We start from the raw sequence: 1,153,433 nt of genomic DNA on the forward strand, positions 1-1,153,433 counted from the left end.
AGCTTCCATTATATTATCAGAGATGCATTCCTACGGAAGATTTTTCAGCCCCAAGACGTAATAAAATCTAACTTAACAATGCAGCAAAGCCTTTTTCAAGCACATATTAATGTAAAAACCACAATATTCTGATAAAATATTAATACACTGAAGAATCAGTCACTAAATAATAAATACTGTACCTTACCAGACGCTGTGGAGATCACCACGTGGGGTGGTGTTGTGCCAAAATGCGGTGGAAACCAGCACAGTATAAGATGCGCCGTGGTGGCGAGATGTTAACTACCTCATTTGGTATACAGGAGTTTGTGGGTTCGATCCTGAACCTGACGCCTGCTGTATATTAGAAGTTTGTCTGTTCTCCCCGAGGTTGCATGAAATTTTCCCCATCTCCTCCGGTTTTACCCTCCACATTTAGAATCAACATGCGTTTAGAGTATTTGGTTGTGATACATTTCCATGTGATAAGCCACTTCATTCAATCGTGGCCAGGTCGTGTTCTAAAAAATAGCTATATAGCTCAGAGGGCCTTACATGGTAAAAAAAAAAAATGGAGTGGAAGGTGGCAGCCTTCACGTGGCCCACTTCTGTCGAGTGAGAAATCACGACCAATGCGGCGACCCAACATCGATCGTTGTCGATTTCCAGAGCAACAACAAAGACATGACCCATGCCACCAATTACACAGGCCACGCCACCTGAATGCTCTGCATCCACATCATCCACACACAAAGAAAGAAAGACCCGGTCGGATAAAAAAAACTAAGTGTTTAGTTTAAAAGCGCGCCGTGCGAACCACCAGGAGAAGAATGATAATGCATGCTGGACAAACGACATAGTTGCATTTTTTTCCCCCAATTTTTTTCCGCAATTGGAGATTTAAAATTCAACGCATACAAATTTAAGTAGCCTGCATTGATTGAATTCGTTCCCTAATGTATAGGTTACATTATAGCGGAATTCCCTACATTGAGTTGCCGTAATGACTGCATCTTTATTTAGCCATGTGATGGACCATCGAGATAGTATCTCCGAGGGCAAAAGTAAAACGTTTGAAAATCAAAACAATTGATAACATACTTCGTTAGACAAAACTACAAATGCTTTGCACCAACTCAAATAAATGGTAAAACAATAGCTTGCCCATTGATCTTTTAATCGAGATTGAAGTTTTTTCTGCACCGTGTTTTGTATGTATGTTGAACTTCTTTCGCACCGTACGTAGCCAAACGTTCTCATTGGAGGTATGGGGGAAGGACAACTAAACAGAAAAAGCAGTTTCAAATGATTGAGTTTTTAATTTCGAGTAATTCGTTTTCAATCTAGTGTACGGCTCGTTAAGATTCAGATTTAAAGTAATCGAGCGAGGTAGGTTATTAAAGAGCTCACCACCGAGCCAGTTTGTGCGAAGTCAATTGCTCCATTCCCACAGTGGCTCTCAAACGTGGACTTGAACAGGGGTAGGATGTCGGCTGTGCAAATGGGTGGTAGAGGGATTTCCATACCATGGTTGCAGCAGTAGCAGAGAAGTAGTAACCCTGCCATTCAGAGGAGGCCGACTCCTTGAATCCTGGAGCAGATAGCATGTGAGAAGGGAATAGGAGTGAGACGAGAGGTGATGCGAGGACATACAATTTAATCTCCTCCTATATATGAAAAATACTGTCAAATCTATGAACTAAACTACTATTATTTTACCAGGTAAGGCCCACTGAGCTATGTAGCTATTTTTCAGAAGCGACATGGCCACAAATGATAGCTCAATGAAGTGGCTTATCACGTGGAACTGTATAGTAGCAGCCAAATACTCTAAATGGGTGTTTCTAAATGTGGAGCAAAAAACCGGAGGACCCGGATAAAAATCCTCACGATCACGGGGAGAGAAACATGTAAACTCCAAATATACAGGCGTCATGGTCGGGATCGAACCCACAACCTCCTGTGTACCAGGCGAGGTAGTTACAATCTCGCGACCGTGGTCTGATTTTTGACCAAGTGCCACGATTGTGAGTTTCTCTCGGTGTGCACCGACCTCTGTTGGCTCGGTACAGACGGCCCCTATCACGAGTGGTGTGACACAGAGAGCGGTGTCACGAGCCCTGCCAAGTCATGTTGCAGTGACGCCACAGGGGTGTGTTACCACTGTGGCAGTTCAGCCAAAGGTAACATATCTGGGGTTTTTCCCAAAAATACATTTCCAAAATTATATGAGACGGCCCAGAACTTACTACCTGCATCTACAAAAAAATGGTGTTACTCTCATCAAAATATGGGCAGGTTTTTTTTTATTATTGAACTGCCTTGTTGAAGTAAAATACTACTTGAAAACACTTACATCGTTTAACAATTGTGTTTATTATAATCAATAATGTAGTAAATTTGGTATGTTTCACCATTGTATGGTTCAGGGTTATCGTGCAGGCACTTATGTTTCACAGACAGTTTACGTGAGTTTCAGAGTCAGGGCTGATGTTGCTGCACCATCCCCACTGCTCTCTGAAAAATAGTCTTGGCATTCAGTTCAACGCGAAGCAGTAGGCTTTCGTGAACAATATTATCCATAAGAGAGGTTTTTTTTGGGTTAGGGCGCATAAAATATAAATGTGTCGTTAAACCCGCCACCAACCCACCACAGCTAATGAGTAAGATTTGAATTATAAGGTTGGTTGTAATTACTGGCGCAACATCGTACTCGAATTGTAAATGTTGTGGGTTTACTCTCAAACACACTTTTGTGTTGTACTAGTAATCCAATGGCATGTTTTGTTGACATGACAAACCTTACTAATTGGCTGTGTCGGGTGATGGCGGGTTTAACGACACATTTACGTGAAAAAACCTTTGTTATGGAGTCTTGACCTGGCAATCTCACATTTTTTAAAGTAATTCATGTCAACAAAAACATGTTACGGATAATGTGGAAATGCAGAGCTTACCTGTTGAGAACTTTTTAAAAATAATACGTAAAAAAAAAACATCCCTTTGCACGCTCTCGCCTAGTGTGCCTTAGGCAAATGTTACTGTGTCGGCTGTACTTGAATGCAAGCTGGGAATCAGGGTTTGAGGGGGGAGAAGACAAGCAAAGCCACTCACAGCCTATGGCAGTCCGTGATACATGGCAAAGGTACACAACTCACCGAGCGTTAACAATACACGATACAAAGCCTTATTTATCCGCTCCACCCCATACACAAACAGATGCAGTATTGTTCGCGAGAAGCTGTTAAGAGTGAATAGAGACGTGTGGGAGTGAAACGTGCAGCTGCACCGGAAACACAACAGGAATGGAGGTGATTGTTAAGATCTGATACTTAGATATGTTAAGCAGTGGAACGGTGAGGAAATTGGACTTGCAATCCAGAGGTGAGAGTATTTTTAATAATTTCTGAATGCTTTTTGGTTAAACGCCAGTCATCTGTGACATATATGACGCACCCTGTATTTCAACATACATTGTGTTCTCCAGTCATCTGTAACGGCACGCACGCAGCATCTGGCCAACCACGTGGCACCGTCTTTGAACGCCACTGGGCGTATTGCCTATTTTTCAACAATAATAATGATTCCATTTAGATAGCGTTTTTCATCGAGGATCTCAAGCAACTTTTTCTACGGTGAGTGAAGGTATGTATGGGGGCTCTGGACAAGTGCGAGGGGCTGGTTACCCTTCCACCTTCAAATAAATGACCACAATACTAGGGAATACAAATCTAATTTAAGCTTGTGCCGGAGAACCCAGGGGGACAGGCGTTCATGACATCTCCTGGCCAAACCCCATTTGGCGGGTGGCCATGTAGAATGTTCGAATGCTCACTGTGGAGGAGGGGCTGCCACTCCTCTGTTGGGAGCTGGACCGGTATCGCCTGGATCTCTGTGGTATCCAGGAGGTCCGGTGGGCCGGCTGTCCCTCCTGCCACCATGAGGGGTGGACAGTCCTCTGCTCAGGACAGGAGACTGCCAAACAACAGGGAGTGTCTCTTCTTCTGAACAAAAGAATGAAGGGGGCGTGGGAGCGTGGCGGTGAGGTGTGGGAAGCTGTAAGTCCCAGGCTACTTTGGGCTCGCCTTCCCATCAACCAAAGGCAAGGAGTGGTGGTAGAGTTACTTATGCCCCCACCAAAGATGAACATCTGTGGAGGGATGCAGACAAGGCCAATGAGTCAGATGCCTTCTATGACCTCCTGCCACAGGTGCTAGCTAAAGTGGCCCCTCAGGATAGTAATCCTGTTGGGTGATTTTAATGCCCGAGTTAGTCATGATGCTGGCACCTGGTCTGGAGTGATTGGAAGGCATGGGCCAGATCAGCTCAATAACAATGGTAGGAGGCTGCTAGATTTTTATGCAGCCCGTGGACTTGTAATTACCGACACGCTGTTCCGGCATCAGCGTATCCACACAACATCATGGATGCATGCCGGGTCCAAGCAAGAACATCTGCTGGACTACATAGTGATGGAATAGCGGATGCGGGCCCAAATCCTTGACAGCAGGACCTACCGTGGTGCTAATCTGCCCACTGACCATCGACTTGTCATCTGTAAGATGCGCCTGCCATTCTTCCACTCCGGTGGTGGGTGTGTAGTGGGTTGAATGACTAGGAGAGAGTTTCTGAGGCAACACGGAATTTATTTAACAATTAACACTTAACACAGAGGGGTAACGGCCCCTCACACTCGATACACATGGAGGTTGCCCCTCCAGACTAATACGCCTCTCACTGGCTAACCTAACTCTGTCTTGGGTGAAGCTTGGGTCTTCACTGGTATAGCTAGAGCCAACCCTAGCCAGGAGTATGGCTTTGCCCTTGGGCTCTTCTCTTCTATCTTCACTGGTTAGCTCGAGCCGACCCTCGCCAGGGGTACGGCTCTGCCCATTGGGCTCTTCTCTTCTGAAGGCTCTTCAAATCTTCGGGTGAACAACGACTCCCGGGACCGTTCAGGGGTCCGGCTTTAATGCAGGGCCGTGGCTCGCCCTGCCCCGGCCACACTTTCCTTCCCGAACCTTCCAGAAAGATCTGTGGGTGACGTCATCCCCCAGCCCCCCTCCTGGGGTCTGTGGTATGTCCCTTTAAACATATCGTTCCATAGGGTAACCGTTGAGCCCTCATTGGCCATAGTCTCTTAGCACTGGGGCTCAGCACCTCTTATGCCCCCTGTTGGCATGTGGCCGTTACTACCGGCTAACTGCATGGGAATGGCGTGTCTTCGCCCAATTATACCTTTACAGGTGTACACCCAAGATCCCATTCAAACCCATAGTGGCCTGGTCTCAGCTAGCTGATGAAAGTTGCAAGCGAGAACTTCATCATCACTTGCGGCTGGGGTTGGCATCGTCCCCCAATCCTCCTGATGTCGAGGGGAAATGGGCGAGGTTTAGGACTGTGGCTCATGCACCTGCAACGGCTGCAGTGGGTACACGGTACAGACCTCCCCAGAAACCCTGGCTTACAGAGGAGGTGTTCAGGCTGGCTGAGAAAAAGCGACAGGCCCACTCTCATCGTCTACAGCATCCCATTTCAGTGAATAAGGCTTACCGCAGGCTTCGCTCGGAGGTTCGGTAAGCCGTGAGGTACTGCAAGGATGGGTTGTAGTCGCGAGTTGCTGAGGAGATGGAATCTGCCTCAGTGGCCCGCGATCACAAATCCCTCTTTAATTTCATCAAAAAAGTACCATCATGAGGGGAAAGAACAGTGATCCATTCTCTGACCCCCAGGAACAGGTTGGCAGATTTGCTGAGCATTTCTGTGAGGTCCTGGGGGAGGCGAAATCCCTCAGCCTGGAAAATATCAAGGGGAGAAGTGGGGATGACCCTGCTGAGGCTGCGGTGCCTCAAATATTGGAGGAAGAAGTCACTATGGCGATCCAGAGTCTGAGACCAGGAAAGGCACCGGGCAGAGATGATCTCCCAAGCAAAATGCTGAGGGAGGGTGGCGTTTGTACACAGACTGCCCTACATGTCATCATAACAACATTTTGGACCACTGGATGGGTTCTGCAGGATTAGAAGGAGGCCCTGGTGGCCGCCCTCTTTAAGAAGGGGGACCGCACAGACTGTAACAACTACAAGGGCATCTCACTCCTCAGTGTGCCGGGAAAGGTCCTGGCAAGGAATATTCAACATTGCCTTGCTAGGCACGCTGAGGAGAGGCTTACAGAGCCCCAATGTGGTTTCAGAAAAGGGCGGTCCTGCACAGATGCCATATTTTCTGTCCGTCTGCTACAGCAGAGGTGTCGGGAATTCCAACAAGACCTACATCTCTGATTTATTAACTTGGTCAAGGCCTATGATACCATCAATATGCCTGGGCTCTGGGATGTTCTTCATGCTTTAAGAGTACCTGACTCTATGCTAATAATCATTTAGGACCTTCATGATGGTGAGCGGGCCCGGGTAAAACTACGTGGCTTTGGAGTCCGAGCCATTCCCTGTTCACCTTGGGGTGAGACAGGGATGTCCTCTGACTCCCACATTTTTTAACATCTATTTCGACCACGTAGTTCGTGAAGCCTTCAATAGCTGTATTGGAGGAATGTCCATCTGGTACAGATAAAATGAGAGGCTGATCGATGCCAGGGTGCGGTCAAGGGATGGCTATCTATTGCTCAACCATGTTATGTATGCCGATGATCTGGTAATTTCTGTTCACTCAGAGGAGTAGTTGGAGGCGCTGCTGCTGAACCTGGAGCGTGCCACTAAGAGGTGGGGCCTTACCATCAGCCCTACCAAAACTAAGCACCTGCCTGGGTATTTTGTACCATCGGACATTCCACCCCCACAACTCCCAATGGGTGATGAGCAATTGTGGAGAGAGTGGAGAGTTTCCCATACGTGGCCAGTATGCTCATGACCGGCTCCGGTTTGACAGCAGAGGTCTCACTCCGAATCAGTCGAGTGGCATTATCTTTTCATCAGTTGTGCAATGCTGTGTGGAAGCTACCTGGTTTGTCGCTCCACACGAAGCTTCAGGTCTTCTCGAGCACAATCATGCCCTCCCTTCTCTACACTTGCAAAACGTGGACACCCCTAATGGAACATATTCGCCGGTTAGAAACATTTAGGCTGGCTTGCTTACGATCCATCCTGTGTTTAACCAGGCTGGATTGTGTGAGGAGCTCACAAATCCTTGAAAGATCTGGACAAAGTCCCATCGGTGAGCTCCTCCGGCAGGCAAGGCTGCGTTGGCTGGGTCATGTAGCCCGCATGCCCAGCCACCGCATGCCTAAACAGCTGTTGTTCGGCTGGATAGAGAGGGCTGAACGGGCGCGGCACGAGCTAGAGAAGAGATGGAGTGATGTGGTACAGGAGGACATGGAGCTGAGTGGACTTGCCGATGACTGGTACCAGCGGTGTCAAGATCTTGAAGGTAGAGCCTCAGGTCCAGTTCACGGGTGTGAATGTGTGTGTGTGTACATACAGCATTCAGACGGGTAATCATGCTAAATAAACGGGGTTTTTTTTCTTCAAATAATACGATTAAAATATATATTTCATAACATTTCAAATTCATCATCAGCAGTTATGGTCCCATCCGCTTCTGAATGAAGGCCATTCCTCAATCCACCACCGTCTCTCACGATCCCTGCGATGTAATTAATTATCCAACACGTGGCGTGTCCCTCATGGCACTGCAGCCAACAGTCCCATACTTTCAACCCATACGGATTACCCGTATTCTTGTACAGGGAAATTGAGTTTTCAGGTCCATACGGCGTACAGCCGTTTCAGCATGGGCAACAACAAAAACAATGTCTATTTGTTTGTGATTCTCCCTTGCGATGGGACTTTGTAGGATGAACGTTGAGATTTATAAGGGCACGGGTGACCAATAAGGTCTGAATTCGTCTGTAATAAGGTAGGGCACTGATAAGGGGTTTACGGTTATGCAGTTCCAAAGCAGTCAATGATCCCGAGTACTGTGGTAGCACCTTCACGGGAGAGGATTAATTCGCTCCATCTCCTCGGTGGTCATTTTCCCTGGGATGAGTTACCTTCCTTGGCTAAGTATGTTATGTACACTGTGTGTTGAACTTCTTTCGCACCGTACGTAGCCAACAGTGCTAATCGGAGGTGCTACTGTAGCATCATTATTGTTGGACATCTGTCGTTATTTATCTTTGCGATGGGTCCTGTACCGAGCCCACTTTTATTGGAATTACAACGTGAGGAGACCGATAAATACGCGGATTGGCGACACGTGCATTTTAATGTACAGACTGTGCATCTTCCAGTAGGCAGTCGAAAACACTTTACAATGATAATTATACTAATCTTAAGGTATCTGGTAAACAGGAAAAGGCAATAAGGATACAATTTAGCTGCTGTAATAAACTATTTTTGCCACGTTTAATGATTCATGTATAGTACTTAGAAAAAACATGTGCGCCGTTAATGATTAACCATGCAAGGTGAAGTCACCACGGCGCCTGTGTCAGGCTAGGTGCACTTTGAGGCCACGTGAAGTGGTCGCAGGCTCGCTGACAGGAGGTCTCGGGACAGACCCAGGTGCCATGGGTTGGCTGACTGAGATGACCGGTAGATGCACCACCAGCTGTACCCCCTACTGTGCCAACTTGCTGTATTTTAGTCGCCTGGCGATCCGCTCGTTGTTGTGAGCGTCGCTCCTCTGCCCTCCGTTGTTGCTGGAGGGCGACTGCCTCCAACTGCCCAGTAGCAGCGTCCTTCACATGCCTCCTCCAAAGAGGCCTATCTCATACCTATCAACCCCTGATCAGTGCCTACCTTATTACATACCAATTCAGGCCTTATTGGTTACCCGGTGTCTTTATAAATCTCAACGTTCATCCTACAGAGTCCCATGACAAAGGAGAAACAAACAAAATATGCCCGTATTGAAACGGCTGTACGCCGTATGGACCTGAAAACTCAATTTCCCATTACAAGAATACGGGGTAAACCGTATGGGTCGACAGGTGTGCGATCTTGACTAGGCATCTACATCGACAGAAACCAGTGTGTGTGTGTGTTCACGAGTAAAATATTTGAATTGTGGAGTGTATTTTTTTGCGAACGCATATACAACAATACAACACATTGCCTGTAACATTTGAGTCTTCTTTAAAAGGATTACATTTTCAGAATTGATGTTTAAACGTTTTTTTTCGTATTCAAAATTTGTTTGAGTTAATGATTAAAAATCTGTAATGATTAATAACTTCTTAAAGAGGTATTTCTCAGTTGTAATCCTAGGCGAGCACAACATATATAGTTGCACAGTATTTCGTACGCTGTGGTAACAATAAAGGGTTAAAGGTTACAGGCCGCTTCTGTTATACTTACTTTAAAACGAGACAAGACAACACGGACGAACCATCAGGGCAGACAAACACACAACCGCATCCCGTTGGGTTGAAGTAAAATAAATTGCCGGGAGAGAGAAAATAAACAATTGTAACCAAGAGAAACGAGAATAACGTGTTTGGTAACCTGCAACATCGCATTTGCGTAAAGGGGAGGCTCGCTCGTATATTAAGGCAGCGCCAGGGTGACGGGTCTGACTGACTGACTCTCAACTGGCCTGGTAAGTCGTGTTGTACATTGATTTAATATGCATGCGACGTCTCTTTATTTTCCTTAAGTAGATGCGCATTGTTTTAATTCACGCAAAAAAATGTAGACGGCTTCGTGAACCATTATTGGTCACTCTCAGTGTTAAAAGAAACATGAAATTACGAAGCTTTGCCGTCGAATCTGAAAAATTCGGAAAAACCGAAATATCTCACCCCATAGCTGTCAACCCATACGGTTTACCCCCTATTCTTGTACAGGGCAATTGCGTTTTCAGGTCCATACGGCATTTTGCAGTTTCAATACGAGCAAAAAATGTTTGTGTTTCTCCCTTGTGATGGAGCATTGTAGGATGAACGTTGAGATGTATAAGGGCACAGGGTGACCAATAATGTCTAAATTGGTCTGTAATAAGGTAGGCACTGAAAAGGAGTTGACAGGTTTGTCACCCCTGACGATGGCATGCTATTTTGAATGTTTACATTTCACTGCCCTAACAGGGGGGATAGTGATTAAGGTCACTTTAAATGTCGTAGTGTCGGTCGCTCTGTTCACAGTGGCTGTTCTACTTGACTCACAACGTTAAAGTTCATTCGTTCATACCCCAGTTGAGAAGTCAACTCGGCTCATCGTCCCTCCGGGATCGATCAACCATGTCGACTCACGCCGATGAGAGCTGCCCTGAGCGTGTTTTAAGCATCTTGATAACTTCACACTTTTGGGCGTGTTTACGCGACACAACTTAAAGCGATATGCCTGTAAGGGATGACCGGACTATTGGTTGCGGATGCACCGAGTGTATGTTTGTATGTATGTTTGCATGTTGAATTTTCATCGCCCCGTACGAAGCCAACCATGCTAATCGGAGGTGCGGGTGTGAGAGTTTGTGGGAACATTTATTGAGCATCGATGCAAACGCTCACGTTGTTTAGAGGCCATATACTAGAGCAAGCACCTTTCAATAATTCTTAAACTTTCGGTCTAAAACTGATTTTGTAAATACATACAATGCTTACTGTAAACCTTTTCCCAACAACAACAAAAAAACGTTCAGAACATGCTCTGTGAACAATTTAACCTGAATAAAAAATATATTAAATCTTCTCTGCAACACCTCATACGTTGATTTAACCTGAATAAAAAAAAATATTAAATCTTCTCTGCAACACCTCATACGTTGATAGAAAATTGAGGTCAGAAATAACTTCCGTGCAATTCCCCACTCTCCGTGGTATTGCATTCCCCTTTTTCTGTTATCTCTGCATAACATCGTATCAAACATCGTATTAACATATCATCATATCAACATAATAATATCAGACATCAACCCACTGCTGTTGAATATCGCACTGTTTAATATTTGGCAAACTCTCACTCAGCAGCATCATTCACATCCAGACGTTTATTTTTAAAGTTTTTCTGTCAACTTCCTCTTTCAGACAAGATAACTTATAAACGTGAAAGTGTTACTATTTAAACTACGTGCTTGTTTTAAAATATATATATAGTTTCAAATTTATGGACCATATATTGACGGGCATGTGATACACTAATGTTCCAAAGTGACACATTTTTCGTTCAAACTACTCACAACTATCCACGAAAGCTTAGTCAGCGATAGCGGCAAAGGTTTTATTTTATTCGTCTGTGGAACAATGCCAGTTTTGTCCTGCCTTTTCTGATGCAGAGCGCTGCCTTTTTCATGATATAATCAATATATGTATTAAATTCAGCAGTGCCTTCTGCAGCACATGGCTTTGCTGGTCTTTCCTGATAACTTCTTGGAATGCTGCTGCCCATGGAACTAATAGTACCAAACCGGGCATTTAGATCGCAAGTTACAATTTAATTACCCTCACTGGGTTTTCCCCTGAAGAAGTAGGCCATATAATTTAACATTTTCCAAAATGGAATTGTTTGCCTTTGAAGGTGTGAGTAATGGTGTTGTTTTTACAGTCGACCTCAACTCTGAGCGTAACTGGACGGGGATCCATCTCACGTGCAGCTCATTTTTGACGTAAAACCAATTCACCACATCCCAAGTGAATGTGTTCAGACAAAGATGCGGTACAAAGGGTGTTTAAATATCCTGTTCGCGAGTGGGCTGTGCGTTTTTTCAAAGGATGCATATATCTGTGTCCACCTTGAGAATAGGTTTTCCCATTTTTTCTGGCAACAAAACAGGTGTTAAGATGTTAAAACACCAAACTGAAACCTTTTGCAAGGAATCATGTCTGCATTCACCACAATACTTGTGGTCAGAATGCCACCTTGTCGGAATTCAAAATAGCGTTCTATATTAATACTGTCATGTCACTTATTTGCATACAACAGTCATCTGAAACATGTTCACTGGCAGCCTAGGTGATGTGGAATAACATAGGTCTCCTTAATTTCAAAAGCCTAACATAGCTTTGCACTTCTTATCTTTCAACACCAGTTGCTTCCCGCGTGCCCGATTCACACACAGAGACGCATAGATTCACACAGAGACCCATAGTTTAATCTTGATTTGAAGCTTTCGTGACTGCAGGAATCCATACTCGAAACATCGTGATCTATTATTTTTCTACCTACGTGACTTTACCGAAAGAACCCAAGAGTATGGACCCATAGTTTGTTATCCTTCCCCCGCACCTCCGATTAGCGCGGTGCAAAAGACGTTCGACATACATCCACGTACATACAGCACGGTTGGCTACGTACGGTGCGAAAGAAGTTCAATATACAAACGAGTCAAACTAAGTTTACCCTGAAGCTTAACAGAGATAAAACCTCATAAGTGTTTTAAAATCACATCTTAATGCGTATTCTGTTTAATCTTAAAATCCCTTAATTGGTGTAATTTTGGAGTTTTTAGCACGGTTTGTGCGAAATAAGCACAACATATGCGTCAGACGCTGATTAAACTCGCCCGAAAACTCCCAGCAGTTTTTTTCAAAAGTGTCCGCAATTGACACATTACAAGTGTGCAGGAAAATTAAATACACCTTTAAAAAAATCAAGTTACGTTGTGGAGTTCTTTTCAACCCTTTTCAATCCATGGCCCTCATTTTCTTGCTTAATCGATCATCTCGGCACACTGAACCGACAACTCACTGTGAGACTGGGGTGGGTGGGCAGCAATGTGCTGTAGCTGGGAGTGGATAATTCCAAAACCCATGCTCGCACTGATCTCACCGAAAATAAGGAAAACCCAAGCGGAGCAAAAGTCCATGACGAAAATTTGCCCAACTGCGTGAGTGTATTTGTATGTCTCCACGGTTGTGTGTGCGTCTCCGTGGGGAGTGGTGGCACAGTGGTTAGCGTGCTGCGTTCCGAAGCAGGCCAACCCCAGTTCAATTCCCGCTCACGGCCACCATCAGTGACGATTACCTGAACCGGTCCTGGGCTTTACCCAAGATCGACTCAGCCTCAAATGAATAAATGTTGCGGTGTGTAAACATCGCGACTGGGGAGATGAAGGCGGCTGGGCGTGGTGCTGGCCACCCACTTGTGTACCGTGTCGGCCATAGTTTAAACAAAACTTTTTTGTTATTTTACCAGGTAAGGCCCACTGAGCTATGCAGCTCTTTTTTCAGAAAAGACGTGGCCACAAATGATGGCTCAGAGAAGTGGCTCGTCGCGTGGAAATGTGAAAGCAGCCAAATACTCTTAATAGGTGCTCGCTAACAGCATGTGCACAAAACGTCTGGTGAGGCTCTGGGGGGGGGGGGGGGGGTGTCCTTGCCATGTCTCTGTGTGACTCTGAACGTGTCTCCGTGTCTATTTGCCCAACTGTGCATTTACGACCGAGGGAGTTGAGAGGGTGGGGAGGTTGGGTCTAAAACTCTCTTCGCACCTCCGATGAGCACGGTTGGCTACGTACGGTGAGAAAGAAGTTCAACAGACATACGTAGCCAAGGAAGGGAACGCATCCCAGGGAAATGTCCACCGTATATAATTTCGAAAATACAGTACCGGGTTGCGAAGCACTGATGTCGTGAGTGTAAGTGTAATGCCACAAAGGGTTAATCCTGTACGCCCTTTCTCTTGAGATATCAGAGTAGGTGATCATAATATCAATTCATAAATGTCCCACCAGCTGTACTTAATTGAAAGAACAAGGGACTATGCATAACAGATGGGTTCTGATTAAATTAAATGTAATACAGGTATAGTACATTGAATCTCGTGCATTGGTTAGTAAAAGAGGATATTTGTTTCTGAATGCATAAAGTTTGAAACTCACAGTATTAGCATGCTTACACGTGCTTAAGAGATCCATCACCAACTGCCTGATTTGCACATCAGAAGCAGCTGCTGTCTTTTTCTGGACAAAGACCTCCCCATTGCTAAAACCACTGCTCATCATTCTTATCATCTCCAGATATTTTCCATCCACTGCACCATCAGGGTCTCTCTATGCTGATGCACTGTTTTGGCGAGCAGAACTCAACATTGGCATTTAGCTCCTGGAAATAAAAGGCATACCTCGATTTACGAAAAGGGATGCATTCTTTAAACAAAAACACGCGTGAAACTACATTTCGTGAATCGAAATGGCTTTCCCCTGAATAGGGACTCCTCCACTTAGGAATGAGCTAGGTTCCAGAGGTCTGTTCATAAGTCGATTTGTTCGTAAGTTCAACTTTACGCCTGTCGATTTCAAACATTCGACATGTACACTAAACAAGGTGAATGGCTTTAAAAGTTCAATATCTCCTGTAGATGTAGATGCCACTGGTTCAATCACGTTCTGCAGACGTAGATGCCACCACCACCATATATTGCGCAGCAGTTGAACTTACGATTCTCGGTCCGAACAGGCAACTGGACATATGGACAGGTTTGTGAGTATCCCTGAAAGTCCCTAATTCGAATGTTTGTAAGTAGAGGAGTCCCTGTAATTTAATTATAAACATTACGGACGTGTATTTTTGGTTCTTTTGGTAAAGTCACGTAGAAGGGAAACAATAAATAATAAAATATAAAACAATTTAATTATTTTATTGTTTCCCTTCTACGTGACTTTACCGAAAGAACCAAGAATATGAATCCCTGCAGTCACGAAAGCTTTAAATCAAAATTACGGACGTGTGTTGGACAGTCATTTTAAATCTACTCATAACCTACAATTATACACCTCTATCACTTCGCAAAGCCAAAAATTCAATTAAAAAAATCATTAAAACGGTTGGATAATCATTAATTTAAAATTGAATTAATTAATATTTTCAGGGAACTCGCCAATAGATCTGAAATGTTGGAATGCGTGGAAAGGCGACGTGGAGTCGTCGTCATTGCTGCTGCACTGCAGGGACACGGTGACTCTTGAGCGGGTGGATGATTCCGCAGCCTCCCGGGGTGGCTGCTCGTTCGACGATCTCACGGCGCGCGTGGCTGCAGTGAAATTTCGTGACAACGCGGAAAATTCGATTTCGTTCATCGACAAATGTGTCCGTTGCGTTCATGCGAAATTTCGGAAACCGAACGCTCGCAAATCCAAGGATACCTGTGCTCTGTTGTCATACACGAGAATTTACTACTATAATGAGCCAAGAATGTCTGTGTCCCGCGCGTGACGTCACTCCACGTCGACCAGCCCCCTTCATTAATAATCATGAACAGGTGGCGTCCTCCAAATGGCCACCCCCCCCCCCCCCCATTAATAATAATTAGCGGGTGACGTCACTCCACATGGGGGGGGGGGCGAGGCGCCTCCTCCCCCCTCCTCAGCGTCAACTTACAACCCTCACTACAAAGGCAGAACCCTAACGTCATGTGATCTCCGTCACGCTATTGAGACATAGAAGTTAAAAGGACGTCATGATGAACAAGGGATTATAACCTTTAAATGAAGTAAGTTTGTGTCACCGCGGCCTTACAAATTGCACACGAATGGATGCAGTGAATATCATGTCGCGGTCTGCTTTTCACTTGCAAGTTTCAGATTTACTACAATACACCCATCCTTGGACGGGCAAAAGGCTAGAAAATGTTACTGATGCTAAGACCTACGTGCCAACGTTGCTGCAATTCTTCTGCAATTTCCATACATCCCATACTCAGTTCTCACCAGATCCTTATAGTGTGCCTGTAATATAACACCACTTGAATGATAATCATTTCCATCATTTGTTCACGGCTATTGTCACTGCCCTGCCTCGTGGAAACTGTTTTTCTGTTTTCCACGGAACCGGGTGCTTCAAACCAGATTTGAAACTCACTTTTGTGGACACCACATACTGGTTTGTGTGAAGAGGATACTTGTTTTAAACAACGGAGGACTGATCACGCAACACCTCACTGAAACATACACCCACAGTAGCCAAGGTCATATCATCGAATTTTTTGATCTTCAAATGAAAAAAAAAACTTTACTTATATAGCACAATTCGTGCAAAGAATTGAATACAAAGTGCTTTACAGGCCTAAATGAAGGGGCTGAGGTAATGTAAACAACAATAAGACTCATCTTATATTCTTAGTTTTTTCGGTAAAGTCACGTTGAAGAGAAACAACAAAATAACAAAATATATATAAAACAATAAAAAATTCTCACGACGTTTCGACCATAACTCAAACGGTCATCATCAGGTGTGTCGGTTTGCATAAATTTATTTTTAAAACGGCATATTTATTTATTTATAAAAAAATTATGCAAACCGACACACCTGATGATGACCGTTTGAGTTATGGTCGAAACGTCGTGAGAATTTTTTATTGTTTTATATATATTTTGTTATTTTGTTGTTTCTCTTCAACGTGACTTTACCGAAAAAACTAAGAATATGAATTACTGCAGTCACGAAAGCTTTAAATCAAAAAGACTCATCTTCTTTGGTTCTTTCGGTAAAGTCACGTAGAATGAGAATAAAATAATAAATTGATAAAATAAAATAACACAATAATAAGACTAATACATCAAAAACATTACAGACATTATAATGAACTTCTTGGACGAAGGCAGTTTAACATTACCTGTGGCGATACTAAGCAATGCTTATTATCCCAGTTCAATTATACTGGAAACATGACAGCTAAATATATGTGCTTAGTACCCTGAGAAAGGTTGTTGTTTTTTTAAGTGCGCTTTATCAATGTAAATTATTCTTATTATAGTTGTTTAACACAGTCGCGTAAAAAACACAAGTTGTACAATAACAGGCAGATTCTGTGTAGATACAGGTTTTACGCACCGCTTGGAAACCTTCCAAAAATGTGCATTCCAAAAGCAGACGTGACATTCTGGTGGCTCGCGCCAGGATCGGTTACTGAGCCAGCCACCTCTGCGATTCTACGTTGATAAACCCCAAATAGGGTTTCCCCACCTTGAAAACCTCTCCACAATGACCCCGCTATGACCAAAGGCCTTAGGCGGAGTTTGACTTCTACATTTTGTGGGGGTTCGCTTTGCCTCTCACATTAGGAATCGCGGGTGCATATCATTAATTTAAAAGTTTTTGTTTAATCTTAATCGTAAGCTAGTGAAAATACATTAATAAAGGTGTCCAGTTTTTGGAGGGGCGTTACCCCCCCCCCCGTGCCCCGCCCGCAAACTCTGCACATGCCATAGACTCTTGTTATCTCCATGGGAGCTGGAGTGTCTATGTAAACTCCTATTAAACCAAACCTCTTATTACCATTATCCAGGAATGTCCCATTTTTTTCCCTTCCTGCATTGTGGAATGGCTTCCTATTACAGTAATACCCCAATTTACGTCTCCCCACTTTTAACGTCGGTTCACAAACACGTCGTCACTTTATGATTAACACCGCCACCCGATTAGCATCGCCTCAACCCACACACTAACGTCGCTGACGGCACCGTCCGTCCTTTCTCGTTATCCGTCGCCTCCCAGGCTTGAACCTCCACCACCCACTACTACTACTCCGTTAATCCCTTGGATTTTACATCGTTTCGATATTCGTCGTCGCGCCTTTCTGGAGCGCATCCCCCCGACATAAACCGGGGTTTATTACTCTATCTAAATCGTTTTTTTTTTCGCAGATGAGTGGAGGCACGTGGCAAATTCTTCTGACTATGTATGATTATCCTCAATCTCTTTTTGCGGATAAGTGGAATAAATAACATCACCGATAATAGATTATGCGACGTTCATCTTCCACACCATCGTGGTATAGGGAGTTTGATTGTACTTGTATGTGTTGTAGGTTTTGCTCTCAATCCATTCTTCGTGTACAAAAGGTAGAAATGTTACACGCGTATCGCTGGACTCAGCACAATGGTACAAATCGTGTCGAATGCAGTGAAACATATCCTTGCCTCCCCGATAAAGAAGACCCTTCCTTCCATGGGATTGACTCTGCATGTAATCTGCATAAATTTAACAGCTCTGAGAATGAAAGTATCACTGTCAATTTTGAAATTGCAGACGCAGGTGGGAAACTGCAACCTGATACGATTTTCACCTGATGTCACTTAGATGGATCTAAGAGGTAGTGCTATATTATCTGCTTCTGTGGACTATTCTCCAATGCAAGGGGTCGCGCTGCCCTGCCAGAGGACTGATGGGTTCTTCACGTCATGACGTGACGCCGATGATAATACTATCGGAATAACAATGTGGGAATATTACAAAAAAAACAGTCGTCCCTCCTCCAAAAAATGCACAGTTGTACAATTGTACCGATATTCATGAAAATGTTATTTCATGCTGGTCCCTGTTATGGTAATGTAGAATTACAACTACTGTGGACTGCCCAACAGGTCTGAGCATCTCATTGCTTACTTTATTAGGGAGACAATCGAATTTTGCGTGATTTCTTTTCCATGAAAACCATTGTTGTTTAGCTCTAACGTTGTGTCAAATAAAACATATCCTCCCACTGTTTGCAATGGCATTTTATCTTATTTGTTTACAAATTCAGAGAAGGCTCACGACCTACAGACTGGATTTTGGAGAAGAAAACAAGTTTTAAGTTACGTTTTTATTATTATTAAAACGTTTCCTAATTTCTTAACACGTGCTCATCTTTTTCAGTAAAATACAGAATAAAAAAAGAATCAATTTGAGACACCGATCAAGATGGGGTTCCTTGGAAGCCTCCTCGTGGTGGCTCTTCTATGTCAAGGTAAGCTAACAGATGATAACCCCACCATGAATGGCAATCACCCCAACTCTTACAACCGAATACCTGGGATTCCCTCGGTTAGCTATATTACTGGTTCCACGAAAACCATCGTTTAACTGAAATTATCATTTAATCGAATCTAGGAAATGCACGTTAAAGGTGCTTAATTTGTTCCAAGACAATCTCAAGTTGACCTTTTTCACCATAAAAACACAGTTTAGAATGTTTAAACACACCATTTTAATAAATAAATGTTATATGAAAATATAAAAGCATTCATATGAACGTGGATAAAAAATGAATAAATGTAAGTTTCAACGGTGCATGGGAAAAAAAAATACCCACAAATTTATTCAATTGGGAATTATGGGTGGCAAACATCGCTCCCCCCTTGTGCAAAAACTCGGTAAGAACCTCCTGAAATAGGGTCACGAGACTCAGCCTTTCGTGGGAAAACAAGCGTGATAATGATAATAATACTATTATTATTGTCAGGCGGAGTTTGACTTCTGTATTTTGCGGTGGGGGGGTTCGCTTTGTCCCTCACATTTGGAATAGCAGGTGCATATAATAAATTAATTAATATGTAATCTTTATTATAAACTACTGAAAACAAATGAATAAAAATGTCCAGTTTGGGGGGGCATTGCCCCCCCCCCCGTGCCCTCTCCTCCCACGATAATTGTGGTTAGTTTTTGTACGCGCGGCAGTGATGTGCGTTTTGTGTTCATTGTTTTGTTTGTTTTCCCTAGTATACAAGACATCAGCTACAATCAGCACAACCATAACACCACCATCACGACCTGGATCATCTGGTAAACTGAAGCAATATTAACAATGTGAATTACATTTTAAAAACGGCAGAATGTACATGCATAATGTTGCATGTGTAGTGATTGACTCAGAGGCACTCTGTTTATTAACAGCCTTAATAGTTCACACTTAGTAACTACAGCTCCCAGTCAGGACAGCTGGCAGACTGCCTGACTGACAACGACGAGATGGTGAAGACGTAGATGGCGGCAAAGACTCCAGCAGCACGACGGGATCCCACTCCAAACGACAGCCCCGAACTCCCGCTTGTGCCCCCCCCCCCTTTTATCCTCCCAGCATGGCCTCGCTTCGCCCCAGCCACGCCCCCTTTATAGAACCTTCCAGCGGGTTCCCAGGCTTCCCCCACGTGCCCCTTCTGTAACCTTTCCCCTACATCCCTCTCTCTGGTCTATCACGTGACTTGCTGTCAGTCAGGGCTGCTATAACTGCAGATCCCTTCCCTGCCAGCAACAAGTGCTATGCTGCTAAGTGACCGATTCTATGTCACTACAAATGAATAATGTACATAAATTATGTATGTTGATTGAATTTGAATAACCCAACCAAGAATAGAGATATTCATTGTAATGATGACATCACATTCCCCCCCTCTATTTAAGACCGAAACAGGAGGATGACTTCCCCACAATTCTGGCTGTCGCCTGATGAGGCTAGTTGCTGTAATTACCGGCAAGACTTCATACTCGGATTATAAATGTTGTGGGTTTACTCTCCAACACACCAGTGTGCTAAACTACTAACTAATTGGCATATTTTGTTTACGTGACAAATGTTACTAATTGGCTGTGTTGGGTGGTGGCGGGTTTAACGACACATTTATTTTTACGTGATCTATCCCAAAAAGTCCTCAATCATGGCTACATTTCTTACAGAGTACAGTGAAACTCGTCTGATCCACGTCTTCTAAACCCCGACTGATAAACATTCGAGGTGCCCCCCACGGTCTGTTGAAACTAAATTCCACAGCGGCAAGACTCACGTTAGGGGAAAATTTTTTGCCGCGAGCGCGATGAGTTGCAATGGCGAGATGTTCCTCGTTTGCGGCACGAAGCTGCCATCGTGCGAGTAGCTGAGACAATGGCGCAGTTCGCTTACGACTGCATTACCTCTCCATCCAGATGTCACAACACGGTACGAGAAGGCGCACCTCAGCTTCTGATCTCGCCGCTGGGCGGCGCAGTGGGGAGATGTTAGCTACCTTACCTGGTATCCAGGAGGTTGCGGGTTCGATCCCGACCCTGACGCCTGCTGTATATTTAGAGTTTGCGTGTCTCTCTCGCCGTGGTCGTGCGGATTTTTCTCCGGGTCCTCCGGGTTTTCCCTCCATATTTAGAGACATGCGTTTAGAGTATTTGGCTGCTATATATGTGCACGTGATAAGCCACTTGGTTGACCTATCATTTGTGTTGGCCAGTTCGCTTCTGAAAAAGCGCTATACAGCTCAGTGGGCCTTACCTCGTCAAATACAACTTTTTTATTGTTTTATATATTTTATTATTTTATTATTTCCCTTCAACGTGACTTTACCGAAAGAGCTAAGTATATATATTTTTTAAAAAGTTTTGTTTCGTAGCAATGAAGCGAAACCGTAAGTACAGGTATCCCTCGATTTATGAAAGGGATGTGTTCAGAAAACACACGTAAAAATAAATGTCGTAAATTGAAATGGTTTTTCCCATTAATAAAAAAAATAGATGTGTTTCTTACGCATGTCAAAACATACACCTATTGCGCGGCGGTTGAACTTACGACTCGGTCTGAACAGGTTTGTTTGTATCTCTGAAAGTTCCTCAGTCGAATGTTCATAAGTAGAGGAGTCCCTGTAATTTTATTCTAAACATTAGGAGACGTGTTTTGGACAGTCAATGTAACTCTACTCCTAACCTACAAATATATCACTCCGCAATGCAAAGATTTAAAAAAAAAAATAAAGAACATAAATACGAAAACGATTGAATAATATTTTTTTTAAATAATTAACCTTTTGAGGGAACTCACCAAAAGCTCCTGCTGCGATGTGGGTGGATGATGCCGCAGCCTCCCGGGTGGCTTCTCGTTCGATGATCTCACGGTGCCCTTGGCCGGAGGGAAATTTCGTAAGAACACAGAAAATTCGATTTCGTTCATCGAAAAGCATCCATAATATTTAAATCGCCTGAAAGCGAAATTTAATAAAGCGAACGTTCGTAAATCGAGGGATACCTGTGTCATCTCGAATACACCTGCATCAGTTTCTTCAAGGCTTCACATCGGGGACACATGCTTCTATCTGGCTTAAAGTCTGTCAATACCATTTATTTTCTTACTGGTTATTTTACCAACATACTCTTTGTTTTTTTCGGTAAAGTCACGTAGGTAAAAAGGTCAATTAAATAAATGAAAATTAAATTAAATCACGACGTTTCGGGCGCAACACAAGCATCCTTCTTCAGGTGGGGACAACGTAGCGAAAGCACAAACACTTAAGTGTGTCTAAGAGATGGCTGTGACGAGGAATTATATAGTCGCGGGGCATAGAGAGATGGGGGGGCATGGTGAGTGTGGGGGCGGGGTGTGGGCTGGGAGGTGAAGTTGGGAAGCCGAGGGAGCGCTGGGAGGCAACGACTTGGGCCGAAACTTGCAATAACGGAATGTCTCGGTGAGGATAGTCCGTTAGCAACAATGAAGTGTGTATCAATGAACAGCAAGTGCAACCACAAGCGTCAAAGTCTTCCAGGAGGCCGCACCTCCATGGTGCTGTCTAACGCGCGAACGTACATTCTCTCACAATGCACACAGCGAGCGTTTAATTTCATAATCTGCGAGCTAGTTAACTCTCCACAAACCCCCTTGCCCCACCGCTGTCTTAAGTAGGTATGCCTGGCCACAACCTGACGTTCGCTACCACGACCTACCCCGGATTGAATTACACGACGAGCGGCATGTGGCCTCCGTTCAACACGACGGAGTCTCCGTTCAACATGACGGCGTCTCCGAGCGTCTGCGGCCAAGCCCTGAACGCGTCGATCGGACAGTTCATGTACTCCTACTACATGGCGGAAACGTGCAGCTGGGAAATCTCGGTGCCGCAAGGAATGGTGGTGACCATCAACTTCCAAATGTAAGTATTTTTTGTTGTTGTGGTTGATAACATCGTAAATATATCCTTTTTAGTATGGGTAGACAGTTCGGGCAAATACTGGTCGCAAGTGTAAGGCAACTTACATTTGTCAACGTGCTAAAGTAGGTGCAGGCGTTTTCTTGCCAGCATTTCTTTAGTCGGTGAAGGCAGAACTATGGTTTGAGTTGGAGTGAGCCGTGCGCTACTGTTGTTCACGTTTTTAATTGTTATGAAAGCATTTGTTATCGGACCATCCTGGGTGCGATCCTCACACACACCACACACATTTATAAGATGCCGAATTTGGAATTAGACTCGACAAGTAACGAATAGGAGCAGTGTGGCACAGAGGGAGAGATGGCACAGCTCTCCCATCTGCCTGGTCACATAAGTCGCAATTGTTCACATTCATTCCATTTCTGGTGATGTTTGTTTGCTCCTGGGTTGTTCAAAGTTTTTATCCGCTGAGTGTTTATTTTTTCCTGTTTGTGTAGGAGGTTACGCACAATAAAATTCCCACTGATGAGTTGTTTTGCTTACATTTAAACTTAAATATAGGCCACGTAAGTACTTTAGATCACTTTAGGTTTGTGGCAGAGATTTAAGATAATTGTAATAGGCAGAAAATTATTCCTGTCCTATGAGTGAAATAGAAGCAAGTCCAATATACATGTCTGCCATTTAACCCTGTTTACTTTTCCTCCTACTTTACTAACACCATACGTATGTATAAACTTAAATGTAAGAAGGCTCATAGGTTTGAAGCTACAAAATTTGATATTAGAAATTGAACTGGATTCAAAATCCATTACCATGTACCTTAAATATTTTGACCTCTCTGCCATTAACCTGAGAACATAACCTACTTGTCCCAGTGAAATACAAATTCGAGAAAAAGCCCTCACTGCTAGATATAATACTTACAACTTCTCAAAATAAATGATGGTTTGTGGGTATTTTCGGTAATAACATCATTGATAATTGTTCGTTGGCGTGTATTCGATGGACTGCATTTCTGAACTTGCCTCATAAAATAATTGTAACAAGGTAAATTCGGCTTAAATGTATTGCAGATGATGAAAATATAATTTGGCAAATGTCTTAAGAGGCTGAGGGTATGGAATCTTTCAGGTCGTCTTTAAATAGCTTATTTCTAAATTCCAATAATGCTCATTCACCATTCATAAAACGTCGAGTAAAAGACAGAACCCACGGTTTATACCTCACTTAGCTGACCTTCATCGGAGGAACAATGCTGGGGCATTATCCAGGAAAGTCAAGATGGTGGATTTGGCTAAGGGTTCGTCACGTAGAAATGTAAAACATACATTTGCCACAGCATTAAGTTGCGTTAAGGAGTAGGGCAGTCCCCGACCCATGAACGAGTGCCGTTCCTGAGACCCGTTCGTAAGTCAAACGGTTCGTAACTCGGAAGACAATGTACTACGCTTAAATGCCCCATAGGTCGGTGTTACGGTAAAAAAAAGAAAAGCATTGTGCATGTAATATTGTGATATATACTGTATAGAAAATAAAACATAAAATAAAGTAACATGAAAATGTTTTTCATTTACGTTGATGCTTGTCGAAAGGGGTACAATGAGTCACCACAAATGCACACACACACGGGAACACACGCGTGCGCAGACACACGCAGATCACCTGCGTAGCCTTAATAGACTTGGGGAAAGTTCTGTTAGCGAGCAGCGCTGATGAAGGCCGGTATGGCACACGAGGGGGTGGGTGGCCAATACCACGCCCGGCCGCATTTGTCTCCACAGCGGTGATGTTTAAACACCTCACTAGATACACCAGACACAGTTGATCATAAGCAGGAGTCGAACCTGTGTCACCGGGTTCATAGCGCAGCGCGCTAACCGCTACACTACCGCTCCCCCAAAGACAAAGATCCCCCGTATAGCCTTAACAGACTGTAGGGGTAAGTACTGTTAGCGAACACCTATGAAGGCCGGAACGGTACATGAGGGGGTGGGTGGCCAGCACCACGCCCGACCGCCTTTGTCTCCAGAGTGGCGATGTTTACACACCGCACCAGGTACTCATTTGAGGCTGAGTCGACCTAGGGGAGGCCCAGGACCGGTTTAGATAATCGTCACCGGTGTTGGCCGTGAGCAGGAATCGAACCCGGGTTGCCAGGTTCATAGCGCTGCGCGCTAACCGCTACACTACCACTCCCCCACACACACTTTCACACACACGTGCACACACGCACAGACACGCATCAATGCTGTCTGCCAGCAGGATGGTGGGACTCATTACATCTCGCGAAGGATCGCTCCGGTGAACAAAATAGTTCCGCGGTTCAGTTCGCAAGTAGGAGCTCGCGTCTGCACGTTGGATGGTTATAACAAAATTTATATCTTCAGGAAGCTCGTTCGTAAGTGCGGGTGTTCGTATGTCGGGTGTTCGTAAGTCAAGGACTGCTTGCGAAACCTCTATCACATGGTCCCACTGTAGTGAAAACTAATTTTTGTTGTGTTGCAGGTATAACAACTACTACAACAACAGCATTCAGATTTATGACGGCCCACTGAATCAGGTCACAGACCTACCAGGAAATGTGTATTTGTACAACTACGTGTCCTCCACTGAATCGGTGCGGGTTGTCGTCACAAAGAACAACAACGGTTGGCTGTACCTACACGGAGATTTCTATGCTACACCAGGTGCCTATGCCACTGTCACATTGGGTGCATAATTTCAGTGATAGGGAAACAACATGCGCATGAGCAAATGTAGCTGTCTGTCCTGGTGGTCCTACGTTGGCTTTCTTCTTTGCCTCATCTATTTGGCCAACACACTCCAAATCAGGAGTCTTTCAAACTGCAGAGGACTGAAAATGATGAGCAGGGTAGAGAAAAACTTCAAGTGTGTGTGTGTAAAAAACGAATACGTTGGTTTCCGAAGAAGCATATGCTCTACAATGTCATTTGAAGAAATGGAAATGACTTATGCCATCACACCCAACGATTAAAGGAACCTTAAACCTTAATTTAATCACATGCAATGATTGTGTTGTGTTTCAGCTGATATCTACTGTGGAGGCGTTTTCGATACAGACATCAACCTGTTAATACTGTCTCCAAACTACCCCAACGGCTACCCCAGCAACCTGGAGTGCGTCTGGATCTTCAAGGCACCAAGCCGTGGCATCTCACTGTCATTCATGGATTTCAGGTGGGTAATGCCGATGAGTCCGTGTGTCAAACGTACGCTGCGATAGAAGTTCAACTTACATATGTAGTGACGTTAATGGTGTCACTATGGTGTTAGCGCCAGCCACTGTCACAAGAGTGCTACTGTGCATCTAGGAACCTCTCTCGGGGGCCAGAGTAAGTACGGCATGCGAGCAGGCCCTAGGGGGCATAGTCCTGGTGACGACCTGAGAGAGGGCAAGTGAGGATGGGGTAGTCTGGGTGAACCCGAGAGGGCACGTGACCCAGACAGGGTAGCGAAAGGGCTTGAGGGGCACGTGATGCTCGGTCTGGATCCTTCGGGAAAGATCCCGAAGGGTGCGTGGCCGAGGGCGGAGCAAGGCCACGCTCAGGAGCATAAAGGGGCAGTCCCGAGAGCGTTCTTGGCTGTTCTCTGGAATCAATCCTCGGCGCCACTTCTCTCCGGTCTTCGGTCATCGCTCGGCATCGTGGGTCAGTCAGGACGTTGCTGACTGACCCGGTTATGTAGTTACCCTGTTGGGGTCTAGTTAACGTGTGTACGTTGTGTAGTTAGCCCTGTTGGACTGTGTATTAAACGTGTTGCCTCCAAGTCAAGTGTGTGCCTCCAGTCTCAGCTGAGGACCACTTGTTGAAAATGTAGCTTGTACATATTCCAGTTAGAGGTATATTACTCCATAAACTATTCAGAACTTAATATTCAACATACCTGTTGCTGATGTCAGTCTCTCCATACCACTCATGCTGTTGACTGCTCAAAAAGTTGAACTCGTAATTATCAACCCAAAAATGGAGATTATCTGGCCTATACCTTGACTTAATGGTGCTGGCCACCCACCCCCTCGTGTGCCGTGCCAACCTTCATAGGCCCAACTCGCTAACAGAACTTGCCCCAACAGTCTGTTAAGGCTACACGGGTGGTCTTTGTATTTGTCTTTTTGTGCAGGATGGATGCTGACAATTCATCACAAGGGCAGAGTCCCAGCAGGTGCGTGGGAGATTCCCTGACCATTTACAACGGAGAAAATGTACACTCTGTGATCCTGGACTCACTGTGCAGCAACAGCCCTCTCAGCCAGAGCCCGCAGTCTCATGGCAGCATGATGGTGGTCTTGAAATCCGGTGAAAGGAATTCTTCTGGAGCTTTTGCTTTCAGCGTTTCACAAAACTGGTTCCAAGGTAATTCACTTTTCTTTGCAGTCGGTTGTCGTCGGTGATATTGAGGCAACATTATTGCAAGTGAGGAATATGGCGAGGTGGCACTGTGGGGCAGAGCATTTTTTGACTCAACATTCAGAAGGTGGCAAGCTCAACAGGCGCCAAACTCAACCGACTATCCCTCGCTTGTCCAACACCAGATGTGCACACCTCCTTACTGCAGACAATTGTGGTTTGTCACACGACAATAATCTATTCTGCCTGGTCTAAATAGTTGACCTACAGTGCCGCACCCTGATGCACTGCAAGAATGGCACCCAATACTTTCTCCCTGCCTATCCCCTCCCTTGGGACTACCCCTCTAATCGCTAGCTAGCTACCCCACACCACCTGCTTTTGTTAATCCGGGTCTGCCAGTGGCGCGGATCAGCCTCTAACATTAAACAGCCCTCTGCTTGGGTGGATTTGGATCGATTCCAATTGATTCTGACGTTTTAATAGCATGATATAGTATGAGATAGCACGAAGGGCACCGCAGTGGAGAGATGTTATCTGCCTCACATGGTATGCAGGAGTTCATGGGTTCGATTCTGATCCCAATCCCTGTATGTTTGGAGTTTGCAGGTCTCTCTCCCCGTGGTCGTAGATTTTTCCCCAGGTTCCCTGGTTTTTCCCTCCACATTTATAAACATGCATTTAGCAGTGTTTGCCTGCTTTAAATGTCCATGTGATGATAAGCCCACTTCGTTGAGTTATTGTGGCCAGGTCGCTTCTAAAAAACAGCTGTATCACTCAGTGGGCCTTGCTTGGTAAAATAAATAAAAAATGAATAAATAGTATCATCAATATTTTTTTAAAATACTTTGTGAACATGGTTATAAAAGTACTGTGTTGTGAATTTAAATTGCACTTTTAAAATAACGCTTTTGTAAGTTCCAATAAGTGCATAATTGGTAAGGTTGACCACTTTGTTTTTGTTTTCCCTAGGGACTTGTGGAGGTGTATTTAATGGGACTGAAGGTTTCATTTCTGGGAATGATTCCTTCAGTAGCTACAATTGCTACTGGCTCATTGAAACAAGTCCGGACAAAGCTGTGTTCTTGAATGGAACCTTCTGCCGGTAAATGCGCTTCAGTAGCTGATTTGTTAATATACTCATAGACAGTAACCAGTACCACTGATGAGTGCATCAAGATAGCAACATACAGCAAGGACAGCAAATACATCAACATTCTGATTGTGGTAATCAACAAAACAAAATTGGCAGTCTTGGTGTTTAACCAAATGAAAGATGGCAGCTTTCACACAGGCCCATTCTATTACGTGAGTGATCGCGACTAATGCCATCAACCTGGCGATTGAACATTGGGATCAATGATCTCCCAGTCTCCAGAACAACAACTAAAGCCACCACAACGGTCCTCTCCAGGGGAAGCAACACGCCAGATAGGTCCTCTAACTCAGTGCTTCTGAACCTGGGATGCATACACCCCCTGCGGGTGCGAGATGCTCTTTCTGGGGTTGTGAGACATGGGCGGATTTTTTTTACAAGGTAAATAATCAAAATACAAATTAAGCACAGGCATCAAAGTACAACTACTTTGGTTCATCAAACATTATGTATTTATTAACATTATAAAAAAAATTACGATGGAGGCTGCAGTAAAGGTTAAGAACCACTGCTCTAACTCAGCGCTGGGGGACTTTGCCGGGAAAAGTGCGAGTATCTTTAACACGTGGGAGGCTTTCGCGACCAATATTATTCATAATAAAGGTTTTTGGGTTAGATCGCGTTTATTTATAAATGTGTCGTAACCCTCCACCACCCGACACGGCCAATCAGCAAAAAAAGTGTCACGTTGACAAAAGACAAATAATTCACTACTTCAGCCCACCGGTGTGTTGAAGAGTGAATCCACAACATTTACAATTTGAGTACGACGTTTCACTGGTAATTACATCCAGCATCATCGGGAAATTCGCCAGAATGGTAAAGCCCTCGCTTGCTCCCGGTTTTAAATAGAGCAGCAGGGTGACGTCATCACTTTACTCATATCAGGTGCAGTGATTAGAGGCGGAGGGGGGGGGGCATTGTAATTATATAATCGATTAGTAATCAGTCATTGGTTATGATTAGTAATGAGTTGTAGATTAGTAATTCTTTAAATCAAAATGTAATGTGTATTATTTAATAATACACTTCTTGCACTAAAGACGCATTACCTAAATTATCAACAGAAGGTGTATATCGGATTAATTGTTTATGTGGCAGCTGCTACATTGGACAGACGGGACGTAACATCAGCGTAAGACTAAAAGAACATCAGAGAAATATTAAATTATCTCAAACACAACTGTCGGCAGTGGCAGAACATGCTTGTCAACAAGGACATTCAATTGATTTTGACAATGTTGCAGTGGTGTGTAAAACTAATTACTGGCAAAGACTAATTAGAGAATCCATTGAAATTGAGAGGAACAAGAATAACTTTAATCGCTCTGACAGCTACAGGCTTAGTGCGGCCTGGAAGCGTATTATTAAATAATACACATTACATTTTGATTTAAAGAATTACTAATCTACAACTCATTACTAATCATAACCAATGACTGATTACTAATCGATTATATAATTACAATACCCCCCCTCCGCCTCTAATCACTGCACCTGATATGAGTTAAGTGATGACGTCACCCTGCTGCTCTATATAAAACCAGGAGCAAGCGAGGGCTTTACCATTCTGGCGAATTGCCCGATGATGCTGATTGGCCGTGTCGGGTGGTGGAGGGTTACGACACATTTATCAATAAACGCGATCTACCCAAAAACCTGTATTATGAATGCGAGTATCTTGCAAACATTTTGAAGATTAATAATATCGACGTCCTCATGCCCCAAGAAACCCACGTCTGAGGTGAATGAAGGCATTTATTTTGTGCAATGAGATACATGCGAAACACAATAGAGAGCACAGACGAAGCACCACAGGAATAACTTAACTGAATTCCATACAATCGATAATTATTGTATGTGCATACAACTATAATATCTAGTGCATCTAAGTATATCATCTACCAAACGCAGCCTAATTAATGCACAGACAGTGTCCAGCTAAGAAAGCATTTCGCCTTACCCCGAATTCTGACTTACTCGAGTATGGCTTTTTGAAGATGTACCGTATGGTGATGCGAACAAACTGATCTTTATTTTGTATTTCAGGAATGTTGAAATCCATGAAGGCCAGTCCATCAAAGGGCCAACTTTGGCCATTGTCAATAATAATGACTGTGAAAACATAAATGTCCTCTCCTCTGGAAATAAAGTCGTATTAATCACATATGGACCATTTGATGTGACTTACAAGGCTTCAGGTTTGCTTTTTGTTGTTTTATTTATGTACTGATGGATTTGCGTCGCGAACTATATGAGTAGTGCAATGGCAAATACACACTGACGCCGGAGCAGAAACCAAAACCTACGAGAGGTGGTGGGGTGGCTCAGGGTGAGAGCCCTCAGCAGGCATCACTGGATGACGAATGGCTACACATTCATTTTATATATATTTGTGCGATGCACAATGCTTCATTCAACTAATTTGTTTCACTTGTCCAGCCCCCTTTATTTTCTTATGTTAATGGGTGTTTTCCAAAGAGGTGAACTGGGTTTTTAATACTGTAAAAAAATGTGACTAAGAATTTTGAATTTGGGGCCCCGCGGTGGTGAGATGTTATCTCCCGCGCCTGGTATGAAGGAGGTCGTGGGTTCAATCCCGACTCTGAGGCCTGCTATATATTTGGAGTTTGCATGTCTCTCTCCCCATGGTCGAGTGGATTTTCTCCATGTCCTCCGGTTTTCCCTCGACATTTAGAATCAACATCATGCGTTTAGAGTATTTGTCTGCGAAACATTTTGATAAAGTGAGCCACTCGGATGAGCTATCATTTGTGGCCAGGTTGCTTTTGAATAAGAGCTATATTGCTCAGTGAGCCTTACCTGGAAAAATGAAAATCGAAAGAGAAGGGGAGGAGGGGTTCAACATGTTCCATGCAGCTCACACGACACCACGGCTAAACGAGTCGTACGTTATTGTTGATAGTGCGGGATCAGCCGCTTTGTTAAATGGCACAGCGCCTGGTCTAACTAGCACTGCCAGTGTGGCCTCATGGTAAATTGTTCGTACAGGTACCAGAAATGCCAATAATGAAAACGAAGATGGTCTTAATTTACAATTAAAGAACTACATTTGACGCAAAACTGACCAAATGATACGAATGTTCCTGTTGTATGTATGTTGAACTTCTTTTACGTCGTACGTAGCCCACCGTCTTAATACAATATTTATCTTGTTCTTCTTAGAACCATCAACATCGCTCGGCTGTGACTTTGAGCAAGGATTCTGCGGATGGCAAAACAAATACGAAAATGCCGTTCAGTGGACGACAATTCAATACAACAATGTTTACATATTGCCAATACTGAGCCTATTTCCACACAGTGGGTATCTCAATAAATGTACACCACACACGGTTCATATACATCGTGCTATAACGCTGTAGGAATGCTTCAATATAATTGCTGTAAATCCTATGCTGTGTGAGAGTACTTAAGTGTTTATCACCTGACCTTTCTTATCCTCCATTAAACACTGATTAACCAGAACAAATCCCAACATTCATATTTATAATGCTTAAGTACGTATAATACTATAATCTACAATATTTACATATACAAATGAATGCAACTGTATACGAAAAAATGTATATATTTTTTAATCTATACACTTGATACAACTCAAGCTTTTGCACAGTAATACATATTATGGGATTTAACTCCTGCACATTACTATTCTACTCTTGTGTATGGCACTGGGCTGCCACAGAGAAGGAAACATCGATGGTGGCATCTGCTGCACAATTTTTCAGGTGGAACGCACCTGTCGTGGTTTTGGAAGGATTTGGTCGGAGTGTCTCTCCAGCGATGGAACCATGCCTCTAATAACTATTAGATCAGCCGTTAAAGAGTATTGGCAATGTTCTTGAGGTTCGTGCCCTGGGCCAGCAAGGGTGATGTCATCATCATCATTTATTAACTTGTGAGATGACATACATGGTAGGTCACTTGTGTTAAATGAATATGCTAGTGCCAAGGCTCGAGGGAGGCCATTGTTGATCATTCTCTTGCAGCTGTGTTTTCCAGCGAGGTGTATACTCTGAGAGGATAGTTGGTGAGCATCTGATGATTTTGACCAACTCCAGCAGCAGGCCATGGCGCCAAACCATGGCGTAGGCAGCAGGGAGGTCAAATCGTTGCTGTATGCCAGTTTTCTGTCGATGGTGAAAAAATCAGCTTCTACGAGGGCATTGGCCTTTCTTCAAGGCACATGATACTTTAAGTGGCTTTTAAGAAGCACGTGGGAAACAATTCCTGGCATTGCCCAAAACGTTGCCTGTTATGTACGCATTTCTCCAACGAGGCCACGGTATTATAGTCGAATGTGTTGATATTTCTCACTTCGCTTCTGAGTCTTTTTTTGTTGTCATCCGGGCAACGATCGTTTTCGTAAAGTGGCGGAGGCCCGACTCTTGCTCAAAAAGAGCGGTGGATGAGGCCCTGCTGGCTGGCAACAAATTCTGCACACAGCCTCTGTCCGTCTCGCTTCCCAAAGTGTCACCGCTAGAACCGTGCATAAACCTGCCCTCTGTGATGTTAGATGACCTGTTCAAAAAGTACGGTCATAGTAGTTTTCAAATCTAATCCCTGTTATCAAGGTATTTCTCTGTGTGTTTATATAATTGTGTATATTTCAAACCATGCCTACTGTGCTGAATTATACAATGTAAATTTATTTTTATTTATTTCACTCTTTTTCCAGGTCGTGCTTTCCTGGGCATCAACCAATATATGTACAACTCCATGTCGACTCTGCTGGGCCCTCTCGTGACACATCAGAACGGCCCCAGGTGCCTGAGCTTCTGGTTCAGCATCGTTGCAAATAGCAACTCCTCGCTGGCCTTGTACGCGACGGACACGGACTCCGCGCAGCGCTCTCTCCTGTGGGAGGCCTCCCCCCTCCCGGGCATGAATTCACGCTGGGGCAGGGCACTTGTCAACATCAACTACACCAACTACCAGGTGAGGGTTAGAGAGCCGCGCGAGTCTGAGGGTACAAGGGGGTGCCCTTCCGTTACTAAGAACGCAGCAAACCCTCCCCTGTACGCGTGACTTCTGGAATTCAAGAGTTTCACACATTTCTCCGAGTGACTAAATGTGTACTAATTCCCTACTCGCGACACCCGTCGGACTCCAGTATCCGCGAGTGCACGACACCGGTGCACGCAGAATTTTACATTTGAAACTGCCCGCGATGATAAGGCATGCTACCTCGGCTGCCCCCTTAGTCCTCAGTCTCGTAGTAATCCCGCTCTGAACTCGCTATTGTGCATTTTTACTTTACACGTACTGACAGCCGATATTATACCAAAATGTATAAACGAGTCGACAATGAGGTCCATTAAAAAGAACGCGAATGCAATCGGGGAAAATGTTGTGGCTCGTGTTCCCCAGAGTGCTAAAATTATAACAGCTGTGCGGCATTGTTATCGAACACCTGCATCTCCGGTGGGTCATCCTCCTGAATTCCTCACCATCACCACCACGTTCTTAATAATGTATTGTTTGTTGCAGTCGTTGTTATTAAACATTTACCATTCCCCCCCCCCCCCCCATATCGTCACTCGTACCAGGAACGTAACCCAATTTTTCCCACTGGAACAAGCTTTCTGCGTTCGTGAATTCCACATACGCGAATGCGTTCGAGGAGGTAACCTTCGTGAATAGAGAGGGTTTGCTGTGTGCAATTGTCAAATTGCTGTGTACGCTCATGGCAAACGTGTGTTTGTGCATTCTCATTGCAGCTTGAGTTCGTGGCCGACACACACATGCAAACAATCTTCCTAGCAGGCATTGACAATGTAACCCTGTCTGATGGAGATTGCCCTCAAGGTTTGTTCAACAATTTGCATTTAGCTCAATGCAGGATTGTCACATTTTCTTGCATCTTTCTTTGTATTCATATTGGCTAACTTGCCGAGACCGGTAAACGATTCTGAAAATAATTACCGGTTTACCAATTATCCATCCAACGTACGATCCCCACAAACACGCTGACATAGACAGCCATCCATACACACACCTCCATAATTCATTTAAACACAACGTGCTCATTCAGAGAAACACGCTCAGATGCATGCATCATTCGTTCTTAACATGGGATGCACGCAACCCCTGAAGATGCGAGATGCCCTTTTTGAGGCTGCGAGACATACAGAAAGGATAGCAAATACATAAACATTATGATTGTGGTAATCAAGTAAACTAAATTGGCAATCGTACTGTTTAACCAAGTGGAAGATGGCAGCCTTCACACGGGCCCACTCGATTACGGACCAATCAGTTTCAAGGACAATGCATATATTATCAGAGTATATTTTTGTTTGTATTCTGACCACAAGTATTGTGGTTAATGCAGACATAATTCCTTGTAAAAGGTTTCAGTTTGGTGTTTTAACATCTTAACACTTGTTTTATTGCCAGAGAAAAGGGGAAAACCTATTATCACATTCATCGATATTACGGTGTTAAAAGGAAATGTACTTGATGATTTTTCAGGAAATTGGCCTTCAGAGCATATAAATAGTGAGGCCAGAGAGAGTGGATATAAGGGTTGGAGACTTCCCTTTACACCATGGGGCCTGATAAGAATAACACGTATGTTTAATGAATGATTTTTTAAATTCGCATTTCAATACTTACCTATTAGTACCTATTTATTAACAAATCCTTCAATAACCAGAAAAGTATTACAAGCAATACTCATTTGCATTAAAAGGGAAAAAAATATAAAATGTTGATGCTACATTCCATGATGGGTACCGATTTTTGCCATGAGGTTAAACGTACCACTGTCCGCGTAATCCATTTCGCAATGCATTTCAGGGGCACTTGTCATTTAAATATAATTAGAGAGGCTGTAAAGAAATGTTCGGATCAAAAAGACTTTCAAACGTCCCTCTGATCATATGCTGACCGTGTGCCTATACTGGACATCTGTGAAAAAGAGCTTCATAGCTTATCGGATTCATCCTCCAGTCTAAGTAAAGATTCTGATTTGCCAGCCCCTTTGATGCTAAAATGGTTCAGAGTGCAGTCTCCAACTTATATCCATTCCATCTCTCTGCCTCTCTATTTGTGTGCTTTGAAGAAAGGCCATTTCCCTAAAAACGTCACCTATTATATATTTTACTTTTAAGGCCATAGTGTTATTGACGAATGTGATTTATGTTTTGTAATTTGTGCTTGTGCACCACTGCCAATGCAGTATCGCTAAATAATTGAGCCTGCAAATACCAATACGGATGGATAATGTAGTTTCAGATACTATCAGTTTTACACTGTGTATGTAATGCATGCCATGAATGTTAATTCCTTTTTCAAATTTCGTCTAATTTCCGTAATAAAATCGTAGCGCATGATGCCAGCCTCTTGTGTTTTTTAGCTCCCCTTCCATGCTACGAATTCATCAGTGCCTCCGAAGGACACCTGGAGATCCCCCACGTTTCACAAAGTGACAACGACTTCTGCCTGTGGGCTATCAATGGCAGCTACAACGAGAGATTCGGGATTTTCCTGGAATTAAGCGGGTTTGTTTGATTCAACTCACGCCGGAACCACTATTATGGATGCAGATGTGAGGAACACATCCATGTAAAGTGCTTTAAGTTGAGGTCTCACCCTGTTTCTGTCGCTAATGCCGCTGTTGCGTTGCATCTTTTACAGCCCATCAGAGCAGAACGGCACGGAGGTTTGCTCCTCGAGCAATATGGTGGGTGCTGTAATGTCAAATAGATACGGCAGCCAGTTGAATATACAGAACTATTTCTGCCGCATCGGGTCCATAAACATGACCCTGCAAGGCAGTCCTGTCGTTGCCATTTACCTTCCAGGGCTTCAGCGAAAACATGCAACATTTAGTGGAAGGTTTGAAGGTATTGCTCAAACGCCAAGATTGCACTCACCGTCCTCAAATTCCTCAACAAACTCGCCTCTCCCTCATCTTGCTTTGCTCCCCTCCATGCGCTGTCTGCTACAGCAACCAAGGTGTCCTGCTTTTAAGTCTCCAGTCGCGGCTGCGAGATGTTAACTACCTCGGCTGGTATACAGGTGGTCGTGGGTTCGATTCCAACCATGACGCCTGCTGCTGTATATTTGGAGTTTGCATGTCTCCCTCTCTCCGTGGTGGTGTGGATTTTTTTCCAGGTTCTCCAGTTTTTTTTTCCGGGTCCTCCGTTTTGTTTTTTTCCTCCTCCACATTTAGAAACATGCATTTAGAATCTTTGGCTACCGCTATAAATGTTCACATGATGATAAAAAGGTGGGCTCATTCCTCTCCACTACCCTCATTGACGAGAATTCCCTCCTCTGCTGTCGATTCCCTGGCGACCATTCAAGTCCAGGCTCAAGACTTTCCTTTTTTCTCTGTCCATGACCGACTGCCTCTCCATAAAAATATTCCCATTGTTCTGCACCCGTCCTGACGTCCTTAGACAAGGCATGAATTCAAATTTGTATTGCAATTTATACATTTAAATGCGTGATGTTTTGCGTTTAATAGAGGTGGGGTTTGGTGGTCTTAAATAGAGCAAAGCACTTCACAGAGGGATCACAAATATCGTTCCTGTCATTCGATTTTTCTCAAACAAATATAGACGTAAGAACTATAATACATCTTCACTTATCTGTGATGATGTTACACTTGACTATCACACTCAAGTATTTTACAAATAAGATTTTTTTTTTATTTTATCTAGAAAATATTTAATTTGTATTTAAATACTGCCTGGTATATTTATACTGTACACACTCATATGTATTGTATGGTTAGACAACTGAATGTGCTCTATTAGGCTTGCAGTTAAAGGTATTTTTTTTTTCAGCATATGTTTGTAGAAAACAGTTGAATGAGACCAGTGGAGTAATTTCATCACCGAACTACCCAAATGTCTATGAAAACTATGAAGACTGTGCTTGGCTGATCCACTCTCCAGAAAACAAACAAATCAGGCTCTCATTTACAGACTTCAGGTAAGGTGTTGTTGGCACACAACATTTGTCATTTATTTTACACGGGTAATTAACTTACATTTAAACACATCCCCTGTATGTTATGTGTCGTCATAATCCAGTGCTAATTCCAACCATGTTTGAGTTGTGACCTTATTGTGGCTAAAGAGGCATATTTCAGCAACTGCAGAAGTAGTTCTGTGATGATATCTTCCGGGCCGTTCTTTGACGCAAGAGTCGTGTTATATTCACTGTGAGATGTCCATCGGCAATGTGTTCGCTTGATGATACGACACTGATTATACAACTGGAACATAATTGGTAGGAAATAATAACAATCATTATTTATAGTGGCTTTCATGCCGCAAGCTCCAAGGCACATGACACATTCTAATCTAATGTACGTATATTTATAGAGCACTTTCACTCAATGTGCTTGACATAGCTTACAAAACGATGACAGAAAGAAATGAAGTACAGGGACTCCTCTATTTACAAACATTCGACTTAGGAACTACAGAGAAACTAACAAATCTGTCCGTATGTCCAGTTACCTATTTGGACCGAGAGTCGTAAGTTCAACCACTGCGCAATAGATACCGGTGTTGGCATCTACATCTGCAGAACATCAAGAACCAGTGTCGTCTACCTCTACAGGAGAATATTCAACTTTAGAGGCCATTCCCTGTGCTTAGTGTACATGCCGTACAACATGTTTTGAATCGACAGAAGTAAAGTTGGACTTACGAACAAATAGATTTACGAATAGACCTCTGGAACCTAACTCTTTTGTAAGTAGAGGAGTCCCTCTAGTTGGCAGGGGCGTGCTACAAGGATTGAGGAATGAGTGATAGCGATAGAGGGGTACTTCGGGTTTACGGAAGGGTATGGAAGGGACGGGAAGGGAATGGACAACAGAGAAGCGGTGAGGCTTTAAGAGAGGAATGGAAGGATGTTACGGAGGGGGACTCCTTAATGTACAGAGGCAGTGTTGAGTCTATGGGCAGTGTCAAGTCCATGGGCAGTGTCAAGTCCATGGGCAGTGTCGAGTCTACGGGCAGTATCGAATCTTTGGTGCATTGTCGAATCTTTGGTGCAGTGTCGAGTCTATGGTACAGTGTCGAGTCTACGGGCAGTGTCGAATCTATGGGCAGTGTCGAGTCTACGGGCAGTGTTGAGTGTATGGGCGTGCTGAGTCTTTGGTGCAGTGTTGAGTGTATGGGCAGTACTGCTCAATGTACAGGGGTAGTTTATTCCAGTGGAGGGGTGCAAGGAGGTTAGAAGGACCGAAGACGGGAATGGGGCACAGGGAGAAGGAGGAACAGAAAGAGACAGAGAGCAGATTTGGAATGAAGAGGATGAGAGGGGACGCAGAAGGAGATCAGAAAGGCGAGATGAGGTTGAGCAAGGCAATGGAGACATGTAATGACTTAGCGTGAGTTATTTGAAAAGAGAGTGGTGTAGTGGACGTGAAGCCAGCGGAGTTGGAGTAGGAGAGGCCAAGTGCTGAGAATTAAAGGGCAGTGAAAATAACTTAATGCAGAAGCATTTTCAATTTGTTGGAGGGGAGTGAGGGCAGAGGCAGGGAGACCCAAGAAGCAGAGAACTGCAGGAGTCCCGATGGTTGAAGATCAGAGGAGGAACCAAGAGTTTGGCGGCAGGTTGAGAGGGCCGATTGTCCTGTTGTTGAACAGAAGAAAGCAGTAGATTGCTAAGTAGTAGAGGAGATGTGGGTAGAGAAAGTGAAGAAGGAGTCGATGGTGACACTAAGGTGGAGGACAGAGGAAGCAGGAGTGTGAGTGAGAGGAGGGAAGGAGATGGTTGGGATAAGAGGGGAAGCACGAGAGGCTGGAAAGAAAATTATTTATGCGTTGGATTGAGAGAGGTAAATGCAAAACATTCGTATGACATTAAGAATATGTAAAGGGAAATATAATTAAAAAGCAAAATAATCTTAAGATGCCAGAATAAAACAAATCTAAAAGAAAATTACAGTCAGAGAGCTTACTCTGGGCTGCATATTAGCTTTTTGTTTTCGGTCTCTTCAGCTGTTTTGATCTTTTAAACTAATTGCAAACTCTGATTAGCCCGGTTGGCTATGCACGGTGCAAAAGAAGTTCAACACATACACCACATGCCACTATATCTTTTTAAGTTAATATTTGTTCTTTGTCCTTCGATCCACCCATGAATAGCGATCCACATATGAGCAAACCTTAATAATTGACTACTGTATACAGCATCCAAAAGAGGTTTTTTTGGGTTAGTTTGCGTAAATATAATGGTGTCTTTAAACCTGGGACCGCCCGACACAGTCAATTATTAAGGTTTGTCACGTAAACAAAACATGCCAGTTCCTTACTTGCACAGCACAATTCGAGTACAACTTTTGCCAGTAATTACAACTAGTATCATCAGGCGACAGCCAGATTTGTGACACATTTATATTAATGACACATTTACTTTTACACGATCTAACCCACAAGACCTATAATGGATAATATTGGTCGTGAAAGCCTACATTTTAAGCAGTATACAGCATCATTATTACTAATAACACGAATGTTAACTTAACATGTTTCTTTCCCAGAACTGAACAAAATTATGACTATGTGACGGTGTACGATGGACCTTCAAGAGATTACCCCCAATTGGGTAGATTTACTGGCGTCACTATGCCCCAAGCCCTGACTTCATCTGGAAGCGACTTGTTTGTCACATTCACGTCTGACGGCAGCGTCGTATTCACAGGGTTCAGTGCATATTATGAGAGTAAGTGCAACTTCAGCGTTTCAGTGGGCGTACGTCCTCACGTTGTTTACCTGTTTAACATTTGTACACCTACACAACTGTTCACCGAGGACGTTGATTTGAGACGTTTTGGGGAATTGAGATAAAAGTGCGAGAATTGCAGTGAGATAAGGAAAGACAGATATCCACTAGAGATAAGGGAGTAGACGTCAAAAAAATAATGAGATGTAGTGAAATGAAGGAAAAAATTAAGATATTTAAGATGCTAGAAGAGAGACAAGCTTCAGCAAAGTATTAAGATTAGCGAAATAATTAGCTAAGAGAGAGAAATGTCATACCTACTACCCTTTCGTGACCCCGAAGCACCCTCTATAATGCTCACTCAATACTCAACCCTTGCACGCCCCCTGCCATCTGAATGATTCTACTTTGTTTACGTTTTCTTTTTACTATTTTAAGCACCTTGAGTGAGAGCTCCCGATCAATATGAAATAAAACAGGTCGAGTAAGATGAAAGAATATATCTACGTTTTAGAAGACGTGTAACAGAAAGAATTTGTATCCATTCAGAAGGACGCTATGAAAGAGATGGGAGAGAGATGTACAGTAGTCAGTTCTCCTATAACGCCGCGTGTTTTCATAACGCACATTGGATATAACGCGATTGAGTGAACAGAACTACGTCGTTTGAGTAGGAATAAGTGGTCGTATGGCTGCCTCGGCGTAGCATCACACAAGGCAGGATGCTGCTGGATGATTCTAGAACAGACCGAAAAATCATTATGAATGCATATCGCTCCAAAATTAAACTTGGTAAAATAACTGCCATTGTGTACCACCCGGGTCTATTTAAAAAAAAACGCCTGGTTATGAAAAGTGGCCACCACATGGCTCAGAAGTCAGAGCCCTGAGCTGACACTGATGAGATCCTCAGTGGGAATCCAGGCGGCTGGCCATGATGGAGCCGGGTTCCCAGGTGTAGTGAGTTGGTGGTCCCAGCCCAGTCGCCGATGATCAAACACCAAAACCATCACAATCAATTTGACATTGCATTCGGTTTTGGCTTTGATAATTTTTAATTATTAGGGCAGGTGGGGAAATGTTTCACCCTCTAGTTTCGAAAATTGATGTGTGTCGAAGACGTAGTTCTCTGACAGCTGCTTCTGCAGACTGCTATTGAATATTGAAGACTTTAAAATGGATTCATCTCCATAAGGTAACGCTGATCGCACAATCAGGATATAATTGGGGGGAAATAATATGAAGAAATATCTACTGTATTAATGTGCGTACCGTACATCATGCCATACGTTATATAGGCAGTCAAGTTCAGTATATACTGAGCATTTAACAAATATGTATTGCAGATCGATGTCTGCATTCAATGACTAATGTCTCAATGTCATCTCTATTTACTGTAATCCTTTTTACAGGCATTGATCGGTGTTCATTGAGTTTGCAGGGCGACTCTGGCAGAATTAACAGCTTTTATGACCTGGGCTACGCAACAAATATGTTCTGCACTGTGGACATTACAGTTCCCAATGGCTCTTTTGTCAAGCTGCAATTTAACTACTTCAAGTAAGTAACACACAATTTTACACTGATATATTTACACTAATAATATTTTAAAAGGCCTGATTCCTGTAGAGTTACATACCGCACGTTCGCCAAATTGTGGAACTCTACAAGTTGCACAAAATGTATTCTGCCCGATTCACCGTGACAGTTTTATTTTGGCTCGATTCCCACCATTCAGAATGGGTAAAGCCCTAACCTACGAACAACAGCAAAAAACACTGCACACTCCATTAACATCCAGGGGCGTTTGAAGCAGAAGGGAGGTGCGTGCGTTATCAGCAGCACGCTCATTCCCTCGGTGGACACACTGGCCAATTGAGCTCCATTACATGGGTCGCCTGGGCATCGTGTTACACATATTTGGATTATGCGTGTTCTCCCCATGCTCGCGTGGGAATTTTCTCTGGGTCCTCCGGTTTTTCCCTCCACATTTAGAAACATGGGTTTAGAGAATAAAACTATAAATATTTTTTTTTATTTTAACAGGTAACACCCACAGAGCCATATAGCTATTTTTCAGAAGCGACCGGGCCACAAATTATAACTCAACGAAGTGGCTTATCACGTGGAAATTGAGAGCAGCCAAATACTCTGAGCACGTTGATTGTTAAATGTGGAAGAGAAAAACTGGAGGACCCGGAGAAAAATCCACACGACCACGGCGAGAACATGCAAACTCGAGATATACAGGTGTGAGGGTCGGGATCGAACCCACGTCCTCCTGAATACCAGGCGAGGGAGTTAAAGGAAGTTAACATCTCACCACCGTGACGCCCCAGTATTTGGCTGCTATATATTTTCCCATGATAAGCCACTTCTTTGAGCTTTAATGTGTGGCCAGGTCGTTTCTTAAAAAGAGCTATATAGCTCAGTGGGCCTTACTTGGTCAAATAAAAAATTGTTCAGTTTAATGTGGGGAGTGATGGCACAGTGCTTCGTGCATAGCAATCTGAACCCTGCGACGTATTCATGATTCCTGGCAACAGCACAGGTGAGTGTGCTGAGATGGCCAGGATAAGATGGTAGAGAAATGGGTTCTTGAATCTGTGTGGACATTTGAGTGTAATTTGCTCAAAGTGTTGCCTGTGGGCACTGGGGCGCCAAAGTGGCGAGATGTGAACTACCTCACCTGGTATACAGAAGCACATGGGTTCCATCTCAACCCTGAAGCCTGCTGTATATTTGGAGTTTGCACGTTCTCCCTGTGGTCACGTGGATTTTTCTCCACATCCTCCAGTTTTTTTCCTGCACATTTAGAAACATGCGTTTAAGAGGATTTGCCTGCTATAAATTTCCACATAAGTCACTTTATTGGGCTATAATGTATGGCCAGGTTGCTCAGCAGGTCTTACGTGGTAAAACATTTTTTTTAAATAGTTTATTCCCGCATGTGAAACAAGCTTCAAAACGAGTCTTAGAAGTGTGGCTTTCTCAGGAACATTTCCCGTTCTGCATTTCATCATGTTCCTCATCGTCTTCATCAGCCGCGAAAGCAAAATTAGCATCAGGAACAGCAATATAGTAATTATTATCATCATCATATGCAGCAGTAGCACCCTTTAATCATCATCAGTACCCATTTATCATCAGAATCTAATGATTATGTCATAATTTTCCACCATCACCGTAAAAATTATGTTCACGTTCGATCATAATTTACATTGTCTGCCATAGATTGGCGCTAGCAGTAGACACAAGTGAATTTCAACCACGGCCTAAATTCCACCCACAGCGTTGAACATTCCCCTCCCACCGCTCGTTTGAGCAAGGAACCACCACATCACTTTACACACACCCCTCGAAATCACCCCAAAGAAAATTACAAACATCCCCCCGTATAGCCTTAACAGACTGTTGGGGCAAGTGCTGTTAGCGAGCACCTATGAAGGCCAGCACAGCACAAGGGGGTGGGTGGCCAACACCACACCTCGGCCGCCTTTGTCTCCCCAGTGGTGATGTTTACAAATCGCACCAGGTACTCATTTGAGGCTGAGTCGACGTAGGGGAGGCCCAGGACCGGTTCAGCACGCTAACCACTACACTACTGATCCCCACACACACGGATGGGGAGTACTCCCACGTTGTGTCGAAACTTTTGTACAGGCCCAAAGTTACAGCACTCGACATTTTTATTATTATTAATCGTTCCTGACCAAACAAAAACCACTGTTTACACGGTTTGTCTCTTACCTCTCACCCCAATAAAGGCTACCGGGGAGCGAGCTGTGTGGCAACAGCTCCTTGACCGTGTACGACGGCGGCGCCCAGCAGCGGGGACATTCGCTGGGCAGATTCTGCGGCCAAGCTCTGCCGCCGGGCGTGCGCTCCCTCTCCAACAACGTGACGCTCGTGTTTCAAGTCTCGGACAACTTCATGCAAGGTATCCATGTCATGATACCAAAGATTGGATGTCAAAAGGCCTGATAATTAGGTTTAAATGTTCAGTGCAAAGAGCAGTACAGCTGAGGCTGCCTAAGTGTGTCCGTGCATACGTATGCACGCTGATACAGCTATTTTAATACACACAATGGACAGGAAGGACAAGGTCAAAGGGCTCGCATAATGCACATGCATAATGTACGTTGACTCATACTTCTGCACAAGAGCGCAGAAGTATGGTCACCACATCTACGCTTCTATATAAGGAACGAAACAGGTGGACTTCTCCACAAATCTGGCTGTCGCCTGATGAAGCTAGTTGTAATTACTGGCGAAACGTCGTACTCAGATTGTAAATGTTGTGGCTTGGCTCTCCAACACACCGGTGTGCTGTACCTAGTGACGAATTGGCATCTTCTGTTTACGTGACAACTCTTACTAGTTAGCTGTGTCGGGTGGTGGCGGGTTTTAACGACACATTTATATATTTTGAGTCAAAATTTATTCATATACTTACACGATCTAACCCAAAAATCCTATTATGGATGATATTGGTCGCGAAAGCCTACGTGTTCATCTTATATATTTTGAGTCAAAATTTATTCATATACTTACACGATCTAACCCAAAAATCCTATTATGGATGATATTGGTCGCGAAAGCCTACGTGTTCATCTTATATATTTTGAGTCAAAATTTATTCATATACTTACACGATCTAACCCAAAAATCCTATTATGGATGATATTGGTCGCGAAAGCCTACGTGTTCATCTCGGTTAAAACTGTTTTAGGTTTTTGTACTGTACGCGATATTGTTGCTGCTTTCTAAGACATCTGATTCGGTTATAGCTGTTACGTTTTGTACTGTACACAATATTCACGTAAAATGTTTTCTTATTTCCTGTTTCAGAATATGGCTTCAGTTTGGAGTTCTACAAAGTTGACCCACTGCCAGCCAGCAGAGGTATGTATTTATCTCGGCCTCGCTCTGCGTTGTGTTGCAGAGCTAGCTGAGTAGATAACCTCGCGTTTCCAATAAACCCTCAGAACCAGGGTGAACATCTGACTCCGAACGTCATTTATTGAAATTGAACGGTAGAGAGAGATTAAACTGGTAAGAAAACAGCACAGATACAGCATCTGTTAATACCCAGAAAAACCAACACAATGAATAAACACCACAGCATCATAACGTTGTCTTATGAATGAGACATTTTGTTATTTCAAGTTTGAATCTACTTACTCGATTACGGGTAAATCACAAGGCAAGCTGCAGGCTTTATTGTCAACTATGCCCCACATACATCGTAACAATTTAACAGCATTATAAAGGTTCTAGCGTTATAACAGCATTATAAAGGTCCTTCTAATATTATAGCAACATTGCCAGTATCATAGGAACACAAACGAACTTACAGACAATGCTTCCCAAAGTCCCACAACGGTGGCTGCAGCTGTCTTCACGGAGCTGCGATGTGTGCCGCCATCTTGAATTATGTTTTTAATGGCCGACGCCCACGTGGTTCAGCGGAAATCTAAAATCGCAACTTTCTGGTCACGTGACCACCCCCTATTTCAAAAACAGGAAATTCCTGTGTACACACGCCCCACATCTGCCGTGAGGCAAGACACTTGCCGTGAGGCAGAACAGTATTCAATCTTAATTTATCGGTTTATAAACTGACCATCATTTGGTTCATGTGCTTCTTGTAGAAATTCCGTGAGTTATACAAAAATGGGTCACTTATACATTTACGATAGAAATTGTAAGTTCGAAATGTTATTTCATGATCTACTATTGTTTTGCAAAATATAGTGCCTAGCGTAAAACTGTAAGCAAAATCCTTGTGCATTAGTGACGTCTTCATCTAGCAATGGATAGACCATGGTTGATACATATTCAAATGATAGATGAATCAATGAAGATGGCAAACAATGATTATGACGTTCTCTGGTCTGACACTGGTGAGACTAGGCCCTAAAGAAGGCTGTCTCTGGTACGGCTATTTTAGTACAAGCAATGGACAGGAAGTACAAGATCAATGGGCTCGCATAATGCGCACGCATAATGTACGTTGATTCATTAATCCTCCCCCCCCCCCCCCCCCCACTTTGGACAAGAAGAGCGCACAAGTGTTGTCATCACATCTACGCCTCTATATAAGGAACGAAACCGGTGGACTTCTCCACAAATCTGGCTGCTGTCTGATGAAGCTAGTTGTAATTACTGGCAAAACTTTGTACTCAGATTGTAAATGTTATGGCTTGGCTCTCCAACACACCGGTGTGCTGTACCTAGTGACGAATTGGCATCTTCTGTTTACGTGACAACTCTTACTAATTGGCTGTGGTGGGTTTAACGAAATATATATTTACGCGATCTAACCCAAAAAACCCGTATTGTAGTAGTAATTGTGTATTGTCCTTTTTCAGAATGTGGCTGGATCCCCGTAGCAGAACGCAACGTGAACAACCGGATCGTGGGAGGCTACGAAGCAAGGCTTGGAGAATGGCCCTGGCAAGTGAGCCTGCACAACTTCAACAGACTGACCTGTGGGGGCTCCCTCCTCAATGACCGCTGGGTTGTGAGTGCTGCTCATTGCTTCCAGAGGTGAGCGTTTCTGTTGCTTCACATGTCTTGTGAACACTTTACTCCGAGCTATAAATGCTCTGATACGTGCATTGTCCTGGTACTGTTTGCCTTTTGACGTTCTCTAGTCTGTCACTGGTGAGACGAGGCCCTAAAGAAGGCTGTCTCTCGTGTAGGCCAATCGATTTCAAAGACAATGCATATATTATTATTATCAGAGCAAGTTTGTTTGCATGTACACCACAAATACGTGTGGTTAATACCAACTTGATTCCTTGCTAAAGGTGTTAGAACATCTTAACACCTGTTTTATTGCCAGAAAGGGTAAAACCTATTTTATTTGTCATACTTTAAAAGGATGCATTGTGTTAAATGTTACACACAGCAGACAAGTTTGATAATCACAACTTGCAGCCTTTTGTCAGACTGCTTTTGGGATGAAGGCCTTCGCACACTGTGTTGGTCATGGGGTGTTGTTCGACCATACCTCACCACACTGGTAACGAATAACTGTATCTGTGGTTGGGAATCAAACTTGGGGAATTAAAATGTGGGTCAACAGGTTCGTAAGTGCAGTGTGCTAACGAATGAACCACCGCTCCTCCCACTCACACAATGAATCACAACACCATTAGAAGATATTTTTGTAGAATTGTATTGCAGAAAGAGGCATGAATATAAGTGGAAGAGGGATTAAGCATCTTTTTTTTCACATTCAGGTATGATTTTTCGTAGTGCACTTGCAATCGTAATGCGTGCCGGCGCCATGTTCCAAATTTGCTTACTTGTAAAAATGACCAACACCAATTACTCAGTTGAGATTATACAGTGCAGCAGTCATCATCCCTACCGAAACAACTTGGCAGGACCCTCCTGAAAAAGTTCTGAGACTCAATGAGGCTTACCTTGGTAAAAAAAAACATAATGCCCTGTGGTATTTTATGCTGACTGTGGTGTCTGTATTTACCCCCTAGTAACAACCCAAACACCTGGACGGTATACCTGGGCCTGCACTCTCAGAACGATCTCAGCGCTTCAACTGTCGTGGCCAGAAGCGTCAACAGAATCCTAATCCACGAGCGCTACAACGGAAGCAGCCATGACTATGACATTGCTCTTATGCAGCTGTCAGAACGTGTTTCCTTCACCGATTACATACAGCCAGTTTGCCTCCCACCTCGCTTTCAGAAGTTTCCCTACCCAGGGAAATCATGCTTCATTTCTGGTTGGGGAACCCGTTCTGAAGGTGGTAAGTCCATCGGTCTTATATTCCAAACCTGGGAAAACACGTGGTTTCAGAAGATACTTTGACCACTAAATAAAGCATGGTTTGAGAGATTATTTAGTATCCATATCTCAGTGTCTATGGTGTAAGAACAAAGCAACCACAGTATTGTCATGTTTTGAGCCTCCACACTACCCGATTAATATTCTAATAAAATCGATCTCCTCATAGAAAGCAGTGCCCTTCTGTTTAAACTCAGGATTACAACCCTTGAGTTGTTTACGTTGGGTTAAATATAGCACCTCTCATGTACAACATATACAAATATTAAAAAAATCCATTGCTATGCCCACGATTCAAGGCATGTATCGTGATATTATTTTATGAATCGTTGCAATGTTATATTCCGACAGCACAAGTTAAACATAATCGACAGTTGAACATTTATTTTATTTAGGCGGAATGTTTGTATAATGAAAAACCAATATAATATACAAATCTCTGCTACTGAACAATTCCTTTGATTTAATGGAGGCCCAAATCTTTGTTAGGAAACTAGTTTTTTGTAGAATCCTTTGGAATAATGATGGCAGTCGAGTAGCAGAGCTCTCTGGTGCTCAAAGAATCTCTGTAATAGGCATTAAGCTGATATACAGATGCTATGTTGTTAAAATTTAAAGAAAGCACGATCTAAGTCTAGATTAAATATAGTGCTTTAACAAGCAGCAAGAGTGCACGGTTTCCAACACGAATTCTTGTACTTAACAGGCTACACACCAGACCAGCTTCAGGAGGCTTCAGTAGAAATCTTGAAGACGTGCGTCACCCCAGGGCCGCAGGCCTACAGCCCATCTCTAATCACCAACAGGATGCTGTGTGCAGGGTACCTCGAAGGAGGGGTGGACACCTGCCAGGTGAGCTGTGATAACGAACAAGACGCAACTCTCTTGACTAAAAACCAGCTGGAGCACATGACGACTATGGGCCCAATTATGTTCCATCAGGGGGAACTTGGAAAGCAAACTTCCCCAGTCAATTCACGAACACATTTTGGTGCCAATTTACTGGAAGGTGTGTGGGTGGGCCAACATCAACTGGACCTTCAACAACAATGTCCTCATTCAGGATCCCAGTCCTATTGAACATTTCAAGCTGGCCTAAGCTGTCCTGCTCTTTGCACTGAACATTTAAACCTAATTATCAGGCCTTTTGGCATCCAATCTTTGGTATCATGACATGCCATTGCTTATCCTGAATAATTGTAATCATCGCTCCATCAGGCCTCCTTGTTCGTCATTCAGCTTCTAACATTGGTGTCGTGTGTGTGTCTGTTGCAGGGAGACTCTGGGGGTCCCTTGGTTTGCCAGGACTCAAACGGCCGCTGGTACCTCTCTGGAATCACCAGCTGGGGCTATGGCTGTGCACGGGCTTACCTGCCAGGTGTTTACAGCAGGGTCACCAAATTCTTGGACTGGATTCACCAGAACATGCAGTAGTCTATTATACCGTCCTGCACTGACACAATACTATAGATCATATATTTTAATGATGGGCACCGTAAATCAAAATAATTAATGCAGGCAATCGGTATGTAAAAAAGATACTCATTGTAATTTGTTGTTAAAATGTTCATTTATATCGCTGAATACTATATTTTAACTGCACCAGAATGTAACAAGGTTTGCAAGTCAATAGATGAACAAAGGTTTTGGGTAAAATCAGACAACTCGGATAGTTTTTTACATGGTATTTTAGTTTTGCAACACCGGTAATGGGGCCTGGCAGGGCAAAAATGCATATGATATGAAAACCATTTGACCAAGGTAGAAGGGTGATTGTTGACATTGGCAGGAGATGAATACATAACTTTATATTTTTCAATGTTGCTTAATTCTTTCAACATTGACACAATGGACAATTGATGGAATGTCTAAAATATTTGGCCCAACCTGATTGTACATGAGAGCAAAATTAAGTGCTGTCTAAACTATGCACGATGCATTTATATTATTATATTTTGACCTGGGCCATCAACTCGCGTCTCTCGTACATCAATTGCAATGGCTGTTGAGCAGTAGGGGTTACTCAGAAGCGATCTATGGATCTTCTAGGGGACAACTGCAATGATCGGTGCATCCAGACGAGATGATGCGTTCCACAGGGAGAATGTACTTCACGGAGGTTGTCTTAGAGTGTGTCCGTGGCAAGGTTGTCGGTGATTTACCTTCACCTACCCTGGTCAACACAGCCCATGAGTTTGTGAGTTTTGGTTTACTAACTACATAAAAATAAGACTGGTTTTGCACAAGGAGGCTGCAAAAAAAACAAGTTTGTGATGCAATTTGCTTGTCACATGTAAAGTCACCTGAGACGCCTCTGTGTAAATGGCCTGATATAAAAACCATTATCATAATGTGCGAAAGAAAACTATGGAAAAATGTCATGAAGAAAATACTGTAAATATATACAAAAATTTACATTTTAAGTGTTTTTGTGGTATTCCAAAAATCATGGCATATTTGATTGGGTAAGATGGTTTACTAGTTGAGGTGGAAAATGGCAATGATCCTTCATAATGTGACAGACTGAAAGCTGCTCTCATGTAAGTTAAACTTTATTTTTAAAAACTGATTCACACGAAGCGGCATGCTATTTGCCACACCAATCCGTAATATATCTAAAGCATTTGGAAATCGATGCATGCTTAATAGTAATCTGGTGAATAAAGATTTAAAATGTGTAAAGTATAACATGTGTGTGCCTGTGTAACTTTTGGTCAGACCTTGAGATTAGGGATCTTATAAAAAGTTATACGACTTTCTATCAAAACCTCCGCCGCAGGGGCCGATCTTGACACTGCTGGCTCAAGTCATCAACAAGTCCAATCAGTTCCAAATCGTCTTGTGCCAAATCAATCCATCTCTTTTCGAGCCTGTGCCACACCTGTTTAGACCCAACTAGTCAAACAGAAGCTGATTCGGCATGCGGTAGATGGGCATGCAGGATATATGACCTAGACAACTCAGCCCTCGCTTTATAGAGGGGCTCACTGATGATGGGAATGCATCCAGATCTTTGAAGGATCTGAGCTCCTCACACAATCGTCTGGTTAAACCCAGGATAGATTGTAGGCAGGCTAGCCTGAATGTTTCAAACCGGCACAGATGTTCCATTCGAGGGCTCCACATTTCGCAAGCATCGAGAAGTGACGACATAAGTGTGGTGGAGAAAACCCAGAGCTTTGAAGTGATAGGCCAGGTTGCTTCCACACAGCGTTACGCAGATAATTAAAATATACTGCTGCTCGAGTGATTCGGATTGAGACATGGGCTCCCAAAACAGAAGCCAGTCATAATCACACTACCCAGGTATGGAGCATTTTATGAAATAAAATGTCCAGGCAGGTGCTTTGTGTTTGTGGGGCTGATGATAAGGCATCATCTATTCGTAGCGAGCACCTACTAAGGCCAGAAGAGTTCACAAGGGGGAGTTTAGTGGCCAAGCACCATGGCGAACCGCCTTTGTCTCCGCAGTCGCGATGCTTACCACACCAGGTAATCATTTGAGGCTGAGTCGACCTTGGGGAGGCCCAAGATCGGTTCAGATAATCGTCACTGGTGTTAGCGGGAATCAAACTCGTGTTGCTGGGTTTATAGCGCAGCGGACTAACCATTACACCCCATCGCTCCCCACTATTCATGTTTCTCTCAACAAACATAGATCCCCCGTATAGCCTTAACAGATTAATGGAAGTGCTGTTAGTGAGAACCCGTGAAGGCCGACACGCCATACGAGGGAGTGCGTGGCCAGCACTTCGCCCGGCCGCCTTTGTCTCCCTAGTGGCGATATTTACACACCACACCAGGTACTCGTTTTAGGATGAGTCACCCGAGGGGAAGTCCTGGACCGGTTCAGATTGTCGTCACTGGTGTTGGCCGTGAGCGGGAATCGGGACTTGGGTCGCCAGGTAGCGCAGCGCGTTAACCGCTACACTACCGCTCCCCATATTTGTTTCTCTCACAAACTCTCACACACGCTTTTTCTCTGTGTCTGTCACTCCCTCTCACGCAAACACACACTCTCTGTCCCTCTCTCATTCTCTCTCAATGATTCACTCCGTCTCACGCTCTGTCTCAACAACAGACACTCTCCATCACATTGCACACTCTGTCCCTCTCTTTTTCCAACACACGCATTGTCAATCGCACTCCATGCTACACCACTTACTGTCTCTCTCTCTAAAACTGACTCTCTCTGCATCTTTCCTTATCCATCTCTCGCACTTTCACACACTCTGTCTCTCTCTCTGTCACTCTCTCACTGTCTGTCTCTCCCCATCCCTCTCTCACACTCTCTGTATCTCTCCCTGTCCTTCTACACTACCGATCCCCACACACACACAAAGCCTTAACATACATTTGGGGCAAGTGCTGTTTGCGAGCACCTATTAAAAGCCTGCACGTACAAAGGGAGGATGGGTGGCCAGCACACGCCCGACCGCCTTTGCCTCCCCAATGGCGATGTTTAGACACCGCACTAAGCACCAATTTAAGGCTGAGTTCACCAGAAATATCGCTACATATTACCTGGTGGTTCCACACAAATAAGAAACAACTAATCAAATAAGGGCCTACTGCAAGACAACTTAGCCTCTTATATTTGTAATGTATTTTCCACTTAAGTCCACAGAGTGATTGACGAACGCGTTCGTGTTTAGAGACCACCAGCCCTGGATATCCCCGTCAGGCTGCTCGTGGTCATGTGACAGACGCGCGCCTCCCACGTGACCCGTGGCGACTATTACGTCACGCGATGACGTAGGATGTGACGTACACTCAGGAGTCCACCGTCACCACAGAAGCCGTTGGTTCCGAAGAGGAGCTCAATCTGCTTCTACATCGCGTCTTGTAGGGATTTTTACATCTTTCTTATATATAAAAGTCTCCGTGCTTGTGGGGGATTTGGCTCTCCAACGGTGGGCTTTACGACGAAAAAAAATTGCCAAGCAGCACAGCCTAAGCCCCGCGGTAGCAATAGGCTATTCCGTTTTCTCATCCGTAAACTTTAAAGTAGTTTAATTAACAAATTTGGGTAATTTTTATTATTATTTACTTATTACGCCACATCGACCGTACCAACTGACAATTGCGTGGGGGGGGTGGCGGACCCTGCCAAGTGATGCGCGTTCGGTCGAGCTCACGGAGGACATTTTATTTTACGCGTTTAACGTGCAATACATATACACATAACGCTGCGTATTTTTCTTCACAGTCTCATGTCCTCTTCGCCCCCACCCCCCCAACACGATGCGTGCAGTTACTGCTATAAAGTCCTTAGATATGAATATTAAAGCGCTTACATACTATTATTATTATGGCTCGGGTGGGGGGATGGTGGGGGGAGTAGTGGCCCAGGCCGCAGCCTGCCAATGTCTCACCACCTCCGGCTTGTCAATCTAAGCGAGGCCGCGGGCTCTGCACGGGACTAACAACTCAGGTTTATTGTTTACTATTATTAAACAAAATAAGTTTACAAATATTACATTGTTGTGTGCACAGAACAACTCTGCTTCATTGTTTACTATTATCAAACTAATGTTGCCTAATATTACAGTCATGTTTGTGTGCAGAAAACTACATTTTCATTCTTAGGTTGCTAAATATTTCCTTTTTTTGGGTGCGTTTTTATGACGCTGCGACGGTGTACTGCCAGTCTGTGCTGTGGACTGCTGTCTGCTGATTCATTAACGTCAGTGCACTGGCACTATCTACACTGTTAATTTTGCTTTTGCCCATTATGAGTGTATGCCAGTCTATAATCTGTTGCCTGCTTCTTTACGTTACTCAGTGTACTGCCAGCCTTTCATGTCGACTGTATCCTGCTTTTTCAGCTGCTGCCTGTATTGCAAGATTTTTATCTCCACTGTAGCAATGCTTATGTCATTGAGTCGGCGCACTGTCAGTCTATAATCTATACTGTAGCCTGCTTCTCAACTTACCTGTGCATACTGCTGCAATTTAATGTACACTTATTTCAGATTATTTCTACTATGCATTTCTATTGTTTCAATTGCTCACGTCCCGCAATTTACTGATACGTACTAATGCGATGCTGATAACTGTGCCATCATCGGGGATTGCTGTGCACGTCGATGTGTGTGTGAGTCGATTTGTGTGTTTGAGTCCATACGTGTGTGCGTATTAGTCGATGTGTGTGCATGGCTCCATGTCAGTGTGTAAGTCAATGTGCGTTTGTGTGTCTATGTTTGTCAGTCCATGTGTGTTGGTCCACGTGTATATAAGTCCATACATGTGTGCGTGTCACTCGATGTGTGTGTGTAAGTCAATGCGTGTGTGTGACTTGATATGTGTGTGTAACTCCATGCGTCTATCTAAAATATGTCTGTGTATGAGAGTCCATACAGTGAAGGAAAAAAGTATTTGATCCCCTGCTGATTTTGTACGTTTGCCCACTGACAAATAAATGATCAGTCTATAATTTTAATGGTAGATTCAATTGAACAGTGAGAGACAGAATAACAACAAAAAATCTAGAAAAACGCATGTCAAAAATGTTATAAATTGATTGGCATTTTAATGAGGGAAATAACTATTTGACCCCTCTGCAAAACATGACTTAGTGTTTGGTAGAAAAACTCTTGTTGGCAATCACAGAGGTCAGATGTTTCTTGTAGTTGGCCACCAGGTTTGCACACATCTCAGGAGGGATTTTGTCCACTCCTCTTTGCAGATCTTCTCCAAGTCATTAAGGTTTCGAGGCTGACGTTTGGCAACTCGAACCTTCAGCTCCCTCCACAGATTTTCTATGGGATTAAGGTATGGAGACTGGCTAGGCCACTCCAGAACCTTAATGTGCTTCTTCTTGAGCCACTCCTTTGTTGCCTTGGCAGTGTGTTTTGGGTAATTGTCATGCTGGAATACCAATCCACGACCCATTTTCAATGCCCTGGCTGAGGGAAGGAGGTTCTCACCCAAGATTTGACGGTACATGGCCCCGTCCATCGTCCCTTTGATGCGGTGAAGTTGTCCTGTCCCCTTAGCAGAAAAACACCCCCAAAGCATAATGTTTCCTCCTCCATGTTTTACGGTGGGGATGGTGTTCTTGGGGTCATAGGCAGCATTCCTCCTCCTCCAAACACGGCGAGTTGAGTTGATGCCAAAGAGCCCCATTTTGGTCTCATCTGACTACAACACTTTTACCCAGTTGTCCTCTGAATCATTCAGATGTTCATTGGCAAACTTCAGACGTGCATATATATGCGCTTTCTTGAGCAGGGGGACCCTGCGGGCGCTGCATGATTTCAGTCCTTCACGGCGTAGTGTTTTACCAATTGTTTTCTTGGTGACTATGGTCCCAGCTGCCTTGAGATCATTAACAAGATCTTCCCGTGTAGTTCTGGGATGATTTCTCACCGTTCTCATGATCATTGCGACTCCACGAGGTGAGATCTTGCATGGAGCCCCAGGCCGAGGGAGATTGATAGTTCTCGTGTTAAACTTTGATCTCAAGCTTTCGTGACTGCAGTAATTCATATTCTTAGCTCTTTCGGTAAAGTCACGTTGAAGGGAAACAATAAAATAATAAAATATATATAAAACCATCCAAATTCTCACGACGTTTCGACCATAATGCAAACGGTCATCATCAGGTGTGTGTATATAGTTCTTGTTTCTTCCATTTGCGAATAATTGCACCAACTGTTGTCACCTTCTCACCAAGCTTTCTTGGCAATGGTCTTGTAGCCCATTCCAGTCTTGTGTAGGTCTACAATCTTGTCCCTGACATCCTTGGAGAGCTCTTTGGTCTTGGCCATGGTGGAGAGTTTGCAATCTGATTGATTGATTGCTTCTGTGGACAGGTGTCTTTTATACAGGTAACAAGCTGAGATTAGGAGCACTCCCTTTAAGAGTGTGCTCCTAATCTCAGCTCGTTACCTGTATAAAAGACACCTGGGAGCCAGAAATCTTTCTGATTGAGAGGGGGTCAAATACTTATTTCCCTCACTAAAATGCAAATCAATTTCTAACATTTTTGACATGCGTTTTTCTGGATTTTTTTGTTGTTATTCTGTCTCTCACTGTTCAAATACACCTACCATTAAAATTATAGACTGATAATTTCTTTGTCAGTGGGCAAACGTACAAAATCAACAGGGGATCAAATACTTTTTTCCCTCACTGTATGTGTATGCGTGTGGACGGCAATGTGTGTCAGTCTATGTATGTGTGTGAGTCGGTTCCAGTTTAACAGCAGAGGTCTCACTCCGAATCAGTCGAGCGACAATATCTTTTCAACGGTTGCGTAACGCTGTGTGGAAGCTATTGGTCTGTCACTCCGCACTAAGCTTCAGGTCTTCTCAGCCACGGTCATTCCCTCCCTTCTCTACGCTTGCGCAACGTGAACCCCCCGAATGGAACATCTTCGCCGGTTAGAAACATTTAGGCTAGCCTGCCTACGATCCATCCTGGGTTTAACCAAGCTGGATTGTGTGAGGAGCTCACAAATCTTAGAAAAGTCTGGGCAAGGTCCCATCGGTGAGCTCCTCCGGCAGGCAAGGCTGCGTTGGCTAGGTCATGTAGCCCGCATGCCGAGCCACCACATGCCGAAACAGCTTTTGTTCGGCCGGATCGAGGGGGCTAAACGGGCGCGGCACGGAAGAGATGGAGTGATGTGGTACAGGAGGACGTGGAGCTGAGTGGACTTGCCGATGACTGGTACCAGCGGTGTCAAGATCGGCCTCTGTGGAGGAGGCTCATGAAGGATGCTACTGGGAGGTTGGAGGCAGTCGCCCTCCAACAACAATGGAGGGTGGAGGAGCGACGCTCACAACAACGAGCAGAGCGCCGGGTGGCTAAAGCACAGCAGGTTGGCACAGTAGGGGGCACAGGTGGTGCATCAGCCAGTCAACTCAGTCATCTTAGTCAGTCGACCCGTGGCACTTGGGTCTGCCCCGTGACCTGCCAGCGGGCGTTCGACACTTCACGTAGCCTCAAGGTGCGCATGGCCTGGCACAAGCGTCGTGGTGACGTCACCGCCACTTAGTGGCGAATGGCGGTTGTTGTTGTGTGTAAGTCGATGTGTTTGTGTGTGTGAGTCCATATGTGTGTGTCAGTCCATGTGCGTGTGTGTTAGTCACTGTATGTGCATGGCTCCATGTTAATTAGTGTAAGTCCATTTCTTTGCGTGTCTGTTGTGCATCACTTGGCAGGGTCCGCCCCCCCCCCCCGTAATTGTCGTCAGTTGGTACGGTCGATGTGGCGCAATAAGTAAATAATTTAAAATTTTGCCCCAAATTTGTTAATTAAACTACTTTTAAGTTTACAGATGAGAAAACAGAATATCCTATTTCTACCGCGGGGCTTAGGGCGTGCTGCCTGACAAAACATTTTTTTACGTAAAGCCCACCGTTGGAGAGTGAAATCCCCCTCAAGCGTGCACGCGAATACTTTTATATATAAGACTAGGTTGTTGGGGGGGCCGCCTGCAGCGGCCCTGAACAACAACAACCTGCGGCACCCCCCAACAACCACAGACTGCGGCGGCAACGGACAACCACAGCCTGCGGCACCCCTTGTTGTATATGCCGGGTATGAAAAATAAATCTAATTAGGAAAAATGCGTAATTATCTGAAATTATGTTAATTTACGTAATTATTCGCGTACATTATGCTAATTAGAGAGGTGTAATTGTATTAAGTTACGTAAATGTATGTGAATAGGCTAATGTACGCAGTTATGATAATTAGGCTCAACCTCGTTGTCGAGGGTAGTATTATCAATCGGGATCATACAATTAATTGTATGAAGTTATGCAGGTGTGATGTAAGTATGCTAGATTAAGCTTGGCTTCGTTGTTTAGGTTCGTATTATCAATCGGTATAGTACAATTATTCTCGCTTAACATTTACTGATTATGTCTTAGTGTTTTTATATCAGGTCCCCAAATTGAAATCTCACCACAGGATACAGTTCTTATGATTAAGATTATTATGCATGAACTTAGGAAGGCGAACTCTTATTCTTGGAATTGTCAACACAGTTCTCCTGGAGATGTTCCCCTCATTGATCCATACATTTAACCCTCAATAATCACGTTTGTTAACTGGGTAATAGAACAATTGATTATTCCTCAGAGTATGCGAGCATACACGGCGATAGGAACAAAAAGTCCTTAAAAATTAATGCAACGATATTCATACGAGGGGCAATAAAGAAACATGTCCCGAAGGAAAGAGTAGTTATCAATTGATTGATTGGCAAGATTATGCAATTAACAAAAACGAATGACTAAAATACTTCTACAATTGTATTCATGTAACTCGACGGGCAGCAATGTTCTTCACGATCAGTTGATATTTAACGCACCACCTTGGAATGGCAACCCTTCTTGAAACACAAAGATAACTTTTTGGAACAATCTTATTTGTCCCGATATGCGTGTTGTGTGTCTTCTTTGCCACTTGTTCAATTCTTTGCGTAAAGCAGACGCCGAGGTTGGGCATCCCTTATATCAAAAATGTGTTTGTTCCCTGCGGAGCGGTGGGGGTGTGAGGGTGTGTGTATCATACAGACAGCTTGGCACTCCCTCTTTCACACGGGCGGCCACAGTTTCTGTCCACAGCTGGCTGGAAGAGTCTTCACGACGCTCGGCGTCGGTGCGCGATGATCCGTCATCAGATAGCGCCCGCAGCTCGTCCGCTGGTCACCTTTCCTCACTCTTGTCTTGGTTCCCAGCTCGTGCTGGTCGGTATGAGTGTGGGTGGAACTCACAGCGCTCTCGCTGGCACTGACACTCTTGCTCACAGGCGGCTGGTCAGGTTCTTTCCCCTGCTCCGTACTCTCTCCTTTATCGTGCAGTTGCCAGCCTCACATTGACAGGGCTGCGCTGGCTCTCAGGCTCTTTCCACTGCTCCGTTCTCTCTGGCGATGCACAATGGCTCTCGTCGCTCATCCGCTGCCGCTGGTCCTCTGCGATGCTCGCTTGGTCGATGCTTGGCGCTTTCCGCCCTTTCTCCAGGTTGATTGCTTGTCGTCGCTCGGCACTCTTTCTCTCTCATTTCTCTTGCTCTCTCCCTGATCGTGCAGCTGCCAGCTTCACACGGACACCCGCCCTTACTTCAGGGCTGCGCTTTGTCCTTGCTCAACTTTCTTGCTCTTCACTCTTCTTCCAGGAGGGTTCTTGCTGTGAGCTGCTCGTCGCTGGCTGGATCACTCACTCTCAAAACTTGAAAATTGTATTTGCACACCTCTTACACAACTCTGATAGCTTAGTACAATACAGCTTATCGCAATCCTCGATGCTGCAAGCGACTCAAAATATCAGGATGAATGTCGAATAAACTTTCAGCGATACTCTGTCGGTCAATGCCGAACTCAGCACCTAACATCACCTCGACCCTCTTCTCTGCGAGACACAGCACCCATTGCTAATGTCGAGGCCATGCCCTAAAGCCTGCTCGTCGCAGTACTCTCTGTCGTTCGCAGCACTCTGATTTGCAGAGCTCTGTGTCTGTGCTTAAATGTGTAATTCTCTCTCCTCTCTCCCCGTCTCTTGCGAGAGAGGAAAAAAAATAGATGCCCTCTTTCACCGTCCTCCTCCCGTGGCAGCAGTGGCCTGACTGCCCCCCCCCCCCTTTTTGACCTTTGACTGACTGTTTCACCATCACATTTTATGTTTGTTTGCATTCCCAACCCATCCCTTTGTGGTGTCTGCTAAGAGGGAGGGGAGGCACTCTCCCTTCATACGTATTTTATGGCTACCATGTGTTTGCGTCAATTGTTGGAAGACAAAGGCGGCCGGGGAGGCTCTGATTCCATGGAATACATATTATCTGGTCTTGTGTGTTTGACCTATTTTCTTGTATCTCTTTTGAGTTACCCTAGGTCTAATCTCTTGTGATTATTATTTGGTTTATGTTTAACCAAGATTTGTAATGTCATTAGATGTTACCTCCGGTATTTCAAGGGTTTTATTAACTTTTGCTCCCTGTCTGCATCCAGGGATCCGTGCTTTTTATTCTCGAGGTCAGAGATATAGCTTAGTTTGGACTTAAGTTTTCGTGATTGCAGGAACTCATGTACTTTGGTCCTCTTGGTAAAGTCACGTAGATAGAAAGACACAATAAGAAAAAAAAATATGGAATAGTGCAGTCTATCATGTCGACTTATTCTTATAGCCAGGCTTCGAACTTTTACCGTAAAAAAATATCAGTTACAATGTCCGTTTGCCCTGTGCTCTGTGTCCGTGCCTGTGATTCTGGATATTTGTTTGTGAACTGTCCAAAGCGCCAAGCAGGTCATGGCATGCGGTCCTTTGGCAATCTGGAGATTTTGCAGATCGTGTCAACCTCTCTTTGCCCCGGAGTTTATTATTTAATGGCCTTTTACGACCTCCAGATGCTTGGTGCTTGTGGAAGGTAGCAGGTTTGAGGGTATTTTATCGATTATTATTAAACAAATGGAAGAATTATTCTTAATATAAATTTTTGGGAAAAGGCCTATATATACAACACCCCCAACAACCACAGCGTGCGGCGGCCCCCAACAGTAAATCCTTACGATTCACTCGCACAGCGGGCGGTGGGCTTTAATTCAGCAGTGGATTTAAGCACCAAAAAAACTCGAGTACTAATGTAATGGACAGAGCACGGCTCTCCCTCAAGGCAGCAGTGGACAGAGCACGGCTCTCCCTCAAGCCAGCAGTGGAGAGCACGGGGGTCCCTCAGGGCAGCAGTGGACGGAGCACGGCTCTGCCTCACTCTCACTCACCCGTCTCCTCTGAGATGCATGCGATTGTGTGAGTGAGTGTGAGTGAGCTGTGTTGTTGGTGAGGCTGCCCCCACCTCCCCGTTCTCCTGTGACCCACCGTTCTCTGACTTTCCCCCCCTTGCTGCTGCCCCTCGTGGCATTATTTAAATGGCTGTACTAACCACCTTGCGAATGCGCCGCTGTGCCCCACTCGTACACACTAACCACGAGCTGCGCAGCGGCGAGAGCACCCACGTGGGCAGAATACACAGGACACCACAATGCGCAGGCTCACAAGTTAACGTGCGCGGTGAGCGCGCACGCGCGGGCAAAATATACGCTCGTGCGAAAGCACCGAACACCACAACGCGCAGGCTCACCACACCATGCACCCCTCTCCGTATCCGCAGAGACAACACGACAAGGTTTAATGTCTACTGGCGATTTATTCTCCGCTTAATGAAGTTAATATACTCGTGTCAGTGTGGGTCAGCAGGGCAGGTCTAACCTATCTCCCGGCGGTCAAGGACCCAATTTTGCCTTGCCTCTCCCTACTCACTCTCCTTAACGGATATTCTCTCTTGGCCTTACCTCTCTCCTCTGTACTTACGATCCGCTCTCGAGGTGTAGGAAGTCGCGGAGAGGCAAGGCTGCACGTGGCTTTGGCTGGGAACTAGACCTGGCTGCTCTGCGACCCGTCTCACGGACGTTCGAGTAGCAGGGGACGATGACTCCTTGGTCCCTCACTCCAGAAGACCCCAAACACAAAGAGACCTTGCTTCTGATTTTCGTCCCTTTTTACCCCCCTACTTCAAAGCTAACGCGCCGCGAACCCACTGGCCCCTCGTCCAATCTGGAGCCTCGGATTTCCCGCCCTTGACCACTCGGATCATCCCCCCCTCTCTGATGCCCGCCCCTCATTGTTTACCCACGTAGTACACATGCAACGGCAGGAGGGGGGCCCCCCCGCCCTCCTGCCACTCGCTACTCCGCCCCACCCCCTACCTGCCTGCCAACCCGTGCATGATTTAGTTGTTTCCTATCCGCGGTGACTCGGCAGCCCCGTCGTGACCAGGTGCACGTTAGCCTCGGGGGAGGCCGCCCAATTTCATGGTCGCAGGAAACCGTGAAGCTTGGTCCCATGAGGGGGCTCCTGGGTGAAAACCTGTCGGCCAGGTGACCTCCCCTCGGGGCTCTATGTGGGGGTGTGTGTGTGCGTGTGTGTTCATGTGGGGGGTGGTGGGGGAAGCGCTGTAACAGAAGCTGGGTGGCTTCTCTGCTGCAGCACCCCCGCCTCAGGCACGGCTCCCACATAGCGGCTTCGCTGTCGTGGCACCACATAGCCCCCCGAGGTGCCAGTCCCCGTCCCGGGTTGACTGGGTTGCCCCCACGAGGTAGCGTCGCGGGGTCCGCGGGACTAGCCCAGCCCTCGTGGCCAGCTTCGGGGGTGGTGGCTCCGTCTCCCGGTGTTCCGGCGGCGGTCTCCTCCTCCACTCCAACTGTTCTCCTCGGCCCTCGGCACCTGCGGGCTGGGGGATGAACTCAGAGGTGGCAGGGTTTAAGGGTCATCGTCCCCGTCCCCCCCCAGCCCGGGTTGGGATCCCTCAGGGCCTGGGGCCCTGTGGGGCCCATATACCGTGCGAGGCCCCCGAGTATGGGGGGTGTGGGGACCCCGGGATTTCTGGGTACTTGAACGGCGGGGTTCCCCCCCGCTGGAGCTGCTCTCCATGGTTTTAGTCGGCGGACGTTGACCACCATCTCAGGGCCCTTCTCTCCTCCCTGAATCAGCACCGTCCAGGGGGAGATCTATCGTCCCACGGTCGCCAGTAGGTGGTCAGTTTCCCTACCTGTCCGGCCCCGACGCGAGGAGTGTGCAGCCACACTTTAGAGCCCGCCGAGTAGAAGGGGCGCTCCATACGGGGTCGGGCCCTCTGCTCTTGCCGCTGGTGCACGGCCAATCCTTGCGGGTAGGCCCGGCCCCGGGCCCCTCGCAGAGTCTCCATCAGGTGTTCCACGGGGCGGCTCCCCTCCTCCTGTTGCGGTGGGGGGACACCGAACAGCAGATCTGCAGGTAAACGAGACTCACGGATAAACATCATTAGAAACGGGGTCTGTCCTGTAGATGTGTTTACCGTGGTGGTGTAGGCGAACAGGGCATAGGGGAGGTATTCGTCCCAGTCCCGCTGATTTGCGGCCACCATGCATTTGAGCTTTCCGGCTAGAGTCTGGTTCATCCGCTCTACCATACCATTCGCCTGGGGGTTGTATGCCGTGGTTCGGTCCTTCTGGATTCCGAGCTCGCGGCACAGCGCCTGAAACAGCTCGGCCTCGAACTCACTACCTTGGTCGGTAATGACCTGTTCGGGGATCCCGTGCTTAAGTACCTAGTGCTCCACGAACGCTCGGGCTACCACGAGGGCCGTCTTATCGGGGATGGCCACCGCTACCGGATAGCGTGTGAAGTACTCTACCGCTACGAGAATATATCGGTTGCCCAGGTGGGATCGCGGGAATGGCCCTTGCAGGTCGATCCCAACCAGCTGGTTCATTTGACTGATGCGGAACGGTCTCAGGGGTACCTGATATCACGCCGGTTTCGGCCCACATTGCTGACACGCGCGGCAGCCCTGTACCCAGGCAGCCACGTCTTGTGCCAATTTGGGCCAGAGATACTTGCGACGCAGGGTCTCCCGAGTGCGCCGTTCCCCGTCATGGCCCCCGAGCGGGTGGTCGTGCACCAGCCTCAGCAGCTGGGGTCACACCTGGGTGGGAACACAGATGCACCCAGGCTGGCCGGCTTTGGTTAGCTCTCGTACCACCCCGTTCTGCACGCACAACCGGGTATACAAACCACTCCAGGGTCCCGGTAGGGCGCTCTTCTTCTCTCTTAGGGCCGCTGCCACTGCCGCCAAGTCCGGGTCCTGCTGCTGGGTCTGTCTTAGCTGTTCGTCGTCCAGGCCCGGGAAGGCGCAGCCGATGTCCCCTTGGATCCGCCCGGTCAAGGTGGGGTGGTCCGTCAGGTCCCCTGCTCCTTCTGCAGGGGTCTCTGCGGCGCATACCGTACTCTCTCTCGGGGGAGGGGGTTTAGTTTCAGCGCGCGTATCCGACATTTCCTGCCGTACAAATACGGCCGGAACTGTTTACATGCAAAGATCACGGCATACAGTTCTTGACGGGTCACCCAATAGTTCAGCTCAGCCCCGCTCAGGGTCCAACTGGCATATGCGAAGACCCGCTCCGTCCCACCCTGCACCTGTGACAGCACCGCGCCCAGCCCACTGCTGCAGGCGTCGGTGTCCAAAATAACATCAGTGGTGAAATCGGGGAAAGCCAGGGTGGGGGTGTGGGTGAGGTGGTCTTTGAGGGTGGTGAAGGCCGTCTGGCAGGCCTCCGTCCACTGATAGGGTGTCTTAGGGGATGTAAGTTGGGTGAGGGGGCGTGCAATCCCGCTGAATCCCTTTACAAAATGCGATAATAGGTGGCGAGCCCCAAGAATGACCAGATCTCCGTCAGATTCCTTGGCCGTGGCCAATCTACTTCGGCGCGTACCTTCTCCGGATCGGTGCGCACCCCTGCCTCGCTGACTCGGTGTCCGAGGTACCCCACCTCGCGCTGTGCAATGTAACACTTAAGCGGTTTGAGCTTGAGATGGGCTGCTCGCAGTCGCTGAAATACCTCCCGCAGCCTGGACCAGTGCTCAGACAGAGATCTACTGAACACTATCACGTCGTCCAGGTAAATTAGGCACTGTTCCCACTGCAAGCCCCGCATCACCAACTCCATCAACCGTTGTAACGTCGTGGGTGCGTTAGTGAGTCCGAATGGAAGCACTCGAAACTCAAACAGTCCCATCGGGGTGGTAAATGCGGTTTTTGGCCGATCCTCCTCCGCCATCTCCACCTGCCAGTACCCGGACGCCAGATCGAGGGTGGAAAAATACCGTGTTCCTGCGAGGCTGTCAAAGGTGTCATCGATGCCTGGGATGGGGAAGGCGTCGCCGAGTGTGACTGCGTTCAACTTTCGGTAATAAACACAGAATCGGGTCGACCTATCCTTTTTCGTCACTAGTACCACCGGGGCAGACCAGGGGCTCGCTGAGGGCTGGATTATGTTATCGCAGAGCATATCTACGACTGCCTCTTTAATCTGGCCCCATTCAGGTGCGCCCACTCGGTATGCGGGGATTTTAATGGGTCGGGCGGCACCAGTATCAATTTGGTGCTTCACAAGGTCTGTCCGACCCACGTCCGAGTCGTGTTCACTGAACACATCGGCGTACTCCCGCAGTAACCCCTGATCGGCCTCCCTCTTAGGCAACTGCCCAGGGTACGTGTAATGCGTCAAGCAGGGGGACGGCCTCGGCTCGGGGAATCGGGCCGACTCGCCAGGCTAGGTCCTGGTTGTCCTCGGGGCGACCGGGGTTCTCAGCCCAGAGTTCAAACACCGAGTCGTTAGAGTGGCGCGCGTGCAAGGGGTGTATGGTGGCTACCGAGGTGCGTCGTCGTAGCATTGCCGGGGTACTGTGTGGGTTAAATACCCGCATAAACAGTCGGCCCCCGTCTGTGTTGACCAGCGTGGCTGGTCCCACAACCCCGTACCGCGCCGCCAACTCCGGGTGAGGAGTTAGCATTACCTCGCCCGATGGTTGGTGTGTGGGGTCGGTGGAGGGTGTTGCCACTGGCACCAGCATCTCGGCGAGCGGTCCGATGGTGACGACCGACACCAGGGTAGCGGCCACGGGTGTGAAGCGAGGGCGATTCGGCTCTTTTCGCAGGAACGGTATCCGCTCCCCGCTGCCTTCCACCGTGGCGCATCGCTGGTGGGGCTGCACGTTGAGCCCCAGCTTCTCCAGGAGGTCCGTACCTGCAATACACTCATGGCACAACACACTCGAGACATAGAATTCCTGGGTGCACACCTGGTGTCCGAAACGGACCTCGAGGGAGACTCTTCCCAGCAACCCTATCCCGGCTCCACTCGCCGTATGCAGCGCGCGATCCGGGGCCTGCAGGCGGCCCACGTCAACCCCAAGCACGCTGCAGTGTGTGGTGCTCATGAGTGAGGCCACCGCCCCCGTGTCCAGTAGAATCCGGGTACGCTGTCCGTTTACCTGTCCCTCCACCAGCAACGTTGCTCCCGTGTTCCCGCCACCAACTCCCATAGCCAGTCGCCCGGAGTCACTGCGTTCTTAGGCACTGTTGCCAAAATCTGTGTGGAGACTACTCGCTCGCCATTATTTTCATCTTTCTGTATTGGGACCACGTTGATTGCACCCCTAGATGGTCCACTCGCTAGGGGGCGTTGGAGTTTAACCCCGACGCATGCCTAGCGCGGGCGACCTGACGACAGTCCCTCATGAGGTGCCCTCGGCGGTCGCACAGGTAACATGCCCGGGGGGCGGCCCCGTAGGAGCCCCCCTGTCCGTCCCTTCTCCCCCTTCCAATTTTGCAGCTGTCCAAGGTCTGCCTCTAACTGGGACACCCGTCCGGCCAGCCCCCCTACTGTGGAGCGTATCTCGCCCATCTCGGACTGGATGGTCTTCACATTTTTGTTCGCTTCCTCCCGTATATCCCTTATGCCCGTCTGTATCCCCGCTACCCAGCTCGGGGCTGTCTCACGGGGTCCTGGGGGCTCCCTTGCTCGACCCCTTATTGTACTGGCGAGCCCCTCCTCCTCCTCCTCTGGGAGCAGGCTCGCGATGGCGCGCTCCCGTCCCAGCCCCCGAAGCTGCGCGCGCTTACTGGCAAGCTCCTCGCACTCAAGCGCACGCTCGACGAGGGTATTAAAGGGGAGGCTTGCGCTACCCACTTTGGGCTGCCACCACGCGGTGCGGGCTAAATACCAGAGGATTTTGTCGGCGGCCAGCTCGTCAATTACCTCTGTCGGGAACTCTGGACGGGCGATCCGTGTTAGCGATCGCACATCTTCGGCGTAATCGCGAAAGTCCTCGCCGGGTTGGCGGCGGCGCGCCTCTAAGACCGTCTTTGCCTGTCTCACATTACGCGTGCCGAAGCGTAGGTTGAGTTGGTGCATCAACTCGTCTAACTGGGTTTGGGTGCTCGCGGGTAGCGCCTCCACAAAATCAGCTGCCCACTCGTATAGATTAATAGTAAGTTGTCGTAACGCCTGTGCGTCCGTCCAACCATTAAGCTCTTTAGCCCCTATGATGTTGCGGGCAAACGCTTTCCATGAAGGGGTCCCCGTGCCTGTAAACACATACCTTATTTTCGCGTGGAGTACCGCGTCTCTCTCCCGTGGGGATGTGGGGGTCCATCCCGCTTCTGACGCCAAATTGTTGGGGAGGCTGCCCCCCGCCTCCCCGTTCTCCTGTGACCCACCGTTCTCCGACTCTCCCCCCCTTGCTGCTGCCCCTCGTGGCATGATTAAATGGCTGTACTAACCACCTTGCGAAAACACCGCTGTGCCCCTCTCGTACACGCTAACCACGAGCTGCGCAGCGGCGAGAGCACCCACGCGGGCAGAATACACAGGACACCACAACGCGCAGTCTCACAAGTTAACGTGCATGGCGAGCGCGCAGGCAAAATATTCGCTCGTGCGAAAACACCGGACACCACAACGCGCAGGCTCACCACACCACGCACTCCTCTACGTATCCGCAGAGACAACACGACAAGGTTTAATGTCTACTGGCGATTAATTCTCCGCTTAATGAAGTTAATCTACTCGTGTCAGTGTGGGTCAGCAGAGCAGGTCTAACCTATCTCCCAGCGGTCTAGGACCCAATTTGCCTTGTCTCTCCCTACTCACTCACCTTAACGGATATTCCCTCTTGGCCTTACCTCTCTCCTCCGTACTTACGATCCTCTCTCGAGGTGTAGGTAGTTGCGGAGAGGCGAGGCTGCACGTGGCTTTGGCTGGGAACTGGACCTGGACGTTCGAGTAGCAGGGGACGATGACTCCTTGGTCCCTCACTCCAGAAGACCCCAAACACAAAGAGACCTTGCTTCTGATTTTCATCCCTTTTTATCCCCCTACTTCAAAGCTAACGCGCCGCGAAACCGCTGGCCCCTCGTCCAATCCGGAGCCTCGGATTTCCCACCCTTGGCCACTCAGATCATCCCCCCCTCTCCGACGCCCGCCCCTCATTGTTTACCCACGTAGTACACATGTAACGGCAGGAGGGGGGCCCCCCCGCTCTCCTGCCGCTCGCTATTCCGCCCCACCCCCTACCTGCCTGCCGACCCGTGCGTGTTTTTGTTGTTTCCTATCCATGGTGGCTCGGCAGCCCCGTCGTGACCAGGTGCACGTTAGCCTCGGGGGAGGCCGCCCAATTCCCTGGTCGCAGGAAACCGTGAAGCTTGGTCCCATGAGGGGGCTCCTGGGTGAAAACCTGTCGGCCAGGTGACCTTCCCTCGGGGCTCTATGTGGGGGTGTGTGTGTGCGTGTGTGTTCATGTGGGGGGTGGTGTGACAGTAGCCGGGTGGCTTCTCTGCTGCAGCACCCCCGCCGCAGGCACGGCTCCCACGTAGCGGCCTCGCTGTCGTGGCACCACATTGTGTATGAGTGAGCCGTGTGTGAGTGGATCGACCGTCAGCTTCCTCACTCTGACTCACCCGTCTCCTCTGAGCTGCATGTGAGTGAGTGTGAGTGAGCTGTGTGTATGAGTGAGCCGTGTGTGAGTGGCTGCGCCTCCAGTACTGTGGCCGTGATGTTGCTGCTTCTCGGGCCTCCGAGGTGCGGGGCACACCACAACACGAAGTGGGCAGCTCGCGGACCTACAGACACGCAAAGAAATGGACTTGCACTGACTCACATGGAGCCACGCACACAAAGCGACTAACACATGCCCATGGACTGACACACACAGACATATGGACTCACACACACAAACACATGGACTTACACACACAAGCACATATGGACTCACACACGCATAGACATCCACTTTAGATACAAACACATGGAGTTACCCACACATATATCGACGTACACACATACAGCGACTCACACACATACACATCGAATCACACACAGACATACGTAGACTCACACACACATTGACATAAACACACATATGTACTTACACACACACATATATCGACTAAGACACACACACATGGACTTGCACATACATAGACTGATACACACGCATTGACTTACACACACATCGACTGACACACATAGACACAAACGCACGTAGACTTACACACTCAGATGGAGCCATGCACACACATTGACTAAGACACACACACATGGACTAACACACACAGCGACCGATCCGCACACAAATGGACTGACATGCACACTTGGACTGACACACAAACACTTCGACGTACACACACACATCGGGTATTGTCCTTGCTTTGTGTTCCCAGCCCCCCTCCCTCCCCCACTCCGGAGGTGGGGCTGGTAACATGCTAATTCAACTCTGCCCACACAGTTTCAAAAGACGCGGTCCTTGCTTGACAGCGTTCCATTCAAGTTCTGTCTTCTTGATAGACCTGTTTCTTCACCTGAAGAAGGCCACTTGTGTTGTGGCCGAAACGTCGTGAGAATTTTATTATTTTATTTCGTTATTTTATTTTTTATTTCCATTCTACGTGACTTTACCGAAAGAACCAAGAAGATGAATCCCTGCAGTCACGAAAGCATTAAGTCGAAATTGCACTCACCGTGTTGGGGGGGGGGGGGGGCGAAGAAGGACATCAAACACGTAAAAGAAAATGTCCCCCGTGAGCTCGACCGAACACTTGGCAGGGTCCGCCCCCCCCCCCCACGCAATTGTCGTTATTTGGAACGGTCGATGTGGCGGAATAAATAAATAAATATCGGAAAATAGCACAAAATTGTTAATTAAACGACTTTAAAGTTTACAGATGGGAAAACGGAATAGCCTATTCCCACCGCGGGGCTTAGGGCGTGTTGACTGGTAAATTATTTTCTACGTATACCCCACCGTTCAAGAGCCAAATCCCTCGCAAGCACGCGTGGAGATTTTTACGTGTAAAAAAGAAAAAAAGAAAAGAGACTGTAGGGGGCAAGTGCTCTTAGCGAGCACCTATGAAGGCCAGCACGGCACACGAGGGGGTGGGTGACAGCAGCACGCCCAGCCGCTTTTTTCTCCCCAGTGGCGATGTTCACACACCACAGCAGTTACTCGTTTAAGGCTGAGTCGACCTAGGGGAGGCCCAGGAGCGGTTCAAATAATTGTCACCGGTGGTGGCCGTGAGCGGGAATCGAACTCAGTTCGCTGGGTTGGTAGTGCAGTGCAACAAAAAAAGAAAGTGTATGTTTATAATTTTTGCATGGTGTACAGTCTGGAAAGCACCCACGTGGCAAATTTACAGTTTGTTGCATGTCGGGAAGTACTCAGTAGTTGCCCCTGGCAACGCACACACGCCATCTCTGGAGGGTGGTGGGGATTTCTAATTTGCGTTCAAAATGCAAAAAAATGTACACGCAACGTTGAGGTAAATTCATCAAAATGTCATGTCCTCTTCTCTCCCCCGCCACCCCAATGTGTGCACTTACTATTATAGGGTCGGTAGATACTAAAATAATAGCGCTTAGGATTATTGTAGCGTGGGGGGGGGGGGTAGCGGCCCAGCCCCCAGCCTCGGCCGGCTGGGCAATCTCGGCGAGGCCGGGGGCTCTGCACGGGACTAGGCCTCACTATGGCACTCTGTCAGGTGAGTACTTTGTGCTATAGAGTTGATATATACTCGGCGTTGCCCGGGGGGAAAATATAGATTTTTTAAACTGCTGAAAACTTAAAAACATAGTATATACAAATGAAAACATAACTCATTAATTAAAAATAAAATAAAACCCAAGCGCACCAAGATTCGATTGTTTAAATCGTGCAAAGGAATCGAAGGTTCTATATTTCTTTAGAATCGGCCTATTCCCATTTAATATAAGTTGGTTGCATGTCGGGAAGTATGCTAAACATTTTGAACAGACACATTCACAGATTCCCCTTTTATATATGAGATAGAGTCAGCATGTACTACTGTAGTGATAGGTACCACCACAGTCGGTATGCACTGTTGTAATCATAGCATGTGTAGTGGGTTCCAGGACACGGAGACGGCAGAATAGAAGCAGCACTATTTATTTAAACCTTAACAAGGGTTACACTAGAAGGGGTAGCGGCCCCTCCACCCGTATAACTCAGGAACACACCCCAGGCTCTCTAGCCTAAGCTCTAGGCTCCCAGTTCCTCCTGGTAGGGCTCTAAGGGAGGCTATCAGATCCGGCCCTGGTTAGGCACAGATCTCGGCACCCCGCCGACCAGACCGGCCCTTAGAAGGACTCTGACTCTGGGGCTCTGGGGCCGCACCACTGGCTTGCTGTGCCGGCCCTGAAAAGGGCAGCGGTCACAGGAGTTCCAGGGTCTCACCTAGCTGGCCTTCTTTCTTCACTGGTTGCTTCAGCCTCGGGCCCCACACTCTGCCCCGAGCTCCCTGGCTCCCCGCACTTTATACCCACTGGAGCCTTAGCGGACGTTGTTGTAGCCACCAAGGTGTGGGTGAACCACACCTTCCCGTGCCATGTGTTTATTCCCCATAGCACCCCTACACATGTACCACCACAGTCAGTAGGCTCTACTGTTCTGAAAGCAGGTACCACCACAGTATGCACTGCTGTAATCATAGCAGGTACCACCATTACTGGAAAACTGCTGTAATCATAGCAGGTACCACCACAGTCGGTAAGCACTGCTGTAATCATAGCAGGTACCACCATAGTATGCGCTGCTGTAATTATAGCAGGTACCACCACAGTATGAACTGCTGTCATCATAGGTACCACCACAGTATGCACTGCTGTTATCATAGCAGGTACCACCACAGCAGTATGCACTGCTATAGTGATAGCAGGTACCACCACAGTCAGTATGCACTGCTGTAATCAGAGCATGTACCACCACAGTCAGTAGGCTCTACTGTTCTGAAAGCAGGTACCACCACAGTATGCACTGCTGTAATCATAGGTACCACCACAGTATGCACTGCTGTAGTGAAAGCAGAAACCACCACAGTATGCACTGCTGTAATCATAGCAGGTACCAACACAGTCGGTAGGCACTGCTGTAGTGAAATCAGGTACCACCACAGACGGTATGCACTACTGTCGTGATAGCAGGTACCACCACAGTCGGTATGCACTGTTGTAGTGATAGCAGGTACCACCAGTCGGTATACACTGCTGTAATCATAGCAGGTACCACCACAGACAGTATGCACTGCAGTTATCATAGGTACCAGCGTACCACCACAGTATGCACTGCTGTAAGCATAGGTACCACCACCACATTATGCACTCCTGTAATCATAGCAGGCACCACAACAGTAGGTATGCACTGCTGTAGTGAAAGCAGGTACCACCACCGTCGGTATGCACTGCTGCAGTGATAGGCACCACCACAGTATGCACTGTTGTAATCCTAGGTACCACCACAGTATGCACTGCTGTAGTGTTTCAGGTTCAGTTTTCAGTTTATATATTTTGGTATAGCCCTGTAAGCCATTCGGCTCTTAAATCGGGTGCAACCACAACAAACAAAAAATAACACGAACAAGAAAAACATCTTAAAGTGACTGTGTGACTGTGCAAACAGAAAATCCATGAAAAAACATCAAAATATTGCTGAAAAAAGCACCGTACACCAACGCTGTGTGCAAAAAATCCCAGTGGGATGCAAGTCAAACAACAACAACCACCACAAGAAAACTTAGATTAAGGCCATCAGTCTAACTCCGTACTACAACAAAACAAACATGTCCAAACCAAAAAACTTTTCGAAATCACCAAAAAATAAAGCCATAATTGCAACGTAACAGTGATCACAGGGACTGTGACCGAATTTTTACAATAAACTACATAAATAACGTAACACCAAATCCTAGAGCCATAGCTGGCTGCATGAGTTACTCCACAACAACAGAAGCATCAGTCAGAGTATCACATTTTTCAATGCACCTTTAAGATCAGCATGCTAAATAAAAATACAGATAATACTTTGCAGCGTCATTCGGAGCGAAACATTTTATTTTATTTTACGCCAATGAATAGAAGTGACAGCTAGGGGAGTACAACTCCTCTAGCGCAGTTTTGAGAGAAGATCTCATTGGTAGCGATTCAAGTTGCATTTTATTGGCAATAGCATTCCAGACCCTGGGGGCATCAATAGCAAAGGCCCTTCCTCCAGTTTTTGCACGGCAATAGGGAATGTGAAGCTGGTAAATGAGCGAAGACCTGAGGTCAAATTTGTTCTTTGAAACAGAGAGGAGATCCAGCAGGTAGTCTGTGGATTTTTTTGTAAGTACATCGTGAATAAATAAGATCTGGTGCACAAGCCGTCGAATATTAAGAGATGTTAAGTTTGACCCGATGTAGAGATTACAGTGGTGAGTCCTATATGGGCAGTTCAATGTAAATCTTAAGGCCGAGTGATAGATGGAATCAAGCTTCTTCAGGACAGTACTTGGGGCTGATTTATACACGATGTCACAGTAGTCAAGTAGAGGCAGTATGGTAGCTTTTATCAATTCCAAACGAAACATTGGGGGGAAGCAGTGCTTGTGTCGATACAGAAAACCAATTTTTATTTTCGTCTTTTTACCAATATAATCAATGTGATCTTCAATATTCAGTTTTGAATCCAGGATGACCTCAAGATACTTATAGATCTTTACTTGCTTTATTTGATCATTATTTAAGGAATGTAATTGGGGAAAAACAACTTCCTGCTTTAGTCCTGGTGAGAAGCATAGCACCTTGGATTTGGAGGTATTCAGGACTAGTTTAAGAGCAACTAGCTGATGTTGTAGTTTGTTGAAATCACCCTGTAGCTTAGCAATCACGTCATCCGGAGAGCGGCCAGCAGTAATCAGTATCGTGTCATCTGCAAAAAGATTTACCCTGGAATGATCCAGCTCAGTGCCCAAGTCATTGACATAAAGAGAGAACAAAAGGGGGCCGGGGGTGGAACCCTGTGGAACCCCTTTTGTTATCTTAACACTGTTTGACCTCCAACCATCTGTGAATACAGTTTGGGTGCGAGCAAAGAGGTAATTTTGTAACCATTTTACTGCGTTTTCGGAAAAACCGAGGCAACTTAGTTTACTAAGCAGGGTGTTGTGGTCTACTGTATCAAAAGCTTTGGACAGGTCTAGAAAAAGAAAAAAAAAGGCACAGTACTGCTTATTATCAAGGCTACTGTAAATGTGATTCAGAGAGTCTAATGTAGTATATGTGGTGCTGTATTTTTTTCGGAACCCAGATTATTTTAGGTATAGTAGATTGTTGGTGGACAGGAAACTGCTAATTTGGTAGGTCAATAATTTTTCAAAATTTTTCATCAACGGGGACAAAATTTAGATAGGTTGGTAGTTATTTGGATCATCTTCAGGGCCCCTTTTGTGAAGTGGAAGGACATAGGAATGTTTCCATTCTAGAGGAACTGATGCTTCTTTGATGGACAGGTTGAAAATATGGGCTATAGGTTTGCATTTTAGGTGACCAACAGTTAGTAGAGCAAAGACGGGAATACTATCAGCTCCGGTAGAGGAGGACCCTTTGAGGTAGGACAGTTGTTTCAGAAAATTACTTTCGTGGATTGGCTGGAAACTAAATTCGTTTAATGTTTGGACAGGGGTGTAGGAATTTGCATGAGCAGGGGTGACTCCCAATACATTATCAAAAGATTACCAGCTTCAGAAAAATCAAGGTTAAAATTGTCAACTATTTTTTTGGGATCTGAAAAATATTCCCCATTTCGGTTAAGCTCAACGGGCAGATTGTCTGTTTTGGATGCCTTTTCGATACATTTAATTGTTTTCCAGAAAATCCTGGCATTTCCATATGATTCCAGGAGAGTGGAGGAAAAGTAGGCGTTTTTTGCATGCCGTATTTTTTTGACGTATCTATTCCTTAAAATCCTGTATTCTAGCCAGTCATTGACAAAATTATATTTTCTGAGCACATGTCCAAGCCTTGTCCCTAGTTTTCATGAGCTTTGTAATCAAAGGCTGAAACCATGGTGGGCGGTTGCCTTTAGTTTTAAATCTAACCAACGGAGCATGTTTGTTAAGAATTTGGAGAAACGTGTACCTGAAGGTATCCCAAGCCGTAGTGTTGTATACGGCCCTTTTTACCACAATTAATATCAATAATATTTACCGATATATATTTTTTATAGTCGATAAATAAATCATAGCACCCTCGAACCGGCAAGCTACCTCATCCCAGTAAACAGCAGATGGAGATCGTAAAAAGGCCATTAAAAAATAATAATAAACTCCGGGGCAAAGAGGGGTTCGCGACTATCTGAAAAATCTCCAGCTTGCCAAAAGACAAATAACCTATTTGATGAAACACAGCCGCATAGGTCACCAAGAGGGGAGGGGAAATTCCAAGCCGAGAGTTCGCCCCCCCTTCCGTGAGCCTTAGACATAGGACGCCAGCACACAGATTCAAACAATTTTCCCCTTAATTGTTATTGGGGTAACGTTAAAAATTTAGAGCTTGGCAACAATGAGTCAATATCATTGGGAGTCTACACACTTACTGGGGCCAGGCTGCAATCCACATGGCGGGGTGTTCCTTCGCATGCATAGTATTAACACGGACGTTGTGCACCTTAATATTACATCACATCTCGCCGTTACGTAACCTTACAAGGCCAAGGAATGTGAATTCTGGCAATCAAGGAAGTGAGGACAAACGCATATCTCTGACCTCGAGAGTGGAAGGCACGTATCCCTGTGTACGGACTGTGTGACTAAAGGAATAAACCCTTTGGAATATCGGAGGAAACGTCTAATGATGAACTGTTGAATCACAAATCTTGGGAACATAAATCAAAGAAAATATTTGTGCAGTGTTGAATCGGGGGTTGTCCAGAGGACGTGAGGCAGACGGGTCAAGCTTGCGAGGCCAGATAGAGGAAGAGAGCCTCCTGGCCGCCTTTGTCTTCCCGCAGCGTGGAAGAACAGGAATTAAACAGAGCGGGAAATTACTTGTTGTTGCAAAGAGGGAGCCATCTGTACCCCACGGATAAAGGGATACCTTGAGGAGGGGACGATGATCAATGGAGGGACGCAGATGTCTTGATGGGATGACACACACACGGACGCACACACACAGGCCACGCCCCCCCACTGCGCAGAGCGGAGATGTAACAGCTCAACCAACATCTCGACAGACCAGTTCAACAAGGCACAGCGAGTTCAACAATTCAGTCAGCCCGGCGAGCTACAGAAGAGGGCGGCGAGCGGCTGGCTCCAACGAGCCCCGCGATCAACTAAGGATGGCGAGACTTGCAGGGTAGCGAGGTGCCACCGAGTGTGAGTTCAGAGCTGAAAGAAGTATGTTTCCCTTAAACGTGACTTTACCGAAAGAACTAAGAATATCGCTAAAAGACTTTTATTCTACATCGAGTGCCAGCTGCCAGTGGCCAAGCATGTGCGACTTGGCTCATCCAGCAGCGGAAAGAGCCTGACCAGCTGCCCGTGAGCAAAAGGGTCAGCGAGCCAGCGAAGAGCGCGTGCGACTTGGCTCATCCAGCAGCGGAAAGAGCCTGACCAGCCGCCCGTGAGCAAAAGAGTCAGCCACCAGAGAGCGTTCAGCGCTAGAGAGCGCGCAACCAGTGAGAATCACGCCGACGGCGTACCACGCTCGCTGCGAGCGGACGAGCTGTGAGCGCCATCTACCGACGGAACACCGCGACTACAGCACCGTGTCAACTCGTCAATCTGCATCAGCCGAACTTCAGCCGACCGCGTGAAAGAGAAAAACCCCGCTGTTCGTATGATATGAACTCTGCCACACACTGCCACCACGTCACCTGACGTCTGCTTTACGCAAGGAATTGAACAAGTGGCAAAGAAGACACAACATGCATATCGGGACAAATAAGAGTGTCCCAAAAAATATCTTTGTGTTTCAAGAAGGGTTGCCATTCCAAGGTGGTGCGTTAAATATCAACTGGTCGTGAAGAACATTACTGCCATTGAGTTACGTGGATAAGGTCATTTAGAAGCAACTCAGTCGTACGTTTTTTTCGTTTTCTATTTAATGGCATAATCTTGCCAATGAATTAATTGATAACTAATCTTGCCTTCGGGACATGTTTCTTTATTGCCCCTCGTATGAATATCGTTGCATGAATTTTTGAGGACTTTTTGTTCCTATCGCCGTGTATGCTCGCGTACTCTGAGGAATAATCGATTGTTCTGTCACCCAGTTAACAAACGTGATCATTGAAGAGATGGATCCATGAGTGGAACTTCTCCTGCAGTACTGTGTGGGCAATTTCAAGAACAAGAATTTGCATATTAGATTGTTAAGGTTTTTGTGTAGAATAGCATGCATGTTTTAACGACTCTCTCTCACCAACTGAGCTCACGTTACACGGTGGAATTAATCACATGTGCAGTTGCCAAAGTGAAACAACTCAATCTTTGATGGTTACTGTATCGATGCTGTGTTGAAAATTCCGAGATTGAGAGTTTGCATATTATTTTAGAGTTAAGGTTTCATTTAGAATAAATTGCTTAAACACAGAAGTTTGGTGTGTTTCCTTCCTGTTCATGCATAATAATCTTATTCATAAGAACTGTATTCTGCTTTGAGATATGAATTTGGAGACCTGACATAAACACACTCAGTAAATGTTAAAGCGAGAATAATTGTATTGCCGAGCATTAATACGAAATTAAATAACGAAGGCGAGTTACTCTGGCATGCTTGCATCACACTGGTATAACTTCATACGATTAAGTGTATGATCCCGATTGATAATACGACCCTCGTCAGCGAGGCGACGCCTAATTATCATAACGGCTCGCATTAGCATAATCACACCCACTCGCATAAATTAATACGAGTATCTCTTGAATTCGCGTAATTTATGCACATAATTACATCAATTAACATACTTTCGGATCATTACGCAATTTTCCAAATTTCATTTAATTTTTATTATTTCCATCAAAATTTTCATAACCGACATATACAACAGTAGTCAGGTTGGAGATATCACAGACCTTTTCAATATCCGAGTGAAGCACATCATTAGTAAATGCCTGAGAGCTGAAGTGTCTCATAGAGTGCTTCTCAACCAATTTAGTGAAAGCAGGTACCACCACAGTATGCACTGCTGTAATCACAGCAGGTACCACCACAGTCAGTATGCACTGCTGTAGTCATAGCAGGATACCACCATATGCACTGCTGTAGTGAAAGCAGGTACCACCAAAGTATGTGCTGCTGTAATCATAGCACTTACCACCACAGTATGCACTGCTGTAATCATAGCAGGTACCATCACAGAACGCACTGCTGTAATCACAACAGGTACCACCATAGTCAGTATGCACTGCTGTAGTCATAGCAGGATACCACCATAGTATGCACTGCTGTAGTGAAAGCAGGTACCACCACAGTGGGTATGCACTGCTGTAGTGAAAGCAGGTACCACCACAGTATGCACTGCTGTTATCATAGCAGATACCATCACAGTCGGTATGCACTGCTGAAGTGATAGCAGGATGCACCACAATCGGTACGCCATGCTGTAGTTAAAGCACGTACCACCACAGTCAGTATGCACTGCTGCAGTGATAGCAGGTAACCACCACAGTCGCTATGCACTGCTGTAGTGAAAGCAGGTACCACTACAGTATGCACTGCTGTAATCATAACAGGTACCACCACAGTCAGTATGCACTGCTGTAGTCATAGCAGGATACCACCATAGTATGCACTGCTGTTGTGAAAGCAGGTAACACCGCAGTGGGTATGCACTGCTGTAGTGAAAGCAGGTACCACCACAGTATGGACTGCTGTAATCATAGCAGATAACACCACAGTCGGTATGCACTGCTGAAGTGATAGCAGGATGCACCACAATCGGTATGCAATGCTGTAGTTGAAGCACGTACCACCACAGTCAGTATGCACTGCTGTAATCATAGCAGGTATCCACACAGTCGGTATGCACTGCTGTAGCAAAATCAGGTAGCACCACAGTCAGTATGCACTGCTGTAGTAATAGCAGGATACCACCACAGTCAGTATGCATTGCTGTAATCATAGCAAGTATCACAATAGTCGGTATGCACTGCTGTAGTGATAGCAGGAATCACCACAGTCGGTATGCAATGCTGTCGTTAAAGCAGGTACCGCCAAAGTCGGTATGCACTGCTGTCGTCATGGCAGATACCAACACAGTCGGTATGCACTGCTGTAGTTAAAGGAGATACCACCACAGTTGGTATGCACTGCTGTAGTTAAAGCAGGTACCACCACAGTCTGTATGCGCTGCTGTCGTCATAGCAGGTTACACCACAGTCAGTATGTACTGCTGTAGCAATATTAGGATACCACCACAGTCAGTATGCACTGCTGTAGTGATAGCAGATACTGCTTTCGAGTTGGTAGATACTGCTATATAGAGTTAGTAGATACTGAAACAGTCAGTATATGCCACTACGGTCAGTAAATACTACTATACAGTCAGTATCTACTACTTGCTCACTAGATACTACTGTACAGTCAGTAGATACAACTGCAAAGTAAATAATTACTACTTACTCTGTTGTATGTAGGGTGTGTAGGTATATATACCTACACGGGGGTAAAGATATATTTTTTAGGGGGTGGGTCGACAATTTTCGGAAATATTTTAGATCAACTATTTACCCCACACTTCCTATAACTTTTTGGACTTGTGCAAGTCTCTTATAATTTTGTTGGTGGAGAAATGGACAAACGGCCCACCGGGCTTTCACAATACCTTAGTATCTGTGTATGTATATGTAAGGTTTTTAACAGAAGTTTTGAAATAGATGTTTTTTGTCCGGGCAACGCCGGGTACTTCCCGCTAGTCGTATATATAAACGGTGGCGTTTACGTTAAAAAAAAAAATTGCCAGGCAGCACGCCTTAAGCAACGCAATGGGAATAGGCTATTCCGTTTTCTCATCCGTAAACTTTGAAGTGGTTTAATTAAGAAATTTATGGCATTCTTATTTTCATTATTTACTTATTGCGCGACATCGACCGTACCAACTGACGACAATTGCCTCGAGGGGGCAGACCCTGCCAAGTGATGCGCGTTCGGTCGAGCTCACGGGGGACATTTTATTTTACGTGTTTAACATGCAATAAATATATACATCATGCTGCAGATTTTTCTTCACAGTCTGATGTCCTCTTCGCCCCCCCCCCCCCCAACACAATGCGTCCAGTTTATACTACAGAGTCCGTAGATAATCATATTATAGTGCTTAGATACCATTATTGTTCCACGCACGGGGGGATGCTGGGGGGGAGGGGGGTGTTAGGGTAGTGCTACCTCCGCCGGGTCGCCAATGTAGGCCATGATGAGGGTTCTGCACGAGACTAGGCCTCACCACGCCTTGCTTCTTACGCTACAATCACGTACATACAAAACTATTGTTTTATGCATCACCATGCAAATATACCATTATTTTTGTTTATGTGCTCACAACATATATTTTTTTCCTTTAACTTGCCTATTACTTTCAGCTTTATTATTCTGTCAACTGATGTTCAAATACACCTCTTCATGCAAATACCACCTTACTATTATTACATTACTTTTCTTCACTTACAACTTTCGTGACTGCAGGAATTCAGATTCTTTGCCTGTTTCGGTTATGTCACGTACCTACAAACATTTCAATACATTTTGCTTTTGTCACTATGCCATACACACCATATAAATCGATCAACAAATCTTTTCGGTTTATTACTTGCCCATTACTTACATCTTCATTATCTTGTGTGAACTCACGTTCAAATATCATCTTTATTCTTGTGTTAACTCAGTTCTAATACACCCATTTTTACAAATATCACCTTCCTATTCTTACATTCCTTCTCTTCACTTACAGCTTTTGTGACTGCAGGATTTCAGATTATTTGCCTCTTTCTGTAACGTCACGTAGCTACAAACATTTTTTTACAATTTTGCATTTGTCACTATGCCATACACACCATACAAATCGTACACCTATTCTTTTGGCTTATAACTTGGCCATTGCTTTCATCTTTATTATTATGTCAACTCACGTTCAAATACACCTATATTTTTACATATCACATTCCTATTCTTACATTACTTATCTCCACTTACACCTTTCGTGACTGCATTATTTCATATTCTTAGCAACCCGGGTAAAACTACATGACCGCGAGTCGCAGCTATTCCCTCTACACCTTCGCGTGCGACAGCGATGTGCTCTGGCTCCCACATTATTTCACATCTATTATTACCACGTACTTCGTGAAGCCTTCAATCTACTACAGATACAATGCGAGGCTGATCGATGCTCGGGTGCGATCAAGGGGTGGATCCCTATTGCTCAACCATTTGATGTATGCCCATGATCTGGTAATTGCTGCTCACTCAGAGGACGAGTTGGAGGCACTGCTGCTGAACTCGGAGTTTGCCACTAAACGGTGGGGCCTTGCCATCAGCCCCACCAAAACTAAGCACATGCCTGGGTATTTTGTACCATCGGACACTCCACCCCCACAACTCCCAATTGGTGATGGGCCGCTTGTGGAGAGAGTGGAGAGTTTGTCATACCCGGCCAGTGTGCTCATCACCGGCTCCGATTTAACAGCAGAGGTCTCACTCCGAATTAGTCGAGCGGCATTGTCTTTTCATCAGTTGCGTAACGCTGTGTGGAAGCTACCTGGTCTATCGCTCTGCACGAAGCTTCAGGTCTTCTCGGCCACGGTCATTCCCTCCCTTCTCTATGCTTGCAAAACGTGGAACCCCCTAATGGAACATCTTCGCCAGTTAGAAACATTTAGGCTGGCTGCCTACGATCCATCCTGGGTTTAAGCACGCTGGATTGTGTGAGGAGCTCACAAATCCTTGAAATATCTACGGAAAGTCACTCCGGCAGGCAAGGCTGCGCTGGCTGGGTCATGTAGCCCACATGCCCAGTCACCGCATGCCTAAACAGCTTTTGTTCAACCGGATCGAGGGGGCTAAACGGGCGCGGCACGGGCTGGAGAAGAGATGGAGAGATGTGTTACAGGAGGACGTGGAGCTGAGTGAACTTGCCGATGACTGGTACCAGCAATCTCAACATCGGCCTCTGTGGAGAAGGATCGTGAAGGACGCTACTGGACAGTTGGAGGCAGCCGCCCTCCAACAACAACGGAGGGCGGAGGAGCGACGCTCACAACAACGAGCGGAGCATCGGGTGGCTAAAGCACAGCAAGTTGGCACAGTAGGGGGCACAGGTGGTGCATCAGCCAGTCATCTCAGTCAGTCGACCTGTGGCACCTGGGTCTGCCCCGTGACCTCCCGCCAGCAGCCATTCTACACTTCACGTGGCCTCAAGGTGCACATAGCCTGGCACAAGCGTCGTGGTGACGTCACCGCCACTTAGTGTCGAATGGCGGTTGTTGTTGTTGAGTCTATGTATGTATGTGTGAATCGATATGTGTAAGTTTAGGTGTGTGTGAGTCGATTTGTGTGTAAATACATGTGTGTGTATCTAAAGTCGATGTCTGTGTGTAAGTCCATATGTGTGTGTGTGTGCGTGTAAGTCGATGTGTTTCTATGTATGTGGGTCGATGTCTGTGTGTAGGTCCATGTGTGTGTCTGCCTTTTTCGCCCGGGCAACGCCGGGTAGTTACCGCTAGTGCAAAATTAACGGGTTTTCATAATAAAGGTTTTTGGGTTAGATCGCGTTTATTTATAAATGTGTCGTAACCCTCCACCACCCGACACGGCCAATCAGCAAAAAAAGTGTCACGTTGACAAAAGACAAATAATTCACTACTTTAGCCCACCGGTGTGTTGAAGAGTGAATCCACATTTACAGTTTGAGTACGACGTTTCGCTGGTAAATACATCCAGCATCATCGGGCAATTCGCCAGAATGGTAAAGCCCTCGCTTGCTCCCGGTTTTATGAATAATATTGGTCGCGAAAGCCTACGTGTTAAACTTAACGGGTTTTGTTTCAAAGAATAGGATTAAAATATATATTTAATACTCTTTGGTTCTATTGGGTAAAGTCACGTAGGTAAAAAATAAAATAACAAAAATCATGACGTTTCGACCACAACACAAGTGGCCTTCATCAGGTGAAGGGACCAACCTGTCCGGAGGACAGCGTTGGAGTGAAAAAAGTCAAGCGCAGGTCGCCTCCTTTAAGCTGTGAGTGGGTAAACAGAAAAGATGCCTTGACAAAGGAATTAGCATAACATGTAAAGCTGTGCAAGCTCGCAAATAGAATCAAAGATACATTAGCACCACCGTGAGAGTTGTAAAGCTGTGCAAGCTCGCAAATAGAATCAAAGATACATTAGCACCACCGTGAGAGTTTGGGATGCCACTAATTGAATGAACATACTGTACCATTAAACAAGTCCAGCGCAGGTCGCATCCTTTAAGCTGTGAGTGGGTAAACAGAAAAAAACGCCTTGACAAAGGAATTAGCATAAAAATGTAAAGCTGTGCAAGCTCGAAAATAGCATCAAAAATACATTAGCACCACTGTGAGAGTTTGGGATGCCACTAATTGAATGAATATACTGTACCATTAAAAATTCCTTTAACGTTTGGTTCGATTTAGAACATCTTTCCAATGGTTGCTTAATTTGAAGCCATCTTCTCGGTTGAAATTGTGTCTGTGTTTGTAGATCTGGATTGCCTCGTGAACAAATCTCTGATAAAAACCCGTGGGTTTGCAAATAACCTTGGTATCGGAGAAAATTATATCGTGATCACCCACAGCGTTGTAACAATGATCAGCTACGGCAGAAGAAACACGGCTTCGTGAACCATTATTGGTCACTCTTAGTGTTAAAAGAAACATGATATTACGAAGCTTTGCCGTCGAATCTGAAAAATTCGGAAACACCGAAATATCTCACCCCATAGCTGTCAACCCATACGGTTTACCCCCTATTCTTGTACAGGGCAATTGCGTTTTCAGGTCCATACGGCATTTTGCAGTTTCAATACCAGCAAAAAATGTTTGTGTTTCTCCCTTGTGATGGGACTTTGTAGGATGAACGTTGAGATGTATAAGGGCACAGGGTGACCAATAATGTCTAAATTGGTCTGTAGTAAGGTAGGCACTGAAAGGAGTTGACAGGTTTGTCACCCCTGACGATGGCATGCTATTTTGAATGTTTACATTTCACTTCCCTAACAGGGGGGATACTTTTTGATTTAAAGCTTTCGTGACTGCAGTAATTCATATCCTTAGTTATTTCGGTAAAGTCACGTTGAAGGGAAACAACAAAATAATAAAATATATATAAAACAATAAAAAATAGGGGGGATACTTATTTAAAGCTTTCGTGACTTCAGTAATTCATATTCTTAGCTCTTTCGGTAAAGTCACGTTGAAGGGAAACAATAAAATAATAAAATATATATTAAACAATAAAAATTCTCACGACGTTTCGACCATAACGCAAACGATGACGACCGTTTGCGTTATGGTCGAAACGTCGTGAGAATTTTTTATTGATTTTTATATATTTTATTATTTTATTATTTCCCTTCAACGTGACTTTACCGAAAGAGCTAAGAATAGGGGGGATACTGATTAAGGTCACTTTAAATGTCGTGGTGTCGGTCGCTCTGTTCACAGTGGCTGTTCTACTTGACTCACAACTTTAACGTTCATTCGTTCATACCCCAGTTGAGAAGTCAACTCGGCTCATCGTCCCTCCGGGATCGATCAACCATGTTGACTCAGGCCGATGAGAGCTGCCCTGAGCGTGTTTTAAGCATCTTGATAACTTCACACTTTTGGGCGTGTTTACGCGACACAACTTAAAGCGATATGCCTGTAAGGGATGACTGGACTATTGGTTGCGGATGCACCGAGTGTATGTTTGTATGTATGTTTTCAAGTGGGAATTTTCATCGCCCCGTATGTAGCCAACCATGCTAATCGGAGGTGCGGGTGTGAGAGTTTGTGGGAACATTTACCGTGTCGATGCAAACGCTCACGTTGTTTAGAGGCCATATACTAGAGCAAGCACCTTTCAATAATTCTTAAACTTTCTGTCTAAAACTGATTTTGTAAATACATACAATGCTTACTGTAAACCTTTTCCCAACAACAAAAAAACGTTCAGAACATGCTCTGTGAACAATTTAACCTGAATAAAAAATATATTAAATCTTCTCTGCAACACCTCATACGTTGATTTAACCTGAATAAAAAATATATTAAATCTTCTCTGCAACACCTCATACGTTGATAGAAAATTGAGGTCACAAATAACTTCCGTGCAATTCCCCACTCTCCGTGGTATTGCATTTCCCTTTATCTGTTATTTCTGCATAACATCGTATCAACATCATAACATCGTATTAACATATCATCATATCAACATAATAATATCAGACATCAACCCACTGCTGTTGAATGTCGCATTGTTTAATATTTAGCAAACTCTCACTCAGCAGCATCATTCACATCCAGACGTTTTTTTTTAAGTTTTGAAGTAAATTCTTACGAGACCTCCTTTGCCAGTAGCAAGATATAGTAATAGGTTTTTACCCTTTTATCTGTCACCAAAACTGACACCTTTATACAAGGGGTCATGTTTGCAATAACCACAACACAAGCAGTCAAAATGATGCCTTTTGGCGTCATCTGGTCCAACACCATTGGAGACTAGGCTCTAAGAAAAGCCGTCTCGGGTGTGGACCAATCAATTTCAAGGACAGTGCATATTATTATCAGAGTTGTCTCTTTTTGTTTGCATTTTGACTGCTTGTGTTGTGGTTATTGCAAACATGACCCCTTGTATAAAGGTGTCAGTTTTGGTGCCAGATAAAAGGGTAAAAACCTATTACTACTAGTAAACTTCTTGTTTCAGACAAGATCACTCATAAACGTTAAAGTGTTACTATTTAAACTACGTGCTTGTTTAAAAAAATATATTTATAGTTTTACATTCATGGACCATATATTGACGGGCATGTGATACACTAATCTTCCAAAGTGACACATTTTTCGTTCAGTTTTTACTCATAACTATCCACGAAAGCTTAGTTAGCGATAGCGGCAATGTTTTATTTTATTCGTCTGTGGCACAATGCCAGTTTCGTCCTGCCTTTTCTGATGCACAGCGCTGCCTTTTTATTACACGCTTTCACTCCACATGGAGAACCCCCCCCTAATTAATAACCATGAGCAGGTGATGTCACTCCACATCGAACAGCCCCCCTCATTAATAATCATGAACAGGTGACGTCCTCCAAATGAAAACCCCCTCAATTAATAATTATTAGCGGGTGACGTCACCACATGGGGGGCGAGGCGCCTCCTTCCCCATCCTCAGCATCAACTTATAACCCTCACTACAAAGGCAGAACCTTCACGTCACGCGATCTCAGTCACGCTATTGAGACATATAAGTTAAAAGGACGTAATGATGAACAAGGGATTATAACCTTTAAATTAAATGTCTGTGTCACCACGGCCTTACAAATTGCACACGAATGGATGCAGTGAATATCATGTCGCGGTCTGCTTTTCACTTGCAAGTTTCAGATTTACTGCAATGCACCCATCCTTGGACGGGCAAAAGGCTAGAAAATTTTACTGATGCTAAGACCTACGTGCCAACGTTGCTGCAATTCTTCTGCAATTTCCATACATCTCATGGTCAGTTCTCACCAGATCCCTATCGTGTGCCTGTAATATAACACCACTTGAATGATAATAATCTCCATTTGTTCACGGCTATTGTCACTGCCCTGCCTCGTGGAAACTGTTTTTTGTGTTTTTACGGAACGAGGTGCTTCAAACCAGATTTGAAACTCACTTTTGTCTACACTACATACTGGTTTGTGTGACGAGGACACTTTTTTTTAAACAAAGGAGGACTGAGCACGCAACACCTCACTGAACCATACACCCACATTAGCCAAGGTCATATCATCGAATTTTATGACCTTCAAATGAAAAAAAACCTTTACTTATATAGCACAATTCGTGCAAAGAATTCAATACAAAGTGCTTTACAGGCCTAAATGAAGGGACTGAGGTCATGTAAACAACAATAAGAATAATACATCAAAAAAATTACAGACATTATAATTAACTTCTTGGACTAAGGCAGTTTAGAGTATTTGTGGCAATGCTAAGCAATGCTTATTATCCCAGTTCCATTATACTGGAAACATATGGCAGCTAAATATAGTTGCTTAGTACCCTGACAAAGATTGTTTTCAAGGGCGCTTCATCAATGTAAATTATTATTATTATATTTGTTTAACGCAGTTGCGTAAAAACCACAAGTTGTACTGTACAATAACAGGCAGATTCTGTGTAGATAAGAGGGGGTCCTTCCTATCTCAAAACAGGTTTAAGCACCGCTTGGAAACCTTCCAAAAATGTGCATTCCAAAAGCAGACGTGACATTCTGGTGGCTCGCGCCAGGATCGGGTTACTGAGTCAGCCACTTCTGGTGGCTCACGCCACGATCGGGTGACTGAGTCAGCTACCTCTGGTGGCTCGTGCCAGGATCGGATTATTGAGCCAGCCACCTCTGGTGGCTCACGCCAGGATTGGGTGACTGAGTCAGCCACTTCTGGTGGCTCACGCCAGGATCGGGTTACTGAGCCAGCACCTCTGGTGGCTCGCGCCACGATCGGGTTACTGAGTCAGCCATCTCTGGTGGCTCGCACCACGATCGCGTTACTGAGCCAGCCACCTCTGCGATTCTACGTTGATAAACCCAAAAATGAGATTCCCCCACCTTGAAAACCTATCCGCGATGACCCCACGATGACCAAAGACCTTCGGCGTAGTTTGACTTCTACATTTTGGGGGAGGTGGGCAGGAATTCGCTTTGTCTCTCACATTAGGAATCGCGGGTGTATATAATTTATTTAAAAGTTTTTTTTAATCTTAATCGTAAGCTAGGAACATATATTAATAAAGGTGTCTAGTTTTGAAGGGGCATTACCCCGTGCCCCGCCCGCAAACTCTGCACATGCCATAGACTCTTGTTATGTCTATGTAAACTCCTGTTACACCAAACCCCTTATTACCATTATCCAGGAATGTCCAGTTTTTTCCCATCCTGCATTGTGGAATGGCTTCCTATTACAGTAATACCCCAATTTACGTCTCTCCCCACTTTTAACGTCGGTTCACAAACACGTCGTCACTTAATGATTAACACCGCCACCCGATTAGCATCGCCTCAACCCACACACTAACGTCTCTGACGGCACCGTCCATCCTTTCTCATTATCCATTGCCTCCCAGGCTTGAACCTCCACCACCCACTACTACTACTCCGAAAATCCTTTGGATTTTACGTCGTTTCGATATTCGTCATCGCGCCTTTCTGGAGCACATCCCCCCGGCATATACCGGGGTTTATTACTCTATCTAAATAGTTTTTTTTCGCAGATGAGTGGAGGCAAATTCTTCCGACTATGTATGATTATCCTCAATCTCTTTTTGCGGATAAGTGGAATACATTTGCGGATAACATCACCGATAATAGATTATGCGACATTCATCTTCCACACCATCGTGGTATAGGGAGTTTGATTGTACTTGTATGTGTTGTAGGTTTTGCTCTCAATCCATTCGACGTGTACTGAAGGTAGAAATGTTACACGCGTATCGCTGGACTCAGCACAATGGCACAAATCGCGTAGAATGCAGTGAAACATATCCTTGCCTCCCCGATAAAGAAGACCCTTCCTTCCATGGGATTGGCTCTGCGTGTAATCTGCATAAATTCCAGAGCTCTGAGAATAAAAGTATCACTGTCAATTTTGAAATGGCAGACGCGGGTGGGAAACTGCAACCTGATACGATTTTCACCTGAGGTCACTTAGAGGGATCTAAGAGGTAGTGCTATATTATCTGCTTCTGTGTGCTATTCTCCATTGCAAGGGGTCGCGCTGCTCTGCCAGAGGACTGATGGGTTCTTCATGTCATGACGTGACGCCGATGGTAATACTATCGGGATAACAATGGGAGAATATTACAAAAGAAACAGTTGCCCCTCCTACAAAAAATGCAGTTGTACAATTGTACCGATATTCATGAAAATTTCATGCTGGTCCCTGTTATGGTAATCTAGAATTACAGCTACTGTGGACTGCCCAACAGGTATGAGCACCTCATTGCTTACTTTATCAGGGAAACACTCGAATTTCGTGTGATTTCTTTTCCATGAAAACCATTGTTGTTTAGCTCTAACGTTGTGACGAATAAAACATATCCTCCCACTGTTTGCAATCGCATTTTATTGTATTTGTTTACAAATTCAGAGAAGGCTCACGACCTACAGACTGGATTTTGAAAAAGAAAATCAGTTTTAAGTTATTATTAAAACGTGTCCTCATTAACACATGCTCATCTTTTTCAGTAAAACACAAAGTAAAGAAAAAGGAATAAATTTGAGACACCGATCAAGATGGGGTTCCTTGGAAGCCTCCTCGGTGTGGCTCTTCTATGTCAAGGTAAGCTAACAGATGATAACCCTACCATGGATGGCAATCACCCCAACTCTTACAACCGAATACCTGGGGTTCCCTCGGTTAACGATATCAACTGATTCCACGAAAACCATCGTTTATCTGAAATTATCATTTAATAGAATCTAGGAAATGCACGTTAAAGGTGCTTAATTTGTTCCAAGACAATCTGAAGTTGAACTTTTTCACTCTAAAAACACAGTTTGGAATGTTTAAACACCATTTTAATAGATAAACGTAATATGAACATTCAAAAGCATTAATATGAACGTGGATAAATAATGAATAAATGTAACTTAAAACGGTGCATGGGAAAAAATAATCCACAAATGTATTCATTTGGAGTTATGGGTGGCAAACATCGCTCCCCCCTTGTGCAAAAAAACTCGGTAGGAACCTCCTGAAATAGGGTCACGAGACTCAGCCTTTCGTGAGCAAACAAGCGTGATAATAATACTATGTAGTGGGTTGTATGGAGACGGAGTCTTCTTAGGAGGCAACACGTATTTATTTAACAATAACGTGAACACACGGGGTCCCTCACATGAAGGGGTAATGGCCCCTCCTATCCAACGACCTGAGGAGGTATAGCCTCCGGACTAATGTGCCCTAGTCACTGGGACCACCTAATCTTAGCCCTCCGGCTAACGGGACCTAGGGGAGGCTGACTCGACCCAACCAAGGTCCTCGGGTCTCGACCACTGGCCCACTCAGACCCGGCCCTGATAAGGACGTCAGGTCCGGGGATCTTCAGGGTCCTAGTCTTCAGGCGAGCTCTTCGGTCTTCTGCTTGACGCTGACTTCCGGAGCCGCTCTGAGGTCCGGCTTTTATGGGGCTCCCAGGGTCCCTCTGCCCCTGGCCACGCCCACTCTCTGGAACCTTTTGGAGGGACCTAGATTGTTGCGCAATCCCCCAGCCCCCACTGGGGGCCTGGGTGTCCACCTCTGGTTCCTAACCGCCCCCTCAGATTGCCTGACCCACAAGTCCTACTTGGTACAGACCGGACCCGCTATTGCCCCCTGTTGGGCCCTGACTGGAGGTACATATTTTCCAGTAGTGGTGACGGCGCATTACGCCTGACAATTACCCACCACACTATTATTATTGTTAGGCGGAGTTTGACTTCTATATTTAACGGGGGGGGGGGGGGGGTTGCTTTGTCCCTCACATTCGGAATCGTGGGTCCATATAATAAATAAATAAATTTGTCATCTTTATTGTAAACTACTGACAATAATTCTTAGTTTTTTTGGTAAAGTCACGTTGAAGAGAAACAACAAAATATATATAAAACAATAAAAAATTCTCACGACGTTTCGACCATAACTCAAACGGTCATCATCAGGTGTGTCGGTTTGCATAAATTTATTTTGAAAACGGCATATTTATTTATTTATATATATAAAAATAACGTTTGCGTCACGCGCAACGATTGGCAGTTTGCCCAGGACTAGTCCATCTATTTTTTGAAAAGAGGAGGGGGGAGACGAAATTTGTTTTTATGTATGCTGTCTGAAAGCCACTGTAAGCGTGAACAATCAATCAAGAACTGAAATGATTTATCAAATCTTTCCAATGATTGCTAAGATAGAATCCATCTTCTCGGTTGAAATTGTCTCTGTGCTTGTATTTGTGGATAGCCTCATGAACGAATCTCTCATGGAAGCCAGATGGCTTACAAAGAACCTCCGTCTTGGAAAAGTCAATGGCATGTGAGCCTACTGAATTAGAACAATGATCTGCTACGGCCGAGGTGTTGGTCCTACCGTGTTTAAGGTCTGCTTTATGTTCACGAATGCGGTCCGAGATATGGCGTTTGGTTTCTCCAATGTAACTACTACCACAGAGGCAACTTAGTTTGTAGACACCAGGGTATTGTATGTCCGGAATCACATCTTTTACAGACGGAACCAGATCACGGATTTTATGTAATGTGTTGAAACGGACCTGGATCTTGTGTTTATTCAAGATTTTGGAGATCTTTTTTGTGATCCCAGCAATGTAGGGTAAAGTGATGGTTTTGAAAGGCTCCTCAAGAGGGTTCTTCTTCATGGTTTGAGTGATAGCTTTGCGGATTGTATAGTCGGAGTAACCATTAGCCCTAAGAGCTTGGTGTACGTGCTTGAGTTCACTGCTTATGTGTTCCTGGTCGGATATGCATTGGGCTCTATGATACAGAGTCTTGATGAGAGAATTCTTCTGTGATGGATGGTGGTGGGAATCCGGTTTCAGATAAGCATCCGTATGGGTAGCTTTCCTGTAGACAGAGTGGCTCATTGAACCATCAGGTCTCTTTTTAATTAGGACATCCAAAAAAGGTATCTTGCCATCTATTTCGACTTCCATGGTAAATCTGATGGCTGGGTGTATGGAATTGATGTGGTCGAAGAATTGGTCTAGAGCAGGCCGGCCATGTGGCCAGATGACAAAAGTGTCATCCACGTACCTCTTCCATAAGGTTGGGCGCAGAGTGGCAGTCTGGATGGCGTCAGTCTCAAATTTCTCCATGAAAATGTTAGCTATAACTGGAGAAAGGGGGGAGCCCATTGGGGTGCCCTCAGTTTGTTTGTAGAAAGTTCCATTCCAAGTGAAGTATGTATTGGTTAAACAGTGTCTCACCAGGGGGGGTACCTCAGTGTTTAGTCCTTGAACCAAGTCTTCAATGATTGCAATGGTGTCAGGTACAGGAACCTTGGTGAATAAGGAAACTACATCAAAACTGACAAGCAGGTCATCTGGGGACAGGGAAATACCCTTGATTGTTGATACCAGGTGAGTAGAATTTTGTACCGCAGAGGTGGTCTTTCCAGTGAAAGGACGCAGGATTTCAGACAAAAAACGAGCTAGTTTGTAGGTGGGGGAGCTGATAGTAGAGACTATGGGACGAAGAGGTGTATCAACTTTATGTATTTTTGGTAAGCCGTATAATCTTGGTGGCCTGGCAGCAGAAGGTTTCAACGAAAACTGTTTAGATTGATCAATTAATGCGGTTGAATCAGAAATTATTTTGTTGGTTTGTGTGACGAGGCTGTTGGTGGGATCTCTTTTTATTTTTGTATAACTACCATCGTCGAGTAATTCTTTAATTTTGTTGTTGTATTCTATTTTATCCATGATGACAGTAGCATTGCCTTTGTCAGCTGAGAGAACTACAATATCATTCCTCTTTTTTAATTTATATAATTCAAAACGCTCATCTTTGCTGAGGTTGCTAGCTGGCATCTTAGCGTTTTTGAGGGTTGCAGCGATTTCAGATCTTGCTACGTCTGCAGCGATGTGACCCAGGCCCCTGAGAGCAACGTCTACTTGGGCAATTATATCATTAACTGGTATGTGTTTAGGTGTGACTGCAAAGTTTAGACCTTTAGCTAAAACGGATTTCAGACCATCGGAAATAGAACTGTTACTGCGATTAATTACGACTTTATGAACGTCTAACTTTTTGGTGTGTGGGTCCGGTCTTTTGTTGAAGAGGAGGTTAAATTTGGAAATCAGGTTTTCCTTACATTTGGTCGACATAGTAGCAGCTGAAGAGGCAGTCATATTGTCTACATGTTCCCAATCCGATGTGGACATTATTGCCGTCAATGATAAGTGTGATTTGTAGAGTGTCTTGTCTAACTGATCTAGTTCTGTGCGTATAAGTCTGATTTTTTCTGAGATAAGAGCTAAGCTAGTTTTGAAAAGAATTCGTTTCGCATTAGAAGAAGTTACAGTAGCAGAGGTGAGTGTAAATGCGATTGGTATTACCCCAGAGTCGCGGCATCTCTTCAGGAAGGTGAGAGACTCGATCAGCTGAGCTTTCTTATCCCGGAGTTTGTTGAAGGATCTTAAAGTTATGTGAAAACCCTCCCCGTAGAGGCGATTAAATTTTGATTTAAAGCTTTCGTGACTGCAGTAATTCATATTCTTAGTTTTTTCGGTAAAGTCACTTTGAAGAGAAACAACAAAATAACAAAATATATATAAAACAATAAAAAATTCTCACGACGTTTCGACCATAACTCAAACGGTCATCATCAGGTGTGTCGGTTTGCATAAATTTATTTTGAAAACGGCATTTTTATTTATTTATTTATATAAAAAATAACGTTTGCGTCACGCGCAACGATTGGCAGTTTGCCCAGGACTAGTCCATCTATTTTTTGAAAAGAGGAGGGGGGAGACGAAATTTGTTTTTATGTATGCTGTCTGAAAGCCACTGTAAGCGTGAACAATCAATCAAGAACTGAAATGATTTATCAAATCTTTCCAATGATTGCTAAGATATAATCCATCTTCTCGGTTGAAATTGTCTCTGTGCTTGTATATGTGGATAGCCTCATGAACGAATCTCTCATGGAAGCCAGATGGCTTACAAAGAACCTCCGTCTTGGAAAAGTCAATGGCATGTGAGCCTACTGAATTAGAACAATGATCTGCTACGGCCGAGGTGTTGGTCCTACCGTGTTTAAGGTCTGCTTTATGTTCACGAATGCGGTCCGAGATATGGCGTTTGGTTTCTCCAATGTAACTACTACCACAGGGGCAACTTAGTTTGTAGACACCAGGGTATTGTATGTCCGGAATCACATCTTTTACAGACGGAACCAGATCACAGATTTTATGTAATGTGTTGAAACGGACCTGGATCTTGTGTTTATTCAAGATTTTGGAGATCTTTTTTGTGATCCCAGCAATGTAGGGTAAAGTGATGGTTTTGAAAGGCTCCTCAAGAGGGTTCTTCTTCATGGTTTGAGTGATAGCTTTGCGGATTGTATAGTCGGAGTAACCATTAGCCCTAAGAGCTTGGTGTACGTGCTTGAGTTCACTGCTTATGTGTTCCTGGTCGGATATGCATTGGGCTCTATGATACAGAGTCTTGATGAGAGAATTCTTCTGTGATGGATGGTGGTGGGAATCCGGTTTCAGATAAGCATCCGTATGGGTAGCTTTCCTGTAGACAGAGTGGCTCATTGAACCATCAGGTCTCTTTTTAATTAGGACATCCAAAAAAGGTATCTTGCCATCTATTTCGACTTCCATGGTAAATCTGATGGCTGGGTGTATGGAATTGATGTGGTCGAAGAATTGGTCTAGAGCAGGCCGGCCATGTGGCCAGATGACAAAAGTGTCATCCACGTACCTCTTCCATAAGGTTGGGCGCAGAGTGGCAGTCTGGATGGCGCAAAGCTATCACTCAAACCATGAAGAAGAACCCTCTTGAGGAGCCTTTCAAAACCATCACTTTACCCTACATTGCTGGGATCACAAAAAAAAAAGATCTCCAAAATCTTGAATAAACACAAGATCCAGGTCCGTTTCAACACATTACATAAAATCCGTGATCTGGTTCCGTCTGTAAAAGATGTGATTCCGGACATACAATACCCTGGTGTCTACAAACTAAGTTGCCTCTGTGGTAGTAGTTACATTGGAGAAACCAAACGCCATATCTCGGACCGCATTCGTGAACATAAAGCAGACCTTAAACACGGTAGGACCAACACCTCGGCCGTAGCAGATCATTGTTCTAATTCAGTAGGCCCACATGCCATTGACTTTTCCAAGACGGAGGTTCTTTGTAAGCCATCTGGCTTCCATGAGAGATTCGTTCATGAGGCTATCCACATATACAAGCACAGAGACAATTTCAACCGAGAAGATGGATTCTATCTTAGCAATCATTGGAAAGATTTGATAAATCATTTCAGTTCTTGATTGATTGTTCACGCTTACAGTGGATTTCAGACAGCATACATAAAAACAAATTTCGTCTCCCCCCTCCTCTTTTCAAAAAATAGATGGACTAGTCCTGGGCAAACTGCCAATCGTTGCGCGTGACGCAAACGTTATTTTTATATATATAAATAAATATGCCGTTTTCAAAATAAATTTATGCAAACCGACACACCTGATGATGACCGTTTGAGTTATGGTCGAAACGTCGTGAGAATTTTTTATTGTTTTATATATATTTTGTTATTTTGTTGTTTCTCTTCAACGTGACTTTACTGAAAAAACTAAGAATATGAATTACTGCAGTCACGAAAGCTTTAAATCAAAATTTACTGACAATAAATTAATAAAAGTGCCCAGTTGGGGGGGGGGGATTGCCCCCCCCCATGCCCTCTCCTCCCACGATAATTGTGGTTAGTATTTGTAAGCACGGCAGTGATGTGCGTTTTGTGTTCATTGTTTTTTTGTTTTTCCTAGTATACAAGACATCAGCTACAATCAGCACAACCATAACACCACCATCACGACCTGGATCATCTGGTAAACTGAAGCAAGATTAACAATGTGAATTACATTTCCATGTGTAGTGACTGACACAGAGGCACTCTGTTTATTAACAGCCTTAATAGTTCACACTTAGAAACTACAGCTCCCAGTCAGGACAGCTGGCAGACTGCCTGACTGACGATGCCGAGATGGTGAAGACGAAGACGGCGACGAAGACTCCAGCAGCACGACGAGATCCCACTCCAAACGACAGCCCAGAGCTCCTGCTCGGGGCCCCCTCCCCTTTTATTCTCCCAGCGTGGCCTCGCTTCGCCCCAGCCACGCCCCCTTTCTAGATCCTACCAGCAGGTTCCCAGGCTTCCCCCACGTGCCCCTTCTGTAACCTTTCCCCAACATCCCTCTCTCTGGTCTATCACGTGACTTGCTGTCAGTCAGGGCTGCTATAACTGCAGATCCCTTCCCTGCCAGCAACAAGCGCTATGCTGCTAAGTGACCGATTCTATGTCACTACACATGAATAATGTACGTAAATTATGTATGTTGATTAAATTTGGATAACCCAACCAAGAATAGAGATATCCATTGTAATGATGACATCACATTCACCCCCTCTATTTAAGACCGAAACAGGAGGATGACTTCCCCACAATTCTGGCTGTCGCCTGATGAGGCTAGTTGCTGTAATTACCGGCAAGACTTCGTACTCGAATTATAAATGTTGTGGATTTACTCTCCAACACACCGATGTGCTAAACTAGTTACTAATTGGCATGTTTTGTTTACGTGACAAATGTTACTAATTGGCTGTCGGGTGGTGGCGGGTTTAACAACACATTTATTTTTACGTGATCTATCCCAAAAAGATCTCAATTATGGCTACATTTCTTACAGAGTACAGTGAAACTCGTCTGATCCACGTCTTCTAAACCCCGACTGATAAACATTCGAGGTGCCCCCCACGGTCTGTTAAAACTAAATTCCACAGCGGCAAGACTCACGTTAGGGGAAAATGTTTTTGGCGTGAGCGCGATGAATTGTAATGGCGAGATGTTCCTCGTTTGCGGCACGAAGCTGCCATCGTGCGAGTAGCTAAGACAATGGCGCAGTTCGCTTACGACTGCATTACCTCTCCATCCAGATGTCACAACACGGTACGAGAAGGCGCACCTCAGCTTCTGATCTCGCCGCTGGGCGGCGCAGTGGGGAGATGTTAGCTACCTTACCTGGTATCCAGGAGGTCGCGGGTTCGATCCCGACCCTGACGCCTGCTGCATATTTAGAGTTTGCGTGTCTCTCTCGCCGTGGTCGTGCGGATTTTTCTCCGGGTCCTCCGGGTTTTCTCTCCACATTTAAAGACATGCGTTTAGAGTATTTGGCTGCTATATATGTGCACGTGATAAGCCACTTGGTTGACCTATCATTTGTGTTGGCCAGTTCGCTTCTGAAAAAGAGCTATACAGCTCAGTGGGCCTTACCTCGTAAAATACAACTTTTTAAAAAGTTTTTTTCGCGTAGCAATGAAGCGAAACCGTAAGTACAGGTATCCCTCGATTTATGAAACGGATGTGTTCTTCAGAAAACCCACGTAAAAATAAATGTCGTAAATTGAAATGGTTTCCCATTAATAAAAAAATAGATGTGTTTCTTACGCATGTCAAAACATACACCTATATCACTTTAGACAATAAAAAAGTTGTAATAGATGCCACCACCACCATCTATTGCGCGGCGGTTTAACTTACAACTCGGTCTGAACAGGTTTGTTTGTATCTCTGAAAGTTCCTCAGTCGAATGTTCGTAAGTAGAGGAGTCCCTGTAATTTATTTCTAAACATTAGGGGACGTGTTTTGGACAGTCAATGTAACTCTACGCCTAACCTACAAATATACACCTATATCACTTCGCAATGCAAAGATTTTTAAAATAAAGAACATAAATACGAAAACGATTGAATAATAATACATTAAAAAAATAATTAACCTCTTGAGGGAACTCACCAAAAGCTCCTGCTGCGATGTGGGTGGATGATGCCGCAGCCTCCCGGGTGGCTTCTCGTTCGATAATCTCACGGCGCCCTTGGACGAAGTGAAATTTCGTAATAACGTGGAAAATTCGATTTCGTTCATCGAAAAGCGTCCGTAATATTTCAATCGCCTGAAAGCGAAATTTATAAAGCGAACGTTCATAAATCGAGGGATACCTGTGTCATCTCGAATACACCTGCATCAGCTTGACAAGGCTTCACATAGGGGACACATGCCTCTATCTGGCTTAAAGTCTGTCAATACCATTTATTTTCTTACTGGTTACTTTCTCAACCTTGCAATAACGGAATGTTTCGGTCAGGATATTCCGTTAGAAATAATGAAGTCTTTATTAATGAACGGTAAGTGCAACCACAAGTGACAAAGCCTTCCAGAAGACTGCACCTCCATGGTGCTGTCTAACATGGCCCGCGAATTTACATTCTCTCACAATGCACACCGCGAGCATTTAATTTCATAATCTGTGGGCGAGTTAACTCTCTACAAACCCCCTTGCCCCACCGCTATCTTAATTAGGTATGCCTGGCCACAACCTAACGTTCGCTACTACGACCTACCCCGGATTGAATTACACCACGAGCGGCATGTGGCCTCCGTTCAACATGACGGCGTCCCCGTTCAACACGACGGCGTCTCCATTCAACATGACGGCGTCTCCGAGCAGCTGCGGTCAAGCCCTGAACGCGTCGATCGGCCAGTTCATGTACTCCTACTACATGGCGGAAACGTGCAACTGGGTAATCTCGGTGCCGCAAGGAATGGTGGTGACCATCAACTTCCAAATGTAAGTCTTTTTTGTTGTTGTGGTTGATAACATCGTAAATATCTCCTCTTTAGTATGGGTAGACAGTTCGGGCAAATACTGGTTGCAAATGTAAGACAACTAACATTTGTCAACGTGCTAAAGTAGGTGGAGGCGTTTTGTTGCCAGCATATCTTTAGTCGGTGAAGGCGGAGCTATGGTGTGAGTTGGGCGTGAGTTGTGCGCTGCTGTTGTTCGCGTTTTTCATTGTTATTAAAGCATTTGTTACCGGACCATCCTGGGTGCGATCATCACACACACCACACAAATTTATAGTTTGCCAAATTAGGAATTAGACTCGACAAGTAACGGATAGGAGCAGTGTGGCGCAGAGGGAGAGATGGCACAGCTCTGCCATCTGCTTGGTCACGTAAGTCGCCATTGTTCACATTAATTCCATTTCTGGTGATGTTTGTTTGCTCCTGGGATGTTCAAAGTTTTGATCTGCTGAGTCCTTAAATTTTCTTATTTGTTTAGGAGGTTATGCACAATAAAGTTCTCACTGATGAGTTGTTTTGCTTACATTGAAACTTCAATATAGGCCACATAAGTACTTTAGATCACTTTAGGTTTGATTTAAGATAATTGTAATAGGCATACGTACAATTGTGTGGTAAATTACGATGCCGAGTCAGGTCTTCAAGGAAGGGCTTGCGCCTGTTTATTAACAAAGGAAGTAGTTAACCACCAGGGATAGGTGTGCTACACTCGGTCCTTCCCTTGGACCCTTAGCTCTCTCTACTGCTAGCCTACTGGTTGTCTCTTCGCCTTCCGTAACTACAGCCAGCTTCTACAGACTTCTTGAGCTCTACCCCTGGCTGTCTCTTCAGCTCCCTTCAACCGCTCTCCATTTCGGACTCCCCCAACGACCCCACTTTTGTCATGGGGCCCCCCTTAAGTACCCCCAGGTTACATGACGTCATCGCACCTCACATCGTGTATGACGTCACGTCCCCATATTACTCCGCCACATTACCCCCCCCCGTGAATAAAATCAGCCGACCCAGCTGTGAATGATACGAAAGCGGAGCCCCGTTAACCCGAAGAGGAGACAACAACGGATAACAATGGATAACGATAACAAACATGTGAAGCGCGTGTGAAGGCGAAGCTGTCTGCGGGAAACTCAACAAGAGCATTAGGGCAGCACAACAATAAGGAAAGCCATCAACGCGCCGAATATCACGGCAACGGCTGGAGGCCGATGACAACGGTCCCAATAGCCATCATCGGAACCGAACGCCTCTTGAACGCGTGTGAGCTGCAGGTCCACTCCCACATGCGTCGTCGGTCATAGGGACAGCCAACGCACCAGCTGGCGACTGGCTCGACGTCGGGGCCTCCACAGGAAGAGGCGTCGCCTCAGGAGCTACTGGTGGGGGCTCTGTAGGCGCAAGGCAGACGTTGTGCTCAACATCAAGACCCGTGCGGCCCGGTGCGTCGGACACATCAATCACCGGCCCCTCAGGAAGTGGAGATGAATCAAGAAGGCTAGGTGGTACATATATTTTCAGGCGCAATGGGTGTACCATCCAGTGCCGGTGGCCGAAACAAATGCGGGCGTTGCACCTCCACGACCTCAACAGGGCCCTGCCAACGGTGGTGCAATTTAGGGGATGTGCCAACAGGTACTTGGGGGCAGTGGAGCCACGCTTTCTGCTCCTTTTCCCACGGAAGGCCGGAGGCCTGATGTTTCGGCAGGCACTCGTTAGTCACCTGCCGGCTGGCCGAACTGTCCACAGCCGCCTGCCGTGCCTCGCGCAGCCGGTCGAGCGCGGCCTTCATTGGAGTGGCCACTGCGGACCCATTCCTCGAGGATCCCAGGTCCATCTATACATGAATCGGGGGTTCCGGATCTCGGCCATACATTTTATAGAAGGGCAAGAACCCCGTTGAGGCATGAGGGGCCAGCCTGTACGTGGCCAGGACCCCCAGGACGAACAGGTCCTGGGGGTCCGACCGGGACGTGCTCACCTGGTGGCAAAGCATAGACGTGAGGGTGCGGTTTAACTATTCAACCATCCCATTGGACTGAGGGTGATAGGGCGATGTATTAATTTCTTGGTGTCAAGGAGGTCACAGACCTCCTTAAGCAGTCATGAAGAAAAATTTCGGCCATGGTCCGTTAATAGTTCTGGCGAACCCTTGTTCAACACGTAACCCTGCACAAAGGCCTCGGTGATGGACGAGGTCGACTGATCTGACAAGGGCCACGCCATAAGCCGGCACGTGAGGTACTCGACCCCAACTAGGAGATATTTGTGTCCCCGTTGGGACGTCAGAAAGGGACCCAAAATGTCAAGTGCCACGAGCTCATTTACACGAGCAACCCAGATAGACTTCAGCGGGGCCTGATCATGGCCAACCGGGGACTTCCGCCGTGCACAATTGTGGCAACCTTTCAAAAACAGTGCCACATCACTCTCCACACCTGGCCAATAGTAGTCTCGTTTAAGGGTCAACAAGTTCTTATCATAACCAAGGTGCATAAGTTTCTCGTGAATGACACGAGTCCATTTTCCTCGCAGGCCAGTGGGTACAACCATGCAATAGCGATCCCATTCGGTATCCCAACGCATGATGAGGCCGTCATGCACAGCAACAACCGGGCCCGCCGACGGAGCTGAGCCCCGGGCATTTAGCCCAACACGGTGTCATAACCGCAGCAGAGAGGAATCCTCCATCTGCAAGTTGGGCCAGACCTCTTGGTAGAGACCCAGGCCAAAGTCCATAGGCAATGCCATGCCCGGAGAGGAGGCTGCTTCAGCCGTTGCAACCAACTGGGCCGCGGTGTCAACCGGGGTCCTGCAGCGACTGGAACCCAGGGTACATGCGCACCCGCCCTCCGTAGGCAGTCTGGATAGGCCATCAGCGTTTCCATGCTGTGCCCCCTTCCTGTGGATGACATCGAAGGAATATAACCTGCAGCACCTCAGGCCAGCGGGACAGCTGACCTGAGTGGTGATCTATCCACAGGGAATATTGCAGGGCCGCATGGTCAGTTCGAACAGTAAACCGCCTGCCATACAAATAGGGCCTATACAGCGTACAAAAAACACAATGGCCAGCAGCTCACTCCGGGTCACACAATACCGCTGCTCAGCGGGGAACAACACGCGACTGCCGTATGTGACGACCCTTTCCACCCCATATTCTTAGCTCTTTCGGTAAAGTCACGTTGAAGGGAAACAATAAAATAATAAAATATATATAACAATAAAATTTTATGCAAACCGACACACCTGATGACGACCGTTTGTGTTATGGTCGAAACGTCGTGAGAATTTTTATTGTTTTATATATATTTTATTATTTTATTGTTTCCCTTCAACGTGACTTTACCGAAAGAGCTAAGAATATGAATTACTGCAGTCACGAAAGCTTTAAATCAAAACCTTTCCACCCCGTCGACCACCTGAGCCAGGACAGCCCCAATGCCCGAGTCAATGGCGTCAGTGTCGAGGATGAAGGGCTTAGAAAAGTCAGGGTACCTTAAGGGTGGCGCATTCACCAAGGATGCGCGAAGCGCAACAAAGGCCGTTTCCTCCTCTACGCCCCAACAAAAATTTTGTCCCTTTGCGGATAGTGCGTGTAGTGGCTTCGCTATAGTCGCAAAATCGCGCACAAAGCGACAATAGTACGTGGCGAAGTCGACGAAGCTGCGCACCTCAGCGACAGATGTGGGAGTCGGCCATGACCGGACACAAGCTGTCATCTCTAGATCTGTGGCGACTCCTGACGCACTAACAATGTGGCCCAAATATTTCACCAATGGCTGCAACAAATTACACTTCTGCAGTTTTAATTTCAAGCCCGCAGCACGTACTTTGACGATCACTGCCTCAAGACACTGCAAGTGCTCATCAAACGTACGGCTGAAAACAATAACGTCGTCCAAGTAAATCAAACAAGATTCCCACTGCAGCCCAGCCAAGACCATCTCTACGAGACGTTGGAAGGTGGCCAGGGCCGAATGGAGGCCCATAGGAAGCTGATTGAATTGGAACAGCCCCTGGGGTGTGCGGAAAGCTGTCTTTGGTCTAGAGGCCCCGTCCAGTGGCAATTGCCAGAAGCCCGAGAGCAAATCTAAGGTGGAAAAGAACCGCGCACCCGAGAGGGCGTCGAGTGAATCATCCATTTGGGGCAATGGATATGCATCAGCCACCCAAATCTTGTTCAACTTCCGAAAATCGATGCAGAACCGGAGACTCCCATCCCGTTTCTTGACTAGCACAATGGGGGCACCCCAAGGGCTAGTGGATGGGGAGATAATGTCCGCTGCCAACATCTCGTTGACGGCCAAGCGGACATGATCTTTTTCTGCTGGGCTTAACTGGTGCGAATTTAGCCGAATAGGGGGTGAATTGCCCTTGTCTATGTGATGTTCCAGAAGAGTCCTGCGATCAATATCAAGTTTACTCTGACTAAACACATCGGTGAAACTCTCAATGAGTTTGCGGAGCCGCTGGCGCTCCTCGGGGGGCAACAAGGCATTCTCGTGACACAGCGCATCAATCCATGATGCATCAGTCCTCCCACCATGCATCACGCCCGCCACAACCACTCCAGCCGTCCTGGCGTCAATGGGTGGAGGAGCTGGGGTTGCGTGCACCAAAACGGCACCGGCCAGAATCGCGATCGGCGAGGGCCCCAAATTCAGGACCTGCAAAAAGAGTCCCGGCTCTCTGATGCGACCGTCAGGGCACCTACCAACCCGGTCGTCCTCAATAAGTAATTAGAGGGGGACAACAGGAGGCCCACCATCTCCGGGGAGTGCAAATGCAGAGGTGTGCGCAGCCTGAGGGGTACCAGAATGGTCATGGACTCCTTAGCCAAGGCCCGCACACTGGCGGCAAGGGGAGACAAAACAGTGGGAGACTGCAAGAAGTGCAGGCGTCGGCCCGATGGCATCTCCACACAGCCTTGGTCAACAAGAATACGGATGGGCATCTTGGCTAAAAAATCAGTGCCCAAAAGGCATGGTACTGCCAACACCTTTGAGACCAAAACCGGCCTCACCAAATCAATTTCGCCGATCCGAATGGAGGCGACAATGTGGCCCAAAACGCCCAAACTGCCGCCATTTGTGGTGACACAAGTCCCTTGAACCGGCCGTAATGGACCAACGCCCCTGTGGCAACATCCCATAGATACGCTCGGATATAATGGTGGCCGACATGCCCGTATCCACCAAAACGCGCACTTCCACACCCTGGACATAACCCGCAACCGCAGAGGAACCCGCCGCGGCCGCTACAACGCAATACGCAAGCACATCCCTTTGATGGACCCGCTTAGGCCACCCGGCGAATAACAGCGAGCGAGCACCGATCAAACCCGAGCACTTAGTAATGACCTCGTGATTATGGACGCTAACCCCGCTAGATGAGTGAGGTGAGGGGAGCGGCCGGGTGATTGATGCGTCGCGACTCACCTTAGGCCCAGTAGCCGAAGAGTCCTTGTTCAAGGCCCCGGGAGCGTTGCGGCAGCCCAACACGATGTGGCCCTGCTGACCACAGCGGAAGCAGGCAGTGGGTGCCGAGCCTTGCGAGCGAGGAGCCCTCACCCGCCACCATTGCTCCAGTCGGCGACCCCCGGCACCACCTCTGCGTCGATCGCCCACAGCGAGAGCAGCGAGGACGTCCTCCCCTTGAGGCGCGTCAGCCCCCGCAGGCATCGGGACCCCCGCGCATGCCGCCACACCAGGCGACTGTCGCAGGGCGATGTGGGCCTAGGTGTTCTGTGCCACTCTCAACGATGTGATGTCAGCCTCCTCGGCGATTGTCAGAGCAATCCCCAGCTCCCACGCGAGGGAGAGCAAGCGCTCCAGGGCCAGCGAGTCCAGCGCTGCCCCCTCAAGGTTGGAGTAGGCTGCCCGTGCCAGCGCCAGCAGGGAGCTGCGGAAGGCGAGTGGTGGCTCCCCCTCCTCCCGCCTCCGCAGTGAAAACTTAAGGCGCGCACTAGAAGGCAGCTCGAAAATCGCAGCCATCTGCGCGTATGCAGCTGGAAGCGTCGCCCTATTTGCCGGTGGGATGAATTTATAAGTAGCTAAAGCCCTGTCATCAAGAGCTGTGGGGAGCACTTTAAGAGCTTCGTCCATCGGCCATCCAACAGAAACATACGCCGCATCAAACTGGTCCTGGAAGGCCATCCAATCGCCTTCTGCCGCGATAAATGGGCAGATGGGTGGCAAGCGACGGAGCTTCTGGCCGTCGGATGTCAACACCGGCGAAGACGTATCCACGGCACACGCGGAGGCGTCGCTCGGGAAGCCGTAGCGACGCTGGGATGTCGAGTCGCGTCGGTAATGGCGGCCGGTTGCGGTGTCGCAGACAAAATGGCGCCCGGTTGCGGTGTCACGGCCAAAATGGCGCCCGAATGCTGTGTCGCGTCCTGTATGGCAACAGAGTCCAACTCCCGCGTCGCATCCGATGAAGTGATGGCACCAATTTCAACCGAGGCGGGAAGCGCCATGGCAGGAATCCGTTCCGAAAATGTGTTGGGTGCGAGCGGCCGTGTTCCCACCTCGGCAACCGTGACTGGGAGCTGCGCGACCGCCTTGAGAAGCAGGTCCATCTGGCTCGAGAGGACTCGCCAGGTGTCCGGCGGCGGTGAGGAGCCACCCACGGCCGCCATCTCCTCCTGTTCCGGGCGGATTGGCTCCACGGGGCATATCTCTGGGGCCCCGGTCTCCAGGGATGTTGCGGGGACCTCCTCCATGCTGTCCTCGCCATCGGATTCCACAACAGGCGGGTTCTTCCATCCCGCCCCCGACTTCGAAGTGGCGGCGAAGGTAGAAATCACTTCTGGCACCAGTTGTGTGGTAAATGACGACGCTGAGGCAGGTCTTCAAGTAAGGGCTTGCGCCGGTTTATTAACAAAGTAGTTAACCACCAGGGGTAGGTGTCCTACACTTGGTCCTTCCCTTGAACCCTTAGGTCTCTCTACTGCTAGCCTACTGGCTGTCTCTTCGCCTTCCGTAACTACCAGCCGGCTTCTACAGACTTCTCGAGCTCTACCCCTGGCTGTCTCTTCAGCTCCCTTCAACCGCTCTCCATCCTGGACTCCACCAACGACCCCGCTTTCGTCACGGGGCCCCCCTTAAGTACCCCCAGGTTACATGACGTCATCACACCTCACAGCGCGTATGACATCACATCCCCATATTACTCCTCTACACAATTATTCCTGTCTTATGTGTGACATAGAAGCAAGTCCAATATCAATTTCTCCCATTTAACCCTGTTTACTTTTCCTCCTACTTTACTAACACCATACGTATGTATACACTTAAATGTAAGAAGTCTAATAGGTTTGAAGCTACAAAATTTGATATCACGTGCTTAAATTCATATTTTAGAAATTGAACTGGATCCAAAATACATTACCATGTACCTTAAACTTGTAACCTCTCTGCCATTAACCTGAGAACATAACCTACTTGTCCCAGTGAAATACAAATTCGAGAAAAAGCCCTCACTGCTAGATATAATACTTACAACTTCTCCAAATAAATGATGGTTTGTGGGTATTTTCGGTAATAACATCATTGATAATTGTTCGTTGGCGTGTATTCGATGGACTGCATTTCTGAACTTGCCCCATAAAATTATTGTAACAAGGTAAATTCTGCTGAAATGTATTGCAGATGCTGAAAATAGCTTATTTATAAATTCCAATAATGCTGATTCACCCTTAAAAAAACGTCGAGTAAAAGACAGAACCCACGGTTTATACCTCACTTAGCTGACCTGCATCGGCGGAACAATGCTGGGGCATTAGCCAGGAAAGTCAAGATGGTGGATTTGGCTGAGGGTTCGTTACGTAGAAATGTTAAACATACATTTGCCACAGCATTAAGCATTAGGGCAGTCCCCGACCCATGAACGAGTTTCGTTCCTGAGACCCGTTCGTAAGTGAAATGGTTCGTAACTCGGAAGACAATGTACAGCATTTAAATGCCCCATACGGTCGGTGACGGTAAAAAAAAAACATTGTACATGTAATATTGTGATATATATACTGTATAGAAAATTAAACTAAATAAAGTAACATGAGAATAATATTTTTTTCCACTTACCTTGAGTCTTGATGCTTGTCAGAACGGGTGCAAAGAGTCACCACAAATGCACACACACACGGAAACACGCGTGCGCACGCCGATGAAGGCCGACATGGCACACGAGGAGGTGGGTGGCCAATACCACGCTCGGCCGCCTTTGTCTCCACAGTGGTGATGTTTAAACACCTCACCAGACACAGTTGATCATAAGCAGGAATCGAACTTGTGTAACCGGGTTCGTAGCGCAACACACTAACCATTGCACACACACTCACAAAACACAAAGATCCTCCGTATAGCCAAACGGACGTTTAGGGCACGTGCTGCTGGCGAGTAGCACCTATTAAGGCCGGTACGGCACACGAGGTGGCCAGCACCATGCCCGACCGCCTTTGTCTCCCTAGTGGCGATGTTTACACACCGCACCAGGTACTCATTTGAGGCTGAGTCGACCTAGGGGAGGCCCAGGACCGGTTCAAATAATCGCCACCGATGTTGGCCGTGAGCGGGAATCACTACACTACCGCTCACCCCACACACACGTGCACAGGCACGAATCAATGATGTTTGCCAGCAGGATGCTGGGACTCATTACATCTCGCGAAGGATCGCTCCGCTGAACAAAATAGTTCCGCGGTTCAGTTCGCAAGTAGGAGCTCGCGTCTGCACGTTGGATGGTTATAACAAAATTAATATCTTCAGGAAGCTCGTTCGTAAGTGCGGGTGTTCGTATGTCGGGTGTTCGTAAGTCAAGGACTGCTTGCGAAACCTCTATCACATGGTCACACTGTAGTGAAAACTATTTTTTCTTGTGTTGCAGGTATAACAACTACTACAACAACAGCATTCAGATTTATGACGGCCCACTGAATCAGGTCACAGACCTACCAGGAAATGTGTATTTGTACAACTACGTGTCCTCCACTGAATCGGTGCGGGTTGTCGTCACAAAGAACAACAACGGTTGGCTGTACCTACAAGGAGATTTCTATGCTACACCAGGTGCCTATGCCACTGTCACATTGGGTGCATAATTTCAGTGATAGGGAAACAACACGCGCATGAGCAAATGTAGCTGTCTGTCCTGGTGGTCATACGTTGGCTTTCTTCTTTGCCTCATCTATTTGGCCAACACACTTCAAATCAGGAGTCTTTCAAACTGCAGAGGACTGAATATGATGAGCAGGGTAGAGAAAAACTTCAAGTGTGTGTGTGTACAAAACGAATACGTTGGTTTCCAAAGAAGCATATGCTCTACAATGGCATTTGAAGAAATGGAAATGACTTATGCCATCACACCCAACGATTAAAGGAACCTTAAACCTTAATTTAATCACATGCAATGATTGTGTTGTGTTTCAGCTGATATCCACTGTGGAGGCGTTTTAGATATAATAGACAGCAACCTGTTAATACTGTCTCCAAACTACCCCAACGGCTACCCCAGCAACCTGGACTGCGTCTGGATCTTCAAGGCACCAAGCCGTGGCATCTCACTGTCATTCATGGATTTCAGGTGGGTAATGCCGATGAGTCCGTGTGTCACACGTACGCTGCGATAGAAGTTCAACTTACATATGTAGTGACGTTAATGGTGTCACTATGGTGTTAGCGCTAGCCACTGTCACAAGAGTGCTACTGTGCATCTGGGACCTCTCTCGGGGGCCAGAGTAAGTACGGCATGCGAGCAGGCCCTAGGGGGCATAGTCCTGGTGACGACCTGAGAGAGGGCAAGTGAGGATGGGGTAGTCTGGGTGAACCCGAGAGGGCACGTGACCCAGACAGGGTAGCGAAAGGGCTTGAGGGGCACGTGATGCTCGGTCTGGATCCTTCGGGAAAGATCCCGAAGGGTGCGTGGCCGAGGGCGGAGCAAGGCCACGCTCAGGAGCATAACGGGGCAGTCCCGAGAGCGTTCTTGGCTGTTCTCTGGAATCAATCCTCGGCGCTACTTCTCTCCGGTCTTCGGTCTTTGCTCGGCATCGTGAGTCAGTCAGGACGTTGCTGACTGACCCGGTTATGCAGTTACCCTGTTGGGGTCTAGTTAACGTGTGTACGTTGTGTAGTTAGCCCTGTTCGACTGTGTAATAAACGTGTTGCCTCCAAGTCAAGTGTGTGCCTCCGTGAAGAACACTACACATACATAGAGGTGGTCTATAGAAGGATGTTCAAGTCATTGCAGTGTTCAACCTCGAGGATGAGCCAGTCTCAGCTGAGGTCCACTTGTTGAAAATGTAGCTTGTACATCTTCCAGTTAAAGGTAAGTTACTCCATAAACAATTCAGAACTTAATATTCAACATACCCGTTGCTGGTATCAGTCTCTCCATACCACTCATGCTGTTGACTGCTCAAAAAGTTGTACTCCTAATGACTAAATGGTGCTGGCCACCCACCCCCTCGTGTGCTGTGCCAACCTTCATAGGCACAACTCGTTAACAGAACTTGCCCCAACAGTCTGTTAAGGCTACACGGGGGGTCTTTGTATTTGTCTTTTTGTGCAGGATGGATGCTGGCAATTCATCACAAGGGCAGAGTCCCAGCAGGTGCGTGGGAGATTCCCTGACCATTTACAACGGAGAAAATGTACACTCTGTGATCCTGGACTCACTGTGCAGCAACAGCCGTCCCAGTCAGAGCCCGCAGTCCCGTGGCAGCATGATGGTGGTCTTGAAATCCGGTGAAAGGAATTCTTCTGGAGCATTTGCTTTCAGAGTTTCACAAAACTGGTTCCAAGGTAATTCACTTTTCTTTGCAGTCGGTTGTCGTCGGTGATAGAGGCAACATTATTGCAAGTGAGGAATATGGCGAGGTGGCACTGTGGGCAGAGCATTTTTTGACTCAACATTCAGAAGGTGGCAAGCTCAACAGGCGCCAAACTCAACCGACTATCCCTCGCTTGTCCAACACCAGATGGGCACACCTACTTACTGCAGACAATTGTGGTTTGTCACACGACAATAATCTATTCTGCCTGACCTACAGTGCCGCACCCCCTTGCACTGCAAGAATGGCACCCAATACTTTCTCCCTGCCTATCCCCTCCCTTGGGACTACCCCTCTAATCGCTAGCTAGCTACCCCACACCACCTGCTTTTGTTAATCCGGGTCTGCCAGTGGCGCGGATCAGGCCCTAACATAAAACAGCCCTCTGCTTGGGTGGATTTGGATCAATTCCAATTGATTCCGACGTTTTAATAGGGCACCGCGGTGGCGAGATGTTATCTGCCTTGCATGGTATGCAGGAGTTCATGGGTTCGATTCTGATCCTGATCCCTGTATATTTGGAGTTTGCAGGTCTCTCTCCCTGTGGTCGTGGATTTTTCTCCAGGTTTCCTGTTTTTGCCCTCCACATTTATAAACATGCATTTAGCAGTGTTTGCCTGCTATAAATGTCCACGTGAGCCCATTTCGTTGAGTTATTGTGGCAAGGTCGCTTCTGAAAAACAGCTGTATCACTCAGTGGGCCTTGCCTGGTAAAATAAAAAAATATAGTATCATCAAGATTTTTTAAATACTTTATGAACGTGGTTATAAAAGTACTGTGTTGTGAATTTAAAATGCGCTTTTAAATTAACGGTTTTTTAAGCTCCAATAAGTTTGTAATGGGTAAGGTTTACTGCTTTGTTTTTGTTTTCTCTAGGGACTTGTGGTGGTGTATTTAATGGGACTGAAGGTTTCATTTCTGGGAATGATTCCTTCAGTAGCTACGATTGCTACTGGCTCATTGAAACAAGTCCGGACAAAGCTGTGATCTTGAATGGAACCTTCTGCCGGTAAATGCACTTCAGTAGCTGATTTGTTAATATACTCGTAGACAGTAACCAGTACCACTGATGAGTGCATCAAGATAGCAACATACAGCAAGGATAGCAAATACATCAACATTCTGATTGTGGTTATCAATAAAACAAAATTGTCAGTCTTAGTGTTTAACCAAGTGGAAGATGGCAGCCTTCACACAGGCCCACTCTTTTACATGAGAAATCGCGACTCATGTCATCAACCTGGCGATTGAACATTCGCATCAATGATCTTCCAGTCTCCAGAACAACTAAAGCCACCACAACGGTCACCTCCAGGACCAAGCAACACGCCAGATAGATCCTCTAACTCAGTGGTTCTGAACCTGGGGTGCATGCGCCCCCTGCGGGTGCGAGATGCTCTTTCTGGGGATGTGATACATGGCCAGATTTTTTTAGAAGGTAAATAATGGAAATACAAATTAAGCACAGGCATGAAAGTACAACTACTTTGGTTCATCAAACCCTATGTATTTATTAACATTATAAAAAATTACGATGGAGGCTGCAGTAAAGGTTAAGAGCCACTGCTCTAACTCAGCGCTGGGGGACTTTGCCGGGCAAAGTGCGAGTATCTTGCAAACATTTTGAAGATTAATAATATCGACGTCCTCATGCCCCAAGAAACCCACGTCTGAGGTGAATGAAGGCATTTATTTTGTGCAATGAGATACATGCGAAACACAATAGAGAGCACAGACGAAGCACCACAGGAATAACTTAACTGAATTCCATACAATCGATAATTATTGTATGTGCATACAACTATAATATCTAGTGCATCTAAGTATATCATCTACCAAACGCAGCCTAATTAATGCACAGTGTCCAGGTAAGAAAGCATGTCGCCTTACCCCGAATTCTGACTTACTCGAGTATGGCTTTTTGAAGATGTACCGTATGGTGATGCGAACAAACTGATCTTTATTTTGTATTTCAGGAATGTTGAAATCCATGAAGGCCAGTCCATCAAAGGGCCGACTTTGGCCATTGTCAATAATAATTACTGTGGAAACATAAATGTCCTCTCCTTTGGAAATAAAGTCGTATTAATCACATATGGACCATTTAATGTGACTTACAAGGCTTCAGGTTTGCTTTTTGTTGTTTTGTTCATGTACTGATGGATTTGCGTCGCAAACTATATGAGTAGTGCAATGGCAAATACACACTGACGCCGGAGCAGAAACCAAAACCTACAAGAGGTGGTGGGGTGGCTCAGGTTGAGAGCCCTCAGCAGGCATCACTGGATGACGAATGGCTATGTGGGGGCTGCTGCTCCCCTCCTCCTCTCCCCCTTTCTCCTCCCCTTCTTCCCGCCGCGCTGCCGCCGATCGGGTCATTTGCCTCGCCGCCTCCGCGTCCTCTCTGTGGGGCATGACTGGTGGCTGGTTCCCTGCTGCCTCGGGTTATCCCACACACTCCCCACGTAAACCCCCCACTGATCTCGAGGTGGCTATGTGGGGGCTGCTGCCCCCCGGCTCCTCACTCGTGGGAGGGCTGCTGCTCCCCGACTCCTCTCCCCCTTCCTCCTCTTCCTCCCTCCGCGTTGCTGCTGCTCGTAGCTTCGGCCTCGCTGCCTCCGCGTCCCCCCTGTGAGGCATGACTCTTGGCTGGCTCTCGGCCACCTCGGGTTATCCACACCCACTCCCCACGTACATTCCCCCCAAATGTTCGGAGAAGACTCCTTGCACGCCGCTGCCCACACTCGGGCACGCGCAGCCACCCGCACCTATTGGCCACCTCGTGCACACGCTAAAAATAGCCGTATGAATATGCGTGTGCGTACCTCTCAGGGGAGCTCAACACACAAGCAACAGCCACCACAATCACCACCACAATAACCACCACCACAACAACCACAACCACGTGCTTGAATCTCGCACACGCCGACCCACTTAACGCGAGCGTCGCAACGTAAACACACTGTGCAAGGCGCGCTTGGCAATGGTCTTGTAGCCCATTCCAGCCTTGTGTAGGTCTACAATCTTGTCCCTGACATCCTTGGAGAGCTCTTTGGTCTTGGCCATGGTGGAGAGTTTGGAATCTGATTGATTGATTGATTGCTTCTGTGGACAGGTGTCTTTTATACAGGTAACAAGCTTAGATTAGGAGCACTCCCTTTAAGAGTGTGCTCCTAATCTCAGCTCGTAACCTGTATAAAAGACACCTGGGAGCCAGAAATCTTTCTGATTGAGAGGGGGTCAAGTACTTATTTCCCTCATTAAAATGCAAATCAATTTATAACATTTTTGACATTCGTTTTTCTGGATTTTGTTGTTCTGTCTCTCACTGTTCAAATAAACCTACCTTTAAAATTATAGACAGATCATTTCTTTGTCAGTGGGCAAACGTACAAAATCAGCAGGGGATCAAATACTTTTTTCCCTCACTGTATGCGGACACACTGCGTAAAGCGTGCCGTGTAAGCACGCGCGCGAGCGCAAGCACCACGGTGAATTAAGGATGATAAGATTCGCGCATTAATTCCCGGTGCAAACGCGCATAGGCGAGCGCTAACACGTGGGTACAGGTGATCGCGTTGATGAGGATATTCGCGCGCTAATTCCCCCATGGAAAATACAGACGATGGCCGTAAGCGCGCGCTAATCCCCAGTACCTTCAGCCCGCTCGCTGCCCCGCCCCCACCACGTGGCTCAGCACCCCCCCCCCCCACGATGCCCTAGTCCATTGTCTACACGCTTGCCCCCTTACTCGTGCTGCCTGCCCTGCTGCCCGCTGGAAGTTCGGCTCCCTCCAAGGCTCCCCCCCCTTCCCCTGTGTTGGGTGTGCTCTCACCGCGGCTGCTCAGTGGGTTGCCGTCGCCATACAATTTGAAGCCAATCCATGGCGCCGCAGTGCCATTCGACCTGGTGGGGGTCTGTCAATTCCCTGGCTCTGGGAAACTGTGGAACACCCCCACGAGGGGGGCTCCCGGGTGAAAACCCAGGGACCAGGTGACCCCCCCCCCACGAGGTCCTACGTGTATTCAGAGGGGGGGGGGGGGGTGCATGCGTTCGTGTGGGGTGTTTGCGAGCGGGTTGGCAGAGTGGCTCCGTGGCTATGGCACCACAGCTACACATTCATTTTATAAATTTGTGCGATGCTCAATGGTTAATTCAACTAATTTGTTTCACTTGTCCAGCCCCCGTTATTTTCTTATGTTAATGGGTGTTTTCCAAACAGTTGAACTGGGTTTTTAATATTGTTGTAAAAAAATGTTACTAAGAATTTTTTATTTGGGGCCCCGCGGTGGTGAGATGTTATCTCCTGCGCCTGGTATGCAGGGGGTCGTGGGTTCAATCCCGACTCTGACGCCTGCTGTATATTTGGAGTTTGCATGTCTCTCTCCCCATGATCGAGTGGATTTTTTCCGTGTCCTTCGGTTTTCCCTCCACATTTAGAATCAACATCATGCGTTTAGAGTATTTGTCTGCGAAACATTTTGATAAAGTGAGCCACTCGGATGAGCTATCATTTGTGGCCAGGTTGCTTTTGAATAAGAGCTATATTGCTCAGTGAGCCTTACCTGGAAAAATGAAAATCGAAAGAGAAGGGGAGGAGGGGTTCAACATGTTCCATCCAGCTCACACGACACCACGGCTAAACGAGTCGTACGTTATTGTTGATAGTGCGGGATCAGCCGCTTTGTTAAATGGCACAGCGCCTGGTTTAATCAGCACTGTCAGTGTGGCCTTATGGTAAATTGTTCGTACAGGTACCAGAAATGCCAACAATGAAAACGAAGATGGTCTGAATTTACAATTAAAGAACTACATTTGACGCAAAACTCACCAAATTATACAAATGTTCCTGTTGTATGTATGTATGTTGAACTTCTTTTGCGCCGTACGTAGCCCACCGTCTTAATACAATATTTATCTTGTTCTTCTTAGAACCATCAACATTGCTCGGCTGTGACTTTGAGCAAGGATTCTGCGGATGGCAAAACAAATATGAAAATGCCGTTCAGTGGACGGCAATTCAATACAACAGTGTCAACGGATTGCCAATACTGAGCCTATTTCCACACAGTGGGTATCTCAATAAATGTACACCACACACACGGTTCATATATGTAGTGTTGTAAGGACGAGCAGACTTCTTAGGAGGCACACTCTGTTCATTGTATTATTCCCTCATACAATCCTTAACACACAAAGAGGGATATACGGTCTCCTCACCCGATACCCTAGGGAGGTACAGCCTCCTGACTTGGCGGGACTCACACATCTACCGCTAACCTCCTTGATACCTAAGGAGGTACAGCCTCCGGACTTGGCGGGACTCACACGTCTACCGCTATCCTAGCCTAGCGTCCTCCGGCTAGGACCTAGGGGAGGCTATCTGACCCACTGCTGGCCCGGTGGATCCTGACCACTGGGTATGCCGAGCCTTAGCCCTTAGAAGGGCTGGATGGCTGGTCCAGGGTCCTAGCTAGGCTTCAGCCCAGTCTTCTGTCTTCGTGTAGGGAGAGAACTCCCCGAGGTCTGTTGGGTCACCCGTCTTATACTCCTTCGTGGCCAGGCAGAACCAATCATACATTCCCACGTAGAACCGTCTGATTGGTTCATACCAAACCCTGGCTATGATCCGTTTCACCTCGACCCCAACCGTTGCACCCAGAGGTAATACTGCACTGCCCTGGTGGCAATGCGGGTTACGCAACAGTGCGTAGTTAACACCTCTACATATACATCGTGCTATAACGTTGTATGAATGCTTCAATATCATTGCTGTAAATCCTATGCTGTGTGAGAGTACTGAAGTGTTTATCACCTGACCATTCTTATCCTCCATCAAACACTGATTAACCAGAACACATCCCAATATTCATATTTATAATGCTTAAGTGCATATAATACTGTAATCTACAATATTTACATATTAAAATGAATGCAACTGTATACAAAAAATATCTATTTTTTAATCTGTACACTTGATACAACTCAAGCCTTTGCACGGTAATACATATTATGGGATGTAACTCCTGCACATTACTATTCTACTCTTGTGTATGGCACTGGGCTGCCACAGAGAAGAAACATCGATGATGGCATCTGCTGCACAATTGTTCAGATGGAACGCACCTGTCGTGGTTTTGGAAGGATTTGGTCGGAGTGTCTCTCCAGCGATGGAACCATGCCTCCAAGAACTATTAGATCAGCCGTTAAATAGTTTTGGAAATGTTCTTGAGGTTCGTGCCCTGGGCCAGCAAGGGTGATGTCATCATATATTAACTTGTGAGATGACATACATGGTAGGTCACTTGTGTTAAATGAATATGCTAGTTCCAAGGCTCGTGGGAGGCCAATGTTGAGCATTCTCTTGCGGCTGTGTTTTCCAGCGAGGTGTATACTCTGAGAGGACTGTGGCTGAGCATCTGATGATTTTGACCAACTCCAGCAGCAGGCCATAGCGCCAAACCATGCCGTAGGCAGCAGGGAGGTCAAATTGTTCCTGTATGCCAGTTTTCTGTCGATGCTGGATAAATCATTTTCTACGAGGGCATTGGCCCTTCTTCAAGGCACATGATACTTTACGTGGCTTTTAAGAAGCACGTGGGAAACAATTCCTGGCATTGCCCAAAACGTTGCCTGTTATGTACGCATTTCTCCAACGAGGCCACGGTATTATGGTCGAATGTGTTGAGATTTCTCACTTTGCTTCCGAGTCTTATATTATTGTCATCCGGGCAACGATCGTTTTCGTAAAGTGGTGGAGGCCCGACTCGTGCTCAAAAGAGCGACGGATGAGGCCCTGCTGGCTGGCAACAAATTCTGCACACAGCCTCTGTCCGTCTCGCTTCCCACAGTGTCACCGCTAGAACCGTGCATAAACCTGCCTTCTGTGATGTTAAATAACCTGTTCAAAGAGTACGCTCATAGTAGTTTTCAAATATAATCCCTGTTATCAAGGTATTTCTCTGTGTGTATATATAAAATTGTGTATATTTCAAACCATGCCTACTGTGCTGAATTATACAATGTAATTTTTTTTTTTAATTTCACTCTTTTTCCAGGTCGTGCTTTCCTGGGCATCAACCAATATATGTACAACTCCATGTCGACTCTGCTGGGCCCTCTCATGACACATCAGAACGGCCCCAGGTGCCTGAGCTTCTGGTTCAGCATAGTTGCAAATAGCAACTCCTCGCTGGCCTTGTACGCGACGGACACGGACTCCGCGCAGCGCTCTCTCCTGTGGGAGGCCTCCCCCCTCCAGGGCATGAATGCACGCTGGGGCAGGGCACTTGTCAACATCAACTACACCAACTACCAGGTGAGGGTTATAGAGCCGCGCGAGTCTGAGGGTACGTGACTTCTTGAATTCAAGAGTTTCGCACATTTCTCCGAGTGACTAAATGTGTACTAATTCCCTACTCGCGACACCCGTCGGACTCCAGCGTCCGCGAGTGCACGACACCAGGGAGGTGTAAGAAGAATTTTACATTTGAAACTGCCCGCGATGATAAGGCATGCTACCTCGGCTCCCCGCTTAATCCTCAGTCTCTCACAGTAATCCTGCTCTGAACTCGCTATTGTGCATTTTTACTTTACACGTACTGACAGCCAACTCGTTTATACATTTTGGTATAAACGAGTTGACAATGAGGTCCATTAAAAAGAACGCGAATGCAATCGGGGAAAGTGTTGCGGCTCGTGTTCCCCAGAGTGCTAAAATTATAACAGCTGTGTGGCATTGTAATCAAACACCTGCATCTCCAATGGGTCATCCTCCTGAATTCCTCACCACCACCACCTTCATAGTCATCATCATCAAAGTTTATTTTTTTAAACACGTTCTTAATAATGTATTGTTTTGATTTTAAGCTTTCGTGACTGCAGGAATCCATACTCTTTGTTTTTTTCGGTAAAGTCACGTAGGTATACAATAAAATGAATCACGACGTTTCGGGCGCAACACAAGCGTCCGTCATCAGGTGGGAAAGCATGGTCTGAAGCTGAGGCACACTGTTTTAAAAGGTTTCAAATGGGTGTAGCTCAAGAGTCATAAAGAAGTGGCCGGGGCTAGTGATGTTAATGTGAGAAATTAGCATGTAACTGTAAGATAGTAGGAGAGCGGCCTCCTGGATGAGGGCACGGAAGTGGCTATGTTAATGTGAGAGATTAGCATGAAATAACAGCTGAAAAAGGCAGGTAGGATGGAAACATCACAGTCAGTTAAGACTATACCTGGTTAATAACGTCCTTCCAATGATTGCTCAGTTTGTACCCATCCTCTCGGTTGAAGTTGTGTCTGTGTTTGTATATCTGGATGGCTTCATGAACAAATCTCTGAAGGTAGCCGGTAGGTTTGCAGAGTACCTCCGTCTTGGAAAAATACATTTCGTGTGAGCCCACAGCGTTAAAACAATGATCGGCAACGGCAGAGGTATTGGTCCTACCGTGTTTCAGATCTGCCTTGTGTTTACGAATGCGGTCCGAGACATGTCGTTTCGTTTCCCCAATGCAACTGCTGCCACAACCACAACTCAGTTTGGAGACACCAGGGTATTGCATGTCAGGAATCACATCCTTTACAGATGGGATTAAATCACGGATTTTGTGTACTGTGTTCAAACGAACCTGGATCCTGTGTTTTTGGAAAAAAAGCTGCCTCCCCAGCCATGGAGAGAAAACCTTCAGAGGATCCAACCAAAACCATAACTTTGCCATACATAGCAGGCGTTACCAAAAAGATTTCCAAAATCTTAAACATTCATGAATTCTGCATTCGCGAATACGTTCGAGGAAGTAACCTTCGCGAATAGAGAGGGTTTGCTGTGTACGCTCACTGCAACGGTGTGTTTGTGCATTCTCATTGCAGTTTGAGTTCGTGGCCAACGCACACATGCAAGCAATCTACCTAGTAGGCATAGACGATGTAACCCTGTCTGATGGAGAATGCCCTCAAGGTTTGTTCAACAATTTTCATTCAGCTCAATACGGGATTATCTGTCCAACGTACGATCCCCACAGACAAACTGACATAGACAGCCATCCATAGTATTAATTTCAACACAACGTGCTCATTCAGATAAACACGCTCGAATGCATGCATCAATGGTTCTTAACATGGGATGCACGCAACCCCTGAAGGTGGGAGATGCCCTTTTTGGGGCTGCGAGACATACAGAAAGGATATCAAATACATAAACATTATGATTGTGGTAGTCAATAAAACTAAATTGGCAGTCTTAGTGTTTAACCAAGTGGAAGATGGCTGCCTCTATTACGTGAGCAAGCGCGACTAATACCATCAACCCAGTGATTGAACATTGGGATCAATGATCTCCCAGTCTCCAGGAAAACAACTTAAGCCACCATAACGGTCCATTCCAGGGCCAAGCAACACGCCAGATATGTAGATCCTCTAACTCAGTGGTTCTGGACCAGGGTGCATGCACCCCCTGGGGGTGCGAGACATGGCCAGGATTTTTTAAAAGGTAAATAATCGAAAACACAAACAGCACAGGCACGTAAGTCCAACTACGTAGTTTCTGCAAACCTACGTAGTTATTAACATCATAGATTTATTTACAATTGAGACCCAAAGGGTAGGTGGTGTTAATAGTAGGTGCTGTTGGTGAGCACCTATTAAGACCAGCAGGGAAAATGTGTTAGGGGCAGTAGTGGATTTCATCATCGTGCACACGCTGGATGGGACCAACTGGTTTTCCAAATGGAAGGAAGAAAAAAAGAATTCCAACCATTCAGTGCATCCATTATCGAATTAACAAAAAGTTAGCATACCAAATTATTTTTCTGCTGGTGGAACCACGAAACATGAACATTGTCAACACATTCATCGATATCACGATCTTAAAAGGAAATGTACTTGACGATGTTTCAGGAAATTGGCCTTCAGAGCATAATAGTGAGGCCAGAGAGAGTGGATATGGGTTGCAGACTTCCCTTTACGCCATGGGGCCTGATACGAATAACATATATGTTTATTGAATGTCTTTTTAAAATTCGCATTTCAATACTTACCTATTAGTACCTATTTATTAACAAATCCTTCAATAACCAGAAAAGTATTACAAGCAAAGCCCATTTGTATTCAAATGGAAAAATATTAAATGTTGAAGGTACGTTCCATGATGGGTAACGATTTTTGCAATGAGGTTAAACATACCACTGTCCACGAAATCCATTTCGCGATGCATTTCACGGGCCCGATTGCCATTTAAATATAATTAGAGAGGCTGTCAAGAAATGTTCGGATCAAAAAGACTTTCAAACGTCCCTCTGATCATTTGCTGACCCTGTGCCTATACTGGGACATCTGTGAAAAGAGCTTCATAGCTCATCGGATTCCTCCTCCAGTCTAAGTAAAGATTCTGATTTGCCAGCCCCTTTGATGCTCAAATGGTTCAGAGTGCAGTCTCCAACTTATATCCATTCCATCTCTCTGCCTCTCTATTTGTGTGCTTTGAAGAAAGGCCATTTCCCTAAAAACGTCACCTATTATATATTTTACTTTTAAGGCCATAGTGTTATTGACGAATGTGATTTATGTTTTGTAATTTGTGCTTGTGCACCACTGCCAATGCAGTATCCGTAAATAATTTGGAGCCTGCAGATACTAATACGGATGGATAATGTAGTTGCAGATACTATCAGTTTTACACTGTGTATGTAATGTATACCACAAGTGTTAATTCCTTTTTAAAATATCGTCTAATTTCCGTGATGAAATCGTATTCGCATGATGCCAGCCTCTTGTGTTTCTTAGCTCCCCGTCCGTGCTTCGAATTCATCAGTGCCTCCGAAGGACGCCTGGAGATCCCCCACGTTTCACAAAGTGACAACGACTTCTGCCTGTGGGCTATCAATGGCAGCTCCAACAAGAAATTCCGAATTTTCCTGGAATTAAGCGGGTTTGTTTGATTCAACTCACGCCGGAACCACTATTATGGATGCAGATGTGAGGAACACATCCATGTAAAGTGCTTTAAGTTGAGGTCTCACCTTGTTTCTGTCGCTAATGCCGCTGTTGCGTTGCATCTTTTACAGCCCATCAGAGCAGAACAGCACGGAGGGTTGCTCCTCGAGCAATATGGTGGGTGCTGTAATGTCAAATGGATACGGCAGCCAGTTGAATATGCAGGACTATTTCTGCCGCATCGGGTCCATAAACATGACCCTGCAAGGCAGTCCTGTAGTTGCCATTTACCTTCCAGGGCTTCAGCGAAAAAATGCAACATTTAGTGGAAGGTTTGAAGGTATTGCTCAAACGCCAAGATTGCACTCACCGTCCTCAAATTCCTCAACAGACTCGCCCCTCCCTCATCTTGCTTTGCTCCCCTCCATGCGCTGTCTGCTACAGCAACCAAGGTGTACGCCTTTTAAGTCTCCAGTCGCGGCTGCGAGATGTTAACTACCTCGCCTGGTATACAGGAGGTCGTGGGTTCGATTCCGACCATGACGCCTGCTGTATATTTGGAGTTTGCATGTCTCTCTCTCTCCGTGGTGGCGTGGATTTTTTTCCAGGTTCTACAGTTTTTTATCCCTCCTCCACATTTAGAAACATGCATTTAGAGTCTTTGGCTACCGCTATAAATGTTCACGTGATGATAAGGAGGTGGGCTCATTCCTCTCCACTGCCCTCATTGAGGAGAATTCCCTCCTCTGCCGTCGATTCCCTGCCCACCGTTCAAGTCCAGGCTCAAGACTTTCCTTTTTCCTCTGTCCATGGCCGACTGCCTCTCCGTAAAAAAATATTCCCATTGTTCTGCACCTGTCCTGACGTTCTTGGGCAAAGCATGAATTCAAATTTGTATTGCAATTTATACGTTTAAATGTGTAATGTTTTGTGTTTTATATAGGTAGGGTTTGGTGGTCTTAAATAGAGCAAAGCACTTCACAGAGGGATCACAAATATAGTTCCTGTCACTCGATTTTTCTCAAACAAATATAGACAGGAGAACTAAAATACAATAAATCTTCACTTATCTATGATGATATACTTGACTATCGCACTCAAGTATTTTACAAATAAGAGTTTTTTATTATTTTATCTAGAAAATATCTAATTTGTATTTAAATACTGCCTGCTTCTGGTATATTTATACTGTACACACTCATATGTATTGTATAATTAGACAACTGAATGTGCTCTAATAGGCTTGCAGTTAAAGGGTTTTATTTTTTTCAGCATATGTTTGTAGAAAACAGTTAAATGAGACCAGTGGAGTCATTTCATCACCGAACTACCCAAATGTATATGGAAACTTTGAAGACTGTACTTGGCTGATCCACTCTCCAGCAAACAAACAAATCAGACTCTCGTTTACAGACTTCAGGTAAGGTGTTGTTGGCACACAATATTTGTCATTTATTTTACACGGGTTATTAACTTACATTCAAACACAACCCCTGTATGTTATGTGTCGTCATAATCCAGTGCTAATTCCAACCATGTTTGAGTTGTGACCTTATTGTGGCTAAAGAGGCAAATTTCAGCAACTGCAGAAGTAGTTCTGTGATGATATCTTCCGGGCCGTTCTTTGACGCAAGACTCGTGTAATGCTCACTGTGAGATGTCCATCGGCAATGTGTTCGCTTGATGATACGACACTGATTATACAACTGGAATATAATTTGTAGGAAATAATAACAATCATTATTTAAAGTGGCTTTCATGCCGCAAGCTTCAAGGCACATGCCACATTATAATCTAATGTACGTATATTTATAGAGCGCTTTTACTCAATGCGCTTTACATAATTTACAAAACGATTACAGAAAGAAATGAAGTACTGGGACTCCTCTATTTACAAACATTTGACTTAGGAACTTACAGAGATACTAACAAACCTGTCCGTATGTCAAGTTACCTATTTGGACCGAGGGTCGTAAGTTCAACCACTGCGCAATAGATTGTGGTGTTGGCATCTACATTTACAGAACAGAAGAACCAGTGTCGTCTACATCTACAAGAGAATATACAACTTTTAAGACCATTCCCTGTGTTTAGTATACATGCCGTACAACGTGTTTTGAATCTACAGAAGTAAAGTTGGACTTACGAACAAATAGACTTACAGTTCAGTTTCAGTTCAGTTTATTTTGGTATAGCCCTGTGAGCCATTCGGCTCTTGAATCGGGTGGAGACCTCTGGAACCTAACTCTGTATAGTAAGTAGAGGAGGCCCTCTAGTTGGCAGGGGCGTGCCTCAAGAATTGAGGAATGAGTCACAGCGATAGAGGGGTATTTAGGGTTCATGGAAGGGTACGGGAGGGACAGGAAGGAGCGGAGGGGCGAGGGAAGGGAATGGACAACAGACAAAAGGTGAGGCTTTAAGAGAGGAATGGAAGGATGGTACGGAGGGGGGCTCCATAATGTACAGAGGCAGTGTTGAGTCTATGGGCAGTGTCGAGTCCATGGGCAGTGTCGAGTCCATGGGCAGTGTCGAGTCCATGGGCAGTGTTGAGTCTACGGGCAGTATCGAAGCTTTAGTGCAGTGTCGAATCTTTGGTGCAGTGTCGAATCTATGGTGCAGTGTCGAATCTATGGGCAGTTTTGATTTAAAACTTTCGTGAATGCAGGGATTCATATTCTTGGTTCTTTCGGTAAAGTCACGTAGAAGGGAAACAATAAAATAATAAAAAAATATATATATTTCTATGGGCAGTGTCGAGTCTATGGGCAGCGTTGAGTCTATGGGCGTGCTGAGTCTTTGGTGCAGTGTTGAGTCTGTGGGCAGTACTGCTCAATGTACAGGGGTAGTTTATTCCAGTGGATGGGTGCAAGGAGGTTAGAAGGACCGAATACGGGAATAGGGCACAGGGAGAAGGAGGAACAGAGAGACGGAGAGCAGATTTGGAATGAAGAGGACCAGAGAGGACGCATAAGGAGATGAGGAAGGCGAGATGAGGTGAAGCAAGGCCATGGAGACATGTAAAGACTGAGCGTGAGGTATTTGAAAAGAGAGTGGTGTAGTGGACGTGGAGCCAGCGGAGTTAGAGTAGGAGAGGCCAAGTGCTGAGAATTAAAGCACAGTGAAAATAACTTCATGCAGAACCATTTTGAATTTGTTCAAGGGAAGGGAGAGCAGAGGCAGGGAGACCAAGAAGCAGAGAACTGCAGGAGTCCCAATGGTTGAAGATCAGAGGAGGAACCAGGAGTTTGGCGGCAGGTTGAGAGGGCCGATTGTCCTGTTGTTGAACAGAAGAAAGTGGTAGATTGCTAAGTAGTAGCGGAGATGTGGGTAGAGAAAGTGAGGAAGGAGTCAAAGGTGACACTTAGGTGGAGGGCAGAGGAATCAAGAGTGTGAGTGAGAGGAGGGAAGGAGACGGTTGGGATGGGAGGGGAAGCATGAGAGGCCGGAAATAAAATTATTGATGCGTTGGTTTGAGAGAGGAAAATGCTAAACTATTCGTATGACAATAAGAACATGTATGTAAAGGGAAAATATAATGAAAAAGTTAAATAATCTTAAGAGGCCAGAATTTAAAAAAATGTAAAAGAAAATTAGAGTCAGAGAGCTTACTCTGGGCTGTATATTAGCTTTTTGTTTTAGGTCTCTTCAGCTGTTTTGATCTTTTAAGCTAATTGCAAACTCTGATTAGCACGTTTGGCTATGTACGGTGCAAAATAAGTTCAACACACATACATCACATGCCACTATATCTGCATAAGTTAACATTTGTTCTTTGTCCTTCGATCCATCCATGAATAGCGATCCACATTTTGGCCACCACTGCTGTTAATACTTTAAAAGCAGTGTATATGAGCAAACCTTAATAATTGACTACTGTATACAGCATCCATAAGAGGTTTTTTTGGGTTAGTTTGCGTAAATATAATGGTGTCTTTAAACCTGGCACCGCCTGACACAGTCAATTATTAAGGTTTGTCACGTAAACGAAACATGCCAGTTCCTTACTAGTGTAATGAGTGTCTCCGACACGGTAAGTAACTTCAAGCGCTTTATTATAAATCTTCGGTACAGCCACCTCTCTCTCTCTCTCCGCGGATGTCGACCCGCTCTCGTGGCTGTGCTGCCCCGCGCCACGTGGCCCTCACCCCGCTCGCTAACACGCCGGTGGCTGCTGGCGCGCTAGGGAGCAGCTGGAGGTCGAGCCACCATGTGGCAGGTGAAGATGGCGGGGCAGCAGCAACGGGGAGCTCCTCTTGATCTTCAAGCACCGACCCCTAACGTTGTTCGCTCCCCGTGGGCTGAGCCCCGCCTCTGGCCACGCCCCTCCTGGAACCTTTGGGAATGTTCCAGAGGCTTCCTTGGTAGATCCGCCCAATCACTTTTAACCCAGATATAATCCCAACTATGGATAAACCGTGGACTCTATGATAAATAATTTAACCCCCACAATAATTCAGTAGATGGGGCTCTCTTATTACATCACCCCCCCCCCAACTGAGCATAACAACAAAAACCAGAATGGAATAAGAAGAATAAGGAATGCCCCAACAATCGATGCCAGACAACAACAATGCGGAATAGGAACAGACACGCAAGTTAAACCCAAATGCTTCAAGAAAACCGCGACATCTTGTAACGTGTCCGTGCAGCCGGCCCATCTGCCTGAGGCGGGACCAACACCGGAACACTGGCAGGTGGAAGCAGTGGTCCAGTAGAGGGCGACACATCCGGATCCAGCGCAGGTGGGCATGGCGGGGTAGCGGCGTCTGCTGGTCCTGCCGTCCCACTTAAGGGCGCTGTGGGCGGCAGAGAAACAAACTTCGGAGGATCACCTTACACAGGGGCAGCAGGCCTGTTGGCCACGTCAGGCACCGGGAACCCTGGATTTGGAGAAGACGATGGCCCAATGGGAGCAACAAACGGCTTCAATCGCGACGGGTGAACAAACCAACGCCGACGGCCGTGATGAACACACTGAGGACGCAAAACCTCAATAATTTTCACCGGCCCCTGCCATGGTTTCTGGAGCTTGGGGGAGGTGCCTGCGGGCAATGAAGCCAAGCCTCATCGCCAACAGACCATGGCATGTCCTCTTTTGACCTCCGCGCACAACGTTCATTTCGAGCCTGGGTCCTGGAGGCATTCAACCTGGCAACCTCCCGTGCCTCTGAAACCCGTCTAAGGGACTCTTGGACATGGTCAGTAAGAGTCGACTTAGGAGGTATAACCGGGGAACCCAATTGAACATCAACAGGCGGCACGTTCTCCCTCCTGTACATGAGGAAGAATGGCGAGTATCCTGTAGAAGTGTGAAGCGCCATTCGGTAAGCAGAGAGGACACTAGGTACCTGCAAATCCAAGTCAACTTGCCTCTCATTGACCGTTTGGCATAGCATGGCGGACAAGGTTAGATTTTAGCGCTCGACCATACCGTCCGTCTGAGGATGGTAGGGAGACGTACAAATCTTCTTTGTACCCAGGACAGAGCAAACATCACGCAACAGCTTGGAAGTAAAGTTCCTACCTTGATCGGTGAGCAACTTTTCCGGCGCCCCTTTATCCATTACATAGCCATTCACAAAAGCATCAATGATGGATAAAGCCGATTGATCTGGCAGGGGCCAAGCCACAGGCCAACGAGAAAAATATTTCACACCAACGAGAATAAATGTATTCCCATGAGGTGTCACAGGTAACGGACCCAACACATCCAAGGCAGTCAATTCATTAATGTGCGTGACCGAAATGGATTGCAAGGGCGGAATATAACGCTGCCAGGGCGATTTCCTCCGGGCACACTCGGTGCATGATGGAAGTGCACTAGTGACGTCAGATGTCATACCCAGCCAATAGTAATCCCTCTGCAGGGTAAGCAACGTTTTCTGAATGCTGAGATGGAAAAGGTGTTCACAATGCAACGTGCGGATCAGCCCCGCACGGAGAGAATCCGGCACAACCAATCGAAGCCGGCGCGACATGTTATCCTACCACATCAATAACCCCTCATGAATCAAAAACCGACCCTCCTTGACAGAATCGGAATCACCCGCGAATGGTACAGCCTGTTCCCGCAAGGAGGTCAAAGAGTCATCAGAAAATTGTTCACGCAACCACACCGAACGTGTGAGGTGCAACCCCCCAATTGGCAGGAGGAACCCCCATCTCGTCCGGAAGCGTCTCAACTGCGGACACGGCCAAGGGTCGAGACTCGTCATGAGGAGTACAGCAGTTTATGCCAGAGCGGCAAGCACAGCGAGACGCGTGTGGCAACCGTGACAACGCGTCAGCATTAGCGTGATGAGTCCCCTTCCGGTAGGTGACATCAAATGTGAATTCCTGCAAGCACTTCAAGCAGCATGCCAACTGACCACCTGGCTGCTCGATTTTCAATGAATATTGGAGAGCCGCATGATCAGTGTGGATAACGAACCTCCTGCCATATAAGTAGGGCCAAAAAATTGCACAAAATGAACGATCGCCAGCAACTCCCGACAAATGACGCAATGGCAGGTTTTCCGCCGGCGAGAGCACCCGACTACCATACGCAACGACGATGCCCCCCTTCATCTGTGACAGGACAGCCCTGATGCCCGTGTCACTGGCGTCAGTGTCAAGGATTAAGGGAGACGAAAAATCGGGATAGTCGAGAGTAGGCGCGTCGGACAGCCGATCCTGCAAGGTATTGAACGCAGCCTCCTCCTCCGGTCCCCAGTGGAAATGCTGATTTTTAGCCATGAGCGCATGCAGCGGTTTCACAATGGAAGCGAACCGAGGGATGAACCGGCGGTAATAAGAGGCGAAGCCGACAAAGCTCCATACATCTCCCACACTCACGGGAACCGGCCAGTCGCAAACGCACGCCGTTTTTGTAGGATCGGTGGAAATGCCGTCCGCATTCACAATGTGGCCCAAATACCGAACGGAAGTCTGCAAAAGGTGACACGTTTTAGGCTTGAATTTGAGATTTGCCGAGCGCATCCGCTCAAAAACAGCATGCAGCCGGAGGAGGTGGTCATCAAATGACCGGCTGAACACAATGATGTCGTCCAGATAAATTAAGCAAGTGTCCCATTGGAGACCGGCCAGGACGAGTTCCATGAGTCTCTGGAACGTGGCAGGAGTGGCATTCAATCCCACTGGCAAACAATTAAATTGAAAGAGGCCTTGTGGAGTTCGGGACGCGGTCTTCTGCCTCGAAGACTCATTGAGGGGCAATTGCCAAAATCCAGAAGATAGATTGAGCGTCGATAAGAACCGTGCTCCAGACAAAGCATCCAAGGAGTTATCCATCCGTGGCAGGGGATATGCGTCCGCCACAGAAGCCTTATTCAACCGCCGAAAATCAACACAAGCGGTGATGACAAAAAACGCAATCTACGACCCGACGGCAGCTCAAGACAACCCTGGTCCACAAGAATCTTGACCGGCATTCTCGGGAAAAAATCAGTGCCCAACAAGCACGGCCAACGTGCACGAGATCAACACAGGCCCCGATGCCTGAATGTCCCCGATGGCGATACACACATCAACCTGGCCAATGATCCCCATACTACCCCCGTTAGCTGCAACGTGGACATCCACACCCTGAATCTTGGCAGCGGCCGTCAAGGATCCCGCCGCCGCGGCAACCACCCTACGAGCCAATTTCCTCCATTGTGTCTGCGAAGCCGGCCACCCCTTAGCAATGGTACCTGAGTACGAACCATCCCGCGAACCGTTCTGATGAGATGGACCCGCGTCGATGACATGAGATGAGTGAGATGGCAAATGTGCCCGGGTGCCCGACATGTGCCAACTCGCCTGTGTGGAGGAACGTGAAGGTGGACGGTCGGCTGTAGGAGACGCGTTCCATCACCAGCGGATCCAAAAGTTTCTGTTTTAGGTCGGGGTAGGCATCAACTGCCAAGGTCATCAAAGTGCTTCTGTAGGGGAGGGGCAACTCCGAGCTCCCATGCCTACGGTGCTGAAATTTTCTCGTTCTGTCGTCTGGCAGCTCGTAAACCTCCGCCATCTCCTCAAAAGCTTCCTTGACTATCGTCTTCCTCTTCAGGGAAATGGAACGCCTCCTCCAACCAGCGGACAGATTTGTAGGCGGCCTTGAAGCGCTGTCAAAAGGCACTCCAATTGCCGTCAGCTGCCACAAACTCACGCACTTGGGGCAGGCGTCGACCGCAATCGGCGCTCTCCTCCGCAGCGGGTGTCGTGATGCTCGGCGAATCCCCGCGCGGCAGCGACGAACTGGCGGCCGACGCACCACTCTTCTCGGCGGTGTTGAAAATTGCGGCCGTGACACACGTAGTTGGCGAGAACTGTGAAATGGCAGCCGTCTCCAGCCATATCTCCGAAGGGGGGACCCTCCGAGGCACCGTCGCCTGTCCTCTGCTCGTCCACCCCCAGCGGCGATCGGCGTGACGAGAGCGACGAGGTGAAGGAGCGCTGTTGTTAGAGCGCCCAACTGGGTTTCCACCCTCCGCCACGGATTGTCAGGGCGAAGCTGGTGGGATGACTCCGCCGTGCCGTCCGCCGCCGGTGCAACATTGGCACCTGTCATGGGCTCCATCACCGGGACCATGGAACCCGGGGTTGGCAGGATCTGAGTCGCCGTCTCGTTGGAGGAGGAGGACACTGCAGGTGACACCCCTGTAATGAGTGATTCTGACATGGTAAATAACTTCAAGCGCTTTATTATAAATCTTCGGTACAGCCACCTCTCTCTCTCTCCGCGTATGTCGACCCGCTCTCGTGGCTGCACTGCCCCGCGCTATGTGGCGCTCACCCCGCTTGCTAACGCGCCGCTGGCTGGCGGTGGGCTAGGGAGCGGCTGGAGGTCGAGCCGCACACGTGGCAGGTGGAGATGGCGGGGCAGCAGTGACGGGAGCTCCTCTTGATCTTCAAGCACCAACCCCTAATGTTGCTGTACCCCCGGCTTATATTCTCTCCACGGAGGCTGAGCCCCACCTCTGGCCACACCCCTCCTGGAACCTTCGGGAACGTTCCAGAGGCTTCCCTGGTAGATCCGCCCAATCACCTTTTACCTCAGATATAATCCCCACTATGGATAAACAGTGGACTGTATGATAAGTACAGTGAGGGAAAAAAGTATTTGATCCCCTGCTGATTTTGTACGTTTGCTCACTGACAAAGAAATGATCAGTCTATAATTTTAATAGTAGGTTTATTTGAACAGTGAGAGACAGAATAACAACAACAAAATTCCGAAAAACGCATGTCAAAAATGTTATAAATTGATTTGCATTTTAATGAGGGAAATAAGTATTTGACCCCCTCTCAATCAGAAAGATTTCTGGCTCCCAGGTGTCTTTTATACAGGTAATGAGCTGAGATTAGGAGCACACTCTTAAAGGGAGTGCTCCTAATCTCAGCTTGTTACCTTTTATAAAAGACACCTGTCCACAGAAGCAATCAATCAATCAGATTCCAAACTCTTCACCATGGCCAAGACCAAAGAGCTCTCCAAGGATGTCAGGGACAAGACTGTAGACCTACATAAAGCTGGAATGGGCTACAAGACCATTGCCAAGCAGCTTGGTGAGAAGGTGACAACAGTTGGTGCGATTATTCGCAAATGGAAGAAACACAAAATTACTGTCTATCTCCCTCGGCCTGGGGCTCCATGCAAGATCTCACCTCGTGGAGTTGCAATGATCATGAGAACGGTGAGGAATCATCCCAGAACTACACGGGAGGATCTTGTCAATGCTCTCAAGGCAGCTGGGACCATAGTCACCAAGAAAACAATTGGTAACACACTACGCCGTGAAGGACTGAAATCCTGCAGCGCCCGCAAGGTCCCCCTGCTCAAGAAAGCACATATACATGCCCGTCTGAAGTTTGCCAATGAACATCTGAATGATTCAAAGGACAACTGGGTAAAAGTGTTTTGGTCAGATGAGACCAAAATGGAGCTCCTTGGCATCAGCTCAACTCGCCATGTTTGGAGGAGTAGGAATGCTGCCTATGACCCCAAGAACACCATCCCCACCATCAAACATGGAAGTGGAAACATTATGCTTTGGGAGTGTGTTTCTGCTAAGGGGACAGGACAACTTCACCGCATCAAAGGGACGATGGACGGGGCCATGTACCGTCAAATCTTGGGTGAGAACCTCCTTCCCTCAGCCAGGGCATTGAAAATGGGTCGTGGATGGGTATTCCAGCATGACAATGACCCAAAACACACGGCCAAGGCAACAAAGGAGTGGCTCAAGAAGAAGCACATTAAGGTCCTGGAGTGGCCTAGCCAGTCTCCAGACCTTAATCCCATAGAAAATCTGTGGAGGGAGCTGAAGGTTCGAGTTGCCAAACGTCAGCCTCGAAACCTTAATGACTTGGAGAAGATCTGCAAATAGGAGTGGGACAAAATCCCTCCTGAGATGTGTGCAAACCTGGTGGCCAACTACAAGAAACATCTGACCTCTGTGATTGCCAACAAGGGTTTTGCCACCAAGTACTAAGTCATGTTTTGCAGAGGGGTCAAATACGTATTTCCCTCATTAAAATGCAAATCAATTGATAACATTTTTGACATGCATTTTTCTGGATTTTGTTGTTGTTATTCTGTCTCTCACTGTTCAAATAAACATACCATTAAAATTATAGACTGATCATTTATTTGTCAGTGGGCGAACGTACAAAATCAGCAGGGGATCAAATGCTTTTTTCCTCACTGTAATGTAACCCCCACAATATCTCAGTAGATGGCGCTCTCTTATTACACTAATACAGCAAAATTAGAGAACGGCAGTGATTACAACTAGCATCATCAGGCGACAGCCAGATTTGTGACACATTTATATTAATGACCCATTTATATTTACGCGATCTAACCCAAAAAACCTATTGTGGATAATATTGGTCGCGAAAGACTACATTTTAAACAGTATACAGCATAAGTATTACTTATAACACGAATGTTAACTTAACCTGTTTCTTTCCCAGAATTGAACAAAATTATGACTTTGTGACAGTGTACGATGGACCTTCAAGAGATTACCCCCAATTGGGTAGATTTACTGGCGTCACTGTGCCCCAAGCCTTGACTTCATCTGGAAGCAACTTGTTCGTCCAGTTCACGTCTGACATCATCATCGTATTAACAGGGTTCAGTGCATATTATGAGAGTAAGTGCAACTTCAGCGTTTCAGTGGCCATACGTCCTCGCGTTGTTTACCTGTTTAACATTTTTATACCTAACACAACTGTTCACCGAGGACGTTGATTTGAGACGTGTAAGTGATCGATACGTTTTTGGGAATTGAGAGAAAAGTGCGACAAATGCAGTGAGATAAGGGAAGACAGATAGCCAGTAGAGTAGAAGTCTTCAAAATAATGAGATGTAGTGAAATGACGGAAAAATAATTTAGATATTTAAATGATAGAAGAGAGAGCAGCTTTATCAAAGTATTAAGATTAGCAAAATAATTAGATAAGAGAGAGAAATGTCATACCTACTACCCTTTCGTGACCCCGAAGCACCCTCTACAATGTTCACTCAATACTCAACCCTTGCACGTCCCCTGCCATCTGAATGATTGTATTTTGTCACCGTTTGTTTTACTATTTTAAACAATTTCAATTTAAAGCTTTCGTGACTGCAAGGATTCATCTTCTTTGGTTCTTTCGGTAAAGTCACGTAGAATGAGAATAAAATAATAAAATAAAACAATTAAATTCTCACTACGTTTTGGCCACAACACAAGTAGCCTTCATCAGGTGAAGAAACAGGACTGTCCAGAAGACAGCGCTTGAGTGAACACTGCCAAGTATGGGCCGCGTCTTTTAAGCTGTGTGGGAGCAACAGAGCGCCTTGACAAAGGAGTTAACATATAAATTAGCATGTAACTGGGGGATTGGCATGATGTTAGTATGAGGGATCAACACCACGGAGAGCGACGAGCATGCAACTGGAAGACCAGCATGTTGGTGTGAGGGATTAGCAGCAGTCTACATATCAACAGCAAATAAGCATGTAACTGGGGGATTAGCATGATGTCAATATGAGGGATCAGCACCACGGAGAATGACGAGCCTGAAGAATGCCAAGTGCAGGTCGCCCCCCCCTCCTTAAGCTGTGAGGGGGTAAACAGAAAACGCCTTGGCAAAGGAAATTATCCTAAAACACACCACTAACAACGCTTGGAATTAGCACAAGATGATAATACACCACCCTGGAAGTTTGGAATGTCACCACCTGAATAAATATACTGCATCACTGAAAATTAGTTTAATGTTTGGTTCGATTTAGAACATCTTTCCAATGGTTGCTTAATTTGAAACCATCTTCTCCGTGCTCCATTCAGACGGACGAGTCCATCCATGGTCGGCACGGAGGAGGGAGGAGGGAGACGGCTGCGAGGCGCTGTTATACGCCATGTTACAAACCATATCATTGACCGTGGTGTGAGAGGTATTAAGAGTCAATGCCAGCGAAAGAGCTGCGGTCTGAAGGTCATCGTAAAATACAATTAATTAAGAACTTAAATGGTTTAAAACATCTTTCCAATGGTTACTAAGCCAGAATCCATCTTCTCAGTTGAAATTGTCTCTGTGCTTGTATATGTGGATGGCCTCATGAACGAATCTCTCATGGTAGCCGGTTGGCTTGCAAAGAACCTCCGTTTTGGAGAAGTCAATGTCATGTGAGCCCACTGAATTATAACAGTGATCTGCCACGGCAGAGGAGTTCGTTCTACCGTGTTTCAAGGCTGCTTTATGTTCGCGGATGCGGTCCGAGATATGTCGTTTGGTTTCTCCAATGTAGCTACTGCCACAGAGGCAATTTAGTTTGTAAACGCCCGGGTACTCTATGTCTGGAACAGCATCTTTAACAGATGGAACCAGATCACGGATTTTATGTACTGTTTTGAATCGGACCTGGATCCCGTGTTTATTCAGGATTTTGGAGATCTTTTTTAGTGACCCCTGCAATGTAGGGCAAGGTGATGGTTTTGAGTGGCTCCACAAGAGGATCCTTCTTCATGACTGGAGTGATGGCTTTGCGGATTGTGTAGTGGGAGTAACCATTAGCCCTGAGAGCCTGGTATACGTGCTTGAGTTCACTGCTTATGTGTTCCTGGTCGGAAATGCATTGGGCTATATGGTATAGACTATTGATAAGGGAGTTCTTCTGGGATGGATGGTGGTGGGAATCCGGTTTCAAGTAAGCATCTGTATGGGTAGCCTTCCTGTAGACAGAGTGGCTCATTGAACCATCAGGTCTCCTTTTAATTAAGACATCCAAAAAGGGCAGCTTGCCATCTTTTTCGACCTCTATGGTAAATCTGATGGCTGGGTGTATGGAATTGATGTGGTCGCGGAATTGGTCTAGAGCAGGCTGGTCATGTGGCCAGATGACAAAAGTGTCATCCACGTACCTCTTCCACAAGGTCGGGCGTAGAGTGGCAGTCTGGATGGCGTCAGTTTCAAATTTCTCCATGAATACGTTGGCTACAACCGGAGACAGGGGGGAGCCCATTGGGGTGCCCTCAGTTTGTTTGTAGAAAGTTCCGTTCCAGGTGAAGTATGTGTTGGTTAAGTAATGTCTCACCAGGGGGGGTACATCAGTATGCAGTCCTTGATGAACCAGGTCTTCAATGATAGCGATGGTGTCAGGTACCGGAACTTTGGTGAACAAAGACACCACATCAAAACTGACAAGCAGGTCGTTTGGGGACAGGGAAATGCCTTTGATTGTCGATACCAGGTGAGTAGAATTTAGTACCGCAGAGGTGTTTTTTTCAGTGAAAGGTCGCAGTATATCAGCAAGAAAACGTGCCAGTTTATAGGTGGGGGAGTTGATAGTAGAGACGATGGGACGAAGGGGTGTGTCTTCTTTGTGTATCTTTGGAAGGCCATATAATCTTTGTGGTCTGGCAGCAGAGGGTTTCAACGAGAACTGTTTGGTCTGACATTGACTTCTCCAAGACGGAGGTTCTTTGCAAGCCAACCGGCTACCATGAGAGATTCGTTCATGAGGCCATCCACATATACATGCACAGAGACATTTTCAACCGAGAAGATGGATTCTGGCTTGGTAACCAACGTGACTTTACCGAAAAAAACTAAGAATATGAATTACTGCAGTCACGAAAGCTTTAAATCAAAATTCATTGGAAAGATGTTTTGAACCATTTCAGTTCTTAATTAATTGTATTTTACGATGACCTTCAGACCGCAGCTCTTTCGCTGGCATTGACTCTTAATACCTCTCACACCACGGTCAATGATATGGTTTGTAACATGGCGTATAACAGCGCCTCGCAGCCGTCTCCCTCCTCCCTCCTCCGTGCCGACCATGGATGGACTCGTCCGTCTGAATGGAGCACGGAGAAGATGGTTTCAAATTAAGCAACCATTGGAAAGATGTTCTAAATCGAACCAAACATTAAACTAATTTTCAGTGATGCAGTATATTTATTCAGGTGGTGACATTCCAAACTTCCAGGGTGGTGTACTATCATCTTGTGCTAATTCCAAGCGTTGTTAGTGGTGTGATTTAGGCTTATTTCCTTTGCCAAGGCGTTTTCTGTTTACCCCCTCACAGCTTAAGGAGGGGGGGGGGGCGACCTGCGCTTGGCTTTCTTCAGGCTCGTCATTCTCCGTGGTGCTGATCCCTCATATTGACATCATGCTAATCCCCCAGTTACATGCTTATTTGCTGTTGATATGTAGACTGCTGCTAATCCCTCACACCAACATCATGCTGGTCTTCCAGTTGCATGCTCGTCGCTCTCCGTGGTGTTGATCCCTCATTCTAACATCATGCTAATCCCCCAGTTACATGCTAATTTATATGTTAACTCCTTTGTCAAGGCGCTCTGTTGCTCCCACACAGCTTAAAAGACGCGGCCCATGCTTGGCAGTGTTCACTCAAGCGCTGTCTTCTGGACAGTCCTGTTTCTTCACCTGATGAAGGCTACTTGTGTTGTGGCCGAAACGTCGTGAGAATTTAATTGTTTTATTTTATTATTTTATTCACATTCTACGTGACTTTACCGAAAGAACCAAAGAAGATATTTTAACCAAATCACGACGTTTCGATCGCAACACAAGCAATCATCATCAGGTGGGAAAACTACAGCAAGAAACAACTGCTGAAGAAGGCGAGAGAGCTGCCGTGGCACGAGGTTATATAGACTATAAAGGTAGGGTACATGGGCGGGACTAGAGATGGGGGGTGGGGCAGAGCAAGATCTGCGGAGGGGACGGGAGAGCTAGGGGGAGAGAGAGGTAGGGGGTTGGGGGTGAGGCAGAGCAAGATCTTCGGCGGCGACAGGAGAGCTCGGGGGAGGGAGAGGTGGGGGGTTGTCAATGCAGCAACAATTCCAATGAAGCAACAATGCTAATGCAGCAGCAATGCCAAACTCTGGGGATGCGGGGGGAAATTAACTCGGAAAAACAGACCAGCACCCGGCAGATATGATGGAACAACCATAAACAGTTAAGGTTTTACCTGGTTAATAACATCCTTCCAATGATTGCTCAATTTGTATCCATCTTCTCAGTTGAAGTTTATATATCTGGTTGGCTTCATGAACAAACCTTTGATAGTAGCCCAAAGATTTGCAGAGTACCTTGGTCTCAGAAAAAACAATATCATGCGAGCCCACAGCGTTATAACAATGGTGAGCTACGGCAGAGGTATTGGTTCTGCCGTGTTTCAGATCTGCCTTGTGTTCGCGAACACGGTCTGAGACATGGCGTTTCGTTTCCCTAATGTAACAGCTACCACAGGTACAACTCAGTTTGTAGACTCCAGGATATTGCATGTCAGGAATGACATTCTTCACAGATGGGATTACATCACGGATTTTGTGTACTGTGTTGAATCGGACCTGGATCTTTTGTTTATCTACAAGGTTCTAATCAAATGCGGGCATTTTATCTGTTAATTTTAAGTGTGATTGTAGGAGACATTTGTCTAAATTATCAAGTTCAAGACGGAGTAGTCTTATCCTCTCTGAAATTAGAGAAAGGCTAGCTCTGAGTAGATAACATGACTGCTTCTTCTGCCGCAAAAATGTCCTCCAAATTTAAGGTTAACCTCATTGCTAAATTCAATAACTTATCAAAAAAGAAACCAGATCCACACATTAAAAAGCTAGATGTTAACAAGACTGTTATCAATCAGAGTAGCAGCACAATCTCAGATAGCCTAAAATCGCTACTAGCTAGAGGGCTAAATTTTGCTGTCACCCCCAAACACATCCCAGTGGATGATATAATTGCCCAGGTAGATGTAGCCCTCAAAGGCTTGGGACACATCCCGACAGATTTGGCAAGATCTGAAATTTCCACCATCCTTAAAAATGCTAAGAAAACCATTAGTAACATCAGCAAAGACGAGTGCTCTGAACTCGTCAAATTGAAAAAGAGAGATGACATAGTCATCTCAGCCGACAAGGGCAATGCTACTGTCATCATGGATAAAACTACATACAACAACAAAATCCAGGAACTTCTTAATGATGGCAGTTACACCATATCAACAAAGATCCTACCAACCGCCTGGCTACAAAAACCAACAATATCATTACCAGTTCGACTTCTCTAATTGAACCATGCAAACGGCTCTCCCTAAAACCTTCTGCTACTAGATCACCCAGATTATATGGTCTTCCAAAAATCCATAAAGAAGGCACTCCACTTCGGCCCATCGTTTCCACTATCAACTCACCTACCCACAAACTGGCCCGTTTTCTGTCTGATACCTTGCTTCCATTCACGGGCAAGACTACCTCAGCAGTACGTAACTCAGCTCACTTGGTCTCTCTAATCAAGGACATTTCACTGTCCCCAGATGATTTTCTCGTCAGCTTTGATGTATATTCTTGGTTCTTTCGGTAAAGTCACGTAGAAGGGAAACAATAAAATAATACAAATATAAAACAATAAAATTCTCACGACGTTTCGACTGCAACACAAGCCACAGCAAGAAAATTTTCTTGCTGTGGTTTTCACACCTAATGATGATTGCTTGTGTTGCAGTCGAAACGTCGTGAGAATTTTATTGTTTTTATATTTTTATTATTTTATTGTTTCCCTTCTACGTCACTTTACCGAAACAACTAAGAATATGAATCCCTGCAGTCACGAAAGCTTTAAATAAAAATTTAGCTTGGATGTAGTTTATCTGTTCACCAAGGTTCCTGTGCCTGACACCTTAGCAATAATTGAAGATTTAGTCCAACATGGACTGAATCCTGATGTTCCTACTCTGGTTAGGCACTGCCTTACCAACACTTACTTCACCTGAAATGGTACTTTCTACAAATAAAATGAAGGTACACCCATGGATTCCCCCTCATCACCAGTGATAGCGAATGTTTTCATGGAGAAATTTGAAACAGATGCCATCCAGACATCCACCCTACGCCCTTCCTTGTGGAAGAGATATGTAGATGACACTTTCGTCATTTTGCCACGTGGCCTGCCAGCATTGAAACAATTTCTCAAAGACATATATTCCATACACAGATCCATCAAATTCACCATGGAAGTGCAGAAGTATGATAAGTTATCATTCCTGGATGTTTTGTTTGAGAAGAGACCTGACGGCTCGTTGGGACACTCTGTCTACAGGAAAACCGCCCACACAGATTCCTATCTGAAACCTGATTCCCACCACCATCCGGCACAGAAGAATTCCCTCATCAAAACACTACACCATAGGGCCCACTGCATTTCCGACCAACACCACCTAGCCAGTGAACTGGAACACATACTCGGACCACATTATTCGCAAAGCTGTTTCTCCAACCATGGAGAAACAACCCCCTGAGATGCTGATCAAAACCATCACGTTACCATACATAGCAGGTGTTAACAAAAATATTTCCAAAATCTTAAACAAACACAAGATCCAGGTCCGATTCAACACAGTACACAAAATCCGTGATCCAATCCCATCTGTGAAGGATGTCATTCCTGACATGCAATATCCTGGAGTCTTCAAACTGAGTTTCAGTATCATTTATTAGGTATAACCCTGTGAGCCATGCGGCTCATGACTCGGGTGCAACCGCAACAAAACAAAAACATGAACAAGAAACATCTTAAAGTGACGACACGCAACAGAAAAATTCTGAAAAAAACAGCAAAGTCTTCCAGAAAAAACACCGTATTTCAACGCTGTGATCTCACCCCAAAAATGAAGGAGTGATCACTAATGTTATTACCCAGAACACCAGTCAGTGTGAAATTGTGAGGGGCATTTGTCAATAGGACGTCAAGCAGAGATGACTGTCCCGGATTTTTTAGGTTGGGTCTTGTGGGGACATTTATTAATTGAAATAGGTTAAATTCATCTGCACAATTTGTGGCCACGGCCGGCGGGTTTAGCCAATTCCAATTTAGATCACCCACTAAAACTATTTCACCTTTAGGGAGGCCCCCAAGAAGCTCTCTCAGTGCAGACGCAGCTTCAACATCCTTACCACTAGGCGGTCTATAGCAGCACACTGCCAATATCTGTTGATTATTTGGGAGAGTTATTCTGAGAGCCAGACCTTTAAAGCAATACTTTTTTTAACAAGGAGTGAGCTGGTGAACATGCAATGGTATTACGAACATAGATGGCAATTCCACCTCCTTTAGACCCTCAGTTAAGCCAAAAAAGGTTCTAGTTGTCAATCGTAATCTGCAAGTCATGTACGGCAGGAGTCAGACATGTTTCTGTTCGGCAAAAAATGTCCGGGTCCATATTTGCCACGTCTAGTTTTAGTTGACTTGATTTAATCAAAAGCCCTCTGATGTACATTTATATTTACACTCACGAGAGAGACGAAGGAAAGAGATGATGATGGACAGATGGAGAAAGAACATACAATTAGACCCGACTAAACGATTAAACCCCCCTGCACCCGCCAATCTCAATTTAAACACCCACACAGCTCACTCACTCACACACACTCACACACAGCTCACACACAGCTCATTCTCACTCATTCTCACGCACAGCTCATACTCACACAGCACAACTCACACGCCGCCGCCATCTACCTGTGGTAGCTGTTACATTGGGGAAACGAAACGACATGTCTCGGACCGTGTTCACGAACACAAGGCAGATCTGAAACACGGCAGAACCAATACCTCTGCCATGGCTGACCATTGTTATAACGCTGTGGGCTCGCATGATATCGTTTTTTTCCCGAGACCAAGGTACTCTGCAACCTTCGGGCTACTATCAACGGTTTGTTCATGAAGCCATCCAGATATATAAACATAGACATAACTTAAACCGAGAAGATGGATACAAATTGAACACTCATTGGAAGGATGTTATTAACCAGGTAAAACCTTAACTGTGTATGGTTGTTCCATCATATCTGTTGGGTGCTGGTCTGTTTTCCGAGTTAATTTCCCCCCGCATCCCGGGCGTTTGGCATTGCTGCTGCATTGGCATTGTTGCTTTATTGGCAACCCCCCACCTCTCTTGCCCCCCAGCTCTCCCGTCTCCTCCGCAGCTCTTACTCTGCCCACGCCCCCATCTCTAGCCCCGCCCATGTACCCTACCTATATAGTCTATATAACCTCGTGCCACGGCAGCTCTCTCGCCTTCTTCAGCAGTTGTTTCTTGCTGTGATTTTCCCACCTGATGACGATTGCTTGTGTTGCGATCGAAACGTTGTGATTTGTTTTTATTTTATTTCTAACTACGTGACTTTACCAAAAGAACCAAAGAGTATGGATTCCTGCAGTCACGAAAGCTTCAAATCAAGATTAAGACAGGTCGAGTAAGATTAAAGAATATATTTACGTTTTAGAAGACGTGTAAGAGAAAAAAATCACATCTATTCAGAAGGGCGCTATGAAAGAGATGGGAGAGAGATGTACAGTAGTCAGTTCTCCTATAACGCCGCGTGTGTTTCATAACGCGAATTGGATATAACGCGATTGAGTGAACAGAACTACGTCACGCGAGTAGGAATAAGTGGTCATATGGCTGCCTCGGCGTAGCATCACACAAGGTGGGATGCTGCTGGATGATTCTAGATGCTACCCACGTTTTCTTTGGTACGCAACTGCTACAGCGTTCTAGAACAGTCCATATAATCATTATGAATGCATATTGCTCAGAAATTAAATTTGGTAAAATAACTGTCATTGCGTACCGCCCGGGTATATTTTAAAAAATACGCCTGGTTATGAAAAGTGGCCACCACATGGCTCAGAAGTCAGAGCCCTGAGCTGACACTGATGAGATCCTCATTGGGAATCCAGGCGGCTGACCATGATGGAGCCGGGTTTCCAGGTCTAGCGAGTTGGTGGTCTCAGCCCAGTCGCCGATGATCAAACACCAAAACCATCACATTCAATTTGACATTGCAGTCGGGTTTGGCTTTGAGAATGTTTAATTATTAAGGCAGGTGGGAAAATGCTTCGCCCTATAGTTTTGAAAATTGATGTGTGTCGCAGACGTAGTTCTCTGATAGCTGCTTCTGCAGACTGCTATTGAATATTGAAGACTTTAAAATGGATTCATCCCCATAAGTTAACGCTGATCGCACAATCAGGATATAATTGGGGGAAAAATAATATGAAGAAAATATCTTCTGTATTCATGTGCGTACCGTGCATCATACCGTATGTTATATAGGCAGTCAAGTTCAGTATATACTGAACATTTAACAAATATGTATTTAACATCGATGTTTGCATTCAATGACTGATGTCTTAATGTCATCTCTGTGTACTGTAATCCTTTTGACAGGCATTGATCGGTGTTCATTGAGTTTGCATGGCGACTCTGGCAGAATGAACAGCTTTTATGACCTTGGCTATGCAACAAATATGTTCTGCACTGTGGACATTACAGTTCCCAATGGCACTTTTGTCAAGCTGCAATTTAACTACTTCAAGTGAGTATGTGGGGGCTGATGCTCCCCGCCTCCTCTACCCCTTCAACCTCCTCTTCCTCTTGCCGGGCTGCCGCCGATCGAGTCATCGGCCTCGCCGCCTCCACGTCCTCCCTGTGGGGCATTACTCAGGGCTGGCCCTCCGCCGCCTGGGGTTATCCACGCACTCCCCGCGTACACTCCCCAAAATGCTCGGAGGTGACTCCTTGCACGCACGTACCCGTGCACGCTGCTGCCCACGGCTCGCGCTAAAAATAGCCGTATGAATATGCGTGGGCGCAGTCACCACCACCAACAACAACGGCGCAACCACCATGTGCAACGGCGAATTAATGATGGTAGGATTCGCGCGTTAATTCCCAGGGTAACGGCACGCTATTGATGACAATACACGCGCATTAATCCCCGAGCAAATGCGCCTGGGCGAGCACAAACACGTGGGTACAGGTGGTCGCGCTGATGAGGATATTCGCGCGCTAATTCCCAGCACCACGACGCGCCACTGATGACAATACACGCGTGTTAATCCCAGAGCAAACGCGCCTGGGCGAGCGCCAGCACGTGGGTACAGGTGGTCGCGCTGATGAGGAGGATATTCGCACGCTAATTCCTAGCACCACGTGTTTGAATTACGCACCCGCCGACCCCCTTAAGGCGAGCGTCGCAAGGACAACCCACTGCATAAAACGCGCGGAGTGAATACGCACTCGCGCGCAAAAAACCTGGGCACAATGATGAATGAACGCCGACGGGATTCGCGCGCAAAACCCGGGCACAAAGATGACTGGACGACGATTGTTACGCGTAGGTTGCTTCGCGCGTTAACCTGTTGCTCGCACCTGCACCACACCACTCCCACCACCCTTCTTCCCTCACAGAAACCACACAACGTCGATATTTTATGCTAGAGTTTTATTCCAGGCGCGACTGCAAGTAAATGCTACGTGACCCGGAGCCGAAAACCACCCAGCGAGCAGCGTCTCTCCCGGCTGTTCCCAACCCTCCTCGCCTATCTCGAATTAAGCCCTTGTGGAGTCCTCACGCTATTCCCCACTAAGCCATCGTATGTATTCACGATTTTTTACGGCCGTCTTGGGAGTTGGAGAGACGAGGGTGCAGGAGATCCCTCCCTGCCTGTGTGTCGTGTCTCAGCTGCGCTCGGTAGCGTCACTTGGACGCTCGAGTGGCTGGAAGGCTGAACGCGTGGCTCGCTGACTTGAGAAGAAGACGACCAACCCGGTCATCCTCTCCCCTCCACGTTTACCCCTTTCTACATAAAAGAGGTCCCCGACTAAGCTGGGCGGTCCTCTCAGCCAATCAGAGCGCCTCCCCTATGTACTCCATCAGTCCATCCGGACCCTAATCCGCGCAGCCAATCGGGCACTTATCCGTGGCCTAACCCCCTCACTTCAAAGAGATCCACTTGGGTTGCTGCGTTGTCTTTTGGGCTCAAGCGCGCTCGTCCTACCCCCCACTATCTGGCTCAGCCCCCCCACGGTGCCGTAGTCCATTGTTTACACGCTTGCCCTGCCCCTTACTTGCACTGCCTTCCCTGCTGCCCGCTGTAAGCTCGGCTCCCTCCAAGGCTCCCCCTCCCTTCCCCTGTGTTGGTATGTTCTCACTGCGGTTGCTTAGTGGGCTTGCCGTGGCCATACAATTTAAAGTTAATTCACGGCTCCGCAGTGCCATTCGATCTGCCAATTCCCTGGCCCCGGGAAACCGTGGAGCACCCCCACGAGGGGGCTCTCGGGTGAAAACCCAGAGGCCAGTGACTCCCCCACGTGGTCCTACGTGGGGGTATTTGTGTGTGCTCGTGTGAGGGGTTGCGAGGGGGCAGCAGCGCCGGCAGAGCTGCTCCGTTGCTGTGGCATCACAAGTAACACACAATTTTACTAATATATTTTGATATTGATAATGTTTATTTTAAAAGGCCTGGTTCCTATAGAGTTACATACCGCATGTTCGCGAAATTGTGGAACTCTACAAGTTGCACAAAATTAATTCTACTCGATTCACCCTGACAGTTTTAGTTTGGCTCGATTCCCACCATTCAGAATGGGTAAAGCCCTAGCCTACGAACAACGGCAATAAACACTGCGCACTCCATTAACATCCAGGGGAGTTTGAAGCAGAATGGAGGCACGTGCGTTATCAGCAGCACGCTCGTTCCCTCGGTGGACACACTGGCCAATTGAGCTCCATCACATGGGTCGGCTGGGCATCGTGTTACATGCATATTTGGAGTATGCGTGTTCTCCCCATGCTCATGTAATTTTCCCAGGTCCTCCGGGTTTTCCTTCCACATTTAGAAACATGGGTTTAGAGTATAAAACTATCAACATTTTTTTTTTATTTTAACCCACGGAGTTATATAGCTCTTTTTCAGAAGCGACCGGGCCACAAATTATAACTCAACGAAGTGGCTTATCATGTGGAAATTGAGAGCAGCCAAATACTCTGAACACGTTGATTCTAAAATGTGGAGGGAAAAACTGGAGGACCCGGAGAAAAATCCACACGACCATGGCGAGAACATGCAAACTCTAGAAATACAGGTGTGAGGGTCGGGATCGAACCCACGACCTCCTGAATACCAGGCGAGGGAGTCAAAGGAAGTTAACATCTTGCCAAAGTGATGCCCCACTATTTGGAGCTTTCATGTGTGGCCAGGTCGTTTCTGAAAAAGAGCGATATAGCTCAGTGGGCCTTACTTGGTAAAATAAATTTTATTTAAGTTTAATGTGGGGAGTGATGGCACAGTGCTTCGTGCATCGCACTCTGAACCCTGCGACGTATTCATGATTCCTGGCAACAGCACAGGTGAGTGTGCTGAGATGGCCAGGAGAAGACGGTAGAGAAATGGGTTCTTGAATCTGTGTGGACATTTGAGTGTAATTTGCTCAAAGTGTTGCCTGTGGGCACTGGGGCGCCACAGTGGCGAGATGTGAACTACCTCACCTGGTATACAGAAGCACATGGGTTCGATCTAAACCCTGACGCCTGCTGTATATTTGGAGTTTGCACATTCTCCCTGTGGTCGCGTGGATTTTTCTCCACATACTCCTAGTTTTCCCTGCACATTTCGATTTAAAGCTTTCGTGACTGCAATGATTCATCTTCTTTGGTTCTTTCGGTAAAGTCACGTAGAATGAGAATAAAATAATAAATTGATAAAATAAAATAACAATAATATTCTCACGACGTTTCGGCCACAACACAAGCGGCCTTCATCAGGTGAAGGGGGCGAGACTGTCTGGTAGGACAGCGCTGGAGTGAGAGAGCCACGTTCAGATCACGGCTTTTAAGCTGTGTGAGAGGAACAAAGAGCCTTGACAAAGGGATTAGCATAAAATTTAGCATTGAAATGGCTGAATGATTAGCTTGTGACTGGTCACAGAAATAGCTATGTTAAAAGTTAAAGCACACATCCGCAGAGGCACCCATTGTTAAAAGGAATTAGCATAGAATTTAGCATTGAAATAGCTAAGTTAAGGCATACACATCCGCAGAGGCACCCCTTGACAATGGGATTAGCATAGAATTTAGCATTGAAATGGCTGAGTGACTCGCTTGTAACTGCTACAGAAATAGTTACGTTGAAGTCAGAGCATACACATTCACCGAGGCACTTAGTACAAATCAAACAGGAGAATTTAGCATTGAAATAACTAGGCGAATTTAGCATTGAAATAACTGGGTGATTTGCTAGTGACTGGTCACAGAAATGACTACACATCTGAGCTATTCACAGTACTATATAGTGAACCAATAAAAACTAAAATATAAATTACCTTCATGTTATCAATAAACTCTATATTCTCCAATCAGCTAAGCTACCAACCATAAGTCGTTATATATCACAATGCTATATGGCGAAAAAATGGGTGGATTCTTACCCTCAAATTTCCGTACCACGGATAGCTACGGGCCCCGTTGAGACGGACGAGTTCGTCCATGGTCGGAACAGAGGAGGGGGAGAGAGACAGCTGCGAAGCCCTAGTATACTCCATGTTGTAAACCATACCATTAACCGTGGTGTGAGAGGTATTAAGAGGCAATGCTGGCGAAAGAGCTGCGGTCTGAAGGTCATCGTAAAATTACAATTAATTAAGAACAGAAATGATTTAACACATCTTTCCAGTGGTTACTAAGCCTGAATCCATCTTCTCGGTTGAAATTGTCTCTGTGCTTGTATATGTGAATGGCCTCATGAACGAATCTCTCATGGTAGCCAGTTGGTTTGCAAAGAACCTCCGTCTTGGAGAAGTCAATGTCATGTGAGCCCACTGAATTGTAACAGTGATCTGCCACGGCAGAGGAGTTCGTCTTACCGTGTTTCAAGTCTGCTTTATGTTCGCGGATGCGGTCCGAGATATGTCTTTTTGTTTCTCCAATGTAGCTACTACCACAGAGGCACTTTAGTTTGTAAACGCCCGGGTACTGTATGTCTGGAAGAGCATCTTTTACAGATGGAACTAAATCACGGATTTTGTGTACTGTGTTGAATCGGACCTGGATCTTGTGTTTATTCAGGATTTTGGAGATCTTTTTAGTGACCCCTGCAATGTAGGGTAAGGTGATGGTTTTGAGTGGCTCCACAAGAGGATCCTTCTTCATGACTGGAGTGATGGCTTTGCGGATTGTGTAGTCGGAGTAGCCATTAGCCCTGAGAGCCTGGTGTACGTGCTTGAGTTCACTGGTAATGTGTTCCTGGTCGGAAATGCATTGGGCTCTATGGTATAGAGTCTTGATGAGGCAGTTCTTCTGGGATGGATGGTGGTGGGAATCCGGTTTCAAGTAAGCATCTGTATGGGTAGCTTTCCTGTAGACAGAGTGGCTCATTGAACCATCATGTCTCCTTTTAATTAAGACATCCAGAAAGGGTAGTTTGCCATCTTTTTCGACCTCCATGGTAAATCTGATGGCTGGGTGTATGGAATTGATGTGGTCGCGGAATTGGTCTAGAGCAGGCTGGCCATGTGGCCAGATGACAAAGGTGTCATCAACGTACCTCTTCCATAAGGTCGGGCGTAGAGTGGCAGTCTGGATGGCGTCAGTTTCAAATTTGACGCCATCCAGACTGCCATTCTACGCCCAACCTTATGGAAGAGGTACGTTGATGACACCTTTGTCATCTGGCCACATGGCCAGCCTGCTCTAGACCAATTCCGCGACCACATCAATTCCATACACCCAGCCATCAGATTTACCATGGAGGTCGAAAAAGATGGCAAACTACCCTTTCTGGATGTCTTAATTAAAAGGAGACATGATGGTTCAATGAGCCACTCTGTCTACAGGAAAGCTACCCATACAGATGCTTACTTGAAACCGGATTCCCACCACCATCCATCCCAGAAGAACTGCCTCATCAAGACTCTATACCATAGAGCCCAATGCATTTCCGACCAGGAACACATTACCAGTGAACTCAAGCACGTACACCAGGCTCTCAGGGCTAATGGCTACTCCGACTACACAATCCGCAAAGCCATCACTCCAGTCATGAAGAAGGATCCTCTTGTGGAGCCACTCAAAACCATCACCTTACCCTACATTGCAGGGGTCACTAAAAAGATCTCCAAAATCCTGAATAAACACAAGATCCAGGTCCGATTCAACACAGTACACAAAATCCGTGATTTAGTTCCATCTGTAAAAGATGCTCTTCCAGACATACAGTACCCGGGCGTTTACAAACTAAAGTGCCTCTGTGGTAGTAGCTACATTGGAGAAACCAAAAGACATATCTCGGACCGCATCCGCGAACATAAAGCAGACTTGAAACACGGTAAGACGAACTCCTCTGCCGTGGCAGATCACTGTTACAATTCAGTGGGCTCACATGACATTGACTTCTCCAAGACGGAGGTTCTTTGCAAACCAACTGGCTACCATGAGAGATTCGTTCATGAGGCCATTCACATATACAAGCACAGAGACAATTTCAACTGAGAAGATGGATTCAGGCTTAGTAACCACTGGAAAGATGTGTTAAATCATTTCTGTTCTTAATTAATTGTAATTTTACGATGACCTTCAGACCGCAGCTCTTTCGCCAGCATTGCCTCTTAATACCTCTCACACCACGGTTAATGGTATGGTTTACAACATGGAGTATACTAGGGCTTCGCAGCTGTCTCTCTCCCCCTCCTCTGTTCCGACCATGGACGAACTCGTCCGTCTGAACAGGGCCCGTAGCTATCCGTGGTACGGAAATTTGAGGGTAAGAATCCACCCATTTTTTCGCCATATAGCATTGTGATATATAACGACTTATGGTTGGTAGCTTAGCTGATTGGAGAATATAGAGTTTATTGATAACATGAAGGTAATTTATATTTTAGTTTTTATTGGTTCACTATATAGTACTGTGAATAGCTCAGATGTGTAGTCATTTCTGTGACCAGTCACTAGCAAATCACCCAGTTATTTCAATGCTAAATTCGCCTAGTTATTTCAATGCTAAATTCTCCTGTTTGATTTGTACTAAGTGCCTCGGTGAATGTGTATGCTCTGACTTCAACGTAACTATTTCTGTAGCAGTTACAAGCGAGTCACTCAGCCATTTCAATGCTAAATTCTATGCTAATCCCATTGTCAAGGGGTGCCTCTGCGGATGTGTATGCCTTAACTTAGCTATTTCAATGCTAAATTCTATGCTAATTCCTTTTAACAATGGGTGCCTCTGCGGATGTGTGCTTTAACTTTTAACATAGCTATTTCTGTGACCAGTCACAAGCTAATCATTCAGCCATTTCAATGCTAAATTTTATGCTAATCCCTTTGTCAAGGCTCTTTGTTCCTCTCACACAGCTTAAAAGCCGTGATCTGAACGTGGCTCTCTCACTCCAGCGCTGTCCTACCAGACAGTCTCGCCCCCTTCACCTGATGAAGGCCGCTTGTGTTGTGGCCGAAACGTCGTGAGAATATTATTGTGTTATTTTATTTTATCAATTTATTATTTTATTCTCATTCTACGTGACTTTACCGAAAGAACCAAAGAAGATTTCCCTGCACATTTAGAAACATGCGTTTAAGAGGATTTGGCTGCTATAAATTTCCACACAAGTCACTTCATTGGGCTATAATTTATGGCCAGGTTGCTCAGTAGGTGGTAAAAAAAATGTTTTAAATATTTTCTTCCCGCATGTGAAACAAGCTTCAAAACGAGTCTTAGAAGTAAGTGTGGCTTTCTCAGGAACACTTCCCGTTCTGCATTTCATCATGTTCCTCATCGTCTTCATAAGCAGCGGAACCAAAATTAGCATCAGGAACAGCAATATGGTTATCATCATAATATGCAACAGTATCACCCTTTAATCATCATCAGTACCCATTTATCATCAGAATCTAATTATCATCATCGACATCATAGTAATTATTATGTCATCATTTCCACCATCACCGTAAAAATGATGTTCACGTTCGATTATAATTTACATTGCGCTCGCAGTAGACACAAGTTAATTTCAACCTAAATTCCACCCACAGCGTTGAACATTCCCCTCCTACCGCTCATTTGAGCAAGGAACCACCACATCACTTTACACACACCCCTCGAAATCACCCCAAAGAAAATTACAAACATCCCCCCGTATAGCCTTAACAGACTGTTGGGGCAAGTGCTGTTAGCGAGCACCTATGAAGGCCAGCACAGCACAAGGGGGTGGATGGCCAACACCACACCTCGGCCACCTTTGTCTCCCCAGTGGCCATGTTTACAAATCGCACCAGGTACTCATTTGAGGCTGAGTCGACCTAGGAGAGGCCCAGGACCGGTTCAGCACGCTAACCACTACACTACTGATCCCCACACACATGGATGGGGAGCACTCCCACGTTGCTTCGAAACTTTTCTACAGGCCCAAAGTTACAGCACTCGACATTTTTATTATTATTATTATTAACCTTTCCTGACCAAACAAAACCCACTGTTTACACGGTTTGTCTCTTACCTCTCACCCCAATAAAGGCTACCGGGGAGCGAGCTGTGTGGCAACAGCTCCCTGACCGTGTACGACGGCGGCGCCCAGCAGCGGGGACATTCGCTGGGCAGATTCTGCGGCCAAGCTCTGCCGCCGGGCGTGCGCTCCCTCTCCAACAACGTGACGCTCGTGTTTCAAGTCTCGGACAACTTCATGCAAGGTACCCTTGTTTTGTACGCGTTTGTGTACGTGCATACGTACGCACGCTGCACTTCTTTCGCAGCCGGCCATTGCTGATGGGAGGCGCCGGGTCAAAGGAGAGTTTGCAGGAACGTTTGCTGCGTGTTGACGGCAGACGCTCACTTTGTTTAGAGGGCAAACTCGGACTCCAGACCAGGGTTGTCACGTAAACAGAACATGCCAATTCGTCACTAGTACAGCACACCGGTGTGTTGGAGAGCCAAGCCACAACATTTACAATCCGAGTACGACGTTTCGCTAGTAATCACAACTAGCTTCATCAGGCGACAGCCAGATTTGTTTAGAAGTCCACCTGTTTCGTTCCTTATATAGAGGCGAAGATGTGGTGACGACACTTTTGCTTTTGCGCAAAGTTGGGGGGAGGGATTAATGAGCAAACGTACATCATGCATGCGCATCATGCGAGCCCTCTCATCTTGTCCTTCCTGTCCATTGCGTGTATTAAAATAGCTGTACCAACAGTAATCCCTATTGAATTATGGTGCCCTGTATAGGCATGCATTTAAATAATGTATTAATTGATTATTCTCTTCCACACAGCACTAAGGCGGTAGCTATCCGAAAAGTTAATGTTCCTTTTTATTTATTTCAATTTCTATAGATTCTTAAATTAGTCTTGGCCAGTAGTAGCCAGAACTTCAATATTATAAAAAAAAATCAATTGAGTGTCCTTGTTGGCACGCGTGTTCTGCTACTGCTGACAGTTGTATTTGGGATTATTTAATATTTCTCTGAAAGAACAGAGTATTTAATGTCTCTGAAAGAACAGATAAATGTTAAATACTCTCAAATACAACTGTCAGCAGTAGCAGAATGTGTGCCAACAAGACACTCAATTTACTTGACAATGTTGAAGTTCTGTGCAAAACCAGCTACTACTGGCCAAGACTAATTAGAGAATCTATCGAAATTGAAAGAAATGAAAATAATTTTAACTGTTCGGATAGCTACCGCCTTAGTGCTGCGTGGAATGGAATCATCAAATAAGACATTATTTAAATGCATGCCTATAAAGGGCACCATACTTTAATAGGGATTATCGTTGATACAGCTATTTTAATACTCACAATGAACAGGAAGGACAAGATGAAAGAGCTCGCATAATGCACATGCATAATTTAAGTTGACTCATCAATCCCCTCCCACTTTGCACAAGAGCGCAGAAGTGTGGTCACCACATCCACGCTTCTATATAAGGAACGAAACAGGTGGACTTCTCCACAAATCTGTCTGTCGCCTGATGTAGCTAGTTGTAATTGCTGGTGAAATGTCGTACTCAGATTGTAAATGTTGTGGCTTGGCTCTTCAACACACCGGTGTGCTGGACGAGTGACGATTTGACATGTTCTGTTTTCATGACAACCCTTACTAGTTGGCTGTGTTGGGTGGTGGCGGGTTTTAACGACACATTAATATATATATCTAATATCTATATATCTAACCCAAAAGACCTCTTATGGATGATATTGGTCGCGAAAGCCTACGTGTTCATCTCGGTTATAACTGTTTTAAGTTTTTGTACTGTACGTGATATTGTTGCTGCTTGCTAAGACATCTGACTCGCTTATAGCTATGTTACATTTTGTACTGTACACAATTCATAAAAAAACGGTTTTTGGGTTAGATCGCGTTATTTATAAATGTGTCGTAACCCTCCACCACCCGACACGGCCAATCAGCAAAAAAGTATCACGTTGACAAAAGACAAATAATTCACTACTTTAGCCGACCGGTGTGTTGAAGAGTGAATCCACAACATTTACAGTTTGAGTACGACGTTTCGCTGGTAATTACATCCAGCATCATCGGGCAATTCGCCAGAATGGTAAAGCCCTCGCTTGCTCCCGGTCTTAAATAGAGCAGCAGGGTGACGTCATCATTTAACTCATTTCAGGTGCAGTGATTTGAGGCAGAGGGGGGGTATTGTAATTATGTAATCGATTGGTAATCAGTCAATGGTTATGATTAGTAATGAGTTGTAGATTAGTAATTAGTTGTAATGTGTGTTATTGTCATTATATGCTACGTTAGTAATCCGTTAATTAGTATGTGTTTCCCCTATAAGGAATTGTAATATGTATTATTTAATAATACGCTTCCAAGCCGCACTAAGCCTGTAGCTGTCAGAGCGATTAAAGTTATTTCTATTCCTCTCAATTTAAATGGATTCTCTAATTAGTCTTTGCCAGTAATAATTAGTTTTACACAACACTTCAACGTTATCAAAATCAATTGAGTGTCCTTGTTGACAAGCATGTTCTGCCACTGCCGACAGTTGTGTTTGAGATAATTTAATATTTCTTTTATGTTCTTTTAGTCTTATGCTGATGTTACATCCCGTCTATCCAATATAGCATCTGCTGCATAAACAATTAATCCGATATACACCTTCTGTTGATAATTTAGGTAATGCGTCTTTAGTACAAGATACTAGTTTTTGAATTGTGTGTACTGGACCAAATCTTACTGTAATGTTTTGCTTTTGCAAAACACGGGCTAATTTGTCAGTTACTTCTGAGATATATGGAATTTTTATTGTTTTAACAATCTAATCGCTTTCAGCAGTATTGCTTTGCGATCGTGATTTGGCATTCATTGCTCTGTTAATTTGAGCATTATTGTAGCCATTCTGTCGTAGTGCTTCTTTAACGTGTTTGATCTCTCTCACTAGACTTTCACCATCATGTGACACTGTTTTAGCCCGATGTATGAGTGTCTTGATAAGAGAGGATTTCTGAGCTGGATGATGATGCAAATCTGCATTCAGATAGGCATCAGTGTGCGCTTGCTTTCTGTAAATTCTGTGTGTTATTTTACCGTTTAGGCCATGTCCAAGCAAAATATCTAGGAACGGGAGTGTGTTATTCACCTCCATTTCCATGGTGAACTGGATGGCCAGGTTTTGTGCATTGAGATGATTTAGAAAATCATTAAGTGTATCTTTACCATGTGGCCAGACAACCAAAGTGTCATCCACATATCTAAACCAAAAAGATGGTTTTAATGTGCTCGAGGCAAGTGCTCTTATTTCAAAGTTTTCCATGTACAAATTTGCTATAGCAGGGGATAAAGGAGAGCCCGTTGCTGCTCCTTCCTTTTGTTTAAATAAATCCCCTCTCCATAAGAAGTAAGTGTTATTTAAACAATGGTCAGCAAGTTTCGGAATATCTTTTGGTAAACCTATATTCTTTACTAGTGTATCAAGTAATTTAAGCGATTCGTTCACTGGAACCTTAGTGGCTAGAGAAATCACATCAAAACTTACCATAATATCATTAGGATTAAGTTTAATATCTTTAATCACTTCTAGATTTAAAGCTTTCGTGACGGCAAGGATCCATACTCTTTGGTTCTATTGGGTAGAGTCACGTAGGTAAAAAATGAAATAACAAAAATCACGACGTTTCGGCCACAACACAAGCGGCCTTCATCAGGTGAAGGGACGAGACTGTCTGGAGGACAGCGCTGGAGTGAAAAAAGCCACGCTCAGATCACGAACTTTAAGCTGTGTGAGAAGAAACAAAGCGCCTTGACAAAGGAAATAGCATATAATTTAGCATATATGCTAAATTATATGTTAAATTATATGTAATTGATAACCTCTACGGGGAGGGCTTTCACCTATCTGTTAGAGCTTTTAACAGCTCCAGCGCTGTCCTCGAGACAGCCTGATCCCTTCACCTGATGAAGACCGCTTGTGTTGTGGCCGAAACGTCGTGATTTTTGTTGTTTTATTTTTTACCTACGTGACTTTACCGAATAGAACCAAAGAGTATGGATCCTTGCAGTCACTAAAGCTTTAAATCTAGAATAGACATGAGGTTGCCAAAATAATTGAGAATAGCAAAGTTCCAAAAGTAAATATTAGCTCTAACGAGGCAAAAGCCTTAAGAGAGCTGCGTGTAAATAAGGATATCCAAATCCTGGCAGCTGATAAAGGCCGCACTACTGTAGTGATGTCACGAGCCGATTATGATAATAAAATTATAAATTTACTAGAGGAAAGTACCTACATTAAAATTAAACGAGATCCAACTAATACTTTAGAACGTAAGACTACTGCAATGATTGCAAATTCATTAATCCCTAAGAATGAGCAATACCAAATTAAGCCAAGGGCCTCAAAACCACCTAGACTGTATGGGCTACCAAAGATTCATAAAATCGGCATCCCATTACGACCCATAGTCAGTACAATTGGCTCTGCCACATATAAATTAGCAAAATATATAACTAAACAAATACAGCCCTACATCGGTAGGACATCTTCATTCATAAGAAATTCAGAACATCTTGTGAATGTGATTAAAGATATTAAACTTAATCCTAATGATATTCTGGTAAGTTTTGTTGTGATTTCTCTATTCACTAAGGTTCCAGTGAACGAATCGCTTACATTACTTGATACTGGATGTAATTACCAGCGAAACGGCGTACTCAAACTGTAAATGTTGTGGATTCAATCTTCAACACACCGGTGGGCTAAAGTAGTGAACTAATTGTCTTTTGTCAACGTGACACTTTTTTGCTGATTGGCCATGTCGGGTGGTGTAGGGTTACGACACATTTATAAATAACGCGATCTAACCCAAAAACCTTTATTATGAATAATATTGGTCGCGAAAGCCTACGTGTTAAACTGACTGTACACAATATTCACGTAAAATGTTTTCTCATTTCCTGTTTCAGAATATGGCTTCAGTTTGGAGTTCTACAAAGTTGACCCACTACCAGCCAGCAGAGGTATTGATTCATTCCTAATTTTATCGGTTTATAAACTGACCATCCTTTGGTTCATGCGCTTCTTGTACAAATTCCGTGAGTAATACAAAAATGGGTAAATTACAAATGTACGACAGTAATTGTAAGTACGAAATGTCATTTAATTAACTACTTTTTTTTGCAAAATATAGTGCCTAGTGTAAAACTGTAAGCAAAATCGTTGTGCATTAGAGACATCTTCATCTAGCAATGAATATACCATGGTTGATAAATTTTCAAATGATAGATGAACCTATGAAGATGGCAAACAATGATGATGACGTTCTCTTGTCTGACACTGGTGAGACTAGACCCTAAAGAAGGCTGTCTCTGGTACGGCTATTTTAGTACAAATGTAGCTGTGCATTGTTACGCGCAACATGTGTACTTATCTGCGTAGCAGTATTGTATGGGTCACGTACACTCACCTCTAGTGGCGCCCTCAGTCTGTAGGGGGCACAGAACAGCCAAGGGGGCTGTTGAGTGACAGGTGTACGACCCACGACTACAATAACCGTTAACCAGGGGTGAGGGGGCTAGAGCCCACTGAGGGAGGGAGCTGGGGGTGCCAACGGTCGGACCCAGACCCTCTCCAGAGAGGGCGGTTGGGAGAGAGGAGTATAAAAAGGGCAGCTCTCCCAGCGTTAGTCAGTCCGCACTCACCTCAAGACCCGAAGACATCTGGATAGTGCCCTGGGACTTCCGACACCCGGCCCTTGTCAGGGCCAGGTCCGAATGGCCCAGTGGCGGCACCCGTTACCCTGGCAAGGTCGGGTGAGCATAGCCTCCCCTAGGTCCCTTAGCGGAGGAATTCCCGATAGCAGAGTTTAGTGTGAGGGCACACTAAGTGTGAGGATGTATCTTCTAGGCTATCGGGTGGGAGAGGCCGTTACGTCTCTAAGTTAGGGACGCTCTTTGTCGTTAGGGTGAATAAATGGTGTTGCCTACAAAGAGAAGTCTCTGCCTACTTTGTCAACACTACACAAACAATGGACAAGAAATATAAGATCAATGGGCTCGCATAATGCGCACGCATAATGTACGTTGATTCATTAATCCTCCCCCCCCCCACTTTGGACAAGAAGAGCGCACAAGTGTTGTCATCACATCTACGCCTCTATATAAGGAACGAAACACAAATCTGTATGCTGCCTGATGAAGCTAGTTGTTATTACTGGCAAAACATCGTACTCAGATTATACATTTTCTAGCTTGGCTCTCCAACACACCGTTGTGCTGTACTAGTGACGAATTGGCATGTTCTGTTTACGTGACAACTCTTACTAGTTGGCTGTGTTGGGTTTAACGACATGTATATTTAAGCGATCTAACCCAAAAAAAAACCTGTATTGTAGTAGTAATTGTGTTTTGTTGTTTTTCAGAATGTGGCTGGATCCCCGTAGCAGAGCGCAGAGTGAACAACCGGATCGTGGGAGGCTACGAAGCAAGGCTCGGAGAATGGCCCTGGCAAGCAAGCCTGCACAAATTAAACAGACTGACCTGTGGGGGCTCCCTCCTCAGTGACCGCTGGGTTGTGAGTGCTGCTCATTGCTTCCAGAGGTGAGCGTTTCTGTTGCTTCACATGTCTTGTGAACACTTTACTATACATGCTCTGATAAGTGCATTGTCCTGGTATTGTTCGCCTTTTGACGTTCTCTGGTCTGTCACTGGTGAGGAAGGCTGTCTCTCGTGTAAGCCAATCGATTTCAAAGACAATGCATATATTATTATCAGAGCAAGTTTGTTTGCATGTACACCACAAGTACGTGTGGTTAATACAAACTTGATTCCTTGCAAAAGGTGTTTGAACATCTTAACACCTGTTTTATTGCCAGAAAGGGTCAAATCTATTTTTATTTGTCATACTTTAAAAGGATGCATTGTGTTAAATGTTACACAGCAGAAAAGTTTGATAATCACACCGTGTTGGTCATGGGGTGTTGTTCGACCATACCTCACCACACTGGTCACGAATAACGTTATCTGTGGTTGGGAATCAAACTTTAGGGAATTAAAACGTGGGTCAACAGTTTCGTAAGTGCAGTGTGCTAACCAATGAACCACCGCTGCTCCCACTCACACAATGAATCACAACACCATTAGAAGATATTTTTGTAGAATTTTATTGCAGAAAGAGGCATGAATATAAGTGGAATAGGAATTAAGCATCTCAGATTTTTTTCACATTCAGGAATTATTTTTCGTAGTGCACTTGCAATCGTGATGCGTGCCGGCGCCACAGTCCAAATTTGCTTACTTGTAAAACTGACCCACACCAATTACTCAGTTGAGATTATACAGAGCAGCAGTCATCACCCCTACCGAAACAACTTGGCAGGACCCTCCTGAAAAAGTCCGAGACTCAATGAGGCTTACCTTGGTAAAAAAAACATAATGCCCTGTATTATTTGATGCTGACTGTGGTGTCTGTGTATTTACCTCCCTAGTAACAACCCAAACACCTGGACGGTATACCTGGGCCTGCACTCTCAGAACGATCTCAGCGCTTCAACTGTCGTGGCCAGAAGCGTCAACAGAATCCTCATCCACGAGCGCTACAACGGAAGCAGCCATGACTATGACATTGCTCTTATGCAGCTGTCAGAACGTGTTTCCTTCACCGATTACATACAGCCAGTTTGCCTCCCACCTCGCTTTCAGAAGTTTCCCTACCCAGGGAAATCATGCTTCATTTCTGGTTGGGGAAAACTTTTTGAAGGTGGTAAGTCCATAGGTGAAATATTCTAACCTGGGAAAACACGTGATTTCAGAAGATACTTTTGTAGTGTTGTCAGGACGAGCAGACTTCTTTAGGAGGCACACTCTGTTTATTGTATTATTTCCTTATACAACGCTTATCACACACAGAGGGATATTCGGTCCCCTCACCCGATACCCTAGGGAGGTACAGCCTCCGGATCTGGTGGGACTCACACGTCTACCGCTAACCTCCTTGATACCTAAGGAGGTACAACCTCCGGACTTGGCGGGACTCACACGTCTACCGCTATCCTAGTCCTCCGGCTAGGACCTAGGGGAGGCTATCTGACCCACCGCTGGCCCGGTGGGTCCTGACCACTGGGTATGCCGAGCCTTAGCCCTTAGAAGGGCTGAAAGGCTGGTCTAGGGTCCTAGCTAGGCTTCAGCCCAGTCTTCTATCTTCGTGCAGGGAGAGAACTCCCCGAGGTCCGTTGGGTCACCCGTCTTATACCCCTTCGTAGTCAGGTAGAACCAATCATACATTCCCACGTGGAACCGTCTGATTGGTTCGCACCAAACCCTGGCCACGATCCGTTTCACCTCGACTGACCCCAACCGTTGTACCCAGGGGTAATGCTGCACTGCCCTGGTGGCAATTCAGGTTACGCAACAGCGCGTAGTTAACACCTCTACACTTTGACCACTAAATAGAGCATAGTTTGAGATGTTATTTAGTATCCATATCTCAGTGTCTATGGTGTCAGAACAAAGCAACCACAGTATTGTCATGTTTTGAGCCTCCACACGACCCGATTAACATTCTAATAAAATCGATCTTCTCATAGAAAGCAGTTCCCTTCTGTTTAAACTCAGGATTACAACCCTTGATTTGTTTATGTTGGGTTAAATGTAGCACCTCTAATGTACAACAGATACAAATATTTAAAAAAATCCATTGCTATGCCCACGATTCAAGGCATGTATCGTGATCTTAATGTATGAATCGGTGCAATGTTATTTTCTGACGGCACAAGTTAAACATAATCGACATTTCTTTAATTTAGGGGGAATGTTTGATTAATGAAAAACAATTATCATCTACACATCTCTTCTACTGAACAATTCCTTTGATTTAATGGAGGCCCAAATTTTTGTTAGGAAACTAGTTTTTTGTAAAAATCCATTGGAATATTGATGGCAGTCGGATCGCAGAGCTCTCTGGTGCTCGAGGAATATCTGTAATAGGCATTAAGCTGATATACAGGTGATATGTTGTTAAAATTTAAATGTACCACGATCTAAGTCTTGATGAAATATAGTACTTTAACAAGCAGAAATGGTACACGGTTTCCAACACGAATTCTTGTACTTAACAGGCTACACATCCGACCGGCTTCAGGAGGCTTCAGTAGAGATCTTCAAGACGTGCGTCACCCCAGGGCCGCAGGCCTACAGCCCATCTGTAATCACCAACAGGATGCTGTGTGCAGGGTACCTCGAAGGAGGGGTGGACACCTGCCAGGTGAGCTGCGATAACAACCAACAAGATGCAACTATTTTGCCTAAAAACCATCTGGAGCACATGACGACTATGGGCCCATTTATGTTCCACCAGGGGGAACTTGGAAAGCAAACTTGTCCAATCAATTCACAAACACATTTTGATGCCAATTTACTGGAAGGAGCGTGGGTGGGCCAGCATCAACTGGAGCTTCAACAACAATGTCATCATTCAGGATCCCAGTCCCATTGAACATTTCAAGCTGGCCTCAGCTGTACTGCTCTTTGCACTGAACATTTAAACCTAATTATCGGGCCATTTAACATCCCCTCTTTGGTATCATGACATGCCATTGCTTATACTGGATCATTGTAATCATCGCTCCATCAGGCCTCCTTGTTCGTCAGTAAACTTCTAACATTGGTGTTGTGTGTGTCTGTTACAGGGAGACTCTGGGGGTCCCTTGGTTTGCCAGAACTCAAACGGCCGCTGGTACCTCTCTGGAATCACCAGCTGGGGCTATGGCTGTGCACGGGCTTACCAGCCAGGTGTTTACAGCAGAGTCACCAAATTCTTGGACTGGATTCACCAGAACATGCAGTAGTCTATTATACCGCCCTTCACTGACACAATACTATAGATCATAGATTTTAATGATGGGCACCGTAAATCAAAATAATTAATGCAGGCAATCAATATGTAATAAAAATACTCATTGTAATTTGTTGTTAAAATGTTCATTTATATCGCTGAATACTATATTTTTATTACACCAGAATGTACCAAGGTTTGCAAGTCAATAGATGAACAAAGGTTTTGGGTAAAATCAGACAACTCTGATAGTTTCTTACATGGTATTTTGGTTTTGCAACACCTGTAATGGGGCCTAGCAGAGCAAAAATGCATATGATGTGAAAACCATTTGACCAAGGTGGAAGGGTGATTGTTGACATTGGCAGGAGATGAATACAGAACTTTCTATTTTTCAATGTTGCTTAATTCTTTCAACATTGACACAATGGACAATTCATGGACTGTTTAAAATATTTGGCCCAACCTGATTATACATGACAGCAAAATTAAGCGCTATCTAAACTATGTACGATGCATTTATATTATTATATTTTGACCTGGGCCATCAACTCGCGTCTCTCTTACATCAATTGCAATGGCTGTTGAGCAGTAGGGGTTACTCAGAGGCGATCTATAGATCTTCTAGGGGACGACTGCAATGATCGGCGCATCCAGACGAGATGATGCGTTCCACAGGGAGAATGTACTTCACGGAGGTTGTCTTAGAGTGTGTCCGTGGCAAGGTTGTTGGTGATTTACCTTCACCTACCCTGGTCAACACAGCCCATGAGTTTGTGAGTTTTGGTTTACTAACTACATAAAAATAAGACTGGTTTTGCACAAGGAGGCTGCAAAAAAAACAAGTTTGTGATGCAATTCGCTTATCACATGTACAGTCACCTGAGACGCCTCTGTGTAAATGGCCTGATATAAAAACCATTATCATAATGTGCGAAATAAAACTATGGAAAAATGTAATGAAGAAACTACTTCATGTAATTATATACAAAAATGAAAATTTTAAGTGTTTTTGTGGTATTCCGAAAATCATAGCATATTTGATTGGGTAAGATGGTTTACTAGTTGAGGTGGAAAATGGCAATGATCCTTCATAATGTGAAAGACTGAAAGCTGCTCTTATGAAATTTTAACTTTCTTTTTAAAAACTGATTCACACGAAGCGACATGCTATTTGCCACAAAAATCCGTAATATATCTGAAGCATTTGGAAATCGATGCATGCTTAATAGTAATCTGGTGAATAAAGATTTAAAATGTGTAAAGTATAACATGTGTGTGCCTGGGTGACTTTTGGTCAGACCTTGAGATTAGGGATCTTGTAAAAAGTTATACGACTTTATATCAAAGCCTCTGCCACAGGGGCCGATCTTGACACTGCTGGCACAAGTCATCAACAAGGCAAATCAGCTCCAAATCATATTATTGGTTCTTTCGGTAAAAGTCACGTTGAAGGGAAACAATAAAATATATATAAAACAATAAAATTCTCACGACGTTTCGACTGCAACACAAGCAGTCATCATCAGGTGTGAAAACCAACGGCAAGAACATTTGAAAGAAGTGGCGGTTTGTATTTATTTTTAAACGTTAGCACCACGGATAGCTCCAAATCGTTTTGTGCCACATCAGTCCATCTCTTTTCGAGCCTGTGCCACACCTGTTTAGACCCAACTAGTCAAACAGAAGCTGATTCGGCATGCGGTAGATGGGCATGCAGAATATATGACCCAGACAACTCAGCCCTCGCTTGACAGAGGGGCTCACTGATTATGGGAATGCATCCAGGATCTGTGAGCTCCTCACACAATCGTTTGGTTAAACCCAGGATAGATTGTAGGCAGGCTAGCCTGAATGTTTAAAACCGGCACAGATGTTCCATTCGAGGGCTCCACATTTTGCAAGCATCGAGAAGTGACGACATAACTGTGGTGGAGAAAACCCAGAGTTTTGAAGTGATAGACCAAGTTCCTTCCACACAGCGTTACGCAGATAATGAAAATATACTGCCGCTCGAGTGATTCGTATTGAGGCATGGGCTCCCAAAACAGGAGCTAGTCATAATCAAACTACCCAGGTATGGAGCATTTTATGAAATAAAATACCCAGGCAGGTGCTTTGTGTTTGTGGGGCTGATGGTAAGGCATCATCTATTCGTAGCGAGCACCTACTAAGGCCGTAAGAGTTCACAAAGGGGAGTTGAGTGACCAGCATCATGGCGAACCGCCTTTGTCTCCGCAGTTGCGATGCTTACCACACCAGGTACTCATTTGAGGCTGAGTCGACCTTTGGGAGGCCCAAGATCGGTTCAGATAATCGTCACTGATGTTAGCGGGAATCGAACTCGTGTTGCTGGGTTTATAGCGCAGCGGACTAACCATTGCACCCCATCGCTCCCCACTATTCATGTTTCTCTCAACAACAAACATAGATCCCCCGTATAGCCTTAACAGATTAATGGGAGAAGTGCTGTTAGTGAGCACATATGAAGGCCGATACGCCACACGAGGGAGTGGGTGGCCAGCACTACGCCCGGCCGCCTTTGTCTCCCTAGTGGCGATGTTTACACCGCACCAGGTACTCGTTTTAGGCTGAGTCGCCCTAGGGCAAGTCCTGGACCGGTTCAGATTATCAGTCACTGGTGTTGTCCGTGAGCGGGAATCGGGACTTGGGTCGCCAGGTAGCGCAGCGCGTTAACCGCTACACTACCGCTCCCCATATTTGTTTCTCTCACAAACTCTCACACACGCTTTTTCTCTGTGTCTGTGTCACTCCCTCTCACGCAAACACACACTCTCTGTCCCTCTCTCATTCTCTCTCAATGATTCACTCCGTCTCACGCTCTGTCTCAACAACAGACACTCTCCATCACATTGCACACTCTCTGTCCCTCTCTTTTTCCCACACACGCATTCTGTCAATCGCACTCTCTGCTACATCACTGTCTCTCTCTCTAAAACTATCTCTCTCTGCATCTCTCCCTGTCCATCTCTCGCACTTTCACACACTCTGTCTCTCTCTCTGTCACTCTGTCACTGTCTGTGTCACTCCCCGTCCCTCTCTCACACACTCTGTATCTCTCCCTGTCCTCCCCACACACACAAAGCCTTAACATACATTTGGGGCAGGTGCTGTTTGCGAGCACCTATTAAAAGCCTGCACGTACAAAGGGGGGATGGGTGGCCAGCACCACGCCCGACCGCCTTTGTCTCCCCAATGGCGATGTTTAGACACCGCACTAGGCACCCATTTGTGGCTGAGTTCACCAGAAATATCGCTACATATTCTTCTTTGGTTCTTTCGGTAAAGTCAGGTAGAATGAGAATAAAATGATAAATTGATAAAATAAAATAACACAATATTCTCACGACGTTTCGGCCACAACACAAGCGGCCTTCATCAGGTGAAGGGGCGAGACTGTCTGGTAGGACAGCGCTGGAGTGAAAGAGCCACGTTCAGATCACGGCCTTTAAGCTGTGTGAGAGGAACAAAGCGCCTTGACAAAGGAATTAGCATATAATTTAGCATTGAAATGGCTGAATGATTAGCTTGTGACTGGTCACAGAAATAGCTATGTTAAAAGTTAAAGCATACACATCCGCAGAGGCACCCATTGTTAAAGGAATTAGCATAGAATTTAGCATTGAAATAGCTAAGTTAAGGCATACACATCCGCAGAGGCACCCCTTGACAATGGAATTAGCATAGAATTTAGCATTGAAATAGCTGAGTGATTAGCTTGTAACTGCTACAGAAATAGCTACGTTAAAGTCAGAGCATACACATTCACCGAGGCACTTAGTACAAATCAAACAGGAGAATTTAGCATTGAAATAACTAGGCGAATTTAGCATTGAAATAACTGAGTGATTAGCTAGTGACTGGTCACAGAAATGACTACACATCTGAGCTATTCACAGTACTATATAGTGAACCAATAAAAACTAAAATATAAATTACCTTCATGTTATCAATAAACTCTATATTCTCCAATCAGCTAAGCTACCAACAATAAGTCGTTATATATCACAATGCTATATGGCGAAAAAATTGGTGGATTCTTACCCTCAAATTTCAGCACCACGGATAGCTACGGGCCCCGTTCAGACGGACGAGTTCGTCCATGGTCGGAACAGAGGAGGGGGAGAGAGACAGCTGCGAGGCCCTAGTATACTCCATATTGTAAAACTATACCATTAACCGTGGTGTGAGAGGTATTAAGAGGCAATGCTGGCGAAAGAGCTGCGGTCTGAAGGTCATCGTAAAAATACAATTAATTAAGAACAGAAATGATTTAAAACATCTTTCCAGTGGTTACTAAGCCTGAATCCATCTTCTCGGTTGAAATTGTCTCTGTGCTTGTATATGTGAATGGCCTCATGAACGAATCTCTCATGGTAGCCGGTTGGTTTGCAAAGAACCTCCGTCTTGGAGAAGTCAATGTCATGTGGGCCCACTGAATTATAACAGTGATCTGCCACGGCAGAGGAGTTCGTTCTACCGTGTTTCAAGGCTGCTTTATGTTCGCGGATGCAGTCCGAGATATGTCTTTTGGTTTCTCCAATGTAGCTACTACCACAGAGGCACTTTAGTTTGTAAACGCCCGGGTACTGTATGTCTGGAACAGCATCTTTTACAGATGGAACTAAATCACGGATTTTATGTACTGTGTTGAATCGGACCTGGATCTTGTGTTTATTCAGGATTTTGGAGATCTTTTTAGTGACCCCTGCAATGTAGGGTAAGGTGATGGTTTTGAGTGGCTCCACAAGAGGATCCTTCTTCATGACTGGAGTGATGGCTTTGCGGATTGTGTAGTCGGAGTAGCCATTAGCCCTGAGAGCCTGGTGTACGTGCTTGAGTTCACTGGTAATGTGTTCCTGGTCGGAAATGCATTGGGCTCTATGGTATAGAGTCTTGATGAGGGAGTTCTTCTGGGATGGATGGTGGTGGGAATCCGGTTTCAAGTAAGCATCTGTATGGGTAGCTTTCCTGTAGACAGAGTGGCTCATTGAACCATCCTGTCTCCTTTTAATTAAGACATCCAAAAAGGGTAGTTTGCCATCTTTTTCGACCTCCATGGTAAATCTGATGGCTGGGTGTATGGAATTGATGTGGTCGCGGAATTGGTCTAGAGCAGGCTGGTCATGTGGCCAGATGACAAAGGTGTCATCAACGTACCTCTTCCATAAGGTCGGGCGTAGAGTGGCAGTCTGGATGGCGTCAGTTTCAAATTTTTCCATGAATACGTTGGCTACAACCGGAGATAGGGGGGAGCCCATTGGGGTGCCCTCAGTTTGTTGAAAGTTCCATTCCAGGTGAAGAATGTGTTGGTTAAGCAATGTCTCACCAGGGGGGGTACATCAGTATGCAGTCCTTGATGAACCAGGTCTTCAATGATAGCGATGGTGTCAGGTACCGGGACTTTGGTGAACAAGGACACCACATCAAAACTGACAAGCAGGTCGTTTGGGGACAGGGAAATGCCTTTGATTGTCGATACCAGGTGAGTAGAATTTAGTACCGCAGAGGTGGTTTTTCCAGTGAAAGGTCGCAGTATATCAGCAAGAAAACGTGCCAGTTTGTAGGTGGGGGAGCTGATAGTAGGGACGATGGGATGAAGGGGTGTATGTATCTGAATATTTTCAAGTGAATTTTATGCTAAATTTAAGCTTTCCAAAGCCTCAGTTTTGTATACGTGTTTTCTCCTATAACATCTGAGTGCAGCGCCACATTAAATAGGCACTACAATGACAATAATTTAAAGCGATTAAAGCATGTTTTATTTTCAAAATGGAAATATAATTTGGAGGGGGGGGGGGCAGAGTTTTGTTACATCATATTTGAGGGGAGGTCTGACTTTTTGTGACGAGGGGGGGGGTCTAAAATCGTCCAAAATCGCGTGGCGTCATTTATGGACGGCCCCATAGCACAAGCGAGAGAACGGGGAGGTAGCTGTGTGGGGGGCACAGTGATGGGTAGAGGAAGACTTGGTGGTACCTCTCAGTGATTGGTAGAGGGAGACGCGGTGGTGGCTCCTCTTAGTGATGGGGAGAGGAAGACGTGGTGGTACCTCTCACTTATGGGTAGAGAAACACGCAATGGTGCTACCTCTAAGTGATAGGTAGAGTGAGACGCAGTGGTGGTACATCTCTGGGTGCTGCTGCGCAGGGGGTCGGCGCCACAAGCGAGGAGGTCGTGACCCGGAGGAGGAGGAGAGCACTGCCAAGCGACAGCGGTCCATGGAGATGGACCACAAGCACAGTCTGTGCATGCGGACGGTGGTTTTTGGAGGTGAGTGGAGTAGAGAGGTGAAACAGGAAAGTTCAGAGAGTGTGTGGAGGAGATAGATGAGATGGGAGAGTTTGGAGAGTGTGTGGAGTAGAGACGGGAGAATTAGGAGAGTGGAATAGAATAGAGATGATATGGTAAGGTAGGAGAGTGTGGAGTAGAGTGAGATGAGACGGGAAAGTTCCGAGAGTATGTGGAGTAGAGATATGAGGCGAGGCGGTCTGTACCCGTACCTGAAGTCGCATCTGCACCACCCCCTTGATATATTATCTTTCTCAAACCTTCCAAACGGTTCCTCCTTTCCTGCCAAATCTCTCCCCTCCAGTCCTCAGCCAATTCCCTGCCTCCTCCTGCCCAGCTGCAATCCTGCCGCCTTCCATCTTCACGAGCCCTTCTCTCACTCTCCCCCCCCTCCCCCCCCACACACAGTTAATTGCATCTCTGCGCCACCATGAATTCCTTCGTGTACATTCTAAACTGAAGCCCACTGAGCAATAAAGCTATTTTTCGACCTGGCCACAAATGATAGCTCAAAGAATTGGCTTATCGGCGTGTGGTAATGTATAGCAGCCAAATAATCGAAACGCAAATTGATTCTACATGTGGAGGGAAAAATCGGAGGACCCGGAGAACAATTCACGTGGCCACGGGGAGAACGTGCAAACTTCAAATATGCAGGCATCAGGGTTGAGATCAAACCTACGATATCCTCTATCACAGGCGAGGTAGTTAACATCGAGCCACTGGGGTGCATACTCTTTGGTTCTATTGGGTAAAGTCACGTAGGTGAAAATAAAATAACAAAAAATCACGACGTTTCGGCCACAACACAAGCGGCCTTCATCAGGTGAAGGGACGAGACTGTCTGGAGGACAGCGCTGGAGTGAGAGAAGCCACGCTTAGATCACGACCTTTAAGCTGTGTGAGAAGAAAAACACAAAGCGCCTTGACAAAGGAATTAGCATATAATTTAGCATTGAAATGGCTCATTGAAATAGCTATGTTAAAGTATACACATCCGCAGAGGTACCCCTTGACAAAGGAATTAGCATAGAATTTAGCATTGAAATAGCTGAGTGATTAGCTTGTAACTGGTCACAGAAATAGCTATGTTAAAGTCAGAGCAGATACATTCACCGAGGCACCTAGTACTCATGTATATGCTCTGACTTTAACATAGCTATTTCTGTGACCAGTTACAAGCTAATCACTCAGCTATTTCAATGCTAAATTCTATGCTAATTCCTTTGTCAAGGGGTACCTCTGCGGATGTGTATACTTTAACTTATCTATTTCAATGAGCCATTTCAATGCTAAATTATATGCTAATTCCTTTGTCAAGGCGCTTTGTGTTTTTCTTCTCACACAGCTTAAAGGTCGTGATCTAAGCGTGGCTTCTCTCACTCCAGCGCTGTCCTCCAGACAGTCTCGTCCCTTCACCTGATGAAGGCCGCTTGTGTTGTGGCCGAAACGTCGTGATTTTTTTGTTATTTTATTTTCACCTACGTGACTTTCCCCAATAGAACCAAAGAGTATGGATCCTAGCAGTCACGAAAGCTTTAAATCTAGAACCACTGGGGTGCCCCTGATCCACGCATTCTTACCTCCAAACTGAGACTCTTGTGCCCCGCACCCCCACACCCCCCTCTTGTGTGTGCAGACCCTGACAAGCGGACAGCGACCAAGCCTGCGGCCCCACAACACAGGTCCCGGAGCCCCCTGAGAGTGCGATGCTCCGTGGATGAGGAGTCGATTGGGTCCCGCATGTGCACTGTCAGCATTGGTGGTGGGGAGCAAGGAAGAGGTGGACCACGCCGACAACGTTCCCCACGTTCCCCACTCTGCCGCTCCCATCCGGTGGATGAGAACCACGATGGGCCGAGTTCCAAGCGGCCATCGTGAGTAGAGCTGCGAGTGCACACGAGCGTGTGTGTGCATGTGTACATGCCGAGCAGGGTGCAGGGTGGTGGAGCAGTGGGACCCATTGCTCTACAACAACACCAGGTTGACCCGAGTTTATTACCAGCCATGGCTAACATCAGTGACCAGCAATAATTGAACCGGTCCCGAGTCTCCCCTAGGTCGACTCAGCTTAAAAAAGATATCACCTGGTAATGTAAGCATTAGCAGCCAAAGATAGCCAGATGTAGTGCTTGTCATTGTGCGATGTTTATATTTTAATATCTCGCTGACAATACTTTGCCCCAACAGCCTTCTTCGTAGGGCCATTGCCCAAAACGTCGCCTATTATACATTTCTTATTTTAAGGCCACAGTGTTATTGACTGACGAGTTTCTTCTCTATCCCACACGTCGGTGGGATGTAGTCTACCAGCGACTTGTAAGAAAGAAGTTAAAGCCCTGGGTGTAGCCTTGACACAGCCTAACTTAAAGCGTAGGTTGGCATAGCCAGGACAATGAATAGGCGTTTGTTTTTGGTGTTCGGCCACGTGGTGCCAATGCTTGACGTTAACCCTCTACCACCCAACGAGGTCGTCAAATTTACAAGATATTGTTTACACTCGCCGATGTATGGATTACATTCTGTTCAATGAATCTCCTCGCCGGTGGCTTAGGACTCTTCACTACCAACATTAACATGAATCAAACTTGACACGGTCTCCGTTTAAGTGAACCGCATGCTTAGCTCGCGTGGCTGCCTTCGGCTCCTCGTTCACCGCCGCGCCCTCTCGTTGTGTTCCAATCAGAGTGTGGAGCAGGCTGGGTCCAATTGGTGTGCCGTCGCACACCACCTCCGGTCCCGAGGGCAATCGGTGGCAGCGGCTGAGCGTTGTCCCACCTGTGACGACACGGGCCGAGTCGGCGGAGTACCGTGCTCCGGCGCGCAACGTCAGCCAGGAACCATCCACTTGGTACCAGATCACAGTAAATGCAGTGGCCGCACACACGTGGACACAGTCGGTGGTTATCTCCGTGGTATTATTGGTAAACATACTATGTGCTATCTGCTTTACAGTGGACCTTAATTATCCAGTGATGTAATATGTTGGCGTGATGGTCGGAATAAAAAAAATGAATTCAAATTACACAATTGGGATGACACAGCAATGTTGCCCTCTCCCCCACTGCAAAAAACATGGAAGGACCCTCCACAAAAAGAGTATTGAGACTCAGTGAAGCTCTCCTGAATAAAAACGCATTGTAATAATACAGGGGCAGATCCAAAAGGGGGTAACAAGGACAATCCTTCGGAAAGCCTTTCGCAAACTGTTGGAGCAGGTGCTATTCGTGGGCAACTTTTAAGGCCAGCATAGCACCTCAGGGTATAGTGTGGTTGTTACCTCAGTGCTCATGTTTACACACGACACCAGGTACTCATTTAAAGCTGAGTCGACCTAAGTGAGGCCAACAACCACTTTTTTTGGCCATGAGCGGGAACTGAACTTGGGTGGCCAGGGTTTGTAGGGCAGTGTGCAAACCACTGAGCCAGCACTCCCCGCAGACACACGTACACGTGCAGGCTAACAAATTGCTTGGGGTCTTGCTGGCTTGGTTGGAAATTTGGGATTGTGGGTCTGGGATATGACCTCATGGACTAATTCCTTTGTTGGGATGTTTTTCTTGTTTGTGCCTTTTGTTTTGGTGCCATTTCTTAACTTGTTTGTTTGTTGATTCTTGATTTTGCTTGCTCGTAGGGTTTTCATTTGCTTTGGCAGTGGCTGTATGTGGGATTTGGTCCGAAAAATTATTAATGTCCGTTGTGGGATGCTTTTAGCATGAATCATGCTATATAAAAGGAAAGATATCTTATTGTTCACTCCTGGCCACTGCTTCTTGTGTCCCCAAATTCCTTTTGGGAGGAAGTACGGCAAGGAGGGGCTTCTGCAGTTCCTGCAGCAGGGCTGCTGCACGCTCTTCACTCCGTTGCAGGTATGAGCATGAGAGATTAAGCGATGTGTTCAAGCTGGACTGCCTACAATCCATCCTGGGTTTAACTATCCTGTGTTTAAACTATTGGTCAAATGTCCAAACTGTGATTTTCTATTCATCACTGTATGCCCAGATTAATGAAAAGGCTTTGATCTTGTATTTGAATAACAAAGTGATGGTGTCGATTTGTCAGATGTGGAGTGGGAGGGTATTCCAAACGGTAGGGGCTGTGCATGAGAAATCTCGTCCATTAATGGGACCATGCCCACCACGCTACACCATTGATGACAACACTGTGCCTCTCTCCAATATTGTGTCTGTATGTGTGTTCTTCTCAGTTCCACTTTGAGGGAGACATGGCAACATTCTATGTGGTGAACTACATGGTGGCCTTGAACCTCAAGGCGCTGTCACGGAAAATTGTCTTTCCCGACAACTATAGGGTGAGTGCGTCGGGGAGGCAGGAGGTGATAGGCCGACCGCTATGAGATGTAAATGTTACATCAGCTGTTTATAGCTGGAGATCACAGCATATCAATAGATTGTTTAATACATCTGTCCAGAGCTTTGAGCGTACTTGACTTGAATGCGTACGTGTTTTTCCCCCGGACAGTGCAGCTTCTGCCTCCAACCTCAATGCTCATTCAGGGAATGTGCCAAACAATCCTAATACAGGATCCTCGTGAACAAGTCTTGAGTCTGAGCAAGACTCTCCTGGATAATGAGAGGGCATCATTATTATCCTCATGTAGCCTTTCATAGTGGCCCCAAGAGGTTACTTGGTTGTTCCATTGAAATCCCCTGGGATGGCTGGAAAAGACAGCCGAAGTGGACTGGAGGGCTAGGCCAATAGGTGTGCAATTATGCATGGGTTAAATGCATTTCAGCACACATAATGCATGCGTTTAGTCACACGTGTAAGAGTCATTTGATTTTGGGTTGAATAGCTCATATACTATGTGTGACCACCCACAGCTATGAAGATTACAGCAATCGAAATCATAAAAAAATAGTCATAAATCATCAAACTCATTGAATTGTTGATGGAAGCCGGGATTCATTTAAAGAATCAATTTACTTTTTCATGTCATTTTAATCATTTCGTTTTTACTGCTTCCCATTATTCCCATCTCATTTTTACCATTTTCTTTGATCCATTTGCCAAATTGCTGCCATCTTGCTGCCATATTTCCCCTTAAGTACAAAAATGAACAGCAAAGAACTGAATGCAAATCGAATACTTTACACGTGATTGGTGACCAGGGCTCACTATGGAAAATTAAGCATATCCTGGTTTCTTGAGTTCTCTCACACCTGGTTGCACAACATGCATTAGAATTGTGACACATACACACAGACATGCCCACGCATAAATTGATGCAACTTTCGTGAGCGAATGGGAGCATCGTCGCATCCCTGTCGGGCTAACGAGGTAAGGGAGGGGTGCCAACATGCCCGCGGCCAGCTGATTGGTGTCGCTGCTTTGTCCGTGTTGCAGGCCATCGTCTTGATGCGCCCAGTCCTAGGCCCACCGTCTCCGCTCGCTGGGGACCTAACGAAGGACGACCAGCGGCTGATCGAGGTGAGGTGGCCATGCGTACAGCCGGCACGCGGCTGCTCTGCTCTCACCGTCGTTCTGTGTGTACGTGTTGGTACATCAGATTGTATGTTGGTATATCAGATTGTTTACGTGTTGGTACATTAGAATGTGTCTGTGTTGATACATCAGAATGTGTTGGTACACCAGATTGTACGTTAGCACATCAGAAGTTATCATCACATCTATCATTACTCTCAACACCATCATACTCACCATTGACATCAACTTCATCACCACCACTCACATCATCGTAATTACCTTCATTACCATCATTGTTTGTTACCAACAGGAAGAAGCTGAGCTGCCACAGCCACCCGCATCCATGTCCATGATGGTGCCCAAAGTCATGGCACCCTCTGCTCAGCCTCCGACTGTGCTTCCCGCAGCTGAGCGACCCACAGCTCTCCCAGCCACGGCTCGACATCGCAAGGCTCAGCCTCGCGAAGATCGGGCTCCCATGGCTCTGCCACGCACAGCTCTGCCACCCACACCTCTGCCAACCACACCTCAGCCACCCACACCTCTGCCACCCACACCTCTGCCACCCACACCTCTGCCACCCACACCTCTGCCAACCACACCTCAACCTCCCACCGCTCTGCCACCCACACCTCTGCCACCCACACCTCTGCCACGCACACCTCTGCCACCCACACCTCTGCCACCCACACCTCTGCCACCCACACCTCTGCCACCCACACCTCTGCCAACCACACCTCTGCCAACCACACCTCAGCCTCCCACCGCTCTGCCACCCACACCTCTGCCACCCACACCTCTGCCACCCACATCTCTGCCACCCACACCTCTGCCACCCACAGCTCAGCCTCCCATAGCTCTGCCGCCCACCTCAGCCGACATTCAAGGCCTCATCGCGAACTTCCTCAAGGAGTAAGGAGCCTTCCAATTCCCTGCACTCACTCAGACACGAGGGTATCCCAGCCTATGCTTTTATGTAATATTTCATCATCATCAGGAATGATCAATGCACTGCTAGGTAAATGCTTCCCCAAGCCATCACTATACAACTGCCCTGCAATGGAATAACCTACCTACAATCGATAGACAAGCTCATTTATACGCTCCAACTCCTGGATCACCCAGTACTTAGTCTAGACTAATGGCCATTATTCCTTCTGCCAGTGTGTTCTGCTCAAACACACTTACTTTTCTTATCAGTTAGAATGGTTTCTTTACGCTGCATATGTTGTTTAAGCCACATGTCTCTCGTTATTACCGTTTTCCGGATGTCCTGCCTTCCTTCTACAGATAAGTCCCATTATCTTAATTCTATCATGAATTTATCATTGTATATCAAAGTGCAGCCCTGTAATTCCTTGCGCATTCTACTCCACTAAAGGGAGAGCTGTAGAGAACACTCTATCGTGTATTTGGCCTAGTCTTCCACAATGGCCGGACATCTTGGAAGGGTGGGGAGTACCCACACTTGACCCCAACACTGGCAATTGAACTAACTGTGGTGGACAGCTAGCTGGACAGAGGTGGGGGGATTCAATCACTTTGCACCTTTGCTTCAACGTTCGCTTACAGAACATTACACTGGCAACCTCTGATTTGCAAGTCCAGCGTAATAACTGTTACACCACTGCATCATCCAATTATTTATGCAACAATTCATTGCGACTCTTTTATCATCACAAGCACGACTGTATACTTGCATCGTGAACAAAATAATTGAGTTGACATTATGAATCGATGGTTGGCTACGCACTCGGTGATTAAAGTGCGTTGCATGTGCATTGGCAGGTACTACGGTCTTTATGATACCGCAGACCACGAGGGTCTGCTCAAGAAGTATCAAAAGGATGCCCTCATCACCATCTACACCCCCTCAGAGTGAGCTGACAAACACACACACACTCACAAACTGGCCAGCAAGGCTGTCACATGAAAGGATGAATTGGTATTTGCCACAGACCACTCTCGAGAGACCATGTTACAGTGAATTTTGATTTAAAGCTTTCGTGACTGCAGGGATTCATATTCTTGGTTCTTTCGGTAAAATCACGTAGAAGGGAAACAATAAAATAATAAAAATATAAAACAATAAAATTATCACGACGTTTCGACTGCAACACAAACAATCATCATGAGGTGTGAAACATTTTCTTGCTCTGGTTTTCACACCTGATGATGATTGCTTGTGTTGCAGTCGAAACGTCGCGAGAATTTTATTGGTTAATATTTTATTATTTTATTATTTCCCTTCTACATTACTTTACCGAAAGAACCAAGAATATGTGTTACATTGCTTATCATTGGTACAGGCAGTTATAAGCATTAATGACAACTTCTATAGCGTCATCAAAGAGCAGACCATTTAAAGTGCGCCGAAACATGTGGAGTTTTTCACATAGCCGCAAGCAGCCAATCAGAAGCTTGCTTTAAATGCTTCGAAATGAAATATGGCTTCTAAAATGGAATTAAATCATCAGTATCCGCAACGATACGAGAAGAAAGAAATGCTTTGCGAAAACACGGAAATTAAAGCACACTTGTGGATGTGAGTGTAGCCACTCCGTTTCCTAACAATCCGGATCTCGTTTCTACCTCCAGGAGCAGCCTGGGAGAGGAGGGTTCAGACAAGCCGACCCCAGAAGATTCACGTGAGTGTTGGTCACGAGTGATGTTTGCAGATCCGCGCGTCACTGTGTCACCGCTCATGTCATTCTGTCACCGTGCGCCATGCAGTTTTTTTCTCCTTGCTCCGCACCTCCAATGCAACAGTTGACTACGTACAGTGCAAAATAAGTTTAACATGCGCATATCTGTCGCCACTCGTATCACCACAGTTTTGTTGCCCTCCTGCCCCCTCATCCCACAGCACAGCTCAAGTGCGAGCGGCTGACGGCGGAGGACTTCATCAAAGAGCTGACGCACAAGCATCACGATATGTCCTCCTTCACCACCACCGTCAGCCGTGGCACGGTGAGCCGTGGCCTTGCACCAAAACGCCCTCATTGACATAGCCGCTGGCTCTGCTTAAACACAAATTGCTGAGCTTATGCGGCCTGAGTTACAAACCTTTCCTGTGCACAAGGCCCTCAATTTATGCTTCGAATTTTTACTATAATTATTTTGACTTATTCTTTGATACCCTTATGTCTACGTAAATATGTCCACCTTTCCAAGATTAAACATGAATTATTACGTGAAACGTAACTCTTAAGAGAGATTAAAGCCATCTTCTTGGCCTTAAATATACATTATCCCTAGACTTGACACTCGATCCCATTATAATCACTAGCAACATCTCTCTCTCTCAAACCTTGACACTAACACAAGTCAAGACTCACACTTACTCTAGCCACAGTACTAACCCTGGCCGAGACTCCAACCCTGCAGTCTCCACCTCTTGGGTTGCTTAAAAATGATGGTCGGTCGTGTTTACTTGTGACTCTCACTTTACAGGATACCCAGGTCAACTTCACCGTCCATGGCTTCTTCAAAGAGAGTGAGTATTTGCATAGTCACATTCACCATCAGCTTCGTCATCAGCAGTAGCATCATCAACAGCATCACTGACATTGCATTTAACTACACCAGGTGCATTCTGCACTGCATGCCATAAGCACCACCTCACCATTCTAATTGATCCTGCAATGCGGTTTATGTTAATGGCGTGGCTCTCTCTTGACGCCCGTGCACCTTTGTCGTGTGTGTCGATCCTCAGCCAAGAATTGCCAAGAGTCTGTGAAGATGTTTTGGCGGGTGGTGCAATTGGTGCCAACCATGGACGGCAGGTGAGTCACTTGCACCATGACCCAACACATCATAACAACCGCCGTTCGCCACTAAGTGGCAGTGATGTCACCACGGCGCTTGTGCCAGCCTATGTGCACGTTGAGGCCACTTGAAGTATGGAACGCCCGCTGGCAGGTCACGGGGCAGACCCAGGTGCTACGGGTCGACTGAGATGGCTGGTCAATGCACCACCTGTGCCCCCTACTATGACAACTTGCTGTGCTTTGGCCACCCAGCGCTCCGCTCGTTGTTTTCAGCGTCACTCCTCTGCCCCATTGTTGTTGGAGGGCGACTGCCTCCAACTACCCAGTAGCATTCTTAACGAGCCTCCTCCACAGAGGCCGATTTTAACACGGCGGGTACCAGTCATCAGGCAAGTCCACTCAGGACCACATCCTCTTGTACCACATCACTCCATCTCTTCTCTAGCCCATTCCGCGCCCATTTAGCCCCCTTTATCCAGCCGAACAAAAGCTGTTTAGGCATGCGGTGGCTGGGCATACGGGCTACATGACACATCATATACACACAGCCACAAACACACACCATGTTTTCGCACACAGACAATACACGCTTTCCTTTCCTCTGCTCCCTCTCCCATTCCTTTGCTTCTTCCTTAATGAAGTTGCATACTCTTGATTTTCCAGAAGGCAGTACAGCAAGTGTGGACTAATCTCCATCTTGTCTTCTGTATGGGATAGAGTGTTGACCCCTTGCCCATGTGTGTCTCCTTCAGGTGCTCCATTAGCTTGCTGTTTAACTAAGTAATGTCTTATTATTTTTATTGACCTGCTTGTGTTGACACCCGGCAGGCCATCTGTCGCGAGTGAGCGGATGTTCATCCGCGAAGCTCTTGCAAGTGAGATGCCCCCTGCATTCGCCTCAACATCAGCGACATCCAGCAGCTGCCCGCTTACTGCGCTCACCTCGTCCCAGCAGGAGACAGTCAATTCATTCGCTGAAAAATCCCACATGACACCGGAGTGGTCGCAAAGGTGGGCGAGAGCACGTGGGAACTGTCTTACAGCCACACACACGTGCACACACGCATGATGTCATGCTTCATTGCAAGAGTAATGAGACACAGCCCAGCAGGAGCCATTTATTCTGCCAAACCCTTATAGGGGCACCAGGGTCTTTGGACTCGGACTGTTATGTCCTTCTTGCCCCTTCACTCCCCCCTACCCCTTTTGTCCACAGACAGAGGAAAGCGTCATTTTGTAAAGATTATTAAGGAGACAATGTATGCTTGAGGTGGCTTACTCCGGTCCCGAGTTTAAACGATAATGTTTGGTATGTTTCGACAAATTTTGTACAAACACATGGCCATAAAGTCGACTCGAGTGAGGGGCGACTTGACGGTGCGTCTCTGCTGCGTTGACCCCGTGACGGCGCTATTCCAAGCATGCGGCTCCCATTGAGAAGCGAGCCAAACGGCACTTTGTAATGGGGCTGCACAATCGATTCTCACCGGGAGCTGGCATGCACCCGTTTCAGGTGGCCATAGGAATCTGGTCCACAGCCCAGGCACTAGACTTGCAAGCTGGACTGTGGAAAAAAGGCACTGACGTTCTCTTTGCCTCCTGTCCGCGCTCGCCTCCACAGATGCCTGGAGCGGAACAATTGGGATTTCTCCAAAGCGGCCGACGACTTCATCCACCTCTACGTGAGTACCGTGCCGCCCACAATCCTGACCGACACACGTAATCGCAACTGCACCGGCGTGTTCACGTTTTGACGACCGTCGCTAATGATGCCGCTTGTCTCCCTCTCCACTCTGTTCCCGCCTCTCCTCATTCCCTCATCGCAATCGCTGCTCCGGTTTTGGCTGCGGCGCCTGCACGGTCGCCAATCGTCGTTCCCGTCGTCAGGAAGCAGGGAAGATTCCGGGGGAGGCGTTTCGGTGATCAGGCGTCATCCAGAACCAGCGCCCCACCAAATGGACCCTGACCACAACATTTATTTTTGTATCAAAACCGTGATTTTCTGTATTGTAAATACATATTCATTATATTATATATTTTGGCTGTAGTTGTGACTTTTTTTAAAGCATTCTTGTTTGGTGACTGAATTAAATTGTGGATCTCATCAGATAGCGGTATACTCAGTACAGACCGCTCGCTTAGCGCTCACTTAAAGAATCAGTTTCCAACACCCTTATTTCTTAAGTATGAGGGCTTCATTGGGGTATTGGTAAAAGTGATAATACAGATTGTAACCATTTTATAAGAATTTATGACATCAGTACAATGTCCTGTACCTCATTTTAAGGCTGAGTCTGCCTCGTGAAGGCCTAAGACCCGTTAAAATATGCACCACTGTTATTTGTATTAAGTGGGCATTGAACTCCGTTTACCAGGTTCACAGGAGGGTGCGCTAACCACTGTGCCACCGGCAGGGCTGGAGCCAGGATTTTGACTTTGGAGGGGCTGACTTCAATATTCTGAGATATCCAGTGTATGTTTTCCAATGGGCGCCACAAATGTATAAAACAAATATTATTGGATTTGAACGCGGAGTTTATTAATAGGTCGGAGCCGCTGATGTAGCTAATAAGTTCGAAAGGCTGCCGCTCAAGCAGCCTGCAGGGCAGCACAAGGTGGCAGCCAGCATTTTGCAGCAGCTGGATCTCCGGTTATCCCGATTACCGACTTTCTCAAAATTTCAGGGGGGGATCAGCCCCCCCCCAGCCCCCCTGTGGCTCCGCCCTCCCCCAGCCCCCCCTGTGGCTCCACCCCTGCCCACCGGTCCCCATTAAGTTATTCCTCAACAACAGCAGCCGCTGCTCACCACTAAGTGGTGGTGATGTCACCACAGCGCCTGCACTATGAAAGGCGTACTTTGAGGCCACGTATAGTGATAATTGGTTGTTTACCCTTTTATCTGGCAACAAAACTGACACCTTTTTTTTACAAGGAGTCATGTTTACATTGACCACAATACCTGCGGTCGGGACGCAATCAAAAAACAACTCTGATAATGTATGCACTGTCCTTGAAATTGATTGGTCCACACCCGAGACAGCTTTCTTTAGAGCCTCGTCTCACATGGTGTTGGACCAGAAGACGCCAAAAGGCGCACAACTCAAAGACAATGCACCATCAGAGTATAAGAGCTCGGGGTAAGCATTTACACCATTGGAAACCTCATTTGCCAGTAACAAAATATGATAATTGTTTTTTTACCCTTTTATCTGGCAACAAAACTGACACCTTTTTTTCTACAAGGAGTCATGTTTACATTGACCACAATACCTGCGGTCGGAACGCAAACAAAAAACAACTCTGATAATGTATGCACTGTCCTTGAAATTGATTGGTCCACACCCGAGACAGCTTTCTTTAGAGCCTCGTCTCACATGGTGTTGGACCAGAAGACGCAATCACGACTTGTAGCAACTACTACGACTTCTACGAGGCCTACAACTAAAACAACTGACATGACTACTATCGCAACAACATCAAGCACAACCACGACTACTACCACAGCTACAAACATGACAAGGACCATTTATTAAAACAACAGCAACAACCACAACCTCTATTGCAACTAACATGACATCAACCCTCACGGCATTAACCACAACTACCTCAACAACCATCGCGCGAACTTCCGACATCCACGCAGCGGTGGCTTTTGGCAAACCATCGAACAAAGACGGTCACTGCATCGCGCGCTTTCAGATGAGCATCTACGGCCGTCTGGAACGCTCTTCCTTTCCGATATTAGGAAACCACTGGAGCTGTGCACTTTGACATCATCTACAATGAAAACGCATTTGCGTAGAACTGCTTTTTGTGCATAGCTTGTTGTCTTCCCCCGCACCTCCGATAAGTACGGTTGGCTACGTACGGTGCGAAAGAAGTTCAACATACTGTACATACATAAATCAATTACAACAAATTCCACAACCACAACAACGACAGTAATAACTCGACATACGAAGTAAATGCGTTCCTGGAGATTCGTTCGTATATTGAGACTTCATATATTGAATAACGTATCACAGTAGGATGAGGATGCGCTCCCAGCCTTCGTACCTTACTATTTAAAACTATGCGAATAAACATTTTAGAACTAACCTAATTCCTTTGTCAAGGCGCTTTGTTCCTCTCACACAGCTTAAAGGCCATGATCTGAACGTGGCTCTTTCACTCCAGCGCTGTCCTACCAGACAGTCTCGCCCCTTCACCTGATGAAGGCCGCTTGTGTTGTGGCCGTAACGTCGTGAGAATATTATTGTGTTATTTTATTTTATCAATTTATTATTTTATTCTCATTCTACGTGACTTTACCGAAAGAACCAAAGAAGATGAACAAAGGACAATGTATATTGAAAAAAACATATATTTAATATTGTACGGTATGAAAATTAAAAACCGACATTGATAAAAAAAATAAACTTAGTTAAGAAACGTAATTTTATTCATATTTATATTGCACCAGAGACCGATGAATTCAATATTTATTGATGAAAGTTTTTATTTATTATTTACCTTTTTCCATTAAAATAACGGTAATGAATGCAAAGTTCGTTACACTAAAACTTCGCATTTCGAATGTTCGCATATCGAGGCATTCCTGCACAACCATTACAGCCACAACCACAACAAACAACAACCACCACCACCAAGACTACAACTACCGAAAGCAACACAAAGCACAGCTTAACAACACAACTCAACACAAACTGAACGTTTTCCACCGCCTTACTTCACCCGGCGTGGTTGTAGTTTTAACTGCGCAAGTGTTACCCCGTTGCAGGTGTTTTTACAAAGTCGTTGTTTGATCGCGAATATTTATTCTTTTCTCTCCTCACCTTGGTGTGTGAGAGAGGAGAAAGACGCCGTCCCACCACTAGATCTGCTCCGACAGAAATCCCGGCACGTGTCATCATAGCTCCCGCGTCCTGGGCAATGCCCCTGCGTAAGCGCACAAAACAACATCCACGATGAACCGAAGCGCAGCTGTCACGAACATGGCCTGGCCGTCACGCACACAACCTTGGGGCTCGTGTAGTGAGCGACTTACGCAAAGCTGGTAGCCAGCGACCTGTGCAACAAAACACAAATGGTGACAACACCCCCCACCATCATCGTGCTGCTGTCAAACCCCCATTGGCTTCAAATGTGTGGCGGCACTCACACTGATGATGTCTTATCGGCGAAAGTGCCCCCCTCTGACAAACATTTGTGAAGAGCCACTGATGGGTCACGTCTGGCGGGCACACGCAGTCATAGCGCAGCGTTAGGTGATGGGTGAGCTGACAGTTTTGGTAACTTTTTAAGAACAAAAATAACGCTAATCGGAGGTGCGGGGGAAGGACAACAAACTAAACACAAAAAGCAGTTCTGAAGAAATTAGTTCTCACGTCAAAACCAAAACACATAAATGTTTGGTTATTAGGGTCTGGCGGCTGAGCAGGCAGCCCGCTACAGAGGTTTTATTTGCTTTTCCTGTACTCAGGCCCATGGACATTAAGTTTAAAACAAGATACGACCATTATGAATCTGTGATAGTACAAATGTGTTATGATGCATGTTTAAGTATGTATGTTGAACTTCTTTCACACCGTACGTAGCCAACCGTGCTAATCGGAGGTGCAAATAAATACAAACTCACAGTCATCGTGAACACTGAACACGTCGGTTTTTACAGCCAATATGATTCACAGTGGAAGCATGAGAAGCAAGATGATAAACCAGAACAATAAAGACGGTACAACAAGGGACACAACTGATGATATTACACGCGAGACCCTCAAAACATGGTAAGAAAGTCTAACTGAGACAGAAACATCGAAACAAGACACGTGAGAAGACAATGAAAAGGAGACAAAACAAGAGAGAGAGAGAGACGAGCACAGTGCAGAGTCGCTGACCTGCGCCACTTGCTGCAGACTCTGCTGCTGCTGATTCACAGAGAGAAGCCGTCTCCCTTCGCCCAGCTGATTCACGACATTCACGTTCAGAGGCCTTGGCGCCTGCACCCTGGGCCCAGCGGAGTCACATCAGGCATGAGAGGGGTTTGTTTTGTCAACGCTTTTACTTCACTACACTCCGATGTTTGTCGTGATCAAATCTTCTAACCAACATTTAGTCCACTTCCCGTTGTACAATTAATTCCAAATTTTGCACACCTACTCGGATCCGGTGACAATGCGTGCCTGTATCAACATCGGCATCAATGAATCAACTAATTGGTTCTTTTAAAGCAATTAACATTTTGTATGGACGGCTGATTAATTAAATATGTATCTGGGTGAGGTCAAAAACACCGCGGTCCCTAAACTCTGGAATCGCCTCGCCCAAGAAGCAGGCGTCACGTGACTCGCTAACAACATGTGCACAAAACGTCTGGTGAGGCTGTGGGGGGTGTCCTTGTCATGTCTCTGTGTGTGACTCTGAACGTGTCTCCATGTCTATTTGCCCAACTGTGCATTTACCACCGAGGGAGTTGAGAGGGTGGGGAGGTTGGGTCTAAAACTCTCTTCGCACCTCCGATGAGCACGGTTGGCTACGTACGGTGAGAAAGAAGTTCAACAGACATACGTAGCCAAGGAAGGGAACGCATCCCAGGGAAATGTCCACCGTACATAATTTAGAAAATACAGTACCTGGTTACGAAGCACTGATGTTGTGAGTGTAAGTGTTATGCCACAAAGGGTTAATCCTGTACACTCTTTCTCTTGAAATAGAGTAGGTGATCATAATATCAATTCATAAATGTCCCACCAGCTGTACTTCATTGAAAGAACAAGGGACTATGCATAACAGATGGATTCTGGTTAAATTAAATGTAATACAGGTATAGTACATTGAATCTCGTGCATTGGTTAGCAAAAGGGGATATTTGTTTCTGAATGCATAAAGTGTGAAACTCATAGTATTAGCATGCTTACACGTGCTCAAGAGATCCATCACCAACTGCCTGACTTGCACATCAGAAGCAGCTGCTGTCTTTTTCTGGACAAAGACCTCCCCATTGCTAATACCACTGCTCATCATTCTTATCATCTCCAGATATTTTCCATCCACTGCTCCGTCAGGGTCTCTCTATGCTGATGGACTGTTTTGGCGAGGAGACCTCAACATTGGCATTTAGCTCCTGGACATTAAAGGTATCCCTAGATTTACGAAAAGGGATGCATTCTTTAAACAAAAACACGCGTGAAACTACATTTCGTGAATCGGAATGGCTTTTCCCTGAATAGGGACTCCTCCACTTAGGAATGAGTTGGGTTCCAGAGGTCTGTTCGTAAGTCGATTTGTTCGGAAGTCCATCTTTACTCCTGTCGATCCACACATGCTGTACGACATTTACACTAAACACGGGGATTGGCTTTAAAAGTTGTATTATCTCCTGTAGATGTAGATTACACTGATTCTTCACGTTCTGCAGACGTAGATGCCACCATCACCACCATCTATTGGGCGGCGGTTGAACTTCCGACTCTCGGTCCGAATAGGCAATGTGATATACGGACAGGTTTGTTAGTATCTCTGAAAGTTCCTTAGTCGAATGTTCGTAAGTAGAGGAGTCCCTGTAATTTAATTCTAAATAATAGGGACGTGTTTTGGACAGTCATTTTAAATCTATTCATAACCTATATTTACATACCACTATCACTTCGCAAAGCCAAAAATAAAAAAAATAAACATTAAAACGGTTGGATAATAATGAATTTAAAACTAAAAAAATGAATTAATATTTTCAGGGAACTCGCCAATAGATCTGAAATGTTGGAATGCGTGGAAAGGCGACGTGGAGTCGTCATTGCTGCTGCACTGCAGGGACACGGTGACTCTTGAGCGGGTGGATGATTCCGTAGCCTCCCGGGTGGCTGCTCGTTCGACGATCTCACGGCGCGCGTGGCCGGAGTGAAATTTTGTGACAACGTGGAAAATTCGATGTCGTTCATCTAAAGATGTGTCGGTTGAGTTCACGTGAAATTTCGGAAACCGAACACTCGAAAATCCAAGGATACTTGTGCTCTGTTGTCATACACGAGAATACAATACACGAATGCTAAGACGTACGTGCCAAAATTGCTGCAATTCTTCTGCAATTCCCATACATCCCATGCTCAGTTCTCACCAGATCCTTATCGTGTGCCTGTAATATAACACCACTTGAATGATAATAATTTCCATCATTTGTTCACGGCTATTGTCACTGCCCTGCCTCGTGGAAACTGGTTTTTGCTTTCCACGGAACCGGGTGCTTCAAACCAGATTTGAAACTCACTTCTGTGGACACTACATACAGTTTTGTGTGAAGAGGACGCTTGTTTTAGAAAACGGACTAATGATTACGCAACAACTCACTGAACCATACACTTACGTTAACCGAGGTTATATCATATTACTTTTTTAACTTCAATTCAAAGAAAACTTGAGTTATATAGCACAATTCATGCAAATAATGCAATACTAAGTTCTTTACAGGAATAAATAAAAAGACTGACGCAATGTAAACAACAATAATAATTATACGTAAAAAATGACTTGCATTATAATGAACTTCTTGGACTAAAGCAGTTTAAGATTGCTTGTGGGAATGCTAAGCAATGCTTATTATTCCAGTTCAATTATACTGGAAACACATGCAAGCTAAATATAGTTGTTTACTGCCGTGAAAATAACGGTTTTGTAAGCTCCAATAAGTCTATAATTGGTACGGTTGACCACTTTGTTTTTGTTTTCCCTAGGGACTTGCGGAGGTGTATTTAATGTAACTGAAGGTTTCATTTCTGGGAATTATTCGTTCAGTAGCTACAATTGCTACTGGCTCATTGAAACAAGTCCGGACAAAGCTGTGATCTTGAATGGAACCTTCTGCCGGTAAATGCACTTCAGTAGCTGATTTGTTAATATACTCGTAGACAGTAACCAGTACCACTGATGAGTGCATCAAGTTAGCAACATACAGCAAGGATAGCAAATACATCAACATTCTGATTGTGGTAATCAATAAAACAAAATTGGCAGTCTTGGTGTTTAACCAAATGGAAGATGGCAGCCTTCACACAGGCCCACTCTATTACATGAGTAATCGCGACTAATGCCATCAACCCGGCGATTGAACATTGGCATCAATAATCTCCCAGTCTCCAGAACAACAACTTAAGCCACCTTAAAAAAAGTCAACATTCATCATATCATGGTCTTTAAAGGAAATGTACTTGACTATGTGTCAGGAAATTGGCCTTCTTCAGAGCACATTAATAGTGAGGCCAGAGAGATAGAGTGGATAAGGGTTGGAGACTTCCCTATACACCATGGGGCCTGATAAGAATTACTATTGAATGTTTTTTTTAATTTGCATTTGAATACTTACCTATTAGTACCTATTTATAAACAAATCCTTCAAAAAACAGAAATGTATTAAAAACAAAACTCATTTGTATCAAAGGAAAACAATATAAAATGTTGATGGTACATTGCAGTGAGGTTAAACATACCACTGTCCTCGTAATCTATTTTCGCAATTCATTTCAGGGGCACTTGCCATTTAAATATAATTAGAGAGGCTATCAAGAAAGGTTTGGATCAAAAGGACTTTCAAACGTCCCTCTGATCATTTGCTGACCGTGTGCCAATACTGGACATCTGTGAAAAATAGCTTCATAGCTCATCGGATTCCTCCAGTCTAAGTAAAGATTCTGATTTGACAGTTCCTTTGACGGCTTAAATGGTTCAGAGTGCAGTCTGCAACTTGTATCCATTCCTTCTCTCTGCCTCTCTATTTGTGTGTTATGAAGAAGGGCCATTTCCTTAAAACGTCACCTATTATATTTTTGACTTTTTAGGCTATGGTGTTATTGACGAATGTGATTTATGTTTTGTAATTTGTGGTTGTGCACCACTGACAATGCAGTATTGTAAAATAATTTGGAGCCTTGCAGATACCAATACTTATGGATAATGTAGTTGCAGATACTATCAGTGTAATTCTGTTCATTTAATGCATGCCATGAATGTTAATTCCTTCTCAAAATATTGTATAATTTCCGTGACAAAATCGTCATTTCACAAAGTGACGACTTCTGCCTGTGGGTTATCAATGGTAGCTACAATTAAAAATTCAGCATTTTCCTGGAATTAAGCGGGTTTGTTTTATTCGACTCACCCCGGAACCACTATTATGTATGCAGATATGCGGAACACATCCGTGTGAAGTGCTTTAAGTTGAAGGTTTCGCCGTGTTTCTGTACCTAATGCCGCTGTTACGTTGCATCCGTTACAGCCTATTAAAGCAGAACCGCACGGAGGGATGCTCAGCTTGATTTGCTCCCCTTCTGTGCACTCTGCTCCATCAAGCAAGGCTTCCTGCTTTGAAGCCTCCAGTCAGGTCGCTGAGATGTTAACTACCTCGCCTCGTATACAGGAGGTCGTGGGTTCGATCCCGACCCCGACGCCTGCTGTATATTTTGAGTTTGCATGTCTCCCTCCGTGGTGGTGTGGATTTTTTTCTGGGTCCTCCGTGTTTGCCCTTCACATTTAAAAACGAGCATTTAAGTAATTTGGCTGCTTTAGATTTCCACGTGATAAGCCACTTTGTTGAGCTATTATTTGTGGCCAGATCGCTTCTGAAAAATAGCTATATAGCTCAGTGGGCTCTTACTTGGTAAAGTGAAAACGCGGTTTAGTTTTAGTCAACACGCTCAGTGGGAGGTGGCTCATTCCTCTCCACTGCCCTCATTCACGAGAATTCCCTCCTGTGCCATCGAATCCCTGCCCACCATTCAAGCCCACGCTCAAGACTTTGCTTTTTCCTCTGTCCATGACCGCCTGCCTCTCCCGAAAAATATTCCCATTGTTCTGCACTTGTCCTGACGTCTTTAGACAAAGCATACATTCAAATTTGTATTGCAATTTATACATTTAAATTTGTAATGTTTCTGTGTTTTAAAGAGGTGGGGTTTGGTTGTCTTAAACAGAGCAAAGCACTTCACAGAGGGATCACTCAATTTTTCTCAAACAAATATAGACGTAAGAACTATAATACAGTACATCTTCACTTACCTGTGATGATATACTTGACTATCACAATCAAGTATTTTACAAATAAGAGTTTTTCATTATTTTATCTAGAATAGATCTCCTTTGTATTTAAATACTGCCTGCTTCTGGTCTATTTATACTGTACACACACAACTGAATGTGCTCTAATAGGCTTGCAGTTAAAGGTCTTTTTTTTGTTTTCAGCATATGTTTGTAGAAAACAGTTAAATGAGACCAGTGGAGTCATTTCATCACCAGACTGTCCAGGTAAGGTGTTATTGGCACAAAGCATTTTAAATTCATTTTACACGGGTCATTAATTTAATTTTAAACACAACCCCTGTATGTTATGTGTTTTCATAATCCAGTGCTAATTCCAACCATGTTTGAGTTGTGACCTTATTGTAGCTGAAGAGGCATATTTCAGTAACTGCAGAAGTAGTTCTGTGATGATATTTTCTAGGACCTTTCTTTGACACGAGAATGGTGTAATGCTCACTGCGAGATGTCCAACAGCAATGTGTTCGTTTGATGATATGACACTGATTTTATAACGGAAACATAATTGGTGGGAAATAATAACAATCATTATTTATAGTGAATTTCATACCGCAAGCGTCAAGGCACTTGACACATTCCAATCTAATATATATTTAAAGAGCGCTTTCGCTCAATGCGCTTTACATAACTTACAAAACGATGCCAATGAAATGAAGTATAGGGACTCCTCTATTTACAAACATTCGACTTAGGAACTTTCAGAGATACGAACAAACCTGTCCGTATGTCCAGTTGCCTATTCGGACTGAGAGTCGTAAGTTCAACCACCGCGTGCAGTAGATTGCAGTGTTGGCATCTACATCTGCAGAACATGAAGAACCAGTGGCATCTACAGGAGATGATACAACTCTTATAGCCATTCCCTGTGTTTATTGTACACGCCGTACAACATGTTTGGAATCGATAGAAGTAAAGTTGGACTTACGAACAAATCGACTTCGAGCAGACCTGGAACCTAACTCGTTTGTAAGTAGAGGAGTCCCTCTAGTTGGCAGGGGCGTGCTACAAGGATTGAGGAATGAGTGACAGCCATGGAGGGGTACTTATGGTTCACGGAAGGGTACGGGAGGGATGGAAAGGAGTGGAGAGGCGAGGGAAGAGAATGGACAACAGAGAAGAGGTGAGGCTTTAAGAGAGGAATGGAAGGATGTTACGGAGGGGGACTCCTTAATGTACAGGGGCAGTGTCGTGTCCATGGGCAGCGTCGAGTCTACGGGCAGTGTTGAGTCTATGGTGCAGTGTTGAATCTATGGTGCAGTGTTGAGTCCATAGACAGTTTGAAGTCTATGGGCAGTACTGCTCAACGTACAGGGGCACTTTATTCCAGCGGAGGGATGCAGGGAGGGAGAAGGACCGAAGATGGGAATTGGGCACAGGGAGAAGGAGGAACAGAAAGAGACGGAGAGAAGATTTGGAATTAAGAGGATGAGAGGGGACGCAGAATCAGATGAGAAAGGCGACATGAGGCTGAGCAAGGCAATGGAGACATGTAACGACATGGCGTGAGTTATTTGAAAAGACAGCGGTGTAGTGGACGTGAAGTCAGCGGAGTTGGAGGAGGAGAAGCAAAGTGCTGAGAATTAAAAGGGCAGTGAAAATAACTTAATGCAGAAGCATTTTGAATTGGTTGGAGGGGAGTGAGGGCAGAGGCAGGGAGACCAAGAAGCAGAGAACTGCAGGAGTCCCGATGGTTGAAGATCAGAGGAGGAACCAGAAGTTTGGCCGCAGGGTGAGAGGGCAGATTATCCTGTTGTTGAACAGACTAAAGCGGTAGATTGCTAAGTAGTAGCGGAGATGTGGGTAGAGAAAGTGAGGAAGGAGTCGATGGTGACACTTAGGTGGAGGACAGAGGAAGCAGGAGTGTGAGTGAGAGGAGGGAAGGAGATGGTTGGGATGGGAGGGGAAGCGCAAGAGGTCGGAAATAAAATTATTGATGCGTTGGATTGAGAGAGGAAAATGGGAAAACATTCATATGACAATAAAAACATGTATGCAAAGGGAAAATATAATGAAAAAGCAAAATAATCTTAAGATGCCAGAATAAAAAAAAACTGAAAGAAAATTACAGTCAGAGAGCTTACTCTCTGTATATTAGCTTTTTGTTTTAGGTCTCTTCAGCTGTTTTGCTCTTTTAAGATAATTGAAACTCTGATTAGAAAGGTTGGCTACGTACAGTGCAGAAGTTAAACATGAATACATTACACCTCCGATTAGCACGGATGGCTACATACAGTGCAAAAGAGGTCCAACACACATACATCACATGCAACTATTATATGCTTAAGTTAAGGCTTGTTCTTTGCCCTTCGATCCACCCATGAATAGTAATTCACATATTGGCCACAACTGCTGTTAACACTTTCAAAGCAGTGAATATGGGCAAAAATGCTCGTACACACGACTGTATACAGCATCCATAACAGGTTTTTGGGGTTAGATCGCATAAATATAAATGTTTCGTTAAACCCGGCACCACTGACACAGTCAATTATTAAGGTTTGTCACGTAAACAAACATGCCAGTTCCTTACTAGTACAGCACCAGTTTGTTGGAGAGTAAATCCACCACATTTACAATTCGAGTACGACGTTTTGCCAGTAATTACAACTAGCAGCATCAGGCGACAGCCAGATTTGTGACACATTTATATTAATAATAACACGTATGTTAACTTAACCTGTTTCTTTCCCAGAACTGAACGAAATTATGACTACGTGACGGTGTACAATGGACCTTAATGAGATTACCCCCAATTGGGTTGATTTACTGGCTTCACTATGCCCCAAGCTCTGACTTCAACTGGAAGCGACTTGTACGTCACATTTACGTCTGACGGCAGCGTCGTATTCACAGGGTTCAGTGCATATTATGAGAGTAAGTGCAACTTCAGTGTTTCAGTGGCCGTACGTCCTCGTGTCGTTCACCTGTTTAACATTTTTACACGTACACAACTGGTCACCGAGGACGTTGATTTGAGATGTGTGAGTGAATCAATGGGTTTTTGAGAATTGAGAGAAAAGTGCTATGAATGCAGTGAGATAAGTGAAGACAGATAGCCAGTAGAGATAACGGAGTAGACGTGGACAAAGGAACGAGATGTAGTGAAATGAAAGAAAAACAATTAGATATATTTAAGATGATAGAAGAGAGACAAGCTTTAGCAAAGTATTAAGATTTGCAAAATACACAGATAAGAGATATCGATGTCACCTACTACCCTTTTGTGACCCCTAAGTACCCTCTATCACGGTCACTCAATACTCAACCCTAACATGCCCCTGCCATCTAAATAATTATATTTTGTCACCATTTTTAAACTATGTTAAGCACCTTGAGTGAGAGCTCCCAATCAATGTAAAATAAGACAGGTCGAGTAAGATGAGAGCTTATATTTACGTTTTAGAAGACGTGTAAAAGAAATAGATATCATCCTTTCAGATTGATGCTATGAAAGACATGGGAGAGACAGAGTAGTCAGTTCTTCTAAAACGCACGTGTTTTCTTAACGGGAATTGGGTATAACGTGATTGAGTGAACATAAATGCGTCGTGCGAGTAGGAATAAGCGGTCGTACGGCTGCCTCGATGTAGCATCACACAAGGTGGGATGCTGCTGGATGCTTTTAGATGCAACCCACGCGCCTTAGTCTTTGTTCAGCCTGCATACACATCTCACGTGGTATCGCGGACTGTGCTTAACTCCATAACGCGGTGTTCTTCAGGAACGCAACTACTACATCATTTTAGAACAGTCCGTATAATCATTATGAATGCATATCGCTCAAAAATTTAAGTTGGTAAAATAACTGCCATTGCGTACCACCCGGGGATATTTAAAAAAACAACTTCCGGTCATTAAAAGAGGCCACCACATGGCTCAGAAGTCAGAGCGCTGAGCTGACACTGATGAGATCCTCGGTGGGAATCCAGGCGGCCGGCCATGATGGAGCCGCGTTCCCAGGTGTAGTGAGATGATGGTCTCAGCCCAGTCGCCAATGACCAAACAAAAACCATCACATTCAATGTGACTTCCCTCTCGGGTTTGGCTTAGAGAATTTTAAATTATCAGAGCAGGTGGGAAAATACTTCTCCCCCACCCCTATAGTTTGGAAAATTAATGTGTGTCGCAGATGTAGTTCTGTGATAGCTGCTTCTGCAGACTGTTTTTGAATATTGAGGGCTTTAAGAATGGATTCTTCATCTCTAGAAGGTAACGCTGATCGCACAATCAGGATATAATTGGGGGAAAATTTATATAATTAAAATATCTATTGTATTCATGTACGTTACCGTATATCATACTGTCATTATATAGGCAGTCAAGTTCAGTATATACTGAACATTTAATAAAGATATATTGTACCTCGATGTTTGCATTCAAGGACGATGTCTCAAAGTCATCTCTGTGTACTGTAATCCTTTTGACAGGCATTGAGTTTTCAGGGTGACTGGCAGAATGAACAGCTTTTAAGACCTGGGCTACGCAACAAATATGTTCTGCACTGTGGACATTACAGTTCCCTTTGGCTCTTTTGTCAAGCTGCAATTCAACTACTTAAAGTGAGTAACACACCATTTTACTATGAAAATTTGATTTAAATTTTTTTTAAGGCCTGATTCCTGTAGAGTTACATTCCGCACGTTCGAGAAATTGTTGCGCGCTACAAGTTGCACAAAATAAATTCTGCCCGATTCACCGTGACAGTTTTATTTTGGATCGATTCCCACCATTCAGAATGGGTGAAGCCCTATCCTACGAACAACAGCAAAAAACACTGCACACTCCATTAACATCCAGGCGCGTTTGAAGCAGAATGGAGGTGCGTGCGTTATCAGCAGCACGCTCGTTCCCTCGGTGGACACACTGACCAATCGAGCTCCATTACATGGGTCGGCTGGGTCTAGTGTTACATATTTGGAGTATGCGTGTTCTCCCCGTGCTCGCGTGGGAATTTTCTCTGGGTCCCCCGGTTTTTCCCTCCACATTTAGAAACATGGGTTTAGAGTATAAAACTACGAACATTTTTTTTTAGTTTACTAGATAACACCCACAGAGCTATATTGGTCTCTTTCAGAAGCGACCGGGCCACAAATTATAGCTCAACGAAATGGCTTATCACGTGGAAATTGAGAGCAGCTAAATTATCTGAACACATTGATTGTAAAATGTGGAGGGAAAAACTGGAGGACCTGGATAAAAATCCACACGACCACGGCGAGAACATGCAAACTCGAGATAAACAGGTGTGAGGGTCGGGATCGAACCCACGTCCTCCTGAATACCAGGCGAGGGAGTTAAAGGAAGTTAACATCTCGCCACCGTGATTCCCCAGTTTTTGGCTAGTATAAATTTCCACATCACAAGCCACTTCTTTGAGCTTTAATGTGTGGCCAGGTCGTTTCTTAAAAAGAGTGATATAGCTTAGTGGGCCTTACTTGGTAAAATAAATTTTATTTACGTTTAATGTGGGGAGTGATGGCACAGTGCTTCGTGCATCGCACTCTGAACCCTGCGACGTATTCATGATTCCTGGCGACAGCACAGGTGAGTGTGCTGAGATGGCCAGGAGAACACGGTAGAGAAATGGGTTCTTGAATCTGTGTGGACATTTGAGTGTAATTTGCTCAAAGTGTTGCCTGTGGCTACTGGGGCACCACAGCGACGAGATGTGAACTACCTCACCTGGTATACAGAAGCACATGGGTTCCATCTCAACCCTGACGCCTGCTGTATATTTGGAGTTTGCACATTCTCCCTGTGGTCGCGTGGATTTTTCTCCACATCCAGTTTTTCCCTGCACATTGAGAAACATGCGTTTAAGAGGATTTGGCTGCTATAAATTTCCACATAAGCCACTTCATTGGGCTATCATTTATGGCCAGGTTGCTTCTGAGAAAGCGCTACATATCTCAGTGGGCCTTATGTGGTAAAACAAAAATATTTAACAAAAAAGTGTCTTCCCATATATGAAACATGCTTCAAAATAAGTATTAGGAGTAAGTGTGGCTTTCTCAGGAACACTTCCCGTTCTGCATTTCTTCCTCATCGTCTTCATAAGCAGCGGAACCAAAATTAGCATCAGTAACATCAATATGGTCATCATCATAATATGCAACAGTAGCACTCTTTAATCATCATCAGTACCCATTTATCATAATCTAATTAATTCGGCATCGTTATTATTATGACAATTTTCAATCACCACCACCGTCAAAATTATGTTCACGTTCGATCATGATTTACATTGTCTGCCATAGATTGGCGCTCGCAGTAGACACAAGTTAATTTCAACCATGGCCTAAATTCCACCCACAGCGTTGAACATTCCCCTCCCACCGCTCGTTTGAGCAAGGAAACACCACGTCACTTTACACACACCCCCCGAAATCACCCCAAAGAAAATTACAAACATCCCCCCTAATAGCCTTAACAGACTGTTGGGACAAGTGCTGTTAGTGAGCACCTATGAAGGCCAGCACAGCACACGAGGTGGTGGGTGGTCAACACCACACCTCCGGCCCCCTTTGTCTCCCCAGTGGTCATGTTTACAAATGGCACGAGGTGCTCATTTGAGGCTGAGTCGACCTAGGGGAGGCCCAGGACGGGTTTAGCACACTAACCACTACGCTTCCGTTCCCCATACACACGGATGGGGAGCACTCCCACGTTGCGTCAAAACTTTTGTACAGGCCCAAAGTGACGGCACTCGCCATTGTATGTATTTTATGATGAACCGTTGGTGACGACAAAAGACGTTGTGTACACGGTTTGTCTCTTACCTCTCACCCCAATGAAGGCTACCGGGGAGCGAGCTGTGTGGCAACAGCTCCCTGGCCGTGTTCGACGGCGGCGCCCAGCAGCGGGGACATTCGCTGGGCAGATTCTGCGGCCAAGCTCTGCCGCCGGGCGTGCGCTCCCTCTCCAACAACGTGACGCTCGTGTTTCAAGTCTCGGACAACTTCATGCAAGGTACCCTTGTTTTGTACGCGTTTGTGTACGTGCATACGTACGCACGCTGCACTTCTTTCGCAGCCGGCCATTGCTGATGGGAGGCGCCGGGTCAAAGGAGAGTTTGCAGAAACGTTTGCTGCGTGTTGATGGCAGACGCTCACATTGGTAAGGGGGCATCTCTTTTAACCCATACTGGAGCAATCATATTGAATAATTATTGCGTATTACCTTCATAAACTGGAAAATGTCATTGCGTTCTCATTATGTTTTTGAGCTTCTTCTCACACGAGCTTATCCTAACCCTAACCTGCCTGATCTCATTTTGCACTGTGTTGTATATGTCGGGTATGAACATTTTGATGAAAATAATAAAAATTAAATGAAATTTGAATTATCTGATTTCATGTTAATTGTAATTATGCGCATAAATTATGCTAATTCGCGATATAAATGTATTGCTTTTCTGCGAGTGGGTGTGATTATGCTAATGTGAGCCGTTATGATAATCAGGCCCCGCCTCGCTGACGAGGGTCGGATTATCAATCGGGATCATACAATTAGTCGTATGAGGTTATGCCAGTGTGATGCAAGCATGCCAGAGTAACTCGCTCGTTGTCTATAGTGAGGGAAAAAAGTATTTGATCCCCTGCTGATTTTGTATGTTTGCCCACTGACAAAGAAATGATCTGTCTATAATTTTAATGGTAGGTTTATTTGAACAGTGAGAGACAGAATAACAACAAGAAAATCCAGAAAAATGCATGTCAAAAATGTTATAAATTGATTTGCATTTTAATGACAAATAAGTATTTGACCCCCTCTCAATCAGAAAGATTTCTGGCTCCCAGGTGTCTTTTATACAGGTAACGAGCTGAGAATAGGAGCACACTTTTAAAGGGAGTGCTCCTAATCTCATCTTGTTACCTGTATACAGGTAACGAGCTGAGAATAGGAGCACACTCTTAAAGGGAGTGCTCCTAATCTCATCTTGTTACCTGTATAAAAGACTCCTGTCCACAGAAGCAATCAATCAATCAGATTCCAAACTCTCCACCATGGCCAAGACCAAAGAGCTCTCCAAGGATGTCAGGGACAAGATTGTACACAAGGCTGGAATGGGCTACAAGACCATTGCCAAGCAGTTTGGTTTGATGAGAAGGTGACAACAGTTGGTGCGATTATTTGCAAATGGAAGAAACACGAAAGATCTGTCAATCTCCCTCGGCCTGGGGCTCCATGCAAGATCTTACCTCGTGAAGTTGTAATGATCATGAGAACGATGAGGAATCAGCCCAGAACTACACGGGAGGATCTTGTCAATGATCTCAAGGCAGCTGGGACCATAGTCACCAAGAAAACAATTGGTAACACACTACACCGTGAAGGACTGAAATCCTGCAGCACCTGCAAGGTCCCCCTGCTCAAGAAAGCACATACATGCCCGTCTGAAGTTTGCCATTGAACATCTAAATGATTCAGAGGACAACTGGGTGAAAGTGTTGTGGTCAGATGAGACCAAAATGGAGCTCTTTGGCATCAACTTAACTCGTCGTGCTTGGAGGAGGAGGAATGCTGCCTATGATCCCAAGAACTCCATCCCCACCGTCAAACATGGAGGTGGAAACATTATGCTCTGGGGGCGTTTTTCTGCTAAGGGGACAGGACAGTTTGCCATTGAACATCTAAATGATTCAGAGGACAACTGGGTGAAAGTGTTGTGGTCAGATGAGACCAAAATGGAGCTCTTTGGCATCAACTTAACTCGTCGTGTTTGGAGGAGGAGGAATGCTGCCTATGACCTCAAGAACACCATCCCCACCGTCAAACATGGAGGTGGAAACATGCTTTGGGGGCATTTTTCTGCTAAGGGGACAGGACAACTTCACCGCATCAAAGGGATGATGGACGGGGCCATGCACCGTCAAATCTTGGGTAAGAACCTCCTTCCCTCAGCCAGGGCATTGAAAATGGGTCGTGGATGGGTATTCCAGCATGACAATGATCCAAAACACACAGCCAAGGCAACAAAGGAGTGGCTCAAGAAGAAGCACATTAAGGTCCTGGAGTGGCCTAGCCAGTCTCCAGACCTTAATCCCATAGAAAATCTGTGGAGGGAGCTGAAGGTTCGAGTTGCCAAACGTCAGCCTCGAAACCTTAATGACTTGGAGATCTGCAAGGAGGAGTGGGACAAAATCCCTCCTGGTGGCCACCTACAAGAAACGTCTGACCTCTGTGATTGCCAACAAGGGTTTTGCTACTAAGTACTAAGTCATGTTTTGCAGAGGGGTCAAATACTTATTTCCCTCCTTTAAATGCAAATCAATTTATAACATTTTTGACATGCGTTTTTCTGGATTTTGTTGTTGTTTTCTGTCTCTCGCTGTTCAAATAAACCTACCATTAAAATGATAGACTGATCATTTCTTTGTCAGTTGGCAAACGTACAAATCAGCAGGGGATCAAATGCTTTTTTCCCTCACTGTAGGTTCGTAATACAATTATTCTCGCTTTAACATTTACGGAGTATGTATTAGTGTGTTTAACTCAGGTCTCCAAATTCAGATCGCAACGCAGAATACAGTTCTTATTAATAAGATTGTTACGCATGAAATCAGGAAAGAAACACGCAACCACTTCTGTGTTAATCAATTTTATTCTAAACGAAACCTTAACTTTACATGCGAACTCTCGAGCTTGGAATTTTCAACACAGCATCAACACAGTAATCATCAACGATTGCGTTGTTTCACTTTGGCAACTGCACATATGATTAATTCCACCGCGTAACGCGAGCTTAATTAGTGATAGAGAGTGTCGTTAAAACATGCATGTGCTCTATTCTAAACAAAAACCTTAACACTCTAATATGCAAATTCTTGTACTTGAAATTGTCAGCACAGTACTACAGGCGATGTTCATTCATTGATCCATCTTTTCAACCCTCAATAATCACGTTAATTGGGTAACAGAACAATTGATTACCACGAGTACCACGAGCATACGGAAAATACGAATAAAAAGTCCTTAAAAGTTCATCCGACCATATTCATGCGAAAATGCAGTCAAAACAATTATTCTCTAAGGCACAAATATACGTAAATAGATTCATCGGCAAGATTATATAATTATAGAAATGGCTTGGAGTAAGGGCGTGCGAGGTGTGCGTGCTCTCCCACGAGATCATTACCTTGGGCCGAACTTTAATTAATTTGTGGACAAGATTGTCTGATAAGGAAACCGGTTTACACGCTCATTTCCCCGTGAGCGTAGAGTTTCGTGGCGAAGGTTTCAAACGCTTAATTTATATTGATGAATCTATTGGTAATTTATGCGATTGGAAGTACAAATTACAAAAAAATTAATGTACTTAAAACGACGTATTCTCATCACTCGGTGAGCCGCGACGCCTTCGCGGCCACTGATGGTTCACGTACTTGACGATTAGGCTTCTTAATGGTTCGTGTGTGTGTTGAGTGATATGAATTGGGTTGAGTGGACCAGTGTTCGGAATCAATTCTTTGCGTCAAGAAGACGCCAGGTGGTGTCGTGGCAGTGTGGGGCAGAGTGCATATCATACGAACAGCGGGGTTTTCTTCTTTCACGCGGTCGGCCAGAGTTCGGCCCCGCAGCAGGTGGACGAGTTGACACGGTGCGCTGTAGGCGCGATGATCCGTCGGCAGATGGCGCCCGCAGCTCGTCTGTTGCTGTTGGCGAAGGTGCTCGCCGTTGGCGTCGCTTGGTGGCGCTATCTCTGGCGATGATCACCCTCTGGTGGCTGATGCTGGGATTCTCGTCAGCTTAGCTATCACTGCAGTGACCCTTGAGGGTCGAGGTTCAGAGTGGAATGCTTTTCGAGCGATACTTCTTCTGATGGTGCTGCATTCGCACGGCGTAGCATGTCGCTAACAGCGAGTCTCGCCATTCTGGGCGAGTTGTAGAGTCTTCTTCTGCGTCGTTGGTTGGCTGGTCTTCAGGTTGGTCGCCGTCTTCTTCCGCTGGCCGATGCTGAGCTGATCCGCTGGTCGCTGACTCTTTTGCTCACGGGCGGCTGGTCGGGCTCTTTCCGCCGCTGGATGATGAGCTGCGCCGCACGCGCTCTCTCCGTGGAGATGCGCACGATTGCGCTCGCCGCTGGTTCGCTGGCACTCTTGCTCACGGGCGGCTGGTTGCACTGCAGCTGGGAGCTGGCATTCGATGTAGAAATAAAAGTCTTCGAGCGATACTTCGTCTTTCAGCTCTGAACACAGGCTCGTTGATACATCGCTACTCGGCGAGCCTCGCCATCCTCAGTTGATCGCGGGGCCCCTTGGAGCCGGCCGCTCGCCGGCCTCTTCTGGCGCTCGCCGAGCTGTGCCTTGTTGAACTGTCGAGAGCTATTGTCGCTCACTCTCAAAACTTGAAAATGGTATTTGCATACCTCTTACACACCTCTGATAGCTTAGTACGATACAGCTTATCGCAATCCTTGATTCTGCAAGCGACTCACAACATCAGGATGAATGTAGAATAACTTTCAGCGATACTCTATCGGTCCATGCCGAACTCAGCACCTAACATCACCTCGCCCCTCTTCTCTGCGGGACACAGCACCCACTGCTAATGTCTCGAGGCCATGCCTCGGAGCTGGCTTGATGTCCTCTTCCGATCTGCCGTCTCGCTGTCCCTTGCCGAGCTTAAATGTGAAATTCTCTCTCCTCTCTCCGCGTCTCTTGCAAGAGAGAAAAAAAAACAGATGCCCACTCTGCGTTGTGTATCATTAAGTCCAGCGCAGTGTGTACAGATGGCCCCCGCGATAATAAATTTCCCTCGCTCTGGTGTTAAATTCCTGCTCTCTCGCGCTCTGGGAAGACAAAGGCGGCCGGGAGGCTCCTTCCTAATGGAACACAGTCTATCTTGGCTGTGTAAGCCCGTCCCATTCCGCCTCATTCCATCTCGATAACCCTTGATGTAACATTGCATCGTTATTATCTGTTTCTGTCCCCAAGATTTGTGATTTAACATTGTATTAACTTTTGCTCCTTGCCTGTATCCGAGGGTCTGGGCTATTATGTATGAGTTATCTATTTTATTTTATTCCTGATGTCCTGAGGTTAGAGAATTCGTTTTGACTTAGAAATAACTCTGACTGCCAGAACTATTCTTGAGGCTTCGGTCATTTAGTATCGAATTAATAAATGGGTAATGATTCACTGATGTAGATTGTGGCCTGGTTTTTAATTGGAGTGAGTGTGAGGATTGATAATGTTAGCTTATCCTTGTAGTTGAGTTCAGAACTTTAACCGTTGTTTTAATAGCAATGAAGAGGACAATTGTTTAAACTTGCTTGTGTGCGTGGCATCACAACTTAGCGGGCTGACGGAGGGGGGGGGGGGGTCCCTGAAGCCTGGAATTCCCCCTTCCCTTTTGGTGACCCCGGGCGGTTGTGTTACATCAAATAGGTTTGTTTGTGAATTGTCCTTTGGCAATCTGGAGATTTTTCAGATAGTTGCTAACCTCCCTTTGGCATGTTCTGTTTACGTGACAACCCTTACTAGTTGGCTGTGTTGGGTGGTGGCGGGTTTTAACGACACATTTATTTAGTTACGCGATCTAACCCAAAAAACCTCTTATGGATATTGGTCGCAAAAGCCTCCGTGTTAAACTCGGTTATAACTGTTTTTGTACTTTTGATTTAAAGCTTTCGTGACTGCAGTAATTCATATTCTTAGTTTTTTCGGTAAAGTCACGTTGAAGAGAAACAACAAAATAATAAAATATATATAAAACAATAAAAAATTCTCACGACGTTTCGACCATAACTCAAACGGTCGTCTTCAGGTGTGTTGGTTCGCATAAATGTATTTTTAAACGGCGCATTTATTTATTTATAAAAAAAAACGTTAGCGCCACGCGCAACGATTTGGCAGTTTGCCCAGGACTGTCCATCTATATTCTGAAAAGAGGAGGGGGGAGACGAAATTTTTTATAATGTATGCTGTCTGAAAGCCAGTTTATGAACTGACCATCCTTTGGTTCATGCGCTTCTTGTACAAATTCCGTGAGTAATACAAAAATGGGTAAATTATTATTTTATGACAGTAATTGTAAGTTCAAAACGTGATTTCATGAACTACAATTGTTTTGCCAAATATAGTGCCTAGCGTAAATCCTTGTGTATTAGAGACATCTTCATCTAGCAATTAATAGACCATGGTTGATAAATATTACAATGATAGATGAATCTATGAAGATGGAAAACAATTATGATGACGTTCTCTGGTCTGACACTGGTGAGACTAGGCCCTAAAGAAGGCTGTCTCTGGTACGGCTATTTTAGTACAAGCAATGGACAGGAAGTACAAGATCAATGGGCTCGCATAATGCACACGCATAATGTACGTTGATTCATTAATCCTCCCCCCCCCCCCACCTTGGACAAGAAGAGTGCACAAGTGTTGTCATCACATCTACGCCTCTATATAAGGAACGAAACAGGTGGACTTCTCCACAAATCTGGCTGTCGCCTGATGAAGCTAGATGTGATTACTAGCAAAACTTATTCTTTGGTCTATCGGTAAAGTCACGTAGATGGTTCAAAGAAAATAACCATCTACGTGACTTTACCTAAAGACCCAAAGAATATGAATTCCTGCAGTCACGAAAGCTTTAAGTCAAGATTTACTTGCAAAACGTCGTACTCAGATTGTAAATGTTGTGGCTTGTCTCTCCAACACACCGGTGTGCTGTACTAGTGATGAATCGGCATGTTCTGTTTACGTGACAACTCTTACTAATGATGGCGGGTTTGACTAGACATTTCTATATTTACGCGATCTAACCCAAAAAAAACTGTATTATAGAAGTAATTGTGTTTTGTCGTTTTTCAGAATGTGGCTGGATCCCCGTAGCAGAACGCAGAGTGAACAGCCGGATCGTGGGAGGCTACGAAGCAAGGCTCTGAGAATGGCCCTGGCAAGAGAGCCTGCACAACTTGAACAGACTGACCTGTGGGGGCTCCCTCCTCAGTGACCGCTGGGTTGTGAGTGCTGCTCATTGCTTCCAGAGGTGGTGAGCGTTTCTGTTGCTTCACATGTCTTGTGAACACTTTACTCCGAGCTATACATGCTCTGATACGTGCATTGTCCTGGTACTTGTTCGCCTTTTGACGTTCTCTGGTCTGTCACTGGTGAAACTAAGTGCTAAAGAAGGCTGTCTCTGGTGTAGGCCAAAGACAATGCATATATTATCAGAGCAAGTTTATTTGCATGTTCACCACAAGTACGTGTGGTTAATACAAACTTGATTCCTTGCTAAACGTGTTTGAACATCTTAACACCTTAAATTTTAATTTAAAGCTTTCGTGACTGCAAGGATTCATATTCTTGGTTCTTTCGGTAAAGTCACGTAGAAAGCACCAAGAATATCTTAACACCTGTTTTATTGCCAGAAAGGGTAAACCCTATTTGTATTTGTCATACTTTAAAAGGATGCATTGTGTTAAATGTTACACACACAGCAGACAAGTTTGATAATCACAACTTGCAGCCCTTTGTCAGACCGCTTTTGGGATGAAGGCCTTCGCACACCGTGTTGGTCATGGGGTGTTGTTCGACCATACCTCACCACACTGGTCAGGAATAACTGTATCTGTGGTTGGGAATCAAGCTTGGGGAATTAAAACGTGGGCCAACAGTTTCGTAAGTGCAGTGTGCTAACCAATGAACCACCGTGATGCGTGCCGGCGCCACAGTCCAAATTTGCTTACTTGTAAAACTGACCCACACGAATTACTCAGTTGAGATTATACAGAGCAGCAGTCATCACCCCTACCGAAATAACTTGGCAGGACCCTCCTGAAAAAGTCCTGAGACTCAATGAGGCTTACCTTGGTAAAAAAAAAAAACATAATGCCCTGTATTATTTTATGCTGACTGTGGTGGCTGTGTATTTACCCCCCTAGTAACAACCCAAACACCTGGACGGTATACCTGGGCCTGCACTCTCAGAACAATCTCAGCGCTTCAACTGTCGTGGCCAGAAGCGTCAACAGAATCCTCATCCACGAGCGCTACAACGGAAGCAGCCATGACTATGACATTGCTCTTATGGAGCTGTCAGAACTTGTTTCCTTCATCGATTACATACAGCCAGTTTGCCTCCCACCTCGCTTTCAGAAGTTTCCCTACCCAGGGAAATCATGCTTCATTTCTGGTTGGGGAAAACTTTTTGAAGGTGGTAATTCCATAGGTGAAATATTCCAAACTTGGGAAAACACGTGATTTCAGAAGATACTTTGACCACTAAATAGAGCATAGTTTGAGAGATTATTTAGTATCCATATCTCAGTGTCTATGGTGTAAGAAAAAAGCAACCACAGTATTGTCATGTTTTGAGCCTCCACACGACCCGATTAATATTCTAATAAAATCGATCTTCTCATAGAAATCAGTTCCCTTCTGTTTAAACTCAGGATTACAGCCCTTGAGTTGTTTACGTTGGGTTAAATGTAGCACCTCTAATGTACAACATATACAAATATTCAAAAAATCCATTGATATACCCACGATTCAAGGCATGTATCGTGATTTTAATGTATAAATCGGTGCAATGTTATTTTCCGACAGCACAAGTTAAACATAATTGATAGTTGAACATTCATGTTATTTCGGGTGAATGTTTGTATAATGAAAATAAATATAATATACACATATCTTCTACTGAACAAATCCTTTGATTTAATGGAGGCCCAAATCTTTGTTAAGAAACTTTTTTTGTAAAAATCCATTGGAATAATGATGGCAGTCGGGTAGCAGAGCTCTCTGGTGCTCGAGGAATATATGTAACAGGCATTAAGCTGATATGCAGGTGATATGTTATTAACATTTAAATGTACCACGATCTAAGTCTTGATGAAATATAGTACTTCACTTTAAGATGTTTTCTTGTTCGTGTTTTTTTTGTTGTGGTTGCACCCGATTCAAGAGTCGAATGGCTCACAGGGCTATACCAAAATAAATAAATAACTGAAACTGAAACACGGTTTCCAACACGAATTCTTGTACTGAACAGGCTACACACCCGACCAGCTTCAGGAGGCTTCAGTAGAGATCTTGAAGACGTGCGTCACCCCAGGGCCGTAGGCCTATAGCCCATCTCTAATCACCAACAGGATGCTGTGTGCAGGGTACCTCGAAGGAGGGGTGGACACCTGACAGGTGAGCTGCGATAACAACCAACAAGATGCAACTCTCTTGCCTTAAAACCATCTGGAGCACATAACGACTCTGGGCCCAATTATGTTCCACCAGGGGGATCTTGGAAAGCAAACTTCTCCAGTCAATTCATGAACACATTTTGGTGCCAATTGACTGGAAGGAGCATGGGTGGGCCAACATCAACTGGACCTTCAACAAAAATGTCCTCATTCAAGATCCCAGTCCCATTGAACATTTCAAGCTGGCCTCAGTTGTACTGCTCTTTGCACTGAACATTTAAACCTAATTATCGGGCCTTCTGACATCCCCTCTTTGGTATCATGACATGTCATTGCTTATACTGGATCACTGTAATCATCGCTCCATCAGGCCTCCTTGTTCGTCAGTCATCTTCTAACATTGGTGTCGTGTGTGTCTGTTGCAGGGAGACTCTGGGGGTCCCTTGGTTTGCCAGGACTCAAACGGCCGCTGGTACCTCTCTGGAATCACCAGCTGGGGCTATGGCTGTGCACGGGCTTACCAGCCAGGTGTTTACAGCAGAGTCACCAAATTCTTGGACTGGATTCACCAGAACATGCAGTAGTCTATTATACCATCCTGCACCGACATAACACTATAGATCATGGATATTAATGATGGGAACTGTAAATGAAAATAATTAATGCAGGCAATCAATATGTAAAAATAAACGCATTGTAAATTTTTGTTAAAATGTTCATTTATATCGCTGAATACTATATTTTAACAGCACCAGAATGTAATAAGGTTTGCAAGTCAATTGATGAACAAAGGTTTTGGGTCAAATCAGACAACTCTGATTGTTTTTTACACGGTATTTTGGTTTTGCAACACCTGTAATGGGGCCTGGCAGAGCAAAAATGCCTATGATGTAAAAACCACTGGACCAAGGTGGAAGGGTGATTGATGACATTGGCAGGAGATGAATACAGAACTTTCTATTTTTCAATGTTGCTTAATTCTTTCAACATTGACACAATGGACAATTGATAGACTGTCTAATATATTTGACCCAACCTGATTATACATGACAGCAAAATTAATTGCTGTCTAAACTATATACGATACATTTATTTGTTATATTTTGACCTGTGCCATCAACTCGCGTCTCTCATACATTAATTGCAATGGCTGTGGAGCAGTAGGGGTACTCAGAGGCGATCTATAGATCTTCTAGGGGACCACTGCAATGATCGGCGCATCCAGACGAGATGATGCGTTCCACAGGGAAAACGTCCTTCATGGAGGTTGTCTAAGAGTGTGTCCGTGGCAAGGTTATCGGTGATTTACCTTCACCTTCCCTGGTCAACACAGCCCATGAGTTTGTGTGTTTTGGTTTAATAACTACATAAAAAAGAGACTGGTTTTGCACAAGGAGGCTGCAAAAAAAACAAGTTTGTGATGCAATTCGCTTGTCACATTAAAGTTACTTAAGACGCCTCTGTGTAAATGGCCTGATATAAAAACCATTGTCATAGTGTGCGTAAGAAAACTATGGGAAAATGTAATGAAGAAAATACTTTATGGAAATATATTTAAAAAATATAACATTTTAACTGTTTTTGTGGTATTCCAAAAATCATGGCATATTTGATTGGGTAAGATGGTTTACTAGTTGGGGTAGCAAATGGCAATGATCCTTCATAATGTGAAAGACTGAAAGCTGCTCTTATGAAATTTAAACTTCTTTTTAAAAACTGATTCACACGAAGCGACATGCTATTTGCCACAACAATCCGTAATATATCTAAAGCATTTGGAAATCGATGTATGCTTAATAGTAATCTGGTGAATAAAGATTTTAAATGTGTAAAGTATAACATGTGTGTGCCTGGGTGACTTTTGGTCAAATCTTTAGATTAGGGATCTTATAAAAAGTTCCGCGACTTTCTATCAAAACCTCCGCCGCAGGGGCCGATCTTGACACTGCTGGCACAAGTCATCAACAAGTCAAATCAGTTCCAAATCGTCTTGTGCCACATCAGTCCATCTCTTTTCGAGCCTGTGCCACACCTGTGTAGACCCAACTAGTCAAACAGAAGCTGATTCGGCATGCCGTAGATGTACATGCAGGATATATGACCCAGACAACTCAGCCCTCGTTTGACAGAGGGGCTCTGATGATGGGAATGCATCCAGATCTTTGAAGGATCTGTGAGCTCACACAATCGTCTGGTTAAACCCAGGATAGATTGTAGGCAGGCTAGCCTGAATGTTTAAAACCGGCACAGATGTTCCATTCGAGGGCTCCACATTTCGCAAGCTTAGAGAAGTGACAACTGTGGTGGAGAAAACCCAGAGCTTTGAAGTGATAGACCAAGTTCCTTCCACACAGCGTTACGCAGATAATGAAAATATACTGCTGCTCGAGTGATTCGTATTGAGGCATGGGCTCCCAAAACAGGAGCTAGTCATGACACTACCCAGGTATGGATCATTTTATTAAATAAAATACCCAGGCAGGTGCTTTGTGTTGTGGGGCTGATGGTAAGGCATCATCTATTCGTAGCAAGCACCTATGAAGGCCGGAAGAGTTCACAAGGTGTTGGATGGCCAGCACCATGGCAAACCGCCTTTGTCTCCGCAGTTGCGATCCTTACCACACCAGGTACTCATTTGAGGCTGAGTCGACCTTGGGGAGGCCCAAGATCGGTTCAGATAATCGTCACTGGTGTTAGCGGGAATCGAACTCGTGTTGCTGGGTTTATAGCGCTGCGGACTAACCATTGCACCCCATCGCTCCCCACTATTCATGTTTCTCTCAACAACAAACATAGATCCCCCGCATACCCTTAACAGATTAATGGGAGAAGTGCTGTTAGTGAGCACCCATGAAGGCCGACACGCCACACGAAGGAGTGGGTGGCCAGCACTACGCCCGGCCGCCTTTGTCTCCCTAGTGGCGATGTTTACACCGCACCAGGTACTCGTTTTAGGCTGAGTCGCCCTAGGGCAAGTCCTGGACCGGTTCAGATTATCGTCACTGGTGTTGTCCGTGAGCGGGAATCGGAACTTGGGTCGCCAGGTAGCGCAGCGCGTTAACCGCTACACTACCGCTCCCCATATTTGTTTCTCTCACAAACTCTCACACACGCTTTTTCTCTGTGTCTGTGTCACTCCCTCTCACGCAAACACACACTCTCTGTCCCTCTCTCATTCTCTCTCAATGATTCACTCCGTCTCACGCTCTGTCTCAACAACAGACACTCTCCATCACATTGCACACTCTCTGTCCCTCTCTTTTTCCCACACACGCATTCTGTCAACCACACTCTCTGCTACATCACTTACTGTCTCTCTAAAACTAACTCTCTCTGCATCTCTCCCTGTCCATCTCTCGCACTTTCACACACTCTGTCTCTCTCTGTCACTCTGTCACTGTCTGTCTCTGTCCCCGTCCCTCTCTCACACACTCTGTATCTCTCCCTGTCCTTCTACACTACCGATCCCCACACACACAAAGCCTTTACATTTGGGGCAAGTGCTGTTTGCGAGCACCTATTAAAAGGCTGCACGTACAAAGGGGCCAGCACCACGCCCGACCGCCTTTGTCTCCCCAATGGCGATGTTTAGACACCGCACTAGGCACCCATTTGAGGCTGAGTTCACCAGAAATATCGCTACATATTACCTGGTGATGCCACATAAATAATAAATAACTCATCAAATAAGGGCCTACTGCAAGATAACTTCGCCTCTTATATGTGTAATGTATTTTCCATTTAAGTCCGCAGAGTGATTGACGAACGCGTTCGTGTTTAGAGACCACCAGCCTGGATATCCCGGCCAGGCAGCTCGTGGTCATGTGACAGACGCGCGCCTCCCACGTGACCGGTAGTGACGTCACGCGAAGACGTTGGACGTGACGTCAATCTCAGCAGTCCACCATCCCCACAGAAGCCGCTGGTTCCGAAGAGGCGGAGCTCAATCTGCTTCTACATCGCGTCTTGTAGGGATTTATTTCTTTATAAAGATGTACATCTTCATGAAGGACATCAACAGCGCTACGATGAAGACCAACTCACAAGGTTTGTGTGTGTGTGGTCAACCTGCCGTAGCGCTCACCAATAAATCAGAATCAGTTTTTTTAGCCTGGAAAAATCCGATGAGCTATGAAGCTCTTAAATTTCGATTTAAAGCTTTCGTGACTGCAAGAATTCATCTTCTTTGGTTCTTTCGGTAAAGTCACGTAGAATGAGAACAAAATAATAAATTGATAAAATAAAATAACACAATAATATTCTCACGACGTTTCGGCCACAACACAAGCGGCCTTCATCAGGTGAAGGGACGAGACTGTCTGGACCCTCCCCGGACAGCACTCCAGACAGTCTCGTCCCTTCACCTGATGAAGGCCGCTTGTGTTGTGGCCGAAACGTCGTGAGAATATTATTGTGTTATTTTATTTTATCAATTTATTATTTTGTTCTCATTCTACGTGACTTTACCGAAAGAACCAAAGAAGATGAATCCTTGCAGTCACGAAAGCTTTAAATCGAAATTTAAGAGCTTCATAGCTCATCGGATTTTTCCAGGCTAAAAAAACGAGACTGTCTGGAGTGCTGTCCTCCAGACAGTCTCGTCCCTTCACCTGATGAAGGCCGCTTGTGTTGTGGCCGAAACGTCGTGAGAATATTATTGTGTTATTTTATTTTATCAATTTATTATTTTATGAAGCTCTTGTTTAACATGTTCAGTAAAATATGTACACGATAAACTTTATTACACACCACACACACGGCTAACTCATCACTCGTGTAAAATAAACACGGGCCGTCCATAAATGACGTCTAGCACCTAGTGGGGGGGGGGGGGGGGGTCAGACATTTGTGACGATCCATGTCTTGCTCCCAGCGCGTGTAGACAGCCTCAGGCCTTAGCTTGGCCCGACGCTGGGCCCACCAATTGCTGAACTATCTGGAGAATTGTGGAGGGAGGTACACATGTGCAGACACAGAGACACCCTTACACACGTGCATATTAATTCGTGCATCAACTCTAGGTTGGCTATTTCATAGCTTTACACTGCGTTTTCAGGTTTTACCATGTGAACATCCCAAGCACGTGGAGCGAAACGTCAAGACATGCCAAACAATATGCAGTATAACACAAAACATGTCAGAGAGCTGTACAGAACTGCTAAAACCTAAGTAGTAGCTGTTTTTCATTTAGCTCGTTGTCAATCCACTACACTCTTGTCAGTCATGGGAGTTGCTTGTCTAATATTATGAAACTATGTAGCAAGTGTCTGATCGGAATAACGCATGATACTCACGAGGTGAACTTTGTCCAGTTGACTGGTGTTCACTGCTTAGCCGGTGCACACTGCTAACAAGCTGTCGACCTGAGTTTTATTCCCAGCCGTGGCTAACCTCAGTGGGGAGTGGTATCTGAATCAGTTCTGCGCACTAGCTTCACCAACCCGAAATGAAGACAGTGGTGATGTATGGTCAGATAAGCCCCAGGACCCAACTGGCATGAGGCACCCCTCATTGAGCAGTGGATTGACAGCACTGTACATGTGCATGTGGGTCTGGAATGCTATTGCCAATAAACTTCAACTTGAATCACTACCTATGAGATCTTCACTCAAAACTGCTCTAGAGGAGTTGTACACCCCTAGCTGCCACTGCTATTCAGTGGCCTAAAATATGGCTCTAGATTTTGGTGTTATAATTTATTTATGTAGTTTATTGTTAAAAATTCGGTCACAGTCCCTATGATCACTGTTACATTGCATTTATGGCTTTTATTTTGGTGATTTCGAAAACGTTTTTTTTGTTTTTGGCCATGTTTTTGTTTATTGTAGTACGGAGTTAGACTGATGGCCTTAATCTTAGTTGTCTTGTGGTTGTTGTTGTTATTTGACTTGCATCCCACTGGGATTTTTGCACACAGCGTTGGTGTACGGTGCTATTTCAGGAATATTTTTATAGTTTTTTTCCTGGATTTTCTGTTTGCACAGTCACATAATCACTTTAAGATGTTTTCTTGTTCATGTTTTTTGTTTGTTGAGGTTGCACCCGATTCAAGATCCGAATGGCTCACAGGGCTATACCAAATAAATAAACTATGAAACTATGATGATGTGTGACGGGGGGGTGGGGTGGGTTTGAGAAATGTGACGTCACATCAAAATGCGCCACTTTAAATAAATATAGAATTTTGATTTAAAGCTTTCGTGACTGCAGTAATTCATATTCTTAGTTTTTTCGGTAAAGTCACGTTGAAGAGAAACAACAAAATAATAAAAATATATAAAACAATAAAAAAATTCTCACGACGTTTCGACCATAACTCAAACGGTCATCTTCAGGTGTGTTGGTTTGCATAAATTTACTTTAAAACGGCGCATTTATTTAATTATAAAAAAAAACTTTGGCGTCACGCGCAGCGATTTGGCAGTTTGCCCAGGACTAGTCCATCTATTTTTTTTGAAAAGAGGAGGGGGGAGACGAAATTTTTATAATGTATGCTGTCTGAAAGCCACTGTAAGCGTGAACAATCAATTAAGAACTGAAATGGTTTATCAAATCTTTCCAATGATTGCTAAGATAGAATCCATCTTCTCGGTTGAAATTGTCTCTGTGCTTGTATATGTGGATAGCCTCATGAACGAATCTCTCATGGAAGCCAGATGGCTTACAAAGAACCTCCGTCTTGGAAAAGTCAATGGCATGTGAGCCTACTGAATTAGAACAATGATCTGCTACGGCCGAGGTGTTGGTCCTACCGTGTTTAAGGTCTGCTTTATGTTCACGAATGCGGTCCGAGACATGGCGTTTGGTTTCTCAAATGTAACTACTACCACAGAGGCAACTTAGTTTGTAGACACCAGGGTATTGTATGTCCGGAATCACATCTTTTACAGACGGAACCAGATCACGGATTTTATGTAATGTGTTGAAACGGACCTGGATCTTGTGTTTATTCAAGATTTTGGAGATCTTTTTTGTGATCCCAGCAATGTAGGGTAAAGTGATGGTTTTGAAAGGCTCCTCAAGAGGGTTCTTCTTCATGGTTTGAGTGATAGCTTTGCGGATTGTATAGTCGGAGTAACCATTAGCCCTAAGAGCTTGGTGTACGTGCTTGATTTCACTGCTTATGTGTTCCTGGTCGGATATGCATTGGGCTCTATGATACAGAGTCTTGATGAGAGAATTCTTCTGTGATGGATGGTGGTGGGAATCCGGTTTCAGATAAGCATCCGTATGGGTAGCTTTCCTGTAGACAGAGTGGCTCATTGAACCAGTTATAGCTAACATTTTCATGGAGAAATTTGAGACTGACGCCATCCAGACTGCCACTCTGCGCCCAACCTTATGGAAGAGGTACGTGGATGACACTTTTGTCATCTGGCCACATGGCCGGCCTGCTCTAGACCAATTCTTCGACCACATCAATTCCATACACCCAGCCATCAGATTTACCATGGAAGTCGAAATAGATGGCAAGATACCTTTTTTGGATGTCCTAATTAAAAAGAGACCTGATGGTTCAATGAGCCACTCTGTCTACAGGAAAGCTACCCATACGGATGCTTATCTGAAACCGAATTCCCACCACCATCCATTGTTGTTATTGTTGTTATTTGACTTGCATCCCACTGGGATTTTTGCACACAGCGTTGGTGTACGGTGCTATTTCAGGAATATTTTTATAGTTTTTTTCCTGGATTTTCTGTTTGCACAGTCACATAATCACTTTAAGATGTTTTCTTGTTCATGTTTTTTGTTTGTTGAGGTTGCACCCGATTCAAGAGCCGAATGGCTCACAGGGCTATACCAAATAAATAAACTATGAAACTATGATGATGTGTGACGGGGGGGTGGGGTGGGTTTGAGAAATGTGACGTCACATAAAAATGCGCCACTTTAAATAAATATAGAATTGTTATAACACGAATTTTTATTATTAACTATTTGATTATTTAAATTTACTAAGGTCTCCTTTTATTTATTCCATGAAGGAGCATTTTGCTTTTCCATGGGAGAATGGAGAAGCTTACATTTTAAATTTGTTTTAATGATTGTTATGAAACATTTTGATTCTAATGATTATACCAGGGTTTTTCATTCTGTGGAATGAATATGTGATTGTTATAATTGTACTCTACATTTTGCTTTGTTATATCACAAAGTTTAAAGTAATTTTTTTAATAGTTATAATTACTTTTTATATTTTATGATTATAAGATAATTTCAATATATTCTGAACATCTGCAGTTTTAGTTAGACGTTGAATATTTTCAAGTGAATTTTATGCTAAATTTAAGCTTTTCAAAGCCTCAGTTTTATATACGTGTTTTCTCCTATAACATCTGAGTGCAGCGCCACATTAAATATGCACTACAATGACAATAGTTTAAAGCGATTAAAGCATGTTTTATTTTCAAAATGGAAATATAATTTGTGGGGGACGGGGCAGAGTTTTGTTACATCATATTTGAGGGGAGGTCTGACTTTTTGTGACGAGGGGGGGGGGGTCTAAAATCGTCCAAAATCGCTTGACGTCATTTATGGACGGCCCCATAGCACAAGCGAGAGAACGGGGGGGGGGGTAGCTGTGTGGGGGGCACAGTGATGGGTAGAGGAAGACTTGGTGGTACCTCTCAGTGATTGGTAGAGGGAGACGCGGTGGTGGCTCCTCTCAGTGATGGGGAGAGGAAGACGTGGTGGTACCTCTCACTGATGGGTAGAGGAAGAGGCGGTGGTGGAACCTCTAAGTGATGGATAGAGAGGGAGATGCGATGGTACCTCTAAGTGATAGGTAGAGTGAGACGCAGTGGTGGTACATCTCTGGGTGCTGCTGCGCAGGGGGTCGGCACCGCAAACGAGGAGGTCGTGACCCGGAGGAGGAGGAGGAGGAGAGCGCTGCCAAGCGACAGCGGTCCATGGAGATGGACCACAAGCACAGTCTGTGCATGCGGACGGTGGTTTTTGGAGGTGAGTGGAGTAGAGAGGTGAAACAGGAAAGTTCAGAGAGTGTGTGGAGGAGATAGATGAGATGGGAGAGTTTGGAGAGTGTGTGGAGTAGAGACGGGAGAGTTAGGAGAGTGGAATGGAATAGAAATTTGGTGAGGTAGGAGATTGTGGAGTAGAGTGAGATGAGACGGGAAAGTTCGGAGAGTATGTGGAGTAGAGATATGAGGCGAGGCGGTCTGTACCCGTACCTGAGGTCGCATCTGCACCACCCCCTTGATATATTATCTTTCTCAAACCTTCCAAACGGTTCCTCCTTTCCTGCAAAATCTCTCCCCTCCAGTCCTCAGCCAATTCCCCGCCTCCTCCTGCCCAGCTGCAATCCTGCCGCCTTCCATCTTCACGAGCCCTTCTCTCGCCCCCCCCCCCCCACACACAGTTAATTGCATCTCTGCGCCACCATGAATTCCTTCGTGTAAATTCTAAACTGAAGCCCACTGAGCAATAAAGCTCTTTGTTGACCTGGCCACAAATTATAGCTCAAAGAATTGGCTTATCGGCGTGTGGTAATGTATAGCAGCCAAATAATCGAAACGCAAATTGATTCTACATGTGGAGGGAAAAATCGGAGGACCCGGAGAACAATTCACGTGGCCACGGGGAGAACGTGCAAACTTCAAATATGCAGGCATCAGGGTTGGGATCAAACCCACGATATCCTCTATCACTGGCGAGGTAGTTAACATCGAGCCACCGGGGTGCCTCTGATTCACGCATTCTTACCTCCAAACTGAGACTCTTGTGCCCCGCACCCCACATCCCCCCCTTGTGTGTGCAGACCGTGACAAGCGGACAGCGACCAAGCCTGCGGCCCCACGACACAGATCCCGGAGCCCCCTGAGAGTGCGATGCTCCGTGGATGGGGAGTCGATTGGGTCCCGCATGTGCACTGTCAGCATTGGTGGTGGGGAGCAAGGAAGAGGTGGACCACGCCGACAACGTTCCCCACGTTCCCCACTCTGCCGCTCCCATCCGGTGGATGAGAACCACGATGGGCCGAGTTCCAAGCGGCCATCGTGAGTAGAGCTGCGAGTGCACACGAGCGTGTGTGTGCATGTGTACATGCCGAGCAGGGTGCAGGGTGGTGGAGCAGTGGGACCCATTGCTCTACAACAACACCAGGTTGACCCGAGTTTATTACCAGCCATGGCTAACATCAGTGACCAGCAATAATTGAACCGGTCCCGAGTCTCTCCTAGGTCGACTCAGCTTAAAAAAGATATCACCTGGTAATGTATGTAAGCATTAGCAGCCAAAGACAGCCAGATGTAGTGCTTGTCATTGTGCAATGTTTATATTTTAATATCTCGCTGACAATACTTTGCCCCAACAGCCTTCTTCGTAGGGCCATTGCCCAAAACGTCGCCTATTATACATTTCTTATTTTAAGGCCACAGTGTTATTGACTGACGAGTTTCTTCTCTATCCCACACGTCGGTGGGATGTAGTCTACCAGCGACTTGTAAGAAAGAAGTTAAAGCCCTGGGTGTAGCCTTGACACAGCCTAACTTAAAGCGTAGCTTGGCATAGCCAGGACAATGAATCCGCGTTTGTTTTTGGTGTTCGGCCACGTGGTGCCAATGCTTGACGTTAACCCTCTACCACCCAACGAGGTCGTCAAATTTACAAGATATTGTTTACACTCGCCGATGTATGGGTTACATTCTGTTCAATGAATCTCCTCGCCGGTGGCTTAGGACTCTTCACTACCAACATTAACATGAATCAAACTTGACACGGTCTCCGTTTAAGTGAACCGCATGCTTAGCTCGCGTGGCTGCCTTCGGCTCCTCGTTCACCGCCGCGCCCTCTCGTTGTGTTCCAATCAGAGTGTGGAGCAGGCTGGGTCCAATTGGTGTGCCGTCGCACACCACCTCCGGTCCCGAGGGCCATCGGTGGCAGCGGCTGAGCGTTGTCCCACCTGTGACGACGCGGGCCGAGCCGGCGGAGTACCGTGCTCCGGCGCGCAACGTCAGCCAGGAACCATCCACTTTGTACCAGATCACGGTAAATGCAGTGGCCGCACACACGTGGACACAGTCGGTGGTTATCTCCGTGGTATTATTGGTAAACATACTATGTGCTATCTGCTTTACAGTGGACCTTAATTATCCAGTGATGTCATATGCTGGCGTGATGGTCGGAATAAAAAAAAAATGAATTCAAATTACACAATTGGGATGACACAGCAATGTTGCCCTCTCCCCCACTGCAAAAAACATGGAAGGACCCTCCACAAAAAGAGTATTTAGACTCAGTGAAGCTCTCCTGAATAAAAACGCATTGTAATAATACAGGGGCAGATCCAAAGGGGGGTAACAAGGACAATCCTTCGGAAAGCCTTTCGCAAACTGTTGGAGCAGGTGCTGTTCGTGGGCACCTTTTAAGGCCAGCATAGCACCTCAGGGTATAGTGTGGTTGTTACCTCAGTGCTCATGTTTACACACGACACCAGGTACTCATTTAAAGCTGAGTCGACCTAAGTGAGGCCAACAACCACTTTATTTGGCCATGAGCGGGAATTGAACTTGGGTGGCCAGGGTTTGTAGGGCAGTGTGCAAACCACTGAGCCAGCACTCCCCGCAGACACACGTACACGTGCAGGCTTACAAATTGCTTGGGGTCTTGCTGGCTTGGTTGGAAATTTGGGATTGTGGGTCTGGGATATGACCTCATGGACTAATTCCTTTGTTGGGATAACGTTTTTCTTGTTTGTGCCTTTTGTTTTGGTGCCATTTCTTAACTTGTTTGTTGATTCTTGATTTTGCTTGCTCGTAGGGTTTTCATTTGCTTTGGCAGTGGCTGTATGTGGGATTTGGTCCGAAAAATTATTAATGTCCATTGTGGGATGCTTTTAGCATGAATGATGCTATATAAAAGGAAATATACCTTATTGTTCACTCCTGGCCACTGCTTCTTGTGTCCCCAGATTCCTTTTGGGAGGAAGTACGGCAAGGAGGGGCTTCTGCAGTTCCTGCAGCAGGGCTGCTGCACGCCCTTCACTCCGTTGCAGGTATGAGCGCGAGAGATTAAGCGATGTGTTCAAGCTGGACTGCCTACAATCCATCCTGGGTTTAACTATTCTGTGTTTAAACTATTGGTCAAATGTCCAAACGGTGATTTTCTATTCATCACTGTATGCCCAGATTAATGAAAAGGCTTTGATCTTGTATTTGAATAACAAAGTGATGGTGTCGATTTGTCAGATGTGGAGTGGGAGGGTATTCCAAACGGTAGGGGCTGTGCATGAGAAATCTCATCCATCAATGGGACCATGCCCACCACGCTACACCATTGATGACAACACTGTGCCTCTCTCCAATATTGTGTCTGTATGTGTGTTCTTCTCAGTTCCACTTTGAGGGAGACATGGCAACATTCTATGTGGTGAACTACATGGTGGCCTTGAACCTCAAGGCGCTGTCACGGAAAATTGTCTTTCCCGACAACTATAGGGTGAGTGCGTCGGGGAGGCAGGAGGTGATAGGCCGACCGCTATGAGATGTAAATGTTACATCAGCTGTTTATAGCTGGAGATCACAGCATATCAATAGATTGTTTAATACATCTGTCCAGAGCTTTGAGCGTACTTGACTTGAATGCGTACGTGTTTTTCCCCCGGACAGTGCAGCTTCTGCCTCCAACCTCAATGCTCATTCAGGGAATTTGCCGAACAATCCTAATACAGGATCCTCGTGAACAAGTCTTGAGTCTGAGCAAGACTCTCCTGGATAATGAGAGGGCATCATTATTATCCTCATGTAGCCTTTCATAGTGGCCCCAAGAGGTTACTTGGTTGTTCCATTGAAATCCCCTGGGATGGCTGGAAAAGACAGCCGAAGTGGACTGGAGGGCTAGGCCAATAGGTGTGCAATTATGCATGGGTTAAATGCATTTCAGCACACATAATGCATGCGTTTAGTCACACGTGTAAGAATCATTTGATTTTGGGTTGAATAGCTCATATACTATGTGTGACCACCCACAGCTATAAAGATTACAGCAATCGAAATCATAAAAAAATAGTCAAATCATCAAACTCATTGAATTGTTGGTGGAAGCCGGGATTCATTTCAAGAATCAATTTACTTTTTCATGTCATTTTAATCATTTCGTTTTTACTGCTTCCCATTATTCCCATCTCATTTTTACCATTTTCTTTGATCCATTTGCCAAATTGCTGCCATCTTGCTGCCATCTTTCCCCCTATGTACAAAAATGAAACAGCAAAGAACTGAATGCAAATCGAATACTTTACACGTGATTGGTGACCAGGGCTCACTGTGGAAAATTAAGCATATCCTGGTTTCTTGAGTTCTCTCACACCTGGTTGCACAACATGCATTAGAATTGTGACACATACACACAGACATGCCCACGCATAAATTGATGCAACTTTCGCGAGCGAATGGGAGCATCGTCGCATCCCTGTCGGGCTAACGAGGTAAGGGAGGGGTGCCAACGTGCCCGCGGCCAGCTGATCGGTGTCGCCGCTTTGTCCGTGTTGCAGGCCATCGTCTTGATGCGCCCAGTCCTAGGCCCACCGTCTCCGCTCGCTGGGGACCTAACGAAGGACGACCAGCGGCTGATCGAGGTGAGGAGGCCATGCGTACAGCCGGCACGCGGCTGCTCTGCTCTCACCTTCGTTCTGTGTGTACGTGTTGGTACATCAGATTGTATGTTGGTATATCAGATTCTTTACGTGTTGGTACATTAGAATGTGTCTGTGTTGATACATCAGAATGTGTTGGTACACCAGATTGTACGTGTTAGCACATCAGAAGTTATCACATCTATCATTACTCTCAACACCATCATACTCACCATTGACATCAACTTCATCACCACCACTCACATCATCGTAATTACCTTCATTACCATCATTGTTTGTTACCAACAGGAAGAAGCTGATCTGCCACAACCACCCGCATCCATGTCCATGATGGTGCCCAAAGTCATGGCACCCTCTGCTCAGCCTCCGACTGTGCTTCCCGCAGCTGAGCGACCCACAGCTCTCCCAGCCACGGCTCGACCTCGCAAGGCTCAGCCTCGCGAAGATCGGGCTTCCATGGCTCTGCCACGCACAGCTCTGCCACCCACACCTCTGCCAACCACACCTCAGCCACCCACACCTCTGCCACCCACACCTCTGCCACCCACACCTCTGCCACCCACACCTCTGCCAACCACACCTCAACCTCCCACCGCTCTGCCACCCACACCTCTGCCACCCACACCTCTGCCACCCACACCTCTGCCACCCACACCTCTGCCACCCACACCTCTGCCACCCACACCTCTGCCACCCACACCTCTGCCAACCACACCTCTGCCAACCACACCTCAACCTCCCACCGCTCTGCCACCCACACCTCTGCCACCCACACCTCTGCCACCCACACCTCTGCCACCCACACCTCTGCCACCCACACCTCTGCCACCCACAACTCTGCCACCCACACCTCTGCCAACCACACCTCTGCCAACCACACCTCAGCCTCCCACCGCTCTGCCACCCACACCTCTGCCACCCACACCTCTGCCACCCACATCTCTGCCACCCACACCTCTGCCACCCACAGCTCAGCCTCCCATCGCTCTGCCGCCCACCTCAGCCGACATTCAAGGCCTCATCGCGAACTTCCTCAAGGAGTAAGGAGCCTTCCAATTCCCTGCACTCACTCAGACACGAGGGTATCCCAGCCTTTGCTTTTATGTAATATTTCATCATCAGGAATGCTCAATGCACTGCTAGGTAAATGCTTCCCCAAGCCATCACTATACAACTGCCCTGCAATGGAATAACCTACCTACAATCGATAGACAAGCTCATTTATACGCTCCAACTCCTGGATCACCCAGTACTTAGTCTAGACTAATGGCCATTATTCCTTCTGCCAGTGTGTTCTGCTCAAACCCACTTACTTTTCTTATCAGTTAGAATGGTTTCTTTACGCTGCATATTTTGTTTAAGCCACGTGTCTCTCGTTATTACCGTTTTCCGGATGTATTGCCTTCCTTCTACAGATAAGTCCCATTATCTTAATTCTATCATGAATTTATCATTGTATATCAAAGTGCAGCCCTGTAATTCCTTGCGCATTCTACTCCACTAAAGGGAGAGCTGTAGAGAACACTCTATCGTGTATTTGGCCTAGTCTTCTACAATGGCCGGACATCTTGGAAGGGTGGGGAGTACCCACACTTGACCCCAACACTGCCAATTGAACTAACTGTGGTGGACAGCTGGCTGGACAGAGGTGGGGGGATTCAATCACTTTGCACCTTTGCTTCAACGTTCGCTTACAGAACATTACACTGGCAACCTCTGATTTGCAAGTCCAGCGTAATAACTGTTACACCACTGCATCATCCAATTATTTATGCAACAATTAATTGCGACTCTTTTATCATCACAAGCACGACTGTATACTTGCATCGTGAACAAAATAATTGAGTTGACATTATGAATCGATGGTTGGCTACGCACTCGGTGATTAAAGTGCGTTGCGTGTGCATTGGCAGGTACTACGGTCTTTATGATACCGCAGACCGCGAGGGTCTGCTCAAGAAGTATCAAAAGGATGCCCTCATCACCATCTACACCCCCTCAGAGTGAGCTGACAAACACACACACTCACAAACTGGCCAGCAAGGCTGTCACATGAAAGGATGAATTGGTATTTGCCACAGACCACTCTCGAGAGACCATGTTACAGTGAATTTTTATTTAAAGCTTTCGTGACTGCAGGGATTCATATTCTTGGTTCTTTCGGTAAAATCACGTAGAAGGGAAACAATAAAATAATAAAAATATAAAACAATGGAATTAAATCATCAGTATCCGCAACGATACGAGAAGAAAGAAATGCTTTGCGAAAACACGGAAATTAAAGCACACTTGTGGATGTGAGTGTAGCCACTCCGTTTCCTAACAATCCGGATCTCGTTTCTACCTCCAGGAGCAGCCTGGGAGAGGAGGGTTCAGACAAGCCGACCCCAGAAGATTCACGTGAGTGTTGGTCACGAGCGATGTTTGCAGATCCGCGCGTCACTGTGTCACCGCTCATGTCATTCTGTCACCGTGCGCCATGCAGTTTTTTTCTCCTTGCTCCGCACCTCCAATGCAACAGTTGACTACGTACAGTGCAAAATAAGTTTAACATGCGCATATCTGTCGCCACTCGTATCACCACAGTTTTGTTGCCCTCCTGCCCCCTCATCCCACAGCACAGCTCAAGTGCGAGCGGCTGACGGCGGAGGACTTCATCAAAGAGCTGACGCACAAGCATCACGATATGTCCTCCTTCACCACCACTGTCAGCCGTGGCACGGTGAGCCGTGGCCTTGCACCAAAACGCCCTCATTGACATAGCCGCTGGCTCTGCTTAAACACAAATTGCTGAGCTTATGCGGCCTGAGTTACAAACCTTTCCTGTGCACAAGCCCTCAATTTATGCTTAGAATTTTTACTATAATTATTTTGACTTATTCTTTGATACCCTTATATCTATGTAAATATGTCCACCTTTCCAAGATTAAACATGAATTATTACGTGAAACGTAACTCTTAAGAGAGATTAAAGCCATCTTCTTGCCCTTAAATATACATTATCCTTAGACTTGACACTCGATCCCATTATAATCCCTAGCAACATCTCTCTCTCTCAAACCTTGACACTAACACAAGCCAAGACTCACACTTACTCTAGCCACAGCACTAACCCTGGCCGAGACTCCAACCCTGCAGTCTCCACCTCTTGGGTTGCTTAAAAATGATGGGCGGTCGTGTTTACTTGTGACTCTCACTTTACAGGATACCCAGGTCAACTTCACCGTCCATGGCTTCTTCAAAGAGAGTGAGTATTTGCATAGTCACATTCACCATCAGCTTCGTCATCAGCAGTAGCATCATCAACAGCATCACTGACATTGCATTTAACTACACCAGGTGCATTCTGCACTGCATGCCATAAGCACCACCTCACCATTCTAATTGATCCTGCCATGCGGTTTATGTTAATGGCGTGGCTCTCTCTTGACGCCCGTGCACCTTTGTCGTGTGTGTCGATCCTCAGTCAAGAATTGCCAAGAGTCTGTGAAGATGTTTTGGCGGGTGGTGCAATTGGTGCCAACCATGGACGGCAGGTGAGTCACTTGCACCATGACCCAACACATCATAACAACTGCCGTTCGCCACTAAGTGGCAGTGATGTCACCACGGCGCTTGTGCCAGCCTATGTGCACATTGAGGCCACTTGAAGTGTGGAACGCCCGCTGGCAGGTCACGGGGCAGACCCAGGTGCTACGGGTCGACTGAGATGGCTGGTCAATGCACCACCTGTGCCCCCTACTATGACAACTTGCTGTGCTTTGGCCACCCAGCGCTCCGCTCGTTGTTTTGAGCGTCACTCCTCTGCCCCATTGTTGTTGGAGGGCGACTGCCTCCAACTACCCAGTAGCATTCTTAACGAGCCTCCTCCACAGAGGCCGATTTTAACACGGCGGGTACCAGTCATCGGCAAGTCCACTCAGGACCACATCCTCTTGTACCACATCACTCCATCTCTTCTCTAGCCCATTCCGCGCCCGTTTAGCCCCCTTTATCCAGCCGAACAAAAGCTGTTTAGGCATGCGGTGGCTGGGCATACGGGCTACATGACACATCATATACACACAGCCACAAACACACACCATGTTTTCGCACACAGACAATACGTGCTTTCCTTTCCTCTGCTCCCTCTCCCATTCCTTTGCTTCTTCCTTAACGAAGTTGCATACTCTTGATTTTCCAGAAGGCAGTACAGCAAGTGTGGACTAATCTCCATCTTGTCTTCTGTATGGGATAGAGTGTTGACCCCTTGCCCATGTGTGTTTCCTTCAGGTGCTCCATTAGCTTGCTGTTTAACTAAGTAATGTGTTATTATTTTTATTGACCTGCTTGTGTTGACACCCGGCAGGCCATCTGTCGCGAGTGAGCGGATGTTCATCCGCGAAGCTCTTGCAAGTGAGGTGCCCCCTGCATTCGCCTCAACAACATCAGCGACGTCCAGCAGCTGCCCGCTTACTGCGCTCACCTCGTCCCAGCAGGAGACAGTCAATTCATTCGCTGAAAAATCCCACATGACACCGGAGTGGTCGCAAAGGTGGGCGAGAGCACGTGGGAACTGTCTTACAGCCACACACACGTGCACACACGCATGATGTCATGCTTCATTGCAAGAGTAATCAGACACAGCCCAGCAGGAGCCATTTATTCTGCCAAACCCTTATAGGGGCACCAGGGTCTTTGGACTCGGACTGTTATGTCCTTCTTGCCCCTTCACTCCCCCCTACCCCTTTTGTCCACAGACAGAGGAAAGCGTCAGTCATTTTGTAAAGATTATTAAGGAGACAATGTATGCTTGAGGTGGCTTACTCCAGTCCCGAGTTTAAACAATAATTTTTTGTACGTTTCGACAAATTTTGTACAAACACATTGGGCGACTTGACGGTGCGTCTCTGCTGCGTTGACCCCGTGATCTCGCGACGGCGCAATTCCAAGCGTGCGGCTCCCATCGGGAAGCGAGCCAAACGGCACTGTGTAATGGGGCTGCACAATCGATTCTCACCGGGAGCTGGCATGAACCCGTTTCAGTTGGCCATAGGAATCTGGTCCACAGCCCAGGCACTAGATTTGCAAGCTGGACTGTGGAAAAAAGGCACTGACGTTCTCTTTGCCTCCTGTCCGCGCTCGCCTCCACAGATGCCTGGAGCGGAACAATTGGAATTTCTCCAAAGCGGCCGACGACTTCATCCACCTCTACGTGAGTACCGTGCCGCCCACAATCCTGACCGACACACGTAATCGCAACTGCACCGGCGTGTTCACGTTTTGGCGACCGTCGCTAATGATGCCGCTTGTCTCCCTCTCCACTCTGTTCCCTCCTCTCCTCATTCCCTCATCGCAATCGCTGCTCCGGTTTTGGCTGCGGCTCCTGCACGGTCGCCAATCGTCGTTCCCGTCGTCAGGAAGCAGGGAAGATTCCGGGGGAGGCGTTTCGGTGATCAGGCGTCATCCAGAACCAGCGACCCACCAAATGGACCCTGACCACAACATTTATTTTTGTATCAAAACCGTGATTTTCTGTATTGTAAATACATATTATATTATACATTTTGGCTGTAGTTGTGACATTTTTTTTAAGCATTCTTGTTTGGTGACTGAATTAAATTGTGGATCTCTCCAGATAGCGGTGTACTCAGTACAGACCGCTCGCTTAGCGCTCACTTAAAGAATCAGTTTCCAACACCCTTATTTCTTAAGTATGAGGGCTTCATTGGGGTATTGGTAAAAGTGATAATACAGATTGTAACCATTTTATAAGAATTTATGACATCAGTACAATGTCCTGTACCTCATTTTAAGGCTGAGTCTGCCTCGTGAAGGCCCAAGACCCGTTAAAATATGCACCACTGTTATTTGTATTAAGTGGGCATTGAACTCCGTTTACCAGGTTCACAGGAGAGTGCGCTAACCACTGTGCCACCGGCAGGGGTGGAGCCAGGATTTTGACTTTGGAGGGGCTGACTTCAATATTCTGAGATATCTAGTGCATGTTTTCCAATGGGCGCCACAAATGTATAAAACAAATATTATTGGATTTGAACGCGGAGTTTATTAATAGGTCGGAGTCGCTGATGTGGCTAATAAGTTTGATAAGTTCGAAAGGGTGCCGCTCAAGCAGCCTGCAGGGCAGCACAAGGTGGCAGCCAGCATTTTGCAGCAGCCGGATATCCGGTTATCCCGATTACCGACTTTCTCAAAATTTCAGGGGGGGCTCAGCCCCCCCCAGCTCCCCTGTGGCTCCGCCCCCCCCCCCCCAGCCCCCCCTGTGGCTCCACCCCAGCCCACCGGTCCCCATGAAGTTATTCCTCAACAACAGCAGCCGCTGCTCACCACTAAGTGGTGGTGATGTCACCACAGTGCCTGCACTATGAAAGGCGTACTTTGAGGCCACGTATAGTGATAATTGTTTTTTTATCTGGCAACAAAACTGACACCTTTTTTTACAAGGAGTCATGTTTACATTGACCACAATACTTGCGGTCGGAACGCAAACAAAAAACAACAACTCTGATAATGTATGCACTGTCCTTGAAATTGATTGGTCCACACCCGAGACAGCTTTCTTTAGAGCCTCGTCTCACATGGTGTTGGACCAGAAGACGCAATCACGACTTGTAGCAACTACTATGACTTCTACGAGGCCTACAACTAAAACAACTGACATGACTACTATCGCAACAACATCAAGCACAGCCATGACTACTACCACAGCTACAAACATGACAAGGACCATTTATTAAAACGACAGCAACAACCACAACCTATATTGCAACTAACATGACATCAACCCTCACGGCATTAACCACAACTACCTCAACAACCATCGCGCGAACTTCCGACATCCACGCAGCGGTGGCTTTTGGCAAACCATCGAACAAAGACGGTCACTGCATCGCGCGCTTTCAGATGAGCATCTACGGCCGTCTGGAACGCTCTTCCTTTCCGATATTAGGAAACCACTGGAGCTGTGCACTTTGACATCATCTACAATGAAAACGCATTTGCGTAGAACTGCTTTTTGTGCATAGCTTGTCTTCCCCCGCACCTCCGATAAGTATGGTCGGCTACGTACGGTGCGAAAGAAGTTCAACATACTGTACATACATAAATCAATTACAACAAAATCCACAAACACAACGACAGTAATAACTCGATATACGAAGTAAATGCGTTCCTGGAGATTCGTTCGTATATTGAAACTTCATATATTGAATAACGTATCACAGTAGGATGAGGATGCGCTCCCAGCCTTCGTACCTTACTATTTAAAACTACGCGAATAAACATTTTAGAACTAACCATTCGTATTGAAAACAAAGGACAATGTATATTGAAAATAACATTAAATATTGTACGGTATAAAAATTAAAACCGACATTGATAAAAAATAAACTTAGCTAAGAAACGTAATTTTATTCATTTATATTGCACCAGAGACCGATGAATTCAATATTTATTGATGAAAGTTTTTATTTATTATTTACCTTTTTCCATTAAAATAACGGTAATTAATGCAAAGTTCGTTACACTGAAACTTCGCATTTCGAATGTTCGCATATCGAGGCATTCCTGCACAACCATTACAGCCACAACCACAACAAACAACAACAACCACCACCACCAAGGACTGCGCGACTACAACTACCGAAAGCAACACAAAGCACAGCTCAACAACACAACTCAACACAAACTGAACGTTTTCCACCGCCTTACTTCACCCGGCGTGGTTGTAGTTTTAACTGCGCAAGTGTTACTCGTTGCAGGTGTTTTTACAAAGTCGTTGTTTGATCGCGAATATTTATTTTCTTTTCTCTCCTCACCTTGGTGTGTGGGAGAGGAGAAAGACGCCGTCCCACCACTAGATCTGCTCCGACAGAAATCCCGGCACGTGTCATCATCATAGCTCCCGGGTCCTGGGCAATGCCGCTGCGTAAGCGCACAAAACAACATCCACGATGAACCGAAGCGCAGCTGTCACGAACATGGCCTGGCCGTCACGCACACAACCTTGGGGCCCGTGTAGTGAGCGACTTACGCAAAGCTGGTAGCCAGCGACCTGTGCAACAAAGCACAAATGGTGACAACACCCCCCACCATCATCGTGCTGCTGTCAAACCCCCAATGGCTTCAAATGTGTGGCGGCACTCACACTGATGATGTCTTATCGGCGAAAGTGCCCCCCTCTGAAAAACATTTGTGAAGAGCCACTGATGGGTCACGTCTGGCGGGCACACGCAGTAATAGCGCAGCGTTAGGTGATGGGTGAGCTGACAGTTTTGGTAACTTTTTAAGAACAAAACTAACGCTAATCGCAGGTGTGGAGGACGGCAGATTGATAACATTGAGGTAATTTATATTTTAGTTTTTTATTGGTTCACTATATAGTATTCATTATATATTGTAGTGTATACCCAGTTACTGTGAATAGCTCAGATGTGTAGGCCTTGACTTCAACATAGCCATTTCTGTGACCAGTCACAAGCTAATCACTCAGTTTTTTCAATGCTAAATTCGCCTAGTTATTTCAATGCTAAATTCTCCTGTTTGATTTGTACTAGGTGCCTCGGTGAATGTGTATGCTCTGACTTTAACATAGCTATTTCTGTGACCAGTTACAAGCTGATCACTCGGCTATTTCAATGCTAAATTCTATGCTAATTCCTTTGTCAAGGGATGCCTCTGCGGATGTGTAGGCTTTAACATAGCCATTTCTGTGACCAGTCACAAGCTAATCACTCAACCATTTCAATGCTAAATTCTATGCTAATTCCTTTGTCTAGGCGCTTTGTTTTCTTCTCACACAGCTTAAAGGTCGCGATCTGAGCGTGGCTTTTTCACTCCAGCGCTGTCCTCCAGACAGTCTCGTCCCTTCACCTGATGAAGGCCGCTTGTGTTGTGGCCGAAACGTCGTGAGAATATTGTGTTATTTTATTTTATAAATGTATTATGTTATTCTCATTCTATGTGACTTTACCGAAGGACCAAAGAAGCTGCCTGATCTCATTTTGCACTGTGTTGTATATGTCGGGTATGAAAATTTTGATGAAAATAATAAAAATTAAATGAAATTTGAAGTTTGCGTAATTATCTGAATTCATGTTGATTGATGTAATTATGTGCATAAATTATGCTAATTCGAGATATAATTGTATTAATTTATGCGAGTGGTGCGATTATGCTAATGCAAGCCGTTATGATAATCAGGCCCCGCCTCGCTGACGATGGTCGGATTATCAATCGGGATCATACAATTAGTCGTATGAGGTTATGCCAGTGTGATGCAAGCATGCCAGAGTAACTCGCTCGTTGTCTATAGTGAGGGAAAAAAGTATTTGATCCCCTGCTATTATTGTATGTTTGCCCACTGACAAAGAAATTATCTGTCTATAATTTTAATGGTAGGTTTTATTTGAACAGTGAGAGACAGAATAACAACAAGAAAATCCAGAAAAACGCATGTCAAAAATGTTATAAATTGATTTGCATTTTAATGAGGGAAATAACTATTTGTACCCCTCTCAATCAGAAAGATTTCTGGCTCCCAGGTGTCTTTTATACAGGTAATGAGCTGAGATTAGGAGCACACTCTTAAAGGGAGTGCTCCTAATCTCAGCTTGTTACCTGTATAAAAGACACCTCTCCACAGAAACAATCAATCAGATTCCAAACTCTCCACCATGGCCAAGACCAAAGAGCTCTCCTAGGATGTCAGGGACAAGAGTGTAGACCTACACAAGGCTGGAATGGGCTACAAGACCATTGCCAAGCAGCTTGGTGAGAAGGTGACAACAGTTGGTGCGATTATTCGCAAATGGAAGAAACACAAAAGATCTGTCAATCTCCCTCGGCCTGGGGCTCCATGCAAGCTCTTACCTCGTGGAGTTGCAATGATCATGAGAACGGTGAGGAATCAGCCCAGAACTACACGTGAGGATCTTGTCAATGATCTCAAGGCAGCTGGGACCATAGTCACCAAGAAAACAATTGGTAACACACTACGCCGTGAAGGACTGAAATCCTGCAGCGCCCGCAAGGTCCCCCTGCACAAGGGACAATTGGGTGAAAGTGTTGTGGTCAGATGAGACCAAAATGGAGCTCTTTGGCATCAACTTAACTCGTCGTGTTTGGGGGAGGAGGAATGCTTCCTATGACCCCAAGTACACCATCCCCACGTTCAAACATGGAGGTGGAAACATCATGCTTTGGGGGTGTTTTTCTGCTAAAGGGACAGGACAACTTCACCGCATCAAAGGGACGATAGACGGGGCCATGTACCGTCAAATCTTGGGTGAGAACCTCCTTCCCTCAGCCAGGGCATTGAAAATGGGTCGTGGATAGGTATTCCAGCATGACAATGACCCAAAACACACGGCCAAGGCAACAAAGGAGTGACTCAAGAAGAAGCACATTAAGGTCCTGGAGTGGCCTAGCCAGTCTCCAGACCTTAATCCCATAGAAAATCTGTGGAGGGAGCTGAAGGTTCGAGTTGCCAAACGTCAGCCTCGAAACCGTAATGACTTGGAGAAGATCTGCAAGGAGGAGTGGGACAAAATCCCTCCTGGTGGCCAACTACAAGAAACGTCTGACCTCTGTGATTGCCAACAAGGGGTTTGCCACCAAGTACTATGTCATGTTTTACAGAGGGGTCAAATACTAATTTCCCTCATTAAAATGCAAATCAATTTATAACATTTTTGACGTGTTTTTCTGGATTTTGTTGTTGTTATTCTGTCTCTCACTGTTCAAATAAACCTACCATTAATATTATAGACTGATCATTTCTTTGTCAGTGGGCAAACGTACAAAATCAGCAGGGGATCAAATACTTTTTTCCCTCACTGTAGGTTCGTATTAACGCTCGGTAATACAATTATTCTCGCAGTAACATTTACGGAGCATGTATTAGCGTGTTTATGTCACGTCTCCAAATTCAGATCGCAACACAGAATAGAGTTCTTATAAATAAGATTATTACGCATGAAATCAGGAAAGAAACACGCAACCACTTCTGCGTTAATCAATTTTATTCTAAACGAAACCTTAACTTTACATGGAACTCTCAAGCTTGGAATTTTCAACACAGCATCAACACAGTAAACATCAACGATTGCGTTGTTTCACTTTGGCAACTGCCAGTGAGTGAGTGGAGTGAGTGATTGGGGTGAGTGGAGTGGAGTGAGTGGGGTGGAGTGAGTGGAGTGAGTGAGTGGAGTGAGTGAGTGAGTGGAGTGAGTGGAGTGAGTGAGTGGAGTGAGTGAGTGAGTGGAGTGGAATGAGTGGAGTGAGTGAGTGGAGTGAGTGAGTGAGTGGAGTGAGTGAGTAGAGTGAGTGAGTGGAGTGAGTGAGTGAGTGGAATGAGTGAGTGGAGTGAGTGGTTGGGGTGAGTGGAGTGGAGTGAGTGGGGTGGAGTGAGTGGAGTGAGTGAGTGGAGTGAGTGAGTGGAGTGAGTGAGTGAGTGGAGTTAGTGAGTGAGTGCAGTGAGTGAGTGGAGTGAGTGAGTGGAGTGAGTGAGTGAGTGGAGTGAGTGAGTGGCGTGAGTGCAGTGAGTGAGTGGAGTGAGTGAGTGGAGAGAAATAAGCAGTTGTGATTGTTTGGGATACCACTACTTGAAAAAATATCTTGTACCATTGAAAATTAGTTTAATGTTTGGTTTGATTTAGAACATGTTTCAATGATTGTCTGTGTTTATAAATCTGATTTACAAAAACAGACACAATTTCAACCGAGAGGATGGTTTCAAATCTGATTTACAAACACAGACACAATTTCAACCGAGAGGATGGTTTCAAATCTGATTTACAAACACAGACACAATTTCAACCGAGAGGATGGTTTCAAATGAAGCAATCATTGAAACATGTTCTAAATCAAACCAAACATTAAACTAATTTTCAACGTTACAGGACATTTTTTCAAGTAGTGGTATCCCAAACTTTCACAACTGCTTATTTCTCTCCACTCACTCACTCACTCCACTCACTCACTGCACTCACTCACTCCACTCACTCCACTCACTCCACTCACTCCACTCACTCACTCCACTCACTCACTCCACTCACTCACTCCACTCACTCACTCACTCTACTCCCCACCACCCCCCGCTCCTGGTCCGTCATGGTCCATGTACCTCCTACGCACATCATGCTCATTTTTATGCTAATTCCTTTGTCAAAGCGTTTTTGCTTCCTCCCACACAGCTTAAAGGACGCGACCTGGGCTTGGCTGTTTTCACTCCAATGCTGCCCTCATGACAGCACGGTCCCTTCACCTGATGAAGGCCACTTGTGTTGTGGCCGAAACGTCGTGATTTTTGTTATTTTATTTTTTACCTACGTGACTTTACCGAATAGAACAAAAAAAACCAGGCCACAATCTACATCAGTGAATCATTACCCATTTATTAATTCGATACTAAATGACCGAAGCCTCAAGAATAGTTCTGGCAATCAGAGTTATTTCTAAGTCAAAACGAATTCTCTAACCTCAGGACATCAGGAATAAAATAAAATAAATAACTCATACATAATAGCCCGGACCCTCGAATACAGGCGAGGAGCAAAAGTTAATACAATGTTAAATCACATATCTTGGGGACAGAAACAGATAATAACGATGCAATTGTTGTATATGCCCCCCTTTCCATTTTAATATTAACAAGTAATTTTTGAATACATATAGATACATATTTCTATTGTTTCTTTTAATTTTAATAATGAATAAAAACACCAAACCAGGCCTCAGCATGGCATGTGGAGGTCATATTTACCTTGACCCACTAACACGATTTTGACGTTCAGAGCCCTCCCAGGGTCAGAGGGAGCAGATAGAGAGCAGAGCGCAGCGGATTGCAAAGGGGCTGACGTAAACACAAAGCCAGGGTCACTGGGAGGTTGCGTTAGCCTAGATCTAGTTAAGTCAAAAAAGCTAATTGGTTCTGCATTACTATTAAAGTAACTTAAAGTCGGAATTTAACGACAGGGTAGGCTAAAGTTATTGATCTTCACACCCACTTCAATTGAACCCTGCCACAAGCTACGTCAATGTAACCATCACCCGTCTATTAATTTAATATGAAATTATTTACATATTTTAATAATTTCTATACGACTTGACCCGAAGCCTATAACAATCAGGTTTTCCTAAGTCAACATAAATGCTCTAGCCTCCACCCATACGCAAATAATAAGCAGGGTTAAAGTAAGAGTAGAGAGGAAAAGAAATGCAAGAGCACAGCAAAACTGCAACGTAAGCAAAGGGCGATGTTAAACCCAGGGTCGGAGAGAAAGGGAAATCCCGGCCGTCTTTGTATTCCTGCAGCGCGGGGTAGGAGTGTGTATACGCTCGGGGAAACACGAGTCAAACACCACAACGGGAAGCTGACCCAGACCTTGGATTAATACAGAATCATAACTGTGGAACTCTGATGAAATGAAATGTTAACTTAAAACTGTTTAACCATTTCTTTGTGCGTCGGTGAAAGTCGGAGGGAATATCGCCCCTCCCTCCAGGTTGTGCACCCAGACAGAGAGGCGCCTTCGAGACAATTTATAACATTTGATTGTTTTACTTGTGGGTTTTATGGTAGGAGTATGACAACGGAATATACCGTGGGTGATGCACAAGGACACACACTGACACACGTACGGACACACACACGGACACAGATACATACGGGCAAATCCTGACACAGCAAAAATTGAAAGAAACCCCGCCTTGTGGGCAGGATCCGAGTGAAGGGATTTTTGGGCATAAAAAGAGTATCCTGAGCATTGAAACCTCAGTTCGACAGGAGTGGGTCGGCTCACCAGAGTTCGACCGGGGCGGGGGGGGGGTCAGCTCACCAGAGTTCGACCGGGGGGTCGACTCTCGGGAGACAGTTCGACTCGGAGGAGCAACTCGGAAGAGTTCGACCGGGGGGGTCGGAACTCGGGGAATTCGACTCGGAGGAGGTCGGAACGCGGGGAGTTCGACCAGTGGGTCGGCTCAGGAGCAGTTCCAATCGGGAACGAGAGCAACAGGTCGCCAGCCGGCGAGCTGCAGAGCAGGGGGCGGCGAGCAGAAGCCAAAGTGGCCCCGTCGCTACCCACTGACGTTGGCAAGACTCGCAGGGTAGTGAGGCGTCACCTAGTGTGATTTCCAAGAGCTGAAAGACAGAGTATTGCTGATTCTACATTGAGTCCAGCTGCAGAGCGACCGACGCACCAAGCAAGAGCTTCTGCAAACCAGAGCAAGAGCACGTGCGACTTGAGTCATCCAGCAGTGGAGAAAAACCTGCTTTCAGCAAACCAGCAACGAGCACGTTCGAGTTCTCCACCCAGAGAGAGGGAGCGTGCCGATGCAGCTCATCCAACAGCGGAGAGAAACTGCTGTCAGCGAACCAGCACGAGCGTGATCGCGCAGCTCATCCAGCAGTGGAGAGAGGTGTCCACTGAGCAGAACTGAGAGCGATCAAGCAACTCCCCCCCGTGGACAGAGGCTGGCTGCTGCGTGGAGGAGGAGGGCGGCGATTCGTATGATGCACTCCCACACACCTCACCGCTCTAAAGGGAGCGAGGCTACTTCTCCTACAAGCGATGCCAACTTCAGCGTATGGCAACGCAAAGAATTAATTCCAAACACTGACTATTCAAAACAATTCATATCACTCAAACATACACAGGTCCTTAACCAGAAGCGAACACTCAAGTCCGTGAACCATCTGGCTGTGGAAGCATCGTTCGTGTGATAACAGTCCGTCATTTATAAGTATATTCATAATTTCCCTCTTTAATATTTTGTTTTGGACTGTACTTCTAATCGCATAAGTTACCAACCGATCCATCAATACGAATTAACCCTTGGCACCTTCGCCACGGAGCTACGCTCCCGGGGAGGAATCGTGCTAAACCGATTTTCTGTTCATACAATCTTATTCACTAATTAATTAATTAATCTCCCGTGAGATAACACGTTCCGCCGCATACCCTCACACTAAGCCATTTCGGTAATCTTATAGTCTGTCCGGTGGATCTGTTGTTACATTTATGCCTTTGGAAATAATAACTGTTTGATTATCTTTTTATATGAATACCGTTGCATGTTAATCAATCGCCTGTGATAATGTGCTGACCATTTCAAGCATAATGATCGTTCATATTATAATGTATAAGCTTTTGTGTAGCATAGCATTTGCATGTCCTGACTCTCTCTCTCACTAACAGCAATCGCTTTATGCGGGGTCCATGTGTTATCAAAGTGAAATCGTACAGTCGTTGATGATACTGTCTTGATACCGTGTGGATGCCGTGTTGAAGTTCCGAGATTGAGAGTTCACATACATATTATAGTTAAGGTTTAATTAGAAAATAAATTGATTAATACAGAAGTGGTCGTGTGATTCTTTCCTGAAATTTTTGCATAAGATCTGTATCCTGCGACGAGATATGAACTCGGGAACCTAAACTATAAACACACCAATCCACACTCATTAAACTTTAAAGCGAATGATATGAACTTGGGACCTAAAATATGAACACTCGGGGAGTGTTAAAGCGAGAATCATTGTATTATGCTGATCAATAATACGAAGTTAGACAACGAGGCCGAATTGACACTAGCGTAACTGCACACGATTGATTGCGTTATCCTGATTGATAACCCCACCTCGTCAACGAGGCGGGGCTTGATTATCATAAAGGTTATCATTAACACAACCACACCCACTCGTATAGATTAATACGATTACCTCTCTAATTAGCATAGTTACAGGCATAATTACACGAATTAGCATAATTTCGGATTAATTATGCAAATTTCGAATTTCATTTAATTTTCATTATTTTTCATCAATTTTCACAAACCCACATATACAACACAATGTTACATCAAGGGTTATCGAGATGGAATCAGGCGGAATGGGACGGGCTTACACAGCCAAGATAGACTGTGTTCCATTAGGAAGGAGCCTCCCGGCCGCCTTTGTCTTCCCGCAGCGTGGGAGAGCAGGAATTTAACACCAGAGCAAGGGAAATTTATTATCGCGGGGGCCATCTGTACACACTGCGCTGGACTTAATGATACACACACGGACTACACCCCCCACCCCCACAACGCAGAGTGGGCATCTGTTTTTTTTTCTCTCTCGCAAGAGACGCGGAGAGAGGAGAGAGAATTTCACATTTAAGCTCGGCAAGGGACAGCGAGACGGCAGATCGGAAGAGGACATCAAGCCAGCTCCGAGGCATGGCCTCGAGACATTAGCAGTGGGTGCTGTGTCCCGCAGAGAAGAGGGGCGAGGTGATGTTAGGTGCTGAGTTCGGCATGGACCGATAGAGTATCGCTGAAAGTTATTCCACATTCATCCTGATGTTTTGAGTCGCCTGCAGAATCGAGGATTGCGATAAGCTGTATCGTACTAAGCTATCAGAGTTGTGTAAGAGGTGTGCAAATACAATTTTCAAGTTTTGAGAGTGAGCGACAATAGCTCTCGACAGTTCAACAAGGCACAGCTCGGCGAGCGCCAGAAGAGGGCGGCGAGCGGCCGGCTCCAAGGGGCCCCGCGATCAACTGAGGATGGCGAGGCTCGCCGAGTAGCGATGTATCAACGAGCGTGAGTTCAGAGCTGAAAGACGAAGTATCACTCAAAGACTTTTATTTCTACATCGAATGCCAGCTCCCAGCTGCAGCGCAACCAGCCGCCTGTGAGCAAGAGTGCCAGCGAACCAGCGGCGAGCGTGATCGTGCGCATCTCCACGGAGAGAGCGCGTGCGGCGCAGCTCATCATCCAGCAGCAGAAAGAGCCCGACCAGCTGCCCGTGAGCAAAAGAGTCAGCGACCAGCGGATCAGCTCAGCATCGGCCAGCGGAAGAAGACGGCAACCAACCTGAAGACCAGCCAACCAACGACGCAGAAGAAGACTCTACAACTCGCCCAGAATGGCGAGACTCGTTGTTTAGCGACATGCTACGCCGTGCGAATGCAGCACCATCAGAAGAAGTATCGCTCGAAAAGCATTCCGCTCTGAACCTTGACACTCAAAGGTCACTGCAGTGATAGCTAAGCTGACGAGAATCCCAGCATCAGCCACCAGAGGGCGCTCATCGCCAGAGAGAGCGCCACCAAGCGACGCCAACGGCGAGCACCTTCGCCAACAGCAACAGACGAGCTGCGGGCGCCGTCTGCCGACGGATCATCGCGCCTACAGCGCACCGTGTCAACTCGTCCACCTGCTGCGGGGCCGAACTCTGGCCGACCGCGTGAAAGAAGAAAACCCCGCTGTTCGTATGATATGCACTCTGCCCCACACTGCCACCACACCACCTGGCGTCTTCTTGACTCAAAGAATTGATTCCGAACACTGGTCCACTCAACCCAATTCATATCACTCAACACACACACGAACCATTAAGAAGCCTAATCGTCAAGTACGTGAACCACCAGTGGCCGCGAAAGCGTCGCGGCTCACCGAGTGATGAGAATACGTCGTTTTAAGTACATTAATTTTTTTTGTAATTTGTACTTCCAATCGCATAAATTACCAATAGATTCATCAATATAAATTAAGCCTTTGAAACCTTCCGCTCTGAACCTCTCCGCTCACGGGGAAACGAGCGTGTAAACCGGTTTCCTTATCAGACAATCTTGTCCACAAATTAATTAAAGTTCGGCCCAAGTTAAGGATCTCGTGGGAGAACACGCACACCATCGCACGTCCTTACTCTAAGCCATTTCTTTAATTATATAATCTTGCCGATGAATCTATTTACGTATATTTGTGCCTTAGAGAATAATAATTGTTTTGACTGCCTTTTCGCATGAATATCGTCGGATGAACTTTTAAGGACTTTTTATTCGTATTTTCCGTATGCTCGTGGTACTCAGAGGAAATAATCAATTGTTCTGTTACCCAATTAACAACGTGATTATTGAGGGTTGAAAAGATGGATCAATGAATGAACATCGCCTGTAGTACTGTGCTGACAATTTCAAGTACAAAAATTTGCATATTAGAGTGTTAAGGTTTTTGTTGAGAATAGAGCACATGCATGTTTTAACGACTCTCTCTATCACCAATTAAGCTCACGTTACGCTGTGGAATTAATCATATGTGCAGTTGCCAAAGTGAAACAACGCAATCGTTGATGTTTACTGTGTTGATGCTGTGTTGAAAATTCCAAGCTTGAGAGTTCGCATGTAAAGTTAAGGTTTCGTTTGGAATAAAATTGATCAACGCAGAAGTGGTTGCGTGTTTCTTTCCTGATTTCATGCGTAACAATGTTATTTATAAGAACTGTATTCTGTGTTGCGATCTGAATTTGGAGACCTGACGTAAACACACTAATACATACTCCGTAAATGTTACTGCGAGAATAATTGTATTACCGAGCGTTAAAACGAACCTACAGTGAGGGAAACAAGTATTTGATCCCCTGCTGATTTTGTATGTTTGCCCACTGACAAAGAAATGATAGTCTATCATTTTAATGGTAGGTTTATTTGAACAGTGAGAGACTGAATAACAAAAAGAAAATCCAGAAAAACGCATGTCAAAAATGTTATAAATTGATTCGCATTTTAATGACGGAAATAAGTATTTGACCCCTCTGCAAAACATGACATAGTACTTGGTGGCAAAACCCTTGTTGGCAATCACAGAGGTCAGACGTTTCTTGTAGTTGCCCACCAGGAGAGATTTTGTCCCACTCCTCCTTGCAGATCTTCTCCAAGTCATTACGGTTTCGAGGCTGACGTTTGGCAACTCGAACCTTCAGCTCCCTCCAACTCAGTGTGTACAGATGGCCCCCGCGATAATAAATTTCCCTCGCTCTGGTGTTAAATTCCTGCTCTCCCGCGCTGCGGGAAGACGAAGGCGGCCGGGAGGCTCCTTCCTATGGAACACAGTCTATCTTGGCTGTGTAAGCCCGTCCCATTCCGCCTCATTCCTTCTCGATAACCCTTGATGTAACATTGCATCAATATTATCTGTCTGTCCCCAAGATTTGTGATTTAACATTGTATTTACTTTTGCTCCTCGCCTGTATCCGAGGGTCCGGGCTATTATGTATGAATTATTTATTTTATTTTATTCCTGATGTCCTGAGGTTAGAGAATTCGTTTTGACTTAGAAATAACTCTGACTGCCAGAACTATTCTTGAGGCTTCGGTCATTTAGTATCGAATTAATAAATGGGTAATGATTCACTGATGTAGATTGTGGCCTGGTTTTTAATTGGAGTGAGTGTGAGGATTGATAATGTTAGATTATCCTTGTAGTTGAGTTTAGAACTTTAACCGTTGTTTTAATACCAAAGAAGAGGACAATTGTTTAAACTTGCTTGTGCGCGTGGCGTCACAACTTAGCGGGCTGACGGAGGGGGGGGGGGGTCCCTGAAGCCTGGAATTCCCCCTTCCCTTTTGGTGACCCTGGGCGGCTGTGTTACATCAAATAGGTGAATTGTCCTTTGGCAATCTGGAGATTTTTCAAATAGTCACTAACCTCCCTTTGCAACGGAGGGCAATATTTATCTATTTATTTATTTTAATGGACTTTTTACTATCTCCAGCTGCTGTTTGCTGGTCCTTGTGGTAGCGGGTGTTATTTATTTACTCATAAAAAATTACCGGCAAGTATTATTAATACCAATTTTGGAAAAGGCCTATAGATACAGCAACTGTCAGCTGCCCTAATGTGTCAAATACCTGGCAAATGTTATGTTGGGCAAACACACATGTGGCAAATGTTATGTTGGGCAAACAGGACGAATGATCAGCACGAGACGAAAAGAACATCAGAGAAATATTAAATACTCCCAAATACAACTGTCAGCAGTAGCAGAATACGTGTGCCAACAAGGACACTCAATTGATTTTGAAAATGTTGAAGTTCTGTGCAAAACCAGCTACTACTGGCCAAGACTAATTAGATAATCTTTCGATATTGAAAGAATTGTAAATAATTGTAACCGTTCAGATAGCTACCTCCTTAGTGCTGCGTGGAAGAGAATAATCAAATAATACATTATTTAAATGCATGCCTGTAAAGGGCACCATATTTCAATAGGGATTACCGTTGGTACAGCTATTTTAATACACAGAATGGACAGGAAGGACAAGATGAAAGGGCTCTCATAATGCACATGCATGATGTACGTTGACTCATAATTCTCCCCCCCCCCCCCCACTTTGCGCAAGAGCGCAGAAGTGTGATCACCACATCTACGCCTCTATATAAGGAACGAAACATTTAGACTTCTCCACAAATCTGGCTGTCGCCTGATGAAGCTAGCGAAACGTCATACTCAGATTGTAAATATTGTGGCTTGGCTCTCCAACACACCGCTGTGCTGTTCTCGTGACGAATTGGCATGTTCTGTTTACGTGACAACCCTTACTAGTTGGCTGTGTTGGGTGGTGGTGGGTTTTAACGACACATTTTTATATTTACGCGATCTAACCCAAAAAACCTCTTATGGATATTGGTCGCAAAAGCCTCCGTGTTAAACTCGGTTATAACTGTTTTTGTACTTTACGTGATGTTGTTGCTGCTTGCTAAGACATCTGACTCGGTTATAACTGTGTTAGGTTTTGTACTGTACACGATATTCACGCAAAATTCTTCTCATTTCCTGTTTCAGAATATGGCTTCAGTTTGGAGTTCTACAAAGTTGACCCAATACCAGCCAGCAGAGGTATTTATTAATTCTTAATTTACCGGTTTATGAACTGACCATCCTTTGGTTCATGCGCTTCTTGTACAAATTCCGTGAGTAATACAAAAATGGGTAAATTATTATTTTATGACAGTAATTGTAAGTTGAAAACGTGATTTCACGAACTACTATTGTTTTGCCAAATATAGTGCCTAGCGTAAATCCTTGTGTATTAGAGACATCTTCATCTAGCAATTAATAGACCATGGTTGATAAATATTACACTGATAGATGAATCTATGAAGATGGAAAACAATTATTATGACGTTCTCTGGTCTGACACTGGTGAGACTAGGCCCTAAAGAAGGCTGTATCTGGTACGGCTATTTAAGTACAAGCAATGGACAGGAAGTACCAGATCAATGGGCTCGCATAATGCGCATGCATAATGTACGTTGATTCATTAATCCTCCCCCCCCCCACCTTGGACAAGAAGAGTGCAAAAGTGTTGTCATCACATCTACGCCTCTATATAAGGAACGAAACAGGTGGACTTCTCCACAAATCTGGCTGTCACCTGATGAAGCTAGTTGTGATTACTAGCAAAACATATTCTTTGGGTCTTTCGGTAAAGTCACGTAGATGGTTCAAAGAAAATAACCAACTACGTGACTTTATCGAAAGACCCAAAGAATATGAATTCCTGCAGTCTCGAAAGCTTTAAGTCAAGATTTACTAGCAAAACGTCGTACTCAGATTGTAAATGTTGTGGCTTGTCTCTCCAACACACCGGTGTGCTGTACTAGTGATGAATCGGCATGTTCTGTTTACGTGACAACTCGTACTAATGATGGCGGGTTTGACTAGACATTTATATATTTACGCGATCTAACCCAAAAAAAACTGTATTATAGAAGTTATTGTGTTTTGTCGTTTTTCAGAATGTGGCTGGATCCCCGTAGCAGAACGCAGAGTGAACAGCCGGATCGTGGGAGGCTACGAAGCAAGGCTCTGAGAATGGCCCTGGCAAGAGAGCCTGCACAACTTCAACAGACTGACCTGTGGGGGCTCCCTCTTCAGTGACCGCTGGGTTGTGAGTGCTGCTCATTGCTTCCAGAGGTGAGCGTTTCTGTTGCTTCACGTGTCTTGTGAACACTTTACTCTGAGCTATAAATGCTCTGATACGTGCATTGCCCTTGTACTGTTCGCCTTTTGACGTTCTCTGGTCTGACACTGGTGAGACGAGGCCCTAAAGAAGGCTGTCTCTCGTGTAGGCCAATACATTTAAAAGACAATGCATATATTATCTGAGCATGTTTGTTTGCATGTTCACCACAAGTACGTGTGGTTAATACAAACTTGATTCATTGCTAACGGTATCTATTTGGTGTTTAAACATCTTAACACCTGGTTTATTGCCATGAAGGTAACACCTATTTTTCTTTGTCATACTTTAAAAGTATGCATTTGTTAAATGTTACACACACAGCAGACAAGTTGAATAATCACAACTTGTAGCACTTTAACAGACCGCTTTTGGGATGAAGGCCTTCGCACACCATGTTGGTCATGGGGTATTGTTTGACCATACCTCACCACACTGGTCACGAATAACGTTATCTGTGGTTGGGAATCACACTTGGGAATTAAAACGTGGCTCAACAGGTTCGTAAGTGCAGTGTGCTAACGAATGAACCACCGCTCCTCCCACTCACACAATGAATCAACACCATTAGAAGATATTTTCGTAGAATTTTATTGCAGAAAGAGGCATGAATATAAGTGGAAGAGGGATTTAAGCATCTCATTTTCTTCACTTTCAGGTATGATTTTACATCGTGCACTTGCAATTGTGATGCGTGCTGGCACCAGGGTCCAAATTTTCTTACTTTGAAAAATGACTCACCATTTACTCAATTGAGGACCCTCCTGAAAAGGTGCTGAGACTCAATGAGGCTTACCTTGGTAAAAAAAAACCCATAATGCCCTGTGGTATTTGATGCTGACTGTGGTGTCTGTATTTACCCCCTAGTAACAACCCAAACACCTGGACGGTATACCTGGGCCTGCACTCTCAGAACGATCTCAGCGCTTCAACTGTCGTGGCCAGAAGCGTCAACAGAATCCTCATCCACGAGCGCTACAACGGAAGCAGCCATGACTATGACATTGCTCTTATGGAGCTGTCAGAACTTGTTTCCTTCACCGATTACATACAGCCAGTTTGCCTCCCACCTCGCTTTCAGAAGTTTCCCTACCCAGGGAAATCATGCTTCATTTCTGGTTGGGGAAAACTTTTTGAAGGTGGTAAGTCCATAGGTGAAATATTCCAAACCTGGGAAAACACGTGATTTCAGAAGATACTTTGACCACTAAATAGAGCATAGTTTGAGATATTATTTAGTATCCATATCTCAGTGTCTATGGTGTAAGAACAAAGCAAACACAGTATTGTCATGTTTTGGGCCTCCACACGACCCGATTAACATTCTAATAAAATCGATCTTTTCATAGAAAGCAGTTCCCTTCTGTTTAAACTCAGGATTACAACCCTTGAGTTGTTTACGTTGGGTTAAATGTAGCACCTCTAATATACAACATATACAAATATTCAAAAAAATCCATTGATATACCCACGATTCAAGTCATGTATCGTGATTTTAATGTATGAATCGGTGCAATGTTATTTTCCGATGACACAAGTTAAACATAATCGATAGTTGAACATTTATTTTATTTCGGGGGAATGTTTGTATAATGAAAAACAAATATAATATACACATCTCTTCTACTGAACAATTCCTTTGATTTAATGGAGGCTCAAATCTTTGTTAGGAAACATTTTTTTGTAAAAATGCATTGGAATAATGATGGCAGTTGGGTAGCAGAGCTCTCTGGTGCTCGAGGAATATCTTAAATAGGCATTAAGCTGATATACAGGTGATATGTTGTTAACATTTAAATGTACCACGATCTAAGTCTTGATGAAATAAAGTACTTCACTTTAAGATGTTTTCTTGTTCGTGTTTTTGTTTTTTTGTTTGTTGTGGTTGCACCCGATTCAAGAGCCAAATGGCTCACAGGGCTCTACCAAAATAAATAAATAACTGAGACTGAAACACGGTTTCCAACACGAATTCTTGTACTTAACAGGCTACCCACCCGACCAGCTTCAGGAGGCTTCAGTAGAGATCTTCAAGACGTGCGTCACCCCAGGGCCGCAGGCCTATAGCCCATCTCTAATCACCAACAGGATGCTCGAAGGAGGGGTGGACACCTGCCAGGTGAGCTGCATAACAACCAACAAGATGCAACTCTCTTTCCTAAAAAACATCTGGAGCACATGACGACTATGGGTCCAATTATATTCCACCAGGGGGAACTTGGAAAGCAAACTTCTCCAGTCAATTCACAAACAAATTTTGGTGCCAATTTACTGGAAAGAGCGTGGGTGGGCCAACATCAACTGGACCTTCAACAACAATGTCCTCATTCAGGATCCCAGTCCCATTGAACATTTAAAGCTGGCCTCAGTTGTACTGCTCTTTGCACTGAACGTTTAAACCTAATTATCGGGCCTTTTGACATCACCTCTTTGGTATCATGACATGTCATTGCTTATACTGGATCACTGTAATCATCGCTCCATCAGGCCTCCTTGTTCGTCAGTCAACTTCTAAGATTGGTGTCGTGTGTGTCTGTTGCAGGGAGACTCTGGGGGTCCCTTGGTTTGCCAGGACTTAAACGGCCGCTGGTACCTCTCAGTCCACCGTCCCCACAGAAGCCGCTGGTTCCGAAGAGGAGGAGCTCAATCTGCTTCTACATCGCGTCTTGTAGGGATTTATTTCTTTATAAAGATGTACATCTTCATGAAGGACATCAACAGCGCTACGATGAAGACCAACTCACAAGGTTTGTGTGTGTGTGGTCAACCTGCCGTAGCGCTCACCAATAAATCAGAATCAGTTTTTTTAGCCTGGAAAAATCCGATGAGCTATGAAGCTCTTAAATTTCGATTTAAAGCTTTCGTGACTGCAAGCATTCATCTTCTTTGGTTCTTTCGGTAAAGTCACGTAGAATGAGAACAAAATAATAAATTGATAAAATAAAATAACACAATAATATTCTCACGACGTTTCGGCCACAACACAAGCGGCCTTCATCAGGTGAAGGGACGAGACTGTCTCGAGCGCTGTCCTCCAGACAGTCTCGTCCCTTCACCTGATGAAGGCCTCTTGTGTTGTGGCCGAAACGTCGTGAGGATATTATTGTGTTATTTTATTTTATCAATTTATTATTTTATGAAGCTCTTGTTTAACATGTCCAGTAAAATATGTACACGATAAACTTTATTACACACCACACACACGGCTAACTCATCACTCGTGTAAAATAAACACGGGCCGTCCATAAATGACGTCTAGCACCTAGTGGGGGGGGGGTCAGACATTTGTGACGATGTGTGACGGGGGGGTGGGGTGGGTTTGAGAAATGTGACGTCACATCAAAATGCGCCACTTTAAATAAATATAGAATTGTTATAACACGAATTTTTACTTATTAATTTTCATTCTTAACTATTTGATTATTTAAATTTACTAAGGTCACCTTTTATTATTCCATGAAGGAGCATTTTGCTTTTCCATGGGAGAATGGAGAAGCTTACATTTTGAATTTGTTTTAATGATTGTTATGAAACATTTTGATTCTAATGATTCTACCGGGGTTTTTCATTCTGTGGAATGAATATATGATTGTTATAATTGTACTCTACATTTTGCTTTGTTATGCCACAAAGTTTAAAGTATTTTTTAATAGTTATAATTACTTTTTATATTTTATGATTATAAGATAATTTCAATATATTCTGAACATCTGCAGTTTTAGTTAGACGTTGAATAATTTCAAGTGAATTTTATGCTAAATTTAAGCTTTCCAAAGCCTCTGTTTTGTATACGTGTTTTCTCCTATAACATCTGAGTACAGCGCCACATTAAATACGCCCTACAATGACAATAGTTTAAAGCGATTAAAGCATGTTTTATTTTCAAAATTGAAATATAATTTGGGGGGGGGGGGCAGTTTTGTTACATCATATTTGAGGGGAGGTCTGACTTTTTGTGACGAGGGGGGGGGTCTAAAATCGTCCAAAATCGCGTGACGTCATTTATGGACGGCCCCATAGCACAAGCGAGAGAACGGGGGGGGGTAGCTGTGTGGGGGGCACAGTGATGGGTAGAGGAAGACTTAGTGGTACCTCTCAGTGATTGGTAGAGGGAGACGCGGTGGTGGCTCCTCTCAGTGATGGGGAGAGGAAGACGTGGTGGTACCTCTCACTGATGGGTAGAGGAAGAGGCGGTGGTGGAACCTCTAAGTGATGGATAGAGAGGGAGACGCGATGGTACCTCTAAGTGATAGGTAGAGTGAGACGCAGTGGTGGTACATCTCTGGGTGCTGCTGCGCAGGGGGTCGGCGCCGCAAGCGAGGAGGTCGTGACCCGGAGGAGGAGAGCGCTGCCAAGCGACGGCGGTCGATGGAGATGGACCACAAGCACAGTCTGTGCATGCGGACGGTGGTTTTTGGAGGTGAGTGGAGTAGAGAGGTGAAACATGAAAGTTCAGAGAGTGTGTGGAGGAGATAGATGAGATGGGAGAGTTTGGAGAGTGTGTGGAGTAGAGACAGGAGAGTTAGGAGAGTGGAATGGAATAGAAATTTGGTGAGGTAGGAGAGTGTGGAGTAGAGTGAGATGAGACAGGAAAGTTCGGAGAGTATGTGGAGTAGAGATATGAGGTGAGGCGGTCTGTACCCGTACCTGAGGTCGCATCTGCACCACCCCCTTGATATATTATCTTTCTCAAACCTTCCAAACGGTTCCTCCTTTCCTGCCAAATCTCTCCCCTCCAGTCCTCAGCCAATTCCCTGCCTCCTCCTGCCCAGCTGCAATCCTGCCACCTTCCATCTTTACGAACCCTTCCCTCACTCTCCCCCCCCCCACACACAGTTAATTGCATCTCTGTGCCACCATGAATTCCTTCGTGTAAATTCTAAACTGAAGCCCACTGAGCAATAAAGCTCTTTTTCGACCTGGCCACAAATGATAGCTCAAAGAATTGGCTTATCGGCATGTGGTAATGTATAGCAGCCAAATAATCGAAACGCAAATTAATTCTACATGTGGAGGCAAAAATCGGAGGACCCGGAGAACAATTCACGTGGCCACAGGGAGAACGTGCAAACTTCAAATATGCAGGCATCAGGGTTGGGATCAAACCCACGATATCCTCTATCACAGGCGAGGTAGTTAACATCGAGCCACCGGGGTGCCCCTGGTCCACGCATTCTTACCTCCAAACTGAGACTCTTGTGCCCCGCACCCCCACACCCCCCTCTTGTGTGTGCAGACCCTGACAAGCGGACAGCGACCAAGCCTGCGGCCCCACGACACAGGTCCCGGAGCCCCCTGAGAGTGCGATGCTCCGTGGATGGGGAGTCGATTGGGTCCCGCATGTGCACTGTCAGCATTGGTGGTGGGGAGCAAGGAAGAGGTGGACCACGCCGACAACGTTCCCCACGTTCCCCACTCTGCCGCTCCCATCCGGTGGATGAGAACCACGATGGGCCGAGTTCCAAGCGGCCATCGTGAGTAGAGCTGCGAGTGCACACGAGCGTGTGTGTGCATGTGTACATGCCGAGCAGGGTGCAGGGTGGTGGAGCAGTGAGTCCCATTGCTCTACAACACCAGGTTGACCCGAGTTTATTACCAGCCATGGCTAACATCAGTGACCAGCAATAATTGAACCGGTCCCAAGTCTCTCCTAGGTCGACTCAGCTTAAAAAACGATATCACCTGGTAATGTATGTAAGCATTAGCAGCCAAAGATAGCCAGATGTAGTGCTTGTCATTGTGCAATGTTTATATTTTAATATCTCGCTGACAATACTTTGCCCCAACAGCCTTCTTCGCAGGGCCATTGCCCAAAACGTCGCCTATTATACATTTCTTATTTTAAGGCCACAGTGTTATTGACTGACAAGTTTCTTCTCTATCCCACACGTCGGTGGGATGTAGTCTACCAGCGACTTGTAAGAAAGAAGTTAAATCCCTGGGTGTAGCCTTGACACAGCCTAACTTAAAGCGTAGGTTGGCATAGCCAGGACAATGAATCCGCGTTTGTTTTTGGTGTTCGGCCACGTGGTGCCAATGCTTGACGTTAACCCTCTACCACCCAACGAGGTCGTCAAATTTACAAGATATTGTTTACACTCGCCGATGTATGGATTACATTTTGTTCAATGAATCTCCTCCCCGGTGGCTTAGGACTCTTCACTACCAACATTAACATGAATCAAACTTGACACGGTCTCCGTTTAAGTGAACCGCATGCTTAGCTCGCGTGGCTGCCTTCGGCTCCTCGTTCACCGCCGCGCCCTCTCGTTGTGTTCCAATCAGAGTGTGGAGCAGGCTGGGTCCAAGTGGTGCACCGTCGCACACCACCTCCGGTCCCGAGGGCCATCGGTGGCAGCGGTTGAGCGTTGTCCCACCTGTGACGACGCGGGCCGAGTCGGCGGAGTACCGTGCTCCGGCGCGCAACGTCAGCCAGGAACCATCCACTTGGTACCAGATCACGGTAAATGCAGTGGCCGCACACACGTGGACACAGTCGGTGTTTATCTCCGTGGTGTTATTGGTAAACATACTACGTGCTATCTGCTTTACAGTGGACCTTAATTATCCAGTGATGTCATATGCTGGCGTGATGGTCGGAATAAAAAAAAGAATTCAAATTACACAATTGGGATGACAGCAATGTTGCCCTCTCCCCCACTGCAAAAAACATGGAAGGACCCTCCACAAAAAGAGTATTGAGACTCAGTGAAGCTCTCCTGAATAAAAACGCATTGTAATAATACAGGGGCAGATCCAAAGGGGGGTAACAAGGACAATCCTTCGGAAAGCCTTTCGCAAACTGTTGGAGCAGGTGCTGTTCGTGGGCACCTTTTAAGGCCAGCATAGCACCTCAGGGTATAGTGTGGTTGTTACCTCAGTGCTCATGTTTACACACGACACCAGGTACTCATTTAAGGCTGAGTCGACCTAAGTGAGGCCAACAACCACTTTTTTGGCCATGAGCGGGAATTGAACTTGGGTGGCCAGAGTTTGTAGGGCAGTATGCAAACCATTGAGCCAGCACTCCTCGCAGACACACGTACACGTGCAGGCTTACAAATTGCTTGGGCTTTGTTGGAAATTTGGGATTGTGGGTCTGGGATATGACCTCATGGACTAATTCCTTTGTTGGGATAACTTTTTTGTTGTTTGTGCCTTTTGTTTTGGTGCCAATTCTTAACTTGTTTGTTCATTCTTGATTTTGATTGCTCGTAGGGTTTTCATTTGCTTTGGCAGTGGCTGTATGTGGGATTTGGTCCTAAAAATTATTAATGTCCGTTGTGGGATGCTTTTAGCATGAATGATGCTATATAAAAGGAAAGATATCTTATTGTTCACTCCTGGCCACTGCTTCTTGTGTCCCCAGATTCCTTTTGGGAGGAAGTACGGCAAGGAGGGGCTTCTGCAGTTCCTGCAGCAGGGCTGCTGCACGCCCTTCACTCCGTTGCAGGTATGAGCGGGAGAGATTAAGCGATGTGTTCAAGCTGGACTGCCTACAATCCATCCTGGGTTTAACTATCCTGTGTTTAAACTATTGGTCAAATGTCCAACTGTGATTTCCTATTCATCACCGTATGTCCAGATTAATGAAAAGGCTTTGATCTTGTATTTGAATAACCAAGTGATGGTGTCGATTTGTCAGATGTGGAGTGGAAGGGTATTCCAAACGGTAGGGGCTGTGCATGAGAAATCTCGTCCATCAATGGGACCATGCCCACCACACTACACCATTGATGATAACACTGTGCCTCTCTGCATTATTGTGTCTGTGTGTGTGTGTGTTCTTCTCAGTTCCACTTTGAGGGAGGCATGGCAACATTCTATGTGGTGAACTACATGGCGGCCTTGAACCTCAAGGCGCTGTCACGGAAAATTGTCTTTCCCGACAACTATAGGGTGAGTGCGTCGGGGAGGCAGGAGGCGATAGGCCGACCGCTATGAGATGTAAATGTTACATCAGCTGTTTATAGCTGGAGATCACAGCATATCAATAGATTGTTTAATACATCTGTCCAGATCTTTGAGCGTACTTGACTTGAATGAGTACGTGTTTTTCCCCCGGACAGTGCAGCTTCTGCCTCCAACCTCAATGCTCATTCAGGGAATTTGCCGAACAATCCTAATACAGGATCCTCGTGAACAACAGTCTTGAGGCTGAGCAAGACTCTCCTGGATAATGAGGGCATCATTATTATCCTCATGTAGCCTTTCATAGTGGCCCCAAGAGGTACTTGTTTTTTTCATTGAAATCCCCTGGGATGGCTGGAAAAGACAGCCCAAGTGGACTGGAGGGCTAGGACATTAGGTGTGCAATTATGCATAGGTTAAATGCATTTCAGCACACATAATGCATGCGTTTAGTCACACGCGTAAGAATCATTTGATTTCGGGTTGAATAGCTCATATACCATGTGTGACCACCCGCAGCTATGAGAGATTACAGCACTCGAAATCATAAAAATATCGTCATAAATCATCAAACTCATTGAGTTGTCGGTGGAAGCCGGGATTCATTTAAAGAATCAATTTACTTTTTCATGTAATTTTCATCATTTCGTTTTTATTGCTTCCCATTATTCCCGTCTCATTTTTACCATTTTCTTTGATCCATTTTCCAAATTGCTGCCATCTTGCTGCCATCTTTCCCCCGAGGAACAAAAATGAAACAGCATAGAAATGAATGTAAATCCATACTTTACATGTGATTGGTGACCGGGGTCACTGTGGAAAATTAAGCATATCCTGGTCTCTTGAGTTCTCTTTCACCTGGTTGCACAACATGCATTAGAATTATGACACACACACAGACATGATCACGCTAACGAGGTAAGGTGATCCACATGGGAGGGGGCCGGCGTGCCGGCAGACAGCTGATCGGTGTCGCCGCTTGCCCGTGTTGCAGGCCATCGTCTTGATGTGCCCAGTCCTGGGCCCACCATCGCCGCTCACTGCGGATCTAACGAAGGACGACCGGCGGCTGATCGAGGTGAGGAGGCCATGCGTACAGCCGGCACGCGGCTGCTATGCTCTCACCGCAGTTCCGTGTGGACGTGTTGGTATTTGTAATTGTGTGTGTTTTGGTACATCAGATTGTATGTTAGTATATCAGATTGTTTGTGTTGGTACATCAGAATGTGTTGGTACACCAGATTGTACATGTTAGTACATCAGAAGTTATCATCACATCTATCATTACTCTCAACACCATCATCCTCACCATTGGCATCAACTTCATTACCACCAGCACCACCACTCACATCATCATAATCACCTTCATTACCATAATTGTTTGTTACCAACAGGAAGAAGCTGATTTGCCAGAGCCGCCCACATCCATGTCCATGATGGTGCCCAAAGTCACGACACCCTCTTCTCAGCCTCCGACTGCGCAGCCTCCCAAAGCTCAGCCTCTCATCGCTGTGCCACCCACCGCTGTGCCACCCACAACTCTGCCATCCAAGGATCGGCTTGCCACTGCTCAGCTTCTCAAAGTTGTGCCACCCACGCCTATGCCTCCCACAGCTGAGCGACCCACAGCTCTGCCACCCACGGCTCGACCTCGGAAGGCTCAGCCTTGCGAAGATCGGCCTCCCATGGCTCTGCCATGCACACCTCTGCCACCCACAGCTCAGCCTCCCACCACTCTGCCACCCACTGCTCAGCCTCCCACCACTCTGCCACCCAAGGCTCAGCCTCCCACCACTCTGCCACCAAAGGCTCAGCCTCCCACAACTCGACCACCCACACCTCTGCCACCAAAGGCTCAGCCTCCCACCGTTCTGCCACCCACACCTCTGCCACCAAAGGCTCAGCCTCCCACCGTTCTGCCACCCACACCTCTGCCACCCAAGCCTCAGCCTCCCACAGCTATGCCACCCACCCCTCTGCCACCCACCTCAGCCGACATTCAAGGCCTCATCACGAACTTTCTCAAGGAGTAAGGACCCTTCCAATTCCCCGCACTCACTCACACAGACACTAGGGTATCCCAGCCTATGCTTTTATGTAATATTTCATCATCATCACCAGGAATTATCAATGCACTGCTGGGTAAATGCTTCACCAATCCATTACCATATGACTGCCCTGCAATGGAATAACCTACCTACAATCTATAGACAAGCTCATTTATTCACTCCAACTCCTGGATGGCCTTGCCCTTAGGCACGTTCTCTCCCTTAGATGTCACTCAGTACTTAGTCTAGACTAATGGCCATTATTCCTTCTGCCAGTGTGTTCTGCTCAAGCCCACTTACTTTTCTTATCAGTTAGAATGGTTTCTTTATGCTGCATATGTTGTTTAAGCCACGTGTCTCTCATTATTACCGTTTTCCAGTTGGATTGCCTTCCTTCTACAGATTAGTCCCATTATCTTAATTCTATCATGATTTTATCATCTATATATAAAAGGGAAATTTGTAAATATGTGTCCGTTCGAAATGTTTAGCATACTTCCCAACATGCAACAAACTTGAAATTTGGAATGTGGGTAGCTTCCAGACTGTACATACTCATATATATTTTTTTTGGGGGGGGGGCGCATAAATGGATATATTTTCCACGGCAAGTGAACGGTGACGTCACATCTGTGATGTCACCCGCATGCGGAAGCATTACGCAGTGTGCCTGCTGACGTCACACATCCCCACCCCAACCCTCCGCTTATTAATCCAAGACAAGAATCCAAGTCTCGGGTGAAGCCGGGTAGTAAAGCTAGTTGTATATAAAAGTGCAGCCCTGAAATTCCTTGTGCATTCTACTCCACTGGAGGGAGCTGTAGAGAACCCTCTATCGTGTATTTGGCCTAGTCTTCCACAATAGCCGGACATAAGGGTAGGGAGTACCGACACTTGACCCCAACATTTCCAATTGAACTGTGGTAGACAGCTGGCTGGACATAGGTGGGGGGATTCAATCAGTTTGCACCTTTGCTTCAACGTTCGCTTCCAGGACATTACACTGGCAACCTCTGATTTGGAAGCCCAGAGTAATAACCGTTACACCACTGCATCATCCCATTATTTATGCAACAATTCATTGCGACTCTTTTATGATCTCAAGCACGACCGTATACTTGCATCGTGAACAAAATAATTGAGTTGATATGAATCGATGGATCGCTACGCACTCGGTGATTAAAGTGTGTTGCATGTGCATTGGCAGGTACTACAGTCTTTATGATACCGCAGACCGCGAGGGTCTGCTCAAGAAGTATCATAAGGATGCCCTCATCACCATCTACACCCCCTCAGAGTGAGCTGACAAACCCACACACACTTACAAACTGGCCAGCAAGGCTGTCACATGAAAGGATGAATTGGTATTTGCCACAGACCGCTCTCGGGAGACCGTGTTACATTGTTTATCATCGGTACAGGCGGTTATAAGCATCAATGACAACTTCTATAGCGTCATCAAAAGAGCAGGCCATTTAAAGTGCGCTGAAACGTGTGGAGGTTTTTTCACATAGCCGCAAGCAGCCAATCAGAAGCTTGCTTTAAATCCTTCGAAATGAAATATGGCTTCTAAAACTGGAATTAAATCGTCAGTTTCTGCAACGATACCAGAAGAAAGAAATGCTTTGCGAAAATACGGAAATTAAAGCACACTTGTGGATGTGAGTGTAGCCACTCCGTTTCCTAACACTCCGGATCTCGTTTCTACCTCCAGGAGCAGCCTGGGAGAGGAGGGTACAGACAAGCCGACCCCAGAAGATTCACGTGAGTGTTGGTCACGAGTGATGTTTGCAGATCCGCGCGTCACTGCGTCACCGCTCATGTCATTCTGTCACCGTGCGCCATGCAGTTTTTTTCTCCTTGCTCCGCACCTCCGATTAGCACAGTTGACTACGTACAGTGCAAAATAAGTTTAACATGCGCATATCTTAGTTTTTTCGGTAAAGTCACGTTGAAGAGAAACAACAAAATAACAAAATATATATAAAACAATAAAAAATTCTCACGACGTTTCGACCATAACTCAAACGGTCATCTTTGATACCCTTATGTCTATGTAAATATATCCACCTTTCACATGCTCCAATACTAAATGTGAATTACGTGAAACGTAACTCTGAAAAGAAATTAAAGCCATCTTCTTCGCCTTACATTATCCCTAGCCTTGACACTCGATCCCATTATGATCCCTAGCAGCATATATATCTCTCTCTCAAACCTTGACACTAACAAAAGCCAAGACTCACACTTACTCTAGCCACAGCACTAACCCTGGCCGAGACTCCAACCCTGCAGTCTCCACCTCTTGGGTTGCTTAAAAATGATGGGCGGTCGTGTTTACTTGTGACTCTCACTTTACAGGATACCCAGGTCAACTTCACCATCCATGGCTTCTTCAAAGAGAGTGAGTATTTGCATAGTCACATTCACCATCAGCTTCGTCATCAGCAGTAGCATCATCAACAGCATCACTGACATTGCATTTAATTACACCAGATGCATTCTGCACTGCATGCCATAAGCACCACCTCACCATTCAAATTGATCCTGCCATGCGGTTTATGTTAATGGCGTGGCTCTCTCTTGACGCCCGTGCACCATTGTCGTGTGTGTCGATCCTCAGCCAAGAATTGCCAAGAGTCTGTGAAGATGTTTTGGCGGGTGGTGCAATTGGTGCCAACCATGGACGGCAGGTGAGTCACTTGCACCATGACCCAACACATCATAACAACCGCCGTTTGCCACTAAGTGGCAGTGATGTCACCACGGCGCTTGTTCCAGCCTATGTGCACGTTGAGGCCACGTGAAGTGTCGAACGCCCACTGGCAGGAGGTCATGCGGCAGACCCAAGTGCTACGGGTCGACTGAGATGGCTGGCCAATGTACCACCTGTACCCCCTACTATGCCAACTTGCTGTGCTTTGGCCACCCAGCGGTCCGCTTGTTGTTTTGAGCGTCACTCCTCTGCCCCATTGTTGTTGGAGGGCGACTGCTTCCAACTACCCAGTAGCATTCTTAACGAGCCTCCTCCACAGAGGCCGATTTTAACACGGCTGGTACCAGTCATCGGCAAGTCCACTCAGATCCACATCCTCTTGTACCACATCACTCCATCTCTTCTCTAGCCCATTCCGCGCCCGTTTAGCCCCCTCTATCCAGCCGAACAAAAGATGTTTAGGCATGCGGTGGCTGGGCATACGGGCTACATGACACATCATATACACACAGCCACCAACACACACCATGTTTTCGCACACAGACAATACACGCTTTCCTGCTTCCCTTTCCTCTGCTCCCTCTCCCATTCCTTTGCTTCTTCCTTAACGAGGTTGCATACTCTTGATTTTCCAGAAGGCAGTACAGCAAGTGTGAACTCATCTCCATCTTGTCTTCTGTATGGGATAGTGTTGACCCCTTGCCCATGTGTGTTTCCTTCAGGTGCTCCATTAGCTTGCTCTTTAACTAAGTAATGTGTTATTATTTTTATTGACCTGCTTGTGTTGACACCCGGCAGGCCGTCTGTCGCGAGTGAGCGGATGTTCATCCGCGAAGCTCTTGCAAGTGAGATGCCCCCTGCATTCGCCTCAACAACATCAGCGACGTCCAGCAGCTGCCCACTTACTGCGCTCACCTCGTCCCAGCAGGAGACAGTCAATTCGTTCACAGAAAAATCCCACATGACACCGAAGTGGTCGCAAAGGTGGGCAAGAGCACGTGGGAACTGTCTTACAGCCACACACACGTGCACACACGCATGATGTCATGCTTCATTGCAAGAGTAATGAGACACAGCCCAGCAGGAGCCATTTATTCTGCCAAACCCTTAGAGGGGCACCAGGGTCTTTGGACTCGGACTGTTATGTCCTTCCTGCCTCTTCATTCCCCCCTACCCCTTTTGTCCACAGCCAGAGGAAAGCGTCAGTCATTTTGTAAAGATTATTAAGGAGACAATGTATGCTTGAGGTGGCTTACTCCGGTCCCGAGTTTAAACGATAATTTTTGGTATGTTTCGACAATTTTTGTACAAACACATGGCCAAAAAGTTGACTCGAGTGAGGGGCGACTTGACGGTGCGTCTCTGCTGCGTTGACCCCGTGACGGCGCTATTCCAAGCATGCGGCTCCCATTGAGAAGCGAGCCAAACGGCACTGTGTAATGGGGCTGCACGGTCGATTCTCACCAGGAGCTGGCATGAACCTGTTTCAGGTGGCCATAGGAATCTGGTCCAAAGCCCAGGCACTAGACTTGCAAGCTGGACTGTGGAATAAAGGCATTGACGTTATGTTTGCCTCCTGTTCGCGCTCGCCTCCACAGATGCCTGGAGCGGAACAATTGGGATTTCTCCAAAGCGGCCGACGACTTCATCCACCTCTACGTAAGTACCGTGCCGCCCACAATCCTGACCGACACACGTAATCGCAACTGCACCGGCGTGTTCACATTTTGGCAACCGTCGCTAATGATGCCGCTTATCTCCCTCTCCACTCTGCTCCCGCCTCTCCTCATTCCCTCATCGCAATCGCTGTTCCGGTTTTGGATGCTGCTCCTGCACGGTCGCCAATCATCGATCCCATCGTCAGGAAGCAGGGAAGATTCCGGGGGAGGCGTTTCTGTGATCAGGCGTCATCCAGAACCAGCGCCCCACCAAATGGACCCTGACCACAACATTTATTTTTGTATCAAAACCGTGATTTTCTGTATTGTAATTGTAAATACATATTAATTATATTATACATTTTAGCTGTAGTTGTGACATTTTTTTTTGAAAAGCGTTCTTGTTTAGTGACTGAATTGAATTGTGCACCTCTCCGGATCGCGGTGTACTCAGTACAGACCAACCCCGCTTAGCGCTCACTTAAAGAATCACCGTTTCCAACACCCTTATTACTTAAGTATGAGGGCTTCATTGGGGTATTGGTAAAAGTGATAATACTGATTGTAACCATTTATAAGAATCTATGAAACATCAGTATAATGTACTGTACCTCATTTTAAGGCTGAGTCTACCTCGTGAAGGCCCAAGACCCGTTAAAATATGCACCACTGTTATTGATATTAAGTGGGCATTGAATTCCGTTTGCCAGATTCACAGGACAGTGCGCTAACCACTGTGCCACCGGTCCCCATGAAGTTATTCCCAAACAACAGCAGCCACTGCTCACCACTAAGTGGTGGTAATGTCACCACAGCACCTGCACCATGAAAGGCGTACTTTGAGGCCACGTATAGTGTCGAAGGCTCACTGGTAGGTAACGGAACAGATCCAGGTGCCATGGGTTGACTAACTGAGATGACTGACAAATGCACCACCTGTGCCCCTTACTGTCCCAACTTGCTGCACTGTGCTCGCGGTTCTAAGCATCGCTCCTCTGCCCTCCGTTGTTGGTGGAGGCTGACTGCCTACAACTCCCCAGAAGCGTCCTTCACGAACCTCCTCCACAGAGGCTGGTCTTGACACTGCTGATACCGGTCATCAGCAAGTCCAATCTACTCCACATCCTTCTGATCCACCTCAGTCCATCTCTTATCTGGCCTGTGACACACCCATTTAGTCGTGCCCTCTATGTGACTAACAAGAAACTGCTTGGGCATGCCGTGGCTGGGCATGCAGGCTACATGACCCCACTCAGGTCATCATCCACTCACACACATTCACAAAGATCCCACGTATAGTCTTAACAGACTTTTGGTGAAAGTGTTGTTAGCGAGCACACACTCACCCAATGGCTGACCAGACGATTACGTAAGGTGGGTGACATTGTGCCAGAGGGCGACATCATATCTGTGAACAATGAACATGTGTAACTACATACCCATTACCCACGTTTATCACGTGAGGAGGTGTGTTCCCTGGTAAGTCTGCCCCTGGTAATGGATTAGTTTGAATATTTTTAGATGGAAGGATTGGACCAACAATCTCACAAGTCCTGACATTTACTTTTTTCACGTAAATGAGATTATTCAGGAATACATTTGTGATTATTAAAGGGTTTATTGGTTACTCAGGAGCTATTATTAGGTTACTATTCAGATGCCAAATTAAAACTGTTCATCAGGGAGAACATCGACATTTAATTCTCATCATGTCCCATGGTGCAAACAACTGCAGCCTCCAAATCTCATTATGCACTTAGTATCTATGGTCTCTCTGTATGCTATGAAGAAGGGTCATTGCCTGAAACGTTGCCTATCATATATTTTTCTAGGCCAGTGTCATGGACGACTGTGGAGTTTTTCATAATTGAGTGACTTTGTGGTCAAGTCAGGTTACTGGGTGATTGTGTGATTGAGTCGGTCAGTCATTTAATGCATGTGAGGCGGATGGGTTTTTGGATAAGTGAGCGATTGATGGAACGGTGTGAGTGAAAGAAATAATAAATAACTGAGTGAGTATGGTGAGTGCGGAAGTGTTTGAATGAGTGGGTAGTGAGTGTTGTGCATGAGTCTGTTAAGAAAGAGACAAACAAGCAATGTGCTCAATTAATGAGTGAGGTGGAGTAAACACGAGTGATTTAGTGAGTTGGTCGATAAGCAGTTGGGTGATTAGATGAGTAGGATGAGTGGGCAATTGAGAGAGTGGATGAGTGAGTGCGTGAGTGAAGGAACAAATCAGTGAACTGCTGAGTGAATGGGAAAATGAGTGAGTAGGGTGAGCATGTGAATGAGTTTTCCTCACTGAGTGTTCATTTGTAGTGGAATCTTTGCTCCCATAATCACATTAAAGGGCTGAGAATGAGGAAGGGGACATACTGAGACAGGCAGAGACACGGGGAGAGAGGAGAAGGATTACTCGAGGCAGGGAAGGAGGGAGACAAGGGGGTGAGAATGAAGAGACGCAGTGATGAGAGGACACAGCGAGACGAGAAAGAGACAGGGAGGACAGGGGATGAAAGGGCAGACAAGTGGAGACACGGGGAGGAGGGAGACATGGGGGGTATGGAGGCACAGGGAGGTAGATGGATGCAAGGGAAGATTTTATTTATAACCACGTAATAAAGCAATGCTGTAGGTGAATGCAGTCAGATCTGTGTGTGTGTACATTACACAGTTGAGAGTCAGGTGATGTGCGAATGTCTGTACCTCATATTCTCTAAGTCCTGGGCCAGGGGTTGATCGCTCAGGAAAGCTGTTCTCACGGGACACCAGCAGTCAGGCGAGGGCAAGCCTGAGGCCTAGGTTCATAATGGCCAGGGCCTGGGTAAATGGTCAGAGGTAGTCAATATCATACGATAATAAATATACCATTAAAAGTTCACGAGAAAAAATAGTAAGTCGGTGTATGAGTGGGTATTGAGTATGTGATTGAGTGCTTGTGTCAATGAGTTATTATTCAGTGGGTTTATGAGTGGATAAGTGGGTTATGGAGTGGGTGGGTAAGCAAGCCATTGACTGATTGAGCGAGAGAGTGAGTTGAGCCAGTAACTGAATTAGTAATTAAATGAGTTAGTGAGCAAGCAAGTGCATGGGTGTGCAGGTGTGTGAGTGAAACGAGTTGGTGATTCGTAAGTGAATTACCACATGGAGTGCCCTGCTGTCTGGGCACTGGAGACCTGTACGTCTGTATATTTGGAGTTTGCGCATGTTTGCCCAATAGTCATGTGGATTTTTCTTGGGGTCCTCCAGTTTTCCCTCCACATTTAGATACATGCGTTTAAGAGTATTAGGTTGCTATAAATTTCCACGTGAAAATCCACTTCGTTGAGCTATCATTTGTGGTCACTTCTGAAAAAGATCGGAAAATATCTGTATATCTCAGTGAGCCTTACCTGGCAAAATAACAAGTTTAGTTTATTTTTAGCTTAACCCCTACCTTCTAAGTCCTAGGAGATACTGTTTGTATTTAAGGACAAATTAATACAAATCTTAATCGATAATGCTACCACTACCCTTACCCCTAACACTAGCCATTCCTCTAGCACCAGCCCCATGACTCTAACCCCAACTCACCCGGTTCAATGTCAAAAGTCGTGGAGATTTGGACAGAAAAATGGACCAAGCGCCATTTTGAGTTCCCGAGTCAAGTACAGACACCTACACGGACAACGATACACGAGGGGGAGACAAGGAAATAGACATGAAACATTCCGTTTAGACTTAGGTATAGGACATCAGTTGCAAGATATTGTTCTAGATTGGTTACATGCCACTGGGATTTTTCTCTAGGTTCTCCAGTTTTTCGCTCCACATTTACAAACATGTGTTTAAGAGTATCTTGGTGCAATAAATGTCTACATGACAAGCTACTTCTCGTTGAGCTATCCTTTGTGGCCAGGTCACTTCGGAAAAAGAACTATGTAGCTCATTGGGCCTCACCTGCTCAAATAAAAAATAGTTTTAATTGAGTTTTTTTTAAATAAAGCATGTCAACCACAAAGAGAGTATGCATCTCATGATTAGGTTCTATGCTTGAGCATTCATATTCATGAGGTCGGTAATATTCTCGAGAAAGGTTTATTAAAAATTAAACCTTCCTGTGCCTGACTAATTTGGAAAAGCCTTTTTCGTTATGAGGAATGTCTGGAATTCCGCAAATCCTTCAAAAAATATTATTATTAAAGTACAATCCATTACTATAAGGTGAATTATATTAACGCGTAATTAACTCGCACACTTCATGAACATGTTACACGTTACACAACAATAAACTAAACAATTACAAATGTAACTACCCAACACACCGATGTGTTGGAGAGTAATATTGGTCGCAAAAGCCCATGTGATAAACCGAAGGTAAGATAAATGTGAAATAAACTAAAGGGGGCCCGACAGCGATGAGACAGATCACGTGGACGCTTCGAAGCACAGGGCCCATGGGTTTGTAAAACTACGCAGCGCAGATTTGTGCTGCACACAGCTTTAGAATTGCAACCAGGGCCATCCTTCGGGGGTGTGCGGGGCCTGGGGAAAATCACACACCATGTGGGCCACCCATAACACCTTCAAACTAGACCAGAACTACACAGTTTGTCCTCCAAATAACGCAGTAGTAGTTGCATTCTTGAAAAACACCGCATTATGGGAAAATCACGTTATAATAAATAGGTTAAAACACAGTCCTCGATAATGAGTGAGATGTGTACGCAGGCTGAACAAAGACTTGAGGCGCATGGGTAGCATCGAGAAGCATCCAGCTGTATCCTGCCTTGTGTGATGCTACGCCGAGGCAGCCGCACAACCGCTTATTCCTTCTCACGCGACGTAGTTCCGTTCACTCGATCGCGTTATAGCCAATTCGCATCCCCCTTATAAAAAAATGTGTTTCCTGAACACCACATTATATCCAATTTGGGTTATGAAAATACATGAACCAGGAGAACAGACTGTATTACACCTGACACTGTGACGTCGAAGCGGGGGGAGGGGCCCAAAGCATGGGGCCGTCGCCTTGATTCGCCGTACACCCTAGGGACGGCTATGACTACCACCACACGAAATGCAATTAAAGACAATTCTACGGCACCCGGTTAGAGCTATGAACATGTTTCTTAACCCAATACACGAACCACCGCAGCGAGTTGAAGCCAGCGGCCCAAGGCCCCCGAGTTGTCCTAGACGTCCCGTGGACCTGCACCTCAACAGCAGCCGCCACTCTTGTTTACACAACTCTTCCATAAAATCAAATCCACTCTACAAACAGCCAATTGACAACCGCCGTACAGTCAATTAGAGCCTGTCATACCACGTGCTCAGTGATACACCAATGGGATGCCTCCAGCACGATGGCTAACGGTAAAGCCGTTACGCAGTCACAAATTTGGCTCTCGACCAATGGGAGGCTTCCACCGCTGTGTCTAACGGTAGAATTGTTGTTGCGTCATGTGATCATCGCTAGCCAATGGAAGGCCTCCAACGCCGTTGCTCAACTGCAGTGGAAATCTTCATCGAGTTTCATCACAACAAATATAACAATAACGAGTTTTACACGAACAAAATAGGTTTCACATAAAGGACCACTTCTAGTGCCCTTACTATTCCTAAGCCAAAAACGTGCATTTAAAATTGTTACACAAGATTAGCAGAGCTCTACACCACACACTACCTGATGCAGCGTCTTTAGCATAGACCGAATTGCGGTTGTAGTTTTATTTGTTGCGTTCCATTTCTCTATTTACCTCGGGTGCCTTTCTGGCATACTCCGAATTTTGGGAAACACGTTGTGTCTGCCTCCGAAGTTTCTGTTTGATGCACTTCTGATTAGCGCAGTTCGCTATGTACAGTGCGAAAGAAGTTCAACATACATACATTATTCAGAATCATAATATTAATTTATACTGGAGGAATCCGATGAGCTATGAAGCTCTTTTCACAGATGCCCAGTATTTTTATAAATCACAAGGCAGCTGGTCCCTTGCGGCCAAACTGAGACCCTCTACAGGGCACGCAATGACTGCCCCAAGCTGTGTGTATCTTCTGTGTGGGGTGGGGTTAGTCACGTGATAGTGTGCTGGCCCAGAGTCATGTGACTGCTCTCTCATTGGTCGAGGGGCAAAGGAGCCGAAGGCTGTCGCCATGGAAACCACGCTTGTCCCTGGCGATGGTGATAACTGGTAAGAGCCGGGACCTGGCAACAACAAAATGAAAAGAACATGAACAATAACAACAATACATATTTCCACACATTTCCTATATTTTGCACTCCTATCGGTGTTTGTATTGTTTGTTGTTATTACTTTCTGACCCGCCCCCTACTGGACATCTGTGGAAAACAGCTTAATAGCTTTTTCGATTTAAAGCTTTCGTGACTGCAATGATTCATCTTCTTTGGTTCTTTCGGTAAAGTCACGTAGAATGAGAATAAAATAATAAATTGATAAAATAAAATAACACAATAATATTCTCACGACGTTTCGGCCACAACACAAGCGGCCTTCATCAGGTGAAGGGGGGCGAGACTGTCTGGTAGGACAGCGCTGGAGTGAGAGAGCCACGTTCAGATCACGGCTTTTAAGCTGTGTGAGAGGAACAAAGAGCCTTGACACAGGAATTAGCATAAAATTTAGCATTGAAATGGCTGAATGATTAGCTTGTGACTGGTCACAGAAATAGCTATGTTAAAAGTTAAAGCATACACATCCGCAGAGGCACCCATTGTTAAAAGGAATTAGCATAGAATTTAGCATTGAAATAGCTAAGTTAAGGCATACACATCCGCAGAGGCACCCCTTGACAATGGGATTAGCATAGAATTTAGCATTGAAATGGCTGAGTGATTCGCTTGTAACTGCTACAGAAATAGCTACGTTGAAGTCAGAGCATACACATTCACCGAGGCACTTAGTACAAATCAAACAGGAGAATTTAGCATTGAAATAACTAGGCGAATTTAGCATTGAAATAACTGGGTGATTTGCTAGTGACTGGTCACAGAAATGACTACACATCTGAGCTATTCACAGTACTATATAGTGAACCAATAAAAACTAAAATATAAATTACCTTCATGTTATCAATAAACTCTATATTCTCCAATCAGCTAAGCCACCAACCATAAGTCGTTATATATCACAATGCTATATGGCGAAAAAATGGGTGGATTCTTACCCTCAAATTTCCGTACCACGGATAGCTATGGGCCCCGTTCAGACGGACGAGTTCGTCCATGGTCGGAACAGAGGAGGGGGAGAGAGACAGCTGCGAGGCCCTAGTATGCTCCATGTTGTAAACCATACCATTAACCGTGGTGTGAGAGGTATTAAGAGGCAATGCTGGCGAAAGAGCTGCGGTCTGAAGGACATCGTAAAATTACAATTAATTAAGAACAGAAATGATTTAACACATCTTTCCAGTGGTTACTAAGCCTGAATCCATCTTCTCGGTTGAAATTGTCTCTGTGCTTGTATATGTGAATGGCCTCATGAACGAATCTCTCATGGTAGCCGGTTGGTTTGCAAAGAACCTCCGTCTTGGAGAAGTCAATGTCATGTGAGCCCACTGAATTGTAACAGTGGTCTGCCACGGCAGAGGAGTTCGTCTTACCGTGTTTCAAGTCTGCTTTATGTTCGCGGATGCGGTCCGAGATATGTCTTTTGGTTTCTCCAATGTAGCTACTACCACAGAGGCACTTTAGTTTGTAAACGCCTGGGTACTGTATGTCTGGAAGAGCATCTTTTACAGATGGAACTAAATCACGGATTTTGTGTACTGTGTTGAATCGGACCTGGATCTTGTGTTTATTCAGGATTTTGGAGATCTTTTTAGTGACCCCTGCAATGTAGGGTAAGGTGATGGTTTTGAGTGGCTCCACAAGAGGATCCTTCTTCATGACTGGAGTGATGGCTTTGCGGATTGTGTAGTCGGAGTAGCCATTAGCCCTGAGAGCCTGGTGTACGTGCTTGAGTTCACTGGTAATGTGTTCCTGGTCGGAAATGCATTGGGCTCTATGGTATAGAGTCTTGATGAGGCAGTTCTTCTGGGATGGATGGTGGTGGGAATCCGGTTTCAAGTAAGCATCTGTATGGGTAGCTTTCCTGTAGACAGAGTGGCTCATTGAACCATCATGTCTCCTTTTAATTAAGACATCCAGAAAGGGTAGTTTGCCATCTTTTTCGACCTCCATGGTAAATCTGATGGCTGGGTGTATGGAATTGATGTGGTCGCGGAATTGGTCTAGAGCAGGCTGGCCATGTGGCCAGATGACAAAGGTGTCATCAACGTACCTCTTCCATAAGGTCGGGCGTAGAGTGGCAGTCTGGATGGCGTCAGTTTCAAATTTTTCCATGAATACGTTGGCTACAACCGGAGATAGGGGGGAGCCCATTGGGGTGCCCTCAGTTTGTTTGTAGAAAGTTCCATTCCAGGTGAAGTATGTGTTGGTTAAGCAATGTCTCACCAGGGGGGGTACATCAGTATGCAGTCCTTGATGAACCAGGTCTTCAATGATAGCGATGGTGTCAGGTACCGGGACTTTGGTGAACAAGGACACCACATCAAAACTGACAAGCAGGTCGTTTGGGGACAGGGAAATGTCTTTGATTGTCGATACCAGGTGAGTAGAATTTAGTACCGCAGAGGTGGTTTTTCCAGTGAAAGGTCGCAGTATATCAGCCAGAAAACGTGCCAGTTTGTAGGTGGGGGAGCTGATAGTAGAGACGATGGGACGAAGGGGTGTATCTTCTTTGTGTATCTTTGGAAGGCCATATAATCTTGGTGGTCTGGCAGCAGAGGGTTTCAACGAGAACTGTTTGATCTCATCAATTAATGCTGTTGAATCAGAGATAATTTTGTTCGTTTTGGTGACCAGGCTGTTGGTGGGATCTCTTTTTATTTTTGTATAGCTGCCATCGTTGAGTAGTTCTTGAATTTTGTTGTTATATTCTGTTTTGTCCATGATGACAGTGGCATTGCCTTTGTCAGCTGAGAGAACGACAATATCATCCCTCTTTTTTAATTGAGATAATTCAAAACGTTCGTCTTTGCTGATGTTGCTGGGTGGCAACTTAGCGTTTTTGAGGGTTGCAGCGATTTCAGATCTTGCTACGTCTGCAGAGATGTGACTCAAGCCCTTGAGTGCAACGTCAACATGGGCAATGATATCATTAACCGGTAAGTGTCTCGGTGTGACAGCAAAGTTAAGACCTTTAGCTAAAACGGATTTCAGACCATCAGAAATGGAACTGTTACTGCGATTAATTACGACTTTGTTGACGTCTATCTTTTCGGTGTGTGGATCCGATTTTTTGCTGGAGAGGTGATTGAATTTGGAAATCAAATTGTCCCTACATTTGTTCGACATAGTGGCAGCCGAAGAGGTAGTCATATTGTCTACATGTTCCCAATCCGATGTAGACATTGTTGCTGTCAATTTTAAGTGTGATTTGTAGAGTGTCTTGTCTAACTGATCGAGTTCGGTGCGTGTAAGTCTGATTTTTTCCGAGATAAGAGCGAAGCTAGTTCTAGCTAGAATTCGTTTTGCATTGAGAGAAGTTGCAACAGCAGAGGTTAGTGTAAATGCGGTTGGTATTACCTTAGAGTCGCGGCATCTCTTCAGAAAGGTGAGAGACTCGATTAGTTGAGCCTTCTTATCCCGAAGTCTGTTGAATGATCTTAAGGATGTGTGGAATCCCTCCCCGTAGAGGCGGTTAAATTTCGATTTAAAGCTTTCGTGACTGCAATGATTCATCTTCTTTGGTTCTTTCGGTAAAGTCACGTAGAATGAGAATAAAATAATAAATTGATAAAATAAAATAACACAATAATATTCTCACGACGTTTCGGCCACAACACAAGCGGCCTTCATCAGGTGAAGGGGGGCGAGACTGTCTGGTAGGACAGCGCTGGAGTGAGAGAGCCACGTTCAGATCACGGCTTTTAAGCTGTGTGAGAGGAACAAAGAGCCTTGACACAGGAATTAGCATAAAATTTAGCATTGAAATGGCTGAATGATTAGCTTGTGACTGGTCACAGAAATAGCTATGTTAAAAGTTAAAGCATACACATCCGCAGAGGCACCCATTGTTAAAAGGAATTAGCATAGAATTTAGCATTGAAATAGCTAAGTTAAGGCATACACATCCGCAGAGGCACCCCTTGACAATGGGATTAGCATAGAATTTAGCATTGAAATGGCTGAGTGATTCGCTTGTAACTGCTACAGAAATAGCTACGTTGAAGTCAGAGCATACACATTCACCGAGGCACTTAGTACAAATCAAACAGGAGAATTTAGCATTGAAATAACTAGGCGAATTTAGCATTGAAATAACTGGGTGATTTGCTAGTGACTGGTCACAGAAATGACTACACATCTGAGCTATTCACAGTACTATATAGTGAACCAATAAAAACTAAGTTGCCACCCAGCAACATCAGCAAAGACGAACGTTTTGAATTATCTCAATTAAAAAAGAGGGATGATATTGTCGTTCTCTCAGCTGACAAAGGCAATGCCACTGTCATCATGGACAAAACAGAATATAACAACAAAATTCAAGAACTACTCAACGATGGCAGCTATACAAAAATAAAAAGAGATCCCACCAACAGCCTGGTCACCAAAACGAACAAAATTATCTCTGATTCAACAGCATTAATTGATGAGATCAAACAGTTCTCGTTGAAACCCTCTGCTGCCAGACCACCAAGATTATATGGCCTTCCAAAGATACACAAAGAAGATACACCCCTTCGTCCCATCGTCTCTACTATCAGCTCCCCCACCTACAAACTGGCACGTTTTCTGGCTGATATACTGCGACCTTTCACTGGAAAAACCACCTCTGCGGTACTAAATTCTACTCACCTGGTATCGACAATCAAAGACATTTCCCTGTCCCCAAACGACCTGCTTGTCAGTTTTGATGTGGTGTCCTTGTTCACCAAAGTCCCGGTACCTGACACCATCGCTATCATTGAAGACCTGGTTCATCAAGGACTGCATACTGATGTACCCCCCCTGGTGAGACATTGCTTAACCAACACATACTTCACCTGGAATGGAACTTTCTACAAACAAACTGAGGGCACCCCAATGGGCTCCCCCCTATCTCCGGTTGTAGCCAACGTATTCATGGAAAAATTTGAAACTGACGCCATCCAGACTGCCACTCTACGCCCGACCTTATGGAAGAGGTACGTTGATGACACCTTTGTCATCTGGCCACATGGCCAGCCTGCTCTAGACCAATTCCGCGACCACATCAATTCCATACACCCAGCCATCAGATTTACCATGGAGGTCGAAAAAGATGGCAAACTACCCTTTCTGGATGTCTTAATTAAAAGGAGACATGATGGTTCAATGAGCCACTCTGTCTACAGGAAAGCTACCCATACAGATGCTTACTTGAAACCGGATTCCCACCACCATCCATCCCAGAAGAACTGCCTCATCAAGACTCTATACCATAGAGCCCAATGCATTTCCGACCAGGAACACATTACCAGTGAACTCAAGCACGTACACCAGGCTCTCAGGGCTAATGGCTACTCCGACTACACAATCCGCAAAGCCATCACTCCAGTCATGAAGAAGGATCCTCTTGTGGAGCCACTCAAAACCATCACCTTACCCTACATTGCAGGGGTCACTAAAAAGATCTCCAAAATCCTGAATAAACACAAGATCCAGGTCCGATTCAACACAGTACACAAAATCCGTGATTTAGTTCCATCTGTAAAAGATGCTCTTCCAGACATACAGTACCCAGGCGTTTACAAACTAAAGTGCCTCTGTGGTAGTAGCTACATTGGAGAAACCAAAAGACATATCTCGGACCGCATCCGCGAACATAAAGCAGACTTGAAACACGGTAAGACGAACTCCTCTGCCGTGGCAGACCACTGTTACAATTCAGTGGGCTCACATGACATTGACTTCTCCAAGACGGAGGTTCTTTGCAAACCAACCGGCTACCATGAGAGATTCGTTCATGAGGCCATTCACATATACAAGCACAGAGACAATTTCAACCGAGAAGATGGATTCAGGCTTAGTAACCACTGGAAAGATGTGTTAAATCATTTCTGTTCTTAATTAATTGTAATTTTACGATGTCCTTCAGACCGCAGCTCTTTCGCCAGCATTGCCTCTTAATACCTCTCACACCACGGTTAATGGTATGGTTTACAACATGGAGCATACTAGGGCCTCGCAGCTGTCTCTCTCCCCCTCCTCTGTTCCGACCATGGACGAACTCGTCCGTCTGAACGGGGCCCATAGCTATCCGTGGTACGGAAATTTGAGGGTAAGAATCCACCCATTTTTTCGCCATATAGCATTGTGATATATAACGACTTATGGTTGGTGGCTTAGCTGATTGGAGAATATAGAGTTTATTGATAACATGAAGGTAATTTATATTTTAGTTTTTATTGGTTCACTATATAGTACTGTGAATAGCTCAGATGTGTAGTCATTTCTGTGACCAGTCACTAGCAAATCACCCAGTTATTTCAATGCTAAATTCGCCTAGTTATTTCAATGCTAAATTCTCCTGTTTGATTTGTACTAAGTGCCTCGGTGAATGTGTATGCTCTGACTTCAACGTAGCTATTTCTGTAGCAGTTACAAGCGAATCACTCAGCCATTTCAATGCTAAATTCTATGCTAATCCCATTGTCAAGGGGTGCCTCTGCGGATGTGTATGCCTTAACTTAGCTATTTCAATGCTAAATTCTATGCTAATTCCTTTTAACAATGGGTGCCTCTGCGGATGTGTATGCTTTAACTTTTAACATAGCTATTTCTGTGACCAGTCACAAGCTAATCATTCAGCCATTTCAATGCTAAATTTTATGCTAATTCCTGTGTCAAGGCTCTTTGTTCCTCTCACACAGCTTAAAAGCCGTGATCTGAACGTGGCTCTCTCACTCCAGCGCTGTCCTACCAGACAGTCTCGCCCCCCTTCACCTGATGAAGGCCGCTTGTGTTGTGGCCGAAACGTCGTGAGAATATTATTGTGTTATTTTATTTTATCAATTTATTATTTTATTCTCATTCTACGTGACTTTACCGAAAGAACCAAAGAAGCTTAATAGCTCATCGGATTCCTCCAGTCTTAAGTAAATAGTCTGATTTTTAAACAACTCATGAACTCAACGGATCAATGACTGCAACAGCAACAGATGCGGTCACCTGATGCACTAATTAAAAATAAAAAAAAACTCTCCAGTAGTGTGTGACTGTGGTCATCCATAACACACCGTACAACATATAACGATGCAATGCCCCGATGCGCAAGTACAATATACACTCAGCTACTCCTGACGCGGTTATCTGGCCTGACCACCTGAATGTGAAATTGTAGTTGTTCTTCTGCAGCCACACGAAAGAAGCAGTAGAAGAAGACGTACTCAAAACTATTAAAACAACCGACAAACATCAACGACAACACTCAACAACCAGAACAAAGCAACGATAATTCAACTACACATAGACAACCTCAACAGCACCCATCGAATAGCAATCACAAAAACAAATGGACAATATCAACAATGAAACAGTTGCTCAGCAGCAATACAAGCAAGACAACACATCACCAATACAACCATCTTCATGTTGATTTGATATCTCTTTGGTAATTGACTGTCACATATTGTGGAAATATTTGCGGAACGTTTGCACATTCACGGTTGTTTTGCAAATCTTTGCATACAGGTATCGTGATCGTTTAGCTATGTTTTAGGATATTTGTAGAATCCTTCTTAGATTTTTTAAATATATATTTGTAGGATTTTTTCAACATTTAAAATTACCTTTTAGGAACTATGGTATCTTTAATACAAAATATAGATCTTCGTGAGACCTTTTGGCATCTTTCTAGAACCTTTGATATTTGTTTGCTCAATATTTTTGGGATTTTTTCATAATCTTATATACTTTATGGGGACAATCTTGAAATCTTTGAGATATTTTGAGAATGTTTATACAGTGATTACTCATTTGAACTTACAAGAAATGACTGTGTATAATAATACTTTATAATCACAAATAGGGGTTGTTAAGGGGCGCCTATGGGGCCCCTCAGAACCATTTACGGCCTTTGGCAGGGAAAGTCACAAAAAAACTGCACACGAACGATGCATTCACGCAAGCACCCGATGCTCCGTTTTGAAGTTTTATAATTAAACATCTTTGAATTGTACTATGTTTTGAGCTAGATAATTGTATTTCTTCATTAAAAGCTTATATCATTTTACATCTGGAAGACTTCATTGAAAACGACATCTCGTGTGAATTTTCTCTCGTCGATAAGTAGATGGCCTTGCTGGGGGTTCGGTTCGATGCGAACTTTCACCTGTTGGGGATTGCGGGATCGAGATAAGGCGACAGAGAGCTGGCCGTGCGAGAAGACCGCCGTCTGCAGATCGATTCCAACGTGATCGAACGTCTGTCCCTGTGCCTCCGTCGTTCATGCAGGGGGCGCGTAGGTCTGCAGCGCCCCCTGCATGAAAACGACGGAAAGTGCAGCATTGATCACAGAGAGATCAAGTTGTGCGCTTATATAAGAGTATACTGAACTTTGAAATTACATGAACACGATATCGATATACATAACCTGATACATACACAACCATACAGAAAATAAGACAATCATATTCTAGATTTGAAGCTTTCGTGACTGCAAGGATTCATACTCTTTGGTTCTTTCGATAAAGTCACGTAGGTAAAAAAATAAAATAAATGAAAACAACTAAATTAAATCATGACGTTTCGGGAGCAACACAAGCGTCCTTCTTCAGGTGGGGACAACGTAGCGAAAGCACAACCGCTGAAGTGTGTCTAAGAGATGGCTGTGACGAGGAGTGATATAGTCGCGGGGGATGGAGGGAGGGGAGGGGCCATGGTGGGTGTGTGGGCAGGGCTGTGGACTGGGAGGCAACGATGTGAGGCACGTGGAGGGCGCTGGGAGGCAAACGCATGGAGTTCAAACTGAAGCTTTGTGATGCAGGGGGCGGAAGTAGATAAGAGAGCTAAGATTAAGCAACCTTTTGTTATGCTGCCGGGGGGGGTAAATTAGAAATGCGCAAGCTGAAAAACCACGTGTGGTAATGGTGATGGTAGTGTGTGAAGCTGGGGGTAACAGAATGGGAATATGGATATGGTTATGAAAATAAATCTAAACTGGCTGTCGAGCAGTAAATTGCATGGCAGATAAAGCTTTTACTTGGTTAATTACATCCTTCCAATGATTGCTCAATTTTAATCCATCATCTCGGTTGAAGTTACATCTATGTTTGTATATCTGTAAAATTAGAAAGGCCCAAGCTAAACTTGCATGCTCGAAATACACACGTTATTTGACTTTACCAAAAAAAACAAAGAGTAAGACAATCATACATACATTCACACCATACACACGGCACACCCAAAAATTCAAGTAAACATGGATATATACGTACCCTTTCACACGCATACACCCATACTGACATATGCTTATATTTATGTGCGAAAGAAGTTCAACAAACGTACATCTGCCCACACATCATGTGGAAAGCTACATGCACGCTTGTCATAACACACACGGTTAGATGTTTACACACCTGTCACCAGTCATACATTATTAACAACAATCGTAATTCGCCACTACGTGGTGGTGACATGACCACGGCGCTTGTGCCGGGCTATGTGCACTTTAAGGCCACGTTAAGTATCAAACGCCTGCTGGCAGGAGGTCACGGGACATACCCAGGTTCCGTGGGTTGACTGAGATGACTGATAAATGCACCACCTGTACCCCCTACTGTCCCAACTTTCTGTTTTTTAGCCGAACAGGCGCTTCGCTCGTTGTTGTGAGCGTCGCTCCTCTGCCTTCCATTGTTGCTGGAGGGCGATTGCCTCCAAATGCCCAGGAGCATCCTCCATGAGGCTACTACCCAGAGGCCGATCTTGACACCGCTGGTACCGGTCATCATTGGCAAGTCCACTCAGCTCCGTATGCTCTCGACCCACATCATTCCATAGTATATGACCAAGGCCGCTCACAAACATCCACTTGGGCTATGGCCGACGCTCTTGAAGTGACGAGCCACTGATTTGTACATCACTTACCCAGAAGAGTTGAAAGAAAAATGAAAGACAAATCTAGAGCCAAGGCGTTTCCCATTTTCCCCAAAGTAGTGGAGGCAACAGCCAGCGTTGCAATAAACCAGATTTGTGGATGTTTATATAGACCTATAGTTTTTTGAGTTAAGTTTGTTGTCCTTTCCCCATACCTCCGATTAGCACTGTTGGCTACGTACGGTGCGAAAGAAGTTCAACATATGTACATATGGTGCGTCACGTAAGATGGACGTTTTGACATGTGTATCGGTTGAAGTGAAGGTACGCATGTTGCATCTTCGCCGATTGCATGGGTCAGTGCCTGGTACCCTCTTGTTATTGCGGGTGAATCGCATTGAGCAGGTGTATGAGGATTGTGTTTCTGCATAATTAACGTAGAGGTGGTTCCTAAATGTCATTGAGTGATACACTCTTTTAAAGGTCACGACTGAACGATTGTTGCTGTTTGGTCTCCGTTGTGCTTGCAGTGTCACGGTGTTGCGTGTTGCTGCTGTGGCATTATTAATGTTTGCGTGTTACAGTTGTGGTGTTTAAATGTTTTTATTCGGTATTGGTGTGGCTGTCTAGTCGTTGTTGTTGTTGTTACCTGGTGTTTGTTGCTGTGGTTGTTGGAACCTCGCCCCCGATTGGCTAAACAGGGCTGGACTTGGTTGCTGCAGTGACAGCTCTGGTTTCCGTGATGACGGAGTAGGAGGCAGGGCTGGGAGTGGAGCTCACGTGACTTGTGAACCTCTACAACAACAACCACAACAACCACTGCAATAACAACAATATCCACCACTACTACAACTACTGCGACCGTCACAATTACGACAGCAATTTCAATAACTATTACAACCACAACAACTGCAACAACAAAAAGAAACAGATCTGCAGTATAACCTTAACAGACTGTTGGGGCAAGTACTGTTAGGGAGCACCTATGAAGGCCAGCACAGCACACGAGGGGGTGAGTAGCCAACACCACCCCAGGCCGCCTTTGTCTCCCAAGTGGCGATGTTTACACACCGCACGAGATACTCATTTGAGACTGAGTCGACCTCGGGGAGGCCCAGGACCGGTTCAGATAATCGTCACTGGAATTGGCCGTGAGCGGGAATCGAACCCAACATCCACAACTCATACAAGCACAACTACCAGAACAACTGCCACAACCATTACAATTTACTCTAACCACAATGCAACTGTGACGACTAAAACTACCACAACCACAACAAACAACCACGAACACAACCATAACTACCACAACCACAACAAACAACCACAAACACAACCATAACTACCACAACCACAACAAACAACCACGAACACAACCATAACTGCCACAACCACAACAAACAACCACGAACACAACCATAACTACCACAACCACAACAAACCACGAACACAACCATAACTGCCACAACTACAACAAACAACCACGAACACAACCATAACTACCACAACCACAACAAACAACCACGAACACAACCATAACTGCTACAACCGCTGGAATACAAATTTACGAAACCACAAAAACCACAACATAAACACAACTCCAACAACTACCAACACCACTGCAACAACAGCAGCGACAAGTACAAACACTACTACGACAACAACTACCACTGCAATGATAACCACCACTACTACAACAACAACTACAACACCCACACCAGCGATTACAACTACAGCAACTACTACATCCACAACTACAGCACCACAACCACTGTAACAACTGCAACAACCACTGCTGCTGCAACTACAAGCGCAGCAACTATAATGGAGACAATTACTACAAAAACCACAGCAACATCAACAAACACAACCACAATTTCGTTCGTTCGTTTCTCAGTCAGCATGTCCTGGTGAGGGTCGTGGCGGCAGCGTGTTGAGTAGGGTGGTACAGACCTCCCTTTCCCTACAACCACAATGACTACAACAAAAGCAATCACGACTTGTAGCAACTACTACAACTTCTACGAGGCCTACAACTAAAACAACTGACATGACTACTATCGCAACAACATCAAGCACAACCATGACAACTACCACAGCTACAAACATGACAAGGACCATTTATTAACAACGACAGCAACAACCACAACCTCTATTGCAACTAACATGACATCAACCCTCACGGCATTAACCACAACTAGCTCACCAACCATCGCGCCAACTTCCGACATCCACGCAGCGGTGGCTTTTGGCAAACAATCGAACAAAGACGGTCACTGCATCGCGCGCTTTCAGATGAGCATCTACGGCCGTCTGGAACGCTCTTCCTTTCTGATATTAGGAAACCACTGGAGCTGTGCACTTTGACATCATCTACAATGAAAACGCATTTGCGTAGAACTGCTTTTTGTGCATAGCTTGTTGTCTTCCCCCGCACCTCCGATAAGTACGGTCGGCTACGTACGGTGCGAAAGAAGTTCAACATACTATACATACATAAATCAATTACAACAAATTCCACAACCACAACAACGACAGTAATAACTCGATATACGAAGTAAATGCGTTCCTGGAGATTCGTTCGTATATTGAAACTTCATATATTGAATAACGTATCACAGTAGGATGAGGATGCGCTCCCAGCCTTCGTACCTTACTATTTAAAACTACGCGAATAAACATTTTAGAACCATTCGTATTGAAAACAAAGGACAATGTATATTGAAAAAAACATATTTAATATTGTACGGTATAAAAATTAAAAACCGACATTGATAAAAAAATAAACTTAGCTAAGAAAGGTAATTTTTTTCATATTTATATTGCACCAGAGACCGATGACTTCAATATTTATTGATGAAAGTTTTTATTTATTATTTACCGTTTTCCATTAAAATAACGGTGATGAATGCAAAGTTCGTTACACTGAAACTTCGCATTTCGAATGTTCGCATATCGAGGCATTCCTGCACAACCATTACAGCCACAACCACAACAAACAACAACAACCACCACCACCACCACCACGCACTGCGCGACTACAACTACCGAAAGCAACACAAAGCACAGCTCAACAACACAACTCAACACAAACTGAACGTTTTCCACCGCCTTACTTCACCCGGCGTGGTTGTAGTTTTAACTGCGCAAGTGTTACCCCGTTGCAGGTGTTTTTACAAAGTCGTTGTTTGATCGCGAATATTTATTTTCTTTTCTCTCCTCACCTTGGTGTGTGGGAGAGGAGGAAGACGCCGTCCCACCACTAGATCTGCTCCGACAGAAATCCCGGCACGTGTCATCATCATAGCTCCCGGGTCCTGGGCAATGCCGCTGCGTAAGCGCACAAAACAACATCCACGATGAACCGAAGCGCAGCTGTCACGAACATGGCCTGGCCGTCACGCACACAACCTTGGGGCCCGTGTAGTGAGCGACTTACGCAAAGCTGGTAGCCAGCGACCTGTGCAACAAAACACAAATGGTGACAACACCCCCCACCATCATCGTGCTGCTGTCAAACCCCCAATGGCTTCAAATGTGTGGCGGCACTCACACTGATGATGTCTTATCGGCGAAAGTGCCCCCCTCTGAAAAACATTTGTGAAGAGCCACTGATGGGTCACGTCTGGCGGGCACACGCAGTAATAGCGCAGCGTTAGGTGATGGGTGAGCTGACAGTTTTGGTAACTTTTTAAGAACAAAAATAACGCTAATCGCAGGTGCGGGGGAAGGACAACAAACTAAACACAAAAAGCGGTTCTGAAGAAATTAGTTCTCACGTCAAAACCAAAACGCATGTTTGGTTATTAGGGTCTGGCGGCTGAGCAGGCAGCCCGCTACAGAGGTTTTATTTGCTTTTCCTGTACTCAGGCCCATAGACATTGAGTTAAAAACACGAGTCGACCATTATGAATCTGTGATAGTACAAATGTGTTATGATACATGTGTAAGTATGTATGTTGAACTTCTTTCGCACCGTACGTAGCCAACCGTGCTAATCGGAGGTGCAAATAAATACAAACTCACAGTTGTTGTGAACACTGAACACGTCGGTTTTTACAGCCAATATGATTCACAGTGGAAGCATGAGAAGCAAGATGATAAACGAGAACAATAAATTCTAGATTTAAAGCTTTCGTGACTGCTAGGATCCATACTCTTTGGTTCTATTGGGTAAAGTCACGTAGGTGAAAATAAAATAACAAAAAATCACGACGTTTCGGCCACAACACAAGCGGCCTTCATCAGGTGAAGGGACGAGACTGTCTGGAGGACAGCGCTGGAGTGAGAGAAGCCACGCTTAGATCATGACCTTTAAGCTGTGTGAGAAGAAAAACACAAAGCGCCTTGACAAAGGAATTAGCATATAATTTAGCATTGAAATGGCTCTTTGAAATAGCTAAGTTAAAGTATACACATCCGCAGAGGTACCCCTTGACAAAGGAATTAGCATAGAATTTAGCATTGAAATAGCTGAGTGATTAGCTTGTAACTGGTCACAGAAATAGCTATGTTAAAGTTAGAGCATATACATTCACCGAGGCACCTAGTACTCATCAAACAGGAGAATTTAGCGAAACACAACCACGCTCAGACAGCGGACCTTTAAACTGTGTGCGCGCAAACAAGGTGTTCTGACAAAGAAATTAGCATAAAAATTAGCATTTGATTGGCGGATTTTAAGAAAGAGGTGGTGTACGTGCCGGTGGACTTGCCATTTGGCGCGGGGGGGGGGGAGGGGGAGTTTACCTATTGATGGTGTGAAAAGGGAATTTATAAGAGCTGCGAAAGTTTGGGGTACCACTACTTGAAAAAATATACTGTACCATTGAAATTAGTTTAATGTTTAGTTCGATTTAGAACATCTTTCCAATGGTTGCTTAATTTGAAACCATCCTCTCGGTTGAAATTGTGTCTGTGTTTGTAGATCTGAATTGCTTCATGAACAAATCTCTGATAAAAGCCCGTGGGTTTGCAAAGAACCTTGGAATCGGAGAAAATTATATCGTGATCCCCCACAGCGTTGTAACAGTGATCAGCCACGGCAGAAGAATTCGTTTTGCCGTGTTCCAAATCTGATTTGTGCTCGCGAATTCGGTCAGAGACATGTCGCTTTGTCTCCCTGATATAGCAATCACCGCAGGTACAACTCAATTTGTAAACCCCGGGGTACTGTAAATCAGAAATGACATCCTTCACGGATGGGATCAGATCACGAATTTTGTGTACTGTATTGAACCGGACCTGGATCTTGTGTTTGTTTAGAATTTTGGAAATATTTTTAGTAACGCCTGCTATATATGGAAGTGTGATGGTTTTGACCGGAGTATCAAGTGGTTGTTTCTGTATGGAGGGAGAGACAGCTTGGCGGATGGTACGGTCAGAGTAACCATTCCTTTTGAGGGCCAGGTGTACATGTTTTAATTCACTGGTCAGGTGGTGTTGGTCCGAAATGCAATGAGCCCTATGGTATAAAGTTTTGATGAGAGAATTCTTTTGGGCTGGGTGGTGGGGGGAATCAGGTTTCAAGTAGGAATCTGTGTGGGTGGGTTTCCTGTAGACAGAATGCCCCAATGAGCCATCAGGTCTCCTCTCAAACAGAACATCTAAGAATGGTAGCTTGCCATCTTTCTCCACTTCCATGGTGAATTTGATGGTGGGATGTCTGGAATTGATGTGGTGTAGGAAAAGGTTCAGAGCTGGGAGGCCATGTGGCCAAATGACGAAAGTGTCATCCACATATCTCTTCCACAGGGAAGGTCTGAGGGTGGAAGTCTGGATGGCGTCTGATTCAAATTTCTCCATGAAAATATTGGCTATCACTGGTGATAAGGGGGATCCCATGGGGGTACCCTCATTTTGTTTGTAGAAGGAGCCATTCCAAGTAAAGTAGGTATTGTTGAGGCAGTGTCTAACCAGTACTTAACTCAGCCCAATTGGTCTCTATGGTCAAAGACGTTGTACTGTCCCCTGACAATATCCTTGTCAGCTTCGATGTGGTATCTTTGTTCACCAAGGTCCTAGTACCTGATACCATTGAAATAATTGAAAATTTGGTCCAACATGGACTAGACCCTGACACACCTGCACTGGTTAGGCACTGCCTCAACAATACCTACTTTACTTGAAATGGCTCCTTCTACAAACAAAATGAGGGTACCCCCATGGGATCCCCCTTATCACCAGTGATAGCCAATATTTTCATGGAGAAATTTGAATCAGACGCCATCCAGACTTCCACCCTCAGACCTTCCCTGTGGAAGAGATATGTGGATGACACTTTCGTCATTTGGCCACATGGCCTCCCAGCTCTGAACCTTTTCCTACACCACATCAATTCCAGACATCCCGCCATCAAATTCACCATGGAAGTGGAGAAAGATGGCAAGCTACCATTCTTAGATGTTCTGTTTGAGAGGAGACTTGATGGCTCATTGGGGCATTCTGTCTACAGGAAACCCACCCACACAGATTCCTACTTGAAACCTGATTCCCACCACCACCCAGCCCAAAATAATTATCTCATCAAAACTTTATACCATAGGGCTCATTGCATTTCGGACCAACACCACCTGACCAGTGAATTAAAACATGTACACCTGGCCCTCAAAAGGAATGGTTACTCTGACCGTACCATCCGCCAAGCTGTTTCTCCCTCCATACAGAAACAACCACTTGATACTCCGGTCAAAACCATCACACTTCCATCTTTAGCAGGCGTTACTAATAAGGTTTCAAAAATTCTAAACAAACACAAAATCCAGGTCCGGTTCAATACAGTACACAAAATTCGTGATCTGATCCCATCCGTGAAGGATGTCATTTCTGATTTACAGTACCCCGGGGTTTACAAATTGAGTTGTACCTGCGGTGATTGCTATATCAGGGAGACAAAGCGACATGTCTCTGACCGAATTCGCGAGCACAAATCAGATTTGGAACACGGCAAAACGAATTCTTCTGCCGTGGCTGATCACTGTTACAACGCTGTGGGGGATCACGATATAATTTTCTCCGATTCCAAGGTTCTTTGCAAACCCACGGGCTTTTATCAGAGATTTGTTCATGAAGCAATTCAGATCTACAAACACAGACACAATTTCAACCGAGAGGATGGTTTCAAATTAAGCAACCATTGGAAAGATGTTCTAAATCGAACTAAACATTAAACTAATTTCAATGGTACAGTATATTTTTTCAAGTAGTGGTACCCCAAACTTTCGCAGCTCTTATAAATTCCCTTTTCACACCATCAATAGGTAAACTCCCCCTCCCCCCCTCCCCCGCGCCAAATGGCAAGTCCACCGGCACGTACACCACCTCTTTCTTAAAATCCGCCAATCAAATGCTAATTTTTATGCTAATTTCTTTGTCAGAACACCTTGTTTGCGCGCACACAGTTTAAAGGTCCGCTGTCTGAGCGTGGTTGTGTTTCGCTAAATTCTCCTGTTTGATGAGTACTAGGTGCCTCGGTGAATGTATATGCTCTAACTTTAACATAGCTATTTCTGTGACCAGTTACAAGCTAATCACTCAGCTATTTCAATGCTAAATTCTATGCTAATTCCTTTGACAAGGGGTACCTCTGCGGATGTGTATACTTTAACTTAGCTATTTCAATGAGCCATTTCAATGCTAAATTATATGCTAATTCCTTTGGCAAGGCGCTTTGTGTTTTCTTCTCACACAGCTTAAAGGTCGTGATCTAAGCGTGGCTTCTCTCACTCCAGCGCTGTCCTCCAGACAGTCTCGTCCCTTCACCTGATGAAGGCCGCTTGTGTTGTGGCCGAAACGTCGTGATTTTTTGTTATTTTATTTTCACCTACGTGACTTTACCCAATAGAACCAAAGAGTACAGAACAATAAAGACGGTACAACAAGGGACACAACTGATGATATTACACGCGAGACCCTCAACACATGGTAAGAAAGTCTAACTGAGACAGAAACATTGAGACAAGACACGTGAGAAGACAATGAAAAGGAGACAAAACAAGAGAGAGAGAGAGACGAGCACAGTGCAGAGTCGCTGACCTGCGCCACTTGCTGCAGACTCTGCTGCTGCTGATTCACAGAGAGAAGTCGTCTCCCTTCGCCCAGCTGATTCACGACATTCACGTTCAGAGGCCTTGGCGCCTGCACCCTGGGCCCAGCGGAGTCACATCAGGCATGAGAGGGGTTTGTTTTGTCAACGCTTTTACTTCACTACACTCCGATGTTTGTCGTGATCAAATCTTCTAACCAACATTTAGTCCACTTCCCGTTGTACAATTAATTCCAAATTTTGCACACCTACTCGGATCCGGTGACAATGCGTGCCTGTATCAACATCGGCATCAATGAATCAACTAATTGGTTCTTTTAAAGCAATTAACATTTTGTATGGACGGCTGATTAATTAAATATGTATCTGGGTGAGGTCAAAAACACCGCGGTCCCTAAACTCTGGAATCGCCTCGCCCAAGAAGCAGGCGTCACGTGACTCGCTAACAACATGTGCACAAAACGTCTGGTGAGGCTGTGGGGGGTGTCCTTGTCATGTCTCTGTGTGTGACTCTGAACGTGTCTCCGTGTCTATTTGCCCAACTGTGCATTTACCACCGAGGGAGTTGAGAGGGTGGGGAGGTTGGGTCTAAAACTCTCTTCGCACCTCCGATGAGCACGGTTGGCTACGTACGGTGAGAAAGAAGTTCAACAGACATACGTAGCCAAGGAAGGGAACGCATCCCAGGGAAATGTCCACCGTACATAATTTAGAAAATACAGTACCTGGTTACGAAGCACTGATGTTGTGAGTGTAAGTGTTATGCCACAAAGGGTTAATCCTGTACGCTCTTTCTCTTGAAATAGAGTAGGTGATCATAATATCAATTCATAAATGTCCCACCAGCTGTACTTCATTGAAAGAACAAGGGACTATGCATAACAGATGGATTCTGGTTAAATTAAATGTAATACAGGTATAGTACATTGAATCTCGTGCATTGGTTAGCAAAAGGGGATATTTGTTTCTGAATGCATAAAGTGTGAAACTCATAGTATTAGCATGCTTACACGTGCTCAAGAGATCCATCACCAACTGCCTGACTTGCACATCAGAAGCAGCTGCTGTCTTTTTCTGGACAAAGACCTCCCCATTGCTAATACCACTGCTCATCATTCTTATCATCTCCAGATATTTTCCATCCACTGCTCCGTCAGGGTCTCTCTATGCTGATGGACTGTTTTGGCGAGGAGACCTCAACATTGGCATTTAGCTCCTGGACATTAAAGGTATCCCTAGATTTACGAAAAGGGATGCATTCTTTAAACAAAAACACGCGTGAAACTACATTTCGTGAATCGGAATGGCTTTTCCCTGAATAGGGACTCCTCCACTTAGGAATGAGTTGGGTTCCAGAGGTCTGTTCGTAAGTCGATTTGTTCGGAAGTCCATCTTTACTCCTGTCGATCCACACATGCTGTACGACATTTACACTAAACACGGGGATTGGCTTTAAAAGTTGTATTATCTCCTGTAGATGTAGATTACACTGATTCTTCACGTTCTGCAGACGTAGATGCCACCATCACCACCATCTATTGGGCGGCGGTTGAACTTCCGACTCTCGGTCCGAATAGGCAATGTGATATACGGACAGGTTTGTTAGTATCTCTGAAAGTTCCTTAGTCGAATGTTCGTAAGTAGAGGAGTCCCTGTAATTTAATTCTAAATAATAGGGACGTGTTTTGGACAGTCATTTTAAATCTATTCATAACCTATATTTACATACCACTATCACTTCGCAAAGCCAAAAATAAAAAAATAAACATTAAAACGGTTGGATAATAATGAATTTAAAACTAAAAAAATGAATTAATATTTTCAGGGAACTCGCCAATAGATCTGAAATGTTGGAATGCGTGGAAAGGCGACGTGGAGTCGTCATTGCTGCTGCACTGCAGGGACACGGTGACTCTTGAGCGGGTGGATGATTCCGTAGCCTCCCGGGTGGCTGCTCGTTCGACGATCTCACGGCGCGCGTGGCCGGAGTGAAATTTTGTGACAACGTGGAAAATTCGATGTCGTTCATCTAAAGATGTGTCGGTTGAGTTCACGTGAAATTTCGGAAACCGAACACTCGAAAATCCAAGGATACTTGTGCTCTGTTGTCATACACGAGAATACAATACACGAATGCTAAGACGTACGTGCCAAAATTGCTGCAATTCTTCTGCAATTCCCATACATCCCATGCTCAGTTCTCACCAGATCCTTATCGTGTGCCTGTAATATAACACCACTTGAATGATAATAATTTCCATCATTTGTTCACGGCTATTGTCACTGCCCTGCCTCGTGGAAACTGGTTTTTGCTTTCCACGGAACCGGGTGCTTCAAACCAGATTTGAAACTCACTTCTATGGACACTACATACAGTTTTGTGTGAAGAGGACGCTTGTTTTAGAAAACGGACTAATGATTACGCAACAACTCACTGAACCATACACTTACATTAACCGAGGTTATATCATATTACTTTTTTAACTTCAATTCAAAGAAAACTTGAGTTATATAGCACAATTCATGCAAATAATGCAATACTAAGTTCTTTACAGGAATAAATAAAAAGACTGACGCAATGTAAACAACAATAATAATTATACGTAAAAAATGACTTGCATTATAATGAACTTCTTGGACTAAAGCAGTTTAAGATTGCTTGTGGGAATGCTAAGCAATGCTTATTATTCCAGTTCAATTATACTGGAAACACATGCAAGCTAAATATAGTTGTTTACTGCCGTGAAAATAACGGTTTTGTAAGCTCCAATAAGTCTATAATTGGTACGGTTGACCACTTTGTTTTTGTTTTCCCTAGGGACTTGCGGAGGTGTATTTAATGTAACTGAAGGTTTCATTTCTGGGAATTATTCGTTCAGTAGCTACAATTGCTACTGGCTCATTGAAACAAGTCCGGACAAAGCTGTGATCTTGAATGGAACCTTCTGCCGGTAAATGCACTTCAGTAGCTGATTTGTTAATATACTCGTAGACAGTAACCAGTACCACTGATGAGTGCATCAAGTTAGCAACATACAGCAAGGATAGCAAATACATCAACATTCTGATTGTGGTAATCAATAAAACAAAATTGGCAGTCTTGGTGTTTAACCAAATGGAAGATGGCAGCCTTCACACAGGCCCACTCTATTACATGAGTAATCGCGACTAATGCCATCAACCCGGCGATTGAACATTGGCATCAATAATTTCCCAGTCTCCAGAACAACAACTTAAGCCACCTTAAAAAAAGTCAACATTCATCATATCATGGTCTTTAAAGGAAATGTACTTGACTATGTGTCAGGAAATTGGCCTTCTTCAGAGCACATTAATAGTGAGGCCAGAGAGATAGAGTGGATAAGGGTTGGAGACTTCCCTATACACCATGGGGCCTGATAAGAATTACTATTGAATGTTTTTTTTAATTTGCATTTGAATACTTACCTATTAGTACCTATTTATAAACAAATCCTTCAAAAAACAGAAATGTATTAAAAACAAAACTCATTTGTATCAAAGGAAAACAATATAAAATGTTGATGGTACATTGCAGTGAGGTTAAACATACCACTGTCCTCGTAATCTATTTTCGCAATTCATTTCAGGGGCACTTGCCATTTAAATATAATTAGAGAGGCTATCAAGAAAGGTTTGGATCAAAAGGACTTTCAAACGTCCCTCTGATCATTTGCTGACCGTGTGCCAATACTGGACATCTGTGAAAAAGAGCTTCATAGCTCATCGGATTCCTCCAGTCTAAGTAAAGATTCTGATTTGACAGTTCCTTTGACGGCTTAAATGGTTCAGAGTGCAGTCTGCAACTTGTATCCATTCCTTCTCTCTGCCTCTCTATTTGTGTGTTATGAAGAAGGGCCATTTCCTTAAAACGTCACCTATTATATTTTTGACTTTTTAGGCTATGGTGTTATTGACGAATGTGATTTATGTTTTGTAATTTGTGGTTGTGCACCACTGACAATGCAGTATTGTAAAATAATTTGGAGCCTTGCAGATACCAATACTTATGGATAATGTAGTTGCAGATACTATCAGTGTAATTCTGTTCATGTAATGCATGCCATGAATGTTAATTCCTTCTCAAAATATTGTATAATTTCCGTGACAAAATCGTCATTTCACAAAGTGACGACTTCTGCCTGTGGGTTATCAATGGCAGCTACAATTAAAAATTCAGCATTTTCCTGGAATTAAGCGGGTTTGTTTTATTCGACTCACCCCGGAACCACTATTATGTATGCAGATATGCGGAACACATCCGTGTGAAGTGCTTTAAGTTGAAGGTTTCGCCGTGTTTCTGTACCTAATGCCGCTGTTACGTTGCATCCGTTACAGCCTATTAAAGCAGAACCGCACGGAGGGATGCTCAGCTTGATTTGCTCCCCTTCTGTGCACTCTGCTCCATCAAGCAAGGCTTCCTGCTTTGAAGCCTCCAGTCAGGTCGCTGAGATGTTAACTACCTCGCCTCGTATACAGGAGGTCGTGGGTTCGATCCCGACCCCGACGCCTGCTGTATATTTTGAGTTTGCATGTCTCCCTCCGTGGTGGTGTGGATTTTTTTCTGGGTCCTCCGTGTTTGCCCTTCACATTTAAAAACGAGCATTTAAGTAATTTGGCTGCTTTAGATTTCCACGTGATAAGCCACTTTGTTGAGCTATTATTTGTGGCCAGATCGCTTCTGAAAAATAGCTATATAGCTCAGTGGGCTCTTACTTGGTAAAGTGAAAACGCGGTTTAGTTTTAGTCAACACGCTCAGTGGGAGGTGGCTCATTCCTCTCCACTGCCCTCATTCACGAGAATTCCCTCCTGTGCCATCGAATCCCTGCCCACCATTCAAGCCCACGCTCAAGACTTTGCTTTTTCCTCTGTCCATGACCGCCTGCCTCTCCCGAAAAATATTCCCATTGTTCTGCACTTGTCCTGACGTCTTTAGACAAAGCATACATTCAAATTTGTATTGCAATTTATACATTTAAATTTGTAATGTTTCTGTGTTTTAAAGAGGTGGGGTTTGGTTGTCTTAAACAGAGCAAAGCACTTCACAGAGGGATCACTCAATTTTTCTCAAACAAATATAGACGTAAGAACTATAATACAGTACATCTTCACTTACCTGTGATGATATACTTGACTATCACAATCAAGTATTTTACAAATAAGAGTTTTTCATTATTTTATCTAGAATAGATCTCCTTTGTATTTAAATACTGCCTGCTTCTGGTCTATTTATACTGTACACACACAACTGAATGTGCTCTAATAGGCTTGCAGTTAAAGGTCTTTTTTTTGTTTTCAGCATATGTTTGTAGAAAACAGTTTAATGAGACCAGTGGAGTCATTTCATCACCAGACTGTCCAGGTAAGGTGTTATTGGCACAAAGCATTTTAAATTCATTTTACACGGGTCATTAATTTAATTTTAAACACAACCCCTGTATGTTATGTGTTTTCATAATCCAGTGCTAATTCCAACCATGTTTGAGTTGTGACCTTATTGTAGCTGAAGAGGCATATTTCAGTAACTGCAGAAGTAGTTCTGTGATGATATTTTCTAGGACCTTTCTTTGACACGAGAATGGTGTAATGCTCACTGCGAGATGTCCAACAGCAATGTGTTCGTTTGATGATATGACACTGATTTTATAACGGAAACATAATTGGTGGGAAATAATAACAATCATTATTTATAGTGAATTTCATACCGCAAGCGTCAAGGCACTTGACACATTCCAATCTAATATATATTTAAAGAGCGCTTTCGCTCAATGCGCTTTACATAACTTACAAAACGATGCCAATGAAATGAAGTATAGGGACTCCTCTATTTACAAACATTCGACTTAGGAACTTTCAGAGATACGAACAAACCTGTCCGTATGTCCAGTTGCCTATTCGGACTGAGAGTCGTAAGTTCAACCACCGCGTGCAGTAGATTGCAGTGTTGGCATCTACATCTGCAGAACATGAAGAACCAGTGGCATCTACAGGAGATGATACAACTCTTATAGCCATTCCCTGTGTTTATTGTACACGCCGTACAACATGTTTGGAATCGATAGAAGTAAAGTTGGACTTACGAACAAATCGACTTCGAGCAGACCTGGAACCTAACTCGTTTGTAAGTAGAGAAGTCCCTCTAGTTGGCAGGGGCGTGCTACAAGGATTGAGGAATGAGTGACAGCCATGGAGGGGTACTTATGGTTCACGGAAGGGTACGGGAGGGATGGAAAGGAGTGGAGAGGCGAGGGAAGAGAATGGACAACAGAGAAGAGGTGAGGCTTTAAGAGAGGAATGGAAGGATGTTACGGAGGGGGACTCCTTAATGTACAGGGGCAGTGTCGTGTCCATGGGCAGCGTCGAGTCTACGGGCAGTGTTGAGTCTATGGTGCAGTGTTGAATCTATGGTGCAGTGTTGAGTCCATAGACAGTTTGAAGTCTATGGGCAGTACTGCTCAACGTACAGGGGCACTTTATTCCAGCGGAGGGATGCAGGGAGGGAGAAGGACCGAAGATGGGAATTGGGCACAGGGAGAAGGAGGAACAGAAAGAGACGGAGAGAAGATTTGGAATTAAGAGGATGAGAGGGGACGCAGAATCAGATGAGAAAGGCGACATGAGGCTGAGCAAGGCAATGGAGACATGTAACGACATGGCGTGAGTTATTTGAAAAGACAGCGGTGTAGTGGACGTGAAGTCAGCGGAGTTGGAGGAGGAGAAGCAAAGTGCTGAGAATTAAAAGGGCAGTGAAAATAACTTAATGCAGAAGCATTTTGAATTGGTTGGAGGGGAGTGAGGGCAGAGGCAGGGAGACCAAGAAGCAGAGAACTGCAGGAGTCCCGATGGTTGAAGATCAGAGGAGGAACCAGAAGTTTGGCCGCAGGGTGAGAGGGCAGATTATCCTGTTGTTGAACAGACTAAAGCGGTAGATTGCTAAGTAGTAGCGGAGATGTGGGTAGAGAAAGTGAGGAAGGAGTCGATGGTGACACTTAGGTGGAGGACAGAGGAAGCAGGAGTGTGAGTGAGAGGAGGGAAGGAGATGGTTGGGATGGGAGGGGAAGCGCAAGAGGTCGGAAATAAAATTATTGATGCGTTGGATTGAGAGAGGAAAATGGGAAAACATTCATATGACAATAAAAACATGTATGCAAAGGGAAAATATAATGAAAAAGCAAAATAATCTTAAGATGCCAGAATAAAAAAAAACTGAAAGAAAATTACAGTCAGAGAGCTTACTCTCTGTATATTAGCTTTTTGTTTTAGGTCTCTTCAGCTGTTTTGCTCTTTTAAGATAATTGAAACTCTGATTAGAAAGGTTGGCTACGTACAGTGCAGAAGTTAAACATGAATACATTACACCTCCGATTAGCACGGATGGCTACATACAGTGCAAAAGAGGTCCAACACACATACATCACATGCAACTATTATATGCTTAAGTTAAGGCTTGTTCTTTGCCCTTCGATCCACCCATGAATAGTAATTCACATATTGGCCACAACTGCTGTTAACACTTTCAAAGCAGTGAATATGGGCAAAAATGCTCGTACACACGACTGTATACAGCATCCATAACAGGTTTTTGGGGTTAGATCGCATAAATATAAATGTTTCGTTAAACCCGGCACCACTGACACAGTCAATTATTAAGGTTTGTCACGTAAACAAACATGCCAGTTCCTTACTAGTACAGCACCAGTTTGTTGGAGAGTAAATCCACCACATTTACAATTCGAGTACGACGTTTTGCCAGTAATTACAACTAGCAGCATCAGGCGACAGCCAGATTTGTGACACATTTATATTAATAATAACACGTATGTTAACTTAACCTGTTTCTTTCCCAGAACTGAACGAAATTATGACTACGTGACGGTGTACAATGGACCTTAATGAGATTACCCCCAATTGGGTTGATTTACTGGCTTCACTATGCCCCAAGCTCTGACTTCAACTGGAAGCGACTTGTACGTCACATTTACGTCTGACGGCAGCGTCGTATTCACAGGGTTCAGTGCATATTATGAGAGTAAGTGCAACTTCAGTGTTTCAGTGGCCGTACGTCCTCGTGTCGTTCACCTGTTTAACATTTTTACACGTACACAACTGGTCACCGAGGACGTTGATTTGAGATGTGTGAGTGAATCAATGGGTTTTTGAGAATTGAGAGAAAAGTGCTATGAATGCAGTGAGATAAGTGAAGACAGATAGCCAGTAGAGATAACGGAGTAGACGTGGACAAAGGAACGAGATGTAGTGAAATGAAAGAAAAACAATTAGATATATTTAAGATGATAGAAGAGAGACAAGCTTTAGCAAAGTATTAAGATTTGCAAAATACACAGATAAGAGATATCGATGTCACCTACTACCCTTTTGTGACCCCTAAGTACCCTCTATCACGGTCACTCAATACTCAACCCTAACATGCCCCTGCCATCTAAATAATTATATTTTGTCACCATTTTTAAACTATGTTAAGCACCTTGAGTGAGAGCTCCCAATCAATGTAAAATAAGACAGGTCGAGTAAGATGAGAGCTTATATTTACGTTTTAGAAGACGTGTAAAAGAAATAGATATCATCCTTTCAGATTGATGCTATGAAAGACATGGGAGAGACAGAGTAGTCAGTTCTTCTAAAACGCACGTGTTTTCTTAACGGGAATTGGGTATAACGTGATTGAGTGAACATAAATGCGTCGTGTGAGTAGGAATAAGCGGTCGTACGGCTGCCTCGATGTAGCATCACACAAGGTGGGATGCTGCTGGATGCTTTTAGATGCAACCCACGCGCCTTAGTCTTTGTTCAGCCTGCATACACATCTCACGTGGTATCGCGGACTGTGCTTAACTCCATAACGCGGTGTTCTTCAGGAACGCAACTACTACATCATTTTAGAACAGTCCGTATAATCATTATGAATGCATATCGCTCAAAAATTTAAGTTGGTAAAATAACTGCCATTGCGTACCACCCGGGGATATTTAAAAAAACAACTTCCGGTCATTAAAAGAGGCCACCACATGGCTCAGAAGTCAGAGCGCTGAGCTGACACTGATGAGATCCTCGGTGGGAATCCAGGCGGCCGGCCATGATGGAGCCGCGTTCCCAGGTGTAGTGAGATGATGGTCTCAGCCCAGTCGCCAATGACCAAACAAAAACCATCACATTCAATGTGACTTCCCTCTCGGGTTTGGCTTAGAGAATTTTAAATTATCAGAGCAGGTGGGAAAATACTTCTCCCCCACCCCTATAGTTTGGAAAATTAATGTGTGTCGCAGATGTAGTTCTGTGATAGCTGCTTCTGCAGACTGTTTTTGAATATTGAGGGCTTTAAGAATGGATTCTTCATCTCTAGAAGGTAACGCTGATCGCACAATCAGGATATAATTGGGGGAAAATTTATATAATTAAAATATCTATTGTATTCATGTACGTTACCGTATATCATACTGTCATTATATAGGCAGTCAAGTTCAGTATATACTGAACATTTAATAAAGATATATTGTACCTCGATGTTTGCATTCAAGGACGATGTCTCAAAGTCATCTCTGTGTACTGTAATCCTTTTGACAGGCATTGAGTTTTCAGGGTGACTGGCAGAATGAACAGCTTTTAAGACCTGGGCTACGCAACAAATATGTTCTGCACTGTGGACATTACAGTTCCCTTTGGCTCTTTTGTCAAGCTGCAATTCAACTACTTAAAGTGAGTAACACACCATTTTACTATGAAAATTTGATTTAAATTTTTTTTAAGGCCTGATTCCTGTAGAGTTACATTCCGCACGTTCGAGAAATTGTTGCGCGCTACAAGTTGCACAAAATAAATTCTGCCCGATTCACCGTGACAGTTTTATTTTGGATCGATTCCCACCATTCAGAATGGGTGAAGCCCTATCCTACGAACAACAGCAAAAAACACTGCACACTCCATTAACATCCAGGCGCGTTTGAAGCAGAATGGAGGTGCGTGCGTTATCAGCAGCACGCTCGTTCCCTCGGTGGACACACTGACCAATCGAGCTCCATTACATGGGTCGGCTGGGTCTAGTGTTACATATTTGGAGTATGCGTGTTCTCCCCGTGCTCGCGTGGGAATTTTCTCTGGGTCCCCCGGTTTTTCCCTCCACATTTAGAAACATGGGTTTAGAGTATAAAACTACGAACATTTTTTTTTAGTTTACTAGATAACACCCACAGAGCTATATTGGTCTCTTTCAGAAGCGACCGGGCCACAAATTATAGCTCAACGAAATGGCTTATCACGTGGAAATTGAGAGCAGCTAAATTCTCTGAACACATTGATTGTAAAATGTGGAGGGAAAAACTGGAGGACCTGGATAAAAATCCACACGACCACGGCGAGAACATGCAAACTCGAGATAAACAGGTGTGAGGGTCGGGATCGAACCCACGTCCTCCTGAATACCAGGCGAGGGAGTTAAAGGAAGTTAACATCTCGCCACCGTGATTCCCCAGTTTTTGGCTAGTATAAATTTCCACATCACAAGCCACTTCTTTGAGCTTTAATGTGTGGCCAGGTCGTTTCTTAAAAAGAGTGATATAGCTTAGTGGGCCTTACTTGGTAAAATAAATTTTATTTACGTTTAATGTGGGGAGTGATGGCACAGTGCTTCGTGCATCGCACTCTGAACCCTGCGACGTATTCATGATTCCTGGCGACAGCACAGGTGAGTGTGCTGAGATGGCCAGGAGATGGTAGAGAAATGGGTTCTTGAATCTGTGTGGACATTTGAGTGTAATTTGCTCAAAGTGTTGCCTGTGGCTACTGGGGCACCACAGTGGCGAGATGTGAACTACCTCACCTGGTATACAGAAGCACATGGGTTCCATCTCAACCCTGACGCCTGCTGTATATTTGGAGTTTGCACATTCTCCCTGTGGTCGCGTGGATTTTTCTCCACATCCAGTTTTTCCCTGCACATTGAGAAACATGCGTTTAAGAGGATTTGGCTGCTATAAATTTCCACATAAGCCACTTCATTGGGCTATCATTTATGGCCAGGTTGCTTCTGAGAAAGCGCTACATATCTCAGTGGGCCTTATGTGGTAAAACAAAAATATTTAACAAAAAAGTGTCTTCCCATATATGAAACATGCTTCAAAATAAGTATTAGGAGTAAGTGTGGCTTTCTCAGGAACACTTCCCGTTCTGCATTTCTTCCTCATCGTCTTCATAAGCAGCGGAACCAAAATTAGCATCAGTAACATCAATATGGTCATCATCATAATATGCAACAGTAGCACTCTTTAATCATCATCAGTACCCATTTATCATAATCTAATTAATTCGGCATCATTATTATTATGACAATTTTCAATCACCACCACCGTCAAAATTATGTTCACGTTCGATCATGATTTACATTGTCTGCCATAGATTGGCGCTCGCAGTAGACACAAGTTAATTTCAACCATGGCCTAAATTCCACCCACAGCGTTGAACATTCCCCTCCCACCGCTCGTTTGAGCAAGGAAACACCACGTCACTTTACACACACCCCCCGAAATCACCCCAAAGAAAATTACAAACATCCCCCCTAATAGCCTTAACAGACTGTTGGGACAAGTGCTGTTAGTGAGCACCTATGAAGGCCAGCACAGCACACGAGGTGGTGGGTGGTCAACACCACACCTCCGGCCCCCTTTGTCTCCCCAGTGGCCATGTTTACAAATCGCACGAGGTGCTCATTTGAGGCTGAGTCGACCTAGGGGAGCCCCAGGACGGGTTCAGCACACTAACCACTACGCTTCCGTTCCCTATATACACGGATGGGGAGCACTCCCACGTTGCGTCAAAACTTTTGTACAGGCCCAAAGTGACGGCACTCGCCATTGTATGTATTTTATGATGAACCGTTGGTGACGACAAAAGACGTTGTGTACACGGTTTGTCTCTTACCTCTCACCCCAATGAAGGCTACCGGGGAGCGAGCTGTGTGGCAACAGCTCCCTGGCCGTGTACGACGGCGGCGCCCAGCAGCGGGGACATTCGCTGGGCAGATTCTGCGGCCAAGCTCTGCCGCCGGGCGTGCGCTCCCTCTCCAACAACGTGACGCTCGTGTTTCAAGTCTCGGACAACTTCATGCAAGGTACCCTTGTTTTGTACGCGTTTGTGTACGTGCATACGTACGCACGCTGCACTTCTTTCGCAGCCGGCCATTGCTGATGGGAGGCGCCGGGTCAAAGGAGAGTTTGCAGAAACGTTTGCTGCGTGTTGATGGCAGACGCTCACATTGGTAAGGGGGCATCTCTTTTAACCCATACTGGAGCAATCATATTGAATAATTATTGCGTATTACCTTCATAAACTGGAAAATGTCATTGCGTTCTCATTATGTTTTTGAGCTTCTTCTCACACGAGCTTATCCTAACCCTAACCTGCCTGATCTCATTTTGCACTGTGTTGTATATGTCGGGTATGAACATTTTGATGAAAATAATAAAAATTAAATGAAATTTGAATTATCTGATTTCATGTTAATTGTATTTATGCGCATAAATTATGCTAATTCGCGATATAAATGTATTGCTTTTCTGCGAGTGGGTGTGATTATGCTAATGTGAGCCGTTATGATAATCAGGCCCCGCCTCGCTGACGAGGGTCGGATTATCAATCGGGATCATACAATTAGTCGTATGAGGTTATGCCAGTGTGATGCAAGCATGCCAGAGTAACTCGCTCGTTGTCTATAGTGAGGGAAAAAAGTATTTGATCCCCTGCTGATTTTGTATGTTTGCCCACTGACAAAGAAATGATCTGTCTATAATTTTAATGGTAGGTTTATTTGAACAGTGAGAGACAGAATAACAACAAGAAAATCCAGAAAAACGCATGTCAAAAATGTTATAAATTGATTTGCATTTTAATGACAAATAAGTATTTGACCCCCTCTCAATCAGAAAGATTTCTGGCTCCCAGGTGTCTTTTATACAGGTAACGAGCTGAGAATAGGAGCACACTTTTAAAGGGAGTGCTCCTAATCTCATCTTGTTACCTGTATACAGGTAACGAGCTGAGAATAGGAGCACACTCTTAAAGGGAGTGCTCCTAATCTCATCTTGTTACCTGTATAAAAGACTCCTGTCCACAGAAGCAATCAATCAATCAGATTCCAAACTCTCCACCATGGCCAAGACCAAAGAGCTCTCCAAGGATGTCAGGGACAAGATTGTACACAAGGCTGGAATGGGCTACAAGACCATTGCCAAGCAGTTTGGTTTGATGAGAAGGTGACAACAGTTGGTGCGATTATTTGCAAATGGAAGAAACACAAAAGATCTGTCAATCTCCCTCGGCCTGGGGCTCCATGCAAGATCTTACCTCGTGAAGTTGTAATGATCATGAGAACGATGAGGAATCAGCCCAGAACTACACGGGAGGATCTTGTCAATGATCTCAAGGCAGCTGGGACCATAGTCACCAAGAAAACAATTGGTAACACACTACACCGTGAAGGACTGAAATCCTGCAGCACCTGCAAGGTCCCCCTGCTCAAGAAAGCACATACATGCCCGTCTGAAGTTTGCCATTGAACATCTAAATGATTCAGAGGACAACTGGGTGAAAGTGTTGTGGTCAGATGAGACCAAAATGGAGCTCTTTGGCATCAACTTAACTCGTCGTGCTTGGAGGAGGAGGAATGCTGCCTATGATCCCAAGAACACCATCCCCACCGTCAAACATGGAGGTGGAAACATTATGCTCTGGGGGCGTTTTTCTGCTAAGGGGACAGGACAGTTTGCCATTGAACATCTAAATGATTCAGAGGACAACTGGGTGAAAGTGTTGTGGTCAGATGAGACCAAAATGGAGCTCTTTGGCATCAACTTAACTCGTCGTGTTTGGAGGAGGAGGAATGCTGCCTATGACCTCAAGAACACCATCCCCACCGTCAAACATGGAGGTGGAAACATGCTTTGGGGGCATTTTTCTGCTAAGGGGACAGGACAACTTCACCGCATCAAAGGGATGATGGACGGGGCCATGCACCGTCAAATCTTGGGTAAGAACCTCCTTCCCTCAGCCAGGGCATTGAAAATGGGTCGTGGATGGGTATTCCAGCATGACAATGATCCAAAACACACAGCCAAGGCAACAAAGGAGTGGCTCAAGAAGAAGCACATTAAGGTCCTGGAGTGGCCTAGCCAGTCTCCAGACCTTAATCCCATAGAAAATCTGTGGAGGCAGCTGAAGGTTCGAGTTGCCAAACGTCAGCCTCGAAACCTTAATGACTTGGAGATCTGCAAGGAGGAGTGGGACAAAATCCCTCCTGGTGGCCACCTACAAGAAACGTCTGACCTCTGTGATTGCCAACAAGGGTTTTGCTACTAAGTACTAAGTCATGTTTTGCAGAGGGGTCAAATACTTATTTCCCTCCTTTAAATGCAAATCAATTTATAACATTTTTGACATGCGTTTTTCTGGATTTTGTTGTTGTTTTCTGTCTCTCGCTGTTCAAATAAACCTACCATTAAAATGATAGACTGATCATTTCTTTGTCAGTTGGCAAACGTACAAATCAGCAGGGGATCAAATGCTTTTTTCCCTCACTGTAGGTTCGTAATACAATTATTCTCGCTTTAACATTTACGGAGTATGTATTAGTGTGTTTAACTCAGGTCTCCAAATTCAGATCGCAACGCAGAATACAGTTCTTATTAATAAGATTGTTACGCATGAAATCAGGAAAGAAACACGCAACCACTTCTGTGTTAATCAATTTTATTCTAAACGAAACCTTAACTTTACATGCGAACTCTCGAGCTTGGAATTTTCAACACAGCATCAACACAGTAATCATCAACGATTGCGTTGTTTCACTTTGGCAACTGCACATATGATTAATTCCACCGCGTAACGCGAGCTTAATTAGTGATAGAGAGAGTCGTTAAAACATGCATGTGCTCTATTCTAAACAAAAACCTTAACACTCTAATATGCAAATTCTTGTACTTGAAATTGTCAGCACAGTACTACAGGCGATGTTCATTCATTGATCCATCTTTTCAACCCTCAATAATCACGTTAATTGGGTAACAGAACAATTGATTACCACGAGTACCACGAGCATACGGAAAATACGAATAAAAAGTCCTTAAAAGTTCATCCGACCATATTCATGCGAAAATGCAGTCAAAACAATTATTCTCTAAGGCACAAATATACGTCAATAGATTCATCGGCAAGATTATATAATTATAGAAATGGCTTGGAGTAAGGGCGTGCGAGGTGTGCGTGCTCTCCCACGAGATCATTACCTTGGGCCGAACTTTAATTAATTTGTGGACAAGATTGTCTGATAAGGAAACCGGTTTACACGCTCATTTCCCCGTGAGCGTAGAGTTTCGTGGCGAAGGTTTCAAACGCTTAATTTATATTGATGAATCTATTGGTAATTTATGCGATTGGAAGTACAAATTACAAAAAAATTAATGTACTTAAAACGACGTATTCTCATCACTCGGTGAGCCGCGACGCCTTCGCGGCCACTGATGGTTCACGTACTTGACGATTAGGCTTCTTAATGGTTCGTGTGTGTGTTGAGTGATATGAATTGGGTTGAGTGGACCAGTGTTCGGAATCAATTCTTTGCGTCAAGAAGACGCCAGGTGGTGTCGTGGCAGTGTGGGGCAGAGTGCATATCATACGAACAGCGGGGTTTTCTTCTTTCACGCGGTCGGCCAGAGTTCGGCCCCGCAGCAGGTGGACGAGCTGACACGGTGCGCTGTAGGCGCGATGATCCGTCGGCAGATGGCGCCCGCAGCTCGTCTGTTGCTGTTGGCGAAGGTGCTCGCCGTTGGCGTCGCTTGGTGGCGCTATCTCTGGCGATGATCACCCTCTGGTGGCTGATGCTGGGATTCTCGTCAGCTTAGCTATCACTGCAGTGACCCTTGAGGGTCGAGGTTCAGAGTGGAATGCTTTTCGAGCGATACTTCTTCTGATGGTGCTGCATTCGCACGGCGTAGCATGTCGCTAACAGCGAGTCTCGCCATTCTGGGCGAGTTGTAGAGTCTTCTTCTGCGTCGTTGGTTGGCTGGTCTTCAGGTTGGTCGCCGTCTTCTTCCGCTGGCCGATGCTGAGCTGATCCGCTGGTCGCTGACTCTTTTGCTCACGGGCGGCTGGTCGGGCTCTTTCCGCCGCTGGATGATGAGCTGCGCCGCACGCGCTCTCTCCGTGGAGATGCGCACGATTGCGCTCGCCGCTGGTTCGCTGGCACTCTTGCTCACGGGCGGCTGGTTGCACTGCAGCTGGGAGCTGGCATTCGATGTAGAAATAAAAGTCTTCGAGCGATACTTCGTCTTTCAGCTCTGAACACAGGCTCGTTGATACATCGCTACTCGGCGAGCCTCGCCATCCTCAGTTGATCGCGGGGCCCCTTGGAGCCGGCCGCTCGCCGGCCTCTTCTGGCGCTCGCCGAGCTGTGCCTTGTTGAACTGTCGAGAGCTATTGTCGCTCACTCTCAAAACTTGAAAATGGTATTTGCATACCTCTTACACACCTCTGATAGCTTAGTACGATACAGCTTATCGCAATCCTTGATTCTGCAAGCGACTCACAACATCAGGATGAATGTAGAATAACTTTCAGCGATACTCTATCGGTCCATGCCGAACTCAGCACCTAACATCACCTCGCCCCTCTTCTCTGCGGGACACAGCACCCACTGCTAATGTCTCGAGGCCATGCCTCGGAGCTGGCTTGATGTCCTCTTCCGATCTGCCGTCTCGCTGTCCCTTGCCGAGCTTAAATGTGAAATTCTCTCTCCTCTCTCCGCGTCTCTTGCAAGAGAGAAAAAAAAACAGATGCCCACTCTGCGTTGTGTATCATTAAGTCCAGCGCAGTGTGTACAGATGGCCCCCGCGATAATAAATTTCCCTCGCTCTGGTGTTAAATTCCTGCTCTCTCGCGCTCTGGGAAGACAAAGGCGGCCGGGAGGCTCCTTCCTAATGGAACACAGTCTATCTTGGCTGTGTAAGCCCGTCCCATTCCGCCTCATTCCATCTCGATAACCCTTGATGTAACATTGCATCGTTATTATCTGTTTCTGTCCCCAAGATTTGTGATTTAACATTGTATTAACTTTTGCTCCTTGCCTGTATCCGAGGGTCTGGGCTATTATGTATGAGTTATCTATTTTATTTTATTCCTGATGTCCTGAGGTTAGAGAATTCGTTTTGACTTAGAAATAACTCTGACTGCCAGAACTATTCTTGAGGCTTCGGTCATTTAGTATCGAATTAATAAATGGGTAATGATTCACTGATGTAGATTGTGGCCTGGTTTTTAATTGGAGTGAGTGTGAGGATTGATAATGTTAGCTTATCCTTGTAGTTGAGTTCAGAACTTTAACCGTTGTTTTAATAGCAATGAAGAGGACAATTGTTTAAACTTGCTTGTGTGCGTGGCATCACAACTTAGCGGGCTGACGGAGGGGGGGGGGTCCCTGAAGCCTGGAATTCCCCCTTCCCTTTTGGTGACCCCGGGCGGTTGTGTTACATCAAATAGGTTTGTTTGTGAATTGTCCTTTGGCAATCTGGAGATTTTTCAGATAGTTGCTAACCTCCCTTTGGCATGTTCTGTTTACGTGACAACCCTTACTAGTTGGCTGTGTTGGGTGGTGGCGGGTTTTAACGACACATTTATTTAGTTACGCGATCTAACCCAAAAAACCTCTTATGGATATTGGTCGCAAAAGCCTCCGTGTTAAACTCGGTTATAACTGTTTTTGTACTTTTGATTTAAAGCTTTCGTGACTGCAGTAATTCATATTCTTAGTTTTTTCGGTAAAGTCACGTTGAAGAGAAACAACAAAATAATAAAATATATATAAAACAATAAAAAATTCTCACGACGTTTCGACCATAACTCAAACGGTCGTCTTCAGGTGTGTTGGTTCGCATAAATGTATTTTTAAACGGCGCATTTATTTATTTATAAAAAAAAACGTTAGCGCCACGCGCAACGATTTGGCAGTTTGCCCAGGACTGTCCATCTATATTCTGAAAAGAGGAGGGGGGAGACGAAATTTTTTATAATGTATGCTGTCTGAAAGCCAGTTTATGAACTGACCATCCTTTGGTTCATGCGCTTCTTGTACAAATTCCGTGAGTAATACAAAAATGGGTAAATTATTATTTTATGACAGTAATTGTAAGTTCAAAACGTGATTTCATGAACTACAATTGTTTTGCCAAATATAGTGCCTAGCGTAAATCCTTGTGTATTAGAGACATCTTCATCTAGCAATTAATAGACCATGGTTGATAAATATTACAATGATAGATGAATCTATGAAGATGGAAAACAATTATGATGACGTTCTCTGGTCTGACACTGGTGAGACTAGGCCCTAAAGAAGGCTGTCTCTGGTACGGCTATTTTAGTACAAGCAATGGACAGGAAGTACAAGATCAATGGGCTCGCATAATGCACACGCATAATGTACGTTGATTCATTAATCCTCCCCCCCCCCCCACCTTGGACAAGAAGAGTGCACAAGTGTTGTCATCACATCTACGCCTCTATATAAGGAACGAAACAGGTGGACTTCTCCACAAATCTGGCTGTCGCCTGATGAAGCTAGATGTGATTACTAGCAAAACTTATTCTTTGGTCTATCGGTAAAGTCACGTAGATGGTTCAAAGAAAATAACCATCTACGTGACTTTACCTAAAGACCCAAAGAATATGAATTCCTGCAGTCACGAAAGCTTTAAGTCAAGATTTACTTGCAAAACGTCGTACTCAGATTGTAAATGTTGTGGCTTGTCTCTCCAACACACCGGTGTGCTGTACTAGTGATGAATCGGCATGTTCTGTTTACGTGACAACTCTTACTAATGATGGCGGGTTTGACTAGACATTTCTATATTTACGCGATCTAACCCAAAAAAAACTGTATTATAGAAGTAATTGTGTTTTGTCGTTTTTCAGAATGTGGCTGGATCCCCGTAGCAGAACGCAGAGTGAACAGCCGGATCGTGGGAGGCTACGAAGCAAGGCTCTGAGAATGGCCCTGGCAAGAGAGCCTGCACAACTTGAACAGACTGACCTGTGGGGGCTCCCTCCTCAGTGACCGCTGGGTTGTGAGTGCTGCTCATTGCTTCCAGAGGTGGTGAGCGTTTCTGTTGCTTCACATGTCTTGTGAACACTTTACTCCGAGCTATACATGCTCTGATATGTGCATTGTCCTGGTACTTGTTCGCCTTTTGACGTTCTCTGGTCTGTCACTGGTGAAACTAAGTGCTAAAGAAGGCTGTCTCTGGTGTAGGCCAAAGACAATGCATATATTATCAGAGCAAGTTTATTTGCATGTTCACCACAAGTACGTGTGGTTAATACAAACTTGATTCCTTGCTAAACGTGTTTGAACATCTTAACACCTTAAATTTTAATTTAAAGCTTTCGTGACTGCAAGGATTCATATTCTTGGTTCTTTCGGTAAAGTCACGTAGAAAGCACCAAGAATATCTTAACACCTGTTTTATTGCCAGAAAGGGTAAACCCTATTTGTATTTGTCATACTTTAAAAGGATGCATTGTGTTAAATGTTACACACACAGCAGACAAGTTTGATAATCACAACTTGCAGCCCTTTGTCAGACCGCTTTTGGGATGAAGGCCTTCGCACACCGTGTTGGTCATGGGGTGTTGTTCGACCATACCTCACCACACTGGTCAGGAATAACTGTATCTGTGGTTGGGAATCAAGCTTGGGGAATTAAAACGTGGGCCAACAGTTTCGTAAGTGCAGTGTGCTAACCAATGAACCACCGTGATGCGTGCCGGCGCCACAGTCCAAATTTGCTTACTTGTAAAACTGACCCACACGAATTACTCAGTTGAGATTATACAGAGCAGCAGTCATCACCCCTACCGAAATAACTTGGCAGGACCCTCCTGAAAAAGTCCTGAGACTCAATGAGGCTTACCTTGGTAAAAAAAAAAAAACATAATGCCCTGTATTATTTTATGCTGACTGTGGTGGCTGTGTATTTACCCCCCTAGTAACAACCCAAACACCTGGACGGTATACCTGGGCCTGCACTCTCAGAACAATCTCAGCGCTTCAACTGTCGTGGCCAGAAGCGTCAACAGAATCCTCATCCACGAGCGCTACAACGGAAGCAGCCATGACTATGACATTGCTCTTATGGAGCTGTCAGAACTTGTTTCCTTCATCGATTACATACAGCCAGTTTGCCTCCCACCTCGCTTTCAGAAGTTTCCCTACCCAGGGAAATCATGCTTCATTTCTGGTTGGGGAAAACTTTTTGAAGGTGGTAATTCCATAGGTGAAATATTCCAAACTTGGGAAAACACGTGATTTCAGAAGATACTTTGACCACTAAATAGAGCATAGTTTGAGAGATTATTTAGTATCCAAATCTCAGTGTCTATGGTGTAAGAAAAAAGCAACCACAGTATTGTCATGTTTTGAGCCTCCACACGACCCGATTAATATTCTAATAAAATCGATCTTCTCATAGAAATCAGTTCCCTTCTGTTTAAACTCAGGATTACAGCCCTTGAGTTGTTTACGTTGGGTTAAATGTAGCACCTCTAATGTACAACATATACAAATATTCAAAAAATCCATTGATATACCCACGATTCAAGGCATGTATCGTGATTTTAATGTATAAATCGGTGCAATGTTATTTTCCGACAGCACAAGTTAAACATAATTGATAGTTGAACATTCATGTTATTTCGGGTGAATGTTTGTATAATGAAAATAAATATAATATACACATATCTTCTACTGAACAAATCCTTTGATTTAATGGAGGCCCAAATCTTTGTTAAGAAACTTTTTTTGTAAAAATCCATTGGAATAATGATGGCAGTCGGGTAGCAGAGCTCTCTGGTGCTCGAGGAATATATGTAACAGGCATTAAGCTGATATGCAGGTGATATGTTGTTAACATTTAAATGTACCACGATCTAAGTCTTGATGAAATATAGTACTTCACTTTAAGATGTTTTCTTGTTCGTGTTTTTTTTTGTTGTGGTTGCACCCGATTCAAGAGTCGAATGGCTCACAGGGCTATACCAAAATAAATAAATAACTGAAACTGAAACACGGTTTCCAACACGAATTCTTGTACTGAACAGGCTACACACCCGACCAGCTTCAGGAGGCTTCAGTAGAGATCTTGAAGACGTGCGTCACCCCAGGGCCGTAGGCCTATAGCCCATCTCTAATCACCAACAGGATGCTGTGTGCAGGGTACCTCGAAGGAGGGGTGGACACCTGACAGGTGAGCTGCGATAACAACCAACAAGATGCAACTCTCTTGCCTTAAAACCATCTGGAGCACATAACGACTCTGGGCCCAATTATGTTCCACCAGGGGGATCTTGGAAAGCAAACTTCTCCAGTCAATTCATGAACACATTTTGGTGCCAATTGACTGGAAGGAGCATGGGTGGGCCAACATCAACTGGACCTTCAACAAAAATGTCCTCATTCAAGATCCCAGTCCCATTGAACATTTCAAGCTGGCCTCAGTTGTACTGCTCTTTGCACTGAACATTTAAACCTAATTATCGGGCCTTCTGACATCCCCTCTTTGGTATCATGACATGTCATTGCTTATACTGGATCACTGTAATCATCGCTCCATCAGGCCTCCTTGTTCGTCAGTCATCTTCTAACATTGGTGTCGTGTGTGTCTGTTGCAGGGAGACTCTGGGGGTCCCTTGGTTTGCCAGGACTCAAACGGCCGCTGGTACCTCTCTGGAATCACCAGCTGGGGCTATGGCTGTGCACGGGCTTACCAGCCAGGTGTTTACAGCAGAGTCACCAAATTCTTGGACTGGATTCACCAGAACATGCAGTAGTCTATTATACCATCCTGCACCGACATAACACTATAGATCATGGATATTAATGATGGGAACTGTAAATGAAAATAATTAATGCAGGCAATCAATATGTAAAAATAAACGCATTGTAAATTTTTGTTAAAATGTTCATTTATATCGCTGAATACTATATTTTAACGGCACCAGAATGTAATAAGGTTTGCAAGTCAATTGATGAACAAAGGTTTTGGGTCAAATCAGACAACTCTGATTGTTTTTTACACGGTATTTTGGTTTTGCAACACCTGTAATGGGGCCTGGCAGAGCAAAAATGCCTATGATGTAAAAACCACTGGACCAAGGTGGAAGGGTGATTGATGACATTGGCAGGAGATGAATACAGAACTTTCTATTTTTCAATGTTGCTTAATTCTTTCAACATTGACACAATGGACAATTGATAGACTGTCTAATATATTTGACCCAACCTGATTATACATGACAGCAAAATTAATTGCTGTCTAAACTATATACGATACATTTATTTGTTATATTTTGACCTGTGCCATCAACTCGCGTCTCTCATACATTAATTGCAATGGCTGTGGAGCAGTAGGGGTACTCAGAGGCGATCTATAGATCTTCTAGGGGACCACTGCAATGATCGGCGCATCCAGACGAGATGATGCGTTCCACAGGGAAAACGTCCTTCATGGAGGTTGTCTAAGAGTGTGTCCGTGGCAAGGTTATCGGTGATTTACCTTCACCTTCCCTGGTCAACACAGCCCATGAGTTTGTGTGTTTTGGTTTAATAACTACATAAAAAAGAGACTGGTTTTGCACAAGGAGGCTGCAAAAAAAACAAGTTTGTGATGCAATTCGCTTGTCACATTAAAGTTACTTAAGACGCCTCTGTGTAAATGGCCTGATATAAAAACCATTGTCATAGTGTGCGTAAGAAAACTATGGGAAAATGTAATGAAGAAAATACTTTATGGAAATATATTTAAAAAATATAACATTTTAACTGTTTTTGTGGTATTCCAAAAATCATGGCATATTTGATTGGGTAAGATGGTTTACTAGTTGGGGTAGCAAATGGCAATGATCCTTCATAATGTGAAAGACTGAAAGCTGCTCTTATGAAATTTAAACTTCTTTTTAAAAACTGATTCACACGAAGCGACATGCTATTTGCCACAACAATCCGTAATATATCTAAAGCATTTGGAAATCGATGTATGCTTAATAGTAATCTGGTGAATAAAGATTTTAAATGTGTAAAGTATAACATGTGTGTGCCTGGGTGACTTTTGGTCAAATCTTTAGATTAGGGATCTTATAAAAAGTTCCGCGACTTTCTATCAAAACCTCCGCCGCAGGGGCCGATCTTGACACTGCTGGCACAAGTCATCAACAAGTCAAATCAGTTCCAAATCGTCTTGTGCCACATCAGTCCATCTCTTTTCGAGCCTGTGCCACACCTGTGTAGACCCAACTAGTCAAACAGAAGCTGATTCGGCATGCCGTAGATGTACATGCAGGATATATGACCCAGACAACTCAGCCCTCGTTTGACAGAGGGGCTCTGATGATGGGAATGCATCCAGATCTTTGAAGGATCTGTGAGCTCACACAATCGTCTGGTTAAACCCAGGATAGATTGTAGGCAGGCTAGCCTGAATGTTTAAAACCGGCACAGATGTTCCATTCGAGGGCTCCACATTTCGCAAGCTTAGAGAAGTGACAACTGTGGTGGAGAAAACCCAGAGCTTTGAAGTGATAGACCAAGTTCCTTCCACACAGCGTTACGCAGATAATGAAAATATACTGCCGCTCGAGTGATTCGTATTGAGGCATGGGCTCCCAAAACAGGAGCTAGTCATGACACTACCCAGGTATGGATCATTTTATTAAATAAAATACCCAGGCAGGTGCTTTGTGTTGTGGGGCTGATGGTAAGGCATCATCTATTCGTAGCAAGCACCTATGAAGGCCGGAAGAGTTCACAAGGTGTTGGATGGCCAGCACCATGGCAAACCGCCTTTGTCTCCGCAGTTGCGATCCTTACCACACCAGGTACTCATTTGAGGCTGAGTCGACCTTGGGGAGGCCCAAGATCGGTTCAGATAATCGTCACTGGTGTTAGCGGGAATCGAACTCGTGTTGCTGGGTTTATAGCGCTGCGGACTAACCATTGCACCCCATCGCTCCCCACTATTCATGTTTCTCTCAACAACAAACATAGATCCCCCGCATACCCTTAACAGATTAATGGGAGAAGTGCTGTTAGTGAGCACCCATGAAGGCCGACACGCCACACGAAGGAGTGGGTGGCCAGCACTACGCCCGGCCGCCTTTGTCTCCCTAGTGGCGATGTTTACACCGCACCAGGTACTCGTTTTAGGCTGAGTCGCCCTAGGGCAAGTCCTGGACCGGTTCAGATTATCGTCACTGGTGTTGTCCGTGAGCGGGAATCGGAACTTGGGTCGCCAGGTAGCGCAGCGCGTTAACCGCTACACTACCGCTCCCCATATTTGTTTCTCTCACAAACTCTCACACACGCTTTTTCTCTGTGTCTGTGTCACTCCCTCTCACGCAAACACACACTCTCTGTCCCTCTCTCATTCTCTCTCAATGATTCACTCCGTCTCACGCTCTGTCTCAAGAACAGACACTCTCCATCACATTGCACACTCTCTGTCCCTCTCTTTTTCCCACACACGCATTCTGTCAACCACACTCTCTGCTACATCACTTACTGTCTCTCTAAAACTAACTCTCTCTGCATCTCTCCCTGTCCATCTCTCGCACTTTCACACACTCTGTCTCTCTCTGTCACTCTGTCACTGTCTGTCTCTGTCCCCGTCCCTCTCTCACACACTCTGTATCTCTCCCTGTCCTTCTACACTACCGATCCCCACACACACAAAGCCTTTACATTTGGGGCAAGTGCTGTTTGCGAGCACCTATTAAAAGGCTGCACGTACAAAGGGGCCAGCACCACGCCCGACCGCCTTTGTCTCCCCAATGGCGATGTTTAGACACCGCACTAGGCACCCATTTGAGGCTGAGTTCACCAGAAATATCGCTACATATTACCTGGTGATGCCACATAAATAATAAATAACTCATCAAATAAGGGCCTACTGCAAGATAACTTCGCCTCTTATATGTGTAATGTATTTTCCATTTAAGTCCGCAGAGTGATTGACGAACGCGTTCGTGTTTAGAGACCACCAGCCCTGGATATCCCGGCCAGGCAGCTCGTGGTCATGTGACAGACGCGCGCCTCCCACGTGACCGGTAGTGACGTCACGCGAAGACGTTGGACGTGACGTCAATCTCAGCAGTCCACCGTCCCCACAGAAGCCGCTGGTTCCGAAGAGGCGGAGCTCAATCTGCTTCTACATCGCGTCTTGTAGGGATTTATTTCTTTATAAAGATGTACATCTTCATGAAGGACATCAACAGCGCTACGATGAAGACCAACTCACAAGGTTTGTGTGTGTGTGGTCAACCTGCCGTAGCGCTCACCAATAAATCAGAATCAGTTTTTTTAGCCTGGAAAAATCCGATGAGCTATGAAGCTCTTAAATTTCGATTTAAAGCTTTCGTGACTGCAAGGATTCATCTTCTTTGGTTCTTTCGGTAAAGTCACGTAGAATGAGAACAAAATAATAAATTGATAAAATAAAATAACACAATATTATTGTGTTATTTTATTTTATCAATTTATTATTTTATGAAGCTCTTGTTTAACATGTTCAGTAAAATATGTACACGATAAACTTTATTACACACCACACACACGGCTAACTCATCACTCGTGTAAAATAAACACGGGCCGTCCATAAATGACGTCTAGCACCTAGTGGGGGGGGGGGGTCAGACATTTGTGACGATCCATGTCTTGCTCCCAGCGCGTGTAGACAGCCTCAGGCCTTAGCTTGGCCCGACGCTGGGCCCACCAATTGCTGAACTATCTGGAGAATTGTGGAGGGAGGTACACATGTGCAGACACAGAGACACCCTTACACACGTGCATATTAATTCGTGCATCAACTCTAGGTTGGCTATTTCATAGCTTTACACTGCGTTTTCAGGTTTTACCATGTGAACATCCCAAGCACGTGGAGCGAAACGTCAAGACATGCCAAACAATATGCAGTATAACACAAAACATGTCAGAGAGCTGTACAGAACTGCTAAAACCTAAGTAGTAGCTGTTTTTCATTTAGCTCGTTGTCAATCCACTACACTCTTGTCAGTCATGGGAGTTGCTTGTCTAATATTATGAAACTATGTAGCAAGTGTCTGATCGGAATAACGCATGATACTCACGAGGTGAACTTTGTCCAGTTGACTGGTGTTCACTGCTTAGCCGGTGCACACTGCTAACAAGCTGTCGACCTGAGTTTTATTCCCAGCCGTGGCTAACCTCAGTGGGGAGTGGTATCTGAATCAGTTCTGCGCACTAGCTTCACCAACCCGAAATGAAGACAGTGGTGATGTATGGTCAGATAAGCCCCAGGACCCAACTGGCATGAGGCACCCCTCATTGAGCAGTGGATTGACAGCACTGTACATGTGCATGTGGGTCTGGAATGCTATTGCCAATAAACTTCAACTTGAATCACTACCTATGAGATCTTCACTCAAAACTGCTCTAGAGGAGTTGTACACCCCTAGCTGCCACTGCTATTCAGTGGCCTAAAATATGGCTCTAGATTTTGGTGTTATAATTTATTTATGTAGTTTATTGTTAAAAATTCGGTCACAGTCCCTATGATCACTGTTACATTGCATTTATGGCTTTTATTTTGGTGATTTCGAAAACGTTTTTTTTGTTTTTGGCCATGTTTTTGTTTATTGTAGTACGGAGTTAGACTGATGGCCTTAATCTTAGTTGTCTTGTGGTTGTTGTTGTTATTTGACTTGCATCCCACTGGGATTTTTGCACACAGCGTTGGTGTACGGTGCTATTTCAGGAATATTTTTATAGTTTTTTTCCTGGATTTTCTGTTTGCACAGTCACATAATCACTTTAAGATGTTTTCTTGTTCATGTTTTTTGTTTGTTGAGGTTGCACCCGATTCAAGATCCGAATGGCTCACAGGGCTATAACAAATAAATAAACTATGAAACTATGATGATGTGTGACGGGGGGGTGGGGTGGGTTTGAGAAATGTGACGTCACATCAAAATGCGCCACTTTAAATAAATATAGAATTTTGAATTAAAGCTTTCGTGACTGCAGTAATTCATATTCTTAGTTTTTTCGGTAAAGTCACGTTGAAGAGAAACAACAAAATAATAAAAATATATAAAACAATAAAAAAAATTCTCACGACGTTTCGACCATAACTCAAACGGTCATCTTCAGGTGTGTTGGTTTGCATAAATTTACTTTAAAACGGCGCATTTATTTAATTATAAAAAAAACTTTGGCGTCACGCGCGGCGATTTGGCAGTTTGCCCAGGACTAGTCCATCTATTTTTTTTTAAAAGAGGAGGGGGGAGACGAAATTTTTATAATGTATGCTGTCTGAAAGCCACTGTAAGCGTGAACAATCAATTAAGAACTGAAATGGTTTATCAAATCTTTCCAATGATTGCTAAGATAGAATCCATCTTCTCGGTTGAAATTGTCTCTGTGCTTGTATATGTGGATAGCCTCATGAACGAATCTCTCATGGAAGCCAGATGGCTTACAAAGAACCTCCGTCTTGGAAAAGTCAATGGCATGTGAGCCTACTGAATTAGAACAATGATCTGCTACGGCCGAGGTGTTGGTCCTACCGTGTTTAAGGTCTGCTTTATGTTCACGAATGCGGTCCGAGACATGGCGTTTGGTTTCTCCAATGTAACTACTACCACAGAGGCAACTTAGTTTGTAGACACCAGGGTATTGTATGTCCGGAATCACATCTTTTACAGACGGAACCAGATCACGGATTTTATGTAATGTGTTGAAACGGACCTGGATCTTGTGTTTATTCAAGATTTTGGAGATCTTTTTTGTGATCCCAGCAATGTAGGGTAAAGTGATGGTTTTGAAAGGCTCCTCAAGAGGGTTCTTCTTCATGGTTTGAGTGATAGCTTTGCGGATTGTATAGTCGGAGTAACCATTAGCCCTAAGAGCTTGGTGTACGTGCTTGATTTCACTGCTTATGTGTTCCTGGTCGGATATGCATTGGGCTCTATGATACAGAGTCTTGATGAGAGAATTCTTCTGTGATGGATGGTGGTGGGAATCCGGTTTCAGATAAGCATCCGTATGGGTAGCTTTCCTGTAGACAGAGTGGCTCATTGAACCAGTTATAGCTAACATTTTCATGGAGAAATTTGAGACTGACGCCATCCAGACTGCCACTCTGCGCCCAACCTTATGGAAGAGGTACGTGGATGACACTTTTGTCATCTGGCCACATGGCCGGCCTGCTCTAGACCAATTCTTCGACCACATCAATTCCATACACCCAGCCATCAGATTTACCATGGAAGTCGAAATAGATGGCAAGATACCTTTTTTGGATGTCCTAATTAAAAAGAGACCTGATGGTTCAATGAGCCACTCTGTCTACAGGAAAGCTACCCATACGGATGCTTATCTGAAACCGAATTCCCACCACCATCCATTGTTGTTATTGTTGTTATTTGACTTGCATCCCACTGGGATTTTTGCACACAGCGTTGGTGTACGGTGCTATTTCAGGAATATTTTTATAGTTTTTTTCCTGGATTTTCTGTTTGCACAGTCACATAATCACTTTAAGATGTTTTCTTGTTCATGTTTTTTGTTTGTTGAGGTTGCACCCGATTCAAGAGCCGAATGGCTCACAGGGCTATACCAAATAAATAAACTATGAAACTATGATGATGTGTGACGGGGGGGTGGGGTGGGTTTGAGAAATGTGACGTCACATAAAAATGCGCCACTTTAAATAAATATAGAATTGTTATAACACGAATTTTTATTATTAACTATTTGATTATTTAAATTTACTAAGGTCTCCTTTTATTTATTCCATGAAGGAGCATTTTGCTTTTCCATGGGAGAATGGAGAAGCTTACATTTTAAATTTGTTTTAATGATTGTTATGAAACATTTTGATTCTAATGATTATACCAGGGTTTTTCATTCTGTGGAATGAATATGTGATTGTTATAATTGTACTCTACATTTTGCTTTGTTATATCACAAAGTTTAAAGTAATTTTTTTAATAGTTATAATTACTTTTTATATTTTATGATTATAAGATAATTTCAATATATTCTGAACATCTGCAGTTTTAGTTAGACGTTGAATATTTTCAAGTGAATTTTATGCTAAATTTAAGCTTTTCAAAGCCTCAGTTTTATATACGTGTTTTCTCCTATAACATCTGAGTGCAGCGCCACATTAAATATGCACTACAATGACAATAGTTTAAAGCGATTAAAGCATGTTTTATTTTCAAAATGGAAATATAATTTGTGGGGGACGGGGCAGAGTTTTGTTACATCATATTTGAGGGGAGGTCTGACTTTTTGTGACGAGGGGGGGGGGGTCTAAAATCGTCCAAAATCGCTTGACGTCATTTATGGACGGCCCCATAGCACAAGCGAGAGAACGGGGGGGGGGGGGGTAGCTGTGTGGGGGGCACAGTGATGGGTAGAGGAAGACTTGGTGGTACCTCTCAGTGATTGGTAGAGGGAGACGCGGTGGTGGCTCCTCTCAGTGATGGGGAGAGGAAGACGTGGTGGTACCTCTCACTGATGGGTAGAGGAAGAGGCGGTGGTGGAACCTCTAAGTGATGGATAGAGAGGGAGATGCGATGGTACCTCTAAGTGATAGGTAGAGTGAGACGCAGTGGTGGTACATCTCTGGGTGCTGCTGCGCAGGGGGTCGGCACCGCAAGCGAGGAGGTCGTGACCCGGAGGAGGAGGAGGAGGAGAGCGCTGCCAAGCGACAGCGGTCCATGGAGATGGACCACAAGCACAGTCTGTGCATGCGGACGGTGGTTTTTGGAGGTGAGTGGAGTAGAGAGGTGAAACAGGAAAGTTCAGAGAGTGTGTGGAGGAGATAGATGAGATGGGAGAGTTTGGAGAGTGTGTGGAGTAGAGACGGGAGAGTTAGGAGAGTGGAATGGAATAGAAATTTGGTGAGGTAGGAGATTGTGGAGTAGAGTGAGATGAGACGGGAAAGTTCGGAGAGTATGTGGAGTAGAGATATGAGGCGAGGCGGTCTGTACCCGTACCTGAGGTCGCATCTGCACCACCCCCTTGATATATTATCTTTCTCAAACCTTCCAAACGGTTCCTCCTTTCCTGCAAAATCTCTCCCCTCCAGTCCTCAGCCAATTCCCCGCCTCCTCCTGCCCAGCTGCAATCCTGCCGCCTTCCATCTTCACGAGCCCTTCTCTCGCCCCCCCCCCCCCCCACACACAGTTAATTGCATCTCTGCGCCACCATGAATTCCTTCGTGTAAATTCTAAACTGAAGCCCACTGAGCAATAAAGCTCTTTGTTGACCTGGCCACAAATTATAGCTCAAAGAATTGGCTTATCGGCGTGTGGTAATGTATAGCAGCCAAATAATCGAAACGCAAATTGATTCTACATGTGGAGGGAAAAATCGGAGGACCCGGAGAACAATTCACGTGGCCACGGGGAGAACGTGCAAACTTCAAATATGCAGGCATCAGGGTTGGGATCAAACCCACGATATCCTCTATCACTGGCGAGGTAGTTAACATCGAGCCACCGGGGTGCCTCTGATTCACGCATTCTTACCTCCAAACTGAGACTCTTGTGCCCCGCACCCCCACATCCCCCCCTTGTGTGTGCAGACCGTGACAAGCGGACAGCGACCAAGCCTGCGGCCCCACGACACAGATCCCGGAGCCCCCTGAGAGTGCGATGCTCCGTGGATGGGGAGTCGATTGGGTCCCGCATGTGCACTGTCAGCATTGGTGGTGGGGAGCAAGGAAGAGGTGGACCACGCCGACAACGTTCCCCACGTTCCCCACTCTGCCGCTCCCATCCGGTGGATGAGAACCACGATGGGCCGAGTTCCAAGCGGCCATCGTGAGTAGAGCTGCGAGTGCACACGAGCGTGTGTGTGCATGTGTACATGCCGAGCAGGGTGCAGGGTGGTGGAGCAGTGGGACCCATTGCTCTACAACAACACCAGGTTGACCCGAGTTTATTACCAGCCATGGCTAACATCAGTGACCAGCAATAATTGAACCGGTCCCGAGTCTCTCCTAGGTCGACTCAGCTTAAAAAAGATATCACCTGGTAATGTATGTAAGCATTAGCAGCCAAAGACAGCCAGATGTAGTGCTTGTCATTGTGCAATGTTTATATTTTAATATCTCGCTGACAATACTTTGCCCCAACAGCCTTCTTCGTAGGGCCATTGCCCAAAACGTCGCCTATTATACATTTCTTATTTTAAGGCCACAGTGTTATTGACTGACGAGTTTCTTCTCTATCCCACACGTCGGTGGGATGTAGTCTACCAGCGACTTGTAAGAAAGAAGTTAAAGCCCTGGGTGTAGCCTTGACACAGCCTAACTTAAAGCGTAGCTTGGCATAGCCAGGACAATGAATCCGCGTTTGTTTTTGGTGTTCGGCCACGTGGTGCCAATGCTTGACGTTAACCCTCTACCACCCAACGAGGTCGTCAAATTTACAAGATATTGTTTACACTCGCCGATGTATGGGTTACATTCTGTTCAATGAATCTCCTCGCCGGTGGCTTAGGACTCTTCACTACCAACATTAACATGAATCAAACTTGACACGGTCTCCGTTTAAGTGAACCGCATGCTTAGCTCGCGTGGCTGCCTTCGGCTCCTCGTTCACCGCCGCGCCCTCTCGTTGTGTTCCAATCAGAGTGTGGAGCAGGCTGGGTCCAATTGGTGTGCCGTCGCACACCACCTCCGGTCCCGAGGGCCATCGGTGGCAGCGGCTGAGCGTTGTCCCACCTGTGACGACGCGGGCCGAGCCGGCGGAGTACCGTGCTCCGGCGCGCAACGTCAGCCAGGAACCATCCACTTTGTACCAGATCACGGTAAATGCAGTGGCCGCACACACGTGGACACAGTCGGTGGTTATCTCCGTGGTATTATTGGTAAACATACTATGTGCTATCTGCTTTACAGTGGACCTTAATTATCCAGTGATGTCATATGCTGGCGTGATGGTCGGAATAAAAAAAAAATGAATTCAAATTACACAATTGGGATGACACAGCAATGTTGCCCTCTCCCCCACTGCAAAAAACATGGAAGGACCCTCCACAAAAAGAGTATTTAGACTCAGTGAAGCTCTCCTGAATAAAAACGCATTGTAATAATACAGGGGCAGATCCAAAGGGGGGTAACAAGGACAATCCTTCGGAAAGCCTTTCGCAAACTGTTGGAGCAGGTGCTGTTCGTGGGCACCTTTTAAGGCCAGCATAGCACCTCAGGGTATAGTGTGGTTGTTACCTCAGTGCTCATGTTTACACACGACACCAGGTACTCATTTAAAGCTGAGTCGACCTAAGTGAGGCCAACAACCACTTTATTTGGCCATGAGCGGGAATTGAACTTGGGTGGCCAGGGTTTGTAGGGCAGTGTGCAAACCACTGAGCCAGCACTCCCCGCAGACACACGTACACGTGCAGGCTTACAAATTGCTTGGGGTCTTGCTGGCTTGGTTGGAAATTTGGGATTGTGGGTCTGGGATATGACCTCATGGACTAATTCCTTTGTTGGGATAACGTTTTTCTTGTTTGTGCCTTTTGTTTTGGTGCCATTTCTTAACTTGTTTGTTGATTCTTGATTTTGCTTGCTCGTAGGGTTTTCATTTGCTTTGGCAGTGGCTGTATGTGGGATTTGGTCCGAAAAATTATTAATGTCCATTGTGGGATGCTTTTAGCATGAATGATGCTATATAAAAGGAAATATACCTTATTGTTCACTCCTGGCCACTGCTTCTTGTGTCCCCAGATTCCTTTTGGGAGGAAGTACGGCAAGGAGGGGCTTCTGCAGTTCCTGCAGCAGGGCTGCTGCACGCCCTTCACTCCGTTGCAGGTATGAGCGCGAGAGATTAAGCGATGTGTTCAAGCTGGACTGCCTACAATCCATCCTGGGTTTAACTATTCTGTGTTTAAACTATTGGTCAAATGTCCAAACGGTGATTTTCTATTCATCACTGTATGCCCAGATTAATGAAAAGGCTTTGATCTTGTATTTGAATAACAAAGTGATGGTGTCGATTTGTCAGATGTGGAGTGGGAGGGTATTCCAAACGGTAGGGGCTGTGCATGAGAAATCTCATCCATCAATGGGACCATGCCCACCACGCTACACCATTGATGACAACACTGTGCCTTTCTCCAATATTGTGTCTGTATGTGTGTTCTTCTCAGTTCCACTTTGAGGGAGACATGGCAACATTCTATGTGGTGAACTACATGGTGGCCTTGAACCTCAAGGCGCTGTCACGGAAAATTGTCTTTCCCGACAACTATAGGGTGAGTGCGTCGGGGAGGCAGGAGGTGATAGGCCGACCGCTATGAGATGTAAATGTTACATCAGCTGTTTATAGCTGGAGATCACAGCATATCAATAGATTGTTTAATACATCTGTCCAGAGCTTTGAGCGTACTTGACTTGAATGCGTACGTGTTTTTCCCCCGGACAGTGCAGCTTCTGCCTCCAACCTCAATGCTCATTCAGGGAATTTGCCGAACAATCCTAATACAGGATCCTCGTGAACAAGTCTTGAGTCTGAGCAAGACTCTCCTGGATAATGAGAGGGCATCATTATTATCCTCATGTAGCCTTTCATAGTGGCCCCAAGAGGTTACTTGGTTGTTCCATTGAAATCCCCTGGGATGGCTGGAAAAGACAGCCGAAGTGGACTGGAGGGCTAGGCCAATAGGTGTGCAATTATGCATGGGTTAAATGCATTTCAGCACACATAATGCATGCGTTTAGTCACACGTGTAAGAATCATTTGATTTTGGGTTGAATAGCTCATATACTATGTGTGACCACCCACAGCTATAAAGATTACAGCAATCGAAATCATAAAAAAATAGTCAAATCATCAAACTCATTGAATTGTTGGTGGAAGCCGGGATTCATTTCAAGAATCAATTTACTTTTTCATGTCATTTTAATCATTTCGTTTTTACTGCTTCCCATTATTCCCATCTCATTTTTACCATTTTCTTTGATCCATTTGCCAAATTGCTGCCATCTTGCTGCCATCTTTCCCCCTATGTACAAAAATGAACAGCAAAGAACTGAATGCAAATCGAATACTTTACACGTGATTGGTGACCAGGGCTCACTGTGGAAAATTAAGCATATCCTGGTTTCTTGAGTTCTCTCACACCTGGTTGCACAACATGCATTAGAATTGTGACACATACACACAGACATGCCCACGCATAAATTGATGCAACTTTCGCGAGCGAATGGGAGCATCGTCGCATCCCTGTCGGGCTAACGAGGTAAGGGAGGGGTGCCAACGTGCCCGCGGCCAGCTGATCGGTGTCGCCGCTTTGTCCGTGTTGCAGGCCATCGTCTTGATGTGCCCAGTCCTAGGCCCACCGTCTCCGCTCGCTGCGGACCTAACGAAGGACGACCAGCGGCTGATCGAGGTGAGGAGGCCATGCGTACAGCCGGCACGCGGCTGCTCTGCTCTCACCTTCGTTCTGTGTGTACGTGTTGGTACATCAGATTGTATGTTGGTATATCAGATTGTTTACGTGTTGGTACATTAGAATGTGTCTGTGTTGATACATCAGAATGTGTTGGTACACCAGATTGTACGTGTTAGCACATCAGAAGTTATCACATCTATCATTACTCTCAACACCATCATACTCACCATTGACATCAACTTCATCACCACCACTCACATCATCGTAATTACCTTCATTACCATCATTGTTTGTTACCAACAGGAAGAAGCTGATCTGCCACAGCCACCCGCATCCATGTCCATGATGGTGCCCAAAGTCATGGCACCCTCTGCTCAGCCTCCGACTGTGCTTCCCGCAGCTGAGCGACCCACAGCTCTCCCAGCCACGGCTCGACCTCGCAAGGCTCAGCCTCGCGAAGATCGGGCTTCCATGGCTCTGCCACGCACAGCTCTGCCACCCACACCTCTGCCAACCACACCTCAGCCACCCACACCTCTGCCACCCACACCTCTGCCACCCACACCTCTGCCACCCACACCTCTGCCAACCACACCTCAACCTCCCACCGCTCTGCCACCCACACCTCTGCCACCCACACCTCTGCCACCCACACCTCTGCCACCCACACCTCTGCCACCCACACCTCTGCCACCCACACCTCTGCCAACCACACCTCTGCCAACCACACCTCAACCTCCCACCGCTCTGCCACCCACACCTCTGCCACCCACACCTCTGCCACCCACACCTCTGCCACCCACACCTCTGCCACCCACACCTCTGCCACCCACAACTCTGCCACCCACACCTCTGCCAACCACACCTCTGCCAACCACACCTCAGCCTCCCACCGCTCTGCCACCCACACCTCTGCCACCCACACCTCTGCCACCCACATCTCTGCCACCCACACCTCTGCCACCCACTGCTCAGCCTCCCATCGCTCTGCCGCCCACCTCAGCCGACATTCAAGGCCTCATCGCGAACTTCCTCAAGGAGTAAGGAGCCTTCCAATTCCCTGCACTCACTCAGACACGAGGGTATCCCAGCCTTTGCTTTTATGTAATATTTCATCATCAGGAATGCTCAATGCACTGCTAGGTAAATGCTTCCCCAAGCCATCACTATACAACTGCCCTGCAATGGAATAACCTACCTACAATCGATAGACAAGCTCATTTATACGCTCCAACTCCTGGATCACCCAGTACTTAGTCTAGACTAATGGCCATTATTCCTTCTGCCAGTGTGTTCTGCTCAAACCCACTTACTTTTCTTATCAGTTAGAATGGTTTCTTTACGCTGCATATTTTGTTTAAGCCACGTGTCTCTCGTTATTACCGTTTTCCGGATGTATTGCCTTCCTTCTACAGATAAGTCCCATTATCTTAATTCTATCATGAATTTATCATTGTATATCAAAGTGCAGCCCTGTAATTCCTTGCGCATTCTACTCCACTAAAGGGAGAGCTGTAGAGAACACTCTATCGTGTATTTGGCCTAGTCTTCTACAATGGCCGGACATCTTGGAAGGGTAGGGAGTACCCACACTTGACCCCAACACTGCCAATTGAACTAACTGTGGTGGACAGCTGGCTGGACAGAGGTGGGGGGATTCAATCACTTTGCACCTTTGCTTCAACGTTCGCTTACAGAACATTACACTGGCAACCTCTGATTTGCAAGTCCAGCGTAATAACTGTTACACCACTGCATCATCCAATTATTTATGCAACAATTAATTGCGACTCTTTTATCATCACAAGCACGACTGTATACTTGCATCGTGAACAAAATAATTGAGTTGACATTATGAATCGATGGTTGGCTACGCACTCGGTGATTAAAGTGCGTTGCGTGTGCATTGGCAGGTACTACGGTCTTTATGATACCGCAGACCGCGAGGGTCTGCTCAAGAAGTATCAAAAGGATGCCCTCATCACCATCTACACCCCCTCAGAGTGAGCTGACAAACACACACACTCACAAACTGGCCAGCAAGGCTGTCACATGAAAGGATGAATTGGTATTTGCCACAGACCACTCTCGAGAGACCATGTTACAGTGAATTTTTATTTAAAGCTTTCGTGACTGCAGGGATTCATATTCTTGGTTCTTTCGGTAAAATCACGTAGAAGGGAAACAATAAAATAATAAAAATATAAAACAATGGAATTAAATCATCAGTATCCGCAACGATACGAGAAGAAAGAAATGCTTTGCGAAAACACGGAAATTAAAGCACACTTGTGGATGTGAGTGTAGCCACTCCGTTTCCTAACAATCCGGATCTCGTTTCTACCTCCAGGAGCAGCCTGGGAGAGGAGGGTTCAGACAAGCCGACCCCAGAAGATTCACGTGAGTGTTGGTCACGAGCGATGTTTGCAGATCCGCGCGTCACTGTGTCACCGCTCATGTCATTCTGTCACCGTGCGCCATGCAGTTTTTTTCTCCTTGCTCCGCACCTCCAATGCAACAGTTGACTACGTACAGTGCAAAATAAGTTTAACATGCGCATATCTGTCGCCACTCGTATCACCACAGTTTTGTTGCCCTCCTGCCCCCTCATCCCACAGCACAGCTCAAGTGCGAGCGGCTGACGGCGGAGGACTTCATCAAAGAGCTGACGCACAAGCATCACGATATGTCCTCCTTCACCACCACCGTCAGCCGTGGCACGGTGAGCCGTGGCCTTGCACCAAAGCGCCCTCATTGACATAGCCGCTGGCTCTGCTTAAACACAAATTGCTGAGCTTATGCGGCCTGAGTTACAAACCTTTCCTGTGCACAAGCCCTCAATTTATGCTTAGAATTTTTACTATAATTATTTTGACTTATTCTTTGATACCCTTATATCTATGTAAATATGTCCACCTTTCCAAGATTAAACATGAATTATTACGTGAAACGTAACTCTTAAGAGAGATTAAAGCCATCTTCTTGGCCTTAAATATACATTATCCTTAGACTTGACACTCGATCCCATTATAATCCCTAGCAACATCTCTCTCTCTCAAACCTTGACACTAACACAAGCCAAGACTCACACTTACTCTAGCCACAGCACTAACCCTGGCCGAGACTCCAACCCTGCAGTCTCCACCTCTTGGGTTGCTTAAAAATGATGGGCGGTCGTGTTTACTTGTGACTCTCACTTTACAGGATACCCAGGTCAACTTCACCGTCCATGGCTTCTTCAAAGAGAGTGAGTATTTGCATAGTCACATTCACCATCAGCTTCGTCATCAGCAGTAGCATCATCAACAGCATCACTGACATTGCATTTAACTACACCAGGTGCATTCTGCACTGCATGCCATAAGCACCACCTCACCATTCTAATTGATCCTGACATGCGGTTTATGTTAATGGCGTGGCTCTCTCTTGACGCCCGTGCACCTTTGTCGTGTGTGTCGATCCTCAGTCAAGAATTGCCAAGAGTCTGTGAAGATGTTTTGGCGGGTGGTGCAATTGGTGCCAACCATGGACGGCAGGTGAGTCACTTGCACCATGACCCAACACATCATAACAACTGCCGTTCGCCACTAAGTGGCAGTGATGTCACCACGGCGCTTGTGCCAGCCTATGTGCACATTGAGGCCACTTGAAGTGTGGAACGCCCGCTGGCAGGTCACGGGGCAGACCCAGGTGCTACGGGTCGACTGAGATGGCTGGTCAATGCACCACCTGTGCCCCCTACTATGACAACTTGCTGTGCTTTGGCCACCCAGCGCTCCGCTCGTTGTTTTGAGCGTCACTCCTCTGCCCCATTGTTGTTGGAGGGCGACTGCCTCCAACTACCCAGTAGCATTCTTAACGAGCCTCCTCCACAGAGGCCGATTTTAACACGGCGGGTACCAGTCATCGGCAAGTCCACTCAGGACCACATCCTCTTGTACCACATCACTCCATCTCTTCTCTAGCCCATTCCGCGCCCGTTTAGCCCCCTTTATCCAGCCGAACAAAAGCTGTTTAGGCATGCGGTGGCTGGGCATACGGGCTACATGACACATCATATACACACAGCCACAAACACACACCATGTTTTCACACACAGACAATACGCGCTTTCCTTTCCTCTGCTCCCTCTCCCATTCCTTTGCTTCTTCCTTAACGAAGTTGCATACTCTTGATTTTCCAGAAGGCAGTACAGCAAGTGTGGACTAATCTCCATCTTGTCTTCTGTATGGGATAGAGTGTTGACCCCTTGCCCATGTGTGTTTCCTTCAGGTGCTCCATTAGCTTGCTGTTTAACTAAGTAATGTCTTATTATTTTTATTGACCTGCTTGTGTTGACACCCGGCAGGCCATCTGTCGCGAGTGAGCGGATGTTCATCCGCGAAGCTCTTGCAAGTGAGGTGCCCCCTGCATTCGCCTCAACAACATCAGCGACGTCCAGCAGCTGCCCGCTTACTGCGCTCACCTCGTCCCAGCAGGAGACAGTCAATTCGTTCGCAGAAAAATCCCACATGACACCGGAGTGGTCGCAAAGGTGGGCGAGAGCACGTGGGAACTGTCTTACAGCCACACACACGTGCACACACGCATGATGTCATGCTTCATTGCAAGAGTAATCAGACACAGCCCAGCAGGAGCCATTTATTCTGCCAAACCCTTATAGGGGCACCAGGGTCTTTGGACTCGGACTGTTATGTCCTTCTTGCCCCTTCACTCCCCCCTACCCCTTTTGTCCACAGACAGAGGAAAGCGTCAGTCATTTTGTAAAGATTATTAAGGAGACAATGTATGCTTGAGGTGGCTTACTCCAGTCCCGAGTTTAAACAATAATTTTTTGTACGTTTCGACAAATTTTGTACAAACACATTGGGCGACTTGACGGTGCGTCTCTGCTGCGTTGACCCCGTGATCTCGCGACGGCGCAATTCCAAGCGTGCGGCTCCCATCGGGAAGCGAGCCAAACGGCACTGTGTAATGGGGCTGCACAATCGATTCTCACCGGGAGCTGGCATGAACCCGTTTCAGTTGGCCATAGGAATCTGGTCCACAGCCCAGGCACTAGATTTGCAAGCTGGACTGTGGAAAAAAGGCACTGACGTTCTCTTTGCCTCCTGTCCGCACTCGCCTCCACAGATGCCTGGAGCGGAACAATTGGAATTTCTCCAAAGCGGCCGACAACTTCATCCACCTCTACGTGAGTACCGTGCCGCCCACAATCCTTACCGACACACGTAATCGCAACTGCACCGGCGTGTTCACGTTTTGGCGACCGTCGCTAATGATGCCGCTTGTCTCCCTCTCCACTCTGTTCCCTCCTCTCCTCATTCCCTCATCGCAATCGCTGCTCCGGTTTTGGCTGCGGCTCCTGCACGGTCGCCAATCGTCGTTCCCGTCGTCAGGAAGCAGGGAAGATTCCGGGGGAGGCGTTTCGGTGATCAGGCGTCATCCAGAACCAGCGACCCACCAAATGGACCCTGACCACGACATTTATTTTTGTATCAAAACCGTGATTTTCTGTATTGTAAATACATATTATATTATACATTTTGGCTGTAGTTGTGACATTTTTTTTAAGCATTCTTGTTTGGTGACTGAATTAAATTGTGGATCTCTCCAGATAGCGGTGTACTCAGTACAGACCGCTCGCTTAGCGCTCACTTAAAGAATCAGTTTCCAACACCCTTATTTCTTAAGTATGAGGGCTTCATTGGGGTATTGGTAAAAGTGATAATACAGATTGTAACCATTTTATAAGAATTTATGACATCAGTACAATGTCCTGTACCTCATTTTAAGGCTGAGTCTGCCTCGTGAAGGCCCAAGACCCGTTAAAATATGCACCACTGTTATTTGTATTAAGTGGGCATTGAACTCCGTTTACCAGGTTCACAGGAGAGTGCGCTAACCACTGTGCCACCGGCAGGGGTGGAGCCAGGATTTTGACTTTGGAGGGGCTGACTTCAATATTCTGAGATATCTAGTGCATGTTTTCCAATGGGTGCCACAAATGTATAAAACAAATATTATTGGATTTGAACGCGGAGTTTATTAATAGGTCGGAGTCGCTGATGTGGCTAATAAGTTTGATAAGTTCGAAAGGCTGCCGCTCAAGCAGCCTGCAGGGCAGCACAAGGTGGCAGCCAGCATTTTGCAGCAGCCGGATATCCGGTTATCCCGATTACCGACTTTCTCAAAATTTCAGGGGGGGCTCAGCCCCCCCCCAGCTCCCCTGTGGCTCCGCCCCCCCCCCCCCCAGCCCCCCCTGTGGCTCCACCCCAGCCCACCGGTCCCCATTAAGTTATTCCTCAACAACAGCAGCCGCTGCTCACCACTAAGTGGTGGTGATGTCACCACAGTGCCTGCACTATGAAAGGCGTACTTTGAGGCCACGTATAGTGATAATTGTTTTTTTATCTGGCAACAAAACTGACACCTTTTTTTACAAGGAGTCATGTTTACATTGACCACAATACTTGCGGTCGGAACGCAAACAAAAAACAACAACTCTGATAATGTATGCACTGTCCTTGAAATTGATTGGTCCACACCCGAGACAGCTTTCTTTAGAGCCTCGTCTCACATGGTGTTGGACCAGAAGACGCAATCACGACTTGTAGCAACTACTATGACTTCTACGAGGCCTACAACTAAAACAACTGACATGACTACTATCGCAACAACATCAAGCACAGCCATGACTACTACCACAGCTACAAACATGACAAGGACCATTTATTAAAACGACAGCAACAACCACAACCTATATTGCAACTAACATGACATCAACCCTCACGGCATTAACCACAACTACCTCAACAACCATCGCGCGAACTTCCGACATCCACGCAGCGGTGGCTTTTGGCAAACCATCGAACAAAGACGGTCACTGCATCGCGCGCTTTCAGATGAGCATCTACGGCCGTCTGGAACGCTCTTCCTTTCCGATATTAGGAAACCACTGGAGCTGTGCACTTTGACATCATCTACAATGAAAACGCATTTGCGTAGAACTGCTTTTTGTGCATAGCTTGTCTTCCCCCGCACCTCCGATAAGTATGGTCGGCTACGTACGGTGCGAAAGAAGTTCAACATACTGTACATACATAAATCAATTACAACAAAATCCACAAACACAACAACGACAGTAATAACTCGATATACGAAGTAAATGCGTTCCTGGAGATTCGTTCGTATATTGAAACTTCATATATTGAATAACGTATCACAGTAGGATGAGGATGCGCTCCCAGCCTTCGTACCTTACTATTTAAAACTACGCGAATAAACATTTTAGAACTAACCATTCGTATTGAAAACAAAGGACAATGTATATTGAAAATAACATTAAATATTGTACGGTATAAAAATTAAAACCGACATTGATAAAAAATAAACTTAGCTAAGAAACGTAATTTTATTCATTTATATTGCACCAGAGACCGATGAATTCAATATTTATTGATGAAAGTTTTTATTTATTATTTACCTTTTTCCATTAAAATAACGGTAATTAATGCAAAGTTCGTTACACTGAAACTTCGCATTTCGAATGTTCGCATATCGAGGCATTCCTGCACAACCATTACAGCCACAACCACAACAAACAACAACAACCACCACCACCAAGGACTGCGCGACTACAACTACCGAAAGCAACACAAAGCACAGCTCAACAACACAACTCAACACAAACTGAACGTTTTCCACCGCCTTACTTCACCCGGCGTGGTTGTAGTTTTAACTGCGCAAGTGTTACTCGTTGCAGGTGTTTTTACAAAGTCGTTGTTTGATCGCGAATATTTATTTTCTTTTCTCTCCTCACCTTGGTGTGTGGGAGAGGAGAAAGACGCCGTCCCACCACTAGATCTGCTCCGACAGAAATCCCGGCACGTGTCATCATCATAGCTCCCGGGTCCTGGGCAATGCCGCTGCGTAAGCGCACAAAACAACATCCACGATGAACCGAAGCGCAGCTGTCACGAACATGGCCTGGCCGTCACGCACACAACCTTGGGGCCCGTGTAGTGAGCGACTTACGCAAAGCTGGTAGCCAGCGACCTGTGCAACAAAGCACAAATGGTGACAACACCCCCCACCATCATCGTGCTGCTGTCAAACCCCCAATGGCTTCAAATGTGTGGCGGCACTCACACTGATGATGTCTTATCGGCGAAAGTGCCCCCCTCTGAAAAACATTTGTGAAGAGCCACTGATGGGTCACGTCTGGCGGGCACACGCAGTAATAGCGCAGCGTTAGGTGATGGGTGAGCTGACAGTTTTGGTAACTTTTTAAGAACAAAACTAACGCTAATCGCAGGTGTGGAGGACGGCAGATTGATAACATTGAGGTAATTTATATTTTAGTTTTTTATTGGTTCACTATATAGTATTCATTATATATTGTAGTGTATACCCAGTTACTGTGAATAGCTCAGATGTGTAGGCCTTGACTTCAACATAGCCATTTCTGTGACCAGTCACAAGCTAATCACTCAGTTTTTTCAATGCTAAATTCGCCTAGTTATTTCAATGCTAAATTCTCCTGTTTGATTTGTACTAGGTGCCTCGGTGAATGTGTATGCTCTGACTTTAACATAGCTATTTCTGTGACCAGTTACAAGCTGATCACTCGGCTATTTCAATGCTAAATTCTATGCTAATTCCTTTGTCAAGGGATGCCTCTGCGGATGTGTAGGCTTTAACATAGCCATTTCTGTGACCAGTCACAAGCTAATCACTCAACCATTTCAATGCTAAATTCTATGCTAATTCCTTTGTCTAGGCGCTTTGTTTTCTTCTCACACAGCTTAAAGGTCGCGATCTGAGCGTGGCTTTTTCACTCCAGCGCTGTCCTCCAGACAGTCTCGTCCCTTCACCTGATGAAGGCCGCTTGTGTTGTGGCCGAAACGTCGTGAGAATATTGTGTTATTTTATTTTATAAATGTATTATGTTATTCTCATTCTATGTGACTTTACCGAAGGACCAAAGAAGCTGCCTGATCTCATTTTGCACTGTGTTGTATATGTCGGGTATGAAAATTTTGATGAAAATAATAAAAATTAAATGAAATTTGAAGTTTGCGTAATTATCTGAATTCATGTTGATTGATGTAATTATGTGCATAAATTATGCTAATTCGAGATATAATTGTATTAATTTATGCGAGTGGTGCGATTATGCTAATGCAAGCCGTTATGATAATCAGGCCCCGCCTCGCTGACGATGGTCGGATTATCAATCGGGATCATACAATTAGTCGTATGAGGTTATGCCAGTGTGATGCAAGCATGCCAGAGTAACTCGCTCGTTGTCTATAGTGAGGGAAAAAAGTATTTGATCCCCTGCTATTATTGTATGTTTGCTCACTGACAAAGAAATTATCTGTCTATAATTTTAATGGTAGGTTTATTTGAACAGTGAGAGACAGAATAACAACAAGAAAATCCAGAAAAACGCATGTCAAAAATGTTATAAATTGATTTGCATTTTAATGAGGGAAATAACTATTTGTACCCCTCTCAATCAGAAAGATTTCTGGCTCCCAGGTGTCTTTTATACAGGTAATGAGCTGAGATTAGGAGCACACTCTTAAAGGGAATACTCCTAATCTCAGCTTGTTACCTGTATAAAAGACACCTCTCCACAGAAACAATCAATCAGATTCCAAACTCTCCACCATGGCCAAGACCAAAGAGCTCTCCTAGGATGTCAGGGACAAGAGTGTAGACCTACACAAGGCTGGAATGGGCTACAAGACCATTGCCAAGCAGCTTGGTGAGAAGGTGACAACAGTTGGTGCGATTATTCGCAAATGGAAGAAACACAAAAGATCTGTCAATCTCCCTCGGCCTGGGGCTCCATGCAAGCTCTTACCTCGTGGAGTTGCAATGATCATGAGAACGGTGAGGAATCAGCCCAGAACTACACGTGAGGATCTTGTCAATGATCTCAAGGCAGCTGGGACCATAGTCACCAAGAAAACAATTGGTAACACACTACGCCGTGAAGGACTGAAATCCTGCAGCGCCCGCAAGGTCCCCCTGCTCAAGGGACAATTGGGTTAAAGTGTTGTGGTCAGATGAGACCAAAATGGAGCTCTTTGGCATCAACTTAACTCGTCGTGTTTGGGGGAGGAGGAATGCTTCCTATGACCCCAAGTACACCATCCCCACGTTCAAACATGGAGGTGGAAACATCATGCTTTGGGGGTGTTTTTCTGCTAAAGGGACAGGACAACTTCACCGCATCAAAGGGACGATAGACGGGGCCATGTACCGTCAAATCTTGGGTGAGAACCTCCTTCCCTCAGCCAGGGCATTGAAAATGGGTCGTGGATAGGTATTCCAGCATGACAATGACCCAAAACACACGGCCAAGGCAACAAAGGAGTGACTCAAGAAGAAGCACATTAAGGTCCTGGAGTGGCCTAGCCAGTCTCCAGACCTTAATCCCATAGAAAATCTGTGGAGGGAGCTGAAGGTTCGAGTTGCCAAACGTCAGCCTCGAAACCGTAATGACTTGGAGAAGATCTGCAAGGAGGAGTGGGACAAAATCCCTCCTGGTGGCCAACTACAAGAAACGTCTGACCTCTGTGATTGCCAACAAGGGGTTTGCCACCAAGTACTATGTCATGTTTTGCAGAGGGGTCAAATACTAATTTCCCTCATTAAAATGCAAATCAATTTATAACATTTTTGACGTGTTTTTCTGGATTTTGTTGTTGTTATTCTGTCTCTCACTGTTCAAATAAACCTACCATTAATATTATAGACTGATCATTTCTTTGTCAGTGGGCAAACGTACAAAATCAGCAGGGGATCAAATACTTTTTTCCCTCACTGTAGGTTCGTATTAACGCTCGGTAATACAATTATTCTCGCAGTAACATTTACGGAGCATGTATTAGCGTGTTTATGTCACGTCTCCAAATTCAGATCGCAACACAGAATAGAGTTCTTATAAATAAGATTATTACGCATGAAATCAGGAAAGAAACACGCAACCACTTCTGCGTTAATCAATTTTATTCTAAACGAAACCTTAACTTTACATGGAACTCTCAAGCTTGGAATTTTCAACACAGCATCAACACAGTAAACATCAACGATTGCGTTGTTTCACTTTGGCAACTGCCAGTGAGTGAGTGGAGTGAGTGATTGGGGTGAGTGGAGTGGAGTGAGTGGGGTGGAGTGAGTGGAGTGAGTGAGTGGAGTGAGTGAGTGAGTGGAGTGAGTGGAGTGAGTGAGTGGAGTGAGTGAGTGAGTGGAGTGGAATGAGTGGAGTGAGTGAGTGGAGTGAGTGAGTGAGTGGAGTGAGTGAGTAGAGTGAGTGAGTGGAGTGAGTGAGTGAGTGGAATGAGTGAGTGGAGTGAGTGGTTGGGGTGAGTGGAGTGGAGTGAGTGGGGTGGAGTGAGTGGAGTGAGTGAGTGGAGTGAGTGAGTGGAGTGAGTGAGTGAGTGGAGTTAGTGAGTGAGTGCAGTGAGTGAGTGGAGTGAGTGAGTGGAGTGAGTGAGTGAGTGGAGTGAGTGAGTGGCGTGAGTGCAGTGAGTGAGTGGAGTGAGTGAGTGGAGAGAAATAAGCAGTTGTGATTGTTTGGGATACCACTACTTGAAAAAATATCTTGTACCATTGAAAATTAGTTTAATGTTTGGTTTGATTTAGAACATGTTTCAATGATTGTCTGTGTTTATAAATCTCATTTACAAAAACAGACACAATTTCAACCGAGAGGATGGTTTCAAATCTGATTTACAAACACAGACACAATTTCAACCGAGAGGATGGTTTCAAATCTGATTTACAAACACAGACACAATTTCAACCGAGAGGATGGTATCAAATGAAGCAATCATTGAAACATGTTCTAAATCAAACCAAACATTAAACTAATTTTCAACGTTACAGGACATTTTTTCAAGTAGTGGTATCCCAAACTTTCACAACTGCTTATTTCTCTCCACTCACTCACTCACTCCACTCACTCACTGCACTCACTCACTCCACTCACTCCACTCACTCCACTCACTCCACTCACTCACTCCACTCACTCACTCCACTCACTCACTCCACTCACTCACTCCACTCACTCACTCACTCTACTCCCCACCACCCCCCGCTCCTGGTCCGTCATGGTCCATGTACCTCCTACGCACATCATGCTCATTTTTATGCTAATTCCTTTGTCAAAGCGTTTTTGCTTCCTCCCACACAGCTTAAAGGACGCGACCTGGGCTTGGCTGTTTCCACTCCAATGCTGCCCTCATGACAGCACGGTCCCTTCACCTGATGAAGGCCACTTGTGTTGTGGCCGAAACGTCGTGATTTTTGTTATTTTATTTTTTACCTACGTGACTTTACCGAATAGAACAAAAAAAAACCAGGCCACAATCTACATCAGTGAATCATTACCCATTTATTAATTCGATACTAAATGACCGAAGCCTCAAGAATAGTTCTGGCAATCAGAGTTATTTCTAAGTCAAAACGAATTCTCTAACCTCAGGACATCAGGAATAAAATAAAATAAATAACTCATACATAATAGCCCGGACCCTCGAATACAGGCGAGGAGCAAAAGTTAATACAATGTTAAATCACATATCTTGGGGACAGAAACAGATAATAACGATGCAATTGTTGTATATGCCCCCCTTTCCATCTTAATATTAACAAGTAATTTTTGAATACATATAGATACATATTTCTATTGTTTCTTTTAATTTTAATAATGAATAAAAACACCAAACCAGGCCTCAGCATGGCATGTGGAGGTCATATTTACCTTGACCCACTAACACGATTTTGACGTTCAGAGCCCTCCCAGGGTCAGAGGGAGCAGATAGAGAGCAGAGCGCAGCGGATTGCAAAGGGGCTGACGTAAACACAAAGCCAGGGTCACTGGGAGGTTGCGTTAGCCTAGATCTAGTTAAGTCAAAAAAGCTAATTCGTTCTGCATTACTATTAAAGTAACTTAAAGTCGGAATTTAACGACAGGGTAGGCTAAAGTTATTGATCTTCACACCCACTTCAATTGAACCCTGCCACAAGCTACGTCAATGTAACCATCACCCGTCTATTAATTTAATATGAAATTATTTACATATTTTAATAATTTCTATACGACTTGACCCGAAGCCTATAACAATCAGGTTTTCCTAAGTCAACATAAATGCTCTAGCCTCCACCCATACGCAAATAATAAGCAGGGTTAAAGTAAGAGTAGAGAGGAAAAGAAATGCAAGAGCACAGCAAAACTGCAACGTAAGCAAAGGGCGATGTTAAACCCAGGGTCGGAGAGAAAGGGAAATCCCGGCCGTCTTTGTATTCCTGCAGCGCGGGGTAGGAGTGTGTATACGCTCGGGGAAACACGAGTCAAACACCACAACGGGAAGCTGACCCAGACCTTGGATTAATACAGAATCATAACTGTGGAACTCTGATGAAATGAAATGTTAACTTAAAACTGTTTAACCATTTCTTTGTGCGTCGGTGAAAGTCGGAGGGAATATCGCCCCTCCCTCCAGGTTGTGCACCCAGACAGAGAGGCGCCTTCGAGACAATTTATAACATTTGATTGTTTTACTTGTGGGTTTTATGGTAGGAGTATGACAACGGAATATACCGTGGGTGATGCACAAGGACACACACTGACACACGTACGGACACACACACGGACACAGATACATACGGGCAAATCCTGACACAGCAAAAATTGAAAGAAACCCCGCCTTGTGGGCAGGATCCGAGTGAAGGGATTTTTGGGCATAAAAAGAGTATCCTGAGCATTGAAACCTCAGTTCGACAGGAGTGGGTCGGCTCACCAGAGTTCGACCGGGGCGGGGGGGGGGTCAGCTCACCAGAGTTCGACCGGGGGGTCGACTCTCGGGAGACAGTTCGACTCGGAGGAGCAACTCGGAAGAGTTCGACCGGGGGGGTCGGAACTCGGGGAATTCGACTCGGAGGAGGTCGGAACGCGGGGAGTTCGACCAGTGGGTCGGCTCAGGAGCAGTTCCAATCGGGAACGAGAGCAACAGGTCGCCAGCCGGCGAGCTGCAGAGCAGGGGGTGGCGAGCAGAAGCCAAAGTGGCCCCGGCGCTACCCACTGACGTTGGCAAGACTCGCAGGGTAGTGAGGCGTCACCTAGTGTGATTTCCAAGAGCTGAAAGACAGAGTATTGCTGATTCTACATTGAGTCCAGCTGCAGAGCGACCGACGCACCAAGCAAGAGCTTCTGCAAACCAGAGCAAGAGCACGTGCGACTTGAGTCATCCAGCAGTGGAGAAAAACCTGCTTTCAGCAAACCAGCAACGAGCACGTTCGAGTTCTCCACCCAGAGAGAGGGAGCGTGCCGATGCAGCTCATCCAACAGCGGAGAGAAACTGCTGTCAGCGAACCAGCACGAGCGTGATCGCGCAGCTCATCCAGCAGTGGAGAGAGGTGTCCACTGAGCAGCACTGAGAGCGATCAAGCAACTCTCCCCCGTGGACAGAGGCTGGCTGCTGCGTGGAGGAGGGCGGCGATTCGTATGATGCACTCCCACACACCTCACCGCTCTAAAGGGAGCGAGGCTACTTCTCCTACAAGCGATGCCAACTTCAGCGTATGGCAACGCAAAGAATTAATTCCAAACACTGACTATTCAAAACAATTCATATCACTCAAACATACACAGGTCCTTAACCAGAAGCGAACACTCAAGTCCGTGAACCATCTGGCTGTGGAAGCATCGTTCGTGTGATAACAGTCCGTCATTTATAAGTATATTCATAATTTACCTCTTTAATATTTTGTTTTGGACTGTACTTCTAATCGCATAAGTTACCAACCGATCCATCAATACGAATTAACCCTTGGCACCTTCGCCACGGAGCTACGCTCCCGGGGAGGAATCGTGCTAAACCGATTTTCTGATCATACAATCTTATTCACTAATTAATTAATTAATCTCCCGTGAGATAACACGTTCCGCCGCATACCCTCACACTAAGCCATTTCGGTAATCTTATAGTCTGTCCGGTGGATCTGTTGTTACATTTATGCCTTTGGAAATAATAACTGTTTGATTATCTTTTTATATGAATACCGTTGCATGTTAATCAATCGCCTGTGATAATGTGCTGACCATTTCAAGCATAATGATCGTTCATATTATAATGTATAAGCTTTTGTGTAGCATAGCATTTGCATGTCCTGACTCTCTCTCTCACTAACAGCAATCGCTTAATGCGGGGTCCATGTGTTATCAAAGTGAAATCGTACAGTCGTTGATGATACTGTCTTGATACCGTGTGGATACCGTGTTGAAGTTCCGAGATTGAGAGTTCACATACATATTATAGTTAAGGTTTAATTAGAAAATAAATTGATTAATACAGAAGTGGTCGTGTGATTCTTTCCTGAAATTTTTGCATAAGATCTGTATCCTGCGACGAGATATGAACTCGGGAACCTAAACTATAAACACACCAATACACACTCATTAAACTTTAAAGCGAATGATATGAACTTGGGACCTAAAATATGAACACTCGGGGAGTGTTAAAGCGAGAATCATTGTATTATGCTGATCAATAATACGAAGTTAGACAACGAGGCCGAATTGACACTAGCGTAACTGCACACGATTGATTGCGTTATCCTGATTGATAACCCCACCTCGTCAACGAGGCGGGGCTTGATTATCATAAAGGCTATCATTAACACAACCACACCCACTCGTATAGATTAATACGATTACCTCTCTAATTAGCATAGTTACATGCATAATTACACGAATTAGCATAATTTCGGATTAATTATGCTAATTTCGAATTTCATTTAATTTTAATTATTTTTCATAAATTTTCACAAACCCACATATACAACACAATGTTACATCAAGGGTTATCGAGATGGAATCAGGCGGAATGGGACGGGCTTACACAGCCAAGATAGACTGTGTTCCATTAGGAAGGAGCCTCCCGGCCGCCTTTGTCTTCCCGCAGCGCGGGAGAGCAGGAATTTAACACCAGAGCAAGGGAAATTTATTATCGCGGGAGCCATCTGTACACACTGCGCTGGACTTAGTGATACACACACGGACTACACCCCCCCCCCCCCCCCCCCCCCCCCCACAACGCAGAGTGGGCATCTGTTTTTTTTTCTCTCTCGCAAGAGACGCGGAGAGAGGAGAGAGAATTTCAAATTTAAGCTCGGCAAGGGACAGCGAGACGGCAGATCGGAAGAGGACATCAAGCCAGCTCCGAGGCATGGCCTCGAGACATTAGCAGTGGGTGCTGCGTCCCGCAGAGAAGAGGGGCGAGGTGATGTTAGGTGCTGAGTTCGGCATGGACCGATAGAGTATCGCTGAAAGTTATTCCACATTCATCCTGATGTTTTGAGTCGCCTGCAGAATCGAGGATTGCGATAAGCTGTATCGTACTAAGCTATCAGAGTTGTGTAAGAGGTGTGCAAATACAATTTTCAAGTTTTGAGAGTGAGCGACAATAGCTCTCGACAGTTCAACAAGGCACAGCTCGGCGAGCGCCAGAAGAGGGCGGCGAGCGGCCGGCTCCAAGGGGCCCCGCGATCAACTGAGGATGGCGAGGCTCGCCGAGTAGCGATGCATCAACGAGCGTGAGTTCAGAGCTGAAAGACGAAGTATCACTCAAAGACTTTTATTTCTACATCGAATGCCAGCTCCCAGCTGCAGCGCAACCAGCCGCCCGTGAGCAAGAGTGCCAGCGAACCAGCGGCGAGCGTGATCGTGCGCATCTCCACGGAGAGAGCGCGTGCGGCGCAGCTCATCATCCAGCGGCGGAAAGAGCCCGTCCAGCCGCCTGTGAGCAAAAGAGTCAGCGACCAGCGGATCAGCTCAGCATCGGCCAGCGGAAGAAGACGGCGACCAACCTGAAGACCAGCCAACCAACGACGCAGAAGAAGACTCTACAACTCGCCCAGAATGGCGAGACTCGCTGTTTAGCGACATGCTACGCCGTGCGAATGCAGCACCATCAGAAGAAGTATCGCTCGAAAAGCATTCCGCTCTGAACCTTGACACTCAAAGGTCACTGCAGTGAAAGCTAAGCTGACGAGAATCCCAGCATCAGCCACAAGAGGGTGCTCATCGCCAGAGAGAGCGCCACCAAGCGACGCCAACGGCGAGCACCTTCGCCAACAGCAACAGACGAGCTGCGGGCGCCGTCTGCCGACGGATCATCGCGCCTACAGCGCACCGTGTCAACTCGTCCACCTGCTGCGGGGCCGAACTCTGGCCGACCGCGTGAAAGAAGAAAACCCCGCTGTTCGTATGATATGCACTCTGCCCCACACTGCCACCACACCACCTGGCGTCTTCTTGACGCAAAGAATTGATTCCGAACACTGGTCCACTCAACCCAATTCATATCACTCAACACACACACGAACCATTAAGAAGCCTAATCGTCAAGTACGTGAACCATCAGTGGCCGCGAAAGCGTCGCGGCTCACCGAGTGATGAGAATACGTCGTTTTAAGTACATTATTTTTTTGTAATTTGTACTTCCAATTGCATAAATTACCAATAGATTCATCAATATAAATTAAGCCTTTGAAACCTTCGCCACGAAACTCTACGCTCACGGGGAAATGAGTGTGTAAACCGGTTTCCTTATCAGACAATCTTGTCCACAAATTAATTAAAGTTCGGCCCAAGTTAAGGATCTCGTGGGAGAACACGCACACCATCGCACGCCCTTACTCTAAGCCAGTGGTTCTTAACCTTGTTGGAGGTACCGAACCCCACCAGTTTCATATGCGCATTCACCGAACCCCTCTTTAGTGAAAAATAAAATGTGATTTTTTTCAAATTCAAGACATAGATATGTTTTTTACTGGTACACAAAATGAGCCGTGCATGAACATTACCTTGTTCAAAGAATAAAACCAACACAATGCATAAACTCACAACAAATTACATACCTGGAAATCAATGTGACTTCTGCTGTTGCCTTTGAGAGATCAGTTCAGATATGCGTGGCTTCACCTTGGCAAGTGCCACTCTCATGTCATTTTCACAGCAAAGTCTGTTCCTTTTCTTCGTTTTTATGTCCAGCATCCTCGAAAAGGATTGCTCACAAAGATATGTTGTAACAAATGGTATAAAAAAATCCAGGGCTTTCTTAGCAATAACTGGATACTTGTTCATTTGTCGACACCAAAACGTTGAGAGCGTTGTTGTTCTGAAGAGTTGCTGTTGAACCTGGCTCTGCTGAATTTCAATGATTTCGTCGAGGAATTCATCATTGACATCTGCTGTTTCAACAGCAAACGTGAACGGCTGTCTCACCCATGCTGGATATGACTCTCTTGTAGGGAAATATCCGTCGAGAGACTTTGCAAGCTCATCTAAGTGCTTGGCAATTGTTTGCTTCAGTTCCGTGGATACAGAAATATCTCCGATTCCAGACACATCTTCGATCTTACTTGCACAGTCGTCCAGAAGCGGGAAGTTTGCGAAGTTATTGTTCTCTGTTCGTCGTTTCCATAACGGTAGCTTTTTTTGAAAAGCCTTCAGGTGTTCTTCCGCTTCCATGATATTGACTCCACCACCCTGCATCTGCTGATTGAGATGATTGAGAGCTGCGAATATATCAGCCATGTACGCTAAAATGAGAATGAACTCAGGATTTTTGAAGCAATCTGCATGGCAGTGTTGGTGCTCTTGCAAAAACAGGGCTAATTCCACACGCATGGCAAAAACACGATTCAGCACCTGTCCCCGGGATAACTACCGAATATTAGAATGGAGCAGAAGTACCTAAAATTCAGAGCCCATTTCTTTACACAGCTCACTGAAGATGCGGTGCCTCAGAGCACTTTTTCGCACATAGTTCACACATTCCACCACAGTTTTTAATACTTCTGCCATTTTTGGAGGTAAGGTTTTTGTTGCCAACGCATGCCTGTGCAGAATACAATGCGTCACAATGATGTGTGGTGCATCGGCCTTTACTAGCGCACCAAAACCAGACTTTCTTCCCAGCATGACTGGAGCTCCGTCCGTACAAACTGCAGAAACCATATCCCATGAAAGATTGTTGTCTCTGAAGAAGTCATCCACAAGCTTCTTCACATCGGCTGCCTTCGTTGTTGTGGTAAGAGGCTTACAAAATAAAAACTCTTCTTTTATCATGTCGTCTTTCACATAGCGTACAAAAACAGCAAGCTGGCTTAGATCAGAAACGTCTGTGGTTTCGTCGAGTTGAAGGCTGAATTTTGCCGGGCTTGAAATCAGATCCGCGACTACTTGAGCCAAGATGTCTTTACTCATGTCTTCTATTCTGTCACTGACGGTGTCATTTGAAAGGGGAATTTGGGATAATTTACCTTCGGCTGCTGTTCCGTGTATCAGATTCGCCATCTTTAATGCAGCTGGTTTCACAAGTGTTTCACCAATGGTGTGTGGCTTGCCCTGCTTTGCGATCAGGTAAGCAACTTCGTACGATGCTGTCAGGATCGGTTTGTTAACAGGTACAAATCCAAGAGCAGGCAGAGTGGCCCTTTCATCGAATCTGGCTCTCTTCACCCTGAATTCAGCAAGTGTTGTGTTCTTGTATTCCCCGTCTCCATGCAGCTTCAAGAAGTGTTCCTTTAGTTTTGCCGGTGCAAGACTAGAGTTGCTCAACTTGGCGTTGCAAATCATGCAGATAGGACGCTCACTCCCATCACGTTCCGTGATACATGAGAATCCATGTTGTACATATTCGTCCGACCACTTTCTTCTTTTGCCCGACATAGTTAGTATGGATAAAATATTAAAGAAATCACACGACGTACGACAACAACAGTCACACGTTGACTACTGAGTACGCACTAAATTCCCCGCAGCGCTGATTGGCCAAGCAGTGTAGCATGATCATCTGCAGCCAGTGATGGCCAAGCGGGCCGTGTGTGTCATCACAAATTTACACAATAATTCAAGTGTGTCCGGACCTCCGTGGCGGGGGCTCTGCCGAACCCCTGAGATCGACTCACCGAACCCCTGGGGTTCGATCGAACCCAGGTTAAGAACCACTGCTCTAAGCCATTTCTTTAATTATATAATCTTGCCGATGAATCTATTTACGTATATCTGTGCCTTAGAGAATAATAATTGTTTTAACTGCCGTTTCGCATGAATATCGTCGGATGAACTGTTAAGGACTTTTTATTCGTATTTTCCGTATGCTCGTGGTACTCAGAGGAAATAATCAATTGTTCCGTTACCCAATTAACGTGATTATTGAGGGTTAAAGGATGGATCAATGAATGAACATCGCCTGTAGTACTGTGCTGACAATTTCAAGTACAAGAATTTGCATATTAGAGTGTTAAGGTTTTTGTTTAGAATAGAGTGCATGCATGTTTTAACGACTCTCTCTATCACCAATTAAGCACGCGTTACGCGGTGGAATTAATCATATGTGCAGTTGCCAAAGTGAAACAACGCAATCGTTGATGTTTACTGTGTTGATGCTGTGTTGAAAATTCCAAGCTTTAGAGTTCCATGTAAAGTTAAGGTTTCGTTTAGAATAAAATTGATTAACGCAGAAGTGGTTGCGTGTTTCTTTACTGATTTCATGCGTAATAATCTTATTTATAAGAACTGTATTCTGTGTTGCGTTCTGAATTTGGAGACCTGACATAAACACGCTAATACATGCTCCGTAAATGTTACTGCGAGAATAATTGTATTACCGAGCGTTAATACGAACCTACAGTGAGGGAAAAAAGTATTTGATCCCCTGCTGATTTTGTACGTTTGCCCACTGACAAAGAAATGATCAGTCTATAATATTAATGGTAGGTTTATTTGAACAGTGAGAGACAGAATAACAACAAAATCCAGAAAAACGCATGTCAAAAATGTTATAAATTGATTTGCATTTTAATGAGGGAAATTAGTATTTGACCCCTCTTCAAAACATGACATAGTACTTGGCGGCAAAACCCTTGTTGGAAATCACAGAGGTCAGAGGGAAATTAGTATTTGACCCCTCTGCAAAACATGACATAGTACTTGGTGGCAAAACCCTTGTTGGCAATCACAGAGGTCAGACGTTTCTTGTAGTTGGCCACCAGGAGGGATTTTGTCCCACTCCTCCTTGCAGATCTTCTCCAAGTCATTAAGGTTTCGAGCCTGAAGTTGGGCAACTCGAACCTTCAGCTCCCTCCACAGATTTTCTATGGGATTAAGGTCTGGAGACTGGCTAGGCCACTCCAGGACCTTAATGTGCTTCTTCTTGAGTCACTCCTTTGTTGCCTTGGCCGTGTGTTTTGGGTCATTGTCATGCTGGAATACCCATCCACGACCCATTTTCAATGCCCTGGCTGAGGGAAGGAGGTTCTCACCCAAGATTTGACGGTACATGGCCCCGTCTATCGTCCCTTTGATGCGGTGAAGTTGTCCTGTCCCCTTAGCAGAAAAAACACCCCCAAAGCATAATGTTTCCACCTCCATGTTTGAACGTGGGGATGGTGTTCTTGGGGTCATAGGCAGCATTCCCCCTCCCCCAAACACGACGAGTTAAGTTGATGCCAAAGAGCTCCATTTTGGTCTCATCTGACCACAACACTTTCACCCAGTTGTCCCTTGAGCAGGGGAACCTTGCGGGCGCTGCAGGATTTCAGTCCTTCACGGCGTAGTGTGTTACCAATTGTTTTCTTGGTGACTATGGTCCCAGCTGCCTTGAGATCATTGACAAGATCCTCACGTGTAGTTCTGGGCTGATTCCTCACCGTTCTCATGATCATTGCAACTCCACGAGGTAAGATCTTGCATGGAGCCCCAGGCTGAGGGAGATTGACAGATCTTTTGTGTTTCTTCCATTTGCGAATAATCGCACCAACTGTTGTCACCTTCTCACCAAGCTGCTTGGCAATGGTCTTGTAGCCCATTCCAGCCTTGTGTACAATCTTGTCCCTGACATCCTTGGAGAGCTTTTTTACGTCTTGACCATGGAGGAGAGTTTGGAATCTGATTGATTGATTGCTTCTGTTGACAGGTGTCTTTTATACAGGTAACAAGCTGAGATTAGGAGCACTCCCTTTAAGAGTGTGCTCCTAATCTCAGCTCGTTACCTGTATAAAAGACACCTGGCAGCCAGAAATTTTTCTGATTGAGAGGGGGTCAAATACTTATTTCCGTCATTAAAATGCAAATCAATTTATAACATTTTTGACATGGGTTTTTCTGGATTTTCTTGTTGTTATTCTGTCTCTCACTGTTCAAATTAACCTACCATTAAAATTATAGACAGATCATTTCTTTGTCAGTGGGCAAACATACAAAATCAGCAGGGGATCAACTACTTTTTTCCCTCACTATAGACAACGAGCGAGTTACTCTGGCATGCTTGCATCACACTGGCATAACCTCATACGACTAATTGTATGATCCCGATTAATAATCCGACCCTCGTCAGCGAGGCGGGGCCTGATTATCATAACGGCTCGCATTAGCATAATCGCACCACTCGCATAAATTAATACAATTATATCTCGAATTAGCATAATTTATGCACGTAATTACATCAATCAACATGAATTCAGATAATTTCGCAAACTTCAAATTTCATTTAATTTTCATTATTTTCATCAAAATTTTCATACCCGACATATACAACACAGTGCAAAATGAGATCAGGTAGCTTCTTTGGTTCTTTCGGTAAAGTCACATAGAATGAGAATAAAATAAAAAATTGATAAAATAAAATAACACAATAATATTCTCACGACGTTTTGGCCACAACACAAGCGGCCTTCATCAGGTGAAGGGACGAGACTGTCTGGAGGACAGCGCTGGAGTGAAAAAGCCACGCTCAGATCGCGACCTTTAAGCTGTGTGAGAAGAAAACAAAGCGCCTTGACAAAGGAATTAGCATAGAATTTAGCATTGAAATAGCTGAGTGATTAGCTTGTTACTGGTCACAGAAATGGCTATGTTAAAGTTAAAGCCTACACATCCGCAGAGGCACCCCTTGACAAAGGAATTAGCATAGAATTTAGCATTGAAATAGCTAAGCTAAAGCATACACATCCGCAGAGGCACCCCTTGACAAAGGAATTAGCATAGAATTTAGCATTGAAATAGCTAAGTTAAAGCATACACATCCGCAGAGGCACCCCTTGACAAAGGAATTAGCATAGAATTTAGCATTGAAATAGCTGAGTGATTAGCTTGTAACTGGTCTCAGAAATAGCTATGTTAAAGTCAGAGCATACACATTCACCGAGGCACCTAGTACAAATCAAACAGGAGAATTTAGCATTGAAATAACTAGGCGAATTTAGCATTGAAAAAACTGAGTGATTAGCTTGTGACTGGTCACAGAAATGGCTATGTTGAAGTCAAGGCCTACACATCTGAGCTTTTCGCAGTAACTGGGTATACACTACAATATATAATGAATACTATATAGTGAACCAATAAAAAACTAAAATATAAATTACCTCAATGTTATCAATCTGCCGTCCCCTGCACCTGCGATTAGCGTTAGTTTTGTTCTTAAAAAGTTACCAAAACTGTCAGCTCACCCATCACCTAACGCTGCGCTATTACTGCGTGTGCCCGCCAGACGTGACCCATCAGTGGCTCTTCACAAATGTTTTTCAGAGGGGGGCACTTTCGCCGATAAGACATCATCAGTGTGAGTGCCGCCACACATTTGAAGCCATTGGGGGTTTGACAGCAGCACGATGATGGTGGGGGGTGTTGTCACCATTTGTGTTTTGTTGCACAGGTCGCTGGCTACCAGCTTTGCGTAAGTCGCTCACTACATGGGCCCCAAGGTTGTGTGCGTGACGGCCAGGCCATGTTCGTGACAGCTGCGCTTCGGTTCATCGTGGATGTTGTTTTGTGCGCTTACGCAGCGGCATTGCCCAGGACCCGGGAGCTATGATGATGACACGTGCCGGGATTTCTGTCGGAGCAGATCTAGTGGTGGGACGGCGTCTTTCTCCTCTCCCACACACCAAGGTGAGGAGAGAAAAGAAAAGAAATATTCGCGATCAAACAACGACTTTGTAAAAACACCTGCAACGGGGTAACACTTGCGCAGTTAAAACTACAACCACGCCGGGTGAAGTAAGGCGGTGGAAAACGTTCAGTTTGTGTTGAGTTGTGTTGTTGAGCTGTGCTTTGTGTTGCTTTCGGTAGTTGTAGTCGCGCAGTGCGTGGTGGTTGTTGTTGTTGTTTGTTGTGGTTGTGGCTGTAATGGTTGTGCAGGAATGCCTCGATATGCGAACATTCGAAATGCGAAGTTTCAGTGTAACGAACTTTGCATTCATTACCGTTATTTTAATGGAAAAAGGTAAATAATAAATACAAACTTTCATCAATAAATATTGAATTCATCGGTCTCTGGTGCAATATAAATATGAATAAAATTACGTTTCTTAACTAAGTTTATTTTTTTATCAATGTCGGTTTTTAATTTTTATACCGTACAATATTAAATGTTTTTTTCAATATACATTGTCCTTTGTTTTCAATACGAATGGTTAGTTCGCGTAGTTTTAAATAGTAAGGTACGAAGGCTGGAAGCGCATCCCCATCCTACTGTGATACGTTATTCAATATATGAAGTTTCAATACACGAAGCTTCAGGAACGCATTTACTTCCTATGTCGAGTTATTACTGTCGTTGTTGTGGTTGTGGATTTTGTTGTAATTGATTTATGTATGTACAGTATGTTGAACTTCTTTCGCACCGTACGTAGCCGACCGTACTTATCGGAGGTGCGGGGGAAGACAACAAGCTATGCACAAAAAGCAGTTCTACGCAAATGCGTTTTCATTGTAGATGATGTCAAAGTGCACAGCTCCAGTGGTTTCCTAATATCGGAAAGGAAGAGCGTTCCAGACGGCCGTAGATGCTCATCTGAAAGCGCGCGATGCAGTGACCGTCTTTGTTCGATGGTTTGCCAAAAGCCACCACTGCGTGGATGTCGGAAGTTCGCGCGATGGTTGTTGAGGTAGTTGTGGTTAATGCCGTGAGGGTTGATGTCATGTTAGTTGCAATGGAGGTTGTGGTTGTTGCTGTCGTTTTAATAAATGGTCCTTGTCATGTTTGTAGCTGTGGTAGTAGTCATGGTTGTGCTTGATGTTGTTGCGATAGTAGTCATGTCAGTTGTTTTAGTTGTAGGACTCGTAGAAGTCGTAGTAGTTGCTACAAGTCGTGATTGCGTCTTCTGGTCCAACACCATGTGAGAGGAGGCTCTAAAGAAAGCTGTCTCAGGTGTGGACCAATCAATTTCAAGGACAGTGCATACATTATCAGAGTTGTTGTTTTTTGTTTGCGTTCCGACCGCAAGTATTGTGGTCAATGTAAACATGACTCCTTGTAAAAAAAGGTGTCAGTTTTGTTGCCAGATAAAAGGATAAAAAAACAATTATCACTATACGTGGACTCAAAGTACGCCTTTCATAGTGCAGGCGCTGTGGTGACATCACCACCACTTAGTGGTGAGCAGCGGCTGCTGTTGTTGAGGAATAACTTAATGGGGACCGGTGGGCAGGGGTGGAGCCACAGGTGGGGCGGGGGGGCGGAGCCACAGGGGGGCTGGGGGGGGGGCTGAGCCCCCCCTGAAATTTTGAGAAAGTCGGTAATCGGGATAACCGGAAATCCGGCTGCTGCAAAATGCTGGCTGCCACCTTGTGCTGCCCTGCAGGCTGCTTGAGCGGCAGCCTTTCGAACTTATCAAACTTATTAGCCACATCAGCGGCTCCGACCTATTAATAAACTCCGCGTTCAAATCCAATAATATTTGTTTTATACATTTGTGGCGCCCATTGGAAAACATGCACTAGATATCTCAGAATATTGAAGTCAGCCCCTCCAAAGTCAAAATCCTGGCTCCACCCCTGCCGGTGGCACAGTGGTTAGCGCACTCTCCTGTGAACCTGGTAAACGGAGTTCAATGTCCACTTAATACAAATAACAGTGGTGCATATTTTAACGGGTCTTGGGCCTTCACGAGGCAGACTCAGCCTTAAAATGAGGTACAGGACATTGTACTGATGTTATCATAAATTCTTATAAAATGGTTACAATCTGTATTATCACTTTTACCAATACCCCAATGAAGCCCTCATACTTAAGAAAAAAGGGTGTTGGAAACTGATTCTTTAAGTGAGCGCTAAGCGAGCGGTCTGTACTGAGTACACCGCTATCCGGAGAGATACACAATTTAATTCAGTCACCAAACAAGAACGCTTTAAAAAAAAATGTCACAACTACAGCCAAAATGTATAATATAATGAATATGTATTTACAATCCAGAAAATCACGGTTTTGATACAAAAATAAATGTTGTGCTCAGGGTCCATTTGGTGGGGCGCTGGTTCTGGAAGACGCCTGATCACTGAAACGCCTCCCCCGGAATCTTCCCTGCTTCCTGACGACGGGAACGACGATTGGCGACCGTGCAGGAGTGCAGCCAAAACCAGAGCAGCAATTGCGATGAGGGAATGAGAAGCGGAGGGAACAGAGTGGAGAGGGAGACAAGCGGCATCATTAGCGACGGTCGTCAAAACGTGAACACGCCGGAGCAGTTGCGATTACGTGTGTCGGTAAGGATTGTGGGCGGCACGGTACTCACGTAGAGGTGGATAAAATCGTCGGCCGCTTTGGAGAAATTCCAATTGTTCCGCTCCAGGCATCTGTGGAGGCGAGCGCGGACAGGAGGCAAAGAGAACGTCAGTGCCTTTTTTCCACAGTCCAGCTTGCAAATCTAGTGCCTGGGCTGTGGACCAGATTCCTATGGCCAACTGAAACGGGTTCATGCCAGCTCCCGGTGAGAATCGATTGTGCAGCCCCATTACACAGTGCCGTTTGGCTCGCTTCCCGATGGGAGCCGCACGCTTGGAATAGCGCCGTCGCGAGATCACGGGGTCAACGCAGCAGAGACGCACCGTCAAGTCGCCCAATGTGTTTGTACAAAATTTGTCGAAACGTACAAAAAATTATCGTTTAAACTCGGGACTGGAGTAAGCCACCTCAAGCATACATTGTCCCCTTAATAATCTTTACAAAATGACTGACGCTTTCCTCTGTCTGTGGACAAAAGGGGTAGGGGGGAGTGAAGGGGCAAGAAGGACTTAACAGTCCGAGTCCAAAGACCCTGGTGCCCCTATAAGGGTTTGGCAGAATAAATGGCTCCTGCTGGGCTGTGTCTGATTACTCTTGCAATGAAGCATGACATCATGCGTGTGTGCACGTGTGTGTGGCTGTAAGACAGTTCCCACGTGCTCTCGCCCACCTTTGCGACCACTCCGGTGTCATGTGGGATGTTTCAGCGAATGAATTGACTGTCTCCTGCTGGGACGAGGTGAGTGCAGTAAGCGGGCAGCTGCTGGACGTCGCTGATGTTGTTGAGGCGAATGCAGGGGGCATCTCACTTGAAAGAGCTTCGCGGATGAACATCCGCTCACTCGCGACAGATGGCCTGCCGGGTGTCAACACAAGCAGGTCAATAAAAATAATAACACATTACTTAGTTAAACAGCAAGCTAATGGAGCACCTGAAGGAAACACACATGGGCAAGGGGTCAACACTCTATCCCATACAGAAGACAAGATGGAGATTAGTCCACACTTGCTGTACTGCCTTCTGGAAAGTCAAGAGTATGCAACCTCGTTAAGGAAGAAGCAAAGGAATGGGAGAGGGAGCAGAGGAAAGGGAAGCAGGAAAGCGCATATTGTCTGTGTGCGAAAACATGGTGTGTGTTTGTGGCTATGTGTATATGATGTGTCATGTAGCCCGTATGCCCAGCCACCGCATGCCTAAACAGCTTTTGTTCAGCTGGATAGAGGGGGCTAAATGGGCGCGGGATGGGCTAGAGAAGAGATGGAGTGATTTGGTATAAGAGGATGTGGATCTGAGTGGACTTGCCGATGACTGGTACCAGCCATGTTAAAATCGGCCTCTGTGGAGGAGGCTCGTTAAGAATGCTACTGGGTAGTTGGAGGCAGTCGCCCTCCAACAACAATGGGGGAGGAGTGACGCTCAAAACAACGAGCGGAGCGCTGGGTGGCCAAAGCACAGCAAGTTGGCATAGTAAGGGGCACAGGTGGTGCATTGGCCAGCCATCTCAGTCGACCCGTAGCACGTGGGTCTGCCCCGTGACCTCCTGCCAGTGGGCATTCGACATTCGCGTGGCCTCAACATGCACATAGGCTGGCACAAGCGCCGTGGTGACATCACTGCCACTTAATGGCGAACGGTGGTTGTTATGATGTGTTGGGTCATGGTGCAAGTGACTCACCTGCCGTCCATGGTTGGCACCAATTGCACCACCCGCCAAAACATCTTCACAGACTCTTGGCAATTCTTGGCTGAGGATCGACACACACGACAAAGGTGCACGGGCGTCAAGAGAGAGCCACGCCATTAACATAAACCGCATGTCAGGATCAATTAGAATGGTGAGGTGGTGCTTATGGCATGCAGTGCAGAATGCACCTGGTCTAGTTAAATGCAATGTCAGTGATGCTGTTAATGATGCTACTGCTGATGACGAAGCTGATGGTGAATGTGACTATGCAAATACTCACTCTCTTTGAAGAAGCCGTGCACCGTGAAGTTGACCTGAGTATCCTGTAAAGTGAGAGTCACAAGTAAACACGATCGCCCATCATTTTTAAGCAACCCAAGAGGTGGAGACTGCAGGGTTGGAGTCTCGGCCAGGGTTAGTGCTGTGGCTAGAGTAAGTGTGAGTCTTGGCTTGTGTTAGTGTCAAGGTTTGAGAGAGAGAGATGTTGCTAGGAATTATAATGGGATCGAGTGTCAAGTCTAGGGATAATGTATATTTAAGGCCAAGAAGATGGCTTTAATCTCTCTTACGAGTTACGTTTTACGTAATAATTCACGTTTAATCTTGGAAAGGTGGACATATTTACATAGGTATCAAAGAATAAGTCAAAATAATTATAGTAAAAATTCGAAGCATAAATTGAGGGCTTGTGCACATGAAAGGTTTGTAACTCAGGCCGCATAAGCTCAGCAATTTGTGTTTAAGCAGAGCCAGCGGCTATGTCAATGAGGGCGTTTTGGTGCAAGGCCACGGCTCACCGTGCCACGGCTGACAGTGGTGGTGAAGGAGGACATATCGTGATTCTTGTGCGTCAGCTCTTTGATGAAGTCCTCCGCCGTCAGCCGCTCGCACTTGAGCTGTGCTGTGGGATGAGGGGGCAGGAGGGCAACAAAACTGTGGTGATACGAGTGGCGACAGATATGCGCATGTTAAACTTATTTTGCACTGTACGTAGTCAACTGTTGCATTGGAGGTGCGGAGCAAGGAGAAAAAAACTGCATGGCGCACAGTGACAGAATGACATGAGCGGTGACGCAGTGACGCGCGGATCTGCAAACATCGCTCGTGACCAACACTCACGTGAATCTTCTGGGGTCGGCTTGTCTGTACCCTCCTCTCCCAGGCTGCTCCTGGAGGTAGAAACGAGATCCGGATTGTTAGGAAACGGAGTGGCTACACTCACATCCACAAGTGTGCTTTAATTTCCGTGTTTTCGCAAAGCATTTCTTTCTTCTCGTATCGTTGCGGATACTGATGATTTAATTCCATTTTAGAAGCCATATTTCATTTCGAAGCATTTAAAGCAAGCTTCTGATTGGCTGCTTGCGGCTATGTGAAAAACTCCACATGTTTCGGCGCACTTTAAATGGCCTGCTCTTTGATGACGCTATAGAAGTTGTCATTAATGCTTATAACTGCCTGTAGCAATGATAAGCAATGTAACACGTATTCTTGGTTCTTTCGGTAAAGTCATGTAGAAGGGAAATAATAAAATAATAAAATATTAACCAATAAAATTATCGCGACGTTTCGACTGCAACACAAGCAATCATCATCAGGTGTGAAAACCAGAGCAAGAAAATGTTTCACACCTCATGATTGCTTGTGTTGCAGTCGAAACGTCGTGATAATTTTATTGTTTTATATTTTTATTATTTTATTGTTTCCCTTCTACGTGATTTTACCGAAAGAACCAAGAATATGAATCCCTGCAGTCACGAAAGCTTTAAATCAAAATTCACTGTAACATGGTCTCTCGAGAGCGGTCTGTGGCAAATACCAATTAATCCTTTCATGTGACAGCCTTGCTGGCCAGTTTGTGAGTGTGTGTGTGTTTGTCAGCTCACTCTGAGGGGGTGTAGATGGTGATGAGGGCATCCTTTTGATACTTCTTGAGCAGACCCTCGCGGTCTGCGGTATCATAAAGACCGTAGTACCTGCCAATGCACACGCAACGCACTTTAATCACCGAGTGCGTAGCCAACCATCGATTCATAATGTCAACTCAATTATTTTGTTCACGATGCAAGTATACAGTCGTGCTTGTGATGATAAAAGAGTTGCAATGAATTGTTGCATAAATAATTGGATGATGCAGTGGTGTAACAGTTATTGCACTGGACTTGCAAATCAGAGGTTGCCAGTGTAATGTTCTGTAAGCAAACGTTGAAGCAAAGGTGCAAAGTGATTGAATCCCCCCACCTCTGTCCAGCCAGCTGTCCACCACAGTTAGTTCAATTGGCAGTGTTGGGGTCAAGTGTGGGTACTCCCTACCCTTCCAAGATGTCCGGCCATTGTGGAAGACTAGGCCAAATACACGATAGAGTGTTCTCTACAGCTCTCCCTTTAGTGGAGTAGAATGCGCAAGGAATTACAGGGCTGCACTTTGATATACAATGATAAATTCATGATAGAATCAAGATAATGGGACTTATCTGTAGAAGGAAGGCAGTACATCCGGAAAACGGTAATAACGAGAGACACGTGGCTTAAACAAAATATGCAGCGTTAAGAAACCACTGATAAGAAAAGTAAGTGGGTTTGAGCAGAACACACTGGCAGAAGGAATAATGGCCATTAGTCTAGACTAAGTACTGGGTGATCCAGGAGTTGGAGCGTATAAATGAGCTTGTCTATCGATTGTAGGTAGGTTAGTCCATTGCAGGGCAGTTGTATAGTGATGGCTTGGGGAAGCATTTACGTAGCAGTGCATTGATCATTCCTGATGATGATGAAATATTACATAAAAGCATAGGCTGGGATACCCTCGTGTCTGAGTGAGTGCAGGGAATTGGAAGGCTCCTTACTCCTTGAGAAAGTTCGCGATGAGGCCTTGAATGTCGGCTGAGGTGGGCGGCAGAGCGATGGGAGGCTGAGCTGTAGGTGGCAGAGGTGTGGGTGGCAGAGATGTGGGTGGCAGAGGTGTGGGTGGCAGAGGTGTGGGTGGCAGAGCGGTGGGAGGCTGAGGTGTGGTTGGCAGAGGTGTGGGTGGCAGAGGTGTGGATGGCAGAGGTGTGGGTGGCAGAGGTGTGGGTGGCAGAGGTGTGGGTGGCAGAGGTGTGGGTGGCAGAGGTGTGGGTGGCAGAGGTGTGGGTGGCAGAGTGGTGGGTGGCAGAGGTGTGGGTGGCAGAGCGGTGGGAGGTTGAGGTGTGGGTGGCAGAGGTGTGGGTGGCAGAGGTGTGGGTGGCAGAGGTGTGGGTGGCAGAGTGGTGGGTGGCAGAGGTGTGGGTGGCAGAGCGGTGGGAGGTTGAGGTGTGGGTGGCAGAGGTGTGGGTGGCAGAGGTGTGGGTGGCAGAGGTGTGGGTGGCAGAGGTGTGGGTGGCAGAGGTGTGGTTGGCAGAGGTGTGGGTGGCAGAGCTGTGCGTGGCAGAGCCATGGGAGCCCGATCTTCGCGAGGCTGAGCCTTGCGAGGTCGAGCCGTGGCTGGGAGAGCTGTGGGTCGCTCAGCTGCGGGAAGCACAGTCGGAGGCTGAGCAGAGGGTGCCATGACTTTGGGCACCATCATGGACATAGATGCGGGTGGCTGTGGCAGCTCAGCTTCTTCCTGTTGGTAACAAACAATGATGGTAATGAAGGTAATTACGATGATGTGAGTGGTGGTGATGAAGTTGATGTCAATGGTGAGTATGATGGTGTTGAGAGTAATGATAGATGTGATGATAACTTCTGATGTGCTAACACGTACAATCTGGTGTACCAACACATTCTGATGTATCAACACAGACACATTCTAATGTACCAACACGTAAACAATCTGATATACCAACATACAATCTGATGTACCAACACGTACACACAGAACGACGGTGAGAGCAGAGCAGCCGCGTGCCGGCTGTACGCATGGCCTCCTCACCTCGATCAGCCGCTGGTCGTTCTTCGTTAGGTCCCCAGCGAGCGGAGACGGTGGGCCTAGGACTGGGCGCATCAAGACGATGGCCTGCAACACGGACAAAGCGGCGACACCGATCAGCTGGCCGCGGGCACGTTGGCACCCCTCCCTTACCTCGTTAGCCCGACAGGGATGCGACGATGCTCCCATTCGCTCGCGAAAGTTGCATCAATTTATGCGTGGGCATGTCTGTGTGTATGTGTCACAATTCTAATGCATGTTGTGCAACCAGGTGTGAGAGAACTCAAGAAACCAGGATATGCTTAATTTTCCACAGTGAGCCCTGGTCACCAATCACGTGTAAAGTATTCGATTTGCATTCAGTTCTTTGCTGTTTCATTTTTGTACATAGGGTGAAAGATGGCAGCAAGATGGCAGCAATTTGGCAAATGGATCAAAGAAAATGGTAAAAATGAGATGGGAATAATGGGAAGCAGTAAAAACGAAATGATTAAAATGACATGAAAAAGTAAATTGATTCTTTAAATGAATCCCGGCTTCCACCAACAATTCAATGAGTTTGATGATTTATGACTATTTGTTATGATTTCGATTGCTGTAATCTTTATAGCTGTGGGTGGTCACACATAGTATATGAGCTATTCAACCCAAAATCAAATGATTCTTACACTACACGTGTGACTAAACGCATGCATTATGTGTGCTGAAATGCATTTAACCCATGCATAATTGCACACCTATTGGCCTAGCCCTCCAGTCCACTTCAGCTGTCTTTTCCAGCCATCCCAGGGGATTTCAATGGAACAACCAAGTAACCTCTTGGGGCCACTATGAAAGGCTACATGAGGATAATAATGATGCCCTCTCATTATCCAGGAGAGTCTTGCTCAGACTCAAGACTTGTTCACGAGGATCCTGTATTAGGATTGTTCGGCAAATTCCCTGAATGAGCATTGAGGTTGGAGGCAGAAGCTGCACTGTCCAGGGGAAAAACACGTACGCATTCAAGTCAAGTACGCTCAAAGCTCTGGACAGATGTATTAAACAATCTATTGATATGCTGTGATCTCCAGCTATAAACAGCTGATGTAACATTTACATCTCATAGCGGTCGGCCTATCACCTCCTGCCTCCCCGGCGCACTCACCCTATAGTTGTCGGGAAAGACAATTTTCCGTGACAGCGCCTTGAGGTTCAAGGCCACCATGTAGTTCACCACATAGAATGTTGCCATGTCTCCCTCAAAGTGGAACTGAGAAGAACACACATACAGACACAATATTGGAGAGAGGCACAGTGTTGTCATCAATGGTGTAGCGTGGTGGGCATGGTCCCATTGATGGATGAGATTTCTCATGCACAGCCCCTACCGTTTGGAATACCCTCCCACTCCACATCTGACAAATCGACACCATCACTTTGTTATTCAAATACAAGATCAAAGCCTTTTCATTAATCTGGGCATACAGTGATGAATAGAAAATCACAGTTTGGACATTTGACCAATAGTTTAAACACAGGATAGTTAAACCCAGGATGGATTGTAAGCAGTCCAGCTTGAACACATCGCTTAATCTCTCGCGCGCATACCTGCAACGGAGTGAAGGGCGTGCAGCAGCCCTGCTGCAGGAACTGCAGAAGCCCCTCCTTGCCGTACTTCCTCCCAAAAGGAATCTGGGGACACAAGAAGCAGTGGCCAGGAGTGAACAATAAGATATATTTCCTTTTATATAGCATCATTCATGCTAAAAGCATCCCACAACGGACATTAATAATTTTTCAGACCAAATCCCACATACAGCCACTGCCAAAGCAAATGAAAACCCTACGAGCAAGCAAAATCAAGAATCAACAAACAAGTTAAGAAATGGCACCAAAACAAAGGCACAAACAACAAAAAAGTGATCCCAACAAAGGAATTAGTTCATGAGGTCATATCCCAGACCCACAATCCCAAATTTCCAACCAAGCCAGCAAGACCCCAAGCAATTTGTAAACCTGCACGTGTACGTGTGTCTGCGGGGAGTGCTGGCTCAGTGGTTTGCACACTGCCCTACAAACCCTGGCCACCCAAGTTCAATTCCCGCTCATGGCCAAAAAAAGTGGTTGTTGGCCTCACTTAGGTCGACTCAGCTTTAAATGAGTACCTGGTGTCGTGTGTAAACATGAGCACTGAGGTAACAACCACACTATACCCTGAGGTGCTATGCTGGCCTTAAAAGTTGCCCACGAATAGCACCTGCTCCAACAGTTTGCGAAAGGCTTTCCGAAGGATTGTCCTTGTTACCCCCCTTTGGATCTGCCCCTGTATTATTACAATGCTTTTTATTCAGGAGAGCTTCACTGAGTCTCAATACTCTTTTTGTGGAGGGTCCTTCCATGTTTTTTGCAGTGGGGGAGAGGGCAACATTGCTATGTGTCATCCCAATTGTGTAATTTGAATTCATTTTTTTTATTCCGACCATCACGCCAGCATATGACATCACTGGATAATTAAGGTCCACTGTAAAGCAGATAGCACGTAGTATGTTTACCAATAACACCACGGAGATAACCACCGACTGTGTCCACGTGTGTGCGGCCACTGCATTTACCGTGATCTGGTACCAAGTGGATGGTTCCTGGCTGACGTTGCGCGCCGGAGCACGGTACTCCGCCGACTCGGCCCGTGTCGTCACAGGTGGGACAACGCTCAGCCGCTGCCACCGATGGCCCTCGGGACCGGAGGTGGTGTGCGACGGCGCACCACTTGGACCCAGCCTGCTCCACACTCTGATTGGAACACAACGAGAGGGCGCGGTGGTGAACGAGGAGCCGAAGGCAGCCACGCGAGCGAAGCATGCGGTTCACTTAAACGGAGACCGTGTCAAGTTTGATTCATGTTAATGTTGGTAGTGAAGAGTCCTAAGCCACCGGGGAGGAGATTCATTGAACAGAATGTAATCCATACATCGGCGAGTGTAAACATATCTTGTAAATTTGACGACTTCGTTGGGTGGTAGAGGGTTAACGTCAAGCATTGGCACCACGTGGCCGAACACCAAAAACAAACGCGGATTCATTGTCCTGGCTATGCCAACCTACGCTTTAAGTTAGGCTGTGTCAAGGCTACATCCAGGGCTTTAACTTCTTTCTTACAAGTCGCTGGTAGACTACATCCCACCAACGTGTGGCATAGAGAAGAAACTCGTCAGTCAATAACACTGTGGCCTTAAAATAAGAAATGTATAATAGGCGACGTTTTGGGCAATGGCCCTACAAAGAAGGCTGTTGGGACAAAGTATTGTCAGCGAGATATTAAAATATAAACATTGCACAATGACAAGCACTACATCTGGCTATCTTTGGCTGCTAATGCTTACATTACCAGGTGATATCTTTTTTAAGCTGAGTCGACCTAGGAGAGACTCGGGACCGGTTCAATTATTGCTGGTCACTGATGTTAGCCATGGCTGGTAATAAACTCGGGTCAACCTGGTGTTGTTGTAGAGCAATGGGTCCCACTGCTCTACCACCCTGCACCCTGCTCGGCATGTACACATGCACACACACGCTCGTGTGCACTCGCAGCTCTACTCACGATGGCCGCTTGGAACTCGGCCCATCGTGGTTCTCATCCACCGGATGGGAGCGGCAGAGTGGGGAACGTGGGGAACGTTGTCGGCGTGGTCCACCTCTTCCTTGCTCCCCACCACCAATGCTGACAGTGCACATGCGGGACCCAATCGACTCCCCATCAACGGAGCATCGCACTCTCAGGGGGCTCCGGGACCTGTGTCGTGGGGCCGCAGGCTTGGTCGCTGTCCGCTTGTCAGGGTCTGCACATACAAGAGGGGGGTGTGGGGGTGCGGGGCACAAGAGTCTCAGTTTGGAGGTAAGAATGCGTGGATCAGGGGCACCCCAGTGGCTCGATGTTAACTACCTCGCCTGTGATAGAGGATATCGTGGGTTTGATCCCAACCCTGATGCCTGCATATTTGAAGTTTGCACGTTCTCCCCGTGGCCACGTGAATTGTTCTCCGGGTCCTCCGATTTTTCCCTCCACATGTAGAATCAATTTGCGTTTCGATTATTTGGCTGTTATACATTACCACACGCCGATAAGCCAATTCTTTGAGCTATCATTTGTGGCCAGGTCGAAAAAGAGCTTTATTGCTCAGTGGGCTTCAGTTTAGAATTTACACGAAGGAATTCATGGTGGCGCAGACACGCAATTAACTGTGTGTGGGGGGGGGGGGGAGAGTGAGAGAAGGGCTCGTGAAGATGGAAGGCGGCAGGATTGCAGCTGGGCAGGAGGAGGCAGGGAATTGGCTGAGGACTGGAGGGGAGAGATTTCGCAGGAAAGGAGGAACCGTTTGGAAGGTTTGAGAAAGATAATATATCAAGGGGGTGGTGCAGATGCGACCTCAGGTACGGGCACAGACCGCCTCGCCTCATATCTCTACTCCACATACTCTCCGAACTTTCCCGTCTCATCTCACTCTATTCCACACTCTCCTACCTCACCAAATTTCTATTCCATTCCACTCTCCTAACTCTCCCGTCTCTACTCCACACACTCTCCAAACTCTCCCATCTCATCTATCTCCTCCACACACTCTCTGAACTTTCCTGTTTCACCTCTCTACTCCACTCACCTCCAAAAACCACCGTCCGCATGCACAGATTGTGCTTGTGGTCCATCTCCATCGACCGCTGTCGCTTGGCAGCGCTCTCCTCCTCCTCCGGGTCACGACCTCCTCGCTTGCGGCGCCGACCCCCTGCGCAGCAGCACCCAGAGATGTACCACCACTGCGTCTCACTCTACCTATCACTTAGAGGTACCATCGCGTCTCCCTCTCTATCCATCACTTAGAGGTTCCACCACCGCCTCTTCCTATACCCATCAGTGAGAGGTACCACCACGTCTTCCTCTCCCCATCACTGAGAGGAGCCACCACCGCGTCTCCCTCTACCAATCACTGAGTGGTACCACCAAGTCTTCCTCTACCCATCACTGTGCCGCCCACACAGCTACCCCCCCCCCGTTCTCTCGCTTGTGCTATGGGGCCGTCCATAAATGACGTCAAGCGATTTTGGACGATTTTAGACCCCCCCCCCCCTCGTCACAAAAAGTCAGACCTCCCCTCAAATATGATGCAACAAAACTCTGCCCCCCCCCCCCCCAAATTATATTTCCATTTTGAAAATAAAACATGCTTTAATCGCTTTAAACTATTGTCATTGTAGTGCGTATTTAATGTGGCGCTGCACTCAGATGTTATAGGAGAAAACACGTATACAAAACTGAGGCTTTGGAAAGCTTAAATTTAGCATAAAATTCACTTGAAAATATTCAACGTCTAACTAAAACTGCAGATGTTCAGAATATATTGAAATTATCTTATAATCATAAAATATAAAAAGTAATTATAACTATTAAAAAAATACTTTAAACTTTGTGGTATAACAAAGCAAAATGTAGAGTACAATTATAACAATCAAATATTCATTCCACAGAATGAAAAACCCTGGTAGATACATTAGAATCAAAATGTTTCATAACAATCATTAAAACAAATTCAAAATGTAAGCTTCTCCATTCTCCCATGGAAAAGCAAAATGCTCCTTCATGGAATAAATAAAAGGAGACCTTAGTAAATTTAAATAATCAAATAGTTAATAATGAAAATTAATAAATAAAAATTTGTGTTATAACAATTCTATATTTATTTAAAGTGGCGCATTTTGATGTGACGTCACATTTCTCAAACCCACCCCACCCCCCCCGTCACACATCATCATAGTTTCATAGTTTATTTATTTGGTATAGCCCTGTGAGCCATTCGGCTCTTGAATCGGGTGCAACCTCAACAAACAAAAAACATGAACAAGAAAACATCTTAAAGTGATTATGTGACTGTGCAAACAGAAAATCCAGGAAAAAAACTATAAAAATATTCCTGAAATAGCACCGTACACCAACGCTGTGTGCAAAAATCCCAGTGGGATGCAAGTCAAATAACAACAACAACCACAAGACAACTAAGATTAAGGCCATCAGTCTAACTCCGTACTACAATAAACAAAAACATGGCCAAAAACAAAAAAAACGTTTTCGAAATCACCAAAATAAAAGCCATAAATGCAATGTAACAGTGATCATAGGGACTGTGACCGAATTTTTAACAATAAACTACATAAATAAATTATAACACCAAAATCTAGAGCCATATTTTAGGCCACTGAATAGCAGTGGCAGCTAGGGGTGTACAACTCTAGAGCAGTTTTGAGTGAAGATCTCATAGGTAGTGATTCAAGTTGAAGTTTATTGGCAATAGCATTCCAGACCCACATGCACATGTACAGTGCTGTCAATCCACTGCTCAATGAGGGGTGCCTCATGCCAGTTGGGTCCTGGGGCTTATCTGACCATACATCACCACTGTCTTCATTTCGGGTTGGTGAAGCTAGTGCGCAGAACTGATTCAGATACCACTCCCCACTGAGGTTAGCCACGGCTGGGAATAAAACTCAGGTCGACAGCTTGTTAGCAGTGTGCACCGGCTAAGCAGTGAACACCAGTCAACTGGACAAAGTATCATGCGTTATTCCGATCAGACACTTGCTACATAGTTTCATAATATTAGACAAGCAACTCCCATGACTGACAAGAGTGTAGTGGATTGACAACGAGCTAAATGAAAAACAGCTACTACTTAGGTTTTAGCAGTTGTTCTGTACAGCTCTCTGACATGTTTTGTGTTATACTGCATATTGTTTGGCATGTCTTGACGTTTCGCTCCACGTGCTTGGGATGTTCACATGGTAAAACCTGAAAACGCAGTGTAAAGCTATGAAATAGCCAACCTAGAGTTGATGAACGAATTAATATGCACGTGTGTAAGGGTGTCTCTGTGTCTGCACATGTGTACCTCCCTCCACAATTCTCCAGATAGTTCAGCAATTGGTGGGCCCAGCGTCGGGCCAAGCTAAGGCCTGAGGCTGTCTACACGCGCTGGGAGCAAGACATGGATCGTCACAAATGTCTGACCCCCCCCCCCCCACTAGGTGCTAGACGTCATTTATGGACGGCCCGTGTTTATTTTACACGAGTGATGAGTTGGCCGTGTGTGTGGTGTGTAATAAAGTTTATCGTGTACATATTTTACTGGACATGTTAAACAAGAGCTTCATAAAATAATAACGTTTCATAGCTCATCGGAGGACAGCACTCCAGACAGTCTCGTCCCTTCACCTGATGAAGGCCGCTTGTGTTGTGGCCGAAACGTCGTGAGAATATTATTGTGTTATTTTATTTTATCAATTTATTATTTTATTCTCATTCCACGTGACTTTACCGAAAGAACCAAAGAAGATGAATCCTTGCAGTCACGAAAGCTTTAAATCGAAATTTAAGAGCTTCATAGCTCATCGGATTTTTCCAGGCTAAAAAAACTGATTCTGATTTATTGGTGAGCGCTACGGCAGGTTGACCACACACACACAAACCTTGTGAGTTGGTCTTCATCGTAGCGCTGTTGATGTCCTTCATGAAGATGTACATCTTTATAAAGAAATAAATCCCTACAAGACGCGATGTAGAAGCAGATTGAGCTCCGCCTCTTCGGAACCAGCGGCTTCTGTGGGGACGGTGGACTGCTGAGATTGACGTCACGTCCAACGTTATCTCGTGACGTCACTACCGGTCACGTGGGAGGCGCGCGTCTGTCACATGACCACGAGCTGCCTGGCCGGGATATCCAGGGCTGGTGGTCTCTAAACACGAACGCGTTCGTCAATCACTCTGCGGACTTAAATGGAAAATACATTACACATATAAGAGGCGAAGTTATCTTGCAGTAGGCCCTTATTTGATGAGTTATTTATTATTTATGTGGCATCACCAGGTAATATGTAGCGATATTTCTGGTGAAATCAGCCTCAAATGGGTGCCTAGTGCGGTGTCTAAACATCGCCATTGGGGAGACAAAGGCGGTCGGGCGTGGTGCTGGCCCCTTTGTACGTGCAGCCTTTTAATAGGTGCTCGCAAACAGCACTTGCCCCAAATGTAAAGGCTTTGTGTGTGTGGGGATCGGTAGTGTAGAAGGACAGGGAGAGATACAGAGTGTGTGAGAGAGGGACGGGGAGAGACACAGACAGTGACAGAGTGACAGAGAGAGACAGAGTGTGTGAAAGTGCGAGAGATGGACAGGGAGAGATGCAGAGAGAGTTAGTTTTAGAGAGACAGTAAGTGATGTAGCAGAGAGTGCGATTGACAATGCGTGTGTGGGAAAAAGAGAGGGACAGAGAGTGTGCAATGTGATGGAGAGTGTCTGTTGTTGAGACAGAGCGTGAGACGGAGTGAATCATTGAGAGAGAATGAGAGAGGGACAGAGAGTGTGTGTTTGCGTGAGAGGGAGTGACACAGACAGAGAAAAAGCGTGTGTGAGAGTTTGTGAGAGAAACAAATATGGGGAGCGGTAGTGTAGCGGTTAACGCGCTGCGCTACCTGGCGACCCAAGTCCCGATTCCCGCTCACGGACAACACCAGTGACGATAATCTGAACCGGTCCAGGACTTCCCCTAGGGCGACTCAGCCTAAAACGAGTACCTGGTGCGGTGTAAACATCGCCACTAGGGAGACAAAGGCGGTCGGGCGTAGTGCTGGCCACCCACTCCCTCGTGTGGCGTGTCGGCCTTCATGGGTGCTCACTAACAGCACTTCTCCCATTAATCTGTTAAGGCTATACGGGGGATCTATGTTTGTTGTTGAGAGAAACATGAATAGTGGGGAGCGATGGGGTGCAATGGTTAGTCCGCAGCGCTATAAACCCAGCAACACGAGTTCGATTCCCGCTAACACCAGTGACGATTATCTGAACCGATCTTGGGCCTCCCCAAGGTCGACTCAGCCTCAAATGAGTACCTGGTGTGGTAAGCATCGCAACTGCGGAGACAAAGGCGGTTTGCCATGGTGCTGGCCATCCAACACCTTGTGAACTCTTCCGGCCTTCATAGGTGCTCGCTACGAATCGATGATGCCTTACCATCAGCCCCACAAACACAAAGCACCTGCCTGGGTATTTTATTTAATAAAATGCTCCATACCTGGGTAGTGTGATTATGACTAGCTCCTGTTTTGGGAGCCCATGCCTCAATACGAATCACTCGAGCAGCAGTATATTTTCATTATCTGCGTAACGCTGGGTGGAAGGAACTTGGTCTATCACTTCAAAGCTCTGGGTTTTCTCCACCACAGTTGTCACTTCACTAAGCTTGCGAAATGTGGAGCCCTCGAATGGAACATCTGTGCCGGTTTTAAACATTCAGGCTAGCCTGCCTACAATCTATCCTGGGTTTAACCAGACGATTGTGTGAGCTCACAGATCCTTCAAAGATCTGGATGCATTCCCATCATCAGAGCCCCTCTGTCAAACGAGGGCTGAGTTGTCTGGGTCATATATCCTGCATGCACATCTACGGCATGCCGAATCAGCTTCTGTTTGACTAGTTGGGTCTACACAGGTGTGGCACAGGCTCGAAATGAGATGGACTGATGTGGCACAAGACGATTTGGAACTGATTTGACTTGTTGATGGCTTGTGCCAGCAGTGTCAAGATCGGCCCCTGCGGCGGAAGTTTTGATAGAAAGTCGCGGAACTTTTTATAAGATCCCTAATCTAAAGATTTGACCAAAAGTCACACAGGCACGCACATGTTATACTTTACACATTTTAAATCTTTATTCACCAGATTACTATTAAGCATACACATCGGTTTCCAAATGCTTTAGATATATTACGGATTGTTGTGGCAAATAGCATGTCGCTTCGTGTGAATCAGTTTTTAAAAAGAAGTTTAAATTTCATAAGAGCAGCTTTCAGTGTTTCACATTATGAAGGATCATTGCCATTTGCCACCCCAACTAGTAAACCATCTTACCCAATCAAATATGCCATGATTTTTGGAATACCACAAAAACAGTTAAAATGTTATATATTTTTAATATATTTCCATAAAGTATTTTCTTCATTACATTTTCCCATAGTTTTCTTACGCACACTATGACAATGCTTTTTATATCAGGCCATTTACACAGAGGCGTCTTAAGTAACTTTAATGTGACAAGCGAATTGCATCACAAACTTGTTTTTTTTTGCAGCCTCCTTGTGCAAAACCAGTCTCTTTTTTACGTAGTTATTAAACCAAAGCTCACAAACTCATGGGCTGTGTTGACCAGGGAAGGTGAAGGTAAATCACCGATAACCTTGCCACGGACACACTCTTAGACAACCTCCATGAAGGACGTTCTCCCTGTGGAACGCATCATCTCGTCTGGATGCACCGATCATTGCAGTGGTCCCCTAGAAGATATATAGATCGCCTCTGAGTACCCCTACTGCTCAACAGCCATTGCAATTAATGTATGAGAGACGCGAGTTGATGGCACAGGTCAAAATATAACAAATAAATGCATCGTATATAGTTTAGACAGCAATTAATTTTGCTGTCATGTATAATCAGGTTGGGTCAAATATTTTAGACAGTCCATCAATTGTCCATTGTGTCAATGTTGAAAGAATTAAGCAACATTGAAAAATATAAAGTTCTGTATTCATTTCCTGCCAATGTCATCAATCACCCTTCCGCCTTGGTCCAGTGGTTTTTACATCATATGCATTTTTGCTCTGCCAGGCCCCATTACAGGTGTTGCAAAACCAAAATACCGTGTAAAAAAGAGTTGTCTGATTTGACCCAAAACCTTTGTTCATCAATTGACTTGCAAACCTTATTGCATTCTGGTGCAGTTAAAATATAGTATTCAGCGATATAAATGAACATTTTAACAACAATTTACAATGCGTTTATTTTTACATATTGATTGCCTGCATTAATTATTTTCATTTACAGTTCCCATCATTAATATCCATGATCTATAGTGTTATGTCGGTGCAGGATGGTATAATAGACTACTGCATGTTCTGGTGAATCCAGTCCAAGAATTTGGTGACCCTGCTGTAAACACCTGGCTGGTAAGCCCGTGCACAGCCATAGCCCCAGCTGGTGATTCCAGAGAGGTACCAGCGGCCGTTTGAGTCCTGGCAAACCAAGGGACCCCCAGAGTCTCCCTGCAACAGACACACGACACCAATGTTAGAAGATGACTGACGAACAAGGAGGCCTGATGGAGCGATGATTACAGTGATCCAGTATAAGCAATGACATGTCATGATACCAAAGAGGGGATGTCAGAAGGCCCGATAATTAGGTTTAAATGTTCAGTGCAAAGAGCAGTACAACTGAGGCCAGCTTGAAATGTTCAATGGGACTGGGATCTTGAATGAGGACATTTTTGTTGAAGGTCCAGTTGATGTTGGCCCACCCATGCTCCTTCCAGTCAATTGGCACCAAAATGTGTTCATGAATTGACTGGAGAAGTTTGCTTTCCAAGATCCCCCTGGTGGAACATAATTGGGCCCATAGTCGTTATGTGCTCCAGATGGTTTTTACGCAAGAGAGTTGCATCTTGTTGGTTGTTATCGCAGCTCACCTGTCAGGTGTCCACCCCTCCTTCGAGGTACCCTGCACACAGCATCCTGTTGGTGATTAGAGATGGGCTATAGGCCTGCGGCCCTGGGGTGACGCACGTCTTCAAGATCTCTACTGAAGCCTCCTGAAGCTGGTCGGGTGTGTAGCCTGTTCAGTACAAGAATTCGTGTTGGAAACCGTGTTTCAGTTTTAGTTATTTATTTATTTTGGTATAGCCCTGTGAGCCATTCGGCTCTTGAATCGGGTGCAACCACAACAAAAAAAAACGAACAAGAAAACATCTTAAAGTGAAGTACTATATTTCATCAAGACTTAGATCGTGGTACATTTAAATGTTAACAACATATCACCTGCATATCAGCTTAATGCCTGTTACATATAGTCCTCGAGCACCAGAGAGCTCTGCTACCCAACTGCCATCATTATTCCAATGGATTTTTACAAAAAAATGTTTCTTAACAAAGATTTGGGCCTCCATTAAATCAAAGGATTTGTTCAGTAGAAGATATGTGTATATTATATTTATTTTCATTATACAAACATTCACCCGAAATAACATGAATGTTAAACTATCAATTATGTTTAACTTGTGCTGTCGGAAAATAACATTGCACCGATTTATACATTATAATCACGATACATGCCTTGAATCGTGGGTATATCAATGGATTTTTTGAATATTTGTATATGCTGTACATTAGAGGTGCTACATTTAACCCAACGTAAACAACTCAAGGGTTGTAATCCTGAGTTTAAACAGAAGGGAACTGATTTGTATGAGAAGATCGATTTTATTAGAATGTTAATCAGTTCGTGTGGAGGCTCAAAATATGACAATACTGTGGTTGCTTTGTTCTTACACCATAGACACTGAGATATGGATACTAAATAATCTCTCAAACTATGCTCTATTTAGTGGTCAAAGTATCTTCTGAAATCACGTGTTTTCCCAGGTTTGGAATATTTCACCTATGGACTTACCACCTTCAAAAAGTTTTCCCCAACCAGAAATGAAGCATGATTTCCCTGGGTAGGGAAACTTCTGAAAGCGAGGTGGGAGGCAAACTGGCTGTATGTAATCGATGAAGGAAACAAGTTCTGACAGCTCCATAAGAGCAATGTCATAGTCATGGCTGCTTCCGTTGTAGCGCTCGTGGATGAGGATTCTGTTGACGCTTCTGGCCACGACAGTTGAAGCACTGAGATCGTTCTGAGAGTGCAGGCCCAGGTATACCGTCCAGGTGTTTGGGTTGTTACTAGGGGGGTAAATACACAGCCACCACATTCAGCATCAAATAATATAGGGCATTATGTTTTTTTTTTTACCAAGGTAAGCCTCATTGAGTCTCAGGACTTTTTCAGGAGGGTCCTGCCAAGTTATTTCGGTAGGGGTGATGACTGCTGCTCTGTATAATCTCAACTGAGTAATTTGTGTGGGTCAGTTTTACAAGTAAGCAAATTTGGACTGTGGCGCCGGCACGCATCACGATTGCAAGTGCACTACGAAAAATCATACCTGAATGTGAAAAAAATCTGAGACGCTTAATCCCTATTCCACTTATATTCATAACTCTTTCTGCAATAAAATTCTACAAAAAATATCTTCTAATGGTGTTGTGATTCATTGTGTGAGTGGGAGCAGCGGTGGTTCATTGGTTAGCACACTGCACTTATGAACCTGTTGACCCACGTTTTAATTCCCCAAGCTTGATTCCCAACCACAGATAAAGTTATTCGTGACCAGTGTGGTGAGGTATGGTCGAACAACACCCCATGACCAACACGATGTGCCAAGGCCTTCATCCCAAAAGCGGTCTAACAAAGGGCTGCAAGTTGTGATTATCAAACTTGTCTGCTGTGTGTGTAACATTTAACACAATGCATCCTTTTAAAGAATGACAAATAAAAATAGGGTTTACCCTTTCTGGCAATAAAACAGGTGTTAAGATATTCTTGGTGCTTTCTACGTGACTTTACCGAAAGAACCAAGAATATGAATCCCTGCAGTCACGAAAGCTTTAAATTAAAATTTAAGGTGTTAAGATGTTCAAACACGTTTAGCAAGGAATCAAGCTTGTATTAACCACACGTACTTGTGGTGAACATGCAAATAAACTTGCTCTGATAATAATATATGCATTGTCTTTGGCCTACACCAGAGACGGCCTTCTTTAGCACCTAGTTTCACCAGTGACAGACCAGAGAACGTCAAAAGGCAAACAGTACAAGGACAATGCACGTATCAGAGCATGTATAGCTCGGAGTAAAGTGTTCACAAGACATGTGAAGCAACAGAAACGCTCACCTCTGGAAGCAATGAGCAGCACTCACAACCCAGAGGTCACTGAAGAGGAAGCCCCCACAGGTCAGTCTGTTCAAGTTGTGCAGGCTCTCTTGCCAGGGCCATTCTCAGAGCCTTGCTTTGTAGCCTCCCACGATCCGGCTCTTCACTCTGCGTTCTGCTACGGGGATCCAGCCACATTCTGAAAAACGACAAAACACAATTACTTCTATACAGGTTTTTTTTAGTTAGATCGCGTAAATATAGAAATGTCTAGTCAAACCCGCCATAATTAGTAAGAGATGTCACATAAACAGAACATGCCGATTCATCACTAGTACAGCACACCGGTGTGTTGGAGAGACAAGCCACAACATTTACAATCTGAGTACGACGTTTTGCTAGTAAATCTTGACTTAAAGTTTTCGTGACTGCAGGAATTCAAATTCTTTGGGTCTTTAGGTAAAGTCACGTAGATGGTTATTTTCTTTGAACCATCTACGTGACTTTACCGAAAGACCCAAAGAATATGTTTTGCTAGTAATCACAACTAGCTTCATCAGGTGACAGCCAGATTTGTGGAGAAGTCCACCTGTTTCGTTCCTTATATAGAGGCGTAGATGTGATGACAACACTTGTGCACTCTTCTTGTCCAAGGTGTGGGGGGAGGATTAATGAATCAACGTACATTATGCGTGCGCATTATGCGAGCCCATTGATCTGGTACTTCCTGTCCATTGCTTGTACTAAAATAGCCGTACCAGAGACAGCCTTCTTTAGGGCCTAGTCTCACCAGTGTCAGAGCAGAGAACGTCAATCATTGTTTTCCATCTTCATAGATTCATCTATCATTGTAATATTTATCAACCATGGTCTATTAATTTCTAGATGAAGATGTCTCTAATACACAAGGATTTACGCTAGGCACTATATTTGGCAAAACAATAGTTCGTGAAATCACGTTTTGAACTGACAATTACCGTCATAAAATAATAATTTACCCATTTTTGTATTACGGAATTTGTACAAGAAGCGCATGAACGAAAGGATGGTGAGTTCATAAACCGGTAAATTAAGAATTAATAAATACCTCTGCTGCAGGGGTCGGGAACCTTTTTGACTAAGAGAGCCATGAAAGCAAAAAATTTGGAAATTTATTTCAGTGAGAGCCATATAATATATTTTAAAAGTGAATTCAACTAAATGTCAGTATAATAAGCCTCTGAATTTATTCTTTTAAATAATGTTGTTATAACACTCACCATTAATGCGACTTCTGGTGCTGCATGGATTTGCTGATGTCTTTGTAGTCGGGTTGGTACTTGGTGAGGTTAAGCTTCATGCAAGCGTTGAGGCTTTCATCCGTTAAACGTGATCGTAGGTTGGACTTGATGTTTTTAAGATGTGAGAATGACTGCTCACATGCATACGTAGATCCAAACATGGTCAATACAGCAATACTCACACGCTGCAGTGTGTGGTATGTGACAGGAAGCGCGTTCCAAGTTTTGAGAATCAGCTGGTCTTCGGGTTGGAGTTTTTTCATTTCTGTCCACATGTGCTTGCTCGCCAACTCCGCTTTCTGTCGTGTGATTCTTTCCAAATCTTCATTCAGTGACTTGAACTTATTCACCCACATGTCTGAGGCCTTCAGGTCAGCCACTTCTGCTTCAAAATCTCTGACGGAGACACCAGGGATGTAATTCAGGTCGGCTGTGTTCAGTGAACACTCGTTTGGATGGGTGATGAACTTAAAAAGACGAGTGTGCTCACGAAATTCTCCAAAGCGTGCTTTGAAGGACTGTAGGAGACTGGATGTGCAGCCAGCTAGCTGGTGGAGATCAAGGTTTTTAATGGGCTCACTTGCTGTGCATGCATCTTTAAATTGGCTCAGTTTTTCAAAATGTAGTAAACGACCTGTTTCAAGATCCGTGATGAAAAGCTCCAGCTTGTTTTCAAAAGCAAATACAGCTTGTTGAAGGGATAACACTGTATTTCCAATGCCTTGCATTTTCACGTTGAGCTGGTTCAGATGTTCAGTCAGATCTACGAGATAGTAAAACTTGAGGAGCCACTCGGTGTCGGCTAGCTCAGGATGCCCGACGCCTTTCATTTCAAGGAAAGTCCGGATTTCGTTCAGGCAAGCCGCAAAACGGCTAAGCACCTTCCCTCTTGACAACCAACGCACATTGCTGTGCAAAAGCAGACCAGGATAGTTATTTACAACTTCATCCAGCAGTGTTTTAAACTGGCGATCATTTAAGGCTCGGGCAACAATAAAGTTGATCACACGAATGACCAGCGACATCACTTCGCCAAACTGCCTGTCACACATCTGAGCACAAAGTGCCTCCTGGTGTATAATGCAATGGAAACTTAGGATGGGTCTATTTTCATGTTCACGGAGAAGCGCCACAAATCCTTTGTTTTTCCCCACCATACACGGAGCACCATCAGTACACACTGAGAGAAGTTTATCCATAGGTAGACTTTTTTCTTGAGCAAACTCCATGAAAGACTTGAATAAATCCTCACCTCTTGTGGACCCTTTTAATGGCAGAACAGCAAGACTTTCTTCGCGCAGTGTGTCACCAACAGCATATCTTGCAATCACGCTGAACTGCGACAAATGGCTCACGTCTGTTGACTCATCCAAAGCCAGAGAAAAGAACGGCGCTGCATTTATGTCCTTCACTTGCGTTTCCTCCACTTTGTTTGCCATCACGATGGTACGATCATGAACAGTTCTTGCCGACAGAGGCATGTCTTGTATCCGTTTGATTATCTTGTCTTTGTTCGGAAGATCATCAAAAAGTTCATTGGCTACATCCAGCATGAACGTTTTAGCATACTCGCCATCTGTGAATGGTTTTCCGTTCCTCACTATTGCTAAAGAACCAGCAAAGCTAGCCGAATTATAGTCACCTTGCCGGGTCCATACGCGGAGTTGCTGCTGGCTAGCTTGCACCCTGCTCAGAAGCTCTTGGCACGCTTTCTTTCTGCTGTCTCCCGCAGGGTATTTTGATGCAAAGGTAGCGTGGCGCGTGTCGAAGTGCCGCTTTACATTCGACCGTTTCAACGATGTAATTTTGTCATTGCAAATTAGACACACCGCAGAACCCGCTCTCTCCACAAAGGCGAATTCTTCGGTCCATTCGTCCTGAAATGTACGATACTCGTCGTCTTTTTTTCTTTTCGCCATCTTCTTCGTCGAAGGGTTAGCTTTGAGCTAATGACCGAGCAGACGCAGTCTCAGACTGATTCAAAAGGGGGCGTTTACCTGTTTTACCCAGCAACGGCAAACGTAGGCCAGTATCATCCAATTAAAATAATGGACAATTGCTCCTGCAGCCCTGAACAGGACATGCGCAGTGAAAAATCGATGGATGGATTAAAACAAGTGAGAATATTTTGTTTAATCTGCGAGCCATATGCAATCATCAAAAGAGCCACATCTGGCTCGCGAGCCATAGGTTCCCGACCCCTGCTCTGCTGGCTGGTATTGGGTCAACTTTGTAGAACTCCAAACTGAAACCATATTCTGAAACAGGAAATGAGAAAACATTTTGTGTGAATATCGTGTACAGTACAAAACCTAACACAGTTATAACCGAGTCAGATGTCTTAGCAAGCAGCAACAACATCGCGTACAGTACAAAAACAGTTATAACCGAGTTTAACACGTAGGCTTTTGCGACCAATATCCATAAGAGGTGTTTTGGGTTAGATCACGTAAATATATAAATGTGTCGTTAAAACCCGCCACCACCCAACACAGCCAACTAGTAAGGGTTGTCACGTAAACAGAACATGCCAATTCGTCACGAGAACAGCACAGCGGTGTGTTGGAGAGCCAAGCCACAATATTTACAATCTGAGTATGACGTTTCGCTAGCTTCATCAGGCGACAGCCAGATTTGTGGAGAAGTCTAAATGTTTTATTCCTTATGTAGAGGCGTAGATGTGGTGATCACACTTATGCGCTCTTGCGCAAAGTGGGGGGGGGGGGGGGAGAATTATGAGTCAACGTACATCATGCATGTGCATTATGAGAGCCCTTTCATCTTGTCCTTCCTGTCCATTCTGTGTATTAAAATAGCTGTACCAACGGTAATCCCTATTGAAATATGGTGCCCTTTACAGGCATGCATTTAAATTAAGTATTATTTGATTATTCTCTTCCACGCAGCACTAAGGAGGTAGCTATCTGAACGGTTACAATTATTTATAATTCTTTCAATTTCGAAAGATTATCTAATTAGTTTTGGCCAGTAGTAGCTGATTTTGCAAAGAAGTTCAACATTTTCAAAATCAATTGAGTGTCCTTGTTGGCACGCGTATTCTGCTACTGCTGACAGTTGTATTTGGGATTACTTAATATTTCTCTGATGTTCTTTTCATCTCGTGCTGATCATTCGTCCTGTTTGCCCAACATAACATTTGCCAGGTATTTAACGCATTAGGGCAACTGACAGTTGTTGTATCTATAGGCCTTTTCCAAAATTGATATTAATAATACTTGCCGGTATTTTTTATGAATAAATAAATAACACCCACTACGACAAAGACCAGCAAACAGCAGCTGGAGATTGTAAAAAGGCCATTTTACATAAATAAATAATAAACTCCGGGGCAAAGGGAGGTTAATGACTATCTGAAAAATCTCCAGATTGCCAAAGGACAATTCACCTATTTGATGTAACACAGCCGCCCGGGGTCACCAAAAGGGAAGGGGGAATTCCAGGCTTCAGGGACCCCCCCCCCCCCCCTTCGTCAGCCCGCTAAGTTGTGATGCCACGCGCACAAGCGAGTTTAAAAAATTGTCCTCTTCTTTGCTATTAAAACAACGGTTAAAGTTCTGAACTCAACTACAAGGATAAGCTAACATTATCAATCCTCACACTCACTCCATTTAAAAACCAGGCCACAATCTACATCAGTGAATCATTACCCATTTATTAATTCGATACTAAATGACCGAAGCCTCAAGAATAGTTTTGGCAGTCAGAGTTATTTCTAAATCAAAACAAATTCTCTAACCTCAGGACATCAGGAATAAAATAGAATAAATAACTCATACATAATAGCCCGGACCCTCGGATACAGGCGAGGAGCAAAAGTTAATGCCATGTTAAATCACAAATCTTGGGGACAGAAACAGATAATATTGATGCAATGTTACATCAAGGGTAATCGAGATGGAATCAGGCGGAATGGGACGGGCTTACACAGCCAAGATAGACTGTGTTCCATAGGAAGGAGCCTCCCGGCCGCCTTTGTCTTCGAGCGGGAGAGCAGGAATTTAACACCAGAGCGAGGGAAATTTATTATCGCGGGGGCCATCTGTACACACTGCGCTGGACTTAATGATACACACACGGACTACACCCCCCCCACCACAACGCAGACTGGGCATCTGTTTTTTTTTCTCTCTGGCAAGAGACACGGAGAGAGGAGAGAGAATTTCACATTTAAGCTCGGTAAGGGACAGCGAGACGGCAGATCGGAAGAGGACATCAAGCCAGCTCCGAGGCATGGCCTCGAGACATTAGCAGTGGGTGCTGTGTCCCGCAGAGAAGAGGGGCGAGGTGATGTTAGGTGCTGAGTTCGGCATGGACCAATAGAGTATCGCTGAAAGTTATTCTACATTCATCCTGATGTTTTGAGTCGCTTGCAGAATCGAGGATTGCGATAAGCTGTATCGTACTAAGCTATCAGAGTTGTGTAAGAGGTGTGCAAATACAATTTTCAAGTTTTGAGCGTGAGCGACAATAGCTCTCGACAGTTCAACAAGGCACAGCTCGGCGAGCGCCAGAAGAGGGCGGCGAGCGGCCGGCTCCAAGGGGCCCCGCGATCAACTGAGGATGGCGAGGCTCGCCGAGTAGCGATGTATCAACGAGCGTGAGTTCAGAGCTGAAAGACGAAGTATCGCTCAAAGACTTTTATTTCTACATCGAATGCCAGCTCCCAGCTGCAGCGCAACCAGCCGCCCGTGAGCAAGAGTGCCAGCGAACCAGCGGCGAGCGTGATCGTGCGCATCTCCACGGAGAGAGCGCGTGCGGCGCAGCTCATCATCCAGCGGCGGAAAGAGCCCGACCAGCCGCCCTTGAGCAAAAGAGTCAGCGACCAGCGGATCAGCTCAGCATCGGCCAGCGGAAGAAGACGGCGACCAACCTGAAGACCAGCCAACCAACGACGCAGAAGAAGACTCTACAACTCGCCCAGAATGGCGAGACTCGCTGTTAGCGACATGCTACGCCGTGCGAATGCAGCACCATTAGAAGAAGTGTCGCTCGAAAAGCATTCCGCTCTGAATCTTGATACTCAAAGGTCACTGCAGTGATAGCTAAGCTGACGAGAATCCCAGCATCAGCCACCAGAGGGTGCTCATCGCCAGAGAGAGCGCCACCAAGCGACGCCAACGGCGAGCACCTTCGCCAACAGCGACAGACGAGCTGCGGGCGCCATCTGCCGACGGATCATCGCGCCTACAGCGCACCGTGTCAACTCGTCCACCTGCTGCGGGGCCGAACTCTGGCCGACCGCGTGAAAGAAGAAAACCCCGCTGTTCGTATGATATGCACTCTGCCCCACACTGCCACCACACCACCTGGCGTCTTCTTGACGCAAATAATTGATTCCGAACACTGGTCCACTCAACCCAATTCATATCACTCAACACACACACGAAACATTAAGAAGCCTAATCGTCAAGTACGTGAACCATCAGTGGCCGCGAAGGCGTCGCGGCTCACCGAGTGATGAGAATACGTCGTTTTAAGTACATTAATTTTTTTATTTGTACTTCCAATCGCTTAAATAACCAATAGATTCATAAATATAAATTAAGCCTTTGAAACCTTCGCCACTAAACTCTACGCTCACGGGGAAATGAGTGTGTAAACCGGTTTCCTTATCAGACAATCTTGTCCACAAATTAATTAAAGTTCGGCCCAAGTTAAGGATCTCGTGGGAGAGCACGCACACCATCGCACGCCCTTACTCTAAGCCATTTCTTTAATTATATAATCTTGCTGATGAATCTATTGACGTATATTTGTGCCTTAGAGAATAATAATTGTTTTGACTGCCTTTTCACATGAATATCGTCGGATGAACTTTTAAGGACTTATTATTCGTATTTTCCGTATGCTCGTGGTACTCAGAGGAAATAATCAATGGTTCTGTTACCCAATTAACAACGTGATTATTGAGGGTTGAAAAGATGGATCAATGAATGAACATCGCCTGTAGTACTGTGCTGACAATTTCAAGTACAAGAATTTGCATATTAGAGTGTTAAGGTTTTTGTTTAGAATAGAGCACATGCATGTTTTAACGACTCTCTCTATCACCAATTAAGCTCGCGTTACGCGGTGGAATTAATCATATGTGCAGTTGCCAAAGTGAAACAACGCAATCGTTGATGTTTACTGTGTTGATGCTGTGTTGAAAATTCCAAGCTTGAGAGTTCGCATGTAAAGTTAAGGTTTCGTTTAGAATAAAATTGATCAACGCAGAAGTGGTTGCGTGTTTCTTTCCTGATTTCATGCGTAGCAATCTTATTTATAAGAACTGTATTCTGTGTTGCGATCTGAATTTGGAGACCTGACATTAACACACAAATACATACTTCGTAAATGTTAAAGCAAGAATAATTGTATTACCGAGCGTTAATACGAACCTACAGTGAGGGAAACAAGTATTTGATCCCCTGCTGATTTTGTATGTTTGCCCACTGACAAAGACATGATCTGTCTATAATTTTAATGGTAGGTTTGTTTGAACAGTGAGAGACAGAATAAAAACAAGAAAATCCAGAAAAACGCATGTCAAAAATGTTATAAATTGATTTGCATTTTAATGACGGAAATAAGTATTTGACCCCCTCTCAATCAGAAAGATTTCTGGCTCCCAGGTGTCTTTTATACAGGTAACAAGCTGAGATTAGGAGCACACTCTTAAAGGGAGTGCTCCTAAAGTGCTCCTCTTAAAGGGAGTGCTCCTAATCTCAGCTTGTTACCTGTATAAAAGACACCTGTCCACAGAAGCAATAAATCAATCAGATTCTAAACTCTCCTCCATGGCCAAGACAAAAAAGAGCTCTCCAAGGATGTCAGGGACAAGATTGTAGACCTACACAAGGCTGGAATGGGCTACAAGACCATTGCCAAGCAGCTTGGTGAGAAGGTGACAACAGTTGGTGCGATTATTCGCAAATGGAAGAAACACAAAAGATCTGTCAATCTCCCTCGGCCTGGGGCTCCATGCAAGATCTTACCTCGTGGAGTTGCAATGATCATGAGAACGGTGAGGAATCAGCCCAGAACTACACGTGAGGATCTTGTCAATGATCTCAAGGCAGCTGGGACCATAGTCACCAAGAAAACAATTGGTAACACACTACGCCGTGAAGGACTGAAATCCTGCAGCGCCCGCAAGGTCCCCCTGCTCAAGGGACAACTGGGTGAAAGTGTTGTGGTTAGATGAGACCAAAATGGAGCTCTTTGGCATCAACTTAACTCGTCGTGATTTAAAGCTTTCGTGACTGCAGTAATTCATATTCTTAGTTTTTTCGGTAAAGTCACGTTGAAGGGAAACAACAAAATAATAAAATATATATAAAGCAATAAAAAATTCTCACGACGTTTCGACCATAACTCAAACGGTCGTCTTCAGGTGTGTTGGTTTGCATAAATTAATTTGTAAACGGCGCATTTATTTATTTATAAAAACGTTAGCGCCACGCGCAACGATTTGGCAGTTTATTTAGGACTAGTCCATCTATATTCTGAAAAGGGGAGGGGGGAGACGAAATTTTTTATAATGTATGCTGTCTGAAAGCCACTGTAAGCGTGAACAATCGATTAAAACCTGAAATGGTTTATCAAATCTTTCCAATGATTGCTAAGATAGAATCCATATTCTCGGTTGAAATTGTCTCTGTGCTTGTATATGTGGATAGCCTCATGAACGAATCTCTCACAGTAGCCAGATGGCTTACAAAGAACCTCTGTCTTGGAAAAGTCAATGGCATGTGAGCCTACTGAATTAGAACAATGATCTGCCACGGCCGAGGTGTTGGTCCTACCGTGTTTAAGGTCTGCTTTGTGTTCACAAATGCGGTCCGAGACATGGCGTTTGGTTTCTCCAATGTAACTACTACCACAGAGGCAACTTAGTTTGTAGACACCAGGGTATTGTGTTGTCCGGAATCACATCTTTTACAGACGGAACCAGATCACGGATTTTATGTAATGTGTTGAAACGGACCTGGATCTTGTGTTTATTCAAGATTTTGGAGATCTTTTTTGTGATCCCCGCAATGTAGGGTAAAGTGATGGTTTTGAAAGGCTCCTCAAGAGGGTTCTTCTTCATGGTTTGAGTGATAGCTTTGCGGATTGTATAGTCGGAGTAACCATTAGCCCTAAGAGCTTGGTGTACGTGCTTGAGTTCACTGCTTATGTGTTCCTGGTCGGATATGCATTGGGCTCTATGATACAGAGTCTTGATGAGAGAATTCTTCTGTGATGGATGGTGGTGGGAATCCGGTTTCAGATAAGCATCCGTATGGGTAGCTTTCCTGTAGACAGAGTGGCTCATTAAACCATCAGGTCTCTTTTTAATTAGGACATCCAAAAAAGGTATCTTGCCATCTATTTCGACTTCCATGGTAAATCTGATGGCTGGGTGTATGGAATTGATGTGGTCGAAGAATTGGTCTAGAGCAGGCCGGCCATGTGGCCAGATGACAAAAGTGTCATCCACGTACCTCTTCCATAAGGTTGGGCGCAGAGTGGCAGTCTGGATGGCGTCAGTCTCAAATTTCTCCACGAAAATGTTAGCTATAACTGGAGAAAGGGGGGAGCCCATTGGGGTGCCCTCAGTTTGTTTGTAGAAAGTTCCATTCCAAGTGAAGTATGTATTGGTTAAACAGTGTCTCACCAGGGGGGGTACCTCAGTGTTTAGTCCTTGATGAACCAAGTCTTCAATGGTTGCAATGGTGTCAGGTACAGGAACCTTGGTGAATAAGGAAACTACATCAAAACTGACAAGCAGGTCGTCTGGGGACAGGGAAATACCCTTGATTGTCGATACCAGGTGAGTAGAATTTTGTACCGCAAAGGTGGTCTTTCCAGTGAAAGGACGCAGGATTTCAGACAAAAAACGAGCTAGTTTGTAGGTGGGGGAGCCGATAGTAGAGATTATGGGACGAAGGGGTGTATCTACTTTATGTATTTTTGGTAAGCCGTATAATCTTGGTGGCCTGGCAGCAGAAGGTTTCAACGAAAACTGTTTAAATTGATCAATTAATGCGGTTGAATCAGAAATTATTTTGTTGGTTTGTGTGACGAGGCTGTTGGTGGGATCTCTTTTTATTTTTGTATAACTACCATCGTCGAGTAATTCTTTAATTTTGTTGTTGTATTCTATTTTATCCATGATGACAGTAGCATTGCCTTTGTCAGCTGAGAGGACTACAATATCATTCCTCTTTTTTTAATTTATATAATTCAAAGCGCTCATCTTTGCTGCGGTTGCTAGCTGGCATCTTAGCGTTTTTGAGGGTTGCAGCGATTTCAGATCTTGCTACGTCTGCAGCGATGTGACCCAGGCCCCTGAGAGCAACGTCTACTTGGGCAATTATATCATTAACTGGCATGTGTTTAGGTGTGACTGCAAAGTTTAGACCTTTAGCTAAAACGGATTTCAGACCATCGGAAATAGAACTGTTACTGCGATTAATTACGACTTTGTTAACGTCTAACTTTTTGGTGTGTGGGTCCGGTCTTTTGTTGAAGAGGAGGTTAAATTTGGAAATCAGGTTTTCCTTACATTTGGTCGACATAGTAGCAGCTGAAGAGGCAGTCATATTGTCTACATGTTCCCAATCCGATGTGGACATTGTTGCCGTCAATGATAAGTGTGATTTGTAGAGTGTCTTGTCTAACTGATCTAGTTCGGTGCGTATAAGTCTGATTTTTTCTGAGATAAGAGCTAAGCTAGTTTTTAAAAGAATTCGTTTCGCATTAGAAGAAGTTACAGCAGCAGAGGTCAGTGTAAATGCGATTGGTATTACCCCAGAGTCGCGGCATCTCTTCAGGAAGGTGAAAGACTCGATCAGCTGAGCTTTCTTATCCCGGAGTTTGTTGAAGGATCTTAAAGTTATGTAAAAACCCTCCCCGTAGAGGCGAGTAAATTTTGATTTAAAGCTTTCGTGACAGCAGTAATTCATATTCTTAGTTTTTTCGGTAAAGTCACGTTGAAGGGAAACAACAAAATAATAAAATATATATAAAACAATAAATTTCGTCTCCCCCCTCCTCTTTTCAGAATATAGATGGACTAGTCCTAAATAAACTGCCAAATCGTTGCGCTAACGTTTTTATAAATAAATAAATGCGCCGTTTACAAATACATTTATGCAAACCAACACACCTGAAGACGACCGTTTGAGTTATGGTCGAAACGTCGTGAGAATTTTTTATTGTTTTATATATATTTTATTATTTTGATGTTTCCCTTCAACGTGACTTTACCGAAAAAAATAAGAATATTAACTCGTCGTGTTTGGGGGAGGAGGAATGCTGCCTATGACCCCAAGAACACCATCCCCACCGTCAAACATGGAGGTGGAAACATTATGCTTTGGGGGTGTTTTTCTGCTAAGGGGACAGGACAACTTCACCGCATCAAAGGGACGATAGACGGGGCCATGTACCGTCAAATCTTGGGTGAGAACCTCCTTCCCTCAGCCAGGGCATTGAAAATGGGTCGTGGATGAGTATTCCAGCATAACAATGACCCAAAACACACGGCCAAGGCAACAAAGGAGTGACTCAAGAAGAAGCACATTAAGGTCCTGGAGTGGCCTAGCTAGTCTCCAGACCTTAATCCCATAGAAAATCTGTGGAGGGAGCTAAAGGTTCGAGTTGCCAACCTTCAGCCTCGAAACCTTAATGACTTGGAGAAGATCTGCAAGGAGGAGTGGGACAAAATCCCTCCTGGTGGCCAACTACAAGAAACGTCTGACCTCTGTGATTGCCAACAAGGGTTTTGCCAACAAGTACTATGTCATGTTTTGCAGAGGGGTCAAATACTAATTTCCCTAATTAAAATGCAAATCAATTTATAACATTTTTGACATGCGTTTTTCTGGATTTTGTTGTTGTTATTCTGTCTCTCACTGTTCAAATAAACCTACCATTAAAAATATAGACAGATCATGTCTTTGTCAGTGGGCAAACATACAAAATCAGCAGGGGATCAAATACTTGTTTCCCTCACTGTAGGTTCGTATTAACGCTCGGTAATACAATTATTCTCGCTTTAACATTTACTGAGTATGTATTAGTGTGTTTACGTCAGGTCTCCAAATTCAGATCGCAGCACAGAATACAGTTCTTATAAATAAGATTGTTACGCATGAAATCAGGAAAGAAACACGCAACCACTTCTGCGTTGATCAATTTTATTCTAAACGAAACCTTAACTTTACATGCGAACTCTCAAGCTTGGAATTTTCAACACAGCATCAACACAGTAAACATCAACGATTGCGTTGTATCACTTTGGCAACTGCACATATGATTAATTCCACCGCGTAACGTGAGCTTAATTGGTGATAGAGAGAGTCGTTAAAACATGCATGTGCTCTATTCTCAACAAAAACCTTAACACTCTAATATGCAAATTCTTGTACTTTAAATTGTCAGCACAGTACTACAGGCGATGTTCATTCATTGATCCATCTTTTCAACCCTCAATAATCACGTTGTAATTGGGTAACAGAACAATTGATTATTTCCTCTGAGTACCACGAGCATACGGAAAATACGAATAAAAAGTCCTTAAAAGTTCATCCGACGATATTCATGCGAAAAGGCAGTCAAAACAATTATTATTCTCTAAGGCACAAATATACGTAAATAGATTCATTGGCAAGATTATATAATTAAAGAAATGGCTTAGAGTAAGGGCGTGCGATGGTGTGCGTGTTCTCCCACGAGATCCTTAACTTGGGCCGAACTTTAATTAATTTGTGGACAAGATTGTCTGATAAGGAAACCGGTTTACACACTCATTTCCCCGTGAGCGTAGAGTTTCGTGGCGAAGGTTTCAAAGGCTTAATTTATATTGATGAATCTATTGGTAATTTATGCGATTGGAAGTACAAATTACAAAAAAAAATAATGTACTTAAAACGACGTATTCTCATCACTCGGTGAGCCGCGATGCCTTCGTTGCCACTGATGGTTCACGTACTTGACGATTAGGCTTCTTAATGGTTCGTGTGTGTGTTGAGTGATATGAATTGGGTTGAGTGGACCAGTGTTCGGCATCAATTCTTTGCGTCAAGAAGACGCCAGGTGGTGTCGTGGCAGTGTGGGGCAGAGTGCATATCATACGAACAGCGGGGTTTTCTTCTTTCACGCGGTCGGCCAGAGTTCGGCCCCGCAGCAGGTGGACGAGTTGACACGGTGCGCTGTAGGCGCGATGATCCGTCGGCAGACGGCGCCCGCAGCTCGTCTGTTGCTGTTGGCGAAGGTGCTCGCCGTTGGCGTCGCTTGGTGGCGCTCTCTCTGGCGATGACCGCCCTCTGGTGGCTGATGCTGGGATTCTCGTCAGCTTAGCTATCACTGCAGTGACCTTTGAGTGTCAAGGTTCAGAGCGGAATGCTTTTCGAGCGATACTTCTTCTGATGGTGCTGCATTCGCACGGCGTAGCATGTCGCTAAACAGCGAGTCTCGCCATTCTGGGCGAGTTGTAGAGTCTTCTTCTGCGTCGTTGGTTGGCTGGTCTTCAGGTTGGTCGCCGTCTTCTTCCGCTGGCCGATGCTGAGCTGATCCGCTGGTCGCTGACTCTTTTGCTCAAGGGCGGCTGGTCGGGCTCTTTCCGCCGCTGGATGATGAGCTGCGCCGCACGCGCTCTCTCCGTGGAGATGCGCACGATCACGCTCGCCGCTGGTTCGCTGGCACTCTTGCTCACGGGCGGCTGGTTGCGCTGCAGCTGGGAGCTGGCATTCGATGTAGAAATAAAAGTCTTTGAGCGATACTTCGTCTTTCAGCTCTGAACTCAGGCTCGTTGATACATCGCTACTCGGCGAGCCTCGCCATCCTCAGTTGATCGCGGGGCCCCTTGGAGCCGGCCGCTCGCCGCCCTCTTCTGGCGCTCGCCGAGCTGTGCCTTGTTGAACTGTCGAGAGCTATTGTCGCTCACTCTCAAAACTTGAAAATTGTATTTGCACACCTCTTACACAACTCTGATAGCTTAGTACGATACAGCTCATCGCAATCCTCGCTTCTGCAAGCGACTCAAAACATCAAGATGAATGTAGAATAACTTTCAGCGATACTCTATCGGTCCATGCCGAAATCAGCACCTAACATCAACTCGCCCCTCTTCTTTGCGGGACACAGCACCCACTGCTAACGTCTCGAGGCCATGCCTTGGAGCTGGCTGGATGTCCTCTTCCGATCTGCCGTCTCGCTGTCCCTTGCCGAGCTTAAATGTGAAATTCTTTCTCCTCTCTCCGCGTCTCTTGCGAGAGAGAAAAAAAACAGATGCCCACTCTGCGTTGTGGGGGGGGGGGGGGGTGTAGTCCATGTGTGTATCATTAAGTCCAGCGCAGTGGGTACAGATGGCCCCCGCGATAATAAATTTCCCTCTCTCTGGTGTTAAATTCCTGCTCTCCCGGGCTGCGGGAAGACAAAGGCGGCCGGGAGGCTCCTTCTTAATGGAACACAGTCTATCTTGGCTGTGTAAGCCCATCCCATTCCGCCTGATTCCATCTCGATAACCCTTGATGTAACATTGCATCGTTATTATCTGTTTCTGTTCCCAAGATTTGTGATTTAACATTGTATTAACTTTTGCTCCTCGCCTGTATCCGAGGGTCCGCGCTATTGTGTATGAGTTATTTATTTTATTTTATTCCTGATGTCCTGAGGTTAGAGAATTCGTTTTGACTTAGAAATAACTCTGACTGCCAGAACTATTCTTGAGGCTTCGGTCATTTAGTATCGAATTTATAAATGGGTAATGATTCATTGATGTAGATTGTGGCCTGGTTTTTAATTGGAGTGAGTGTGAGGATTGATAATGTTAGCTTATCCTTGTAGTTGAGTTCAGAACTTTAACCGTTGTTTTAATAGCAAAGAAGAGGACAATTGTTTAAACTCGCTTGTGCGCGTGGCATCACAACTTAGCGGGCTGACGGAGGAGGGGGGGTCCCTGAAGCCTGGAATTCCCCCTTCCCTTTTGGTGACCCCGGGCGGCTGTGTTACATCAAATAGGTGAATTGTCCTTTGGCAATCTGGAGATTTTTCAAATAGTCACTAACCTCCCTTTGCAACGTAGGGTGTTATTTATTTATTTTTAATTGCCTTTTTACGATCTCCAGTTGCTGGCCCTTGTCGTAGCGGGTGTTATTTATTTATTTATACAAAATTACCGTCAAGTATTATTAATACCAATTTTGGAAAAGGCCTATAGATACAACAACTGTCAGCTGCCCTAATGTGTCAAATACCTGGCAAATGTTATGTTGGGCAAACACACATGTGGCAAATGTTATGTTCGGCAAACAGGATGAATGATCAGCACTAGACGAAAAGAACATCAGAGAAATATTAAATACTCCCAAATACAACTGTCAGCAGTAGCAGAATACGCGTGCCAACAAGGACACTCAATTGATTTTGAAAATGTTGAAGTTCTGTGCAAAACCAGCTACTACTGGCCAAGACTAATTAGAGAATCTTTCGAAATTGAAAGAATTATAAATAATTGTAACCGTTCAGATAGCTACCTCCTTAGTGCTGCGTGGAAGAGAATAATCAAATAATACATTATTTAAATGCATGCCTATAAAGGGCACCATATTTCAATCGGGATTACCGTTGGTACAGCTATTTTAATACACACAATGGACAGGAAGGACAAGATGAAAGGGCTCTCATAATGCACATGCATGATGTACGTTGACTCATCACTCTCCCCCCCCCCCACTTTGCGCAAGAGCGCAGAAGTGTGATCACCACATCTACGCCTCTATATAAGGAACGAAACATTTAGACTTCTCCACAAATCTGGCTGTCGCCTGATGAAGCTAGTTGTAATTACTGGTGAAACGTCATACTCAGATTGTAAATATTGTGGCTTGGCTCTCCAACACACCGCTGTGCTGTACTCGTGACGAATTGACATGTTCTGTTTACGTGACAACTCTTACTAGTTGGCTGTGTTGGGTGGTGGCGGGTTTTAACGGCACATTTATATATTTACGTGATCTAACCCAAAACACCTCTTATGGATATTGGTCGCAAAAGCCTCCGTGTTAAACTCGGTTATAACTGTTTTTGTACTGTACGCGATGTTGTTGCTGCTTGCTAAGACATCTGACTCGGTTATAACTGTGTTAGGTTTTGTACTGTACACGATATTCACGCAAAATGTTTTCTCATTTCCTGTTTCAGAATATGGCTTCAGTTTGGAGTTCTACAAAGTTGACCCAATACCAGCCAGCAGAGGTATTTATTAATTCTTAATTTACCGGTTTATGAACTGACCATCCTTTGGTTCATGCGCTTCTTGTACAAATTCCGTGAGTAATACAAAAATGGGTAAATTATTATTTTATGACAGTAATTCTAAGTCCAAAACGTGATTTCATGAACTACTATTGTTTTGCCAAATATAGTGCCTTGCGTAAATCCTTGTGTATTAGAGACATCTTCATCTAGCAATTAATAGACCATGGTTGATAAATATTACAATGATAGATGAATCTATGAAGATGGAAAACAATGATTGACGTTCTCTGGTCTGACACTGGTGAGACTAGGCCCTAAAGAAGGCTGTCTCTGGTACGGCTATTTTAGTACAAGCAATGGACAGGAAGTACCAGATCAATGGGCTTGCATAATGCGCACGCATTTACGAGCAAAACCTCGTACTCAGATTGTAAATGTTGCGGCTTGTCTCTCCAACACACCGGTGTGCTGTACTAGTGATGAATCGGCATGTTCTGTTTACGTGACAACTCTTACGAATGATGGCGGGTTTGACTAGACATTTCTATTTTTACGCGATCTAACCCAAAAAAAACTGTATAGAAGTAATTGTGTTTTGTCGTTTTTCAGAATGTGGCTGGATCCCCGTAGCAGAACGCAGAGTGAACAGCCGGATCGTGGGAGACTACGAAGCAAGGCTCTGAGAATGGCCCTGGCATGAGAGCCTGCACAACTTGAACAGACTGACCTGTGGGGGCTCCCTCTTCAGTGACCGCTGGGTTGTGAGTGCTGCTCATTGCTTCCAGAGGTGGTGAGCGTTTCTGTTGCTTCACATGTCTTCTTAACACTTTACTCCGAGCTATAAATGCTCTGATACGTGCATTGTCCTTGTACTGTTCGCCTTTTGACGTTCTCTGGTCTGTCACTGGTGAAACTAGGTGCTAAAGAAGGCTGTCTCTGGTGTAGGCCAAAGACAATACATATATTATTATCAGAGCAAGTTTATTTGCATGTTCACCACAAGTACGTGTGGTTAATACAAACTTGATTCCTTGCTAAACGTGTTTGAACATCTTAACACCTTAAATTTTAATTTAAAGCTTTCGTGACTGCAGGGATTCTATTTCTTGGTTCTTTCGGTAAAGTCACGTAGAAAGCACCAAGAATATCTTAACACCTGTTTTATTGCCAGAAAGGGTAAACCCTATTTTTATTTGTCATACTTTAAAAGGATGCATTGTGTTAAATGTTACACACACAGCAGACAAGTTTGATAATCACAACTTGCAGCCCTTTGTCAGACCGCTTTTGGGATGAAGGCCTTCGCACACCGTGTTGGCCATGGGGTGTTGTTCGACCATACCTCACCACACTGGTCACGAATAACTATTATCTGTGGTTGGGAATCAAGCTTGGGGAATTAAAACGTGGGCCAACAGTTTCGTAAGTGCAGTGTGCTAACCAATGAACCACCGCTGCTCCCACTCACACAAAGAATCACAACACCATTAGAAGATATTTTTCGTAGAATTTTATTGCAGAAAGAGTTATGAATATAAGTGGAATAGGGATTAAGCATCTCATATTTTTTTCACATTCAGGTATGATTTTTCGTAGTGCACTTGCAATCGTGATGCGTGCCGGTGCCACAGTCCAAATTTGCTTACTTGTAAAACTGACCCACACGAATTACTCAGTTGAGATTATACAGAGCAGCAGTCATCACCCCTACCGAAATAACTTGGCAGGGCCCTCTTGAAAAAGTCCTGAGACTCAATGAGGCTTACCTTGGTAAAAAAGAAAAAAAACATAATGCCCTATATTATTTTATGCTGAATGTGGTGGCTGTGTATTTACCCCCCTAGTAACAACCCAAACACCTGGACGGTATACCTGGGCCTGCACTCTCAGAACGATCTCAGCGCTTCAACTGTCGTGGCCAGAAGCGTGAACAGAATCCTCATCCACGAGCGCTACAACGGAAGCAGCCATGACTATGACATTGCTCTTATGGAGCTGTCAGAACTTGTTTCCTTCATCGATTACATACAGCCAGTTTGCCTCCCACCTCGCTTTCAGAAGTTTCCCTACCCAGGGAAATCATGCTTCATTTCTGGTTGGGGAAAACTTTTTGAAGGTGGTAATTCCATAGGTGAAATATTCCAAACCTGGGAAAACACGTGATTTCAGAAGATACTTTGACCACTAAATAGAGCATAGTTTGAGAGATTATTTAGTATCCATATCTCAGTGTCTATGGTGTAAGAACAAAGCAACCACAGTATTGTCATGTTTTGAGCCTCCACACAACCCGATTAACATTCTAATAAAATCGATCTTCTCATAGAAATCATGTATCACGATACATGATTCAAATCATGTATCGTGATTTTAATGTATAAATCAGTGCAATGTTATTTTCCGACAGCACAAGTTAAACATAATTGATAGTTGAACATTCATGTTATTTCGGGTGAATGTTTGTATAATGAAAATAAATATAATATACACATATCTTCCACTGAACAAATCCTTTGATTTAATGGAGGCCCAAATCTTTGTTAAGAAACATTTTTTTGTAAAAATCCATTGGAATAATGATGGCAGTCGGGTAGCAGAGCTCTCTGGTGCTCGAGGAATATATGTAACAGGCATTAAGCTGATATGCAGGTGATATGTTGTTAACATTTAAATGTACCACGATCTAAGTCTTGATGAAATATAGTACTTCACTTTAAGATGTTTTCTTGTTCGTGTTTTTGTTTTTTTGTGTTGTGGTTGCACCCGATTCAAGAGCCGAATGGCTCACAGGGCTATACCAAAATAAATAAATAACTGAAACTGAAACACGGTTTCCAACACGAATTCTTGTACTGAACAGGCTACACACCCGACCAGCTTCAGGAGGCTTCAGTAGAGATCTTGAAGACGTGCGTCACCCCAGGGCCGCAGGCCTATAGCCCATCTCTAATCACCAACAGGATGCTGTGTGCAGGGTACCTCGAAGGAGGGGTGGACACCTGACAGGTGAGCTGCGATAACAACCAACAAGATGCAACTCTCTTGCATTAAAACCATCTGGAGCACATAACGACTATGGGCCAAATTATGTTCCACCAGGGGGATCTTGGAAAGCAAACTTCTCCAGTCAATTCATGAACACATTTTGGTGACAATTGACTGGAAGGAGCATGGGTGGGCCAACATCAACTGGAACTTCAACAAAAATGTCCTCATTCAAGATCCCAGTCCCATTGAACATTTCAAGCTGGCCTCAGTTGTACTGCTCTTTGCACTGAACATTTAAACCTAATTATCGGGCCTTCTGACATCCCCTCTTTGGTATCATGACATGTCATTGCTTATACTGGATCACTGTAATCATCGCTCCATCAGGCCTCCTTGTTCGTCAGTCATCTTCTAACATTGGTGTCGTGTGTGTCTGTTGCAGGGAGACTCTGGGGGTCCCTTGGTTTGCCAGGACTCAAACGGCCGCTGGTACCTCTCTGGAATCACCAGCTGGGGCTATGGCTGTGCACGGGCTTACCAGCCAGGTGTTTACAGCAGGGTCACCAAATTCTTGGACTGGATTCACCAGAACATGCAGTAGTCTACTATACCGTCCTGCACCGACATAACACTATAGATCATGGATATTAATGATGGGAACTGTAAATGAAAATAATTAATGCAGGTAATCAATATGTAAAAATAAACGCATTGTAAATTGTTGTTAAAATGTTCATTTATATCGCTGAATACTATATTTTAACTGCACCAGAATGTAATAAGGTTTGCAAGTCAATTGATGAACAAAGGTTTTGGGTCAAATCAGACAACTCTGATAGTTTTTACATGGTATTTTGGTTTTGCAACACCTGTAATGGGGCCTGGCAGAGCAAAAATGCATATGATGTTAAAACCACTGGACCAAGGTGGAAGGGTGATTGATGACATTGGCAGGAGATGAATACAGAACTTTCTATTTTTCAATGTTGCTTAATTCTTTCAACATTGACACAATGGACAATTGATGGACTGTCTAAAATATTTGACCCAACCTGATTATACATGACAGCAAAATTAATTGCTGTCTAAACTATATACGATGCATTTATTTGTTATATTTTGACCTGTGCCATCAACTCGCGTCTCTCATACATTAATTGCAATGGCTGTTGAGCAGTAGGGGTACTCAGAGGCGATCTATAGATCTTCTAGGGGACCACTGCAATGATCGGCGCATCCAGACGAGATGATGCGTTCCACAGGGAGAACGTCCTTCATGGAGGTTGTCTAAGAGTGTGTCCGTGGCAAGGTTATCGGTGATTTACCTTCACCTTCCCTGGTCAACACAGCCCATGAGTTTGTGAGTTTTGGTTTAATAACTCCATAAAAAAGAGACTGTTTTTGCACAAGGAGGCTGCAAAAAAAACAAGTTTGTGATGCAATTCGCTTGTCACATTAAAGTTACTTAAGACGCCTCTGTGTAAATGGCCTGATTTAAAAACCATTGTCATAGTGTGCGTAAGAAAACTATGGGAAAATGTAATTAAGAAAATACTTTATGGAAATATATTAAAAAAATATAACATTTTAACTGTTTTTGTGGTATTCCAAAAATCATGGCATATTTGATTGGGTAAGATGGTTTACTAGTTGGGGTGAAAAATGGAAATGATCCTTCATAATGTGAAAGACTGAAAGCTGCTCTTATGAAATGTAAACTTCTTTTTAAAAACTGATTCACACGAAGCGACATGCTATTTGCCACAACAATCCGTAATATATCTAAAGCATTTGGAAATCGATGTATGCTTAATAGTGTAGTGATTGTAGAATCACTACTGTGTACACACGCACAAGCGTGACGTCACTATGCGGGGGAGCGTCATGACCACGCGGGTCTACACACACGCATGACGTCATCCCGGCTGGAGGTGGGAATGACGTCAGGGCCGGTTCTGGGCTCCGGGAGGCCACGAGGGTGGTGTGAGGCCGTGGCACTCTCTGTGACCCCGGCTGGACACGTGACTGGGGGGCCTAGGGGGCACCTCGGAGGGCACGTGGACCGCAGGGGGGCTTCGAGAGGGTTCTCGAAGGGAGGCGTGGCCGGGGTGGGGCCCGGGCACGCCGAGGCCCATATAAGCAGCCTCCTCACGAGGTTCGAGGCTGCCCGTATCAAGAACGAAGATGCATCGTGAAGACGCCAAGAAGAGTCAAGCCTCCAGTCAGCGGACCTGGCAGTAGCCACCTGGCTGGGTCACGCTAGAGTATTTGAGAAGTATGTGTTAGCTAGAGTAGGTTGGTGCTCACCACCTTATGTGCAGTGTTATATTACTTACCGTTCTAATAAATCAGCGTTGCCTCCCAAGGAGTCGTGTGTGCACCTAATTCGAACTCACTACTCATGTTTTAACGACTCTCTCTATCACCAATTAAGCTCGCGTTACGCGGTGGAATTAATCATATGTGCAGTTGCCAAAGTGATACAACGAAATCGTTGATGTTTACTGTGTTGATGCTGTGTTGAAAATTCCAAGCTTGAGTTCGCATGTAAAGTTAAGGTTTCGTTTAGAATAAAATTAATTAACGCAGAAGTGGTTGTGTGTTTCTTTCCTGATTTCATGCGTAATAATCTTTTTTATAAGAACTGTATTCTGTGTTGCGATCTGAATTTGAAGACCTGACATAAACACGCTGATACATGCTCCGTAAATGTTACTGCGAGAATAATTGTATTACCGAGCGTTAATACGAACCTACAGTGAGGGAAAAAAGTATTTGATCCCCTGCTGATTTTGTACGTTTGCCCACTGACAAAGAAATGATCAGTCTATAATTTTAATGGTAGGTTTATTTGAACAGTGAGAGACAGAATAACAACAACAAAATCCAGAAAAACGCATGTCGAAAATGTTATAAATTGATTTGAATTTTAATGAGGGAAATAAGTATTTGACCCCTCTGCAAAACATGACAGTACTTGGTGGCAAAACCCTTGTTGGCAATCACAGACGTCAGACGTTTCTTGTAGTTGCCCACCAGGAGAGATTTTGTCCCACTCCTCCTTGCAGATCTTCTCCAAGTCATTACGGTTTCGAGGCTGACGTTTGGCAACTCGAACCTTCAGCTCCCTCCACAGATTTTCTATTGGATTAAAGTCTGGAGACTGGCTAGGCCACTCCAGGACCTTAATGTGCTTCTTCTTGAGTCACTCCTTTGTTGCCTTGGCCGTGTGTTTTGGGTCATTGTCATGCTGGAATACCCATCCACGACCCATTTTCAATGCCCTGGCTGAGGGAAGGAGGTTCTCACCCAAGATTTGACGGTACATGGCCCTGGCTATCGTCCCTTTGATGCGGTGAAGTTGTCCTGTCCCTTTAGCAGAAAAACACCCCCAAAGCATGATGTTTCCACCTCCATGTTTGAACGTGGAGATGGTGTACTTGGGGTCATGGGCAGCATTCCTCCTCCCCCAAACACGACGAGTTAAGTTGATGCCAAAGAGCTCCATTTTGGTCTCATCTGACCACAACACTTTCACCCAATTGTCCCTTGAGCAGGGGGACCTTGCGGGCGCTGCAGGATTTCAGTCCTTCACGGCGTAGTGTGTTACCAATTGTTTTCTTGGTGACTATGGTCCCAGCTGCCTTGAGATCATTGACAAGATCCTCACGTGTAGTTCTGGGCTGATTCCTCACCGTTCTCATGATCATTGCAACTTCACGAGGTAAGAGCTTGCATGGAGCCCCAGGCCGAGGGAGATTGACAGATCTTTTGTGTTTCTTCCATTTGCGAATAATCGCACCAACTGTTGTCACCTCACCAAGGTGCTTGGCAATGGTCTTGTAGCCCATTCCAGCCATGTGTAGGTCTACAATCTTGTCCCTGACATCCTTGGAGAGCTCTTTTTTGTCTTGGCCATGGTGGAGAGTTTATAATCTGATTGATGGATTGCTTCTGTGGACAGGTGTCTTTTATACAGGTAACAAGCTGAGATTAGGAGCACTCCCTTTAAGAGGAGCACTTAGGAGCACTCCCTTTAAGAGTGTGCTCCTAATCTCAGCTTGTTACCTGTTTAATAGACACCTGGGAGCCAGAAATCTTTCTGATTGAGAGGGGGTCAAATACTTATTTCCGTCATTAAAATGCAAATCAATTTATAACATTTTTGACATGCGTTTTTCTGGATTTTCTTGTTATTCTGTCTCTCACTGTTCAAATAAACCTACCATTAAAATTATAGACAGATCATGTCTTTGTCAGTGGGCAAACATACAAAATCAGCAGGGGATCAAATACTTGTTTCCCTCACTGTAGGTTCGTATTAACGCTCGGTAATACAATTATTCTCGCTTTAACATTTACGGAGTATGTATTAGTGTGTTTACATCAGGTCTCCAAATTCAGATCGCAGCACAGAATACAGTTCTTATAAATAAGATTGTTACGCATGAAATCAGGAAAGAAACACGCAACCACTTCTGCGTTGATCAATTTTATTCTAAACGAAACCTTAACTTTGCACGCGAACTCTCAAGCTTGGAATTTTCAACACACCATCAACACAGTAAACATCAACGATTGCGTTGTTTCACTTTGGCAACTGCACATATGATTAATTCCACCGCTTAACGCGAGCTTAATTGGTGATAGAGAGAGTCGTTAAAACATGCATGTGCTCTATTCTCAACAAAAACCTTAACACTCTAATATGCAAATTATCGTACTTGAAATTGCCAGCACAGTACTACAGGCGATGTTCATTCATTGATCCATCTTTTCAACCCTCAATAATCACGTTGTTAATTGGGTAACAGAACAATTGATTATTTCCTCTGAGTACCACGAGCATACCGAAAATACGAATAAAAAGTCCTTTAAAGTTCATCCGACGATATTCATGCGAAAAGGCAGTCAAGACAATTATTATTCTCTAAACACAAATATACGTAAAGAGATTCATTGGCAAGATTATATAATTAAAGAAATGGCTTAGAGTAAGGGCGTGCGGTGGTGTGCGTGCTCTCCCATGAGATCCTTAACTTGGGCCGAACTTTAATTAATTTGTGGACAAGATTGTCTGATAAGGAAACCGGTTTACTCGCTAATTTCCCCGTGAGCGTAGAGTTTCGTGGCGAAGGTTTCAAAGGCTTAATTTATATTGATGAATCTATTGGTAATGTATGCGATTGGAAGTACAAATTACAAAAAAAATTAATGTACTTAAAACGACGTATTCTCATCACTCGGTGAGCCGCGACGCCTTCGCGGCCACTGATGGTTCACGTACTTGACGATTAGGCTTCTTAATGGTTCGTGTGTGTTGAGTGATATGAATTGGGTTGAGTGGACCAGTGTTCAGACTCAATTCTTTGCGTCAAGAAGACGCCAGGTGGTGTGGTGGCAGTGTGGGGCAGAGTGCATATCATACGAACAGCGGGGTTTTCTTCTTTCACGCGGTCGGCCGGAGTTTGGCCCCGCAGCAGGTGGACGAGTTGACACGGTGCGCTGTAGGCGCGATGATCCGTCGGCAGATGGCGCCCGCAGCTCGTCTGTTGCTGTTGGCGAAGGTGCTCGCCGTTGGCGTCGTTTGGTGGCGCTCTCTCTGGCGATGACCGCCCTCTGGTGGCTGATGCTGGGATTCTCGTCAGCTTAGCTATCACTGCAGTGACCTTTGAGTGTCAAGGTTCAGATCGGAATGCTTTTCGAGCGATACTTCTTCTGATGGTGCTGCATTCGCACGGCGTAGCATGTCGCTAACAGCGAGTCTCGCCATTCTGGGCGAGTTGTAGAATTTCGATTTAAAGCTTTCGTGACTGCAAGGATTCATCTTCTTTGGTTCTTTCGGTAAAGTCACGTAGAATGAGAATAAAATAATAAATTGATAAAATAAAATAACACTAATATTTTCACGACGTTTCGGCCACAACACAAGCGGCCTTCATCAGGTGAAGGGACGAGACTGTCTGGAGGACAGCGCTGGAGTGAAAAAGCCACGCTCAGATCGCGACCTTTAAGCTGCGTGAGAAGAAACAAAGCGCCTTGACAAAGGCATTAGCATGGCATCTCTTCAGAAAGGTGACAGACTCGATTAGTTGAGCCTTCTTATCAATTTATTATTTATTATTATTATTTATTATTCTCATTCTACGTGACTTTACCGAAAGAACCAAAGAAGATGAATCCTTGCAGTCACGAAAGCTTTAAATCAAAATTTAACCGCCTCTACGGGGAGGGATTCCACACAACCTTAAGATCATTCAACAGACTCCGGGATAAGAAGGCTCAACTAATCGAGTCTCTCATCTTTCTGAAGAGATGCTATGCTAATTCCTTTGTCAAGGCGCTTTGTTTCTTCTCACGCAGCTTAAAGGTCGCGATCTGAGCGTGGCTTTTTCACTCCAGCGCTGTCCTCCAGACAGTCCCATCCCTTCACCTGATGAAGGCCGCTTGTGTTGTGGCCGAAACGTCGTGAGAATATTGTGTTATTTTATTTTATCAATTTATTATTTTATTCTCATTTTACGTGACTTTACCGAAATAACCAAAGAAGAGTTGTAGAGTCTTCTTCTGCGTCGTTGGTTGGCTGGTCTTCAGGTTGGTCGCCGTCTTCTTCCGCTGGCCGATGCTGAGCTGATCCGCTGGTCGCTGACTCTTTTGCTCACGGGCGGCTGGTCGGGCTCTTTCCACCGCTGGATGATGAGCTGCGCCGCACGCGCTCTCTCCGTGGAGATGCGCACGATCACGCTCGCCGCTGGTTCGCTGGCACTCTTGCTCACGGGCGGATGGTTGCGCTGCAGCTGGGAGCTGGCATTCGATGTAGAAATAAAAGTATTTGAGCGATACTTCGTCTTTCAGCTCTGAACACAGGCTCGTTGATACATCGCTACTCGGCGAGCCTCGCCATCCTCAGTTGATCGCGGGGCCCCTTGGAGCCGGCCGCTCGCCGCCCTCTTCTGGCGCTCGCCGAGCTGTGCCTTGTTGAACTGTCGAGAGCTATTGTCGCTCACTCTCAAAACTTGAAAATTGTATTTGCACACCTCTTACGCAACTCTGATAGCTTAGTACGATACAGCTTATCGCAATCCTCGATTCTGTAAGCGACTCAAAACATCAGGATGAATGTAGAATAACTTTCAGCGATACTCTATAGGTCCATGCCGAACTCAGCACCTAACATCACCTCACCCCTCTTCTCTGCGGGACACAGCACCCATTGCTAATGTCTCGAGGCCATGCCTCGGAGCTGGCTAGATGTCCTCTTCCGATCAGCCGTCTCGCTGCCCCTTACCGAGCTCTGCGTTGTGGGGGGGGGGTGTAGTCCGTGTGTGTATCATTAAGTCCAGCGCAGTGTGTACAGATGGCCCCCGCGATAATGAATTTCCCTCGCTCTGGTGTTAAATTCCTGCTCTCCCGGGCTTCGGGAAGACAAAGGCGGCCGGGAGGCTCCTTCTTGTGGAACACAGTCTATCTTGGCTGTGTAAGCCCATCCCATTCCGCCTCATTCCTTCTCGATAACCCTTGATGTAACATTGCATCATTATTATCTGTTTCTGTCCCCAAGATTTGTGATTTAACATTGTATTAACTTTTGCTCCTCGCCTGTATCCGAGGGTCCGGGCTATTATGTATGAGTTATTTATTTTATTTTATTCCTGATGTCCTGAGGTTAGAGAATTCGTTTTGACTTAGAAATAACTCTGACTGCCAGAACTATTCTTGATGTAGATTGTGGCCTGGTTTTTAATTGGAGTGAGTGTGAGGATTGATAATGTTAGCTTATCCTTGTAGTTGAGTTCAGAACTTTAACCGTTGTTTTAATAGCAAAGAAGAGGACAATTGTTTAAACTCGCTTGTGCGCGTGGCATCACAACTTAGCAGGCTGACGGAGGGGGGGGGGGTCCCTGAAGCCTGGAATTCCCCCTTCCCTTTTGGTGACCCCGGGTGGCTGTGTTACATCAAATAGGTGAATTGTCCTTTGGCAATCTGGAGATTTTTTAAATAGTCACTAACCTCCCTTTGCAACGTAGGGTGTCTATTTATTTATTTATTTCCAATGGCCTTTTTACGATCTCCAGTTGCTGGTCCTTGGCGTAGCGGATGTTATTTATTTATAAATAAAATTACAGGCAAGTATTAATATCAATTTTGGAAAAGGCCTATAGATACAACAACTGTCAGCTGCCCTAATGTGTCCAAATACCTGGCAAATGTTATGTTGGGCAAACACACATGTGGCAAATGTTATGTTGGGCAAACAGGATGAATGATCAGCACGAGACGAAAAGAACATCAGAGAAATATTAAATACTCCCAAATACAACTGTCAGCAGTAGCAGAATATGCGTGCCAACAAGGACACTCAATTGATTTTGAAAATGTTGAACTTCTGTGCAAAACCAGCTACTACTGGCCAAGAGTAATTAGATAATCTTTCGAAATTGAAAGAATTGTAAATAATTGTAACCGCTCAGATAGCTACCTCCTTAGTACTGCGTAGAAGAGAATCATCAAATAATACATTATTTAAATGCATGCCTAATAAAGGGCACCATATTTCAATAGGGATTACCGTTGGTACAGCTATTTTAATACACAGAATGGACAGGAAGGACAAGATGAAAGGGCTCTCATAATGCACATGCATGATGTACGTTGACTCATAATTCTCCACCCCCCACTTTGCGCAAGAGCGCATAAGTGTGATCACCACATCTACGCCTCTATATAAGGAACGAAACATTTAGACTTCTCCACAAATCTGGCTGTCGCCTGATGAAGCTAGCGAAACGTCATACTCAGATTGTAAATATTGTGGCTTGGCTCTCCAACACACCGCTGTGCTGTTCTCTTGACGAATTGGCATGTTCTGTTTACGTGACAACCCTTACTAGTTGGCTGTGTTGGGTGGTGGTGGGTTTTAACGACACATTTATATATTTACGCGATCTAACCCAAAAAACCTCTTATGGATATTGGTCGCAAAAGCCTCCGTGTTAAACTCGGTTATAACTGTTTTTGTACTGTACGCGATGTTGTTGCTGCTTGCTAAGACATCTGACTCGGTTATAACTGTGTTAGGTTTTGTACTGTACACGATATTCACGCAAAATTCTTCTCATTTCCTGTTTCAGAATATGGCTTCAGTTTGGAGTTCTACAAAGTTGACCCAATACCAGCCAGCAGAGGTATTTATTAATTTTTAATTTACCGGTTTATGAACTGACCATCCTTTGGTTCATGCGCTTCTTGTACAAATTCCGTGAGTAATACAAAAATGGGTAAATTATTATTTTATGACAGTAATTGTAAGTTGAAAACGTGATTTCACGAACTACTATTGTTTTGCCAAATATAGTGCCTAGCGTAAATCCTTGTGTATTAGAGACATATTCTTAGTTTTTTCGGTAAAGTCACGTTGAAGAGAAGCAACAAAATAATAAAATATATATAAAACAATAAAAAAATTTCTCACGACGTTTCGACCATAACTCAAACGGTCATCTTCAGGTGTGTTGGTTTGCATAAATTTATTTTTAAACGGCGCATTTATTTAGTTATAAAAAACGTTAGCGCCACGCGCAGCGATTTGGCAGTTTACCCAGGACTAGTCTATCTATATTCTGAAAAGAGGAGGGGGGAGACGAAATTTTTTATAATGTATGCTGTCTGAAAGCCACTGTAAGCGTGAACAATCAATTAAGAACTGAAATGGTTTATCAAATCTTTCCAATGATTGCTAAGATAGAATCCATCTTCTCGGTTGAAATTGTCTCTGTGCTTGTATATGTGGATAGCCTCATGAACGAATCTCTCATGGAAGCCAGATGGCTTACAAAGAACCTCTGTCTTGGAAAAGTCAATGGCATGTGAGCCTACTGAATTAGAACAATGATCTGCTACGGCCGAGGTGTTGGTCCTACCGTGTTTAAGGTCTGCTTTGTGTTCACGAATGCGGTCCGAGACATGGCGTTTGGTTTCTCCAATGTAACTACTACCACAGAGGCAACTTATTCACCAAGGTTCCTGTACCTGACACCATTGCAATCATTGAAGACTTGGTTCATCAAGGACTAAACACTGAGGTACCCCCCCTGGTGAGACACTGTTTAACCAATACATACTTCACTTGGAATGGAACTTTCTACAAACAAACTGAGGGCACCCCAATGGGCTCCCCCCTTTCTCCAGTTATAGCTAACATTTTCATGGAGAAATTTGAGACTGACGCCATCCAGACTGCCACTCTGCGCCCAACCTTATGGAAGAGGTACGTGGATGACACTTTTGTCATCTGGCCACATGGCCGGCCTGCTCTAGACCAATTCTTCGACCACATCAAGTCCATACACCCAGCCATCAGATTTACCATGGAAGTCGAAATAGATGGCAAGATACCTTTTTTGGATGTCCTAATTAAAAAGAGACCTGATGGTTCAATGAGCCACTCTGTCTACAGGAAAGCTACCCATACGGATGCTTATCTGAAACCGGATTCCCACCACCATCCATCACAGAAGAATTCTCTCATCAAGACTCTGTATCATAGAGCCCAATGCATATCCGACCAGGAACACATAAGCAGTGAACTCAAGCACGTACACCAAGCTCTTAGGGCTAATGGTTACTCCGACTATACAATCCGCAAAGCTATCACTCAAACCATGAAGAAGAACCCTCTTGAGGAGCCTTTCAAAACCATCACTTTACCCTACATTGCTGGGATCACAAAAAAGATCTCCAAAATCTTGAATAAACACCAGATCCAGGTCTGTTTCAACACATTACATAAAATCCGTGATCTGGTTCCATCTGTAAAAGATGTGATTCCGGACATACAATACCCTGGTGTCTACAAACTAAGTTGCCTCTGTGGTAGTAGTTACATTGGAGAAACCAAACGCCATGTCTCGGACCGCATTCGTGAACACAAAGCAGACCTTAAATACGGTAGGACCAACACCTCGGCCATAGCAGATCATTGTTCTAATTCAGTAGGCTCACATGCCATTGACTTTTCCAAGACAGAGGTTCTTTGTAAGCCATCTGGCTTCCATGAGAGATTCGTTCATGAGGCTATCCACATATACAAGCACAGAGACAATTTCAACCGAGAAGATGGATTCTATCTTAGCAATCATTGGAAAGATTTGATAAACCATTTCAGTTCTTAATTGATTGTTCACGCTTACAGTGGCTTTCAGACAGCATACATTATAAAAAATTTCGTCTCCCCCCTCCTCTTTTCAGAATATAGATGGACTAGTCCTGGGTAAACTGCCAAATCGCTGCGCGTGGCGCTAACGTTTTTTTATAAATAAATAAATGCGCCGTTTTAAAATACATTTATGCAAACCAACACACCTGAAGATGAACGTTTGAGTTATGGTCGAAACGTCGTGAGAATTTTTTATTGTTTTATATATATTTTATTATTTTGTTGTTTCTCTTCAACGTGACTTTACCGAAAAAACTAAGAATATGAATTACTGCAGTCACGAAAGCTTGAAATCAAAATATTAGAGACATCTTCATCTAGCAATTAATAGACCATGGTTGATAAATATTACAATGATAGATGAATCTATGTAGATGGAAAACAATTATTATGACGTTCTCTGGTCTGACACTGGTGAGACTAGGCCCTAAAGAAGGCTGTATCTGGTACGGCTATTTAAGTACAAGCAATGGACAGGAAGTACCAGATCAATGGGCTCGCATAATGCGCACGCATAATGTACGTTGATTCATTATTCCTCCCCCCCCACCTTGGACAAGAAGAGTGCACAAGTGTTTTCATCATATCTACGCCTCTATATAAGGAACGAAACAGGTGGACTTCTCCACAAATCTGGCTGTCACCTGATGAAGCTAGTTGTGATTACTAGCAAAACATATTCTTTGGGTCTTTCGGTAAAGTCACGTAGATGGTTCAAAGAAAATAACCAACTACGTGACTTTACCGAAAGACCCAAAGAATATGAATTCCTGCAGTCACGAAAGCTTTAAGTCAAGATTTACTAGCAAAACGTCGTACTCAGATTGTAAATGTTGTGGCTTGTCTCTCCAACACACCGGTGTGCTGTACTAGTGATGAATCGGCATGTTCTGTTTACGTGACAACTCGTACTAATGATGGCGGGTTTGACTAGACTTTTCTATATTTACGCAATCTAACCCAAAAAAAACTGTATTATAGAAGTAATTGTGTTTTGTCGTTTTTCAGAATGTGGCTGGATCCCCGTAGCAGAACGCAGAGTGAACAGCCGGATCGTGGGAGGCTACGAAGCAAGGCTCTGAGAATGGCCCTGGCAAGAGAGCCTGCACAACTTCAACAGACTGACCTGTGGGGGCTCCCTCCTCAGTGACCGCTGGGTTGTGAGTTCTGCTCATTGCTTCCAGAGGTGAGCGGTTCTGTTGCTTCACATGTCTTGTGAACACTTTACTCCGAGCTATAAATGCTCTGATACGTGCATTGTCCTGGTACTTGTTCGCCTTTTGACGTTCTCTGGTCTAACACTGGTGAGACGAGGCCCTAAAGAAGGCTGTGTCTCGTGTAGGCCAATACATTTAAAAGACAATGCATATATTATCTGAGCATGTTTGTATGCATGTTCACCACAAGTACGTGTGGTTAATACAAACTTGATTCATTGCTAAATATATCTATTTGGTGTTTGAACATCTTAACACCTGTTTTATTGCCTTAAAGGTAACACCTATTTTTCTTTGTCATACTTTAAAAGTATGCATTTGTTAAATGTTACACGCACAGCAGACAAGTTTGATAATCACAACTTGTAGCCCTTTGTCAGACCGCTTTTCGGATGAAGGCCTTCGCACACCATGTTGGTCATGGGGTATTGTTTGACCATACCTCACCACACTGGTCACGAATAGCGTTATCTGTGGTTGGGAATCAAGCTTGGGGAATTAAAACGTGGGTCAACAATTTCGTAAGTGCAGTGTGCTAACCAATGAACCACCGCTGCTCCCACTCACACAATGAATCACAACACCATTAGAAGATATTTTTAGTAGAATTTAATTGCAGAAAGAGTTATGAATATATGTGGAATAGGGATTAAGCATCTCAGATTTTTTTCACATTCAGGTATGATTTTTCGTAGTGCACTTGCAATCGTGATGCGTGCCAGCGCCACAGTACAAATTTGCTTACTTGTAAAACTGACCCACACCAATTACTCAGTTGAGATTATACAGAGCAGCAGTCATCACCCCTACCGAAAGAACTTGGCAGGACCCTCCTGAAAAAGTCCTGAGACTCAATGAGGCTTACCTTGGTAAAAAAAAAAACATAATGCCCTGTATTATATGATGCTGACTGTGGTGTCTGTGTATTTACCCCCCTAGTAACAACCCAAACACCTGAACGGTATACCTGGGCCTGCACTCTCAGAACGATCTCAGCGCTTCAACTGTCGTGGCCAGAAGCGTCAACAGAATCCTCATCCACGAGCGCTACAACGGAAGCAGCCATGACTATGACATTGCTCTTATGGAGCTGTCAGAACTTGTTTCCTTCATCGATTACATACAGCCAGTTTGCCTACCACCTCGCTTTCAGGAGTTTCCCTACCCAGGGAAATCATGCTTCATTTCTGGTTGGGGAAAACTTTTTGAAGGTGGTAAGTCCATAGGTGAAATATTTCAAACCTGGGAAAACACGTGATTTCAGAAGATACTTTGACCACTAAATAGAGCATAGTTTGAGAGATTATTTAGTATCCATATCTCAGTGTCTATGGTGTAAGAGCAAAGCAACCACAGTATTGTCATGTTTTGAGCCTCCACACGACCCGATTAACATTCTTATAAAATCGATCTTCTCATAGAAAGCAATTCCCTTCTGTTTAAACTCAGGATTACAACCCTTGAGTTGTTTACGTTGGGTTAAATGTAGCACCTCTAATGTACAACATATACAATATTCAAAAAATCCATTGATATACCCACGATTCAAATCATGTATCGTGATTTTAATGTATGAATCGGTGCAATGTTATTTTCCGACGGCGCAAGTTAAACATAATCGATTGTTGAACATTCATGTTATTTCGGGGGAATGTTTGTATAATGAAAAACAAATATAATATACACATCTCTTCTACTGAACAATTCCTTTGATTTAATGGAGGCCCAAATCTTTGTTAGGAAACATTTTTTTGTAAAAATCCATTGGAATAATGATGGCAGTCGGGTAGCAGAGCTCTCTGGTGCTCGAGGAATATATGTAACAGGCATTAAGCTGATATGCAGGTGATATGTTGTTAACATTTAAATGTACCACGATCTAAGTCTTGATGAAATATAGTACTTCACTTTAAGATGTTTTCTTCTTCGTGTTTTTTTTTGTGGTTGCACCCGATTCAAGAGCCGAATGGCTCACAGGGCTATACCAAAATAAATAAATAACTGAAACTGAAACACGGTTTCCAACACGAATTCTTGTACTGAACAGGCAACACACCCGACCAGCTTCCGGAGGCTTCAGTAGAGATCTTGAAGACGTGCGTCACCCCAGGGCCGCAGGCCTATAGCCCATCTCTAATCACCAACAGGATGCTGTGTGCAGGGTACCTCGAAGGAGGGGTGGACACCTGACAGGTGAGCTGCGATAACAACCAACAAGATGCAACTCTCTTGCCTTAAAACCATCTGGAGCACATAACGACTATGGGCCCAATTATGTTCCACCAGGGGGATCTTGGAAAGCAAACTTCTCCAGTCAATTCATGAACACATTTTGGTGCCAATTGACTGGAAGGAGCATGGGTGGGCCAACATCAACTGGACCTTCAACAAAAATGTCCTCATTCAAGATCCCAGTCCCATTGAACATTTCAAGCTGGCCTCAGTTGTACTGCTCTTTGCACTGAACATTTAAACCTAATTATCGGGCCTTCTGACATCCCCTCTTTGGCATCATGACATGTCATTACTTATACTGGATCACTGTAATCATCGCTCCATCAGGCCTCCTTGTTCGTCAGTCATCTTCTAACATTGGTGTGTCTGTCTGTTGCAGGGAGACTCTGGGGGTCCCTGGTTTGCCAGGACTCAAACGGCCGCTGGTACCTCTCTGGAATCACCAGCTGGGGCTATGGCTGTGCACGGGCTTACCAGCCAGGTGTTTACAGCAGGGTCACCAAATTCTTGGACTGGATTCACCAGAACATGCAGTAGTCTATTATACCGTCCTGCACCGACATAACACTATAGATCATGGATATTAATGATGGGAACTATAAATGAAAATAATTAATGCAGGCAATCAATATGTAAAAATAAACGCATTGTTAATTGTTAAAATGTTCATTTATATCGCTGAATACTATATTTTAACTGCACCAGAATGTAATAAGGTTTGCAAGTCAATTGATGAACAAAGGTTTTGGGTCAAATCAGACAACTCTGATAGTTTTTTACACAGTATTTTGGTTTTGCAACACCTGTAATGGGGCCTGGCAGAGCAAAAATGCCTATGATGTAAAAACCACTGGACCAAGGTGGAAGGGTGATTGATGACATTGGCAGGAGATGAATACAGAACTTTCTATTTTTCAATGTTGCTTAATTCTTTCAACATTGACACAATGGACAATTGGACGGTCTAAAATATTGACCCAACCTGATTATACATGACAGCAAAATTAATTGCTGTCTAAACTATATACGATGCATTTATTTGTTATATTTTGACCTGTGCCATCAACTCGCGTCTCTCATGCATTAATTGCAATGGCTGTTGAGCAGTAGGGGTACTCAGGCGATCTATAGATCTTCTAGGGGACCACTGCAATGATCGGCGCATCCAGACGAGATGATGCGTTCCACAGGGAGAACGTCCTTCATGGAGGTTGTCTAAGAGTGTGTCCGTGGCAAGGTTATCGGTGATTTACCTTCACCTTCCCTGGTCAACGCAGCCCATGAGTTTGTGAGTTTTGGTTTAATAACTACATAAAAAAGAGACTGGTTTTGCACAAGGAGGCTGCAAAAAAACAAGTTTGTGATGCAATTCGCTTGCCACATTAAAGTTACTTAAGACGCCTCTGTGTAAATGGCCTGATATAAAAACCATTGTCATAGTGTGCGTAAGAAAACTATGGGAAAATGTAATGAAGAAAATACTTTATGGAAATATATTTAAAAAAATATATAACATTTTAACTGTTTTTGTGGTATTCCAAAAGTCATGGCATATTTGATTGGGTAAGATGGTTTACTAGTTGGGGTGGCAAATGTCAATGATCCTTCATAATGTGAAAGACTGAAAGCTGCTCTTATGAAATGTAAACTTTCTTTTTAAAAACTTATTCACACAAAGCAACATGCTATTTGCCACAACAATCCGTAATATATCTAAAGCATTTGGAAATCGATGTATGCTTAATAGTAATCTGGTGAATAAAGATTTAAAATGTGTAAAGTATAACGTGTGTGCCTGGGTGACTTTTGGTCAAATCTTTAGATTAGGGATCTTATAAAAAGTTCCGCGACTTTCTATCAAAACCTCCGCCGCAGGGGCCGATCTTGACACTGCTGGCACAAGTCATCAACAAGTCAAATCAGTTCCAAATCGTCTTGTGCCACATCAGTCCATCTCTTTTCGAGCCTGTGCCACACCTGTGTAGACCCAACTAGTCAAACAGAAGCTTATTCGGCATGCCGTAGATGTGCATGCAGGATATATGACCCAGACAACTCAGCCCTCGTTTGACAGAGGGGCTCTGATGATGGGAATGCATCCAGATCTTTGAAGGATCTGTGAGCTCACACAATCGTCTGGTTAAACCCAGGATAGATTGTAGGCAGGCTAGCCTGAATGTTTAAAACCGGCACAGATGTTCCATTCGAGGGCTCCACATTTCGCAAGCTTAGTGAAGTGACAACTGTGGTGGAGAAAACCCAGAGCTTTGAAGTGATAGACCAAGTTCCTTCCACACAGCGTTACGCAGATAATGAAAATATACTGCTGCTCGAGTGATTCGTATTGAGGCATGGGCTCCCAAAACAGGAGCTAGTCATAATCACACTACCCAGGTATGAAGCATTTTATTACATAAAATACCCAGGCAGGTGCTTTGTGTTTGTGGGGCTGATGGTAAGGCATCATCTATTCGTAGCGAGCACCTATGAAGGCCGGAAGAGTTCACAAGGTGTTGGATGGCCAGCACCATGGCAAACCGCCTTTGTCTCCGCAGTTGCGATGCTTACCACACCAGGTACTCATTTGAGGCTGAGTCGACCTTGGGGAGGCCCAAGATCGGTTCAGATAATCGTCACTGGTGTTAGCGGAAATCGAACTCGTGTTGCTGGGTTTATAGCGCTGCGGACTAACCATTGCACCCCATCGCTCCCCACTATTCATGTTTCTCTCAACAACAAACATAGATCCCCCGTATAGCCTTAACAGATTAATGGGAGAAGTGCTGTTAGTGAGAACCCATGAAGGCCGACACGCCACACGAGGGAGTGGGTGGCCAGCACTACGCCCGGCCGCCTTTGTCTCCCTAGTGGCGATGTTTACAGCCCACCAGGTACTCGTTTTAGGCTGAGTCGCCCTAGGGCAAGTCCTGGACCGGTTCAGATTATCGTCACTGGTGTTGTCCGTGAGCGGGAATCGGGACTTGGGTCGCCAGGTAGCGCAGCGCGTTAACCGCTACACTACCGCTCCCCATATTTGTTTCTCTCACAAACTCTCACACACGCTTTTTCTCGTGTCTGTGTCACTCCCTCTCACGCAAACACACACTCTCTGTCCCTCTCTCATTCTCTCTCAATGATTCACTCCGTCTCACGCTCGTCTCAAGAACAGACACTCTCCATCACATTGCACACTCTCTGTCCCTCTCTTTTTCCCACACACGCATTCTGTCAATCGCACTCTCTGCTACATCACTTACTGTCTCTATCTCTAAAACTAACTCTCTGCATCTCTCCCTGTCCATCTCTCGCACTTTCACACACTCTGTCTCTCTCTGTCACTCTGTCACTGTCTGTCTCTGTCCCCGTCCCTCTCTCACACACTCTGTATCTCTCCCTGTCCTTCTACACTATCGATCCCCACAAACACAAAGCCTTAACATACATTTGTGGCAAGTGCTGTTTGCGAGCACCTATTAAAAGCCTGCACGTACAAAGGGGGGATGGGTGGCCAGCACCACGCCCGACCGCCTTTGTCTCCCCAATGGCGATGTTTAGACACCGCACTAGGCACCCATTTGAGGCTGAGTTCACCAGAAATATCGCTACATATTACCTGGTGATGCCACATAAATAATAAATAACTCATCAAATAAGGAGCTACTGCAAGATAACTTCGTCTCTTATATGTGTAATGTATTTTCTATTTAAGTCCGCAGAGTGATTGACGAACGCGTTCGTGTTTAGAGACCACCAGCCTGGATATCCCGGCCAGGCAGCTCGTGGTCACGTGACAGACGCGCGCTTCCCACGTGACCGGTGGTGACGTCACGCGAAGACGTTGGACGTGACGTCAAACTCAGCAGTCCACCGTCCCCACAGAAGCCGCTGGTTCCGAAGAGGCGGAGCTCAATCTGCTTCTACATCGCGTCTTGTAGGGATTTATTTATTTATAAAGATGTACATCTTCATGAAGGACATCAACAGCGCTACGATGAAGACCAACTCACAAGGTTTGTGTGTGTGTGGTCAACCTGCCGTAGCGCTCACCAATAAATCAGAATCAGTTTTTTTAGCCTGGAAAAATCCGATGCGCTATGAAGCTCTTAAATTTCGATTTAAAGCTTTCGTGACTGCAAGGATTCATCTTCTTTGGTTCTTTCGGTAAAGTCACGTAGAATGAGAATAAAATAATAAATTGATAAAATAAAATAACACAATAATATTCTCACGACGTTTCGGTCACAACACAAGCGGCCTTCATCAGGTGAAGGGACGAGACTGGAGGACAGCGCTCCAGACAGTCTCGTCCCTTCACCTGATGAAGGCCGCTTGTGTTGTGGCCGAAACGTCGTGAGAATATTATTGTGTTATTTTATTTTATCAATTTATTATTTTATGAAGCTCTTGTTCAACATGTCCAGTAAAATATGTACACGATAAACTTTATTACACACCACACACACGGCCAACTCATCACTCGTGTAAAATAAACACGGGCCGTCCATAAATGACGTCTAGCACCTAGTGGGGGGGGGGGGTCAGACATTTGTGACGATCCATGTCTTGCTCCCAGCGCGTGTAGACAGCCTCAGGCCTTAGCTTGGCCCGACGCTGGGCCCACCAATTGCTGAACTATCTGGAGAATTGTGGAGGGAGGTACACATGTGCAGACAGAGACACCCTTACACACGTGCATATTAATTCGTTCATCAACTCTAGGTTGGCTATTTCATAGCTTTACACTGCGTTTTCAGGTTTTACCATGTGAACATCCCAAGCACGTGGAGCGAAACGTCAAGACATGCCAAACAATATGCAGTATAACACAAAACATGTCAGAGAGCTGTACAGAACAACTGCTAAAACCTAAGTAGTAGCTGTTTTTCATTTAGCTCGTTGTCAATCCACTACACTCTTGTCAGTCATGGGAGTTGCTTGTCTAATATTATGAAACTATGTAGCAAGTGTCTGATCGGAATAACGCATGATACTCACGAGGTGAACTTTGTCCAGTTGACTGGTGTTCACTGCTTAGCCGGTGCACACTGCTAACAAGCTGTCGACCTGAGTTTTATTCCCAGCCGTGGCTAACCTCAGTGGGGAGTGGTATCTGAATCAGTTCTGCGCACTAGCTTCACCAACCCGAAATGAAGACAGTGGTGATGTATGGTCAGATAAGCCCCAGGACCCAACTGGCATGAGGCACCCCTCATTGAGCAGTGGATTGACAGCACTGTACATGTGGGTCTGGAATGCTATTGCCAATAAACTTCAACTTGAATCACTACCTATGAGATCTTAACTCAAAACTGCTCTAGAGGAGTTGTACACCCCTAGCTGCCACTGCTATTCAGTGGCCTAAAATATGGCTCTAGATTTTGGTGTTATAATTTATTTATGTAGTTTATTGTTAAAAATTCGGTCACAGTCCCTATGATCACTGTTACATTGCATTTATGGCTTTTATTTTGGTGATTTCGAAAACGTTTTTTTTTGTTTTTGGCCATGTTTTTGTTTATTGTAGTACGGAGTTAGACTGATGGCCTTAATCTTAGTTGTCTTGTGGTTGCTGTTGTTGTTATTTGACTTGCATCCCACTGGGATTTTTGCACACAGCGTTGGTGTACGCTGCTATTTCAGGAATATTTTTATAGTTTTTTTCCTGGATTTTTTGTTTGCACAGTCACATAATCACTTTAAGATGTTTTCTTGTTCATGTTTTTTGTTTGTTGAGGTTGCACCCGATTCAAGAGCCGAATGGCTCACAGGGCTATACCAAATAAATAAACTATGAAACTATGATGATGTGTGACGGGGGGGTGGGGTGGGTTTGAGAAATGTGACGTCACATCAAAATGCGCCACTTTAAATAAATATAGAATTGTTATAACACATTTTTTTATTTATTCATTTTCATTATTAACTATTTGATTATTTAAATTTAGTAAGGTCTCCTTTTATTTATTCCATGAAGGAGCATTTTGCTTTTCCATGGGAGAATGGAGAAGCTTACATTTTGAATTTGTTTTAATGCTTGTTATGAAACATTTTGATTCTAATGATTCTACCAGGGTTTTTCATTCTGTGGAATGAATATTTGAGTGTTATAATTGTACTCTACATTTTGCTTTGTTATACCACAAAGTTTAAAGTATTTTTTTAATAGTTATAATTACTTTTTATATTTTATGATTATAAGATAATTTCAATATATTCTGAACATCTGCAGTTTTAGTTAGACGTTGAATATTTTCAAGTGAATTTTATGCTAAATTTAAGCTTTCCAAAGCCTCAATTTTTTATACGTGTTTTCTCCTATAACATCTGAGTGCAGCGCCACATTAAATACGCACTACAATGACAATAGTTTAAAGCGATTAAAGCATGTTTTATTTTCAAAATGGAAATATAATTTGGGGGGGGGGCAGAGTTTTGTTACATCATATTTGAGGGGAGGTCTGACTTTGTGACGAGGGGGGGGGGTCTAAAATCGTCAAAAATCGCTTGACGTCATTTATGGACGGCCCCATAGCACAAGCGAGAGAATGGGGGGGGGGGTAGCTGTGTGGGGGGCACAGTGATGGGTAGAGGAAGACTTGGTGGTACCTCTCAGTGATTGGTAGAGGGAGACGCGGTGGTGGCTCCTCTCAGTGATGGGGAGAGGAAGACGTGGTGGTACCTCTCACTGATGGGTATAGGAAGAGGCGGTGGTGGAACCTCTAAGTGATGGATAGAGAGGGAGACGCGATGGTACCTCTAAGTGATAGGTAGAGTGAGACGCAGTGGTGGTACATCTCTGGGTGCTGCTGCGCAGGGGGTCGGCGCCGCAAGCGAGGAGGTCGTGACCCGGAGGAGGAGGAGAGCGCTGCCAAGCGACAGCGGTCGATGGAGATGGACCACAAGCACAATCTGTGCATGCGGACGGTGGTTTTTGGAGGTGAGTGGAGTAGAGAGGTGAAACAGGAAAGTTCAGAGAGTGTGTGGAGGAGATAGATGAGATGGGAGAGTTTGGAGAGTGTGTGGAGTAGAGACGGGAGAGTTAGGAGAGTGGAATGGAATAGAAATTTGGTGAGGTAGGAGAGTGTGGAGTAGAGTGAGATGAGACGGGAAAGTTCGGAGAGTATGTGGAGTAGAGATATGAGGCGAGGCGGTCTGTACCCGTACCTGAGGTCGCATCTGCACCACCCCCTTGATATATTATCTTTCTCAAACCTTCCAAACGGTTCCTCCTTTCCTGCCAAATCTCTCCCCTCCAGTCCTCAGCCAATTCCCTGCCTCCTCCTGCCCAGCTGCAATCCTGCCGCCTTCCATCTTCACGAGCCCTTCTCTCACTCTCCCCCCCCCACACACACAGTTAATTGCGTCTCTGCGCCACCATGAATTCCTTCGTGTAAATTCTAAACTGAAGCCCACTGAGCAATAAAGCTCTTTTTCGACCTGACCACAAATGATAGCTCAAAGAATTGGCTTATCGGCGTGTGGTAATGTATAGCAGCCAAATAATCGAAACGCAAATTGATTCTACATGTGAAGGGAAAAATCGGAGGACCCGGAGAACAATTCACGTGGCCACGGGGAGAACGTGCAAACTTCAAATATGCAGGCATCAGGGTTGGGATCATACCCACGATATCCTCTATCACAGGCGAGGTAGTTAACATCGAGCCACTGGGGTGCCCCTGATCCACGCATTCTTACCTCCAAACTGAGACTCTTGTGCCCCGCACCCCCACACCCCCCTCTTGTGTGTGCAGACCCTGACAAGCGGACAGCGACCAAGCCTGCGGCCCCACGACACAGGTCCCGGAGCCCCCTGAGAGTGCGATGCTCCGTGGATGGGGAGTCGATTGGGTCCCGCATGTGCACTGTCAGCATTGGTGGTGGGGAGCAAGGAAGAGGTGGACCACGCCGACAACGTTCCCCACGTTCCCCACTCTGCCGCTCCCATCCGGTGGATGAGAACCACGATGGGCCGAGTTCCAAGCGGCCATCGTGAGTAGAGCTGCGAGTGCACACGAGCGTGTGTGTGCATGTGTACATGCCGAGCAGGGTGCAGGGTGGTGGAGCAGTGGGACCCATTGCTCTACAACAACACCAGGTTGACCCGAGTTTATTATCAGCCATGGCTAACATCAGTGACCAGCAATAATTGAACCGGTTCCGAGTCTCTCCTAGGTCGACTCTGCTTAAAAAAGATATCACCTGGTAATGTAAGTAAGCATTAGCAGCCAAAGATAGCCAGATGTAGTGCTTGTCATTGTGCGATGTTTATATTTTAATATCTCGCTGACAATACTTTGCCCCAACAGCCTTCTTCGTAGGGCCATTGCCCAAAACGTCGCCTATTATACATTTCTTATTTTAAAGCCACAGTGTTATTGACTGACGAGTTTCTTCTCTATCCCACACGTCAGTGGGATGTAGTCTACCAGCGACTTGTAAGACAGAAGTTAAAGTCCTGGGTGTAGCCTTGACACAGCCTAACTTAAAGCGTAGGTTGGCATAGCCAGGACAATGAATCAGCGTTTGTTTTTGGTGTTCGGCCACGTGGTGCCAATGCTTGACGTTAACCCTCTACCACACAACGAGGTCGTCAAATTTACAAGATATTGTTTACACTCGCCGATGTATGGATTACATTCTGTTCAATGAATCTCCTCGCCGGTGGCTTAGGACTCTTCACTACCAACATTAACATGAATCAAACTTGACACGGTCTCCGTTTAAGTGAACCGCATGCTTCGCTCGCGTGGCTGCCTTCGGCTCCTCGTTCACCGCCGCGCCCTCTCGTTGTGTTCCAATCAGAGTGTGGAGCAGGCTGGGTCCAATTGGTGCGCCGTCGCACACCACCTCCGGTCCCGAGGGCCATCGGTGGCAGCGTTTGAGCGTTGTCCCACCTGTGACGACGCGGGCCGAGCCGGCGGAGTACCGTGCTCCGGCGCGCAACGTCAGCCAGGAACCATCCACTTGGTACCAGATCACGGTAAATGCAGTGGCCGCACACACGTGGACACAGTCAGTGGTTATCTCCGTGGTATTATTGGTAAACATACTATGTGCTATCTGCTTTACAGTGGACCTTAATTATCCAGTGATGTCATATGCTGGCGTGATGGTCGGAATAAAAAAAAATGAATTCAAATTACACAATTGGGATGACACAGCAATGTTGCCCTCTCCCCCACTGCACAAAACATGGAAGGACCCTCCACAAAAATAATATTGAGACTCAGTGAAGCTCTCCTGAATAAAAACGCATTGTAATAATACAGGGGCAGATCCAAAGGGGGGTAACAAGGACAATCCTTCGGAAAGCCTTTCGCAAACTGTTGGAGCAGGTGCTGTTCGTGGGCACCTTTTAAGGCCAGCATAGCACCTCAGGGTATAGTGTGGTTGTTACCTCAGTGCTCATGTTTACACATGACACCAGGTACTCATTTAAAGCTGAGTCGACCTAAGTGAGGCCAACAACCACTTTTTTTGGCCATGAGCGGGAATTGAACTTGGGTGGCCAGGGTTTGTAGGGCAGTGTGCAAACCACTGAGCCAGCACTCCCCGCAGACACACGTACACGTGCAGGCTTACAAATTGCTTGGGGTCTTGCTGGCTTGGTTGGAAATTTGGGATTGTGGGCCTGGGATATGACCTCATGGACTAATTCCTTTGTAGGGATAACGTTTTTCTTGTTTGTGCCTTTTGTTTTGGTGCCATTTCTTTACTTGTTTGTTGATTCTTGATTTTGCTTGCTCGTAGGGTTTTCATTTGCTTTGGCAGTGGCTGTATGTGGGATTTGGTCCGAAAAATTATTAATGTCCGTTGTGGGATGCTTTTAGCATGAATGATGCTATATAAAAGGAAAGATATCTTATTGTTCACTCCTGGCCACTGCTTCTTGTGTCCCCAGATTCCTTTTGGGAGGAAGTACGGCAAGGAGGGGCTTCTGCAGTTCCTGCAGCAGGGCTGCTGCACGCCCTTCACTCCGTTGCAGGTATGAGTGTGAGAGATTAAGCGATGTGTTCAAGCTGGACTGCCTACAATCCATCCTGGGTTTAACTATCCTGTGTTTAAACTATTGGTCAAATGTCCAAACTGTGATTTTCTATTCATCACTGTATGCCCAGATTAATGAAAAGGCTTTGATCGTGTATTTGAATAACAAAGTGATGGTGTCGATTTGTCAGATGTGGAGTGGAAGGGTATTCCAAACGGTAGGGGCTGTGCATGAGAAATCTCGTCCATCAATGGGACCATGCCCACCACGCTACACCATTGATGACAACACTGTGCCTCTCTCCAATATTGTGTCTGTATGTGTGTTCTTCTCAGTTCCACTTTGAGGGAGACATGGCAACATTCTATGTGGTGAACTACATGGTGGCCTTGAACCTCAAGGCGCTGTCACGGAAAATTGTCTTTCCCGACAACTATAGGGTGAGTGCGTCGGGGAGGCAGGAGGTGATAGGCCGACCGCTATGAGATGTAAATGTTACATCAGCTGTTTATAGCTGGAGATCACAGCATATCAATAGCTTGTTTAATACATCTGTCCAGAGCTTTGAGCGTACTTGACTTGAATGCGTACGTGTTTTTCCCCTGGACAGTGCAGCTTCTGCCTCCAACCTCAATGCTCATTCAGGGAATTTGCCGAACAATCCTAATACAGGATCCTCGTGAACAAGTCTTGAGTCTGAGCAAGACTCTCCTGGATAATGAGAGGGCATCATTATTATCCTCATGTAGCCTTTCATAGTGGCCCCAAGAGGTTACTTGGTTGTTCCATTGAAATCCCCTGGGATGGCTGGAAAAGACAGCCGAAGTGGACTGGAGGGCTAGGCCAATAGGTGTGCAATTATGCATGGGTTAAATGCATTTCAGCACACAATGCATGCGTTTAGTCACACGTGTAAGAATCATTTGATTTTGGGTTGAATAGCTCATATACTATGTGTGACCACCCACAGCTATAAAGATTACAGCAATCGAAATCATGAAAAATAGTCATAAATCATCAAACTCATTGAATTGTTGGTGGAAGCCGGGATTCATTTAAAGAATCAATTTACTTTTTCATGTCATTTTAATCATTTCGTTTTTACTGCTTCCCATTATTCCCATCTCATTTTTACCATTTTCTTTGATCCATTTGCCAAATTGCTGCCATCTTGCTGCCATCTTTCCCCCTATGTACAAAAATGAACAACAAAGAACTGAATGCAAATCGAATACTTTACACGTGATTGGTGACCAGGGCTCACTGTGGAAAATTAAGCATATCCTGGTTTCTTGAGTTCTCTCACACCTGGTTGCACAACATGCATTAGAATTGTGACACATACACACAGACATGCCCACGCATAAATTGATGCAACTTTCGCGAGCGAATGGGAGCATCGTCGCATCCCTGTCGGGCTAACGAGGTAAGGAAGGGGTGCCAACGTGCCGGCGGCCAGCTGATCGGTGTCGCCGCTTTGTCCGTGTTGCAGGCCATCGTCTTGATGCGCCCAGTCCTAGGCCCACCGTCTCCGCTCGCTGGGGACCTAACGAAGGACGACCAGCGGCTGATCGAGGTGAGGAGGCCATGCATACAGCCGGCACGCGGCTGCTCTGCTCTCACCGTCGTTCTGTGTGTACGTGTTGGTACATCAGATTGTATGTTGGTATATCAGATTGTTTACGTGTTGGTACATTAGAATGTGTCTGTGTTGATACATCAGAATGTGTTGGTACACCAGATTGTACGTGTTAGCACATCAGAAGTTATCATCACATCTATCATTACTCTCAACACCATCATACTCACCATTGACATCAACTTCATCACCACCACTCACATCATCGTAATTACCTTCATTACCATCATTGTTTGTTACCAACAGGAAGAAGCTGAGCTGCCACAGCCACCCGCATCCATGTCCATGATGGTGCCCAAAGTCATGGCACCCTCTGCTCAGCCTCCGACTGTGCTTCCCGCAGCTGAGCGACCCACAGCTCTCCCAGCCATGGCTCGACCTCGCAAGGCTCAGCCTCGCGAAGATCGGGCTCCCATGGCTCTGCCACGCACAGCTCTGCCACCCACAGCTCTGCCACCCACACCTCTGTCACCCACACCTCTGCCACCCACACCTCTGCCACCCACACCTCTGCCACCCACACCTCTGCTAACCACACCTCTGCCACCCACACCTCTGCCACCCACACCTCTGCCACCCACACCTCTGCCACCCACACATCTGCCACCCACACCTCTGCCACCCACACCTCTGCCAACCACACCTCAGTCACACACAGCTCTGCCACCCACACCTCTGCCACCCACACCTCTGCCAACCACACCTCTGCCACCCACACCTCTGCCACCCACACCTCTGCCACCCACACCTCTGCCACCCACACATCTGCCACCCACACCTCTGCCACCCACACCTCTGCCAACCACACCTCAGTCACACACAGCTCTGCCACCCACACCTCTGCCACCCACACCTCTGCCACCCACACCTCTGCCACCCACACCTCTGCCACCCACAGCTCTGCCACCCACAGCTCAGCCTCCCATCGCTCTGCCGCCCACCTCTGCCGACATTCAAGGCCTCATCGCGAACTTCCTCAAGGAGTAAGGAGCCTTCCAATTCCATGCACTCACTCAGACACGAGGGTATCCCAGCCTATGCTTTTATGTAATATTTCATCATCATCAGGAATGATCAATGCACTGCTAGGTTAATGCTTCCCCAAGCCATCACTATACAACTGCCCTGCAATAGAATAACCTACCTACAATCGATAGACAAGCTCATTTATACGCTCCAACTCCTGGATCACCCAGTACTTAGTCTAGACTAATGGCCATTATTCCTTCTGCCAGTGTGTTCTGCTCAAACCCACTTACTTTTCTTATCAGTTAGAATGGTTTCTTTACGCTGCATATTTTGTTTAAGCCACGTGTCTCTCGTTATTACCGTTTTCCGGATGTACTACCTTCCTTCTACAGATAAGTCCCATTATCTTAATTCTATCATGAATTTATCATTGTATATCAAAGTGCAGCCCTGTAATTCCTTGCGCATTCTACTCCACTAAAGGGAGAGCTGTAGAGAACACTCTATCGTGTATTTGGCCTAGTCTTCCACAATGGCCGGACATCTTGGAAGGATAGGGAGTACCCACACTTGACCCCAACACTGCCAATTGAACTAACTGTGGTGGACAGCTGGCTGGACAGAGGTGGGGGGATTCAATCACTTTGCACCTTTGCTTCAACGTTCGCTTACAGAACATTACACTGGCAACCTCTGATTTGCAAGTCCAGCGTAATAACTGTTACACCACTGCATCATCCAATTATTTATGCAACAATTCATTGCGACTCTTTTATCATCACAAGCACGACTGTATACTTGCATCGTGAACAAAATAATTGAGTTGACATTATGAATCAATGGTTGGCTACGCACTCGGTGATTAAAGTGCATTGCGTGTGCATTGGCAGGTACTACGGTCTTTATGATACCGCAGACCGCGAGGGTCTGCTCAAGAAGTATCAAAAGGATGCCCTCATCACCATCTACACCCCCTCAGAGTGAGCTGACAAACACACACACACACTCACAAACTGGCCAGCAAGGCTGTCACATGAAAGGATGAATTGGTATTTGCCACAGACCACTCTCGAGAGACCATGTTACAGTGAATATTGATTTCAAGCTTTCGTGACTGCAGGGATTCATATTCTTGGTTCTTTCGGTAAAATCACGTAGAAGGGAAACAAAATAATAAAAATATAAAACAATAAAATTATCACGACGTTTCGACTGCAACACAAGCAATCATCATGAGGTGTGAAACATTTTCTTGCTCTGGTTTTCACACCTGATGATGATTGCTTGTGTTGCAGTCGAAACGTCGCGATAATTTTATTGGTTAATATTTTATTATTTTATTATTTCCCTTCTACATGACTTTACCGAAACAACCAAGAATACGTGTTACATTGCTTATCATTGGTACAGGCAGTTATAAGCATTAATGACAACTTCTATAGCGTCATCAGAGAGCAGGCCATTTAAAGTGCGCCGAAACATGTGGAGTTTTTCACATAGCCGCAAGCAGCCAATCAGAAGCTTGCTTTAAATGCTTCGAAATGAAATATGGCTTCTAAAATGGAATTAAATCATCATCATGATGACCGTTTGAGTTATGGTCGAAACGTCGTGAGAATTTTTTATTGTTTTATATATATTTTGTTATTTTGTTGTTTCTCTTCAACGTGACTTTACCGAAAAAACTAAGAATATGAATTACTGCAGTCACGAAAGCTTTAAATCAAAATCCGGATCTCGTTTCTACCTCCAGGAGCAGCCTGGGAGAGGAGGGTACAGACAAGCCGACCCCAGAAGATTCACGTGAGTGTTGGTCACGAGCGATGTTTGCAGATCCGCGCGTCACTGTGTCACCGCTCATGTCATTCTGTCACCGTGCGCCATGCAGTTTTTTTCTCCTTGCTCCGCACCTCCAATGCAACAGTTGACTACGTACAGTGCAAAAGAAGTTTAACATGCGCATATCTGTCGCCACTCGTATCACCACAGTTTTGTTGCCCTCCTGCCCCCTCATCCCACAGCACAGCTCAAGTGCGAGCGGCTGACGGCGGAGGACTTCATCAAAGAGCTGACGCACAAGCATCACGATATGTCCTCCTTCACCACCACTGTCAGCCGTGGCACGGTGAGCCGTGGCCTTGCACCAAAACGCCCTCATTGACATAGCCGCTGGCTCTGCTTAAACACAAATTGCTGAGCTTATACGGTCTGAGTTACAAACCTTTCCTGTGCACAAGCCCTCAATTTATACTTAGAATTTTTACTATAATTATTTTGACTTATTCTTTGATACCCTTATATCTATGTAAATATATCCACCTTTCCAAGATTAAACGTGAATTATTACGTGAAACGTAACTCGTAAGAGAGATTAAAGCCATCTTCTTGGCCTTAAATATACATTATCCCTAGACTTGACACTCGATCCCATTATAATCCCTAGCAACATCTCTCTCTCTCTCAAACCTTGACACTAACACAAGCCAAGACTCACACTTACTCTAGCCACAGCACTAACCCTGGCCGAGACTCCAACCCTGCAGTCTCCACCTCTTGGGTTGCTTAAAAATGATGGGCGGTCGTGTTTACTTGTGACTCTCACTTTACAGGATACCCAGGTCAACTTCACCGTGCACGGCTTCTTCAAAGAGAGTGAGTATTTGCATAGTCACATTCACCATCAGCTTCGTCATCAGCAGTAGCATCATCAACAGCATCACTGACATGGCATTTAACTACACCAGGTGCATTCTGCACTGCATGCCATAAGCACCACCTCACCATTCTAATTGATCCTGCCATGCGGTTTATGCTAATGGCGTGGCTCTCTCTTGACGCCCGTGCACCTTTGTCGTGTGTGTCGATCCTCAGCCAAGAATTGCCAAGAGTCTGTGAAGATGTTTTGGCGGGTGGTGCAATTGGTGCCAACCATGGACGGCAGGTGAGTCACTTGCACCATGACCCAACACATCATAACAACCGCCGTTCGCCACTAAGTGGCAGTGATGTCACCACGGCGCTTGTGCCAGCCTATGTGCATATTGAGGCCACGCGAAGTGTCGAATGCCCACTGGCAGGAGGTCACGGGGCAGACCCACGTGCTACGGGTCGACTGAGATGGCTGGCCAATGCACCACCTGTGCCCCCTACTATGCCAACTTGCTGTGCTTTGGCCACCCAGCGCTCCGCTCGTTGTTTTGAGCGTCACTCCTCCCCCATTGTTGTTGGAGGGCGACTGCCTCCAACTACCCAGTAGCATTCTTAACGAGCCTCCTCTACAGAGGCCGATTTTAACACGGCTGGTACCAGTCATCGGCAAGTCCACTCAGATCCACGTCCTCTTATACCAAATCACTCCATCTCTTCTCTAGCCCATTCCGCGCCCATTTAGCCCCCTCTATCCAGCCGAACAAAAGCTGTTTAGGCATGCAGTCGCTGGGCATACGGGCTACATGACACATCATATACACATAGCCACAAACACACACCATGTTTTCACACACAGACAATACGCGCTTTCCTGCTTCCCTTTCCTCTGCTCCCTCTCCCATTCCTTTGCTTCTTTAACGAGGTTACATACTCTTGACTTTCCAGAAGGCAGTACAGCAAGTGTGGACTAATCTCCATCTTGTCTTCTGTATGGGATAGAGTGTTGACCCCTTGCCCATGTGTGTTTCCTTCAGGTGCTCCATTAGCTTGCTGTTTAACTAAGTAATGTGTTATTATTTTTATTGACCTGCTTGTGTTAACACCCGGCAGGCCATCTGTCGCGAGTGAGCGGATGTTCATCCGCGAAGCTCTTTCAAGTGAGATGCCCCCTGCATTCGCCTCAACAACATCAGCGACGTCCAGCAGCTGCCCGCTTACTGCGCTCACCTCGTCCCAGCAGGAGACAGTCAATTCATTCGCTGAAACATCCCACATGACACCGGAGTGGTCGCAAAGGTGGGCGAGAGCACGTGGGAACTGTCTTACAGCCACACACACGTGCACACACGCATGATGTCATGCTTCATTGCAAGAGTAATCAGACACAGCCCAGCAGGAGCCATTTATTCTGCCAAACCCTTAGAGGGGCACCAGAGTCTTCTGACTCGGACTGTTATGTCCTTCTTGCCCCTTCACTCCCCCCTACCCCTTTTGTCCACAGACAGAGGAAAGCGTCAGTCATTTTGTAAAGATTATTAAGGAGACAATGTATGCTTGAGGTGGCTTGCTCCAGTCCCGAGTTTAAACGATAATTTTTTGTACGTTTCGACAAATTTTGTACAAACACATTGGGCGACTTGACGGTGCGTCTCTGCTGCGTTGACCCCGTGATCTCGCGACGGCGCTATTCCAAGCGTGCGGCTCCCATCGGGAAGCGAGCCAAATGGCACTGTGTAATGGGGCTGCACAATCGATTCTCACCGGGAGCTGGCATGAACCCGTTTCAGTTGGCCATAGGAATCTGGTCCACAGCCCAGGCACTAGATTTGCAAGCTGGACTGTGGAAAAAAGGCACTGACGTTCTCTTTGCCTCCTGTCCGCGCTCGCCTCCACAGATGCCTGGAGCGGAACAATTGGAATTTCTCCAAAGCGGCCGACGACTTTATCCACCTCTACGTGAGTACCGTGCCGCCCACAATCCTGACCGACACACGTAATCGCAACTGCACCGGCGTGTTCACGTTTTGGCGACCGTCGCTAATGATGCCGCTTGTCTCCCTCTCCACTCTGTTCCCTCCTCTCCTCATTCCCTCATTGCAATCACTGCTCCGATTTTGGCTGCGGCTCCTGCACGGTCGCCAATCGTCGTTCCCGTCGTCAGGAAGCAGGGAAGATTCCGGGGGAGGCGTTTCGGTGATCAGGCGTCATCCAGAACCAGCGCCCCACCAAATGGACCCTGACCACAACATTTATTTTTGTATCAAAACCGTGATTTTCTGTATTGTAAATACATATTCATTATATTATACATTTTGGCTGTAGTTGTGACATTTTTTTTAAAGCATTCTTGTTTGGTGACTGAATTAAATTGTGGATCTCTCCAGATAGCGGTGTACTCAGTACAGACCGCTCGCTTAGCGCTCACTTAAAGAATCAGTTTCCAACACCCTTATTTCTTCAGTAGGAGGGCTTCATTGGGGTATTGGTAAAAGTGATAATACAGATTGTAACCATTTTATAAGAATGTATAACATCAGTACAATGTCCTGTACTTCATTTTAAGGCTGAGTCTGCCTCGTGAAGGCCCAAGACCTGTTAAAATATGCACCACTGTTATTTGTATTAAGTGGGCATTGAACTCCGTTTACCAGGTTCACAGGAGAGTGCGCTAACCACTGTGCCACCGGCAGGGGTGGAGCCAGGATTTTGACTTTGGAGGGGCTGACTTCAATATTCTGAGATATCTAGTGCATGTTTTCCAATGGGCGCCACAAATGTATAAAGCAAAGTTTATTGGATTTGAACGCGGAGTTTATTAATAGGTCGGAGCCGCTGATGTGGCTAATAAGTTTGATAAGTTCGAAAGGCTGCCGCTCAAGCAGCCTGCAGGGCAGCACAAGGTGGCAGCCAGCATTTTGCAGCAGCCGAATATCCGGTTATCCCGATTACCGACTTTCTCAAAATTTCAGGGGGGGCACAGCCCCCCCCAGCCCCCCTGTGGCTCCGCCCCCCCCCCCAGCCCCCCCTGTGGCTCCACCCCTGCCCACTGGTCCCCATTAAGTTATTCCTCAACAACAGCAGCCGCTGCTCACCACTAAGTCGTGGTGATGTCACCACAGCGCCTGCACTATGAAAGGCGTACTTTGAGGTCACGTATAGTGATAATTGGTTTTTTACCCTTTTATCTGGCAACAAAACTGACACCTTTTTTTACAAGGAGTCATGTTTACATTGACCACAATACCTGCGGTCGGAACGCAAACAAAAAACAACTCTGATAATGTATGCACTGTCCTTGAAATTGATTGGTCCACACCCGAGACAGCTTTCTTAGAGCCTCATCTCACATGGTGTTGGACCAGAAGACGCCAAAAGGCGCACAACTCAAAGACAATGCACCATCAGAGTATGAGAGCTCGGGGTAAGCATTTACACCATTGGAAACCTCATTTGCCAGTAACAAAATATGATAATTGGTTTTTTACCCTTTTATCTGGCAACAAAACTGACACCTTTTTTTTGCAAGGAGTCATGTTTACATTGACCACAATACCTGCGGTCGGAACGCAAACAAAAAACAACAACTCTGATAATGTATTGGCACTGTGCTTGAAATTGATTGGTCCACACCCGAGACAGCTTTCTTTAGAGCCTCGTCTCACATGGTGTTGGACCAGAAGACGCAATCACGACTTGTAGCAACTACTACGACTTCTACGAGGCCTACAACTAAAACAACTGACATGACTACTATCGCAACAACATCAAGCACAACCGTGACTATTACCACAGCTACAAACATGACAAGGGCCATTTATTAAAACGACAGCCACAACCACAACCTCTATTGCAACTAACATGACATCAACCCTCACGGCATTAACCACAACTACCTCAACAACCATCGCGCGAACTTCCGCCATCCACGCAGCGGTGGCTTTTGGCAAACCATCGAACAAAGACGGTCACTGCATCGCGCGTTTTCAGATGAGCATCTACGGCCGTCTGGAACGCTCTTCCTTTCCGATATTAGGAAACCACTGGAGCTGTGCACTTTGACATCATCTACAATGAAAACGCATTTGCGTAGAACTGCTTTTTGTGCATAGCTTGTTGTCTTCCCCCGCACCTCCGATAAGTACGGTCGGCTACGTACGGTGCGAAAGAAGTTCAATATACTGTACATACATAAATCAATTACAACAAAATCCACAACCACAACAACGACAGTAATAACTCGATATACGAAGTAAATGCGTTCCTGGAGATTCGTTCGTATATTGAAACTTCATATATTGAATAACGTATCACAGTAGGATGAGGATGCGCTCCCAGCCTTCGTACCTTACTATTTAAAACTACGCGAATAAACATTTTAGAACTAACCATTCGTATTGAAAACAAAGGACAATGTATATTGAAAAAAACATTTAATATTGTACGGTATAAAAATTAAAAACCGACATTGATAAAAAAATAAACTTAGTTAAGAAACGTAATTTTATTCATATTTATATTGCACCAGAGACCGATGAATTCAATTTTTCTTGATGGAAGTTTTTATTTATTATTTACCTTTTTCCATTAAAATAACGGTAATGAATGCAAAGTTCGTTACACTGAAACTTCGCATTTCGAATGTTCGCATATCGAGGCATTCCTGCACAACCATTACAGCCACAACAAACAACAACAACCACCACCAAGCACTGAGCGACTACAACTACCGAAAGCAACACAAAGCACAGCTCAACAACACAACTCAACACAAACTGAACGTTTTCCACCGCCTTACTTCACCCAGCGTGGTTGTAGTTTTAACTGCTCAAGTGTTACCCCGTTGCAGGTGTTTTTACAAAGTCGTTGTTTGATCGCGAATATTTATTTTCTTTTCTCTCCTCACCTTGGTGTGTGGGAGAGGAGAAAGACGCCGTCCCACCACTAGATCTGCTCCGACAGAAATCCCGGCACGTGTCATCATCATAGCTCCCGGGTCCTGGGCAATGCCGCTGCGTAAGCGCACAAAACAACATCCACGATGAACCGAAGCGCAGCTGTCACGAACATGGCCTGGCCGTCACGCACACAACCTTGGGGCCCGTGTAGTGAGCGACTTACGCAAAGTTGGTAGCCAGCGCCCTGTGCAACAAAACACAAATGGTGACAACACCCCCCACCATCATCGTGCTGCTGTCAAACCCCCAATGGCTTCAAATGTGTGGCGGCACTCACACTGATGATGTCTTATCGGCGAAAGTGCCCCCCTCTGAAAAACATTTGTGAAGAGCCACTGATGGGTCACGTCTGGCGGGCACACGCAGTAATAGCGCAGCGTTAGGTGATGGGTGAGCTGACAGTTTTGGTAACTTTTTAAGAACAAAAATAACGCTAATCGCAGATGCGGGGGACGGCAGATTGATAACATTGAGGTAATTTATATTTTAGTTTTTTATTGGTTCACTATATAGTATTCATTATATATTGTAGTGTATACCCAGTTACTGTGAAAAGCTCAGATGTGTAGGCCTTGACTTCAACATAGCCATTTCTGTGACCAGTCACAAGCTAATCACTCAGTTTTTTCAATGCTAAATTCGCCTAGTTATTTCAATGCTAAGTTCTCCTGTTTGATTTGTACTAGGTGCCTTGGTGAATGTGTATGCTCTGACTTTAACATAGATATTTCTGTGACCAGTTACAAGCTAATCACTCAGCTATTTCAATTCTAAATTCTATGCTAATTCCTTTGTCAAGGGGTGCCTCTGCAGATGTGTATGCTTTAACTTAGCTATTTCAATGCTAAATTCTATGGTAATTCCTTTGTCAAGGGGTGCCTCTGCGGATGTGTAGGCTTTAACTTTAACATAGCCATTTCTGTGACCAGTCACAAGCTAATCACTCAGCCATTTCAATGCTAAATTCTATGCTAATTCCTTTGTCAAGGCGCTTTGTTTTCTTCTCACACAGCTTAAAGGTCGCGATCTGAGGGTGGCTTTTTCACTCCAGCGCTGTCCTCCAGACAGTCTCGTCCCTTCACCTGATGAAGGCCGCTTGTGTTGTGGCCAAAACGTCGTGAGAATATTATTGTGTTATTTTATTTTATAAATTTATTATTTTATTCTCATTCTATGTGACTTTACCGAAAGAACCAAAGAAGCTGCCTGATCTCATTTTGCACTGTTGTATATGTCGGGTATGAAAATTTTGATGAAAATAATAAAAATTAAATGAAATTTGAAGTTTGCGTAATTATCTGAATTCATGTTGATTGATGTAATTACGTGCATAAATTATGCTAATTCGAGATATAATTGTATTAATTTATGCAAGTGGTGCGATTATGCTAATGCGAGCCGTTATGATAATCAGGCCCCGCCTCGCTGACGGGGGTCGGATTATCAATCGGGATCATACAATTAGTCGTATGAGGTTATGCCAGTGTGATGCAAGCATGCCAGAGTAACTCGCTCGTTGTCTATAGTGAGGGAAAAAAGTATTTGATCCCCTGCTGATTTTGTGTTTGCCCACTGACAAAGAAATGATCTGTCTATAATTTTAATGGTAGGTTTATTTGAACAGTGAGAGACAGAATAACAACAAGAAAATCCAGAAAAACGCATGTCAAAAATGTTATAAATTGATTTGCATTTTAATGACGGAAATAAGTATTTGACCCCCTCTCAATCAGAAATATTTCTGGCTGCCAGGTGTCTTTTATACAGGTAACAAGCTGAGATTAGGAGCACTCCCTTTAAGAGTGTACTCCTAGTCTCAGCTCGTTACCTGTATAAAAGACACCTGTCAACAGAAGCAATCAATCAATAAGATTCCAAACTCTCCTCCATGGCCAAGACATAAAAGAGCTCTCCAAGGATGTCAGGGACAAGATTGTACACAAGGCTGGAATGGGCTACAAGACCATTGCCAAGCAGCTTAGTGAGAAGGTGACAACAGTTGGTGCGATTATTCGCAAATGGAAGAAACACAAAAGATCTGTCAATCTCCTTTGGCCTGGGGCTCCATGCAAGATCTTACCTCGTGGAGTTGCAATGATCATGAGAACGGTGAGGAATCAGCCCTGAACTACACGTGAGGATCTTGTCAATGATCTCAAGGCAGCTGGGACCATAGTCACCAAGAAAACAATTGGTAACACACTACGCCGTGAAGGACTGAAATCCTGCAGCGCCGGCAAGGTCCCCCTGCTCAAGGGACAACTGGGTGAAAGTGTTGAGGTCAGATGAGACCAAAATGGAGCTCTTTGGCATCAACTTAACTCGTCGTGTTTGGGGGAGGAGGAATGCTGCCTATGACCCCAAGAACACCATCCCCACGTTCAAACATGGAGGTGGAAACATTATGATTTGGGGGTGTTTTTCTGCTAAGGGGACAGGACAACTTCACCGCATCAAAGGGACGATAGACGGGGCCATGTACCGTCAAATCTTGGGTGAGAACCTCCTTCCCTCAGCCAGGGCATTGAAAATGGGTCGTGGATGGGTATTCCAGCATGACAATGACCCAAAACACACGGCCAAGGCAACAAAGGAGTGACTCAAGAAGAAGCACATTAAGGTCCTGGAGTGGCCTAGCCAGTCTCCAGACCTTAATCCCATAGAAAATCTGTGGAGGGAGCTGAAGGTTCGAGTTGCCAAACTTCAGCCTCGAAACCTTAATGACTTGGAGAAGATCTGCAAGGAGGAGTGGGACAAAATCCCTCCTGGTGGCCAACTACAAGAAACGTCTGACCTCTGTGATTGCCAACAAGGGTTTTGCCACCAAGTACTATGTCATGTTTTGCAGAGGGGTCAAATACTAATTTCCCTCATTAAAATGCAAATCAATTTATAACATTTTTGACATGTGTTTTTCTGGATTTTGTTGTTGTTATTCTGTCTCTCACTGTTCAAATAAACCTACCATTAATATTATAGACTGATCATTTCTTTGTCAGTGGGCAAACGTACAAAATCAGCAGGGGATCAAATACTTTTTTCCCTCACTGTAGGTTCGTATTAACGCTCGGTAATACAATTATTCTCGCAGTAACATTTACGGAGCATGTATTAGCGTGTTTATGTCACGTCTCCAAATTCAGATCGCAACACAGAATAGAGTTCTTATAAATAAGATTATTACGCATGAAATCAGGAAAGAAACACGCAACCACTTCTGCGTTAATCAATTTTATTCTAAACGAAACCTTAACTTTACATGGAACTCTCAAGCTTGGAATTTTCAACACAGCATCAACACAGTAAACATCAACGATTGCGTTGTTTCACTTTGGCAACTGCCAGTGAGTGAGTGGAGTGAGTGATTGGGGTGAGTGGAGTGGAGTGAGTGGGGTGGAGTGAGTGGAGTGAGTGAGTGGAGTGAGTGAGTGAGTGGAGTGAGTGGAGTGAGTGAGTGAGTGGAGTGAGTGAGTGGAGTGGAATGAGTGGAGTGAGTGAGTGGAGTGAGTGAGTGAGTGGAGTGAGTGAGTGAGTAGAGTGAGTGAGGTGAGTGAGTGAGTGGAATGAGTGAGTGGAGTGAGTGAGTGGAGTGAGTGAGTGAGTGGAGTTAGTGAGTGAGTGCAGTGAGTGAGTGGAGTGAGTGAGTGGCGTGAGTGCAGTGAGTGAGTGGAGTGAGTGAGTGGAGAGAAATAAGCAGTTGTGATTGTTTGGGATACCACTACTTGAAAAAATATCTTGTACCATTGAAAATTAGTTTAATGTTTGGTTTGATTTAGAACATGTTTCAATGATTGTCTGTGTTTATAAATCTGATTTACAAAAACAGACACAATTTCAACCGAGAGGATGGTTTCAAATCTGATTTACAAACACAGACACAATTTCAACCGAGAGGATGGTTTCAAATCTGATTTACAAACACAGACACAATTTCAACCGAGAGGATGGTTTCAAATGAAGCAATCATTGAAACATGTTCTAAATCAAACCAAACATTAAACTAATTTTCAACGGTACAGGACATTTTTTCAAGTAGTGGTATCCCAAACTTTCACAACTGCTTATTTCTCTCCACTCACTCACTCACTCCACTCACTCACTCCACTCACTCCACTCACTCCACAAACTCACTCCACTCACTCCACTCACTCATTCCACTCACTCACTCTACTCCCCCCCACCCCCCCGCTCCTGGTCCGTCATGGTCCATGTACCTCCTACGTACATCATGCTCATTTTTATGCTAATTCCTTTGTCAAAGCGTTTTTGCTTCCTCCCACACAGCTTAAAGGACGCGACCTGGGCTTGGCTGTTTTCACTCCAATGCTGCCCTCATGACAGCACGGTCCCTTCACCTGATGAAGGCCACTTGTGTTGTGGCCGAAACGTCGCGATTTGTTATTTTATTTTTTACCTACGTGACTTTACCGAATAGAACAAAAAAAAACCAGGCCACAATCTACATCAGTGAATCATTACCCATTTATTAATTCGATACTAAATGACCGAAGCCTCAAGAATAGTTCTGGCAATCAGAGTTATTTCTAAGTCAAAACGAATTCTCTAACCTCAGGACATCAGGAATAAAATAAAATAAATAACTCATACATAATAGCCCGGACCCTAGGATGCAGGCAAGGAGCAAAAGTTAATACAATGTTAAATCACAAATCTTGGGGACAGAAACAGATAATAACGATGCAATGTTACATCAAGGGTTATCGAGATGGAATCAGGCGGAATGGGACGGGCTTACACAGCCAAGATAGACTGTGTTCCATAGGAAGGAGCCTCCCGGCCGCCTTTGTCTTCCTGCAGCGCGGGAGAGCAGGAATTTAACACCAGAGCGAGGGAACTTTATTATCGCGGGGGCCATCTGTACACACTGTGCTGGACTTAATGATACACACGGACTACACCCCCCCCCCCCACAACGCAGAGTGGGCATCTGTTATTTTTTCTCTCTCGCAAGAGACGCGGAGAGAGGAGAGAGAATTTCACATTTAAGCTCGGCAAGGGACAGCGAGACGGCAGATCGGAAGAAGACATCAAGCCAGCTCCGAGGCATGGCCTCGAGACATTAGCAGTGGGTGCTTTGTCCCGCAGAGAAGAGGGGCGAGGTGATGTTAGGTGCTGAGTTCGGCATGGACCGATAGAGTATCGCTGAAAGTTATTCTACATTCATCCTGATGTTTTGAGTCACCTGCAGGATCGAGGATTGTGATAAGCTGTATCGTACTAAGCTATCAGAGTTGTGTAAGAGGTGTGCAAATACAATTTTCAAGTTTTGAGAGTGAGCGACAATAGCTCTCGACAGTTCAACAAGGCACAGCTCGGCGAGCGCCAGAAGAGGGCGGCGAGCGGCCGGCTCCAAGGGGCCCCGCGATCAACTGAGGATGGCGAGGCTTGCCGAGTAGCGATGTATCAAGGAGCGTGAGTTCAGAGCTGAAAGATGAAGTATCGCTCAAAGACTTTTATTTCTACATCGAATGCCAGCTCCCAGCTGCAGCGCAACCAGCCGCCCGTGAGCAAGAGTGCCAGCGAACCAGCGGCGAGCGTGATCGTGCGCATCTCCACGGAGAGAGCGCGTGCGGCGCAGCTCATCATCCAGCAGTGGAAAGAGCCCGACCAGCCGCCCGTGAGCAAAAGAGTCAGCGACCAGCGGATCAGCTCAGCATCGGCCAGCGGAAGAAGACGGCGACCAACCTGAAGACCAGCCAACCAACGACGCAGAAGAAGACTCTACAACTCGCCCAGAATGGCGAGACTCGCTGTTTAGCGACATGCTACGCCGTGCGAATGCAGCACCATCAGAAGAAGTATCGCTCGAAAAGCATTCCGCTCTGAACCTTGACACTCAAAGGTCACTGCAGTGATAGCTAAGCTGACGAGAATCCCAGCATCAGCCACCAGAGGGCGGTCATCGCCAGAGAGAGCGCCACCAAGCGACGCCAACGGCGAGCACCTTCGCCAACAGCAACAGACGAGCTGCGGGCGCCATCTGCCGACGGATCATCGCGCCTACAGCGCACCGTGTCAACTCGTCCACCTGCTGCGGGGCCGAACTCTGGCCGACCGCGTGAAAGAAGAAAACCCCGCTGTTCGTATGATATGCACTCTGCCCCACACTGCCACCACACCACCTGGCGTCTTCTTGACGCAAAGAATTGATTCCGAACACTGGTCCACTCAACCCAATTCATATCACTCAACACACACACGAACCATTAAGAAGCCTAATCGTCAAGTACGTGAACCATCAGTGGCAGCGAAGGCGTCGCGGCTCACCGAGTGATGAGAATACGTCGTTTTAAGTACATTATTTTTTTTTGTAATTTGTACTTCCAATCGCATAAATTACCAATAGATTCATCAATATAAATTAAGCCTTTGAAACCTTCGCCACGAAACTCTACGCTCACGGGGAAATGAGTGTGTAAACCGGTTTCCTTATCAGACAATCTTGTCCACAAATTAATTAAAGTTCGGCCCAAGTTAAGGATCTCGTGGGAGAACACGCACACCATCGCACGCCCTTACTCTAAGCCATTTCTTTAATTATATAATCTTGCCAATGAATCTATTTACGTATATTTGTGCCTTAGAGAATAATAATTGTTTTGACTGCCTTTTCGCATGAATATCGTCGGATGAACTTTTAAGGACTTTTTATTCGTATTTTCCGTATGCTCGTGGTACTCAGAGGAAATAATCAATTGTTCTGTTACCCAATTACAACGTGATTATTGAGGGTTGAAAAGATGGATCAATGAATGAACATCGCCTGTAGTACTGTGCTGACAAATTAAAGTACAAGAATTTGCATATTAGAGTGTTAAGGTTTTTGTTGAGAATAGAGCACATGCATGTTTTAACGACTCTCTCTATCACCAATTAAGCTCACGTTACGCGGTGGAATTAATCATATGTGCAGTTGCCAAAGTGATACAACGCAATCGTTGATGTTTACTGTGTTGATGCTGTGTTGAAAATTCCAAGCTTGAGAGTTCGCATGTAAAGTTAAGGTTTCGTTTAGAATAAAATTGATCAACGCAGAAGTGGTTGCGTGTTTCTTTCCTGATTTCATGCGTAACAATCTTATTTATAAGAACTGTATTCTGTGCTGCGATCTGAATTTGGAGACCTGACGTAAACACACTAATACATACTCAGTAAATGTTAAAGCGAGAATAATTGTATTACCGAGCGTTAATACGAACCTACAGTGAGGGAAACAAGTATTTGATCCCCTGCTGATTTTGTATGTTTGCCCACTGACAAAGACATGATCTGTCTATATTTTTAATGGTAGGTTTATTTGAACAGTGAGAGACAGAATAACAACAACAAAATCCAGAAAAACGCATGTCAAAAATGTTATAAATTGATTTGCATTTTAATTAGGGAAATTAGTATTTGACCCCTCTGCAAAACATGACATAGTACTTGTTGGCAAAACCCTTGTTGGCAATCACAGAGGTCAGACGTTTCTTGTAGTTGGCCACCAGGAGGGATTTTGTCCCACTCCTCCTTGCAGATCTTCTCCAAGTCATTAAGGTTTCGAGGCTGAAGGTTGGCAACTCGAACCTTTAGCTCCCTCCACAGATTTTCTATGGGATTAAGGTCTGGAGACTAGCTAGGCCACTCCAGGACCTTAATGTGCTTCTTCTTGAGTCACTCCTTTGTTGCCTTGGCCGTGTGTTTTGGGTCATTGTTATGCTGGAATACTCATCCACGACCCATTTTCAATGCCCTGGCTGAGGGAAGGAGGTTCTCACCCAAGATTTGACGGTACATGGCCCCGTCTATCGTCCCTTTGATGCGGTGAAGTTGTCCTGTCCCCTTAGCAGAAAAACACCCCCAAAGCATAATGTTTCCACCTCCATGTTTGACGGTGGGGATGGTGTTCTTGGGGTCATAGGCAGCATTCCTCCTCCCCCAAACACGACGAGTTAATATTCTTATTTTTTTCGGTAAAGTCACGTTGAAGGGAAACATCAAAATAATAAAATATATATAAAACAATAAAAAAATTCTCACGACGTTTCGACCATAACTCAAACGGTCGTCTTCAGGTGTGTTGGTTTGCATAAATGTATTTGTAAACGGCGCATTTATTTATTTATAAAAACGTTAGCGCAACGATTTGGCAGTTTATTTAGGACTAGTCCATCTATATTCTGAAAAGAGGAGGGGGGAGACGAAATTTATTGTTTTATATATATTTTATTATTTTGTTGTTTCCCTTCAACGTGACTTTACCGAAAAAACTAAGAATATGAATTACTGCTGTCACGAAAGCTTTAAATCAAAATTTACTCGCCTCTACGGGGAGGGTTTTTACATAACTTTAAGATCCTTCAACAAACTCCGGGATAAGAAAGCTCAGCTGATCGAGTCTTTCACCTTCCTGAAGAGATGCCGCGACTCTGGGGTAATACCAATCGCATTTACACTGACCTCTGCTGCTGTAACTTCTTCTAATGCGAAACGAATTCTTTTAAAAACTAGCTTAGCTCTTATCTCAGAAAAAATCAGACTTATACGCACCGAACTAGATCAGTTAGACAAGACACTCTACAAATCACACTTATCATTGACGGCAACAATGTCCACATCGGATTGGGAACATGTAGACAATATGACTGCCTCTTCAGCTGCTACTATGTCGACCAAATGTAAGGAAAACCTGATTTCCAAATTTAACCTCCTCTTCAACAAAAGACCGGACCCACACACCAAAAAGTTAGACGTTAACAAAGTCGTAATTAATCGCAGTAACAGTTCTATTTCCGATGGTCTGAAATCCGTTTTAGCTAAAGGTCTAAACTTTGCAGTCACACCTAAACACATGCCAGTTAATGATATAATTGCCCAAGTAGACGTTGCTCTCAGGGGCCTGGGTCACATCGCTGCAGACGTAGCAAGATCTGAAATCGCTGCAACCCTCAAAAACGCTAAGATGCCAGCTAGCAACCGCAGCAAAGATGAGCGCTTTGAATTATATAAATTAAAAAAAGAGGAATGATATTGTAGTCCTCTCAGCTGACAAAGGCAATGCTACTGTCATCATGGATAAAATAGAATACAACAACAAAATTAAAGAATTACTCGACGATGGTAGTTATACAAAAATAAAAAGAGATCCCACCAACAGCCTCGTCACACAAACCAACAAAATAATTTCTGATTCAACCGCATTAATTGATCAATTTAAACAGTTTTCGTTGAAACCTTCTGCTGCCAGGCCACCAAGATTATACGGCTTACCAAAAATACATAAAGTAGATACACCCCTTCGTCCCATAATCTCTACTATCGGCTCCCCCACCTACAAACTAGCTCGTTTTTTGTCTGAAATCCTGCGTCCTTTCACTGGAAAGACCACCTTTGCGGTACAAAATTCTACTCACCTGGTATCGACAATCAAGGGTATTTCCCTGTCCCCAGACGACCTGCTTGTCAGTTTTGATGTAGTTTCCTTATTCACCAAGGTTCCTGTACCTGACACCATTGCAACCATTGAAGACTTGGTTCATCAAGGACTAAACACTGAGGTACCCCCCTGGTGAGACACTGTTTAACCAATACATACTTCACTTGGAATGGAACTTTCTACAAACAAACTGAGGGCACCCCAATGGGCTCCCCCCTTTCTCCAGTTATAGCTAACATTTTCGTGGAGAAATTTGAGACTGACGCCATCCAGACTGCCACTCTGCGCCCAACCTTATGGAAGAGGTACGTGGATGACACTTTTGTCATCTGGCCACATGGCCGGCCTGCTCTAGACCAATTCTTCGACCACATCAATTCCATACACCCAGCCATCAGATTTACCATGGAAGTCGAAATAGATGGCAAGATACCTTTTTTGGATGTCCTAATTAAAAAGAGACCTGATGGTTCAATGAGCCACTCTGTCTACAGGAAAGCTACCCATACGGATGCTTATCTGAAACCGGATTCCCACCACCATCCATCACAGAAGAATTCTCTCATCAAGACTCTGTATCATAGAGCCCAATGCATATCCGACCAGGAACACATAAGCAGTGAACTCAAGCACGTACACCAAGCTCTTAGGGCTAATGGTTACTCCGACTATACAATCCGCAAAGCTATCACTCAAACCATGAAGAAGAACCCTCTTGAGGAGCCTTTCAAAACCATCACTTTACCCTACATTGCGGGGATCACAAAAAAGATCTCCAAAATCTTGAATAAACACAAGATCCAGGTCCGTTTCAACACATTACATAAAATCCGTGATCTGGTTCCGTCTGTAAAAGATGTGATTCCGGACAACACAATACCCTGGTGTCTACAAACTAAGTTGCCTCTGTGGTAGTAGTTACATTGGAGAAACCAAACGCCATGTCTCGGACCGCATTTGTGAACACAAAGCAGACCTTAAACACGGTAGGACCAACACCTCGGCCGTGGCAGATCATTGTTCTAATTCAGTAGGCTCACATGCCATTGACTTTTCCAAGACAGAGGTTCTTTGTAAGCCATCTGGCTACTGTGAGAGATTCGTTCATGAGGCTATCCACATATACAAGCACAGAGACAATTTCAACCGAGAAGATGGATTCTATCTTAGCAATCATTGGAAAGATTTGATAAACCATTTCAGGTTTTAATTGATTGTTCACGCTTACAGTGGCTTTCAGACAGCATACATTATAAAAAATTTCGTCTCCCCCCTCCCCTTTTCAGAATATAGATGGACTAGTCCTAAATAAACTGCCAAATCGTTGCGCGTGGCGCTAACGTTTTTATAAATAAATAAATGCGCCGTTTACAAATTAATTTATGCAAACCAACACACCTGAAGACGACCGTTTGAGTTATGGTCGAAACGTCGTGAGAATTTTTTATTGCTTTATATATATTTTATTATTTTGTTGTTTCCCTTCAACGTGACTTTACCGAAAAAACTAAGAATATGAATTACTGCAGTCACGAAAGCTTTAAATCACGACGAGTTAAGTTGATGCCAAAGAGCTCCATTTTGGTCTCATCTAACCACAACACTTTCACCCAGTTGTCCCTTGAGCAGGGGGACCTTGCGGGCGCTGCAGGATTTCAGTCCTTCACGGCGTAGTGTGTTTCCAATTGTTTTCTTGGTGACTATGGTCCCAGCTGCCTTGAGATCATTGACAAGATCCTCACGTGTAGTTCTGGGCTGATTCCTCACCGTTCTCATGATCATTGCAACTCCACGAGGTAAGATCTTGCATGGAGCCCCAGGCCGAGGGAGATTGACAGATCTTTTGTGTTTCTTCCATTTGCGAATAATCGCACCAACTGTTGTCACCTTCTCACCAAGCTGCTTGGCAATGGTCTTGTAGCCCATTCCAGCCTTGTGTAGGTCTACAATCTTGTCCCTGACATCCTTGGAGAGCTCTTTTTTGTCTTGGCCATGGAGGAGAGTTTAGAATCTGATTGATTGATTGCTTCTGTGGACAGGTGTCTTTTATACAGGTAACAAGCTGAGATTAGGAGCACTCCCTTTAAGAGGAGCACTTTAGGAGCACTCCCTTTAAGAGTGTGCTCCTAATCTCAGCTTGTTACCTGTATAAAAGACACCTGGGATCCAGAAATCTTTCTGATTGAGAGGGGGTCAAATACTTATTTCCGTCATTAAAATGCAAATCAATTTATAACATTTTTGACATGCGTTTTTCTGGATTTTCTTGTTTTTATTCTGTCTCTCACTGTTCAAACAAACCTACCATTAAAATTATAGACAGATCATGTCTTTGTCAGTGGGCAAACATACAAAATCAGCAGGGGATCAAATACTTGTTTCCCTCACTGTAGGTTCGTATTAACGCTCGGTAATACAATTATTCTTGCTTTAACATTTACGAAGTATGTATTAGTGTGTTAATGTCAGGTCTCCAAATTCAGATCGCAACACAGAATACAGTTCTTATAAATAAGATTGCTACGCATGAAATCAGGAAAGAAACACGCAACCACTTCTGCGTTGATCAATTTTATTCTAAACGAAACCTTAACTTTACATGCGAACTCTCAAGCTTGGAATTTTCAACACAGCATCAACACAGTAAACATCAACGATTTCGTTGTATCACTTTGGCAACTGCACATATGATTAATTCCACCGCGTAACGCGAGCTTAATTGGTGATAGAGAGAGTCGTTAAAACATGCATGTGCTCTATTCTAAACAAAAACCTTAACACTCTAATATGCAAATTCTTGTACTTGAAATTGTCAGCACAGTACTACAGGCGATGTTCATTCATTGATCCATCTTTTCAACCCTCAATAATCACGTTGTTAATTGGGTAACAGAACCATTGATTATTTCCTCTGAGTACCACGAGCATACGGAAAATACGAATAAAAAGTCCTTAAAAGTTCATCCGACGATATTCATGCGAAAAGGCAGTCAAAACAATTATTATTCTCTAAGGCACAAATATACGTCAATAGATTCATCAGCAAGATTATATAATTAAAGAAATGGCTTAGAGTAAGGGCGTGCGATGGTGTGCGTGCTCTCCCACGAGATCCTTAACTTGGGCCGAACTTTAATTAATTTGTGGACAAGATTGTCTGATAAGGAAACCGGTTTACACACTCATTTCCCCGTGAGCATAGAGTTTAGTGGCGAAGGTTTCAAAGGCTTAATTTATATTGATGAATCTATTGGTTATTTAAGCGATTGGAAGTACAAATAAAAAAATTAATGTACTTAAAACGACGTATTCTCATCACTCGGTGAGCCGCGACGCTTTCGCGGCCACTGATGGTTCACGTACTTGACGATTAGGCTTCTTAATGGTTCGCGTGTGTGTTGAGTGATATGAATTGGGTTGAGTGGACCAGTGTTCGGAATCAATTCTTCGCGTCAAGAAGACGCCAGGTGGTGTGGTGGCAGTGTGGGGCAGAGTGCATATCATACGAACAGCGGGGTTTTCTTCTTTCACGCGGTCGGCCAGAGTTCTGCCCCGCAGCAGGTGGACGAGTTGACACGGTGCGCTGTAGTCGCGATGATCCGTCGGCAGATGGCGCCCGCAGCTCGTCTGTCGCTGTTGGCGAAGGTGCTCGCCGTTGGCGTCGCTTGGTGGCGCTCTCTCTGGCGATGAGCACCCTCTGGTGGCTGATGCTGGGATTCTCGTCAGCTTAGCTATCACTGCAGTGACCTTTGAGTATCAAGATTCAGAGCGGAATGCTTTTCGAGCGACACTTCTTCTAATGGTGCTGCATTCGCACGGCGTAGCATGTCGCTAACAGCGAGTCTCGCCATTCTGGGCGAGTTGTAGAGTCTTCTTCTGCGTCGTTGGTTGGCTGGTCTTCAGGTTGGTCGCCGTCTTCTTCCGCTGGCCGATGCTGAGCTGATCCGCTGGTCGCTGACTCTTTTGCTCAAGGGCGGCTGGTCGGGCTCTTTCCGCCGCTGGATGATGAGCTGCGCCGCACGCGCTCTCTCCGTGGAGATGCGCACGATCACGCTCGCCGCTGGTTCGCTGGCACTCTTGCTCACGGGCGGCTGGTTGCGCTGCAGCTGGGAGCTGGCATTCGATGTAGAAATAAAAGTCTTTGAGTGATACTTCGTCTTTCAGCTCTGAACTCACGCTCGTTGATACATCGCTACTCGGCGAGCCTCGCCATCCTCAGTTGATCGCGGGGCCCCTTGGAGCCGGCCGCTCGCCGCCCTCTTCTGGCGCTCGCCGAGCTGTGCCTTGTTGAACTGTCGAGAGCTATTGTCGCTCACGCTCAAAACTTGAAAATTGTATTTGCACACCTCTTACACAACTCTGATAGCTTAGTACGATACAGCTTATCGCAATCCTCGATTCTGCAAGCGACTCAAAACATCAGGATGAATGTAGAATAACTTTCAGCGATACTCTATTGGTCCATGCCGAACTCAGCACCTAACATCACCTCGCCCCTCTTCTCTGCGGGACACAGCACCCACTGCTAATGTCTCGAGGCCATGCCTCGGAGCTGGCTTGATGTCCTCTTCCGATCTGCCGTCTCGCTGTCCCTTACCGAGCTTAAATGTGAAATTCTCTCTCCTCTCTCCGTGTCTCTTGCCAGAGAGAAAAAAAAACAGATGCCCAGTCTGCGTTGTGGTGGGGGGGGTGTAGTCCGTGTGTGTATCATTAAGTCCAGCGCAGTGTGTACAGATGGCCCCCGCGATAATAAATTTCCCTCGCTCTGGTGTTAAATTCCTGCTCTCCCGCGGGAAGACAAAGGCGGCCGGGAGGCTCCTTCCTATGGAACACAGTCTATCTTGGCTGTGTAAGCCCGTCCCATTCTGCCTGATTCCATCTCGATTACCCTTGATGTAACATTGCATCAATATTATCTGTTTCTGTCCCCAAGATTTGTGATTTAACATGGTATTAACTTTTGCTCCTCGCCTGTATCCGAGGGTCCGGGCTATTATGTATGAGTTATTTATTCTATTTTATTCCTGATGTCCTGAGGTTAGAGAATTTGTTTTGATTTAGAAATAACTCTGACTGCCAAAACTATTCTTGAGGCTTCGGTCATTTAGTATCGAATTAATAAATGGGTAATGATTCACTGATGTAGATTGTGGCCTGGTTTTTAAATGGAGTGAGTGTGAGGATTGATAATGTTAGCTTATCCTTGTAGTTGAGTTCAGAACTTTAACCGTTGTTTTAATAGCAAAGAAGAGGACAATTTTTTAAACTCGCTTGTGCGCGTGGCATCACAACTTAGCGGGCTGACGAAGGGGGGGGGGGGGTCCCTGAAGCCTGGAATTCCCCCTTCCCTTTTGGTGACCCCGGGCGGCTGTGTTACATCAAATAGGTGAATTGTCCTTTGGCAATCTGGAGATTTTTCAGATAGTCGCTAACCTCCCTTTGCCCCGGAGTTTATTATTTATTTATGTAAAATGGCCTTTTTACAATCTCCAGCTGCTGTTTGCTGGTCTTTGTCGTAGTGGGTGTTATTTATTTATTCATAAAAAATACCGGCAAGTATTATTAATATCAATTTTGGAAAAGGCCTATAGATACAACAACTGTCAGTTGCCCTAATGCGTAAAATACCTGGCAAATGTTATGTTGGGCAAACAGGACGAATGATTAGCACGAGATGAAAAGAACATCAGAGAAATATTTAGTAATCCCAAATACAACTGTCAGCAGTAGCAGAATACGCGTGCCAACAAGGACACTCAATTGATTTTGAAAATGTTGAACTTCTTTGCAAAATCAGCTACTACTGGCCAAAACTAATTAGATAATCTTTCGAAATTGAAAGAATTATAAATAATTGTAACCGTTCAGATAGCTACCTCCTTAGTGCTGCGTGGAAGAGAATAATCAAATAATACTTAATTTAAATGCATGCCTGTAAAGGGCACCATATTTCAATAGGGATTACCGTTGGTACAGCTATTTTAATACACAGAATGGACAGGAAGGACAAGATGAAAGGGCTCTCATAATGCACATGCATGATGTACGTTGACTCATAATTCTCCCCCCCCCCCCCCACTTTGCGCAAGAGCGCATAAGTGTGATCACCACATCTACGCCTCTACATAAGGAACAAAACATTTAGACTTCTCCACAAATCTGGCTGTCGCCTGATGAAGCTAGCGAAACGTCATACTCAGATTGTAAATATTGTGGCTTGGCTCTCCAACACACCGCTGTGCTGTTCTCGTGACGAATTGGCATGTTCTGTTTACGTGACAACCCTTACTAGTTGGCTGTGTTGGGTGGTGGCGGGTTTTAACGACACATTTATATATTTACGTGATCTAACCCAAAACACCTCTTATGGATATTGGTCGCAAAAGCCTACGTGTTAAACTCGGTTATAACTGTTTTTGTACTGTACGCGATGTTGTTGCTGCTTGCTAAGACATCTGACTCGGTTATAACTGTGTTAGGTTTTGTACTGTACACGATATTCACGCAAAATGTTTTCTCATTTCCTGTTTCAGAATATGGTTTCAGTTTGGAGTTCTAAAAAGTTGACCCAATACCAGCCAGCAGAGCAGGGGTCGGGAACCTATGGCTCGCGAGCCAGATGTGGCTCTTTTGATGATTGCATATGGCTCGCAGATTAAACAAAATATTCTCACTTGTTTTAATCCATCCATCGATTTTTCACTGCGCATGTCCTGTTCAGGGCTGCAGGAGCAATTGTCCATTATTTTAATTGGATGATACTGGCCTACGTTTGCCGTTGCTGGGTAAAACAGGTAAACGCCCCCTTTTGAATCAGTCTGAGACTGCGTCTGCTCGGTCATTAGCTCAAAGCTAACCCTTCGACGAAGAAGATGGCGAAAAGAAAAAAAGACGACGAGTATCGTACATTTCAGGACGAATGGACCGAAGAATTCGCCTTTGTGGAGAGAGCGGGTTCTGCGGTGTGTCTAATTTGCAATGACAAAATTACATCGTTGAAACGGTCGAATGTAAAGCGGCACTTCGACACGCGCCACGCTACCTTTGCATCAAAATACCCTGCGGGAGACAGCAGAAAGAAAGCGTGCCAAGAGCTTCTGAGCAGGGTGCAAGCTAGCCAGCAGCAACTCCGCGTATGGACCTGGCAAGGTGACTATAATTCGGCTAGCTTTGCTGGTTCTTTAGCAATAGTGAGGAACGGAAAACCATTCACAGATGGCGAGTATGCTAAAACGTTCATGCTGGATGTAGCCAATGAACTTTTTGATGATCTTCCGAACAAAGACAAGATAATCAAACGGATACAAGACATGCCTCTGTCGGCAAGAACTGTTCATGATCGTACCATCGTGATGGCAAACAAAGTGGAGGAAACGCAAGTGAAGGACATAAATGCAGCGCCGTTCTTTTCTCTGGCTTTGGATGAGTCAACAGACGTGAGCCATTTGTCGCAGTTCAGCGTGATTGCAAGATATGCTGTTGGTGACACACTGCGCGAAGAAAGTCTTGCTGTTCTGCCATTAAAAGGGTCCACAAGAGGTGAGGATTTATTCAAGTCTTTCATGGAGTTTGCTCAAGAAAAAAGTCTACCTATGGATAAACTTCTCTCAGTGTGTACTGATGGTGCTCCGTGTATGGTGGGGAAAAACAAAGGATTTGTGGCGCTTCTCCGTGAACATGAAAATAGACCCATCCTAAGTTTCCATTGCATTATACACCAGGAGGCACTTTGTGCTCAGATGTGTGACAGGCAGTTTGGCGAAGTGATGTCGCTGGTCATTCGTGTGATCAACTTTATTGTTGCCCGAGCCTTAAATGATCGCCAGTTTAAAACACTGCTGGATGAAGTTGTAAATAACTATCCTGGTCTGCTTTTGCACAGCAATGTGCGTTGGTTGTCAAGAGGGAAGGTGCTTAGCCGTTTTGCGGCTTGCCTGAACGAAATCCGGACTTTCCTTGAAATGAAAGGCGTCGGGCATCCTGAGCTAGCCGACACCGAGTGGCTCCTCAAGTTTTACTATCTCGTAGATCTGACTGAACATCTGAACCAGCTCAACGTAAAAATGCAAGGCATTGGAAATACAGTGTTATCCCTTCAACAAGCTGTATTTGCTTTTGAAAACAAGCTGGAGCTTTTCATCACGGATCTTGAAACAGGTCGTTTACTACATTTTGAAAAACTGAGCCAATTTAAAGATGCATGCACAGCAAGTGAGCCCATTAAAAACCTTGATCTCCACCAGCTAGCTGGCTGCACATCCAGTCTCCTACAGTCCTTCAAAGCACGCTTTGGATAATTTCGTGAGCACACTCGTCTTTTTAAGTTCATCACCCATCCAAACGAGTGTTCACTGAACACAGCCGACCTGAATTACATCCCTGGTGTCTCCGTCAGAGATTTTGAAGCAGAAGTGGCTGACCTGAAGGCCTCAGACATGTGGGTGAATAAGTTCAAGTCACTGAATGAAGATTTGGAAAGAATCAGACGACAGAAAGCGGAGTTGGCGAGCAAGCACATGTGGACAGAAATGAAAAAACTCCAACCCGAAGACCAGCTGATTCTCAAAACTTGGAACGCGCTTCCTGTCACATACCACACACTGCAGCGTGTGAGTATTGCTGTATTGACCATGTTTGGATCTACGTATGCATGTGAGCAGTCATTCTCACATCTTAAAAACATCAAGTCCAACCTACGATCACGTTTAACGGATGAAAGCCTCAACGCTTGCATGAAGCTTAACCTCACCAAGTACCAACCCGACTACAAAGACATCAGCAAATCCATGCAGCACCAGAAGTCGCATTAATGGTGAGTGTTATAACAACATTATTTAAAAGAATAAATTCAGAGGCTTATTATACTGACATTTAGTTGAATTCACTTTTAAAATATATTATATGGCTCTCACTGAAATAAATTTCCAAATTTTTTGCTTTCATGGCTCTCTTAGTCAAAAAGGTTCCCGACCCCTGCAGCAGAGGTATTTATTAATTCTTAATTTACCGGTTTATGAACTCACCATCCTTTCGTTCATGCGCTTCTTGTACAAATTCCGTAATACAAAAATGGGTAAATTATTATTTTATGACGGTAATTGTCAGTTCAAAACGTGATTTCACGAACTATTGTTTTGCCAAATATAGTGCCTAGCGTAAATCCTTGTGTATTAGAGACATCTTCATCTAGAAATTAATAGACCATGGTTGATAAATATTACAATGATAGATGAATCTATGAAGATGGAAAACAATGATTGACGTTCTCTGCTCTGACACTGGTGAGACTAGGCCCTAAAGAAGGCTGTCTCTGGTACGGCTATTTTAGTACAAGCAATGGACAGGAAGTACCAGATCAATGGGCTCGCATAATGCGCACGCATAATGTACGTTGATTCATTAATCCTCCCCCCACACCTTGGACAAGAAGAGTGCACAAGTGTTGTCATCACATCTACGCCTCTATATAAGGAACGAAACAGGTGGACTTCTCCACAAATCTGGCTGTCACCTGATGAAGCTAGTTGTGATTACTAGCAAAACATATTCTTTGGGTCTTTCGGTAAAGTCACGTAGATGGTTCAAAGAAAATAACCATCTACGTGACTTTACCTAAAGACCCAAAGAATTTGAATTCCTGCAGTCACGAAAACTTTAAGTCAAGATTTACTAGCAAAACGTCGTACTCAGATTGTAAATGTTGTGGCTTGTCTCTCCAACACACCGGTGTGCTGTACTAGTGATGAATCGGCATGTTCTGTTTATGTGACATCTCTTACTAATTATGGCGGGTTTGACTAGACATTTCTATATTTACGCGATCTAACTAAAAAAAACCTGTATAGAAGTAATTGTGTTTTGTCGTTTTTCAGAATGTGGCTGGATCCCCGTAGCAGAACGCAGAGTGAAGAGCCGGATCGTGGGAGGCTACAAAGCAAGGCTCTGAGAATGGCCCTGGCAAGAGAGCCTGCACAACTTGAACAGACTGACCTGTGGGGGCTTCCTCTTCAGTGACCGCTGGGTTGTGAGTGCTGCTCATTGCTTCCAGAGGTGAGCGTTTCTGTTGCTTCACATGTCTTGTGAACACTTTACTCCGAGCTATACATGCTCTGATACGTGCATTGTCCTTGTACTGTTTGCCTTTTGACGTTCTCTGGTCTGTCACTGGTGAAACTAGGTGCTAAAGAAGGCCGTCTCTGGTGTAGGCCAAAGACAATGCATATATTATTATCAGAGCAAGTTTATTTGCATGTTCACCACAAGTACGTGTGGTTAATACAAGCTTGATTCCTTGCTAAACGTGTTTGAACATCTTAACACCTTAAATTTTAATTTAAAGCTTTCGTGACTGCAGGGATTCATATTCTTGGTTCTTTCGGTAAAGTCACGTAGAAAGCACCAAGAATATCTTAACACCTGTTTTATTGCCAGAAAGGGTAAACCCTATTTTTATTTGTCATTCTTTAAAAGGATGCATTGTGTTAAATGTTACACACACAGCAGACAAGTTTGATAATCACAACTTGCAGCCCTTTGTCAGACCGCTTTTGGGATGAAGGCCTTGGCACATCGTGTTGGTCATGGGGTGTTGTTCGACCATACCTCACCACACTGGTCACGAATAACTTTATCTGTGGTTGGGAATCAAGCTTGGGGAATTAAAACGTGGGTCAACAGGTTCATAAGTGCAGTGTGCTAACCAATGAACCACCGCTGCTCCCACTCACACAATGAATCACAACACCATTAGAAGATATTTTTTGTAGAATTTTATTGCAGAAAGAGTTATGAATATAAGTGGAATAGGGATTAAGCGTCTCAGATTTTTTTCACATTCAGGTATGATTTTTCGTAGTGCACTTGCAATCGTGATGCGTGCCGGCGCCACAGTCCAAATTTGCTTACTTGTAAAACTGACCCACACAAATTACTCAGTTGAGATTATACAGAGCAGCAGTCATCACCCCTACCGAAATAACTTGGCAGGACCCTCCTGAAAAAGTCCTGAGACTCAATGAGGCTTACCTTGGTAAAAAAAAAAAACATAATGCCCTATATTATTTGATGCTGAATGTGGTGGCTGTGTATTTACCCCCCTAGTAACAACCCAAACACCTGGACGGTATACCTGGGCCTGCACTCTCAGAACGATCTCAGTGCTTCAACTGTCGTGGCCAGAAGCGTCAACAGAATCCTCATCCACGAGCGCTACAACGGAAGCAGCCATGACTATGACATTGCTCTTATGGAGCTGTCAGAACTTGTTTCCTTCATCGATTACATACAGCCAGTTTGCCTCCCACCTCGCTTTCAGAAGTTTCCCTACCCAGGGAAATCATGCTTCATTTCTGGTTGGGGAAAACTTTTTGAAGGTGGTAAGTCCATAGGTGAAATATTCCAAACCTGGGAAAACACGTGATTTCAGAAGATACTTTGACCACTAAATAGAGCATAGTTTGAGAGATTATTTAGTATCCATATCTCAGTGTCTATGGTGTAAGAACAAAGCAACCACAGTATTGTCATATTTTGAGCCTCCACACGAACTGATTAACATTCTAATAAAATCGATCTTCTCATAGAAATCAGTTCCCTTCTGTTTAAACTCAGGATTACAACCCTTGAGTTGTTTACGTTGGGTTAAATGTAGCACCTCTAATGTACAGCATATACAAATATTCAAAAAATCCATTGATATACCCACGATTCAAGGCATGTATCGTGATTATAATGTATAAATCGGTGCAATGTTATTTTCCAACAGCACAAGTTAAACATAATTGATAGTTTAACATTCATGTTATTTCGGGTGAATGTTTGTATAATGAAAATAAATATAATATACACATATCTTCTACTGAACAAATCCTTTGATTTAATGGAGGCCCAAATCTTTGTTAAGAAACATTTTTTTGTAAAAATCCATTGGAATAATGATGGCAGTTGGGTAGCAGAGCTCTCTGGTGCTCGAGGACTATATGTAACAGGCATTAAGCTGATATGCAGGTGATATGTTGTTAACATTTAAATGTACCACGATCTAAGTCTTGATGAAATATAGTACTTCACTTTAAGATGTTTTCTTGTTCGTTTTTTTTTGTTGTGGTTGCACCCGATTCAAGAGCCGAATGGCTCACAGGGCTATACCAAAATAAATAAATAAATAACTAGAACTGAAACACGGTTTCCAACACGAATTCTTGTACTGAACAGGCTACACACCCGACCAGCTTCAGGAGGCTTCAGTAGAGATCTTGAAGACGTGCGTCACCCCAGGGCCGCAGGCCTATAGCCCATCTCTAATCACCAACAGGATGCTGTGTGCAGGGTACCTCGAAGGAGGGGTGGACACCTGACAGGTGAGCTGCGATAACAACCAACAAGATGCAACTCTCTTGCGTAAAAACCATCTGGAGCACATAACGACTATGGGCCCAATTATGTTCCACCAGGGGGATCTTGGAAAGCAAACTTCTCCAGTCAATTCATGAACACATTTTGGTGCCAATTGACTGGAAGGAGCATGGGTGGGCCAACATCAACTGGACCTTCAACAAAAATGTCCTCATTCAAGATCCCAGTCCCATTGAACATTTCAAGCTGGCCTCAGTTGTACTGCTCTTTGCACTGAACATTTAAACCTAATTATCGGGCCTTCTGACATCCCCTCTTTGGTATCATGACATGTCATTGCTTATACTGGATCACTGTAATCATCGCTCCATCAGGCCTCCTTGTTCGTCAGTCATCTTCTAACATTGGTGTCGTGTGTCTGTTGCAGGGAGACTCTGGGGGTCCCTTGGTTTGCCAGGACTCAAACGGCCGCTGGTACCTCTCTGGAATCACCAGCTGGGGCTATGGCTGTGCACGGGCTTACCAGCCAGGTGTTTACAGCAGGGTCACCAAATTCTTGGACTGGATTCACCAGAACATGCAGTAGTCTATTATACCATCCTGCACCGACATAACACTATAGATCATGGATATTAATGATGGGAACTGTAAATGAAAATAATTAATGCAGGCAATCAATATGTAAAAATAAACGCATTGTAAATTGTTGTTAAAATGTTCATTTATATCGCTGAATACTATATTTTAACTGCACCAGAATGCAATAAGGTTTGCAAGTCAATTGATGAACAAAGGTTTTGGGTCAAATCAGACAACTCTTTTTTACACGGTATTTTGGTTTTGCAACACCTGTAATGGGGCCTGGCAGAGCAAAAATGCATATGATGTAAAAACCACTGGACCAAGGCAGAAGGGTGATTGATGACATTGGCAGGAAATGAATACAGAACTTTATATTTTTCAATGTTGCTTAATTCTTTCAACATTGACACAATGGACAATTGATGGACTGTCTAAAATATTTGACCCAACCTGATTATACATGACAGCAAAATTAATTGCTGTCTAAACTATATACGATGCATTTATTTGTTATATTTTGACCTGTGCCATCAACTCGCGTCTCTCATACATTAATTGCAATGGCTGTTGAGCAGTAGGGGTACTCAGAGGCGATCTATATATCTTCTAGGGGACCACTGCAATGATCGGTGCATCCAGACGAGATGATGCGTTCCACAGGGAGAACGTCCTTCATGGAGGTTGTCTAAGAGTGTGTCCGTGGCAAGGTTATCGGTGATTTACCTTCACCTTCCCTGGTCAACACAGCCCATGAGTTTGTGAGCTTTGGTTTAATAACTACGTAAAAAAGAGACTGGTTTTGCACAAGGAGGCTGCAAAAAAAAACAAGTTTGTGATGCAATTCGCTTGTCACATTAAAGTTACTTAAGACGCCTCTGTGTAAATGGCCTGATATAAAAAGCATTGTCATAGTGTGCGTAAGAAAACTATGGGAAAATGTAATGAAGAAAATACTTTATGGAAATATATTAAAAATATATAACATTTTAACTGTTTTTGTGGTATTCCAAAAATCATGGCATATTTGATTGGGTAAGATGGTTTACTAGTTGGGGTGGCAAATGGCAATGATCCTTCATAATGTGAAAGACTGAAAGCTGCTCTTATGAAATTTAAACTTCTTTTTAAAAACTGATTCACACGAAGCGACATGCTATTTGCCACAACAATCCGTAATATATCTAAAGCATTTGGAAACCGATGTGTATGCTTAATAGTAATCTGGTGAATAAAGATTTAAAATGTGTAAAGTATAACATGTGCGTGCCTGTGTGACTTTTGGTCAAATCTTTAGATTAGGGATCTTATAAAAAGTTCCGCGACTTTCTATCAAAACCTCCGCCGCAGGGGCCGATCTTGACACTGCTGGCACAAGCCATCAACAAGTCAAATCAGTTCCAAATCGTCTTGTGCCACATCAGTCCATCTCATTTCGAGCCTGTGCCACACCTGTGTAGACCCAACTAGTCAAACAGAAGCTGATTCGGCATGCCGTAGATGTGCATGCAGGATATATGACCCAGACAACTCAGCCCTCGTTTGACAGAGGGGCTCTGATGATGGGAATGCATCCAGATCTTTGAAGGATCTGTGAGCTCACACAATCGTCTGGTTAAACCCAGGATAGATTGTAGGCAGGCTAGCCTGAATGTTTAAAACCGGCACAGATGTTCCATTCGAGGGCTCCACATTTCGCAAGCTTAGTGAAGTGACAACTGTGGTGGAGAAAACCCAGAGCTTTGAAGTGATAGACCAAGTTCCTTCCACACAGCGTTACGCAGATAATGAAAATATACTGCTGCTCGAGTGATTCGTATTGAGGCATGGGCTCCCAAAACAGGAGCTAGTCATAATCACACTACCCAGGTATGGAGCATTTTATTAAATAAAATACCCAGGCAGGTGCTTTGTGTTTGTGGGGCTGATGGTAAGGCATCATCGATTCGTAGCGAGCACCTATGAAGGCCGGAAGAGTTCACAAGGTGTTGGATGGCCAGCACCATGGCAAACCGCCTTTGTCTCCGCAGTTGCGATGCTTACCACACCAGGTACTCATTTGAGGCTGAGTCGACCTTGGGGAGGCCCAAGATCGGTTCAGATAATCGTCACTGGTGTTAGCGGGAATCGAACTCGTGTTGCTGGGTTTATAGCGCTGCGGACTAACCATTGCACCCCATCGCTCCCCACTATTCATGTTTCTCTCAACAACAAACATAGATCCCCCGTATAGCCTTAACAGATTAATGGGAGAAGTGCTGTTAGTGAGCACCCATGAAGGCCGACACGCCACACGAGGGAGTGGGTGGCCAGCACTACGCCCGACCGCCTTTGTCTCCCTAGTGGCGATGTTTACACCGCACCAGGTACTCGTTTTAGGCTGAGTCGCCCTAGGGGAAGTCCTGGACCGGTTCAGATTATCGTCACTGGTGTTGTCCGTGAACGGGAATCGGGACTTGGGTCGCCAGGTAGCGCAGCGCGTTAACCGCTACACTACCGCTCCCCATATTTGTTTCTCTCACAAACTCTCACACGCTTTTTCTATGTGTCACTCCCTCTCACGCAAACACACACTCTCTGTCCCTCTCTCATTCTCTCTCAATGATTCACTCCGTCTCACGCTCTGTCTCAACAACAGACACTCTCCATCACATTGCACACTCTCTGTCCCTCTCTTTTTCCCACACACGCATTGTCAATCGCACTCTCTGCTACATCACTTACTGTCTCTCTAAAACTAACTCTCTCTGCATCTCTCCCTGTCCATCTCTCGCACTTTCACACACTCTGTCTCTCTCTGTCACTCTGTCACGGTCTGTGTCTCTCCCCGTCCCTCTCTCACACACTCTGTATCTCTCCCTGTCCTTCTACACTACCGATCCCCACACACACAAAGCCTTTACATTTGGGGCAAGTGCTGTTTGCGAGCACCTATTAAAAGGCTGCACGTACAAAGGGGCCAGCACCACGCCCGACCGCCTTTGTCTCCCCAATGGCGATGTTTAGACACCGCACTAGGCACCCATTTGAGGCTGATTTCACCAGAAATATCGCTACATATTACCTGGTGATGCCACATAAATAATAAATAACTCATCAAATAAGGAGCTACTGCAAGATAACTTCGCCTCTTATATGTGTAATGTATTTTCCATTTAAGTCCGCAGAGTGATTGACGAACGCGTTCGTGTTTAGAGACCACCAGCCCTGGATATCCCGGCCAGGCAGCTCGTGGTCATGTGACAGACGCGCGCCTCCCACGTGACCGGTAGTGACGTCACGAGATAACGTTGGACGTGACGTCAATCTCAGCAGTCCACCGTCCCCACAGAAGCCGCTGGTTCCGAAGAGGCGGAGCTCAATCTGCTTCTACATCGCGTCTTGTAGGGATTTATTTCTTTATAAAGATGTACATCTTCATGAAGGACATCAACAGCGCTACGATGAAGACCAACTCACAAGGTTTGTGTGTGTGTGGTCAACCTGCCGTAGCGCTCACCAATAAATCAGAATCAGTTTTTTTAGCCTGGAAAAATCCGATGAGCTATGAAGCTCTTAAATTTCGATTTAAAGCTTTCGTGACTGCAAGGATTCATCTTCTTTGGTTCTTTCGGTAAAGTCACGTGGAATGAGAATAAAATAATAAATTGATAAAATAAAATAACACAATAATATTCTCACGACGTTTCGGCCACAACACAAGCGGCCTTCATCAGGTGAAGGGACGAGACTGTCTGGAGTGCTGTCCTCCGATGAGCTATGAAACGTTATTATTTTATGAAGCTCTTGTTTAACATGTCCAGTAAAATATGTACACGATAAACTTTATTACACACCACACACACGGCCAACTCATCACTCGTGTAAAATAAACACGGGCCGTCCATAAATGACGTCTAGCACCTAGTGGGGGGGGGGGGGTCAGACATTTGTGACGATCCATGTCTTGCTCCCAGCGCGTGTAGACAGCCTCAGGCCTTAGCTTGGCCCGACGCTGGGCCCACCAATTGCTGAACTATCTGGAGAATTGTGGAGGGAGGTACACATGTGCAGACACAGAGACACCCTTACACACGTGCATATTAATTCGTGCATCAACTCTAGGTTGGCTATTTCATAGCTTTACACTGCGTTTTCAGGTTTTACCATGTGAACATCCCAAGCACGTGGAGCGAAACGTCAAGACATGCCAAACAATATGCAGTATAACACAAAACATGTCAGAGCTGTACAGAACAACTGCTAAAACCTAAGTAGTAGCTGTTTTTCATTTAGCTCGTTGTCAATCCACTACACTCTTGTCAGTCATGGGAGTTGCTTGTCTAATATTATGAAACTATGTAGCAAGTGTCTGATCGGAATAACGCATGATACTTTGTCCAGTTGACTGGTGTTCACTGCTTAGCCGGTGCACACTGCTAACAAGCTGTCGACCTGAGTTTTATTCCCAGCCGTGGCTAACCTCAGTGGGGAGTGGTATCTGAATCAGTTCTGCGCACTAGCTTCACCAACCCGAAATGAAGACAGTGGTGATGTATGGTCAGATAAGCCCCAGGACCCAACTGGCATGAGGCACCCCTCATTGAGCAGTGGATTGACAGCACTGTACATGTGCATGTGGGTCTGGAATGCTATTGCCAATAAACTTCAACTTGAATCACTACCTATGAGATCTTCACTCAAAACTGCTCTAGAGTTGTACACCCCTAGCTGCCACTGCTATTCAGTGGCCTAAAATATGGCTCTAGATTTTGGTGTTATAATTTATTTATGTAGTTTATTGTTAAAAATTCGGTCACAGTCCCTATGATCACTGTTACATTGCATTTATGGCTTTTATTTTGGTGATTTCGAAAACGTTTTTTTTGTTTTTGGCCATGTTTTTGTTTATTGTAGTACGGAGTTAGACTGATGGCCTTAATCTTAGTTGTCTTGTGGTTGTTGTTATTTGACTTGCATCCCACTGGGATTTTTGCACACAGCGTTGGTGTACGGTGCTATTTCAGGAATATTTTTATAGTTTTTTTCCTGGATTTTCTGTTTGCACAGTCACATAATCACTTTAAGATGTTTTCTTGTTCATGTTTTTTGTTTGTTGAGGTTGCACCCTATTCAAGAGCCGAATGGCTCACAGGGCTATACCAAATAAATAAACTATGAAACTATGATGATGTGTGACGGGGGGGGGTGGGGTGGGTTTGAGAAATGTGACGTCACATCAAAATGCGCCACTTTAAATAAATATAGAATTGTTATAACACAAATTTTTATTTATTAATTTTCATTATTAACTATTTGATTATTTTAATTTACTAAGGTCTCCTTTTATTTATTCCATGAAGGAGCATTTTGCTTTTCCATGGGAGAATGGAGAAGCTTACATTTTGAATTTGTTTTAATGATTGTTATGAAACATTTTGATTCTAATGTATCTACCAGGGTTTTTCATTCTGTGGAATGAATATTTGATTGTTATAATTGTACTCTACATTTTGCTTTGTTATACCACAAAGTTTAAAGTATTTTTTTAATAGTTATAATTACTTTTTATATTTTATGATTATAAGATAATTTCAATATATTCTGAACATCTGCAGTTTTAGTTAGACGTTGAATATTTTCAAGTGAATTTTATGCTAAATTTAAGCTTTCCAAAGCCTCAGTTTTGTATACGTGTTTTCTCCTATAACATCTGAGTGCAGCGCCACATTAAATACGCACTACAATGACAATAGTTTAAAGCGATTAAAGCATGTTTTATTTTCAAAATGGAAATATAATTGGGGGGGGGGCAGAGTTTTGTTGCATCATATTTGAGGGGAGGTCTGACTTTTTGTGACGAGGGGGGGGGGGGTCTAAAATCGTCCAAAATCGCTTGACGTCATTTATGGACGGCCCCATAGCACAAGCGAGAGAACGGGGGGGGGGGGTAGCTGTGTGGGGGGCACAGTGATGGGTAGAGGAAGACTTGGTGGTACCACTCAGTGATTGGTAGAGGGAGACGCGGTGGTGGCTCCTCTCAGTGATGGGGAGAGGAAGACGTGGTGGTACCTCTCACTGATGGGTATAGGAAGAGGCGGTGGTGGAACCTCTAAGTGATGGATAGAGAGGGAGACGCGATGGTACCTCTAAGTGATAGGTAGAGTGAGACGCAGTGGTGGTACATCTCTGGGTGCTGCTGCGCAGGGGGTCGGCGCCGCAAGCGAGGAGGTCGTGACCCGGAGGAGGAGGAGAGCGCTGCCAAGCGACAGCGGTCGATGGAGATGGACCACAAGCACAATCTGTGCATGCGGACGGTGGTTTTTGGAGGTGAGTGGAGTAGAGAGGTGAAACAGGAAAGTTCAGAGAGTGTGTGGAGGAGATAGATGAGATGGGAGAGTTTGGAGAGTGTGTGGAGTAGAGACGGGAGAGTTAGGAGAGTGGAATGGAATAGAAATTTGGTGAGGTAGGAGAGTGTGGAATAGAGTGAGATGAGACGGGAAAGTTCGGAGAGTATGTGGAGTAGAGATATGAGGCGAGGCGGTCTGTGCCCGTACCTGAGGTCGCATCTGCACCACCCCCTTGATATATTATCTTTCTCAAACCTTCCAAACGGTTCCTCCTTTCCTGCGAAATCTCTCCCCTCCAGTCCTCAGCCAATTCCCTGCCTCCTCCTGCCCAGCTGCAATCCTGCCGCCTTCCATCTTCACGAGCCCTTCTCTCACTCTCCCCCCCCCCCCCACACACAGTTAATTGCGTCTCTGCGCCACCATGAATTCCTTCGTGTAAATTCTAAACTGAAGCCCACTGAGCAATAAAGCTCTTTTTCGACCTGGCCACAAATGATAGCTCAAAGAATTGGCTTATCGGCGTGTGGTAATGTATAACAGCCAAATAATCGAAACGCAAATTGATTCTACATGTGGAGGGAAAAATCGGAGGACCCGGAGAACAATTCACGTGGCCACGGGGAGAACGTGCAAACTTCAAATATGCAGGCATCAGGGTTGGGATCAAACCCACGATATCCTCTATCACAGGCGAGGTAGTTAACATCGAGCCACTGGGGTGCCCCTGATCCACGCATTCTTACCTCCAAACTGAGACTCTTGTGCCCCGCACCCCCACACCCCCCTCTTGTATGTGCAGACCCTGACAAGCGGACAGCGACCAAGCCTGCGGCCCCACGACACAGGTCCCGGAGCCCCCTGAGAGTGCGATGCTCCGTTGATGGGGAGTCGATTGGGTCCCGCATGTGCACTGTCAGCATTGGTGGTGGGGAGCAAGGAAGAGGTGGACCACGCCGACAACGTTCCCCACGTTCCCCACTCTGCCGCTCCCATCCGGTGGATGAGAACCACGATGGGCCGAGTTCCAAGCGGCCATCGTGAGTAGAGCTGCGAGTGCACACGAGCGTGTGTGTGCATGTGTACATGCCGAGCAGGGTGCAGGGTGGTAGAGCAGTGGGACCCATTGCTCTACAACAACACCAGGTTGACCCGAGTTTATTACCAGCCATGGCTAACATCAGTGACCAGCAATAATTGAACCGGTCCCGAGTCTCTCCTAGGTCGACTCAGCTTAAAAAAGATATCACCTGGTAATGTAAGCATTAGCAGCCAAAGATAGCCAGATGTAGTGCTTGTCATTGTGCAATGTTTATATTTTAATATCTCGCTGACAATACTTTGTCCCAACAGCCTTCTTTGTAGGGCCATTGCCCAAAACGTCGCCTATTATACATTTCTTATTTTAAGGCCACAGTGTTATTGACTGACGAGTTTCTTCTCTATGCCACACGTTGGTGGGATGTAGTCTACCAGCGACTTGTAAGAAAGAAGTTAAAGCCCTGGATGTAGCCTTGACACAGCCTAACTTAAAGCGTAGGTTGGCATAGCCAGGACAATGAATCCGCGTTTGTTTTTGGTGTTCGGCCACGTGGTGCCAATGCTTGACGTTAACCCTCTACCACCCAACGAAGTCGTCAAATTTACAAGATATGTTTACACTCGCCGATGTATGGATTACATTCTGTTCAATGAATCTCCTCCCCGGTGGCTTAGGACTCTTCACTACCAACATTAACATGAATCAAACTTGACACGGTCTCCGTTTAAGTGAACCGCATGCTTCGCTCGCGTGGCTGCCTTCGGCTCCTCGTTCACCACCGCGCCCTCTCGTTATGTTCCAATCAGAGTGTGGAGCAGGCTGGGTCCAAGTGGTGCGCCGTCGCACACCACCTCCGGTCCCGAGGGCCATCGGTGGCAGCGGCTGAGCGTTGTCCCACCTGTGACGACACGGGCCGAGTCGGCGGAGTACCGTGCTCCGGCGCGCAACGTCAGCCAGGAACCATCCACTTGGTACCAGATCACGGTAAATGCAGTGGCCGCACACACGTGGACACAGTCGGTGGTTATCTCCGTGGTGTTATTGGTAAACATACTACGTGCTATCTGCTTTACAGTGGACCTTAATTATCCAGTGATGTCATATGCTGGCGTGATGGTCGGAATAAAAAAAATGAATTCAAATTACACAATTGGGATGACACATAGCAATGTTGCCCTCTCCCCCACTGCAAAAAACATGGAAGGACCCTCCACAAAAAGAGTATTGAGACTCAGTGAAGCTCTCCTGAATAAAAAGCATTGTAATAATACAGGGGCAGATCCAAAGGGGGGTAACAAGGACAATCCTTCGGAAAGCCTTTCGCAAACTGTTGGAGCAGGTGCTATTCGTGGGCAACTTTTAAGGCCAGCATAGCACCTCAGGGTATAGTGTGGTTGTTACCTCAGTGCTCATGTTTACACACGACACCAGGTACTCATTTAAAGCTGAGTCGACCTAAGTGAGGCCAACAACCACTTTTTTTGGCCATGAGCGGGAATTGAACTTGGGTGGCCAGGGTTTGTAGGGCAGTGTGCAAACCACTGAGCCAGCACTCCCCGCAGACACACGTACACGTGCAGGTTTACAAATTGCTTGGGGTCTTGCTGGCTTGGTTGGAAATTTGGGATTGTGGGTCTGGGATATGACCTCATGAACTAATTCCTTTGTTGGGATCACTTTTTTGTTGTTTGTGCCTTTGTTTTGGTGCCATTTCTTAACTTGTTTGTTGATTCTTGATTTTGCTTGCTCGTAGGGTTTTCATTTGCTTTGGCAGTGGCTGTATGTGGGATTTGGTCCGAAAAATTATTAATGTCCGTTGTGGGATGCTTTTAGCATGAATGATGCTATATAAAAGGAAATATATCTTATTGTTCACTCCTGGCCACTGCTTCTTGTGTCCCCAGATTCCTTTTGGGAGGAAGTACGGCAAGGAGGGGCTTCTGCAGTTCCTGCAGCAGGGCTGCTGCACGCCCTTCACTCCGTTGCAGGTATGCGCGCGAGAGATTAAGCGATGTGTTCAAGCTGGACTGCTTACAATCCATCCTGGGTTTAACTATCCTGTGTTTAAACTATTGGTCAAATGTCCAAACTGTGATTTTCTATTCATCACTGTATGCCCAGATTAATGAAAAGGCTTTGATCTTGTATTTGAATAACAAAGTGATGGTGTCGATTTGTCAGATGTGGAGTGGGAGGGTATTCCAAACGGTAGGGGCTGTGCATGAGAAATCTCATCCATCAATGGGACCATGCCCACCACGCTACACCATTGATGACAACACTGTGCCTCTCTCCAATATTGTGTCTGTATGTGTGTTCTTCTCAGTTCCACTTTGAGGGAGACATGGCAACATTCTATGTGGTGAACTACATGGTGGCCTTGAACCTCAAGGCGCTGTCACGGAAAATTGTCTTTCCCGACAACTATAGGGTGAGTGCGCCGGGGAGGCAGGAGGTGATAGGCCGACCGCTATGAGATGTAAATGTTACATCAGCTGTTTATAGCTGGAGATCACAGCATATCAATAGATTGTTTAATACATCTGTCCAGAGCTTTGAGCGTACTTGACTTGAATGCGTACGTGTTTTTCCCCTGGACAGTGCAGCTTCTGCCTCCAACCTCAATGCTCATTCAGGGAATTTGCCGAACAATCCTAATACAGGATCCTCGTGAACAAGTCTTGAGTCTGAGCAAGACTCTCCTGGATAATGAGAGGGCATCATTATTATCCTCATGTAGCCTTTCATAGTGGCCCCAAGAGGTTACTTGGTTGTTCCATTGAAATCCCCTGGGATGGCTGGAAAAGACAGCCGAAGTGGACTGGAGGGCTAGGCCAATAGGTGTGCAATTATGCATGGGTTAAATGCATTTCAGCACACATAATGCATGCGTTTAGTCACACGTGTAGTGTAAGAATCATTTGATTTTGGGTTGAATAGCTCATATACTATGTGTGACCACCCACAGCTATAAAGATTACAGCAATCGAAATCATAACAAATAGTCATAAATCATCAAACTCATTGAATTGTTGGTGGAAGCCGGGATTCATTTAAAGAATCAATTTACTTTTTCATGTCATTTTAATCATTTCGTTTTTACTGCTTCCCATTATTCCCATCTCATTTTTACCATTTTCTTTGATCCATTTGCCAAATTGCTGCCATCTTGCTGCCATCTTTCACCCTATGTACAAAAATGAAACAGCAAAGAACTGAATGCAAATCGAATACTTTACACGTGATTGGTGACCAGGGCTCACTGTGGAAAATTAAGCATATCCTGGTTTCTTGAGTTCTCTCACACCTGGTTGCACAACATGCATTAGAATTGTGACACATACACACAGACATGCCCACGCATAAATTGATGCAACTTTCGCGAGCGAATGGGAGCATCGTCGCATCCCTGTCGGGCTAACGAGGTAAGGGAGGGGTGCCAACGTGCCCGCGGCCAGCTGATCGGTGTCGCCGCTTTGTCCGTGTTGCAGGCCATCGTCTTGATGCGCCCAGTCCTAGGCCCACCGTCTCCGCTCGCTGGGGACCTAACGAAGGACGACCAGCGGCTGATCGAGGTGAGGAGGCCATGCGTACAGCCGGCACGCGGCTGCTCTGCTCTCACCGTCGTTCTGTGTGTACGTGTTGGTACATCAGATTGTATGTTGGTATATCAGATTGTTTACGTGTTGGTACATTAGAATGTGTCTGTGTTGATACATCAGAATGTGTTGGTACACCAGATTGTACGTGTTAGCACATCAGAAGTTATCATCACATCTATCATTACTCTCAACACCATCATACTCACCATTGACATCAACTTCATCACCACCACTCACATCATCGTAATTACCTTCATTACCATCATTGTTTGTTACCAACAGGAAGAAGCTGAGCTGCCACAGCCACCCGCATCTATGTCCATGATGGTGCCCAAAGTCATGGCACCCTCTGCTCAGCCTCCGACTGTGCTTCCCGCAGCTGAGCGACCCACAGCTCTCCCAGCCACGGCTCGACCTCGCAAGGCTCAGCCTCGCGAAGATCGGGCTCCCATGGCTCTGCCACGCACAGCTCTGCCACCCACACCTCTGCCAACCACACCTCAGCCACCCACACCTCTGCCACCCACACCTCTGCCACCCACACCTCTGCCACCCACACCTCTGCCACCCACACCTCTGCCACCCACACCTCAACCTCCCACCGCTCTGCCACCCACACCTCTGCCACCCACCACTCTGCCACCCACACCTCTGCCACCCACACCTCTGCCACCCACACCTCTGCCACCCACACCTCAACCTCCCACCGCTCTGCCACCCACACCTCTGCCACCCACCACTCTGCCACCCACACCTCTGCCACCCACACCTCTGCCACCCACACCTCTGCCACCCACACCTCTGCCACCCACACCTCTGCCACCCACACCTCTGCCATCCACACCTCTGCCACCCACACCTCTGCCAACCACACCTCAGCCTCCCACCGCTCTGCCACCCACACCTCTGCCACCCACACCTCTGCCACCCACATCTCTGCCACCCACACCTCTGCCACCTACAGCTCAGCCTCCCATCGCTCTGCCGCCCACCTCAGCCGACATTCAAGGCCTCATCGCGAACTTTCTCAAGGAGTAAGGAGCCTTCCAATTCCCTGCACTCACTCAGACACGAGGGTATCCCAGCCTATGCTTTTATGTAATATTTCATCATCATCAGGAATGATCAATGCACTGCTACGTAAATGCTTCCCCAAGCCATCACTATACAACTGCCCTGCAATGGACTAACCTACCTACAATCGATAGACAAGCTCATTTATACGCTCCAACTCCTGGATCACCCAGTACTTAGTCTAGACTAATGGCCATTATTCCTTCTGCCAGTGTGTTCTGCTCAAACCCACTTACTTTTCTTATCAGTGGTTTCTTAACGCTGCATATTTTGTTTAAGCCACGTGTCTCTCGTTATTACCGTTTTCCGGATGTACTGCCTTCCTTCTACAGATAAGTCCCATTATCTTGATTCTATCATGAATTTATCATTGTATATCAAAGTGCAGCCCTGTAATTCCTTGCGCATTCTACTCCACTAAAGGGAGAGCTGTAGAGAACACTCTATCGTGTATTTGGCCTAGTCTTCCACAATGGCCGGACATCTTGGAAGGGTAGGGAGTACCCACACTTGACCCCAACACTGCCAATTGAACTAACTGTGGTGGACAGCTGGCTGGACAGAGGTGGGGGGATTCAATCACTTTGCACCTTTGCTTCAACGTTCGCTTACAGAACATTACACTGGCAACCTCTGATTTGCAAGTCCAGTGCAATAACTGTTACACCACTGCATCATCCAATTATTTATGCAACAATTCATTGCAACTCTTTTATCATCACAAGCACGACTGTATACTTGCATCGTGAACAAAATAATTGAGTTGACATTATGAATCGATGGTTGGCTACGCACTCGGTGATTAAAGTGCGTTGCGTGTGCATTGGCAGGTACTACGGTCTTTATGATACCGCAGACCGCGAGGGTCTGCTCAAGAAGTATCAAAAGGATGCCCTCATCACCATCTACACCCCCTCAGAGTGAGCTGACAAACACACACACACTCACAAACTGGCCAGCAAGGCTGTCACATGAAAGGATTAATTGGTATTTGCCACAGACCGCTCTCGAGAGACCATGTTACAGTGAATTTTGATTTAAAGCTTTCGTGACTGCAGGGATTCATATTCTTGGTTCTTTCGGTAAAATCACGTAGAAGGGAAACAATAAAATAATAAAAATATAAAACAATAAAATTATCACGACGTTTCGACTGCAACACAAGCAATCATCATGAGGTGTGAAACATTTTCTTGCTCTGGTTTTCACACCTGATGATGATTGCTTGTGTTGCAGTCGAAACGTCGCGATAATTTTATTGGTTAATATTTTATTATTTTATTATTTCCCTTCTACATGACTTTACCGAAAGAACCAAGAATACGTGTTACATTGCTTATCATTGCTACAGGCAGTTATAAGCATTAATGACAACTTCTATAGCGTCATCAAAGAGCAGGCCATTTAAAGTGCGCCGAAACATGTGGAGTTTTTCACATAGCCGCAAGCAGCCAATCAGAAGCTTGCTTTAAATGCTTCGAAATGAAATATGGCTTCTAAAATGGAATTAAATCATCAGTATCCGCAACGATACGAGAAGAAAGAAATGCTTTGCGAAAACACGGAAATTAAAGCACACTTGTGGATGTGAGTGTAGCCACTCCGTTTCCTAACAATCCGGATCTCGTTTCTACCTCCAGGAGCAGCCTGGGAGAGGAGGGTACAGACAAGCCGACCCCAGAAGATTCACGTGAGTGTTGGTCACGAGCGATGTTTGCAGATCCGCGCGTCACTGCGTCACCGCTCATGTCATTCTGTCACTGTGCGCCATGCAGTTTTTTTCTCCTTGCTCCGCACCTCCAATGCAACAGTTGACTACGTACAGTGCAAAATAAGTTTAACATGCGCATATCTGTCGCCACTCGTATCACCACAGTTTTGTTGCCCTCCTGCCCCCTCATCCCACAGCACAGCTCAAGTGCGAGCGGCTGACGGCGGAGGACTTCATCAAAGAGCTGACGCACAAGAATCACGATATGTCCTCCTTCACCACCACTGTCAGCCGTGGCACGGTGAGCCGTGGCCTTGCACCAAAACGCCCTCATTGACATAGCCGCTGGCTCTGCTTAAACACAAATTGCTGAGCTTATGCGGCCTGAGTTACAAACCTTTCATGTGCACAAGCCCTCAATTTATGCTTCGAATTTTTACTATAATTATTTTGACTTATTCTTTGATACCTATGTAAATATGTCCACCTTTCCAAGATTAAACGTGAATTATTACGTGAAACGTAACTCGTAAGAGAGATTAAAGCCATCTTCTTGGCCTTAAATATACATTATCCCTAGACTTGACACTCGATCCCATTATAATTCCTAGCAACATCTCTCTCTCTCAAACCTTGACACTAACACAAGCCAAGACTCACACTTACTCTAGCCACAGCACTAACCCTGGCCGAGACTCCAACCCTGCAGTCTCCACCTCTTGGGTTGCTTAAAAATGATGGGCGATCGTGTTTACTTGTGACTCTCACTTTACAGGATACTCAGGTCAACTTCACGGTGCACGGCTTCTTCAAAGAGAGTGAGTATTTGCATAGTCACATTCACCATCAGCTTCGTCATCAGCAGTAGCATCATTAACAGCATCACTGACATTGCATTTAACTAGACCAGGTGCATTCTGCACTGCATGCCATAAGCACCACCTCACCATTCTAATTGATCCTGACATGCGGTTTATGTTAATGGCGTGGCTCTCTCTTGACGCCCGTGCACCTTTGTCGTGTGTGTCGATCCTCAGCCAAGAATTGCCAAGAGTCTGTGAAGATGTTTTGGCGGGTGGTGCAATTGGTGCCAACCATGGACGGCAGGTGAGTCACTTGCACCATGACCCAACACATCATAACAACCACCGTTCGCCATTAAGTGGCAGTGATGTCACCACGGCGCTTGTGCCAGCCTATGTGCATGTTGAGGCCACGCGAAGTGTCGAATGCCCACTGGCAGGAGGTCACGGGGCAGACCCACGTGCTACGGGTCGACTGAGATGGCTGGCCAATGCACCACCTGTGCCCCTTACTATGCCAACTTGCTGTGCTTTGGCCACCCAGCGCTCCGCTCGTTGTTTTGAGCGTCACTCCTCCCCCATTGTTGTTGGAGGGCGACTGCCTCCAACTACCCAGTAGCATTCTTAACGAGCCTCCTCCACAGAGGCCGATTTTAACATGGCTGGTACCAGTCATCGGCAAGTCCACTCAGATCCACATCCTCTTATACCAAATCACTCCATCTCTTCTCTAGCCCATCCCGCGCCCATTTAGCCCCCTCTATCCAGCTGAACAAAAGCTGTTTAGGCATGCGGTGGCTGGGCATACGGGCTACATGACACATCATATACACATAGCCACAAACACACACCATGTTTTCGCACACAGACAATATGCGCTTTCCTGCTTCCCTTTCCTCTGCTCCCTCTCCCATTCCTTTGCTTCTTCCTTAACGAGGTTGCATACTCTTGACTTTCCAGAAGGCAGTACAGCAAGTGTGGACTAATCTCCATCTTGTCTTCTGTATGGGATAGAGTGTTGACCCCTTGCCCATGTGTGTTTCCTTCAGGTGCTCCATTAGCTTGCTGTTTAACTAAGTAATGTGTTATTATTTTTATTGACCTGCTTGTGTTGACACCCGGCAGGCCATCTGTCGCGAGTGAGCGGATGTTCATCCGCGAAGCTCTTTCAAGTGAGATGCCCCCTGCATTCGCCTCAACAACATCAGCGACGTCCAGCAGCTGCCCGCTTACTGCACTCACCTCGTCCCAGCAGGAGACAGTCAATTCATTCGCTGAAACATCCCACATGACACCGGAGTGGTCGCAAAGGTGGGCGAGAGCACGTGGGAACTGTCTTACAGCCACACACACGTGCACACACGCATGATGTCATGCTTCATTGCAAGAGTAATCAGACACAGCCCAGCAGGAGCCATTTATTCTGCCAAACCCTTATAGGGGCACCAGGGTCTTTGGACTCGGACTGTTAAGTCCTTCTTGCCCCTTCACTCCCCCCTACCCCTTTTGTCCACAGACAGAGGAAAGCGTCAGTCATTTTGTAAAGATTATTAAGGGGACAATGTATGCTTGAGGTGGCTTACTCCAGTCCCGAGTTTAAACGATAATTTTTTGTACGTTTCGACAAATTTTGTACAAACACATTGGGCGACTTGACGGTGCGTCTCTGCTGCGTTGACCCCGTGATCTCGCGACGGCGCTATTCCAAGCGTGCGGCTCCCATCGGGAAGCGAGCCAAACGGCACTGTGTAATGGGGCTGCACAATCGATTCTCACCGGGAGCTGGCATGAACCCGTTTCAGTTGGCCATAGGAATCTGGTCCACAGCCCAGGCACTAGATTTGCAAGCTGGACTGTGGAAAAAAGGCACTGACGTTCTCTTTGCCTCCTGTCCGCGCTCGCCTCCACAGATGCCTGGAGCGGAACAATTGGAATTTCTCCAAAGCGGCCGACGATTTTATCCACCTCTACGTGAGTACCGTGCCGCCCACAATCCTTACCGACACACGTAATCGCAACTGCTCCGGCGTGTTCACGTTTTGACGACCGTCGCTAATGATGCCGCTTGTCTCCCTCTCCACTCTGTTCCCTCCGCTTCTCATTCCCTCATCGCAATTGCTGCTCTGGTTTTGGCTGCGGCTCCTGCACGGTCGCCAATCGTCGTTCCCGTCGTCAGGAAGCAGGGAAGATTCCGGGGGAGGCGTTTCAGTGATCAGGCGTCTTCCAGAACCAGCGCCCCACCAAATGGACCCTGAGCACAACATTTATTTTTGTATCAAAACCGTGATTTTCTGGATTGTAAATACATATTCATTATATTATACATTTTGGCTGTAGTTGTGACATTTTTTTTTAAAGCGTTCTTGTTTGGTGACTGAATTAAATTGTGTATCTCTCCGGATAGCGGTGTACTCAGTACAGACCGCTCGCTTAGCGCTCACTTAAAGAATCAGTTTCCAACACCCTTTTTTCTTAAGTATGAGGGCTTCATTGGGGTATTGGTAAAAGTGATAATACAGATTGTAACCATTTTATAAGAATTTATGATAACATCAGTACAATGTCCTGTACCTCATTTTAAGGCTGAGTCTGCCTCGTGAAGGCCCAAGACCCGTTAAAATATGCACCACTGTTATTTGTATTAAGTGGGCATTGAACTCCGTTTACCAGGTTCACAGGAAAGTGCGCTAACCACTGTGCCACCGGCAGGGGTGGAGCCAGGATTTTGACTTTGGAGGGGCTGACTTCAATATTCTGAGATATCCAGTGTATGTTTTCCAATGGGCGCCACAAATGTATAAAACAAATATTATTGGATTTGAACGCGGAGTTTATTAATAGGTCGGAGCCGCTGATGTGGCTAATAAGTTTGATAAGTTCGAAAGGCTGCCGCTCAAGCAGCCTGCAGGGCAGCACAAGGTGGCAGCCAGCATTTTGCAGCAGCCGGATCTCCGGTTATCCCGATTACCGACTTTCTCAAAATTTCAGGGGGGGCTCAGCCCCCCCCCCAGCCCCCCTGTGGCTCCGCCCCCCCGCCCCACCTGTGGCTCCACCCCTGCCCACCGGTCCCCATTAAGTTATTCCTCAACAACAGCAGCCGCTGCTCACCACTAAGTGGTGGTGATGTCACCACAGCGCCTGCACTATGAAAGGCGTACTTTGAGGCCACGTATAGTGATAATTGTTTTTTTATCCTTTTATCTGGCAACAAAACTGACACCTTTTTTTACAAGGAGTCATGTTTACATTGACCACAATACTTGCGGTCGGAACGCAAACAAAAAACAACAACTCTGATAATGTATGCACTGTCCTTGAAATTGATTGGTCCACACCCGAGACAGCTTTCTTTAGAGCCTCCTCTCACATGGTGTTGGACCAGAAGACGCAATCACGACTTGTAGCAACTACTACGACTTCTACGAGTCCTACAACTAAAACAACTGACATGACTACTATCGCAACAACATCAAGCACAACCATGACTACTACCACAGCTACAAACATGACAAGGACCATTTATTAAAACGACAGCAACAACCACAACCTCCATTGCAACTAACATGACATCAACCCTCACGGCATTAACCACAACTACCTCAACAACCATCGCGCGAACTTCCGACATCCACGCAGTGGTGGCTTTTGGCAAACCATCGAACAAAGACGGTCACTGCATCGCGCGCTTTCAGATGAGCATCTACGGCCGTCTGGAACGCTCTTCCTTTCCGATATTAGGAAACCACTGGAGCTGTGCACTTTGACATCATCTACAATGAAAACGCATTTGCGTAGAACTGCTTTTTGTGCATAGCTTGTTGTCTTCCCCCGCACCTCCGATAAGTACGGTCGGCTACGTACGGTGCGAAAGAAGTTCAACATACTGTACATACATAAATCAATTACAACAAAATCCACAACCACAACAACGACAGTAATAACTCGACATAGGAAGTAAATGCGTTCCTGAAGCTTCGTGTATTGAAACTTCATATATTGAATAACGTATCACAGTAGGATGGGGATGCGCTTCCAGCCTTCGTACCTTACTATTTAAAACTACGCGAACTAACCATTCGTATTGAAAACAAAGGATAATGTATATTGAAAAAAACATTTAATATTGTACGGTATAAAAATTAAAAACCGACATTGATAAAAAAATAAACTTAGTTAAGAAACGTAATTTTATTCATATTTATATTGCACCAGAGACCGATGAATTCAATATTTATTGATGAAAGTTTGTATTTATTATTTACCTTTTTCCATTAAAATAACGGTAATGAATGCAAAGTTCGTTACACTGAAACTTCGCATTTCGAATGTTCGCATATCGAGGCATTCCTGCACAACCATTACAGCCACAACCACAACAAACAACAACAACAACCACCACGCACTGCGCGACTACAACTACCGAAAGCAACACAAAGCACAGCTCAACAACACAACTCAACACAAACTGAACGTTTTCCACCGCCTTACTTCACCCGGCGTGGTTGTAGTTTTAACTGCGCAAGTGTTACCCCGTTGCAGGTGTTTTTACAAAGTCGTTGTTTGATCGCGAATATTTATTTTCTTTTCTCTCCTCACCTTGGTGTGTGGGAGAGGAGAAAGACGCCGTCCCACCACTAGATCTGCTCCGACAGAAATCCCGGCACGTGTCATCATCATAGCTCCCGGGTCCTGGGCAATGCCGCTGCGTAAGCGCACAAAACAACATCCACGATGAACCGAAGCGCAGCTGTCACGAACATGGCCTGGCCGTCACGCACACAACCTTGGGGCCCGTGTAGTGAGCGACTTACGCAAAGCTGGTAGCCAGCGACCTGTGCAACAAAACACAAATGGTGACAACACCCCCCACCATCATCGTGCTGCTGTCAAACCCCCAATGGCTTCAAATGTGTGGCGGCACTCACACTGATGATGTCTTATCGGCGAAAGTGCCCCCCTCTGAAAAACATTTGTGAAGAGCCACTGATGGGTCACGTCTGGCGGGCACACGCAGTAATAGCGCAGCGTTAGGTGATGGGTGAGCTGACAGTTTTGGTAACTTTTTAAGAACAAAACTAACGCTAATCGCAGATGCGGGGGACGGCAGATTGATAACATTGAGGTAATTTATATTTTAGTTTTTTATTGGTTCACTATATAGTATTCATTATATATTGTAGTGTATACCCAGTTACTGTGAATAGCTCAGATGTGTAGGCCTTGACTTCAACATAGCCATTTCTGTGACCAGTCACAAGCTAATCACTCAGTTTTTTCAATGCTAAATTCGCCTAGTTATTTCAATGCTAAGTTCTCCTGTTTGATTTGTACTAGGTGCCTTGGTGAATGTGTATGCTCTGACTTTAACATAGCTATTTCTGTGACCAGTTACAAGCTAATCACTCAGCTATTTCAATGCTAAATTCTATGCTAATTCCTTTGTCAAGGGGTGCCTCTGCAGATGTGTATGCTTTAACTTAGCTATTTCAATGTTAAATTCTATGCTAATTCCTTTGTCAAGGGGTGCCTCTGCGGATGTGTATGCTTTAACTTAGCTATTTCAATGCTAAATTCTATGCTAATTCCTTTGTCAAGGGGTGCCTCTGCGGATGTGTAGGCTTTAACATAGCCATTTCTGTGACCAGTCACAAGCTAATCTCTCAGCCATTTCAATGCTAAATTCTATGCTAATTCCTTTGTCAAGGCGCTTTGTTTTCTTCTCACACCGCTTAAAGGTCGCGATCTGAGCGTGGCTTTTTCACTCCAGCGCTGTCCTCCAGACAGTCTCGTCCCTTCACCTGATGAAGGCCGCTTGTGTTGTGGCCGAAACGTCGTGAGAATATTATTGTGTTATTTTATTTTATCAATTTATTATTTTATTCTCATTCTATGTGACTTTACCGAAAGAACCAAAGAAGCTGCCTGATCTCATTTTGCACTGTGTTGTATATGTCGGGTATGAAAATTTTGATGAAAATAATAAAAATTAAATGAAATTTGAAGTTTGCGTAATTATCTGAATGTATGTTGATTGATGTAATTATGTGCATAAATAATGCTAATTCGAGATATAATTGTATTAATTCATGCGAGTGGTGCGATTATGCTAATGCGAGCCGTTATGATAATCAGGCCCCGCCTCGCTGACGATGGTCAGATTATCAATCGGGATCATACAATTAGTCGTATGAGGTTATGCCAGTGTGATGCAAGCATGCCAGAGTAACTCGCTCGTTGTCTATAGTGAGGGAAAAAAGTATTTGATCCCCTGCTGATTTTGTATGTTTGCCCACTGACAAAGAAATGATCTGTCTATAATTTTAATGGTAGGTTTATTTGAACAGTGAGAGACAGAATAACAAGAAAATCCAGAAAAACGCATGTCAAAAATGTTATAAATTGATTTGCATTTTAATGACGGAAATAAGTATTTGACCCCCTCTCAATCAGAAAGATTTCTGGCTCCCAGGTGTATTTTATACAGGTAACGAGCTGAGATTAGGAGCACACTCTTAAAGGGAGTGTTCCTAATCTCAGCTTGTTACCTGTATAAAAGACACCTGTCCACAGAAGCAATCAATCAATCAGATTCCAAACTCTCCTCCATGGCCAAGACAAAAAAGAGCTCTCCAAGGATGTCAGGGACAAGATTGTACACAAGCCTGGAATGGGCTACAAGACCATTGCCAAGCAGCTTGGTGAGAAGGTGACAACAGTTGGTGCGATTATTCGCAAATGGAAGAAACACAAAAGATCTGTCAATCTCCCTCGGCCTGGGGCTCCATGCAAGATCTTACCTCGTGGAGTTGCAATGATCATGAGAACGGTGAGGAATCAGCCCAGAACTACACGTGAGGATCTTGTCAATGATCTCAAGGCAGCTGGGACCATAGTCACCAAGAAAACAATTGGTAACACACTACGCCGTGAAGGACTGAAATCCTGCAGTGCCCGCAAGATCCCCCTGCTCAAGGGACAATTGGGTGAAAGTGTTGTGGTCAGATGAGACCAAAATAGCGCTCTTTGGCATCAACTTAACTCGTCGTGTTTGGGGGAGGAGGAATGCTGCCTATGACCCCAAGAACACCATCCCCACGTTCAAACATGGAAGTGGAAACATTATGCTTTGGGGGTGTTTTTCTGCTAAGGGGACAGGACAACTTCACCGCATCAAAAGGACGATAGACGGGGCCATGTACCGTCAAATCTTGGGTGAGAACCTCCTTCCCTCAGCCAGGGCATTGAAAATGGGTCGTGGATGGGTATTCCAGCATGACAATGATCCAAAACACACGGCCAAGCAAGGCAACAAAGGAGTGACTCAAGAAGAAGCACATTAAGGTCCTGGAGTGGCCGAGCCAGTCTCCAGACCTTAATCCCATAGAAAATCTGTGGAGGGAGCTGAAGGTTCGAGTTGCCAAACGTCAGCCTCGAAACCTTAATTACTTGGAGAAGATCTGCAAGGAAGAGTGGGACAAAATCCCTCCTGGTGGCCAACTACAAGAAACGTCTGACCTCTGTGATTGCCAACAAGGGTTTTGCCACCAAGTACTATGTCATGTTTTGCAGAGGGGTCAAACACTAATTTCCCTCATTAAAATGCAAATCAATTTATAAAATTTTTGACATACGTTTTTCTGGATTTTGTTGTTGTTATTCTGTCTCTCACTGTTCAAATAAACCTACCATTAAGATGATAGACTGATCATTTCTTTGTCAGTGGGCAAGCGTACAAAATCAGCAGGGGATCAAATACTTTTTCCCTCACTGTAGGTTCGTATTAACGCTCGGTAATACAATTATTCTCGCTTTAACATATACGGAGTATGTATTAGTGTGTTTATGTCAGGTCTCCAAATTCAGATCGCAACGCAGGATACAGTTCTTATAACTAACATTATTACGCATGAAATCAGGAAAGAAACATGCAACCACTTCTGCGTTAGTCAATTTTATTCTAAACGAAACCTTAACTTTACATGCGAACTCTCGAACTGGGAATTTTCAACACAGCATCAACACAGTAAACATCAACGATTGCGTTGTTTCACTTTGGCAACTGCACATATGATTAATTCCACCGCGTAACGCGAGCTTAATTGGTGATAGAGAGAGTCGTTAAAACATGCATGCGCTCTATTCTAAACAAAAACCTTAACACTCTAATATGCAAATTCTTGTACTTGAAATTGTCAGCACAGTACTACAGGCGATGTTCATTCATTTATCCATCTTTTCAACCCTCAATAATCACGTTGTTAATTGGGTAACAGAACAATTGATTATTTCCTCTGAGTACCACGAGCATACGGAAAATACGAATAAAAAGGCCTTAAAAGTTCATCCGACGATATTCATGCGAAAAGGCAGTCAAAACAATTATTATTCTCTAAGGCACTAATATACGTAAATAGATTCATTGGCAAGATTATATAATTAAAGAAATGGCTTAGAGTAAGGGCGTGCGATGGTGTGCGTGTTCTCCCACGAGATCCTTAACTTGGGCCGAACTTTAATTAATTTGTGGACAAGATTGTCTGATAAGGAAACCGGTTTACACACTCATTTCCCCGTGAGCGTAGAGTTTCGTGGCGAAGGTTTCAAAGGCTTTATTTATATTGATGAATCTATTGGTAATTTATGCGATTGGAAGTACAAATAACAAAAAAAATTAATGTACTTAAAACGACGTATTCTCATCACTCGGTGAGCCGCGACGCTTTCGCGGCCACTGATGGTTCACTTAATGGTTCGTGTGTGTGTGTTGAGTGATATGAATTGGGTTGAGTGGACCAGTGTTCGGAATCAATTCTTTGCGTCAAGAAGACGCCAGGTGGTGTGGTGGCAGTGTGGGGCAGAGTGCATATCATACGAACAGCGGGGTTTTCTTCTTTCACGCGGTCGGCCAGAGTTCGGCCCCGCAGCAGGTGGACGAGTTGACACGGTGCGCTGTAGGCGCGATGATCCGTCGGCAGACGGCGCCCGCAGCTCGTCTGTTGCTGTTGGCGAAGGTGCTCGCCGTTGGCGTCGCTTGGTGGCGCTCTCTCTGGCGATGACCGCCCTCTGGTGGCTGATGCTGGGATTCTCGTCAGCTTAGCTATCACTGCAGTGACCTTTGAGTGTCAAGGTTCAGAGCGGAATGCTTTTCGAGCGATACTTCTTCTGATGGTGCTGCATTCGCACGGCGTAGCATGTCGCTAAACAGCGAGTCTCGCCATTCTGGGCGAGTTGTAGAGTCTTCTTCTGCGTCGTTGGTTGGCTGGTCTTCAGGTTGGTCGCCGTCTTCTTCCGCTGGCCGATGCTGAGCTGATCCGCTGGTCGCTGACTCTTTTGCTCACGGGCGGCTGGTCGGGCTCTTTCCGCCGCTGGATGATGAGCTGCACCGCACGCGCCCTCTCCGTGGAGATGCGCACGATCACGCTCGCCGCTGGTTCGCTGGCACTCTTGCTCACGGGCGGCTGGTTGCGCTGCAGCTGGGAGCTGGCATTCGATGTAGAAATAAAAGTCTTTGAGCGATACTTCGTCTTTCAGCTCTGAACTCACGCTCGTTGATACATCGCTACTCGACGAGCCTCGCCATCCTCAGTTGATCGCGGGGCCCCTTGGAGCCGGCCGCTCTCCGCCCTCTTCTGGTGCTCGCCGAGCTGTGCCTTGTTGAACTGTCGAGAGCTATTGTCGCTCACTCTCAAAACTTGAAAATTGTATTTGCACACCTCTTGCACAACTCTGATAGCTTAGTACAATACAGCCTATCGCAATCCTCGATTCTGCAGGCGACTCAAAACATCAGGATGAATGTGGAATAACTTTCAGCGATACTCTATCGGTCCATGCCGAACTCAGCACCTAACATCACCTCGCCCCTCTTCTTTGCGGGACACAGCACCCACTGCTAATGTCTCGAGGCCATGCCTCGGAGCTGGCTTGATGTCCTCTTCCGATCTGCCATCTCGCTGTCCCTTGCCGAACTTAAATGTGAAATTCTCTCTCCTCTCTCCGCGTCTCTTGCGAGAGAGAAGAAAAACAGATGCCCACTCTGCGTTGTGGGGAGGGGGGGGTGTAGTCCGTGTGTGTATCATTAAGTCCAGCGCAGTGTGTACAGATGGCCCCCGCGATAATAAATTTCCCTCGCTCTGGTGTTAAATTCCTGCTCTCCCGCGCTGCGGGAAGACGAAGGCGGCCGGGAGGCTCCTTCCTATGGAACACAGTCTATCTTGGCTGTGTAAGCCCGTCCCATTCCGCCTGATTCCATCTCGATAACCCTTGATGTAACATTGCATCGTTATTATCTGTTTCTGTCCCCAAGATTTGTGATTTAACATTGTATTAACTTTTGCTCCTCGCCTGTATTCGAGGGTCCGGGCTATTATGTATGAGTTATTTATTTTATTTTATTCCTGATGTCCTGAGGTTAGAGAATTCGTTTTGACTTAGAAATAACTCTGACTGCCAGAACTATTCTTGAGGCTTTGGTCATTTAGTATCGAATTAATAAATGGGTAATGATTCACTGATGTAAATTGTGGCCTGGTTTTTTTTTGTTCTCTTTGGTAAAGTCACGTAGGTAAAAAATAAAATAACAAAATCACGACGTTTCGGCCACAACACAAGTGGCCTTCATCAGGTCAAGGGACCGTGCTGTCATGAGGACAGCGTTGGAGTGAAAACAGCCAAGCTCAGGTCGCGTCCTTTAAGCTGTGTGGGAGGAAGCAAAAACGCTTTGACAAAGGAATTAGCATAAAAATGAGCATGATGTACGTAGGAGGTGCATGGACCATGACGGACCAGGCGCGGGTGGGGACCATGACGGACCAGCAGCGGGGGGGGGGGGGAGTAGAGTGAGTGAGTGAGTGGAGTGAGTGAGTGGAGTGAGTGATTTGGGTGAGTGGAGTGGAGTGAGTGGAGTGAGTGAGTGGAGTGAGTGAGTGGAGTGAGTGGAGTGAGTGATTGGGGTGAGTGGAGTGGAGTGAGTGGAGTGAGTGGAGTGAGTGGAGTGAGTGAGTGGAGTGAGTGAGTGAGTGGAGTGAGTGAGTGGAGTGAGTGGAGTGAGAGGAGTGAGTGAGTGAGTGGAGTGAGTGAGTGAGTGGAGTGGTGTGAGTGGAGTGAGTGAGTAGAGTGAGTGAGTGGAGTGAGTGAGTGGAGTGAGTGAGTGAGTGGTTGGGGTGAGTGGAGTGGAGTGAGGGGAGTGGAGTGAGTGGAGTGAGTGAGTGGGGTGAGTGGAGTGGAGTGAGTGGGGTGGAGTGAGTGGAGTGAGTGAGTGGAGTGAGTGAGTGAGTTGAGTGAGTGGAGTGAGTGAGTGGAGTGAGTGAGTGAGTGGAGTGGAATGAGTGGAGTGAGTGAGTGGAGTGAGTGGAGTGAGTGAGTGGAGTGAGTGAGTGAGTAGAGTGAGTGAGTGGAGTGAGTGAGTGGAATGAGTGAGTGGAGTGAGTGGTTGGGGTGAGTGGAGTGGAGTGAGTGGGGTGGAGTGAGTGCAGTGAGTGAGTGGAGTGAGTGAGTGGAGTGAGTGAGTGAGTGGAGTGAGTGAGCGGAGTGAGTGCAGTGAGTGAGTGCAGTGAGTGAGTGGAGTGAGTGAGTGGAGAGAAATAAGCAGTTGTGATTGTTTGGGATACCACTACTTGAAAAAATATCTTGTACCATTGAAAATTAGTTTAATGTTTGGTTTGATTTAGAACATGTTTCAATGATTGTCTGTGTTTGTAAATCTGATTTACAAACACAGACACAATTTCAACCGAGAGGATGGTTTCAAATCTGATTTACAAACACACACAATTTCAACCGAGAGGATGATTTCAAATCTGATTTACAAACACAGACACAATTTCAACCGAGAGGATGGTTTCAAAACTGATTTACAAACACAGACACAATTTCAACCGAGAGGATGGTTTCAAATGAAGCAATCATTGAAACATGTTCTAAATCAAACCAAACATTAAACTAATTTTCAACGGTACAAGACATTTTTTCAAGTAGTGGTATCCCAAAATTCACAACTGCTTATTTCTCTCCACTCACTCACTCACTCCACTCACTCACTGCACTCACTCACTCACTCCACTCACTCACTCACTCCACTCACTCACTCCACTCACTCCACTCACTCACTCACTCCACTCACTCCACTCACTCCACTCACTCACTCCACTCACTCACTCCACTCACTCCACTCACTCCACTCACTCACTCACTCCACTCACTCCACTCACTCCACTCACTCACTCCACTCACTCACTCCACTCACTCACTCCACTCACTCCACTCACTCCACTCACTCCACTCACTCCACTCACTCACTCCACTCACTCACTCCACTCACTCACTCACTCCACTCACTCACTCCACTCACTCATTCCACTCACTCCACTCACCCCAATCACTCACTCCACTCACTCACTCCACTCACTCACTCCACTCACTCACTCTACTCCCCCCCACCCGCGCCTGGTCCATCATGGTCCATGTACCTCCTACGTACATCATGCTCATTTTTATGCTAATTCCTTTGTCAAAGCGTTTTTGCTTCCTCCCACACAGCTTAAAGGACGCGACCTGGGCTTGGCTGTTTTCACTCCAACGCTGCCCTCATGACAGCACGGTCCCTTCACCTGATGAAGGCCACTTGTGTTGTGGCCGAAACGTCGTGATTTGTTATTTTATTTTTTACCTACGTGACTTTACCGAATAGAACAAAAAAAACCAGGCCACAATCTACATCAGTGAATCATTACCCATTTATTAATTCGATACTAAATGACCGAAGCCTCAAGAATAGTTCTGGCAGTCAGAGTTATTTCTAAGTCAAAACGAATTCTCTAACCTCAGGACATCAGGAATAAAATAAAATAAATAACTCATACATAATAGCCCGGACCCTCGGATACAGGCGAGGAGCAAAGTTAATACAATGTTAAATCACAAATCTTGGGGACAGAAACAGATAATAATGATGCAATGTTACATCAAGGGTTATCCAGATGGAATCAGGCGGAATGGGACGGGCTTACACAGCCAAGATAGACTGTGTTCCATTGGGAAGGAGCCTCCCGGCCGCCTTCGTCTTCCCACAGCGCGGGAGAGCAGGAATTTAACACCAGAGCGAGGGAAATTTATTATCGCGGGGGCCATCTGTACACACTGCGCTGGACTTAATGATACACACACGGACTACACCCCCCCCCCCCCCCCCCACAACGCAGAGTGGGCATCTGTTTTTTTTCTCTCTCGCAAGAGACGCGGAGAGAGGAGAGAGAATTTCACATTTTCGCTCAGCAAGGGACAGCGAGACAGCAGATCAGAAGAGGACATCAAGCCAGCCCCGAGGCATGGCCTCGAGACATTAGCAATGGGTGCTGTCCCCCGCAGAGAAGAGGGGCGAGGTGATGTTAGGTGCTGAGTTCGGCATGGACCGATAGAGTATCGCTGAAAGTTATTCTACATTCATCCTGATGTTTTGAGTCGCCTGCAGAATCGAGGATTGCGATAAGCTGTATCGTACTAAGCTATCAGACTTGTGTAAGAGGTGTGCAAATACAATTTTCAAGTTTTGAGAGTGAGCGACAATAGCTCTCGACAGTTCAACAAGGCACAGCTCGGCGAGCGCCAGAAGAGGGCGGCGAGCGGCCGGCTCCAAGGGGCCCCGCGATCAACTGAGGATGGCGAGGCTCGCCGAGTAGCGATGCATCAACGAGCGTGAGTTCAGAGCTGAAAGACGAAGTATCGCTCAAAGACTTTTATTTCTACATCGAATGCCAGCTCCCAGCTGCAGCGCAACCAGCCGCCCGTGAGCAAGAGTGCCAGCGAACCAGCGGCGAGCGTGATCGTGCGCATCTCCACGGAGAGAGCGCGTGCGGCGCAGCTCATCATCCAGCGGCGGAAAGAGCCCGACCAGCCGCCCATGAGCAAAAGAGTCAGCGACCAGCGGATCAGCTCAGCATCGGCCAGCGGAAGAAGACGGCGACCAACCTGATGACCAGCCAACCAACGACGCAGAAGAAGACTCTACAACTCGCCCAGAATGACGAGACTCGCTGTTTAGCGACACGCTACGCCGTGCGAATGCAGCAACATCAGAAGAAGTATCGCTCGAAAAGCATTCCGCTCTGAACCTTGACACTCAAAGGTCACTGCAGTGATAGCTAAGCTGACGAGAATCCCAGCATCAGCCACCAGAGGGTGCTCATCGCCAGAGAGAGCGCCACCAAGCGACGCCAACGGCGAGCACCTTCGCCAACAGCAACAGACGAGCTGCGGGCGCCGTCTGCCGACGGATCATCGCGCCTACAGCGCACCGTGTCAACTCGTCCACCTGCTGCGGGGCCGAACTCTGGCCGACCGCGTGAAAGAAGAAAACCCCGCTGTTCGTATGATATGCACTCTGCCCCACACTGCCACCACACCACCTGGCGTCTTCTTGACGCAAAGAATTGATTCCGAACACTGGTCCACTCAACCCAATTCATATCACTCAACACACACACACGAACCATTAAGAAGCCTAATCGTCAAGTACGTGAACCATCAGTGGCCGCGAAAGCGTCGCGGCTCACCGAGTGATGAGATTACGTCGTTTTAAGTACATTAATTTTTTTTGTTATTTGTACTTCCAATCGCATAAATTACCAATAGATTCATCAATATAAATTAAGCCTTTGAAACCTTCGCCACGAAACTCTACGCTCACGGGGAAATGAGCGTGTAAACCGGTTTCCTTATCAGACAATCTTGTCCACAAATTAATTAAAGTTCGGCCCAAGTTAAGGATCTCGTGGGAGAACACGCACACCATCGCACGCCCTTACTCTAAGCCATTTCTTTAATTATATAATCTTGCCAATGAATCTATTTACGTATATTAGTGCCTTAGAGAATAATAATTGTTTTGACTGCCTTTTCGCATGAATATCGTCGGATGAACTTTTAAGGCCTTTTTATTCGTATTTTCCGTATGCTCGTGGTACTCAGAGGAAATAATCAATTGTTCTGTTACCCAATTAACAACGTGATTATTGAGGGTTGAAAAGATGGATAAATGAATGAACATCGCCTGTAGTACTGTGCTGACAATTTCAAGTACAAGAATTTGCATATTAGAGTGTTAAGGTTTTTGTTTAGAATAGAGCGCATGCATGTTTTAACGACTCTCTATCACCAATTAAGCTCGCGTTACGCGGTGGAATTAATCATATGTGCAGTTGCCAAAGTGAAACAACGCAATCGTTGATGTTTACTGTGTTGATGCTGTGTTGAAAATTCCCAGTTCGAGAGTTCGCATGTAAAGTTAAGGTTTCGTTTAGAATAAAATTGACTAACGCAGAAGTGGTTGCATGTTTATTTCCTGATTTCATGCGTAATAATGTTAGTTATAAGAACTGTATCCTGCGTTGCGATCTGAATTTGGAGACCTGACATAAACACACTAATACATACTCCGTATATGTTAAAGCGAGAATAATTGTATTACCGAGCGTTAATACGAACCTACAGTGAGGGAAAAAGTATTTGATCCCCTGCTGATTTTGTACGCTTGCCCACTGACAAAGAAATGATCAGTCTATCATCTTAATGGTAGGTTTATTTGAACAGTGAGAGACAGAATAACAACAACAAAATCCAGAAAAACGTATGTCAAAAATTTTATAAATTGATTTGCATTTTAATGAGGGAAATTAGTGTTTGACCCCTCTGCAAAACATGACATAGTACTTGGTGGCAAAACCCTTGTTGGCAATCACAGAGGTCAGACGTTTCTTGTAGTTGGCCACCAGGAGGGATTTTGTCCCACTCTTCCTTGCAGATCTTCTCCAAGTAATTAAGGTTTCGAGGCTGACGTTTGGCAACTCGAACCTTCAGCTCCCTCCACAGATTTTCTATGGGATTAAGGTCTGGAGACTGGCTCGGCCACTCCAGGACCTTAATGTGCTTCTTCTTGAGTCACTCCTTTGTTGCCTTGCTTGGCCGTGTGTTTTGGATCATTGTCATGCTGGAATACCCATCCACGACCCATTTTCAATGCCCTGGCTGAGGGAAGGAGGTTCTCACCCAAGATTTGACGGTACATGGCCCCGTCTATCGTCCCTTTGATGCGGTGAAGTTGTCCTGTCCCCTTAGCAGAAAAACACCCCCAAAGCATAATGTTTCCACTTCCATGTTTGAACGTGGGGATGGTGTTCTTGGGGTCATAGGCAGCATTCCTCCTCCCCCAAACACGACGAGTTAAGTTGATGCCAAAGAGCGCTATTTTGGTCTCATCTGACCACAACACTTTCACCCAATTGTCCCTTGAGCAGGGGGATCTTGCGGGCACTGCAGGATTTCAGTCCTTCAGGGCGTAGTGTGTTACCAATTGTTTTCTTGGTGACTATGGTCCCAGCTGCCTTGAGATCATTGACAAGATCCTCACGTGTAGTTCTGGGCTGATTCCTCACCGTTCTCATGATCATTGCAACTCCACGAGGTAAGAGCTTGCATGGAGCCCCAGGCCGAGGGAGATTGACAGATCTTTTGTGTTTCTTCCATTTGCGAATAATCGCACCAACTGTTGTCACCTTCTCACCAAGCTGCTTGGCAATGGTCTTGTAGCCCATTCCAGCCTTGTGTAGGTCTACACTCTTGTCCCTGACATCCTAGGAGAGCTCTTTGGTCTTGGCCATGGTGGAGAGTTTGGAATCTGATTGATTGTTTCTGTGGAGAGGTGTCTTTTATACAGGTAACAAGCTGAGATTAGGAGTACTCCCTTTAAGAGTGTGCTCCTAATCTCAGCTCATTACCTGTATAAAAGACACCTGGGAGCCAGAAATCTTTCTGATTGAGAGGGGGTCAAATACTTATTTCCGTCATTAAAATGCAAATCAATTTATAACATTTTTGACATGCGTTTTTCTGGATTTTCTTGTTATTCTGTCTCTCACTGTTCAAATAAACCTACCATTAAAATTATAGACAGATCATTTCTTTGTCAGTGGGCAAACATACAAAATCAGCAGGGGATCAAATACTTTTTTCCCTCACTATAGACAACGAGCGAGTTACTCTGGCATGCTTGCATCACACTGGCATAACCTCATACGACTAATTGTATGATCCCGATTGATAATCTGACCATCGTCAGCGAGGCGGGGCCTGATTATCATAACGGCTCGCATTAGCATAATCGCACCACTCGCATGAATTAATACAATTATATCTCGAATTAGCATTATTTATGCACATAATTACATCAATCAACATACATTCAGATAATTATGCAAACTTCAAATTTCATTTAATTTTTATTATTTTCATCAAAATTTTCATACCCGACATATACAACACAGTGCAAAATGAGATCAGGCAGCTTCTTTGGTTCTTTCGGTAAAGTCACATAGAATGAGAATAAAATAATAAATTGATAAAATAAAATAACACAATAATATTCTCACGACGTTTCGGCCACAACACAAGCGGCCTTCATCAGGTGAAGGGACGAGACTGTCTGGAGGACAGCGCTGGAGTGAAAAAGCCACGCTCAGATCGCGACCTTTAAGCGGTGTGAGAAGAAAACAAAGCGCCTTGACAAAGGAATTAGCATAGAATTTAGCATTGAAATGGCTGAGAGATTAGCTTGTGACTGGTCACAGAAATGGCTATGTTAAAGCCTACACATCCGCAGAGGCACCCCTTGACAAAGGAATTAGCATAGAATTTAGCATTGAAATAGCTAAGTTAAAGCATACACATCCGCAGAGGCACCCCTTGACAAAGGAATTAGCATAGAATTTAGCATTGAAATAGCTAAGTTAAAGCATACACATCTGCAGAGGCACCCCTTGACAAAGGAATTAGCATAGAATTTAGCATTGAAATAGCTGAGTGATTAGCTTGTAACTGGTCACAGAAATAGCTATGTTAAAGTCAGAGCATACACATTCACCAAGGCACCTAGTACAAATCAAACAGGAGAACTTAGCATTGAAATAACTAGGCGAATTTAGCATTGAAAAAACTGAGTGATTAGCTTGTGACTGGTCACAGAAATGGCTATGTTGAAGTCAAGGCCTACACATCTGAGCTATTCACAGTAACTGGGTATACACTACAATATATAATGAATACTATATAGTGAACCAATAAAAAACTAAAATATAAATTACCTCAATGTTATCAATCTGCCGTCCCCCGCATCTGCGATTAGCGTTAGTTTTGTTCTTAAAAAGTTACCAAAACTGTCAGCTCACCCATCACCTAACGCTGCGCTATTACTGCGTGTGCCCGCCAGACGTGACCCATCAGTGGCTCTTCACAAATGTTTTTCAGAGGGGGGCACTTTCGCCGATAAGACATCATCAGTGTGAGTGCCGCCACACATTTGAAGCCATTGGGGGTTTGACAGCAGCACGATGATGGTGGGGGGTGTTGTCACCATTTGTGTTTTGTTGCACAGGTCGCTGGCTACCAGCTTTGCGTAAGTCGCTCACTACACGGGCCCCAAGGTTGTGTGCGTGACGGCCAGGCCATGTTCGTGACAGCTGCGCTTCGGTTCATCGTGGATGTTGTTTTGTGCGCTTACGCAGCGGCATTGCCCAGGACCCGGGAGCTATGATGATGACACGTGCCGGGATTTCTGTCGGAGCAGATCTAGTGGTGGGACGGCGTCTTTCTCCTCTCCCACACACCAAGGTGAGGAGAGAAAAGAAAATAAATATTCGCGATCAAACAACGACTTTGTAAAAACACCTGCAACGGGGTAACACTTGCGCAGTTAAAACTACAACCACGCCGGGTGAAGTAAGGCGGTGGAAAACGTTCAGTTTGTGTTGAGTTGTGTTGTTGAGCTGTGCTTTGTGTTGCTTTCGGTAGTTGTAGTCGCGCAGTGCGTGGTGGTTGTTGTTGTTGTTTGTTGTGGTTGTGGCTGTAATGGTTGTGCAGGAATGCCTCGATATGCGAACATTCGAAATGCGAAGTTTCAGTGTAACGAACTTTGCATTCATTACCGTTATTTTAATGGAAAAAGGTAAATAATAAATACAAACTTTCATCAATAAATATTGAATTCATCGGTCTCTGGTGCAATATAAATATGAATAAAATTACGTTTCTTAACTAAGTTTATTTTTTTATCAATGTCGGTTTTTAATTTTTATACCGTACAATATTAAATGTTTTTTTCAATATACATTGTCCTTTGTTTTCAATACGAATGGTTAGTTCGCGTAGTTTTAAATAGTAAGGTACGAAGGCTGGAAGCGCATCCCCATCCTACTGTGATACGTTATTCAATATATGAAGTTTCAATACACGAAGCTTCAGGAACGCATTTACTTCCTATGTCGAGTTATTACTGTCGTTGTTGTGGTTGTGGATTTTGTTGTAATTGATTTATGTATGTACAGTATGTTGAACTTCTTTCGCACCGTACGTAGCCGACCGTACTTATCGGAGGTGCGGGGGAAGACAACAAGCTATGCACAAAAAGCAGTTCTACGCAAATGCGTTTTCATTGTAGATGATGTCAAAGTGCACAGCTCCAGTGGTTTCCTAATATCGGAAAGGAAGAGCGTTCCAGACGGCCGTAGATGCTCATCTGAAAGCGCGCGATGCAGTGACCGTCTTTGTTCGATGGTTTGCCAAAAGCCACCACTGCGTGGATGTCGGAAGTTCGCGCGATGGTTGTTGAGGTAGTTGTGGTTAATGCCGTGAGGGTTGATGTCATGTTAGTTGCAATGGAGGTTGTGGTTGTTGCTGTCGTTTTAATAAATGGTCCTTGTCATGTTTGTAGCTGTGGTAGTAGTCATGGTTGTGCTTGATGTTGTTGCGATAGTAGTCATGTCAGTTGTTTTAGTTGTAGGACTCGTAGAAGTCGTAGTAGTTGCTACAAGTCGTGATTGCGTCTTCTGGTCCAACACCATGTGAGAGGAGGCTCTAAAGAAAGCTGTCTCGGGTGTGGACCAATCAATTTCAAGGACAGTGCATACATTATCAGAGTTGTTGTTTTTTGTTTGCGTTCCGACCGCAAGTATTGTGGTCAATGTAAACATGACTCCTTGTAAAAAAAGGTGTCAGTTTTGTTGCCAGATAAAAGGATAAAAAAACAATTATCACTATACGTGGCCTCAAAGTACGCCTTTCATAGTGCAGGCGCTGTGGTGACATCACCACCACTTAGTGGTGAGCAGCGGCTGCTGTTGTTGAGGAATAACTTAATGGGGACCAGTGGGCAGGGGTGGAGCCACAGGTGGGGCGGGGGGGCGGAGCCACAGGGGGGCTGGGGGGGGGGCTGAGCCCCCCCTGAAATTTTGAGAAAGTCGGTAATCGGGATAACCGGAAATCCGGCTGCTGCAAAATGCAGGCTGCCACCTTGTGCTGCCCTGCAGGCTGCTTGAGCGGCAGCCTTTCGAACTTATCAAACTTATTAGCCACATCAGCGGCTCCGACCTATTAATAAACTCCGCGTTCAAATCCAATAATATTTGTTTTATACATTTGTGGCGCCCATTGGAAAACATACACTGGATATCTCAGAATATTGAAGTCAGCCCCTCCAAAGTCAAAATCCTGGCTCCACCCCTGCCGGTGGCACAGTGGTTAGCGCACTCTCCTGTGAACCTGGTAAACGGAGTTCAATGTCCACTTAATACAAATAACAGTGGTGCATATTTTAACGGGTCTTGGGCCTTCACGAGGCAGACTCAGCCTTAAAATGAGGTACAGGACATTGTACTGATGTTATCATAAATTCTTATAAAATGGTTACAATCTGTATTATCACTTTTACCAATACCCCAATGAAGCCCTCATACTTAAGAAAAAAGGGTGTTGGAAACTGATTCTTTAAGTGAGCGCTAAGCGAGCGGTCTGTACTGAGTACACCGCTATCCGGAGAGATACACAATTTAATTCAGTCACCAAACAAGAACGCTTTAAAAAAAAATGTCACAACTACAGCCAAAATGTATAATATAATGAATATGTATTTACAATCCAGAAAATCACGGTTTTGATACAAAAATAAATGTTGTGCTCAGGGTCCATTTGGTGGGGCGCTGGTTCTGGAAGACGCCTGATCACTGAAACGCCTCCCCCGGAATCTTCCCTGCTTCCTGACGACGGGAACGACGATTGGCGACCGTGCAGGAGCCGCAGCCAAAACCAGAGCAGCAATTGCGATGAGGGAATGAGAAGCGGAGGGAACAGAGTGGAGAGGGAGACAAGCGGCATCATTAGCGACGGTCGTCAAAACGTGAACACGCCGGAGCAGTTGCGATTACGTGTGTCGGTAAGGATTGTGGGCGGCACGGTACTCACGTAGAGGTGGATAAAATCGTCGGCCGCTTTGGAGAAATTCCAATTGTTCCGCTCCAGGCATCTGTGGAGGCGAGCGCGGACAGGAGGCAAAGAGAACGTCAGTGCCTTTTTTCCACAGTCCAGTTTGCAAATCTAGTGCCTGGGCTGTGGACCAGATTCCTATGGCCAACTGAAACGGGTTCATGCCAGCTCCCGGTGAGAATCGATTGTGCAGCCCCATTACACAGTGCCGTTTGGCTCGCTTCCCGATGGGAGCCGCACGCTTGGAATAGCGCCGTCGCGAGATCACGGGGTCAACGCAGCAGAGACGCACCGTCAAGTCGCCCAATGTGTTTGTACAAAATTTGTCGAAACGTACAAAAAATTATCGTTTAAACTCGGGACTGGAGTAAGCCACCTCAAGCATACATTGTCCCCTTAATAATCTTTACAAAATGACTGACGCTTTCCTCTGTCTGTGGACAAAAGGGGTAGGGGGGAGTGAAGGGGCAAGAAGGACTTAACAGTCCGAGTCCAAAGACCCTGGTGCCCCTATAAGGGTTTGGCAGAATAAATGGCTCCTGCTGGGCTGTGTCTGATTACTCTTGCAATGAAGCATGACATCATGCGTGTGTGCACGTGTGTGTGGCTGTAAGACAGTTCCCACGTGCTCTCGCCCACCTTTGCGACCACTCCGGTGTCATGTGGGATGTTTCAGCGAATGAATTGACTGTCTCCTGCTGGGACGAGGTGAGTGCAGTAAGCGGGCAGCTGCTGGACGTCGCTGATGTTGTTGAGGCGAATGCAGGGGGCATCTCACTTGAAAGAGCTTCGCGGATGAACATCCGCTCACTCGCGACAGATGGCCTGCCGGGTGTCAACACAAGCAGGTCAATAAAAATAATAAGACATTACTTAGTTAAACAGCAAGCTAATGGAGCACCTGAAGGAAACACACATGGGCAAGGGGTCAACACTCTATCCCATACAGAAGACAAGATGGAGATTAGTCCACACTTGCTGTACTGCCTTCTGGAAAATCAAGAGTATGCAACTTCGTTAAGGAAGAAGCAAAGGAATGGGAGAGGGAGCAGAGGAAAGGAAAGCGCGTATTGTCTGTGTGCGAAAACATGGTGTGTGTTTGTGGCTATGTGTATATGATGTGTCATGTAGCCCGTATGCCCAGCCACCGCATGCCTAAACAGCTTTTGTTCAGCTGGATAGAGGGGGCTAAATGGGCGCGGGATGGGCTAGAGAAGAGATGGAGTGATTTGGTATAAGAGGATGTGGATCTGAGTGGACTTGCCGATGACTGGTACCAGCCATGTTAAAATCGGCCTCTGTGGAGGAGGCTCGTTAAGAATGCTACTGGGTAGTTGGAGGCAGTCGCCCTCCAACAACAATGGGGGAGGAGTGACGCTCAAAACAACGAGCGGAGCGCTGGGTGGCCAAAGCACAGCAAATTGGCATAGTAAGGGGCACAGGTGGTGCATTGGCCAGCCATCTCAGTCGACCCGTAGCACGTGGGTCTGCCCCGTGACCTCCTGCCAGTGGGCATTCGACATTCGCGTGGCCTCAACATGCACATAGGCTGGCACAAGCGCCGTGGTGACATCACTGCCACTTAATGGCGAACGGTGGTTGTTATGATGTGTTGGGTCATGGTGCAAGTGACTCACCTGCCGTCCATGGTTGGCACCAATTGCACCACCCGCCAAAACATCTTCACAGACTCTTGGAAATTCTTGGCTGAGGATCGACACACACGACAAAGGTGCACGGGCGTCAAGAGAGAGCCACGCCATTAACATAAACCGCATGTCAGGATCAATTAGAATGGTGAGGTGGTGCTTATGGCATGCAGTGCAGAATGCACCTGGTCTAGTTAAATGCAATGTCAGTGATGCTGTTAATGATGCTACTGCTGATGACGAAGCTGATGGTGAATGTGACTATGCAAATACTCACTCTCTTTGAAGAAGCCGTGCACCGTGAAGTTGACCTGAGTATCCTGTAAAGTGAGAGTCACAAGTAAACACGATCGCCCATCATTTTTAAGCAACCCAAGAGGTGGAGACTGCAGGGTTGGAGTCTCGGCCAGGGTTAGTGCTGTGGCTAGAGTAAGTGTGAGTCTTGGCTTGTGTTAGTGTCAAGGTTTGAGAGAGAGAGATGTTGCTAGGAATTATAATGGGATCGAGTGTCAAGTCTAGGGATAATGTATATTTAAGGCCAAGAAGATGGCTTTAATCTCTCTTACGAGTTACGTTTCACGTAATAATTCACGTTTAATCTTGGAAAGGTGGACATATTTACATAGGTATCAAAGAATAAGTCAAAATAATTATAGTAAAAATTCGAAGCATAAATTGAGGGCTTGTGCACATGAAAGGTTTGTAACTCAGGCCGCATAAGCTCAGCAATTTGTGTTTAAGCAGAGCCAGCGGCTATGTCAATGAGGGCGTTTTGGTGCAAGGCCACGGCTCACCGTGCCACGGCTGACGGTGGTGGTGAAGGAGGACATATCGTGATTCTTGTGCGTCAGCTCTTTGATGAAGTCCTCCGCCGTCAGCCGCTCGCACTTGAGCTGTGCTGTGGGATGAGGGGGCAGGAGGGCAACAAAACTGTGGTGATACGAGTGGCGACAGATATGCGCATGTTAAACTTATTTTGCACTGTACGTAGTCAACTGTTGCATTGGAGGTGCGGAGCAAGGAGAAAAAAACTGCATGGCGCACAGTGACAGAATGACATGAGCGGTGACGCAGTGACGCGCGGATCTGCAAACATCGCTCGTGACCAACACTCACGTGAATCTTCTGGGGTCGGCTTGTCTGTACCCTCCTCTCCCAGGCTGCTCCTGGAGGTAGAAACGAGATCCGGATTGTTAGGAAACGGAGTGGCTACACTCACATCCACAAGTGTGCTTTAATTTCCGTGTTTTCGCAAAGCATTTCTTTCTTCTCGTATCGTTGCGGATACTGATGATTTAATTCCATTTTAGAAGCCATATTTCATTTCGAAGCATTTAAAGCAAGCTTCTGATTGGCTGCTTGCGGCTATGTGAAAAACTCCACATGTTTCGGCGCACTTTAAATGGCCTGCTCTTTGATGACGCTATAGAAGTTGTCATTAATGCTTATAACTGCCTGTAGCAATGATAAGCAATGTAACACGTATTCTTGGTTCTTTCGGTAAAGTCATGTAGAAGGGAAATAATAAAATAATAAAATATTAACCAATAAAATTATCGCGACGTTTCGACTGCAACACAAGCAATCATCATCAGGTGTGAAAACCAGAGCAAGAAAATGTTTCACACCTCATGATGATTGCTTGTGTTGCAGTCGAAACGTCGTGATAATTTTATTGTTTTATATTTTTATTATTTTATTGTTTCCCTTCTACGTGATTTTACCGAAAGAACCAAGAATATGAATCCCTGCAGTCACGAAAGCTTTAAATCAAAATTCACTGTAACATGGTCTCTCGAGAGCGGTCTGTGGCAAATACCAATTAATCCTTTCATGTGACAGCCTTGCTGGCCAGTTTGTGAGTGTGTGTGTGTTTGTCAGCTCACTCTGAGGGGGTGTAGATGGTGATGAGGGCATCCTTTTGATACTTCTTGAGCAGACCCTCGCGGTCTGCGGTATCATAAAGACCGTAGTACCTGCCAATGCACACGCAACGCACTTTAATCACCGAGTGCGTAGCCAACCATCGATTCATAATGTCAACTCAATTATTTTGTTCACGATGCAAGTATACAGTCGTGCTTGTGATGATAAAAGAGTTGCAATGAATTGTTGCATAAATAATTGGATGATGCAGTGGTGTAACAGTTATTGCACTGGACTTGCAAATCAGAGGTTGCCAGTGTAATGTTCTGTAAGCGAACGTTGAAGCAAAGGTGCAAAGTGATTGAATCCCCCCACCTCTGTCCAGCCAGCTGTCCACCACAGTTAGTTCAATTGGCAGTGTTGGGGTCAAGTGTGGGTACTCCCTACCCTTCCAAGATGTCCGGCCATTGTGGAAGACTAGGCCAAATACACGATAGAGTGTTCTCTACAGCTCTCCCTTTAGTGGAGTAGAATGCGCAAGGAATTACAGGGCTGCACTTTGATATACAATGATAAATTCATGATAGAATCAAGATAATGGGACTTATCTGTAGAAGGAAGGCAGTACATCCGGAAAACGGTAATAACGAGAGACACGTGGCTTAAACAAAATATGCAGCGTTAAGAAACCACTGATAAGAAAAGTAAGTGGGTTTGAGCAGAACACACTGGCAGAAGGAATAATGGCCATTAGTCTAGACTAAGTACTGGGTGATCCAGGAGTTGGAGCGTATAAATGAGCTTGTCTATCGATTGTAGGTAGGTTAGTCCATTGCAGGGCAGTTGTATAGTGATGGCTTGGGGAAGCATTTACGTAGCAGTGCATTGATCATTCCTGATGATGATGAAATATTACATAAAAGCATAGGCTGGGATACCCTCGTGTCTGAGTGAGTGCAGGGAATTGGAAGGCTCCTTACTCCTTGAGAAAGTTCGCGATGAGGCCTTGAATGTCGGCTGAGGTGGGCGGCAGAGCGATGGGAGGCTGAGCTGTAGGTGGCAGAGGTGTGGGTGGCAGAGATGTGGGTGGCAGAGGTGTGGGTGGCAGAGGTGTGGGTGGCAGAGCGGTAGGAGGCTGAGGTGTGGTTGGCAGAGGTGTGGGTGGCAGAGGTGTGGATGGCAGAGGTGTGGGTGGCAGAGGTGTGGGTGGCAGAGGTGTGGGTGGCAGAGGTGTGGGTGGCAGAGGTGTGGGTGGCAGAGGTGTGGGTGGCAGAGTGGTGGGTGGCAGAGGTGTGGGTGGCAGAGCGGTGGGAGGTTGAGGTGTGGGTGGCAGAGGTGTGGGTGGCAGAGGTGTGGGTGGCAGAGGTGTGGGTGGCAGAGTGGTGGGTGGCAGAGGTGTGGGTGGCAGAGCAGTGGGAGGTTGAGGTGTGGGTGGCAGAGGTGTGGGTGGCAGAGGTGTGGGTGGCAGAGGTGTGGGTGGCAGAGGTGTGAGTGGCAGAGGTGTGGGTGGCTGAGGTGTGGTTGGCAGAGGTGTGGGTGGCAGAGCTGTGCGTGGCAGAGCCATGGGAGCCCGATCTTCGCGAGGCTGAGCCTTGCGAGGTCGAGCCGTGGCTGGGAGAGCTGTGGGTCGCTCAGCTGCGGGAAGCACAGTCGGAGGCTGAGCAGAGGGTGCCATGACTTTGGGCACCATCATGGACATAGATGCGGGTGGCTGTGGCAGCTCAGCTTCTTCCTGTTGGTAACAAACAATGATGGTAATGAAGGTAATTACGATGATGTGAGTGGTGGTGATGAAGTTGATGTCAATGGTGAGTATGATGGTGTTGAGAGTAATGATAGATGTGATGATAACTTCTGATGTGCTAACACGTACAATCTGGTGTACCAACACATTCTGATGTATCAACACAGACACATTCTAATGTACCAACACGTAAACAATCTGATATACCAACATACAATCTGATGTACCAACACGTACACACAGAACGACGGTGAGAGCAGAGCAGCCGCGTGCCGGCTGTACGCATGGCCTCCTCACCTCGATCAGCCGCTGGTCGTCCTTCGTTAGGTCCCCAGCGAGCGGAGACGGTGGGCCTAGGACTGGGCGCATCAAGACGATGGCCTGCAACACGGACAAAGCGGCGACACCGATCAGCTGGCCGCGGGCACGTTGGCACCCCTCCCTTACCTCGTTAGCCCGACAGGGATGCGACGATGCTCCCATTCGCTCGCGAAAGTTGCATCAATTTATGCGTGGGCATGTCTGTGTGTATGTGTCACAATTCTAATGCATGTTGTGCAACCAGGTGTGAGAGAACTCAAGAAACCAGGATATGCTTAATTTTCCACAGTGAGCCCTGGTCACCAATCACGTGTAAAGTATTCGATTTGCATTCAGTTCTTTGCTGTTTCATTTTTGTACATAGGGTGAAAGATGGCAGCAAGATGGCAGCAATTTGGCAAATGGATCAAAGAAAATGGTAAAAATGAGATGGGAATAATGGGAAGCAGTAAAAACGAAATGATTAAAATGACATGAAAAAGTAAATTGATTCTTTAAATGAATCCCGGCTTCCACCAACAATTCAATGAGTTTGATGATTTATGACTATTTGTTATGATTTCGATTGCTGTAATCTTTATAGCTGTGGGTGGTCACACATAGTATATGAGCTATTCAACCCAAAATCAAATGATTCTTACACTACACGTGTGACTAAACGCATGCATTATGTGTGCTGAAATGCATTTAACCCATGCATAATTGCACACCTATTGGCCTAGCCCTCCAGTCCACTTCGGCTGTCTTTTCCAGCCATCCCAGGGGATTTCAATGGAACAACCAAGTAACCTCTTGGGGCCACTATGAAAGGCTACATGAGGATAATAATGATGCCCTCTCATTATCCAGGAGAGTCTTGCTCAGACTCAAGACTTGTTCACGAGGATCCTGTATTAGGATTGTTCGGCAAATTCCCTGAATGAGCATTGAGGTTGGAGGCAGAAGCTGCACTGTCCAGGGGAAAAACACGTACGCATTCAAGTCAAGTACGCTCAAAGCTCTGGACAGATGTATTAAACAATCTATTGATATGCTGTGATCTCCAGCTATAAACAGCTGATGTAACATTTACATCTCATAGCGGTCGGCCTATCACCTCCTGCCTCCCCGGCGCACTCACCCTATAGTTGTCGGGAAAGACAATTTTCCGTGACAGCGCCTTGAGGTTCAAGGCCACCATGTAGTTCACCACATAGAATGTTGCCATGTCTCCCTCAAAGTGGAACTGAGAAGAACACACATACAGACACAATATTGGAGAGAGGCACAGTGTTGTCATCAATGGTGTAGCGTGGTGGGCATGGTCCCATTGATGGATGAGATTTCTCATGCACAGCCCCTACCGTTTGGAATACCCTCCCACTCCACATCTGACAAATCGACACCATCACTTTGTTATTCAAATACAAGATCAAAGCCTTTTCATTAATCTGGGCATACAGTGATGAATAGAAAATCACAGTTTGGACATTTGACCAATAGTTTAAACACAGGATAGTTAAACCCAGGATGGATTGTAAGCAGTCCAGCTTGAACACATCGCTTAATCTCTCGCGCGCATACCTGCAACGGAGTGAAGGGCGTGCAGCAGCCCTGCTGCAGGAACTGCAGAAGCCCCTCCTTGCCGTACTTCCTCCCAAAAGGAATCTGGGGACACAAGAAGCAGTGGCCAGGAGTGAACAATAAGATATATTTCCTTTTATATAGCATCATTCATGCTAAAAGCATCCCACAACGGACATTAATAATTTTTCGGACCAAATCCCACATACAGCCACTGCCAAAGCAAATGAAAACCCTACGAGCAAGCAAAATCAAGAATCAACAAACAAGTTAAGAAATGGCACCAAAACAAAGGCACAAACAACAAAAAAGTGATCCCAACAAAGGAATTAGTTCATGAGGTCATATCCCAGACCCACAATCCCAAATTTCCAACCAAGCCAGCAAGACCCCAAGCAATTTGTAAACCTGCACGTGTACGTGTGTCTGCGGGGAGTGCTGGCTCAGTGGTTTGCACACTGCCCTACAAACCCTGGCCACCCAAGTTCAATTCCCGCTCATGGCCAAAAAAAGTGGTTGTTGGCCTCACTTAGGTCGACTCAGCTTTAAATGAGTACCTGGTGTCGTGTGTAAACATGAGCACTGAGGTAACAACCACACTATACCCTGAGGTGCTATGCTGGCCTTAAAAGTTGCCCACGAATAGCACCTGTTCCAACAGTTTGCGAAAGGCTTTCCGAAGGATTGTCCTTGTTACCCCCCTTTGGATCTGCCCCTGTATTATTACAATGCTTTTTATTCAGGAGAGCTTCACTGAGTCTCAATACTCTTTTTGTGGAGGGTCCTTCCATGTTTTTTGCAGTGGGGGAGAGGGCAACATTGCTATGTGTCATCCCAATTGTGTAATTTGAATTCATTTTTTTTATTCCGACCATCACGCCAGCATATGACATCACTGGATAATTAAGGTCCACTGTAAAGCAGATAGCACGTAGTATGTTTACCAATAACACCACGGAGATAACCACCGACTGTGTCCACGTGTGTGCGGCCACTGCATTTACCGTGATCTGGTACCAAGTGGATGGTTCCTGGCTGACGTTGCGCGCCGGAGCACGGTACTCCGCCGACTCGGCCCGTGTCGTCACAGGTGGGACAACGCTCAGCCGCTGCCACCGATGGCCCTCGGGACCGGAGGTGGTGTGCGACGGCGCACCACTTGGACCCAGCCTGCTCCACACTCTGATTGGAACACAACGAGAGGGCGCGGTGGTGAACGAGGAGCCGAAGGCAGCCACGCGAGCGAAGCATGCGGTTCACTTAAACGGAGACCGTGTCAAGTTTGATTCATGTTAATGTTGGTAGTGAAGAGTCCTAAGCCACCGGGGAGGAGATTCATTGAACAGAATGTAATCCATACATCGGCGAGTGTAAACATATCTTGTAAATTTGACGACTTCGTTGGGTGGTAGAGGGTTAACGTCAAGCATTGGCACCACGTGGCCGAACACCAAAAACAAACGCGGATTCATTGTCCTGGCTATGCCAACCTACGCTTTAAGTTAGGCTGTGTCAAGGCTACATCCAGGGCTTTAACTTCTTTCTTACAAGTCGCTGGTAGACTACATCCCACCAACGTGTGGCATAGAGAAGAAACTCGTCAGTCAATAACACTGTGGCCTTAAAATAAGAAATGTATAATAGGCGACGTTTTGGGCAACGGCCCTACAAAGAAGGCTGTTGGGACAAAGTATTGTCAGCGAGATATTAAAATATAAACATTGCACAATGACAAGCACTACATCTGGCTATCTTTGGCTGCTAATGCTTACATTACCAGGTGATATCTTTTTTAAGCTGAGTCGACCTAGGAGAGACTCGGGACCGGTTCAATTATTGCTGGTCACTGATGTTAGCCATGGCTGGTAATAAACTCGGGTCAACCTGGTGTTGTTGTAGAGCAATGGGTCCCACTGCTCTACCACCCTGCACCCTGCTCGGCATGTACACATGCACACACACGCTCGTGTGCACTCGCAGCTCTACTCACGATGGCCGCTTGGAACTCGGCCCATCGTGGTTCTCATCCACCGGATGGGAGCGGCAGAGTGGGGAACGTGGGGAACGTTGTCGGCGTGGTCCACCTCTTCCTTGCTCCCCACCACCAATGCTGACAGTGCACATGCGGGACCCAATCGACTCCCCATCAACGGAGCATCGCACTCTCAGGGGGCTCCGGGACCTGTGTCGTGGGGCCGCAGGCTTGGTCGCTGTCCGCTTGTCAGGGTCTGCACATACAAGAGGGGGGTGTGGGGGTGCGGGGCACAAGAGTCTCAGTTTGGAGGTAAGAATGCGTGGATCAGGGGCACCCCAGTGGCTCGATGTTAACTACCTCGCCTGTGATAGAGGATATCGTGGGTTTGATCCCAACCCTGATGCCTGCATATTTGAAGTTTGCACGTTCTCCCCGTGGCCACGTGAATTGTTCTCCGGGTCCTCCGATTTTTCCCTCCACATGTAGAATCAATTTGCGTTTCGATTATTTGGCTGTTATACATTACCACACGCCGATAAGCCAATTCTTTGAGATATCATTTGTGGCCAGGTCGAAAAAGAGCTTTATTGCTCAGTGGGCTTCAGTTTAGAATTTACACGAAGGAATTCATGGTGGCGCAGAGACGCAATTAACTGTGTGTGGGGGGGGGGGGGGAGAGTGAGAGAAGGGCTCGTGAAGATGGAAGGCGGCAGGATTGCAGCTGGGCAGGAGGAGGCAGGGAATTGGCTGAGGACTGGAGGGGAGAGATTTCGCAGGAAAGGAGGAACCGTTTGGAAGGTTTGAGAAAGATAATATATCAAGGGGGTGGTGCAGATGCGACCTCAGGTACGGGCACAGACCGCCTCGCCTCATATCTCTACTCCACATACTCTCCGAACTTTCCCGTCTCATCTCACTCTATTCCACACTCTCCTACCTCACCAAATTTCTATTCCATTCCACTCTCCTAACTCTCCCGTCTCTACTCCACACACTCTCCAAACTCTCCCATCTCATCTATCTCCTCCACACACTCTCTGAACTTTCCTGTTTCACCTCTCTACTCCACTCACCTCCAAAAACCACCGTCCGCATGCACAGATTGTGCTTGTGGTCCATCTCCATCGACCGCTGTCGCTTGGCAGCGCTCTCCTCCTCCTCCGGGTCACGACCTCCTCGCTTGCGGCGCCGACCCCCTGCGCAGCAGCACCCAGAGATGTACCACCACTGCGTCTCACTCTACCTATCACTTAGAGGTACCATCGCGTCTCCCTCTCTATCCATCACTTAGAGGTTCCACCACCGCCTCTTCCTATACCCATCAGTGAGAGGTACCACCACGTCTTCCTCTCCCCATCACTGAGAGGAGCCACCACCGCGTCTCCCTCTACCAATCACTGAGTGGTACCACCAAGTCTTCCTCTACCCATCACTGTGCCCCCCACACAGCTACCCCCCCCCCCCCATTCTCTCGCTTGTGCTATGGGGCCGTCCATAAATGACGTCAAGCGATTTTGGACGATTTTAGACCCCCCCCCCCCTCGTCACAAAAAGTCAGACCTCCCCTCAAATATGATGCAACAAAACTCTGCCCCCCCCCCCCAAATTATATTTCCATTTTGAAAATAAAACATGCTTTAATCGCTTTAAACTATTGTCATTGTAGTGCGTATTTAATGTGGCGCTGCACTCAGATGTTATAGGAGAAAACACGTATACAAAACTGAGGCTTTGGAAAGCTTAAATTTAGCATAAAATTCACTTGAAAATATTCAACGTCTAACTAAAACTGCAGATGTTCAGAATATATTGAAATTATCTTATAATCATAAAATATAAAAAGTAATTATAACTATTAAAAAAATACTTTAAACTTTGTGGTATAACAAAGCAAAATGTAGAGTACAATTATAACAATCAAATATTCATTCCACAGAATGAAAAACCCTGGTAGATACATTAGAATCAAAATGTTTCATAACAATCATTAAAACAAATTCAAAATGTAAGCTTCTCCATTCTCCCATGGAAAAGCAAAATGCTCCTTCATGGAATAAATAAAAGGAGACCTTAGTAAATTTAAATAATCAAATAGTTAATAATGAAAATTAATAAATAAAAATTTGTGTTATAACAATTCTATATTTATTTAAAGTGGCGCATTTTGATGTGACGTCACATTTCTCAAACCCACCCCCCCCCGTCACACATCATCATAGTTTCATAGTTTATTTATTTGGTATAGCCCTGTGAGCCATTCGGCTCTTGAATCGGGTGCAACCTCAACAAACAAAAAACATGAACAAGAAAACATCTTAAAGTGATTATGTGACTGTGCAAACAGAAAATCCAGGAAAAAAACTATAAAAATATTCCTGAAATAGCACCGTACACCAACGCTGTGTGCAAAAATCCCAGTGGGATGCAAGTCAAATAACAACAACAACCACAAGACAACTAAGATTAAGGCCATCAGTCTAACTCCGTACTACAATAAACAAAAACATGGCCAAAAACAAAAAAAAACGTTTTCGAAATCACCAAAATAAAAGCCATAAATGCAATGTAACAGTGATCATAGGGACTGTGACCGAATTTTTAACAATAAACTACATAAATAAATTATAACACCAAAATCTAGAGCCATATTTTAGGCCACTGAATAGCAGTGGCAGCTAGGGGTGTACAACTCTAGAGCAGTTTTGAGTGAAGATCTCATAGGTAGTGATTCAAGTTGAAGTTTATTGGCAATAGCATTCCAGACCCACATGCACATGTACAGTGCTGTCAATCCACTGCTCAATGAGGGGTGCCTCATGCCAGTTGGGTCCTGGGGCTTATCTGACCATACATCACCACTGTCTTCATTTCGGGTTGGTGAAGCTAGTGCGCAGAACTGATTCAGATACCACTCCCCACTGAGGTTAGCCACGGCTGGGAATAAAACTCAGGTCGACAGCTTGTTAGCAGTGTGCACCGGCTAAGCAGTGAACACCAGTCAACTGGACAAAGTATCATGCGTTATTCCGATCAGACACTTGCTACATAGTTTCATAATATTAGACAAGCAACTCCCATGACTGACAAGAGTGTAGTGGATTGACAACGAGCTAAATGAAAAACAGCTACTACTTAGGTTTTAGCAGTTGTTCTGTACAGCTCTGACATGTTTTGTGTTATACTGCATATTGTTTGGCATGTCTTGACGTTTCGCTCCACGTGCTTGGGATGTTCACATGGTAAAACCTGAAAACGCAGTGTAAAGCTATGAAATAGCCAACCTAGAGTTGATGAACGAATTAATATGCACGTGTGTAAGGGTGTCTCTGTGTCTGCACATGTGTACCTCCCTCCACAATTCTCCAGATAGTTCAGCAATTGGTGGGCCCAGCGTCGGGCCAAGCTAAGGCCTGAGGCTGTCTACACGCGCTGGGAGCAAGACATGGATCGTCACAAATGTCTGACCCCCCCCCCCCCCCACTAGGTGCTAGACGTCATTTATGGACGGCCCGTGTTTATTTTACACGAGTGATGAGTTGGCCGTGTGTGTGGTGTGTAATAAAGTTTATCGTGTACATATTTTACTGGACATGTTAAACAAGAGCTTCATAAAATAATAACGTTTCATAGCTCATCGGAGGACAGCACTCCAGACAGTCTCGTCCCTTCACCTGATGAAGGCCGCTTGTGTTGTGGCCGAAACGTCGTGAGAATATTATTGTGTTATTTTATTTTATCAATTTATTATTTTATTCTCATTCTACGTGACTTTACCGAAAGAACCAAAGAAGATGAATCCTTGCAGTCACGAAAGCTTTAAATCGAAATTTAAGAGCTTCATAGCTCATCGGATTTTTCCAGGCTAAAAAAACTGATTCTGATTTATTGGTGAGCGCTACGGCAGGTTGACCACACACACACAAACCTTGTGAGTTGGTCTTCATCGTAGCGCTGTTGATGTCCTTCATGAAGATGTACATCTTTATAAAGAAATAAATCCCTACAAGACGCGATGTAGAAGCAGATTGAGCTCCTCTTCGGAACCAGCGGCTTCTGTGGGGACGGTGGACTGCTGAGATTGACGTCACGTCCAACGTCTTCGCGTGACGTCACTACCGGTCACGTGGGAGGCGCGCGTCTGTCACATGACCACGAGCTGCCTGGCCGGGATATCCAGGCTGGTGGTCTCTAAACACGAACGCGTTCGTCAATCACTCTGCGGACTTAAATGGAAAATACATTACACATATAAGAGGCGAAGTTATCTTGCAGTAGCTCCTTATTTGATGAGTTATTTATTATTTATGTGGCATCACCAGGTAATATGTAGCGATATTTCTGGTGAACTCAGCTTCAAATGGGTGCCTAGTGCGGTGTCTAAACATCGCCATTGGGGAGACAAAGGCGGTCGGGCGTGGTGCTGGCCCCTTTGTACGTGCAGCCTTTTAATAGGTGCTCGCAAACAGCACTTGCCCCAAATGTAAAGGCTTTGTGTGTGTGGGGATCGGTAGTGTAGAAGGACAGGGAGAGATACAGAGTGTGTGAGAGAGGGACGGGGAGAGACACAGACAGTGACAGAGTGACAGAGAGAGACAGAGTGTGTGAAAGTGCGAGAGATGGACAGGGAGAGATGCAGAGAGAGTTAGTTTTAGAGAGACAGTAAGTGATGTAGCAGAGAGTGCGATTGACAGAATGTGTGTGTGGGAAAAAGAGAGGGACAGAGAGTGTGCAATGTGATGGAGAGTGTCTGTTGTTGAGACAGAGCGTGAGACGGAGTGAATCATTGAGAGAAAATGAGAGAGGGACAGAGAGTGTGTGTTTGCGTGAGAGGGAGTGACACAGACACAGAGAAAAAGCGTGTGTGAGAGTTTGTGAGGGAAACAAATATGGGGAGCGGTAGTGTAGCGGTTAACGCGCTGCGCTACCTGGCGACCCAAGTCCCGATTCCCGCTCACGGACAACACCAGTGACGATAATCTGAACCGGTCCAGGACTTGCCCTAGGGCGACTCAGCCTAAAACGAGTACCTGGTGGGCTGTAAACATCGCCACTAGGGAGACAAAGGCGGCCGGGCGTAGTGCTGGCCACCCACTCCCTCGTGTGGCGTGTCGGCCTTCATGGGTTCTCACTAACAGCACTTCTTCCATTAATCTGTTAAGGCTATACGGGGGATCTATGTTTGTTGTTGAGAGAAACATGAATAGTGGGGAGCGATGGGGTGCAATGGTTAGTCCGCAGCGCTATAAACCCAGCAACACGAGTTCGATTCCCGCTAACACCAGTGACGATTATCTGAACCGATCTTGGGCCTCCCCAAGGTCGACTCAGCCTCAAATGAGTACCTGGTGTGGTAAGCATCGCAACTGCGGAGACAAAGGCGGTTTGCCATGGTGCTGGCCATCCAACACCTTGTGAACTCTTCCGGCCTTCATAGGTGCTCGCTACGAATCGATGATGCCTTACCATCAGCCCCACAAACACAAAGCACCTGCCTGGGTATTTTATTTAATAAAATGCTCCATACCTGGGTAGTGTGATTATGACTAGCTCCTGTTTTGGGAGCCCATGCCTCAATACGAATCACTCGAGCAGCAGTATATTTTCATTATCTGCGTAACGCTGTGTGGAAGGAACTTGGTCTATCACTTCAAAGCTCTGGGTTTTCTCCACCACAGTTGTCACTTCACTAAGCTTGCGAAATGTGGAGCCCTCGAATGGAACATCTGTGCCGGTTTTAAACATTCAGGCTAGCCTGCCTACAATCTATCCTGGGTTTAACCAGACGATTGTGTGAGCTCACAGATCCTTCAAAGATCTGGATGCATTCCCATCATCAGAGCCCCTCTGTCAAACGAGGGCTGAGTTGTCTGGGTCATATATCCTGCATGCACATCTACGGCATGCCGAATCAGCTTCTGTTTGACTAGTTGGGTCTACACAGGTGTGGCACAGGCTCGAAATGAGATGGACTGATGTGGCACAAGACGATTTGGAACTGATTTGACTTGTTGATGGCTTGTGCCAGCAGTGTCAAGATCGGCCCCTGCGGCGGAGGTTTTGATAGAAAGTCGCGGAACTTTTTATAAGATCCCTAATCTAAAGATTTGACCAAAAGTCACACAGGCACACACATGTTATACTTTACACATTTTAAATCTTTATTCACCAGATTACTATTAAGCATACACATCGGTTTCCAAATGCTTTAGATATATTACGGATTGTTGTGGCAAATAGCATGTCGCGTCGTGTGAATCAGTTTTTAAAAAGAAGTTTAAATTTCATAAGAGCAGCTTTCAGTCTTTCACATTATGAAGGATCATTGCCATTTGCCACCCCAACTAGTAAACCATCTTACCCAATCAAATATGCCATGATTTTTGGAATACCACAAAAACAGTTAAAATGTTTTTTTTATATTTCCATAAAGTATTTTCTTCATTACATTTCCCCATAGTTTCCTTATGCACACTATGACAATGGTTTTGATATCAGGCCATTTACACAGAGGCGTCTTAAGTAACTTTAATGTGACAAGCGAATTGCATCACAAACTTGTTTTTTTTTGCAGCCTCCTTGTGCAAAACCACTCTTTTTTATGTAGTTATTAAACCAAAACTCACAAACTCATGGGCTGTGTTGACCAGGGAAGGTGAAGGTAAATCACCGATAACCTTGCCACGGACACACTCTTAGACAACCTCCATGAAGGACGTTCTCCCTGTGGAACGCATCATCTCGTCTGGATGCGCCGATCATTGCAGTGGTCCCCTAGAAGATCTATAGATCGCCTGAGTACCCCTACTGCTCAACAGCCATTGCAATTAATGTATGAGAGACGCGAGTTGATGGCACAGGTCAAAATATAACAAATAAATGCATCGTATATAGTTTAGACAGCAATTAATTTTGCTGTCATGTATAATCAGGTTGGGTCAAATATTTTAGACAGTCCATCAATTGTCCATTGTGTCAATGTTGACAGAATTAAGCAACATTGAAAAATATAAAGTTCTGTATTCATCTCCTGCCAATGCCAACAATCACCCTTCCACCTTGGTCCAGTGGTTTTTACATCATATGCATTTTTGCTCTGCCAGGCCCCATTACAGGTGTTGCAAAACCAAAATACCATGTAAACAACTATCAGAGTTGTCTGATTTGACCCAAAACCTTTGTTCATCTATTGACTTGCAAACCTTGTTACATTCTGGTGCAGTTAAAATATAGTATTCAGCGATATAAATGAACATTTTAACAACAATTTACAATGCGTTTATTTTTTACATATTGATTGCCTGCATCAATTATTTTGATTTACAGTTCCCATCATTAATATCCATGATCTATAGTATTATATCGGTGCAGGATGGTATAATAGACTACTGCATGTTCTGGTGAATCCAGTCCAAGAATTTGGTGACCCTGCTGTAAACACCTGGCTGGTAAGCCCGTGCACAGCCATAGCCCCAGCTGGTGATTCCAGAGAGGTACCAAAACCAGCGGCCGTTTGAGTCCTGGCAAACCAAGAGACCCCCAGAGTCTCCCTGCAACAGACACACACGACACCAATGTTAGAAGTTGACTGACGAACAAGGAGGCCTGATGGAGCGATGATTACAGTGATCCAGTATAAGCAATGGCATGTCATGATACCAAAGAGGGGATGTCAAAAGGCCCGATAATTAGGTTTAAATGTTCAATGCAAAGAGCAGTACAACTGAGGCCAGCTTGAAATGTTCAATGGGACTGGGATCCTGAAGGAGGACATTGTTGTTGAAGGTCGAGTTGATGTTGGCCCACCCACGCTCCTTCCAGTAAATTGGTACCAAAATGTGTTCATGAATTGATTGGAGAAGTTTGCTTTCCGAGTTCCCCCTGGTGGAACATAATTGAGCCCATAGTCGTCATGTGCTCCAGATGGTTTTTAGGCAAGAGAGTTGCATATTCTTGGTTCTTTCGGTAAAGTCACGTTGAAGGGAAACAAATAATAAAATATATAAAACAATACAATTCTCGCATATATTTTAGTTTCCCTTCAACGTGACTTCACCGAAAGAACCAAGAATATGAATCACTGCAGTCACGAAAGCTTTAAATCAAAATTGCATCTTGTTGGTTGTTATGGCAGCTCACTTGGCAGGTGTCCACCCCTCCTTCGAGGTACCCTGCACACAGCATCCTGTTGGTGATTAGAGATGGGCTATAGGCCTGCGGCCCTGGGGTGACGCACGTCTTGAAGATCTCTACTGAAGCCTCCTGAAGCTGGTCGGGTGTGCAGCCTGTTCAGGACAAGAATTCGTGTTGGAAACCGTGTTTCAGTTCCAGTTATTTATTTACTTTGGTATAGCCCTGTGAGCCATTCGGCTCTTGAATCGGGTGCAACCACAACAAACAAAAAAACAAAAACACGAACAAGAAAACATCTTAAAGTGAAGTACTATATTTCATCAAGACTTAGATTGTGGTACATTTAAATGTTAACAACATATCACCTGTATATCAGCTTAATGCCTATTTAAGATATTCCTCGAGCACCAGAGAGCTCTGCTACCCGACTGCCATCATTATTCCAAAGGATTTTTACAAAAAAATGTTTCCGAACAAAAATTTGAGCCTCCATTAAATTAAAGGAATTGTTCAGTAGAAGAGATGTGTATATTATATTTGTTTTTCATTATACAAACATTACCCCGAAATAAAATAAATGTTCAACTATCGATTATGTTTAACTTGTGCCGTCGGAAAATAACATTGCACCGATTCATACATTAAAATCACGATACATGCCTTGAATCGTGGGCATAGCAATGGATTTTTTGATATTTGTATATGTTGTACATTAGAGGTGCTACATTTAACCCAATGTAAACAACTCAAGGGTTGTAATCCTGAGTTTAAACAGAAGGGAACTGCTTTCTATGAGAAGATCGATTTTATTAGAATGTTAATCGGGTCGTGTGGAGGCTCAAAACATGACAATACTGTGGTTGCTTTGTTCTTACACCATAGACACTGAGCTATGGATACTAAATAATATCTCAAACTATGCTCTATTTAGTGGTCAAAGTATCTTCTGAAATCACGTGTTTTCCCAGGTTTGGAATATTTCACCTATGGACTTACCACCTTCAAAATTTTTCCCCAACCAGAAATGAAGCATGATTTCCCTGGGTAGGGAAACTTCTGAAAGCGAGGTGGGAGGCAAACTGGCTGTATGTAATCGATGAAGGAAACAAGTTCTGACAGCTCCATAAGAGCAATGTCATAGTCATGGCTGCTTCCGTTGTAGCGCTCGTGGATGAGGATTCTGTTGACGCTTCTGGCCACGACAGTTGAAGCGCTGAGATCGTTCTGAGAGTGCAGGCCCAGGTATACCGTCCAGGTGTTTGGGTTGTTACTAGGGGGGTAAATACACAGCCACCACAGTCAGCATAAAATAATATAGGGCATTATGTTTTTTTTTTTACCAAGGTAAGCCTCATTGAGTCTCAGGACTTTTTCAGGAGGGTCCTGCCAAGTTCTTTCGGTAGGGGTGATGACTGCTGCTCTGTATAATCTCAACTGAGTAATTGGTGTGGGTCAGTTTTACAAGTAAGCAAATTTGGACTGTGGCGCCGGCACGCATCACGATTGCAAGTGCACTTTGAAAAATCATACCTGAATGTGAAAAAAATCTGAGATGCTTCATCCCTATTCCACTTATATTCATAACTCTTTCTGCAATAAAATTCTACAAAAATATCTTCTAATGGTGTTGTGATTCATTGTGTGAGTGGGAGCAGCGGTGGTTCATTGGTTAGCACACTGCACTTACGAACCTGTTGACCCACGTTTTAATTCCCCAAGCTTGATTCCCAACCACAGATACAGTTATTCGTGACCAGTGTGGTGAGGTATGGCCGAACAACACCCCATGACCAACACGGTGTGCGAAGGCCTTCATCCCAAAAGCGGTCTGTTAAAGGGCTGCAAGTTGTGATTATCAAATTTGTCTGCTGTGTGTGTAACATTTAACACAATGCATCCTTTTAAAGTATGACAAATAAAAATAGGGTTTACCCTTTCTGGCAATAAAACAGGTGTTAAGATATTATTGGTGCTTTCTACGTGACTTTACCGAAAGAACCAAGAATATGAATCCCTGCAGTCACGAAAGCTTTAAATTAAAATTTAAGGTGTTAAGATGTTCAAACACGTTTAGCAAGGAATCAAGTTTGTATTAACCACACGTACTTGTGGTGAACATGCAAATAAACTTGCTCTGATAATAATATATGCATTGTCTTTGGCCTACACCAGAGACAGCCTTCTTTAGCACCTAGTTTCACCAGTGACAGACCAGAGAACGTCAAAAGGCGAACAGTACAAGGACAATGCACGTATCAGAGCATTTATAGCTCAGAGTAAAGTGTTCACAATACATGTGAAGCAACAGAAACGCTCACCTCTGGAAGCAATGAGCAGCACTCACAACCCAGCGGTCACTGAAGAGGGAGCCCCCACAGGTCAGTCTGTTGAAGTTGTGCAGGCTCTCTTGCCAGGGCCATTCTCAGAGCCTTGCTTCGTAGCCTCCCACGATCCGGCTGTTCACTCTGCGTTCTGCTACGGGGATCCAGCCACATTCTGAAAAACGACAAAACACAATTACTTCTATAATACAGTTTTTTTTGGGTTAGATCGCGTAAATATAGAAAAGTCTAGTCAAACCCGCCATCATTAGTACGAGTTGTCACGTAAACAGAACATGCCGATTCATCACTAGTACAGCACACCGGTGTGTTGGAGAGACAAGCCACAACATTTACAATCTGAGTATGACGTTTCGCCAGTAATTACAACTAGCTTCATCAGGCGACAGCCAGATTTGTGGAGAAGTCTAAATGTTTCGTTCCTTATATAGAGGCGTAGATGTGGTGATTACACTTCTGCGCTCTTGCGCAAAGTGGGGGAGGGGGGGGGGAGAATTATGAGTCAACGTACATCATGCATGTGCATTATGAGAGCCCTTTCATCTTGTCCTTCCTGTCCATTCTGTGTATTAAAATAGCTGTACCAACGGTAATCCCTATTGAAATATGGTGCCCTTTATTGGCATGCATTTAAATAATGTATTATTTGATTATTCTCTTCCACGCAGCACTAAGGAGGTAGCTATCTGAACGGTTACAATTATTTATAATTCTTTCAATTTCGAAAGATTCTCTAATTAGTCTTGACCAGTAGTAGCTGCTTTTGCACAGAAGTTCAACATTTTCAAAATCAATTGAGTGTCCTTGTTGGCACGCGTATTCTGCTACTGCTGACAGTTGTATTTGGGAGTATTTAATATTTCTCTGATGTTCTTTTCATCTCGTGCTGATCATTCGTCCTGTTTGCCCAACATAACATTTGCCACATGTGTGTTTGCCCAACCTAACATTTGCCAGGTATTTGACACATTAGGGCAGCTGACAGTTGTTGTATCTATAGGCCTTTTCCAAAATTGATATTAATAAAAATGCCTGAATATTTATGTATTTATTTATAAATAAATAAATAACTCCCGCTACGACAAGGGACAGCAACTGGAGATAGTAAAAAGGCCATTGAAAATAAACAAATAAATAAATAACACCCTACGTTGCAAAGGGAGGTTAGTGACTATTTGAAAAATCTCCAGATTGCCAAAGGACAATTCACCTATTTGATGTAACACAGCCGCCCGGGGTCACCAAAAGGGAAGGGGGAATTCCAGGCTTCAGGGACCCCCCCCCCCTCCGTCAGCCCGCTAAGTTGTGATGCCATGCGCACAAGCGAGTTTAAACAATTGTCCTCTTCTTTGCTATTAAAACAACGGTTAAAGTTCTGAACTCAACTACAAGGATAAGCTAACATTATCAATCCTCACACTCACTCCAATTAAAAACCAGGCCACAATCTACATCAGTGAATCATTACCCATTTATTAATTCGATACTAAATGGCCGAAGCCTCAAGAATAGTTCTGGCAGTCAAAGTTATTTTTAAGTCAAAACGAATTCTCTAACCTCAGGACATCAGGAATAAAATAAAATAAATAACTCATACATAATAGCCCAGACCCTCGGATACAGGCGAGGAGCAAAAGTTAATACAATGTTAAATCACAAATCTTGGGGACAGAAACAGATAATAATGATGCAATGTTACACCAAGGGTTATCGAGAAGGAATGAGGCGGAATGAGACGGGCTTACACAGCCAAGATAGACTGTGTTCCATAGGAAGGGGCCTCCCGGCCGCCTTTGTCTTCCGCAGAGTGGGAGAGCAGGAATTTAACACCAGAGCGAGGGAAATTTATTATCGCGGGGGCCATCTGTACACACTGCGCTGGACTTAGTGATACACACACGGACTACACCCCCCCCCCCCCCACAACGCAGAGTGGGCATCTGTTTTTTTCTCTCTCGCAAGAGACGCGGAGAGAGGAGAGAGAATTTCACATTTAAGCTCGGCAAGGGGCAGCGAGACGGCAGATCGGAAGAGGACATCAAGCCAGCTCCGAGGCATGGCCTCGAGACATTAGCAATGGGTGCTGTGTCTCGCAGAGAAGAGGGGCGAGGTGATGTTAGGTGCTGAGTTCGGCATGGACCGATAGAGTATCGCTGAAAGTTATTCCACATTGATCCTGATGTTTTGAGTCGCCTGCAGAATCGAGGATTGCGATAAGCTGTATCGTACTAAGCTATCAGAGTTGTGTAAGAGGTGTGCAAAAACAATTTTCAAGTTTTGAGAGTGAGCGACAATAGCTCTCGACAGTTCAACAAGGCACAGCTCGGCGAGCGCCAGAAGAGGGCGGCGAGCGGCCGGCTCCAAGGGGCCCCGCGATCAACTGAGGATGGCGAGGCTCGCCGAGTAGCGATGTATCAACGAGCGTGAGTTCAGAGCTGAAAGACGAAGTATCGCTCAAAGACTTTTATTTCTACATCGAATGCCAGCTCCCAGCTGCAGCGCAACCAGCCGCCTGTGAGCAAGAGTGCCAGCGAACCAGCGGCGAGCGTGATCGTGCGCATCTCCACGGAGAGAGCGCGTGCGGCGCAGCTCATCATCCAGCAGCGGAAAGAGCCCGACCAACCGCCCGTGAGCAAAAGAGTCAGCGACCAGCGGATCAGCTCAGCATCGGCCAGCGGAAGAAGACGGCGACCAACCTGAAGACCAGCCAACCAACGACGCAGAAGAATCTACAACTCGCCCAGAATGGCGAGACTCGCTGTTTAGCGACATGCTACGCCGTGCGAATGCAGCACCATCAGAAGAAGTATCGCTCGAAAAGCATTCCGCTCTGAACCTTGACACTCAAAGGTCACTGCAGTGATAGCTAAGCTGACGAGAATCCCAGCATCAGCCACCAGAGGGTGCTCATCGCCAGAGAGAGCGCCACCAAGCGACGCCAACGGCGAGCACCTTCGCCAACAGCAACAGACGAGCTGCGGGCGCCGTCTGCCGACGGATCATCGCGCCTACAGCGCACCGTGTCAACTCGTCCACCTGCTGCGGGGCCGAACTCTGGCCGACCGCGTGAAAGAAGAAAACCCCGCTGTTCGTATGATATGCACTCTGCCCCACACTGCCACCACACCACCTGGCGTCTTCTTGACGCAAAGAATTGATTCCGAACACTGGTCCACTCAACCCAATTCATATCACTCAACACACACACGAACCATTAAGAAGCCTAATCGTCAAGTACGTGAACCATCAGTGGCCGCGAAGGCGTCGCGGCTCACCGAGTGATGAGAATACGTCGTTTTAAGTACATTAATTTTTTTGTAATTTGTACTTTCAATCGCATAAATTACCAATAGATTCATCAATATAAATTAAGCCTTTGAAACCTTCGCCACGAAACTCTACGCTCACGGGGAATTGAGCGTTTAAACCGGTTTCCTTGTCAGACAAACTTGTCCACAAATTAATTAAAGTTCGGCCCAAGTTAAGGATCTCGTGGGAGAGCACGCACACCATCGCACGCCCTTACTCCAAGCCATTTATTACATTATATAATCTTGCCGATGAATCTATTTACGCATATTTGTGCCTTAGAGAATAATAATTGTTTTGACTGCCTTTTCTCATGAATATCGTCGGATGAACTTTTAAGGACTTTTTATTCGTATTTTCCGTATGCTTGTGGTACTCAGAGGAAATAATCAATTGTTCCGTTACCCAATTAACGTGATTTTTGAGGGTTGAAAAGATGGATCAATGAATGAACATCGCCTGTAGTACTGTGCTGACAATTTCAAGTACAAGAATTTGCATATTAGAGTGTTAAGGTTTTTGTTGAGAATAGAGCACATGCATGTTTTAACGACTCTCTCTATCACCAATTAAGCTTGCGTTATGCGGTGGAATTAATCATATGTGCAGTTGCCAAAGTGAAACAACGCAATCGTTGATGTTTACTGTGTTGATGCTGTGTTGAAAATTCCAAGCTCGAGAGTTCGCATGTAAAGTTAAGGTTTCGTTTAGAATAAAATTGATTAACGCAGAAGTGGTTGCGTGTTTCTTTCCTGAATTCATGCGTAATAATCTTATTTATAAGAACTGTAATCTGCGTTGCGATCTTAATTTGGAGACCTGACATAAACACGCTAATACATGCTCCGTAAATGTTACTGCGAGAATAATTGTATTACCGAGCGTTAATACGAACCTACAGTGAGGGAGTATTTGATCCCCTGCTGATTTGTACGTTTGCCCACTGACAAAGAAATGATCAGGCTATCATTTTAATAGTAGGTTTATTTGAACAGTGAAAGACAGAATAACAACAACAAAATCCTGAAAAACGCATGTCAAAAATGTTATAAATTGATTTGCATTTTAATGAGGGAAATTAGTATTTGACCCCTCTGCAAAACATGACTTAGTACTTGGTGGCAAAACCCTTGTTGGCAATCACAGAGGTCAGACGTTTCTTGTAGTTGGCCACCAGGAGGGATTTTGTCCCACTCCTCCTTGCAGATCTTCTCCAAGTCATTAAGGTTTCGAGGCTGACGTTTGGCAACTCGAACCTTCAGCTCCCTCCACAGATTTTCTATGGGATTAAGGTCTGGAGACTGGCTAGGCCACTCCAGGACCTTAATGTGCTTCTTCTTGAGTCACTCCTTTGTTGCCTTGGCCGTGTGTTTTGGGTCATTGTCATGCTGGAATACCCATCCACGACCCATTTTCAATGCCCTGGCTGAGGGAAGGAGGTTCTCACCCAAGATTTGACGGTACATGGCCCCGTCTATCGTCCCTTTAATGCGGTGAAGTTGTCCTGTCCCCTTAGCAGAAAAACACCCCCAAAGCATAATGTTTCCACCTCCATGTTTGATGGTGGGGATGGTGTTCTTGGGGTCATAGGCAGTATTCCTCCTCCCCCAAACACGACGAGTTAAGTTGATGCCAAAGAGCTCCATTTTGGTCTCATCTGACCACAACACTTTCACCCAGTTGTCCGTTGAGCAGGGGGACCTTGCGGGCGCTGCAGGATTTCAGTCCTTCACGGCGTAGTGTGTTACCAATTGTTTTCTTGGTGACTATGGTCCCAGCTGCCTTGAGATCATTGACAAGATCCTCACGTGTAGTTCTGGGCTGATTCCTCACCGTTCTCATGATCATTGCAACTCCACGAGGTAAGATCTTGCATGGAGCCCCAGCCGGAGGGAGATTGACAGATCTTTTGTGTTTCTTCCATTTGCGAATAATCGCACCAACTGTTGTCACCTTCTCACCAAGCTGCTTGGCAATGGTCTTGTAGCCCATTCCAGCCTTGTGTAGGTCTACAATCTTGTCCCTGACATCCTTAGAGAGCTCTTTTTTGTCTTGGCCATGGAGGAGAGTTTAGAATCTGATTGATTGATTGCTTCTGTGGACAGGTGTCTTTTCTACAGGTAACAAGCTGAGATTAGGAGCACTCCCTTTAAGAGTGTGCTCCTAATCTCAGCTTGTTACCTGTATAAAAGACACCTGGGAGCCAGAAATCTTTCTGATTGAGAGGGGGTCAAATACTTATTTCCATCATTAAAATGCAAATCAATTTATAACATTTTTGACATGCGTTTTTCTGGATTTTCTTGTTGTTATTCTGTCTCTCACTGTTCAAATAATCCTACCATTAAAATTATAGACAGATAATTTCTTTGTCAGTGGGCAAACATACAAAATCAGTAGGGGATCAAATACTTTTTTCCCTCACTATAGACAACGAGCGAGTTACTCTGGCATGCTTGCATCACACTGGCATAACCTCATACGACTAATTGTATGATCCCGATTGATAATCCGACCCTCGTCAGTGAGGCGGGGCCTGATTATCATAACGGCTCGCATTAGCATAATCACACCCACTCGCAAAAAGAAAAACATTTATATCACGAATTAGCATAATGTATGCACATAATTACATCAATAATTACATCAATTATGTGCATCAGATAATAACGTAAACTTCAAATTTTATTTAATTTTTATTATTTTCATCAAAATTTTCATACCCGACATATACAACACAGTGCAAAATAAGATCAGGCAGGTTACGGTTAGGATAAGCTCGTGTGAGAAGAAGTTCAAAAACATAATGAGAACGCAATTAAATTTTCCAGTTTATGAAGGTAATACGCAAGAATTATTCAATATGATTGCTCCAGTATGGGTTAAAAGAGATGCCCCCTTACCAATGTGAGCGTCTGCCATCAACACGCAGCAAACGTTTCTGCAAACTCTCCTTTGACCCGGCGCCTCCCATCAGCAATGGCCGGCTGCGAAAGAAGTGCAGCGTGCGTACGTATGCACGTACACAAACGCGTACAAAACAAGGGTACCTTGCATGAAGTTGTCCGAGACTTGAAACACGAGCGTCACGTTGTTGGAGAGGGAGCGCACGCCCGGCGGCAGAGCTTGGCCGCAGAATCTGCCCAGCGAATGTCCCCGCTGCTGGGCGCCGCCGTCGAACACGGCCAGGGAGCTGTTGCCACACAGCTCGCTCCCCGGTAGCCTTCATTGGGGTGAGAGGTAAGAGACAAACCGTGTACACAACGTCTTTTGTCGTCACCAACGGTTCATCATAAAATACAGACAATGGCGAGTGCCGTCACTTTGGGCCTGTACAAAAGTTTTGACGCAACGTGGGAGTGCTCCCCATCCGTGTGTATGGGGAACGGAAGCGTAGTGGTTAGTGTGCTGAACCCGTCCTGGGGCTCCCCTAGGTCGACTCAGCCTCAAATGAGCACCTCGTGCGATTTGTAAACATGGCCACTGGGGAGACAAAGGGGGCCGGAGGTGTGGTGTTGACCACCCACCACCTCGTGTGCTGTGCTGGCCTTCATAGGTGCTCACTAACAGCACTTGTCCCAACAGTCTGTTAAGGCTATTAGGGGGGATGTTTGTAATTTTCTTTGGGGTGATTTCGGGGGGTGTGTGTAAAGTGACGTGGTGTTTCCTTGCTCAAACGAGCGGTGAGAGGGGAATGTCAACGCTGTGGGTGGAATTTAGGCCGTGGTTGAAATTAACTTGTGTCTACTGCGAGCGCCAATCTATGGCAGACAATGTAAATCATGATCGAACGTGAACATAATTTTGACAGTGGTGATGGAAAATTGTCATAATAATAATGATGATGCCGAATTAATTGGATTATGATAAATGGGTACTGATGATGATTAAAGAGTGCTACTGTTGCATATTATGATGATAACCATATGGCTGTTCCTGATGCTAATTTTGGTTCCGCTGCTTATGAAGACGATGAGGAAGATGAAGAAATGCAGAACGGGAAGTGTTCCTGAGAAAGCCACACTTACTCCTAAGACTTATTTTGAAGCGTGTTTCATATATGGGAAGAAACTTTTTCTGTTAAATATTTTTGTTTTACCACATTAGGCCCACTGAGATATATAGCGCTTTCTCAGAAGCAACCTGGCCATAAATGATAGCTCAATGAAGTGGCTTATGTAGAAATTTATAGCGGCCAAATCATCTTAAACGCATGTTACTAAATGTGCAGGAAAAAAACTGGAAGATGTGGAAAAAAATCCACACGACCACAGGGAGAACATGCAAACTCCAAATATACAGCAGGCATCAGGGTTGAGATGGAACCCATGTGCTTCTGTATACCAGGTGAGGTAGTTCACATCTCGTCGCTGTGGTGCCCCAGTAGCCACAGGCAACACTTTGAGCCAATTACACTCAAATGTCCACACAGATTCAAGAACCCATTTCTCTACCGTCTTCTCCTGGCCATCTCAGCACACTCACCTGTGCTGTCGCCAGGAATCATGAACACGTCGCAGGGTTCAGAGTGCGATGCACGAAGCACTGTGCCATCACTCCCCACATTAAACTAAAATAAAATTTATTTTACCAAGTAAGGCCCACTAAGCTATATCACTCTTTTTAAGAAACGACCTGGCCACACATTAAAGCTCAAAGAAGTGGCTTGTGATGTGGAAATTTATACCAGCAAAATACTGGTGCATCACGGTGGTGAGATGTTAACTTCCTTTAACTCCCTCGCCTGGTATTCAGGAGAACGTGGGTTCGATCCCGACCCTCACACCTGTATATCTCGAGTTTGCATGTTCTCGCCGTGGTCGTGTGGATTTTTCTCCGGGTCCTCCAGTTTTTCCCTCCACATTTTACAATCAACGTGTTCAGAGTATTTAGCTGCTCTCAATTTCCACATGATAAGCCATTTCGTTGAGCTATAATTTGTGGCCCGGTCGCTTCTGAAAGAGAGCTATATAGCTCTGTGGGTGTTATCTAGTAAACTAAAAAAAATTGTTCGTAGTTTCATACTCTAAACCCATGTTTATAAATGTGGAGGGAAAAACCGGGGGACCCGGAGAAAATTCCCACGCGAACACGGGGAGAACACGAATACTCCAAATATGTAACACTAGACCCAGCGGACCCATGTGATGGAGCTCGAATGGTCAGTGTGTCCACCGAGGGAACGAGCGTGCTGCTGATAACGAGCGCCTCCATTCTGCTTCAAACGCCACTAGATGTTAATGGAGTGCGCAGTGTTTTTTGCTGTTGTTCGTAGGATAGGGCTTTACCCATTCTAAATGGTGGGAATCGAGCCAAAATAAAACTGTCACGGTGAATCGGGCAGAATTTATTTTGTGCAACTTGTAGCGCGCAACAATGTCGCGAACGTGTGGAATGTAACTCTACAGGAATCAGGCCTTTAAAAATAATTATTAATATCAATTTTTCATAGCACAATTGTGTGTTACTCACTTTAAGTAGTTAAATTGCAGCTTGACAAAAGAGCCAATGGGAACTGTAATGTCCACAGTGCAGAACATATTTGTTGCGTAGCCCAGGTCATAAAAGCTGTTCATTCAGCCAGTCAGCCTGCAAACCCAATGTCTGTCAAAAGGATTACAGTACACAGAGATGACTTTGAGACATCAGTCCTTGAATGCAAACATCGATGTACAATACATCTTTGTTAAATGTTCAGTATATACTGAACTTGACTACCTATATAATGACAGTATGACACGGTAACGTACATGAATACAATAGATATTTTAATTATATTATTTTCCCCTCAATTATATCCTGATTGTGCGATCAGCGTTACCTTCTAGAGATGAAGAATCCATTCTTAAAGTCCTCAATATTCAAAAACAGTCTGCAGAAGCAGCTATCACAGAACTACATCTGTGACACACATTCATTTTCCAAACTATAGGGGTGGGGGAGAAGTATTTTCCCACCTGCCCTGATAATTTAAAATTCTCAAAGCCAAACCCGAGAGAGAAGTCACATTGAATGTGATGGTTTTTGTTTGGTCATTGGCGACTGGGCTGAGACCACCAACTCACTACACCTGGGAACGCGGCTCCATCATGGCCGGCCGCCTGGATTCCCACTGAGGATCTCATCAGTGTCAGCTCAGCGCTCTGACTTCTGAGCCATGTGGTGGCCTCTTTTAATGACCAGGCGTTGTTTTTTTTAAATATACCCGGGCGGTATGCAATGGGAGTTATTCTACCAACTTACATTTTTGAGCGATATGCATTCATAATGATTATACGGACTGTTCTAGAATGCTGTAGTAGTTGCGTTCCTGAAGTCCACCACGTTATGGAGTTAAGCACAGTCCGCGATACCACGTGAGATGTGTATGCAGGCTGAACAAAGACTGAGGCGCGTGGGTAGCATCTAAAAGCATCCAGCAGCATCCCACCTTGTGTGATGCTACATCGAGGCAGCCGTACGACCGCTTATTCCTACTCGCACGACGCATTTATGTTCACTCAATCGCGTTATACCCAATTCGCGTTAAGAAAACACGCGGCGTTTTAGGAGAACTGACTACTCTATGTCTCTCTCCCATGTCTTTCATAGCATCCTTCTGAAAGGATGCGATCTATTTCTTTTACACGTCTTCTAAAACGTAAATATAAGCTATCATCTTACTCGACCTGTCTTATTTTATATTGATCGGGAGCTCTCACTCAAGGTGCTTAACATAGTTTAAAAATGGTGACAAAATATAATTATTCAGATGGCAGCGGCATGCTAGGGTTGAGTATTGAGTGACCGTGATAGAGGGTACTTAGGGGTCACAAAAGGGTAGTAGGTGACATCGATATCTCTTATCTGTGTATTTTGCAAATCTTAATACTTTGCTAAAGCTTGTCTATCTTCTATCATCTTAAATATATCTAATTATTTTTATTTCGTTTCACTACATCTCATTCCTTTGTCCACATCTACTCCGTTATCTCTACTGGCTATCTGTCTTCACTTATCTCACTGCATTCATAGCACTTTTCTCTCAATTCTCAAAAACCCATTGATTCACTTACACGTCTCAAATCAACGTCCTCGGTGACCAGTTGTGTAGGTGTACAAATGTTAAACAGGTAAACGACACGAGGACGTACGGCCACTGAAAAACTGAAGTTGCACTTACTCTCATAATATGCACTGAACCCTCTGAATACGACGCTGCCGTCAGACGTGAATGTGACGTACAAGTCGCTTCCAGTTGAAGTCAGGGCTTGGGGCATAGTGAAGCCAGTAAATCTACCCAATTGGGGGTAATCTCTTTAAGGTCCATTGTACACGTCACATAGTCATAATTTCGTTCAGGTCTGGGAAAGAAACAGGTTAAGTTAACATACGTGTTATTTTTTTATTTAAAGCTTTCGTGACTGCAGGGATTTATATTCTTGGTTCTTTCGGTAAAGCCACCTAGAAGGAAAACAATAAAATAATGAAAATTTTAAACAATAAAATTATCACGACGTTTCGACTGCAACACAAGCAATCATCATCAGGTGTGAAAACCACTGGTTTTCACACCTGGTGTGATTCCAGACATACAGTACCCGGGCGTCTACAAACTAAGTTGCCTCTGTGGTAGCAGCTACATTGGAGAAACCAAACGACATATCTCGGACCGCATCCGTGAACATAAGGCAGACTTGAAACACGGTAGGAGGAACACCTCAGCCGTGGCAGATCACTGTTACAATTCAGTGGGCTCACATGACATTGACTTCTCCAAGACGGAGGTTCTCTGCAAGCCATCCGGCTACCATGAGAGATTCGTTCATGAGGCCATCCACATATACAAACACAGAGACAATTTCAACCGAGAAGATGGATTCTGGCTTACTAACTATTGGAAAGACGTTATAAACCATTTCGGTTCTTGATTGATTGTATTTTACGGTGACTTTCAGACCGCAGTCCATTCGCTGGCACTGCCTCTTAATACCTTTCACACGACGGTCAATGGTATGGTTTATTGCATGTTGTATAATAATAAATAGTATAACAGTGTAATGTTTAACATAATTCATAAGGCAATATATAGTATCGTAATTGTATAGTGAATATACAGCAGTGTGGTATACAGTAGGGTTGGTAGAATAATACATAGTGTAATATTACAAGTCTAATATTTTATAGTCTAAAGTATTGGGTAGTGTATAGTAACGCATTGTATAATTGAAGGGTGGGGTTTGTCTATGGCAGTGTATATTACGGTGTATAGTCGTGTAATGTAGAAAAAAGTTTAGTTGGAGACATATCAATATAATGCATGTTCGAGCTTACATTGGGCTGTGTATACGATATTATACAATGTAGTTAAGATTTGAAGTTATAATATTGTAATGTATATTAGTCTAGTTTATAGCATAGTTGTAACTCAACACAGGACAGAGCAGCGCATCGTAGCTGTTTCTCTCTCTCCCCCCTCCTCCGTTCCGAGCATAGATGGACTCGTCCGTCTGAACAAAGCTCGTCGCTTTCCGTGGTGCTAACGTTGAAAAGAAAAAAGAAACCGCCACTGTTTTTCGACATAGAATTGTAATGTATAACGACTTATTGTTAGTAGATCAGCTGATTGGAGAGTATATTGAGTGTATTGATAACATTGATGTAGTTTATATTTTAGTTATTTTTATCAGTTTACTATATGGTATTCATTATATAGTATAGTGTATACCCTGTTACTTTATGTTAATAGTACAACTTATTGAAGAATATATTGAGTACATTTATTTTATTGATGTAGTTTATACTTAATTCTTTCACATCGGCTTATTGTATGATAGTTGGGTAGTTGCAATTCTTGAGCGTCAATATACTAAATGCCTCTGTTGATATGTAAACTCTGACTTTAACATTGCTACTTCCGTGACCAGTAACATGCTAATCCCTCACACTAACATCATGCTAATCTCCCAGTTATTCTGTCTCTCACTGTTCAAATAAACCTACCATTAAAATTATCGACTGATAATTTCTTTGTCAGTGGCCAAACGTACAAAATCAGCAGGGGATCAAATACTTTTTTCCCTCACTGTAAGTCTACACTGAATGTTTCATGTCTATTTCCTTGTCTCCCCCTCGTGTCTCGGTGTCCGTGTAGGTGTCTGTACTTGACTCGGGAACTCACAATGGCGCTTGCTCCGTTTTTCTGTCCAAATCTCCACGACTTTTGACATTGAACCGGGTGAGTTGGGGTTAGAGTCATGGGGCTGGTGCTAGAGGAATGGCTAGTGTTAGGGGTAAGTGTAGTGGTAGCATTATCGGTTAAGATTTGTATTAATTTGTCTTTAAATACAAACAGTATCTCCTAGGACTTAGAAGGTAGGGGTTCAGCTAAAAATAAACTAAACTTGTTATTTTGCCAGGTAAGGCTCACTGAGATATACAGATCTTTTCCGATCTTTTTCAGAAGTGACCACAAATGATAGCTCAACGAAGTGGATTTTCACGTGGAAATTTATAGCAGCCTAATACTCTAAACACATGTTTCTATATGTGGAGGGAAAACTGGAGGACCCCGAGAAAATCCACATGACTATTGGAAAAACATGCGCAAACTCCAAATATACAGATGTCAAGGTCGGGAACGAATCCACGACCTCCTGTATACCAGGCGAGGTAGTTAAAATGTTGCTTCCCTGACACCCATGGAGGGTAGAGCTACGACTATTTTAGGGGTAGTCGTGTGAGTGTTTGAAGTGTTGGCATCTCCAAAACATCTTTCCACCTCCCCTCGCAGGACATCCCTGGCCCTGGTTACTATGATGTGAGGTGGTGAGGACAAAAAAACGGGCACCCCATCGTACTCGGACTTCAACGCCTTTGCCCAGCGCACTGCTATACAGGTCTCCAGTGCCCAGACAGCAGGGCACTCCAGGTGGGAATTCACTTACGAGTCACCAACTCGTTTCATTCACACACCCGCACACTCATGCACTTGCTTGCTCACTAACGCATTTAATTACTAATTCAGTCACTGGCTCAACGACCTACTCACGCCCTCGCTCAATCAGTCAATGGCTTGCTTACCCACCTACCCACTCCATAACCCACTTATCCACTCATAAACCCACTGAATAATAACTCATTGACACAAGCACTCAATCACATACTCAATACCCACTCATACACCGACTTACTATTTTTTTCTCGTGAACTTTTAATGGTATATTTATTATCGCATGATATTGACCACCTCTGACCATTTACCCAGGCCCTGGCCATTATGAACCTAGGCCTCAGGCTTGCCCTCGCTTGACTGCTGGTGTCCCATGAGAACAGCTTTCCTGAGCGATCAACCCCGGGCCCAGGACTTAGAAAATATGAGGTACAGACATTCGCACATCACCTGACTCTCAACTGTGTTATATACACACACACAGATCTGACTGTATTCACCTATAGCATTGCTTTATTACGTGATTATAAATAAAATCTTCCTTGCATCCATCTACCTCCCTGTGCCTCCATACCCCGATGTCTCCCTCCTCCCCGATTCCTTCCTTCTCTTGTATCCCTCCTCTTCCCCATGTCTCCCTCCAGCCCGTGTCTCCACTTGTCTGCCCTTTCATCCCCTGTCCCCCCTGTGTCTTTCTCTTCTCTTCTCACTGTGTCCTCTCATCACTGCGTCTCTTCATTCTCACCCTCTTGTCTCCCTCCATCCCTGCCTCGAGTAATCCTTCTCCTCTCTCCTCCCCGTGTCTCTGCCTGTCTCAGTATGTCCACTTCCTCGTTCTCAGGCCTTTAATGTGAGTCTGGGAGCAAAGATTCCACTACAAATGAACACTCAGTGAGGAAAACTCATTCACATGCTCACCCTACTCACTCATTTGCCCATTCACTCAGCAGTTCACTGATTCGTTCCTTCACTCACGCACTCACTCATCCACTCTCTCAATTGCCCACTCATCCTATTCATCTAATCACCCAACTGCTTATCGACCAACTCACTAAATCACTCGTGTTTACTCCATCACCTCACTCATTAATTTAGCGCATTGCTTATTTGTCTCTTTCTTAACAAACTCATGCACAACACTCACTACCTACTTATTCAAACACTTCCATACTCATTCAGTTATGTATTATTTCACTCACTCATACCGTTCCATCAATCGCTCACTTCTCCAAAAACCCATCCACCTCACATGCATTAAATTACTGACCGACTCAATCACACAATCACCCAGTAACCTGACATGACCACACAGTCACTCAATTATGAAAAACTCCACAGTCGTCCATAACACTGGCCTAGAAAAATATATGATAGGCAACGTTTCAGGCAATGACCCTTCTTCATACCACATAGAGAGACCATAATCAGAGTTGGAGGCTGCAATTGTTTACACCATGGGACATAATGAGAATTAAATGTACATGTTCTTCCTGATGAAGTCTTAATTTGGCATCTGAATAGTAACCTAATAATAGCTCCTGAGTAACCAATAAACCCTTTAATAATCACAAATGTATTCCTAAATAATCTCATGTTAAAAAAGTAAATTTCAGGACTTGCGAGATTGTTGGTCCAATCCTTGCATCTAAAACTATTAAAACTAAACCATTACCAGGGGCAGACTAACCAGGGAACACACCTCCTTACGTGATGCACGTGGGTAATGGCTATGTAGTTACACATGTTAATTGTTCACAGATATCATGTCGCCCTCTGGCACAATGACACCCACCTTACGTAATCGTTTGGTCAGCCAACTGAATGCGATGTGAGTGTTGGCGATTGGGTGAGTGTGTGCTCGCTTCCAACACTTTCCCCAAAAGTCTGTTAAGGCTTTGCGTGGGATCTTTGTCTTTGTGAGTGTGTGTGAGTGGATGATGACTTGAGTGGGGTCATGTAGCCTGCATGCCAAGCCACTGCATGCCCAAGCAATTTCTTGTTAGTCAGATAGAGGGGGCGGCTAAATGGGTGTGGCACAGGCCAGATAAGAGATGGACTGAGGTGGTACAGAAGGATATGGAGTAGATTGGACTTGCTGATGACCGGTATTAGCGGTGTCAAGACCGACCTCTGTAGAGGAGGTTCATGAAAGACGCTTCTGGGGAGTTGTAGGCAGTCAGCCTCCACCAACAACGGATGGCAGAGGAGCGATGCTTACAACCGCGAGCACAGTGCAGCAAGTTGGGAGAGTAAGGGGCACAGGTGGTGCATTTGTCAGTCATCTCATTTAGTCAACCCATGGCACCTGGATCTGTTCCTTTACCTAACAGTGAGTCTTCGACACTATACGTGGCCTCAAAGTACGCCTTTCATAGTGCAGGCGCTGTGGTGACATCACCACCACTTAGTGGTGAGCAGTGGCTGCTGTTGTTGAGGAATAACTTCATGGGGACCGGTGGGCAGGGGTGGAGCCACAGGGGGGGCTGGGGGGGCACGGAGCCACAGAGGGGCTGGGGGGGGGGCTGAGCCCCCCCTAAAATTTTGAGAAAGTCGGTAATCGGGATAACCGGATATCCGGCTGCTGCAAAATGCTGGCTGCCACCTTGTGCTGCCCTGCAGGCTGCTTGAGCGGCAGCCTGTCAAACTTATCGAACTTATTAGCCACATCAGCGGCTCTGACCTATTAATAAATTCCGCGTTCAAATCCAATAATATTTGTTTTATACATTTGTGGCGCCCATTGGAAAACATACACTGGATATCTCAGAATATTTAAATCAGCCCCTCCAAAGTCAAAATCCTGGCTCCGCCCCTGCCGGTGGCACAGTGGTTAGTGCACTCTCCTGTGAACCTGGTAAACGGAGTTCAATGCCCACTTAATACAAATAACAGTGGTGCATATTTTAACGGGTCTTGGGCCTTCACGAGGCAGACTCAGCCTTAAAATGAAGTACAGGACATTGTACTGATGTTATCATAAATTCTTATAAAATGGTTACAATCTGTATTATCACTTTTACCAATACCCCAATGAAGCCCTCATACTTAAGAAATAAGGGTGTTGGAAACTTATTCTTTAAGTGAGCGCTAAGCGAGCGGTCTGTACTGAGTACACCGCTATCCGGAGAGATACACAATTTAAATCAGTCACCAAACAAGAATGCTTTAAAAAAAAATGTCACAACGACAGCCAAAATGTATAATATAATGAATATGTATTTACATTTACAATACAGAAAATCACGGTTTTGATACAAAAATAAATGTTGTGGTCAGGGTCCATTTGGTGGGGCGCTGGTTCTGGATGACGCCTGATCACCGAAACGCCTGCCCCGGAATCTTCCCTGCTTCCTGACGACGGGAACGACGATTGGCGACCGTGCAGGAGCCGCAGCCAAAACCGGAGCAGCGATTGCAATGAGGGAATGAGGAGAGGAGGGAACAGAGTTGAGAGGGAGACAAGCGGCATCATTAGCGACGGTCGCCAAAACGTGAACACGCCGGTGCAGTTGCGATTACGTGTGTCGGTCAGGATTGTGGGCGGCACGGTACTCACGTAGAGGTGGATGAAGTCGTCAGCCGCTTTGGAGAAATCCCAATTGTTCCGCTCCAGGCATCTGTGGAGGCGAGCGCGGACAGGAGGCAAAAAGAACGTCAGTGCCTTTTTTCCACAGTCCAGCTTGCAAGTCTAGTGCCTGGGCTGTGGACCAGATTCCTATGGCCACCTGAAACGGGTTCATGCCAGCTCCCGGTGAGAATCGACCGTGCAGCCCCATTACAAAGTGCCGTTTGGCTCGCTTCTCAATGGGAGCCGCATGCTTGGAATAGCGCCGTCACGGGGTCAACGCAGCAGAGACGCACCGTCAAGTCTCCCCTCACTCGAGTCGACTTTATGGCCATGTGTTTGTACAAAATTTGTCGAAACGTACCAAAAATTATCGTTTAAACTCGGGACCGGAGTAAGCCACCTCAAGCATACATTGTCTCCTTAATAATCTTTACAAAATGAATGATGCTTTCCTCTGTCTGTGGACAAAGGGGTAGGGGGAATGAAGGGGCGGGAAGGAAATAACAGTCCGAGTCCAAAGACCCTGGTGCCCCTATAAGGGTTTGGCAGAATAAATGGCTCCTGCTGGGCTGTGTCTCATTACTCTTGCAATGAAGCATGACATCATGCGTGTGTGCACATGTGTGTGGCTGTAAGACAGTTCCCATGTGCTCTCGCCCACCTTTGCGACCACTCCGGCGTCATGTGGGATTTTTCTGCGAATGAATTGACTATCTCCTGCTGGGAAGAGGTGAGCGCAGTAAGCGGGCAGCTGCTGGACGTCGCTGATGTTGAGGCGAATGCAGGGGGCATCTCACTTGCAAGAGCTTCGCGGATGAACATCCGCTCACTCGCGACAGATGGCCTGCCGGGTGTCAACACAAGCAGGTCATTAAAAATAATAACACATTACTTAGTTAAACAGCAAGCTATGAAGGAAACACATGGGCAAGGGGTCAACACTCTATCCCATACAGAAGACAAGATGGAGATTAGTCCACACTTGCTGTACTGCCTTCTGGAAAATCAAGAGTATGCAACCTCGTTAAGGAAGAAGCAAAGGAATGGGAGAGGGAGCAGAGGAAAGGGAAGCAGGAAAGCGTGTATTGTCTGTGTGCGAAAACATGGTGTGTGTTTGTGGCGGTGTGTTTATGATGTGTCATGTAGCCTGTATGCCCAACCACCGCATGCCTAAACAGCTTTTGTTCGGCTGGATAAAGGGGGCTAAACGGGCGCGGAATGGGCTAGAGAAGAGATGGAGTGATGTGGTACAAGAGGATGTGGTCCTGAGTGGACTTGCCGATGACTGGTACCCGCCGTGTTAAAATGGGCCTCTGTGGAGGAGGCTCGTTAAGAATGCTACTGGGTAGTTTGAGGCAGTCGCCCTCCAACAACAATGGGGCAGAGGAGTGACGCTCAAAACAACGAGCGGAGCGCTGGGTGGCCAAAGCACAGCAAGTTGGCATAGTAGGTGGTGCATTGGCCAGCCATCTCAGTCGACCCGTAGCACTTGGGTCTGCCCCATGACCTCCTGCCAGTGGGCGTTCGACACTTCGCGTGGCCTCAACATGCACATAGGCTGGCACAAGCGCCGTGGTGACACCACTGCCACTTAGTGGCGAACGGCGGTTGTTATGATGTGTTGGGTCATGGTGCAAGTGACTCACCTGCCGTCCATGGTTGGCACCAATTGCACCACCCGCCAAAACATCTTCGACTCTTGGCAATTCTTGGCTGAGGATCGACACACACGACAAAGGTGCACGGGCATAAAGAGAGAGCCACGCCATTAACATAAACCGCATGGCAGGATCAATTAGAATGGTGAGGTGGTGCTTATGGCATGCAGTGCAGAATGCACCTGGTGTAGTTAAATGCAATGTTAGTGATGCTGTTAATGATGCTACTGCTGATGACGAAGCTGATGGTGAATGTGACTATGCAAATACTCACTCTCTTTGAAAAAGCCGTGCACGGTGAAGTTGACCTGGGTATCCTGTAAAGTGAGAGTCACAAGTAAACACGACCGCCCATCATTTTTAAGCAACCCAAGAGGTGGAGACTGCAGGGTTGGGGTCTCGGCCAGGGTTAGTGCTGTGGCTAGAGTAAGTGTGAGTCTTGGCTTGTGTTAGTGTCAAGGTTTGAGAGAGAGATATATGTTGCTAGGGATCATAATGGGATCGAGTGTCAAGGCTAGGGATAATGTAAGGCGAAGAAGATGGCTTTAATCTCTCTTCAGAGTTAAGTTTCACGTAATAATTCACGTTTAATATTGGAGCAAGTGAAAGGTGGACATTTACGTAGACATAAGGGTATCAAAGAATAAGTCATAATAATTATTGTAAAAATTCGAAGCGTAAATTGAGGGCTTGTGCACAGGAAAGGTTTGTAACTCAGGCCGCATAAGCTCAGTAATTTGTGTTTAAGCAGAGCCAGCGGCTATGCCAATGAGGGCGTTTTGATGCAAGGCCACAGCTCACCGTGCCACGGCTGACGGTGGTGGTGAAGGAGGACATATCGTGATGCTTGTGCGTCAGCTCTTTGATGAAGTCCTCCGCCGTCAGCCGCTCGCACTTGAGCTGTGCTGTGGGATGAGGGAGCAGGAGGGCAACAAAACTGTGGTGATGCGAGTGGCGACAGATATGTGCATGTTAATCTTTTGCACTGTACGTAGTCAACTGTGCTAATCGGAGGTGCGGAGCAAGGAGAAAAAAACTGCATGGCGCACGGTGACAGAATGACATGAGCGGTGACACAGTGACGCACGGATCTGCAAACATCGCTCGTGACCAACACTCACGTGAATCTTCCGAGGTCGGCTTGTCAGTATTCTCCTCTCCCAGGCTGCTCCTGGAGGTAGAAACGAGATCCGGAGTGTTAGGAAACAGAGTGGCTACACTCACATCCACAAGTGTGCATTAATATCCGTGTTTTTGCAAAGCGTTTCTTCTGGTATCGTTGCGGAAACTGATGATTTAATTCCAGTTTTAGTAGCCATATTTCATTTCGAAGCATTTATAGCAAGCTTCTGATTGGCTGCTTGCGGCTATGTGAAAAAAAAACTTCTACACATTTCAGCGCACTTTAAATTGCCTGCTCTTTGATGACGCTATAGAAGTTGTCATTGATGCTTATAACCGCCTGTACCGATGATAAACAATGTAACACGGTCTCCCGAGAGCGGTCTGTGGCAAATACCAATTCATCCTTTCATTTGACAGCCTTGCTGGCCAGTTTGTGAGTGTGTGTGTGTTTGTCAGCTCACTCTGAGGGGGTGTAGATGGTGATGAGGGCATCCTTATGATACTTCTTGAGCAGACCCTCGCGGTCTGCGGTATCATAAAGACCGTAGTACCTGCCAATGCACATGCAACACACTTATGATACTTCTTGAGCAGACCCTCGCGGTCTGCGGTATCATAAAGACCGTAGTACCTGCCAATGCACATGCAACACACTTTAATCACTGAGTGCGTAGCGATCCATCGATTCATATCAACTCAATTATTTTGTTTACGATGCAAGTATACGGTCGTGCTTGAGATCATAACAGAGTCGCAATGAATTGTTGCATAAATAATGGGATGATGCAGTGGTGTAACGGTTATTATTCTGGGCTTGCAAATCAGAGGTTGCCAGTGTAATGTCCTGGAAGTGAACGTTGAAGCAAAGGTGCAAACTGATTGAATCCCCCCCACCTATGTCCAGCCAGCTGTCTACCACAGTTCAATTGGAAATGTTGGGGTCGTGTCGGTACTCCCTACCCTTATGTCCGGCTATTGTGGAAGACTAGGCCAAATACACGATAGAGGGTTCTCTACAGCTCCCTCTAGTGGAGTAGAATGCACAAGGAATTTCAGGGCTGCACTTTTATATACAACTAGCTTTACTACCCGGCTTCACCCGAGACTTGGATTCTTGTCTTGGATTAATAAGCGGAGGGTTGGGGTGGGGATGTGTGACGTCAGCAGGCACACAGATGTGATGTCACCGCTCACTTGCCGTGGAAAATATATCCATTATTGCGCCCCCCCCCCCCCAAAAAAAATATGTACAAGAGTCTATTTGTTTTTACTTTCTGCATTATGTACAGTCTGGAAGCTACCCACATTCCAAATTTCAAGTTTGTTGCATGTTGGGAAGTATGCTAAACATTTCGAACATACACATATTTACAAATTTCCCTTTTATATATATAGATGATAAATTCATGATAGAATCAAGATAATGGGACTAATCTGTAGAAGGAAGGCAATCCAACTGGAAAACGGTAATAATGAGAGACACGTGGCTTAAACAACATATGCAGCGTAAAGAAACCATTCTAACTGATAAGAAAAGTAAGTGGGCTTGAGCAGAACACACTGGCAGAAGGAATAATGGCCATTAGTCTAGACTAAGTACTGAGTGACATCCAAGGGAGGGAACGTGCCTAAGGGCAAGGCCATCCAGGAGTTGGAGTGAATAAATGAGCTTGTCTATAGATTGTAGGTAGGTTATTCCATTGCAGGGCAGTCATATAGTAATGGATTGGGGAAGCATTTACCCAGCAGTGCATTGATAATTCCTGGTGATGACGATGAAATATTACATAAAAGCATAGGATGGGATACCCTAGTGTCTTTGTGAGTGAGTGCGGGGAATTGGAAGGCTCCTTACTCCTTGAGAAAGTTCGTGATGAGGCCTTGAATGTCGGCTGAGGTGGGCGGCAGAGGGGTGGGTGGCATAGCTGTGGGAGGCTGAGCCTTGAGTGGCAGAGGTGTGGTTGGCAGAGCGGTGGGAGGCTGAGCCTTTGGTGGCAGAGGTGTGGGTGGTCGAGTTGTGGGAGGCTGAGCTGTAGGTGGCAGAGTGGTGGGAGGCTGAGCCTTGGGTGGCAGAGTGGTGGGACGCTGAGCAGTGGGTGGCAGAGTGGTGGGAGGCTGAGCTGTGGGTGGCAGAGGTGTGCGTGGCAGAGCCATGGGAGGCCGATCTTCGCAAGGCTGAGCCTTCTGAGGTCGAGCCGTGGGTGGCAGAGCTCTGGGTCGCTCAGCTGTGGGAGGCATAGGCGTGGGTGGCAGAGGTGTGGGTGGCACAACTTTGAGAAGCTGAGCAGTGGCAAGCCGATCCTTGGATGGCAGAGTTGTGGGTGGCACAGCGGTGGGTGGCACAGCGATGAGAGGCTGAGCTTTGGGAGGCTGCGCAGTCGGAGGCTGAGAAGAGGGTGCCGTGACTTTGGGCACCATCATGGACATGGATGTGGGCGGCTCTGGCAAATCAGCTTCTTCCTGTTGGTAACAAACAATTATGGTAATGAAGGTGATTATGATGATGTGAGTGGTGGTGCTGGTGGTAATGAAGTTGATGCCAATGGTGAGGATGATGGTGTTGAGAGTAATGATAGATGTGATGATAACTTCTGATGTACTAACATGTACAATCTGGTGTACCAACACATTCTGATGTACCAACACAAACAATCTGATATACTAACATACAATCTGATGTACCAAAACACACAATTACAAATACCAACACATCCACACGGAACTGCGGTGAGAGCATAGCAGCCGCGTGTCGGCTGTACGCATGGCCTCCTCACCTCGATCAGCCGCCGGGCGTCCTTCGTTAGATCCGCAGCGAGCGGAGATGGTGGGCCCAGGACTGGGCGCATCAAGACGATGGCCTGCAACACGGGCAAAGCGGCGACACCGATCAGCTGTCTGCCGGCACGCCGGCCCCCTCCCATGTGGATCACCTTACCTCGTTAGCGTGATCATGTCTGTGTGTGTGTCATAATTCTAATGCATGTTGTGCAACCAGGTGAAAGAGAACTCAAGAGACCAGGATATGCTTAATTTTCCACAGTGACCCCGGTCACCAATCACATGTAAAGTATTGGATTTACAATCATTTCTATGCTGTTTCATTTTTGTTCCTCGGGAGAAAGATGGCAGCAAGATGGCAGCAATTTGGAAAATGGATCAAAGAAAATGGTAAAAATGAGATGTGAATAATGGGAAGCAATAAAAGCGAAATGATGAAAATTACATGAAAAAGTCAATTGATTCTTTAAATGAATCCCGGCTTCCACCGACAACTCAATGAGTTTGATGATTTATGACGATATTTTTATGATTTCGAGTGCTGTAATCTCTCATAGCTGCGGGTTGTCACACATGGTATATGAGCTATTCAACCCGAAATCAAATGATTCTTACGCGTGTGACTAAACGCATGCATTATGTGTGCTGAAATGCATTTAACCTATGCATAATTGCACACCTATTGGCCTAGCCCTCCAGTCCACTTCGGCTGTCTTTTCCAGCCATCCCAGGGGATTTCAATGGAACAACCAAGTAACCTCTTGGGGCCACTATGAGAGGCTACATGAGGATAATAATGATGCCCTCTCATTATCCAGGAGAGTCTTGCTCAGACTCAAGACTTGTTCACGAGGATCCTGTATTAGGATTGTTTGGCAAATTCCCTGAATGAGCATTGAGGTTGGAGGCAGAAGCTGCACTGTCCGGGGGAAAAACACGTACGCATTCAAGTCAAGTACGCTCAAAGCTCTGGACAGATGTATTAAACAATCTATTGATATGCTGTGATCTCCAGCTATAAACAGCTGATGTAACATTTACATCTCATAGCGGTCGACCTATCACCTCCTGCCTCCCCGACGCACTCACCCTATAGTTGTCGGGAAAGACAATTTTCCGTGACAGCGCCTTGAGGTTCAAGGCCACCATGTAGTTCACCACATAGAATGTTGCCATGTCTCCCTCAAAGTGGAACTGAGAAGAACACACATACAGACACAATATTGGAGAGAGGCACAGTGTTGTCATCAATGGTGTAGCGTGGTGGGCATGGTCCCATTGATGGACGAGATTTCTCATGCACAGCCCCTACCGTTTGGAATACCCTCCCACTCCACATCTGACAAATCGACACCATCACTTTGTTATTCAAATACAAGATCAAAGCCTTTTAATTAATCTGGGCATACAGTGATGAATAGAAAATCACAGTTTGGACATTTGACCAATAGTTTAAACACAGGATAGTTAAACCCAGGATGGATTGTAGGCAGTCCAGCTTGAACACATCGCTTAATCTCTCGCGCTCATACCTGCAACGGAGTGAAGGGCGTGCAGCAGCCCTGCTGCAGGAACTGCAGAAGCCCCTCCTTGCCGTACTTCCTCCCAAAAGGAATCTGGGGACACAAGAAGCAGTGGCCAGGAGTGAACAATAAGATATATTTCCTTTTATATAGCATCAGTCATGCTAAAAGCATCCCACAACGGACATTAATAATTTTTCGGACCAAATCCCACATAAAGCCACTGCCAAAGCAAATGAAAACCCTACGAGCAAGCAAAATCAAGAATCAACAAACAAGTTAAGAAATGGCATCAAAAGAAAAGGCACAAACAAGAAAAACGTTATCCCAACAAAGGAATTAGTCCATGAGGTCATATCCCAGACCCACAATCCCAAATTTTCAACCAAGCCAGCAAGACCCCAAGCAATTTGTAAGCCTGCACGTGTACGTGTGTCTGCGGGGAGTGCTGGCTCAGTGGTTTGCACACTGCCCTACAAACCCTGGCCACCCAAGTTCAATTCCCACTCATGGCCAAAAAAAGTGGTTGATGGCCTCACTTAGGTCGACTCAGCTTTAAATGAGTACCTGGTGTCGTGTGTAAACATGAGCACTGAGGTAACAACCACACTATACCCTGAGGTGCTATGCTGGCCTTAAAAGGTGCCCACGAACAGCACCTGCTCCAACAGTTTGCGAAAGGCTTTCCGAAGGATTGTCCTTGTTACCCCCCTTTGGATCTGCCCCTGTATTATTACAATGCGTTTTTATTCAGGAGAGCTTCACTGAGTCTCAATACTCTTTTTGTGGAGGGTCCTTCCATGTTTTTTTGCAGTGGGGGAGAGGGCAACATTGCTGTGTCATCCCAATTGTGTAATTTGAATTCATTTTTTTTTATTCCGACCATCACGCCAGCATATGACATCACTGGTTAATTAAGGTCCACTGTAAAGCAGATAGCACATAGTATGTTTACCAATAATACCACGGAGATAACCACCGACTGTGTCCACGTGTGTGCGGCCACTGCATTTACCGTGATCTGGTACCAAGTGGATGGTTCCTGGCTGACGTTGCGCGCCGGAGCACGGTACTCCGCCGGCTCGGCCCGCGTCGTCACAGGTGGGACAACGCTCAGCCGCTGCCACCGATGGCCCTCGGGACCGGAGGTGGTGTGCGACGGCACACCAATTGGACCCAGCCTGCTCCACACTCTGATTGGAACACAACGAGAGGGCGCGGCGGTGAACGAGGAGCCGAAGGCAGCCACGCGAGCTTTGCATGCGGTTCACTTAAACGGAGACCGTGTCATGTTTGATTCATGTTAATGTTGGTAGTGAAGAGTCCTAAGCCACCGGCGAGGAGATTCATTGAACAGAATGTAATCCATACATCGGCGAGTGTAAACAATATCTTGTAAATTTGACGACCTCGTTGGGTGGTAGAGGGTTAACGTCAAGCATTGGCACCACGTGGCCGAACACCAAAAACAAACGCGGATTCATTGTCCTGGCTATGCCAACCTACGCTTTAAGTTAGGCTGTGTCAAGGCTACACCCAGGGCTTTAACTTCTTTCTTACAAGTCGCTAGTAGACTACATCCCACCGACGTGTGGGATAGAGAAGAAACTCGTCAGTCAATAACACTGTGGCCTTAAAATAAGAAATGTATAATAGGCGACGTTTTGGGCAATGGCCCTACGAAGAAGGCTGTTGGGGCAAAGTATTGTCAGCGAGATATTAAAATATAAACATTGCACAATGACAAGCACTACATCTGGCTGTCTTTGGCTGCTAATGCTTACATACATTACCAGGTGATATCTTTTTTAAGCTGAGTCAACCTAGGAGAGACTCGGGACCGGTTCAATTATTGCTGGTCACTGATGTTAGCCATGGCTGGTAATAAACTCGGGTCAACCTGGTGTTGTTGTAGAGCAATGGGTCCCACTGCTCCACCACCCTGCACCCTGCTCGGCATGTACACATGCACACACGCTCGTGTGCACTCGCAGCTCTACTCACGATGGCCGCTTGGAACTCGGCCCATCGTGGTTCTCATCCACCGGATGGGAGCGGCAGAGTGGGGAACGTAGGGAACGTTGTCGGCGTGGTCCACCTCTTCCTTGCTCCCCTGCACCAATGCTGACAGTGCACATGCGGGACCCAATCGACTCCTCATCCACGGAGCATCGCACTCTCAGGGGGCTCCGGGACCTGTGTCGTGGGGCCGCAGGCTTGGTCGCTGTCCGCTTGTCAGGGTCTGCACACACAAGAGGGGGGTGTGGGGGTGCGGGGCACAAGAGTCTCAGTTTGGAGGTAAGAATGCGTGGATCAGGGGCACCCCAGTGGTTCTAGATTTAAAGCTTTCGTGACTGCTAGGATCCATACTCTTTGGTTCTATTGGGGAAAGTCACGTAGGTGAAAATAAAATAACAAAAAAATCACGACGTTTCGGCCACAACACAAGCGGCCTTCATCAGGTGAAGGGACGAGACTGTCTGGAGGACAGCGCTGGAGTGAGAGAAGCCACGCTTAGATCACGACCTTTAAGCTGTGTGAGAAGGAAAACACAAAGCGCCTTGACAAAGGAATTAGCATATAATTTAGCATTGAAATGGCTAATTGAAATAGCTAAGTTAAAGTATACACATCCGCAGAGGTACCCCTTGACAAAGGAATTAGCATAGAATTTAGCATTGAAATAGCTGAGTGATTAGCTTGTAACTGGTCACAGAAATAGCTATGTTAAAGTCAGAACATGTACATGAGTACTAGGTGCCTCGGTGAATGTATCTGCTCTGACTTTAACATAGCTATTTCTGTGACCAGTTACAAGCTAATCACTCAGCTATTTCAATGCTAAATTATATGCTAATTCCTTTGTCAAGGCGCTTTGTGTTTTTCTTCTCACACAGCTTAAAGGTCGTGATCTAAGCGTGGCTTCTCTCACTCCAGCGCTGTCCTCCAGACAGTCTCGTCCCTTCACCTGATGAAGGCCGCTTGTGTTGTGGCCGAAACGTCGTGATTTTTTGTTATTTTATTTTCACCTACGTGACTTTACCCAATAGAACCAAAGAGTATGCACCCCAGTGGCTCGATGTTGACTACCTCGCCTGTGATAGAGGATATCGTGGGTCTGATCTCAACCCTGATGCCTGCATATTTGAAGTTTGCACGTTCTCCCCGTGGCCACGTGAATTGTTCTCCGGGTCCTCCGATTTTTCCCTCCACATGTAGAATCAATTTGCGTTTCGATTATTTGGCTGCTATACATTACCACACGCCGATAAGCCAATTCTTTGAGCTATCATTTGTGGCCAGGTCGAAAAAGAGCTTAATTGCTCAGTGGGCTTCAGTTTAGAATTTACACGAAGGGATTCATGGTGGCGCAGAGACGCAATTAACTGTGTGTGGGGGGGGGGGGGAGAGTGAGAGAAGGGCTCGTGAAGATGGAAGGCGGCAGGATTGCAGCTGGGCAGGAGGAGGCAGGGAATTGGCTGAGGACTGGAGGGGAGAGATTTGGCAGGAAAGGAGGAACCGTTTGGAAGGTTTGAGAAAGATAATATATCAAGGGGGTGGCGCAGATGCGACCTCAGGTACCGGTACAGACCGCCTCGCCTCATATCTCTACTCCACATACTCTCCGAACTTTCCCGTCTCATCTCACTCTACTCCACACTCTCCTACCTTACCATATCATCTCTATTCCATTCCACTCTCCTAACTCTCCCGTCTCTACTCCACACACTCTCCAAACTCTCCCATCTCATCTATCTCCTCCACACACCCTCTGAACTTACCTGTTTCACCTCTCTACTCCGCTCACCTCCAAAAACCACCGTCCGCATGCACAGACTGTGCTTGTGGTCCATCTCCATGGACCGCTGTCGCTTGGCAGCGCTCTCTTCCTCCTCCGGGTCATGACCTCCTCGCTTGCGGCGCCGACCCCCTGCGCAGCAGCACCCAGAGATGTACCACCACTGCGTCTCACTCTACCTATCACTTAGAGGTACCACCATTGCGTCTTTCTCTACCCATAAGTGAGAGGTACCACCACGTCTTCCTCTCCCCATCACTGAGAGGAGCCACCACCGCGTCTCCCTCTACCAATCACTGAGAGGTACCACCAAGTCTTCCTCTACCCATCACTGTGCCCCCCACACAGCTACCCCCCCGTTCTCTCGCTTGTGCTATGGGGCCGTCCATAAATGACGTCACGCGATTTTGGACGATTTTAGACCCCCCCCCTCGTCACAAAAAGTCAGACCTCCCCTCAAATATGATGTAACAAAACTCTGCCCCCCCCCCAAATTATATTTCCATTTTGAAAATAAAACATGCTTTAATCGCTTTAAACTATTGTCATTGTAGTGCGTATTCAATGTGGCGCTGCATTCAGATGTTATAGGAGAAAACACGTATACAAAACTGAGGCTTTGGAAAGCTTAAATTTAGCATAAAATTCACTTGAAAATATTCAACGTCTAACTAAAACTGCATATGTTCAGAATATATTGAAATTATCTTATAATCATAAAATATAAAAAGTAATTATAACTATTAAAAAAATACTTTAAACTTTGTGGTATAACAAAGCAAAATGTACAATTATAACAATCATATATTCATTCCACAGAATGAAAAACCCTGGTAGAATCATTAGAATCAAAATGTTTCATAACAATCATTAAAACAAATTCAAAATGTAAGCTTCTCCATTCTCCCATGGAAAAGCAAAATGCTCCTTCATGGAATAAATAAAAGGTGACCTTAGTAAATTTAAATAATCAAATAGTTAATAATGAAAATTAATAAATAAAAATTCGTGTTATAACAATTCTATAGAATGAGAATAAAATAATAAATTGATAAAATAAAATAACACAATAATATTCTCACGACGTTTCGGCACACAACACAAGCGGCCTTCATCAGGTGAAGGGACGAGACTGTCTGTCACTCCAGCGCTGTCCTACCCGACAGTCTCGTCCCTTCACCTGATGAAGGCCGCTTGTGTTGTGGCCGAAACGTCGTGAGAATATTATTGTGTTATTTTATTTGATCAATTTATTATTTTATTCTCATTCTACGTGACTTTACCGAAAAAACCAAAGAAGATGAATCCTTGCAGTCACGAAAGCTTTAAATAGAAATGTCACAGTTATATATTTATTTAAAGTGGCGCATTTTGATGTGACGTCACATTTCTCAAACCCACCCCACCCCCCCGTCACACATCGTCACAAATGTCTGTGCCCCCCCCCCCCCCCCCCCCCACTAGGTGCTAGACGTCATTTATGGACGGCCCGTGTTTATTTTACACGAGTGATGAGTTAGCCGTGTGTGTGGTGTGTAATAAAGTTTATCGTGTACATATTTTACTGGACATGTTAAACAAGAGCTCCATAAAATAATAAATTGATAAAATAAAATAACACAATAATATTCTCACGACGTTTCGGCCACAACACAAGCGGCCTTCATTAGGTGAAGGGACGAGACTGTCTGGAGGACAGCGCTCGAGACAGTCTCGTCCCTTCACCTGATGAAGGCCGCTTGTGTTGTGGCCGAAACGTCGTGAGAATATTATTGTGTTATTTTATTTTATCAATTTATTATATTATTCTCATTCTACGTGACTTTATCGAAAGAACCAAAGAAGATTAATCCTTGCAGTCACGAAAGCTTTAAATCGAAATTTAAGAGCTTCATAGCTCATCGGATTTTTCCAGGCTAAAAAAACTGATTCTGATTTATTGGTGAGCGCTACGGCAGGTTGACCACACACACACAAACCTTGTGAGTTGGTCTTCATCGTAGCGCTGTTGATGTCCTTCATGAAGATGTACATCTTCATAAAGAAATAAATCCCTACAAGACGCGATGTAGAAGCAGATTGAGCTCCTCCTCTTCGGAACCAGCGGCTTCTGTGGTGACGGTGGACTGCTGAGTGTGACGTCACGTCCAACGTCAACGCGTGACGTCACCACCGGTCACGTGGGAGGCGCGCGTCTGTCACATGACCACGAGCAGCCTGGCCGGGATATCCAGGGCTGATGGTCTCTAAACACGAACGTGTTCGTCAATCACTCTGCGGACTTAAATGGAAAATACATTACAAATATAAGAGGCGAAGTTATCTTGCAGTAGCTCCTTATTTGATGAGTTATTTATTATTTATGCGGCATCACCAGGTAATATGTAGCGATATTTCTGGTGAACTCAGCCTCAAATGGGTGCCTAGTGCGGTGTCTAAACATCGTCTTTGGGGAGACAAAGGCGGTCGGGCGTGGTGCTGGCCACCCATCCCCCCTTTGTACGTGCAGGCTTTTAATAGGTGCTCGCAAACAGCACTTGCCCCAAATGTATGTTAAGGCTTTGTGTGTTTGGGGATCGGTAGTGTAGAAGGACAGGGAGAGATACAGAGTGTGTGAGAGAGGGACGGGGAGAGACACAGACAGTGACAGAGTGACAGAGAGAGACAGAGTGTGTGAAAGTGCGAGAGATGGACAGGGAGAGATGCAGAGAGAGTTAGTTTTAGAGAGACAGTAAGTGATGTAGCAGAGAGTGCGATTGACAATGCGTGTGTGGGAAAAAGAGAGGGACAGAGTGTGCAATGTGATGGAGAGTGTCTGTTCTTGAGACAGAGCGTGAGACGGAGTGAATCATTGAGAGAGAATGAGAGAGGGACAGAGAGTGTGTGTTTGCGTGAGAGGGAGAGACAGACACAGAGAAAAAGCGTGTGTGAGAGTTTGTGAGAGAAACAAATATGGGGAGCGGTAGTGTAGCGGTTAACGCGCTGCGCTACCTGGCGACCCAAGTCCCGATTCCCGCTCACGGACAACACCAGTGACGATAATCTGAACCGGTCCAGCACTTCCCCTAGGGCGACTCAGCCTAAAACGAGTACCTGGTGCGGTGTAGACATCGCCACTAGGGAGACAAAGGCGGTCGGGCGTAGTGCTGGCCACCCACTCCCTCGTGTGGCGTGTCGGCCTTCACGGGTTCTCACTAACAGCACTTCTCCCATTAATCTGTTAAGGCTATACGGGGGATCTATGTTTGTTGTTGAGAGAAACATGAATAGTGGGGAGCGATGGGGTGCATTGGTTAGTCCGCAGCGCTATAAACCCAGCAACACGAGTTCGATTCCCGCTAACACCAGTGACGATTATCTGAACCGATCTTGGGCCTCCCTAAGGTCGACTCAGCCTCAAATGAGTACCTGGTGTGGTAAGCATCGCAACTGCGGAGACAAAGGCGGTTTGCCATGGTGCTGGCCATGGAACACCTTGTGAACTCTTCCGGCCTTCATAGGTGCTCGCTACGAATAGATGATGCCTTACCATTAGCCCCACAAACACAAAGCACCTGCCTGGGTATTTTATTTCATAAAATGCTTCATACCTGGGTAGTGTGATTATGACTAGGAGCCCATGCCTCAATACGAATCACTCGAGCGGCAGTATATTTTCATTATCTGCGTAACGCTGGTGTGGAAGGAACTTGGTCTATCACTTCAAAGCTCTGGGTTTTCTCCACCACAGTTGTCACTTCTCTAAGCTTGCGAAATGTGGAGCCCTCGAATGGAACATCTGTGCCGGTTTTAAACATTCAGGCTAGCCTGCCTACAATCTAACCTGGGTTTAACCAGACGATTGTGTGAGCTCACAGAGCCTTCAAAGATCTGGATGCATTCCCATCATCAGTGAGCCCCTCTGTCAAGCGAGGGCTGAGTTGTCTGGGTCATATATCCTGCATGCACATCTACGGCATGCCGAATCAGCTTCTGTTTGACTACTTGGGTCTAAACAGGTGTGGCACAGGCTCGAAAAGAGATGGACTGATGTGGCACAAGACGATTTGGAACTGATTGGACTTGTTGATGACTTGTGCCAGCAGTGTCAAGATCGGCCCCTGTGGCGGAGGTTTTGATAGAAAGTCGTATAACTTTTTATAAGATCCCTAATCTAAAGATTTGACCAAAAGTCACCCAGGCACACACATGTTATACTTTACACATTTTAAATCTTTATTCACCAGATTACTATTAAGCATACATCGATTTCCAAATGCTTTAGATAAATTACGGATTGCTGTGGCAAATAGCATGTCGCTTTGTGTGAATCAGTTTTTAAAAAGAAAGTTTAAATTTCATTAGAGCAGCTTTCAGTCTTTCACATTATGAAGGATCATTGCCATTTTCAAACCCCAACTAGTAAACCATCTTACCCAATCAAATATGCCATGATTTTTGGAATACCACAAAAACAGTTAAAATGTTTTTTTTTATATATATATTTCCATAAAGTATTTTCTTCATTACATTTTACCATAGTTTTCTTATGCACACTATGACAATGGTTTTGATATCAGGCCATTTACACAGAGGCGTCTTAAGTAACTTTAATGTGACAAGCGAATTGCATCACAAACTTGTTTTTTTTGCAGCCTCCTTGTGCAAAACCACTCTTTTTTATGTAGTTATTAAACCAAAACTTACAAACTCATGGGCTGTGTTGACCAGGGAAGGTGAAGGTAAATCACCGATAACCTTGCCACGGACACACTCTTAGACAACCTCCATGAAGGACGTTCTCCCTGTGGAACGCATCATCTCGTCTGGATGCGCCGATCATTGCAGTGGTCCCCTAGAAGATCTATAGATCGCCTGAGTACCCCTACTGCTCAACAGCCATTGCAATTAATGTATGAGAGACGCGAGTTGATGGCACAGGTCAAAATATAACAAATAAATGCATCGTATATAGTTTAGACAGCAATTAATTTTGCTGTCATGTATAATCAGGTTGGGTCAAATATTTTAGACAGTCCATCAATTGTCCATTGTGTCAATGTTGACAGAATTAAGCAACATTGAAAAATATAAAGTTCTGTATTCATCTCCTGCCAATGCCAACAATCACCCTTCCACCTTGGTCCAGTGGTTTTTACATCATATGCATTTTTGCTCTGCCAGGCCCCATTACAGGTGTTGCAAAACCAAAATACCATGTAAACAACTATCAGAGTTGTCTGATTTGACCCAAAACCTTTGTTCATCTATTGACTTGCAAACCTTGTTACATTCTGGTGCAGTTAAAATATAGTATTCAGCGATATAAATGAACATTTTAACAACAATTTACAATGCGTTTATTTTTTACATATTGATTGCCTGCATCAATTATTTTGATTTACAGTTCCCATCATTAATATCCATGATCTATAGTATTATATCGGTGCAGGATGGTATAATAGACTACTGCATGTTCTGGTGAATCCAGTCCAAGAATTTGGTGACCCTGCTGTAAACACCTGGCTGGTAAGCCCGTGCACAGCCATAGCCCCCAGCTGGTGATTCCAGAGAGGTACCAGCGGCCGTTTGAGTCCTGGCAAACCAAGGGACCCCCAGAGTCTCCCTGCAACAGACACACACGACACCAATGTTAGAAGATGACTGACGAACAAGGAGGCCTGATGGAGCGATGATTACAGTGATCCAGTATAAGCAATGGCATGTCATGATACCAAAGAGGGGATGTCAAAAGGCCCGATAATTAGGTTTAAATGTTCAGTGCAAAGAGCAGTACAACTGAGGCCAGCTTGAAATGTTCAATGGGACTGGGATCTTGAATGAGGACATTTTTGTTGAAGGTCCAGTTGATGTTGGCCCACCCATGCTCCTTCCAGTCAATTGGCACCAAAATGTGTTCATGAATTGACTGGAGAATTTTGCTTTCCAAGATCCCCCTGCTGGAACATAATTGGGCCCATAATCGTTATGTGCTCCAGATGGTTTTAAGGCAAGAGAGTTGCATCTTGTTGGTTGTTATCGCAGCTCACCTGTCAGGTGTCCACCCCTCCTTCGAGGTACCCTGCACACAGCATCCTGTTGGTGATTAGAGATGGGCTATAGGCCTGCGGCCCTGGGGTGACGCACGTCTTCAAGATCTCTACTGAAGCCTCCTGAAGCTGGTCGGGTGTGTAGCCTGTTCAGTACAAGAATTCGTGTTGGAAACCGTGTTTCAGTTTCAGTTATTTATTTATTTTGGTATAGCCCTGTGAGCCATTCGGCTCTTGAATCGGGTGCAACCACAACAAATAAAAAAACAAAACACGAACAAGAAAACATCTTAAAGTGAAGTACTATATTTCATCAAGACTTAGATCGTGGTACATTTAAATGTTAACAACATATCACCTGTATATCAGCTTAATGCCTGTTACAGATATTCCTCGAGTACCAGAGAGCTCTGCTACCCGACTGCCATCATTATTCCAATGGATTTTTACAAAAAAATGTTTCCTAACAAAGATTTGGGCCTCCATTAAATCAAAGGAATTGTTCAGTAGAAGAGATGTGTATATTATATTTGTTTTTCATTATACAAACATTCCCCCGAAATAAAATAAATGTTCAACTATCGATTGTTTAACTTGTACCGTCGGAAAATAACATTGCACCGATTCATACATTAAAATCACGATACGTCTTGAATTGTGGGCATAGCAATGGATTTTTTGAATATTTGTATATGTTGTACATTAGAGGTGCTACATTTAACCCAACGTAAACAACTCAAGGGTTGTAATCCTGAGTTTAAACAGAAGGGAACTGCTTTCTATGAGAAGATCGATTTTATTAGAATGTTAATCGGGTCGTGTGGAGGCTCAAAACATGACAATACTGTGGTTGCTTTGTTCTTACACCATAGACACTGAGATATGGATAGTAAATAATCTCTCAAACTATGCTCTATTTAGTGGTCAAAGTATATTCTGAAATCACGTGTTTTCCCAGGTTTGGAATATTTCAATTATGGACTTACCACCTTCAGAAAGTTTTCCCCAACCAGAAATGAAGCATGATTTCCCTGGGTAGGGAAACTTCTGAAAGTGAGATGGGAGGCAAAACTGGCTCTATGTAATCAGTGAAGGAAACAAGTTCTGACAGCTCCATAAGAGCAATGTCATAGTCATGGCTGCTTCCGTTGTAGCGCTCGTGGATGAGGATTCTGTTGACGCTTCTGGCCACGACAGTTGAAGCGCTGAGATCGTTCTGAGAGTGCAGGCCCAGGTATACCGTCCAGGTGTTTGGGTTGTTACTAGGGGGTAAATACAGACACCACAGTCAGCATCAAATACCACAGGGCATTATGTTTTTTTTTACCAAGGTAAGCCTCATTGAGCCTCAGCACCTTTTCAGGAGGGTCCTCAATTGAGTAAATGGTGAGTCATTTTACAAAGTAAGAAAATTTGGACCCTGGTGCCAGCAGGCATCACAATTGCAAGTGCACGATGTAAAATCATACCTGAAAGTGAAGAAAATGAGATGCTTAAATTCCTCTTCCACTTATATTCATGCCTCTTTCTGCAATAAAATTCTACGAAAATATCTTCTAATGGTGTTGATTCATTGTGTGAGTGGGAGGAGCGGTGGTTCATTCGTTAGCACACTGCACTTACGAACCTGTTGAGCCACGTTTTAATTCCCAAGTGTGATTCCCAACCACAGATAACGTTATTCGTGACCAGTGTGGTGAGGTATGGTCAAACAATACCCCATGACCAAAATGGTGTGCGAAGGCCTTCATCCCAAAAGCGGTCTGTTAAAGTGCTACAAGTTGTGATTATTCAACTTGTCTGCTGTGTGTGTAACATTTAACAAATGCATACTTTTAAAGTATGACAAAGAAAAATAGGTGTTACCTTCATGGCAATAAACCAGGTGTTAATATGTTTAAACACCAAATAGATACCGTTAGCAATGAATCAAGTTTGTATTAACCACACGTACTTGTGGTGAACATGCAAACAAACATGCTCAGATAATATATGCATTGTCTTTTAAATGTATTGGCCTACACGAGAGACAGCCTTCTTTAGCACCTAGTTTCACCAGTGACAGACCAGAGAACGTCAAAAGGCGAACAGTACAAGGACAATGCACGTATCAGAGCATTTATAGCTCAGAGTAAAGTGTTCACAATACATGTGAAGCAACAGAAATGCTCACCTCTGGAAGCAATGAGCAGCACTCACAACCCAGCGGTCACTGAAGAGGGAGCCCCCACAGGTCAGTCTGTTGAAGTTGTGCAGGCTCTCTTGCCAGGGCCATTCTCAGAGCCTTGCTTCGTAGCCTCCCACGATCCGGCTGTTCACTCTGCGTTCTGCTACGGGGATCCAGCCACATTCTGAAAAACGACAAAACACAATAACTTCTATAATACAGTTTTTTTTGGGTTAGATCGCGTAAATATAGAAAAGTCTAGTCAAACCCGCCATCATTAGTACGAGTTGTCACGTAAACAGAACATGCCGATTCATCACTAGTACAGCACACCGGTGTGTTGGAGAGACAAGCTACAACATTTACAATCTGAGTACGACGTTTTGCTAGTAAATCTTGACTTAAAGTTTTCGTGACTGCAGGAATTCATATTCTTTGGGTCTTTCGGTAAAGTCACGTAGTTGGTTATTTTCTTTGAACCATCTACGTGACTTTACCGAAAGACCCAAAGAATATGTTTTGCTAGTAATCACAAATAGCTTCATCAGGTGACAGCCAGATTTGTGGAGAAGTCTAAATGTTTCGTTCCTTATATAGAGGCGTAGATGTGGTGATCACACTTATGCGCTCTTGCGCAAAGTGGGGGGGGGGGGGGGGGGAGAATTATGAGTCAACGTACATCATGCATGTGCATTATGAGAGCCCTTTCATCTTGTCCTTCCTGTCCATTCTGTGTATTAAAATAGCTGTACCAACGGTAATCCCTATTGAAATATGGTGCCCTTTACAGGCATGCATTTAAATAAAGTATTATTTGATTATTCTCTTCCACGCAGCACTAAGGAGGTAGCTATCTGAACGGTTACAATTATTTACAATTCTTTCAATATCGAAAGATTCTCTAATTAGTCTTGGCCAGTAGTAGCTGGTTTTGCACAGAACTTCAACATTTTCAAAATCAATTGAGTGTCCTTGTTGGCACACGTATTCTGCTACTGCTGACAGTTGTATTTGGGAGTATTTAATATTTCTCTGATGTTCTTTTCGTCTCGTGCTGATCATTCGTCCTGTTTGCCCAACATAACATTTGCCACATGTGTGTTTGCCCAACATAACATTTGCCAGGTATTTGACACATTAGGGCAGCTGACAGTTGTTGTATCTATAGGCCTTTTCCAAAATTGGTATTAATAATACTTGCCGGTAATTTTTTTATGAGTAAATAAATAACACCCGCTACGACAAGGACCAGTAAACAGCAGCTAGAGATAGTAAAAAGGCCAATAAAATAAATAAATAATAACCTCCGTTGCAAAGGGAGGTTAGTAACTATTTGAAAAATCTCCAGATTGCCAAAGGACAATTCACCTATTTGATGTAACACAGCCGCCCGCGGTCACCAAAAGGGAAGGGGGAATTCCAGGCTTCAGGGACCCCCCCTCCTCCGTCAGCCCGCTAAGTTGTGATGTCACGCGCACAAGCGAGTTTAAACAATTGTCCTCTTCTTTGGTATTAGAACAACGGTTAAAGTTCTAAACTCAACTACAAGGATAAGCTAACATTATCAATCCTCACACTCACTCCAATTAAAAACCAGGCCACAATCTACATCAGTGAATCATTACCCATTTATTAATTCGATACTAAATGACCAAAGCCTCAAGAATAGTTCTGGCAGTCAGAGTTATTTCTAAGTCAAAACGAATTCTCTAACCTCAGGACATCAGGAATAAAATAAATAAATAACTCGTACATAATAGCCCGGACCCTCGGACACAGGCGAGGAGCAAAAGTTAATACAATGTTTAATCACAAATCTTGGGGACAGACACAGATAATATTGATGCAATGTTACATCAAGGGTTATCGAGAAGGAATGAGGTGGAATGGGATGGGCTTACACAGCCAAGATAGACTGTGTTCCATAGGAAGGAGCCTCCCGGCCGCCTTCGTCTTCCCGCAGCGCGGGAGAGCAGGAATTTAACACCAGAGCGAGGGAAATTTATTATCGCGGGGGCCATCTGTACACACTGCGCTGGACTTAATGATACACACACGGACTACACCCCCCACCCCCCCCTACAACGCAGAGTGGGCATCTGTTTTTTTTCTCTCTCGCAAGAGATGCGGAGAGAGGAGAGAGAATTTCAAATTTAAGCTCGGCAAGGGACAGCGAGACGGCAGATCGGAAGAGGACATCAAGCCAGCTCCGAGGCATGGCCTCGAGACATTAGCAATGGGTGCTGTGTCCCGCAGAGAAGAGGCGCGAGGTGATGTTAGGTGCTGAGTTCGGCATGGACCGATAGAGTATCGCTGAAAGTTATTCTACATTCATCCTGATGTTTTGAGTCACCTGCAGAATCGAGGATTGTGATAAGCTGTATTGTACTAAGCTATCAGAGTTGTGTAAGAGGTGTGCAAAAACTATTTTCAAGTTTTGAGAGTGAGCGACAATAGCTCTCGACAGTTCAACAAGGCACAGCTCGGCGAGCGCCAGAAGAGGGCGGCGAGCGGCCGGCTCCAAGGGGCCCCGCGATCAACTGAGGATGGCGAGGCTCGCCGAGTAGCGATGTATCAACGAGCGTGAGTTCAGAGCTAAAAGACAAAGTATCGCTCAAAGACTTATTTCTACATCGAATGCCAGCTCCCAGCTGCAGCGCAACCAGCCGCCCGTGAGCAAGAGTGCCAGCGAACCAGCGGCGAGCGTGATCGTGCGCATCTCCACAGAGAGAGCGCGTGCGGCGCAGCTCATCATCCAGCAGCGGAAAGAGCCCGACCAGCCGCCCGTGAGCAAAAGAGTCAGCGACCAGCGGATCAGCTCAGCATCGGCCAGCGGAAGAAGACGGCGACCAACCTGAAGACCAGCCAACCAACGACGCAGAAGAAGACTCTACAACTCGCCCAGAATGGCGAGACTCGCTGTTAGCGACATGCTACGCCGTGCGAATGCAGCACCATCAGAAGAAGTATCGCTCGAAAAGCATTCCGCTCTGAACCTCGACTCTCAAGGGTCACTGCAGTGATAGCTAAGCTGACGAGAATCCCAGCATCAGCCACCAGAGGGCGGTCATCGCCAGAGAGAGCGCCACCAAGCGACGCCAACGGCGAGCACCTTCGCCAACAGCAACAGACGAGCTGCGGGCGCCGTCTGCCGACGGATCATCGCGCCTACAGCGCACCGTGTCAACTCGTCCACCTGCTGCGGGGCCGAACTCTGGCCGACCGCGTGAAAGAAGAAAACCCCGCTGTTCGTATGATATGCACTCTGCCCCACACTGCCACCACACCACCTGGCGTCTTCTTGACGCAAAGAATTGATTCCGAACACTGGTCCACTCAACCCAATTCATATCACTCAACACACACACACGAACCATTAAGTGAACCATCAGTGGCCGCGAAAGCGTCGCGGCTCACCGAGTGATGAGAATACGTCGTTTTAAGTACATTAATTTTTTTTGTTATTTGTACTTCCAATCGCATAAATTACCAATAGATTCATCAATATAAATAAAGCCTTTGAAACCTTCGCCACGAAACTCTACGCTCACGGGGAAATGAGTGTGTAAACCGGTTTCCTTATCAGACAATCTTGTCCACAAATTAATTAAAGTTCGGCCCAAGTTAAGGATCTCGTGGGAGAACACGCACACCATCGCACGCCCTTACTCTAAGCCATTTCTTTAATTATATAATATTGCCAATGAATCTATTTACGTATATTAGTGCCTTAGAGAATAATAATTGTTTTGACTGCCTTTTCGCATGAATATCGTCGGATGAACTTTTAAGGCCTTTTTATTCGTATTTTCCGTATGCTCGTGGTACTCAGAGGAAATAATCAATTGTTCTGTTACCCAATTAACAACGTGATTATTGAGGGTTGAAAAGATGGATAAATGAATGAACATCGCCTGTAGTACTGTGCTGACAATTTCAAGTACAAGAATTTGCATATTAGAGTGTTAAGGTTTTTGTTTAGAATAGAGCGCATGCATGTTTTAACGACTCTCTCTATCACCAATTAAGCTCGCGTTACGCGGTGGAATTAATCATGTGTGTTGTTGCTGTGTTGAAAATTCCCAGTTCGAGAGTTCGCATGTAAAGTTAAGGTTTCGTTTAGAATAAAATTGACTAACGCAGAAGTGGTTGCATGTTTCTTTCCTGATTTCATGCGTAATAATGTTAGTTATAAGAACTGTATCCTGCGTTGCGATCTGAATTTGGAGACCTGACATAAACACACTAATACATACTCCGTATATGTTAAAGCGAGAATAATTGTATTACCGAGCGTTAATACGAACCTACAGTGAGGGAAAAAGTATTTGATCCCCTGCTGATTTTGTACGCTTGCCCACTGACAAAGAAATGATCAGTCTATCATCTTAATGGTAGGTTTATTTGAACAGTGAGAGACAGAATAACAACAACAAAATCCAGATAAACGTATGTCAAAAATTTTATAAATTGATTTGCATTTTAATGAGGGAAATTAGTGTTTGACCCCTCTGCAAAACATGACATAGTACTTGGTGGCAAAACCCTTGTTGGCAATCACAGAGGTCAGACGTTTCTTGTAGTTGGCCACCAGGAGGGATTTTGTCCCACTCTTCCTTGCAGATCTTCTCCAAGTAATTAAGGTTTCGAGGCTGACGTTTGGCAACTCGAACCTTCAGCTCCCTCCACAGATTTTCTATGGGATTAAGGTCTGGAGACTGGCTCGGCCACTCCAGGACCTTAATGTGCTTCTTCTTGAGTCACTCCTTTGTTGCCTTGCTTGGCCGTGTGTTTTGGATCATTGTCATGCTGGAATACCCATCCACGACCCATTTTCAATGCCCTGGCTGAGGGAAGGAGGTTCTCACCCAAGATTTGACGGTACATGGCCCCGTCTATCGTCCCTTTGATGCGGTGAAGTTGTCCTGTCCCCTTAGCAGAAAAACACCCCCAAAGCATAATGTTTCCACTTCCATGTTTGAACGTGGGGATGGTGTTCTTGGGGTCATAGGCAGCATTCCTCCTCCCCCAAACACGACGAGTTAAGTTGATGCCAAAGAGCGCTATTTTGGTCTCATCTGACCACAACACTTTCACCCAATTGTCCCTTGAGCAGGGGGATCTTGCGGGCACTGCAGGATTTCAGTCCTTCACGGCGTAGTGTGTTACCAATTTTTTTCTTGGTGACTATGGTCCCAGCTGCCTTGAGATCATTGACAAGATCCTCACGTGTAGTTCTGGGCTGATTCCTCACCGTTCTCATGATCATTGCAACTCCACGAGGTAAGATCTTGCATGGAGCCCCAGGCCGAGGGAGATTGACAGATCTTTTGTGTTTCTTCCATTTGCGAATAATCGCACCAACCATTTGCGAATAATCGCACCAACTGTTGTCACCTTCTCACCAAGCTGCTTGGCAATGGTCTTGTAGCCCATTCCAGGCTTGTGTACAATCTTGTCCCTGACATCCTTGGAGAGCTCTTTTTTGTCTTGGCCATGGAGGAGAGTTTGGAATCTGATTGATTGATTGCTTCTGTGGACAGGTGTCTTTTATACAGGTAACAAGCTGAGATTAGGAACACTCCCTTTAAGAGTGTGCTCCTAATCTCAGCTCGTTACCTGTATAAAATACACCTGGGAGCCAGAAATCTTTCTGATTGAGAGGGGGTCAAATACTTATTTCCGTCATTAAAATGCAAATCAATTTATAACATTTTTGACATGCGTTTTTCTGGATTTTCTTGTTATTCTGTCTCTCACTGTTCAAATAAACCTACCATTAAAATTATAGACAGATCATTTCTTTGTCAGTGGGCAAACATACAAAATCAGCAGGGGATCAAATACTTTTTTCCCTCACTATAGACAACGAGCGAGTTACTCTGGCATGCTTGCATCACACTGGCATAACCTCATACGACTAATTGTATGATCCCGATTGATAATCTGACCATCGTCAGCGAGGCGGGGCCTGATTATCATAACGGCTCGCATTAGCATAATCGCACCACTCGCATGAATTAATACAATTATATCTCGAATTAGCATTATTTATGCACATAATTACATCAATCAACATACATTCAGATAATTACGCAAACTTCAAATTTCATTTAATTTTTATTATTTTCATCAAAATTTTCATACCCGACATATACAACACAGTGCAAAATGAGATCAGGCAGCTTCTTTGGTTCTTTCGGTAAAGTCACATAGAATGAGAATAAAATAATAAATTGATAAAATAAAATAACACAATAATATTCTCACGACGTTTCGGCCACAACACAAGCGGCCTTCATCAGGTGAAGGGACGAGACTGTCTGGAGGACAGCGCTGGAGTGAAAAAGCCACGCTCAGATCGCGACCTTTAAGCGGTGTGAGAAGAAAACAAAGCGCCTTGACAAAGGAATTAGCATAGAATTTAGCATTGAAATAGCTAAGTTAAAGCATACACATCCGCAGAGGCACCCCTTGACAAAGGAATTAGCATAGAATTTAGCATTGAAATAGCTAAGTTAAAGCATACACATCTGCAGAGGCACCCCTTGACAAAGGAATTAGCATAGAATTTAGCATTGAAATAGCTGAGTGATTAGCTTGTAACTGGTCACAGAAATAGCTATGTTAAAGTCAGAGCATACACATTCACCAAGGCACCTAGTACAAATCAAACAGGAGAACTTAGCATTGAAATAACTAGGCGAATTTAGCATTGAAAAAACTGAGTGATTAGCTTGACTGGTCACAGAAATGGCTATGTTGAAGTCAAGGCCTACACATCTAAGCTATTCACAGTAACTGGGTATACACTACAATATATAATGAATACTATATAGTGAACCAATAAAAAACTAAAATATAAATTACCTCAATGTTATCAATCTGCCGTCCCCCGCATCTGCGATTAGCGTTAGTTTTGTTCTTAAAAAGTTACCAAAACTGTCAGCTCACCCATCACCTAACGCTGCGCTATTACTGCGTGTGCCCGCCAGACGTGACCCATCAGTGGCTCTTCACAAATGTTTTTCAGAGGGGGGCACTTTCGCCGATAAGACATCATCAGTGTGAGTGCCGCCACACATTTGAAGCCATTGGGGGTTTGACAGCAGCACGATGATGGTGGGGGGTGTTGTCACCATTTGTGTTTTGTTGCACAGGTCGCTGGCTACCAGCTTTGCGTAAGTCGCTCACTACACGGGCCCCAAGGTTGTGTGCGTGACGGCCAGGCCATGTTCGTGACAGCTGCGCTTCGGTTCATCGTGGATGTTGTTTTGTGCGCTTACGCAGCGGCATTGCCCAGGACCCGGGAGCTATGATGATGACACGTGCCGGGATTTCTGTCGGAGCAGATCTAGTGGTGGGACGGCGTCTTTCTCCTCTCCCACACACCAAGGTGAGGAGAGAAAAGAAAATAAATATTCGCGATCAAACAACGACTTTGTAAAAACACCTGCAACGGGGTAACACTTGCGCAGTTAAAACTACAACCACGCCGGGTGAAGTAAGGCGGTGGAAAACGTTCAGTTTGTGTTGAGTTGTGTTGTTGAGCTGTGCTTTGTGTTGCTTTCGGTAGTTGTAGTCGCGCAGTGCGTGGTGGTTGTTGTTGTTGTTTGTTGTGGTTGTGGCTGTAATGGTTGTGCAGGAATGCCTCGATATGCGAACATTCGAAATGCGAAGTTTCAGTGTAACGAACTTTGCATTCATTACCGTTATTTTAATGGAAAAAGGTAAATAATAAATACAAACTTTCATCAATAAATATTGAATTCATCGGTCTCTGGTGCAATATAAATATGAATAAAATTACGTTTCTTAACTAAGTTTATTTTTTTATCAATGTCGGTTTTTAATTTTTATACCATACAATATTAAATGTTTTTTTCAATATACATTGTCCTTTGTTTTCAATACGAATGGTTAGTTCTAAAATGTTTATTCGCGTAGTTTTAAATAGTAAGGTACGAAGGCTGGGAGCGCATCCTCATCCTACTGTGATACGTTATTCAATATATGAAGTTTCAATATACGAACGAATCTCCAGGAACGCATTTACTTCGTATATCGAGTTATTACTGTCGTTGTTGTGGTTGTGGATTTTGTTGTAATTGATTTATGTATGTACAGTATGTTGAACTTCTTTCGCACCGTACGTAGCCGACCGTACTTATCGGAGGTGCGGGGGAAGACAACAAGCTATGCACAAAAAGCAGTTCTACGCAAATGCGTTTTCATTGTAGATGATGTCAAAGTGCACAGCTCCAGTGGTTTCCTAATATCGGAAAGGAAGAGCGTTCCAGACGGCCGTAGATGCTCATCTGAAAACGCGCGATGCAGTGACCGTCTTTGTTCGATGGTTTGCCAAAAGCCACCGCTGCGTGGATGGCGGAAGTTCGCGCGATGGTTGTTGAGGTAGTTGTGGTTAATGCCGTGAGGGTTGATGTCATGTTAGTTGCAATAGAGGTTGTGGTTGTGGCTGTCGTTTTAATAAATGGCCCTTGTCATGTTTGTAGCTGTGGTAATAGTCACGGTTGTGCTTGATGTTGTTGCGATAGTAGTCATGTCAGTTGTTTTAGTTGTAGGCCTCGTAGAAGTCGTAGTAGTTGCTACAAGTCGTGATTGCGTCTTCTGGTCCAACACCATGTGAGACGAGGCTCTAAAGAAAGCTGTCTCGGGTGTGGACCAATCAATTTCAAGCACAGTGCCAATACATTATCAGAGTTGTTGTTTTTTGTTTGCGTTCCGACCGCAGGTATTGTGGTCAATGTAAACATGACTCCTTGCAAAAAAAAGGTGTCAGTTTTGTTGCCAGATAAAAGGGTAAAAAACCAATTATCATATTTTGTTACTGGCAAATGAGGTTTCCAATGGTGTAAATGCTTACCCCGAGCTCTCATACTCTGATGGTGCATTGTCTTTGAGTTGTGCGCCTTTTGGCGTCTTCTGGTCCAACACCATGTGAGATGAGGCTCTAAGAAAGCTGTCTCGGGTGTGGACCAATCAATTTCAAGGACAGTGCATACATTATCAGAGTTGTTTTTTGTTTGCGTTCCGACCGCAGGTATTGTGGTCAATGTAAACATGACTCCTTGTAAAAAAAGGTGTCAGTTTTGTTGCCAGATAAAAGGGTAAAAAACCAATTATCACTATACGTGACCTCAAAGTACGCCTTTCATAGTGCAGGCGCTGTGGTGACATCACCACGACTTAGTGGTGAGCAGCGGCTGCTGTTGTTGAGGAATAACTTAATGGGGACCAGTGGGCAGGGGTGGAGCCACAGGGGGGGCTGGGGGGGGGGCGGAGCCACAGGGGGCCTGGGGGGGGCTGTGCCCCCCCTGAAATTTTGAGAAAGTCGGTAATCGGGATAACCGGATATTCGGCTGCTGCAAAATGCTGGCTGCCACCTTGTGCTGCCCTGCAGGCTGCTTGAGCGGCAGCCTTTCGAACTTATCAAACTTATTAGCCACATCAGCGGCTCCGACCTATTAATAAACTCCGCGTTCAAATCCAATAAACTTTGCTTTATACATTTGTGGCGCCCATTGGAAAACATGCACTAGATATCTCAGAATATTGAAGTCAGCCCCTCCAAAGTCAAAATCCTGGCTCCACCCCTGCCGGTGGCACAGTGGTTAGCGCACTCTCCTGTGAACCTGGTAAACGGAGTTCAATGCCCACTTAATACAAATAACAGTGGTGCATATTTTAACAGGTCTTGGGCCTTCACGAGGCAGACTCAGCCTTAAAATGAAGTACAGGACATTGTACTGATGTTATACATTCTTATAAAATGGTTACAATCTGTATTATCACTTTTACCAATACCCCAATGAAGCCCTCCTACTGAAGAAATAAGGGTGTTGGAAACTGATTCTTTAAGTGAGCGCTAAGCGAGCGGTCTGTACTGAGTACACCGCTATCTGGAGAGATCCACAATTTAATTCAGTCACCAAACAAGAATGCTTTAAAAAAAATGTCACAACTACAGCCAAAATGTATAATATAATGAATATGTATTTACAATACAGAAAATCACGGTTTTGATACAAAAATAAATGTTGTGGTCAGGGTCCATTTGGTGGGGCGCTGGTTCTGGATGACGCCTGATCACCGAAACGCCTCCCCCGGAATCTTCCCTGCTTCCTGACGACGGGAACGACGATTGGCGACCGTGCAGGAGCCGCAGCCAAAATCGGAGCAGTGATTGCAATGAGGGAATGAGGAGAGGAGGGAACAGAGTGGAGAGGGAGACAAGCGGCATCATTAGCGACGGTCGCCAAAACGTGAACACGCCGGTGCAGTTGCGATTACGTGTGTCGGTCAGGATTGTGGGCGGCACGGTACTCACGTAGAGGTGGATAAAGTCGTCGGCCGCTTTGGAGAAATTCCAATTGTTCCGCTCCAGGCATCTGTGGAGGCGAGCGCGGACAGGAGGCAAAGAGAACGTCAGTGCCTTTTTTCCACAGTCCAGCTTGCAAATCTAGTGCCTGGGCTGTGGACCAGATTCCTATGGCCAACTGAAACGGGTTCATGCCAGCTCCCGGTGAGAATCGATTGTGCAGCCCCATTACACAGTGCCATTTGGCTCGCTTCCCGATGGGAGCCGCACGCTTGGAATAGCGCCGTCGCGAGATCACGGGGTCAACGCAGCAGAGACGCACCGTCAAGTCGCCCAATGTGTTTGTACAAAATTTGTCGAAACGTACAAAAAATTATCGTTTAAACTCGGGACTGGAGTAAGCCACCTCAAGCATACATTGTCTCCTTAATAATCTTTACAAAATGACTGACGCTTTCCTCTGTCTGTGGACAAAAGGGGTAGGGGGGAGTGAAGGGGCAAGAAGGACATAACAGTCCGAGTCCAAAGACTCTGGTGCCCCTCTAAGGGTTTGGCAGAATAAATGGCTCCTGCTGGGCTGTGTCTGATTACTCTTGCAATCAAGCATGACATCATGCGTGTGTGCACGTGTGTGTGGCTGTAAGACAGTTCCCACGTGCTCTCGCCCACCTTTGCGACCACTCCGGTGTCATGTGGGATGTTTCAGCGAATGAATTGACTGTCTCCTGCTGGGACGAGGTGAGCGCAGTAAGCGGGCAGCTGCTGGATGTCGCTGATGTTGAGGCGAATGCAGGGGGCATCTCACTTGAAAGAGCTTCGCGGATGAACATCCGCTCACTCGCGACAGATGGCCTGCCGGGTGTTAACACAAGCAGGTCAATAAAAATAATAACACATTACTTAGTTAAACAGCAAGCTAATGGAGCACCTGAAGGAAACACACATGGGCAAGGGGTCAACACTCTATCCCATACAGAAGACAAGATGGAGATTAGTCCACACTTGCTGTACTGCCTTCTGGAAAGTCAAGAGTATGTAACCTCGTTAAAGAAGCAAAGGAATGGGAGAGGGAGCAGAGGAAAGGGAAGCAGGAAAGCGCGTATTGTCTGTGTGTGAAAACATGGTGTGTGTTTGTGGCTATGTGTATATGATGTGTCATGTAGCCCGTATGCCCAGCGACTGCATGCCTAAACAGCTTTTGTTCGGCTGGATAGAGGGGGCTAAATGGGCGCGGAATGGGCTAGAGAAGAGATGGAGTGATTTGGTATAAGAGGACGTGGATCTGAGTGGACTTGCCGATGACTGGTACCAGCCGTGTTAAAATCGGCCTCTGTAGAGGAGGCTCGTTAAGAATGCTACTGGGTAGTTGGAGGCAGTCGCCCTCCAACAACAATGGGGGAGGAGTGACGCTCAAAACAACGAGCGGAGCGCTGGGTGGCCAAAGCACAGCAAGTTGGCATAGTAGGGGGCACAGGTGGTGCATTGGCCAGCCATCTCAGTCGACCCGTAGCACGTGGGTCTGCCCCGTGACCTCCTGCCAGTGGGCATTCGACACTTCGCGTGGCCTCAATATGCACATAGGCTGGCACAAGCGCCGTGGTGACATCACTGCCACTTAGTGGCGAACGGCGGTTGTTATGATGTGTTGGGTCATGGTGCAAGTGACTCACCTGCCGTCCATGGTTGGCACCAATTGCACCACCCGCCAAAACATCTTCACAGACTCTTGGCAATTCTTGGCTGAGGATCGACACACACGACAAAGGTGCACGGGCGTCAAGAGAGAGCCACGCCATTAGCATAAACCGCATGGCAGGATCAATTAGAATGGTGAGGTGGTGCTTATGGCATGCAGTGCAGAATGCACCTGGTGTAGTTAAATGCCATGTCAGTGATGCTGTTGATGATGCTACTGCTGATGACGAAGCTGATGGTGAATGTGACTATGCAAATACTCACTCTCTTTGAAGAAGCCGTGCACGGTGAAGTTGACCTGGGTATCCTGTAAAGTGAGAGTCACAAGTAAACACGACCGCCCATCATTTTTAAGCAACCCAAGAGGTGGAGACTGCAGGGTTGGAGTCTCGGCCAGGGTTAGTGCTGTGGCTAGAGTAAGTGTGAGTCTTGGCTTGTGTTAGTGTCAAGGTTTGAGAGAGAGAGAGATGTTGCTAGGGATTATAATGGGATCGAGTGTCAAGTCTAGGGATAATGTATATTTAAGGCCAAGAAGATGGCTTTAATCTCTCTTACGAGTTACGTTTCACTTAATAATTCACGTTTAATCTTGGAAAGGTGGATATATTTACATAGATATAAGGGTATCAAAGAATAAGTCAAAATAATTATAGTAAAAATTCTAAGTATAAATTGAGGGCTTGTGCACAGGAAAGGTTTGTAACTCAGACCGCATAAGCTCAGCAATTTGTGTTTAAGCAGAGCCAGCGGCTATGTCAATGAGGGCGCTTTGGTGCAAGGCCACGGCTCACCGTGCCACGGCTGACGGTGGTGGTGAAGGAGGACATATCGTGATGCTTGTGCGTCAGCTCTTTGATTAAGTCCTCCGCCGTCAGCTGCTCGCACTTGAGCTGTGCTGTGGGATGAGGGGGCAGGAGGGCAACAAAACTGTGGTGATACGAGTGGCGACATATATGCGCATGTTAAACTTCTTTTGCACTGTACGTAGTCAACTGTTGCATTGGAGGTGCGGAGCAAGGAGAAAAAAACTGCAAGGCGCACGGTGACAGAATGACATGAGCGGTGACACAGTGACGCGCGGATCTGCAAACATCACTCGTGACCAACACTCACGTGAATCTTCTGGGGTCGGCTTGTCTGTACCCTCCTCTCCCAGGCTGCTCCTGGAGGTAGAAACGAGATCCGGATTTTGATTTAAAGCTTTCGTGACTGCAGTAATTCATATTCTTAGTTTTTTCGGTAAAGTCACGTTGAAGAAAAACAACAAAATAACAAAATATATATAAAACAATAAAAAATTCTCACGACGTTTCGACCATAACTCAAACGGTCATCATGATGATGATTTAATTCCATTTTAGAAGCCATATTTCATTTCGAAGCATTTAAAGCAAGCTTCTGATTGGCTGCTTGCGGCTATGTGAAAAACTCCACATGTTTCGGCGCACTTTAAATGGCCTGCTCTCTGATGACGCTATAGAAGTTGTCATTAATGCTTATAACTGCCTGTACCAATGATAAGCAATGTAACACGTATTCTTGGTTGTTTCGGTAAAGTCATGTAGAAGGGAAATAATAAAATAATAAAATATTAACCAATAAAATTATCGCGACGTTTCAACTGCAACACAAGCAATCATCATCAGGTGTGAAAACCAGAGCAAGAAAATGTTTCACACCTCATGATGATTGCTTGTGTTGCAGTCGAAACGTCGTGATAATTTTATTGTTTTATATTTTTATTATTTTATTGTTTCCCTTCTACGTGATTTTACCGAAAGAACCAAGAATATGAATCCCTGCAGTCACGAAAGCTTGAAATCAATATTCACTGTAACATGGTCTCTCGAGAGTGGTCTGTGGCAAATACCAATTCATCCTTTCATGTGACAGCCTTGCTGGCCAGTTTGTGAGTGTGTGTGTGTTTGTCAGCTCACTCTGAGGGGGTGTAGATGGTGATGAGGGCATCCTTTTGATACTTCTTGAGCAGACCCTCGCGGTCTGCGGTATCATAAAGACCGTAGTACCTGCCAATGCACACGCAATGCACTTTAATCACCGAGTGCGTAGCCAACCATTGATTCATAATGTCAACTCAATTATTTTGTTCACGATGCAAGTATACAGTCGTGCTTGTGATGATAAAAGAGTCGCAATGAATTGTTGCATAAATAATTGGATGATGCAGTGGTGTAACAGTTATTACGCTGGACTTGCAAATCAGAGGTTGCCAGTGTAATGTTCTGTAAGCGAACGTTGAAGCAAAGGTGCAAAGTGATTGAATCCCCCCACCTCTGTCCAGCCAGCTGTCCACCACAGTTAGTTCAATTGGCAGTGTTGGGGTCAAGTGTGGGTACTCCCTATCCTTCCAAGATGTCCGGCCATTGTGGAAGACTAGGCCAAATACACGATAGAGTGTTCTCTACAGCTCTCCCTTTAGTGGAGTAGAATGCGCAAGGAATTACAGGGCTGCACTTTGATATACAATGATAAATTCATGATAGAATTAAGATAATGGGACTTATCTGTAGAAGGAAGGTAGTACATCCGGAAAACGGTAATAACGAGAGACACGTGGCTTAAACAAAATATGCAGCGTAAAGAAACCATTCTAACTGATAAGAAAAGTAAGTGGGTTTGAGCAGAACACACTGGCAGAAGGAATAATGGCCATTAGTCTAGACTAAGTACTGGGTGATCCAGGAGTTGGAGCGTATAAATGAGCTTGTCTATCGATTGTAGGTAGGTTATTCTATTGCAGGGCAGTTGTATAGTGATGGCTTGGGGAAGCATTAACCTAGCAGTGCATTGATCATTCCTGATGATGATGAAATATTACATAAAAGCATAGGCTGGGATACCCTCGTGTCTGAGTGAGTGCATGGAATTGGAAGGCTCCTTACTCCTTGAGGAAGTTCGCGATGAGGCCTTGAATGTCGGCAGAGGTGGGCGGCAGAGCGATGGGAGGCTGAGCTGTGGGTGGCAGAGCTGTGGGTGGCAGAGGTGTGGGTGGCAGAGGTGTGGGTGGCAGAGGTGTGGGTGGCAGAGCTGTGTGTGACTGAGGTGTGGTTGGCAGAGGTGTGGGTGGCAGAGGTGTGGGTGGCAGATGTGTGGGTGGCAGAGGTGTGGGTGGCAGAGGTGTGGGTGGCAGAGGTGTGGGTGGCAGAGGTGTGGTTGGCAGAGGTGTGGGTGGCAGAGGTGTGGGTGGCAGAGCTGTGTGTGACTGAGGTGTGGTTGGCAGAGGTGTGGGTGGCAGAGGTGTGGGTGGCAGATGTGTGGGTGGCAGAGGTGTGGGTGGCAGAGGTGTGGGTGGCAGAGGTCTGGGTGGCAGAGGTGTGGTTGGCAGAGGTGTGGGTGGCAGAGGTGTGGGTGGCAGAGGTGTGGGTGGCAGAGGTGTGGGTGACAGAGGTGTGGGTGGCAGAGCTGTGGGTGGCAGAGCTGTGCGTGGCAGAGCCATGGGAGCCCGATCTTCGCGAGGCTGAGCCTTGCGAGGTCGAGCCGTGGCTGGGAGAGCTGTGGGTCGCTCAGCTGCGGGAAGCACAGTCGGAGGCTGAGCAGAGGGTGCCATGACTTTGGGCACCATCATGGACATGGATGCGGGTGGCTGTGGCAGCTCAGCTTCTTCCTGTTGGTAACAAACAATGATGGTAATGAAGGTAATTACGATGATGTGAGTGGTGGTGATGAAGTTGATGTCAATGGTGAGTATGATGGTGTTGAGAGTAATGATAGATGTGATGATAACTTCTGATGTGCTAACACGTACAATCTGGTGTACCAACACATTCTGATGTATCAACACAGACACATTCTAATGTACCAACACGTAAACAATCTGATATACCAACATACAATCTGATGTACCAACACGTACACACAGAACGACGGTGAGAGCAGAGCAGCCGCGTGCCGGCTGTATGCATGGCCTCCTCACCTCGATCAGCCGCTGGTCGTCCTTCGTTAGGTCCCCAGCGAGCGGAGACGGTGGGCCTAGGACTGGGCGCATCAAGACGATGGCCTGCAACACGGACAAAGCGGCGACACCGATCAGCTGGCCGCCGGCACGTTGGCACCCCTTCCTTACCTCGTTAGCCCGACAGGGATGCGACGATGCTCCCATTCGCTCGCGAAAGTTGCATCAATTTATGCGTGGGCATGTCTGTGTGTATGTGTCACAATTCTAATGCATGTTGTGCAACCAGGTGTGAGAGAACTCAAGAAACCAGGATATGCTTAATTTTCCACAGTGAGCCCTGGTCACCAATCACGTGTAAAGTATTCGATTTGCATTCAGTTCTTTGCTGTTCATTTTTGTACATAGGGGGAAAGATGGCAGCAATTTGGCAAATGGATCAAAGAAAATGGTAAAAATGAGATGGGAATAATGGGAAGCAGTAAAAACGAAATGATTAAAATGACATGAAAAGTAAATTGATTCTTTAAATGAATCCCGGCTTCCACCAACAATTCAATGAGTTTGATGATTTATGACTATTTTTTTATGATTTCGATTGCTGTAATCTTTATAGCTGTGGGTGGTCACACATAGTATATGAGCTATTCAACCCAAAATCAAATGTTTCTTACACGTGTGACTAAACGCATGCATTATGTGTGCTGAAATGCATTTAACCCATGCATAATTGCACACCTATTGGCCTAGCCCTCCAGTCCACTTCGGCTGTCTTTTCCAGCCATCCCAGGGGATTTCAATGGAACAACCAAGTAACCTCTTGGGGCCACTATGAAAGGCTACATGAGGATAATAATGATGCCCTCCCATTATCCAGGAGAGTCTTGCTCAGACTCAAGACTTGTTCACGAGGATCCTGTATTAGGATTGTTCGGCAAATTCCCTGAATGAGCATTGAGGTTGGAGGCAGAAGCTGCACTGTCCGGGGGAAAAACACGTACGCATTCAAGTCAAGTACGCTCAAAGCTCTGGACAAATGTATTAAACAATCTATTGATATGCTGTGATCTCCAGCTATAAACAGCTGATGTAACATTTACATCTCATAACGGTCGGCCTATCACCTCCTGCCTCCCCGACGCACTCACCCTATAGTTGTCGGGAAAGACAATTTTCCATGACAGCGCCTTGAGGTTCAAGGCCACCATGTAGTTCACCACATAGAATGTTGCCATGTCTCCCTCAAAGTGGAACTGAGAAGAACACACATACAGACACAATATTGGAGAGAGGCACAGTGTTGTCATCAATGGTGTAGCGTGGTGGGCATGGTCCCATTGATGGACGAGATTTCTCATGCACAGCCCCTACCGTTTGGAATACCCTCCCACTCCACATCTGACAAATCGACACCATCACTTTGTTATTCAAATACAAGATCAAAGCCTTTTCATTAATCTGGGCATACAGTGATGAATACAAAATCACAGTTTGGACATTTGACCAATAGTTTAAACACAGAATAGTTAAACCCAGGATGGATTGTAGGCAGTCCAGCTTGAACACATCGCTTAATCTCTCGCGCTCATACCTGCAACGGAGTGAAGGGCGTGCAGCAGCCCTGCTGCAGGAACTGCAGAAGCCCCTCCTTGCCGTACTTCCTCCCAAAAGGAATCTGGGGACACAAGAAGCAGTGGCCAGGAGTGAACAATAAGATATATTTCCTTTTATATAGCATCATTCATGCTAAAAGGATCCCACAACGGACATTAATAATTTTTCGGACCAAATCCCACATACAGCCACTGCCAAAGCAAATGAAAACCCTACGAGCAAGCAAAATCAAGAATCAACAAACAAGTTAAGAAATGGCACCAAAACAAAAGGCACAAACAAGAAAAACGTTATCCCAACAAAGGAATTAGTCCATGAGGTCATATCCCAGACCCACAATCCCAAATTTCCAACCAAGCCAGCAAGACCCCAAGCAATTTGTAAGCCTGCACGTGTACGTGTGTCTGCGGGGAGTGCTGGCTCAGTGGTTTGCACACTGCCCTACAAACCCTGGCCACCCAAGTTCAAATCCCGCTCATGGCCAAATAAAGTGGTTGTTGGCCTCACTTAGGTCGACTCAGCTTTAAATGAGTACCTGGTGTCGTGCGTAAACATGAGCACTGAGGTAACAACCTCACTATACCCTGAGGTGCTATGCTGGCCTTAAAAGGTGCCCACGAACAGCACCTGCTCCAACAGTTTGCGAAAGGCTTTCCGAAGGATTGTCCTTGTTACCCCCCTTTGGGTCTGCCCCTGTATTATTACAATGCGTTTTTATTCAGGAGAGCTTCACTGAGTCTCAATACTCTTTTTGTGGAGAGTCCTTCCATGTTTTTTGCAGTGGGGGAGAGGGCAACATTGCTATGTGTCATCCCAATTGTGTAATTTGAATTCATTTTTTTTTTATTCCGACCATCACGCCAGCATATGACATCACTGGATAATTAAGGTCCACTGTAAAGCAGATAGCACGTAGTATGTTTACCAATAATACCACGGAGATAACCACCGACTGTGTCCACGTGTGTGCGGCCACTGCATTTACCGTGATCTGGTACCAAGTGGATGGTTCCTGGCTGACGTTGCGCGCCGGAGCACGGTACTCCGCCGGCTCGGCCCGTGTCGTCACAGGTGGGACAATGCTCAACCGCTGCCACCGATGGCCCTCGGGACCGGAGGTGGTGTGCGACGGCGCACCACTTGGACCCAGCCTGCTCCACACTCTGATTGGAACACAACGAGAGGGCGCGGCGGTGAACGAGGAGCCGAAGGCAGCCACGCGAGCTAAGCATGCGGTTCACTTAAACGGAGACCGTGTCATGTTTGATTCATGTTAATGTTGGTAGTGAAGAGTCCTAAGCCACCGGCGAGGAGATTCATTGAACAGAATGTAATCCATACATCGGCGAGTGTAAACAATATCTTGTAAATTTGACGACCTCGTTGGGTGGTAGAGGGTTAACGTCAAGCATTGGCACCACGTGGCCGAACACCAAAAACAAACGCGGATTCATTGTCCTGGCTATGCCAACCTACGCTTTAAGTTAGGCTGTGTCAAGGCTACACCCAGGGCTTTAACTTCTTTCTTACAAGTCGCTAGTAGACTACATCCCACCGACGTGTGGGATAGAGAAGAAACTCGTCAGTCAATAACACTGTGGCCTTAAAATAAGAAATGTATAATAGGCGACGTTTTGGGCAATGGCCCTACGAAGAAGGCTGTTGGGGCAAAGTATTGTCAGCGAGATATTAAAATATAAACATTGCACAATGACAAGCACTACATCTGGCTGTCTTTGGCTGCTAATGCTTACATACATTACCAGGTGATATCTTTTTTAAGCTGAGTCAACCTAGGAGAGACTCGGGACCGGTTCAATTATTGCTGGTCACTGATGTTAGCCATGGCTGGTAATAAACTCGGGTCAACCTGGTGTTGTTGTAGAGCAATGGGTCCCACTGCTCCACCACCCTGCACCCTGCTCGGCATGTACACATGCACACACGCTCGTGTGCACTCGCAGCTCTACTCACGATGGCCGCTTGGAACTCGGCCCATCGTGGTTCTCATCCACCGGATGGGAGCGGCAGAGTGGGGAACGTGGGGAACGTTGTCGGCGTGGTCCACCTCTTCCTTGCTCCCCTGCACCAATGCTGACAGTGCACATGCGGGACCCAATCGACTCCTCATCCACGGAGCATCGCACTCTCAGGGGGCTCCGGGACCTGTGTCGTGGGGCCGCAGACTTGGTCGCTGTCCGCTTGTCAGGGTCTGCACACACAAGAGGGGGGTGTGGGGGTGCGGGGCACAAGAGTCTCAGTTTGGAGGTAAGAATGCGTGGATCAGGGGCACCCCAGTGGTTCTAGATTTAAAGCTTTCGTGACTGCTAGGATCCATACTCTTTGGTTCTATTGGGGAAAGTCACGTAGGTGAAAATAAAATAACAAAAAAATCACGACGTTTCGGCCACAACACAAGCGGCCTTCATCAGGTGAAGGGACGAGACTGTCTGGAGGACAGCGCTGGAGTGAGAGAAGCCACGCTTAGATCACGACCTTTAAGCTGTGTGAGAAGGAAAACACAAAGCGCCTTGACAAAGGAATTAGCATATAATTTAGCATTGAAATGGCTAATTGAAATAGCTAAGTTAAAGTATACACATCCGCAGAGGTACCCCTTGACAAAGGAATTAGCATAGAATTTAGCATTGAAATAGCTGAGTGATTAGCTTGTAACTGGTCACAGAAATAGCTATGTTAAAGTCAGAACATGTACATGAGTACTAGGTGCCTCGGTGAATGTATCTGCTCTGACTTTAACATAGCTATTTCTGTGACCAGTTACAAGCTAATCACTCAGCTATTTCAATGCTAAATTATATGCTAATTCCTTTGTCAAGGCGCTTTGTGTTTTTCTTCTCACACAGCTTAAAGGTCGTGATCTAAGCGTGGCTTCTCTCACTCCAGCGCTGTCCTCCAGACAGTCTCGTCCCTTCACCTGATGAAGGCCGCTTGTGTTGTGGCCGAAACGTCGTGATTTTTTGTTATTTTATTTTCACCTACGTGACTTTACCCAATAGAACCAAAGAGTATGCACCCCAGTGGCTCGATGTTGACTACCTCGCCTGTGATAGAGGATATCGTGGGTTTGATCTCAACCCTGATGCCTGCATATTTGAAGTTTGCACGTTCTCCCCGTGGCCACGTGAATTGTTCTCCGGGTCCTCCGATTTTTCCCTCCACATGTAGAATCAATTTGCGTTTCGATTATTTGGCTGCTAAGCCAATTCTTTGAGCTATCATTTGTGGCCAGGTCGAAAAAGAGCTTAATTGCTCAGTGGGCTTCAGTTTAGAATTTACACGAAGGGATTCATGGTGGCGCAGAGACGCAATTAACTGTGTGTGGGGGGGGGGGGAGAGTGAGAGAAGGGCTCGTGAAGATGGAAGGCGGCAGGATTGCAGCTGGGCAGGAGGAGGCAGGGAATTGGCTGAGGACTGGAGGGGAGAGATTTGGCAGGAAAGGAGGAACCGTTTGGAAGGTTTGAGAAAGATAATATATCAAGGGGGTGGCGCAGATGCGACCTCAGGTACCGGTACAGATCGCCTCGCCTCTTATCTCTACTCCACATACTCTCCGAACTTTCCCGTCTCATCTCACTCTACTCCACACTCTCCTACCTTACCATATCATCTCTATTCCATTCCACTCTCCTAACTCTCCCGTCTCTACTCCACACACTCTCCAAACTCTCCCATCTCATCTATCTCCTCCACACACCCTCTGAACTTACCTGTTTCACCTCTCTACGCCACTCACCTCCAAAAACCACCGTCCGCATGCACAGACTGTGCTTGTGGTCCATCTCCATGGACCGCTGTCGCTTGGCAGCGCTCTCCTCCTCCTCCGGGTCACGACCTCCTCGCTTGCGGCGCCGACCCCCTGCGCAGCAGCACCCAGAGATGTACCACCACTGCGTCTCACTCTACCTATCACTTAGAGGTACCATCGCGTCTCCCTCTCTATCCATCATTTAGAGGTTCCACCACCGCCTCTTCCTATACCCATCAGTGAGAGGTACCACCACGTCTTCCTCTCCCCATCACTGAGAGGAGCCACCACCGCGTCTCCCTCTACCAATCACTGAGTGGTACCACCAAGTCTTCCTCTACCCATCACTGTGCCCCCCACACAGCTACCCCCCCGTTCTCTCGCTTGTGCTATGGGGCCGTCCATAAATGACGTCACGCGATTTTGGACGATTTTAGACCCCCCCCCCCTCGTCACAAAAAGTCAGACCTCCCCTCAAATATGATGTAACAAAACTCTGCCCCCCCCCCCCAAATTATATTTCCATTTTGAAAATAAAACATGCTTTAATCGCTTTAAACTATTGTCATTGTAGTGCGTATTTAATGTGGCGCTGCATTCAGATGTTATAGGAGAAAAGACGTATACAAAACTGAGGCTTTGGAAAGCTTAAATTTAGCATAAAATTCACTTGAAAATATTCAACGTCTAACTAAAACTGCAGATGTTCAGAATATATTGAAATTATCTTATAATCATAAAATATAAAAAGTAATTATAACTATTAAAAAAATACTTTAAACTTTGTGGTATAACAAAGCAAAATGTAGAGTACAATTATAACAATCATATATTCATTCCACAGAATGAAAAACCCTGGTAGAATCATTAGAATCAAAATGTTTCGTAACAATCATTAAAACAAATTCAAAAGGTAAGCTTCTCCATTCTCCCATGGAAAAGCAAAATGCTCCTTCATGGAATAAATAAAAGGAGACATTAGTAAATTTAAATAATCAAATAGTTAATAATGAAAATTAATAAATAAAAATTTGTGTTATAACAATTCCATATTTATTTAAAGTGGCGCATTTTGATGTGACGTCACATTTCTCAAACCCACCCCACCCCCCCGTCACACATCATCATAGTTTCATAGTTTATTTATTTGGTATAGCCCTGTGAGCCATTCGGCTCTTGAATCGGGTGCAACCTCAACAAACAAAAAACATGAACAAGAAAACATCTTAAAGTGATTATGTGACTGTGCAAACAGAAAATCCAGGAAAAAAACCAATAAAAATATTCCTGAAATAGCACCGTACACCAACGCTGTGTGCAAAAATCCCAGTGGGATGCAAGTCAAATAACAACAACAACCACAAGACAACTAAGATTAAGGCCATCAGTCTAACTCCGTACTACAATAAACAAAAACATGGCCAAAAACAAAAAAACGTTTTCGAAATCACCAAAATAAAAGCCATAAATGCAATGTAACAGTGATCATAGGGACTGTGACCGAATTTTTAACAATAAACTACATAAACAAATTATAACACCAAAATCTAGAGCCATATTTTAGGCCACTGAATAGCAGTGGCAGCTAGGGGTGTACAACTCCTCTAGAGCAGTTTTGAGTGAAGATCTCATAGGTAGTGATTCAAGTTGAAGTTTATTGGCAATAGCATTCCAGACCCACATGCACATGTACAGTGCTGTCAATCCACTGCTCAATGAGGGGTGCCTCATGCCAGTTGGGTCCTGGGGCTTATCTGACCATACATCACCACTGTCTTCATTTCGGGTTGGTGAAGCTAGTGCGCAGAACTGATTCAGATACCACTCCCCACTGAGGTTAGCCACGGCTGGGAATAAAACTCAGGTCGACAGCTTGTTAGCAGTGTGCACCGGCTAAGCACTGAACACCAGTCAACTGGACAAAGTTCACCTCGTGAGTATCATGCGTTATTCCGATCAGACACTTGCTACATAGTTTCATAATATTAGACAAGCAACTCCCATGACTGACAAGAGTGTAGTGGATTGACAACGAGCTAAATGAAAAACAGCTACTACTTAGGTTTTAGCAGTTGTTCTGTACAGCTCTCTGACATGTTTTGTGTTATACTGCATATTGTTTGGCATGTCTTGACGTTTCGCTCCACGTGCTTGGGATGTTCACATGGTAAAACCTGAAAACGCAGTGTAAAGCTATGAAATAGCCAACCTAGAGTTGATGAACGAATTAATATGCACGTGTGTAAGGGTGTCTCTGTGTCTGCACATGTGTACCTCCCTCCACAATTCTCCAGATAGTTCAGTAATTGGTGGGCCAAGCGTCGGGCCAAGCTAAGGCCTGAGGCTGTCTACACGCGCTGGGAGCAAGACATGGATCGTCACAAATGTCTGACCCCCCCCCCCCCCCACTAGGTGCTAGACGTCATTTATGGACGGCCCGTGTTTATTTTACACGAGTGATGAGTTAGCCGTGTGTGTGGTGTGTAATAAAGTTTATCGTGTACATATTTTACTGGACATGTTAAACAAGAGCTTCATAAAATAATAAATTGATAAAATAAAATAACACAATAATATGCTCACGACGTTTCGGCCACAACACAAGCGGCCTTCATCAGGTGAAGGGACGAGACTGTCTGGAGGACAGCACTCCAGACAGAATATTATTGTGTTATTTTATTTTATCAATTTATTATTTTATTCTCATTCTACGTGACTTTACCGAAAGAACCAAAGAAGATGCATCGTATATAGTTTAGACAGCAATTAATTTTGCTGTCATGTATAATCAGGTTGGGCCAAATATTTTAGACAGTCTGTCAATTGTCCATTGTGTCAATGTTGAAAGAATTAAGCAACATTGAAAAATAGAAAGTTCTGTATTCATCTCCTGCCAATGCCAACAATCACCCTTCCACCTTGGTCCAGTGGTTTTTACATCATATGCATTTTTGCTCTGCCAGGCCCCATTACAGGTGTTGCAAAACCAAAATACCATGTAAACAACTATCAGAGTTGTCTGATTTGACCCAAAACCTTCGTTCATCTATTGACTTGCAAACCTTGTTACATTCTGGTGCAGTTAAAATATAGTATTCAGCGATATAAATGAACATTTTAACAATTTACAATGCGTTTATTTTATACATTGATTGCCTGCATTAATTATTTTGATTTACAGTTCCCATCAATAATATCCATGATCTACAGTATTATGTCGGTGCAGGACGGTATAAGAGACTACTGCATGTTCTGGTGAATCCAGTCCAAGAATTTGGTGACCCTGCTGTAAACACCTGGCTGGTAAGCCCGTGCACAGCCATAGCCCCAGCTGGTGATTCCAGAGAGGTACCAGCGGCCGTTTGAGTCCTGGCAAACCAAGGGACCCCCAGAGTCTCACTGCAACAGACACACACATGACACCAATGTTAGAAGTTGACTGACGAACAAGGAGGCCTGGTGGAGCGATGATTACAGTGATCCAGTATAAGCAATGACATGTCATGATACCAAAGAGGGGATGTCAAAAGGCCCGATAATTAGGTTTAAATGTTCAGTGCAAAGAGCAGTACAACTGAGGCCAGCTTGAAATGTTCAATGGGACTGGGATCCTGAATGAGGACATTTTTGTTGAAGGTCCGGTTGATGTTGTCCCACCCACGCTCCTTCCGGTAAATTGGCACCAAAATGTGTTCATGAATTGACTGGAGAAGTTTGCTTTCCAAGTTCCCCCTGGTGGAACATAATTGGGCCCATAGTTGTCACGTGCTCCAGATGTTTTTTAGGCAAGAGAGTTGCATCTTGTTGGTTCTTTCGGTAAAGTCACGTTGTAGGGAAACAATAAAATAAAATATATATAAAACAATAAAATTCTCGCATATATTTTATTGTTTCCCTTCAACGTGACTTTACCGAAAGAACCAAGAATATGAATCACTGCAGTCACGAAAGTTTTAAATCAAAATTTAAGAGAGTTGCATCTTGTTGGTTGTTATCGCAGCTCACCTGGCAGGTGTCCACCCCTCCTTCGAGGTACCCTGCACACAGCATCCTGTTGGTGATTAGAGATGGGCTATAGGCCTGCGGCCCTGGGGTGACGCACGTCTTGAAGATCTCTAGTGAAGCCTCCTGAAGCTGGTCGGGTGTGTAGCCTGTTCAGTACAAGAATTCGTGTTGGAAACCGTGTTTCAGTTTCAGTTATTTATTTATTTTGGTATAGCCCTGTGAGCCATTTGGCTCTTGAATCGGGTGCAACCACAACAAACAAAAACACGAACAAGAAACATCTTAAAGTGAAGTACTATATTTAATCAACTTAGACCGTGGTACATTTAAATGTTAGCAACATATCACCTGTATATCAGCTTAATGCCTATTACAGATATTTCTCGAGCACCAGAGAGCTCTGCTACCCGACTGCCATCATTATTCCAATGGATTTTTACAAAAAAATGTTCCCTAACAAAGATTTGGGCCTCCATTAAATCAAAGGAATTGTTCAGTAGAAGAGATGTGTATATTATATTTATTTTTCATTATACAAACATTCCCCCGAAATAAAATAAATGTTCAACTATCGATTATGTTTAACTTGTGCCGTCGGAAAATAACATTGCACCGATTCATACATTAAAATCACGATACATGCCTTGCATCGTGGGCATAGCAATGGATTTTTGTTTTTAATTTGTATCTGTTGTACATTAGAGGTACTACATTTAACCCAACGTAAACAACTCAAGGGTTGTAATCCTGAGTTTAAACAGAAGGGAACTGCTTTCTAGGAGAAGATCGATTTTATTAGAATGTTAATCGGGTAGTCTGGAGGCTCAAAACATGACAATACTGTGGTTGCTTTGTTCTTACACCATAAACACTGAGATATGGATAATAAATTATCTCTCTATTTAGTGGTCAAAGTATCTTCTGAAACCACGTGTTTTCCCAGGTTTGGAATATTTCACCTATGGACTTACCACCTTCAGAAAGTTTTCCCCAACCAGAAATGAAGCATGATTTCCCTGGGTAGGGAAACTTCTGAAAGCGAGGTGCTGAGATCGTTATGAGAGTGCAGGCCCAGGTATACCGTCCAGGTGTTTGGGTTGTTACTAGGGGGTAAATACACAGACACCACAGTCAGCATCAAATACCACAGGGCATTATGTTTTTTTTTGTTTTACCAAGATAAGCCTCATTGAGTCTCAGCACCTTTTCAGGAGGGTCCTCAACTGAGTAATTGGTGAGTCATTTTACAAAGTAAGAAAATTTGGACCGTGGCGCCGGCACGCATCACAATTGCAAGTGCATGATGTAAAATCATACCTGAATGTGAAAAAAAATGAGACGCTTAAATCCCTCTTCTACTTATATTCATGCCTCTTTCTGCAATAAAATTCCACGAAAATATCTTCTAATATCTTCTATTCTAACTCACTCGACTCACTCACTCCACTCACTCACTCACTCCACTCACTCACTCCACTCACTCACTCCACTCACTCACTCCACTCACTCACTCACTCCACTCAATCCACTCACTCACTCCACTCACTCATTCCACTCACTCACTCTACTCCCCCCCACCCCCCCGCTGCTGGTCCGTCATGGTCCCCACCCGCGCCTGGTCCATCATGGTCCATGTACCTCCTACGTACATCGTGCTCATTTTTATTCTAATTCCTTTGTCAAAGCGTTTTTGCTTAATCCCACACAGCTTAAAGGACGCGACCTGGGCTTGGCTGTTTTCACTCCAACGCTGCCCTCATGACAGCACGGTCCCTTCACCTGATGAAGGCCACTTGTGTTGTGGCCGAAAAGTCGTGATTTTTGGTTTTTCATTTTTTACCTACGTGACTTTACCGAATAGAACAAAAAAGAACCAGGCCACAATCTACATCAGTGAATCATTACCCATTTATTAATTCGATACTAAATGACCGAAGCCTCAAGAATAGTTCCGGCAGTCAAAGTTATTTCTAAGTCAAAACAAATTCTCTAACCTCAGGACATCAGGAATAAAATAAAATAAATAACTCATACATAATAGCCCGGACCCTCGGATACAGGCGAGGAGCAAAAGTTAATACAATATTAAATCACAAATCTTGGGAACAGAAACAGATAATAACGATGCAATGTTACATCAAGGGTTATCGAGATGGAATCAGGCGGAATGGGACGGGCTTACACAGCCAAGATAGACTGTGTTCCATTGGGAAGGAGCCTCCCGGCCGCCTTCGTCTTCCCACAGCGCGGGAGAGCAGGAATTTAACACCAGAGCGAGGGAAATTTATTATCGCGGGGGCCATCTGTACACACTGTGCTGGACTTAATGATACACACACGGACTACACCCCCCCCCCCCCACAACGCAGAGTGGGCATCTGTTTTTTTTCTCTCTCGCAAGAGACGCGGAGAGAGGAGAGAGAATTTCACATTTTCGCTCGGCAAGGGACAGCGAGACAGCAGATCAGAAGAGGACATCAAGCCAGCCCCGAGGCATGGCCTCGAGACATTAGCAATGGGTGCTGTCCCCCGCAGAGAAGAGGGGCGAGGTGATGTTAGGTGCTGAGTTCGGCATGGACCGATAGAGTATCGCTGAAAGTTATTCTACATTCATCCTGATGTTTTGAGTCGCCTGCAGAATCGAGGATTGCGATAAGCTGTATCGTACTAAGCTATCAGACTTGTGTAAGAGGTGTGCAAATACAATTTTCAAGTTTTGAGAGTGAGCGACAATAGCTCTCGACAGTTCAACAAGGCACAACTCGGCGAGCGCCAGAAGAGGGCGGCGAGCGGCCGGCTCCAAGGGGCCCCGCGATCAACTGAGGATGGCGAGGCTCGCCGAGTAGCGATGTATCAACGAGCGTGAGTTCAGAGCTGAAAGACGAAGTATCGCTCGAAGTGCCAGCGAACCAGCGGCGAGCGTGATCGTGCGCATCTCCACGGAGAGAGCGCGTGCGGCGCAGCTCATCATCCAGCAGCGGAAAGAGCCCGACCAGCCGCCCGTGAGCAAAAGAGTCAGCGACCAGCGGATCAGCTCAGCATCGGCCAGCGGAAGAAGACGGCGACCAACCTGATGACCAGCCAACCAACGACGCAGAAGAAGACTCTACAACTCGCCCAGAATGACGAGACTCGCTGTTTAGCGACACGCTACGCCGTGCGAATGCAGCAACATCAGAAGAAGTATCGCTCGAAAAGCATTCCGCTCTGAACCTCGACTCTCACGGGTCACTGCAGTGATAGCTAAGCTGACGAGAATCCCAGCATCAGCCACCAGAGGGTGCTCATCGCTAGAGAGAGCGCCACCAAGCGACGCCAACTGCGAGCACCTTCGCCAACAGCCACAGACGAGCTGCGGGCGCCGTCTGCCGACGGATCATCGCGCCTACAGCGCACCGTGTCAACTCGTCCACCTGCTGCGGGGCCGAACTCTGGCCGACCGCGTGAAAGAAGAAAACCCCGCTGTTCGTATGATATGCACTCTGCCCCACACTGCCACCACACCACCTGACGTCTTCTTGACGCAAAGAATTGATTCCGAACACTGGTCCACTCAACCCAATTCATATCAATCAACACACACACGAATCATTAAGAAGCCTAATCGTCAAGTACGTGAACCATCAGTGGCCGCGAAGGCATCGCGGCTCACCGAGTGATGAGATTACGTCGTTTTAAGTACATTAATTTTTTTTGTAATTTGTACTTCCAATCGCATAAATTACCAATAGATTCATCAATATAAATTAAGCCTTTGAAACCTTCGCCACGAAACTCTACGCTCACGGGGAAATGAGCGAGTAAACCGTTTCCTTATCAGACAATCTTGTCCACAAATTAATTAAAGTTCGGCCCAAGTTAAGGATCTCGTGGGAGAACACGCACACCATCGCACGCCCTTACTCTAAGCCATTTCTTTAATTATATAATCTTGCCGATGAATCTATTTACGTATATTTGTGCCTTAGAGAATAATAATTGTTTTGACTGCCTTTTCGCATGAATATCGTCGGATGAACTTTTAAGGACTTTTTATTCGTATTTTCCGTATGCTCGTGGTACTCAGAGGAAATAATCAATTGTTCTCTTACCCAAATAACGTGATTATTGAGGGTTGAAAGGATGGATCAATGAAGGAACATCGCCTGTAGTACTGTGCTGACAATTTCAAGTACAAGAATTTGCATATTAGAGTGTAAAGGTTTTTGTTTAGAATAGAGCGCATGCATGTTTTAACGACTCTCTCTATCACCAATTAAGCTCAAGTTACACGGTGGAATTAATCATATGTGTAGTTGCCAAAGTGAAACAACGCAATCGTTGATGTTTACTGGGTTGATGCTGTGTTGAAAATTCCAAGCTTGAGAGTTCGCATGTAAAGTTAAGGTTTCGTTTAGAATAAAATTGATTAACGCAGAAGTGGTTGCGTGTTTGTTTCCTGATATCATGCGTAATAATCTTATTTATAAGAACTGTATTCTGCGTTGCGATCTGAGTTTGGAGACCTGATTTAAACACACGAATACATACTCCGTAAATGTTAAAGCGAGAATAATTGTATTACCGAGCGTTAATACGAACCTACAGTGAGGGAAAAAAGTATTTGATCCCCTGCTGATTTGTACGTTTGCCCACTGACAAAGAAATGATCAGTCTATCATTTTAATGGTAGGTTTATTTGAACAGCGAGAGACAGAAAACAACAACAAAATCCAGAAAAACGCATGTCAAAAATGTTATACATTGATTTGCATTTTAATGAGGGAAATAAGTATTTGACCCCTCTGCAAAACATGACTTAGAACTTGGTGGCAAATCCCTTGTTGGCAATCACAGAGGTCAGACGTTTCTTGTAGTTGGCCACCAGCAGGGATTTTGTCCCACTCCTCCTTGTAGATCTACTCCAAGTCATTAAGGTTTCGAGGCTGACGTTTGGCAACTCGAACCTTCAGCTCCCTCCACAGATTTTACATGGGATTAAGGTCTGGAGACTGGCTAGGCCACTCCAGGACCGTAATGTCCTTCTTCTTGAGCCACTCCTTTGTTGCCTTGGCCGTGTGTTTTGGATCATTGTCATGCTGGAATACCAATCCACGACCCATTTTCAATGCCCTGGCTGAGGGAAGGAGGTTCTCACCCAAGATTTGACGGTACATGGCACCGTCCATCATCCCTTTGATGCGGTGAAGTTGTCCTGTCCCCTTAGCAGAAAAACACCCCCAAAGCATAATGTTTCCACCTCCATGTTTGACGGTGGGGATGGTGTTCTTGGGGTCATAGGCAGCATTCCTCCACCCCCAAACACGACGAGTTAAGTTGATGCCGAAGAGCTCCATTTTGGTCTCATCTAACCACAACACTTTCACCCAGTTGTCCCTTGAGCAGGGGGACCTTGCGGGTGCTGCAGGATTTCAGTCCTTCACGGCGTAGTGTGTTACCAATTGATTTATTGGTGACTATGGTCCCAGCTGCCTTGAGATCATTGACAAGATCCTCACGTGTAGTTCTGGGTTGATTCCTCACCGTTCTCATTATCATTGCAACTCCACGAGGTAAGATCTTGCATGGAGCCCCAGGCCGAGGGAGATTGACAGATCTTTTGCGTTTCTTCCATTTGCGAATAATCGCACCAACTGTTGTCACCTTCTCACCAAGCTGCTTGGCAATGGTCTTGTAGCCCATTCCAGCCTTGTGTAGGTCTACAATCTTGTCCCTGACATCCTTGGAGAGCTCTTTTTTGTCTTGGCCATGGAGGAGAGTTTAGAATCTGATTGATTGATTGCTTCTGTGGACAGGTGTCTTTTATACAGGTAACAAGCTGAGATTAGGAGCACTCCCTTTAAGAGGAGCACTGTAGGAGCACTCCCGTTAAGAGTGTGCTCCTAATCTCAGCTTGTTACCTGTATAAAAGACACCTGGAAGCAAGAAATCTTTCTGATTGAGAGGGGGTCAAATACTTATTTCCGTCATTAAAATGCAAATCAATTTATAACATTTTTGACATGTGTTTTTCTGGATTTTCTTGTTGTTATTCTGTCTCTCACTGTTCAAATAAACGTACCATTAAAATTATAGACAGATCATGTCTTTGTCAGTGGGCAAACATACAAAATCAGCAGGGGATCAAATACTTGTTTCCCTCACTGTAGGTTCGTATTAACCCTCGGTAATACAATTATTCTTGCAGTAATATTTACGGAGTATGTATTAGTGTGTTTACGTCAGGTCTCCAAATTCAGATCGCAGCACAGAATACAGTTCTTATGAATAAGATTGTTACGCATGACATCAGGAAAGAAACACGCAACCACTTCTGCGTTGATCAATTTAATTCTAAACAAAACCTTAACTTTACATGCGAACACTCAAGCTTGGAATTTTCAACACACCATCAACACAGTAAACATCAACGATTGCGATGTTTCACTTTGGCAACTGCACATATGATTAATTCCACCGCGTAACGCGAGCTTAATTGGTGATAGAGAGAGTCGTTAAAACATGCATGTGCTCTATTCTAAACAAAAATCTTAACACTCTAATATGCAAATTCTTGTACTTGAAATTGTCAGCACAGTACTACAGGCGATGTTCATTCATTGATCCATCTTTTCAACCCTCAATAATCACGTTGTTAATTGGGTAACAGAACAATTGATTATTTCCTCTGAGTACCACGAGCATACGGAAAATACGAATAAAAAGTCCTTAAAAGTTCATCCGACGATATTCATGCGAAAAGGCAGTCTAAACAATTATTATTCTCTAAGGCACAAATATACGTAAATAGATTTGTCGGCAAGATTATATAATTAAAGAAATGGCTTAGAGTAAGGGCGTGCGATGGTGTGCGTGCTCTCCCACGAGATGCTTAACTTGGGCCGAACTTTAATTAATTTGTGGACAAGATTGTCTGATAAGGAAATCGGTTTACTCGCTCATTTCCCCGTGAGCGTAGAGTTTCGTGGCGAAGGTTTCAAAGGCTTAAATTATATTGATGAATCTATTGGTAATTTATGCGATTGGAAGTACAAATTACAAAAAAAATGTATGTACTTAAAACGACGTACTCTCATCACTCGGTGAGCCGCGACGCCTTCGCGGCCACTGATGGTTCACGAACTTGACAATTAGGCTTCTTAATGGTTCGTGTGTGTCTTGAGTGATAGGAATTGGGTTGAGTGGACCAGTGTTTGGAATACATTCTTTGCGTCAAGAAGACGCCAGGTGGTGTGGTGGCAGTGTGGGGCAGAGTGCATATCATACGAACAGCGGGGTTTTCTTCTTTCACGCGGTCGGCCAGAGTTCGGCCCCGCAGCAGGTGGACGAGTTGACACGGTCCGCTGTAGGCGCGATGATCTGTCGGCAGATGGCGCCCGCAGCTCGTCTGTTGCTGTTGGCGAAGGTGCTCGCCGTTGGCGTCGCTTGGTGGCGCTCTCTCTGGCGATGACCGCCCTCTGGTGGCTGATGCTGGGATTCTCGTCAGCTTAGCTATCACTGCAGTGACCTTTGAGTGTCAAGATTCAGAGCGGAATGCTTTTCGAGCGATACTTCTTCTGATGGTGCTGCAATCGCACGGCGTAGCATGTCGCTAAACAGCGAGTTTCGCCATTCTGGGCGAGTTGTAGAGTCTTCTTCTGCGTCGTTGGTTGGCTGGTCTTCAGGTTGGTCGCCGTCTTCTTCCGCTGGCCGATGCTGAGCTGATCCGCTGGTCGCTGACTCTTTTGCTCACGGGCGGCTGGTCGGGCTCTTTCCGCCGCTGGATGATGAGCTGCGCCGCACGCGCTCTCTCCGTGGAGATGCGCACGATCACGCTCGCCGCTGGTTCGCTGGCACTCTTGCTCACGGGCGGCTGGTTGCGCTGCAGCTGGGAGCTGGCATTCGATGTAGAAATAAAAGTCTTTGAGCGATACTTCGTCTTTCAGCTCTGAGCTCACGCTCGTTGATACATCGCTACTCGGCGAGCCTCGCCATCCTCGGTTGATCGCGGGGCCCCTTGGAGCCGGCCGCTCGCCGCCCTCTTCTGGCGCTCGCCGAGCTGTGCCTTGTTGAACTGTCGAGAGCTATTGTCGCTCACTCTCAAGACTTGAAAATTGTATTTGCACACCTCTTACACAACTCTGATAGCTTAGTACGATACAGCTTATAGCAATCCTCGATTCTGCAGGCGACTCAAAACATCAGGATGAATGTAGAATAACTTTCAGCGATACTCTATCGGTCCATACCGAACTCAGCACCTAACATCACCTCGCCCCTCTTCTCTGCGGGACACAGCACCCATTGCTAATGTCTCGAGGCCATGCCTCGGAGCTGGCTTGATGTCCTCTTCTGATCTGCCGTCTCGCTGTCCCTTGCTGAGCTTAAATTTGAAATTCTCTCTCCTCTCTCCGCGTCTCTTGCGAGAGAGAAAAAAAAACAGATGCCCACTCTGCGTTGTGGGGGGGGGGGGTGTAGTCCGTGTGTGTATCACTAAGTCCAGCGCAGTGTGTACAGATGGCCCCCGCGATAATAAATTTCCCTCGGTCTGGTGTTAAATTCCTGCTCTCCCGCACTGCGGGAAGACAAAGGCGGTCGGGAGGCTCCTTCCTATGGAACACAGTCCATCTTGGCTGTGTAAGCCCGTCCCATTCCGCCTCATTCCTTCTCGATAACCCTTGATGTAACATTGCATCATTATTATCTGTTTCTGTCCCCAAGATTTGTGATTTGACATTGTATTAACTTTTCCTCCTCGCCTGTATCCGAGGGTCCGGGCTATTATGCATGAGTTATTTATTTTATTTTATTCCTGATGTCCTGAGGTTAGAGAATTCGTTTTGACTTAGAAATAACTCTGACTGCCAGAACTATTCTTGAGGCTTCGGTCATTTAGTATCGAAATAATAAATGAGTAATGATTCACTGATGTAGATTGTGGCCTGGTTTTTAATTGGAGTGAGTGTGAGGATTGATAATGTTAGCTTATCCTTGTAGTTGAGTTCAGAACTTTAACCGTTGTTTTAATAGCAAAGAAGAGGACAATTGTTTAAACTCGCTTGTGCGCGTGGCATCACAACTTAGCGGGCTGACGGAGGGGGGGATCCCTGAAGCCTGGAATTCCCCCTTCTTTTTGGTGACCCCGGGCGGATGTGTTACATCAAATAGGTGAATTGTCCTTTGGCAATCTCGAGATTTTTCAGATAGTCGCTAACCTCCCTTTGCCCCGGAGTCTGCTTATTTATTTATTTATTTTAAATGGCCTTTTTACAATCTCAAGCTGCTGTTTGCTGGTCCTTCTTGTGGCGGGTGTTATTTATTTATTCATAAAAAATATATTTCCGCCAAGTATTATTAATATCAATTTTGGAAAAGGCCTATAGATACAACAACTGTCAGCTGCCCTAATGTGTCAAATACCTGGCAAATGTTATGTTGGGCAAACACACATGTGGCAAATGTTATGTTTGGCAAACTGGACGAATGATCAGCACGAGACGAAAAGAACATCAGAGAAATATTAAATACTCCCAAATACAATTGTCAGCAGTAGCAGAATACGCGTGCCAACAAGGACACTCAATTGATTTTGAAAATGTTGAACTTCTGTGCAAAACCAGCTACTACTGGCCAATACTAATTTAATTAGAGAATCTTTCGAAATTGAAAGAATTGTAAATAATTGTAACCGTTCAGATAGCTACCTCCTTAGTGCTGCGTGGAAGAGAATAATCAAATAATACATTATTTAAATGCATGCCTATAAAGGGCACCATATTTCAATAGGGATTACCGTTGGTACAGCTATTTTAATACACACAATGGACAGGAAGGACAAGATGAAAGGGCTCTCATAATGCACATGCATGATGTACGTTGACTCATAATTCTCCCCCCCCCACCACATCTACGCCTCTATATAAGGAACGAAACATTTAGACTTCTCCACAAATCTGGCTGTCGCCTGATGAAGCTAGTTGTAATTACTGGTGAAACGTCATACTCAGATTGTAAATATTGTGGCTTGGCTCTCCAACACACCGGTGTGCTGTACTCGTGACGAATTGGCATGTTCTGTTTACGTGACAACCCTTACTAGTTGGCTGTGTTGGGTGGTGGAGGGTTTTAACGACACATTTATATATTTACGCAATCTAACCCAAAAAACCTCTTATGGATATTGGTCGCAAAAGCCTCCGTGTTAAACTCGGTTATAACTGTTTTTGTACTGTATGCGATGTTGTTGCTGCTTGCTAAGACATCTGCCTCGGTTATAACTGTGTTAGGTTTTGTACTGTACACGATATTCACGTAAAATGTTTTCTCATTTCCTGTTTCAGAATAGGGCTTCAGTTTTGAGTTCTACAAAGTTGACCCAATACCAGCCAGTAGAGGTATTTATTAATTCTTAATTTACCGGTTTATGAACTGACCATCCTTTGGTTCATGCGCTTCTTGTACAAATTCCGTGAGTAATACAAAAATGGGTAAATTATTATTTTATGACAGTAATTGTAAGTTGAAAACATGATTTCATGAACTACTATTGTTTTTATTTATATTCTTAGCTCTTTCGGTAAAGTCACGTTGAAGGGAAACAATAAAATAATAAAAAATATATAAAACAATAAAAATTCTCATGACGTTTCGACCATAACACAAACGGTCGTCATCAGGTGTGTCGGTTTGCATAAATGTATTTATTTTTAACGGTGTATTTATTTATTTATGAAAAACGTCAGCGCCACGCGCAGCGATTTGGCAGTTTATTTAGAAGGACGAGTGCATCTATGTTCTGAAAAGAGGAGGGGGGAGACGAATAATTAATGTATGCTGTCTGAAAGCCACTGTAAGCGTGAACAATCAATTAAGACCTGAAATGGTTAATCAAATCTTTCCAATGATTTCTAAGCCAGAATCCATTTTCTCGGTTGAAATTGTCTCCGTGCTTGTATATGTGGATAGCAATTAATAGACCATGGTTGATAAATATTACAATGATAGATGAATCTATGAAGATGGAAAATAATTATGATGACGTTCTTTGGTCTGACACTGGTGAGACTAGGCCCTAAAGAAGGCTGTCTCTGGTACGGCTATTTTAGTACAAGCAATGGACAGGAAGTACCAGATCAATGGGCTCGCATAATGCGCATGCATAATGTACGTTGATTCATTAATCCTCCCCCCCCCACCTTGGACAAGAAGAGTGCACAAGTGTTGTCATCACATCTACGCCTCTATATAAGGAACGAAACAGGTGGACTTCTCCACAAATCTGGCTGTCGCCTGATGAAGCTAGTTGTGATTACTAGCAAAACATATTCTTTGGGTCTTTCGGTAAAGTCACGTAGATGGTTCAAAGAAAATAACCAACTACGTGACTTTACCGAAAGACCCAAAGAATATGAATTCCTGCAGTCACGAAAGCTTTAAGTCAAGATTTACTAGCAAAACGTCGTACTCAGATTGTAAATGTTGTGGCTTGTCTCTCCAACACACCGGTGTGCTGTTCTAGTGATGAATCGGCATGTTCTGTTTACGTGACAACTCGTACTAATGATGGCGGGTTTGACTAGACTTTTCTATATTTACGCGATCTAACCAAAAAAAAACTGTATTATAGAAGTAATTGTGTTTTGTCGTTTTTCAGAATGTGGCTGGATCCCCGTAGCAGAACGCAGAGTGAACAGCTGGATCGTGGGAGGCTACGAAGCAAGGCTCTGAGAATGGCCCTGGCAAGAGAGCCTGCACAACTTCAACAGACTGACCTGTGGGGGCTCCCTCTTCAGTGACCCCTGGGTTGTGACTGCTGCTCATTGCTTCCAGAGGTGAGCGTTTCTGTTGCTTCACGTGTCTTGTGAACACTTTACTCTGAGCTATAAATGCTCTGATACGTGCATTGCCCTTGTACTGTTCGCCTTTTGACGTTCTCTGGTCTGACAGTGGTGAGACGAGGCCCTAAAGAAGGCTGTCTCTCGTGTAGGCCAATACATTTAAAAGACAATGCATATATTATCTGAGCATGTTTGTTTGCATGTTCACCACAAGTACGTGTGGTTAATACAAACTTGATTCATTGCTAACGGTATCTATTTGGTGTTTAAACATCTTAACACCTGGTTTATTGCCATGAAGGTAACACCTATTTTTCTTTGTCATACTTTAAAAGTATGCATTTGTTAAATGTTACACACACAGCAGACAAGTTGAATAATCACAACTTGTAGCACTTTAACAGACCGCTTTTGGGATGAAGGCCTTCGCACACCATGTTGGTCATGGGGTATTGTTTGACCATACCTCACCACACTGGTCACGAATAACGTTATCTGTGGTTGGGAATCACACTTGGGAATTAAAACGTGGCTCAACAGGTTCGTAAGTGCAGTGTGCTAACGAATGAACCACCGCTCCTCCCACTCACACAATGAATCAACAGCATTAGAAGATATTTTCGTAGAATTTTATTGCAGAAAGAGGCATGAATATAAGTGGAAGAGGGATTTAAGCATCTCATTTTCTTCACTTTCAGGTATGATTTTACATCGTGCACTTGCAATTGTGATGCCTGCTGGCACCAGGGTCCAAATTTTCTTACTTTGTAAAATGACTCACCATTTACTCAATTGAGGACCCTCCTGAAAAGGTGCTGAGACTCAATGAGGCTTACCTTGGTAAAATAAATAAATAATGCCATGTGGTATTTGATGCTGACTGTGGTGTCTGTATTTACCCCCTAGTAACAACCCAAACACCTGGACGGTATACCTGGGCCTGCACTCTCAGAACGATCTCAGCGCTTCAACTGTCGTGGCCAGAAGCGTCAACAGAATCCTCATCCACGAGCGCTACAACGGAAGCAGCCATGACTATGACATTGCTCTTATGGAGCTGTCAGAACTTGTTTCCTTCACTGATTACATAGAGCCAGTTTTGCCTCCCATCTCACTTTCAGAAGTTTCCCTACCCAGGGAAATCATGCTTCATTTCTGGTTGGGGAAAACTTTCTGAAGGTGGTAAGTCCATAAGTGAAATATTCCAAACCTGGGAAAACACGTGATTTCAGAATATACTTTGACCACTAAATAGAGCATAGTTTGAGAGATTATTTAGTATCCATATCTCAGTGTCTATGATGTAAGAACAAAGCAACCACAGTATTGTCATGTTTTGAGCCTCCACACGACCCGATTAACATTCTAATAAAATCGATCTTCTCATAGAAAGCAGTCCCCTTCTGTTTAAACTCAGGATTACAACCCTTGAGTTGTTTACGTTGGGTTAAATGTAGCACCTCTAATGTACAACATATACAAATATTCAAAAAATCCATTGCTATGCCCACAATTCAAGACATATCGTGATTTTAATGTATGAATCGGTGCAATGTTATTTTCCGACGGTACAAGTTAAACAATCGATAGTTGAACATTTATTTTATTTCGGGGGAATGTTTGTATAATGAAAAACAAATATAATATACACATCTCTTCTACTGAACAATTCCTTTGATTTAATGGAGGCCCAAATCTTTGTTAGGAAACATTTTTTTGTAAAAATCCATTGCAATAATGATGGCAGTCGGGTAGCAGAGCTCTCTGGTACTCGAGGAATATCTGTAACAGGCATTAAGCTGATATACAGGTGATATGTTGTTAACATTTAAATGTACCACGATCTAAGTCTTGATGAAATATAGTACTTCACTTTAAGATGTGTTCTTGTTCGTGTTTTTTTATTTGTTGTGGTTGCACCCGATTCAAGAGCCGAATGGCTCACAGGGCTATACCAAAATAAATACATAATTGAAACTGAAACACGGTTTCCAACACGAATTCTTGTACTGAACAGGCTACACACAGATTATCGTCACTGGTGTTGTTGAGCGGGAATCGGAACTTGGGTCGCCAGGTAGCGCAGCGCGTTAACCACTACACTACCGCTCCCCATATTTGTTTCTCTCACAAACTCTCACACACGCTTTTTCTCTGTGTCTGTGTCACTCCCTCTCACGCAAACACACACTCTCTGTCCCTCTCTCATTCTCTCTCAATGATTCACTCCGTCTCACGCTCTGTCTCAACAACACTCTCCATCACATTGCACACTCTCTGTCCCTCTTTTTCCCACACACGCATTGTCAATCGCACTCTCTACTACATCACTTACTGTCTCTCTCTCTAAAACTAACTCTCTCTGCATCTCTCCCTGTCCATCTCTCGCACTTTCACACACTCTGTCTCTCTCTGTCACTCTGTCACTGTGTCTCTCCCCGTCCCTCTCTCACACACTCTGTATCTCTCCCTGTCCTTCTACACTATCGATCCCCACAAACACAAAGCCTTAACATACATTTGGGGCAAGTGCTGTTTGCGAGCACCTATTAAAAGGCTGCACGTACAAAGGGGCCAGCACCACGCCCGACCGCCTTTGTCTCCCCAATGGCGATGTTTAGACACCGCACTAGGCACCCATTTGAGGCTGAGTTCACCAGAAATATCGCTACATATTACCTGGTGATGCCACATAAATAATAAATAACTCATCAAATAAGGAGCTACTGCAAGATAACTTCGCCTCTTATATGTGTAATGTATTTTCCATTTAAGTCCGCAGAGTGATTGACGAACGCGTTCGTGTTTAGAGACCACCAGCCTGGATATCCCGGCCAGGCTGCTCGTGGTCATGTGACAGACGCGCGCCTCCCACGTGACCGGTAGTGACGTCACGCGAAGACGTTGGACGTGACGTCAATCTCAGCAGTCCACCGTCCCCACAGAAGCCGCTGGTTCCGAAGAGGCGGAGCTCAATCTGCTTCTACATCGCGTCTTGTAGGGATTTATTTCTTTATAAAGATGTACATCTTCATGAAGGACATCAACAGCGCTACGATGAAGACCAACTCACAAGGTTTGTGTGTGTGTGGTCAACCTGCCGTAGCGCTCACCAATAAATCAGAATCAGTTTTTTTAGCCTGGAAAAATCCGATGAGCTATGAAGCTCTTAAATTTCGATTTAAAGCTTTCGTGACTGCAAGGATTCATCTTCTTTGGTTCTTTCGGTAAAGTCACGTAGAATGAGAACAAAATAATAAATTGATAAAATAAAATAACACAATAATATTCTCACGACGTTTCGGCCACAACACAAGCGGCCTTCATCAGGTGAAGGGACGAGACTGTCTGGAGTGCTGTCCTCCAGACAGTCTCGTCCCTTCACCTGATGAAGGCCGCTTGTGTTGTGGCCGAAACGTCTGGAGGACAGCACTCCAGACAGTCTCGTCCCTTCACCTGATGAAGGCCGCTTGTGTTGTGGCCGAAACGTCGTGAGAATATTATTGTGTTATTTTATTTTATCAATTTATTATTTTATGAAGCTCTTGTTTAACATGTTCAGTAAAATATGTACACGATAAACTTTATTACACACCACACACACGGCTAACTCATCAATCGTGTAAAATAAACACGGGCCGTCCATAAATGACGTCTAGCACCTAGTGGGGGGGGGGGGGTCAGACATTTGTGACGATCCATGTCTTGCTCCCAGCGCGTGTAGACAGCCTCAGGCCTTAGCTTGGCCCGACGCTGGGCCCACCAATTGCTGAACTATCTGGAGAATTGTGGAGGGAGGTACACATGTGCAGACACAGAGACACCCTTACACACGTGCATATTAATTCGTGCATCAACTCTAGGTTGGCTATTTCATAGCTTTACACTGCGTTTTCAGGTTTTACCATGTGAACATCCCAAGCACGTGGAGCGAAACGTCAAGACATGCCAAACAATATGCAGTATAACACAAAACATGTCAGAGAGCTGTACAGAACTGCTAAAACCTAAGTAGTAGCTGTTTTTCATTTAGCTCGTTTTCAATCCACTACACTCTTGTCAGTCATGGGAGTTGCTTGTCTAATATTATGAAACTATGTAGCAAGTGTCTGATCGGAATAACGCATGATACTCACGAGGTGAACTTTGTCCAGTTGACTGGTGTTCACTGCTTAGCCGGTGCACACTGCTAACAAGCTGTCGACCTGAGTTTTATTTCCAGCCGTGGCTAACCTCAGTGGGGAGTGGTATCTGAATCAGTTCTGCGCACTAGCTTCACCAACCCGAAATGAAGACAGTGGTGATGTATGGTCAGATAAGCCCCAGGACCCAACTGGCATGAGGCACCCCTCATTGAGCAGTGGATTGACAGCACTGTACATGTGCATGTGGGTCTGGAATGCTATTGCCAATAAACTTCAACTTGAATCACTACCTATGAGATCTTCACTCAAAACTGCTCTAGAGGAGTTGTACACCCCTAGCTGCCACTGCTATTCAGTGGCCTAAAATTTGGCTCTAGATTTTGGTGTTATAATTTATTTATGTAGTTTATTGTTAAAAATTCGGTCACACTCCCTATAATCACTGTTACATTGCATTTATGGCTTTTATTTTGGTGATTTCGAAAACGTTTTTTTTGTTTTTGGCCATGTTTTTGTTTATTGTAGTACGGAGTTAGACTGATGGCCTTAATCTTAGTTGTCTTGTGGTTGTTGTTGTTATTTGACTTGCATCCCACTGGGATTTTTGCACACAGCGTTGGTGTACAGTGCTATTTCAGGAATATTTTTATAGTTTTTTTCCTGGATTTTCTGTTTGCACAGTCACATAATCACTTTAAGATGTTTTCTTGTTCATGTTTTTTGTTTGTTGAGGTTGCACCCGATTCAAGATCCGAATGGCTCACAGGGCTATACCAAATAAATAAACTATGAAACTATGATGATGTGTGACGGGGGGGTGGGGTGGGTTTGAGAAATGTGACGTCACATCAAAATGCGCCACTTTAAATAAATATAGAATTTTGATTTAAAGCTTTCGTGACTGCAGTAATTCATATTCTTAGTTTTTTCGGTAAAGTCACGTTGAAGAGAAACAACAAAATAATAAAAATATATAAAACAATAAAAAAATTCTCACGACGTTTCGACCATAACTCAAACGGTCATCTTCAGGTGTGTTGGTTTGCATAAATTTACTTTAAAACGGCGCATTTATTTAATTATAAAAAAAACTTTGGCGTCACGCGCAGCGATTTGGCAGTTTGCCCAGGACTAGTCCATCTATTTTTTTTGAAAAGAGGAGGGGGGAGACGAAATTTTTATAATGTATGCTGTCTGAAAGCCACTGTAAGCGTGAACAATCAATTAAGAACTGAAATGGTTTATCAAATCTTTCCAATGATTGCTAAGATAGAATCCATCTTCTCGGTTGAAATTGTCTCTGTGCTTGTATATGTGGATAGCCTCATGAACGAATCTCTCATGGAAGCCAGATGGCTTACAAAGAACCTCCGTCTTGGAAAAGTCAATGGCATGTGAGCCTACTGAATTAGAACAATGATCTGCTACGGCCGAGGTGTTGGTCCTACCGTGTTTAAGGTCTGCTTTATGTTCACGAATGCGGTCCGAGACATGGCGTTTGGTTTCTCCAATGTAACTACTACCACAGAGGCAACTTAGTTTGTAGACACCAGGGTATTGTATGTCCGGAATCACATCTTTTACAGACGGAACCAGATCACGGATTTTATGTAATGTGTTGAAACGGACCTGGATCTTGTGTTTATTCAAGATTTTGGAGATCTTTTTTGTGATCCCAGCAATGTAGGGTAAAGTGATGGTTTTGAAAGGCTCCTCAAGAGGGTTCTTCTTCATGGTTTGAGTGATAGCTTTGCGGATTGTATAGTCGGAGTAACCATTAGCCCTAAGAGCTTGGTGTACGTGCTTGATTTCACTGCTTATGTGTTCCTGGTCGGATATGCATTGGGCTCTATGATACAGAGTCTTGATGAGAGAATTCTTCTGTGATGGATGGTGGTGGGAATCCAGTTTCAGATAAGCATCCGTATGGGTAGCTTTCCTGTAGACAGAGTGGCTCATTGAACCAGTTATAGCTAACATTTTCATGGAGAAATTTGAGACTGACGCCATCCAGACTGCCACTCTGCGCCCAACCTTATGGAAGAGGTACGTGGATGACACTTTTGTCATCTGGCCACATGGCCGGCCTGCTCTAGACCAATTCTTCGACCACATCAATTCCATACACCCAGCCATCAGATTTACCATGGAAGTCGAAATAGATGGCAAGATACCTTTTTTGGATGTCCTAATTAAAAAGAGACCTGATGGTTCAATGAGCCACTCTGTCTACAGGAAAGCTACCCATACGGATGCTTATCTGAAACCGAATTCCCACCACCATCCATTGTTATTGTTGTTATTTGACTTGCATCCCACTGGGATTTTTGCACACAGCGTTGGTGTACGGTGCTATTTCAGGAATATTTTTATAGTTTTTTTCCTGGATTTTCTGTTTGCACAGTCACATAATCACTTTAAGATGTTTTCTTGTTCATGTTTTTTGTTTGTTGAGGTTGCACCCGATTCAAGAGCCGAATGGCTCACAGGGCTATACCAAATAAATAAACTATGAAACTATGATGATGTGTGACGGGGGGGTGGGGTGGGTTTGAGAAATGTGACGTCACATAAAAATGCGCCACTTTAAATAAATATAGAATTGTTATAACACGAATTTTTATTATTAACTATTTGATTATTTAAATTTACTAAGGTCTCCTTTTATTTATTCCATGAAGGAGCATTTTGCTTTTCCATGGGAGAATGGAGAAGCTTACATTTTAAATTTGTTTTAATGATTGTTATGAAACATTTTGATTCTAATGATTATACCAGGGTTTTTCATTCTGTGGAATGAATATGTGATTGTTATAATTGTACTCTACATTTTGCTTTGTTATATCACAAAGTTTAAAGTAATTTTTTTAATAGTTATAATTACTTTTTATATTTTATGATTATAAGATAATTTCAATATATTCTGAACATCTGCAGTTTTAGTTAGACGTTGAATATTTTCAAGTGAATTTTATGCTAAATTTAAGCTTTTCAAAGCCTCAGTTTTATATACGTGTTTTCTCCTATAACATCTGAGTGCAGCGCCACATTAAATATGCACTACAATGACAATAGTTTAAAGCGATTAAAGCATGTTTTATTTTCAAAATGGAAATATAATTTGTGGGGGACGGGGCAGAGTTTTGTTACATCATATTTGAGGGGAGGTCTGACTTTTTGTGACGAGGGGGGGGGGGGGGGGTCTAAAATCGTCCAAAATCGCTTGACGTCATTTATGGACGGCCCCATAGCACAAGCGAGAGAACGGGGGGGGGGGGGGGGGTAGCTGTGTGGGGGGCACAGTGATGGGTAGAGGAAGACTTGGTGGTACCTCTCAGTGATTGGTAGAGGGAGACGCGGTGGTGGCACCTCTCAGTGATGGGGAGAGGAAGACGTGGTGGTACCTCTCACTGATGGGTAGAGGAAGAGGCGGTGGTGGAACCTCTAAGTGATGGATAGAGAGGGAGATGCGATGGTACCTCTAAGTGATAGGTAGAGTGAGACGCAGTGGTGGTACATCTCTGGGTGCTGCTGCGCAGGGGGTCGGCACCGCAAGCGAGGAGGTCGTGACCCGGAGGAGGAGGAGGAGGAGAGCGCTGCCAAGCGACAGCGGTCCATGGAGATGGACCACAAGCACAGTCTGTGCATGCGGACGGTGGTTTTTGGAGGTGAGTGGAGTAGAGAGGTGAAACAGGAAAGTTCAGAGAGTGTGTGGAGGAGATAGATGAGATGGGAGAGTTTGGAGAGTGTGTGGAGTAGAGACGGGAGAGTTAGGAGAGTGGAATGGAATAGAAATTTGGTGAGGTAGGAGATTGTGGAGTAGAGTGAGATGAGACGGGAAAGTTCGGAGAGTATGTGGAGTAGAGATATGAGGCGAGGCGGTCTGTACCCGTACCTGAGGTCGCATCTGCACCACCCCCTTGATATATTATCTTTCTCAAACCTTCCAAACGGTTCCTCCTTTCCTGCAAAATCTCTCCCCTCCAGTCCTCAGCCAATTCCCCGCCTCCTCCTGCCCAGCTGCAATCCTGCCGCCTTCCATCTTCACGAGCCCTTCTCTCGCCCCCCCCCCCCCACACACAGTTAATTGCATCTCTGCGCCACCATGAATTCCTTCGTGTAAATTCTAAACTGAAGCCCACTGAGCAATAAAGCTCTTTGTTGACCTGGCCACAAATTATAGCTCAAAGAATTGGCTTATCGGCGTGTGGTAATGTATAGCAGCCAAATAATCGAAACGCAAATTGATTCTACATGTGGAGGGAAAAATCGGAGGACCCGGAGAACAATTCACGTGGCCACGGGGAGAACGTGCAAACTTCAAATATGCAGGCATCAGGGTTGGGATCAAACCCACGATATCCTCTATCACTGGCGAGGTAGTTAACATCGAGCCACCGGGGTGCCTCTGATTCACGCATTCTTACCTCCAAACTGAGACTCTTGTGCCCCGCACCCCCACATCCCCCCCTTGTGTGTGCAGACCGTGACAAGCGGACAGCGACCAAGCCTGCGGCCCCACGACACAGATCCCGGAGCCCCCTGAGAGTGCGATGCTCCGTGGATGGGGAGTCGATTGGGTCCCGCATGTGCACTGTCAGCATTGGTGGTGGGGAGCAAGGAAGAGGTGGACCACGCCGACAACGTTCCCCACGTTCCCCACTCTGCCGCTCCCATCTGGTGGATGAGAACCACGATGGGCCGAGTTCCAAGCGGCCATCGTGAGTAGAGCTGCGAGTGCACACGAGCGTGTGTGTGCATGTGTACATGCCGAGCAGGGTGCAGGGTGGTGGAGCAGTGGGACCCATTGCTCTACAACAACACCAGGTTGACCCGAGTTTATTACCAGCCATGGCTAACATCAGTGACCAGCAATAATTGAACCGGTCCCGAGTCTCTCCTAGGTCGACTCAGCTTAAAAAAGATATCACCTGGTAATGTATGTAAGCATTAGCAGCCAAAGACAGCCAGATGTAGTGCTTGTCATTGTGCAATGTTTATATTTTAATATCTCGCTGACAATACTTTGCCCCAACAGCCTTCTTCGTAGGGCCATTGCCCAAAACGTCGCCTATTATACATTTCTTATTTTAAGGCCACAGTGTTATTGACTGACGAGTTTCTTCTCTATCCCACACGTCGGTGGGATGTAGTCTACCAGCGACTTGTAAGAAAGAAGTTAAAGCCCTGGGTGTAGCCTTGACACAGCCTAACTTAAAGCGTAGCTTGGCATAGCCAGGACAATGAATCCGCGTTTGTTTTTGGTGTTCGGCCACGTGGTGCCAATGCTTGACGTTAACCCTCTACCACCCAACGAGGTCGTCAAATTTACAAGATATTGTTTACACTCGCCGATGTATGGGTTACATTCTGTTCAATGAATCTCCTCGCCGGTGGCTTAGGACTCTTCACTACCAACATTAACATGAATCAAACTTGACACGGTCTCCGTTTAAGTGAACCGCATGCTTAGCTCGCGTGGCTGCCTTCGGCTCCTCGTTCACCGCCGCGCCCTCTCGTTGTGTTCCAATCAGAGTGTGGAGCAGGCTGGGTCCAATTGGTGTGCCGTCGCACACCACCTCCGGTCCCGAGGGCCATCGGTGGCAGCGGCTGAGCGTTGTCCCACCTGTGACGACGCGGGCCGAGCCGGCGGAGTACCGTGCTCCGGCGCGCAACGTCAGCCAGGAACCATCCACTTTGTACCAGATCACGGTAAATGCAGTGGCCGCACACACGTGGACACAGTCGGTGGTTATCTCCGTGGTATTATTGGTAAACATACTATGTGCTATCTGCTTTACAGTGGACCTTAATTATCCAGTGATGTCATATGCTGGCGTGATGGTCGGAATAAAAAAAAAATGAATTCAAATTACACAATTGGGATGACACAGCAATGTTGCCCTCTCCCCCACTGCAAAAAACATGGAAGGACCCTCCACAAAAAGAGTATTTAGACTCAGTGAAGCTCTCCTGAATAAAAACGCATTGTAATAATACAGGGGCAGATCCAAAGGGGGGTAACAAGGACAATCCTTCGGAAAGCCTTTCGCAAACTGTTGGAGCAGGTGCTGTTCGTGGGCACCTTTTAAGGCCAGCATAGCACCTCAGGGTATAGTGTGGTTGTTACCTCAGTGCTCATGTTTACACACGACACCAGGTACTCATTTAAAGCTGAGTCGACCTAAGTGAGGCCAACAACCACTTTATTTGGCCATGAGCGGGAATTGAACTTGGGTGGCCAGGGTTTGTAGGGCAGTGTGCAAACCACTGAGCCAGCACTCCCCGCAGACACACGTACACGTGCAGGCTTACAAATTGCTTGGGGTCTTGCTGGCTTGGTTGGAAATTTGGGATTGTGGGTCTGGGATATGACCTCATGGACTAATTCCTTTGTTGGGATAACGTTTTTCTTGTTTGTGCCTTTTGTTTTGGTGCCATTTCTTAACTTGTTTGTTGATTCTTGATTTTGCTTGCTCGTAGGGTTTTCATTTGCTTTGGCAGTGGCTGTATGTGGGATTTGGTCCGAAAAATTATTAATGTCCATTGTGGGATGCTTTTAGCATGAATGATGCTATATAAAAGGAAATATACCTTATTGTTCACTCCTGGCCACTGCTTCTTGTGTCCCCAGATTCCTTTTGGGAGGAAGTACGGCAAGGAGGGGCTTCTGCAGTTCCTGCAGCAGGGCTGCTGCACGCCCTTCACTCCGTTGCAGGTATGAGCGCGAGAGATTAAGCGATGTGTTCAAGCTGGACTGCCTACAATCCATCCTGGGTTTAACTATTCTGTGTTTAAACTATTGGTCAAATGTCCAAACGGTGATTTTCTATTCATCACTGTATGACCAGATTAATGAAAAGGCTTTGATCTTGTATTTGAATAACAAAGTTATGGTGTCGATTTGTCAGATGTGGAGTGGGAGGGTATTCCAAACGGTAGGGGCTGTGCATGAGAAATCTCATCCATCAATGGGACCATGCCCACCACGCTACACCATTGATGACAACACTGTGCCTCTCTCCAATATTGTGTCTGTATGTGTGTTCTTCTCAGTTCCACTTTGAGGGAGACATGGCAACATTCTATGTGGTGAACTACATGGTGGCCTTGAACCTCAAGGCGCTGTCACGGAAAATTGTCTTTCCCGACAACTATAGGGTGAGTGCGTCGGGGAGGCAGGAGGTGATAGGCCGACCGCTATGAGATGTAAATGTTACATCAGCTGTTTATAGCTGGAGATCACAGCATATCAATAGATTGTTTAATACATCTGTCCAGAGCTTTGAGCGTACTTGACTTGAATGCGTACGTGTTTTTCCCCCGGACAGTGCAGCTTCTGCCTCCAACCTCAATGCTCATTCAGGGAATTTGCCGAACAATCCTAATACAGGATCCTCGTGAACAAGTCTTGAGTCTGAGCAAGACTCTCCTGGATAATGAGAGGGCATCATTATTATCCTCATGTAGCCTTTCATAGTGGCCCCAAGAGGTTACTTGGTTGTTCCATTGAAATCCCCTGGGATGGCTGGAAAAGACAGCCGAAGTGGACTGGAGGGCTAGGCCAATAGGTGTGCAATTATGCATGGGTTAAATGCATTTCAGCACACATAATGCATGCGTTTAGTCACACGTGTAAGAATCATTTGATTTTGGGTTGAATAGCTCATATACTATGTGTGACCACCCACAGCTATAAAGATTACAGCAATCGAAATCATAAAAAAATAGTCAAATCATCAAACTCATTGAATTGTTGGTGGAAGCCGGGATTCATTTCAAGAATCAATTTACTTTTTCATGTCATTTTAATCATTTCGTTTTTACTGCTTCCCATTATTCCCATCTCATTTTTACCATTTTCTTTGATCCATTTGCCAAATTGCTGCCATCTTGCTGCCATCTTTCCCCCTATGTACAAAAATGAACAGCAAAGAACTGAATGCAAATCGAATACTTTACACGTGATTGGTGACCAGGGCTCACTGTGGAAAATTAAGCATATCCTGGTTTCTTGAGTTCTCTCACACCTGGTTGCACAACATGCATTAGAATTGTGACACATACACACAGACATGCCCACGCATAAATTGATGCAACTTTCGCGAGCGAATGGGAGCATCGTCGCATCCCTGTCGGGCTAACGAGGTAAGGGAGGGGTGCCAACGTGCCCGCGGCCAGCTGATCGGTGTCGCCGCTTTGTCCGTGTTGCAGGCCATCGTCTTGATGCGCCCAGTCCTAGGCCCACCGTCTCCGCTCGCTGCGGACCTAACGAAGGACGACCAGCGGCTGATCGAGGTGAGGAGGCCATGCGTACAGCCGGCACGCGGCTGCTCTGCTCTCACCTTCGTTCTGTGTGTACGTGTTGGTACATCAGATTGTATGTTGGTATATCAGATTCTTTACGTGTTGGTACATTAGAATGTGTCTGTGTTGATACATCAGAATGTGTTGGTACACCAGATTGTACGTGTTAGCACATCAGAAGTTATCACATCTATCATTACTCTCAACACCATCATACTCACCATTGACATCAACTTCATCACCACCACTCACATCATCGTAATTACCTTCATTACCATCATTGTTTGTTACCAACAGGAAGAAGCTGATCTGCCACAGCCACCCGCATCCATGTCCATGATGGTGCCCAAAGTCATGGCACCCTCTGCTCAGCCTCCGACTGTGCTTCCCGCAGCTGAGCGACCCACAGCTCTCCCAGCCACGGCTCGACCTCGCAAGGCTCAGCCTCGCGAAGATCGGGCTCCCATGGCTCTGCCACGCACAGCTCTGCCACCCACACCTCTGCCAACCAAACCTCAGCCACCCACACCTCTGCCACCCACACCTCTGCCACCCACACCTCTGCCACCCACACCTCTGCCAACCACACCTCAACCTCCCACCGCTCTGCCACCCACACCTCTGCCACCCACACCTCTGCCACCCACACCTCTGCCACCCACACCTCTGCCACCCACACCTCTGCCACCCACACCTCTGCCACCCACACCTCTGCCAACCACACCTCTGCCAACCACACCTCAACCTCCCACCGCTCTGCCACCCACACCTCTGCCACCCACACCTCTGCCACCCACACCTCTGCCACCCACACCTCTGCCACCCACACCTCTGCCACCCACACCTCTGCCACCCACACCTCTGCCAACCACACCTCTGCCAACCACACCTCAGCCTCCCACCGCTCTGCCACCCACACCTCTGCCACCCACACCTCTGCCACCCACATCTCTGCCACCCACATCTCTGCCACCCACACCTCTGCCACCCACAGCTCAGCCTCCCATCGCTCTGCCGCCCACCTCAGCCGACATTCAAGGCCTCATCGCGAACTTCCTCAAGGAGTAAGGAGCCTTCCAATTCCCTGCACTCACTCAGACACGAGGGTATCCCAGCCTTTGCTTTTATGTAATATTTCATCATCAGGAATGCTCAATGCACTGCTAGGTAAATGCTTCCCCAAGCCATCACTATACAACTGCCCTGCAATGGAATAACCTACCTACAATCGATAGACAAGCTCATTTATACGCTCCAACTCCTGGATCACCCAGTACTTAGTCTAGACTAATGGCCATTATTCCTTCTGCCAGTGTGTTCTGCTCAAACCCACTTACTTTTCTTATCAGTTAGAATGGTTTCTTTACGCTGCATATTTTGTTTAAGCCACGTGTCTCTCGTTATTACCGTTTTCCGGATGTATTGCCTTCCTTCTACAGATAAGTCCCATTATCTTAATTCTATCATGAATTTATCATTGTATATCAAAGTGCAGCCCTGTAATTCCTTGCGCATTCTACTCCACTAAAGGGAGAGCTGTAGAGAACACTCTATCGTGTATTTGGCCTAGTCTTCCACAATGGCCGGACATCTTGGAAGGGTGGGGAGTACCCACACTTGACCCCAACACTGCCAATTGAACTAACTGTGGTGGACAGCTGGCTGGACAGAGGTGGGGGGATTCAATCACTTTGCACCTTTGCTTCAACGTTCGCTTACAGAACATTACACTGGCAACCTCTGATTTGCAAGTCCAGCGTAATAACTGTTACACCACTGCATCATCCAATTATTTATGCAACAATTAATTGCGACTCTTTTATCATCACAAGCACGACTGTATACTTGCATCGTGAACAAAATAATTGAGTTGACATTATGAATCGATGGTTGGCTACGCACTCGGTGATTAAAGTGCGTTGCGTGTGCATTGGCAGGTACTACGGTCTTTATGATACCGCAGACCGCGAGGGTCTGCTCAAGAAGTATCAAAAGGATGCCCTCATCACCATCTACACCCCCTCAGAGTGAGCTGACAAACACACACACTCACAAACTGGCCAGCAAGGCTGTCACATGAAAGGATGAATTGGTATTTGCCACAGACCACTCTCGAGAGACCATGTTACAGTGAATTTTTATTTAAAGCTTTCGTGACTGCAGGGATTCATATTCTTGGTTCTTTCGGTAAAATCACGTAGAAGGGAAACAATAAAATAATAAAAATATAAAACAATGGAATTAAATCATCAGTATCCGCAACGATACGAGAAGAAAGAAATGCTTTGCGAAAACACGGAAATTAAAGCACACTTGTGGATGTGAGTGTAGCCACTCCGTTTCCTAACAATCCGGATCTCGTTTCTACCTCCAGGAGCAGCCTGGGAGAGGAGGGTTCAGACAAGCCGACCCCAGAAGATTCACGTGAGTGTTGGTCACGAGCGATGTTTGCAGATCCACGCGTCACTGTGTCACCGCTCATGTCATTCTGTCACCGTGCGCCATGCAGTTTTTTTCTCCTTGCTCCGCACCTCCAATGCAACAGTTGACTACGTACAGTGCAAAATAAGTTTAACATGCGCATATCTGTCGCCACTCGTATCACCACAGTTTTGTTGCCCTCCTGCCCCCTCATCCCACAGCACAGCTCAAGTGCGAGCGGCTGACGGCGGAGGACTTCATCAAAGAGCTGACGCACAAGAATCACGATATGTCCTCCTTCACCACCACCGTCAGCCGTGGCACGGTGAGCCGTGGCCTTGCACCAAAACGCCCTCATTGACATAGCCGCTGGCTCTGCTTAAACACAAATTGCTGAGCTTATGCGGCCTGAGTTACAAACCTTTCCTGTGCACAAGCCCTCAATTTATGCTTAGAATTTTTACTATAATTATTTTGACTTATTCTTTGATACCCTTATATCTATGTAAATATGTCCACCTTTCCAAGATTAAACATGAATTATTACGTGAAACGTAACTCTTAAGAGAGATTAAAGCCATCTTCTTGGCCTTAAATATACATTATCCTTAGACTTGACACTCGATCCCATTATAATCCCTAGCAACATCTCTCTCTCTCAAACCTTGACACTAACACAAGCCAAGACTCACACTTACTCTAGCCACAGCACTAACCCTGGCCGAGACTCCAACCCTGCAGTCTCCACCTCTTGGGTTGCTTAAAAATGATGGGCGGTCGTGTTTACTTGTGACTCTCACTTTACAGGATACCCAGGTCAACTTCACCGTCCATGGCTTCTTCAAAGAGAGTGAGTATTTGCATAGTCACATTCACCATCAGCTTCGTCATCAGCAGTAGCATCATCAACAGCATCACTGACATTGCATTTAACTACACCAGGTGCATTCTGCACTGCATGCCATAAGCACCACCTCACCATTCTAATTGATCCTGCCATGCGGTTTATGTTAATGGCGTGGCTCTCTCTTGACGCCCGTGCACCTTTGTCGTGTGTGTCGATCCTCAGTCAAGAATTGCCAAGAGTCTGTGAAGATGTTTTGGCGGGTGGTGCAATTGGTGCCAACCATGGACGGCAGGTGAGTCACTTGCACCATGACCCAACACATCATAACAACTGCCGTTCGCCACTAAGTGGCAGTGATGTCACCACGGCGCTTGTGCCAGCCTATGTGCACATTGAGGCCACTTGAAGTGTGGAACGCCCGCTGGCAGGTCACGGGGCAGACCCAGGTGCTACGGGTCGACTGAGATGGCTGGTCAATGCACCACCTGTGCCCCCTACTATGACAACTTGCTGTGCTTTGGCCACCCAGCGCTCCGCTCGTTGTTTTGAGCGTCACTCCTCTGCCCCATTGTTGTTGGAGGGCGACTGCCTCCAACTACCCAGTAGCATTCTTAACGAGCCTCCTCCACAGAGGCCGATTTTAACACGGCGGGTACCAGTCATCGGCAAGTCCACTCAGGACCACATCCTCTTGTACCACATCACTCCATCTCTTCTCTAGCCCATTCCGCGCCCGTTTAGCCCCCTTTATCCAGCCGAACAAAAGCTGTTTAGGCATGCGGTGGCTGGGCATACGGGCTACATGACACATCATATACACACAGCCACAAACACACACCATGTTTTCGCACACAGACAATACGCGCTTTCCTTTCCTCTGCTCCCTCTCCCATTCCTTTGCTTCTTCCTTAACGAAGTTGCATACTCTTGGTTTTCCAGAAGGCAGTACAGCAAGTGTGGACTAATCTCCATCTTGTCTTCTGTATGGGATAGAGTGTTGACCCCTTGCCCATGTGTGTTTCCTTCAGGTGCTCCATTAGCTTGCTGTTTAACTAAGTAATGTGTTATTATTTTTATTGACCTGCTTGTGTTGACACCCGGCAGGCCATCTGTCGCGAGTGAGCGGATGTTCATCCGCGAAGCTCTTGCAAGTGAGATGCCCCCTGCATTCGCCTCAACAACATCAGCGACGTCCAGCAGCTGCCCGCTTACTGCGCTCACCTCGTCCCAGCAGGAGACAGTCAATTCGTTCGCAGAAAAATCCCACATGACACCGGAGTGGTCGCAAAGGTGGGCGAGAGCACGTGGGAACTGTCTTACAGCCACACACACGTGCACACACGCATGATGTCATGCTTCATTGCAAGAGTAATCAGACACAGCCCAGCAGGAGCCATTTATTCTGCCAAACCCTTATAGGGGCACCAGGGTCTTTGGACTCGGACTGTTATGTCCTTCTTGCCCCTTCACTCCCCCCTACCCCTTTTGTCCACAGACAGAGGAAAGCGTCAGTCATTTTGTAAAGATTATTAAGGAGACAATGTATGCTTGAGGTGGCTTACTCCAGTCCCGAGTTTAAACAATAATTTTTTGTACGTTTCGACAAATTTTGTACAAACACATTGGGCGACTTGACGGTGCGTCTCTGCTGCGTTGACCCCGTGATCTCGCGACGGCGCAATTCCAAGCGTGCGGCTCCCATCGGGAAGCGAGCCAAACGGCACTGTGTAATGGGGCTGCACAATCGATTCTCACCGGGAGCTGGCATGAACCCGTTTCAGTTGGCCATAGGAATCTGGTCCACAGCCCAGGCACTAGATTTGCAAGCTGGACTGTGGAAAAAAGGCACTGACGTTCTCTTTGCCTCCTGTCCGCGCTCGCCTCCACAGATGCCTGGAGCGGAACAATTGGAATTTCTCCAAAGCGGCCGACGACTTCATCCACCTCTACGTGAGTACCGTGCCGCCCACAATCCTGACCGACACACGTAATCGCAACTGCACCGGCGTGTTCACGTTTTGGCGACCGTCGCTAATGATGCCGCTTGTCTCCCTCTCCACTCTGTTCCCTCCTCTCCTCATTCCCTCATCGCAATCGCTGCTCCGGTTTTGGCTGCGGCTCCTGCACGGTCGCCAATCGTCGTTCCCGTCGTCAGGAAGCAGGGAAGATTCCGGGGGAGGCGTTTCGGTGATCAGGCGTCATCCAGAACCAGCGCCCCACCAAATGGACCCTGACCACAACATTTATTTTTGTATCAAAACCGTGATTTTCTGTATTGTAAATACATATTATATTATACATTTTGGCTGTAGTTGTGACATTTTTTTTAAGCATTCTTGTTTGGTGACTGAATTAAATTGTGGATCTCTCCAGATAGCGGTGTACTCAGTACAGACCGCTCGCTTAGCGCTCACTTAAAGAATCAGTTTCCAACACCCTTATTTCTTAAGTATGAGGGCTTCATTGGGGTATTGGTAAAAGTGATAATACAGATTGTAACCATTTTATAAGAATTTATGACATCAGTACAATGTCCTGTACCTCATTTTAAGGCTGAGTCTGCCTCGTGAAGGCCCAAGACCCGTTAAAATATGCACCACTGTTATTTGTATTAAGTGGGCATTGAACTCCGTTTACCAGGTTCACAGGAGAGTGCGCTAACCACTGTGCCACCGGCAGGGGTGGAGCCAGGATTTTGACTTTGGAGGGGCTGACTTCAATATTCTGAGATATCTAGTGCATGTTTTCCAATGGGCGCCACAAATGTATAAAACAAATATTATTGGATTTGAACGCGGAGTTTATTAATAGGTCGGAGTCGCTGATGTGGCTAATAAGTTTGATAAGTTCGAAAGGCTGCCGCTCAAGCAGCCTGCAGGGCAGCACAAGGTGGCAGCCAGCATTTTGCAGCAGCCGGATATCCGGTTATCCCGATTACCGACTTTCTCAAAATTTCAGGGGGGGCTCAGCCCCCCCCAGCTCCCCTGTGGCTCCGCCCCCCCCCAGCCCCCCCTGTGGCTCCACCCCTGCCCACCGGTCGCCATTAAGTTATTCCTCAACAACAGCAGCCGCTGCTCACCACTAAGTGGTGGTGATGTCACCACAGTGCCTGCACTATGAAAGGCGTACTTTGAGGCCACGTATAGTGATAATTGTTTTTTTATCTGGCAACAAAACTGACACCTTTTTTTACAAGGAGTCATGTTTACATTGACCACAATACTTGCGGTCGGAACGCAAACAAAAAACAACAACTCTGATAATGTATGCACTGTCCTTGAAATTGATTGGTCCACACCCGAGACAGCTTTCTTTAGAGCCTCGTCTCACATGGTGTTGGACCAGAAGACGCAATCACGACTTGTAGCAACTACTATGACTTCTACGAGGCCTACAACTAAAACAACTGACATGACTACTATCGCAACAACATCAAGCACAGCCATGACTACTACCACAGCTACAAACATGACAAGGACCATTTATTAAAACGACAGCAACAACCACAACCTATATTGCAACTAACATGACATCAACCCTCACGGCATTAACCACAACTACCTCAACAACCATCGCGCGAACTTCCGACATCCACGCAGCGGTGGCTTTTGGCAAACCATCGAACAAAGACGGTCACTGCATCGCGCGCTTTCAGATGAGCATCTACGGCCGTCTGGAACGCTCTTCCTTTCCGATATTAGGAAACCACTGGAGCTGTGCACTTTGACATCATCTACAATGAAAACGCATTTGCGTAGAACTGCTTTTTGTGCATAGCTTGTCTTCCCCCGCACCTCCGATAAGTATGGTCGGCTACGTACGGTGCGAAAGAAGTTCAACATACTGTACATACATAAATCAATTACAACAAAATCCACAAACACAACAACGACAGTAATAACTCGATATACGAAGTAAATGCGTTCCTGGAGATTCGTTCGTATATTGAAACTTCATATATTGAATAACGTATCACAGTAGGATGAGGATGCGCTCCCAGCCTTCGTACCTTACTATTTAAAACTACGCGAATAAACATTTTAGAACTAACCATTCGTATTGAAAACAAAGGACAATGTATATTGAAAATAACATTAAATATTGTACGGTATAAAAATTAAAACCGACATTGATAAAAAATAAACTTAGTTAAGAAACGTAATTTTATTCATTTATATTGCACCAGAGACCGATGAATTCAATATTTATTGATGAAAGTTTTTATTTATTATTTACCTTTTTCCATTAAAATAACGGTAATTAATGCAAAGTTCGTTACACTGAAACTTCGCATTTCGAATGTTCGCATATCGAGGCATTCCTGCACAACCATTACAGCCACAACCACAACAAACAACAACAACCACCACCACCAAGGACTGCGCGACTACAACTACCGAAAGCAACACAAAGCACAGCTCAACAACACAACTCAACACAAACTGAACGTTTTCCACCGCCTTACTTCACCCGGCGTGGTTGTAGTTTTAACTGCGCAAGTGTTACTCGTTGCAGGTGTTTTTACAAAGTCGTTGTTTGATCGCGAATATTTATTTTCTTTTCTCTCCTCACCTTGGTGTGTGGGAGAGGAGAAAGACGCCGTCCCACCACTAGATCTGCTCCGACAGAAATCCCGGCACGTGTCATCATCATAGCTCCCGGGTCCTGGGCAATGCCGCTGCGTAAGCGCACAAAACAACATCCACGATGAACCGAAGCGCAGCTGTCACGAACATGGCCTGGCCGTCACGCACACAACCTTGGGGCCCGTGTAGTGAGCGACTTACGCAAAGCTGGTAGCCAGCGACCTGTGCAACAAAGCACAAATGGTGACAACACCCCCCACCATCATCGTGCTGCTGTCAAACCCCCAATGGCTTCAAATGTGTGGCGGCACTCACACTGATGATGTCTCATCGGCGAAAGTGCCCCCCTCTGAAAAACATTTGTGAAGAGCCACTGATGGGTTACGTCTGGCGGGCACACGCAGTAATAGCGCAGTGTTAGGTGATGGGTGAGCTGACAGTTTTGGTAACTTTTTAAGAAAAAAATAACGCTAATCGCAGATGTGGGGGACGGCAGATTGATAACATTGAGGTAATTTATATTTTAGTTTTTTATTGGTTTACTATATAGTATTCATTATATATTGTAGTGTATACCCAGTTACTGTGAATAGCTCAGATGTGTAGGCCTTGACTTCAACATAGCCATTTCTGTGACCAGTCACAAGCTAATCACTCAGTTTTTTCAATGCTAAATTCGCCTAGTTATTTCAATGCTAAGTTCTCCTGTTTGATTTGTACTAGGTGCCTCGGTGAATGTGTATGCTCTGACTTTAACATAGCTATTTCTGTGACCAGTTACAAGCTAATCACTCAGCTACTTCAATGCTAAATTCTATGCTAATTCCTTTGTCAAGGGGTGCCTCTGCGGATGTGTATGCTTTAACTTAGCTATTTCAACGCTAAATTCTATGCTAATTCCTTTGTCAAGGGGTGTCTCTGCAGATGTGTAGGCTTTAACTTTAACATAGCTATTTCTGTGACCAGTCACAAGCTAATCATTCAGCCATTTCAATGCTAAATTATATGCTAATTCCTTTGTCAAGGCGCTTTGTTCCTCTCACACAGCTTAAAGGCCGTGATCTGAACGTGGCTCTTTCACTCCAGCGCTGTCCTACCAGACAGTCTCGCCCCCTTCACCTGATGAAGGCCGCTTGTGTTGTGGCCGAAACGTCGTGAGAATATTATTGTGTTATTTTATTTTATCAATTTATTATTTTATTCTCATTCTATGTGACTTTACCGAAAGAGCCAAAGAAGCTGCCTGATCTCATTTTGCACTGTGTTGTATATGTCGGGTATGAAAATTTTGATGAAAATAATAAAAATTAAATGAAATTTGAAGTTTGCGTAATTATCTGAATTCATGTTGATTGATGTAATTAAGTGCATAAATTATGCTAATTCGAGATATAATTGTATTAATTTATGCGAGTGGTGCGATTATGCTAATGCGAGCCGTTATGATAATCAGGCCCCGCCTCGCTGACGAGGATCGGATTATCAATCGGGATCATACAATTAGTCGTATTAGGTTATGCCAGTGTGATGCAAGCATGCCAGAGTAACTCGCTCGTTGTCTATAGTGAGGGAAAAAAGTATTTGATCCGCTGCTGATTTTGTATGTTTGCCCACTGACAAAGAAATGATCTGTCTATAATTTTAATGGTAGGTTTATTTGAACAGTGAGAGACAGAATAACAACAAGAAAATCCAGAAAAACGCATGTCAAAAATGTTATAAATTGATTTGCATTTTAATGACGGAAATAAGTATTTGACCCCCTCTCAATCAGAAAGATTTCTGGCTGCCAGGTGTCTTTTATACAGGTAACGAGCTGAGATTAGGAGCACACTCTTAAAGGGAGTGCTCCTAATCTCAGCTTGTTACCTGTATAAAAGACACCTGTCAACAGAAGCAATCAATCAATCAGATTCCAAACTCTCCTCCATGGCCAAGACATAAAAGAGCTCTCCAAGGATGTCAGGGACAAGATTGTACACAAGGCTGGAATGGGCTACAACACCATCGCCAAGCAGCTTGGTGTGAAGGTGACAACAGTTAGTGCGATTATTCGCAAATGGAAGAAACACAAAAGATCTGTCAATCTCCCTCGGCCTGGGGCTCCATGCAAGATCTTACCTCGTGGAGTTGCAATGATCATGAGAACGGTGAGGAATCAGCCCAGAACTACACGTCAGGATCTTGTCAATGATCTCAAGGCAGCTGGGACCATAGTCACCAAGAAAACAATTGGTAACACACTACGCCGTGAAGGACTGAAATCCTGCAGCGCCCGCAAGGTCCCCCTGCTCAAGGGACAACTGGGTGAAAGTGTTGTGGTTAGATGAGACCAAAATGGAGCTCTTTGGCATCAACTTAACTCGTCGTGTTTGGGGGAGGAGGAATGCTGCCTATGACCCCAAGAACACCATCCCCACGTTCAAACATGGAGGTGGAAACATTATGCTTTGGGGGTGTTTTTCGGCTAAGGGTACAGGACAACTTCACCGCATCAAAGGGACGATAGACGGTGCCATGTACCGTCAAATCTTGGGTGAGAACCTCCTTCCCTCAGCCAGGGCATTGAAAATGGGTCGTGGATGGGTATTCCAGCATGACAATGATCCAAAACACACGGCCAAGGCAACAAGGAGTGGCTCAAGAAGAAGCACATTAAGGTCTGGGAGTGGCCTAGCCAGTCTCCAGACCTTAATCCCATATGAAATCTGTGGAGGGAGCTGAAGGTTCGAGTTGCCAACGTCAGCCTCGAAACGTTGATTACCAGGAGAAGATCTGCAAGGAGGAGTGGGACAAAATCCCTCCTGGTGGCCAACTACAAGAAACGTCTGACCTCAGTGATTGCCAACAAGGGTTTTGCCACCAAGTACTAAGTCATGTTTTGCAGAGGGGTCAAATACTTATTTCCCTCATTAAAATGCAAATCAATTTATAACATTTTTGACATGCGTTTTTCAAGATTTTTTTGTTGTTATTCTGTCTCTCACTGTTCAAATAAATCTACCATTAATATTATAGACTGATCATTTATTTGTCAGTGGGCAAACGTACAAAATCAGCAGGGGATCAAATACTTTTTTTCCCTCACTGTAGGTTCGTATTAACGCTCGGTAATACAATTATTCTCGCTTCAACATTTACGGAGTATGTATTAGTGTGTTTATGTCAGGTCTCCAAATTCAGATTGCAATGCAGAATACGGTTCTTATAAATAAGATTATTATCCATTAAATCAGGAAAGAAACACACAACCACTTCTGCGTTAATCAATTTTATTCTAAACGAAACCTTAACTTTATATGCAAACTCTCAAGCTTGGAATTTTCAACACAGCATCAACACAGTAAACATCAACGATTGCGTTGTTTCACTTTGGCAACTGCACATATGATTAATTCCACCGCGTAACGCGAGCTTAATTGGTGATAGAGAGAGTCGTTAAAACATGCATGCACTCAATTCTAAACAAAAACCTTAACACTCTAATATGCAAATTCTTGTACTTGAAATTGTCAGCACAGTACTACAGGCAATGTTCATTCATTGATCCATCTTTTCAACCCTCAATAATCACGTTGTTAATTGGGTAACAGAACAATTGATTATTTCCTCTGAGTACCACGAGCATACGGAAAAAACGAATAAAAAGTCCTTAAAAGTTCATCCGACGATATTCATGCGAAAAGGCAGTCAAAACAATTATTATTCTCTAAAGCACAAATATGAGTAAATAGATTCATTGGCAAGATTATATAATTAAAGAAATGGCTTAGAGTAAGGGCGTGCGATGGTGTGCGTGCTCTCCCACGAGATCCTTAACTTGGGCCGAACTTTATTTAATTTGTGGACAAGATTGTCTGATAAGGAAACCGGTTTACACGCTCATTTCCCTGTGAGCGTAGAGTTTCGTGGCGAAGGTTTCAAAGGGTTAATTTATATTGATGAATCTATTGGTAATTTATGCGATTGGAAGTACAAATTACAAAAAAAGAATGTACTTAAAACGACGTATTCTCATCACTCGGTGAGCCGCGACGCCTTAGCGGCCACTGATGGTTCACGTACTTGACGATTAGGCTTCTTAATGGTTCGTGTGTGTCATCATAGTAATTTCTGTGACCAGTCACTAGCTAATCACTCAGTTATTTCAATACTAAATTCGCCTAGTTATTTCAATGCTAAATTCTCCTGTTTGATTTGTACTAAGTGCCTCGGTGAATGTGTATGGTCTGACTTTAACGTAGCTATTTCTGTGAGCAGTTACAAGCTAATCACTCAGCTATTTCAATGCTAAATTCTATGCTAATTCCATTGTCAAGGGGTGCCTCTGCGGATGTGTATGCTTTAACTTTTAACATAACTATTTCTGTGACCAATCACAAGCTAATCATTCAGCCATTTCAATGCTAAATTATATGCTAATTCCTTTGTCAAGGCGCTTTGTTTCTCTCACACAGCTTAAAAGCCGTGATCTGAACGTGGCTCTTTTACTCCAGCGCTGTCCTACCAGACAGTCTCGTCCCTTCACCTGATGAAGGCCGCTTGTGTTGTGGCCGAAACGTCGTGAGAATATTATTGTGTTATTTGATTTTATAAATTTATTATTTTATTCTCATTCTACGTGACTTTACCGAAAGAACCAAAGAAGATGGTTCGTGTGTGTGTTGAGTGATATGAATTGGGTTGAGTGGACCAGTGTTCGGAATCAATTCTTTGCGTCAAGAAGACGCCAGGTGGTGTGGTGGCAGTGTGGGGCAGAGTGCATATCATACGAACAGCGGGGTTTTCTTCTTTCACGCGGTCGGCCAGAGTTCGGCCCCGCAGCAGGTGGACGAGTTGACACGGTGCGCTGTAGGCGCGATGATCCGTCGGCAGACGGCGCCCGCAGCTCGTCTGTTGCTGTTGGCGAAGGTGCTCGCCGTTGGCGTCGCTTGGTGGCGCTCTCTCTGGCGATGAGCACCCTCTGGTGGCTGATGCTGGGATTCTCGTCAGCTTAGCTATCACTGCAGTGACCTTTGAGTGTCAAGGTTCAGAGCGGAATGCTTTTCGAACGATACTTCTTCTGATGGTGCTGCATTCGCACGGCGTAGCATGTCGCTAAACAGCGAGTCTCGCCATTCTGGGCGAGTTGTAGAGTCTTCTTCTGCGTCGTTGGTTGGCTGGTCTTCAGGTTGGTCGCCGTCTTCTTCCGCTGGCCGATGCTGAGCTGATCCGCTGGTCGCTGACTCTTTTGCTCACGGGCGGCTGGTCGGGCTCTTTCCGCTGCTGGATGATGAGCTGCGCCGCACGCTCTCTCTCCGTGGAGATGCGCACGATCACGCTCGCCGCTGGTTCCCTGGCACTCTTGCTCACAGGCGGCTGGTTGCGCTGCAGCTGGGAGCTGGCATTCGACGTAGAAATAAAAGTCTTTGAGCGATACTTCGTCTTTCAGCTCTGAACTCACGCTCGTTGATACATCGCTACTCGGCGAGCCTCGCCATCCTCAGTTGATCGCGGGGCCCCTTGGAGCCGGCCGCTCGCCGCCCTCTTCTGGCGCTCGCCGAGCTGTGCCTTGTTGAACTGTCGAGAGCTATTGTCGCTCACGCTCAAAACTTGAAAATTGTATTTGCACACCTCTTACACAACTCTGATAGCTTAGTACGATACAGCTTATCGCAATCCTCGATTCTGCAAGCGACTCAAAACATCAGGATGAATGTAGAATAACTTTCAGCGATACTCTATTGGTCCATGCCGAACTCAGCACCTAACATCACCTCGCCCCTCTTCTCTGCGGGACACAGCACCCACTGCTAATGTCTCGAGGCCATGCCTCGGAGCTGGCTTGATGTCCTCTTCCGATCTGCCGTCTCGCTGTCCCTTACCGAGCTTAAATGTGAAATTCTCTCTCCTCTCTCCGTGTCTCTTGCCAGAGAGAAAAAAAAACAGATGCCCAGTCTGCGTTGTGGTGGGGGGGGTGTAGTCCGTGTGTGTATCATTAAGTCCAGCGCAGTGTGTACAGATGGCCCCCGCGATAATAAATTTCCCTCGCTCTGGTGTTAAATTCCTGCTCTCCCGCGGGAAGACAAAGGCGGCCGGGAGGCTCCTTCCTATGGAACACAGTCTATCTTGGTTGTGTAAGCCCGTCCCATTCCGCCTGATTCCATCTCGATTACCCTTGATGTAACATTGCATCAATATTATCTGTTTCTGTCCCCAAGATTTGTGATTTAACATGATATTAACTTTTGCTCCTCGCCTGTATCCGAGGGTCCGGGCTATTATGTATGAGTTATTTATTCTATTTTATTCCTGATGTCCTGAGGTTAGAGAATTTGTTTTGATTTAGAAATAACTCTGACTGCCAAAACTATTCTTGAGGCTTCGGTCATTTAGTATCGAATTAATAAATGGGTAATGATTCACTGATGTAGATTGTGGCCTGGTTTTTAAATGGAGTGAGTGTGAGGATTGATAATGTTAGCTTATCCTTGTAGTTGAGTTCAGAACTTTAACCGTTGTTTTAATAGCAAAGAAGAGGACAATTTTTTAAACTCGCTTGTGCGCGTGGCATCACAACTTAGCGGGCTGACGAAGGGGGGGGGGGGGGGTCCCTGAAGCCTGGAATTCCCCCTTCCCTTTTGGTGACCCCGGGCGGCTGTGTTACATCAAATAGGTGAATTGTCCTTTGGCAATCTGGAGATTTTTCAGATAGTCGCTAACCTCCCTTTGCCCCGGAGTTTATTATTTATTTATGTAAAATGGCCTTTTTACAATCTCCAGCTGCTGTTTGCTGGTCTTTGTCGTAGTGGGTGTTATTTATTTATTCATAAAAAATACCGGCAAGTATTATTAATATCAATTTTGGAAAAGGCCTATAGATACAACAACTGTCAGTTGCCCTAATGCGTTAAATACCTGGCAAATGTTATGTTGGGCAAACAGGACGAATGATCAGCACGAGATGAAAAGAACATCAGAGAAATATTAAGTAATCCCAAATACAACTGTCAGCAGTAGCAGAATACGCGTGCCAACAAGGACACTCAATTGATTTTGAAAATGTTGAACTTCTTTGCAAAATCAGCTACTACTGGCCAAAACTAATTAGATAATCTTTCGAAATTGAAAGAATTATAAATAATTGTAACCGTTCAGATAGCTACCTCCTTAGTGCTGCGTGGAAGAGAATAATCAAATAATACTTAATTTAAATGCATGCCTGTAAAGGGCACCATATTTCAATAGGGATTACCGTTGGTACAGCTATTTTAATACACAGAATGGACAGGAAGGACAAGATGAAAGGGCTCTCATAATGCACATGCATGATGTACGTTGACTCATAATTCTCCCCCCCCCCCCCCCACTTTGCGCAAGAGCGCATAAGTGTGATCACCACATCTACGCCTCTACATAAGGAACAAAACATTTAGACTTCTCCACAAATCTGGCTGTCGCCTGATGAAGCTAGCGAAACGTCATACTCAGATTGTAAATATTGTGGCTTGGCTCTCCAACACACCGCTGTGCTGTTCTCGTGACGAATTGGCATGTTCTGTTTACGTGACAACCCTTACTAGTTGGCTGTGTTGGGTGGTGGCGGGTTTTAATGACACATTTATATATTTACGTGATCTAACCCAAAACACCTTTTATGGATATTGGTCGCAAAAGCCTACGTGTTAAACTCGGTTATAACTGTTTTTGTACTGTACGCGATGTTGTTGCTGCTTGCTAAGACATCTGACTCGGTTATAACTGTGTTAGGTTTTGTACTGTACACGATATTCACACAAAATGTTTTCTCATTTCCTGTTTCAGAATATGGTTTCAGTTTGGAGTTCTACAAAGTTGACCCAATACCAGCCAGCAGAGCAGGGGTCGGGAACCTATGGCTCGCGAGCCAGATGTGGCTCTTTTGATGATTGCATATGGCTCGCAGATTAAACAAAATATTCTCACTTGTTTTAATCCATCCATCGATTTTTCACTGCGCATGTCCTGTTCAGGGCTGCAGGAGCAATTGTCCATTATTTTAATTGGATGATACTGGCCTACGTTTGCCGTTGCTGGGTAAAACAGGTAAACGCCCCCTTTTGAATCAGTCTGAGACTGCGTCTGCTCGGTCATTAGCTCAAAGCTAACCCTTCGACGAAGAAGATGGCGAAAAGAAAAAAAGACGACGAGTATCGTACATTTCAGGACGAATGGACCGAAGAATTCGCCTTTGTGGAGAGAGCGGGTTCTGCGGTGTGTCTAATTTGCAATGACAAAATTACATCGTTGAAACGGTCGAATGTAAAGCGGCACTTCGACACGCGCCACGCTACCTTTGCATCAAAATACCCTGCGGGAGACAGCAGAAAGAAAGCGTGCCAAGAGCTTCTGAGCAGGGTGCAAGCTAGCCAGCAGCAACTCCGCGTATGGACCCGGCAAGGTGACTATAATTCGGCTAGCTTTGCTGGTTCTTTAGCAATAGTGAGGAACGGAAAACCATTCACAGATGGCGAGTATGCTAAAACGTTCATGCTGGATGTAGCCAATGAACTTTTTGATGATCTTCCGAACAAAGACAAGATAATCAAACGGATACAAGACATGCCTCTGTCGGCAAGAACTGTTCATGATCGTACCATCGTGATGGCAAACAAAGTGGAGGAAACGCAAGTGAAGGACATAAATGCAGCGCCGTTCTTTTCTCTGGCTTTGGATGAGTCAACAGACGTGAGCCATTTGTCGCAGTTCAGCGTGATTGCAAGATATGCTGTTGGTGACACACTGCGCGAAGAAAGTCTTGCTGTTCTGCCATTAAAAGGGTCCACAAGAGGTGAGGATTTATTCAAGTCTTTCATGGAGTTTGCTCAAGAAAAAAGTCTACCTATGGATAAACTTCTCTCAGTGTGTACTGATGGTGCTCCGTGTATGGTGGGGAAAAACAAAGGATTTGTGGCGCTTCTCCGTGAACATGAAAATAGACCCATCCTAAGTTTCTATTGCATTATACACCAGGAGGCACTTTGTGCTCAGATGTGTGACAGGCAGTTTGGCGAAGTGATGTCGCTGGTCATTCGTGTGATCAACTTTATTGTTGCCCGAGCCTTAAATGATCGCCAGTTTAAAACACTGCTGGATGAAGTTGTAAATAACTATCCTGGTCTGCTTTTGCACAGCAATGTGCGTTGGTTGTCAAGAGGGAAGGTGCTTAGCCGTTTTGCGGCTTGCCTGAACGAAATCCGGACTTTCCTTGAAATGAAAGGCGTCGGGCATCCTGAGCTAGCCGACACCGAGTGGCTCCTCAAGTTTTACTATCTCGTAGATCTGACTGAACATCTGAACCAGCTCAACGTGAAAATGCAAGGCATTGGAAATACAGTGTTATCCCTTCAACAAGCTGTATTTGCTTTTGAAAACAAGCTGGAGCTTTTCATCACGGATCTTGAAACAGGTCGTTTACTACATTTTGAAAAACTGAGCCAATTTAAAGATGCATGCACAGCAAGTGAGCCCATTAAAAACCTTGATCTCCACCAGCTAGCTGGCTGCACATCCAGTCTCCTACAGTCCTTCAAAGCACGCTTTGGAGAATTTCGTGAGCACACTCGTCTTTTTAAGTTCATCACCCATCCAAACGAGTGTTCACTGAACACAGCCGACCTGAATTACATCCCTGGTGTCTCCGTCAGAGATTTTGAAGCAGAAGTGGCTGACCTGAAGGCCTCAGACATGTGGGTGAATAAGTTCAAGTCACTGAATGAAGATTTGGAAAGAATCACACGACAGAAAGCGGAGTTGGCGAGCAAGCACATGTGGACAGAAATGAAAAAACTCCAACCCGAAGACCAGCTGATTCTCAAAACTTGGAACGCGCTTCCTGTCACATACCACACACTGCAGCGTGTGAGTATTGCTGTATTGACCATGTTTGGATCTACGTATGCATGTGAGCAGTCATTCTCACATCTTAAAAACATCAAGTCCAACCTACGATCACGTTTAACGGATGAAAGCCTCAACGCTTGCATGAAGCTTAACCTCACCAAGTACCAACCCGACTACAAAGACATCAGCAAATCCATGCAGCACCAGAAGTCGCATTAATGGTGAGTGTTATAACAACATTATTTAAAAGAATAAATTCAGAGGCTTATTATACTGACATTTAGTTGAATTCACTTTTAAAATATATTATATGGCTCTCACTGAAATAAATTTCCAAATTTTTTGCTTTCATGGCTCTCTTAGTCAAAAAGGTTCCCGACCCCTGCAGCAGAGGTATTTATTAATTCTTAATTTACCGGTTTATGAACTCACCATCCTTTCGTTCATGCGCTTCTTGTACAAATTCCGTAATACAAAAATGGGTAAATTATTATTTTATGACGGTAATTGTCAGTTCAAAACGTGATTTCACGAACTATTGTTTTGCCAAATATAGTGCCTAGCGTAAATCCTTGTGTATTAGAGACATCTTCATCTAGAAATTAATAGACCATGGTTGATAAATATTACAATGATAGATGAATCTATGAAGATGGAAAACAATGATTGACGTTCTCTGCTCTGACACTGGTGAGACTAGGCCCTAAAGAAGGCTGTCTCTGGTACGGCTATTTTAGTACAAGCAATGGACAGGAAGTACCAGATCAATGGGCTCGCATAATGCGCACGCATAATGTACGTTGATTCATTAATCCTCCCCCCACACCTTGGACAAGAAGAGTGCACAAGTGTTGTCATCACATCTACGCCTCTATATAAGGAACGAAACAGGTGGACTTCTCCACAAATCTGGCTGTCACCTGATGAAGCTAGTTGTGATTACTAGCAAAACATATTCTTTGGGTCTTTCGGTAAAGTCACGTAGATGGTTCAAAGAAAATAACCATCTACGTGACTTTACCTAAAGACCCAAAGAATTTGAATTCCTGCAGTCACGAAAACTTTAAGTCAAGATTTACTAGCAAAACGTCGTACTCAGATTGTAAATGTTGTGGCTTGTCTCTCCAACACACCGGTGTGCTGTACTAGTGATGAATCGGCATGTTCTGTTTATGTGACATCTCTTACTAATTATGGCGGGTTTGACTAGACATTTCTATATTTACGCGATCTAACTAAAAAAAACCTGTATAGAAGTAATTGTGTTTTGTCGTTTTTCAGAATGTGGCTGGATCCCCGTAGCAGAACGCAGAGTGAAGAGCCGGATCGTGGGAGGCTACAAAGCAAGGCTCTGAGAATGGCCCTGGCAAGAGAGCCTGCACAACTTGAACAGACTGACCTGTGGGGGCTTCCTCTTCAGTGACCGCTGGGTTGTGAGTGCTGCTCATTGCTTCCAGAGGTGAGCGTTTCTGTTGCTTCACATGTCTTGTGAACACTTTACTCCGAGCTATACATGCTCTGATACGTGCATTGTCCTTGTACTGTTTGCCTTTTGACGTTCTCTGGTCTGTCACTGGTGAAACTAGGTGCTAAAGAAGGCCGTCTCTGGTGTAGGCCAAAGACAATGCATATATTATTATCAGAGCAAGTTTATTTGCATGTTCACCACAAGTACGTGTGGTTAATACAAGCTTGATTCCTTGCTAAACGTGTTTGAACATCTTAACACCTTAAATTTTAATTTAAAGCTTTCGTGACTGCAGGGATTCATATTCTTGGTTCTTTCGGTAAAGTCACGTAGAAAGCACCAAGAATATCTTAACACCTGTTTTATTGCCAGAAAGGGTAAACCCTATTTTTATTTGTCATTCTTTAAAAGGATGCATTGTGTTAAATGTTACACACACAGCAGACAAGTTTGATAATCACAACTTGCAGCCCTTTGTCAGACCGCTTTTGGGATGAAGGCCTTGGCACATCGTGTTGGTCATGGGGTGTTGTTCGACCATACCTCACCACACTGGTCACGAATAACTTTATCTGTGGTTGGGAATCAAGCTTGGGGAATTAAAACGTGGGTCAACAGGTTCATAAGTGCAGTGTGCTAACCAATGAACCACCGCTGCTCCCACTCACACAATGAATCACAACACCATTAGAAGATATTTTTTGTAGAATTTTATTGCAGAAAGAGTTATGAATATAAGTGGAATAGGGATTAAGCGTCTCAGATTTTTTTCACATTCAGGTATGATTTTTCGTAGTGCACTTGCAATCGTGATGCGTGCCGGCGCCACAGTCCAAATTTGCTTACTTGTAAAACTGACCCACACAAATTACTCAGTTGAGATTATACAGAGCAGCAGTCATCACCCCTACCGAAATAACTTGGCAGGACCCTCCTGAAAAAGTCCTGAGACTCAATGAGGCTTACCTTGGTAAAAAAAAAAAAACATAATGCCCTATATTATTTGATGCTGAATGTGGTGGCTGTGTATTTACCCCCCGAGTAACAACCCAAACACCTGGACGGTATACCTGGGCCTGCACTCTCAGAACGATCTCAGTGCTTCAACTGTCGTGGCCAGAAGCGTCAACAGAATCCTCATCCACGAGCGCTACAACGGAAGCAGCCATGACTATGACATTGCTCTTATGGAGCTGTCAGAACTTGTTTCCTTCATCGATTACATACAGCCAGTTTGCCTCCCACCTCGCTTTCAGAAGTTTCCCTACCCAGGGAAATCATGCTTCATTTCTGGTTGGGGAAAACTTTTTGAAGGTGGTAAGTCCATAGGTGAAATATTCCAAACCTGGGAAAACACGTGATTTCAGAAGATACTTTGACCACTAAATAGAGCATAGTTTGAGAGATTATTTAGTATCCATATCTCAGTGTCTATGGTGTAAGAACAAAGCAACCACAGTATTGTCATATTTTGAGCCTCCACACGAACTGATTAACATTCTAATAAAATCGATCTTCTCATAGAAATCAGTTCCCTTCTGTTTAAACTCAGGATTACAACCCTTGAGTTGTTTACGTTGGGTTAAATGTAGCACCTCTAATGTACAGCATATACAAATATTCAAAAAATCCATTGATATACCCACGATTCAAGGCATGTATCGTGATTATAATGTATAAATCGGTGCAATGTTATTTTCCGACAGCACAAGTTAAACATAATTGATAGTTTAACATTCATGTTATTTCGGGTGAATGTTTGTATAATGAAAATAAATATAATATACACATATCTTCTACTGAACAAATCCTTTGATTTAATGGAGGCCCAAATCTTTGTTAAGAAACATTTTTTTGTAAAAATCCATTGGAATAATGATGGCAGTTGGGTAGCAGAGCTCTCTGGTGCTCGAGGACTATATGTAACAGGCATTAAGCTGATATGCAGGTGATATGTTGTTAACATTTAAATGTACCACGATCTAAGTCTTGATGAAATATAGTACTTCACTTTAAGATGTTTTCTTGTTCGTTTTTTTTTGTTGTGGTTGCACCCGATTCAAGAGCCGAATGGCTCACAGGGCTATACCAAAATAAATAAATAAATAACTAGAACTGAAACACGGTTTCCAACACGAATTCTTGTACTGAACAGGCTACACACCCGACCAGCTTCAGGAGGCTTCAGTAGAGATCTTGAAGACGTGCGTCACCCCAGGGCCGCAGGCCTATAGCCCATCTCTAATCACCAACAGGATGCTGTGTGCAGGGTACCTCGAAGGAGGGGTGGACACCTGACAGGTGAGCTGCGATAACAACCAACAAGATGCAACTCTCTTGCGTAAAAACCATCTGGAGCACATAACGACTATGGGCCCAATTATGTTCCACCAGGGGGATCTTGGAAAGCAAACTTCTCCAGTCAATTCATGAACACATTTTGGTGCCAATTGACTGGAAGGAGCATGGGTGGGCCAACATCAACTGGACCTTCAACAAAAATGTCCTCATTCAAGATCCCAGTCCCATTGAACATTTCAAGCTGGCCTCAGTTGTACTGCTCTTTGCACTGAACATTTAAACCTAATTATCGGGCCTTCTGACATCCCCTCTTTGGTATCATGACATGTCATTGCTTATACTGGATCACTGTAATCATCGCTCCATCAGGCCTCCTTGTTCGTCAGTCATCTTCTAACATTGGTGTCGTGTGTCTGTTGCAGGGAGACTCTGGGGGTCCCTTGGTTTGCCAGGACTCAAACGGCCGCTGGTACCTCTCTGGAATCACCAGCTGGGGCTATGGCTGTGCACGGGCTTACCAGCCAGGTGTTTACAGCAGGGTCACCAAATTCTTGGACTGGATTCACCAGAACATGCAGTAGTCTATTATACCATCCTGCACCGACATAACACTATAGATCATGGATATTAATGATGGGAACTGTAAATGAAAATAATTAATGCAGGCAATCAATATGTAAAAATAAACGCATTGTAAATTGTTGTTAAAATGCTCATTTATATCGCTGAATACTATATTTTAACTGCACCAGAATGCAATAAGGTTTGCAAGTCAATTGATGAACAAAGGTTTTGGGTCAAATCAGACAACTCTTTTTTACACGGTATTTTGGTTTTGCAACACCTGTAATGGGGCCTGGCAGAGCAAAAATGCATATGATGTAAAAACCACTGGACCAAGGCGGAAGGGTGATTGATGACATTGGCAGGAAATGAATACAGAACTTTATATTTTTCAATGTTGCTTAATTCTTTCAACATTGACACAATGGACAATTGATGGACTGTCTAAAATATTTGACCCAACCTGATTATACATGACAGCAAAATTAATTGCTGTCTAAACTATATACGATGCATTTATTTGTTATATTTTGACCTGTGCCATCAACTCGCGTCTCTCATACATTAATTGCAATGGCTGTTGAGCAGTAGGGGTACTCAGAGGCGATCTATATATCTTCTAGGGGACCACTGCAATGATCGGTGCATCCAGACGAGATGATGCGTTCCACAGGGAGAACGTCCTTCATGGAGGTTGTCTAAGAGTGTGTCCGTGGCAAGGTTATCGGTGATTTACCTTCACCTTCCCTGGTCAACACAGCCCATGAGTTTGTGAGCTTTGGTTTAATAACTACGTAAAAAAGAGACTGGTTTTGCACAAGGAGGCTGCAAAAAAAAAACAAGTTTGTGATGCAATTCGCTTGTCACATTAAAGTTACTTAAGACGCCTCTGTGTAAATGGCCTGATATAAAAAGCATTGTCATAGTGTGCGTAAGAAAACTATGGGAAAATGTAATGAAGAAAATACTTTATGGAAATATATTAAAAATATATAACATTTTAACTGTTTTTGTGGTATTCCAAAAATCATGGCATATTTGATTGGGTAAGATGGTTTACTAGTTGGGGTGGCAAATGGCAATGATCCTTCATAATGTGAAACACTGAAAGCTGCTCTTATGAAATTTAAACTTCTTTTTAAAAACTGATTCACACGAAGCGACATGCTATTTGCCACAACAATCCGTAATATATCTAAAGCATTTGGAAACCGATGTGTATGCTTAATAGTAATCTGGTGAATAAAGATTTAAAATGTGTAAAGTATAACATGTGCGTGCCTGTGTGACTTTTGGTCAAATCTTTAGATTAGGGATCTTATAAAAAGTTCCGCGACTTTCTATCAAAACCTCCGCCGCAGGGGCCGATCTTGACACTGCTGGCACAAGCCATCAACAAGTCAAATCAGTTCCAAATCGTCTTGTGCCACATCAGTCCATCTCATTTCGAGCCTGTGCCACACCTGTGTAGACCCAACTAGTCAAACAGAAGCTGATTCGGCATGCCGTAGATGTGCATGCAGGATATATGACCCAGACAACTCAGCCCTCGTTTGACAGAGGGGCTCTGATGATGGGAATGCATCCAGATCTTTGAAGGATCTGTGAGCTCACACAATCGTCTGGTTAAACCCAGGATAGATTGTAGGCAGGCTAGCCTGAATGTTTAAAACCGGCACAGATGTTCCATTCGAGGGCTCCACATTTCGCAAGCTTAGTGAAGTGACAACTGTGGTGGAGAAAACCCAGAGCTTTGAAGTGATAGACCAAGTTCCTTCCACACAGCGTTACGCAGATAATGAAAATATACTGCTGCTCGAGTGATTCGTATTGAGGCATGGGCTCCCAAAACAGGAGCTAGTCATAATCACACTACCCAGGTATGGAGCACTTTATTAAATAAAATACCCAGGCAGGTGCTTTGTGTTTGTGGGGCTGATGGTAAGGCATCATCGATTCGTAGCGAGCACCTATGAAGGCCGGAAGAGTTCACAAGGTGTTGGATGGCCAGCACCATGGCAAACCGCCTTTGTCTCCGCAGTTGCGATGCTTACCACACCAGGTACTCATTTGAGGCTGAGTCGACCTTGGGGAGGCCCAAGATCGGTTCAGATAATCGTCACTGGTGTTAGCGGGAATCGAACTCGTGTTGCTGGGTTTATAGCGCTGCGGACTAACCATTGCACCCCATCGCTCCCCACTATTCATGTTTCTCTCAACAACAAACATAGATCCCCCGTATAGCCTTAACAGATTAATGGGAGAAGTGCTGTTAGTGAGCACCCATGAAGGCCGACACGCCACACGAGGGAGTGGGTGGCCAGCACTACGCCCGACCGCCTTTGTCTCCCTAGTGGCGATGTTTACACCGCACCAGGTACTCGTTTTAGGCTGAGTCGCCCTAGGGGAAGTCCTGGACCGGTTCAGATTATCGTCACTAGTGTTGTCCGTGAGCGGGAATCGGGACTTGGGTCGCCAGGTAGCGCAGCGCGTTAACCGCTACACTACCGCTCCCCATATTTGTTTCTCTCACAAACTCTCACACACGCTTTTTCTCTGTCTGTGTCACTCCCTCTCACGCAAACACACACTCTCTGTCCCTCTCTCATTCTCTCTCAATGATTCACTCCCTCTCACGCTCTGTCTCAACAACAGACACTCTCCATCACATTGCACACTCTCTGTCCCTCTCTTTTTCCCACACACGCATTGTCAATCGCACTCTCTGCTACATCACTTACTGTCTCTCTAAAACTAACTCTCTCTGCATCTCTCCCTGTCCATCTCTCGCACTTTCACACACTCTGTCTCTCTCTGTCACTCTGTCACTGTCTGTGTCTCTCCCCGTCCCTCTCTCACACACTCTGTATCTCTCCCTGTCCTTCTACACTACCGATCCCCACACACACAAAGCCTTTACATTTGGGGCAAGTGCTGTTTGCGAGCACCTATTAAAAGGCTGCACGTACAAAGGGGCCAGCACCACGCCCGACCGCCTTTGTCTCCCCAATGGCGATGTTTAGACACCGCACTAGGCACCCATTTGAGGCTGATTTCACCAGAAATATCGCTACATATTACCTGGTGATGCCACATAAATAATAAATAACTCATCAAATAAGGGCCTACTGCAAGATAACTTCGCCTCTTATATGTGTAATGTATTTTCCATTTAAGTCCGCAGAGTGATTGACGAACGCGTTCGTATTCTTAGTTTTTTCGGTAAAGTCACGTTGAAGAGAAACAACAAAATAATAAATATATATAAAACAATAAAAAATTCTCACGACGTTTCGACCATAACTCAAACGGTCATCATCAGGTGTGTCGGTTTGCATAAATTTATTCTGAAAACGGCATATTTATTTATTTATATATATAAAAATAACGTTTGCGTCACGCGCAACGATTGGCTGTTTGCCAGGACTAGTCCATCTATTTTTTGAAAAGAGGAGGGGGGAGACGAAATTTGTTTTTATGTATGCTGTCTGAAAGCCACTGTAAGCGTGAACAATCAATCAAGAACTGAAATGATTTATCAAATCTTTCCAATGATTGCTAAGATAGAATCCATCTTCTCGGTTGAAATTGTCTCTGTGTTTGTATATGTGGATAGCCTCATGAACGAATCTCTCATGGAAGCCAGATGGCTTACAAAGAACCTCCGTCTTGGAAAAGTCAATGGCATGTGAGCCTACTGAATTAGAACAATGATCTGCTACGGCCGAGGTGTTGGTCCTACCGTGTTTAAGGTCTGCTTTATGTTCACGAATGCGGTCCGAGATATGGCGTTTGGTTTCTCCAATGTAACTACTACCACAGAGGCAACTTAGTTTGTAGACACCAGGGTATTGTATGTCCGGAATCACATCTTTTACAGACGGAACCAGATCACGGATTTTATGTAATGTGTTGAAACGGACCTGGATCTTGTGTTTATTCAAGATTTTGGAGATCTTTTTTGTGATCCCAGCAATGTAGGGTAAAGTGATGGTTTTGAAAGGCTCCTCAAGAGGGTTCTTCTTCATGGTTTGAGTGATAGCTTTGCGGATTGTATAGTCGGAGTAACCATTAGCCCTAAGAGCTTGGTGTACGTGCTTGAGTTCACTGCTTATGTGTTCCTGGTCGGATATGCATTGGGCTCTATGATACAGAGTCTTGATGAGAGAATTCTTCTGTGATGGATGGTGGTGGGAATCCGGTTTCAGATAAGCATCCGTATGGGTAGCTTTCCTGTAGACAGAGTGGCTCATTGAACCATCAGGTCTCTTTTTAATTAGGACATCCAAAAAAGGTATCTTGCCATCTATTTCGACTTCCATGGTAAATCTGATGGCTGGGTGTATGGAATTGATGTGGTCGAAGAATTGGTCTAGAGCAGGCCGGCCATGTGGCCAGATGACAAAAGTGTCATCCACGTACCTCTTCCATAAGGTTGGGCGCAGAGTGGCAGTCTGGATGGCGTCAGTCTCAAATTTCTCCATGAAAATGTTAGCTATAACTGGAGAAAGGGGGGAGCCCATTGGGGTGCCCTCAGTTTGTTTGTAGAAAGTTCCATTCCAAGTGAAGTATGTATTGGTTAAACAGTGTCTCACCAGGGGGGGTACCTCAGTGTTTAGTCCTTGATGAACCAAGTCTTCAATGATTGCAATGGTGTCAGGTACAGGAACCTTGGTGAATAAGGAAACTACATCAAAACTGACAAGCAGGTCGTCTGGGGACAGGGAAATACCCTTGATTGTTGATACCAGGTGAGTAGAATTTTGTACCGCAGAGGTGGTCTTTCCAGTGAAAGGACGCAGGATTTCAGACAAAAAACGACCTACTTTGTAGGTGGGGGAGCTGATAGTAGTTTCCTTATTCACCAAGGTTCCTGTACCTGACACCATTGCAATCATTGAAGACTTGGTTCATCAAGGACTAAACACTGAGGTACCCCCCCTGGTGAGACACTGTTTAACCAATACATACTTCACTTGGAATGGAACTTTCTACAAACAAACTGAGGGCACCCCAATGGGCTCCCCCCTTTCTCCAGTTATAGCTAACATTTTCATGGAGAAATTTGAGACTGACGCCATCCAGACTGCCACTCTGCGCCCAACCTTATGGAAGAGGTACGTGGATGACACTTTTGTCATCTGGCCACATGGCCGGCCTGCTCTAGACCAATTCTTCGACCACATCAATTCCATACACCCAGCCATCAGATTTACCATGGAAGTCGAAATAGATGGCAAGATACCTTTTTTGGATGTCCTAATTAAAAAGAGACCTGATGGTTCAATGAGCCACTCTGTCTACAGGAAAGCTACCCATACGGATGCTTATCTGAAACCGGATTCCCACCACCATCCATCACAGAAGAATTCTCTCATCAAGACTCTGTATCATAGAGCCCAATGCATATCCGACCAGGAACACATAAGCAGTGAACTCAAGCACGTACACCAAGCTCTTAGGGCTAATGGTTACTCCGACTATACAATCCGCAAAGCTATCACTCAAACCATGAAGAAGAACCCTCTTGAGGAGCCTTTCAAAACCATCACTTTACCCTACATTGCTGGGATCACAAAAAAGATCTCCAAAATCTTGAATAAACACAAGATCCAGGTCCGTTTCAACACATTACATAAAATCCGTGATCTGGTTCTGTCTGTAAAAGATGTGATTCCGGACATACAATACCCTGGTGTCTACAAACTAAGTTGCCTCTGTGGTAGTAGTTACATTGGAGAAACCAAACGCCATATCTCGGACCGCATTCGTGAACATAAAGCAGACCTTAAACACGGTAGGACCAACACCTCGGCCGTAGCAGATCATTGTTCTAATTCAGTAGGCTCACATGCCATTGACTTTTCCAAGACGGAGGTTCTTTGTAAGCCATCTGGCTTCCATGAGAGATTCGTTCATGAGGCTATCCACATATACAAACACAGAGACAATTTCAACCGAGAAGATGGATTCTATCTTAGCAATCATTGGAAAGATTTGATAAATCATTTCAGTTCTTGATTGATTGTTCACGCTTACAGTGGCTTTCAGACAGCATACATAAAAACAAATTTCGTCTCCCCCCTCCTCTTTTCAAAAAATAGATGGACTAGTCCTGGCAAACAGCCAATCGTTGCGCGTGACGCAAACGTTATTTTTATATATATGAATAAATAAATATGCCGTTTTCAGAATAAATTTATGCAAACCGACACACCTGATGATGACCGTTTGAGTTATGGTCGAAACGTCGTGAGAATTTTTTATTGTTTTATATATATTTTGTTATTTTGTTGTTTCTCTTCAACGTGACTTTACCGAAAAAACTAAGAATATGAATTACTGCAGTCACGAAAGCTTTAAATCAAAATTTGAACGCGTTCGTGTTTAGAGACCACCAGCCCTGGATATCCCGGCCAGGCAGCTCGTGGTCATGTGACAGACGCGCGCCTCCCACGTGACCGGTAGTGACGTCACGAGATAACGTTGGACGTGACGTCAATCTCAGCAGTCCACCGTCCCCACAGAAGCCGCTGGTTCCGAAGAGGCGGAGCTCAATCTGCTTTTACATCGCGTCTTGTAGGGATTTATTTATTTATAAAGATGTACATCTTCATGAAGGACATCAACAGCGCTACGATGAAGACCAACTCACAAGGTTTGTGTGTGTGTGGTCAACCTGCCGTAGCGCTCACCAATAAATCAGAATCAGTTTTTTTAGCCTGGAAAAATCCGATGAGCTATGAAGCTCTTAAATTTCGATTTAAAGCTTTCGTGACTGCAAGGATTCATCTTCTTTGGTTCTTTCGGTAAAGTCACGTGGAATGAGAATAAAATAATAAATTGATAAAATAAAATAACACAATAATATTCTCACGACGTTTCGGCCACAACACAAGCGGCCTTCATCAGGTGAAGGGACGAGACTGTCTGGAGTGCTGTCCTCCGATGAGCTATGAAACGTTATTATTTTATGAAGCTCTTGTTTAACATGTCCAGTAAAATATGTACACGATAAACTTTATTACACACCACACACACGGCCAACTCATCACTCGTGTAAAATAAACACGGGCCGTCCATAAATGACGTCTAGCACCTAGTGGGGGGGGGGGGGGTCAAACATTTGTGACGATCCATGTCTTGCTCCCAGCGCGTGTAGACAGCCTCAGGCCTTAGCTTGGCCCGACGCTGGGCCCACCAATTGCTGAACTATCTGGAGAATTGTGGAGGGAGGTACACATGTGCAGACACAGAGACACCCTTACACACGTGCATATTAATTCGTTCATCAACTCTAGGTTGGCTATTTCATAGCTTTACACTGCGTTTTCAGGTTTTACCATGTGAACATCCCAAGCACGTGGAGCGAAACGTCAAGACATGCCAAACAATATGCAGTATAACACAAAACATGTCAGAGAGCTGTTCAGAACAACTGCTAAAACCTAAGTAGTAGCTGTTTTTCATTTAGCTCGTTGTCAATCCACTACACTCTTGTCAGTCATGGGAGTTGCTTGTCTAATATTATGAAACTATGTAGCAAGTGTCTGATCGGAATAACGCATGATACTTTGTCCAGTTGACTGGTGTTCACTGCTTAGCCGGTGCACACTGCTAACAAGCTGTCGACCTGAGTTTTATTCCCAGCCGTGGCTAACCTCAGTGGGGAGTGGTATCTGAATCAGTTCTGCGCACTAGCTTCACCAACCCGAAATGAAGACAGTGGTGATGTATGGTCAGATAAGCCCCAGGACCCAACTGGCATGAGGCACCCCTCATTGAGCAGTGGATTGACAGCACTGTACATGTGCATGTGGGTCTGGAATGCTATTGCCAATAAACTTCAACTTGAATCACTACCTATGAGATCTTCACTCAAAACTGCTCTAGAGTTGTACACCCCTAGCTGCCACTGCTATTCAGTGGCCTAAAATATGGCTCTAGATTTTGGTGTTATAATTTATTTATGTAGTTTATTGTTAAAAATTCGGTCACAGTCCCTATGATCACTGTTACATTGCATTTATGGCTTTTATTTTGGTGATTTCGAAAACGTTTTTTTTGTTTTTGGCCATGTTTTTGTTTATTGTAGTACGGAGTTAGACTGATGGCCTTAATCTTAGTTGTCTTGTGGTTGTTGTTGTTATTTGACTTGCATCCCACTGGGATTTTTGCACACAGCGTTGGTGTACGGTGCTATTTCAGGAATATTTTTATAGTTTTTTTCCTGGATTTTCTGTTTGCACAGTCACATAATCACTTTAAGATGTTTTCTTGTTCATGTTTTTTGTTTGTTGAGGTTGCACCCGATTCAAGAGCCGAATGGCTCACAGGGCTATACCAAATAAATAAACTATGAAACTATGATGATGTGTGACGGGGGGGGGTGGGGTGGGTTTGAGAAATGTGACGTCACATCAAAATGCGCCACTTTAAATAAATATAGAATTGTTATAACACAAATTTTTATTTATTAATTTTCATTATTAACTATTTGATTATTTAAATTTACTAAGGTCTCCTTTTATTTATTCCATGAAGGAGCATTTTGCTTTTCCATGGGAGAATGGAGAAGCTTACATTTTGAATTTGTTTTAATGATTGTTATGAAACATTTTGATTCTAATGTATCTACCAGGGTTTTTCATTCTGTGGAATGAATATTTGATTGTTATAATTGTACTCTACATTTTGCTTTGTTATACCACAAAGTTTAAAGTATTTTTTTAATAGTTATAATTACTTTTTATATTTTATGATTATAAGATAATTTCAATATATTCTGAACATCTGCAGTTTTAGTTAGACGTTGAATATTTTCAAGTGAATTTTATGCTAAATTTAAGCTTTCCAAAGCCTCAGTTTTGTATACGTGTTTTCTCCTATAACATCTGAGTGCAGCGCCACATTAAATACACACTACAATGACAATAGTTTAAAGCGATTAAAGCATGTTTTATTTTCAAAATGGAAATATAATTTGGGGGGGGGGGGGGCAGAGTTTTGTTGCATCATATTTGAGGGGAGGTCTGACTTTTTGTGACGAGGGGGGGGGGGGTCTAAAATCGTCCAAAATCGCTTGACGTCATTTATGGACGGCCCCATAGCACAAGCGAGAGAACGGGGGGGGGGGTAGCTGTGTGGGGGGCACAGTGATGGGTAGAGGAAGACTTGGTGGTACCACTCAGTGATTGGTAGAGGGAGACGCGGTGGTGGCTCCTCTCAGTGATGGGGAGAGGAAGACGTGGTGGTACCTCTCACTGATGGGTATAGGAAGAGGCGGTGGTGGAACCTCTAAGTGATGGATAGAGAGGGAGACGCGATGGTACCTCTAAGTGATAGGTAGAGTGAGACGCAGTGGTGGTACATCTCTGGGTGCTGCTGCGCAGGGGGTCGGCGCCGCAAGCGAGGAGGTCGTGACCCGGAGGAGGAGGAGAGCGCTGCCAAGCGACAGCGGTCGATGGAGATGGACCACAAGCACAATCTGTGCATGCGGACGGTGGTTTTTGGAGGTGAGTGGAGTAGAGAGGTGAAACAGGAAAGTTCAGAGAGTGTGTGGAGGAGATAGATGAGATGGGAGAGTTTGGAGAGTGTGTGGAGTAGAGACGGGAGAGTTAGGAGAGTGGAATGGAATAGAAATTTGGTGAGGTAGGAGAGTGTGGAATAGAGTGAGATGAGACGGGAAAGTTCGGAGAGTATGTGGAGTAGAGATATGAGGCGAGGCGGTCTGTGCCCGTACCTGAGGTCGCATCTGCACCACCCCCTTGATATATTATCTTTCTCAAACCTTCCAAACGGTTCCTCCTTTCCTGCGAAATCTCTCCCCTCCAGTCCTCAGCCAATTCCCTGCCTCCTCCTGCCCAGCTGCAATCCTGCCGCCTTCCATCTTCACGAGCCCTTCTCTCACTCTCCCCCCCCCCCCACACACAGTTAATTGCGTCTCTGCGCCACCATGAATTCCTTCGTGTAAATTCTAAACTGAAGCCCACTGAGCAATAAAGCTCTTTTTCGACCTGGCCACAAATGATAGCTCAAAGAATTGGCTTATCGGCGTGTGGTAATGTATAACAGCCAAATAATCGAAACGCAAATTGATTCTACATGTGGAGGGAAAAATCGGAGGACCCGGAGAACAATTCACGTGGCCACGGGGAGAACGTGCAAACTTCAAATATGCAGGCATCAGGGTTGGGATCAAACCCACGATATCCTCTATCACAGGCGAGGTAGTTAACATCGAGCCACTGGGGTGCCCCTGATCCACGCATTCTTACCTCCAAACTGAGACTCTTGTGCCCCGCACCCCCACACCCCCCTCTTGTATGTGCAGACCCTGACAAGCGGACAGCGACCAAGCCTGCGGCCCCACGACACAGGTCCCGGAGCCCCCTGAGAGTGCGATGCTCCGTTGATGGGGAGTCGATTGGGTCCCGCATGTGCACTGTCAGCATTGGTGGTGGGGAGCAAGGAAGAGGTGGACCACGCCGACAACGTTCCCCACGTTCCCCACTCTGCCGCTCCCATCCGGTGGATGAGAACCACGATGGGCCGAGTTCCAAGCGGCCATCGTGAGTAGAGCTGCGAGTGCACACGAGCGTGTGTGTGCATGTGTACATGCCGAGCAGGGTGCAGGGTGGTAGAGCAGTGGGACCCATTGCTCTACAACAACACCAGGTTGACCCGAGTTTATTACCAGCCATGGCTAACATCAGTGACCAGCAATAATTGAACCGGTCCCGAGTCTCTCCTAGGTCGACTCAGCTTAAAAAAGATATCACCTGGTAATGTAAGCATTAGCAGCCAAAGATAGCCAGATGTAGTGCTTGTCATTGTGCAATGTTTATATTTTAATATCTCGCTGACAATACTTTGTCCCAACAGCCTTCTTTGTAGGGCCATTGCCCAAAACGTCGCCTATTATACATTTCTTATTTTAAGGCCACAGTGTTATTGACTGACGAGTTTCTTCTCTATGCCACACGTTGGTGGGATGTAGTCTACCAGCGACTTGTAAGAAAGAAGTTAAAGCCCTGGATGTAGCCTTGACACAGCCTAACTTAAAGCGTAGGTTGGCATAGCCAGGACAATGAATCCGCGTTTGTTTTTGGTGTTCGGCCACGTGGTGCCAATGCTTGACGTTAACCCTCTACCACCCAACGAAGTCGTCAAATTTACAAGATATGTTTACACTCGCCGATGTATGGATTACATTCTGTTCAATGAATCTCCTCCCCGGTGGCTTAGGACTCTTCACTACCAACATTAACATGAATCAAACTTGACACGGTCTCCGTTTAAGTGAACCGCATGCTTCGCTCGCGTGGCTGCCTTCGGCTCCTCGTTCACCACCGCGCCCTCTCGTTGTGTTCCAATCAGAGTGTGGAGCAGGCTGGGTCCAAGTGGTGCGCCGTCGCACACCACCTCCGGTCCCGAGGGCCATCGGTGGCAGCGGCTGAGCGTTGTCCCACCTGTGACGACACGGGCCGAGTCGGCGGAGTACCGTGCTCCGGCGCGCAACGTCAGCCAGGAACCATCCACTTGGTACCAGATCACGGTAAATGCAGTGGCCGCACACACGTGGACACAGTCGGTGGTTATCTCCGTGGTGTTATTGGTAAACATACTACGTGCTATCTGCTTTACAGTGGACCTTAATTATCCAGTGATGTCATATGCTGGCGTGATGGTCGGAATAAAAAAAATGAATTCAAATTACACAATTGGTATGACACATAGCAATGTTGCCCTCTCCCCCACTGCAAAAAACATGGAAGGACCCTCCACAAAAAGAGTATTGAGACTCAGTGAAGCTCTCCTGAATAAAAAGCATTGTAATAATACAGGGGCAGATCCAAAGGGGGGTAACAAGGACAATCCTTCGGAAAGCCTTTCGCAAACTGTTGGAGCAGGTGCTATTCGTGGGCAACTTTTAAGGCCAGCATAGCACCTCAGGGTATAGTGTGGTTGTTACCTCAGTGCTCATGTTTACACACGACACCAGGTACTCATTTAAAGCTGAGTCGACCTAAGTGAGGCCAACAACCACTTTTTTTGGCCATGAGCGGGAATTGAACTTGGGTGGCCAGGGTTTGTAGGGCAGTGTGCAAACCACTGAGCCAGCACTCCCCGCAGACACACGTACACGTGCAGGTTTACAAATTGCTTGGGGTCTTGCTGGCTTGGTTGGAAATTTGGGATTGTGGGTCTGGGATATGACCTCATGAACTAATTCCTTTGTTGGGATCACTTTTTTGTTGTTTGTGCCTTTGATTTGGTGCCATTTCTTAACTTGTTTGTTGATTCTTGATTTTGCTTGCTCGTAGGGTTTTCATTTGCTTTGGCAGTGGCTGTATGTGGGATTTGGTCCGAAAAATTGTTAATGTCCGTTGTGGGATGCTTTTAGCATGAATGATGCTATATAAAAGGAAATATATCTTATTGTTCACTCCTGGCCACTGCTTCTTGTGTCCCCAGATTCCTTTTGGGAGGAAGTACGGCAAGGAGGGGCTTCTGCAGTTCCTGCAGCAGGGCTGCTGCACGCCCTTCACTCCGTTGCAGGTATGCGCGCGAGAGATTAAGCGATGTGTTCAAGCTGGACTGCTTACAATCCATCCTGGGTTTAACTATCCTGTGTTTAAACTATTGGTCAAATGTCCAAACTGTGATTTTCTATTCATCACTGTATGCCCAGATTAATGAAAAGGCTTTGATCTTGTATTTGAATAACAAAGTGATGGTGTCGATTTGTCAGATGTGGAGTGGGAGGGTATTCCAAACGGTAGGGGCTGTGCATGAGAAATCTCATCCATCAATGGGACCATGCCCACCACGCTACACCATTGATGACAACACTGTGCCTCTCTCCAATATTGTGTCTGTATGTGTGTTCTTCTCAGTTCCACTTTGAGGGAGACATGGCAACATTCTATGTGGTGAACTACATGGTGGCCTTGAACCTCAAGGCGCTGTCACGGAAAATTGTCTTTCCCGACAACTATAGGGTGAGTGCGCCGGGGAGGCAGGAGGTGATAGGCCGACCGCTATGAGATGTAAATGTTACATCAGCTGTTTATAGCTGGAGATCACAGCATATCAATAGATTGTTTAATACATCTGTCCAGAGCTTTGAGCGTACTTGACTTGAATGCGTACGTGTTTTTCCCCTGGACAGTGCAGCTTCTGCCTCCAACCTCAATGCTCATTCAGGGAATTTGCCGAACAATCCTAATACAGGATCCTCGTGAACACGTCTTGAGTCTGAGCAAGACTCTCCTGGATAATGAGAGGGCATCATTATTATCCTCATGTAGCCTTTCATAGTGGCCCCAAGAGGTTACTTGGTTGTTCCATTGAAATCCCCTGGGATGGCTGGAAAAGACAGCTGAAGTGGACTGGAGGGCTAGGCCAATAGGTGTGCAATTATGCATGGGTTAAATGCATTTCAGCACACATAATGCATGCGTTTAGTCACACGTGTAGTGTAAGAATCATTTGATTTTGGGTTGAATAGCTCATATACTATGTGTGACCACCCACAGCTATAAAGATTACAGCAATCGAAATCATAACAAATAGTCATAAATCATCAAACTCATTGAATTGTTGGTGGAAGCCGGGATTCATTTAAAGAATCAATTTACTTTTTCATGTCATTTTAATCATTTCGTTTTTACTGCTTCCCATTATTCCCATCTCATTTTTACCATTTTCTTTGATCCATTTGCCAAATTGCTGCCATCTTGCTGCCATCTTTCACCCTATGTACAAAAATGAAACAGCAAAGAACTGAATGCAAATCGAATACTTTACACGTGATTGGTGACCAGGGCTCACTGTGGAAAATTAAGCATATCCTGGTTTCTTGAGTTCTCTCACACCTGGTTGCACAACATGCATTAGAATTGTGACACATACACACAGACATGCCCACGCATAAATTGATGCAACTTTCGCGAGCGAATGGGAGCATCGTCGCATCCCTGTCGGGCTAACGAGGTAAGGGAGGGGTGCCAACGTGCCCGCGGCCAGCTGATCGGTGTCGCCGCTTTGTCCGTGTTGCAGGCCATCGTCTTGATGCGCCCAGTCCTAGGCCCACCGTCTCCGCTCGCTGGGGACCTAACGAAGGACGACCAGCGGCTGATCGAGGTGAGGAGGCCATGCGTACAGCCGGCACGCGGCTGCTCTGCTCTCACCGTCGTTCTGTGTGTACGTGTTGGTACATCAGATTGTATGTTGGTATATCAGATTGTTTACGTGTTGGTACATTAGAATGTGTCTGTGTTGATACATCAGAATGTGTTGGTACACCAGATTGTACGTGTTAGCACATCAGAAGTTATCATCACATCTATCATTACTCTCAACACCATCATACTCACCATTGACATCAACTTCATCACCACCACTCACATCATCGTAATTACCTTCATTACCATCATTGTTTGTTACCAACAGGAAGAAGCTGAGCTGCCACAGCCACCCGCATCTATGTCCATGATGGTGCCCAAAGTCATGGCACCCTCTGCTCAGCCTCCGACTGTGCTTCCCGCAGCTGAGCGACCCACAGCTCTCCCAGCCACGGCTCGACCTCGCAAGGCTCAGCCTCGCGAAGATCGGGCTCCCATGGCTCTGCCACGCACAGCTCTGCCACCCACACCTCTGCCAACCACACCTCAGCCACCCACACCTCTGCCACCCACACCTCTGCCACCCACACCTCTGCCACCCACACCTCTGCCACCCACACCTCTGCCACCCACACCTCAACCTCCCACCGCTCTGCCACCCACACCTCTGCCACCCACCACTCTGCCACCCACACCTCTGCCACCCACACCTCTGCCACCCACACCTCTGCCACCCACACCTCAACCTCCCACCGCTCTGCCACCCACACCTCTGCCACCCACCACTCTGCCACCCACACCTCTGCCACCCACACCTCTGCCACCCACACCTCTGCCACCCACACCTCTGCCACCCACACCTCTGCCACCCACACCTCTGCCATCCACACCTCTGCCACCCACACCTCTGCCAACCACACCTCAGCCTCCCACCGCTCTGCCACCCACACCTCTGCCACCCACACCTCTGCCACCCACATCTCTGCCACCCACACCTCTGCCACCTACAGCTCAGCCTCCCATCGCTCTGCCGCCCACCTCAGCCGACATTCAAGGCCTCATCGCGAACTTTCTCAAGGAGTAAGGAGCCTTCCAATTCCCTGCACTCACTCAGACACGAGGGTATCCCAGCCTATGCTTTTATGTAATATTTCATCATCATCAGGAATGATCAATGCACTGCTACGTAAATGCTTCCCCAAGCCATCACTATACAACTGCCCTGCAATGGACTAACCTACCTACAATCGATAGACAAGCTCATTTATACGCTCCAACTCCTGGATCACCCAGTACTTAGTCTAGACTAATGGCCATTATTCCTTCTGCCAGTGTGTTCTGCTCAAACCCACTTACTTTTCTTATCAGTGGTTTCTTAACGCTGCATATTTTGTTTAAGCCACGTGTCTCTCGTTATTACCGTTTTCCGGATGTACTGCCTTCCTTCTACAGATAAGTCCCATTATCTTGATTCTATCATGAATTTATCATTGTATATCAAAGTGCAGCCCTGTAATTCCTTGCGCATTCTACTCCACTAAAGGGAGAGCTGTAGAGAACACTCTATCGTGTATTTGGCCTAGTCTTCCACAATGGCCGGACATCTTGGAAGGGTAGGGAGTACCCACACTTGACCCCAACACTGCCAATTGAACTAACTGTGGTGGACAGCTGGCTGGACAGAGGTGGGGGGATTCAATCACTTTGCACCTTTGCTTCAACGTTCGCTTACAGAACATTACACTGGCAACCTCTGATTTGCAAGTCCAGTGCAATAACTGTTACACCACTGCATCATCCAATTATTTATGCAACAATTCATTGCAACTCTTTTATCATCACAAGCACGACTGTATACTTGCATCGTGAACAAAATAATTGAGTTGACATTATGAATCGATGGTTGGCTACGCACTCGGTGATTAAAGTGCGTTGCGTGTGCATTGGCAGGTACTACGGTCTTTATGATACCGCAGACCGCGAGGGTCTGCTCAAGAAGTATCAAAAGGATGCCCTCATCACCATCTACACCCCCTCAGAGTGAGCTGACAAACACACACACACTCACAAACTGGCCAGCAAGGCTGTCACATGAAAGGATTAATTGGTATTTGCCACAGACCGCTCTCGAGAGACCATGTTACAGTGAATTTTGATTTAAAGCTTTCGTGACTGCAGGGATTCATATTCTTGGTTCTTTCGGTAAAATCACGTAGAAGGGAAACAATAAAATAATAAAAATATAAAACAATAAAATTATCACGACGTTTCGACTGCAACACAAGCAATCATCATGAGGTGTGAAACATTTTCTTGCTCTGGTTTTCACACCTGATGATGATTGCTTGTGTTGCAGTCGAAACGTCGCGATAATTTTATTGGTTAATATTTTATTATTTTATTATTTCCCTTCTACATGACTTTACCGAAAGAACCAAGAATACGTGTTACATTGCTTATCATTGCTACAGGCAGTTATAAGCATTAATGACAACTTCTATAGCGTCATCAAAGAGCAGGCCATTTAAAGTGCGCCGAAACATGTGGAGTTTTTCACATAGCCGCAAGCAGCCAATCAGAAGCTTGCTTTAAATGCTTCGAAATGAAATATGGCTTCTAAAATGGAATTAAATCATCAGTATCCGCAACGATACGAGAAGAAAGAAATGCTTTGCGAAAACACGGAAATTAAAGCACACTTGTGGATGTGAGTGTAGCCACTCCGTTTCCTAACAATCCGGATCTCGTTTCTACCTCCAGGAGCAGCCTGGGAGAGGAGGGTACAGACAAGCCGACCCCAGAAGATTCACGTGAGTGTTGGTCACGAGCGATGTTTGCAGATCCGCGCGTCACTGCGTCACCGCTCATGTCATTCTGTCACTGTGCGCCATGCAGTTTTTTTCTCCTTGCTCCGCACCTCCAATGCAACAGTTGACTACGTACAGTGCAAAATAAGTTTAACATGCGCATATCTGTCGCCACTCGTATCACCACAGTTTTGTTGCCCTCCTGCCCCCTCATCCCACAGCACAGCTCAAGTGCGAGCGGCTGACGGCGGAGGACTTCATCAAAGAGCTGACGCACAAGAATCACGATATGTCCTCCTTCACCACCACTGTCAGCCGTGGCACGGTGAGCCGTGGCCTTGCACCAAAACGCCCTCATTGACATAGCCGCTGGCTCTGCTTAAACACAAATTGCTGAGCTTATGCGGCCTGAGTTACAAACCTTTCATGTGCACAAGCCCTCAATTTATGCTTCGAATTTTTACTATAATTATTTTGACTTATTCTTTGATACCTATGTAAATATGTCCACCTTTCCAAGATTAAACGTGAATTATTACGTGAAACGTAACTCGTAAGAGAGATTAAAGCCATCTTCTTGGCCTTAAATATACATTATCCCTAGACTTGACACTCGATCCCATTATAATTCCTAGCAACATCTCTCTCTCTCAAACCTTGACACTAACACAAGCCAAGACTCACACTTACTCTAGCCACAGCACTAACCCTGGCCGAGACTCCAACCCTGCAGTCTCCACCTCTTGGGTTGCTTAAAAATGATGGGCGATCGTGTTTACTTGTGACTCTCACTTTACAGGATACTCAGGTCAACTTCACGGTGCACGGCTTCTTCAAAGAGAGTGAGTATTTGCATAGTCACATTCACCATCAGCTTCGTCATCAGCAGTAGCATCATTAACAGCATCACTGACATTGCATTTAACTAGACCAGGTGCATTCTGCACTGCATGCCATAAGCACCACCTCACCATTCTAATTGATCCTGACATGCGGTTTATGTTAATGGCGTGGCTCTCTCTTGACGCCCGTGCACCTTTGTCGTGTGTGTCGATCCTCAGCCAAGAATTGCCAAGAGTCTGTGAAGATGTTTTGGCGGGTGGTGCAATTGGTGCCAACCATGGACGGCAGGTGAGTCACTTGCACCATGACCCAACACATCATAACAACCACCGTTCGCCATTAAGTGGCAGTGATGTCACCACGGCGCTTGTGCCAGCCTATGTGCATGTTGAGGCCACGCGAATGTCGAATGCCCACTGGCAGGAGGTCACGGGGCAGACCCACGTGCTACGGGTCGACTGAGATGGCTGGCCAATGCACCACCTGTGCCCCTTACTATGCCAACTTGCTGTGCTTTGGCCACCCAGCGCTCCGCTCGTTGTTTTGAGCGTCACTCCTCCCCCATTGTTGTTGGAGGGCGACTGCCTCCAACTACCCAGTAGCATTCTTAACGAGCCTCCTCCACAGAGGCCGATTTTAACATGGCTGGTACCAGTCATCGGCAAGTCCACTCAGATCCACATCCTCTTATACCAAATCACTCCATCTCTTCTCTAGCCCATCCCGCGCCCATTTAGCCCCCTCTATCCAGCTGAACAAAAGCTGTTTAGGCATGCGGTGGCTGGGCATACGGGCTACATGACACATCATATACACATAGCCACAAACACACACCATGTTTTCGCACACAGACAATATGCGCTTTCCTGCTTCCCTTTCCTCTGCTCCCTCTCCCATTCCTTTGCTTCTTCCTTAACGAGGTTGCATACTCTTGACTTTCCAGAAGGCAGTACAGCAAGTGTGGACTAATCTCCATCTTGTCTTCTGTATGGGATAGAGTGTTGACCCCTTGCCCATGTGTGTTTCCTTCAGGTGCTCCATTAGCTTGCTGTTTAACTAAGTAATGTGTTATTATTTTTATTGACCTGCTTGTGTTGACACCCGGCAGGCCATCTGTCGCGAGTGAGCGGATGTTCATCCGCGAAGCTCTTTCAAGTGAGATGCCCCCTGCATTCGCCTCAACAACATCAGCGACGTCCAGCAGCTGCCCGCTTACTGCACTCACCTCGTCCCAGCAGGAGACAGTCAATTCATTCGCTGAAACATCCCACATGACACCGGAGTGGTCGCAAAGGTGGGCGAGAGCACGTGGGAACTGTCTTACAGCCACACACACGTGCACACACGCATGATGTCATGCTTCATTGCAAGAGTAATCAGACACAGCCCAGCAGGAGCCATTTATTCTGCCAAACCCTTATAGGGGCACCAGGGTCTTTGGACTCGGACTGTTAAGTCCTTCTTGCCCCTTCACTCCCCCCTACCCCTTTTGTCCACAGACAGAGGAAAGCGTCAGTCATTTTGTAAAGATTATTAAGGGGACAATGTATGCTTGAGGTGGCTTACTCCAGTCCCGAGTTTAAACGATAATTTTTTGTACGTTTCGACAAATTTTGTACAAACACATTGGGCGACTTGACGGTGCGTCTCTGCTGCGTTGACCCCGTGATCTCGCGACGGCGCTATTCCAAGCGTGCGGCTCCCATCGGGAAGCGAGCCAAACGGCACTGTGTAATGGGGCTGCACAATCGATTCTCACCGGGAGCTGGCATGAACCCGTTTCAGTTGGCCATAGGAATCTGGTCCACAGCCCAGGCACTAGATTTGCAAGCTGGACTGTGGAAAAAAGGCACTGACGTTCTCTTTGCCTCCTGTCCGCGCTCGCCTCCACAGATGCCTGGAGCGGAACAATTGGAATTTCTCCAAAGCGGCCGACGATTTTATCCACCTCTACGTGAGTACCGTGCCGCCCACAATCCTTACCGACACACGTAATCGCAACTGCTCCGGCGTGTTCACGTTTTGACGACCGTCGCTAATGATGCCGCTTGTCTCCCTCTCCACTCTGTTCCCTCCGCTTCTCATTCCCTCATCGCAATTGCTGCTCTGGTTTTGGCTGCGGCTCCTGCACGGTCGCCAATCGTCGTTCCCGTCGTCAGGAAGCAGGGAAGATTCCGGGGGAGGCGTTTCAGTGATCAGGCGTCTTCCAGAACCAGCGCCCCACCAAATGGACCCTGAGCACAACATTTATTTTTGTATCAAAACCGTGATTTTCTGGATTGTAAATACATATTCATTATATTATACATTTTGGCTGTAGTTGTGACATTTTTTTTTAAAGCGTTCTTGTTTGGTGACTGAATTAAATTGTGTATCTCTCCGGATAGCGGTGTACTCAGTACAGACCGCTCGCTTAGCGCTCACTTAAAGAATCAGTTTCCAACACCCTTTTTTCTTAAGTATGAGGGCTTCATTGGGGTATTGGTAAAAGTGATAATACAGATTGTAACCATTTTATAAGAATTTATGATAACATCAGTACAATGTCCTGTACCTCATTTTAAGGCTGAGTCTGCCTCGTGAAGGCCCAAGACCCGTTAAAATATGCACCACTGTTATTTGTATTAAGTGGGCATTGAACTCCGTTTACCAGGTTCACAGGAGAGTGCGCTAACCACTGTGCCACTGGCAGGGGTGGAGCCAGGATTTTGACTTTGGAGGGGCTGACTTCAATATTCTGAGATATCCAGTGTATGTTTTCCAATGGGCGCCACAAATGTATAAAACAAATATTATTGGATTTGAACGCGGAGTTTATTAATAGGTCGGAGCCGCTGATGTGGCTAATAAGTTTGATAAGTTCGAAAGGCTGCCGCTCAAGCAGCCTGCAGGGCAGCACAAGGTGGCAGCCAGCATTTTGCAGCAGCCGAATATTCGGTTATCCCGATTACCGACTTTCTCAAAATTTCAGGGGGGGCATAGCCCCCCCCAGCCCCCCTGTGGCTCCGCCCCCCCCCCAGCCCCCCCTGTGGCTCCACCCCTGCCCACTGGTCCCCATTAAGTTATTCCTCAACAACAGCAGCCGCTGCTCACCACTAAGTCGTGGTGATGTCACCACAGCGCCTGCACTATGAAAGGCGTACTTTGAGGTCACGTATAGTGATAATTGGTTTTTTACCCTTTTATCTGGCAACAAAACTGACACCTTTTTTTACAAGGAGTCATGTTTGCATTGACCACAATACCTGCGGTCGGAACGCAAACAAAAAACAACTCTGATAATGTATGCACTGTCCTTGAAATTGATTGGTCCACACCCGAGACAGCTTTCTTAGAGCCTCATCTCACATGGTGTTGGACCAGAAGACGCCAAAAGGCGCACAACTCAAAGACAATGCACCATCAGAGTATGAGAGCTCGGGGTAAGCATTTACACCATTGGAAACCTCATTTGCCAGTAACAAAATATGATAATTGGTTTTTTACCCTTTTATCTGGCAACAAAACTGACACCTTTTTTTTGCAAGGAGTCATGTTTACATTGACCACAATACCTGCGGTCGGAACGCAAACAAAAAACAACAACTCTGATAATGTATTGGCACTGTGCTTGAAATTGATTGGTCCACACCCGAGACAGCTTTCTTTAGAGCCTCGTCTCACATGGTGTTGGACCAGAAGACGCAATCACGACTTGTAGCAACTACTACGACTTCTACGAGGCCTACAACTAAAACAACTGACATGACTACTATCGCAACAACATCAAGCACAACCGTGACTACTACCACAGCTACAAACATGACAAGGGCCATTTATTAAAACGACAGCCACAACCACAACCTCTATTGCAACTAACATGACATCAACCCTCACGGCATTAACCACAACTACCTCAACAACCATCGCGCGAACTTCCGACATCCACGCAGCGGTGGCTTTTGGCAAACCATCGAACAAAGACGGTCACTGCATCGCGCGCATTCAGATGAGCATCTACGGCCGTCTGGAACGCACTTCCTTTCCGATATTAGGAAACCACTGGAGCTGTGCACTTTGACATCATCTACGATGAAAACGCATTTGCGTATAACTGCTTTTTGTGCATAGTTTGTTGTCTTCCCCCACACCTCCGATAAGTACGGTTGGCTACGTACGGTGCAAAAGAAGTTCAACATACTGTACATACATAAATCAATTACAACAAAATCCACAACCACAACAACGACAGTAATAACTCGATATACGAAGTAAATGCGTTCCTGGAGATTCGTTCGTATATTGAAACTTCATATATTGAATAACGTATCACAGTAGGATGAGGATGCGCTCCCAGCCTTCATACCTTACTATTTAAAACTACGCGAATAAACATTTTACAACTAACCATTCGTATTTAAAACAAAGGACAATGTATATTGAAAAAAACATTTAATATTGTACGGTATAAAAATTAAAAACCGACATTGATAAAAAAAAAACTTAGTTAAGAAACGTAATTTTATTCATATTTATATTGCACCAGAGACCGATGAATTCAATATTTATTGATGAAAGTTTTTATTTATTATTCACCTTTTTTCCATTAAAATAACGGTAATGAATGCAAAGTTCGTTACACTGAAACTTCGCATTGCGAATGTTCGCATATCGAGGCATTCCTGCACAACCATAACAGCCACAACCACAACAAACAACAACAACCACCACCACCAAGCACTGAGCGACTACAACTACCGAAAGCAACACAAAGCACAGCTCAACAACACAACTCAACACAAACTGAACGTTTTCCACCGCCTTACTTCACCCGGCGTGGTTGTAGTTTTAACTGCGCAAGTGTTACCCCGTTGCAGGTGTTTTTACAAAGTCGTTGTTTGATCGCGAATATTTATTTTCTTTTCTCTCCTCACCTTGGTGTGTGGGAGAGGAGAAAGACGCCGTCCCACCACTAGATCTGCTCCGACAGAAATCCCGGCACGTGTCATAGCTCCCGGGTCCTGGGCAATGCCGCTGCGTAAGCGCACAAAACAACATCCACGATGAACCGAAGCGCAGCTGTCACGAACATGGCCTGGCCGTCACGCACACAACCTTGGGGCCCGTGTAGTGAGCGACTTACGCAAAGCTGGTAGCCAGCGACCTGTGCAACAAAACACAAATGGTGACAACACCCCCCACCATCATCGTGCTGCTGTCAAACCCCCAATGGCCTCAAATGTGTGGCGGCACTCACACTGATGATGTCTTATCGGCGAAAGTGCCCCCCTCTGAAAAACATTTGTGAAGAGCCACTGATGGGTCACGTCTGGCGGGCACACGCAGTAATAGCGCAGCGTTAGGTGATGGGTGAGCTGACAGTTTTGGTAACTTTTTAAGAACAAAAATAACGCTAATCGCAGGTGTGGAGGACGGCAGATTGATAACATTGAGGTAATTTATATTTTAGTTTTTTATTGGTTCACTATATAGTATTCATTATATATTGTAGTGTATACCAAGTTACTGTGAATAGCTCAGATGTGTAGGCCTTGACTTCAACATAGCCATTTCTGTGACCAGTCACAAGCTAATCACTCAGTTTTTTCAATGCTAAATTCGCCTAGTTATTTCAATGCTAAATTCTCCTGTTTGATTTGTACTAGGTGCCTCGGTGAATGTGTATGCTCTGACTTTAACATAGCTATTTCTGTGACCAGTTACAAGCTAAACACTCAGCTATTTCAATGCTAAATTCTATGCTAATTCCTTTGTCAAGGGGTGCCTCTGCGGATGTGTATGCTTTAACTTAGCTATTTCAATGCTAAATTCTATGCTAATTCCTTTGTCAAGAGGTAACTCTGCGGATGTGTATGCTTTAACTTAGCTATTTCAATGCTAAATTCTATGCTAATTCCTTTGTCAAGGGGTGCCTCTGCGGATGTGTAGGCTTTAACATAGCCATTTCTGTGACCAGTCACAAGCTAATCACTCAGCCATTTAAATGCTAAATTCTATGCTAATTCCTTTGTCAAGGCGCTTTGTTTTCTTCTCACACAGCTTAAAGGTCGCGATCTGAGCGTGGCTTTTTCACTCCAGCGTTGTCCTCCAGACAGTCTCGTCCCTTCACCTGATGAAGGCCGCTTATGTTGTGGCCGAAACGTCGTGAGAATATTATTGTGTTATTTTATTCTCATTCTATGTGACTTTACCGAAAGAACCAAAGAAGCTGCCTGATCTCATTTTGCACTGTGTTTTATATGTCGGGTATGAAAATTTTGATGAAAAGAATTAAATGAAATTTGAAGTTTGCGTAATTATCTGAATTCATGTTGATTGATGTAATTAAATGCATAAATTATGCTAATTCGAGATATAATTGTATTAATTTATGCGAGTGGTGCGATTATGCTAATGCGAGCCGTTATGATAATCAGGCCCCGCCTCGCTGACGAGGGTCGGATTATCAATCGGGATCGTACAATTAGTCGTATGAGGTTATGACAGTATGATGCAAGCATGCCAGAGTAACTCGCTCGTTGTCTATAGTGAGGGAAAAAAGTATTTGATCCTCTGCTGATTTTGTATGTTTGCCCACTGACAAAGAAATTATCTGTCTATAATTTTAATGGTAGGTTTATTTGAACAGTGAGAGACAGAATAACAACAAGAAAATCCAGAAAAACGCATGTCAAAAATGTTATAAATTGATTTGCATTTTAATGACTGAAATAAGTATTTGACCCCCTCTCAATCAGAAAGATTTCTGGCTGCCAGGTGTCTTTTATACAGGTAACGAGCTGAGATTAGGAGCACACTCTTAAAGGGAGTGCTCCTAATCTCAGCTTGTTACCTGTATAAAAGACACGTGTCAACAGAAGCAATCAATCAATCAGATTCCAAACTCTCCTCCATGGCCAAGACATAAAAGAGCTCTCCAAGGATGTCAGGGACAAGATTATACACAAGGCTGGAATGGGCTACAAGACCATTGCCAAGCAGCTTGGTGAGAAGGTGACAACAGTCGGTGCTATTATTCGCAAATGGAAGAAACACAAAAGATCTGTCAATCTCCCTCGGCCTGGGGCTCCATGCAAGATCTTACCTCGTGGAGTTGCAATGATCATGAGAACGGTGAGGAATCAGCCCAGAACTACACGTGAGGATCTTGTCAATAATCTCAAGGCAGCTGCGACCATAGTCACCAAGAAAACAATTGGTAACACACTACGCCGTGAAGGACTGAAATCCTGCAGCGCTTGCAAGGTCCCCCTGCTCAAGGGACAACTGGGTGAAAGTGTTGTGGTCAGATGAGACCAAAATGGAGCTCTTTGGCATCAACGTAACTCTTCGTGTTTGGGGGAGGAGGAATGCTGCCTATGACCCCAAGAACACCATCCCCACGTTCAAACATGGAGGTGGAAACATTATGCTTTGGGGGTGTTTTTCTGCTAAGGGGACAGGACAACTTCACCGCATCAAAGGGACGATAGACGGGGCCATGTACCGTCAAATCTTGGGTGAGAACCTCCTTCCCTCAGCCAGGGCATTGAAAATGGGTCGTGGATGGGTATTCCAGCATGACAATGACCCAAAACACACGGCCAAGGCAACAAAGGAGTGACTCAAGAAGAAGCACATTAAGGTCCTGGAGTGGCCTAGCCAGTCTCCAGACCTTAATCTCATAGAAAATCTGTGGAGGGAGCTGAAGGTTCGAGTTGCCAAACTTCAGCCTCGAAACCTTAATAACTTGGAGAAGATCTGCAAGGAGGAGTGGGACAAAATCCCTCCTGGTGGCCAACTACAATAAACGTCTGACCTCTGTGATTGCCAACAAGGGTTTTGCCACCAAGTACTATGCCATGTTTTGCAGAGGGGTCAAATACTAATTTCCCTCATTAAAATGCAAATCAATTTATAACATTTTTGACATGCGTTTTTCTGGATTTTGTTGTTGTTATTCTGTCTCTCACTGTTCAAATAAACCTACCATTAATATTATAGACTGATCATTTCTTTGTCAGTGGGCAAACGTACAAAATCAGCAGGGGATCAAATACTTTTTTCCTTCACTGTAGGTTCGTATTAACGCTCGGTAATACAATTATTCTCGCGGTAACATTTACGGAGCATGCATTAGCGTGTTTATGTCAGGTCTCCAAATTCAGATCGCAACACAGAATACAGTTCTTATAAATAAGATTAATTCGCATGATATCAGGAAAGAAACACGCAACCACTTCTGCGTTAATCAATTTTATTCTAAACGAAACCTTAACTTTACATGGAACTCTCAAGCTTGGAATTTTCAACACAGCATCAACACAGTAAACATCAACGATTGCGTTGTTTCACTTTGGCAACTGCACATATGATTAATTCCACCGCGTAACGCGAGCTTAATTGGTGATAGAGAGAGTCGTTAAAACATGCATGCACTCTATTCTAAACAAAAACCTTAACACTCTAATATGCAAATTCTTGTACTTGAAATTGTCAGCACAGTACTACAGGCGATGTTCATTCATTGATCCATCTTTTCAACACTCAATAATCACGTTATTTGGGTAACAGAACAATTGATTATTTCCTCTGAGTACCACGAGCATACGGAAAATACGAATATAAAGTCCTTAAAAGTTCATCCGACGATATTCATGCGAAAAGGCAGTCAAAACAATTATTATTCTCTAAACACAAATATACGTAAATAGATTCAGCGGCAAGATTATATAATTAAAGAAATGGCTTAGAGCAGTGGTTCTTAACCTGGGTTCGATCGAACCCCAGGGGTTCGGTGAGTCGATCTCAGGGGTTCGGCAGAGCCCCCGCCACGGAGGTCCGGACACACTTGAATTATTGTGTAAATTTGTGATGACACACACGGCCCGCTTGGCCATCACTGGCTGCAGATGATCATGCTACACTGCTTGGCCAATCAGCGCTGTGGGGAATTTAGTGCGTACTCAGTAGTCAACGTGTGACTGTTGTTGTCGTACGTCGTGTGATTTCTTTAATATTTTATCCATACTAACTATGTCGGGCAAAAGAAGAAAGTGGTCGGACGAATATGTACAACATGGATTCTCATGTATCACGGAACGTGATGGGAGTGAGCGTCCTATCTGCATGATTTGCAACGCCAAGTTGAGCAACTCTAGTCTTGCACCGGCAAAACTAAAGGAACACTTCTTGAAGCTGCATGGAGACGGGGAATACAAGAACACAACACTTGCTGAATTCAGGGTGAAGAGAGCCAGATTCGATGAAAGGGCCACTCTGCCTGCTCTTGGATTTGTACCTGTTAACAAACCGATCCTGACAGCATCGTACGAAGTTGCTTACCTGATCGCAAAGCAGGGCAAGCCACACACCATTGGTGAAACACTTGTGAAACCAGCTGCATTAAAGATGGCGAATCTGATACTCGGAACAGCGGCCGAAGGTAAATTATCCCAAATTCCCCTTTCAAATGACACCGTCAGTGACAGAATAGAAGACATGAGTAAAGACATCTTGGCTCAAGTAGTCGCGGATCTGATTTCAAGCCCGGCAAAATTCAGCCTTCAACTCGACGAAACCACAGACGTTTCTGATCTAAGCCAGCTTGCTGTTTTTTGTACGCTATGTGAAAGACGACATGATAAAAGAAGAGTTTTTATTTTGTAAGCCTCTTACAACAACAACGAAGGCAGCCGATGTGAAGAAGCTTGTGGATGACTTCTTCAGAGACAACAATCTTTCATGGGATATGGTTTCTGCAGTTTGTACGGACGGAGCTCCAGTCATGCTGGGAAGAAAGTCTGGTTTTGGTGCGCTAGTAAAGGCCGATGCACCACACATCATTGTGACGCATTGTATTCTGCACAGGCATGCGTTGGCAACAAAAACCTTACCTCCAAAAATGGCAGAAGTATTAAAAACTGTGGTGGAATGTGTGAACTATGTGCGAAAAAGTGCTCTGAGGCACCGCATCTTCAGTGAGCTGTGTAAAGAAATGGGCTCTGAATTTGAGGTACTTTTGCTCCATTCTAATATTCGGTGGTTATCCCAGGGACAGGTGCTGAATCGTGTTTTTGCCATGCGTGTGGAATTAGCCCTGTTTTTGCAAGAGCACCAACACTGCCATGCAGATTGCTTCAAAAATCCTGAGTTCATTCTCATTTTAGCGTACATGGCTGATATATTCGCAGCTCTCAATCATCTCAATCAGCAGATGCAGGGTGGTGGAGTCAATATCATGGAAGCGGAAGAACACCTGAAGGCTTTTCAAAAAAAGCTACCGTTATGGAAACGACGAACAGAGAACAATAACTTCGCAAACTTCCCGCTTCTGGACGACTGTGCAAGTAAGATCGAAGATGTGTCTGGAATCGGAGATATTTCTGTATCCACGGAACTGAAGCAAACAATTGCCACGCACTTAGATGAGCTTGCAAAGTCTCTCGACGGATATTTCCCTACAAGAGAGTCATATCCAGCATGGGTGAGACAGCCGTTCACGTTTGCTGTTGAAACAGCAGATGTCAATGATGAATTCCTCGACGAAATCATTGAAATTCAGCAGAGCCAGGTTCAACAGCAACTCTTCAGAACAACAACGCTCTCAACGTTTTGGTGTCGACAAATGAACAAGTATCCAGTTATTGCTAAGAAAGCCCTGGATTTTTTTATACCATTTGTTACAACATATCTTTGTGAGCAATCCTTTTCGAGGATGCTGGACATAAAAACGAAGAAAAGGAACAGACTTTGCTGTGAAAATGACATGAGAGTGGCACTTGCCAAGGTGAAGCCACGCATATCTGAACTGATCTCTCAAAGGCAACAGCAGAAGTCACATTGATTTCCAGGTATGTAATTTGTTGTGAGTTTATGCATTGTGTTGGTTTTATTCTTTGAACAAGGTAATGTTCATGCACGGCTCATTTTGTGTACCAGTAAAAAACATATCTATGTCTTGAATTTGAAAAAAATCACATTTTATTTTTCACTAAAGAGGGGTTCGGTGAATGCGCATATGAAACTGGTGGGGTTCGGTACCTCCAACAAGGTTAAGAACCACTGCGCTAATCGCAGGTGCGGGGGACGGCAGATTGATAACATTGAGGTAATTTATATTTTAGTTTTTTATTGGTTCACTATATAGTATTCATTATATATTGTAGTGTATACCCAGTTACTGTGAATAGCTCAGATGTGTAGGCCTTGACTTCAACATAGCCATTTCTGTGACCAGTCACAAGTTAATCACTCAGTTTTTTCAATGCTAAATTCGCCTAGTTATTTCAATGCTAAGTTCTCCTGTTTGATTTGTACTAGGTGCCTCGGTGAATGTGTATGCTCTCACTTTAACATAGCTATTTCTGTGACCAGTTACAAGCTAATCACTCAGCTATTTCAATGCTAAATTCTATGCTAATTCCTTTGTCAAGGGGTGCCTCTGCGGATGTGTATGCTTTAACTTAGCTATTTCAATGCTAAATTCTATGCTAATTCCTTTGTCAAGAGGTAACTCTGCGGATGTGTATGCTTTAACTTAGCTATTTCAATGCTAAATTCTATGCTAATTCCTTTGTCAAGGGGTGCCTCTGCGGATGTGTATGCTTTAACTTTAACATAGCCATTTCTGTGACCAGTCACAAGCTAATCACTCAGCCATTTCAATGCTCAATTCTATGCTAATTCCTTTGTCAAGGCGCTTTGTTTTCTTCTCACACACCTTAAAGGTCGCGATCTGAGCGTGGCTTTTTCACTCCAGCGCTGTCCTAACAGACAGTCTCGTCCCTTCACCTGATGAAGGCCGCTTGTGTTGTGGCCGAAACGTCGTGAGAATATTATTTTGTTATTTTATTTTATCAATTTATTATTTTATTCTCATTCTACGTGACTTTACCAAAAGAACCAAAGAAGCTGCCTGATCTCATTTTGCACTGTGTTGTATATGTCGGGTATGAAAATTTTGATGAAAATAATAAAAATTAAATGAAATTTGAAGTTTGCGTAATTATCTGAATTCATGTTGATTGATGTAATTACGTGCATAAATTATGCTAATTCGAGATATACTTGTATTAATTTATGCGAGTGGTGTAATTATGCTAATGCGAGCCGTTATGATAATGAGGCCCCGCCTCGCTGACGAGGGTCGGATTATCAATCGGGATCATACAATTAGTCGTATGAGGTTATGCCAGTGTGATGCAAGCATGCCAGAGTAACTCGCTCGTTGTCTATAGTGAGGGAAAAAAGTATTTGATCCCCTGCTGATTTTGTTTGTTTGCCCACTGACAAAGAAATGATCTGTCTATAATTTTAATGGTAGGTTTATTTGAACAGTGAGAGACAGAATAACAACAAGAAAATCCAGAAAAACGCATGTCAAAAATGTTATAAATTGATTTGCATTTTAATGACGGAAATAAGTATTTGACCCCCTCTCAATCAGAAAGATTTCTGGCTGCCAGGTGTCTTTATTACAAGTAACGAGCTGAGATTAGGAGCACTCCCTTTAAGAGTGTGCTCCTAGTCTCAGCTCGTTACCTGTATAAAAGACACCTGTCAACAGAAGCAATCAATCAATAAGATTCCAAACTCTCCTCCATGGCCAAGACATAAAAGAGCTCTCCAAGGTGTCAGGGACAAGATTATACACAAGGCTGGAATGGGCTACAAGACCATTGCCAAGCAGCTTGGTGAGAAGGTGACAACAGTTGGTGCGATTATTCGCAAATGGAAGAAACACAAAAGATCTGTCAATCTCCTTCGGCCTGGGGCTCCATGCAAGATCTTACCTCGTGGAGTTGCAATGATCATGAGAACGGTGAGGAATCAGCCCAGAACTACACGTGAGGATCTTGTCAATGATCTCAAGGCAGCTGGGACCATAGTCACCAAGAAAACAATTGGTAACACACTACGCCGTGAAGGACTGAAATCCTGCAGCGCCCGCAAGGTCCCCCTGCTCAAGGGACAACTGGGTGAAAGTGTTGTGGTCAGATGAGACCAAAATGGAGCTCTTTGGCATCAACTTAACTCGCCGTGTTTGGAGGAGGAGGAATGCTGCCTATGACCCCAAGAACACCATCCCCACGTTCAAACATGGAGGTGGAAACATCATGCTTTGGGGGTGTTTTTCTGCTAAGGGGACAGGACAACTTCACCGCATCAAAGGGACGATAGACGGGGACATGTACCGTCAAATCTTGGGTGAGAACTTCCTTCCCTCAGCCAGGGCATTGAAAATGGGTCGTGGGTGGGTATTCCAGCATGACAATGACCCAAAACACACGGCCAAGGCAACAAAGGAGTGACTCAAGAAGAAGCACATTAAGGTCCTGGAGTGGCCTAGCCAGTCTCCAGACCTTAATCCCATAGAAAATCTGTGGAGGGAGCTGAAGGTTCTAGTTACCAAACTTCAGCCTCGAAACCTTAATGACTTGGAGAAAATCTGCAAGTAGGAGTGGGACAAAATCCCTCCTGGTGGCCAACTACAAGAAACGTCTGACCTCTGTGATTGCCAACAAGGGTTTTGCCACCAAGTACTATTTCATGTTTTGCAGAGGGGTCAAATACTAATTTCCCTCATTAAAATGCAAATCAATTTATAACATTTTTGACATGCGTTTCTCTGGATTTTGTTGTTGTTATTCTGTCTCTCACTGTTCAAATAAACCTACCATTAATATTATAGACTGATCATTTCTTTGTCCGTGGGCAAACGTACAAAATCAGCAGGGGATCAAATACTTTTTTCCCTCACTGTAGGTTCGTATTAACGCTCGGTAATACAATTATTCTCGCAGTAACATTTACGGAGCATGCATTAGCGTGTTTATGTCAGGTCTCCAAATTCAGATCGCAACACAGAATAGAGTTCTTATAAATAAGATTATTACGCATGAAATCAGGAAAGAAACACGCAACCACTTGTGCGTTAATCAATTTTATTCTAAACGAAACCTTAACTTTACATGGAACTCTCAAGCTTGGAATTTTCAACACAGCATCAACACAGTAAACATCAACGATTGCGTTGTTTCACTTTGGCAACTGCACATATGATTAATTCCACCGCGTAACGTGAGCTTAATTGGTGATAGAGAGAGTCGTTAAAACATGCATGTGCTCTATTCTAAACAAATACCTTAACACTCTAATATGCAAATTCTTGTACTTGAAATTGTCAGCACAGTACTACAGGCGATGTTCATTCATTGATCCATCTTTTCAACCCTCAATAATCACGTTGTTAATTGGGTAACAGAACAATTGATTATTTCCTCTGAGTACCACGAGCATACGGAAAATACGAATAAAAAGTCCTTAAAAGTTCATCCGACGATATTCATGCGAAAAGGCAGTCAAAACAATTATTATTCTCTAAGGCACAAATATACGTCAATAGATTCATCGGCAAGATTATATAATTAAAGAAATGGCTTAGAGTAAGGGCGTGGGATGGTGTGCGTGCTCTCCCACGAGATCCTTAATTTGGGCCGAACTTTAATTAATTTGTGGACAAGATTGTCTGATAAGGAAACCGGTTTGCACGCTCATTTTCCCCGTGAGCGTAGAGTTTCGTGGCGAAGGTTTCAAACGCTTAATTTATATTGATGAATCTATTGGTAATGTATGCGATTGGAAGTACAAATTACAAAAAAAATTAATGTACTTAAAACGACGTATTCTCATCACTCGGTGAGCCGCGACGCCTTCACGGCCACTGATGGTTCACGTACTTGACGATTATGCTTCTTAATGGTTCGTGTGTGTGTTGAGTGATATGAATTGGGTTGAGTGGACCAGTGTTCGGAATCAATTATTTGCGTCAATAAGACGCCAGGTGGTGTGGTGGCAGTGTGGGGCAGAGTGCATATCATACGAACAGCGGGGTTTTCTTCTTTCACGCGGTCGGCCAGAGTTCGGCCCCGCAGCAGGTGGACGAGTTGACACGGTGCGCTGTAGGCGCGATGATCCGTCGGCAGACGGCGCCCGCAGCTCGTCTGTTGCTGTTGGCGAAGGTGCTCGCCGTTGGCGTCGCTTGGTGGCGCTCTCTCTGGTGATGACCGCCCTCTGGTGGCTGATGCTGGGATTCTCGTCAGCTTAGCTATCACTGCAGTGACCTTTGAGTGTCAAGATTCAGAGCGGAATGCTTTTCGAGCGATACTTCTTCTGATGTTGCTGAATTCGCACGGCGTAGCATGTCGCTAAACAGCGAGTCTCGCCATTCTGGGCGAGTTGTAGAGTCTTCTTCTGCGTCGTTGGTTGGCTGGTCTTCAGGTTGGTCGCCGTCTTCTTCTGCTGGCCGATGCTAAACTGATCCGCTGGTCGCTGACTCTTTTGCTCACGGGCGGCTGGTCGGGCTCTTTCCGCTGCTGGATGATGAGCTGCGCCGCACGCGCTCTCTCCGTGGAGATGCGCACGATCACGCTCGCCGCTGGTTCGCTGGCACTCTTGCTCACGGGCGGCTGGTTGCGCTGCAGCTGAGAGCTGGCATTCGATGTAGAAATAAAAGTCTTTGAGTGATACTTCGTCTTTCAGCTCTGAACTCAGGCTCGTTGATACATCGCTACTCGGCAAGCCTCGCCATCCTCAGTTGATCGCAGGGCCCCTTGGAGCCGGCCGCTCGCCGCCCTCTTCTGGCGCTCGCCGAGCTGTGCCTTGTTGAACTGTCGAGAGCTATTGTCGCTCACTCTCAAAACTTGAAAATTGTATTTGCACACCTCTTACACAACTCTGAGAGCTTAGTACGATACAGCTTATCGCAATCCTCGATTCTGCAGGCGACTCAAAACATCAGGATGATTGTGGAATAACTTTCAGCGATACTCTATCGGTCCATGCCGAACTCAGCACCTAACATCACCTCACCCCTCTTCTCTGCGGGACGCAGCACCCATTGCTAATGTCTCGAGGCCATGCCTCGGAGCTGGCTTGATGTCCTCTTTCGATCTGCCGTCTCGCTGTCCCTTGCCGAGCTTAAATGTGAAATTCTCTCTCCTCTCTCCGCGTCTCTTGCGAGAGAGAAAAAAAAACAGATGCCCACTCTGCGTTGTGGGGGGGGGGTGTAGTCCGTTTGTGTTTCATTAAGTCCAGCACAGTGTGTACAGATGGCCCCCGCGATAATACATTTCCCTCGCTCTGGTGTTAAATTCCTGCTCTCCCGCACTGCAGGAAGACAAAGGCGGCCGGGAGGCTCCTTCCTATGGAACACAGTCTATCTTGGCTGTGTAAGCCCGTCCCATTCCGCCTGATTCCATCTCGATAACCCTTGATGTAACATTGCATCGTTATTATCTGTTTCTGTCCCCAAGATTTGTGATTTAACATTGTATTAACTTTTGCTCCTCGCCTGTATCCTAGGGTCCGGGCTATTATGTATGAGTTATTTATTTTATTTTATTCTTGAGGCTTCGGTCATTTAGCATCGAATTAATAAATGGGTAATGATTCACTGATGTAGATTGTGGCCTGGTTTTTTTTTGTTCTATTCGGTAAAGTCACGTAGGTAAAAAATAAAATAACAAATCACGACGTTTCGGCCACAACACAAGTGGCCTTCATCAGGTGAAGGGACCGTGCTGTCATGAGGGCAGCGATGGAGTGAAAACAGCCAAGCCCAGGTCGCGCCCTTTAAGCTGTGTGGGAGGAAGCAAAAACGCTTTGACAAAGGAATTAGCATAAAAATGAGCATGATGTACGTAGGAGGTATATGGACCATGACGGACCAGGAGCGAGGGGGTGGGGGGGAGTAGAGTGAGTGAGTGGAGTGAGTGGAGTGAGTGGAGTGAGTGAGTGAGTGAGTGGAGTGAGTGAGTGGAGTGAGTGAGTGAGTGGAGTGAGTGAGTGAGTGGAGTGAGTGAGTGGAGTGAGTGGAGTGAGTGAGTGGAGTGAGTGAGTGGAGTGAGTGCAGTGAGTGAGTGGAGTGAGTGAGTGGAGAGAAATAATCAGTTGTGAAAGTTTGGGATACCACTACTTGAAAAAATGTCTTGTACCGTTGAAAATTAGTTTAATGTTTGGTTTGATTTAGAACATGTTTCAATGATTGCTTCATTTGAAACCATCCTCTCGGTTGAAATTGTGTCTGTGTTTGTAAATCAGATTTGAAACCATCCTCTCGGTTGAAATTGTGTCTGTGTTTGTAAATCAGATTTGAAACCATCCTCTCGTTTGAAATTGTGTCTGTGTTTGTAAATCAGATTTACAAACACAGACAACCATTGAAACATGTTCTAAATCAAACCAAACATTAAACTAATTTTCAATGGTACAAGATATTTTTTTCAAGTAGTGGTATCCCAAACAATCACAACTGCTTATTTCTCTCCACTCACTCACTCCACTCACTCACTGCACTCACTCACTAACTCCACTCACTCACTCCACTCACTCACTCCACTCCACTCTCTTCACTCACTCACTCCACTCACTCACTCCACTCACTCATTCCACTCACTCACCCCACTCACTCACTCTACTCACTCACTCACTCCACTCACTCACTCCACTCACTCCACTCCACTCACTCACTCACTCCACTCACTCACTCCACTCACTCCACTCACTCCACTCACTCCACTCACTCACTCCACTCACTCCACTCACTCCACTCCACTCACCCCAATCACTCACTCCACTCACTCACTCCACTCACTCACTCCACTCACTCACTCCACTCACTCCACTCCACTCACTCCACTCCACTCACCCCAATCACTCACTCCACTCACTCACTCCAGGTCCCTTCACCTGATGAAGGCCACTTGTGTTGTGGCCAAAACGTCGTGATTTTTGTTATTTTATTTTTTACCTACGTGACTTTTCCGAATAGAAAAAAAAAACCAGGCCACAATCTACATCAGTGAATCATTACCCATTTATTAATTCGATACTAAATGACCGAAGCCTCAAGAATAGTTCTGGCAGTCAGAGTTATTTCTAAGTCAAAACGAATTCTCTAACCTCAGGACATCAGGAATAAAATAAAATAAATAACTCATACATAATAGCCCGGACCCTCGGATACAGGCGAGGAGCAAAAGTTAATACAATGTTAAATCACAAATCTTGGGGACAGAAACAGATGATAACGATGCAATGTTACATCAAGGGTTATCGAGATGGAATCAGGCGGAATGGGACGGGCTTACACAGCCAAGATAGACTGTGTTCCATTAGGAAGGAGCCTCCCGGCCGCCTTTGTCTTCCTGCAGCACGGGAGAGCAGGAATTTAACACCAGAGCGAGGGAAATTTATTATCGCGGGGGCCATCTGTACACACTGCGCTGGACTTAATGATACACACACGGACTACACCCCCCCCCCCCCCCCCCACAACGCAGAGTGGGCATCTGTTTTTTTTCTCTCTCGCAAGAGACGCGGAGAGAGGAGAGAGAATTTCAAATTTAAGCTTGGCAAGGGACAGCGAGACGGCAGATCGGAAGAGGACATCAAGCCAGCTCCGAGGCATGGCCTCGAGACATTAGCAGTGGGTGCTGTGTCCCGCAGAGAAGAGGGGCGAGGTGATGTTAGGTGCTGAGTTCGGCATGGACCGAGGGAGTATCGCTGAAAGTTATTCTACATTCATCCTGATGTTTTGAGTTGCCTGCAGAATCGAGGATTGCGAAAAGCTGTATCGTACTAAGCTATCAGAGTTGTGTAAGAGGTGTGCAAATACAATTTTCAAGTTTTGAGAGTGAGCGACAATAGCTCTCGACAGTTCAACAAGGCACAGCTCGACGAGCGCCAGAAGAGGGCGGCGAGCGGCCGGCTCCAAGGGGCCCCGCGATCAACTGAGGATGGCGAGGCTCGCCGAGTAGCGATGTATCAACGAGCGAGAGTTCAGAGCTGAAAGACGAAGTATCGCTCAAAGACTTATTTCTACATCGAATGCCAGCTCCCAGCTGCAGCGCAACCAGCCGCCCGTGAGCAAGAGTGCCAGCGAACCAGCGGCGAGCGTGATCGTGCGCATCTCCACGGAGAGAGCGTGCGGCGCAGCTCATCATCCAGCGGCGGAAAGAGCCCGACCAGCCGCCCGTGAGCAAGAGAGTCAGTGACCAGCGGATCAGCTCAGCATCGGCCAGCAGAAGAAGACGGCGATCAACCTGAAGACCAGCCAACCAACGACGCAGAAGAAGACTCTACAACTCGCCCAGAATGGCGAGACTCGCTGTTTAGCAACATGCTACGCCGTGCGAATGCAGCACCATCAGAAGAAGTATCGCTCGAAAAGCATTCCGCTCTGAACCTTAACACTCTAAGGTCACTGCAGTGATAGCTAAGCTGATGAGAATCCCAGCATCAGCCACCAGAGGGTGCTCATCGCCAGAGAGAGCGCCACCAAGCGACGCCAACGGCGAGCACCTTCGCCAACAGCAACAGACGAGCTGCGGGCGCCGTCTGCCGACGGATCATCGCGCCTACAGCGCACCGTGTCAACTCGTCCACCTGCTGCGGGGCCGAACTCTGGCCGACCGCGTGAAAGAAGAAAACCCCGCTGTTCGTATGATATGCACTCTGCCCGACACTGCCACCACATCACCTGGCGTCTTATTGACGCAAATAATTGATTCCGAACACTGGTCCACTCAACCCAACTCATATCACTCAACACACACACGAACCATTAAGAAGCCTAATCGTCAAGTACGTGAACCATCAGTGGCCACGAAGGCGTCGCGGCTCACCGAGTGATGAGAATACGTCGTTTTTAGTACATTAATTTTTTAGTAATTTGTACTTCCAATCGCATAAATTACCAATAGATCCATCAATATAAATTAAGCCTTTGAAACCTTCCCCTCTGAACCTCTCCGTTCACGGGGAAATGAGCGTGTAAACCGATTTCCTTATCAGACAATCTTGTCCACAAATTAATTAAAGTTCGGCCCAAGTTAAGGATCTCGTGGGAGAGCACGCACACCATCGCACGCCCTTACTCTAAGCCATTTCTTTAATTATATAATCTTGCCGATGAATCTATTTACGTATATTTGTGCCTTTGAGAATAATAATTGTTTTGACTGCCTTTTCACATGAATATCGTCGGATGAACTTTTAAGGACTTTTAATTCGTATTTTCCGTATGCTCGTGGTACTCAGAGGAAATAATCAATTGTTCTGTTACCCAATTAACAACGTGATTATTGAGGGTTGAAAAGATGGATCAATGAATGAACATCGCCTGTAGTACTGTGCTGACAATTTCAAGTACCAGAATTTGCATATTAGAGTGTTAAGGTTTTTGTTTAGAATAGAGCACATGCATGTTTTAACGACTCTCTCTATCACCAATTAAGCTCGCGTTACGCGGTGGAATTAATCATATGTGCAGTTGCCAAAGTGAAACAACGCAATCCTTGATGTTTACTGTGTTGATGCTGTGTTGAAAATTCCCAGCTCGAGAGTTTGCATGTAAAGTTAAGGTTTCGTTTAGAATAAAATTGACTAACGCAGAAGTGGTTGCATGTTTCTTTCCTGATTTCATGCGTAATAATCTTATTTATAAGAACTGTATTCTGCGTTGCGATCTGAATTTGGAGACCTGATTTAAACACACGAATACATACTCCGTAAATGTTAAAGCGAGAATAATTGTATTACCGAGTGTTAATACGAACCTACAGTGAGGGAAAAAAGTATTTGATCCCCTGCTGATTTGTACGTTTGCCCACTGACAAAGAAATGAACAGTCTATCATTTTAATGGTAGGTTTATTTGAACAGCAAGAGACAGAAAACAACAACAAAATCCAGAAAAACGCATGTCAAAAATGTTATGAATTGATTTGCATTTTAATGAGGGAAATAAGTATTTGACCCCTCTGCAAAACATGACTTAGTACTTGGTGGCAAAACCCTTGTTGGCAATCACAGAGGCCAGACGTTTCTTGTAGTTGGCCACCAGTAGGGATTTTGTCCCACTCCTCCTTGTAGATCTTCTCCAAGTCATTAAGGTTTCGAGGCTGACGTTTGGCAACTCGAACCTTCAGCTCCCTCCACAGATTTTCTATGGGATTAAGGTCTGGAGACTGGCTAGGCCACTCCAGGACCTTAATGTGCTTCTTCTTGAGCCACTCTTTTGTTGCCTTGGCCGTGTGTTTTGGATGATTGTCATGCTGGAATACCCATCCACGACCCATTTTCAATGCCCTGGCTGAGGGAAGGAGGTTCTCACCCAAGATTTGACGGTACATGGCACCGTCCATCGTCCCTTTGATGCGGTGAAGTTGTCCTGTCCCCTTAGCAGAAAAACACCCCCAAAGCATAATGTTTCCACCTCCATGCTTGACGGTGGGGATGGTGTTCTTGGGGTCATAGGCAGCATTCCTCCTCCTCCAAACACGACGAGTTAAGTTGATGCTATTGCTTGTACAAAAATAGCTGTACCAGAGACAGCCTTCTTTAGGGCCTAGTTTCACCAGTGTCAGACCAGAGAACGTCATCATAATTGTTTTCCATCTTCATAGATTCATCTATCATTGTAATATTGATCAACCATGGTCTATTAATTGCTAGATGAAGATGTCTCTAATACACAAGGATTTACGCTAGGCACTATATTTGGCAAAACAATAGTAGTTCATGAAATCACGTTTTGAACTTACAATTACTGTCATAAAATAATAATTTACCCATTTTTGTATTACTCACGGAATTTGTACAAGAAGCGCATGAACCAAAGGATGGTCAGTTCATAAACCGGGAAATTAAGAATTAATAAAGTCCCGTATGTAGAAATACCATAAAATTATATTAAAATAAATCAATCATGACGTTTTGACCGCAACACAAGCGATCTTCATCAGGTGTAAAAAACAAATCACGGAGGTAGATACAACAAGAAGACGAGAGACGACAATTCAACAAACCTAAGAAAAAAATACGTGATGCAAAAGCAGTCAGGCCAACAACACAGTTAGACACTTACCTGGCGGACCACGAATTTCAGAAGAGTGCTAAATTTCCTGTTCATCCTCTCGATTGAACATACCAGCACAGACAGAGTGAACAAATACGAGGTATAAGTCGGCAGAAATACATATACAGGGACACCAAGAGGCAAGGAGAGGAAAGACGGACAGAGAAGGAAAAAGAAAAAGGGCCGGAGGGATGACCAGACAGAGGCCTTAAATAAGAAGTAGAGGTGGGGGGAGGGGGAGGAGAAAGCAAGGGGTGCACTACGTTTAGGACAGAATTGTAAAGGTAACTTCCCTGTAGAAGTGTGTTAATAAAGAATTAAATCTTTCGTGACTCGTCTCTCATCTTCTTGTTGTATTTACCTCCGTGATTTGTTCTGTACACCTGATGAAGATCGCTTGTGTTGCGGTCGAAACGTCGTGATTGATTTATTTAAATATAATTTTATGGTATTTCTACATACGTGACTTTACCGAAAAAAACAATGAGTAATTTATGCAGTCACGAAAGCTTTAATTCTTTATTAATTAATAAATACCTCTGCTGGCTGGTAGTGGGTCAACTTTGTAGAACTCCAAACTGAAGCCATATTCTGAAACAGGAAATGAGAAAACATTTTGCGTGAATATCGTGTACAGTACAAAACCTAACACAGTTATAACCGAGTCAGATGTCTTGGCAAGCATCAACAATATCGCATAAACAGTACAAAAACAGTTATAACCAAATTTAACACGTAGGATTTTGAGACCAATATCCATAAGAGGTTTTTTGGGTTAGATCGCGTAACTAAATAAATGTGTCGTTAAAACCCGCCACCACCCAACACAGCCAACTAGTAAGGGTTGTCACGTAAACAGAACATGCCAAAGGGAGGTTAGCAACTATCTGAAAAATCTCCAGATTGCCAAAGGACATTTCACAAACAAACCTATTTGATGTAACACAGCCGCCTGGGGTCACCAAAAAGGAAGGGGGAATTCGAGGCTTCAGGGACCCCCCCCCCCCCTCCGTCAGCCCGCTAAGTTGTGACGCCACGCGCACAAGCAAGTTTAAACAATTGTCCTCTTCTTTGGTATTAGAACAACGGTTAAAGTTCTAAACTCAACTACAAGGATAAGCTAACATTATCAATCCTCACACTCACTCCAATTAAAAACCAGGCCACAATCTACATCAGTAAATCATTACCCATTTATTAATTCGATACTAAATGACCGAAGCCTCAAGAATAGTTCTGGCAGTCAGAGTTATTTCTAAGTCAAAACGAATTCTCTGAACTCAGGACATCAGGAATAAAATAAAATAAATAACTCATACATAACAGCCCGGACCCTCGAATACAGGCGAGGAGCAAAAGTTAATACAATGTTAAATCACAAATGTTGGGGACAGAAACAGATAATAATGATGCAATGTTACATCAAGGGTTATCGAGAAGGAATCAGGCAGAATGGGACGGGCTTACACAGCCAAGATAGACTGTGTTCCATTAGGAAGGAGCCTCCCGGCCGCCTTTGTCTTCCCACAGCGCGGGAGAGCAGGAATTTAACACCAGAGCGAGGGAAATGTATTATCGCGGGGGCCATCTGTACACACTGCGCTGGACTTAATGATACACACACGGACTACACCCACCCCCCCCCCCCCCCACAAGACAGAGTGGGCATCTGTTTTTTTTCTCTCTCGCAAGAGACGCGGAGAGAGGAGAGAGAATTTCACATTTAAGCTCGGTAAGGGACAGCGAGACGGCAGATCGGAAGAGGACATCAAGCCAGCTCCGAGGCATGGCCTCGAGACATTAGCAGTGGGTGCTGTGTCCCGCAGAGAAGAGGGGCGAGGTGATGTTAGGTGCTGAGTTCGGTATGGACCGATAGAGTTTCGCTGAGTCGCTTGCAGAATCGAGGATTGCGATAAGCTGTATCGTACTAAGCTATCAGAGTTGTGTAAGAGGTGTGCAAATACAATTTTCAAGTTTTGAGAGTGAGCGACAATAGCTCTCGACAGTTCAACAAGGCACAGCTCGGCGAGCGCCAGAAGAGGGCGGCGAGCGGCCGGCTCCAAGGGGCCCCGCGATCAACTGAGGATGGCGAGGCTCGCCGAGTAGCGATGTATCAACGAGCGTGAGTTCAGAGCTGAAAGACGAAGTATCACTCAAAGACTTTTATTTCTACATCGAATGCCAGCTCCCAGCTGCAGCGCAACCAGCCGCCCGTGAGCAAGAGTGCCAGCGAACCAGCGGCGAGCGTGATCGTGCGCATCTCCACAGAGAGAGCGCGTGCGGCGCAGCTCATCATCCAGCGGCGGAAAGAGCCCGACCAGCCGCCCGTGAGCAAAAGAGTCAGCGACCAGCGGATCAGCTCAGCATCGGCCAGCGGAAGAAGACGGCGACCAACCTGAAGACCAGCCAACCAACGACGCAGAAGAAGACTCTACAACTCGCCTAGAATGGCGAGACTCGCTGTTTAACGACATGCTACGCCGTGCGATTGCAGCACCATCAGAAGAAGTATCGCTCGAAAAGCATTCCGCTCTGAATCTTGACACTCAAAGGTCACTGCAGTGATAGCTAAGCTGACGAGAATCCCAGCATCAGCCACCAGAGGGCGGTCATCGCCAGACAGAGCGCCACCAAGCGACGCCAACGGCGAGCACCTTCGCCAACAGCAACAGACGAGCTGCGGGCGCCGTCTGCCGACGGATCATCGCGCCTACAGCGCACCGTGTCAACTCGTCCACCTGCTGCGGGGCCGAACTCTGGCCGACCGCGTGAAAGAAGAAAACCCCGCTGTTCGTATGATATGCACTCTGCCCCACACTGCCACCACACCACCTGGCGTCTTCTTGACGCAAAGAATTGATTCCGAACACTGGTCCACTCAACCCAATTCATATCACTCAACACACACACGAACCATCTTCTTTGGTTCTTTCGGTAAAGTCACGTAGAATGAGAATAAAATAATAAATTTATAAAATCAAATAACACAATAATATTCTCACGACGTTTCGGCCACAACACAAGCGGCCTTCATCAGGTGAAGGGACAAGATTGTCTGGTAGGACAGCGCTGGAGTAAAAGAGCCACGTTCAGATCACGGCTTTTAAGCTGTGTGAGAGAAACAAAGCGCCTTGACAAAGGAATTAGCATATAATTTAGCATTGAAATGGCTGAATGATTAGCTTGTGACTGGTCACAGAAATAGTTATGTTAAAAGTTAAAGCATACACATCCGCAGAGGCACCCCTTGACAATGGAATTAGCATAGAATTTAGCATTGAAATAGCTGAGTGATTAGCTTGTAACTGCTCACAGAAATAGCTACGTTAAAGTCAGACCATACACATTCACCGAGGCACTTAGTACAAATCAAACAGGAGAATTTAGCATTGAAATAACTAGGCGAATTTAGCATTGAAATAACTGAGTGATTAGCTAGTGACTGGTCACAGAAATGACTATGATGACACACACGAACCATTAAGAAGCCTAATCGTCAAGTACGTGAACCATCAGTGGCCGCGAAGGCGTCGCGGCTCACCGAGTGATGAGAATACGTCGTTTTAAGTACATTAATTTTTTTTGTAATTTGTACTTCCAATCGCATAAATTACCAATAGATTCATCAATATAAATTAAGCCTTTAAAACCTTCGCCACGAAACTCTACGCTCACGGGGAAATGAGCGAGTAAACCGGTTTCCTTATCAGACAATCTTGTCCACAAATTAATTAAAGTTCGGCCCAAGTTAAGGATCTCGTGGGAGAGCACGCACACCATCGCACGCCCTTACTCTAAGCCATTTCTTTAATTATATAATCTTGCCAATGAATCTATTTACGCATATTTGTGCTTTAGAGAATAATAATTGTTTTGACTGCCTTTTCGCATGAATATCGTCGGATGAACTTTTAAGGACTTTTTATTCGTTTTTTCCGTATGCTCGTGGTACTCAGAGGAAATAATCAATTGTTCTGTTACCCAATTAACAACGTGATTATTGAGGGTTGAAAAGATGGATCAATGAATGAACATTGCCTGTAGTACTGTGCTGACAATTTCAAGTACAAAAATTTGCATATTAGAGTGTTAAGGTTTTTGTTTAGAATAGAGTGCATGCATGTTTTAACGACTCTCTCTATCACCAATTAAGCTCGCGTTACGCGGTGGAATTAATCATATGTGCAGTTGCCAAAGTGAAACAACGCAATCGTTGATGTTTACTGTGTTGATGCTGTGTTGAAAATTCCAAGCTTGAGAGTTTGCATATAAAGTTAAGGTTTCGTTTAGAATAAAATTGATTAACGCAGAAGTGGTTGTGTGTTTCTTTCCTGATTTAATGGGTAATAATCTTATTTATAAGAACCGTATTCTGCATTGCGATCTGAATTTGGAGACCTGACATAAACACACGAATACATACTCCGTAAATGTTGAAGCGAGAATAATTGTATTACCGAGCGTTAATACGAACCTACAGTGAGGGAAAAAAAGTATTTGATCCCCTGCTGATTTTGTACGTTTGCCCACTGACAAATAAATGATCAGTCTATAATATTAATGGTAGATTTATTTGAACAGTGAGAGACAGAATAACAACAAAAAAATCTGGAAAAACGCATGTCAAAAATGTTATAAATTGATTTGCATTTTAATGAGGGAAATAAGTATTTGACCCCTCTGCAAAACATGACTTAGTACTTGGTGGCAAAACCCTTGTTGGCAATCACTGAGGTCAGACGTTTCTTGTAGTTGGCCACCAGGAGGGATTTTGTCCCACTCCTCCTTGCAGATCTTCTCCTGGTAATCAACGTTTCGAGGCTGACGTTGGCAACTCGAACCTTCAGCTCCCTCCACAGATTTCATATGGGATTAAGGTCTGGAGACTGGCTAGGCCACTCCAGGACCTTAATGTGCTTCTTCTTGAGCCACTCCTTGTTGCCTTGACGGTGTGTTTTGGATCATTGTCATGCTGGAATACCCATCCACGACCCATTTTCAATGCCCTGGCTGAGGGAAGGAGGTTCTCACCCAAGATTTGACGGTACATGGCACCGTCTATCGTCCCTTTGATGCGGTGAAGTTGTCCTGTCCCCTTAGCAGAAAAACACCCCCAAAGCATAATGTTTCCACCTCCATGTTTGAACGTGGGGATGGTATTCTTGGGGTCATAGGCAGCATTCCTCCTCCCCCAAACACGACGAGTTAAGTTGATGCCAAAGAGCTCCATTTTGGTCTCATCTAACCACAACACTTTCACCCAGTTGTCCCTTGAGCAGGGTGACCTTGCGGGCGCTGCAGGATTTCAGTCCTTCACGGCGTAGTGTGTTACCAATTGTTTTCTTGGTGACTATGGTCCCAGCTGCCTTGAGATCATTGACAAGATCCTGACGTGTAGTTCTGGGCTGATTCCTCACCGTTCTCATGTTCATTGCAACTCCACGAGGTAAGATCTTGCATGGAGCCCCAGGCCGAGGGAGATTGACAGATCTTTTGTGTTTCTTCCATTTGCGAATAATCGCACTAACTGTTGTCACCTTCTCACCAAGCTGCTTGGCAATGGTCTTGTAGCCCATTCCAGCCTTGTGTACAATCTTGTCCCTGACATCCTTGGAGAGCTCTTTTATGTCTTGGCCATGGAGGAGAGTTTGGAATCTGATTGATTGATTGCTTCTGTTGACAGGTGTCTTTTATACAGGTAACAAGCTGAGATTAGGAGCACTCCCTTTAAGAGTGTGCTCCTAATCTCAGCTCGTTACCTGTATAAAAGACACCTGGCAGCCAGACATCTTTCTGATTGAGAGGGGGTCAAATACTTATTTCCGTCATTAAAATGCAAATCAATTTATAACATTTTTGACATGCGTTTTTCTGGATTTTCTTGTTGTTATTCTGTCTCTCACTGTTCAAATAAACCTACCATTAAAATTATAGACAGATCATTTCTTTGTCAGTGGGCAAACATACAAAATCAGCAGCGGATCAAATACTTTTTCCCCTCACTATAGACAACGAGCGAGTTACTCTGGCATGCTTGCATCACACTGGCATAACCTCATACGACTAATTGTATGATCCCGAGTGATAATCCGACCCTCGTCAGCGAGGCGGGGCCTGATTATCATAACGGCTCGCATTAGCATAATCGCACCACTCACATAAATTAATACAATTATATCTCGAATTAGCATAATTTATGCACTTAATTACATCAATCAACATGAATTCAAATAATTACGCAAACTTCAAATTTCATTTAATTTTTATTATTTTCATCAAAATTTTCATACCCGACATATACAACACAGTGCAAAATGAGATCAGGCAGCTTCTTTGGCTCTTTCGGTAAAGTCACATAGAATGAGAATAAAATAATAAATTTATAAAATCAAATAACACAATAATATTCTCACGACGTTTCGGCCACAACACAAGCGGCCTTCATCAGGTGAAGGGGGCGAGACTGTCTGGTAGGACAGCGCTGGAGTGAAAGAGCCACGTTCAGATCACGGCCTTTAAGCTGTGTGAGAGGAACAAAGCGCCTTGACAAAGGAATTAGCATATAATTTAGCATTGAAATGGCTGAATGATTAGCTTGTGACTGGTCACAGAAATAGCTATGTTAAAGTTAAAGCATACACATCCGCAGAGGCACCCCTTGACAAAGGAATTAGCATAGAATTTAATATTGAAATAGCTAAGTTAAAGCATACACATCCGCAGAGGCACCCCTTGACAAAGGAATTAGCATAGAATTTAGCATTGAAATAGCTGAGTGATTAGCTTGTAACTGGTCACAGAAATAGCTATGTTAAAGTCAGAGCATACACATTCACCGAGGCACCTAGTACAAATCAAACAGGAGAATTTAGCATTGAAATAACTAGGCGAATTTAGCATTGAAAAAGCTGAGTGATTAGCTTGTGACTGGTCACAGAAATGGCAATGTTAAAGTTAAAGCCTACACATCCGCAGAGGCACCCCTTGACAAAGGAATTAGCACAGAATTTAGCATTGAAATAGCTAAGTTAAAGCATACACATCCGCAGAGGCACCCCTTGACAAAGGAATTAGCATAGAATTTAGCATTGAAATAGCCTAGTGATTAGCTTGTAACTGGTCACAGAAATAGCTATGTTAAAGTCAGAGCATACACATTCACCGAGGCACCTAGTACAAATCAAACAGGAGAATTTACCATTGAAATAACTAGGCGAATTAAGCATTGAAAAAACTGAGTGATTAGCTTGTGACTGGTCACAGAAATGGCTATGTTGAAGTCAAGGCCTACACATCTGAGCTATTCACAGTAACTGGGTATACACTACAATATATAATGAATACTATATAGTAAACCAATAAAAAACTAAAATATAAATTACCTCAATGTTATCAATCTGCCGTCCCCCGCATCTGCGATTAGCGTTATTTTTGTTCTTAAAAAGTTACCAAAACTGTCAGCTCACCCATCACCTAACGCTGCGCTATTACTGCGTGTGCCCGCCAGACGTGACCCATCAGTGGCTCTTCACAAATGTTTTTCAGAGGGGGGCACTTTCGCCGATAAGACATCATCAGTGTGAGTGCCGCCACACATTTGAAGCCATTGGGGGTTTGACAGCAGCACGATGATGGTGGGGGGTGTTGTCACCATTTGTGTTTTGTTGCACAGGTCGCTGGCTACCAGCTTTGCGTAAGTCGCTCACTACACGGGCCCCAAGGTTGTGTGCGTGACGGCCAGGCCATGTTCGTGACAGCTGCGCTTCGGTTCATCGTGGATGTTGTTTTGTGCGCTTACGCAGCGGCATTGCCCAGGACCCGGGAGCTATGATGATGACACGTGCCGGGATTTCTGTCGGAGCAGATCTAGTGGTGGGACGGCGTCTTTCTCCTCTCCCACACACCAAGATGAGAGAAAAGAAAATAAATATTCGTGATCAAACAACGACTTTGTAAAAACACCTGCAACGGGGTAACACTTGCGCAGTTAAAACTAAAACCACGCCGGGTGAAGTAAGGCGGTGGAAAACGTTCAGTTTGTGTTGAGTTGTGTTGTTGAGCTGTGCTTTGTGTTGCTTTCGGTAGTTGTAGTCGCGCAGTGCTTGGGGTTGGTGGTGGTGGTGGTTGTTGTTTGTTGTGGTTGTGGCTGTAATGGTTGTGCAGGAATGCCTCGATATGCGAACATTCGAAATGCGAAGTTTCAGTGTAACGAACTTTGCATTCATTACCGTTATTTTAATGGAAAAAGGTAAATAATAAATACAAACTTCCATCAATAAATATTGAATTCATCGGTCTCTGGTGCAATATAAATATGAATAAAATTACGTTTCTTAACTAACTTTATTTTTATATCAATGTCGGTTTTTAATTTTTATACCATACAATATTAAATGTTTTTTCAATATACATTGTCCTTTGTTTTCAATACGAATGGTTAGTTCTAAAATGTTTATTCGCGTAGTTTTAAATAGTAAGGTACGAAGGCTGGGAGTGCATCCTCATCCTACTGTGATACGTTATTCAATATATGAAGTTTCAATATACGAACGAATCTCCAGGAACGCATTTACTTCGTATATCGAGTTATTACTGTCGTTGTTGTGGTTGTGGATTTTGTTGTAATTGATTTATGTATGTACAGTATGTTGAACTTCTTTCGCACCGTATGTAGCCGATCGTACTTATCGGTGTGGGGGAAGACAACAAGCTATGCACAAAAAGCAGTTCTACGCAAATGCGTTTTCATTGTAGATGATGTCAAAGTGTACAGCTCCAGTGGTTTCCTAATATCGGAAAGGAAGAGCGTTCCAGACGGCCGTAGATGCTCATCTGAAAGCGCGCGATGCAGTGACCGTCTTTGTTCGATGGTTTGCCAAAAGCCACCGCTGCGTGGATGTCGGAAGTTCGCGCGATGGTTGTTGAGGTAGTTGTGGTTAATGCCGTGAGGGTTGATGTCATGTTAGTTGCAATAGAGGTTGTGGTTGTTGCTGTCGTTGTTAATAAATGGTCCTTGTCATGTTTGTAGCTGTGGTAGTAGTCATGGTTGTGCTTGATGTTGTTGCGATAGTAGTCATGTCAGTTGTTTTAGTTGTAGGACTCGTAGAAGTCGTAGTAGTTGCTACAAGTCGTGATTGCGTCTTCTGGTCCAACACCATGTGAGACGAGGCTCTAAAGAAAGCTGTCTCGGGTGTGGACCAATCAATTTCAAGGACAGTGCATACATTATCAGAGTTGTTGTTTTTTGTTTGCGTTCCGACCGCAAGTATTGTGGTCAATGTAAACATGACTCCTTGTAAAAAAAGGTGTCAGTTTTGTTGCCAGATAAAAGGGTAAAAAAACAATTATCACTATACGTGGCCTCAAAGTACGCCTTTCATAGTGCAGGCGCTGTGGTGACATCACCACCACTTAGTGGTGAGCAGCGGCTGCTGTTGTTGAGGAATAACTTAATGGCGACCGGTGGGCAGGGGTGGAGCCACAGGTGGGGCGGGGGGGCGGAGCCACAGGGGGGCTGGGGGGGTGGCTGGGGGGGGGGGGCTGAGCCCCCCCTGAAATTTTGAGAAAGTCGGTAATCGGGATAACCGGATATCCGGCTGCTGCAAAATGCTGGCTGCCACCTTGTGCTGCCCTGCAGGCTGCTTGAGCGGCAGCCTTTCGAACTTATCAAACTTATTAGCCACATCAGCGGCTCCGACCTATTAATAAACTCCGCGTTCAAATCCAATAATATTTGTTTTATACATTTGTGGCACCCATTGGAAAACATACACTAGATATCTCAGAATATTGAAGTCAGCCCCTCCAAAGTCAAAATCCTGGCTCCACCCCTGCCGGTGGCACAGTGGTTAGCGCACTCTCCTGTGAACCTGGTAAACGGAGTTCAATGTCCACTTAATACAAATAACAGTGGTGCATATTTTAACGGGTCTTGGGCCTTCACGAGGCAGACTCAGCCTTAAAATGAGGTACAGGACATTGTACTGATGTTATCATAAATTCTTATAAAATGGTTACAATCTGTATTATCACTTTTACCAATACCCCAATGAAGCCCTCATACTTAAGAAAAAAGGGTGTTGGAAACTGATTCTTTAAGTGAGCGCTAAGCGAGCGGTCTGTACTGAGTACACCGCTATCCGGAGAGATACACAATTTAATTCAGTCACCAAACAAGAACGCTTTAAAAAAAAATGTCACAACTACAGCCAAAATGTATAATATAATGAATATGTATTTACAATCCAGAAAATCACGGTTTTGATACAAAAATAAATGTTGTGCTCAGGGTCCATTTGGTGGGGCGCTGGTTCTGGAAGACGCCTGATCACTGAAACGCCTCCCCTGGAATCTTCCCTGCTTCCTGACGACGGGAACGACGATTGGCGACCGTGCAGGAGCCGCAGCCAAAACCAGAGCAGCGATTGCAATAAGGGAAAGAGAAGAGGAGGGGACAGAGTGGAGAGGGAGACAAGCGGCATCATTAGCGACGGTCGTCAAAACGTGAACACGCCGGAGCAGTTGCGATTACGTGTGTCGGTCAGGATTGTGGGCGGCACGGTACTCACGTAGAGGTGGATGAAGTCGTCGGCCGCTTTGGAGAAATTCCAATTGTTCCGCTCCAGGCATCTGTGGAGGCGAGCGCGGACAGGAGGCAAAGAGAACGTCAGTGCCTTTTTTCCACAGTCCAGCTTGCAAATCTAGTGCCTGGGCTGTGGACCAGATTCCTATGGCCAACTGAAACGGGTTCATGCCAGCTCCCGGTGAGAATCGATTGTGCAGCCCCATTACACAGTGCCATTTGGCTCGCTTCCCGATGGGAGCCGCACGCTTGGAATAGCGCCGTCGCGAGATCACGGGGTCAACGCAGCAGAGACGCACCGTCAAGTCGCCCAATGTGTTTGTACAAAATTTGTCGAAACGTACAAAAAATTATCGTTTAAACTCGGGAGTGGAGTAAGCCACCTCAAGCATACATTGTCTCCTTAATAATCTTTACAAAATGACTGACGCTTTCCTCTGTCTGTGGACAAAAGGGTTAGGGGGGAGTGAAGGGGCAAGAAGGACTTAACAGTCCGAGTCCAAAGACCCTGGTGCCCCTATAAGGGTTTGGCAGAATAAATGGCTCCTGCTGGGCTGTGTCTGATTACTCTTGCAATGAAGCATGACATCATGCGTGTGTGCACGTGTGTGTGGCTGTAAGACAGTTCCCACGTGCTCTCGCCCACCTTTGCGACCACTCCGGTGTCATGTGGGATTTTTCAGCGAATGAATTGACTGTCTCCTGCTGGGACGAGGTGAGTGCAGTAAGCGGGCAGCTGCTGGACGTCGCTGATGTTGTTGAGGCGAATGCAGGGGGCATCTCACTTGAAAGAGCTTCGCGGATGAACATCCGCTCACTCGCGACAGATGGCCTGCCGGGTGTCAACACAAGCAGGTCAATAAAAATAATAACACATTACTTAGTTAAACAGCAAGCTAATGGAGCACCTGAAGGAAACACACATGGGCAAGGGGTCAACACTCTATCCCATACAGAAGACAAGATGGAGATTAGTCCACACTTGCTGTACTGCCTTCTGGAAAGTCAAGAGTATGCAACTTCGCTAAGGAAGAAGCAAAGGAATGGGAGAGGGAGCAGAGGAAAGGGAAGCAGGAAAGCGCGTATTGTCTGTGTGCGAAAACATGGTGTGTGTTTGTGGCTATGTGTATATGATGTGTCATGTAGCCCGTATGCCCAGCCACTGCATGCCTAAACAGCTTTTGTTCGGCTGGATAGAGGGGGCTAAATGGGCGCGGAATGGGCTAGAGAAGAGATGGAGTGATTTGGTATAAGAGGATGTGGATCTGAGTGGACTTGCCGATGACTGGTACCAGCCGTGTAAAAATCGGCCTCTGTAGAGGAGGCTCGTTAAGAATGCTACTGGGTAGTTGGAGGCAGTCGCCCTCCAACAACAATGGGGGAGGAGTGACGCTCAAAACAACGAGCGGAGCGCTGGGTGGCCAAAGCACAGCAAGTTGGCATAGTAGGGGGTACAGGTGGTGCATTGGCCAGCCATCTCAGTCGACCCGTAGCACGTGGGTCTGCCCCGTGACCGCCTGCCAGTGGGCATTCGACACTACGCGTGGCCTCAACATGCACATAGGCTGGCACAAGCGCCGTGGTGACATCACTGCCACTTAATGGCGAACGGCGGTTGTTATGATGTGTTGGGTCATGGTGCAAGTGACTCACCTGCCGTCCATGGTTGGCACCAATTGCACCACCCGCCAAAACATCTTCACAGACTCTTGGCAATTCTTGGCTGAGGATCGACACACACGACAAAGGTGCACGGGCGTCAAGAGAGAGCCACGCCATTAACATAAACCGCATGTCAGGATCAATTAGAATGGTGAGGTGGTGCTTATGGCATGCAGTGCAGAATGCACCTGGTCTAGTTAAATGCAATGTCAGTGATGCTGTTAATGATGCTACTGCTGATGACGAAGCTGATGGTGAATGTGACTATGCAAATACTCACTCTCTTTGAAGAAGCCGTGCACCGTGAAGTTGACCTGAGTATCCTGTAAAGTGAGAGTCACAAGTAAACACGATCGCCCATCATTTTTAAGCAACCCAAGAGGTGGAGACTGCAGGGTTGGAGTCTCGGCCAGGGTTAGTGCTGTGGCTAGAGTAAGTGTGAGTCTTGGCTTGTGTTAGTGTCAAGGTTTGAGAGAGAGAGATGTTGCTAGGAATTATAATGGGATCGAGTGTCAAGTCTAGGGATAATGTATATTTAAGGCCAAGAAGATGGCTTTAATCTCTCTTACGAGTTACGTTTCACGTAATAATTCACGTTTAATCTTGGAAAGGTGGACATATTTACATAGGTATCAAAGAATAAGTCAAAATAATTATAGTAAAAATTCGAAGCATAAATTGAGGGCTTGTGCACATGAAAGGTTTGTAACTCAGGCCGCATAAGCTCAGCAATTTGTGTTTAAGCAGAGCCAGCGGCTATGTCAATGAGGGCGTTTTGGTGCAAGGCCACGGCTCACCGTGCCACGGCTGACAGTGGTGGTGAAGGAGGACATATCGTGATTCTTGTGCGTCAGCTCTTTGATGAAGTCCTCCACCGTCAGCCGCTCGCACTTGAGCTGTGCTGTGGGATGAGGGGGCAGGAGGGCAACAAAACTGTGGTGATACGAGTGGCGACAGATATGCGCATGTTAAACTTAGTTTGCACTGTACGTAGTCAACTGTTGCATTGGAGGTGTGGAGCAAGGAGAAAAAAACTGCATGGCGCACGGTGACAGAATGACATGAACGGTGACACAGTGACGCGCGGATCTGCAAACATCGCTCGTGACCAACACTCACGTGAATCTTCTGGGGTCGGCTGGTCTGTACCCTCCTCTCCCAGGCTGCTCCTGGAGGTAGAAACGAGATCCGGATTGTTAGGAAACGGAGTGGCTACACTCACATCCACAAGTGTGCTTTAATTTCCGTGTTTTCGCAAAGCATTTCTCTCTTCTCGTATCGTTGCGGATACTGATGATTTAATTCCATTTTAGAAGCCATATTTCATTTCGAAGCATTTAAAGCAAGCTTCTGATTGGCTGCTTGCGGCTATGTGAAAAACTCCACACGTTTCGGCGCACTTTAAATGGCCTGCTCTTTGATGACGCTATAGAAGTTGTCATTAATGCTTATAACTGCCTGTACCAATGATAAGCAATGTAACACGTATTCTTGGTTCTTTCGGTAAAGTCATGTAGAAGGGAAATAATAAAATAATAAAATATTAACCAATAAAATTATCGCGACGTTTCGACTGCAACACAAGCAATCATCATCAGGTGTGAAAACCAGAGCAAGAAAATGTTTCACACCTCATGATGATTGCTTGTGTTGCAGTCGAAACGTCGTGATAATTTTATTGTTTTATATTTTTATTATTTTATTGTTTCCCTTCTACGTGATTTTACCGAAAGAACCAAGAATATGAATCCCTGCAGTCACGAAAGCTTTAAATCAAAATTCACTGTAACATGGTCTCTCGAGAGCGGTCTGTGGCAAATACCAATTAATCCTTTCATGTGACAGCCTTGCTGGCCAGTTTGTGAGTGTGTGTGTGTTTGTCAGCTCACTCTGAGGGGGTGTAGATGGTGATGAGGGCATCCTTTTGATACTTCTTGAGCAGACCCTCGCGGTCTGCAGTATCATAAAGACCGTAGTACCTGCCAATGCACACGCAACGCACTTTAATCACCGAGTGCGTAGCCAACCATCGATTCATAATGTCAACTCAATTATTTTGTTCACGATGCAAGTATACAGTCGTGCTTGTGATGATAAAAGAGTCGCAATGAATTGTTGCATAAATAATTGGATGATGCAGTGGTGTAACAGTTATTGCGCTGGACTTGCAAATCAGAGGTTGCGTGTAATGTTCTGTAAGCGAACGTTGAAGCAAAGGTGCAAAGTGATTGAATCCCCCCACCTCTGTCCAGCCAGCTGTCCACCACAGTTAGTTCAATTGGCAGTGTTGGGGTCAAGTGTGGGTACTCCCTACCCTTCCAAGATGTCCGGCCATTGTGGAAGACTAGGCCAAATACACGATAGAGTGTTCTCTACAGCTCTCCCTTTAGTGGAGTAGAATGCGCAAGGAATTACAGGGCTGCACTTTGATATACAATGATAAATTCATGATAGAATTAAGATAATGGGACTTATCTGTAGAAAGAAGGCAGTACATCCGGAAAACGGTAATAACGAGAGACACGTGGCTTAAACAAAATATGCAGCGTAAAGAAACCATTCTAACTGATAAGAAAAGTAAGTGGGTTTGAGCAGAACACACTGGCAGAAGGAATAATGGCCATTAGTCTAGACTAAGTACTGGGTGATCCAGGAGTTGGAGCATATAAATGAGCTTGTCTATCGATTGTAGGTAGGTTATTCCATTGCAGGGCAGTTGTATAGTGATGGCTTGGGGAAGCATTTACGTAGCAGTGCATTGATCATTCCTGATGATGATGAAATATTACATAAAAGCATAGGCTGGGATACCCTCGTGTCTGAGTGAGTGCAGGGAATTGGAAGGCTCCTTACTCCTTGAGGAAGTTCGCGATGAGGCCTTGAATGTCGGCTGAGGTGGGCGGCAGAGCGATGGGAGGCTGAGCTGTGGGTGGCAAAGGTGTGGGTGGCAGAGATGTGGGTGGCAGAGGTGTGGGTGGCAGAGGTGTGGGTGGCAGAGCGGTGGGAGGCTGAGGTGTGGTTGGCAGAGGTGTGGGTGGCAGAGGTGTGGGTGGCAGAGGTGTGGGTGGCAGAGGTGTGGGTGGCAGAGGTGTGGGTGGCAGAGGTGTGGGTGGCAGAGGTGTGGGTGGCAGAGCGGTGGGTGGCAGAGGTGTGGGTGGCAGAGCGGTGGGAGGTTGAGGTGTGGGTGGCAGAGGTGTGGGTGGCAGAGGTGTGGGTGGCAGAGGTGTGGGTGGCTGAGGTGTGGTTGGCAGAGGTGTGGGTGGCAGAGCTGTGCGTGGCAGAGCCATGGGAGCCCGATCTTCGCGAGGCTGAGCCTTGCGAGGTTGAGCCGTGGCTGGGAGAGCTGTGGGTCGCTCAGCTGCGGGAAGCACAGTCGGAGGCTGAGCAGAGGATGCCATGACTTTGGGCACCATCATGGACATAGATGCGGGTGGCTGTGGCAGCTCAGCTTCTTCCTGTTGGTAACAAACAATGATGGTAATGAAGGTAATTACGATGATGTGAGTGGTGGTGATGAAGTTGATGTCAATGGTGAGTATGCTGGTGTTGAGAGTACTGATAGATGTGATGATAACTTCTGATGTGCTAACACGTACAATCTGGTGTACCAACACATTCTGATGTATCAACACAGACACATTCTAATGTACCAACACGTAAACAATCTGATATACCAACATACAATCTGATGTACCAACACGTACACACAGAACGACGGTGAGAGCAGAGCAGCCGCGTGTCGGCTGTACGCATGGCCTCCTCACCTCGATCAGCCGCTGGTCGTCCTTCGTTAGGTCCCCAGCGAGTGGAGACGGTGGGCCTAGGACTGGGCGCATCAAGACGATGGCCTGCAACACGGACAAAGCGGCGACACCGATCAGCTGGCCGCCGGCACGTTGGCACCCCTCCCTTACCTCGTTAGCCCGACAGGGATGTGACGATGCTCCCATTCGCTCGCGAAAGTTGCATCAATTTATGCGTGGGCATGTCTGTGTGTATGTGTCACAATTCTAATGCATGTTGTGCAACCAGGTGTGAGAGAACTCAAGAAACCAGGATATGCTTAATTTTCCACAGTGAGCCCTGGTCACCAATCACGTGTAAAGTATTCGATTTGCATTCAGCTCTTTGCTGTTTCATTTTTGTACATAGGGGGAAAGATGGCAGCAAGATGGCACCAATTTGGCAAATGGATCAAAGAAAATGGTAAAAATGAGATGGGAATAATGGGAAGCAGTAAAAACGAAATGATTAAAATGACATGAAAAAGTAAATTGATTCTTTAAATGAATCCCGGCTTCCACCAACAATTCAATGAGTTTGATGATTTATGACTATTTTTTATGATTTCGATTGCTGTAATCTTTATAGCTGTGGGTGGTCACACATAGTATATGAGCTATTCAACCCAAAATCAAATGATTCTTACACTACACGTGTGACTAAACACATGCATTGTGTGCTGAAATGCATTTAACCCATGCATAATTGCACACCTATTGGCCTAGCCCTCCAGTCCACAACCAGGTGTGAGAGAACTCAAGAAACCAGGATATGCTTAATTTTCCACAGTGAGCCCTGGTCACCAATCACGTGTAAAGTATTCGATTTGCATTCAGCTCTTTGCTGTTTCATTTTTGTACATAGGGGGAAAGATGGCAGCAAGATGGCACCAATTTGGCAAATGGATCAAAGAAAATGGTAAAAATGAGATGGGAATAATGGGAAGCAGTAAAAACGAAATGATTAAAATGACATGAAAAAGTAAATTGATTCTTTAAATGAATCCCGGCTTCCACCAACAATTCAATGAGTTTGATGATTTATGACTATTTTTTATGATTTCGATTGCTGTAATCTTTATAGCTGTGGGTGGTCACACATAGTATATGAGCTATTCAACCCAAAATCAAATGATTCTTACACTACACGTGTGACTAAATGCATGCATTGTGTGCTGAAATGCATTTAACCCATGCATAATTGCACACCTATTGGCCTAGCCCTCCAGTCCACTTCGGCTGTCTGTTCCAGCCATCCCAGGGGATTTCAATGGAACAACCAAGTAACCTCTTGGGGCCACTATGAAAGGCTACATGAGGATAATAATGATGCCCTCTCATTATCCAGGAGAGTCTTGCTCAGACTCAAGACTTGTTCACGAGGATCCTGTATTAGGATTGTTCGGCAAATTCCCTGAATGAGCATTGAGGTTGGAGGCAGAAGCTGCACTGTCCGGGGGAAAAACACGTACGCATTCAAGTCAAGTACGCTCAAAGCTCTGGACAGATGTATTAAACAATCTATTGATATGCTGTGATCTCCAGCTATAAACAGCTGATGTAACATTTACATCTCATAGCGGTCGGCCTATCACCTCCTGCCTCCCCGACGCACTCACCCTATAGTTGTCGGGAAAGACAATTTTCCGTGACAGCGCCTTGAGGTTCAAGGCCACCATGTAGTTCACCACATAGAATGTTGCCATGTCTCCCTCAAAGTGGAACTGAGAAGAACACACATACAGACACAATATTGGAGAGAGGCACAGTGTTGTCATCAATGGTGTAGCGTGGTGGGCATGGTCCCATTGATGGACGAGATTTCTCATGCACAGCCCCTACCGTTTGGAATACCCTCCCACTCCACATCTGACAAATCGACACCATCACTTTGTTATTCAAATACAAGATCAAAGCCTTTTCATTAATCTGGGCATACAGTGATGAATAGAAAATCACAGTTTGGACATTTGACCAATAGTTTAAACACAGGATAGTTAAACCCAGGATGGATTGTAAGCAGTCCAGCTTGAACACATCGCTTAATCTCTCGCGCGCATACCTGCAACGGAGTGAAGGGCGTGCAGCAGCCCTGCTGCAGGAACTGCAGAAGCCCCTCCTTGCCGTACTTCCTCCCAAAAGGAATCTGGGGTCACAAGAAGCAGTGGCCAGGAGTGAACAATAAGATATATTTCCTTTTATATAGCATCATTCATGCTAAAAGCATCCCACAACGGACATTAATAATTTTTCGGACCAAATCCCACATACAGCCACTGCCAAAGCAAATGAAAACCCTACGAGCAAGCAAAATCAAGAATCAACAAACAAGTTAAGAAATGGCACCAAAACAAAGGCACAAACAACAAAAAAGTGATCCCAACAAAGGAATTAGTTCATGAGGTCATATCCCAGACCCACAATCCCAAATTTCCAACCAAGCCAGCAAGACCCCAAGCAATTTGTAAACCTGCACGTGTACGTGTGTCTGCGGGGAGTGCTGGCTCAGTGGTTTGCACACTGCCCTACAAACCCTGGCTACCCAAGTTCAATTCCCGCTCATGGCCAAAAAAAGTGGTTGTTGGCCTCACTTAGGTCGACTCAGCTTTAAATGAGTACCTGGTGTCGTGTGTAAACATGAGCACTGAGGTAACAACCACACTATACCCTGAGGTGCTATGCTGGCCTTAAAAGTTGCCCACGAATAGCACCTGCTCCAACAGTTTGCGAAAGGCTTTCCGAAGGATTGTCCTTGTTACCCCCCTTTGGATCTGCCCCTGTATTATTACAATGCGTTTTTATTCAGGAGAGCTTCACTGAGTCTCAATACTCTTTTTGTGGAGGGTCCTTCCATGTTTTTTGCAGTGGGGGAGAGGGCAACATTGCTATGTGTCATCCCAATTGTGTAATTTGAATTCATTTTTTTTATTCCGACCATCACGCCAGCATATGACATCACTGGATAATTAAGGTCCACTGTAAAGCAGATAGCACGTAGTATGTTTACCAATAACACCACGGAGATAACCACCGACTGTGTCCACGTGTGTGCGGCCACTGCATTTACCGTGATCTGGTACCAAGTGGATGGTTCCTGGCTGACGTTGCGCGCCGGAGCACGGTACTCCGCCGACTCGGCCCGTGTCGTCACAGGTGGGACAACGCTCAGCCGCTGCCACCGATGGCCCTCGGGACCGGAGGTGGTGTGCGACGGCGCACCAATTGGACCCAGCCTGCTCCACACTCTGATTGGAACACAACGAGAGGGCGCGGCGGTGAACGAGGAGCCGAAGGCAGCCACGCGAGCGAAGCATGCGGTTCACTTAAACGGAGACCGTGTCAAGTTTGATTCATGTTAATGTTGGTAGTGAAGAGTCCTAAGCCACCGGGGAGGAGATTCATTGAACAAAATGTAATCCATACATCGGCGAGTGTAAACAATATCTTGTAAATTTGACGACTTCGTTGGGTGGTAAAGGGTTAACGTCAAGCATTGGCACCACGTGGCCGAACACCAAAAACAAACGCGGATTCATTGTCCTGGCTATGCCAACCTACGCTTTAAGTTAGGCTGTGTCAAGGCTACATCCAGGGCTTTAACTTCTTTCTTACAAGTCGCTGGTAGACTACATCCCACCAACGTGTGGGATAGAGAAGAAACTCGTCAGTCAATAACACTGTGGCCTTAAAATAAGAAATGTATAATAGGCGACGTTTTGGGCAATGGCCCTACAAAGAAGGCTGTTGGGACAAAGTATTGTCAGCGAGATATAAAAATATAAACATTGCACAATGACAAGCACTACATCTGGCTATCTTTGGCTGCTAATGCTTACATTACCAGGTGATATCTTTTTTAAGCTGAGTCGACCTAGGAGAGACTCGGGACCGGTTCAATTATTGCTGGTCACTGATGTTAGCCATGGCTGGTAATAAACTCGGGTCAACCTGGTGTTGTTGTAGAGCAATGGGTCCCACTGCTCCACCACCCTGCACCCTGCTCGGCATGTACACATGCACACACACGCTCGTGTGCACTCGCAGCTCTACTCACGATGGCCGCTTGGAACTCGGCCCATCGTGGTTCTCATCCACCGGATGGGAGCGGCAGAGTGGGGAACGTGGGGAACGTTGTCGGCGTGGTCCACCTCTTCCTTGCTCCCCACCACCAATGCTGACAGTGCACATGCGGGACCCAATCGACTCCCCATCAACGGAGCATCGCACTCTCAGGGGGCTCCGGGACCTGTGTCGTGGGGCCGCAGGCTTGGTCGCTGTCCGCTTGTCAGGGTCTGCACACACAAGAGGGGGGTGTGGGGGTGCGGGGCACAAGAGTCTCAGTTTGGAGGTAAGAATGCGTGGATCAGGGGCACCCCAGTGGCTCGATGTTAACTACCTCGCCTGTGATAGAGGATATCGTGGGTTTGATCCCAACCCTGATGCCTGCATATTTGAAGTTTGCACGTTCTCCCCGTGGCCACGTGAATTGTTCTCCGGGTCCTCCGATTTTTCCCTCCACATGTAGAATCAAATTGCGTTTCGATTATTTGGCTGTTATACATTACCACACGCCGATAAGCCAATTCTTTGAGCTATCATTTGTGGCCAGGTCGAAAAAGAGCTTTACTGCTCAGTGGGCTTCAGTTTAGAATTTACACGAAGGAATTCATGGTGGCGCAGAGACGCAATTAACTGTGTGTGGGGGGGGGGAGTGAGAGAAGGGCTCGTGAAGATGGAAGGCGGCAGGATTGCAGCTGGGCAGGAGGAGGCAGGGAATTGGCTGAGGACTGGAGGGGAGAGATTTGGCAGGAAAGGAGGAACCGTTTGGAAGGTTTGAGAAAGATAATATATCAAGGGGGTGGTGCAGATGCGACCTCAGGTACGGGTACAGACCGCCTCGCCTCATATCTCTACTCCACATACTCTCCGAACTTTCCCGTCTCATCTCACTCTACTCCACACTCTCCTACCTTACCAAATTTCTATTCCATTCCACTCCCCTAACTCTCCCGTCTCTACTCCACACACTCTCCAAACTCTCCCATCTCATCTATCTCCTCCACACACTCTCTGAACTTTCCTGTTTCACCTCTCTACTCCACTCACCTCCAAAAACCACCGTCCGCATGCACAGATTGTGCTTGTGGTCCATCTCCATCGACCGCTGTCGCTTGGCAGCGCTCTCCTCCTCCTCCGGGTCACGACCTCCTCGCTTGCGGCGCCGACCCCCTGCGCAGCAGCACCCAGAGATATACCACCACCCAGAGATGTACCACCACTGCGTCTCACTCTACCTATCACTTAGAGGTACCATCGCGTCTCCCTCTCTATCCATCACTTAGAGGTTCCACCACCGCCTCTTCCTATACCCATCAGTGAGAGGTACCACCACGTCTTCCTCTCCCCATCACTGAGAGGAGCCACCACCGCGTCTCCCTCTACCAATCACTGAGAGGTACCACCAAGTCTTCCTCTACCCATCACTGTGCCCCCCACACAGCTACCCCCCCCCCCCGTTCTCTCGCTTGTGCTATGGGGCCGTCCATAAATGACGTCAAGCGATTTTGGACGATTTCAAACCCCCCCCCCCCCCTCGTCACAAAAAGTCAGACCTCCCCTCAAATATGATGTAACAAAACTCTGCCCCCCCCCAAATTATATTTCCATTTTGAAAATAAAACATGCTTTAATCGCTTTAAACTATTGTCATTGTAGTCCGTATTTAATGTGGCGCTGCACTCAGATGTTATAGGAAAAAACACGTATACAAAACTGAGGCTTTGGAAAGCTTAAATTTAGCATAAAATTCACTTGAAAATATTCAACGTCTAACTAAAACTGCAGATGTTCAGAATATATTGAAATTATCTTATAATCATAAAATATGAAAAGTAATTATAACTATTAAAAAAATACTTTAAACTTCGTGGTATAACAAAGCAAAATGTAGAGTACAATTATAACAATCATATATTCATTCCACAGAATGAAAAACCCTGGTAGAATCATTAGAATCAAAATGTTTCATAACAATCATTAAAACAAATTCAAAATGTAAGCTTCTCCATTCTCCCATGGAAAAGCAAAATGCTCCTTCATGGAATAAATAAAAGGAGACCTTAGTAAAATTAAATAATCAAATAGTTAATAATGAAAATTAATAAATACAAATTTGTGTTATAACAATTCTATATTTATTCAAAGTGGCGCATTTTGATGTGACGTCACATTTCTCAAACCCACCCCACCCCCCCGTCACACATCATCATAGTTTCATAGTTTATTTATTTGGTATAGCCCTGTGAGCCATTCGGCTCTTGAATCGGGTGCAACCTCAACAAACAAAAAACATGAACAAGAAAACATCTTAAAGTGATTATGTGACTGTGCAAACAGAAAATCCAGGAAAAAAAACAATAAAAATATTCCTGAAATAGCACCGTACACCAACGCTGTGTGCAAAAATCCCAGTGGGATGCAAGTCAAATAACAACAACAACCACAAGACAACTAAGATTAAGGCCATCAGTCTAAGTCCGTACTACAATAAACAAAAACATGGCCAAAAACAAAAAAACTTTTCGAAATCACCAAAATAAAAGCCATAAATGCAATGTAACAGTGATCATAGGGACTGTGACCGAATTTTTAACAATAAACTACATAAATAAATTATAACACCAAAATCTAGAGCCATATTTTAGGCCACTGAATAGCAGTGGCAGCTAGGGGTGTACAACTCCTCTAGAGCAGTTTTGAGTGAAGATCTCATAGGTAGTGATTCAAGTTGAAGTTTATTGGTAATAGCATTCCAGACCCACATGCACATGTACAGTGCTGTCAATCCACTGCTCAATGAGGGGTGCCTCATGCCAGTTGGGTCCTGGGGCTTATCTGACCATACATCACCACTGTCTTCATTTCGGGTTGGTGAAGCTAGTGCGCAGAACTGATTCAGATACCACTCCCCACTGAGGTTAGCCACGGCTGGGAATAAAACTCAGGTCGACAGCTTGTTAGCAGTGTGCACCGGCTAAGCAGTGAACACCAGTCAACTGGACAAAGTTCACCTCGTGAGCATCATGCGTTATTCCGATCAGACACTTGCTACATAGTTTCATAATATTAGACAAGCAACTCCCATGACTGACAAGAGTGTAGTGGATTGACAACGAGCTAAATGAAAAACAGCTACTACTTAGGTTTTAGCAGTTGTTCTGTACAGCTCTCTGACATGTTTTGTGTTATACTGCATATTGTTTGGCATGTCTTGACGTTTCGCTCCACGTGCTTGGGATGTTCACATGGTAAAACCTGAAAACGCAGTGTAAAGCTATGAAATAGCCAACCTAGAGTTGATGAACGAATTAATATGCACGTGTGTAAGGGTGTCTCTGTGTCTGCACATGTGTACCTCCCTCCACAATTCTCCAGATAGTTCAGCAATTGGTGGGCCCAGCGTCGGGCCAAGCTAAGGCCTGAGGCTGTCTACACGCGCTGGGAGCAAGACATGGATCGTCACAAATGTCTGACCCCCCCCCCACTAGGTGCTAGACGTCATTTATGGACGGCCCGTGTTTATTTTACACGAGTGATGAGTTGGCCGTGTGTGTGGTGTGTAATAAAGTTTATCGTGTACATATTTTACTGGACATGTTAAACAAGAGCTTCATAAAATAATAAATTGATAAAATAAAATAACACAATAATATTCTCACGACGTTTCGGCCACAACACAAGCGGCCTTCATCAGGTGAAGGGACGAGACTGTCTGGAGTGCTGTCCTCCAGACAGTCTCGTCCCTTCACCTGATGAAGGCCGCTTGTGTTGTGGCCGAAACGTCGTGAGAATATTATTGTGTTATTTTATTTTATCAATTTATTATTTTGTTCTCATTCTACGTGACTTTACCGAAAGAACCAAAGAAGATGAATCCTTGCAGTCACGAAAGCTTTAAATCGAAATTTAAGAGCTTCATAGCTCATCGGATTTTTCCAGGCTAAAAAAACTGATTCTGATTTATTGGTGAGCGCTACGGCAGGTTGACCACACACACACAAACCTTGTGAGTTGGTCTTCATCGTAGCGCTGTTGATGTCCTTCATGAAGATGTACATCTTTATAAAGAAATAAATTCCTACAAGACGCGATGTAGAAGCAGATTGAGCTCCGCCTCTTCGGAACCAGCGGCTTCTGTGGGGACGGTGGACTGCTGAGATTGACGTCACGTCCAACGTCTTCGCGTGACGTCACTACCGGTCACGTGGGAGGCGCGCGTCTGTCACATGACCACGAGCTGCCTGGCCGGGATATCCAGGGCTGGTGGTCTCTAAACACGAACGCGTTCGTCAATCACTCTGCGGACTTAAATGGAAAATACATTACACATATAAGAGGCGAAGTTATCTTGCAGTAGGCCCTTATTTGATGAGTTATTTATTATTTATGTGGCATCACCAGGTAATATGTAGCGATATTTCTGGTGAACTCAGCCTCAAATGGGTGCCTAGTGCGGTGTCTAAACATCGCCATTGGGGAGACAAAGGCGGTCGGGCGTGGTGCTGGCTACCCATCCCCCCCCCCTTTGTACGTGCAGGCTTTTAATAGGTGCTCGCAAACAGCACTTGCCCCAAATGTATGTTAAGGCTTTGTGTGTGTGAGGATCGGTAGTGTAGAAGGACAGGGAGAGATACAGAGTGTGTGAGAGAGGGACGGGGAGAGACAGACAGTGACAGAGTGACAGAGAGGGACAGAGTGTGAAAGTGCGAGAGATGGACAGGGAGAGATGCAGAGAGAGTTAGTTTTAGAGAGAAAGACAGTAAGTGATGTAGCAGAGAGTGCGATTGACAGAATGCGTGTGTGGGAAAAAGAGAGGGACAGAGTGTGCAATGTGATGGAGTGTTGAGACAGAGCGTGAGACGGAGTGAATCATTGAGAGAGAATGAGAGAGGGACAGAGAGTGTGTGTTTGCGTGAGAGGGAGTGACACAGACACAGAGAAAAAGCGTGTGTGAGAGTTTGTGAGAGAAACAAATATGGGGAGCGGTAGTGTAGCGGTTAACGCGCTGCGCTACCTGGCGACCCAAGTCCCGATTCCCGCTCACGGACAACACCAGTGACTGATAATCTGAACCGGTCCAGGACTTGCCCTAGGGCGACTCAGCCTAAAACGAGTACCTGGTGCGGTGTAAACATCGCCACTAGGGAGACAAAGGCGGCCGGGCGTAGTGCTGGCCACCCACTCGTGTGGCGTGTCGGCCTTCAAGGGTTCTCACTAACAGCACTTCTCCCATTAATCTGTTAAGGCTATACGGGGGATCTATGCTTGTTGAGAGAAACATGAATAGTGGGGAACGATGGGGTGCATTGGTTAGTCCACAGCGCTATAAACCCAGCAACACGAGTTCGATTCCCGCTAACACCAGTGACGATTATCTGAACCGATCTTGGGCCTCCCCAAGGTCGACTCAGCCTCAAATGAGTACCTGGTGTGGTACGCATCGCAACTGCGGAGACAAAGGCGGTTTGCCATGGTGCTGGCCATCCAACACCTTGTGAACTCTTCCGGCCTTCATAGGTGCTCGCTACGAATAGATGATGCCTTACCATCAGCCCCACAAACACAAAGCACCTACCTGGGTATTGCATTTCATAAAATGCTCCATACCTGGGTAGTGTGATTATGACTAGCTCCTGTTTTGTGAGCCCATGCCTCAATACGAATCACTCGAGCGGCAGTATATTTTGATTATCTGCGTAACGCTGTGTGGAAGAAACTTGGTCTATCACTTCAAAGCTCTGGGTTTTCTCCACCATAGTTGTCACTTCTCTAAGCTTGCGAAATGTGGAGCCCTCGAATAGAACATCTGTGCCGGTTTTAAACATTCAGGCTAGCCTGCCTACAATCTATCCTGGGTTTAACCAGACGATTGTGTGAGCTCACAGATCCTTCAAAGATCTGGATGCATTCCCATCATCAGTGAGCCCTTCTGTCAAGCGAGGGCTAAGTTGTCTGGGTCATATATCCTGCATGCACATCTACCGCATGCCGAATCAGCTTCTGTTTGACTAGTTGAGTCTAAATAGGTGTGGCACAGGCTCGAAAAGAGATGGACTGATGTGGCACAAGACGATTTGGAACTGATTGGACTTGTTGATGACTTGTGACAGCAGTGTCAAGATCGGCCCCTGTGGCGGAGGTTTTGATATAAAGTCGTATAACTTTTTATAAGATCCCTAATCTAAAGATTTGACCAAAAGTCACCCAGGCACACACATGTTATACTTTACACATTTTAAATCTTTATTCACCAGATTACTATTAAGCATACATCGATTCCCAAATGCTTTAGATATATTACGGATTGTTGTGGCAAATAGTATGTCGCTTCGTGTGAATCAGTTTTTAAAAAGAAAGTTTAAATTTCATAAGAGCAGCTTTCAGTCTTTCACATTATGAAGGATCATTGCCATTTTTCACCCCAACTAGTAAACCATCTTACCCAATCAAATATGCCATGATTTTTGGAATACCACAAAAACAGTTAAACTGTTATTTTTTAAAATATATTTCCATAAAGTATTTTCTTCATTACATTTTCCCATAGTTTTCTTAAGCACACTATGACAATGGTTTTTATATTAGGCCATTTACACAGAGGCGTCTTAAGTAACTTTAATGTGACAAGCGAATTGCATCACAAACTTGGTTTTTTTGCAGCCTCCTTGTGCAAAACCAGTCTCTTTTTTATGTAGTTATTAAACCAAAACTCACAAATTCATGGGCTGTGTTGACCAGGGAAGGTGAAGGTAAATCACCGATAACCTTGCCACGGACACACTCTTAGACAACCTCCATGAAGGACGTTCTCCCTGTGGAACGCATCATCTTGTCTGGATGCGCCGATCATTGCAGTGGTCCCCTAGAAGATTATAGATCGCCTGAGTACCCCTACTGCTCAACAGCCATTGCAATTAATGTATGAGAGACGCGAGTTGATGGCACAGGTCAAAATATAACAAATAAATGCATCGTATATAGTTTAGATAGCAATTAATTTTGCTGTCATGTATAATCAGGTTGGGCCAAATATTTTAGACAGTCCATCAATTGTCCATTGTGTCAATGTTGAAAGAATTAAGCAACATTGAAAAATAGAAAGTTCTGTATTCATCTGCCAATGCCAACAATCACCCTTCCACCTTGGTCCAGTGGTTTTTACATCATATGCATTTTTGCTCTGCCAGGCCCCATTACAGGTGTTGCAAAACCAAAATACCATGTAAACAACTATCAGAGTTGTCTGATTTGACCCAAAACCTTTGTTCATCTATTGACTTGCAAACCTTGTTACATTCTGGTGCAGTTAAAATATAGTATTCAGCGATATAAATGAACATTTTAACAATTTACAATGCGTTTATTTTATACATTGATTGCCTGCATTAATTATTTTGATTTACAGTTCCCATCAATAATATCCATGATCTACAGTATTATGTCGGTGCAGGACGGTATAAGAGACTACTGCATGTTCTGGTGAATCCAGTCCAAGAATTTGGTGACCCTGCTGAAACACCTGGCTGGTAAGCCCGTGCACAGCCATAGCCCCATCTGGTGATTCCAGAGAGGTACCAGCGGCCGTTTGAGTGCTGGCAAACCAAGGGACCCCCAGAGTCTCACTGCAACAGACACACACACGACACCAATGTTAGAAGTTGACTGACGAACAAGGAGGCCTGATGGCGCGATGATTACAGTGCTCCAGTATAAGCAATGACATGTCATGATACCAAAGAGGGGATGTCAAAAGGCCCGATAATTAGGTTTAAATGTTCAGTGCAAAGAGCAGTAAAACTGAGGCCAGCTTGAAATGTTCAATGGGACTGGGATCCTGAATGAGGACATTTTTGTTGAAGGTCCGGTTGATGTTGTCCCACCCACGCTCCTTTCGGTAAATTGGCACCAAAATGTGTTCATGAATTGACTGGAGAAGTTTGCTTTCCAAGTTCCCCCTGGTGGAACATAATTGGGCCCATAGTTGTCATGTTCTCCAGATGGTTTTTAGGCAAGAGAGTTGCATCTTGTTGGTTCTTTCGGTAAAGTCACGTTGTCGGGAAACAATAAAATAAAATATATATAAAACAATAAAATTCTCGCATATATTTTATTGTTTCCCTTCAACGTGACTTTACCGAAAGAACCAAGAATATGAATCACTGCAGTCACGAAAGCTTTAAATCAAAATTTAAGAGAGTTGCATCTTGTTGGTTGTTATCGCAGCTCACCTGGCAGGTGTCCACCCCTCCTTCGAGGTACCCTGCACACAGCATCCTGTTGGTGATTAGAGATGGGCTATAGGCCTGCGGCCCTGGGGTGACGCACGTCTTGAAGATCTCTACTGAAGCCTCCTGAAGCTGGTTGGGTGTGTAGCCTGTTAAGTGCTAGAATTCTTGTTGGAAACCGTGTTTCAGTTTCAGTTATTTATTTATTTTGGTATAGCCCTGTGAGCCATTCGGCTCTTGAATCGGGTGCAACCACAACAAACAAAAAAACAAAAACAAGAAAACATATTTCATCAAGACTTAGATCGTGGTACATTTAAATTTTAACAACATATCACCTGTATATCAGCTTAATGCCTATTACAGATATTCCTCGAGCACCAGAGAGCTCTGCTACCCGACTGCCATCATTATTCCAATGGATTTTTACAAAAAAATGTTTCCTAACAAAGATTTGGGCCTCCATTAAATCAAAGGAATTGTTCAGTAGAAAAGGTGTATATTATATTTGTTTTTCATTATACAAACATTCCCCCGAAATTAAATAAATGTTCAACTATCGATTGTTTAATGTGCCATCAAAAATAACATTGCACCGATTCATAAATTAAGATCACGATACATGCCTTGCATCGTGAGCATAGCAATGGATTTTTTGAATATTTGTATATGTTGTACATTAGAGGTGCTACATTTAACCCAACGTAAACAACTCAAGGGTTGTAATCCTGAGTTTAAACAGAAGGAAACTGCTTTCTATGAGAAGATCGATTTTATTAGAATGTTAATCGGGTCGTGTGGAGGCTCAAAACACGACAATACCGTGGTTGCTTTGTTCTTACACCATAGACACTGAGATATGGATACTAAATAATCTCTCAAACTATGCTCTATTTAGTGGTCAAAGTATATTCTGAAATCACGTGTTTTCCCAGGTTTGGAATATTTCACCTATGGACTTACCACCTTCAAAAAGGGTTCCCCAACCAGAAATGAAGCATGATTTCCCTGGGTAGGGAAACTTCTGAAAGCGAGGTGGGAGGCAAACTGGCTGTATGTAATCGATGAAGGAAACAAGTTCTGACAGCTCCATAAGAGCAATGTCATAGTCATGGCTGCTTCCGTTGTAGCGCTCGTGGATGAGGATTCTGTTGACGCTTCCGGCCACGACAGATGAAGTGCTGAGATCGTTCTGAGAGTGCAGGCCCAGGTATACCGTCCAGGTGTTTTGGTTGTTACTAGGGGGTAAATACACAGACACCACAGTCAGCATAAAATAATACAGGGCATTATGTTTGTTTTTTTACCAAGGTAAGCCTCATTGAGTCTCAGGACTTTTTCAGGAGGGCCCTGCCAAGTTCTTTCGGTAGGGGTGATGACTGCTGCTGTGTATAATCTCAACTGAGTAATTGGTGTGGGTCAGTTTTACAAGTAAGCAAATTTGGACTGTGGCGCCGGCACGCATCACAATTGCAAGTGCACTACGAAAAATCATACCTGAATGTGAAAAAATCTGAGATGCTTAATCCCTATTCCACTTATATTCATAACTCTTTCTGCAATAAAATTCTACAAAAATATCTTCTAATGGTGTTGTGATTCATTGTGTGAGTGGGAGCAGCGGTGGTTCATTGGTTAGCACACTGCACTTACGAAATTGTTGACCCACGTTTTAATTCCCCAAGCTTGATTCCCAACCACAGATAACGTTATTCGTGACCAGTGTGGTGAGGTATGGTCAAACAATACCCCATGACCAACATGGTGTGCGAAGGCCTTCATCCGAAAAGCGGTCTGACAAAGGGCTACAAGTTGTAATTATCAAACTTGTCTGCTGTGTGTGTAACATTTAACAAATGCATACTTTTAAAGGCAATAAAACAGGTGTTAAGATGTTCAAACACCAAATAGATATATTTAGCAACGAATCAAGTTTGTATTAACCACACGTACTTGTGGTGAACATGCAAACAAACATGCTCAGATAATATATGCATTGTCTTTTAAATGTATTGGCCTACACGAGACACAGCCTTCTTTAGGGCCTCGTCTCACCAGTGTTAGACCAGAGAACGTCAAAAGGCGAACAAGTACCGGGACAATGCACGTATCAGAGCATTTATAGCTCGGAGTAAAGTGTTAAGAAGACACGTGAAGCAACAGAAACGCTCACCTCTGGAAGCAATGAGCAGCACTCACAACCCAGCGGTCACTGAAGAGGGAGCCCCCACAGGTCAGTCTGTTGAAGTTGTGCAGGCTCTCTTGCCAGCGCCATTCTCAGAGCCTTGCTTTGTAGCCTCCCACGATCCGGCTGTTCACTCTGCGTTCTGCTACGGGGATCCAGCCACATTCTGAAAAACGGCAAAACACATTTACTTCTATAAAACAGGTTTTTTTGGGTTAGATCGCGTAAATATATAAAAGTCTAGTCAAACCCGCCATCATTAGTACGAGTTGTCACGTAAACAGAACATGCCGATTCATCACTAGTACAGCACACCGGTGTGTTGGAGAGACAAGCCACAACATTTACAATCTGAGTACGACGTTTTGCTAGTAAATCTTGACTTAAAGCTTTCGTGACTGCAGGAATTCATATTCTTTGGGTCTTTCGGTAAAGTCACGTAGTTGGTTATTTTCTTTGAACCATCTACGTGACTTTACCGAAAGACCCAAAGAATATGTTTTGCTAGTAATCACAACTAGCTTCATCAGGTGACAGCCAGATTTGTGGAGAAGTCCACCTGTTTCGTTCCTTATATAGAGGCGTAGATGTGATGACAACACTTGTGCACTCTTCTTGTCCAAGGTGGGGGGGGGGGAGGATTAATGAATCAACGTACATTATGCGTGCGCATTATGCGAGCCCATTGATCTGGTACTTCCTGTCCATTGCTTGTACTTAAATAGCCGTACCAGATACAGCCTTCTTTAGGGCCTAGTCTCACCAGTGTCAGACCAGAGAACGTCATAATAATTGTTTTCTATCTTCATAGATTCATCTATCATTGTAATATTGATCAACCATGGTCTATTAATTGCTAGATGAAGATGTCTCTAATACACAAGGATTTACGCTAGGCACTATATTTGGCAAAACAATAGTAGTTCGTGAAATCACGTTTTCAACTTACAATTACTGTCATAAAATAATAATTTACCCATTTTTGTATTACTCACGGAATTTGTACAAGAAGCGCATGAACCAAAGGATGGTCAGTTCATAAACCGGTAAATTAAGAATTAATAAATACCTCTGCTGGCTGGTATTGGGTCAACTTTGTAGAACTCCAAACTGAAGCCATATTCTGAAACAGGAAATGAGAAGAATTTTGCGTGAATATCGTGTACAGTACAAAACCTAACACAGTTATAACCGAGTCAGATGTCTTAGCAAGCAGCAACAACATCGCGTAAAGTACAAAAACAGTTATAACCGAGTTTAACACGGAGGCTTTTGCGACCAATATCCATAATAGGTTTTTTGGGTGAGATCGCGTAAATATATAAATGTGTCGTTAAAACCCACCACCACCCAACACAGCCAACTAGTAAGGGTTGTCACGTAAACAGAACATGCCAATTCGTCACGAGAACAGCACAGCGGTGTGTTGGAGAGCCAAGCCACAATATTTACAATCTGAGTATGACGTTTCGCTAGCTTCATCAGGCGACAGCCAGATTTGTGGAGAAGTCTAAATGTTTCGTTCCTTATATAGAGGCGTAGATGTGGTGATCACACTTACGCGCTCTTGCGCAAAGTGGGGGGGGGGGGGAGAATTATGAGTCAACGTACATCATGTATGTGCATTATGAGAGCCCTTTCATCTTGTCCTTCCTGTCCATTCTGTGTATTAAAATAGCTGTACCAACGGTAATCCCTATTGAAATATGGTGCCCTTTACAGGCATGCATTTAAATAATGTATTATTTGATTATTCTCTTCCACGCAGCACTAAGGAGGTAGCTATCTGAACGGTTACAATTATTTACAATTCTTTCAATATCGAAAGATTATCTAATTAGTCTTGGCCAGTAGTAGCTGGTTTTGCACAGAACTTCAACATTTTCAAAATCAATTGAGTGTCCTTGTTGGCACACGTATTCTGCTACTGCTGACAGTTGTATTTGGGAGTATTTAATATTTCTCTGATGTTCTTTTCGTCTCGTGCTGATCATTCGTCCTGTTTGCCCAACATAACATTTGCCACATGTGTTTTTGCCCAACATAACATTTGCCAGATATTTGACACATTAGGGCAGCTGACAGTTGTTGTATCTATAGGCCTTTTCCAAAATTGGTATTAATAATACTTGCCGGTAATTTTTTATAAGTAAATAAATAACACCCGCTATGACAAGGACCAGCAAACAGCAGCTGGAGATAGTAAAAAGGCCATTAAAATAAATAAATAATAACCTCCGTTGCAAAGGGAGGTTAGTGACTATTTGAAAAATCGACAGATTGCCAAAGGACAATTCACCTATTTGATGTAACACAGCCTCCCGGGGTCACCAAAAGGGAAGGGGGAATTCCAGGCTTCAGGGACCCTACCCCCCCTCCGTCAGCCCGCTAAGTTGTGACGCCACGCGCACAAACGAGTTTAAACAATTGTCCTCTTCTTTGGTATTAGAACAACGGTTAAAGTTCTAAACTCAACTACAAGGATAAGCTAACATTATCAATCCTCACACTCACTCCAATTAAAAACCAGGCCACAATCTACATCAGGGAATCATTACCCATTTATTAATTCGATACTAAATGACCGAAGCCTCAAGAATAGTTCTGGCAGTCAGAGTTATTTTTAAGTCAAAACGAATTCTCTAACCTCAGGACATCAGGAATAAAATAAAATAAATAACTCATACATAATAGCCCGGACCCTCGGATACAGGCGAGGAGCAAAAGTTAATACAATGTTAAATCACAAATCTTGGGGACAGACACAGATAATTTTGATGCAATGTTACATCAAGGGTTATCGAGAAGGAATGAGGCGGAATGGGACGGGCTTACACAGCCAAGATAGACTGTGTTCCATTAGGAAGGAGCCTCCCGGCCGCCTTCGTCTTCCCGCAGCGCGGGAGAGCAGGAATTTAACACCAGAGCGAGGGAAATTTATTATTGCGGGGGCCATCTGTACACACTGCGTTGGACTTAATGATACACACACGGACTACACCCCCCCCCCCCCCCCCCCCACAACGCAGAGTGGGCATCTGTTTCTTTTTCTCTCTCGCAAGAGATGCGGAGAGAGGAGAGAGAATTTCAAATTTAAGCTCGGCAAGGGACAGCGAGACGGCAGATCGGAAGAGGACATCAAGCCAGCTCCGAGGCATGGCCTCGAGACATTAGCAATGGGTACTGTGTCCCGCAGAGAAGAGGCGCGAGGTGATGTTAGGTGCTGAGTTCGGCATGGACCGATAGAGTATCGCTGAAAGTTATTCTACATTCATCCTGATGTTTTGAGTCACCTGCAGAATCGAGGATTGTGATAAGCTGTATTGTACTAAGCTATCAGAGTTGTGTAAGAGGTGTGCAAAAACTATTTTCAAGTTTTGAGAGTGAGCGACAATAGCTCTCGACAGTTCAACAAGGCACAGCTCGGCGAGCGCCAGAAGAGGGCGGCGAGCGGCCGGCTCCAAGGGGCCCCGCGATCAACTGAGGATGGCGAGGCTCGCCGAGTAGCGATGTATCAACGAGCGTGAGTTCAGAGCTGAAAGATGAAGTATCGCACAGAAACTTTTATTTCTACATTGAATGCCAGCTCCCAGCTGCAGCGCAACCAGCCGCCCGTGAGCAAGAGTGCCAGCGAACCAGCGGCGAGCGTGATCGTGCGCATCTCCACGGAGAGAGCGCGTGCGGCGCAGCTCATCATCCAGCAGCGGAAAGAGCCCGACCAGCCGCCCGTGAGCAAAAGAGTCAGCGACCAGCGGATCAGCTCAGCATCGGCCAGCGGAAGAAGACGGCGACCAACCTGAAGACCAGCCAACCAACGACGCAGAAGAAGACTCTACAACTCGCCTAGAATGGCGAGACTCGCTGTTAGCGACATGCTACGCCGTGCGAATGCAGCACCATCAGAAGAAGTATCGCTCGAAAAGCATTCCGCTCTGAACCTTGACACTCAAAGGTCACTGCAGTGATAGCTAAGCTGACGAGAATCCCAGCATCAGCCACCAGAGGGTGCTCATCGCCAGAGAGAGCGCCACCAAGCGACGCCAACGGCGAGCACCTTCGCCAACAGCAACAGACGAGCTGCGGGCGCCGTCTGCCGACGGATCATCGCGCCTACAGCGCACCGTGTCAACTCGTCCACCTGCTGCGGGGCCGAACTCTGGCCGACCGCGTGAAAGAAGAAAACCCCGCTGTTCGTATGATATGCACTCTGCCCCACACTGCCACCACACCACCTGGCGTCTTCTTGACGCAAAGAATTGATTCCGAACACTGGTCCACTCAACCCAATTCATATCACTCAACACACACACGAACCATTAAGAAGCCTAATCGTCAAGTACGTGAACCATCAGTGGCCGCGAAGGCGTCGCGGCTCACCAAGTGATGAGAATACGTCGTTTTAAGTACATTAATTTGTTTGTAATTTGTACTTCCAATCGCATAAATTACCAATAGATTCATCAATATAAATTAAGCCTTTGAAACCTTCGCCACGAAACTCTACGCTCACGGGGAAATGAGCGAGTAAACCGGTTTCCTTATCAGACAATCTTGTCCACAAATTAATTAAAGTTCGGCCCAAGTTAAGGATCTCGTGGGAGAGCACGCACACCATCGCACGCCCTTACTCTAAGCCATTTCTTTAATTATATAATCTTGCCAATGAATCTATTTACGTATATTTGTGCCTTAGAGAATAATAATTGTTTTAACTGCCTTTTCGCATGAATATCGTCGGATGAACTTTGAAGGACTTTTTATTCGTATTTTCCGTATGCTCGTGGTACTCAGAGGAAATAATCAATTGTTCCGTTACCCAATTAACGTGATTATTGAGGGTTAAAGGATGGATCAATGAATGAACATCGCCTGTAGTACTGTGCTGACAATTTCAAGTACAAGAATTTGCATATTAGAGTGTTAAGGTTTTTGTTTAGAATAGAGCACATGTATGTTTTAACGACTCTCTCTATCACCAATTAAGCTCGCGTTACGCGGTGGAATTAATCATATGTGCAGTTGCCAAAGTGATACAACGCAATCGTTGATGTTTACTGTGTTGATGCTGTGTTGAAAATTCCAAGCTTGAGAGTTCGCATGTAAAGTTAAGGTTTCGTTTAGAATAAAATTAATTAACGCAGAAGTGGTTGTGTGTTTCTTTCCTGATTTCATGCGTAATAATCTTTTTTATAAGAACTGTATTCTGTGTTGCGATCTGAATTTGAAGACCTGACATAAACACGCTGATACATGCTCCGTAAATGTTACTGCGAGAATAATTGTATTACCGAGCGTTAATACGAACCTACAGTGAGGGAAAAAAGTATTTGATCCCCTGCTGATTTTGTACGTTTGCCCACTGACAAAGAAATGATCAGTCTATCATTTTAATGGTAGGTTTATTTGAACAGTGAGAGACAGAATAACAACAAGAAAATCCAGAAAAACGCATGTCAAAAATGTTATAAATTGATTTGAATTTTAATGAGAGAAATTAGTATTTGACCCCTCTGCAAAACATGACATAGTACTTGGTGGCAAAACTCTTGTTGGCAATCACAGAGGTCAGACGTTTCTTGTAGTTGCCCACCAGGAGAGATTTTGTCCCAGTCCTCCTTGCAGATCTTCTCCAAGTCATTACGGTTTCGAGGCTGACGTTTGGCAACTCGAACCTTCAGCTCCCTCCACAGATTTTCTATTGGATTAAGGTCTGGAGACTGGCTAGGCCACTCCAGGACCTTAATGTGCTTCTTCTCGAGTCACTCCTTTGTTGCCTTGGACGTGTGTTTTGGATCATTGTCATGCTGGAATACCCATCCACGACCCATTTTCAATGCCCTGGCTGAGGGAAGGAGGTTCTCACCCAAGATTTGACGGTACATGGCCCCGTCTATCGTCCCTTTGATGCGGTGAAGTTGTCCTGTCCCTTTAGCAGAAAAACACCCCCAAAGCATGTTTCCACCTCCATGTTTGAACGTGGGGATGGTGTACTTGGGGTCATAGGCAGCATTCCTCCTCCCCCAAACACGACGAGTTAAGTTGATGCCAAAGAGCTCCATTTTGGTCTCATCTGACCACAACACTTTCATCCAATTGTCCCTTGAGCAGGGGGACCTTGCGGGCGCTGCAGGATTTCAGTCCTTCACGGCGTAGTGTGTTACCAATTGTTTTCTTGGTGACTATGGTCCCAGCTGCCTTGAGATCATTGACAAGATCCTCACGTGTAGTTCTGGGCTGATTCCTCACCGTTCTCATGATCATTGCAACTCCACGAGGTAAGATCTTGCATGGAGCCCCAGGCCGAAGGAGATTGACAGATCTTTTGTGTTTCTTCCATTTGCGAATAATCGCACCAACTGTTGTCACCTTCTCACCAAGCTGCTTGGCAATGGTCTTGTAGCCCATTCCAGCCTTGTGTAGGTCTACAATCTTGTCCCTGACATCCTTGGAGAGCTCTTTTTTGTCTTGGCCATGGTGGAGAGTTTAGAATCTGATTGATGGATTGCTTCTGTGGACAGGTGTCTTTTATACAGGTAACAAGCTGAGATTAGGAGCACTCCCTTTAAGAGGAGCACTTAGGAGCACTCCCTTTAAGAGTGTGCTCCTAATCTCAGCTTGTTACCTGTTTAAAAGACACCTGGGAGCCAGAAATCTTTCTGATTGAGAGGGGGTCAAATACTTATTTCCGTCATTAAAATGCAAATCAATTTATAACATTTTTGACATGCGTTTTTCTGGATTTTCTTGTTGTTATTCTGTCTCTCACTGTTCAAATAAACCTACCATTAAAAATATAGACAGATCATGTCTTTGTCAGTGGGCAAACATACAAAATCAGCAGGGGATCAAATACTTGTTTCCCTCACTGTAGGTTCGTATTAACGCTCGGTAATACAATTATTCTCGCTTTAACATTTACGGAGCATGTATTAGTGTGTTTACGTCAGGTCTCCAAATTCAGATCGCAGCACAGAATACAGTTCTTATAAATAAGATTGTTGCGCATGAAATCAGGAAAGAAACACGCAACCACTTCTGCGTTGATCAATTTTATTCTAAACGAAACCTTAACTTTACATGCGAACTCTCAAGCTTGGAATTTTCAACACAGCATCAACACAGTAAACATCAACGATTGCGTTGTATCACTTTGGCAACTGCACACATGATTAATTCCACAGCGTAACGTGAGCTTAATTGGTGATAGAGAGAGTCGTTAAAACATGCATGTGCTCTATTCTCAACAAAAACCTTAACACTCTAATATGCAAATTCTTGTACTTTAAACTTGGGCCGAACTTTAATTAATTTGTGGACAAGATTGTCTGATAAGGAAACGGGTTTACACGCTCATTTCCCCGTGAGCGTAGAGTTTCGTGGCGAAGGTTTCAAAGGCTTAATTTATATTGATGAATCTATTGGTAATTTATGCGATTGGAAGTACAAATTACCAAAAAAATTAATGTACTTAAAACGACGTATTCTCATCACTCGGTGAGCCGCGACGCTTTCGCGGCCACTGATGGTTCACGTACTTGACGATTAGGCTTCTTAATGGTTCGTGTGTGTGTTGAGTGATATGAATTGGGTTGAGTGGACCAGTGTTCGGAATCAATTCTTTGCGTCAAGAAGACGCCAGGTGGTGTGGTGGCAGTGTGGGGCAGAGTGCATATCATACGAACAGCGGGGTTTTCTTCTTTCACGCGGCCGGCCGGTGTTCGGCCCCGCAGCAGGTGGACGAGTTGACACGGTGCGCTGTAGGCGCGATGATCTGTCGGCAGACGGCGCCCGCAGCTCGTCTGTTGCTGTTGGCGAAGGTGCTCGCCGTTGGCGTCGCTTGGTGGCGCTCTCTCTGGCGATGAGCACCCTCTGGTGGCTGATGCTGGGATTCTCGTCAGCTTAGCTATCACTGCAGTGACCTTTGAGTGTCAAGGTTCAGAGCGGAATGCTTTTAGAGCGATACTTCTTCTGATGGTGCTGCATTCGCACGGCGTAGCATGTCGCTAACAGCGAGTCTCGCCATTCTGGGCGAGTTGTAGAGTCTTCTTCTGCGTCGTTGGTTGGCTGGTCTTCAGGTTGGTCGCCGTCTTCTTCCGCTGGCCGATGCTGAGCTGATCCGCTGGTCACTGACTCTCTTGCTCACGGGCAGCTGGTCGGGCTCTTTCCGCTGCTGGATGATGAGCTGCGCCGCACGCGCTCTCTCCGTGGAGATGCGCACGATCACGCTCGCCGCTGGTTCGCTGGCACTCTTGCTCACGGGCGGCTGGTTGCGCTGCAGCTGGGAGCTGGCATTCGATGAAGAAATGAAGTCTTTGAGTGATACTTCGTCTTTCAGCTCTGAACTCACGCTCGTTGATACATCGCTACTCGGCGAGCCTCGCCATCCTCAGTTGATCGCGGGGCCCCTTGGAGCCGGCCGCTCGCCGCCCTCTTCTGGCGCTCGCCGAGCTGTGCCTTGTTGAACTGTCGAGAGCTATTGTCGCTCACTCTCAAAACTTGAAAATTGTATTTGCACACCTCTTACACAACTCTGATAGCTTAGTACGATACAGCTCATCGCAATCCTCGATTCTGCAGGCGACTCAAAACATCAGGATGAATGTGGAATAACTTTCAGCGATACTCTATCGGTCCATGCCGAACTCAGCACCTAACATCACCTCGCCCCTCTTCTCTGCGGGACGCAGCACCCACTGCTAATGTCTCGAGGCCATGCCTCGGAGCTGGCTTGATGTCCTCTTCCGATCTGCCGTCTCGCTGTCCCTTGCCGAGCTTAAATGTGAAATTCTCTCTCCTCTCTCCGCGTCTCTTGCGAGAGAGAAAAAAAAAACAGATGCCCACTCTGCGTTGTGGGGGTGGGGGGCGTAGTCCGTGTGTGTATCATTAAGTCCAGCGCAGTGTGTACAGATGGCCCCCGCGATAATAAATTTCCCTTGCTCTGGTGTTAAATTCCTGCTCTCCCGCGCTGCGGGAAGACAAAGGCGGCCGGGAGGCTCCTTCCTAATGGAACACAGTCTATCTTGGCTGTGTAAGCCCGTCCCATTCCGCCTGATTCCATCTCGATAACCCTTGATGTAACATTGTATTGTATATGTGGGTTTGTGAAAATTGATGAAAAATTATTAAAATTAAATGAAATTCGAAATTTGCATAATTAATCCGAAATTATGCTAATTCGTGTAATTATGCATGTAACTATGCTAATTAGAGAGGTAATCGTATTAATCTATACGAGTGGGTGTGGTTGTGTTAATGATAGCCTTCATGATAATCAAGCCCCGCCTCGTTGACGAGGTGGGGTTATCAATCAGGATAACGCAATCAATCGTGTGCAGTTACGCTAGTGTCAATTCGGCCTCGTTGTCTAACTTCGTATTATTGATCAGCATAATACAATGATTCTCGCTTTAACACTCCCCGAGTGTTCATATTTTAGGTCCCAAGTTCATATCATTCGCTTTAAAGTTTAATGAGTGTGGATTGGTGTGTTTATAGTTTAGGTTCCCGGAGTTCATATCTCGTCGCAAGATACAGATCTTATGCAAAAATTTCAGGAAAGAATCACACGACCACTTCTGTATTAATCAATTTATTTTCTAATTAAACCTTAACTATAATATGTATGTAAACTCTCAATCTCGGAACTTCAACACGGTATCCACACGGTATCAAGACAGTATCATCAACGACTGTACGATTTCACTTTGATAACACATGGACCCCGCATAAAGCGATTGCTGTTAGTGAGAGAGAGAGGACATGCAAATGCTATGCTACACAAAAGCTTATACATTATAATATGAACGATCATTATGCTTGAAATGGTCAGCACATTATCACAGGCGATTGATATTCATATAAAAAGATAATCAAACAGTTATTATTTCCAAAGGCATAAATGTAACAACAGATCCACCGGACAGACTATAAGATTACCGAAATGGCTTAGTGTGAGGGTATGCGGCGGAACGTGTTATCTCACGGGAGATTAATTAATTAATTAGTGAATAAGATTGTATGATCAGAAAATCGGTTTAGCACGATTCCTCCCCGGGAGCGTAGCTCCGTGGCGAAAGTGCCAAGGGTTAATTCGTATTGATGGATCGGTTGGTAACTTATGCGATTAGAAGTACAGTCCAAAACAAAATATTAAAGAGGGAAATTATGAATATACTTATAAATGACGGACTGTTATCACACGAACGATGCTTCCACAGCCAGATGGTTCACGGACTTGAGTGTTCGCTTCTGGTTAAGGACCTGTGTATGTTTGAGTGATATGAATTGTTTTGAATAGTCAGTGTTTGGAATTAATTATTTGCGTTGCCATACGCTGAAGTTGGCATCGCTTGTAGGAGAAGTAGCCTCGCTCCCTTTAGAGCGGTGAGGTGTGTGGGAGTGCATCATACGAATCGCCGCCCTCCTCCACGCAGCAGCCAGCCTCTGTCCACGGGGGAGAGTTGCTTGATCGCTCTCAGTGCTGCTCAGTGGACACCTCTCTCCACTGCTGGATGAGCTGCGCGATCACGCTCGTGCTGGTTCGCTGACAGCAGTTTCTCTCCGCTGTTGGATGAGCTGCATCGGCACGCTCCCTCTCTCTGGGTGGAGAACTCGAACGTGCTCGTTGCTGGTTTGCTGAAAGCAGGTTTTTCTCCACTGCTGGATGACTCAAGTCGCACGTGCTCTTGCTCTGGTTTGCAGAAGCTCTTGCTTGGTGCGTCGGTCGCTCTGCAGCTGGACTCAATGTAGAATCAGCAATACTCTGTCTTTCAGCTCTTGGAAATCACACTAGGTGACGCCTCACTGCCCTGCGAGTCTTGCCAACGTCAGTGGGTAGCGACGGGGCCACTTTGGCTTCTGCTCGCCGCCCCCTGCTCTGCAGCTCGCCGGCTGGCGACCTGTTGCTCTCGTTCCCGATTGGAACTGCTCCTGAGCCGACCCACTGGTCGAACTCCCCGCGTTCCGACCTCCTCCGAGTCGAATTCCCCGAGTTCCGACCCCCCCGGTCGAACTTTTCCGAGTTGCTCCTCCGAGTCGAACTGTCTCCCGAGAGTCGACCCCCCGGTCGAACTCTGGTGAGCCGACCCCCCCCCCCCCCCCCGGTCGAACTCTGGTGAGCCGACCCACTCCTGTCGAACTGAGGTTTCAATGCTCAGGATACTCTTTTTATGCCCAAAAATCCCTTCAGTCGGATCCTGCCCACAAGGCGGGGTTTCTTTCAATTTTTGCTGTGTCAGGATTTGCCCGTATGTATCTGTGTCCGTGTGTGTGTCCGTACGTGTGTCAGTGTGTGTCCTTGTGCATCACCCACGGTATATTCCGTTGTCATACTCCTACCATAAAACCCACAAGTAAAACAATCAAATGTTATAAATTGTCTCGAAGGCGCCTCTCTGTCTGGGTGCACAACCTGGAGGGAGGGGCGATATTCCCTCCGACTTTCACCGACGCACAAAGAAATGGTTAAACAGTTTTAAGTTAACATTTCATTTCATCAGAGTTCCACAGTTATGATTCTGTATTAATCCAAGGTCTGGGTCAGCTTCCCGTTGTGGTGCTTGACTCGTGTTTCCCCGAGCGTATACACACTCCTACCCCGCGCTGCAGGAATACAAAGACGGCCGGGATTTCCCTTTCTCTCCGACCCTGGGTTTAACATCGCCCTTTGCTTACGTTGCAGTTTTGCTGTGCTCTTGCATTTCTTTTCCTCTCTACTCTTACTTTAACCCTGCTTATTATTTGCGTATGGGTGGAGGCTAGAGCATTTATGTTGACTTAGGAAAACCTGATTGTTATAGGCTTCGGGTCAAGTCGTATAGAAATTATTAAAATATGTAAATAATTTCATATTAAATTAATAGACGGGTGATGGTTACATTGACGTAGCTTGTGGCAGGGTTCAATTGAAGTGGGTGTGAAGATCAATAACTTTAGCCTACCCTGTCGTTAAATTCCGACTTTAAGTTACTTTAATAGTAATGCAGAACCAATTAGCTTTTTTGACTTAACTAGATCTAGGCTAACGCAACCTCCCAGTGACCCTGGCTTTGTGTTTACGTCAGCCCCTTTGCAATCCGCTGCGCTCTGCTCTCTATCTGCTCCCTCTGACCCTGGGAGGGCTCTGAACGTCAAAATCGTGTTAGTGGGTCAAGGTAAATATGACCTCCACATGCCATGCTGAGGCCTGGTTTGGTGTTTTTATTCATTATTAAAATTAAAAGAAACAATAGAAATATGTATCTATATGTATTCAAAAATTACTTGTTAATATTAAGATGGAAAGGGGGGCATATACAACAATTGCATCGTTATTATCTGTTTCTGTCCCCAAGATATGTGATTTAACATTGTATTAACTTTTGCTCCTCGCCTGTATTCGAGGGTCCGGGCTGTTATGTATGAGTTATTTATTTTATTTTATTCCTGATGTCCTGAGGTTAGAGAATTCGTTTTGACTTAGAAATAACTCTGATTGCCAGAACTATTCTTGAGGCTTCGGTCATTTAGTATCGAATTAATAAATGGGTAATGATTCACTGATGTAGATTGTGGCCTGGTTTTTTTTTGTTCTATTCGGTAAAGTCACGTAGGTAAAAAATAAAATAACAAAACTCACGACGTTTCGGCCACAACACAAGTGGCCTTCATCAGGTGAAGGGACCGTGCTGTCATGAGGGCAGCATTGGAGTGAAAACAGCCAAGCCCAGGTCGCGTCCTTTAAGCTGTGTGGGAGGAAGCAAAAACGCTTTGACAAAGGAATTAGCATAAAAATGAGCATGATGTACGTAGGAGGTACATGGACCATGACGGACCAGGAGCGGGAGGGTGGGGGGGAGTAGAGTGAGTGAGTGGAGTGAGTGAGTGGAGTGAGTGAGTGGAGTGAGTGAGTGGAGTGAGTGAGTGGAGTGAGTGAGTGGAGTGAGTGAGTGGAGTGAGTGGAGTGAGTGAGTGCAGTGAGTGGAGTGAGTGAGTGAGTGGAGAGAATTAAGCAGTTGTGAAAGTTTGGGATACCACTACTTGAAAAAATGTCCTGTACCGTTGAAAATTAGTTTAATGTTTGGTTTGATTTAGAACATGTTTCAATGATTGCTTCATTTGAAACCATCCTCTCGGTTGAAATTGTGTCTGTGTTTGTAAATCAGATTTGAAACCATCCTCTCGGTTGAAATTGTGTCTGTTTTTGTAAATCAGATTTATAAACACAGACAATCATTGAAACATGTTCTAAATCAAACCAAACATTAAACTAATTTTCAATGGTACAAGATATTTTTTCAAGTAGTGGTATCCCAAACAATCACAACTGCTTATTTCTCTCCACTCACTCACTCCACTCACTCACTGCACTCCACTCACTCCACTCACTCCACTCACTCCACTCACTTACTCCACTCACTCACTCCACTCACTCACTCCACTCACTCATTCCACTCACTCACTCTACTCCCCCCCACCCCCCCCCGCTCCTGGTCCGTCATGGTCCATGTACCTCCTACGTACATCATGCTCATTTTTATGCTAATTCCTTTGTCAAAGCGTTTTTGCTTCCTCCCACACAGCTTAAAGGACGCGACCTGGGCTTGGCTGTTTTCACTCCAATGCTGCCCTCATGACAGCACGGTCCCTTCACCTGATGAAGGCCACTTGTGTTGTGGCCGAAACGTCGCGATTTGTTATTTTATTTTTTACCTACGTGACTTTACCGAATAGAACAAAAAAAAACAGGCCACAATCTACATCAGTTAATCATTACCCATTTATTAATTCGATACTAAATGACCGAAGCCTCAAGAATAGTTCTGGCAGTCAGAGTTATTTCTAAGTCAAAACGAATTCTCTAACCTCAGGACATCAGGAATAAAATAAAATAAATAACTCATACATAATAGCCCGGACCCTCGGATACAGGCGAGGAGCAAAAGTTAATACAATGTTAAATCATAAATCTTGGGGACAGAAACAGATAATAACGATGCAATGTTACATCAAGGGTTATCGAGATGGAATCAGGCGGAATGGGACGGGCTTACACAGCCAAGATAGACTGTGTTCCATAGGAAATAGCCTCCCGGCCGCCTTTGTCTTCCTGCAGCGCGGGAGAGCAGGAATTTAACACCAGAGCGAGGGAAATTTATTATCGCGGGGGCCATCTGTACACACTGTGCTGGACTTAATGATACACACACGGACTACACCCCCCCCCCCACAACGCAGAGTGGGCATCTGTTTTTTTTTCTCTCTCGCAAGAGACGCGGAGAGAGGAGAGAGAATTTCACATTTAAGCTCGGCAAGGGACAGCGAGACGGCAGATCGGAAGAGGACATCAAGCCAGCTCCGAGGCATGGCCTCGAGACATTAGCAGTGGGTGCTGTGTCCCGCAGAGAAGAGGGGCGAGGTGATGTTAGGTGCTGAGTTCGGCATGGACCGATAGAGTATCGCTGAAAGTTATTCCACATTCATCCTGATGTTTTAAGTCGCCTGCAGAATCGAGGATTGCGATAAGCTGTATCGTACTAAGCTATCAGAGTTGTGTAAGAGGTGTGCAAATACAATTTTCAAGTTTTGAGAGTGAGCGACAATAGCTCTCGACAGTTCAACAAGGCACAGCTCGGCGAGCGCCAGAAGAGGGCGGAGAGCGGCCGGCTCCAAGGGGCCCCGCGATCAACTGAGGATGGCGAGGCTCGCCGAGTAGCGATGTATCAACGAGCGAGAGTTCAGAGCTGAAAGACGAAGTATCGCTCAAAGACTTTTATTTCTACATCGAATGCCAGCTCCCAGCCGCAGCGCAACCAGCCGCCCGTGAGCAAGAGTGCCAGCGAACCAGCGGCGAGCGTGATCGTGCGCATCTCCACGGAGAGAGCGCGTGCGGCGCAGCTCATCATCCAGCGGCGGAAAGAGCCCGACCAGCCGCCCGTGAGCAAGAGAGTCAGTGACCAGCGGATCAGCTCAGCATCGGCCAGCGGAAGAAGACGGCGACCAACCTGAAGACCAGCCAACCAACGACGCAGAAGAAGACTCTACAACTCGCCCAGAATGGCGAGACTCGCTGTTTAGCGACATGCTACGCCGTGCGAATGCAGCACCATCAGAAGAAGTATCGCTCGAAAAGCATTCCGCTCTGAACCTTGACACTCAAAGGTCACTGCAGTGATAGCTAAGCTGACGAGAATCCCAGCATCAGCCACCAGAGGGCGCTCATCGCCAGAGAGAGCGCCACCAAGCGACGCCAACTGCGAGCACCTTCGCCAACAGCCACAGACGAGCTGCGGGCGCCGTCTGCCGACGGATCATCGCGCCTACAGCGCACCGTGTCAACTCGTCCACCTGCTGCGGGGCCGAACTCTGGCCGACCGCGTGAAAGAAGAAAACCCCGCTGTTCGTATGATATGCACTCTGCCCCACACTGCCACCACACCACCTGGCGTCTTCTTGACGCAAAGAATTGATTCCGAACACTGGTCCACTCAACCCAATTCATATCACTCAACACACACACACGAACCATTAAGTGAACCATCAGTGGCCGCGAAAGCGTCGCGGCTCACCGAGTGATGAGAATACGTCGTTTTAAGTACATTCATTTTTTTTGTTATTTGTACTTCCAATCGCATAAATTACCAATAGATTCATCAATATAAATAAAGCCTTTGAAACCTTCGCCACGAAACTCTACGCTCACGGGGAAATGAGTGTGTAAACCGGTTTCCTTATCAGACAATCTTGTCCACAAATTAATTAAAGTTCGGCCCAAGTTAAGGATCTCGTGGGAGAACACGCACACCATCGCACGCCCTTACTCTAAGCCATTTCTTTAATTATATAATCTTGCCAATGAATCTATTTACGTATATTAGTGCCTTAGAGAATAATAATTGTTTTGACTGCCTTTTCGCATGAATATCGTCGGATGAACTTTTAAGGCCTTTTTATTCGTATTTTCCATATGCTCGTGGTACTCAGAGGAAATAATCAATTGTTCTGTTACCCAATTAACAACGTGATTATTGAGGGTTGAAAAGATGGATAAATGAATGAACATCGCCTGTAGTACTGTGCTGACAATTTCAAGTACAAGAATTTGCATATTAGAGTGTTAAGGTTTTTGTTTAGAATAGAGCGCATGCATGTTTTAACGACTCTCTCTATCACCAATTAAGCTCGCGTTACGCGGTGGAATTAATCATATGTGCAGTTGCCAAAGTGAAACAACGCAATCGTTGATGTTTACTGTGTTGATGCTGTGTTGAAAATTCCCAGTTCGAGAGTTCGCATGTAAAGTTAAGGTTTCGTTTAGAATAAAATTGACTAACGCAGAAGTGGTTGCATGTTTCTTTCCTGATTTCATGCGTAATAATGTTAGTTATAAGAACTGTATCCTGCGTTGCGATCTGAATTTGGAGACCTGACATAAACACACTAATACATACTCCGTATATGTTAAAGCGAGAATAATTGTATTACCGAGCGTTAATACGAACCTACAGTGAGGGAAAAAGTATTTGATCCCCTGCTGATTTTGTACGCTTGCCCACTGACAAAGAAATGATCAGTCTATCATTTTAATGGTAGGTTTATTTGAACAGTGAGAGACAGAATAACAACAACAAAATCCAGAAAAACGTATGTCAAAAATTTTATAAATTGATTTGCATTTTAATGAGGGAAATTAGTGTTTGACCCCTCTGCAAAACATGACATAGTACTTGGTGGCAAAACCCTTGTTGGCAATCACAGAGGTCAGACGTTTCTTGTAGTTGGCCACCAGGAGGGATTTTGTCCCACTCTTCCTTGCAGATCTTCTCCAAGTAATTAAGGTTTCGAGGCTGACGTTTGGCAACTCGAACCTTCAGCTCCCTCCACAGATTTTCTATGGGATTAAGGTCTGGAGACTGGCTCGGCCACTCCAGGACCTTAATGTGCTTCTTCTTGAGTCACTCCTTTGTTGCCTTGCTTGGCCGTGTGTTTTGGATCATTGTCATGCTGGAATACCCATCCACGACCCATTTTCAATGCCCTGGCTGAGGGAAGGAGGTTCTCACCCAAGATTTGACGGTACATGGCCCCGTCTATCGTCCCTTTGATGCGGTGAAGTTGTCCTGTCCCCTTAGCAGAAAAACACCCCCAAAGCATAATGTTTCCACTTCCATGTTTGAACGTGGGGATGGTGTTCTTGGGGTCATAGGCAGCATTCCTCCTCCCCCAAACACGACGAGTTAAGTTGATGCCAAAGAGCGCTATTTTGGTCTCATCTGACCACAACACTTTCACCCAATTGTCCCTTGAGCAGGGGGATCTTGCGGGCACTGCAGGATTTCAGTCCTTCACGGCGTAGTGTGTTACCAATTGTTTTCTTGGTGACTATGGTCCCAGCTGCCTTGAGATCATTGACAAGATCCTCACGTGTAGTTCTGGGCTGATTCCTCACCGTTCTCATGATCATTGCAACTCCACGAGGTAAGATCTTGCATGGAGCCCCAGGCCGAGGGAGATTGACAGATCTTTTGTGTTTCTTCCATTTGCGAATAATCGCACCAACTGTTGTCACCTTCTCACCAAGCTGCTTGGCAATGGTCTTGTAGCCCATTCCAGGCTTGTGTACAATCTTGTCCCTGACATCCTTGGAGAGCTCTTTTTTGTCTTGGCCATGGAGGAGAGTTTGGAATCTGATTGATTGATTGCTTCTGTGGACAGGTGTCTTTTATACAGGTAACAAGCTGAGATTAGGAACACTCCCTTTAAGAGTGTGCTCCTAATCTCAGCTCGTTACCTGTATAAAATACACCTGGGAGCCAGAAATCTTTCTGATTGAGAGGGGGTCAAATACTTATTTCCGTCATTAAAATGCAAATCAATTTATAACATTTTTGACATGCGTTTTTCTGAATTTTCTTGTTATTCTGTCTCTCACTGTTCAAATAAACCTACCATTAAAATTATAGACAGATCATTTCTTTGTCAGTGGGCAAACATACAAAATCAGCAGGGGATCAAATACTTTTTTCCCTCACTATAGACAACGAGCGAGTTACTCTGGCATGCTTGCATCACACTGGCATAACCTCATACGACTAATTGTATGATCCCGATTGATAATCTGACCATCGTCAGCGAGGCGGGGCCTGATTATCATAACGGCTCGCATTAGCATAATCGCACCACTCGCATGAATTAATACAATTATATCTCGAATTAGCATTATTTATGCACATAATTACATCAATCAACATACATTCAGATAATTACGCAAACTTCAAATTTCATTTAATTTTTATTATTTTCATCAAAATTTTCATACCCGACATATACAACACAGTGCAAAATGAGATCAGGCAGCTTCTTTGGTTCTTTCGGTAAAGTCACATAGAATGAGAATAAAATAATAAAATGATAAAATAAAATAACACAATAATATTCTCACGACGTTTCGGCCACAACACAAGCGGCCTTCATCAGGTGAAGGGACGAGACTGTCTGGAGGACAGCGCTGGAGTGAAAAAGCCACGCTCAGATCGCGACCTTTAAGCGGTGTGAGAAGAAAACAAAGCGCCTTGACAAAGGAATTAGCATAGAATTTAGCATTGAAATGGCTGAGAGATTAGCTTGTGACTGGTCACAGAAATGGCTATGTTAAAGCCTACACATCCGCAGAGGCACCCCTTGACAAAGGAATTAGCATAGAATTTAGCATTGAAATAGCTAAGTTAAAGCATACACATCCGCAGAGGCACCCCTTGACAAAGGAATTAGCATAGAATTTAGCATTGAAATAGCTAAGTTAAAGCATACACATCTGCAGAGGCACCCCTTGACAAAGGAATTAGCATAGAATTTAGCATTGAAATAGCTGAGTGATTAGCTTGTAACTGGTCACAGAAATAGCTATGTTAAAGTCAGAGCATACACATTCACCAAGGCACCTAGTACAAATCAAACAGGAGAACTTAGCATTGAAATAACTAGGCGAATTTAGCATTGAAAAAACTGAGTGATTAGCTTGTGACTGGTCACAGAAATGGCTATGTTGAAGTCAAGGCCTACACATCTGAGCTTTTCGCAGTAACTGGGTATACACTACAATATATAATGAATACTATATAGTGAACCAATAAAAAACTAAAATATAAATTACCTCAATGTTATCAATCTGCCGTCCCCCGCATCTGCGATTAGCGTTAGTTTTGTTCTTAAAAAGTTACCAAAACTGTCAGCTCACCCATCACCTAACCCTGCGCTATTACTGCGTGTGCCCGCCAGACGTGACCCATCAGTGGCTCTTCACAAATGTTTTTCAGAGGGGGGCACTTTCGCCGATAAGACATCATCAGTGTGAGTGCCGCCACACATTTGAAGCCATTGGGGGTTTGACAGCAGCACGATGATGGTGGGGGGTGTTGTCACCATTTGTGTTTTGTTGCACAGGTCGCTGGCTACCAGCTTTGCGTAAGTCGCTCACTACACGGGCCCCAAGGTTGTGTGCGTGACGGCCAGGCCATGTTCGTGACAGCTGCGCTTCGGTTCATCGTGGATGTTGTTTTGTGCGCTTACGCAGCGGCATTGCCCAGGACCCGGGAGCTATGATGATGACACGTGCCGGGATTTCTGTCGGAGCAGATCTAGTGGTGGGACGGCGTCTTTCTCCTCTCCCACACACCAAGGTGAGGAGAGAAAAGAAAATAAATATTCGCGATCAAACAACGACTTTGTAAAAACACCTGCAACGGGGTAACACTTGCGCAGTTAAAACTACAACCACGCCGGGTGAAGTAAGGCGGTGGAAAACGTTCAGTTTGTGTTGAGTTGTGTTGTTGAGCTGTGCTTTGTGTTGCTTTCGGTAGTTGTAGTCGCGCAGTGCGTGGTGGTTGTTGTTGTTGTTTGTTGTGGTTGTGGCTGTAATGGTTGTGCAGGAATGCCTCGATATGCGAACATTCGAAATGCGAAGTTTCAGTGTAACGAACTTTGCATTCATTACCGTTATTTTAATGGAAAAAGGTAAATAATAAATACAAACTTTCATCAATAAATATTGAATTCATCGGTCTCTGGTGCAATATAAATATGAATAAAATTACGTTTCTTAACTAAGTTTATTTTTTTATCAATGTCGGTTTTTAATTTTTATACCGTACAATATTAAATGTTTTTTTCAATATACATTGTCCTTTGTTTTCAATACGAATGGTTAGTTCGCGTAGTTTTAAATAGTAAGGTACGAAGGCTGGAAGCGCATCCCCATCCTACTGTGATACGTTATTCAATATATGAAGTTTCAATACACGAAGCTTCAGGAACGCATTTACTTCCTATGTCGAGTTATTACTGTCGTTGTTGTGGTTGTGGATTTTGTTGTAATTGATTTATGTATGTACAGTATGTTGAACTTCTTTCGCACCGTACGTAGCCGACCGTACTTATCGGAGGTGCGGGGGAAGACAACAAGCTATGCACAAAAAGCAGTTCTACGCAAATGCGTTTTCATTGTAGATGATGTCAAAGTGCACAGCTCCAGTGGTTTCCTAATATCGGAAAGGAAGAGCGTTCCAGACGGCCGTAGATGCTCATCTGAAAGCGCGCGATGCAGTGACCGTCTTTGTTCGATGGTTTGCCAAAAGCCACCACTGCGTGGATGTCGGAAGTTCGCGCGATGGTTGTTGAGGTAGTTGTGGTTAATGCCGTGAGGGTTGATGTCATGTTAGTTGCATTGGAGGTTGTGGTTGTTGCTGTCGTTTTAATAAATGGTCCTTGTCATGTTTGTAGCTGTGGTAGTAGTCATGGTTGTGCTTGATGTTGTTGCGATAGTAGTCATGTCAGTTGTTTTAGTTGTAGGACTCGTAGAATTCGTAGTAGTTGCTACAAGTCGTGATTGCGTCTTCTGGTCCAACACCATGTGAGAGGAGGCTGTAAAGAAAGCTGTCTCGGGTGTGGACCAATCAATTTCAAGGACAGTGCATACATTATCAGAGTTGTTGTTTTTTGTTTGCGTTCCGACCGCAAGTATTGTGGTCAATGTAAACATGACTCCTTGTAAAAAAAGGTGTCAGTTTTGTTGCCAGATAAAAGGATAAAAAAACAATTATCACTATACGTGGCCTCAAAGTACGCCTTTCATAGTGCAGGCGCTGTGGTGACATCACCACCACTTAGTGGTGAGCAGCGGCTGCTGTTGTTGAGGAATAACTTAATGGGGACCGGTGGGCAGGGGTGGAGCCACAGGTGGGGCGGGGGGGCGGAGCCACAGGGGGGCTGGGGGGCTGAGCCCCCCCTGAAATTTTGAGAAAGTCGGTAATCGGGATAACCGGAAATCCGGCTGCTGCAAAATGCTGGCTGCCACCTTGTGCTGCCCTGCAGGCTGCTTGAGCGGCAGCCTTTCGAACATATCGAACTTATTAGCCACATCAGCGGCTCCGACCTATTAATAAACTCCGCGTTCAAATCCAATAATATTTGTTTTATACATTTGTGGCGCCCATTGGAAAACATACACTGGATATCTCAGAATATTGAAGTCAGCCCCTCCAAAGTCAAAATCCTGGCTCCACCCCTGCCGGTGGCACAGTGGTTAGCGCACTCTCCTGTGAACCTGGTAAACGGAGTTCAATGCCCACTTAATACAAATAACAGTGGTGCATATTTTAACGGGTCTTGGGCCTTCACGAGGCAGACTCAGCCTTAAAATGAGGTACAGGACATTGTACTGATGTTATCATAAATTCTTATAAAATGGTTACAATCTGTATTATCACTTTTACCAATACCCCAATGAAGCCCTCATACTTAAGAAAAAAGGGTGTTGGAAACTGATTCTTTAAGTGAGCGCTAAGCGAGCGGTCTGTACTGAGTACACCGCTATCCGGAGAGATACACAATTTAATTCAGTCACCAAACAAGAACGCTTTAAAAAAAAATGTCACAACTACAGCCAAAATGTATAATATAATGAATATGTATTTACAATCCAGAAAATCACGGTTTTGATACAAAAATAAATGTTGTGCTCAGGGTCCATTTGGTGGGGCGCTGGTTCTGGAAGACGCCTGATCACTGAAACGCCTCCCCCGGAATCTTCCCTGCTTCCTGACGACGGGAACGACGATTGGCGACCGTGCAGGAGCCGCAGCCAAAACCAGAGCAGCAATTGCGATGAGGGAATGAGAAGCGGAGGGAACAGAGTGGAGAGGGAGACAAGCGGCATCATTAGCGACGGTCGTCAAAACGTGAACACGCCGGAGCAGTTGCGATTACGTGTGTCGGTAAGGATTGTGGGCGGCACGGTACTCACGTAGAGGTGGATAAAATCGTCGGCCGCTTTGGAGAAATTCCAATTGTTCCGCTCCAGGCATCTGTGGAGGCGAGCGCGGACAGGAGGCAAAGAGAACGTCAGTGCCTTTTTTCCACAGTCCAGCTTGCAAATCTAGTGCCTGGGCTGTGGACCAGATTCCTATGGCCAACTGAAACGGGTTCATGCCAGCTCCCGGTGAGAATTGATTGTGCAGCCCCATTACACAGTGCCGTTTGGCTCGCTTCCCGATGGGAGCCGCACGCTTGGAATTGCGCCGTCGCGAGATCACGGGGTCAACGCAGCAGAGACGCACCGTCAAGTCGCCCAATGTGTTTGTACAAAATTTGTCGAAACGTACAAAAAATTATTGTTTAAACTCGGGACCGGAGTAAGCCACCTCAAGCATACATTGTCTCCTTAATAATCTTTACAAAATGACTGACGCTTTCCTCTGTCTGTGGACAAAAGGGGTAGGGGGGAGTGAAGGGGCAAGAAGGACATAACAGTCCGAGTCCAAAGACCCTGGTGCCCCTATAAGGGTTTGGCAGAATAAATGGCTCCTGCTGGGCTGTGTCCGATTACTCTTGCAATGAAGCATGACATCATGCGTGTGTGCACGTGTGTGTGGCTGTAAGACAGTTCCCACGTGCTCTCGCCCACCTTTGCGACCACTCCGGTGTCATGTGGGATTTTTCTGCGAACGAATTGACTGTCTCCTGCTGGGACGAGGTGAGCGCAGTAAGCGGGCAGCTGCTGGACGTCGCTGATGTTGTTGAGGCAAATGCAGGGGGCACCTCACTTGCAAGAGCTTCGCGGATGAACATCCGCTCACTCGCGACAGATGGCCTGCCGGGTGTCAACACAAGCAGGTCAATAAAAATAATAACACATTACTTAGTTAAACAGCAAGCTAATGGAGCACCTGAAGGAAACACACATGGGCAAGGGGTCAACACTCTATCCCATACAGAAGACAAGATGGAGATTAGTCCACACTTGCTGTACTGCCTTCTGGAAAATCAAGAGTATGCAACTTCGTTAAGGAAGAAGCAAAGGAATGGGAGAGGGAGCAGAGGAAAGGAAAGCGCGTATTGTCTGTGTGCGAAAACATGGTGTGTGTTTGTGGCTGTGTGTATATGATGTGTCATGTAGCCCGTATGCCCAGCCACCGCATGCCTAAACAGCTTTTGTTCGGCTGGATAAAGGGGGCTAAACGGGCGCGGAATGGGCTAGAGAAGAGATGGAGTGATGTGGTACAAGAGGATGTGGTCCTGAGTGGACTTGCCGATGACTGGTACCCGCCGTGTTAAAATCGGCCTCTGTGGAGGAGGCTCGTTAAGAATGCTACTGGGTAGTTGGAGGCAGTCGCCCTCCAACAACAATGGGGCAGAGGAGTGACGCTCAAAACAACGAGCGGAGCGCTGGGTGGCCAAAGCACAGCAAGTTGTCATAGTAGGGGGCACAGGTGGTGCATTGACCAGCCATCTCAGTCGACCCGTAGCACCTGGGTCTGCCCCGTGACCTGCCAGCGGGCGTTCCACACTTCAAGTGGCCTCAATGTGCACATAGGCTGGCACAAGCGCCGTGGTGACATCACTGCCACTTAGTGGCGAACGGCAGTTGTTATGATGTGTTGGGTCATGGTGCAAGTGACTCACCTGCCGTCCATGGTTGGCACCAATTGCACCACCCGCCAAAACATCTTCACAGACTCTTGGCAATTCTTGGCTGAGGATCGACACACACGACAAAGGTGCACGGGCGTCAAGAGAGAGCCACGCCATTAACATAAACCGCATGGCAGGATCAATTAGAATGGTGAGGTGGTGCTTATGGCATGCAGTGCAGAATGCACCTGGTGTAGTTAAATGCAATGTCAGTGATGCTGTTGATGATGCTACTGCTGATGACGAAGCTGATGGTGAATGTGACTATGCAAATACTCACTCTCTTTGAAGAAGCCATGGACGGTGAAGTTGACCTGGGTATCCTGTAAAGTGAGAGTCACAAGTAAACACGACCGCCCATCATTTTTAAGCAACCCAAGAGGTGGAGACTGCAGGGTTGGAGTCTCGGCCAGGGTTAGTGCTGTGGCTAGAGTAAGTGTGAGTCTTGGCTTGTGTTAGTGTCAAGGTTTGAGAGAGAGAGATGTTGCTAGGGATTATAATGGGATCGAGTGTCAAGTCTAAGGATAATGTATATTTAAGGCCAAGAAGATGGCTTTAATCTCTCTTAAGAGTTACGTTTCACGTAATAATTCATGTTTAATCTTGGAAAGGTGGACATATTTACATAGATATAAGGGTATCAAAGAATAAGTCAAAATAATTATAGTAAAAATTCTAAGCATAAATTGAGGGCTTGTGCACAGGAAAGGTTTGGAACTCAGGCCGCATAAGCTCAGCAATTTGTGTTTAAGCAGAGCCAGCGGCTATGTCAATGAGGGCGTTTTGGTGCAAGGCCACGGCTCACCGTGCCACGGCTGACGGTGGTGGTGAAGGAGGACATATCGTGATTCTTGTGCGTCAGCTCTTTGATGAAGTCCTCCGCCGTCAGCCGCTCGCACTTGAGCTGTGCTGTGGGATGAGGGGGCAGGAGGGCAACAAAACTGTGGTGATACGAGTGGCGACAGATATGCGCATGTTAAACTTATTTTGCACTGTACGTAGTCAACTGTTGCATTGGAGGTGCGGAGCAAGGAGAAAAAAACTGCATGGCGCACGGTGACAGAATGACATGAGCGGTGACACAGTGACGCGCGGATCTGCAAACATCACTCGTGACCAACACTCACGTGAATCTTCTGGGGTCGGCTTGTCTGAACCCTCCTCTCCCAGGCTGCTCCTGGAGGTAGAAACGAGATCCGGATTGTTAGGAAACGGAGTGGCTACACTCACATCCACAAGTGTGCTTTAATTTCCGTGTTTTCGCAAAGCATTTCTTTCTTCTCGTATCGTTGCGGATACTGATGATTTAATTCCATTGTTTTATATTTTTATTATTTTATTGTTTCCCTTCTACGTGATTTTACCGAAAGAACCAAGAATATGAATCCCTGCAGTCACGAAAGCTTTAAATAAAAATTCACTGTAACATGGTCTCTCGAGAGTGGTCTGTGGCAAATACCAATTCATCCTTTCATGTGACAGCCTTGCTGGCCAGTTTGTGAGTGTGTGTGTTTGTCAGCTCACTCTGAGGGGGTGTAGATGGTGATGAGGGCATCCTTTTGATACTTCTTGAGCAGACCCTCGCGGTCTGCGGTATCATAAAGACCGTAGTACCTGCCAATGCACACGCAACGCACTTTAATCACCGAGTGCGTAGCCAACCATCGATTCATAATGTCAACTCAATTATTTTGTTCACGATGCAAGTATACAGTCGTGCTTGTGATGATAAAAGAGTCGCAATTAATTGTTGCATAAATAATTGGATGATGCAGTGGTGTAACAGTTATTACGCTGGACTTGCAAATCAGAGGTTGCCAGTGTAATGTTCTGTAAGCGAACGTTGAAGCAAAGGTGCAAAGTGATTGAATCCCCCCACCTCTGTCCAGCCAGCTGTCCACCACAGTTAGTTCAATTGGCAGTGTTGGGGTCAAGTGTGGGTACTCCCCACCCTTCCAAGATGTCCGGCCATTGTGGAAGACTAGGCCAAATACACGATAGAGTGTTCTCTACAGCTCTCCCTTTAGTGGAGTAGAATGCGCAAGGAATTACAGGGCTGCACTTTGATATACAATGATAAATTCATGATAGAATTAAGATAATGGGACTTATCTGTAGAAGGAAGGCAATACATCCGGAAAACGGTAATAACGAGAGACACGTGGCTTAAACAAAATATGCAGCGTAAAGAAACCATTCTAACTGATAAGAAAAGTAAGTGGGTTTGAGCAGAACACACTGGCAGAAGGAATAATGGCCATTAGTCTAGACTAAGTACTGGGTGATCCAGGAGTTGGAGCGTATAAATGAGCTTGTCTATCGATTGTAGGTAGGTTATTCCATTGCAGGGCAGTTGTATAGTGATGGCTTGGGGAAGCATTTACCTAGCAGTGCATTGAGCATTCCTGATGATGAAATATTACATAAAAGCAAAGGCTGGGATACCCTCGTGTCTGAGTGAGTGCAGGGAATTGGAAGGCTCCTTACTCCTTGAGGAAGTTCGCGATGAGGCCTTGAATGTCGGCTGAGGTGGGCGGCAGAGCGATGGGAGGCTGAGCTGTGGGTGGCAGAGGTGTGGGTGGCAGAGATGTGGGTGGCAGAGGTGTGGGTGGCAGAGGTGTGGGTGGCAGAGCGGTGGGAGGCTGAGGTGTGGTTGGCAGAGGTGTGGTTGGCAGAGGTGTGGGTGGCAGAGGTGTGGGTGGCAGAGGTGTGGGTGGCAGAGGTGTGGGTGGCAGAGGTGTGGGTGGCAGAGGTGTGGGTGGCAGAGGTGTGGGTGGCAGAGCGGTGGGAGGTTGAGGTGTGGTTGGCAGAGGTGTGGTTGGCAGAGGTGTGGGTGGCAGAGGTGTGGGTGGCAGAGGTGTGGGTGGCAGAGGTGTGGGTGGCAGAGGTGTGGGTGGCAGAGGTGTGGGTGGCAGAGCGGTGGGAGGTTGAGGTGTGGTTGGCAGAGGTGTGGGTGGCAGAGGTGTGGGTGGCAGAGGTGTGGGTGGCAGAGGTGTGGGTGGCTGAGGTGTGGTTGGCAGAGGTGTGGGTGGCAGAGCTGTGCGTGGCAGAGCCATGGGAGCCCGATCTTCGCGAGGCTGAGCCTTGCGAGGTCGAGCCGTGGCTGGGAGAGCTGTGGGTCGCTCAGCTGCGGGAAGCACAGTCGGAGGCTGAGCAGAGGGTGCCATGACTTTGGGCACCATCATGGACATGGATGCGGGTGGCTGTGGCAGATCAGCTTCTTCCTGTTGGTAACAAACAATGATGGTAATGAAGGTAATTACGATGATGTGAGTGGTGGTGATGAAGTTGATGTCAATGGTGAGTATGATGGTGTTGAGAGTAATGATAGATGTGATAACTTCTGATGTGCTAACACGTACAATCTGGTGTACCAACACATTCTGATGTATCAACACAGACACATTCTAATGTACCAACACGTAAAGAATCTGATATACCAACATACAATCTGATGTACCAACACGTACACACAGAACGAAGGTGAGAGCAGAGCAGCCGCGTGCCGGCTGTACGCATGGCCTCCTCACCTCGATCAGCCGCTGGTCGTCCTTCGTTAGGTCCGCAGCGAGCGGAGACGGTGGGCCTAGGACTGGGCGCATCAAGACGATGGCCTGCAACACGGACAAAGCGGCGACACCGATCAGCTGGCCGCGGGCACGTTGGCACCCCTCCCTTACCTCGTTAGCCCGACAGGGATGCGACGATGCTCCCATTCGCTCGCGAAAGTTGCATCAATTTATGCGTGGGCATGTCTGTGTGTATGTGTCACAATTCTAATGCATGTTGTGCAACCAGGTGTGAGAGAACTCAAGAAACCAGGATATGCTTAATTTTCCACAGTGAGCCCTGGTCACCAATCACGTGTAAAGTATTCGATTTGCATTCAGTTCTTTGCTGTTCATTTTTGTACATAGGGGGAAAGATGGCAGCAAGATGGCAGCAATTTGGCAAATGGATCAAAGAAAATGGTAAAAATGAGATGGGAATAATGGGAAGCAGTAAAAACGAAATGATTAAAATGACATGAAAAAGTAAATTGATTCTTGAAATGAATCCCGGCTTCCACCAACAATTCAATGAGTTTGATGATTTGACTATTTTTTTATGATTTCGATTGCTGTAATCTTTATAGCTGTGGGTGGTCACACATAGTATATGAGCTATTCAACCCAAAATCAAATGATTCTTACACGTGTGACTAAACGCATGCATTATGTGTGCTGAAATGCATTTAACCCATGCATAATTGCACACCTATTGGCCTAGCCCTCCAGTCCACTTCGGCTGTCTTTTCCAGCCATCCCAGGGGATTTCAATGGAACAACCAAGTAACCTCTTGGGGCCACTATGAAAGGCTACATGAGGATAATAATGATGCCCTCTCATTATCCAGGAGAGTCTTGCTCAGACTCAAGACTTGTTCACGAGGATCCTGTATTAGGATTGTTCGGCAAATTCCCTGAATGAGCATTGAGGTTGGAGGCAGAAGCTGCACTGTCCGGGGGAAAAACACGTACGCATTCAAGTCAAGTACGCTCAAAGCTCTGGACAGATGTATTAAACAATCTATTGATATGCTGTGATCTCCAGCTATAAACAGCTGATGTAACATTTACATCTCATAGCGGTCGGCCTATCACCTCCTGCCTCCCCGACGCACTCACCCTATAGTTGTCGGGAAAGACAATTTTCCGTGACAGCGCCTTGAGGTTCAAGGCCACCATGTAGTTCACCACATAGAATGTTGCCATGTCTCCCTCAAAGTGGAACTGAGAAGAACACACATACAGACACAATATTGGAGAGAGGCACAGTGTTGTCATCAATGGTGTAGCGTGGTGGGCATGGTCCCATTGATGGATGAGATTTCTCATGCACAGCCCCTACCGTTTGGAATACCCTCCCACTCCACATCTAACAAATCGACACCATCACTTTGTTATTCAAATACAAGATCAAAGCCTTTTCATTAATCTGGGCATACAGTGATGAATAGAAAATCACCGTTTGGACATTTGACCAATAGTTTAAACACAGAATAGTTAAACCCAGGATGGATTGTAGGCAGTCCAGCTTGAACACATCGCTTAATCTCTCGCGCTCATACCTGCAACGGAGTGAAGGGCGTGCAGCAGCCCTGCTGCAGGAACTGCAGAAGCCCCTCCTTGCCGTACTTCCTCCCAAAAGGAATCTGGGGACACAAGAAGCAGTGGCCAGGAGTGAACAATAAGGTATATTTCCTTTTATATAGCATCATTCATGCTAAAAGCATCCCACAATGGACATTAATAATTTTTCGGACCAAATCCCACATACAGCCACTGCCAAAGCAAATGAAAACCCTACGAGCAAGCAAAATCAAGAATCAACAAACAAGTTAAGAAATGGCACCAAAACAAAAGGCACAAACAAGAAAAACGTTATCCCAACAAAGGAATTAGTCCATGAGGTCATATCCCAGACCCACAATCCCAAATTTCCAACCAAGCCAGCAAGACCCCAAGCAATTTGTAAGCCTGCACGTGTACGTGTGTCTGCGGGGAGTGCTGGCTCAGTGGTTTGCACACTGCCCTACAAACCCTGGCCACCCAAGTTCAATTCCCGCTCATGGCCAAATAAAGTGGTTGTTGGCCTCACTTAGGTCGACTCAGCTTTAAATGAGTACCTGGTGTCGTGTGTAAACATGAGCACTGAGGTAACAACCACACTATACCCTGAGGTGCTATGCTGGCCTTAAAAGGTGCCCACGAACAGCACCTGCTCCAACAGTTTGCGAAAGGCTTTCCGAAGGATTGTCCTTGTTACCCCCCTTTGGATCTGCCCCTGTATTATTACAATGCGTTTTTATTCAGGAGAGCTTCACTGAGTCTAAATACTCTTTTTGTGGAGGGTCCTTCCATGTTTTTTGCAGTGGGGGAGAGGGCAACATTGCTGTGTCATCCCAATTGTGTAATTTGAATTCATTTTTTTTTTATTCCGACCATCACGCCAGCATATGACATCACTGGATAATTAAGGTCCACTGTAAAGCAGATAGCACATAGTATGTTTACCAATAATACCACGGAGATAACCACCGACTGTGTCCACGTGTGTGCGGCCACTGCATTTACCGTGATCTGGTACAAAGTGGATGGTTCCTGGCTGACGTTGCGCGCCGGAGCACGGTACTCCGCCGGCTCGGCCCGCGTCGTCACAGGTGGGACAACGCTCAGCCGCTGCCACCGATGGCCCTCGGGACCGGAGGTGGTGTGCGACGGCACACCAATTGGACCCAGCCTGCTCCACACTCTGATTGGAACACAACGAGAGGGCGCGGCGGTGAACGAGGAGCCGAAGGCAGCCACGCGAGCTAAGCATGCGGTTCACTTAAACGGAGACCGTGTCAAGTTTGATTCATGTTAATGTTGGTAGTGAAGAGTCCTAAGCCACCGGCGAGGAGATTCATTGAACAGAATGTAACCCATACATCGGCGAGTGTAAACAATATCTTGTAAATTTGACGACCTCGTTGGGTGGTAGAGGGTTAACGTCAAGCATTGGCACCACGTGGCCGAACACCAAAAACAAACGCGGATTCATTGTCCTGGCTATGCCAAGCTACGCTTTAAGTTAGGCTGTGTCAAGGCTACACCCAGGGCTTTAACTTCTTTCTTACAAGTCGCTGGTAGACTACATCCCACCGACGTGTGGGATAGAGAAGAAACTCGTCAGTCAATAACACTGTGGCCTTAAAATAAGAAATGTATAATAGGCGACGTTTTGGGCAATGGCCCTACGAAGAAGGCTGTTGGGGCAAAGTATTGTCAGCGAGATATTAAAATATAAACATTGCACAATGACAAGCACTACATCTGGCTGTCTTTGGCTGCTAATGCTTACATACATTACCAGGTGATATCTTTTTTAAGCTGAGTCGACCTAGGAGAGACTCGGGACCGGTTCAATTATTGCTGGTCACTGATGTTAGCCATGGCTGGTAATAAACTCGGGTCAACCTGGTGTTGTTGTAGAGCAATGGGTCCCACTGCTCCACCACCCTGCACCCTGCTCGGCATGTACACATGCACACACACGCTCGTGTGCACTCGCAGCTCTACTCACGATGGCCGCTTGGAACTCGGCCCATCGTGGTTCTCATCCACCGGATGGGAGCGGCAGAGTGGGGAACGTGGGGAACGTTGTCGGCGTGGTCCACCTCTTCCTTGCTCCCCACCACCAATGCTGACAGTGCACATGCGGGACCCAATCGACTCCCCATCCACGGAGCATCGCACTCTCAGGGGGCTCCGGGATCTGTGTCGTGGGGCCGCAGGCTTGGTCGCTGTCCGCTTGTCACGGTCTGCACACACAAGGGGGGGATGTGGGGGTGCGGGGCACAAGAGTCTCAGTTTGGAGGTAAGAATGCGTGAATCAGAGGCACCCCGGTGGCTCGATGTTAACTACCTCGCCAGTGATAGAGGATATCGTGGGTTTGATCCCAACCCTGATGCCTGCATATTTGAAGTTTGCACGTTCTCCCCGTGGCCACGTGAATTGTTCTCCGGGTCCTCCGATTTTTCCCTCCACATGTAGAATCAATTTGCGTTTCGATTATTTGGCTGCTATACATTACCACACGCCGATAAGCCAATTCTTTGAGCTATAATTTGTGGCCAGGTCAACAAAGAGCTTTATTGCTCAGTGGGCTTCAGTTTAGAATTTACACGAAGGAATTCATGGTGGCGCAGAGATGCAATTAACTGTGTGTGGGGGGGGGGGGGGGCGAGAGAAGGGCTCGTGAAGATGGAAGGCGGCAGGATTGCAGCTGGGCAGGAGGAGGCGGGGAATTGGCTGAGGACTGGAGGGGAGAGATTTTGCAGGAAAGGAGGAACCGTTTGGAAGGTTTGAGAAAGATAATATATCAAGGGGGTGGTGCAGATGCGACCTCAGGTACGGGTACAGACCGCCTCGCCTCATATCTCTACTCCACATACTCTCCGAACTTTCCCGTCTCATCTCACTCTACTCCACAATCTCCTACCTCACCAAATTTCTATTCCATTCCACTCTCCTAACTCTCCCGTCTCTACTCCACACACTCTCCAAACTCTCCCATCTCATCTATCTCCTCCACACACTCTCTGAACTTTCCTGTTTCACCTCTCTACTCCACTCACCTCCAAAAACCACCGTCCGCATGCACAGACTGTGCTTGTGGTCCATCTCCATGGACCGCTGTCGCTTGGCAGCGCTCTCCTCCTCCTCCTCCTCCGGGTCACGACCTCCTCGCTTGCGGTGCCGACCCCCTGCGCAGCAGCACCCAGAGATGTACCACCACTGCGTCTCACTCTACCTATCACTTAGAGGTACCATCGCATCTCCCTCTCTATCCATCACTTAGAGGTTCCACCACCGCCTCTTCCTATACCCATCAGTGAGAGGTACCACCACGTCTTCCTCTCCCCATCACTGAGAGGAGCCACCACCGCGTCTCCCTCTACCAATCACTGAGAGGTACCACCAAGTCTTCCTCTACCCATCACTGTGCCCCCCACACAGCTACCCCCCCCCCCGTTCTCTCGCTTGTGCTATGGGGCCGTCCATAAATGACGTCAAGCGATTTTGGACGATTTTAGACCCCCCCCCCCCTCGTCACAAAAAGTCAGACCTCCCCTCAAATATGATGTAACAAAACTCTGCCCCGTCCCCCACAAATTATATTTCCATTTTGAAAATAAAACATGCTTTAATCGCTTTAAACTATTGTCATTGTAGTGCATATTTAATGTGGCGCTGCACTCAGATGTTATAGGAGAAAACACGTATATAAAACTGAGGCTTTGAAAAGCTTAAATTTAGCATAAAATTCACTTGAAAATATTCAACGTCTAACTAAAACTGCAGATGTTCAGAATATATTGAAATTATCTTATAATCATAAAATATAAAAAGTAATTATAACTATTAAAAAAATTACTTTAAACTTTGTGATATAACAAAGCAAAATGTAGAGTACAATTATAACAATCACATATTCATTCCACAGAATGAAAAACCCTGGTATAATCATTAGAATCAAAATGTTTCATAACAATCATTAAAACAAATTTAAAATGTAAGCTTCTCCATTCTCCCATGGAAAAGCAAAATGCTCCTTCATGGAATAAATAAAAGGAGACCTTAGTAAATTTAAATAATCAAATAGTTAATAATAAAAATTCGTGTTATAACAATTCGATATTTATTTAAAGTGGCGCATTTTTATGTGACGTCACATTTCTCAAACCCACCCCACCCCCCCGTCACACATCATCATAGTTTCATAGTTTATTTATTTGGTATAGCCCTGTGAGCCATTCGGCTCTTGAATCGGGTGCAACCTCAACAAACAAAAAACATGAACAAGAAAACATCTTAAAGTGATTATGTGACTGTGCAAACAGAAAATCCAGGAAAAAAACTATAAAAATATTCCTGAAATAGCACCGTACACCAACGCTGTGTGCAAAAATCCCAGTGGGATGCAAGTCAAATAACAACAATAACAACAATGGATGTTGGTGGGAATTCGGTTTCAGATAAGCATCCGTATGGGTAGCTTTCCTGTAGACAGAGTGGCTCATTGAACCATCAGGTCTCTTTTTAATTAGGACATCCAAAAAAGGTATCTTGCCATCTATTTCGACTTCCATGGTAAATCTGATGGCTGGGTGTATGGAATTGATGTGGTCGAAGAATTGGTCTAGAGCAGGCCGGCCATGTGGCCAGATGACAAAAGTGTCATCCACGTACCTCTTCCATAAGGTTGGGCGCAGAGTGGCAGTCTGGATGGCGTCAGTCTCAAATTTCTCCATGAAAATGTTAGCTATAACTGGTTCAATGAGCCACTCTGTCTACAGGAAAGCTACCCATACGGATGCTTATCTGAAACCGGATTCCCACCACCATCCATCACAGAAGAATTCTCTCATCAAGACTCTGTATCATAGAGCCCAATGCATATCCGACCAGGAACACATAAGCAGTGAAATCAAGCACGTACACCAAGCTCTTAGGGCTAATGGTTACTCCGACTATACAATCCGCAAAGCTATCACTCAAACCATGAAGAAGAACCCTCTTGAGGAGCCTTTCAAAACCATCACTTTACCCTACATTGCTGGGATCACAAAAAAGATCTCCAAAATCTTGAATAAACACAAGATCCAGGTCCGTTTCAACACATTACATAAAATCCGTGATCTGGTTCCGTCTGTAAAAGATGTGATTCCGGACATACAATACCCTGGTGTCTACAAACTAAGTTGCCTCTGTGGTAGTAGTTACATTGGAGAAACCAAACGCCATGTCTCGGACCGCATTCGTGAACATAAAGCAGACCTTAAACACGGTAGGACCAACACCTCGGCCGTAGCAGATCATTGTTCTAATTCAGTAGGCTCACATGCCATTGACTTTTCCAAGACGGAGGTTCTTTGTAAGCCATCTGGCTTCCATGAGAGATTCGTTCATGAGGCTATCCACATATACAAGCACAGAGACAATTTCAACCGAGAAGATGGATTCTATCTTAGCAATCATTGGAAAGATTTGATAAACCATTTCAGTTCTTAATTGATTGTTCACGCTTACAGTGGCTTTCAGACAGCATACATTATAAAAATTTCGTCTCCCCCCTCCTCTTTTCAAAAAAAATAGATGGACTAGTCCTGGGCAAACTGCCAAATCGCTGCGCGTGACGCCAAAGTTTTTTTATAATTAAATAAATGCGCCGTTTTAAAGTAAATTTATGCAAACCAACACACCTGAAGATGACCGTTTGAGTTATGGTCGAAACGTCGTGAGAATTTTTTTATTGTTTTATATATTTTTATTATTTTGTTGTTTCTCTTCAACGTGACTTTACCGAAAAAACTAAGAATATGAATTACTGCAGTCACGAAAGCTTTAAATCAAAATTCTATATTTATTTAAAGTGGCGCATTTTGATGTGACGTCACATTTCTCAAACCCACCCCACCCCCCCGTCACACATCATCATAGTTTCATAGTTTATTTATTTGGTATAGCCCTGTGAGCCATTCGGATCTTGAATCGGGTGCAACCTCAACAAACAAAAAACATGAACAAGAAAACATCTTAAAGTGATTATGTGACTGTGCAAACAGAAAATCCAGGAAAAAAACTATAAAAATATTCCTGAAATAGCACCGTACACCAACGCTGTGTGCAAAAATCCCAGTGGGATGCAAGTCAAATAACAACAACAACCACAAGACAACTAAGATTAAGGCCATCAGTCTAACTCCGTACTACAATAAACAAAAACATGGCCAAAAACAAAAAAAACGTTTTCGAAATCACCAAAATAAAAGCCATAAATGCAATGTAACAGTGATCATAGGGACTGTGACCGAATTTTAACAATAAACTACATAAATAAATTATAACACCAAAATCTAGAGCCATATTTTAGGCCACTGAATAGCAGTGGCAGCTAGGGGTGTACAACTCCTCTAGAGCAGTTTTGAGTGAAGATCTCATAGGTAGTGATTCAAGTTGAAGTTTATTGGCAATAGCATTCCAGACCCACATGCACATGTACAGTGCTGTCAATCCACTGCTCAATGAGGGGTGCCTCATGCCAGTTGGGTCCTGGGGCTTATCTGACCATACATCACCACTGTCTTCATTTCGGGTTGGTGAAGCTAGTGCGCAGAACTGATTCAGATACCACTCCCCACTGAGGTTAGCCACGGCTGGGAATAAAACTCAGGTCGACAGCTTGTTAGCAGTGTGCACCGGCTAAGCAGTGAACACCAGTCAACTGGACAAAGTTCACCTCGTGAGTATCATGCGTTATTCCGATCAGACACTTGCTACATAGTTTCATAATATTAGACAAGCAACTCCCATGACTGACAAGAGTGTAGTGGATTGACAACGAGCTAAATGAAAAACAGCTACTACTTAGGTTTTAGCAGTTCTGTACAGCTCTCTGACATGTTTTGTGTTATACTGCATATTGTTTGGCATGTCTTGACGTTTCGCTCCACGTGCTTGGGATGTTCACATGGTAAAACCTGAAAACGCAGTGTAAAGCTATGAAATAGCCAACCTAGAGTTGATGCACGAATTAATATGCACGTGTGTAAGGGTGTCTCTGTGTCTGCACATGTGTACCTCCCTCCACAATTCTCCAGATAGTTCAGCAATTGGTGGGCCCAGCGTCGGGCCAAGCTAAGGCCTGAGGCTGTCTACACGCGCTGGGAGCAAGACATGGATCGTCACAAATGTCTGACCCCCCCCCCCCCCACTAGGTGCTAGACGTCATTTATGGACGGCCCGTGTTTATTTTACACGAGTGATGAGTTAGCCGTGTGTGGTGTGTAATAAAGTTTATCGTGTACATATTTTACTGAACATGTTAAACAAGAGCTTCATAAAATAATAAATTGATAAAATAAAATAACACAATAATATTCTCACGACGTTTCGGCCACAACACAAGCGGCCTTCATCAGGTGAAGGGACGAGACTGTCTGGAGTGCTGTCCTCCAGACAGTCTCGTCCCTTCACCTGATGAAGGCCGCTTGTGTTGTGGCCGAAACGTCGTGAGAATATTATTGTGTTATTTTATTTTATCAATTTATTATTTTGTTCTCATTCTACGTGAGTTTACCGAAAGAACCAAAGAAGATGAATCCTTGCAGTCACGAAAGCTTTAAATCGAAATTTAAGAGCTTCATAGCTCATCGGATTTTTCCAGGCTAAAAAAACTGATTCTGATTTATTGGTGAGCGCTACGGCAGGTTGACCACACACACACAAACCTTGTGAGTTGGTCTTCATCGTAGCGCTGTTGATGTCCTTCATGAAGATGTACATCTTTATAAAGAAATAAATCCCTACAAGACGCGATGTAGAAGCAGATTGAGCTCCGCCTCTTCGGAACCAGCGGCTTCTGTGGGGACGGTGGACTGCTGAGATTGACGTCACGTCCAACGTCTTCGCGTGACGTCACTACCGGTCACGTGGGAGGCGCGCGTCTGTCACATGACCACGAGCTGCCTGGCCGGGATATCCAGGCTGGTGGTCTCTAAACACGAACGCGTTCGTCAATCACTCTGCGGACTTAAATGGAAAATACATTACACATATAAGAGGCGAAGTTATCTTGCAGTAGGCCCTTATTTGATGAGTTATTTATTATTTATGTGGCATCACCAGGTAATATGTAGCGATATTTCTGGTGAACTCAGCCTCAAATGGGTGCCTAGTGCGGTGTCTAAACATCGCCATTGGGGAGACAAAGGCGGTCGGGCGTGGTGCTGGCCCCTTTGTACGTGCAGCCTTTTAATAGGTGCTCGCAAACAGCACTTGCCCCAAATGTAAAGGCTTTGTGTGTGTGGGGATCGGTAGTGTAGAAGGACAGGGAGAGATACAGAGTGTGTGAAAGTGCGAGAGATGGACAGGGAGAGATGCAGAGAGAGTTAGTTTTAGAGAGACAGTAAGTGATGTAGCAGAGAGTGTGGTTGACAGAATGCGTGTGTGGGAAAAAGAGAGGGACAGAGAGTGTGCAATGTGATGGAGAGTGTCTGTTCTTGAGACAGAGCGTGAGACGGAGTGAATCATTGAGAGAGAATGAGAGAGGGACAGAGAGTGTGTGTTTGCGTGAGAGGGAGTGACACAGACACAGAGAAAAAGCGTGTGTGAGAGTTTGTGAGAGAAACAAATATGGGGAGCGGTAGTGTAGCGGTTAACGCGCTGCGCTACCTGGCGACCCAAGTTCTGATTCCCGCTCACGGACAACACCAGTGACGATAATCTGAACCGGTCCAGGACTTGCCCTAGGGCGACTCAGCCTAAAACGAGTACCTGGTGCGGTGTAAACATCGCCACTAGGGAGACAAAGGCGGCCGGGCGTAGTGCTGGCCACCCACTCCTTCGTGTGGCGTGTCGGCCTTCATGGGTGCTCACTAACAGCACTTCTCCCATTAATCTGTTAAGGGTATGCGGGGGATCTATGTTTGTTGTTGAGAGAAACATGAATAGTGGGGAGCGATGGGGTGCAATGGTTAGTCCGCAGCGCTATAAACCCAGCAACACGAGTTCGATTCCCGCTAACACCAGTGACGATTATCTGAACCGATCTTGGGCCTCCCCAAGGTCGACTCAGCCTCAAATGAGTACCTGGTGTGGTAAGGATCGCAACTGCGGAGACAAAGGCGGTTTGCCATGGTGCTGGCCATCCAACACCTTGTGAACTCTTCCGGCCTTCATAGGTGCTTGCTACGAATAGATGATGCCTTACCATCAGCCCCACAACACAAAGCACCTGCCTGGGTATTTTATGTAATAAAATGCTCCATACCTGGGTAGTGTGATTATGACTAGCTCCTGTTTTGGGAGCCCATGCCTCAATACGAATCACTCGAGCAGCAGTATATTTTCATTATCTGCGTAACGCTGTGTGGAAGGAACTTGGTCTATCACTTCAAAGCTCTGGGTTTTCTCCACCACAGTTGTCACTTCTCTAAGCTTGCGAAATGTGGAGCCCTCGAATGGAACATCTGTGCCGGTTTTAAACATTCAGGCTAGCCTGCCTACAATCTATCCTGGGTTTAACCAGACGATTGTGTGAGCTCACAGATCCTTCAAAGATCTGGATGCATTCCCATCATCAGAGCCCCTCTGTCAAACGAGGGCTGAGTTGTCTGGGTCATATATCCTGCATGTACATCTACGGCATGCCGAATCAGCTTCTGTTTGACTAGTTGGGTCTACACAGGTGTGGCACAGGCTCGAAAAGAGATGGACTGATGTGGCACAAGACGATTTGGAACTGATTTGACTTGTTGATGACTTGTGCCAGCAGTGTCAAGATCGGCCCCTGCGGCGGAGGTTTTGATAGAAAGTCGCGGAACTTTTTATAAGATCCCTAATCTAAAGATTTGACCAAAAGTCACCCAGGCACACACATGTTATACTTTACACATTTAAAATCTTTATTCACCAGATTACTATTAAGCATACATCGATTTCCAAATGCTTTAGATATATTACGGATTGTTGTGGCAAATAGCATGTCGCTTCGTGTGAATCAGTTTTTAAAAAGAAGTTTAAATTTCATAAGAGCAGCTTTCAGTCTTTCACATTATGAAGGATCATTGCCATTTGCTACCCCAACTAGTAAACCATCTTACCCAATCAAATATGCCATGATTTTTGGAATACCACAAAAACAGTTAAAATGTTATATTTTTTAAATATATTTCCATAAAGTATTTTCTTCATTACATTTTCCCATAGTTTTCTTACGCACACTATGACAATGGTTTTTATATCAGGCCATTTACACAGAGGCGTCTTAAGTAACTTTAATGTGACAAGCGAATTGCATCACAAACTTGTTTTTTTTTGCAGCCTCCTTGTGCAAAACCAGTCTCTTTTTTATGTAGTTATTAAACCAAAACACACAAACTCATGGGCTGTGTTGACCAGGGAAGGTGAAGGTAAATCACCGATAACCTTGCCACGGACACACTCTTAGACAACCTCCATGAAGGACGTTTTCCCTGTGGAACGCATCATCTCGTCTGGATGCGCCGATCATTGCAGTGGTCCCCTAGAAGATCTATAGATCGCCTCTGAGTACCCCTACTGCTCCACAGCCATTGCAATTAATGTATGAGAGACGCGAGTTGATGGCACAGGTCAAAATATAACAAATAAATGTATCGTATATAGTTTAGACAGCAATTAATTTTGCTGTCATGTATAATCAGGTTGGGTCAAATATATTAGACAGTCTATCAATTGTCCATTGTGTCAATGTTGAAAGAATTAAGCAACATTGAAAAATAGAAAGTTCTGTATTCATCTCCTGCCAATGTCATCAATCACCCTTCCACCTTGGTCCAGTGGTTTTTACATCATAGGCATTTTTGCTCTGCCAGGCCCCATTACAGGTGTTGCAAAACCAAAATACCGTGTAAAAAACAATCAGAGTTGTCTGATTTGACCCAAAACCTTTGTTCATCAATTGACTTGCAAACCTTATTACATTCTGGTGCCGTTAAAATATAGTATTCAGCGATATAAATGAACATTTTAACAAAAAATTACAATGCGTTTATTTTTACATATTGATTGCCTGCATTAATTATTTTCATTTACAGTTCCCATCATTAATATCCATGATCTATAGTGTTATGTCGGTGCAGGATGGTATAATAGACTACTGCATGTTCTGGTGAATCCAGTCCAAGAATTTGGTGACTCTGCTGTAAACACCTGGCTGGTAAGCCCGTGCACAGCCATAGCCCCAGCTGGTGATTCCAGAGAGGTACCAGCGGCCGTTTGAGTCCTGGCAAACCAAGGGACCCCCAGAGTCTCCCTGCAACAGACACACACGACACCAATGTTAGAAGATGACTGACGAACAAGGAGGCCTGATGGAGCGATGATTACAGTGATCCAGTATAAGCAATGACATGTCATGATACCAAAGAGGGGATGTCAGAAGGCCCGATAATTAGGTTTAAATGTTCAGTGCAAAGAGCAGTACAACTGAGGCCAGCTTGAAATGTTCAATGGGACTGGGATCTTGAATGAGGACATTTTTGTTGAAGGTCCAGTTGATGTTGGCCCACCCATGCTCCTTCCAGTCAATTGGCACCAAAATGTGTTCATGAATTGACTGGAGAAGTTTGCTTTCCAAGATCCCCCTGGTGGAACATAATTGGGCCCAGAGTCGTTATGTGCTCCAGATGGTTTTAAGGCAAGAGAGTTGCATCTTGTTGGTTGTTATCGCAGCTCACCTGTCAGGTGTCCACCCCTCCTTCGAGGTACCCTGCACACAGCATCCTGTTGGTGATTAGAGATGGGCTATAGGCCTACGGCCCTGGGGTGACGCACGTCTTCAAGATCTCTACTGAAGCCTCCTGAAGCTGGTCGGGTGTGTAGCCTGTTCAGTACAACAATTCGTGTTGGAAACCGTGTTTCAGTTTCAGTTATTTATTTATTTTGGTATAGCCCTGTGAGCCATTCGACTCTTGAATCGGGTGCAACCACAACAAAAAAAAACACGAACAAGAAAACATCTTAAAGTGAAGTACTATATTTCATCAAGACTTAGATCGTGGTACATTTAAATGTTAACAACATATCACCTGCATATCAGCTTAATGCCTGTTACATATATTCCTCGAGCACCAGAGAGCTCTGCTACCCGACTGCCATCATTATTCCAATGGATTTTTACAAAAAAAGTTTCTTAACAAAGATTTGGGCCTCCATTAAATCAAAGGATTTGTTCAGTAGAAGATATGTGTATATTATATTTATTTTCATTATACAAACATTCACCCGAAATAACATGAATGTTCAACTATCAATTATGTTTAACTTGTGCTGTCGGAAAATAACATTGCACCGATTTATACATTAAAATCACGATACATGCCTTGAATCGTGGGTATATCAATGGATTTTTTGAATATTTGTATATGTTGTACATTAGAGGTGCTACATTTAACCCAACGTAAACAACTCAAGGGCTGTAATCCTGAGTTTAAACAGAAGGGAACTGATTTCTATGAGAAGATCGATTTTATTAGAATATTAATCGGGTCGTGTGGAGGCTCAAAACATGACAATACTGTGGTTGCTTTTTTCTTACACCATAGACACTGAGATATGGATACTAAATAATCTCTCAAACTATGCTCTATTTAGTGGTCAAAGTATCTTCTGAAATCACGTGTTTTCCCAAGTTTGGAATATTTCACCTATGGAATTACCACCTTCAAAAAGTTTTCCCCAACCAGAAATGAAGCATGATTTCCCTGGGTAGGGAAACTTCTGAAAGCGAGGTGGGAGGCAAACTGGCTGTATGTAATCGATGAAGGAAACAAGTTCTGACAGCTCCATAAGAGCAATGTCATAGTCATGGCTGCTTCCGTTGTAGCGCTCGTGGATGAGGATTCTGTTGACGCTTCTGGCCACGACAGTTGAAGCGCTGAGATTGTTCTGAGAGTGCAGGCCCAGGTATACCGTCCAGGTGTTTGGGTTGTTACTAGGGGGGTAAATACACAGCCACCACAGTCAGCATAAAATAATACAGGGCATTATGTTTTTTTTTTTTACCAAGGTAAGCCTCATTGAGTCTCAGGACTTTTTCAGGAGGGTCCTGCCAAGTTATTTCGGTAGGGGTGATGACTGCTGCTCTGTATAATCTCAACTGAGTAATTCGTGTGGGTCAGTTTTACAAGTAAGCAAATTTGGACTGTGGCGCCGGCACGCATCACGGTGGTTCATTGGTTAGCACACTGCACTTACGAAACTGTTGGCCCACGTTTTAATTCCCCAAGCTTGATTCCCAACCACAGATACAGTTATTCCTGACCAGTGTGGTGAGGTATGGTCGAACAACACCCCATGACCAACACGGTGTGCGAAGGCCTTCATCCCAAAAGCGGTCTGACAAAGGGCTGCAAGTTGTGATTATCAAACTTGTCTGCTGTGTGTGTAACATTTAACACAATGCATCCTTTTAAAGTATGACAAATACAAATAGGGTTTACCCTTTCTGGCAATAAAACAGGTGTTAAGATATTCTTGGTGCTTTCTACGTGACTTTACCGAAAGAACCAAGAATATGAATCCTTGCAGTCACGAAAGCTTTAAATTAAAATTTAAGGTGTTAAGATGTTCAAACACGTTTAGCAAGGAATCAAGTTTGTATTAACCACACGTACTTGTGGTGAACATGCAAATAAACTTGCTCTGATAATATATGCATTGTCTTTGGCCTACACCAGAGACAGCCTTCTTTAGCACTTAGTTTCACCAGTGACAGACCAGAGAACGTCAAAAGGCGAACAAGTACCAGGACAATGCACGTATCAGAGCATGTATAGCTCGGAGTAAAGTGTTCACAAGACATGTGAAGCAACAGAAACGCTCACCACCTCTGGAAGCAATGAGCAGCACTCACAACCCAGCGGTCACTGAGGAGGGAGCCCCCACAGGTCAGTCTGTTCAAGTTGTGCAGGCTCTCTTGCCAGGGCCATTCTCAGAGCCTTGCTTCGTAGCCTCCCACGATCCGGCTGTTCACTCTGCGTTCTGCTACGGGGATCCAGCCACATTCTGAAAAACGACAAAACACAATTACTTCTATAATACAGTTTTTTTTGGGTTAGATCGCGTAAATATAGAAATGTCTAGTCAAACCCGCCATCATTAGTAAGAGTTGTCACGTAAACAGAACATGCCGATTCATCACTAGTACAGCACACCGGTGTGTTGGAGAGACAAGCCACAACATTTACAATCTGAGTACGACGTTTTGCAAGTAAATCTTGACTTAAAGCTTTCGTGACTGCAGGAATTCATATTCTTTGGGTCTTTAGGTAAAGTCACGTAGATGGTTATTTTCTTTGAACCATCTACGTGACTTTACCGATAGACCAAAGAATAAGTTTTGCTAGTAATCACATCTAGCTTCATCAGGCGACAGCCAGATTTGTGGAGAAGTCCACCTGTTTCGTTCCTTATATAGAGGCGTAGATGTGATGACAACACTTGTGCACTCTTCTTGTCCAAGGTGGGGGGGGGGGGATTAATGAATCAACGTACATTATGCGTGTGCATTATGCGAGCCCATTGATCTTGTACTTCCTGTCCATTGCTTGTACTAAAATAGCCGTACCAGAGACAGCCTTCTTTAGGGCCTAGTCTCACCAGTGTCAGACCAGAGAACGTCATCATAATTGTTTTCCATCTTCATAGATTCATCTATCATTGTAATATTTATCAACCATGGTCTATTAATTGCTAGATGAAGATGTCTCTAATACACAAGGATTTACGCTAGGCACTATATTTGGCAAAACAATTGTAGTTCATGAAATCACGTTTTGAACTTACAACTACTGTCATAAAATAATAATTTACCCATTTTTGTATTACTCACGGAATTTGTACAAGAAGCGCATGAACCAAAGGATGGTCAGTTCATAAACTGGCTTTCAGACAGCATACATTATAAAAAAATTCGTCTCCCCCCTCCTCTTTTCAGAATATAGATGGACAGTCCTGGGCAAAATGGCAAATCGTTGCGCGTGGCGCTAACGGTTTTTTTTAATAAATAAATAAATGCGCCGTTTAAAAATACATTTATGCGAACCAACACACCTGAAGACGACCGTTTGAGTTATGGTCGAAACGTCGTGAGAATTTTTTATTGTTTTATATATATTTTATTATTTTGTTGTTTCTCTTCAACGTGACTTTACCGAAAAAACTAAGAATATGAATTACTGCAGTCACGAAAGCTTTAAATCAAAAGTACAAAAACAGTTATAACCGAGTTTAACACGGAGGCTTTTGCGACCAATATCCATAAGAGGTTTTTTGGGTTAGATCGCGTAACTAAATAAATGTGTCGTTAAAACCCGCCACCACCCAACACAGCCAACTAGTAAGGGTTGTCACGTAAACAGAACATGCCAAAGGGAGGTTAGCAACTATCTGAAAAATCTCCAGATTGCCAAAGGACAATTCACAAACAAACCTATTTGATGTAACACAACCGCCCGGGGTCACCAAAAGGGAAGGGGGAATTCCAGGCTTCAGGGACCCCCCCCCCCCCCCTCCGTCAGCCCGCTAAGTTGTGATGCCACGCACACAAGCAAGTTTAAACAATTGTCCTCTTCATTGCTATTAAAACAACGGTTAAAGTTCTGAACTCAACTACAAGGATAAGCTAACATTATCAATCCTCACACTCACTCCAATTAAAAACCAGGCCACAATCTACATCAGTGAATCATTACCCATTTATTAATTCGATACTAAATGACCGAAGCCTCAAGAATAGTTCTGGCAGTCAGAGTTATTTCTAAGTCAAAACGAATTCTCTAACCTCAGGACATCAGGAATAAAATAAAATAGATAACTCATACATAATAGCCCAGACCCTCGGATACAGGCAAGGAGCAAAAGTTAATACAATGTTAAATCACAAATCTTGGGGACAGAAACAGATAATAACGATGCAATGTTACATCAAGGGTTATCGAGATGGAATGAGGCGGAATGGGACGGGCTTACACAGCCAAGATAGACTGTGTTCCATTAGGAAGGAGCCTCCCGGCCGCCTTTGTCTTCCCAGAGCGCGAGAGAGCAGGAATTTAACACCAGAGCGAGGGAAATTTATTATCGCGGGGGCCATCTGTACACACTGCGCTGGACTTAATGATACACAACGCAGAGTGGGCATCTGTTTTTTTTTCTCTCTTGCAAGAGACGCGGAGAGAGGAGAGAGAATTTCACATTTAAGCTCGGCAAGGGACAGCGAGACGGCAGATCGGAAGAGGACATCAAGCCAGCTCCGAGGCATGGCCTCGAGACATTAGCAGTGGGTGCTGTGTCCCGCAGAGAAGAGGGGCGAGGTGATGTTAGGTGCTGAGTTCGGCATGGACCGATAGAGTATCGCTGAAAGTTATTCTACATTCATCCTGATGTTGTGAGTCGCTTGCAGAATCAAGGATTGCGATAAGCTGTATCGTACTAAGCTATCAGAGGTGTGTAAGAGGTATGCAAATACCATTTTCAAGTTTTGAGAGTGAGCGACAATAGCTCTCGACAGTTCAACAAGGCACAGCTCGGCGAGCGCCAGAAGAGGCCGGCGAGCGGCCGGCTCCAAGGGGCCCCGCGATCAACTGAGGATGGCGAGGCTCGCCGAGTAGCGATGTATCAACGAGCCTGTGTTCAGAGCTGAAAGACGAAGTATCGCTCGAAGACTTTTATTTCTACATCGAATGCCAGCTCCCAGCTGCAGCGCAACCAGCCGCCCGTGAGCAAGAGTGCCAGCGAACCAGCGGCGAGCGTGATCGTGCGCATCTCCACGGAGAGAGCGCGTGCGGCGCAGCTCATCATCCAGCGGCGGAAAGAGCCCGACCAGCCGCCCGTGAGCAAAAGAGTCAGCGACCAGCGGATCAGCTCAGCATCGGCCAGCGGAAGAAGACGGCGACCAACCTGAAGACCAGCCAACCAACGACGCAGAAGAAGACTCTACAACTCGCCCAGAATGGCGAGACTCGCTGTTAGCGACATGCTACGCCGTGCGAATGCAGCACCATCAGAAGAAGTATCGCTCGAAAAGCATTCCACTCTGAACCTCGACCCTCAAGGGTCACTGCAGTGATAGCTAAGCTGACGAGAATCCCAGCATCAGCCACCAGAGGGTGATCATCGCCAGAGATAGCGCCACCAAGCGACGCCAACGGCGAGCACCTTCGCCAACAGCAACAGACGAGCTGCGGGCGCCATCTGCCGACGGATCATCGCGCCTACAGCGCACCGTGTCAGCTCGTCCACCTGCTGCGGGGCCGAACTCTGGCCGACCGCGTGAAAGAAGAAAACCCCGCTGTTCGTATGATATGCACTCTGCCCCACACTGCCACGACACCACCTGGCGTCTTCTTGACGCAAAGAATTGATTCCGAACACTGGTCCACTCAACCCAATTCATATCACTCAACACACACACGAACCATTAAGAAGCCTAATCGTCAAGTACGTGAACCATCAGTGGCCGCGAAGGCGTCGCGGCTCACCGAGTGATGAGAATACGTCGTTTTAAGTACATTAATTTTTTTGTAATTTGTACTTCCAATCGCATAAATTACCAATAGATTCATCAATATAAATTAAGCGTTTGAAACCTTCGCCACGAAACTCTACGCTCACGGGGAAATGAGCGTGTAAACCGGTTTCCTTATCAGACAATCTTGTCCACAAATTAATTAAAGTTCGGCCCAAGGTAATGATCTCGTGGGAGAGCACGCACACCTCGCACGCCCTTACTCCAAGCCATTTCTATAATTATATAATCTTGCCGATGAATCTATTGACGTATATTTGTGCCTTAGAGAATAATTGTTTTGACTGCATTTTCGCATGAATATGGTCGGATGAACTTTTAAGGACTTTTTATTCGTATTTTCCGTATGCTCGTGGTACTCGTGGTAATCGATTGTTCTGTTACCCAATTAACGTGATTATTGAGGGTTGAAAAGATGGATCAATGAATGAACATCGCCTGTAGTACTGTGCTGACAATTTCAAGTACAAGAATTTGCATATTAGAGTGTTAAGGTTTTTGTTTAGAATAGAGCACATGCATGTTTTAACGACTCTCTCTATCACTAATTAAGCTCGCGTTACGCGGTGGAATTAATCATATGTGCAGTTGCCAAAGTGAAACAACGCAATCGTTGATGATTACTGTGTTGATGCTGTGTTGAAAATTCCAAGCTCGAGAGTTCGCATGTAAAGTTAAGGTTTCGTTTAGAATAAAATTGATTAACACAGAAGTGGTTGCGTGTTTCTTTCCTGATTTCATGCGTAACAATCTTATTAATAAGAACTGTATTCTGCGTTGCGATCTGAATTTGGAGACCTGAGTTAAACACACTAATACATACTCAGTAAATGTTAAAGCGAGAATAATTGTATTACGAACCTACAGTGAGGGAAAAAAGCATTTGATCCCCTGCTGATTTGTACGTTTGCCAACTGACAAAGAAATGATCAGTCTATCATTTTAATGGTAGGTTTATTTGAACAGCGAGAGACAGAAAACAACAACAAAATCCAGAAAAACGCATGTCAAAAATGTTATAAATTGATTTGCATTTAAAGGAGGGAAATAAGTATTTGACCCCTCTGCAAAACATGACTTAGTACTTAGTAGCAAAACCCTTGTTGGCAATCACAGAGGTCAGACGTTTCTTGTAGGTGGCCACCAGGAGGGATTTTGTCCCACTCCTCCTTGCAGATCTCCAAGTCATTAAGGTTTCGAGGCTGACGTTTGGCAACTCGAACCTTCAGCTCCCTCCACAGATTTTCTATGGGATTAAGGTCTGGAGACTGGCTAGGCCACTCCAGGACCTTAATGTGCTTCTTCTTGAGCCACTCCTTTGTTGCCTTGGCTGTGTGTTTTGGATCATTGTCATGCTGGAATACCCATCCACAACCCATTTTCAATGCCCTGGCTGAGGGAAGGAGGTTCTTACCCAAGATTTGACGGTGCATGGCCCCGTCCATCATCCCTTTGATGCGGTGAAGTTGTCCTGTCCCCTTAGCAGAAAAATGCCCCCAAAGCATGTTTCCACCTCCATGTTTGACGGTGGGGATGGTGTTCTTGAGGTCATAGGCAGCATTCCTCCTCCTCCAAACACGACGAGTTAAGTTGATGCCAAAGAGCTCCATTTTGGTCTCATCTGACCACAACACTTTCACCCAGTTGTCCTCTGAATCATTTAGATGTTCAATGGCAAACTTCAGACGGGCATGTATGTGCTTTCTTGAGCAGGGGGACCTTGCAGGTGCTGCAGGATTTCAGTCCTTCACGGTGTAGTGTGTTACCAATTGTTTTCTTGGTGACTATGGTCCCAGCTGCCTTGAGATCATTGACAAGATCCTCCCGTGTAGTTCTGGGCTGATTCCTCATCGTTCTCATGATCATTACAACTTCACGAGGTAAGATCTTGCATGGAGCCCCAGGCCGAGGGAGATTGACAGATCTTTCGTGTTTCTTCCATTTGCAAATAATCGCACCAACTGTTGTCACCTTCTCATCAAACCAAACTGCTTGGCAATGGTCTTGTAGCCCATTCCAGCCTTGTGTACAATCTTGTCCCTGACATCCTTGGAGAGCTCTTTGGTCTTGGCCATGGTGGAGAGTTTGGAATCTGATTGATTGATTGCTTCTGTGGACAGGAGTCTTTTATACAGGTAACAAGATGAGATTAGGAGCACTCCCTTTAAAAGTGTGCTCCTATTCTCAGCTCGTTACCTGTATAAAAGACACCTGGGAGCCAGAAATCTTTCTGATTGAGAGGGGGTCAAATACTTATTTGTCATTAAAATGCAAATCAATTTATAACATTTTTGACATGCGTTTTTCTGGATTTTCTTGTTGTTATTCTGTCTCTCACTGTTCAAATAAACCTACCATTAAAATTATAGACAGATCATTTCTTTGTCAGTGGGCAAACATACAAAATCAGCAGGGGATCAAATACTTTTTTCCCTCACTATAGACAACGAGCGAGTTACTCTGGCATGCTTGCATCACACTGGCATAACCTCATACGACTAATTGTATGATCCCGATTGATAATCCGACCCTCGTCAGCGAGGCGGGGCCTGATTATCATAACGGCTCACATTAGCATAATCACACCCACTCGCAGAAAAGCAATACATTTATATCGCGAATTAGCATAATTTATGCACATAATTACAATTAACATGAAATCAGATAATTCAAATTTCATTTAATTTTTATTATTTTCATCAAAATGTTCATACCCGACATATACAACACAGTGCAAAATGAGATCAGGCAGGTTAGGGTTAGGATAAGCTCGTGTGAGAAGAAGCTCAAAAACATAATGAGAACGCAATGACATTTTCCAGTTTATGAAGGTAATACGCAATAATTATTCAATATGATTGCTCCAGTATGGGTTAAAAGAGATGCCCCCTTACCAATGTGAGCGTCTGCCATCAACACGCAGCAAACGTTTCTGCAAACTCTCCTTTGACCCGGCGCCTCCCATCAAAAATGGCCGGCTGCGAAAGAAGTGCAGCGTGCGTACGTATGCACGTACACAAACGCGTACAAAACAAGGGTACCTTGCATGAAGTTGTCCGAGACTTGAAACACGAGCGTCACGTTGTTGGAGAGGGAGCGCACGCCCGGCGGCAGAGCTTGGCCGCAGAATCTGCCCAGCGAATGTCCCCGCTGCTGGGCGCCGCCGTCGTACACGGCCAGGGAGCTGTTGCCACACAGCTCGCTCCCCGGTAGCCTTCATTGGGGTGAGAGGTAAGAGACAAACCGTGTACACAACGTCTTTTGTCGTCACCAACGGTTCATCATAAAATACATACAATGGCGAGTGCCGTAACTTTGGGCCTGTACAAAAGTTTTGACGCAACGTGGGAGTGCTCCCCATCCGTGTGTATGGGGAACGGAAGCGTAGTGGTTAGTGTGCTGAACCCGTCCTGGGGCTCCCCTAGGTCGACTCAGCCTCAAATGAGCACCTCGTGCCATTTGTAAACATGACCACTGGGGAGACAAAGGGGGCCGGAGGTGTGGTGTTGACCACCCACCACCTCGTGTGCTGTGCTGGCCTTCATAGGTGCTCACTAACAGCACTTGTCCCAACAGTCTGTTCAGGCTATTAGGGGGGATGTTTGTAATTTTCTTTGGGGTGATTTCGGGGGGTGTGTGTAAAGTGACGTGGTGTTTCCTTGCTCAAACAAGCGGTTGGAGGGGAATGTTCAACGCTGTGGGTGGAATTTAGGCCGGGGTTGAAATTAACTTGTGTCTACTGCGAGCGCCAATCTATGGCAGACAATGTAAATCATGATCGAACGTGAACATAATTTTGACGGTGGTGATGGAAAATTGTCATAATAATGATGATGATGCCGAATTAATTGGATTATGATAAATGGGTACTGATGATGATTAAAGAGTGCTACTGTTGCATATTATGATGATGACCATATTGCTGATCCTGATGCTAATTTTGGTTCCGCTGCTTATGAAGACGATGAGGAAGATGAGGAAATGCAGAACGGGAAGTGTTCCTGAGAAAGCCACACTTACTCCTAAGACTTATTTTGAAGCGTGTTTCATATATGGGAAGACACTTTTTTGTTAAATATTTTTGTTTTACCACATAAGGCCCACTGAGATATATAGCGCTTTCTCAGAAGCAATGTGGCCATAAATGATAGCCCAATGAAGTGGCTTATGTGGAAATTTATAGCGGCCAAATCCTCTTAAACGCATGTCTCTCAATGTGCAGGGAAAAACTGGATGTGGAGAAAAATCCACGCGGCCACAGGGAGAATGTGCAAACTCCAAATATACAGCAGGCATCAGGGTTGAGATGGAACCCATGTGCTTCTGTATACCAGGTGAGGTAGTTCACATCTCGCCACTGTGGTGCCCCAGTGCCCACAGGCAACACTTTGAGCAAATTACACTCAAATGTCCACACAGATTCAAGAACCCATTTCTCTACCGTCTTCTCCTGGCCATCTCAGCACACTCACCTGTGCTGTTGCCAGGAATCATGAATACGTAGCAGGGTTCAGAGTGCGATGCACGAAGCACTGTGCCATCACTCCCCACATTAAACTTAAATAAAATTATTTTACCAAGTAAGGCCCACTAAGCTATATCACTCTTTTTAAGAAACGACCTGGCCACACGTTAAAGCTCAAAGAAGTGGCTTGTGATGTGGAAATGTATACCAGCCAAATACTGGGGCATTACGGTGGCGAAATGTTAACTTCCTTTAACTCCCTCGCCTGGTATTCAGGAGGACGTGGGTTCGATCCCAACTCTCACACTTGTATATCTCGAGTTTGCATGTTCTTGCCGTGGTCGTGTGGATTTTTCTCCGGGTCCTCCAGTTTTTCCCTCCACATTTTACAATCAATGTGTTCAGAGAATTTAGCTGCTCTCAATTTCCACGTGAAAAGCCATTTCGTTGAGCTATAATTTGTGGCCCGGTCGCTTCTGAAAGAGACCAATATAGATCTGTGGGTGTTATTTAGTAAACTAAAAAAAAATGTTCGTAGTTTTATACTCTAAACCCATGTTTCTAAATGTGGAGGGAAAAACCGGGGGACCCGGAGAAAATTCCCACGCGAGCACGGGGAGAACACGCATACTCCAAATATGTGTAACACTAGACCCAGCAGACCCATGTGATGGAGCTCGATTGGTCAGTGTGTCCACCGAGGGAACGAGCGTGCTGCTGATAACGCACGCACCTCCATTCTGCTTCAAAAGCCCCTGGATGTTAATGGAGTGTGCAGTGTTTTTTGCTGTTGTTCGTAGGATAGGGCTTCACCCATTCTGAATGGTGGGAATCGAGCCAAAATAAAACTGTCACGGTGAATCGGGCAGAATTTATTTTGTGCAACTTGTTGCGCGCAACAATTTCTCGAACGTGCGGAATGTAACTCTACAGGAATCAGGCCTTTCAAAAAAATCAAATTTTCATAGTAAAATGGTGTGGTACTCACTTTAAGTAGTTGAATTGCAGCTTGACAAAAGAACCAATGGGAACTGTAATGTCCACAATGCAGAACATATTTGTTGCGTAGCCCAGGTCATAAAAGCTGTTCATTCTGCCAGTCACCCTGCAAACTCAATGCCTGTCAAAATGATTACAGTACACAGAGATGACTTTGAGACATCAGTCCTTGAATGCAAACATCGATGTACAATACATCTTTGTTAAATGTTCAGTATATACTGAACTTGACTGCCTATATAATGACAGTATGGAATACGGTACGCACATGAATACAATATATTTTCATTATATTATTTTTCCCCCAATTATATCCTGATTGTGCGATCAGCGTTACCTTCTAGAGATGAAGAATCCATTCTTAAAGTCCTCAATATTCAAAAACAGTCTGCAAAAGCAACTATCAAAGAACTACATCTGTGACACACATTAATTTTCCAAACTATAGGGGTGGGGGGGAAGTATTTTCCCACCTGCCCTGCTAATTTAAAATTCTCAAAGCCAAACCCGAGTGCGAAGTCAAATTTAATGTGATGGTTTTTGTTTGGTCATAGGCGACTGGGCTGAGACCACCAACTCACTACACCTGGGAACGCGGCTCCATCATGGCCGGCCGCCTGGATTCCCACCAAGGATCTCATCAGTGTCAGCTCAGCGCTCTAACTTCTAAGCCATGTGGTGGGCACTTTTAATGACCAGGCGTTTTTTTATATACCCGGGCAGTTCGCAATGGCAGTTATTTTACCAACTTAAATTTTTGAGCGATATGCATTCATAATGATTATACGGACTGTTCTAAAATGATGTAGTAGTTGCGTTCCTGAAGAACAGCGCATTATGGAGTTAAGCACAGTCCGCAATACCACGTGAGATGTGTATGCAGGCTGAACAAAGACTAAGGCGCGTGGGTAGCATCTAAAAGCATCCAGCAGTATCCCACCTTGTGTGATGCTACATCGAGGCAGCCGTACGACCGCTTATTCCTACTCGCACGACGCATTTATGTTCACTCAATCGCGTTATACCCAATTCGCGTTAAGAAAACACGCGCGTTTTAGAAGAACTGACTACTCTACGTCTCTCTCCCATGTCTTTCATAGCACCCTTCTGAAAGGATGCGATCTATTTCTTTTACACGTCTTCTAAAACGTAAATATAAGCTCTCATCTTACTCGACCTGTCTTATTTTATATTGATCGGGAGCTCTCCCTCAAGGTGCTTAACATAGTTTAAAAATGGTGACAAAATATAATTATTCAGATGGCAGGGGCATGCTAGGGTTGAGTATTGAGTGACCGTGATAGAGGGTGCTTAGGGGTCACAAAAGGGTAGTAGGTGACATCGATATCTCTTATCTGTGTATTTTGCTAATCTGAATACTTTGCTAAAGCTTACCTCTCTTCTATCATCTTAAATATATCTAATTGTTTTCTTTCATTTCACTACATCTCGTTCCTTTGTCCACGTCTACTCCGTTATCTCTACTGGCTATCTGTCTTCACTTATCTCACTGCATTCATAGCACATTTCTCTGAATTCTCAAAAACCCATTGATTCACTTACACGTCTCAAATCAACGTCCTCGGTGACCAGTTGTGTACGTGTAAAAATGTTAAACAGGTGAACGACACGAGGACGTACGGCCACTGAAACACTGAAGTTGCACTTAGTCTCATAATATGCACTGAACCCTGTGAATACGACGCTGCCGTCAGACGTGAATGTGACGTACAAGTCGCTTCTAGTTGAAGTCAGGGCTTGGGGCATAGTGAAGCCAATAAATCTACCCAATTGGGGGTAATCTCATTAAGGTCCATTGTACACCGTCACGTAGTCATAATTTCGTTCAGTTCTGGGAAAGAAACAGGTTAACATACGTGTTATTATTAATATAAATGTGTCACAAATCTGGCTGTCGCCTGATGCTGCTAGTTGTAATTACTGGCGAAACGTCGTACTTGAATTGTAAATGCGGTGGATTTACTCTCCAACAAACTGGTGCTGTACTAGTAAGGAACTGGCATGTTTGTTTACGTGACAAACCTTAATAATTGACTGTGTCAGTGGTGCCGGGTTTAACTAAACATTTATATTTACGTGATCCAACCCCAAAAACCTGTTATGGATGCTGTATACAGTCGTGTGTACGAGCATTTTTGCCCATATTCACTGCTTTGAAAGTGTTAACAGCAGTGGTGGCCAATATGTGAATCACTATTCATGAGTGGATCGAAGGACAAAGAACAAGCCTTAACTTATGCATATAATAGTTGCATGTGATGTATGTGTGTTGAACTTCTTTTGCACTGTATGTAGCCATCCGTGCTAATCGGAGGTGTAATGTATTTATGTTTAACTTCTTCTGCACTGTACGTAGCCAACCTTGCTAATCAGTTTCAATTATCTTAAAAGAGCAAAACAGCTGAAGAGACCTAAAACAAAATGCTAATATACAGCCCAGAGTAAGCTCTCTGACTGTAATTTTCTTTTAGATTTTTTTTTTATTCTGGCATCTTAAGATTATTTTGCTTTTCATTATATTTTCCCTTTGCATACATGTTTTTATTGTCATATGAATGTTTTCCCATTTTCCTCTCTCAATCCAACGCATCAATAATTTTATTTCCGACCTCTCGCGCTTCCCCTCCCATCCCAACCATCTCCTTCCCTCCTCTCACTCACACTCCTGCTTCCTCTGTCCTCCACCTAAGTGTCACCATCGACTCCTTCCTCACTTTCTCTACCCACATCTCCGCTACTACTTAGCAACCTACCGCTTTAGTCTGTTCAACAACAGGATAATCTGCCCTCTCACCCTGCGGCCGAACTTCTGGTTCCTCCTCTGATCTTCAACCATCGGGACTCCTGCAGTTCTCTGCTTCTTGGTCTCCCTACCTCTGCCCTCACTCCCCTCCTACCAATTCAAAATGCTTCTGCATTAAGTTATTTTCACTGCCCTTTAATTCTCAGCACTTCGCTTCTCTTCCTCCAATTCTGCTGACTTCACGTCCACTACACCGCTGTCTTTTCAAATAACTCACGCCATGTCGTTACATGTCTCCATTGCCTTGCTCAGCCTCATCTCGCCTTTCTCATCTCCTTCTGCGTCCCGTCTCATCCTCTTAATTCCAAATCTTCTCTCCGTCTCTTTCTGTTCCTCCTTCTCCCTGTGCCCAATTCCCATCTTCGGTCCTTCTCCCTCCCTGCATCCCTCCGCTGGAATAAAGTGCCCCTGTACGTTGAGCAGTACTGCCCATAGACTCCAAACTGTCTATGGACTCAACACTGCACCATAGATTCAACACTGCACCATAGACTCAACATTGCCCGTAGACTCGATGCTGCCCATGGACTCGACACTGCCCATGGACTCGACACTGCCCATGGACACGACACTGCCCCTGTACATTAAGGAGTCCCCCTCCGTAACATCCTTCCATTCCTCTCTTAAAGCCTCACTTCTTCTCTGTTGTCCATTCTCTTCCCTCGCCTCTCCACTCCTTTCCATCCCTCCCGTACCCTTCCGTGAACCATAAGTATCCCTCCATCACTGTCACTCATTCCTCAATCCTTGTAGCACGCCCCTGCCAACTGGAGGGACTCCTCTACTTACAAACGAGTTAGGTTCCAGGTCTGCTCGAAGTCGATTTGTTCGTAAGTCCAACTTTACTTCTATCGATTCCAAACATGTTGTACGGCGTGTACAATAAACACATGGAATGGCTATAAGAGTTGTATAATCTCCTGTAGATGCCACTGGTTCATGTTCTGCAGATGTAGATGCCAACACTGCAATCTACTGCGTGCGGTGGTTGAACTTACGACTCTCGAATAGGCAACTGGACATACGGACAGGTTTGTTCGTATCTCTGAAAGTTCCTAAGTCGAATGTTTGTAAATAGAGGAGTCCCTATACTTCATTTCAAGTTATGTAAAGCCCATGGAGCGAAAGCGCTCTTTAAATATTTATTAGATTGGAATGTGTCAAGTTCCTTGAAGAAAGCGGTATGAAATTCACTATAAATAATGATTATTATTTCCTACCAATTATGTGTCAGTTATAAAATCAGTGTCATATCATCAAACGAACACATTGCTGTTGAACATCTCGCAGTGAGCATTACACCATTCTTGTGTCAAAGAAAGGTCCTAGAAAATATCATCACAGAACTACTTCTGCAGTTACTGAAATATGCCTCTTCAGCCACAATAAGGTCACAACTCAAACATGGTTGGAATTAGCACTGGATTATGACAACACATAACATACAGGGGTTGTATTCTTAGTTTTTTTGGTAAAGTCACGTTGAAGAGAAACAACAAAATAATAAAATATATATAAAACAATAAAAAAATTCTCACGACGTTTCGACCATAACTCAAACGGTCATCTTCAGGTGTGTTGGTTTGAATAAATTTATTTTTAAACGGCGCATTTATTTATTTATAAAAAACGTTAGCGCCACGCGCAGCGATTTGGCAGTTTACCCAGGACTCGTCCATCTATATTCTGAAAAGAGGAGGGGGGAGACGAAATTTTTTTTAATAATGTATGCTGTCTGAAAGCCACTGTAAGCGTGAACAATCAATTAAGAACTGAAATGGTTTATCAAATCTTTCCAATGATTGCTGAGATAGAATCCATCTTCTCGGTTGAAATTGTCTCTGTGCTTGTATATGTGGATAGCCTCATGAACGAATCTCTCATGGAAGCCAGATGGCTTACAAAGAACCTCTGTCTTGGAAAAGTCAATGGCATGTGAGCCTACTGAATTAGAACAATGATCTGCTACGGCCGAGGTGTTGGTCCTACCGTGTTTAAGGTCTGCTTTGTGTTCACGAATGCAGTCCGAGACATGGCGTTTGGTTTCTCCAATGTAACTACTACCACAGAGGCAACTTAGTTTGTAGACACCAGGGTATTGTATGTCCGGAATCACATCTTTTACAGACGGAACCAGATCACGGATTTTATGTAATGTGTTGAAACGGACCTGGATCTTGTGTTTATTCAAGATTTTGGAGATCTTTTTTGTGATCCCAGCAATGTATGGTAAAGTGATGGTTTTGAAAGGCTCCTCAGGAGGGTTCTTCTTCATGGTTTGAGTAATAGCTTTGCGGATTGTATAGTCGGAGTAACCATTAGCCCTAAGAGCTTGGTGTACGTGCTTGAGTTCACTGCTTATGTGTTCCTGGTCGGATATGCATTGGGCTCTATGATACAGAGTCTTGATGAGAGAATTCTTCTGTGATGGATGGTGGTGGGAATCCGGTTTCAGATAAGCATCCGTATGGGTAGCTTTCCTGTAGACAGAGTGGCTCATTGAACCATCAGGTCTTTTTTTAATTAGGACATCCAAAAAAGGTATCTTGCCATCTATTTCGACTTCCATGGTAAATCTGATGGCTGGGTGTATGGAATTGATGTGGTCGAAGAATTGGTCTAGAGCAGGCCGGCCATGTGGCCAGATGACAAAAGTGTCATCCACGTACCTCTTCCATAAGGTTGGGCGCAGAGTGGCAGTCTGGATGGCGTCAGTCTCAAATTTCTCCATGAAAATGTTAGCTATAACTGGAGAAAGGGGGGAGCCCATTGGGGTGCCCTCAAGTGAGGGCACCCCAATGGGCTCCCCCCCCTCCTCTTTTCAGAATATAGATGGACGAGTCCTGGGTAAACTGCCAAATCGCTGCGCGTGGCGCTAACGTTTTTTATAAATAAATAAATGCGCCATTTAAAAATAAATTTATTCAAACCAACACACCTGAAGATGACCGTTTGAGTTATGGTCGAAACGTCGTGAGAATTTTTAATTGTTTTATATATATTTTATTATTTTGTTGTTTCTCTTCAACGTGACTTTACCGAAAAAACTAAGAATATGAATTACTGCAGTCACGAAAGCTTTAAATCAAAATTTAAGTCCAGCCCTGTTTGGCCAATTGGGGGCGAGGTTCCAACAACCACAGCAACAAACACCAGGTAACAACAACAACGACCAGACAGCCACACCAATACCGAATAAAAACACTGAAACACCACAACTGTAACACTCAAACATTAATAATGCCACAGCAACAACACGCAACACCGTGACACTGCAAGCACAACGGAGACCAAACAGCAACATTCGTTCAGTCTTGACCTTTAAAAGAGAGTATCACTCAATGACACATTTAGGAACCACCTCTACGTTAATTATGCAGAAACACAATCATCATACATCTGCTCAATGCGATTCACCCGCAATAACAAGAGGGTACCAGGCACTGACCCATGCAATCGGCGAAGATGCAACATGCGTACCTTCACTTCAACCGATACACAGATCAAAACGTCCATCTTACGTGACGCACCATATGTACATATGTTGAACTTCTTTCGCACCGTACGTAGCCAACAGTGCTAATTGGAGGTATGGGGAAAGGACAACAAACTAAACAAAAAAACTATAGGTCTATATAAACATCCACAAATCTGGTTTATTGCAACTCTGGCTGTTGCCTCCACTACTTTGTGGAAAATGGGAAACACCTCGGCTCTAGATTTGTCTTTCATTTTTCTGTCAACTCTTCGGCGTAAGTGATGTACAATCAGTGGCTCGTCACCTCAAGAGCGTCGGCCATAGCCCAAGTGGATGTTTGTGAGCGGCCTTGGTCATATACTATGGAATGATGTGGGTCGAGAGCATACGGAGCTGAGTGGACTTGCCAATGATGACCGGTACCAGCGGTGTCAAGATCGGCCTCTGGGTATTAGCCTCATGGAGGATGCTCCTGGGCATTTGGAGGCAATCGCCCTCCAGCAACAATGGAAGGCAGAGGAGCGACACTCATAACAACGAGCAAAGGGCCTGTTCGGCTAAAAAACAGAAAGTTGGGACAGTAGGGGGTACATGTGCATTTGCCAGTCATCTCAGTCAACCCACGGAACCTGGGTATGTCCCGTGACCTCCTGCCAGCAAGCGTTCGATGCTTAACGTGGCCTTAAAGTGCACATAGCCCGGCACAAGCGCCGTGGTCATGTCACCACCACGTAGTGGCGAATTACGATTGTTGTTAATAATGTACGACTGGTGACAGGTGTGTAAACTTCTAACCGTGTGTGTTATGAAAAGCGTGCATGTAGCTTTCCATATGATGCGTGGGCAGATGTACGTTTGTTGAACTTATTTCGCACATAAATATAAGCATATGACAGTATGGGTGTATACGTGTGAAAGGGTACGTATATATCCATGTTTACTTGAATTTTTGGGTGTGCCGTGTGTATGGTGTGAATGTATGTATGATTGTCTTACTCTTTGGCTTTTTCGGTAAAGTCAAATAACGTGTGTATTTCGAGCATGCAAGTTTAGCTTGCGCGTTTCTAATTTTCCAGATATACAAATATAGACGTAACTTCAACCGAGATGATGGATTAGAATTGAGCAATCATTGGAAGGATGTAATTAACCAAGTTAAAACTTTATCTGCCGTGCAGTTTACTGCTCGACAGCCAGTTTAGATTTATTTTCATAACCATATCCATATTCCCATTCTGTTACCCCCAGCTTCACACACTACCATCACCATTACCACACGTGGTTTTTCAGCTTGCGCATTTCTAATTTACCCCCCCCCCCTGGCAGCATAACAAAAGGCTGCTTAATCTTAGCTCTCTTATCTACTTCCGCCCCCTGCATCACAAAGCTTCAGTTTGAACTCCATGCGTTTGCCTCCCAGCGCCCTCCACGTGCCTCACATCGTTGCCTCCCAGTCCACAGCCCCGCCCACACACTCACCATGGCCCCTCCCCTCCCTCCATCCCCCGCGACTATATAACTCCTCGTCACAGCCATCTCTTAGACACACTTCAGCGGTTGTGCTTTCGCTACGCTGTCCCCACCTGAAGAAGGACGCTTGTGTTGCGCCCAAAACGTCTTGATTTAATTTAGTTGTTTTCTTTTATTTAATTTAATTTTTTACCTACCAAAGAGTATGAATCCTTGCAGTCACGAAAGCTTCAAATCTAGAATATGATTGTCTTATTTTCTGTATGGTTGTGTATGTATCAGGTTATGTATATCGATATCGTATTCATGTAATTTCAAAGTTCAGTATACTCTTATATAAGCGCACGACTTGATCTCTCTGTGATCAATGCTGCACTTTCCGTCGTTTTCATGCAGGGGGCGCTGCAGACCTACGCTCCCCCTGCATGAACGACGGAGGCGCAGGGACAGACGTTCGATTACGTTGGAATCGTCTTCTTTGGTTCTTTCGGTAAAGTCACGTAGAATGAGAATAAAATAATAAATTGATAAAATAAAATAACACAATAATATTCTCACGACGTTTCGGCCACAACACAAGCGGCCTTCATCAGGTGAAGGGGCGAGACTGTCTGGTAGGACAGCGCTGGAGTGAAAGAGCCACGTTCAGATCACGGCCTTTAAGCTGTGTGAGAGGAACAAAGCGCCTTGACAAAGGAATTAGCATATAATTTAGCATTGAAATGGCTGAATGATTAGCTTGTGACTGGTCACAGAAATAGCTATGTTAAAAGTTAAAGCATACACATCCGCAGAGGCACCCATTGTTAAAGGAATTAGCATAGAATTTAGCATTGAAATAGCTAAGTTAAGGCATACACATCCGCAGAGGCACCCCTTGACAATGGAATTAGCATAGAATTTAGCATTGAAATAGCTGAGTGATTAGCTTGTAACTGCTACAGAAATAGCTACGTTAAAGTCAGAGCATACACATTCACCGAGGCACTTAGTACAAATCAAACAGGAGAATTTAGCATTGAAATAACTAGGCGAATTTAGCATTGAAATAACTGAGTGATTAGCTAGTGACTGGTCACAGAAATGACTACACATCTGAGCTATTCACAGTACTATATAGTGAACCAATAAAAACTAAAATATAAATTACCTTCATGTTATCAATAAACTCTATATTCTCCAATCAGCTAAGCTACCAACAATAAGTCGTTATATATCACAATGCTATATGGCGAAAAAAATGGGTGGATTCTTACCCTCAAATTTCAGCACCACGGATAGCTACGGGCCCCGTTCAGACGGACGAGTTCGTCCATGGTCGGAACAGAGGAGGGGGAGAGAGACAGCTGCGAGGCCCTAGTATACTCCATGTTGTAAAACTATACCATTAACCGTGGTGTGAGAGGTATTAAGAGGCAATGCTGGCGAAAGAGCTGCGGTCTGAAGGTCATCGTAAAAATACAATTAATTAAGAACAGAAATGATTTAAAACATCTTTCCAGTGGTTACTAAGCCTGAATCCATCTTCTCGGTTGAAATTGTCTCTGTGCTTGTATATGTGAATGGCCTCATGAACGAATCTCTCATGGTAGCCGGTTGGTTTGCAAAGAACCTCCGTCTTGGAGAAGTCAATGTCATGTGAGCCCACTGAATTATAACAGTGATCTGCCACGGCAGAGGAGTTCGTCCTACCGTGTTTCAAGTCTGCTTTATGTTCGCAGATGCGGTCCGAGATATGTCTTTTGGTTTCTCCAATGTAGCTACTACCACAGAGGCACTTTAGTTTGTAAACGCCCGGGTACTGTATGTCTGGAACAGCATCTTTTACAGATGGAACTAAATCACGGATTTTATGTACTGTGTTGAATCAGACCTGGATCTTGTGTTTATTCAGGATTTTGGAGATCTTTTTAGTGACCCCTGCAATCTAGGGTAAGGTGATGGTTTTGAGTGGCTCCACAAGAGGATCCTTCTTCATAACTGGAGTGATGGCTTTGCGGATTGTGTAGTCGGAGTAGCCATTAGCCCTGAGAGCCTGGTGTACGTGCTTGAGTTCACTGGTAATGTGTTCCTGGTCGGAAATGCATTGGGCTCTATGCATTGGCTCTATGGTATTGCTTAACCAACACATACTTCACCTGGAATGGAACTTTCTACAAACAAACTGAGGGCACCCCAATGGGCTCCCCCCTATCTCCGGTTGTAGCCAACGTATTCATGAAAAATTTGAAACTGACGCCATCCAGACTGCCACTCTACGCCCGACCTTATGGAAGAGGTACGTTGATGACACCTTTGTCATCTGGCCACATGGCCAGCCTGCTCTAGACCAATTCCGCGACCACATCAATTCCATACACCCAGCCATCAGATTTACCATGGAGGTCGAAAAAGATGGCAAACTACCCTTTTTGGATGTCTTAATTAAAAGGAGACATGATGGTTCAATGAGCCACTCTGTCTACAGGAAAGCTACCCATACAGATGCTTACTTGAAACCGGATTCCCACCACCATCCATCCCAGAAGAACTCCCTCATCAAGACTCTATACCATAGAGCCCAATGCATTTCCGACCAGGAACACATTACCAGTGAACTCAAGCACGTACACCAGGCTCTCAGGGCTAATGGCTACTCCGACTACACAATCCGCAAAGCCATCACTCCAGTTATGAAGAAGGATCCTCTTGTGGAGCCACTCAAAACCATCACCTTAGCCTACATTGCAGGGGTCACTAAAAAGATCTCCAAAATCCTGAAAAAACACAAGATCCAGGTCTGATTCAACACAGTACATAAAATCCGTGATTTAGTTCCATCTGTAAAAGATGCTGTTCCAGACATACAGTACCCAGGCGTTTACAAACTAAAGTGCCTCTGTGGAGTAGCTACATTGGAGAAACCAAAAGACATATCTCGGACCGCATCTGCGAACATAAAGCAGACTTGAAACACAGTAGGACGAACTCCTCTGCCGTGGCAGATCACTGTTATAATTCAGTGGGCTCACATGACATTGACTTCTCCAAGACGGAGGTTCTTTGCAAACCAACCGGCTACCATGAGAGATTCGTTCATGAGGCCATTCACATATACAAGCACAGAGACAATTTCAACCGAGAAGATGGATTCAGGCTTAGTAACCACTGGAAAGATGTTTTAAATCATTTCTGTTCTTAATTAATTGTATTTTTACGATGACCTTCAGACCGCAGCTCTTTCGCCAGCATTGCCTCTTAATACCTCTCACACCACGGTTAATGGTATAGTTTTACAACATGGAGTATACTAGGGCCTCGCAGCTGTCTCTCTCCCCCTCCTCTGTTCCGACCATGGACGAACTCGTCCGTCTGAATGGGGCCCGTAGCTATCCGTGGTGCTGAAATTTGAGGGTAAGAATCCACCCATTTTTTTCGCCATATAGCATTGTGATATATAACGACTTATTGTTGGTAGCTTAGCTGATTGGAGAATATAGAGTTTATTGATAACATGAAGGTAATTTATATTTTAGTTTTTATTGGTTCACTATATAGTACTGTGAATAGCTCAGATGTGTAGTCATTTCTGTGACCAGTCACTAGCTAATCACTCAGTTATTTCAATGCTAAATTCGCCTAGTTATTTCAATGCTAAATTCTCCTGTTTGATTTGTACTAAGTGCCTCGGTGAATGTGTATGCTGTGACTTTAACGTAGCTATTTCTGTAGCAGTTACAAGCTAATCACTCAGCTATTTCAATGCTAAATTCTATGCTAATTCCATTGTCAAGGGGTGCCTCTGCGGATGTGTATGCCTTAACTTAACTATTTCAATGCTAAATTCTATGCTAATTCCTTTAACAATGGGTGCCTCTGCGGATGTGTATGCTTTAACTTTTAACATAGCTATTTCTGACCAGTCACAAGCTAATCATTCAGCCATTTCAATGCTAAATTATATTCTAATTCCTTTGTCAAGGCGCTTTGTTCCTCTCACACAGCTTAAAGGCCGTGATCTGAACGTGGCTCTTTCACTCCAGCGCTGTCCTTCCAGACAGTCTCGCCCCTTCACCTGATGAAGGCCGCTTGTGTTGTGGCCGAAACGTCGTGAGAATATTATTGTGTTATTTTATTTTATCAATTTATTATTTTATTCTCATTCTACGTGACTTTACCGAAAGAACCAAAGAAGATGAATCATTGCAGTCACGAAAGCTTTAAATCGAAATTTACGTTGGAATCGATCTGCAGACGGCGGTCTTCTCGCATGGCCAGCTCTATGTCGCCTTATCTCGATCCCGCAATCCCCAACAGGTGAAAGTTCGCATCGAACCGAACCCCCAGCAAGGCCATCTACTTATCGACGAGAGAAAATTCACACGAGATGTCGTTTTCAATTAAGTCTTCCAGATGTAAAATGATCTAAGCTTTTAATGAAGAAATACAATTATCTAGCTCAAAACATAGTACAATTCAAAGATGTTTAATTATAAAACTTCAAAACGGAGCATCGGGTGCTTGCGTGAATGCATCGTTCGTGTGCAGTTTTTTTGTGACTTTCCTGGCTGAAGGCCGTAAATGGTTCTGAGGGGCCCCATAGGCGCCCCTGAACAACCCCTATTTGTCATTATAAAGTATTATTATACACAATCATTTCTTGTAAGTACAAATGAGTAATCACTGTATAAACATTCTCAAAATATCTCAAAGAGTTCAAGGTTGTCCCCATAAAGTATGTAAGATTATAAAAAGATCCCAAAAATATTGAGCAAACAAATGTCAAAGGTTCTAAAATAATGCCAAAAGGTCTCACTAAGATTTTGTATTAGAGATACCATAGTTCCTAAAAGGTAATTTAAAATGTTAAAAAAATCCTACAAATATATACTTTAAAAATCTAAGAAGGATCTACAAATATCCTAAAATATAGCTAAAAGATCACGATACATATATGCAAAGATTTACAAAACATAACCGTGGATGTGCAAACGATACAAAAATATTTCCACAATATGTGACAGTCTAAGCAATTACCAAAGAGATATCAAATCGACATGAAGATGGTTGTATTGGTGATGTGTTGTCATGCTTGTATTGCTGCTGAGCAACTGTTTCATTTTCTTAGTTTTTTCGGTAAAGTCACGTTGAAGGGAAACAACAAAATAATAAAATATATATAAAACAATAAAAAATTCTCACGACGTTTCGACCATAACTCAAACGGTCGTCTTCAGGTGTGTTGGTTTGCATAAATTTATTTTTAAACGGCGCATTTATTTATTTATAAAAACGTTAGCGCCACGCGCAACGATTTGGCAGTTTATTTAGGACTAGTCCATCTATATTCTGAAAAGAGGAGGGGGGAGACGAATTTTTTTATAATGTATGCTGTCTGAAAGCCACTGTAAGCGTGAACAATCAATTAAGACCTGAAATGGTTTATCAAATCTTTCCAATGATTGCTAAGATAGAATCCATCTTCTCGGTTGAAATTGTCTCTGTGCTTGTATATGTGGATAGCCTCATGAACGAATCTCTCATGGAAGCCAGATGGCTTACAAAGAACCTCTGTCTTGGAAAAGTCAATGGCATGTGAGCCTACTGAATTAGAACAATGATCTGCCACAGACGAGGTGTTGGTCCTACCGTGTTTAAGGTCTGCTTTGTGTTCATGAATGCGGTCCGAGACATGGCGTTTGGTTTCTCCAATGTAACTACTACCACAGAGGCAACTTAGTTTGTAGACACCAGGGTATTGTATGTCCGGAATCACATCTTTTACAGACGGAACCAGATCACGGATTTTATGTAATGTGTTGAAACGGACCTGGATCTTGTGTTTATTCAAGATTTTGGAGATCTTTTTTGTGATCCCCGCAATATAGGGTAAAGTGATGGTTTTGAAAGGCTCCTCAAGAGGGTTCTTCTTCATGGTTTGAGTGATAGCTTTGCGGATTGTATAGTCGGAGTAACCATTAGCCCTAAGAGCTTGGTGTACGTGCTTGAGTTCACTGCTTATGTGTTCCTGGTCGGATATGCATTGGGCTCTATGATACCGAGTCTCGATGAGAGAATTCTTCTGTGATGGATGGTGGTGGGAATCCGGTTTCAGATAAGCATCCGTATGGGTAGCTTTCCTGTAGACAGAGTGGCTCATTGAACCATCAGGTCTCTTTTTAATTAGGACATCCAAAAAAGGTATCTTGCCATCTATTTCGACTTCCATGGTAAATCTGATGGCTGGGTGTATGGAATTGATGTGGTCGAAGAATTGGTCTAGAGCAGGCCGGCCATGTGGCCAGATGACAAAAGTGTCATCCACGTACCTCTTCCATAAGGTTGGGCGCAGAGTGGCAGTCTGGATGGCGTCAGTCTCAAATTTCTCCATGAAAATGTTAGCTATAACTGGAGAATAAATAAATGCGACGTTTAAAAATAAATTTATGCAAACCAACACACCTGAAGACGACCGTTTGAGTTATGGTCGAAACGTCGTGAGAATTTTTTTATTGTTTTATATATATTTTATTATTTTGTTGTTTCCCTTCAACGTGACTTTACCGAAAAAACTAAGAATATGAATTACTGCAGTCACGAAAGCTTTATATCAAAATTTAACTGTTTCATTGTTGATATTGTCCATTTGTTTTTGTGATTGCTATTCGATGGGTGCTCTTGAGGTTGTCTATGTGTAGTCGAATTATCGTTGCTTTGTTCTGGTTGTTGAGTGTTGTGGTTGCTGTTTGTCGGTTGTTTTAATAGTTTTGAGTACGTCTTCTTCTACTGCTTCTTTCGTGTGGATGCAGAGGAACAACTACAATTTCACATTCCGGTGGTCAGGCCAGATAACCGCGTCAGGAGTAGCTGAGTGTATATTGTATTTGCGCATTGGGGCATTGCATCGTTATATGTTGTACGGTGTGTTATGGATGACCACAGTCGAATACTACTGGAGAGTTTTTAATTTTTAATTAGTGCATCAGGTGACCGCATCTGTTGCTGTTGCAGTCATTGATCCGTTGAGTTCATGAGTTGCTTCAAAATCAGACTATTTACTTAAGACTGGAGGAATCCGATGAGCTATTAAGCTGTTTTCCACAGATGTCCAGTAGGGGGCGGGTCAGAAAGTAATAACAACAAACAATACAAACACCGATAGGAGTGCAAAATATAAGAAATGTGTGGAAATATGTATTGTTGTTATTGTTCATGTTCTTTTCATTTTGTTGTTGCCAGGTCCCGGCTCTTACCAGTTATCACCATCGCCAGGGACAAGCGTGGTTTCCATGGCGACAGCCTTCGGCTCCTTTGCCCCTCGACCAATGAGAGAGCAGTCACATGACTCTGGGCCAGCACACTATCACGTGACTAACCCCACCCCACACAGAAGATACTCACAGCTTGGGGCAGTCATTGCGTGCCCTGTAGAGGGTCTCAGTTTGGCCGCAAGGGACCAGCTGCCTTGTGATTTATAAAAATACTGGGCATCTGTGAAAAGAGCTTCATAGCTCATCGGATTCCTCCAGTATAAATTAATATTATGATTCTGAATAATGTATGTATGTTGAACTTCTTTCGCACTGTACATAGCGAACTGCGCTAATCAGAAGTGCATCAAACAGAAACTTCGGAGGCAGTCACAACGCGTTTCCCAAAATTCGGAGTATGCCAGAAAGGCACCCGAGGTAAATAGAGAAATGGAACGCAACAAATAAAACTACAACCGCAATTCGGTCTATGCTAAAGACGCTGCATCAGGTAGTGTGTGGTGTAGAGCTCTGCTAATCTTGTGTAACAATTTTAAATGCACGTATTTGGCTTAGGAATAGTAAGGGCACTAGAAGTGGTCCTTTATGTGAAACCTATTTTGTTCGTGTAAAACTCGTTATTGTTATATTTGTTGTAATGAAACTCGATGAAGATTTCCACTGCAGTTGAGCAACGGCGTTGGAGGCCTTCCATTGGCTAGCGACGATCACATGATGCAACAACAATTCTACCGTTAGACACAGCGGTGGAAGCCTCCCATTGGTCGAGGGCCAAATTTGTGACTGCTTAACGGCTTTACCGTTAGCCATCGTGCTGGAGGCATCCCATTGGTGTGTCACTGAGCACGTGGTATGACAGGCTCTAATTGACTGTACGGCGGTTGTCAATTGGCTGTTTGTAGAGTGGAGTTGATTTTATGGAAGAGTTGTGTAAACAAGAGTGGCGGCTGGTGTTGAGGTGCAGGTCCGCGGGACGTCTAGGACAACTCGGGGGCCTTGGGCCGCTGGCTTCAACTCGCTGCGGTGGTTCGTGTATTGGGTTAAGAAACATGTTCATAGCTCTACCCGGGTGCCGTAGAATTGTCTTTAATTGCATTTCGTGTGGTGGTAGTCATAGCCGTCCCTAGGGTGTACGGCGAATCAAGGCGACGGCCCCATGCTTTGGGCCCCTCCCCCCGCTTCGACGTCACAGTGTCAGGTGTAATACAGTCTGTTCTCCTGGTTCATGTATTTTCATAACCCAAATTGGATATAATGTGGTGTTCAGGAAACACATTTTTTTATAAGGGGGATGCGAATTGGCTATAACGCGATCGAGTGAACGGAACTACGTCGCGTGAGAAGGAATAAGCGGTTGTGCGGCTGCCTCGGCGTAGCATCACACAAGGCAGGATACAGCTGGATGCTTCTCGATGCTACCCATGCGCCTCAAGTCTTTGTTCAGCCTGCGTACACATCTCACTCATTATCGAGGACTGTGTTTTAACCTATTTATTATAACGTGATTTTCCCATAACGCGGTGTTTTTCAAGAATGCAACTACTACTGCGTTATTTGGAGGACAAACTGTGTAGTTCTGGTCTAGTTTGAAGGTGTTATGGGTGGCCCACATGGTGTGTGATTTTCCCCAGGCCCCGCACACCCCCGAAGGATGGCCCTGGTTGCAATTCTCAAGCTGTGTGCAGCACAAATCTGCGCTGCTTAGTTTTACAAACCCATGGGCCCTGTGCTTCGAAGCGTCCACGTGATCTGTCTCATCGCTGTCGGGCCCCCTTTAGTTTATTTCACATTTATCTTACCTTCGGTTTAGCACATAGGCTTTTGCGACCAATATTACTCTCCAACACATCGGTGTGTTGGGTAGTTACATTTGTAATTGTTTAGTTTATTGTTGTGTAACGTGTGACATGTTCATGAAGTGTGCGAGTTAATTATGGCTAAATATAATCACCTTATAGTAACAGATTGTACTTTAATAATAATATTTTTTGAAGGATTTGCGGAATTCCAGACATTCCTCATAACGAAAAAGGCTTTTCCAAATTAGTCAGGCACAGGAAGGTTTAATTTTTAATAAACCTTTCTCGAGAATATTACCGACCTCATGAATATGAATGCTCAAGCATAGAACCTCATCATGAGATGCATACTCTCTTTGTGGTTGACATGCTTTATTTAAAAAAACTCAATTAAAACTATTTTTTATTTGAGCAGGTGAGGTCCAATGAGCTACATAGTTCTTTTTCTGAAGTGACCTGGCCACAAAGGATAGCTCAACGAGAAGTAGCTTGTCATGTAGACATTTATTGCACCAAGATACTCTTAAACACATGTTTGTAAATGTGGAGCGAAAAACTGGAGAACCTAGAGAAAAATCCCAGTGGCATGTAACCAATCTAGAACAATATCTTGCAACTGATGTCCTATACCTAAGTCTAAACGGAATGTTTCATGTCTATTTCCTTGTCTCCCCCTCGTGTATCGGTGTCCGTGTAGGTGTCTGTACTTGACTCTGGAACTCAAAATGGCGCTTGGTCCATTTTTCTGTCCAAATCTCCACGACTTTTGACATTGAACCGGGTGAGTTGGGGTTAGAGTCATGGGGCTGGTGCTAGAGGAATGGCTAGTGTTAGGGGTAAGGGTAGTGATAGCATTATCGATTAAGATTTGTATTAATTTGTCCTTAAATACAAACAGTATCTCCTAGGACTTAGAAGGTAGGGGTTAAGCTAAAAATAAACTAAACTTGTTATTTTGCCAGGTAAGGCTCACTGAGATATACAGATCTTTTCCGATCTTTTTCAGAAGTGACCACAAATGATAGCTCAACGAAGTGGATTTTCACGTGGAAATTTATAGCAACCTAATACTTTTAAACGCATGTATCTAAATGTGGAGGGAAAACTGGAGGACCCCAAGAAAAATCCACATGACTATTGGGCAAACATGCGCAAACTCCAAATATACAGATGTACAGGTCTCCAGTGCCCAGACAGCAGGGCACTCCATGTGGGAATTCACTTACGAATCACCAACTCGTTTCACTCACACACCTGCACACTCACGCACTTGCTTGCTCACTAACCCATTTAATTACTAATTAAGTTACTGGCTCAACTCACTCCCTCGCTCAATCAGTCAATGGCTTGCTTACCCACCCACCCACTCCATAACCCACTTATCCACTCATAAACCCACTGAATAATAACTCATTGACACAAGCACTCAATCACATACTCAATACCCACTCATACACCGACTTACTATTTTTTCTCGTGAACTTTTAATGGTATATTTATTATCGCATGATATTGACTACCTCTGACCATTTACCCAGGCCCTGGCCATTATGAACCTAGGCCTCAGGCTTGCCCTCGCCTGACTGCTGGTGTCCCGTGAGAACAGCTTTCCTGAGCGATCAACCCCTGGCCCAGGACTTGGAGAATATGAGGTACAGACATTCGCACATCACCTGACTCTCAACTGTGTAATGTACACACACACAGATCTGACTGCATTCACCTACAGCATTGCTTTATTACGTGGTTATAAATAAAATATTCCCTTGCATCCATCTACCTCCCTGTGCCTCCATACCCCCCATGTCTCCCTCCTCCCCGTGTCTCCACTTGTCTGCCCTTTCATCCCCTGTCCTCCCTGTCTCTTTCTCTTCTCGCTGTGTCCTCTCATCACTGCGTCTCTTCATTCTCACCCCCTTGTCTCCCTCCTTCCCTGCCTCGAGTAATCCTTCTCCTCTCTCCCCGTGTCTCTGCCTGTCTCAGTATGTCCCCTTCCTCATTCTCAGCCTTTTAATGTGATTCTGGGAGCAAAGATTCCACTACAAATGAACACTCAGTGAGGAAAACTCATTCACATGCTCACCCTACTCACTCATTTTCCCATTCACTCAGCAGTTCACTGATTTGTTCCTTCACTCACGCACTCACTCATCCACTCTCTCAATTGCCCACTCATCCTACTCATCTAATCACCCAACTGCTTATCGACCAACTCACTAAATCACTCTTGTTTACTCCATCACCTCACTAATTAATTGAGCACATTGCTTGTCTCTTTCTTAACAAACTCATGCACAACACTCACTACCCACTCATTCAAACACTTCCGCACTCACCATACTCACTCAGTTATTTATTATTTCTCTCACTCACACCGTTCCATCAATCGCTCACTTATCCAAAAACCCATCCGCCTCACATGCATTAAATTACTGACCGACTCAATCACACAATCACCCAGTAACCTGACTTGACCACAAAGTCACTCAATTATGAAAAACTCCACAGTCGTCCATGACACTGTGGCCTAGAAAAATATGAGGCAACGTTTCAGGCAAGGACCCTTCTTCATAACACATAGAGAGACCATAATCAGAGTTGGAGGCTGCAGTTGTTTACACCATGGGACATGATGAGAATTAAATGTCGATGTTCTCCCTGATGAAGTTTTAATTTGGCATCTGAATAGTAACCTAATAATAGCTCCTGAGTAACAAATAAACCCTTTAATAATCACAAATGTATTCCTAAATAATCTCATTTATGTTAAAAAAGTAAATGTCAGGACTTGTGAGATTGTTGGTCCAATCCTTCCATCTAAAAATATTAAAACTAATCCATTACCAGGGGCAGATTTACCAGGGAACACACCTCCTCACGTGATAAACGTGGGTAATGGGTATGTAGTTACACATGTTCATTGTTCACAGATATGATGTCGCCCTCTGGCACAATGTCACCCACCTTACGTAATCGTCTGGTCAGCCAACTGAATGCGATTGGGTGAGTGTGTGCTCGCTAACAACACTTTCCCCAAAAGTCTGTTAAGGCTATACGTGGGATCTTTGTCTTTGTGAATGTGAGTGGATGATGACCTGAGTGGGGTCATGTAGCCTGCATGCCCAGCCACGGCATGCCCAAGCAGTTTCTTGTTAGTCAGATAGAGGGGACGACTAAATGGGTGTGTCACAGGCCAGATAAGAGATGGACTGAGGTGGATCAGAAGGATGTGGAGTAGATTGGACTTGCTGATGACCGGTATCAGCAGTGTCAAGACCAGCTTCTGTGGAGGAGGTTCGTGAAGGATGCTTCTGGGGAGTTGTAGGCAGTCAGCCTCCACCAATAACGTAGGGCAGATGAGCGATGCTTACAACCGCGAGCACAGTGCAGCAAGTTGGGACAGTAAGGGGCACAGGTGGTGCATTTGTCAGTCATCTCAGTTAGTCAAGCCATGGCACCTGGATCTGTTCCGTTACCTGCCAGGGAGCCTTCGACACTATACGTGGCCTCAAAGTACGGCTTTCATGGTGCAGGCGCTGTGGTGACTACCACCACTTAGTGGTGAGCAGTGGCTGCTGTTGTTTGGGAATAACTTCATGGGGACCGGTGGCACAGTGGTTATCGCACTGTCCTGTGAACCTGGCAAACGGAATTCAATGCCCACTTAATACTAATAACAGTGGTGCATATTTTAACGGGTGTTGGGCCTTCACGAGGTAGACTCAGCCTTAAAATGAGGTACAGTACATTATACTGATGTTTCATAGATTCTTATAAATGGTTACAATCTGTATTATCACGTTTACCAATACCCCAATGAAGCCCTCATACTTAAGTAATAAGGGTGTTGGAAACGGTGATTCTTTAAGTGAGCGCTAAGCGGGGTCGGTCTGTACTGAGTACACCGCGATCTGGAGAGGTGCACAATTCAATTCAGTCACCAAACAAGAACGCATTTTTTAAAAAATGTCACAATTACAGCCAAAATGTATAATATAATTAATATGTATTTACAATATAGAAAATCACGGTTTTGATACAAAAATAAATGTTGTGGTCAGGGTCCATTTGGTGGGGCGCTCTGAATGACGCCTGGTCACAGAAACGCCTCCCCCGGAATCTTCCCTGCTTCCTGACGACGGGAACGACGATTGGCGACCGTGCAGGAGCCGCAGCCAAAACCGGAGCAGCGAATGCGATGAGGGAATGAGGAGAGGCGGGAGCAGAGTGGAGAGGGAGACAAGCGGCATCATTAGCGACGGTCGCCAAAACGTGAACACGCCGGTGCAGTTGCGATTACGTGTGTCGGTCAGGATTGTGGGCGGCACGGTACTCACGTAGAGGTGGATGAAGTCATCGGCCGCTTTGGAGAAATCCCAATTGTTCCGCTGCAGGCATCTGTGGAGGCGAGCGCGGACAGGAGGCAAACATAACGTCAATGCCTTTATTCCACAGTCCAGCTTGCAAGTCTAGTGCCTGGGCTTTGGACCAGATTCCTATGGCCACCTGAAACAGGTTCATGCCAGCTCCCGGTGAGAATCGACCGTGCAGCCCCATTACACAGTGCCGTTTGGCTCGCTTCTCAATGGGAGCCGCATGCTTGGAATAGCGCCGTCACGGGGTCAATGCAGCAGAGACGCACCGTCAAGTCGCCCCTCACTCGAGTCGACTTTATAGCCATGTGTTTGTAGAAAAATTGTCGAAACATACCAAAAATTATCGTTTAAACTCGGGACCGGAGTAAGCCACCTCAAGCATACATTGTCTCCTTAATAATCTTTACAAAATGACTGACGCTTTCCTCTGTCTGTGGACAAAAGGGGTAGGGGGGAATGAAGGGGCATGAAGGACATAACAGTCCGAGTCCAAAGACCCTGGTGCCCCTCTAAGGGTTTGGCAGAATAAATGGCTCCTGCTGGGCTGTGTCTCATTACTCTTGCAATGAAGCATGACATCATGCGTGTGTGCACGTGTGTGTGGCTGTAAGACAGTTCCCACGTGCTCTCGCCCACCTTTGCGACCACTCCGGTGTCATGTGGGATTTTTCTGAGAACGAATTGACTGTCTCCTGCTGGGACGAGGTGAGCGCAGTAAGCGGGCAGCTGCTGGACGTCGCTGATGTTGTTGAGGCGAATGCAGGGGGCATCTCACTTGCAAGAGCTTCGCGGATGAACATCCGCTCACTCGCGACAGATGGCCTGCCGGGTGTCAACACAAGCAGGTCAATAAAAATAATAACACATTACTTAGTTAAACAGCAAGCTAATGGAGCACCTGAAGGAAACACACATGGGCAAGGGGTCAACACTATCCCATACAGAAGACAAGATGGAGATGAGTTCACACTTGCTGTACTGCCTTCTGGAAAATCAAGAGTATGCAACCTCGTTAAGCAAGAAGCAAAAGAATGGGAGAGGGAGCAGAGGAAAGCGAAGCAGGAAAGTGCGTATTGTCTGTGTGCGAAAACATGGTGTGTGTTTGTGGCTATGTGTATATGATGTGTCATGTAGCCCGTATGCCCAGCCACCGCATGCCTAAACAGCTTTTGTTCGGCTGGATAGAGGGGGCTAAACGGGCGCGGAATGGGCTAGAGAAGAGATGGAGTGATGTGGTACAAGAGGATGTGGATCTGAGTGGACTTGCCGATGACTGGTACCAGCCGTGTTAAAATCGGCCTCTGTGGAGGAGGCTCGTTAAGAATGCTACTGGGTAGTTGGAAGCAGTCGCCCTCCAACAACAATGGGGCAGAGGAGTGACGCTCAAAACAACAAGCGGACCACTGGGTGGCCAAAGCACAGCAAGTTGGCATAGTAGGGGGCACAGGTGGTGCATTGGCCAGCCATCTCAGTCGACCCGTAGCACGTGGGTCTGCCCCGTGACCTCCTGCCAGTGGGCATTCGACACTTCGCGTGGCCTCAACATGCACATAGACTGGCACAAGCGCCGTGGTGACATCACTGCCACTTAATGGCGAACGGCGGTTGTTATGATGTGTTGGGTCATGGTGCAAGTGACTCACCTGCCGTCCATGGTTGGCACCAATTGCACCACACGCCAAAACATCTTCACAGACTCTTGGCAATTCTTGGCTGAGGATCGACACACACGACAAAGGTGCACGGGCGTCAAGAGAGAGCCACGCCATTAGCATAAACCGCATGGCAGGATCAATTAGAATGGTGAGGTGGTGCTTATGGCATGCAGTGCAGAATGCATCTGGTGTAATTAAATGCAATGTCAGTGATGCTGTTGATGATGCTACTGCTGATGACGAAGCTGATGGTGAATGTGACTATGCAAATACTCACTCTCTTTGAAGAAGCCATGGATGGTGAAGTTGACCTGGGTATCCTGTAAAGTGAGAGTCACAAGTAAACTCGACCGCCCATCATTTTTAAGGAACCCAAGAGGTGGAGACTGCAGGGTTGAAGTCTCGGCCAGGGTTATTGCTGTGGCTAGAGTAAGTGTGAGTCTTGGCTTTTGTTAGTGTCAAGGTTTGCGAGAGAGATATATATATGTTGCTAGGGATCAATGGGATCGAGTGTCAAGGCTAGGGATAATGTAAGGCGAAGAAGATGGCTTTAATTTCTTTTCAGAGTTACGTTTCACGTAATAATTCACGTTTAATATTGGAGCATGTGAAAGGTGGATATATTTACATAGACATAAGGGTATCAAAGAATAAGTCAAAATTTTTATAGTAAAAATTCTAAGCATAAATTGAGGGCTTGTGCACAGGAAAGGTTTGTAACTCAGGCCACATAAGCTCAGCAATTTGTGTTTAAGCAGAGCCAGCGGCTATGCCAATGAGGGTGTTTTGGTGCAAGTCCACGTCTCACCGTGCCACGGCTGACGGTGGTGGTGAAGGAGGACATATCGTGATGCTTGTGCGTCAGCTCTTTGATGAAGTCCTCCGCCGTCAGCCGCTCGCACTTGAGCTGTGCTGTGGGATGAGGGGGCAGGAGGGCAACAAAACTGGTGATGTGAGTGGCGACAGATATGCGCATGTTAAACTTCTTTTGCACTGTACGCAGTCAACTGCTATCGGAGGTGCGGAGCAAGGAGAAAAAAACTGCATGGCGCACAGTGACAGAATGACATCAGCAGTGACACAGTGACGCGCGGATCTGCAAACATCGCCCGTGACGAACACTCACGTGAATCTTCCGGGGTCGGCTTGTCTGTACCCTCCTCTCCCAGGCTGCTCCTGGAGGTAGAAACGAGATCCGGAGTGTTAGGAAACGGAGTGGCTACACTCACATCCACAAGTGTGCTTTAATTTCCGTGCTTTCGCAAAGCATTTCTTTCTTCTGGTATCGTTGCGGAAACTGACGATTTAATTCCAGTTTTGGAAGCCATATTTCATTTCGAAGGATTTAAAGCAAGCTTCTGATTGGCTGCTTGCGGCTATGTGAAAAAAAACCTCCACACGTTTCAGCGCACTTTAAATGGCCTGCTCTTTTGATGACGCTATAGAAGTTGTCATTGATGCTTATAACCGCCTGTACCTATGATAAACAATGTAACACGGTCTCCCGAGAGCGGTCTGTGGCAAATACCAATGCATCCTTTCATGTGACAGCCTTGCTGGCCAGTTTGTGAGTGTGTGTGGGTTTGTCAGCTCACTCTGAGGGGGTGTAGATGGTGATGAGGGCATCCTTATGATACTTCTTGAGCAGACCCTCGCGGTCTGCGGTATCATAAAGACCGTAGTACCTGCCAATGCACATGCAACACACTTTAATCACCGAGTGCGTAGCGATCCATCGATTCATATCAACTCAATTATTTTGTTCACGATGCAAGTATACGGTCGTGCTTGAGATCATAAAAGAGTCGCAATGAATTGTTGCATAAATAATGGGATGATGCAGTGGTGTAACGGTTATTACTCTGGGCTTCCAAATCAGAGGTTGCCAGTGTAATGTCCTGGAAGCGAACGTTGAAGCAAAGGTGCAAACTGATTGAATCCCCCCACCTATGTCCAGCCAGCTGTCTACCACAGTTCAATTGGAAATGTTGGGGTCAAGTGTCGGTACTCCCTACCCTTATGTCCGGCTATTGTGGAAGACTAGGCCAAATACACGATAGAGGGTTCTCTACAGCTCCCTCCAGTGGAGTAGAATGCACAAGGAATTTCAGGGCTGCACTTTTATATACAACTAGTTTTACTACCCGGCTTCACCCGAGACTTGGATTCTTGTCTTGGATTAATAAGCGGAGGGTTGGGGTGGGGATGTGTGACGTCAGCAGGCACACTGCGTAATGCTTCCGCATGCGGGTGACATCACAGATGTGATGTCACCGCTCACTTGCCGTGGAAAATATATCCATTATTGCGCCCCCCCCCCCCAAAAAAAATATGTACAAGAGTCTATTTGTTTTTACTTTCTGCATTATGTACAGTCTGGAAGTTACCCACATTCCAAATTTCAAGTTTGTTGCATGTTGGGAAGTATGCTAAACATTTCGAACAGACATATTTACAAATTTCCCTTTTATATATATAGATGATAAATTCATGATAGAATTAAGATAATGGGACTAATCTGTAGAAGGAAGGCAATCCAACTGGAAAACGGTAATAATGAGAGACACATGGATTAAACAAAATATGCAGCGTAAAGAAACCATTCTAACTGATAAGAAAAGTAAGTGGGTTTGAGCAGAACACACTGGCAGAAGGAATAATGGCCATTAGTCTAGACTAAGTACTGGGTGACATCCAAGGGAGGGAACGTGCCTAAGGGCAAGGGCATCCACGAGTTGGAGCGAATAAATGAGCTTGTCTATCGATTGTAGGTAGGTTATTCCATTGCAGGGCAGTTGTATAGTGATGGATTGGGGAAGCATTTACCCAGCAGTGCATTGATAATTCCTGGTGATGATGATGAAATATTACATAAAAGCATAGGCTGGGATACCCTAGTGTCTGTGTGAGTGAGTGCGGGGAATTGGAAGGCTCCTTACTCCTTGAGAAAGTTCGTGATGAGGCCTTGAATGTCGGCTGAGGTGGGCGGCAGAGGGGTGGGTGGCATAGCTGTGGGAGGCTGAGCCTTGGGTGGCAGAGGTGTGGTTGGCAGAGTGGTGGGAGGCTGAGCCTTTGGTGGCAGAGGTGTGAGTGGCAGAACGGTGGGAGGCTGAGCCTTTGGTGGCAGAGGTGTGGGTGGTCGAGTTGTGGGAGGCTGAGCTGTAGGTGGCAGAGTGGTGGGAGGCTGAGCCTTGGGTGGCAGAGTGGTGGGAGGCTGAGCAGTGGGTGGCAGAGTGGTGGGAGGCTGAGCTGTGGGTGGCAGAGGTGTGCGTGGCAGAGCCATGGGAGGCCGATCTTCGCTAGGCTGAACCTTCCGAGGTCGAGCCGTGGGTGGCAGAGCTGTGGGTCGCTCAGCTGTGGGAGGCATAGGCGTGGGTGGCAGAGGTGTGGGTGGCACAACTTTGAGAAGCTGAGCAGTGGCAAGCCGATCCTTGGATGGCAGAGTTGTGGGTGGCACAGCGGTGGGTGGCACAGCGATGAGAGGCTGAGCTTTGGGAGGCTGTGCAGTCGGAGGCTGAGAAGAGGGTGCCATGACTTTGGGCACCATCATGGACATGGATGTGGGCGGCTCTGGCAAATCAGCTTCTTCCTGTTGGTAACAAACAATTATGGTAATGAAGGTGATTATGATGTGAGTGGTGGTGCTGGTGGTAATGAAGTTGATGCCAATGGTGAGGATGATGGTGTTGAGAGTATTGATAGATGTGATGATAACTTCTGATGTCCTAACATGTACCATTTGGTGTACCAACACATTCTGATGTACCACTACAAACAATCTGATATGCTAACATACAATCTGATGTACCAAAACACACACAATTACAAATACCAACACATCCACACGGAACTGCGGTGAGAGCATAGCAGCCGCGTGCCGGCTGTACGCATGGCCTCCTCACCTCGATCAGCCGCCGGTCGTACTTCGCAGCGAGCGGAGATGGTGGGCCCAGGACTGGGCGCATCAAGACGATGGCCTGCAATACGGGCAAAGCGGCGGCACCGATCAGCTGTCTGCCGGCACGCCGGCCCCCTCCCATGTGGATCACCTTACCTCGTTATTGTGGTCATGTCTGCGTGTGTCATAATTCTAATGCATGTTGTGCAACCAGGTGAAAGAGAACTCAAGAGACCAGGATATGCTTAATTTTCCACAGTGACCCCGGTCACCAATCACATGTAAAGTATTGGATTTACATTCATTTCTATGCTGTTTCATTTTTGTTCCTCGGGGGAAAGATGGCAGCAAGATGGCAGCAATTTGGAAAATGGATCAAAGGAAATGGTAAAAATGAGACGGGAATAATGGGAAGCAATAAAAACGAAATGATGAAAATTACATGAAAAAGTTAATTGATTTTTTTAAATGAATCCCGGCTTCCACCGACAACTCAATGAGTTTGATGATTTATGACGATATTTTTATGATTTCGAGTGCTGTAATCTCTCATAGCTGCGGGTGGTCACACATGGTATATGAGCTATTCAACCCGAAATCAAATGATTCTTACGCGTGTGACTAAACGCATGCATTATGTGTGCTGAAATGCATTTAACCTATGCATAATTGCACACCTATTGGCCTAGCCCTCCAGTCCACTTGGGCTGTCTTTTCCAGCCATCCCAGGGGATTTCAATGAAAAAAACAAGTACCTCTTGGGGCCACTATGAAAGGCTACATGAGGATAATAATGATGCCCTCATTATCCAGGAGAGTCTTGCTCAGCCTCAAGACTGTTGTTCACGAGAATCCTGTATTAGGATTGTTCGGCAAATTCCCTGAATGAGCATTGAGGTTGGAGGCAGAAGCTGCACTGTCCGGGGGAAAAACACGTACGCATTCAAGTCAGGTACGCTCAAAGCTCTGGACAGATGCATGAAACAATCTATTGATATGCTGTGATCTCCAGCTATAAACAGCAGATCTAACATTTACATCTCATAGCGGTCGGCCTATCACCTCCTGCCTCCCCGAAGCACTCACCCTATAGTTGTCGGGAAAGACAATTTTCCGTGACAGCGCCTTGAGGTTCAAGGCAGCCATGTAGTTCACCACATAGAATGTTGCCATGTCTCCCTCAAAGTGGAACTGAGAAGAACACACACACAGACACAATATTGCAGAGAGGCACAGTGTTGTCATCAGTGGTGGGCATGGTCCCATTGATGGACGAGATTTCTCATGCACAGCCCCTACCGTTTGGAATACCCTCCCACTCCACATCTGACAAATCGACACCATCACTTTATTATTCAAATACAAGATCAAAGCCTTTTCATTAATCTGGACATACGGTGAAGAATAGGAAATCACTGTTGGACATTTGACCAATAGTTTAAACACAGGATAGTTAAACCCAGGATGGATTGTAAGCAGTCCAGCTTGAACACATCGCTTAATCCAGGGGTCGGGAACCTATGGCTCGCGAGCCAGATGTGGCTCTTTTGATGATTGCATATGGCTCGCAGATAAAACAAAATATTCTCACTTGTTTTAATCCATCCATCGATTTTTCACTGCGCATGTCCTGTTCAGGGCTGCAGGAGCAATTGTCCATTATTTTAATTGGATGATACTGGCCTACGTTTGCCGTTGCTGGGTAAAACAGGTAAACGCCCCCTTTTGAATCAGTCTGAGACTGCGTCTGCTCGGTCATTAGCTCAAAGCTAACCCTTCGACGAAGAAGATGGCAAAAAGAAAAAAAGACGACGAGTATCGTACATTTCAGGACGAATGGACCGAAGAATTCGCCTTTGTGGAGAGAGCGGGTTCTGCGGTGTGTCTAATTTGCAATGACAAAATTACATCGTTGAAACGGTCGAATGTAAAGCGGCACTTCGACATGCGCCACGCTACCTTTGCATCAAAATACCCTGCGGGAGACAGCAGAAAGAAAGCGTGCCAAGAGCTTCTGAGCAGGGTGCAAGCTAGCCAGCAGCAACTCCGCGTATGGACCCGGCAAGGTGACTATAATTCGGCTAGCTTTGCTGGTTCTTTAGCAATAGTGAGGAACGGAAAACCATTCACAGATGGCGAGTATGCTAAAACGTTCATGCTGGATGTAGCCAATGAACTTTTTGATGATCTTCCGAACAAAGACAAGATAATCAAACGGATACAAGACATGCCTCTGTCGGCAAGAACTGTTCATGATCGTACCATCGTGATGGCAAACAAAGTGGAGGAAACGCAAGTGAAGGACATAAATGCAGCGCCGTTCTTTTCTCTGGCTTTGGATGAGTCAACAGACGTGAGCCATTTGTCGCAGTTCAGCGTGATTGCAAGATATGCTGTTGGTGACACACTGCGCGAAGAAAGTCTTGCTGTTCTGCCATTAAAAGGGTCCACAAGAGGTGAGGATTTATTCAAGTCTTTCATGGAGTTTGCTCAAGAAAAAAGTCTACCTATGGATAAACTTCTCTCAGTGTGTACTGATGGTGCTCCGTGTATGGTGGGGAAAAACAAAGGATTTGTGGCGCTTCTCCGTGAACATGAAAATAGACCCATCCTAAGTTTCCATTGCATTATACACCAGGAGGCACTTTGTGCTCAGATGTGTGACAGGCAGTTTGGCGAAGTGATGTCGCTGGTCATTCGTGTGATCAACTTTATTGTTGCCCGAGCCTTAAATGATCGCCAGTTTAAAACACTGCTGGATGAAGTTGTAAATAACTATCCTGGTCTGCTTTTGCACAGCAATGTGCGTTGGTTGTCAAGAGGGAAGGTGCTTAGCCGTTTTGCGGCTTGCCTGAACGAAATCCGGACTTTCCTTGAAATGAAAGGCGTCGGGCATCCTGAGCTAGCCGACACCGAGTGGCTCCTCAAGTTTTACTATCTCGTAGATCTGACTGAACATCTGAACCAGCTCAACGTGAAAATGCAAGGCATTGGAAATACAGTGTTATCCCTTCAACAAGCTGTATTTGCTTTTGAAAACAAGCTGGAGCTTTTCATCACGGATCTTGAAACAGGTCGTTTACTACATTTTGAAAAACTGAGCCAATTTAAAGATGCATGCACAGCAAGTGAGCCCATTCAAAACCTTGATCTCCACCAGCTAGCTGGCTGCACATCCAGTCTCCTACAGTCCTTCAAAGCACGCTTTGGAGAATTTCGTGAGCACACTCGTCTTTTTAAGTTCATCACCCATCCAAACGAGTGTTCACTGAACACAGCCGACCTGAATTACATCCCTGGTGTCTCCGTCAGAGATTTTGAAGCAGAAGTGGCTGACCTGAAGGCCTCAGACATGTGGGTGAATAAGTTCAAGTCACTGAATGAAGATTTGGAAAGAATCACACGACAGAAAGCGGAGTTGGCGAGCAAGCACATGTGGACAGAAATGAAAAAACTCCAACCCGAAGACCAGCTGATTCTCAAAACTTGTAACGCGCTTCCTGTCACATACCACACACTGCAGCGTGTGAGTATTGCTGTATTGACCATGTTTGGATCTACGTATGCATGTGAGCAGTCATTCTCACATCTTAAAAACATCAAGTCCAACCTACGATCACGTTTAACGGATGAAAGCCTCAACGCTTGCATGAAGCTTAACCTCACCAAGTACCAACCCGACTACAAAGTACCAACCCGACTACAAAGACATCAGCAAATCCATGCAGCACCAGAAGTCGCATTAATGGTGAGTGTTATAACAACATTATTTAAAAGAATAAATTCAGAGGCTTATTATACTGACATTTAGTTGAATTCACTTTTAAAATATATTATATGGCTCTCACTGAAATAAATTTCCAAATTTTTTGCTTTCATGGCTCTCTTAGTCAAAAAGGTTCCCGACCCCTGGCTTAATCTCTCGCGCTCATACCTGCAACGGAGTGAAGGGCGTGCAGCAGCCCTGCTGCAGGAACTGCAGAAGCCCCTCCTTGCCGTACTTCCTCCCAAAAGGAATCTGGGGACACAAGAAGCAGTGGCCAGGAGTGAACAATAAGATATCTTTCCTTTTATATAGCATCATTCATGCTAAAAGCATCCCACAACGGACATTAATAATTTTTAGGACCAAATCCCACATACAGCCACTGCCAAAGCAAATGAAAACCCTACGAGCAAGCAAAATCAAGAATGAACAAACAAGTTAAGAATTGGCACCAAAACAAAAGGCACAAACAAGAAAAACGTTATCCCAACAAAGGAATTAGTCCATGAGGTCATATCCCAGACCCACAATCCCAAATTTCCAACCAAGCCAGCAAGACCCCAAGCAATTTGTAAGCCTGCACGTGTACGTGTGTCTGCGGGGAGTGCTGGCTCAGTGGTTTGCACACTGCCCTACAAACCCTGGCCGCTCATTGCCAAAAAAAGTGGTTGTTGGCCTCACTTAGGTCGACTCAGCTTTAAATGAGTACCTGGTGTCGTGTGTAAACATGAGCACTGAGGTAACAACCACACTATACCCTGAGGTGCTATGCTGGCCTTAAAAGGTGCCCACGAACAGCACCTGCTCCAACAGTTTGCGAAAGGCTTTCCGAAGGATTGTCCTTGTTACCCCCCTTTGGATCTGTCCCTGTATTATTACAATGCGTTTTTATTCAGGAGAGCTTCACTGAGTCTCAATACTCTTTTTGTGAAGGGTCCTTCCATGTTTTTTTTGCAGTGGGGGAGAGGGCAACATTGCTATGTGTCATCCCAATTGTGTAATTTGAATTCATTTTTTTTATTCCGACCATCACGCCAGCATATGACATCACTGGATAATTAAGGTCTACTGTAAAGCAGATAGCACGTAGTATGTTTACCAATAACACCACGGAGATAACCACCGACTGTGTCCACGTGTGTGCGGCCACTGCATTTACCGTGATCTGGTACCAAGTGGATGGTTCCTGGCTGACGTTGCGCGCCGGAGCACGGTACTCCGCCGACTCGGCCCGTGTCGTCACAGGTGGGACAACGCTCAACCGCTGCCACCGATGGCCCTCGGGACCGGAGGTGGTGTGCGACGGCACACCACTTGGACCCAGCCTGCTCCACACTCTGATTGGAACACAACGAGAGGGCGCGGCGGTGAACGAGGAGCCGAAGGCAGCCACGCGAGCGAAGCATGCGGTTCACTTAAACGGAGACCGTGTCAAGTTTGATTCATGTTAATGTTGGTAGTGAAGAGTCCTAAGCCACCGGCAAGGAGATTCATTGAACAGAATGTAATCCATACATCGGCGAGTGTAAACAATATCTTGTAAATTTGACGACCTCGTTGGGTGGTAGAGGGTTAACGTCAAGCATAGGCACCACGTGGCCGAACACCAAAAACAAACGCGTATTCATTGTCCTGGCTATGCCAACCTACGCTTTAAGTTAGGCTGTGTCAAGGCTACACCCAGGGCTTTAACTTCTTTCTTACAAGTCGCTGGTAGACTACATCCCACCAACGTGTGGGATAGAGAAGAAACTCGTCAGTCAATAACACTGTGGCCTTAAAATAAGAAATATATAATAGGCGACGTTTTTGGCAATGGCCCTACGAAGAAGGCTGTTGGGGCAAAGTATTGTCAGCGAGATATTAAAATATAAACATCGCACAATGACAAGCACTACATCTGGCTATCTTTGGCTGCTAATGCTTACATACATTACCAGGTGATATCTTTTTTAAGCTGAGTCGACCTAGGAGAGACTCGGGACGGGTTCAATTATTGCTGGTCACTGATGTTAGCCATGGCTGGTAATAAACTCGGGTCAACCTGGTGTTGTTGTAGAGCAATGGGTCCCACTGCTCCACCACCCTGCACCCTGCTCGGCATGTACACATGCACACACACGCTCGTGTGCACTCGCAGCTCTACTCACGATGGCCGCTTGGAACTCGGCCCATCGTGGTTCTCATCCACCGGATGGGAGCGGCAGAGTGGGGAACGTGGGGAACGTTGTCGGCGTGGTCCACCTCTTCCTTGCTCCCCACCACCAATGCTGACGGTGCACATGCGGGACCCAATCGACTCCTCATCCACGGAGCATCGCACTCTCAGGGGGCTCCGGGACCTGTGTCGTGGGGCCGCAGGCTTGGTCGCTGTCCGCTTGTCAGGGTCTGCACACACAAGAGGGGGGTGTGGGGGTGCGGGGCACAAGAGTCTCAGTTTGGAGGTAAGAATGCGTGGACCAGGGGCACCCCGGTGGCTCGATGTTAACTACCTCGCCTGTGATAGAGGATATCGTGGGTTTGATCCCAACCCTGATGCCTGCATATTTGAAGTTTGTACGTTCTCCCCGTGGCCACGTGAATTGTTCTCCGGGTCCTCCGATTTTTGCCTCCACATGTAGAATTAATTTGCGTTTCGATTATTTGGCTGCTATACATTACCACATGCCGATAAGCCAATTCTTTGAGCTATCATTTGTGGCCAGGTCGAAAAAGAGCTTTATTGCTCAGTGGGCTTCAGTTTAGAATTTACACGAAGGAATGCATGGTGGCGCAGAGATGCAATTAACTGTGTGTGGGGGGGGAGAGTGAGAGAAGGGCTCGTGAAGATGGAAGGCGGCAGGATTGCAGCTGGGCAGGAGGAGGCAGGGAATTGGCTGAGGACTGGAGGGGAGAGATTTGGCAGGAAAGGAGGAACCGTTTGGAAGGTTTGAGAAAGATAATATATCAAGGGGGTGGTGCAGATGCGACCTCAGGTACGGGTACAGACCGCCTCACCTCATATCTCTACTCCACATACTCTCCGAACTTTCCTGTCTCATCTCACTCTACTCCACACTCTCCTACCTCACCAAATTTCTATTCCATTCCACTCTCCTAACTCTCCTGTCTCTACTCCACACACTCTCCAAACTCTCCCATCTCATCTATCTCCACACACTCTCTGAACTTTCATGTTTCACCTCTCTACTCCACTCACCTCCAAAAACCACCGTCCGCATGCACAGATTGTGCTTGTGGTCCATCTCCATCGACCGCCATCGCTTGGCAGCGCTCTCCTCCTCCTCCGGGTCACGACCTCCTCGCTTGCGGCGTCGACCCCCTGCGCAGCAGCACCCAGAGATGTACCACCACTGCGTCTCACTCTACCTATCACTTAGAGGTACCATCGCGTCTCCCTCTCTATCCATCACTTAGAGGTTCCACCACCGCCTCTTCCTATACCCATCAGTGAGAGGTACCACCACGTCTTCCTCTCCCCATCACTGAGAGGAGCCACCACCGCGTCTCCCTCTACCAATCACTGAGAGGTACCACTAAGTCTTCCTCTACCCATCACTGTGCCCCCCACACAGATACCCCCCCCCCCCCCGTTCTCTCGCTTGTGCTATGGGGCCGTCCATAAATGACGCCACGCGATTTTGGACGATTTTAGACCCCCCCCCCTCGTCACAAAAAGTCAGACCTCCCCTCAAATATGATGTAACAAAACTCTGCCCCCCCCCAAATTATATTTCAATTTTGAAAATAAAACATGCTTTAATCGCTTTAAACTATTGTCATTGTAGGGCGTATTTAATGTGGCGCTGTACTCAGATGTTATAGGAGAAAACACGTATACAAAACAGAGGCTTTGGAAAGCTTAAATTTAGCATAAAATTCACTTGAAAATATTCAACGTCTAACTAAAACTGCAGATGTTCAGAATATATTGAAATTATCTTATAATCATAAAATATAAAAAGTAATTATAACTATTAAAAAAATACTTTAAACTTTGTGGTATAACAAAGCAAAATGTAGAGTACAATTATAACAATCATATATTCATTCCACAGAATGAAAAACCCTGGTAGAATCATTAGAATCAAAATGTTTCATAACAATCATTAAAACAAATTCAAAATGTAAGCTGCTCCATTCTCCCATGGAAAAGCAAAATGCTCCTTCATGGAATAAATAAAAGGTGACCTTAGTAAATTAAAATAATCAAATAGTTAAGAATGAAAATTAATAAGTAAAAATTCGTGTTATAACAATTCTATATTTATTTAAAGTGGCGCATTTTGATGTGACGTCACATTTCTCAAACCCACCCCACCCCCCCGTCACACATCGTCACAAATGTCTGACCCCCCCCCCCCCCCCACTAGATGCTAGACGTCATTTATGGACGGCCCGTGTTTATTTTACACGAGTGATGAGTTAGCCGTGTGTGTGGTGTGTAATAAAGTTTATCGTGTACATATTTTACTGGACATGTTAAACAAGAGCTTCATAAAATAATAAATTGATAAAATAAAATAACACAATAATATCCTCACGACGTTTCGGCCACAACACAAGCGGCCTTCATCAGGTGAAGGGACGAGACTGTCTGGAGGACAGCGCTCGAGACAGTCTCGTCCCTTCACCTGATGAAGGGCGCTTGTGTTGTGGCCGAAACGTCGTGAGAATATTATTGTGTTATTTTATTTTATCAATTTATTATTTTATTCTCATTCTATGTGACTTCACCGAAAGAACCAAAGAATATTAATCCTTGCAGTCACGAAAGCTTTAAATCGAAATTTAAGAGCTTCATAGCTCATCGGATTTTTCCAGGCTAAAAAAACTGATTCTGATTTATTGGTGAGCGCTACGGCAGGTTGACCACACACACACAAACCTTGTGAGTTGGTCTTCATCGTAGCGCTGTTGATGTCCTTCATGAAGATGTACATCTTTATAAAGAAATAAATCCCTACAAGACGCGATGTAGAAGCAGATTGAGCTCCTCCTCTTCGGAACCAGCGGCTTCTGTGGTGACGGTGGACTGAGAGGTACCAGCGGCCGTTTGAGTCCTGGCAAACCAAGGGACCCCCAGAGTCTCCCTGCAACAGACACACACGACACCAATCTTAGAAGTTGACTGACGAACAAGGAGGCCTGATGGAGCGATGATTACAGTGATCCAGTATAAGCAATGACATGTCATGATACCAAAGAGGTGATGTCAAAAGGCCCGATAATTAGGTTTAAACGTTCAGTGCAAAGAGCAGTACAACTGAGGCCAGCTTTAAATGTTCAATGGGACTGGGATCCTGAATGAGGACATTGTTGTTGAAGGTCCAGTTGATGTTGGCCCACCCACGCTCCTTCCAGTAAATTGGCACCAAAATTTGTTTGTGAATTGACTGGAGAAGTTTGCTTTCCAAGTTCCCCCTGGTGGAATATAATTGGACTCATAGTCGTCATGTGCTCCAGATGGTTTTTAGGAAAGAGAGTTGCATCTTGTTGGTTGTTATGCAGCTCACCTGGCAGGTGTCCACCCCTCCTTCGAGCATCCTGTTGGTGATTAGAGATGGGCTATAGGCCTGCGGCCCTGGGGTGACGCACGTCTTCAAGATCTCTACTGAAGCCTCCTGAAGCTGGTCGGGTGGGTAGCCTGTTAAGTACAAGAATTCGTGTTGGAAACCGTGTTTCAGTCTCAGTTATTTGTTTATTTTGGTAGAGCCCTGTGAGCCATTTGGCTCTTGAATCGGGTGCAACCACAACAAACAAAAAAAACAAAAACACGAACAAGAAAACATCTTAAAGTGAAGTACTTTATTTCATCAAGACTTAGATCGTGGTACATTTAAATGTTAACAACATATCACCTGTATATCAGCTTAATGCCTATTTAAGATATTCCTCGAGCACCAGAGAGCTCTGTTACCCAACTGCCATCATTATTCCAATGGATTTTTACAAAAAAATGTTTCCTAACAAAGATTTGGGCCTCCATTAAATCAAAGGAATTGTTCAGTAGAAGAGATGTGTATATTATATTTGTTTTTCATTATACAAACATTCCCCCGAAATAAAATAAATGTTCAACTATCGATTATGTTTAACTTGTGTCATCGGAAAATAACATTGCACCGATTCATACATTAAAATCACGATACATGACTTGAATCGTGGGTATATCAATGGATTTTTTTGAATATTTGTATATGTTGTATATTAGAGGTGCTACATTTAACCCAACGTAAACAACTCAAGGGTTGTAATCCTGAGTTTAAACAGAAGGGAACTGCTTTCTATGAAAAGATCGATTTTATTAGAATGTTAATCGGGTCGTGTGGAGGCTCAAAATATGACAATACTGTGGTTGCTTTGTTCTTACACCATAGACACTGAGATATGGATACTAAATAATATCTCAAACTATGCTCTATTTAGTGGTCAAAGTATCTTCTGAAATCACGTGTTTTCCCAGGTTTGGAATATTTCACCTATGGACTTACCACCTTCAAAAAGTTTTCCCCAACCAGAAATGAAGTATGATTTCCCTGGGTAGGGAAACTTCTGAAAGCGAGGTGGGAGGCAAACTGGCTGAATGTAATCGATGAAGGAAACACGTTCTGACAGCTCCATGAGGGCAATGTCATAGTCATGGCTGCTTCCGTTGTAGCACTCGTGGATGAGGATTCTGTTGACGCTTCCGGCCACGACAGTTGAAGCGCTGAGATCGTTCTGAGAGTGCAAGCCCAGGTATACCGTCCAGGTGTTTGGGTTGTTACTAGGGAGGTAAATACAGACACGACAGTCAGCATCAAATACCACAGGGCATTATGTTTTTTTACCAAGGTAAGCCTCATTGAGTCTCAGCACCTTTTCAGGAGGGTCCTCAACTGAGTAATTGGTGTGAGTCATTTTACAAAGTAAGAAAATTTGGACCGTGGCGCCGACACGCATCACAATTGCAAGTGCACGATGTAAAATCACACCTGAATGTGAAAAAAATGAGATGCTTAATGCCTCCACCACTTATATTCATGCCTCTTTCTGCAATAAAATTCTGCAAAAATATCTTCTAATGGTGTTGTGATTCATTGTGTGAGTGGGAGGAGCGGTGGTTCATTCGTTAGCACACAGCACTTACGGACCTGTTGACCCACGTTTTAATTCCCCAAGTGTGATTCCCAACCACAGATAACGTTATTCGTGACCAGTGTGGTGAGGTATGGTCAAACAATACCCCATGACCAACATGGTGTGCAAAGGCCTTCATCCCAAAAGCGGTCTGTTAAAGTGCTACAAGTTGTGATTATTCAACTTGTCTGCTGTGTGTAACATTTACCAAATGCATACTTTTAAAGTATGACAAAGAAAAATAGGTTTTACCCTTTCTGGCAATAAAACAGGTGTTAAGATGTTCAAACACCAAATAGATATCTTTAGCAATGAATCAAGTTTGTATTAACCACACGTACTTGTGGTGAACATGCAAACAAACATGCTCAGATAATATATGCATTGTCTTTTAAATGTATTGGCCTACACGAGAGACAGCGTTCTTTAGGGCCTCGTGTCTCACCAGTGTTAGACCAGAGAACGTCAAAAGGCGAACAAGTACCAGGACAATGCACGTATCAGAGCATTTATAGCTCGGAGTAAAGTGTTCACAATACATGTGAAGCAGCAGAAACGCTCACCTCTGGAAGCAATGAGCAGCACTCACAACCCAGCGGTCACTGAAGAGGGAGCCCCCACAGGTCAGTCTGTTGAAGTTGTGCAGGCTCTCTTGCCAGGGCCATTCTCAGAGCCTTGCTTCGTAGCCTCCCACGATCCGGCTGTTCACTCTGCGTTCTGCTACGGGGATCCAGCCACATTCTGAAAAACGATAAAACACAATTACTTCTATAATACAGTTTTTTGGGGTTAGATCTCGTAAATATAGAAATGTCTAGTCAAACCCGCCATCACCCGACAGCCAATTAGTAAGAGTTGTCACGTAAACAGAACATGCCGAATCAATCAATAGTACAGCACACCCGTGTGTTGGGGAGCCAAGCCACAACATTTACAATCTGTGTACGGTGTTTTGCTAGTAAATCTTGACTTAAAGCTTTCGTGACTGCAGGAATTCATATTCTTTGGATCTTTCGGTAAAGTCACGTAGATGGTTATTTTCTTTGAACAATCTACGTGACTTTACCGAAAGACCCAAAGAATATGTTTTGCTAGTAATCACAACTAGCTTCATCAGGTGACAGCCAGATTTGTGGAGAAGTCCTCCTGTTTCGTTCCTTATATAGAGGCGTAGATGTGATGACAACACTTGTGCACTCTTCTTGTCCAAGGTGGGGGGGGGAAGGATTAATAAATCAACGTACATTATGCGTGCGCATTATGCGAGTCCATTGATCTTGTACTTCCTGTCCATTGCTTGTACTAAAATAGCTGTACCAGAGACAGCCTTCTTTAGGGCCTAGTTTCACCAGTGTCAGACCAGAGAACGTCATCATAATTGTTTTCCATCTTCATAGATTCATCTATCATTGTAATATTTATCAACCATGGTCTATTAATTGCTAGATGAAGATGTATCTAATACACAAGGATTTACGCTAGGCAGTATATTTGGCAAAACAATAGTAATTCATGAAATCACGTTTTGAACTTAAAATTACTGTCATAAAATAATAATTTACCCATTTTTGCATTACTCACGGAATTTGTACAAGAAGCGCATGAACCAAAGGATGGTCAGTTCATAAACCGGTAAATTAAGAATTAATAAATACCTCTGCTGGCTGGTATTGGGTCAGCTTTGTCGAACTCCAAACTGAAGCCATATTCTGAAACAGGAAATGAGAAAACATTTTGCGTGAATATCGTGTACAGTACAAAACCTAACACAGTTATAACCGAGTTAGATGTCTTAGCAAGCAGCAACAATATCGCGTACAGTACAGAAACAGTTATAACCGAATTTAACACGTAGGATTTTGAGACCAATATCCATAAGAGGTTTTTTGGGTTAGATCGCGTAAATATATGTGTCAATAATAAAGTATTAAAGCTTTCGTGACTGCATAAAATTACTCATTGGTTTTTTCGGTAAAGTCACGTATGTAGAAATACAATAAAATAATATTAAAACAAAAAACAATCACGACGTTTCGGTCACAACGCAAGCGATCTTCATCAGGTGTCAAGAACAAATCACGGAGGTAAATACAACAAAAAGATGAGAGACGAGAATTCAACAAACCTGAAAAAACATTATGTGAAGCACATCCAGTCAGGCCAACAACACAGTTAGACACTTCCTGGCGGACCACAAATTTCAGAAGAGTGTTAAATTTCGTGTTCAACCTTTGGATTGCACATACCAGCATAGATAGAATGAAAAATAAGAGGTACACGGTCAGTAGAAATACATATACAAGTCCACCAAGAGATAAGGAGGGAGGAAAGACGGACAGGGAGGCAGAGAGAGGGGGGGGGGGGATGAACAGAAGCTTAAATAGGAAATACGGTTGGAGGGGGGGAGGGGCCAGAGCGAGAGCGGCAGCTCAAACACGCACATCTTACACATACAAAACGGTAGCTCAAAAAAGGACCACCTTTTGTAAATACAAGCGAGTTTAAACAATTGTCCTCTTCTTTGCTATTAAAACAACGGTTAAAGTTTTGAACTCAACTACAAGGATAAGCTAACATTATCAATCCTCACACTCACCCCAATTAAAAACCAGGCCACAATCTACATCAGTGAATCATTACCCATTTATTAATTCGATACTAAATGACCGAAGCCTGAAGAATAGTTCTGGCAGTCAGAGTTATTTTTAAGTCAAAACGAATTCTCTAACCTCAGGACATCAGGAATAAAATAAAATAAATAACTCATACATAATAGCCCGGACCCTCGGATACAGGCGGGGAGCAAAAGTTAATACAATGTTAAATCACAAATCTTGGGGACAGAAACAGATAATAACGATGCAATGTTACATCAAGAGTTATCGAGAAGGAATGAGGCGGAATGGGACGGGCTTACACAGCCAAGATAGACTGTGTTCCATTAGGAAGGAGCCTCCCGGCCGCCTTTGTCTTCCCGCAGCGCGGGAGAGCAGGTATTTAACACCAGAGCGAGGGAAATTTATTATCGCGGGGGCCATCTGTACACACTGGGCTGGACTTAATGATACACACACGGACTACACCCCCCCCCCACAACGCAGAGTGGACATCTGTTTTTTTTTTCTCTCGCAAGAGACGCGGAAAGAGGAGAGAGAATTTCACATTTAAGCTCGGCAAGGGACAGCGAGACGGCAGATCGGAAGAGGACATCAAGCCAGCTCCGAGGCATGGCCTCGAGACATTAGCAATGGGTGCTGTGTCCCACAGAGAAGAGGGGCGAGGTAATGTTAGGTGCTGAGTTCAGCATGGACCGATAGAGTATCGCTGAAAGTTATTCCACATTCATCCTGATGTTTTGAGTCGCCTGCAGAATCGAGGAATGCGATAAGCTGTATCGTACTAAGCTATCAGAGTTGTGTAAGAGGTGTGCAAATACAATTTTCAAGTTTTGAGAGTGAGCGACAATAGCTCTTGACAGTTCAACAAGGCACAGCTCGGCGAGCGCCAGAAGAGGGCGGCGAGCGGCCGGCTCCAAGGGGCCCCGCGATCAACTGAGGATGGCGAGGCTCGCCGAGTAGCGATGTATCAACGAGCGTGAGTTCAGAGCTGAAAGACGAAGTATCGCTCAAAGACTTTCATTTCTACATCGAATGCCAGCTCCCAGCTGCAGCGCAACCAGCCGCCCGTGAGCAAGAGTGCCAGCGAACCAGCGGCGAGCGTGATCGTGCGCATCTCCACGGAGAGAGCGTGTGCGGCGCAGCTCATCATCCAGCGGCGGAAAGAGCCCGACCAGCCGCCCGTGAGCAAAAGAGTCAGCGACCAGCGGATCAGCTCAGCATCGGCCAGCGGAAGAAGACGGCGACCAACTTGTGGACCAGCCAACCAACGACGCAGAAGAAGACTCTACAACTCGCCCAGAATGGCGAGACTCGCTGTTTAGCGACATGCTACGCCGTGCGAATGCAGCACCATCAGAAGAAGTATCGCTCGAAAAGCATTCCGCTCTGAACCTCGACTCTCAAGGGTCACTGCAGTGATAGCTAAGCTGACGAGAATCCCAGCATCAGCCACCAGAGGGCGGTCATCGCCAGAGAGAGCACCACCAAGCGACGCCAACGGCGAGCACCTTCGCCAACAGCAACAGACGAGCTGCGGGCGCCATCTGCCGACGGATCATCGCGCCTACAGCGCACCGTGTCAACTCGTCCACCTGCTGCGGGGCCGAACTCTGGCCGACCGCGTGAAAGAAGAAAACCCCGCTGTTCGTATGATATGCACTCTGCCCCACACTGCCACCACACCACCTGGCGTCTTCTTGACGCAAAGAATTGATTCCGAACACTGGTCCACTCAACCCAATTCATATCACTCAACACACACACGAACCATTAAGAAGCCTAATCGTCAAGTACGTGAACCATCAGTGGCCGCGAAAGCGTCGCGGCTCACCGAGTGATGAGAATACGTCGTTTTAAGTACATTAATTTTTTTTTGTAATTTGTACTTCCAATCGCATAAATTACCAATAGATTCATCAATATAAATTAAGCCTTTGAAACCTTCCGCTCTGAACCTCTCCGCTCACGGGGAAATGAGCGTGTAAACCGGTTTCCTTATCAGACAATCTTGTCCACAAATTAATTAAAGTTCGGCCCAAGTTAAGGATCTCGTGGGAGAACACGCACACCATCGCACGCCCTTACTCTAAGCCATTTCTTTAATTATATAATATTGCCGATGAATCTATTTACGTATATTTGTGCCTTAGAGAATAATAATTGTTTTGACTGCCTTTTCGCATGAATATCGTCGGATGAACTTTTAAGGACTTTTTATTCGTATTTTCCGTATGCTCGTGGTACTCAGAGGAAATAATGAATTGTTCTGTTACCCAATTAACAACGTGATTATTGAGGGTTGAAAAGATGGATCAATGAATGAACATCGCCTGTAGTACTGTGCTGACAATTTCAAGTACAAGAATTTGCATATTAGAGTGTTAAGGTTTTTGTTTAGAATAGAGCCCATGCATGTTTTAACGACTCTCTCTATCACCAATTAAGCTCGCGTTACGCGGTGGAATTAATCATATGTGCAGTTGCCAAAGTGATACAACGCAATCGTTGATGTTTACTGTGTTGATGCTGTGTTGAAAATTCCAAGCTTGAGAGTTCGCATGTAAAGTTAAGGTTTCGCTTAGAATAAAATTAATTAACGCAGAAGTGGTTGTGTGTTTCTTTCCTGATTTCATGCGTAATAATCTTTTTTATAAGTACTGTATTCTGTGTTGCGATCTGAATTTGAAGACCTGACATAAACACGCTGATACATGCTCCGTAAATGTTACTGCGAGAATAATTGTATTACCGAGCGTTAATACGAACCTACAGTGAGGGAAAAAAGTATTTGATCCCCTGCTGATTTTGTACGTTTGCCCACTGACAAAGAAATGATCAGTCTATCATTTTATTGGTAGGTTTATTTGAACAGTGAGAGACAGAATAACAACAACAAAATCCAGAAAACGCATGTCAAAAATGTTATAAATTGATTTGAATTTTAATGAGGGAAATTAGTATTTGACCCCTCTGCAAAACATGACATAGTACTTGGTGGCAAAACCCTTGTTGGCAATCACAGAGGTCAGACGTTTCTTGTAGTTGGCCACCAGGAGGGATTTTGTCCCACTCCTCCTTGCAGATCTTCTCCAAGTCATTACGATTTTGAGGCTGACGTTTGGCAACTCGAACCTTCAGCTCCCTCCACAGATTTTCTATTGGATTAAGGTCTGGAGACTGGCTAGGCCACTCCAGGACCTTAATGTGCTTCTTCTTGAGTCACTCCTTTGTTGCCTTGGCCGTGTGTTTTGGGTCATTGTCATGCTGGAATACCCATCCACGACCCATTTTCAATGCCCTGGCTGAGGGAAGGAGGTTCTCATCCAATATTTGACGGTACATGGCCCCGTCTATCGTCCCTTTGATGCGGTGAAGTTGTCCTGTCCCTTTAGCAGAAAAACACCCCCAAAGCATGATGTTTCCACCTCCATGTTTGAACGTGGGGATGGTGTACTTGGGGTCATAGGCAGCATTCCTCCTCCCCCAAACACGACGAGTTAAGTTGATGCCAAAGAGCTCCATTTTGGTCTCATCTGACCACAACACTTTCACCCAATTGTCCCTTGAGCAGGGGGACCTTGCGGGCGCTGCAGGATTTCAGTCCTTCACGGCGTAGTGTGTTACCAATTGTTTTCTTGGTGACTATGGTCCCAGCTGCCTTGAGATCATTGACAAGATCCTCACGTGTAGTTCTGGGCTGATTCCTCACCGTTCTCATGATCATTGCAACTCCACGAGGTAAGAGCTTGCATGGAGCCCCAGGCCGAGGGAGATTGACAGATCTTTTGTGTTTCTTCCATTTGCGAATAATCGCACCAACTGTTGTCACCTTCTCACTAAGCTGCTTGGCAATGGTCTTGTAGCCCATTCCAGCCTTGTGTAGGTCTACAATCTTGTCCCTGACATCCTTGGAGAGCTCTTTTTTGTCTTGGCCATGGTGGAGAGTTTAGAATCTGATTGATGGATTGCTTCTGTGGACAGGTGTCTTTTATACAGGTAACAAGCTGAGATTAGGAGCACTCCCTTTAAGAGGAGCACTCCCTTTAAGAGGAGCACTTAGGAGCACTCCCTTTAAGAGTGTGCTCCTAATCTCAGCTTGTTACCTGTTTAAAAGACACCTGGGAGCCAGAAATCTTTCTGATTGAGAGGGGGTCAAATACTTATTTCCTTCATTAAAATGCAAATCAATTTATAACATTTTTGACATGCGTTTTTCTGGATTTTCTTGTTGTTATTCTGTCTCTCACTGTTCAAATAAACCTACCATTAAAATTATAGACAAATCATGTCTTTTTCAGTGGGCAAACATACAAAATCAGCAGGGGATCAAATACTTGTTTCCCTCACTGTAGGTTCGTATTAACACTCGGTAATACAATTATTCTCGCTTTAACATTTACGGAGTATGTATTAGTGTGTTTACGTCAGGTCTCCAAATTCAGATCGCAGCACAGAATACAGTTCTTATGAATAAGATTGTTACGCATGAAATCAGGAAAGAAACACGCAACCACTTCTGCGTTAATCAATTGTATTCTAAACGAAACTTTAACTTTACATGCGAACTCTCAAGCTTGGAATTTTCAACACAGCATCAACACAGTAAACATCAACGATTGCGTTGTATCACTTTGGCAACTGCACATATGATTAATTCCACAGCGTAACGTGAGCTTAATTGGTGATAGAGAGAGTCGTTAAAACATGCATGCACTCTATTCTAAACAAAAACCTTAACACTCTAATATGCAAATTCTTGTACTTTAAATTGTCAGCACAGTACTACAGGCGATGTTCATTCATTGATCCATTTTTTCAACCCTCAATAATCACGTTGTTAATTGGGTAACAGAACAATTGATTATTTCCTCTGAGTACCACGAGCATACGGAAAATACGAATAAAAAGTCCTTAAAAGTTCATCCGACGATATTCATGCGAAAAGGCAGTCAAAACAATTATTATTCTCTAAGGCACTAATATACGTAAATAGATTCATTGGCAAAATTATATAATGAAAGAAATGGCTTAGAGTAAGGGCGTGCGATGGTGTGCGTGTTCTCCCACGAGATCCTTAACTTGGGCCGAACTTTAATTAATTTGTGGACAAGATTGTCTGATAAGGAAACCGGTTGACACGCTCATTTCCCCGTGAGCGTAGAGTTTCGTGGCGAAGGTTTCAAAGGCTTAATTTATATTGATGAATCTATTGGTAATTTATGCGATTGGAAGTACAAATTACAAAAAAAATTAATGTACTTAAAACGACGTATTCTCATCACTCGGTGAGCCGCGACGCCTTCGCGGCCACTGATGGTTCACGTACTTGACGATTAGGCTTCTTAATGGTTCGTGTGTGTGTTGAGTGATATGAATTGGGTTGAGTGGACCAGTGTTCGGAATCAATTCTTTGCGTCAAGAAGACGCCAGGTGGTGTGGTGGCAGTGTGGGGCAGAGTGCATATCATACGAACAGCGGGGTTTTCTTCTTTCACGCGGTCGGCCAGAGTTCGGCCCCGCAGCAGGTGGACGAGTTGACACGGTGCGCTGTAGGCGCGATGATCCGTCGGCAGACGGCGCCCGCAGCTCGTCTGTTGCTGTTGGCGAAGGTGCTCGCCGTTGGCGTCGCTTGGTGGCGCTCTCTCTGGCGATGAGCACCCTCTGGTGGTTGATGCTGGGATTCTCGTCAGCTTAGCTATCACTGCAATGACCCTTGAGTGTCAAGGTTCAGAGCGGAATGCTTTTAGAGAGATACTTCTTCTGATGGTGCTGCATTCGCACGGCGTAGCATGTCGCTAAACAGCGAGTTTCGCCATTCTGGGCGAGTTGTAGAGTCTTCTTCTGCGTCGTTGGTTGGCTGGTCTTCAGGTTGGTCGCCGTCTTCTTCCGCTGGCCGATGCTGAGCTGATCCGCTGGTCGCTGACTCTTTTGCTCACGGGCGGCTGGTCGGGCTCTTTCCGCTGCTGGATGATGAGCTGCGCCGCACGCGCTCTCTCCGTGGAGATGCGCACGATCACGCTCGCCGCTGGTTCGCTGGCACTCTTGCTCACAGGCGGCTGGTTGCGCTGCAGCTGGGAGCTGGCATTCGATGTAAAAATAAAAGTCTTTGAGCGATACTTCGTCTTTCAGCTCTGCACTCAGGCTCGTTGATACATCGCTACTCGGCGAGCCTCGCCATCCTCAGTTGATCGCGGGGCCCCTTGGAGCCGGCCGCTCGCCGCCCTCTTCTGGCGCTCGCCGAGCTGTGCCTTGTTGAACTGTCGAGAGCTATTGTCGCTCACTCTCAAAACTTGAAAATTGTATTTGCACACCTCTTACACAAGTCTGATAGCTTAGTACGATACAGCTTATCGCAATCCTCGATTCTGCAGGCGACTCAAAACATCAGGATGAATGTAGAATAACTTTCAGCGATACTCTATCGGTCCATGCCGAACTCAGCACCTAACATCACCTCGCCCCTCTTCTCTGCGGGGGACAGCACCCATTGCTAATGTCTCGAGGCCATGCCTCGGGGCTGGCTTGATGTCCTCTTCTGATCTGCTGTCTCGCTGTCCCTTGCTGAGCGAAAATGTGAAATTCTCTCTCCTCTCTCCGCGTCTCTTGCGAGAGAGAAAAAAAACAGATGCCCACTCTGCGTTGTGGGGGGGGGGGGGTGTAGTCCGTGTGTGTATCATTAAGTCCAGCACAGTGTGTACAGATGGCCCCCGCGATAATAAATTTCCCTCGCTCTGGTGTTAAATTCCTGCTCTCCCGCGCTGTGGGAAGACGAAGGCGGCCGGGAGGCTCCTTCCCAATGGAACACAGTCTATCTTGGCTGTGTAAGCCCGTCCCATTCCGCCTGATTCCATCTGGATAACCCTTGATGTAACATTGCATCATTATTATCTGTTTCTGTCCCCAAGATTTGTGATTTAACATTGTATTAACTTTGCTCCTCGCCTGTATCCGAGGGTCCGGGCTATTATGTATGAGTTATTTATTTTATTTTATTCCTGATGTCCTGAGGTTAGAGAATTCGTTTTGACTTAGAAATAACTCTGACTGCCAGAACTATTCTTGAGGCTTCGGTCATTTAGTATCGAATTAATAAATGGGTAATGATTCACTGATGTAGATTGTGGCCTGGTTTTTTTTGTTCTATTCGGTAAAGTCACGTAGGTAAAAAATAAAATAACAAATCACGACGTTTCGGCCACAACACAAGTGGCCTTCATCAGGTGAAGGGACCGTGCTGTCATGAGGGCAGCGTTGGAGTGAAAACAGCCAAGCCCAGGTCGCGTCCTTTAAGCTGTGTGGGAGGAAGCAAAAACGCTTTGACAAAGGAATTAGCATAAAAATGAGCATGATGTACGTAGGAGGTACATGGACCATGATGGACCAGGCGCGGGTGGGGGGGAGTAGAGTGAGTGAGTGGAGTGAGTGAGTGGAGTGAGTGAGTGGAGTGAGTGATTGGGGTGAGTGGAGTGAGTGGAATGAGTGAGTGGAGTGAGTGAGTGGAGTGAGTGAGTGGAGTGAGTGAGTGGAGTGAGTGATTGGGGTGAGTGGAGTGAGTGGAATGAGTGAGTGGAGTGAGTGAGTGGAGTGAGTGAGTGAGTGGAGTGAGTGAGTGGAGTGAGTGAGTGGAGTGAGTGGAGTGAGTGGAGTGAGTGAGTGGAGTGAGTGAGTGGAGTGAGTGAGTGGAGTGAGTGGAGTGAGTGGAGTGAGTGAGTGAGTGGAGTGAGTGGAGTGAGTGGAGTGAGTGAGTGGAGTGAGTGAGTGGAGTGAGTGGAGTGAGTGGAGTGAGTGAGTGAGTGGAGTGAGTGGAGTGAGTGAGTGGAGTGAGTGAGTGAGTGGAGTGAGTGAGTGAGTGCAGTGAGTGAGTGGAGTGAGTGAGTGAGTGCAGTGAGTGAGTGGAGTGAGTGAGTGAGTGGAGAGAAATAAGCAGTTGTGAATTTTGGGATACCACTACTTGAAAAAATGTCTTGTACCGTTGAAAATTAGTTTAATGTTTGGTTTGATTTAGAACATGTTTCAATGATTGCTTCATTTGAAACCATCCTCTCGGTTGAAATTGTGTCTGTGTTTGTAAATCAGTTTTGAAACCATCCTCTCGGTTGAAATTGTGTCTGTGTTTGTAAATCAGATTTGAAATCATCCTCTCGGTTGAAATTGTGTGTGTTTGTAAATCAGATTTGAAACCATCCTCTCGGTTGAAATTGTGTCTGTGTTTGTAAATCAGATTTACAAACACAGACAATCATTGAAACATGTTCTAAATCAAACCAAACATTAAACTAATTTTCAATGGTACAAGATATTTTTTCAAGTAGTGGTATCCCAAACAATCACAACTGCTTATTTCTCTCCACTCACTCACTCCACTCACTCACTGCACTCACTCACTGCACTCACTCCGCTCACTCACTCCACTCACTCACTCACTCCACTCACTCACTCCACTCACTCACTGCACTCACTCCACCCCACTCACTCTACTCCACTCACCCCAACCACTCACTCCACTCACTCATTCCACTCACTCACTCCACTCACTCACTCTACTCACTCACTCACTCCACTCACTCACTCCACTCACTCCACTCACTCACTCCACTCATTCCACTCCACTCACTCACTCACTCCACTCACTCACTCCACTCACTCAACTCACTCACTCACTCCACTCACTCACTCCACTCACTCCACCCCACTCACTCCACTCCACTCACCCCACTCACTCACTCCACTCACTCCACTCCCCTCACTCCACTCCACTCACCCCAACCACTCACTCACTCACTCCACTCACTCACTCCACTCACTCACTCTACTCACTCACTCCACTCACACCACTCCACTCACTCACTCACTCCACTCACTCACTCACTCCTCTCACTCCACTCACTCCACTCACTCACTCCACTCACTCACTCACTCCACTCACTCACTCCACTCACTCCACTCACTCCACTCCACTCACCCCAATCACTCACTCCACTCACTCCACTCACTCACTCCACTCACTCACTCCACTCACTCCACTCCACTCACCCAAATCACTCACTCCACTCACTCACTCCACTCACTCACTCACTCTACTCCCCCCCCCCCCGCTGCTGGTCCGTCATGGTCCCCACCCGCGCCTGGTCCGTCATGGTCCATGCACCTCCTACGTACATCATGCTCATTTTTATGCTAATTCCTTTGTCAAAGCGTTTTTGCTTCCTCCCACACAGCTTAAAGGACGCGACCTGAGCTTGGCTGTTTTCACTCCAACGCTGTCCTCATGACAGCACGGTCCCTTGACCTGATGAAGGCCACTTGTGTTGTGGCCGAAACGTCGTGATTTTGTTATTTTATTTTTTACCTACGTGACTTTACCAAAGAGAACAAAAAAAAACCAGGCCACAATTTACATCAGTGAATCATTACCCATTTATTAATTCGATACTAAATGACCAAAGCCTCAAGAATAGTTCTGGCAGTCAGAGTTATTTCTAAGTCAAAACGAATTCTCTAACCTCAGGACATCAGGAATAAAATAAAATAAATAACTCATACATAATAGCCCGGACCCTCGAATACAGGCGAGGAGCAAAAGTTAATACAATGTTAAATCACAAATCTTGGGGACAGAAACAGATAATAACGATGCAATGTTACATCAAGGGTTATCGAGATGGAATCAGGCGGAATGGGACGGGCTTACACAGCCAAGATAGACTGTGTTCCATAGGAAGGAGCCTCCCGGCCGCCTTCGTCTTCCCGCAGCGCGGGAGAGCAGGAATTTAACACCAGAGCGAGGGAAATTTATTATCGCGGGGGCCATCTGTACACACTGTGCTGGACTTAATGATACACACACGGACTACACCCCCCCCTCCCCACAACGCAGAGTGGGCATCTGTTTTTCTTCTCTCTCGCAAGAGACGCGGAGAGAGGAGAGAGAATTTCACATTTAAGTTCGGCAAGGGACAGCGAGACGGCAGATCGGAAGAGGACATCAAGCCAGCTCCGAGGCATGGCCTCGAGACATTAGCAATGGGTGCTGTGTCCCGCAAAGAAGAGGGGCGAGGTGATGTGAGGTGCTGAGTTCGGCATGGACCGATAGAGTATCGCTGAAAGTTATTCCACATTCATCCTGATGTTTTGAGTCGCCTGCAGAATCGAGGATTGCGATAGGCTGTATTGTACTAAGCTATCAGAGTTGTGCAAGAGGTGTGCAAATACAATTTTCAAGTTTTGAGAGTGAGCGACAATAGCTCTCGACAGTTCAACAAGGCACAGCTCGGCGAGCACCAGAAGAGGGCGGAGAGCGGCCGGCTCCAAGGGGCCCCGCGATCAACTGAGGATGGCGAGGCTCGTCGAGTAACGATGTATCAACGAGCATGAGTTCAGAGCTGAAAGACGAAGTATCGCTCAAAGACTTTTATTTCTACATCGAATGCCAGCTCCCAGCTGCAGCGCAACCAGCCGCCCGTGAGCAAGAGTGCCAGCGAACCAGCGGCGAGCGTGATCGTGCGCATCTCCACGGAGAGAGCGCGTGCGGCGCAGCTCATCATCCAGCGGCGGAAAGAGCCCGACCAGCCGCCCGTGAGCAAAAGAGTCAGCGACCAGCGGATCAGCTCAGCATCGGCCAGCGGAAGAAGACGGCGACCAACCTGAAGACCAGCCAACCAACGACGCAGAAGAAGACTCTACAACTCGCCCAGAATGGCGAGACTCGCTGTTTAGCGACATGCTACGCCGTGCGAATGCAGCACCATCAGAAGAAGTATCGCTCGAAAAGCATTCCGCTCTGAACCTTGACACTCAAAGGTCACTGCAGTGATAGCTAAGCTGACGAGAATCCCAGCATCAGCCACCAGAGGGCGGTCATCGCCAGAGAGAGCGCCACCAAGCGACGCCAACGGCGAGCACCTTCGCCAACAGCAACAGACGCGCTGCGGGCGCCATCTGCCGACGGATCATCGCGCCTACAGCGCACCGTGTCAACTCGTCCACCTGCTGCGGGGCCGAACTCTGGCCGACCGCGTGAAAGAAGAAAACCCCGCTGTTCGTATGATATGCACTCTGCCCCACACTGCCACCACACCACCTGGCGTCTTCTTGACGCAAAGAATTGATTCCGAACACTGGTCCACTCAACCCAATTCATATCACTCAAGACACACACGAACCATTAAGAAGCCTAATCGTCAAGTACGTGAACCATCAGTGGCCGCGAAGGCGTCGCGGCTCACCGAGTGATGAGAATACGTCTTTTTAAGTACATTCATTTTTTTGTAATTTGTACTTCCAATCGCATAAATTACCAATAGATTCATCAATATAATTTAAGCCTTTGAAACCTTCGCCACGAAACTCTACGCTCACGGGGAAATGAGCGAGTAAACCGATTTCCTTATCAGACAATCTTGTCCACAAATTAATTAAAGTTCGGCCCAAGTTAAGGATCTCGTGGGAGAGCACGCACACCATCGCACGCCCTTACTCTAAGCCATTTCTTTAATTATATAATCTTGCCGATAAATCTATTTACGTATATTTGTGCCTTAGAGAATAATAATTGTTTAGACTGCCTTTTCGCATGAATATCGTCGGATGAACTTTTAAGGACTTTTTATTCGTATTTTCCGTATGCTCGTGGTACTCAGAGGAAATAATCAATTGTTCTGTTACCCAATTAACAACGTGATTATTGAGGGTTGAAAAGATGGATCAATGAATGAACATCGCCTGTAGTACTGTGCTGACAATTTCAAGTACAAGAATTTGCATATTAGAGTGTTAAGATTTTTGTTTAGAATAGAGCACATGCATGTTTTAACGACTCTCTCTATCACCGATTAAGCTCGCGTTACGCGGTGGAATTAATCATATGTGCAGTTGCCAAAGTGAAACATCGCAATCGTTGATGTTTACTGTGTTGATGGTGTGTTGAAAATTCCAAGCTTGAGTGTTCGCATGTAAAGTTAAGGTTTTGTTTGGAATAAAATTGATCAACGCAGAAGTGGTTGCGTGTTTCTTTCCTGATTTCATGCGTAACAATCTTATTCATAAGAACTGTATTCTGTGCTGCGATCTGAATTTGGAGACCTGACGTAAACACACTAATACATACTCCGTAAATATTACTGCAAGAATAATTGTATTACCGAGGGCTAATACGAACCTACAGTGAGGGAAACAAGTATTTGATCCCCTGCTGATTTTGTATGTTTGCCCACTGACAAAGACATGATCTGTCTATAATTTTAATGGTAGGTTTATTTGAACAGTGAGAGACAGAATAACAACAAGAAAATCCAGAAAAACACATGTCAAAAATGTTATAAATTGATTTGCATTTTAATGACGGAAATAAGTATTTGACCCCCTCTCAATCAGAAAGATTTCTTGCTCCCAGGTGTCTTTTATACAGGTAACAAGCTGAGATTAGGAGCACACTCTTAACGGGAGTGCTCCTAAAGTGCTCCTCTTAAAGGGAGTGCTCCTAATCTCAGCTTGTTACCTGTATAAAAGACACCTGTCCACAGAAGCAATCAATCAATCAGATTCTAAACTCTCCTCCATGGCCAAGACAAAAAAGAGCTCTCCAAGGATGTCAGGGACAAGATTGTAGACCTACACAAGGCTGGAATGGGCTACAAGACCATTGCCAAGCAGCTTGGTGAGAAGGTGACAACAGTTGGTGCGATTATTCGCAAATGGAAGAAACGCAAAAGATCTGTCAATCTCCCTCGGCCTGGGGCTCCATGCAAGATCTTACCTCGTGGAGTTGCAATGATCATGAGAACGGTGAGGAATCAACCCAGAACTACACGTGATGATCTTGTCAATGATCTCAAGGCAGCTGGGACCATAGTCACCAATAAATCAATTGGTAACACACTACGCCGTGAAGGACTGAAATCCTGCAGCACCCGCAAGGTCCCCCTGCTCAAGGGACAACTGGGTGAAAGTGTTGTGGTTAGATGAGACCAAAATGGAGCTCTTCGGCATCAACTTAACTCGTCGTGTTTGGGGGTGGAGGAATGCTGCCTATGACCCCAAGAACACCATCCCCACCGTCAAACATGGAGGTGGAAACATTATGCTTTGGGGGTGTTTTTCTGCTAAGGGGACAGGACAACTTCACCGCATCAAAGGGATGATGGACGGTGCCATGTACCGTCAAATCTTGGGTGAGAACCTCCTTCCCTCAGCCAGGGCATTGAAAATGGGTCGTGGATTGGTATTCCAGCATGACAATGATCCAAAACACACGGCCAAGGCAACAAAGGAGTGGCTCAAGAAGAAGGACATTACGGTCCTGGAGTGGCCTAGCCAGTCTCCAGACCTTAATCCCATGTAAAATCTGTGGAGGCAGCTGAAGGTTCGAGTTGCCAAACGTCAGCCTCGAAACCTTAATGACTTGGAGTAGATCTACAAGGAGGAGTGGGACAAAATCCCTGCTGGTGGCCAACTACAAGAAACGTCTGACCTCTGTGATTGCCAACAAGGGATTTGCCACCAAGTTCTAAGTCATGTTTTGCAGAGGGGTCAATTACTTATTTCCCTCATTAAAATGCAAATCAATGTATAACATTTTTGACATGCGTTTTTCTGGATTTTGTTGTTGTTTTCTGTCTCTCGCTGTTCAAATAAACCTACCATTAAAATGATAGACTGATCATTTCTTTGTCAGTGGGCAAACGTACAAATCAGCAGGGGATCAAATACTTTTTTCCCTCACTGTAGGTTCGTATTAACGCTGGGTAATACAATTATTCTCGCTTTAACATTTACGGAGTATGTATTCGTGTGTTTAAATCAGGTCTCCAAACTCAGATCGCAACGCAGAATACAGTTCTTATAAATAAGATTATTACGCATGATATCAGGAAACAAACACGCAACCACTTCTGCGTTAATCAATTTTATTCTAAACGAAACCTTAACTTTACATGCGAACTCTCAAGCTTGGAATTTTCAACACAGCATCAACCCAGTAAACATCAACGATTGCGTTGTTTCACTTTGGCAACTACACATATGATTAATTCCACCGCGTAACTTGAGCTTAATTGGTGATAGAGAGAGTCGTTAAAACATGCATGCGCTCTATTCTAAACAAAAACCTTTACACTCTAATATGCAAATTTTTGTACTTGAAATTGTCAGCACAGTACTACAGGCGATGTTCCTTCATTGATCCATCCTTTCAACCCTCAATAATCACGTTATTTGGGTAAGAGAACAATTGATTATTTCCTCTGAGTACCACGAGCATACGGAAAATACGAATAAAAAGTCCTTAAAAGTTCATCCGACGATATTTATGCGAAAAGGCAGTCAAAACAATTATTATTCTCTAAGGCACAAATATACGTAAATAGATTCATCGGCAAGATTATATAATTAAAGAAATGGCTTAGAGTAAGGGCGTGCGATGGTGTGCGTGCTCTCCCACGAGATCCTTAACTTGGGCCGAACTTTAATTAATTTGTGGACAAGATTGTCTGATAAGGAAACGGTTTACTCGCTCATTTCCCCGTGAGCGTAGAGTTTCGTGGCGAAGGTTTCAAAGGCTTAATTTATATTGATGAATCTATTGGTAATTTTATGCGATTGGAAGTACAAATTACAAAAAAAATTAATGTACTTAAAACGACGTAATCTCATCACTCGGTGAGCCGCGATGCCTTCGCGGCCACTGATGGTTCACGTACTTGACGATTAGGCTTCTTAATGATTCGTGTGTGTGTTGATTGATATGAATTGGGTTGAGTGGACCAGTGTTCGGAATCAATTCTTTGCGTCAAGAAGACGTCAGGTGGTGTCGTGGCAGTGTGGGGCAGAGTGCATATCATACGAACAGCGGGGTTTTCTTCTTTCACGCGGTCGGCCAGAGTTCGGCCCCGCAGCAGGTGGACGAGTTGACACGGTGCGCTGTAGGCGCGATGATCCGTCGGCAGATGGCGCCCGCAGCTCGTCTGTGGCTGTTGGCGAAGGTGCTCGCAGTTGGCGTCGCTTGGTGGCGCTCTCTCTAGCGATGAGCACCCTCTGGTGGCTGATGCTGGGATTCTCGTCAGCTTAGCTATCACTGCAGTGACCCGTGAGAGTCGAGGTTCAGAGCGGAATGCTTTTCGAGCGATACTTCTTCTGATGGTGCTGCATTCGCACGGCGTAGCATGTCGCTAAACAGCGAGTCTCGCCATTCTGGGCGAGTTGTAGAGTCTTCTTCTGCGTCGTTGGTTAGCTGGTCTTCAGGTTGGTCGCCGTCTTCTTCCGCTGGCCGATGCTGAGCTGATCCGCTGGTCGCTGACTCTTTTGCTCACGGGCGGCTGGTCGGGCTCTTTCCGCCGCTGGATGATGAGCTGCGCCGCACGCGCTCTCTCCGTGGAGATGCGCACGATCACGCTCGCCGCTGGTTCGCTGGCACTCTTGCTCACGGGCGGCTGGTTGCGCTGCAGCTGGGAGCTGGCATTCGATGTAGAAATAAAAGTCTTTGAGCGATACTTCGTCTTTCAGCTCTGAACTCACACTCGTTGATACATCGCTACTCGGCGAGCCTCGCCATCCTCAGTTGATCGCGGGGCCCCTTGGAGCCGGCCGCTCGCCGCCCTCTTCTGGCGCTCGCCGAGCTGTGCCTTGTTGAACTGTCGAGAGCTATTGTCGCTCACTCTCAAAACTTGAAAATTGTATTTGCACACCTCTTACACAAGTCTGATAGCTTAGTACGATACAGCTTATCGCAATCCTCGATTCTGCAGGCGACTCAAAACATCAGGATGAATGTAGAATAACTTTCAGCGATACTCTATCGGTCCATGCCGAACTCAGCACCTAACATCACCTCGCCCCTCTTCTCTGCGGGGGACAGCACCCATTGCTAATGTCTCGAGGCCATGCCTCGGGGCTGGCTTGATGTCCTCTTCTGATCTGCTGTCTCGCTGTCCCTTGCCGAGCGAAAATGTGAAATTCTCTCTCCTCTCTCCGCGTCTCTTGCGAGAGAGAAAAAAAACAGATGCCCACTCTGCGTTGTGGGGGGGGGGGGGTGTAGTCCGTGTGTGTATCATTAAGTCCAGCGCAGTGTGTACAGATGGCCCCCGCGATAATAAATTTCCCTCGCTCTGGTGTTAAATTCCTGCTCTCCCGCGCTGTGGGAAGACGAAGGCGGCCGGGAGGCTCCTTCCCAATGGAACACAGTCTATCTTGGCTGTGTAAGCCCGTCCCATTCCGCCTGATTCCATCTCGATAACCCTTGATGTAACATTGCATCGTTATTATCTGTTTCTGTTCCCAAGATTTGTGATTTAATATTGTATTAACTTTTGCTCCTCGCCTGTATCCGAGGGTCCGGGCTATTATGTATGAGTTATTTATTTTATTTTATTCCTGATGTCCTGAGGTTAGAGAATTTGTTTTGACTTAGAAATAACTTTGACTGCCGGAACTATTCTTGAGGCTTCGGTCATTTAGTATCGAATTAATAAATGGGTAATGATTCACTGATGTAGATTGTGGCCTGGTTCTTTTTTGTTCTATTCGGTAAAGTCACGTAGGTAAAAAATGAAAAACCAAAAATCACGACTTTTCGGCCACAACACAAGTGGCCTTCATCAGGTGAAGGGACCGTGCTGTCATGAGGGCAGCGTTGGAGTGAATACAGCCAAGCCCAGGTCGCGTCCTTTAAGCTGTGTGGGATTAAGCAAAAACGCTTTGACAAAGGAATTAGAATAAAAATGAGCAGGATGTACGTAGGAGGTACATGGACCATGATGGACCAGGCGCGGGTGGGGACCATGACGGACCAGCAGCGGGGGTGTGGGGGGGAGTAGAGTGAGTGAGTGGAATGAGTGAGTGGAGTGAATGAGTGGATTGAGTGGAGTGAGTGAGTGAGTGGAGTGAGTGAGTGAGTGGAGTGAGTGAGTGGAGTGAGTGAGTGGAGTGAGTGAGTGAGTGGAGTGAGTGAGTCGAGTGAGTTAGAATAGAAGATATTAGAAGATATTTTCGTGGAATTTTATTGCAGAAAGAGGCATGAATAAAAGTGGAAGAGGGATTTAAGCGTCTCATTTTTTTTCACATTCAGGTATGATTTTACATCATGCACTTGCAATTGTGATGCGTGCCGGCGTCACGGTCCAAATTTTCTTACTTTGTAAAATGACTCACCAATTACTCAGTTGAGGACCCTCCTGAAAAGGTGCTGAGACTCAATGAGGCTTATCTTGGTAAAAAAAAAACATAATGCCCTGTGGTATTTGATGCTGACTGTGGTGTCTGTATATTTACCCCCTAGTAACAACCCAAACATCTGGACGGTATACCTGGGCCTGCACTCTCATAACGATCTCAGCACCTCGCTTTCAGAAGTTTCCCTACCCAGGGAAATCATGCTTCATTTCTGGTTGGGGAAAACTTTCTGAAGGTGGTAAGTCCATAGGTGAAATATTCCAAACCTGGGAAAACACGTGGTTTCAGAAGATACTTTGACCACTAAATAGAGAGATAATTTATTATCCATATCTCAGTGTTTATGGTGTAAGAACAAAGCAACCACAGTATTGTCATGTTTTGAGCCTCCAGACTACCCGATTAACATTCTAATAAAATCGATCTTCTCATAGAAAGCAATTCCCTTCTGTATAAACTCAGGATTACAACCCTTGAGTTGTTTACGTTGGGTTAAATGTAGTACCTCTAATGTACAACAGATACAAATTAAAAACAAAAATCCATTGCTATGCCCACGATGCAAGGCATGTATCGTGATTTTAATGTATGAATCGGTGCAATGTTATTTTCCGACGGCACAAGTTAAACATAATCGATAGTTGAACATTTATTTTATTTCGGGGGAATGTTTGTATAATGAAAAATAAATCTAATATACACATCTCTTCTACTGAACAATTCCTTTGATTTAATGGAGGCCCAAATCTTTGTTAGGGAACATTTTTTTGTAAAAATCCATTGGAATAATGATGGCAGTCGGGTAGCAGAGCTCTCTGGTGCTCGAGGAATATCTGTAATAGGCATTAAGCTGATATACAGGTGATATGTTGCTAACATTTAAATGTACCACGGTCTAAGTTGATTAAATATAGTACTTCACTTTAAGATGTTTCTTGTTCGTGTTTTTGTTTGTTGTGGTTGCACCCGATTCAAGAGCCAAATGGCTCACAGGGCTATACCAAAATAAATAAATAACTGAAACTGAAACACGGTTTCCAACACGAATTCTTGTACTGAACAGGCTACACACCCGACCAGCTTCAGGAGGCTTCAGTAGAGATCTTCAAGACGTGCGTCACCCCAGGGCCGCAGGCCTATAGCCCATCTCTAATCACCAACAGGATGCTGTGTGCAGGGTACCTCGAAGGAGGGGTGGACACCTGCCAGGTGAGCTGCGATAACAACCAACAAGATGCAACTCTCTTAAATTTTGATTTAAAGCTTTCGTGACTGCAGTGATTCATATTCTTGGTTCTTTCGGTAAAGTCACGTTGAAGGGAAACAATAAAATATATGCGAGAATTTTATTGTTTTATATATATTTTATTTTATTGTTTCCCTACAACGTGACTTTACCGAAAGAACCAACAAGATGCAACTCTCTTGCCTAAAAAACATCTGGAGCACGTGACAACTATGGGCCCAATTATGTTCCACCAGGGGGAACTTGGAAAGCAAACTTCTCCAGTCAATTCATGAACACATTTTGGTGCCAATTTACCGGAAGGAGCGTGGGTGGGACAACATCAACCGGACCTTCAACAAAAATGTCCTCATTCAGGATCCCAGTCCCATTGAACATTTCAAGCTGGCCTCAGTTGTACTGCTCTTTGCACTGAACATTTAAACCTAATTATCGGGCCTTTTGACATCCCCTCTTTGGTATCATGACATGTCATTGCTTATACTGGATCACTGTAATCATCGCTCCATCAGGCCTCCTTGTTCGTCAGTCAACTTCTAACATTGGTGTCGTGTGTGTGTCTGTTGCAGTGAGACTCTGGGGGTCCCTTGGTTTGCCAGGACTCAAACGGCCGCTGGTACCTCTCTGGAATCACCAGCTGGGGGCTATGGCTGTGCACGGGCTTACCAGCCAGGTGTTTACAGCAGGGTCACCAAATTCTTGGACTGGATTCACCAGAACATGCAGTAGTCTCTTATACCGTCCTGCACCGACATAATACTGTAGATCATGGATATTATTGATGGGAACTGTAAATCAAAATAATTAATGCAGGCAATCAATATGTAAAAAATAAACGCAATGTAAATTGTTGTTAAAATGTTCATTTATATCGCTGAATGCTATATTTTAACTGCACCAGAATGTAACAAGGTTTGCAAGTCAATAGATGAACAAAGGTTTTGGGTCAAATCAGACAACTCTGATAGTTGTTTACATGGTATTTTGGTTTTTCAACACCTGTAATGGGGCCTGGCAGAGCAAAAATGCATATGATGTAAAAACCACTGGACCAAGGTGGAAGGGTGATTGTTGGCATTGGCAGGAGATGAATACAGAACTTTCTATTTTTCAATGTTGCTTAATTCTTTCAACATTGACACAATGGACAATTGACAGACTGTCTAAAATATTTGGCCCAACCTGATTATACATGACAGCAAAATTAATTGCTGTCTAAACTATATACGATGCATCTTCTTTGGTTCTTTCGGTAAAGTCACGTAGAATGAGAATAAAATAATAAATTGATAAAATAAAATAACACAATAATATTCTCACGACGTTTCGGCCACAACACAAGCGGCCTTCATCAGGTGAAGGGACGAGACTGTCTGGAGTGCTGTCCTCCAGACAGTCTCGTCCCTTCACCTGATGAAGGCCGCTTGTGTTGTGGCCGAAACGTCGTGAGCATATTATTGTGTTATTTTATTTTATCAATTTATTATTTTATGAAGCTCTTGTTTAACATGTCCAGTAAAATATGTACACGATAAACTTTATTACACACCACACACACGGCTAACTCATCACTCGTGTAAAATAAACACGGGCCGTCCATAAATGACGTCTAGCACCTAGTGGGGGGGGGGGGGTCAGACATTTGTGACGATCCATGTCTTGCTCCCAGCGCGTGTAGACAGCCTCAGGCCTTAGCTTGGCCCGACGCTGGGCCCACCAATTGCTGAACTATCTGGAGAATTGTGGAGGGAGGTACACATGTGCAGACACAGAGACACCCTTACACACGTGCATATTAATTCGTTCATCAACTCTAGGTTGGCTATTTCATAGCTTTACACTGCGTTTTCAGGTTTTACCATGTGAACATCCCAAGCACGTGGAGCGAAACGTCAAGACATGCCAAACAATATGCAGTATAACACAAAACATGTCAGAGAGCTGTACAGAACAACTGCTAAAACCTAAGTAGTAGCTGTTTTTCATTTAGCTCGTTGTCAATCCACTACACTCTTGTCAGTCATGGGAGTTGCTTGTCTAATATTATGAAACTATGTAGCAAGTGTCTGATCGGAATAACGCATGATACTCACGAGGTGAACTTTGTCCAGTTGACTGGTGTTCACTGCTTAGCCGGTGCACACTGCTAACAAGCTGTCGACCTGAGTTTTATTCCCAGCCGTGGCTAACCTCAGTGGGGAGTGGTATCTGAATCAGTTCTGCGCACTAGCTTCACCAACCCGAAATGAAGACAGTGGTGATGTATGGTCAGATAAGCCCCAGGACCCAACTGGCATGAGGCACCCTCATTGAGCAGTGGATTGACAGCACTGTACATGTGCATGTGGGTCTGGAATGCTATTGCCAATAAACTTCAACTTGAATCACTACCTATGAGATCTTCACTCAAAACTGCTCTAGAGGAGTTGTACACCCCTAGCTGCCACTGCTATTCAGTGGCCTAAAATATGGCTCTAGATTTTGGTGTTATAATTTATTTATGTAGTTTATTGTTAAAAATTCGGTCACAGTCCCTATGATCACTGTTACATTGCATTTATGGCTTTTATTTTGGTGATTTCGAAAAGTTTGTTTTGTTTTTGGCCATGTTTTTGTTTATTGTAGTACGGAGTTAGACTGATGGCCTTAATCTTAGTTGTCTTGTGGTTGTTGTTGTTATTTGACTTGCATCCCACTGGGATTTTTGCACACAGCGTTGGTGTACGGTGCTATTTCAGGAATATTTTTATTGTTTTTTTTCCTGGATTTTCTGTTTGCACAGTCACATAATCACTTTAAGATGTTTTCTTGTTCATGTTTTTTGTTTGTTGAGGTTGCACCCGATTCAAGAGCCGAATGGCTCACAGGGCTATAACAAATAAATAAACTATGAAACTATGATGATGTGTGACGGGGGGGTGGGGTGGGTTTGAGAAATGTGACGTCACATCAAAATGCGCCACTTTAAATAAATATGGAATTGTTATAACACAAATTTTTATTTTTTAATTTTCATTATTAACTATTTGATTATTTAAATTTACTAATGTCTCCTTTTATTTATTACATGAAGGAGCATTTTGCTTTTCCATGGGAGAATGGAGAAGCTTACATTTTGAATTTGTTTTAATGATTGTTATGAAACATTTTGATTCTAATGATTCTACCAGGGTTTTTCATTCTGTGGAATGAATATATGATTGTTATAATTGTACTCTACATTTTGCTTTGTTATACCACAAAGTTTAAAGTATTTTTTTAATAGTTATAATTACTTTTTATATTTTATGATTATAAGATAATTTCAATATATTCTGAACATCTGCAGTTTTAGTTAGACGTTGAATATTTTCAAGTGAATTTTATGCTAAATTTAAGCTTTCCAAAGCCTCAGTTTTGTATACGTGTTTTCTCCTATAACATCTGAGTGCAGCGCCACATTAAATACGCACTACAATGACAATAGTTTAAAGCGATTAAAGCATGTTTTATTTTCAAAATGGAAATATAATTTGGGGGGGGGCAGAGTTTTGTTACATCATATTTGAGGGGAGGTCTGACTTTTTGTGACGGGGGGGGGGGGTCTAAAATCGTCCAAAATCGCTTGACGTCATTTATGGACGGCCCCATAGCACAAGCGAGAGAACGGGGGGGGGGGGTAGCTGTGTGGGGGGCACAGTGATGGGTAGAGGAAGACTTGGTGGTACCTCTCAGTGATTGGTAGAGGGAGACGCGATGGTGGCTCCTCTCAGTGATGGGGAGAGGAAGACGTTGTGGTACCTCTCACTGATGGGTATAGGAAGAGGCGGTGGTGGAACCTCTAAGTGATGGATAGAGAGGGAGACGCGATGGTACCTCTAAGTGATAGGTAGAGTGAGACGCAGTGGTGGTACATCTCTGGGTGCTGCTGCGCAGGGGGTCGGCGCCGCAAGCGAGGAGGTCGTGACCCGGAGGAGGAGGAGAGCGCTGCCAAGCGACAGCGGTCGATGGAGATGGACCACAAGCACAGTCTGTGCATGCGGACGGTGGTTTTTGGAGGTGAGTGGAGTAGAGAGGTGAAACAGGAAAGTTCAGAGAGTGTGTGGAGGAGATAGATGAGATGGGAGAGTTTGGAGAGTGTGTGGAGTAGAGACGGGAGAGTTAGGAGAGTGGAATGGAATAGAAATTTGGTGAGGTAGGAGAGTGTGGAGTAGAGTGAGATGAGACGGGAAAGTTCGGAGAGTATGTGGAGTAGAGATATGAGGCGAGGCGGTCTGTACCCGTACCTGAGGTCGCATCTGCACCACCCCCTTGATATATTATCTTTCTCAAACCTTCCAAACGGTTCCTCCTTTCCTGCCAAATCTCTCCCCTCCAGTCCTCAGCCAATTCCCTGCCTCCTCCTGCCCAGCTGCAATCCTGCCGCCTTCCATCTTCACGAGCCCTTCTCTCACTCTCCCCCCCCCCCCCCACACACAGTTAATTGCATCTCTGCGCCACCATGAATTCCTTCGTGTAAATTCTAAACTGAAGCCCACTGAGCTATAAAGCTCTTTTTCGACCTGGCCAAAAATGATAGCTCAAAGAATTGGCTTATCGACGTGTGGTAATGTATAGCAGCCAAATAATCGAAACGCAAATTGATTCTACATGTGGAGGGAAAAATCGGAGGACCCGGAGAACAATTCACGTGGCCACGGGGAGAACGTGCAAACTTCAAATATGCAGGCATCAGGGTTGGGATCAAACCCACGATATCCTCTATCACAGGCGAGGTAGTTAACATCGAGCCACTGGGGTGCCTCTGATCCACGCATTCTTACCTCCAAACTGAGACTCTTGTGCCCCGCACCCCCACACCCCCTCTTGTGTGTGCAGACCCTGACAAGCGGACAGCGACCAAGCCTGCGGCCCCACGACACAGGTCCCGGAGCCCCCTGAGAGTGCGATGCTCCGTTGATGGGGAGTCGATTGGGTCCCGCATGTGCACTGTCAGCATTGGTGGTGGGGAGCAAGGAAGAGGTGGACCACGCCGACAACGTTCCCCACGTTCCCCACTCTGCCGCTCCCATCCGGTGGATGAGAACCACGATGGGCCGAGTTCAAAGCGGCCATCGTGAGTAGAGCTGCGAGTGCACACGAGCGTGTGTGTGCATGTGTACATGCCGAGCAGGGTGCGGGGTGGTGGAGCAGTGGGACCCATTGCTCTACAACAACACCAGGTTGACCCGAGTTTATTACCAGCCATGGCTAACATCAGTGACCAGCAATAATTGAACCGGTCCTGAGTCTCTCCTAGGTCGACTCAGCTTAAAAAAGATATCACCTGGTAATGTAAGCATTAGCAGCCAAAGATAGCCAGATGTAGTGCTTGTCATTGTGCAATGTTTATATTTTAATATCTCGCTGACAATACTTTGTCCCAACAGCCTTCTTTGTAGGGCCATTGCCCAAAACGTCGCCTATTATACATTTCTTATTTTAAGGCCACAGTGTTATTGACTGACGAGTTTCTTCTCTATCCCACACGTTGGTGGGATGTAGTCTACCAACGACTTGTAAGAAAGAAGTTAAAGCCCTGGATGTAGCCTTGACACAGCCTAACTTAAAGCGTAGGTTGGCATAGCCAGGACAATGAATCCGCGTTTGTTTTTGGTGTTCGGCCACGTGGTGCCAATGCTTGACGTTAACCCTCTACCACCCAACGAAGTCGTCAAATTTACAAGATATTGTTTACACTCGCCGATGTATGGATTACATTCTGTTCAATGAATCTCCTCCTCGGTGGCTTAGGACTCTTCACTACCAACATTAACATGAATCAAACTTGACACGGTCTCCGTTTAAGTGAACCGCATGCTTCGCTCGCGTGGCTGCCTTCGGCTCCTCGTTCACCGCCGCGCCCTCTCGTTGTGTTCCAATCAGAGTGTGGAGCAGGCTGGGTCCAAGTGGTGCGCCGTCGCACACCACCTCCGGTCCCGAGGGCCATCGGTGGCAGCGGTTGAGCGTTGTCCCACCTGTGACGACGCGGGCCGAGTCGGCGGAGTACCGTGCTCCGGCGCGCAACGTCAGCCAGGAACCATCCACTTGGTACCAGATCACGGTAAATGCAGTGGCCGCACACACGTGGACACAGTCGGTGGTTATCTCCGTGGTGTTATTGGTAAACATACTACGTGCTATCTGCTTTACAGTGGACCTTAATTATCCAGTGATGTCATATGCTGGCGTGATGGTCGGAATAAAAAAAATGAATTCAAATTACACAATTGGGATGACACATAGCAATGTTGCCCTCTCCCCCACTGCAAAAAACATGGAAGGACCCTCCACAAAAAGAGTATTGAGACTCAGTGAAGCTCTCCTGAATAAAAACGCATTGTAATAATACAGGGGCAGATCTAAAGGGGGGTAACAAGGACAATCCTTCGGAAAGCCTTTCGCAAACTGTTGGAGCAGGTTCTATTCGTGGGCAACTTTTAAGGCCAGCATAGCACCTCAGGGTATAGTGTGGTTGTTACCTCAGTGCTCATGTTTACACACGACACCAGGTACTCATTTAAAGCTGAGTCGACCTAAGTGAGGCCAACAACCACTTTTTTTGGCCATGAGCGGGAATTGAACTTGGGTGGCCAAACCACTGAGCCAGCACTCCCCGCAGACACACGTACACGTGCAGGTTTACAAATTGCTTGGGGTCTTGCTGGCTTGGTTGGAAATTTGGGATTGTGGGTCTGGGATATGACCTCATGGACTAATTCCTTTGTTGGGATAACGTTTTTCTTGTTTGTGCCTTTTGTTTTGGTGCCATTTCTTAACTTGTTTGTTGATTCTTGATTTTGCTTGCTCGTAGGGTTTTCATTTGCTTTGGCAGTGGCTGTATGTGGGATTTGGTCCGAAAAATTATTAATGTCCGTTGTGGGATGCTTTTAGCATGAATGATGCTATATAAAAGGAAATATATCTTATTGTTCACTCCTGGCCACTGCTTCTTGTGTCCCCAGATTCCTTTTGGGAGGAAGTACGGCAAGGAGGGGCTTCTGCAGTTCCTGCAGCAGGGCTGCTGCACGCCCTTCACTCCGTTGCAGGTATGAGCGCGAGAGATTAAGCGATGTGTTCAAGCTGGACTGCCTACAATCCATCCTGGGTTTAACTATTCTGTGTTTAAACTATTGGTCAAATGTCCAAACTGTGATTTTCTATTCATCACTGTATGCCCAGATTAATGAAAAGGCTTTGATCTTGTATTTGAATAACAAAGTGATGGTGTCGATTTGTCAGATGTGGAGTGGGAGGGTATTCCAAACGGTAGGGGCTGTGCATGAGAAATCTCGTCCATCAATGGGACCATGCCCACCACGCTACACCATTGATGACAACACTGTGCCTCTCTCCAATATTGTGTCTGTATGTGTGTTCTTCTCAGTTCCACTTTGAGGGAGACATGGCAACATTCTATGTGGTGAACTACATGGTGGCCTTGAACCTCAAGGCGCTGTCACGGAAAATTGTCTTTCCCGACAACTATAGGGTGAGTGCGTCGGGGAGGCAGGAGGTGATAGGCCGACCGCTATGAGATGTAAATGTTACATCAGCTGTTTATAGCTGGAGATCACAGCATATCAATAGATTGTTTAATACATCTGTCCAGAGCTTTGAGCGTACTTGACTTGAATGCGTACGTGTTTTTCCCCCGGACAGTGCAGCTTCTGCCTCCAACCTCAATGCTCATTCAGGGAATTTGCCGAACAATCCTAATACAGGATCCTCGTGAACAAGTCTTGAGTCTGAGCAAGACTCTCCTGGATAATGAGAGGGCATCATTATTATCCTCATGTAGCCTTTCATAGTGGCCCCAAGAGGTTACTTGGTTGTTCCATTGAAATCCCCTGGGATGGCTGGAAAAGACAGCCGAAGTGGACTGGAGGGCTAGGCCAATAGGTGTGCAATTATGCATGGGTTAAATGCATTTCAGCACACATAATGCATGTGTTTAGTCACACGTGTAAGAATCATTTGATTTTGGGTTGAATAGCTCATATACTATGTGTGACCACCCACAGCTATAAAGATTACAGCAATCGAAATCATAAAAAAATAGTCATAAATCATCAAACTCATTGAATTGTTGGTGGAAGCCGGGATTCATTTAAAGAATCCATTTACTTTTTCATGTTATTTTAATCATTTCGTTTTTACTGCTTTCCATTATTCCCATCTCATTTTTACCATTTTCTTTGATCCATTTGCCAAATTGCTGCCATCTTGCTGCCATCTTTCCCCCTATGTACAAAAATGAACAGCAAAGAACTGAATGCAAATCGAATACTTTACACGTGATTGGTGACCAGGGCTCACTGTGGAAAATTAAGCATATCCTGGTTTCTTGAGTTCTCTCACACCTGGTTGCACAACATGCATTAGAATTGTGACACATACACACAGACATGCCCACGCATAAATTGATGTAACTTTCGCGAGCGAATGGGAGCATCGTCGCATCCCTGTCGGGCTAACGAGGTAAGGGAGGGGTGCCAACGTGCCCGCGGCCAGCTGATCGGTGTCGCCGCTTTGTCCGTGTTGCAGGCCATCGTCTTGATGCGCCCAGTCCTAGGCCCACCGTCTCCGCTCGCTGGGGACCTAACGAAGGACAACCAGCGGCTGATCGAGGTGAGGAGGCCATGCGTACAGCCGGCACGCGGCTGCTCTGCTCTCACCGTCGTTCTGTGTGTACGTGTTGGTACATCAGATTGTATGTTGGTATATCAGATTCTTTACGTGTTGGTACATTAGAATGTGTCTGTGTTGATACATCAGAATGTGTTGGTACACCAGATTGTACGTGTTAGCACATCAGAAGTTATCACATCTATCATTACTCTCAACACCATCATACTCACCATTGACATCAACTTCATCACCACCACTCACATCATCGTAATTACCTTCATTACCATCATTGTTTGTTACCAACAGGAAGAAGCTGAACTGCCACAGCCACCCGCATCCATGTCCATGATGGTGCCCAAAGTCATGGCACCCTTTGCTCAGCCTCCGACTGTGCTTCCCGCAGCTGAGCGACCCACAGCTCTCCCAGCCACGGCTCGACCTCGCAAGGCTCAGCCTCGCGAAGATCGGGCTCCCATGGCTCTGCCACGCACAGCTCTGCCACCCACAGCTCTGCCAACCACACCTCAGCCACCCACACCTCTGCCACCCACACCTCTGCCACCCACACCTCTGCCACCCACACCTCTGCCAACCACACCTCAACCTCCCACCGCTCTGCCACCCACACCTCTGCCACCGACACCTCTGCCACCCACATCTCTGCCACCCACACCTCTGCCACTCACAGCTCAGCCTCCCATCGCTCTGCCGCCCACCTCAGCCGACATTCAAGGCCTCATCGCGAACTTTCTCAAGGAGTAAGGAGCCTTCCAATTCCCTGCACTCACTCAGACACGAGGGTATCCCAGCCTTTGCTTTTATGTAATATTTCATCATCAGGAATGATCAATGCACTGCTAGGTAAATGCTTCCCCAAGCCATCACTATACAACTGCCCTGCAATGGAATAACCTACCTACAATCGATAGACAAGCTCATTTATACGCTCCAACTCCTGGATCACCCAGTACTTAGTCTAGACTAATGGCCATTATTCCTTCTGCCAGTGTGTTCTGCTCAAACCCACTTACTTTTCTTATCAGTTAGAATGGTTTCTTTACGCTGCATATTTTGTTTAAGCCACGTGTCTTTCGTTATTACCATTTTCCGGATGTATTGCCTTCCTTCTACAGATAAGTCCCATTATCTTAATTCTATCATGAATTTATCATTGTATATCAAAGTGCAGCCCTGTAATTCCTTGCGCATTCTACTCCACTAAAGGGAGAGCTGTAGAGAACACTCTATCGTGTATTTGGCCTAGTCTTCCACAATGGCCGGACATCTTGGAAGGGTGGGGAATACCCACACTTGACCCCAACACTGCCAATTGAACTAACTGTGGTGGACAGCTGGCTGGACAGAGGTGGGGGGGATTCAATCACTTTGCACCTTTGCTTCAACGTTCGCTTACAGAACATTACACTGGCAACCTCTGATTTGCAAGTCCAGCGTAATAACTGTTACACCACTGCATCATCCAATTATTTATGCAACAATTCATTGCGACTCTTATCATCACAAGTACGACTGTATACTTGCATCGTCAACAAAATAATTGAGTTGACATTATGAATCGATGGTTGGCTACGCACTCGGTGATTAAAGTGCGTTGCGTGTGCATTGGCAGGTACTACGGTCTTTATGATACTGCAGACCGCGAGGGTCTGCTCAAGAAGTATCAAAAGGATGCCCTCATCACCATCTACACCCCCTCAGAGTGAGCTGACAAACACACTCACACTCACAAACTGGCCAGCAAGGCTGTCACATGAAAGGATGAATTGGTATTTGCCACAGACCACTCTCGAGAGACCATGTTACAGTGAATTTTGATTTAAAGCTTTCGTGACTGCAGGGATTCATATTCTTGGTTCTTTCGGTAAAATCACGTAGAAGGGAAACAATAAAATAATAAAAATATAAAACAATGGATTTAAATCATCAGTATCCGCAACGATACCAGAAGAAAGAAATGCTTTGCGAAAACACGGAAATTAAAGCACACTTATGGATGTGAGTGTAGCCACTCCGTTTCCTAACAATCCGGATCTCGTTTCTACCTCCAGGAGCAGCCTGGGAGAGGAGGGTTCAGACAAGCCGACCCCAGAAGATTCACGTGAGTGTTGGTCACGAGTGATGTTTGCAGATCCGCGCGTCACTGTGTCACCGCTCATGTCATTCTGTCACCGTGCGCCATGCAGTTTTTTTCTCCTTGCTCCGCACCTCCAATGCAACAGTTGACTACGTACAGTGCAAAATAAGTTTAACATGCGCATATCTGTCGCCACTCGTATCACCACAGTTTTGTTGCCCTCCTGCCCCCTCATCCCACAGCACAGCTCAAGTGCGAGCGGCAGACGGCGGAGGACTTCATCAAAGAGCTGACGCACAAGAATCACGATATGTCCTCCTTCACCACCACTGTCAGCCGTGGCACGGTGAGCCGTGGCCTTGCACCAAAACGCCCTCATTGACATAGCCGCTGGCTCTGCTTAAACACAAATTGCTGAGCTTATGCGGCCTGAGTTACAAACCTTTCCTGTGCACAAGCCCTCAATTTATGCTTAGAATTTTTACTATAATTATTTTGACTTATTCTTTGATACCCTTATGTCTACGTAAATATGTCCACCTTTCCAAGATTAAACATGAATTATTACGTGAAACGTAACTCTTGAGAGATTAAAGCCATCTTCTTGGCCTTAAATATACATTATCCCTAGACTTGACACTCGATCCCATTATAATCACTAGCAACATCTCTCTCTCTCAAACCTTGACACTAACACAAGTCAAGACTCACACTTACTCTAGCCACAGCACTAACCCTGGCCGAGACTCCAACCCTGCGGTCTCCACCTCTTGGGTTGCTTAAAAATGATGGGCGGTCATGTTTACTTGTGACTCTCACTTTACAGGATACCCAGGTCAACTTCACCGTCCATGGCTTCTTCAAAGAGAGTGAGTATTTGCATAGTCACATTCACCATCAGCTTCGTCATCAGCAGTAGCATCATCAACAGCATCACTGACATTGCATTTAACTACACCAGGTGCATTCTGCACTGCATGCCATAAGCACCACCTCACCATTCTAATTGATCCTGCCATGCGGTTTATGTTAATGGCGTGGCTCTCTCTTGACGCCCGTGCACCTTTGTCGTGTGTGTCGATCCTCAGTCAAGAATTGCCAAGAGTCTGTGAAGATGTTTTGGCGGGTGGTGCAATTGGTGCCAACCATGGACGGCAGGTGAGTCACTTGCACCATGACCCAACACATCATAACAACTGCCGTTCGCCACTAAGTGGCAGTGATGTCACCACGGCGCTTGTGCCAGCCTATGTGCACGTTGAGGCCACTTGAAGTGTGGAACGCCCGCTGGCAGGTCACGGGGCAGACCCAGGTGCTACGGGTCGACTGAGATGGCTGGTCAATGCACCACCTGTGCCCCCTACTATGACAACTTGCTGTGCTTTGGCCACCCAGCGCTCCGCTCGTTGTTTTGAGCGTCACTCCTCTGCCCCATTGTTGTTGGAGGGCGACTGCCTCCAACTACCCAGTAGCATTCTTAACGAGCCTCCTCCACAGAGGCCGATTTTAACACGGCGGGTACCAGTCATCGGCAAGTCCACTCAGGACCACATCCTCTTGTACCACATCACTCCATCTCTTCTCTAGCCCATTCCGCGCCCGTTTAGCCCCCTTTATCCAGCCGAACAAAAGCTGTTTAGGCATGCGGTGGCTGGGCATACGGGCTACATGACACATCATATACACACAGCCACAAACACACACCATGTTTTCGCACACAGACAATACGCGCTTTCCTTTCCTCTGCTCCCTCTCCCATTCCTTTGCTTCTTCTTTAAAGAGGTTACATACTCTTGACTTTCCAGAAGGCAGTACAGCAAGTGTGGACTAATCTCCATCTTGTCTTCTGTATGGGATAGAGTGTTGACCCCTTGCCCATGTGTGTTTCCTTCAGGTGCTCCATTAGCTTGCTCTTTAACTAAGTAATGTGTTATTATTTTTATTGACCTGCTTGTGTTGACACCCGGCAGGCCATCTGTCGCGAGTGAGCGGATGTTCATCCGCGAAGCTCTTTCAAGTGAGATGCCCCCTGCATTCGCCTCAACAACATCAGCGACGTCCAGCAGCTGCCCGCTTACTGCGCTCACCTCGTCCCAGCAGGAGACAGTCAATTCATTCGCTGAAAAATCCCACATGACACCGGAGTGGTCGCAAAGGTGGGCGAGAGCACGTGGGAACTGTCTTACAGCCACACACACGTGCACACACGCATGATGTCATGCTTCATTGCAAGAGTAATCAGACACAGCCCAGCAGGAGCCATTTATTCTGCCAAACCCTTAGAGGGGCACCAGAGTCTTCTGACTCGGACTGTTATGTCCTTCTTGCCCCTTCACTCCCCCCTACCCCTTTTGTCCACAGACAGAGGAAAGCGTCAGTCATTTTGTAAAGATTATTAAGGAGACAATGTATGCTTGAGGTGGCTTGCTCCAGTCCCGAGTTTAAACGATAATTTTTTGTACGTTTCGACAAATTTTGTACAAACACATTGGGCGACTTGACGGTGCGTCTCTGCTGCGTTGACCCCGTGATCTCGCGACGGCGCTATTCCAAGCGTGCGGCTCCCATCGGGAAGCGAGCCAAATGGCACTGTGTAATGGGGCTGCACAATCGATTCTCACCGGGAGCTGGCATGAACCCGTTTCAGTTGGCAATAGGAATCTGGTCCACAGCCCAGGCACTAGATTTGCAAGCTGGACTGTGGAAAAAAGGCACTGACGTTCTCTTTGCCTCCTGTCCGCGCTCGCCTCCACAGATGCCTGGAGCGGAACAATTGGAATTTCTCCAAAGCGGCCGACGACTTTATCCACCTCTACGTGAGTACCGTGCCGCCCACAATCCTGACCGACACACGTAATCGCAACTGCACCGGCGTGTTCACGTTTTGGCGACCGTCGCTAATGATGCCGCTTGTCTCCCTCTCCACTCTGTTCCCTCCTCTCCTCATTCCCTCATTGCAATCACTGCTCCGATTTTGGCTGCGGCTCCTGCACGGTCGCCAATCGTCGTTCCCGTCGTCAGAAAGCAGGGAAGATTCCGGGGGAGGCGTTTCGGTGATCAGGCGTCATCCAGAACCAGCGCCACACCAAATGGACCCTGACCACAACATTTATTTTTGTATCAAAACCGTGATTTTCTGTATTGTAAATACATATTCATTATATTATACATTTTGGCTGTAGTTGTGACATTTTTTTTAAAGCATTCTTGTTTGGTGACTGAATTAAATTGTGGATCTCTCCAGATAGCGGTGTACTCAGTACAGACCGCTCGCTTAGCGCTCACTTAAAGAATCAGTTTCCAACACCCTTATTTCTTCAGTATGAGGGCTTCATTGGGGTATTGGTAAAAGTGATAATACAGATTGTAACCATTTTATAAGAATTTATAACATCAGTACAATGTCCTGTACTTCATTTTAAGGCTGAGTCTGCCTCGTGAAGGCCCAAGACCCGTTAAAATATGCACCACTGTTATTTGTATTAAGTGGGCATTGAACTCCGTTTACCAGGTTCACAGGAGAGTGCGCTAACCACTGTGCCACCGGCAGGGGTGGAGCCAGGATTTTGACTTTGGAGGGGCTGACTTCAATATTCTGAGATATCTAGTGCATGTTTTCCAATGGGCGCCACAAATGTATAAAACAAATATTATTGGATTTGAACGCGGAGTTTATTAATAGGTCGGAGCCGCTGATGTGGCTAATAAGTTTGATAAGTTCGAAAGGCTGCCGCTCAAGCAGCCTGCAGGGCAGCACAAGGTGGCAGCCAGCATTTTGCAGCAGCCGAATATTCGGTTATCCCGATTACCGACTTTCTCAAAATTTCAGGGGGGGCATAGCCCCCCCAGCCCCCCTGTGGCTCCGCCCCCCCCCAGCCCCCCCTGTGGCTCCACCCCTGCCCACTGGTCCCCATTAAGTTATTCCTCAACAACAGCAGCCGCTGCTCACCACTAAGTCGTGGTGATGTCACCACAGCGCCTGCACTATGAAAGGCGTACTTTGAGGTCACGTATAGTGATAATTGTTTTTTTACCCTTTTATCTGGCAACAAAACTGACACCTTTTTTTACAAGGAGTCATGTTTACATTGACCACAATACCTGCGGTCGGAACGCAAACAAAAAACAACTCTGATAATGTATGCACTGTCCTTGAAATTGATTGGTCCACACCCGAGACAGCTTTCTTAGAGCCTCATCTCACATGGTGTTGGACCAGAAGACGCCAAAAGGCGCACAACTCAAAGACAATGCACCATCAGAGTATGAGAGCTCGGGGTAAGCATTTACACCATTGGAAACCTCATTTGCCAGTAACAAAATATGATAATTGGTTTTTTACCCTTTTATCTGGCAACAAAACTGACACCTTTTTTTTGCAAGGAGTCATGTTTACATTGACCACAATACCTGCGGTCGGAACGCAAACAAAAAACAACAACTCTGATAATGTATTGGCACTGTGCTTGAAATTGATTGGTCCACACCCGAGACAGCTTTCTTTAGAGCCTCGTCTCACATGGTGTTGGACCAGAAGACGCAATCACGACTTGTAGCAACTACTACGACTTCTACGAGGCCTACAACTAAAACAACTGACATGACTACTATCGCAACAACATCAAGCACAACCGTGACTACTACCACAGCTACAAACATGACAAGGGCCATTTATTAAAACGACAGCCACAACCACAACCTCTATTGCAACTAACATGACATCAACCCTCACGGCATTAACCACAACTACCTCAACAACCATCGCGCAAACTTCCGACATCCACGCAGCGGTGGCTTTTGGCAAACCATCGAACAAAGACGGTCACTGCATCGCGCGCATTCAGATGAGCATCTACGGCCGTCTGGAACGCACTTCCTTTCCGATATTAGGAAACCACTGGAGCTGTGCACTTTGACATCATCTACGATGAAAACGCATTTGCGTATAACTGCTTTTTGTGCATAGTTTGTTGTCTTCCCCCACACCTCCGATAAGTACGGTTGGCTACGTACGGTGCAAAAGAAGTTCAACATACTGTACATACATAAATCAATTGCAACAAAATCCACAACCACAACAACGACAGTAATAACTCGATATACGAAGTAAATGCGTTCCTGGAGATTCGTTCGTATATTGAAACTTCATATATTGAATAACGTATCACAGTAGGATGAGGATGCGCTCCCAGCCTTCATACCTTACTATTTAAAACTACGCGAATAAAAATTTTACAACTAACCATTCGTATTTAAAACAAAGGACAATGTATATTGAAAAAAACATTTAATATTGTACGGTATAAAAATTAAAAACCGACATTGATAAAAAAAAAACTTAGTTAAGAAACGTAATTTTATTCATATTTATATTGCACCAGAGACCGATGAATTCAATATTTATTGATGAAAGTTTTTATTTATTATTCACCTTTTTTCCATTAAAATAACGGTAATGAATGCAAAGTTCGTTACACTGAAACTTCGCATTGCGAATGTTCGCATATTGAGGCATTCCTGCACAACCATAACAGCCACAACCACAACAAACAACAACAACCACCACCACCAAGCACTAAGCGACTACAACTACCGAAAGCAACACAAAGCACAGCTCAACAACACAACTCAACACAAACTGAACGTTTTCCACCGCCTTACTTCACCCGGCGTGGTTGTAGTTTTAACTGCGCAAGTGTTACCCCGTTGCAGGTGTTTTTACAAAGTCGTTGTTTGATCGCGAATATTTATTTTCTTTTCTCTCCTCACCTTGGTGTGTGGGAGAGGAGAAAGACGCCGTCCCACCACTAGATCTGCTCCGACAGAAATCCCGGCACGTGTCATAGCTCCCGGGTCCTGGGCAATGCCGCTGCGTAAGCGCACAAAACAACATCCACGATGAACCGAAGCGCAGCTGTCACGAACATGGCCTGGCCGTCACGCACACAACCTTGGGGCCCGTGTAGTGAGCGACTTACGCAAAGCTGGTAGCCAGCGACCTGTGCAACAAAACACAAATGGTGACAACACCCCCCACCATCATCGTGCTGCTGTCAAACCCCCAATGGCTTCAAATGTGTGGCGGCACTCACACTGATGATGTCTTATCGGCGAAAGTGCCCCCCTCTGAAAAACATTTGTGAAGAGCCACTGATGGGTCACGTCTGGCGGGCACACGCAGTAATAGCGCAGCGTTAAGTGATGGGTGAGCTGACAGTTTTGGTAACTTTTTAAGAACAAAAATAACGCTAATCGCAGGTGTGGAGGACGGCAGATTGATAACATTGAGGTAATTTATATTTTAGTTTTTTATTGGTTCACTATATAGTATTCATTATATATTGTAGTGTATACCCAGTTACTGTGAATAGCTCAGATGTGTAGGCCTTGACTTCAACATAGCCATTTCTGTGACCAGTCACAAGCTAATCACTCAGTTTTTTCAATGCTAAATTCGCCTAGTTATTTCAATGCTAAATTCTCCTGTTTGATTTGTACTAGGTGCCTCGGTGAATGTGTATGCTCTGACTTTAACATAGCTATTTCTGTGACCAGTTACAAGCTAAACACTCAGCTATTTCAATGCTAAATTCTATGCTAATTCCTTTGTCAAGGGGTGCCTCTGCGGATGTGTATGCTTTAACTTAGCTATTTCAATGCTAAATTCTATGCTAATTCCTTTGTCAAGGGGTGCCTCTGCGGATGTGTAGGCTTTAACATAGCCATTTCTGTGACCAGTCACAAGCTAATCACTCAGCCATTTAAATGCTAAATTCTATGCTAATTCCTTTGTCAAGGCGCTTTGTTTTCTTCTCACACAGCTTAAAGGTCACGATCTGAGCGTGGCTTTTTCACTCCAGCGTTGTCCTCCAGACAGTCTCGTCCCTTCACCTGATGAAGGCCGCTTATGTTGTGGCCGAAACGTCGTGAGAATATTATTGTGTTATTTTATTCTCATTCTATGTGACTTTACCGAAAGAACCAAAGAAGCTGCCTGATCTCATTTTGCACTGTGTTTTATATGTCGGGTATGAAAATTTTGATGAAAAGAATTAAATGAAATTTGAAGTTTGCGTAATTATCTGAATTCATGTTGATTGATGTAATTAAATGCATAAATTATGCTAATTCGAGATATAATTGTATTAATTTATGCGAGTGGTGCGATTATGCTAATGCAAGCCGTTATGATAATCAGGCCCTGCCTCGCTGACGAGGGTCGGATTATCAATCGGGATCGTACAATTAGTCGTATGAGGTTATGACAGTATGATGCAAGCATGCCAGAGTAACTCGCTCGTTGTCTATAGTGAGGGAAAAAAGTATTTGATCCCCTGCTGATTTTGTATGTTTGCCCACTGACAAAGAAATTATCTGTCTATAATTTTAATGGTAGGTTTATTTGAACAGTGAGAGACAGAATAACAACAAGAAAATCCAGAAAAACGCATGTCAAAAATGTTATAAATTGATTTGCATTTTAATGACTGAAATAAGTATTTGACCCCCTCTCAATCAGAAAGATTTCTGGCTGCCAGGTGTCTTTTATACAGGTAACGAGCTGAGATTAGGAGCACACTCTTAAAGGGAGTGCTCCTAATCTCAGCTTGTTACCTGTATAAAAGACACGTGTCAACAGAAGCAATCAATCAATCAGATTCCAAACTCTCCTCCATGGCCAAGACATAAAAGAGCTCTCCAAGGATGTCAGGGACAAGATTATACACAAGGCTGGAATGGGCTACAAGACCATTGCCAAGCAGCTTGGTGAGAAGGTGACAACAGTCGGTGCTATTATTCGCAAATGGAAGAAACACAAAAGATCTGTCAATCTCCCTCGGCCTGGGGCTCCATGCAAGATCTTACCTCGTGGAGTTGCAATGATCATGAGAACGGTGAGGAATCAGCCCAGAACTACACGTGAGGATCTTGTCAATAATCTCAAGGCAGCTGCGACCATAGTCACCAAGAAAACAATTGGTAACACACTACGCCGTGAAGGACTGAAATCCTGCAGCGCTTGCAAGGTCCCCCTGCTCAAGGGACAACTGGGTGAAAGTGTTGTGGTCAGATGAGACCAAAATGGAGCTCTTTGGCATCAACGTAACTCTTCGTGTTTGGGGGAGGAGGAATGCTGCCTATGACCCCAAGAACACCATCCCCACGTTCAAACATGGAGGTGGAAACATTATGCTTTGGGGGTGTTTTTCTGCTAAGGGGACAGGACAACTTCACCGCATCAAAGGGACGATAGACGGGGCCATGTACCGTCAAATCTTGGGTGAGAACCTCCTTCCCTCAGCCAGGGCATTGAAAATGGGTCGTGGATGGGTATTCCAGCATGACAATGACCCAAAACACACGGCCAAGGCAACAAAGGAGTGACTCAAGAAGAAGCACATTAAGGTCCTGGAGTGGCCTAGCCAGTCTCCAGACCTTAATCTCATAGAAAATCTGTGGAGGGAGCTGAAGGTTCGAGTTGCCAAACTTCAGCCTCGAAACCTTAATAACTTGGAGAAGATCTGCAAGGAGGAGTGGGACAAAATCCCTCCTGGTGGCCAACTACAATAAACGTCTGACCTCTGTGATTGCCAACAAGGGTTTTGCCACCAAGTACTATGCCATGTTTTGCAGATGGGTCAAATACTAATTTCCCTCATTAAAATGCAAATCAATTTATAACATTTTTGACATGCATTTTTCTGGATTTTGTTGTTGTTATTCTGTCTCTCACTGTTCAAATAAACCTACCATTAATATTATAGACTGATCATTTCTTTGTCAGTGGGCAAACGTACAAAATCAGCAGGGGATCAAATACTTTTTTCCTTCACTGTAGGTTCGTATTAACGCTCGGTAATACAATTATTCTCGCGGTAACATTTACGGAGCATGTATTAGCGTGTTTATGTCAGGTCTCCAAATTCAGATCGCAACACAGAATACAGTTCTTATAAATAAGATTAATTCGCATGATATCAGGAAAGAAACACGCAACCACTTCTGCGTTAATCAATTTTATTCTAAACGAAACCTTAACTTTACATGGAACTCTCAAGCTTGGAATTTTCAACACAGCATCAACACAGTAAACATCAACGATTGCGTTGTTTCACTTTGGCAACTGCACATATGATTAATTCCACCGCGTAACGCGAGCTTAATTGGTGATAGAGAGAGTCGTTAAAACATGCATGTGCTCTATTCTAAACAAATACCTTAACACTCTAATATGCAAATTCTTGTACTTGAAATTGTCAGCACAGTACTACAGGCGATGTTCATTCATTGATCCATCTTTTCAACACTCAATAATCACGTTATTTGGGTAACAGAACAATTGATTATTTCCTCTGAGTACCACGAGCATACGGAAAATACGAATATAAAGTCCTTAAAAGTTCATCCGACGATATTCATGCGAAAAGGCAGTCAAAACAATTATTATTCTCTAAATACAAATATACGTAAATAGATTCAGCGGCAAGATTATATAATTAAAGAAATGGCTTAGAGCAGTGGTTCTTAACCTGGGTTCGATCGAACCCCAGGGGTTCGGTGAGTCGATCTCAGGGGTTCGGCAGAGCCCCCGCCACGGAGGTCCGGACACACTTGAATTATTGTGTAAATTTGTGATGACACACACGGCCCGCTTGGCCATCACTGGCTGCAGATGATCATGCTACACTGCTTGGCCAATCAGCGCTGTGGGGAATTTAGTGCGTACTCAGTAGTCAACGTGTGACTGTTGTTGTCGTACGTCGTGTGATTTCTTTAATATTTTATCCATACTAACTATGTCGGGCAAAAGAAGAAAGTGGTCGGACGAATATGTACAACATGGATTCTCATGTATCACGGAACGTGATGGGAGTGAGCGTCCTATCTGCATGATTTGCAATGCCAAGTTGAGCAACTCTAGTCTTGCACCGGCAAAACTAAAGGAACACTTCTTGAAGCTGCATGGAGACGGGGAATACAAGAACACAACACTTGCTGAATTCAGGGTGAAGAGAGCCAGATTCGATGAAAGGGCCACTCTGCCTGCTCTTGGATTTGTACCTGTTAACAAACCGATCCTGACAGCATCGTACGAAGTTGCTTACCTGATCGCAAAGCAGGGCAAGCCACACACCATTGGTGAAACACTTGTGAAACCAGCTGCATTAAAGATGGCGAATCTGATACTCGGAACAGCGGCCGAAGGTAAATTATCCCAAATTCCCCTTTCAAATGACACCGTCAGTGACAGAATAGAAGACATGAGTAAAGACATCTTGGCTCAAGTAGTCGCGGATCTGATTTCAAGCCCGGCAAAATTCAGCCTTCAACTCGACGAAACCACAGACGTTTCTGATCTAAGCCAGCTTGCTGTTTTTGTACGTTATGTGAAAGACGACATGATAAAAGAAGAGTTTTTATTTTGTAAGCCTCTTACAACAACAACGAAGGCAGCCGATGTGAAGAAGCTTGTGGATGACTTCTTCAGAGACAACAATCTTTCATGGGATATGGTTTCTGCAGTTTGTACGGACGGAGCTCCAGTCATGCTGGGAAGAAAGTCTGGTTTTGGTGCGCTAGTAAAGGCCGATGCACCACACATCATTGTGACGCATTGTATTCTGCACAGGCATGCGTTGGCAACAAAAACCTTACCTCCAAAAATGGCAGAAGTATTAAAAACTGTGGTGGAATGTGTGAACTATGTGCGCAAAAGTGCTCTGAGGCACCGCATCTTCAGTGAGCTGTGTAAAGAAATGGGCTTTGAATTTGAGGTACTTTTGCTCCATTCTAATATTCGGTGGTTATCCCAGGGACAGGTGCTGAATCGTGTTTTTGCCATGCGTGTGGAATTAGCCCTGTTTTTGCAAGAGCACCAACACTGCCATGCAGATTGCTTCAAAAATCCTGAGTTCATTCTCATTTTAGCGTACATGGCTGATATATTCGCAGCTCTCAATCATCTCAATCAGCAGATGCAGGGTGGTGGAGTCAATATCATGGAAGCGGAAGAACACCTGAAGGCTTTTCAAAAAAAGCTACCGTTATGGAAACGACGAACAGAGAACAATAACTTCGCAAACTTCCCGCTTCTGGACGACTGTGCAAGTAAGATCGAAGATGTGTCTGGAATCGGAGATATTTCTGTATCCACGGAACTGAAGCAAACAATTGCCACGCACTTAGATGAGCTTGCAAAGTCTCTCGACGGATATTTCCCTACAAGAGAGTCATATCCAGCATGGGTGAGACAGCCGTTCACGTTTGCTGTTGAAACAGCAGATGTCAATGATGAATTCCTCGACGAAATCATTGAAATTCAGCAGAGCCAGGTTCAACAGCAACTCTTCAGAACAACAACGCTCTCAACGTTTTGGTGTCGACAAATGAACAAGTATCCAGTTATTGCTAAGAAAGCCCTGGATTTTTTTATACCATTTGTTACAACATATCTTTGTGAGCAATCCTTTTCGAGGATGCTGGACATAAAAACGAAGAAAAGGAACAGACTTTGCTGTGAAAATGACATGAGAGTGGCACTTGCCAAGGTGAAGCCACGCATATCTGAACTGATCTCTCAAAGGCAACAGCAGAAGTCACATTGATTTCCAGGTATGTAATTTGTTGTGAGTTTATGCATTGTGTTGGTTTTATTCTTTGAACAAGGTAATGTTCATGCACGGCTCATTTTGTGTACCAGTAAAAAACATATCTATGTCTTGAATTTGAAAAAAAATCACATTTTATTTTTCACTAAAGAGGGGTTCGGTGAATGCGCATATGAAACTGGTGGGGTTCGGTACCTCCAACAAGGTTAAGAACCACTGCGCTAATCGCAGGTGCGGGGGACGGCAGATTGATAACATTGAGGTAATTTATATTTTAGTTTTTTATTGGTTCACTATATAGTATTCATTATATATTGTAGTGTATACCCAGTTACTGTGAATAGCTCAGATGTGTAGGCCTTGACTTCAACATAGCCATTTCTGTGACCAGTCACAAGTTAATCACTCAGTTTTTTCAATGCTAAATTCGCCTAGTTATTTCAATGCTAAGTTCTCCTGTTTGATTTGTACTAGGTGCCTCGGTGAATGTGTATGCTCTCACTTTAACATAGCTATTTCTGTGACCAGTTACAAGCTAATCACTCAGCTATTTCAATGCTAAATTCTATGCTAATTCCTTTGTCAAGGGGTGCCTCTGCGGATGTGTATGCTTTAACTTTAACATAGCCATTTCTGTGACCAGTCACAAGCTAATCACTCAGCCATTTCAATGCTCAATTCTATGCTAATTCCTTTGTCAAGGCGCTTTGTTTTCTTCTCACACAGCTTAAAGGTCGCGATCTGAGCGTGGCTTTTTCACTCCAGCGCTGTCCTAACAGACAGTCTCGTCCCTTCACCTGATGAAGGCCGCTTGTGTTGTGGCCGAAACGTCGTGAGAATATTATTTTGTTATTTTATTTTATCAATTTATTATTTTATTCTCATTCTACGTGACTTTACCAAAAGAACCAAAGAAGCTGCCTGATCTCATTTTGCACTGTGCTGTATATGTCGGGTATGAAAATTTTGATGAAAATAATAAAAATTAAATGAAATTTGAAGTTTGCGTAATTATCTGAATTCATGTTGATTGATGTAATTACGTGCATAAATTATGCTAATTCGAGATATACTTGTATTAATTTATGCGAGTGGTGTAATTATGCTAATGCGAGCCGTTATGATAATGAGGCCCCGCCTCGCTGACGAGGGTCGGATTATCAATCGGGATCATACAATTAGTCGTATGAGGTTATGCCAGTGTGATGCAAGCATGCCAGAGTAACTCGCTCGTTGTCTATAGTGAGGGAAAAAAGTATTTGATCCCCTGCTGATTTTGTTTGTTTGCCCACTGACAAAGAAATGATCTGTCTATAATTTTAATGGTAGGTTTATTGAACAGTGAGAGACAGAATAACAACAAGAAAATCCAGAAAAACGCATGTCAAAAATGTTATAAATTGATTTGCATTTTAATGACGGAAATAAGTATTTGACCCCCTCTCAATCAGAAAGATTTCTGGCTGCCAGGTGTCTTTTATACAGGTAACGAGCTGAGATTAGGAGCACTCCCTTTAAGAGTGTGCTCCTAGTCTCGGCTCGTTACCTGTATAAAAGACACCTGTCAACAGAAGCAATCAATCAATAAGATTCCAAACTCTCCTCCATGGCCAAGACATAAAAGAGCTCTCCAAGGTGTCAGGGACAAGATTATACACAAGGCTGGAATGGGCTACAAGACCATTGCCAAGCAGCTTGGTGAGAAGGTGACAACAGTTGGTGCGATTATTCGCAAATGGAAGAAACACAAAAGATCTGTCAATCTCCTTCGGCCTGGGGCTCCATGCAAGATCTTACCTCGTGGAGTTGCAATGATCATGAGAACGGTGAGGAATCAGCCCAGAACTACACGTGAGGATCTTGTCAATGATCTCAAGGCAGCTGGGACCATAGTCACCAAGAAAACAATTGGTAACACACTACGCCGTGAAGGACTGAAATCCTGCAGCGCCCGCAAGGTCCCCCTGCTCAAGGGACAACTGGGTGAAAGTGTTGTGGTCAGATGAGACCAAAATGGAGCTCTTTGGCATCAACTTAACTCGACGTGTTTGGAGGAGGAGGAATGCTGCCTATGACCCCAAGAACACCATCCCCACGTTCAAACATGGAGGTGGAAACATCATGCTTTGGGGGTGTTTTTCTGCTAAGGGGACAGGACAACTTCACCGCATCAAAGGGACGATAGACGGGGCCATGTACCGTCAAATCTTGGGTGAGAACTTCCTTCCCTCAGCCAGGGCATTGAAAATGGGTCGTGGGTGGGTATTCCAGCATGACAATGACCCAAAACACACGGCCAAGGCAACAAAGGAGTGACTCAAGAAGAAGCACATTAAGGTCCTGGAGTGGCCTAGCCAGTCTCCAGACCTTAATCCCATAGAAAATCTGTGGAGGGAGCTGAAGGTTCTAGTTACCAAACTTCAGCCTCGAAACCTTAATGACTTGGAGAAAATCTGCAAGTAGGAGTGGGACAAAATCCCTCCTGGTGGCCAACTACAAGAAACGTCTGACCTCTGTGATTGCCAACAAGGGTTTTGCCACCAAGTACTATTTCATGTTTTGCAGAGGGGTCAAATACTAATTTCCCTCATTAAAATGCAAATCAATTTATAACATTTTTGACATGCGTTTCTCTGGATTTTGTTGTTGTTATTCTGTCTCTCACTGTTCAAATAAACCTACCATTAATATTATAGACTGATCATTTCTTTGTCAGTGGGCAAACGTACAAAATCAGCAGGGGATCAAATACTTTTTTCCCTCACTGTAGGTTCGTATTAACGCTCGGTAATACAATTATTCTCGCAGTAACATTTACGGAGCATGCATTAGCGTTTTTATGTCAGGTCTCCAAATTCAGATCGCAACACAGAATAGAGTTCTTATAAATAAGATTATTACGCATGAAATCAGGAAAGAAACACGCAACCACTTGTGCGTTAATCAATTTTATTCTAAACGAAACTTTAACTTTACATGGAACTCTTAAGCTTGGAATTTTCAACACAGCATCAACACAGTAAACATCAACGATTGCGTTGTTTCACTTTGGCAACTGCACATATGATTAATTCCACCGCGTAACGTGAGCTTAATTGGTGATAGAGAGAGTCGTTAAAACATGCATGTGCTCTATTCTAAACAAATACCTTAACACTCTAATATGCAAATTCTTGTACTTGAAATTGTCAGCACAGTACTACAGGCGATGTTCATTCATTGATCCATCTTTTCAACCCTCAATAATCACGTTGTTAATTGGGTAACAGAACAATTGATTATTTCCTCTGAGTACCACGAGCATACGGAAAATACGAATAAAAAGTCCTTAAAAGTTCATCCGACGATATTCATGCGAAAAGGCAGTCAAAACAATTATTATTCTCTAAGGCACAAATATACGTCAATAGATTCATCGGCAAGATTATATAATTAAAGAAATGGCTTAGAGTAAGGGCGTGGGATGGTGTGCGTGCTCTCCCACGAGATCCTTAGTACAAATTACAAAAAAAATTAATGTACTTAAAACGACGTATTCTCATCACTCGGTGAGCCGCGACGCCTTCACGGCCACTGATGGTTCACGTACTTGACGATTAGGCTTCTTAATGGTTCGTGTGTGTTGAGTGATATGAATTGGGTTGAGTGGACCAGTGTTCGGAATCAATTCTTTGCGTCAAGAAGACGCCAGGTGGTGTGGTGGCAGTGTGGGGCAGAGTGCATATCATACGAACAGCGGGGTTTTCTTCTTTCACGCGGTCGGCCAGAGTTCGGCCCCGCAGCAGGTGGACGAGTTGACACGGTGCGCTGTAGGCGCGATGATCCGTCGGCAGATGGCGCCCGCAGCTCGTCTGTTGCTGTTGGCGAAGGTGCTCGCCGTTGGCGTCGCGTGGTGGCGCTCTCTCTGGTGATGACCGCCCTCTGGTGGCTGATACTGGGATTCTCGTCAGCTTAGCTATCACTGCAGTGACCTTTGAGTGTCAAGGTTCAGAGCGGAATGCTTTTCGAGCAATACTTCTTCTGATGTTGCTGAATTCGCACGGCGTAGCATGTCGCTAAACAGCGAGTCTCGCCATTCTGGGCGAGTTGTAGAGTCTTCTTCTGCGTCGTTGGTTGGCTGGTCTTCAGGTTTGTCGCCGTCTTCTTCTGCTGGCCGATGCTAAACTGATCCGCTGGTCGCTGACTCTTTTGCTCACGGGCGGCTGGTCGGGCTCTTTCCGCCGCTGGATGATGAGCTGCGCCGCACGCGCTCTCTCCGTGGAGATGCGCACGATCACGCTCGCCGCTGGTTCGCTGGCACTCTTGCTCACGGGCGGCTGGTTGCGCTGCAGCTGGGAGCGGCATTCGATGTAGAAATGAAAGTCTTTGAGCGATACTTCGTCTTTCAGCTCTGAACTCAGGCTCGTTGATACATCGCTACTCGGCGAGCCTCGCCATCCTCAGTTGATCGCAGGGCCCCTTGGAGCCGGCCGCTCGCCGCCCTCTTCTGGCGCTCGCCGAGCTGTGCCTTGTTGAACTGTCGAGAGCTATTGTCGCTCACTCTCAAAACTTGAAAATTGTATTTGCACACCTCTTACACAACTCTGAGAGCTTAGTACGATACAGCTTATCGCAATCCTCGATTCTGCAGGCGACTCAAAACATCAGGATGATTGTGGAATAACTTTCAGCGATACTCTATCGGTCCATGCCGAACTCAGCACCTAACATCACCTCGCCCCTCTTCTCTGCGGGACGCAGCACCCACTGCTAATGTCTCGAGGCCATGCCTCGGAGCTGGCTTGATGTCCTCTTTCGATCTGCCGTCTCGCTGTCCCTTGCCGAGCTTAAATGTGAAATTCTCTCTCCTCTCTCCGCGTCTCTTGCGAGAGAGAAAAAAAAACAGATGCCCACTCTGCGTTGTGGGGGGGGGGGGGGGGTGTAGTCCGTTTGTGTTTCATTAAGTCCAGCACAGTGTGTACAGATGGCCCCCGCGATAATACATTTCCCTCGCTCTGGTGTTAAATTCCTGCTCTCCCGCGCTGCAGGAAGACAAAGGCGGCCGGGAGGCTCCTTCCTATGGAACACAGTCTATCTTGGCTGTGTAAGCCCGTCCCATTCCGCCTGATTCCATCTCGATAACCCTTGATGTAACATTGCATCGTTATTATCTGTTTCTGTCCCCAAGATTTGTGATTTAACATTGTATTAACTTTTGCTCCTCGCCTGTATCCTAGGGTCCGGGCTATTATGTATGAGTTATTTATTTTATTTTATTCTTGAGGCTTCGGTCATTTAGCATCGAATTAATAAATGGGTAATGATTCACTGATGTAGATTGTGGCCTGGTTTTTTTTTGTTCTATTCGGTAAAGTCACGTAGGTAAAAAATAAAATAACAAATCACGACGTTTCGGCCACAACACAAGTGGCCTTCATCAGGTGAAGGGACCGTGCTGTCATGAGGGCAGCGATGGAGTGAAAACAGCCAAGCCCAGGTCGCGCCCTTTAAGCTGTGTGGGAGGAAGCAAAAACGCTTTGACAAAGGAATTAGCATAAAAATGAGCATGATGTACGTAGGAGGTACATGGACCATGACGGACCAGGAGCGAGGGGGTGGGGGGGAGTAGAGTGAGTGAGTGGAGTGAGTGGAGTGAGTGGAGTGAGTGAGTGAGTGGAGTGAGTGAGTGGAGTGAGTGAGTGAGTGGAGTGAGTGAGTGAGTGGAGTGAGTGAGTGGAGTGAGTGAGTGGAGTGAGTGAGTGGAGTGAGTGGAGTGAGTGGAGTGAGTGAGTGGAGTGAGTGAGTGGAGTGAGTGCAGTGAGTGAGTGGAGTGAGTGAGTGGAGAGAAATAATCAGTTGTGAAAGTTTGGGATACCACTACTTGAAAAAATGTCTTGTACCGTTGAAAATTAGTTTAATGTTTGGTTTGATTTAGAACATGTTTCAATGATTGCTTCATTTGAAACCATCCTCTCGGTTGAAATTGTGTCTGTGTTTGTAAATCAGATTTGAAACCATCCTCTCGGTTGAAATTGTGTCTGTGTTTGTAAATCAGATTTGAAACCATCCTCTCGTTTGAAATTGTGTCTGTGTTTGTAAATCAGATTTACAAACACAGACAACCATTGAAACATGTTCTAAATCAAACCAAACATTAAACTAATTTTCAATGGTACAAGATATTTTTTTCAAGTAGTGGTATCCCAAACAATCACAACTGCTTATTTCTCTCCACTCACTCACTCCACTCACTCACTGCACTCACTCACTAACTCCACTCACTCACTCCACTCACTCACTCCACTCCACTCTCTCCACTCACTCACTCACTCCACTCACTCACTCCACTCACTCATTCCACTCACTCACCCCACTCACTCACTCTACTCACTCACTCACTCCACTCACTCACTCCACTCACTCCACTCCACTCACTCACTCACTCCACTCACTCACTCCACTCACTCCACTCACTCACTCCACTCACTCACTCCACTCACTCCACTCCACTCACCCCAATCACTCACTCCACTCACTCACTCCACTCACTCACTCCACTCACTCACTCCACTCACTCCACTCCACTCACTCCACTCCACTCACCCCAATCACTCACTCCACTCACTCACTCCAGGTCCCTTCACCTGATGAAGGCCACTTGTGTTGTGGCCAAAACGTCGTGATTTTTGTTATTTTATTTTTTACCTACGTGACTTTTCCGAATAGAAAAAAAAACCAGGCCACAATCTACATCAGTGAATCATTACCCATTTATTAATTCGATACTAAATGACCGAAGCCTCAAGAATAGTTCTGGCAGTCAGAGTTATTTCTAAGTCAAAACGAATTCTCTAACCTCAGGACATCAGGAATAAAATAAAATAAATAACTCATACATAATAGCCCGGACCCTCGGATACAGGCGAGGAGCAAAAGTTAATACAATGTTAAATCACAAATCTTGGGGACAGAAACAGATGATAACGATGCAATGTTACATCAAGGGTTATCGAGATGGAATCAGGCGGAATGGGACGGGCTTACACAGCCAAGATAGACTGTGTTCCATTAGGAAGGAGCCTCCCGGCCGCCTTTGTCTTCCTGCAGCACGGGAGAGCAGGAATTTAACACCAGAGCGAGGGAAATTTATTATCGCGGGGGCCATCTGTACACACTGTGCTGGACTTAGTGATACACACACGGACTACACCCCCCCCCCCCCCCCACAACGCAGAGTGGGCATCTGTTTTTTTTCTCTCTCGCAAGAGACGCGGAGAGAGGAGAGAGAATTTCACATTTAAGCTCGGCAAGGGACAGCGAGACGGCAGATCGGAAGAGGACATCAAGCCAGCTCCGAGGCATGGCCTCGAGACATTAGCAGTGGGTGCTGTGTCCCGCAGAGAAGAGGGGCGAGGTGATGTTAGGTGCTGAGTTCGGCATGGACCGAGGGAGTATCGCTGAAAGTTATTCTACATTCATCCTGATGTTTTGAGTTGCCTGCAGAATCGAGGATTGCGAAAAGCTGTATCGTACTAAGCTATCAGAGTTGTGTAAGAGGTGTGCAAATACAATTTTCAAGATTTGAGAGTGAGCGACAATAGCTCTCGACAGTTCAACAAGGCACAGCTCGGCGAGCACCAGAAGAGGGCGGCGAGCGGCCGGCTCCAAGGGGCCCCGCGATCAACTGAGGATGGCGAGGCTCGCCGAGTAGCGATGTATCAACGAGCGTGAGTTCAGAGCTGAAAGACGAAGTATCGCTCAAAGACTTTTATTTCTACATCGAATGCCAGCTCCCAGCTGCAGCGCAACCAGCCGCCCGTGAGCAAGAGTGCCAGCGAACCAGCGGCGAGCGTGATCGTGCGCATCTCCACAGAGAGAGCGCGTGCGGCGCAGCTCATCATCCAGCGGCGGAAAGAGCCCGACCAGCCGCCCGTGAGCAAAAGAGTCAGCGACCAGCGGATCAGCTCAGCATCGGCCAGCGGAAGAAGACGGCGACCAACCTGAAGACCAGCCAACCAACGACGCAGAAGAAGACTCTACAACTCGCCCAGAATAGCGAGACTCGCTGTTTAGCGACATGCTACGCCGTGCGAATGCAGCACCATCAGAAGAAGTATCGCTCGAAAAGCATTCCGCTCTGAACCTTAACACTCTAAGGTCACTGCAGTGATAGCTAAGCTGATGAGAATCCCAGCATCAGCCACCAGAGGGTGCTCATCGCCAGAGAGAGCGCCACCAAGCGACGCCAACGGCGAGCACCTTCGCCAACAGCAACAGACGAGCTGCGGTCGCCATCTGCCGACGGATCATCGCGCCTACAGCGCACCGTGTCAACTCGTCCACCTGCTGCGGGGCCGAACTCTGGCCGACCGCGTGAAAGAAGAAAACCCCGCTGTTCGTATGATATGCACTCTGCCCGACACTGCCACCACATCACCTGGCGTCTTATTGACGCAAATAATTGATTCCGAACACTGGTCCACTCAACCCAACTCATATCACTCAACACACACACGAACCATTAAGAAGCCTAATCGTCAAGTACGTGAACCATCAGTGGCCACGAAGGCGTCGCGGCTTACCGAGTGATGAGAATACGTCGTTTTTAGTACATTAATTTTTTAGTAATTTGTACTTCCAATCGCATAAATTACCAATAGATCCATCAATATAAATTAAGCCTTTGAAACCTTCCGCTCTGAACCTCTCCGTTCACGGGGAAATGAGCGTGTAAACCGATTTCCTTATCAGACAATCTTGTCCACAAATTAATTAAAGTTCGGCCCAAGTTAAGGATCTCGTGGGAGAGCACGCACACCATCGCACGCCCTTACTCTAAGCTATTTCTTTAATTATATAATCTTGCCGATGAATCTATTTACGTATATTTGTGCCTTTGAGAATAATAATTGTTTTGACTGCCTTTTCACATGAATATCGTCGGATGAACTTTTAAGGACTTTTAATTCGTATTTTCCGTATGCTCGTGGTACTCAGAGGAAATAATCAATTGTTCTGTTACCCAATTAACAACGTGATTATTGAGGGTTGAAAAGATGGATCAATGAATGAACATCGCCTGTAGTACTGTGCTGACAATTTCAAGTACCAGAATTTGCATATTAGAGTGTTAAGGTTTTTGTTTAGAATAGAGCACATGCATGTTTTAACGACTCTCTCTATCACCAATTAAGCTCACGTTACGCGGTAGAATTAATCATATGTGCAGTTGCCAAAGTGAAACAACGCAATCGTTGATGTTTACTGTGTTGATGCTGTGTTGAAAATTCCCAGCTCGAGAGTTTGCATGTAAAGTTAAGGTTTCGTTTAGAATAAAATTGACTAACGCAGAAGTGGTTGCATGTTTCTTTCCTGATTTCATGCGTAATAATCTTATTTATAAGAACTGTATTCTGCATTGCGATCTGAATTTGGAGACCTGATTTAAACACACGAATACATACTCCGTAAATGTTAAAGCGAGAATAATTGTATTACCGAGTGTTAATACGAACCTACAGTGAGGGAAAAAAGTATTTGATCCCCTGCTGATTTGTACGTTTGCCCACTGACAAAGAAATGAACAGTCTATCATTTTAATGGTAGGTTTATTTGAACAGCGAGAGACAGAAAACAACAACAAAATCCAGAAAAACGCATGTCAAAAATGTTATGAATTGATTTGCATTTTAATGACGGAAATAAGTATTTGACCCCTCTGCAAAACATGACTTAGTACTTGGTGGCAAAACCCTTGTTGGCAATCACAGAGGCCAGACGTTTCTTGTAGTTGGCCACCAGTAGGGATTTTGTCCCACTCCTCCTTGTAGATCTTCTCCAAGTCATTAAGGTTTCGAGGCTGACGTTTGGCAACTCGAACCTTCAGCTCCCTCCACAGATTTTTTATGGGATTAAGGTCTGGAGACTGGCTAGGCCACTCCAGGACCTTAATGTGCTTCTTCTTGAGCCACTCTTTTGTTGCCTTGGCCGTGTGTTTTGGATGATTGTCATGCTGGAATACCCATCCACGACCCATTTTCAATGCCCTGGCTGAGGGAAGGAGGTTCTCACCCAAGATTTGACGGTACATGGCACCGTCCATCGTCCCTTTGATGCGGTGAAGTTGTCCTGTCCCCTTAGCAGAAAAACACCCCCAAAGCATAATGTTTCCACCTCCATGCTTGACGGTGGGGATGGTGTTCTTGGGGTCATAGGCAGCATTCCTCCTCCTCCAAACACGACGAGTTAAGTTGATGCTATTGCTTGTACAAAAATAGCTGTACCAGAGACAGCCTTCTTTAGGGCCTAGTTTCACCAGTGTCAGACCAGAGAACGTCATCATAATTGTTTTCCATCTTCATAGATTCATCTATCATTGTAATATTGATCAACCATGGTCTATTAATTGCTAGATGAAGATGTCTCTAATACACAAGGATTTACGCTAGGCACTATATTTGGCAAAACAATAGTAGTTCATGAAATCACGTTTTGAACTTACAATTACTGTCATAAAATAATAATTTACCCATTTTTGTATTACTCACGGAATTTGTACAAGAAGCGCATGAACCAAAGGATGGTCAGTTCATAAACCGGGAAATTAAGAATTAATAAAGTCCCGTATGTAGAAATACCATAAAATTATATTAAAATAAATCAATCATGACGTTTTGACCGCAACACAAGCGATCTTCATCAGGTGTAAAAAACAAATCACGGAGGTAGATACAACAAGAAGACGAGAGACGACAATTCAACAAACCTAAGAAAAAATTACGTGATGCAAAAGCAGTCAGGCCAACAACACAGTTAGACACTTACCTGGCGGACCACGAATTTCAGAAGAGTGCTAAATTTCCTGTTCATCCTCTCGATTGAACATACCAGCATAGACAGAGTGAACAAATACGAGGTATAAGTCGGCAGAAATACATATACAGGGACACCAAGAGGCAAGGAGAGGAAAGACGGACAGAGAAGGAAAAAGAAAAAGGGCCGGAGGGATGACCAGACAGAGGCCTTAAATAAGAGGTAGAGGTGGGGGGAGGGGGAGGAGAAAGCAAGGGGTGCACTACGTTTAGGACAGAATTGTAAAGGTAACTTCCCTGTAGAAGTGTGTTAATAAAGAATTAAATCTTTCGTGACTCGTCTCTCATCTTCTTGTTGTATTTACCTCCGTGATTTGTTCTGTACACCTGATGAAGATCGCTTGTGTTGCGGTCGAAACGTCGTGATTGATTTATTTAAATATAATTTTATGGTATTTCTACATACGTGACTTTACCGAAAAAAACAATGAGTAATTTATGCAGTCACGAAAGCTTTAATTCTTTATTAATTAATAAATACCTCTGCTGGCTGGTAGTGGGTCAACTTTGTAGAACTCCAAACTGAAGCCATATTCTGAAACAGGAAATGAGAAAACATTTTGCGTGAATATCGTGTACAGTACAAAACCTAACACAGTTATAACCGAGTCAGATGTCTTAGCAAGCATCAACAATATCGCATAAACAGTACAAAAACAGTTATAACCAAATTTAACACGTAGGATTTTGAGACCAATATCCATAAGAGGTTTTTTGGGTTAGATCGCGTAACTAAATAAATGTGTCGTTAAAACCCGCCACCACCCAACACAGCCAACTAGTAAGGGTTGTCACGTAAACAGAACATGCCAAAGGGAGGTTAGCAACTATCTGAAAAATCTCCAGATTGCCAAAGGACAATTCACAAACAAACCTATTTGATGTAACACAGCCGCCTGGGGTCACCAAAAAGGAAGGGGGAATTCGAGGCTTCAGGGACCCCCCTCTCCGTCAGCCCGCTAAGTTGTGACGCCACGCGCACAAGCAAGTTTAAACAATTGTCCTCTTCTTTGGTATTAGAACAACGGTTAAAGTTCTAAACTCAACTACAAGGATAAGCTAACATTATCAATCCTCACACTCACTCCAATTAAAAACCAGGCCACAATCTACATCAGTAAATCATTACCCATTTATTAATTCGATACTAAATGACCGGAGCCTCAAGAATAGTTCTGGCAGTCAGAGTTATTTCTAAGTCAAAACGAATTCTCTGAACTCAGGACATCAGGAATAAAATAAAATAAATAACTCATACATAACAGCCCGGACCCTCGAATACAGGCGAGGAGCAAAAGTTAATACAATGTTAAATCACAAATGTTGGGGACAGAAACAGATAATAATGATGCAATGTTACATCAAGGGTTATCGAGAAGGAATCAGGCGGAATGGGACGGGCTTACACAGCCAAGATAGACTGTGTTCCATTAGGAAGGAGCCTCCCGGCCGCCTTTGTCTTCCCACAGCGCGGGAGAGCAGGAATTTAACACCAGAGCGAGGGAAATGTATTATCGCGGGGGCCATCTGTACACACTGCGCTGGACTTAATGATACACACACGGACTACACCCACCCCCCCCCCCCCCACAAGACAGAGTGGGCATCTGTTTTTTTTCTCTCTCGCAAGAGACGCGGAGAGAGGAGAGAGAATTTCACATTTAAGCTCGGTAAGGGACAGCGAGACGGCAGATCGGAAGAGGACATCAAGCCAGCTCCGAGGCATGGCCTCGAGACATTAGCAGTGGGTGCTGTGTCCCGCAGAGAAGAGGGGCGAGGTGATGTTAGGTGCAGAGTTCGGCATGGACCGATAGAGTTTCGCTGAGTCGCTTGCAGAATCGAGGATTGCGATAAGCTGTATCGTACTAAGCTATCACAGTTGTGCAAGAGGTGTGCAAATACAATTTTCAAGTTTTGAGAGTGACCGACAATAGCTATCGACAGTTCAACAAGGCACAGCTCGGCGAGCGCCAGAAGAGGGCGGCGAGCGGCCGGCTCCAAGGGGCCCCGCGATCAACTGAGGATGGCGAGGCTCGCCGAGTAGCGATGTATCAACGAGCGTGAGTTCAGAGCTGAAAGACGAAGTATCGCTCGAAGTGCCAGCGAACCAGCGGCGAGCGTGATCGTGCGCATCTCCACGGAGAGAGCGCGTGCGGCGCAGCTCATCATCCAGCAGCGGAAAGAGCCCGACCAGCCGCCCGTGAGCAAAAGAGTCAGCGACCAGCGGATCAGCTCAGCATCGGCCAGCGGAAGAAGACGGCGACCAACCTGAAGACCAGCCAACCAACGACGCAGAAGAAGACTCTACAACTCGCCCAGAATGGCGAGACTCGCTGTTAGCGACATGCTACGCCGTGCGAATGCAGCACCATCAGAAGAAGTATCGTTCGAAAAGCATTCCGCTCTGAACCTCGACTCTCAAAGGTCACTGCAGTGATAGCTAAGCTGACGAGAATCCCAGCATCAGCCACCAGAGGGTGCTCATCGCCAGAGAGAGCGCCACCAAGCGACGCCAACGGCGAGCACCTTCGCCAACAGCAACAGACGAGCTGCGGGCGCCGTCTGCCGACGGATCATCGCGCCTACAGCGCACCGTGTCAACTCGTCCACCTGCTGCGGGGCCGAACTCTGGCCGACCGCGTGAAAGAAGAAAACCCCGCTGTTCGTATGATATGCACTCTGCCCCACACTGCCACCACACCACCTGGCGTCTTATTGACGCAAATAATTGATTCCGAACACTGGTCCACTCAACCCAACTCATATCACTCAACACACACACGAACCATTAAGAAGCCTAATCGTCAAGTACGTGAACCATCAGTGGCCACGAAGGCGTCGCGGCTCACCGAGTGATGAGAATACGTCGTTTTTAGTACATTAATTTTTTAGTAATTTGTACTTCCAATCGCATAAATTACCAATAGATCCATCAATATAAATTAAGCCTTTGAAACCTTCCGCTCTGAACCTCTCCGTTCACGGGGAAATGAGCGTGTAAACCGATTTCCTTATCAGACAATCTTGTCCACAAATTAATTAAAGTTCGGCCCAAGTTAAGGATCTCGTGGGAGAGCACGCACACCATCGCACGCCCTTACTCTAAGCTATTTCTTTAATTATATAATCTTGCCGATGAATCTATTTACGTATATTTGTGCCTTTGAGAATAATAATTGTTTTGACTGCCTTTTCACATGAATATCGTCGGATGAACTTTTAAGGACTTTTAATTCGTATTTTCCGTATGCTCGTGGTACTCAGAGGAAATAATCAATTGTTCTGTTACCCAATTAACAACGTGATTATTGAGGGTTGAAAAGATGGATCAATGAATGAACATCGCCTGTAGTACTATGCTGACAATTTCAAGTACCAGAATTTGCATATTAGAGTGTTAAGGTTTTTGTTTAGAATAGAGCACATGCATGTTTTAACGACTCTCTCTATCACCAATTAAGCTCACGTTACGCGGTAGAATTAATCATATGTGCAGTTGCCAAAGTGAAACAACGCAATCGTTGATGTTTACTGTGTTGATGCTGTGTTGAAAATTCCCAGCTCGAGAGTTTGCATGTAAAGTTAAGGTTTCGTTTAGAATAAAATTGACTAACGCAGAAGTGGTTGCATGTTTCTTTCCTGATTTCATGCGTAATAATCTTATTTATAAGAACTGTATTCTGCATTGCGATCTGAATTTGGAGACCTGATTTAAACACACGAATACATACTCCGTAAATGTTAAAGCGAGAATAATTGTATTACCGAGTGTTAATACGAACCTACAGTGAGGGAAAAAAGTATTTGATCCCCTGCTGATTTGTACGTTTGCCCACTGACAAAGAAATGAACAGTCTATCATTTTAATGGTAGGTTTATTTGAACAGCGAGAGACAGAAAACAACAACAAAATCCAGAAAAACGCATGTCAAAAATGTTATGAATTGATTTGCATTTTAATGAGGGAAATAAGTATTTGACCCCTCTGCAAAACATGACTTAGTACTTGGTGGCAAAACCCTTGTTGGCAATCACAGAGGCCAGACGTTTCTTGTAGTTGGCCACCAGTAGGGATTTTGTCCCACTCCTCCTTGTAGATCTTCTCCAAGTCATTAAGGTTTCGAGGCTGACGTTTGGCAACTCGAACCTTCAGCTCCCTCCACAGATTTTTTATGGGATTAAGGTCTGGAGACTGGCTAGGCCACTCCAGGACCTTAATGTGCTTCTTCTTGAGCCACTCTTTTGTTGCCTTGGCCGTGTGTTTTGGATGATTGTCATGCTGGAATACCCATCCACGACCCATTTTCAATGCCCTGGCTGAGGGAAGGAGGTTCTCACCCAAGATTTGACGGTACATGGCACCGTCCATCGTCCCTTTGATGCGGTGAAGTTGTCCTGTCCCCTTAGCAGAAAAACACCCCCAAAGCATAATGTTTCCACCTCCATGCTTGACGGTGGGGATGGTGTTCTTGGGGTCATAGGCAGCATTCCTCCTCCTCCAAACACGACGAGTTAAGTTGATGCTATTGCTTGTACAAAAATAGCTGTACCAGAGACAGCCTTCTTTAGGGCCTAGTTTCACCAGTGTCAGACCAGAGAACGTCATCATAATTGTTTTCCATCTTCATAGATTCATCTATCATTGTAATATTGATCAACCATGGTCTATTAATTGCTAGATGAAGATGTCTCTAATACACAAGGATTTACGCTAGGCACTATATTTGGCAAAACAATAGTAGTTCATGAAATCACGTTTTGAACTTACAATTACTGTCATAAAATAATAATTTACCCATTTTTGTATTACTCACGGAATTTGTACAAGAAGCGCATGAACCAAAGGATGGTCAGTTCATAAACCGGGAAATTAAGAATTAATAAAGTCCCGTATGTAGAAATACCATAAAATTATATTAAAATAAATCAATCATGACGTTTTGACCGCAACACAAGCGATCTTCATCAGGTGTAAAAAACAAATCACGGAGGTAGATACAACAAGAAGACGAGAGACGACAATTCAACAAACCTAAGAAAAAATTACGTGATGCAAAAGCAGTCAGGCCAACAACACAGTTAGACACTTACCTGGCGGACCACGAATTTCAGAAGAGTGCTAAATTTCCTGTTCATCCTCTCGATTGAACATACCAGCATAGACAGAGTGAACAAATACGAGGTATAAGTCGGCAGAAATACATATACAGGGACACCAAGAGGCAAGGAGAGGAAAGACGGACAGAGAAGGAAAAAGAAAAAGGGCCGGAGGGATGACCAGACAGAGGCCTTAAATAAGAGGTAGAGGTGGGGGAGGGGGAGGAGAAAGCAAGGGGTGCACTACGTTTAGGACAGAATTGTAAAGGTAACTTCCCTGTAGAAGTGTGTTAATAAAGAATTAAATCTTTCGTGACTCGTCTCTCATCTTCTTGTTGTATTTACCTCCGTGATTTGTTCTGTACACCTGATGAAGATCGCTTGTGTTGCGGTCGAAACGTCGTGATTGATTTATTTAAATATAATTTTATGGTATTTCTACATACGTGACTTTACCGAAAAAAACAATGAGTAATTTATGCAGTCACGAAAGCTTTAATTCTTTATTAATTAATAAATACCTCTGCTGGCTGGTAGTGGGTCAACTTTGTAGAACTCCAAACTGAAGCCATATTCTGAAACAGGAAATGAGAAAACATTTTGCGTGAATATCGTGTACAGTACAAAACCTAACACAGTTATAACCGAGTCAGATGTCTTAGCAAGCATCAACAATATCGCATAAACAGTACAAAAACAGTTATAACCAAATTTAACACGTAGGATTTTGAGACCAATATCCATAAGAGGTTTTTTGGGTTAGATCGCGTAACTAAATAAATGTGTCGTTAAAACCCGCCACCACCCAACACAGCCAATTAGTAAGGGTTGTCACGTAAACAGAACATGCCAAAGGGAGGTTAGCAACTATCTGAAAAATCTCCAGATTGCCAAAGGACAATTCACAAACAAACCTATTTGATGTAACACAACCGCCTGGGGTCACCAAAAAGGAAGGGGGAATTCGAGGCTTCAGGGACCCCCCTCTCCGTCAGCCCGCTAAGTTGTGACGCCACGCGCACAAGCAAGTTTAAACAATTGTCCTCTTCTTTGGTATTAGAACAACGGTTAAAGTTCTAAACTCAACTACAAGGATAAGCTAACATTATCAATCCTCACACTCACTCCAATTAAAAACCAGGCCACAATCTACATCAGTAAATCATTACCCATTTATTAATTCGATACTAAATGACCGGAGCCTCAAGAATAGTTCTGGCAGTCAGAGTTATTTCTAAGTCAAAACGAATTCTCTGAACTCAGGACATCAGGAATAAAATAAAATAAATAACTCATACATAACAGCCCGGACCCTCGAATACAGGCGAGGAGCAAAAGTTAATACAATGTTAAATCACAAATGTTGGGGACAGAAACAGATAATAATGATGCAATGTTACATCAAGGGTTATCGAGAAGGAATCAGGCGGAATGGGACGGGCTTACACAGCCAAGATAGACTGTGTTCCATTAGGAAGGAGCCTCCCGGCCGCCTTTGTCTTCCCACAGCGCGGGAGAGCAGGAATTTAACACCAGAGCGAGGGAAATGTATTATCGCGGGGGCCATCTGTACACACTGCGCTGGACTTAATGATACACACACGGACTACACCCACCCCCCCCCCCCCCACAAGACAGAGTGGGCATCTGTTTTTTTTCTCTCTCGCAAGAGACGCGGAGAGAGGAGAGAGAATTTCACATTTAAGCTCGGTAAGGGACAGCGAGACGGCAGATCGGAAGAGGACATCAAGCCAGCTCCGAGGCATGGCCTCGAGACATTAGCAGTGGGTGCTGTGTCCCGCAGAGAAGAGGGGCGAGGTGATGTTAGGTGCTGAGTTCGGCATGGACCGATAGAGTTTCGCTGAGTCGCTTGCAGAATCGAGGATTGCGATAAGCTGTATCGTACTAAGCTATCACAGTTGTGCAAGAGGTGTGCAAATACAATTTTCAAGTTTTGAGAGTGACCGACAATAGCTATCGACAGTTCAACAAGGCACAGCTCGGCGAGCGCCAGAAGAGGGCGGCGAGCGGCCGGCTCCAAGGGGCCCCGCGATCAACTGAGGATGGCGAGGCTCGCCGAGTAGCGATGTATCAACGAGCGTGAGTTCAGAGCTGAAAGACGAAGTATCGCTCAAAAACTTTTATTTCTACGTCGAATGCCAGCTCCCAGCTGCAGCGCAACCAGCCGCCTGTGAGCAAGAGTGCCAGCGAACCAGCGGCGAGCGTGATCGTGCGCATCTCCACGGAGAGAGCGCGTGCGGCGCAGCTCATCATCCAGCAGCGGAAAGAGCCCGACCAGCCGCCCGTGAGCAAAAGAGTCAGCGACCAGCGGATCAGCTCAGCATCGGCCAGCGGAAGAAGACGGCGACCAACCTGAAGACCAGCCAACCAACGACGCAGAAGAAGACTCTACAACTCGCCCAGAATGGCGAGACTCGCTGTTAGCGACATGCTACGCCGTGCGAATGCAGCACCATCAGAAGAAGTATCGTTCGAAAAGCATTCCGCTCTGAACCTCGACTCTCAAAGGTCACTGCAGTGATAGCTAAGCTGACGAGAATCCCAGCATCAGCCACCAGAGGGTGCTCATCGCCAGAGAGAGCGCCACCAAGCGACGCCAACGGCGAGCACCTTCGCCAACAGCAACAGACGAGCTGCGGGCGCCGTCTGCCGACGGATCATCGCGCCTACAGCGCACCGTGTCAACTCGTCCACCTGCTGCGGGGCCGAACTCTGGCCGACCGCGTGAAAGAAGAAAACCCCGCTGTTCGTATGATATGCACTCTGCCCCACACTGCCACCACACCACCTGGCGTCTTCTTGACGCAAAGAATTGATTCCGAACACTGGTCCACTCAACCCAACTCATATCACTCAACACACACACGAACCATTAAGAAGCCTAATCGTCAAGTACGTGAACCATCAGTGGCCACGAAGGCGTCGCGGCTCACCGAGTGATGAGAATACGTCGTTTTTAGTACATTAATTTTTTAGTAATTTGTACTTCCAATCGCATAAATTACCAATAGATCCATCAATATAAATTAAGCCTTTGAAACCTTCTGCTCTGAACCTCTCCGTTCACGGGGAAATGAGCGTGTAAACCGATTTCCTTATCAGACAATCTTGTCCACAAATTAATTAAAGTTCGGCCCAAGTTAAGGATCTCGTGGGAGAGCACGCACACCATCGCACGCCCTTACTCTAAGCTATTTCTTTAATTATATAATCTTGCCGATGAATCTATTTACGTATATTTGTGCCTTTGAGAATAATAATTGTTTTGACTGCCTTTTCACATGAATATCGTCGGATGAACTTTTAAGGACTTTTAATTCGTATTTTCCGTATGCTCGTGGTACTCAGAGGAAATAATCAATTGTTCTGTTACCCAATTAACAACGTGATTATTGAGGGTTGAAAAGATGGATCAATGAATGAACATCGCCTGTAGTACTATGCTGACAATTTCAAGTACCAGAATTTGCATATTAGAGTGTTAAGGTTTTTGTTTAGAATAGAGCACATGCATGTTTTAACGACTCTCTCTATCACCAATTAAGCTCACGTTACGCGGTAGAATTAATCATATGTGCAGTTGCCAAAGTGAAACAACGCAATCGTTGATGTTTACTGTGTTGATGCTGTGTTGAAAATTCCCAGCTCGAGAGTTTGCATGTAAAGTTAAGGTTTCGTTTAGAATAAAATTGACTAACGCAGAAGTGGTTGCATGTTTCTTTCCTGATTTCATGCGTAATAATCTTATTTATAAGAACTGTATTCTGCATTGCGATCTGAATTTGGAGACCTGATTTAAACACACGAATACATACTCCGTAAATGTTAAAGCGAGAATAATTGTATTACCGAGTGTTAATACGAACCTACAGTGAGGGAAAAAAGTATTTGATCCCCTGCTGATTTGTACGTTTGCCCACTGACAAAGAAATGAACAGTCTATCATTTTAATGGTAGGTTTATTTGAACAGCGAGAGACAGAAAACAACAACAAAATCCAGAAAAACGCATGTCAAAAATGTTATGAATTGATTTGCATTTTAATGAGGGAAATAAGTATTTGACCCCTCTGCAAAACATGACTTAGTACTTGGTGGCAAAACCCTTATTGGCAATCACAGAGGCCAGACGTTTCTTGTAGTTGGCCACCAGTAGGGATTTTGTCCCACTCCTCCTTGTAGATCTTCTCCAAGTCATTAAGGTTTCGAGGCTGACGTTTGGCAACTCGAACCTTCAGCTCCCTCCACAGATTTTTTATGGGATTAAGGTCTGGAGACTGGCTAGGCCACTCCAGGACCTTAATGTGCTTCTTCTTGAGCCACTCTTTTGTTGCCTTGGCCGTGTGTTTTGGATGATTGTCATGCTGGAATACCCATCCACGACCCATTTTCAATGCCCTGGCTGAGGGAAGGAGGTTCTCACCCAAGATTTGACGGTACATGGCACCGTCCATCGTCCCTTTGATGCGGTGAAGTTGTCCTGTCCCCTTAGCAGAAAAACACCCCCAAAGCATAATGTTTCCACCTCCATGCTTGACGGTGGGGATGGTGTTCTTGGGGTCATAGGCAGCATTCCTCCTCCTCCAAACACGACGAGTTAAGTTGATGCTATTGCTTGTACAAAAATAGCTGTACCAGAGACAGCCTTCTTTAGGGCCTAGTTTCACCAGTGTCAGACCAGAGAACGTCATCATAATTGTTTTCCATCTTCATAGATTCATCTATCATTGTAATATTGATCAACCATGGTCTATTAATTGCTAGATGAAGATGTCTCTAATACACAAGGATTTACGCTAGGCACTATATTTGGCAAAACAATAGTAGTTCATGAAATCACGTTTTGAACTTACAATTACTGTCATAAAATAATAATTTACCCATTTTTGTATTACTCACGGAATTTGTACAAGAAGCGCATGAACCAAAGGATGGTCAGTTCATAAACCGGGAAATTAAGAATTAATAAAGTCCCGTATGTAGAAATACCATAAAATTATATTAAAATAAATCAATCATGACGTTTTGACCGCAACACAAGCGATCTTCATCAGGTGTAAAAAACAAATCACGGAGGTAGATACAACAAGAAGACGAGAGACGACAATTCAACAAACCTAAGAAAAAATTACGTGATGCAAAAGCAGTCAGGCCAACAACACAGTTAGACACTTACCTGGCGGACCACGAATTTCAGAAGAGTGCTAAATTTCCTGTTCATCCTCTCGATTGAACATACCAACATAGACAGAGTGAACAAATACGAGGTATAAGTCGGCAGAAATACATATACAGGGACACCAAGAGGCAAGGAGAGGAAAGACGGACAGAGAAGGAAAAAGAAAAAGGGCCGGAGGGATGACCAGACAGAGGCCTTAAATAAGAGGTAGAGGTGGGGGGAGGGGGAGGAGAAAGCAAGGGGTGCACTACGTTTAGGACAGAATTGTAAAGGTAACTTCCCTGTAGAAGTGTGTTAATAAAGAATTAAATCTTTCGTGACTCGTCTCTCATCTTCTTGTTGTATTTACCTCCGTGATTTGTTCTGTACACCTGATGAAGATCGCTTGTGTTGCGGTCGAAACGTCGTGATTGATTTATTTAAATATAATTTTATGGTATTTCTACATACGTGACTTTACCGAAAAAAACAATGAGTAATTTATGCAGTCACGAAAGCTTTAATTCTTTATTAATTAATAAATACCTCTGCTGGCTGGTAGTGGGTCAACTTTGTAGAACTCCAAACTGAAGCCATATTCTGAAACAGGAAATGAGAAAACATTTTGCGTGAATATCGTGTACAGTACAAAACCTAACACAGTTATAACCGAGTCAGATGTCTTAGCAAGCATCAACAATATCGCATAAACAGTACAAAAACAGTTATAACCAAATTTAACACGTAGGATTTTGAGACCAATATCCATAAGAGGTTTTTTGGGTTAGATCGCGTAACTAAATAAATGTGTCGTTAAAACCCGCCACCACCCAACACAGCCAACTAGTAAGGGTTGTCACGTAAACAGAACATGCCAAAGGGAGGTTAGCAACTATCTGAAAAATCTCCAGATTGCCAAAGGACAATTCACAAACAAACCTATTTGATGTAACACAGCCGCCTGGGGTCACCAAAAAGGAAGGGGGAATTCGAGGCTTCAGGGACCCCCCTCTCCGTCAGCCCGCTAAGTTGTGACGCCACGCGCACAAGCAAGTTTAAACAATTGTCCTCTTCTTTGGTATTAGAACAACGGTTAAAGTTCTAAACTCAACTACAAGGATAAGCTAACATTATCAATCCTCACACTCACTCCAATTAAAAACCAGGCCACAATCTACATCAGTAAATCATTACCCATTTATTAATTCGATACTAAATGACCGGAGCCTCAAGAATAGTTCTGGCAGTCAGAGTTATTTCTAAGTCAAAACGAATTCTCTGAACTCAGGACATCAGGAATAAAATAAAATAAATAACTCATACATAACAGCCCGGACCCTCGAATACAGGCGAGGAGCAAAAGTTAATACAATGTTAAATCACAAATGTTGGGGACAGAAACAGATAATAATGATGCAATGTTACATCAAGGGTTATCGAGAAGGAATCAGGCGGAATGGGACGGGCTTACACAGCCAAGATAGACTGTGTTCCATTAGGAAGGAGCCTCCCGGCCGCCTTTGTCTTCCCACAGCGCGGGAGAGCAGGAATTTAACACCAGAGCGAGGGAAATGTATTATCGCGGGGGCCATCTGTACACACTGCGCTGGACTTAATGATACACACACGGACTACACCCACCCCCCCCCCCCCCCACAAGACAGAGTGGGCATCTGTTTTTTTTCTCTCTCGCAAGAGACGCGGAGAGAGGAGAGAGAATTTCACATTTAAGCTCGGTAAGGGACAGCGAGACGGCAGATCGGAAGAGGACATCAAGCCAGCTCCGAGGCATGGCCTCGAGACATTAGCAGTGGGTGCTGTGTCCCGCAGAGAAGAGGGGCGAGGTGATGTTAGGTGCTGAGTTCGGCATGGACCGATAGAGTTTCGCTGAGTCGCTTGCAGAATCGAGGATTGCGATAAGCTGTATCGTACTAAGCTATCACAGTTGTGCAAGAGGTGTGCAAATACAATTTTCAAGTTTTGAGAGTGACCGACAATAGCTATCGACAGTTCAACAAGGCACAGCTCGGCGAGCGCCAGAAGAGGGCGGCGAGCGGCCGGCTCCAAGGGGCCCCGCGATCAACTGAGGATGGCGAGGCTCGCCGAGTAGCGATGTATCAACGAGCGTGAGTTCAGAGCTGAAAGACGAAGTATCACTCAAAGACTTTTATTTCTACGTCGAATGCCAGCTCCCAGCTGCAGCGCAACCAGCCGCCCGTGAGCAAGAGTGCCAGCGAACCAGCGGCGAGCGTGATCGTGCGCATCTCCACGGAGAGAGCGCGTGCGGCGCAGCTCATCATCCAGCAGCGGAAAGAGCCCGACCAGCCGCCCGTGAGCAAGAGAGTCAGCGACCAGCGGATCAGCTCAGCATCGGCCAGCGGAAGAAGACGGCGACCAACCTGAAGACCAGCCAACCAACGACGCAGAAGAAGACTCTACAACTCGCCCAGAATGGCGAGACTCGCTGTTAGCGACATGCTACGCCGTGCGAATGCAGCACAATCAGAAGAAGTATCGTTCGAAAAGCATTCCGCTCTGAACCTCGACTCTCAAAGGTCACTGCAGTGATAGCTAAGCTGACGAGAATCCCAGCATCAGCCACCAGAGGGTGCTCATCGCCAGAGAGAGCGCCACCAAGCGACGCCAACGGCGAGCACCTTCGCCAACAGCAACAGACGAGCAGCGGGCGCCATCTGCCGACGGATCATCGCGCCTACAGCGCACCGTGTCAACTCGTCCACCTGCTGCGGGGCCGAACTCCGGCCGACCGCGTGAAAGCAGAAAACCCCGCTGTTCGTATGATATGCACTCTGCCCCACACTGCCACCACACCACCTGGCGTCTTCTTGACGCAAAGAACTGATTCCGAACACTGGTCCACTCAACCCAATTCATATCACTCAACACACACACGAACCATCTTCTTTGGTTCTTTCGGTAAAGTCACGTAGAATGAGAATAAAATAATAAATTTATAAAATCAAATAACACAATAATATTCTCACGACGTTTCGGCCACAACACAAGCGGCCTTCATCAGGTGAAGGGACGAGACTGTCTGGTAGGACAGCGCTGGAGTAAAAGAGCCACGTTCAGATCACGGCTTTTAAGCTGTGTGAGAGAAACAAAGCGCCTTGACAAAGGAATTAGCATATAATTTAGCATTGAAATGGCTGAATGATTAGCTTGTGACTGGTCACAGAAATAGTTATGTTAAAAGTTAAAGCATACACATCCGCAGAGGCACCCCTTGACAATGGAATTAGCATAGAATTTAGCATTGAAATAGCTGAGTGATTAGCTTGTAACTGCTCACAGAAATAGCTACGTTAAAGTCAGACCATACACATTCACCGAGGCACTTAGTACAAATCAAACAGGAGAATTTAGCATTGAAATAACTAGGCGAATTTAGCATTGAAATAACTGAGTGATTAGCTAGTGACTGGTCACAGAAATTACTATGATGACACACACGAACCATTAAGAAGCCTAATCGTCAAGTACGTGAACCATCAGTGGCCGCTAAGGCGTCGCGGCTCACCGAGTGATGAGAATACGTCGTTTTAAGTACATTCTTTTTTTGTAATTTGTACTTCCAATCGCATAAATTACCAATAGATTCATCAATATAAATTAACCCTTTGAAACCTTCGCCACGAAACTCTACGCTCACAGGGAAATGAGCGAGTAAACCGGTTTCCTTATCAGACAATCTTGTCCACAAATTAAATAAAGTTCGGCCCAAGTTAAGGATCTCGTGGGAGAGCACGCACACCATCGCACGCCCTTACTCTAAGCCATTTCTTTAATTATATAATCTTGCCAATGAATCTATTTACTCATATTTGTGCTTTAGAGAATAATAATTGTTTTGACTGCCTTTTCGCATGAATATCGTCGGATGAACTTTTAAGGACTTTTTATTCGTTTTTTCCGTATGCTCGTGGTACTCAGAGGAAATAATCAATTGTTCTGTTACCCAATTAACAACGTGATTATTGAGGGTTGAAAAGATGGATCAATGAATGAACATTGCCTGTAGTACTGTGCTGACAATTTCAAGTACAAGAATTTGCATATTAGATTGTTAAGGTTTTTGTTTAGAATAGAGTGCATGCATGTTTTAACGACTCTCTCTATCACCAATTAAGCTCGCGTTACGCGGTGGAATTAATCATATGTGCAGTTGCCAAAGTGAAACAACGCAATCGTTGATGTTTACTGTGTTGATGCTGTGTTGAAAATTCCAAGCTTGAGAGTTTGCATATAAAGTTAAGGTTTCGTTTAGAATAAAATTGATTAACGCAGAAGTGGTTGTGTGTTTCTTTCCTGATTTAATGGATAATAATCTTATTTATAAGAACCGTATTCTGCATTGCGATCTGAATTTGGAGACCTGACATAAACACACTAATACATACTCCGTAAATGTTGAAGCGAGAATAATTGTATTACCGAGCGTTAATACGAACCTACAGTGAGGGAAAAAAAGTATTTGATCCCCTGCTGATTTTGTACGTTTGCCCACTGACAAATAAATGATCAGTCTATAATATTAATGGTAGATTTATTTGAACAGTGAGAGACAGAATAACAACAAAAAAATCTTGAAAAACGCATGTCAAAAATGTTATAAATTGATTTGCATTTTAATGAGGGAAATAAGTATTTGACCCCTCTGCAAAACATGACTTAGTACTTGGTGGCAAAACCCTTGTTGGCAATCACTGAGGTCAGACGTTTCTTGTAGTTGGCCACCAGGAGGGATTTTGTCCCACTCCTCCTTGCAGATCTTCTCCTGGTAATCAACGTTTCGAGGTTGACGTTGGCAACTCGAACCTTCAGCTCCCTCCACAGATTTCATATGGGATTAAGGTCTGGAGACTGGCTAGGCCACTCCCAGACCTTAATGTGCTTCTTCTTGAGCCACTCCTTGTTGCCTTGGCCGTGTGTTTTGGATCATTGTCATGCTGGAATACCCATCCACGACCCATTTTCAATGCCCTGGCTGAGGGAAGGAGGTTCTCACCCAAGATTTGACGGTACATGGCACCGTCTATCGTCCCTTTGATGCGGTGAAGTTGTCCTGTACCCTTAGCCGAAAAACACCCCCAAAGCATAATGTTTCCACCTCCATGTTTGAACGTGGGGATGGTGTTCTTGGGGTCATAGGCAGCATTCCTCCTCCCCCAAACACGACGAGTTAAGTTGATGCCAAAGAGCTCCATTTTGGTCTCATCTAACCACAACACTTTCACCCAGTTGTCCCTTGAGCAGGGGGACCTTGCGGGCGCTGCAGGATTTCAGTCCTTCACGGCGTAGTGTGTTACCAATTGTTTTCTTGGTGACTATGGTCCCAGCTGCCTTGAGATCATTGACAAGATCCTGACGTGTAGTTCTGGGCTGATTCCTCACCGTTCTCATGTTCATTGCAACTCCACGAGGTAAGATCTTGCATGGAGCCCCAGGCCGAGGGAGATTGACAGATCTTTTGTGTTTCTTCCATTTGCGAATAATCGCACTAACTGTTGTCACCTTCACACCAAGCTGCTTGGCGATGGTGTTGTAGCCCATTCCAGCCTTGTGTACAATCTTGTCCCTGACATCCTTGGAGAGCTCTTTTATGTCTTGGCCATGGAGGAGAGTTTGGAATCTGATTGATTGATTGCTTCTGTTGACAGGTGTCTTTTATACAGGTAACAAGCTGAGATTAGGAGCACTCCCTTTAAGAGTGTGCTCCTAATCTCAGCTCGTTACCTGTATAAAAGACACCTGGCAGCCAGAAATCTTTCTGATTGAGAGGGGGTCAAATACTTATTTCCGTCATTAAAATGCAAATCAATTTATAACATTTTTGACATGCGTTTTTCTGGATTTTCTTGTTGTTATTCTGTCTCTCACTGTTCAAATAAACCTACCATTAAAATTATAGACAGATCATTTCTTTGTCAGTGGGCAAACATACAAAATCAGCAGCGGATCAAATACTTTTTTCCCTCACTATAGACAACGAGCGAGTTACTCTGGCATGCTTGCATCACACTGGCATAACCTAATACGACTAATTGTATGATCCCGATTGATAATCCGATCCTCGTCAGCGAGGCGGGGCCTGATTATCATAACGGCTCGCATTAGCATAATCGCACCACTCGCATAAATTAATACAATTATATCTCGAATTAGCATAATTTATGCACTTAATTACATCAATCAACATGAATTCAGATAATTACGCAAACTTCAAATTTCATTTAATTTTTATTATTTTCATCAAAATTTTCATACCCGACATATACAACACAGTGCAAAATGAGATCAGGCAGCTTCTTTGGCTCTTTCGGTAAAGTCACATAGAATGAGAATAAAATAATAAATTGATAAAATAAAATAACACAATAATATTCTCACGACGTTTCGGCCACAACACAAGCGGCCTTCATCAGGTGAAGGGGGCGAGACTGTCTGGTAGGACAGCGCTGGAGTGAAAGAGCCACGTTCAGATCACGGCCTTTAAGCTGTGTGAGAGGAACAAAGCGCCTTGACAAAGGAATTAGCATATAATTTAGCATTGAAATGGCTGAATGATTAGCTTGTGACTGGTCACAGAAATAGCTATGTTAAAGTTAAAGCCTACACATCTGCAGAGACACCCCTTGACAAAGGAATTAGCATAGAATTTAGCGTTGAAATAGCTAAGTTAAAGCATACACATCCGCAGAGGCACCCCTTGACAAAGGAATTAGCATAGAATTTAGCATTGAAGTAGCTGAGTGATTAGCTTGTAACTGGTCACAGAAATAGCTATGTTAAAGTCAGAGCATACACATTCACCGAGGCACCTAGTACAAATCAAACAGGAGAACTTAGCATTGAAATAACTAGGCGAATTTAGCATTGAAAAAACTGAGTGATTAGCTTGTGACTGGTCACAGAAATGGCTATGTTGAAGTCAAGGCCTACACATCTGAGCTATTCACAGTAACTGGGTATACACTACAATATATAATGAATACTATATAGTAAACCAATAAAAAACTAAAATATAAATTACCTCAATGTTATCAATCTGCCGTCCCCCACATCTGCGATTAGCGTTATTTTTTTCTTAAAAAGTTACCAAAACTGTCAGCTCACCCATCACCTAACACTGCGCTATTACTGCGTGTGCCCGCCAGACGTAACCCATCAGTGGCTCTTCACAAATGTTTTTCAGAGGGGGGCACTTTCGCCGATGAGACATCATCAGTGTGAGTGCCGCCACACATTTGAAGCCATTGGGGGTTTGACAGCAGCACGATGATGGTGGGGGGTGTTGTCACCATTTGTGTTTTGTTGCACAGGTCGCTGGCTACCAGCTTTGCGTAAGTCGCTCACTACACGGGCCCCAAGGTTGTGTGCGTGACGGCCAGGCCATGTTCGTGACAGCTGCGCTTCGGTTCATCGTGGATGTTGTTTTGTGCGCTTACGCAGCGGCATTGCCCAGGACCCGGGAGCTATGATGATGACACGTGCCGGGATTTCTGTCGGAGCAGATCTAGTGGTGGGACGGCGTCTTTCTCCTCTCCCACACACCAAGGTGAGGAGAGAAAAGAAAATAAATATTCGCGATCAAACAACGACTTTGTAAAAACACCTGCAACGGGGTAACACTTGCGCAGTTAAAACTACAACCACGCCGGGTGAAGTAAGGCGGTGGAAAACGTTCAGTTTGTGTTGAGTTGTGTTGTTGAGCTGTGCTTTGTGTTGCTTTCGGTAGTTGTAGTCGCGCAGTGCGTGGTGGTTGTTGTTGTTGTTTGTTGTGGTTGTGGCTGTAATGGTTGTGCAGGAATGCCTCGATATGCGAACATTCGAAATGCGAAGTTTCAGTGTAACGAACTTTGCATTCATTACCGTTATTTTAATGGAAAAAGGTAAACAATAAATACAAACTTTCATCAATAAATATTGAATTCATCGGTCTCTGGTGCAATATAAATATGAATAAAATTACGTTTCTTAACTAAGTTTATTTTTTTATCAATGTCGGTTTTTAATTTTTATACCGTACAATATTAAATGTTTTTTTCAATATACATTGTCCTTTGTTTTCAATACGAATGGTTAGTTCGCGTAGTTTTAAATAGTAAGGTACGAAGGCTGGAAGCGCATCCCCATCCTACTGTGATACGTTATTCAATATATGAAGTTTCAATACACGAAGTTTCAGGAACGCATTTACTTCCTATGTCGAGTTATTACTGTCGTTGTTGTGGTTGTGGATTTTGTTGTAATTGATTTATGTATGTACAGTATGTTGAACTTCTTTCGCACCGTACGTAGCCGACCGTACTTATCGGAGGTGCGGGGGAAGACAACAAGCTATGCACAAAAAGCAGTTCTACGCAAATGCGTTTTCATTGTAGATGATGTCAAAGTGCACAGCTCCAGTGGTTTCCTAATATCGGAAAGGAAGAGCGTTCCAGACGGCCGTAGATGCTCATCTGAAAGCGCGCGATGCAGTGACCGTCTTTGTTCGATGGTTTGCCAAAAGCCACCACTGCGTGGATGTCGGAAGTTCGCGCGATGGTTGTTGAGGTAGTTGTGGTTAATGCCGTGAGGGTTGATGTCATGTTAGTTGCAATGGAGGTTGTGGTTGTTGCTGTCGTTTTAATAAATGGTCCTTGTCATGTTTGTAGCTGTGGTAGTAGTCATGGTTGTGCTTGATGTTGTTGCGATAGTAGTCATGTCAGTTGTTTTAGTTGTAGGACTCGTAGAAGTCGTAGTAGTTGCTACAAGTCGTGATTGCGTCTTCTGGTCCAACACCATGTGAGAGGAGGCTCTAAAGAAAGCTGTCTCGGGTGTGGACCAATCAATTTCAAGGACAGTGCATACATTATCAGAGTTGTTGTTTTTTGTTTGCGTTCCGACCGCAAGTATTGTGGTCAATGTAAACATGACTCCTTGTAAAAAAAGGTGTCAGTTTTGTTGCCAGATAAAAGGATAAAAAAACAATTATCACTATACGTGGCCTCAAAGTACGCCTTTCATAGTGCAGGCGCTGTGGTGACATCACCACCACTTAGTGGTGAGCAGCGGCTGCTGTTGTTGAGGAATAACTTAATGGCGACCGGTGGGCAGGGGTGGAGCCACAGGTGGGGCGGGGGGGCGGAGCCACAGGGGGGCTGGGGGGGGGCTGAGCCCCCCCTGAAATTTTGAGAAAGTCGGTAATCGGGATAACCGGAAATCCGGCTGCTGCAAAATGCTGGCTGCCACCTTGTGCTGCCCTGCAGGCTGCTTGAGCGGCAGCCTTTCGAACTTATCAAACTTATTAGCCACATCAGCGGCTCCGACCTATTAATAAACTCCGCGTTCAAATCCAATAATATTTGTTTTATACATTTGTGGCGCCCATTGGAAAACATACACTGGATATCTCAGAATATTGAAGTCAGCCCCTCCAAAGTCAAAATCCTGGCTCCACCCCTGCCGGTGGCACAGTGGTTAGCGCACTCTCCTGTGAACCTGGTAAACGGAGTTCAATGTCCACTTAATACAAATAACAGTGGTGCATATTTTAACGGGTCTTGGGCCTTCACGAGGCAGACTCAGCCTTAAAATGAGGTACAGGACATTGTACTGATGTTATCATAAATTCTTATAAAATGGTTACAATCTGTATTATCACTTTTACCAATACCCCAATGAAGCCCTCATACTTAAGAAAAAAGGGTGTTGGAAACTGATTCTTTAAGTGAGCGCTAAGCGAGCGGTCTGTACTGAGTACACCGCTATCCGGAGAGATACACAATTTAATTCAGTCACCAAACAAGAACGCTTTAAAAAAAAATGTCACAACTACAGCCAAAATGTATAATATAATGAATATGTATTTACAATCCAGAAAATCACGGTTTTGATACAAAAATAAATGTTGTGCTCAGGGTCCATTTGGTGGGGCGCTGGTTCTGGAAGACGCCTGATCACTGAAACGCCTCCCCCGGAATCTTCCCTGCTTCCTGACGACGGGAACGACGATTGGCGACCGTGCAGGAGCCGCAGCCAAAACCAGAGCAGCAATTGCGATGAGGGAATGAGAAGCGGAGGGAACAGAGTGGAGAGGGAGACAAGCGGCATCATTAGCGACGGTCGTCAAAACGTGAACACGCCGGAGCAGTTGCGATTACGTGTGTCGGTAAGGATTGTGGGCGGCACGGTACTCACGTAGAGGTGGATAAAATCGTCGGCCGCTTTGGAGAAATTCCAATTGTTCCGCTCCAGGCATCTGTGGAGGCGAGCGCGGACAGGAGGCAAAGAGAACGTCAGTGCCTTTTTTCCACAGTCCAGCTTGCAAATCTAGTGCCTGGGCTGTGGACCAGATTCCTATGGCCAACTGAAACGGGTTCATGCCAGCTCCCGGTGAGAATCGATTGTGCAGCCCCATTACACAGTGCCGTTTGGCTCGCTTCCCGATGGGAGCCGCACGCTTGGAATAGCGCCGTCGCGAGATCACGGGGTCAACGCAGCAGAGACGCACCGTCAAGTCGCCCAATGTGTTTGTACAAAATTTGTCGAAACGTACAAAAAATTATCGTTTAAACTCGGGACTGGAGTAAGCCACCTCAAGCATACATTGTCCCCTTAATAATCTTTACAAAATGACTGACGCTTTCCTCTGTCTGTGGACAAAAGGGGTAGGGGGGAGTGAAGGGGCAAGAAGGACTTAACAGTCCGAGTCCAAAGACCCTGGTGCCCCTATAAGGGTTTGGCAGAATAAATGGCTCCTGCTGGGCTGTGTCTGATTACTCTTGCAATGAAGCATGACATCATGCGTGTGTGCACGTGTGTGTGGCTGTAAGACAGTTCCCACGTGCTCTCGCCCACCTTTGCGACCACTCCGGTGTCATGTGGGATGTTTCAGCGAATGAATTGACTGTCTCCTGCTGGGACGAGGTGAGTGCAGTAAGCGGGCAGCTGCTGGACGTCGCTGATGTTGTTGAGGCGAATGCAGGGGGCATCTCACTTGAAAGAGCTTCGCGGATGAACATCCGCTCACTCGCGACAGATGGCCTGCCGGGTGTCAACACAAGCAGGTCAATAAAAATAATAAGACATTACTTAGTTAAACAGCAAGCTAATGGAGCACCTGAAGGAAACACACATGGGCAAGGGGTCAACACTCTATCCCATACAGAAGACAAGATGGAGATTAGTCCACACTTGCTGTACTGCCTTCTGGAAAATCAAGAGTATGCAACTTCGTTAAGGAAGAAGCAAAGGAATGGGAGAGGGAGCAGAGGAAAGGAAAGCGCGTATTGTCTGTGTGCGAAAACATGGTGTGTGTTTGTGGCTATGTGTATATGATGTGTCATGTAGCCCGTATGCCCAGCCACCGCATGCCTAAACAGCTTTTGTTCAGCTGGATAGAGGGGGCTAAATGGGCGCGGGATGGGCTAGAGAAGAGATGGAGTGATTTGGTATAAGAGGATGTGGATCTGAGTGGACTTGCCGATGACTGGTACCAGCCATGTTAAAATCGGCCTCTGTGGAGGAGGCTCGTTAAGAATGCTACTGGGTAGTTGGAGGCAGTCGCCCTCCAACAACAATGGGGGAGGAGTGACGCTCAAAACAACGAGCGGAGCGCTGGGTGGCCAAAGCACAGCAAGTTGGCATAGTAAGGGGCACAGGTGGTGCATTGGCCAGCCATCTCAGTCGACCCGTAGCACGTGGGTCTGCCCCGTGACCTCCTGCCAGTGGGCATTCGACATTCGCGTGGCCTCAACATGCACATAGGCTGGCACAAGCGCCGTGGTGACATCACTGCCACTTAATGGCGAACGGTGGTTGTTATGATGTGTTGGGTCATGGTGCAAGTGACTCACCTGCCGTCCATGGTTGGCACCAATTGCACCACCCGCCAAAACATCTTCACAGACTCTTGGCAATTCTTGGCTGAGGATCGACACACACGACAAAGGTGCACGGGCGTCAAGAGAGAGCCACGCCATTAACATAAACCGCATGTCAGGATCAATTAGAATGGTGAGGTGGTGCTTATGGCATGCAGTGCAGAATGCACCTGGTCTAGTTAAATGCAATGTCAGTGATGCTGTTAATGATGCTACTGCTGATGACGAAGCTGATGGTGAATGTGACTATGCAAATACTCACTCTCTTTGAAGAAGCCGTGCACCGTGAAGTTGACCTGAGTATCCTGTAAAGTGAGAGTCACAAGTAAACACGATCGCCCATCATTTTTAAGCAACCCAAGAGGTGGAGACTGCAGGGTTGGAGTCTCGGCCAGGGTTAGTGCTGTGGCTAGAGTAAGTGTGAGTCTTGGCTTGTGTTAGTGTCAAGGTTTGAGAGAGAGAGATGTTGCTAGGAATTATAATGGGATCGAGTGTCAAGTCTAGGGATAATGTATATTTAAGGCCAAGAAGATGGCTTTAATCTCTCTTACGAGTTACGTTTCACGTAATAATTCACGTTTAATCTTGGAAAGGTGGACATATTTACATAGGTATCAAAGAATAAGTCAAAATAATTATAGTAAAAATTCGAAGCATAAATTGAGGGCTTGTGCACATGAAAGGTTTGTAACTCAGGCCGCATAAGCTCAGCAATTTGTGTTTAAGCAGAGCCAGCGGCTATGTCAATGAGGGCGTTTTGGTGCAAGGCCACGGCTCACCGTGCCACGGCTGACAGTGGTGGTGAAGGAGGACATATCGTGATTCTTGTGCGTCAGCTCTTTGATGAAGTCCGCCGCCGTCAGCTGCTCGCACTTGAGCTGTGCTGTGGGATGAGGGGGCAGGAGGGCAACAAAACTGTGGTGATACGAGTGGCGACATATATGCGCATGTTAAACTTCTTTTGCACTGTACGTAGTCAACTGTTGCATTGGAGGTGCGGAGCAAGGAGAAAAAAACTGCATGGCGCACAGTGACAGAATGACATGAGCGGTGACACAGTGACGCGCGGATCTGCAAACATCGCTCGTGACCAACACTCACGTGAATCTTCTGGGGTCGGCTTGTCTGTACCCTCCTCTCCCAGGCTGCTCCTGGAGGTAGAAACGAGATCCGGATTTTGATTTAAAGCTTTCGTGACTGCAGTAATTCATATTCTTAGTTTTTTCGGTAAAGTCACGTTGAAGAGAAACAACAAAATAACAAAATATATATAAAACAATAAAAAATTCTCACGACGTTTCGACCATAACTCAAACGGTCATCATGATGATGATTTAATTCCATTTTAGAAGCCATATTTCATTTCGAAGCATTTAAAGCAAGCTTCTGATTGGCTGCTTGCGGCTATGTGAAAAACTCCACATGTTTCGGCGCACTTTAAATGGCCTGCTCTCTGATGACGCTATAGAAGTTGTCATTAATGCTTATAACTGCCTGTACCAATGATAAGCAATGTAACACGTATTCTTGGTTGTTTCGGTAAAGTCATGTAGAAGGGAAATAATAAAATAATAAAATATTAACCAATAAAATTATCGCGACGTTTCAACTGCAACACAAGCAATCATCATCAGGTGTGAAAACCAGAGCAAGAAAATGTTTCACACCTCATGATGATTGCTTGTGTTGCAGTCGAAACGTCGTGATAATTTTATTGTTTTATATTTTTATTATTTTATTGTTTCCCTTCTACGTGATTTTACCGAAAGAACCAAGAATATGAATCCCTGCAGTCACGAAAGCTTGAAATCAATATTCACTGTAACATGGTCTCTCGAGAGTGGTCTGTGGCAAATACCAATTCATCCTTTCATGTGACAGCCTTGCTGGCCAGTTTGTGAGTGTGTGTGTGTTTGTCAGCTCACTCTGAGGGGGTGTAGATGGTGATGAGGGCATCCTTTTGATACTTCTTGAGCAGACCCTCGCGGTCTGCGGTATCATAAAGACCGTAGTACCTGCCAATGCACACGCAATGCACTTTAATCACCGAGTGCGTAGCCAACCATTGATTCATAATGTCAACTCAATTATTTTGTTCACGATGCAAGTATACAGTCGTGCTTGTGATGATAAAAGAGTCGCAATGAATTGTTGCATAAATAATTGGATGATGCAGTGGTGTAACAGTTATTACGCTGGACTTGCAAATCAGAGGTTGCCAGTGTAATGTTCTGTAAGCGAACGTTGAAGCAAAGGTGCAAAGTGATTGAATCCCCCCACCTCTGTCCAGCCAGCTGTCCACCACAGTTAGTTCAATTGGCAGTGTTGGGGTCAAGTGTGGGTACTCCCTATCCTTCCAAGATGTCCGGCCATTGTGGAAGACTAGGCCAAATACACGATAGAGTGTTCTCTACAGCTCTCCCTTTAGTGGAGTAGAATGCGCAAGGAATTACAGGGCTGCACTTTGATATACAATGATAAATTCATGATAGAATTAAGATAATGGGACTTATCTGTAGAAGGAAGGTAGTACATCCGGAAAACGGTAATAACGAGAGACACGTGGCTTAAACAAAATATGCAGCGTAAAGAAACCATTCTAACTGATAAGAAAAGTAAGTGGGTTTGAGCAGAACACACTGGCAGAAGGAATAATGGCCATTAGTCTAGACTAAGTACTGGGTGATCCAGGAGTTGGAGCGTATAAATGAGCTTGTCTATCGATTGTAGGTAGGTTATTCTATTGCAGGGCAGTTGTATAGTGATGGCTTGGGGAAGCATTAACCTAGCAGTGCATTGATCATTCCTGATGATGATGAAATATTACATAAAAGCATAGGCTGGGATACCCTCGTGTCTGAGTGAGTGCATGGAATTGGAAGGCTCCTTACTCCTTGAGGAAGTTCGCGATGAGGCCTTGAATGTCGGCAGAGGTGGGCGGCAGAGCGATGGGAGGCTGAGCTGTGGGTGGCAGAGCTGTGGGTGGCAGAGGTGTGGGTGGCAGAGGTGTGGGTGGCAGAGGTGTGGGTGGCAGAGCTGTGTGTGACTGAGGTGTGGTTGGCAGAGGTGTGGGTGGCAGAGGTGTGGGTGGCAGATGTGTGGGTGGCAGAGGTGTGGGTGGCAGAGGTGTGGGTGGCAGAGGTGTGGGTGGCAGAGGTGTGGTTGGCAGAGGTGTGGGTGGCAGAGGTGTGGGTGGCAGAGCTGTGTGTGACTGAGGTGTGGTTGGCAGAGGTGTGGGTGGCAGAGGTGTGGGTGGCAGATGTGTGGGTGGCAGAGGTGTGGGTGGCAGAGGTGTGGGTGGCAGAGGTCTGGGTGGCAGAGGTGTGGTTGGCAGAGGTGTGGGTGGCAGAGGTGTGGGTGGCAGAGGTGTGGGTGGCAGAGGTGTGGGTGACAGAGGTGTGGGTGGCAGAGCTGTGGGTGGCAGAGCTGTGCGTGGCAGAGCCATGGGAGCCCGATCTTCGCGAGGCTGAGCCTTGCGAGGTCGAGCCGTGGCTGGGAGAGCTGTGGGTCGCTCAGCTGCGGGAAGCACAGTCGGAGGCTGAGCAGAGGGTGCCATGACTTTGGGCACCATCATGGACATGGATGCGGGTGGCTGTGGCAGCTCAGCTTCTTCCTGTTGGTAACAAACAATGATGGTAATGAAGGTAATTACGATGATGTGAGTGGTGGTGATGAAGTTGATGTCAATGGTGAGTATGATGGTGTTGAGAGTAATGATAGATGTGATGATAACTTCTGATGTGCTAACACGTACAATCTGGTGTACCAACACATTCTGATGTATCAACACAGACACATTCTAATGTACCAACACGTAAACAATCTGATATACCAACATACAATCTGATGTACCAACACGTACACACAGAACGACGGTGAGAGCAGAGCAGCCGCGTGCCGGCTGTATGCATGGCCTCCTCACCTCGATCAGCCGCTGGTCGTCCTTCGTTAGGTCCCCAGCGAGCGGAGACGGTGGGCCTAGGACTGGGCGCATCAAGACGATGGCCTGCAACACGGACAAAGCGGCGACACCGATCAGCTGGCCGCCGGCACGTTGGCACCCCTTCCTTACCTCGTTAGCCCGACAGGGATGCGACGATGCTCCCATTCGCTCGCGAAAGTTGCATCAATTTATGCGTGGGCATGTCTGTGTGTATGTGTCACAATTCTAATGCATGTTGTGCAACCAGGTGTGAGAGAACTCAAGAAACCAGGATATGCTTAATTTTCCACAGTGAGCCCTGGTCACCAATCACGTGTAAAGTATTCGATTTGCATTCAGTTCTTTGCTGTTCATTTTTGTACATAGGGGGAAAGATGGCAGCAATTTGGCAAATGGATCAAAGAAAATGGTAAAAATGAGATGGGAATAATGGGAAGCAGTAAAAACGAAATGATTAAAATGACATGAAAAGTAAATTGATTCTTTAAATGAATCCCGGCTTCCACCAACAATTCAATGAGTTTGATGATTTATGACTATTTTTTTATGATTTCGATTGCTGTAATCTTTATAGCTGTGGGTGGTCACACATAGTATATGAGCTATTCAACCCAAAATCAAATGTTTCTTACACGTGTGACTAAACGCATGCATTATGTGTGCTGAAATGCATTTAACCCATGCATAATTGCACACCTATTGGCCTAGCCCTCCAGTCCACTTCGGCTGTCTTTTCCAGCCATCCCAGGGGATTTCAATGGAACAACCAAGTAACCTCTTGGGGCCACTATGAAAGGCTACATGAGGATAATAATGATGCCCTCCCATTATCCAGGAGAGTCTTGCTCAGACTCAAGACTTGTTCACGAGGATCCTGTATTAGGATTGTTCGGCAAATTCCCTGAATGAGCATTGAGGTTGGAGGCAGAAGCTGCACTGTCCGGGGGAAAAACACGTACGCATTCAAGTCAAGTACGCTCAAAGCTCTGGACAAATGTATTAAACAATCTATTGATATGCTGTGATCTCCAGCTATAAACAGCTGATGTAACATTTACATCTCATAACGGTCGGCCTATCACCTCCTGCCTCCCCGACGCACTCACCCTATAGTTGTCGGGAAAGACAATTTTCCATGACAGCGCCTTGAGGTTCAAGGCCACCATGTAGTTCACCACATAGAATGTTGCCATGTCTCCCTCAAAGTGGAACTGAGAAGAACACACATACAGACACAATATTGGAGAGAGGCACAGTGTTGTCATCAATGGTGTAGCGTGGTGGGCATGGTCCCATTGATGGACGAGATTTCTCATGCACAGCCCCTACCGTTTGGAATACCCTCCCACTCCACATCTGACAAATCGACACCATCACTTTGTTATTCAAATACAAGATCAAAGCCTTTTCATTAATCTGGGCATACAGTGATGAATACAAAATCACAGTTTGGACATTTGACCAATAGTTTAAACACAGAATAGTTAAACCCAGGATGGATTGTAGGCAGTCCAGCTTGAACACATCGCTTAATCTCTCGCGCTCATACCTGCAACGGAGTGAAGGGCGTGCAGCAGCCCTGCTGCAGGAACTGCAGAAGCCCCTCCTTGCCGTACTTCCTCCCAAAAGGAATCTGGGGACACAAGAAGCAGTGGCCAGGAGTGAACAATAAGATATATTTCCTTTTATATAGCATCATTCATGCTAAAAGGATCCCACAACGGACATTAATAATTTTTCGGACCAAATCCCACATACAGCCACTGCCAAAGCAAATGAAAACCCTACGAGCAAGCAAAATCAAGAATCAACAAACAAGTTAAGAAATGGCACCAAAACAAAAGGCACAAACAAGAAAAACGTTATCCCAACAAAGGAATTAGTCCATGAGGTCATATCCCAGACCCACAATCCCAAATTTCCAACCAAGCCAGCAAGACCCCAAGCAATTTGTAAGCCTGCACGTGTACGTGTGTCTGCGGGGAGTGCTGGCTCAGTGGTTTGCACACTGCCCTACAAACCCTGGCCACCCAAGTTCAAATCCCGCTCATGGCCAAATAAAGTGGTTGTTGGCCTCACTTAGGTCGACTCAGCTTTAAATGAGTACCTGGTGTCGTGCGTAAACATGAGCACTGAGGTAACAACCTCACTATACCCTGAGGTGCTATGCTGGCCTTAAAAGGTGCCCACGAACAGCACCTGCTCCAACAGTTTGCGAAAGGCTTTCCGAAGGATTGTCCTTGTTACCCCCCTTTGGGTCTGCCCCTGTATTATTACAATGCGTTTTTATTCAGGAGAGCTTCACTGAGTCTCAATACTCTTTTTGTGGAGAGTCCTTCCATGTTTTTTGCAGTGGGGGAGAGGGCAACATTGCTATGTGTCATCCCAATTGTGTAATTTGAATTCATTTTTTTTTTATTCCGACCATCACGCCAGCATATGACATCACTGGATAATTAAGGTCCACTGTAAAGCAGATAGCACGTAGTATGTTTACCAATAATACCACGGAGATAACCACCGACTGTGTCCACGTGTGTGCGGCCACTGCATTTACCGTGATCTGGTACCAAGTGGATGGTTCCTGGCTGACGTTGCGCGCCGGAGCACGGTACTCCGCCGGCTCGGCCCGTGTCGTCACAGGTGGGACAATGCTCAACCGCTGCCACCGATGGCCCTCGGGACCGGAGGTGGTGTGCGACGGCGCACCACTTGGACCCAGCCTGCTCCACACTCTGATTGGAACACAACGAGAGGGCGCGGCGGTGAACGAGGAGCCGAAGGCAGCCACGCGAGCTAAGCATGCGGTTCACTTAAACGGAGACCGTGTCATGTTTGATTCATGTTAATGTTGGTAGTGAAGAGTCCTAAGCCACCGGCGAGGAGATTCATTGAACAGAATGTAATCCATACATCGGCGAGTGTAAACAATATCTTGTAAATTTGACGACCTCGTTGGGTGGTAGAGGGTTAACGTCAAGCATTGGCACCACGTGGCCGAACACCAAAAACAAACGCGGATTCATTGTCCTGGCTATGCCAACCTACGCTTTAAGTTAGGCTGTGTCAAGGCTACACCCAGGGCTTTAACTTCTTTCTTACAAGTCGCTAGTAGACTACATCCCACCGACGTGTGGGATAGAGAAGAAACTCGTCAGTCAATAACACTGTGGCCTTAAAATAAGAAATGTATAATAGGCGACGTTTTGGGCAATGGCCCTACGAAGAAGGCTGTTGGGGCAAAGTATTGTCAGCGAGATATTAAAATATAAACATTGCACAATGACAAGCACTACATCTGGCTGTCTTTGGCTGCTAATGCTTACATACATTACCAGGTGATATCTTTTTTAAGCTGAGTCAACCTAGGAGAGACTCGGGACCGGTTCAATTATTGCTGGTCACTGATGTTAGCCATGGCTGGTAATAAACTCGGGTCAACCTGGTGTTGTTGTAGAGCAATGGGTCCCACTGCTCCACCACCCTGCACCCTGCTCGGCATGTACACATGCACACACGCTCGTGTGCACTCGCAGCTCTACTCACGATGGCCGCTTGGAACTCGGCCCATCGTGGTTCTCATCCACCGGATGGGAGCGGCAGAGTGGGGAACGTGGGGAACGTTGTCGGCGTGGTCCACCTCTTCCTTGCTCCCCTGCACCAATGCTGACAGTGCACATGCGGGACCCAATCGACTCCTCATCCACGGAGCATCGCACTCTCAGGGGGCTCCGGGACCTGTGTCGTGGGGCCGCAGACTTGGTCGCTGTCCGCTTGTCAGGGTCTGCACACACAAGAGGGGGGTGTGGGGGTGCGGGGCACAAGAGTCTCAGTTTGGAGGTAAGAATGCGTGGATCAGGGGCACCCCAGTGGTTCTAGATTTAAAGCTTTCGTGACTGCTAGGATCCATACTCTTTGGTTCTATTGGGGAAAGTCACGTAGGTGAAAATAAAATAACAAAAAAATCACGACGTTTCGGCCACAACACAAGCGGCCTTCATCAGGTGAAGGGACGAGACTGTCTGGAGGACAGCGCTGGAGTGAGAGAAGCCACGCTTAGATCACGACCTTTAAGCTGTGTGAGAAGGAAAACACAAAGCGCCTTGACAAAGGAATTAGCATATAATTTAGCATTGAAATGGCTAATTGAAATAGCTAAGTTAAAGTATACACATCCGCAGAGGTACCCCTTGACAAAGGAATTAGCATAGAATTTAGCATTGAAATAGCTGAGTGATTAGCTTGTAACTGGTCACAGAAATAGCTATGTTAAAGTCAGAACATGTACATGAGTACTAGGTGCCTCGGTGAATGTATCTGCTCTGACTTTAACATAGCTATTTCTGTGACCAGTTACAAGCTAATCACTCAGCTATTTCAATGCTAAATTATATGCTAATTCCTTTGTCAAGGCGCTTTGTGTTTTTCTTCTCACACAGCTTAAAGGTCGTGAACTAAGCGTGGCTTCTCTCACTCCAGCGCTGTCCTCCAGACAGTCTCGTCCCTTCACCTGATGAAGGCCGCTTGTGTTGTGGCCGAAACGTCGTGATTTTTTGTTATTTTATTTTCACCTACGTGACTTTACCCAATAGAACCAAAGAGTATGCACCCCAGTGGCTCGATGTTGACTACCTCGCCTGTGATAGAGGATATCGTGGGTCTGATCTCAACCCTGATGCCTGCATATTTGAAGTTTGCACGTTCTCCCCGTGGCCACGTGAATTGTTCTCCGGGTCCTCCGATTTTTCCCTCCACATGTAGAATCAATTTGCGTTTCGATTATTTGGCTGCTATACATTACCACACGCCGATAAGCCAATTCTTTGAGCTATCATTTGTGGCCAGGTCGAAAAAGAGCTTAATTGCTCAGTGGGCTTCAGTTTAGAATTTACACGAAGGGATTCATGGTGGCGCAGAGACGCAATTAACTGTGTGTGGGGGGGGGGGGGGAGAGTGAGAGAAGGGCTCGTGAAGATGGAAGGCGGCAGGATTGCAGCTGGGCAGGAGGAGGCAGGGAATTGGCTGAGGACTGGAGGGGAGAGATTTGGCAGGAAAGGAGGAACCGTTTGGAAGGTTTGAGAAAGATAATATATCAAGGGGGTGGCGCAGATGCGACCTCAGGTACCGGTACAGACCGCCTCGCCTCATATCTCTACTCCACATACTCTCCGAACTTTCCCGTCTCATCTCACTCTACTCCACACTCTCCTACCTTACCATATCATCTCTATTCCATTCCACTCTCCTAACTCTCCCGTCTCTACTCCACACACTCTCCAAACTCTCCCATCTCATCTATCTCCTCCACACACCCTCTGAACTTACCTGTTTCACCTCTCTACTCCGCTCACCTCCAAAAACCACCGTCCGCATGCACAGACTGTGCTTGTGGTCCATCTCCATGGACCGCTGTCGCTTGGCAGCGCTCTCTTCCTCCTCCGGGTCATGACCTCCTCGCTTGCGGCGCCGACCCCCTGCGCAGCAGCACCCAGAGATGTACCACCACTGCGTCTCACTCTACCTATCACTTAGAGGTACCACCATTGCGTCTTTCTCTACCCATAAGTGAGAGGTACCACCACGTCTTCCTCTCCCCATCACTGAGAGGAGCCACCACCGCGTCTCCCTCTACCAATCACTGAGAGGTACCACCAAGTCTTCCTCTACCCATCACTGTGCCCCCCACACAGCTACCCCCCCGTTCTCTCGCTTGTGCTATGGGGCCGTCCATAAATGACGTCACGCGATTTTGGACGATTTTAGACCCCCCCCCTCGTCACAAAAAGTCAGACCTCCCCTCAAATATGATGTAACAAAACTCTGCCCCCCCCCCAAATTATATTTCCATTTTGAAAATAAAACATGCTTTAATCGCTTTAAACTATTGTCATTGTAGTGCGTATTCAATGTGGCGCTGCATTCAGATGTTATAGGAGAAAACACGTATACAAAACTGAGGCTTTGGAAAGCTTAAATTTAGCATAAAATTCACTTGAAAATATTCAACGTCTAACTAAAACTGCATATGTTCAGAATATATTGAAATTATCTTATAATCATAAAATATAAAAAGTAATTATAACTATTAAAAAAATACTTTAAACTTTGTGGTATAACAAAGCAAAATGTACAATTATAACAATCATATATTCATTCCACAGAATGAAAAACCCTGGTAGAATCATTAGAATCAAAATGTTTCATAACAATCATTAAAACAAATTCAAAATGTAAGCTTCTCCATTCTCCCATGGAAAAGCAAAATGCTCCTTCATGGAATAAATAAAAGGTGACCTTAGTAAATTTAAATAATCAAATAGTTAATAATGAAAATTAATAAATAAAAATTCGTGTTATAACAATTCTATAGAATGAGAATAAAATAATAAATTGATAAAATAAAATAACACAATAATATTCTCACGACGTTTCGGCACACAACACAAGCGGCCTTCATCAGGTGAAGGGACGAGACTGTCTGTCACTCCAGCGCTGTCCTACCCGACAGTCTCGTCCCTTCACCTGATGAAGGCCGCTTGTGTTGTGGCCGAAACGTCGTGAGAATATTATTGTGTTATTTTATTTGATCAATTTATTATTTTATTCTCATTCTACGTGACTTTACCGAAAAAACCAAAGAAGATGAATCCTTGCAGTCACGAAAGCTTTAAATAGAAATGTCACAGTTATATATTTATTTAAAGTGGCGCATTTTGATGTGACGTCACATTTCTCAAACCCACCCCACCCCCCCGTCACACATCGTCACAAATGTCTGTGCCCCCCCCCCCCCCCCCCACTAGGTGCTAGACGTCATTTATGGACGGCCCGTGTTTATTTTACACGAGTGATGAGTTAGCCGTGTGTGTGGTGTGTAATAAAGTTTATCGTGTACATATTTTACTGGACATGTTAAACAAGAGCTCCATAAAATAATAAATTGATAAAATAAAATAACACAATAATATTCTCACGACGTTTCGGCCACAACACAAGCGGCCTTCATTAGGTGAAGGGACGAGACTGTCTGGAGGACAGCGCTCGAGACAGTCTCGTCCCTTCACCTGATGAAGGCCGCTTGTGTTGTGGCCGAAACGTCGTGAGAATATTATTGTGTTATTTTATTTTATCAATTTATTATATTATTCTCATTCTACGTGACTTTATCGAAAGAACCAAAGAAGATTAATCCTTGCAGTCACGAAAGCTTTAAATCGAAATTTAAGAGCTTCATAGCTCATCGGATTTTTCCAGGCTAAAAAAACTGATTCTGATTTATTGGTGAGCGCTACGGCAGGTTGACCACACACACACAAACCTTGTGAGTTGGTCTTCATCGTAGCGCTGTTGATGTCCTTCATGAAGATGTACATCTTCATAAAGAAATAAATCCCTACAAGACGCGATGTAGAAGCAGATTGAGCTCCTCCTCTTCGGAACCAGCGGCTTCTGTGGTGACGGTGGACTGCTGAGTGTGACGTCACGTCCAACGTCAACGCGTGACGTCACCACCGGTCACGTGGGAGGCGCGCGTCTGTCACATGACCACGAGCAGCCTGGCCGGGATATCCAGGGCTGATGGTCTCTAAACACGAACGTGTTCGTCAATCACTCTGCGGACTTAAATGGAAAATACATTACAAATATAAGAGGCGAAGTTATCTTGCAGTAGCTCCTTATTTGATGAGTTATTTATTATTTATGCGGCATCACCAGGTAATATGTAGCGATATTTCTGGTGAACTCAGCCTCAAATGGGTGCCTAGTGCGGTGTCTAAACATCGTCTTTGGGGAGACAAAGGCGGTCGGGCGTGGTGCTGGCCACCCATCCCCCCTTTGTACGTGCAGGCTTTTAATAGGTGCTCGCAAACAGCACTTGCCCCAAATGTATGTTAAGGCTTTGTGTGTTTGGGGATCGGTAGTGTAGAAGGACAGGGAGAGATACAGAGTGTGTGAGAGAGGGACGGGGAGAGACACAGACAGTGACAGAGTGACAGAGAGAGACAGAGTGTGTGAAAGTGCGAGAGATGGACAGGGAGAGATGCAGAGAGAGTTAGTTTTAGAGAGACAGTAAGTGATGTAGCAGAGAGTGCGATTGACAATGCGTGTGTGGGAAAAAGAGAGGGACAGAGTGTGCAATGTGATGGAGAGTGTCTGTTCTTGAGACAGAGCGTGAGACGGAGTGAATCATTGAGAGAGAATGAGAGAGGGACAGAGAGTGTGTGTTTGCGTGAGAGGGAGAGACAGACACAGAGAAAAAGCGTGTGTGAGAGTTTGTGAGAGAAACAAATATGGGGAGCGGTAGTGTAGCGGTTAACGCGCTGCGCTACCTGGCGACCCAAGTCCCGATTCCCGCTCACGGACAACACCAGTGACGATAATCTGAACCGGTCCAGCACTTCCCCTAGGGCGACTCAGCCTAAAACGAGTACCTGGTGCGGTGTAGACATCGCCACTAGGGAGACAAAGGCGGTCGGGCGTAGTGCTGGCCACCCACTCCCTCGTGTGGCGTGTCGGCCTTCACGGGTTCTCACTAACAGCACTTCTCCCATTAATCTGTTAAGGCTATACGGGGGATCTATGTTTGTTGTTGAGAGAAACATGAATAGTGGGGAGCGATGGGGTGCATTGGTTAGTCCGCAGCGCTATAAACCCAGCAACACGAGTTCGATTCCCGCTAACACCAGTGACGATTATCTGAACCGATCTTGGGCCTCCCTAAGGTCGACTCAGCCTCAAATGAGTACCTGGTGTGGTAAGCATCGCAACTGCGGAGACAAAGGCGGTTTGCCATGGTGCTGGCCATGGAACACCTTGTGAACTCTTCCGGCCTTCATAGGTGCTCGCTACGAATAGATGATGCCTTACCATTAGCCCCACAAACACAAAGCACCTGCCTGGGTATTTTATTTCATAAAATGCTTCATACCTGGGTAGTGTGATTATGACTAGGAGCCCATGCCTCAATACGAATCACTCGAGCGGCAGTATATTTTCATTATCTGCGTAACGCTGGTGTGGAAGGAACTTGGTCTATCACTTCAAAGCTCTGGGTTTTCTCCACCACAGTTGTCACTTCTCTAAGCTTGCGAAATGTGGAGCCCTCGAATGGAACATCTGTGCCGGTTTTAAACATTCAGGCTAGCCTGCCTACAATCTAACCTGGGTTTAACCAGACGATTGTGTGAGCTCACAGAGCCTTCAAAGATCTGGATGCATTCCCATCATCAGTGAGCCCCTCTGTCAAGCGAGGGCTGAGTTGTCTGGGTCATATATCCTGCATGCACATCTACGGCATGCCGAATCAGCTTCTGTTTGACTAGTTGGGTCTAAACAGGTGTGGCACAGGCTCGAAAAGAGATGGACTGATGTGGCACAAGACGATTTGGAACTGATTGGACTCGCTGATGACTTGTGCCAGCAGTGTCAAGATCGGCCCCTGCGGCGGAGGTTTTGATAGAAAGTCGTATAACTTTTTATAAGATCCCTAATCTAAAGATTTGACCAAAAGTCACCCAGGCACACACATGTTATACTTTACACATTTTAAATCTTTATTCACCAGATTACTATTAAGCATACATCGATTTCCAAATGCTTTAGATAAATTACGGATTGCTGTGGCAAATAGCATGTCGCTTTGTGTGAATCAGTTTTTAAAAAGAAAGTTTAAATTTCATTAGAGCAGCTTTCAGTCTTTCACATTATGAAGGATCATTGCCATTTTCAAACCCCAACTAGTAAACCATCTTACCCAATCAAATATGCCATGATTTTTGGAATACCACAAAAACAGTTAAAATGTTTTTTTTTTATATATATTTCCATAAAGTATTTTCTTCATTACATTTTACCATAGTTTTCTTATGCACACTATGACAATGGTTTTGATATCAGGCCATTTACACAGAGGCGTCTTAAGTAACTTTAATGTGACAAGCGAATTGCATCACAAACTTGTTTTTTTTGCAGCCTCCTTGTGCAAAACCACTCTTTTTTATGTAGTTATTAAACCAAAACTTACAAACTCATGGGCTGTGTTGACCAGGGAAGGTGAAGGTAAATCACCGATAACCTTGCCACGGACACACTCTTAGACAACCTCCATGAAGGACGTTCTCCCTGTGGAACGCATCATCTCGTCTGGATGCGCCGATCATTGCAGTGGTCCCCTAGAAGATCTATAGATCGCCTGAGTACCCCTACTGCTCAACAGCCATTGCAATTAATGTATGAGAGACGCGAGTTGATGGCACAGGTCAAAATATAACAAATAAATGCATCGTATATAGTTTAGACAGCAATTAATTTTGCTGTCATGTATAATCAGGTTGGGTCAAATATTTTAGACAGTCCATCAATTGTCCATTGTGTCAATGTTGACAGAATTAAGCAACATTGAAAAATATAAAGTTCTGTATTCATCTCCTGCCAATGCCAACAATCACCCTTCCACCTTGGTCCAGTGGTTTTTACATCATATGCATTTTTGCTCTGCCAGGCCCCATTACAGGTGTTGCAAAACCAAAATACCATGTAAACAACTATCAGAGTTGTCTGATTTGACCCAAAACCTTTGTTCATCTATTGACTTGCAAACCTTGTTACATTCTGGTGCAGTTAAAATATAGTATTCAGCGATATAAATGAACATTTTAACAACAATTTACAATGCGTTTATTTTTTACATATTGATTGCCTGCATCACTTATTTTGATTTACAGTTCCCATCATTAATATCCATGATCTATAGTATTATATCGGTGCAGGATGGTATAATAGACTACTGCATGTTCTGGTGAATCCAGTCCAAGAATTTGGTGACCCTGCTGTAAACACCTGGCTGGTAAGCCCGTGCACAGCCATAGCCCCCAGCTGGTGATTCCAGAGAGGTACCAGCGGCCGTTTGAGTCCTGGCAAACCAAGGGACCCCCAGAGTCTCCCTGCAACAGACACACACGACACCAATGTTAGAAGATGACTGACGAACAAGGAGGCCTGATGGAGCGATGATTACAGTGATCCAGTATAAGCAATGGCATGTCATGATACCAAAGAGGGGATGTCAAAAGGCCCGATAATTAGGTTTAAATGTTCAGTGCAAAGAGCAGTACAACTGAGGCCAGCTTGAAATGTTCAATGGGACTGGGATCTTGAATGAGGACATTTTTGTTGAAGGTCCAGTTGATGTTGGCCCACCCATGCTCCTTCCAGTCAATTGGCACCAAAATGTGTTCATGAATTGACTGGAGAATTTTGCTTTCCAAGATCCCCCTGCTGGAACATAATTGGGCCCATAATCGTTATGTGCTCCAGATGGTTTTAAGGCAAGAGAGTTGCATCTTGTTGGTTGTTATCGCAGCTCACCTGTCAGGTGTCCACCCCTCCTTCGAGGTACCCTGCACACAGCATCCTGTTGGTGATTAGAGATGGGCTATAGGCCTGCGGCCCTGGGGTGACGCACGTCTTCAAGATCTCTACTGAAGCCTCCTGAAGCTGGTCGGGTGTGTAGCCTGTTCAGTACAAGAATTCGTGTTGGAAACCGTGTTTCAGTTTCAGTTATTTATTTATTTTGGTATAGCCCTGTGAGCCATTCGGCTCTTGAATCGGGTGCAACCACAACAAATAAAAAAACAAAACACGAACAAGAAAACATCTTAAAGTGAAGTACTATATTTCATCAAGACTTAGATCGTGGTACATTTAAATGTTAACAACATATCACCTGTATATCAGCTTAATGCCTGTTACAGATATTCCTCGAGTACCAGAGAGCTCTGCTACCCGACTGCCATCATTATTCCAATGGATTTTTACAAAAAAATGTTTCCTAACAAAGATTTGGGCCTCCATTAAATCAAAGGAATTGTTCAGTAGAAGAGATGTGTATATTATATTTGTTTTTCATTATACAAACATTCCCCCGAAATAAAATAAATGTTCAACTATCGATTGTTTAACTTGTACCGTCGGAAAATAACATTGCACCGATTCATACATTAAAATCACGATACGTCTTGAATTGTGGGCATAGCAATGGATTTTTTGAATATTTGTATATGTTGTACATTAGAGGTGCTACATTTAACCCAACGTAAACAACTCAAGGGTTGTAATCCTGAGTTTAAACAGAAGGGAACTGCTTTCTATGAGAAGATCGATTTTATTAGAATGTTAATCGGGTCGTGTGGAGGCTCAAAACATGACAATACTGTGGTTGCTTTGTTCTTACACCATAGACACTGAGATATGGATAGTAAATAATCTCTCAAACTATGCTCTATTTAGTGGTCAAAGTATATTCTGAAATCACGTGTTTTCCCAGGTTTGGAATATTTCAATTATGGACTTACCACCTTCAGAAAGTTTTCCCCAACCAGAAATGAAGCATGATTTCCCTGGGTAGGGAAACTTCTGAAAGTGAGATGGGAGGCAAAACTGGCTCTATGTAATCAGTGAAGGAAACAAGTTCTGACAGCTCCATAAGAGCAATGTCATAGTCATGGCTGCTTCCGTTGTAGCGCTCGTGGATGAGGATTCTGTTGACGCTTCTGGCCACGACAGTTGAAGCGCTGAGATCGTTCTGAGAGTGCAGGCCCAGGTATACCGTCCAGGTGTTTGGGTTGTTACTAGGGGGTAAATACAGACACCACAGTCAGCATCAAATACCACAGGGCATTATGTTTTTTTTTTACCAAGGTAAGCCTCATTGAGCCTCAGCACCTTTTCAGGAGGGTCCTCAATTGAGTAAATGGTGAGTCATTTTACAAAGTAAGAAAATTTGGACCCTGGTGCCAGCAGGCATCACAATTGCAAGTGCACGATGTAAAATCATACCTGAAAGTGAAGAAAATGAGATGCTTAAATTCCTCTTCCACTTATATTCATGCCTCTTTCTGCAATAAAATTCTACGAAAATATCTTCTAATGGTGTTGATTCATTGTGTGAGTGGGAGGAGCGGTGGTTCATTCGTTAGCACACTGCACTTACGAACCTGTTGAGCCACGTTTTAATTCCCAAGTGTGATTCCCAACCACAGATAACGTTATTCGTGACCAGTGTGGTGAGGTATGGTCAAACAATACCCCATGACCAAAATGGTGTGCGAAGGCCTTCATCCCAAAAGCGGTCTGTTAAAGTGCTACAAGTTGTGATTATTCAACTTGTCTGCTGTGTGTGTAACATTTAACAAATGCATACTTTTAAAGTATGACAAAGAAAAATAGGTGTTACCTTCATGGCAATAAACCAGGTGTTAATATGTTTAAACACCAAATAGATACCGTTAGCAATGAATCAAGTTTGTATTAACCACACGTACTTGTGGTGAACATGCAAACAAACATGCTCAGATAATATATGCATTGTCTTTTAAATGTATTGGCCTACACGAGAGACAGCCTTCTTTAGCACCTAGTTTCACCAGTGACAGACCAGAGAACGTCAAAAGGCGAACAGTACAAGGACAATGCACGTATCAGAGCATTTATAGCTCAGAGTAAAGTGTTCACAATACATGTGAAGCAACAGAAATGCTCACCTCTGGAAGCAATGAGCAGCACTCACAACCCAGCGGTCACTGAAGAGGGAGCCCCCACAGGTCAGTCTGTTGAAGTTGTGCAGGCTCTCTTGCCAGGGCCATTCTCAGAGCCTTGCTTCGTAGCCTCCCACGATCCGGCTGTTCACTCTGCGTTCTGCTACGGGGATCCAGCCACATTCTGAAAAACGACAAAACACAATAACTTCTATAATACAGTTTTTTTTGGGTTAGATCGCGTAAATATAGAAAAGTCTAGTCAAACCCGCCATCATTAGTACGAGTTGTCACGTAAACAGAACATGCCGATTCATCACTAGTACAGCACACCGGTGTGTTGGAGAGACAAGCTACAACATTTACAATCTGAGTACGACGTTTTGCTAGTAAATCTTGACTTAAAGTTTTCGTGACTGCAGGAATTCATATTCTTTGGGTCTTTCGGTAAAGTCACGTAGTTGGTTATTTTCTTTGAACCATCTACGTGACTTTACCGAAAGACCCAAAGAATATGTTTTGCTAGTAATCACAAATAGCTTCATCAGGTGACAGCCAGATTTGTGGAGAAGTCTAAATGTTTCGTTCCTTATATAGAGGCGTAGATGTGGTGATCACACTTATGCGCTCTTGCGCAAAGTGGGGGGGGGGGGGGGGGGGAGAATTATGAGTCAACGTACATCATGCATGTGCATTATGAGAGCCCTTTCATCTTGTCCTTCCTGTCCATTCTGTGTATTAAAATAGCTGTACCAACGGTAATCCCTATTGAAATATGGTGCCCTTTACAGGCATGCATTTAAATAAAGTATTATTTGATTATTCTCTTCCACGCAGCACTAAGGAGGTAGCTATCTGAACGGTTACAATTATTTACAATTCTTTCAATATCGAAAGATTCTCTAATTAGTCTTGGCCAGTAGTAGCTGGTTTTGCACAGAACTTCAACATTTTCAAAATCAATTGAGTGTCCTTGTTGGCACACGTATTCTGCTACTGCTGACAGTTGTATTTGGGAGTATTTAATATTTCTCTGATGTTCTTTTCGTCTCGTGCTGATCATTCGTCCTGTTTGCCCAACATAACATTTGCCACATGTGTGTTTGCCCAACATAACATTTGCCAGGTATTTGACACATTAGGGCAGCTGACAGTTGTTGTATCTATAGGCCTTTTCCAAAATTGGTATTAATAATACTTGCCGGTAATTTTTTTATGAGTAAATAAATAACACCCGCTACGACAAGGACCAGTAAACAGCAGCTAGAGATAGTAAAAAGGCCAATAAAATAAATAAATAATAACCTCCGTTGCAAAGGGAGGTTAGTAACTATTTGAAAAATCTCCAGATTGCCAAAGGACAATTCACCTATTTGATGTAACACAGCCGCCCGCGGTCACCAAAAGGGAAGGGGGAATTCCAGGCTTCAGGGACCCCCCCTCCTCCGTCAGCCCGCTAAGTTGTGATGTCACGCGCACAAGCGAGTTTAAACAATTGTCCTCTTCTTTGGTATTAGAACAACGGTTAAAGTTCTAAACTCAACTACAAGGATAAGCTAACATTATCAATCCTCACACTCACTCCAATTAAAAACCAGGCCACAATCTACATCAGTGAATCATTACCCATTTATTAATTCGATACTAAATGACCAAAGCCTCAAGAATAGTTCTGGCAGTCAGAGTTATTTCTAAGTCAAAACGAATTCTCTAACCTCAGGACATCAGGAATAAAATAAATAAATAACTCGTACATAATAGCCCGGACCCTCGGACACAGGCGAGGAGCAAAAGTTAATACAATGTTTAATCACAAATCTTGGGGACAGACACAGATAATATTGATGCAATGTTACATCAAGGGTTATCGAGAAGGAATGAGGTGGAATGGGATGGGCTTACACAGCCAAGATAGACTGTGTTCCATAGGAAGGAGCCTCCCGGCCGCCTTCGTCTTCCCGCAGCGCGGGAGAGCAGGAATTTAACACCAGAGCGAGGGAAATTTATTATCGCGGGGGCCATCTGTACACACTGCGTTGGACTTAATGATACACACACGGACTACACCCCCCACCCCCCCCTACAACGCAGAGTGGGCATCTGTTTTTTTTTCTCTCTCGCAAGAGATGCGGAGAGAGGAGAGAGAATTTCAAATTTAAGCTCGGCAAGGGACAGCGAGACGGCAGATCGGAAGAGGACATCAAGCCAGCTCCGAGGCATGGCCTCGAGACATTAGCAATGGGTGCTGTGTCCCGCAGAGAAGAGGCGCGAGGTGATGTTAGGTGCTGAGTTCGGCATGGACCGATAGAGTATCGCTGAAAGTTATTCTACATTCATCCTGATGTTTTGAGTCACCTGCAGAATCGAGGATTGTGATAAGCTGTATTGTACTAAGCTATCAGAGTTGTGTAAGAGGTGTGCAAAAACTATTTTCAAGTTTTGAGAGTGAGCGACAATAGCTCTCGACAGTTCAACAAGGCACAGCTCGGCGAGCGCCAGAAGAGGGCGGCGAGCGGCCGGCTCCAAGGGGCCCCGCGATCAACTGAGGATGGCGAGGCTCGCCGAGTAGCGATGTATCAACGAGCGTGAGTTCAGAGCTAAAAGACAAAGTATCGCTCAAAGACTTTTATTTCTACATCGAATGCCAGCTCCCAGCTGCAGCGCAACCAGCCGCCCGTGAGCAAGAGTGCCAGCGAACCAGCGGCGAGCGTGATCGTGCGCATCTCCACAGAGAGAGCGCGTGCGGCGCAGCTCATCATCCAGCAGCGGAAAGAGCCCGACCAGCCGCCCGTGAGCAAAAGAGTCAGCGACCAGCGGATCAGCTCAGCATCGGCCAGCGGAAGAAGACGGCGACCAACCTGAAGACCAGCCAACCAACGACGCAGAAGAAGACTCTACAACTCGCCCAGAATGGCGAGACTCGCTGTTAGCGACATGCTACGCCGTGCGAATGCAGCACCATCAGAAGAAGTATCGCTCGAAAAGCATTCCGCTCTGAACCTCGACTCTCAAGGGTCACTGCAGTGATAGCTAAGCTGACGAGAATCCCAGCATCAGCCACCAGAGGGCGGTCATCGCCAGAGAGAGCGCCACCAAGCGACGCCAACGGCGAGCACCTTCGCCAACAGCAACAGACGAGCTGCGGGCGCCGTCTGCCGACGGATCATCGCGCCTACAGCGCACCGTGTCAACTCGTCCACCTGCTGCGGGGCCGAACTCTGGCCGACCGCGTGAAAGAAGAAAACCCCGCTGTTCGTATGATATGCACTCTGCCCCACACTGCCACCACACCACCTGGCGTCTTCTTGACGCAAAGAATTGATTCCGAACACTGGTCCACTCAACCCAATTCATATCACTCAACACACACACACGAACCATTAAGTGAACCATCAGTGGCCGCGAAAGCGTCGCGGCTCACCGAGTGATGAGAATACGTCGTTTTAAGTACATTAATTTTTTTTGTTATTTGTACTTCCAATCGCATAAATTACCAATAGATTCATCAATATAAATAAAGCCTTTGAAACCTTCGCCACGAAACTCTACGCTCACGGGGAAATGAGTGTGTAAACCGGTTTCCTTATCAGACAATCTTGTCCACAAATTAATTAAAGTTCGGCCCAAGTTAAGGATCTCGTGGGAGAACACGCACACCATCGCACGCCCTTACTCTAAGCCATTTCTTTAATTATATAATCTTGCCAATGAATCTATTTACGTATATTAGTGCCTTAGAGAATAATAATTGTTTTGACTGCCTTTTCGCATGAATATCGTCGGATGAACTTTTAAGGCCTTTTTATTCGTATTTTCCGTATGCTCGTGGTACTCAGAGGAAATAATCAATTGTTCTGTTACCCAATTAACAACGTGATTATTGAGGGTTGAAAAGATGGATAAATGAATGAACATCGCCTGTAGTACTGTGCTGACAATTTCAAGTACAAGAATTTGCATATTAGAGTGTTAAGGTTTTTGTTTAGAATAGAGCGCATGCATGTTTTAACGACTCTCTCTATCACCAATTAAGCTCGCGTTACGCGGTGGAATTAATCATGTGTGTTGTTGCTGTGTTGAAAATTCCCAGTTCGAGAGTTCGCATGTAAAGTTAAGGTTTCGTTTAGAATAAAATTGACTAACGCAGAAGTGGTTGCATGTTTCTTTCCTGATTTCATGCGTAATAATGTTAGTTATAAGAACTGTATCCTGCGTTGCGATCTGAATTTGGAGACCTGACATAAACACACTAATACATACTCCGTATATGTTAAAGCGAGAATAATTGTATTACCGAGCGTTAATACGAACCTACAGTGAGGGAAAAAGTATTTGATCCCCTGCTGATTTTGTACGCTTGCCCACTGACAAAGAAATGATCAGTCTATCATCTTAATGGTAGGTTTATTTGAACAGTGAGAGACAGAATAACAACAACAAAATCCAGAAAAACGTATGTCAAAAATTTTATAAATTGATTTGCATTTTAATGAGGGAAATTAGTGTTTGACCCCTCTGCAAAACATGACATAGTACTTGGTGGCAAAACCCTTGTTGGCAATCACAGAGGTCAGACGTTTCTTGTAGTTGGCCACCAGGAGGGATTTTGTCCCACTCTTCCTTGCAGATCTTCTCCAAGTAATTAAGGTTTCGAGGCTGACGTTTGGCAACTCGAACCTTCAGCTCCCTCCACAGATTTTCTATGGGATTAAGGTCTGGAGACTGGCTCGGCCACTCCAGGACCTTAATGTGCTTCTTCTTGAGTCACTCCTTTGTTGCCTTGCTTGGCCGTGTGTTTTGGATCATTGTCATGCTGGAATACCCATCCACGACCCATTTTCAATGCCCTGGCTGAGGGAAGGAGGTTCTCACCCAAGATTTGACGGTACATGGCCCCGTCTATCGTCCCTTTGATGCGGTGAAGTTGTCCTGTCCCCTTAGCAGAAAAACACCCCCAAAGCATAATGTTTCCACTTCCATGTTTGAACGTGGGGATGGTGTTCTTGGGGTCATAGGCAGCATTCCTCCTCCCCCAAACACGACGAGTTAAGTTGATGCCAAAGAGCGCTATTTTGGTCTCATCTGACCACAACACTTTCACCCAATTGTCCCTTGAGCAGGGGGATCTTGCGGGCACTGCAGGATTTCAGTCCTTCACGGCGTAGTGTGTTACCAATTTTTTTCTTGGTGACTATGGTCCCAGTTGCCTTGAGATCATTGACAAGATCCTCACGTGTAGTTCTGGGCTGATTCCTCACCGTTCTCATGATCATTGCAACTCCACGAGGTAAGATCTTGCATGGAGCCCCAGGCCGAGGGAGATTGACAGATCTTTTGTGTTTCTTCCATTTGCGAATAATCGCACCAACTGTTGTCACCTTCTCACCAAGCTGCTTGGCAATGGTCTTGTAGCCCATTCCAGGCTTGTGTACAATCTTGTCCCTGACATCCTTGGAGAGCTCTTTTTTGTCTTGGCCATGGAGGAGAGTTTGGAATCTGATTGATTGATTGCTTCTGTGGACAGGTGTCTTTTATACAGGTAACAAGCTGAGATTAGGAACACTCCCTTTAAGAGTGTGCTCCTAATCTCAGCTCGTTACCTGTATAAAATACACCTGGGAGCCAGAAATCTTTCTGATTGAGAGGGGGTCAAATACTTATTTCCGTCATTAAAATGCAAATCAATTTATAACATTTTTGACATGCGTTTTTCTGGATTTTCTTGTTATTCTGTCTCTCACTGTTCAAATAAACCTACCATTAAAATTATAGACAGATCATTTCTTTGTCAGTGGGCAAACATACAAAATCAGCAGGGGATCAAATACTTTTTTCCCTCACTATAGACAACGAGCGAGTTACTCTGGCATGCTTGCATCACACTGGCATAACCTCATACGACTAATTGTATGATCCCGATTGATAATCTGACCATCGTCAGCGAGGCGGGGCCTGATTATCATAACGGCTCGCATTAGCATAATCGCACCACTCGCATGAATTAATACAATTATATCTCGAATTAGCATTATTTATGCACATAATTACATCAATCAACATACATTCAGATAATTACGCAAACTTCAAATTTCATTTAATTTTTATTATTTTCATCAAAATTTTCATACCCGACATATACAACACAGTGCAAAATGAGATCAGGCAGCTTCTTTGGTTCTTTCGGTAAAGTCACATAGAATGAGAATAAAATAATAAATTGATAAAATAAAATAACACAATAATATTCTCACGACGTTTCGGCCACAACACAAGCGGCCTTCATCAGGTGAAGGGACGAGACTGTCTGGAGGACAGCGCTGGAGTGAAAAAGCCACGCTCAGATCGCGACCTTTAAGCGGTGTGAGAAGAAAACAAAGCGCCTTGACAAAGGAATTAGCATAGAATTTAGCATTGAAATAGCTAAGTTAAAGCATACACATCCGCAGAGGCACCCCTTGACAAAGGAATTAGCATAGAATTTAGCATTGAAATAGCTAAGTTAAAGCATACACATCTGCAGAGGCACCCCTTGACAAAGGAATTAGCATAGAATTTAGCATTGAAATAGCTGAGTGATTAGCTTGTAACTGGTCACAGAAATAGCTATGTTAAAGTCAGAGCATACACATTCACCAAGGCACCTAGTACAAATCAAACAGGAGAACTTAGCATTGAAATAACTAGGCGAATTTAGCATTGAAAAAACTGAGTGATTAGCTTGACTGGTCACAGAAATGGCTATGTTGAAGTCAAGGCCTACACATCTAAGCTATTCACAGTAACTGGGTATACACTACAATATATAATGAATACTATATAGTGAACCAATAAAAAACTAAAATATAAATTACCTCAATGTTATCAATCTGCCGTCCCCCGCATCTGCGATTAGCGTTAGTTTTGTTCTTAAAAAGTTACCAAAACTGTCAGCTCACCCATCACCTAACGCTGCGCTATTACTGCGTGTGCCCGCCAGACGTGACCCATCAGTGGCTCTTCACAAATGTTTTTCAGAGGGGGGCACTTTCGCCGATAAGACATCATCAGTGTGAGTGCCGCCACACATTTGAAGCCATTGGGGGTTTGACAGCAGCACGATGATGGTGGGGGGTGTTGTCACCATTTGTGTTTTGTTGCACAGGTCGCTGGCTACCAGCTTTGCGTAAGTCGCTCACTACACGGGCCCCAAGGTTGTGTGCGTGACGGCCAGGCCATGTTCGTGACAGCTGCGCTTCGGTTCATCGTGGATGTTGTTTTGTGCGCTTACGCAGCGGCATTGCCCAGGACCCGGGAGCTATGATGATGACACGTGCCGGGATTTCTGTCGGAGCAGATCTAGTGGTGGGACGGCGTCTTTCTCCTCTCCCACACACCAAGGTGAGGAGAGAAAAGAAAATAAATATTCGCGATCAAACAACGACTTTGTAAAAACACCTGCAACGGGGTAACACTTGCGCAGTTAAAACTACAACCACGCCGGGTGAAGTAAGGCGGTGGAAAACGTTCAGTTTGTGTTGAGTTGTGTTGTTGAGCTGTGCTTTGTGTTGCTTTCGGTAGTTGTAGTCGCGCAGTGCGTGGTGGTTGTTGTTGTTGTTTGTTGTGGTTGTGGCTGTAATGGTTGTGCAGGAATGCCTCGATATGCGAACATTCGAAATGCGAAGTTTCAGTGTAACGAACTTTCCATTCATTACCGTTATTTTAATGGAAAAAGGTAAATAATAAATACAAACTTTCATCAATAAATATTGAATTCATCGGTCTCTGGTGCAATATAAATATGAATAAAATTACGTTTCTTAACTAAGTTTATTTTTTTATCAATGTCGGTTTTTAATTTTTATACCGTACAATATTAAATGTTTTTTTCAATATACATTGTCCTTTGTTTTCAATACGAATGGTTAGTTCGCGTAGTTTTAAATAGTAAGGTACGAAGGCTGGAAGCGCATCCCCATCCTACTGTGATACGTTATTCAATATATGAAGTTTCAATACACGAAGCTTCAGGAACGCATTTACTTCCTATGTCGAGTTATTACTGTCGTTGTTGTGGTTGTGGATTTTGTTGTAATTGATTTATGTATGTACAGTATGTTGAACTTCTTTCGCACCGTACGTAGCCGACCGTACTTATCGGAGGTGCGGGGGAAGACAACAAGCTATGCACAAAAAGCAGTTCTACGCAAATGCGTTTTCATTGTAGATGATGTCAAAGTGCACAGCTCCAGTGGTTTCCTAATATCGGAAAGGAAGAGCGTTCCAGACGGCCGTAGATGCTCATCTGAAAGCGCGCGATGCAGTGACCGTCTTTGTTCGATGGTTTGCCAAAAGCCACCACTGCGTGGATGTCGGAAGTTCGCGCGATGGTTGTTGAGGTAGTTGTGGTTAATGCCGTGAGGGTTGATGTCATGTTAGTTGCAATGGAGGTTGTGGTTGTTGCTGTCGTTTTAATAAATGGTCCTTGTCATGTTTGTAGCTGTGGTAGTAGTCATGGTTGTGCTTGATGTTGTTGCGATAGTAGTCATGTCAGTTGTTTTAGTTGTAGGACTCGTAGAAGTCGTAGTAGTTGCTACAAGTCGTGATTGCGTCTTCTGGTCCAACACCATGTGAGAGGAGGCTCTAAAGAAAGCTGTCTCGGGTGTGGACCAATCAATTTCAAGGACAGTGCATACATTATCAGAGTTGTTGTTTTTTGTTTGCGTTCCGACCGCAAGTATTGTGGTCAATGTAAACATGACTCCTTGTAAAAAAAGGTGTCAGTTTTGTTGCCAGATAAAAGGATAAAAAAACAATTATCACTATACGTGGCCTCAAAGTACGCCTTTCATAGTGCAGGCGCTGTGGTGACATCACCACCACTTAGTGGTGAGCAGCGGCTGCTGTTGTTGAGGAATAACTTAATGGCGACCGGTGGGCAGGGGTGGAGCCACAGGTGGGGCGGGGGGGCGGAGCCACAGGGGGGCTGGGGGGGGGGGGCTGAGCCCCCCCTGAAATTTTGAGAAAGTCGGTAATCGGGATAACCGGAAATCCGGCTGCTGCAAAATGCTGGCTGCCACCTTGTGCTGCCCTGCAGGCTGCTTGAGCGGCAGCCTTTCGAACTTATCAAACTTATTAGCCACATCAGCGGCTCCGACCTATTAATAAACTCCGCGTTCAAATCCAATAATATTTGTTTTATACATTTGTGGCGCCCATTGGAAAGCATACACTGGATATCTCAGAATATTGAAGTCAGCCCCTCCAAAGTCAAAATCCTGGCTCCACCCCTGCCGGTGGCACAGTGGTTAGCGCACTCTCCTGTGAACCTGGTAAACGGAGTTCAATGTCCACTTAATACAAATAACAGTGGTGCATATTTTAACGGGTCTTGGGCCTTCACGAGGCAGACTCAGCCTTAAAATGAGGTACAGGACATTGTACTGATGTTATCATAAATTCTTATAAAATGGTTACAATCTGTATTATCACTTTTACCAATACCCCAATGAAGCCCTCATACTTAAGAAAAAAGGGTGTTGGAAACTGATTCTTTAAGTGAGCGCTAAGCGAGCGGTCTGTACTGAGTACACCGCTATCCGGAGAGATACACAATTTAATTCAGTCACCAAACAAGAACGCTTTAAAAAAAAATGTCACAACTACAGCCAAAATGTATAATATAATGAATATGTATTTACAATCCAGAAAATCACGGTTTTGATACAAAAATAAATGTTGTGCTCAGGGTCCATTTGGTGGGGCGCTGGTTCTGGAAGACGCCTGATCACTGAAACGCCTCCCCCGGAATCTTCCCTGCTTCCTGACGACGGGAACGACGATTGGCGACCGTGCAGGAGCCGCAGCCAAAACCAGAGCAGCAATTGCGATGAGGGAATGAGAAGCGGAGGGAACAGAGTGGAGAGGGAGACAAGCGGCATCATTAGCGACGGTCGTCAAAACGTGAACACGCCGGAGCAGTTGCGATTACGTGTGTCGGTAAGGATTGTGGGCGGCACGGTACTCACGTAGAGGTGGATAAAATCGTCGGCCGCTTTGGAGAAATTCCAATTGTTCCGCTCCAGGCATCTGTGGAGGCGAGCGCGGACAGGAGGCAAAGAGAACGTCAGTGCCTTTTTTCCACAGTCCAGCTTGCAAATCTAGTGCCTGGGCTGTGGACCAGATTCCTATGGCCAACTGAAACGGGTTCATGCCAGCTCCCGGTGAGAATCGATTGTGCAGCCCCATTACACAGTGCCGTTTGGCTCGCTTCCCGATGGGAGCCGCACGCTTGGAATAGCGCCGTCGCGAGATCACGGGGTCAACGCAGCAGAGACGCACCGTCAAGTCGCCCAATGTGTTTGTACAAAATTTGTCGAAACGTACAAAAAATTATCGTTTAAACTCGGGACTGGAGTAAGCCACCTCAAGCATACATTGTCCCCTTAATAATCTTTACAAAATGACTGACGCTTTCCTCTGTCTGTGGACAAAAGGGGTAGGGGGGAGTGAAGGGGCAAGAAGGACTTAACAGTCCGAGTCCAAAGACCCTGGTGCCCCTATAAGGGTTTGGCAGAATAAATGGCTCCTGCTGGGCTGTGTCTGATTACTCTTGCAATGAAGCATGACATCATGCGTGTGTGCACGTGTGTGTGGCTGTAAGACAGTTCCCACGTGCTCTCGCCCACCTTTGCGACCACTCCGGTGTCATGTGGGATGTTTCAGCGAATGAATTGACTGTCTCCTGCTGGGACGAGGTGAGTGCAGTAAGCGGGCAGCTGCTGGACGTCGCTGATGTTGTTGAGGCGAATGCAGGGGGCATCTCACTTGAAAGAGCTTCGCGGATGAACATCCGCTCACTCGCGACAGATGGCCTGCCGGGTGTCAACACAAGCAGGTCAATAAAAATAATAAGACATTACTTAGTTAAACAGCAAGCTAATGGAGCACCTGAAGGAAACACACATGGGCAAGGGGTCAACACTCTATCCCATACAGAAGACAAGATGGAGATTAGTCCACACTTGCTGTACTGCCTTCTGGAAAATCAAGAGTATGCAACTTCGTTAAGGAAGAAGCAAAGGAATGGGAGAGGGAGCAGAGGAAAGGAAAGCGCGTATTGTCTGTGTGCGAAAACATGGTGTGTTTGTGGCTATGTGTATATGATGTGTCATGTAGCCCGTATGCCCAGCCACCGCATGCCTAAACAGCTTTTGTTCAGCTGGATAGAGGGGGCTAAATGGGCGCGGGATGGGCTAGAGAAGAGATGGAGTGATTTGGTATAAGAGGATGTGGATCTGAGTGGACTTGCCGATGACTGGTACCAGCCATGTTAAAATCGGCCTCTGTGGAGGAGGCTCGTTAAGAATGCTACTGGGTAGTTGGAGGCAGTCGCCCTCCAACAACAATGGGGGAGGAGTGACGCTCAAAACAACGAGCGGAGCGCTGGGTGGCCAAAGCACAGCAAGTTGGCATAGTAAGGGGCACAGGTGGTGCATTGGCCAGCCATCTCAGTCGACCCGTAGCACGTGGGTCTGCCCCGTGACCTCCTGCCAGTGGGCATTCGACATTCGCGTGGCCTCAACATGCACATAGGCTGGCACAAGCGCCGTGGTGACATCACTGCCACTTAATGGCGAACGGTGGTTGTTATGATGTGTTGGGTCATGGTGCAAGTGACTCACCTGCCGTCCATGGTTGGCACCAATTGCACCACCCGCCAAAACATCTTCACAGACTCTTGGCAATTCTTGGCTGAGGATCGACACACACGACAAAGGTGCACGGGCGTCAAGAGAGAGCCACGCCATTAACATAAACCGCATGTCAGGATCAATTAGAATGGTGAGGTGGTGCTTATGGCATGCAGTGCAGAATGCACCTGGTCTAGTTAAATGCAATGTCAGTGATGCTGTTAATGATGCTACTGCTGATGACGAAGCTGATGGTGAATGTGACTATGCAAATACTCACTCTCTTTGAAGAAGCCGTGCACCGTGAAGTTGACCTGAGTATCCTGTAAAGTGAGAGTCACAAGTAAACACGATCGCCCATCATTTTTAAGCAACCCAAGAGGTGGAGACTGCAGGGTTGGAGTCTCGGCCAGGGTTAGTGCTGTGGCTAGAGTAAGTGTGAGTCTTGGCTTGTGTTAGTGTCAAGGTTTGAGAGAGAGAGATGTTGCTAGGAATTATAATGGGATCGAGTGTCAAGTCTAGGGATAATGTATATTTAAGGCCAAGAAGATGGCTTTAATCTCTCTTACGAGTTACGTTTCACGTAATAATTCACGTTTAATCTTGGAAAGGTGGACATATTTACATAGGTATCAAAGAATAAGTCAAAATAATTATAGTAAAAATTCGAAGCATAAATTGAGGGCTTGTGCACATGAAAGGTTTGTAACTCAGGCCGCATAAGCTCAGCAATTTGTGTTTAAGCAGAGCCAGCGGCTATGTCAATGAGGGCGTTTTGGTGCAAGGCCACGGCTCACCGTGCCACGGCTGACAGTGGTGGTGAAGGAGGACATATCGTGATTCTTGTGCGTCAGCTCTTTGATGAAGTCCTCCGCCGTCAGCCGCTCGCACTTGAGCTGTGCTGTGGGATGAGGGGGCAGGAGGGCAACAAAACTGTGGTGATACGAGTGGCGACAGATATGCGCATGTTAAACTTATTTTGCACTGTACGTAGTCAACTGTTGCATTGGAGGTGCGGAGCAAGGAGAAAAAAACTGCATGGCGCACAGTGACAGAATGACATGAGCGGTGACGCAGTGACGCGCGGATCTGCAAACATCGCTCGTGACCAACACTCACGTGAATCTTCTGGGGTCGGCTTGTCTGTACCCTCCTCTCCCAGGCTGCTCCTGGAGGTAGAAACGAGATCCGGATTGTTAGGAAACGGAGTGGCTACACTCACATCCACAAGTGTGCTTTAATTTCCGTGTTTTCGCAAAGCATTTCTTTCTTCTCGTATCGTTGCGGATACTGATGATTTAATTCCATTTTAGAAGCCATATTTCATTTCGAAGCATTTAAAGCAAGCTTCTGATTGGCTGCTTGCGGCTATGTGAAAAACTCCACATGTTTCGGCGCACTTTAAATGGCCTGCTCTTTGATGACGCTATAGAAGTTGTCATTAATGCTTATAACTGCCTGTAGCAATGATAAGCAATGTAACACGTATTCTTGGTTCTTTCGGTAAAGTCATGTAGAAGGGAAATAATAAAATAATAAAATATTAACCAATAAAATTATCGCGACGTTTCGACTGCAACACAAGCAATCATCATCAAGTGTGAAAACCAGAGCAAGAAAATGTTTCACACCTCATGATGATTGCTTGTGTTGCAGTCGAAACGTCGTGATAATTTTATTGTTTTATATTTTTATTATTTTATTGTTTCCCTTCTACGTGATTTTACCGAAAGAACCAAGAATATGAATCCCTGCAGTCACGAAAGCTTTAAATCAAAATTCACTGTAACATGGTCTCTCGAGAGCGGTCTGTGGCAAATACCAATTAATCCTTTCATGTGACAGCCTTGCTGGCCAGTTTGTGAGTGTGTGTGTGTTTGTCAGCTCACTCTGAGGGGGTGTAGATGGTGATGAGGGCATCCTTTTGATACTTCTTGAGCAGACCCTCGCGGTCTGCGGTATCATAAAGACCGTAGTACCTGCCAATGCACACGCAACGCACTTTAATCACCGAGTGCGTAGCGAACCATCGATTCATAATGTCAACTCAATTATTTTGTTCACGATGCAAGTATACAGTCGTGCTTGTGATGATAAAAGAGTTGCAATGAATTGTTGCATAAATAATTGGATGATGCAGTGGTGTAACAGTTATTGCACTGGACTTGCAAATCAGAGGTTGCCAGTGTAATGTTCTGTAAGCGAACGTTGAAGCAAAGGTGCAAAGTGATTGAATCCCCCCACCTCTGTCCAGCCAGCTGTCCACCACAGTTAGTTCAATTGGCAGTGTTGGGGTCAAGTGTGGGTACTCCCTACCCTTCCAAGATGTCCGGCCATTGTGGAAGACTAGGCCAAATACACGATAGAGTGTTCTCTACAGCTCTCCCTTTAGTGGAGTAGAATGCGCAAGGAATTACAGGGCTGCACTTTGATATACAATGATAAATTCATGATAGAATCAAGATAATGGGACTTATCTGTAGAAGGAAGGCAGTACATCCGGAAAACGGTAATAACGAGAGACACGTGGCTTAAACAAAATATGCAGCGTTAAGAAACCACTGATAAGAAAAGTAAGTGGGTTTGAGCAGAACACACTGGCAGAAGGAATAATGGCCATTAGTCTAGACTAAGTACTGGGTGATCCAGGAGTTGGAGCGTATAAATGAGCTTGTCTATCGATTGTAGGTAGGTTAGTCCATTGCAGGGCAGTTGTATAGTGATGGCTTGGGGAAGCATTTACGTAGCAGTGCATTGATCATTCCTGATGATGATGAAATATTACATAAAAGCATAGGCTGGGATACCCTCGTGTCTGAGTGAGTGCAGGGAATTGGAAGGCTCCTTACTCCTTGAGAAAGTTCGCGATGAGGCCTTGAATGTCGGCTGAGGTGGGCGGCAGAGCGATGGGAGGCTGAGCTGTAGGTGGCAGAGGTGTGGGTGGCAGAGATGTGGGTGGCAGAGGTGTGGGTGGCAGAGGTGTGGGTGGCAGAGCGGTAGGAGGCTGAGGTGTGGTTGGCAGAGGTGTGGGTGGCAGAGGTGTGGATGGCAGAGGTGTGGGTGGCAGAGGTGTGGGTGGCAGAGGTGTGGGTGGCAGAGGTGTGGGTGGCAGAGGTGTGGGTGGCAGAGTGGTGGGTGGCAGAGGTGTGGGTGGCAGAGCGGTGGGAGGTTGAGGTGTGGGTGGCAGAGGTGTGGGTGGCAGAGGTGTGGGTGGCAGAGGTGTGGGTGGCAGAGTGGTGGGTGGCAGAGGTGTGGGTGGCAGAGCGGTGGGAGGTTGAGGTGTGGGTGGCAGAGGTGTGGGTGGCAGAGGTGTGGGTGGCAGAGGTGTGGGTGGCAGAGGTGTGGGTGGCAGAGGTGTGGGTGGCTGAGGTGTGGTTGGCAGAGGTGTGGGTGGCAGAGCTGTGCGTGGCAGAGCCATGGGAGCCCGATCTTCGCGAGGCTGAGCCTTGCGAGGTCGAGCCGTGGCTGGGAGAGCTGTGGGTCGCTCAGCTGCGGGAAGCACAGTCGGAGGCTGAGCAGAGGGTGCCATGACTTTGGGCACCATCATGGACATAGATGCGGGTGGCTGTGGCAGCTCAGCTTCTTCCTGTTGGTAACAAACAATGATGGTAATGAAGGTAATTACGATGATGTGAGTGGTGGTGATGAAGTTGATGTCAATGGTGAGTATGATGGTGTTGAGAATAATGATAGATGTGATGATAACTTCTGATGTGCTAACACGTACAATCTGGTGTACCAACACATTCTGATGTATCAACACAGACACATTCTAATGTACCAACACGTAAACAATCTGATATACCAACATACAATCTGATGTACCAACACGTACACACAGAACGACGGTGAGAGCAGAGCAGCCGCGTGCCGGCTGTACGCATGGCCTCCTCACCTCGATCAGCCGCTGGTCGTCCTTCGTTAGGTCCCCAGCGAGTGGAGACGGTGGGCCTAGGACTGGGCGCATCAAGACGATGGCCTGCAACACGGACAAAGCGGCGACACCGATCAGCTGGCCGCCGGCACGTTGGCACCCCTCCCTTACCTCGTTAGCCCGACAGGGATGTGACGATGCTCCCATTCGCTCGCGAAAGTTGCATCAATTTATGCGTGGGCATGTCTGTGTGTATGTGTCACAATTCTAATGCATGTTGTGCAACCAGGTGTGAGAGAACTCAAGAAACCAGGATATGCTTAATTTTCCACAGTGAGCCCTGGTCACCAATCACGTGTAAAGTATTCGATTTGCATTCAGTTCTTTGCTGTTTCATTTTTGTACATAGGGTGAAAGATGGCAGCAAGATGGCAGCAATTTGGCAAATGGATCAAAGAAAATGGTAAAAATGAGATGGGAATAATGGGAAGCAGTAAAAACGAAATGATTAAAATGACATGAAAAAGTAAATTGATTCTTTAAATGAATCCCGGCTTCCACCAACAATTCAATGAGTTTGATGATTTATGACTATTTGTTATGATTTCGATTGCTGTAATCTTTATAGCTGTGGGTGGTCACACATAGTATATGAGCTATTCAACCCAAAATCAAATGATTCTTACACTACACGTGTGACTAAACGCATGCATTATGTGTGCTGAAATGCATTTAACCCATGCATAATTGCACACCTATTGGCCTAGCCCTCCAGTCCACTTCGGCTGTCTTTTCCAGCCATCCCAGGGGATTTCAATGGAACAACCAAGTAACCTCTTGGGGCCACTATGAAAGGCTACATGAGGATAATAATGATGCCCTCTCATTATCCAGGAGAGTCTTGCTCAGACTCAAGACTTGTTCACGAGGATCCTGTATTAGGATTGTTCGGCAAATTCCCTGAATGAGCATTGAGGTTGGAGGCAGAAGCTGCACTGTCCAGGGGAAAAACACGTACGCATTCAAGTCAAGTACGCTCAAAGCTCTGGACAGATGTATTAAACAATCTATTGATATGCTGTGATCTCCAGCTATAAACAGCTGATGTAACATTTACATCTCATAGCGGTCGGCCTATCACCTCCTGCCTCCCCGGCGCACTCACCCTATAGTTGTCGGGAAAGACAATTTTCCGTGACAGCGCCTTGAGGTTCAAGGCCACCATGTAGTTCACCACATAGAATGTTGCCATGTCTCCCTCAAAGTGGAACTGAGAAGAACACACATACAGACACAATATTGGAGAGAGGCACAGTGTTGTCATCAATGGTGTAGCGTGGTGGGCATGGTCCCATTGATGGATGAGATTTCTCATGCACAGCCCCTACCGTTTGGAATACCCTCCCACTCCACATCTGACAAATCGACACCATCACTTTGTTATTCAAATACAAGATCAAAGCCTTTTCATTAATCTGGGCATACAGTGATGAATAGAAAATCACAGTTTGGACATTTGACCAATAGTTTAAACACAGGATAGTTAAACCCAGGATGGATTGTAAGCAGTCCAGCTTGAACACATCGCTTAATCTCTCGCGCGCATACCTGCAACGGAGTGAAGGGCGTGCAGCAGCCCTGCTGCAGGAACTGCAGAAGCCCCTCCTTGCCGTACTTCCTCCCAAAAGGAATCTGGGGACACAAGAAGCAGTGGCCAGGAGTGAACAATAAGATATATTTCCTTTTATATAGCATCATTCATGCTAAAAGCATCCCACAACGGACATTAATAATTTTTCGGACCAAATCCCACATACAGCCACTGCCAAAGCAAATGAAAACCCTACGAGCAAGCAAAATCAAGAATCAACAAACAAGTTAAGAAATGGCACCAAAACAAAGGCACAAACAACAAAAAAGTGATCCCAACAAAGGAATTAGTTCATGAGGTCATATCCCAGACCCACAATCCCAAATTTCCAACCAAGCCAGCAAGACCCCAAGCAATTTGTAAACCTGCACGTGTACGTGTGTCTGCGGGGAGTGCTGGCTCAGTGGTTTGCACACTGCCCTACAAACCCTGGCCACCCAAGTTCAATTCCCGCTCATGGCCAAAAAAAGTGGTTGTTGGCCTCACTTAGGTCGACTCAGCTTTAAATGAGTACCTGGTGTCGTGTGTAAACATGAGCACTGAGGTAACAACCACACTATACCCTGAGGTGCTATGCTGGCCTTAAAAGTTGCCCACGAATAGCACCTGTTCCAACAGTTTGCGAAAGGCTTTCCGAAGGATTGTCCTTGTTACCCCCCTTTGGATCTGCCCCTGTATTATTACAATGCTTTTTATTCAGGAGAGCTTCACTGAGTCTCAATACTCTTTTTGTGGAGGGTCCTTCCATGTTTTTTGCAGTGGGGGAGAGGGCAACATTGCTATGTGTCATCCCAATTGTGTAATTTGAATTCATTTTTTTTATTCCGACCATCACGCCAGCATATGACATCACTGGATAATTAAGGTCCACTGTAAAGCAGATAGCATGTAGTATGTTTACCAATAACACCACGGAGATAACCACCGACTGTGTCCACGTGTGTGCGGCCACTGCATTTACCGTGATCTGGTACCAAGTGGATGGTTCCTGGCTGACGTTGCGCGCCGGAGCACGGTACTCCGCCGGCTCGGCCCGTGTCGTCACAGGTGGGACAACGCTCAGCCGCTGCCACCGATGGCCCTCGGGACCGGAGGTGGTGTGCGACGGCGCACCACTTGGACCCAGCCTGCTCCACACTCTGATTGGAACACAACGAGAGGGCGCGGTGGTGAACGAGGAGCCGAAGGCAGCCACGCGAGCGAAGCATGCGGTTCACTTAAACGGAGACCGTGTCAAGTTTGATTCATGTTAATGTTGGTAGTGAAGAGTCCTAAGCCACCGGGGAGGAGATTCATTGAACAGAATGTAATTCATACATCGGCGAGTGTAAACATATCTTGTAAATTTGACGACTTCGTTGGGTGGTAGAGGGTTAACGTCAAGCATTGGCACCACGTGGCCGAACACCAAAAACAAACGCGGATTCATTGTCCTGGCTATGCCAACCTACGCTTTAAGTTAGGCTGTGTCAAGGCTACATCCAGGGCTTTAACTTCTTTCTTACAAGTCGCTGGTAGACTACATCCCACCAACGTGTGGCATAGAGAAGAAACTCGTCAGTCAATAACACTGTGGCCTTAAAATAAGAAATGTATAATAGGCGACGTTTTGGGCAATGGCCCTACAAAGAAGGCTGTTGGGACAAAGTATTGTCAGCGAGATATTAAAATATAAACATTGCACAATGACAAGCACTACATCTGGCTATCTTTGGCTGCTAATGCTTACATTACCAGGTGATATCTTTTTTAAGCTGAGTCGACCTAGGAGAGACTCGGGACCGGTTCAATTATTGCTGGTCACTGATGTTAGCCATGGCTGGTAATAAACTCGGGTCAACCTGGTGTTGTTGTAGAGCAATGGGTCCCACTGCTCTACCACCCTGCACCCTGCTCGGCATGTACACATGCACACACACGCTCGTGTGCACTCGCAGCTCTACTCACGATGGCCGCTTGGAACTCGGCCCATCGTGGTTCTCATCCACCGGATGGGAGCGGCAGAGTGGGGAACGTGGGGAACGTTGTCGGCGTGGTCCACCTCTTCCTTGCTCCCCACCACCAATGCTGACAGTGCACATGCGGGACCCAATCGACTCCCCATCAACGGAGCATCGCACTCTCAGGGGGCTCCAGGACCTGTGTCGTGGGGCCGCAGGCTTGGTCGCTGTCCGCTTGTCAGGGTCTGCACATACAAGAGGGGGGTGTGGGGGTGCGGGGCACAAGAGTCTCAGTTTGGAGGTAAGAATGCGTGGATCAGGGGCACCCCAGTGGCTCGATGTTAACTACCTCGCCTGTGATAGAGGATATCGTGGGTTTGATCCCAACCCTGATGCCTGCATATTTGAAGTTTGCACGTTCTCCCCGTGGCCACGTGAATTGTTCTCCGGGTCCTCTGATTTTTCCCTCCACATGTAGAATCAATTTGCGTTTCGATTATTTGGCTGTTATACATTACCACACGCCGATAAGCCAATTCTTTGAGCTATCATTTGTGGCCAGGTCGAAAAAGAGCTTTATTGCTCAGTGGGCTTCAGTTTAGAATTTACACGAAGGAATTCATGGTGGCGCAGAGACGCAATTAACTGTGTGTGGGGGGGGGGGGAGAGTGAGAGAAGGGCTCGTGAAGATGGAAGGCGGCAGGATTGCAGCTGGGCAGGAGGAGGCAGGGAATTGGCTGAGGACTGGAGGGGAGAGATTTCGCAGGAAAGGAGGAACCGTTTGGAAGGTTTGAGAAAGATAATATATCAAGGGGGTGGTGCAGATGCGACCTCAGGTACGGGCACAGACCGCCTCGCCTCATATCTCTACTCCACATACTCTCCGAACTTTCCCGTCTCATCTCACTCTATTCCACACTCTCCTACCTCACCAAATTTCTATTCCATTCCACTCTCCTAACTCTCCCGTCTCTACTCCACACACTCTCCAAACTCTCCCATCTCATCTATCTCCTCCACACACTCTCTGAACTTTCCTGTTTCACCTCTCTACTCCACTCACCTCCAAAAACCACCGTCCGCATGCACAGATTGTGCTTGTGGTCCATCTCCATCGACCGCTGTCGCTTGGCAGCGCTCTCCTCCTCCTCCGGGTCACGACCTCCTCGCTTGCGGCGCCGACCCCCTGCGCAGCAGCACCCAGAGATGTACCACCACTGCGTCTCACTCTACCTATCACTTAGAGGTACCATCGCGTCTCCCTCTCTATCCATCACTTAGAGGTTCCACCACCGCCTCTTCCTATACCCATCAGTGAGAGGTACCACCACGTCTTCCTCTCCCCATCACTGAGAGGAGCCACCACCGCGTCTCCCTCTACCAATCACTGAGTGGTACCACCAAGTCTTCCTCTACCCATCACTGTGCCCCCCACACAGCTACCCCCCCCCCCCGTTCTCTCGCTTGTGCTATGGGGCCGTCCATAAATGACGTCAAGCGATTTTGGACGATTTTAGACCCCCCCCCCCCCTCGTCACAAAAAGTCAGACCTCCCCTCAAATATGATGCAACAAAACTCTGCCCCCCCCCCCCCCAAATTATATTTCCATTTTGAAAATAAAACATGCTTTAATCGCTTTAAACTATTGTCATTGTAGTGCGTATTTAATGTGGCGCTGCACTCAGATGTTATAGGAGAAAACACGTATACAAAACTGAGGCTTTGGAAAGCTTAAATTTAGCATAAAATTCACTTGAAAATATTCAACGTCTAACTAAAACTGCAGATGTTCAGAATATATTGAAATTATCTTATAATCATAAAATATAAAAAGTAATTATAACTATTAAAAAAATACTTTAAACTTTGTGGTATAACAAAGCAAAATGTAGAGTACAATTATAACAATCAAATATTCATTCCACAGAATGAAAAACCCTGGTAGATACATTAGAATCAAAATGTTTCATAACAATCATTAAAACAAATTCAAAATGTAAGCTTCTCCATTCTCCCATGGAAAAGCAAAATGCTCCTTCATGGAATAAATAAAAGGAGACCTTAGTAAATTTAAATAATCAAATAGTTAATAATGAAAATTAATTAATAAAAATTTGTGTTATAACAATTCTATATTTATTTAAAGTGGCGCATTTTGATGTGACGTCACATTTCTCAAACCCACCCCACCCCCCCCGTCACACATCATCATAGTTTCATAGTTTATTTATTTGGTATAGCCCTGTGAGCCATTCGGCTCTTGAATCGGGTGCAACCTCAACAAACAAAAAACATGAACAAGAAAACATCTTAAAGTGATTATGTGACTGTGCAAACAGAAAATCCAGGAAAAAAACTATAAAAATATTCCTGAAATAGCACCGTACACCAACGCTGTGTGCAAAAATCCCAGTGGGATGCAAGTCAAATAACAACAACAACAACCACAAGACAACTAAGATTAAGGCCATCAGTCTAACTCCGTACTACAATAAACAAAAACATGGCCAAAAACAAAAAAAAACGTTTTCGAAATCACCAAAATAAAAGCCATAAATGCAATGTAACAGTGATCATAGGGACTGTGACCGAATTTTTAACAATAAACTACATAAATAAATTATAACACCAAAATCTAGAGCCATATTTTAGGCCACTGAATAGCAGTGGCAGCTAGGGGTGTACAACTCTAGAGCAGTTTTGAGTGAAGATCTCATAGGTAGTGATTCAAGTTTAAGTTTATTGGCAATAGCATTCCAGACCCACATGCACATGTACAGTGCTGTCAATCCACTGCTCAATGAGGGGTGCCTCATGCCAGTTGGGTCCTGGGGCTTATCTGACCATACATCACCACTGTCTTCATTTCGGGTTGGTGAAGCTAGTGCGCAGAACTGATTCAGATACCACTCCCCACTGAGGTTAGCCACGGCTGGGAATAAAACTCAGGTCGACAGCTTGTTAGCAGTGTGCACCGGCTAAGCAGTGAACACCAGTCAACTGGACAAAGTATCATGCGTTATTCCGATCAGACACTTGCTACATAGTTTCATAATATTAGACAAGCAACTCCCATGACTGACAAGAGTGTAGTGGATTGACAACGAGCTAAATGAAAAACAGCTACTACTTAGGTTTTAGCAGTTGTTCTGTACAGCTCTCTGACATGTTTTGTGTTATACTGCATATTGTTTGGCATGTCTTGACGTTTCGCTCCACGTGCTTGGGATGTTCACATGGTAAAACCTGAAAACGCAGTGTAAAGCTATGAAATAGCCAACCTAGAGTTGATGAACGAATTAATATGCACGTGTGTAAGGGTGTCTCTGTGTCTGCACATGTGTACCTCCCTCCACAATTCTCCAGATAGTTCAGCAATTGGTGGGCCCAGCGTCGGGCCAAGCTAAGGCCTGAGGCTGTCTACACGCGCTGGGAGCAAGACATGGATCGTCACAAATGTCTGACCCCCCCCCCCCACTAGGTGCTAGACGTCATTTATGGACGGCCCGTGTTTATTTTACACGAGTGATGAGTTGGCCGTGTGTGTGGTGTGTAATAAAGTTTATCGTGTACATATTTTACTGGACATGTTAAACAAGAGCTTCATAAAATAATAACGTTTCATAGCTCATCGGAGGACAGCACTCCAGACAGTCTCGTCCCTTCACCTGATGAAGGCCGCTTGTGTTGTGGCCGAAACGTCGTGAGAATATTATTGTGTTATTTTATTTTATCAATTTATTATTTTATTCTCATTCCACGTGACTTTACCGAAAGAACCAAAGAAGATGAATCCTTGCAGTCACGAAAGCTTTAAATCGAAATTTAAGAGCTTCATAGCTCATCGGATTTTTCCAGGCTAAAAAAACTGATTCTGATTTATTGGTGAGCGCTACGGCAGGTTGACCACACACACACAAACCTTGTGAGTTGGTCTTCATCGTAGCGCTGTTGATGTCCTTCATGAAGATGTACATCTTTATAAATAAATAAATCCCTACAAGACGCGATGTAGAAGCAGATTGAGCTCCGCCTCTTCGGAACCAGCGGCTTCTGTGGGGACGGTGGACTGCTGAGATTGACGTCACGTCCAACGTTATCTCGTGACGTCACTACCGGTCACGTGGGAGGCGCGCGTCTGTCACATGACCACGAGCTGCCTGGCCGGGATATCCAGGGCTGGTGGTCTCTAAACACGAACGCGTTCGTCAATCACTCTGCGGACTTAAATGGAAAATACATTACACATATAAGAGGCGAAGTTATCTTGCAGTAGGCCCTTATTTGATGAGTTATTTATTATTTACGTGGCATCACCAGGTAATATGTAGCGATATTTCTGGTGAAATCAGCCTCAAATGGGTGCCTAGTGCGGTGTCTAAACATCGCCATTGGGGAGACAAAGGCGGTCGGGCGTGGTGCTGGCCCCTTTGTACGTGCAGCCTTTTAATAGGTGCTCGCAAACAGCACTTGCCCCAAATGTAAAGGCTTTGTGTGTGTGGGGATCGGTAGTGTAGAAGGACAGGGAGAGATACAGAGTGTGTGAGAGAGGGACGGGGAGAGACACAGACAGTGACAGAGTGACAGAGAGAGACAGAGTGTGTGAAAGTGCGAGAGATGGACAGGGAGAGATGCAGAGAGAGTTAGTTTTAGAGAGACAGTAAGTGATGTAGCAGAGAGTGCGATTGACAATGCGTGTGTGGGAAAAAGAGAGGGACAGAGAGTGTGCAATGTGATGGAGAGTGTCTGTTGTTGAGACAGAGCGTGAGACGGAGTGAATCATTGAGAGAGAATGAGAGAGGGACAGAGAGTGTGTGTTTGCGTGAGAGGGAGTGACACAGACAGAGAAAAAGCGTGTGTGAGAGTTTGTGAGAGAAACAAATATGGGGAGCGGTAGTGTAGCGGTTAACGCGCTGCGCTACCTGGCGACCCAAGTCCCGATTCCCGCTCACGGACAACACCAGTGACGATAATCTGAACCGGTCCAGGACTTCCCCTAGGGCGACTCAGCCTAAAACGAGTACCTGGTGCGGTGTAAACATCGCCACTAGGGAGACAAAGGCGGTCGGGCGTAGTGCTGGCCACCCACTCCCTCGTGTGGCGTGTCGGCCTTCATGGGTGCTCACTAACAGCACTTCTCCCATTAATCTGTTAAGGCTATACGGGGGATCTATGTTTGTTGTTGAGAGAAACATGAATAGTGGGGAGCGATGGGGTGCAATGGTTAGTCCGCAGCGCTATAAACCCAGCAACACGAGTTCGATTCCCGCTAACACCAGTGACGATTATCTGAACCGATCTTGGGCCTCCCCAAGGTCGACTCAGCCTCAAATGAGTACCTGGTGTGGTAAGCATCGCAACTGCGGAGACAAAGGCGGTTTGCCATGGTGCTGGCCATCCAACACCTTGTGAACTCTTCCGGCCTTCATAGGTGCTCGCTACGAATCGATGATGCCTTACCATCAGCCCCACAAACACAAAGCACCTGCCTGGGTATTTTATTTAATAAAATGCTCCATACCTGGGTAGTGTGATTATGACTAGCTCCTGTTTTGGGAGCCCATGCCTCAATACGAATCACTCGAGCAGCAGTATATTTTCATTATCTGCGTAACGCTGTGTGGAAGGAACTTGGTCTATCACTTCAAAGCTCTGGGTTTTCTCCACCACAGTTGTCACTTCACTAAGCTTGCGAAATGTGGAGCCCTCGAATGGAACATCTGTGCCGGTTTTAAACATTCAGGCTAGCCTGCCTACAATCTATCCTGGGTTTAACCAGACGATTGTGTGAGCTCACAGATCCTTCAAAGATCTGGATGCATTCCCATCATCAGAGCCCCTCTGTCAAACGAGGGCTGAGTTGTCTGGGTCATATATCCTGCATGCACATCTACGGCATGCCGAATCAGCTTCTGTTTGACTAGTTGGGTCTACACAGGTGTGGCACAGGCTCGAAATGAGATGGACTGATGTGGCACAAGACGATTTGGAACTGATTTGACTTGTTGATGGCTTGTGCCAGCAGTGTCAAGATCGGCCCCTGCGGCGGAGGTTTTGATAGAAAGTCGCGGAACTTTTTATAAGATCCCTAATCTAAAGATTTGACCAAAAGTCACACAGGCACGCACATGTTATACTTTACACATTTTAAATCTTTATTCACCAGATTACTATTAAGCATACACATCGGTTTCCAAATGCTTTAGATATATTACGGATTGTTGTGGCAAATAGCATGTCGCTTCGTGTGAATCAGTTTTTAAAAAGAAGTTTAAATTTCATAAGAGCAGCTTTCAGTCTTTCACATTATGAAGGATCATTGCCATTTGCCACCCCAACTAGTAAACCATCTTACCCAATCAAATATGCCATGATTTTTGGAATACCACAAAAACAGTTAAAATGTTATATATTTTTAATATATTTCCATAAAGTATTTTCTTCATTACATTTTCCCATAGTTTTCTTACGCACACTATGACAATGCTTTTTATATCAGGCCATTTACACAGAGGCGTCTTAAGTAACTTTAATGTGACAAGCGAATTGCATCACAAACTTGTTTTTTTTGCAGCCTCCTTGTGCAAAACCAGTCTCTTTTTTACGTAGTTATTAAACCAAAGCTCACAAACTCATGGGCTGTGTTGACCAGGGAAGGTGAAGGTAAATCACCGATAACCTTGCCACGGACACACTCTTAGACAACCTCCATGAAGGACGTTCTCCCTGTGGAACGCATCATCTCGTCTGGATGCGCCGATCATTGCAGTGGTCCCCTAGAAGATATATAGATCGCCTCTGAGTACCCCTACTGCTCAACAGCCATTGCAATTAATGTATGAGAGACGCGAGTTGATGGCACAGGTCAAAATATAACAAATAAATGCATCGTATATAGTTTAGACAGCAATTAATTTTGCTGTCATGTATAATCAGGTTGGGTCAAATATTTTAGACAGTCCATCAATTGTCCATTGTGTCAATGTTGAAAGAATTAAGCAACATTGAAAAATAGAAAGTTCTGTATTCATTTCCTGCCAATGTCATCAATCACCCTTCCGCCTTGGTCCAGTGGTTTTTACATCATATGCATTTTTGCTCTGCCAGGCCCCATTACAGGTGTTGCAAAACCAAAATACCGTGTAAAAAAGAGTTGTCTGATTTGACCCAAAACCTTTGTTCATCAATTGACTTGCAAACCTTATTGCATTCTGGTGCAGTTAAAATATAGTATTCAGCGATATAAATGAACATTTTAACAACAATTTACAATGCGTTTATTTTTACATATTGATTGCCTGCATTAATTATTTTCATTTACAGTTCCCATCATTAATATCCATGATCTATAGTGTTATGTCGGTGCAGGATGGTATAATAGACTACTGCATGTTCTGGTGAATCCAGTCCAAGAATTTGGTGACCCTGCTGTAAACACCTGGCTGGTAAGCCCGTGCACAGCCATAGCCCCAGCTGGTGATTCCAGAGAGGTACCAGCGGCCGTTTGAGTCCTGGCAAACCAAGGGACCCCCAGAGTCTCCCTGCAACAGACACACGACACCAATGTTAGAAGATGACTGACGAACAAGGAGGCCTGATGGAGCGATGATTACAGTGATACAGTATAAGCAATGACATGTCATGATACCAAAGAGGGGATGTCAGAAGGCCCGATAATTAGGTTTAAATGTTCAGTGCAAAGAGCAGTACAACTGAGGCCAGCTTGAAATGTTCAATGGGACTGGGATCTTGAATGAGGACATTTTTGTTGAAGGTCCAGTTGATGTTGGCCCACCCATGCTCCTTCCAGTCAATTGGCACCAAAATGTGTTCATGAATTGACTGGAGAAGTTTGCTTTCCAAGATCCCCCTGGTGGAACATAATTGGGCCCATAGTCGTTATGTGCTCCAGATGGTTTTTACGCAAGAGAGTTGCATCTTGTTGGTTGTTATCGCAGCTCACCTGTCAGGTGTCCACCCCTCCTTCGAGGTACCCTGCACACAGCATCCTGTTGGTGATTAGAGATGGGCTATAGGCCTGCGGCCCTGGGGTGACGCACGTCTTCAAGATCTCTACTGAAGCCTCCTGAAGCTGGTCGGGTGTGTAGCCTGTTCAGTACAAGAATTCGTGTTGGAAACCGTGTTTCAGTTTTAGTTATTTATTTATTTTGGTATAGCCCTGTGAGCCATTCGGCTCTTGAATCGGGTGCAACCACAACAAAAAAAAACGAACAAGAAAACATCTTAAAGTGAAGTACTATATTTCATCAAGACTTAGATCGTGGTACATTTAAATGTTAACAACATATCACCTGCATATCAGCTTAATGCCTGTTACATATAGTCCTCGAGCACCAGAGAGCTCTGCTACCCAACTGCCATCATTATTCCAATGGATTTTTACAAAAAAATGTTTCTTAACAAAGATTTGGGCCTCCATTAAATCAAAGGATTTGTTCAGTAGAAGATATGTGTATATTATATTTATTTTCATTATACAAACATTCACCCGAAATAACATGAATGTTAAACTATCAATTATGTTTAACTTGTGCTGTCGGAAAATAACATTGCACCGATTTATACATTATAATCACGATACATGCCTTGAATCGTGGGTATATCAATGGATTTTTTGAATATTTGTATATGCTGTACATTAGAGGTGCTACATTTAACCCAACGTAAACAACTCAAGGGTTGTAATCCTGAGTTTAAACAGAAGGGAACTGATTTCTATGAGAAGATCGATTTTATTAGAATGTTAATCAGTTCGTGTGGAGGCTCAAAATATGACAATACTGTGGTTGCTTTGTTCTTACACCATAGACACTGAGATATGGATACTAAATAATATCTCAAACTATGCTCTATTTAGTGGTCAAAGTATCTTCTGAAATCACGTGTTTTCCCAGGTTTGGAATATTTCACCTATGGACTTACCACCTTCAAAAAGTTTTCCCCAACCAGAAATGAAGCATGATTTCCCTGGGTAGGGAAACTTCTGAAAGCGAGGTGGGAGGCAAACTGGCTGTATGTAATCGATGAAGGAAACAAGTTCTGACAGCTCCATAAGAGCAATGTCATAGTCATGGCTGCTTCCGTTGTAGCGCTCGTGGATGAGGATTCTGTTGACGCTTCTGGCCACGACAGTTGAAGCACTGAGATCGTTCTGAGAGTGCAGGCCCAGGTATACCGTCCAGGTGTTTGGGTTGTTACTAGGGGGGTAAATACACAGCCACCACATTCAGCATCAAATAATATAGGGCATTATGTTTTTTTTTTTTTTACCAAGGTAAGCCTCATTGAGTCTCAGGACTTTTTCAGGAGGGTCCTGCCAAGTTATTTCGGTAGGGGTGATGACTGCTGCTCTGTATAATCTCAACTGAGTAATTTGTGTGGGTCAGTTTTACAAGTAAGCAAATTTGGACTGTGGCGCCGGCACGCATCACGATTGCAAGTGCACTACGAAAAATCATACCTGAATGTGAAAAAAATCTGAGACGCTTAATCCCTATTCCACTTATATTCATAACTCTTTCTGCAATAAAATTCTACAAAAAATATCTTCTAATGGTGTTGTGATTCATTGTGTGAGTGGGAGCAGCGGTGGTTCATTGGTTAGCACACTGCACTTATGAACCTGTTGACCCACGTTTTAATTCCCCAAGCTTGATTCCCAACCACAGATAAAGTTATTCGTGACCAGTGTGGTGAGGTATGGTCGAACAACACCCCATGACCAACACGATGTGCCAAGGCCTTCATCCCAAAAGCGGTCTGACAAAGGGCTGCAAGTTGTGATTATCAAACTTGTCTGCTGTGTGTGTAACATTTAACACAATGCATCCTTTTAAAGAATGACAAATAAAAATAGGGTTTACCCTTTCTGGCAATAAAACAGGTGTTAAGATATTCTTGGTGCTTTCTACGTGACTTTACCGAAAGAACCAAGAATATGAATCCCTGCAGTCACGAAAGCTTTAAATTAAAATTTAAGGTGTTAAGATGTTCAAACACGTTTAGCAAGGAATCAAGCTTGTATTAACCACACGTACTTGTGGTGAACATGCAAATAAACTTGCTCTGATAATAATATATGCATTGTCTTTGGCCTACACCAGAGACGGCCTTCTTTAGCACCTAGTTTCACCAGTGACAGACCAGAGAACGTCAAAAGGCAAACAGTACAAGGACAATGCACGTATCAGAGCATGTATAGCTCGGAGTAAAGTGTTCACAAGACATGTGAAGCAACAGAAACGCTCACCTCTGGAAGCAATGAGCAGCACTCACAACCCAGCGATCACTGAAGAGGAAGCCCCCACAGGTCAGTCTGTTCAAGTTGTGCAGGCTCTCTTGCCAGGGCCATTCTCAGAGCCTTGCTTTGTAGCCTCCCACGATCCGGCTCTTCACTCTGCGTTCTGCTACGGGGATCCAGCCACATTCTGAAAAACGACAAAACACAATTACTTCTATACAGGTTTTTTTTAGTTAGATCGCGTAAATATAGAAATGTCTAGTCAAACCCGCCATAATTAGTAAGAGATGTCACATAAACAGAACATGCCGATTCATCACTAGTACAGCACACCGGTGTGTTGGAGAGACAAGCCACAACATTTACAATCTGAGTACGACGTTTTGCTAGTAAATCTTGACTTAAAGTTTTCGTGACTGCAGGAATTCAAATTCTTTGGGTCTTTAGGTAAAGTCACGTAGATGGTTATTTTCTTTGAACCATCTACGTGACTTTACCGAAAGACCCAAAGAATATGTTTTGCTAGTAATCACAACTAGCTTCATCAGGTGACAGCCAGATTTGTGGAGAAGTCCACCTGTTTCGTTCCTTATATAGAGGCGTAGATGTGATGACAACACTTGTGCACTCTTCTTGTCCAAGGTGTGGGGGGAGGATTAATGAATCAACGTACATTATGCGTGCGCATTATGCGAGCCCATTGATCTGGTACTTCCTGTCCATTGCTTGTACTAAAATAGCCGTACCAGAGACAGCCTTCTTTAGGGCCTAGTCTCACCAGTGTCAGAGCAGAGAACGTCAATCATTGTTTTCCATCTTCATAGATTCATCTATCATTGTAATATTTATCAACCATGGTCTATTAATTTCTAGATGAAGATGTCTCTAATACACAAGGATTTACGCTAGGCACTATATTTGGCAAAACAATAGTTCGTGAAATCACGTTTTGAACTGACAATTACCGTCATAAAATAATAATTTACCCATTTTTGTATTACGGAATTTGTACAAGAAGCGCATGAACGAAAGGATGGTGAGTTCATAAACCGGTAAATTAAGAATTAATAAATACCTCTGCTGCAGGGGTCGGGAACCTTTTTGACTAAGAGAGCCATGAAAGCAAAAAATTTGGAAATTTATTTCAGTGAGAGCCATATAATATATTTTAAAAGTGAATTCAACTAAATGTCAGTATAATAAGCCTCTGAATTTATTCTTTTAAATAATGTTGTTATAACACTCACCATTAATGCGACTTCTGGTGCTGCATGGATTTGCTGATGTCTTTGTAGTCGGGTTGGTACTTGGTGAGGTTAAGCTTCATGCAAGCGTTGAGGCTTTCATCCGTTAAACGTGATCGTAGGTTGGACTTGATGTTTTTAAGATGTGAGAATGACTGCTCACATGCATACGTAGATCCAAACATGGTCAATACAGCAATACTCACACGCTGCAGTGTGTGGTATGTGACAGGAAGCGCGTTCCAAGTTTTGAGAATCAGCTGGTCTTCGGGTTGGAGTTTTTTCATTTCTGTCCACATGTGCTTGCTCGCCAACTCCGCTTTCTGTCGTGTGATTCTTTCCAAATCTTCATTCAGTGACTTGAACTTATTCACCCACATGTCTGAGGCCTTCAGGTCAGCCACTTCTGCTTCAAAATCTCTGACGGAGACACCAGGGATGTAATTCAGGTCGGCTGTGTTCAGTGAACACTCGTTTGGATGGGTGATGAACTTAAAAAGACGAGTGTGCTCACGAAATTCTCCAAAGCGTGCTTTGAAGGACTGTAGGAGACTGGATGTGCAGCCAGCAAGCTGGTGGAGATCAAGGTTTTGAATGGGCTCACTTGCTGTGCATGCATCTTTAAATTGGCTCAGTTTTTCAAAATGTAGTAAACGACCTGTTTCAAGATCCGTGATGAAAAGCTCCAGCTTGTTTTCAAAAGCAAATACAGCTTGTTGAAGGGATAACACTGTATTTCCAATGCCTTGCATTTTCACGTTGAGCTGGTTCAGATGTTCAGTCAGATCTACGAGATAGTAAAACTTGAGGAGCCACTCGGTGTCGGCTAGCTCAGGATGCCCGACGCCTTTCATTTCAAGGAAAGTCCGGATTTCGTTCAGGCAAGCCGCAAAACGGCTAAGCACCTTCCCTCTTGACAACCAACGCACATTGCTGTGCAAAAGCAGACCAGGATAGTTATTTACAACTTCATCCAGCAGTGTTTTAAACTGGCGATCATTTAAGGCTCGGGCAACAATAAAGTTGATCACACGAATGACCAGCGACATCACTTCGCCAAACTGCCTGTCACACATCTGAGCACAAAGTGCCTCCTGGTGTATAATGCAATGGAAACTTAGGATGGGTCTATTTTCATGTTCACGGAGAAGCGCCACAAATCCTTTGTTTTTCCCCACCATACACGGAGCACCATCAGTACACACTGAGAGAAGTTTATCCATAGGTAGACTTTTTTCTTGAGCAAACTCCATGAAAGACTTGAATAAATCCTCACCTCTTGTGGACCCTTTTAATGGCAGAACAGCAAGACTTTCTTCGCGCAGTGTGTCACCAACAGCATATCTTGCAATCACGCTGAACTGCGACAAATGGCTCACGTCTGTTGACTCATCCAAAGCCAGAGAAAAGAACGGCGCTGCATTTATGTCCTTCACTTGCGTTTCCTCCACTTTGTTTGCCATCACGATGGTACGATCATGAACAGTTCTTGCCGACAGAGGCATGTCTTGTATCCGTTTGATTATCTTGTCTTTGTTCGGAAGATCATCAAAAAGTTCATTGGCTACATCCAGCATGAACGTTTTAGCATACTCGCCATCTGTGAATGGTTTTCCGTTCCTCACTATTGCTAAAGAACCAGCAAAGCTAGCCGAATTATAGTCACCTTGCCGGGTCCATACGCGGAGTTGCTGCTGGCTAGCTTGCACCCTGCTCAGAAGCTCTTGGCACGCTTTCTTTCTGCTGTCTCCCGCAGGGTATTTTGATGCAAAGGTAGCGTGGCGCGTGTCGAAGTGCCGCTTTACATTCGACCGTTTCAACGATGTAATTTTGTCATTGCAAATTAGACACACCGCAGAACCCGCTCTCTCCACAAAGGCGAATTCTTCGGTCCATTCGTCCTGAAATGTACGATACTCGTCGTCTTTTTTTCTTTTCGCCATCTTCTTCGTCAAAGGGTTAGCTTTGAGCTAATGACCGAGCAGACGCAGTCTCAGACTGATTCAAAAGGGGGCGTTTACCTGTTTTACCCAGCAACGGCAAACGTAGGCCAGTATCATCCAATTAAAATAATGGACAATTGCTCCTGCAGCCCTGAACAGGACATGCGCAGTGAAAAATCGATGGATGGATTAAAACAAGTGAGAATATTTTGTTTAATCTGCGAGCCATATGCAATCATCAAAAGAGCCACATCTGGCTCGCGAGCCATAGGTTCCCGACCCCTGCTCTGCTGGCTGGTATTGGGTCAACTTTGTAGAACTCCAAACTGAAACCATATTCTGAAACAGGAAATGAGAAAACATTTTGTGTGAATATCGTGTACAGTACAAAACCTAACACAGTTATAACCGAGTCAGATGTCTTAGCAAGCAGCAACAACATCGCGTACAGTACAAAAACAGTTATAACCGAGTTTAACACGTAGGCTTTTGCGACCAATATCCATAAGAGGTGTTTTGGGTTAGATCACGTAAATATATAAATGTGTCGTTAAAACCCGCCACCACCCAACACAGCCAACTAGTAAGGGTTGTCACGTAAACAGAACATGCCAATTCGTCACGAGAACAGCACAGCGGTGTGTTGGAGAGCCAAGCCACAATATTTACAATCTGAGTATGACGTTTCGCTAGCTTCATCAGGCGACAGCCAGATTTGTGGAGAAGTCTAAATGTTTTGTTCCTTATGTAGAGGCGTAGATGTGGTGATCACACTTATGCGCTCTTGCGCAAAGTGGGGGGGGGGGGGGGGAGGATTATGAGTCAACGTACATCATGCATGTGCATTATGAGAGCCCTTTCATCTTGTCCTTCCTGTCCATTCTGTGTATTAAAATAGCTGTACCAACGGTAATCCCTATTGAAATATGGTGCCCTTTACAGGCATGCATTTAAATTAAGTATTATTTGATTATTCTCTTCCACGCAGCACTAAGGAGGTAGCTATCTGAACGGTTACAATTATTTATAATTCTTTCAATTTCGAAAGATTATCTAATTAGTTTTGGCCAGTAGTAGCTGATTTTGCAAAGAAGTTCAACATTTTCAAAATCAATTGAGTGTCCTTGTTGGCACGCGTATTCTGCTACTGCTGACAGTTGTATTTGGGATTACTTAATATTTCTCTGATGTTCTTTTCATCTCGTGCTGATCATTCGTCCTGTTTGCCCAACATAACATTTGCCAGGTATTTAACGCATTAGGGCAACTGACAGTTGTTGTATCTATAGGCCTTTTCCAAAATTGATATTAATAATACTTGCCGGTATTTTTTATGAATAAATAAATAACACCCACTACGACAAAGACCAGCAAACAGCAGCTGGAGATTGTAAAAAGGCCATTTTACATAAATAAATAATAAACTCCGGGGCAAAGGGAGGTTAGCGACTATCTGAAAAATCTCCAGATTGCCAAAGGACAATTCACCTATTTGATGTAACACAGCCGCCCGGGGTCACCAAAAGGGAAGGGGGAATTCCAGGCTTCAGGGACCCCCCCCCCCCCTTCGTCAGCCCGCTAAGTTGTGATGCCACGCGCACAAGCGAGTTTAAAAAATTGTCCTCTTCTTTGCTATTAAAACAACGGTTAAAGTTCTGAACTCAACTACAAGGATAAGCTAACATTATCAATCCTCACACTCACTCCATTTAAAAACCAGGCCACAATCTACATCAGTGAATCATTACCCATTTATTAATTCTATACTAAATGACCGAAGCCTCAAGAATAGTTTTGGCAGTCAGAGTTATTTCTAAATCAAAACAAATTCTCTAACCTCAGGACATCAGGAATAAAATAGAATAAATAACTCATACATAATAGCCCGGACCCTCGGATACAGGCGAGGAGCAAAAGTTAATACCATGTTAAATCACAAATCTTGGGGACAGAAACAGATAATATTGATGCAATGTTACATCAAGGGTAATCGAGATGGAATCAGGCGGAATGGGACGGGCTTACACAGCCAAGATAGACTGTGTTCCATAGGAAGGAGCCTCCCGGCCGCCTTTGTCTTCCCGCGGGAGAGCAGGAATTTAACACCAGAGCGAGGGAAATTTATTATCGCGGGGGCCATCTGTACACACTGCGCTGGACTTAATGATACACACACGGACTACACCCCCCCCACCACAACGCAGACTGGGCATCTGTTTTTTTTTCTCTCTGGCAAGAGACACGGAGAGAGGAGAGAGAATTTCACATTTAAGCTCGGTAAGGGACAGCGAGACGGCAGATCGGAAGAGGACATCAAGCCAGCTCCGAGGCATGGCCTCGAGACATTAGCAGTGGGTGCTGTGTCCCGCAGAGAAGAGGGGCGAGGTGATGTTAGGTGCTGAGTTCGGCATGGACCAATAGAGTATCGCTGAAAGTTATTCTACATTCATCCTGATGTTTTGAGTCGCTTGCAGAATCGAGGATTGCGATAAGCTGTATCGTACTAAGCTATCAGAGTTGTGTAAGAGGTGTGCAAATACAATTTTCAAGTTTTGAGCGTGAGCGACAATAGCTCTCGACAGTTCAACAAGGCACAGCTCGGCGAGCGCCAGAAGAGGGCGGCGAGCGGCCGGCTCCAAGGGGCCCCGCGATCAACTGAGGATGGCGAGGCTCGCCAAGTAGCGATGTATCAACGAGCGTGAGTTCAGAGCTGAAAGACGAAGTATCGCTCAAAGACTTTTATTTCTACATCGAATGCCAGCTCCCAGCTGCAGCGCAACCAGCCGCCCGTGAGCAAGAGTGCCAGCGAACCAGCGGCGAGCGTGATCGTGCGCATCTCCACGGAGAGAGCGCGTGCGGCGCAGCTCATCATCCAGCAGCGGAAAGAGCCCGACCAGCCGCCCGTGAGCAAAAGAGTCAGCGACCAGCGGATCAGCTCAGCATCGGCCAGCGGAAGAAGACGGCGACCAACCTGAAGACCAGCCAACCAACGACGCAGAAGAAGACTCTACAACTCGCCCAGAATGGCGAGACTCGCTGTTAGCGACATGCTACGCCGTGCGAATGCAGCACCATTAGAAGAAGTGTCGCTCGAAAAGCATTCCGCTCTGAATCTTGATACTCAAAGGTCACTGCAGTGATAGCTAAGCTGACGAGAATCCCAGCATCAGCCACCAGAGGGTGCTCATCGCCAGAGAGAGCGCCACCAAGCGACGCCAACGGCGAGCACCTTCGCCAACAGCAACAGACGAGCTGCGGGCGCCGTCTGCCGACGGATCATCGCGCCTACAGCGCACCGTGTCAACTCGTCCACCTGCTGCGGGGCCGAACTCTGGCCGACCGCGTGAAAGAAGAAAACCCCGCTGTTCGTATGATATGCACTCTGCCCCACACTGCCACCACACCACCTGGCGTCTTCTTGACGCAAAGAATTGATTCCGAACACTGGTCCACTCAACCCAATTCATATCACTCAACACACACACGAACCATTAAGAAGCCTAATCGTCAAGTACGTGAACCATCAGTGGCCGCGAAGGCGTCGCGGCTCACCGAGTGATGAGAATACGTCGTTTTAAGTACATTAATTTGTTTGTAATTTGTACTTCCAATCGCATAAATTACCAATAGATTCATCAATATAAATTAAGCCTTTGAAACCTTCCGCTCTGAACCTCTCCGCTCACGGGGAAATGAGTGTGTAAACCGGTTTCCTTATCAGACAATCTTGTCCACAAATTAATTAAAGTTCGGCCCAAGTTAAGGATCTCGTGGGAGAGCACGCACACCATCGCACGCCCTTACTCTAAGCCATTTCTTTAATTATATAATCTTGCTGATGAATCTATTGACGTATATTTGTGCCTTAGAGAATAATAATTGTTTTGACTGCCTTTTCGCATGAATATCGTCGGATGAACTTTTAAGGACTTTTTATTCGTATTTTCCGTATGCTCGTGGTACTCAGAGGAAATAATCAATGGTTCTGTTACCCAATTAACAACGTGATTATTGAGGGTTGAAAAGATGGATCAATGAATGAACATCGCCTGTAGTACTGTGCTGACAATTTCAAGTACAAGAATTTGCATATTAGAGTGTTAAGGTTTTTGTTTAGAATAGAGCACATGCATGTTTTAACGACTCTCTCTATCACCAATTAAGCTCGCGTTACGCGGTGGAATTAATCATATGTGCAGTTGCCAAAGTGATACAACGAAATCGTTGATGTTTACTGTGTTGATGCTGTGTTGAAAATTCCAAGCTTGAGAGTTCGCATGTAAAGTTAAGGTTTCGTTTAGAATAAAATTGATCAACGCAGAAGTGGTTGCGTGTTTCTTTCCTGATTTCATGCGTAGCAATCTTATTTATAAGAACTGTATTCTGTGTTGCGATCTGAATTTGGAGACCTGACATTAACACACTAATACATACTTCGTAAATGTTAAAGCAAGAATAATTGTATTACCGAGCGTTAATACGAACCTACAGTGAGGGAAACAAGTATTTGATCCCCTGCTGATTTTGTATGTTTGCCCACTGACAAAGACATGATCTGTCTATAATTTTAATGGTAGGTTTGTTTGAACAGTGAGAGACAGAATAAAAACAAGAAAATCCAGAAAAACGCATGTCAAAAATGTTATAAATTGATTTGCATTTTAATGACGGAAATAAGTATTTGACCCCCTCTCAATCAGAAAGATTTCTGGCTCCCAGGTGTCTTTTATACAGGTAACAAGCTGAGATTAGGAGCACACTCTTAAAGGGAGTGCTCCTAAAGTGCTCCTCTTAAAGGGAGTGCTCCTAATCTCAGCTTGTTACCTGTATAAAAGACACCTGTCCACAGAAGCAATCAATCAATCAGATTCTAAACTCTCCTCCATGGCCAAGACAAAAAAGAGCTCTCCAAGGATGTCAGGGACAAGATTGTAGACCTACACAAGGCTGGAATGGGCTACAAGACCATTGCCAAGCAGCTTGGTGAGAAGGTGACAACAGTTGGTGCGATTATTCGCAAATGGAAGAAACACAAAAGATCTGTCAATCTCCCTCGGCCTGGGGCTCCATGCAAGATCTTACCTCGTGGAGTTGCAATGATCATGAGAACGGTGAGGAATCAGCCCAGAACTACACGTGAGGATCTTTTCAATGATCTCAAGGCAGCTGGGACCATAGTCACCAAGAAAACAATTGGTAACACACTACGCCGTGAAGGACTGAAATCCTGCAGCGCCCGCAAGGTCCCCCTGCTCAAGGGACAACTGGGTGAAAGTGTTGTGGTTAGATGAGACCAAAATGGAGCTCTTTGGCATCAACTTAACTCGTCGTGATTTAAAGCTTTCGTGACTGCAGTAATTCATATTCTTAGTTTTTTCGGTAAAGTCACGTTGAAGGGAAACAACAAAATAATAAAATATATATAAAGCAATAAAAAATTCTCACGACGTTTCGACCATAACTCAAACGGTCGTCTTCAGGTGTGTTGGTTTGCATAAATTAATTTGTAAACGGCGCATTTATTTATTTATAAAAACGTTAGCGCCACGCGCAACGATTTGGCAGTTTATTTAGGACTAGTCCATCTATATTCTGAAAAGGGGAGGGGGGAGACGAAATTTTTTATAATGTATGCTGTCTGAAAGCCACTGTAAGCGTGAACAATCAATTAAAACCTGAAATGGTTTATCAAATCTTTCCAATGATTGCTAAGATAGAATCCATCTTCTCGGTTGAAATTGTCTCTGTGCTTGTATATGTGGATAGCCTCATGAACGAATCTCTCACAGTAGCCAGATGGCTTACAAAGAACCTCTGTCTTGGAAAAGTCAATGGCATGTGAGCCTACTGAATTAGAACAATGATCTGCCACGGCCGAGGTGTTGGTCCTACCGTGTTTAAGGTCTGCTTTGTGTTCACAAATGCGGTCCGAGACATGGCGTTTGGTTTCTCCAATGTAACTACTACCACAGAGGCAACTTAGTTTGTAGACACCAGGGTATTGTGTTGTCCGGAATCACATCTTTTACAGACGGAACCAGATCACGGATTTTATGTAATGTGTTGAAACGGACCTGGATCTTGTGTTTATTCAAGATTTTGGAGATCTTTTTTGTGATCCCCGCAATGTAGGGTAAAGTGATGGTTTTGAAAGGCTCCTCAAGAGGGTTCTTCTTCATGGTTTGAGTGATAGCTTTGCGGATTGTATAGTCGGAGTAACCATTAGCCCTAAGAGCTTGGTGTACGTGCTTGAGTTCACTGCTTATGTGTTCCTGGTCGGATATGCATTGGGCTCTATGATACAGAGTCTTGATGAGAGAATTCTTCTGTGATGGATGGTGGTGGGAATCCGGTTTCAGATAAGCATCCGTATGGGTAGCTTTCCTGTAGACAGAGTGGCTCATTGAACCATCAGGTCTCTTTTTAATTAGGACATCCAAAAAAGGTATCTTGCCATCTATTTCGACTTCCATGGTAAATCTGATGGCTGGGTGTATGGAATTGATGTGGTCGAAGAATTGGTCTAGAGCAGGCCGGCCATGTGGCCAGATGACAAAAGTGTCATCCACGTACCTCTTCCATAAGGTTGGGCGCAGAGTGGCAGTCTGGATGGCGTCAGTCTCAAATTTCTCCACGAAAATGTTAGCTATAACTGGAGAAAGGGGGGAGCCCATTGGGGTGCCCTCAGTTTGTTTGTAGAAAGTTCCATTCCAAGTGAAGTATGTATTGGTTAAACAGTGTCTCACCAGGGGGGGTACCTCAGTGTTTAGTCCTTGATGAACCAAGTCTTCAATGGTTGCAATGGTGTCAGGTACAGGAACCTTGGTGAATAAGGAAACTACATCAAAACTGACAAGCAGGTCGTCTGGGGACAGGGAAATACCCTTGATTGTCGATACCAGGTGAGTAGAATTTTGTACCGCAAAGGTGGTCTTTCCAGTGAAAGGACGCAGGATTTCAGACAAAAAACGAGCTAGTTTGTAGGTGGGGGAGCCGATAGTAGAGATTATGGGACGAAGGGGTGTATCTACTTTATGTATTTTTGGTAAGCCGTATAATCTTGGTGGCCTGGCAGCAGAAGGTTTCAACGAAAACTGTTTAAATTGATCAATTAATGCGGTTGAATCAGAAATTATTTTGTTGGTTTGTGTGACGAGGCTGTTGGTGGGATCTCTTTTTATTTTTGTATAACTACCATCGTCGAGTAATTCTTTAATTTTGTTGTTGTATTCTATTTTATCCATGATGACAGTAGCATTGCCTTTGTCAGCTGAGAGGACTACAATATCATTCCTCTTTTTTTAATTTATATAATTCAAAGCGCTCATCTTTGCTGCGGTTGCTAGCTGGCATCTTAGCGTTTTTGAGGGTTGCAGCGATTTCAGATCTTGATACGTCTGCAGCGATGTGACCCAGGCCCCTGAGAGCAACGTCTACTTGGGCAATTATATCATTAACTGGCATGTGTTTAGGTGTGACTGCAAAGTTTAGACCTTTAGCTAAAACGGATTTCAGACCATCGGAAATAGAACTGTTACTGCGATTAATTACGACTTTGTTAACGTCTAACTTTTTGGTGTGTGGGTCCGGTCTTTTGTTGAAGAGGAGGTTAAATTTGGAAATCAGGTTTTCCTTACATTTGGTCGACATAGTAGCAGCTGAAGAGGCAGTCATATTGTCTACATGTTCCCAATCCGATGTGGACATTGTTGCCGTCAATGATAAGTGTGATTTGTAGAGTGTCTTGTCTAACTGATCTAGTTCGGTGCGTATAAGTCTGATTTTTTCTGAGATAAGAGCTAAGCTAGTTTTTAAAAGAATTCGTTTCGCATTAGAAGAAGTTACAGCAGCAGAGGTCAGTGTAAATGCGATTGGTATTACCCCAGAGTCGCGGCATCTCTTCAGGAAGGTGAAAGACTCGATCAGCTGAGCTTTCTTATCCCGGAGTTTGTTGAAGGATCTTAAAGTTATGTAAAAACCCTCCCCGTAGAGGCGAGTAAATTTTGATTTAAAGCTTTCGTGACAGCAGTAATTCATATTCTTAGTTTTTTCGGTAAAGTCACGTTGAAGGGAAACAACAAAATAATAAAATATATATAAAACAATAAATTTCGTCTCCCCCCTCCTCTTTTCAGAATATAGATGGACTAGTCCTAAATAAACTGCCAAATCGTTGCGCTAACGTTTTTATAAATAAATAAATGCGCCGTTTACAAATACATTTATGCAAACCAACACACCTGAAGACGACCGTTTGAGTTATGGTCGAAACGTCGTGAGAATTTTTTATTGTTTTATATATATTTTATTATTTTGATGTTTCCCTTCAACGTGACTTTACCGAAAAAAATAAGAATATTAACTCGTCGTGTTTGGGGGAGGAGGAATGCTGCCTATGACCCCAAGAACACCATCCCCACCGTCAAACATGGAGGTGGAAACATTATGCTTTGGGGGTGTTTTTCTGCTAAGGGGACAGGACAACTTCACCGCATCAAAGGGACGATAGACGGGGCCATGTACCGTCAAATCTTGGGTGAGAACCTCCTTCCCTCAGCCAGGGCATTGAAAATGGGTCGTGGATGAGTATTCCAGCATAACAATGACCCAAAACACACGGCCAAGGCAACAAAGGAGTGACTCAAGAAGAAGCACATTAAGGTCCTGGAGTGGCCTAGCTAGTCTCCAGACCTTAATCCCATAGAAAATCTGTGGAGGGAGCTAAAGGTTCGAGTTGCCAACCTTCAGCCTCGAAACCTTAATGACTTGGAGAAGATCTGCAAGGAGGAGAGGGACAAAATCCCTCCTGGTGGCCAACTACAAGAAACGTCTGACCTCTGTGATTGCCAACAAGGGTTTTGCCAACAAGTACTATGTCATGTTTTGCAGAGGGGTCAAATACTAATTTCCCTAATTAAAATGCAAATCAATTTATAACATTTTTGACATGCGTTTTTCTGGATTTTGTTGTTGTTATTCTGTCTCTCACTGTTCAAATAAACCTACCATTAAAAATATAGACAGATCATGTCTTTGTCAGTGGGCAAACATACAAAATCAGCAGGGGATCAAATACTTGTTTCCCTCACTGTAGGTTCGTATTAACGCTCGGTAATACAATTATTCTCGCTTTAACATTTACTGAGTATGTATTAGTGTGTTTACGTCAGGTCTCCAAATTCAGATCGCAGCACAGAATACAGTTCTTATAAATAAGATTGTTACGCATGAAATCAGGAAAGAAACACGCAACCACTTCTGCGTTGATCAATTTTATTCTAAACGAAACCTTAACTTTACATGCGAACTCTCAAGCTTGGAATTTTCAACACAGCATCAACACAGTAAACATCAACGATTGCGTTGTATCACTTTGGCAACTGCACATATGATTAATTCCACCGCGTAACGTGAGCTTAATTGGTGATAGAGAGAGTCGTTAAAACATGCATGTGCTCTATTCTCAACAAAAACCTTAACACTCTAATATGCAAATTCTTGTACTTTAAATTGTCAGCACAGTACTACAGGCGATGTTCATTCATTGATCCATCTTTTCAACCCTCAATAATCACGTTGTAATTGGGTAACAGAACAATTGATTATTTCCTCTGAGTACCACGAGCATACGGAAAATACGAATAAAAAGTCCTTAAAAGTTCATCCGACGATATTCATGCGAAAAGGCAGTCAAAACAATTATTATTCTCTAAGGCACAAATATACGTAAATAGATTCATTGGCAAGATTATATAATTAAAGAAATGGCTTAGAGTAAGGGCGTGCGATGGTGTGCGTGTTCTCCCACGAGATCCTTAACTTGGGCCGAACTTTAATTAATTTGTGGACAAGATTGTCTGATAAGGAAACCGGTTTACACACTCATTTCCCCGTGAGCGTAGAGTTTCGTGGCGAAGGTTTCAAAGGCTTAATTTATATTGATGAATCTATTGGTAATTTATGCGATTGGAAGTACAAATTACAAAAAAAAATAATGTACTTAAAACGACGTATTCTCATCACTCGGTGAGCCGCGATGCCTTCGTTGCCACTGATGGTTCACGTACTTGACGATTAGGCTTCTTAATGGTTCGTGTGTGTGTTGAGTGATATGAATTGGGTTGAGTGGACCAGTGTTCGGAATCAATTCTTTGCGTCAAGAAGACGTCAGGTGGCGTGGTGGCAGTGTGGGGCAGAGTGCATATCATACGAACAGCGGGGTTTTCTTCTTTCACGCGGTCGGCCAGAGTTCGGCCCCGCAGCAGGTGGACGAGTTGACACGGTGCGCTGTAGGCGCGATGATCCGTCGGCAGACGGCGCCCGCAGCTCGTCTGTTGCTGTTGGCGAAGGTGCTCGCCGTTGGCGTCGCTTGGTGGCGCTCTCTCTGGCGATGAGCACCCTGTGGTGGCTGATGCTGGGATTCTCGTCAGCTTAGCTATCACTGCAGTGACCTTTGAGTGTCAAGGTTCAGAGCGGAATGCTTTTCGAGCGATACTTCTTCTGATGGTGCTGCATTCGCACGGCGTAGCATGTCGCTAAACAGCGAGTCTCGCCATTCTGGGCGAGTTGTAGAGTCTTCTTCTGCGTCGTTGGTTGGCTGGTCTTCAGGTTGGTCGCCGTCTTCTTCTGCTGGCCGATGCTGAGCTGATCCGCTGGTCGCTGACTCTTTTGCTCACGGGCGGCTGGTCGGGCTCTTTCCGCCGCTGGATGATGAGCTGCGCCGCACGCGCTCTCTCCGTGGAGATGCGCACGATCACGCTCGCCGCTGGTTCGCTGGCACTCTTGCTCACGGGCGGCTGGTTGCGCTGCAGCTGGGAGCTGGCATTCGATGTAGAAATAAAAGTCTTTGAGCGATACTTCGTCTTTCAGCTCTGAACTCACGCTCGTTGATACATCGCTACTCGGCGAGCCTCGCCATCCTCAGTTGATCGCGGGGCCCCTTGGAGCCGGCCGCTCGCCGCCCTCTTCTGGCGCTCGCCGAGCTGTGCCTTGTTGAACTGTCGAGAGCTATTGTCGCTCACGCTCAAAACTTGAAAATTGTATTTGCACACCTCTTACACAACTCTGATAGCTTAGTACGATACAGCTTATCGCAATCCTCGATTCTGCAAGCGACTCAAAACATCAGGATGAATGTAGAATAACTTTCAGCGATACTCTATTGGTCCATGCCGAACTCAGCACCTAACATCACCTCGCCCCTCTTCTCTGCGGGACACAGCACCCACTGCTAATGTCTCGAGGCCATGCCTCGGAGCTGGCTTGATGTCCTCTTCCGATCTGCCGTCTCGCTGTCCCTTACCGAGCTTAAATGTGAAATTCTCTCTCCTCTCTCCGTGTCTCTTGCCAGAGAGAAAAAAAAAAAACAGATGCCCAGTCTGCGTTGTGGTGGGGGGGGTGTAGTCCGTGTGTGTATCATTAAGTCCAGCGCAGTGTGTACAGATGGCCCCCGCGATAATAAATTTCCCTCGCTCTGGTGTTAAATTCCTGCTCTCCCGCGGGAAGACAAAGGCGGCCGGGAGGCTCCTTCCTATGGAACACAGTCTATCTTGGCTGTGTAAGCCCGTCCCATTCCGCCTGATTCCATCTCGATTACCCTTGATGTAACATTGCATCGTTATTATCTGTTTCTGTCCCCAAGATTTGTGATTTAACATTGTATTAACTTTTGCTCCTCGCCTGTATCCGAGGGTCCGGGCTATTATGTATGAGTTATTTATTCTATTTTATTCCTGATGTCCTGAGGTTAGAGAATTTGTTTTGATTTAGAAATAACTCTGACTGCCAAAACTATTCTTGAGGCTTCGGTCATTTAGTATAGAATTAATAAATGGGTAATGATTCACTGATGTAGATTGTGGCCTGGTTTTTAAATGGAGTGAGTGTGAGGATTGATAATGTTAGCTTATCCTTGTAGTTGAGTTCAGAACTTTAACCGTTGTTTTAATAGCAAAGAAGAGGACAATTTTTTAAACTCGCTTGTGCGCGTGGCATCACAACTTAGCGGGCTGACGAAGGGGGGGGGGGGGGGGTCCCTGAAGCCTGGAATTCCCCCTTCCCTTTTGGTGACCCCGGGCGGCTGTGTTACATCAAATAGGTGAATTGTCCTTTGGCAATCTGGAGATTTTTCAGATAGTCGCTAACCTCCCTTTGCCCCGGAGTTTATTATTTATTTATGTAAAATGGCCTTTTTACAATCTCCAGCTGCTGTTTGCTGGTCTTTGTCGTAGTGGGTGTTATTTATTTATTCATAAAAAATACCGGCAAGTATTATTAATATCAATTTTGGAAAAGGCCTATAGATACAACAACTGTCAGTTGCCCTAATGCGTTAAATACCTGGCAAATGTTATGTTGGGCAAACAGGACGAATGATCAGCACGAGATGAAAAGAACATCAGAGAAATATTAAGTAATCCCAAATACAACTGTCAGCAGTAGCAGAATACGCGTGCCAACAAGGACACTCAATTGATTTTGAAAATGTTGAACTTCTTTGCAAAATCAGCTACTACTGGCCAAAACTAATTAGATAATCTTTCGAAATTGAAAGAATTATAAATAATTGTAACCGTTCAGATAGCTACCTCCTTAGTGCTGCGTGGAAGAGAATAATCAAATAATACTTAATTTAAATGCATGCCTGTAAAGGGCACCATATTTCAATAGGGATTACCGTTGGTACAGCTATTTTAATACACAGAATGGACAGGAAGGACAAGATGAAAGGGCTCTCATAATGCACATGCATGATGTACGTTGACTCATAATTCTCCCCCCCCCCCCCCACTTTGCGCAAGAGCGCATAAGTGTGATCACCACATCTACGCCTCTACATAAGGAACAAAACATTTAGACTTCTCCACAAATCTGGCTGTCGCCTGATGAAGCTAGCGAAACGTCATACTCAGATTGTAAATATTGTGGCTTGGCTCTCCAACACACCGCTGTGCTGTTCTCGTGACGAATTGGCATGTTCTGTTTACGTGACAACCCTTACTAGTTGGCTGTGTTGGGTGGTGGCGGGTTTTAACGACACATTTATATATTTACGTGATCTAACCCAAAACACCTCTTATGGATATTGGTCGCAAAAGCCTACGTGTTAAACTCGGTTATAACTGTTTTTGTACTGTACGCGATGTTGTTGCTGCTTGCTAAGACATCTGACTCGGTTATAACTGTGTTAGGTTTTGTACTGTACACGATATTCACACAAAATGTTTTCTCATTTCCTGTTTCAGAATATGGTTTCAGTTTGGAGTTCTACAAAGTTGACCCAATACCAGCCAGCAGAGCAGGGGTCGGGAACCTATGGCTCGCGAGCCAGATGTGGCTCTTTTGATGATTGCATATGGCTCGCAGATTAAACAAAATATTCTCACTTGTTTTAATCCATCCATCGATTTTTCACTGCGCATGTCCTGTTCAGGGCTGCAGGAGCAATTGTCCATTATTTTAATTGGATGATACTGGCCTACGTTTGCCGTTGCTGGGTAAAACAGGTAAACGCCCCCTTTTGAATCAGTCTGAGACTGCGTCTGCTCGGTCATTAGCTCAAAGCTAACCCTTCGACGAAGAAGATGGCGAAAAGAAAAAAAGACGACGAGTATCGTACATTTCAGGACGAATGGACCGAAGAATTCGCCTTTGTGGAGAGAGCGGGTTCTGCGGTGTGTCTAATTTGCAATGACAAAATTACATCGTTGAAACGGTCGATTGTAAAGCGGCACTTCGACGCGCGCCACGCTACCTTTGCATCAAAATACCCTGCGGGAGACAGCAGAAAGAAAGCGTGCCAAGAGCTTCTGAGCAGGGTGCAAGCTAGCCAGCAGCAACTCCGCGTATGGACCCGGCAAGGTGACTATAATTCGGCTAGCTTTGCTGGTTCTTTAGCAATAGTGAGGAACGGAAAACCATTCACAGATGGCGAGTATGCTAAAACGTTCATGCTGGATGTAGCCAATGAACTTTTTGATGATCTTCCGAACAAAGACAAGATAATCAAACGGATACAAGACATGCCTCTGTCGGCAAGAACTGTTCATGATCGTACCATCGTGATGGCAAACAAAGTGGAGGAAACGCAAGTGAAGGACATAAATGCAGCGCCGTTCTTTTCTCTGGCTTTGGATGAGTCAACAGACGTGAGCCATTTGTCGCAGTTCAGCGTGATTGCAAGATATGCTGTTGGTGACACACTGCGCGAAGAAAGTCTTGCTGTTCTGCCATTAAAAGGGTCCACAAGAGGTGAGGATTTATTCAAGTCTTTCATGGAGTTTGCTCAAGAAAAAAGTCTACCTATGGATAAACTTCTCTCAGTGTGTACTGATGGTGCTCCGTGTATGGTGGGGAAAAACAAAGGATTTGTGGCGCTTCTCCGTGAACATGAAAATAGACCCATCCTAAGTTTCCATTGCATTATACACCAGGAGGCACTTTGTGCTCAGATGTGTGACAGGCAGTTTGGCGAAGTGATGTCGCTGGTCATTCGTGTGATCAACTTTATTGTTGCCCGAGCCTTAAATGATCGCCAGTTTAAAACACTGCTGGATGAAGTTGTAAATAACTATCCTGGTCTGCTTTTGCACAGCAATGTGCGTTGGTTGTCAAGAGGGAAGGTGCTTAGCCGTTTTGCGGCTTGCCTGAACGAAATCCGGACTTTCCTTGAAATGAAAGGCGTCGGGCATCCTGAGCTAGCCGACACCGAGTGGCTCCTCAAGTTTTACTATCTCGTAGATCTGACTGAACATCTGAACCAGCTCAACGTAAAAATGCAAGGCATTGGAAATACAGTGTTATCCCTTCAACAAGCTGTATTTGCTTTTGAAAACAAGCTGGAGCTTTTCATCACGGATCTTGAAACAGGTCGTTTACTACATTTTGAAAAACTGAGCCAATTTAAAGATGCATGCACAGCAAGTGAGCCCATTAAAAACCTTGATCTCCACCAGCTAGCTGGCTGCACATCCAGTCTCCTACAGTCCTTCAAAGCACGCTTTGGAGAATTTCGTGAGCACACTCGTCTTTTTAAGTTCATCACCCATCCAAACGAGTGTTCACTGAACACAGCCGACCTGAATTACATCCCTGGTGTCTCCGTCAGAGATTTTGAAGCAGAAGTGGCTGACCTGAAGGCCTCAGACATGTGGGTGAATAAGTTCAAGTCACTGAATGAAGATTTGGAAAGAATCACACGACAGAAAGCGGAGTTGGCGAGCAAGCACATGTGGACAGAAATGAAAAAACTCCAACCCGAAGACCAGCTGATTCTCAAAACTTGGAACGCGCTTCCTGTCACATACCACACACTGCAGCGTGTGAGTATTGCTGTATTGACCATGTTTGGATCTACGTATGCATGTGAGCAGTCATTCTCACATCTTAAAAACATCAAGTCCAACCTACGATCACGTTTAACGGATGAAAGCCTCAACGCTTGCATGAAGCTTAACCTCACCAAGTACCAACCCGACTACAAAGACATCAGCAAATCCATGCAGCACCAGAAGTCGCATTAATGGTGAGTGTTATAACAACATTATTTAAAAGAATAAATTCAGAGGCTTATTATACTGACATTTAGTTGAATTCACTTTTAAAATATATTATATGGCTCTCACTGAAATAAATTTCCAAATTTTTTGCTTTCATGGCTCTCTTAGTCAAAAAGGTTCCCGACCCCTGCAGCAGAGGTATTTATTAATTCTTAATTTACCGGTTTATGAACTCACCATCCTTTCGTTCATGCGCTTCTTGTACAAATTCCGTAATACAAAAATGGGTAAATTATTATTTTATGACGGTAATTGTCAGTTCAAAACGTGATTTCACGAACTATTGTTTTGCCAAATATAGTGCTTAGCGTAAATCCTTGTGTATTAGAGACATCTTCATCTAGAAATTAATAGACCATGGTTGATAAATATTACAATGATAGATGAATCTATGAAGATGGAAAACAATGATTGACGTTCTCTGCTCTGACACTGGTGAGACTAGGCCCTAAAGAAGGCTGTCTCTGGTACGGCTATTTTAGTACAAGCAATGGACAGGAAGTACCAGATCAATGGGCTCGCATAATGCGCACGCATAATGTACGTTGATTCATTAATCCTCCCCCCACACCTTGGACAAGAAGAGTGCACAAGTGTTGTCATCACATCTACGCCTCTATATAAGGAACGAAACAGGTGGACTTCTCCACAAATCTGGCTGTCACCTGATGAAGCTAGTTGTGATTACTAGCAAAACATATTCTTTGGGTCTTTCGGTAAAGTCACGTAGATGGTTCAAAGAAAATAACCATCTACGTGACTTTACCTAAAGACCCAAAGAATTTGAATTCCTGCAGTCACGAAAACTTTAAGTCAAGATTTACTAGCAAAACGTCGTACTCAGATTGTAAATGTTGTGGCTTGTCTCTCCAACACACCGGTGTGCTGTACTAGTGATGAATCGGCATGTTCTGTTTATGTGACATCTCTTACTAATTATGGCGGGTTTGACTAGACATTTCTATATTTACGCGATCTAACTAAAAAAAACCTGTATAGAAGTAATTGTGTTTTGTCGTTTTTCAGAATGTGGCTGGATCCCCGTAGCAGAACGCAGAGTGAAGAGCCGGATCGTGGGAGGCTACAAAGCAAGGCTCTGAGAATGGCCCTGGCAAGAGAGCCTGCACAACTTGAACAGACTGACCTGTGGGGGCTTCCTCTTCAGTGACCGCTGGGTTGTGAGTGCTGCTCATTGCTTCCAGAGGTGAGCGTTTCTGTTGCTTCACATGTCTTGTGAACACTTTACTCCGAGCTATACATGCTCTGATACGTGCATTGTCCTTGTACTGTTTGCCTTTTGACGTTCTCTGGTCTGTCACTGGTGAAACTAGGTGCTAAAGAAGGCCGTCTCTGGTGTAGGCCAAAGACAATGCATATATTATTATCAGAGCAAGTTTATTTGCATGTTCACCACAAGTACGTGTGGTTAATACAAGCTTGATTCCTTGCTAAACGTGTTTGAACATCTTAACACCTTAAATTTTAATTTAAAGCTTTCGTGACTGCAGGGATTCATATTCTTGGTTCTTTCGGTAAAGTCACGTAGAAAGCACCAAGAATATCTTAACACCTGTTTTATTGCCAGAAAGGGTAAACCCTATTTTTATTTGTCATTCTTTAAAAGGATGCATTGTGTTAAATGTTACACACACAGCAGACAAGTTTGATAATCACAACTTGCAGCCCTTTGTCAGACCGCTTTTGGGATGAAGGCCTTGGCACATCGTGTTGGTCATGGGGTGTTGTTCGACCATACCTCACCACACTGGTCACGAATAACTTTATCTGTGGTTGGGAATCAAGCTTGGGGAATTAAAACGTGGGTCAACAGGTTCATAAGTGCAGTGTGCTAACCAATGAACCACCGCTGCTCCCACTCACACAATGAATCACAACACCATTAGAAGATATTTTTTGTAGAATTTTATTGCAGAAAGAGTTATGAATATAAGTGGAATAGGGATTAAGCGTCTCAGATTTTTTTCACATTCAGGTATGATTTTTCGTAGTGCACTTGCAATCGTGATGCGTGCCGGCGCCACAGTCCAAATTTGCTTACTTGTAAAACTGACCCACACAAATTACTCAGTTGAGATTATACAGAGCAGCAGTCATCACCCCTACCGAAATAACTTGGCAGGACCCTCCTGAAAAAGTCCTGAGACTCAATGAGGCTTACCTTGGTAAAAAAAAAAAACATAATGCCCTATATTATTTGATGCTGAATGTGGTGGCTGTGTATTTACCCCCCTAGTAACAACCCAAACACCTGGACGGTATACCTGGGCCTGCACTCTCAGAACGATCTCAGTGCTTCAACTGTCGTGGCCAGAAGCGTCAACAGAATCCTCATCCACGAGCGCTACAACGGAAGCAGCCATGACTATGACATTGCTCTTATGGAGCTGTCAGAACTTGTTTCCTTCATCGATTACATACAGCCAGTTTGCCTCCCACCTCGCTTTCAGAAGTTTCCCTACCCAGGGAAATCATGCTTCATTTCTGGTTGGGGAAAACTTTTTGAAGGTGGTAAGTCCATAGGTGAAATATTCCAAACCTGGGAAAACACGTGATTTCAGAAGATACTTTGACCACTAAATAGAGCATAGTTTGAGAGATTATTTAGTATCCATATCTCAGTGTCTATGGTGTAAGAACAAAGCAACCACAGTATTGTCATATTTTGAGCCTCCACACGAACTGATTAACATTCTAATAAAATCGATCTTCTCATAGAAATCAGTTCCCTTCTGTTTAAACTCAGGATTACAACCCTTGAGTTGTTTACGTTGGGTTAAATGTAGCACCTCTAATGTACAGCATATACAAATATTCAAAAAATCCATTGATATACCCACGATTCAAGGCATGTATCGTGATTATAATGTATAAATCGGTGCAATGTTATTTTCCGACAGCACAAGTTAAACATAATTGATAGTTTAACATTCATGTTATTTCGGGTGAATGTTTGTATAATGAAAATAAATATAATATACACATATCTTCTACTGAACAAATCCTTTGATTTAATGGAGGCCCAAATCTTTGTTAAGAAACATTTTTTTGTAAAAATCCATTGGAATAATGATGGCAGTTGGGTAGCAGAGCTCTCTGGTGCTCGAGGACTATATGTAACAGGCATTAAGCTGATATGCAGGTGATATGTTGTTAACATTTAAATGTACCACGATCTAAGTCTTGATGAAATATAGTACTTCACTTTAAGATGTTTTCTTGTTCGTTTTTTTTTGTTGTGGTTGCACCCGATTCAAGAGCCGAATGGCTCACAGGGCTATACCAAAATAAATAAATAAATAACTAGAACTGAAACACGGTTTCCAACACGAATTCTTGTACTGAACAGGCTACACACCCGACCAGCTTCAGGAGGCTTCAGTAGAGATCTTGAAGACGTGCGTCACCCCAGGGCCGCAGGCCTATAGCCCATCTCTAATCACCAACAGGATGCTGTGTGCAGGGTACCTCGAAGGAGGGGTGGACACCTGACAGGTGAGCTGCGATAACAACCAACAAGATGCAACTCTCTTGCGTAAAAACCATCTGGAGCACATAACGACTATGGGCCCAATTATGTTCCACCAGGGGGATCTTGGAAAGCAAACTTCTCCAGTCAATTCATGAACACATTTTGGTGCCAATTGACTGGAAGGAGCATGGGTGGGCCAACATCAACTGGACCTTCAACAAAAATGTCCTCATTCAAGATCCCAGTCCCATTGAACATTTCAAGCTGGCCTCAGTTGTACTGCTCTTTGCACTGAACATTTAAACCTAATTATCGGGCCTTCTGACATCCCCTCTTTGGTATCATGACATGTCATTGCTTATACTGGATCACTGTAATCATCGCTCCATCAGGCCTCCTTGTTCGTCAGTCATCTTCTAACATTGGTGTCGTGTGTCTGTTGCAGGGAGACTCTGGGGGTCCCTTGGTTTGCCAGGACTCAAACGGCCGCTGGTACCTCTCTGGAATCACCAGCTGGGGCTATGGCTGTGCACGGGCTTACCAGCCAGGTGTTTACAGCAGGGTCACCAAATTCTTGGACTGGATTCACCAGAACATGCAGTAGTCTATTATACCATCCTGCACCGACATAACACTATAGATCATGGATATTAATGATGGGAACTGTAAATGAAAAGAATTAATGCAGGCAATCAATATGTAAAAATAAACGCATTGTAAATTGTTGTTAAAATGTTCATTTATATCGCTGAATACTATATTTTAACTGCACCAGAATGCAATAAGGTTTGCAAGTCAATTGATGAACAAAGGTTTTGGGTCAAATCAGACAACTCTTTTTTACACGGTATTTTGGTTTTGCAACACCTGTAATGGGGCCTGGCAGAGCAAAAATGCATATGATGTTAAAACCACTGGACCAAGGCGGAAGGGTGATTGATGACATTGGCAGGAAATGAATACAGAACTTTATATTTTTCAATGTTGCTTAATTCTTTCAACATTGACACAATGGACAATTGATGGACTGTCTAAAATATTTGACCCAACCTGATTATACATGACAGCAAAATTAATTGCTGTCTAAACTATATACGATGCATTTATTTGTTATATTTTGACCTGTGCCATCAACTCGCGTCTCTCATACATTAATTGCAATGGCTGTTGAGCAGTAGGGGTACTCAGAGGCGATCTATATATCTTCTAGGGGACCACTGCAATGATCGGTGCATCCAGACGAGATTATGCGTTCCACAGGGAGAACGTCCTTCATGGAGGTTGTCTAAGAGTGTGTCCGTGGCAAGGTTATCGGTGATTTACCTTCACCTTCCCTGGTCAACACAGCCCATGAGTTTGTGAGCTTTGGTTTAATAACTACGTAAAAAAGAGACTGGTTTTGCACAAGGAGGCTGCAAAAAAAAACAAGTTTGTGATGCAATTCGCTTGTCACATTAAAGTTACTTAAGACGCCTCTGTGTAAATGGCCTGATATAAAAAGCATTGTCATAGTGTGCGTAAGAAAACTATGGGAAAATGTAATGAAGAAAATACTTTATGGAAATATATTAAAAATATATAACATTTTAACTGTTTTTGTGGTATTCCAAAAATCATGGCATATTTGATTGGGTAAGATGGTTTACTAGTTGGGGTGGCAAATGGCAATGATCCTTCATAATGTGAAAGACTGAAAGCTGCTCTTATGAAATTTAAACTTCTTTTTAAAAACTGATTCACACGAAGCGACATGCTATTTGCCACAACAATCCGTAATATATCTAAAGCATTTGGAAACCGATGTGTATGCTTAATAGTAATCTGGTGAATAAAGATTTAAAATGTGTAAAGTATAACATGTGCGTGCCTGTGTGACTTTTGGTCAAATCTTTAGATTAGGGATCTTATAAAAAGTTCCGCGACTTTCTATCAAAACCTCCGCCGCAGGGGCCGATCTTGACACTGCTGGCACAAGCCATCAACAAGTCAAATCAGTTCCAAATCGTCTTGTGCCACATCAGTCCATCTCATTTCGAGCCTGTGCCACACCTGTGTAGACCCAACTAGTCAAACAGAAGCTGATTCGGCATGCCGTAGATGTGCATGCAGGATATATGACCCAGACAACTCAGCCCTCGTTTGACAGAGGGGCTCTGATGATGGGAATGCATCCAGATCTTTGAAGGATCTGTGAGCTCACACAATCGTCTGGTTAAACCCAGGATAGATTGTAGGCAGGCTAGCCTGAATGTTTAAAACCGGCACAGATGTTCCATTCGAGGGCTCCACATTTCGCAAGCTTAGTGAAGTGACAACTGTGGTGGAGAAAACCCAGAGCTTTGAAGTGATAGACCAAGTTCCTTCCACACAGCGTTACGCAGATAATGAAAATATACTGCTGCTCGAGTGATTCGTATTGAGGCATGGGCTCCCAAAACAGGAGCTAGTCATAATCACACTACCCAGGTATGGAGCATTTTATTAAATAAAATACCCAGGCAGGTGCTTTGTGTTTGTGGGGCTGATGGTAAGGCATCATCGATTCGTAGCGAGCACCTATGAAGGCCGGAAGAGTTCACAAGGTGTTGGATGGCCAGCACCATGGCAAACCGCCTTTGTCTCCGCAGTTGCGATGCTTACCACACCAGGTACTCATTTGAGGCTGAATCGACCTTGGGGAGGCCCAAGATCGGTTCAGATAATCGTCACTGGTGTTAGCGGGAATCGAACTCGTGTTGCTGGGTTTATAGCGCTGCGGACTAACCATTGCACCCCATCGCTCCCCACTATTCATGTTTCTCTCAACAACAAACATAGATCCCCCGTATAGCCTTAACAGATTAATGGGAGAAGTGCTGTTAGTGAGCACCCATGAAGGCCGACACGCCACACGAGGGAGTGGGTGGCCAGCACTACGCCCGACCGCCTTTGTCTCCCTAGTGGCGATGTTTACACCGCACCAGGTACTCGTTTTAGGCTGAGTCGCCCTAGGGGAAGTCCTGGACCGGTTCAGATTATCGTCACTGGTGTTGTCCGTGAGCGGGAATCGGGACTTGGGTCGCCAGGTAGCGCAGCGCGTTAACCGCTACACTACCGCTCCCCATATTTGTTTCTCTCACAAACTCTCACACACGCTTTTTCTCTGTCTGTGTCACTCCCTCTCACGCAAACACACACTCTCTGTCCCTCTCTCATTCTCTCTCAATGATTCACTCCGTCTCACGCTCTGTCTCAACAACAGACACTCTCCATCACATTGCACACTCTCTGTCCCTCTCTTTTTCCCACACACGCATTGTCAATCGCACTCTCTGCTACATCACTTACTGTCTCTCTAAAACTAACTCTCTCTGCATCTCTCCCTGTCCATCTCTCGCACTTTCACACACTCTGTCTCTCTCTGTCACTCTGTCACTGTCTGTGTCTCTCCCCGTCCCTCTCTCACACACTCTGTATCTCTCCCTGTCCTTCTACACTACCGATCCCCACACACACAAAGCCTTTACATTTGGGGCAAGTGCTGTTTGCGAGCACCTATTAAAAGGCTGCACGTACAAAGGGGCCAGCACCACGCCCGACCGCCTTTGTCTCCCCAATGGCGATGTTTAGACACCGCACTAGGCACCCATTTGAGGCTGATTTCACCAGAAATATCGCTACATATTACCTGGTGATGCCACATAAATAATAAATAACTCATCAAATAAGGGCCTACTGCAAGATAACTTCGCCTCTTATATGTGTAATGTATTTTCCATTTAAGTCCGCAGAGTGATTGACGAACGCGTTCGTGTTTAGAGACCACCAGCCCTGGATATCCCGGCCAGGCAGCTCGTGGTCATGTGACAGACGCGCGCCTCCCACGTGACCGGTAGTGACGTCACGAGATAACGTTGGACGTGACGTCAATCTCAGCAGTCCACCGTCCCCACAGAAGCCGCTGGTTCCGAAGAGGCGGAGCTCAATCTGCTTCTACATCGCGTCTTGTAGGGATTTATTTCTTTATAAAGATGTACATCTTCATGAAGGACATCAACAGCGCTACGATGAAGACCAACTCACAAGGTTTGTGTGTGTGTGGTCAACCTGCCGTAGCGCTCACCAATAAATCAGAATCAGTTTTTTTAGCCTGGAAAAATCCGATGAGCTATGAAGCTCTTAAATTTCGATTTAAAGCTTTCGTGACTGCAAGGATTCATCTTCTTTGATTCTTTCGGTAAAGTCACGTGGAATGAGAATAAAATAATAAATTGATAAAATAAAATAACACAATAATATTCTCACGACGTTTCGGCCACAACACAAGCGGCCTTCATCAGGTGAAGGGACGAGACTGTCTGGAGTGCTGTCCTCCGATGAGCTATGAAACGTTATTATTTTATGAAGCTCTTGTTTAACATGTCCAGTAAAATATGTACACGATAAACTTTATTACACACCACACACACGGCCAACTCATCACTCGTGTAAAATAAACACGGGCCGTCCATAAATGACGTCTAGCACCTAGTGGGGGGGGGGGGGGTCAGACATTTGTGACGATCCATGTCTTGCTCCCAGCGCGTGTAGACAGCCTCAGGCCTTAGCTTGGCCCGACGCTGGGCCCACCAATTGCTGAACTATCTGGAGAATTGTGGAGGGAGGTACACATGTGCAGACACAGAGACACCCTTACACACGTGCATATTAATTCGTTCATCAACTCTAGGTTGGCTATTTCATAGCTTTACACTGCGTTTTCAGGTTTTACCATGTGAACATCCCAAGCACGTGGAGCGAAACGTCAAGACATGCCAAACAATATGCAGTATAACACAAAACATGTCAGAGAGCTGTACAGAACAACTGCTAAAACCTAAGTAGTAGCTGTTTTTCATTTAGCTCGTTGTCAATCCACTACACTCTTGTCAGTCATGGGAGTTGCTTGTCTAATATTATGAAACTATGTAGCAAGTGTCTGATCGGAATAACGCATGATACTTTGTCCAGTTGACTGGTGTTCACTGCTTAGCCGGTGCACACTGCTAACAAGCTGTCGACCTGAGTTTTATTCCCAGCCGTGGCTAACCTCAGTGGGGAGTGGTATCTGAATCAGTTCTGCGCACTAGCTTCACCAACCCGAAATGAAGACAGTGGTGATGTATGGTCAGATAAGCCCCAGGACCCAACTGGCATGAGGCACCCCTCATTGAGCAGTGGATTGACAGCACTGTACATGTGCATGTGGGTCTGGAATGCTATTGCCAATAAACTTCAACTTGAATCACTACCTATGAGATCTTCACTCAAAACTGCTCTAGAGTTGTACACCCCTAGCTGCCACTGCTATTCAGTGGCCTAAAATATGGCTCTAGATTTTGGTGTTATAATTTATTTATGTAGTTTATTGTTAAAAATTCGGTCACAGTCCCTATGATCACTGTTACATTGCATTTATGGCTTTTATTTTGGTGATTTCGAAAACGTTTTTTTTTGTTTTTGGCCATGTTTTTGTTTATTGTAGTACGGAGTTAGACTGATGGCCTTAATCTTAGTTGTCTTGTGGTTGTTGTTGTTATTTGACTTGCATCCCACTGGGATTTTTGCACACAGCGTTGGTGTACGGTGCTATTTCAGGAATATTTTTATAGTTTTTTTCCTGGATTTTCTGTTTGCACAGTCACATAATCACTTTAAGATGTTTTCTTGTTCATGTTTTTTGTTTGTTGAGGTTGCACCCGATTCAAGAGCCGAATGGCTCACAGGGCTATACCAAATAAATAAACTATGAAACTATGATGATGTGTGACGGGGGGGGTGGGGTGGGTTTGAGAAATGTGACGTCACATCAAAATGCGCCACTTTAAATAAATATAGAATTGTTATAACACAAATTTTTATTTATTAATTTTCATTATTAACTATTTGATTATTTAAATTTACTAAGGTCTCCTTTTATTTATTCCATGAAGGAGCATTTTGCTTTTCCATGGGAGAATGGAGAAGCTTACATTTTGAATTTGTTTTAATGATTGTTATGAAACATTTTGATTCTAATGTATCTACCAGGGTTTTTCATTCTGTGGAATGAATATTTGATTGTTATAATTGTACTCTACATTTTGCTTTGTTATACCACAAAGTTTAAAGTATTTTTTTAATAGTTATAATTACTTTTTATATTTTATGATTATAAGATAATTTCAATATATTCTGAACATCTGCAGTTTTAGTTAGACGTTGAATATTTTCAAGTGAATTTTATGCTAAATTTAAGCTTTCCAAAGCCTCAGTTTTGTATACGTGTTTTCTCCTATAACATCTGAGTGCAGCGCCACATTAAATACGCACTACAATGACAATAGTTTAAAGCGATTAAAGCATGTTTTATTTTCAAAATGGAAATATAATTTGGGGGGGGGGGGGGCAGAGTTTTGTTGCATCATATTTGAGGGGAGGTCTGACTTTTTGTGACGAGGGGGGGGGGGGTCTAAAATCGTCCAAAATCGCTTGACGTCATTTATGGACGGCCCCATAGCACAAGCGAGAGAACGGGGGGGGGGGTAGCTGTGTGGGGGGCACAGTGATGGGTAGAGGAAGACTTGGTGGTACCACTCAGTGATTGGTAGAGGGAGACGCGGTGGTGGCTCCTCTCAGTGATGGGGAGAGGAAGACGTGGTGGTACCTCTCACTGATGGGTATAGGAAGAGGCGGTGGTGGAACCTCTAAGTGATGGATAGAGAGGGAGACGCGATGGTACCTCTAAGTGATAGGTAGAGTGAGACGCAGTGGTGGTACATCTCTGGGTGCTGCTGCGCAGGGGGTCGGCGCCGCAAGCGAGGAGGTCGTGACCCGGAGGAGGAGGAGAGCGCTGCCAAGCGACAGCGGTCGATGGAGATGGACCACAAGCACAATCTGTGCATGCGGACGGTGGTTTTTGGAGGTGAGTGGAGTAGAGAGGTGAAACAGGAAAGTTCAGAGAGTGTGTGGAGGAGATAGATGAGATGGGAGAGTTTGGAGAGTGTGTGGAGTAGAGACGGGAGAGTTAGGAGAGTGGAATGGAATAGAAATTTGGTGAGGTAGGAGAGTGTGGAATAGAGTGAGATGAGACGGGAAAGTTCGGAGAGTATGTGGAGTAGAGATATGAGGCGAGGCGGTCTGTGCCCGTACCTGAGGTCGCATCTGCACCACCCCCTTGATATATTATCTTTCTCAAACCTTCCAAACGGTTCCTCCTTTCCTGCGAAATCTCTCCCCTCCAGTCCTCAGCCAATTCCCTGCCTCCTCCTGCCCAGCTGCAATCCTGCCGCCTTCCATCTTCACGAGCCCTTCTCTCACTCTCCCCCCCCCCCCACACACAGTTAATTGCGTCTCTGCGCCACCATGAATTCCTTCGTGTAAATTCTAAACTGAAGCCCACTGAGCAATAAAGCTCTTTTTCGACCTGGCCACAAATGATAGCTCAAAGAATTGGCTTATCGGCGTGTGGTAATGTATAACAGCCAAATAATCGAAACGCAAATTGATTCTACATGTGGAGGGAAAAATCGGAGGACCCGGAGAACAATTCACGTGGCCACGGGGAGAACGTGCAAACTTCAAATATGCAGGCATCAGGGTTGGGATCAAACCCACGATATCCTCTATCACAGGCGAGGTAGTTAACATCGAGCCACTGGGGTGCCCCTGATCCACGCATTCTTACCTCCAAACTGAGACTCTTGTGCCCCGCACCCCCACACCCCCCTCTTGTATGTGCAGACCCTGACAAGCGGACAGCGACCAAGCCTGCGGCCCCACGACACAGGTCCCGGAGCCCCCTGAGAGTGCGATGCTCCGTTGATGGGGAGTCGATTGGGTCCCGCATGTGCACTGTCAGCATTGGTGGTGGGGAGCAAGGAAGAGGTGGACCACGCCGACAACGTTCCCCACGTTCCCCACTCTGCCGCTCCCATCCGGTGGATGAGAACCACGATGGGCCGAGTTCCAAGCGGCCATCGTGAGTAGAGCTGCGAGTGCACACGAGCGTGTGTGTGCATGTGTACATGCCGAGCAGGGTGCAGGGTGGTAGAGCAGTGGGACCCATTGCTCTACAACAACACCAGGTTGACCCGAGTTTATTACCAGCCATGGCTAACATCAGTGACCAGCAATAATTGAACCGGTCCCGAGTCTCTCCTAGGTCGACTCAGCTTAAAAAAGATATCACCTGGTAATGTAAGCATTAGCAGCCAAAGATAGCCAGATGTAGTGCTTGTCATTGTGCAATGTTTATATTTTAATATCTCGCTGACAATACTTTGTCCCAACAGCCTTCTTTGTAGGGCCATTGCCCAAAACGTCGCCTATTATACATTTCTTATTTTAAGGCCACAGTGTTATTGACTGACGAGTTTCTTCTCTATGCCACACGTTGGTGGGATGTAGTCTACCAGCGACTTGTAAGAAAGAAGTTAAAGCCCTGGATGTAGCCTTGACACAGCCTAACTTAAAGCGTAGGTTGGCATAGCCAGGACAATGAATCCGCGTTTGTTTTTGGTGTTCGGCCACGTGGTGCCAATGCTTGACGTTAACCCTCTACCACCCAACGAAGTCGTCAAATTTACAAGATATGTTTACACTCGCCGATGTATGGATTACATTCTGTTCAATGAATCTCCTCCCCGGTGGCTTAGGACTCTTCACTACCAACATTAACATGAATCAAACTTGACACGGTCTCCGTTTAAGTGAACCGCATGCTTCGCTCGCGTGGCTGCCTTCGGCTCCTCGTTCACCACCGCGCCCTCTCGTTGTGTTCCAATCAGAGTGTGGAGCAGGCTGGGTCCAAGTGGTGCGCCGTCGCACACCACCTCCGGTCCCGAGGGCCATCGGTGGCAGCGGCTGAGCGTTGTCCCACCTGTGACGACACGGGCCGAGTCGGCGGAGTACCGTGCTCCGGCGCGCAACGTCAGCCAGGAACCATCCACTTGGTACCAGATCACGGTAAATGCAGTGGCCGCACACACGTGGACACAGTCGGTGGTTATCTCCGTGGTGTTATTGGTAAACATACTACGTGCTATCTGCTTTACAGTGGACCTTAATTATCCAGTGATGTCATATGCTGGCGTGATGGTCGGAATAAAAAAAATGAATTCAAATTACACAATTGGGATGACACATAGCAATGTTGCCCTCTCCCCCACTGCAAAAAACATGGAAGGACCCTCCACAAAAAGAGTATTGAGACTCAGTGAAGCTCTCCTGAATAAAAAGCATTGTAATAATACAGGGGCAGATCCAAAGGGGGGTAACAAGGACAATCCTTCGGAAAGCCTTTCGCAAACTGTTGGAGCAGGTGCTATTCGTGGGCAACTTTTAAGGCCAGCATAGCACCTCAGGGTATAGTGTGGTTGTTACCTCAGTGCTCATGTTTACACACGACACCAGGTACTCATTTAAAGCTGAGTCGACCTAAGTGAGGCCAACAACCACTTTTTTTGGCCATGAGCGGGAATTGAACTTGGGTGGCCAGGGTTTGTAGGGCAGTGTGCAAACCACTGAGCCAGCACTCCCCGCAGACACACGTACACGTGCAGGTTTACAAATTGCTTGGGGTCTTGCTGGCTTGGTTGGAAATTTGGGATTGTGGGTCTTGGATATGACCTCATGAACTAATTCCTTTGTTGGGATCACTTTTTTGTTGTTTGTGCCTTTGTTTTGGTGCCATTTCTTAACTTGTTTGTTGATTCTTGATTTTGCTTGCTCGTAGGGTTTTCATTTGCTTTGGCAGTGGCTGTATGTGGGATTTGGTCCGAAAAATTATTAATGTCCGTTGTGGGATGCTTTTAGCATGAATGATGCTATATAAAAGGAAATATATCTTATTGTTCACTCCTGGCCACTGCTTCTTGTGTCCCCAGATTCCTTTTGGGAGGAAGTACGGCAAGGAGGGGCTTCTGCAGTTCCTGCAGCAGGGCTGCTGCACGCCCTTCACTCCGTTGCAGGTATGCGCGCGAGAGATTAAGCGATGTGTTCAAGCTGGACTGCTTACAATCCATCCTGGGTTTAACTATCCTGTGTTTAAACTATTGGTCAAATGTCCAAACTGTGATTTTCTATTCATCACTGTATGCCCAGATTAATGGTGTCGATTTGTCAGATGTGGAGTGGGAGGGTATTCCAAACGGTAGGGGCTGTGCATGAGAAATCTCATCCATCAATGGGACCATGCCCACCACGCTACACCATTGATGACAACACTGTGCCTCTCTCCAATATTGTGTCTGTATGTGTGTTCTTCTCAGTTCCACTTTGAGGGAGACATGGCAACATTCTATGTGGTGAACTACATGGTGGCCTTGAACCTCAAGGCGCTGTCACGGAAAATTGTCTTTCCCGACAACTATAGGGTGAGTGCGCCGGGGAGGCAGGAGGTGATAGGCCGACCGCTATGAGATGTAAATGTTACATCAGCTGTTTATAGCTGGAGATCACAGCATATCAATAGATTGTTTAATACATCTGTCCAGAGCTTTGAGCGTACTTGACTTGAATGCGTACGTGTTTTTCCCCTGGACAGTGCAGCTTCTGCCTCCAACCTCAATGCTCATTCAGGGAATTTGCCGAACAATCCTAATACAGGATCCTCGTGAACAAGTCTTGAGTCTGAGCAAGACTCTCCTGGATAATGAGAGGGCATCATTATTATCCTCATGTAGCCTTTCATAGTGGCCCCAAGAGGTTACTTGGTTGTTCCATTGAAATCCCCTGGGATGGCTGGAAAAGACAGCCGAAGTGGACTGGAGGGCTAGGCCAATAGGTGTGCAATTATGCATGGGTTAAATGCATTTCAGCACACATAATGCATGCGTTTAGTCACACGTGTAGTGTAAGAATCATTTGATTTTGGGTTGAATAGCTCATATACTATGTGTGACCACCCACAGCTATAAAGATTACAGCAATCGAAATCATAACAAATAGTCATAAATCATCAAACTCATTGAATTGTTGGTGGAAGCCGGGATTCATTTAAAGAATCAATTTACTTTTTCATGTCATTTTAATCATTTCGTTTTTACTGCTTCCCATTATTCCCATCTCATTTTTACCATTTTCTTTGATCCATTTGCCAAATTGCTGCCATCTTGCTGCCATCTTTCACCCTATGTACAAAAATGAAACAGCAAAGAACTGAATGCAAATCGAATACTTTACACGTGATTGGTGACCAGGGCTCACTGTGGAAAATTAAGCATATCCTGGTTTCTTGAGTTCTCTCACACCTGGTTGCACAACATGCATTAGAATTGTGACACATACACACAGACATGCCCACGCATAAATTGATGCAACTTTCGCGAGCGAATGGGAGCATCGTCGCATCCCTGTCGGGCTAACGAGGTAAGGGAGGGGTGCCAACGTGCCCGCGGCCAGCTGATCGGTGTCGCCGCTTTGTCCGTGTTGCAGGCCATCGTCTTGATGCGCCCAGTCCTAGGCCCACCGTCTCCGCTCGCTGGGGACCTAACGAAGGACGACCAGCGGCTGATCGAGGTGAGGAGGCCATGCGTACAGCCGGCACGCGGCTGCTCTGCTCTCACCGTCGTTCTGTGTGTACGTGTTGGTACATCAGATTGTATGTTGGTATATCAGATTGTTTACGTGTTGGTACATTAGAATGTGTCTGTGTTGATACATCAGAATGTGTTGGTACACCAGATTGTACGTGTTAGCACATCAGAAGTTATCATCACATCTATCATTACTCTCAACACCATCATACTCACCATTGACATCAACTTCATCACCACCACTCACATCATCGTAATTACCTTCATTACCATCATTGTTTGTTACCAACAGGAAGAAGCTGAGCTGCCACAGCCACCCGCATCTATGTCCATGATGGTGCCCAAAGTCATGGCACCCTCTGCTCAGCCTCCGACTGTGCTTCCCGCAGCTGAGCGACCCACAGCTCTCCCAGCCACGGCTCGACCTCGCAAGGCTCAGCCTCGCGAAGATCGGGCTCCCATGGCTCTGCCACGCACAGCTCTGCCACCCACACCTCTGCCAACCACACCTCAGCCACCCACACCTCTGCCACCCACACCTCTGCCACCCACACCTCTGCCACCCACACCTCTGCCACCCACACCTCAACCTCCCACCGCTCTGCCACCCACACCTCTGCCACCCACCACTCTGCCACCCACACCTCTGCCACCCACACCTCTGCCACCCACACCTCTGCCACCCACACCTCAACCTCCCACCGCTCTGCCACCCACACCTCTGCCACCCACCACTCTGCCACCCACACCTCTGCCACCCACACCTCTGCCACCCACACCTCTGCCACCCACACCTCTGCCACCCACACCTCTGCCACCCACACCTCTGCCATCCACACCTCTGCCACCCACACCTCTGCCAACCACACCTCAGCCTCCCACCGCTCTGCCACCCACACCTCTGCCACCCACACCTCTGCCACCCACATCTCTGCCACCCACACCTCTGCCACCTACAGCTCAGCCTCCCATCGCTCTGCCGCCCACCTCAGCCGACATTCAAGGCCTCATCGCGAACTTTCTCAAGGAGTAAGGAGCCTTCCAATTCCCTGCACTCACTCAGACACGAGGGTATCCCAGCCTATGCTTTTATGTAATATTTCATCATCATCAGGAATGATCAATGCACTGCTACGTAAATGCTTCCCCAAGCCATCACTATACAACTGCCCTGCAATGGACTAACCTACCTACAATCGATAGACAAGCTCATTTATACGCTCCAACTCCTGGATCACCCAGTACTTAGTCTAGACTAATGGCCATTATTCCTTCTGCCAGTGTGTTCTGCTCAAACCCACTTACTTTTCTTATCAGTGGTTTCTTAACGCTGCATATTTTGTTTAAGCCACGTGTCTCTCGTTATTACCGTTTTCCGGATGTACTGCCTTCCTTCTACAGATAAGTCCCATTATCTTGATTCTATCATGAATTTATCATTGTATATCAAAGTGCAGCCCTGTAATTCCTTGCGCATTCTACTCCACTAAAGGGAGAGCTGTAGAGAACACTCTATCGTGTATTTGGCCTAGTCTTTCACAATGGCCGGACATCTTGGAAGGGTAGGGAGTACCCACACTTGACCCCAACACTGCCAATTGAACTAACTGTGGTGGACAGCTGGCTGGACAGAGGTGGGGGGATTCAATCACTTTGCACCTTTGCTTCAACGTTCGCTTACAGAACATTACACTGGCAACCTCTGATTTGCAAGTCCAGTGCAATAACTGTTACACCACTGCATCATCCAATTATTTATGCAACAATTCATTGCAACTCTTTTATCATCACAAGCACGACTGTATACTTGCATCGTGAACAAAATAATTGAGTTGACATTATGAATCGATGGTTGGCTACGCACTCGGTGATTAAAGTGCGTTGCGTGTGCATTGGCAGGTACTACGGTCTTTATGATACCGCAGACCGCGAGGGTCTGCTCAAGAAGTATCAAAAGGATGCCCTCATCACCATCTACACCCCCTCAGAGTGAGCTGACAAACACACACACACTCACAAACTGGCCAGCAAGGCTGTCACATGAAAGGATTAATTGGTATTTGCCACAGACCGCTCTCGAGAGACCATGTTACAGTGAATTTTGATTTAAAGCTTTCGTGACTGCAGGGATTCATATTCTTGGTTCTTTCGGTAAAATCACGTAGAAGGGAAACAATAAAATAATAAAAATATAAAACAATAAAATTATCACGACGTTTCGACTGCAACACAAGCAATCATCATGAGGTGTGAAACATTTTCTTGCTCTGGTTTTCACACTTGATGATGATTGCTTGTGTTGCAGTCGAAACGTCGCGATAATTTTATTGGTTAATATTTTATTATTTTATTATTTCCCTTCTACATGACTTTACCGAAAGAACCAAGAATACGTGTTACATTGCTTATCATTGCTACAGGCAGTTATAAGCATTAATGACAACTTCTATAGCGTCATCAAAGAGCAGGCCATTTAAAGTGCGCCGAAACATGTGGAGTTTTTCACATAGCCGCAAGCAGCCAATCAGAAGCTTGCTTTAAATGCTTCGAAATGAAATATGGCTTCTAAAATGGAATTAAATCATCAGTATCCGCAACGATACGAGAAGAAAGAAATGCTTTGCGAAAACACGGAAATTAAAGCACACTTGTGGATGTGAGTGTAGCCACTCCGTTTCCTAACAATCCGGATCTCGTTTCTACCTCCAGGAGCAGCCTGGGAGAGGAGGGTACAGACAAGCCGACCCCAGAAGATTCACGTGAGTGTTGGTCACGAGCGATGTTTGCAGATCCGCGCGTCACTGCGTCACCGCTCATGTCATTCTGTCACTGTGCGCCATGCAGTTTTTTTCTCCTTGCTCCGCACCTCCAATGCAACAGTTGACTACGTACAGTGCAAAATAAGTTTAACATGCGCATATCTGTCGCCACTCGTATCACCACAGTTTTGTTGCCCTCCTGCCCCCTCATCCCACAGCACAGCTCAAGTGCGAGCGGCTGACGGCGGAGGACTTCATCAAAGAGCTGACGCACAAGCATCACGATATGTCCTCCTTCACCACCACTGTCAGCCGTGGCACGGTGAGCCGTGGCCTTGCACCAAAATGCCCTCATTGACATAGCCGCTGGCTCTGCTTAAACACAAATTGCTGAGCTTATGCGGCCTGAGTTACAAACCTTTCATGTGCACAAGCCCTCAATTTATGCTTCGAATTTTTACTATAATTATTTTGACTTATTCTTTGATACCTATGTAAATATGTCCACCTTTCCAAGATTAAACGTGAATTATTACGTGAAACGTAACTCGTAAGAGAGATTAAAGCCATCTTCTTGGCCTTAAATATACATTATCCCTAGACTTGACACTCGATCCCATTATAATTCCTAGCAACATCTCTCTCTCTCAAACCTTGACATTAACACAAGCCAAGACTCACACTTACTCTAGCCACAGCACTAACCCTGGCCGAGACTCCAACCCTGCAGTCTCCACCTCTTGGGTTGCTTAAAAATGATGGGCGATCGTGTTTACTTGTGACTCTCACTTTACAGGATACTCAGGTCAACTTCACGGTGCACGGCTTCTTCAAACAGAGTGAGTATTTGCATAGTCACATTCACCATCAGCTTCGTCATCAGCAGTAGCATCATTAACAGCATCACTGACATTGCATTTAACTAGACCAGGTGCATTCTGCACTGCATGCCATAAGCACCACCTCACCATTCTAATTGATCCTGACATGCGGTTTATGTTAATGGCGTGGCTCTCTCTTGACGCCCGTGCACCTTTGTCGTGTGTGTCGATCCTCAGCCAAGAATTGCCAAGAGTCTGTGAAGATGTTTTGGCGGGTGGTGCAATTGGTGCCAACCATGGACGGCAGGTGAGTCACTTGCACCATGACCCAACACATCATAACAACCACCGTTCGCCATTAAGTGGCAGTGATGTCACCACGGCGCTTGTGCCAGCCTATGTGCATGTTGAGGCCACGCGAAGTGTCGAATGCCCACTGGCAGGAGGTCACGGGGCAGACCCACGTGCTACGGGTCGACTGAGATGGCTGGCCAATGCACCACCTGTGCCCCTTACTATGCCAACTTGCTGTGCTTTGGCCACCCAGCGCTCCGCTCGTTGTTTTGAGCGTCACTCCTCCCCCATTGTTGTTGGAGGGCGACTGCCTCCAACTACCCAGTAGCATTCTTAACGAGCCTCCTCCACAGAGGCCGATTTTAACATGGCTGGTACCAGTCATCGGCAAGTCCACTCAGATCCACATCCTCTTATACCAAATCACTCCATCTCTTCTCTAGCCCATCCCGCGCCCATTTAGCCCCCTCTATCCAGCTGAACAAAAGCTGTTTAGGCATGCGGTGGCTGGGCATACGGGCTACATGACACATCATATACACATAGCCACAAACACACACCATGTTTTCGCACACAGACAATATGCGCTTTCCTGCTTCCCTTTCCTCTGCTCCCTCTCCCATTCCTTTGCTTCTTCCTTAACGAGGTTGCATACTCTTGACTTTCCAGAAGGCAGTACAGCAAGTGTGGACTAATCTCCATCTTGTCTTCTGTATGGGATAGAGTGTTGACCCCTTGCCCATGTGTGTTTCCTTCAGGTGCTCCATTAGCTTGCTGTTTAACTAAGTAATGTGTTATTATTTTTATTGACCTGCTTGTGTTGACACCCGGCAGGCCATCTGTCGCGAGTGAGCGGATGTTCATCCGCGAAGCTCTTGCAAGTGAGATGCCCCCTGCATTCGCCTCAACAACATCAGCGACGTCCAGCAGCTGCCCGCTTACTGCACTCACCTCGTCCCAGCAGGAGACAGTCAATTCATTCGCTGAAACATCCCACATGACACCGGAGTGGTCGCAAAGGTGGGCGAGAGCACGTGGGAACTGTCTTACAGCCACACACACGTGCATACACGCATGATGTCATGCTTCATTGCAAGAGTAATCAGACACAGCCCAGCAGGAGCCATTTATTCTGCCAAACCCTTATAGGGGCACCAGGGTCTTTGGACTCGGACTGTTAAGTCCTTCTTGCCCCTTCACTCCCCCCTACCCCTTTTGTCCACAGACAGAGGAAAGCGTCAGTCATTTTGTAAAGATTATTAAGGGGACAATGTATGCTTGAGGTGGCTTACTCCAGTCCCGAGTTTAAACGATAATTTTTTGTACGTTTCGACAAATTTTGTACAAACACATTGGGCGACTTGACGGTGCGTCTCTGCTGCGTTGACCCCGTGATCTCGCGACGGCGCTATTCCAAGCGTGCGGCTCCCATCGGGAAGCGAGCCAAACGGCACTGTGTAATGGGGCTGCACAATCGATTCTCACCGGGAGCTGGCATGAACCCGTTTCAGTTGGCCATAGGAATCTGGTCCACAGCCCAGGCACTAGATTTGCAAGCTGGACTGTGGAAAAAAGGCACTGACGTTCTCTTTGCCTCCTGTCCGCGCTCGCCTCCACAGATGCCTGGAGCGGAACAATTGGAATTTCTCCAAAGCGGCCGACGATTTTATCCACCTCTACGTGAGTACCGTGCCGCCCACAATCCTTACCGACACACGTAATCGCAACTGCTCCGGCGTGTTCACGTTTTGACGACCGTCGCTAATGATGCCGCTTGTCTCCCTCTCCACTCTGTTCCCTCCGCTTCTCATTCCCTCATCGCAATTGCTGCTCTGGTTTTGGCTGCGGCTCCTGCACGGTCGCCAATCGTCGTTCCCGTCGTCAGGAAGCAGGGAAGATTCCGGGGGAGGCGTTTCAGTGATCAGGCGTCTTCCAGAACCAGCGCCCCACCAAATGGACCCTGAGCACAACATTTATTTTTGTATCAAAACCGTGATTTTCTGGATTGTAAATACATATTCATTATATTATACATTTTGGCTGTAGTTGTGACATTTTTTTTTAAAGCGTTCTTGTTTGGTGACTGAATTAAATTGTGTATCTCTCCGGATAGCGGTGTACTCAGTACAGACCGCTCGCTTAGCGCTCACTTAAAAAATCAGTTTCCAACACCCTTTTTTCTTAAGTATGAGGGCTTCATTGGGGTATTGGTAAAAGTGATAATACAGATTGTAACCATTTTATAAGAATTTATGATAACATCAGTACAATGTCCTGTACCTCATTTTAAGGCTGAGTCTGCCTCGTGAAGGCCCAAGACCCGTTAAAATATGCACTACTGTTATTTGTATTAAGTGGACATTGAACTCCGTTTACCAGGTTCACAGGAGAGTGCGCTAACCACTGTGCCACCGGCAGGGGTGGAGCCAGGATTTTGACTTTGGAGGGGCTGACTTCAATATTCTGAGATATCTAGTGCATGTTTTCCAATGGGCGCCACAAATGTATAAAACAAATATTATTGGATTTGAACGCGGAGTTTATTAATAGGTCGGAGCCGCTGATGTGGCTAATAAGTTTGATAAGTTCGAAAGGCTGCCGCTCAAGCAGCCTGCAGGGCAGCACAAGGTGGCAGCCAGCATTTTGCAGCAGCCGGATTTCCGGTTATCCCGATTACCGACTTTCTCAAAATTTCAGGGGGGGCTCAGCCCCCCCCCCAGCCCCCCTGTGGCTCCGCCCCCCCGCCCCACCTGTGGCTCCACCCCTGCCCACCGGTCCCCATTAAGTTATTCCTCAACAACAGCAGCCGCTGCTCACCACTAAGTGGTGGTGATGTCACCACAGCGCCTGCACTATGAAAGGCGTACTTTGAGGCCACGTATAGTGATAATTGTTTTTTTATCCTTTTATCTGGCAACAAAACTGACACCTTTTTTTACAAGGAGTCATGTTTACATTGACCACAATACTTGCGGTCGGAACGCAAACAAAAAACAACAACTCTGATAATGTATGCACTGTCCTTGAAATTGATTGGTCCACACCCGAGACAGCTTTCTTTAGAGCCTCCTCTCACATGGTGTTGGACCAGAAGACGCAATCACGACTTGTAGCAACTACTACGACTTCTACGAGTCCTACAACTAAAACAACTGACATGACTACTATCGCAACAACATCAAGCACAACCATGACTACTACCACAGCTACAAACATGACAAGGACCATTTATTAAAACGACAGCAACAACCACAACCTCCATTGCAACTAACATGACATCAACCCTCACGGCATTAACCACAACTACCTCAACAACCATCGCGCGAACTTCCGACATCCACGCAGTGGTGGCTTTTGGCAAACCATCGAACAAAGACGGTCACTGCATCGCGCACTTTCAGATGAGCATCTACGGCCGTCTGGAACGCTCTTCCTTTCCGATATTAGGAAACCACTGGAGCTGTGCACTTTGACATCATCTACAATGAAAACGCATTTGCGTAGAACTGCTTTTTGTGCATAGCTTGTTGTCTTCCCCCGCACCTCCGATAAGTACGGTCGGCTACGTACGGTGCGAAAGAAGTTCAACATACTGTACATACATAAATCAATTACAACAAAATCCACAACCACAACAACGACAGTAATAACTCGTCATAGGAAGTAAATGCGTTCCTGAAGCTTCGTGTATTGAAACTTCATATATTGAATAACGTATCACAGTAGGATGGGGATGCGCTTCCAGCCTTCGTACCTTACTATTTAAAACTACGCGAACTAACCATTCGTATTGAAAACAAAGGACAATGTATATTGAAAAAAACATTTAATATTGTACGGTATAAAAATTAAAAACCGACATTGATAAAAAAATAAACTTAGTTAAGAAACGTAATTTTATTCATTTATATTGCACCAGAGACTGATGAATTCAATATTTATTGATGAAAGTTTGTATTTATTATTTACCTTTTTCCATTAAAATAACGGTAATGAATGCAAAGTTCGTTACACTGAAACTTCGCATTTCGAATGTTCGCATATCGAGGCATTCCTGCACAACCATTACAGCCACAACAAACAACAACAACAACCACCACGCACTGCGCGACTACAACTACCGAAAGCAACACAAAGCACAGCTCAACAACACAACTCAACACAAACTGAACGTTTTCCACCGCCTTACTTCACCCGGCGTGGTTGTAGTTTTAACTGCGCAAGTGTTACCCCGTTGCAGGTGTTTTTACAAAGTCGTTGTTTGATCGCGAATATTTCTTTTCTTTTCTCTCCTCACCTTGGTGTGTGGGAGAGGAGAAAGACGCCGTCCCACCACTAGATCTGCTCCGACAGAAATCCCGGCACGTGTCATCATCATAGCTCCCGGGTCCTGGGCAATGCCGCTGCGTAAGCGCACAAAACAACATCCACGATGAACCGAAGCGCAGCTGTCACGAACATGGCCTGGCCGTCACGCACACAACCTTGGGGCCCGTGTAGTGAGCGACTTACGCAAAGTTGGTAGCCAGCGACCTGTGCAACAAAACACAAATGGTGACAACACCCCCCACCATCATCGTGCTGCTGTCAAACCCCCAATGGCTTCAAATGTGTGGCGGCACTCACACTGATGATGTCTTATCGGCGAAAGTGCCCCCCTCTGAAAAACATTTGTGAAGAGCCACTGATGGGTCACGTCTGGCGGGCACACGCAGTAATAGCGCAGGGTTAGGTGATGGGTGAGCTGACAGTTTTGGTAACTTTTTAAGAACAAAACTAACGCTAATCGCAGATGCGGGGGACGGCAGATTGATAACATTGAGGTAATTTATATTTTAGTTTTTTATTGGTTCACTATATAGTATTCATTATATATTGTAGTGTATACCCAGTTACTGTGAATAGCTCAGATGTGTAGGCCTTGACTTCAACATAGCCATTTCTGTGACCAGTCACAAGCTAATCACTCAGTTTTTTCAATGCTAAATTCGCCTAGTTATTTCAATGCTAAGTTCTCCTGTTTGATTTGTACTAGGTGCCTTGGTGAATGTGTATGCTCTGACTTTAACATAGCTATTTCTGTGACCAGTTACAAGCTAATCACTCAGCTATTTCAATGCTAAATTCTATGCTAATTCCTTTGTCAAGGGGTGCCTCTGCAGATGTGTATGCTTTAACTTAGCTATTTCAATGCTAAATTCTATGCTAATTCCTTTGTCAAGGGGTGCCTCTGCGGATGTGTATGCTTTAACTTAGCTATTTCAATGCTAAATTCTATGCTAATTCCTTTGTCAAGGGGTGCCTCTGCGGATGTGTAGGCTTTAACATAGCCATTTCTGTGACCAGTCACAAGCTAATCTCTCAGCCATTTCAATGCTAAATTCTATGCTAATTCCTTTGTCAAGGCGCTTTGTTTTCTTCTCACACCGCTTAAAGGTCGCGATCTGAGCGTGGCTTTTTCACTCCAGCGCTGTCCTCCAGACAGTCTCGTCCCTTCACCTGATGAAGGCCGCTTGTGTTGTGGCCGAAACGTCGTGAGAATATTATTGTGTTATTTTATTTTATCAATTTATTATTTTATTCTCATTCTATGTGACTTTACCGAAAGAACCAAAGAAGCTGCCTGATCTCATTTTGCACTGTGTCGGGTATGAAAATTTTGATGAAAATAATAAAAATTAAATGAAATTTGAAGTTTGCGTAATTATCTGAATGTATGTTGATTGATGTAATTATGTGCATAAATAATGCTAATTCGAGATATAATTGTATTAATTCATGCGAGTGGTGCGATTATGCTAATGCGAGCCGTTATGATAATCAGGCCCCGCCTCGCTGACGATGGTCAGATTATCAATCGGGATCATACAATTAGTCGTATGAGGTTATGCCAGTGTGATGCAAGCATGCCAGAGTAACTCGCTCGTTGTCTATAGTGAGGGAAAAAAGTATTTGATCCCCTGCTGATTTTGTATGTTTGCCCACTGACAAAGAAATGATCTGTCTATAATTTTAATGGTAGGTTTATTTGAACAGTGAGAGACAGAATAACAAGAAAATCCAGAAAAACGCATGTCAAAAATGTTATAAATTGATTTGCATTTTAATGACGGAAATAAGTATTTGACCCCCTCTCAATCAGAAAGATTTCTGGCTCCCAGGTGTATTTTATACAGGTAACGAGCTGAGATTAGGAGCACACTCTTAAAGGGAGTGTTCCTAATCTCAGCTTGTTACCTGTATAAAAGACACCTGTCCACAGAAGCAATCAATCAATCAGATTCCAAACTCTCCTCCATGGCCAAGACAAAAAAGAGCTCTCCAAGGATGTCAGGGACAAGATTGTACACAAGCCTGGAATGGGCTACAAGACCATTGCCAAGCAGCTTGGTGAGAAGGTGACAACAGTTGGTGCGATTATTCGCAAATGGAAGAAACACAAAAGATCTGTCAATCTCCCTCGGCCTGGGGCTCCATGCAAGATCTTACCTCGTGGAGTTGCAATGATCATGAGAACGGTGAGGAATCAGCCCAGAACTACACGTGAGGATCTTGTCAATGATCTCAAGGCAGCTGGGACCATAGTCACCAAGAAAACAATTGGTAACACACTACGCCGTGAAGGACTGAAATCCTGCAGTGCCCGCAAGATCCCCCTGCTCAAGGGACAATTGGGTGAAAGTGTTGTGGTCAGATGAGACCAAAATAGCGCTCTTTGGCATCAACTTAACTCGTCGTGTTTGGGGGAGGAGGAATGCTGCCTATGACCCCAAGAACACCATCCCCACGTTCAAACATGGAAGTGGAAACATTATGCTTTGGGGGTGTTTTTCTGCTAAGGGGACAGGACAACTTCACCGCATCAAAGGGACGATAGACGGGGCCATGTACCGTCAAATCTTGGGTGAGAACCTCCTTCCCTCAGCCAGGGCATTGAAAATGGGTCGTGGATGGGTATTCCAGCATGACAATGATCCAAAACACACGGCCAAGCAAGGCAACAAAGGAGTGACTCAAGAAGAAGCACATTAAGGTCCTGGAGTGGCCGAGCCAGTCTCCAGACCTTAATCCCATAGAAAATCTGTGGAGGGAGCTGAAGGTTCGAGTTGCCAAACGTCAGCCTCGAAACCTTAATTACTTGGAGAAGATCTGCAAGGAAGAGTGGGACAAAATCCCTCCTGGTGGCCAACTACAAGAAACGTCTGACCTCTGTGATTGCCAACAAGGGTTTTGCCACCAAGTACTATGTCATGTTTTGCAGAGGGGTCAAACACTAATTTCCCTCATTAAAATGCAAATCAATTTATAAAATTTTTGACATACGTTTTTCTGGATTTTGTTGTTGTTATTCTGTCTCTCACTGTTCAAATAAACCTACCATTAAGATGATAGACTGATCATTTCTTTGTCAGTGGGCAAGCGTACAAAATCAGCAGGGGATCAAATACTTTTTCCCTCACTGTAGGTTCGTATTAACGCTCGGTAATACAATTATTCTCGCTTTAACATATACGGAGTATGTATTAGTGTGTTTATGTCAGGTCTCCAAATTCAGATCGCAACGCAGGATACAGTTCTTATAACTAACATTATTACGCATGAAATCAGGAAAGAAACATGCAACCACTTCTGCGTTAGTCAATTTTATTCTAAACGAAACCTTAACTTTACATGCGAACTCTCGAACTGGGAATTTTCAACACAGCATCAACACAGTAAACATCAACGATTGCGTTGTTTCACTTTGGCAACTGCACATATGATTAATTCCACCGCGTAACGCGAGCTTAATTGGTGATAGAGAGAGTCGTTAAAACATGCATGCGCTCTATTCTAAACAAAAACCTTAACACTCTAATATGCAAATTCTTGTACTTGAAATTGTCAGCACAGTACTACAGGCGATGTTCATTCATTTATCCATCTTTTCAACCCTCAATAATCACGTTGTTAATTGGGTAACAGAACAATTGATTATTTCCTCTGAGTACCACGAGCATACGGAAAATACGAATAAAAAGGCCTTAAAAGTTCATCCGACGATATTCATGCGAAAAGGCAGTCAAAACAATTATTATTCTCTAAGGCACTAATATACGTAAATAGATTCATTGGCAAGATTATATAATTAAAGAAATGGCTTAGAGTAAGGGCGTGCGATGGTGTGCGTGTTCTCCCACGAGATCCTTAACTTGGGCCGAACTTTAATTAATTTGTGGACAAGATTGTCTGATAAGGAAACCGGTTTACACACTCATTTCCCCGTGAGCGTAGAGTTTCGTGGCGAAGGTTTCAAAGGCTTTATTTATATTGATGAATCTATTGGTAATTTATGCGATTGGAAGTACAAATAACAAAAAAAAATAATGTACTTAAAACGACGTATTCTCATCACTCGGTGAGCCGCGACGCTTTCGCGGCCACTGATGGTTCACTTAATGGTTCGTGTGTGTGTGTTGAGTGATATGAATTGGGTTGAGTGGACCAGTGTTCGGAATCAATTCTTTGCGTCAAGAAGACGCCAGGTGGTGTGGTGGCAGTGTGGGGCAGAGTGCATATCATACGAACAGCGGGGTTTTCTTCTTTCACGCGGTCGGCCAGAGTTCGGCCCCGCAGCAGGTGGACGAGTTGACACGGTGCGCTGTAGGCGCGATGATCTGTCGGCAGACGGCGCCCGCAGCTCGTCTGTTGCTGTTGGCGAAGGTGCTCGCCGTTGGCGTCGCTTGGTGGCGCTCTCTCTGGCGATGACCGCCCTCTGGTGGCTGATGCTGGGATTCTCGTCAGCTTAGCTATCACTGCAGTGACCTTTGAGTGTCAAGGTTCAGAGCGGAATGCTTTTCGAGCGATACTTCTTCTGATGGTGCTGCATTCGCACGGCGTAGCATGTCGCTAAACAGCGAGTCTCGCCATTCTGGGCGAGTTGTAGAGTCTTCTTCTGCGTCGTTGGTTGGCTGGTCTTCAGGTTGGTCGCCGTCTTCTTCCGCTGGCCGATGCTGAGCTGATCCGCTGGTCGCTGACTCTTTTGCTCACGGGCGGCTGGTCGGGCTCTTTCCGCCGCTGGATGATGAGCTGCGCCGCACGCGCTCTCTCCGTGGAGATGCACACGATCACGCTCGCCGCTGGTTCGCTGGCACTCTTGCTCACGGGCGGCTGGTTGCGCTGCAGCTGGGAGCTGGCATTCGATGTAGAAATAAAAGTCTTTGAGCGATACTTCGTCTTTCAGCTCTGAACTCACGCTCGTTGATACATCGCTACTCGACGAGCCTCGTCATCCTCAGTTGATCGCGGGGCCCCTTGGAGCCGGCCGCTCTCCGCCCTCTTCTGGTGCTCGCCGAGCTGTGCCTTGTTGAACTGTCGAGAGCTATTGTCGCTCACTCTCAAAACTTGAAAATTGTATTTGCACACCTCTTGCACAACTCTGATAGCTTAGTACAATACAGCCTATCGCAATCCTCGATTCTGCAGGCGACTCAAAACATCAGGATGAATGTGGAATAACTTTCAGCGATACTCTATCGGTCCATGCCGAACTCAGCACCTCACATCACCTCGCCCCTCTTCTTTGCGGGACACAGCACCCACTGCTAATGTCTCGAGGCCATGCCTCGGAGCTGGCTTGATGTCCTCTTCCGATCTGCCGTCTCGCTGTCCCTTGCCGAACTTAAATGTGAAATTCTCTCTCCTCTCTCCGCGTCTCTTGCGAGAGAGAAGAAAAACAGATGCCCACTCTGCGTTGTGGGGGGTGGGGGGTGTAGTCCGTGTGTGTATCATTAAGTCCAGCGCAGTGTGTACAGATGGCCCCCGCGATAATAAATTTCCCTCGCTCTGGTGTTAAATTCCTGCTCTCCCGTGCTGCGGGAATACAAAGGCGGCCGGGAGGCTCCTTCCTATGGAACACAGTCTATCTTGGCTGTGTAAGCCCGTCCCATTCCGCCTGATTCCATCTCGATAACCCTTGATGTAACATTGCATCGTTATTATCTGTTTCTGTCCCCAAGATTTGTGATTTAACATTGTATTAACTTTTGCTCCTCGCCTGTATTCGAGGGTCCGGGCTATTATGTATGAGTTATTTATTTTATTTTATTCCTGATGTCCTGAGGTTAGAGAATTCGTTTTGACTTAGAAATAACTCTGACTGCCAGAACTATTCTTGAGGCTTTGGTCATTTAGTATCGAATTAATAAATGGGTAATGATTCACTGATGTAAATTGTGGCCTGGTTTTTTTTTGTTCTCTTTGGTAAAGTCACGTAGGTAAAAAATAAAATAACAAAATCACGACGTTTCGGCCACAACACAAGTGGCCTTCATCAGGTCAAGGGACCGTGCTGTCATGAGGACAGCGTTGGAGTGAAAACAGCCAAGCTCAGGTCGCGTCCTTTAAGCTGTGTGGGAGGAAGCAAAAACGCTTTGACAAAGGAATTAGCATAAAAATGAGCATGATGTACGTAGGAGGTGCATGGACCATGACGGACCAGGCGCGGGTGGGGACCATGACGGACCAGCAGCGGGGGGGGGGGAGTAGAGTGAGTGAGTGAGTGGAGTGAGTGAGTGGAGTGAGTGATTGGGGTGAGTGGAGTGGAGTGAGTGGAGTGAGTGAGTGGAGTGAGTGAGTGGAGTGAGTGGAGTGAGTGATTGGGGTGAGTGGAGTGGAGTGAGTGGAGTGAGTGGAGTGAGTGGAGTGAGTGAGTGGAGTGAGTGAGTGGAGTGAGTGAGTGGAGTGAGTGGAGTGAGAGGAGTGAGTGAGTGAGTGGAGTGAGTGAGTGAGTGGAGTGGTGTGAGTGGAGTGAGTGAGTAGAGTGAGTGAGTGGAGTGAGTGAGTGGAGTGAGTGAGTGAGTGGTTGGGGTGAGTGGAGTGGAGTGAGGGGAGTGGAGTGAGTGGAGTGAGTGAGTGGGGTGAGTAGAGTGGAGTGAGTGGGGTGGAGTGAGTGGAGTGAGTGAGTGGAGTGAGTGAGTGAGTTGAGTGAGTGGAGTGAGTGAGTGGAGTGAGTGAGTGAGTGGAGTGGAATGAGTGGAGTGAGTGAGTGGAGTGAGTGGAGTGAGTGAGTGGAGTGAGTGAGTAGAGTGAGTGAGTGGAGTGAGTGAGTGGAATGAGTGAGTGGAGTGAGTGGTTGGGGTGAGTGGAGTGGAGTGAGTGGGGTGGAGTGAGTGCAGTGAGTGAGTGGAGTGAGTGAGTGGAGTGAGTGAGTGAGTGGAGTGAGTGAGCGGAGTGAGTGCAGTGAGTGAGTGCAGTGAGTGAGTGGAGTGAGTGAGTGGAGAGAAATAAGCAGTTGTGATTGTTTGGGATACCACTACTTGAAAAAATATCTTGTACCATTGAAAATTAGTTTAATGTTTGGTTTGATTTAGAACATGTTTCAATGATTGTCTGTGTTTGTAAATCTGATTTACAAACACAGACACAATTTCAACCGAGAGGATGGTTTCAAATCTGATTTACAAACACACACAATTTCAACCGAGAGGATGATTTCAAATCTGATTTACAAACACAGACACAATTTCAACCGAGAGGATGGTTTCAAAACTGATTTACAAACACAGACACAATTTCAACCGAGAGGATGGTTTTAAATGAAGCAATCATTGAAACATGTTCTAAATCAAACCAAACATTAAACTAATTTTCAACGGTACAAGACATTTTTTCAAGTAGTGGTATCCCAAAATTCACAACTGCTTATTTCTCTCCACTCACTCACTCACTCCACTCACTCACTGCACTCACTCACTCCACTCACTCACTCACTCCACTCACTCACTCACTCCACTCACTCCACTCACTCACTCACTCCACTCACTCCACTCACTCACTCCACTCACTCACTCCACTCACTCCACTCACTCCACTCACTCACTCACTCCACTCACTCCACTCACTCCACTCACTCACTCCACTCACTCACTCCACTCACTCACTCCACTCACTCCACTCACTCCACTCACTCACTCCACTCACTCACTCCACTCACTCACTCCACTCACTCACTCCACTCACTCATTCCACTCACTCCACTCACCCCACTCACTCACTCCACTCACTCACTCCACTCACTCACTCCACTCACTCACTCTACTCCCCCCCACCCCCCCGCTCCTGGTCCATCATGGTCATGTACCTCCTACGTACATCATGCTCATTTTTATGCTAATTCCTTTGTCAAAGCGTTTTTGCTTCCTCCCACACAGCTTAAAGGACGCGACCTGGGCTTGGCTGTTTTCACTCCAATGCTGCCCTCATGACAGCACGGTCCCTTCACCTGATGAAGGCCACTTGTGTTGTGGCCGAAACGTCGTGAGTTTTGTTATTTTATTTTTTACCTACGTGACTTTACCGAATAGAACAAAAAAAAACCAGGCCACAATCTACATCAGTGAATCATTACCCATTTATTAATTCGATACTAAATGACCGAAGCCTCAAGAATAGTTCTGGCAATCAGAGTTATTTCTAAGTCAAAACGAATTCTCTAACCTCAGGACATCAGGAATAAAATAAAATAAATAACTCATACATAACAGCCCGGACCCTCGAATACAGGCGAGGAGCAAAAGTTAATACAATGTTAAATCACATATCTTGGGGACAGAAACAGATAATAACGATGCAATTGTTGTATATGCCCCCCTTTCCATCTTAATATTAACAAGTAATTTTTGAATACATATAGATACATATTTCTATTGTTTCTTTTAATTTTAATAATGAATAAAAACACCAAACCAGGCCTCAGCATGGCATGTGGAGGTCATATTTACCTTGACCCACTAACACGATTTTGACGTTCAGAGCCCTCCCAGGGTCAGAGGGAGCAGATAGAGAGCAGAGCGCAGCGGATTGCAAAGGGGCTGACGTAAACACAAAGCCAGGGTCACTGGGAGGTTGCGTTAGCCTAGATCTAGTTAAGTCAAAAAAGCTAATTGGTTCTGCATTACTATTAAAGTAACTTAAAGTCGGAATTTAACGACAGGGTAGGCTAAAGTTATTGATCTTCACACCCACTTCAATTGAACCCTGCCACAAGCTACGTCAATGTAACCATCACCCGTCTATTAATTTAATATGAAATTATTTACATATTTTAATAATTTCTATACGACTTGACCCGAAGCCTATAACAATCAGGTTTTCCTAAGTCAACATAAATGCTCTAGCCTCCACCCATACGCAAATAATAAGCAGGGTTAAAGTAAGAGTAGAGAGGAAAAGAAATGCAAGAGCACAGCAAAACTGCAACGTAAGCAAAGGGCGATGTTAAACCCAGGGTCGGAGAGAAAGGGAAATCCCGGCCGTCTTTGTATTCCTGCAGCGCGGGGTAGGAGTGTGTATACGCTCGGGGAAACACGAGTCAAGCACCACAACGGGAAGCTGACCCAGACCTTGGATTAATACAGAATCATAACTGTGGAACTCTGATGAAATGAAATGTTAACTTAAAACTGTTTAACCATTTCTTTGTGCGTCGGTGAAAGTCGGAGGGAATATCGCCCCTCCCTCCAGGTTGTGCACCCAGACAGAGAGGCGCCTTCGAGACAATTTATAACATTTGATTGTTTTACTTGTGGGTTTTATGGTAGGAGTATGACAACGGAATATACCGTGGGTGATGCACAAGGACACACACTGACACACGTACGGACACACACACGGACACAGATACATACGGGCAAATCCTGACACAGCAAAAATTGAAAGAAACCCCGCCTTGTGGGCAGGATCCGACTGAAGGGATTTTTGGGCATAAAAAGAGTATCCTGAGCATTGAAACCTCAGTTCGACAGGAGTGGGTCGGCTCACCAGAGTTCGACCGGGGGGGGGGGGGGGGGTCGGCTCACCAGAGTTCGACCGGGGGGTCGACTCTCGGGAGACAGTTCGACTCGGAGGAGCAACTCGGAAAAGTTCGACCGGGGGGGTCGGAACTCGGGGAATTCGACTCGGAGGAGGTCGGAACGCGGGGAGTTCGACCAGTGGGTCGGCTCAGGAGCAGTTCCAATCGGGAACGAGAGCAACAGGTCGCCAGCCGGCGAGCTGCAGAGCAGGGGGCGGCGAGCAGAAGCCAAAGTGGCCCCGTCGCTACCCACTGACGTTGGCAAGACTCGCAGGGTAGTGAGGCGTCACCTAGTGTGATTTCCAAGAGCTGAAAGACAGAGTATTGCTGATTCTACATTGAGTCCAGCTGCAGAGCGACCGACGCACCAAGCAAGAGCTTCTGCAAACCAGAGCAAGAGCACGTGCGACTTGAGTCATCCAGCAGTGGAGAAAAACCTGCTTTCAGCAAACCAGCAACGAGCACGTTCGAGTTCTCCACCCAGAGAGAGGGAGCGTGCCGATGCAGCTCATCCAACAGCGGAGAGAAACTGCTGTCAGCGAACCAGCACGAGCGTGATCGCGCAGCTCATCCAGCAGTGGAGAGAGGTGTCCACTGAGCAGCACTGAGAGCGATCAAGCAACTCTCCCCCGTGGACAGAGGCTGGCTGCTGCGTGGAGGAGGGCGGCGATTCGTATGATGCACTCCCACACACCTCACCGCTCTAAAGGGAGCGAGGCTACTTCTCCTACAAGCGATGCCAACTTCAGCGTATGGCAACGCAAAGAATTAATTCCAAACACTGACTATTCAAAACAATTCATATCACTCAAACATACACAGGTCCTTAACCAGAAGCGAACACTCAAGTCCGTGAACCATCTGGCTGTGGAAGCATCGTTCGTGTGATAACAGTCCGTCATTTATAAGTATATTCATAATTTCCCTCTTTAATATTTTGTTTTGGACTGTACTTCTAATCGCATAAGTTACCAACCGATCCATCAATACGAATTAACCCTTGGCACTTTCGCCACGGAGCTACGCTCCCGGGGAGGAATCGTGCTAAACCGATTTTCTGATCATACAATCTTATTCACTAATTAATTAATTAATCTCCCGTGAGATAACACGTTCCGCCGCATACCCTCACACTAAGCCATTTCGGTAATCTTATAGTCTGTCCGGTGGATCTGTTGTTACATTTATGCCTTTGGAAATAATAACTGTTTGATTATCTTTTTATATGAATATCAATCGCCTGTGATAATGTGCTGACCATTTCAAGCATAATGATCGTTCATATTATAATGTATAAGCTTTTGTGTAGCATAGCATTTGCATGTCCTCTCTCTCTCACTAACAGCAATCGCTTTATGCGGGGTCCATGTGTTATCAAAGTGAAATCGTACAGTCGTTGATGATACTGTCTTGATACCGTGTGGATACCGTGTTGAAGTTCCGAGATTGAGAGTTTACATACATATTATAGTTAAGGTTTAATTAGAAAATAAATTGATTAATACAGAAGTGGTCGTGTGATTCTTTCCTGAAATTTTTGCATAAGATCTGTATCTTGCGACGAGATATGAACTCCGGGAACCTAAACTATAAACACACCAATCCACACTCATTAAACTTTAAAGCGAATGATATGAACTTGGGACCTAAAATATGAACACTCGGGGAGTGTTAAAGCGAGAATCATTGTATTATGCTGATCAATAATACGAAGTTAGACAACGAGGCCGAATTGACACTAGCGTAACTGCACACGATTGATTGCGTTATCCTGATTGATAACCCCACCTCGTCAACGAGGCGGGGCTTGATTATCATGAAGGCTATCATTAACACAACCACACCCACTCGTATAGATTAATACGATTACCTCTCTAATTAGCATAGTTACATGCATAATTACACGAATTAGCATAATTTCGGATTAATTATGCAAATTTCGAATTTCATTTAATTTTAATAATTTTTCATCAATTTTCACAAACCCACATATACAATACAATGTTACATCAAGGGTTATCGAGATGGAATCAGGCGGAATGGGACGGGCTTACACAGCCAAGATAGACTGTGTTCCATTGGGAAGGAGCCTCCCGGCCGCCTTCGTCTTCCCACAGCGCGGGAGAGCAGGAATTTAACACCAGAGCGAGGGAAATTTATTATCGCGGGGGCCATCTGTACACACTGCGCTGGACTTAATGATACACACACGGACTACACCCCCCCCCCCCCACAACGCAGAGTGGGCATCTGTTATTTTTTCTCTCTCGCAAGAGACGCGGAGAGAGGAGAGAGAATTTCACATTTAAGCTCGGCAAGGGACAGCGAGACGGCAGATCGGAAGAAGACATCAAGCCAGCTCTGAGGCATGGCCTCGAGACATTAGCAGTGGGTGCTGTGTCCCGCAGAGAAGAGGGGCGAGGTGATGTTAGGTGCTGAGTTCGGCATGGACCGATAGAGTATCGCTGAAAGTTATTCTACATTCATCCTGATGTTTTGAGTCACCTGCAGGATCGAGGATTGTGATAAGCTGTATCGTACTAAGCTATCAGAGTTGTGTAAGAGGTGTGCAAATACAATTTTCAAGTTTTGAGAGTGAGCGACAATAGCTCTCGACAGTTCAACAAGGCACAGCTCGGCGAGCGCCAGAAGAGGGCGGCGAGCGGCCGGCTCCAAGGGGCCCCGCGATCAACTGAGCATGGCGAGGCTCGCCGAGTAGCGATGTATCAACGAGCGTGAGTTCAGAGCTGAAAGACGAAGTGTCACTCAAAGACTTTTATTTCTACATCGAATGCCAGCTCCCAGCTGCAGCGCAACCAGCCGCCCGTGAGCAAGAGTGCCAGCGAACCAGCGGCGAGCGTGATCGTGCGCATCTCCACGGAGAGAGCGCGTGCGGCGCAGCTCATCATCCAGCAGCGGAAAGAGCCCGACCAGCCGCCCGTGAGCAAAAGAGTCAGCGACCAGCGGATCAGCTCAGCATCGGCCAGCGGAAGAAGACGGCGACCAACCTGAAGACCAGCCAACCAACGACGCAGAAGAAGACTCTACAACTCGCCCAGAATGGCGAGACTCGCTGTTTAGCGACATGCTACGCCGTGCGAATGCAGCACCATCAGAAGAAGTATCGCTCGAAAAGCATTCCGCTCTGAACCTTGACACTCAAAGGTCACTGCAGTGATAGCTAAGCTGACGAGAATCCCAGCATCAGCCACCAGAGGGCGGTCATCGCCAGAGAGAGCGCCACCAAGCGACGCCAACGGCGAGCACATTCGCCAACAGCAACAGACGAGCTGCGGGCGCCGTCTGCCGACGGATCATCGCGCCTACAGCGCACCGTGTCAACTCGTCCACCTGCTGCGGGGCCGAACTCTGGCCGACCGCGTGAAAGAAGAAAACCCCGCTGTTCGTATGATATGCACTCTGCCCCACACTGCCACCACACCACCTGGCGTCTTCTTGACGCAAAGAATTGATTCCGAACACTGGTCCACTCAACCCAATTCATATCACTCAACACACACACGAACCATTAAGAAGCCTAATCGTCAAGTACGTGAACCATCAGTGGCAACGAAGGCATCGCGGCTCACCGAGTGATGAGAATACGTCGTTTTAAGTACATTATTTTTTTTTGTAATTTGTACTTCCAATCGCATAAATTACCAATAGATTCATCAATATAAATTAAGCCTTTGAAACCTTCGCCACGAAACTCTACGCTCACGGGGAAATGAGTGTGTAAACCGGTTTCCTTATCAGACAATCTTGTCCACAAATTAATTAAAGTTCGGCCCAAGTTAAGGATCTCGTGGGAGAACACGCACACCATCGCACGCCCTTACTCTAAGCCATTTCTTTAATTATATAATCTTGCCAATGAATCTATTTACGTATATTTGTGCCTTAGAGAATAATAATTGTTTTGACTGCCTTTTCGCATGAATATCGTCGGATGAACTTTTAAGGACTTTTTATTCGTATTTTCCGTATGCTCGTGGTACTCAGAGGAAATAATCAATTGTTCTGTTACCCAATTACAACGTGATTATTGAGGGTTGAAAAGATGGATCAATGAATGAACATCGCCTGTAGTACTGTGCTGACAATTTAAAGTACAAGAATTTGCATATTAGAGTGTTAAGGTTTTTGTTGAGAATAGAGCACATGCATGTTTTAACGACTCTCTCTATCACCAATTAAGCTCACGTTACGCGGTGGAATTAATCATATGTGCAGTTGCCAAAGTGATACAACGCAATCGTTGATGTTTACTGTGTTGATGCTGTGTTGAAAATTCCAAGCTTGAGAGTTCGCATGTAAAGTTAAGGTTTCGTTTAGAATAAAATTGATCAACGCAGAAGTGGTTGCGTGTTTCTTTCCTGATTTCATGCGTAACAATCTTATTTATAAGAACTGTATTCTGTGCTGCGATCTGAATTTGGAGACCTGACGTAAACACACTAATACATACTCAGTAAATGTTAAAGCGAGAATAATTGTATTACCGAGCGTTAATACGAACCTACAGTGAGGGAAAAAAGTATTTGATCCCCTGCTGATTTTGTACGTTTGCCCACTGACAAAGAAATGATCAGTCTATAATATTAATGGTAGGTTTATTTGAACAGTGAGAGACAGAATAACAACAACAAAATCCAGAAAAACACATGTCAAAAATGTTATAAATTGATTTGCATTTTAATGAGGGAAATTAGTATTTGACCCCTCTGCAAAACATGACATAGTACTTGGTGGCAAAACCCTTGTTGGCAATCACAGAGGTCAGACGTTTCTTGTAGTTGGCCACCAGGAGGGATTTTGTCCCACTCCTCCTTGCAGATCTTCTCCAAGTCATTAAGGTTTCGAGGCTGAAGTTTGGCAACTCGAACCTTCAGCTCCCTCCACAGATTTTCTATGGGATTAAGGTCTGGAGACTGGCTAGGCCACTCCAGGACCTTAATGTGCTTCTTCTTGAGTCACTCCTTTGTTGCCTTGGCCGTGTGTTTTGGGTCATTGTCATGCTGGAATACCCATCCACGACCCATTTTCAATGCCCTGGCTGAGGGAAGGAGGTTCTCACCCAAGATTTGACGGTACATGGCCCCGTCTATCGTCCCTTTGATGCGGTGAAGTTGTCCTGTCCCCTTAGCAGAAAAACACCCCCAAATCATAATGTTTCCACCTCCATGTTTGAACGTGGGGATGGTGTTCTTGGGGTCATAGGCAGCATTCCTCCTCCCCCAAACACGACGAGTTAAGTTGATGCCAAAGAGCTCCATTTTGGTCTCATCTGACCTCAACACTTTCACCCAGTTGTCCCTTGAGCAGGGGGACCTTGCCGGCGCTGCAGGATTTCAGTCCTTCACGGCGTAGTGTGTTACCAATTGTTTTCTTGGTGACTATGGTCCCAGCTGCCTTGAGATCATTGACAAGATCCTCACGTGTAGTTCAGGGCTGATTCCTCACCGTTCTCATGATCATTGCAACTCCACGAGGTAAGATCTTGCATGGAGCCCCAGGCCAAAGGAGATTGACAGATCTTTTGTGTTTCTTCCATTTGCGAATAATCGCACCAACTGTTGTCACCTTCTCACTAAGCTGCTTGGCAATGGTCTTGTAGCCCATTCCAGCCTTGTGTACAATCTTGTCCCTGACATCCTTGGAGAGCTCTTTTATGTCTTGGCCATGGAGGAGAGTTTGGAATCTTATTGATTGATTGCTTCTGTTGACAGGTGTCTTTTATACAGGTAACGAGCTGAGACTAGGAGTACACTCTTAAAGGGAGTGCTCCTAATCTCAGCTTGTTACCTGTATAAAAGACACCTGGCAGCAGGAAATCTTTCTGATTGAGAGGGGGTCAAATACTTATTTCCGTCATTAAAATGCAAATCAATTTATAACATTTTTGACATGCGTTTTTCTGGATTTTCTTGTTGTTATTCTGTCTCTCACTGTTCAAATAAACCTACCATTAAAATTATAGACAGATCATTTCTTTGTCAGTGGGCAAACACAAAATCAGCAGGGGATCAAATACTTTTTTCCCTCACTATAGACAACGAGCGAGTTACTCTGGCATGCTTGCATCACACTGGCATAACCTCATACGACTAATTGTATGATCCCGATTGATAATCCGACCCCCGTCAGCGAGGCGGGGCCTGATTATCATAACGGCTCGCATTAGCATAATCGCACCACTTGCATAAATTAATACAATTATATCTCGAATTAGCATAATTTATGCACGTAATTACATCAATCAACATGAATTCAGATAATTACGCAAACTTCAAATTTCATTTAATTTTTATTATTTTCATCAAAATTTTCATACCCGACATATACAACAGTGCAAAATGAGATCAGGCAGCTTCTTTGGTTCTTTCGGTAAAGTCACATAGAATGAGAATAAAATAATAAATTTATAAAATAAAATAACACAATAATATTCTCACGACGTTTTGGCCACAACACAAGCGGCCTTCATCAGGTGAAGGGACGAGACTGTCTGGAGGACAGCGCTGGAGTGAAAAAGCCACCCTCAGATCGCGACCTTTAAGCTGTGTGAGAAGAAAACAAAGCGCCTTGACAAAGGAATTAGCATAGAATTTAGCATTGAAATGGCTGAGTGATTAGCTTGTGACTGGTCACAGAAATGGCTATGTTAAAGTTAAAGCCTACACATCCGCAGAGGCACCCCTTGACAAAGGAATTACCATAGAATTTAGCATTGAAATAGCTAAGTTAAAGCATACACATCTGCAGAGGCACCCCTTGACAAAGGAATTAGCATAGAATTTAGAATTGAAATAGCTGAGTGATTAGCTTGTAACTGGTCACAGAAATATCTATGTTAAAGTCAGAGCATACACATTCACCAAGGCACCTAGTACAAATCAAACAGGAGAACTTAGCATTGAAATAACTAGGCGAATTTAGCATTGAAAAAACTGAGTGATTAGCTTGTGACTGGTCACAGAAATGGCTATGTTGAAGTCAAGGCCTACACATCTGAGCTTTTCACAGTAACTGGGTATACACTACAATATATAATGAATACTATATAGTGAACCAATAAAAAACTAAAATATAAATTACCTCAATGTTATCAATCTGCCGTCCCCCGCATCTGCGATTAGCGTTATTTTTGTTCTTAAAAAGTTACCAAAACTGTCAGCTCACCCATCACCTAACGCTGCGCTATTACTGCGTGTGCCCGCCAGACGTGACCCATCAGTGGCTCTTCACAAATGTTTTTCAGAGGGGGGCACTTTCGCCGATAAGACATCATCAGTGTGAGTGCCGCCACACATTTGAAGCCATTGGGGGTTTGACAGCAGCACGATGATGGTGGGGGGTGTTGTCACCATTTGTGTTTTGTTGCACAGGGCGCTGGCTACCAACTTTGCGTAAGTCGCTCACTACACGGGCCCCAAGGTTGTGTGCGTGACGGCCAGGCCATGTTCGTGACAGCTGCGCTTCGGTTCATCGTGGATGTTGTTTTGTGCGCTTACGCAGCGGCATTGCCCAGGACCCGGGAGCTATGATGATGACACGTGCCGGGATTTCTGTCGGAGCCGATCTAGTGGTGGGACGGCGTCTTTCTCCTCTCCCACACACCAAGGTGAGGAGAGAAAAGAAAATAAATATTCGCGATCAAACAACGACTTTGTAAAAACACCTGCAACGGGGTAACACTTGAGCAGTTAAAACTACAACCACGCTGGGTGAAGTAAGGCGGTGGAAAACGTTCAGTTTGTGTTGAGTTGTGTTGTTGAGCTGTGCTTTGTGTTGCTTTCGGTAGTTGTAGTCGCTCAGTGCTTGGTGGTGGTTGTTGTTGTTTGTTGTGGCTGTAATGGTTGTGCAGGAATGCCTCGATATGCGAACATTCGAAATGCGAAGTTTCAGTGTAACGAACTTTGCATTCATTACCGTTATTTTAATGGAAAAAGGTAAATAATAAATAAAAACTTCCATCAAGAAAAATTGAATTCATCGGTCTCTGGTGCAATATAAATATGAATAAAATTACGTTTCTTAACTAAGTTTATTTTTTTATCAATGTCGGTTTTTAATTTTTATACCATACAATATTAAATGTTTTTTTCAATATACATAGTCCTTTGTTTTCAATACGAATGGTTAGTTCTAAAATGTTTATTCGCGTAGTTTTAAATAGTAAGGTACGAAGGCTGGGAGCGCATCCTCATCCTACTGTGATACGTTATTCAATATATGAAGTTTCAATATACGAACGAATCTCCAGGAACGCATTTACTTCGTATATCGAGTTATTACTGTCGTTGTTGTGGTTGTGGATTTTGTTGTAATTGATTTATGTATGTACAGTATGTTGAACTTCTTTCGCACCGTACGTAGCCGACCGTACTTATCGGAGGTGCGGGGGAAGACAACAAGCTATGCACAAAAAGCAGTTCTACGCAAATGCGTTTTCATTGTAGATGATGTCAAAGTGCACAGCTCCAGTGGTTTCCTAATATCGGAAAGGAAGAGCGTTCCAGACGGCCGTAGATGCTCATCTGAAAACGCGCGATGCAGTGACCGTCTTTGTTCGATGGTTTGCCAAAAGCCACCGCTGCGTGGATGGCGGAAGTTCGCGCGATGGTTGTTGAGGTAGTTGTGGTTAATGCCGTGAGGGTTGATGTCATGTTAGTTGCAATAGAGGTTGTGGTTGTGGCTGTCGTTTTAATAAATGGCCCTTGTCATGTTTGTAGCTGTGGTAGTAGTCATGGTTGTGCTTGATGTTGTTGCGATAGTAGTCATGTCAGTTGTTTTAGTTGTAGGCCTCGTAGAAGTCGTAGTAGTTGCTACAAGTCGTGATTGCGTCTTCTGGTCCAACACCATGTGAGACGAGGCTCTAAAGAAAGCTGTCTCGGGTGTGGACCAATCAATTTCAAGCACAGTGCCAATACATTATCAGAGTTGTTGTTTTTTGTTTGCGTTCCGACCGCAGGTATTGTGGTCAATGTAAACATGACTCCTTGCAAAAAAAAGGTGTCAGTTTTGTTGCCAGATAAAAGGGTAAAAAACCAATTATCATATTTTGTTACTGGCAAATGAGGTTTCCAATGGTGTAAATGCTTACCCCGAGCTCTCATACTCTGATGGTGCATTGTCTTTGAGTTGTGCGCCTTTTGGCGTCTTCTGGTCCAACACCATGTGAGATGAGGCTCTAAGAAAGCTGTCTCGGGTGTGGACCAATCAATTTCAAGGACAGTGCATACATTATCAGAGTTGTTGTTTTTTGTTTGCGTTCCGACCGCAGGTATTGTGGTCAATGTAAACATGACTCCTTGTAAAAAAAGGTGTCAGTTTTGTTGCCAGATAAAAGGGTAAAAAACCAATTATCACTATACGTGACCTCAAAGTACGCCTTTCATAGTGCAGGCGCTGTGGTGACATCACCACGACTTAGTGGTGAGCAGCGGCTGCTGTTGTTGAGGAATAACTTAATGGGGACCAGTGGGCAGGGGTGGAGCCACAGGGGGGGCTGGGGGGGGGGGCGGAGCCACAGGGGGGCTGGGGGGGGCTGTGCCCCCCCTGAAATTTTGAGAAAGTCGGTAATCGGGATAACCGGATATTCGGCTGCTGCAAAATGCTGGCTGCCACCTTGTGCTGCCCTGCAGGCTGCTTGAGCGGCAGCCTTTCGAACTTATCAAACTTATTAGCCACATCAGCGGCTCCGACCTATTAATAAACTCCGCGTTCAAATCCAATAAACTTTGCTTTATACATTTGTGGCGCCCATTGGAAAACATGCACTAGATATCTCAGAATATTGAAGTCAGCCCCTCCAAAGTCAAAATCCTGGCTCCACCCCTGCCGGTGGCACAGTGGTTAGCGCACTCTCCTGTGAACCTGGTAAACGGAGTTCAATGCCCACTTAATACAAATAACAGTGGTGCATATTTTAACAGGTCTTGGGCCTTCACGAGGCAGACTCAGCCTTAAAATGAAGTACAGGACATTGTACTGATGTTATACATTCTTATAAAATGGTTACAATCTGTATTATCACTTTTACCAATACCCCAATGAAGCCCTCCTACTGAAGAAATAAGGGTGTTGGAAACTGATTCTTTAAGTGAGCGCTAAGCGAGCGGTCTGTACTGAGTACACCGCTATCTGGAGAGATCCACAATTTAATTCAGTCACCAAACAAGAATGCTTTAAAAAAAATGTCACAACTACAGCCAAAATGTATAATATAATGAATATGTATTTACAATACAGAAAATCACGGTTTTGATACAAAAATAAATGTTGTGGTCAGGGTCCATTTGGTGGGGCGCTGGTTCTGGATGACGCCTGATCACCGAAACGCCTCCCCCGGAATCTTCCCTGCTTCCTGACGACGGGAACGACGATTGGCGACCGTGCAGGAGCCGCAGCCAAAATCGGAGCAGTGATTGCAATGAGGGAATGAGGAGAGGAGGGAACAGAGTGGAGAGGGAGACAAGCGGCATCATTAGCGACGGTCGCCAAAACGTGAACACGCCGGTGCAGTTGCGATTACGTGTGTCGGTCAGGATTGTGGGCGGCACGGTACTCACGTAGAGGTGGATAAAGTCGTCGGCCGCTTTGGAGAAATTCCAATTGTTCCGCTCCAGGCATCTGTGGAGGCGAGCGCGGACAGGAGGCAAAGAGAACGTCAGTGCCTTTTTTCCACAGTCCAGCTTGCAAATCTAGTGCCTGGGCTGTGGACCAGATTCCTATGGCCAACTGAAACGGGTTCATGCCAGCTCCCGGTGAGAATCGATTGTGCAGCCCCATTACACAGTGCCATTTGGCTCGCTTCCCGATGGGAGCCGCACGCTTGGAATAGCGCCGTCGCGAGATCACGGGGTCAACGCAGCAGAGACGCACCGTCAAGTCGCCCAATGTGTTTGTACAAAATTTGTCGAAACGTACAAAAAATTATCGTTTAAACTCGGGACTGGAGTAAGCCACCTCAAGCATACATTGTCTCCTTAATAATCTTTACAAAATGACTGACGCTTTCCTCTGTCTGTGGACAAAAGGGGTAGGGGGGAGTGAAGGGGCAAGAAGGACATAACAGTCCGAGTCCAAAGACTCTGGTGCCCCTCTAAGGGTTTGGCAGAATAAATGGCTCCTGCTGGGCTGTGTCTGATTACTCTTGCAATCAAGCATGACATCATGCGTGTGTGCACGTGTGTGTGGCTGTAAGACAGTTCCCACGTGCTCTCGCCCACCTTTGCGACCACTCCGGTGTCATGTGGGATGTTTCAGCGAATGAATTGACTGTCTCCTGCTGGGACGAGGTGAGCGCAGTAAGCGGGCAGCTGCTGGATGTCGCTGATGTTGAGGCGAATGCAGGGGGCATCTCACTTGAAAGAGCTTCGCGGATGAACATCCGCTCACTCGCGACAGATGGCCTGCCGGGTGTTAACACAAGCAGGTCAATAAAAATAATAACACATTACTTAGTTAAACAGCAAGCTAATGGAGCACCTGAAGGAAACACACATGGGCAAGGGGTCAACACTCTATCCCATACAGAAGACAAGATGGAGATTAGTCCACACTTGCTGTACTGCCTTCTGGAAAGTCAAGAGTATGTAACCTCGTTAAAGAAGCAAAGGAATGGGAGAGGGAGCAGAGGAAAGGGAAGCAGGAAAGCGCGTATTGTCTGTGTGTGAAAACATGGTGTGTGTTTGTGGCTATGTGTATATGATGTGTCATGTAGCCCGTATGCCCAGCGACTGCATGCCTAAACAGCTTTTGTTCGGCTGGATAGAGGGGGCTAAATGGGCGCGGAATGGGCTAGAGAAGAGATGGAGTGATTTGGTATAAGAGGACGTGGATCTGAGTGGACTTGCCGATGACTGGTACCAGCCGTGTTAAAATCGGCCTCTGTAGAGGAGGCTCGTTAAGAATGCTACTGGGTAGTTGGAGGCAGTCGCCCTCCAACAACAATGGGGGAGGAGTGACGCTCAAAACAACGAGCGGAGCGCTGGGTGGCCAAAGCACAGCAAGTTGGCATAGTAGGGGGCACAGGTGGTGCATTGGCCAGCCATCTCAGTCGACCCGTAGCACGTGGGTCTGCCCCGTGACCTCCTGCCAGTGGGCATTCGACACTTCGCGTGGCCTCAATATGCACATAGGCTGGCACAAGCGCCGTGGTGACATCACTGCCACTTAGTGGCGAACGGCGGTTGTTATGATGTGTTGGGTCATGGTGCAAGTGACTCACCTGCCGTCCATGGTTGGCACCAATTGCACCACCCGCCAAAACATCTTCACAGACTCTTGGCAATTCTTGGCTGAGGATCGACACACACGACAAAGGTGCACGGGCGTCAAGAGAGAGCCACGCCATTAGCATAAACCGCATGGCAGGATCAATTAGAATGGTGAGGTGGTGCTTATGGCATGCAGTGCAGAATGCACCTGGTGTAGTTAAATGCCATGTCAGTGATGCTGTTGATGATGCTACTGCTGATGACGAAGCTGATGGTGAATGTGACTATGCAAATACTCACTCTCTTTGAAGAAGCCGTGCACGGTGAAGTTGACCTGGGTATCCTGTAAAGTGAGAGTCACAAGTAAACACGACCGCCCATCATTTTTAAGCAACCCAAGAGGTGGAGACTGCAGGGTTGGAGTCTCGGCCAGGGTTAGTGCTGTGGCTAGAGTAAGTGTGAGTCTTGGCTTGTGTTAGTGTCAAGGTTTGAGAGAGAGAGAGATGTTGCTAGGGATTATAATGGGATCGAGTGTCAAGTCTAGGGATAATGTATATTTAAGGCCAAGAAGATGGCTTTAATCTCTCTTACGAGTTACGTTTCACGTAATAATTCACGTTTAATCTTGGAAAGGTGGATATATTTACATAGATATAAGGGTATCAAAGAATAAGTCAAAATAATTATAGTAAAAATTCTAAGTATAAATTGAGGGCTTGTGCACAGGAAAGGTTTGTAACTCAGACCGCATAAGCTCAGCAATTTGTGTTTAAGCAGAGCCAGCGGCTATGTCAATGAGGGCGTTTTGGTGCAAGGCCACGGCTCACCGTGCCACGGCTGACAGTGGTGGTGAAGGAGGACATATCGTGATGCTTGTGCGTCAGCTCTTTGATGAAGTCCTCCGCCGTCAGCCGCTCGCACTTGAGCTGTGCTGTGGGATGAGGGGGCAGGAGGGCAACAAAACTGTGGTGATACGAGTGGCGACATATATGCGCATGTTAAACTTCTTTTGCACTGTACGTAGTCAACTGTTGCATTGGAGGTGCGGAGCAAGGAGAAAAAAACTGCATGGCGCACGGTGACAGAATGACATGAGCGGTGACACAGTGACGCGCGGATCTGCAAACATCGCTCGTGACCAACACTCACGTGAATCTTCTGGGGTCGGCTTGTCTGTACCCTCCTCTCCCAGGCTGCTCCTGGAGGTAGAAACGAGATCCGGATTTTGATTTAAAGCTTTCGTGACTGCAGTAATTCATATTCTTAGTTTTTTCGGTAAAGTCACGTTGAAGAGAAACAACAAAATAACAAAATATATATAAAACAATAAAAAATTCTCACGACGTTTCGACCATAACTCAAACGGTCATCATGATGATGATTTAATTCCATTTTAGAAGCCATATTTCATTTCGAAGCATTTAAAGCAAGCTTCTGATTGGCTGCTTGCGGCTATGTGAAAAACTCCACACGTTTCGGCGCACTTTAAATGGCCTGCTCTCTGATGACGCTATAGAAGTTGTCATTAATGCTTATAACTGCCTGTACCAATGATAAGCAATGTAACACGTATTCTTGGTTGTTTCGGTAAAGTCATGTAGAAGGGAAATAATAAAATAATAAAATATTAACCAATAAAATTATCGCGACGTTTCAACTGCAACACAAGCAATCATCATCAGGTGTGAAAACCAGAGCAAGAAAATGTTTCACACCTCATGATGATTGCTTGTGTTGCAGTCGAAACGTCGTGATAATTTTATTGTTTTATATTTTTATTATTTTATTGTTTCCCTTCTACGTGATTTTACCGAAAGAACCAAGAATATGAATCCCTGCAGTCACGAAAGCTTGAAATCAATATTCACTGTAACATGGTCTCTCGAGAGTGGTCTGTGGCAAATACCAATTCATCCTTTCATGTGACAGCCTTGCTGGCCAGTTTGTGAGTGTGTGTGTGTTTGTCAGCTCACTCTGAGGGGGTGTAGATGGTGATGAGGGCATCCTTTTGATACTTCTTGAGCAGACCCTCGCGGTCTGCGGTATCATAAAGACCGTAGTACCTGCCAATGCACACGCAATGCACTTTAATCACCGAGTGCGTAGCCAACCATTGATTCATAATGTCAACTCAATTATTTTGTTCACGATGCAAGTATACAGTCGTGCTTGTGATGATAAAAGAGTCGCAATGAATTGTTGCATAAATAATTGGATGATGCAGTGGTGTAACAGTTATTACGCTGGACTTGCAAATCAGAGGTTGCCAGTGTAATGTTCTGTAAGCGAACGTTGAAGCAAAGGTGCAAAGTGATTGAATCCCCCCACCTCTGTCCAGCCAGCTGTCCACCACAGTTAGTTCAATTGGCAGTGTTGGGGTCAAGTGTGGGTACTCCCTATCCTTCCAAGATGTCCGGCCATTGTGGAAGACTAGGCCAAATACACGATAGAGTGTTCTCTACAGCTCTCCCTTTAGTGGAGTAGAATGCGCAAGGAATTACAGGGCTGCACTTTGATATACAATGATAAATTCATGATAGAATTAAGATAATGGGACTTATCTGTAGAAGGAAGGTAGTACATCCGGAAAACGGTAATAACGAGAGACACGTGGCTTAAACAAAATATGCAGCGTAAAGAAACCATTCTAACTGATAAGAAAAGTAAGTGGGTTTGAGCAGAACACACTGGCAGAAGGAATAATGGCCATTAGTCTAGACTAAGTACTGGGTGATCCAGGAGTTGGAGCGTATAAATGAGCTTGTCTATCGATTGTAGGTAGGTTATTCTATTGCAGGGCAGTTGTATAGTGATGGCTTGGGGAAGCATTAACCTAGCAGTGCATTGATCATTCCTGATGATGATGAAATATTACATAAAAGCATAGGCTGGGATACCCTCGTGTCTGAGTGAGTGCATGGAATTGGAAGGCTCCTTACTCCTTGAGGAAGTTCGCGATGAGGCCTTGAATGTCGGCAGAGGTGGGCGGCAGAGCGATGGGAGGCTGAGCTGTGGGTGGCAGAGCTGTGGGTGGCAGAGGTGTGGGTGGCAGAGGTGTGGGTGGCAGAGGTGTGGGTGGCAGAGCTGTGTGTGACTGAGGTGTGGTTGGCAGAGGTGTGGGTGGCAGAGGTGTGGGTGGCAGATGTGTGGGTGGCAGAGGTGTGGGTGGCAGAGGTGTGGGTGGCAGAGGTGTGGGTGGCAGAGGTGTGGTTGGCAGAGGTGTGGGTGGCAGAGGTGTGGGTGGCAGAGCTGTGTGTGACTGAGGTGTGGTTGGCAGAGGTGTGGGTGGCAGAGGTGTGGGTGGCAGATGTGTGGGTGGCAGAGGTGTGGGTGGCAGAGGTGTGGGTGGCAGAGGTCTGGGTGGCAGAGGTGTGGTTGGCAGAGGTGTGGGTGGCAGAGGTGTGGGTGGCAGAGGTGTGGGTGGCAGAGGTGTGGGTGACAGAGGTGTGGGTGGCAGAGCTGTGGGTGGCAGAGCTGTGCGTGGCAGAGCCATGGGAGCCCGATCTTCGCGAGGCTGAGCCTTGCGAGGTCGAGCCGTGGCTGGGAGAGCTGTGGGTCGCTCAGCTGCGGGAAGCACAGTCGGAGGCTGAGCAGAGGGTGCCATGACTTTGGGCACCATCATGGACATGGATGCGGGTGGCTGTGGCAGCTCAGCTTCTTCCTGTTGGTAACAAACAATGATGGTAATGAAGGTAATTACGATGATGTGAGTGGTGGTGATGAAGTTGATGTCAATGGTGAGTATGATGGTGTTGAGAGTAATGATAGATGTGATGATAACTTCTGATGTGCTAACACGTACAATCTGGTGTACCAACACATTCTGATGTATCAACACAGACACATTCTAATGTACCAACACGTACACACAGAACGACGGTGAGAGCAGAGCAGCCGCGTGCCGGCTGTATGCATGGCCTCCTCACCTCGATCAGCCGCTGGTCGTCCTTCGTTAGGTCCCCAGCGAGCGGAGACGGTGGGCCTAGGACTGGGCGCATCAAGACGATGGCCTGCAACACGGACAAAGCGGCGACACCGATCAGCTGGCCGCCGGCACGTTGGCACCCCTTCCTTACCTCGTTAGCCCGACAGGGATGCGACGATGCTCCCATTCGCTCGCGAAAGTTGCATCAATTTATGCGTGGGCATGTCTGTGTGTATGTGTCACAATTCTAATGCATGTTGTGCAACCAGGTGTGAGAGAACTCAAGAAACCAGGATATGCTTAATTTTCCACAGTGAGCCCTGGTCACCAATCACGTGTAAAGTATTCGATTTGCATTCAGTTCTTTGTTGTTCATTTTTGTACATAGGGGGAAAGATGGCAGCAAGATGGCAGCAATTTGGCAAATGGATCAAAGAAAATGGTAAAAATGAGATGGGAATAATGGGAAGCAGTAAAAACGAAATGATTAAAATGACATGAAAAAGTAAATTGATTCTTTAAATGAATCCCGGCTTCCACCAACAATTCAATGAGTTTGATGATTTATGACTATTTTTCATGATTTCGATTGCTGTAATCTTTATAGCTGTGGGTGGTCACACATAGTATATGAGCTATTCAACCCAAAATCAAATGATTCTTACACGTGTGACTAAACGCATGCATTGTGTGCTGAAATGCATTTAACCCATGCATAATTGCACACCTATTGGCCTAGCCCTCCAGTCCACTTCGGCTGTCTTTTCCAGCCATCCCAGGGGATTTCAATGGAACAACCAAGTAACCTCTTGGGGCCACTATGAAAGGCTACATGAGGATAATAATGATGCCCTCTCATTATCCAGGAGAGTCTTGCTCAGCCTCAAGACTTGTTCACGAGGATCCTGTATTAGGATTGTTCGGCAAATTCCCTGAATGAGCATTGAGGTTGGAGGCAGAAGCTGCACTGTCCGGGGGAAAAACACGTACGCATTCAAGTCAAGCACGCTCAAAGCTCTGGACAGATGTATTAAACAATCTATTGATATCCTGTGATCTCCAGCTATAAACAGCTGATGTAACATTTACATCTCATAGCGGTCGGCCTATCACCTCCTGCCTCCCCGACGCACTCACCCTATAGTTGTCGGGAAAGACAATTTTCCGTGACAGCGCCTTGAGGTTCAAGGCCACCATGTAGTTCACCACATAGAATGTTGCCATGTCTCCCTCAAAGTGGAACTGAGAAGAACACACATACAGACACAATATTGGAGAGAGGCACAGTGTTGTCATCAATGGTGTAGCGTGGTGGGCATGGTCCCATTGATGGACGAGATTTCTCATGCACAGCCCCTACCGTTTGGAATACCCTTCCACTCCACATCTGACAAATCGACACCATCACTTTGTTATTCAAATACAAGATCAAAGCCTTTTCATTAATCTGGGCATACAGTGATGAATAGAAAATCACAGTTTGGACATTTGACCAATAGTTTAAACACAGGATAGTTAAACCCAGGATGGATTGTAGGCAGTCCAGCTTGAACACATCGCTTAATCTCTCACACTCATACCTGCAACGGAGTGAAGGGCGTGCAGCAGCCCTGCTGCAGGAACTGCAGAAGCCCCTCCTTGCCGTACTTCCTCCCAAAAGGAATCTGGGGACACAAGAAGCAGTGGCCAGGAGTGAACAATAAGATATCTTTCCTTTTATATAGCATCATTCATGCTAAAAGCATCCCACAACGGACATTAATAATTTTTCGGACCAAATCCCACATACAGCCACTGCCAAAGCAAATGAAAACCCTACGAGCAAGCAAAATCAAGAATCAACAAACAAGTAAAGAAATGGCACCAAAACAAAAGGCACAAACAAGAAAAACGTTATCCCTACAAAGGAATTAGTCCATGAGGTCATATCCCAGACCCACAATCCCAAATTTCCAACCAAGCCAGCAAGACCCCAAGCAATTTGTAAGCCTGCACGTGTACGTGTGTCTGCGGGGAGTGCTGGCTCAGTGGTTTGCACACTGCCCTACAAACCCTGGCCACCCAAGTTCAATTCCCGCTCATGGCCAAAAAAAGTGGTTGTTGGCCTCACTTAGGTCGACTCAGCTTTAAATGAGTACCTGGTGTCATGTGTAAACATGAGCACTGAGGTAACAACCACACTATACCCTGAGGTGCTATGCTGGCCTTAAAAGGTGCCCACGAACAGCACCTGCTCCAACAGTTTGCGAAAGGCTTTCCGAAGGATTGTCCTTGTTACCCCCCTTTGGATCTGCCCCTGTATTATTACAATGCGTTTTTATTCAGGAGAGCTTCACTGAGTCTCAATATTATTTTTGTGGAGGGTCCTTCCATGTTTTGTGCAGTGGGGGAGAGGGCAACATTGCTGTGTCATCCCAATTGTGTAATTTGAATTCATTTTTTTTTATTCCGACCATCACGCCAGCATATGACATCACTGGATAATTAAGGTCCACTGTAAAGCAGATAGCACATAGTATGTTTACCAATAATACCACGGAGATAACCACTGACTGTGTCCACGTGTGTGCGGCCACTGCATTTACCGTGATCTGGTACCAAGTGGATGGTTCCTGGCTGACGTTGCGCGCCGGAGCACGGTACTCCGCCGGCTCGGCCCGCGTCGTCACAGGTGGGACAACGCTCAAACGCTGCCACCGATGGCCCTCGGGACCGGAGGTGGTGTGCGACGGCGCACCAATTGGACCCAGCCTGCTCCACACTCTGATTGGAACACAACGAGAGGGCGCGGCGGTGAACGAGGAGCCGAAGGCAGCCACGCGAGCGAAGCATGCGGTTCACTTAAACGGAGACCGTGTCAAGTTTGATTCATGTTAATGTTGGTAGTGAAGAGTCCTAAGCCACCGGCGAGGAGATTCATTGAACAGAATGTAATCCATACATCGGCGAGTGTAAACAATATCTTGTAAATTTGACGACCTCGTTGTGTGGTAGAGGGTTAACGTCAAGCATTGGCACCACGTGGCCGAACACCAAAAACAAACGCTGATTCATTGTCCTGGCTATGCCAACCTACGCTTTAAGTTAGGCTGTGTCAAGGCTACACCCAGGACTTTAACTTCTGTCTTACAAGTCGCTGGTAGACTACATCCCACTGACGTGTGGGATAGAGAAGAAACTCGTCAGTCAATAACACTGTGGCTTTAAAATAAGAAATGTATAATAGGCGACGTTTTGGGCAATGGCCCTACGAAGAAGGCTGTTGGGGCAAAGTATTGTCAGCGAGATATTAAAATATAAACATCGCACAATGACAAGCACTACATCTGGCTATCTTTGGCTGCTAATGCTTACTTACATTACCAGGTGATATCTTTTTTAAGCAGAGTCGACCTAGGAGAGACTCGGGACCGGTTCAATTATTGCTGGTCACTGATGTTAGCCATGGCTGATAATAAACTCGGGTCAACCTGGTGTTGTTGTAGAGCAATGGGTCCCACTGCTCCACCACCCTGCACCCTGCTCGGCATGTACACATGCACACACACGCTCGTGTGCACTCGCAGCTCTACTCACGATGGCCGCTTGGAACTCGGCCCATCGTGGTTCTCATCCACCGGATGGGAGCGGCAGAGTGGGGAACGTGGGGAACGTTGTCGGCGTGGTCCACCTCTTCCTTGCTCCCCACCACCAATGCTGACAGTGCACATGCGGGACCCAATCGACTCCCCATCCACGGAGCATCGCACTCTCAGGGGGCTCCGGGACCTGTGTCGTGGGGCCGCAGGCTTGGTCGCTGTCCGCTTGTCAGGGTCTGCACACACAAGAGGGGGGTGTGGGGGTGCGGGGCACAAGAGTCTCAGTTTGGAGGTAAGAATGCGTGGATCAGGGGCACCCCAGTGGCTCGATGTTAACTACCTCGCCTGTGATAGAGGATATCGTGGGTATGATCCCAACCCTGATGCCTGCATATTTGAAGTTTGCACGTTCTCCCCGTGGCCACGTGAATTGTTCTCCGGGTCCTCCGATTTTTCCCTTCACATGTAGAATCAATTTGCGTTTCGATTATTTGGCTGCTATACATTACCACACGCCGATAAGCCAATTCTTTGAGCTATCATTTGTGGTCAGGTCGAAAAAGAGCTTTATTGCTCAGTGGGCTTCAGTTTAGAATTTACACGAAGGAATTCATGGTGGCGCAGAGACGCAATTAACTGTGTGTGTGGGGGGGGGGAGAGTGAGAGAAGGGCTCGTGAAGATGGAAGGCGGCAGGATTGCAGCTGGGCAGGAGGAGGCAGGGAATTGGCTGAGGACTGGAGGGGAGAGATTTGGCAGGAAAGGAGGAACCGTTTGGAAGGTTTGAGAAAGATAATATATCAAGGGGGTGGTGCAGATGCGACCTCAGGTACGGGTACAGACCGCCTCGCCTCATATCTCTACTCCACATACTCTCCGAACTTTCCCGTCTCATCTCACTCTACTCCACACTCTCCTACCTCACCAAATTTCTATTCCATTCCACTCTCCTAACTCTCCCGTCTCTACTCCACACACTCTCCAAACTCTCCCATCTCATCTATCTCCTCCACACACTCTCTGAACTTTCCTGTTTCACCTCTCTACTCCACTCACCTCCAAAAACCACCGTCCGCATGCACAGATTGTGCTTGTGGTCCATCTCCATCGACCGCTGTCGCTTGGCAGCGCTCTCCTCCTCCTCCGGGTCACGACCTCCTCGCTTGCGGCGCCGACCCCCTGCGCAGCAGCACCCAGAGATGTACCACCACTGCGTCTCACTCTACCTATCACTTAGAGGTACCATCGCGTCTCCCTCTCTATCCATCACTTAGAGGTTCCACCACCGCCTCTTCCTATACCCATCAGTGAGAGGTACCACCACGTCTTCCTCTCCCCATCACTGAGAGGAGCCACCACCGCGTCTCCCTCTACCAATCACTGAGAGGTACCACCAAGTCTTCCTCTACCCATCACTGTGCCCCCCACACAGCTACCCCCCCCCCCCCATTCTCTCGCTTGTGCTATGGGGCCGTCCATAAATGACGTCAAGCGATTTTTGACGATTTTAGACCCCCCCCCCTCGTCACAAAGTCAGACCTCCCCTCAAATATGATGTAACAAAACTCTGCCCCCCCCCAAATTATATTTCCATATTTCCATTTTGAAAATAAAACATGCTTTAATCGCTTTAAACTATTGTCATTGTAGTGCGTATTTAATGTGGCGCTGCACTCAGATGTTATAGGAGAAAACACGTATAAAAAATTGAGGCTTTGGAAAGCTTAAATTTAGCATAAAATTCACTTGAAAATATTCAACGTCTAACTAAAACTGCAGATGTTCAGAATATATTGAAATTATCTTATAATCATAAAATATAAAAAGTAATTATAACTATTAAAAAAATACTTTAAACTTTGTGGTATAACAAAGCAAAATGTAGAGTACAATTATAACACTCAAATATTCATTCCACAGAATGAAAAACCCTGGTAGAATCATTAGAATCAAAATGTTTCATAACAATCATTAAAACAAATTCAAAATGTAAGCTTCTCCATTCTCCCATGGAAAAGCAAAATGCTCCTTCATGGAATAAATAAAAGGAGACCTTACTAAATTTAAATAATCAAATAGTTAATAATGAAAATGAATAAATAAAAAAATGTGTTATAACAATTCTATATTTATTTAAAGTGGCGCATTTTGATGTGACGTCACATTTCTCAAACCCACCCCACCCCCCCGTCACACATCATCATAGTTTCATAGTTTATTTATTTGGTATAGCCCTGTGAGCCATTCGGCTCTTGAATCGGGTGCAACCTCAACAAACAAAAAACATGAACAAGAAAACATCTTAAAGTGATTATGTGACTGTGCAAACAAAAAATCCAGGAAAAAAACTATAAAAATATTCCTGAAATAGCAGCGTACACCAACGCTGTGTGCAAAAATCCCAGTGGGATGCAAGTCAAATAACAACAACAGCAACCACAAGACAACTAAGATTAAGGCCATCAGTCTAACTCCGTACTACAATAAACAAAAACATGGCCAAAAACAAAAAAAAACGTTTTCGAAATCACCAAAATAAAAGCCATAAATGCAATGTAACAGTGATCATAGGGACTGTGACCGAATTTTTAACAATAAACTACATAAATAAATTATAACACCAAAATCTAGAGCCATATTTTAGGCCACTGAATAGCAGTGGCAGCTAGGGGTGTACAACTCCTCAAGAGCAGTTTTGAGTTAAGATCTCATAGGTAGTGATTCAAGTTGAAGTTTATTGGCAATAGCATTCCAGACCCACATGTACAGTGCTGTCAATCCACTGCTCAATGAGGGGTGCCTCATGCCAGTTGGGTCCTGGGGCTTATCTGACCATACATCACCACTGTCTTCATTTCGGGTTGGTGAAGCTAGTGCGCAGAACTGATTCAGATACCACTCCCCACTGAGGTTAGCCACGGCTGGGAATAAAACTCAGGTCGACAGCTTGTTAGCAGTGTGCACCGGCTAAGCAGTGAACACCAGTCAACTGGACAAAGTTCACCTCGTGAGTATCATGCGTTATTCCGATCAGACACTTGCTACATAGTTTCATAATATTAGACAAGCAACTCCCATGACTGACAAGAGTGTAGTGGATTGACAACGAGCTAAATGAAAAACAGCTACTACTTAGGTTTTAGCAGTTGTTCTGTACAGCTCTCTGACATGTTTTGTGTTATACTGCATATTGTTTGGCATGTCTTGACGTTTCGCTCCACGTGCTTGGGATGTTCACATGGTAAAACCTGAAAACGCAGTGTAAAGCTATGAAATAGCCAACCTAGAGTTGATGAACGAATTAATATGCACGTGTGTAAGGGTGTCTCTGTCTGCACATGTGTACCTCCCTCCACAATTCTCCAGATAGTTCAGCAATTGGTGGGCCCAGCGTCGGGCCAAGCTAAGGCCTGAGGCTGTCTACACGCGCTGGGAGCAAGACATGGATCGTCACAAATGTCTGTCCCCCCCCCCCCCCCACTAGGTGCTAGACGTCATTTATGGACGGCCCGTGTTTATTTTACACGAGTGATGAGTTGGCCGTGTGTGTGGTGTGTAATAAAGTTTATCGTGTACATATTTTACTGGACATGTTGAACAAGAGCTTCATAAAATAATAAATTGATAAAATAAAATAACACAATAATATTCTCACGACGTTTCGGCCACAACACAAGCGGCCTTCATCAGGTGAAGGGACGAGACTGTCTGGAGCGCTGTCCTCCAGTCTCGTCCCTTCACCTGATGAAGGCCGCTTGTGTTGTGGCCGAAACGTCGTGAGAATATTATTGTGTTATTTTATTTTATCAATTTATTATTTTATTCTCATTCTACGTGACTTTACCGAAAGAACCAAAGAAGATGAATCCTTGCAGTCACGAAAGCTTTAAATCGAAATTTAAGAGCTTCATAGCGCATCGGATTTTTCCAGGCTAAAAAAACTGATTCTGATTTATTGGTGAGCGCTACGGCAGGTTGACCACACACACACAAACCTTGTGAGTTGGTCTTCATCGTAGCGCTGTTGATGTCCTTCATGAAGATGTACATCTTTATAAAGAAATAAATCCCTACAAGACGCGATGTAGAAGCAGATTGAGCTCCGCCTCTTCGGAACCAGCGGCTTCTGTGGGGACGGTGGACTGCTGAGTTTGACGTCACGTCCAACGTCTTCGCGTGACGTCACCACCGGTCACGTGGGAAGCGCGCGTCTGTCACGTGACCACGAGCTGCCTGGCCGGGATATCCAGGGCTGGTGGTCTCTAAACACGAACGCGTTCGTCAATCACTCTGCGGACTTAAATAGAAAATACATTACACATATAAGAGGCGAAGTTATCTTGAAGTAGCTCCTTGTTTGATGAGTTATTTATTATTTATGTGGCATCACCAGGTAATATGTAGCGATATTTCTGGTGAACTCAGCCTCAAATGGGTGCCTAGTGCGGTGTCTAAACATCGCCATTGGGGAGACAAAGGCGGTCGGGCGTGGTGCTGGCCACCCATCCCCCCTTTGTACGTGCAGGCTTTTAATAGGTGCTCGCAAACAGCACTTGCCACAAATGTATGTTAAGGCTTTGTGTTTGTGGGGATCGATAGTGTAGAAGGACAGGGAGAGATACAGAGTGTGTGAGAGAGGGACGGGGAGAGACACAGACAGTGACAGAGTGACAGAGAGAGACAGAGTGTGTGAAAGTGCGAGAGATGGACAGGGAGAGATGCAGAGAGTTAGTTTTAGAGATAGAGACAGTAAGTGATGTAGCAGAGAGTGCGATTGACAGAATGCGTGTGTGGGAAAAAGAGAGGGACAGAGAGTGTGCAATGTGATGGAGAGTGTCTGTTCTTGAGACGAGCGTGAGACGGAGTGAATCATTGAGAGAGAATGAGAGAGGGACAGAGTGTGTGTTTGCGTGAGAGGGAGTGACACAGACACGAGAAAAAGCGTGTGTGAGAGTTTGTGAGAGAAACAAATATGGGGAGCGGTAGTGTAGCGGTTAACGCGCTGCGCTACCTGGCGACCCAAGTCCCGATTCCCGCTCACGGACAACACCAGTGACGATAATCTGAACCGGTCCAGGACTTGCCCTAGGGCGACTCAGCCTAAAACGAGTACCTGGTGGGCTGTAAACATCGCCACTAGGGAGACAAAGGTGGCCGGGCGTAGTGCTGGCCACCCACTCCCTCGTGTGGTGTGTCGGCCTTCATGGGTTCTCACTAACAGCACTTCTCCCATTAATCTGTTAAGGCTATATGGGGGATCTATGTTTGTTGTTGAGAGAAACATGAATAGTGGGGAGCGATGGGGTGCAATGGTTAGTCCGCAGCGCTATAAACCCAGCAACACGAGTTCGATTTCCGCTAACACCAGTGACGATTATCTGAACCGATCTTGGGCCTCCCCAAGGTCGACTCAGCCTCAAATGAGTACCTGGTGTGGTAAGCATCGCAACTGCGGAGACAAAGGCGGTTTGCCATGGTGCTGGCCATCCAACACCTTGTGAACTCTTCCGGCCTTCATAGGTGCTCGCTACGAATAGATGATGCCTTACCATCAGCCCCACAAACACAAAGCACCTGCCTGGGTATTTTATGTAATAAAATGCTTCATACCTGGGTAGTGTGATTATGACTAGCTCCTGTTTTGGGAGCCCATGCCTCAATACGAATCACTCGAGCGGCAGTATATTTTCATTATCTGCGTAACGCTGTGTGGAAGGAACTTGGTCTATCACTTCAAAGCTCTGGGTTTTCTCCACCACAGTTGTCACTTCACTAAGCTTGCGAAATGTGGAGCCCTCGAATGGAACATCTGTGCCGGTTTGAAACATTCAGGCTAGCCTGCCTACAATCTATCCTGGGTTTAACCAGACGATTGTGTGAGCTCACAGATCCTTCAAAGATCTGGATGCATTCCCATCATCAGAGCCCCTCTGTCAAACGAGGGCTGAGTTGTCTGGGTCATATATCCTGCATGCACATCTACGGCATGCCGAATAAGCTTCTGTTTGACTAGTTGGGTCTACACAGGTGTGGCACAGGCTCGAAAAGAGATGGACTGATGTGGCACAAGACGATTTGGAACTGATTTGACTTGTTGATGACTTGTGCCAGCAGTGTCAAGATCGGCCCCTGCGGCGGAGGTTTTGATAGAAAGTCGCGGAACTTTTTATAAGATCCCTAATCTAAAGATTTGACCAAAAGTCACCCAGGCACACACGTTATACTTTACACATTTTAAATCTTTATTCACCAGATTACTATTAAGCATACATCGATTTCCAAATGCTTTAGATATATTACGGATTGTTGTGGCAAATAGCATGTTGCTTTGTGTGAATAAGTTTTTAAAAAGAAAGTTTACATTTCATAAGAGCAGCTTTCAGTCTTTCACATTATGAAGGATCATTGACATTTGCCACCCCAACTAGTAAACCATCTTACCCAATCAAATATGCCATGACTTTTGGAATACCACAAAAACAGTTAAAATGTTATATATTTTTTAAAATATATTTCCATAAAGTATTTTCTTCATTACATTTTCCCATAGTTTTCTTACGCACACTATGACAATGGTTTTTATATCAGGCCATTTACACAGAGGCGTCTTAAGTAACTTTAATGTGGCAAGCGAATTGCATCACAAACTTGTTTTTTTGCAGCCTCCTTGTGCAAAACCAGTCTCTTTTTTATGTAGTTATTAAACCAAAACTCACAAACTCATGGGCTGCGTTGACCAGGGAAGGTGAAGGTAAATCACCGATAACCTTGCCACGGACACACTCTTAGACAACCTCCATGAAGGACGTTCTCCCTGTGGAACGCATCATCTCGTCTGGATGCGCCGATCATTGCAGTGGTCCCCTAGAAGATCTATAGATCGCCTGAGTACCCCTACTGCTCAACAGCCATTGCAATTAATGCATGAGAGACGCGAGTTGATGGCACAGGTCAAAATATAACAAATAAATGCATCGTATATAGTTTAGACAGCAATTAATTTTGCTGTCATGTATAATCAGGTTGGGTCAATATTTTAGACCGTCCAATTGTCCATTGTGTCAATGTTGAAAGAATTAAGCAACATTGAAAAATAGAAAGTTCTGTATTCATCTCCTGCCAATGTCATCAATCACCCTTCCACCTTGGTCCAGTGGTTTTTACATCATAGGCATTTTTGCTCTGCCAGGCCCCATTACAGGTGTTGCAAAACCAAAATACCGTGTAAAAAACTATCAGAGTTGTCTGATTTGACCCAAAACCTTTGTTCATCAATTGACTTGCAAACCTTATTACATTCTGGTGCAGTTAAAATATAGTATTCAGCGATATAAATGAACATTTTAACAATTAACAATGCGTTTATTTTTACATATTGATTGCCTGCATTAATTATTTTCATTTATAGTTCCCATCATTAATATCCATGATCTATAGTGTTATGTCGGTGCAGGACGGTATAATAGACTACTGCATGTTCTGGTGAATCCAGTCCAAGAATTTGGTGACCCTGCTGTAAACACCTGGCTGGTAAGCCCGTGCACAGCCATAGCCCCAGCTGGTGATTCCAGAGAGGTACCAGCGGCCGTTTGAGTCCTGGCAAACCAGGGACCCCCAGAGTCTCCCTGCAACAGACAGACACACCAATGTTAGAAGATGACTGACGAACAAGGAGGCCTGATGGAGCGATGATTACAGTGATCCAGTATAAGTAATGACATGTCATGATGCCAAAGAGGGGATGTCAGAAGGCCCGATAATTAGGTTTAAATGTTCAGTGCAAAGAGCAGTACAACTGAGGCCAGCTTGAAATGTTCAATGGGACTGGGATCTTGAATGAGGACATTTTTGTTGAAGGTCCAGTTGATGTTGGCCCACCCATGCTCCTTCCAGTCAATTGGCACCAAAATGTGTTCATGAATTGACTGGAGAAGTTTGCTTTCCAAGATCCCCCTGGTGGAACATAATTGGGCCCATAGTCGTTATGTGCTCCAGATGGTTTTAAGGCAAGAGAGTTGCATCTTGTTGGTTGTTATCGCAGCTCACCTGTCAGGTGTCCACCCCTCCTTCGAGGTACCCTGCACACAGCATCCTGTTGGTGATTAGAGATGGGCTATAGGCCTGCGGCCCTGGGGTGACGCACGTCTTCAAGATCTCTACTGAAGCCTCCGGAAGCTGGTCGGGTGTGTTGCCTGTTCAGTACAAGAATTCGTGTTGGAAACCGTGTTTCAGTTTTAGTTATTTATTTATTTTGGTATAGCCCTGTGAGCCATTCGGCTCTTGAATCGGGTGCAACCACAAAAAAAAACACGAAGAAGAAAACATCTTAAAGTGAAGTACTATATTTCATCAAGACTTAGATCGTGGTACATTTAAATGTTAACAACATATCACCTGCATATCAGCTTAATGCCTGTTACATATATTCCTCGAGCACCAGAGAGCTCTGCTACCCGACTGCCATCATTATTCCAATGGATTTTTACAAAAAAATGTTTCCTAACAAAGATTTGGGCCTCCATTAAATCAAAGGAATTGTTCAGTAGAAGAGATGTGTATATTATATTTGTTTTTCATTATACAAACATTCCCCAGAAATAACATGAATGTTCAACAATCGATTATGTTTAACTTGCGCCGTCGGAAAATAACATTGCACCGATTCATACATTAAAATCACGATACATGATTTGAATCGTGGGTATATCAATGGATTTTTTGAATATTGTATATGTTGTACATTAGAGGTGCTACATTTAACCCAACGTAAACAACTCAAGGGTTGTAATCCTGAGTTTAAACAGAAGGGAATTGCTTTCTATGAGAAGATCGATTTTATAAGAATGTTAATCGGGTCGTGTGGAGGCTCAAAACATGACAATACTGTGGTTGCTTTGCTCTTACACCATAGACACTGAGATATGGATACTAAATAATCTCTCAAACTATGCTCTATTTAGTGGTCAAAGTATCTTCTGAAATCACGTGTTTTCCCAGGTTTGAAATATTTCACCTATGGACTTACCACCTTCAAAAAGTTTTCCCCAACCAGAAATGAAGCATGATTTCCCTGGGTAGGGAAACTCCTGAAAGCGAGGTGGTAGGCAAACTGGCTGTATGTAATCGATGAAGGAAACAAGTTCTGACAGCTCCATAAGAGCAATGTCATAGTCATGGCTGCTTCCGTTGTAGCGCTCGTGGATGAGGATTCTGTTGACGCTTCTGGCCACGACAGTTGAAGCGCTGAGATCGTTCTGAGAGTGCAGGCCCAGGTATACCGTTCAGGTGTTTGGGTTGTTACTAGGGGGGTAAATACACAGACACCACAGTCAGCATCATATAATACAGGGCATTATGTTTTTTTTTTTACCAAGGTAAGCCTCATTGAGTCTCAGGACTTTTTCAGGAGGGTCCTGCCAAGTTCTTTCGGTAGGGGTGATGACTGCTGCTCTGTATAATCTCAACTGAGTAATTGGTGTGGGTCAGTTTTACAAGTAAGCAAATTTGTACTGTGGCGCTGGCACGCATCACGATTGCAAGTGCACTACGAAAAATCATACCTGAATGTGAAAAAAATCTGAGATGCTTAATCCCTATTCCACATATATTCATAACTCTTTCTGCAATTAAATTCTACTAAAAATATCTTCTAATGGTGTTGTGATTCATTGTGTGAGTGGGAGCAGCGGTGGTTCATTGGTTAGCACACTGCACTTACGAAATTGTTGACCCACGTTTTAATTCCCCAAGCTTGATTCCCAACCACAGATAACGTTATTCGTGACCAGTGTGGTGAGGTATGGTCAAACAATACCCCATGACCAACATGGTGTGCGAAGGCCTTCATCCGAAAAGCGGTCTGACAAAGGGCTACAAGTTGTGATTATCAAACTTGTCTGCTGTGCGTGTAACATTTAACAAATGCATACTTTTAAAGTATGACAAAGAAAAATAGGTGTTACCTTTAAGGCAATAAAACAGGTGTTAAGATGTTCAAACACCAAATAGATATATTTAGCAATGAATCAAGTTTGTATTAACCACACGTACTTGTGGTGAACATGCATACAAACATGCTCAGATAATATATGCATTGTCTTTTAAATGTATTGGCCTACACGAGACACAGCCTTCTTTAGGGCCTCGTCTCACCAGTGTTAGACCAGAGAACGTCAAAAGGCGAACAAGTACCAGGACAATGCACGTATCAGAGCATTTATAGCTCGGAGTAAAGTGTTCACAAGACATGTGAAGCAACAGAACCGCTCACCTCTGGAAGCAATGAGCAGAACTCACAACCCAGCGGTCACTGAGGAGGGAGCCCCCACAGGTCAGTCTGTTGAAGTTGTGCAGGCTCTCTTGCCAGGGCCATTCTCAGAGCCTTGCTTCGTAGCCTCCCACGATCCGGCTGTTCACTCTGCGTTCTGCTACGGGGATCCAGCCACATTCTGAAAAACGACAAAACACAATTACTTCTATAATACAGTTTTTTTTGGGTTAGATTGCGTAAATATAGAAAAGTCTAGTCAAACCCGCCATCATTAGTACGAGTTGTCACGTAAACAGAACATGCCGATTCATCACTAGTACAGCACACCGGTGTGTTGGAGAGACAAGCCACAACATTTACAATCTGAGTACGACGTTTTGCTAGTAAATCTTGACTTAAAGCTTTCGTGACTGCAGGAATTCATATTCTTTGGGTCTTTCGGTAAAGTCACGTAGTTGGTTATTTTCTTTGAACCATCTACGTGACTTTACCGAAAGACCCAAAGAATATGTTTTGCTAGTAATCACAACTAGCTTCATCAGGTGACAGCCAGATTTGTGGAGAAGTCCACCTGTTTCGTTCCTTATATAGAGGCGTAGATATGATGAAAACACTTGTGCACTCTTCTTGTCCAAGGTGGGGGGGGAGGAATAATGAATCAACGTACATTATGCGTGCGCATTATGCGAGCCCATTGATCTGGTACTTCCTGTCCATTGCTTGTACTTAAATAGCCGTACCAGATACAGCCTTCTTTAGGGCCTAGTCTCACCAGTGTCAGACCAGAGAACGTCATAATAATTGTTTTCCATCTACATAGATTCATCTATCATTGTAATATTTATCAACCATGGTCTATTAATTGCTAGATGAAGATGTCTCTAATATTTTGATTTCAAGCTTTCGTGACTGCAGTAATTCATATTCTTAGTTTTTTCGGTAAAGTCACGTTGAAGAGAAACAACAAAATAATAAAATATATATAAAACAATAAAAAATTCTCACGACGTTTCGACCATAACTCAAACGTTCATCTTCAGGTGTGTTGGTTTGCATAAATTTATTTTAAAACGGCGCATTTATTTATTTATAAAAAAACGTTAGCGCCACGCGCAGCGATTTGGCAGTTTACCCAGGACTAGTCCATCTATATTCTGAAAAGAGGAGGGGGGAGACGAAATTTTTTATAATGTATGCTGTCTGAAAGCCACTGTAAGCGTGAACAATCAATTAAGAACTGAAATGGTTTATCAAATCTTTCCAATGATTGCTAAGATAGAATCCATCTTCTCGGTTGAAATTGTCTCTGTGCTTGTATATGTGGATAGCCTCATGAACGAATCTCTCATGGAAGCCAGATGGCTTACAAAGAACCTCTGTCTTGGAAAAGTCAATGGCATGTGAGCCTACTGAATTAGAACAATGATCTGCTATGGCCGAGGTGTTGGTCCTACCGTATTTAAGGTCTGCTTTGTGTTCACGAATGCGGTCCGAGACATGGCGTTTGGTTTCTCCAATGTAACTACTACCACAGAGGCAACTTAGTTTGTAGACACCAGGGTATTGTATGTCCGGAATCACATCTTTTACAGATGGAACCAGATCACGGATTTTATGTAATGTGTTGAAACAGACCTGGATCTGGTGTTTATTCAAGATTTTGGAGATCTTTTTTGTGATCCCAGCAATGTAGGGTAAAGTGATGGTTTTGAAAGGCTCCTCAAGAGGGTTCTTCTTCATGGTTTGAGTGATAGCTTTGCGGATTGTATAGTCGGAGTAACCATTAGCCCTAAGAGCTTGGTGTACGTGCTTGAGTTCACTGCTTATGTGTTCCTGGTCGGATATGCATTGGGCTCTATGATACAGAGTCTTGATGAGATAATTCTTCTGTGATGGATGGTGGTGGGAATCCGGTTTCAGATAAGCATCCGTATGGGTAGCTTTCCTGTAGACAGAGTGGCTCATTGAACCATCAGGTCTCTTTTTAATTAGGACATCCAAAAAAGGTATCTTGCCATCTATTTCGACTTCCATGGTAAATCTGATGGCTGGGTGTATGGACTTGATGTGGTCGAAGAATTGGTCTAGAGCAGGCCGGCCATGTGGCCAGATGACAAAAGTGTCATCCACGTACCTCTTCCATAAGGTTGGGCGCAGAGTGGCAGTCTGGATGGCGTCAGTCTCAAATTTCTCCATGAAAATGTTAGCTATAACTGGAGAAAGGGGGGAGCCCATTGGGGTGCCCTCAGTTTGTTTGTAGAAAGTTCCATTCCAAGTGAAGTATGTATTGGTTAAACAGTGTCTCACCAGGGGGGGTACCTCAGTGTTTAGTCCTTGATGAACCAAGTCTTCAATGATTGCAATGGTGTCAGGTACAGGAACCTTGGTGAATAAGTTGCCTCTGTGGTAGTAGTTACATTGGAGAAACCAAACGCCATGTCTCGGACCGCATTCGTGAACACAAAGCAGACCTTAAACACGGTAGGACCAACACCTCGGCTGTAGCAGATCATTGTTCTAATTCAGTAGGCTCACATGCCATTGACTTTTCCAAGACAGAGGTTCTTTGTAAGCCATCTGGCTTCCATGAGAGATTCGTTCATGAGGCTATCCACATATACAAGCACAGAGACAATTTCAACCGAGAAGATGGATTCTATCTTAGCAATCATTGGAAAGATTTGATAAACCATTTCAGTTCTTAATTGATTGTTCACGCTTACAGTGGCTTTCAGACAGCATACATTATAAAAAATTTCGTCTCCCCCCTCCTCTTTTCAGAATATAGATAGACTAGTCCTGGGTAAACTGCCAAATCGCTGCGCGTGGCGCTAACGTTTTTTATAACTAAATAAATGCGCCGTTTAAAAATAAATTTATGCAAACCAACACACCTGAAGATGACCGTTTGAGTTATGGTCGAAACGTCGTGAGAATTTTTTTATTGTTTTATATATATTTTATTATTTTGTTGCTTCTCTTCAACGTGACTTTACCGAAAAAACTAAGAATATGTCTCTAATACACAAGGATTTACGCTAGGCACTATATTTGGCAAAACAATAGTAGTTCGTGAAATCACGTTTTCAACTTACAATTACTGTCATAAAATAACAATTTACCCATTTTTGTATTACTCACGGAATTTGTACAAGAAGCGCATGAACCAAAGGATGGTCAGTTCATAAACCGGTAAATTAAAAATTAATAAATACCTCTGCTGGCTGGTATTGGGTCAACTTTGTAGAACTCCAAACTGAAGCCATATTCTGAAACAGGAAATGAGAAGAATTTTGCGTGAATATCGTGTACAGTACAAAACCTAACACAGTTATAACCGAGTCAGATGTCTTAGCAAGCAGCAACAACATCGCGTACAGTACAAAAACAGTTATAACCGAGTTTAACACGGAGGCTTTTGCGACCAATATCCATAAGAGGTTTTTTGGGTTAGATCGCGTAAATATATAAATGTGTCGTTAAAACCCACCACCACCCAACACAGCCAACTAGTAAGGGTTGTCACGTAAACAGAACATGCCAATTCGTCAAGAGAACAGCACAGCGGTGTGTTGGAGAGCCAAGCCACAATATTTACAATCTGAGTATGACGTTTCGCTAGCTTCATCAGGCGACAGCCAGATTTGTGGAGAAGTCTAAATGTTTCGTTCCTTATATAGAGGCGTAGATGTGGTGATCACACTTATGCGCTCTTGCGCAAAGTGGGGGGTGGAGAATTATGAGTCAACGTACATCATGCATGTGCATTATGAGAGCCCTTTCATCTTGTCCTTCCTGTCCATTCTGTGTATTAAAATAGCTGTACCAACGGTAATCCCTATTGAAATATGGTGCCCTTTATTAGGCATGCATTTAAATAATGTATTATTTGATGATTCTCTTCTACGCAGTACTAAGGAGGTAGCTATCTGAGCGGTTACAATTATTTACAATTCTTTCAATTTCGAAAGATTATCTAATTACTCTTGGCCAGTAGTAGCTGGTTTTGCACAGAAGTTCAACATTTTCAAAATCAATTGATTGTCCTTGTTGGCACGCATATTCTGCTACTGCTGACAGTTGTATTTGGGAGTATTTAATATTTCTCTGATGTTCTTTTCGTCTCGTGCTGATCATTCATCCTGTTTGCCCAACATAACATTTGCCACATGTGTGTTTGCCCAACATAACATTTGCCAGGTATTTGGACACATTAGGGCAGCTGACAGTTGTTGTATCTATAGGCCTTTTCCAAAATTGATATTAATACTTGCCTGTAATTTTATTTATAAATAAATAACATCCGCTACGCCAAGGACCAGCAACTGGAGATCGTAAAAAGGCCATTGGAAATAAATAAATAAATAGACACCCTACGTTGCAAAGGGAGGTTAGTGACTATTTGAAAAATCTCCAGATTGCCAAAGGACAATTCACCTATTTGATGTAACACAGCCACCCGGGGTCACCAAAAGGGAAGGGGGAATTCCAGGCTTCAGGGACCCCCCCCCCCCTCCGTCAGCCTGCTAAGTTGTGATGCCACGCGCACAAGCGAGTTTAAACAATTGTCCTCTTCTTTGCTATTAAAACAACGGTTAAAGTTCTGAACTCAACTACAAGGATAAGCTAACATTATCAATCCTCACACTCACTCCAATTAAAAACCAGGCCACAATCTACATCAAGAATAGTTCTGGCAGTCAGAGTTATTTCTAAGTCAAAACGAATTCTCTAACCTCAGGACATCAGGAATAAAATAAAATAAATAACTCATACATAATAGCCCGGACCCTCGGATACAGGCGAGGAGCAAAAGTTAATACAATGTTAAATCACAAATCTTGGGGACAGAAACAGATAATAATGATGCAATGTTACATCAAGGGTTATCGAGAAGGAATGAGGCGGAATGGGATGGGCTTACACAGCCAAGATAGACTGTGTTCCACAAGAAGGAGCCTCCCGGCCGCCTTTGTCTTCCCGCAGCCCGGGAGAGCAGGAATTTAACACCAGAGCGAGGGAAATTCATTATCGCGGGGGCCATCTGTACACACTGCGCTGGACTTAATGATACACACACGGACTACACCCCCCCCCCACAACGCAGAGCTCGGTAAGGGGCAGCGAGACGGCTGATCGGAAGAGGACATCTAGCCAGCTCCGAGGCATGGCCTCGAGACATTAGCAATGGGTGCTGTGTCCCGCAGAGAAGAGGGGTGAGGTGATGTTAGGTGCTGAGTTCGGCATGGACCTATAGAGTATCGCTGAAAGTTATTCTACATTCATCCTGATGTTTTGAGTCGCTTACAGAATCGAGGATTGCGATAAGCTGTATCGTACTAAGCTATCAGAGTTGTGTAAGAGGTGTGCAAATACAATTTTCAAGTTTTGAGAGTGAGCGACAATAGCTCTCGACAGTTCAACAAGGCACAGCTCGGCGAGCGCCAGAAGAGGGCGGCGAGCGGCCGGCTCCAAGGGGCCCCGCGATCAACTGAGGATGGCGAGGCTCGCCGAGTAGCGATGTATCAACGAGCCTGTGTTCAGAGCTGAAAGACGAAGTATCGCTCAAATACTTTTATTTCTACATCGAATGCCAGCTCCCAGCTGCAGCGCAACCAGCCGTCCGTGAGCAAGAGTGCCAGCGAACCAGCGGCGAGCGTGATCGTGCGCATCTCCACGGAGAGAGCGCGTGCGGCGCAGCTCATCATCCAGCGGCGGAAAGAGCCCGACCAGCCGCCCGTGAGCAAAAGAGTCAGTGACCAGCGGATCAGCTCAGCATCGGCCAGCGGAAGAAGACGGCGACCAACCTGAAGACCAGCCAACCAACGACGCAGAAGAAGACTCTACAACTCTTCTTTGGTTATTTCGGTAAAGTCACGTAAAATGAGAATAAAATAATAAATTGATAAAATAAAATAACACAATATTCTCACGACGTTTCGGCCACAACACAAGCGGCCTTCATCAGGTGAAGGGACGGGACTGTCTGGAGGACAGCGCTGGAGTGAAAAAGCCACGCTCAGATCGCGACCTTTAAGCTGCGTGAGAAGAAACAAAGCGCCTTGACAAAGGAATTAGCATAGCATCTCTTCAGAAAGATGAGAGACTCGATTAGTTGAGCCTTCTTATCCCGGAGTCTGTTGAATGATCTTAAGGTTGTGTGGAATCCCTCCCCGTAGAGGCGGTTAAATTTTGATTTAAAGCTTTCGTGACTGCAAGGATTCATCTTCTTTGGTTCTTTCGGTAAAGTCACGTAGAATGAGAATAATAAATAATAATAATAAATAATAAATTGATAAGAAGGCTCAACTAATCGAGTCTGTCACCTTTCTGAAGAGATGCTATGCTAATGCCTTTGTCAAGGCGCTTTGTTTCTTCTCACGCAGCTTAAAGGTCGCGATCTGAGCGTGGCTTTTTCACTCCAGCGCTGTCCTCCAGACAGTCTCGTCCCTTCACCTGATGAAGGCCGCTTGTGTTGTGGCCGAAACGTCGTGAAAATATTAGTGTTATTTTATTTTATCAATTTATTATTTTATTCTCATTCTACGTGACTTTACCGAAAGAACCAAAGAAGATGAATCCTTGCAGTCACGAAAGCTTTAAATCGAAATTCTACAACTCGCCCAGAATGGCGAGACTCGCTGTTAGCGACATGCTACGCCGTGCGAATGCAGCACCATCAGAAGAAGTATCGCTCGAAAAGCATTCCGATCTGAACCTTGACACTCAAAGGTCACTGCAGTGATAGCTAAGCTGACGAGAATCCCAGCATCAGCCACCAGAGGGCGGTCATCGCCAGAGAGAGCGCCACCAAGCGACGCCAACGGCGAGCACCTTCGCCAACAGCAACAGACGAGCTGCGGGCGCCATCTGCCGACGGATCATCGCGCCTACAGCGCACCGTGTCAACTCGTCCACCTGCTGCGGGGCCGAACTCCGGCCGACCGCGTGAAAGAAGAAAACCCCGCTGTTCGTATGATATGCACTCTGCCCCACACTGCCACCACACCACCTGGCGTCTTCTTGACGCAAAGAATTGAGTCTGAACACTGGTCCACTCAACCCAATTCATATCACTCAACACACACGAACCATTAAGAAGCCTAATCGTCAAGTACGTGAACCATCAGTGGCCGCGAAGGCGTCGCGGCTCACCGAGTGATGAGAATACGTCGTTTTAAGTACATTAATTTTTTTTGTAATTTGTACTTCCAATCGCATACATTACCAATAGATTCATCAATATAAATTAAGCCTTTGAAACCTTCGCCACGAAACTCTACGCTCACGGGGAAATTAGCGAGTAAACCGGTTTCCTTATCAGACAATCTTGTCCACAAATTAATTAAAGTTCGGCCCAAGTTAAGGATCTCATGGGAGAGCACGCACACCACCGCACGCCCTTACTCTAAGCCATTTCTTTAATTATATAATCTTGCCAATGAATCTCTTTACGTATATTTGTGTTTAGAGAATAATAATTGTCTTGACTGCCTTTTCGCATGAATATCGTCGGATGAACTTTAAAGGACTTTTTATTCGTATTTTCGGTATGCTCGTGGTACTCAGAGGAAATAATCAATTGTTCTGTTACCCAATTAACAACGTGATTATTGAGGGTTGAAAAGATGGATCAATGAATGAACATCGCCTGTAGTACTGTGCTGGCAATTTCAAGTACGATAATTTGCATATTAGAGTGTTAAGGTTTTTGTTGAGAATAGAGCACATGCATGTTTTAACGACTCTCTCTATCACCAATTAAGCTCGCGTTAAGCGGTGGAATTAATCATATGTGCAGTTGCCAAAGTGAAACAACGCAATCGTTGATGTTTACTGTGTTGATGGTGTGTTGAAAATTCCAAGCTTGAGAGTTCGCGTGCAAAGTTAAGGTTTCGTTTAGAATAAAATTGATCAACGCAGAAGTGGTTGCGTGTTTCTTTCCTGATTTCATGCGTAACAATCTTATTTATAAGAACTGTATTCTGTGCTGCGATCTGAATTTGGAGACCTGATGTAAACACACTAATACATACTCCGTAAATGTTAAAGCGAGAATAATTGTATTACCGAGCGTTAATACGAACCTACAGTGAGGGAAACAAGTATTTGATCCCCTGCTGATTTTGTATGTTTGCCCACTGACAAAGACATGATCTGTCTATAATTTTAATGGTAGGTTTATTTGAACAGTGAGAGACAGAATAACAAGAAAATCCAGAAAAACGCATGTCAAAAATGTTATAAATTGATTTGCATTTTAATGACGGAAATAAGTATTTGACCCCCTCTCAATCAGAAAGATTTCTGGCTCCCAGGTGTCTATTAAACAGGTAACAAGCTGAGATTAGGAGCACACTCTTAAAGGGAGTGCTCCTAAGTGCTCCTCTTAAAGGGAGTGCTCCTAATCTCAGCTTGTTACCTGTATAAAAGACACCTGTCCACAGAAGCAATCCATCAATCAGATTATAAACTCTCCACCATGGCCAAGACAAAAAAGAGCTCTCCAAGGATGTCAGGGACAAGATTGTAGACCTACACATGGCTGGAATGGGCTACAAGACCATTGCCAAGCACCTTGGTGAGGTGACAACAGTTGGTGCGATTATTCGCAAATGGAAGAAACACAAAAGATCTGTCAATCTCCCTCGGCCTGGGGCTCCATGCAAGCTCTTACCTCGTGAAGTTGCAATGATCATGAGAACGGTGAGGAATCAGCCCAGAACTACACGTGAGGATCTTGTCAATGATCTCAAGGCAGCTGGGACCATAGTCACCAAGAAAACAATTGGTAACACACTACGCCGTGAAGGACTGAAATCCTGCAGCGCCCGCAAGGTCCCCCTGCTCAAGGGACAATTGGGTGAAAGTGTTGTGGTCAGATGAGACCAAAATGGAGCTCTTTGGCATCAACTTAACTCGTCGTGTTTGGGGGAGGAGGAATGCTGCCCATGACCCCAAGTACACCATCCCCACGTTCAAACATGGAGGTGGAAACATCATGCTTTGGGGGTGTTTTTCTGCTAAAGGGACAGGACAACTTCACCGCATCAAAGGGACGATAGCCAGGGCCATGTACCGTCAAATCTTGGGTGAGAACCTCCTTCCCTCAGCCAGGGCATTGAAAATGGGTCGTGGATGGGTATTCCAGCATGACAATGACCCAAAACACACGGCCAAGGCAACAAAGGAGTGACTCAAGAAGAAGCACATTAAGGTCCTGGAGTGGCCTAGCCAGTCTCCAGACTTTAATCCAATAGAAAATCTGTGGAGGGAGCTGAAGGTTCGAGTTGCCAAACGTCAGCCTCGAAACCGTAATGACTTGGAGAAGATCTGCAAGGAGGAGTGGGACAAAATCTCTCCTGGTGGGCAACTACAAGAAACGTCTGACGTCTGTGATTGCCAACAAGGGTTTTGCCACCAAGTACTGTCATGTTTTGCAGAGGGGTCAAATACTTATTTCCCTCATTAAAATTCAAATCAATTTATAACATTTTCGACATGCGTTTTTCTGGATTTTGTTGTTGTTATTCTGTCTCTCACTGTTCAAATAAACCTACCATTAAAATTATAGACTGATCATTTCTTTGTCAGTGGGCAAACGTACAAAATCAGCAGGGGATCAAATACTTTTTTCCCTCACTGTAGGTTCGTATTAACGCTCGGTAATACAATTATTCTCGCAGTAACATTTACGGAGCATGTATCAGCGTGTTTATGTCAGGTCTTCAAATTCAGATCGCAACACAGAATACAGTTCTTATAAAAAAGATTATTACGCATGAAATCAGGAAAGAAACACACAACCACTTCTGCGTTAATTAATTTTATTCTAAACGAAACCTTAACTTTACATGCGAACTCAAGCTTGGAATTTTCAACACAGCATCAACACAGTAAACATCAACGATTTCGTTGTATCACTTTGGCAACTGCACATATGATTAATTCCACCGCGTAACGCGAGCTTAATTGGTGATAGAGAGAGTCGTTAAAACATGAGTAGTGAGTTCGAATTAGGTGCACACACGACTCCTTGGGAGGCAACGCTGATTTATTAGAACGGTAAGTAATATAACACTGCACATAAGGTGGTGAGCACCAACCTACTCTAGCTAACACATACTTCTCAAATACTCTAGCGTGACCCAGCCAGGTGGCTACTGCCAGGTCCGCTGACTGGAGGCTTGACTCTTCTTGGCGTCTTCACGATGCATCTTCGTTCTTGATACGGGCAGCCTCGAACCTCGTGAGGAGGCTGCTTATATGGGCCTCGGCGTGCCCGGGCCCCACCCCGGCCACGCCTCCCTTCGAGAACCCTCTCGAAGCCCCCCTGCGGTCCACGTGCCCTCCGAGGTGCCCCCTAGGCCCCCCAGTCACGTGTCCAGCCGGGGTCACAGAGAGTGCCACGGCCTCACACCACCCTCGTGGCCTCCCGGAGCCCAGAACCGGCCCTGACGTCATTCCCACCTCCAGCCGGGATGACGTCATGCGTGTGTGTAGACCCGCGTGGTCATGACGCTCCCCCGCATAGTGACGTCACGCTTGTGCGTGTGTACACAGTAGTGATTCTACAATCACTACACTATTAAGCATACATCGATTTCCAAATGCTTTAGATATATTACGGATTGTTGTGGCAAATAGCATGTCGCTTCGTGTGAATCAGTTTTTAAAAAGAAGTTTACATTTCATAAGAGCAGCTTTCAGTCTTTCACATTATGAAGGATCATTTCCATTTTTCACCCCAACTAGTAAACCATCTTACCCAATCAAATATGCCATGATTTTTGGAATACCACAAAAACAGTTAAAATGTTATATTTTTTTAATATATTTCCATAAAGTATTTTCTTAATTACATTTTCCCATAGTTTTCTTACGCACACTATGACAATGGTTTTTAAATCAGGCCATTTACACAGAGGCGTCTTAAGTAACTTTAATGTGACAAGCGAATTGCATCACAAACTTGTTTTTTTTGCAGCCTCCTTGTGCAAAAACAGTCTCTTTTTTATGGAGTTATTAAACCAAAACTCACAAACTCATGGGCTGTGTTGACCAGGGAAGGTGAAGGTAAATCACCGATAACCTTGCCACGGACACACTCTTAGACAACCTCCATGAAGGACGTTCTCCCTGTGGAACGCATCATCTCGTCTGGATGCGCCGATCATTGCAGTGGTCCCCTAGAAGATCTATAGATCGCCTCTGAGTACCCCTACTGCTCAACAGCCATTGCAATTAATGTATGAGAGACGCGAGTTGATGGCACAGGTCAAAATATAACAAATAAATGCATCGTATATAGTTTAGACAGCAATTAATTTTGCTGTCATGTATAATCAGGTTGGGTCAAATATTTTAGACAGTCCATCAATTGTCCATTGTGTCAATGTTGAAAGAATTAAGCAACATTGAAAAATAGAAAGTTCTGTATTCATCTCCTGCCAATGTCATCAATCACCCTTCCACCTTGGTCCAGTGGTTTTAACATCATATGCATTTTTGCTCTGCCAGGCCCCATTACAGGTGTTGCAAAACCAAAATACCATGTAAAAACTATCAGAGTTGTCTGATTTGACCCAAAACCTTTGTTCATCAATTGACTTGCAAACCTTATTACATTCTGGTGCAGTTAAAATATAGTATTCAGCGATATAAATGAACATTTTAACAACAATTTACAATGCGTTTATTTTTACATATTGATTACCTGCATTAATTATTTTCATTTACAGTTCCCATCATTAATATCCATGATCTATAGTGTTATGTCGGTGCAGGACGGTATAGTAGACTACTGCATGTTCTGGTGAATCCAGTCCAAGAATTTGGTGACCCTGCTGTAAACACCTGGCTGGTAAGCCCGTGCACAGCCATAGCCCCAGCTGGTGATTCCAGAGAGGTACCAGCGGCCGTTTGAGTCCTGGCAAACCAAGGGACCCCCAGAGTCTCCCTGCAACAGACACACACGACACCAATGTTAGAAGATGACTGACGAACAAGGAGGCCTGATGGAGCGATGATTACAGTGATCCAGTATAAGCAATGACATGTCATGATACCAAAGAGGGGATGTCAGAAGGCCCGATAATTAGGTTTAAATGTTCAGTGCAAAGAGCAGTACAACTGAGGCCAGCTTGAAATGTTCAATGGGACTGGGATCTTGAATGAGGACATTTTTGTTGAAGTTCCAGTTGATGTTGGCCCACCCATGCTCCTTCCAGTCAATTGTCACCAAAATGTGTTCATGAATTGACTGGAGAAGTTTGCTTTCCAAGATCCCCCTGGTGGAACATAATTTGGCCCATAGTCGTTATGTGCTCCAGATGGTTTTAATGCAAGAGAGTTGCATCTTGTTGGTTGTTATCGCAGCTCACCTGTCAGGTGTCCACCCCTCCTTCGAGGTACCCTGCACACAGCATCCTGTTGGTGATTAGAGATGGGCTATAGGCCTGCGGCCCTGGGGTGACGCACGTCTTCAAGATCTCTACTGAAGCCTCCTGAAGCTGGTCGGGTGTGTAGCCTGTTCAGTACAAGAATTCGTGTTGGAAACCGTGTTTCAGTTTTAGTTATTTATTTATTTTGGTATAGCCCTGTGAGCCATTCGGCTCTTGAATCGGGTGCAACCACAACACAAAAAAACAAAAACACGAACAAGAAAACATCTTAAAGTGAAGTACTATATTTCATCAAGACTTAGATCGTGGTACATTTAAATGTTAACAACATATCACCTGCATATCAGCTTAATGCCTGTTACATATATTCCTCGAGCACCAGAGAGCTCTGCTACCCGACTGCCATCATTATTCCAATGGATTTTTACAAAAAAATGTTTCTTAACAAAGATTTGGGCCTCCATTAAATCAAAGGATTTGTTCAGTGGAAGATATGTGTATATTATATTTATTTTCATTATACAAACATTCACCCGAAATAACATGAATGTTCAACTATCAATTATGTTTAACTTGTGCTGTCGGAAAATAACATTGCACTGATTTATACATTAAAATCACGATACATGATTTGAATCATGTATCGTGATACATGATTTCTATGAGAAGATCGATTTTATTAGAATGTTAATCGGGTTGTGTGGAGGCTCAAAACATGACAATACTGTGGTTGCTTTGTTCTTACACCATAGACACTGAGATATGGATACTAAATAATCTCTCAAACTATGCTCTATTTAGTGGTCAAAGTATCTTCTGAAATCACGTGTTTTCCCAGGTTTGGAATATTTCACCTATGGAATTACCACCTTCAAAAAGTTTTCCCCAACCAGAAATGAAGCATGATTTCCCTGGGTAGGGAAACTTCTGAAAGCGAGGTGGGAGGCAAACTGGCTGTATGTAATCGATGAAGGAAACAAGTTCTGACAGCTCCATGAGAGCAATGTCATAGTCATGGCTGCTTCCGTTGTAGCGCTCGTGGATGAGGATTCTGTTCACGCTTCTGGCCACGACAGTTGAAGCGCTGAGATCGTTCTGAGAGTGCAGGCCCAGGTATACCGTCCAGGTGTTTGGGTTGTTACTAGGGGGTAAATACACAGCCACCACATTCAGCATAAAATAATATAGGGCATTATGTTTTTTTTCTTTTTTACCAAGGTAAGCCTCATTGAGTCTCAGGACTTTTTCAAGAGGGTCCTGCCAAGTTATTTCGGTAGGGGTGATGACTGCTGCTCTGTATAATCTCAACTGAGTAATTCGTGTGGGTCAGTTTTACAAGTAAGCAAATTTGGACTGTGGCACCGGCACGCATCACGATTGCAAGTGCACTACGAAAAATCATACCTGAATGTGAAAAAAATATGAGATGCTTAATCCCTATTCCACTTATATTCATAACTCTTTCTGCAATAAAATTCTACGAAAAATATCTTCTAATGGTGTTGTGATTCTTTGTGTGAGTGGGAGCAGCGGTGGTTCATTGGTTAGCACACTGCACTTACGAAACTGTTGGCCCACGTTTTAATTCCCCAAGCTTGATTCCCAACCACAGATAATAGTTATTCGTGACCAGTGTGGTGAGGTATGGTCGAACAACACCCCATGACCAACACGGTGTGCGAAGGCCTTCATCCCAAAAGCGGTCTGACAAAGGGCTGCAAGTTGTGATTATCAAACTTGTCTGCTGTGTGTGTAACATTTAACACAATGCATCCTTTTAAAGTATGACAAATAAAAATAGGGTTTACCCTTTCTGGCAATAAAACAGGTGTTAAGATATTCTTGGTGCTTTCTACGTGACTTTACCGAAAGAACCAAGAAATAGAATCCCTGCAGTCACGAAAGCTTTAAATTAAAATTTAAGGTGTTAAGATGTTCAAACACGTTTAGCAAGGAATCAAGTTTGTATTAACCACACGTACTTGTGGTGAACATGCAAATAAACTTGCTCTGATAATAATATATGTATTGTCTTTGGCCTACACCAGAGACAGCCTTCTTTAGCACCTAGTTTCACCAGTGACAGACCAGAGAACGTCAAAAGGCGAACAGTACAAGGACAATGCACGTATCAGAGCATTTATAGCTCGGAGTAAAGTGTTAAGAAGACATGTGAAGCAACAGAAACGCTCACCACCTCTGGAAGCAATGAGCAGCACTCACAACCCAGCGGTCACTGAAGAGGGAGCCCCCACAGGTCAGTCTGTTCAAGTTGTGCAGGCTCTCATGCCAGGGCCATTCTCAGAGCCTTGCTTCGTAGTCTCCCACGATCCGGCTGTTCACTCTGCGTTCTGCTACGGGGATCCAGCCACATTCTGAAAAACGACAAAACACAATTACTTCTATACAGTTTTTTTTGGGTTAGATCGCGTAAAAATAGAAATGTCTAGTCAAACCCGCCATCATTCGTAAGAGTTGTCACGTAAACAGAACATGCCGATTCATCACTAGTACAGCACACCGGTGTGTTGGAGAGACAAGCCGCAACATTTACAATCTGAGTACGAGGTTTTGCTCGTAAATGCGTGCGCATTATGCAAGCCCATTGATCTGGTACTTCCTGTCCATTGCTTGTACTAAAATAGCCGTACCAGAGACAGCCTTCTTTAGGGCCTAGTCTCACCAGTGTCAGACCAGAGAACGTCAATCATTGTTTTCCATCTTCATAGATTCATCTATCATTGTAATATTTATCAACCATGGTCTATTAATTGCTAGATGAAGATGTCTCTAATACACAAGGATTTACGCAAGGCACTATATTTGGCAAAACAATAGTAGTTCATGAAATCACGTTTTGGACTTAGAATTACTGTCATAAAATAATAATTTACCCATTTTTGTATTACTCACGGAATTTGTACAAGAAGCGCATGAACCAAAGGATGGTCAGTTCATAAACCGGTAAATTAAGAATTAATAAATACCTCTGCTGGCTGGTATTGGGTCAACTTTGTAGAACTCCAAACTGAAGCCATATTCTGAAACAGGAAATGAGAAAACATTTTGCGTGAATATCGTGTACAGTACAAAACCTAACACAGTTATAACCGAGTCAGATGTCTTAGCAAGCAGCAACAACATCGCGTACAGTACAAAAACAGTTATAACCGAGTTTAACACGTAGGCTTTTGCGACCAATATCCATAAGAGGTGTTTTGGGTTAGATCACGTAAATATATAAATGTGCCGTTAAAACCCGCCACCACCCAACACAGCCAACTAGTAAGAGTTGTCACGTAAACAGAACATGTCAATTCGTCACGAGTACAGCACAGCGGTGTGTTGGAGAGCCAAGCCACAATATTTACAATCTGAGTATGACGTTTCACCAGTAATTACAACTAGCTTCATCAGGCGACAGCCAGATTTGTGGAGAAGTCTAAATGTTTCGTTCCTTATATAGAGGCGTAGATGTGGTGATCACACTTCTGCGCTCTTGCGCAAAGTGGGGGGGGGGAGAGTGATGAGTCAACGTACATCATGCATGTGCATTATGAGAGCCCTTTCATCTTGTCCTTCCTGTCCATTGTGTGTATTAAAATAGCTGTACCAACGGTAATCCCGATTGAAATATGGTGCCCTTTATAGGCATGCATTTAAATAATGTATTATTTGATTATTCTCTTCCACGCAGCACTAAGGAGGTAGCTATCTGAACGGTTACAATTATTTATAATTCTTTCAATTTCGAAAGATTCTCTAATTAGTCTTGGCCAGTAGTAGCTGGTTTTGCACAGAACTTCAACATTTTCAAAATCAATTGAGTGTCCTTGTTGGCACGCGTATTCTGCTACTGCTGACAGTTGTATTTGGGAGTATTTAATATTTCTCTGATGTTCTTTTCGTCTAGTGCTGATCATTCATCCTGTTTGCCGAACATAACATTTGCCACATGTGTGTTTGCCCAACATAACATTTGCCAGGTATTTGACACATTAGGGCAGCTGACAGTTGTTGTATCTATAGGCCTTTTCCAAAATTGGTATTAATAATACTTGACGGAAATTTTGTATAAATAAATAAATAACACCCGCTACGACAAGGGCCAGCAACTGGAGATCGTAAAAAGGCAATTAAAAATAAATAAATAACACCCTACGTTGCAAAGGGAGGTTAGTGACTATTTGAAAAATCTCCAGATTGCCAAAGGACAATTCACCTATTTGATGTAACACAGCCGCCCGGGGTCACCAAAAGGGAAGGGGGAATTCCAGGCTTCAGGGACCCCCCCTCCTCTGTCAGCCCGCTAAGTTGTGATGCCACGCGCACAAGCGAGTTTAAACAATTGTCCTCTTCTTTGCTATTAAAACAACGGTTAAAGTTCTGAACTCAACTACAAGGATAAGCTAACATTATCAATCCTCACACTCACTCCAATTAAAAACCAGGCCACAATCTACATCAATGAATCATTACCCATTTATAAATTCGATACTAAATGACCGAAGCCTCAAGAATAGTTCTGGCAGTCAGAGTTATTTCTAAGTCAAAACGAATTCTCTAACCTCAGGACATCAGGAATAAAATAAAATAAATAACTCATACACAATAGCGCGGACCCTCGGATACAGGCGAGGAGCAAAAGTTAATACAATGTTAAATCACAAATCTTGGGAACAGAAACAGATAATAACGATGCAATGTTACATCAAGGGTTATCGAGATGGAATCAGGCGGAATGGGACGGGCTTACACAGCCAAGATAGACTGTGTTCCATTAAGAAGGAGCCTCCCGGCCGCCTTTGTCTTCCCGCAGCCCGGGAGAGCAGGAATTTAACACCAGAGAGAGGGAAATTTATTATCGCGGGGGCCATCTGTACCCACTGCGCTGGACTTAATGATACACACATGGACTACACCCCCCCCCCCCACAACGCAGAGTGGGCATCTGTTTTTTTTCTCTCTCGCAAGAGACGCGGAGAGAGGAGAAAGAATTTCACATTTAAGCTCGGTAAGGGACAGCGAGACGGCAGATCGGAAGAGGACATCAAGCCAGCTCCAAGGCATGGCCTCGAGACATTAGCAGTGGGTGCTGTGTCCCGCAAAGAAGAGGGGCGAGTTGATGTTAGGTGCTGATTTCGGCATGGACCGATAGAGTATCGCTGAAAGTTATTCTACATTCATCTTGATGTTTTGAGTCGCTTGCAGAAGCGAGGATTGCGATGAGCTGTATCGTACTAAGCTATCAGAGTTGTGTAAGAGGTGTGCAAATACAATTTTCAAGTTTTGAGAGTGAGCGACAATAGCTCTCGACAGTTCAACAAGGCACAGCTCGGCGAGCCCCAGAAGAGGGCGGCGAGCGGCCGGCTCCAAGGGGCCCCGCGATCAACTGAGGATGGCGAGGCTCGCCGAGTAGCGATGTATCAACGAGCCTGAGTTCAGAGCTGAAAGACGAAGTATCGCTCAAAGACTTTTATTTCTACATCGAATGCCAGCTCCCAGCTGCAGCGCAACCAGCCGCCCGTGAGCAAGAGTGCCAGCGAACCAGCGGCGAGCGTGATCGTGCGCATCTCCACGGAGAGAGCGCGTGCGGCGCAGCTCATCATCCAGCGGTGGAAAGAGCCCGACCAGCCGCCCATGAGCAAAAGAGTCAGCGACCAGCGGATCAGCTCAGCATCGGCCAGCGGAAGAAGACGGCGACCAACCTGAAGACCAGCCAACCAACGACGCAGAAGAAGACTCTACAACTCGCCCAGAATGGCGAGACTCGCTGTTTAGCGACATGCTACGCCGTGCGAATGCAGCACCATCAGAAGAAGTATCGCGTGAAAAGCAATCCGCTCTGAACCTTGACACTCAAAGGTCACTGCAGTGATAGCTAAGCTGACGAGAATCCCAGCATCAGCCACCAGAGGGCGGTCATCGCCAGAGAGAGCGCCACCAAGCGACGCCAACGGCGAGCACCTTCGCCAACAGCAACAGACGAGCTGCGGGCGCCGTCTGCCGACGGATCATCGCGCCTACAGCGCACCGTGTCAACTCGTCCACCTGCTGCGGGGCCGAACTCTGGCCGACCGCGTGAAAGAAGAAAACCCCGCTGTTCGTATGATATGCACTCTGCCCCACACTGCCACGACACCACCTGGCGTCTTCTTGACGCAAAGAATTGATGCCGAACACTGGTCCACTCAACCCAATTCATATCACTCAACACACACACGAACCATTAAGAAGCCTAATCGTCAAGTACGTGAACCATCAGTGGCAACGAAGGCATCGCGGCTCACCGAGTGATGAGAATACGTCGTTTTAAGTACATTATTTTTTTTTGTAATTTGTACTTCCAATCGCATAAATTACCAATAGATTCATCAATATAAATTAAGCCTTTGAAACCTTCGCCACGAAACTCTACGCTCACGGGGAAATGAGTGTGTAAACCGGTTTCCTTATCAGACAATCTTGTCCACAAATTAATTAAAGTTCGGCCCAAGTTAAGGATCTCGTGGGAGAACACGCACACCATCGCACGCCCTTACTCTAAGCCATTTCTTTAATTATATAATCTTGCCAATGAATCTATTTACGTATATTTGTGCCTTAGAGAATAATAATTGTTTTGACTGCCTTTTCGCATGAATATCGTCGGATGAACTTTTAAGGACTTTTTATTCGTATTTTCCGTATGCTCGTGGTACTCAGAGGAAATAATCAATTGTTCTGTTACCCAATTACAACGTGATTATTGAGGGTTGAAAAGATGGATCAATGAATGAACATCGCCTGTAGTACTGTGCTGACAATTTAAAGTACAAGAATTTGCATATTAGAGTGTTAAGGTTTTTGTTTAGAATAGAGCACATGCATGTTTTAACGACTCTCTCTATCACCAATTAAGCTCACGTTACGCGGTGGAATTAATCATATGTGCAGTTGCCAAAGTGATACAACGCAATCGTTGATGTTTACTGTGTTGATGCTGTGTTGAAAATTCCAAGCTTGAGAGTTCGCATGTAAAGTTAAGGTTTCGTTTAGAATAAAATTGATCAACGCAGAAGTGGTTGCGTGTTTCTTTCCTGATTTCATGCGTAACAATCTTATTTATAAGAACTGTATTCTGTGCTGCGATCTGAATTTGGAGACCTGACGTAAACACACTAATACATACTCAGTAAATGTTAAAGCGAGAATAATTGTATTACCGAGCGTTAATACGAACCTACAGTGAGGGAAACAAGTATTTGATCCCCTGCTGATTTTGTATGTTTGCCCACTGACAAAGACATGATCTGTCTATATTTTTAATGGTAGGTTTATTTGAACAGTGAGAGACAGAATAACAACAACAAAATCCAGAAAAACGCATGTCAAAAATGTTATAAATTGATTTGCATTTTAATTAGGGAAATTAGTATTTGACCCCTCTGCAAAACATGACATAGTACTTGTTGGCAAAACCCTTGTTGGCAATCACAGAGGTCAGACGTTTCTTGTAGTTGGCCACCAGGAGGGATTTTGTCCCACTCCTCCTTGCAGATCTTCTCCAAGTCATTAAGGTTTCGAGGCTGAAGGTTGGCAACTCGAACCTTTAGCTCCCTCCACAGATTTTCTATGGGATTAAGGTCTGGAGACTAGCTAGGCCACTCCAGGACCTTAATGTGCTTCTTCTTGAGTCACTCCTTTGTTGCCTTGGCCGTGTGTTTTGGGTCATTGTTATGCTGGAATACTCATCCACGACCCATTTTCAATGCCCTGGCTGAGGGAAGGAGGTTCTCACCCAAGATTTGACGGTACATGGCCCCGTCTATCGTCCCTTTGATGCGGTGAAGTTGTCCTGTCCCCTTAGCAGAAAAACACCCCCAAAGCATAATGTTTCCACCTCCATGTTTGACGGTGGGGATGGTGTTCTTGGGGTCATAGGCAGCATTCCTCCTCCCCCAAACACGACGAGTTAATATTCTTATTTTTTTCGGTAAAGTCACGTTGAAGGGAAACATCAAAATAATAAAATATATATAAAACAATAAAAAATTCTCACGACGTTTCGACCATAACTCAAACGGTCGTCTTCAGGTGTGTTGGTTTGCATAAATGTATTTGTAAACGGCGCATTTATTTATTTATAAAAACGTTAGCGCAACGATTTGGCAGTTTATTTAGGACTAGTCCATCTATATTCTGAAAAGAGGAGGGGGGAGACGAAATGTATTGTTTTATATATATTTTATTATTTTGTTGTTTCCCTTCAACGTGACTTTACCGAAAAAACTAAGAATATGAATTACTGCTGTCACGAAAGCTTTAAATCAAAATTTACTCGCCTCTACGGGGAGGGTTTTTACATAACTTTAAGATCCTTCAACAAACTCCGGGATAAGAAAGCTCAGCTGATCGAGTCTTTCACCTTCCTGAAGAGATGCCGCGACTCTGGGGTAATACCAATCGCATTTACACTGACCTCTGCTGCTGTAACTTCTTCTAATGCGAAACGAATTCTTTTAAAAACTAGCTTAGCTCTTATCTCAGAAAAAATCAGACTTATACGCACCGAACTAGATCAGTTAGACAAGACACTCTACAAATCACACTTATCATTGACGGCAACAATGTCCACATCGGATTGGGAACATGTAGACAATATGACTGCCTCTTCAGCTGCTACTATGTCGACCAAATGTAAGGAAAACCTGATTTCCAAATTTAACCTCCTCTTCAACAAAAGACCGGACCCACACACCAAAAAGTTAGACGTTAACAAAGTCGTAATTAATCGCAGTAACAGTTCTATTTCCGATGGTCTGAAATCCGTTTTAGCTAAAGGTCTAAACTTTGCAGTCACACCTAAACACATGCCAGTTAATGATATAATTGCCCAAGTAGACGTTGCTCTCAGGGGCCTGGGTCACATCGCTGCAGACGTAGCAAGATCTGAAATCGCTGCAACCCTCAAAAACGCTAAGATGCCAGCTAGCAACCGCAGCAAAGATGAGCGCTTTGAATTATATAAATTAAAAAAAGAGGAATGATATTGTAGTCCTCTCAGCTGACAAAGGCAATGCTACTGTCATCATGGATAAAATAGAATACAACAACAAAATTAAAGAATTACTCGACGATGGTAGTTATACAAAAATAAAAAGAGATCCCACCAACAGCCTCGTCACACAAACCAACAAAATAATTTCTGATTCAACCGCATTAATTGATCAATTTAAACAGTTTTCGTTGAAACCTTCTGCTGCCAGGCCACCAAGATTATACGGCTTACCAAAAATACATAAAGTAGATACACCCCTTCGTCCCATAATCTCTACTATCGGCTCCCCCACCTACAAACTAGCTCGTTTTTTGTCTGAAATCCTGCGTCCTTTCACTGGAAAGACCACCTTTGCGGTACAAAATTCTACTCACCTGGTATCGACAATCAAGGGTATTTCCCTGTCCCCAGACGACCTGCTTGTCAGTTTTGATGTAGTTTCCTTATTCACCAAGGTTCCTGTACCTGACACCATTGCAACCATTGAAGACTTGGTTCATCAAGGACTAAACACTGAGGTACCCCCCTGGTGAGACACTGTTTAACCAATACATACTTCACTTGGAATGGAACTTTCTACAAACAAACTGAGGGCACCCCAATGGGCTCCCCCCTTTCTCCAGTTATAGCTAACATTTTCGTGGAGAAATTTGAGACTGACGCCATCCAGACTGCCACTCTGCGCCCAACCTTATGGAAGAGGTACGTGGATGACACTTTTGTCATCTGGCCACATGGCCGGCCTGCTCTAGACCAATTCTTCGACCACATCAATTCCATACACCCAGCCATCAGATTTACCATGGAAGTCGAAATAGATGGCAAGATACCTTTTTTGGATGTCCTAATTAAAAAGAGACCTGATGGTTCAATGAGCCACTCTGTCTACAGGAAAGCTACCCATACGGATGCTTATCTGAAACCGGATTCCCACCACCATCCATCACAGAAGAATTCTCTCATCAAGACTCTGTATCATAGAGCCCAATGCATATCCGACCAGGAACACATAAGCAGTGAACTCAAGCACGTACACCAAGCTCTTAGGGCTAATGGTTACTCCGACTATACAATCCGCAAAGCTATCACTCAAACCATGAAGAAGAACCCTCTTGAGGAGCCTTTCAAAACCATCACTTTACCCTACATTGCGGGGATCACAAAAAAGATCTCCAAAATCTTGAATAAACACAAGATCCAGGTCCGTTTCAACACATTACATAAAATCCGTGATCTGGTTCCGTCTGTAAAAGATGTGATTCCGGACAACACAATACCCTGGTGTCTACAAACTAAGTTGCCTCTGTGGTAGTAGTTACATTGGAGAAACCAAACGCCATGTCTCGGACCGCATTTGTGAACACAAAGCAGACCTTAAACACGGTAGGACCAACACCTCGGCCGTGGCAGATCATTGTTCTAATTCAGTAGGCTCACATGCCATTGACTTTTCCAAGACAGAGGTTCTTTGTAAGCCATCTGGCTACTGTGAGAGATTCGTTCATGAGGCTATCCACATATATAAGCACAGAGACAATTTCAACCGAGAAGATGGATTCTATCTTAGCAATCATTGGAAAGATTTGATAAACCATTTCAGGTTTTAATCGATTGTTCACGCTTACAGTGGCTTTCAGACAGCATACATTATAAAAAATTTCGTCTCCCCCCTCCCCTTTTCAGAATATAGATGGACTAGTCCTAAATAAACTGCCAAATCGTTGCGCGTGGCGCTAACGTTTTTATAAATAAATAAATGCGCCGTTTACAAATTAATTTATGCAAACCAACACACCTGAAGACGACCGTTTGAGTTATGGTCGAAACGTCGTGAGAATTTTTTTATTGCTTTATATATATTTTATTATTTTGTTGTTTCCCTTCAACGTGACTTTACCGAAAAAACTAAGAATATGAATTACTGCAGTCACGAAAGCTTTAAATCACGACGAGTTAAGTTGATGCCAAAGAGCTCCATTTTGGTCTCATCTAACCACAACACTTTCACCCAGTTGTCCCTTGAGCAGGGGGACCTTGCGGGCGCTGCAGGATTTCAGTCCTTCACGGCGTAGTGTGTTACCAATTGTTTTCTTGGTGACTATGGTCCCAGCTGCCTTGAGATCATTGACAAGATCCTCACGTGTAGTTCTGGGCTGATTCCTCACCGTTCTCATGATCATTGCAACTCCACGAGGTAAGATCTTGCATGGAGCCCCAGGCCGAGGGAGATTGACAGATCTTTTGTGTTTCTTCCATTTGCGAATAATCGCACCAACTGTTGTCACCTTCTCACCAAGCTGCTTGGCAATGGTCTTGTAGCCCATTCCAGCCTTGTGTAGGTCTACAATCTTGTCCCTGACATCCTTGGAGAGCTCTTTTTTGTCTTGGCCATGGAGGAGAGTTTAGAATCTGATTGATTGATTGCTTCTGTGGACAGGTGTCTTTTATACAGGTAACAAGCTGAGATTAGGAGCACTCCCTTTAAGAGGAGCACTTTAGGAGCACTCCCTTTAAGAGTGTGCTCCTAATCTCAGCTTGTTACCTGTATAAAAGACACCTGGGAGCCAGAAATCTTTCTGATTGAGAGGGGGTCAAATACTTATTTCCGTCATTAAAATGCAAATCAATTTATAACATTTTTGACATGCGTTTTTCTGGATTTTCTTGTTTTTATTCTGTCTCTCACTGTTCAAACAAACCTACCATTAAAATTATAGACAGATCATGTCTTTGTCAGTGGGCAAACATACAAAATCAGCAGGGGATCAAATACTTGTTTCCCTCACTGTAGGTTCGTATTAACGCTCGGTAATACAATTATTCTTGCTTTAACATTTACGAAGTATGTATTAGTGTGTTAATGTCAGGTCTCCAAATTCAGATCGCAACACAGAATACAGTTCTTATAAATAAGATTGCTACGCATGAAATCAGGAAAGAAACACGCAACCACTTCTGCGTTGATCAATTTTATTCTAAACGAAACCTTAACTTTACATGCGAACTCTCAAGCTTGGAATTTTCAACACAGCATCAACACAGTAAACATCAACGATTGCGTTGTTTCACTTTGGCAACTGCACATATGATTAATTCCACCGCGTAACGCGAGCTTAATTGGTGATAGAGAGAGTCGTTAAAACATGCATGTGCTCTATTCTAAACAAAAACCTTAACACTCTAATATGCAAATTCTTGTACTTGAAATTGTCAGCACAGTACTACAGGCGATGTTCATTCATTGATCCATCTTTTCAACCCTCAATAATCACGTTGTTAATTGGGTAACAGAACCATTGATTATTTCCTCTGAGTACCACGAGCATACGGAAAATACGAATAAAAAGTCCTTAAAAGTTCATCCGACGATATTCATGTGAAAAGGCAGTCAAAACAATTATTATTCTCTAAGGCACAAATATACGTCAATAGATTCATCAGCAAGATTATATAATTAAAGAAATGGCTTAGAGTAAGGGCGTGCGATGGTGTGCGTGCTCTCCCACGAGATCCTTAACTTGGGCCGAACTTTAATTAATTTGTGGACAAGATTGTCTGATAAGGAAACCGGTTTACACACTCATTTCCCCGTGAGCGTAGAGTTTAGTGGCGAAGGTTTCAAAGGCTTAATTTATATTTATGAATCTATTGGTTATTTAAGCGATTGGAAGTACAAATAAAAAAATTAATGTACTTAAAACGACGTATTCTCATCACTCGGTGAGCCGCGACGCCTTCGCGGCCACTGATGGTTCACGTACTTGACGATTAGGCTTCTTAATGTTTCGTGTGTGTGTTGAGTGATATGAATTGGGTTGAGTGGACCAGTGTTCGGAATCAATTATTTGCGTCAAGAAGACGCCAGGTGGTGTCGTGGCAGTGTGGGGCAGAGTGCATATCATACGAACAGCGGGGTTTTCTTCTTTCACGCGGTCGGCCAGAGTTCGGCCCCGCAGCAGGTGGACGAGTTGACACGGTGCGCTGTAGGCGCGATGATCCGTCGGCAGATGGCGCCCGCAGCTCGTCTGTCGCTGTTGGCGAAGGTGCTCGCCGTTGGCGTCGCTTGGTGGCGCTCTCTCTGGCGATGAGCACCCTCTGGTGGCTGATGCTGGGATTCTCGTCAGCTTAGCTATCACTGCAGTGACCTTTGAGTATCAAGATTCAGAGCGGAATGCTTTTCGAGCGACACTTCTTCTAATGGTGCTGCATTCGCACGGCGTAGCATGTCGCTAACAGCGAGTCTCGCCATTCTGGGCGAGTTGTAGAGTCTTCTTCTGCGTCGTTGGTTGGCTGGTCTTCAGGTTGGTCGCCGTCTTCTTCCGCTGGCCGATGCTGAGCTGATCCGCTGGTCGCTGACTCTTTTGCTCAAGGGCGGCTGGTCGGGCTCTTTCCGCCGCTGGATGATGAGCTGCGCCGCACGCGCTCTCTCCGTGGAGATGCGCACGATCACGCTCGCCGCTGGTTCGCTGGCACTCTTGCTCACGGGCGGCTGGTTGCGCTGCAGCTGGGAGCTGGCATTCGATGTAGAAATAAAAGTCTTTGAGCGATACTTCGTCTTTCAGCTCTGAACTCACGCTCGTTGATACATCGCTACTCGGCGAGCCTCGCCATCCTCAGTTGATCGCGGGGCCCCTTGGAGCCGGCCGCTCGCCGCCCTCTTCTGGCGCTCGCCGAGCTGTGCCTTGTTGAACTGTCGAGAGCTATTGTCGCTCACGCTCAAAACTTGAAAATTGTATTTGCACACCTCTTACACAACTCTGATAGCTTAGTACGATACAGCTTATCGCAATCCTCGATTCTGCAAGCGACTCAAAACATCAGGATGAATGTAGAATAACTTTCAGCGATACTCTATTGGTCCATGCCGAACTCAGCACCTAACATCACCTCGCCCCTCTTCTCTGCGGGACACAGCACCCACTGCTAATGTCTCGAGGCCATGCCTCGGAGCTGGCTTGATGTCCTCTTCCGATCTGCCGTCTCGCTGTCCCTTACCGAGCTTAAATGTGAAATTCTCTCTCCTCTCTCCGTGTCTCTTGCCAGAGAGAAAAAAAAACAGATGCCCAGTCTGCGTTGTGGTGGGGGGGGTGTAGTCCGTGTGTGTATCATTAAGTCCAGCGCAGTGTGTACAGATGGCCCCCGCGATAATAAATTTCCCTCGCTCTGGTGTTAAATTCCTGCTCTCCCGCGGGAAGACAAAGGCGGCCGGGAGGCTCCTTCCTATGGAACACAGTCTATCTTGGCTGTGTAAGCCCGTCCCATTCCGCCTGATTCCATCTCGATTACCCTTGATGTAACATTGCATCAATATTATCTGTTTCTGTCCCCAAGATTTGTGATTTAACATGGTATTAACTTTTGCTCCTCGCCTGTATCCGAGGGTCCGGGCTATTATGTATGAGTTATTTATTCTATTTTATTCCTGATGTCCTGAGGTTAGAGAATTTGTTTTGATTTAGAAATAACTCTGACTGCCAAAACTATTCTTGAGGCTTCGGTCATTTAGTATCGAATTAATAAATGGGTAATGATTCACTGATGTAGATTGTGGCCTGGTTTTTAAATGGAGTGAGTGTGAGGATTGATAATGTTAGCTTATCCTTGTAGTTGAGTTCAGAACTTTAACCGTTGTTTTAATAGCAAAGAAGAGGACAATTTTTTAAACTCGCTTGTGCGCGTGGCATCACAACTTAGCGGGCTGACGAAGGGGGGGGGGGGGTCCCTGAAGCCTGGAATTCCCCCTTCCCTTTTGGTGACCCCGGGCGGCTGTGTTACATCAAATAGGTGAATTGTCCTTTGGCAATCTGGAGATTTTTCAGATAGTCGCTAACCTCCCTTTGCCCCGGAGTTTATTATTTATTTATGTAAAATGGCCTTTTTACAATCTCCAGCTGCTGTTTGCTGGTCTTTGTCGTAGTGGGTGTTATTTATTTATTCATAAAAAAATACCGGCAAGTATTATTAATATCAATTTTGGAAAAGGCCTATAGATACAACAACTGTCAGTTGCCCTAATGCGTTAAATACCTGGCAAATGTTATGTTGGGCAAACACACATGTGGCAAATGTTATGTTGGGCAAACAGGACGAATGATCAGCACGAGATGAAAAGAACATCAGAGAAATATTAAGTAATCCCAAATACAACTGTCAGCAGTAGCAGAATACGCGTGCCAACAAGGACACTCAATTGATTTTGAAAATGTTGAACTTCTTTGCAAAATCAGCTACTACTGGCCAAAACTAATTAGATAATCTTTCGAAATTGAAAGAATTATAAATAATTGTAACCGTTCAGATAGCTACCTCCTTAGTGCTGCGTGGAAGAGAATAATCAAATAATACTTAATTTAAATGCATGCCTGTAAAGGGCACCATATTTCAATAGGGATTACCGTTGGTACAGCTATTTTAATACACAGAATGGACAGGAAGGACAAGATGAAAGGGCTCTCATAATGCACATGCATGATGTACGTTGACTCATAATTCTCCCCCCCCCCCCCCACTTTGCGCAAGAGCGCATAAGTGTGATCACCACATCTACGCCTCTACATAAGGAACAAAACATTTAGACTTCTCCACAAATCTGGCTGTTGCCTGATGAAGCTAGCGAAACGTCATACTCAGATTGTAAATATTGTGGCTTGGCTCTCCAACACACCGCTGTGCTGTTCTCGTGACGAATTGGCATGTTCTGTTTACGTGACAACCCTTACTAGTTGGCTGTGTTGGGTGGTGGCGGGTTTTAACGACACATTTATATATTTACGTGATCTAACCCAAAACACCTCTTATGGATATTGGTCGCAAAAGCCTACGTGTTAAACTCGGTTATAACTGTTTTTGTACTGTACGCGATGTTGTTGCTGCTTGCTAAGACATCTGACTCGGTTATAACTGTGTTAGGTTTTGTACTGTACACGATATTCACACAAAATGTTTTCTCATTTCCTGTTTCAGAATATGGTTTCAGTTTGGAGTTCTACAAAGTTGACCCAATACCAGCCAGCAGAGCAGGGGTCGGGAACCTATGGCTCGCGAGCCAGATGTGGCTCTTTTGATGATTGCATATGGCTCGCAGATTAAACAAAATATTCTCACTTGTTTTAATCCATCCATCGATTTTTCACTGCGCATGTCCTGTTCAGGGCTGCAGGAGCAATTGTCCATTATTTTAATTGGATGATACTGGCCTACGTTTGCCGTTGCTGGGTAAAACAGGTAAACGCCCCCTTTTGAATCAGTCTGAGACTGCGTCTGCTCGGTCATTAGCTCAAAGCTAACCCTTCGACGAAGAAGATGGCGAAAAGAAAAAAAGACGACGAGTATCGTACATTTCAGGACGAATGGACCGAAGAATTCGCCTTTGTGGAGAGAGCGGGTTCTGCGGTGTGTCTAATTTGCAATGACAAAATTACATCGTTGAAACGGTCGAATGTAAAGCGGCACTTCGACACGCGCCACGCTACCTTTGCATCAAAATACCCTGCGGGAGACAGCAGAAAGAAAGCGTGCCAAGAGCTTCTGAGCAGGGTGCAAGCTAGCCAGCAGCAACTCCGCGTATGGACCCGGCAAGGTGACTATAATTCGGCTAGCTTTGCTGGTTCTTTAGCAATAGTGAGGAACGGAAAACCATTCACAGATGGCGAGTATGCTAAAACGTTCATGCTGGATGTAGCCAATGAACTTTTTGATGATCTTCCGAACAAAGACAAGATAATCAAACGGATACAAGACATGCCTCTGTCGGCAAGAACTGTTCATGATCGTACCATCGTGATGGCAAACAAAGTGGAGGAAACGCAAGTGAAGGACATAAATGCAGCGCCGTTCTTTTCTCTGGCTTTGGATGAGTCAACAGACGTGAGCCATTTGTCGCAGTTCAGCGTGATTGCAAGATATGCTGTTGGTGACACACTGCGCGAAGAAAGTCTTGCTGTTCTGCCATTAAAAGGGTCCACAAGAGGTGAGGATTTATTCAAGTCTTTCATGGAGTTTGCTCAAGAAAAAAGTCTACCTATGGATAAACTTCTCTCAGTGTGTACTGATGGTGCTCCGTGTATGGTGGGGAAAAACAAAGGATTTGTGGCGCTTCTCCGTGAACATGAAAATAGACCCATCCTAAGTTTCCATTGCATTATACACCAGGAGGCACTTTGTGCTCAGATGTGTGACAGGCAGTTTGGCGAAGTGATGTCGCTGGTCATTCGTGTGATCAACTTTATTGTTGCCCGAGCCTTAAATGATCGCCAGTTTAAAACACTGCTGGATGAAGTTGTAAATAACTATCCTGGTCTGCTTTTGCACAGCAATGTGCGTTGGTTGTCAAGAGGGAAGGTGCTTAGCCGTTTTGCGGCTTGCCTGAACGAAATCCGGACTTTCCTTGAAATGAAAGGCGTCGGGCATCCTGAGCTAGCCGACACCGAGTGGCTCCTCAAGTTTTACTATCTCGTAGATCTGACTGAACATCTGAACCAGCTCAACGTGAAAATGCAAGGCATTGGAAATACAGTGTTATCCCTTCAACAAGCTGTATTTGCTTTTGAAAACAAGCTGGAGCTTTTCATCACGGATCTTGAAACAGGTCGTTTACTACATTTTGAAAAACTGAGCCAATTTAAAGATGCATGCACAGCAAGTGAGCCCATTAAAAACCTTGATCTCCACCAGCTAGCTGGCTGCACATCCAGTCTCCTACAGTCCTTCAAAGCACGCTTTGGAGAATTTCGTGAGCACACTCGTCTTTTTAAGTTCATCACCCATCCAAACGAGTGTTCACTGAACACAGCCGACCTGAATTACATCCCTGGTGTCTCCGTCAGAGATTTTGAAGCAGAAGTGGCTGACCTGAAGGCCTCAGACATGTGGGTGAATAAGTTCAAGTCACTGAATGAAGATTTGGAAAGAATCACACGACAGAAAGCGGAGTTGGCGAGCAAGCACATGTGGACAGAAATGAAAAAACTCCAACCCGAAGACCAGCTGATTCTCAAAACTTGGAACGCGCTTCCTGTCACATACCACACACTGCAGCGTGTGAGTATTGCTGTATTGACCATGTTTGGATCTACGTATGCATGTGAGCAGTCATTCTCACATCTTAAAAACATCAAGTCCAACCTACGATCACGTTTAACGGATGAAAGCCTCAACGCTTGCATGAAGCTTAACCTCACCAAGTACCAACCCGACTACAAAGACATCAGCAAATCCATGCAGCACCAGAAGTCGCATTAATGGTGAGTGTTATAACAACATTATTTAAAAGAATAAATTCAGAGGCTTATTATACTGACATTTAGTTGAATTCACTTTTAAAATATATTATATGGCTCTCACTGAAATAAATTTCCAAATTTTTTGCTTTCATGGCTCTCTTAGTCAAAAAGGTTCCCGACCCCTGCAGCAGAGGTATTTATTAATTCTTAATTTACCGGTTTATGAACTCACCATCCTTTCGTTCATGCGCTTCTTGTACAAATTCCGTAATACAAAAATGGGTAAATTATTATTTTATGACGGTAATTGTCAGTTCAAAACGTGATTTCACGAACTATTGTTTTGCCAAATATAGTGCCTAGCGTAAATCCTTGTGTATTAGAGACATCTTCATCTAGAAATTAATAGACCATGGTTGATAAATATTACAATGATAGATGAATCTATGAAGATGGAAAACAATGATTGACGTTCTCTGCTCTGACACTGGTGAGACTAGGCCCTAAAGAAGGCTGTCTCTGGTACGGCTATTTTAGTACAAGCAATGGACAGGAAGTACCAGATCAATGGGCTCGCATAATGCGCACGCATAATGTACGTTGATTCATTAATCCTCCCCCCACACCTTGGACAAGAAGAGTGCACAAGTGTTGTCATCACATCTACGCCTCTATATAAGGAACGAAACAGGTGGACTTCTCCACAAATCTGGCTGTCACCTGATGAAGCTAGTTGTGATTACTAGCAAAACATATTCTTTGGGTCTTTCGGTAAAGTCACGTAGATGGTTCAAAGAAAATAACCATCTACGTGACTTTACCTAAAGACCCAAAGAATTTGAATTCCTGCAGTCACGAAAACTTTAAGTCAAGATTTACTAGCAAAACGTCGTACTCAGATTGTAAATGTTGTGGCTTGTCTCTCCAACACACCGGTGTGCTGTACTAGTGATGAATCAGCATGTTCTGTTTATGTGACATCTCTTACTAATTATGGCGGGTTTGACTAGACATTTCTATATTTACGCGATCTAACTAAAAAAAACCTGTATAGAAGTAATTGTGTTTTGTCGTTTTTCAGAATGTGGCTGGATCCCCGTAGCAGAACGCAGAGTGAAGAGCCGGATCGTGGGAGGCTACAAAGCAAGGCTCTGAGAATGGCCCTGGCAAGAGAGCCTGCACAACTTCAACAGACTGACCTGTGGGGGCTTCCTCTTCAGTGACCGCTGGGTTGTGAGTGCTGCTCATTGCTTCCAGAGGTGAGCGTTTCTGTTGCTTCACATGTCTTGTGAACACTTTACTCCGAGCTATACATGCTCTGATACGTGCATTGTCCTTGTACTGTTTGCCTTTTGACGTTCTCTGGTCTGTCACTGGTGAAACTAGGTGCTAAAGAAGGCCGTCTCTGGTGTAGGCCAAAGACAATGCATATATTATTATCAGAGCAAGTTTATTTGCATGTTCACCACAAGTACGTGTGGTTAATACAAGCTTGATTCCTTGCTAAACGTGTTTGAACATCTTAACACCTTAAATTTTAATTTAAAGCTTTCGTGACTGCAGGGATTCATATTCTTGGTTCTTTCGGTAAAGTCACGTAGAAAGCACCAAGAATATCTTAACACCTGTTTTATTGCCAGAAAGGGTAAACCCTATTTTTATTTGTCATTCTTTAAAAGGATGCATTGTGTTAAATGTTACACACACAGCAGACAAGTTTGATAATCACAACTTGCAGCCCTTTGTCAGACCGCTTTTGGGATGAAGGCCTTGGCACATCGTGTTGGTCATGGGGTGTTGTTCGACCATACCTCACCACACTGGTCACGAATAACTTTATCTGTGGTTGGGAATCAAGCTTGGGGAATTAAAACGTGGGTCAACAGGTTCATAAGTGCAGTGTGCTAACCAATGAACCACCGCTGCTCCCACTCACACAATGAATCACAACACCATTAGAAGATATTTTTTGTAGAATTTTATTGCAGAAAGAGTTATGAATATAAGTGGAATAGGGATTAAGCGTCTCAGATTTTTTTCACATTCAGGTATGATTTTTCGTAGTGCACTTGCAATCGTGATGCGTGCCGGCGCCACAGTCCAAATTTGCTTACTTGTAAAACTGACCCACACAAATTACTCAGTTGAGATTATACAGAGCAGCAGTCATCACCCCTACCGAAATAACTTGGCAGGACCCTCCTGAAAAAGTCCTGAGACTCAATGAGGCTTACCTTGGTAAAAAAAAAAACATAATGCCCTATATTATTTGATGCTGAATGTGGTGGCTGTGTATTTACCCCCCTAGTAACAACCCAAACACCTGGACGGTATACCTGGGCCTGCACTCTCAGAACGATCTCAGTGCTTCAACTGTCGTGGCCAGAAGCGTCAACAGAATCCTCATCCACGAGCGCTACAACGGAAGCAGCCATGACTATGACATTGCTCTTATGGAGCTGTCAGAACTTGTTTCCTTCATCGATTACATACAGCCAGTTTGCCTCCCACCTCGCTTTCAGAAGTTTCCCTACCCAGGGAAATCATGCTTCATTTCTGGTTGGGGAAAACTTTTTGAAGGTGGTAAGTCTATAGGTGAAATATTCCAAACCTGGGAAAACACGTGATTTCAGAAGATACTTTGACCACTAAATAGAGCATAGTTTGAGAGATTATTTAGTATCCATATCTCAGTGTCTATGGTGTAAGAACAAAGCAACCACAGTATTGTCATATTTTGAGCCTCCACACGAACTGATTAACATTCTAATAAAATCGATCTTCTCATAGAAATCAGTTCCCTTCTGTTTAAACTCAGGATTACAACCCTTGAGTTGTTTACATTGGGTTAAATGTAGCACCTCTAATGTACAGCATATACAAATATTCAAAAAATCCATTGATATACCCACGATTCAAGGCATGTATCGTGATTATAATGTATAAATCGGTGCAATGTTATTTTCCGACAGCACAAGTTAAACATAATTGATAGTTTAACATTCATGTTATTTCGGGTGAATGTTTGTATAATGAAAATAAATATAATATACACATATCTTCTACTGAACAAATCCTTTGATTTAATGGAGGCCCAAATCTTTGTTAAGAAACATTTTTTTGTAAAAATCCATTGGAATAATGATGGCAGTTGGGTAGCAGAGCTCTCTGGTGCTCGAGGACTATATGTAACAGGCATTAAGCTGATATGCAGGTGATATGTTGTTAACATTTAAATGTACCACGATCTAAGTCTTGATGAAATATAGTACTTCACTTTAAGATGTTTTCTTGTTCGTTTTTTTTTGTTGTGGTTGCACCCGATTCAAGAGCCGAATGGCTCACAGGGCTATACCAAAATAAATAAATAACTAAAACTGAAACACGGTTTCCAACACGAATTCTTGTACTGAACAGGCTACACACCCGACCAGCTTCAGGAGGCTTCAGTAGAGATCTTGAAGACGTGCGTCACCCCAGGGCCGCAGGCCTATAGCCCATCTCTAATCACCAACAGGATGCTGTGTGCAGGGTACCTCGAAGGAGGGGTGGACACCTGACAGGTGAGCTGCGATAACAACCAACAAGATGCAACTCTCTTGCGTAAAAACCATCTGGAGCACATAACGACTATGGGCCCAATTATGTTCCACCAGGGGGATCTTGGAAAGCAAACTTCTCCAGTCAATTCATGAACACATTTTGGTGCCAATTGACTGGAAGGAGCATGGGTGGGCCAACATCAACTGGACCTTCAACAAAAATGTCCTCATTCAAGATCCCAGTCCCATTGAACATTTCAAGCTGGCCTCAGTTGTACTGCTCTTTGCACTGAACATTTAAACCTAATTATCGGGCCTTCTGACATCCCCTCTTTGGTATCATGACATGTCATTGCTTATACTGGATCACTGTAATCATCGCTCCATCAGGCCTCCTTGTTCGTCAGTCATCTTCTAACATTGGTGTCGTGTGTCTGTTGCAGGGAGACTCTGGGGGTCCCTTGGTTTGCCAGGACTCAAACGGCCGCTGGTACCTCTCTGGAATCACCAGCTGGGGCTATGGCTGTGCACGGGCTTACCAGCCAGGTGTTTACAGCAGGGTCACCAAATTCTTGGACTGGATTCACCAGAACATGCAGTAGTCTATTACACCATCCTGCACCGACATAACACTATAGATCATGGATATTAATGATGGGAACTGTAAATGAAAATAATTAATGCAGGCAATCAATATGTAAAAATAAACGCATTGTAAATTGTTGTTAAAATGTTCATTTATATCGCTGAATACTATATTTTAACTGCACCAGAATGCAATAAGGTTTGCAAGTCAATTGATGAACAAAGGTTTTGGGTCAAATCAGACAACTCTTTTTTACACGGTATTTTGGTTTTGCAACACCTGTAATGGGGCCTGGCAGAGCAAAAATGCATATGATGTAAAAACCACTGGACCAAGGCGGAAGGGTGATTGATGACATTGGCAGGAAATGAATACAGAACTTTATATTTTTCAATGTTGCTTAATTCTTTCAACATTGACACAATGGACAATTGATGGACTGTCTAAAATATTTGACCCAACCTGATTATACATGACAGCAAAATTAATTGCTGTCTAAACTATATACGATGCATTTATTTGTTATATTTTGACCTGTGCCATCAACTCGCGTCTCTCATACATTAATTGCAATGGCTGTTGAGCAGTAGGGGTACTCAGAGGCGATCTATATATCTTCTAGGGGACCACTGCAATGATCGGTGCATCCAGACGAGATGATGCGTTCCACAGGGAGAACGTCCTTCATGGAGGTTGTCTAAGAGTGTGTCCGTGGCAAGGTTATCGGTGATTTACCTTCACCTTCCCTGGTCAACACATCCCATGAGTTTGTGAGCTTTGGTTTAATAACTACGTAAAAAAGAGACTGGTTTTGCACAAGGAGGCTGCAAAAAAAAACAAGTTTGTGATGCAATTCGCTTGTCACATTAAAGTTACTTAAGACGCCTCTGTGTAAATGGCCTGATATAAAAAGCATTGTCATAGTGTGCGTAAGAAAACTATGGGAAAATGTAATGAAGAAAATACTTTATGGAAATATATTAAAAATATATAACATTTTAACTGTTTTTGTGGTATTCCAAAAATCATGGCATATTTGATTGGGTAAGATGGTTTACTAGTTGGGGTGGCAAATGGCAATGATCCTTCATAATGTGAAACACTGAAAGCTGCTCTTATGAAATTTAAACTTCTTTTTAAAAACTGATTCACATGAAGCGACATGCTATTTGCCACAACAATCCGTAATATATCTAAAGCATTTGGAAACCGATGTGTATGCTTAATAGTAATCTGGTGAATAAAGATTTAAAATGTGTAAAGTATAACATGTGCGTGCCTGTGTGACTTTTGGTCAAATCTTTAGATTAGGGATCTTATAAAAAGTTCCGCGACTTTCTATCAAAACCTCCACCGCAGGGGCCGATCTTGACACTGCTGGCACAAGCCATCAACAAGTCAAATCAGTTCCAAATCGTCTTGTGCCACATCAGTCCATCTCATTTCGAGCCTGTGGCACACCTGTGTAGACCCAACTAGTCAAACAGAAGCTGATTCGGCATGCCGTAGATGTGCATGCAGGATATATGACCCAGACAACTCAGCCCTCGTTTGACAGAGGGGCTCTGATGATGGGAATGCATCCAGATCTTTGAAGGATCTGTGAGCTCACACAATCGTCTGGTTAAACCCAGGATAGATTGTAGGCAGGCTAGCCTGAATGTTTAAAACCGGCACAGATGTTCCATTCGAGGGCTCCACATTTCGCAAGCTTAGTGAAGTGACAACTGTGGTGGAGAAAACCCAGAGCTTTGAAGTGATAGACCAAGTTCCTTCCACACAGCGTTACGCAGATAATGAAAATATACTGCTGCTCGAGTGATTCGTATTGAGGCATGGGCTCCCAAAACAGGAGCTAGTCATAATCACACTACCCAGGTATGGAGCATTTTATTAAATAAAATACCCAGGCAGGTGCTTTGTGTTTGTGGGGCTGATGGTAAGGCATCATCGATTCGTAGCGAGCACCTATGAAGGCCGGAAGAGTTCACAAGGTGTTGGATGGCCAGCACCATGGCAAACCGCCTTTGTCTCCGCAGTTGCGATGCTTACCACACCAGGTACTCATTTGAGGCTGAGTCGACCTTGGGGAGGCCCAAGATCGGTTCAGATAATCGTCACTGGTGTTAGCGGGAATCGAACTCGTGTTGCTGGGTTTATAGCGCTGCGGACTAACCATTGCACCCCATCGCTCCCCACTATTCATGTTTCTCTCAACAACAAACATAGATCCCCCGTATAGCCTTAACAGATTAATGGGAGAAGTGCTGTTAGTGAGCACCCATGAAGGCCGACACGCCACACGAGGGAGTGGGTGGCCAGCACTACGCCCGACCGCCTTTGTCTCCCTAGTGGCGATGTTTACACCGCACCAGGTACTCGTTTTAGGCTGAGTCGCCCTAGGGGAAGTCCTGGACCGGTTCAGATTATCGTCACTGGTGTTGTCCGTGAGCGGGAATCGGGACTTGGGCCGCCAGGTAGCGCAGCGCGTTAACCGCTACACTACCGCTCCCCATATTTGTTTCTCTCACAAACTCTCACACACGCTTTTTCTCTGTCTGTGTCACTCCCTCTCACGCAAACACACACTCTCTGTCCCTCTCTCATTCTCTCTCAATGATTCACTCCGTCTCACGCTCTGTCTCAACAACAGACACTCTCCATCACATTGCACACTCTCTGTCCCTCTCTTTTTCCCACACACGCATTGTCAATCGCACTCTCTGCTACATCACTTACTGTCTCTCTAAAACTAACTCTCTCTGCATCTCTCCCTGTCCATCTCTCGCACTTTCACACACTCTGTCTCTCTCTGTCACTCTGTCACTGTCTGTGTCTCTCCCCGTCCCTCTCTCACACACTCTGTATCTCTCCCTGTCCTTCTACACTACCGATCCCCACACACACAAAGCCTTTACATTTGGGGCAAGTGCTGTTTGCGAGCACCTATTAAAAGGCTGCACGTACAAAGGGGCCAGCACCACGCCCGACCGCCTTTGTCTCCCCAATGGCGATGTTTAGACACCGCACTAGGCACCCATTTGAGGCTGATTTCACCAGAAATATCGCTACATATTACCTGGTGATGCCACATAAATAATAAATAACTCATCAAATAAGGGCCTACTGCAAGATAACTTCGCCTCTTATATGTGTAATGTATTTTCCATTTAAGTCCGCAGAGTGATTGACGAACGCGTTCGTATTCTTAGTTTTTTCGGTAAAGTCACGTTGAAGAGAAACAAAATAACAAAATATATATAAAACAATAAAAAATTCTCACGACGTTTCGACCATAACTCAAACGGTCATCATCAGGTGTGTCGGTTTGCATAAATTTATTCTGAAAACGGCATATTTATTTATTTATATATATAAAAATAACGTTTGCGTCACGCGCAACGATTGGCTGTTTGCCAGGACTAGTCCATCTATTTTTTGAAAAGAGGAGGGGGGAGACGAAATTTGTTTTTATGTATGCTGTCTGAAAGCCACTGTAAGCGTGAACAATCAATCAAGAACTGAAATGATTTATCAAATCTTTCCAATGATTGCTAAGATAGAATCCATCTTCTCGGTTGAAATTGTCTCTGTGTTTGTATATGTGGATAGCCTCATGAACGAATCTCTCATGGAAGCCAGATGGCTTACAAAGAACCTCCGTCTTGGAAAAGTCAATGGCATGTGAGCCTACTGAATTAGAACAATGATCTGCTACGGCCGAGGTGTTGGTCCTACCGTGTTTAAGGTCTGCTTTATGTTCACGAATGCGGTCCGAGATATGGCGTTTGGTTTCTCCAATGTAACTACTACCACAGAGGCAACTTAGTTTGTAGACACCAGGGTATTGTATGTCCGGAATCACATCTTTTACAGACGGAACCAGATCACGGATTTTATGTAATGTGTTGAAACGGACCTGGATCTTGTGTTTATTCAAGATTTTGGAGATCTTTTTTGTGATCCCAGCAATGTAGGGTAAAGTGATGGTTTTGAAAGGCTCCTCAAGAGGGTTCTTCTTCATGGTTTGAGTGATAGCTTTGCGGATTGTATAGTCGGAGTAACCATTAGCCCTAAGAGCTTGGTGTACGTGCTTGAGTTCACTGCTTATGTGTTCCTGGTCGGATATGCATTGGGCTCTATGATACAGAGTCTTGATGAGAGAATTCTTCTGTGATGGATGGTGGTGGGAATCCGGTTTCAGATAAGCATCCGTATGGGTAGCTTTCCTGTAGACAGAGTGGCTCATTGAACCATCAGGTCTCTTTTTAATTAGGACATCCAAAAAAGGTATCTTGCCATCTATTTCGACTTCCATGGTAAATCTGATGGCTGGGTGTATGGAATTGATGTGGTCGAAGAATTGGTCTAGAGCAGGCCGGCCATGTGGCCAGATGACAAAAGTGTCATCCACGTACCTCTTCCATAAGGTTGGGCGCAGAGTGGCAGTCTGGATGGCGTCAGTCTCAAATTTCTCCATGAAAATGTTAGCTATAACTGGAGAAAGGGGGGAGCCCATTGGGGTGCCCTCAGTTTGTTTGTAGAAAGTTCCATTCCAAGTGAAGTATGTATTGGTTAAACAGTGTCTCACCAGGGGGGGTACCTCAGTGTTTAGTCCTTGATGAACCAAGTCTTCAATGATTGCAATGGTGTCAGGTACAGGAACCTTGGTGAATAAGGAAACTACATCAAAACTGACAAGCAGGTCGTCTGGGGACAGGGAAATACCCTTGATTGTTGATACCAGGTGAGTAGAATTTTGTACCGCAGAGGTGGTCTTTCCAGTGAAAGGACGCAGGATTTCAGACAAAAAACGAGCTAGTTTGTAGGTGGGGGAGCTGATAGTAGTTTCCTTATTCACCAAGGTTCCTGTACCTGACACCATTGCAATCATTGAAGACTTGGTTCATCAAGGACTAAACACTGAGGTACCCCCCCTGGTGAGACACTGTTTAACCAATACATACTTCACTTGGAATGGAACTTTCTACAAACAAACTGAGGGCACCCCAATGGGCTCCCCCCTTTCTCCAGTTATAGCTAACATTTTCATGGAGAAATTTGAGACTGACGCCATCCAGACTGCCACTCTGCGCCCAACCTTATGGAAGAGGTACGTGGATGACACTTTTGTCATCTGGCCACATGGCCGGCCTGCTCTAGACCAATTCTTCGACCACATCAATTCCATACACCCAGCCATCAGATTTACCATGGAAGTCGAAATAGATGGCAAGATACCTTTTTTGGATGTCCTAATTAAAAAGAGACCTGATGGTTCAATGAGCCACTCTGTCTACAGGAAAGCTACCCATACGGATGCTTATCTGAAACCGGATTCCCACCACCATCCATCACAGAAGAATTCTCTCATCAAGACTCTGTATCATAGAGCCCAATGCATATCCGACCAGGAACACATAAGCAGTGAACTCAAGCACGTACACCAAGCTCTTAGGGCTAATGGTTACTCCGACTATACAATCCGCAAAGCTATCACTCAAACCATGAAGAAGAACCCTCTTGAGGAGCCTTTCAAAACCATCACTTTACCCTACATTGCTGGGATCACAAAAAAGATCTCCAAAATCTTGAATAAACACAAGATCCAGGTCCGTTTCAACACATTACATAAAATCCGTGATCTGGTTCTGTCTGTAAAAGATGTGATTCCGGACATACAATACCCTGGTGTCTACAAACTAAGTTGCCTCTGTGGTAGTAGTTACATTGGAGAAACCAAACGCCATATCTCGGACCGCATTCGTGAACATAAAGCAGACCTTAAACACGGTAGGACCAACACCTCGGCCGTAGCAGATCATTGTTCTAATTCAGTAGGCTCACATGCCATTGACTTTTCCAAGACGGAGGTTCTTTGTAAGCCATCTGGCTTCCATGAGAGATTCGTTCATGAGGCTATCCACATATACAAACACAGAGACAATTTCAACCGAGAAGATGGATTCTATCTTAGCAATCATTGGAAAGATTTGATAAATCATTTCAGTTCTTGATTGATTGTTCACGCTTACAGTGGCTTTCAGACAGCATACATAAAAACAAATTTCGTCTCCCCCCTCCTCTTTTCAAAAAATAGATGGACTAGTCCTGGCAAACAGCCAATCGTTGCGCGTGACGCAAACGTTATTTTTATATATATAAATAAATAAATATGCCGTTTTCAGAATAAATTTATGCAAACCGACACACCTGATGATGACCGTTTGAGTTATGGTCGAAACGTCGTGAGAATTTTTTATTGTTTTATATATATATTTTGTTATTTTGTTGTTTCTCTTCAACGTGACTTTACCGAAAAAACTAAGAATATGAATTACTGCAGTCACGAAAGCTTTAAATCAAAATTTGAACGCGTTCGTGTTTAGAGACCACCAGCCCTGGATATCCCGGCCAGGCAGCTCGTGGTCATGTGACAGACGCGCGCCTCCCACGTGACCGGTAGTGACGTCACGAGATAACGTTGGACGTGACGTCAATCTCAGCAGTCCACCGTCCCCACAGAAGCCGCTGGTTCCGAAGAGGAGGAGCTCAATCTGCTTCTACATCGCGTCTTGTAGGGATTTATTTATTTATAAAGATGTACATCTTCATGAAGGACATCAACAGCGCTACGATGAAGACCAACTCACAAGGTTTGTGTGTGTGTGGTCAACCTGCCGTAGCGCTCACCAATAAATCAGAATCAGTTTTTTTAGCCTGGAAAAATCCGATGAGCTATGAAGCTCTTAAATTTCGATTTAAAGCTTTCGTGACTGCAAGGATTCATCTTCTTTGGTTCTTTCGGTAAAGTCACGTGGAATGAGAATAAAATAATAAATTGATAAAATAAAATAACACAATAATATTCTCACGACGTTTCGGCCACAACACAAGCGGCCTTCATCAGGTGAAGGGACGAGACTGTCTGGAGTGCTGTCCTCCGATGAGCTATGAAACGTTATTATTTTATGAAGCTCTTGTTTAACATGTCCAGTAAAATATGTACACGATAAACTTTATTACACACCACACACACGGCCAACTCATCACTCGTGTAAAATAAACACGGGCCGTCCATAAATGACGTCTAGCACCTAGTGGGGGGGGGGGGTCAGACATTTGTGACGATCCATGTCTTGCTCCCAGCGCGTGTAGACAGCCTCAGGCCTTAGCTTGGCCCGACGCTGGGCCCACCAATTGCTGAACTATCTGGAGAATTGTGGAGGGAGGTACACATGTGCAGACACAGAGACACCCTTACACACGTGCATATTAATTCGTTCATCAACTCTAGGTTGGCTATTTCATAGCTTTACACTGCGTTTTCAGGTTTTACCATGTGAACATCCCAAGCACGTGGAGCGAAACGTCAAGACATGCCAAACAATATGCAGTATAACACAAAACATGTCAGAGAGCTGTACAGAACAACTGCTAAAACCTAAGTAGTAGCTGTTTTTCATTTAGCTCGTTGTCAATCCACTACACTCTTGTCAGTCATGGGAGTTGCTTGTCTAATATTATGAAACTATGTAGCAAGTGTCTGATCGGAATAACGCATGATACTCACGAGGTGAACTTTGTCCAGTTGACTGGTGTTCACTGCTTAGCCGGTGCACACTGCTAACAAGCTGTCGACCTGAGTTTTATTCCCAGCCGTGGCTAACCTCAGTGGGGAGTGGTATCTGAATCAGTTCTGCGCACTAGCTTCACCAACCCGAAATGAAGACAGTGGTGATGTATGGTCAGATAAGCCCCAGGACCCAACTGGCATGAGGCACCCCTCATTGAGCAGTGGATTGACAGCACTGTACATGTGCATGTGGGTCTGGAATGCTATTGCCAATAAACTTCAACTTGAATCACTACCTATGAGATCTTCACTCAAAACTGCTCTAGAGTTGTACACCCCTAGCTGCCACTGCTATTCAGTGGCCTAAAATATGGCTCTAGATTTTGGTGTTATAATTTATTTATGTAGTTTATTGTTAAAAATTCGGTCACAGTCCCTATGATCACTGTTACATTGCATTTATGGCTTTTATTTTGGTGATTTCGAAAACGTTTTTTTTGTTTTTGGCCATGTTTTTGTTTATTGTAGTACGGAGTTAGACTGATGGCCTTAATCTTAGTTGTCTTGTGGTTGTTGTTATTTGACTTGCATCCCACTGGGATTTTTGCACACAGCGTTGGTGTACGGTGCTATTTCAGGAATATTTTTATAGTTTTTTTCCTGGATTTTCTGTTTGCACAGTCACATAATCACTTTAAGATGTTTTCTTGTTCATGTTTTTTGTTTGTTGAGGTTGCACCCGATTCAAGAGCCGAATGGCTCACAGGGCTATACCAAATAAATAAACTATGAAACTATGATGATGTGTGACGGGGGGGGGTGGGTTTGAGAAATGTGACGTCACATCAAAATGCGCCACTTTAAATAAATATAGAATTGTTATAACACAATTTTTTATTTATTAATTTTCATTATTAACTATTTGATTATTTAAATTTACTAAGGTCTCCTTTTATTTATTCCATGAAGGAGCATTTTGCTTTTCCATGGGAGAATGGAGAAGCTTACATTTTGAATTTGTTTTAATGATTGTTATGAAACATTTTGATTCTAATGTATCTACCAGGGTTTTTCATTCTGTGGAATGAATATTTGATTGTTATAATTGTACTCTACATTTTGCTTTGTTATACCACAAAGTTTAAAGTATTTTTTTAATAGTTATAATTACTTTTTATATTTTATGATTATAAGATAATTTCAATATATTCTGAACATCTGCAGTTTTAGTTAGACGTTGAATATTTTCAAGTGAATTTTATGCTAAATTTAAGCTTTCCAAAGCCTCAGTTTTGTATACGTGTTTTCTCCTATAACATCTGAGTGCAGCGCCACATTAAATACGCACTACAATGACAATAGTTTAAAGCGATTAAAGCATGTTTTATTTTCAAAATGGAAATATAATTTGGGGGGGGGGGGGGCAGAGTTTTGTTGCATCATATTTGAGGGGAGGTCTGACTTTTTGTGACGAGGGGGGGGGGGGTCTAAAATCGTCCAAAATCGCTTGACGTCATTTATGGACGGCCCCATAGCACAAGCGAGAGAACGGGGGGGGGGGGGGTAGCTGTGTGGGGGGCACAGTGATGGGTAGAGGAAGACTTGGTGGTACCACTCAGTGATTGGTAGAGGGAGACGCGGTGGTGGCTCCTCTCAGTGATGGGGAGAGGAAGACGTGGTGGTACCTCTCACTGATGGGTATAGGAAGAGGCGGTGGTGGAACCTCTAAGTGATGGATAGAGAGGGAGACGCGATGGTACCTCTAAGTGATAGGTAGAGTGAGACGCAGTGGTGGTACATCTCTGGGTGCTGCTGCGCAGGGGGTCGGCGCCGCAAGCGAGGAGGTCGTGACCCGGAGGAGGAGGAGAGCGCTGCCAAGCGACAGCGGTCGATGGAGATGGACCACAAGCACAATCTGTGCATGCGGACGGTGGTTTTTGGAGGTGAGTGGAGTAGAGAGGTGAAACAGGAAAGTTCAGAGAGTGTGTGGAGGAGATAGATGAGATGGGAGAGTTTGGAGAGTGTGTGGAGTAGAGACGGGAGAGTTAGGAGAGTGGAATGGAATAGAAATTTGGTGAGGTAGGAGAGTGTGGAATAGAGTGAGATGAGACGGGAAAGTTCGGAGAGTATGTGGAGTAGAGATATGAGGCGAGGCGGTCTGTGCCCGTACCTAAGGTCGCATCTGCACCACCCCCTTGATATATTATCTTTCTCAAACCTTCCAAACGGTTCCTCCTTTCCTGCCAAATCTCTCCCCTCCAGTCCTCAGCCAATTCCCTGCCTCCTCCTGCCCAGCTGCAATCCTGCCGCCTTCCATCTTCACGAGCCCTTCTCTCACTCTCCCCCCCCCCCCCACACACAGTTAATTGCGTCTCTGCGCCACCATGAATTCCTTCGTGTAAATTCTAAACTGAAGCCCACTGAGCAATAAAGCTCTTTTTCGACCTGGCCACAAATGATAGCTCAAAGAATTGGCTTATCGGCGTGTGGTAATGTATAACAGCCAAATAATCGAAACGCAAATTGATTCTACATGTGGAGGGAAAAATCGGAGGACCCGGAGAACAATTCACGTGGCCACGGGGAGAACGTGCAAACTTCAAATATGCAGGCATCAGGGTTGGGATCAAACCCACGATATCCTCTATCACAGGCGAGGTAGTTAACATCGAGCCACTGGGGTGCCCCTGATCCACGCATTCTTACCTCCAAACTGAGATTCTTGTGCCCCGCACCCCCACACCCCCCTCTTGTATGTGCAGACCCTGACAAGCGGACAGCGACCAAGCCTGCGGCCCCACGACACAGGTCCCGGAGCCCCCTGAGAGTGCGATGCTCCGTTGATGGGGAGTCGATTGGGTCCCGCATGTGCACTGTCAGCATTGGTGGTGGGGAGCAAGGAAGAGGTGGACCACGCCGACAACGTTCCCCACGTTCCCCACTCTGCCGCTCCCATCCGGTGGATGAGAACCACGATGGGCCGAGTTCCAAGCGGCCATCGTGAGTAGAGCTGCGAGTGCACACGAGCGTGTGTGTGCATGTGTACATGCCGAGCAGGGTGCAGGGTGGTAGAGCAGTGGGACCCATTGCTCTACAACAACACCAGGTTGACCCGAGTTTATTACCAGCCATGGCTAACATCAGTGACCAGCAATAATTGAACCGGTCCCGAGTCTCTCCTAGGTCGACTCAGCTTAAAAAAGATATCACCTGGTAATGTAAGCATTAGCAGCCAAAGATAGCCAGATGTAGTGCTTGTCATTGTGCAATGTTTATATTTTAATATCTCGCTGACAATACTTTGTCCCAACAGCCTTCTTTGTAGGGCCATTGCCCAAAACGTCGCCTATTATACATTTCTTATTTTAAGGCCACAGTGTTATTGACTGACGAGTTTCTTCTCTATGCCACACGTTGGTGGGATGTAGTCTACCAGCGACTTGTAAGAAAGAAGTTAAAGCCCTGGATGTAGCCTTGACACAGCCTAACTTAAAGCGTAGGTTGGCATAGCCAGGACAATGAATCCGCGTTTGTTTTTGGTGTTCGGCCACGTGGTGCCAATGCTTGACGTTAACCCTCTACCACCCAACGAAGTCGTCAAATTTACAAGATATGTTTACACTCGCCGATGTATGGATTACATTCTGTTCAATGAATCTCCTCCCCGGTGGCTTAGGACTCTTCACTACCAACATTAACATGAATCAAACTTGACACGGTCTCCGTTTAAGTGAACCGCATGCTTCGCTCGCGTGGCTGCCTTCGGCTCCTCGTTCACCACCGCGCCCTCTCGTTGTGTTCCAATCAGAGTGTGGAGCAGGCTGGGTCCAAGTGGTGCGCCGTCGCACACCACCTCCGGTCCCGAGGGCCATCGGTGGCAGCGGCTGAGCGTTGTCCCACCTGTGACGACACGGGCCGAGTCGGCGGAGTACCGTGCTCCGGCGCGCAACGTCAGCCAGGAACCATCCACTTGGTACCAGATCACGGTAAATGCAGTGGCCGCACACACGTGGACACAGTCGGTGGTTATCTCCGTGGTGTTATTGGTAAACATACTACGTGCTATCTGCTTTACAGTGGACCTTAATTATCCAGTGATGTCATATGCTGGCATGATGGTCGGAATTAAAAAAATGAATTCAAATTACACAATTGGGATGACACATAGCAATGTTGCCCTCTCCCCCACTGCAAAAAACATGGAAGGACCCTCCACAAAAAGAGTATTGAGACTCAGTGAAGCTCTCCTGAATAAAAAGCATTGTAATAATACAGGGGCAGATCCAAAGGGGGGTAACAAGGACAATCCTTCGGAAAGCCTTTCGCAAACTGTTGGAACAGGTGCTATTCGTGGGCAACTTTTAAGGCCAGCATAGCACCTCAGGGTATAGTGTGGTTGTTACCTCAGTGCTCATGTTTACACACGACACCAGGTACTCATTTAAAGCTGAGTCGACCTAAGTGAGGCCAACAACCACTTTTTTTGGCCATGAGCGGGAATTGAACTTGGGTGGCCAGGGTTTGTAGGGCAGTGTGCAAACCACTGAGCCAGCACTCCCCGCAGACACACGTACACGTGCAGGTTTACAAATTGCTTGGGGTCTTGCTGGCTTGGTTGGAAATTTGGGATTGTGGGTCTGGGATATGACCTCATGAACTAATTCCTTTGTTGGGATCACTTTTTTGTTGTTTGTGCCTTTGTTTTGGTGCCATTTCTTAACTTGTTTGTTGATTCTTGATTTTGCTTGCTCGTAGGGTTTTCATTTGCTTTGGCAGTTGCTGTATGTGGGATTTGGTCCGAAAAATTATTAATGTCCGTTGTGGGATGCTTTTAGCATGAATGATGCTATATAAAAGGAAATATATCTTATTGTTTACTCCTGGCCACTGCTTCTTGTGTCCCCAGATTCCTTTTGGGAGGAAGTACGGCAAGGAGGGGCTTCTGCAGTTCCTGCAGCAGGGCTGCTGCACGCCCTTCACTCCGTTGCAGGTATGCGCGCGAGAGATTAAGCGATGTGTTCAAGCTGGACTGCTTACAATCCATCCTGGGTTTAACTATCCTGTGTTTAAACTATTGGTCAAATGTCCAAACTGTGATTTTCTATTCATCACTGTATGCCCAGATTAATGAAAAGGCTTTGATCTTGTATTTGAATAACAAAGTGATGGTGTCGATTTGTCAGATGTGGAGTGGGAGGGTATTCCAAACGGTAGGGGCTGTGCATGAGAAATCTCATCCATCAATGGGACCATGCCCACCACGCTACACCATTGATGACAACACTGTGCCTCTCTCCAATATTGTGTCTGTATGTGTGTTCTTCTCAGTTCCACTTTGAGGGAGACATGGCAACATTCTATGTGGTGAACTACATGGTGGCCTTGAACCTCAAGGCGCTGTCACGGAAAATTGTCTTTCCCGACAACTATAGGGTGAGTGCGCCGGGGAGGCAGGAGGTGATAGGCCGACCGCTATGAGATGTAAATGTTACATCAGCTGTTTATAGCTGGAGATCACAGCATATCAATAGATTGTTTAATACATCTGTCCAGAGCTTTGAGCGTACTTGACTTGAATGCGTACGTGTTTTTCCCCTGGACAGTGCAGCTTCTGCCTCCAACCTCAATGCTCATTCAGGGAATTTGCCGAACAATCCTAATACAGGATCCTCGTGAACAAGTCTTGAGTCTGAGCAAGACTCTCCTGGATAATGAGAGGGCATCATTATTATCCTCATGTAGCCTTTCATAGTGGCCCCAAGAGGTTACTTGGTTGTTCCATTGAAATCCCCTGGGATGGCTGGAAAAGACAGCCGAAGTGGACTGGAGGGCTAGGCCAATAGGTGTGCAATTATGCATGGGTTAAATGCATTTCAGCACACATAATGCATGCGTTTAGTCACACGTGTAGTGTAAGAATCATTTGATTTTGGGTTGAATAGCTCATATACTATGTGTGACCACCCACAGCTATAAAGATTACAGCAATCGAAATCATAACAAATAGTCATAAATCATCAAACTCATTGAATTGTTGGTGGAAGCCGGGATTCATTTAAAGAATCAATTTACTTTTTCATGTCATTTTAATCATTTCGTTTTTACTGCTTCCCATTATTCCCATCTCATTTTTACCATTTTCTTTGATCCATTTGCCAAATTGCTGCCATCTTGCTGCCATCTTTCACCCTATGTACAAAAATGAAACAGCAAAGAACTGAATGCAAATCGAATACTTTACACGTGATTGGTGACCAGGGCTCACTGTGGAAAATTAAGCATATCCTGGTTTCTTGAGTTCTCTCACACCTGGTTGCACAACATGCATTAGAATTGTGACACATACACACAGACATGCCCACGCATAAATTGATGCAACTTTCGCGAGCGAATGGGAGCATCGTCGCATCCCTGTCGGGCTAACGAGGTAAGGGAGGGGTGCCAACGTGCCCGCGGCCAGCTGATCGGTGTCGCCGCTTTGTCCGTGTTGCAGGCCATCGTCTTGATGCGCCCAGTCCTAGGCCCACCGTCTCCGCTCGCTGGGGACCTAACGAAGGACGACCAGCGGCTGATCGAGGTGAGGAGGCCATGCGTACAGCCGGCACGCGGCTGCTCTGCTCTCACCGTCGTTCTGTGTGTACGTGTTGGTACATCAGATTGTATGTTGGTATATCAGATTGTTTACGTGTTGGTACATTAGAATGTGTCTGTGTTGATACATCAGAATGTGTTGGTACACCAGATTGTACGTGTTAGCACATCAGAAGTTATCATCACATCTATCATTACTCTCAACACCATCATACTCACCATTGACATCAACTTCATCACCACCACTCACATCATCGTAATTACCTTCATTACCATCATTGTTTGTTACCAACAGGAAGAAGCTGAGCTGCCACAGCCACCCGCATCTATGTCCATGATGGTGCCCAAAGTCATGGCACCCTCTGCTCAGCCTCCGACTGTGCTTCCCGCAGCTGAGCGACCCACAGCTCTCCCAGCCACGGCTCGACCTCGCAAGGCTCAGCCTCGCGAAGATCGGGCTCCCATGGCTCTGCCACGCACAGCTCTGCCACCCACACCTCTGCCAACCACACCTCAGCCACCCACACCTCTGCCACCCACACCTCTGCCACCCACACCTCTGCCACCCACACCTCTGCCACCCACACCTCTGCCACCCACACCTCAACCTCCCACCGCTCTGCCACCCACACCTCTGCCACCCACCACTCTGCCACCCACACCTCTGCCACCCACACCTCTGCCACCCACACCTCTGCCACCCACACCTCAACCTCCCACCGCTCTGCCACCCACACCTCTGCCACCCACCACTCTGCCACCCACACCTCTGCCACCCACACCTCTGCCACCCACACCTCTGCCACCCACACCTCTGCCACCCACACCTCTGCCACCCACACCTCTGCCATCCACACCTCTGCCACCCACACCTCTGCCAACCACACCTCAGCCTCCTACCGCTCTGCCACCCACACCTCTGCCACCCACACCTCTGCCACCCACATCTCTGCCACCCACACCTCTGCCACCTACAGCTCAGCCTCCCATCGCTCTGCCGCCCACCTCAGCCGACATTCAAGGCCTCATCGCGAACTTTCTCAAGGAGTAAGGAGCCTTCCAATTCCCTGCACTCACTCAGACACGAGGGTATCCCAGCCTATGCTTTTATGTAATATTTCATCATCATCAGGAATGATCAATGCACTGCTACGTAAATGCTTCCCCAAGCCATCACTATACAACTGCCCTGCAATGGACTAACCTACCTACAATCGATAGACAAGCTCATTTATACGCTCCAACTCCTGGATCACCCAGTACTTAGTCTAGACTAATGGCCATTATTCCTTCTGCCAGTGTGTTCTGCTCAAACCCACTTACTTTTCTTATCAGTGGTTTCTTAACGCTGCATATTTTGTTTAAGCCACGTGTCTCTCGTTATTACCGTTTTCCGGATGTACTGCCTTCCTTCTACAGATAAGTCCCATTATCTTGATTCTATCATGAATTTATCATTGTATATCAAAGTGCAGCCCTGTAATTCCTTGCGCATTCTACTCCACTAAAGGGAGAGCTGTAGAGAACACTCTATCGTGTATTTGGCCTAGTCTTCCACAATGGCCGGACATCTTGGAAGGGTAGGGAGTACCCACACTTGACCCCAACACTGCCAATTGAACTAACTGTGGTGGACAGCTGGCTGGACAGAGGTGGGGGGATTCAATCACTTTGCACCTTTGCTTCAACGTTCGCTTACAGAACATTACACTGGCAACCTCTGATTTGCAAGTCCAGTGCAATAACTGTTACACCACTGCATCATCCAATTATTTATGCAACAATTCATTGCAACTCTTTTATCATCACAAGCACGACTGTATACTTGCATCGTGAACAAAATAATTGAGTTGACATTATGAATCGATGGTTGGCTACGCACTCGGTGATTAAAGTGCGTTGCGTGTGCATTGGCAGGTACTACGGTCTTTATGATACCGCAGACCGCGAGGGTCTGCTCAAGAAGTATCAAAAGGATGCCCTCATCACCATCTACACCCCCTCAGAGTGAGCTGACAAACACACACACTCTCACAAACTGGCCAGCAAGGCTGTCACATGAAAGGATTAATTGGTATTTGCCACAGACCGCTCTCGAGAGACCATGTTACAGTGAATTTTGATTTAAAGCTTTCGTGACTGCAGGGATTCATATTCTTGGTTCTTTCGGTAAAATCACGTAGAAGGGAAACAATAAAATAATAAAAATATAAAACAATAAAATTATCACGACGTTTCGACTGCAACACAAGCAATCATCATGAGGTGTGAAACATTTTCTTGCTCTGGTTTTCACACCTGATGATGATTGCTTGTGTTGCAGTCGAAACGTCGCGATAATTTTATTGGTTAATATTTTATTATTTTATTATTTCCCTTCTACATGACTTTACCGAAAGAACCAAGAATACGTGTTACATTGCTTATCATTGCTACAGGCAGTTATAAGCATTAATGACAACTTCTATAGCGTCATCAAAGAGCAGGCCATTTAAAGTGCGCCGAAACATGTGGAGTTTTTCACATAGCCGCAAGCAGCCAATCAGAAGCTTGCTTTAAATGCTTCGAAATGAAATATGGCTTCTAAAATGGAATTAAATCATCAGTATCCGCAACGATACGAGAAGAAAGAAATGCTTTGCGAAAACACGGAAATTAAAGCACACTTGTGGATGTGAGTGTAGCCACTCCGTTTCCTAACAATCCGGATCTCGTTTCTACCTCCAGGAGCAGCCTGGGAGAGGAGGGTACAGACAAGCCGACCCCAGAAGATTCACGTGAGTGTTGGTCACGAGCGATGTTTGCAGATCCGCGCGTCACTGCGTCACCGTTCATGTCATTCTGTCACCGTGCGCCATGCAGTTTTTTTCTCCTTGCTCCGCACCTCCAATGCAACAGTTGACTACGTACAGTGCAAAATAAGTTTAACATGCGCATATCTGTCGCCACTCGTATCACCACAGTTTTGTTGCCCTCCTGCCCCCTCATCCCACAGCACAGCTCAAGTGCGAGCGGCTGACGGCGGAGGACTTCATCAAAGAGCTGACGCACAAGAATCACGATATGTCCTCCTTCACCACCACTGTCAGCCGTGGCACGGTGAGCCGTGGCCTTGCACCAAAACGCCCTCATTGACATAGCCGCTGGCTCTGCTTAAACACAAATTGCTGAGCTTATGCGGCCTGAGTTACAAACCTTTCATGTGCACAAGCCCTCAATTTATGCTTCGAATTTTTACTATAATTATTTTGACTTATTCTTTGATACCCTTATATCTATGTAAATATATCCACCTTTCCAAGATTAAACGTGAATTATTACGTGAAACGTAACTCGTAAGAGAGATTAAAGCCATCTTCTTGGCCTTAAATATACATTATCCCTAGACTTGACACTCGATCCCATTATAATCCCTAGCAACATCTCTCTCTCTCTCAAACCTTGACACTAACACAAGCCAAGACTCACACTTACTCTAGCCACAGCACTAACCCTGGCCGAGACTCCAACCCTGCAGTCTCCACCTCTGGGTTGCTTAAAAATGATGGGCGGTCGTGTTTACTTGTGACTCTCACTTTACAGGATACCCAGGTCAACTTCACCGTGCACGGCTTCTTCAAAGAGAGTGAGTATTTGCATAGTCACATTCACCATCAGCTTCGTCATCAGCAGTAGCATCATCAACAGCATCACTGACATGGCATTTAACTACACCAGGTGCATTCTGCACTGCATGCCATAAGCACCACCTCACCATTCTAATTGATCCTGCCATGCGGTTTATGCTAATGGCGTGGCTCTCTCTTGACGCCCATGCACCTTTGTCGTGTGTGTCGATCCTCAGCCAAGAATTGCCAAGAGTCTGTGAAGATGTTTTGGCGGGTGGTGCAATTGGTGCCAACCATGGACGGCAGGTGAGTCACTTGCACCATGACCCAACACATCATAACAACCGCCGTTCGCCACTAAGTGGCAGTGATGTCACCACGGCGCTTGTGCCAGCCTATGTGCATGTTGAGGCCACGCGAAGTGTCGAATGCCCACTGGCAGGAGGTCACGGGGCAGACCCACGTGCTACGGGTCGACTGAGATGGCTGGCCAATGCACCACCTGTGCCCCCTACTATGCCAACTTGCTGTGCTTTGGCCACCCAGCGCTCCGCTCGTTCTTTTGAGCGTCACTCCTCCCCCATTGTTGTTGGAGGGCGACTGCCTCGAACTACCCAGTAGCATTCTTAACGAGCCTCCTCTACAGAGGCCGATTTTAACACGGCTGGTACCAGTCATCGGCAAGTCCACTCAGATCCACGTCCTCTTATACCAAATCACTCCATCTCTTCTCTAGCCCATTCCGCGCCCATTTAGCCCCCTCTATCCAGCCGAACAAAAGCTGTTTAGGCATGCAGTCGCTGGGCATACGGGCTACATGACACATCATATACACATAGCCACAAACACACACCATGTTTTCACACACAGACAATACGCGCTTTCCTGCTTCCCTTTCCTCTGCTCCCTCTCCCATTCCTTTGCTTCTTTAACGAGGTTACATACTCTTGACTTTCCAGAAGGCAGTACAGCAAGTGTGGACTAATCTCCATCTTGTCTTCTGTATGGTATAGAGTGTTGACCCCTTGCCCATGTGTGTTTCCTTCAGGTGCTCCATTAGCTTGCTCTTTAACTAAGTAATGTGTTATTATTTTTATTGACCTGCTTGTGTTGACACCCGGCAGGCCATCTGTCGCGAGTGAGCGGATGTTCATCCGCGAAGCTCTTTCAAGTGAGATGCCCCCTGCATTCGCCTCAACAACATCAGCGACGTCCAGCAGCTGCCCGCTTACTGCACTCACCTCGTCCCAGCAGGAGACAGTCAATTCATTCGCTGAAACATCCCACATGACACCGGAGTGGTCGCAAAGGTGGGCGAGAGCACGTGGGAACTGTCTTACAGCCACACACACGTGCACACACGCATGATGTCATGCTTCATTGCAAGAGTAATGAGACACAGCCCAGCAGGAGCCATTTATTCTGCCAAACCCTTAGAGGGGCACCAGAGTCTTTGGACTCGGACTGTTATGTCCTTCTTGCCCCTTCACTCCCCCCTACCCCTTTTGTCCACAGACAGAGGAAAGCGTCAGTCATTTTGTAAAGATTATTAAGGAGACAATGTATGCTTGAGGTGGCTTGCTCCAGTCCCGAGTTTAAACGATAATTTTTTGTACGTTTCGACAAATTTTGTACAAACACATTGGGCGACTTGACGGTGCGTCTCTGCTGCGTTGACCCCGTGATCTCGCGACGGCGCTATTCCAAGCGTGCGGCTCCCATCGGGAAGCGAGCCAAATGGCACTGTGTAATGGGGCTGCACAATCGATTCTCACCGGGAGCTGGCATGAACCCGTTTCAGTTGGCCATAGGAATCTGGTCCACAGCCCAGGCACTAGATTTGCAAGCTGGACTGTGGAAAAAAGGCACTGACGTTCTCTTTGCCTCCTGTCCGCGCTCGCCTCCACAGATGCCTGGAGCGGAACAATTGGAATTTCTCCAAAGCGGCCGACGACTTTATCCACCTCTACGTGAGTACCGTGCCGCCCACAATCCTGACCGACACACGTAATCGCAACTGCACCGGCGTGTTCACGTTTTGGCGACCGTCGCTAATGATGCCGCTTGTCTCCCTCTCCACTCTGTTCCCTCCTCTCCTCATTCCCTCATTGCAATCACTGCTCCGATTTTGGCTGCGGCTCCTGCACGGTCGCCAATCGTCGTTCCCGTCGTCAGGAAGCAGGGAAGATTCCGGGGGAGGCGTTTCGGTGATCAGGCGTCATCCAGAACCAGCGCCCCACCAAATGGACCCTGAGCACAACATTTATTTTTGTATCAAAACCGTGATTTTCTGTATTGTAAATACATATTCATTATATTATACATTTTGGCTGTAGTTGTGACATTTTTTTTAAAGCATTCTTGTTTGGTGACTGAATTAAATTGTGGATCTCTCCAGATAGCGGTGTACTCAGTACAGACCGCTCGCTTAGCGCTCACTTAAAGAATCAGTTTCCAACACCCTTATTTCTTCAGTATGAGGGCTTCATTGGGGTATTGGTAAAAGTGATAATACAGATTGTAACCATTTTATAAGAATTTATAACATCAGTACAATGTTCTGTACTTCATTTAAGGCTGAGTCTGCCTCGTGAAGGCCCAAGACCTGTTAAAATATGCACCACTGTTATTTGTATTAAGTGGGCATTGAACTCCGTTTACCAGGTTCACAGGAGAGTGCGCTAACCACTGTGCCACCGGCAGGGGTGGAGCCAGGATTTTGACTTTGGAGGGGCTGACTTCAATATTCTGAGATATCTAGTGCATGTTTTCCAATGGGCGCCACAAATGTATAAAACAAATATTATTGGATTTGAACGCGGAGTTTATTAATAGGTCGGAGCCGCTGATGTGGCTAATAAGTTTGATAAGTTCGAAAGGCTGCCGCTCAAGCAGCCTGCAGGGCAGCACAAGGTGGCAGCCAGCATTTTGCAGCAGCCGAATATCCGGTTATCCCGATTACCGACTTTCTCAAAATTTCAGGGGGGGCACAGCCCCCCCCAGCCCCCCTGTGGCTCCGCCCCCCCCCCAGCCCCCCCTGTGGCTCCACCCCTGCCCACTGGTCCCCATTAAGTTATTCCTCAACAACAGCAGCCGCTGCTCACCACTAAGTCGTGGTGATGTCACCACAGCGCCTGCACTATGAAAGGCGTACTTTGAGGTCACGTATAGTGATAATTGGTTTTTTACCCTTTTATCTGGCAACAAAACTGACACCTTTTTTTACAAGGAGTCATGTTTACATTGACCACAATACCTGCGGTCGGAACGCAAACAAAAAACAACTCTGATAATGTATGCACTGTCCTTGAAATTGATTGGTCCACACCCGAGACAGCTTTCTTAGAGCCTCATCTCACATGGTGTTGGACCAGAAGACGCCAAAAGGCGCACAACTCAAAGACAATGCACCATCAGAGTATGAGAGCTCGGGGTAAGCATTTACACCATTGGAGACCTCATTTGCCAGTAACAAAATATGATAATTGGTTTTTTACCCTTTTATCTGGCAACAAAACTGACACCTTTTTTTTGCAAGGAGTCATGTTTACATTGACCACAATACCTGCGGTCGGAACGCAAACAAAAAACAACAACTCTGATAATGTATTGGCACTGTGCTTGAAATTGATTGGTCCACACCCGAGACAGCTTTCTTTAGAGCCTCGTCTCACATGGTGTTGGACCAGAAGATGCAATCACGACTTGTAGCAACTACTACGACTTCTACGAGGCCTACAACTAAAACAACTGACATGACTACTATCGCAACAACATCAAGCACAACCGTGACTATTACCACAGCTACAAACATGATAAGGGCCATTTATTAAAACGACAGCCACAACCACAACCTCTATTGCAACCAACATGACATCAACCCTCACGGCATTAACCACAACTACCTCAACAACCATCGCGCGAACTTCCGACATCCACGCAGCGGTGGCTTTTGGCAAACCATCGAACAAAGACGGTCACTGCATCGCGCGCATTCAGATGAGCATCTACGGGCGTCTGGAACGCTCTTCCTTTCCGATATTAGGAAACCACTGGAGCTGTGCACTTTGACATCATATACAATGAAAACGCATTTGCGTAGAACTGCTTTTTGTGCATAGTTTGTTGTCTTCCCCCATACCTCCGATAAGTACGGTTGGCTACGTACGGTGCAAAAGAAGTTCAACATACTGTACATACATAAATCAATTACAACAAAATCCACAACCACAACAACGACAGTAATAACTCGATATACGAAGTAAATGCGTTCCTGGAGATTCGTTCGTATATTGAAACTTCATATATTGAATAACGTATCACAGTAGGATGAGGATGCGCTCCCAGCCTTCGTACCTTACTATTTAAAACTACGCGAATAAACATTTTAGAACTAACCATTCGTATTGAAAACAAAGGACAATGTATATTGAAAAAAACATTTAATATTGTACGGTATAAAAATTTAAAACCGACATTGATAAAAAAAAATAAACTTAGTTAAGAAACGTAATTTTATTCATATTTATATTGCACCAGAGACCGATGAATTCAATATTTATTGATGAAAGTTTTTATTTATTATTCACCTTTTTTCCATTAAAATAACGGTAATGAATGCAAAGTTCGTTACACTGAAACTTCGCATTGCGAATGTTCGCATATCGAGGCATTCCTGCACAACCATAACAGCCACAACCACAACAAACAACAACAACCACCACCACCACCAAGCACTGAGCGACTACAACTACCGAAAGCAACACAAAGCACAGCTCAACAACACAACTCAACACAAACTGAACGTTTTCCACCGCCTTACTTCACCCGGCGTGGTTGTAGTTTTAACTGCGCAAGTGTTACCCCGTTGCAGGTGTTTTTACAAAGTCGTTGTTTGATCGCGAATATTTATTTTCTTTTCTCTCCTCACCTTGGTGTGTGGGAGAGGAGAAAGACGCCATCCCACCACTAGATCTGCTCCGACAGAAATCCCGGCACGTGTCATAGCTCCCGGGTCCTGGGCAATGCCGCTGCGTAAGCGCACAAAACAACATCCACGATGAACCGAAGCGCAGCTGTCACGAACATGGCCTGGCCGTCACGCACACAACCTTGGGGCCCGTGTAGTGAGCGACTTACGCAAAGCTGGTAGCCAGCGACCTGTGCAACAAAACACAAATGGTGACAACACCCCCCACCATCATCGTGCTGCTGTCAAACCCCCAATGGCTTCAAATGTGTGGCGGCACTCACACTGATGATGTCTTATCGGCGAAAGTGCCCCCCTCTGAAAAACATTTGTGAAGAGCCACTGATGGGTCACGTCTGGCGGGCACACGCAGTAATAGCGCAGCGTTAGGTGATGGGTGAGCTGACAGTTTTGGTAACTTTTTAATAACAAAACTAACGCTAATCGCAGATGCGGGGGACGGCAGATTGATAACATTGAGGTAATTTATATTTTAGTTTTTTATTGGTTCACTATATAGTATTCATTATATATTGTAGTGTATACGAAGTTACTGTGAATAGCTCAGATGTGTAGGCCTTGACTTCAACATAGCCATTTCTGTGACCAGTCACAAGCTAATCACTCAGTTTTTTCAATGCTAAATTCGCCTAGTTATTTCAATGCTAAGTTCTCCTGTTTGATTTGTACTAGGTGCCTTGGTGAATGTGTATGCTCTGACTTTAACATAGCTATTTCTGTGACCAGTTACAAGCTAATCACTCAGCTATTTCAATTCTAAATTCTATGCTAATTCCTTTGTCAAGGGGTGCCTCTGCAGATGTGTATGCTTTAACTTAGCTATTTCAATGCTAAATTCTATGCTAATTTCTTTGTCAAGGGGTGCCTCTGCGGATGTGTAGGCTTTAACTTTAACGTAGCCATTTCTGTGACCAGTCACAAGCTAATCACTCAGCCATTTCAATGCTAAATTCAATGCTAATTCCTTTGTCAAGGCGCTTTGTTTTCTTCTCACACAGCTTAAAGGTCGCGATCTGAGGGTGGCTTTTTCACTCCAGCACTGTCCTCCAGACAGTCTCGTCCCTTCACCTGATGAAGGCCGCTTGTGTTGTGGCCAAAACGTCGTGAGAATATTATTGTGTTATTTTATTTTATCAATTTATTATTTTATTCTCATTCTATGTGACGTTACCGAAAGAACCAAAGAAGCTGCCTGATCTCATTTTGCAGTGTTGTATATGTCGGGTATGAAAATTTTGATGAAAATAATAAAAATTAAATGAAATTTGAAGTTTGCTTAATTATCTGAATTCATGTTGATTGATGTAATTACGTGCATAAATTATGCTAATTCGAGATATAATTGTATTAATTTATGCGAGTGGTGCGATTATGCTAATGCGAGCCGTTATGATAATCAGGCCCCGCCTCGCTGACGAGGGTCGGATTATCAATCAGGATCATACAATTAGTCGTATGAGGTTATGCCAATGTGATGCAAGCATGCCAGAGTAACTCGCTCGTTGTCTATAGTGAGGGAAAAAAGTATTTGATCCCCTGCTTATTTTGTGTTTGCCCACTGACAAAGAAATGATCTGTCTATAATTTTAATGGTAGGTTTATTTGAACAGTGAGAGACAGAATAACAACAAGAAAATCCAGAAAAACGCATGTCAAAAATGTTATAAATTGATTTGCATTTTAATGACGGAAATAAGTATTTGACCCCCTCTCAATCAGAAAGATTTCTGGCTGCCAGGTGTCTTTTATACAGGTAACAAGCTGAGATTAGGAGCACTCCCTTTAAGAGTGTTCTCCTAGTCTCAGCTCGTTACCTGTATAAAAGACACCTGTCAATCAATAAGATTCCAAACTCTCCTCCATGGCCAAGACATAAAAGAGCTCTCCAAGGATGTCAGGGACAAGATTGTACACAAGGCTGGAATGGGCTACAAGACCATTGCCAAGCAGCTTAGTTAGAAGGTGACAACAGTTGGTGCGATTATTCGCAAATGGAAGAAACACAAAAGATCTGTCAATCTCCTTCGGCCTGGGGCTCCATGCAAGATCTTACCTCGTGGAGTTGCAATGATCATGAGAACGGTGAGGAATCAGCCCAGAACTACACGTGAGGATCTTGTCAATGATCTCAAGGCAGCTGGGACCATATTCACCAAGAAAACAATTGGTAACAGACTACGCTGTGAAGGACTGAAATCCTGCAGCGCCGGCAAGGTCCCCCTGCTCAAGGGACAACTGGGTGAAAGTGTTGAGGTCAGATGAGACCAAAATGGAGCTCTTTGGCATCAACTTAACTCGTCGTGTTTGGGGGAGGAGGAATGCTGCCTATGACCCCAAGAACACCATCCCCACGTTCAAACATGGAGGTGGAAACATTATGCTTTGGGGGTGTTTTTCTGCTAAGGGGACAGGACAACTTCACCGCATCAAAGGGACGATAGACGGGGCCATGTACCGTCAAATCTTGGGTGAGAACCTCCTTCCCTCAGCCAGGGCATTGAAAATGGGTCGTGGATGGGTATTCAAGCATGACAATGACCCAAAACACACGGCCAAGGCAACAAAGGAGTGACTCAAGAAGAAGCACATTAAGGTCCTGGAGTGGCCTAGCCAGTCTCCAGACCTTAATACCATAGAAAATCTGTGGAGGGAGCTGAAGGTTCGAGTTGCCAAACTTCAGCCTCGAAACCTTAATGACTTGGAGAAGATCTGCAAGGAGGAGTGGGACAAAATCCCTCCTGGTGGCCAACTACAAGAAACGTCTGACCTCTGTGATTGCCAACAAGGGTTTTGCCACCAAGTACTATGTCATGTTTTGCAGAGGGGTCAAATACTAATTTCCCTCATTAAAATGCAAATCAATTTATAACATTTTTGACATGTGTTTTTCTGGATTTTGTTGTTGTTATTCTCTCTCACTGTTCAAATAAACCTACCATTAATATTATAGACTGATCATTTCTTTGCCAGTGGGCAAACGTACAAAATCAGCAGGGGATCAAATACTTTTTTACCTCACTGTAGGTTCGTATTAACGCTCGGTAATACAATTATTCTCGCAGTAACATTTACGGAGCATGTATTAGCGTGTTTATGTCACGTCTCCAAATTCAGATCGCAACACAGAATAGAGTTCTTATAAATAAGATTATTACGCATGAAATCAGGAAAGAAACACGCAACCACTTCTGCGTTAATCAATTTTATTCTAAACGAAACCTTAACTTTACATGGAACTCTCAAGCTTGGAATTTTCAACACAGCATCAACACAGTAAACATCAACGATTGCGTTGTTTCACTTTGGCAACTGCACATATGATTAATTCCACCGCGTAACGCGAGCTTAATTGGTAATAGAGAGAGTCGTTAAAACATGCATGTGCTCTATTCTAAACAAATACCTTAACACTCTAATATGCAAATTATTGTACTTGGAATTGTCAGCACAGTACTACAGGCGATGTTCATTCATTGATCCATCTTTTCAACCCTCAATAATCACGTTGTTAATTGGGTAACAGAACAATTGATTATTTCCTCTGAGTACCACGAGCATACGGAAAATACGAATAAAAAGTCCTTAAAAGTTCATCCGACGATATTCATGCGAAAAGGCAGTCAAAACAATTATTATTCTCTAAGGCACAAATATACGTAAATAGATTCATCGGCAAGATTATATAATTAAAGAAATGGCTTAGAGTAAGGGCGTGCGATGGTGTGCGTGCTCTCCCACGAGATCCTTAACTTGGGCCGAACTTTAATTAATTTGTGGACAAGATTGTCTGATAAGGAAACCGGTTTACACGCTCATTTCCCCGTGAGCGTAGAGTTTCGTGGCGAAGGTTTCAAATGCTTAATTTATATTGATGAATCTATTGGTAATTTATGCGATTGGAAGTACAAATTACAACAAAAATTAATGTACTTAAAACGACGTATTCTCATCACTCGGTGAGCCGCGACGCTTTCGCGGCCACTGATGGTTCACGTACTTGACGATTAGGCTTCTTAATGGTTCGTGTGTGTGTTGAGTGATATGAATTGGGTTGAGTGGACCAGTGTTCGGAATCAATTCTTTGCGTCAAGAAGACGCCAGGTGGTGTGGTGGCAGTGTGGGGCAGAGTGCATATCATACAAACAGCGGGGTTTTCTTCTTTCACGCGGTCGGCCAGAGTTCGGCCCCGCAGCAGGTGGACGAGTTGACACGGTGCGCTGTAGGCGCGATGATCCGTCGGCAGATGGCGCCCGCAGCTCGTCTGTTGCTGTTGGCGAAGGTGCTCGCCGTTGGCGTCGCTTGGTGGCGCTCTCTCTGGCGATGACCGCCCTCTGGTGGCTGATGCTGGGATTCTCGTCAGCTTAGCTATCACTGCAGTGACCCTTGAGAGTCGAGGTTCAGAGCGGAATGCTTTTCGAGCGATACTTCTTCTGATGGTGCTGCATTCGCACGGCGTAGCATGTCGCTAAACAACGAGTCTCGCCATTCTGGGCGAGTTGTAGAGTCTTCTTCTGCGTCGTTGGTTGGCTGGTCTTCAGGTTGGTCGCCGTCTTCTTCCGCTGGCCGATGCTGAGCTGATCCGCTGGTCGCTGACTCTTTTGCTCACGGGCGGCTGGTCGGGCTCTTTCCGCTGCTGGATGATGAGCTGCGCCGCACGCGCTCTCTCTGTGGAGATGCGCACGATCACGCTCGCCGCTGGTTCGCTGGCACTCTTGCTCACGGGCGGCTGGTTGCGCTGCAGCTGGGAGCTGGCATTCGATGTAGAAATAAAAGTCTTTGAGCGATACTTCGTCTTTCAGCTCTGAACTCACGCTCGTTGATACATCGCTACTCGGCGAGCCTCGCCATCCTCAGTTGATCGCGGGGCCCCTTGGAGCCGGCCGCTCGCCGCCCTCTTCTGGCGCTCGCCGAGCTGTGCCTTGTTGAACTGTCGAGAGCTATTGTCGCTCACTCTCAAAACTTGAAAATTGTATTTGCACACCTCTTACACAACTCTGATAGCTTAGTACGATACAGCTTATCGCAATCCTCGATTCTGCAGGCGACTTAAAACATCAGGATGAATGTGGAATAACTTTCAGCGATACTCTATCGGTCCATGCCGAACTCAGCACCTAACATCACCTCGCCCCTCTTCTCTGCGGGACACAGCACCCACTGCTAATGTCTCGAGGCCATGCCTCGGAGCTGGCTTGATGTCCTCTTCCGATCTGCCGTCTCGCTGTCCCTTGCCGAGCTTAAATGTGAAATTCTCTCTCCTCTCTCCGCGTCTCTTGCGAGAGTAAAAAAAACAGATGCCCACTCTGCGTTGTGGGGGGGGGGTGTAGTCCGTGTGTGTATCATTAAGTCCAGCACAGTGTGTACAGATGGCCCCCGCGATAATAAATTTCCCTCGCTCTGGTGTTAAATTCCTGCTCTCCCGCGCTGCAGGAAGACAAAGGCGGCCGGGAGGCTATTTCCTATGGAACACAGTCTATCTTGGCTGTGTAAGCCCGTCCCATTCCGCCTGATTCCATCTCGATAACCCTTGATGTAACATTGCATCGTTATTATCTGTTTCTGTCCCCAAGATTTATGATTTAACATTGTATTAACTTTTGCTCCTCGCCTGTATCCGAGGGTCCGGGCTATTATGTATGAGTTATTTATTTTATTTTATTCCTGATGTCCTGAGGTTAGAGAATTCGTTTTGACTTAGAAATAACTCTGACTGCCAGAACTATTCTTGAGGCTTCGGTCATTTAGTATCGAATTAATAAATGGGTAATGATTCACTGATGTAGATTGTGGCCTGGTTTTTTTTGTTCTATTCGGTAAAGTCACGTAGGTAAAAAATAAAATAACAAATCGCGACGTTTCGGCCACAACACAAGTGGCCTTCATCAGGTGAAGGGACCGTGCTGTCATGAGGGCAGCATTGGAGTGAAAACAGCCAAGCCCAGGTCGCGTCCTTTAAGCTGTGTGGGAGGAAGCAAAAACGCTTTGACAAAGGAATTAGCATAAAAATGAGCATGATGTACGTAGGAGGTACATGGACCATGACGGACCAGGAGCGGGGGGGGGTGGGGGGGAGTAGAGTGAGTGAGTGGAATGAGTGAGTGGAGTGAGTGAGTGGAGTGAGTGAGTGGAGTAAGTGAGTGGAGTGAGTGGAGTGAGTGGAGTGAGTGGAGTGCAGTGAGTGAGTGGAGTGAGTGAGTGGAGAGAAATAAGCAGTTGTGATTGTTTGGGATACCACTACTTGAAAAAATATCTTGTACCATTGAAAATTAGTTTAATGTTTGGTTTGATTTAGAACATGTTTCAATGATTGTCTGTGTTTATAAATCTGATTTACAAAAACAGACACAATTTCAACCGAGAGGATGGTTTCAAATCTGATTTACAAACACAGACACAATTTCAACCGAGAGGATGGTTTCAAATGAAGCAATCATTGAAACATGTTCTAAATCAAACCAAACATTAAACTAATTTTCAACGGTACAGGACATTTTTTCAAGTAGTGGTATCCCAAACTTTCACAACTGCTTATTTCTCTCCACTCACTCACTCACTCCACTCACTGCACTCACTCACTCCACTCACTCCACTCACTCACTCCACTCACTCACTCCACTCACTCACTCCACTCACTCACTCCACTCACTCACTCCACTCACTCACTCACTCTACTCCCCCCCACCCCCCCGCTCCTGGTCCGTCATGGTCCATGTACCTCCTACGTACATCATGCTCATTTTTATGCTAATTCCTTTGTCAAAGCGTTTTTGCTTCCTCCCACACAGCTTAAAGGACGCGACCTGGGCTTGGCTGTTTTCACTCCAATGCTGCCCTCATGACAGCACGGTCCCTTCACCTGATGAAGGCCACTTGTGTTGTGGCCGAAACGTCGTGAGTTTTGTTATTTTATTTTTTACCTACGTGACTTTACCGAATAGAACAAAAAAAAACCAGGCCACAATCTACATCAGTGAATCATTACCCATTTATTAATTCGATACTAAATGACCGAAGCCTCAAGAATAGTTCTGGCAATCAGAGTTATTTCTAAGTCAAAACAAATTCTCTAACCTCAGGACATCAGGAATAAAATAAAATAAATAACTCATACATAACAGCCCGGACCCTCGAATACAGGCGAGGAGCAAAAGTTAATACAATGTTAAATCACATATCTTGGGGACAGAAACAGATAATAACGATGCAATTGTTGTATATGCCCCCCTTTCCATCTTAATATTAACAAGTAATTTTTGAATACATATAGATACATATTTCTATTGTTTCTTTTAATTTTAATAATGAATAAAAACACCAAATCAGGCCTCAGCATGGCATGTGGAGGTCATATTTACCTTGACCCACTAACACGATTTTGACGTTCAGAGCCCTCCCAGGGTCAGAGGGAGCAGATAGAGAGCAGAGCGCAGCGGATTGCAAAGGGGCTGACGTAAACACAAAGCCAGGGTCACTGGGAGGTTGCGTTAGCCTAGATCTAGTTAAGTCAAAAAAGCTAATTGGTTCTGCATTACTATTAAAGTAACTTAAAGTCGGAATTTAACGACAGGGTAGGCTAAAGTTATTGATCTTCACACCCACTTCAATTGAACCCTGCCACAAGCTACGTCAATGTAACCATCACCCGTCTATTAATTTAATATGAAATTATTTACATATTTTAATAATTTCTATACGACTTGACCCGAAGCCTATAACAATCAGGTTTTCCTAAGTCAACATAAATGCTCTAGCCTCCACCCATACGCAAATAATAAGCAGGGTTAAAGTAAGAGTAGAGAGGAAAAGAAATGCAAGAGCACAGCAAAACTGCAACGTAAGCAAAGGGCGATGTTAAACCCAGGGTCGGAGAGAAAGGGAAATCCCGGCCGTCTTTGTATTCCTGCAGCGCGGGGTAGGAGTGTGTATACGCTCGGGGAAACACGAGTCAAACACCACAACGGGAAGCTGACCCAGACCTTGGATTAATACAGAATCATAACTGTGGAACTCTGATGAAATGAAATGTTAACTTAAAACTGTTTAACCATTTCTTTGTGCGTCGGTGAAAGTCGGAGGGAATATCGCCCCTCCCTCCAGGTTGTGCACCCAGACAGAGAGGCGCCTTCGAGACAATTTATAACATTTGATTGTTTTACTTGTGGGTTTTATGGTAGGAGTATGACAACGGAATATACCGTGGGTGATGCACAAGGACACACACTGACACACGTACGGACACACACACGGACACAGATACATACGGGCAAATCCTGACACAGCAAAAATTGAAAGAAACCCCGCCTTGTGGGCAGGATCCGACTGAAGGGATTTTTGGGCATAAAAAGAGTATCCTGAGCATTGAAACCTCAGTTCGACAGGAGTGGGTCGGCTCACCAGAGTTCGACCGGGGGGGGGGGGGGGGGGGTCGGCTCACCAGAGTTCGACCGGGGGGTCGACTCTCGGGAGACAGTTCGACTCGGAGGAGCAACTCGGAAAAGTTCGACCGGGGGGGTCGGAACTCGGGGAATTCGACTCGGAGGAGGTCGGAACGCGGGGAGTTCGACCAGTGGGTCGGCTCAGGAGCAGTTCTAATCGGGAACGAGAGCAACAGGTCGCCAGCCGGCGAGCTGCAGAGCAGGGGGCGGCGAGCAGAAGCCAAAGTGGCCCCGTCGCTACCCACTGACGTTGGCAAGACTCGCAGGGTAGTGAGGCGTCACCTAGTGTGATTTCCAAGAGCTGAAAGACAGAGTATTGCTAATTCTACATTGAGTCCAGCTGCAGAGCGACCGACGCACCAAGCAAGAGCTTCTGCAAACCAGAGCAAGAGCACGTGCGACTTGAGTCATCCAGCAGTGGAGAAAAACCTGCTTTCAGCAAACCAGCAACGAGCACGTTCGAGTTCTCCATCCAGAGAGAGGGAGCGTGCCGATGCAGCTCATCCAACAGCGGAGAGAAACTGCTGTCAGCGAACCAGCACGAGCGTGATTGCGCAGCTCATCCAGCAGTGGAGAGAGGTGTCCACTGAGCAGCACTGAGAGCGATCAAGCAACTCTCCCCCGTGGACAGAGGCTGGCTGCTACGTGGAGGAGGGCGGCGATTCGTATGATGCACTCCCACACACCTCACCGCTCTAAAGGGAGCGAGGCTACTTCTCCTACAAGCGATGCCAACTTCAGCGTATGGCAACGCAAATAATTAATTCCAAACACTGACTATTCAAAACAATTCATATCACTCAAACATACACAGGTCCTTAACCAGAAGCGAACACTCAAGTCCGTGAACCATCTGGCTGTGGAAGCATCGTTCGTGTGATAACAGTCCGTCATTTATAAGTATATTCATTATTTCCCTCTTTAATATTTTGTTTTGGACTGTACTTCTAATCGCATAAGTTACCAACCGATCCATCAATACGAATTAACCCTTGGCACCTTCGCCACGGAGCTACGCTCCCGGGGAGGAATCGTGCTAAACCGATTTTCTGATCATACAATCTTATTCACTAATTAATTAATTAATCTCCCGTGAGATAACACGTTCCGCCGCATACCCTCACACTAAGCCATTTCGGTAATCTTATAGTCTGTCCGGTGGATCTGTTGTTACATTTATGCCTTTGGAAATAATAACTGTTTGATTATCTTTTTATATGAATACCGTTGCATGTTAATCAATCGCCTGTGATAATGTGCTGACCATTTCAAGCATAATGATCGTTCATATTATAATGTATAAGCTTTTGTGTAGCATAGCATTTGCATGTCCTGACTCTCTCTCTCACTAACAGCAATCGCTTTATGCGGGGTCCATGTGTTATCAAAGTGAAATCGTACAGTCGTTGATGATACTGTCTTGATACCGTGTGGATACCGTGTTAAAGTTCCGAGATTGAGAGTTCACATACATATTATAGTTAAGGTTTAATTAGAAAATAAATTGATTAATACAGAAGTGGTCGTGTGATTCTTTCCTGAAATTTTTGCATAAGATCTGTATCCTGCGACGAGATATGAACTCGGGAACCTAAACTATAAACACACCAATCCACACTCATTAAACTTTAAAGCGAATGATATGAACTTGGGACCTAAAATATGAACACTCGGGGAGTGTTAAAGCGAGAATCATTGTATTATGCTGATCAATAATACGAAGTTAGACAACGAGGCCGAATTGACACTAGCGTAACTGCACACGATTGATTGCGTTATCCTGATTGATAACCCCACCTCGTCAACGAGGCGGGGCTTGATTATCACAAAGGCTATCATTAACACAACCACACCCACTCGTATAGATTAATACGATTACCTCTCTAATTAGCATAGTTACATGCATAATTACACGAATTAGCATAATTTCGGATTAATTATGCAAATTTCGAATTTCATTTAATTTTAATAATTTTTCATCAATTTTCACAAACCCACAGATACAACACAATGTTACATCAAGGGTTATCGAGATGGAATCAGGCGGAATGGGACGGGCTTACATTAGGAAGGAGCCTCCCGGCCACCTTTGTCTTCCCGCAGCGCGGGAGAGCAGGAATTTAACACCAGAGCAAGGGAAATTTATTATCGCGGGGGCCATCTGTACACACTGCGCTGGACTTAGTGATACACACACGGACTACACCCCCCACCCCCACAACGCAGAGTGGGCATCTGTTTTTTTTTCTCTCTCGCAAGAGACGCGGAGAGAGGAGAGAGAATTTCACATTCAAGCTCGGCAAGGGACAGCGAGACGGCAGATCGGAAGAGGACATCAAGCCAGCTCTGAGGCATGGCCTCGAGACATTAGCAGTGGGTGCTGTGTCCCACAGAGAAGAGGGGCGAGGTGATGTTAGGTGCTGAGTTCGGCATGGACCAATAGAGTATCGCTGAAAGTTATTCCACATTCATCCTGATGTTTTGAGTCGCCTGCAGAATCGAGGATTGTGATAAGCTGTATCGTACTAAGCTATCAGAGTTGTGTAAGAGGTGTGCAAATACAATTTTCAAGTTTTGAGAGTGAGCGACAATAGCTCTCGACAGTTCAACAAGGCACAGCTCGGCGAGCGCCAGAAGAGGGCGGCGAGCGGCCGGCTCCAAGGGGCCCCGCGATCAACTGAGGATGGCGAGGCTCGCCGAGTAGCGATGTATCAACGAGCGTGAGTTCAGAGCTGAAAGACGAAGTATCGCTCAAAGACTTTTATTTCTACATCGAATGCCAGCTCCCAGCTGCAGCGCAACCAGCCGCCCGTGAGCAAGAGTGCCAGCGAACCAGCGGCGAGCGTGATCGTGCGCATCTCCACGGAGAGAGCGCGTGCGGCGCAGCTCATCATCCAGCAGCGGAAAGAGCCCGACCAGCCGCCCGTGAGCAAAAGAGTCAGCGACCAGCGGATCAGCTCAGCATCGGCCAGCAGAAGAAGACGGCGACCAACCTGAAGACCAGCCAACCAACGACGCAGAAGAAGACTCTACAACTCGCCCAGAATGGCGAGACTCGCTGTTTAGCGACATGCTACGCCGTGCGAATGCAGCACCATCAGAAGAAGTATCGCTCGAAAAGCATTCCGCTCTGAACCTTGACACTCAAAGGTCACTGCAGTGATAGCTAAGCTGACGAGAATCCCAGCATCAGCCACCAGAGGGCGGTCATCGCCAGAGAGAGCGCCACCAAGCGACGCCAACGGCGAGCACCTTCGACAACAGCAACAGACGAGCTGCGGGCGCCGTCTGCCGACGGATCATCGCGCCTACAGCGCACCGTGTCAACTCGTCCACCTGCTGCGGGGACGAACTCTGGCCGACCGCGTGAAAGAAGAAAACCCCGCTGTTCGTATGATATGCACTCTGCCCCACACTGCCACCACACCACCTGGCGTCTTCTTGACGCAAAGAATTGATTCCGAACACTGGTCCACTCAACCCAATTCATATCACTCAACACACACACGAACCATTAAGAAGCCTAATCGTCAAGTACGTGAACCATCAGTGGCCGCGAAAGCGTCGCGGCTCACCGAGTGATGAGAATACGTCGTTTTAAGTACATTACATTTTTTTGTAATTTGTACTTCCAATCGCATAAATTACCAATAGATTCATCAATATAAATTAAGCCTTTGAAACCTTCGCCACGAAACTCTACGCTCACGGGGAAATGAGTGTGTAAACCGGTTTCCTTATCAGACAATCTTGTCCACAAATTAATTAAAGTTCGGCCCAAGTTAAGGATCTCGTGGGAGAACACGCACACCATCGCACGCCCTTACTCTAAGCCATTTCTTTCATTATATAATCTTGCCGATGAATCTATTTACGTATATTTGTCACTGTGAACAGTGAGAGACAGAATAACAACAAGAAAATCCAGAAAAACGCATGTCAAAAATGTTATAAATTGCTTTGCATTTTAATGACGGAAATAAGTATTTGACCCCCTCTCAATCAGAAAGATTTCTGGCTCCCAGGTGTCTCTTAAACAGGTAACAAGCTGAGATTAGGAGCACACTCTTAAAGGGAGTGCTCCTAAGTGCTCCTCTTAAAGGGAGTGCTCCTAATCTCAGCTTGTTACCTGTATAAAAGACACCTGTCCACAGAAGCAATCCATCAATCAGATTCTAAACTCTCCACCATGGCCAAGACAAAAAAGAGCTCTCCAAGGATGTCAGGGACAAGATTGTAGACCTACACAAGGCTGGAATGGGCTACAAGACCATTGCTAAGCAGCTTGGTGAGAAGGTGACAACAGTTGGTGCGATTATTCGCAAATGGAAGAAACACAAAAGATCTGTCAATCTCCCTCGGCCTGGGGCTCCATGCAAGCTCTTACCTCGTGGAGTTGCAATGATCATGAGAACGGTGAGGAATCAGCCCAGAACTACACGTGAGGATCTTGTCAATGATCTCAAGACAGCTGGGACCATAGTCAGCAAGAAAACAATTGGTAACACACTACGCCGTGAAGGACTGAAATCCTGCAGCGCCCGCAAGGTCCCCCTGCTCAAGGGACAATTGGGTGAAAGTGTTGTGGTCAGATGAGACCAAAATGGGGCTCTTTGGCATCAACTTAACTCGTCGTGTTTGGGGGAGGAGGAATGCTGCATATGACCACGTTCAAACATGGACGTGGAAACATCATGCTTTGGGGGTGTTTTTCTGCTAAAGGGACAGGACAACTTCACCGCATCAAAGGGACGATAGACGGGGCCATGTACCGTCAAATCTTGGGTGAGAACCTCCTTCCCTCAGCCAGGGCATTGAAAATGGGTTGTGGATGGGTATTCCAGCATGACAATGACCCAAAACACACGGTCAAGGCAACAAAGGAGTGACTCAAGAAGAAGCACATTAAGGTCCTGGAGTGGCCTAGCCAGTCTCCAGACCTTAATCCAATAGAAAATCTGTGGAGGGAGCTGAAGGTTCGAGTTGCCAAACGTCAGCCTCGAAACCGTAATGACTTGGAGAAGATCTGCAAGGAGGAGTGGGACAAAATCTCTCCTGGTGGGCAACTACAAGAAACGTCTGACCTCTGTGATTGCCAACAAGGGTTTTGCCACAAAGTACTATGTCATGTTTTGCAGAGGGGTCAAATACTAATTTCCCTCATTAAAATTCAAATCAATTTATAACATTTTTGACATGCGTTTTTCTGGATTTTGTTGTTGTTATTCTGTCTCTCACTGTTCAAATAAACCTACTATTAAAATGATAGACTGATCATTTCTTTGTCAGTGTGTAAACATACAAAATCAGCAGGGGATCCAATACTTGTTTCCCTCACTGTAGGTTCGTATTAACGCTCGGTAATACAATTATTCTCGCTTTAACATTTACGGAGCATGTATTAGTGTGTTTACGTCAGGTCTCCAAATTCAGATCGCAGCACAGAATACAGTTCTTATAAATAAGATTGTTACGCATGAAATCAGGAAAGAAACACGCAACCACTTCTGCGTTGATCAATTTTATTCTAAACGAAACCTTAACTTTACATGCGAACTCTCAAGCTTGGAATTTTCAACACAGCATCAACACAGTAAACATCAACGATTGCGTTGTATCACTTTGGCAACTGCACACATGATTAATTCCACAGCGTAACGTGAGCTTAATTGGTGATAGAGAGAGTTGTTAAAACATGCATGTGCTCTATTCTCAACAAAAACCTTAACACTCTAATATGCAAATTCTTGTACTTGAAATTGTCAGCACAGTACTACAGGCGATGTTCATTCATTGATCCATCTTTTCAACCCTCAATAATCACGTTGTTAATTGGGTAACAGAACAATTGATTATTTCCTCTGAGTACCACGAGCATACGGAAAATACGAATAAAAAGTCCTTAAAAGTTCATCCGACGATATTCATGCGAAAAGGCAGTCAAAACAATTATTATTCTCTAAGGCACTAATATACGTAAATAGATTCATTGGCAAGATTATATAATTAAAGAAATGGTTTAGAGTAAGGACGTGCGATGGTGTGCGTGCTCTCCCACGAGATCCTTAACTTGGGCCGAACTTTAATTAATTTGTGGACAAGATTGTCTGATAAGGAAACGGGTTTACACGCTCATTTCCCCGTGAGCGTAGAGTTTCGTGGCGAAGGTTTCAAAGGCTTAATTTATATTGATGAATCTATTGGTAATTTATGCGATTGGAAGTACAAATTACCAAAAAAATGAATGTACTTAAAACGACGTATTCTCATCACTCGGTGAGCCATGACGCTTTCGCGGCCACTGATGGTTCACGTACTTGACGATTAGGCTTCTTAATGGTTCGTGTGTGTGTTGAGTGATATGAATTGGGTTGAGTGGACCAGTGTTCGGAATCAATTCTTTGCGTCAAGAAGACGCCAGGTGGTGTGGTGGCGGTGTGGTGGCAGTGTGGGGCAGAGTGCATATCATACGAACAGCGGGGTTTTCTTCTTTCACGCGGCCGGCCAGAGTTCGGCCCCGCAGCAGGTGGACGAGTTGACACGGTGCGCTGTAGGCGCGATGATCCGTCGGCAGACGGCGCCCGCAGCTCGTCTGTTGCTGTTGGCGAAGGTGCTCGCCGTTGGCGTCGCTTGGTGGCGCTCTCTCTGGCGATGAGCACCCTCTGGTGGCTGATGCTGGGATTCTCGTCAGCTTAGCTATCACTGCAGTGACCTTTGAGTGTCAAGGTTCAGAGCGGAATGCTTTTCAAGCGATACTTCTTCTGATGGTGCTGCATTCGCACGGCGTAGCATGTCGCTAAACAGCGAGTCTCGCCATTCTGGGCGAGTTGTAGAGTCTTCTTCTGCGTCGTTGGTTGGCTGGTCTTCAGGTTGGTCGCCGTCTTCTTCCGCTGGCCGATGCTGAGCTGATCCGCTGGTCGCTGACTCTTTTGCTCACGGGCGGCTGGTCGGGCTCTTTCCGCCGCTGGATGATGAGCTGCGCCGCACGCGCTCTCTCCGTGGAGATGCGCACGATCACGCTCGCCGCTGGTTCGCTGGCACTCTTGCTCACGGGCGGCTGGTTGCGCTGCAGCTGGGAGCTGGCATTCGATGTAGAAATAAAAGTCTTTGAGCGATACTTCGTCTTTCAGCTCTGAACTCACGCTCGTTGATACATCGCTACTCGGCGAGCCTCGCCATCCTCAGTTGATCGCGGGGCCCCTTGGAGCCGGCCGCTCGCCGCCCTCTTCTGGCGCTCGCCGAGCTGTGCCTTTTTGAACTGTCGAGAGCTATTGTCGCTCACTCTCAAAACTTGAAAATTGTATTTGCACACCTAGTACGATACAGCTTATCGCAATCCTCGATTCTGCAGGCGACTTAAAACATCAGGATGAATGTGGAATAACTTTCAGCGATACTCTATCGGTCCATGCCGAACTCAGCCCTGACATCACCTCGCCCCTCTTCTCTGCGGGACACAGCACCCACTGCTAATGTCTCGAGGCCATGCCTCGGAGTTGGCTTGATGTCCTCTTCCGATCTGCCGTCTCGCTGTCCCTTGCCGAGCTTAAATGTGAAATTCTCTCTCCTCTCTCCGCGTCTCTTGCGAGAGTGAAAAAAAACAGATGCCCACTCTGCGTTGTGGGGCGGGGGGGGGGGGGGTGTAGTCCGTGTGTGTATCATTAAGTCCAGCACAGTGTGTACAGATGGCCCCCGCGATAATAAATTTCCCTCGCTCTGGTGTTAAATTCCTGCTCTCCCGCGCTGCAGGAAGACAAAGGCGGCCGGGAGGCTCCTTCCTATGGAACACAGTCTATCTTGGCTGTGAAAGCCCGTCCCATTCCCCCTGATTCCATCTCGATAACCCTTGATGTAACATTGCATCGTTATTATCTGTTTCTGTCCCCAAGATTTGTGATTTAACATTGTATTAACTTTTGCTCCTCGCCTGCATCCTAGGGTCCGGGCTATTATGTATGAGTTATTTATTTTATTTTATTCCTGATGTCCTGAGGTTAGAGAATTCGTTTTGACTTAAAAATAACTCTGATTGCCAGAACTATTCTTGAGGCTTCGGTCATTTAGTATCGAATTAATAAATGGGTAATGATTCACTGATGTAGATTGTGGCCTGGTTTTTTTTGTTCTATTCGGTAAAGTCACGTAGGTAAAAAATAAAATAACAAAAATCACGACGTTTCGGCCACAACACAAGTGGCCTTCATCAGGTGAAGGGACCGTGCTGTCATGAGGGCAGCATTGGAGTGAAAACAGCCAAGCCCAGGTCGCGTCCTTTAAGCTGTGTGGGAGGAAGCAAAAAACGCTTTGACAAAGGAATTGACCCCCTCTCAATCAGAAAGATTTCTGGCTCCCAGGTGTCTTTTAAACAGGTAACAAGCTGAGATTAGGAGCACACTCTTAAAGGGAGTGCTCCTAAGTGCTCCTCTTAAAGGGAGTGCTCCTAATCTCAGCTTGTTACCTGTATAAAAGACACCTGTCCACAGAAGCAATCCATCAATCAGATTCTAAACTCTCCACCATGGCCAAGACAAAAAAGAGCTCTCCAAGGATGTCAGGGACAAGATTGTAGACCTACACAAGGCTGGAATGGGCTACAAGACCATTGCCAAGCAGCTTGGTGAGAAGGTGACAACAGTTGGTGCGATTATTCGCAAATGGAAGAAACACAAAAGATCTGTAAATCTCCCTCGGCCTGGGGCTCCATGCAAGCTCTTACCTCGTGGAGTTGCAATGATCATGAGAACGGTGAGGAATCAGCCCAGAACTACACGTGAGGATCTTGTCAATGATCTCAAGGCAGCTGGGACCATAGTCACCAAGAAAACAATTGGTAACACACTACGCCGTGAAGGACTGAAATCCTGCAGCGCCGGAAAGGTCCCCCTGCTCAAGGGACAACTGGGTGAAAGTGTTGAGGTCAGATGAGACCAAAATGGAGCTCTTTGGCATCAACTTAACTCGTCGTGTTTGGGGGAGGAGGAATGCTGCCTATGACCCCAAGAACACCATCCCCACGTTCAAACATGGAGGTGGAAACATTATGCTTTGGGGGTGTTTTCTGCTAAAGGGACAGGACAACTTCACCGCATCAAAGGGACGATAGACGGGGCCATGTACCGTCAAATCTTGGGTGAGAACCTCCTTCCCTCAGCCAGGGCATTGAAAATGGGTCGTGGATGGGTATTCCAGCACGACAATGACCCAAAACACACGGCCAAGGCAACAAAGGAGTGACTCAAGAAGAAGCACATTTAGGTCCTGGAGTAGCCTAGCCAGTCTCCAGACCTTAATCCCATAGAAAATCTGTGGAGAGAGCTGAAGGTTCGAGTTGCCAAACTTCAGCCTCGAAACCTTAATGACTTGGAGAAGATCTGCAAGGAGGAGTGGGACAAAATCACTCCTGGTGGCCAACTACAAGAAACGTCTGACCTCTGTGATTGCCAACAAGGGTTTTGCCACCAAGTACTGTCATGTTTTGCAGAGGGGTCAAATACTAATTTCCCTCATTAAAATGCAAATCAATTTATAACATTTTTGACATGTGTTTTTCTGGATTTTGTTGTTGTTATTCTGTCTCTCACTGTTCAAATAAACCTACCATTCATATTATAGACTGATCATTTCTTTGCCAGTGGGCAATACAATTATTCTCGCTTTAACATTTACGGAGCATGTATTAGCGTGTTTATGTCAGGTCTCCAAATTCAGATCGCAGCACAGAATACAGTTCTCATAAATAAGATTATTACGCATGAAATCAGGAAAGAAACACGCAACCACTTCTGCGTTAATCAATTTTATTCTAAACGAAACCTTAACTTTACATGGAACTCTCAAGCTTGGAATTTTCAACACAGCATCAACACAGTAAACATCCACGATTGCGTTGTTTCACTTTGGCAACTGCACATATGATTAATTCCACCGCGTAACGCGAGCTTAATTGGTGATAGAGAGAGTCGTTAAAACATGCATGTGCTCTATTCTAAACAAAAACCTTAACACTCTAATATGCAAATTCTTGTACTTGAAATTGTCAGCACAGTACTACAGGCGATGTTCATTCATTGATCCATCTTTTCAACCCTCAATAATCACGTTGTTAATTGGGTAACAGAACAATTGATTATTTCCTCTGAGTACCACGAGCATACGGAAAATACGAATAAAAAGTCCTTGAAAGTTCATCCGACGATATTCATGCGAAAAGGCAGTCAAAACAATTATTATTCTCTAAGGCACAAATATACGTAAATAGATTCATCGGCAAGATTATATAATTAAAGAAATGGCTTAGAGTAAGGGCGTGCGATGGTGTGCGTGCTCTCCCACGAGATCCTTAACTTGGGCCGAACTTTAATTAATTTGTGGACAAGGTTGTCTGATAAGGAAACCGGTTTACACACTCATTTCCCCGTGAGCGTAGAGTTTCGTGTCGAAGGTTTCAAAGGCTTAATTTGTATTGATGAATCTATTGGTAATTTATGCGATTGGAAGTACAAATTACAAAAAAAATTAATGTACTTAAAACGACGTATTCTCATCACTCGGTGAGCCGCGACGCTTTCGCGGCCACTGATGGTTCAAGTACTTGACGATTAGGCTTCTTAATGGTTCGTGTGTGTGTTGAGTGATATGAATTGGGTTGAGTGGACCAGTGTTCGGAATCAATTCTTTGCGTCAAGAAGACGCCAGGTGGTGTGGTGGCAGTGTGGGGCAGAGTGCATATCATACGAACAGCGGGGTTTTCTTCTTTCACGCGGTCGGCCAGAGTTCGGCCCCGCAGCAGGTGGACGAGTTGACACGGTGCGCTGTAGGCGCGATGATCCGTCGGCAGACGGCGCTCGCAGCTCGTCTGTTGCTGTTGGCGAAGGTGCTCGCCGTTGGCGTCGCTTGGTGGCGCTCTCTCTGGCAATGACCGCCCTCTGGTGGCTGATGCTGGGATTCTCGTCAGCTTAGCTATCACTGCAGTGACCCTTGAGAGTCGAGGTTCAGAGCGGAATGCTTTTCGAGCGATACTTCTTCTGATGGTGCTGCATTCGCACGGCGTAGCATGTCGCTAAACAACGAGTCTCGTCATTCTGGGCGAGTTGTAGAGTCTTCTTCTGCGTCGTTGGTTGGCTGGTCTTCAGGTTGGTCGCCGTCTTCTTCCGCTGGCCGATGCTGAGCTGATCCGCTGGTCGCTGACTCTTTTGCTCACGGGCGGCTGGTCGGGCTCTTTCCGCTGCTGGATGATGAGCTGCGCCGCACGCGCTCTCTCCGTGGAGATGCGCACGATCACGCTCGCCGCTGGTTCGCTGGCACTCTTGCTCACGGGCGGCTGGTTGCGCTGCAGCTGGGAGCTGGCATTCGATGTAGAAATAAAAGTCTTTGAGCGATACTTCGTCTTTCAGCTCTGAACTCACGCTCGTTGATACATCGCTACTCGGCAAGCCTCGCCATCCTCAGTTGATCGCGGGGCCCCTTGGAGCCGGCCGCTCGCCGCCCTCTTCTGGCGCTCGCCGAGCTGTGCCTTTTTGAACTGTCGAGAGCTATTGTCGCTCACTCTCAAAACTTGAAAATTGTATTTGCACACCTCTTACACAACTCTGATAGCTTAGTACGATACAGCTTATCGCAATCCTCGATTCTGCAGGCGACTTAAAACATCAGGATGAATGTGGAATAACTTTCAGCGATACTCTATCGGTCCATGCCGAACTCAGCTAATGTCTCGAGGCCATGCCTCGGAGCTGGCTTGATGTCCTCTTCCGATCTGCCGTCTCGCTGTCCCTTGCCGAGCTTAAATGTGAAATTCTCTCTCCTCTCTCCGCGTCTCTTGCGAGAGTGAAAAAAAAAAGATGCCCACTCTGCGTTGTGGGGGGGGGGGGTGTAGTCCGTGGTGTGTATCATTAAGTCCAGCGCAGTGTGTACAGATGGCCCCCGCGATAATAAATTTCCCTCGCTCTGGTGTTAAATTCCTGCTCTCCCGCGCTGCGGGAAGACAAAGGCGGCCGGGAGGCTCTTTCCTATGGAACACAGTCTATCTTGGCTGTGTAAGCCCGTCCCATTCCGCCTGATTCCATCTCGATAACCCTTGATGTAACATTGCATCGTTATTATCTGTTTCTGTCCCCAAGATTTATGATTTAACATTGTAATAACTTTTGCTCCTCGCCTGTATCCGAGGGTCCGGGCTATTATGTATGAGTTATTTATTTTATTTTATTCCTGATGTCCTGAGGTTAGAGAATTCGTTTTGACTTAGAAATAACTCTGACTGCCAGAACTATTCTTGAGGCTTCGGTCATTTAGTATCGAATTAATAAATGGGTAATGATTCACTGATGTAGATTGTGGCCTGTTTTTTTTTTTGTTCTATTCGGTAAAGTCACGTAGGTAAAAAATAAAATAACAAATCGCGACGTTTCGGCCACAACACAAGTGGCCTTCATCAGGTGAAGGGACCGTGCTGTCATGAGGGCAGCATTGGAGTGAAAACAGCCAAGCCCAGGTCGCGTCCTTTAAGCTGTGTGGGAGGAAGCAAAAACGCTTTGACAAAGGAATTAGCATAAAAATGAGCATGATGTACGTAGGAGGTACATGGACCATGACGGACCAGGAGCGGGGGGGGGGGGAGTAGAGTGAGTGAGTGGAATGAGTGAGTGGAGTGAGTGAGTGGAGTGAGTGAGTGGAGTAAGTGAGTGGAGTGAGTGGAGTGAGTGGAGTGCAGTGAGTGAGTGGAGTGAGTGAGTGGAGAGAAATAAGCAGTTGTGATTGTTTGGGATACCACTACTTGAAAAAATATCTTGTACCATTGAAAATTAGTTTAATGTTTGGTTTGATTTAGAACATGTTTCAATGATTGTCTGTGTTTATAAATCTGATTTACAAAAACAGACACAATTTCAACCGAGAGGATGGTTTCAAATCTGATTTACAAACACAGACACAATTTCAACCGAGAGGATGGTTTCAAATCTGATTTACAAACACAGACACAATTTCAACCGAGAGGATGGTTTCAAATGAAGCAATCATTGAAACATGTTCTAAATCAAACCAAACATTAAACTAATTTTCAACGGTACAGGACATTTTTTCAAGTAGTGGTATCCCAAACTTTCACAACTGCTTATTTCTCTCCACTCACTCACTCCACTCACTGCACTCACTCACTCCACTCACTCCACTCACTCACTCCACTCACTCACTCCACTCACTCACTCCACTCACTAACTCCACTCACTCACTCCACTCACTCACTCTACTCCCCCCCACCCCCCGCTCCTGGTCCGTCATGGTCCATGTACCTCCTATGTACATCATGCTCATTTTTATGCTAATTCCTTTGTCAAAGCGTTTTTGCTTCCTCCCACACAGCTTAAAGGACGCGACCTGGGCTTGGCTGTTTTCACTCCAATGCTGCCCTCATGACAGCACGGTCCCTTCACCTGATGAAGGCCACTTGTGTTGTGGCCGAAACGTCGTGAGTTTTGTTATTTTATTTTTTACCTACGTGACTTTACCGAATGGAACAAAAAAAAACAGGCCACAATCTACATCAGTGAATCATTACCCATTTATTAATTCTATACTAAATGACCGAAGCCTCAAGAATAGTTCTGGCAATCAGTTATTTCTAAGTCAAAACGAATTCTCTAACCTCAGGACATCAGGAATAAAATAAAATAAATAACTCATACATAACAGCCCGGACCCTCGAATACAGGCGAGGAGCAAAAGTTAATACAATGTTAAATCACATATCTTGGGGACAGAAACAGATAATAACGATGCAATTGTTGTATATGCCCCCCTTTCCATCTTAATATTAACAAGTAATTTTTGAATACATATAGATACATATTTCTATTGTTTCTTTTAATTTTAATAATGAATAAAAACACCAAACCAGGCCTCAGCATGGCATGTGGAGGTCATATTTACCTTGACCCACTAACACGATTTTGACGTTCAGAGCCCTCCCAGGGTCAGAGGGAGCAGATAGAGAGCAGAGCGCAGCGGATTGCAAAGGGGCTGACGTAAACACAAAGCCAGGGTCACTGGGAGGTTGCGTTAGCCTAGATCTAGTTAAGTCAAAAAAGCTAATTGGTTCTGCATTACTATTAAAGTAACTTAAAGTCGGAATTTAACGACAGGGTAGGCTAAAGTTATTGATCTTCACACCCACTTCAATTGAACCCTGCCACAAGCTACGTCAATGTAACCATCACCCGTCTATTAATTTAATATGAAATTATTTACATATTTTAATAATTTCTATACGACTTGACCCGAAGCCTATAACAATCAGGTTTTCCTAAGTCAACATAAATGCTCTAGCCTCCACCCATACGCAAATAATAAGCAGGGTTAAAGTAAGAGTAGAGAGGAAAAGAAATGCAAGAGCACAGCAAAACTGCAACGTAAGCAAAGGGCGATGTTAAACCCAGGGTCGGAGAGAAAGGGAAATCCCGGCCGTCTTTGTATTCCTGCAGCGCGGGGTAGGAGTGTGTATACGCTCGGGGAAACACGAGTCAAACACCACAACGGGAAGCTGACCCAGACCTTGGATTAATACAGAATCATAACTGTGGAACTCTGATGAAATGAAATGTTAACTTAAAACTGTTTAACCATTTCTTTGTGCGTCGGTGAAAGTCGGAGGGAATATCGCCCCTCCCTCCAGGTTGTGCACCCAGACAGAGAGGCGCCTTCGAGACAATTTATAACATTTGATTGTTTTACTTGTGGGTTTTATGGTAGGAGTATGACAACGGAATATACCGTGGGTGATGCACAAGGACACACACTGACACACGTACGGACACACACACGGACACAGATACATACGGGCAAATCCTGACACAGCAAAAATTGAAAGAAACCCCGCCTTGTGGGCAGGATCCGAGTGAAGGGATTTTTGGGCATAAAAAGAGTATCCTGAGCATTGAAACCTCAGTTCGACAGGAGTGGGTCGGCTCACCAGAGTTCGACCGGGGGGTCGACTCTCGGGAGACAGTTCGACTCGGAGGAGCAACTCGGAAGAGTTCGACCGGGGGGGTCGGAACTCGGGGAATTCGACTCGGAGGAGGTCGGAACGCGGGGAGTTCGACCAGTGGGTCGGCTCAGGAGCAGTTCCAATCGGGAACGAGAGCAACAGGTCGCCAGCCGGCGAGCTGCAGAGCAGGGGGCGGCGAGCAGAAGCCAAAGTGGCCCCGTCGCTACCCACTGACGTTGGCAAGACTCGCAGGGTAGTGAGGCGTCACCTAGTGTGATTTCCAAGAGCTGAAAGACAGAGTATTGCTGATTCTACATTGAGTCCAGCTGCAGAGCGACCGACGCACCAAGCAAGAGCTTCTGCAAACCAGAGCAAGAGCACGTGCGACTTGAGTCATCCAGCAGTGGAGAAAAACCTGCTTTCAGCAAACCAGCAACGAGCACGTTCGAGTTCTCCACCCAGAGAGAGGGAGCGTGCCGATGCAGCTCATCCAACAGCGGAGAGAAACTGCTGTCAGCGAACCAGCACGAGCGTGATCGCGCAGCTCATCCAGCAGTGGAGAGAGGTGTCCACTGAGCAGCACTGAGAGCGATCAAGCAACTCTCCCCCGTGGACAGAGGCTGGCTGCTGCGTGGAGGAGGGCGGCGATTCGTATGATGCACTCCCACACACCTCACCGCTCTAAAGGGAGCGAGGCTACTTCTCCTACAAGCGATGCCAACTTCAGCGTATGGCAACGCAAAGAATTAATTCCAAACACTGACTATTCAAAACAATTCATATCACTCAAACATACACAGGTCCTTAACCAGAAGCGAACACTCAAGTCCGTGAACCATCTGGCTGTGGAAGCATCGTTCGTGTGATAACAGTCCGTCATTTATAAGTATATTCATAATTTCCCTCTTTAATATTTTGTTTTGGACTGTACTTCTAATCGCATAAGTTACCAACCGATCCATCAATACGAATTAACCCTTGGCACCTTCGCCACGGAGCTACGCTCCCGGGGAGGAATCGTGCTAAACCGATTTTCTGATCATACAATCTTATTCACTAATTAATTAATTAATCTCCCGTGAGATAACACGTTCCGCCGCATACCCTCACACTAAGCCATTTCGGTAATCTTATAGTCTGTCCGGTGGATCTGTTGTTACATTTATGCCTTTGGAAATAATAACTGTTTGATTATCTTTTTATATGAATACCGTTGCATGTTAATCAATCGCCTGTGATAATGTGCTGACCATTTCAAGCATAATGATCGTTCATATTATAATGTATAAGCTTTTGTGTAGCATAGCATTTGCATGTCTTGACTCTCTCTCTCACTAACAGCAATCGCTTTATGCGGGGTCCATGTGTTATCAAAGTGAAATCGTACAGTCGTTGATGATACTGTCTTGATATCGTGTGGATACCGTGTTGAAGTTCCGAGATTGAGAGTTCACATACATATTATAGTTAAGGTTTAATTAGAAAATAAATTGATTAATACAGAAGTGGTCGTGTGATTCTTTCCTGAAATTTTTGCATAAGATCTGTATCCTGCGACGAGATATGAACTCGGGAACCTAAACTATAAACACACCAATCCACACTCATTAAACTTTAAAGCGAATGATATGAACTTGGGACCTAAAATATGAACACTCGGGGAGTGTTAAAGCGAGAATCATTGTATTATGCTGATCAATAATACGAAGTTAGACAACGAGGCCGAATTGACACTAGCATAACTGCACACGATTGATTGCGTTATCCTGATTGATAACCCCACCTCGTCAACGAGGCGGGGCTTGATTATCATAAAGGCTATCATTAACACAACCACACCCACTCGTATAGATTAATACGATTACCTCTCTAATTAACATAGTTACATGCATAATTACACGAATTAGCATAATTTCGGATTAATTATGCAAATTTCGAATTTCATTTAATTTTAATTATTTTTCATCAATTTTCACAAACCCACATATACAACACAATGTTACATCAAGGGTTATCGAGATGGAATCAGGCGGAATGGGACGGGCTTACACAGCCAAGATAGACTGTGTTTCATTAGGAAGGAGCCTCCCGGCCGCCTTTGTCTTCCCGCAGCGCGGGAGAGCAGGAATTTAACACCAGAGCAAGGGAAATTTATTATCGCGGGGGCCATCTGTACACACTGCGCTGGACTTAGTGATACACACACGGACTACACCCCCCACCCCCACAACGCAGAGTGGGCATCTGTTTTTTTTTCTCTCTCGCAAGAGACGCGGAGAGAGGAGAGAGAATTTCACATTTAAGCTCGGCAAGGGACAGCGAGACGGCAGATCAGAAGAGGACATCAAGCCAGCTCCGAGGCATGGCCTCGAGACATTAGCAGTGGGTGCTGTGTCCCACAGAGAAGCGGGGCGAGGTGATGTTAGGTGCTGAGTTCGGCATGGACCGATAGAGTATCGCTGAAAGTTATTCCACATTCATCCTGATGTTTTGAGTCACCTGCAGAATCGAGGATTGCAATAAGCTGTATCGTACTAAGCTATCAGAGTTGTGTAAGAGGTGTGCAAATACAATTTTCAAGTTTTGAGAGTGAGCGACAATAGCTCTCGACAGTTCAACAAGGCACAGCTCGGCGAGCGCCAGAAGAGGGCGGCGAGCGGCCGGCTCCAAGGGGCCCCGCGATCAACTGAGGATGGCGAGGCTCGCCGAGTAGCGATGTATCAACGAGCGTGAGTTCAGAGCTGAAAGACGAAGTATCGCTCAAAGACTTTTATTTCTACATCGAATGCCAGCTCCCAGCTGCAGCGCAACCAGCCGCCCGTGAGCAAGAGTGCCAGCGAACCAGCGGCGAGCGTGATCGTGCGCATCTCCACGGAGAGAGCGCGTGCGGCGCAGCTCATCATCCAGCAGCGGAAAGAGCCCGACCAGCCGCCCGTGAGCAAAAGAGTCAGCGACCAGCGGATCAGCTCAGCATCGGCCAGCGGAAGAAGACGGCGACCAACCTGAAGACCAGCCAACCAACGACGCAGAAGAAGACTCTACAACTCGCCCAGAATGGCGAGACTCGCTGTTAGCGACATGCTACGCCGTGCGAATGCAGCACCATCAGAAGAAGTATCGCTCGAAAAGCATTCCGCTCTGAACCTTGACACTCAAAGGTCACTGCAGTGATAGCTAAGCTGACGAGAATCCCAGCATCAGCCACCAGAGGGTGATCATCGCCAGAGAGAGCGCCACCAAGCGACGCCAACGGCGAGCACCTTCGCCAACAGCAACAGACGAGCTGCGGGCGCGGTCTGCCGACGGATCATCGCGCCTACAGCGCACCGTGTCAACTCGTCCACCTGCTGCGGGGCCGAACTCTGGCCGACCGCGTGAAAGAAGAAAACCCCGCTGTTCGTATGATATGCACTCTGCCCCACACTGCCACCACACCACCTGGCGTCTTCTTGACGCAAAGAATTGATTCCGAACACTGGTCCACTCAACCCAATTCATATCACTCAACACACACACGAACCATTAAGAAGCCTAATCGTCAAGTACGTGAACCATCAGTGGCCGCGAAGGCGTCGCGGCTCACCAAGTGATGAGAATACGTCGTTTTAAGTACATTAATTTGTTTGTAATTTGTACTTCCAATCGCATAAATTACCAATAGATTCATCAATATAAATTAAGCCTTTGAAACCTTCGCCACGAAACTCTACGCTCACGGGGAAATGAGCGAGTAAACCGGTTTCCTTATCAGACAATCTTGTCCACAAATTAATTAAAGTTCGGCCCAAGTTAAGGATCTCGTGGGAGAACACGCACACCATCGCACGCCCTTACTCTAAGCCATTTCTTTAATTATATAATCTTGCCGATGAATCTATTTACGTATATTTGTGCCTTAGAGAATAATAATTGTTTTAACTGCCTTTTCGCATGAATATCGTCGGATGAACTTTGAAGGACTTTTTATTCGTATTTTCCGTATGCTCGTGGTACTCAGAGGAAATAATCAATTGTTCCGTTACCCAATTAACGTGATTATTGAGGGTTAAAGGATGGATCAATGAATGAACATCGCCTGTAGTACTGTGCTGACAATTTCAAGTACAAGAATTTGCATATTAGAATGTTAAGGTTTTTGTTGAGAATAGAGCACATGTATGTTTTAACGACTCTCTCTATCACCAATTAAGCTCGCGTTACGCGGTGGAATTAATCATATGTGCAGTTGCCAAAGTGATACAACGCAATCGTTGATGTTTACTGTGTTGATGCTGTGTTGAAAATTCCAAGCTTGAGGGTTCGCATGTAAAGTTAAGGTTTCGTTTAGAATAAAATTAATTAACGCAGAAGTGGTTGTGTGTTTCTTTCCTGATTTCATGCGTAATAATCTTTTTTATAAGAACTGTATTCTGTGTTGCGATCTGAATTTGAAGACCTGACATAAACACGCTGATACATACTCCGTAAATGTTACTGCGAGAATAATTGTATTACCGAGCGTTAATACGAACCTACAGTGAGGGAAAAAAGTATTTGATCCCCTGCTGATTTTGTACGTTTGCCCACTGACAAAGAAATGATCAGTCTATAATATGAATGGTAGGTTTATTTGAACAGTGAGAGACAGAATAACAACAACAAAATCCAGAAAAACGCATGTCAAAAATGTTATAAATTGATTTGAATTTTAATGAGGGAAATTAGTATTTGACCCCTCTGCAAAACATGACATAGTACTTGGTGGCAAAACTCTTGTTGGCAATCACAGAGGTCAGACGTTTCTTGTAGTTGCCCACCAGGAGAGATTTTGTCCCAGTCCTCCTTGCAGATCTTCTCCAAGTCATTACGGTTTCGAGGCTGACGTTTGGCAACTCGAACCTTCAGCTCCCTCCACAGATTTTCTATTGGATTAAGGTCTGGAGACTGGCTAGGCCACTCCAGGACCTTAATGTGCTTCTTCTCGAGTCACTCCTTTGTTGCCTTGGACGTGTGTTTTGGATCATTGTCATGCTGGAATACCCATCCACGACCCATTTTCAATGCCCTGGCTGAGGGAAGGAGGTTCTCACCCCAAGATTTGACGGTACATGGCCCCGTCTATCGTCCCTTTGATGCGGTGAAGTTGTCCTGTCCCTTTAGCAGAAAAACACCCCCAAAGCATGTTTCCACCTCCATGTTTGAACGTGGGGATGGTGTACTTGGGGTCATAGGCAGCATTCCTCCTCCCCCAAACACGACGAGTTAAGTTGATGCCAAAGAGCTCCATTTTGGTCTCATCTGACCACAACACTTTCATCCAATTGTCCCTTGAGCAGGGGGACCTTGCGGGCGCTGCAGGATTTCAGTCCTTCACGGCGTAGTGTGTTACCAATTGTTTTCTTGGTGACTATGGTCCCAGCTGCCTTGAGATCATTGACAAGATCCTCACGTGTAGTTCTGGGCTGATTCCTCACCGTTCTCATGATCATTGCAACTCCACGAGGTAAGATCTTGCATGGAGCCCCAGGCCGAAGGAGATTGACAGATCTTTTGTGTTTCTTCCATTTGCGAATAATCGCACCAACTGTTGTCACCTTCTCACCAAGCTGCTTGGCAATGGTCTTGTAGCCCATTCCAGCCTTGTGTAGGTCTACAATCTTGTCCCTGACATCCTTGGAGAGCTCTTTTTTGTCTTGGCCATGGTGGAGAGTTTAGAATCTGATTGATGGATTGCTTCTGTGGACAGGTGTCTTTTATACAGGTAACAAGCTGAGATTAGGAGCACTCCCTTTAAGAGGAGCACTTAGGAGCACTCCCTTTAAGAGTGTGCTCCTAATCTCAGCTTTTTACCTGTTTAAAAGACACCTGGGAGCCAGAAATCTTTCTGATTGAGAGGGGGTCAAATACTTATTTCCGTCATTAAAATGCAAATCAATTATAACATTTTTGACATGCGTTTTTCTGGATTTTCTTGTTGTTATTCTGTCTCTCACTGTTCAAATAAACCTACCATTAAAAATATAGACAGATCATGTCTTTGTCAGTGGGCAAACATACAAAATCAGCAGGGGATCAAATACTTGTTTCCCTCACTGTAGGTTCGTATTAACGCTCGGTAATACAATTATTCTCGCTTTAACATTTACGGAGCATGTATTAGTGTGTTTACGTCAGGTCTCCAAATTCAGATCGCAGCACAGAATACAGTTCTTATAAATAAGATTGTTACGCATGAAATCAGGAAAGAAACACGCAACCACTTCTGCGTTGATCAATTTTATTCTAAACGAAACCTTAACTTTACATGCGAACTCTCAAGCTTGGAATTTTCAACACAGCATCAACACAGTAAACATCAACGATTGCGTTGTATCACTTTGGCAACTGCACACATGATTAATTCCACAGCGTAACGTGAGCTTAATTGGTGATAGAGAGAGTCGTTAAAACATGCATGTGCTCTATTCTCAACAAAAACCTTAACACTCTAATATGCAAATTCTTGTACTTGAAATTGTCAGCACAGTACTACAGGCGATGTTCATTCATTGATCCATCTTTTCAACCCTCAATAATCACGTTGTTAATTGGGTAACAGAACAATTGATTATTTCTCTGAGTACCACGAGCATACGGAAAATACGAATAAAAAGTCCTTAAAAGTTCATCCGACGATATTCATGCGAAAAGGCAGTCAAAACAATTATTATTCCTAAGGCACTAATATACGTAAATAGATTCATTGGCAGATTATATGATTAAAGAAATGGCTTAGAGTAAGGCGTGCGATGGTGTGGGTGTTCTCCCACGAGATCCTTAACTTGGGCCGAACTTTAATTAATTTGTGGACAAGATTGTCTGATAAGGAAACGGGTTTACACGCTCATTTCCCGTGAGCGTAGAGTTTCGTGGCGAAGGTTTCAAAGGCTTAATTTATATTGATGAATCTATGGTAATTTATGCGATTGGAAGTACAAATTACCAAAAAAATTAATGTACTTAAAACGACGTAATCTCATCACTCGGTGAGCCGCGACGCTTTCGCGGCCACTGATGGTTCACGTACTTGACGATTAGGCTTCTTAATGATTCGTGTGTGTGTTGATTGATATGAATTGGGTTGAGTGGACCAGTGTTCGGAATCAATTCTTTGCGTCAAGAAGACGTCAGGTGGTGTGGTGGCAGTGTGGGGCAGAGTGCATATCATACGAACAGCGGGGTTTTCTTCTTTCACGCGGTCGGCCAGAGTTCGGCCCGCAGCAGGTGACGAGTTGACACGGTGCGCTGTAGGCGCGATGATCCGTCGGCAGACGGCGCCCGCAGCTCGTCTGTTGCTGTTGGCGAAGGTGCTCGCCGTTGGCGTCGCTTGGTGGCGCTCTCTCTGGCGATGAGCACCCTCTGGTGGCTGATGCTGGGATTCTCGTCAGCTTAGCTATCACTGCAGTGACCTTTGAGTGTCAAGGTTCAGAGCGGAATGCTTTTAGAGCGATACTTCTTCTGATGGTGCTGCATTCGCACGGCGTAGCATGTCGCTAACAGCGAGTCTCGCCATTCTGGGCGAGTTGTAGAGTCTTCTTCTGCGTCGTTGGTTGGCTGGTCTTCAGGTTGGTCGCCGTCTTCTTCCGCTGGCCGATGCTGAGCTGATCCGCTGGTCACTGACTCTCTTGCTCACGGGCAGCTGGTCGGGCTCTTTCCGCCGCTGGATGATGAGCTGCGCCGCACGCGCTCTCTCCGTGGAGATGCGCACGATCACGCTCGCCGCTGGTTCGCTGGCACTCTTGCTCACGGGCGGCTGGTTGCGCTGCAGCTGGGAGCTGGCATTCGATGTAGAAATAAAAGTCTTTGAGCGATACTTCGTCTTTCAGCTCTGAACTCACGCTCGTTGATACATCGCTACTCGGCGAGCCTCGCCATCCTCAGTTGATCGCGGGGCCCCTTGGAGCCGGCCGCTCGCCGCCCTCTTCTGGCGCTCGCCGAGCTGTGCCTTGTTGAACTGTCGAGAGCTATTGTCGCTCACTCTCAAAACTTGAAAATTGTATTTGCACACCTCTTACACAACTCTGATAGCTTAGTACGATACAGCTTATCGCAATCCTCGATTCTGCAGGCGACTCAAAACATCAGGATGAATGTGGAATAACTTTCAGCGATACTCTATCGGTCCATGCCGAACTCAGCACCTAACATCACCTCGCCCCTCTTCTCTGCGGGACGCAGCACCCACTGCTAATGTCTCGAGGCCATGCCTCGGAGCTGGCTTGATGTCCTCTTCCGATCTGCCGTCTCGCTGTCCCTTGCCGAGCTTAAATGTGAAATTCTCTCTCCTCTCTCCGCGTCTCTTGCGAGAGAGAAAAAAAAACAGATGCCCACTCTGCGTTGTGGGGGTGGGGGGGGGTGTAGTCCGTGTGTGTATCATTAAGTCCAGCGCAGTGTGTACAGATGGCCCCCGCGATAATAAATTTCCCTTGCTCTGGTGTTAAATTCCTGCTCTCCCGCGCTGCGGGAAGACAAAGGCGGCCGGGAGGCTCCTTCCTAATGGAACACAGTCTATCTTGGCTGTGTAAGCCCGTCCCATTCCGCCTGATTCCATCTCGATAACCCTTGATGTAACATTGTGTTGTATATGTGGGTTTGTGAAAATTGATGAAAAATTATTAAAATTAAATGAAATTCGAAATTTGCATAATTAATCCGAAATTATGCTAATTCGTGTAATTATGCATGTAACTATGCTAATTAGAGAGGTAATCGTATTAATCTATACGAGTGGGTGTGGTTGTGTTAATGATAGCCTTCATGATAATCAAGCCCCGCCTCGTTGACGAGGTGGGGTTATCAATCAGGATAACGCAATCAATCGTGTGCAGTTACGCTAGTGTCAATTCGGCCTCGTTGTCTAACTTCGTATTATTGATCAGCATAATACAATGATTCTCGCTTTAACACTCCCCGAGTGTTCATATTTTAGGTCCCAAGTTCATATCATTCGCTTTAAAGTTTAATGAGTGTGGATTGGTGTGTTTATAGTTTAGGTTCCCGGAGTTCATATCTCGTCGCAAGATACAGATCTTATGCAAAAATTTCAGGAAAGAATCACACGACCACTTCTGTATTAATCAATTTATTTTCTAATTAAACCTTAACTATAATATGTATGTAAACTCTCAATCTCGGAACTTCAACACGGTATCCACACGGTATCAAGACAGTATCATCAACGACTGTACGATTTCACTTTGATAACACATGGACCCCGCATAAAGCGATTGCTGTTAGTGAGAGAGAGAGGACATGCAAATGCTATGCTACACAAAAGCTTATACATTATAATATGAACGATCATTATGCTTGAAATGGTCAGCACATTATCACAGGCGATTGATATTCATATAAAAAGATAATCAAACAGTTATTATTTCCAAAGGCATAAATGTAACAACAGATCCACCGGACAGACTATAAGATTACCGAAATGGCTTAGTGTGAGGGTATGCGGCGGAACGTGTTATCTCACGGGAGATTAATTAATTAATTAGTGAATAAGATTGTATGATCAGAAAATCGGTTTAGCACGATTCCTCCCCGGGAGCGTAGCTCCGTGGCGAAGGTGCCAAGGGTTAATTCGTATTGATGGATCGGTTGGTAACTTATGCGATTAGAAGTACAGTCCAAAACAAAATATTAAAGAGGGAAATTATGAATATACTTATAAATGACGGACTGTTATCACACGAACGATGCTTCCACAGCCAGATGGTTCACGGACTTGAGTGTTCGCTTCTGGTTAAGGACCTGTGTATGTTTGAGTGATATGAATTGTTTTGAATAGTCAGTGTTTGGAATTAATTCTTTGCGTTGCCATACGCTGAAGTTGGCATCGCTTGTAGGAGAAGTAGCCTCGCTCCCTTTAGAGCGGTGAGGTGTGTGGGAGTGCATCATACGAATCGCCGCCCTCCTCCACGCAGCAGCCAGCCTCTGTCCACGGGGGAGAGTTGCTTGATCGCTCTCAGTGCTGCTCAGTGGACACCTCTCTCCACTGCTGGATGAGCTGCGCGATCACGCTCGTGCTGGTTCGCTGACAGCAGTTTCTCTCCGCTGTTGGATGAGCTGCATCGGCACGCTCCCTCTCTCTGGGTGGAGAACTCGAACGTGCTCGTTGCTGGTTTGCTGAAAGCAGGTTTTTCTCCACTGCTGGATGACTCAAGTCGCACGTGCTCTTGCTCTGGTTTGCAGAAGCTCTTGCTTGGTGCGTCGGTCGCTCTGCAGCTGGACTCAATGTAGAATCAGCAATACTCTGTCTTTCAGCTCTTGGAAATCACACTAGGTGACGCCTCACTACCCTGCGAGTCTTGCCAACGTCAGTGGGTAGCGACGGGGCCACTTTGGCTTCTGCTCGCCGCCCCCTGCTCTGCAGCTCGCCGGCTGGCGACCTGTTGCTCTCGTTCCCGATTGGAACTGCTCCTGAGCCGACCCACTGGTCGAACTCCCCGCGTTCCGACCTCCTCCGAGTCGAATTCCCCGAGTTCCGACCCCCCCGGTCGAACTTTTCCGAGTTGCTCCTCCGAGTCGAACTGTCTCCCGAGAGTCGACCCCCCGGTCGAACTCTGGTGAGCCGACCCCCCCCCCCCCCCCCCCCCCCCCGGTCGAACTCTGGTGAGCCGACCCACTCCTGTCGAACTGAGGTTTCAATGCTCAGGATACTCTTTTTATGCCCAAAAATCCCTTCACTCGGATCCTGCCCACAAGGCGGGGTTTCTTTCAATTTTTGCTGTGTCAGGATTTGCCCGTATGTATCTGTGTCCGTGTGTGTGTCCGTACGTGTGTCAGTGTGTGTCCTTGTGCATCACCCACGGTATATTCCGTTGTCATACTCCTACCATAAAACCCACAAGTAAAACAATCAAATGTTATAAATTGTCTCGAAGGCGCCTCTCTGTCTGGGTGCACAACCTGGAGGGAGGGGCGATATTCCCTCCGACTTTCACCGACGCACAAAGAAATGGTTAAACAGTTTTAAGTTAACATTTCATTTCATCAGAGTTCCACAGTTATGATTCTGTATTAATCCAAGGTCTGGGTCAGCTTCCCGTTGTGGTGTTTGACTCGTGTTTCCCCGAGCGTATACACACTCCTACCCCGCGCTGCAGGAATACAAAGACGGCCGGGATTTCCCTTTCTCTCCGACCCTGGGTTTAACATCGCCCTTTGCTTACGTTGCAGTTTTGCTGTGCTCTTGCATTTCTTTTCCTCTCTACTCTTACTTTAACCCTGCTTATTATTTGCGTATGGGTGGAGGCTAGAGCATTTATGTTGACTTAGGAAAACCTGATTGTTATAGGCTTCGGGTCAAGTCGTATAGAAATTATTAAAATATGTAAATAATTTCATATTAAATTAATAGACGGGTGATGGTTACATTGACGTAGCTTGTGGCAGGGTTCAATTGAAGTGGGTGTGAAGATCAATAACTTTAGCCTACCCTGTCGTTAAATTCCGACTTTAAGTTACTTTAATAGTAATGCAGAACCAATTAACTTTTTTGACTTAACTAGATCTAGGCTAACGCAACCTCCCAGTGACCCTGGCTTTGTGTTTACGTCAGCCCCTTTGCAATCCGCTGCGCTCTGCTCTCTATCTGCTCCCTCTGACCCTGGGAGGGCTCTGAACGTCAAAATCGTGTTAGTGGGTCAAGGTAAATATGACCTCCACATGCCATGCTGAGGCCTGGTTTGGTGTTGTTATTCATTATTAAAATTAAAAGAAACAATAGAAATATGTATCTATATGTATTCAAAAATTACTTGTTAATATGAAGATGGAAAGGGGGGCATATACAACAATTGCATCGTTATTATCTGTTTCTGTCCCCAAGATATGTGATTTAACATTGTATTAACTTTTGCTCCTCGCCTGTATTCGAGGGTCCGGGCTGTTATGTATGAGTTATTTATTTTATTTTATTCCTGATGTCCTGAGGTTAGAGAATTCGTTTTGACTTAGAAATAACTCTGATTGCCAGAACTATTCTTGAGGCTTCGGTCATTTAGTATCGAATTAATAAATGGGTAATGATTCACTGATGTAGATTGTGGCCTGGTTTTTTTTTGTTCTATTCGGTAAAGTCACGTAGGTAAAAAATAAAATAACAAAACTCACGACGTTTCGGCCACAACACAAGTGGCCTTCATCAGGTGAAGGGACCGTGCTGTCATGAGGGCAGCATTGGAGTGAAAACAGCCAAGCCCAGGTCGCGTCCTTTAAGCTGTGTGGGAGGAAGCAAAAACGCTTTGACAAAGGAATTAGCATAAAAATGAGCATGATGTACGTAGGAGGTACATGGACCATGACGGACCAGGAGCGGGGGGGTGGGGGGGAGTAGAGTGAGTGAGTGAGTGGAGTGAGTGAGTGGAGTGAGTGAGTGGAGTGAGTGAGTGGAGTGAGTGAGTGGAGTGAGTGAGTGGAGTGAGTGGAGTGAGTGAGTGGAGTGAGTGAGTGAGTGGAGAGAAATAAGCAGTTGTGAAAGTTTGGGATACCACTACTTGAAAAAATGTCCTGTACCGTTGAAAATTAGTTTAATGTTTGGTTTGATTTAGAACATGTTTCAATGATTGCTTCATTTGAAACCATCCTCTCGGTTGAAATTGTGTCTGTGTTTGTAAATCAGATTTGAAACCATCCTCTCGGTTGAAATTGTGTCTGTTTTTGTAAATCAGATTTATAAACACAGACAATCATTGAAACATGTTCTAAATCAAACCAAACATTAAACTAATTTTCAATGGTACAAGATATTTTTTCAAGTAGTGGTATCCCAAACAATCACAACTGCTTATTTCTCTCCACTCACTCACTCCACTCACTCACTGCACTCCACTCACTCCACTCACTCCACTCACTCCACTCACTTACTCCACTCACTCACTCCACTCACTCACTCCACTCACTCATTCCACTCACTCACTCTACTCCCCCCCACCCCCCCCCCCGCTCCTGGTCCGTCATGGTCCATGTACCTCCTACGTACATCATGCTCATTTTTATGCTAATTCCTTTGTCAAAGCGTTTTTGCTTCCTCCCACACAGCTTAAAGGACGCGACCTGGGCTTGGCTGTTTTCACTCCAATGCTGCCCTCATGACAGCACGGTCCCTTCACCTGATGAAGGCCACTTGTGTTGTGGCCGAAACGTCGCGATTTGTTATTTTATTTTTTACCTACGTGACTTTACCGAATAGAACAAAAAAAAACAGGCCACAATCTACATCAGTTAATCATTACCCATTTATTAATTCGATACTAAATGACCGAAGCCTCAAGAATAGTTCTGGCAGTCAGAGTTATTTCTAAGTCAAAACGAATTCTCTAACCTCAGGACATCAGGAATAAAATAAAATAAATAACTCATACATAATAGCCCGGACCCTCGGATACAGGCGAGGAGCAAAAGTTAATACAATGTTAAATCATAAATCTTGGGGACAGAAACAGATAATAACGATGCAATGTTACATCAAGGGTTATCGAGATGGAATCAGGCGGAATGGGACGGGCTTACACAGCCAAGATAGACTGTGTTCCATAGGAAATAGCCTCCCGGCCGCCTTTGTCTTCCTGCAGCGCGGGAGAGCAGGAATTTAACACCAGAGCGAGGGAAATTTATTATCGCGGGGGCCATCTGTACACACTGTGCTGGACTTAATGATACACACACGGACTACACCCCCCCCCCCCCCCCCACAACGCAGAGTGGGCATCTGTTTTTTTTACTCTCGCAAGAGACGCGGAGAGAGGAGAGAGAATTTCACATTTAAGCTCGGCAAGGGACAGCGAGACGGCAGATCGGAAGAGGACATCAAGCCAGCTCCGAGGCATGGCCTCGAGACATTAGCAGTGGGTGCTGTGTCCCGCAGAGAAGAGGGGCGAGGTGATGTTAGGTGCTGAGTTCGGCATGGACCGATAGAGTATCGCTGAAAGTTATTCCACATTCATCCTGATGTTTTAAGTCGCCTGCAGAATCGAGGATTGCGATAAGCTGTATCGTACTAAGCTATCAGAGTTGTGTAAGAGGTGTGCAAATACAATTTTCAAGTTTTGAGAGTGAGCGACAATAGCTCTCGACAGTTCAACAAGGCACAGCTCGGCGAGCGCCAGAAGAGGGCGGCGAGCGGCCGGCTCCAAGGGGCCCCGCGATCAACTGAGGATGGCGAGGCTCGCCGAGTAGCGATGTATCAACGAGCCTGAGTTCAGAGCTGAAAGACGAAGTATCGCTCAAAGACTTTTATTTCTACATCGAATGCCAGCTCCCAGCTGCAGCGCAACCAGCCGCCCGTGAGCAAGAGTGCCAGCGAACCAGCGGCGAGCGTGATCGTGCGCATCTCCACGGAGAGAGCGCGTGCGGCGCAGCTCATCATCCAGCAGCGGAAAGAGCCCGACCAGCCGCCCGTGAGCAAAAGAGTCAGCGACCAGCGGATCAGCTCAGCATCGGCCAGCGGAAGAAGACGGCGACCAACCTGAAGACCAGCCAACCAACGACGCAGAAGAAGACTCTACAACTCGCCCAGAATGGCGAGACTCGTTGTTTAGCGACATGCTACGCTGTGCGAATGCAGCACCATCAGAAGAAGTATCGCTCGAAAAGCATTCCGCTCTGAACCTTGACACTCAAAGGTCACTGCAGTGATAGCTAAGCTGACGAGAATCCCAGCATCAGCCACCAGAGGGCGGTCATCGCCAGAGAGAGCGCCACCAAGCGACGCCAACGGCGAGCACCTTCGCCAACAGCAACAGACGAGCTGCGGGCGCCGTCTGCCGACGGATCATCGCGCCTACAGCGCACCGTGTCAACTCGTCCACCTGCTGCGGGGCCGAACTCTGGCCGACCGCGTGAAAGAAGAAAACCCCGCTGTTCGTATGATATGCACTCTGCCCCACACTGCCACCACACCACCTGGCGTCTTCTTGACGCAAAGAATTGATTCCGAACACTGGTCCACTCAACCCAATTCATATCACTCAACACACACACACGAACCATTAAGTGAACCATCAGTGGCCGCGAAAGCGTCGCGGCTCACCGAGTGATGAGAATACGTCGTTTTAAGTACATTAATTTTTTTTGTTATTTGTACTTCCAATCGCATAAATTACCAATAGATTCATCAATATAAATAAAGCCTTTGAAACCTTCGCCACGAAACTCTACGCTCACGGGGAAATGAGTGTGTAAACCGGTTTCCTTATCAGACAATCTTGTCCACAAATTAATTAAAGTTCGGCCCAAGTTAAGGATCTCGTGGGAGAACACGCACATCATCGCACGCCCTTACTCTAAGCCATTTCTTTAATTATATAATCTTGCCAATGAATCTATTTACGTATATTAGTGCCTTAGAGAATAATAATTGTTTTGACTGCCTTTTCGCATGAATATCGTCGGATGAACTTTTAAGGCCTTTTTATTCGTATTTTCCGTATGCTCGTGGTACTCAGAGGAAATAATCAATTGTTCTGTTACCCAATTAACAACGTGATTATTGAGGGTTGAAAAGATGGATAAATGAATGAACATCGCCTGTAGTACTGTGCTGACAATTTCAAGTACAAGAATTTGCATATTAGAGTGTTAAGGTTTTTGTTTAGAATAGAGCGCATGCATGTTTTAACGACTCTCTCTATCACCAATTAAGCTCGCGTTACGCGGTGGAATTAATCATATGTGCAGTTGCCAAAGTGAAACAACGCAATCGTTGATGTTTACTGTGTTGATGCTGTGTTGAAAATTCCCAGTTCGAGAGTTCGCATGTAAAGTTAAGGTTTCGTTTAGAATAAAATTGACTAACGCAGAAGTGGTTGCATGTTTCTTTCCTGATTTCATGCGTAATAATGTTAGTTATAAGAACTGTATCCTGCGTTGCGATCTGAATTTGGAGACCTGACATAAACACACTAATACATACTCCGTATATGTTAAAGCGAGAATAATTGTATTACCGAGCGTTAATACGAACCTACAGTGAGGGAAAAAGTATTTGATCCCCTGCTGATTTTGTACGCTTGCCCACTGACAAAGAAATGATCAGTCTATCATCTTAATGGTAGGTTTATTTGAACAGTGAGAGACAGAATAACAACAACAAAATCCAGAAAAACGTATGTCAAAAATTTTATAAATTGATTTGCATTTTAATGAGGGAAATTAGTGTTTGACCCCTCTGCAAAACATGACATAGTACTTGGTGGCAAAACCCTTGTTGGCAATCACAGAGGTCAGACGTTTCTTGTAGTTGGCCACCAGGAGGGATTTTGTCCCACTCTTCCTTGCAGATCTTCTCCAAGTAATTAAGGTTTCGAGGCTGACGTTTGGCAACTCGAACCTTCAGCTCCCTCCACAGATTTTCTATGGGATTAAGGTCTGGAGACTGGCTCGGCCACTCCAGGACCTTAATGTGCTTCTTCTTGAGTCACTCCTTTGTTGCCTTGCTTGGCCGTGTGTTTTGGATCATTGTCATGCTGGAATACCCATCCACGACCCATTTTCAATGCCCTGGCTGAGGGAAGGAGGTTCTCACCCAAGATTTGACGGTACATGGCCCCGTCTATCGTCCCTTTGATGCGGTGAAGTTGTCCTGTCCCCTTAGCAGAAAAACACCCCCAAAGCATAATGTTTCCACTTCCATGTTTGAACGTGGGGATGGTGTTCTTGGGGTCATAGGCAGCATTCCTCCTCCCCCAAACACGACGAGTTAAGTTGATGCCAAAGAGCGCTATTTTGGTCTCATCTGACCACAACACTTTCACCCAATTGTCCCTTGAGCAGGGGGATCTTGCGGGCACTGCAGGATTTCAGTCCTTCACGGCGTAGTGTGTTACCAATTTTTTTCTTGGTGACTATGGTCCCAGCTGCCTTGAGATCATTGACAAGATCCTCACGTGTAGTTCTGGGCTGATTCCTCACCGTTCTCATGATCATTGCAACTCCACGAGGTAAGATCTTGCATGGAGCCCCAGGCCGAGGGAGATTGACAGATCTTTTGTGTTTCTTCCATTTGCGAATAATCGCACCAACTGTTGTCACCTTCTCACCAAGCTGCTTGGCAATGGTCTTGTAGCCCATTCCAGGCTTGTGTACAATCTTGTCCCTGACATCCTTGGAGAGCTCTTTTTTGTCTTGGCCATGGAGGAGAGTTTGGAATCTGATTGATTGATTGCTTCTGTGGACAGGTGTCTTTTATACAGGTAACAAGCTGAGATTAGGAACACTCCCTTTAAGAGTGTGCTCCTAATCTCAGCTCGTTACCTGTATAAAATACACCTGGGAGCCAGAAATCTTTCTGATTGAGAGGGGGTCAAATACTTATTTCCGTCATTAAAATGCAAATCAATTTATAACATTTTTGACATGCGTTTTTCTGGATTTTCTTGTTATTCTGTCTCTCACTGTTCAAATAAAACTACCATTAAAATTATAGACAGATCATTTCTTTGTCAGTGGGCAAACATACAAAATCAGCAGGGGATCAAATACTTTTTTCCCTCACTATAGACAACGAGCGAGTTACTCTGGCATGCTTGCATCACACTGGCATAACCTCATACGACTAATTGTATGATCCCGATTGATAATCTGACCATCGTCAGCGAGGCGGGGCCTGATTATCATAACGGCTCGCATTAGCATAATCGCACCACTCGCATGAATTAATACAATTATATCTCGAATTAGCATTATTTATGCACATAATTACATCAATCAACATACATTCAGATAATTACGCAAACTTCAAATTTCATTTAATTTTTATTATTTTCATCAAAATTTTCATACCCGACATATACAACACAGTGCAAAATGAGATCAGGCAGCTTCTTTGGTTCTTTCGGTAAAGTCACATAGAATGAGAATAAAATAATAAATTGATAAAATAAAATAACACAATAATATTCTCACGACGTTTCGGCCACAACACAAGCGGCCTTCATCAGGTGAAGGGACGAGACTGTCTGGAGGACAGCGCTGGAGTGAAAAAGCCACGCTCAGATCGCGACCTTTAAGCGGTGTGAGAAGAAAACAAAGCGCCTTGACAAAGGAATTAGCATAGAATTTAGCATTGAAATGGCTGAGAGATTAGCTTGTGACTGGTCACAGAAATGGCTATGTTAAAGCCTACACATCCGCAGAGGCACCCCTTGACAAAGGAATTAGCATAGAATTTAGCATTGAAATAGCTAAGTTAAAGCATACACATCCGCAGAGGCACCCCTTGACAAAGGAATTAGCATAGAATTTAGCATTGAAATAGCTAAGTTAAAGCATACACATCTGCAGAGGCACCCCTTGACAAAGGAATTAGCATAGAATTTAGCATTGAAATAGCTGAGTGATTAGCTTGTAACTGGTCACAGAAATAGCTATGTTAAAGTCAGAGCATACACATTCACCAAGGCACCTAGTACAAATCAAACAGGAGAACTTAGCATTGAAATAACTAGGCGAATTTAGCATTGAAAAAACTGAGTGATTAGCTTGTGACTGGTCACAGAAATGGCTATGTTGAAGTCAAGGCCTACACATCTAAGCTATTCACAGTAACTGGGTATACACTACAATATATAATGAATACTATATAGTGAACCAATAAAAAACTAAAATATAAATTACCTCAATGTTATCAATCTGCCGTCCCCCGCATCTGCGATTAGCGTTAGTTTTGTTCTTAAAAAGTTACCAAAACTGTCAGCTCACCCATCACCTAACGCTGCGCTATTACTGCGTGTGCCCGCCAGACGTGACCCATCAGTGGCTCTTCACAAATGTTTTTCAGAGGGGGGCACTTTCGCCGATAAGACATCATCAGTGTGAGTGCCGCCACACATTTGAAGCCATTGGGGGTTTGACAGCAGCACGATGATGGTGGGGGGTGTTGTCACCATTTGTGTTTTGTTGCACAGGTCGCTGGCTACCAGCTTTGCGTAAGTCGCTCACTACACGGGCCCCAAGGTTGTGTGCGTGACGGCCAGGCCATGTTCGTGACAGCTGCGCTTCGGTTCATCGTGGATGTTGTTTTGTGCGCTTACGCAGCGGCATTGCCCAGGACCCGGGAGCTATGATGATGACACGTGCCGGGATTTCTGTCGGAGCAGATCTAGTGGTGGGACGGCGTCTTTCTCCTCTCCCACACACCAAGGTGAGGAGAGAAAAGAAAATAAATATTCGCGATCAAACAACGACTTTGTAAAAACACCTGCAACGGGGTAACACTTGCGCAGTTAAAACTACAACCACGCCGGGTGAAGTAAGGCGGTGGAAAACGTTCAGTTTGTGTTGAGTTGTGTTGTTGAGCTGTGCTTTGTGTTGCTTTCGGTAGTTGTAGTCGCGCAGTGCGTGGTGGTTGTTGTTGTTGTTTGTTGTGGTTGTGGCTGTAATGGTTGTGCAGGAATGCCTCGATATGCGAACATTCGAAATGCGAAGTTTCAGTGTAACGAACTTTGCATTCATTACCGTTATTTTAATGGAAAAAGGTAAATAATAAATACAAACTTTCATCAATAAATATTGAATTCATCGGTCTCTGGTGCAATATAAATATGAATAAAATTACGTTTCTTAACTAAGTTTATTTTTTTATCAATGTCGGTTTTTAATTTTTATACCGTACAATATTAAATGTTTTTTTCAATATACATTGTCCTTTGTTTTCAATACGAATGGTTAGTTCGCGTAGTTTTAAATAGTAAGGTACGAAGGCTGGAAGCGCATCCCCATCCTACTGTGATACGTTATTCAATATATGAAGTTTCAATACATGAAGCTTCAGGAACGCATTTACTTCCTATGTCGAGTTATTACTGTCGTTGTTGTGGTTGTGGATTTTGTTGTAATTGATTTATGTATGTACAGTATGTTGAACTTCTTTCGCACCGTACGTAGCCGACCGTACTTATCGGAGGTGCGGGGGAAGACAACAAGCTATGCACAAAAAGCAGTTCTACGCAAATGCGTTTTCATTGTAGATGATGTCAAAGTGCACAGCTCCAGTGGTTTCCTAATATCGGAAAGGAAGAGCGTTCCAGACGGCCGTAGATGCTCATCTGAAAGCGCGCGATGCAGTGACCGTCTTTGTTCGATGGTTTGCCAAAAGCCACCACTGCGTGGATGTCGGAAGTTCGCGCGATGGTTGTTGAGGTAGTTGTGGTTAATGCCGTGAGGGTTGATGTCATGTTAGTTGCAATGGAGGTTGTGGTTGTTGCTGTCGTTTTAATAAATGGTCCTTGTCATGTTTGTAGCTGTGGTAGTAGTCATGGTTGTGCTTGATGTTGTTGCGATAGTAGTCATGTCAGTTGTTTTAGTTGTAGGACTCGTAGAAGTCGTAGTAGTTGCTACAAGTCGTGATTGCGTCTTCTGGTCCAACACCATGTGAGAGGAGGCTCTAAAGAAAGCTGTCTCGGGTGTGGACCAATCAATTTCAAGGACAGTGCATACATTATCAGAGTTGTTGTTTTTTGTTTGCGTTCCGACCGCAAGCATTGTGGTCAATGTAAACATGACTCCTTGTAAAAAAAGGTGTCAGTTTTGTTGCCAGATAAAAGGATAAAAAAACAATTATCACTATACGTGGCCTCAAAGTACGCCTTTCATAGTGCAGGCGCTGTGGTGACATCACCACCACTTAGTGGTGAGCAGCGGCTGCTGTTGTTGAGGAATAACTTAATGGCGACCGGTGGGCAGGGGTGGAGCCACAGGTGGGGCGGGGGGGCGGAGCCACAGGGGGGCTGGGGGGGGGGCTGAGCCCCCCCTGAAATTTTGAGAAAGTCGGTAATCGGGATAACCGGAAATCCGGCTGCTGCAAAATGCTGGCTGCCACCTTGTGCTGCCCTGCAGGCTGCTTGAGCGGCAGCCTTTCGAACTTATCAAACTTATTAGCCACATCAGCGGCTCCGACCTATTAATAAACTCCGCGTTCAAATCCAATAATATTTGTTTTATACATTTGTGGCGCCCATTGGAAAACATACACTGGATATCTCAGAATATTGAAGTCAGCCCCTCCAAAGTCAAAATCCTGGCTCCACCCCTGCCGGTGGCACAGTGGTTAGCGCACTCTCCTGTGAACCTGGTAAACGGAGTTCAATGTCCACTTAATACAAATAACAGTGGTGCATATTTTAACGGGTCTTGGGCCTTCACGAGGCAGACTCAGCCTTAAAATGAGGTACAGGACATTGTACTGATGTTATCATAAATTCTTATAAAATGGTTACAATCTGTATTATCACTTTTACCAATACCCCAATGAAGCCCTCATACTTAAGAAAAAAGGGTGTTGGAAACTGATTCTTTAAGTGAGCGCTAAGCGAGCGGTCTGTACTGAGTACACCGCTATCCGGAGAGATACACAATTTAATTCAGTCACCAAACAAGAACGCTTTAAAAAAAAATGTCACAACTACAGCCAAAATGTATAATATAATGAATATGTATTTACAATCCAGAAAATCACGGTTTTGATACAAAAATAAATGTTGTGCTCAGGGTCCATTTGGTGGGGCGCTGGTTCTGGAAGACGCCTGATCACTGAAACGCCTCCCCCGGAATCTTCCCTGCTTCCTGACGACGGGAACGACGATTGGCGACCGTGCAGGAGCCGCAGCCAAAACCAGAGCAGCAATTGCGATGAGGGAATGAGAAGCGGAGGGAACAGAGTGGAGAGGGAGACAAGCGGCATCATTAGCGACGGTCGTCAAAACGTGAACACGCCGGAGCAGTTGCGATTACGTGTGTCGGTAAGGATTGTGGGCGGCACGGTACTCACGTAGAGGTGGATAAAATCGTCGGCCGCTTTGGAGAAATTCCAATTGTTCCGCTCCAGGCATCTGTGGAGGCGAGCGCGGACAGGAGGCAAAGAGAACGTCAGTGCCTTTTTTCCACAGTCCAGCTTGCAAATCTAGTGCCTGGGCTGTGGACCAGATTCCTATGGCCAACTGAAACGGGTTCATGCCAGCTCCCGGTGAGAATCGATTGTGCAGCCCCATTACACAGTGCCGTTTGGCTCGCTTCCCGATGGGAGCCGCACGCTTGGAATAGCGCCGTCGCGAGATCACGGGGTCAACGCAGCAGAGACGCACCGTCAAGTCGCCCAATGTGTTTGTACAAAATTTGTCAAAACGTACAAAAAATTATCGTTTAAACTCGGGACTGGAGTAAGCCACCTCAAGCATACATTGTCCCCTTAATAATCTTTACAAAATGACTGACGCTTTCCTCTGTCTGTGGACAAAAGGGGTAGGGGGGAGTGAAGGGGCAAGAAGGACTTAACAGTCCGAGTCCAAAGACCCTGGTGCCCCTATAAGGGTTTGGCAGAATAAATGGCTCCTGCTGGGCTGTGTCTGATTACTCTTGCAATGAAGCATGACATCATGCGTGTGTGCACGTGTGTGTGGCTGTAAGACAGTTCCCACGTGCTCTCGCCCACCTTTGCGACCACTCCGGTGTCATGTGGGATGTTTCAGCGAATGAATTGACTGTCTCCTGCTGGGACGAGGTGAGTGCAGTAAGCGGGCAGCTGCTGGACGTCGCTGATGTTGTTGAGGCGAATGCAGGGGGCATCTCACTTGAAAGAGCTTCGCGGATGAACATCCGCTCACTCGCGACAGATGGCCTGCCGGGTGTCAACACAAGCAGGTCAATAAAAATAATAAGACATTACTTAGTTAAACAGCAAGCTAATGGAGCACCTGAAGGAAACACACATGGGCAAGGGGTCAACACTCTATCCCATACAGAAGACAAGATGGAGATTAGTCCACACTTGCTGTACTGCCTTCTGGAAAATCAAGAGTATGCAACTTCGTTAAGGAAGAAGCAAAGGAATGGGAGAGGGAGCAGAGGAAAGGAAAGCACGTATTGTCTGTGTGCGAAAACATGGTGTGTGTTTGTGGCTATGTGTATATGATGTGTCATGTAGCCCGTATGCCCAGCCACCGCATGCCTAAACAGCTTTTGTTCAGCTGGATAGAGGGGGCTAAATGGGCGCGGGATGGGCTAGAGAAGAGATGGAGTGATTTGGTATAAGAGGATGTGGATCTGAGTGGACTTGCCGATGACTGGTACCAGCCATGTTAAAATCGGCCTCTGTGGAGGAGGCTCGTTAAGAATGCTACTGGGTAGTTGGAGGCAGTCGCCCTCCAACAACAATGGGGGAGGAGTGACGCTCAAAACAACGAGCGGAGCGCTGGGTGGCCAAAGCACAGCAAGTTGGCATAGTAAGGGGCACAGGTGGTGCATTGGCCAGCCATCTCAGTCGACCCGTAGCACGTGGGTCTGCCCCGTGACCTCCTGCCAGTGGGCATTCGACATTCGCGTGGCCTCAACATGCACATAGGCTGGCACAAGCGCCGTGGTGACATCACTGCCACTTAATGGCGAACGGTGGTTGTTATGATGTGTTGGGTCATGGTGCAAGTGACTCACCTGCCGTCCATGGTTGGCACCAATTGCACCACCCGCCAAAACATCTTCACAGACTCTTGGCAATTCTTGGCTGAGGATCGACACACACGACAAAGGTGCACGGGCGTCAAGAGAGAGCCACGCCATTAACATAAACCGCATGGCAGGATCAATTAGAATGGTGAGGTGGTGCTTATGGCATGCAGTGCAGAATGCACCTGGTCTAGTTAAATGCAATGTCAGTGATGCTGTTAATGATGCTACTGCTGATGACGAAGCTGATGGTGAATGTGACTATGCAAATACTCACTCTCTTTGAAGAAGCCGTGCACCGTGAAGTTGACCTGAGTATCCTGTAAAGTGAGAGTCACAAGTAAACACGATCGCCCATCATTTTTAAGCAACCCAAGAGGTGGAGACTGCAGGGTTGGAGTCTCGGCCAGGGTTAGTGCTGTGGCTAGAGTAAGTGTGAGTCTTGGCTTGTGTTAGTGTCAAGGTTTGAGAGAGAGAGATGTTGCTAGGAATTATAATGGGATCGAGTGTCAAGTCTAGGGATAATGTATATTTAAGGCCAAGAAGATGGCTTTAATCTCTCTTACGAGTTACGTTTCACGTAATAATTCACGTTTAATCTTGGAAAGGTGGACATATTTACATAGGTATCAAAGAATAAGTCAAAATAATTATAGTAAAAATTCGAAGCATAAATTGAGGGCTTGTGCACATGAAAGGTTTGTAACTCAGGCCGCATAAGCTCAGCAATTTGTGTTTAAGCAGAGCCAGCGGCTATGTCAATGAGGGCGTTTTGGTGCAAGGCCACGGCTCACCGTGCCACGGCTGACAGTGGTGGTGAAGGAGGACATATCGTGATTCTTGTGCGTCAGCTCTTTGATGAAGTCCTCCGCCGTCAGCCGCTCGCACTTGAGCTGTGCTGTGGGATGAGGGGGCAGGAGGGCAACAAAACTGTGGTGATACGAGTGGCGACAGATATGCGCATGTTAAACTTATTTTGCACTGTACGTAGTCAACTGTTGCATTGGAGGTGCGGAGCAAGGAGAAAAAAACTGCATGGCGCACAGTGACAGAATGACATGAGCGGTGACGCAGTGACGCGCGGATCTGCAAACATCGCTCGTGACCAACACTCACGTGATTCTTCTGGGGTCGGCTTGTCTGTACCCTCCTCTCCCAGGCTGCTCCTGGAGGTAGAAACGAGATCCGGATTGTTAGGAAACGGAGTGGCTACACTCACATCCACAAGTGTGCTTTAATTTCCGTGTTTTCGCAAAGCATTTCTTTCTTCTCGTATCGTTGCGGATACTGATGATTTAATTCCATTTTAGAAGCCATATTTCATTTCGAAGCATTTAAAGCAAGCTTCTGATTGGCTGCTTGCGGCTATGTGAAAAACTCCACACGTTTCGGCGCACTTTAAATGGCCTGCTCTTTGATGACGCTATAGAAGTTGTCATTAATGCTTATAACTGCCTGTAGCAATGATAAGCAATGTAACACGTATTCTTGGTTCTTTCGGTAAAGTCATGTAGAAGGGAAATAATAAAATAATAAAATATTAACCAATAAAATTATCGCGACGTTTCGACTGCAACACAAGCAATCATCATCAGGTGTGAAAACCAGAGCAAGAAAATGTTTCACACCTCATGATGATTGCTTGTGTTGCAGTCGAAACGTCGTGATAATTTTATTGTTTTATATTTTTATTATTTTATTGTTTCCCTTCTACGTGATTTTACCGAAAGAACCAAGAATATGAATCCCTGCAGTCACGAAAGCTTTAAATCAAAATTCACTGTAACATGGTCTCTCGAGAGCGGTCTGTGGCAAATACCAATTAATCCTTTCATGTGACAGCCTTGCTGGCCAGTTTGTGAGTGTGTGTGTGTTTGTCAGCTCACTCTGAGGGGGTGTAGATGGTGATGAGGGCATCCTTTTGATACTTCTTGAGCAGACCCTCGCGGTCTGCGGTATCATAAAGACCGTAGTACCTGCCAATGCACACGCAACGCACTTTAATCACCGAGTGCGTAGCCAACCATCGATTCATAATGTCAACTCAATTATTTTGTTCACGATGCAAGTATACAGTCGTGCTTGTGATGATAAAAGAGTTGCAATGAATTGTTGCATAAATAATTGGATGATGCAGTGGTGTAACAGTTATTGCACTGGACTTGCAAATCAGAGGTTGCCAGTGTAATGTTCTGTAAGCGAACGTTGAAGCAAAGGTGCAAAGTGATTGAATCCCCCCACCTCTGTCCAGCCAGCTGTCCACCACAGTTAGTTCAATTGGCAGTGTTGGGGTCAAGTGTGGGTACTCCCTACCCTTCCAAGATGTCCGGCCATTGTGGAAGACTAGGCCAAATACACGATAGAGTGTTCTCTACAGCTCTCCCTTTAGTGGAGTAGAATGCGCAAGGAATTACAGGGCTGCACTTTGATATACAATGATAAATTCATGATAGAATCAAGATAATGGGACTTATCTGTAGAAGGAAGGCAGTACATCCGGAAAACGGTAATAACGAGAGACACGTGGCTTAAACAAAATATGCAGCGTTAAGAAACCACTGATAAGAAAAGTAAGTGGGTTTGAGCAGAACACACTGGCAGAAGGAATAATGGCCATTAGTCTAGACTAAGTACTGGGTGATCCAGGAGTTGGAGCGTATAAATGAGCTTGTCTATCGATTGTAGGTAGGTTAGTCCATTGCAGGGCAGTTGTATAGTGATGGCTTGGGGAAGCATTTACGTAGCAGTGCATTGATCATTCCTGATGATGATGAAATATTACATAAAAGCATAGGCTGGGATACCCTCGTGTCTGAGTGAGTGCAGGGAATTGGAAGGCTCCTTACTCCTTGAGAAAGTTCGCGATGAGGCCTTGAATGTCGGCTGAGGTGGGCGGCAGAGCGATGGGAGGCTGAGCTGTAGGTGGCAGAGGTGTGGGTGGCAGAGATGTGGGTGGCAGAGGTGTGGGTGGCAGAGGTGTGGGTGGCAGAGCGGTGGGAGGCTGAGGTGTGGTTGGCAGAGGTGTGGGTGGCAGAGGTGTGGATGGCAGAGGTGTGGGTGGCAGAGGTGTGGGTGGCAGAGGTGTGGGTGGCAGAGGTGTGGGTGGCAGAGGTGTGGGTGGCAGAGGTGTGGGTGGCAGAGTGGTGGGTGGCAGAGGTGTGGGTGGCAGAGCGGTGGGAGGTTGAGGTGTGGGTGGCAGAGGTGTGGGTGGCAGAGGTGTGGGTGGCAGAGGTGTGGGTGGCAGAGTGGTGGGTGGCAGAGGTGTGGGTGGCAGAGCGGTGGGAGGTTGAGGTGTGGGTGGCAGAGGTGTGGGTGGCAGAGGTGTGGGTGGCAGAGGTGTGGGTGGCAGAGGTGTGGGTGGCAGAGGTGTGGGTGGCTGAGGTGTGGTTGGCAGAGGTGTGGGTGGCAGAGCTGTGCGTGGCAGAGCCATGGGAGCCCGATCTTCGCGAGGCTGAGCCTTGCGAGGTCGAGCCGTGGCTGGGAGAGCTGTGGGTCGCTCAGCTGCGGGAAGCACAGTCGGAGGCTGAGCAGAGGGTGCCATGACTTTGGGCACCATCATGGACATAGATGCGGGTGGCTGTGGCAGCTCAGCTTCTTCCTGTTGGTAACAAACAATGATGGTAATGAAGGTAATTACGATGATGTGAGTGGTGGTGATGAAGTTGATGTCAATGGTGAGTATGATGGTGTTGAGAGTAATGATAGATGTGATGATAACTTCTGATGTGCTAACACGTACAATCTGGTGTACCAACACATTCTGATGTATCAACACAGACACATTCTAATGTACCAACACGTAAACAATCTGATATACCAACATACAATCTGATGTACCAACACGTACACACAGAACGACGGTGAGAGCAGAGCAGCCGCGTGCCGGCTGTACGCATGGCCTCCTCACCTCGATCAGCCGCTGGTCGTCCTTCGTTAGGTCCCCAGCGAGCGGAGACGGTGGGCCTAGGACTGGGCGCATCAAGACGATGGCCTGCAACACGGACAAAGCGGCGACACCGATCAGCTGGCCGCGGGCACGTTGGCACCCCTCCCTTACCTCGTTAGCCCGACAGGGATGCGACGATGCTCCCATTCGCTCGCGAAAGTTGCATCAATTTATGCGTGGGCATGTCTGTGTGTATGTGTCACAATTCTAATGCATGTTGTGCAACCAGGTGTGAGAGAACTCAAGAAACCAGGATATGCTTAATTTTCCACAGTGAGCCCTGGTCACCAATCACGTGTAAAGTATTCGATTTGCATTCAGTTCTTTGCTGTTTCATTTTTGTACATAGGGTGAAAGATGGCAGCAAGATGGCAGCAATTTGGCAAATGGATCAAAGAAAATGGTAAAAATGAGATGGGAATAATGGGAAGCAGTAAAAACGAAATGATTAAAATGACATGAAAAAGTAAATTGATTCTTTAAATGAATCCCGGCTTCCACCAACAATTCAATGAGTTTGATGATTTATGACTATTTGTTATGATTTCGATTGCTGTAATCTTTATAGCTGTGGGTGGTCACACATAGTATATGAGCTATTCAACCCAAAATCAAATGATTCTTACACTACACGTGTGACTAAACGCATGCATTATGTGTGCTGAAATGCATTTAACCCATGCATAATTGCACACCTATTGGCCTAGCCCTCCAGTCCACTTCAGCTGTCTTTTCCAGCCATCCCAGGGGATTTCAATGGAACAACCAAGTAACCTCTTGGGGCCACTATGAAAGGCTACATGAGGATAATAATGATGCCCTCTCATTATCCAGGAGAGTCTTGCTCAGACTCAAGACTTGTTCACGAGGATCCTGTATTAGGATTGTTCGGCAAATTCCCTGAATGAGCATTGAGGTTGGAGGCAGAAGCTGCACTGTCCAGGGGAAAAACACGTACGCATTCAAGTCAAGTACGCTCAAAGCTCTGGACAGATGTATTAAACAATCTATTGATATGCTGTGATCTCCAGCTATAAACAGCTGATGTAACATTTACATCTCATAGCGGTCGGCCTATCACCTCCTGCCTCCCCGGCGCACTCACCCTATAGTTGTCGGGAAAGACAATTTTCCGTGACAGCGCCTTGAGGTTCAAGGCCACCATGTAGTTCACCACATAGAATGTTGCCATGTCTCCCTCAAAGTGGAACTGAGAAGAACACACATACAGACACAATATTGGAGAGAGGCACAGTGTTGTCATCAATGGTGTAGCGTGGTGGGCATGGTCCCATTGATGGATGAGATTTCTCATGCACAGCCCCTACCGTTTGGAATACCCTCCCACTCCACATCTGACAAATCGACACCATCACTTTGTTATTCAAATACAAGATCAAAGCCTTTTCATTAATCTGGGCATACAGTGATGAATAGAAAATCACAGTTTGGACATTTGACCAATAGTTTAAACACAGGATAGTTAAACCCAGGATGGATTGTAAGCAGTCCAGCTTGAACACATCGCTTAATCTCTCGCGCGCATACCTGCAACGGAGTGAAGGGCGTGCAGCAGCCCTGCTGCAGGAACTGCAGAAGCCCCTCCTTGCCGTACTTCCTCCCAAAAGGAATCTGGGGACACAAGAAGCAGTGGCCAGGAGTGAACAATAAGATATATTTCCTTTTATATAGCATCATTCATGCTAAAAGCATCCCACAACGGACATTAATAATTTTTTGGACCAAATCCCACATACAGCCACTGCCAAAGCAAATGAAAACCCTACGAGCAAGCAAAATCAAGAATCAACAAACAAGTTAAGAAATGGCACCAAAACAAAGGCACAAACAACAAAAAAGTGATCCCAACAAAGGAATTAGTTCATGAGGTCATATCCCAGACCCACAATCCCAAATTTCCAACCAAGCCAGCAAGACCCCAAGCAATTTGTAAACCTGCACGTGTACGTGTGTCTGCGGGGAGTGCTGGCTCAGTGGTTTGCACACTGCCCTACAAACCCTGGCCACCCAAGTTCAATTCCCGCTCATGGCCAAAAAAAGTGGTTGTTGGCCTCACTTAGGTCGACTCAGCTTTAAATGAGTACCTGGTGTCGTGTGTAAACATGAGCACTGAGGTAACAACCACACTATACCCTGAGGTGCTATGCTGGCCTTAAAAGTTGCCCACGAACAGCACCTGCTCCAACAGTTTGCGAAAGGCTTTCCGAAGGATTGTCCTTGTTACCCCCCTTTGGATCTGCCCCTGTATTATTACAATGCTTTTTATTCAGGAGAGCTTCACTGAGTCTCAATACTCTTTTTGTGGAGGGTCCTTCCATGTTTTTTGCAGTGGGGGAGAGGGCAACATTGCTATGTGTCATCCCAATTGTGTAATTTGAATTCATTTTTTTTATTCCGACCATCACGCCAGCATATGACATCACTGGATAATTAAGGTCCACTGTAAAGCAGATAGCACGTAGTATGTTTACCAATAACACCACGGAGATAACCACCGACTGTGTCCACGTGTGTGCGGCCACTGCATTTACCGTGATCTGGTACCAAGTGGATGGTTCCTGGCTGACGTTGCGCGCCGGAGCACGGTACTCCGCCGACTCGGCCCGTGTCGTCACAGGTGGGACAACGCTCAGCCGCTGCCACCGATGGCCCTCGGGACCGGAGGTGGTGTGCGACGGCGCACCACTTGGACCCAGCCTGCTCCACACTCTGATTGGAACACAACGAGAGGGCGCGGTGGTGAACGAGGAGCCGAAGGCAGCCACGCGAGCGAAGCATGCGGTTCACTTAAACGGAGACCGTGTCAAGTTTGATTCATGTTAATGTAGGTAGTGAAGAGTCCTAAGCCACCGGGGAGGAGATTCATTGAACAGAATGTAATCCATACATCGGCGAGTGTAAACATATCTTGTAAATTTGACGACTTCGTTGGGTGGTAGAGGGTTAACGTCAAGCATTGGCACCACGTGGCCGAACACCAAAAACAAACGCGGATTCATTGTCCTGGCTATGCCAACCTACGCTTTAAGTTAGGCTGTGTCAAGGCTACATCCAGGGCTTTAACTTCTTTCTTACAAGTCGCTGGTAGACTACATCCCACCAACGTGTGGCATAGAGAAGAAACTCGTCAGTCAATAACACTGTGGCCTTAAAATAAGAAATGTATAATAGGCGACGTTTTGGGCAATGGCCCTACAAAGAAGGCTGTTGGGACAAAGTATTGTCAGCGAGATATTAAAATATAAACATTGCACAATGACAAGCACTACATCTGGCTATCTTTGGCTGCTAATGCTTACATTACCAGGTGATATCTTTTTTAAGCTGAGTCGACCTAGGAGAGACTCGGGACCGGTTCAATTATTGCTGGTCACTGATGTTAGCCATGGCTGGTAATAAACTCGGGTCAACCTGGTGTTGTTGTAGAGCAATGGGTCCCACTGCTCTACCACCCTGCACCCTGCTCGGCATGTACACATGCACACACACGCTCGTGTGCACTCGCAGCTCTACTCACGATGGCCGCTTGGAACTCGGCCCATCGTGGTTCTCATCCACCGGATGGGAGCGGCAGAGTGGGGAACGTGGGGAACGTTGTCGGCGTGGTCCACCTCTTCCTTGCTCCCCACCACCAATGCTGACAGTGCACATGCGGGACCCAATCGACTCCCCATCAACGGAGCATCGCACTCTCAGGGGGCTCCGGGACCTGTGTCGTGGGGCCGCAGGCTTGGTCGCTGTCCGCTTGTCAGGGTCTGCACATACAAGAGGGGGGTGTGGGGGTGCGGGGCACAAGAGTCTCAGTTTGGAGGTAAGAATGCGTGGATCAGGGGCACCCCAGTGGCTCGATGTTAACTACCTCGCCTGTGATAGAGGATATCGTGGGTTTGATCCCAACCCTGATGCCTGCATATTTGAAGTTTGCACGTTCTCCCCGTGGCCACGTGAATTGTTCTCCGGGTCCTCCGATTTTTCCCTCCACATGTAGAATCAATTTGCGTTTCGATTATTTGGCTGTTATACATTACCACACGCCGATAAGCCAATTCTTTGAGCTATCATTTGTGGCCAGGTCGAAAAAGAGCTTTATTGCTCAGTGGGCTTCAGTTTAGAATTTACACGAAGGAATTCATGGTGGCGCAGAGACGCAATTAACTGTGTGTGGGGGGGGGGGGAGAGTGAGAGAAGGGCTCGTGAAGATGGAAGGCGGCAGGATTGCAGCTGGGCAGGAGGAGGCAGGGAATTGGCTGAGGACTGGAGGGGAGAGATTTCGCAGGAAAGGAGGAACCGTTTGGAAGGTTTGAGAAAGATAATATATCAAGGGGGTGGTGCAGATGCGACCTCAGGTACGGGCACAGACCGCCTCGCCTCATATCTCTACTCCACATACTCTCCGAACTTTCCCGTCTCATCTCACTCTATTCCACACTCTCCTACCTCACCAAATTTCTATTCCATTCCACTCTCCTAACTCTCCCGTCTCTACTCCACACACTCTCCAAACTCTCCCATCTCATCTATCTCCTCCACACACTCTCTGAACTTTCCTGTTTCACCTCTCTACTCCACTCACCTCCAAAAACCACCGTCCGCATGCACAGATTGTGCTTGTGGTCCATCTCCATCGACCGCTGTCGCTTGGCAGCGCTCTCCTCCTCCTCCGGGTCACGACCTCCTCGCTTGCGGCGCCGACCCCCTGCGCAGCAGCACCCAGAGATGTACCACCACTGCGTCTCACTCTACCTATCACTTAGAGGTACCATCGCGTCTCCCTCTCTATCCATCACTTAGAGGTTCCACCACCGCCTCTTCCTATACCCATCAGTGAGAGGTACCACCACGTCTTCCTCTCCCCATCACTGAGAGGAGCCACCACCGCGTCTCCCTCTACCAATCACTGAGTGGTACCACCAAGTCTTCCTCTACCCATCACTGTGCCCCCCACACAGCTACCCCCCCCCCCCGTTCTCTCGCTTGTGCTATGGGGCCGTCCATAAATGACGTCAAGCGATTTTGGACGATTTTAGACCCCCCCCCCCCTCGTCACAAAAAGTCAGACCTCCCCTCAAATATGATGCAACAAAACTCTGCCCCCCCCCCCCCCAAATTATATTTCCATTTTGAAAATAAAACATGCTTTAATCGCTTTAAACTATTGTCATTGTAGTGCGTATTTAATGTGGCGCTGCACTCAGATGTTATAGGAGAAAACACGTATACAAAACTGAGGCTTTGGAAAGCTTAAATTTAGCATAAAATTCACTTGAAAATATTCAACGTCTAACTAAAACTGCAGATGTTCAGAATATATTGAAATTATCTTATAATCATAAAATATAAAAAGTAATTATAACTATTAAAAAAATACTTTAAACTTTGTGGTATAACAAAGCAAAATGTAGAGTACAATTATAACAATCAAATATTCATTCCACAGAATGAAAAACCCTGGTAGATACATTAGAATCAAAATGTTTCATAACAATCATTAAAACAAATTCAAAATGTAAGCTTCTCCATTCTCCCATGGAAAAGCAAAATGCTCCTTCATGGAATAAATAAAAGGAGACCTTAGTAAATTTAAATAATCAAATAGTTAATAATGAAAATTAATAAATAAAAATTTGTGTTATAACAATTCCATATTTATTTAAAGTGGCGCATTTTGATGTGACGTCACATTTCTCAAACCCACCCCACCCCCCCCGTCACACATCATCATAGTTTCATAGTTTATTTATTTGGTATAGCCCTGTGAGCCATTCGGCTCTTGAATCGGGTGCAACCTCAACAAACAAAAAACATGAACAAGAAAACATCTTAAAGTGATTATGTGACTGTGCAAACAGAAAATCCAGGAAAAAAACTATAAAAATATTCCTGAAATAGCACCGTACACCAACGCTGTGTGCAAAAATCCCAGTGGGATGCAAGTCAAATAACAACAACAACCACAAGACAACTAAGATTAAGGCCATCAGTCTAACTCCGTACTACAATAAACAAAAACATGGCCAAAAACAAAAAAAACGTTTTCGAAATCACCAAAATAAAAGCCATAAATGCAATGTAACAGTGATCATAGGGACTGTGACCGAATTTTTAACAATAAACTACATAAATAAATTATAACACCAAAATCTAGAGCCATATTTTAGGCCACTGAATAGCAGTGGCAGCTAGGGGTGTACAACTCTAGAGCAGTTTTGAGTGAAGATCTCATAGGTAGTGATTCAAGTTGAAGTTTATTGGCAATAGCATTCCAGACCCACATGCACATGTACAGTGCTGTCAATCCACTGCTCAATGAGGGGTGCCTCATGCCAGTTGGGTCCTGGGGCTTATCTGACCATACATCACCACTGTCTTCATTTCGGGTTGGTGAAGCTAGTGCGCAGAACTGATTCAGATACCACTCCCCACTGAGGTTAGCCACGGCTGGGAATAAAACTCAGGTCGACAGCTTGTTAGCAGTGTGCACCGGCTAAGCAGTGAACACCAGTCAACTGGACAAAGTATCATGCGTTATTCCGATCAGACACTTGCTACATAGTTTCATAATATTAGACAAGCAACTCCCATGACTGACAAGAGTGTAGTGGATTGACAACGAGCTAAATGAAAAACAGCTACTACTTAGGTTTTAGCAGTTGTTCTGTACAGCTCTCTGACATGTTTTGTGTTATACTGCATATTGTTTGGCATGTCTTGACGTTTCGCTCCACCTGCTTGGGATGTTCACATGGTAAAACCTGAAAACGCAGTGTAAAGCTATGAAATAGCCAACCTAGAGTTGATGAACGAATTAATATGCACGTGTGTAAGGGTGTCTCTGTGTCTGCACATGTGTACCTCCCTCCACAATTCTCCAGATAGTTCAGCAATTGGTGGGCCCAGCGTCGGGCCAAGCTAAGGCCTGAGGCTGTCTACACGCGCTGGGAGCAAGACATGGATCGTCACAAATGTCTGACCCCCCCCCCCCCCACTAGGTGCTAGACGTCATTTATGGACGGCCCGTGTTTATTTTACACGAGTGATGAGTTGGCCGTGTGTGTGGTGTGTAATAAAGTTTATCGTGTACATATTTTACTGGACATGTTAAACAAGAGCTTCATAAAATAATAACGTTTCATAGCTCATCGGAGGACAGCACTCCAGACAGTCTCGTCCCTTCACCTGATGAAGGCCGCTTGTGTTGTGGCCGAAACGTCGTGAGAATATTATTGTGTTATTTTATTTTATCAATTTATTATTTTATTCTCATTCCACGTGACTTTACCGAAAGAACCAAAGAAGATGAATCCTTGCAGTCACGAAAGCTTTAAATCGAAATTTAAGAGCTTCATAGCTCATCGGATTTTTCCAGGCTAAAAAAACTGATTCTGATTTATTGGTGAGCGCTACGGCAGGTTGACCACACACACACAAACCTTGTGAGTTGGTCTTCATCGTAGCGCTGTTGATGTCCTTCATGAAGATGTACATCTTTATAAAGAAATAAATCCCTACAAGACGCGATGTAAAAGCAGATTGAGCTCCGCCTCTTCGGAACCAGCGGCTTCTGTGGGGACGGTGGACTGCTGAGATTGACGTCACGTCCAACGTTATCTCGTGACGTCACTACCGGTCACGTGGGAGGCGCGCGTCTGTCACATGACCACGAGCTGCCTGGCCGGGATATCCAGGGCTGGTGGTCTCTAAACACGAACGCGTTCGTCAATCACTCTGCGGACTTAAATGGAAAATACATTACACATATAAGAGGCGAAGTTATCTTGCAGTAGGCCCTTATTTGATGAGTTATTTATTATTTATGTGGCATCACCAGGTAATATGTAGCGATATTTCTGGTGAAATCAGCCTCAAATGGGTGCCTAGTGCGGTGTCTAAACATCGCCATTGGGGAGACAAAGGCGGTCGGGCGTGGTGCTGGCCCCTTTGTACGTGCAGCCTTTTAATAGGTGCTCGCAAACAGCACTTGCCCCAAATGTAAAGGCTTTGTGTGTGTGGGGATCGGTAGTGTAGAAGGACAGGGAGAGATACAGAGTGTGTGAGAGAGGGACGGGGAGAGACAGACAGTGACAGAGTGACAGAGAGAGACAGAGTGTGTGAAAGTGCGAGAGATGGACAGGGAGAGATGCAGAGAGAGTTAGTTTTAGAGAGACAGTAAGTGATGTAGCAGAGAGTGCGATTGACAATGCGTGTGTGGGAAAAAGAGAGGGACAGAGAGTGTGCAATGTGATGGAGAGTGTCTGTTGTTGAGACAGAGCGTGAGACGGAGTGAATCATTGAGAGAGAATGAGAGAGGGACAGAGAGTGTGTGTTTGCGTGAGAGGGAGTGACACAGACACAGAGAAAAAGCGTGTGTGAGAGTTTGTGAGAGAAACAAATATGGGGAGCGGTAGTGTAGCGGTTAACGCGCTGCGCTACCTGGCGACCCAAGTCCCGATTCCCGCTCACGGACAACACCAGTGACGATAATCTGAACCGGTCCAGGACTTCCCCTAGGGCGACTCAGCCTAAAACGAGTACCTGGTGCGGTGTAAACATCGCCACTAGGGAGACAAAGGCGGTCGGGCGTAGTGCTGGCCACCCACTCCCTCGTGTGGCGTGTCGGCCTTCATGGGTGCTCACTAACAGCACTTCTCCCATTAATCTGTTAAGGCTATACGGGGGATCTATGTTTGTTGTTGAGAGAAACATGAATAGTGGGGAGCGATGGGGTGCAATGGTTAGTCCGCAGCGCTATAAACCCAGCAACACGAGTTCGATTCCCGCTAACACCAGTGACGATTATCTGAACCGATCTTGGGCCTCCCCAAGGTCGACTCAGCCTCAAATGAGTACCTGGTGTGGTAAGCATCGCAACTGCGGAGACAAAGGCGGTTTGCCATGGTGCTGGCCATCCAACACCTTGTGAACTCTTCCGGCCTTCATAGGTGCTCGCTACGAATCGATGATGCCTTACCATCAGCCCCACAAACACAAAGCACCTGCCTGGGTATTTTATTTAATAAAATGCTCCATACCTGGGTAGTGTGATTATGACTAGCTCCTGTTTTGGGAGCCCATGCCTCAATACGAATCACTCGAGCAGCAGTATATTTTCATTATCTGCGTAACGCTGTGTGGAAGGAACTTGGTCTATCACTTCAAAGCTCTGGGTTTTCTCCACCACAGTTGTCACTTCACTAAGCTTGCGAAATGTGGAGCCCTCGAATGGAACATCTGTGCCGGTTTTAAACATTCAGGCTAGCCTGCCTACAATCTATCCTGGGTTTAACCAGACGATTGTGTGAGCTCACAGATCCTTCAAAGATCTGGATGCATTCCCATCATCAGAGCCCCTCTGTCAAACGAGGGCTGAGTTGTCTGGGTCATATATCCTGCATGCACATCTACGGCATGCCGAATCAGCTTCTGTTTGACTAGTTGGGTCTACACAGGTGTGGCACAGGCTCGAAATGAGATGGACTGATGTGGCACAAGACGATTTGGAACTGATTTGACTTGTTGATGGCTTGTGCCAGCAGTGTCAAGATCGGCCCCTGCGGCGGAGGTTTTGATAGAAAGTCGCGGAACTTTTTATAAGATCCCTAATCTAAAGATTTGACCAAAAGTCACACAGGCACGCACATGTTATACTTTACACATTTTAAATCTTTATTCACCAGATTACTATTAAGCATACACATCGGTTTCCAAATGCTTTAGATATATTACGGATTGTTGTGGCAAATAGCATGTCGCTTCGTGTGAATCAGTTTTTAAAAAGAAGTTTAAATTTCATAAGAGCAGCTTTCAGTCTTTCACATTATGAAGGATCATTGCCATTTGCCACCCCAACTAGTAAACCATCTTACCCAATCAAATATGCCATGATTTTTGGAATACCACAAAAACAGTTAAAATGTTATATATTTTTAATATATTTCCATAAAGTATTTTCTTCATTACATTTTCCCATAGTTTTCTTACGCACACTATGACAATGCTTTTTATATCAGGCCATTTACACAGAGGCGTCTTAAGTAACTTTAATGTGACAAGCGAATTGCATCACAAACTTGTATTTTTTTGCAGCCTCCTTGTGCAAAACCAGTCTCTTTTTTACGTAGTTATTAAACCAAAGCTCACAAACTCATGGGCTGTGTTGACCAGGGAAGGTGAAGGTAAATCACCGATAACCTTGCCACGGACACACTCTTAGACAACCTCCATGAAGGACGTTCTCCCTGTGGAACGCATCATCTCGTCTGGATGCGCCGATCATTGCAGTGGTCCCCTAGAAGATATATAGATCGCCTCTGAGTACCCCTACTGCTCAACAGCCATTGCAATTAATGTATGAGAGACGCGAGTTGATGGCACAGGTCAAAATATAACAAATAAATGCATCGTATATAGTTTAGACAGCAATTAATTTTGCTGTCATGTATAATCAGGTTGGGTCAAATATTTTAGACAGTCCATCAATTGTCCATTGTGTCAATGTTGAAAGAATTAAGCAACATTGAAAAATAGAAAGTTCTGTATTCATTTCCTGCCAATGTCATCAATCACCCTTCCGCCTTGGTCCAGTGGTTTTTACATCATATGCATTTTTGCTCTGCCAGGCCCCATTACAGGTGTTGCAAAACCAAAATACCGTGTAAAAAAGAGTTGTCTGATTTGACCCAAAACCTTTGTTCATCAATTGACTTGCAAACCTTATTGCATTCTGGTGCAGTTAAAATATAGTATTCAGCGATATAAATGAACATTTTAACAACAATTTACAATGCGTTTATTTTTACATATTGATTGCCTGCATTAATTATTTTCATTTACAGTTCCCATCATTAATATCCATGATCTATAGTGTTATGTCGGTGCAGGATGGTATAATAGACTACTGCATGTTCTGGTGAATCCAGTCCAAGAATTTGGTGACCCTGCTGTAAACACCTGGCTGGTAAGCCCGTGCACAGCCATAGCCCCAGCTGGTGATTCCAGAGAGGTACCAGCGGCCGTTTGAGTCCTGGCAAACCAAGGGACCCCCAGAGTCTCCCTGCAACAGACACACGACACCAATGTTAGAAGATGACTGACGAACAAGGAGGCCTGATGGAGCGATGATTACAGTGATCCAGTATAAGCAATGACATGTCATGATACCAAAGAGGGGATGTCAGAAGGCCCGATAATTAGGTTTAAATGTTCAGTGCAAAGAGCAGTACAACTGAGGCCAGCTTGAAATGTTCAATGGGACTGGGATCTTGAATGAGGACATTTTTGTTGAAGGTCCAGTTGATGTTGGCCCACCCATGCTCCTTCCAGTCAATTGGCACCAAAATGTGTTCATGAATTGACTGGAGAAGTTTGCTTTCCAAGATCCCCCTGGTGGAACATAATTGGGCCCATAGTCGTTATGTGCTCCAGATGGTTTTTACGCAAGAGAGTTGCATCTTGTTGGTTGTTATCGCAGCTCACCTGTCAGGTGTCCACCCCTCCTTCGAGGTACCCTGCACACAGCATCCTGTTGGTGATTAGAGATGGGCTATAGGCCTGCGGCCCTGGGGTGACGCACGTCTTCAAGATCTCTACTGAAGCCTCCTGAAGCTGGTCGGGTGTGTAGCCTGTTCAGTACAAGAATTCGTGTTGGAAACCGTGTTTCAGTTTTAGTTATTTATTTATTTTGGTATAGCCCTGTGAGCCATTCGGCTCTTGAATCGGGTGCAACCACAACAAAAAAAAACGAACAAGAAAACATCTTAAAGTGAAGTACTATATTTCATCAAGACTTAGATCGTGGTACATTTAAATGTTAACAACATATCACCTGCATATCAGCTTAATGCCTGTTACATATAGTCCTCGAGCACCAGAGAGCTCTGCTACCCAACTGCCATCATTATTCCAATGGATTTTTACAAAAAAATGTTTCTTAACAAAGATTTGGGCCTCCATTAAATCAAAGGATTTGTTCAGTAGAAGATATGTGTATATTATATTTATTTTCATTATACAAACATTCACCCGAAATAACATGAATGTTAAACTATCAATTATGTTTAACTTGTGCTGTCGGAAAATAACATTGCACCGATTTATACATTATAATCACGATACATGCCTTGAATCGTGGGTATATCAATGGATTTTTTGAATATTTGTATATGCTGTACATTAGAGGTGCTACATTTAACCCAACGTAAACAACTCAAGGGTTGTAATCCTGAGTTTAAACAGAAGGGAACTGATTTCTATGAGAAGATCGATTTTATTAGAATGTTAATCAGTTCGTGTGGAGGCTCAAAATATGACAATACTGTGGTTGCTTTGTTCTTACACCATAGACACTGAGATATGGATACTAAATAATCTCTCAAACTATGCTCTATTTAGTGGTCAAAGTATCTTCTGAAATCACGTGTTTTCCCAGGTTTGGAATATTTCACCTATGGACTTACCACCTTCAAAAAGTTTTCCCCAACCAGAAATGAAGCATGATTTCCCTGGGTAGGGAAACTTCTGAAAGCGAGGTGGGAGGCAAACTGGCTGTATGTAATCGATGAAGGAAACAAGTTCTGACAGCTCCATAAGAGCAATGTCATAGTCATGGCTGCTTCCGTTGTAGCGCTCGTGGATGAGGATTCTGTTGACGCTTCTGGCCACGACAGTTGAAGCACTGAGATCGTTCTGAGAGTGCAGGCCCAGGTATACCGTCCAGGTGTTTGGGTTGTTACTAGGGGGGTAAATACACAGCCACCACATTCAGCATCAAATAATATAGGGCATTATGTTTTTTTTTTTACCAAGGTAAGCCTCATTGAGTCTCAGGACTTTTTCAGGAGGGTCCTGCCAAGTTATTTCGGTAGGGGTGATGACTGCTGCTCTGTATAATCTCAACTGAGTAATTTGTGTGGGTCAATTTTACAAGTAAGCAAATTTGGACTGTGGCGCCGGCACGCATCACGATTGCAAGTGCACTACGAAAAATCATACCTGAATGTGAAAAAAATCTGAGACGCTTAATCCCTATTCCACTTATATTCATAACTCTTTCTGCAATAAAATTCTACAAAAAATATCTTCTAATGGTGTTGTGATTCATTGTGTGAGTGGGAGCAGCGGTGGTTCATTGGTTAGCACACTGCACTTATGAACCTGTTGACCCACGTTTTAATTCCCCAAGCTTGATTCCCAACCACAGATAAAGTTATTCGTGACCAGTGTGGTGAGGTATGGTCGAACAACACCCCATGACCAACACGATGTGCCAAGGCCTTCATCCCAAAAGCGGTCTGACAAAGGGCTGCAAGTTGTGATTATCAAACTTGTCTGCTGTGTGTGTAACATTTAACACAATGCATCCTTTTAAAGAATGACAAATAAAAATAGGGTTTACCCTTTCTGGCAATAAAACAGGTGTTAAGATATTCTTGGTGCTTTCTACGTGACTTTACCGAAAGAACCAAGAATATGAATCCCTGCAGTCACGAAAGCTTTAAATTAAAATTTAAGGTGTTAAGATGTTCAAACACGTTTAGCAAGGAATCAAGCTTGTATTAACCACACGTACTTGTGGTGAACATGCAAATAAACTTGCTCTGATAATAATATATGCATTGTCTTTGGCCTACACCAGAGACGGCCTTCTTTAGCACCTAGTTTCACCAGTGACAGACCAGAGAACGTCAAAAGGCAAACAGTACAAGGACAATGCACGTATCAGAGCATGTATAGCTCGGAGTAAAGTGTTCACAAGACATGTGAAGCAACAGAAACGCTCACCTCTGGAAGCAATGAGCAGCACTCACAACCCAGCGGTCACTGAAGAGGAAGCCCCCACAGGTCAGTCTGTTCAAGTTGTGCAGGCTCTCTTGCCAGGGCCATTCTCAGAGCCTTGCTTTGTAGCCTCCCACGATCCGGCTCTTCACTCTGCGTTCTGCTACGGGGATCCAGCCACATTCTGAAAAACGACAAAACACAATTACTTCTATACAGGTTTTTTTTAGTTAGATCGCGTAAATATAGAAATGTCTAGTCAAACCCGCCATAATTAGTAAGAGATGTCACATAAACAGAACATGCCGATTCATCACTAGTACAGCACACCGGTGTGTTGGAGAGACAAGCCACAACATTTACAATCTGAGTACGACGTTTTGCTAGTAAATCTTGACTTAAAGTTTTCGTGACTGCAGGAATTCAAATTCTTTGGGTCTTTAGGTAAAGTCACGTAGATGGTTATTTTCTTTGAACCATCTACGTGACTTTACCGAAAGACCCAAAGAATATGTTTTGCTAGTAATCACAACTAGCTTCATCAGGTGACAGCCAGATTTGTGGAGAAGTCCACCTGTTTCGTTCCTTATATAGAGGCGTAGATGTGATGACAACACTTGTGCACTCTTCTTGTCCAAGGTGTGGGGGGAGGATTAATGAATCAACGTACATTATGCGTGCGCATTATGCGAGCCCATTGATCTGGTACTTCCTGTCCATTGCTTGTACTAAAATAGCCGTACCAGAGACAGCCTTCTTTAGGGCCTAGTCTCACCAGTGTCAGAGCAGAGAACGTCAATCATTGTTTTCCATCTTCATAGATTCATCTATCATTGTAATATTTATCAACCATGGTCTATTAATTTCTAGATGAAGATGTCTCTAATACACAAGGATTTACGCTAGGCACTATATTTGGCAAAACAATAGTTCGTGAAATCACGTTTTGAACTGACAATTACCGTCATAAAATAATAATTTACCCATTTTTGTATTACGGAATTTGTACAAGAAGCGCATGAACGAAAGGATGGTGAGTTCATAAACCGGTAAATTAAGAATTAATAAATACCTCTGCTGCAGGGGTCGGGAACCTTTTTGACTAAGAGAGCCATGAAAGCAAAAAATTTGGAAATTTATTTCAGTGAGAGCCATATAATATATTTTAAAAGTGAATTCAACTAAATGTCAGTATAATAAGCCTCTGAATTTATTCTTTTAAATAATGTTGTTATAACACTCACCATTAATGCGACTTCTGGTGCTGCATGGATTTGCTGATGTCTTTGTAGTCGGGTTGGTACTTGGTGAGGTTAAGCTTCATGCAAGCGTTGAGGCTTTCATCCGTTAAACGTGATCGTAGGTTGGACTTGATGTTTTTAAGATGTGAGAATGACTGCTCACATGCATACGTATATCCAAACATGGTCAATACAGCAATACTCACACGCTGCAGTGTGTGGTATGTGACAGGAAGCGCGTTCCAAGTTTTGAGAATCAGCTGGTCTTCGGGTTGGAGTTTTTTCATTTCTGTCCACATGTGCTTGCTCGCCAACTCCGCTTTCTGTCGTGTGATTCTTTCCAAATCTTCATTCAGTGACTTGAACTTATTCACCCACATGTCTGAGGCCTTCAGGTCAGCCACTTCTGCTTCAAAATCTCTGACGGAGACACCAGGGATGTAATTCAGGTCGGCTGTGTTCAGTGAACACTCGTTTGGATGGGTGATGAACTTAAAAAGACGAGTGTGCTCACGAAATTCTCCAAAGCGTGCTTTGAAGGACTGTAGGAGACTGGATGTGCAGCCAGCTAGCTGGTGGAGATCAAGGTTTTGAATGGGCTCACTTGCTGTGCATGCATCTTTAAATTGGCTCAGTTTTTCAAAATGTAGTAAACGACCTGTTTCAAGATCCGTGATGAAAAGCTCCAGCTTGTTTTCAAAAGCAAATACAGCTTGTTGAAGGGATAACACTGTATTTCCAATGCCTTGCATTTTCACGTTGAGCTGGTTCAGATGTTCAGTCAGATCTACGAGATAGTAAAACTTGAGGAGCCACTCGGTGTCGGCTAGCTCAGGATGCCCGACGCCTTTCATTTCAAGGAAAGTCCGGATTTCGTTCAGGCAAGCCGCAAAACGGCTAAGCACCTTCCCTCTTGACAACCAACGCACATTGCTGTGCAAAAGCAGACCAGGATAGTTATTTACAACTTCATCCAGCAGTGTTTTAAACTGGCGATCATTTAAGGCTCGGGCAACAATAAAGTTGATCACACGAATGACCAGCGACATCACTTCGCCAAACTGCCTGTCACACATCTGAGCACAAAGTGCCTCCTGGTGTATAATGCAATGGAAACTTAGGATGGGTCTATTTTCATGTTCACGGAGAAGCGCCACAAATCCTTTGTTTTTCCCCACCATACACGGAGCACCATCAGTACACACTGAGAGAAGTTTATCCATAAGTAGACTTTTTTCTTGAGCAAACTCCATGAAAGACTTGAATAAATCCTCACCTCTTGTGGACCCTTTTAATGGCAGAACAGCAAGACTTTCTTCGCGCAGTGTGTCACCAACAGCATATCTTGCAATCACGCTGAACTGCGACAAATGGCTCACGTCTGTTGACTCATCCAAAGCCAGAGAAAAGAACGGCGCTGCATTTATGTCCTTCACTTGCGTTTCCTCCACTTTGTTTGCCATCACGATGGTACGATCATGAACAGTTCTTGCCGACAGAGGCATGTCTTGTATCCGTTTGATTATCTTGTCTTTGTTCGGAAGATCATCAAAAAGTTCATTGGCTACATCCAGCATGAACGTTTTAGCATACTCGCCATCTGTGAATGGTTTTCCGTTCCTCACTATTGCTAAAGAACCAGCAAAGCTAGCCGAATTATAGTCACCTTGCCGGGTCCATACGCGGAGTTGCTGCTGGCTAGCTTGCACCCTGCTCAGAAGCTCTTGGCACGCTTTCTTTCTGCTGTCTCCCGCAGGGTATTTTGATGCAAAGGTAGCGTGGCGCGTGTCGAAGTGCCGCTTTACATTCGACCGTTTCAACGATGTAATTTTGTCATTGCAAATTAGACACACCGCAGAACCCGCTCTCTCCACAAAGGCGAATTCTTCGGTCCATTCGTCCTGAAATGTACGATACTCGTCGTCTTTTTTTCTTTTCGCCATCTTCTTCGTCGAAGGGTTAGCTTTGAGCTAATGACCGAGCAGACGCAGTCTCAGACTGATTCAAAAGGGGGCGTTTACCTGTTTTACCCAGCAACGGCAAACGTAGGCCAGTATCATCCAATTAAAATAATGGACAATTGCTCCTGCAGCCCTGAACAGGACATGCGCAGTGAAAAATCGATGGATGGATTAAAACAAGTGAGAATATTTTGTTTAATCTGCGAGCCATATGCAATTATCAAAAGAGCCACATCTGGCTCGCGAGCCATAGGTTCCCGACCCCTGCTCTGCTGGCTGGTATTGGGTCAACTTTGTAGAACTCCAAACTGAAACCATATTCTGAAACAGGAAATGAGAAAACATTTTGTGTGAATATCGTGTACAGTACAAAACCTAACACAGTTATAACCGAGTCAGATGTCTTAGCAAGCAGCAACAACATCGCGTACAGTACAAAAACAGTTATAACCGAGTTTAACACGTAGGCTTTTGCGACCAATATCCATAAGAGGTGTTTTGGGTTAGATCACGTAAATATATAAATGTGTCGTTAAAACCCGCCACCACCCAACACAGCCAACTAGTAAGGGTTGTCACGTAAACAGAACATGCCAATTCGTCACGAGAACAGCACAGCGGTGTGTTGGAGAGCCAAGCCACAATATTTACAATCTGAGTATGACGTTTCGCTAGCTTCATCAGGCGACAGCCAGATTTGTGGAGAAGTCTAAATGTTTTGTTCCTTATGTAGAGGCGTAGATGTGGTGATCACACTTATGCGCTCTTGCGCAAAGTGGGGGGGGGGGGCGGGAGAATTATGAGTCAACGTACATCATGCATGTGCATTATGAGAGCCCTTTCATCTTGTCCTTCCTGTCCATTCTGTGTATTAAAATAGCTGTACCAACGATAATCCCTATTGAAATATGGTGCCCTTTACAGGCATGCATTTAAATTAAGTATTATTTGATTATTCTCTTCCACGCAGCACTAAGGAGGTAGCTATCTGAACGGTTACAATTATTTATAATTCTTTCAATTTCGAAAGATTATCTAATTAGTTTTGGCCAGTAGTAGCTGATTTTGCAAAGAAGTTCAACATTTTCAAAATCAATTGAGTGTCCTTGTTGGCACGCGTATTCTGCTACTGCTGACAGTTGTATTTGGGATTACTTAATATTTCTCTGATGTTCTTTTCATCTCGTGCTGATCATTCGTCCTGTTTGCCCAACATAACATTTGCCAGGTATTTAACGCATTAGGGCAACTGACAGTTGTTGTATCTATAGGCCTTTTCCAAAATTGATATTAATAATACTTGCCGGTATTTTTTATGAATAAATAAATAACACCCACTACGACAAAGACCAGCAAACAGCAGCTGGAGATTGTAAAAAGGCCATTTTACATAAATAAATAATAAACTCCGGGGCAAAGGGAGGTTAGCGACTATCTGAAAAATCTCCAGATTGCCAAAGGACAATTCACCTATTTGATGTAACACAGCCGCCCGGGGTCACCAAAAGGGAAGGGGGAATTCCAGGCTTCAGGGACCCCCCCCCCCCCCTTCGTCAGCCCGCTAAGTTGTGATGCCACGCGCACAAGCGAGTTTAAAAAATTGTCCTCTTCTTTGCTATTAAAACAACGGTTAAAGTTCTGAACTCAACTACAAGGATAAGCTAATATTATCAATCCTCACACTCACTCCATTTAAAAACCAGGCCACAATCTACATCAGTGAATCATTACCCATTTATTAATTCGATACTAAATGACCGAAGCCTCAAGAATAGTTTTGGCAGTCAGAGTTATTTCTAAATCAAAACAAATTCTCTAACCTCAGGACATCAGGAATAAAATAGAATAAATAACTCATACATAATAGCCCGGACCCTCGGATACAGGCGAGGAGCAAAAGTTAATACCATGTTAAATCACAAATCTTGGGGACAGAAACAGATAATATTGATGCAATGTTACATCAAGGGTAATCGAGATGGAATCAGGCGGAATGGGACGGGCTTACACAGCCAAGATAGACTGTGTTCCATATGAAGGAGCCTCCCGGCCGCCTTTGTCTTCCCGCGGGAGAGCAGGAATTTAACACCAGAGCGAGGGAAATTTATTATCGCGGGGGCCATCTGTACACACTGCGCTGGACTTAATGATACACACACGGACTACACCCCCCCCACCACAACGCAGACTGGGCATCTGTTTTTTTTTCTCTCTGGCAAGAGACACGGAGAGAGGAGAGAGAATTTCACATTTAAGCTCGGTAAGGGACAGCGAGACGGCAGATCGGAAGAGGACATCAAGCCAGCTCCGAGGCATGGCCTCGAGACATTAGCAGTGGGTGCTGTGTCCCGCAGAGAAGAGGGGCGAGGTGATGTTAGGTGCTGAGTTCGGCATGGACCAATAGAGTATCGCTGAAAGTTATTCTACATTCATCCTGATGTTTTGAGTCGCTTGCAGAATCGAGGATTGCGATAAGCTGTATCGTACTAAGCTATCAGAGTTGTGTAAGAGGTGTGCAAATACAATTTTCAAGTTTTGAGCGTGAGCGACAATAGCTCTCGACAGTTCAACAAGGCACAGCTCGGCGAGCGCCAGAAGAGGGCGGCGAGCGGCCGGCTCCAAGGGGCCCCGCGATCAACTGAGGATGGCGAGGCTCGCCGAGTAGCGATGTATCAACGAGCGTGAGTTCAGAGCTGAAAGACGAAGTATCGCTCAAAGACTTTTATTTCTACATCGAATGCCAGCTCCCAGCTGCAGCGCAACCAGCCGCCCGTGAGCAAGAGTGCCAGCGAACCAGCGGCGAGCGTGATCGTGCGCATCTCCACGGAGAGAGCGCGTGCGGCGCAGCTCATCATCCAGCGGCGGAAAGAGCCCGACCAGCCGCCCGTGAGCAAAAGAGTCAGCGACCAGCAGATCAGCTCAGCATCGGCCAGCGGAAGAAGACGGCGACCAACCTGAAGACCAGCCAACCAACGACGCAGAAGAAGACTCTACAACTCGCCCAGAATGGCGAGACTCGCTGTTAGCGACATGCTACGCCGTGCGAATGCAGCACCATTAGAAGAAGTGTCGCTCGAAAAGCATTCCGCTCTGAACCTCGACTCTCAAGGGTCACTGCAGTGATAGCTAAGCTGACGAGAATCCCAGCATCAGCCACCAGAGGGCGGTCATCGCCAGAGAGAGCGCCACCAAGCGACGCCAACGGCGAGCAACTTCGCCAACAGCAACAGACGAGCTGCGGGCGCCGTCTGCCGACGGATCATCGCGCCTACAGCGCACCGTGTCAACTCGTCCACCTGCTGCGGGGCCGAACTCTGGCCGACCGCGTGAAAGAAGAAAACCCCGCTGTTCGTATGATATGCACTCTGCCCCACACTGCCACCACACCACCTGGCGTCTTCTTGACGCAAAGAATTGATTCCGAACACTGGTCCACTCAACCCAATTCATATCACTCAACACACACACGAACCATTAAGAAGGCTAATCGTCAAGTACGTGAACCATCAGTGGCCGCGAAGGCGTCGCGGCTCACCGAGTGATGAGAATACGTCGTTTTAAGTACATTAATTTTTTTATTTGTACTTCCAATCGCTTAAATAACCAATAGATTCATCAATATAAATTAAGCCTTTGAAACCTTCGCCACTAAACTCTACGCTCGCGGGGAAATGAGTGTGTAAACCGGTTTCCTTATCAGACAATCTTGTCCACAAATTAATTAAAGTTCGGCCCAAGTTAAGGATCTCGTGGGAGAGCACGCACACCATCGCACGCCCTTACTCTAAGCCATTTCTTTAATTATATAATCTTGCTGATGAATCTATTGACGTATATTTGTGCCTTAGAGAATAATAATTGTTTTGACTGCCTTTTCGCATGAATATCGTCGGATGAACTTTTAAGGACTTTTTATTCGTATTTTCCGTATGCTCGTGGTACTCAGAGGAAATAATCAATGGTTCTGTTACCCAATTAACAACGTGATTATTGAGGGTTGAAAAGATGGATCAATGAATGAACATCGCCTGTAGTACTGTGCTGACAATTTCAAGTACAAGAATTTGCATATTAGAGTGTTAAGGTTTTTGTTTAGAATAGAGCACATGCATGTTTTAACGACTCTCTCTATCACCAATTAAGCTCGCGTTACGCGGTGGAATTAATCATATGTGCAGTTGCCAAAGTGATACAACGAAATCGTTGATGTTTACTGTGTTGATGCTGTGTTGAAAATTCCAAGCTTGAGAGTTCGCATGTAAAGTTAAGGTTTCGTTTAGAATAAAATTGATCAACGCAGAAGTGGTTGCGTGTTTCTTTCCTGATTTCATGCGTAGCAATCTTATTTATAAGAACTGTATTCTGTGTTGCGATCTGAATTTGGAGACCTGACATTAACACACTAATACATACTTCGTAAATGTTAAAGCAAGAATAATTGTATTACCGAGCGTTAATACGAACCTACAGTGAGGGAAACAAGTATTTGATCCCCTGCTGATTTTGTATGTTTGCCCACTGACAAAGACATGATCTGTCTATAATTTTAATGGTAGGTTTGTTTGAACAGTGAGAGACAGAATAAAAACAAGAAAATCCAGAAAAACGCATGTCAAAAATGTTATAAATTGATTTGCATTTTAATGACGGAAATAAGTATTTGACCCCCTCTCAATCAGAAAGATTTCTGGCTCCCAGGTGTCTTTTATACAGGTAACAAGCTGAGATTAGGAGCACACTCTTAAAGGGAGTGCTCCTAAAGTGCTCCTCTTAAAGGGAGTGCTCCTAATCTCAGCTTGTTACCTGTATAAAAGACACCTGTCCACAGAAGCAATCAATCAATCAGATTCTAAACTCTCCTCCATGGCCAAGACAAAAAAGAGCTCTCCAAGGATGTCAGGGACAAGATTGTAGACCTACACAAGGCTGGAATGGGCTACAAGACCATTGCCAAGCAGCTTGGTGAGAAGGTGACAACAGTTGGTGCGATTATTCGCAAATGGAAGAAACACAAAAGATCTGTCAATCTCCCTCGGCCTGGGGCTCCATGCAAGATCTTACCTCGTGGAGTTGCAATGATCATGAGAACGGTGAGGAATCAGCCCAGAACTACACGTGAGGATCTTGTCAATGATCTCAAGGCAGCTGGGACCATAGTCACCAAGAAAACAATTGGTAACACACTACGCCGTGAAGGACTGAAATCCTGCAGCGCCCGCAAGGTCCCCCTGCTCAAGGGACAACTGGGTGAAAGTGTTGTGGTTAGATGAGACCAAAATGGAGCTCTTTGGCATCAACTTAACTCGTCGTGATTTAAAGCTTTCGTGACTGCAGTAATTCATATTCTTAGTTTTTTCGGTAAAGTCACGTTGAAGGGAAACAACAAAATAATAAAATATATATAAAGCAATAAAAAATTCTCACGACGTTTCGACCATAACTCAAACGGTCGTCTTCAGGTGTGTTGGTTTGCATAAATTAATTTGTAAACGGCGCATTTATTTATTTATAAAAACGTTAGCGCCACGCGCAACGATTTGGCAGTTTATTTAGGACTAGTCCATCTATATTCTGAAAAGGGGAGGGGGGAGACGAAATTTTTTATAATGTATGCTGTCTGAAAGCCACTGTAAGCATGAACAATCAATTAAAACCTGAAATGGTTTATCAAATCTTTCCAATGATTGCTAAGATAGAATCCATCTTCTCGGTTGAAATTGTCTCTGTGCTTGTATATGTGGATAGCCTCATGAACGAATCTCTCACAGTAGCCAGATGGCTTACAAAGAACCTCTGTCTTGGAAAATTCAATGGCATGTGAGCCTACTGAATTAGAACAATGATCTGCCACGGCCGAGGTGTTGGTCCTACCGTGTTTAAGGTCTGCTTTGTGTTCACAAATGCGGTCCGAGACATGGCGTTTGGTTTCTCCAATGTAACTACTACCACAGAGGCAACTTAGTTTGTAGACACCAGGGTATTGTGTTGTCCGGAATCACATCTTTTACAGACGGAACCAGATCACGGATTTTATGTAATGTGTTGAAACGGACCTGGATCTTGTGTTTATTCAAGATTTTGGAGATCTTTTTTGTGATCCCCGCAATGTAGGGTAAAGTGATGGTTTTGAAAGGCTCCTCAAGAGGGTTCTTCTTCATGGTTTGAGTGATAGCTTTGCGGATTGTATAGTCGGAGTAACCATTAGCCCTAAGAGCTTGGTGTACGTGCTTGAGTTCACTGCTTATGTGTTCCTGGTCGGATATGCATTGGGCTCTATGATACAGAGTCTTGATGAGAGAATTCTTCTGTGATGGATGGTGGTGGGAATCCGGTTTCAGATAAGCATCCGTATGGGTAGCTTTCCTGTAGACAGAGTGGCTCATTGAACCATCAGGTCTCTTTTTAATTAGGACATCCAAAAAAGGTATCTTGCCATCTATTTCGACTTCCATGGTAAATCTGATGGCTGGGTGTATGGAATTGATGTGGTCGAAGAATTGGTCTAGAGCAGGCCGGCCATGTGGCCAGATGACAAAAGTGTCATCCACGTACCTCTTCCATAAGGTTGGGCGCAGAGTGGCAGTCTGGATGGCGTCAGTCTCAAATTTCTCCACGAAAATGTTAGCTATAACTGGAGAAAGGGGGGAGCCCATTGGGGTGCCCTCAGTTTGTTTGTAGAAAGTTCCATTCCAAGTGAAGTATGTATTGGTTAAACAGTGTCTCACCAGGGGGGGTACCTCAGTGTTTAGTCCTTGATGAACCAAGTCTTCAATGGTTGCAATGGTGTCAGGTACAGGAACCTTGGTGAATAAGGAAACTACATCAAAACTGACAAGCAGGTCGTCTGGGGACAGGGAAATACCCTTGATTGTCGATACCAGGTGAGTAGAATTTTGTACCGCAAAGGTGGTCTTTCCAGTGAAAGGACGCAGGATTTCAGACAAAAAACGAGCTAGTTTGTAGGTGGGGGAGCCGATAGTAGAGATTATGGGACGAAGGGGTGTATCTACTTTATGTATTTTTGGTAAGCCGTATAATCTTGGTGGCCTGGCAGCAGAAGGTTTCAACGAAAACTGTTTAAATTGATCAATTAATGCGGTTGAATCAGAAATTATTTTGTTGGTTTGTGTGACGAGGCTGTTGGTGGGATCTCTTTTTATTTTTGTATAACTACCATCGTCGAGTAATTCTTTAATTTTGTTGTTGTATTCTATTTTATCCATGATGACAGTAGCATTGCCTTTGTCAGCTGAGAGGACTACAATATCATTCCTCTTTTTTTAATTTATATAATTCAAAGCGCTCATCTTTGCTGCGGTTGCTAGCTGGCATCTTAGCGTTTTTGAGGGTTGCAGCGATTTCAGATCTTGCTACGTCTGCAGCGATGTGACCCAGGCCCCTGAGAGCAACGTCTACTTGGGCAATTATATCATTAACTGGCATGTGTTTAGGTGTGACTGCAAAGTTTAGACCTTTAGCTAAAACGGATTTCAGACCATCGGAAATAGAACTGTTACTGCGATTAATTACGACTTTGTTAACGTCTAACTTTTTGGTGTGTGGGTCCGGTCTTTTGTTGAAGAGGAGGTTAAATTTGGAAATCAGGTTTTCCTTACATTTGGTCGACATAGTAGCAGCTGAAGAGGCAGTCATATTGTCTACATGTTCCCAATCCGATGTGGACATTGTTGCCGTCAATGATAAGTGTGATTTGTAGAGTGTCTTGTCTAACTGATCTAGTTCGGTGCGTATAAGTCTGATTTTTTCTGAGATAAGAGCTAAGCTAGTTTTTAAAAGAATTCGTTTCGCATTAGAAGAAGTTACAGCAGCAGAGGTCAGTGTAAATGCGATTGGTATTACCCCAGAGTCGCGGCATCTCTTCAGGAAGGTGAAAGACTCGATCAGCTGAGCTTTCTTATCCCGGAGTTTGTTGAAGGATCTTAAAGTTATGTAAAAACCCTCCCCGTAGAGGCGAGTAAATTTTGATTTAAAGCTTTCGGGACAGCAGTAATTCATATTCTTAGTTTTTTCGGTAAAGTCACGTTGAAGGGAAACAACAAAATAATAAAATATATATAAAACAATAAATTTCGTCTCCCCCCTCCTCTTTTCAGAATATAGATGGACTAGTCCTAAATAAACTGCCAAATCGTTGCGCTAACGTTTTTATAAATAAATAAATGCGCCGTTTACAAATACATTTATGCAAACCAACACACCTGAAGACGACCGTTTGAGTTATGGTCGAAACGTCGTGAGAATTTTTTATTGTTTTATATATATTTTATTATTTTGATGTTTCCCTTCAACGTGACTTTACCGAAAAAAATAAGAATATTAACTCGTCGTGTTTGGGGGAGGAGGAATGCTGCCTATGACCCCAAGAACACCATCCCCACCGTCAAACATGGAGGTGGAAACATTATGCTTTGGGGGTGTTTTTCTGCTAAGGGGACAGGACAACTTCACCGCATCAAAGGGACGATAGACGGGGCCATGTACCGTCAAATCTTGGGTGAGAACCTCCTTCCCTCAGCCAGGGCATTGAAAATGGGTCGTGGATGAGTATTCCAGCATAACAATGACCCAAAACACACGGCCAAGGCAACAAAGGAGTGACTCAAGAAGAAGCACATTAAGGTCCTGGAGTGGCCTAGCTAGTCTCCAGACCTTAATCCCATAGAAAATCTGTGGAGGGAGCTAAAGGTTCGAGTTGCCAACCTTCAGCCTCGAAACCTTAATGACTTGGAGAAGATCTGCAAGGAGGAGTGGGACAAAATCCCTCCTGGTGGCCAACTACAAGAAACGTCTGACCTCTGTGATTGCCAACAAGGGTTTTGCCAACAAGTACTATGTCATGTTTTGCAGAGGGGTCAAATACTAATTTCCCTAATTAAAATGCAAATCAATTTATAACATTTTTGACATGCGTTTTTCTGGATTTTGTTGTTGTTATTCTGTCTCTCACTGTTCAAATAAACCTACCATTAAAAATATAGACAGATCATGTCTTTGTCAGTGGGCAAACATACAAAATCAGCAGGGGATCAAATACTTGTTTCCCTCACTGTAGGTTCGTATTAACGCTCGGTAATACAATTATTCTCGCTTTAACATTTACTGAGTATGTATTAGTGTGTTTACGTCAGGTCTCCAAATTCAGATCGCAGCACAGAATACAGTTCTTATAAATAAGATTGTTACGCATGAAATCAGGAAAGAAACACGCAACCACTTCTGCGTTGATCAATTTTATTCTAAACGAAACCTTAACTTTACATGCGAACTCTCAAGCTTGGAATTTTCAACACAGCATCAACACAGTAAACATCAACGATTGCGTTGTATCACTTTGGCAACTGCACATATGATTAATTCCACCGCGTAACGTGAGCTTAATTGGTGATAGAGAGAGTCGTTAAAACATGCATGTGCTCTATTCTCAACAAAAACCTTAACACTCTAATATGCAAATTCTTGTACTTTAAATTGTCAGCACAGTACTACAGGCGATGTTCATTCATTGATCCATCTTTTCAACCCTCAATAATCACGTTGTAATTGGGTAACAGAACAATTGATTATTTCCTCTGAGTACCACGAGCATACGGAAAATACGAATAAAAAGTCCTTAAAAGTTCATCCGACGATATTCATGCGAAAAGGCAGTCAAAACAATTATTATTCTCTAAGGCACAAATATACGTAAATAGATTCATTGGCAAGATTATATAATTAAAGAAATGGCTTAGAGTAAGGGCGTGCGATGGTGTGCGTGTTCTCCCACGAGATCCTTAACTTGGGCCAAACTTTAATTAATTTGTGGACAAGATTGTCTGATAAGGAAACCGGTTTACACACTCATTTCCCCGTGAGCGTAGAGTTTCGTGGCGAAGGTTTCAAAGGCTTAATTTATATTGATGAATCTATTGGTAATTTATGCGATTGGAAGTACAAATTACAAAAAAAAATAATGTACTTAAAACGACGTATTCTCATCACTCGGTGAGCCGCGATGCCTTCGTTGCCACTGATGGTTCACGTACTTGACGATTAGGCTTCTTAATGGTTCGTGTGTGTGTTGAGTGATATGAATTGGGTTGAGTGGACCAGTGTTCGGAATCAATTCTTTGCGTCAAGAAGACGTCAGGTGGTGTGGTGGCAGTGTGGGGCAGAGTGCATATCATACGAACAGCGGGGTTTTTTTCTTTCACGCGGTCGGCCAGAGTTCGGCCCCGCAGCAGGTGGACGAGTTGACACGGTGCGCTGTAGGCGCGATGACCTGTCGGCAGACGGCGCCCGCAGCTCGTCTGTTGCTGTTGGCGAAGGTGCTCGCCGTTGGCGTCGCTTGGTGGCGCTCTCTCTGGCGATGAGCACCCTGTGGTGGCTGATGCTGGGATTCTCGTCAGCTTAGCTATCACTGCAGTGACCTTTGAGTGTCAAGGTTCAGAGCGGAATGCTTTTCGAGCGATACTTCTTCTGATGGTGCTGCATTCGCACGGCGTAGCATGTCGCTAAACAGCGAGTCTCGCCATTCTGGGCGAGTTGTAGAGTCTTCTTCTGCGTCGTTGGTTGGCTGGTCTTCAGGTTGGTCGCCGTCTTCTTCCGCTGGCCGATGCTGAGCTGATCCGCTGGTCGCTGACTCTTTTGCTCACGGGCGGCTGGTCGGGCTCTTTCCGCCGCTGGATGATGAGCTGCACCGCACGCGCTCTCTCCGTGGAGATGCACACGATCACGCTCGCCGCTGGTTCGCTGGCACTCTTGCTCACGGGCGGCTGGTTGCGCTGCAGCTGGGAGCTGGCATTCGATGTAGAAATAAAAGTCTTTGAGCGATACTTCGTCTTTCAGCTCTGAACTCACGCTCGTTGATACATCGCTACTCGGCGAGCCTCGCCATCCTCAGTTGATCGCGGGGCCCCTTGGAGCCGGCCGCTCGCCGCCCTCTTCTGGCGCTCGCCGAGCTGTGCCTTGTTGAACTGTCGAGAGCTATTGTCGCTCACTCTCAAAACTTGAAAATTGTATTTGCACACCTCTTACACAACTCTGATAGCTTAGTACGATACAGTTTATCGCAATCCTCGATTCTGCAGGTGACTTAAAACATCAGGATGAATGTGGAATAACTTTCAGCGATACTCTATCGGTCCATGCCGAACTCAGCACCTAACATCACCTCGCCCCTCTTCTCTGCGGGACACAGCACCCACTGCTAATGTCTCGAGGCCATGCCTCGGAGCTGGCTTGATGTCCTCTTCCGATCTGCCGTCTCGCTGTCCCTTGCCGAGCTTAAATGTGAAATTCTCTCTCCTCTCTCCGCAGCTCTTGCGAGAGAGAAAAAAAACAGATGCCCACTCTGCGTTGTGGGGGGGGGGGGGGTGTGTAGTCCGTGTGTGTATCATTAAGTCAAGCGCAGTGTGTACAGATGGCTCCCGCGATAATAAATTTCCCTCGCTCTGGTGTTAAATTCCTGCTCTCCCACGCTGTGGGAAGACAAAGGCGGCCAGGAGGCTCCTTCCTATGGAACACAGTCTGTCTTGGCTGTGTAAGCCCGTCCCATTCTGCCTGATTCCATCTCGATAACCCTTGATGTAACATTGCATCATTATTATCTGTTTCTGTCCCCAAGATTTGTGATTTAACATTGTATTAACTTTTGCTCCTCGCCTGTATCCGAGGGTCCGGGCTATTATGTATGAGTTATTTATTTTATTTTATTCCTGATGTCCTGAGGTTAGAGAATTCGTTTTGACTTAAAAATAACTCTGACTGCCAGAACTATTCTTGAGGCTTCGGTCATTTAGTATCGAATTAATAAATGGGTAATGATTCACTGATGTAGATTGTGGCCTGGTTTTTAATTGGAGTGAGTGTGAGGATTGATGTTAGCTTATCCTTGTAGTTGAGTTCAGAACTTTAACCGTTGTTTTAATAGCAAAGAAGAGGACAATTGTTTAAACTTGCTTGTGCGCGTGGCATCATAACTTAGCGGGCTGACGGAGGGGGGGGGTCCCTGAAGCCTGGAATTCCCCCTTCCCTTTTGGTGACCTCGGGCGGCTGTGTTACATCAAATACGTTTGTTTGTGAATTGTCCTTTGGCAATCTGGAGATTTTTCAGATAGTTGCTAACCTCCCTTTGGCATGTTCTGTTTGCGTGACAACCCTTACTAGTTGGCTGTGTTGGGTGGTGGCGGGTTTTAACGACACATACATTTACGCGATCTAACCCAGAAAACCTCTTATGAATATTGGTCGCAAAATCATACGTGTTAAATTTGGTTAAAACTGTTTTTGTACTGTTTATGCGATATTGTTTCTGCTTGCTAAGACATCTGACTCGGTTATAACTGTGTTAGGTTTTGTACTGTACACGATATTTACGCAAAATGTTTTCTCATTTCCTGTTTCAGAATATGGCTTCAGTTTGGAGTTCTACAAATTTGACCCACTACCAGCCAGCAGAGGTATTTATTAATTAATAAATAATTAAAGCTTTCGTGACTGCATAAATTACTCATTGTTTTTTTCGGTAAAGTCACGTATGTAGAAATACCATAAAATTATATTAAAATAAATCAATCACGACGTTTCGACCGCAACACAAGCGATCTTCATCAGGTGTAAAAAACAAATCACGGAGGTAAATACAACAAGAAGATGAGAGACGAGTCACGAAAGCTTTAATTCTTTATTAACACACTTCTACGGGGAAGTTACCTTTACAATTCTGTCGTAAACGTAGTGCACCCCTTGCTTTCTCCTCCCCCTCCCCCCACCTCTACCTCTTATTTAAGGCCTCTGTCTGGTCATCCCTCCGGCCCTTTTTCTTTTTCCTTCTCTGTCCGTCTTTCCTCTCCTTGCCTCTTGGTGTCCCTGTATATGTATTTCTGCGGACTTATACCTCGTATTTGTTCACTCTGTCTATGCTGGTATGTTCAATCGAGAGGATGAACACGAAATTTAGCACTCTTCTGAAATTCGTGGTCCGCCAGGTAAGTGTCTAACTGTGTTGTTGGCCTGACTGCTTTTGCATCACGTAATTTTTTCTTAGGTTTGTTGAATTCTCGTCTCTCGTCTTCTTGTTGTATTTACCTCCGTGATTTGTTTTTTACACCTGATGAAGATCGCTTGTGTTGTGGTCAAAACGTCGTGATTGATTTAAATATAATTTTATGGTATTTCTACATACGTGACTTTATTAATTCTTAATTTACCGGTTTATGAACTGACCATCCTTTGGTTCATGTGCTTCTTGTACAAATTCCGTGAGTAATACAAAAATGGGTAAATTATTATTTTATGACAGTAATTGTAAGTTCAAAACGTGATTTCATGAACTAGTATTGTTTTGCCAAATATAGTGCCTAGCGTAAATCCTTGTGTATTAGAGACATCTTCATCTAGCAATTATTAGACCATGGTTGATAAATATTACAATGATAGATGAATCTATGAAGATGGAAAACAATTATGATGACGTTCTCTGGTCTGACACTGGTGAAACTAGGCCCTAAAGAAGGCTGTCTCTGGTACAGCTATTTTAGTACAAGCAATGGCATCAACTGAACTCGTCGTGTTTGAGGTGGAAACATTATGCTTTGGGGGTGTTTTTCTGCTAAGGGGACAGGACAACTTCACCGCATCAAAGGACGATGGACGGTGCCATGTACCGTCAAATCTTGGGTGAGAACCTCCTTCCCTCAGCCAGGGCATTGAAAATGGGTTGTGGATGGGTATTCCAGCATGACAATGATCCAAAACACACGGCCAAGGCAACAAAGGAGTGGCTCAAGAAGAAGCACATTTAGGTCCTGGAGTGGCCTAGCCAGTCTCCAGACCTTAATCCCATAGAAAATCTGTGGAGGGAGCTGAAGGTTCGAGTTGCCAAACGTCAGCCTCGAAACCTTAATGACTTGGAGAAGATCTACAAGGAGGAATGGGACAAAATCCCTGCTGGTGGCCAACTACAAGAAACGTCTGACCTCTGTGATTGCCAACAAGGGTTTTGCCACCAAGTACTAAGTCATACTTATTTCCTCATTAAAATACATATTTCCCTCATTAAAATGCAAATCAATGTATAACATTTTTGACATGCGTTTTTCTGGATTTTGTTGTTGTTATTCTGTCTCTCGCTGTTCAAATAAACCTACCATTAAAATGATAGACTGATCATTTCTTTGTCAGTGGGCAAACGTACAAAATCAGCAGGGGATCAAATACTTTTTTCCCTCACTGTAGGTTCGTATTAACGCTCGGTAATACAATTATTCTTGCAGTAACATTTACGGAGCATGTATCAGCATGTTTATGTCAGGTCTCCAAATTCAGATCGCAACACAGAATACAGTTCTTATAAATAAGATTATTAAGCATGAAATCAGAAAAGAAACACGCAACCACTTCTGCGTTAATCAATTTTATTCTAAACGAAACCTTAACTTTACATGCGAACTCTCGAGCTTGGAATTTTCAACACAGCATCAACCCAGTAAACATCAACGATTGCGTTGTTTCACTTTGGCAACTACACATATGATTGATTCCACCGCGTAACGCGAGCTTAATTGGTGATAGAGAGAGTCGTTAAAACATACATGCGCTCTATTCTAAACAAAAACCTTAACACTCTAATATGCAAATTCTTGTACTTGAAATTGTCAGCACAGTACTACAGGCGATGTTCATTCATTGATCCATCTTTTCAACCCTCAATAATCACGTTGTTAATTGGGTAACGGAACAATTCATTATTTCCTCTGAGTACCACGAGTATATGGAAAATACGAATAAAAAGTCCTTAAAAGTTCATCCGACGATATTCATGCGAAAAGGCGGTCAAAACAATTATTATTCTCTAAGGCACAAATATACGTAAATAGATTCATTGGCAAGATTATATAATTAAAGAAATGGCTTAGAGTAAGGGCGTGCGATGGTGTGCGTGTTCTCCCACGAGATCCTTAACTTGGGCCGAACTTTAATTAATTTGTGGACAAGATTGTCTGATAAGGAAACCGGTTTACACGCTCATTTCCCCGTGAGCGTAGAGTTTCGTGGCGATGGTTTCAAAGGCTTAATTTATATTGATGAATCTATTGGTAATTTATGCAATTGGAAGTACAAATTGCAAAAAATGTATGTACTTAAAACGACGTATTCTCATCACTCGGTGAGCCGCGACGCCTCCGCGGCCACTGATGGTTCACGTACTTGACGATTAGGCTTCTTAATGGTTCGTGTGTGTGTCGAGTGATATGAATTGGGTTGAGTGGACCAGTGTTCGGAATCAATTCTTTGCGTCAAAAAGGCGCCAGGTGGTGTGGTGGCAGTGTGGGGCAGAGTGCATATCATACGAACAGCGGGGTTTTCTTCTTTCACGCGGTCGGCCAGAGTTCGGCCCCGCAGCAGGTGGACGAGTTGACACGGTGCGCTGTAGGCGCGATGATCCGTCGGCAGATGGCGCCCGCAGCTCGTCTGTTGCTGTTGGCGAAGGTGCTCGCCGTTGGCGTCGCTTGGTGGCGCTCTCTCTGGCGATGACCGCCCTCTGGTGGCTGATGCTGGGATTCTCGTCAGCTTAGCTATCACTGCAGTGACCCTTGAGAGTCGAGGTTCAGAGCGGAATGTTTTTTGAGCGAAACTTCTTCTGATGGTGCTGCATTCGCACGGCATAGCATGTCGCTAAACAGCGAGTCTCGTCATTCTGGGCGAGTTGTAGAGTCTTCTTCTGCGTCGTTGGTTGGCTGGTCCACAGGTTGGTCGCCGTCTTCTTCCGCTGGCCGATGCTGAGCTGATCCGCTGGTTCGCTGGCACTCTTGCTCACGGGCGGCTGGTTGCGCTGCAGCTGGGAGCTGGCATTCGATGTAGAAATAAAAGTCTTTGAGTGATACTTCGTCTTTCAGCTCTGAACTCAGGCTCGTTGATACATCGCTACTCGGCGAGCCTCGCCATCCTCAGTTGATCGCGGGGCCCCTTGGAGCCGGCCGCTCGCCGCCCTCTTCTGGCGCTCGCCGAGCTGTGCCTTGTTGAACTGTTGAGAGCTATTGTCGCTCACTCTCAAAACTTGAAAATTGTATTTGCACACCTCTTACACAACTCTGATAGCTTAGTACGATACAGCTTATCGCAATCCTCGATTCTGCAGGCGACTCAAAACATCAGGATGAATGTGGAATAACTTTCAGCGATACTCTATCGGTCCATGCCGAACTCAGCACCTAACATCACCTCGCCCCTCTTCTCTGCGGGACGCAGCACCCACTGCTAATGTCTCGAGGCCATGCCTCGGAGCTGGCTTGATGTCCTCTTCCGATCTGCCGTCTCGCTGTCCCTTGCCGAGCTTAAATGTGAAATTCTCTCTCCTCTCTCCGCGTCTCTTGCGAGAGAGAAAAAAAAACAGATGCCCACTCTGCGTTGTGGGGGTGGGGGGGGGGGTGTAGTCCGTGTGTGTATCATTAAGTCCAGCGCAGTGTGTACAGATGGCCCCCGCGATAATAAATTTCCCTTGCTCTGGTGTTAAATTCCTGCTCTCCCGCGCTGCGGGAAGACAAAGGCGGCCGGGAGGCTCCTTCCTAATGGAACACAGTCTATCTTGGCTGTGTAAGCCCGTCCCATTCCGCCTGATTCCATCTCGATAACCCTTGATGTAACATTGTGTTGTATATGTGGGTTTGTGAAAATTGATGAAAAATTATTAAAATTAAATGAAATTCGAAATTTGCATAATTAATCCGAAATTATGCTCATTCGTGTAATTATGCATGTAACTATGCTAATTAGAGAGGTAATCGTATTAATCTATACGAGTGGGTGTGGTTGTGTTAATGATAGCCTTCATGATAATCAAGCCCCGCCTCGTTGACGAGGTGGGGTTATCAATCAGGATAACGCAATCAATCGTGTGCAGTTACGCTAGTGTCAATTCGGCCTCATTGTCTAACTTCGTATTATTGATCAGCATAATACAATGATTCTCGCTTTAACACTCCCCGAGTGTTCATATTTTAGGTCCCAAGTTCATATCATTCGCTTTAAAGTTTAATGAGTGTGGATTGGTGTGTTTATAGTTTAGGTTCCCGGAGTTCATATCTCGTCGCAAGATACAGATCTTATGCAAAAATTTCAGGAAAGAATCACACGACCACTTCTGTATTAATCAATTTATTTTCTAATTAAACCTTAACTATAATATGTATGTGAACTCTCAATCTCGGAACTTCAACACGGTATCCACACGGTATCAAGACAGTATCATCAACGACTGTACGATTTCACTTTGATAACACATGGACCCCGCATAAAGCGATTGCTGTTAGTGAGAGAGAGAGGACATGCAAATGCTATGCTACACAAAAGCTTATACATTATAATATGAACGATCATTATGCTTGAAATGGTCAGCACATTATCACAGGCGATTGATATTCATATAAAAAGATAATCAAACAGTTATTATTTCCAAAGGCATAAATGTAACAACAGATCCACCGGACAGACTATAAGATTACCGAAATGGCTTAGTGTGAGGGTATGCGGCGGAACGTGTTATCTCACGGGAGATTAATTAATTAATTAGTGAATAAGATTGTATGATCAGAAAATCGGTTTAGCACGATTCCTCCCCGGGAGCGTAGCTCCGTGGCGAAGGTGCCAAGGGTTAATTCGTATTGATGGATCGGTTGGTAACTTATGCGATTAGAAGTACAGTCCAAAACAAAATATTAAAGAGGGAAATTATGAATATACTTATAAATGACGGACTGTTATCACACGAACGATGCTTCCACAGCCAGATGGTTCACGGACTTGAGTGTTCGCTTCTGGTTAAGGACCTGTGTATGTTTGAGTGATATGAATTGTTTTGAATAGTCAGTGTTTGGAATTAATTCTTTGCGTTGCCATACGCTGAAGTTGGCATCGCTTGTAGGAGAAGTAGCCTCGCTCCCTTTAGAGCGGTGAGGTGTGTGGGAGTGCATCATACGAATCGCCGCCCTCCTCCACGCAGCAGCCAGCCTCTGTCCACGGGGGAGAGTTGCTTGATCGCTCTCAGTGCTGCTCAGTGGACACCTCTCTCCACTGCTGGATGAGCTGCGCGATCACGCTCGTGCTGGTTCGCTGACAGCAGTTTCTCTCCGCTGTTGGATGAGCTGCATTGGCACGCTCCCTCTCTCTGGGTGGAGAACTCGAACGTGCTCGTTGCTGGTTTGCTGAAAGCAGGTTTTTCTCCACTGCTGGATGACTCAAGTCGCACGTGCTCTTGCTCTGGTTTGCAGAAGCTCTTGCTTGGTGCGTCGGTCGCTCTGCAGCTGGACTCAATGTAGAATCAGCAATACTCTGTCTTTCAGCTCTTGGAAATCACACTAGGTGACGCCTCACTACCCTGCGAGTCTTGCCAACGTCAGTGGGTAGCGACGGGGCCACTTTGGCTTCTGCTCGCCGCCCCCTGCTCTGCAGCTCGCCGGCTGGCGACCTGTTGCTCTCGTTCCCGATTGGAACTGCTCCTGAGCCGACCCACTGGTCGAACTCCCCGCGTTCCGACCTCCTCCGAGTCGAATTCCCCGAGTTCCGACCCCCCCGGTCGAACTTTTCCGAGTTGCTCCTCCGAGTCGAACTGTCTCCCGAGAGTCGACCCCCCGGTCGAACTCTGGTGAGCCGACCCCCCCCCCCCCCCCCTTTCGAACTCTGGTGAGCCGACCCACTCCTATCGAACTGAGGTTTCAATGCTCAGGATACTCTTTTTATGCCCAAAAATCCCTTCACTCGGATCCTGCCCACAAGGCGGGGTTTCTTTCAATTTTTGCTGTGTCAGGATTTGCCCGTATGTATCTGTGTCCGTGTGTGTGTCCGTACGTGTGTCAGTGTGTGTCCTTGTGCATCACCCACGGTATATTCCGTTGTCATACTCCTACCATAAAACCCACAAGTAAAACAATCAAATGTTATAAATTGTCTCGAAGGCGCCTCTCTGTCTGGGTGCACAACCTGGAGGGAGGGGCGATATTCCCTCCGACTTTCACCGACGCACAAAGAAATGGTTAAACAATTTTAAGTTAACATTTCATTTCATCAGAGTTCCACAGTTATGATTCTGTATTAATCCAAGGTCTGGGTCAGCTTCCCGTTGTGGTGTTTGACTCGTGTTTCCCCGAGCGTATACACACTCCTACCCCGCGCTGCAGGAATACAAAGACGGCCGGGATTTCCCTTTCTCTCCGACCCTGGGTTTAACATCGCCCTTTGCTTACGTTGCAGTTTTGCTGTGCTCTTGCATTTCTTTTCCTCTCTACTCTTACTTTAACCCTGCTTATTATTTGCGTATGGGTGGAGGCTAGAGCATTTATGTTGACTTAGGAAAACCTGATTGTTATAGGCTTCGGGTCAAGTCGTATAGAAATTATTAAAATATGTAAATAATTTCATATTAAATGAATAGACGGGTGATGGTTACATTGACGTAGCTTGTGGCAGGGTTCAATTGAAGTGGGTGTGAAGATCAATAACTTTAGCCTACCCTGTCGTTAAATTCCGACTTTAAGTTACTTTAATAGTAATGCAGAACCAATTAGCTTTTTTGACTTAACTAGATCTAGGCTAACGCAACCTCCCAGTGACCCTGGCTTTGTGTTTACGTCAGCCCCTTTGCAATCCGCTGCGCTCTGCTCTCTATCTGCTCCCTCTGACCCTCGGAGGGCTCTGAACGTCAAAATCGTGTTAGTGGGTCAAGGTAAATACGACCTCCACATGCCATGCTGAGGCCTGGTTTGGTGTTTTTATTCATTATTAAAATTAAAAGAAACAATAGAAATATGTATCTATATGTATTCAAAAATTACTTGTTAATATTAAGATGGAAAGGGGGGCATATACAACAATTGCATCGTTATTATCTGTTTCTGTCCCCAAGATATGTGATTTAACATTGTATTAACTTTTGCTCCTCGCCTGTATTCGAGGGTCCGGGCTATTATGTATGAGTTATTTATTTTATTTTTTTCCTGATGTCCTGAGGTTAGAGAATTCGTTTTGACTTAGAAATAACTCTGACTGCCAGAACTATTCTTGAGGCTTCGGTCATTTAGTATCGAATTAATAAATGGGTAATGATTCACTGATGTAGATTGTGGCCTGGTTTTTTTTTGTTCCATTCGGTAAAGTCACGTAGGTAAAAAATAAAATAACAAAAATCACGACGTTTCGGCCACAACACAAGTGGCCTTCATCAGGTGAAGGGACCGTGCTGTCATGAGGGCAGCATTGGAGTGAAAACAGCAAAGCCCAGGTCGCGTCCTTTAAGCTGTATGGGAGGAAGTAAAAACGCTTTGACAAAGGAATTAGCATAAAAATGAGCATGATGTACGTAGGAGGTGCATGGACCATGATGGACCAGGCGCGGGTGGGGACCATGACGGACCAGCAGCGTGGGGGGGGGGGGGGGGGGTAGAGTGAGTGAGTGGAGTGAGTGAGTGGAGTGAGTGATTGGGGTGAGTGGAGTGGAGTGAGTGGAGTGGAGTGAGTGGAGTGAGTGAGTGGGGTGAGTGGAGTGGAGTGAGTGGGGTGGAGTGAGTGGAGTGAGTGAGTGGAGTGAGTGAGTGAGTGGAGTGAGTGAGTGAGTGGAGTGAGTGAGTGAGTGGAGTGGAATGAGTGGAGTGAGTGAGTGGAGTGAGTGGAGTGAGTGAGTGGAGTGAGTGAGTGAGTAGAGTGAGTGAGTGGAGTGAGTGAGTGGAATGAGTGAGTGGAGTGAGTGGTTGGGGTGAGTGGAGTGGAGTGAGTGGGGTGGAGTGAGTGCAGTGAGTGAGTGGAGTGAGTGAGTGGAGTGAGTGAGTGGTGTTAGTGAGTGAGTGGAGTTAGTGAGTGAGTGCAGTGAGTGAGTGGAGTGAGTGAGTGGAGAGAAATAAGCAGTTGTGATTGTTTGGGATACCACTACTTGAAAAAATATCTTGTACCATTGAAAATTAGTTTAATGTTTGGTTTGATTTAGAACATGTTTCAATGATTGTCTGTGTTTATAAATCTGATTTACAAAAACAGACACAATTTCAACCGAGAGGATGGTTTCAAATCTGATTTACAAACACAGACACAATTTCAACCGAGAGGATGGTTTCAAATCTGATTTACAAACACAGACACAATTTCAACCGAGAGGATGGTTTCAAATGAAGCAATCATTGAAACATGTTCTAAATCAAACCAAACATTAAACTAATTTTCAACGGTACAGGACATTTTTTCAAGTAGTGGTATCCCAAACTTTCACAACTGATTATTTCTCTCCACTCACTCACTCACTCCACTCACTCACTGCACTCACTCACTCCACTCACTCACTCCACTCACTCACTCCACTCACTCACTCCACTCACTCACTCACTCCACTCACTCATTCCACTCACTCACTCTACTCCCCCCCACCCCCCCGCTCCTGGTCCGTCATGGTCCATGGACCTCCTACGTACATCATGCTCATTTTTATGCTAATTCCTTTGTCAAAGCATTTTTGCTTCCTCCCACACAGCTTAAAGGACGCGACCTGGGCTTGGCTGTTTTCACTCCAATGCTGCCGTCATGACAGCACGGTCCCTTCACCTGATGAAGGCCACTTGTGTTGTGGCCGAAACGTCGCGATTTGTTATTTTATTTTTTACCTACGTGACTTTACCGAATAGAACAAAAAAAAACCAGGCCACAATCTACATCAGTGAATCATTACCCATTTATTAATTCGATACTAAATGACCGAAGCCTCAAGAATAGTTCTGGCAATCAGAGTTATTTCTAAGTCAAAACGAATTCTCTAACCTCAGGACATCAGGAATAAAATAAAATAAATAACTCATACATAATAGCCCGGACCCTAGGATGCAGGCGAGGAGCAAAATTTAATACAATGTTAAATCACAAATCTTGGGGACAGAAACAGATAATAATGATGCAATGTTACATCAAGGGTTATCGAGATGGAATCAGGCGGAATGGGACGGGCTTACACAGTGCTGGACTTAATGATACACACACGGACTACACCCCCCCCCCCCCCACAACGCAGAGTGGGCATCTGTTTTTTTTCACTCTCGCAAGAGACGCGGAGAGAGGAGAGAGAATTTCACATTTAAGCTCGGCAAGGGACAGCGAGACGGCAGATCGGAAGAGGACATCAAGCCAGCTCCGAGGCATGGCCTCGAGACATTAGCAGTGGGTGCTGTGTCCCGCAGAGAAGAGGGGCGAGGTGATGTTAGGTGCTGAGTTCGGCATGGACTGATAGAGTATCGCTGAAAGTGATTCCACATTCATCCTGATGTTTTAAGTCGCCTGCAGAATCGAGGATTGCGATAAGCTGTATCGTACTAAGCTATCAGAGTTGTGTAAGAGGTGTGCAAGTACAATTTTCAAGTTTTGAGAGTGAGCGACAATAGCTCTCGACAGTTCAACAAGGCACAGCTCGGCGAGCGCCAGAAGAGGGCGGCAAGCGGCCGGCTCCAAGGGGCCCCGCGATCAACTGAGGATGGCGAGGCTCGACGAGTAACGATGTATCAACGAGCCTGAGTTCAGAGCTGAAAGACGAAGTATCGCTCAAAGACTTTTATTTCTACATCGAATGCCAGCTCCCAGCTGCAGCGCAACCAGCCGCCCGTGAGCAAGAGTGCCAGCGAACCAGCGGCGAGCGTGATCGTGCGCATCTCCACAGAGAGAGAGCGTGCGGCGCAGCTCATCATCCAGCGGCGGAAAGAGCCCGACCAGCCGCCCGTGAGCAAAAGAGTCAGCGACCAGCGGATCAGCTCAGCATCGGCCAGCGGAAGAAGACGGCGATCAACCTGAAGACCAGCCAACCAACGACGCAGAAGAAGACTCCACAACTCGCCCAGAATGGTGAGACTCGCTGTTTAGCGACATGCTACGCCGTGCGAATGCAGCACCATCAGAAGAAGTATCGCTCGAAAAGCATTCCGCTCTGAACCTCGACTCTCAAGGGTCACTGCAGTGATAGCTAAGCTGACGAGAATCCCAGCATCAGCCACCAGAGGGCGGTCATCGCCAGAGAGAGCGCCACCAAACGACGCCAACGGCGAGCACCTTCGCCAACAGCAACAGACGAGCTGCGGGCGCCATCTGCCGACGGATCATCGCGCCTACAGCGCACCGTGTCAACTCGTCCACCTGCTGCGGGGCCGAACTCTGGCCGACCGCGTGAAAGAAGAAAACCCCGCTGTTCGTATGATATGCACTCTGCCCCACACTGCCACCACACCACCTGGCGTCTTCTTGACGCAAAGAATTGATTCCGAACACTGGTCCACTCAACCCAATTCATATCACTCAACACACACACGAACCATTAAGAATCCTAATCGTCAAGTACGTGAACCATCAGTGGCCGCGAAGGCGTCGCGGCTCACCGAGTGATGAGAATACGTCGTTTTAAGTACATTAATTTTTTTTGTAATTTGTACTTGCAATCGCATAAATTACCAATAGATTCATCAATATAAATTAAGCCTTTGAAACCTTCGCCACGAAACTCTACGCTCACGGGGAAATGAGCGTGTAAACCGATTTCCTTATCAGACAATATTGTCCACAAATTAATTAAAGTTCGGCCCAAGTTAAGGATCTCGTGGGAGAGCACGCACACCATCGCACGCCCTTACTCTAAGCCATTTCTTTAATTATATATTCTTGCCGATGAATCTATTTACGTATATTTGTGCCTTAGAGAATAATAATTGTTTTGACTGCCTTTTCGCATGAATATCGTCGGATGAACTTTTAAGGACTTTTTATTCGTATTTTCCATATACTCGTGGTACTCACAGGAAATAATCAATTGTTCCGTTACCCAAATAACGTGATTATTGAGGGTTGAAAAGATGGATCAATGAATGAACATCGCCTGTAGTACTGTGCTGACAATTTCAAGTACAATAATTTGCATATTAGAGTGTTAAGGTTTTTGTTTAGAATAGAGCACATGCATGTTCTAACGACTCTCTCTATCACCAATTAAGCTCACGTTACGTGGTGGAATTAATCATGTGCAGTTGCCAAAGTGAAACAACGCAATCGTTGATGTTTACTGTGTTGATGCTGTGTTGAAAATTCCAAGCTCGATAGTTCGCATGTAAAGTTAAGGTTTCGTTTAGAATAAAATTTATTAACGCAGAAGTGGTTGCGTGTTTCTTTCCTGAATTCATGCGTAATAATGTTATTTATAAGAACTGTATTCTGCGTTGCGATCTGAATTTGGAGACCTGAGTTAAACACACTAATACATACTCCGTAAATGTTAAAGCGAGAATAATTGTATTACCGAGCGTTAATACGAACCTACAGTGAGGGAAAAAAAGTATTTGATCCCCTGCTGATTTTGTATGTTTGCCCACTGACAAAGAAATGATCAGTCTATAATTTTAATGGTAGGTTTATTTGAACAGTGAGAGACAGAATAACAACAACAAAATCCTGAAAAACGCATGTCAAAAATGTTATAAATTGATTTGCATTTTAATGAGGGAAATAAGTATTTGACCCCTCTGCAAAACATGACATAGTACTTGGTGGCAAAACCCTTGTTGGCAATCACAGAGGTCAGACGTTTCTTGTAGTTGGCCACCAGGAGGGATTTTGTCCGACTCCTCCTTGCAGATCTTCTCCAAGTCATTAAGGTTTCGAGGCTGACGTTTGGCAACTCGAACCTTCAGCTCCCTCCACAGATTTTATATGGGATTAAGGTCTGGAGACTGGCTAGGCCACTCCAGGACCTTAATGTGCTTCTTCTTGAGCCACTCCTTTGTTGCCTTGGCCGTGTGTTTTGGATCATTGTCATGCTGGAATACCCATCCACGACCCATTTTCAATGCCCTGGCTGAGGGAAGGAGGTTCTCACCCAAGATTTGACGGTACATGGCCCCGTCCATCGTCCCTTTGATGCGGTCAAGTTGTCCTATCCCCTTAGCAGAAAAACACCACCAAAGCATAATGTTTCCACCTCCATTTTTGACGGTGGAGATGGTGTTCTTGGGGTCATAGGCAGCATTCCTCCTCCTCCAAACACGACGAGTTAAGTTGATGCCATTGCTTGTATTCAAATAGCTGTACCAGAGACAGCCTTCTTTAGGGCCTAGTTTCACCAGTGTCAGACTAGAGAACGTCATCATAATTGTTTTCCATCTTCATAGATTCATCTGTCATTGTAATATTTATCAATCATGGTCTATTAATTGCTAGATGAAGATGTCTCTAATACACAAGGATTTACGCTAGGCACTATATTTGGCAAAACAATAGTAGTTCATGAAATCACGTTTAGAACTTACAATTACTGTCATAAAATAATAATTTACCCATTTTTGTATTACTCACGGAATTTGTACAAGAAGCGCATGAACCAAAGGATGGTCAGTTCATAAACCGGTAAATTAAGAATTAATGAAGTCACGTATGTAGAAATACCATAAAATTATATAAAAATAAATCAATCACGACGTTTTGACCGCAACACAAGCGATCTTCGTCAGGTGTAAAAAACAAATCACGGAGGTAAATACAACAAGAAGACGAGAGACGAGAATTCAACAAACCTAAGAAAAAATTACGTGATGCAAAAGCAGTCAGGCCAACAACACAGTTAGACACTTACCTGGCGAACCACGAATTTCAGAAGAGTGCTAAATTTCGTGTTCATCCTCTCGATTGAACATACCAGCATAGACAGAGTGAACAAATACGAGGTATAAGTCAGCAGAAATACATATACAGGGACACCAAGAGGCAAGGAGAGGAAAGACGGACAGAGAAGGAAAAAGAAAAAGGGCCGGAGGGATGACCAGACAGAGGCCTTAAATAAGAAGTAGAGGTGGGGGGAGGGGGAGGAGAAAGCAAGGGGTGCACTACGTTTAGGACAGAATTGTAAAGGTAACTTCCCCGTAGAAGTGTGTTAATAAAGAATTAAAGCTTTCGTGACTCGTCTCTCGTCTTCTTGTTGTATCTACCTCCGTGATTTGTTTTTTACACCTGATGAAGATCGCTTGTGTTGCGGTCGAAACGTCGTGATTGATTTATTTTAATATAATTTTATGGTATTTCTACATACGTGACTTTACCGAAAAAACCAATGAGTAATTTATGCAGTCACGAAAGCTTTAATTCTTTATTAATTAATAAATACCTCTGCTGGCTGGTAGTGGGTCAAATTTGTAGAACTCCAAACTGAAGCCATATTCTGAAACAGGAAATGAGAAAACATTTTGCGTGAATATCGTGTACAGTACAACACCTAACACAGTTATAACCGAGTCAGATGTCTTAGCAAGCAGCAACAATATCGCATAAACAGTACAAAAACAGTTATAACCAAATTTAACACGGAGGATTTTGCGACCAATATCCATAAGAGGTTTTCTGGGTTAGATCGCGTAAATAAATGTGTCGTTAAAACCCGCCACCACCCAACACAGCCAACTAGTAAGGGTTGTCACGTAAACAGAACATGCCAAAGGGAGGTTAGCGACTATCTGAAAAATCTCCAGATTGCCAAAGGACAATTCACCTATTTGATGTAACACAGCCGCCTGGGGTCACCAAAAGGGAAGGGAGGAATTCCAGGCTTCAGGAACCCCCCCCCTCCGTCAGCCCGCTAAGTTGTGATGCCACGCGCACAAGCGAGTTTAAACAATTGTCCTCTTCTTTGGTATTAGAACAACGGTTAAAGTTCTAAACTCAACTACAAGGATAAGCTAACATTATCAATCCTCACACTCACTCCAATTAAAAACCAGGCCACAATCTACATCAGTAAATCATTACCCATTTATTAATTCGATACTAAATGACCGAAGCCTCAAGAATAGTTCTGGCAGTCAGAGTTATTTCTAAGTCAAAACGAATTCTCTAACCTCAGGACATCAGGAATAAAATAAAATAAATAACTCATACATAATAGCCCGGACCCTAGGATGCAGGCGAGGAGCAAAAGTTAATACAATGTTAAATCACAAATCTTGTGGACAGAAACAGATAATAATGATGCAATGTTACATCAAGGGTTATCGAGAAGGAATCAGGCGGAATGGGACGGGCTTACACAGCCAAGATAGACTGTGTTCCATTAGGAAGGAGCCTCCCGGCCGCCTTTGTCTTCCCACAGCGCGGGAGAGCAGGAATTTAACACCAGAGTGAGGGAAATTTATTATCGCGGGGGCCATCTGTACACACTGCGCTGGACTTAGTGATACACACACGGACTACACCCCCCACCGCCACAACGCAGAGTGGGCATCTGTTTTTTTTCTCTCTCGCAAGAGACACGGAGAGAGGAGAGAGAATTTCACATTTACGCTCGGCAAGGGACAGCGAGACGGCAGATCGGAAGAGGACATCAAGCCAGCCCCGAGGCATGGCCTCGAGACATTAGCAATGGGTGCTGTCCCCCGCAGAGAAGAGGGGCGAGGTGATGTTAGGTGCTGAGTTCGGCATGGACCGATAGAGTATCGCTGAAAGTTATTCTACATTCATCCTGATGTTTTGAGTCGCCTGCAGAATCGAGGATTGCGATAAGCTGTATCGTACTAAGCTATCATAGTTGTGTATTAGGTGTACAAATACAATTTTCAAGTTTTGAGAGTGAGCGACAATAGCTCTCGACAGTTCAACAAGGCACAGCTCGGCGAGCGCCAGAAGAGGGCGGCGAGCGGCCGGCTCCAAGGGGCCCCGCGATCAACTGAGGATGGCGAGGCTCGCCGAGTAGCGATGTATCAACGAGCGTGAGTTCAGAGCTGAAAGACGAAGTATCGCTCAAAGACTTTTATTTCTACATCGAATGCCAGCTCCCAGCTGCAGCGCAACCAGCCGCCCGTGAGCAAGAGTGCCAGCGAACCAGCGGCGAGCGTGATCGTGCGCATCTCCACGGAGAGAGCACGTGCGGCGCAGCTCATCATCCAGCGGCGGAAAGAGCCCGACCAGCCGCCCGTGAGCAAAAGAGTCAGCGACCAGCGGATCAGCTCAGCATCGGCCAGCGGAAGAAGACGGCGACCAACCTGAAGACCAGCCAACCAACGACGCAGAAGAAGACTCTACAACTCGCCCAGAATGGCGAGACTCGCTGTTTAGCGACATGCTACGCCGTGCGAATGCAGCACCATCAGAAGAAGTATCGCTCGAAAAGCATTCCGCTCTGAAACTCCACCCTCAAGGGTCACTGCAGTGATAGCTAAGCTGACGAGAATCCCAGCATCAGCCACCAGAGGGCGGTCATCGCCAGAGAGAGCGCCACCAAGCGACGCCAACGGCGAGCACCTTCGCCAACAGCAACAGACGAGCTGCGGGCGCCGTCTGCCGACGGATCATCGCGCCTACAGCGCACCGTGTCAACTCGTCCACCTGCTGCGGGGCCGAACTCCGGCCGACCGCGTGAAAGAAGAAAACCCCGCTGTTCGTATGATATGCACTCTGCCCCACACTGCCACCACACCACCTGGCGTCTTCTTGACGCGAAGAATTGATTCCGAACACTGGTCCACTCAACCCAATTCATATCACTCAACACACACACGAACCATCTTCTTTGGTTCTTTCGGTAAAGTCACGTAGAATGAGAATAAAATAATAAATTTATAAAATCAAATAACACAATAATATTCTCACGACGTTTCGGCCACAACACAAGCGGCCTTCATCAGGTGAAGGGACGAGACTGTCTGGTAGGACAGCGCTGGAGTGAAAGAGCCACGTTCAGATCACGGCTTTTAAGCTGTGTGAGAGAAACAAAGCGCCTTGACAAAGGAATTAGCATATAATTTAGCATTGAAATGGCTGAATGATTAGCTTGTGACTGGTCACAGAAATAGTTATGTTAAAAGTTAAAGCATACACATCCGCAGAGGCACCCCTTGACAATGGAATTAGCATAGAATTTAGCATTGAAATAGCTAAGTTAAAGCATACACATCCGCAGAGGCACCCCTTGACAATGGAATTAGCATAGAATGTAGCATTGAAATAGCTGAGTGATTAGCTTGTAACTGCTCACAGAAATAGTTACGTTAAAGTCAGACCATACACATTCACCGAGGCACTTAGTACAAATCAAACAGGAGAATTTAGCATTGAAATAACTAGGCGAATTTAGCATTGAAATAACTGAGTGATTAGCTAGTGACTGGTCACAGAAATGACTATGATGACACACACGAACCATTAAGAAGCCTAATCGTCAAGTACGTGAACCATCAGTGGCCGCGAAGGCGTCGCGGCTCACCGAGTGATGAGAATACGTCGTTTTAAGTACATTATTTTTTTGTAATTTGTACTTCCAATCGCATAAATTACCAATAGATTCATCAATATAAATTAAGCCTTTAAAACCTTCGCCACGAATCTCTACGCTCACGGGGAAATGAGCGAGTAAACCGGTTTCCTTATCAGACAATCTTGTCCACAAATTAATTAAAGTTCGGCCCAAGTTAAGGATCTCGTGGGAGAGCACGCACACCATCGCACGCCCTTACTCTAAGCCATTTCTTTAATTATATAATCTTGCCAATGAATCTATTTACGCATATTTGTGCTTTAGAGAATAATAATTGTTTTGACTGCCTTTTCGCATGAATATCGTCGGATGAACTTTTAAGGACTTTTTATTCGTTTTTTCCGTATGCTCGTGGTACTCAGAGGAAATAATCAATTGTTCTGTTACCCAATTAACAACGTGATTATTGAGGGTTGAAAAGATGGATCAATGAATGAACATTGCCTGTAGTACTGTGCTGACAATTTCAAGTACAAGAATTTGCATATTAGAGTGTTAAGGTTTTTGTTTAGAATAGAGTGCATGCATGTTTTAACGACTCTCTCTATCACCAATTAAGCTCGCGTTACGCGGTGGAATTAATCATATGTGCAGTTGCCAAAGTGAAACAACGCAATCGTTGATGTTTACTGTGTTGATGCTGTGTTGAAAATTCCAAGCTTGAGAGTTTGCATATAAAGTTAAGGTTTCGTTTAGAATAAAATTGATTAACGCAGAAGTGGTTGTGTGTTTCTTTCCTGATTTAATGGGTAATAATCTTATTTATAAGAACCGTATTCTGCATTGCGATCTGAATTTGGAGACCTGACATAAACACACGAATACATACTCCGTAAATGTTGAAGCGAGAATAATTGTATTACCGAGCGTTAATACGAACCTACAGTGAGGGAAAAAAAGTATTTGATCCCCTGCTGATTTTGTACGTTTGCCCACTGACAAATAAATGATCAGTCTATAATATTAATGGTAGATTTATTTGAACAGTGAGAGACAGAATAACAACAAAAAAATCTGGAAAAACGCATGTCAAAAATGTTATAAATTGATTTGCATTTTAATGAGGGAAATAAGTATTTGACCCCTCTGCAAAACATGACTTAGTACTTGGTGGCAAAACCCTTGTTGGCAATCACTGAGGTCAGACGTTTCTTGTAGTTGGCCACCAGGAGGGATTTTGTCCCACTCCTCCTTGCAGATCTTCTCCTGGTAATCAACGTTTCGAGGCTGACGTTGGCAACTCGAACCTTCAGCTCCCTCCACAGATTTCATATGGGATTAAGGTCTGGAGACTGGCTAGGCCACTCCAGGACCTTAATGTGCTTCTTCTTGAGCCACTCCTTGTTGCCTTGACGGTGTGTTTTGGATCATTGTCATGCTGGAATACCCATCCACGACCCATTTTCAATGCCCTGGCTGAGGGAAGGAGGTTCTCACCCAAGATTTGACGGTACATGGCACCGTCTATCGTCCCTTTGATGCGGTGAAGTTGTCCTGTCCCCTTAGCAGAAAAACACCCCCAAAGCATAATGTTTCCACCTCCATGTTTGAACGTGGGGATGGTATTCTTGGGGTCATAGGCAGCATTCCTCCTCCCCCAAACACGACGAGTTAAGTTGATGCCAAAGAGCTCCATTTTGGTCTCATCTAACCACAACACTTTCACCCAGTTGTCCCTTGAGCAGGGTGACCTTGCGGGCGCTGCAGGATTTCAGTCCTTCACGGCGTAGTGTGTTACCAATTGTTTTCTTGGTGACTATGGTCCCAGCTGCCTTGAGATCATTGACAAGATCCTGACGTGAAGTTCTGGGCTGATTCCTCACCGTTCTCATGTTCATTGCAACTCCACGAGGTAAGATCTTGCATGGAGCCCCAGGCCGAGGGAGATTGACAGATCTTTTGTGTTTCTTCCATTTGCGAATAATCGCACTAACTGTTGTCACCTTCTCACCAAGCTGCTTGGCAATGGTCTTGTAGCCCATTCCAGCCTTGTGTACAATCTTGTCCCTGACATCCTTGGAGAGCTCTTTTATGTCTTGGCCATGGAGGAGAGTTTGGAATCTGATTGATTGATTGCTTCTGTTGACAGGTGTCTTTTATACAGGTAACAAGCTGAGATTAGGAGCACTCCCTTTAAGAGTGTGCTCCTAATCTCAGCTCGTTACCTGTATAAAAGACACCTGGCAGCCAGAAATCTTTCTGATTGAGAGGGGGTCAAATACTTATTTCCGTCATTAAAATGCAAATCAATTTATAACATTTTTGACATGCGTTTTTCTGGATTTTCTTGTTGTTATTCTGTCTCTCACTGTTCAAATAAACCTACCATTAAAATTATAGACAGATCATTTCTTTGTCAGTGGGCAAACATACAAAATCAGCAGCGGATCAAATACTTTTTTCCCTCACTATAGACAACGAGCGAGTTACTCTGGCATGCTTGCATCACACTGGCATAACCTCATACGACTAATTGTATGATCCCGAGTGATAATCCGACCCTCGTCAGCGAGGCGGGGCCTGATTATCATAACGGCTCGCATTAGCATAATCGCACCACTCACATAAATTAATACAATTATATCTCGAATTAGCATAATTTATGCACTTAATTACATCAATCAACATGAATTCAAATAATTACGCAAACTTCAAATTTCATTTAATTTTTATTATTTTCATCAAAATTTTCATACCCGACATATACAACACAGTGCAAAATGAGATCAGGCAGCTTCTTTGGCTCTTTCGGTAAAGTCACATAGAATGAGAATAAAATAATAAATTTATAAAATCAAATAACACAATAATATTCTCACGACGTTTCGGCCACAACACAAGCGGCCTTCATCAGGTGAAGGGGGCGAGACTGTCTGGTAGGACAGCGCTGGAGTGAAAGAGCCACGTTCAGATCACGGCCTTTAAGCTGTGTGAGAGGAACAAAGCGCCTTGACAAAGGAATTAGCATATAATTTAGCATTGAAATGGCTGAATGATTAGCTTGTGACTGGTCACAGAAATAGCTATGTTAAAGTTAAAGCATACACATCCGCAGAGGCACCCCTTGACAAAGGAATTAGCATAGAATTTAGCATTGAAATAGCTGAGTGATTAGCTTGTAACTGGTCACAGAAATAGCTATGTTAAAGTCAGAGCATACACATTCACCGAGGCACCTAGTACAAATCAAACAGGAGAATTTAGCATTGAAATAACTAGGCGAATTTAGCATTGAAAAAGCTGAGTGATTAGCTTGTGACTGGTCACAGAAATGGCAATGTTAAAGTTAAAGCCTACACATCCGCAGAGGCACCCCTTGACAAAGGAATTAGCACAGAATTTAGCATTGAAATAGCTAAGTTAAAGCATACACATCCGCAGAGGCACCCCTTGACAAAGGAATTAGCATATAATTTAGCATTGAAATAGCCTAGTGATTAGCTTGTAACTGGTCACAGAAATAGCTATGTTAAAGTCAGAGCATACACATTCACCGAGGCACCTAGTACAAATCAAACAGGAGAATTTACCATTGAAATAACTAGGCGAATTAAGCATTGAAAAAACTGAGTGATTAGCTTGTGACTGGTCACAGAAATGGCTATGTTGAAGTCAAGGCCTACACATCTGAGCTATTCACAGTAACTGGGTATACACTACAATATATAATGAATACTATATAGTAAACCAATAAAAAACTAAAATATAAATTACCTCAATGTTATCAATCTGCCGTCCCCCGCATCTGCGATTAGCGTTATTTTTGTTCTTAAAAAGTTACCAAAACTGTCAGCTCACCCATCACCTAACGCTGCGCTATTACTGCGTGTGCCCGCCAGACGTGACCCATCAGTGGCTCTTCACAAATGTTTTTCAGAGGGGGGCACTTTCGCCGATAAGACATCATCAGTGTGAGTGCCGCCACACATTTGAAGCCATTGGGGGTTTGACAGCAGCACGATGATGGTGGGGGGTGTTGTCACCATTTGTGTTTTGTTGCACAGGTCGCTGGCTACCAGCTTTGCGTAAGTCGCTCACTACACGGGCCCCAAGGTTGTGTGCGTGACGGCCAGGCCATGTTCGTGACAGCTGCGCTTCGGTTCATCGTGGATGTTGTTTTGTGCGCTTACGCAGCGGCATTGCCCAGGACCCGGGAGCTATGATGATGACACGTGCCGGGATTTCTGTCGGAGCAGATCTAGTGGTGGGACGGCGTCTTTCTCCTCTCCCACACACCAAGATGAGAGAAAAGAAAATAAATATTCGTGATCAAACAACGACTTTGTAAAAACACCTGCAACGGGGTAACACTTGCGCAGTTAAAACTACAACCACGCCGGGTGAAGTAAGGCGGTGGAAAACGTTCAGTTTGTGTTGAGTTGTGTTGTTGAGCTGTGCTTTGTGTTGCTTTCGGTAGTTGTAGTCGCGCAGTGCTTGGGGTTGGTGGTGGTGGTGGTTGTTGTTTGTTGTGGTTGTGGCTGTAATGGTTGTGCAGGAATGCCTCGATATGCGAACATTCGAAATGCGAAGTTTCAGTGTAACGAACTTTGCATTCATTACCGTTATTTTAATGGAAAAAGGTAAATAATAAATAAAAACTTCCATCAATAAATATTGAATTCATCGGTCTCTGGTGCAATATAAATATGAATAAAATTACGTTTCTTAACTAACTTTATTTTTATATCAATGTCGGTTTTTAATTTTTATACCATACAATATTAAATGTTTTTTCAATATACATTGTCCTTTGTTTTCAATACGAATGGTTAGTTCTAAAATGTTTATTCGCGTAGTTTTAAATAGTAAGGTACGAAGGCTGGGAGTGCATCCTCATCCTACTGTGATACGTTATTCAATATATGAAGTTTCAATATACGAACGAATCTCCAGGAACGCATTTACTTCGTATATCGAGTTATTACTGTCGTTGTTGTGGTTGTGGATTTTGTTGTAATTGATTTATGTATGTACAGTATGTTGAACTTCTTTCGCACCGTATGTAGCCGATCGTACTTATCGGTGTGGGGGAAGACAACAAGCTATGCACAAAAAGCAGTTCTACGCAAATGCGTTTTCATTGTAGATGATGTCAAAGTGTACAGCTCCAGTGGTTTCCTAATATCGGAAAGGAAGAGCGTTCCAGTCGGCCGTAGATGCTCATCTGAAAGCGCGCGATGCAGTGACCGTCTTTGTTCGATGGTTTGCCAAAAGCCACCGCTGCGTGGATGTCGGAAGTTCGCGCGATGGTTGTTGAGGTAGTTGTGGTTAATGCCGTGAGGGTTGATGTCATGTTAGTTGCAATAGAGGTTGTGGTTGTTGCTGTCGTTGTTAATAAATGGTCCTTGTCATGTTTGTAGCTGTGGTAGTAGTCATGGTTGTGCTTGATGTTGTTGCGATAGTAGTCATGTCAGTTGTTTTAGTTGTAGGACTCGTAGAAGTCGTAGTAGTTGCTACAAGTCGTGATTGCGTCTTCTGGTCCAACACCATGTGAGACGAGGCTCTAAAGAAAGCTGTCTCGGGTGTGGACCAATCAATTTCAAGGACAGTGCATACATTATCAGAGTTGTTGTTTTTTGTTTGCGTTCCGACCGCAAGTATTGTGGTCAATGTAAACATGACTCCTTGTAAAAAAAGGTGTCAGTTTTGTTGCCAGATAAAAGGGTAAAAAACCAATTATCACTATACGTGGCCTCAAAGTACGCCTTTCATAGTGCAGGCGCTGTGGTGACATCACCACCACTTAGTGGTGAGCAGCGGCTGCTGTTGTTGAGGAATAACTTAATGGCGACCGGTGGGCAGGGGTGGAGCCACAGGGGGGGCTGGGGGGGGGGCGGAGCCACAGGGGGGCTGGGGGGGTGGCTGGGGGGGGGGGGCTGAGCCCCCCCTGAAATTTTGAGAAAGTCGGTAATCGGGATAACCGGATATCCGGCTGCTGCAAAATGCTGGCTGCCACCTTGTGCTGCCCTGCAGGCTGCTTGAGCGGCAGCCTTTCGAACTTATCAAACTTATTAGCCACATCAGCGGCTCCGACCTATTAATAAACTCCGCGTTCAAATCCAATAATATTTGTTTTATACATTTGTGGCACCCATTGGAAAACATGCACTAGATATCTCAGAATATTGAAGTCAGCCCCTCCAAAGTCAAAATCCTGGCTCCACCCCTGCCGGTGGCACAGTGGTTAGCGCACTCTCCTGTGAACCTGGTAAACGGAGTTCAATGTCCACTTAATACAAATAACAGTGGTGCATATTTTAACGGGTCTTGGGCCTTCACGAGGCAGACTCAGCCTTAAAATGAGGTACAGGACATTGTACTGATGTTATCATAAATTCTTATAAAATGGTTACAATCTGTATTATCACTTTTACCAATACCCCAATGAAGCCCTCCTACTGAAGAAATAAGGGTGTTGGAAACTGATTCTTTAAGTGAGCGCTAAGCGAGCGGTCTGTACTGAGTACACCGCTATCCGGAGAGATACACAATTTAATTCAGTCACCAAACAAGAACGCTTTAAAAAAAAATGTCACAACTACAGCCAAAATGTATAATATAATGAATATGTATTTACAATCCAGAAAATCACGGTTTTGATACAAAAATAAATGTTGTGCTCAGGGTCCATTTGGTGGGGCGCTGGTTCTGGAAGACGTCTGATCACTGAAACGCCTCCCCTGGAATCTTCCCTGCTTCCTGACGACGGGAACGACGATTGGCGACCGTGCAGGAGCCGCAGCCAAAACCAGAGCAGCGATTGCAATGAGGGAAAGAGAAGAGGAGGGAACAGAGTGGAGAGGGAGACAAGCGGCATCATTAGCGACGGTCGTCAAAACGTGAACACGCCGGAGCAGTTGCGATTACGTGTGTCGGTAAGGATTGTGGGCGGCACGGTACTCACGTAGAGGTGGATAAAATCGTCGGCCGCTTTGGAGAAATTCCAATTGTTCCGCTCCAGGCATCTGTGGAGGCGAGCGCGGACAGGAGGCAAAGAGAACGTCAGTGCCTTTTTTCCACAGTCCAGCTTGCAAATCTAGTGCCTGGGCTGTGGACCAGATTCCTATGGCCAACTGAAACGGGTTCATGCCAGCTCCCGGTGAGAATCGATTGTGCAGCCCCATTACACAGTGCCATTTGGCTCGCTTCCCGATGGGAGCCGCACGCTTGGAATAGCGCCGTCGCGAGATCACGGGGTCAACGCAGCAGAGACGCACCGTCAAGTCGCCCAATGTGTTTGTACAAAATTTGTCGAAACGTACAAAAAATTATCGTTTAAACTCGGGACTGGAGTAAGCCACCTCAAGCATACATTGTCTCCTTAATAATCTTTACAAAATGACTGACGCTTTCCTCTGTCTGTGGACAAAAGGGGTAGGGGGGAGTGAAGGGGCAAGAAGGACTTAACAGTCCGAGTCCAAAGACCCTGGTGCCCCTATAAGGGTTTGGCAGAATAAATGGCTCCTGCTGGGCTGTGTCTGATTACTCTTGCAATGAAGCATGACATCATGCGTGTGTGCACGTGTGTGTGGCTGTAAGACAGTTCCCACGTGCTCTCGCCCACCTTTGCGACCACTCCGGTGTCATGTGGGATTTTTCAGCGAATGAATTGACTGTCTCCTGCTGGGACGAGGTGAGTGCAGTAAGCGGGCAGCTGCTGGACGTCGCTGATGTTGTTGAGGCGAATGCAGGGGGCATCTCACTTGAAAGAGCTTCGCGGATGAACATCCGCTCACTCGCGACAGATGGCCTGCCGGGTGTCAACACAAGCAGGTCAATAAAAATAATAACACATTACTTAGTTAAACAGCAAGCTAATGGAGCACCTGAAGGAAACACACATGGGCAAGGGGTCAACACTCTATCCCATACAGAAGACAAGATGGAGATTAGTCCACACTTGCTGTACTGCCTTCTGGAAAGTCAAGAGTATGCAACTTCGCTAAGGAAGAAGCAAAGGAATGGGAGAGGGAGCAGAGGAAAGGGAAGCAGGAAAGCGCGTATTGTCTGTGTGCGAAAACATGGTGTGTGTTTGTGGCTATGTGTATATGATGTGTCATGTAGCCCGTATGCCCAGCCACTGCATGCCTAAACAGCTTTTGTTCGGCTGGATAGAGGGGGCTAAATGGGCGCGGAATGGGCTAGAGAAGAGATGGAGTGATTTGGTATAAGAGGATGTGGATCTGAGTGGACTTGCCGATGACTGGTACCAGCCGTGTAAAAATCGGCCTCTGTAGAGGAGGCTCGTTAAGAATGCTACTGGGTAGTTGGAGGCAGTCGCCCTCCAACAACAATGGGGGAGGAGTGACGCTCAAAACAACGAGCGGAGCGCTGGGTGGCCAAAGCACAGCAAGTTGGCATAGTAGGGGGCACAGGTGGTGCATTGGCCAGCCATCTCAGTCGACCCGTAGCACGTGGGTCTGCCCCGTGACCGCCTGCCAGTGGGCATTCGACACTACGCGTGGCCTCAACATGCACATAGGCTGGCACAAGCGCCGTGGTGACATCACTGCCACTTAATGGCGAACGGCGGTTGTTATGATGTGTTGGGTCATGGTGCAAGTGACTCACCTGCCGTCCATGGTTGGCACCAATTGCACCACCCGCCAAAACATCTTCACAGACTCTTGGCAATTCTTGGCTGAGGATCGACACACACGACAAAGGTGCACGGGCGTCAAGAGAGAGCCACGCCATTAACATAAACCGCATGTCAGGATCAATTAGAATGGTGAGGTGGTGCTTATGGCATGCAGTGCAGAATGCACCTGGTCTAGTTAAATGCAATGTCAGTGATGCTGTTAATGATGCTACTGCTGATGACGAAGCTGATGGTGAATGTGACTATGCAAATACTCACTCTCTTTGAAGAAGCCGTGCACCGTGAAGTTGACCTGAGTATCCTGTAAAGTGAGAGTCACAAGTAAACACGATCGCCCATCATTTTTAAGCAACCCAAGAGGTGGAGACTGCAGGGTTGGAGTCTCGGCCAGGGTTAGTGCTGTGGCTAGAGTAAGTGTGAGTCTTGGCTTGTGTTAGTGTCAAGGTTTGAGAGAGAGAGATGTTGCTAGGAATTATAATGGGATCGAGTGTCAAGTCTAGGGATAATGTATATTTAAGGCCAAGAAGATGGCTTTAATCTCTCTTACGAGTTACGTTTCACGTAATAATTCACGTTTAATCTTGGAAGGTGGACATATTTACATAGGTATCAAAGAATAAGTCAAAATAATTATAGTAAAAATTCGAAGCATAAATTGAGAGCTTGTGCACATGAAAGGTTTGTAACTCAGGCCGCATAAGCTCAGCAATTTGTGTTTAAGCAGAGCCAGCGGCTATGTCAATGAGGGCGTTTTGGTGCAAGGCCACGGCTCACCGTGCCACGGCTGACAGTGGTGGTGAAGGAGGACATATCGTGATTCTTGTGCGTCAGCTCTTTGATGAAGTCCTCCGCCGTCAGCCGCTCGCACTTGAGCTGTGCTGTGGGATGAGGGGGCAGGAGGGCAACAAAACTGTGGTGATACGAGTGGCAACAGATATGCGCATGTTAAACTTAGTTTGCACTGTACGTAGTCAACTGTTGCATTGGAGGTGTGGAGCAAGGAGAAAAAAACTGCATGGCGCACGGTGACAGAATGACATGAACGGTGACACAGTGACGCGCGGATCTGCAAACATCGCTCGTGACCAATACTCACGTGAATCTTCTGGGGTCGGCTGGTCTGTACCCTCCTCTCCCAGGCTGCTCCTGGAGGTAGAAACGAGATCCGGATTGTTAGGAAACGGAGTGGCTACACTCACATCCACAAGTGTGCTTTAATTTCCGTGTTTTCGCAAAGCATTTCTCTCTTCTCGTATCGTTGCGGATACTGATGATTTAATTCCATTTTAGAAGCCATATTTCATTTCGAAGCATTTAAAGCAAGCTTCTGATTGGCTGCTTGCGGCTATGTGAAAAACTCCACACGTTTCGGCGCACTTTAAATGGCCTGCTCTTTGATGACGCTATAGAAGTTGTCATTAATGCTTATAACTGCCTGTACCAATGATAAGCAATGTAACACGTATTCTTGGTTCTTTCGGTAAAGTCATGTAGAAGGGAAATAATAAAATAATAAAATATTAACCAATAAAATTATCGCGACGTTTCGACTGCAACACAAGCAATCATCATCAGGTGTGAAAACCAGAGCAAGAAAATGTTTCACACCTCATGATGATTGCTTGTGTTGCAGTCGAAACGTCGTGATAATTTTATTGTTTTATATTTTTATTATTTTATTGTTTCCCTTCTACGTGATTTTACCGAAAGAACCAAGAATATGAATCCCTGCAGTCACGAAAGCTTTAAATCAAAATTCACTGTAACATGGTCTCTCGAGAGCGGTCTGTGGCAAATACCAATTAATCCTTTCATGTGACAGCCTTGCTGGCCAGTTTGTGAGTGTGTGTGTGTTTGTCAGCTCACTCTGAGGGGGTGTAGATGGTGATGAGGGCATCCTTTTGATACTTCTTGAGCAGACCCTCGCGGTCTGCGGTATCATAAAGACCGTAGTACCTGCCAATGCACACGCAACGCACTTTAATCACCGAGTGCGTAGCCAACCATTGATTCATAATGTCAACTCAATTATTTTGTTCACGATGCAAGTATACAGTCGTGCTTGTGATGATAAAAGAGTCGCAATGAATTGTTGCATAAATAATTGGATGATGCAGTGGTGTAACAGTTATTGCGCAGGACTTGCAAATCAGAGGTTGCCAGTGTAATGTTCTGTAAGCGAACGTTGAAGCAAAGGTGCAAAGTGATTGAATCCCCCCACCTCTGTGCAGCCAGCTGTCCACCACAGTTAGTTCAATTGGCAGTGTTGGGGTCAAGTGTGGGTACTCCCTACCCTTCCAAGATGTCCGGCCATTGTGGAAGACTAGGCCAAATACACGATAGAGTGTTCTCTACGGCTCTCCCTTTAGTGGAGTAGAATGCACAAGGAATTACAGGGCTGCACTTTGATATACAATGATAAATTCATGATAGAATTAAGATAATGGGACTTATCTGTAGAAGGAAGGCAGTACATCCGGAAAACGGTAATAACGAGAGACACGTGGCTTAAACTAAATATGCAGCGTAAAGAAACCATTCTAACTGATAAGAAAAGTAAGTGGGTTTGAGCAGAACACACTGGCAGAAGGAATAATGGCCATTAGTCTAGACTAAGTACTGGGTGATCCAGGAGTTGGAGCGTATAAATGAGCTTGTCTATTGATTGTAGGTAGGTTAGTCCATTGCAGGGCAGTTGTATAGTGATGGCTTGGGGAAGCATTTACGTAGCAGTGCATTGATCATTCCTGATGATGATGAAATATTACATAAAAGCATAGGCTGGGACACCCTCGTGTCTGAGTGAGTGCAGGGAATTGGAAGGCTCCTTACTCCTTGAGGAAGTTCGCGATGAGGCCTTGAATGTCGGCTGAGGTGGGCGGCAGAGCGATGGGAGGCTGAGCTGTAGGTGGCAGAGGTGTGGGTGGCAGAGATGTGGGTGGCAGAGGTGTGGGTGGCAGAGGTGTGGGTGGCAGAGCGGTGGGAGGCTGAGGTGTGGTTGGCAGAGGTGTGGGTGGCAGAGGTGTGGATGGCAGAGGTGTGGGTGGCAGAGGTGTGGGTGGCAGAGGTGTGGGTGGCAGAGGTGTGGGTGGCAGAGGTGTGGGTGGCAGAGCGGTGGGTGGCAGAGGTGTGGGTGGCAGAGCGGTGGGAGGTTGAGGTGTGGGTGGCAGAGGTGTAGGTGGCAGAGGTGTGGGTGGCAGAGGTGTGGGTGGCAGAGGTGTGGGTGGCTGAGGTGTGGTTGGCAGAGGTGTGGGTGGCACAGCTGTGCGTGGCAGAGCCATGGGAGCCCGATCTTCGCGAGGCTGAGCCTTGCGAGGTCGAGCCGTGGCTGGGAGAGCTGTGGGTCGCTCAGCTGCGGGAAGCACAGTCGGAGGCTGAGCAGAGGGTGCCATGACTTTGGGCACCATCATGGACATAGATGCGGGTGGCTGTGGCAGCTCAGCTTCTTCCTGTTGGTAACAAACAATGATGGTAATGAAGGTAATTACGATGATGTGAGTGGTGGTGATGAAGTTGATGTCAATGGTGAGTATGATGGTGTTGAGAGTAATGATAGATGTGATGATAACTTCTGATGTGCTAACACGTACAATCTGGTGTACCAACACATTCTGATGTATCAACACAGACACATTCTAATGTACCAACACGTAAACAATCTGATATACCAACATACAATCTGATGTACCAACACGTACACACAGAACGACGGTGAGAGCAGAGCAGCCGCGTGCCGGCTGTACGCATGGCCTCCTCACCTCGATCAGCCGCTGGTCGTCCTTCGTTAGGTCCCCAGCGAGCGGAGACGGTGGGCCTAGAACTGGGCGCATCAAGACGATGGCCTGCAACACGGACAAAGCGGCGACACCGATCAGCTGGCCGCCGGCACGTTGGCACCCCTCCCTTACCTCGTTAGCCCGACAGGAATGCGACGATGCTCCCATTCGCTCGCGAAAGTTGCATCAATTTATGCGTGGGCATGTCTGTGTGTATGTGTCACAATTCTAATGCATGTTGTGCAACCAGGTGTGAGAGAACTCAAGAAACCAGGATATGCTTAATTTTCCACAGTGAGCCCTGGTCACCAATCACGTGTAAAGTATTCGATTTGCATTCAGTTCTTTGCTGTTCATTTTTGTACATAGGGGGAAAGATGGCAGCAATTTGGCAAATGGATCAAAGAAAATGGTAAAAATGAGATGGGAATAATGGGAAGCAGTAAAAACGAAATGATTAAAATGACATGAAAAAGTAAATTGATTCTTTAAATGAATCCCGGCTTCCACCAACAATTCAATGAGTTTGATGATTTATGACTATTTTTTTATGATTTCGATTGCTGTAATCTTTATAGCTGTGGGTGGTCACACATAGTATATGAGCTATTCAACCCAAAATCAAATGTTTCTTACACGTGTGACTAAACGCATGCATTATGTGTGCTGAAATGCATTTAACCCATGCATAATTGCACACCTATTGGCCTAGCCCTCCAGTCCACTTCGGCTGTCTTTTCCAGCCATCCCAGGGGATTTCAATGGAACAACCAAGTAACCTCTTGGGGCCACTATGAAAGGCTACATGAGGATAATAATGATGCCCTCCCATTATCCAGGAGAGTCTTGCTCAGACTCAAGACTTGTTCACGAGGATCCTGTATTAGGATTGTTCGGCAAATTCCCTGAATGAGCAAATGTATTAAACAATCTATTGATATGCTGTGATCTCCAGCTATAAACAGCTGATGTAACATTTACATCTCATAACGGTCGGCCTATCACCTCCTGCCTCCCCGACGCACTCACCCTATAGTTGTCGGGAAAGACAATTTTCCATGACAGCGCCTTGAGGTTCAAGGCCACCATGTAGTTCACCACATAGAATGTTGCCATGTCTCCCTCAAAGTGGAACTGAGAAGAACACACATACAGACACAATATTGGAGAGAGGCACAGTGTTGTCATCAATGGTGTAGCGTGGTGGGCATGGTCCCATTGATGGACGAGATTTCTCATGCACAGCCCCTACCGTTTGGAATACCCTCCCACTCCACATCTGACAAATCAACACCATCACTTTGTTATTCAAATACAAGATCAAAGCCTTTTCATTAATCTGGGCATACAGTGATGAATACAAAATCACAGTTTGGACATTTGACCAATAGTTTAAACACAGAATAGTTAAACCCAGGATGGATTGTAGGCAGTCCAGCTTGAACACATCGCTTAATCTCTCGCGCTCATACCTGCAACGGAGTGAAGGGCGTGCAGCAGCCCTGCTGCAGGAACTGCAGAAGCCCCTCCTTGCCGTACTTCCTCCCAAAAGGAATCTGGGGACACAAGAAGCAGTGGCCAGGAGTGAACAATAAGATATATTTCCTTTTATATAGCATCATTCATGCTAAAAGGATCCCACAACGGACATTAATAATTTTTCGGACCAAATCCCACATACAGCCACTGCCAAAGCAAATGAAAACCCTACGAGCAAGCAAAATCAAGAATCAACAAACAAGTTAAGAAATGGCACCAAAACAAAAGGCACAAACAAGAAAAACGTTATCCCAACAAAGGAATTAGTCCATGAGGTCATATCCCAGACCCACAATCCCAAAATTTCCAACCAAGCCAGCAAGACCCCAAGCAATTTGTAAGCCTGCACGTGTACGTGTGTCTGCGGGGAGTGCTGGCTCAGTGGTTTGCACACTGCCCTACAAACCCTGGCCACCCAAGTTCAAATCCCGCTCATGGCCAAATAAAGTGGTTGTTGGCCTCACTTAGGTCGACTCAGCTTTAAATGAGTACCTGGTGTCGTGTGTAAACATGAGCACTGAGGTAACAACCACACTATACCCTGAGGTGCTATGCTGGCCTTAAAAGGTGCCCACGAACAGCACCTGCTCCAACAGTTTGCGAAAGGCTTTCCGAAGGATTGTCCTTGTTACCCCCCTTTGGGTCTGCCCCTGTATTATTACAATGCGTTTTTATTCAGGAGAGCTTCACTGAGTCTCAATACTCTTTTTGTGGAGAGTCCTTCCATGTTTTTTGCAGTGGGGGAGAGGGCAACATTGCTATGTGTCATCCCAATTGTGTAATTTGAATTCATTTTTTTTTTATTCCGACCATCACGCCAGCATATGACATCACTGGATAATTAAGGTCCACTGTAAAGCAGATAGCACATAGTATGTTTACCAATAATACCACGGAGATAACCACCGACTGTGTCCACGTGTGTGCGGCCACTGCATTTACCGTGATCTGGTACCAAGTGGATGGTTCCTGGCTGACGTTGCGCGCCGGAGCACGGTACTCCGCCGACTCGGCCCGTGTCGTCACAGGTGGGACAACGCTCAACCGCTGCCACCGATGGCCCTCGGGACCGGAGGTGGTGTGCGACGGCGCACCACTTGGACCCAGCCTGCTCCACACTCTGATTGGAACACAACGAGAGGGCGCGGCGGTGAACGAGGAGCCGAAGGCAGCCACGCGAGCTAAGCATGCGGTTCACTTAAACGGAGACCGTGTCATGTTTGATTCATGTTAATGTTGGTAGTGAAGAGTCCTAAGCCACCGGCGAGGAGATTCATTGAACAGAATGTAATCCATACATCGGCGAGTGTAAACAATATCTTGTAAATTTGACGACCTCGTTGGGTGGTAGAGGGTTAACGTCAAGCATTGGCACCACGTGGCCGAACACCAAAAACAAACGCGGATTCATTGTCCTGGCTATGCCAACCTACGCTTTAAGTTAGGCTGTGTCAAGGCTACACCCAGGGCTTTAACTTCTTTCTTACAAGTCGCTAGTAGACTACATCCCACCGACGTGTGGGATAGAGAAGAAACTCGTCAGTCAATAACACTGTGGCCTTAAAATAAGAAATGTATAATAGGCGACGTTTTGGGCAATGGCCCTACGAAGAAGGCTGTTGGGGCAAAGTATTGTCAGCGAGATATTAAAATATAAACATTGCACAATGACAAGCACTACATCTGGCTGTCTTTGGCTGCTAATGCTTACATACATTACCAGGTGATATCTTTTTTAAGCTGAGTCAACCTAGGAGAGACTCGGGACCGGTTCAATTATTGCTGGTCACTGATGTTAGCCATGGCTGGTAATAAACTCGGGTCAACCTGGTGTTGTTGTAGAGCAATGGGTCCCACTGCTCCACCACCCTGCACCCTGCTCGGCATGTACACATGCACACACGCTCGTGTGCACTCGCAGCTCTACTCACGATGGCCGCTTGGAACTCGGCCCATCGTGGTTCTCATCCACCGGATGGGAGCGGCAGAGTGGGGAACGTGGGGAACGTTGTCGGCGTGGTCCACCTCTTCCTTGCTCCCCTGCACCAATGCTGACAGTGCACATGCGGGACCCAATCGACTCCTCATCCACGGAGCATCGCACTCTCAGGGGGCTCCGGGACCTGTGTCGTGGGGCCGCAGGCTTGGTCGCTGTCCGCTTGTCAGGGTCTGCACACACAAGAGGGGGGTGTGGGGGTGCGGGGCACAAGAGTCTCAGTTTGGAGGTAAGAATGCGTGGATCAGGGGCACCCCAGTGGTTCTAGATTTAAAGCTTTCGTGACTGCTAGGATCCATACTCTTTGGTTCTATTGGGGAAAGTCACGTAGGTGAAAATAAAATAACAAAAAAATCACGACGTTTCGGCCACAACACAAGCGGCCTTCATCAGGTGAAGGGACGAGACTGTCTGGAGGACAGCGCTGGAGTGAGAGAAGCCACGCTTAGATCACGACCTTTAAGCTGTGTGAGAAGGAAAACACAAAGCGCCTTGACAAAGGAATTAGCATATAATTTAGCATTGAAATGGCTAATTGAAATAGCTAAGTTAAAGTATACACATCCGCAGAGGTACCCCTTGACAAAGGAATTAGCATAGAATTTAGCATTGAAATAGCTGAGTGATTAGCTTGTAACTGGTCACAGAAATAGCTATGTTAAAGTCAGAACATGTACATGAGTACTAGGTGCCTCGGTGAATGTATCTGCTCTGACTTTAACATAGCTATTTCTGTGACCAGTTACAAGCTAATCACTCAGCTATTTCAATGCTAAATTATATGCTAATTCCTTTGTCAAGGCGCTTTGTGTTTTTCTTCTCACACAGCTTAAAGGTCGTGATCTAAGCGTGGCTTCTCTCACTCCAGCGCTGTCCTCCAGACAGTCTCGTCCCTTCACCTGATGAAGGCCGCTTGTGTTGTGGCCGAAACGTCGTGATTTTTTGTTATTTTATTTTCACCTACGTGACTTTACCCAATAGAACCAAAGAGTATGCACCCCAGTGGCTCGATGTTAACTACCTCGCCTGTGATAGAGGATATCGTGGGTTTGATCTCAACCCTGATGCCCGCATATTTGAAGTTTGCCCGTTCTCCCCGTGGCCACGTGAATTGTTCTCCGGGTCCTCCGATTTTTCCCTGCACATGTAGAATCAATTTGCGTTTCGATTATTTGGCTGCTATACATTACCACACGCCGATAAGCCAATTCTTTGAGCTATCATTTGTGGCCAGGTCGAAAAAGAGCTTTATTGCTCAGTGGGCTTCAGTTTAGAATTTACACGAAGGAATTCATGGTGGCGCAGAGATGCAATTAACTGTGTGTGGGGGGGGGGGAGAGTGAGAGAAGGGCTCGTGAAGATGGAAGGCGGCAGAATTGCAGCTGGGCAGGAGGAGGCAGGGAATTGGCTGAGGACTGGAGGGGAGAGATTTGGCAGGAAAGGAGGAACCGTTTGGAAGGTTTGAGAAAGATAATATATCAAGGGGGTGGTGCAGATGCGACCTCAGGTACGGGTACAGACCGCCTCGCCTCATATCTCTACTCCACATACTCTCCGAACTTTCCCGTCTCATCTCACTCTACTCCACACTCTCCTACCTTATATCATCTCTATTCCATTCCACTCTCCTAATTCTCCCGTCTCTACTCCACACACTCTCCAAACTCTCCCATCTCATCTATCTCCTCCACAGACTCTCTGAACTTTCCTGTTTCACCTCTCTACTCCACTCACCTCCAAAAACCACCGTCCGCATGCACAGACTGTGCTTGTGGTCCATCTCCATGGACCGCTGTCGCTTGGCAGCGCTCTCCTCCTCCTCCGGGTCACGACCTCCTCGCTTGCGGCGCCAACCCCCTGCGCAGCAGCACCCAGAGATGTACCACCACTGCGTCTCACTCTACTTATCACTTAGAGGTACCACCATTGCGTCTTTCTCTACCCATAAGTGAGAGGTACCACCACGTCTTCCTCTCCCCATCACTGAGAGGAACCACCACCGCGTCTCCCTCTACCAATCACTGAGAGGTACCACCAAGTCTTCCTCTACCCATCACTGTGCCCCCCACACAGCTACCCCCCTGTTCTCTCGCTTGTGCTATGGGGCCGTCCATAAATGACGTCACGCGATTTTGGACGATTTTAGACCCCCCCCCCCCTCGTCACAAAAAGTTAGACCTCCCCTCAAATATGATGTAACAAAACTCTGCCCCACCCCCAAATTATATTTCCATTTTGAAAATAAAACATGCTTTAATCGCTTTAAACTATTGTCATTGTAGTGCGTATTTAATGTGGCGCTGCACTCAGATGTTATAGGAGAAAACACGTATACAAAACTGAGGCTTTGGAAAGCTTAAATTTAGCATAAAATTAACTTGAAAATATTCAACGTCTAACTAAAACTGCAGATGTTCAGAATATATTGAAATTATCTTATAATCATAAAATATAAAAAGTAATTATAACTATTAAAAAAATACTTTAAACTTTGTGGTATAACAAAGCAAAATGTAGAGTACAATTATAACAATCATATATTCATTCCACAGAATGAAAAACCCTGGTAGAATCATTAGAATCAAAATGTTTCATAACAATCATTAAAACAAATTCAAAATGTAAGCTTCTCCATTCTCCCATGGAAAAGCAAAATGCTCCTTCATGGAATAAATAAAAGGTGACCTTAGTAAATTTAAATAATCAAATAGTTAAGAATGAAAATTAATAAATAAAAATTCGTGTTATAACAATTCTATAGAATGAGAATAAAATAATAAATTGATAAAATAAAATAACACAATAATATTCTCACGACGTTCCGGCCACAACACAAGCGGCCTTCATCAGGTGAAGGGACGAGACTGTCTGTCACTCCAGCGCTGTCCTACCAGACAGTCTCGTCCCTTCACCTGATTGCCATTTTCAAACCCCAACTAGTAAACCATCTTACCCAATCAAATATGCCATGATTTTTGGAATACCACAAAAACAGTTAAACTGTTTTTTTTTATATTTCCATAAAGTATTTTCTTCATTACATTTTACCATAGTTTTCTTATGCACACTATGACAATGGTTTTGATATCAGGCCATTTACACAGAGGCGTCTTAAGTAACTTTAATGTGACAAGCGAATTGCATCACAAACTTGTTTTTTTGCAGCCTCCTTGTGCAAAACCAGTCTCTTTTTTATGTAGTTATTAAACCAAAACTCACAAACTCATGGGCTGTGTTGATCAGGGAAGGTGAAGGTAAATCACCGATAACCTTGCCACGGACACACTCTTAGACAACCTCCATGAAGGACGTTTTCCCTGTGGAACGCATCATCTCGTCTGGATGCGCCGATCATTGCAGTGGTCCCCTAGAAGATCTATAGATCGCCTGAGTACCCCTACTGCTCAACAGCCATTGCAATTAATGTATGAGAGACGCGAGTTGATGGCACAGGTCAAAATATAACAAATAAATGCATCGTATATAGTTTAGACGGCAATTAATTTTGCTGACATGTATAATCAGGTTGGGTCAAATATTTTAGACAGTCCATCAATTGTCCATTGTGTCAATGTTGAAAGAATTAAGCAACATTGAAAAATAGAAAGTTCTGTATTCATCTCCTGCCAATGTCATCAATCACCCTGCCACCTTGGTCCAGTGGTTTTTACATCATATGCATTTTTGCTCTGCCAGGCCCCATTACAGGTGTTGCAAAACCAAAATACCGTGTAAAAAACTATCAGAGTTGTCTGATTTGACCCAAAACCTTTGTTCATCAATTGACTTGCAAACCTTATTACATTCTGGTGCAGTTAAAATATAGTATTCAGCGATATAAATGAACATTTTAACAACAATTTACAATGCGTTTATTTTTACATATTGATTGCCTGCATTAATTATTTTCATTTACAGTTCCCATCATTAATATCCATGATCTATAGTGTTATGTCGGTGCAGGATGGTATAATAGACTACTGCATGTTCTGGTGAATCCAGTCCAAGAATTTGGTGACCCTGCTGTAAACACCTGGCTGGTAAGCCCGTGCACAGCCATAGCCCCAGCTGGTGATTCCAGAGAGGTACCAGCGGCCGTTTGAGTCCTGGCAAACCAAGGGACCCCCAGAGTCTCCCTGCAACAGACACACGACACCAATGTTAGAAGATGACTGACGAACAAGGAGGCCTGATGGAGCGATGATTACAGTGATCCAGTATAAGCAATGACATGTCATGATACCAAAGAGGGGATGTCAGAAGGCCCGATAATTAGGTTTAAATGTTCAGTGCAAAGAGCAGTACAACTGAGGCCAGCTTAAAATGTTCAATGGGACTGGGATCTTGAATGAGGACATTTTTGTTGAAGGTCCAGTTGATGTTGACCCACCCATGCTCCTTCCAGTCAATTGGCACCAAAATGTGTTCATGAATTGACTGGAGAAGTTTGCTTTCCAAGATCCCCCTGGTGGAACATAATTGGGCCCATAGTCGTTATGTGCTCCAGATGGTTTTAAGGCAAGAGAGTTGCATCTTGTTGGTTGTTATCACAGCTCACCTGTCAGGTGTCCACCCCTCCTTCGAGGTACCCTGCACACAGCATCCTGTTGGTGATTAGAGATGGGCTATAGGCCTGCGGCCCTGGGGTGACGCACGTCTTCAAGATCTCTACTGAAGCCTCCTGAAGCTGGTCGGGTGTGTAGCCTGTTCAGTACAAGAATTCGTGTTGGAAACCGTGTTTCAGTTTCAGTTATTTATTTATTTTGGTATAGCCCTGTGAGCCATTCGGCTCTTGAATCGGGTGCAACCACAACAAAAAAAAAAACAAAAAAACGAACAAGAAAACATCTTAAAGTGAAGTACTATATTTCATCAAGACTTAGATCGTGGTACATTTAAATGTTAACAACATATCACCTGCATATCAGCTTAATGCCTGTTACATATAGTCCTCGAGCACCAGAGAGCTCTGCTACCCGACTGCCATCATTATTCCAATGGATTTTTACAAAAAAATGTTTCTTAACAAAGATTTGGGCCTCCATTAAATCAAAGGATTTGTTCAGTAGAAGATATGTGTATATTATATTTATTTTCATTATACAAACATTCACCCGAAATAACATGAATGTTCAACTATCAATTATGTTTAACTTGTGCTGTCGGAAAATAACATTGCACCGATTTATACATTAAAATCACGATACATGCCTTGAATCGTGGGTATATCAATGGATTTTTTGAATATTTGTATATGTTGTACATTAGAGGTGCTACATTTAACCCAACGTAAACAACTCAAGGGTTGTAATCCTGAGTTTAAACAGAAGGGAACTGATTTCTATGAGAAGATCGATTTTATTAGAATGTTAATCGGGTTGTGTGGAGGCTCATAACATGACAATACTGTGGTTGCTTTGTTCTTACACCATAGACACTGAGATATGGATACTAAATAATCTCTCAAACTATGCTCTATTTAGTGGTCAAAGTATCTTCTGAAATCACGTGTTTTCCCAGGTTTGGAATATTTCACCTATGGAATTACCACCTTCAAAAAGTTTTCCCCAACCAGAAATGAAGCATGATTTCCCTGGGTAGGGAAACTTCTGAAAGCGAGGTGGGAGGCAAACTAGCTGTATGTAATCGATGAAGGAAACAAGTTCTGACAGCTCCATAAGAGCAATGTCATAGTCATGGCTGCTTCCGTTGTAGCGCTCGTGGATGAGGATTCTGTTGACGCTTCTGGCCACGACAGTTGAAGCGCTGAGATCGTTCTGAGTGTGCAGGCCCAGGTATACCGTCCAGATGTTTGGGTTGTTACTAGGGGGGTAAATACACAGCCACCACATTCAGCATCAAATAACATAGGGCATTATGTTTTTTTTTTACCAAGGTAAGCCTCATTGAGTCTCAGGACTTTTTCAGGAGGGTCCTGCCAAGTTATTTCGGTAGGGGTGATGACTGCTGCTCTGTATAATCTCAACTGAGTAATTCGTGTGGGTCAGTTTTACAAGTAAGCAAATTTGGACTGTGGCGCCGGCACGCATCACGATTGCAAGTGCACTACGAAAAATCATACCTGAATGTGAAAAAAATCTGAGACGCTTAATCCCTATTCCACTTATATTCATAACTCTTTCTGCAATAAAATTCTACAAAAAATATCTTCTAATGGTGTTGTGATTCATTGTGTGAGTGGGAGCAGCGGTGGTTCATTGGTTAGCACACTGCACTTACGAAACTGTTGACCCACGTTTTAATTCCCCAAGCTTGATTCCCAACCACAGATGCAGTTATTCCTGACCAGTGTGGTGAGGTATGGTCGAACAATACCCCATGACCAACACGGTGTGCGAAGGCCTTCATCCCAAAAGCGGTCTGACAAAGGGCTGCAAGTTGTGATTATCAAACTTGTCTGCTGTGTGTGTAACATTTAACACAATGCATCCTTTTAAAGAATGACAAATAAAAATAGGGTTTACCCTTTCCGGCAATAAAACAGGTGTTAAGATATTCTTGGTGCTTTCTACGTGACTTTACCGAAAGAACCAAGAATATGAATCCCTGCAGTCACGAAAGCTTTAAATTAAAATTTAAGGTGTTAAGATGTTCAAACACGTTTAGCAAGGAATCAAGCTTGTATTAACCACACGTACTTGTGGTGAACATGCAAATAAACTTGCTCTGATAATAATATATGCATTGTCTTTGGTCTACACCAGAGACGGCCTTCTTTAGCACCTAGTTTCACCAGTGACAGACCAGAGAACGTCAAAAGGCAAACAGTACAAGGACAATGCACGTATCAGAGCATGTATAGCTCGGAGTAAAGTGTTCACAAGACATGTGAAGCAACAGAAACGCTCACCACCTCTGGAAGCAATGAGCAGCACTCACAACCCAGCGGTCACTGAAGAGGGAGCCCCCACAGGTCAGTCTGTTGAAGTTGTGCAGGCTCTCTTGCCAGGGCCATTCTCAGAGCCTTGCTTCGTAGCCTCCCACGATCCGGCTCTTCACTCTGCGTTCTGCTACGGGGATCCAACCACATTCTGAAAAACGACAAAACACAATTACTTCTATAATACAGGTTTTTTTGGGTTAGATCGCGTAAATATAGAAATGTCTAGTCAAACCCGCCATAATTCGTAAGAGATGTCACATAAACAGAACATGCCGATTCATCACTAGTACAGCACACTGGTGTGTTGGAGAGACAAGCCATAACATTTACAATCTGAGTACGACGTTTTGCTAGTAAATCTTGACTTAAAGTTTTCGTGACTGCAGGAATTCAAATTCTTTGGGTCTTTAGGTAAAGTCACGTAGATGGTTATTTTCTTTGAACCATCTACGTGACTTTACCGAAAGACCCAAAGAATATGTTTTGCTAGTAATCACAACTAGCTTCATCAGGCGACAGCCATATTTGTGGAGAAGTCCACCTGTTTCGTTCCTTATATAGAGGCGTAGATGTGATGACAACATTTGTGCACTCTTCTTGTCCAAGGTGGGGGGGGAGGATTAATGAATCAACGTACATTATGCGTGCACATTATGCGAGCCCATTGATCTGGTACTTCCTGTCCATTGCTTGTACTAAAATAGCCGTACCAGAGACAGCCTTCTTTAGGGCCTAGTCTCACCAGTGTCAGACCAGAGAACGTCAATCATTGTTTTCCATCTTCATAGATTCATCTATCATTGTAATATTTATCAACCATGGTCTAGTAATTTCTAGATGAAGATGTCTCTAATACACAAGGATTTACGCTAGGCACTATATTTGGCAAAACAATAGTTCGTGAAATCACATTTTGAACTGACAATTACCGTCATAAAATAATAATTTACCCATTTTTGTATTACGGAATTTGTACAAGAAGCGCATGAACCAAAGGATGGTCAGTTCATAAACCGGTAAATTAAGAATTAATAAATACCTCTGCTGGCTGGTATTGCGTCAACTTTGTAGAACTCCAAACTGAAGCCATATTCTGAAACAGGAAATGAGAAAACATTTTGCGTGAATATCGTGTACAGTACAAAACCTAACACAGTTATAACCGAGTCAGATGTCTTAGCAAGCAGCAACAACATCGCGTACAGTACAAAAACAGTTATAACCGAGTTTAACACGTAGGCTTTTGCGACCAATATCCATAAGAGGTGTTTTGGGTTAGATCACGTAAATATATAAATGTGTCGTTAAAACCCACCACCACCCAACACAGCCAAATAGTAAGGGTTGTCACGTAAACAGAACATGCCAATTCGTCACGAGAACAGCACAGCGGTGTGTTGGAGAGCCAAGCCACAATATTTACAATCTGAGTATGACGTTTCGCTAGCTTCATCAGGCGACAGCCAGATTTGTGGAGAAGTCTAAATGTTTCGTTCCTTATATAGAGGCGTAGATGTGGTGATCACACTTATGCGCTCTTGCGCAAAGTGGGGGGGGGGGAGAATTATGAGTCAACGTACATCATGCATGTGCATTATGAGAGCCCTTTCATCTTGTCCTTCCTGTCCATTCTGTGTATTAAAATAGCTGTACCAACGGTAATCCCTATTGAAATATGGTGCCCTTTACAGGCATGCATTTAAATAAAGTATTATTTGATTATTCTCTTCCACGCAGCACTAAGGAGGTAGCTATCTGAACGGTTACAATTATTTACAATTCTTTCAATATCGAAAGATTCTCTAATTAGTCTTGGCCAGTAGTAGCTGGTTTTGCACAGAACTTCAACATTTTCAAAATCAATTGAGTGTCCTTGTTGGCACACATATTCTGCTACTGCTGACAGTTGTATTTGGGAGTATTTAATATTTCTCTGATGTTCTTTTCGTCTCGTGCTGATCATTCGTCCTGTTTGCTCAACATAACATTTGCCACATGTGTGTTTGCCCAACATAACATTTGCCAGGTATTTGACACATTAGGGCAGCTGACAGTTGTATCTATAGGCCTTTTCCAAAATTGGTATTAATAATACTTGCTGGTAATTTTTTATAAGTAAATAAATAACACCCGCTACGACAAGGACCAGCAAACAGCAGCTGGAGATAGTAAAAAGGCCATTAAAAGAAATAAATAATAACCTACGTTGCAAAGGGAGGTTAGTGACTATTTGAAAAATCTCCAGATTGCCAAAGGACAATTCACAAACAAACCTATTTGATGTAACACAGCCGCCCGGGGTCACCAAAAGGGAAGGGGGAATTCCAGGCTTCAGGGACCCCCCCCCCCTCCGTCAGCCCGCTAAGTTGTGATGCCACGCGCACAAGCGAGTTTAAACAATTGTCCTCTTCTTTGCTATTAAAACAATGGTTAAAGTTCTGAACTCAACTATAAGGATAAGCTAACCTTATCAATCCTCACACTCACTCCAATTAAAAACCAGGCCACAATCTACATCAGTGAATCATTACCCATTTATTAATTCGATACTAAATGACCGAAGCCTCAAGAATAGTTCTGGCAGTCAGAGTTATTTCTAAGTCAAAACGAATTCTCTAACCTCAGGACATCAGGAATAAAATAAAATAAATAACTCATACATAATAGCCCGGACCCTCAGATACAGGCGAGGAGCAAAAGTTAATACAATGTTAAATCACAAATCTTGGGGACAGACACAGATAATAATGATGCAATGTTACATCAAGGGTTATCGAGAAGGAATGAGGCGGAATGGGACGGGCTTACACAGCCAAGATAGACTGTGTTCCATAGGAAGGAGCCTCCCGGCCGCCTTCGTCTTCCCGCAGTGCGGGAGAGCAGGAATTTAACACCAGAGCGAGGGAAATTTATTATCGCGGGGGCCATCTGTACACACTGCGTTGGACTTAATGATACACACACGGACTACACCCCCCCCCCCCCCCCCCCACAACGCAGAGTGGGCATCTGTTTTTTTTTCTCTCTCGCAAGAGATGCGGAGAGAGGAGAGAGAATTTCAAATTTAAGCTCGGCAAGGGACAGCGAGACGGCAGATCGGAAGAGGACATCAAGCCAGCTCCGAGGCATGGCCTCGAGACATTAGCAATGGGTGCTGTGTCCCGCAGAGAAGAGGGGCGAGGTGATGTTAGGTGCTGAGTTCGGCATGGACCGATAGAGTATCGCTGAAAGTTATTCTACATTCATCCTGATGTTTTGAGTCACCTGCAGAATCGAGGATTGTGATAAGCTGTATCGTACTAAGCTATCAGAGTTGTGTAAGAGGTGTGCAAAAACTATTTTCAAGTTTTGAGAGTGAGCGACAATAGCTCTCGACAGTTCAACAAGGCACAGCTCGGCGAGCGCCAGAAGAGGGCGGCGAGCGGCCGGCTCCAAGGGGCCCCGCGATCAACTGAGGATGGCGAGGCTCGCCGAGTAGCGATGTATCAACGAGCGTGAGTTCAGAGCTGAAAGATGAAGTATCGCACAGAAACTTTTATTTCTACATCGAATGCCAGCTCCCAGCTGCAGCGCAACCAGCCGCCCGTGAGCAAGAGTGCCAGCGTACCAGCGGCGAGCGTGATCGTGCGCATCTCCACGGAGAGAGCGCGTGCGGCGCAGCTCATCATCCAGCAGCGGAAAGAGCCCGACCAGCCGCCCGTGAGCAAAAGAGTCAGCGACCAGCGGATCAGCTCAGCATCGGCCAGCGGAAGAAGACGGCGACCAACCTGAAGACCAGCCAACCAACGACGCAGAAGAAGACTCTACAACTCACCTAGAATGGCGAGACTCGCTGTTAGCGACATGCTACGCCGTGCGAATGCAGCACCATCAGAAGAAGTATCGCTCGAAAAGCATTCCGCTCTGAACCTTGACACTCAAAGGTCACTGCAGTGATAGCTAAGCTGACGAGAATCCCAGCATCAGCCACCAGAGGGTGATCATCGCCAGAGAGAGCGCCACCAAGCGACGCCAACGGCGAGCACCTTCGCCAACAGCAACAGACGAGCTGCGGGCGCCGTCTGCCGACAGATCATCGCGCCTACAGCGCACCGTGTCAACTCGTCCACCTGCTGCGGGGCCGAACTCTGGCCGACCGCGTGAAAGAAGAAAACCCCGCTGTTCGTATGATATGCACTCTGCCCCACACTGCCACCACACCACCTGGCGTCTTCTTGACGCAAATAATTGATTCCGAACACTGGTCCACTCAACCCAATTCATATCACTCAACACACACACGAACCATTAAGAAGCCTAATCGTCAAGTACGTGAACCATCAGTGGCCGCGAAGGCGTCGCGGCTCACCGAGTGATGAGAATACGTCGTTTTAAGTACATTAATTTTTTTGTAATTTGTACTTCCAATCGCATAAATTACCAATAGATTCATCAATATAAATTAAGCCTTTGAAACCTTCGCCACGAAACTCTACGCTCACGGGGAAATGAGCGTGTAAACAGATTTCCTTATCAGACAATCTTGTCCACAAATTAATTAAAGTTCGGCCCAAGTTAAGGATCTCGTGGGAGAACACGCACACCATCGCACGCCCTTACTCTAAGCCATTTCTGTAATTATATAATCTTGCCGCTAAATCTATTGCCGTATATTTGTGCCTTAGAGAATAATAATTGTTTTGACTGCCTTTTCGCATGAATATCGTCGGATGAACTTTTAAGGACTTTTTATTCGTATTTTCCGTATGCTCGTGGTTCTCAGAGGAAATAATCAATTGTTCCGTTACCCAATTAACAACGTGATTATTGAGGGTTGAAAGGATGGATCAATGAATGAACATCGCCTGTAGTACTGTGCTGACAATTTAAAGTACAAGAATTTGCATTTTAGAGTGTTAAGGTTTTTGTTTAGAATAGAGCACATGCATGTTTTAACGACTCTCTCTATCACCAATTAAGCTCGCGTTACGCGGTGGAATTAATCATATGTGCAGTTGCCAAAGTGAAACAACGCAATCGTTGACGTTTACTGTGTTGATGCTGTGTTGAAAATTCCAAGCTCGAGAGTTTGCATGTAAAGTTAAGGTTTCGTTTAGAATAAAATTGATTAACGCAGAAGTGGTTGCGTGTTTCTTTCCTGATTTCATGCGTAATAATCTTATTTATAAGAACTGTATTCTGCGTTGCGATCTGAATTTGGAGACCTGACATAAATACGCTAATACATGCTCCGTAAATGTTACTGCGAGAATAATTGTATTACCGAGCGTTAATACGAACCTACAGTGAGGGAAAAAAGTATTTGATCCCATGCTGATTTTGTACGTTTTGCCCACTGACAAATAAATGATCAGTCTATCATTTTATTGGTAGGTTTATTTGAACAGTGAGGGACAGAATAACAACAACAAAATCCATAAAAACGCATGTCAAAAATTTTATAAATTGATTTGCATTTTAATGAGGGAAATAAGTATTTGACCCATCTGCAAAACATGACTTAGTACTTGGTGGCAAAACCCTTGTTGGCAATCACAGAGGTCAGACGTTTCTTGTAGTTGGCCACCAGGAGGAATTTTGTCCCACTCCTCCTTGCAGATCTTCTCCAAGTCATTAAGGTTTCGAGGCTGACGTTTGGCAACTCGAACCTTCAGCTCCCTCCACAGATTTTACATGGGATTAAGGTCTGGATACTGGCTAGGCCACTCCAGGACCTTAATGTGCTTCTTCTTGAGCCACTCCTTTGTTGCCTTGGCCGTGTGTTTTGGGTCATTGTCATGCTGGAATACCCATCCACGACCCATTTTCATTGCCCTGGCTGAGTGAAGGAGGCTCTCACCCAAGATTTGACGGTACATGGCCCCGTCCATCGTCCCTTTGATGCGGTGAAGTTGTCCTGTCCCCTTAGCAGAAAAACACCCCCAAAGCATAATGTTTCCACCTCCATGTTTGACGGTGGGGATGGTGTTCTTGGGGTCATAGGCAGCATTCCTCCTCCTCCAAACACGACGAGTTAAGTTGATGACAAAGAGCTCCATTTTGGTCTCATCTGACCACAACACTTTCACCCAGTTGTCCTCTGAATCATTTAGATGTTCATTGGCAAACTTAAGACGGGCATGTATATGTGCTTTCTTGAGCAGAGGGACCTTGCGGGCGCTGCAGGATTTCAGTCCTTCACGGCGTAGTGTGTTACCAATTGTTTGCTTGGTGACTATGGTCCCAGCTGCCTTGAGATCATTGACAAGATCCTCCCGTGTAGTTCTGGGCTGATTCCTCACCGTTCTCATGATCATTGCAACTCCACGAGGTAAGATCTTGCATGGAGCCCCAGGCCGAGGGAGATTGACAGCTCTTTTGTGTTTCTTCCATTTGCGAATAATCGCACCAACTGTTGTCACCTTCTTACCAAACTGCTTGGCAATGGTCTTGTAGCCCATTCCAGCTCTTTGGTCTTGGCCATGGTGGAGAGTGTGGAATCTGATTGATTGACTGCTTCTGTGGACAGGTGTCTTTTATACAGGTAACAAGCCGAGATTAGGAGCACTCCCTTTAAGAGTGTGCTCCTATTCTCAGCTCGTTACCTGTATAAAAGACACCTGGGAGCCAGAAATCTTTCTGATTGAGAGGGGGTCAAATACTTATTTCCCTCATTAAAATGCAAATCAATTTATAACATTTTTGACATGCGTTTTTCTGGATTTTCTTGTTGCTATTCTGTCTCTCACTGTTCAAATAAACCTACCATTAAAATTATAGACAGATAATTTCTTTGTCAGTGGGCAAACATACAAAATCAGCAGGGGATCAAATACTTTTTTCCCTCACTATAGACAACGAGCGAGTTACTCTGGCATGCTTGCATCACACTGGCATAACCTCATACGACTAATTGTATGATCCCGATTGATAATCCGACCCTCGTCAGCGAGGCGGGGCCTGATTATCATAACGGCTCACATTAGCATAATAACACCCACTCGCAGAAAAGCAATACATTTATATCGCGAATTAGCATAATTTATGCGCATAATTACAATTAACATGAAATCAGATAATTCAAATTTCATTTAATTTTTATTATTTTAATCAAAATTTTCATACCCGACATATACAACACAGTGCAAAATGAGATCAGGCAGGTTAGGGTTAGGATAAGCCCGTGTGAGAAGAAGTTCAAAAACATAATGAGAACGCAATTAAATGTTCCAGTTTATGAAGGTAATACGCAATAATTATTCAATATGATTGCTCCAGTATGGGTTAAAAGAGATGCCCCCTTACCAATGTGAGCGTCTGCCATCAACACGCAGCAAACGTTTCTGCAAACTCTCCTTTGACCCGGCGCCTCCCATCAAAAATGGCCGGCTGCGAAAGAAGTGCAGCGTGCGTACGTATGCACGTACACAAACGCGTACAAAACAAGGGTACCTTGCATGAAGTTGTCCGAGACTTGAAACACGAGCGTCACGTTGTTGGAGAGGGAGCGCACGCCCGGCGGCAGAGCTTGGCCGCAGAATCTGCCCAGCGAATGTCCCCGCTGCTGGGCGCCGCCGTCGTACACGGCCAGGGAGCTGTTGCCACACAGCTCGCTCCCCGGTAGCCTTCATTGGGGTGAGAGGTAAGAGACAAACCGTGTACACAACGTCTTTTGTCGTCACCAACGGTCAATGATAAAATACAGACAATGGCGAGTGCCGTCACTTTGGGCCTGTACAAAAGTTTTGACGCAACGTGGGAGTGCTCCCCATCCGTGTGTATGGGGAACGGAAGCGTAGTGGTTAGTGTGCTGAACCCGTCCTGGGCCTCCCCTAGGTCGACTCAGCCTCAAATGAGCACCTCGTGCGATTTGTAAACATGACCACTGGGGAGACAAAGGGGGCCGGAGGTGTGTTGTTGACCACCCACCACCTCGTGTGCTGTGCTGGCCTTCATAGGTGCTCACTAACAGCACTTGTCCCAACAGTCTGTTCAGGCTATTAGGGGGGATGTTTGTAATTTTCTTTGGGGTGATTTCGGGGTGTGTGTGTAAAGTGACGTGGTGTTTCCTTGCTCAAACGAGCGGTGGGAGGGGAATGTCAACGCTGTGGGTGGAATTTAGGCCGTGGTTGAAATTAACTTGTGTCTACTGCGAGCGCCAATCTATGGCAGACAATGTAAATCATGATCGAACGTGAACATAATTTTGACGGTGGTGGTGATTGAAAATTGTCATAATAATAATAATGCCCAATTAATTGGATTATGATAAATGGGTACTGATGATGATTAAAGAGTGCTACTGTTGCATATTATGATGATGCCCATATTGCTGTTCCTGATGCTAATTTTGGTTATGCTGCTGATGAAGTTTATGAGGAAGATGAAGAAATGCAGAACGGGAAGTGTTCCTGAGAAAGCCACACTTACTTCTAAGACTTATTTTGAAGCTTGTTTCACATGCGGGAAGAAACTTTTTTTTAACAATTGTTTTACCACATAAGGCCTACTGAGCTATACAGCTCTTTTACAGAAGCAACCTGGCCACAAATGATAGCCCAATGAAGTGGCTTATGTGGAAATTTATAGCAGCCAAATCATAAACGCATGTTTCTAAATGTGCAGGGAAAAACTTGATGTGGAGAAAAATCCACGCGACCACAGGGAGAATGTGCAAACTCCAAATATACAGCAGGCGTCAGGGTTGAGATGGAACCCATGTGCTTCTGTATACCAGGTGAGGTAGTTCACATCTCGCCACTGTGGCGCCCCAGTAGCCACAGGCAACACTTTGAGCAAATTACACTCAAATGCCCACACAGATTCAAGAACCCATTTCTCTACCGTCTTCTCCTGGCCATCTCAGCACACTCACCTGTGTTGTTGCCAGGAATCATGAATACGTCGCAGGGTTCAGAGTGCGATGCACGAAGCACTGTGCCATTACTCCCCACATTAAACTAAAATAAAATGTATTTTACCAAGTAAAGCCCACCAAGCTATAACACTCTTTTTAAGAAACGACCTGGCCACACATTAAAGCTCAAAGAAGTGGCTTGTGATGTGGAAATTCATAGCAGCCAAATACTGGGGCATCACGGTGGCGAGATGTTAACTTCCTTTAACTCCCTCGCCTGGTATTCAGGGGGACGTGGGTTCGATCCCGACCCTCACACCTGCATATCTCGAGTTTGCATGTTCTCGCCGTGGTCGTGTGGATTTTTCTCTGGGTCCTCCAGTTTTTCCCTCCACATTTTGGATTCAACGTGTTCAGAGTATTTGGCTGCTCTCAATTTCCACATAAGCCATTTCGTTGAGCTATAATTTGTGACCCGGTCACTTCTGAAAGAGAGCTATATAGTTTCGTGGGTGTTACCTGGTAAAAATAAAACATTGTTTATAGTTTTATCCTCTCAATCCATGTTTCTAAATGTGGAGGGAAAAACCGGGAGACCCGGAGAAAATTCCCACGCGAGCATGGGGAGAACACGCATACTCCAAAAATATGTACCACTAGACCCAGCCGACCCATGTGATGGAGCTCGATTGGTCAGTGTGTCCACCGAGGGAACGAGCGTGCTGCTGATAATGAGCGCCTCCATTCTGCTTCAAACTCCCCTGGATGTTAATGGAGTGTGCAGTGTTTTTTGCTGTTGTTCGTAGGATAGGACTTCACCCATTCTGAATGGTGGGAATCGAGCCAAAATAAAACTGTCACGGTGAATCGGGCAGAAATAATTGTGCAACTTGTAGACCGCTACAATTTCGCGAATGTGCGGAATGTAACTCTACAGGAATCAGGCCTTTAAAATATATATTATTAATATCAATATATGATAGTCAAATTGTGTGTTACTCACTTGAAATAGTTAAATTGCAGCTTGACAAAAGAGCCATTGGGAACTGTAATGTCCACAGTGCAGAACATATTTGTTGCGTAGCCCAGGTCATAAAAGCTGTTCATTCTGCCAGTCACCCTGCAAACTCAATGACTGTCAAAAGGATTACAGTACACAGAGATGACTTTGAGACATCAGTCCTTGAATGCAAACATCGATGTACAATACATCTTTGTTAAATGTTCAGTATATACTGAACTTGACTGCCTATATAATGACAGTATGGAATACGGTATGCACATGAATACAATATATTTTCATTATATTATTTTTCCCCCAATTATATCCTGATTGTGCGATCAGCGTTACCTTCTAGAGATGAAGAATCCATTCTTAAAGTCCTCAATATTCAAAAACAGTCTGCAAAAGCAACTATCAAAGAACTACATCTGCGACACACATTAATTTTCCAAACTATAGGGGTGGGGGGGAAGTATTTTCCCACCTGCCCTGCTAATTTAAAATTCTCAAAGCCAAACCCAAGTGCGAAGTCAAATTTAATGTGATGGTTTTTGTTTGGTCATTGGCGACTGGGCTGAGACCACCAACTCACTACACCTGGGAACGCGGCTCCATCATGGCCGGCTGCCTGGATTCCCACCGAGGATCTCATCAGTGTCAGCTCAGCGCTCTAACTCCTAAGCCATGTGGTGGGCACTTTTAATGACCAGGCGTTTTTTTTTATATACCCGGGCAGTTCGCAATGGCAGTTATTTTACCAACTTAAATTTACGAGCGATATGCATTCATAATGATTTATACAGTCTGTTCTAGAACGCTCTAGTAGTTGCGTTCCTGAAGAACACCACGTTATGGAGTTAAGCACAGTTTGCGATACCACGTGAGATGTGTATGCAGGCTGAATAAAGACTAAGGCGCGTGGGTAGCATCTAAAAGCATCCAGCAGCATCCCATCTTGTGTGATGCTACATCGAGGCAGCCGTACGACCGCTTATTCCTACTCGCACGACGCATTTATGTTCACTCAATCGCGTTATACCCAATTCGCGTTAAGAAAACACGCGCGTTTTAGGAGAACTGACTACTCTATGTCTCTCTCCCATGTCTTTCATAGCATCCTTCTGAAAGGATGCGATCTATTTCTTTTTCACGTCTTCTAAAACGTAAATATAAGCTCTCATCTTACTCGACCTGTCTTATTTTATATTGATTGGGAGCCCTCACTCAAGGTGCTTAACATAGTTTGAAAATGGTGACAAAATATAATTATTCAGATGGCAGGGGCATGCTAGGGTTGAGTATTGAGTGACCGTGATAGAGGGTACTTAGGGGTCACAAAAGGGTATTAGGTGACATCGATATCTCTTATCTGTGTATTTTGCAAATCTTAATACTTTGCTAAAGCTTGTCTCTCTTCTATCATCTTAAATATATCTAATTGTTTTTCTTTCATTTCACTACATCTCGTTCCTTTGTCCACGTCTACTCCGTTATCTCTACTGGCTATCTATCTTCACTTATCTCACTGCATTCATAGCACTTTTCTCTCAATTCTCAAAAAGCCATTGATTCACTTACACGTCTCAAATCAACGTCCTCGGTGACCATTTGTGTAGGTGTAAAAATGTTAAACAGGTAAACGACACGAGGACGTACGGCCACTGAAACACTGAAGTTGCACTTACTCTCATAATATGCACTGAACCCTGTGAATACGACGCTGCCGTCAGACGTGAATGTGACGTACAAGTCGCTTCCAGTTGAAGTCAGGGCTTGGGGCATAGTGAAGCCAGTAAATCTACCCAATTGGGGGTAATCTCTTTAAGGTCCATTGTACACCGTCACGTATTCATAATTTCGTTCAGTTCTGGGAAAGAAACAGGTTAACATACGTGTTATTTTTTTATTTAAAGCTTTCGTGACTGCAGGGATTCATGTTCTTGGTTCTTTCGGTAAAGCCACGTAGAAGGGAAACAATAAAATAATAAAAATACAAAACAATAAAATTCTCACGACGTTTCGACTGCAACACAAGCAATCATCATCAGGTGTGAAAACCACAGTGGTTTTCACACCTGGTGTGGTTCCAGACATACAGTACCCGGGCGTCTAAAAATTAAGTTGCCTCTGTGGTAGCAGCTACATTGGAGAAACCAAAAGACTTATCTCGGACCGCATCCGTGAACATAAAGCAGACTTGAAACACAGTAGGACGAACACCTCAGCCGTGGCAGATCACAGTTATAATTCAGTGGGCTCACATGACATTGACTTCTCCAAGACGGAGGTTCTCTGCAAGCCATCCGGCTACCATGAGAGATTCGTTCATGAGGCCATCCACATATACAAACACAGAGACAATTTCAACCGAGAAGATGGATTCTGGCTTAGTAACCATTGGAAAGACGTTATAAACCATTTCGGTTCTTGATTGATTGTATTTTACGGTGACTTTCAGACCGCAGTCCATTCGCTGGCACTGCCTCTTAATACCTTTCACACGACGGTCAATGGTATGGTTTATAGCATGTTGTATAATAATAAATAGTATAACAGTGTAATGTTTAACATAATTCATAAGGCAATATATAGCATCGTAATTGTATAGTGAATATACAGCAGTGTGGTATACAGTAGGGTTGGTAGAATAATACATAGTGTAATATTACAAGTCTAATATTTTATAGTCTAAAGTATAGGGTAGTGTATAGTAACGCATTGTATAATTAAAGGGTGGGGTTTGTCTATGGCAGTGTATATTACGGTGTATAGTCGTGTAATGTAGAAAAAAGTTTAGTTGGAGACATATCATTATAATGCATGTAAGAGCTTACATTGGGCTGTGTATACGATATTATGCAATGTAGTTAAGATTGGAAGGTATAATAATGTAATGTATAGTAGTCTAGTTTATAGCATAGTTGTAACTCAACACAGGACAGAGCAGCGCATCGTGGCTGTTTCTCTCTCTCCCCCCTCCTCCATTCCGAGCATAGATGGACTCGTCCGTCTGAACAAAGCTCGTCGCTTTCCGTGGTGCTAACGTTGAAAGAAAAAAGAAACCGCCACTGTTTTTCGACATAGAATTGTAATGTATAACGACTTATTGTTAGTAGATCAGCTGATTGGAGAGTATATTGAGTTTATTGATAACATTGATGTAGTTTATATTTTAGTTTTTATCAGCTTACTATATGGTATTCATTATATAGTGTAGTGTATACCCTGCTACTTTATGTTAATAGCTCAACTTATTGAAGAATATATTGAGTACATTTATTATATTGATGTAGTTTATACTTAGTTCTTTCACATCGGCTTATTGTATGATAGTTGGGTAGTTGCAATTCTTTAGCGTCAATGTACTAAATGCCTCTGTTGATATGTAAACTCTGACTTTAACATAGCTACTTCCGTGACCAGTAACATGCTAATCCCTCACACTAACATCATGATAATCTCCCAGTTATTCTGTCTCTCACTGTTCAAATAAACCTACCATTAAAATTATCGACTGATAATTTCTTTGTCAGTGGGCAAACGTACAAAATCAGCAGGGGATCAAATTCTTTTTTCCCTCACTGTAAGTCTACACTGAATGTTTCATGTCTATTTCCTTGTCTCCCCCTTGTGTCTCGGTGTCTGTGTAGGTGTCTGTACTTGACTCGGGAACTCACAATGGCGCTTGCTCCGTTTTTCTGTCCAAATCTCCACGACTTTTGACATTGAACCGGGTGAGTTGGGGTTAGAGTCATGGGGCTGGTGCTAGAGGAATGGCTAGTGTTAGGGGTAAGGGTAGTGGTAGCGTTATCGGTTAAGATTTGTATTAATTTGTCCTTAAATACAAACAGTATCTCCTAGGACTTAGAAGGTAGGGGTTCAGCTAAAAATAAACTAAACTTGTTATTTTGCCAGGTAAGGCTCACTGAGATATACAGATCTTTTCCGATCTTTTTCAGAAGTGACCACAAATGATAGCTCAACGAAGTGGATTTTCACGTGGAAATTTATAGCAGCCTAATACTCTAAACACATGTTTCTATATGTGGAGGGAAAACTGGAGGACCCCGAGAAAATCCACATGACTATTGGAAAAACATGCGCAAACTCCAAATATACAGACGTCAAGGTCGGGAACGAATCCACGACCTCCTGTATACCTGGCGAGGTAGTTAAAATTTTGCTTCCCTGACGTCCATAGAGGGTAGAGCTACGACTATTTTAGGGGTAGTCGTGTGAGTGTTTGAAGTGTTGCCATCTCCAAAACATCTTTCCATCTCCCCTCGCAGGATATCCCTGGCCCTGGTTACTATGATGTGAGTGAGGTGGTGAGGACAAAAAACGGGCACCCCATCGTACTCGGACTTCAACGCCTTTGCCCAGCTCACTGCTGTACAGGTCTCCAGTGCCCAGACAGCAGGGCACTCCAGGTGGGAATTCACTTACGGGTCACTAACTCGTTTCATTCACACACCCGTACACTCACGCACTTGCTTGCTCACTAACCCATTTAATTACTAATTCAGTCACTGGCTCAACGACCTACTCACTCCCTCGCTCAATCAGTCAATGGCTTGCTTACCCACCCACCCACTCGATAACCCACTTATCCACTCATAAACCCACTGAATAATAACTCATTGACACAAGCACTCAATCACATACTCAATACCCACTCATACACCGACTTACTATTTTTTCTCGTGAATTTTAATGGTATATTTATTATCGCATGATATTGACCACTTCCCACCATTTACCCAGGCCCTGGCCATTATGAACCTAGGCCTCAGGCTTGCCCTCGCCTGACTCTGCTGGTGTCCCGTGAGAACAGCTTTCCAGAGCGATCAACCCCGGGCCCAGGACCTGGAGAATATGAGGTACAGACATTCGCACATCACCTGACTCTCAACTGTGTTATATACACACACACACACACAGTTCTTACTGCATTCACCTATAGCATAGCTCTTTTCACGTGATTATAAATAAAATCGTCCCGTGCATCCATCTACCTCCCTGTGCCTCCATACCCCCGATGTCTGCCTTCTCCCCGATTCCTTCCTTCTCTTGTATCCCTCCTCTTCCCCATGTCTCCCTCCACCCCGTGTCTCCACTTGTCTGCCCTCTCCTCCCCTGTCCTCCCTGTGTCTTTCTCTTCTCTTCTCACTGTGTCCTCTCATCATTACGTCTTCTCATTCTCACCCCCTTGTGTCCCTCCTTCCCTGCCTCGAGTAATCCTTCTCCCCTCTACACCCCGTGTCTCTGCCTGTCTCAGTATGTCCGCTTCCTCGTTCTCAGCCCTTTAATGTGAGCATGGAAGCAAAGATTCCACTACAAATGAACACTCAGTGAGGAAAACTCATTCACATGCTCACCCTACTCACTCATTTGCCCATTCACTCAGCAGTTCACTGATTCGTTCCTTCACTCACACGCTCACTCATCCACTCTCTCAATTGCCCACTCATCCTACTCATCTAATCACCCAACTGCTTATCGACCAACTCACTAAATCACTCGTGTTTACTCCATCACCTCACTCATTAATTTAGCACATTGCTTGTTTGTCTATTTCTTAACAAACTCATGCACAACACTCACTACCCACTCATTCAAACACTTCCATACTCACTCGGTTATGTATTATTTCACTCGCTCATACCGTTCCATCAATTGCTCACTTGTCCAAAAACCCATACACTGCACATGCATTAAATTACTGACCGACTCAATCACACAATCACCCAGTAACCTGACTTGACCACACAGTCACTCAATTATGAAAAACTCCACAGTCGTCCATAACACTATGGCCTAGAAAAATATATGATAGGCAACGTTTCAGGCAATGGCCCTTCTTCATAGCACATAGAGAGACCATAATCAGAGTTGGAGGCTGCAATTGTTTACACCATGGGACATGAGAATTAAATGTACATGTTCTCCCTGATGAACAGTCTTAATTTGGCATCTGAATAGTAACCTGATAATAGCTCCTGAGTAACCAATACACCCTCTAATAATCACAAATGTATTCCTAAATAATCTCATTTATGTTAAAAAAGTAAATGTCAGGACTTGCGAGATTGTTGGTCCAATCCTTGCATGTTCATTGTTCACAGATATCATGATGTCGCCCTCTGGCACAATGTCACCTACCTTACGTAATCGTCTGGTCAGTCAACTGAATGTGATGTGAGTGTTGGCGATTGGGTGTGTGCTCACTTACAACACTTTCCCCAAAAGTCTGTAAAGGCTATACGTGGGATCTTTGTCTTTGTGAGTCTGTGCGAGTGGATGATGAAGCCACCGCATGCCCTTGCAGTTTCGTGTTAGTCAGATAGAAGGGGCAGCTAAATGGGTGTGGCACAGGCCAGATAAGAGATGGACTGAGATGGT

At 45.2% G+C, this 1,153,433-nt stretch overlaps 2 protein-coding genes and 12 long non-coding RNA genes across 18 annotated transcripts in view; 8 read left to right on the forward strand and 6 right to left on the reverse strand.

Annotated features, from left to right (window-relative positions):
- The first annotated feature begins 9,217 nt into the window (after positions 1-9,217).
- Positions 9,218-593,618, forward strand: LOC116953342 (cubilin-like). 4 transcript variants are annotated; one of them, XM_076074907.1, is made up of 23 exons: positions 9,220-9,537; positions 18,512-18,602; positions 19,355-19,417; positions 22,290-22,536; positions 25,042-25,223; positions 25,584-25,734; positions 26,677-26,909; positions 27,876-28,008; positions 30,109-30,260; positions 31,246-31,383; positions 32,762-33,021; positions 33,804-33,891; positions 35,444-35,588; positions 35,725-35,933; positions 36,882-37,029; positions 39,599-39,780; positions 41,193-41,340; positions 43,548-43,720; positions 44,632-44,685; positions 46,155-46,332; positions 47,286-47,560; positions 48,305-48,450; positions 48,874-50,286. In XM_076074907.1, exons 2-23 carry the CDS (start codon positions 18,557-18,559, stop codon positions 49,030-49,032), a joined length of 3,510 nt encoding a protein of 1,169 aa, XP_075931022.1. In that variant the 5' UTR covers positions 9,220-9,537; positions 18,512-18,556; the 3' UTR covers positions 49,033-50,286. The 4 variants fall into 4 exon arrangements, with proteins under 4 accessions (XP_075931023.1, XP_075931022.1, XP_075931020.1 ...); XM_076074905.1 differs by having other exon boundaries at positions 9,221-9,537; positions 22,287-22,536; XM_076074906.1 differs by lacking the exon at positions 9,220-9,537 and adding an exon at positions 13,080-13,218 and having other exon boundaries at positions 22,287-22,536.
- Positions 52,678-159,511, forward strand: LOC116953360 (enteropeptidase-like). 2 transcript variants are annotated; one of them, XM_076074903.1, is made up of 23 exons: positions 52,678-53,032; positions 88,697-88,790; positions 95,002-95,064; positions 97,593-97,860; positions 106,761-106,942; positions 107,303-107,456; positions 108,441-108,673; positions 109,580-109,712; positions 110,680-110,831; positions 113,636-113,773; positions 115,762-116,021; positions 117,570-117,657; positions 119,481-119,625; positions 119,762-119,970; positions 120,903-121,050; positions 130,590-130,771; positions 140,365-140,512; positions 148,485-148,657; positions 153,388-153,441; positions 154,842-155,019; positions 155,907-156,181; positions 157,536-157,681; positions 158,106-159,511. In XM_076074903.1, the coding sequence occupies exons 2-23, from the start codon at positions 88,745-88,747 to the stop codon at positions 158,262-158,264; spliced, it is 3,534 nt and encodes a 1,177-aa protein (XP_075931018.1). In that variant the 5' UTR covers positions 52,678-53,032; positions 88,697-88,744; the 3' UTR covers positions 158,265-159,511. The 2 variants fall into 2 exon arrangements, with proteins under 2 accessions (XP_075931018.1, XP_075931019.1); XM_076074904.1 differs by lacking the exon at positions 95,002-95,064.
- Positions 60,731-67,382, reverse strand: LOC142931220 (uncharacterized). Its single transcript, XR_012947227.1, has 2 exons — positions 62,152-67,382; positions 60,731-61,833 (listed from the first exon to the last, which is right to left on the reverse strand). It is a non-coding gene; the product is annotated as an uncharacterized LOC142931220 (long non-coding RNA).
- On the forward strand, positions 70,646-327,294 carry LOC142931226 (uncharacterized). Its single transcript, XR_012947233.1, has 2 exons — positions 70,646-79,100; positions 327,088-327,294. It is a non-coding gene; the product is annotated as an uncharacterized LOC142931226 (long non-coding RNA).
- On the forward strand, positions 313,689-314,842 carry LOC142931222 (uncharacterized). The gene is made up of 3 exons (XR_012947229.1): positions 313,689-313,896; positions 314,496-314,556; positions 314,762-314,842. It is a non-coding gene; the product is annotated as an uncharacterized LOC142931222 (long non-coding RNA).
- Positions 406,536-407,086, forward strand: LOC142931223 (uncharacterized). Its single transcript, XR_012947230.1, has 2 exons — positions 406,536-406,734; positions 406,940-407,086. It is a non-coding gene; the product is annotated as an uncharacterized LOC142931223 (long non-coding RNA).
- Positions 484,273-487,703, reverse strand: LOC142931219 (uncharacterized). Its single transcript, XR_012947226.1, has 2 exons — positions 487,530-487,703; positions 484,273-486,481 (listed from the first exon to the last, which is right to left on the reverse strand). It is a non-coding gene; the product is annotated as an uncharacterized LOC142931219 (long non-coding RNA).
- Positions 493,623-505,207, forward strand: LOC142931221 (uncharacterized). The gene is made up of 5 exons (XR_012947228.1): positions 493,623-494,102; positions 499,996-500,079; positions 500,635-500,772; positions 501,109-501,222; positions 504,070-505,207. It is a non-coding gene; the product is annotated as an uncharacterized LOC142931221 (long non-coding RNA).
- Positions 521,564-523,620, reverse strand: LOC142931225 (uncharacterized). Its single transcript, XR_012947232.1, has 2 exons — positions 523,447-523,620; positions 521,564-522,535 (listed from the first exon to the last, which is right to left on the reverse strand). It is a non-coding gene; the product is annotated as an uncharacterized LOC142931225 (long non-coding RNA).
- LOC142931224 (uncharacterized) lies at positions 533,437-533,888 on the reverse strand. The gene is made up of 2 exons (XR_012947231.1): positions 533,789-533,888; positions 533,437-533,583 (listed from the first exon to the last, which is right to left on the reverse strand). It is a non-coding gene; the product is annotated as an uncharacterized LOC142931224 (long non-coding RNA).
- Positions 593,619-731,755: 138,137 nt separating the features above from the next.
- LOC142931227 (uncharacterized) lies at positions 731,756-739,069 on the forward strand. Its single transcript, XR_012947234.1, has 4 exons — positions 731,756-732,447; positions 734,848-734,931; positions 735,689-737,153; positions 738,212-739,069. It is a non-coding gene; the product is annotated as an uncharacterized LOC142931227 (long non-coding RNA).
- A 107,893-nt stretch (positions 739,070-846,962) lies between these two features.
- On the reverse strand, positions 846,963-849,020 carry LOC142931205 (uncharacterized). The gene is made up of 2 exons (XR_012947211.1): positions 848,847-849,020; positions 846,963-847,934 (listed from the first exon to the last, which is right to left on the reverse strand). It is a non-coding gene; the product is annotated as an uncharacterized LOC142931205 (long non-coding RNA).
- Positions 849,021-939,934: 90,914 nt separating this feature from the next.
- LOC142931228 (uncharacterized) lies at positions 939,935-940,386 on the reverse strand. Its single transcript, XR_012947235.1, has 2 exons — positions 940,287-940,386; positions 939,935-940,081 (listed from the first exon to the last, which is right to left on the reverse strand). It is a non-coding gene; the product is annotated as an uncharacterized LOC142931228 (long non-coding RNA).
- A 204,339-nt stretch (positions 940,387-1,144,725) lies between these two features.
- The window catches only part of LOC142931206 (uncharacterized), a 16,119-nt gene continuing 7,411 nt past the window's right edge, over positions 1,144,726-1,153,433 (forward strand). Inside the window, exons 1-4 of the long non-coding RNA XR_012947212.1 lie at positions 1,144,726-1,144,813; positions 1,150,682-1,150,765; positions 1,151,321-1,151,461; positions 1,151,796-1,151,911. This is a non-coding gene — a long non-coding RNA (uncharacterized LOC142931206). The remainder of the gene's footprint in view (positions 1,144,814-1,150,681; positions 1,150,766-1,151,320; positions 1,151,462-1,151,795; positions 1,151,912-1,153,433) is intronic.

Source organism: Petromyzon marinus, chromosome 51, assembly GCF_048934315.1.
Source record: "Petromyzon marinus isolate PM22_M1 ecotype Great Lakes invasive population chromosome 51, UKy_Petmar_22M1.pri1.0, whole genome shotgun sequence".
Taxonomy (NCBI): Eukaryota; Metazoa; Chordata; class Hyperoartia; order Petromyzontiformes; family Petromyzontidae; genus Petromyzon; species Petromyzon marinus.

Excerpts from the sequence above, each read along its gene's own strand:
- LOC116953342 (XM_076074905.1), top strand. The coding sequence starts at position 18,557 with ATGGGGTTCCTTGGAAGCCTCCTCGTGGTGGCTCTTCTATGTCAAG. Across the intron at positions 28,009-30,108 it reads TTGAATGGAACCTTCTGCCG|GAATGTTGAAATCCATGAAG; the intron begins GTAAATGCGCTT and ends TTTGTATTTCAG. Across the intron at positions 31,384-32,761 it reads ACTGAGCCTATTTCCACACA|GTCGTGCTTTCCTGGGCATC; the intron begins GTGGGTATCTCA and ends CTCTTTTTCCAG.
- LOC116953360 (XM_076074903.1), top strand. The coding sequence starts at position 88,745 with ATGGGGTTCCTTGGAAGCCTCCTCGGTGTGGCTCTTCTATGTCAAG. Across the intron at positions 117,658-119,480 it reads TGATGGAGAATGCCCTCAAG|CTCCCCGTCCGTGCTTCGAA; the intron begins GTTTGTTCAACA and ends TGTGTTTCTTAG. Across the intron at positions 153,442-154,841 it reads CCCACTACCAGCCAGCAGAG|AATGTGGCTGGATCCCCGTA; the intron begins GTATTGATTCAT and ends GTTGTTTTTCAG.